The sequence below is a fragment of the Tenrec ecaudatus genome, chromosome 11, assembly GCF_050624435.1.
Source record: "Tenrec ecaudatus isolate mTenEca1 chromosome 11, mTenEca1.hap1, whole genome shotgun sequence".
Lineage (NCBI taxonomy): Eukaryota > Metazoa > Chordata > Mammalia > Afrosoricida > Tenrecidae > Tenrec > Tenrec ecaudatus.
Window position 1 is genome coordinate 103,774,680 of NC_134540.1, and position 1,053,575 is coordinate 104,828,254.

General features: G+C 43.3%; 5 protein-coding genes, 1 non-coding gene and 7 pseudogenes across 7 annotated transcripts; 6 read left to right on the forward strand and 7 right to left on the reverse strand.

Annotated features, from left to right (window-relative positions):
• Window positions 1-41,065: 41,065 nt before the first annotated feature.
• On the forward strand, window positions 41,066-43,649 carry LOC142461470 (protein FAM98A pseudogene; annotated as a pseudogene).
• A 21,049-nt stretch (window positions 43,650-64,698) lies between these two features.
• LOC142461023 (large ribosomal subunit protein eL13 pseudogene) lies at window positions 64,699-65,400 on the reverse strand (annotated as a pseudogene).
• A 175,995-nt stretch (window positions 65,401-241,395) lies between these two features.
• On the forward strand, window positions 241,396-331,828 carry TMTC4 (transmembrane O-mannosyltransferase targeting cadherins 4). Its single transcript, XM_075563453.1, has 18 exons — window positions 241,396-241,487; window positions 248,273-248,488; window positions 255,091-255,206; window positions 256,561-256,777; window positions 264,002-264,089; window positions 284,794-284,894; window positions 290,281-290,373; window positions 290,604-290,768; window positions 292,148-292,350; window positions 293,691-293,862; window positions 294,745-294,876; window positions 304,073-304,152; window positions 305,044-305,151; window positions 305,257-305,398; window positions 317,081-317,195; window positions 318,012-318,124; window positions 329,787-329,856; window positions 331,197-331,828. The coding sequence occupies exons 2-18, from the start codon at window positions 248,327-248,329 to the stop codon at window positions 331,343-331,345; spliced, it is 2,226 nt and encodes a 741-aa protein (XP_075419568.1). The 5' UTR covers window positions 241,396-241,487; window positions 248,273-248,326; the 3' UTR covers window positions 331,346-331,828.
• A 29,280-nt stretch (window positions 331,829-361,108) lies between these two features.
• On the reverse strand, window positions 361,109-362,409 carry LOC142460844 (alpha-enolase pseudogene; annotated as a pseudogene).
• Window positions 362,410-365,082: 2,673 nt separating this feature from the next.
• Window positions 365,083-366,141, forward strand: LOC142460845 (prefoldin subunit 3-like; annotated as a pseudogene).
• Window positions 366,142-368,201: 2,060 nt separating this feature from the next.
• On the forward strand, window positions 368,202-426,197 carry GGACT (gamma-glutamylamine cyclotransferase). 2 transcript variants are annotated; one of them, XM_075563455.1, is made up of 3 exons: window positions 368,202-368,333; window positions 377,980-378,032; window positions 425,340-426,197. In XM_075563455.1, exon 3 carries the CDS (start codon window positions 425,345-425,347, stop codon window positions 425,822-425,824), a length of 480 nt encoding a protein of 159 aa, XP_075419570.1. In that variant the 5' UTR covers window positions 368,202-368,333; window positions 377,980-378,032; window positions 425,340-425,344; the 3' UTR covers window positions 425,825-426,197. The 2 variants fall into 2 exon arrangements, with proteins under 2 accessions (XP_075419570.1, XP_075419571.1); XM_075563456.1 differs by lacking the exon at window positions 377,980-378,032 and having other exon boundaries at window positions 368,211-368,333.
• Window positions 426,198-427,866: 1,669 nt separating this feature from the next.
• PCCA (propionyl-CoA carboxylase subunit alpha) lies at window positions 427,867-864,400 on the reverse strand. The gene is made up of 24 exons (XM_075563454.1): window positions 864,253-864,400; window positions 837,143-837,220; window positions 821,182-821,229; window positions 821,029-821,097; window positions 774,108-774,221; window positions 771,827-771,880; window positions 725,906-726,037; window positions 714,168-714,204; window positions 693,045-693,123; window positions 683,122-683,224; window positions 678,601-678,695; window positions 675,413-675,563; window positions 644,860-645,003; window positions 643,520-643,594; window positions 639,194-639,262; window positions 637,017-637,092; window positions 616,908-617,018; window positions 604,089-604,191; window positions 556,375-556,477; window positions 517,514-517,612; window positions 495,389-495,442; window positions 445,064-445,204; window positions 430,638-430,715; window positions 427,867-428,206 (listed from the first exon to the last, which is right to left on the reverse strand). The coding sequence occupies exons 1-24, from the start codon at window positions 864,355-864,357 to the stop codon at window positions 428,138-428,140; spliced, it is 2,187 nt and encodes a 728-aa protein (XP_075419569.1). The 5' UTR covers window positions 864,358-864,400; the 3' UTR covers window positions 427,867-428,137.
• On the forward strand, window positions 707,962-708,067 carry LOC142461925 (U6 spliceosomal RNA). The gene has a single exon (XR_012787092.1). It is a non-coding gene; the product is annotated as a U6 spliceosomal RNA (small nuclear RNA).
• Window positions 727,772-728,974, reverse strand: LOC142461559 (FUN14 domain-containing protein 2 pseudogene; annotated as a pseudogene).
• LOC142460846 (NADH dehydrogenase [ubiquinone] 1 beta subcomplex subunit 1 pseudogene) lies at window positions 837,669-837,845 on the reverse strand (annotated as a pseudogene).
• A 109,275-nt stretch (window positions 864,401-973,675) lies between the features above and the next one.
• On the reverse strand, window positions 973,676-977,239 carry ZIC2 (Zic family zinc finger 2). Its single transcript, XM_075562613.1, has 3 exons — window positions 976,168-977,239; window positions 974,214-974,377; window positions 973,676-974,026 (listed from the first exon to the last, which is right to left on the reverse strand). Exons 1-3 carry the CDS (start codon window positions 977,237-977,239, stop codon window positions 973,676-973,678), a joined length of 1,587 nt encoding a protein of 528 aa, XP_075418728.1.
• Window positions 977,240-987,984: 10,745 nt separating this feature from the next.
• On the forward strand, window positions 987,985-994,136 carry ZIC5 (Zic family zinc finger 5). The gene is made up of 2 exons (XM_075562614.1): window positions 987,985-989,437; window positions 993,694-994,136. Exons 1-2 carry the CDS (start codon window positions 988,000-988,002, stop codon window positions 994,134-994,136), a joined length of 1,881 nt encoding a protein of 626 aa, XP_075418729.1. The 5' UTR covers window positions 987,985-987,999.
• An 8,913-nt stretch (window positions 994,137-1,003,049) lies between these two features.
• On the reverse strand, window positions 1,003,050-1,017,744 carry LOC142461024 (eukaryotic translation initiation factor 3 subunit I-like; annotated as a pseudogene).
• Window positions 1,017,745-1,053,575: the final 35,831 nt, after the last annotated feature.

The window sequence follows — 1,053,575 nt, forward strand, 5'->3', positions numbered from 1 at the left end:
TGAGGATAGAGTTGATTGGGGGAAAGCCTATGGCGTTGGCTCAGGAGACAGGGCTTTCTACTCTCCCAGAGTGACAGTCTCAGACACCCACACGAGGCATTCCACTCTGTCCTATCGGGTCGTCATGAGTCAGAATCGACTCCAGGTTGGGGTTTGTTTTTTTGGCACTGGGTTCAAAGGTAACAGTGATTGTGAGGAGGGCCAGGTTGAGGCAGGGCTTTGTTGTGTTGCACATATAAATTCACTGAGTTCGAGCCAAGTGCAGGGCACCTATCAACAATGACCTTGGGCTTTGGACCCACAGCTATCTCTGCCAGTTCCGTTTCCTGTGACGCTGCCAGCTCAGTGTCCTGTTCGCCATAAAATAGGGGCAATAACATGAAGGCATGAACAAACAAATCTGTCTTGTAAGGAGTAGAGCTAGTATGTGAGACAGTTTCACAGACTTGAAGGGGTTACCTGGAGGGCCCAGTCTGAAGGACTCCGCACACGGTAAAGCAGAGGGGCAGTGAAGAAGGTGACCCTCAGTGAGATGACTTGGGACAGTGGCTGCTCCCATGGGCTCCAGTATAGTAATTGTGAAGATGACAAAGGACCGACTACAACATCACCAACGTGGACTTTTGCGGTGTGCATTTACAGAAAAAAGGAAATATTGCTCCAAACAATCTGAAGCAATAATGATCCTGTGAATGGAGGCTGTCGTGATTGCCCTTTCTACGACCTTTATTACGTGGTTTTCCAGGTGCCTTTATTAGTATTTCTATTATTATTATTCAGCCAACTTGTCCATGTAGAGATGCGTGGCAGGGATACTAGAAGAGCTCACGTAGGCAGGACCAGCTACAGAGTTGGTGGGAGCCAGTGCACAGTGAAAATTGCAGGACGCCTCCATCATTTAATTGGTTTGTTTTAAGAATTTAAAGATGTGAATGGCGAAATCCTCGTCAGTTGAATACCCTGTGATCCACTTTGGGCCTGATCTAATTTTCAACATTTAAATCTGTGGAGTTTTGTTTTTTTATATTGGAGTTTATCTCATACGTATTTTGTCATTAATGATAACCCTCTTGAGGATTTGTTATATATTTTTATGTTTTTTTGAATATGAAACCCAGGATTAATGAACTTAGAGAAAAAGCAAATAGAACAAGGGGTTCCTGGGGGGTGCAGTGGGGGAAGGGGGTAAAGGAGACTGATATCAAGAAGGAAGAGAATGTTTTCAAACTGCTTTGGGTAGCAATTGTACACTACTCCTTGATGCGATTGAACTAGGAAATGATATGCCATCTGTATTAGTTCCCATTAAAATGTTTTGGGGGTGATAAAAAAAGAAATTACACTGCATTGAATTGAAATAAAAGGTTCATTGAGTAAAGCACATGCCCTGTTCCACCAACATTGGGACAAATATAGGGACAAAAGTTACACCAGCCTTGGTTCACGTACTGATGGTTTAAGGTGCTTTGTCTATAAGCAAAATGCTGTCTGTAAGCATTCAATGTTTGTCTTGATATTTTTTTCTGTTTAACAAGACACTACTCTCATGCATGCTATTGATTGGCCAGACAATATAATCTCAAAGCCAAAAGTGTTTACATTGTCATATAATATTGAATGCTATAATTACTGCTAATAAATGTTTGCAAAGAGGTGTGCTTAGAGCCCGGATCAGGACAACATCCATCAGTATTTTAATGGTTGGGTTGTTTCATGTTGAGCAGTCACATTGCCGAATTCAATCTCCACTGACCATATTTGAATGATTTAAATCACTTCTACATAAAGTGTCTTAGCATGATTTTTTGCTTACCATCAGCACAAATCTGATGGTCAATGTACATTTGCTATTGCAGGGTGATACTCAGTCAGCCTCCTCAACGATTCCGAGTCTCAGGAACTCTGTACGGGGGACTGCATGCTGGAATCGCTGACTCAGTGGCAGGGGGTCTGGGCTCGGTTAGAAAAAGCAAATCTGTCCTCCATAAAGCACAGCCACAATGCTCCTGAGAAGCGAGATTCATAAACCTTCATTTCAGGTACGTTGGACGGGTTCTAAGGAAAGGCCAGTGCCTGAAGAAGAACATCCTGTTTGGTAGAGTAGATGGTGAGCCCCCCCAAAGAGGAGAGCCGCAATGAAATGGATTGAAAACAGCGGCTGCAACAAGCGGCTCCAATACAAGCGCAAGGATGAGGTCGTGCGGGATTGGGCAGGTGTTCATTCGGTTGGGCCTGAGGTCGCAGCCAATCTGAACTGACTGACTCCGGCACCTGCCCACAGCTCAGCTCTCAAATAGTCACCAGATCACCCGGAACGGCCTCCCTTTGCCATTTCTTTCTCTTTAGATTATCATCTCTTAGAAAAACGTAAACATATATAAATGGTCAATTCAGGTTAAATCCAGGGATCCTCAAGAGTGTATCCATAAACCCCCAGCGGCCAGAAAAAATATAGACACAGTTTGGGAAACATTCATCTGACCTTTACCCATTTCTCTACTTTTCCTTTTATATTGCACTTGTAATTATTGCCTCCCCATAAATTTTCTTTCCTTTCTTAAGGTGGTCCGATCTAGTTTGCTTTCCTTACTCTTGTCAGGCATCAGACCCCACAGACATTAATCTGCCTAGTAATTCTTTTCTCCTTTTCTCTGGTGGAGCCCCTGCCACCTCGGTGAGGGGGGCCTCGAATAAAGCCAGGCCACCAACCAGGAAACGACAAGAGGGCCATTCTAATTTTCTCTCTCAGCAAATGCGTTGCTGATCCTTCTTTGGCCCAGTGTGCCTTCCGCTTCAGTTCCTCGCAGGGCATGTAAATGATCTGCAGCACATCGTTATCTCATCATGGTCTTCTCTATATACTGACCCCTTGGCGGGGACATTCACTTGGAGTTGTTTTCACAGCCATGACAGCGAGCAGCTGCTGCTCTTGCCTCACTCTGTGCAGGAGACAGGATGGCTTGTGGGAAACTCCATATTTAACGAAACTGCAGTCCTGTGGGCATCAGAGCTGGCACCCCAGCCTCACTGCAGCATGTTCTAGCCAACAGGACTACAACAAGCGGGTGGGGTGCTGTGCTGGGGTCATTTTTCACTCAACTAGAAGTAACTGAGTTGTTTCAGGGAAACTTTTTGAAATTTTCCAAGTAGTACAAGCATACTGTTGCATATTTTAGGACCAGAAAAAAATCACTCCACGTTAAATACTCAAAAGGCCCAATAACTTTCCAGTTCCCATCGGGGATTATTCCACACTGAGTAAATGAGTTATACCCTGGAAATCCATTGCATCGTGATTCCTGGTTGCTCACCAGCCCCCGTAACAACACACTTAGACTTAGGACTTGGAGTTCCTTCTGCTAGAGAAAGGGTTTATTGCCCCCTCAATTAAAATTAGAGGTGGCCAAATTATTTTCTTCAGCCAAAAGAAGGTGGGGGTGCAAGTGATGCGGTGCAAGGTCTGAGTCAAAGTCTTAAGAGCTATTTCCTTCTAGAAGCTTCCACCACATGCCATGGGAAGAAAATGCCCCAGCCAGATCACTGCTCCCAGGTGTGAGCTCCAGACCCAGCCTGCAGTTTGAGCTTAGCCCAGCTAGCCGAGTTTAGGACAGGCAAACCCCAGCCAACCCACTGAGGCCTGAAGGTGAGTCAAGGACGATTGTTTAGGGTCTTTAAGTTTGGGGCTCAGGATCAGATGAAGGCATTTGAAAGACATTAAACACTGACCATCTGTGCTGCTCCTCCTTCCATTTGCTCACACATTCAAATGGGATATTGCAAGAATCCGCAAATAGACATGTGTATATATTTGTAGGTACGCATGTGTCTTACCTGTCTATGATGTAACATATTAAAGCTGACTGCCTTCGAGTCAATGCTGACTCATAGCGACTTCTTGTGGGTTTCTGAGACTTTAACTGCTTATGATAGTAGAAAGCCTAGTCTTTCTCCCAAGGAGCAGTTTTCGGGTGGTTTCGAACTTCTGACCATGTGGATGACAGTCCCATATATAACCACTACTCCACCAGGGCTCCTACTTATTTTCCATGCTGCTATAGTCATTTGTCCTTGCCCAGTAACTGCTCATACCGAATCTGGTTACGTACTAGGTGAATGTTTAGTTACACTAGGAAGCCCACCCTCCACCTCTTGGTAATTGGAAAAAATAGTATATTAAAAAAAAAACCTGCCAAGATAAGGAGTCTAATTACATGCGAGGAGACCTTAAGAGGCAGATGTCTTTGAAAATGTTGACATGGTGGAAGCCTCATAGCTTAAACAACATTGTGCCTGGTCATGCTCATGACGTTGAATGAAACGTGTTTCAATCTGGCACAGTCTCGCGCATGCAAGCTGATATCAATTTCCTTTAATCCCCCCGACCGCTCTCTTTCACTGCAGCTTCCGTTCTGCTTTGCATCTCGGGGCCTTGGCTTTGGACAGCTGCTGCCTATTTCATGGAGGTCCCTAAGCCCGGGTTAACCTTGGTGATCGGGTAATCAGCCCCTCGTTGGGACAGCGTGCTCCCCAGCAGGAATGAAGCAAGAAATAACCATTAGAGAAATTTCCAAATGTTCGTGCATTGGATGGTGTTATGTAGTCACCATGTAAATGTTTGCCCAGCAGAAAACCCCACGTTTTTGGAGGACAGTGACCGGCAGCTTTCATCTGGCTTTGTGCCCTGGGCACCAAGCACCGTGCCTCGGCTGGAATCGGAGCTCAGTGAACAGTGGCAGAGGAAGAAGCCCGTGAAGCTCAAGGGTACATACAAAGAGACCAATGAATGTGGCCTCTGCTCCTCCCCCAAGAAACGTTCCTCAGAAAATCGGAGAAATGGCTAACGGCTTCTAAGGCACTCGGAGGATCAAATCTGGGATGTGCTCAGACTTCTGGAAGAAAGAACATGGTTGTAGTAGTTCAAGGCCTTTTCAACCCGCCGTGACAGAGAAGACCTGCTCCGTGGTCCTGTCTAGGCTGTTCTGTTTAGAAGTCACCAGATGTGTCTCCTTCGGAACCACTGCCTGGGCGCAAACCACCCATGCAATTCCACCAACAGCCTTTAGAAAGAAATGACTCCAACAAGCAAGCGACCCCATTGTTGTCAATGCAATTCTGAGTCTTGGCGACCCTGGATGGGATTTCTGCGGCTGCCAGTCCATGTCAGCAGACGGCCTCGTTGTTCTCCCACCGAGTGCCTAGTAGCCTCGCAGTTAACAGTTCAAAGCTTACCAGGCAGATGGACATAGCCACCCGGGTTCCACAACTGATAAGTGAAGGTAAGTTTCTCGGTTGGTTTGGGGGACCTTTTCCCCCCTCTGGTGATGAAATTGTAAGCTGAAATCTCCTCCATCTATTTTTATAGCTGCCTAATCTGGAAACAAAAGACTATCTGAGAAGCAAGCGCGGGTGTTGTCATGCTGTTAAGGGCTGTGGGGTCCGTCCGATCCATAGCGAGCCTATACACCACAGGGCAAAACCCAGCCTGGTCCTGCGCTGTACTCTTAATGATCACTGCTTGAGCCTCTGTTGGAGGCACCGTGTCTGTCTGTCTCCCTGGAGGCTTTCCCCCTGTCCTTCTACTTTACCAAGTATGATGTGCTGCTCCAGAGACTAGTCTCTCCTGACAGTGTGTACAACGTATGTAGGACGGAATCTGGTCATCCTTGCCTCTGAGGATCATTCTGGCTGTACTTATTCCAGGAAAGATCTGTTTGTCTTTTTGGTCCCATGGTACTTTCAATAGTCTTCTCCAGCACCACAATTCAAATGCATCCATCCTCCTTGGATCCTCTGTATTCAGTGTCCAAAGTTCACATGCACACGGGGCAGTTAAAAATACCATGACTTGAGTTAGGTACCCCTAGGCCCTCACAATCGCATCCTTGTTCTTCAATACCCTAAAGTGTTCTTCTATAGCAGATGGATCCTGTGCAATACAGCTTTTGATCTCTTGACTTCGGTTTCCATGAGCACTGATTGTGCATCCAAGCAAAACAAAATCCTGGACAACTTCAGTCTTCCCTCCATTTATCATGATGGTACCTGTTGGCCCAGCTGGGAAGATTCTGTGTACTTTGCGTCGAGTTCTAATCCATACTGAAGGCTGCAACCCTTGATCTTCATCAGCCAGTGGGTCAAGTCCTCCTCATGATCAGCAAGCAAGGTGTGTCACCTGCATATCACAGGTTGTTGATTACCTGAAAATCATCCTAAAGAGTTGAGAGCCACCGGAGCAGATCTACTCTGTCCTATAGGGCCGCTGTGAGTCAGGATCGACTTGATGGCAGTGGTGAGCAGCAATAGAGGCTTTTACAGAAGCAGCTCTACACGGCAAGCTTTGATCCTTCGACCACCATCTGAGTGTGTCGCACACACGGAGAAGAAATCTAGAGGTCAGAGATAGAGAGCAGCTACCCATCACCGGGGACCGCAGGAAGTCAAGAGTCCTGCTCTGTGGGAGTGCAAAGAAATTGAGAAAGACGCACACAGCTTGCAGAGGAAACGCTGACTGAGGCGATGCAGATGGCGCCGGTCTTCTCCTCGCCGAGAATCAGGGCTCGAGGTTCACAATGGTTTCATAAGGTTCATCATGTTCCTCTCAGCTATGTTTTTCTAACAGTAATAAGTTCACAATGATAGATGTGCTGATAACATAGTCCAATACAATAAACTGTTTTTTCTTGGTGTCTTGGTTTTTAGGTCTGGGGTTAGTTGGGGTACTGATTCAGAAAATTGCATCGGCTAGACTCCGTCAGCTCTAGTTTCTTAGATATGGTGTTCCACTATATTTTCAGCTTTATTACACTAACTTGTTATTTGAACACCCTAATTTCATATATGAGAAAAATTCAGCAGTCAAATACCCATAAATTATAGGCTAAGAAAAAAAAAGATAAGAGATGTTTGAAAAAGAATTACCTTATATACTCAAGTATAAGCTGACCCGAATATCAACCGAGGCACCTAATTTTACCACAAAAAAGTGCATTAAAAATGTGCTGAAAAGTTAGGGTTAGGGTAAAAAAAAAGAAGAAGAAAAGTGCTGAAAAACTCAGCTTGTACTCAAGCATATATGATATATATTAAGGAACTTTCGAGAGAAGCTGTATTGGGACCCAAGGTGTCTAGTTGGTTGGGTGTTGAGATGCCAGTCATCAGGTCAGTGCTGACAACCCACCAATCACTCTACAGGCTTCAAAACAGTGGTTCTCAACCTGTGGGCCGTGACCCCTTTGGGGATCTACCGACCCTTTCACAGGGGTTGCCCAGTTCATAACAGTAGCAAAATGACAGTGATGAAGTAGCAAAGAAAATAATTTTATGGGTGAGGGTCACCACAACATAAGGAACTGAATTAAAGGGTCGCAGGATTAGGGAGGTTGAAAACCACTGCTTTAAAAGCTGTAAAGTTTTGGAAATCCAAAGGGGCAGTACTTGTCTATCCTAAAGTGTCCCTCTGAGTTAAAATCAATTAGATGGCAGTGGGTTTTTCTTTGGGGTATGGGAGTTTTGCAATATATACAGAGCCCACATATTAGATGTTACAAATCCAGAACACAGCTTGAGAAGAGTGGAAAATACAAAATAAACTTGAAGATACACATATAAGGAAGGTATGAGGGAATTTTAGAGTGATGAAAATCAAAGACTTCATATAAATTTTCATAAATATTTTAAAGATCTAAAATTTTTCTTTTTTTAATTGTTTTATTAGGGGCTCATACAACTCCTATCAAAATCCATCCATACATCAATTGTGTAAAGCACATTTGTACATTCATCACCCAAGATCTAAACTTTAATTCTTCGAATTATGCCACAAACACTACGGATCTCATTTTAATACACAGAAGTTAGTGGATAATTCATGTGAAGTGTTTCAGAGAGGCTGAGTCCAAACTTCTTTAGAAGGAAAGTGCTCAGTCCTCTCTGAAGACGTCCCAGGCACAGGCGAAGAAGGCGCGAGAGCTTGTCACAAGAATGGAACGTCTTCATTATAATAAAGGGTGCTGAACTCGGACAGGCCCATGTGGTGTTCAGAACATTTGAACCTCTCTGTTCATGGTACGACGAAGCTCACGGTCAGTCAATTACCACTCTTGGAGAGAGTCTAAAGGAACTTTTCCTGTGGGTCTCAGAGGCAATAAATCTTCATAGGAGCAGAAAGTCTCATTTTTCTCTTACAGAGCAGCTGGTGGGACTGAAAAGGTGACACCATGGTTAGCAGTCAAGTACATGACCCACTGTGCCATCAGGGTCCCATATCTCTTATACAGTAAGTGTTATTGCTAGACCCTTTTTAAGATCACAAATTGGAACTGCCTGATATTCATGTTCTAATAAAGGCAAAATGATCCTTGGGGAAAATTCCAAAGGCATGTAATTTTCATAGTTAAAGATATCTTTGGATCGAACGACACTCAATGAAACATAACTTGAGATAAATATCTAGTATGATTCAAACTTGTAATTAAAGCCAGTGTGCACTTCCTCTATCTCAGGCTAGCTAACACAACGTTCAAAATATCCTTGGTTTTTTTTTTTCATGGATGAGCAAACAGTGAAAAGTGGGATGTGATATTTGTTCTGTATCTCAAAAACCAGAGGTTTTAATCACGAAAACTGGTGTCATTTTGTTAATCAGCAGATCAAATATATCAAGAAACAAGTCTACCATTTGGGTTGCCAAAATATGTGTTGGCCAGTGTATGTGGGGAGAACTAATAGACAATACAATTGTAGTGTTGTTTTCATTATACCACAGGCAATCTTGCGTAATGCGAAGGGTAGACATTTTGAATCAAAGCAGATCTGTGTTTGGATCTCATTTCTGCCACTCACTAGAGGTGCCACCTCAAAAAAGCTTTCATCACCACTGAGCATTCGTTCCGCGTGTGAAAATGAGTACAGCAATACCTGCCTCCTAGCAGACCGTTGATCTGGGATTGTGCCTGGCCTAATAGGGACTTAACAAATCAAAGGTGCTGTCCTTACAACTATGATCATTATCATTGTTTTATTGTTTTGTGTTGCTGCCTAAAGAGAATTACTTAGATTGGTGCCTTTAAATATGGATCTCCCTATCATAGGAATCTTTAGTCATTCAGTTCACTATTATTGGACATTCAGACACACGTGCATTTAGAAAGTGAGCTGCTGTCAGTTGGCTAATCCACAATGCAGAGAACCGACCCACTCCTTTTTTGTTCCTCTTCCCCAGGGTGGTGACCAAAACGTAGAAACTAATGTTATAGAAGACATCTAAGTGAAATACTTTGCAAGCATTGAGTAATGAATTCACTTGAGATTTAAGACAAGGTCTTCATTTATTGGAGCTAAGTAGCTTGCTTGCCATGTGTCTAAGCTTTCCGTTGCCAGGCTAGTATCTTCACTAGCTTGTGTTAAAACCACAAGCTGTAATTAAACTTAAATGTTTCCATTTTCTTCATGCCGAGGAAATACCAACCGATTGTCCATTCTCACTAGAAGTCTCTTAGCAGATTTTTATTACAATGCAGATCTAAAATCGTGTTTAACACAAGAAACAGCAATGATTAAGTGTTTGGAAAGGGTATTGAGAATAAATTCCAGGCTTGCTCCATATCGTGAAACTTGCACTGAGAACTTTCCAGGAAACAGAAATCCTGCTTATCCATTCAATTCCAGGATAAAACCTAACCATCTATCATTTGAAAACTAAGTTGCATTTTGTTTTGTTTTGTCTTACCCATATTAGGTATTGTCTTTCCCATCACCGAAACCAACAAGTATCTGCACTCTAGAGGATCATTTGCTTTCCCTCCCATCCCTGATAACCAGCAAAGGACATTTCTGGGTGTCTAGCTATCCATGGTGGTCCCATGCAACCATTGTCCTTTTGTGACTGACTGATCGCGATCAGCAGATTCATCCATGTTTTGAGGTGTGCTGCTGTCCCTTCGATGTTATTCATAGTTCTATAGGAGCCCCTCCACTATCCTTCTGGGTACCAGCAGGGTTTGTTTTTAAAACATTTGCCAATGTGCTATGAGAAAAATGATTCTATATTGTCCCCTTAACTTTTTATTTTTTAATGCTTGGGATGTTGACTTTTAAAAAAATCATTCTATTGGGGGCTCTTACAGCTCTTGTTACAAACCATACATCAATTGTATCTGACATATTAGAACATATATTCTATTGTTCTTTTCTAGACATTTACTTTCCATTGAGCCCTTGGGATCAGCTCCTCCTGTTTTTCCCCTCTTCCCTCCTCCTCTCCCCCAACCTTCATGGCCCTCTGATAAATTGTAGATTGGTCATTATTTTCAAATCTCATTCTGACAGCTGTCTCCCTTCCCCTCCAGTTTCTGTTGTTCTTCTCCTGGGCTGCAGGTGTGTGGTTATGTCCCAATCATTGTAATTCAACCATTTGTTCTTTTCCGAAGCCTCTGCTCATGTCCTTTACCTATTTTCCTATTGTTGTCTATAAAACAACTCTTAATATACTTCAAGAGCATTATTCCATCTCTTTGGGCTTATCAATGATTACAAATTCTTTCTTATAAACCTCCTTTCCAAGCTTTTAATGGTTTTGTAACTCTTCTCTGATCTCTTTCCAAGTGACTTTTTCTCAATCTATGTTTACAGATACATGCTTTTAAAATAGTTACTCCTAGTTAAAATAGTTGCTCCTTTTAAAATAGTTACTCTTAGTTACTCCTACTTGATATAGGAGAAACTGTGTGGAATCCCTGGTGGCCTAGTGGTTACGAATTTGGTTGCTAACCCGAATGTCAGCCGTTCAAAACCACCAGCTGCTCTGAGAGAGAAAGATGAGGCTAGCTACTTCTGTAAAGAGTTACTCTCAGAAACCCTTAGGGACAGTTCTACCCTGTCCTATAGGGAGGGGTGCTATGAGTCTAAATCAACTCAATGGCAGCTAGTTTGGGCTTGTTTTGCTTTGCTTTGCCGATGTGGGGCAAATGGTTAACACACTTGACTGGTAACTGAAAAGTTGGTAGTTAGTACATCCAGAGGCAACTCAGAAGAAAGGCCTGATGGTCTCTTCTGAAAAATCAGCCACCAAAAGCCCTATCAAGTACAGTTCTACTGGGACACCTGTGGGGTGACCCAAAACAACGTGCACTGGAGAGTTTATGGAGACACCTGCCAGGCAGGGCCAGGAGTCCCTGCTCAGACTCTGGCACAGGCATCACTGCTTTGATTCATGAGCATTGACTCCATACATGGAACCGGGGACAGTCTACTGATGGAGAGGCGGGGGAGAATCGCACCGGGTTTCTGACCTGAAACTCAGTCCAACTGCTGAAATATCCCATTCCTCATACTAGGGAGAGGAAGTGAAATTCCCATCCTTTATCAAATAGAGAAAATATAGCCAAAAACACACCTAAATGAGTTTAGCTGTTGTTGTGGTCATCAAGTTATGTCCAACGGATAGCAGCCCAATATGACAAAGCAAAACTGCCGCATCTGGTTTCTTCTCTCCCACAAAGCAAATGGAGAGTGCGAACTTGGCACCTGGGCTTCCAGACAGTCTAACAAGTATCCGTTCATTTATATTGTTGGGAACAGGCATGACTCTTCTCAGATTTTTCTGCTCTGCTTTAAAATATAAACATTTCACTCTTTCTAGCGAAGGAAGCATCAGTAAATTTTCGGAATCTCAGAGTTCATTTGAAAATGAATTTCCACATCAAATTATATCATGAGTACCTAGCCTACTTGAATGATGAGGGCGCTTGTCTGACAGGAAGTTTAGTGGTAGAGCTACAAGAACAATTGCAAGAGAAAAAGAATCTATTGGAAACTGTCAGTTACAACCCTCAAATGTCATGTATTCACATAAATAATTTCCCTGTTAAAGATCTCATCTAGGCTACAATAAACCTAGTAGCAAGAAAGCAAATTTCCAATTAGGCATGCCTGTAATGCAGAAACGCTGAGTCCTGAAAGATGTTGTAAAAGCGCTTATGGAAATCAAAGTAAGCATCACCCCTTTTCCTCCTCACTGAGAATTTCATTTACCCACACTGGGGAAGCAGGACCTGCAAAATCAATAGCTAACTCATTAGTAGTCATTACCTGTCTGCTGTGCTTGAAAGACCAAACCGAAGTTAGACAATCAACACGAGGTCATTCCACACTGGTGCCTCCCTTTCAAATGAAGCTACATTAGAGGCTGTGCTATTTTCAGCTATGTGCCAAACAAGCTGCCCCACTTTGGGTTTTAGTTGATTGGTTGTTTTTTTTTAATCCAGTATATAAATTGTTCATTTATTCATTCCTTCAACCAACATTATCTGAGTAACTGGAATATTAAGAAAGGTCTCTAGATCTGCCTGTAGGTAGGGTCCCTGAAACTCATGTGACTGGCTATTTGCGGAGACTCTAGAGAATACCCATTCCCCTTGAGAGTCCATCTTCTAGAGGCTACCTGCATCCTTTCCAGCTTCTAGAGGCTACCTGCATCCTTTCCAGCTTCTAGAGGCTACCTGCATCCTTTCCAGCTTCTAGAGGCTACCTGCATCCTTTCCAGCTTCTAGAGGCTACCTGCATCCTTTCCAGCTTCTAGAGGCTACCTGCATCCTTTGGGTCATAGCCCCCTTTTCTCTCATCAAAGTCAACAACAGTGGGGCAAGCTTTTCTTACCTTGCTATCTCTCCAGTTCTCTTCTCCCTCCTGCTTCACCTTTTAAGGATCTTTGTGTTTCCCCTACATTCACCTGGATAACCCAGAATAATATTTAAGGTCAGCTGATTAGAAATATTTATTCCTTCTTCAAACTCATTCCTCCTTTGTAACGGAACACATTTATAAATTCCAAGGATAGGAAAATTGACGTGTTTGGAGGACCATTATTCTGCCTACCACTGTCCCTGTCAGTCCTTGAATATAGTCTATGTGGTACTTACCAACCAGTAGAACAGAAAGTCCAATCGCAATGGGAGTGGCAGCAGCCAGGACTGCACCTGCTTTCTTGCCTGAGGATCAATTATGCATCTGATTATGAAAGAATATGAAACGCTCACCTTATTTTTACAAACAAACCATGTGTGGAAACTGAGGTATCCACGGAATAGGCCACGGCCCAGATGCTCACATTCATTGGTTTCCTCCTATCCCATTACTCCAAACGGTTTCTCCCCATCCCAAACGCCCATCTTTTGAAAGGGCTGAATCAGTGTGCTTAAATTCTGATGCTGGCAATGAATACTGAAAGTGCTGTGGATTATCAAAAGACAGTCGTGGAAGAAGTACAGCCAGCGTGCTCCTTAGAGATGAGGAGAGCGAGACTTTATGTCCTGCACTTTGCACTTGTCAGAAGAGACCAGTCTCTGGAGAAGGACGCCATGCTTAGGCGAGCAGAGGGGCAGCAGAATAGAGGAAGGCCCAAGACAAGCTGGATGGACACGGTGGCTGCAGCAATGGATGCAAATGTAAACCAATTATGAGGGTGGAGAAGGCCCAGCCTGTGTCTCCTTCTACTGCACGTAGGCTCACCAGGAGTCAGAACTGGCTCCCGGGCACCTAACAACAACCACGTTCACACAATGCCTTGCACTCAGAGAGGCATCAGCAAAGCTATTTGCCAAGAGCTGACAGAAGTTGCAAATGATGTGTCAATAAAGCACTGCTCTAGAAAAGTTAAAAAATAATAATAATAATTAAAAAAACTTTTAAGAACCACAAAAATGAATCTGAAAGATTTTGTCTATAAGTTAACCTGCCTCTGTAAGGTTGAAAGGTAAAATGTACAAATTTATTTGATTCATAAATAAACAACAATTAATTTTTAGTGGAACTATGCCTCAAGCATTGCCTTGAGTATATTTATCCTTAAAAATTACACATCATTTTTCTGAAATGAACATTGCAATAGACATCCTTATTATCTACCTATTATCTACCTACCTCAAGCCAAACCAATTGCCTGACGACCTGGGAATACAGAGCATAATCTTCATGGAAGCCAATCACCAGGCCTTTCTCCAGAAGCACCACTGGGTGGATTCACAGCACCAAAATGTTTGTGCTACCACCACCTAGGTGCCTCTTACCAACCCAAACCAAAAACCCAACCGCACACCCTGTTCTAGAATCGTCTTCATGCATTATTTCTAACATTGGTATAACAGCCCTCTGGGGAGAAAATGCCATCTCAGAGAGTTATCAAAATGCAGACTGGGAATTTAAACCAAGCCCTGCCTGTCTGAAGACACTACAGCCATTTCGTCTATGCCTGGTGACCATGCCAATGGGGTCAAGGACTTGCTCACCAAGGACCAAGGCCTCTGCTCCACTCACAAAATTCCCTGGGCTTTCCTGGGCACCAATCTCATTTCTCTGCACTAGTGTTTTCTTTCTCTAGCACAAACAGACCTTATTTGACAGTTATCAAACCTGAAAGAAATGTGCATGTGGGCCCCCTGGCCAGGAAAGATGAAAACACAACCAATATATAAGGCAGAAGCACATATCCTCTGCTGGCACATAGGGGCAGCAGCTCCGTTATTTCTGTATTGGGAGAAATGTCTTGTTTTGAAAGTCTAAGGCATTCTCATTACTTTGGCTAAGTTGACAGAATCAACTTTAATTTAATTCCACTCAATATTGAATCTGCTCCAAAGTCCGCATATCATTATCTGGACAAAAGGAGGGTATTGCGGTGTGCAAGTTTAGGCAATATTTATTAAATTTTAATTCAGAATATATGAGGGACTTCATAACATTTTGACACAAAAATAATTATCTCTTCATTCCATTTTCCCATGAACTCTCTGAGGCCTCTCATGTCTGCTCTGAGGTTTCATCTGAAGACCATGAAGAAGTCATTCATAGGCTTCCTACTTGAATCCGTCCAGCTCTGCTCCCTGCATGACTCCTCCCCTTCCTCAGCGAGCCAAGTCTCAGAAAAGGAACTCACTACTCGCTGCAATCGACTCCATTCAAACTCAGAGCGATCCTATAGAACAGGGTAGAACCAGCCCTGTGGTTTCCTAGACGGTACCTCTTTATAGGATTACAAAACCTCATCTTTCTCTTGTTGCAAAGAAAAATTCCTGTATTTCCTGGTCTCTCTGCCAGAGACCGAGGGAGGGCTCGGTGTTTTGTTTTCAGGTTGCTATTGTTGTGAGATGCCATCGGGCTGGTTCTGACCCGTAGTGACCCTCTCTACACTAGAATGAGGTACTGCCCAGTCCCGCACCTTCCTCACAAGTGCGCCGTAGTTTTGAGCCCATTGCTGTAGCCGCTGTATGAATCCATCTCATGGAAGATCTTCCTCTTTCATCCTGCCATTCTTGTCCAGGGACTGGTCCCTCTGATAACACTTCCAAAGTGCACGAGATAACACCTCACAATCCTTGCTTCTAAGAAGCATTCGGCTGTACTTCCTGCAAGACAGATGTCTTGGTGCTTTGGGCAGTCCGTGGCACTTTCAATATTCTTCGGCAGCTCCACGATGCAAATGCATCGATTCTTCTTTGGTCTTTCTTAATAAATGCCCAACTTTGACATGCATGTAAGACAATTAAAAACACCAGGCCTTAAGTCAGCTACACCTAAGTTCTCAAAGTGACATCAAGACCTTTAAGAGGTCTTCTTGTGCAGCGGATTGACCCAATGTAATTCATCGTTGGATCTCGACTGCTGCTTCCATGAGCACTAATGGTGGATCTGAGCAAGACAAAATCCTTGACAACTTCAATTGTTTCTCTATTTATCGTAGTTTTACCAATTGGACCAGTTGTGAGGATTTTGTTTTTCATTTGTTTACATAGGGCTTCCCTTTGAAGACTCAGCTTGAAAAATGACAGCTTTGTCTTTTAGGATGACAGAAATTTGACTGTCTGGTTCAATTGCCTATAATCAAATTAATCAATGTAGGTCATTTATCTTTTCTTTCATTGAGCTGTGCTAGATACTAGGAATAAAAGATACTCTTGTGCTTTGTGTTGTTTTCTGCTCATAGCCTGGAAAGGAATTAGAACAAAATTGCAGTTATATTAGAGCTTAAATTAAGTACTTGGCTTGTGGAAGATTGTGGTTTACAGTGGCAGCTCTAGCTCCATTCTGAGTCTTGGCAGTTCCGCCTTCATGTGAACACTCTCTGACCATTACTTAGCCATCTGGCTGCTATATCCTGAGGCAGAATGGGTTCGAATGTGGAGCACTACCCCTGGACTAGCCCAAGAAGGGCCAGTCGAACTCTGGGGCTGTCCACAGAATTTGAGAACTTGTCTGGGCATGACCTTAGTGATTCAACTGAAAATAGTCATCAAGTTATCAAAAAAGTTGGGGTCCTGATATCTCTGACTCCAGGCTACACGAGCAGGTTCATGTCCCCAACACCACATAATCAAATGCGCAAAGCCCCAGAACCAAATCCGTAAGCTTTTAAAATCGCCAATTGTGTATGTATGCCGCTCATGGCCCTTTCCCTTCTTGTGTAGTCATGCCTGGGACAGGGATAGATTATTCTGTCACCTGGTTCAGAGAAAGGCCCTAGCTATACTTAATATTTAATCAAGAAGCCTCATCTAGGGAGAAAAACATAGGCATGTGGTATATGCACCTTAAGGGAATAGCCAAAGCAACCTTGGTGCCACTGACAAGAATCATCTAGTTGAACTGATACAAGGGAAATGTAACTGCATCAGCCCAATGACACATCAACCAGTGCCCAGGCCACGAGCACGAAAAAGAGAACAATTGGGGGCAGCAGCTCATCTGAGACTTACCTCCAAACCACAATGCTCCCTGGAGGTGGAGCACTTTGGAGGAACAGCTCATGCAGAGCTTCCCTGTGAACCACCTTCTCCCAAAACACTCACGTTGCTTCCATGCTGTATTCTCTGGCCTGAAACCAGGCATCAACAATCACATGTCGTATCACGACTGACGTAGTGTATGAATCCCTCCGATAATCCTGACATTGTGGAGAGACACAATCAATTGTACTTGAAGTATCATTACAACAAGGACAACCTTTGGGTATTGTGTCAAGCTCTTGACACACCACCCATGACATTGCGATGATGTCCTTTGTTTTCCATCATCTTTTTTTACATTTTATTAGGGGCCCATACAACTCTAATCACAATCCATACATATACATACATCAATTGTATAAAGCACATCCGTACATTCTTTGCTCTAATCATTTTCAAAGCATTTGCTCTCCACTTAAGCCCTTTGCATCAGGTCCTCTTTTTTTTCCCCTCCCTCCCCGCTACCCCCTCCCTCATGATCCCTTGATAATCCACAGATGGTTATTTTGTCGTATCTTGCCCTATCCGGGGTCTCCCTTCACCCCCTTCTCTGCCGTCCGTCTCCCAGGGAGGAGGTCACATGTGGATCCTTGTAATCAGTTCCCCCTTTCCAACCCACTCACCATCTACTCTCCCAGTATCGCCCCTCACACCCCTGGTCCTGAAGGTATCGTCCAACCTGGATTCCCTGTGCCTCCAGCTCCCATATGCACCAGTGTACAACCTCTGCCCTATCCAGTGCTACAAGGTAGAATTCGGATCATGGTAGTTGGGGGGAAGAAGCCTCCAGGATCTGGGGGAAAGCTGTGTTCTTCGTCGGTACTACATCACACCCTGACTGACCCATCTCCTCTCCTGAACCCCTCTGTGAGGGGATCTCCATTGGCCGACAAATGGGCTTTGGGTCTCCACTCTGCACTTCCCCCTTCTTTCACTATGGCATATATATATTGGATGATGCCTTATACCTGGTCCCTTTGGCACCTCGTGATCACACAGGCTGGTGTGTTTCTTCCATGTGGGCTTTGTTGCTTCTGAGCTAGATGGCCGCTTGTTCACCTTCAAGCCTTTAAGACCCCAGACACTATCTCTTTCGATAACCAGGCACCATCAGCTTTCTTCGCCACATTTGCTTATGCACCCGTTTGTCTTCGGCAATCGTATCATGGAGGTGTGCAGCCAATGATATGATTTTTTGTTCTTTGATGCCTGATAACTGATCCCTTCGGGACCATGTGATCACACAGGCTGGTGTGCTTCTTCCATGTGGGCTTTGTTGCTTCTGAGCTAGATGGCCGCTTGTTTATCTTCAAGCCTTTAAGACCCCAGACACTATCCCTTTTGATAGCCAGGCACCATCAGTTTTCTTCACCACATTTACTTGTTTACCCGCTTTGGCTTCAGCAGTTGTGTCGGGAGGGTGAGCATCGTAGAGTGCCAATTTAATAAAAGAAAGTATTCATTCATTGAGGGAGTGCTTGAGTAGAGGTCCAAGGTCCTTTCGCCACCTTAATACTAAACCTATAAATATAGACACATAGATCCATCACCTTTAATTAACTCCAAGGCCAGAAAGTCATTTGGACTCTATCCCGGCCCCCTGTTGATGGCTCCCCTCTCCCATATGATGGGCTTTGTCTTGGCTTTGTCCTGTTGAAGTCTTAATCCGAGGATATGTATGGACTGTGTGGGAATCTGGGGGCCTTCTTTCCGCTAGAACACAATATGATAAGTACTTTAGAGTTTGAATTGTGATGTGCGAAGATTATTGAAAGTACCACGGACTGCCAAAAGGACCAATAAATCTATCGTGGAAGAACTACAACTGCAATACTCCTTAGAGGCAAGGCTGGTGAGACTTTGTCTCGTCTATTTAGACAAGTTATAGAGGTCAGCCCCTGGAGAAGGACCTAATGCTTGGTAAAGTGGAGGCCCAGAGGAAAAAGAAAAATGTCCTCAACGAGAGGGATTCACATAGTGGCTGCAACAATGGGCTCAACCACAGGACTAACTGAGAGGATGGCACAGGACTGGGCTGTGTTTCATTCTGCTGTACATAGGATCCTTATGGGTCACAACCAGCTCAAAGACACCTAACAAAAGAACAACATAGCATATACAAGGGTGCCCTAGTAATGCAATGGTTAGAGTGTTCAGCTGCTAAACAGAAGGTTGAAGGTTCCAGTCCACCAGCAGCTCTGCAGGAGAAAAAGCTGAGGCTCTTCTTCCATAAAGACTCACAGCCTCAGAAACCCTAGGAAGCAGTGCTACTGTGTCTTAAGGATCTCTGTGCATTGGAAGCAACCTGTCGAAAGTGGGTTTTCAAAATACCACGGTATCGTCTATAAATATGTTTATGCCAGCTTTGCAACCAACGTGTATGCCAAGTGTCATTGAGGTGAGGAAACAAACAAACCCGCTTTAGCTTCCGCCCTGTACCCACCCATAGGAAGGTTCAGGAATTCCTCGTCGCTACATTAGGGCTGTACTTCTTGTTATGCATTACCACTAAGCTGATCCCAACTCACAGCAACCTCGTGTGTCCAGAGTAAAACTGCTCTATGAAATTGTCAAGGCTGTGATCTCTTGGTGGGTTTGAACTGCCAACCTTTTGGCAGTAGTAGCCAAAGGACTTAACTGCACCACTCAGGGACTCCTGAGGCTTATGTTAAACACCATCAACACATGGACTACATTTGTCAATACATGTGAAAGCAGTATTGTTTTGCAGCAATGTATCCATTGCAAATACTGCTTTCAACATTAGTCATCAATACGTCTTTAAAAATTGGAATATGGTATCAAGATCTGTCAGCACAACTAAAATGATGATTAAAATGCCCTATCAAAAATACAAATTTTATTTAATAGTAAATTTTCTGTCAAAGAGAAATGAATGTCTAAAGAACATTTGTTAGCTGTATAAAACTAACTGAGTTTAGTCATTTAGAAAAAAATTAAGGTTATTAAGGATAAAAGCAGGGCCTCTATGGCACAGGCTCTCTGCCCCTCTAGGAATCCACGGCATTGCAGGCTCTCCTCTAGATTGAAATTGACCAACATGCCTAATAATATGTTCTAAATGATTGTTCTGGGTGTATGTGTGTGTGTGTGTGTGTGTGTGTGTGTGTGTGTGTGTGATTTTATTAAAGTCAAGGAAGATATAAAAATGATTAATAAAATTGATTCTAAAATGCCTTGTAAAGTATCATCAATTTTTCCAAGTAATTATTTCAAAATATTTTACTGACATGCTAAATGCCATGGAAGAAGTGATGTTTTGTTAATCGATGACCATATCCCTTCCTTTGAGTTTCACTGAGAGCATTTTTCCAGTGCAAGATAGATATGTTCAGGTCCCTTGGAGGACATCAGTCCCCAAATCAATGAGCCATTTCTCAGGAGTTGACATCACAATCTGATATAAACTTTGAAAGCACATTTGTCACACATACCCTTCCAAAAGATTTCTAGCGGGCATTGGTGGTTCAATGGCAGGTTCTTGCCTTCTATATGGGCTACTCAGGTTGCATTCCCAGTCAATGCACCTTAAGTGCAGCCACGACTTGTTTGGCGAGTAATTCCGATGTGTTACTAGAAACTGAGCAGGCTTTATAATAGCTTCCAGGCTAAGACAGGCAACCTGGATGGGAAAGTCTGGCTATCTATCTCTAAAACTCTGCCAGTGGAAGCCCTATGGACCACAAGGATATGACCTACAACTAACCTTGAAGATCCTTCAGGAGCAGACAATGTATCATTTCCGATGAATGAGGTCTTCCTAAACCAGGGTACAACTCAATGGTACCTAACAATAGCAATCCCAGTGGTAGGTTGCAGTAACACTGTGCCTGTAATATCCACATTGTCAGCATCAGTCAAGATTAGCCAGGTAAATATTTGCTACAGAAATGATACTTGTTTGACTCAAGAAAAGACAGAATTACTAGAAAGAAAGAAAAAAGTAACGTTCACAAATTCTGGAAAGTCCAATGGCCTACATCTTCACAAACCAATATAACGGTCACTGGTAACACACAGCTGTTGCATATTTAAAGTGTAATTAGTATAACTGAACATTTCATTTTGGTGGGGCTACTTTCTACTTTAATTCATTTGAATATTCACATATTGCCAGTGTCTATCATATTGACCCTGCAGCTGTCAAATGAAGATTCAAGATGCGATGGTTAAGGTCGTGTGTCAACGTGGTTTGCTGAGGATTCTCATTGGTTTGGCAGTTAGAGAAATCATCCCCCATGACAGTATCTGATATCTATACAATATCTGATACAAACTTCATCATGGAGATGATTACATGTAATCATGATGAAGTTTGTTGTGAGCAGTCAATTAACTGTAAGAAGTTTTCTTGGAGGTGTGGCCTGCCTTCAATATATGTGAGTGCTCTAAAAAAGGAAGCTTGCTCATTATTTGTGGGTCTAGATCCTCTATCTGTCTTGCCTTCTGAACAGTTCTTTAGACTTGAGCAAAGCAGCCTACTGTGTTGCCTGCCATCTGTCCCATTGGTCTTGAGTGCCTCGAGTCTGCAGCTACATGCAGCACAAGCCTCCAGCCTGACCTCTGACAGATGGATTTGAAACTTGCCAGCCTCTACAACTGCATGAGCCATTTCCTTGCCATAAATTTTACTGGCTTCACTTCTCTAGACATCTGAGCTTAAGACAAAAAATATATATCTAAATAGTAGCTGCTATACCCAACTCACTCCACAAAATTCCAAGCTGATCCCAACTCACAGCAACCTCGTGTGTCCAGAGTAAAACTGCTCTACAGTCAGCACAAGGCATGGGATACAGCACTACAGAATCTAGAAACTTAATGTTGCTTTTGCTCTTTCTGGGGCAAGCCACCACATTGAAATCTCTGTATCTCAGCATCTTTATAGGAAAGAAGAATCTGATTGGCAGAACCTGGGTTACACCACTTTGTAGCTCACAGAGAAATGAGAAGGCAAGCATCTGTTGTTTGGGGGAAATGATCATGGTACCACCATTTGTCCGGTCAGTTTGTATCACTGTCCTGGCCTGCATGTTGCCGTGATGCTGGATGCGGTGCTGCAGTATTTCAGAAAACAGCAGTGTTGCACATGATGGGCAAGTTTCAGAAGACTTTCCAGACTAGGAAGAAATGTCTGATGATCTATTTCTAAAAATTAGCCGATAAAACATTATAAGTCCAAAGAGGATATAGCTCAACATTATGCTGGAAAATGATCCCCCTAGGTTCTAGATTGAAAGGCATAGGGAATACAGCATCACCACCACAACAATGGACCTGAGCATACAGATGATCGTACAGATGGTGTGGGACTGGGCGACATTGCCTTCCATTGCACATGGGGTCATCCTAGGTCATATCCACCAACTCAACAGCAACGAACAACCACCACAAGCTTGGTAACCTACCAAGATTCATAAGGCAACAAACCTTCTAAACATAGAAACGGGATTCAGACGCTAAGCAGTCAGACAGAAATGACAGAGGTCCAATACTGTTGCCCTTTGCTCGTCCAAGTTCACTATCATCTCTCTTCCTGGGTACATTTGTGGAGTGCTTATTGTGGGAGGTCATTCTAAGCCTTCACAAAAATTAACTGACTCTAAATGAAGTGGAAGAAAAATGTGGAACAAGTCAAAATCATGCAACAAAGACCAGGTTGAACTGGTCAGATCAAGATTGGTAGCACTTCAAGACTATGGTCTGAAACAAAACTCACCTCTGTAGCGCAACTTTCACCCAAACAACAGATAAGTCTGTTGTTGATCTAGACAAGTCTGTTGAACAATAGCACTAGAGAGCTACATACACCTTAGCTTAATCAACTCTCTGAGATCAAAAGAGCAGCATTTGCCTCAGAACAAAGTTCAGGAGGATTGGGAAAGGAGGAGAACAGAAGCTGGAAACACAGGAAGGTGGTGGGATGAGTGATATTACACTGTGGGGATTGTGGTCAATGGCATGAAACAAAATGTGTATGAATTGTGGAGTGGAAAACTGATATTCGCTGTAAAACTTTACTCAACTAACAATAAAACGTAAAGTAAATATGTAAATACTTTAATGAAGTAACTGACTTTATTCGCACAACAAACTTAGGCAATATTTTTTTCCTCATTTTACTAATGAGGAAACTAAAGCATGAAAGAGTTATGTAACTTGCCTGAGGTCACATAGCTGATAAGTGAACAACCGTGGCTTGTTTCATAGCAAGTCCAAATCCAGAATTAGAATAAATTCTATTAAAGACAAATCACTGCCTTCTCCATGATGGAAGGGGAACAATGTAATCAATCTGCCACGGAAGCAGCTGCCTTTACCCCTAGGATCTATCACAGACGTAAGGCTGATCACTACTATTAGCAAAGTGGACACTGACAATGACAGGAGCCCTGTCAGCCTTGGTAAGGAAGCCCATCATTCTAGGTCCATGCAAAAGACCTTCTTCTGCTGTCAAGGGCATCTCGCCATGAGCCTCCTGAAAAATCACGGAAGTAACCGGGGAAAGAAGTGTGCCTGTGACTGTTCACTGTAAATCAGACTGTTACGAGCTACAGGGTTTTCATTGGCCAATTTGGGGGACTGGGTGGTCAGGCCTTTCTTCCCGTCTGGAAGCTCTACTGAAACCTGTATAGAATCCTAAGAACACACAAACCTCCACTGACACTTGGGTGGTAGTTAGTTGGGTGGTGCTTGAGATGCACTGGCCAGAAACTGAACCTACCGGTAGTTCTCTCACACGGATGGCAAGAACTCTATCACCATACCACCACTGCCTCTTATACGCAGAATAAAATGTTAATTCAGGGTATGGCCTGCTTTCCATGTAGGTGTGCATTGTCAAAAATTGGGTTGCTTTTTGCTGGGTCTGCATCCTGCATTTGGCTCATTATCTGGCTCATTATCTGACCTACAGTTCTTTGTACTTGACCCAAAAGCTTGCCATTTTGCCTTCCAAACCTGGGAGTTATCAGAAGCTGTCAATTTTGCCTATCATTTTACCGTTCAAACCTTCTCAGTTCTTGCTGACATGATAAATTCAACCGACACCTTGTAAAAAAAATAAACCCAGTAAAGGAAGAACTCAATCTGCTTTTTTGATAAATAGTCGCTCAACATATGAAAGAGTGTCCAACACATAATAGATGCTTTGTACACATGATTTGTTTTTGTTGTTGCTGAGAAATGTTGGCAATTCCTCAGAACCAAATTTCTTATTTATTTTCAATTTTTATAGGGCTAATACTTCAAAGCAAAGACATACTTTTAGCACTATCATAACAAAAAATAGACTATACGATGAACCAAACATTTTTAATTATCTGAGCTGCTAAACTCGACTTTAATAAGCTTCCCAGTGTCCTTGGAAGACAACCATTCCATCTCACAGTCTAACTTCCTCATTCCCTTTATACTGTATAATACTAGCATTTTGTCAACTACTTCATTGGCTTCAATAGACATTTCTTTCGACAGGTGATAATTGAGTTGTTTTGCCAATGCCTTAATTATCCACGGTTGCTTTAACAGAGAGACCGCAAATGAATGCTTTAACAAACATAAATTTTTTCTCTTGCTGCTCAAGAGGTTAGAAGCCTGAATGCAGAGCACCAGCTGTAAGAGATTTTGTTTCTCTGTGTCGGTCCTGAAGGAAAATCTTTGCCTCCTTTCAACATATGTGACCCACCACTTGTTGTTGTTGCTATTGTTAGGTGCCATTTAGTTGGTTCTGACTCACAGCGACCCTGAGTACAACAGGATCAAGCACCGCCCAGACCCGCAGCATCCTCCTTCTAGATAGAGATGTATCTTGGCATCCAGCTTCCTCTGGACATCAGGTCCCCACACAGGGAGCCTCGGTTCAAAGGACAGGTTCTCCTCGCAGCTTTTCCCTCTTGATGGTAGTCAGACGCCTCTATCTCTGCCTGCTTGTCTCTCTTCTCTCTCTTTTAAGATAAAGGGTGAGGCAGGCCACACCTCAAAGAAGCGCCCATTATAGGGGATCAGGGTTTTGGCCTGAGTAAGGCTGTTACATCCCACCTCCCTAGTATCTCATTAACCTATTAAACAAAGCAAATTCTCATTAACATAACATAACCCTGCTTCATGAACACAAAGAGCTCGGGATTTGCAACAGATCATAAATGGAGATTAAGATTTTGTGTCAACTTCAATAGGTTGGGATTCTCAGTGCTCTGAGGGTAAACAGGTCCTAATTCTCTATGATGCGAGCTAACATAATGTAATCACTTCCCTGATGAGACTTGCTGTGGTAGCTGATCAACGGAAAGGACGGTCCCTTGCTGTGTAGCCTGCTCTTCACAGAAGTGCATTGTGGGAAATTTGGTTCATCATCTGACCTTCAGTTCTTTGGACTCGAGGCAACTGCCTGTTGTACTGCCTGCCAACCCCGGGAAATATCAGCAGCCTGCTCTGTTACCTGCTAACCTTGGATTCACTCATTTATTCCATTGGAACTCTACCTCCTGCATAGCCAATCCCAGGAGTCATCAGCAGTCTGTCATCTAGCTCGCTGATTTTTAAATCATTGGTCTCTGGGGCCAGAGTTCAACTATTGGACCTGAAGTTGCTCAGCCCCGTCCCCCCAGTTCCATGCATCAAGAGATGTCTCCAGCGTTGGAACTTGACACCTCTCCAACTATGTGAGCCATTTCCTTGACATAAACTTGTCTCTATAAAAATATATACAAATAGAAGCTTTGTTGGTTTTGCTTTCCTAGAGAACCAGCCTAAGAGAGGGGCTGGGGTGGAGGTATTGCATCATTGCATAACTGTCAAATTCCATCAGTACATCATTACCAAACCACTGAGAATCGTGGCCCAACCACACTGACCTATCTCATGGGAGAAAAATTGAATCTATAACGCTTGCCAAGGACTGTCAAGATATCGATCTCTTAACACTAGACGGATGTTTCAGGAAGACTAGCTCTGCCCCTCTCATGGTAAGAGACAGGCAACACCACCTTTCACCATTGCTGGTACCAACTGTGGGAGCAGCCGGGCTTCTTGATTCATATGACAGATGCAGAATCTTGCCAATTTAAGCCAGAAAAACAAATTTTGGACAAAATATGACTCGTTTTAAAAATTTCCAAGCAAACTGCAAAACCAGACTAGGGAAGAAGACGGGAATAAAAGATACCGAGCAGTAGAGGAGCCTTGTCCAAAGTAGTCCAAGCAGTGGGCGCAGTGAGGGCCATTCGGATGCTTGCAGGAGTATTTGCATCACCGTCACTGAGCAGAGTCTCCACACTCACGCAGCGCTCTTCTCGGCGCAGCTCAGAGATGCATACGCTATTGGTGGAGTGCAGGTCACGTGTCCATAGCATAGTTGCGTGGGGAAGTGGGAAAACAATTATACGACTTAAAAAAAATAGCGGAAGGTGGTTTGTGCCTACCAAAAAGCCACATACCATGGGAAATTCCTTCAACATAAAAAGGGATCCAGGCGCTAGACAGCTCCAGGAATAATAAATGTACATGACATTCTCCTAAATGATCAGATCCATCTGTGCTTTCAAAACAAAACACCTTGCACAGCACAGGGATTTTCACTTTATAAAACACTTTCACAGCAGTTCCTTTGACTTCTACCAGTTGAGATAGTTGACCAAAGTGGACCTTGTAATGGAAAGATTGAACCCACTATCCTGGATAGCATGTCTCTGCTTCAAACCTGAGAGGCGGTTTCCTGGTAAGATGGGAAGAAGAGCATGGTGATTGCAGTCAGTTGCTCATCAATGGCTCCTTCATTCCACTGATTCATTTAGCCTTTGCCATATAGGAAGACTTGTTGCGGGCTTTACTTCCAGTATTAACACTGTGGAACAGGAAAGGGTTACTTACCCTCTTAGCAGTGCAGTTGCTTCCTCAACAGAATACAATGGTAAAACCTAGCTCGTGAAAGTCCCTTATAGCCTTAATCATCATCTGTAATGATCATCATCTATAATCTATAATCATCATCTCTGAAAGTGCCACATGTGCAGATATCCTTTACAGAGAATCTTTTTTCTCATCAGGGAGTACATCTTCTTCGGGAGGCATTGACTGCCCACAGTCAAATACTCTATTTCCTTATGACTAAGGAGTCCGGCAATGCATCTGCTGCAAAAGATTTCTTTAAACTGTTACCCAGCAAAGGTGTCACCTGGGAATTAAGGCGCACCACGCATGCCATGTTATTCTCAGTTGGCTCGTATGCATGTGAAAACTGGACATGAATAAGGAAGACCAGAGAAGAACTGGTGCATTTGAATTATGGTATGGATATAAAATATCAAAAGCACCATGGACTGATAGGAAAACAAACAAATCTGTCTTGGAGGAAGGATAGCCAGACTGCCCCTTCGCAGTGAGGTTAGCACATACAGCGGGCATGTGATCAGGAGGGATCAATCCCTAGAAGCAGGCCACATGATTGGAAAAGTGGAGGGTCAGCAACAAAGAGGAAGGGTGTAGACAAGATGATTGACACAGTGACTGCCACCATGAGCTCAAACGTCGTCCTGTGAAGCAGCACAGAAGCAGGCAGTGTCTTGTGCTGTTGTATTGAGACTGGATGGCACATAACAACAGCCACAGGGTTGGCATCTCTCACCATACACATGTTCAAACTGTTCGCTGAGCAATTCATCAGAAGAAGGCCACATCACAGTCGGAGGCAGGCTTATTAACACCCTGCGATATGGAGATGTCACAACCTTGCGTGCTGAAAGTGAGGACTTGAAGCACTTGCTGATGAAGATCAGGGATTGCAGTCTTCAGTATGAATTACAACTGAAGGGAAGGAAGATCAGCATCCTCCCAAATGGACCAAGAGGTAGCATCGTGAAAAGTGGAGAAAAGACTGAAGTGGTCAAGGATTTTGTCTTTCTTGGATCCACAATCGATGCTCAAGGAAGCAGCAGTCAACAGATCAAAGGGTGCCTGGCACTGAGTGAATCTACTAGAGAGGAGCTCTTCAGAACATTGAAAAGCAGGGATGTCACTTTAAGAACTAGGGTGCACCTGACACAGCAATAATATTTTCTGTTGCCTTATATGCATGTGAAAGTTGGACATTACAAAGGAAAATCAAAGAAAAACCAATGCATTTGAATTATGGTTCTGGCAAAGAATATTAAAGGTCCCGTGAACTTTCAAAATGGCAAACAAATCTATCTTGGAAGAAGTATGACCAACTGACTCCTTAAAAGCAAGGATGGCAACACTTCATCTTCTACACTTTGGACTTGGTGTCAGAGGAGAACAGTCCCTGGAGAGGGGATCATACTTGGTAACGCAGAGGAGCAGCGGAAAGAGAGGAAGGTCCTCAATGAGACGGATTGACACAGTGTCTGCAACAATGACATAGGAATACTTGTGACAATGGTGCAGCACCAAGCAGGGGTTGGCTCTGTTGTGCAGAGGGTTGTTGTGGGTCGGAACCAACTGATGGAACCTCCAAACAGCAGCCAGGTGGCACCATGGTCAAGGGCTCCCCTGCAAACTGAAAGGGTGGTGGATTGAACACATCCAGCAGCCACAGGGCAGAAAGACCTCAGTGATGTTTTTCTTGTGCACATTACTACTTAGAAAACCCTATGGACCCATTCCACTTTGTCACATGGGGTCACCATGTGTCCAAACTGAACCAAAACCCCCAACAGCAACAGCCCATTGATAATCTTGGAGATTAAAACCAAAAAATCCATTTTTCTGGGATGCTGAGCCTCTGCACTTTTTAGGGAGAGTTGGCTAAGTATTAACACAGAACCAACCCTACCTCACCTCATTACCAAAGAAAAGACCCAGGTTCAGAGGGTGCGGAGATGGAACACGGCTCGAGGCATCTGAAGAACATACAGGTGCCCGATGCTTTTGTTCTAGATGAATGATGGAGTTTAATCAGCAGCCCCGAGAGCCAGTGGTTTGGAGCCTCCGAGATCCAGGAAGGCCCACGGATACATCTGGGTCAGAGGTGCGGCTCTGCTGAGGATATAGAAGCTAGGACACGCACAAGGTTCCCTTATCTTGTCAGTGGTGTCAGACAGAACTTTAGGAGCTTGAGAGCCTTTGAGGGGTGAGAGTGGCCGATGTGGTCATTTTCCAATCCGACTTTAAACTTTAAAGGTTTAATATACCTACTTGACTCTCAACTCCTTCAATCGGTGACCTTGCAGTTAGAGCCAGTCCGCCTTCACTTGGTCCTCCCACTTTCCAGCCAGTTGTCAACATAGTCTATACAGAAGAGCATGGTGCGGAGGTGTTCTTGATCAGAAACATCTGTTTTAGTTGGAAATTTGGTTTTAAGAAAGGGATGCTTATTAAAGAATAGATTTGAAATGAATGTCAGATTGAAAGACTATCTAGTGTTTTGTGTTTCTTCTGCTCCGTGGAGTCTCTCTAATGGCATTTCTGTTCTGCTCTCGATCAGCTTCATTCTCATCACCTGGCTTACTCAGTCATAGTCTCCACTTTCTCTTAACTCCATCTTCAATGTTGCCCTCAAGGACTGCTCTGCTCCTTTTTCACACCCTGTGGTGTTGGCTCACTCTGCACTAGTCCAAGCGAATATCCATGGGCCCTACTTAAAATTCAAAATGGGGTCATTAGAAAATCTCAGCACATTTCACTTCAGTTTCTGTCACTGGTACCTGCCTGATCTCTGACTATTTACTGTTAGGGAGGTACCCACCGCTGAATCTGGGACAAGGGGTAGGATCTTGTGATCCTAAACTGGGCATCTGTGTGTGGACCAAGAGCTCACTAGTAAAGGCACGTCTCCGCTTGTCTGTGCTTTCTCCAATGTCATTAACTCTTGCCTTATACTTCAGATCCCCTTTCATTGGTTTTCCAGTCTCTTTCTTGAATGGTAGGCGCCCTGGTGGTGGGCAATTCGAAATCACCAGCCACTCTGCAGGAGAAAGATGGGGCTTTCCACTCCAGTAAACAGTTAGTCTCAGAAATTCACAGGGGCAGCTCTACCCTGTCCTACGGGGTCACTATGAGCTGGTATCGAGTCCATGACCGTGAGCTCAGAGCTCTGAGCTTCTGGAGTGATGGAGTTGGGTTTTGTGCATTACCTCAAGCCATTCAGCGGTTACACATCTTGGACTCTGAATGCTACCTGGCTAGTCCTCCACTGTCTGTGCTCTGCGTAGACCTTTGCCAACTGCGTGCCTGGGTTTCTACTTGGATTTCTGTATGGGTTCAGTTTTGCTCAGAGTACTGGTATCCCATACCTCCTTTCCTTCATGGACTGGCTTCTGGTTTCAGACCTATATTTGAAATAGTTCTCTTGGCTATTTATCATCCAAAATAACCAGTCCTGGTACATGCTTATACTACCTCAGTCTCCTCTGACACTAAAGAGCCAAAAGTCGATGGGTGTGTCTAGACACCCGATGCAGGTGCTGTCTAGATGGGTCTGCTTGTGCTGGTGGAGTTCCACCTTGCATACGCTGGACCCTAAAAACCAACAGGTCATTTCTAAACTATCAGTGCCCCAGCATAGACAAAGGCGCTCCAAAGGGTTGATGGAGAAAAGTCAAAGAAAAGGGATTTGCTTTTTCGGGACCTTTTTGACATCCTTTTGTATTTGTTTTTGTGTCCTCATCCTCTGGCGCAATGTGTGTGTCTTCACCATCGATCCCAAATATTTGTTGAATAAAGTCCTTTCCGAGAGACCAAAGCATCTAGCATCTTGTGTCAGAATTGCCTTTGCTCTTGAGAATTAATTTCGAAGCAACAGTAATGAGGCTCTTGGCTGGAAAAAGCCAAACAAACAGAGATGCTGTTTAAGTAAGGGTGATGGCCCTGGTTGGGGTGGGGGTGGAGGAGGGACACATGTGTGTCTCAGAACTAGGTCCTATCAATGGCTAATATTGCTGGAGAGTCCCAATCTATATTCAGTCCTCTCATTTCTGAGACTGTCTTAAAGTGCTCCACACCCACACATAAGCCTCAGAACACCACTTGTTGATAAGTATTGCTGACTTGGCAGGGCGGGAAAGGGGGAGCTACCACGGGTCTAATTCACTCATCTGAGGGAAACACCCGAGAGCGGATTTGAAGCCCCTGGTGTGTATGTCATAACCCTTAGCCAGTATTCATTTCCTCCAAGTGAAACCATTTTCTCAAGAGAATTACTCCAGATTTCAGTAATTGGAGGTGTCAGTATAACCAGAATTGCAGTTCTAGTGCTTCCGTGTTGGGGCAATTGGGGACTTAAATTTTACTTCATTACGTTTCATGATAAATATTCCCACTGTCAAAACAGAGCTCGGTTGGCAGCCTGTGCCCAGAAGCCTCTCAGAACGAATGCAGTGCGAGGCATGGAAATCTTTCTTCTTTCCCCCAGCCTTGTTTGCTAAATCACCCTGCAACCCAGCGCCTCGCAGGGCGGGGGATGATGGAGAGACAGGCGTTCACTGCGCGCAGCCACCTCCTTCATCTTCTCCCTGCAGCCATCCTTACCTGGGCCTTGAAAAATCTATTACCCAAATGTATGGCAGCTTTTGAGCCGTAAAGAAAGCACATGCTGTTCCCATTTTGATTGGAACAGATAGATTGCAATCACTTTAAGTTCCGCCGTTGGAAGCCCTTGTCAACCAAGAATGACTTTCCTTGGGGGAGAACCGAGCTGAGCTCCTCGCAGCGGGTTGCTTTGAAGGAATTCGGTTTCTAAGGCACCGCATTGTGATCTCGAGGGAGGCTGGGCGTGGGAGGAAGCTCACCAAATGTAAATTTGGAGAGATGAATAATTGACTCATCTACTGTATGCCAGGTTCATATAAACTATAATGAAACAGATTACAAACACCAAATAAAGTGATCAGCCCAATATTGACTATGCACAGAGAAGTCAGGAATAACATTAGAATTCTCTCCTCAAAGGTGTTAAGTCAGGGCAGGTTTCAGAATATTAAGTACCTGCTCATCGTGTATTCACTGCATTCCGGATGGGCATAGGTAGGACAACAGTGTAGACTAAATGCGGACGTGAGCATGCCTGCCTGTTAACAGGAAAGCAAATATTCACATAAGCAACGGAGGCTGCATGGAATATGCGCAAAAACACCGGTTGAAGTGTATCAAGACCTAGGCCTGAGAACCACTCTTTATTATAAATGGCTGATCCATTTTTGACAAGCCACTCATATTTTCTGAGTTTCAATTTTGTCATTCATGAACCCTGTAGGTCAGAGTAGTATAAACTTTAAGAAGAAGATGACCATAGAGAGGCTGGGAGGTTCAAATTACGAAGCTTGCGTTAGCAGTCAAGTGCTTAACCCACAGCACCACCAGGACTCCTTCTTCTCTACAAAACCAACTCAATGGCAAATTCTACAAAGCCTTGTGCAGTTTGGTGGCATCTGCAGATTAGCGGTATCGATAACTGTGGTAGTTTTACAATCATTTGTCAATTTGAGGATTAAGAGAGAAGGAGTGGCGTCTAGACTGTTAATCGGATCATAGCCAATGAGGACACTGTGTGGGCATGGCCTTCTCCTGAGAATTCTGGGAAATCTGGTTTTTCCTCCTTGGAGGCAGGAGATACTCTCTGCAGACTCCCTGCAAGACATCCATGAAGAGAAGCCACGTGGACCTACCCCAATGCAGCCCTGAGTGCTGGAGAAGCCACGTGGAGACCCCCCGGCCAGAGCTGAGATGCTTACACTGCCACTAGATCCAAAGTCTTTCTACCCACTGGTCTGTGATCATCCTGCACTCAGCATCATTGCATGTGTTTCATGAGACTCAAGAGAACTTTATATGTTGGTATCGGACATATGGGCTGATATTAGTCTTATGGACTTGATCTGAACTTGGCTAAGACATTTTCTCAATTTTTAATTGCTCTGGTATTTAAACTTCTTTCTCATATACATGAGTTTCTATGGATTTGTTTCTCTAGTCTACCCAGTCTAACATAATGACATTTAAAACTTAGAAAAAAAGATCGCTACAGTAAATTTAAAATTTTTTATAATTGCAAATATACAGGCCACCACTCACCTGAGACTAGTTTGTGTGCTGCTGTGTTCCGGGAAGCTCTGCCATGAGCCCCTCGGATCGGAAGGCATTCAAAATACCACGAAGGGACAACTGCCTCCTCGGGTAGAGTGGACCTTAATGATCTGGATGAAGCCAAATTTCGAAGCTTCCACCTGCTGAGGGAGCATAGCTGACGCAAGATGGGAAGAAACAGTTGCCAACATTCCTTAATAACCTGAATGTGGAATATACAAAGCATGAATCTAGGAAATTCAGAAGCTGTAAAAATGAAATGGAAAGCTGAAATTTACTTATTGGACATTTTGAATGGTTTACTATAATGGGAATGACAAATTCAAGAAGAATAGTATTGCATTTGTCATTAAAAAAAGACCATGTCGACTGAGGTGTAAGCAGTAAGGATGCAGTCACTGGTACACAGCAGTGCTTCCTCTCAGCTAGCAGTCATGTCTCTCTGATCCTCAGCCTCCCAGCCACATGGTCCCTGGGCCTCTGCCTCCATGGGCCAGAAAGCCAACCCAGTGTTCTGCCTCATTCTTATATTCTCAGTGTTGAGTCTGTGCTCTGCCTCATGATCTTCTTACCTCAGTCTATCAGCAAGGATCAGCCTTGCCTGTTTTCTCTGACTCATGGTCTCCTTGCCTTGGCCTCTGGTGCTCCCCTGGCTCCTTTGCTTTGTCCCATGGTCTCTGTGCGGTAACCCCTGGTGCCTGTGGTCTCAGCCTATACAACTTCAGACAGACTGTATACCACTGGTGGCTCTTCTTCAAATGCTCCTGGGATTTCTCTGTGTTGCTGAGATGGCTTTATACACAGAGAAATAGCTTTGGTGAAGGTGTGGTTTTAGTGAAGCTGGCCATACCTCAAGGAAATAAAGAGTGGTGACTTGTTCAACGAAGCCCGCATGGAAGATACACACCAGCCTGTGTGACCATGAGCTGTCGAAGGGATCAGATATCAAGCATCAAGGAACATAAAATCATATCATTGAAAATGTGGGTGAGTGCAGAGTGGAGACTCAAAGCCCAAGGGTAGCCAACTGGACACCCCTTGCTGAGGAGTTGTGGGGAGAAGATGAACCAGGCAGGGAGTAGGGTAGCAACGATGAAACATATAACTTTCCTCTAGTTCTTGAATGCTTCCTCCCCCGCACTATCATGATCCCAGTTCTACCTTAAACATCTGGCTAGACCAGAGGATGTACATTGGTACAGATAGCAACTGGGAAAAAAAAAAGACCATGTCAAGATCTCTCTTGAAGTACAATACTCTAATAGGATAATCTCAGTGTACCTACAAGAAAGTTTAGTAAATACAATTATTCAAATTTACATACCCAGCCATTAAAGCTAGTTGTGATGAAATTGATGAATTCTACCAAATTCTTCCTGAATGTGAAATTGATCAAACATTTGATCAAGATGCATTGATAATTATTGACCACTAGAATGAAAAAGTTGGAAACAAAGAGGAAGGATCAGTAGTTGAAAAACTTAGCCTTAGTGATAAAAATAATTATAGAGACTACATAATATAATTTTGCAAGACCAACAACTTCTTCACTGAAAATATCTTTTAAAACAATATAACCGTTGATTATATACACAACTCTTTCCAGGTGGGATACACAAGAATCAAAGTGACTGCGTCTGTGAGAAGAGCTAATAGAGATGTTCAGTATCTGCACCCAGCACAAGGCTTGGGGCGACTGTGGAAACACCATCAATGGCTCATATGCAAGTTCAGGTTAATGCTGAAGAAAATTAAAATAAGTCTCTAAGAGCCAAAATACAACTTTTAAGTATATCCCATCACTAATTTGAAGTTATGGGAATGAACGCAAAAGGTCCTTAAAAAGACAGGGTGGGGAAAAGAGGCCAAAGTGGATGTCAGAAGAACCTGAAGCTTGCTCTTGACTGTAGAGTAGCTAAAGCAAACAGAAGAAGTGAAGTAAAAGAGATGAACAGAACATTTCGAAGGGCAACTCTAGAAGACAGAGCAGAGCACTATAATGTCATGTGCAAAGGCATGGAGTCAGAAAACCAAAAAGGACACACACACTCAGCGTACCTCAAGCTGAACGAATTACAGAAAAAATAATCAAGCCTCCCGTTAAAATGCAGAAAGATTCATAAGCAAAATATTGAACGATGCAGCAAGCAGCAAAAAGAAGAAGAAGGAATACACAGCTAATGTATCCAAAAATATTGGCTAACATTCAACTATTTCAAGATGCAGTGTATGTCAAGAACCAATAGTATTGAAGAAGTAAGTCCAAGCTCCACTGAAGGCATGAGCCAAAAAAAAAAAAGTCTCCAGGAATTAATAGACTACCAACTGAAATATTCCAACAAACTGATGCAGTGCTGGAAGCACTCACACTATGACAAGAGTTTATGTCAACTACACACTCCTGGTGGAGTCTAGCCTGTCCATTGCTTGATGACACCTCCTTGGCGTGAGTCTTTTTCGTACGAGGGTGAGGAACCACAGGAACTGCCTCTCTCTGCGTGCCCCTCTGCCTTCCTGCCTGTGGAACTCTGCTTGCCTTGAGAGGCAGCCCCATGTGGGCTACCCAACCCTGAGACCCGCCAGTGCCCTGCCATGTTTTCACCAACAGGACTCCGCACCCACTGGCTTATGATCTTCCTGTTCCCTGGTTCACCACTCTGCATCACCAGCAAATGGCTATGTGAGTCTGAAGATAGACTTGTAAACTAGCTTCAGACTTACGGGCTTGTCTTGGCTGGACTGAGATGCCTTCTTGTTATTTACTTGCTCCCTGGTAGAAAGCTTTTTCTCATACATAGATGAGTATCATTGAATTTATTTCTCTAGACAACCCAGCCTGACATCATATGGAAGAGAGTTGGTTGCCTGGCCAACTGACTGAAGAGATTCAAGGAAGGGTGACCTAATAGATAACTGCAGAAAATAATTCCAAAACAGGTGGAGCGGTACTTTAACAGGAGGATGCCAGCCAAATTCAGAACAGGATGTGAAATGAGGGATAGCATTAATGTTAAATCGATCTTGGCTGAAATCAGGCAAGATCAGAAAGATGTGTACTTGTGTTTTATTGACTGTGTAAAAAGCATTCAACCCTGTGGATCATACCAAACTATGGACACATTGTAGAGACTGGGAATTCCAGAAGACTTGATTGTGCTCATGTGGAACCTAAACCCAGATGAAGAGGCATAGTTTAAAGTCAAAAAAGATATGTGTCAGAGTCAAAATATTTCACCATAGTTATTCCATCTACATGCTGTGCTTTGGACATGTTATAGGAAAGACCAGTCTCTGAGAAGGACATTATGCTTGGTAAAGAATCAGCAAACAAGAAGACCTTCAATGACATGAATTGACATGGTGGCTGTAGCAATGGGTTCAAGTGTAACAACCATTGTAGGGAAGGTGCAAGGCCCGGCAGTGTTTTGCTCTGCGCATAGGGCTTCTAGGAATGGGAATCAACTCATGATACCTATGCATAAAGAGTTTTCTTTCACTCGAATCCAATTGTCTGCTGCTAGGCAACTGTAAAAACAAAATACGCAGTGGGAAGGCTGGATTCAAGGCGAAGACCTCAAATTACTTCACGCACTAGTTATAAAGTTTAAGCATGTCAAAGCCACGTGAGATGTAAATTTACCATTTTGTTTTTGTAAAAGAATGGATTAGAGAGTTTCATAGGCCCTTTCTTATTCTAGGATTTTAGAAAAGGGTGTTTTCAGCGGTTGTTCTCAATTACAAACACTTTGAATTCTCTCCTGGGTTCGGGGACCTTGTTTATTTTGAATTCAGGGTTAATGTCGCTGCCTTCAATGACTCCCGTTTCTCTAGATGGCATAAGCAGTTTGCCCTAGACTACTAACCCAAAGGTTAACAGTTAGAACCCATTCAGCAAGACTGAAAGAAAGATCTGGGACCTGTTTCCATAAAGAAGCCATTGAGAAAGCCCTAGCCATCGGTTCAGCTGTGCAACCTGTGGGATCACCAAGAGAAGGAACTGTCTGGACACCAACAGGAGGATGTTTCTGTGTTGTTGTTGTTGTCGTCATTTAAGGTTTTAAGGTAGCTAGAATCCCCTAAGGCCAAAAGTATATATATTTCTTCGCTTCTCTTCTGAGATCTCATAATGATTCAAGTCATATTGTTGATGGGGGCAGCCAAGTTGGCTCCAACTAGCCATGGCCCTGTGCACAATAGAAAACAGCACTCCTGGGTCCTGCCCCATCTGCACAATCACTGCCATGTCTGAGGCCATTGTTGCAGCCACTGTATCCAGCCATCTTGTTGAAGGTCTTCTTTCATGTTCCCCTTCTACCTTACCAAGCATGAGGTCCTTTTTCCAGGAATTGATCCCTCCTGATACTAAAGTCCATGAGTCTACCCCCTTTGCGTCTAAGAAGCATTCTGGCTGTACGTCTTCCAAGACAGATGTGTTTCTTCTTCTGGTCATCCATGGTACTTTCAATAATCTTCTCCAGCACCATAACTCAAATGCATCATCTCTTCTCGTATTAATTGTCTAACTTTCAATGCATAGCAAGTGATTGAAAATATGATGGCCTGGGTCTGGTGCGCCTTAGTGCTCAAAGTAACATCTTTGCTTATAATAACTATTAGAAATAGGAAACGGGGATCCTTACATTCAGAACTCCTGATTCCTTGATAGGAAGAGGGGACTTGGAAGGAAAGTTGACTTGGTCAACTCTTTAAAGTGATCAGATTTGAGCTGAGTGGTTGTATTAACCTGTGTTCAAAAACAACAACAACAAAGGATATTGATTGAGCAAAAGAGTCATCCAAGGCTGAGACAAGAGGATGCAATGGTCACACATGCAGAGTCTGAAAGCGCCTCAGACTTCAATAGTGTACTGTTAGCCGGCATAATCTTCTGAGAAAGCTCAAGACCTAATATTAACAGCACTGAATTGAGTCTAATAACTACATTGCACAACATCATATCTAGTCTTAAATCAATACTTAATTTTCTCATCTAGCCTCCAGTCTCCTGCAAGTTTTTATTGTTTTTCAGGGAACAGCACTGACATTGGGGAGTGCCAATTACCTTCATCCTTAATATCCCCAAATGGCCAAATGTATCACTCCATTCCTGGCACACATATAAGATGAAATCCACATCGAGAAATGAATTTTTTAAAAACACCTTTTTTTCTAGAATGTTCTCTTCATATTGTGTCAGATCTACCAGTTCTTTGCCTGATGGTAAGTCTAACATGATGAACATTTGGAAATCACCCTGCCAAAATCAGTGCTTGTAACAGAATTAACTTTAAGAAATTTTGATTGAGATGTCATGGGTAAAATCAGCAAACCTGCACTCTCGCTTCATTTTACTGCCTAAATTTCCTATTTCCCAATTGAGGAACTTTGGTAACTGAAACGCAGCTCGTGTTGAGGCAGTTTTTCCTTTTCAATTAACAGAGATTACTGTGGAGTGTGGCAGTGGGATTCAGCTGCCTCTTTGGGGATGTCTTTAACACTGTACCCCAGGATTGCCATGCAGTAGACTGCAGAGGAGAGGTCCTTTTAAAACAGGAGGCTTGCTCACAATTAATGATTTTTTTTTGCTCTAGTCCCACATTGCATTTGTAAATAAAGTACTGAGTTGGCATTTCTTCAAAAGGCAAATGCTTTCAAGGAGTAAACTGGCTTTGCATCACATGCCCAAAATGTTCTTTGTACTGATTCTACAGTAAGATGTCGTCAAACCTATGCTTTAATACTGCTTTGATCTTCCTATTTGTATTTGTTTTCTGTTGCTGTCTAATGAATTTCCACACATTTGTTCATATCCAGCAGGAAAGAGGTGCATCTTTGTCCTAGTAGCTCTAGACGACTTCTTGAGGTTCACTGTCATTGGACTGGCCCTGGTGTCATGGCTTCCACTGCACCTCCCTCCACCTGGCACCGAGAGTCTGGTGCTGATTGGCTTACCTTAGGCCACATGTTCCATCCTGGAAACAGAAGACAGAGCTCTTTTATCAAAATCAAATGAATGGATATGGGCAGCTATCCACCCTACTTCTGTACTGAAATTTTCCGATCAGCTTCATTATTGCATTTTAAGCTATTTCTGATATCTCACTGCTTAAAGCAGCCATACAAACAATACGGTTGCCCTGGAATATTCATTGTACCGGAAGCCACTTCTCTAAAATATACCCACAGAAATGAACCTACTGACATTTCTCAGTCTCTTGTTGAATGGACAGTTTTCAGTCTCTTTATACATATTGCCAACTTCTTCCTAGCAAGCATGTGTCACTTACTGCTTTCACTAACATCATATGAGAATTTCCATTTCAGTACATTTTTTCCAGCATGAAACCTATTCATTTTCCCCATATCTGCCAATTAATTTGACACAAAGAAGGCACGACATCAAAACCAACCCCATTGCTGGTAAATCTATTCCAACTCCTGGCACACCCCATGGTCCAGAGCTGAAATCCACGGCCATCTCAGTGTCCATGATTCAGGGGAAATTGATCACCGGGGCTTTCTTTGATGCACCAATGGCTAGAATTGAACCGCCAACCTTGGGGTTAGTAGTCAAACATAAATCATTTGTGCCATTCAAAGAAAATACAGAGGGAGCTCTATAAAATCAGCATAACTGAGCAGATAACTTTCCTGCTCCCAAGATTTCGGTGACTTCCCATAGCTGTCAGGACGCAAGTCCATGCTCCCTAGAACAGCACGCAGACCCTCTGTGACATTCTCCCACGTGGTGTTTCTTTTCTGCTGCTGCCTAATCCCAAGAAACTACATGTAGGTTCTTATCTCTGTGTCTTTGTATACACTCTCCTGCTCTCTGCCTATTCTTGCTCTTTTATACTTATCATTCTTTTTCTTTTTTTTACTCTTTTTTTTTATCATTTTCTTAGGGGCTCATGCCACTCTTCTCACAGTCCATACATACATCAATTGTGTAAAGCACTTTTGTACACTCGTTGCCCTCATCATTCTGTTTCTATATGGGCATATGGGCGGTGGCTTCAGAAAGTTTGTGGAAGGAACCCATTATCTTTTCATTTCATGTTTCCATGAACATTTTAAAGCCCTCTCTCCAAATAAGGGTAGGACAAAAGTAGTGCTTATAAGGTCCTAGGTGCGACTCAAACTGAGAAGAAACAGCAACAAATATCAATTAATAATTAGAATTTAGAATGTAGGAAGTATCCATCCAGGAAAGTTGGAAGTTATCACAAAGGAAATGGAATGCATAAAAATCTATAGTCTATTTTTTAGAGAGCTAAGATGGACATTTGAATCAGAAAAAAATCATATAGTTTACTGTACTGGGAATGACATAATCGAGAAGGATAGTGTTCTACCAACATGTTCAGTCTGAATTTTATTAAACATGCAACCAAGATGCATTGGTAATTATTGGCGATTGGAATGAGAAAGTTGGAAACAAAGGGGAAGGCACAGCAGTTGGAAAATATAGTCTTACTGATAAGAAATGAAGCTGAAGATCACATGATAGAATTTTGCAAGACTAATGACATCTTCATTGCAAATGCGATTTTCAACCACATAAAATATGATTATATACATGAACTTGTACAGATGGAATAGTCAGAAATCAAATTAGCTACACCTGTGGGAAGACAAGATGAAGAAGCTCAATATCAGCAGCTAAAACAAGACCATGGCCAGACTGTGGAACACACCATCAATTGTTCATTTGCAAATTCAGGTTGAAGCTCTAGAAAATACAAGCAAGTCCACGAGAGGCCAAATATGACCTTAAATATATCCCATCTGACTTACTAGACCATCTCAAGAATAGATTTGATTTATTGAACACTAATGACAGAAGAGTAGTTGGATGATATCAATACCCTCATACATGAAGAAAGCAAAAGGTCATTAAGAAGACAGGGGAAAAAAGAAAAGATTCAAGTGGATGTCAGGAGAGCCTGAGACTTGCTCTTAATCATAGAGTAGCTAAGGCAAATGGAAGAAGTGGTGACACAGAAGAGTTGAACAGAAAATGTCAAAGAGAAGCCTCAGAAGACAAAATCAAATATTATAAAGAAATGTGCAAAGACCTAGATTAGAGAACCTAAACAGAAGAACATACTCAACATATCTGACACTGAAAGAACTCAAGAAGACCCTCGAGGCTCGAGTTGCAATACTGAAAGATTCCATGAGCAAAATATTGAATGATGCAGGACACATTAAAAGAAAACGGACATGCGCGAGTGTACGCGTTGCCGGCGAAGTGGGGACCCTGACGACTCGGAAATTTGAATACCACAGTAGCATGGAGTGTGACCTCATGGAGACTGACATCTTGGAGTCGTTGGAAGATCTAGGTTACAAGGGTCCTTTGTTAGAAGATGGTGCACTGTCTCAAGCAGTCTCTGGTGGAGCCACCTCCCCGGAATTTACCAAACTCTGCGCGTGGCTGGTATCTGAATTACGATTGCTCTGTAAACTAGAAGAAAATGTGCAAGCAACCAACAGTCCAAATGAAGCTGAGGAATTCCAACTTGAGGTGAGCGGACTACTAGGGGAAATGAACTGCCCGTACCTGTCACTGACGTCCGGGGATGTGACCAAGCGCCTGCTCGTCCAGAAGCACTGCCTCCTTTTGCTCACATACCTCATCTCAGAACTAGAAGCGGCCAGAATGCTCTGTGTGAATGCTCCTCCCAGAAAAGCTCAAGAAGGAGGCGGTAGTGAAGTCTTTCAAGAGTTGAAAGGCATATGTATTACTCTAGGAATGTCCAAGCCTCCATCCAATATAACTATGTTCCAATTCTTCAGCGGGATTGAAAAGAAATTAAAGGAGACATTAGCAAAAGTTCCAACCAATCATGTGGGAAAGCCTCTACTGAAGAAACCAATGGGACCAGCCTACTGGGACAAAATTGAAGCAATTAACCAAGCCATAAGCAACGAATACGAAGTACGGAGAAAGCTGCTCATAAAACGTTTGGATGTCACTGTGCAGTCTTTTGGCTGGTCTGACAGAGCCAAGAGTCAGACAGAAAAATTAGCCAAGGTTTACCAGCCCAGATGTTCCATCTTATCTCCTAAAAGTAGTATTTCTGTTGCCCATCTTCTGGCCGCAAGACACGACTTGTCAAAGATTTTAAAGACGAGCAGCGGCTCTCTTCGCGAAAAGACTGCCTGTGCCATCAATAAGGTGTTGATGGGCCGAGTGCCTGACAGAGGTGGCAGACCCAATGAGATTGAACCTCCACCCCCAGAAATGCCACCCTGGCAGAAAAGGCAAGAGGGCCCCCAGCAGCAACCAGGAGGCCGAGGAGGGAGAGGCGGCTACGAACATTCCTCATACGGAGGCCGTGGCGGCCATGAACAAGGAGGAGGGAGAGGTGGACGTGGTGGCTATGACCACGCTGGTCGAGGGGGAGGAAGAGGAAATAAGCATCAAGGAGGCTGGACAGACGGCGGCAGTGGAGGAGGCGGTGGCTACCAGGATGGTGGCTATCGAGATTCGGGCTTCTAGCCAGGGGGCTATCATGGTGGCCACAGCGGTGGCTATCAAGGTGGTGGCTATGGCGGCTTCCAAGCATCGTCGTACACAGGGAGTGGGTACCAGGGTGGTGGCTACCAGCAGGACAACAGACACCAGGATGGAGGGCACCACGGTGACCGAGGCAGTGGGCGCAGAGGGAGAGGTGGGCGAGGAGGCCGGGGTGGCCGAGGGGGTCAGGGAGGAGGCTGGGGAGGAAGAGGGAGCCAGAATTATCACCAAGGGGGCGGTCAGTTTGAACAGCACTTCCAGCATGGAGGCTACCAGTACAGTCACTCTGGATTTGGACAGGGAAGACATTACACTAGTTGAGGCTACAGAACCCTACATTTTGCTAGAGCTCAGGTAATAGAAACTTAGTTTCAGAACCCTGAATCCAGAATCTCCTTTGAATTCATGTGAGACCACAGGTGGCAGGCATAAGCATTGATGGGTCATCATTTTCAGTTCTGTCGGGTTTTTTTAATGGACTTACATAAAGCTGTTTATTTGGGAAACGCATCTCTCCTTTGTATGAAGAATTTTTTAAAGAGGTGATTGTAAAAGTTGCCTTTAATCTTTGACCAGTAGACTTAATTCCAGAGTCAGACAATGCATACTTTTTGAAGAAATTACTCGAATAAGTAGTTTTCAATACACAGTTTTGAAAATGAGGAGTCTCCTAGGTTTTTTCTTTAGATTTACACCTAGGAAACCCTCGTATTAACAAACCATTTATATGTGTTTTGCTTCAAATATTCTAATGCCTGTTTTCCAAGCACACTTCTGCCCCTGGCTGGCCATTTTTCTTCAGAGGTTCTGCCACGTTTGCTTCATGATAGAACTTGTAGGTCTGTTCCTATTAACTGAGCTCTTCTGCAGATCGCACACGCGATAGCCTTATCCTGGGGGCAGAATGCTGAACCACACGCACAACCCAAAACCTGAAACACAGCCACCGTCCATCAGAGAAACAAGCAAACTGCGTGTGAGCCTGTAGACGATGTAGACCGATAGATAGTGTTAAGTATAGCAACTCAAACTGACCTGCATCCATCCGAAACCAGTTCCTCCTCCAACCTTGTTGTTACACTTGAAATCTAGAAGAAACAGCAAACCTGAGTTTTCTTTTATGCACGAGAGAATACCACTGGCTCAGAAAACACAAGTTAGTTTACTTTGGACAGGAGGCTGTTTGTTTGTTTGGGAGTTTTTGTTTTTGCGTTTGTCCTCGTGACAGAAGACGTGCACTGCCAAGGAAGAAGAAGACAGATCGCCGCTTCCTGCAGGAGGCCCTTTGTTATTGCTGCAGACAACAAAAGCCTGGCTGAGCTGACATGTCCCATTCTCCACCGCTGAAATCTTCCATGATGCTTCTGGCTGGGGTTTTGCATCCGTACCCACTGTTAAGCTGTGAAAGAAACGGCTGGAGGTGTTGTGTGCAAGATGAGCAACAAAGTACCTGAACGTTCAAAAAAAAAAGAAAACGGACAGAATGCAAGGGTCACTATGTCAAAAATAACTAGCTGATATTCAACCATTTCCAGGGGGTAGTATATGAACAAGAACAATGGTACTGAAGGAAGAAGTCTAAGCTGCACTGAAAACATCAGCCAGAAACAATACTCTGGGAAATGATTGAATAAAACCAAAATGTTGCCACAAGGTGATGAATCACCGGAACCCTTTATTTGTCTATGCCAGGAAAATTTGAAGACAGCTGCTTGGTCAACTGACTGGAAGAGATTCATATTTGTATACATTCCAAAGAAAGGTGACCCAAAAGAATTCTAAAATTACAGAAAAATATATTTGCTATCACATGCAAGTAAAATGTTGTGGAAGATCATCAACAAATGTTTGCAGCAGTACATTGACAGGGAGGTGCCAGAGGTTCAGGTTGGATTCAGAAGGGGATGTGGGACAAGGACTATCACAGCTGATGTCAGATGGACTTTGGTTGAGAGTAGAGAATACCAGAAAGATGTCTATTTGTGTTTCATTGACTATGCAAAGTCATTCAACAGTGTAGATCCTAATAAATTATGGTTAGACTTAATAATAATGGGAATAACAGAATACTTCAATGTGCTCATGCAGACAACACTGTACATAGATTAAGAGTCAGTTGTGGCAACAGAACAAGGGAATATCACATGGTTTAAAGTCAGGAAAGGTGTGAAGTTGAGGTTGTATCCTTTCACCATACTTATTAAGATTTGCAGCATTGGAAACCCACAGGGGCAGGTCTACCACACACTCTAGGGTCACCGGAGTCAGAATCAACCCAATGGCAGTGATTTTTGAGTTTTGATGCTGAGCACATCATCAGAGAATCTGGATTATATGAAGAAGAATGTGGCATCAGAATTAGAGAAAGGTTTCTTAACAATCTGAGATATGCAGATGACACAACCTGGCTTGCTGAAAATGAGGGCTTAAAGCACTGGCTGGCAAAGGTCAAGGATTGCTGCCTTCAGTATGGATTACAACTCAATGTAAAGACAAAAATCCTTACAACTTGGCCAATAGGTAATATCATGATAAACCGAAGGGGGGGGCGAATAAAGTTGTCAAGGATTTCATCTTGCTTGGATTCACAATCAAGCAGCAGCCACGAGATCAAACAACACATTGCATTAGGTAAATCTGCTGCACAAGACTTTGTTAAAGTGTTGAAAAGTAAGTTTGAAGACTAAGGTGCCTATTACCCAAGGCACAGTGGTTTCAATTACCTCAAATGCATGTGAAAGTTGGACATTGAAAAAGGAGGACCAAAGAAAAATTGGTGTATTTGAACTATGGCGTTGACAAAGAACATGGAAAGTGCCATGGACTTGTCTTGGAGGAAGTGCAGCCTGAATGTTCCTTAAAGTCACTGACAGTGAGACTGTACTGTGGGCAAATTATCAGGAGATACCAGGCTCCCTAGACTCAGAACATCCAACATGGGAATGCAGAAGGACAGCAAAATAGAGGAAGGGCTCAACAAGACAGATTGACACCATGGCTGCAATAATGGGTTCAAATGAACAATTACTGTGAGGATAGCATAGGACTGCCCAGTGTTTCTCTCTGATGTACACAGGGTCACTGTGAGTTCGAACCAACTCAAGGCAGAGAGGTCAATTCAGAAAGTTATGATAACTATGTTTTAGGATCCCAAAATGTTAATCCTCATAGATTATATTTAAGAGCACAGGACAATCTCAAGGACATATTATGAAGCAATGTTTAATACTATGAAAATTGAATTGGTGAGCAAAAGACCAGGAGAGTTGTACTGAGGTATTTTTCCCATCACAGTGATGCACCTGCTCGCTTCATTGGGAACCCTTACCTCACGTACCCTACAAGCCTGATCTTGACTCTCCATATTTCTTTCTGTTCCCCAAACTTAAAAAATCATTGAAAAAGAACACACGTTGAGTCCCCCAAGGCTGCCAAAACTGCCATCTAAATGTGGGGAAACTCAAAAAGTGTAGAATTCTTCCAGGAGGGTGGGAGTTATGGAAACAGCACTTGCAGAGCTGACAGGCCCGAACAGAAAGCATGTTGAGAAAGAGCAGCTTCACATTTTGACATTTTTGTTTACTAACAATCTCTATAATCTCCATAGCGATGCTTTTTTTTTCATTTACACTCATATAAGATGGGGCTTCAAAAATTCATGGAGAAATGTAGTTAAAAGGTAATAGAATGTTTCAACAAACTGAAAGGCAGAGCAGAGCCACCCTTTGGGTTTCTGATGTTGTAAATATTTTCAGGAGCAGAAAGTTTCACCTTTTTCCTGGGGAGCAGCTGGTGGATTCAAACTCCTGACCTTTTAGGTCAAAGCATAATGTATTTTTATGCTACACTAAAAGAGCTCCTTTGGCTATGTCTATTGGAGAATATATATATACTTAACTAAGAGCTGTATCTTTATATAGCTAAGCCTAGCATAGTTACCTGTCATAAATAACTAAGGGCAAAGTAAATAATCGCTGAATGAATGATTTGTGGGAATAGAGAGAAAACATATTGACAGATAAAAAAAAGTTAGTTGCATAAGCGAAACACTGTGTGATCGGAACAGAAATGGTTAAACCTCTCTGAAGTTGGTGTCACTGTGTGGCCTGGGACCAATTCTAATCAACATATCTTCTTCACAAGTATTATAAAGATGAACTTGAGGATGCCAAAGTACTATAAAACTATTTAGATGCTATAATAAATCATAAAATGAATAATATTCCTTGGGATTTTTAGAAACACTGTTTCACAACCCTTCATCATAAAAAAATGTCCTATCCTCTGCCTTCATAGATCTCATACAATCATATGAGTGAGGGAAAGTAGCAGATGGAAAAACAAAATCATATCCAGAGGAAATAAACAAAACCATATCCAGATGGAAAAAAATCATATTCAGAGGAAATTACTTATGTGACTGATCCTAAATCATCTTATTTGATGGTTAGACGTACTGTATGTAGGAAAGTACTTGCTCACGAGTAGAATCTTTGCTTTCATGTGGGAGACCCCGGTTCATCTCCTGACAAGTGCACCACCATGCAGCCACCACCCATCTGTCGATGATGTTTGCATGTTGCCATGATGCCAAACAGGTTTCCCTAGAGCTGCCAGACTAAGACAGATAAGGAAGATAGGCCTGGCTACCTAGTTCTGAATTTCAGTCAATGAAAACTCTGAACACAACAGTCCAATTTGTACAAGCAATCATGAGGATGGTGCAAGACCAGACAAGATTTTATTTTATTGTGCTTGAGGTCACTATGAGCTCCACTTAAGGGCCACTAACAACCGCAGCCTTCACCATTGGACAGACAGCATCCTGGGTGCTCAGAGGCGGGTCTCCATCCCCAGGATATAAAGGGGTAGACAGTGTGGAGGGTCAGCACTCCAGGTTTCTGGAGTTGCAATGGCTAAGAGAATGCCTGGCACTATCAGCTTCAAAATGCACAGAACACAGAACCCACCGCTATCAGCAATGCAGTCATCTCTCCATCTCACAAAAGATAAAACTGGACAAGATTGAGAGGACAACTAAAGTGCTAACGGAAAGCAAGCCACAGTTATGAAGACAGAAACCAAAACCCACTGCCATCGAGTTGATTTTGGTTCCTAGTTACTCTCTATAGCAGAGGTTATCAACCTGTGGGTCGAGACCCCTTTGGGGGTTGCAAAACCCATTCACAGGGGTTTCCTAATTCATAACCGTAACAAAATTACGGTTAGAAGTAGCAACAAAAATAATCTTATGGTTGGAGGGTCAGCACAACATGAAGAACTGTATGAAGGCATCGTGGCATTAGGAAGGTTGAGAACCACTGCTCTACAGCATCTCTAAGGTTGTCCAACTCGATGAGAACAGATAAGCTCATAGGCTCACCTTTCTCCCTAGGAGCAACTGGTGGGCTGGAACCACTAACTTTGTGATTAACACTCCAATGCTTCCTAGACATGACATGGGAGCTTCTTGAACAACATCTAAGAAACCAGCTCCACACCCCCCAAAAAGTTAAAAGTTGATTTGAGAAAGATGAGTTGCTTGAAAGTCTGAAAACGTTGCCTTCTCTCCAGCCATAATTTAAGCAACAGAGCATTATGCAAAGAAGAATGACTATGCAGTTTATGCAGATAGAAGTTGATTGATTGCTTTTTAGACCTTGAGCTGGCAAACACTTGTCCTGGCATTGATGGGATGGTGTGTTTACAGCTTCTGGGAAAGGAGGCTGCTATGGACAGCAGCTGTCACTTTCTACAAGCCACTGGAGAATGAGGCGCTCACACACCTCCATCAGGCAGCGTGGTTCTGGCTAGCAGAAGCTGGGCCTGGAGCTGTGGGCCTTACAGAGACTTGAAGAGTATTAATTAGACCATGTCTCCAAAGCACTTTGAGCTCCTTGGAGGAAGGCATTCTGATTATAGTATTGGCCAAGAGCAAGTGGGAAAATGGGGAAATAATATCAATTTTGTAAGGGGAAGCAAAGAAGAGTCGCTGTTGGAATAATTTTCTTGCCTCGAGTAAGGCATTTTCCCATCTCTTAATTCTAGAATCTAGACGTTGCTTGAATGCCTCCTTTTGTTCACCGGCTGCGCTACTGCAGTGCTTTCCCATTGATATTATCATCCGGGCATTTTATCATTTGACCAATTCATTTTTTTAAATTGCCTTGTAAGAGGAGAAATATTCCTTTTTTCTCTGACTATTTGAACATTATCTGAAGTGTCTAAGAAGGGCATATTTGCCCTAATTTGTTTGAAGAATTTGTTTGTAGGTGTAATTTGTTTGCCCATGCATCTAGTCTGTATTAAGAAGTAGTAAATACCAGCTTTTAACCAGCTGACAAAGGCACCCGATGCCATTTAAATGTCTAGGAAATTGAGGGTGATGTCTTTGGAATTTAGAAAAGAAAGCCAGACAAGACTCTCTAGTTTTTACACTTCAAGAAGGTCGAATTTCATCTAACACACAGTCAGGTTAAAGAGATTGTATTTCTTTAACATTGGAACAAGTAGCCTTTGGGCTCAGGCAGCAGTTTGCGACATCTCTTTCATTGAGAATGGAGGCGGGGAGCTTTGACTCCATCTCTGCTAGAGTTGTAGATTTAATCAATCATTTTAAACAGGTCAGTTCAACTAATGACATTAAGGTATTAAATGCAGTGAGTGAAAGACAATAGACTATCTCATTCAGATTTGGGGTCTAGTATTAATAAGTGGAATCATTTTTAATACATGATGAACCACAAAGCAATTTGAGTGGAAGGACCTTGACCAAGTATGATAGACTTTAGCTTACAGACACAACGCAGGATTTTCTTCAGATTGGCATAGGAAGAAAAGGAGCAGTGGTGTCTGACGGAAGAATGTCCATATTTCATGCACCTTCAATTCTTGGTCAATGCACTCACGCATAGCCACCTGTCAGCAGAGACTTGCTTGTTACTGTGATACCCAACAGGATTCAGTAGAACTTCCAGACAAAGACAGGCTAGGAAGAAAAGCCTGGCAATCTCCTTCGAAAAAGATCAGTCCACGACAACCTTCTGGGACACAACAGTCGGATGTGCACGAAGTTGCCATGAGTCAGCGTAACTCCACAGCAAATCACAACACCCCACTAAGAAGTTAGAGCTGACAAGACAGGCACCCTGTGGACTCATGGGTTTGCACAGTGCTTGGCCAGTGTGTTGGGCGTGGTTCTCCAGAGAAGCAAAACCAGGGACACTTGGATGCATACGTATATAAAAAGAGATTTGTATCAAAAAGGGCTCGTGCAGTTATACATGTGGGTAAATCCAGTCTGATTCAACTCCATGGGTCAGATATAAGCTGAAGACTTTTCCTGACTCCTGTGTGCAGGGACTGACAAACAGGAAGCAAGAAGACCACCAGCCGGTGGATGCAGAGCTTAATGAATCACAGACCGACCGGCCGAATAAATCCAGGGCTAGCAGTCCGCTGATGGAGGGCTCCTGTGATTGCCAGGCCTCCCAAAACTGTTTGGCTGCTTCACAAAGGATGCCATCATGGAGTTGACCACCCTGTTAGATCCTATCATGGGACTATCCTGTCCCATCCAAGTTGACACGAACCCTAACCATCCAAGTGACCACAGTGACTATCCTGACCCACCCAAGTTGACTTGAAACCTAACCATCCAGGTGACCACAGGTAAAGCAGAACAAAGCATTAACTAGCCCATGCCAGCCTCGTTATCATTAGTGCGCTTGAATTCGTTGTTGCCTTGCTAGCTAGAGGACTCCTCTTCCAGCACCAGACTGCATAATACTGTGGTGTCCTTCATAGGGTTGTACTAAGCTTCAAAAGTGGATCACTAGGACTTTGTTCATCGACACCTGTCTACCTCAGGTGGCCCTGATGGTGGCATTTGAAATGTGGCACAGCTTCCAATACCCCAGCCACAGGGAAGTCTCCACGGGAAGACACACTGGTGGCAGTGAAAGAGAGAAAGATTTTTGCCGACTTAACGAAGAGGAAATGCGGGCTAGCGAATTTCAGCCATCTGACCCATCTATAAAGGGCAGCGAAAGCTTTACAGGCCAGGAGCTTGTTGGATCTCACCAGAACTGTGTCAGGATCACCCTTTCCCTGGATCTTCGCAGATCTCCTGGCAGGCTGCACAGATCCTTCCTCCTACTTAGTCCCTTGGGGGCAAGGGTACAGAAAACCAGAGTCGAATGATGCCCCAAAGTAGATTATTGTTTTAATTCCATTATGGCTTTCCCCTTTATTTCATTGAACTATTGAAATGGGTGGTTTAATTTCTGTTTGTTTGTTTAATTACTAAAGGTATGGGGATTTAAATGTTTTTATTGATTCCCGCTTTGACAGTATCTCGTAAGGGGATGCAGTCTGAATAATAGCAGTTCTTGGAAAGTGCTTGATACTTGTCTATTGTCTACCATTGGCTCGATTTTAGGAAATCCATCCTGTGTGATTGTCAAGAATATGAACTGGCACAGGAATCTCAGTGAATCCAACACATGAACTAAAGAAGACAAATCTTATTGGACATTGTGATGGCGTGTCATAAGACTCGAGACAGGGCAGGGTTTCCTTCTGTGGTGCTTAGTTAGGGTCACGACGGGTCAGAACCAAGTCAATCGCCCCTAACAATAAGGGAGAAATGCCCGATGGACTATTATAGTGGGGGATTGTAACACGTCATTCAATTATTCAAAAACCCTGTGGTTGTTATCACTATTGTTACGAACAGCCATTGAGTCGGTTCTTACCCCTAGTGATCCACACACGTCGTTGGCATCATAGAGCTCCAAAATCAGCCATTCTGCAAGCTTGCACCGAAACCCCCAGTTCCTGCTGTTATCAGTCACCACAAATCCTTGCAGCTGATAAAGAGAGTCTCTCCTTCTGTCTGAGTGTAGTAACTTTCTCTCCTTCGGTCTGCGTGAAGCAACTTTAGGAAGACGTACAACAACGCAGAACAAAACACTGCGTGGGCCTGCACCCTCCTTACAATAGTTTCTGAGTCCATTGTGGCAGCTACGGTGTCAGTCCACCTCCTGGAAGGCCTTCTTCCTTCTTGTTGTCCCTCCACTTTAACAAGCATGATATCCTTCTCCAGAGACTGATCGCTCCTAACAATATTTAAGTATTTGAGACAAAGTCTCACCATCCTTACCGCCAAGGAGCACTCTGGCCTTACTTCTTCCAAGACAGAGCAGTTTGGCCTTTTAGCAGTCCATGGTACTTTAAATTTTCTTCTCCGGCACCACCATTCAAATGCATCGATTTGGTCTTCCTTATTCAGTCTCCAACTTTCACAAGCATATGAAGCAATGGAAAGTACTATGGCTTGAGGTCAGGAGCACCTTAGTCCTCAAAGTGACAACCTTGCTTTTCAATACTCTTAAGAGGTCTTATGTAATGTGTCTTTTGATCTCTAGATTGTTGCTTCCATGAGCATTGATTGTGGATCCAAGCAAGACAAAATCCTTGGCAACTTCAACCTTTAATCCATTGATCATGATGCTACCTATTGGTCCAGTTGTGAAGATTGTGGTCTTCTTTATATTAAGTTGTAACTTATAGTGAAGGCTGCAATCCCTGATCTTCAAGCCCTCCTTGCTTTCAGCAACAAGATGGTGCCATCTTTATATTGCAGGTTGTTAAGAAGCCTTCCTCCAATCCTGATACACACCTTTCCTGTGTATCAGGATTGGAGGAAGGCTTCTTATACCGAGTTCTTTTTCATATAATCCAACTTCTCTGATGATTTGCTCACTATGTAGATTGAATAGGTATGGTGAGAGGGCACAACCCTGATGCACACCTTTCCTGATTTTAAACTGTACAATATACTGCTGCCTCAAGATTCACCTCCCAGTTCAGTAGGAACACGAAGAATTTTTCTGGAACTTCCCTTCTCCTCAAGCTAGCCGTAATCTTTTATGATCCACACAGTAGAACTATTTTGCATAGTAAATCAAACATAGTAAACATATTCCTGGTATTCTCTGTCTTGACCTATGATCGATCTATCTGCTCTCAGCAATGGTGAACGTATCTTGATTGCACATTTGATCAGTTTCAGAATTGTTGGTAGAATTTTTTCAATTTCTCCATCACTAATGTTAGTGGTCAGTGCATAAATTTGAATAATAATTGTATTGACTGTATTTCTTTGAATGTGGATAAATATATTTCTATCATAGACAGAATTATACTTCAAGATAGATTTTGAAATGTCGTTCTGACCATGAATGCAAAGCCAGTCCTCTTGATTGTGCTATTCCTAGAATAGAAAATCATGTGATTTTTCTGATTCAAAATGACCAGTCCCAGTCCAGTTCAGCTCACTAATACCTACGAGATAAATCTTTATGGATTCAATTTCATTTTTGATAACTTAAAATTTGCCTAGAGTCATACTTGATACATTTTAAGTTCCTGTTATTAGTAGGATTCTCAGCTCTATCTTCTCCCATCAGTGCGTGGAGGTCCTGAGAGCTTTCCTCTCCAGGTCCTGCTCCAGCCGGGTCATTATGGTCCACTCTGCTTTGAGAAGGCAGCTCTTCCTCGGGCACATTTTGAGTGCCTTCTGGCCTGGGAAGAGCTCAAATTCTGTCACTGTCTCGGGCAACCTTCTGCTTCCGTTTATTAGGCCTTCAGTACCTGACAAATGTTTTGATGCTGTCCATAACTAAGGCTTCAAGCAGCTAATTCCTCCAAAATGGGCAGGCTGGTTTCTCTTATTAGTCTGTTCTCAGTCTTGCAGTTCTACTGTAACCTATTAGCTTTGAGTAATCTGCTATAATTGAAATAGCGATGACAGCACTTCCAGCATCACAGCAACACACAAGCTACCACAGTATGGCAAACTGACGGACGAGTGGTGGAAGCCTATAGCACCCGTATCCCAGGCAGTCTCCCAGTCAAGTACTAACCAGTCCTGACCCTGTTTAGCTTCCCAAGATCAGATAACATCTGGCAAGTTCAGGGTGATATATCCATAGACCCAGAGGCTTAGGTACTGCAAATTTCTTGGAGTAAAATCCTACCATTTTTATCTGAAGAGTTCTTTATTTCTTTCTTTCTCATTTTTGGAAGATAATTGTGCTAGGTAAAGAATTCTAAATTGGCATTTATTTTCTCCCATCAAGATATTATTCCATATTTTTTTCTTTCATTAGTTATTGAGACGTCTATCCCACAGTTGTCACTCATCAGAGTCGATCTACCTTTTTCTCCGACACCTTTAAAAAATATTCTCTTTGGCTTTCATATTCTGAAGCACACTATGCTTTGTCTAAGTGTAGAATCTATATTTTCATCTCTTTCTAGAAGTTTCTCAGCAATTATTTCTTCAGATATTGCCTCGTTTAAATCACTCTGTACTCTTTCTAGAATCAGTTTTGGCATGCCTTCACATTCTATAATCCTTGCTACAAATACTCGGTAGTATTTCTAGGACTAGAAATCTGTACAGGAATAGACACCCTCGTCTTTCTCCTCCACTTGGTTTGCCACCAAACCCACTTCCGTCAAGTTTATTCCAACTTCTAGTGACTCTCTATACAGTTTCTAAGTATGTAAATCTTCATGGAATTTTCCTCTCTCTCCAGTGAAGTGACTGGTGGATTTGTTATAGGGTCGCTGACTCATTTTGCTTTATAGTTTCAACAATTATAGTTTTCTGTTTTAAAGTTTCTATAATGTTCTCTTCTAGGTGTGCTTGGTCGTTCTGGTATCTCTTATTGCTCAGCTCTGTGATTCAAGCTTCTATGAGTGGTAGTGGTGAACTTACCTAAGATGGATTCCCTGAAGGCTGGTCTCCGTTAAAAGGGGGAGGGGGGGCATGGGAGGGCAGTGCTTGGTTTCCTGCAAAACTTACTGGAAATGAGCCATAGCTCATTGCTTAAGGCAATCAATCCTAGTCAACCTCAAAGCTTGGCCTAAAGCCCCTGGACCATGTCAAGGGATGGGTTGCACTTCCCCAACCATGAACACTGAGCTGGCAGAGCAAGGAGGAAGCCAAATTTCTGCCACCTCATATTGCTATCATATCCCTGTCCTAACCATGAAGCTTACAAGACACACAATCCAAGATCAGGGTCCTGCTTCCTAATGTTTGACATTGTGCTGCCCTAAATCTGTGCAGCTCACCTGATCAATGTTTCCCCAAAGAGTTAATACCAAGTCTCTGGGCAGTTGCTCTCTAATATAATACAATAATAGTAGCTCCCATTCTCATATCAAGATGCTGCTGTTGGTACTGGATCCAAAGATAAGCCCCTTCCTACTGCTAATGTATTGCTACTTCTCCCACCTGCAGGGTCAGCTCACAGTTTACTTATTTGGAGAAGACAGGGGATAAGGATTCTCTCTGTTCTTCAAGTTAGACAATTGATTCCAAAATGTACTCTATTTAGAATTTAATTGCTCTTCAGTAGGAGAGTTTCCCCAGAGTATCTTGACCCCAGGAAGGTCAAAGCAGAAGTCTCAACTAAAATCTCCTTAAAATCCATTCTTATCATACAATGATAGTCCCTTTATGACATACATCTGAGTTCAGATACACACACACACACACATATCCTCCCCCACATACCTATACTCTAACTTTAGAGCATCCAAAGCCAGGGATTCATTTCAGCCTCCTCCCATCCATCCCTGACACCCCTTGAGAGAAAGTTCCCCAAGAGCCAGAGAGAATGAATGCAAAGTTCCAAAATATTGATCCGAGTCCATCGTTGCCAATATTGGGTGCCTGTTAGAACAACTTTGGGGAGTTCAGGTCTCTGTGGAAAGACAGCACCCCACAGTAGAATCCACCGGGGAAGAGCTGCTGCACGGTGTTCGGAGCCAGAGAGAAACCATCTGCTGCCTCCACCCTGGTGACCCCGCAGCCAGAGGAGGGAATAGATCAGATAGTGTGACCTCTTCATATGCCATATTACGGAGTTGTATTAGGAGTCCCTCAACTCACCTCACTGCCCCTGTGAGTTGCCAAGACCATAACCATCTTTTCATCCTCTCAGCAGTTGGTGGTTTCGAACTGCTGACCTTGTAGTTAGCACCCAATGTATAACCACTACACCACCTGGATTCTTTAGAAGTCTCTATGGTGTACAAGTAATAGCTGAAGACATGGAGGCTCAAGCCCACCCAAACATACCTCAGAAGAAAGGCTTGGTTATCTACTTACAAAAAAAAAAAATCAGCCACTTAGAATTCATATAACAAGTTACAAGAATAATAAAACAATGCAATAATGGAAGACAAAGAAAACTCCATGTGGCACATTTCTACTCTGACATGTATGGAATCCCTTGGAGCTGGACCCAACGCAACAACTAGTTTTACATACACACCACATATATACATATATTCATATGCATGTCTACGTGCACACATATATACTGATTAGGACCAAAGACCAAAGGGTGCTGATCTTGGTGAAATGATAAGGGGGAAAGTAAAGGGCCGTTTATAAAGGAAGTGATGTCTGTGCTCTGGCTTGAAGAACACATAAGAGTTTGCAGATGGACAAGCTGGGAAGAATGGCAGGCAGGGAACAGCCCCTACAAGGCGCAGATGTGTGAGGAAGCAGGTGTCCAGAGAACAGAAGACTTTCAATGAGACTGGAGAGTTGGGTGTTGGAAGTCTTGGAGATGGCTAGAAGAACAAACAACTCTGTTTTGGAAGAAGTGTGGCCAGAATGCTCCTTGGAAGCAGATGCAAAGACTTGGTATCACATACTTTGGACATATTATCAGGACAGACCAGTTCCTGCAGAAGAACATCATGCTTGGTAAAGTAGAGGTAAAATTGAAGACCCTCACCAAGGTGGATTGGCACAATGGCTACACAATGGCCTCAAACATAATGACAATTGTTAGGATGGCACAGGACCAGGCAATGTTTTGTTCTGCTGTGCATGGATCACTTTGAGCCACAGCAGATTTGATGGTGCCTAATAACAAGGAAGAGCCTGGAGGCATAGCCATTACATGTTGGGCTGTGATCTGCGAGGTGTGCAGTTTAAAACCGCCATTTGCTCCATGAGAAAAAGATGGGACTTTCTATTCCAGTAAAGAGCTACAGTCCCAGAAACTCATGGGGGCAGTTCTACCCTGTCATATAGGGTCACTATGAGTCAGCATCCACTCAATGGCAGTGGATTTTGTTGTTTTTTAATAAAAGAGTGAGGTATGTGCTGCAAAGTCTGTTAGAATGAAAATTATGAAGTATTGACCTAAAAGAAGCTCAGGACTTCTTCTGAACGCAGTTGAGGATACTGACAAATAAGAAAGCAATCAACTTGCTAGGTTTGTATTTTAGATGGGTGTAAAGAAACAATACTGGATGCCAGTTAGAATGAGTTAGGGAATTTTTTTTTAAGTTTTGTTTCACTCTTCTAATGAGCAAAACCATTGGGGAGGGGAGAGGAGACATGGTGGCACAAAGGTTAAGCACTTAGCAACTGATTAAAAGGTTGATGATTCAAATCTACTAGTAACCTCTGTTGGAGAAAAAATCTGGAAATGTGCTCTGCAAAGATTATGGTCAAAAAGCTCAGGACCCAGATGGCTTCATAGGGAAATTCTGTCTAGTATTCAGGGAAGAGCTGTCACCAAATCAATATAGACGATTCTAGAATATAGAAGGGGAAATCAAACTCCCAAACTCATTCTATGAAGCCCACTTATCCCTGATACCAAACCTAGACAAAGACAGAAAACTGCAGATCGATATCCCTTAAGAACCTAGATGCAACATTTCTCAACAAAATTCTAGCCAATAGAATCCAATTACATATCAAAATAATAATTCATCGTGACCAAGTGGGATTCATACCAGGAATGGAAGAATTGTGCAACAGTCTAAAAATAATCAATGTAACCAATGTTAATTCACCAAATAAACAAGACAAACAATAAGAACCACATGGTCATATCAGTAAATGCAGAAAAAGCATTTGACAATATCCAAAACCCATTTTCTAATAACATTCAATAAAATGAGAATGGAAGGGAAACTCCTCAAATAATAAAGGCCATATACGAAAAAGCCAATGGCCAATATTGCATTCAATGGCTGTATTAGTCTGGGTAAATTAGGGGGGGGGAATCCACAAAAACTCATATATAAAGGGTAAGTACATTAAAAAAAACATCCCAACCCAGTGCTGTCCAAGCCCATAAGTCCAACATTAGCCCATATGTTTGACACCAATGTACAAAGTCCTCCTCAATCTCACAAAACACACACAATGACGCCAACTGCAGGAGGAAAGCCTAATCAGTGAGCATGTAAGCATCTCAGTGCTGGCAGAGGTATCCTTGTGGCTGATCCAGCACCCAGGGCTGCATCGGGCTAGGTCCATGTGGTTTCTCTTTGGGGATGTCTTGCAGGAAGTGAGTCTTGCCAGCTGAAGCAGGGAACTGGCTAAGGCAGCTGCACCCTGGTCGTCAGAAAGCAAGAGACACAAGAACTAGAAAGGTGAGGATCACCTAGCCATTTATCTCTCTGCCCTTCAATTAATCCCACTTGTGTTTATCAGCCAGGTCAGTACAATAAACCTTAACTATCTCAATGGGAAAATTGAAAACAGGAATTAGGCAAAGTTGGCACTTATCCCCATTCTTCTGAAATGTTGTACTGGAAGTCCCAGCCAGAAACATTAGAAAACTGATACTAGAAAATGAAATGAAATAAAGGGAATACAATTGGGCAAAGAATTTAAGCTTGCAATATTTACAGGTGATTTTATTTTATATAGAGAGAATCCGAAAGACTCCACAAAAAGACTGTTGGAAACAATTGAAGGGTTTGGTAAAGTAACAGGTTAAAAAATCAGCAAGCCAAAATCAATTTGGAGCAATGAGAGTTCTGAAAAAGACATAAAGAAAACAATACCATCTACAATAGCTACCCACCCCCCAAAAAAGATGAAATACCTAGGAATAAACTTAACCAAAGAAACAAAAGACCTGTACAAAGAAAACTACAGGACAGTGCAAGAAACCAAGAGAGGCCTACAGCAATGGCAGAATATCCCTTTTTCATGGATAGGAAGACTAGATACTTGAAAATGTCAATACTGCCTAAAGCAATCCACAAATACAATGCAATTCTGATCCAACTCGCAACATCTTATTTTTTAAATGGAAAAAACTAAATACAAAGTTCATATGGAGAGGGACGAGACCTAGCAAAGAACTTTAAAAGAAAGAAAGAAAAAATTAGGAGATCTTGCACTATCTGATCTCAAAACCTATTACAAAACCACAGCAGTTAAAATGGGCTGGTACTAGTATAATGAGAGGTACATAGACCAATGGAACAGGACAGAAAGCCTAGAAATAAAAACATATGGAAACAGACAACTGATTTAAACAAAGGACCAAAAAATTTAATTGGGAAAAGAACGTTCTCTTCAAATAAATGGTTCTGGAAAAACCGGATCTCCGATTGCAGAAGAATGAAACAGGACCCATACCTCACCCCATGCACAAAAATGGACTAAAGATAAATTTGAGGTCTGAATGTAAATCCCAGAGCTATCAAGATTATTAATGAAAAAGTGGGACAAACCTAAGGGCCCTACTGCAGGGCATACACAGACTGCCAAATATAATAAAGTATACAAAGTAGAAGACAAAATAGACAGGTACCTATTGAAAATAAACACTTAGGCACATCAAAAGACTCATCAAAAGAGTGCAGTAAGCTACCACTCACTGGGAATAAATAATCAGCAATGACATAACAGACAAGGGACTAATTACTAAAATCAACAGAATTCTGAAACACCTCAATTAGAAAAAAAAAACAAATAATCCAATTAAAAGGTGAGCAAAGGACATGCAAAGACAATTCACAAAGGACAACACTCAAATGACTAACAAACACAGGAGGAAATGCAAATGATCACTAGCCATGAGGAGCGGTAGATCAAAACAACGATGCGATGTCATCTTACACCCACAATGATACGCCAATTCAAACACAGAGAATAATAAATATTGGGGACAGTTTGGAGAGATTTGAACTCCTACACTGCTGATGGGCTTGTAAATGTGTGCCACCATTTTGGAAAACAATTTGATGATACATAAAACATTCAGGAATAGAAATACCACACCTTGTTACCCAGTCCATGTGCTATAGACGATTGGGACTTTAGACTCTGTTCTTACAAGGTACACATCTTTCATAGACCACACCAGAAAGACCCAATGTGGAAAATCAACTAAGTGAACTAGGCTTTACTTCAAACTCACCTGTAGCCACTGGAGTTAAAGCTGAAACTCCTGAGCATAAGAAGCAGATGACTACTAGCCCAAGGACATAGAACTGGCAGACATTGAACTTCGCTTTGAATCTCTTGTCTTGAGGGTACCCAATGAGTGGTGGCCTGGAGTTACATTTTGCTTACTATTTTAATGTCCCCTCTGCTTCATTATGACATGCATTAATCCGGTACACATGGTTCTGCTGCTGTGGATGAATACTACTGGAATATTTGCCCCATCGCTAATCCCCATTGTTTGTGTAAATAATGTCCAGTCAACAACTCATGTATTATGGTTCATAGCAGGCCTATACTTGTGAAATTTCCTTTTCTCAATGGTATTTTGAATTCTATACCATTGACTAAACTAATGACATTATCAATGTGTCGTGGTTACACATTGGGCTGCTAATCATGTAGTAGCCATTCAGAACCACCATTCCGTTCTGCAGGGGCAAGTGAAGTTTTCTACTCCTCTGAAGGTTTGCAGGTTCAGAGATCCACAGAGGCAACTATACTCTGCCCTATAAAGTCTCTATGAGTCAGCATTGACTTGATAGTTGAAAAACCAAAAACAATATTATGGCCTTGGAAGCCCTGTGGTGCTGTTCTACCGTGTAGTACTGTAGGGTTTCTATGAGTCAGAACTATTTCAAGATATAGTTTTTCTATGGACACCACAGGTCTAGGTCACACCCTTCTAGATAGGTGTCGGGGTGTCCTTGAAGGGAGGAGTTTCACAGTTCCTACACTCTTGGAAAGAGATCCTAGGATAGGAATTTAGGACTGAGAGGGTGTTTTGGTGACACAGAAGGAAAAGCTAGATGTCAAATGTTGACCATTTTAAGATTCCTGGATGACTATGAGATTCATAGGCATCTCGGGGGGGGGGGGGGGGAAGGAGGGCATGGGGGGAGGGGCTGGTGATCTACCTCCAAATTATCAGCCATTGAAAACTCTAGGAAGTGCGGTTCTGACATGCATGAGGTCACCATGAGTCAGTATCAACTCATGAGCAACTGATGAGAAGTTCAGATGTGCTTGAATGGGAACTGGAGTAGTTCCATGACTGGATCCTTACCTTCCACCTGAAAGACAGGGTTCAGTCCTCAGCCAATAAACTTCACGTGCTGCCATCGATCAGTGAGTGGAAGTTTGCACGCTGCTCGGATGTCCAACATGTTGTAATGGAGCTCCCAGCACTGTGGACAGCGTTTTGCTTCCTTGTGCATGGGGTTGCCACGAGTCCTGGGCCAATGAGGCAGCCGCTAACAACAACTACAAACAGCTGTGTCTGAAAGAGCTCCCTTCCTCCAGAGGAAACACCAGCTCTAGCCCAGTGCGGCAAAGTCCCGCGGCACAGAGAGCAGCAGCTTGCAATTACAAAAGGACAAATACCTTTTGTGGCAGTACAAAGCCTTCCGTAGATTGTCATCTCCTTTGTTTCTCTCCCAGAAAGAAGGGCCTTTTGAAGTGCTTACATTTCATTCCTGGTCTCAGCTGTGAGACGGAAAATAAACAAAGGGCCTGTGGAAAGCGGCAATGAAAAACTGGAACTACAAAACCCAGCCAAAGTGGCAGCACTCATTGATGAGCTCCCCCCAGTGAAAAGCATGATCTCAAAGACAAGAGAAGACGATGGGAGCTGTGAGTGCAGTCAACCCTCACCGTGGCCAATCTCCTCTACCACCCTCTAAAGGAAAGGCGTGTCATTGCATGAAGAGAGCCAAAGGCAAAGCCACTGCCATCACATCAATTCTGACTCGTGGCAACCCCACAAGAAGGGGTAGAACTGCCCCTGTGGGCTTCCAAGACTAACTTTTTATGGGAGTAAAACACTTTATCTTTCTCCCTGGGAGAAGCTGGTGGTTTCAAACTGCTGACCTCAGAGTTAGAAGCCCAGCATGTAACTACTATGCCACCAGGACTCCTTGAAGAGAGCCAAAGGGTCCTCAAATAGAGTATAAACCATGGACTACAGGGAGGAAAAACTCCATTAGGAGGATTCTCATCCAGTTAAGAAATTATGGCCACCTGAACTGAAACAGTAGGGGTGGGGAGGAAAAGAAGAGAGACATTTAAGAGGTAGACTCAACAGGGTATAATGAAATGGGCCAGATGCTAGAAGCGGGAGGGGAGTAATGATCTTGCTAACGAGAATAAAGGAAGCATGCATGGGACGCAGCAGGAAAAGTTCCTGAAGAAGGTAAAGGAAAGAATTGAAGCTAACTAGGCTATAACTCCCTGGTTCATAGCCCTGCCTGATCTTAACAATTAGGAGGAATGGATTTGGCACAAAAGATAGGATTCTACTCCTCTGAACAGTACATATTTTTAAAAAACAGGCCTTAACTTTACATTAGTTGCTGAATAAGCAAACAAAGTTTAACAAATGAGCATTTATTCTTCGGGCCTGGAAGCACACCAACCGCTGAGTTAAAAGAATCAACCATTTCAGATCAAAAGGGCAACACTTATCCAAGGACAAAGTTCATAAGGTTATGAAAGAAGGAGAAATGGAAATAGGAAAGACAGGGAAGAAATGAAATAAGCAATAGGACATAGAGGGAATTGCACTAGGTGAGTTGAATCAGGATGTGTATGATGGAATGTAAAATAATGATCTGCTCTGTAAATCTTCACTTAATTTTCAATAAAAAGTTTGGGGGTTCCAAAGATATATATGTGACACAGTAGAAGTGCCTAGAGTGTCTTCCTGGCTGTAATCTATATGAAGGTAGATTGTCAGGCCTTTCCCTTGAGCAGTAGCTGGCTGGCTTTGAGCCATGAATCTTTTGGATAGCAAATGAGCTCTGAATTATTCCTTGATTCTTACTAGTAATTTTATTTTTTTTACTTTTATTGGAGGCTCTTACATCTCTTATCACAATCCATACATTCATCCAGTGTGTCAAGCACATTTTCACATATGCAGCCATCATCATTTTCAAAGCTTTCTCTTGATCCCCTGATATCAGCTCCCTATTTCCCCCCCCTCTTTCCCCCCTCCTCCCCGCCCTCCCTCAGGAACACTTGATAAATTATAGATTATTATTTTCATATCTTACATTGTCCTCTGTTGCCCCTCACCCACTTTTCCTTTATTCGTCCCCCTGGGAGGGGGTTCTAGATGGATCCTTGAGATTGATTCTCCCTTTCTCCCCCCCACCCTCTCCTAATCCTCCTGGTATCTCTACTCTCCTTGTTGGTCCTGAGGGGTTTATCTATCCTGGATTCCCTGTGTTGCCGGCTCTTATCTGCAGCAGTGTGCATGTTCTAGTCTAATCCAATTTGTAATGTAGAATTAAAGTCATGATAGTGGGGGGACGGAGGAATCACCAGAGAAAAGCTGTGTGTTTCATCGGTGCTATACTGCACCCTGACTGCTCATCTCTTCCCTGTGACCCATCTGTGAGGGGATGTCTGATTGTCTACAGATGGGCATCAGGTATGATTTTGTTCTGGGTCTTAGATGCGTGATATCTGATCCCATCAACACCTCATGATCACACAGGCTGGTGTTCTTCCATGTGGGCTTTGTTGCTTCTCAGCTAGATGGCCGCTTGTTTACCTTCAAGCCTTTAAGACCCCAGATGCTATATCTCTTGATAGCCAGGTATCATCAGCTTTCTTCACCACATTTGCTTATGCACCTGCTTTGTCTTCAGTGATTGTGTCAGGAAGGTGAGCATCACAGAATGCCGGATTATTAGAACAAAGTGTTCTTGTGTTAAGGGAGTACTTGAGTCGAGGCCCAATGTCCATCTGCAACCTTAATTCTTAATATATATATATTTATATTTATATATATATATTTATATGTGTACATGCCTGTATTTAGACCTCTATAAATGTCCTTTGCCTCTTGGTTCTTTCCTGTATTTCATTTTTCTTTCCTCTTGTCCCACCATCACAGTCGGCCTTCATTCAGGTTTAGTAATTCCTCACTGCTATATTGCCCTTGATTAAGCCCCACTAAACCAACTTATGGACAAAGGAACAACAAGTGAACTAAAATCAATTGGAAGAAGAGCATAGGATGCCTAGTGGGGTTTACTAGTAATGTTATCATCTGTTCACTGACAACACTATAGTGCAGGTTGAGAGAAATAATATATGGAAAGAACTTGGTGCAACCTCTGGCATACCAAGTGCTCCAAACTATCATGGTCCTTGTGACAGGCAGAGCAATACCCACCCCTCAAAAGATGCCGGAATCCTAAACTAAAACCTATGAAGATGTTACATTACATAGCAAATAACTTTGCCAATGTGATTAATTTAAGCATTTTGTGACAGAGAGATTATCTGGGGCCCAGTATAATCATAAGAGTCATTACAAATGGAAGAGGGAGAAAGCAGAGAGTCAGAGAGAAAGATGTGGCAATGAAAACACTGCCAAGAGAGAAAGGGAGGGGTGTACAGTTGCTGGCTATGAGAGTTAATGTTTTGTGTCAACTTGACTAAGTCAGGATTCTCAGTGGTTTGGCAGTTAGGCTCTAGTAATGTACCATGGTGAGATCTCTAAAATGGGGAACGTTTGCAATATAAGTGGATGCTGTAGAAAAGCTTGCTCCCTTTGGCGGGGAGTCTAGATCCTGTATCTGGCTCATCAACCTCCAGTTATTTGGACTTGAGCCAACCACCTGCCATATTGCCTGTTGATTTTAGGACTCATTATCAGGCTGCCATGTGACCTGCCAACTTAGGGTTCATGTGTCTCTGCAGCCTGCTATCTTCCAGAAGCCTCTAACCTAACATCTGACCCATGAACTTGGAATTTTCCAGCTTTAACAACTGTATCAGCCATTTTCATTATATAAACCTACTTCTACATACAAGGGGTACCCCTCCAAAAGTAGAATTTTTTTTCCAAAGATAATGTATTTAAAGTATTTTTTTATAAAACAACCTTATCACCTTCGGTGTACTCTCCAATACACGTAATGCATTTGTCAAATCTGCAATTCCATTTGTGTGTGTGTGTGAGAGAGAGAGAGAGAGCGAGACAGAGACAGAGACAGAGAGAGAGAGGATTATTAAAGGCCCTGGTAACACTACTTCATCTTCTCCACATCCTGCTCTGCAGTCTCCTTGGCCCTTGTCGCTCGGATACCAAAGAGCCGGGCATTGGCACGGGCCATGCGGAGACTGGCGAAGGCCTTGAAGTCCTTCTCTTCTTGCGGGATGACCCGGGCTTTCTCCGTCTGGTAGACATTTCAGATGGGCATCACAGGTCCAGTAAGCTGCGTGGCCAGTCTGAGTTCTTCTGCAGGGCTGTTTCCCTTTTGGGGGTGGGGGGTGTGAGTGCTTCCTGGGGAAGAGGGTGAGCTTGGTGCGGGACTCCTTCAGCCGCTGCACATTGGCCTGCAAGGACTCGGTGAACTTGTTCCGCCTCCCGGGTTCAACGGAGATGCCGATGGTGCGGGCCACCTTCTTGTGGATGCCGGCCACCCTCAGCTCTTCCAGGCTGAAGCCCCGGCCTGCACGAACTTCGGTGTGATAGCGCTCGGTGGGGTAGCGCATGATGGGCCAGATGCGGCCAGACGCAGGCCGCGGGGCGATACGGCAGGTTTTAGCTGTCTTACCTTGTGCCTGCGTATCGTCCACACGGACACACACCGATGCCAGTCCTTGTGGAAGTGGGGCTTCAGGATCATGCCATTCCGGCTGGGTGCATGGCTGCTTATGGGCCTCCTCCAAATAGAACGGCTGAGCAGAAAGCTGCAATTCCACTCTTGGAAACAGTTTCCAAACATCTATTTGGATGTCTGACAACACCTCCCTCGTTGTTTTTCTTCGCCTCTTCTACATCATCAAATCGCTGTCCTTCCGTTGCCCTCTTCATTCACAGACACAAAAAGAAGTTGCACAGAGCAAGGTCAAGTGAGTCAGATGCGTGGGGCAAGAGTGGCATGCTGAGTTTTTTGCCCAAAAAATGGTGCACTGAGATGGCCCAGTGAGCAAGTACATTGTCGTGGCAAACTCAGTCCCTCGTCTGCCACAAATCAGGCCTTTTTTGTTGCAGTGTTACATAATCTTTTCGGAACCTCTAAATAGAGAGCTTGATGAACAGTCTGACCTGGTGGAACAAACTCCAAATGTACTATCCCTGTCACATCATCAAAAACAAATGAGCATCATCTTCATCTCTGATGTCACCTGACAAACTTTTGGGGGCGAGGTGATGATGATGTCTTCCACTGTTTTGATTGATGTTTGCTTTCAGAGTCATAAGAATAGCACCATATCTCATCACCAGTAAGAACTTTGGGGGTGGGGGGAAGTCTGGGTTGCTTTGGAGCTGTTCTTTCCAAGCACAGCATCTTTCCCCCCGAAGCTCTTTTCCTTGTCAGTCAGACCCTAAGGTACACATTTTGCAGCGACCCTTCACATTCCCAAATTTTCCATTAAAATTCATGGATAGTTCAAGACAGTCCAAATAACTTCAATGGTCCCATCTCTTCAATGGTCTGATGTCGGTCTTCGAGCTCAAGTGCACAAATTTTGTTGGCATTTTCATCAATTTGGGAAGTTGACGGATGTCCAGAATGAGGTTTGTCATCAAGTGACATTTCATCTTTTTTGAAATGAGAAAACCACTCTTACACTTGAAGATTTCCCGTAGCGCTGTCCTTGGAAGTGGTGTTCAACCAGAACAACAGTTTCTGCAGCATTTTTCCCAAGCAGGAAACAAAACTTCACAGTTGCATGCTGTTCTCTTAAATGGGCCATCACAAAAAACAACAACAACAAAAAAAACAAGGTTCGAAAGAAACTGTTTTTACAAAAAATTCACTGTGACCGGAGAGAACCTTCCCAGGCAATGCCCCCAGGTGCACTAACTCAGAGTGCATTTCTGTATGCTCTCCTAGCGGGAAAAATGCTTACTACAAAAGCCCCACCCAGTGGAGCATTTTTCAGGGTCTTGGGAGGATACCCCTTCATATATATGCATATTTAAGCTCCACTGCTTTTACTTTTCTAGAGGATCTAGTCTAAGGCAATGGCTTTGGAGATGAAGGAAGGAATTATGAACCAAGGAATAAGGACGGCCTCCAGTAACTGGAAAAGCCAAGAAAATGAACTCTCCCCCAACAGACTCCATAAAGAAGGAAAGAGCTCTGCTTCCCGTGCACACTGCACTTCTGACCTACGGCACGGCAAAGCGATAGATTTGTATTGTTTAAGCTGGCGTGCAGTAAGAGAGCAGCAATACAAACCTAATGCAGTCCTTAGGAAAGAAATTGCTACACGTAAGCTGTTCTATCTGCTCTCGTCTTTGTTCCTAAGATATCAATGTGGGTGGGCCATGCGCTTTTCCAGAGGAGGGACTGGGGCGGGGGGGGGGGGGCCTGTTTCTCCATCTCCCACAGCATTTCCCCTAGAAGAGTGCAAGGCAAGTTGTGAACGGTCTTTTCAGGGAGTGGGAAAAATGGGTCAGGAGAAATAGTCCCAGTGACAATGTCTACTAAATTCTAGAAACATCATTTGGTTCTGTCTACGCAGCTCCCCCGGGGGGATTCTGCCAATGCCTCAAGCCCCTAGATAATCTTTCTAGAAGAGCTCGTCCCCTCAGGACCATCTCCACACTTGCCATACAAATACATGAGACTAGAGTTCCAGCCTGCCCACTTCAGAGTTATTTAATGACTGATAATGAGGCAAGTTAAGTAATTTTAAAAATCAGTCAACTTTTATGGATTGTCTCACGTGAGCAAACTATTTTAAAATTTTAACAGTTACTGTCTTCAAAATATTGAAAGCAATGGAACATGCATATAATGCAGCAAAAAATAAATATTTGTAAAGCCGAGAGTGAGCATGCACAGGAAGACCACTGTGTCCCATGGAGATGACCTGCTACATGCTTTCAAGTCCCCTCTCTCCATACCCACTGCCACTTATAGCCCTAACCCACAAAGTCTCTAACCCAGATAATAAGTCATGTCATCTCTCCCACCAGATTGCTACAGCAATCTCCCACATCTAGGCTGGCCTCTCTCCAACCCACTCTTCGTACAATAACCTGATTAGTCTTTCTGAAATACAAATCAGATCCAGCTCTTCTCCTGCTTTGGGCCTTCAGGATTGACTTTGCTTTGGGGACATTTCAAACTCCTTAGCAGGGTTGCAGCACCCTGACTGACCTAGTGCATGTTGCCATCGCGACAATCTCTTGGTGTCCTCTTTCTTTCTCACTGGACAGGCCCTTTAGTGCCACAGTGTTTTGTTGAACAGATTAATGCTTCCCAACTCCAAGGTATAGGCACAGTCACTAAGACTGTGATAAGGACCGAGCCAAAACCCACTGCCACAGAGTCAATTCAGACTCACACGCGCTGCCTTCATGTCCATTCCATCCTTCCAGATAGAACTGCCCCTGTGGGTTTCTGAGACGGTAACTCTTGACAAGAGTAGAAAACCTCATCTTTCTCCCTTGAAGCAGCTGGTGGCTTCAAACTGTTGACCTTGTGGTTAGCAGCCCAACACACAACTATTGTGCCACCAGGACTCCTAATGACTCTGCAGAGGGTTGAGATTGTGCAATATTACAGGAACAGACAGCTCCATCTTTCACCTGCAGTACTCGGAACCACTATCCTTGCGGTGAGCAGCCCAATGCCTAACCCAGAGCCCTACCTGGGAGTTGTTCAGTGCACAAACTACAAAGCAATGAATGATGGTTCTCCATCGCCTAACCTTCCATTTGACAAACCCAACTGGCTCACTTGCCTCTGTAGCTTGGCTCCAATCATACGGTCTGAACCAGCCTTGATTCTCTTTGGGAAGTCCTCCTTGACACCAAGTCTGGGGAACAGAGCTTATCCAAACAGTGCTGAAACCAACATAGATAAGAACACATGAACCCTTGTCAGAAACAGGCAATGAGACCCCACCTTTCTGGCGACCAGAGCCAAGGGAGACTTCCCTTGGGATGTGAGCGTACACGCCAAGCTGAGTCCAAATAAGAGCCATCCCCTCCATATCAGAAACCATAAGGAAGAAGTGGCTATGAAGCAGCAAGGCCGACCAAAGGGATATGAACAAAAGGCAATCAATTGAAGACTAGGAAATGTGCAGGGCTAAGGGCCCTTATGATTATGAACTCCCTGCCATCGAGTCAATGGTAAATCATACCAACCCTGTAGAATAAGGTTGAACTGTCCCTGTGAGTTTCCAAGCCGGTAATTTTTTACAGAAGTACAAAGCTCCATCTTTCTCCCCCGGAGCAGCTCGTTGTTTCAAACTGCTAACCTTGAGGATCGCAGCCCAATGCAGAACACTGCACTACCAGAGTAGCATGTGGTGTAGGTCATATCTTACTCCTCACATGCAGCACAGGACCAGATAGATCATCTTTTCTGCTCAGTAAGTGGCAAGTGAGAGACTATATAGGCCTCTGAGTCGCTAAATGAGAAGCCCAGGGGGATGAAGTTTGAATTGGGCCTTGAATGTCAGCTCCATTCGGGTTAACTGAGGAGTGGACTGAGATCATTGAAGGGAGTGAGCAAGGAAGTTATCAACCCAATTAGGAAGACTGCATCTATCATCGAAACTGCCAGCCTTCAGGCCACAGCTCTGTTGAGTTCAGCCCACACAGCGGGTGTCTTTTATTTTTAATTAGATGCCACATTTAAGAATCAGAAGAGTTCACATAAACCCTCAGACAAGCTGTCAGCATAGGCGCACATGCCCACATGGCAAGAGCAAGCTGGGGAGGAGTTTCTCTTTTTATGAGACGTCACTACTCCCGGGCCCTCCGCACTCACTCCCACCACCTGCCTGGCCCAGGGGCCTTCTCCTGTGTGTGGTCCCCAGAGCTCTGAGGTTGGGAACCACGAAGGCTGGCTAGGTTACAGAGGTAAGGAAGCCTAGCAGGGGATTGTTTCAGTCGCCGATTGAGTGCTCAGGAGCTACTGATATTGTCTCCCTTATCCCATAACCATTAATAAAATAGAGATGGAGCTAAACCAACAGTGGAGGGGGAGAATGGAGACAGATTTCCATTCTGTAAATGGACCAATGTATTCAACACCTTTGGGGGAGAGCAGAACCTAGTTTACTTCTCATAAGCTGAGCTTGACCGGCTCCCCTCCTGCTGCTGCAGGTTACATAGAGCTGCAAAAGAGGCATGCGGCAGCCAGCAGTGCTAACCACTCAACATCTCTAATCCTCCCTTTCTGAGGGCCGGAGAATTGTACTTCCTCTTCAAAGTTAGGCGTGTCTAGTGGCGCAGTTCAGCTGCTGTGAGAAAGATAGACCATCGGAATCTAGCCTATGGTTCTGTGGTGGAAAGACCTGGTAATCTGCCCCATAAAGACCTGACAGTCTAGAAACCTCTAAGGGACTATCCTCTATGCCATGTCATTATCAGCTGAAAATCGACGTGATGACTTTTAGTAACAACGGGTGACTTGCCTGGGTCATTGAAATGTGAGCCCCAAAGGGACGCAGCAGGAACTAGAAAGCATGAAAGAGTAAGTCCCCACAGTCCCTTCTTGGGCATCGATGCTCTCAGGCAGGAGATGTTGGGCATGTGAAGAGAGGACCTTCCTTGGTCCTTCTGGGTCCTTGTGTGATGGCAATCAGCAAATCCCCCTGGACACGCAGCATGCGTTAGAAAGACACTTCTGCTTTGTTAAGCTACTGAAATGCGGGGGTTGTTTGAAATCCTGTGGTATCTTTTATTTAAGCATATGGTAGGTTTGGTTTTGACATTCTCTATCAAAGACTCTGCTCTTCAACCAGAGTTCAAGCTTTCGCTTTGTAACTCCCTTTTTATCGTTGTAGTCGGGAGCTGTCCTGTTGGCTCTGCCTCCCAGGGACCGTGATGCAAAACAGAGCCCAGCATTGTTGAGCCAGAGGCCCCATCCCAGATGCAGGTACATTGTGACTTACTGCTGTAGCCTCTGTTCAGCCCAGCTCACCTCGGGCCTAACTCTTCGTGCTGACTCTGCTTTGCCAAGCATTCGACCCTTCTCCAAGGATAGATCTCACCCAACAAAAGAACCAAGTTGGACCATCACTGCTTCTAAGGAGCGTTCCACTTCTTCCAAGATAGATTTGTTCATTCGTATGGTAGCCAGTGGTCTAGTCAATATTCTTTGCCAGCACCATCATCCAAATGCATCAAATCTTTGATCTTCCTCTTTATTGCATATATTAGGGTTTTTCGAAATAACTTACTAGTGGCTTTGGGTTAAGTTGCTTTCTGACAGCGTTTTTGCTCAATTTTGATATCACTTCAATAATAGCTAACAAAGGCCAAGTGTGACTGTAAAATTAAGCCTTAAACTTGCATTTCATTCTAATTTGTACAACATCCATCTACCTACCATCATGATGTGACCCTCAAAGAACGCTGAGCTTGCAATCACTCTTCTCCCCACCGAACACTGAGCCTGTGGGACTCCAGAGAAACCATGAAGCAGCAGAACTGAGACACACTGCCATCTAGCCGGTGCCCACTGAACCTATAGAACAGGGTAGAACTGTCCCTGGGAGTTTCTGAGCCTATAACCCTTTAAGGGAGTAGAAAGCCCAGTCATGCTCATGCAGGCAGATGGTCTCGAACTGCTGACCTTGAGGCTAACAACCCATAATTGCTACACCACCAAGGCTCCTCGAACTGGAACTCTAACCCACATTCAAGACTTCCTCCCCGCACCCTACCCCGCCTCCCCCGACCAACTCACATCACAAATAATGAATTCCAGGGTGAGGGGGTCGGGGTGGGGGGACTACATTTCCATCTCATTTCTATTCACCAGCACCCTATAGTTAAGGTAGTAAAGCTAGCATAAGAACGAAAAGTGCTTTAAACTAAATTACAGTAATGTATCGCAAAGCTTTGCACAACATTACAAATCGCTCATTGAAGCAAGGCAGTTTGTTTACAGGGTAAGAAAGCATATTTTCCTGCATCGTATAGCAGTGCAGCTGGTAAGCGGAGCCATGGAAATAAAGGAGAGGGCGGGGGCACTGGCAGGAGCGAGCATAGCCTCCTTTCTGTATAAGGAGTAGGCCCTAATGAAATTGTATTTGGGCCCTATTCCCATCCTCCTGAGAAAATTCCCCTGGGGTTTCCCATTTGAATCTTGGGTATATTTATGAAGATCAAAGTAATGGCTTTTTAAAATTAATTACATGAATTTGTAGCTCAACAACACTGAGTGAAAGGCGGGTGTTGCACCCCACGACTTGTCCCAGCTGTAGATTACACACATCAAAAGCCCGGGACTCGCATGAGAGCTGGTTCCAGAGGCTGCATCAGCCTCTGAGCAGCCACGACTGACGTGGAAAGAGTGCAGAAGATCAGTCCCCAAAGTTGTTGTGACAGCTTAATTGTATTACAGTGTTCAGATAATTCCCATTTATTTGGTCTTTTCCTCTGAGCAAAGGCTGGACCCCCAAGCACGGCTATTACCAGGAGAATTAAGATTCACACCTTTGATGGCGCTTCCCTCGCTTCCTAATTCAGCCCGGCTCCAAAGTGCTGGTAATCGGCTCCTCACCGAGCAGTACTTGCGCTTCGCCTTCGGGCGTGCTGAGAGGAGACAGCAGCTAACTAATTGCAATTAAAATCTGCCACGTGAGTGGAAGAGAATAACATAAATTAATCAGTACATTAGCAGAATTACATTTAAATGTTCAAACGCGCCTTCCACATAGTGGGACATTTTAAATTATAAAGCAAAGTACTTCATTATGGATGCTGATATTTTAATGAGCAAATGTGATGTTTGTTAAATAGGAGTGCAATATAGAGACTTCCTTAAAATTAGCATCAATGATGCATTTTAATTCAAAACAACAAGTTGTGGTCTATGTAATTCCTGCATATCTCAATGTGGAAAATTTTTTCTTTTTCTTTTTTTTTTTTTTGGCCTGGAGCTATGGAAACAGTTGAACATCTCATTCTCCGAAGAATAAATAATTTCAGCCGCACTAACTAGCACTTTATGTAAATTGTCAGATAAATCACAGTAATAAATACAGGTTTTAGAAGAACAGAACAGTATGCTTAGCCTTAATTTATTCAATCATCAATTCATGTAGACTGAAGCTAGGGAACATGAAAGATTAAAAGTACCCAGCTAAACGACACAAAGCCAAGGGGGAAACGGGTTTCACGGCCCCACGGAGAGATTCCAGAATAAAGGTCTCCATCCAACCGAACAAAAATCTTTACTCTGGAAATAACTCTTTGGTGCTTGCAGAATTTTTTTAAAATGAATTAAAAATTGCTTTAAGTTAGTTCCCAAGTCAAAGTTTCATGGTCAACATACAAAGACCTCCTTTTCAAACACACTGTCCAGGGCTGAGTCAAATTGTAGTTTTAGTTTGTAAATGTCACTGTCAGCTTAGGGTGTTGGAAGCGCAGATGCTGAGCTACAAATGATAAAGACTGGCCTACGTTTGACATGTGATTCTTGTCACGGCTCTCTCTCTCTCAAAAAAACCCACTGCCATTGCGTTGACGCCAATTGAAAGCAACCCATAGGACAGGGTAGATCTGCCCTCTGTGTTTCCGAGACTGTAACTCTCTGGGGTAGATAGCCCGGTCTTTCTCCATCCGAGAGACTGGTGGTTTCGAATTGCCAAACTTTGGGACCTCGGCCCACCTTGTCTTAGGGGATTCTGAAGTAGGAATCTTGGTAACAGCAAAGTCGAAGGCTCAACCCCACCAGCCATTCCATGGGAGAAAGATGAGGCTTTATCTGTTCCCACCAAGATCTAAAGACTTGGAAATCGTACATAAGTTCACCAAGAATCGATTCAGTGGAAGTGAATTTGGTTTGGGTATTTTACCCACTGGTCACATTAAAATGAAAGCAGCACCTTGTTCCATGACACCTTTTTTTTTTCACCTCCCCTCTAAGCCCCACCACAGATCTGAACTAACATGTCCTTGTTGTGCACGTTGTGGCTCTTATTTAGCCAACAACACACAATCACATCTGCTTTTCCCCTGGGTTTCTGGAGTTTTCTTTTTATAGCTCAAACAAAACCAAACTCACCGCCATCAAGTTGCTCCTGACTGACCACTAGTGACCCCATAGGACAGGGTAGAACAGCTCCTGTCTGCTCCTGAGACTGTAACTCTTTGAAGGACTAGAAAACCTCACCTTTTCACTATGGGAGCCCAGGCGGCATCGTGGATTAAGCATGTAGCTGCTAACTGTAAGATCAGCAGTTTGAAACCACCGAATCCGAGGAAGATGGATGAGGCTTTCTATTCCTGTAAATAGGTACAGTCTCAAAGCCCACACGGGTTGTTCCACACTATGGGATCACTGTGAGTAGGAATCATCTTACGCGTCTGCTCTCCCTGTCTCTGTCCTTACCTCCCTCCCTTTCTGAAGGCCCTTTCCAGAATATAACCATCCCTGAGCCTCTCCTCTCCTCTCTTAGCGTCTCTACTAGCAAGTTTTTCTGTGTGGTGGTGATGTGACTCCGCCTCCGTCAGGAGAGGTAGGGTATGACTTAGCCATCTGACCTTTTACAGTGTTTTCCTTTGCTTCTACAATAGCAGCCAATGGTGTCTACCTGCCTCTGCTCTGCACAGTATCGAGTCTGGAGGGAGGTAAAAGAAAGTCCTGCTGACCGACTTCCAAATTTCAGCTGGTGGAAATCTCATGGGTCACCATTCTCCAATCCATCACCATCGCCTGAGTATGGAACAGGGACTGCCAGAATTTTATTCCATCCTAAATTGGGTCACCGTGCATGGTCAACCACAGCCAACAGTAACAACATTGTAAAGATACCTCCTTATCACACTCAAAACCAAAGTCCCTGTCAAGGAGTCGATTCTAATTCATAGCCATGCTATCTATAACTGGTGGTTTCCAATGGTGAGCCTGGCAGTTCGTAAATTCCCTACCAATACTCCACCTCATCCGATTCCAAGTGAATTAAGGACACTGAGTCCCAGGCTGGTGGAAATCGGTAGAGATCGCCATAGGAGTCCATGTAGGCAACTGCTAGCTGTGAGGTCGATGGTGAAAAACACCGGTGCTTCTCTGGGAGAAAGAGGCTCTCCACTGCTGTAAAGAGTTACAGTCTCAGACACCCGCAAGGGCAGTTCTACTCAATCCCATAGCGTTGCTATGAGTCAGAATCAAATCGATGGCAGTGAATTTGTTTTGCTTTGTTTGGGATTATTATGAGTCCGAATCGACTCAACAGCAGTGGATTTTGGATCTATTATGTCTTGTTCTGTTTTTGTTATAGTGAAAATCTTACCGGTTGCTTGGCCTATGAACATAGTGGCCAACTGACCACACCTAAATGGTCTCCATTCAGGACTGGGTCTAATCTGAACAAAGAATCAGAAAGGAGTGAAGGACTATCCGTCCACAGCTCCCATCAGGGTCATATTGTATCAGGCCAGGTTGGAAGGCAAATAGCACAGTGAGCTCGAACGCATTCATGCCTGCCTTCAGGAACATATTTCTATGTATAAGCTACGCTTATTTTCTTACATTTTCATATCTGTAAGATAATACATATTTCAAGAAATAAAGTAACTACACTCGTCACATAATTTTATTCAGTTTACTAATCAGTTTACAAATGCCAAAAGTAACACGAAACAGGAAGGAAAACCCAAGCTAAGAATGCTTCCTGCCTAGTAACTTGAACACAGTTGCCCGTGCGTGCTGGTTTGGGCTTGCTAATGCTGCATCATTTCCCCATGAGACTATATTTATTATGAACTCCATTTCTCACCAAGCAAGAAATAATATTGAGCAAGGACAAAAATAAGTCACAGAAAAATCGAAAACACATCAGTCCTGGTGCCGTTTCTCTTTTCTCATCTCTCCAGTGGAAATAATCCCCAAAAAAGACTCTGTGTGTTACAGTAAGCAAGTCAACACAGGGAGGACTAGCATGTGATTCCCTTTGCAGGGCCTGTGGGAGTGCCCAAGAAGAGAGGGCCACGAGTGTCAGACGGGAGTGATAAACTGGTACCCTTGAGAAAACGTAGGCAAGTCACAAATGAGACATACGAATAAGAAGCTTTTGTTGAGGAGTGTTGAGGAAATAAAGCTTCTGGAAACCATTTTATTTTAACTTCTTAATCACGCTTTTGTGAAGAGAGTATAATTCATTTTCTCCTCTCCCCACCCAGCACCCCAGGAGTAGGTATTGAATTCAGAAAACAGGAGAAGCTCTTTGATCCAGCACATGATTGAGGAGAAAGGCTTTTTCCGAGTTTCACCTGAGGAACCGTGGTGGTAGGATGGGTGGGCTGCTAACCAAGAGGGCAGCAGTTTGAAACCAGCAGCTTCCTGAGAGAAAGAGGAGGTTTTCTGCATCTTTAAAGAGTGACAGTCTCAGAAACACACGGGGGTAGTTCTTTCTGTCTCTTAGGATCACTATGATTCTCAATGGAAGTGATGGTAGTGAGAGTGGTGTGTTCTGCCTGTCCAGGCAGTAATATTTTATTAATGAGGTCCTAAATAGGCCACTTGTGGGAATGTCTTGGGCATTGCATGGCTAACTGACAGGTTGGCAGGTCAAACCCAATAGCTACTGAATGGGACAAAGATGATGCTGTGTCTTCCAAAAATTTAGTCTTGGAAACCCTATATAGTGTAATACGAGTCAGAATTGACTTGATGGTTAGTAGGTTTTTCTTTTGTTTTGTTTTAAAATAAGCTACAGAGTAGGTGACTGAAGGGCCCTGATGCTAGCTGGTTCCTTGTTCATATTAGAATCTCATGGACTCATCAATGCCCTCTCAACAATATATTTTTTATTAAATTGGTTCTACCAATTGTACACAAGAATTCTAACACAGATGTGAGGTCGTTACTGTAACACCTACCATCTCCCCAGCACTTCATGCCAGGCAGACGTGGAGCCAAGTTCTTACTACATTTATCCGACTAGTGGAGGTATTGCCATCCACATTTTAAAGTCCAGGTATCTGGGGTTTCGAGAAGTTAAGTAAGTTGCCCAAAGTCACACCGCTATGATATAAGGGAGTAAGGAAATGTCTTGGCTTGTTTGGTGCTGATATGATACAAATATCACAAATGGATAACTTTTAAACATAGACTAATTTTCTCACAATTTAACCCATCCACTGGCAAGTTATGACAAAATAATAATTTATAAATTATCAAGGGTTCATGAGGGAGTAGGAAGCGAGGAGGGAGGAGGGAAAATGAGGAGCTGATGCCAGGGGCTTGGGTGTAGAGCGTATGTTTTGAGAATGATGAGACCAACGAATGTACACAACGAATGTACAAATGTGCTTTACACAATTGATGTATATATGGATTGTGATGAGAGTTTTATGAGCCCCTAATAAAATGATTTTTAAAATAAAGAATCGCAGCCTCAGAAGCCCTAAGGGAACAGCTCTAGTCTGCTGCCTGGGGACACTATGAGATAAATTAACTCAATGGCAGTGGGTTTGGGGGTATTTTTTGATGGTGCTTCCTTGTCCTGTATCCAATCTGCTCTTTTAAATCCCAAAAGGCATACGCCCCACTGTCTTCATACTCAGCCTACACGGAAATGACCTCACTAACCTAATGAAGGAAAACTCTATTCCCAAATGAGATTCTATACATCCACATATAAGCCCTCTGACCTGGAGTTAATCCTGAATCTTAGTGGTACAGTGTAGGGTGTCCGAGGCTGAAAATCGCTTAGGGAGCAGACAGCCTCATCGTTTTCCCTTGGAGCAGCTGGTGGGGCTGATCCGCCGACTCTTTGGTTAGCAGTTCAATGCTCACCCAACAGCACCACCAGGGCTCCTCTGTCCACAAATACAAGAGTTGGTATTCCAACACATAGTTTGGCTTCAATGAACATAGCCAACCGTGTTCATGGTGCTACATGAAAAGCATTCTTGTTTTGGTTTTCAGTTGCTTTCAGTTTTCACTTTTGGCTATTTTTGAAGGAGATAAAATACTCCTTTCCACCTATCATAATTCTGTAAAAGGGCACAAACCCAATATCATCTGACCTATACTGACCCTCCATCCTCCCATTTCTGCCTCCCAGAACACCAGGCTCAGGGAACGCAACTCATAGCTTGTCAGAGATATGCTCCCTTCATGTGCCTCCCTGCTCTGCTTTGTCTTAGCTTCTATCTCTGCCTAGTGAACCACACACCACACACACACAGTCACACAGTGTTGGTCAGGTTGGCAGTGGGATCTTAGATTGGGATTTACTTGTCCTCTGGTTTATTTCCTCATATCTCTGCATTAATCACAATGGGTTAGCTATCAGTGGACACTTCCCCCCCCCTCTTATTTAAAGTTTTCACTGAGAATACCTCAATGTCATTTCCTTGTATTATCTATATTAAAACTTACTTCTGTCGAGTTGATAACCACTCATAATGACCCTATAGGACAGGGTAGAACTTCCCCTGTGGGTTTTCAAGGCTGTAATTCTTAACACTTCTCCTGCAAGAGCAGCTGATAGTTTTCAAGTGCTAACCTTGTGTTGAGCAGGTCCGGGCATCAGCACTACACCCCCGGGACTCCTTGTCCAAAATAGTGCCATAGAAAAGAAAAAATTCATGTAATTATGGTCACCTGTGGGACTTAGAAAGACTGAAAGAAGATAAGTTCATTTGGTTGTTTTTTTATTTTTTAGCAGTAGTAGTAATAGTTCAGTTGGAAGCACCAAAGTGGTTGCAACAGTGAAAATAGATAACTTGTTAACTTGAACTCTTCCCATGAAATCGTTATGTCATTACATAACTGTCGAATTGCATCATCACATAACTATCCAACTAAATCATTCTATAACTGTCAAACCACTAAATCATGGCTAGCCAAGTTGAAGGTGAGTCAAAAAGTATTGCCACTAGAGTACCAATTTATAGATGTACATGTTTTAACAACAAAAACAATTGCTAACATGTGTCTCTGTGACCAGTGGGTGACTATAGACAAGTCCTTACAGTCATTCAGTTTTAGTTTCTCAGTTTTGATCTCATTGGGGAACTTTCAAAATCAAGGTCCAAAGAAAACAGTGGTTTCTGAGGGAATCTAACCAGCCAGGTAAATTCAAGGCAGAGAGGCTAGTTCAGAAGGTCATCGTGACTGTTAGGGGATTACGAAGAGGTGATCAGGACAAATTTTCTCAAACAACAAGGGAATATCAAGGGGGCATATTGGAAAGAAGTTTTAAGAAAATTGAAAACTCCGTTGGTGAGAAACTATCCAAAAAGGTGCCCGGAGTTTTTTATCCATCATGGCAATGCACCTGCTCGTTTGTCAAAGGTAACAAGGTTGTCCTATGAGACCTTCATTGGAAAACCTTATCCTATCAACCATAAAGCCATGATTATGCTCCTACAGACTTAGTTTTTCACCCCAAACTTAAAAACATTGAAAGGCGCAAGGAATTCCCTCATGGAATGCCCAAACAGCCATTTTGATGGGATATAAATCAGAAAGCAGAATTCTATGGTAAAGTGTTGAGTAACAGTGCCTTAAGAAGAGTGTGTTTCTAGATGAAGGGTTTGTTGAGAAATAATAGCTTGACATTTTGATATTTTTGTTTAATAAATGTTTCTATGATTTTATAGCAATATTTTTAATTTGCCCTCATATGTTAGAGGTATACAACTGAATCCATGACAAATGCTATTAAAAGTAACCTCCAAAATGTAAGATAAATGGAAATAAACCTGACAGACAAGACTTGTACAAATTAAACTATGAAAACCTACTGTAAAAAAAAATCCAGAATTGGTCTGCATAAATAGAAAAGCATATCATGCTCCTGGAGAAGAAGCATAACATTGTGAAATGTCAGTGCTATTCAAAGTAATCCACATTCTAACCAAACTTCTTTACAAGATGGAAAAAATGAATCTCCAATTTTATTTAGAAAGGAAAGATTTATCAGATAAGCAAAATGTTACTAAAGAAGAACAAAATAGAAAGTCTCACACTTCCTGGTCTCAGAAGCTCTTCACAGTCACTGTAGGTAGTAAAACGACAGACACGGAGACGATGGGACAGAATGGAGAGCCCAGAAGTCAGCCTATCCCCCAGGGGTAGTTGGTTTTCAACAAAAAGTCAGAACTCAGTAATGGGAAACGGCAGTCTCTTTAAAAACAGTGCTGGAGAAACTAGATATCTATATGCTGGAAAATGAAACAGGATCTATACCTCATACCATACACAAAAACTAACTCAAGATAGGTCAAATGCAAAACCTAAGTTTAAAATATCAGGGAAGGAAAAATAAAAGGAAAGTTGGGGACTTTAATTTATGCTCTATCCAGCATAACTAAATATGTGCAAAAAGCGGAAGATAAACTAGTAAACTGGATTCTCCTAAAAATCAAATACTTAGATGTCTCAAAAGACTTCTCCAAGAGTTCAATGAGAGTCTATAGATTGGAGATGGGGATCAAGGAGGGTGGGAGGCAACAACATATCTGAGAAGAGATTAATCTCTGAAATGTACAGAAAACTTCAACACCTCTATAATAAAAATAAATAGAAAATGCAATTAAAAATCAGCAGAGGACACGAATGGACACTTCACCAAACACGACACTAAAGTGTCCAAAAAGTATAGAAAGAAATGCTCACAACCATTGGCAATTAGAGAGATGCAAATCAAAAGCACAATGAAATATCATCTCACCTTGTCAATAATGGCACTGATTTTAAAAATAACTAAACAAACAAATAAATGCTGGGTATTGAGGATACAGTCAGATAAAGACAGCTAAAAATCATCCCCTCCTCCAAATGCATCTAAAATTAATACACAATAAGAGGACTTTTTGAAAAGAAGTAGAGCAGAGTAGACCAATTCTTATCTAATGGCATGAAACTCGTACAACTCCCTCGTTACAACAGGAAATATCGCTTCAGATCACTGGGGAAGTAAAGCTAGAATAATAAAAGAGGAAGGAGTGCTAATTATTTTGCTTTCTTGGGGACAGAGGAGGAGGTATGATTCCCAATACCTTTTCAGGGAAGTCTTAGATGTTAGAAAATCTTAGATGTCAGAGACACCCTATGTTTCTAACATCTAAGACTTTCCTGTTGGCCCCGAAGGAATAAACTGGTTGTTGCTGGGTATCCAGGCGTGGATTTTGACTCACTGCCATCTGGGTGACAGAGTGGAACTATCCCATAGGGTTCGCTAAACTGATTTTTATGGGAGCAGATCACCAGGTCTTCTCCTGAAGAGTTGCTAGTGATTTCCAATCATCCACCTTTCGGTTAGCAGCCACGGGCTTTAACCATTAGCCTACCAGGCAGTCCTGAAAACAGATGGGGCGAGACCTTACGGGGAGCAGTGAGGAATAAATAGGGAAAGGAGAAAAGGCCCTGGATCTTTGGAAACCAGATACCTCAGCCACTGCTTGAGAAAGCATCAGGAACCAGTAAAACCCAGAACAGGAGGACAGGGACAGGTGTGCAAGGTGGGGCAGAGCAGAAATCAGTTGTGTGAGAACCCAGGTGACCAAAACCATCCAAACAGACTGGAGAACAAGGAGCCCAAGTTGAAACAATCAATTTTGATATGCTTCAACTTTTTAAGTAACTCGGCACTAGCATAAAAAATTTGTTAAGCAAACCAATAATATGAGAAGACTTTTTCTTCTCAAAAAAGAGAAACCCAAAACTCCTCTATGCCCTAGATTGATACCAGGTGCCTCGGAGTCCATTTCCAACTCATGGTAACCTTCTGGTGACACAGTACAGCACTTGACTCTTAACTGAGAAGTTGGTAGTTCAAGCCCATTCAGAGGCATCTCTGAAGCAAGACCTGACTATCTACTTCTGAAGAGCCGTAAGATCCCTATGGAGTACAGTTCTGTTCTGAAACAAGGGTGGGTGGAAGGGGGGGCTGCCATGAGTCTTAGATCAAGAGGCATTGGGAAAATATTATTTTTTTGGGGGGAAATATTATTAATGACATTTAACCATGGCAGACCTATCATGCTTGTATCAAAACAATGTCACGTTGAAGTTCAAAGATTGGACAATAATGATCAGTTCCTTGGTATTACGGTCTCAGAAACTCACAGGGGCAGTTCTATTCTGTCCTGTAGAATCGCTAAGAGTCTGCATCCACGCAGTGGCAGTTTGTCTAATTTGCTGACTTGATTGTTTCTGTTCTCAGCACAATCGATCCTTGTAGTTGTAGCTGTGTGCTGCCATCAGTTGGCCTCTTCCACATGGGGCCCCCTCACGTAATGGGATGTGACCATTATGACCCGTAGAGTTTCCATTGTCTGACGTTTGGAATTAGATTGGCAGGCCTTTCTTACTAGTCTGCCTTAGTCTGGAAACTCTCTTAAAATCTGTTCAGGATGACAGTAAGATGTACGTGTCCACTGACAGGCAGGTGACCCCTGCGCATCAGGAGCATGGTCCTGGAACGACCACTGCTCGCAGCCAGTCATGATGGAACACCTATATCCTATGGAGGGGCCCTGGTGGTTACATGTTGGGCTGCTACCCTCAAGGTCAGCAGTTCTAAACGACCAGAAGCTCATGGGGAGAACAATGAGGACTTCTACTCCCATAAAGAGTTGAAGGAGAAACCCAGAGGAGCAGTTCTGCCCTGGTCTATAGGGTCACTCAGTCACCAGCCGACTCCATGGCAATGGGTGAGTGATGCTCCAATAGGGGATTCCACTTAGGTCCATTCTCTGCTGATTGCTGGTTACCATGACAGCATCTATTCAGCATCAAAAGGTAATCTTCATGTTCCCTTATATTAATCTAAAGTCCCTGTTACAAGTTACAGATCAGAAACTGAACTTTCTGGAAGAAATATTAAAACGCATGATAGCCTTACTTAAAAGATGATTGCAGCGAGCCACACTTCCAGAGAAGGTCCCTTCACCACATGTCAGACTGCACCTGGGGACAGAGAGGGGATTTCAGAGACTCAGAGTTCCGAAGCAGATGACTTAGTAACAGCCACCGTGGACCCTAAGCCCACCCGTACAAAAATGAACTATGTAAGGCAGGACGGAAATGAAAAGAACCATTTAATAGTGGTTAGTTTTTTTTCTTTTGGGCATAGGGGGGGGGAACCTTTTCTTTCATCTTGCTCTATCTCTAATCCTCAATTTTACAAGCTAATCTTGTAAAATTGCAATCGAATGGTATATTGTTACAGCCCTCCCTTCAGGATTCAGGGGAAATGCCCTGTGGGAAATCTTAACGTAAGTTAGAAATTAATAAGCAACAGGGGAGCTTAAAGACGACAATTTTGTAGAAAACGCTGGATATTGATTAGCGGGTGGCGGAGTGGTGACATGTGGAGCGGCTAACCACAAGGTCAGCAGTTAGAAACCACCAGCCATTCCCCGGGAGACAGATGAAGCCTGCTTGTCCCGCAAAGAATGACAGCCTGGGAAACCCACAGGGCCCGCTCTGCTCTGCCTTGTAGGGTCACTGAGAGTCAGAATTGGCTCAGTGGCACTGAGTTTGGTTTTTTTAACTTTATCTGCAAAACTAATCAGAACAATTGAAATGCTTTGACTACAGCAATGTGTTCATTTGCATAGAGTCAAAAAATATCTGCCTATGAAATGAGGGAACTGGATAAACTGTTACCATCATTGTAACCATTGCAGAACGGTCGTGGGTAAATCTCAGTCAACGGGCTATGAGCAGCCTCTCATCAAGGAACGGGGACCCTATTTCACGTGTGGAAACAATGCCTTGGAAACAGCTTCTCAGGAAACTGCTCTCTGGCCTCTTCGGTGACCTTGAAGGCCCAGCATTAGAGGGAGCAAAGCCTCGTAGATTCTGAGAGTTGTCCAGGAAAAAGTAAACACAGAGATGGAGCTCAGAAAAAGAAGATAAACCTCTGCATTATCCCAGGCAAGGGAAGGAAATCTTGGTTTCTGGGCTGGAAATCTCAAAAATCTTACTGTCGTTGAGGCAATTCCAACTCATAAGGGCCCTATAGGATAGGCTGGAACTGTGCCACTGGGTTTCTGAGATGAACTCTTTCCCTGAGTAGAAGCCTCGTCTTTCTCCCTCAGAGCAGCTGGTGGTTTGGAACTCTTGATGTCTTGTGGTTAGCAGTCAGCCACCAAGGATTCTGTTGGGGGTAGAAGTAGATCAGCTAATAAAGAGATACAAAACATTTCCAGCATTCTAAAAGTCATATCAAAAAGATGACTTCTAGGACCTTGGTTGGCGCCCTCGCGGTGCCTGGTTTAAGGACTCAGCCGCTGATCGAAAGGTCAGTGATTTAAACCACCAACTTCTGGGGAAGAAGGTGACAGCTTGCTTCCACAAAGATCACAGCCTTGGGAGTTCTACATATGGGACAGTTCTACTCTGTCCTGTAAGTTTGCTGTTGATTGGAATGAGTTTGGTTTGAAGTTTGGTTAGAGACTTGCTAAAGGAATCAAAGACACTCCTCAACCTTAATATTTTATAACTCTGCTCGGCTAAGCATACAACCAAACCAAAAATTCATTGTCAAGTCCATTTGATTCCCAGCCACCCCACAGATACAGAGTTGGAGTAGTTAGGGATTATGTTAAGGAGACACTCCTGGCTAGGGGTGTCAATCAAGTAAAGGCTGACCACACCTCCTTGATGTCATAAGACTGGCATAAGAGCAAGATGACCGGACCATCTCTCTCTCTCTCTGACTCTCCACCTTCTTGCTTGCTTTCACTCTGCCTGCCTTCCGGGTAGCCCCCTGTGGGCTGCCCAACCCTGAGAACTGCCAGCCCGCTGACATTCTCCCATTGGCCTTGGATCCATGAGAGTCTTTGATCTACCTGCTTCTTGGTTCACCTTTCTGCATCACTGGCATGTGGTTACATGAGTCTGAAGAGGGACTTAGGGGCCAGCCTCAGATTCATGGACTTCCGTTGGAATCAGCTGGGATGCCTTCCTGATACATAATTACTTCTTAACATAAAGCTCATTCTATGTCACTGAATTTGTTTCTCTGGGCAACTTGACCTTACCCACTGCTCCATGGGATGTTCTTGGCCTTATTCTTTACAGAAGCAGGTTGACAGATCTTTCTTCTGTGTAGCTAGCTGATGGGTGGGTTTGAACCAACAACCTTTTTAGCAGTACAACATAAGCAATTTGAGCACACATAAAACAAATCTTTATGTAGCGATCATCATTTCCTTTCATACTTATATAAATGAAAACAACCAAGGAGACTGGAATGCTAAATCCAAAGATGTAGAAGAGACACATTTAATCAAAGTCATGCTTTCTGGGTAGAAATTGCTCCTAAGAAGACCTGGGAGGAAAAAAAATGAAAATAATATTCTCATCTTTAGCTCAGCCCTATCTGACCCAAGAGGATAGCAACTATGGTAGCCAGGAAAAGATTTATATTTTTAAAAGCCATGCATCCGCGTGATAAGCCCTGAATTATGGTTCCATTCTAAAGCCTTACAGCCAGGGATAAACTGTAATCTTGTTTTTCTATTATCAAAGACTTGGCTTTTAAAAATCAAAACAGAACTGTCAACTGGCATGTAATAATTTGAACTATAAATACAGCCTCCCCTCTTTATTCTGGGAGCTCAGTTGCTCGGAGAGCTTGCTTTATGCAAGCAAAACTCCACATGATGATCAAAAATTTTCTGAGTTGGTCTTTCTATTGAGAAGAGGAGAATAGACTTCTTTCAAAAAGAAATAATAACAATTGAATTGGGAGAAGTAAAAACAATGAAAAGAGGGATACTTGTCCCATCCAATATCATCATCCTCAACCACAACTTTGAAAAAAAATGGTTTGTTGAGATGTCATTGTATGCAAATGTAACCAAAAGAGAGAAGGGGCTCGAGGTTTGTCCCTCTTGCAGGAAAGATTTTAGATGAGGGACAATCTTCAGACCAGAGTCAGAGCAAAGGTTTGAAAGAGAACAAGTGAGTTGGGGTTCTTTTTAAGGGTTACTTGAATATGGAACACTGAAGGACCCCTAGCTCATCGCATAGAAATTCAAGTTTTTAGCCTGCAAGTGCTGAACCGCCTGCTGCCGACTGGGTTTCCATGGCATCAACACACACACACACACACACACACACACCCCTTACAGGTGATGTACGTATACCGACAGTCCATGCTGTATCTCTGTTGCCAGGCTGGAAACCAAGAGCCGATTCAACCCTTATTGGGGGGAGGGGGCTTACAAATATCCTGGTTTTGTCCACCTCACCCTTTCTCTGTTTCCTCTTCTTGAATACTATTGATGGAAACCACCTATAGGTCCATCAATAGAAGAATGGACAAAGAAACTCTGGTACATCCACATGATAGATCACTATGTATCTCTAAAACACAATGACAAAGCCACAAAGCACCTCATGATATGTATGGACCTGGAAAACATTATATGAAGTGAACCTGGCCAATCACAAAAGAACAAATATTATGAGACCACTGATATAGGGGGGAAACAAAGGCAAGCACAAGATCAAGACTCTCATACCAAAGGCACAGACTGTGCAGATTGTCAAGGGAGAACCCTGGCAGTACAGTGGTTCAAATCCACCTAGGCTCCTCGGGAGAAAGAAGAGGCTCTCTAGCCCCATAGAGCGCTACCATCTAGCTCAGAAACCCAAGGGTTTCCTGCCCTCTCCCATAGGGGTGCTAAGAGAATACTTTTGACAGCAATAAGTTTGGATTTTGGAAGGGGGTGAGAGGGCAGGTGAGTGGGAAGGGGCAAAAAGTTTGACTATTGATGGTTATTATCTGGGTTAAAATGGACGACGATGGTCCATGGTGGGGGGAGGGGAAGGAAGTGGGGGGATCAGGGAGTGGACTACTGGAGAGTTTGATGAATGGTTTGAACTACTGAATGCAAAGCTGTGAATATGAAATGCAGACTCCCACTGAATTTGCAGTTAACATTTGATTCCCAAAATCATTGATAAGAAAATAAGTCTTCTGTATCTTCCTTGATTAGAGGCCACTGATAAAATGACGAGGGAAATGTACCTCACCTTTCCTTCATGCTGGACATGCCTTCCACTGTCTCTCTCTTCCCCCTGGCCTGGACTGTGTCTCATACCAGCAAGGCCCCTATACTGGGGACTGTCCTGCAGGCATTTGTGATCTAAAAACCAGTGGAGCACACACCCACAAATGGCCACCCACGTGTGCCAGGCAACTGCGCTCTACGGAATTTCCAGTGATTGCCTTTCTGAAAGTCAATCTGTTGACCTTTTGTCCTACGTCTGTCCAGCTAGATTCCAACCTCCATCTTGGGTTAGTAGCTGAGCATGTTCACCATTTGCATCACTGAACACGACCCCATTTGTATTCTCGACAAGAGTTATACTGTCAACAGAATCACTTACACTTAGTGGGTTACTGTTGAGCTGTGAACCACAAGGTCAGCAGTTCAAAACCCTCAGCCACTCCTTAGCAGAAAGACATGGCTTTCTACTCCTGTAAAGAGCTATAGTCTCAGAAACCCACAAAGGCAGTTCTGCTTGTTATAGGGCCATTGTGAGTCAAAATTGACTCCACGGCAGTGAGTTTGGTTTGGGAGAGGTGGAAGGTCATAACTCCCCAACCAAATCCATTGCCATCAAGTCCATTCCGACTCATAGGAGCCTTAATTTCCCTTTGACTCGATAGTGTCTAAAGGAAGTCTCAAGCCAGGAAAAGGGAGAGTGACTGGGAACCAAGAATGGGAGGGGGAAGGAACAGAAACAGGAGTGCAGAGAGGAAAACCAGGTTCAGGCAATAAAGCTGCGTGGAGAAACAAGAGGATCCTGCAGGGTGCCAGCCCCTCTCGCTCCCTCTCTGCTATTAAAAGGGAGCCCAGGGGACCCTTACCCTTGACAGAATGCCTTCTCTCCTTCGCCTCCTACTCCAGCAAAACAATTACTGGGAGGAACAGCACCACAGGACGATTCTCCCACACCCCCAAAAAAAATCAGATTGGCCTCCTGCCTCCACCATCTACTCTTATTTTGACTTTGAGGGTAGTCTGCCAGCATACAGAGGGGTGTTGCTGTCTGGGGTGCAGAGAAGGGTGGATTTTCTCCCACCCAGATCCTCCCAGGTGCTGCTTCCGATCCTTGGACTCAGACTAGCTATCTCCACCGGCTGAACCCGACAATCCACCAGACCAGATCAGACCAGGGCGGGGCGGGTATCATTTTCTCCTGGAAGCCATATGGAAGCACTGCAGCCCCTCTCCTTTCTTCTGGTTTGGCAAACAAAATGTTGCAGCCGAAAGGCAAGGTTTTCTGGAAAGAGACTGAAGCCTGAGCAGGCAGGAGTGTAACCAGGTCTGAGTGGCGCCGCTGCTTTCAAATAGGACTGCTCAGCTCAGGTCAAGGTGGCTCGTATCCATCCTAGAGTCCTAAGATCAAAACAGGAATAGATCAAAAAGGACTCCAAACGAGTTTGTAAGCTAAAATTCGTGGCCATCCATTTAATTGCAACTCACAGAGACCCAAGAGGACAGGGGAGAACTGCCTTTCCGGTTTCCAGGTCTGTAACTCTTTCCCGCAGTGGAAAGGCGGGTCTTTCTCCCACTGAGCTCTGGAAGGCCTGACTTTGTGATCAAAAGCCTATTCAACACCTGACCCTCTGGGTCCCTGGGCCTGTTGCTGATTAGCTAATATTTTGGGGGATCCTGGGCGGCACAGATGGCCAATGGGCAGGGCTGCCACTCAAAAGGCTGGAAAGACAAGGCCACGCAGAGGTGCCTGAGAAGTAAGCTCCAGGGAACCACTTCTGAAGAGGTGGGCCCTGAAAACCCTGCGGGGTTCAGTTTCCCTCTGGCACACAGGAGACACTAGTAACATGTATTAACTGCTTACCCATCAGGGCCCTGAGCCAATCATGAGGGAAACTGGATTATAGGAAGAAGAATGTGGTCTAAGGATCAGACACAACAGGGTGGAACTGCCCCAAGGGGTTTCAGAGACTGTTGACTGTTCATGGGAGTCGAAAGCCCCGTCTTCCATCCATGGAGCAGCTGGTGGTTTCGAACTGCTGATCACAGCCTAACGCTTAACCTCTGGGCCACCAGAGCTCCTTAGATCATATACAGTCTTCTCTGTGCAGAAGAATCGCCTGGGGATCTTGTCAAACTGTGGATTCGGAGCAATCTGTCTGGGTGGAAAGGCAACATTCTCAGCCGGAAGGAACCGGATGGAAGACCTGCTGAGCAGGCATTTCACAGAACTGCTCCCCAATTGTTGGAAGCCCGGCTACTAAGTGACAAGCCCATTTTTAAAAGGGCTATTATTTCTCCCACTTTGCACAGAGAAAACGAATTTTGAACATCCAAGCGGTTTTACTAGGTTCATACAGCTAATAAAATCTAGGTAGATGCTTTTTGACATTAGAAAATAACCAGAACTGTGATATTTGAATAAGAATGTGAGAGACGCTCTCTCTCCGTTTCTCTGCCACCCCGAGTGCGGTGGTGCTCCGACTTCACCATGTCATCTCATAAGACTTTCAGGATCAAGAGATTCCTGGCCAAGAAACAGAAGCAGAATCAGCCCATTCCCCAATGGATTCGAATGAAAACCGGTAATAAAATCAGGTACAACTCCAAGAGAAGACATTGGAGAAGAACCAAGCTGGGGCTGTAAGGAGCCCCCTGAAGGGTGGTACGCATGGCCGCATTTCCCCAGGCTCAAATTTTGTCCCCATCTGATGACTTGAACTTCTATTGGCAAATAATCTGGTTTATTCCTTGGTTTTTTGCTTCCTAATCAAGTTTAACAATAAATGATGTAAGGCTGTTATTGTGAAGAAAAAAAAAAAAATGTGAGAGCCCTGGATCTTCTCTTTAACCTCATCCTATAAAATGTTCAATGCCTGCTTGTGGGTTTGTGTGAATGCAGGCACTATTCCTGTGACTGTTGAGGTTGTTGTTGTTAGTTACCATGGTGCCAACTCAGCCTCCTGGAGATGCCCTGGACAGCAGAACAAAGCAATGTCTTATCCTGGATGGTATGCATGGAGAGGAAGGAATCCTTCTATAAATCCACCTCAACTCCACTTTATCTCGCTGAGTCTTTTAAGTCTTGTCAACTGTATCACACAATTCCATCCTACTTTGGTTGTCTCTTAAAACTAAATTGCTTTGGGTTGAGATTTTTCTCCCCAAACTGTCTCCTAACCTGATCTAAGAAACTCAGATCCATCACTGACCACATCCCTTATGGGCTTTCTCATGGGGGCGGTGGTTGGGGTCGGGGAGGGGGCCTTAGAAAATTCGTCTCTGCCAAGGCCAGAGATTGTGTGTAAAGATTGTGCACTCAGTCAATGGATCCACTGATTCCAACCCTAACCGGTTAGCTACCGAAACTTCTGAACTCTTGTTGTTGTTGTTGTTGCTGTTGTTGTTGCCAGGCACCATCAAGTCAGTCCTGAACCATAGGGACGCGATGCACAGCAGAACAAAACCCTGAATAGCCTTGAGTTACCTTCACAATTGCTCCAAGGCCTGAGCCCATGCTTGCAGCCACTGTGTCAATCCATCTCTTGAGAGCCTTCCACTACTTTTTCACTGTCCTTCCGCCCTACCACACCTCCTGTCCCTCTCCAGGGACTGGTCTCTCCTGACAATATCCGCACACTCCGTAAGACAAGTCCTGCCAGTCGTGCCTCTCAAGAGTACTCTGGCCATACTTTTTTCCAAGACAGATTGGTTTGTCCTTTGAGTAGACCATGGTATTTTCTTTCTTTATTTTTTTTCCAAAATCATTTTATTAGGAGCTAATACGGATATCCTATCATTCCATAGTTCAATCACATCAAGCAGTGTTATGCAATTACTACCACATTCGGGTGCAAAATATTCTCTTCCTTCTTGAACTCCTTGACATCCGCTCCCCCTTACCCCCCGCTCCCCACCCCTTATTCTACTTGCTGTCTCTGCAAATGCAGTCACGGGTATTGTTACTCTCAGAGGCTTTTGCTGTAGACATGCTTTATTACAAAAATTAAAATGAACCATGTTGATAGTGGAATCATACCCCGGAAAGCGTGCATTTTTCTGCAATGATAAAAAGGGAAGGGGTGCCTTCTTGTGAATGGCTCCGTATATAAGCCACATGCATATGATGATAAACAAACACGTGTTATATTAAAGACCCAAATACTGTGTGCCACGAATTAATATTGAGATTAGATGTGTTTTCCATCGTTAGACTCAATATGGAGAAAGGAAAGTAGTAAATATCGTACAAGTGAAAGTTTGGCCATTATTTCTTCTCCCTCAAACAAACGCCTACATAAACACACCCCAGCCACGAGTCAAGAAAGAAAATAATCCTCTGTCTGTAAGCCTTTGTTGGATGCTTTACAGTGGGGGGCTAAATTGCTATCTAGATTGGAGGCAGAAATTACTAGAAGCAGCAAATGATTGCTGGAATTAGCCACCTCCCCAGTGCAGTGGGGGAAGAATTCACTGATGACTTTGGAGTGCCTGGAAGCAGTCACCATAAAATGTAACTGAAGTCAATTAAACTGTCATCCTAATCACCAGACACATAGGAAGTGAGGGATGCTGAAGCACAGGGCTAGCCCTAAGAAATGCTATCATCAACTCTTGGGGCTCAGAATTTTTCAGCACTAACGCTACACAGTCCGAGGGAGAAAATCACGTGCCTGGTGGTCATTAGGTAGATGTCTCCATAGTGCAGTGGGAAGGAAAGCCTCTGGCAGCCGACAACTCCTCCTCCTCAATTTGCAGCGATTTCCTGCTCAGGAAGCAGCGCCCTCTGGAGGCTGACCTTCCTCCCCAGAGGCCTGGATTCTAAGCGAGGAGGAGCATACCTTGTTCTTCTCTAACACCAGCGAGGAGGGCCTCAGAGGAACCAGGTCCTGCAGGTGGAGCCTGCAGCGTGAATCCATTCGTCCCCCTCTGTCTGGACCCCCTGGTGGCCATCACCAAGGAACTGAGAGGTCGCCTGTGGAAGAGAGCCAGAGGGACTCAAGAGCAATTCATTCCTCTTCCCTCCACCTTCTGGAATGGGAATGACCTCACTCCACAGGCCTCTCTGCCCCAGCTGGTCCACAGTTGCTCCCAGACCAAAAGGGTTCCTTGTTCTGAGTTTGGGATTGGGGCCGAGTGAAGGGGGAGGCAGGCTGTGTGTGTTTTGCTCCATTCCTAATCGCGTGCCAAAACACTGAACAAACACACCATTCTGCCTGCCTCCTTTGGCCACTCAGCCTTGCTGAGATCTCAGGCTGAGGGCAGGTTCCAGCCAGAGCAAATGTTGGTTTCTCTCTTCTGACACTTATCTGAGAGGGATTTTCCTTTAATTGCCACACTTTACGATTTCCAGCAGCCATCCTCCAAAGCACAGCAGGAAGACGTTATAGAAAATCCTGGGCTTGAATGGATGGGTTTCTCAAATTTTGGACCCCATTGTTTAAAATTCCTCATAAGAATTTACTATCTACCCACAAAACAGAAGGTACCGGGACAGAAGTACCTGCTAATTTCAAAGTTGCCCAGAGAAGAAGTCAACTGGCTTGAGAAGTGAAGGAATTCCTGTCAACGGGGATAGACAAAGACTGTCAACAGGGATAGATAAAGATGCTTCATTACTAGATGCACATGCTTACATATCATATTACACATATATTCAGAATGCAAAATAGAAAAGCTCCCATGGAGAGTTCAGTCATCAAACACGGAGAAATAAACTGGAAAGGAAAACACATTGACCGATAGCACTTGAACTAAAAACAAGTTTAATTAGGGGCAGGCCAGGGAGAATGAGAGTCCTTTGGTTCCGCTAATGATTAAGCACCTGTCTACCCTCTGAAAGGCTGTGTGAACCGGAAGAAAGGCCTGATCATCTACTTCTGAAGGAGAACAGCCTTGGAAAGCTCAACAGAGCATAGTTCTTCCCTGAAACACCCAGAGTTACCATTAGTTGAAATTCACTCAACAACTGCTGCTGTTGTTGCTGTTGTTTAAGGAGAAGAGCCTAAAGTCTCTGGAGGCGGAGCCAAAGGGGACTTAGAGAACAAAACTCTGCCTCAAGCATTCAATTAACTCATCCCTATTGTGGTGTACAAGTGAAACCATTTTTTAAAAATCCAACATAAATCTATTAAATAAAAGCCTCCTTGTGGTTGAAAATGTATTTTAGTTTACAAAAACTTTCTGCCACAGTTCAGGTCAGCAGCCAACATTTATTGGGCATCTCTGCTGAGCCGAAGATATGCTGAATGCTGGAAATCCAAACGCAATAAAGAAAAGTCAAGTCTATTCTTCTACAAATTTAGATGCTTGCTTAAAAAAGCAAGGAGGAGATAGGGAAAAAGCTACTGTATACAAACATTCCTGGGGTGAAGTCTTGGTAGTATGGCAGGGGCCAGACCAAATCCAAGGATACATATGGTAGCCAACTAAAAAGGAAGGAGAGGAAAAAAGCAAACATGGATAGCGGGGCAATAGGGCACTAACCTGTCCAAGGGGGTGGTATTGCTTATAGCTCCATAGGGAAAGAGGAGTCAGACTTGTACCGGGTGCTCCAAGACGTGAATGCAACATGCCAGCATGAAGCAGGAAACCCATAGAGAGGTCTGAGGGGCTGGTCCCAATTCAAACTGCGTGGACAGCACCCCTTCCCCACAGAAGAATTTACTTCAGAGGACAGCACTGAAGCTACAGCTCAGGGAAAGGGACATGTCTGATCAGAGCACACGGGAGCAAATGAAGGGAATAGAAGAGAGAGTGGAGCACATCCTGTCCCAACAAGCCTTGAGGACGATATCCCTGCTCAAAGCTGCCAAAGAGCAGAAAGGACCAGAGGGCCAGCCCCAGTATGAGACACAACATCCCTCACAAAAGCCCCATAGACACAGTGAGAGAATTGTGCCAAATCTGACCCCATGACACTGAGGCAAAACACTAAGGGTATGCAACAATACAGAAAGGGGAACAAAGCAAGGAAGTCCCCAGGGAATACCAGAAATAGATTTTGGGGTCAAGGTATGGCACCCATCAGATCCAACCAGAAAGCACTCCTAAACAGACTTTGAACTATATACAGGCTTTTCTTTTTTTGGTCGTTGGTGTTTTTTTGTTGCTGTTTGGTTTTGCTTTGTCTTATTTTGCTTTGCTCTGTCTTGTTTTTTGGGCATATTATTATCTCTGCAGGTCTATCTAGATAAGATAGGCGGGATAAACAAGCCGGAGGAGAAAACAACAGCGACATTCCAGGGGTGGGGACCTGGGAGGTGAGGGAAGTGGGACCCAGGGACAAGGGAACAACAAGTGATCCAAAATTGATGGCAAGAAGGGTATTGGAGGCCTGGTAGGGCTTGATCAGGGCAATGTAACTGTGAGGAATTCCTGAAACCCAAATGAAGGCTGAGCATGATAGTGGGAAAAAGGGAAAGTCAAAGGAACTAGAGGAAAGAACGAGGAGGCAAAGGGCATTTATAGAGATCTAAATACAGGCATGTATTTATATATTCATGTATGACAATGGCAAAATAGATCTATGTGCATGTATTTATAGGTTTAGTACTAAGGTAGTAGATCGACACTGGGCCTCTACTCAAGTACTCCCTCAACACAAGAACACTTTGCTCTATTAACCTGACATTCCATGATGCTCACCTTCCAAACACAATCGCTGAAGACAAAGTGGGTGCATAAGCAAATGTGGTAAAGAAAGCTGAAGATGGCCAGCTATCAAAAGATATAGCATCTGGGATCTTGAAGGCTTGAAGATAAACAAGTGGCCATCTAGCACAGAAGCAACAAAGCCCCCATGGAAGAAGCACACAGCCTGTGTGATCATGAGGTGTTGATAGTCAGGCATCAAAGAACTAAAAATCATATCACTATGAATGATCATGAGTGCAGAGTGGAGACCCAAAGCCCATCTGTAGGGAACTGGGCATCCCCTTACAGAATGGTCTCGGGGAGGAGATGAGCCAGTCAGGGTGCAGTGTAGCAATGATGAAACATACAACTTTCCTCTAGCTCTTAAATGCCTCCTCCCCTCACCTCCCACCCCTACTATCATGATCCCAATTCTACCTTACAAATCCGGCTAGAGCAGAGGATGAACACTGATACAGATAAGAACTGGAAACAAGAGAATCCAGGACAGGTGAACCCCTCAGGACCAGTGGTGAGAGTGGCAATACTGGGAGGGTGGGGGGAAGGTAGGGTAGAAAGAGGGAATGGATCACAATGATCTACATATAAACCCCTCCCTGGGGAACAGACTGATATCAAGGGCTCAAGTAGACAGCAAATGTTTGTAGAATGGTGTAGGCAACAAATGTACGAATGTTCTTGACACATGAATGTATGTATGGGTTGTGATAAGAGTTGTATGAGCTCCCAATAAAATGATTTTAAAAAATAAAAGAAGAAGAAACATACAATTTTCCTCTAGTTCTTTGATGCTCCCTCTCCACCCCCACCCTCACTATTATCAGGATTCCAATTCTCCCTTACAAATCCAGCCAGACCAGAGCATGTACGCTGGTACAGATAGGAATTGGAAACACAAGGAATCCAGGACAGATAAACCCCTCAGGAACAACATTGAGAGTAGCAATACCAGGAGGGAAAGGGGAAGGTGGGGTAGAAAGGGGGAATGGATCACAATGATCTACATATAACCCCTCCCTACAGAGAGTGGGTGAAGGGATACATTGGAGAGTGTAAGGCATGAAAAAATAATAATAATTTAGAAATTATCAAGGTTTCATGAGGGAGGGAGGGGAGGGTGAGGGAAAATGAAGAACTGATACCAAAGGCTCAAGTAGAAAGAAAATATTTTGAGAATGATGAGGGCAACAAATGTACACATGTGCTTGGCACAATGGATGGATGGATGGATGGATTGTGATAAGAGTTGTACGAGCCCCCAATAAAATGATTTAAAATAAAGAAACTCGAATGGTGAGACATCATCTCATCTAGTTTGGACATAGTGGAAGGAGGACCCAAGCTCTGGAAAAGGAGGACATCATGGTTCGCAAAATAGAGGTTACCACAAAAAGAGAACTGACAATGAGATTGACACGGTGACTGCAACGATGGGTGTGTTCACGTGTGAGGATGGCCAGGACTGAGCAGTCTTTTGTTCTGTTGTGTTTGGTCGCCGTGAATGGACCAGATTTGATGGCACTGAACAACAACATTACCGTTGAGTCCATTCCAACTGATGGCCATCCTACAGAGACCCTATAGGATGTCACTGAACTGCCTCAGAAGTTTCCAGTGCTGTAAATCTTCACAGGAGCCGTGTGCTGTACCTTTCTTCTGAGGAGCAGCTGGTAGAGTTGAGCCATAGACCTTTCAGTTAGCAGTCATGTGTTTTAACTGGTGCCTGAGAGGGACTCCCTGGGTTATGCAAATGATTAAGCACTGGATTACTTACTAATTGCGAGGTTGATGGTTAAAACCCATCCAGAAGCTCCTCAGAAGACAGGATGGACAGTCTGCTTCTAAAGGCGGCAGCCATGAAACGATGCATGCTTGGAGTACCTATGGGTCAGCTTAACACTTCACCACGACCTGCAGGTCTTACTATGTCCTAGATGTGCAGATACTGGCCAAAAAGATCTGAAAAGCATGTCCGCATGCCTCAGATGCACACCCTTACCTATGCCCACCTAGGATGTATGTGAGTACCTCTCCTAAGAGAAGATTTGGTGCTTGGTTTGTGACAGGCCTGCAGGTGCCCCTATGGGAGCTGGCCTCTCTGGAGTCTCTTACTGATAAGGCTCTTTCCGTTGTGTGGGTGGGAACATGTTGGCCTCTACCTGACATTGTCCCTATCAGCCTGCAGCTTGCCCATCTCAGAAGCAGCAAAACAGCTTTTACCTCTCTTCCTTTGTCTTTTCTTTCCATTTTTTTAAAAAATTGAAACTCCCTAGTACCAGTGCCTGCTATAGAGTAAGTCCTCAATTAATGTTGATTCATTTCCCCATTCTTTCACCCCCTACGTCCTTCATTTCCCCCTGTTGGTTGGTACCTCTGCCCTTCACCCTTTGTACTCTCAGACATGCTTGGTCTCATCACTAAGAAACAACCTCATTCTCACCTTCAAAAATCTTCTTCATCTCCTTTATTTCCTCACTCCCTCACCGTTCTTAATGTCCTGGTCCTGATTTTGACTTTGACCGTCTCATGAGACCAATTTCTCCAGGGGCACTATGCTTCTTGATTGCTTACCTCCTTGGTCTTTGGCTTAGAAGAACAACAATGCTTAATATATTTTCTATCTTTTGTTTTTAATGAATCTTTGTGTGTGTATTAAAAATAACATATCTGCTGAGATTATATATCCTATACATCATATAACATAGGCTTCCAAACATTCATGAAAAGTAAATGAAAAGATAATGGAATTTTCCATCACACTTTTGGAGCCCCCTCATATATTTGGAATTAGAGAGAATTATTGATTGCATAACATGGTGAAAGTACTACATATCTCAGACTGGTGCTCTTTGGAATGTTAAATTTTGGATTCATGTGAACTTCATCTCAATAAAAAGATAAATTTATAATGATAAAGTATAAGTTCGACTATTGTACAAATAAACACATTTATAATTACCACTCAAAACCTAGAAATAGACCATTTCTAGCACATGAGGCTGCCACAGATAGCCTGGAATTGACTCAATGGCATCTAACAACAGGACTTGACTCCTGTAGCTGAAAGCCAATGGAGCAGGAAGGTAAGAGGAATGCAGGACAACACAGGCCGGTGGCTGCAGAGTCACATGTATCCACAGTTAGGGAAAGCACAGCAGGATGCTCACAGCTTGGAGGCTGGCTTTCAGGGACAGCAGTCCACAAGAGACCAACCCCGGAGGCAGACCAGATGTCCCAGCAAGAAGGAAGGAGAAGTCCCGAATTTCGCTCTTATGAAAAGGCCACACCCTCAAGGAGGCATCACCAGGTTGTGACCTATTTGGACACAGGTGCAAAGTTGACATAAAGCACATATGTATATAAACATATAATAGAAGATATAGGTTGTCTACTAATAGAATTTCTTAATCTTAATGCTAACCAATCTATTCATATTTTATTTTTAGGTTAGTGTATTTTGCATCCAGCTTACGAAAAATATTTCTACTTCAAGAGAATAAATATATTTTTCTAGTTTATCATTTGCACGTGTATTCTTTTATTTTTCATCTGGTTAATAGTTTTTCTATGGTGCTAGCTAAGACAATGGATTCATTCGTTTTTCTTGTTTTGTCTTTCTCTATGATCGGTCAGTTGGCCATCATCTACTTGGTCATAAAGTGTCCTTCCACATAAACATCTCAACCTTTTGCACAGCTGCATTACTACCCTCTCTCCCTCCCTCAGGAACCCTTGATCATTTATAACTTATTGTTTCTCTCATGTCTTACACTGACTAGATTCTTATGTCACTGTTTTCACAACTCGTTGTAGTCCTTCCCAGTGATCGAAAGGCCTGGCACATACAATGGTGCTCCCATTTCAGACTTTCAAGACAGAGTTATTTTCGGCTTTGAATTTTTGTTGCTACTGTGTGTTTTCAGCCAAGGAAAACCAAACCCACTTCCATCGAGTTGATTCTGACTCAGCAACGCTTCACAGGGTGGCCAAGACTTTGTAAATCATTATGGCCAAGACTTTGTAAATTATTATTGTAAATCATTATCTCCTGAGAAGCAACCGGTGAGTTTGAACCACTGGCCTTGTGTATCCTAGCCAGGAATTGAACCCCGGTCTTCTGCATGAAAGGCAGGAATTCTGCTACCAAACCACTTTAATTATCCTTTTGAATTAGAGCAATTCATTAGACAAAAGGCTACAGATATCCTTTCAATAGGGATAAGCTCTGAGAAAGCAGAGGAAGTGATGTTTCTCTTCAATGTTTTTTCTCCCCTAGAATGGCTCTTTCCACCTGGTAGCTTTTTTTAGAAAAGGAATCCAACCAGGTGACAGAGATTATACACACACATATACATACGTACATACACATATACATTGTGGTCATTACATAATCTGGTATCCATTTGAGGATTCAGAGTGAAGGGGTGGAGTCTAGGCTGTCAATTGAGTCATAGCCAATGAAGCCTCTGTGTGGGCATGGCCTTCTCCTGAGGATTCTGGGAACTCCTGTATTTCTCCTTAGAGGTGGGAGACACTCTCTCGGCTCACTCCCTGGGAGACATTGCAGCTGACAAGCTGTATGGAGACACACTGATGGCAGCCAGAGCCTCGGAGTTGAAGAGACCATGTGGAGACCTCTGCCAGCGCTGAGATATTTCCACTACCACTGGATCCGCAAGACTTTGGACCCACTGGCCTGTGATCTCCCTGCATTCAGCATCACTGCATTTTTTTGGTGAAGATTGGATCAGACATATGGGCGAATAAAGGACTTATGGACTTGATCGGGACTGGGCTGGAATGGTTTCTCAATATTCACTTTCTCTTGTATATAAAGATCTTGCCCATATACACATCTCCCTGGATTTGTTTCTCTAGTCTACCCGGTCTAACACAACATACATGTAAAAGTACAACTTCATAACTACCCATGTGGCAGGCACAAATGATTGGCCACGGTTAACAGATGCCTATCTCCTATTACCCTTTTCATCTCATCTATTTAGGTGAGTTGTTTCAGTGTTTCATGCTGGAAATGTGAGCGGTATCAACAGAGAGGGTTTGCGGTGCGTCTTTATTGGTGGCTTGGTTGTTTACCCATTAACTGTCCCTTAGGATAAAGATACAGCTTTCTACTTCTTAGAAAAACCCGTGGCGGCCACTTGAGCTGGCACTGGCTCCATAGCAGTGAGGTTTGTTTGTGTTTTGATAGGATAGAGGTAAGCAAACTTTTTCTGTAAAGGGCCAGATAGCAAATGTGTTAGGCTCTGCTGATCTTATATGATTTCCATCTCCCACACGGATACTCATTGCAGCAATTTCCATATACCAAAAATATGAAACCAACCCAAAACTCCGATCACAGAGGAATGCATAAACAAACTCTGGTACATTCATACAATGGAATCTAATGCATAATAAGAATAATTGACAATTATTCTTAATTAAGACAATTAATAATTCACAATTATTTTTTCTTATTCTTAATTAATTGACAATTATTCTTAAATACTGTAAGACATGGACAAAACTAGAATCTATTATGCTTAGAAAAGTTAATCTTATAAAGAGAAATATTTAATGACACCACTATTTTAAGATAAAGGAAAGAAATGTAGTGTTTAAATCAGAAGATAAGGCTCAGAAAACTATGAGGAGGCCAGGCACACGTGGGGGGAACCAAGAAATGAGAGAGATTGGGAATTCCACAGTGAGGGAGGGAGGGAGAATGAGAAGGGAAAAAGACAGAGAACCACGTTCATGGGGGATTTAGCGGGATATTATTACTGAGTTCATTTGTTGGGTTGGACTATGGCAGATGCTGCTTTAAAACAAACAAACAAACAAACAAGCACAACCAGAGTGAAGGCTCACAGCCTTAAAAAACAAAAAACAAAAAACCCTTCTAGATTCCTTACCCCTCAGGCCCACATATTGGTCTGAGAGGCTAAAAAAAAAACTAAAAACAAACAAACAAATAAGACTGAAGTGAACTTAGAGTCTTTAGTGACTACAAGTTCATTTCAAATATAGGGGAGAAGTTCTGTATTTGTGCCCTTCCCTATTTCTGATAGCCTATGTATTCCCTGCGCCAAAGTTCTCAGGTTGGTCCCAATTCCCTCATTGATGGCCCTAATAATTTGGGATTTTATCTTGAGGTCTGTGATCCACCTTGAGTTTGTTCTTGTGCGTGGAGTGAGATAAGGGTCTTGCTTCATTTTTCTACAGGTAGATATCATTTTTTCCAGCACTGCTTGTTGAAGAATTCATCCACTTCCCATTTGATATTTTTGAGGTCCTCATCAAAGATCAGTTGTCCATATGCTGATTATTTTATTTCTGGATTTTTAGTTCTTTTCCATTGGTCTGAGTATCTGTCATTATACCAACACCACGCGGTTACCATTCAAGGTTTTAAGGAGCATTCTGATGGCATTTCTTCTAAGACATATTCAGTTTTGTCTGGCAGCACATGGTATATTCAATATTCGTCTCCAACACTTTGTTCATTGTCCAACTTTCAAACGCATATGAGGCAATTGAAAATGCCATGGTAATTATTAGTTCTGAAAGTGACATGTTTTCTCTTTAACACTGTGTTAGTCTGGCTACTTTAGGGAAACAAATCCACAGAAGCTCATGTATAAGACAGGGTTTTATATAAAGGTTAAGTGTGCTTCAGGAAAAACATCCCAACCCAGTGCTGCCAAAGCCCACAAGTCCAACATTAACCCATATGTCCAACACCAATCCACAAAGTCCTCCTCAACCTCACAAACCAGATGCAATGATGCTGACTGCAGGAAGAAAGCCGAGTCAGTGAATGTGTAAACATCTCAGCGCTGACAGGGGTCTCCACACGGTTGCTCTAGCACCCACGGCTACATCAGGGTAGGTCCATGTGGCTTCCCTTGGAGGTGTCTTTCAGGAAGTGAGCCTTGCAAGCTAAAGCAGGGAACTGGCTAAGGCAGCTGCATGCTGGTCTGACCATCAGAAAGCAAGAGACCCGAGAACTAGAAAGGCGAAGTTCACTGAGCCATTTACCCCTCTGCCCTTCAATGAACCCCACATGTGTTTATCGGCCAGGTTGGCACAATAAGCTAACTATATCAAACACTTCAAAGAAATCTTTTGCAACCAATTTTCCCAATGCAATGCCTTTTTTTTTTTTTTTTTGGTTTCTCGACTGCTGTTTTCATGAATGTTGATTGTGAAACCAAGTGAAATAAAATTCTATACAACTTCCATCTTTTCTCTGCTTATTATGATGTTGCCTATTGCTCTGCCTGTGAAGATTTTTGTAGTGGGTCACACATTCTGCCCATAACCACAAGGTCAGAAACCACTATCCACTCCAAGGGAGAAAGATGAGGCTTTCTGCTCCCATAAAGATTTAAAGTCTTGGAAGCCCACAGAGGCAGCTCCACACTACCCTGTGAGTCAAAATCAACTAGATGACAATCAACTCAACGGACATGAGAAAAACAATCATAGTGTGCACACTATACTGAAGTGTTGAGTCTTCATGAGTAAAGGTTTCAATCCTCTTCACTTTTAGCAAGAAAGGTTGGGTCATATTACAGGTGTCAATGAGCCTTCATCCAATCCTGATGCCACATTCTTCTCCATTTAGTCTACCTCCTTGCATTTTCTCTGCATACAGGTTGAATAATCATGGTAAAATGATATAACCTTGAAACACACCTTTCCTAATTTTATACCTTGCAGGACCTCCTTGTTCTATTCAAGTGGCTGGCTGCCTCTTGGTCTATTACAGGTTCCACAAAAGCATATTCAAGTGTTCTGGAATGCCCGTCCTTCACAATGGTATCCTGTTTGTTGAGATCCACACAGTGAGATTCCATTGCATAGTCCGTGAAGCACAAATTAACATCTGGTTGTCTCTGTCTTTAGCCAAAGTCCATCAGATGTCAGCAATGATATCTTTCATACCGGATCCTCATGAATCCAATTTGAATTACTAGCAAATACAAGTAGACTTACTGCTGCAACCATTTTTTTACATTATCTTCAGCAAAATTTATTTTTGTACAATATAAAGATGAGATTTTCTATTCCTGAAAAGAGTTACAGTCTCAGAAACTCACAGGGGCAGTTCTGCCCTGTCCTGTGGAGTTGCTATGAGTTGGCATTGACTGGACAACGGTGAATTTGGGTTTGGGGTGTTTTGTTTTGGGTGCTTTAAGATAATATTAATAATATTGTTTGATTCTGTTGGTTGGCCTTTCTTGGGAATGGTCATAAATATGGGGTCTCTTCCAGGGGATTGTTCAAGTAGCTGAAACATCTCAATGGTTATTCCATCAGTTCCTGGAAGATTGGTTTTCACCAATGCCTTCAGTGTATCTTGGACTTCTTCCTTTAGTGTCAATGCAATGGGTTTGATTTGGTAGCGGGTGGGGGGAGGTCAACTCAATTTTGTGTGTGCTTGCATTTTAGTTGCTATGACTGTGTAACAAATGACTCCAAAAATGAGTGGTATAAAGAAATTATGACTGTGCTCACAGATTGTTTGGTCACAAATTCAGAAAGGTCACAGTGGGGACAGCTCAACTCTGCTCACAATGCCTGGGGCTACTCCAAGGCTGATGGAGGGGATTTCCTAAAGCTTTTTCACTTCTTTCAGCTATTGTGATTCTCACTGGCAAAACACTTGGCTGGGGCTGTCAGCAGTTAATATTAAGTTGCTTCTCAGTGTGACCTGGGCTCCCTCATAAATGGTGGTTGGATTTCAAGAACAAGTATCCGAAGAGAGAATCAGGCAAAGATCATGTAGGCTTCTTCTTATTTCTTTATAAACGGTTTTATTCGGATATCATCTAAATGTCATACATTTCCATGTTCAATCATATCAAGAAGAGTTGCATAATCATCACCACAATCAGCTTGAGAACATCTTCTTCTTCATGCACTCCTTGTTATTAGCTCCCCGTTTCCCCCCAATCGCCCTGCTGCCCCCACAATGAACCATTCATTTGGGTACTATTCACCCTTCCTGAATTTCATAAACCAAAAAACATACAGAAACAATAAACAAAGAGTCAAAAAGCTAGCAACAATAACAAAATAAAACAGGGGGGAAACCCAGTTGAAAAGAAAGCAGAAGATATTTAAAAGCAGAACAAATATAAAATGGATCCAGAGGGAAATCAAAGGATAAGATATCAGATTTTTCACCTAACTACATCTGCCATTTAGATTGGGGCGGGGGGGAGCAGCAGAGAAAAGGAAGGCCCTCAACGAGGTGGATTGACTCTGTGGCTGCAACAATGGGCTCAGGCATGAAACAACCATAGGACGGCCCAGTGCAGTGCTGTGCATAGGCTCCCTATGGGTCAGAACCAACTTGATGGCACCTAGCAACAACAAGCATCTGTAACAACAACAATAAACATCTACCACTATCTACTTTCCAATGCACTCTGTATGATAAAAAGGCCATTCACCACCCTAGTCTAAGTTCAGAGGGGATTCACCTCTTAGACCTGTGGTAGTCTGGGTTGACTAGAGAAACAAATCCATAGACACTCATCTGTGCATAAGAAAGAGCTTTATATACACGAGCAATTATATATTGAGAAAACATCCCAGTCCAGTCCAGATCAAGTCCATAAGTCTGATATTAGCCCATGTGTCTGATATCAATCACACAACATATGCAATGATGCTGAATGCAGGAAGATCACAAGCCAGTGAATAGAAAAACTTATGGATCCAGTGGTGATGGAATCATCTCAGCACTGGTGTGGGTCTTCACATGGCTCCTCCAGCTCCAGGGCTCTGACTCCATCAGTGTAGCTCCATGTGGCTTGTCAACAGGAATGTCTCAGTGTGTGTTCTACCTCCTGGGAGGAAGACAGGAGCTCCCAGAATCCTCAGGACAAGGCCATACCCACAAAGAAGCCTCATTGGCTATGGCCTGATTGACAGGCTAGACTCCACCCCTTTGCTCAAGGTGACTGTAAATTATGTAACTGCCACATGACCTAAGCTCAAAAGTCATGCATTGATGGCCCTTGACTTTATTTTAAAATATTTTACTTATCATTGATTTTTCTTTTGCATTAATTTTGGCTTGTTTTAAACATTGCATTAAGGTATTATTTATATTGATTCCTGAAATTTTCAGCACCCCCTTAAATTTGCACTGAAGTCAGATAGATGGCTCTTTTACCTCCCTCTTGTCCTGTGCAAGCCCTGGTGGCATAGGGATTATGCATTGGGCTGCAATTTGCAGGTCCAAAGTTCAAACCCACCAGATGCTTCTCAGGAGAAAGATGAGGCTATCTACTCCTATAAACAGTTTCAGTCCTGAAAACTCATAGGGACAATTCTTCCCTGTCCTGTAGGGCATCGACTCAATGCCAAGGAGTTCTGGTCCTGTGCAGAAGGAAACTCAGTGGCATACTGTGTTAAGTGTTGGGCTGCTAACCTCAAGGTCAGTAGTTCAAAGCCACCCCCTGCTCCTCGGGAGAAAGATGAGACTTTCTACTCCTATAAAGAATTACAGATTCAGAGACCCCCAAGAAGCAGCTCTATTCTGTCCTACAGGGTGCTGTGGGATGGAATCCACTCTGTGGCAGTGAGCTTGAGTACTGTGTGGCACCATGTCTCCCACATTTTCTCTGTGGAAGCAGTCATTTACACAATGCCCTGTGCACATTCAGGACAAGGGGAATAGTCTCCAATTCCTGATGGGATGGCAAGGTTCAGAATGAGCAGGTGACCCTGGATGATAGTATGCAGCCACTTTTGGGGGATGCAATCTAGTTACCCTAATGAATCTGACTTGATTCATATTAGGATCCAATTTTATTTGATTCTCCAATTATAAGGAGCTCATCTTAACTTGATGGCATCTACAAAGATACTATTCCCTCATAAAGTCACCTTTATAGGTCCCTAATATCTTTTGGGGAGACACAACTCAGCCTAGAAGAGAGATGAACAAAAGCTTGTCATTGGAATGATAGTCATAACCAGAGGGTCCAGATTCTGAGCCCGGTCCAAAAGCCCTGGTTGGAGTGCCACTGCATGTACATTCCTGAGCTCATGAACCTGAATTTTGGGGATGGATACATAAGAAGATCTGCATTTTGTTCGAAAGGGAAACAGTATTGCTGACTGCCATGGCCCTTTGCGATTCCAACATCCTTGAGAAGTTATTCTGGGAAAAAGGTCCCAGTTATTCGCTGCCCACGTCCACAAGAAGCATAGAACCACAGAGAGCCATGGAGAAGTAATTCCAAACAGTTTGCTAACACTGACCTAGCAAGTGGAAATCTATGAAGCACTTTCCAAAATTGTAGCCTTCCAGGTACAATTTATTTAAACTTGAATTAACTCTCAGCTTTAAATCCATTCTCTTCTTGTACTAGCCACATTTCAACAGCCGTAGGAAGTTACTGGCTACCATATTGGACGGCACTGGTAAATAATGTTTCCAGCATTGCCAAAAGTTCTGGACAGTTCTGAAGATGATTCAGCCAGTCCACCACATTTACTTAACACTTCCATGGGCCAAGAAAACATGTCATGTTGATTTTGTTCCTTTCAATATTAAAGCCTGCCTTGAAGCAGGAAATATAAACCTTACTAAACAAGTAAAGTCAAATAGTTAAAGGTATATAGAGTAATAGGGAAACATGTCATGAGAGATCTGGCCTGATAAGGACTTGACAATACTCCCTGGACTAAGAGCAATTTCAGCTGAGACTTGACATGTAAGTATGGAGTTAGGTGAAGAAAATATAACAAGACTTTTGCTGGCAGCCCAAACATTCTAGATTTCATGATGGTAAAAACAATGGCATGTCCAGGAATTGTAAAAGTCAGTTTAGCTGGACAGCTTGGATGGTGGGGGGCGGGCAAGAGCACAAAATAAGACAATTCGAGGCAGTATCACTTGGGAATTTGTAGATCACGGTAAAGAATTTGGAGTCGAGTTCGAAGAGCACCAGGAAACTTTTAAAAGCTTATAAAAAAGGGAGTCATATAATCAATTTACTATTCTAAAAAGATTGCTTTGAAAAAAATTGCTTTGTGCTCACAAATGGATTGGTTATGTAGACTGGGACAGAGTAGATTCTTGAAGGCTGTTTCGGAAGTTTAAATCAAAAAGGACCACTGAGCACCTCCCTGAAGAAGAAAATCTTCAATAATAATGAACATAAATTCGTAAGAGACAGAATTCAAATACAGTTGATTAAATTTTACAGAGGTAATAATAGCTCAAAACAGAGAAGAAGAAGCTAGCATCAGAATTTTAACCTCTAAGCCAAGGATTCTACTGCTGAGAGGGGCCCTGGACTACTCAGGGTAACATCAGAAGAAGGATACTCTTACCTCCCCACTTTCAGACAACTGAAGCGACAGTAGCAACTAGCTCTATTTTGTTAACTTGCTGGATCCCCCACGGCTTGAACGGTGCCTGACGAATAGTTGTTCCTCAGTGAGAACATATGAAGGATGAGTATGACCAGGGGACTCCTGGGTAACCACGGGTGCCTTGGGGGAACAAAGGAGCAAAAGAGAAGCCCATACAAATGACACCCCAACCACTACAACCACCGGAGGCAGGCTCAAGTAAACTCACTCCCTGCCATCCAGCTGATGCCGACTCATAGAGACCCTATGAAACAGAGTCGAACTGCCCCTGTGGGTTTTTCCAAGACTGTAACTCTTGATGGGAGTGGAAAGTCCCATCTTCCTCCCAGTTTAACGAGATCTGTCAATCAGTTGAAAAGGAAATGTCCCCAGGGCGTGGTCTGCCTTCAAAGAGCCCTAGTGGAGTGGTGAGGAGCTGGGCTGCTGTCGGCAAGGTCAGCAGTTTGAAACCACCAGCTGCCCCGGGGGTAGAAAAACATAGCTTTCTACCTTGAAGAATTTCTCTCAGAAACTCACAGGGGCAGTTCTACCCTGTCCTACAGGGTCATTATGAATCTTCATTGACTTGATGGTACTGTTTGGTTTGGTTGCTTTGGTGGTCTGCCTTCAGACTATAATTAAGAGATTTTGGAAAAACTCTCTCAACTTTGCACTCTGCCTGACCCTTGACCTTTTGACCCTTGGAGCCCCAAGACGGTCAAAGTCTCCAGTCTCCTGCCTGAACCACATATTTTGGATTTGCCAGCTCCCACAAGGCAGTGAGTCAGCACAACTCTCCAGCCTGTAGCCTGACCTAGGGACTTTGAACAAACCAGGCCCAGCCATTGTGAGAGGCACTCCCGTGGAGTGAATCTCTCTCTCTCTATGTCGATAGGGCTCCCTGGTCCTATCTCAACAGAGAATGCTGGCTAAGACACTGTCACATGGAGATACTGATAAGGTGTTGCTTATGCCTGTTTCATTCTGATATCTTCCTCCTAGGCTATGGCGCTTTCCGTTTGCTTTTAAATCAAATTGAAATGTAATCAAGTTGAATTGCCTGTTGCTGGTATCAGCGAATTCTAAATGTGGGCCTATAAAAATAGCATTGCTGAAGCTCTGTGAATAAGTTTGCCTGCAGCGTGAGCGAGAGTGAGGCCGGCAGAGGCCACAGAGTGAGATCCTGTTTCAAGTAAACTGTGTGTGGGAAAACGGGTGGGGGGGGGGGAGGCGTGAGCTAGCTAGCTATACAGGGAGGAAAACAGAAGATTCTGTGGAAAACCAGACTGCCTGTAAAACTTCAGTCCTCTATTTGCTGTCTGTCTTTGGTGGAGGCCATTGGTTCACATAGAGTAAGCCATAAAGTGGGGGTTCAAACTCTGCATCATCTCCTGTCAACTTGAGGAAGGGGTGGAGTCTAGCCTGTCAATCAGGTCGCAGCTTAATGACATCATTTTGAGGCGTGACAGAGATAAATAGCTCGCTGGAGGCCAGATCCACTCTCTCCCTGTAAGACATTCCTGTTGACAAGCCACATGGAGCTACTCTGATGGAGTCAGAGCCCTGAGCTGGAGGAGTCACGTGGAGACCCTTGCCAGTGCTGATGCTTCCACCGCCACTGGATCCACAAGACATTCTACCCATTAGCCTGTGATCGTCCTGCATTTGGTGTCATCACATGTGGTGCGAGAGTCAGACATATGGACTAATAGCGGGCGTATGGACATGATCTGGACTGGGCGGGGATGTTTTCTCAATATGTTTTCTCAATTGCTTTTATATAAAGACCTTTCTTATACATATATAAGTGTCTATAAATTTGTTTCTCTCGTTAATCCGGACTAACACACTACCAATCCCAAAATATTTGATGCGAACACTGAAAGGGGTGAAGTATGATGATTACCCAGCCCAGTGACTGACACACAGAAACTCGTGAATGGCCGACTGAGTTACATTCTGACCAAGCAAAGCAGACACAGGTAAAATGAACAATGGCTTCTCCTTGGGTTCTCCTGCTGTTGCTGCTGCTGCTGTTGTTGTTGTTGTTGTTGTTGTCAGTTCCAACTCAGCACCCCTATGATCAAGAGAATGAAACATCACCCACTCCTCCACCCTTCTAGAACGTCTTCTATGACTAGAGAAAGCCTTTTTCCCTCAGTATATTTCTTTCCCCCCAAGACATTTTATTAGTAGCTAATCCAGATATCTCACCATTCCATAGTTCAAATATTTCAAGCAGTAGGGTACCATTGCTCCCACAGTCAATTTCAAAACATTTTCTTTCGTTTTGAACCCCTTGATATCAGCTCCTCTATATTCCCCATTACCATTCGTTTGGTGTGTGCATGTGTGGGATTCTAGCATTGATTTCCTTGTATAATAAAAAACTGAACCACGCATTTTGATTTTTCTGGGTTTTGCTTTGAAAATATATTTTTTAAACTTTAAACGAACGCTGTATGAAATATGACACACCAGGCACACATTCCATCACAAACCGTACAACAATCATTGGTGTGTGCTCCGTTTTACACTGTTCCCCCATATGGGGCTGTAAGCGCCCGTGTGATTCCAGGCGCCAGGCTCCTACGTGTTTCTCTCCCTAACTCTGTTACACAGCCCATGTGACACCAAATCAAAAGCAACGAGGATTTTGTTGTTTTCTGACATCTGTTTAGCAGCCTCCTCTGAGATGCGTAGGCTGTCTGTTTTTGTTTGCAATCAAGATAAACAGAAAATTGAATCTGGAATCAGGCGCTAAGAACAAAACGAGAAGATTTCTGCACTGCTGTGCACAATCACACGAACAGCATGATGAAGCCATTTTTCTCATGCCATTTCCATATGCCACAAACGCAACAAAGAGCAGTCCCTGGGAACATCCGGCACCGTCTCAAAGACGGCACAGACCTGCCCTGTGAGTCTGTCTACTAACTTCTAAGGAGATCGCGGGCTCCAAAGGCCGGCATCAGAAAGAAGGGGAAGCCCAAACGGCTCCTCTGTGTCGCTGGTCATCCCGGCTGAATTCAAATGGACATGCCCACTGGACTAAATAATGTCTATGTATAAATAACGAGTGTAAATAGCTTTGTTTCCACGAGAAAAAAAAAGTGGGGAGGGGGAAACACCCGGATTTCCACTGGACTCTCCTTCCCTTCCACACGGACACCTTGCTCCTTTTGCTGCCTGCATTGAAATCGGGTGGCCACGTTACGGTGGCTCTCTGGTTTCCTCTGCTTGCACCCAGCTTACGGCGACCTGCATTAAATAAAGAGTGCCAGTGCTGGCCTACTAACTGAGAGGGTGGAAGAGGCAATCCACTGCTGGAAAACCAAACACCGAAAATGCTCTGGAGAATAATTCTGCTCCGACACTCAGGCAGTCAATGTGAGACAGCGTCCAGTCTACAGCCACTGATTGACGAATTTAATCCAGTTTGCACACAGCACGATCTTCCTTAAGCACTACTTTAGTGGCTCATAAACTGCTGCTGCTATTGCTGTTGTTGTTGTTGTTGTTGTTAGGTGCCATTGAGAAGGTTCCAAGCCGGTATTGAATCTGCAGCTCAGGGAGAGGGACATATCTGATAGGAGCACATGGGAGCAGATGAAGGGGGAAGAGGAGAGAGTGGAGCACATCATGGCCCACTAGGCCGTCAGGCCGATGTTCCCAATTAGAGGAGCCAGTTGACAGAGAGGACCACATGGCCAGCCCCACTATGAGACATGATGCCCCTCACTGACCCATAGCCCTACAGGAGACAACACCAGAAACACAGTGTGGGAATTATACCCGAGCGGATGCCACCACACCGAGGCAAAACATTAAGGGATGCAGCAGAACAGCAAGGGAATAGAGCGGCGAGGTCCCCAGGGAATGCTGAAGGTGGACTTTGGGGCCAGGGCATGGGGCCCCAACAGACTGGACTGAAAAACACTCCTAAAGGCCAACAAACAATCCTTGAACTAACTACAAGCTTTTCTTTCTTGTGTTTAGTTGTTTTGTCATTGGTCTGTTGTTGTTGTTATTTTGTTGTATATTGTTGCTTAGTTTTGCTCTGCCTTGGTTTTGTGCATGTTATTATCTCCACAGGTCTGTCTAAATAAGATAGGCTGGATGAACAATTGGAGGAGAAAACAACGGTACCGACAGTTCCGTGGGGACATGCGGGAGGTAAAGGTGGGGGAAAGGTAGTGGTGTTAATAAACCCAGGGACAAGGGAACAACAAGTGATCCAAATTGGTGGTAAGGAGGGTGTGGGAGGCCTGGCTGGGCATGATCAAGGGTAATGTAACCAAGAGGAATTGCTGAAACCCTGGTGGGGACTGAGTATGATAGTGGGTCAGGAGGGAAGTCAAATGAAATAGAGGAAAGAGCTGGGAGGCAAAGGTCATTTATAGAGGTCTAGATAAAGACATGTACATATGCAAATATATTTATATATGAGGATGGGGAAATAGATCTATGTGCATATATTTATAGGTTTAGTATTAAGGTAGCAGAAGGACATTGGGCCTACACTCATGTACTCCCTCAATGCAAGACTACTTTCTTCTATTAAATTGGCATTCTATGATGCTCACCTTCCCAACACAACTGCTGAAGACAAAGCGGGTGAGCAACTAAATGTGGCGAAGAAAGCTGATGGTGCCCGACTATCAAAAGATATAGCGTCTGTGATCCTAAAGGCTTGAAGGTGAAAAAGCGGCCATCTTGCTCAGAAACAGCAAAGCTTACAGGGAAGAAGCACACCAGCCTGTGTGATCACGAGGTGTCGAAGGGAGCTGGTATAAGGCCCCATCAGAAAAAAAAAATCTTATCATAGTGAATGAGGGGGAAGTGCAGAGTGAAGACCCAAAACCCATTTGTCAGCCACTGGAGATCCCCTTGCAGAGGGGTCTAGGGGAGGAGATGAGTCAGTCAGGGTGCAATGTAGCACCAATGAAGAATACAACTTTCCTCTAGTTCCTAAATGCTTCCTCCCCTCCAACTATCATTATCCGAATTCTACCTTGCAAGTCTGGATAGAGCAGAGGATGTACACTGTTACAGATAGGAACTGGTAACACAGGGAATCCAGGGTGGATGATCCCTTCAGGACCAGGGGTGTGAGTGGCGATGCTGGGAGGGTAGAGGGAGAGTGGGTTGGAAAGAGGGAACCGATTAAAAGGATCTGCATGTGGCCTCCTCCCTGTGGGAAGGACAACAGAAAAGTGGGTGAAGGGAGACGTCAGACAGGGAAAGATATGACAAAATAATAATTTATAAATCATCAAGGGTTCATGAGGGAGGGGAGAGTGGGGAGGAAGGGGGAAAAAGCGGGCCTGCTGCCAAGGGCTTAAGTGGAGAGCAAATGGTTTGAAAACGATGAGGGCAAGGAATGTACAGATGTGCTTTACACAATTGATGTATGTATGGATTGTGATAAGAGTTGTATGAGCCCCTAATAAAATGATATTTTAAAAGAAAATGATGATGGCAACGTATGTACAAAGGTGCCGGACACAATGGATGGTATATGGATTATGATGAGTTGTACAAACCCCCAATAAAATGATGTTTTTCTTTAAAAAAAAGAGAGAGAGAGAGAGAGAGAGAGAGAGAGAGAGAGAGAAGGTTCAACCCCACCTGCAGCCGAAGCTAACACTGTCCAGTCCAGCACCGTCCTCACAATTGTGACTATGTTTCAGGCCATTGCTGCACTCACTGTGTCAACCCATCTTGTCCAGGAGCTGCCTCTTGCTCCCTGCCTGTGATGACCTCATAGACTATACTGTTACTGTCTTTGCTGTCAAGTCGGTCCCCACGCATAGCGACCCTACGTACAAGAGAAGGAAGTGCAGTCCGGTCCTTGTGGCAGTCACTGCATCGATCCGGCTCATTGAGCGCTTCCTCTTTTTTGTTGCCCCTCTGCTTTACCGTGCATGATGATGGCCTTTTCCAGGGACGGGTCTCTCCTGATCATCTGTCCCAAGTATGTCTATAATATTTCCTATTTCCCATTTCCATAAAAAATGTTTTAACATTTTATTGGGGGTTCATATAACTCTTATCACAATCCATACATACATCCATTGTGTCAAGCACATTTGTACATTTGTTACAATCATCATTCTCAAAACATTTGCTTTCTACTTGCGCCCTTGGTATCAGCTCCTCGTTTTCCCCTCCTTCCCTGCCCCCCTCCCTTAAGAACCCTTGATAATTTATAAATTATTATTGTGTTGTCATGTCCCCCTACACTGTCTGACATCTCCCTTCACCCACTTTTCTGTTGTCCATAACCCAGGGACGGGTTATATGTAGGTCCTTATAATCAGTTCCCCTTTCCACCCTCCCGGTATCGCCACTCTCACCACTGATTCTAAGGGGTCATCTGTCCTGGATTCCCTGTGTTTCAAGTTCCTATCTGTACCAGCGCACATACTCTGGTCTAGCCAGATTTGTAAGGTAGAATTGGGTTGATGATAGTTGAGGGGAGGAAGCATTAAAGAACTAGAGGAAAGTTGTGTTTCATCGTTGCTACACTGCACCCTGACTGGCTTTCTCCATGACCTTTCTGTAAGGGGATGTCCAGTTGCCTACAGATGGGCTTTTGGTCTCCACTCCGCACTCCCCCTCATTCACAATGATATGATTTTTCTGTTCTTTGCTGCCTTATACCTGATCCCTTCAACACCTCATGATCACGCAGGCTGGTGTGCTTCTTCCACGTGGGATCTGTTGCTTCTGAGCTAGATGGCCGCTTATTTATCTTCAATCCTATAAGACCCTAGACACTATCTCTTTTGATAGCTGGGCACCATCAGCTTTCTTCACCACATTTGTTTATGCACCCGCTTTGTCTTCAGTGATCATGTCTGAAAGGTGAGTATCATGGAGTGCCAGTTTAATAGAACAAAGTGTTCTTGTATTGAGGGACTCACTTCCATTAAATTTAACAGTAACGCAGTTTAAATTCCCTGCTAATAAATATGAAAATAGGAATGGACATGAAGCCCTGCCCAGTTTGCAGGCATTAACCAGTGGTGCGAGTCTCCGGTGACCCTTGCCTCTTCTCTGCCTGGGCAAACCCAAGCTCTGAGCTTCTCTGTCAGTGGGACTTCTTTTCACTCTCAATCTTGCTACCCACCCATCTGATCCTATCTCTAACTTCCGAGTAATTAACATCGTCCCCCTCCAACATAATAATACTGCTTTTATTTCCTACAAAACCAAGTTGCAGGACGATATATTTAATGTGATCCTATGTTGATTTTTTTAAATGGTTTTGGGGAAAATGTATATAATCAGATCCGTATTGAAAAGTTGCTGGACTGTATGCAACATTCACGTAAGGGGTGAAAATATCAAAGAATTTTACTTTTACATTCAGTATATTTATGATATGTAAAATTTCACTCTTATGTCTCCATAGCTACACTCTACAATAAGATGGATTGACACAGTGGCTGCAACAATGGGCTCAAAACAGAGTAACAATTGTGAGGATGGTGCAATGTTGTGATCGAATCAGTGACACTTCCAACAACACTCTTTATAACAGTTCTTATAAGACGTGTGGTAGTTACAGAATCTATTGTCGATTTGAGATTTAAGAGTGAATGGATGGAGCTTGGTCTGTCAATCAGATCACACCTCATTTGGAGGCACTAAGGAGATAAATAGCTTGCTGGAGGTGGGACACACACTCAATCCCTGTGAGACATGTTTGCTGACGAAACACATGGAACTACTCTTCAGCCCTGGACCTGGAGGAGCCATGTGGAGACCCCTGCCAGCACTGAGATGCCTCTACTGCCACTGGATCCACAAGACTTGCCACCTACTGGCCAGTGATCTTCCTGCATTCGACATCATCGCATGTGTTTCATGAGTCTGAAAAGGAATTTATAGGAATTTTATATCTGGTGTATGGGCTAATATTGGACTCAGGGACTTGATCTGAACTGGGTTGGGATGCTTTCTTAATGTACAATTATGCTTTATATTTGGAATCCCTTCCATAACAGTTTCAGATAACTCCTGAACACCTGTCACCTCCTTCACATTTGCAATGCTTTTAAGAGCTGGCTGTTCTTTACAATGTTTACATGTGTATGTTTACGCTTCTAATGGTATTTCTTTTTTTTTCCTATTGGTCATTGTCCTCTCTTTTCCCGTGTATTAAAATGCACCTGCTCTCCTATGAGGCAACACTGTTCACAAGCAAAAGACACCGGTGCTTCTTGCAGTTCTTCTCCACATCCAGATCCTGACAGACACCCTTTATAAATCACTAAATGAAAAGTGAGTATCGTAATAAGGCCTCCCTCGGGCCTGCTCTAATATCTGTTTGATTCTCAATAGTTATATATTTTCTCTTAAAGATATATCAAATCTTCTCAAGTATGCTGGTCCAGAAGTCCTCCTTTCTTTTTCTTTCTTTCTTATTATTTAGGGGCGGGGGGGGGGGGGCACCACCAACAAAGTTACCAAAGAGAGGTTTTTCTGACCAACAATTTCAGTCATTCTTGACAACTGATTGAAAATCCAGAACCCTTTTCAAAAGATTAAATTTTTTTTAATGTGGCAATTTAAGAATTGCCATGCTCATGGAAGCTCAGTGGGGGTTCGTAGTAATATATTCCACTTAACTTTCTCGGACGGGGATAAAGCGATATTTTACAACTGTTTGGTGTTTTCCCCTTTAAAATCTTGTTTTTCCAGCCTTGTGTTTGTCTCTTAACATCTAGCTGTTAGAGACAAGCTACCTTTTCCTCTTTCCAAATGAGAATTTATTAGGATTTCCTGTTGCCATTTACCGCCAAGAGCACATCAGAAGATGAATCTCCTGGCAGGAGGTCAATGACAGTGAGGAAGAAAGAGACCCACCACCAGGCCCAGGAGCAGAGCCTTAGAAGAAGCTTACCCTTTCCGGTTGCTATGGCAAACTGTCAATGGGGGGGGGGGGACAGTGCCCATCTCAAGTTCCTCACTAGGGTGATTAGAATGTAAATAATGGTGAGATATGTAGGTGATAATACTTTGCTCTTAAAAGATATGCACTGAAAACCACCCAGTCCTGTTGGCCAGGGTCTGGGGGTAGGTGTGTCTCAAGGGATCAGTAGCCAAAGCCCCCAATTACCCTTTACAAAGGCCCACGGAATGGGTCCTCTGGGATCTTATGGTAAACTTCCTCTCAAACACATTAAAAAATATGCAACAATTCAGGCGATTTAAAATTTAAATGGATTTGGGGCAAGTAGAGCGAAGTCTGTCATTTTTCTCGCTGTTGGGTACTCGCAGTGTATCGGTTAGCATCTGTCCTCAGTAATTCCTCCACTGCAATTACAACACATTTGGAGACTGCAGAGATAGGCAGGGCTTTGTTTGAAATGTAATTTATCTTTTTCTTCTCTCTTTTTCCTTTGGTAGTAATTCAGGAGATAAATTTCTTACCAAAGTGGAAATTTTAACATTTTATGTTCTGATGTCTAAAATGCTCCTAGCCTTGTAAGGCAGATGGTCCATTTGGGTAATCAAGGTCTTTGGTGAGAGGTCTGCCTTCTGGACTATGCAGATGCCTACAAGGAGCCTGCTCCCACCCTGGGAAGGAGAACTGGAGCACTGTACTGAAGCACTTCGTTGCTCCCTAACGGTGGACAGTGTGACCCCATCAGCCTCCCCCTGGGAGAAAAGGCCTGGCAGTCTGCTCGAGTAAAGATGACTCTTGCTGCCCTGGAATAAATTCCGATTCATACGGGAGCCCTAGGACAGAGTCGAACTGCTGCACGGGGTTTCCCAGGCTGTATGTTTTCACAACAGCAGACTGCCTCATCGTTCTCCTGAGGACCTGCTGGGGGGTTTGGATTGCTGACCTTTCAGTGATTAGTGAACTTACACCGCTGCACCCCCAGGGCTCAGACTAGAAAGACGGTGACTCTGGAAACCCCACGAGGCTGTGTTCTCTGCCCGGTTTGTGCTGCTACAAGTGAGAATCCACTCGATGTCACAAGGCAAGCAACAACCCACAGTGGGAAAAATGAGACTCTCACGTTGCAATTAGGTGAGTAAAAGTCACAGGGGCACTATAAGACTTAATAATCCAGAGAGAAAGAGCTAAGCAAGAGGCTTGTGGGTCAAACTCACTCAACGTCTCTGCAGGAGACAGACCTGCTGATCTATCCCCATCAAATATGATCGCCAGGAAGACCCTGTGGTGCAGTAATGCTCCCCGGTCTCACGGAGTCACTATGAGTTCAAATCGGCTCAAAGGCACCTAGCAACACCATCGCGTCTAGGACTAAATACAGGGCTGGTCATGCTCTCCTGGAAGCCCAGTGCTGTCCTGGCTTTTTGAGGATGCCTCGCATGACTGTTTTCAGGGAAGTTCTCCATTTACCTGCTTAGAGCCCCCCTGGTTGTGCAGGGGAGGGACCTATGGACCCCAGCAGTGCTGGGTTAGACTGTGCAGCACTCTAACCCCTGCGCATGCCCCCTGCGCACACTGTGCAGAGCTGTGGGCTCCGTCACTGCCGGCTCACAGGTGTCCCACTGCTCAAAAGACCTCGACACCCTGGCCTGGGCAGGCACTGAAGGCACAACCAGAGTGAACATATTACAAAATTATAAAGGCGTAAGTCATTTGAGCAATATATCATGCACACATACGCTTCCTGTTGGCAGAGAATACAACCTCTCTTTAGAGTTCATGCTATAAAAAAATTAATCATGGGCTTGGCCAGAAAGAAACCCTCCTTAAAGTAGAGATGTTCACAGCCAGATACTTGGTCCATACTCTAACAAAACGAGAAATGGACCATGAAGAGATGATCCCCAAACTGACAAGCACTATCCACTACTATAAGGTCAAGACAAATGCAGGCTTCAGTTCTCAGATCCTGTCATCTTCTAATCCAGTCTCCCAAGCAAACAGGGAGTGCGTAGATATCGCCTCCTTACTGGAACATCGTAAAGATTGTGATAGGCTTCTGGAGTCTGCTCGGTTCTTTGTTTCACATGATGAAAGAATACACACCGAAGCCCTTTTCGTAATCCCAGTGGGTTTATGAAGGCCAAGAGAAGTTTCAGGTTTCGCAGTCTCAGAGGGGTTCACAACTGGGCACGAAAAACCACGTGGAAAAGAGCACCCACATGCATGCAGAACTGTGGGGGGAGATGGATCCTGGGAGGCCAGAAGCCCAAGAACCCTAGAGGCCGAGAGCATGTGGGCACAGAGGCTGGGGGCCAGGAGTAGGCCTGAAGCAGGTACAGGTGCACCCACCCGGTGGAGGGAGGCCCTCCCCCTCCCCCTGCCTCTGACCAGAAGCAGGGTAAGAGAGAGCAGAGGGGGCAAGAGCACAGGGCTAGAGCACTGGGACCAGAGGGCATCCAAGAGTGTGCTCCCTGCCTTTCTTCTAGGCCACCCCTGGCTGGAGGAAGGAGTGGTTGAAGTATTAGTTGACCCCACTGGCTGGGTTGAACCCCTCTGGGTGATATCATCAAACACAGAGGTCAAGAAACAGACATTGAAATATTTATAGGCTTTTTTTGTCATTGGATTTTGTTTTTGGTTTCTTTTGCTGCTTTGCTTTGCTCTTCCATCTTTTTGTGCACATTATTATCTCTGCAGGTCTATCTAGATAAGATTGGTGGGATAAACAAGCTGGAGAAGAAAACAAGGAGGCCAACGTTTCTGGCAGACATGGGAGAGCAGGAGACAGGGGAAAGAAAGTGGTGTTAACAAAGCCAGGGACCAGGGAACAACAAGTGATCTAAAAGCAATGGTGAGGATGGTGTAGGAGGCCTGGTAGGGTGTGATCAAGAGCAATGTAAACAAGAGGAAATACTGAAACCCAAATGAAGGCTGAGCATGATAGTGGGACAAGAGGAAAGTAAAGAGAAATAGAGGAAAGAACTAGGAGGCAAAGAGCATTTACAGAGGTCTAAGTACAGGCATGTATATCTGTAAATACATTTTTATGTGATGATGGAGAAAAAGATCTATGTACATATATTTATAGCTTTAGTATTAAGATAGCAGATGGATGTTGGGCCTCTACCCAAGTACTCCCTCAAGGCAAGAACACTATGTTCAATTAACTTGGCATTCCATGATGCTCGCCTTCCCAACATGATCACTGAAGACAAAGCCAGTGAGTACACAAGCAAATGTGGTGAAGAAAGCTGATGGTGCCCGGCTATCAATAGAGATAGCATCTGGGGTCTTAAAGACCTGAAGATAAGCAAGGCCATCTAGCTCAGAAGCAACAAAACCCACATGGAAGAATCACACCAGCCTGTGTGATCATGAGGTGTCGATAGGATCAGGTATCAGGCATCAAGGACCCAGAAGTAAAAATCAGATCGTTGTGAATGAGGGGGAGTGCAGAGTGGGGACTCCCCCCACCCACCACTATCATGATCCCAATTCTACCTTACAAATCTGGTTGGCCAGAATAAGTACACAGGTACAGATAAGAGCTGGAAACACAGGGAATCCAGGACAGATAAAATCCTCAGGACTAATATTGAGAGTAGCCATACCAGGAGGGTGAGGGAGAGAGAGGAGGAACTGATAACAATTATGTACCTATAACCCCCTCCCAAGGGGATGGACAATGGAAAAGTGGGTGAAGGGAGAAATCAGTCTGTGTAAGACATGAAAAATAATAATGATTTATAAATTATCAAAGGTTTATGAGGGAGGTTGGGGTGGGGAGGGAGGGAAAAAATAAGAAGCTGATACCAAGAGCTCAAATAGAAAGAAAATGTTTTGAAAATGATGGCAACAAATGTACAAATGTGCTTGACACAATGGATGGATGTATGGATTGTGATAAGAGTTATACAAGCCCCCAATAAAATGATTTTTTAAATGTATGACCACATATAAGTTGTCAGAAAACTATACTAGTGTAAAATTCCACGTTCACAGAAGTAGAGAATCTTTTAATATATGTGTATGTGTCCTGTTGAACCATAAAGGGAGTTATAAAGGTAATAAACCAGGTTGCTAGCTTGGTTTACCTCAAAAGGAGAGAAACTGACGGGCGAGAGAATTGAAAACTGGGCTCTGAAGTTGGCCAAGCCGAAACTGGAACTGCAGCTTTGCCCACGGTTTCCTGGGTCACCTGAGGCAGGACACGCCACCCCACCACCAAGCCTCCATTCCTCTGGTACAATCAGGATAACAATGGTGCTTACTTAATGAGGCTTTGATGATGAATTCACAGTGCCTTTCAGGTGCTCCAGTCGCTGGTGCTGAAGAAGGGCTGAGATCCTGTTTTTCTCTCACTGTGCTCTGTGCAGCAGGAAGAAGTCCATGTCTGTGGATCCTGTCGCTAGTTTCCTAATTTCCACAGGACATCACAAAGAACTGAAGGATATATATTTTTTTCTTCTCAGAAGACCTAAATGTGCCTTATGAATGAAGTCTGCCACCAAACATGGGGGCTTTGCCACTCTAAAAAATACGAAACACCACTCCCCTGATCCCCTGCCCCCTTGGCCCTATCTCAGAGATGTGCCTACAGAGCCAGCCTCCCACCAACCCTCCTTCACTGATTCAGAGAACAATACATCTCGGTCAGGAGAGGGGATGCTGGTAAAGGGAGTCATATAAGAACTCATCTTGAAGTGTCAGGTAGTTAGTTTATTGTGCCAACCTGGTCAATAAACACATGTGGGGTTCATTGAAGGGCAGAGGGATAAATGGCTCAGTGAGCTTCACCTTTCTAGTTCTCAGGTCTCTTGCTTTCTGATGTTCACACCAGGGTGCAGCTGCCTTAGCCAGTTCCCTGCTTCAGCTGGCAAGGCACACTTCCTGCAAGACATCCCCAAAGAGAAGTCACATAGACCTAGCCCGATGCAGCCCTGGGTGCTGGAGCAGCCGTGTGGAGACCCCTGCCAGTGCTGTAGTTCACTGACTCTGCTTTCCTTCTGCAGTCGGCATCATAGTGTGTTTTGTGAGATGGAGGAGGACTTTGTGGATTGGTGTCGGACATATGGGTTAAGGGGTTAATGTTGGACTTGTGGGCTTGGGCAGCACTGACTTGGGATGTTTTCTTGATGTGCACTTCCTCTTGATATAAAACTCTCTCTTATACATGAGTCTCTTTGGATTTGTTTCTCTAAAGTACCCAGACTAACACAAAGTGAGAGTTGTTATAAGGTCTGACATGGCTACCAGCAATGGCTGGGATGTAGCAAAGGGAAGACAGGTTGGCTCTGTGAGGTACAATCAAAAGTGCCCCTCTTCAAGTGAACTCGCATTGAGAACTGGCCATTTACCTGTCAGCAGCATGACTCGGCCCAAATCACTGCAGCTTGATGACAAGAACAAAAGGTGGTTTAGGAAAGTCTGTGAAACCCAGAGCTACCCATACAGACGATGTTCCCTTCAGCCCCTCTCTCCCTCACAAACAAACAGAATCACCTGCTCTGACACATGCTTCTTCGCGCTCAACTGCCCTAATTACTGCGTCACCTTTTGCCTGTCTGGGTGAACACAACTTGATTGCTGAGTGGTGCAATCGAGTGACTTCCCTGGCACCACAGGGAAAGTGAGCTGTGCTGTAATTATTAAACACACCCTTTGTTCTCTTCAAGATGAGCACAGGTGCTTTCCTCTCCCAGTGTGGGAGAAATCTTCCTGTGTTCCATGAATTCTCAGGGCCAGTGGCTTTCACAATAAGATTCATCAGGTCCTTTAGATTCGTTCTTTCATTCTCTGAGGAACGGAGCCCTGATCATGTTGGTCGCAGGCGCTGTGTATTTGGATTTACGTAAGGATAGATTGTGAGCCCCCTTAGGAAGGGCTCAATGCAAGTGTATGTGCCCCTGTGACTTGTGCTCCAGTCAATCCAGCAAATTTATTGAGGATTTATAATATACTGTAGAGGGGGAAAAAAGTCCTTTTACCACAGTACCTCCAAAATCGCTTCAATTCAAGCTGGCAAGAAAGACCAGTTGCTGATTCCAACAGGGGATGTCAAATCTTGCAACCCAAACACACACACACACACACACACACACACACACACACACACACACGTCGTGTAGATTGGAGACCTGCAGGGTGTTATCTGCATGGCTTTGTTGTCCTCACAGCTGCCAGAGGGATAAGAAAGAACATCTGGTTGCTGTTCCCCACCCTGAGAGAGGAAAGGCAGGGCAATGATTCTGCTTCCCTGGCTCTTGTGTAGACCAGCAGATTCAGAGAACGCAATGTTCAAACTAATAGCATCATCATAAGCTCTATCCAGATGCATTTTTAATTGGAAAAAATAAAAAACAATGCTTGCATCACCTGCTGCCAGGGACCAAAGGCCAGCAGCAATGCTAAACAAATTTCATTCTCACAATTCACTTGGGGACAACTCCAGTGTGAAGCACAATTTAATGTTTGTTAAGACATTGATGCCTCGCACGCAGTCCTATTTCTAGCACACGATATGCCAGAGCCTGGAACTAGAAAAGCATGGGACAGTTTATGGCCAGAGTCATATCTTTGAAAAGAATTGCCTCTGGACAGATGATACCTTCAGGACCAGGGGTGCGAGGAGCGAAACTGGGAGGGTAGAGGATGAGTGGGTTGGAAAGAGGGAACTGATTACAAGGATCTACATGTGACCTCCTCCCTGGGGGACAGACAACAGAAAAAGGAGACGCTAGACAGGGAAAGATATGACAAAATAATAATTTATAAATTATCAAGGGCTCATGAGGGAGGGGGGAGCAGGGAGGGAGGGGGGAAAAGAGGACTTGATGCAAAGGGCTTAAGTGGAGAGCAAATGCTTTGAAAATGATGAAGGCAAAGAATGTACAGATGTGCTTTATACAATTGATGTATGTATGGATTGTGATAAGAGTTGTATGAGTCCCTAATAAAATGTGGGTTTTTTTCTTTTCTTTTTTTACATTTTATTAGGGGCTCATACAACTCTTATCACAATCCACACATATACATACATCAGTTGTATAAAGCACATCCGTACATTCTTTGCACTCATCACTCTCAAAGCATTTGCTCTCCACTTAAGCCCTCTGCATCAGGTCCTCTTTTTTTTCGCCTCCCTCCCCGTTGCCCGCTCCCTCATGAGCCCTTGATAATCCACAGATTGTTATTTTGTAATATCTTGCCCTATCCGGAGTCTCCCTTCCCCCCCTTCTCTGCAGTCCATCTCCCAGGGAGGAGGTCACATGTGGATCCTTGTCATCAGTTCCCCCCTTTCCAACCCACTCACCCTCCACTTTCCCAGCCTCGCCCCTCACACCCCTGGTCCTGAAGGTATCGTCCACCCTGGATTCCCTGTGCCTCCAGCTCCCATATGCACCAGTGTACAATCTCTGCCCTATCCAGTCCTGCAAGGTAGAATTCGGATCATGGTAGTTGGGGGGAGGAAGCATCCAGGATCTGGGGGAAAGCTGTGTTCTTCATCGGTACTACATCGTACCCTGACTGACCCGTCTCCTCTCCTAAACCCCTCTGTGAGGGGATCTCCAGTGGTCGACACTTGGGTCTCGGGTCTCCACTCTGCCCTTCCCCCTTCATTCACTATGGTGTATATATATATATACACACATACATACATACATATACACACACACATATATATACACATACACATATATATATTCTTTTTTTTTTTTGCATGATGCCTTATACCTGGTCCCTTTGGCACCTCGTGATCGCACCGGCTGGTGTGCTTCATCCATGTGGGCTTTATTGCTTCTGAGCTAGATGGCCACTTGTTCACCTTCAAGCCTTTAAGACCCCAGACACTATCTCTTTCGATAACCAGGCACCATCAGCTTTCTTCGCCACATTTGCTTATGCACCCGTTTGTCTTCGGCGATCGTATCATAGAGGTGTGCAGCCAATGATATGATTTTTTGTTCTTTGATGCCTGATAACTGATCCCTTCGGGACCATGTGATCACACAGGCTGGGGTGCTCTTCCATGTGGGCTTTGTTGCTTCTGAGCTAGATGGCCGCTTGTTTATCTTCAAGCCTTTAAGACCCCAGTCACTATCTCTTTTGATAGCTGGGCACCATCAGCTTTCTTCACCACATTTACTTGTTCACCCGCTTTGGCTTCAGCAGTTGTGTCGGGAGAGTGAGCATCATAGAGTGCAAATTTAATAAAAGAAAGTATTCATGCATTGAGGGAGTGCTTGAGTAGAGGCCCAAGGTCCTTCTGCCACCTTAATACTTGACCTATAAATATAGACACATAGATCTATTTCCCCATCCTCATATATATATTTGCATGTACATGTCTTTGTCTAGACCTCCATAAATTCCCCTTGACTCCCAGCTCCTTCCTCCATCTCCCTTGACTTTCCTCCTGCCCTACTACCATGCTCCATCCTCACCTGGGCTACAGCTATACCTCTTCTCTACACAACCTTACCCTTGATCATTCCCCACCAGGCCTGCCACTCCCCCCTCACTACCGTTTTGGGTCCCATGTTGTTCCCTTGTCACTGTGTTTGTTGACACCACTTCCTTACCCCCCTGCCCCTTCCCCATCCCAAGTCCCCCCGTAACTGTCGGTCCCATTGTTTTTCCTCCAGATAGTTCATCCAGCCTGTCCTACTCAGACAGACCTGTGGAGACACTAACATGCACGAAAACAAGACAGAGGAAAACAAAGCAACAGTATACAAAAAATGTGTTTTTTTAATTGCCTCTGAAAACAATTTTGCTCCAGAATATGAGCTGTATCTCTAAATGTCAAATAACCCCAAGAGATTTCCCCTAGAGTTCAAGCTCCCAATTACTTCCACTAGTATGAAATGTCCCGCTGATGGGGTACAGTGCCTTCCATGGAATGGCATGAATAACCGCCTCACTTCTCAACTACATGGTTAGGACAATGACGCCATCCAGTTAGCCATGTATAAACTAACAAAAGCTTTGCACATGCTGACAATGTCCAAGTTGCCTTCTTTTCAAACCAATCAACTCCAAGTTCTCTGTTATGGTCTCGTCTGTGGCAGCAGGCAGCCATGCCGTGCTGGAAGTCTGCCAGCAACTGTCATTGGTACTCTGATAGCTTTTGGTTCTTGGTATAATGTATGTCCCACATGGCCCTAAGTTTGGGGACTTGCCATTCAGCCGGCACCAGCTGACATGTTGGCAGTTCTATCTGAGGAGGGGTCTTTCCTAGAGCTCTCCTCTCAGCAGGATCTTGGAAGAGGGGACTCCTCACAGTCTTATCTTTCACTTCAGGGCATGTCATCTGCTAATTGAAGAGGCCAGACAAGCTTTGGGTCCTCTGCTCTCCGGTGCAGAAGAGCATATGTAGGTTCAACCGTACATGGCTTTGGCCTGGCTTTCTGAGCAGAGGTTGTCCAGCACCAGAGTCCATCTGGATGTCCTGCAGCCAGTCGTGACAGTGGGTAGCAATCTCTACGATCTACACCGGAGATCACCAGCAAAGGCAGCTAAGAGATGAAAACTGAGCCAAGAGACAAAAGACAGAACAGACAGAGCACTCCACCAAGGAAAATGAAAAACAATCTTGAGTTGAACTTCGCCTAACCCTCTGTCCATTGTCTTGGAGATTTTCCAAGTTCCCAGCCTTCAGAGGAAGTCCTGGCAGAACCAAAATGTGCTCTGTGTGTTTCAGAAGTTCATCAAAGTCTTTCTCTGCTCCCAGCCCCACACGCCCTATGGAGAAGAAGGGTGAGCACTACTGGGTAGAGGTGACAGAGAGGCACAGTGGTGATGGATGAGTGAGAGAAGACACAGGAAACTGGACTGAGAAGCCAAGAAGAGGGGGCACCGCTGCCATCCTGTATCTCCTCTCAGGCAGCAATGAATCACGCTCAATGTGTGTGAGGTGGGTGACATGCAGGATTACGGGGAGCCAGGAGAGAAAAAGAAAATACGATTAGTGTCATTTATTTTTGCCCAACTTCCAGCTGGACAGCAGCCAAGTGGCTCATGTGGGGCTGTGGACTTGCTGCTCTGCAGCATAATGCAGGGAGGACATTCTGATTTATACTTGAAAAGGTAGCTGAAGAAGGGACTTTTCTTTTTCCCCCCTCCCCCTCCTTATAAAAGAGGTTTGCTAAATCTCTGTTCAAAGCCAAGAGCCTGAGGCAAGAAAGGTAGACTACATTGATGTAGAATCAAACCACCATGATTGCCATCTTTGTGACAGCTGTGTGCAAGAGTGTGTGTGTGTGTGTAGTTGTTATGTGTAACAATTTAGTGCATGCAGATATCTGGGGGTAGAAGACTGGGAATGAGCAGAAAGGGTGCTATTTTTGAAAGTTCTTTGTGAGAAAAGAAAGTCTTTGCTTAGTAAAAACATATACCAAAACCCACTGCTGTTGAATTGATTCTGGCTCATAGTGACCCTATCTTGTTTCATAGTACATGCATGACTCCGTTGCTTTCATATAATTATGAAATGCCAGGAACTTACTACCCGAATATCCTGTCCTTCTGACTATGCACACTGATGCAATCTCTGAGAACCATTGATCTCCCCTGACTCCCTACTCCAACCTAGCCTACCCAATCCCTAACAATACTGAGTGAAGACCAACCCAACACAAGGAGTAAGCCGCCATTGAACTCCTTCTACCCATTGACCGGGGTGTGAACAGTCTTCTCGCAGAGAATGCATCAGAAGGTGCACTACCTCCAGCCCCTGACCAGCCCGCAGATAATGCCTTGCCTGAGTGTGGCCTGGAGGGAAAACAGCACACTGGTGGTCACATTATCTTCAGCCATACTAACTGCCTGGGAAAGGCCCTTGGACCAATCTTATAAACTCCTCTAGCACAATGCCCAGGTCCTAATCAAGACCTTATTCCTGCTTTGGCAACCCCACCTGTAACTATGAGGTAATGAACTGTCCCCAGCCATGCTCCTGAGACATGACTTCCCATGTCCTTTTAAAAGTTCTATATATCAGCCAACCCTTGGACACCACTATGACTTTGTTCTAAGGTTCTCCCTCACCTTGGTGATATGTCTTTGCCTTTGTCTTATCCTTACCTATTAAGGACTTGATAAATTTTCTCTTTTAAGAAAAGAAGCAGAAGCAAACCAATGAGCCTGCTGCCATTCAGTCAAGTCTGACTCATAATGAAACTCTTATAGGGTTTCCAAGGCTGTAAATGTTTTTCAATATACATATATATATTATTTTTAACTTAAGTAAAAGGAGTTTTATTATTTTTAAATTATTTTACTGTGGGCTCATAAAATTCTTATCACAATCCATATTTACATCCATTGTGTCAAGCACATATGTACATTTGTTGCCATCATCATTCTCAAAACATTTGCCTTTCACCTGAGCCCTTAATATTGGCTCCTCATTGTTCTCCCTCCTTCCCCAGTCCCCCCTCCCTCGTGAACCCTTCATAATTCATAAATTATTATTATTTTGTCATATCTTACACTGTCCAATGTCCCCCCACCCTCTTTTCAGCCGTCCCTCCCCCAGGGAGGAGGCCATACGTAGATTCTTGTTATCAGTTCCCCCTTTCCACCCCACATTCCCTCCACCCTCCAGGCATAGCCACTCTCACCACTGGTCCTGAAGGGTCATCTGTCCTGGATTCCCTGTGTTTCCAGTTGCTATCTGAGCCAATGTACATCCTCTGGTCTCGTCAGATTTGTAAGGTAGAATTGGGATCATGATAGTGAGAGGGAGAAAGCATTTAAGAACTAGTGGAAAGTTGTATGTTTCATCGTTGCTACTCTGCACCCTGACTGGCTCAACTCCTCCCCACATCCCTTTAGTAAGGGGGTACCCAGTTGCCTACCGATGGGTTTTGAGTCTCCACTCTGCACTCACCCTCATTTACAATGATATGATTTTTTGTTCCTTGATGCTTGATACCTGATCCCTTCGACAGCTCATGGTCACACAGGCTGGTGTGCTTCTTCCATGTGGGCTTTGTTGCTTCTGAGCTAAACGGCACTGTTTACCTTCAAGCCTTGAAGACCCCAACGCTATATCTTTTGATAGCCAGGCACCATCAGTTTTCTTCACCACACTTTCCTATACACACGTTTATCTTCAATGATCGTATCGGGAAGGTGGGTACCCACTGATATGATTTTTTGTTCTTTGATGTCTGATAACTGGTCCCTTCTACACCTCATGGTTAGACATGCTAGTGTGCTTCTTCCATGTGGGCTTTGTTGCTTCTGAGCTAGATGGCCGCTTGTTATCTTCAAGCCTTTAAGACCCCAGATGCTATATCTTTTGATAGCCGGGCACCATCAGCTTTCTTCACATTTGCTAATGCACACATTTTTCTTTAGCAATTGTGTCGGGAAGGTGTGAACATGGAATTCCAAATTAATAGAACAAAGTGTTCTTGCATTGAGTAAGTACTTGAGTGGAGGCCCAATGTCCATCTACTGCTTTAATACTAAATCTATAAATATATGCACATAGATATATTTCCCCACCCTCCTATATAAATATATTTACATATGTACATGCCAGTATTTAGACCTCTATAAATACCTTGTCACCTAGTTCTTTCCTCTATTTCCTTTTACTTTCCTCTTGTCCCACTATCATGCTCAGTCTTCATTTGGGTTTTAGTAATTTGTCTCGGTTACATTGCCCTTACTGAATCCCTACCAGGCCTCTCACATCCTCCTTGCCACTGATTTTGGATCACTTCTTGCTCCCCTGTCCCTGGGTTGGTCAGCACCACCTCCTTACCCCCAACACCCCCTCTCCCGTATCCCACCCCACCCCACCCCACCCCCACCCCGGAACCATTGGTCCCGTTGTTTTCTCCTCCAGACTATTCACCCAGCCCATCTTAACTAGATAGATCTCTACAGAGCTATCTAGATAAGGCTGTAAATTTTTATGGGAGCAGATAGCCTCATCATTCTCCCAAGGAGTAGCTGGAGGATTTGAATCATGGACCTTGCAGCAAACAATCCAATGTTTCCCATTAGGTTCCACCAGGGCTCCGTGATAAGATCAGCAAGCATATAAAAAGTCTTAGGAAACAATACAGCATTAATCCTAACTTCTGTAAAACAGGGGTCCTCAACGTATGGCCTGCGGGCCACATGCAACCCACTGAGGACATTTATCCGGCCCACCAGGTGTTTTTGCCCCTGCTTGTTTTTTTACTTCAAAATAAGATGTGTGTAGTGTGCATAGGAATTTGTTCAGAGTTTGTTTTGTTAACTATAGTCCGGCCCTCCAACGGGTCTGAGATATAATGAACTGGCCCCCTGTTTAAAAAATTTGAGGACCCCTGCTGTAAAAAAATAGGGGGCCATTCACCAAAGCAGCCTAAAAAGCAAACACATAATCCTTAAACAGAATATAGTCACTGAAGGTTAGAAATGGATCTAAGCATTGTACATGCACTTTTTAGTACAAATAATGATTGAGGAATGATTACATGCTAGGCACTGTGCTGGCTTCTAGATATGTATTAGTAAGCTCACGTAATGAAATCCCTTGCTTCATATAGCCTACAGCCTTGTTGAAGAGAAAGATTTTATACAAGTGACTATTGATGAGCATTATAAAGAAATATGCAGGAAATTTGATTAATGAATTATAAGAAGTTATAGGCCTACTTTAGATTGTGGGGTCAGGAAAGGCCAAGACATGGAAGATGAGACCCTAGAACCAGGCAGGCAAAGAGAAGGAAGTCCAAGCCAAGGTCCATGCTTGAACCTAAGGCATGCAGAGGACACAGATTAGCACACTGGAGGAACTAAAAAGAGAAGCGACAAAAGGAAGAAGACAGAGATGTAAGGATAGGTAGAGCTTAGATATTGGCTCATGGTACTAGTTTTGTACTTCAAAATTAGGACCTTTAATAATAATCTGGGAAGGAGGGGGGGAACTAGGCAACTATTGAGCAACTCACTCTCAGTTAGTGCACCCAGTGGCATCACCTGGGGAGGTTCTCTCTGGTCACAGTGAATTTTTTTGTAAAAGCAGTTTTGCTCGAACCTCATTTTTTGTGATGGTTGATCTAAGAGAACAAGTGGGTTCCTCACACCAGCACCCTGGGCCATGCACACTCCAGGGCCCTTGCTTCATACTTCCAGTGCAAAAAGTCTACCCTGCATCATCTGTGCTGCCCAAGACTACCACTGCCACACTGCCTGGCAGGGCCACCTGAACTGACCACCAAATAAAGAATTGCTGATGCCTAGGGAAAGAGCAAAACCCCAGTGAGATAGAGGCACAACATGATCCCAGCTGGCTCTGGGTAGTCCAGCTGACTCATTCCTACTAGCCTCTGAGAAAGACTTCACCTTTTAGACTCCCAGGAAAATGGTGCCAAGCTTCACCAAAATGCTACACAAACAACTCACATTAAAAGCTGTGGGATACAGGAAGATTTCTCCCCAGGTTGTCTCCCCCAAATATATGCCAAATGTAAGATGCTGTTTGCTACACATGGTAAAGACTGCACACTTGGAAGTCATTGGAAGCAGGTCAGAGGTTATTTTCCCTAAAGGTTACTAGCCATCTAGAGCAATCAGACTGTATAGTCTGTCTCACCCTAAGTAGGGCCCACTCCCTTCTGATAAGGATAGTAGATTGCTTCCCTGAAGGAGAGCCCAGGGAGGTCAAGCCCACTAAAGGGTGACCAAGGTTAGGTCAGCCCTTCTTGTCACATGTGTACCCCTAATCCCTCCCCTTCCTATTACGTGCACATCCCTAGCTCATCCTCTTCCTGTGACGTACACGCCTGTTGTACAGCCCCGTCCTGTGGTGTGTGTGGTTACCTGTAGTCACGCACTAAATATAGATGGGCCTTGGCCAGAAACAGAGACTCCTCCTGCCCTCTCTGCCCATGCTGTGTGCGTCCCCGGCTGCTGAGATCATGGTTGTACAGGAGCTGAGCATGCTACCATGAAATGAGTCTGACTCCTTTACTTCACTCTCTCTGCTATCTGTCCTATCTTCCATGACTTTACTATGGTCTTCATATATTATAACTGTACAATTGCTCCTACAGACCCCCATGGATATAAGAGGCTGGTTTACTCTAACAAACAGCCACTACAAGAAAGCAAGAGAAACAAAACGCAATGTCAGAGGAGGATATGAACCCAATGACATGAATCAAAGAGGCAGACTTTGAACCACAAAAGAAAGATATCTTCAATATTCTGCTTAGAGTCAGATAGGATATGAGGGAATCAATACAAAAAAAATGGATGAAAAAATAAAGAGGATAGAGTTCACCTACCAAATTTTAAGAGAAAATTCAGCCGAAGCAGAACAAACAGTAAAAGACCTGACTGACAGACTGGAAGAGGCAGAGAATAATTTCAGCAACCTGGAAGATAGTCAAGCAGAATTCAGCAAGCATGAAAGTCAATCAAATGAAACAATCAAAGAGGTGGAACAAAGCCTGAGAACAATGAGTGATGCCATGAAGAGGAACAAAATTAGAATAACATGGTTGCCGAAACAAGACATAGCAAAAACAATCAGCAGCCACGAAGCAACGGAATTCCTGAAAGAAAACTTACGTCCCCAAATTAATGAAGAAAATCAGACAATTATCCAGGAAGCAGAGAGGATACCAATTAGAGTCAACCACACACATACACACACACACACACACACCAAGGAACATACTAGTTAAACCATCCAGCATTGAAGAAAAGGAGAAAATCATAAAAGCAGCTAGGGGGAAAAAAGATAGTCACATATAAGGGTAATCAGATAAGCATATGTTCATACTTGTCAGCAGAAACCATGAAGAAGAGAGAATGGAATCACATCTTCCAAAAGTTGAAGAGTAATAACATTAATCCAAGAATACTATGTCCTGCCAAATTGTCCATCAAAATAGACAGAGAGGTAATGGTTTTCCCAAATCAGGAAATATTTAAAGAATACTTTTTTTAAAAAAACAGCACTACAAAAATTACTTTCCAACTCACTTTGGTCAGAAGACAAAAATCCACAGAGCTCAAACACGAGACCACTTCATAGAATAACTCTATCCAAAAGTCAGAGCACTGAAGGTAATGTCCAAGACACCTTTGACCCAATGGTAAAAAGAAGGCATTTACGAATTCCACCACACATATATAACACACTACTAAGTAGGAAGGAAGGAAAAGGTCTATCACAAAAGTTATGAGAAGACAGCAAAAAATCCACAGATGGATGTAATAACCTTTGTGTTAATCTGGATGTACTAAAGAAACAAATTCGTAGACAATCATATGTGTATAAGAGATTTATACAAGAGCAGTTGAATTTTGAGAATGCAGGAATATCACAGGCCAACAAGTGGGAAGTCTTGTGGATCCAGTGACATTGTAAGCACCTCAGCACTGGCAGGTGTCTCCACGTTGCTCCTCCAGCTCAGGGCACAATGGTAGCTCCATGTCTCTTGTCAGCTGCAATGTCTCCCGGGGAGTGAGCATGTGTCCCACCTCAAATGAGCTATTTATCTCCTTAGTGCATCCAAATGAAGTCATCAAGTTGCTACCTCATTGACGGGCTAAATGCCACCCCTTCACTCTTAGTCCTCTCAAACTGACAACAGATTATGCAACTACCACCGACATACTGTACGCAGTGTCAGACCACAAGAAGAGAAGAGTTAGTGCCTGCTTTCATCACCCCAGATGGCTTTGTCAGGTAGCCATACCCTGTGCAGATTGAGTAGTGGCAATGACAAGTTAAAATGTGCAAACTCATTGACAAGTCAAAATGGACAAACTCAAGAGAAAAGCTATGATCGCTTCTCCTTACCCTTTTCTTTTTAGGTATGTTTCTATAAAGGCAAATTAAATTCTATGAGGCCTCAAATGGCAAGGGGACCTCATTGGTAAGAAAGCTGGTATTGTTGTGTGGTTAGGTGCCAATTTCAACTCATACTAATCGAGTGTGACAGAGTAGAACTGCCTCATCGGGTGGTCTAGGCGGCAGTCTTTACAGATTGCATGATGGCCGGATCCTGGAGTCTTTAAATATCTCATATACATGTGAGAGCTGGACAGTGGATGAGGACCAGGCCACCAAGTCTTTCTTTCATGGAGCCACTGATACTTGTCAACCATCATTTCCATTAGCAGACAATTACTTAAGGTCGTGTCAACATCGGCCTTTGAGATGTCGGATCACGGACCAACACAAGCCAGGCTTTCCACTTAGTAAATTACATGTCACTTGTCTCAATCCCCCTTATAAGTCTGCTGTCCCCATTTAGAGAGAAGTTAGGTAAACTGACCAACATCACAGCTAGAGCTGGGAATCAACCTGTGTCTGCTTAATCCCAAAGCCAGCCACATGAGGTTATATCTCAGTCAGAGGTTCAACCTGCCAGGTCCATTAAGACAAGGAGACAAAGTGAAAGCAACAATTCCGTTTTTTCCTAACTTGCAGTGTAAGCAAGAGGCAAAAGGTGTTTCATTATCTCCCCACCAAACAGCACCAAGCAAGGGGTCAAATGGATGCAGTGAAGACACAGGAAATTATTTTATTGCCTTTTTGTAATCAGGGAGGAGAGTGGAGGGAGCAAGGAGGTGAAAGCTAAGTGTGGAAAAGTACTGAATCGGAGCAGAGAAAATTGCCCTAACCCAGGTCTCCAATAAGGAGACCTCCTTATGAGGGCATCTAGGCAAGGAATGAGCATTTGCATTACAAGTGTATTTGAGACCTTTTCTGCAACTCACTCCACAGACTGCAATGCGCTGATGATGCGCCAAGTCACATATGGAGGGCAGCTTCCCCCGGGAGGGCGACCAGGAAAAGCCTTACAACTGCTCATGGTCAAACCTGGAAAGTCACAGAGGATTTTGAGCCCGACTCCTCGCCAGGTTCTTTTCCAAAGCAGAGCCTGAGACTTTTCAGGTAGTGAATTTGAGAGACAATATCAGGGAGCAGAAGTGTGGAGGCCATAAAGAGAGATGAAAGAAAGAAACGCCAGGAAAAAGGTAATGAATTAGCTTGGTCACTGCCTTTGTTTCCTTGGGCTGCCATAACAAAGTGCTACAAACTAAGGGTCTGGCATGAACTTACCTGTTCACAGGACTGGACAGAAGCCCACCATGAGGGACTTCATCTTGATGAGGGTGCTGAGGGAGACCCTGTTCCATGCCTCTCTCCTAGTTTCTGGTCACTCCAGACAGTCCTTGTTGTTCCTGGGCTTGATCGCTGCCTCCATCTTCATGTGGCCATCTTTCCTCTTGAACAAGGATACCCATTGTTAGGTTTCCCACTGAGCAAGGCATTCCTGAGTAAGCACAGGCTTATTTATGCTTCTGTACTAATCTATAAGGATCCATATTGGTCTAATGGGTTACCCATTAGGCTGCTAATCTCAAGGTTAGCAGTTCAAACCCACCCGCCCATCCATGGTTCTCTATTTCAGTAAAGACTTACAACCCTGGAAACCCACAAGAGCAGGTCTGCCCTGCCCTATAGAGTGAGTGGCTCTGCGTCAAAATCAACTTGATGGCAGTGAGGTTGAATTTGAGTTTTACTAATTTGTAGTAATTTCACATTTGTTCCCATATCCAAGATTCTGTTTCTAGTTGTGATGATATCTGTCTCTCTCCCAACTCCATAGCGCCTTACCAGAGAATCAAAACCTCTTTTCAAATCTACAATTCCTGACAAAAATGGTAAGTGTTGGGCTGCTAACCACAAGGTTAGCTGTTCAAACCCATAAGCGACTCTATAGGAGAAAGACAAGACTACCTACTCCCCTAAAGACTTTTAGTCTCAGAAACCCTACAGAACAGCTCTACTCTTGACTGTATGGTTTCTATGAGTCAGACAGACTCGATGGCCTTGTGTTTGGTTTTGCTTTGGGTACAGAGATGGATTACACAGTAATAAAGGTACGCATAAGGTTACTTGTGTTTACTGACTGTAGTGAATCAGATATGGTGAAAAAAATCGATGACAGATTAATAAGTAAAAGCACAAGTGTGTACATGCTTACCTTGCTTATTGGGTAAACCACCCCTGAAAACACCACTCTAATTGGATTAAGATCACGCCTACTCCCGTATGGCCTCCTGATAACTGTTAACATCTTCAAAGACCTTATTTCCAAACAAGATCACATTCACAGGTGCATGGCTTAGTGCGTGAACGTATCTTTTGGAGGATACGATGCTATAGTAGTCATTGTTGTGGACAACAGAATTCAATTCCACCTGGCCCTTCTCAAGATCTATAGCAGAATTGTCCACCACAATGGTCTTGGAGAAGCTGTTATCCTGTGCTTCCATACTGGTGGTCCCAGTAGATAGCAACGTCCTCAGACCTCCCCAGTCCCAGGTCCTAGTATCAAAGGTGTGCAGGATAAAAGCAAACAATATCAAGTAGCCCATAAAGCAACAGTTTCCCACAGCTACAATGAAAACTTGTGGTCAGGCTAAGCACAGCACAAGATTGCTAAACCACTCAATAAGGTTTTCTGGAAGAAGCACCACTGAATTGTTCCTCTCAGCCCTCACCCCAGGAGAGTTGGGGGCCCAGCTATGCATTGTGCCCACCCTCTCCGTGCCCTCAGCTCTCACATTCCCACCGAAAGCCTCCTCTGAGACTAAGGAGAAGAAGATGCAGGATGTGTTCTGGAGAAGCTCACGCTTTCTCTCTCCCTCTCAATTCTAAGTTCATGAAGGCTCTGAGCCATCTTTAGCTTAGAACCAAAGCCTGAAGACATGGACCCTGAAACAGACTGCCATTGGGAGGAGGTAGGGTCTGTAAGGTAAAAAGGGACTCATGATGGTTCTTTCTTTTTTTAAAAAAAGTCATTTTATTGGGGCTCATACATCTCTTAACACAACCCATCCATCCATCCCTTGTGTCAAGAACATTTGTACATTTGTTGCCATCATCATTCTCAAAACATTTTCTTTCTACTTGAGCCCTTGGTATCAGCTCCTCATTCCCCGCCCTCCACCTCCTTCATCCACCCTCCCTCCCTCATGAGCATTGATAATTTATAAATTATTATTATTTTGTCATGTCTTACACTGTCCGGAGTCTCCCTATTGTCTGTCTCCCAGGGAGAAGGTGATATGTAGATCCTTGTGATCAGCTCCCCCTTTCTCCCCCACCTTACCTTTGCCCTCCTGGTATTGCCACTCTCAATGCTGGTCCTGAGGGGTTTATCTGTCCTGAATTCCCTGTGTTTTCAGCTCTTATCTGTACCAGTGTAAATCTTCTTGTCGAGCCAAATTTGTAAGGTAGAATTGGGACCATGATAGTTGGTGGGAGGGGGAAGGAAGCATTAAAGAACTAGAGGAAAGTCGTATGTTTCATCGATGCTATACTGCACCCTCACTGGTTCATTTCCTCACCACCACCCTTCTGTAGGGGGATGTCTAGTTGCCTACAGATAGACTTTGGGTCCCCACTTGCACTCCCCCTCATTCACAATGATATAATTTCTTGTTCTTTGATGCCTCATATCTGATCCTATCGACACCTCATGATCACACAGGCTATTCTTCCATGTGGGTTTTGTTGCTTCTGAGCTAGAAGGCAGCTTATTTATCTTCACGTCTTTAAGATCCCAGATGCTATCTCTTTTGATAGCCAGGCACCATCAGCTTTCTTCACCAAATTTGCTTATGCACCTGCTTTGTCTTCAACAATCGTATTGGGAAGGTGAGCATCATGGAATGCCAGTTTAATAGAACAAAGTGTTCTTGCATTGAGGGAGTACTTGAGTAGAGCTCCAATGTCCATCTGCTACTTTAATACTAAACCTATAAATATATGCATATAGATCTATTTCCCCATCATATATAAATTTATTTACAAATGTAAATGCCTGTATTAGACCTCTATAAATGTGCTTTGCCTCCTAGTTCTTTCCTCTGTTTCCTTTTATTTTTCTATTGTCCCACTATCATGCTCAGCATTCATTTGGCTTTCAGTAATTCCTCTTGATTACATTGCTCTTGATCAAGCCCTACCAAGCCTGCTACACCCTCCTCATCATTGATTTTGGAATACTTGTTCCCTTGTCCCTGGGTTTGTTAACACCCACTTTCTTTCCTCCACCTCCCCCTCTCCCATGTCCCCTGGAACCATTGGTCCCATTGTTTTCTCCTCCAGCTTGTTTACCTTATCTAGATAGACATGTAGAGATAATAATATGCACACAAAAAAGACAGAGCAAAACAAAGCAACCAAAGAAAACAACAACAACTAGAACAAAATGTCTGTAAATAGTTCAAGCCTGTAAATAGTTCAGAGCAGCCAATGCAGGGATATCGTCCTCAAGGCTTGGTGGGCCAGGATGTGCTCCACAATCTTTTCCTCCCCCTTCATTTACTCCCGTGTGCTCTGATCAGAGATGCCCCTCTCCCTGAGCTGTATATTCAGTGCTGTCCTCTGAAGTAAATTCTTCTGGTGGGGAGGGGGGCTGTCCATGTAGCTGGGATGAGATTGAGAGGGCGGCCCCAATCCCATGATGGTTCTTTGATGTCGTTATTTCACAACTATTTCCTGAACACTTTCTCTGGGACAGGCCATCTCAAAGGCCCTGAGCAATTCAACACTAAGTAAAACCTGTAGGGCCCTGCCTGTCTGAGTTTAAAAGAGCAGATAAGCGAGCATCGTGGATACTGAGTGCTGAAATTAGAGAAGGAGGTATGATGGTTAGTGACTATGTCATCGAGACTTTCCTAGATATGGGCGGAGCTCAACCTTGATTCTGATTTCTTGATCTCCTGTTGCATTTCCCACTGTCTCAGGAAGTGTCAGTGGACTACCGATGGTGGATTCATTTGACCAACTTTAGACCTCTACATCCACCAGCCTGTGCCCCCACTGTCTGTGCTTCATAGTCATCCTGCTTCCTGTTCCTCAGCTTCCATGAGTCAGGAGAAGGCTGACATGAACAAGACTGAAGTTACCTATGTCTACACTGTGTAAGCCATTTCTTGATATAAATATTTTTCTATATATAAGCACATTCAAGTGGCCCTGGTTTTGCTTCTCTAGAGAACCCATCGAGCAGCAGAAGAGAGTGGACTGGTTCAGAGAAGGCTGTCCTTAGTGAGATAAATGGTTTTGCTGGACTATGGGGGTAACAAGCTTCTCGCAAACAAAGAAGCAAGCAAAATCAAAGTAGAAAGAAGAGCATGGGTAGAAGCAAAAATGGAGGGAGACTAAAAAGACAAAAGAATAAGAAACTATTGTTACATAGTTTATTTAAGGTAGAGTTTGTAATATAAGTAGTTCTATAGAGCATGGAACAAATTAATGCAAGTCTCCAATCCACACTGGTTATCCAATGTTATAAATAATGACAAGAGAAGCAAGGGAGGGAGGGAATCCAAAGTGACCTGGCACATGTGTGTAGACAGCCACAACCTTGGCAGAGGCAGTCACCTCCATGGTTCACTCCTGTTTAATAACATGAAGCTTCCACGCCAAAGCAACTGCTCCAAAGCAATTTCCCTTGTGGCTTTAAAATCCTTTTCAAATTGGCTTGATCGGGCCTAAATAAGAGGACCACCTTCGTGGTGCATGCACTAAGGCATAAATATGAAAGCAGCTCTATATTAACATTAATTAGCAGCAGTAGCCTGGAAATGCTTAGCATAACACTGGGAATCGCTAATGGAATTGTGTATCTTTTCCCTCCAGTCTGAGCAATCAAGGATCATGCATAATGTAAAAGTGTAGGCTGCAGCTGGTAGCAGCAGGCTGGATCACAGGAGATGATTTAAACTTGCTTTTTTATGATCATGAAGAACTACCTTTCAAACAGACGCCCAAAGCAAATACTACCCTACAGCCCCCAGGAGGTGCAGAATTGTAATACCTAACGGTAAATAACCATCCCGCTCCCAGGCCCCAAAGCTAGGCTTCATATTTATGTGCAATCCATATTGATGGAATCTAGAGGGAACACATATGGTGACAGAAAGCAGGTGCCACCTGACCACACAAGAGCAGATTGAGACAGGTGAGACAGCTCCATCCAAGGGGCAGGTTGCTGCGCTCTGGCTGAGGGGCAGCAGGCTGGTCAGCCTTGGGAAGCCATCACTGGACATGGGCCTCTGGCACTGCTCAATTGCTCAGATTCGGGTTGCAATAAAGAGGAAACCCTGTTTGAGGGTTTCAACTCATCTGCTTCACTAGTGAGTTAAACTAGCTCACAGCAAAGGGGTCTACTTGGCCTGTCTTGGGGTCCACCAAGAGTGGACCATATGGGCAAGGGGTAAACCCTCAACTGCCAATTAAAGGTCAGTGGTTTTAACCCACTAAGCTCTCTAAGAGAGAAAACTGTAACCGTCTGCTTCTGTAAAGATGTACTGCCTTGGAAACCCTAGGGGCCAGTTCTACTCGCTCTAGAATCACTCTCAACTGAAAGTGATTGAATGGTAATGAATTGGGTTAGAGTTCTCCATAGGCAATTGGCTGGTAAACAAAAGGTCAGCAGTCTGAACGCATCAGCGACTCTGTGAGAGAAAGATGTGTCTGTCTGCTTTCAGAAAGATTGCAGTCTTTAACCCAGCCAAAAAAATGCATCAGCCACAGGCAACTAATCTTAGACAAAAACCTAGTAATAGCCTATGGGACAAAGACAGCTTCTTCAACAAATGGTATTGGACAAACCGGATCTCCATATGCAGAAGAATGGAACAAGACACATATCCCTCCCCATGCACAAAACTGAACTCAAGATGGAGCAAAGACATAAATGTAAACCCCAAAGCTATCAGTATCATCTATGAAAGAGTTGGAACAAACCTAAGGGCCCTATTGCAGGGCACACATAGACTACCAAGTGTAATGAAGGAGGCACACATGGCAGAAGACAACATAGGTAACTGGGACATGGTGAAATTACATCCAAAGACTTACACACATCACAAAAGAGAAAATGAGAGCCCACAGATTGGGGAAAAAAATTTTTTTTTACCAAAGGTACATCACACAAGTATTGAATTACCAACATATATAGAACTCCACATCTGCTGAATAAGAAAATTTTTTAAAAACATAACTAAGAAATAGGAAAAAGACATGAGCAGACAGTTCACCAAAATTGAAGTACAAATGGCTAACAAACACATGAAAATATGGTCACAATCACTAGTTATCAGGGACATGCAAATTGAATGAGGGACAAGCAAACCACAATGAGATCCCACTTTACACCCCGCAATACTAGCCCAATTAAATAAAAATGTTAGAGAGGATGCGGAAAGATTGGGGCCCATATAGACTGCTGGAGGACTTCTAAATGCATACAAGCCCTATGGAAAATGATGTGATGATACTTAAAGCAACTGAGAATTGAAATCCCATATGATCAGCAATACAACTATTAGACACATACTCCAAAGAAGTAAGACACAGCACAAGTGCACGCAAGCAGTCTCATGTTCATAGCAGCACAGTTTACAACAGCAAGAAACCCGAAGAGCCCAAATGTCCAAGAGTGGAAGAATGGATACAGATACTATGGTACCTACACACACAGGATCCGACACATCCCTAAAGACCTGTGATGAAAGCATGAAACACTGCATGACCTAGAGGGACCTGGAAATCGTTATGCTAAGTGAAATAAGTCAATCACAAAAGGACAAATACTGTATGAGTCCACTGCTATAAGGAGAAACACCAGTTAAACAAATCTTAGAAACTAATTCCCAAACAAAAGGGCAGTAAAGCTGCCTACCAGCCATGAAACATACATCACCCTCCTTATGAACATTTCATAAAAATCACCTGGAAAGAGGAGCCCTCACATTGGCTTGGGTCACTCCATCAAGAAAGGGGAAAAGGTTAGAAAACCATCCACTTGATGATATACAACATTGAGACAAGGCTGAGACAAATCAATAGGCATTCCACAGGAATGAGAAGAGAACTGAGGTAGTTAGTTTATTGTGCCAACCTGGCCGATTAACACATGTGGGGTTAATTGAAGGGCAGTGAGCCTCGCCTTTCTAGTTCTCGGGTCTCTTGTTTTATGATGGTCGTACTAGGGTGCAGCTGCCTCAGCAGTTCCCTGCTTCAGCTTGCAAGGCTGACTTCCTGAAAGACATCCCTGAGGAGATGCCACATGGACCTACCCCAATGCAGCCCTGGTGCTGGTGCAGCCATGTGGAGACCCCTGCCAGCACTGAGATGCTTACACGTTCACAGATTCGGCTTTCCTCCTGCAGTCGGCATCATTGTGGGTGTTTTGTGAGATGGAGAAACACTTTGTGAAATGGTGTTGGGCATATGAGTTAATGTTGGATTTGTGGGCTTGGGCAGCACTGGGTTGGGATGTTTTCTTGATGTGCACTTACCCTTTATATAAAACTCTCTCATACATGAGTTTTTGTGGATTTGTTTCTCTAATGTACCCAGACTAACAAAAGAAAACTATGAAAAATCAAATTAAGACCAAGAGAGGGGAGCATCTACACTTTAGGGGAGGTATTGCTATTTCTCTTGGTGAGTATAGTGGGTAAATGGGGAGGAGCAAACTCCCATCAGGAAAGGATGCTAAACAATAATTGTAGGGAGCATAAGGGGATAATAAACCTGATTTTATCCTCCTGGGTCGACACTACAACTATGTTTCTACCTAGCCATTGGTGAACCACACCATGGACGAAGCACCATGATGACCAGATGTTGGCCTTACAGGCAACACAGCACCCCCAGAACCACACCAGGACTCAGTGTAGAAGCCGGCCTGAACGAAACAGACCCTGCCTCAAAACTACCTGCACCCTTGGACTTAGAACTGAAGTGCTCTGATGGGAGAGGAGGCAAAGACTGTAGCAATGGTGGTCATTGGACCTGGGGTGGGACCCCTGGCTTAGTGGATGCCCAATGAAAAGGAACCCAGAGCCTCCATATATTTATTACCTCAATGTTCTCCTTCCATTAATATGACAGGTTTTAATATGATAGCCAAAGATTTGCACCTGTAAGAATTGATACAGCAGAAATCGCCCTTAGCACAAATCCCCATATTCAGTGTTTTATCAGAGATTAATCAATTAAGAAATCAACCTGTACAAAACAACTCATAAATCATACCTCACAGTTGGACTATACTCACATAAACTCCTCATATCAATAGTATCTTAAAGACTATGCCATTGGAAAAATTATTGATGTTATGGGTACAATTACCTAATATCCTGGTGTGGGGGGGGGGCGGGTAGAGGGCAGATTGACAATGTTTTTCTTTTTTGTTTCTTTGGGGGTTTTTTTTCTACTTTTTTTCTGTTTGGACTGACAGGCAGCTTCTGTTTTGTTTTGATTCTAGAAGCGGAAGCCTCTGATTACAGTCCTTGAAATCTTGATGCCATTCCTGTTTACTACAATTGTAATATACCTTCGTTTTAATAGTCTACCAAAAAATGCCTACTTCTAACTACCATCGATTGATATCAGTGCCCTGCCAGGATACTTCTATTATTACATTACATCCCTTCTCACAGTGCAAGTGTGAAAAGCATCACTGGAATGGTGGAGAAAAGCTTTGACATTCCATTTGAAGGTTAGATGGAAAGATGGGACAAGGGGATGGGAGGCATATTCCCCAAGGGTCACCTGACATTTTTGCCCAAGAATGCTTGGGATAGTGATTCCAAATCCGGGGTCTGTTAATTTCAAATAATAGGTAGGGAAAGCAGTCCACGTCAGTTTTTATTCTTTCTAAGGACAATAAAGATCAGTGTGATTTATGGCTTTTGCTGTTGTTGTGAATTGAATGAAGGTGAACAGAGCAGATCCATTTTCCATTCAACAATCCCGACACGGTTTGTTTCATCCCATGCATTGCAGTCCGCTCCGTGCAGCATCGCTTACTGTGCTTCCTCTCTGCACTTCCTATTTTCTTTTTTTCCCCTTTTAATTTTTTTAATCATTTTATTGGGGCTCATACAATACTTATCACAATCCATACAGACATCAATTGTGTAAAGCACACTTATACATTCGTTACCCTCATCATTCTCAAAATTCGCTTTCAGCTTGAGTTCCTGGAATCAGCTTCTCATTTTCATTTTTCCCCTCCCTCTCCCTCCCTGCTCCCTTCTCCCTCATGAAGCCTTAATAATTTATAAATTATTATTTTATCTTATCTTACACTGCCCAGTGTCTCCCTTCACCCACTTTTCTTTTGCCTATCTCCCAGAGAGGAGGTTATATGAAGTTCCTTGTGATCGGTTCCCCCTTTCTACCCCCGCTCTTCCCTCCTGGTATCGCCACTCTCACCGCTGGTCATGAGGGGTTCATCTGTGTTGGATTCCCTGTGTTTCCAGTTCCCATCTGTACTGCTGTGCATCCTCTGGTCTAACCAGGTTTGCAAGGTAGAATTGGGACCATGATAGTTGGGGAGAGGAAGCGTTTAAGAACTAGAGGAAGGTTGTGAGTTTCTGCTACACTGAACCCTGAGTGACTCATCTCCTCCCCACTACCCCTGTGCACGGGATGTCCAGTTGTCTACAGATGGGCATTGGGTCCCCATCATGTGCTCCCCTCATTCATGATGATGTGATTCACCATCACCCCTTTTGGTGCTTAAAACCTGGTCCCCTTGGCCCTTCATGATCACACATGTTGGTGTGCTGCTTCCATGTGGGCTTTGTTGCTTCTGGGCTAGATGGCCACTTGTTTACTTTCAAGCCTTTAAGACCCCAGATGCTATATCCCTTGATAGCCAGGCACCATCAGCCTTCTTCACCACACTTACTTATGCACACATTTGTCTTCAGCGTTTATGTGGGGAAGGTGGTGGTCACACAATGATGGTTTTTGTTCTTTGGTGTCTGCTACCTGATCCCTTCAACACCTCGTGTTCACTTAGGCTTGTGTGCTTCTTCTCTGTGGGCTTTGTTGCTTCTGAGCTAGATGGCCGCTTGTTTGCCTTCAAGCCTTTAAGACCCCAGACACTATCTTTTGATAGCTGGGTACCATGAGCTTCCTTCACCACATTTGCTTATGCATGCATCTGTCTTCAGCAATCATGTCTCTTGTATTAAGGAAGGTGCTCTTGTATTAAGGAAATATGCGTGAGGAGGTCCAATGTCCACCTGCTACCCTACTACTAAACTTATGCACATAGGTCTATTTCCCCCTAATCATAAATTATTTACATATGTACATGTCTGTATTTAGACTTCTATGTATGCCCTTTGCCTCCTACTCCTTTCCTCTATTTCCTTTCGCTTTCCTCCCGTACCACTACCATGTTCAGCCTTCATTCTGTTTTCAGTAATTCCTCTCAGTTACCTTGCCCTTGATCACTCCCTACCAGTCCTCCCATCCCCTCCCTCCACTGGTTTTGAACCACTCATTGTTCCCTTGTCCCTGGGTTGTCCCCTCTTCCCCTACCTCCCACACTCTCATGTCCCTCTGGGACCATTGGCTCCGTTATTTTCTTCTCACGTTGTTTGTCCAGCCTATCTTATCTAGTTGGACCTGCAGATATATTAATATGTGCATAAAAATTCAGATGGCTTTGACAGCACCAAAGTGGCACATAAGAACATAGTATCGATGGCAGCAGAAAAAAACAAAAAAACAAAAAACAGGGGGGGGGAGCCTGTTAGAAGTTCAAGGTCTGCTTGTTGACCTTTAGGAGTGTTTTCTGGATGAGTCTAATGGGGTGCCACGTCCTGGCCCCAGAGTCCATCCATTGCACACCCCCAGTGTTTTGCCTCAGTGTAGTGGGGTCAGCTCAGTCTCCTATCCCACATTGTGTCTCCAGTGCTGTCCCATGCAGGGCCATGGGTCAGTGCAGGATGTCGCATCTCGCCGTGGGGCTGGCTATTTGGTCCTCTCTGTACATTGGGCCCTCCAAGCCGGGCTATCATCCTCTGAGGGCCCAAGGTGTGCTCTGCTACGTTCTTCCTCTTTCCTTTGCTTCAGCTTTGTTCTGGGTGTGGTTTGGTAGGTCAGTTCCTTTCCCATACCAGACAATCTATTTTCATTTTCTGTGGTACTCCCTTCGATGGTGTGGCTTGGGCTAATTCTGGTTAGAGCCGGCATCTGGTCCAGTCTCTTTGTGGATTCCTCTGCACGTTATGTTGCCCTCTTGGTTTGGAGTGTCATGGTGGGGTCTGTATGCATGTTCCAGTTCTGTGAGGACACAACCAATACTCTCCCCCTGGGTGTGTTAGTGCCCTGTTCTCCCCCCCCCCCGCCATGCCATCAACTCAGTTTCTCCCCACCCTGCTTCTCCCTCATCTGCCCCACTTCCCCTTCTTTATGCTGGGCTCTCATGTACCTCCCTAGGTGTGGCTGTCCTCCCTCCAACTATCTATGCTTCCACCCGTTTATTGCGAGATATGTGTTTATTTTGGCAGGCAGATTTTACTTACCTCAGGGAACTCATGTTATACCTGTCCTTTTGAGTTTGGCTTACCTCTCTTAACGTGATTCCTTCCAGCTCTTCCCACAAAATGACGCGTTTCATGTGATCATCCGTGCTTTTCAGTGTTGCATAGTACTCCACGTGTGAATGTGCCAGAGTTTACTCATCTATCGGTGAAAACTTAAGCTGTTTCCAAGTCTTTGTGATCATGAATTGTGCCGCAATAAACATTGGAGCACAGGTGATTGGTCGTTTCTGGTCTGGGGATGGAGCGGGGCTATAGCTAGTCACAGCCACGATGGTGGCAGCCTGCTGACCTGAGATGTCCCATGAAGTGGCTCGTGGATCACCGAGGCCCCGGCTCAGGACAAATGCGTGGGGTGGGGGTGGGGTGCTGTCCCAGGAGGGATATTTCACTCACCAGACTCCTACCACTCGGCTACCTGGACACTAAATCTGCCTGGTTCGAAGGGGCTCTCAGAGTATGCGCGTCCCCTGGTCCGCCATCTCCCAGAAGTCTCGTTTTTCTATATTTTGTTTGGGTTTGGTTTTTGTTGTTATTCTTGTGGACTTTTGTTTGTGTCATAATAGGACTGCAAAAGTAAACCAGAGTCAGTCATAAGCCATGGACTCCCACTTAACTCTAGCCCCAATCAAGAAGAGTTCATTCATGTAAATATATTAATTATTAAAAGAGGTATTGGCCTAACTACATATATCTTTATGGCAACACACTGAGGAAGTGGACAGACTTCGGGCCTCTGCTCAAACGCTCCTCAATGCAAGAACACTTTGTTCTAATAACCTGGCATTCTGTGATGCTCACCTTCCTAACATCACTGAAGATAAAATGGGTGCATAAGCAAATGTGGTGAAGAAAGCTGTTGGTACCCAGCTATCAAAAGATATAGCATTTGTGATCTTAAAGGCTTGAAGTTAAACAAGCAGCCATGTAGTAAAGAAGTAACAAGCCTACGTGGAAATGTCGGTGAAATCAGGTAACAGGCACCAGAACACCCCCCACCCCCCAAAAAAAGCATATTGGTGAGAATGAGGGCATCGGAGCAGAGACCCAAAACCCTTATGTAGATAATTGGACATCCCCTCACAGAAGGGTCACAGGAAGGGATGAGTCAACCAAGGTACACTATAGCACCAATGAAGCACACAATATTTCTCTGGTTTTTGATGCTTCCTCACCCCCACTATCATGACCCCAGTCCTGCCTTTCAGTTCTGGCTAGACTGGAGCAGATACAGATAATAGCTCACAACACATGGAATTAAGATCAGATAAACCCCTTGGGAATAGAAATGGGAGTAGTGATCTCAGAAGGGTAGAGGGAAAGTGGGAGGAGGAGGGAAAAAGGGGTGAACCACTCCCAATGATCTACTCATAACCCCCACCCCTAGCCCCCACCACCAGGAGGATGAACAACAGAAACATGGTTGAAGGTGTAATGAATGTGTAATAAATGAAAACAATAATAGTTTATAATTTACCAAGGAGTCACAACGGTGAAAAGAGGGGCAGGGAGGGGAAAAAGAGGAACTGGAATCAAGGGTTCAAATAGAAAGTAAATGTTTCAAAAATGAAGATGGCAACATATATACAAATATGCTTGATACCATTGATGTATGGAATGTTATAAGAGCTGGAAGAGCCCCCAATAAAATGATTTCAAAGAACAAAAACAAGAAAAAACTTACAGTCACATGGAGGCAGTTCTTAGCCATCCTACAGCGTCATTATGAGTCGGAATCAGCTAAGTGGCAGTGTGTTCGTTTTGTTTTGCTTTCATTATATGGGATCAAATTAACAACAGCTTTTGTGAAGGTTAGATAGGAATGTTGGGAGAAGTTGAGTTCACATTAATGAGGAAGAAGCCATTTGTTAACGGAGCTTGAGAATGGTTGGGAAACTTGAAGGGTATGATTGGTATTGGATTGGCGTATGATTATCTGTGTATATTTTCAACAATGTTTTTTAAATCATTTTATTGGGGGCTCTTGCAGCTCTTATCCCAACCCATCCATCCATCCATTGTGTCAAGCACATTTGTATATATATTGCCATCATCATTTTCTTTTTTCTTTTAAATCATTTTATTGGGGGCTTTTACAGCTCTTATCATAATCCATATATACTTGCATTGGATCAAGCACATTTGTACATATGTTGCCATCATCATTTTCAAAGCATTTTCTTTCTAATTGAGTCCTTGATACCAGCTCCTCATTTTCCCCTTCCCCTCTCCCTCATGAGCTCTTGATAATTTATTTAAAAATTTTTTCATGTCACACACCGACCACTGAACAATTTTTTAAGACAAGAACAGGCAAAAAATAAAGTGAGAAATGGAATAAGAACACTTAAAATGCTCCACACGTGGCCTGCCCTAGGTAATATACATCTCCAGTCTATGGCCACAGAAATCCAATCATATCAGCTTCCACTAACACTGCAGTAATAGAAGTAGCCATGAGAAATAAATAAGAAATTGCTGGATTATGCCCACAGCATGCAAATCTATCTCCAAATGAAAATTATTTGAAGGCAGGTACTACCTCTTATTCAACTTAGAGTTTGGTTCAAAGTTTGTTGAGTAAATTTTGGGTTAGGCTCCATGCTCCAGGCCATAAAGGCAATCACCTGTGTGGTCGGTATTGTTCTGCTCATTCCACAGCTCAGAAAATAAGAGCTCAAAGAAATTGGGCGGCATGCCCAGGATTGCATAGAAAACCCTAACCCTAGGTCTAACCCTAACCCTAACCCTAACCCTAGGTCTAACCCTAACCCTAGGTCTAACCCTAACCCTAGTTGTAAGCCTAAGCCTAACCCTAGGTTTAACCCTAACCCTAGGTCTAACCCTAACCCTAACCCTAGGTTTAACCCTAACCCTAGGTCTAACCCTAACCCTAACCCTAGGTTTAACCCTAACCCTAACCCTAGGTCTCACCCTAACCCTAACCGTAACCCTAACCCTAATCCTAACCCTAACCCTAATCCTAACCCTAGATCTAACTCTAACCCTAACCCTAACCCTAACCCTAACCCTAACCCTAACCCTAAAAGTCAAATGTGACCCTGGATCTATCATTCAGGTTTTTTTCTTTCCATTGTCCTAGAATTCCTCTCTTCATAAAAGGGGAAATGATATCCTAAGGAAACTCAAAAACTTCATAGAAAAAATATATAGTGCCTTTTAATTTCATTTTTCCATGAACTTTCTGAAGTCAGTTCTTATATGTTATAACTAAGAAACATCCAATGAAATTTCTGAATAAGCTCTTTTCCAACAAGTAAATGTTGGCTTTTTTTCCCTCCATAAGAGATTTTCTCTTTTTCTCCTCACTCCCTAAACTTCTGACCTGGCTAAAATCTATGGAAATCATGTCTCTGGGTTAGACTTTACTATTTTCGTAAACAGTAGATATAAGGTAGGAAGGATTATGGAGTGGAAGTTTCAATACAGCAAGAAGTTGAAAACTGTCCACAGTATTCTGTACTCATCATTCCATACCCTCCCCGCCACCCCAGTCCAAGAGAGGGAGCCAAGCCTAGCTCCATGGACGCTACAGGACAGCTCCTTCACAAAAGGAAGGTTATGTCTGGTAGGAACCTTGACCAGAGTGAAAGCCAGTCACGTCTTGTTTATCTCACTTTCAGCATTAATGGGCAGTCTTTTCTGGAGTCCTTGGGTGATGTAAATAGTTAGCCTGTTTCACTGCTAACTGAAAGGTTGTAGGTTTGACCCCACCCACAGATGCCTTGGAAGAAAGATCTGGTGGTCTCCTGGCAAAAAAAAATCAGCCATGAACAATCTCATGGATCACAGTTCTAATCTGACACACTTGGGGGTCACCATGAGAGAGTGTTTTCTCAATGTCAACTGATACTGGTCTATGGGTACTCGACAAAATTGTAAAAAAAAATCTGAGGAAATTGTCGAATATTAACTCTATTTTCTTTTTGAGGAAGGGTATTGAGGTAGTTGGTTTATTGTGCGAACCTGGCTGATAAACACATGTGGGGTTAATTGAAGGGCAGAGGGATAAATGGCTCAGTGAGCCTCGCCTTTCTAGTTCTTGGGTCTCTAGCTTTGTGATGGTTGGACCAGAGTGAAGCTGCCTTATCCAGTTCCTTGCTTCAGCTGGAAAGGCTCACTTCCTACAAGACATCCCCAAGGAGAAGCCACATGGACCTACCCCCATGCAGCCCTGAGTGCTGGAGCAGCTGTGTGGAGACCCCTGCCGCATTGAGGTGTTTACACGTTCACTGATTTGGCTTTCCTCCTGCAGTTGGCACGATTGTGTGTGTTTTTGTGAGATGAAGCAGGACTTTGTGGATTGGTGTTGGACATATGGGTTAACGCTGGACTTGTGGGCTTGGGCAGCACTGAGTTGGGATGTTTTATTGATGTGTACTTACCCTTGATATAAAACTCTTATATGTGAGTTTCTGTGAATTTGTTTCTCTAAAATACCCAGACTAACACAGGTATGCAGAACCTTGTTGTTACTGATTCGTGAATTTTTTATGCTAAAAATAATTTTATGTACAGAACATGCCCGTAAAGTCCCTGGCTCATAAAGAAGGCTCTGAAGAATGGCATCACAGAACATCTTTTTATATTTATACTTACCTTTATTTTACTTTAATTTCTCAACATGCTAGTTCTCCCATGGAGCACAGCCCACTAGAACCTACGACAGGCTGTGTTTTGAAAGCATTTACACCCTTAATGACAGGTACTGTAGGGGGTATGAATTGGGCTATGATCCAAATGGTGGGCAGTTCAAAACCACCAGTAGCTTGGAGGGAGAAAGACTGGTCTCTCTACTCGGAAACAATTCCAGCCTCAGAAACGCACAAGGGGGTGGCCATGAGTCAGCATTGACTCCATGGCCGTGAATTTGGTTTTGGGTTTTTTTGCACTTTTAGCAAAGCACTGTAATGACCCTTAGGTATCATGCTCCCACCTCTGGATGATTGGGCTCATGTATTCTGTGGACAGTTTTATAACTCCAGTTGCATGTACTGTATCAACATAGTAGGGCTCATAGTTTCTATAATCCCTCCAGTGAGTGGGAGGAAGGAGCTATGCAGGTGGGTTCTCTAATAAGTGAGGTTAGTTTAACTTGTCTGATCAGATGGGAAAATGGCTCACAGCATTGGACTTGAAGCCTAGGTCCATGTTTGGACTTCTACGGACAGGTATTCCTTCCACTCACTAGAACAATCTTACATAGGGTTTAGGCGGGAAAGTCAGGCAATTCCCCTTGCTGTGACTTGTTTTTGTACCCCACTTCTTTCTTGAGATCACCCAATTAGTGCTGTGCCGGTAAGTGTTTAGCATCTGGCTCTCCCAAACAAATAAAAATCATGGAAATATATGCGTCCATAAACTGATTACAATTACACTGATGTAAAGATGTGTGTCACACAATTTACAAATGAAAAATATACAATCTCCTTTATAAATTTCATACAGACCACTGATGTCTGCAGAATGCTTTCGTTAACCTTTGCCAAATTTTAAAATCTATACCTATCTATTTCTATGGTTGCAACTAATAACCAGATGTCATTTTGAATGAATGCTAATTGGTATTTGGGACTGCTAATCACAAGGCCAGTACTTCAAACTCACCAGCTCCTCATGGAAGAAGGACGAGACTGTCAGTACCCGTAGAGATTAACTATAAAGAGAAATTCCTCTCTGTCCCCGCATGGGACTGCTATGAAGCAGAATCAACTTGATGGCAGTGGATTATACGATGTGTGGCATGCAAATACAATACAGATAAGCAGCCTCAAAAGGCTAGTTGGAAGTGAAAATAATGAACAACTGACACATTTTAAGTACCTAATAGCTTGTCTTTAAAATAATTTAATTGTGAATTTGAAAAATTTAATGTTTAATAATAGTTGTATTTAACAACAGGTTCTCAAATTTTATTTCTCAACTCTTGTGAGCTGGTAGGATCCAACCCCAGCATCCTCCTGCACCCAGCCCACAAAAGATGAGGCCACATGGTGGTTGTTTGGAAATGTTTGTAACTACAGTTGAGTAAGAAAGACTAGAATGAGCCACAAAATCTTTGTTCACTGACGTCTTTACAAGATCTAGAAGGGTGCCTAGCACATTATTAAAGCCCCCTGCCGTAGTGTCGTCTCAATCCACGATGCACCATCTGTGGAACTGAATGCTTGGTTTTCATTGGCTGATCTTTCAGAAGTAGCTCTCCAAGACTTTCTTCCACGGTGCTCTCAGAAGACCAAAGTCTCCTATCTCTCCATCAGCAAGGGAGCACATTAAGTGCTTGCACCACCCAGAGACCCCCTAACACCATATGTATCTGTTGGCGTGAATTTATTGAAATAATGAAAGAGTTTCAGTATCACACATAGCGTGATACTAGGTGAGAAGTTCCTGATCTGGTCCATCCATATCACAGGGTCTGAGACAGGAAGGAGCCCCAAATACCCCTTGCTAAATCATTTTAGGAATCATCCAAGCCCAAAACCCAGTAGATGGGGCAATTAAAAACTATATCCTGGAACAAACAGATCAGCTGAGTTCTCAAACACCTATACAACTGTTTTCAGAATGCCAAATGCCAGCCTCGCCCAGTGAAAAGTCCACGATGCCCCAGATCAAGCCAGAGAAGAGAGAGACGACCCAGCCACCAAGGAAGGAAACTGTGCCAGCGCAACATCCCATGAGTCTCCCACTGTACCCAGAAGCCCTCACTGCCAACTCCATCTTAAAGAGCCGCTGTATGGGCACTTCATTTTAAACCAGGAAATCCCCATCCCATTCACAGAAAACGCCACCTGGATGCCTTGTTTGCAAGTTTCTCATTATTGTCTGACAATATCTAAAACTCGCCCGGCAGTGGGATGTGTAGACGGAGTGTGGTGCTTTACAGACCATTGTGATCCTCCTGGAAGGTTCCCTGGGTAACGTTCTGTTCCTCTGCTTTCTTGCCATGCTCTTCTTACTTGATAAGGAAAAGAACCCTTGGGGTCTTTGCCCCTCTGGTCACAGGTCACCTCCCTGTGAGGGTCTTAGCTTTTCCCTCATGCCTGCAATAGCCTCAAACATCATGTCCTCACAATGTGATGTGGGAAGAAAGAAGCAAATGAGAACCAGGTTAACGAGAGAGGTCTGCTTGGAAATTTCCTGATTTATTCAAGTGGACAAGAATAGGATATGCTTCAAAGGAAGCTGAGAAAACCAGTGACCCCTTTCTTTACCCTCTGTGGCAGAGATGGGTGAAGAAAAAGAAGGTTAACCGTCTTTTATGAAGGCCAAATCATTTCCTACCTGCCCAATGCAATGCTAGGGATCAAATATTTATTTTGATTCAAGTGGTTTTTTCCTAACTAAATTACATTGATTGCTTTGGCATTTTTAACTACTTGAAGTGTTTTGTTTTTTAAGTGTATCTGCAATGACTTTTCTGACTTACTAAATACAAGTATGTGCTACTCCGTGTCTTTATAGGCAAAATCCAATCACATATACATCAATGGACCCACACATTTTTGTTTATTATTTCTCTCTAATCTATTTGAACACATTCAGTATTTCTCAAGATGAAAGAAGTGTAGGAAAATTAAAGCCTTGAGTGGCAATATATCGAATGATGCAGGAAGCATCCACAGGAGATGGAAGGAATACACAGTCAGAAAAAATGGTCACTGTTCAATTATTCCAGAGGTAGCAACTGATCAGAAGCAGATGGTACCGGAGGAAGAAGTCTGAGCTACAGTAAAGGCACTGGCAAAAATTAAACCTCCAGAAATGGACCGAATACCATTTGCAATGTTTCAATAAAGTGATACAGCATTGGGGTGCTCACTTTTTCTTAGGCCAATAATTTTGGAGGACAACTACCTGCCCAAGCAACTAGAAGAGATTCATATTTGTGCGCATTCCAACAGAGTGTGGAAATGACCAAACAATGACATTGATGTCACAAGCAAGTGAGTGTTGTTGCAGACAATTTAAAAATGGTTCCACCACAGCATCAAGAAGCTGTCAGAAATTCAAGTCAGATTCAGACAAGGGTGTGGAATGAAAGATACCCTACCTGATATCAGATAGATCTTGACTGACAACAGGGAAAGGTGATTATACAAAGACATTCAACTGTGTGCAAATCGCACATAACATTGCAAAGAATGGGAATTCCAGAATGTTTATGCAGAAACTATACCTGGATCAAGAGTCAGTCATTCCAACCAAACACAGGGATACTGCAGGGTTTAAAATCAGGAAGAGTATCTTTCAGGTTGCATCGTTGTCCCATACTTATTCAATACATATGCTGAGCAAATAGCCTTAGAACTGGACTCTATGAAGAAGAACATAGACTCATGATTAGACAAAGACTCATCAGCAGCCCAGTAAGATGCAGCTGATACATCCTTGCTTGCTGAAAGTGAAGAGAATTTGAAGCACTTCATGATGAGAATCAGAAAAACCACCGCTTTCAAGAAGGCTTACAACTCAATGTAAAGAAAACAAAGACCCCCACAACTGGGCCAAGAAGCAACAGTAAATGGAGAAAAGTTGACATTGTCAAGGATTTCATTTTACTTGGATCCAAAATTAACATCCATGGAAAAACCAGTTAAGTAATCAAATGAAATATTGCATTGGGCAAATTTGCTGCTTTAAAGTGCTAAAAACCTAAGGTGTCACTTAGAGGGTTAAAGTGCACCTGCCCCAAGACGTGATATTTTCAGTCACTTCGTATGCATGCAAAAGCTGGACAGCGTATTAGGAAGACTGGAGGAGAGCCCATGCCTTTGATGGATGGTATTTATAAAGAGCGTTGCCTATACCACAGCCCGCCAGAAAAATAAAGAAATCAGTGTTGAAAGAAGTACAGTCAGAATGCTCCTTCGATGTGACATGTTGTCAGGAGAGACTAGGTGCTGGAAAAGGACATCATGTATGGTAAATCGGTTGGCAGAATAGAGGCAGATCCTCAATGAGATGAATCAGTTTATGACTGCAACGATGGATTCAAAGATAATAGTGAGTGTGAGGCTGATACAGGCTTGGACAATATTACGTTCTGTTGAACATAATTGACTCAATGGAACCTAACAACAACCATTGTTTTAAAGATGCTAAACCCAGACTCTTGCCCCCACTGGACCACTGGGAAGTATAGGCAGGTGAAGCAGAAGACATGGCTCTGGGCATGGGCTTTATCTGGTGGGCAGGCAGGGAAGTGGGAGTGCTATGGGGCCTACGACACATGTTGATGCTCAAGCGGATGGATCACCGAGTGGGCCTGGGCACAGTCTACTCTCTCCTCAATCAATTCCTCTGGTTCTCATCCCTCCACACCCATGATAATCGATTGAAGTCAGCGTGGCTGACAGTTTGGCAGTTGAGTCCTCCCTCCTGATATGATCCAGTCCAATGTAATCAACTCCCTGATGGGATCTGCTATAAACAGCCAAGCAATTGTGGGTAGATTTGGGTGGAGTGTAATTGAAAGGATGTTTCCTCAGGGATGTGGTCTACTATTTAAACAAATTGTGGGAAAACTTGTATTCTTCTTGCTGATCCAGATCCTGAATCCAGCTCATAGATCTACTGCATTGGCTGACAACTGTTCCTTTGATTCTTTACCCACAAATGTGATTTGCTGACCTTAGACACATCTGCCTTTGCCTCCACCGGCTTTTGATCTTGCTACTTGATCCAACAGCCCCAGCAGCTACAAGAGAAAACAAAGGCGTTCCACTTTGACATCTGACCCATGAACTTAAATCAGATTGGACTTATCTAAAACTAGAACTGAGTGACCCACTTTCTGAATATTTTTGCTTCTCTCGAGAACCCAGCCTAAGACAGATACCCTCTCAGCCACCACTGCTGCCACTGCTGGCACCCGTTCCTCTGGCCCCCACCAGCAACAGCCCCAGAAGCAGGAGCCACAAGGACAACCAGGTACAGGTTACTATCAAGCTTTGATATGGTATTTGTCAGTGTCCAAATCATATAATGGGCCATTTCACAGAATGCATGGTGAACATTAGACAACATGTTACTTATCTTCGAAAGAAAATCTAGAAAGACTATTAACATACAACTTGATTGAACAAGGAATATTCCACAAAGTGGGTGAACAAGCAAATGTGGTGAAGAAAGCTGATGGTGCCCGGCTATCAAAAGAGATAGTGCCTGGGGTCTTAAAGGCTTGAAGGTGAACAAGCAGCTATCTAACTCAGAAGCAACAAAGCCTACGTGGAAGAACACACCAGCCTGTGTAATCACGTGGTCCCGAAGGGATCAGTTATCAGGCATCAAAGAACAAAAAAATCATATCATTGGCTGCTCACCTCCATGATATGATCGCTGAAGACAAACGGGTGCATAAGCAAATGTGGCGAAGAAAGCTGATGGTGCCCGGCTATCAAAAGAGATAGTGTCTGAGACCTTAAAGGCTTGAAAATAACAAGCGGCCATCTAGCTCAGAAGCAACAAAATCCACATGAAAGAAGCACACCAGCCTGTGCAATCAGGTGGTGTCAAAGGGATCAGGTATAAGGCATCATCCAAAAAAATAATCTTACCATAGTGAATGAAGGGGGAAGTGCAGAGTGGCGACCCAAAGCCCATTTGTCGGCCATTGGAGATCCCCTCACAGAGGGATCTATATGAGGAGATGAGTCAGTCAGGGTGCGACATAGCACCGATGAAGAATACAGCTTTCCTCCAGTTCCTAAATGCTTCCTCCCCCCACCCACCCCCACTACCATGATCTGAATTCTACCTTGCAAGTCTGGATAGAGCAGAGGTTGTACACTGGTGCAGATAGGAGCTATAGGCACAGGGAATCCAGGGTGGATGATACCTACAGGACCAGGGGTGTGAAGGGTGATATTGGGAGGGTAGAGGGTGAGTGGGTTGGAAAGGGGGAACCGATTACAAGGATCTACATGTGACCTCCTCCCTGGGGGACAGACAACAGAAAAGGGGGTGAAGGGAGATGCCGGATAGGGAAAGATATGACAAAATAATAATTTATAAATTATCAAGGGCTCATGAGGGAGGGGCGAGCGGGAAGGGAGGGGAAAAAAAGAGGACTTGATGCAAAGGGCTTAAGTGGAGAGCAAAATAATTTGGGCAAAGAATGTACAGGTGTGCTTTATACAATTGATGTATGTATATGTATGGATTGTGATAAGAGTTGTATGAGTCCCTAATAAAATGTTTAAAAAGAAATATAATATATTTCATTAATATATTATATAATGTATAATTATCATATATAATATTATGAAATACAATAATTTATAATATATAATGAAAGGGGAATAGAACTATGTACTCATATATATGTTAAGAATTAAGGTTGCAGATGGATATTGGACCTTGACTCAAGTACTCCATCAACACAAGAACACTTTGTTCTAATAATCCGGCATTCTGTGATGCACACCTTCCCAACATGATCACTGAAGGCAAAATGGCTGCATAAGCAAATGTGGTGAAGAAAGCTGATGGTGCCCGGCTATCAAAGCATATAGCATCTGGGGTCTTAAAGGCTTGAAGGTAAACAAGTGATTGTCTAGCTGAGAAGCAACAAAGCCCACATGGAAGAAGCACACCAGCCTGTGTGATCATGAGGTATTGATGGAATCAGGGATCAGGCATCTAAGACCCAGAACAAAATCATACCCAATGTGAATGGTTGGGAGGGTGGGGTTGTCATGGAGTGGAGACCAATGCCCATCTGTATACAAATGGACATCCCCTTTCAGAGGGGTCAAGGTGCAATATATCACTGATGAAACACATAACTTTCCTCTAGTTCTCTGATGCTTTCTTTTCCCCTGCCCCCCACTATCCCGACTTCAGTTCTACCTTACAAACCAGATTAGTCCAGAACATGCGCACTGCTACAGATAAGAGCCCAAAACACAGGGAATCCAGGATAGATAAGCTCCTCGGGGCCCACAATGAGAGTAGAGATACCAGGAGGATTAGGGGATGGTAGGGGAAAAGGAGGAATCGATCAAAAGGATCAAACTAGAACCCCCTCCCAGGGGGGACGAATAATGGAAAAGTGGGTGAGGGGTGACAGAGGACGATGTAAGATATGAAAATAATAATTTATAAATGATCAAGGGTTTGTGAGGGAGGGCAGGCAGGGGAAGGGGAAGAAATGGGGAGCTGATATCAGTGGTTGAAGTGGGAAGAGAATGCTTTGAAAATGATGATGGCAGCATATGTGCAAATGTGCTTGACACCCTGGATCAATGTATGGATTGTGATGACATGTAAGAGCCTCCAATAAAAGTAAGCAAAAGAAAAAAAAACCCTAAATGTTCACCAGCCCAAACTATGACATAATATCATTCATATGAAATAGGTAGAATAGACTAATTTAAATGTATAGAGAGATTTATTAGTGGTTACTGGGGTGAGAAAGAAAGACAGGTGAGAGTCACTTTTTAAGAAGCCATGACGTTTTGTTTGTGGTGATGGAAAATTTGGCAGCAAATAGTTGTAACATGATTAATATAATTGAGGTTGCCAAATTATACACAGGGGAAAAACAAAACATAAAAATGGCAAATGTTTTACTATACAAAATTTTAAAAAACACCTTTCAGTTCATAGACCAGTTCAATAAAATGCAATACCACAGAGAATTTGAACAATTCTACGGTCTATAATTTCCCTGGGTTTTATTTACATTGATGTTATATTAAAGAGCTCTGATGGTACTGGCATTAAGCTACTAACTGCCAGTTGCTGATTTCAAACCCACCTGCCGCTCCATGGGAGGAAGATGAGGCTGTCAGCTCTAGATTTACATCTCTGAGACCCGAGAGCAGCAGTTCTCAACCTGTGTGTCCTGATCCTTTTGGGTATCGAACGACCCTTTCACAGGGGTTGCCTGATGCATAACAGTAGCAAAATGACAGTGATGAAGTAGCAATGAAAAGAATTTTTATGGTTGGGGGGATCACCACCACACAAGGAACTGTCTGAAGGGTCGAGGCATTAGGAAGGTTGAGAATCACTTCCCTTTATAGAGTTGCTATGGGTTGGAATAGACCCAATAGCATTGGGCTGGGTTTTTTAATGTTGTATTATTAATCCCTCCCCCAAAAAAGTAAAAAACAAAAAACATTCACACGCAAAATGTTTGTATTCAAGCAAGTTTCAGATATTTTGACAAAACCCATTCCAACTGATACTTAGCACACAGGGCAAGAATGCAGTTTGCTTTGGGCTCCCAGGGCTGTCAGCACAGATTCTTATCATTGCAAAAGAATCTTTCCCATCTGTCTCTGCCCAACACATCTGTGCCCAAAAGAGTCCCTGCGTTCAGGAAAAGGCAACAACAACAAAAAAAAAAAGTCAGAAATAATAGTGTCCAGGGTTGACTCTTTCCATCACAGAAGAGTCAGCGTTTAAAGCAACAGCTGACCGTAGAGACTATCTTATTCACTTTGCATCTCAAACTGTGACCCACGGTCGATTTGTTATGGAAATATTTTTATACAGAGGAAATTAGATTTTCCGCTTAGGACTCTTTGGAGAGCGTGGATACTGTGACTTAAGGTGGCGGGCGGTGTGAAGAAGGAAAGGCATGACAATACCTAGCATTTCCACACATTACCGTGGGACTTAATCTGCCAAACGCCCACCTAGTCCAAATCCACCATTTGCAAATGAAGAAACGCCATCTGAAAGATTCGAGATTTTCCCAATATCAAGGTAAATCAACCCAAGTCTCCGCACAAAATGTAGACCACCTTGTTGAGATGATGAAGTAATTGAATATACGCATTATTAGAAGTGATGTAGGCAGCATCAATGGAATTAATAGAGGGGAGAAGACAGGAACAAGGAGGCGCTCCCGTGCCAATCCTAGAGGAGAGAAGAGATGAGGTGGTGTAGCTGAGCCCAGTGAGACCTGGAACGGGAGGTCAGCCACGCGGCATCAGCTACGGCTGTAAGGTGTGATGTCACCATCAAAACCTCAGCACAGAAAGAAGCATTCAAATCCCTCTCTCCTATAGCTGATCTCCTGCCAGCTCCTCCTCCCACTGGCCCAATTACAAGCCAGGGGATAAGAACCAAGGAGAAGTAAGTCAGTTCCCAGTGTCCAGAGGAGAGCAGGGGGTGCAAGGGAGGGAAAAGAAGGGAAGATCAAAATTGAGTGGCAAGCCGTGGTGACTGACACAGTCTGTCCAGAGGTGACCCTCAAAACTGTCTGCTGTAGGAAATATGAAACATAAGGGGCGTCATAAAACATTATGGTGGGTCGTGAGTTCACTACCTTGTAGTGGCAGCTCCAGAGTTTCCGCAGAATAGGGCTTGGAAAGACAATGTGGCTGAAAGGAAGGGATGGGTATGCATCTTGCACTGTATTTACATACCAAGCACACTGGTTTTCACCAGATGGTGCCATGAAACCTATAAGATGCAGTGAAACTCAACGGCATTCCTCGTTTTTCCGGGTCTCTCGAGTTTTCCACCTTGGGCAAGGTACAGTTTGTTATTGCTTGCTACTAGTGAAAAATATTTTCATTTCCTTCTCTGATAGGCTTCCGCCTTTCCTCGGTTTCACTGTATAATTTATTTGGGGGAGGTGTTTGAGAGCTGCTGATAGATGAAAACCTTTATCTCAAAGGGGCCATGAGCAGAGCATGCTCACTGTGTTTAATCAGATTGGTTTACCTGGCGTATGTTTCAGGCAGAAGATGGTAATTCAGGTGGAAGCACCAAAGCTCTCCTACCGAAGCCGCCCCTTGGGAGTGCTGAAGAAAAACAGACGTAGACCTTCTCGGGGGAAAGAGGGACTATATATTTACAGGTAGGAAGACTAAGAATTGCAGTGCCAAGAGGTAGCTTTCGCCAGGTTGAGTTTTCCAAAGATTGCCTCCTTTCTATCTCTCATCCCATGTGCCTTTTCTACCATGTGACTTCTTCGGCACTCTTCCCAGGTCGTTGTAGAGTTTCTGTGCCCTCTCCTGGAATCTGGTTGGACTTCTTAACAATTTACTTCATCCATGTAGTAAGTAGACACGATCCTATGTTACTTTCAAGACCAGATCACAAAAATGTCAGGCACGTCTGCATTACTTTCTTAGGCGGCTGATGGCTGAAACTCAGCCGCCAGCTTGTGAGGAGACCCCAGTTATCCCACATGGGAAGATCAGGTGGTTGGTACAGTTGAGATCCTAGTTGATAGCAGCAACTACCAAATATGTGACAGAAGACATTGCCAGGTTATTCCAGCTCTCAACCAGAGGGCTCTTTCCAAAGTCCTCATCCGTAGGTCCCATGAACATAATGAAATGGCTATCTCCTCCTACTGAGTTCTGTGATGCATGCCACGGCGATAAGAATAAATGGGGAGGAATGAAAGTTATGTGTACTGTCTTCTCTGGATGTGCTATTTCCCAATTTTAAGAAAATAAGTGCTTCTTTTCCTGGGGAATGGACTTTTCGGGAAGCCCATCACTCATTTGGAAGCCTTGGTGGTGCAGTGGCTACACCCACCTAGTAGCAATGTGTTATACACACTACAACCAAGGAAATCCAATAGGGACAGTTCTACTCTGTGCAAAAGACTTTATGGGGTCAGGAGTTCTTAATAACCTCATTAATTTATTTTTATGGGTCTATTCAGATTCTCTACGTCAGTCTGGGTTAGGTTATGTAGGCAGAATGTTTCTAGAAAGTGCCATGGACTCCTAAAAGGACCAACTAGTGTATTTTGGAAGAAATGTGGCCAGAGTGCTCCTTAGAGGCAAGGCTGGCAAGATTTCATCTCACATACTTTGGACTTGTTGTCAAGAGAGACCAGTCCCTGGAGAAGGCCATCAAGTTTGGTGAAGTGGAAGGGCGTCCAAAAAGAGGAAGGCCCTCAATGAGATAGATGGATTGACACCTTGACACGGTGACTGCATCAATGGGCTCAGGTGTAAGAACAACCGTGAGGACGAAGAAACCTTACAGTGCTTCATTCAGTTGTGGTCTCTATGGTTTCTTGGGTCGCAGCTGATTCGATGGCACTTAACAACAAAGAATTGTTCCAGGTACCAAACAAAAGAGCCCAAAAAGCTCACTGATGACAAGTCATTGAAAACTCCTAACAACTCCGATGACTTTCCAAGGCTGTGATCCTTCCTGAGCAGGGACCCTTACATCTTTTCCCACAGATTGACCGGCGGGTTCGCCTGCAGATCTTTTGGTTAGCAGCCAAGCAGTGAACCATGGGGCCCCCAGAGATCTTTCCACATAAAAGAAGAGCCTCCTTTTGTGGTTAATCCGGCAGCATTACTTGGTAATGGAGCTGCGGCGGCATCTTGGGTTAGGCACCGAGCTTCTGATCACAAGGTCTGTGGTTCGAACCTACTAGCTACTCCAGCGGGGAAAGATGAGACTGTCTACTCCTATAAAGTGTTAAAGCCTGGGTACGATTCCCTTTGGACGCTGCATCGCCACTATGCCGGGCAGCGGAGGAAGGAAGCCCTAGCTCGAGGTAGCTAACAAACTCCTTTTGCCGCTTTTGCATCTCAACTGGTCTTGATTATTGCGTGCGCCCAAGGTGAGCTCGCCTTCCTTCCCCGAATCTAATATTTGGGGACGCGCCTGGGATTGGGGACTGAGAGCACGGGCCCTGCTGAGGACGCACGGACCGACCTTGAGGTAAGAGGTATTTTTTTTGGTATTGTTTTTTTCTTTTCTAAAATTCTGTACGGACAGGTTTCTGGGTGGCGCGGTTAATCAGGACCAGAATCCGACCGAGGCGGAAGCGCCAGAGCGGTCACTGGTCGGATTCAGAGTGGGAGACGTCCTCCTGTTCCCTGGGAAGTTCCGTTTGGAGTCCGGACCTTATCATGATTCAGCACTTTTTGCGGAAGCCATGTGGAGACCCCACCATTCTTGAGATGGTTTCCCCATCACTGACTTGGCTTTTGCCCTACTTGGGGTCTCATTTAGTCTCTTGTGAGATGGTGGAAGATTTTTGGATTGTTGGTGCACATAGTATAATGTTGGAGCTGTGAGCATTGGCAGCTCTGGGGAGATGTGTTTTCTTGACGCGCACTGAACATTTAATTAAACTTCTCTTCATACACGAGTTTCTGTGGATTTGTTTCTCTAAAGTTCCCACACTATCACACTCATGTAGCTGTGCGAACCTCCCTTCACTCGTGTCTTTACCTATATTACTTCCCTGACCCCCACATTTATCTCGAGCCTCATTATTGCCAGAGGAGTTGACTTGACATGCGTTGAAACGCTTTATTGGGAAAAGTCGCTGTTTCACCACAACTTTCCATGAGAAATGGCTTTTACTTCTGTACCACTGTGATTCGAGCAGTTTCACATACCTCAGCTCCTAACGTATCTCCCGGAGATCCATGACTATGAAGGAAGAGGCGATTCTTGTGGCGCTTTCCTGCCTCTAGGAAATGTCGCCTCAAACAGTTTGACTTTGCTCAGCTCGACCCTTAGCTTATCCACTTGCTTGGATGTGAAGGAAAACAGAAAATCCTGCATTTCACGGGCTGCCCTTCTGTGTTGCCTCACCCAGAGTGACGTTTGTCATTTCTAGAGTGCCCCCAGCAACTGCTTTTTCTTTGGTCAACAAGCATTATCATCAGTAGGTTATGGGAAACTTTGAATCCTGCAGGTTCCCGGACATAATAATTACATTAAACAATGGAGCTTTCTGTATCTTCCTGTTTTTCACAACAGGTTATGCTCATTGACATTATTAGCTTATCATCCCAAGTGGCCAATAAGCACAGGTGGTGTTAATTGAAGGGCGGAAGGATACATGCCTTTGTCAGCTTAGCTTTCCAGGTTCTCAGGTATCTTGCTTTTTTGGAAGTCAGTCCAGGGTGAAGATGCCTTAGCCAATTAACTGCTATTGCTTCCAAGACTCACGTACAGCAAGACATCTCTGAGAAGAAGCCACAATGTCTAACCGTGAAACAGCTTTTGGTGCTCCACAGCTGTATGGAGATGCCAACCAAATCTGAGATTATTTCCCTTTCACGGACTTGGCTTTTCCCAGTAGTCAGTCTCATTCCATCTCTTTTGTAGATGGAGGAAGACTGTGTGGATTCGGGAGGGGCATGTGAGATAATGTTGGGCTAATGAGATTGAGCAGCTTTGGTAGGGAAGTTTTCTTGAGGTGCACTTAACATTTAATTACTACTCTCTCTGATAAAAATTAAATAAATAAATAAATAAATAAAGCAAGCAAGCCTTGGAAACCCAAAGGGCCAGTTATACTCTGTCCTAGAGAATCACGATAAATCGAAATTGACTTGATGGCAGTGAGTGTTGCCTGGTAAAATCATGTGTCCTTCCTGTATTATACAGGTACTATGTTCTAATGCTTGGGGTTTTGTTTGTTGGTTGGTTGGTTTTGATCTATTGCCATGTTCTCAATTCATATGTATAATAGAGTGTTGGAATAAAAAAAATTATTTTCATCTGTATATGATTACCTTGAACAGCCTATAACATTGTCAAGGTGCATCAGTCTTGATTAAAAAACTATGGGGAAAGTAAAGCAAAACAAGTATTTCTAAGAAATATTGAATGCAAAAGAAGTGGCTTTTCCATGTGTTTAAGCATAATCAATTTTGTCATGTGTTCTCAATATGCATGTCTGGAATTTTTATTACATAGAACCTCTTCAAATGGAGCAGTTGAAAATTAGTGATATGAGTGTTTCTAATGTACCTGGAATGTTTCTAGGAATACCACATTTTTCAAGATACATCTGTAAAAACCCACTGTTAGGACATTTATTTGATATCTTCTAGATCAGTAAAGCAGGTAAAAAAATATCTAATATCTAACACCCATTTGCAGTGTCTCCCATGCAGATTAAGCCTCTGGAGGATTCCCTCTGACTATGGACCAGAGATAGAAAGGTCTTGTTAGCACACAGAATAAATTGTAGGATGGCTTGCTGGAATTGTAGGTAGGCCAACATGTGGCACCTTGCCAGTGATCTCCTTCTTGATCCAGTGTACAATTGCTCCAGTTTTTAATATTTTCTGCTTTGTTATCAGTTGAAGTGCTTCTCTTCTTTATTTCATTTGTTATTTGTGTTGGGCCATTTTTTTTGTATTCTGGCTTGATTGGGTGTGATTTTCTGTACATGAAACCAGGATTAGGTAAACCTATGGAGACAGTAACTGGATGAGTAGATTCGAAGGGACATGACAGGGGAGGCTGGCAGGGAATGAGAAGCTAGCAACAACAAGTACAAGGAAGAAGAAATGTCCTGGAATTGATTGTAATGATGGTGGTACAACTCCTACAAATGTGATTGGACTGTTAAAATATATGAAAGATGATTTGTATATCTAGAAAATTGTTAAAAAACACACAGACTAAAATAAACCATATCTCATGAAGTCATATGTGGTTGTTACATAATTTCATGTCAACTTGTATATAAAAGTGTAGGATGGAGTTTAGCCTGTCAACCAGGTCACAGCCTGATGGTGCCTCCTTGTGGGTGTTGTGCATCCATAAAGAGGGCCCTGGGAACCCCCTCCTCCCTCTCTGCCTTCACTTTTCTGCTGGCTGACCCTGACTACTGCCAGAGCCACCACCACTAAATCCACAGGTCTTCACACCCACCAGCCTATGATCGTCCTGCATTCTGAAGAGGGACTCATGACGAGTGTTAGGCCATGGACTAGAGATGGACTGGGCTGAGATGTTTCCTGATACAGAACTACTTCTTGATATAAAGCTCTTTCTCACACATATATGAGTGTCACTGGATTTCTCTCTCTAGTCAACCTGCCTCACGTTTCATATTATAACAGTGTTATTCCCATGCTATTCAAGCCTGATTACATCTTATAAAATATGTCATGTTTTCTACTTATTAAAACAATTAAACACGAAATTAATATTGAGCCTATGTCATTATAAGACTAAATCATGCCGATGTAACAAACTAGGACAGTTTTAATAGCTGAAGACAATGCAAATTAATTTTTTTATAGTTCCAGAAATTCAAAAGTCCAAAATGGACCTCACTAAGCTAAGATCAAGGTGTCGGATTCCTCGTGGAGGCTTCAGGGGACTATTTTCTTGTCTTTTCCATCTTTTAAAGACTGCTCACATTCCTTGACTCCTGGTCCCATCCTTCATCTTTCAAGTAAGCAATGTCAGGTAAAGCTTCTTTATGCTCACATTTGCCTGGTTCTCTTTCGTCTGTCTCTCCCTTTCAATTAGAAGGAAACTTATAGTGACATTGGACTCGTCTGATAATAATCTCTGCATCTCAAAGTCAATTGATTAATAGGCTTAATTCCATTTGGAATTTTACTTCACTTGCCTGTGTCACCTAGCGTATTCAGAGGTGCCAGAGATTCAAATGTGGACACTATCCTGTGGGGGTGTGGGACTTTTATTCTACATATCACAACTATTAAGAAATGCATGCTAATAAAATACATTCTCAGGTTTAACAAGTAGTTATCAAAAAACATTTGGCTGTTTCAGCCACATTCTAATTTAAGTCATAACTGACTTATTGGCAGGAGCCCAAGATCATAAGGAACAAAACAAGAGTTTGAGTCAATAGACAATTTTATGATAAATAAATGTAATAGGGTGAGCAGGAACAATTTTCAAGCATAAAATTATTACAATAGAATAAAATCCTATGGGAGAAATAAAATGAAAATTTAAGTCAAAGAAAGAGAGGATATACATATTTCCCAAGTTTTTCAGAAAGGTTTGCTTGTGTGTATACATGTAAAGAATAATATTGTTAAGTGCTATTACGTCAATTCCAACCCATAGCTGCCCTCTGTATAACAGAATGAAACATCCCCCTTACCCACCCACCCCCAGTCCTGTGTCGTCCTCACAATTGTTCTTATGTTTGAGTCCATTGGTACAACCATGACGCTGAATATCTTCATCTTTTTCCCTGCCCTCTATGCATGATGTCATTTACTATGCATGATGTCATTTCCCAGGATCTGGTCTCTGTCATAACATGTCCAAAGGACAGGAGATAAAGTCTCTCATCCTGGCCTCTAAGGAATATTCTGACAGGATATCTGCCAAGAAAGGTTTGTTGGTTCTTTTGGAAGTTTGTGGTCCTTTCAATATGCTTTGCCAAGACCATAATTCAAATGCATCGATTATTCTTCAGTCTTCCTTATTAAATCCAACTTTCACATTCACATGAGGAGATTGAAAAAACCATGACCATGGCAATGGGAGGGCGGGGGAGGGAGGGGGGAAAAGAGAAGCTGATACCAAGTGCTCAAGCCGAAAGAAAATGTTTTTAAAATGATAATGACAACATATGTGCAAATATGTTTGACACCATTGATGTATGGATTGTTTTAAGAGCTGTGAGAGCCCCCAATAAAATGATTTATTAATAATAAAAAGAATAAATGTTCAATCATCACCACTCATACACAAAAAGAAAATATCATGACTTGGGTCAGGTACACCTTAGTCCTCAAAGTGACGTCCCTGCTTTCCTTGTGTAACAGACTTATCCAATGGGAGGCATCATGTGATCCTTGAGTGCTGCTTCCATGAACATTGGTTATGGATCCAAGCAAGACAAAATCCTTGACAACTTTAATCTTTTTCTCCATTTATATATACTGCTCCAGAATAATAATGTATACTAAATAATTGTGAGTACATATACGATCATTGGATAGCCCTTTTTTCAAGTATGATGTAGCAGGTCTACTCTAACATGTCAGTAGAATCGAATCTCACAAACTAACATTGAGCAAAAGAGAGGGGAAAACACTATTGCTCCATTCATGTTAAGTTAAAAAAAAACACCAAGCAAATCAAGTGCTGATATTACTCTCGGGATATCAGTTATCACTGGGGTAGGAGCAGGTAGTGAATAGAAAGAAATGTGCCAGAAGGAATACTGGTAACACTTTGTTTCTTGGCCTGGATACTTGCTAACTTTAAAATATTCATGAACCATACACTTGTGCTTTGTTCACTCTGTGTCTGTAAACTGTAATTTAACCATCTTTATTTCAAATGTCAATATAAGTATCACTCTGTATGAACACACACCACTTTTGGATAAATCATTTAGTAGCTGAACTGTCACTATTCAATATCCAAAATTAGAGTTAGATAATGAAGGCTGTTTATGTTTACTATATGCGAGAAATTACATTCCTTTGGGACTATTTAAGCTTACAGTAAACCTTTTTTCATGGTAGTCTTAGATATATGCAATGAAGATCAACACAAAAAGACCCAAATCCATTGCTTCCCATTCAATTCTGACTCATAGTTGACCCTGTGTAACAGAATAGCTGTAATCTGTATGGATACTGTCAGGATGATGTGAAGGCAGCATCTGACCTGCTAGGCTTGAGGGATGAAGAATCAAACGCTACATCAGCTGAAGGCCAATTTCTATGATGCAGAGGTTAGACATGGCTTCACCCTCTTTGCTCCTTTATCAATTCTGACACCACATGTCACTCTTAATTCTGACACCACATACTCTCTTCTTCTCTGCTGGGTCCTATAACCTATTGCGATGACCACACAGCATTCACAATGTCCACAATTATGGGTTTTACCAAGGAAGTTAACAGGTTACAATTCAGAATCAGAAATGCTCAGCTTTATGGTCAAGATAGACTGTTCCCAACCTTGCCTGCAAGCAGTCCTCTCCCTGGTCTTGACCTCTCAACCACATTGGCTCTTGGCCTCTTCCTTGTTTGGGCAAGTGTTACCAGCCTCTTTTAATATTGTTTATAAGTTCCAAAAGGGCACTTCACTGTGAAATAGTCTCAACCCAAAGCATTCAGCTCTAGTTCCTTGTACCAGCAAATCTCTCTCCCCCAATTAAGTGCTTGGAGGCACCCTACTCCTCCAACAAGCCTCCTTTCCTGAAAGCACTCAGCTTTACTCATTTTGGGAGCTGGGAATTCCACCACTCTGCTGCCACTTCTGCTGCTGTTGCTTCTGTATCTCTCTCTGGCATCATAGGCCCATCTCCCAGACCAAGCAGTTCATCTTGCAGGAATTTCAGAATTCAAAGGATGCACTCCACTCCTGGCTCTTCTTACTGATAGCGGTGAGATACCCCTCCCTGCTGCTGAGATGGCTCATTTTATGCACATCAATTGCAGAATAGCGACATTGATAATTGCCCATATGAGAGTTCCATCAGCCTTGCCCAAGTGGTCCCACCCAAGTCACTTAGGAGACATTCTAAAGACAAGGAGTAGAAGAGTCATATCAAGTAGATAACTGTACCATGCATCAGAGGGCCGCCTCTTTCTCCTGAGCTGCTGCTAGGTTAAATTCGAATCGCCAACTTTCCAGTTAGAAATGGAGTGTTTAAACCATTGTGCCACCGTGGCTCCTTTTCATGGGATACAAAGTTCTGAAGATTTTATTCTCTGAGCAATGACCTTTGAAGATAACAGTTTGAGTCCACTTAGCTTAAAATATATTCTTCAAGCAGATGATAAAGGAATGAGACAGGAAGATATCAGATTTTATTTATTCCATGTTGTTGTTAGGTGCCATTGAGTAGATTTTGACTCAGTGAGCTCAGGCGACAGAGCAGAGACACTCGGTAAGGTTTTTGTAGGCTGTAGTCTTTCTGCGAGCAGATCACCGGCTCTTTCTACCATGGAGCCACTGGGTGGATTGGAACCACCAATCTTTCCGTTAGCAGCCAAGAGAGCAATCATGGCACCACTAAGGTTCTTCTCTTGATTCACAAGATTGAACATGTTTTATATTTGACCTCCAAGCAGAATATACATATTCTTTTTAAGCCCCACTTAGGATTTTAAAGAATTAGTGTTATCACACTAAATTCAATACATTTAAAAAAAATTAAATTCATAGCATACTGTCCCCTACTGATGGACCACAACAATTTTTTCTACATAAGTGACAAAATTGCATTGAACTACACACATACACACAAGTACATGCATGACTGGTGAAATCTGAGTAAACTCTGTAGAACATACTAATGTCAACTTTCTAGTTGCACTATTGCAGTTATGCAAGACATTAGCCATGGGGAAAGTAGGTGAAGGAGACATGAGACTTATGAATCTTTTCTTTGCCACTCCCTGTATACCGTATATACATGAGTGTACGCTGACCAGAATATCAGAGAGGCACCTACTTTTACCACAAAACTGCATTAAAATGTGCTGAGAAACTCAGCTTCTACACAAGTATATACAGTATCTATATACTCATATGTATTTCCAAATAAAAAGTTTACAGAAACCATGTATACTAAATAGTCATAATAAAGAGTGTCGTGGGGGCAAACAGAAGCTTTGGAAGTACTAGATGTACAAAAGGTTATCAGATTTCTTTACTACAGGGCTGCTCAGGGCCTCTGAATCCCCGATGCAGGCAGTGAATCTGCCGGTGCGGGGGCAAGCTGCAGCAATGTCCAAAGCTGTTGGGCCAACAGAACTCTCTTCTCACGGCACATCTTGTGGGACCAGAGTTCTGAGGAGTACATTTCCAGAAACACTGCTGGGCTATTAACTCAGAGCAGATATATCATCTGAAGAGATTCTGTCTTCACCTTACCACCATCTGTATTTCACTGCCAGCAAATGAATATGTTAAAACCACAAATATCTTTTTATGCTGAGCATTAAACATTAATCTGGAAACTCATGTTATTAACCTTGTACACTTAGCTATCTTTCATAATATAATTTGTTAACCCTAATATAATTTTGCTGGAATTTAAAAAAACATACCTAACCTCACTTCACTTACTTCCATCACCTCAATCCAAACCCACAGTGACCCTATTGGATGGAGTAGAACTGCTCCGGTGGGTTACAAAAGCTCTAAACCTTCACTGGAGCAAGCCTCATCTCCTGCAGAGAGGCTAGAGGGTATGAACCGCCAAACCTGTGGTTACCAGCCCAACGCATAACACACTACACTGCAAGGGAAGAAAGTAGGTGACATTTCTTATACTCCCATACAACTTCCACTCAGGTTGTGTTCTTCTACTCTCAATTCAAGCAAGCTCTCCCAGGGGCCAGACTCACCTGGCTTCCCTGAACCAATGTATTGAGCACCGCAAATGTGTCCAAGCAGAAGCCAGAGAAAATCCCCAGGGTACTCTGTTTCCTCACACATAATGTATTCATTTTAACAATTGTTTCTCTTGAGGAATTCTGCTGGTGGACATTTTTGTCTTCTTGCGCTAAATCAGTATTTATTTTTTGTAACCCATAAGAAATCTGTCACTCATCCTGCTTCTTTTGTTTTGTTTTTCTGTTTTTCACTCAACCCCCAGAAATTTCAGAGTTCATTTTGTTCTGTATGGTATTCATATTTTACCTCAGCCTAAATTTTGTGTGTATATATATATATATATATATATGTATATTATCACAAATCTCTGTTTTGCTCTTCAATGAAAAGATTTTTTATTTCCGTCATCATGTAAGTGGTTTGAATGATATGTAGCCGCCCTCAGGGAGAACTGGCTCTGGGCAGTCCTGTATGTAACAGAGCAGAAGTTTGCCTAGCCCTGTGTTATCCTCATGTGAATCCACCATGATGGCAATTGTGGACCTACCAACCCAGGGAGCACATCTACAGCAATATTCTGCTGTGACCAATGGAGCATTCATGGACTACTTTTTGCAATTAGAATATCAGGTCATTACTCTTAGTCTGCCTTAATTTGGACACTCCATGGAAACCTGTTCACCCTTGGTGACTTTTTTAGCCAGTGTTCTCTAGAGAAACAAAACCAGGAAACATATGCTTTTGTATATATAAGGATAGGTTTATATAAGGAGAAGGAATATAACAGTTAATTACTATTAATTAGCTAAAAAAAAAAAGTCCACCCTACTAATGCCGGAAGCTGGTTCAAGGTCAAGGAAACAGACAGGGAAGTGGCTGGAGGGAGAGTTGGATAAGCAGAGTTGGCCCACAGGCAGAAGACCTAGCAAGGTGGGATGGCAACACCAGGAAGATGAGATACTGAGGCTTAGCAGAGGTCAGTAGTGCAGCAGCAGAGTAGTGGAGCATATGGAGATGGAGCCTCAAGACATAGCAATGCATGGCAGAGCGACACTATCCACCATGATCCTTGGGTTGGGTTGGCTCATAGGTAGTGCAGCACATGGTTGAGGCAGAGCAGCTAAGTCAGGCAGTAGTCCACTGGTCTGGTCACCAGGGAGAAAGAGGAAGAGGCTGGCTTCTGAGAGTCCTTTATCTTGGTTTCCCTCCAATCAACTTGCAACCTGGTTGACAGGCAGAATTCCACCCACATGTCCCTATGGAAGCCATGTTGGCACCAAAAAAAAACTATCATAATGACCCTTCTGGTATTTGGAATATTTGGTGGCACAGCTTCCAGCATCAGAGCAAGGTGTAAGCAGTGTGACAACAGATGGCCAGTATTTGGATGTATATAGCAATGCTGTTGTTAGCTGCTATCTAGTTGGCTCCCAATTCAGGGGAGCTCACGCACAATGAAACAAAAACTGCCTCGTCCTGTGCCATCGTGACTAGTTAAGGCTGCATCTCTGAGAGGCTTTTCGTTGGCTGATTTTTGGAAGTAGATCTCCAGGTCGTTCTTGCTCTTAGGCCTGGAGCCACTTTGAAACTTGTTCAGCATCACAGCCACACGCAAGCACCACTAACAGACGGGTGATGCCTGCACTGGGGACTCCTTCATGGAAGGTGAGTATTCTACCACTGAATATAAATAAAATCTTTTGTGGAATTAGGTAGGGTATAAATACATATGCATGCATATATTTTAAAGGGTGACATTTCCAAATAGGCTGAAGAACATCAGAAGTGATGTCTTTAGATAAGTAAAATCTTGACACACCCCACCGTCATGCCAACAAAGTGACCATCCATGGTAGAGGATCTGCACAGTGATCTCAAATGTTACAAATAATTGCCTTTCCCTGACCCTCAGCAACCATCCACACACCAGCTAGGGTACATGATACATATAAAGCTTTTCGAAATGACATCTTACATCTTGATAATAATTCGAACTTACAAAATAAGAAATGGTTCTTCTAGAGAACAGAAAATTATAAGGAGATAGTCTAAGGATACTCCTGTTGGGGACCTCGCAGCAACGTCTTGCTCTAATGAATAAGTTAGCTCTTGCGAGATCACCATCTTCCTTCTGTATGTGATGGAAAAAGATGTTAAGGGTTTCTTTAGGAGCACAGTAACTTGTTCAGATATTAAGAGATAAAGCCACTAAAATCAGAGCTGCTTTGTAAACGGTTACTCGGAAAGTGGAAAGGAACAGTATTTGGAACTGTATGGAGTATAGAGTCCTTTGTTATATTGCATCTACCAGCAAGCTATAACATCCTTTATCCTTTCATAACTCAGAAGACAAATGGGTCTCGCTTAGCTCTTCTGCCTTGAGAGTTTAGTGGGAAGTTGCTGTCCTTTGGGTGCATATTGTCATCTGGTATGGGCCTGGGGAACTGTGTGAATCTGAAGAAACGGACCTCATTCCACTAGCCCCAATACCAGAGACTTCATGTGTCGCACTAACTGTATCAAAGATAATTGTACCACATTATCTCGAATAATATTTCTGTCATTTCATTTTAAATGCCTCCCATTACTGAAAAACATATGGTTTCCACAAAACAGTCAAAGCAGAAAATAATTTGATCTTGAACATGCTAATTGGCTTTCTGCCAAGCTGCCATTACAAAATACCCCCGTGAATCTTTGAGCCTTAAATATTTCAAAGTGACATCATACGAAATAAGTTGAAGTTGATTTTTGCTTCTATCTCTTTATCACAAATTTCTTTCAGGTAAAAACCATATAAACCTTAATACGTCTGTTCTTTGCAAAGGTGGTTTCTCAAATGGTTACATGGCAGTTTCCACATGAGCTATAGAAGAGACATCTCTTATTTTGTCAAATGCTTTATCAAGATAAGTAGATTGTGGTTCAGTGAATCTTCCTCAACAAAATGGTCTTGTTGTATTTTACTAGCTGGTTTCCTGTAAGACTGTCAACCACTAATTACATTAGAATTAGTGAGGTGGTTAGTTTATTGTGCCAACCTGTCTGATAAACACTTCTGGGGTTAATTGAAGAGCAGAGGGATAAATGGCTTGGTGAGCCTTACCTTTCTAGTTCTCAGGTCTCTTGCTTTGTGATGGTTGGACCAGGGTGCAGCTGCCTTAGCCAGTTCCCTACTTCAGCCGGCAAGGCTCACTTCCTGCAATACATCCCTGAGGAGAAGTCACATGGACCTACCCTGATGCCGCCCTGGGTGCTGGAGCAGCTGTGTGGAGACCCCTGCCAGTGCTAGATGTTTACACATTCACTGACTTGGCTTTCCTCCTGCAATTGACATCATTGCGTCTGTTTTTTGAGATGGAGGAGGATTTTGTGGATTAGTGTTGGACATATGGGTTAATGGGCTAATGTTGGAGGGTTTGGGCAGCACTGGGTTGTGCTGTTTTCTTGATGTGCACTTAACCTTTATATAAAACTCTCTCTTATACATGAATTTCTGTGGATTTGTTTCTCTAAAGTACCCAGACTAACACACTTAGATACAAGGACAATCAAGCTTGAGAACAAGGAGTCGTCAGAAGTAAAAATGACTCCATGCCAGTGTAACAAGTTGAGTAATGCTCCTCAAAGATGTTGCTGGTAGGAGCCATTGAATGTATTCTGACCTTACGCACAGCAGAGAGAAACGCTGCCAGGTTTCTGCACCATCTACACCATGGTGCTTTTGTTTGAGGCTGTTGATGCAACCACTGTGTCCATCCATCTTGTCCAAGGCCTTCCTCTCTTTCACTGCCCCTCTGCTTTATTAAGTATGATGCCCTTCTCCAGGGTCCCGTCTTTCCGGTCACCCCTCAAAGATTTCAGGTCCTAATCCCTGGACATTTTGTTTTATCCCTTGTGTTGTTGTTGTTAGCTGCTCTCAGGTCCGCCCCAAATCATGATGTACTCATGTACAACAGAGCATAAGGTTGCACAGTCTAAAGCTATCCCATGAGCCATCGTGTTTTATAAGGTTTTATTGGTTAATCTGGGGAAATATGGCCATGTATTTCTGTCTTCAAACCAGCAATGCAATGTAAAATCCTCACACTGAAATCTGACTCACAACTCAACCTCCAGCAGGATAAAATCATCCACTTTATTTTTTAATAAAGCATTTTCTTGGGGCCTCTTACAACAACTGTTATAACAATCCATACATCAATTTATCAAACACATTTGTACGTTTCCATCATTTCCAAAACATTTTCTTGGTATCAGCTCCTTGTTTTCCCCCTAACTTCACCTTGGTATCAGCTCCTTGTTTTCCCCCTAACTTCACCTACCCTTCCACCTTGTGAACCCTTAATAATTTATAAATTGTTTTTATTTTCCTATATTACACCATCCACTGTCTCCCTTCACCCATGTTTCTGTTGTTCATCTCTCTGGAGATGGCAGGGGTGGGGTTGTATGTCAATCATTTCACTCGGTTACCCTTCCTTCTCGTTTCCCTCCACCTTCCCCCTACCCCAGCAATTCTCAACCTGTGGGTCATGACTCCTTTGGAAGTCCAATGACCTCTATAACAGTAGGAAAATTACAGTTATAAAGTAGCAATGAAAATAATTTTATGATCAGGGGTTGCCACAACATAAGGGACTGTATTAAAGGGTTGCAGCATGAGGAAGGTCGAGAACCACTGGGCTCCCCTCATGATGTCGCTACTCTCATTATTGTTCCTGAGGGGTTCATCTGTCCTGGATTCCCTGTGTTTCCAGTTCCTATCTGTACCAGCGTACATGCTCTGGTCTAGCCAGCTTTGTAAGATAGAACTGGGGTCATGATATTGGGGGGAGGTTGCCTTAAAGAACTAGAGCAATGTAGTATGTTGCCTCAGTGCTATGTTGCACCCTGACTGGCTAATCCCTTCCTTGTGACCCTTCTGTGAGGGGATGTCCAATTGTTTACTGATGGGCTTTGGGTCTCCATTCTGACCCCCCTTGTTTTCATAGAAATGATTGCTTGTTTTGGGTCTTCTACTGCCTGATGCCTGATCCCATCGACACCCCATGATTGGTGCCCTTCTTCCATGTGGACTTTGTTGCTTCCTGGCTAGATGACCACCTGTTTAACTTCAAGCCTTTAAGACCCTGCTAGATCTTGTAATAGCCACGCACTACATTAGCCTTCTTCACCACATTAGCTTATGCACTCATTTTATATTTGATCGTGTTGAGAAAGTATCATGGAATGCCTGGCTATTAGAACAAAGTGTTCTTGCATTGAGGAAGGACTTGAGTAGAGGCCCAATGTCCATCTTCTACCTTAATATTTAACAGAAATATGTGTACATAGACCTATATCCCTATCATTACATATTAATATATTATATGTGTACATGCCTATGTTTACACTTCTTTAAATATCTTTTGCCTCCTAGTTCTTTGCTGTATTTCCTTTTACTTTCCTCCTGACCCACTATCATATGGACCTTCACTCAGCTCTCTGTACTTCCTCTCAGCCACATTGCACTTGATCAAACCCCACCACACATTCTATGCCCTCCTCACCATCGATTTTTAGATCTCTTGTTTTTCCATTGTCCCTGGGTTTATTGGCTACACCCTCCTTTTCCTCTCCCCTGTCCCCACCCATGTTTTTTATCCTGCTATCTTATATAGGTAGACATGGGGAAAAAATAGCCTGTGAATAGTTCCAGATCTGTTTGCTGATCCTTATGAATGTTTTGCGATCACATCTGAAGCAGTGCCAAACCCTACACCCACCCCACTCCCAGTCCAAAATCTACTTTCAGAATTACTCAGGGATTTTGTTGCTTGGTTCCTCTTGCTGCTCTGTTGCACTCCTTTCATGCTACACCCTGGTGTGGGGGGTTTAGACTGGACACAATTCCCGCACTGTGGGTCAGGAAGGGGGAGATCCTGTCTTGTAGTGGGGTTGACCTATGGTCCTCCCTCTGCATTGGCTGCTCTGAGCAGAAATGTTGACCTTAAAGCTTGGTGGACCAGGATGATGCTCTTTTTCTCTCTCCCTCTTTCCCTTTGCTTCCATGTGGTCTGGGAAGACCTGCCATTCTCCCAGGGCTGTATCATCTGTGCTGTCCTTTGTAGTGCATTCTTCTGGGGAGAGGGGGTCTATGTATCTGGGATAGGGGCCGGCCTAGCCTCACAGACTTCTCTGTTCGTTCACTGCTTCACGCCAGTATGTTGTCCTCAGGGCTTGGCACGCCAGGTAAAGGTTTGCGAGTTGGAGACATAGACAGTATCCTCCCCGGGGTCAACATTAAAGGACTTGTGCAATTACATTAGTTTTAACTAGATGTTCTGCTGCTGTTGGTAAAGATCACCAAGTTGGTTTTGACTTATAGGGACCCTTTGTACAACACTAGAAAGCATGCCCAGTCTTCCCCCTCATCACAGTCATTGCCATGTTTGAGCTCATTGTCGTCGTCGTTTTAACCATCTTCCTGAAGGTCTTCCTCGGTTTTCCAAACCCTCTACTTTACTTCAGAGCATATTCTTCCCCAAGGACTGGTCACTCCAGATTTTAAAAACAAAAGCCCTCATTGTCACCAAGGCAAATCTAACTCGTAGCAACTCTGTAGGACAGAGGCGAACTTCCGCCCCTGCGCGTTTCTGAAACTGTGAGTCTTTTCGGGAGTAGAAAGCCCTGTCTTTCTCCTTCTCCCTCCTGATTATATTGATAACATGTCCAAAATAAGTGAGATTAAATTTCTCCATCCCACTGCTAAGAATCATCCTGGCTGCACATCTTCCAACCCAGACTTGCTTGCTCTTGTGGCAGCCCATGGTATACTCAATATTCTTCCGCAGCATACTTCAGAGGCGTAATTTCTTTTTCAGTCTTCTTTATTCCTTGTCTAGTTTTCAGATGCATAGGAGGCCATTGAAAATGCACTGGTTTGGGTCAGACACCCGTTCGTTTGCAAAGTGACATCTTTATTGTTTGACATTTTTTAATCATTTTGCGGAGGGCTCGTTCCGCTTATCACAATGCATCCATCCATTGTGTCGAGCACAATGTGTACATGTGTTTCCATCATCATTCTCAAAACATTTGCTTCCTACTTGAGCCCTTGGTGTTGGTTAACATTTTAAAGAGGTCTTTTGCAGCAGATTCCCCCAGAGCAACCCACCTTAAATTTGTTGACTGCTGCTTCCCTGTGTCGACTCAAGTGAAATGAAATCCTTAGCCACTTCAGTCTTTTCTGCATGCATAATTATGTTGTCTATTGGTCCAGTCGAGGAGCCCTGGTGGCATATTGGCTTATGCATTGGACTGGTAACCACAAGGTCAGCGGTTCAAAACCACCAGCTGCTCCACAGGAGAACGATGAGGTTTCCTATGCCCATAAAGGCAGCGCTAGTCTGTCCTATAGAGTGTCTAGGAGCTAGAATTGGCTCCACAGCAGTGAGATTTAGTATTGGTCCAGTTAAAAGAAATTTTGTTTTCTTTGCATTGCGTTGTCCTTTTTTTAAAAAAAATAAAAAAAAGCTATCATCTTGATTTTCATCAATAAGTGCTTCGATTCCTCTTCGCTTTCTGCAAGAAAGGTTGTGCTATCTGCACATCTCACATTGCTAACGAGTCTTCCTCCGATCCTGATGCTGCAGTCTTCTGCACACAGTCTGGCTTCTTGGATTACTTGCTCAGCAAACAGTAACATGTGTCATCTTGAGGCGTACCCTTCCTGATTTTGTTCAAATGACTGCCTCTCGCAGTGTACAAGTCCTGCATGAGCAGAAGGATGTGCTCTGGAATTCCCAGTCTTCCCATTGTCATCCATAGTTTGTTAGAGTTTCTGGTTGTCTCTGATAGAAACATCTTTCTGGTATTCTCTTCTGTCAGCCAAGCTCCATCTGACATCAGTGTTTATATCTCTCGTGCCATATCCTCTTCTGAATCAGCCTTGAATTTTTGACAGCGCCCTGTATTGCTGCAACCATTTTTTAATTATTTTAGCAAAATTTTATCAACAGTGCCCTCGGCGCAGCTTGGATGTCTTCCTTCAGTGCCATCAGCGGTTGCTCATATGGTACCTCCTGAAATATGTGAACGTCTACCAATCCTTTTGGTACAAGGACTCTGTCATTTTAAGGGCTCATGCGAGTATCTTAGTCCCACCCAGATAACACAAGTCAATCATCCTTAGTGTCAACTGATATTTAAGCTTGATTACACCGACAAAGTCCTTTTTGCCATGAAATGTAACATATTCACAGGTTCCAGGAATTAGGTGTGAACATTGTAAGGGTGCTTTCTTTCTCCCACGATCTCAAACTCCCCTTAGCTACCACGCAGACTGTGTCTGCTGCAAGTCTTCTGGCCCCATGTGTCCTTTCCCATACTGGACCACGTCACAGAATCTGCTTTCTGTCTGGATTCCTTCTCTGAGCCAATGCTCTGCCAGGTACTCAGGTCTCCTCCTAAGGCCACTTCTCAACCAGGAGCTGGTTGGCTTCCTCCTCAGAGGTTTGCCCCCAGGCTGAAATATAGAGCTCCAGAATCCTATTGTCACCCCCACTAGCACTCCCCACAAAGCCCTCATCACGCCGCCTCATCTTCTCTCCACTACAGACAGCAAGACTGATGGCAGAACAGCAGAAACACAGCGACACTGCAATGTGGAAGGTAGCCTATTTAAGCCTAGTTAGTTAGTTAGTTAGCTAGTTAGTTAGTTAGTTAGCTAGCTAGCTAGTTAGTTAGTTAGTTAGTTTGTTTGTTTGTTTGTTTGTTTTTGCTGGGAATCCAGTAACTCTTTTTTTTTTTTTTTAGTAACTCTTTCTATTCAAATCTCATGTTGTTATTCAGAGATGCTGGTGATGTGTGTGCCCAAACACCTCATAATTTCTCTCTTACTTTTAACTTCAATTCAACGTGCATTTCCCTATGGGAGTCTAGCCTATTACCTGATTCACAAGCAGAATCCAGACATAAAGAACAGCCTCAAAATCTGTAATAAGAGAAAGGCATGGGCAAGACAAATGCAAACAAATGCCCACAGATGTAAACTAATATACTCCACGACGCCATCTAGTGGGGGCTACATCATTCATCGATCGATCACACCTACCCCACTTTTTCTTCCACCCTCCTCCCCACTTGCCATGCAGTCCACCCTGACATTGGGCCAGCACACGGTGTGTGATGATTTGAGGTGTTTCATTCTGTGACGCAGGGGCTGACACTCGGGCTGCTAACTGAAACACCAGAGTGTTGAACTCTCTATCCGCTTTGCGGAGGTAGTCAATATTCTTCCCTTAACACCGTGATTCTAAGGTCTCCGTTCTTTTCCCATCTTCTTCATCCGTTGTCCTCTTGGCCTGCGTGTTAGGCAGGGTTCTCTGGAGAAACAAAACCAGGACACTTTTAGATAGATAGATAGATAGATAGATAGATAGACATAATACCATAATATAAATTATATATATATATCCATATATATGGATACGTTTATACAGCGAGAAGTAATATAACAGTTAATTAGTCCACACAGCAGTACAGAGGGTTCGGTTCAACTCACTTCCATGGAACAGTTAATATACTGGAAGTCTGGCAACTCACATGGGCTGACAGTTCCAAGGTTAAAGAAGCAGACAACAGAGTCCTCCCTGGGGCAAGGCAAGCAGACTCTGCGCACAGGCAGCAGGCAGCAGGGTGATTCACCAACAGTCAGTAGCTCGGGACCTTAGCAAAGCAGGCCTGGATGGGCTATTGAACACAATCAAGGCAAAGTGACAGGATCCACCAGCTTCAAGCTCAAGCAATGGGCACACCATCAGCATGGTGAAGCAGGTCTCAAATGAGCCTCAAGTTCTAGTGATACAATCCATGGATTGGCCTGGCTCACAGGTAGCATAGCTCAGGTTGAGGCAGAAAACTAGCTATAGCAGCAGCACTCATGCTCCAGCATGCTCCGATCACCACAGGGCAAGAGAGAGGAGGGTAAGCCTTGCAGAGCCATTTATCTCTCGGCCCTCCAATCAAACTATGACCTGATTAATCACGCATGTTCCTATGGGCCAGGTTGGCACAATAAACCTAACTATCACAGCCTGTGTACAAGTTTTACACAAACACAATTAAGTTTTCTAGAGTTTCTATTCTTTGGGATGGTAGCCAACATTTCTTATAATCCATGGAGGTAAGTGTCTTTGCATAGTCAACATGATATAGGTAAACCTCTGCTTCCAGCCAACATCTCTCTAGTATCAGCATTGATATCCCTCATTCAGCATCCTCTTCCAAATCCAGCTTGAATTCCTGGCAGTCGCCTGTTAATGAAATGCTGCAACCATTTTGGAATTATCTTCACTTTGAAACATATGGAATTCTGCTTCCATAAAAATGTACAGTTTGGGGAACTTTGTTGGAGTAGTTCCGCTCTATTCTATAGAGTTACTGTGGGTTCGAATCGACTGGAGGGCAATGGGTTTGGGTTTATTGTATGGCCCTTCTAATTCTGTTAATTTCTTATAAATATCAAGTGCATACATGAATTGTGGTCCACAAACTCAAGAGCAAGAGGTATTGTAACTATAAAAATTATATATTTATATATGAGGATGTGGAAATAGATCTATGTGCATATATTTATAGGTTTGACATTAAGGTAGCAGAAGGACATTGGGCCTCCACTCAAGTACTCCCTCAATGCAAGAACACTTTCTTCTGTTAAATTGGCATTCTATCATGCTCACCCTCCCAACACAACCATTAAAGACAAAGCGAGTGAATAAGCAAATGTGGTGAAGAAAGCTGATGATGCCCGCTATCAAAAGATACAGTGTCTGGGGTCTTAAAGGCTTGAAGGTAAACAAGCAGCCATCTAGCTCAGAAGCAACAAAGCCCACATGGAAGAAGCACACCAGCCTGTGTGATCACAAGATGCCGAAGAGATAAGGCATCAAAGAACAAAAAACCATATCATTGTGTGTTCACCTCCCTGGTACAATCACTGAAGATAAACCAGGTGAATAAGCAAATGTGGCGAAGAAAGCTGATGGTGCCCAGCTATCAAAAGAGATAGCATCTGGGGTCTTAAAGGCTTGAAGATAAACAACAGTCATCTAGCTCAGAAGCAACAAAGCCCACATGGAAGAAGCACACCAGCCTGTGCGATCATGAGGTGTCAAAGGGATGAGATATCAGGCATCATCAGAACAAAAAATCATATCATTGTGAATGAGGGGGGAAGTGCAGAGTGCAGACCCAATGCCCACTTGAAGGCCACTGGAGATCCCCTTACAGAAGGGTCTGGGGAGGAGACGAGCCAGTCAGGGTGCAATGTAGCAACGATGAAATATACAACTTTCCCCTAGTTCCTAAATGCTTCCTCCACCCCCCACTATAATGCTCCCAATTCTACCTTACAAACATGTCTATACCAGAGGATGTACACTGGTATAGATAGGAACTGGAAACACAGGGAATCCAGGGCAGATGATCCCTTCAGGACCAGTGGTGTGAGTGGCGATACTGGGAGGGTAGAGGGAAGGTGTGTTGAAAAGGGTAAACCGAATACAAGGCTCTACATATAACCCCCTCCCTGTGGAATGGACAACAGAAAACTTGGTGAAGGGAGACGTCGGACAGGGCAAGACATGACAAAATAATAATTTATAAACTACCAAGGGTTCATGAGGGAGGGGGTAGTGGGGAGGGAGGGGAAAATGAGGAGCTGATGCCAGTGGCTTAGGTGGAGAGCAAATGCTTTGAGAATGATGAAGGCAATGAATGTACAAGTGTGCTTTACACAATTGATGTGTGTATGGATTGTGATGAGTTGTATGAGCCCCTTATAAAAAACTTAAATTTGGGATTCAAATGTTGATAGTGACAGAGTGGTAAAAAAATGAACCTCAATAGCTTGCAAAATTTCCAGATTGTTCCCTGGGATAATGACAAGGTTCTGAAAGTTTGCTTATTAACACAATTCTGTGACTAACTTTCAGACAAGCATCAGTTTGCTCACAAGGTTCATCGCTGAGATATGCCTTCTCCCTGTATGGTCCCATCAAGTACCTGACCATGCATGGCGTTCCATCTGCTTACTGAACTGCGTAGCCACTCTATAGACTCTCCCTTGATCCTTCAACCTCTCCAGGTGTTTCAGGGAAGCCATAACCAACACCTCCTCCCCCAAACCTCCTCGCCTACATTCTTCTCTCATCTAATACCCTTCTATTCTATGACGAATGAGGGTGAGATGGATGATGGGAAGCCCCATCACGTTTCTCCTTCCTTCTCCACCTACATCAGATCTCTCAGCAGAGCTCTGTCCTTTGGAGCCTCTTTTTTTTTTTAACATTTTATTAGGGACTCATACAACTCTTATCACAATCCATACATACATCAATTGTGTAAAGCACATCTGTACATTCTTTGCCCTCATCATTTTCAAAACATTTTTTCTCAATCTAATCCCTTGACATTAGGTCCTCTTTTTCCCCCCTCCCTCCCCACTAGCCCCTCCCTCATGAGCCCTTGATAATTTATAAATTATTATTTTGTCATGTCTTGCCCTGTCCGACCTTCCCAGTATCGCCACTCACACACCTGGTCCTGAAGGTATCATCCTCCCTGGATTCCCTGTGCCTCAAGCTCCTATCTGCACCAGTGTACATCGCCTGCTCTATCCAGACTTGGAAGATAGAATTTGGATCATGATACTTGAGGGTGGGGGGGGCATTTAGGAACTGGAGAAAAGCTGTATTCTTCATCGGTGCTACATCGCACCCTGACTGATTCATCTCCTCCCCTAGACCCCTCTGCAAGGGGATCTCCAGTGGCCGACAAATGGGCTTTGGTCTCCACTCTGCACTTCCCCCTTCATTCACTGTGGTAAGATTTTTTTGTTCTGATGATGCCTTATACCTGCTCCCTTCAACACCTCATGATCACACAGGCTGGTGTGCTTCTTCCATGTGGGCTTTGTTGCCATTTGGAGCCTCTTCTCAGAGATCTGGTGCATTATCTACTCAGTAAGTTAATGTCTGAGAAACAAACCAATGACCACAGCCATCTCTACAATAAGAAACCTTTAAATCTACTATCTGCCTAAATGAGGGAGGAAAATGGAGGAAACTGAACTGGAAAACTCCTAACTGTATCAAAATATTGAGCCTCTTCATGGAAATGTATGAGACACTGGTAATTCAGTGGTAGCATTCTCTCCTATGTAGAAGAAGCGTGTTCAATCTGCCAGCCAGTGTGCCTCTCGGGCAGCCCTCGCTCATCTGTCAGTGGACACTTGCGTGTTGCCATGATACAGCATGATACAGGATTTAGAGGAGCTTCCACACTAGGACAGACTAACCTTGACGGTCCACTTCTGAAAGCCAGCCCGCGAAAGCCAGGTGGGTCACAATGACCCAATCCTCGCGTTCCTGAAGTTGCCACGCGCTCAGAGCTGATTTCATGGCAGCTGACAGAAACCGTGAAAATAGACTTTCTTCCCCCAGAGCAGAGGCCCGTTTCTAATAGAGCCCCTCTGAAGTCACTGTGACCCTTCTGCCAGTTTTTTGTTATTTAAATTATGCTCAGCGTCCCTTAGTGCAGGAGGTAAGCGCAAGCAGATCACAAGGTCTTCCTCCCGTGGACTTATTGAGTGGATTTGAACTGCCCACCTCTTGGGTAGCAGTCAAGCACTCATTCATTGGAATTTATAAGAGAGATTGTTGAAGGGTATGCCCTGGAGTTTGTCTTGGGTATTTCCTTTTGTGGTGGTGGTGGTTGTTTTTAAGCAAGTTGCTGCAATGTTCTATTTCCAACCTTTTCCAGCAGAATGAATTCCTCTTTACTTTGTTGCACACAGCGTGAAATGTGTAGGGCAGAGACCAAATCTTCTTGGTATTTGTATTTCCAACACCTCGCACAAGGAAGACCCTCAACGCGATTGGATGGACTCAGTGGCTGCAACAATGGGCTCAACCATCGCAGTGATTGTGAGGATGCGCCAGACGGGGAAGCATTTTGTTCTGTTGAAGGTGGGGTCGCTCTGTGCCTGATCGGGCTCGACAGCACCGCGCAACAACAATCAAGCTCAGGGTCTAACACAAACGTACTTGGGAAATGGAATTGAATCAATTTCACATAAGGGCTTGTGGAAGTGAATTGAACACATTTCATTTGCTTTCTGTACAGCTCTGAGTTTCCTTTTTCTCTCAGCGCAAAGTCCTCCACAGACAATACTGAACAGCTTCCCACGCTGTTACTGCAAGCTCCTGCCCCGCCTTCCTGACACTCAGATGCTGACTACTCTTTTAACTCTGCCGATGCTGAACTTGCCCTCAATACATCACTACCCTTTCACCATCTTTTATATCCTCCCTTTCCTGGATCCGGTCTAACTTAAGTCAATAGGCCATGAGATGTTTAATCGTGCCTAACTTGGCTTGTCAATCAGTTTGTTGTTGTTGTGAAATTGAACTTCATCTACTTTTCCCAAACTGGCTTAAAAACAAGATGAATTGCTATTGAAACAACCGCTAGCCAGTATAATTTTTAGTTACATACATTTTTTCTGGTTTTTTTATACTATCCATTTATCTTACTTGATCTTGTTTGTCTAGGTGAGATTGAAGCATCCTCTCAAAGGAAAAAAAAAAGATGGGATGGTTTCAAGGACAAAGATGCTGCTTCAATTGCTTTGGAAATTTAACCCGTTTCTTTTTCTATGTAGATAATCAAGCCAGGAACCTAAATGCAACATGAGTCTCTCCTCCTGCCCACTTGCTCTCATTGCCATGATCCAGGCATCGAGTGTTGCCTTTAGAGGTGGATTGCCAACGTGGCTGCAGCACTGCGCTCAGACGTGACAGTGTTTGAGAGGGTGGCACGGGACCCGATCCTGCTGTCCTCTGTTGTACCTGGGGTCACTAGGACTTGGAACTGTCTCAACAGCTCTTAACACCAACACCAGCAAAGATATCACATTTTGCCTTTAAAAAATTATTGTGGCTATAGGTGTGTGTGTGTAGACATATATACAATATTTATTATTTTATATGGAGAAAGATGAGACTTTCTAATCCCATAAAGAGTTCCATTTGTGGAAACCCATAGAGCCTCCATATATGTAGATATATATATATATATATATATATATATATATACAACAAAAAATGTCATTTTTAAGATTTTTAAAAATCATTTTATTGTGGACTCCTACAATTCTTATCACAATCCATGCATACATCCATTGTGTCAAGCACATTTGTACATTTGTTGTCATCATATTTTTCTACTTGAGCCCTTGCTATCAGCTCCTCATTTTCCCCCTCCCTCTCCCACTGAGGTAGTTAGTTTATTGTGCCAACCTGGCCAATAAACACATGTGGGGTTAATTGAAGAGCAGAGGGATAAATGGCTCAGTGAGTCTCCCCTTTCCAGTTCTCGGGTCTTTTGCTTTCTGATGGTCGAACCAGGGTGAAGCTGCCTTAGCCAGTTCTCTCCTTCAGCTGGCAAGGCTCACTTCCTGCAAGACATCCCAGAGGAGAAGTCACATGGACCTACCCTGATGCAGCCCTGGGTGCTGGAGCAGCTGTGTGGAGACCCCTGCCAGCGCTGAGATGCTTACACGTTCACTGACTCGGCTTTCCTCCTGCAGTCAGCATCACTGTGTGTTTTGTGAGATGGAGGAGGACTTTGTGGATTGGTGTTGGACAAATTGGCTAATGTTGGACTTGTGGGCTTGGGCAGCACTGGGTTGTGATTTTTTTTTATGTGCACTTACCCTTTATATAAAACTCTCTCTTATACCTATGAGTTTCTGTGGATTTGTTTCTGTAATGTACCCAGATTAACACACCCACCCTCCCTTCCTCATGAACCCTCAGTTTCAATGCCATTGCTCCCATTCATCATGTAGTGCAATCATTTAAAAAATTAAATTAAAATTATAAATAAGTAAAAACACAGTTGCTGCTGAGTCTCTTTCAGCTCATCACATCCTCAGGTACCATCGAGTACAACTGCCCCATTGCGTTTTTATGATCACCAGAAGATCACAGATCTTTCTTCCACAGCACCTCTGTTGTTGGTCTCCAACTCTGCAACTCACTGCTATCGAGTCAATTCCAACTCAGAGCGACCCTGCACATCAGACTAGAGATGACCCTGTGGGTTTCCAAGTCTGTAAGTCTTTGCCGGAATAGAAAGCCTCATCTTTCTCCTGCAGAACAGATGGTGGTTCTGAACAACTGCCTTCAAAGTTAACAGTCCAAGGAGTAACTCATTATGCCAGCAGGGCTTCTTGCTGTCATTCTTAGTTGCTGACAAGTCGGTTCTGACTCACAGAGACCCTGTGCACAACTGACGAAAACACTGCTCAGTCCCAAACCCTCCTCCCAAATGTTCTGACGTTGAGTCTGTTGGTTGCAGCCGTGTCCAACCTTCTTACCGAGGGCTGTCCTCGTGGTCCATGACCCCTGTACTTTACGAAGCCTGATGTCCTTTCCCAGGAATTGGTCTCTCCTGATCCCGCGTCCAAAATATGTGCATGCGGCCCAGCTCAACACCTGCCCTTCTAAGGAATGTTCTGGCTGTACTTTTTCCAGGACTGACTTGTTGGTTCTTTTGACAGATCCGGGTACAATATGCTCTGCCGGCACCATGGTTCAAATGCAGCAATTCTTCCTCAGTCTTCCTTGTTCGATGTCCGACTTTCACATGCACGTAAGGGGATTGAAAACACCATGGCTGGGGTCAGGCACACCTTAGTCCTCTGAGCGACATCCTTGCTCTTCACCACTCTAAAGAGGTCTTGGGCAGCAGATTTACCCAAAGCAATGTGGTGTTTGATTTCTTGACTGGTGCTCCCGTGAGCATCATTTGTGCATCTAAGCAAGACGAAATCCTTGACCACTTGAATCTTTTCTCCTTTTATCCCGATGTTGCCCATTGGTCAAGCTGTGAGGATTTTGTTATCTTTACATTATGTTATAATCCATATTGAAGGCACTGCTGGGTGGGTTCAAACACTACCCTTTCCGTTAGTAGCCGAGATTTTAACCATGAAGGCCACTCAGAGACTATCTATTTCCAAAGGATTTTCATCACCACAAACACAACTCAATACACCTTTAGCAATAACTCTCCTCTCCCTCCTCTTCATAGCCCCTTGCAGCCACTGTTTCAACCCACCTCATCAAACATCTTCCTCTTTTTCCTTCCCTGCTACTTTACCAAGTATGATTTCCTTCTCCGGGAACTGATCGCTCCTGACACTACGTCCAAAGTACATGCGGCAAAAATCTTGCCTTCCTCCCTTCGAGGGAGCATTCTAGTTGTACTTCCTCTAGAAACAGATTTTGTGTTCCTTCTGCCAGGCCTCAGTACTTTCAATATTCTTTGTCAACACCAGAAGTTGCCCATTTCGATGGGGTAAATACACCCACTCCAGATCCGCTACATCATGTGCAGACTCCCTGGCGAGATGAAAGTGCAAGCAAGGTCCCTTGTCCAAAAAGATTACGAAACTCAAAACAGCAACAGGAGAGCATGAAGCCAAGCCCAGGGCCCTTGTAAGCACCTGGCCCTGTGTGGCTGCACAGGTCACCCACTCTGCTTCCATGCAGCCAATGTCAAGCTGCCGGGGGGGACAGCACTAAGCAGAGTTGAGCAGGAATGTGCACAGTAGACTTGTATGTAGGAGCGCCATTTGCAGAACACCACTGTCTCCACTACTTACGGTTGCATTGAAAGACACCTCTTTCTACTTCCTGAGCCCCATCCTCCAATCTCACCTTCCCAGACTTGGTAATAACCTGCTTAGAGTCCCTCCCAAAGGAGCCGTGGTGGTGCAAGGGTTAGGGGCCAGGCTGCTAACTCAAAAGTGGATGGCTTAACCTCACCACTCAGTTCTAGCCATCTGCTCCTGGAAACACGGTCATCTCCGCAACCCTGTGGGAGAGTTCTCCTCGGCTGCCTGGGCTCCCCGTGAATCCAAAAGTTACTCCGTGGGATCCGACAGCAACTCTACCCTTGCTCCAAATGCACCTTGCTTTTCCATGCTACATTACCTTACACTGTTTCTTCTAACTGCATTTCCTTCTGCCCCTTCCTGTTTCCTGCCTTCTTCCACTCCATCATCTCAACTCATCTTTGAACAGTCAGTTCAGAAACAATGTCCTCTGGAAAGCTCCCTCTGAAGGTGTAGGGAGCAGGAAGTCTTTCTAACATGGAGGAGAGGGAGGAAACGGAGATTACGGAGCTAGTGCATGCACATTGTTCCCGCTGGAAAAGCCATGCTCTTTGTTCATGTTTCTATCAGTGAGCATATTTTGCCTTAAAACATACTATGAGCCAAAGATACATTTGAATGAAGTCCTTCTCTCGTTAGTGAATACTTAGAGGCAAGAAAATTACAAATGAATAATTGACACCCTTTCGCCTTTGGTCTTGAATAAATAGTCTATCTATCTGTCTCATTTTCTCAGGAAAAAATTCACAGAATATAAATGAACCATCTAATTGTGTATTGGGTTGTGAGTTGTGACTTAGGAAAATTCCGTGTGTTACAGAGTAGAATGCCTCATTTTCACCTCTACAGCCTTGCATTTTATTGACTGATCTCTTTACAGAAGCGGATGACCAGTTTCTCATCTGGTGCTGGTAGATGGGTTTGAACTGCCAACCTTTTGGTTACCAGCTGAGTGCAAACCATTTGAGCCACCTGGGGACTATTAATGAACCACTTGAAAGTGAACAATTCAGTAACATTGAGTGTATTCGTATTTAGTATTATACAACTCTCACTTTTATCTAGTCTCCAAATTGTCATCACCCCCAAATGAAACACGGGACTCATTCCCTCCTTCCCCAGCCTACTGCAACCTGCTTCCTATCTGTCTGCATTTACCTCCTACAGATATGTCACATCAATGGGTCAGACAATAAGTCCTATTTCCTAATATCCCATAGTATATTTTCTAGGATTTCCCATTTCATGGTGAGGATCAGTGCTTCATTCTTTATTGTCAGGACCAAGTAATAATCTTCTATTGTGTGGATATACCTCATCTACTCATCTACTGAGGAGCATTTGGGTTGTTTCCACCTCTGGCTATTATGAATAATGCTGCTACAAACGTGCACATTCAAACTTTTGTGTGAACACATTTCCAAGGCTTTGAGGTGTGTATCTAGGAGTGGAGCTGCCGAGCCCATTGTAATCCTCTGTTTAACTTTTTCAGGAACCTCCCTTTTTAAGATGGCAGGTGTATGAGTGATTAGCCCATCCAAATGGAATTTCCCCCCCCCAACTCTATGTATTTAATTTTTTTTTACAAAACAACCTTAACACCTTCAAAGTACTTTCCATGACATTTAATATATTTGTCAAATCTGCAATTTCATTCTTGTAAACATTTTTTAAACTCATCTGTTCGGATAGCTGACAGCACCTCCCTCATTTATTTCTTCACCTCTTCTGTGGCATCAAATCACTGTCCTTTCGTGTTCCTCTGCATTTGCATAAACAAAAAGAAGTTGCATTGAGCAAGGTCAGGTGAGTAAGTGCATGGGGCAAGAGAGACATGCTGGTTTTTTATGCCAAACATGGGTGTACTGAGATGACTGCATGAGCAGGTGCACTGTCATGGTGGCACAAATCAGACCATTGTTGGTGCACACTGTTATGCAATCTTTTCAGAACCTCTAAATAGAAAGCTCGATTCACAATCTGACCTGGAACGAACTCCAAATGTACTTTGAGTCAACATTTTTGTCTGTTCAGGAAGTTGACAGACGTCCAGAACAATGGTTGTCATCAATCTACCTTTCACCTTTTTTGGAATGAGAAAAAACACTCGTACACTTCAGTTTTTCCCACAGCGCTGTCCTTGTCAGCTGTATTCCACATCACAACCGTTTGCGTGGCATTTTTCACAAGCAGAAAAAAAAAATTCACAGCCGCACACTGTTCTCTTAAATCTTCCATCACAAAAAAACCCCACAAAAACAAGGTTTGACTGAAACTGCTTTTACAAAAACACTCACTGTGACCAAAGAGAAACTTCCCAGCTGACACCAATGGATGACTAACTCAGAGGGAGTTCCTCGATGCTTGCCTGGTGGGGAAAATGTGTACTATGAAAGCTTCATCCAGTTTCTGGAAGGTGGGGAGTAGCCCCTCGTATTAAGAAGAACTAGAAAGGACAGCCTTTGTGATAATTAGGTTTTGTGTCAACTTGGCCTGGCCAGGATTCTCTGTAGTTTGAGTAAGTTACAGCCTGATAACATCTCCTTGGGGCGTGGCCTATTTGATATCTATAAAATAGGTACATGGCGGACTCTAGATCTGTTCCCCTCTCTCCATCCTGCTGGCCTGGATCCTGCATCTGGTCTCCTGGGATGTGGGTCAGCAGCCCATGATATTGCCTACCAATCCTAAGAGCTATCCATGACTTAGCTCTGATCTGCCTCCACCAGCCTCTGATCTTCTGGCTTCCCAGTTTCCAGGACCAGCAATCATATGAGTCAGGAGAAGGCTCTAGGGCAGCAGTTCTCAACCTGTGGGTCGCCACCCTTTGGGGGTCGAATGACCCTTGCACAAGATTTGCCCGATTCATCACAGTAGCAAAACCACAGTGATGAAGTAGCAACAAAAATAATGTTATGGTTGGGGTCACCACAACATGAGAAACTGTATGAAAGGAGCACGGCATTAGGAAGGTTGAGAACCACTGCTCTAGGGCAATACTTGACAACTAAACTGGGCGTTACATCTTCTAGAACAGTGTAAGCCATTTTCCCTGAAGGAATGAACATATTTCTTCGCATATGGTTCTCTATAGAACCCAGCCTAACACATGCTGTAATCTTCAGATTCCCTACTCTCCCCTGTGCCCCTGGTGAGACCGCCCACATACCACACACCACGGCACTGAAATGATCCATTTCTTGTGGCTGTGACCAACACCAGCTTGCAAGTCTCTTGACAGCAGGAGCCTCGCTTTCTAGTTCTCTCTGTGTTTAGTGTTTAGCACTATGCCTACAACACGGTAGATGCTCAAAAATGTTGGTTGGTCTAAATCAACTTATGAATGGATAAACTAACTGAAGTACCACTCCTTTAGCACTTCAGTTTTTGTTTAATATACACAAGGCTTTTCTTTGGGAAACCCACAGAGAGCTGCTGATGGGGAACCGAGCCATCATCTAGCATGAGGCACATGTGAATTTGGAAGGCAATAAACCCAGATGAGCTGACAAGGATGCAGCATCTCCCCTTTGGGATGGTCCATTTAACTTGTGTTTGAATTAGAAGTGAGCCCCCTTTGACTATTTTACAAGTTTTAGCAAAGAGACTCACTGCCTTTTCTTTCTTTCTTCTTCTTCTTTTTTTTTTTTTTTTTTGCAATATCAGATAACAATGACAAAGAAAGCTAAGAATTGTGACTGCAGAAACAGCAGTGCACTGATACATTGGGTCTATTGTGTCTTTGTTCCTCTGAATGCCTAAGCCTGAGCGTTCACCCACTCTGCTTCTGCAGAACGATTAGTCTATCTTAGGATCATGGGAAGGGATGCAGTTAATTTTTTAAATGTACAATAAACTCAGCCCAACTGTTAAATGCTCACATTTAACAGTTCAATCCTCACAGCTCACTGCCTTTCGGCATTAGGTGTTATCTAAATTCAATGGCATGCCATTCAAGAACCTGTAAAAGACTTAATGGGTAGCTCTATGAAACAGTGGTGTCCTTACAATGAGATTTTTTTTTTATTTTACCTTGTTTTCCTGGAAATTTTCCCTTGATGTTAAAGAGCTGGGGCTGAAAAAGATCAAACACCAATTAATTAGGCCACTGTGATCTAACAACTAGGAAATGATGGCTAGGCAGAAATCAAGAATGAAAAGAAATACTAATTTGGGGTCAAAATGTGTGGTTTCAGTGTGGCAGACTACAATCGGATATCAAATTAATCCTCTTGCTTCCAAGGCAGTCCCTCTGTCTGGGTTTCCAGGTTCTGTGAGTGACATCCCAGCCGCCCACTCACCAGCACTGGATCTTGGCATCAGCCTTGGCACCTCCTTCTCTCTCGCCTTCAGTGTTAGTTTCTACAGTGCGATGATAAAAGTCCAGTCGCTGTCCCTCAGTTCTGACTCGTGGAGACCCCATGGGCCACAGAAGAGAACTCTGGGGTCATCAGCAGCTGATTTTTCACAAGTTGCTCTCCAGGCCTTTCTTTCAAGGCACCTCTGGATGCACTCAAACTTCCAATCTTTCAGGTAGCAGCCAAGCACCTTTACCTTTTAACTAGCTCACAAGCCCTAGTCAGGTTATGGTTACGCATTGGGCCGCTCTTCAGGAGAAAGACTTGGCTTTAGACTCTATAAATAATTAACAATCTCAGAAACCCACGGAGGCAATTCTACCCAATCCCACAGGGTCACCATGAGTCAGAATTTACTAGTAGGCAGTGAGTTTTGATTTTTATTGCCTCTAGAGCCCCATTCCTCTGATTTATTCATTAATCTCCCTCATATACAGGTCAATGGACAGTCCAAAGCCTGCTAATGACTTCTTCTTCCCTCAGGAGAAAGCACTAACCAGTTGGCCTGGCTTCGAAGTCCTCTGTGGCCTGGCCCTGACTTACCTTTCTTCAGTGATGGCAAGCTACCTGGAGATGCTCCTTCTGTGTCCAGTGAGGTGTCCTGGAAAGCCTGGCATGAGCACTCAAATGTAGGTGCTGCACTTAGGGAGACAGACAGAGAAAAAGGCAAAGCCGCAAAAGGGTGTGATTTGGAGATTCACTTGATCTTGCAAGGGAACTCTGACTTTAAGGTAAGCCTCTGAGTTGTCTGGCCTAAGTCAAGCAAGTCAGACCTTCATGTTCCCACACCTGCCAGCCATTAGCTTAGGGCTGAGAGGTTGCACGCAAGATGACTTAGCCACTCCCAGGCACTTCTTGGTCTGTGTGTGAGGAGTGAAGTTTGTTCCAATAGCTGGAAGGCAGTCTTCAGATCAGAGGCCAAGGGCTTTGCAAATGGGTAATGTGCTCTGTTGCTAAGCAAAAGGTTAGAGGTTTGAGTCCCCCAGAAGGTACCTCAGAAGAAAGGCCTGGCAGTCTGCTTCCAAAATATCACCCTGAGAACAGTTCCACTCTGACACCCACGGGGGTCACCACGTGTTACAATCAACCAGTGGCAACTGGTAACTAGTAGCTCTGAAAGATTCAAAGTGTCCAAACTCCCAGCCTCCTTTGCAATCGTTGTTGTTGTCGTCAGGTGCCATCACGTTGGCTCTGACCAATAGCGACCCTGTGCACAGCAGAACGAAACACTGCACGGTCCTGTGCCGTCCTCACAGCGGTTTCTGTTCCTGAGCCCATTGCTGCAGCCACTGTGTCAATCCACCTCATTGAGGGCCTTCCGCTTTTTCTGCCCTTCCACTTGACCAAACATGATATCCTTCCCCAGGGACTGGTCTCTCCTACAAACATGTCCAAAGCATGTAAGACCAAGTCTTAGCCATCCTTGCCTCTCAGGAGCCCTCGGACCGTTCTTCTTCAACACAGATCTGTTTGTCCTTTTAGCAGTCCAGGTGCTTTCAATGTTCTTCTCTAGCTCCTAGGTGGTCACATGCCGCCATCTTGGCCAATAAAAAATAAATAAAAGTCCTTGGGAAGGATTCCTCTTTACTATTCCCAGTGCCTCTTCTTCCTGCCTGGGGTGCATTTTGGTAGCTGGCGACAACGCAGCAGGAGAGCCATCACAAAGATCAAAGAACCTGGTCCCTCAGGGACAACAACGAGAATAGAGATACCAGGAGAAGAAGGGGAAGGTGGGGGAGAAAGGGGGAATCGACCACAAGGATCAACCTTCCAAGGGGATGGACAACAGAAAAGTGGGTGAAGGGCAACAGAGGACGATGTAAGATATTACAATAATAATCTATAACTTATCAAGGGTTCATGAAAGAGGGAAGATAGTGGAGGGAGGGGGAAAAATGAGGAGTTGATACCGAGGGCTCAAGTAGAAAGAAAATGCTGTATCTTTTGATAGTCAGACACCATCAGCTTTCTTCACCACATTTGTTTATGCACCCTTTTGTTTTCAGTGATCAGGGAAATGAGAACACAATTATATGACTTTTTGTTCCTTGATGCCTGAGGGCCTTAAAGGCTTTAAGACAAACAAGTGGCCATCTAGCTGAGAAGCAAAAAAGCCCGCATGGAAGAAGCACACCAGCTGTGTGACCACGAGGTGTCAAAGAGATCAGGTATCAGGCATCATCTGAACAAAAAAATATCATTGTGAATGAGGTTGGGAGTGCGGAGTGGAGACCCAAAGCCCATCTATAGGCAACTGGACATCCCTTTACAGAAGGGTCTCGGGTAGGAGACAACCCAGTCAGGGTGCAGCGTAGCAACGATGAAACATACAACTTTCCTCTAGTTCTTAAATGCTTCTCCCCCACCCCCTGCCCACTATCATGATCCCAATTCTACCTTACAAATCTGGATAGACCAGAGGATGTACACTGGTATAGATAGGAACTGGAAACACAGGGAATCCAGGACAGACGATCCCTTCAGGAGCAGTGGTGAGAGTGGCGATACCGGGAGAGTGGAGGTAAGATGGGATGGCAAGGGGGAACCGATTACAGGGATCTACGTAATAACCTCCTCCCTGGAGGACGGAAAACAGAAAAGTGGGTGAAGGGAGACATTGGACAGTGTAAGACATGACAAAATAATAATAATAATTTATAAATTATCAAGGAGGGAGTGGGGAACAGGGAGGGAGGGGGGAAAATGAGGAGCTGATACCAAGGACTGAAGTGGAAAACAAGTGTTTTGAGAATGATGAGAGCAAGAAATGTACAAATGTGCTTGACATACAATGGATGGATGGATGGATTGTGAGAAGAGTTATACAAGCCCCCAATAAGATGATTTTTTAAAGTATTAATCACAAGATAATTACAGAGTTCTTAAATATGTATAATACAATACAGAGTTGTGATATAGTAACAAGCACCAGTTTAAGTTCATATGGTGAATCGCTGTTATCTCAATCCTGTCAGTGATCTCGGTGACAGTGGTTGAACTTAAATACCAGAAGTCTAAAAGTTTAGATTCTTCGTGGATTTAGGCCTGGACCAAATGCCTCTCTTGGTGGTGGTGCGGGGGGGGCGGGGGGGGGATGTTGGCGGTCGGGGGGCGGGGGGGGGGGGGGGTAAGGGAGCGTCTACTAAGCAGGGAAAAGAACAGATTTACTTCAGCACTTGCAACTGGATGAAAAGATCCCTGAAAACACAATTTGTATCCGATTCATATTTTGAATTCATTTACCCACGGGTCGATGGGTGGATGGAGTAGGTGAGTGGTTGGGTTGATAAGAGGGTAGGGATTACTGTCACAATGACAACTACTAGGAGTTCCCGTCTTCTACAAAGGACAGGACATTGCCAGAAAGTAACTTTGGAGATGGATGTAAATGAAGATTGTGTTCCCAGTGACTTAGCACCTGTGAAACCGGGCCCAATATTGCTTTGTGGGTAATAGGCAGTAGAGAGGGAGAGACATAATTCATGATTCCTCTCCAGGCCTGGGAGGCATCGTGGTCCAGCTCCCTCCTTTGACAGAAGAGAAAAATTAGATGCAGAAGGGTTGAGTTAGTCACCCAAAGTGATAAGTCACTGAGATTAAAAGTCAGGGTCTCTGGCTCATAGTCTAGTGTAGCGCTGGGAGCCATAGTGGCTTCGGGGGTAAAGCGCTTGGCTGAGAACCCAGCAGCAGCTCTGGGGAAGAGACATGGCAGTCCACTTCCCTGGACAACCTCGCAGACACTTTCACTCGGTCTTTAAAAGGGTCTCTAGGAGGTGGGATTGACAGGCTATGAGATTGGTTTTTTGGTTGTTTTTCTTGTTCAGTCTAGTGCTGAAGGAGCCCTACTGGTTTAGTGCCTAGCTGCTAGCCCAGCGGTTCTCAACCTATGGGTCATGATCCCTTTGGGAATCAAATGACCCTTTCACAGGGGTCGCCTAAGACCTTAGGAAAACACATATTTCCCATGGTCTTAGGAACCGAGACATGGCTCCTCTATCCATCTCCAGGTGGGTCTGCCCGCATGCAGATACGCCCACATACGAGTACCCGGCGTGAAGCTTGTTACCCATGCCACACCATGCTTCAAGACAAAATGTCATTTATTCATAATTAGAAATTAATATTGCACAATATATTACATATTGTTTTGTGATTACTAATTATGCTTCAGTTTTGTTCAATTTATAACAATGAAAATACATCCTGCCTATCAGATATTTACATTATGATTCCTAACAGTAGCAAAATCACAGTTATGAAGTAGCAATGAAATAATTTTATGGTTGGGGGTCGCCACAACATGAGGACCTGTGTGAAAGGGTCGTTGAATGAGGAAGGTTGAGAACCACTGTGCTCGCCAAAAGGCTGGTCATTGAAACCCATATAGTGACTCCATGGGAGAAAGCTCTGGAAATCTGCTTCTAGAAATAGAATACAGCCTCACCCTGGTGGCACAGTGGGTTAAGTGTGGTGAAGCATAGTAGATTAAGCGTTGGGCCACTGGCCACAAGATCAGCAGTTAAAACAACAACAAAACAAAAACCAGACAAACAGTAGGAAGAACGCATTAGTCAATCTATAGGGGGAAGATCAGGTGTCTGCTCTCATAAAAGCCCACAGCCTTGAAAACTATGGCACAGTCCTCCTCTGCCCTGTAAAGGTCATGAATGAGTCAGAATCAACTCAAATGGCAGTGGCTGATAGGTGACAGGGCAGGAAATCCTAAGGGGCAGTTCTAGTCGAGGAATAAAAGTGATAAATAAAAAAATTAAATATTTCTAGTGCTGCTGCAAACCAGACAATATTCTACAAAAAGAATGCAATTAATGGAATTTTTTCATCGACTTCGCTTAAGTCTAGAGAAGTGGTCTAACTAAGAATTTTTACCTTTAAGAAAACCTTTGCTCTCCAGGTTTCACCGTCACTGAGGGTAAACGCCCCCTTACCTGGCACAGCAGCACTTCAGGCAATTAAGAGTACTGCACCTGCCTCCGGGGAGGGATCCACTCAGTATGTGTTGACTGAATTCTTTTCTTCTTCTTCTTCTTCTTCTTCTTCTTCTTCTTCTTCTTCTTCTTCTTCTTCTTCTTCTTCTTCTTCTTCTTCTTCCTCATCCTCTTCCTCTTCTTTCATTCAAAGTCAGGCCTAGAGCCCAGTTTGGGATGAGGATCAATTACCCTATAGAATTCAAAAATAATGTTTTAGGCTTTACCTTGTTGTTGGAGAAAACCAGTGTGGATGGGGAAGAAAGTAGTGGGAAGCAGTCTGCGAGGGGGTTTTAAGTCACAGAGAGAGTGACAAAGGACAAACAACATGGGGGGAGACCAGGATTAGGTAGACAATTGGCGATTGAAGGATTCTCTGCACTGATGTTTCCCACAGAATTTAAGACACAGGTGTTTCATCCTGGTTTTTCAACAATTTCTCGTTCTACAGGATGTTGCCATTCAGCCTGGTACCTCTGTACCATTAGAGAGGTGCATATACAAGGACAAAGCTTTAGGCACGATGCGGTGAGCTGGTGAGTGTGTCCAGCGGGAATACGGAGGTTAGGGTGAGATTCCAGACAAACTCTCAGAGGGTTCCTGATACCCCACTGGATGTGAAATATGGTTTAGACATTGTTGATTTTATACAAGCGGAAAAGGAACTGTCACCAAAATTCATTGCCATCGAATCGGTTCTGACTCACAGAGATCAATCATATAGGACAGGACAGAACTGCTTCTGTGGGTTTCTGGAGCTGTTTACAGAAAGAGAAGCCTCATCTTTTTCCTGAGAAGTGGCTCGTGGATTTGGTCTTACGGCCCGTCGCCTACCCGGCTTTGTCACCAGGCCTCCTTAAAAGGAACCATATAAGTCTGTGGAGATCAGAAATATCAAAAGTACCTCTCAAAAAACAAAAATCACCTTTTAGGAGGACTGTAGAGAGCACTTGTTTTTCTTCAATTGTCCTCTCAGGAGGCACACGATGCATAGAACTGTCATGTTCAATGCACACGCGTGGGATTTCCTAGATTCGGATGACAATAATTTATGATCACCAAAACTCCCTGTTAATGCTATGGTACTGTCCATCCCTATTCGTTGCCACATCCATACATGGCTACTCACCATTTGCCTAGAGTGGTTGGCTCTCTCTCTCTGCAAGTTGTATTTAAAACCAGGTCCGCACATAAATGCTATTGGCATTGTTACTCACCATGTGCTGATCCCAACTCACAGTAGCCCGAAGTATGACAGAATGAAACACCACTCAGTCCTGCACCATCTTCACAGTCGTTTTTATGTCTGAGCCCGTGGTCGCAGCCACTGTGTCCATCATCAAGGGCCTTAAATAGAGACCACATGCTAGCTTTGTAAATCCACTGATCGCATAACTATAGTGCACCATTCCGTGGTTTAGTGTGTCTTAGAATTACCCAGCGTGAAGGGAGGAGGGAGCAGGAAATGAGTCCTAAAGTGTAGGTTCCCACAGAGGCTCCAGGCGACCTAGGTATCTGAATTTTAGCAAGCGCATCAGGGGATGAGGAAGCTGATGATCTTTCGGCCATATTTGAAAACCTAAATACTTGTCCTCGGGAGACTTTATCTTTGGTTAAGTCTCCAGCAGTACTCGCTAGAAGTACTCAGTCGAGTATTTGGATGATGGGTTTAAAGACCAGGAGAAAGAAAGAACATCATGTGAGAAGTCATAGATGCCTTTCATGACCAACCACAAACTTGCGGTTTCTTCCTGCCTTCCCCAGAGTTGACTCATAGGTTACAAAGTTTACTGCAAATGTGTCACCACAATAGGGTGACACATACACTTTTTTATCTACAATGTCCCCCGAAACAAGGCCCTGAAATCCACGAAAGTTCCTTAATGGATGAACAGTGAACAGATGGGAAAGAGAGCCTGGGAAACAGCTCGACAACTAAGGTAGTTCACAGAATTAATGAAGGTACAACAATAAGCCTTCACTCAGCGTGGGGATGACGAATGGGACTGGCGTCAGAGGGATCGACTATGGGTAATCACAGGTGGGCCCTGTGTCACAGGATAAACCCATCTGATGTCTTCTCACACGCCAGCTCTTAGCAGTGATGTGATCGTAGTCGCGCAAATATTAAACACCAAAGATACTGTCCAACAGTGATCCACTAGAGGAAAAAGAACATCAGGAAGGTGAACTTGACAGATTTATTAACAGTTGCATTGCCAGAGTCAAGAGCTGTACACTTTCTGTACTGATGTAGGGATCTAATGCTGCGTTCTGGCAACTTTTGGTAAAGGCTGACATTCTGACAGGTAATAGGAAAGTCATCGAATAACATTCACATAATTAGGTTACTCGCCTGCCAGAGCTACCTGGAGAATTTCTTCACCCTTATTTCCCTTTTTGCTTCCCCCGCTTTCCCGTTCAAGAGTGTTTGCCCATGAATGGAATAGAAACGCTTACAGAAAGACTGGATGAGAAGAGTAACAAAGTCAATCAGTGAGACATGTGTCATTCTAGAGACATCCACCTCTGCTTCTTCCACCTCTGTGGTTCTGCAGATCACTTTCCAAAGGACTCACTCCGCAGTCACTCACCAGTGGGATAAAATGGCAGTGGGAGAGAAAGGAGTTGGGTGTGCCACTGGCTGGTAGGTGCATGAAAGATGGAGAGTGTAGAAGTGCAGAAAGAAGGAAGGCAGTTCGAGGATGCTACATGTTCAGAGAACCAGAGTAAAACTCCTAAAGACAATGAAAGTCTTTCTTTTTTTAATTAGGAGCTCTTACAGATATTATAGCAATCCATAATTCAATAGTTGTACAATTGCTGCCACCATCTTTTTCAAAACATTTTCTTTCTGCTTGAACTCTTTGATATCAGCTCCCCTTTATCCCCTCCCTCCCCACGCTACCACCCTCATGAACCCTTAATATGTTATATGATGATTGTCATATCTTACACCATCCACTGTATCGTTCCCCTCGAGTGGGGTCACCGGGTCATCAATGTTATCAGTTCCCTCTTGGCCCTGTACCCCCCTCTCTTCCCGTACCCTCTGGAAATTGTTACTCCAGTTACTGAGGGCTTTAACAACCTTGGATTTCACGCATCAATGATCTTAATTATACAAATAAACACACACAGGTCTGACAAGATTAGTAAATCTAAGGCCATAATAGTGAGGGGAGGACATATTAAGGAACTAGAGGATGGTTATGTGTTTCATCAGTGCTGTACTACACCCCGGGTCAACCACTAAGATAGTCCACAGCGTTAAAGAAGGTCCAACAATAAGCCTTCTGTGTGGGAATAAAGAACGAGGGCCCTTCCGTGTGGCCCTTCTGTGAGGGACTGTCCAATTATCCTGCAGGTGGGTTTTGGGTCTCCACGGAAGACAATGGAGTTCTATAGTGCCTGAGACATGGATGTATTTGAATTAATAGACTAACATGAGCGCTATTGCTATGCATATGAAGTACTGAGAACAAAACCAGACAGGAAAGAGTGTGAACTAGTGTCACAGATCTTTGCTTTCATCCTCTTGCCTTGCTCAGTGCCTTGCAAAAAAACAGGTACTTAACAAATGTGTTGATTAACTAATAAATTCATTCCTGTCATTATCTAACTTATTTATGGACTCTGGGAGTGCAATTCCGCAGTGTGATGATGTTTAAAGGGGGTGGGAAAATTTAAAGAATCAGAACCATGACTGGTGTGAGGAAAGAAAGTACTGGACCCTCATCATGGAGAGACTTGTTTCTTCTAGTGTACCGTGACATGAAGGACAGGAGGACCAGGTAAGCAGAAGAAGAAGATGGGAGAGAAAGGGATGGGAGAATGGAAGTAAAGAGAGACGGACTATGAAGAGAAGTGGTTTCAGCTGTGAAGCTAGAACAATGATTTGTTCTACAAATGCATGGTTCACAGGTAGCTGGCACAATTTTAGAACAAAGTCTATGAAGTCAGAACGTGATTTGTTTTGGCACTGGGGTTTGGCAGAGAATCAGGAGAAAGCAGGAGAGTAGAAATGCATTGCAGTGGAAAAGGAAAGCTTCAGGTATGCCTACCTGAGGCCCTTGGCATGGGGCCAGGCCCAAGCCCAGCTATGTTGAGCCCCTCCCCAGAAGAAGGTTATACAGAGGACAGCGCTGAAGGTTATACAGAGGACAGCGCTGAAGATAGAGCCTGGGAAGAGTGGCAGGTCTTTCCTTTCCGGGGGGGGGGGGGGTGTGCAAACTAGGAGGGAGAGGGAGAAGGGGAGAGAGAGGGCGCCTCATCATAGCCCACCAAGCCCCTGAGACAACATCCCTGCTTGGAGCGGTCAATGCACAGAGAGTTCAGTAAGGCCAGCCCCATCATGAGACAGGACGTTCGTTCCCTCACTGACCCATAGCACTATGGGGGACCACACTGGTGACACTGTGCAGAAAGTGTGTCCCGTCTGCCCCACATGCAGCAGGGTGAAGCATGAAGGGAGGGTAACAGGGCAGCAAGGGGAGCAAAGTAACCAAGTCCCCGAGGATTCCTGAAAATAGACTTCTGACTCAGGGGACAGGGCTTGATACCTCATCAGACCTGGTTGGAAAACACTCATAAGGATCAGCAGACAGACCTGGTACGATCTATTGGGATTTTTGTTTTGTTTTGTTTTTCTTTCACCTTATGTCTATATCTACATAAGACAGGCAGGACAAACAGTCCAGGGGAGAAAACAATGGGACCAGTAGTCCCATTGGGATATGGGAGAGGATGGAGCAGGGCGGGGGAGCAGAGAGCCAACAAACTCAGGGATTAGAGAACAACAAGAGATCTAAAAATGATGGCGAGGAGGCCTGGTGAGGTGTGAGCATGATAGAGGGAAAGGAGGAAGGTGAAAGCAAATAGCAGAAAGAAGTAGGAAGCAAAAGCTATTACATGTATATGCATAAGTTATTAATATGGGATATGTAATTTCATATAAAATATGAAATTTATTAATGTGTGAATATGTTAATTTATAATGCAAGGGATAGAGGCCAATGTACATGTATTTATATATTAAAGTATTAAGCTAGCAGGCGGACTTTGGGCCTCTACTCAAGGTCTCACTAAACACTCGAACACTATTCTAATAACTTAACACTCTTTGATATTCATCTTCCTGACACCATTACTGAAGACAAAATGGGCGCATAAGTAAATGTGGTGAAGAAAGTGGAGTGGTGCCTGGCTATCAAAAGATGTAGCATCTGGAATCTTAAAGACTTGAAATTAAACAAGCAGCCATATAGCAAGGAAGCAAATAAGACCACATGGAAAAAGACACCTGTGTGATCACAGGGTGTTGACAGGATCAGGTATCAAAAGATCCAAAACAAAAAATTATATTGATGTGAATGTGGGGGGTTGGAGGGGAAACCCAAAACCCATCTGCAGACAATTGGACATTCCCCCACAAAGGGTTACAACGAAGGGACAATTTAACCAGAGTACAGTATAGCACCTACAAAATATATATCATTCCTCTAGTTCCTGAATGCTTCCTTGCCCCTACGCCCCCCCCCACCACTAATATGACCCAGTTCTACTTTACAAATCCGGCTAGACAGAGTACACATATTGGTACAGATAAGAACTCTCAACACATGGAATTCAGGACAGAAAAAACCCTAGGGAACAGTAGTGGGAGTGGTGATATCATGAGAGTAGAGGGATGATGGGAGGAGGAGGGAGGGGGAGAAAGGGGAACCCATCACAAGGTTGAATATATAGTCGTTCCCCCCAGGGGGATGAATAACAAAAAGAAGGTGTGTGAATGGAGACAATGGACAGTGTAAGATATGAAATAACAACAATAGTATATCATTGATGAAGGATTCACTAGGGTGGGAAGGTGGGGGAGGGAGGAGAAAAAAGAGAAGCTGATACCAAGGGCTCAAGTAGAAAGAAAATGTTTTGGAAATGTTGATGGCAACATATATACAAGTATGCTTAATACAATTGAACAATGATTGTCATAAGATTTGTAAGAGCCCTGCAATAAAATGATTTTTTTAAAGAAAGAAAGGGGGAGGGGGAGGAATTCTAGAATAAAACTCAAAGTGCTTACCAAAAAAAATGTCATTGAGTTAATGCCAGCTCATGACATCCCATAACAGGTGTGTTCCATATAGTTTTCAGTGGCTGATTTTTCAGAAATAGCTTACCAGGCATTTCTTTCAAGGTACCTCTGGGTAGACTCAAACCTCTGACCTTTGGGTTAGCAACCAAGTGCCTTAACTATTTAAACAACCCAGGGACTTCACTTGATTGGTCAGAGGAGAACTTAGGGAATTCTCTGGTTGGTCCTCAGTTGGAAATCCTGACCAGCGCTAAGAAAGCTTTCAGTTGAGAGCCATGTCCTGGCCATTCTAGGTTCTCAGCTCATGGTGCAGGGATTGTTGTCTGACTTCTTGGGCTGCCTGCTACAGGTGACAGGCGAGAGTTCCATTTTTATATATGTTCTGGCCATTTTCCATCTATTCACTCACTCTTTCAATGTGCAACAACATGGCCATCGGTGTGAGGTAGAACTTTCTAGCACTTTCTCTATTTTTTTCTGCGTTACTTAAAAATTTCACTGTGACAAAGTAGTGTTTTTAAAGCATAAAGTGAATTTTGAAAATAGCTACCCAAACAGAAGTACTAACCGCAGCATTAGTAACAACTCCCAATTATACCTGCGACTTTTATGTATCCACTGCCTGGGAAAGACAACAGCAGCTCAGCATTTTGTCAAACAAATGCCAGAAAGAATCATGCAAAGTGCACTTTGGCAAATAACAACGATGACAAAAAAAACATTTTGTTGTATACTTGTAGTTTCGTAGTTGTGTTAGTCTGGGTAGAGAAACAAATCCAGGGAAACACATATATGTACAGAAAGGACTTTATCTACAAGAGCAAATGAATATTGAGAAAACATCCCAGCCCAGTTCAGATCAAGTCCATAAGTCTGATATTAACCCACATGTCCAATACCAATCTATAAATTCCTCTTCAGATTCACAGAACACATGCAATGACGCCGACTGCAGGAAGATCACAGGCCAGTATGCACACAATCTTGTGGATCCAGTGGTGGTAGAAGCATCTCAGTGCTGGCAGGGGTCTCCATGTGGTTCCTCCAGCTCCCAGGTCACGGCCTCTATCAGTGTAGAACCATGGGTCTTTTTAGTAGAGTGTTTCAGGGAGTGAGCAGAGAGAGAGAGTGTGTTTCCTCCATCCAAGGAGGAGGTACAGTAGTTCCCAGAATCCTCAGGAGAAGGCCATGCCCACATAAAGGCCTCATTGGCTATATCCTGATTGACAGGCTAGACTCCACCCCTACACTCTTAATCCTCAAACTGACATCAGATTACGTAACTACCACAGTAGTTACATCATCTTTTTCTATTTAACTTTTTAAAATCATTTAATAATAGGGGCCTCATACAACTCTTAACTCCAATCCACACATGCATCCATTGTGTCAAGCACATTTGTACATTTGTTGCCATCATCATTCTCAAAACATTTGCTTTCTACTTGAGCTCCTCATTTTTGCCCCTCCCTAGTTGCATCATTTTAGGTTAACCTGGAGCTATATGAGTGTAGGCGGAGTTTAGCCTGTCAATGAGGTCACAGCCTGATGGTGACTCCTTGTGGGCATGACCTTCTCATAAGGAGGGCCCTGGAAACCTCTCTCTCTCTCTCTCTCTCTCTCTCTCTCTCTCTCTCTCTCTGCCTTCACCTTTTTGCTGACTGACCCTAGTTGCTGCCAGGGCCCTGGATGTGTCCGCCACCATTGGATCCATGTGACTCAGCACCCACCAACCTGTGATGTTCCTGCATTCAGCATCATTGCATGTGGCCACGTGAGTCTGAAGAGGGACTTATGGACTAGCATCAGAATTACGGACTTGAGTTGTACTGGGTTGGGATGTTTTCCTGATATAAAACTCTTTCTTACAAATATATGACTGTCTCTGGATCTGTTTCTCTTGTCAACACGTCCTAACACATGTGGCATCTCTGTTCTGAATAAGATCATTCCACTCAATTTTCTTAAATGTTTTCCTAGAAATACCATCAGCACAATTCTAGGCAGAAAGCCAGAGTTTTTATGTCAAGACGGGAAAAACTGGAAGATTTACTTACCTCTGGGATGACTTGTAATGATAAGAAAATCCAACAAAAATGCCCCTAAGTGACTGAGTTGTAACCAGTCGAGTGTGTACAAATGAAGTCAGATAACTTTTGTTTATGTAACTTTTTTGGCCTGAGCCTTCACCTGCTCTAATTTTCAGAAATATCATTCTCTCCTTATAGAAAGCTTTCTTACACCTTCCATCTCAGTTCCAAGAATTCAAAGCTCAATTTCTCCATCAACAAAGACTCAATCCTACCTTTAAATGGCAGGAACAGGAGAAACTGGGGCTTGCTGGTCAAGCCCCAGAGGCTGGCTTTGCCGCCACAATAACCCCTGGATGCCTTGTTGGCAGTTAGGTCTGTGGTCACAATTTATTTCAGAAGAATAATAAAATAGATTAGTCCTGAGGAGTAGGACATTAAAGAAGTCCCAAGTTTCCAACTCTTCCAAGATGCTGTTCTGCTCCATTTCCTCCTTCCTTCTCCCTTGAGAATATTCTCTCACATCCCAGGTTCTGCGATCCACTGCAACATCCCACAGAAACTCACAGAAATGTGTCATGTGGTGGTGGATGCTGTTCAGTCCCAAATTTGGATGTCAGGTAGAGGCAAGCCAAATGCAGGTTCCAGAGCCACCAGCCAAAAATATGCAAAAGTCAAAACAGGTCTTCTTGTTTCTCCCAAAGCTTAACCAAGAAGTCAATGTGTGGTCTTTCAGGTGATGTGGAGCAGCATCCTTCCCCAGCCCCTCTAAACCAGTCCATCCTGAGAAGCAAGGGGTCTATCCAGCGGTGAGCCTCCGTCCATCCCCCTCATGATGAGTGTGAGCACGTACTCATAAACTAAGGTATGAAAACCAGCCCCTCGTGTCTTTATCTCCCCCATTTAGATGTTTCAACTACCCAGGCCAACTCTCTATCAAATACTTATGCTGAGGGTGGTGTGCAACATGCTATGTCCACCTAATACGATGTTACTTGGTCGACTGCTACACCCTGTAGACTGTAAAGTATGCTTCCTGGTCTGGGGAGATAGACTTTGATGGCCCACATTTATAGAGTATCTTTGTTCTGATCCATTACTGGTAGTTTTGTCATCTGCACGTGTTACTGGATATATACAGCCCAGTCCAGAGAAAGTGTCTATTCCTGTGAGGTACCATTTGCAGCCATCTGATGCCACTGATGTCATTGGGCCGATTTCATCAATTTGTCAGCTATGTCCAGGGCCTTCCCCCTAGAAAGTCTGTCCCATAGCCATTCACAACCTCTGCTTTTCTTGCTGGGAAACAGAGAAGCCTCTGTTATACCTAACAAGTCCTTACAAGATGAGGCGTCTTGTGCCTCAGACAGCATAAACGGGATGTGTCCAGATCAGCCCATATCTGCATTACTGTAGAATCTCATGTCCACTCACCTCATGGACCCAATTGGCCGTCTCAGGGAAGCTTAACAATGTGTCCACTTGCTGGTTCAACCACTTTTGGATCCAGGAAAGGGTTCTTCTGATGGCCATTGACATGTCCTACTTCAATTGTCCTTTAATTTCCCTAGTGCCTTCGATAGGCCATTGCCCCACACAGGGTTTCTTTCATATTTCAGTTTTCTATTGCCCATTTGCCTGACCATTTCCAAGTCATTGGCCACTGCCCAAGAACTAGTAAACATCCAAATATATAGGCTCTTACCTTTGTCCAAGTCATTCATGATAACTAGACAAACAGCAAGAAGTTCAGCCATTGAGCTGACTAGTTCTGGTCCTCCTTAATTAGGTCTTTCCATCTGCTGGTTTAAATGCAGCAGCTTTCCACATTGGAGGTTGCTCATGTGACCTATAACTGCCATCTGTGAACCAAGCAAGCTTTTGTTACTCAGCAGAAAGTTGTACCTAGGGCTTTGCCCATGTGGCAGTTTCTCAGGTGGTTGCAGGGCAGGATTTAGGGGTAAAGAGGCTACACTGCATGGATGCAGTGGGTGCCCCTCTGCGTTGCTCCAGAAGCCTGTTTCTGTCTGAACCATTTCCATTTTGTTATCTAACTATTTGGGCACCACTTTCCTTATTTGAGTGTTTCTTTGACATCACCCAACACATTATGGGTGTCTCAGGACCCATGATTATTTTATGTCCTCTCATGGTAGCAATCTCAATCAATGCCCAGTAGCAGGAATTTAATTGCCTTTCAAATGATGTGTGTCATGTTACAGCCTCTAGAAATCCCAATGGTTGTCATAGGGCAGTGCTCTAAGATTTCTGTCATATGCTTCAATCTGCATAAGCACATATGACAGATGCATCCAAAACCATGTCTGAATGTGGATTATAAGGGCCACAGGCCAAAAGAATGAGACTGCTTTCTGTAACTCAGACATACCTTCTGTTTCTCAGGCCCCCATTCAAATGCAGTTTTCTCCCAAGTGGATTTATGAATAGGATCTAGCAATTGTCCCAGGTATGGAATATGAGCCCTACAAAATCCAAATAGACCAACCAAAATTAGGCCTCACACTTAGTCTTGGGGGTAGGTATTGGCAGTAACGTTTCTAGGTTGTCAGTGGAATGCTAAAGTTATTCTCAGAATTTTACTATTTGAGCAGCGCCCTGGATTTTTGCTGGATTTATTAACCAATCTCTAGGTTTGTGACCCACCACTGTTTTCAAATATGCCCTAGCCCATTCTTCTATGTTTAACATAATATCATCAATGTAATGTATCATTACACTTGAGATATCCACCAAGTCCAAGTCTCTTCTTACCAAACTATGACTAAAGGCTAGAGAATTTAAATGACTCTGAGGCAATGTAGTGAAGTATATTATGATCTTCCCACATGAAAGCAAAATGTGGCTGAATATTTTCTGAGATTGAGATGGAGAAAAGGGCATTTGCCAGATCAATCACTGCATACCAGTCTCCTTTAGCCTGCTGCATTTTCTGCATTGCTGATACCCTATCTGGAACAGCTTAAGCCACATCCAAACTTTCACCTTAGTCCCATCAACTGTGAATTTCCATATACCCCAAGTCTAACCTTAGGCCCCTTCAATATTTTATTGGTAGGTTGAGTCCTGTGTTTAGGAGTCCCAAGAAGGTCTATTCCCCAGCCCCAGCATATGGCCTCAGGGCCCCTGCTGGACTAGAAGACATTGTTCCCCTCATCAATTCTTATCTTCATCAAATATCTGAGCCTCTGCTTCGTACTGTCCTTTCTGGGAATTCTCATCATTAAATGTCTCCCGGCTGGGGTGAATAGATGAGGTTGTTTGTTTGTTTGTTTGTTTGTTTGTTTGTTTTTAAGGCCTCCTTAACACTAGGGGGATAAGAAGAAGTTTCCATTGGTCCTCCCAACCTCAGGTAATGCTGCATTCGACCTTTGAATCAACTCCATCAGACCATTGTCCACTCTATTAATACCATTTTTAATATCCATAAACATCTCTTTCCTACTAGGCTAAGTTCTTTCCCAATTTGCTCTTCCTGTTCTCCTATAAATTACTCTTATGTTTCTTACATCTGTAAAGCCCATGCAGGAAAGCTCTGCCAACAAATCTGACACTGCTTCTTGGAGTGTCGCTTTGCTCTGCAGCACTAAAGTTACAGGATGTGACCTTGGTTAGCCTATCTGCCATGACCTATATAAGAGGCATATTAATGGATAAATATCTGATGACCATAAAGTTATTCCAGCATGGCTTCCACAGCAACACGTTGTCTGCTTCCTCTGGAGTGGTCTAGTGAGTATTTCAGGATGGAGAGGGCCAGTTTCCCTTCTCAAGGTAAACAAGCCACGCTTCAACTTTGATCCAGCTCACCCATCTAGAACCCCATTTTTCAAAGAGTCAGGGTCTTTGCAGTGAACCTCGCCATTTTTTTTCTGGAACTTTCACCAGCTCAGAAATATCATTATCTCCTTATTGAAAGCTTTCTGGACCGGCCACCTCAATGCCAAGAATTCAAAGCTCAATTACTCCATCCCAAGAGTGTCAACCCTACCTTGACATAACTGGAAGAGGAGAAACGAATTTGCTGATCAAGCCCTAACACCTAGCTTTGCTGCCACAGTGCCCTCTGAATGCCCAGTTGACAATTGTATTCTCCTGGTCTCCACACAGTGGAGCCTCACACGTGAACTTGAACGTTCCATCACCGCTAGCTCCATCTTCCGCCCCCATTATCAGTTTGTTTTCTTGTGGAGACTCGCATGTTGCTATAATCCCGGAAGCTGTACCACGAGCATTTCAAGCCTCAGCGTGTCCCAGTGGTGGATATGTTGGTTTCAGTGAAGCTTCCAGACTATGATAAGCTAGAAAGAAAGGCATGGTGATGCATTTCTAGGAAATGAAACTTTCTGAAAACTTTCCAAAGCGCGGCGGAATATTGTCATCAGATAAAATACTAGGAAAGGAGCCTGTGGGTTGGGAGGCATTTAGCATACATAGTGGCCACAGCAGGGGGCTCCGACATCGATGGTGAAGATGACTCAAGACTGGGCAATGTTTTGTTCTCTTGTACACAGGAGTGCCATGACTAACAGGCAACTCAAGAGGTTAACAAACTCAATCTCTTTGACCGCCCCAGAGGACATTTTGCCAAACAGCTAGATTGAGGAAGCCCACAATTTCTTAAGGCCCTGCTAAAAATAGGCAAATAAACAAAAATTAGATCCCTATTTAGGCCTTGGTGCGCTCTCCCTATCAGTGGGCTTCAGTTGGGCCTGGTCATGACCTTACTGACTCATCAAAAAATTTAAAACATTGTAATGATTTGACTCAGATTAGATTGGTCCCGTAGGGTCTCCAAGACTATCACCTTTAGGGAAACAGATTGCCATCTATTTTTCCCAAAGAGCAGCTAGTGGATTTGAACCTTCAACCTTTCCCTTGGCAGTAGAATGCCTGACCACTGCACCACCACGGCTCCTTAGGAAGGGCCTAGTAATATGAAATCTCAGTAGAGAAAGGATGGGACCTGAGTCTCCATCACATTTGTCTCGAATTGTCTTATCTCCTAATGCAGTAACTATCTCTATCTCCCTGGGTTCTTGGAACAAGCCCTAGCCAAAATGTATCCTATTAAATTAGCAGATCATCTTCCCCACCCCCAGAGAACTGGAGTCTTACTCATACCACACCTGCATTACTGAGGGAGTGGGGGAGAGGTTTGGGGCTTAGAAGTGACATTTCCACCCTCAACCTGCAAACACACACACAGTCTGCTCTAAAGGAGACTTGCTTCTAAGGCCAAACTAGAGAAGATTTAATGGCTTCTCTGTTTTAAAATTCTAACTCCCACGGACTGAATTGTATCTGCCTAAAAATATTTCTTAATCTACATCCTAACTCCTATATATATATATATATATATGGAAGGAGCCCTGATGGCATAGTGGGTTATGAATTGGGTGCTAACCACGAGATCAGCAGTTCAAAACCACCAGCCGCTCCACGGCAGAAAGAGGCTTTCTACTCCCATAAAGATGTACAGTTTCAGAAACACAGTTGTACTCTGTCACCATGAGTCCGGATCGACTCAATGGCAGAATAGGCACAGGAGCAAACAGATGCAGGGAGAAGACTGACACTCTCTGAAGACTGTGAAGGCCGACCAATCCGCAAATCAGGAACTTAAAGGACGGTTGGCTAGAAAAGCTGAGGCAAAAATTTCCCTTTCAGAGCCAATAGAGAGAGCCTTCCCCTGGAGCCAGTGTCCTGAATTCAGACGCCTAGCCTCCTACACTGTGAGAAAATAAACTTCTGTTCTATAAACCCACCCACTTATGGTATTTTTGTTACCGTAGCACTAAGACCAAGATTCCATCTAACTGGACCCCTAATTTGAAAGCTCATCTACAGAAAAGGGGGTTGTGGGGAAGGAGGAAATCTGCCTGCATGAGAACTTAAAGTTCCCTCCTCTCTTCTTCATGTGTGCCAGGAATGAAGTCCCCCGAGTTAGAATCCCAGGAAAAGATGCCACAATGAAGCAGCCTGTGAAAATGATTTCACCAAAAATAGCAACTGGGCAACTACAGAGCTGTGGCTGAAAATTGCGCTTCTTGTATCGTTACATTCAGGCATTCTTATTTGATCCACAGGCTATATTTTTTATTAGAAACCTGCTTGCTATAGTCCCTTTGTACTATATCATCAAATATATGACTCAACCCAGTGAGGTGACTTAAAATTAAAGTGCATGAGACATTGGTGGAAAAAAAGTCAAGAAAAATTAGTGGCTGCCACCGTGATGCCCTTATTTACTTAATACAGCCCTCCTGGTCATAGTCCTCCATGTTGGGGGTATACCGTAAAATGTAGCCTCTACGCCTGTGCTTGCTTCAGAGGATGTTACCTGTTATGCTAATGAGATGGAATTAAGGTGGGATATATTTTATACCTTCATATTGCTAGAGGAGGTGACTCAAGTCACCACTCTTAGTTTTCTTGCAGTTATGATCTGCAGGTTTGTCATCGGTCAAAAAGCAAAAACCACACTTTCATCAAAGCATTGGATGTGGGCTCAACACCATCTTTTGGATCTTTCCACCCCAACTGAGCATGAGCAGAAGACTGGTGATGTATCACCAATAATGACCAAGAATCAAACCCCTAGTTACCTCCCAAAAAGGACTGCTGGCCCAGGACTCATGTAACCATCCTGGCTTGGGTCCCAGCACATGTTCATGCCCATCGTTCAGTGCTTATACATTGGGCTGGGCTCCACGTGCTTGGCAGGTGGAACTACGACCAGCACCACTACTCCCTTAAGAAGTTACAACCTCGTAAACCCACCGGGATGTTGATAGGAGTCAGCAATGACTCCATAGCAGTGAGTTTGGAGTTTATGGTTTTAGAAGCAAAAGAAAAGGATCTCCAGTGGGGTTGTGGGTCAACAGTTCCAAACCACAAGGTCAACAGTTCCAAACCACCAGCAGCACTCCATGGGAGAAAGAAAAGGCTTTCTACCCCCGGACCAGACAGCTTCACAGGGGAAGTCTATCTACCAAGCATTCAGAGAAGAGCTGACACCAATCCTCCACAAAGTATTCGAGAGCATAGAAAAGGATGGCAAACTCCCAAACTAATTCTACAAAGCCAGCATAACTTTGGTACCCAAACAGCGGCAAGGATCCCACTGGTATAGAGATCTACAGGCCAATATCTCTAAGGAACACAGTTACAAAAATCCTTAACAAGATATTGACCAATAGGATACAAAAGCACATAAAACATATCCATCATGATCAGGTAGGATTCATCCCTGGGATGCAGGGATGGTTTAACATCCAAATCTTCATCAATATCATACACTATATTGATAAGAAAAAGTCTAAGAACCACATGATAATATCGACAGATGCAGAAAAAGCATCTGACAACATCCAACACTCATTCCTAATTAAGACACTCAGGAAGATAGGAATGGAAGGAAAATTCCTCAAGTTAATACAGCTATCTACAAAAAGCCAACAAACAGCATCATAGTCAATGTAGAAAAGATGAAAACAATCTCACTGAAAAGGGCAACCAGAGAAGGATGCCCCTTACCCCCACTTCTATTCAATAGCGTACTGGAGGTCCTAGCTAACAACATAAAACATCAGAAGGACATTAAAGGTATCCAACTGGGTGAGGAGGAGGTGAAACTATTGCTTTTTGCAGATGGCATGACCCTGTACATTGAAAATCCCAAAAGTTCCACAACAGGAGTACTTACAGTGATAGAGGACTATGGAAGAGTGGCAGAATGTAAGATCAACAAACAGAAGTCTATTGCTTTGCTGTATACATCGGACAGAACCATGGAAGAGGAGATCAAGAAGGCAATAACCTTCACAATAGCCAAAAACATATTGAAATATCTAGAAACATATTTAACCAAAAAAACCCTAAAGAGTTATACAAGGAAACCTATAAGATCCTACTACAGGAAACGAAAAGCAACCTCCACAAATGGAAGAACATCCCATGCTCGTAGACTGGAAGCCAACATAGTAAGGAGGTCAATCTTACCCAAAGCACTTAATAAGTTTAATGCTATTCTGATTCAAATACCTTCTCCAAAGAATTAGGAAAAACTGACCACCAATTTCCTATAGAGAGGCAAGAAGCCCAGAATTAGCAGAGAACTTCTCAAGAAGAAGAACAAAGTCAGAGGACTCACTTTACATGATTTTAACTCCTATTACACAGCCACAGTGGTTAAAACAGTGTGGTACTGACATAATGACAGATACTCAGACCAATGCAAAAGAACAGAAAACCCAGAAATAAAACCATCAGCATAAAGACAACTGATTTTTGATAAGGGCCCCAAAAGCATCAAGTAGGTGGCAGATGCCCTCTTTAACAAGTAGTGCTGGAAACAATGGATATCCACAAGTAGAAAAATGAAACAAGATGCTTACTTCACTTCATGCACAAGAGCAAACTCAAGGTAGATCACAGGCCTACCAGTAAAACCCCAAACTATTAGCACCCTCAACAAAGGAATCGGGACAGACCTAAGAACCTTGGCCCAGGGAATACATAGGCTAACTGCAATAGGGAAGAGTGTATACACACAGGTGAACTTAAAATCGACAACTGGGATTTACTAAGAATAAAACACCTGTGTGCCTTAAAAGACTTCACCAAGAGGGTAACAAAGCAACCCATGACTGGGAGAGGATTTTTAGCTGACACAACAGACAATCGGCTTATTACTAAAATCTACAACACCCTCCTGGTCTACAAATAGAGGGAAATAGTTAACCCCCCAAGGGAGTGGGCAAAAGAACTGAAAAGAAGTTTCACTAGGGAAGAGACCCATATGGCTAATAAACACACGAGAAAGTGTTTGTATTCATTAGCCAATAGAGAAATGCAAATTAAAATAACCATGAGATACCATCTAACACCCTTGAGTTTAGCCCAAATCAGAAAATCAGAGAGCAACAAATGTTGGAGGGCATGTGGCGAGATAGGAACTCTCCTCCACTGCTGATGGTCATGTATGTACAGACACTGTGGAAAACAATCTGGTGATATTTAAAGAAAATTGAAATCGATCTACCTTATGACCCAGCTACTCCTCTACAGGGTATATACCCAGAAGAGGTAAAGAAATAAAACACCACCAGTCATCTGTGCCCCAATGTTTATTGAGGCGCAATTCACAATTGCAAAGAGATGGAAACAACCTGAATTTCCATCGATACATGAGAGGATTAGTAAACTCTGACACATACACACAATGGAGTACTCCACATCACTGAAAAGCATGGTTGATTACATGAAACACGTTTCATAGGAGGAAATTATGCTAAGCGAGGTCAGCGAATCACAAAAGGACAAGTATAACATGAGTGTCCTGAGGTAAGTATAATCAGCACAGTAGGTGTAGAAGACAAGACACTGATCTCACAATACACAGGTGGGACACAGGCAGTCAGGTGGAGGTCAGACCAAACCCAAGGAAGTACATGTGAATCCAATACAAAGAAGGGGGTTGGAAGGGGAGAAACCGAGATGATGGCATGGGGGGAGCAGGACATTAACCCACCCAGGGGAGAGTATTGGTTATGTCTACAGAGAATTGGGAGTGTGCATACAGACCCCACCACAATTCACTAGACCAGGAGAACAATGTAACCACGTGGAGGAATGCATGAAAAGGTGTGGCTACAGAGCTGACACCAACCAAAACTGACCCTTGCCCTAGAAGTATGTGTGACAGAAAACACTACATCTTCAGGTGGGAGAAAGGGGCCCACTTACCATGCCCACACGGAAGCAAACCAAGAAGGGACAATCGATCTAGACCCCCATATAGGCACATGAAGCCCGGAGGATGAGGTCCCTGCACGGAGCTTCTAAGGCACAGAGAAGACTGTGGGACTGCCGATTCAAGACATGTTGTCCCTTTACTGGAGCGAACGGTGCAAAGGACGATAATGGGGACACATGGTGGAGGATAACAGATCATCAACAGGAACAAAGCCCCTAAAGAACCTGAAAAGTAGACTTCCGGCTAGGAGGGGCAGCTCCCAGAACTCCCCCAGGACCAGGTGGGGTGGGGGGGAGAATCATAAAGGCCAGCTGACAGACCGGGACCTATGTATGTTTTTTCTCTCTCTTTTTTCTTTTTTTCCTTTTCTTAGTTCAGTCTTTTGTTTTCTTACTGGTTGGTCTATGACACTGTTGGTTTGCCTACTTATATAAGACAGGCATGGGAAGCAAGCTCGGGGGGAAAGCAACGGGGTCAATGGCCTTGGAGGGTCTTGGGGGAGGAGGTGGCGGGGTGAGGGGGCAGGGTGTGATGAGCACACAGTGCCATAGACAGGGGAACAACTAGGGAATTACATCCAACAACAAGGAGATTGTAGAGATCCTGTAGGAATCAGAGCAACAGCAGTCTAGCTGAGAGGAAGTACCAAGAGGTGGAAGAAGGGGGGACGTGATAGTGGGGCAGGAGGAAGGTAAAAGAAAACAGAGGAAGGAACTAGGAGGTAAAGCTATAAATAGAGTTATAAGCAGAGGTGGGCACTTATGTGAATACATTAATCCATAAAAATAGAGGTATTGGCCTATGTACATATATTTACACTGAGGTGTGGACGGATCTTGGGCTTCAGCACATACCCTTCCTCAATACAAGAACACTTTGTTCTAATAAACTGGCATTCTGTGATGCTCACCAACCCCACCCAACCCCCACCTCCTGGCACAATCACTGAAGACAAAATGGATGCAGAAACAAATGTGGTGAAAAAAGCAGGTGGTGCCCAGTTATTAAAAGATATAGCATCTGGGGTCTTAAAGGCCTGAAGTTAAACAAACAGCCATTCAGCAGTGAAGCAACAAGCCCACGTGGAAGAAACACACCAGCCGATGCGATCATGAGGTGTCATTGCGACCAGGTAACAGGCATCAGAAGATTCATAACAAACATTAAACAAACAAAAATGTGTTGATGAGAACAAGAGGGTGTCAGATCACAGAACCAAAGCCCATCTGTAGACAATGGAACATCCCCCCACAGAGGGGTCACAGGGATGAGTCCACCAGGATGCAGTAAAGCACGGTTGGATCACACAATATTCCTCTGGTTCCTTGAGGCTGCCTCACTCCCCAGTCATGATCCTAGTGCTACTTCTCACTTTGGACTGGAGATAAAGCTCACGGCATATGGAATCCAGGAACAGGAGTGGGAATAGATATAACAAAAGGATAGGGGGCAGAAGTGGGGAGGAAGGGAGCAGAGGTGGGGAGGAAGGAGGAACTGATCGCAATGAATGGCACATAACCACACACACCATCCAGGGTGAAGAACAACAGAAACCTTGGAGGAAGGGAGACAGCGGTCGGTGTGAGGTATGAAAATAATAACAATTTATCATCTATCAAGGATTCAAAATAAAATCAATGTCTAGAAAAGAATGATGGCAACATATGTGTGTTAGTCTGGGTACATTAGAGAAACAAATCCATAGAAATTCATATATATAAGAGTTTTATATAAAGGGTAAGTGCACATCACGAAAACATCCCAACCCAGTGCTGCCCAAGCCCACAAGTCCAACGTTAGCCCATTTGCCTGACATCAACCCACAAAGTCCTCCTCCATCTCACAAAACACACACAATGATGCCAACTGCAGGAGGAAAGCCGATTCAGTGAACATGTAAGCATTTCAGTACTGGCAGGGGTCTCCACACGGCTGCTCCAGCACCCAGGGCTGCATCGGGGTAGGTCCACGTGGCTTCTCTTCAGGGATGTCTTGCAGGAAGTGAGCCTTGCCAGCTGAAGCAGGGAACTGGCTAAGCCAGCTGCATCCTGGTCCCACCATCACAAAGCAAGAGACCCAAGAACTCGAAAGGCGGGGCTCACCGAGTCATTTATCCCTCCACCTTTCAATTAACCCACTTGTGTTTATCGGCCAGGTTGGCACAATAAACTAATCACCTCAATCCACTCCTTGCCAACTGGACACATGAGCATAATTCTTTAGCCTCACAATTGCAATTAAGTAACACCTACACCTTAATCCTATAACCCTGTGAATATGTTCCCCCACCTATGACAGTTTGTAAGGCAACCACTTCATGCCTTTAGCCCCCCAATTTTGGGTATCCAATTTCTATACTGCCCACTTACATCAACCCAGTGCTCTGAGGAGACAATCATATTTTCTGACATGAAGAGTCTTCATTCCAGTTGGAACCTTGTGAAGTCTGCATCCATATGCAAAGTCAAATCCGGACAAGCCATCCATAAAGTCAGCAACAATATGCACCATTTTACGGGCTCAAAAAGCTCCATCTGGTCAGGTTATGGTCAACTCACTGTGGGCTGCCTCACTGAGGCTCCACAGGGTGCCCATCGGTCGCCTTGCCTTTAGGCCATGGGCTCTCACAAATACTCAACAAGCCTAGCCCCCTCGTGCTAGGTCATGAACTTTAGACCAACCAGCTCTCAACTCCTCTTTTTCCTGTAAACCAAGTCCACAGGTGTCAGTGACCAAACTCAACCGTCTCTTTATTGCTGCATTTCTCCCACTTCCATTCAACAAGTAGATCCAGGTGGTCACCCAACAAGCATTTCAGCCTGCTCTCAGGCTCCCTTTAATATTCAGTCCCAGAGAGGAGTATTCTTCATGGTTCCAGATTTTTTCCAGCTTCTGACAAAGACCACTGGTTCCTGAGTACTCCAAAGCACTGGGTGGAGCATAACTTTTCAGCATATGTACAGATACGTCTGATCCCATTGATGTATGGATTGTAATAAGACTTGTAAGAAACCCCAATAAAATGATCTTTTAGTAGAAAAAAGAAAGAAAGAAAAGGCTTTCTGTTCTCTTAAGGACTTACAGTCTCAGAAACCCATGGGAGTATTTCTATTCTGTCCTATACAGTCGCTATAAGTCAGCATCAATTTGATGGCAGTGGTTTTTTGGAAGCAAGGGAGGCCAGCTTTCACTTATTTATTGCTGTAACAGGGCTGAGCCACTTTGGCAAAGTTCACTCTCTTGCTCTCTTACACCTGGCTTGCCTCTGCCTGACTTTGGTTCTTGGAACTTGAGTTGCAGTCTCTGACCTGACCTGATTCACCAGTTTCTGCGGCCTGGTAGATGAGGAGAATCCTCTGATGAACCATGGAACTTCCGGTTTGGGACTTGCCAGTCTCTACAACCACATAAGCATTTCCCAAACAGCTCATGAGTTCTGTGCAATGTTGCAGCAGATTGTGAAACCCTGGGGCACAAGGGAATAGACTAAAGGAAAGAGTGGTGATAGAAATAAGGGCTAATGAAGTCATGAGCATTTTAGAAAAGGTGGACATTTAAGAGATTTTTAATAGTAGTCATCAAATTGGAACAAGCCTTTTATTAGTCTTGTTAGGTGTCATTGAGTCAGTTCTGACCCATAGAGAGCCCATGCACAACAGAAGGAAACACTGCCGGCCCTGGGCCATCCTCACAATTGTTCCTACGCTTCAGCCCATGGCTGCAGTTCCTGTGTCCATCCATCTCCTTGAGGGCCTGCCTCTCTTTCCTGTCCCTCTACTTTAACAAGCATGATGCCCTTCTCCAGGGACTGGTCTCTTCTGACAATACGTCCAAAGTATGTAAAACAAGTCTTTCCATCCTTGCCTCGAAGGAGAACTCTGGCCTTACTTCTTCCAGTACAATTTGCTTGTCCTTTAGCAGCCCGGGGTATCGTCAATAGTCTTCTCTAGAAGCACAATTCAAACTCATCAATTCTTCTTAGGTCTTCTTTTTCCAGTGTTCACATTTTTCACATGTATATAAAGCAATGGGAAATACCAGGGCACTTGGTCAGGTGCACCTTAGTCCTCAAAGTAACATCCTTGCTTTCAATACTCCTAAGAGGTCTTGTGCTGCAGACTTACCCAATGCAACACATCTTTTGATCTCTTGACTGTGGCTCCCATGAGTACTGACTGTGGGTCTAAGCTACAGAGAATCCTTGAGAACTTCAATATTTTCTCCCTTTATCATTATATTATCTTTTGGCCCAGTTGTGAGGATTTCAATCTTCTTTACATTGGGTTGTCATGCATACTGAAGATCTTGATCTTCATCAACAAATGCCTCAAGCCCTCTTCACTTTCAGCAAGCAAGATGTGTCATCTGCATACCTCGGGGTGTTAAGAAGCCTTCCTCTAATTCTGATGCCACACTCTTCCTCCTATAAGCCAGCTTCTGTGACGATTTCTCAGCAGACAGGGTGAATAAGTATGGTAAGAGAATACAACCCTGATGAACACATTTCCTGATTTTAACCCATAGTGTTCCTTTGGTCTCTTTATGCACTGCCTCTTGATCCATGTACAAGTTCTGTATGAGTACAATGAAGTGATCTGAAATTTCCATTCTTCTCAAGGTTATTAATATTTTGTTATAATCCCCACAATTGAATGCCTTGGTATAGTCAATAAAACACAAGTGAGCATCTTTCTGGTGTTCTCTGCTTTCAACCAAGCTCCATCTGACATCGGCAATGCTATCCCTTGTTCTGCGTATGGATCCTGCATCTGGGTCATCAGCTGATTTCTGTTTCTTTGGACATGACCAGTGACCTGCCATATTGCTTGCCAATCCTCAGAGTCATCATGAGATTGCCAACCTTGGGATTCATTTGCCTATGAAGGGAGAAGTCTGCCATCTGATCTGAAGATTTTGGTTTCATCAGTGTGTTGTCCTGGGTTGACCAGGGAAGCAAATCCAGAGACACATATGTGTGTAATAGAGAACTTTACATCAAAGAGCAATTGTATATTAAGAAAAACAATCCCAGCCCAGTCCAGATCAAGTCCTAAGTCCAATATTCACCCATATGTCTGCTACCAGTCTATAAATTCCTCCCTCTACTCACACAACACATGCAATGACCCAAATGTGGGAAGATCATGGGCCAGTGGGTGGAAAGTCTTGTGGATCCAGTGGTGGTGGAAGCACCTTAGCACTGGTGTGGGGCTCCAAGTGGCTCCTCCAGCTCCAGTGCTCTGGTTGAATCTGGGTAGCTCCATCTGGCTTGCCAACAGGAAGATGTACCAAAGAGAGTCTGTGTCTGGCCTCCGGTGAGTTATTTTTCTCTGTCACATCCCCAAATGGGGTCATCAAACTGCAACCTGATCAACAGGCTAGACTCCAGTCCTATAACCTATTTAACAAGTTGACACCAAATTATGTAACTACCACAATCAGTCCTTACAGCAATGAGAGTCAGGAGAAGCCTCTGAGCTGACATCTGACCATGGACTTGGAACTTGCCTGACTGTACAACTGTGTAAACCATTTCCTCGATATAAATTGTCTGTATAAGATGTGCTTTATACAATTGATGTATGTATATGTATGAACTGTGAAAAGAATTGTATGAGCCCCAGTAAATTGTTAAAATAAATTTAAAAAATACAAAAAAAAAAAAGAAAAGAAAAGCCAAAAAATAAATAAATAAATTGTCTGTATATATACTTATATAAGCTTCACTGGTTTGCTTCTCTAGAGAACCCAGCCTAAGACAATTCTTGACTCCCAACATTGGAACTCAAAACCTACACTGAACAGTGGAATAAAAGGGTCTAGTGGTCTGCTTCCTTACAGAGTACAGACAAGCAACCCCAGTGGGAGAGTTCTACTCAGTAACATACGGAATCATCATGGGTTGGAATCAACTTGAAAGCAACAAGTGGGGTTTGTTTTCAGATTATTGAACTCAGAAGGTAAAGTGTAGCATCAAGGCTGCTCCCTAAGATTAAAACAAAATCCACAAATATTTTTATTGGTCTTCTACTGAGGTCCGTTCTGAGAACAGAGAAAAGAGATGGCATCCGAAAGAAAGGTCTGGTGATGCTGTTCTTTAGCAGCAGCTGTGGGAAGGCCCACGGGGTAGAGTTCTACTCCGATGCCCTTGGAGTCCCCAGAGGCCGGAGTTAACTCAACGGCCAATGCTCAGCGGTAGTCCTTAAGGAATCAAAGCATGGAGCTGTTGGAAGCAAACTTTCTTTGGTAGACTTCATGAGATTTGGAGGTGCGCTCATGCGTAGTCATTCTTTAAGACATTTCTAGTGGCTACTTTAGTTTGTACTTCTTCCTACTATTCCCTTAGATGCCCGTTGTACCTGTGACCTCCTGAAGACGTCCAGTTTGCTTCCATGCCCTCGTTTAAGGAGAATTTTCATTGTAAAGTCCGCCTTTCCCAAACCCTCAGATAGAATTAATCTTTGGTCCCCGGTGGACCATGAAGCTGTTGGTCAGAGTTTTTTTCAACCTGTTAATTGCACTTGTAAAGATTTGTTTACAACAAAATAATAATTTATAAATCATCAAGGGTTCATGAGGGAAGAGGGAGTGGGAAGAGAGGGGGGAAAATGAGGAGCTGATGCCAGGGGATTAGGTGGAGAGCAAATGTTTTGAGAATGATGAGAGCAATGAATATATAAATGTGCTTTGAACGGTTGATGTATATGTGGATTGTGATAAGAGTTGCATGAGCCCTAATAAAACGATTTTTAAAAAGACTTGTTTACACATGTAGTGTCTAACTCACGCCATGTGCATGAAAAAGCTGGACAATGAATAAAGAAACCCAAATACAAATGGATGGGTTTAAAGTCTGGCATTGGTGAATAATATTAAATGTGCCATGGACTTCCTAAAGAACAAGGAGCGCTGGTGGTATAGTAGGTTACTCTGTGGACTGCTAACCACAAGGATGATGGTTCAAACTCACCAGCTGCTCCTCAGGAGAAAGATAGGGTTTGCCACTCCTGTAAGGATTCACAGCCTTGGAAATCCCCAGGATCACTTGAACACTGTCCTCTAGGGTGGCCATGAGTCAAAATCAGCTCTATGGCAATGAGGGGGTTTTGTTTTGTTTTGTTTTGTTTTGTTTCTTTTTGTGCCAGAAGAACAAGCAATTCTGTCTTGGGAGAAGGTCAGCCAGAATATTCCTTATGTGTAAGGATAGTTACGACTTCATCTCACAAATTGTAGACATGTTTCCAGGAGAGATCCGTCTTTGAAGAATGACCCCATGCGTGGAAGACCCTCAATGACATGGATTGACACAGTGACTGCAAGTATACAGCAGAGCTCAAGTTATGAGCATAGGGGAGGACTGGGCAGTGTTTTGTTCTGCTTCACATAATATTGCTATGAGTCACAATCCGTTCGATGGCAGCTGCAACAACACAACAAAGGGCGACCAACTGGAATTAGGGCTCTATCTCTGGGCCCCTAGCTGGAGGACTCGGGGACTATTACTCACCCAGCCTTCTTCTCCTTCCATGTAAACGGTATGACTTAGACCTAAGAGGAGAATCCCAGTGGCATGTAGTTAACCCCTCAGCTGCTGAGCAAGAGGCCTGCACTTTGAACCTGCCAACTGTTCCCTGTGCAAACAAGAACTGATCATTTGCCCTCATAAAGATTACAGCCTAGAAACACTAGGGGGTAGCTCTGCTCTGGCCTACGTGGTCAGTGTGCATCTGAATGGACTACACACCATCAAACAACACCAACAAGTCCGAGGAGGTCTCAGTAGTTGACTTGGACCTGGTACATAAGTGAATATGTAAGTTTTGAGGAGAAACTTTTATAATTCTTGGTGACATATAGCCCAGGCCATGAATAGAGGCAGTAGAGTGAACTGATTAAGAGCGTGACACCTTGATCAGGCTGCCAGACCTTGAATTTCAGTCAGCTCTACCAAGTACCGTTATTGTTCACTGCCCTTCAAGTTGGCCGTCACCTCATGGGGAGCCCACCACAATTGAATTAAACTGTTGTGGTCGGCAGGCTTTGCATTGGCTGGGTTGTTAGCAGTGGATTGCCAGATTTTTTCCCATAGTCTGTCTTAGTCTGGAAGCTCCACTGAAATCTCTTCAGCAAGACAACAGCGTACAAGTATTTGCTGGCACATGGGTGGTGGCTGCCCTATGAGATCTATTGCTTGGGATTTAAATGTAGGTCTCCGGCATGTATGACATGAGATCTATCACTCAGCCATCCCTGGCTCCCTAGCTCTCGATTCCTCATTTCCACATTGCTCCCACTACCATTCCAGTTGCCACTGAGTCAACTCTAAGTTGTTGCCATCCAGGGAGTCGGGGTAAAATTGTGCTCCAGTGGATTTCCCATGGCTGATTTTTCAGTAAGTCACCAGATCTTTCTTCTGAGGAGCCTTAAGTTAGTATTGAACCTCCACTTTGGGGCTAGTCATCAAGCACGGCACATGGTGGCATAATGGTTATGAATTCAGCTGTGATGTGAACAGTCAGCAGTTCAAAACCACCAGCCCCATGAAGAAACATGAGGCTTTCTACTCCCATAAACAGTTACAGTCTCAGAAACTCCCCAGGGGGGAGAGTATCAGCATTGACTCACAATCAGCATTGACTCAATGGCAGTGAGAGAGACATTACTTAATCTTTCTGTCCCTTAGTGTTCACATCTGTAAAAGTGGAATCGTAATAGAAGATCTACAATATAGAATTGTTGTGTGGACCAAATGAATCAGTGCACATAGCATGCTTAGAACAGTGCTGGCACATAGTAAGACTGTGACCAGTTCCTGGAAAAGGACATCACACTTGGTAAAGTGGAAGGTGGTCAGAGGAAGACCTTAGCAAGATGGAGCGACAGTGGCTGCAATGATAGGGTCACACCTAAGAATCGGACTGGGCGGTGTCTCCTTCTGTTGTGTATCGAGTCACTATGGGTAGCAGCCCATTTGATGGCACCTAACAGCAACAACATGTACGTATTACTGCGAACCTCCCTATGACATCAGCCAATTTTCTCCAGCTATTTCAGGACTTAAATCTTAAATTCTAAAATTGCATAGGCTACCCAAACTTGTTTGCTTAATTATTATTATACACCTACTGCTGAAAACACACATTAACCATGAAAATTTATGTAAATACTATGTAAAACATGATGCTGTAAGATTAAGCAAATAAAGAATATCACTTAGCATTTCCCTGCATAGAATTTTTAATATTTCTACCAAAAAATAAATAAAAACCACCTTTACTTGGTCAACATTGATTGATCTGTGGAAGTTCTTATGAACACTTGGTTAAAATTGGTATTTCTAAAAAGGCATGTGACCATGGAATACTTAAAGGAAATTTAGAAAAATGGAAATAAAATAGGTAGTTAATCTAAGCCTAGAGATGGTGGAAAAGTTGTTTTTCTTGAGTACAAATAGAACATATAAATTCCTTTTTAAAAATTAGATGAGTTATGATATTTATTATTAGATAATATTATTTAGCTCAAGAGGGGGGGGGAAGGGTGTGTATTTCAACTTGATAGAGCACTGGTGACTTGAGTGGGCTACATGTTGCACTGCTAACCAAAAGGCTGTGAGTTGGAACCCACACTGGCTCTACAGAGGAAAGCTGTCAGCCAGTTTCCATAAAGCTTTCCAGCCTTGGAAAGTCTCAGGAACAGTTCTACTCCGTCCTGCAATGTCATCATGAGTCAGAGTTGGTCCAAAGGCAGTGTGGCAGTTACATAATCTGGGATTCGGGATTTGAGAGGAATAAGAGTGAAGGGTTGGAGTGTAGACTGTCAATCAGATCATAGCTAATGGCGCCTTGGTTTGGGCATGGCCTTCTCCTAAGAATTCTGGGAACTCCTGCGCTTTCCTCACTGGAGATTTCCTCATTCTCTCTCTCTCTCTCTCTCTCTCTCTCTCTCTCTCTCTCTCTCTCTCTCTCTCTCCCATCACTCCCTGAGAGACTCTCTATGGACAAGACAAGACACATGAAACTACACTCGTGCCCTGGAACTGGAGAAGCCATGTGGAGACCCCTATCAGTGCTGAGATGCTTACAACACCACTGGATCCAAAGGCTTTCTACCCACTGGCCTGTGATCCTCCTGAGTTTGGTGTCATTGCATGTGTTTCATGAGTCTGAAGAGGACTTTATAGATTGGTATCAGGCATATGGGCTAATAGTGGATTTATGAGCTTGGACTGGACTGGGTTGAGATGCTTCCTTAATGTACAATTACCCTTTATATAAAACTCTGTCTTATACACACATGAGTTCCTATGGATTTGTTTCTCTAGTCTACCCAGACTAACACAGGCAGTGAGTTTGGATTTTGGGTTTTTTAAACAACTCATACATTGGATTAATTTTTTCTTAGCTCTTGAAAGATCATCTCTCTATATATACTCATATTATTTCTCTCTTTATCTTCAGCCTCTTTCTTCACAACATATAATTTAAAATACTCATATATTAAAAAGTAAATCCTTCCTTGACCCCCCATCTCCTTCTACGTACCGTTGGTGTTGGGTGCCATCTCATAGAACGAAAACCTCCCAGTTCTCACGATTGTTCTTATTCTTAGGTGCGAGCCCATCAGTGCAACCATGGGGTTAATCCGTCTTGTTGAGGGCCTGCCTCTCTTTCCCTGCCCCTCCACTTTACCAAGCATGCTGTCCTTCTCCAGGGGCCAGCCTCTCCTGACAACATGTCCAAAGTACGTGAACTGAAGTCTTGCTTCTGCAGATGTGTTAGATGTAACTTTCTGGCTGTACTTCTTCCAAGACAGACTTGTGTTCTTTTGGCAGTCCACTTGTGTGTCCAAATGTTGTACGGTAGTGGCTAATATGTCGCATTGAGGCTGGAAGCTATGTCATCATTATTTCAAATACCAGCAGGGTCACCCAAAGTGAACAGGTTTCAGCAAAGCTTCCAGACTAAGAACAGACTACAAAGAAGGAACAGGCTGTCCACTTCTGAGACGACTGAAAACTTTATGGACGGAATCGAAACATTGTCCTTCTAGGTTCTACCTGGTCAAACTGAGGGCTACCTATCCAACATCCATCCTTCCAGCCAACTAACAAACCCAACTGTCATGGACTAGATTCTGATTGATGGTAACCCCATGTGCCTCAAAAATAGAACTGTGCTCCATAGTATTGTCGACGGCAAACTGGGAGGTATAAATTACCAGGCCTTTCTTCTGAGTCATCTCTGGATAGATTGAAACCGCCAACCTTTCTGTTAGCAGCTTAGAGCATTGTGTTGGGCTGGCTTGACTAGAGAAACAAACCCAGTGACACTCATATATGTATAAGACAGAGCTTTATGCAAAGAAGTAATTATATATCAAGAAAGCATCCCAGCCAATCCAACTCAAGTCCATAAGTCCCTCTTCAGACTCACAGCTATCTCCAATGCTGGGGAATGCAGGAAGATTATAGGCCAGTGGGTGCAGAATTATGTGGACCCAAGGTCGGTGGAAACAGGGCAGAGTGTCAGCAGCTCTCAACGTGACCACAAGACTCCCAGCAAGCAGGAAGGTGGGGTGGCAGAGAGAGGGGGAGGTTCCCAGGGTCCTCCTTCTGAGAAGGCCACACCCCCAAGGAAGCTCCCTCAGGCTGTGACCTGACAGGCTTGATTCCATCCCTAGCCAGGAGTGTCCAATGGACATAAAACCATCTAATTACCAGAAGTATTAACCAGTACCATTACCAGTGCACCCAGGTAGTCCCTCCCAACAGGACCCTCAAATTGCCCAGCTCTATACTCACTCCCTTTCATGAAGGAAAGAAGATGCTATTTATATCATTGAATTAGTATTCTTCCACTTTGTGGTAGTTAGTTTATTATGCCAACCTGGCCGATAAACACATGTGGGGTTAATTGAAGGACAGAGAGATAAACAACTTGGTGAGCCTCACCTTTCGAGTTCTCAGGTCTCTTGCTTTGTGATAGTCGGACAAGGGTGCAGCTGCCTTATCCAGTTCCCTGCTTCAGCTGGCAAGGCTCAATTCCTGCAAGACATCCCTGAGGAGAAGTCACATGGACCTACCTTGATGCAGCCCTGGGTGCTGGAGCAGCCGTGTGGACACCCCTGCCAGTGCTAAGCTGCTTACACATTCACTGAACCGGCTTTCCTCCTGCAGTCGGCATCATTGTGTGTGTTTTGTGAGATGGAGGAGGACTTTGTGGATTGGTGTCGGACGTATGGATTAATGTTGGGCTTGTGGGCTTGGGCAGCACTGGGTTGGTATGTTTGCTTGATGTGCACTTACCCTTTATATAAAACTCTCTCTTATACAAGAGTTTCTGTGGATTTGTTTCTCTAAAGTTCCCAGATGAACACACACTTGCCAGTGATGGGCTTACTGGTGGCATGCAACTTAGTAATGCCCCGAATTTCTCGAAGACAACTTTTAGGAATGGTTTTCTTCTTCTTAAGAATGAGACTCATAGAAGAAGTTCCCCAACCCCACCTCCTGCTTCAAGATACCATAATTTCAAGTAAGATGCTAAGAAGAAAGATAACTGTTTACACTATAAAGGGAACTAGACTGACAGAAGGCCAACAACACACCAGGACATAAGTGCAAGGAGACAAGAATCAGGGTCTTAGATGAATGAACCAACCCTACACCCATTCTATCTTCTAGCTTCAAATCCTTTATTGTTTAAGCCACTTTAACTTGGGATTTTTCTGTCACTTGTTGCTGTGGATATCTTATTTGGTTCACGCCTGCTCTTCCTATTTTAGATATCCTTTTAGAGATAATAGTTTGTATTGATTATATTCCTCAATCTATGCAATCTGCTTTTTATTTACCCTACGTCCCTTAGGACTCAGAACCAACTCAATAGCAGTGGGTTTTGTTGTTGTTGATTGGTTATGGTCTTTGGTTTGGTTTGGTTTGGTTTGGTTTGCAGAAGCTTACTAAAGCTGTTTGTGAAAAGTTAGTAATAAATTTGAAACATTGCCAAATATAAAGGACTTTCCTGAGTTCCCACTCTATTGGCCAATTCAGCATGTTTTACTATCTTCTCTTTCTTGAAACTCCCTGACCTTGGCTTCCATGATCATGCTTTCTTAGGATGCTAGTCGATGTGGATCATACTCTGTCGTGGTGTCTTTTCTCACTTGACCAGCACATGTTGGCCTTCTGAGGTTCTGTGCTTAGTCTCTTCTACTTGGTCCTCTCCTGCACGTGCTCTCCCTGTGGAAGCTCATATGTGGGTGAGTTTCTACTACCTTCTGGTGCGCTCAAGGAGTCCTGGTAGCCCAGCAGTTAAGCCCTTGACTGCTGATCCAGTTGCTGGTGGTTCTAATGCATCCAGCAACTAGCTACACAGGATAAAGATCTGCTACTTGTTTCCAGAAAGATCACAGGCAATCAAACTCTATAGAGTAGTCTGCTCTGTCACATGGGGTTGCTATAAGTGGAAAAATCTAATCAACACCTAACAAGAACCACTCTTCTCAAATATACAATAGCAGTTCAGGACCCTCTCCTGAGCTCCTGAAAAATAATGCCCAATCACTTCCTAGACTTCTTCCTGGTGCCCCATGAGATTCTCAAATTGACCACTTGTGAAAAAAAGAGAAAGAAAATGAATTGACAAACTGACCTCTTGTCACTATGCACAGGTTGCCGCTCCTCTGGAATTCCCTGGTCCCAGTGGTCCCACCATCCAGTCATTATTCTATCAGGCCTTTCCCCCCCACATTTAAGCAGCCACTAGTTTTTCTAATTCTAATTACTAAACAGAGAGCCTTCATGGTAAAATGAAATTGCTTCTATGGCTTGTCTAGCTATAGTCTTTGTAATGTTTACCCAGTGACTGAGGTGGAATATGCAAATCATTTGTAGAAGACTCTATGTTGGGGATTGGTCAGTTTTGCCATTCACCAGGTAGAAGAGCGAGCCACTTCAGAGGCGAGAAGAGAGACTCCCATGACCATGAAGCAAGAAAAGCTGCCAGGAGGATGCCTGTGAGATAGATCCCTGTGAGAAGTGCCAGAGACTGAGACTGAGATGGAACAGGGGCTTCTCAGCCCACTGATGAGTAAAATTGAGTGCCTTCAGGCAGGCGATTGGCTTGCAGAAGTGGGTGCCCTGAGGGCATCTCTGAGACCTAAAGGAGCTTTGTAATACTAGTCTGAAAAGGGCCAAGGCAAGGAATGGAGTTGCTGAGAGGCTGAGAACCAAGAGAGAGCTGCTGAGAAGGGCTCTGACAAAAGAAGTGTATCTTTAACATTTGGAAACCTGTTCACTTCCCTAACGAGCCTTGTCTTCATGAGTATTGTCTGTGTGTTTTGTGTGGCCATTGTAATGGGTTACAGAACCTCGCCCAGAAGCAGAGTGCTGGAGGAGGTCTGGTCATTGACAGAATCGGGTGAGAAAGTTGGAGGGTAGGGCCATGTCTGCCCCCTCCCTCACAGGTATTATCCTTGCGCAGATGTGGAGTTGTATAGCTGAAGGAGACCAGACTTGCCTGTGACACCATTTCTTCAGTCCGTGATTGAGTGCATGGCTGCTACCAGAAAGGTCGGTAGCTTGAACCCACCAGTTACACCCAGGAAAGAGGTGTAGCAGTCTGCTTTCAAAAAGGTTTGCGGCTTGGGAAACCCTATGGGGCAGCTCTACTCTGTCTCACGGGGTTTATTTGAGTCAGAATCAATTACTAATTAGGTCCCACATTTTCTATCTCCAAATACTTTATCTTCTTATAAATTACCCCATGGATATTCATAATCAGCAGCTTATATATTTTCTGCCTACCTTCTGTTTTGTACACAGTAGCCCAAGTAGACATTGAGTAACCAAACTCACTGCCATCAAATTGATGCCAATGCACAGTGATGCTATAGGACACAGGGGAGACCCATGGGCATCATCAAATTGTGACAAAGGTTTTAGCTCTTTACATGTCTATATCTAACTCATTCCACATCCATAATAATCTCTTCAAGTATTTGAGTAATCTTGCTCTAACCCACTTCTTTTCTTCTCTCCTAACCCCACCCCCCACCCCACCCCCACTCACTGGACTTACAGTGTCCACACAGCTCCCTCAAAGCCCTGCTGTTTGCTACAGTTAGCTCCTATCACAATGGCCGCTGACTCGTGGTGGCCCCAGGGACAACAGAATGAAATACTTCTTGGTTTTGCACGATCACTACGATCAGTTACAAATCAGACCGCGGGGACCCATGATGTTTTCACTGGCTGATTATTCAGAAATAGGTTCAGACAGTTCTGCCTGGTCTCTTACCCACGAAGCTCCTCTGAGACCTATTCAAATCAGAGGAATATGTAAGCCTTCACTGACAGACACACGGTAGCTGTGCACAGGTATATTGGCCAGAAGTCAAACCTGGGTCTTGTGGATGAAAGGCAAGAATGCCACCACAGAAACAAGGCCCCTGATTTCTCCATTCCCTCCCAAACCAACCCCATGGCCATGTGAGCAATTCCAACTCATGGAAACCTCACATGGGTCTGCAATCTATGCAGGGTTATAAATCTAGGAGCAGATGGGCTCAATTTCTCCTTCGAGGGATTTGAACCACCAATCTTGATATTACCAGGCCAACCCCTGCACCTACAGTACCACCTAGTTATCTCAATTACTCCTACTGCCATCGGTTTCCAAGACAGGAAGTGTCCGTGGGATCAGACAGCGTCATCTTTCTCCAGAGGAGCAACCGATGGGTTTGAACCACGGACCTCGCTATTAGCAGTCCAAAGCTTACTCCACATTGCCACCAGGGCTTCTTAGACTCTCCCTCTCCCGCCTCGTCCTGCCACCTAACCTTCCTCTTTTAAATCGGATTGTAACTTGATTGTAACAGTTGGTTTGTTTATCTGTTTCCCCTACAGGACTGTTCCCTCCCTGAGGGCAGGAACATTTTGGCTCTGAAACACATTATCCAGTAGAGTAACTAGCGAATACCTGGCCCGCAGGGCACTTTCATGAATGAAGAAAGAAAGGAAATAAATCATCAGCCCACCACCGAAATGGATCTCACATCATAGAGATAAAAGATATGATTAATTGTAAACCTGTAAACAAGACAACTTTAAAAAAATTCAGCTTAAGATTTTAAACTAAGGTGATTCATGAAAGCCCACACCTGTTACAAATATTGAGGAAATGCAATTCGTCACAAGTGGAGCTGAAAGAAATCACAGAGAGTTTATTGTAGGAAAAGATTATTGCATTTATTGCATTTGACAGAAGAGTACAGAAAGGTCAACATAAAAATAATTTAGGGGAAAAAACCCCGATGTGTTGCAAATAACCAGTTGCTGTCCAGTGGATTCTGATTCCTGGCAACCTCGTGGGCGCACAGTCGAACAGCTTGGCAGGGTTGTCATGGCTGTGACCTTTGAGAAACACATCACAGAGGTGCCCCTGGATGGGTGCAGACCATCAGCCTTCGGGGCAGCAACTGAGTGTCCAATTGCTTGTGCTGCTCGAGGACTTCGGTGGCTGCAAATAATGGAAGAAAAAGATCCTGCGGACCATGCCTGAACACTGAGAGCGCCAGGCTGTGAAAACACAGTGAACAGCTTATGATTCCGTAGGAAGTCCTGGTGGCAGAGTGAGTTACGGGTGGGGCTGCGAGCTTCAAGGTGAACAGTCCCCAGACTAGCTGCTCCATTTGTTTTCTTTCCTCCCGCCCCACTATCACCTCTAGCATGTTCACCTATCATTTGCCTCTCAGAAATTCCTCTCTGATACATGACAATGGGCCAAATAGAGGAAAGAAGTAAAAATGATACATTTAGGTCTCTAAATATGTAAATATATAAAGATGGGCATATTTGTCATTTTGTGTGTGTACAATACAATAAGGAAACAGATGAACTTTGGGCCTCTAATTAAATCTTACCTCAGTAGAAGAACTATTTGTTCTAATATTGTGGCAAGGTATAATACCCACCTTCCCCACACAATTGCTGAAGACAAAATGGGTGCATAAGCAAATATGGTGAAGAAAACTGATGGTGCCCAGCTATTAAAAGATATAGTACCTGGGGTCTTAATGGCTTGAAGTTAAAAAAACAGTCATCTGGCAGGAGAACAACAAGGCCCCACATGGAAGAATCACACCAGCCCGTGTGATCACGGGGTGTCGATGGGAACAGGTATCAGAAGTTCAAAAACAAGCAACCAAATTGATGAGCAAGAACATGGACAAAGTGGAGACCCAAAACCCACCTGTAGAATGATTTCACAATCCCTCACAGAAGGGATGATATATCCAGGTTGCAGTACAGCACTGATAAAACACATAACTATCCTCTAGTTCTTTAATATTTCTCCCCCACCCCCCACTGTCATGGCCTTACTTTTGCCTCACTAACCTTGCTAGACCTAACTATGTACACTTGTACATCAAGATCTTTAGGTGCATGAAATCCAAGATAGATAAACCTCTCAGAAACAGTCATGGGAGTAACAATTCCCTGAGGGCACAGGAAGTGTGTGTGTGTGTGTGTGTGTGTGTGTGTGTGTGTGCGTGTGTAGGTGTGTGTGGGGGGGATGGGAATTCATAGCAATGACGAATGTATAATCCCAGTTGAGGGGAATGAACAGCAAATTATAGGTGAATGGGTACACTGGATGTATGGCAATGAAATGTAGATAAAATGTATACCTACCCACGGCCATCAAGACAATTCCGACACAGTGCATGGATATTCGCTCCACAGTGACTCTACAGGACAGTGTAAAATCGCCTCATAGGGTTTCCAAGGCTAAAATATTTCTGGGGCCCTGGTAGCACTGTACATAAAAGGTTGGGCTGCTACCCTGAAGGCCAGTGGTTCAAACCTACAGATGCTTTGCTGGCAGTCTGCTTCTGTGATGATTCAGTCTGGTTAATCACTAGGAGTCAGGACCATCGACTCAATGACTGTGAGGTTTGTTGTTGCTGGGCTGTTTTTGTTTTTGTTTATAGGGCTGGCCTCTGGGAGTCGGAATCAAATCAACAGCGGTGGCTGTGGGGTGGAGGTAGAGGTGGAACAATTATGGAAGCAGCCAGGCCCGTCACCATTGTGGCACCAGGATTAAAGGTTTTCAGAACGTTGTGTTAGGTCTCTCTCTCCGGCCTAAATTCCAACCTCAGTCCTTGGCTCCGCGCGAGAAAGATTTCACGCCGAAGCCGGGCTCGTGATCCAAGTGAATTTAATGAGAGTTCAAAGAAGCTTCAGGTTTTACACAGCACCCATAGGATTTCTTTGACCATGCGGCCTGGCAGAGACTGCTCCGGGACACGCAAGGATCTCTCTCCTCCCACGAAGACGACCAGACCGCACAAGCAAGCCAAGATAAGACAAGACCCCTCTCCCTCTCGGTCCTTGCCTTTTCAAGGGTTCCCGGGGGGAGGCGTGGGGAACAACCCTAGGTTGATCCCATTGGCTGAATTGCAGTCACCTGGCCCAGGTGGGCTGCTCCAGGTGTAACGCCCATCTGGACCCACAGGCAGGAAAATCCAGCTTTTGTCCTTTGTTGGTCCTCCTGGGCATGCGTAAATGGACTTCCCAATTCCTAGGCTAAGCTACCTAACAGTGGCTCTTTGGTGAATGAAAAACTCTACTCAGTCAGCTTCCCACGGCCCGCCCCACCCCCACCCCCACCCCCACCCCCGCCACGCCACACCTTTACTCAGTTAGAGTCTCCTTCCTGGCAGCCTCCTGTTTTGTCTAATTGTTAATATCAGAACCTTAGATTAGGTGTTGCCCCTACTAACCTACTTCCCTTGACTTCTCAGGAGAGGACAGTCTTTGGCATCTGGGGATGCCACTCCCAGGTTTTTCAGCCATAAATATTCCTAACGAGGACTGCTATAGTTTATTGTGTCAGCCTGGCCGATAAACACAAGTAGGATTAACTGACGGGCAGAGGAATAAACGGCTCAGTGAGCCTCACCTTGGTTGTTCTGTGCCTCAGTTTAAAGGGGTACACTACCTGTGGGATGCCTAGCCTGTGCACTGTGTCGCTGTAAGTTGAGGTCCCTTTAAGCCCACACGATTGGAATGTTTATCTCTGGAGCTGGGGACTGACAGTTGATGACAGTTGGGGACCTGCCTTGCTGTTTGCTGCCTGGGTATATATAGACCAGCTCTCTCTACAGAAGGGGACTGGCACCTGGCAGCTCTCAAAACTTAAAGGACTGCTAGTGTCTCACTGCTTTAAAATTTAACTGTTAATTTCTTGTATTATCTATCTGTATATTATTTAATGGTTTATTTCTGGAATTATATATCTATCTTTACAAATATATTTATATATAATTACTAGCAATCTGGTTTGTCTCTCTAGAGAACCCTGTCTGTTACGGAGTTGCGCCCAACATAGACCACTGACCCACAAGCAGTTGTGAAGTAACAAAGCAAAATTTTATTGCAGAAAGACAAAAAGACAAATAGACAAAAAGACAAATAGACAAAAAGACAAATCCGGATTTGGGCTACAGCATGGCCACGCAGGGTCCAACACTGTAGCGTCCGGCCAAATTTTTTCTTTCCCTTTTATACCCTTAAAACCAGCAAGGCGAGGGGGTAGAGCAAGGAATGGGAAAGGGTGTTTACACAAGATAACAGGGATGCGGGTAGTTCGGCACATCCTGCTCAGCTTATCTTGGACCAGATGATCTTGCAAAACTTCTTTCTCACATTTAGGAGCAGATAGTTGTAAGGTCACAGTGACTTGCTTTTCCAAGATAACATACCTCTCTTAGAATGGGGGTGGCACTTAGCTTTTCAAAATGGAGTAACTTAAGACAAATTATTTTATTCTATTAAGCCGTAACACTGTCCAATACAAGGACCTCTATAGTTGACCACCAAATGAAAGCACACTGGTTACCTGCTTAGTGGTCAAACACACTGGGGTCTAGCCACATCGTCATGCCTTAGACCTACACCTACGTAGCTTGTCAAGTGCCTTCACCTCTTCAGCTTCAGTCTCCCTTCTGTAAAAGTGGGGAGAGCGTGGATTGTTGTAAGGATTTAATTAAGCCATGTTAACCACTTAGCAGTGCCCAGGACACAATTAGGATCAGGAAATATTAGCTATGTGGACATTTTTCTCATCATTCTCCTCTACTTCCATCCTCACCAATGACTTTTTTAAAAATCATTTTACTGGGGGCTCATACACCTCTTATTACAATATATACATGCAGCCATTGTGTCAAGCACATTTGTACGTTTGTTGCCATCATCATTTTCAAAACATTTTCTTTCTACTTGAGACCTTGGTATCAGCTCCTCCTTTATGCCCCTCCCTTCCTCCCCCACCCCTCCTCACTCACTAACCCATGATAATCATTATTTTTTCATGTCTTACACTGACCAGTGCCTCCCTTCACCCTCCAATGCCTTTTTAGCATATGGCTCATAATTATATTCTTAACAACTCAGTGCCTTGCAATCCTCTTTAGAGAAAAGTACGTTCACATATTCACTGTCAAGCTGGCTCCAACTCAGGGCACCTCGTGCACAACAACAGAAGGAATGGTTGTGTGATCCTGTGCCATCTTCACAATGTGGGAGTCCATTTTGGCCGTGGCATCAATCTCTCTCATCCAGGGGTTTTCTCCTCTTCCTTGGCCCTCTCTGTTGCTAAGCACAATACCTTTTTCTAGCAATTTGTCTTTCCTGATGACGTATCCAAAGCGAGTGAGCCAACGTTTTGCTATCCTTGGATCTGAAGAACATCCAGGTTGTATTTCTTTTAAGATGGTCCTGTTTGTTCTTTTGGACACATGTTGTACAGTGAACTTACTTGCTATAGCTGTTTTATCCATATGGCTTGGGTTCTCTATAGAAGTGAAACCAGTGAGTCTTTTTTGGGTATATATAGAAAGAGATATCAAGAAATGGCTGAAGCAGTTTTAGTAGTCTGTAAGCCAAGTCCAGTTCAAGTCCATGGGTCAGATGTAAGCTAAAGGCTCTCCTGACTCCTATAGCTACAGGGGTTGAGAAGCAGGAAGCAAGAACAGCACAGGCTGGTGGGTGCCAAGCTGAATGAATCCAAGATCATGCAAATGAATCCAAGGTCAGCAACGCCTGGGGTTGGCAGGCGCTATAACAGGAGATTAAAGAATGTGATTCGGAATCCACTTCCAGCAGAAGTGAGCTAGCTTGCACCCACTGGCAGTCTATACCAAGAGTCAGCCATACTCTGAGCGATACCTCCTCAATGTTACCAAGACGGGAGCTAGATTAAATGCTTGGCTGCTTCACAGAAGATGACATCCTGGAGTTGACGACACAATATCAGATCACATCACGAGAGAAAGCTCACCCACCTAAGTTGTCGGAAATGCTAACTACCACAAATCATCTTTGTCATTCCCGCCCACTCATGTGGACTCTAACTCAGGGGTTGGTCTGTTCCTCCGTTCCTCTGGGCATAAAAGTGAGTCATCTCAGAGCGTGAGAAGAGAATGCCATGACCATCAAAGGTGAAGAGCCACCAGCAGAGCCTGACGTGGCAGAAGCAGCAGGGGCACGAGTGAGCTGGGCACAGTGAGGCCATGAGACAGAGCTCTGAGAAAAAGCGGTGGGCTTCCCAGGCCGTGGAAGGGATAACACTGGGTGCCTAGGATAGTTTACAGAGTGGGGATACCCTGTAGAGGTTTACCATCATGCAAGGAACTTTGTAACGCTTGCCACAGCAGGGCAGAACCCGAAAGTTCAGCAGGATCTGAAAGGCCCAGGGCCAGAGAGAGACGTGCCTGCCAGCCTGCCTAAGAAGAGATGCGATAAACAGAAGATCTCTATCCTTCCAGTTTCGTACAACCCATAGTGACCCGTAGGACACAGAACTGTTCCCGGTGGGTTTCTGAGACTATACATCTTTACTGGAGTAGAAAGCTTCATCTTTGTCCCACAGACGGAGTCCAATTGCTGAACTTGTGGCTAGCAGCCCAAAACATAAGTCACTATGCCCCCTATGAGTCGGAATTGACTCGATGGCAGTGAGTTTGGGAGCTTCCCCAATACACCCACATAATTGTGAGTATCATCTGTGGGAGCTGTGTGGACATTGCAATGGGTTGGTTCTCGAACCTAGCAGAGAGGAAAGGAGCCACTGAGGGAGAGTGGGTGTCTGACTAGGGTCAAGAAGTGGGAGGGTGGAGGCACCGCTGACCTCGGCCTCCTAGCCACGCCCTTGGGAAGCTGTGGAATTGGATTGTCCTTCTGGTGCAGTGAAGGTCAGACGTGGGCCCCAGGCCATTTTGTCACCATGGTATAGTCCACTTTTCTCACGAACACCAGAGTTTGAACACATCCATTTTCCTTCCTTTCTCATCACAAACTTTTACACTTCTTCCTTTCTCGCTATCAGACTTTTCCATGGACGCGAGCTGATTGAAAAGGCCACGGCTTGGATCAGATGCACCTTAGTGACATTTTTGCCTTTTAAATCTTTAAACAACTCCTGTGTTGGAGATGTGCCCAATGAACGAGACTAATCTATTCTTTCCTGTCCACTAGAACGGGCTGATACTCAACACATTTGTTTGTTTGCTTCCTAGTTCAGAATTTACTTCTTTGACCTGAAAAATCCCACCACCCTTTCAGTTTCTAAGGCTCTCTTCTCTGTTCTACCCCCACCCCCCCCACACACACAGAGCAGGAGGAGTGTGTCTTGGTCCCGTCTAGCATGTAAAATTACCCTAACGCTGAGATCCTGACTCAGCCTCAAACTCCTGAATCCCCTTCTCCAGCGCAGCAGAGATGGCTTCAAACAGCTCATGAAAACTCACACTATCTTTTCGTTCAACTTTCTCAAGAACTGTTTGACACTTAATTTTTTTTAATTAAGGTAAAATTCACACAGTATAAAAGTCACCATTTTAACTACTTTAAAATGTACAAATGCGCTTTTGGTAAATGTAGTCATTTATTGATTCACACAAAATGCTTTGGTTGATTCTTGCCAAACTCTTATTAAATCAGTGTTTATAGTTCAACCGTGATTCGGCAAATAGAACTGTACTCTAATACCCTCATGATACTTATTGTCATTAAATCTGATATGTGATCTGGTAAACTACTTCTCACACTTATGTAAATTAGTCATTAATATGAAATTTTTTCCATTGAGGTACTAAGCATAACACGTTTTTCTATTTAATCTACCTTATTAATATCTTCTCTAATCTCAAACCAAACTCAGAGCCATTGCCATAGTCAATTCCAACTCATAGCGACCCTATAGGATAGGGTAGAACTGCCCCTGTTGGTTTCCAAGACTGTAACTCTTTATGGGAGCAGAAAGCCTCATCTTTCTCCCAAACATCTTCTCTAGCACATTGTAAAGCCCGAGAACAATCAGCAAAAGAACAAAACAAGTTCCAGTCAGTAATGTTTGCCAATGTCCATGACGTAAATTCATGGTCAACTGCAATCTACCAGTGTGGCATCACTGAATGTAGTTAAAAAAGAAACACATACAATCAAAAACCAAACCAAACGCACTGCCATCGACTGAGTTCTGACACACAGCAACTGTGTCGGATAGAGTAGACTTGCTCCTGTGAGTTTCTGAGACTGTAAATTTTCTTAGGAGTAGAACGTCTCATCGTTCTCCTAAGGAATGGCTGGTAGAGTCGAACTGCTGACCTTGCAGTTAGTAGTCCAACTCATAACCCATTACACCAGCATTATAAGTAACAGCAAAAAGAGAAGGCAGTAGACATAATGATAAAGATGTAGGGAGGAAAATCTTGGTGAGGTGTTAGCTGCCAGGAGTGAAGGCAGAGGTGAGAACCTGCTCAAATGAGACAGATGGCAGCGCCATCCCTATCGCAGGGAGAGCGGGAGGAGTGAGCCCTGGAAATCAGGCATTCAATCCTGGGTGCATTCCACTGGAGGTGTTAATGGAGAATCTGAAGTGCTGGGAACTCAAAGGAGTAATAGCCATCGTGATAAATTTGAGCTGCATCAATTGAAGTGACGACAGTGGCTTAAATGGTGCAGGGGACATCTGAGGAGTACAGGAAAGGCTGAGCCCTAAAATCCAGTGCTAATGGGATGTCATCGAGAGGAAGCAAGCCCAGGAGGCCAGGGAAACACAGGAGAGTGGAGAGCTACTCCAGTCAAAAGAGAAGTTTTTTCTTTTCTTTCTTTTTTTAAAAAATTAAAGATTATTTTATTGGGGGCTCTTATAGCAACCCATACATCAATTGTATCAAGCATATTTGTACATATGTTGCCATCCTTATTTTCTAGCTGTTTACTTTCCATTAAGCCCTTGGTATCAGCTCCTCTTTTTTCCCTCCCCACCCCACCCCTCTTGTGACCCTTGATAAAAAGTGTCCTTGTGGGGGGAAACCAGCTCCCCTCCACAACTAGTCATGGGTTTGATAAGCTCAAATGTACAGTCAAAATATAGAGATTACAGTAAAGGCATAGAGAACAATAGAGCTAGGAGAGAGAGCAAAATAAAGAAGTCAGACACATTTCATGTTAGCATGCTCACCTCCTGGACGTCCAACAGCCAGGTCCATGCACAGCTCGGGCAGAGAAGGCAGGAGAGGCAGGAGACTGATTTCTAACCAAGCTTATATAGCTTTGGGGGACATGCAAGCCCCCTAATTACAGGTAAAGACATATGTCACAGGAAGGGGTTATACTGTAATAAAGTAATAGGAGGGGTACAATCTAGGGGTATACACGCTATAGGAAGAGGAGGGATAAAGGGTATGCACATGACAAGATGAGCAGATACTAGATTCATGATGGCAGCCTAACCTTGATTGTCCTTGAGCTGGAGACTTGATTTATTCTGGGTCCTTCAAGGAAAGCAATCTACTGTCCCTAACAGTAAGGAGTGGGCCTCACCTACGGTGGGACAGACAATAGGGTCTGCTTGCTCTGGATGGCTGGTGCCTTCAGGGAGAGAACTTGACAATCATTCACCATTAGTTGCAAGCAGAGTCCTACATCTGACATATATGTTTTGGAGAGAGAAAACAGGTAAAGTCTTTTTGAATCCCACATGCTTGGATTTAGTGAGGTATGACTTGTTGGTGGCTTCAGTGACCCTCAAGGAAGTGAACACAGTGGCTGGAACCAGGTGCACCACCATAAGAAAAATGGAGGAGGGCACAGGACCTGGCTGTGTTGGGTTCTACTGGGCACAACCGTCCCTACTCCAAGGCACCTGATGATAGAACACAGTGGCTGCGGTGATAGGAGAGGAAACCCAGGTGTGAATGAGAATGCGGAGATTAGGAAATTGAAGGCAGGCAGCTCTTTCAACAATTTCGGTTTCCAAGAGGAGAGAGGTTGGGTATGTGGCAGTTGTGTCCTGAGACAAAGTCAGTGGTGATGCTGAAAAGGGCAACGAAACATGCTGGTGAAAGGAGGTTGCAGAATGGAGAGTTGCAAACAGGTTGGCAACCAAAAGTTTGGAAAAATAAGTTCCTTGGATGAGAAGCTGAATGAAGCGAGTCCCAAAGAAATCTACCGAGGTTAGCGGTGGGAGAGGGTGAAGTGACAAGCCGGCTGTAGGATGGTTTAAGTACAAAGCCATCCTTAGGTGCTGGTGGGTGGATGGGTAAAAGGAAGACTGGGCTCGTGGATTAACCGGGTGTATGAGGATCCGTGTGGCTAGAGGGATTTGCTGAAACAAAAAGCCGGATGTGCAAGGCCTTAGATCAAAAAGCACAGGCTTAGTTCAGTTCTAAGGCAGTACATGGAGATATGGACATCCTAAACAATCTCCTCCCAGACAGGATGAAGTTTAAAGTTGGAGTTGTTTTGATCCAGTTTCTTTTCCCTCCGGGAAGCTGCAGTCCCCTAAGGGAGCTCCACCGAGAGCCAGAGAAGCGCGAGACAGGCCAGAAATAGGCTCCAGCGCTCTGGGTACAGGAGGGCGGAGAAGGAACCCCCGCGCGCAGCGCAGCCGGCGCACAGCTGCGGCACCGGGAGGGCCGGCTTCCCGGGGTGAGCGCGCCGGGCGCAGCCCGCACTCCAAGCCCAGGCGGGGGCCGCCTCTTCCCCGCCCCGGGTCCTGCCCCTCCCGACGTCCCAGCACCGCCACCGCCCTCCCCACAACTCCGCTTCCTGGTCTCCCGCCGAGCCCGTCGGTCCCCGCCCCGCCTCCACGGACGGCTGGCGTCCTATGGCCTTCCGTAGCCGACGCGTCCGCCAATGGCCTGCTGAGGGCGAGGGCCTCGGCGCGAAAGTGACGGCAGCAGCAGCCAATCGCTAGGAGGAGGGGCGGGCCGAGGCGAGCCAGGGAGTGAGGGCGCGCGGCGCGCGTGGGGAGCGGCGGACCGGCGGGCGCGCGGCGGGGGGCGGGCGGAGGGGGGCGGTGCTCGGCGGCCCCTCCCCCTGGCCAGCTCCGGGCGGGCGCCGAGAGCAGCCGGAGTTTCCGCACCGGGGAGGGAGATGCCGCCGCGGCTCGGGCTCCTTGCAGGTAACGCGCGGGGCCGCCTGGAGCCGCGGCCGCGGCCCCTGCAGCGCTGTGCGCGACCGAACGCGCCGCGGGCCGAGCAGAGTTGGGCGCGGAGCGGGCGCGGGGTGCCTGCAGCCGCCGCTCCGCGAGCCCCGCGGGGCTGCCCCGGCTCGGGGGCGGCTCCCACCTTGGCAGGGGCGCTGCTGGAGGAGTTGGCTCTGGCCCCCTCCGAGGGGCGGACGCCGGGACCCGGGCTCAGCTCCGGGCTGCGGTAGGGGCAGGGGTCGCCCGGGGACGTGGGCCCTGGGCGCCCCGCGCCCCGTGGAAGCAGAACACGGGACAAAGGGAGCGGCTTGGGAGGTGCGCGCCCCGCCTCTGGCACCTCGGGCTCGGCTTTCTGCCCCTTGCCCCTGGCCTTGGTCACCACCCCCTGCTCCCCATTCCCACTCCAGCTGGCCCGGGGCGCCGGGCCGCTGCCTCACGTCCCCGAAGTGGCCACCTGGCTGCGGTGCCCCGTCTGCCCCAGCGCGCGCCCCGCGCCTGGCCGCCAGCTGTCAGCGCGCAGGCGTTTGCTGGGCACAGCCGGGCCATTTGGCCGCGTGCCTTGGGTTAAAAGGCGACCACCCTGCTGCGCGGTGAGTGCCAGCCACTCGCACGCTCCGCTGTGAAGCGGCACGAAAGGGGCGTGCAACCGGCCCGGGCGGCCGAGGGCTGCGGAGCCCAGTTTTCAGCGAGGCTTTGGAGTTTGGGGACGCGGAGCAGGTGGCTAAACCAACACCTCTCACCTCCTGCGAACTCTGCAGGGTTTCTAGTTTTGTTGCTGTTGTGTCTGCGAGCTGTGGGTGGGTGTGTGGTGCGTGTGTGAGCGCTCGTTTGTTGGTTTTGCTTTGCTTTTTTTCTTTGCTTTTTTTTTTAAACCACACACAAAAGAAGGGAGGAGTTAGAAGCAGAGCGCTGTGAATCATACACACTGCACTTTCCCCGGGAGAGCAGAGGGATGGGGAGAATTCCTTGAGAAACTATTACAGCGATAGATGACTGGATCCCCCTTCCTGGTCCCTTTTCCTGCACACCCTCCCGGGCCTGGTGGTGTCAGGCGATGCCCACAGCCTTCCATCGGAAAATGGCTACACGCTTGCAAGCGGCAAACTTTCTGGGACAGTTCAACTGTGGGCAGCTGTTCAGATGTGACTGTTGAACAAAGAGAGACATTCTTGTTAGAGACAGGCATAACCTTTGGGTAAGCTGGATTAGAAAAGGGAAACTATCTTCGGTTAACATTTTGCTCAGCCTTGCAGAGGGCCAGGCAATGGTTAGGACCAGCTCCTTCCTGGACGGCCCCTGGATAAGAGAAGCCCGATCACCATCTCCTGGCCCTAGAAGCGAGTTCAGAAATGATGGACACTTTCCTCTGCTGATTCCCCAGGCCTCTGTGTCCCTTTAGCCTGGCGGAGGGTCAGGTGACCTTGTGCATAACTAGAAAGGCTGAGGAGAGGCCAACCGGCCTGTTGGTGCATGTGGAAGAAGACCGTGAAGTATGTGGCTGCTGCTAATTTTACTTTTAGTCTGGTCTCACCATTCCCACTTGCTGCCGTTCAAGGTAATGTGTCAGCTATCAGTGTCCCCACAGGATGCAGCTCAGTCACATGTATTCCGGGGCTATCTCTTTGAGGTCTTTTTTGGCCCTTTCATTGGTAATCGATCAGCTTGTTTCACCCTCTGAAACCAGAGGCCAAACGTTAAAAGGTTGAGAAATTGGGAATAAAGAGACTTCCTTCCCAATGCAACTGTTGTTCAGGGCCAGTTCATGTTGAACAAAGTGGCAAAATAAACTCGGAGTCAGATAGGGATCAGAATACTCACTTTATTAACCAGGAAGACTGGATGGAGTAGTCTGCTGGAGTAAGTGGCCTCCCTTCTGGTTCCATCCGTTGACCTTACCAGCCAGCCAACATGGGCTCTCAGGCGAGACATCACGTGGAGAAGAAAGCTAGGGCCATAGAGCTGAAGGTCCACCGAGGGAAGAGTGGGAAGTGGGCTGCTCTTGCTGGAGGGCCACATTGGTATCTGATCATTGTGGAGCAAAGATGATTTCCTGTTTGAGACAGAATGTAGCACAAAGAACTCTGGCCAGGAGAACTAGAAACCTGAGGACCACTGGAAGGACAATGTACCCCTTTTAATATTGCTCGGTGGAGCCCTGGTGGCATAGTGGGTATGCTAACCTCAAGGTCAGCAGTTCGAAACCATCCACCTCTCCTGTTGAGAAAGATGAGGCAGATTTCTAACCCTGTAAAATGTTACAGTCCTGAAAACCCACCCAGACAGCTCTCCCCTGCCTCATAGGATCACTATGAGTGAGAATCGACTCAATGCAGTGAGTTTGGTTCTGAATTGTTCCAGGTCACTTGATGAGGTAGCGGTGACCCTGGTGGGTAAGCCTGAGTCCCAGAATGAATAATTGGTGGCAACATGGGTGTTCCCAAGATGGGAAGTCAGGGATTCGGCACCTAAAAGGGATTTCTCAAAAATAATTGCAATAATAATGACCTGATTGTTCGCATACATTGCCCTCTGCCATTGAGCCTCGTCTGACTCATAGCGACCGTGGACGGGGTTCTGAGACAATGCTTCTTTCCTGGAGCAGATAGGTTTGTCCTTCTGCCAAGGAACAAGTGGGTTTGAACTACTGACCTTCTGAACCCACAATGCCAGCAAAGCTCCAAGCATTAGCTCCTTTTATCCTTCCCAGGACGTCCTGAGGTCAACAATGGCGTCCTATTTTGCAGATGCGGCAGCTGACCTCAGAAAGTAGACGTATATCCAAAGTCATAAAGCCTGTGAGTCCGGATTTCTCTGCCTCCGAGACTTATGTTTTTTTAAGTACTGGACTAGTGTCGAAACTTTGCGTGGGTTTCTAGTACATTTGTTAGCCAGAGATATTTTTCAAACTGTTACATGATGCACATTAACGGTAAATATGACAGGGTTTCAAAAAGTCTGTGGGAAAGTGGAATTAAAAGATAATGGAAATTTCCCACAAAGTCTTTGAAGCCCCCTTCTATTACATTCTATCAGCCAGTATAGGTATTTTCTGGGGACGGTAAGGAAAGGGTCTAAGAGATTCTGGGAGGAGGAAGCCCCTGAAGTAGAAGAATAGAGAGACTGTAAGGGGTAGAGGGATAACCAGAACTGAGAAGTACGGGTGCACATAATCTAGTTGTCTAATTCCCTGCAAGAGAAGAGGAGATAGGGTGACTCTGACATTGACCTAATCATAGTGTCTTCTCCAGAAGATGCCAAAGCTACCAGGGCACCCCACATGTTCACACCCACCCTTGGCCTTGCATGTCTCTTGTCTGTTTTATGAGTACCAAAATGATTAATCGATATTGCATCTATCTGAGATGAAGATTGAAGCAAGATGGCCAATTTAAGAGCACACATGATTTCCTGAGGTATAGGAGCCCTGCTGGTGTGGTGACTTACGAATTAGCTGCTAGCTCCAAGGCCAGCAGTTTGAAACTACCGACCTCTCCACAGGAGCAAGGTGAGGCTTCCCACTCCTGTAAGATTCACAGCCTCGGGAGCCCACAGGGAAGTTCTATGAGTTAGGATTGACTTGACGGCAGTTTGAGTTTTTTGAGTCGGTGGCATAGTGGTTTCCTCATTGGGCTGCTGACCACAAGATCAACAGTTTGAATCCCCCATCCACTCCGAGGGAGAAAGATGAGGCTCTCTAGTCTAGTTAGACTTACAGCCTCGAAAACCCACAGGGGCAGTTCTGCTCTGTCCTAGAGGATCACTGTGAGTTGGCAAAGACTCGATGGGGCAGTTTAGTTTGGGGGCCCTCCTGTGATTCCATTTAAACCATTGACTTTGGTAAAATAACATTCAAATAGATGGGGTAAAACAGATGCTGTCAAGACCAGTTAAGTTATAGGGCCACTCATCAGCTAACAGCTCTATCGAGTGTTTTAAAATGGATGAAAGTTACTTGTGGGGCTTTATTCCGCGTTAATTTTTCATATCAGAGAACGCTTTTATTTCCCTCACCCATGAAGTGGTGACATCTTCCTAACTATTCAGTCTTTGATTCGATTTTTTTTTTTTTAAGTAGCAGGAGTAATTTCTTTAGCTGAGATGTAAACACAATGGTTGGGGCCTGTGGGGTGACCTGTATTGTGTTGGCGGCTGTAATTTGGATCTCTGAGCAATGGTTTGTCCTTTCACTAGAAAAGAAAAAAAAGGCAGTAGACAGTAGCTGGACTATTCCCGCGGCCCTTGCTGAGATCATGGGTTACATCAGGCGGAGAGGCTCAAGGGGCCAGCAATGAAAGCATTGCCGAGCCTCTCATCTCTGGGTGGTAAATCTGAACCTGCCTTCCAGCCCCTGGAAAGGGACAGCGATACCATAGAATGGTGCCCCATAGACTATTTGATCTGTCGCTGTGTGTTCGCGCAGATATAAGCCGATATGAAAGATGCCCAGGATGTAAAGATGCCCTATTTTGCTGACTTCTAATTGATTCCATATTCTAGGGCATTCACTTGGGGATCAGGAAACAAATACATTGAAACTGCCTTTCCAATCAAGGGGGCTGGCATTCTCTCATCTCAGCGTGGAAGAAATGGGGGGCAGGTAACTAGTAGGGAAGGTAAGCACCTTGGTACCAATAAACCACATGTAAAGGGGATTTTTTTCCCCAAAAGACAGTAGTTCTCTAGTGATACTTTCAACTCCAATGAAGAAAGAGTTGGTAGTAATAGGTAACCCCTCCCCGAGCATTTACTAATGTTGGGCAGTGTTCTAGGCGCTCTAAGTGGGTAACTCCAAGAACCCTCATGAAAGCCAGATGATGTTTCAGGTACTGTTTGCATCCGTGTTTAAGAACTGATAAATCTGAGGCCCAGAGAGGTTAAGTATCGTATATACTCAAGTATAAGCCGACCCGAATATCAGCCAAGGCACCTAATTTTGCCACAAAACCTGCATTAAAAATGTGCTGGAAAAACTCAGCTTATACACAAGTATATATGGTAGCTTGTTGAAAATTACACAGGGTGGGAACCCAAGCAGCCAGGCCCATTCATCATTCTGTCAGATCCAAAGAAAATATCACACTTGGAAATAGAGGCAGATAAAACATGACTAGGGAGGTGGGCAGCATAACAATACTTGGGCAGAATCGAAGGCAAGAAGTTGTTAGGCAACCCTCACGGGCATCAGACAGGATATATGATGTGCCCAAGGTCACTAGTAAATGGCAAGACTGAGACAAATATGTATGGCTTTACTACTCTGCCTGTTTGGAAGAAAAGCTAAAGCTGTGTGTGGCTACATTTATGGCAGCAAACGAATCTATGTCACACATTATCAAAGCATGTGTGGCAGTCATCAGTCTCCAGAACGAGGTGAGAGGAATGCTGGCAATGGTCGTGAAGACTGTGTTAGTTTCGCTGGGTCATGCTTCTTCGTGGGTTGGCAGTTACCAAATGATGTCATTTGGCAATGGTACCATGATGTACTCATCCTCCATTTTGAACTGCCAACCTTGTGACCGCAGCCCATTGCAGAACCACTACCCCACCAGGACCCATGTTTGGAGAATGCCGATTTTCACATAACAGCCTGGTCTTTGGAACCTAGCCATTATTGATCATGTCAGTAAGTGAGGACTGGTGTATATATATATATTATATTCAGCTATTTTCACATCACATAGCATTTATTTGGGGGATAGACTACCTACACAAAATTGATTTAGTTCTATTAAAGGTAGATTTAAATGTCGGCGCTTACTATTTTATTTGCTTTTTAATTAAAAGATCATTTTATTGGGGACTCTTACAGCTCTTATAACAATCCATACATCAGTTGTATCAAGCAAATTTTACATATGTTGCCATCATTATTTTCTAAACATTTACTTTCTATTGAGCCCTTAGTGGACTGGTCTATTTTTAACTTGACCTTTTCACCAATCTTGGACATTGTATCCTCATTTTGAATAGCCTCACTTCTCTTCACCCTATCCTTCAAGATATAGCCCAGTCCTCTCCCAGTTAACATGTTGTCTTAGACCCATCAACCTACAGTGTTCTTGTCTTTCTCTGCCAATCCTTTGTACTTAAACCATTACCCAGGCAGTTGATCTTTTGCTTTGTCTATAACTTATATTAAACTCTCCTCTTCTCTCTCTCCTTTTTATTTAACTCACATATGCCTCTTTAGTTCTACAAATTGATTTTTCAGACTAAAGATGATATATTAAACCCCTCCCCATGTGCTAAGACCCAACTATTAGCTAGTCAGAGGCTGGCAAGGGGAAAAGAGGTCATGATGACAGAATTCTGGCAGAAATTTGTACACAAAGGAGAGGTGGCAGGCAACACAACCGCATTTGTTAAGTGTTCTTGACTGAATGAAAAACATTTTAACATTTTTAACATTTTGGTGAGCAGTCACGTATTATAAAGTGTAATTTGCCATTGGGATGGATAAACACAGGATGTCATCGTATGAGTGTTCCCACAGGGACTCCGGCATCAGAGATCCCGGGGTTTCTGCTCCCAGAGGAGGAGGCCGAGCCAAGAATCTGAGGGCATCCCTGAGGTCTTTTCTGTCCACCAAAGTTTGAAAACCGTCTTTTAAAAGTTCCGATCATTTACACCCTTTAAAACCGCAGCATGAATGCCCGCCTGGCCTCCGCGCACTTCATTAAGGTCAAGAGCTCCACTGTGGAAACGTCCTCAAAAACGCATTGATGCACACCTGTGACCTGTTGTTGTTGTTGTTTTTGCAGATTTCTCACTGGCATGATGCTGGAGCAGGAGCGTGGCAGCCTGCAGCGTTCAAAATGGCCGAGCTGGACGCCGCTTTGGACCACGTCATTCCATCTTCGGTTCTTCCTCCCATCTGGGCTAAGTTAGTAGTAGGATTCGTTTCCCTCCTGTGTTTTGCCCGCAGCTATGACGGGGATTTTGTCTTTGATGACTCTGAAGCGATTGTGAACAATAAGGTTTGTATCTTAAAACCTTTTCTGGTAAAACGTCTATAAACCACTTGCATGTTGCCATTCAGACGCTTCTAAGTCCCGGTGACCCCACCGTGACAGGGCAGAACTGTCCCAGAGGGCTTCTAAGGTGGTGGCTCTCTAAATGTCTGTCACCACGAGGGCTGTCTTCCATGACACTTCTGGGTGGGCTTGAACCCCCCCATCTTTCCGTTTAGTCAAATGCTTACCTGTTGGAATCACCCAGGTAACCATTAACCTCTTTCCAACATCGCAGTAATCATCTAAGTTTGTTGGAATTATGTCTAGTAAATGAACCATGGGTGTGGCCCCTGTTTGTATTCATGGCTGCCATCTCTCTTAGATACTGCCTTGATTTAGAGCCTCTTGGGCTGCTAACCACAAGGTCAGCGGTTTGAAACCACCAGCTGCTCCATGGAAGAAAGATGAGGTTTTCTACTACCAAGAGGAGTTACTGTCTTGGAAACTCACAGGGGCAGTTCTACCCTGCTCTATAAGGTCACCGTGAGTCAGAATTCACTCGATGGCAGTGAATTTTTTTTAATTGCTGACATCAGGATGTCCAGCCACTGCCCGCGCTCAGTGCCCTCCATGCGCCCTCAGTCTGCACACACTTCTAGGATGCCAGGATCAGGATGTCCAGCCACTGCCCGCGCTCAGTGCCCTCCGTGCGGCCCCAGTCTGCACACACTTCTAGGATGCCAGGGCAAGGCCTAGAGCACCACAGACTCCGTAATTCCGGTTTTAGGAAGATTGTTTAGAACTCCCAGTCACAACTATTAAAAGCGGGAAACTTGGCCCTTTGCTGCAGTGATAGGTGAGCTGGGCACCGTGGAAAGGTGAATTCTCTGCAGCAGGCAGCGGCTGGCTGCTGCTTTGTCCTCCGGCGGGCACATCAGGACAGCCTGCTGGCTGCAGCCATGGGAAGGGTGGTGTGCACGCCCCACGGGCCGAGTGCCTGCTCGCTTCCAGCGTGGGGGTGCAGATTTGCTGACTTTGCAGACCCCACTCCGTTTGGCTCACCAGTGGGTGCTATATCAGTGCAGGGGAACGGTCTTCTTTATGACTTGCTCACTAGAATGAGGTTTGTGCCAAGGGAAGAAAAATAATCAGGGGAGCTACAAGAATATCTGAACCCGAAATTGGATGGCGGGCGGGGTTGACTGGTGCCGAAGAGTACACCCTGAGGTTGGAGCGCCGTGAGACCCTCAAGTCTCGAGGCCAACCTGGTATTCTTATGTGCCCTTAACCCATGACGAGGACTTGAAGGAACAGGCTGATCTTATACTTCTGTAGATGCCGCTACAACCACAAGTAGCAACACTGTGGATGGACCACTTGGAAGCAAAAAGCGCCAAGTTGTGGATTTTACTCTATGAGGGAAAAGTCATTTTTGTTTTTCCCTGTTAGGAAAAGCTGGCTATGAAACAATAGTGTCTGGGGGGGTGGGGACTGCTTTGCAGAAATTCATTTGTAGCAATCTCATAATTGATCTTTTTGATGCCCAGACTGCACAGACCATTGTATACTGTTTCTCGTTCACACTCTTCACTGGTAATTTTCCTGAGGCTCACTCAGCCCCAAATGGAAACACCCACTGCCACGTCGTTTCTGACTCCGAGGACCCTGTAAGAAGGAGTGGGGCTGCCTCACAGGGTTTCCAAGGCCCTTGTCCCCTCGGAAGCAGTCCGTCCCTCACCTGTGGAGCCGCCAGGAAGTTTGAACTGCCAACCTTTGGGGGTAGAATCTGAGCACTTTTACCAGCTCACCACTAGCTCCTTGTAATTCTAAGCAACGACATCAGATCCGTTGTTTAATATCCACAGAATTACTTTTTAAATTAGAATGTAGTATTCTTTGTATGTATGTGTATATATACAATTTTATTAAACATTTTGGTAAGCATTTTTACACACAGTAGAAGTTATATAAAGTGCTGGCTTAGAATTTCTATTATAGACAAAACCTTTTGGTCAGCAAGAAAGGAAACAAACCTGAGGCCTGTCTGTGTGGGACTCCCTGGCGTATGGGTGTGAATCTGGTTCTGTGTGAGTTCAGGCGGATGACGGCATTTTGTGATCTTCTGAGCACTGTCTTGGCAGTGTTTTCTGCAACATCACACTGTGCCCCTTTTGTTAGCTTGCTCGCCCTCCCTCTTCCTGCCCTGTTTCCTCGGAGGCCCCCTTCCACCCGCAGGCACTGTGCCTGCAGTCTTGAGAGGCAGGTTGTTACTGAGGTTCTTGGTGTTAAGGACCGTTTTCCAGATGCCAACTTGTAGTATTGAGTTGCCTTTTTGTTCATGGAGATGATGATTGGCTTTGAGACAGTTGTGTTAGCCTCAATTCCAGACACGCTCCGTCTTCTCGATAAGTCATCACGAGGGGAAAACGGAGCATGCTTCAACAGCCCTGCCCTGCTGTGTGCAGGCTAACCCTAATCAAACATTTAGCGTGTCTTTGGTGTTCAATGTCGGCTCTCAGGGAGGGAAGATTCTCTCCCCAGCCCCCCATCATGACACCACAGGTCCTTTGTGACAGTGCAAAAGAACTCTCGATTTTGTACCTGAGAAAACTGGTGTAGGTGGGTGGATTGCATGACCTTTGCAGAATAGCTGACCAGCTCCGCAGGGGTCCCTTCTGCTTAAGGCTCAAGAGCCAGTACCCAATGGAAGGGAAATAAACCCACACAAGCAGGTGTCTGGGAACAAATGTGCAAGGTGCCCTTTTCTCAACCCCTCCCCTTTGGTTCCATGTGCACTTAAATCACAAGTCCTTAATGGGTGTACTTATATTGCTCTGTGAGGCCCTGGTGGTGCTGTCAGGTAACCACAAGGTCAGTGGTTCAAATCCACTCACCACTCCACAGGAGTAAGTTGAGACTTTTTGCACAGCCTGGAAAGATGAACAGCCTCAGAAACTCTATATGGGGTGGTGATGAATTAGAATCCACTTGATGGCAGTGGGTTTGTGCAACCCATTATTGGACAAGCACACTTCTTCTGCCCGGGGCATTCTCGAGCTGGAAAGGCGATCCATCGAGGATACAAACCTGGGTGTAGACCCTCCCTGCAGAGTCTCCCTGGTCTCATTGTTGGAGTCAGGAGCTAGGCGTGCAAGGAGCTGAAGGCTCTGAGATGGACGGTAGCTCGTTCAGGAAGTCCGGGGGCTGTACCAGGGCCTGCATAGCTCTGACCCTGGGGTTCCAGTGTGACAAACTGCAAGGCCAGAGGCGGGAGCTCTGTGCAGAGAGGAGAAGCAAACCACACATGATACTGCTTCTGTTCTTCTGAAAACAGATCTGAGCGGACATGGCTTTACTGGGTCCTTCTGAGCATCTCGGGTTTATTCAACTTCAGTAATGTGTCTTTCTTTTAAAGTCACTCTGTGCGTCTAATCCCCTTGCCTGTACGGAGACATGTTATAGCTTCTGTCTTCTTAACACATTTTAAGGCATGTAATCCACCTACCATGCCAGTCAGTAAGGAGAGGTGTGCCACCATCACCGCGGTCCATTCGAAACGCCTTCTTCTTCCTTGGACCCACTGTTATTAGCACCCCATTTCCTCGCCCACCTCCCTGCCCTGCCCCCAGGAAACCTTCAATCCAGTACTGTCTCCAACCGGCATTTCACTGCGTGCTAGATCTTCTTCATGACAAGCTCGATTTGGAGAAAGGGGGTTTTAATCTATCTATCCATCTATTTATTGATTTATTTTGCTCAATTCCACCCAGCCTTCTTTGCCATCCTGTTTTCACTTAAGTTGTCTGCCTAGTTACCTTTGGGCCCAGCAAGTCGGGGTGTGTGTTTCCATGCGAAAGAAAAGGCAATGCCAGCAGATTTAGAAAAGCATCTATTGGATGCAGAGCACCAGCGAGGTCGGAAACAGGACAGGAAGAGACCTTTCCTTCAGGGAACATGCGTTCCCGAGGACCAAGGCAGACAATACACAGGGATCTAGGTCTTATGGGCCGTGTGACAGCGCTGCATGCTTGCAGAGTCTCTCTGACTAACTTAGGGTGTGGCTAGATTCAGGACGGGGACAAAGTCAGGGACGCATTTTCTCTTGGTCCCCAGGCTCTACCTTCCGCTCTGTGGGCTACTTTCTCAGGCCCCAGCGGAACCCCTAGCAGGGCCAGGCTCACGTCCTTCCAGCACTAAATTTAGCAGAAGTGAGCGTCTGCTGAAGCTTCTGGAATGGGTCTGCATTGATCCTGCTTGACCTGGCTTGGACCATGCCCATCCCTGAACCAGGGACCAGCCCCAATCAGACGGACCATAGTCACACGCTCCATTCCTGACTCGAGGTGTGGACTCCCCTTCTCCAGAGCCTCGCGGATTAATAGTGAACAAGAATGAGCTCTGGACAAAATTCCTGGGGCGCTGCCATCACCAGATGGTGAGCGAGCAGCCTGATGTGAAAGATGCACATCTAGTATGAAAAGCAAGATCACAGCGATCATAATTAAAGCTGTCACCGACCGCTCTACCTTCAGGATATCACGTATTTGTCCTTCAGGAACAATTATTGTTTTCATTGGCGGGTATATGCTTGGGGGAGATCAGAGCACAGTAAATGCGGTTTAAATGGTAAAGGAATACGTGGTTTCACACGATGAGAAGCCCAGAGGGAGAACGTCCCTGGATTGGAGCCTCGGGCCAGCAGTGCCATCAGGGTCCAGGCATGACCATCATGTGGTGGTGTGATGGTCAGTTATGCATTGGGCTGCTGACCACACCGTCAGCAGTTCAAAACCACCAGGGGCTCCAAGGGTGAAAGGCAAGGCTTTTTACCCCCATGAAGAGTTACAGTCTCAGAAACCTACAGGGGCAGTTCTACCCTGCCTCCCAGGGTAGATAAGAGTCAGAACCGGCTCGATGGCAGGGAGGCTTTGAGACGTGTGTCTCCGTGTTCAGAAGGGGCCTGTCACCATTTAGACATCACGTCCAGACGTGGCTGTGCACAGCCGGAGGAAAGGGATGTGCTGGGCATTGCTCTTTATTATGAAGCAGACCCCTCATGGGACCCAGTGGGCACTGTGAGTTCACTTGTGGTACGTAAGTAAGTGCTAAGACAGGGGGGTGTTGGCGGCAGAAGTTGGAGCAGTAATTGTCAGGCAGCCACCAGCATCTGTCTTAGCTCATGTTCTTCTTCCAGAGTAGATTAATTTCTCTATTCAGGATTCATGGCCTGTAACTTACAGTTAAGTAGCTTTCCTGGCAAAACTCTTCTATTTTCCCCAATATCATTTCTTGTCTTGGTTCTAGCTCTCAGAGTGTTATTCATTACTATTCAAAGTAATTCAAAGAAATTACTACTCAAAGTGATTTCTTTCCACCCCGGTTTCATGAAAAGAGAAAAAAGTTACGACTGAAACTGCACGCGATATTAAGAACTGCCGCCACTAGGGACAAAGATACTTTTGCATGCTTGCTTTTGTGGGAGTGCACGCTGTTCTCCTGCCACGTGGGGACTCGTGTGGACAGAGAAGCATTTGCAGTGTTCATGTGTAGGAGCCAGAAGGACACAAAACACATAAATGTGAGCATAAATTCAAGAACTTCATTTCCAGAAAACATGAATGGGCCTGTGACTGGAGTGAGAGAAGGAACAGCTTGCAACAGATTGTACGCAGCAAACCCTCTGCGCGTGGAGATGGATGGATGTAAAGGCAGGGCTTGTGAATGCAGGAGCCTTCAGTGTGACTTGCTGTTAGGTGGGCCCATGCAGAGCCAGGGAAGGAGGATTGGAGCCCTGTTCCTCTCTGGCCAATTGAATTCTTTCTTCAATTCCTCCCAGGGCCAGTGGGGAAGCCCACGGATAGGGGGTCCACAGTGAGTCCCTGAAGGGGTGCTGTTGTTTGGTTGTTGTGTGCTCTCCAGTCAGTTCTGACTTCCAGTGAGCTTATAGGCGAGCAGAACACCCCATAGGGTTCTCGAGTGTGTAATCTTTACCAGAGTAGATTACCAGATCTCTTCTTCTGCGGGGCTGCTGGTGGGTTTGAAGCTGGAGCTTTCAATTAGGAGCTGAGTATTTGTGTCCCCAAGGCTCCTCGAAGGGGCATTAAAAGAAGGACAAAACCACTTCCATTGAGTCCATTCTGGCTCATAGTGACTCTCTACTGGGTTCCCAAGGCCGTAAAACCTTTACAGGAGCAGAGAGCTTCGTTTTTCACCTCAGAGCAGCTGGTGGGCTTGAACCACTTGATGCCAAACTCACGCTCACTGCCATCAAGTTGAGTCTAGCTTATAGCAACGCCGTAGGACAACGTCCAACTTCCCCTTTGGGTCTCCAAGACCTAAAATCTTTACAGAAGTAGACAGCCTCATCTGCCTCCTGCAGACCACCTGGCGGGTTCGAACCTTGTGGTTACCAGCTCCATGTGTAACCCACTGGGCACCAGAACTTAACCTGGCAGTTAGCAGTGTTATGCTTGCCCACCAGCACCACCAGAACTCCTTGAAAGAGCATTCGGCCTTGGTGGTTTCTTGTTCTATGAGTAAATCGTGTTTCTAAGGAATTTGGGATCTTGGCTGCCTCCTCTCCTCATTTTCCTTTGTCCAGAACGTCTTCTTTTCTGTTCCTGCAGGATCTCCAAGCAGAAACACCCCTTGGTGACCTGTGGCATCATGACTTCTGGGGCAGTAAGCTGAGCAGCAACACCAGTCACAAGTCCTACCGACCTCTCACCGTCCTGACTTTCAGGTGAGACCTAAGTGAGGGCCGCCCCGCGACGGACTGAAAAGCCAGTGGCCATTGAATCGGTTCCGACTCATGGCGACCCATGCATGTCAGAGGGGAACTGTGCCCCTGGGGCTTTCAGTAGCTGATTTTTCTTAAATTGATCAGCAAGTAGGTCTTTCTCCGGAGGGGACGGGGTCGATTTGAACCTCTAACCTTTGGCTGTTCGTAGATGAAAAGGTTTCCACTGTTGGCGGTGCACACCAGTTTTTCCTATTGGAATTACAACCTCCCCATGTGGACATCTCCTCCAGGCAGTCCCGCTATTAGAAATGACGTCATTGCACTATTGAGGGGAAAGCACCTCTCGTGGCGCAGTGGTTACATGCACAGCTGCTACCGAAAGTTTGCGGTTCGAACCCACCAGCCACTCCATGTGCGAAGTCTGCTGCCGTAAAGGTGACAGCCTTGGACACCCTCGGAGCCAGTTCAACTCTGTCCTACAGGTCGCTATGGGTTGGGATCGACTCCACAGCAAGGGGGTGAAAATAGAATGTGCATGCAGAAAATTGGCTTGAAAACGTGAGGCATGAATCTTCCTACTGTTCCAAGCCAGTGTGCAAGACTGAAAGGAAACCGAGAGCCACCACCACCCCGCCTATTAGTCAGGGACTATTTGCATTCAGTTTATTCGCCTCGTGACTGTTCCCCCATTCATAATTAATTAGCAGGGTGCTTCACCAAATCTGTGGAAATAGGAGATGAAAAGAGAATGGACTTGCCCACCAACATTTTGAAGCCGGTTCGTGCACCTTGGGTATGTTTTGGGCATCTGAGTGCAGCTCTCCCAGAGCAATGTGGCAGGGAGAGCTGGAGCCACGGGCAAAGGAAAAGCAGTCAGAACAAGGCGTCCCTGGCCGTGGGCAGTTGCTCGGCTGGCTCTAGCTCCTTGACGTCTGTAACGAGTGCTCTCCATCTCTGGTGCTGGCCAAGCAAGTGCCAGAGCTGCCCAAGCTCAGGGTCTGTGGACAGCTACGAGTAACGCTGCCCTTGGGGTGCAGTTTTACCCTCCTCCCCACCTTGGTTTTGGACACTTCACAATTGTCTTGCTTCCCCCTCCCCAAGGATTGTCTGTCATGCCCCCTTGAGATGCCCTATTCTCTCCCTTTTCCACGCTTGGTTAATGATGCTTATACCATTTCTTTGCCTCTCTTAGCTGGACAGGTGTTCTTTATCTTGGTACTGTGTTTACCAGCCTTGAGCCTCAGTCTTTATTTTCCCCTTTCAAGACTTGTGCTCAGAACCCCTTTCCTTCCCGTTGCGCGCATGCCTGCCTTGTGGGCCCGTGTGTCTAATGAGGCACCTTTGCTTACTACAGAATGAACTACTATTGGTCGGGAGGCTTCCACCCCGTGGGCTTCCACGTGGTCAACCTGCTCCTGCACAGCGGCATCTCTGTGCTCCTGGTGGACGTCTTCTCCGTGCTGTTGGGTGGCCTGCAGTACACCAGCAAGGGGCGGAGGCTGAACTTGGCCCCCCGAGCATCCCTGCTAGCGGCCCTGCTGTTCGCCGTGCATCCGGTGCACACAGAGTGCGTGAGTATCGTCTGCCCAGGCGTCTGCGTGCGCGGGGAAATGAGAACATGCCCGTATGCTGCCTGGCTCTCCAAAAACTCACAGACTTGTTTTGCCCAAGAGCTGTAGAAAATACTGTATTTTCTCACACAGACACTCGGACACTCAAAGCCAGCCTCTCTGCCATCTAGTCGATTCCGCCTGATCATGACCCTACAGGACAGTGTAGAACTGCCCTTCTACGTTTCTGAGGCTGTGAATCTTTATAGGAGTAAAAAGCTTCTTCTTTCTCCCACAGAGTGGCTGGTGGTTTCAAACTGCTGACCTTGTGGTTCGCAGGCCAACACATAATTCACAACACCACCAGAGCTCCTGCAGTGCCCACGTAAATAGCGCGTATACCCCTACAGCACACACAGAGCACACAGGATGCTAATGTGCTAGGGAGGTTCGTCACATGCATGTAGCTTGTGCCAAAAATCTCCTGGAGCAAAGCAGCGTGCCCTGTATGTGCCGACTTTGTGCCCATGCCAGCCTGGGGTGCGCTGTTGAGGGCACTGAGCGTTCGTGTTCCTGCTGTTGTGAGGCGCTGTGTGTCGAGCTGGCTCCGACTCAGCCCCCTATGTACATCAAGATGCACGCCACCCGGCCCTGTGCCGGCTCGTGATTCTTCTGATGTGGAGCCCATTGGTGCAGCCACTGGGTCACTCCATGTCTTTGATGCCCTCCTGCTTTTTCACCGCCCCGCTCCTTTACCCAGCATGATGCCCTTCCCCAGGGATTTGTCTCCCCTGGCAGCAGGTCCAAAGGACGTGAGATGACGTCTCGCCATCCTTGCCTCCCGGCCACATCATTTCATTGTCGTCAGCACCGCGCTGAGCAGGCGGCTCTTCCTCAGTCGTATTGTGAGTGCCTTTCGACCGGAGAGGCTCATCTTCCACTATCTCTGACACTGCTCTGGCTCTCTTCATGAAGTTTCCCGTAGCTGGAAATGTTTCGATGTTCCGCATAGAGCTTTCGGTGGTAATTCCTCTGACGTGGGCATTCGACGCCTTCTTCATAATCTGTTCTGAGTCTGTACGCCCTGCGGGAACCTGTTCCCTTGGGGTGACCCTGCTGGCATCTGAAACACCTGTGACAGGGCCTAACGTATCATAGCAATGCACAAGCCACCTCATTAGGCCAAACGGACAGGCAAGTGGTGGGTTCACTGTTACCATCCTCAGTTTCCAGCAGTGCACCTCATGTGTAGCTACCAGCCATCTCTCAGTGGAATTGGCATGTCACTCAATGCTGGATGGGTTTCAGCAGAGCTTGCAGACTAAGACAGACTAGGAAGAAAGGCCTGGAGATCTACTGCTGAATATCAGGCAGTGAAGACCCTATGGATCGCAACAATTTGATCTACTACTATTTGTGGGAGTGGCACAAGACCGGCATTTTGTTATTCTGAGCATGGGGGTCACCAGCAGTCTGGGCCTGACTTGATGGCAGGCAACAGCAACATGGCCTCTGCTGGTTCTTTCTGTTCAGCTTGTAGGGCTGCCCCGATGCATTCACACTTAAGGCATGGCTGTTGAATATTGCCTGGCTTAGGGGTCCCAGGATCACAGGCAAAGAATCCTCTCTCACGAATGGTTGGATACAATCTTGCTATGTTAGCTGAGAGCTTTCTAAGTTACATGGTGCTTGTTCATACTCACTTGTCACCAAAACTCTGTGAGACCAGAGAGCAAGTAGGACCGTTTCCATTTCACAGGTGCAGACGTGGCCTGGGGAGGCAAACAGGAGTCCATAATAGGCCAGCCACATAGCTAATGTGTGCAGGGGCCAGAGCTTACCTGGAGCCTCTCCTGGAGGCTGCTGACATACCGTCCCCCCTTGTCACCCTCTCTGCCTGCATGGCAGGCCCCCTCGTGAGCATGGAATGCAGCGATCAGTGCTTTCTTCCTCTTGGTAGACTCCGCGCAGGCATCTGGGCAGCTCCTGACACATGCCTAACCCGTTCTGCGTACCACATCTGTATCCGCGGGACTGGTGCAAACTATGCCAGGGCTTCCCTAGATTTTTGTAGAATTTTCTACAGCCACCTCACCCCTACACTGTGTAACCCATTGAAAATGTCAGTCACTGCGCTGGCTGAAGTAAAAGACTTGATTTTGGTCGTCCACTCTGTGAGCTGTACTTTATTCCTTCGCTTACAAGGCAGACTGCTGCATTTAGTATGCCTTTACATTCCTACATTGTGTTGTCCTCATTCGTGGTCTCTGTTTTGCCTCTCTGGCTTCTAATATCCATTGCTAGGCTACCGAGCACTGCCAGACAATATTCACGATGAAAGGGTTTCTTTTCTTTTTTTAAAATTGTTTGTTTTATATATTTTTTGTAATCTCTTGCCTAGTATTTTTTTCTTTTTTTACATTTTATTAGGGACTCATAGAACTCTTATCACAATCCATACATATACATACATCAATTGTATAAAGCACATCCATACATTCCCTGCCCCAATCATTCTCAAGGCATTTGCTCTCCACTTAAGCCCCTTGCATCAGGTCCTCTTTTTTTTTTTCCCTCCCTCTCCTCTCCCCCCTCCCTCATGTGCCCTTGGTAATTTATACATCGTTATTTTGTCATATCTTGCCCTATCCGGAGTCTCCCCTCCCCCTGAAAGGGTTTCTTAAGAAGCTCACCAGACGGGTTGCTGGTGAGAAAGGCTCAGGATAGAGTTGATTATCAGAGTTCTCCTCGAGGTTTTGCTGAGCAGCAAATTCAGAGGAGTTAAGAGGCTTGGCAGGCTGGAAACTTGTGGTAAAAGGTGAGTTGGGAGCTATTTACTTCTGTGTAACTGAGCAAATTAGAATGCATGTCCGTGTGAATTCTCCCTGTGTATGGGCTAGATGTTTGGTGAGCCTCCAAATCGTGTGAGCATTGACGATCCGTGTGAGAATTCCTGAGTAAAGGACTGACTCCAAGTTTGGAGCCTGCGTTAGGCCAGGTTGTCTAGAGAAAGAAATTCAGTCATGCTTACATGTTGCATAAGAAAGTGCTTTATAGCAAGAAGAAATTCTATAGCGTGAAGGCATCCCAGCCCAGACCAACTGAAGTCCTGAATAATCCAAGGGGAGTCCATAACCCCTCCTTCAGACTCAGAGACACAGGCCCGTGACAGAGAAGCGGGAAGGGCACAGGCCAGTGAGTGCAGTCGCTGGCTCCAAAGGCATAGGGAACATGGCAGGGTGCCAGCAGCTCTCAGGGTCCAGGCAGGAAGGTGAAGGAACAGAGAGAGGAAGTTCCCGGCCCCTCCCCCGCCTCCCTCTGCCCCTCCCCCCCTGCCCCATCCCTCTAAGGAGGCATCATCAGGCTATGACCTGATTGACAGATTGTCCGTCCCCACTAAACTTTCATCAAACCCAAGCTGACATAAAGTCATCTAAATACACAGATCCTTGGCTAGTTTAATGTGACCTTACAGGCAAAATTAAAGGTTTGAATAGTTAAGCAAAATAAATTTTCTGAAAAGTGAATTTATTTTTTTTTAAAAAGCTTCAATTTCAACTGTAACTGTATGTGCTTACATATAAATGCCCACGCCCACGCCCAGATAAATGCCTCCTGGGCACATGTTCACCCCTAAACTCGGTTCCATATATTTATCAAGCTTTTAATGGTGAATTGGGTGAAGGTTCACAGAGCGAATTCATTTTCCAATCCACCATTCCCGCGTGTTCTGTGTCATATTTCAGTCCCGTACAATGTCCCATCCCTTAGCCCACTTCTTGTTTGTGTTGGTGTTTCCAGTTTCAAGGACGCCTCCTCTCCTGCCCCTTCCCTGGCCTTCTGAACTTCGTCCTCCAGCAAAAGCTGCCCTTCCACGAATGTAAAGGGGAGCCAGGGGTGAAGAGAAGGGACTATGTTCAAATCTTATCGTCTTACCCCTACCCCACCCTTGAAATTGACTCCAACCCAAAGGGCAGGAAATATTATAGGTCAATAAAACCTAGCATTCCTAAGACCAAGATATTTTTAAGTTTGCCTTTCATTGTTCTGGCAAATAGTATTCCGTTTCCTCTCATCTGCAACCTCATTATCACCTACTCGCTTTTTAATCCAGTTTTTAAAATGTACCCCCAACTGGGGTGCCCAAGAGCAAGGTTTCTTGTCTCTTCTAGTTAGACAGCCTTGGGTTCCAGGCTGTTGGGTGACCTGCAGCCTGGCTAGCTGCCCGTCCTCCAGAGCAGCAGGGCCAGCGTGGGCTTTGCTCTGTCCTAGGCGGAGGACAATGGGAAAGCAGTGGCATTGGGAAGCCACTTCCAGTTTGATCCAGTGACCATGTAGACCCAGCCAGGTTTTATTAACATACATTTCTTTCACTTTATGTTAGCATTTGTGTGTGTGTGCTTGGAATCCTTTTAACTCCTCGATATTAACGCTGAAACTCTTTCTGTCAGTTGCAAATAAAGGGAGCCCTGATAGTGTAATGGTTTATGTATTGTGCTGCTAACTGTAAGGTCAGCAGTTCAAAACCACCAGCTATGCCATGTGAGAAAGGTGAGGCTTTCTACTTCCATAAAGAGTCAGTCTTAGAAACCCACAGGGGCAGTTCTACGCTATCCAATAGGATCCCTATATGCCCACTGCCATCAATTCCGACTCATAGTGACCCTACAGGACCGAGTAGAACTGTTGCTTAAAGTTTCTCAGACTGTACCTCAGCTGGTGGGTTAAAACTGCGGATGTTGCAGCCTCTAGCCCAACACAACCCCAGTACCACCAGTGGACCTTCATTAAGATGTAAGCACCACCGCCATTGAGTTGATTCTGATTCATATTGAACTTATAGGACAGAGTCGAGCTGCCCCTCTGGGTTTCCAAGGCTGTAAACGTTTAGAGGAGCAGACAGCCCAACGTGTAACCGAGTATGCCACTAGGATTCTTCTTTCATGAAGGTGTAGAGGTTGGGATTGAGAGCACACACTTTCTTTTCTATCGGGCCCGAGGTTCCTTTCCATCCTCGGGTACTGTGGCTATAGCTTTAAATTGCCCTGTCCCTCCTTGTTGCCCCAGAAGGCCCCAGCCCAGGATAATTAGAGAGCCCTCCTCACTCTGCACAGTGCTGCGGAGACATGCAGTGCCTCGCCCTCTTCTTTTCTGCCCCCCAGATGTATGGAAGGAACTCTGGATTCATGAAGACAACTAATGCTGAGCTAGCACCTACTGTGCCAGGCTCATTTCTGTTTGTTGTTGTTGTTTTAAGACAGATGGTGCCGAGTCAGCTGTGACTGGTGGTAACCCCTTGCATGTCAAAGCATAACTGTGCCCCATAGGGCTTTCCTTGAAAGTAGGTCCCCAGACTTTCCTTCCAAGGGGCACACATCCGCATGGACTCACACCTTCGCTCTTTCCATAAGCAGCCAGGTGTGTTTGCATCGCCCAGCGAGCTCCTGTTCTGTCCAGCTCTATGAATGTGGTGTCTGCTGATTCAGGGAGTTGAGATCCCTGCACAGCCAGGAGCTCTTAGCACATCTTCCTTCCATTCACGAAGTAATTGTACGGTGTAACTCTCCAGCACTCACAGGCTGTGGAAACTTCGTGTTGTTCTTAGCTTCCTTCCCAGGAGTTTTTTTTGTTTTTCATGGACGTGGTGTTTGCACCGTCTTAGTGATTGCGTGAGCCCCCTGAACCCCCTGTTCACCTCCAACAGGGGTTTCCCATTGCATTACAGGGCTAACCGATCGCAGTGTTTCACACCACTCAAGGGGTGAAAGGAAATGGCTCCTAAAAGGCACAATATTACATATTGATTTGACAAGCACTCTGGGAATCATAAGGAAACCTGCTGGTGCTGTTGAGTAAGTGTTGGACTACTAGCTACAAGGTCAGCAGTTCAAACCCACTAACCACCCAGCAGAGGTAAAATGAGGCCATCTGCTCCTGTAAAGATTTACAGCCTTAGAAATTCTGCAGAGTCTCTATGAATCAGGATTGACTCGATGGCAGTGAGTTTGGCTTTTTTGGTTCTGAAAATTATACTAAATACATGTGAATCCCTCATTTCCAGTGAAAATTCTCAAGTTTGTACGTTCTCTATCTCCATTATAGCTAGACTTTTGTGGAAACGTGTATTTTCCTGCTAGCCATTGAAGCCCTACCTAGAGAATGGCAGCACCTTCTTTGATCGAAGTCAGTCGGAGCTAGTTAGTAAATAATTCCATATCCACTCGACCAGGTCTCCAGGGCAAAGTCTCTGATTTTCATTGATGGTAAAGAGTGGGAGAACCATGACTATATATCCAGTCATCAAGAAGTAGACACAAGTTGTAGATAGCGTTATTATCTCCAAAGGAACCGTGGTGGCTTAGTGAGACTGCTTACTCTTGGTCAGCAGTGTGAACTCACCAACCACTCTGTGGGAGACAGATGTGGCTTATCGAGTTCCCGTCTCATAACCCCGCTGGCGGTGCTGCCCTGTCCTATAGGGTCCTAAGACACGATGGCAGTGCGTCTGAGTAAGAACTTCTGCTTCCTCGGCTAACCCACTTAGTGGGCAGTTTGGTTCTAAAGAGAGGAAAAGGAAGCAGCTTTGAACATTGATTCCTGAGACTTTTCCTGTCTACCCGGGGACTTTGATCCCTGATTTCCCAAGTAGCTGTACTTTTCAGATGTCCTTCGTGCTTCCAGCGGAACTAGTTTTATGATAGCACACCCTTTGAGCTTACAGCATTTTCCAATTGCAGATCAGCTTGGAATCTCATCAGAGGCTGGGTATCCAGAGCTCCTGGGTGAAAAAAACCCACTGCCATCAAGTCCAACTCATAGTGACCCGGTAGGACAGGGTAGAACTGCCCCTGTGAGTCTCATAGACTAGACCTCTTTCTGGGAGTAGAAGCCCAGGCTTGCTTCTGTGGAGAGATTGGTGGTATCAAACTCCTGACCTTGAGGCTCACTGCCCAGCTCGTAAACACTGTGCCACCAGGGCTCCGAGCTGGAGGGTGCTCAGCAGCAGAGCTTTTGCTGTATGTGTGTACAGCTCACAGAATCTCCCAGCAGGTTCACACCGGCCCCGTTTTGTCCAGGAAACAGTTCAATGTCAGATCTGTGGCACAGCTAACACAAATTGTTTTATTGGGACACAGAATCTGCTATGGTTTTAAATATATGGATATATATCTCTAAGGTTTTTGTGGGGGGAGGGTGGTATTTAGAGGTTTAATTTTTTTTAAGTGAATCTTCTTTTCTTTGAAGGTCGCTGGTGTGGTCGGCCGCGCAGACCTGCTGTGTTCCCTGTTCGTTCTGTTGTCTTTCCTTGGCTACTGTGAGGCCTTTAGAGAAAGTAAGCATTCCATTGGGCTTCCTAATTTTGCACCGTGTTCATGTTTGTGTCCTGTGGAGCAGTGTTTGAATAGCTGTAAAATTATTGGTCTGCATGGATGTTTATACAACGGTCACTCTGTGGGCATGTGGGTCGGGAGGTATGAAGTCTCTTAGATGCGTGGGTTGACGTCGTGAGAACTTCCGTGTTCATATGGGAGTCTCCAACTGGGTGGTGAAATGCTTTTACTCTTGGTGCTGAAGTGGTGGTGATTGCTTTTTGCTATTTTCGCTTCTGACAAAATTGGAGGAAAAGAACTTCGGGCTAGTTTTTCTAAGTTTTTTTTATTGAAGCTTCTTAGGGATATGTGGGTGGAGGTGGGACGATTAAAAAAGAAGGAAAGAAAATTGCTAAAATGTAGAGCTGTGAACATGCACCTGGACTGTGAGCTTTTCCTTTTTCCACTGGTGCCGGGACTCCAAATGAAGGACCTTTTTCTGGTCACATGGTTCCGTATGGCACCCTGGGTTCACATCTGAGTGGCCAGCACCCAGTGCACTGTGCTGTCCTGTGACCCTGCCTCCTGGGACTCACGGAGACAGGCATATCCATGCAATCATTAAGGACAGTCACGGGATCACTTAGGACTCAGTTTTGATTCAGCCCCTGGTGGCCCAGGCTATGCCCTATAGACAACCAGGACTTTAGACTGCCCTTCGGAGGTGAACCACATTCTTCATAGGCCCTGCCAGATAGATCCGATGTGGAACTCCCCCTAAATGAACTGGACTTGACTCTAAGCACGCGTGAAAGGAACGGAAACACTCCCCTGAGCCCCAGACTGAAATGTACTAGTGTGATAAGAAGCAGACGACTACTATCCCAAGGCTATGGATGAGGAAGTCATTGGACTTTCGTTCAAGATTCATGCCATAAGGATGGATAATAGATGGCAACTCAAAGATTGCCATATAATTTCTAGTTCCATATTCCCTTCGCCTTTTACTGACATATTGAGTCTAGTTCTCTTTCTGAACGAACACTATTGAAAGTTTTGCCCTTGTTGTTTATGCGAATAGTGTCCAGTCACCCAAGTCGCTAATCTGTACAAATCAACAACCCACGTATTTTGGTCTAAAAACCAGTCCCGTACATGTTTAGTGTTTTGAATCCTACACCATTGGCTAAATTGATGGTAATGCTGAGAACTACCACATGCCCAATGGGGATTGTCCATAATGTCCTTCAGCAAAATAACACTGATGTCTTCAAAGTGAACTAGAGACATATACAAACCATAGATACATGAATGGATTTGGAGCACATGTGTATTTCCCCCTAATATACAGGATTAGTTCTTATGACATGGTCCCACACAATGCTTGCTCCCATGAAGTAATCACTGAAGACATGAATGGTATAGCAAAGTGTGTTGCAGAAAGCAGATGGTGCCCAGCTATCAGAAAGAATAGCATCTGGTGTCTTCAAACAAGCAGCCAATTAAACAGAGGTATATGTTAAATCCACTCGGGAGAAGCACACCAGCCTATGTGATCCCAGAATTGTAAATAATAAAAACCAATGCAGAGGAGGTAATGGTATTAAAGCCTAAATTCTGAACACCTGGTTTGCTGAAGGTTATAGATGACAGTGAAATCCAAAACCCCTTTATGGGGCCCCCAGGTGACTTCCCTCTGACAATGGACCGGGGATGGGAAAGGCTAGGTTATCAAAGGACACTGTGGGGCAGAGCACCGCACTTGTCGCTAGGTCAGAACGTGACACTTTATCATTTGACCTTCCTTTTGAGTCAATGTATAATTGTTCCAGTTTTTAATATTTTCTACTTTGCTCTCAGTTAAAAAGTTTTCTGTTTCACTCTGTCATTGTTTGGGGCTGTTTGCTTGAACTTTGTTATGCTTGTTGTATGTTGTTCTGTGTATAAAACCCAGGATAGGTAAACCTATGGAAGCAACAACTGGATAAATCGTTTCAAAGGGTCATGGCAGGGCAGGTGGGCAGGAAAGGGAGAGCTGGCAACCACAAGTACAAGGAAGAAAAAATGTCCTAGCGTTGATAGCGGTGATGGTTGCAAAACGCTTATAATTGTGATTAAGCTAGCGAAATGGATGATCTGTGAATTTTATGTCGGGGAAACGTAAAAAAAATAATTAATTTTTAAAAATATATATTGTATAGTATATAATTAAAATATATTGTGCAATAAAAAACAAAAACACAACCAAATCACCAAGGGGTGATGCCACTGAACAATACACATAAAATACGGTTGACGTGGCTAATTGTATCCTATGTGAAGGGGCTTCAAAAATGTTTGTGGAAAAACAGAAATTCAAAGATAATGGAATTTTCCCATGAACTTTTTGAAACCTGTGTGTGTGTTTATATTACACCCACTAGAAAAATTACGAGTGGGTACATTACATCTATCAATAAATTATTAAAGTTTTAAGTGTGATAATGAGTTCACGCCTATGTTTTAAGAAGTCTTGTCCTTTTAGAAACGCATGCTGAAATGTTTATGGATAAAATGTATGCTGTCTGGGATTTGCTTCAGATTAATTAAAGAGGAGGCAGAGGTCACGTGGGAATATTAATGAAACAAGGCTGCGATGAGTTGCTTGTTATTTAAGCTGAATGATTGGGGTTTTAGCATTCAAATCTTAAAATATTAGAATAAAATAAAACTCATTGCCAGCGAGTCAACTCTGGCTCATAGCCACCCTGTAGAGCAGACTAGAACTTCTCCCTGGGGTTTCCTAGACTCTAAATCTTCATGGGACCAGCCAACCTTATCGTTCTCCCATAGAGGGGTTGTTGGATTTGAACTGACAACCTTGCGGTTAGTAGCCCACTGCCCAACCTACCGCTCCATTAGGACTTCCCAAAATACCAGAATAGGCTCCTGTGGTATAAATAATTGATACCAAAACCAGTGATGAGATGTAAGCATTAAGTCATACCATAAAGAGAAAACTTGTGAACTTATCCCCAATTTTTATAAAAAGCCACTTTGGCTAAAAGAATAAAGATTCTTGCTTTTACCCCAATCTCCCACCTGCCCCTCATGCCTGAGTCTTTGCCACATAGTGCTATCCCTGAAAACAGGCTCCCTTCTTTTCCCCTGCATCCCCATAACTCCCTGTACTATCAGTCTGAAAAATACATATTGATGGACGACTAACCTTACTGAGGGAGAGCCTGAGATCATCTTCACTGGAGGGCACCTGCTTCCCATGGGCAGCAGGCTCATCCTGCATGTGGCTGGCTCAGGGCAGGTGCTCTCTGCTCACCTATCTAGTGCTGTAGTCGGAGAGACCCTGTTCCCTCCTCACCAGGAACAGATGTAGAAGGAGTTGGCCAGGTGCCATAGACTGCCCACGCATGTGCAAGAGAGAGACATTTCTCTGATAAAGGAGAAGAAACGGGGAGGGAGAAAATGTCCCAATCCCAGCCTCCTTCCCAGACAGTGTTCTGGGCCCAAATTTCCCCAAGCTTCTAAAACAAGGTTATCTTTCAAAAATTGCTAGCCTCAATGAAAATGACACACAGACCAGATTTTTTTCTGCTATAAATTTTTAATGTCTTATAAATTAGTAGGACTCCCTCAGCAGACACAAAGCAACGAAGGTAGGCCTGAATTATTTAAGTCCCAGGAGATGTTTTTGCAAAGGGCATATGACCCAACACTCCCAGCCCGGGGTATAGACACAGAAGCAGTGCAAGCTGGTGTGCAAACAGAAACCTGTAACCCCAGGGCCCATCACTGCATTATTTACATGCACAGCCAAAATGTTCAGCAACAGATGAGTAGATACCCAAAATGTTGTACAGGCACACAGTGGAGGATGACTCAGCCATTGAGAGAGACAAAGTCCTGATGCATGCTACGACCGAGACACACATCATGCTGAGTGAAATCAGCCGGTCACAAAAGGACAAATACTACACAGTCTTACTCACAAATGAAATAGACCCATGCAGCCCTGGGTGGCATATGTGGTAAAGCGCTCACCTGCTCGCTGGAAGGTTGGCGGGTCTAACCCACCAGAAGCACCTCAGAAGCCACACTTCCAAGTGATGGAGAGCCCTGAGGACCCCTGTAGGAATGGGGTAGCCGGGAGTTGGGAGTAATCCCAGGGCAAGGAGCAATTACAGCAGCAGCACAGAGAGGGAAGTCAGGAGAGGCAGTTTAGATGAGGGGTGGGAGGGAAGGGAGAAGGGACAGTTGTTGCTGGTGATGTTTTGTTATCTAATCTCCCCCCCACACAGCATAAAACTCACTGCCACTTAGTGGATCCCATCTGAGAGTGAACCTGAAGCAGAGTGAGTTGCAGATGCTGCAATCTTGGACCCAACAAGTGGCTGGTGGGTTCAAACCGCAGACCTTGTCGTTAGCAACTCGTTGCATAACCCATTATGCCAGCAGGCCGCACATGCAAAGTCCCAGGTAGCATGTCTTACACATAACATTTAGATTGGGTTACCAACTGTGTCAACATTTCATATGTAACCTTTACCTCCCCCATCCAACCCTAACTGCTAACAACCTACTACTGACAAAAAACCCTTACCAACAACATCAACTATTAGTACTGAGTTCATCTGTCATACAGGTTATTTTCTCTTTAAAAGCCGCATTGTTCATCAGAGGGGGAGATCGATATTGGGAGAAGGGCAGCGTGTTCACGGCCTGGTGGCGCCTTCCTGACAGCTTCTCGAATTCCCTTCTGCCTTTGCCATGGTCCTCGGCCGGATCCATTTGCCTTGAGACCATGGGCAGCCGCAGAACTAATAGTCATTCGCCTTTTCCTTGTCACGTGGCCGTGGTGCCGGCCAGCTTCCCGGTGTTGCAGTAGACACCAGGAGGCGGGCCGAGGACCGGGAGAGGATCATCCCTCTGCGGTGACAACTGCACACGTGGACAGCTCTGCAGGTAGTGGGAGGGGGGGAGGGAGGGCGCTTCTGAAAATTGTTCTCTTTTCATTCAGTTTCCAGTTTCAAGTTCCGTTTTCCCCCGGGAGCTTGGGGCGCTCCCTCTCATTGGTAGCCTGACCATGGTTGTCCGAGGGGTGTCTTCTCAAACCTGGGTCCCCGCCGAGGCAGCATGGGGGCTGTGGGGCCAGGCGTCCCAGCTTTACAGCTGTGCTCGGCCCTCCTTCCCTTTCTCCACCCAGAGAAACCAGCCATTGTGTCCTCGGTGGCCCTTCAGTTTCTGACTCAGCCAAGAGTATGGGGACAACCCAACAGAACGACTTCACCTAGGGTCGCCTTCCTTCCAGAGCCTGAGAGCTGAGTTAGCAGCCCCGCGTGTGGAAGTCTTCCTGAGGAAGGCGGCCTGCAAGCAGAGACTCAGCGCCTGCCCCAGGCTCATCGGGGATAGGAAAAGAGTGGTATTTGGGGAGGGTGTCCACATTTGACTTAATTCTTTATGTTCATTACAGAATAATGGTATTTTGTGTTAACTTGGTGATCGAATCTGAATCTGTAGTCACGTAGCATAAAAATGTGTCAATAGTTCTAAATGTTTTTGATGAAAATTCCAAATGGAATCCATTACAAGTGTCTGAAAGACAACTCTCAAGTTGCGTGGAGTATCATTTTATTTTAAAATATTCTCAAGGTAATTACTGCCTATCCTCAATCGGTTTCAAAGCATCAAACCGCTCTTTGTACATGTAGAAAGTACTACATGTGAATCCACTGAGCACCCAGGAGCCATCATTTAGGAGACTGAAGAGAACATCTCATGACTTTTAAAGATCGCTCCTGTGAAACAATGGGAAAACTGTCATGACACTCTAAAGCACAAGCGAGCAACTTTCTATCAAGAAAAATGCTACCTCTGGTAGCCTCCTCAAATGGAGTATTCCTATAGAAGGATGAGAAACTGATGACATATTCTTTTCCTGAATGCCTTTATTAACCGGAATGCCTTTATTAACCACAGCAAAGGTTAATAAAGTTATTCAGGAAAAGAATATGTCAGGGAAAAATAATGTTGTGATATATGTATGTGTATATATATATAGTTTCCAAGAGGCCTCCATACTATGCTGTTATATATATATATATATATAGATATAGATATAGATAGATAGATAGATAGATAGATAGATAGATAGATAGATAGATAGATAGAGAGTTTCCAAGAGGCCTCCATCCCCTGCTCTCGTTAGGCTCCGGCCGGTCCTGCCCCATCCTCACAATTGTTGGTACATTAGAGCCCCCGTTGGAGCCATGGTGCCAGTCCACCTTGCCGAGGGTGTTCTTCTTTATCGCCACCCCTCTGAGAGCCCAGGCGGCATGGTGGGCTATGAGCTGGACCCTGACTGCAAGGTCAGCAGTTATAAACCACCAGTCGCTCTTTGGGACAAGGCCAGGCTTTCTACTCCTGTAAAGAAATACGGGCTCCCAAACAGAGTAGCCCTACTCTGCCCTTATAGGGGCTCGTGGGGGTCAGAATCAACTCAATGGCAGTGAGCTCCACACTATGTATGTATATCTATGTGTATGTATGTTTTAAATCAAGCTTTTGACAGCTAATACAAAACCCAAAAAACCTTCACCGCTATCAAGTCAATTCTGATACATAAGTATTCTGATTCCTAAGAAATTAGAAAGTGTATCACAAATGCTCATATAAATATATTCATTGTGACTGGCAATATCACCTTTCATTTTGAGGCCAGTACAATTCCTTTAGCCTTTATGTTTATCTTTGAATTGGAAGTGATCAGACCTTTTTTGGTAAGTCTATAAGTAGGTTCAAGGGAGTTAGCCTGGACATATTAATGTTTGTAAAGGGATAACTGTGGGATCTTTGGTCCCTGTGCACATCTGTTGAAGACTGTGCATACGTTTTTATTTGACTGAAGTTTCTTGGTGTCTACAAGTTTGCCACCCTGCCTTCCTGAGACCTGTTAGTTTGAACCTTCTCTATAAAAAAAAAAAAGAGGAGTTGATTAAAATGGAACCTGAGGTACCATTATTGAACATCTAAATAAAAGGTTCCAGGAAGACTCGGTCAAAATGGGAGGAAATTTGGAACAGAATTCCAAATTATCTTGGAATCCAGAATGTCTGGAACCATTGAGGCTGGATAAAACTTCAAAAATTATTTCCCTGATACTGTAAGCTTTAAATTTTAAGCCCAAACTGTCCCCTAATGACTTCTTTGTACCAATTTTTTTTTTAATTTTTAAAAAATAGCTTACTTTAGTTAGTAAAGAAATCCATTGGGGGCCTTTTGCTCCTTTAAGAAATCATTTATGTGAGATCAGATGGATCACAGTTACACCAAGCTTAGCGACGAAGCTTGGTGATGGAATCGTTTGGGAAAAGACAGGGAGAGTTGTAGGCTGGCACGGAGCATGTACCTTGTACGTGTATACGTTGTTGAGATGTCTTCCCTGGGCTGTGTATACTTCCGCCAAGATGACTTCCCTTGGGCTGTGTATACTTCGGCCAAGATGTCTTCCCTGGGCTGTGTATACTTCCGCCGAGATGTCTTCCCTGGGCTGTGTATACTTCCGCCAAGATGACTTCCCTTGGGCTGTGTATACTTCCGCCAAGATGACTTCCCTTGGGCTGTGTATACTTCGGCCAAGATGTCTTCCCTTGCGCTATGTATACTTCCACCAAAATGATTTTCTTTGCAAAAAAAAAAAAGAGTGTGCGTATCTGGAGAGTCACGGTTGTCAGGTCCTTTGCAGGCCCTGGTACTATATGATCTCTGGAAAATATAAAGCATTAGGAGGTTGTTCCTCACTCATCTGGGTCTTAGTGTCTTGACCCTAACATCTGTCATTGGCCATCAACATACAGACTGGTCCCTTTCTGCACTTGAATTGTACTCACCTGCCCAGGCAGGCTCTGGGGTCGCGCTCACAAGTCCTCTTTCTGAGGAGTTTGCAGTGGGTGGTCCGAAGGACCCACCTCTCAAGCTGTATTCATTTTGAATTGGCTTTCCAGGCTGTTTCCAATAGCGTGGGTGAATTGTCTCGTAGTAGCACAGGCTAAAGGTAGCAGGCCTGCATTCTGCCTTCCAATTTTGTTGTGCTCTGGGAGGCGCCAGCACCCTGGTGTTTTTGAGGGAGCGATGCCGGTTCGTTGTTGGTGGCTTATTTGGGCAAGGAAGTCCTCTGCTGTACCCACATGAAGCATTCTCTGACTGCTCCCTAACCAGTCTGTGTGCACTTCACCTCACCCACTGTCACTGCAAGTCTGAGCAGCACGGGTAGGGCACTGTGCCCATGGGAGCAGCTGCTTCACTGCACCAGTCTTGCTGTCTCCGCTCTCTTGCTCCCGGCTCCCCTTTTGTCTCCTTATCCCTCCAACCCAGTGCTGCTGTGGCCTGAGAGGGCATTTCCTCCCTCCTATTGAGAGTCCTATGTCTGCAGCCACTCTCGGGCATCTCTGTTCTTCTCAGGCATTCCACAAATAGAACCTGCTTCTTTGTGTAGCTTTAAAATGGCCCTTGAATGTCATGTTCATGTTCGACTTCATACATAGAGTAGCCAAGGGCAGCCAAGCGTCCCTCTTCCACACACACACACACACACACACACACAAATACAGACCTTTTTTGCATATTAATAGATTTCCAGAGAAGCAGCAGTGAGAGTCTTCTTTGCCAGAGTAATTCCGATTAGGATGTTCATGAAAAAGCACTTTCTGATTCTGCTCTAAAATAATACACCTACTCGTCACTTACTGGCTGTCTCATCCAATAGTTCTCATTTTCAGCAATAGTAAAAGAATCTCTCCACCTACCTTGTACATTAACAACGTAGCTCTAGCAGTTACAAACACCAAGGCACGTAGCAAGAGTAGCAATGCTGGCTGTGATGGTTAAGATTGAGGTGTGTGTGCTTGGCCAGGCCATTATCCTCAGTGGTTTGGTAGTTATGGAATGATGCAGTCATCCTCCAAAGAATTCCACATAAATAACACCGACATCCCTCATAGAACTTCACATAACACCGATTTTCATGTAGCAACCAGGTCTTTGGCACCTGGCCTGTCAGTAAGCAAGGAGTGGCGGGATCAAGCCAGTTGGCATTGCGTTTTCTAATGCATGGAGACCCCAGGTGTGTCAGAATTGAACTGTGCTCCACAGAGTGGTCAATGGCGGCTTTTTCAGAAGTAGAGGGCCAGCCCAGCCTCTGAGTCGGCGCTGGGGAGACTCAGGCTCCCAGCCTTTCTGTTAGCCATGGAGCATACAGGTCACCTCAAAACGTCCATTCACTGCCATGGACTCCATGCCAGCTCATAGCCACCCAACAGGACAGGGTAGAACAAATACCCCTGCGAGTTTCCAGACTATGACCGTTAACAGTAGTAGAAAGACACAACTTTCTCCTACGGAGTGGCTGGTAGTGTCAAACTACTGACCTTGCAGATCGCAGCCCAACGCATAACCACTGTACCACCAAGCTCCACCTAGCAACTCCAATATAATATTGAGAAATTGCTTTTTGTGTGTGTCTTTGATCGTGATCAATCATTTCGTGATCAGTAATTAAATCTAAAAGGCATCCTTTATACCAGGCTCTGGATCTGGTGATAGAGATACAAAAGGGGTTTGTTGAGGCCACTTTCACTTGGAGCGACTCTCTGGGACAGACTAGAACTGCCCTACAGGGTTTCTGAGGCTGAAATGTGACAGGAGCAGACTGTTAGGTCTTTTCTCCTGCAGAGGGGCAAGTGGGGTGCAGGCCCCCACCTTTCCATTGTTAGCCCAGGGCTTTCACCGTTGTGCGCACTGATTTTTATCAAAATAAAGCTTCGGATTTTCCTAAATGCCCAAGAAATAGAATGTTTCGACTCTCCATACTGTCTGGTCGACTCTTTCTTCTTTGTGCCCACAACATAGTGCTTAATAATGTAGCTCATCTTCTCAGTTCGGTTTTCATAAATACAAGAGCACAGAGCCTGTGATGCTAATGTGTGTGTGTGTGTGTGTGTGTGTGTGTGTATTTCGTTTGGAGTTTGAAATGCATTAAGAAATACATTTATTTTTTTATTTTCCTGTCTAGTCAGTGTAGGCTATACAAAAAAAGCCGCGTGGTGAAGCCTGTGTGTGTATTGAAGCCAGGGTTTCTGGCTCCAGGGGCCAGTGTGGTTCCATATGTCTATGAGTCTTCAACAGAGGACACAAACGTGATACAAGCAGATCCAGTATTTCCTGGATACAAGTCATAATTCTGTTCATGGTAAGAGACCTGGCCTTTGTGCTTTGGGGAGCTGAACAGGAATTGAGAGCATCCATTACACATAAACTTGAAACTCAAGGAAGGTTTTTACAGGGGAGCAGAGGTCATGTCATCTTCTAAGGAAACAAGGAAATGAGGGTTTAAGGACTCAGAAATAAATGATTTCACTCGTTCAAAAGCTCTTCCAGAAGAGACGTACGTTTCCTTTTTGGTGACCTCGTTTGCTTTCACTTGAGATGAGATCTTGCTGTCTGACAAAGTGCTGGACGATTTTTAATTGCCTGGCTTATTAGCAAGCAATGCTCTACTAACCCCTGGAATCCTGGCATGGTCGACAATCGACTCGGACAACATTTCTAGGGTTTTGACTTTTTTCTTCTTTCCTCTTTTCCTTCCCCCGTTCCTTCTCCCCTTCCTTTTTTTTTGGTTGTTGCTTAAATAGAATGTTTCCAAGCAAATCATTTCCAACAGAATCTTTTCTTCAATATTCTTGTAAATGACCATACTTTTTCTCACAAGCCACCCAGAAAGATGAAGTCTGATGATGCACCAGTCATTATTTCTGAACCTCCAAAAGATAAGGCACGGTTATGAAAATGAGACCGTCTGTCGATATGTATGTCTCTTTATTTATTTATTTTTATTGTGCCTCTTTTTAAAGCCCGGTATTTCAGATTGGAAATGGGTAATCCCACTGCAGGATAAGCTTTACTAGGAGAACCAAAACAAGTTTCTTTTCTGAATAAATACCTTTAAAATCCCTAAGCAGGGATTCAGGACTAGGAAGAGAAATGCAACCAAGCTCGTGTATAATGGACAAGAGGAGGTCTTTTCCAGAGGAAAGTGGAGTTGCTACAATCCAGCCATCATTGTATAGCAGCCAATTCTTCATAATAGGCAAGATTGGAAGTCTCAATTGTTCTTAAAGTATTAATCCCTATTTGCCTTACTTCTTTGCGTATCATAGATCAGGCCACTAAAAGAGGATCAGTCTTACCCTTAAGGGATCATTTCCTCATATTTTCATTCTGATTTCAGACATTCATTTTTCTTTGATGTGGAATCAAACAACTTAAAAAAATAAAATAGAGTGATTGTGTAACCCATGTAGTAAAAAACTGAATTTGGACAGTAGTATTCATGCGTATTCCCTCTTCTCTCTCTCTCTCTCTCCCTCTCTCTCTCTCTCTCTCTCTCTCTCTCTCTCTCTCTCTCTCTCTCTCTCTCTTTCTCTCCTCTCTCCTCTCTGTGATTTTTGAGTCCTCCATTCTTTGCACTAAAAGAGGTCCCATATTTTAGGACGGCAATGTCTGACTTCTTTCATTCTGCACGTGGCCGCCCGACTTGGCTGGTTCCAAATTTCTGAACGTGGATCTGATGTTCATTGTGTTGATCTGTCAGATCAAGCGCCGTGGCCACCTGTCGGGGTGGCATGGTTCCCACACACAACATGATGTGCCAGTTTCAATGTGGCAGGGATGCCAGGCATAGAGTGGTGAAGAGGGGTATCTTGTACAATGTGGTGCTTTTGATGAAAGGAGATCTTCCCTCGGAAAGTAGTGCCAAATCGGAGGCACATGCTTCATTAAATTGATCACATCTGTTGGCACTTGTGGGTGTTAGCACTGACAAGTGTCTTTGTGTTCTTGCGTTTGGGTCCCACCTCCCCGGGCTCCCCTCACACCATTAGCCTTTGCCTCCATTTACCTAAGTGGTTGGAGAGTTACAGATCATCGAGGAATATGCTGAAGCAAGGAAAGTGTTTTCTAGGCAAATCGCTATTAAGTTCTGGATCCTAAGCGGTTGATGTCTGCTAATGCTGCGTAATTACCAGAGAGCACATTGTCCTCTTTGCGGGTGAGAGATGGAACGCAGTGTAAATGTGGCTTTTTTCCTCCTTTCTTGGCTCCTTGGTAATTCAAATTTAAGCAGTCTGGACGATGTGAAGACAGAGGTCTGGGTAAAGGCACTGTCCCGAGTGGCTTACCTAGACTTATGCACAAGTTAGAATTCTCAATCTTGGGAAAATTCTGCTGAATAAGAATATCCATAAACGCAGCTGTAGCAGAGACATCGATCTGTCTCTTAGCAGTTCTAGGTAAAATGAACATAAATTCATTTTTCCTTGGCTTTTAAAATCTGCTGTTTTTCACCCTTTATGAAGGGAAAAGGTCTCTCATGTGATGGAGATTCTGTCAGGGTGGGGGGACTCAAAGATGGAATTAAAGGGAAAAGGCCTGACGTCAGCTGCATTTGCTCACATTGAGCACATGAACTTTTTAAACATTAAGCTACGTTTCAAAAAAATTTTTTTAAACTACGTTTCATACAACTCGTTAAAATATGCAGTAATTTAATAAGGCTTCTGATAGACATGGAAATAAGTGAAACTATTCATTGATTGGATAAACATTTATCAAATGCCTACTACATGCAAGTCCATCTATTGTTTCAATTCTCCTATTAGATGTTCAAACTTGGAAAGAGAAGATTAGCTTGCATTTTGAACAGAGCTATAAAAAAAAATTCCAAATTCATTTAGGCTGTGCTCTCTTTCCAGTTATTAGCATGAGTCACCTAGAGACACCACGCCGTAGCGTCAGTTTTAATGTGGAGAATTACCAGGGGCAGAAGTTCATGTTCTGAGCGCTTTCTCGCTTGATTATGCAATATTCATAAGGTCTTTGTTGTGCAAGCCCAGTGCTAGAAGCAGTTTGTCAATTCAGAGGAGGCTGACCTTGGTTTAACCACATATATGCATGCCATACCTTTGAAACAGATGATCTTTTTGATTGAAAATACCTCTTCATTTAAAAACGTTTGTCAAACTAAACGCTCCCACTTGCGTCCTAGAAAAATCAAAATGCATCTGCACGCGCGATCGCAAGACTTTTGATACGATATTGAGTGGTTAATCTGGCAGAGACTAGGGGAGCCAGAGCTGCATTTAAATAGGCAAGCCCGTGTTTACACTTGTTGTCTTTTGCAAAGACAAACTTGAACTGTAAATCGGGCCCTTTGCAAATTATTGGATCAATAAGAATTCATTGGGAGAGAGCTGGGTCTTTGGCCACACAGTTTAGGACGGCTCCATTCCAGAAGGAACACTGACACATGAAGGAGTGTCATTTTATATTTTCCAGGTTAAGGAACCCTGGTGGTGCTGAGAATGAGACACTGCACCGCTAACCCCAAGGTCAGCAGTTTAAGCCCACCGGCCTCTCTGTGGGAGAAAAATAGAGGCAGCCTGCTCCTGTAAAGATTTAGTCTCGAAAGCACTGAAGAACAGTTCTACTGGGTCCCATAGGGTCGCTGGGGGTTGGCACCGACTCTGTGACAGTGAGTTTGGCTTGGTTTGGTAGCCGTATCACCAAAAAAGCAGGTGAGACAAGCTGTATTAAGATGTTCTGTTTAGCCCAATATACCAAAAATATTAAAATGTGAACTTATAGTCAGTGTAAAACATGAGGGCTTTGCGTTCTCCCCAGGTCTTCTGAGTCAAGTGTGTAATGTAGCCATCAGCACATCTTCCTGGGGTTGGCTAAAGTTCAAGGGCTGGGGAAGCCATCATGGTACACTACACCCCTGGATCTGCCTCTGGTCCGAAATAGCTATTTCAAGAAGTAGCAGCTAATATTTAATAGCCACTAAAACTGAAGAAACTTCCCCAGCAAAGAAACATTGTATTTATCTTTTCATACCCGGAACGTTTGAAGTACTGTCAAAAGTATAAAATTAAAGCCAAAAGTATAAGATTAAAGAATAGGATCCTTCCTGAAGACACATACAGGGGACGTATGTGCCTGAATCCTTTACAGAAGTTTACACTTTTTAAAGAGAAAAATGTGGGATGCAATTAGAAAGAGGGTTATTGATAAATCTGAAGGTCATGTTTTCTCTAGTGCTTTCTTTCATCTTCCTGTATGTGACGAAATCACACTGACTTAGCCATCTAAGGAGTGGGGGTGGGGAGACTTTCCAAATTTAAAAATAGGCTAGATAAATAGAATATTATATTACTTTTATAGGTATGTAGTCATTTTAATTTTATGATAATGGAGTACTTTGAAATACAAGGCCTTTGAGGTATTTTCATGGAAGAAATGCTATTTCTTTTTCTATCAAAGTCCACTGGCCCATGGGAGAGGATGATAGTAATCTATGTTACATTCCAATAAAATACAAGCTGATTTCATTTTTGTAGGAAGAAAGGCAAAATGTTCAAGGGACCTGCTTTTAAAGTTAGCAGGGAGCGTGACATTGGGAAATCACCCTTTGTTTAGCTGAGCACAGTGAGCAGAAATCAGGGGCATGGGAGGTACGGCCTCCATTCATAACCACACAGTGGGCCGGCCTCACTGAAAGAATGCACTCCAATGGGGGAGTACGCTCTCAACTGCAATCTTGCTTCATTTGAAAGGGTTGTTTATGTTGTGGTTCTTAATTGTGATTTTTTTAAAAATTACAAATATATGATACAGATAATTTCCACAAGTAAGATTATCCTCAGTATACCCCTTAGCAGCAAGCACATTGATGTCCAGTAAGTTTTAGTGGAGAGGTCTCGGCTTGCAGGCACTGTGCCACCTGACAACCTGGAGAGAGGCTGCCCTAGGCGGAGCTAAGGCCAGACATTAACGCAAGCTTGGGCTTAGAATAAAAAAGGATGGCTCACAGCCCATAGTTTAAAATGGGCAAAGTTGGGAACGGGCTGTGGTGTGAAAGGCCACTGCTCCTCACTGAAGGTATTAAAGGTGAGGAGGCTACATGGCCACCTGCTGGACGCCTTTCAGGAGGGATGCCAATACTGCCCATCGAAAGTACATAAGCAGCCTCTGAGGAGCCCTGGTGTCGTAGTGATTATGCATCGGGCTGCTAACTGCAACGTCAGCAGTTCGAAAGCATCCATCTCACCTCAGGAGAAAGACGGAGCTTTCAGTTCCAGTCTTGGGAACCCAGAGGGGCAGATCGACCCTGTCCTGTATGGTTACTGTGAGTCGGCATCTCCTTGATGGCAATGAGTTTGGTTTGGGGTTTTGGAAAAGCAAATGACTGCACACACACACTCTAGCTGTTAACAGTTGTATTTCTGTGAATGCCAGAAGGTCGCACCTTGTGCCCCTTTTAGTAGATGGTAGATAAGATGCTTCGTTCACTGACTCTATGGATGCTTTCCAGATTCAAGTGCTGCTGATTCCGTCATGGAAAATTCGAGTGGCTCCTATAGGTCCGGCATGGAACCGGGGTTACCACTGTCAACAAGCTTACTATTTATGGGGGTCCTTCCTGGCCTTTGGAGCCCTATCGACTGAGTGGGCCACTCACTGGGTTCCTAACTACAAGGCCATCGGTTCGAAGCCACCAGCTCTCTACTCCTGTAGGGGAGAGTTACAGTCTCAGAAACACACAGGGGCAGTTCATGCCTACAGCGTCGCTATGAGTCAGAGTTGACTCAGTGGCAGCAAGTTTGGAGTTTGGAAGGAGAATTTGGAAGGAGTCCTAGTGGGGAAAAGGTCAGGTGCCGGGCTAGTAGCCAAAAGGTTATCCATTTTAACCCCGCCAGCGGCTCCACCGCAGCCAGCTTCTGTACAGATTAAAACCTAGGAAACGCTTCAGAGCAGGATCTCCCCATCATGCGGGGTCACTAGGAAACGAAGATTGCCTCAACAGCATAAAAGAGCAGCAATAGGGACACCCATGTCCTGTTTGGTCATCCAACTGGGGTGGGGCGGGTTGCTATTGGCATCTAACGGGGAGAAGTCAGGGATGATACTGAACATCCTACAAGACTCAGGGCAGCCCCCATGCAAAGGATTCTCCCACCCAAATGCCCAAAACGCCAAGGTTGAAAACCCCCTGAAGTAGGAGAATTACAGTAAACCAAGCAGCTGTAACACACGGTGTGAGCAACGCTGTGCTGGGGGCAGTTCAGTGCAACAGCGGGGCCTAGCTGACTGGGCTCAGGCTGTGGCTAAGACAGCCCTTGTTAGGGACGGCCGGACCTGCAAGGTTACCAGCAGCACATGCTGTTCTAACTGTGTGAGGAAAACAAGGCAGAGACTTGAGACAACAGCTTCTGCCTGGAAGGTTGGAGGTGGAGTTTCACCAAGTGACTGACGTTTGACAGCTTTATAACCGGAGAGGATTTTGCCCGGGGCATTCTAGCCTGAGGGACCGGTATTAAATGAAGCCTAGCCCAGAGCCAAGTTGAGTCACTAGCTGGTGCTCGGAATGTAGATGAGAAGAAAAACCTACCATGCAGGCTGGTGCTGCCCAAGGAGCAGCATCCGAGGTGCCACCGTTAGGCTGCTGACTGCAAGGTCACAGGTCAGCACTGCGAGCGGCTCCGTGGGAGAAAGATGAGGCTTTCTACTCCCATAAAGAGCTATTGTACTGGAAACCCCAGGGGCAGTTCTACCCTGTCCTGTAGGGTGGCAAAAAGTGGGAATCGACTCGGTGGCAGTGAGTTTCTTTTGAGTTTGATGGCCGTCCCCAGGGGTGACCTTCATCTTGTGGGCAACAAGGGTGTGAGTGAAGCTGCAATGCCCGTGGCGTTTATGAGGTGACAGCTCCCTCCCTGCCCGTGGGTGAGGCTGACTGTGGCTGCCTGCACTAGTGGCCCTGCGGAAAGCGTCACAGCGCCTCCCCTGGAATAGCTCAAGAAACGACGTTTCTATTATTGCATGTAAGGCATCCTCAGGAAAAGCTGCGAGGGTCGGAACACGTTAGGCGGTGTGTTGTTTCTGCGTGGCTTCTTTATGTCGACTGCTAGGTGAGCTGAATTTTGAAGTAGGCAATATTCCCAACAAGCTGGCCGGGCCCTGGAGCCCAGTCCCGTTACTTCGGAGGGAGGCCCTTGCAGGTGTGGTGGGCAGTCTCGGGAGTTAATCCTGATGACTCCCAGGGGTGTCACCCCAACGTAGAACGGTGCCAGGTTTAGGGGCCCCTGGTGTCTGTTAGGGATTCCACCCTTGGAATTTTCTAAGATGTTCTCACAAGACTTTATATCTCTTCAGTCAAGGTCTGTGCATCATGTTGCATACACACACACACACAACCATTGTTTTTTTTCTCTGATCAAGAAGGTACTGGTTGTCTAATGAGAATCAAGGTGCATTTATTTTTAGTGTACCCAACCCATTTTGTGACAAGGTGACTAGATTAGCCATCTGCTTGACCAATGCAGCAGTCTTATGGAAAGTCTCTCTAACCTGAGGGTGTTTTACTGGTCCATTAAAAAAAAAAGAAAAAAAGTTAGTGAATGCTTTCTGCGGCCTCCTCACTAAACCATGTGGCTTCTTTGCCATTTGGTTTTCAATAGGGTCTTTAATCCATGCATATGGCGTGTAAAAATTAAAAAGATCGTAAAGGTTATAAAAGGTTCTTTTAAAAGTTCGGATGGCTAAGTACTCCGAGACTAGCCCAGAGTGGGACAGTTCGGACCCACCAGCTGCGCCCCTCCAGGCGTCACTGAGGTTGATTGACTGCCGTAAAGTTCGGGGCCTTGGGAACCCTCTGGGGCCGTTCTGCTCTGGCCTGTGTGTCTGTGGTTAGAAATCTGAATTGACGCCATAGAAATTTTATTTATTTGTTTATTTTCCAACAGTTGTGTTGGCATATGGTTCATTATGCCATGCAATTCAGGACTTCATTCCCATCCAGAAGAGTTGTGCAATCATCGGTTTAGAACATTTTCTTCGTTCTGTATTCCCCATTCAACCTCCCATGCCAGACCCCCAAGGGACCATTACGCAGTTACTGTCTCAATAGAGCTATCTATCTTTGATTTCATATACAACATAGAATTTTTTAAAGGTGATACAGTGAGAAGTAAGGTTTCCTTCCACTGCTACCCTCATTCTTCTTCTTACAACTACTCAAACATTTCCGGATCCATAATACATAAGTCTTTCCCACAGATATGCTGTTCCTGAAAGCTTGTTTTATATAGCTTTCACACAGACAAGCATTTGGTATATTTTCCCCCTCTCAAACATACCCTGACACCTATGCGCTGCCATCAAGTCAATTCTGACTCACAGCGACCCTATAGGACAAGGTAGAACTGCCCCTGGGGGTTTCTGAAGCTGTACATTTTTACAGGATTAGAAAGTCTGGTCTTTCCCCCAAGGAAAGTTATCAGCCCAACTCATAACCTATTATACCAGTACCATTGCCCACATTTTGTAGATAAGGATACTGAGAATGAGGGGTAACTTACAGTACACGGCAAAACTGGAATTCAGACCTGGAGTTCTACTTGTACGCAGAGATGAACCAAGATTCCCAAGCACCGTAGGCACACTAGTGATTCGATCCTCCAAGCAGGCCCACGTTAGCACCATTTCACACTCATATAGTCTTACATGTTTATTCACCATTTATGTAGATGAGGCAGTGCTGGCTTCACCAAGGAGGAACAGAGATGAACAGCATGGACATCTTCCCTCTTCTCCCAAGTAGGTCAGCGTAAGCCCCCAATTGCGTATCACCCAAAACTCTAAACCCATTTGCACCAAGTCCATGCTGACTCCTGACAACCACGTGTGTGTCAGCTAGAACTGTGACTCTGTGGAGTAATGACTGTCATCTTCCATGGTGCCACTGGTGGGAGTCAAGCCAGTGATGGTTCAGGTAGTAAACCTACTGTCATCAATTCTGACTTACAGAAACTGCATATGATGACGCTTTCTACTCCCATAAAGAATCACAGTCTCGAACACCCACAGGGGTGGTTCTACCCTGTGCTGTAGGGTGGCTGAGGAGGAATCAGCTCGAGGGCAGTGAGTTTGGTTGGTGCTGTCAGTGGTACAGTAGAACTTCCCATGGGCCGTCCAAGGCTGTAATTGGAATTGACTCGATGGCGGGGTTTGGTTTTTGTTCTTGCGTTTTAATCTTTAAGGAAGCCTATTGTCAGGTGTTTTCCCCTTCAGAGCAGCAGGTGGGATCAAACCGCGATCCTTGTGGTTGATAGTCAACTGCATACCCACAGCACCACTAGCCAAGTGTAAAATTGTCTGTGCCACACAGAGACCTATACATTATACATACCAGTCACCAGAACAGTATAAAACCAGACCCTCCATTCTCAGAAGGAATGTAAGGGCCCTCGATGATTACTTAAGCTAACCCTGATCCTGAGCTGCTCATTAAACCAAGCCCTCCTGGCTATGGGTTCAAACCCACCAGTCACTTCATGGGAAAAAGATCAAGCCATCTGTAAAGATTCCAAACCAAAGCTCACCACCATTGGGTTAATGCCGACTCATAGTAACTCTATAGGATGGGGGAATTGCCCCTGTGGGTTTCTGAGACTGTAACTGTTTATGGAAGTAAAAAGTCATCGTACAGGGTCAATATGTGTTGGAAATGACTCAGTGGCGATGGGTTTGGTGGTTGGGTCACGTTTGCTTGAACCCTTGTGCAGATTGGCCCCCCATCCTGGCCTGTGCTTTCACCTGTCCCGGGTGCTGGGTGACAGCCGGCTGCCAGTAGCTGCGCATCCTTCTAGTGGTTGGTATTACCCTACACTAGTAGCAGGGTGTACCTGTCTGCGCTGTGGGGAGCCGCTGTTGAGCCAATTCTAACTCATGGGACCTCATGTGTTACTGAGTCAACTACGCTCCTTTGACTTTTCAGCGGCTGAGATCACCAGGCCTATCTTCCCAGGCACTTGTGGGTGGGTTTGAACTGCTGACCTCTCATTTAGTACCTGAGCACTTAACCCTTTGTTCCACCAATTGTCTCCTAATGGCATAATGGGTTATATATTTGGCTGCTAGCTTCAAGGTCAGCAGTTTGAAACCACCAGTCGCTCCATGGGAGAATGACGGAGCGTCCTACTCCCATCTATGATGACAATCTCGGAGGAGGTTCTATCCTGACCTATAGGTGGTAGTGATAGGAGTTGGCATCAACTTGGCAGTGAGTTTGAGGGCTTGGGGGTGGTTTTTAGTGTCTACTGCATGTCTGAAGTTACCCTGGGTATTCCGAGAGCCTGGCTTCCTATCCTTGGAGAGGAGAGATCCACAGAGCTGACTCACATCCTCCTGACACCGCCGTTGTGAGTGAAGCAGCCACTGCTGGGTCATCTGGAAACCACATGCAGGGCCGGGCGTCACTGTGGGAATTCTCACCTCTACGGGTCAGATCAGCCTGCTTCATGATTGCGGAGAAGGAACTTGACCATGAAGACTGTGCTGCGGAGACCTGTGGGCGGCCAGGGCTTCCTGTGAATGCCTCCCAAAGACTCTGGGCACTCGTAGGTTGAGCCTGGAGTGGGGAAGTGCTACCATGTAGAGGAGGGGTTGGCACCACAAGAGCAAGGGTACAGCACATGTGCCCGTAGAGAGATGCTGTCACCGGGCCAAGCTGGGTAGTTCACGTATGGATATAGCAAGCTCATGCCATGAATCTTAGCTCCTGGTGCTCTCAAGATTGAGCTGGCTGGCGTGGCTTTTGCACTTACCGTCTCACTTCATTGGCAGGTAGCAAGGAGGGAGCACATTTTTCTACCTGCTGGGTGTTGCTGAGCATTCTTCTGGGAGCAGCAGCCATGCTGTGCAAAGAGCAAGGGATCACCGTGCTGGTAAGACCCTCCTCACATGGCCCTCCCTCCTGCACAGATAGCCTGGGCCAGCTCTGCCCCAGGGCCTCCATAAGCTCGCCATTCTGTTGCTGACCCAAACTCACAGACCTCTCTGCGCTATGGCGATCCTGGCATTTCTGATGGGGGATTGCCTATCTGTTGTCTGTCATTAGCAACAGGTGGGAGTGTGGCATGGGCAATTCTTATGGAGTAGTGATCATTCATTCTTGCAGGGGCCTGTGGAAAAAGAGAAAAGCATTTTGGTTTGCGATTTTCCGGGATCCTCTCAGCTGCCCAGAAAACAATAGCAGCCTAACCCCAGTCCTCTTTCAGGTCCCGGAGTTGAAAAAGATAGTGGGTTGGTTCATTGCCATTGAATCCTTTCTGACTCATAGCCACTCTCTAGGGATACCCCTGGGTTTGGGAGACTGTTCATCTTTACAGAAGCAGACAGCCTCGTCTTTTTCCTGCAGAGCAACTGGTGGGTTCGAACAACTGACCTTGGAGTCAGCGGCCCAAACTATAGCTATAACCCACTACACCAGGGGTGTCAAACTAGCGGCCACAGGCCACCTGCACACCTGCGGCCCCCGAGGTAATTTTCTGTGGCCCACAATGCTCTGAAATAAAATGAAAATAGAAAAAATTGTTATGAAGAAAATAGCGCTTAGGGGAGATCGAGGCAATAACGTGCATACAATTCCCTGCACTATACACCACCAAGGCTCCTAATGAGTAGGGTAGAAATGAAGAAACGGTCACCCTGCCATTCCATTCACTCTATCTTCCTGTGCACACACACTCCCTCCCCCCTGTTTCCCTCCCTCCCTCCCTCTCTCAGCCTCACCTGTCTTTATAATTGATCTCCATGGGTCAACGGGACTCACACCAACACGGACACTGAAGTGTTTCCACTTTGCAAACATGTGAAGAAAAATTCAAACGTCCATTTTTCCTGCGGTACCTGAAGAGCCCATGACAGTGCGCATGTTTCACCCAGGGCTTTCTTTTCAAAGAGTTCCTTTAATCCTGCTCCTTCATCACGTGTTTTAATTTGGGGACTTGCCATCTTTTTTTCTATTATACGGCATGTATGTTATTTGGCTGGTTGTTCATGTGTTTGGGGTACATTTTGGTTAGGACAGAGAGGTGAAACCCAGATGTTCAGTCTCAGGGAAAACAAATAAACTCAAGCTGTCTCATCTCTTAGTCTATCCCAGTCTTTAACATGACATTTCCTACCATTTTTTCCATATGTTTGAAACGAACTTGTACTTCCCTGCAGATTCCAAGTCCACTTCAGTTTGACTTTTGCTCCGTTTTGTAGCCACTTGGTCCACTCGGAGTGGTCAGGGATCTGGAAGGGTTTGAGGCTGTAAGCCTTCACTCTTGGGTTTGTTGTTTTTGGAGTTTTGTCCCGACAATCTTTGAACTACTTTTTATTATTATCATTACTAATATTAATGAATAATTTACATACATAAACACAGATTTTAAGTGTGTGCCTTGACCTTGAGCAAATGCATAAAACCAAAAACCACGCTCACTGCTGTGGAGCTGATACTATATCAGAGACCCGAGCTGATACTATATCAGAGACCCTGTAGGACAGGGTAGTACTGCCCCCATGAGTTTCTAAGACAGTTACTCTCATGGGAGTGGAAAGCCTGGTTTCCTCCTGAGGAGCAGCTGGTGGTTTCAAACTGCAGACCTTGCCGTTCACAACCCAGCTCACAACCACTAGGCCACCAGGACTCACCGGCACATGTAAACCACCATCAAGCCTTACAACGTTCCTGTCACCCCAGAAGGATGCTTGTGCCTTTTTTCCTCCCAGCAGCAGCCTAGCAGTGTGTTTTTAAATGAAAATCATCCAAAAGCCTTGGGAAAAGGGCAGTTTTAATATCACTATCTGAGTAACGATATGCATATAACTAGCGAACGGGATAAATACATACAGTTATCGTGTATAGAATTTCTATATCCTAGTGTTATCTGTGAGGTTCAATATGGTGGCATATAGCTGTTTCTAATACTGTACTAAGACCACTTATTTAATAAAATCTGATAAACTATTGCCTGAGTCACTTAATCAAATCAGTCATACTCATTCATTGAGAATCCGTGTGTTTGAGGTACGTACTCTGTCTTATGAGAAATGCTTTATAAATCATGTTTCAAATTCTGATTCCTCTCTTGCCCTCCCCACCTCCCACCAAGCCATCTCCACACCACACCCGAAATCATCTTCTTAGAGAATTGTACAGGCCCCTTCCCTCTCTAAGACCCTTCTGTAGTTCCTCACTGTGGTGTAGCGGTTCCGAGCTGGGCTGCAATCTGAATGGTCAGCAGTTCAAAACCTCCAGCAGCTCTTCGGGAGAAAGACTGGGCCTTCTACTCCCGTTAACAGTTAGTCTCAGAAACCCACATTGGTGGCTCTGACTCGGCATGGACCCCATGGCGTTGACTGAACCCAGAACACAGACCTCCCTCTGAGTCTTCATCCTGCGCGGATTATTCCCAGCACACGTTAAACCCTTTCTCCTCCAGGCCTTTGCAGGGGCTTTTCCCTCCATGTGGAAGCTCCTTCCTCTCGCCCTTCTTCTTTCATCCCTTAGTTTTAACATGAGATTCCCTCCTTCTCAGCACGTCTCCACCCCTCCAACAGAGGCCAGCCTTCTCTGCATGCAGCCTGCTCAGCCCGTTCCTGAGCACTCGGAAACACGTCGCCTTCTTTGGTCACTGAGGCCTTATCGGACATCCTGCGGCTTCACAGGGAGAGGAAGAAGCCATATCCACAGCAGCCCAAGGCCGACGGCCACAAGGCAGAGACATGCCTGTGCCCTTTCTCTTTCTCTACTTGACTCTGTGCTCTGAGGGACAAAATCACTCATTCTTGAGAAACACTTCTCGCACCCTGCTCAACGTGTTGTTGGGAGACCGGCAGTGCACAGAGCCGGTTCCGATCTCCGATCCCGCCCGCCCTCCTAAAGCCCCTTGCCGCACGGTCCCAGGGTGATTCCTGTGTGCTTCAGCTGCTGCGAAGGGCTCACGAAGTGTGTTCCGGGGACTTGAATAAAGATATGCGGACATTTGGCTGGTTTTGAAGTTCGATCAAATGATTGACGAGTCAATGACCCATTAAAAGAGAAAGGGGGCAGAGAATGCCAATCTAGTGCTTAGCTCAGCTCTCATGACCCCAAAGCCCTGCTGCCCCATGGTTACGTTCTACAGCTCGTGGACAGAAGCCTAAGTAGTGTGAAGATACAGCTGCAGGAAACGGAGCATCTGCATATATGTAGAAAACGGCTTACACCCAGGCGGTAATGGTCTTCGGTGACCCAGTAAGATCGCACGTCACATGGATGAATGAAACTGGGATTCTCCGAAATGATTAACCCAGCGCTTGCTTGCATGCTGGCTCATTAATGACTCCCAGCCTTTGTGGAGAGAGGGTTAAGTAGAGATGTCATCCTTCTTCTGAAAACCACAATTTACGACTGGCTTCTGGTGATTTATGATCTTCCTTGCCACAAAGCCCGCTATTAGGAAGACCCGAATCATTTAGGGGCCGTTTGAACCATATACAGGATGTGCACTCTGACCTCCATCCGATTGGGTAAGGAGTTCTCTGCCAGATGCGGCTGCCTGCAGCAGTGATCTTAGTAGGAAGCCCATTGCAGGTTAGAAAATCGATCCCAAGGAACATGGATCCTGCAGCCTGTCGTTAGAGAGGTAATCGCCCCACAGGCCACCCTTACCTGCTGGCAGAAACAATTGTGGTGCCACTGGAAGCTGAGCACTGTTGGGGGTCAGGGGGGAAGTGCCAGAACGGGGTTCATGTGGGAGGCCTGAGTCTGATACCCGGCCAGTGCACCTCATGTGCCCCTGCTGCCCCACCTGCCAGTGGGAGCCGCTGTGCTACGATGCCCAACAAGTGCCAACTAACTGAGCTGCCAAACTAAACACAGGAAGAAAGGCTTGGCAATCTGCTTCCAGAAATCAGCCGTGAAAACCTGGGACTTCCAGCGCTCCGGTCTGCAGCCCAGCGTGGGGCGGGCACAAGCGCACGGGCATGGGGTTGCCGTGAATCAGGGCCCAACACAATGGAAGCCGGTAACTGCAACGATAGTGGTGTATCAGTGGTGGTACATAACTCCAGTTATTTATGACGCACGGAACAGTGCTGAGCAAGCGCTTCACATCGGTAAGGGGTGGTTGTCCTGGGCAGGGTGACTCAGCCTCATGGAGGCTCTCCCAGAGGGCCCCTGCTCATCACCATCACCTCCGTCGGCTGCCTGCTAGACGGGGCACGTCAAGTGGTGGAGCATACCCAGGTCTTACAACCCGAACTCCCTGTTGCTGTCTCTGGCTTCTCTGCACGTCTGGAGGCTGCAACTCAGGCATGTGGTCGTCCTTCACCGCGGGGAGGCTCAGAGAGGCCACCTAGCTGTATGCCAGCAAAAAGAGACAACATGAACAGCTCAGTGTTGGCCTCGGGGATCTCCAGCGCTCCATGGCACAGCATTCTGTATAGTCTGCCGTTACCCTAACCCTTCAGACTTAGCTAAATCAGTCAGAACTTGAGTTTCTTGTGGCTTAATTACATGTGTGGCTGGATTTGTTGAGGTTGGAGGCTGCTTTTATCTTCTTAGGCATAATTACTTCCTAGGTAGCTACTCTATTACATGAACGAGAGTGTTTTCTAGTTATCAAAGGGGTGGGGGGGAGCAGTGGGGCAGCAGAAAACAAGTATTTCTGGGGTGAAAAGAGAGAACAAGCACCTCTAGGGCATTTGGGGGATGGGTGTGAGGACTCAGATTCCTAACTACTAGATGATGTGTTGGGCTATACATTGAGCTGGTAACCATAAGGTCAGCGGTTCAAACCCACCAGCCACTTCTTGGGAGACAGAGGAGGCTTTCTGCTCCCATAAAGGCTTACTGTAGTCTCAGAACCCACAGGGGCAGTTCTACTCTGACCTACAGGGTTGGCTGTGAATTCAGAACTGACTCAATGGCCATGAAATGAGTTGAGCTGAATGATATGCACATTATAAAATTATTACTAACAGGAATTTACTAGATAATAAGTTTGAGGAGCTAATTTCGTAGAAACTCCATATACCATATATACTCAAGTATAAGCTGACCCAAATATCGAGGCACCTAATTTTACCACAAAAGCTGCATGAAAAATGTGCTGAAAAACTCGGCTTATACATGAGTATATACAGTATATATTTTAGAGCTGAAGAAGTCTTCTGTGATTATCTTGTTGATTCCATTTCTTATCTAGATTCAGGTTCTTTGGTAAAATTGTGATGTATAAGTGCTACCAAATTACAGTGAAGCTCTCCCACCATTGGCTGCCTTGCTTTTCTTAGGGTTTGAATGCAGTGTTTGACATCTTGGTGATTGGCAAATTAAACATTCTGGAAATTGTCCAGAAGGTACTGCACAAAGACAAGTCCTTAGAGGTGAGTATAGCCTTTTGTTTCCAGCTCAGACATCAGAAAATGTCACATACCAAGCTGATTTCAAATGCCACTTTCCAGTATGCCGGGTGCCTTTGAATTCTAAAATAGCCCAGCCCTGTACGGCACAATGTCAAAGTCGTGCCGGCAGACTGGCTATATTTTTGTACCTGGCATGGCCGAGGTTATATTTAAAAACCTGCGATGTTGGTGGCTCTGTGGTTTCCTTCCAGAACTTTGGCGTGCTCAGGAACGGGGGCCTTCTCTTCAGAATGACTCTCCTGACCTTGGGGGGCACCATCATGCTATATGTGCGCTGGAAAATCATGGGCACGGGGCCCCCAGCATTCACAGAGGTGGACAACCCAGCCTCCTTTGCCGACAGTGTGGTGGTCCGGGTGAGTTCTAGACCCCCTCCCCTTTGGGCTATCTTCTCGTCCCCTTTCATCCCTCCTCCTCATCTCCAGAGCCCACCCCCCAGACTTCAATCATGGTTTGCTATTGCTCAGGATCATTCTGGATGAAAGCAGACTTGCATTTTCCTTTACGGTTGTGGGAAAAAGTTACATTGACCATGTCGTGCACCCATCATCTGTTCACGACAGCTCTCCCCTTACCGCAAACAGGAACTCACTACCTCCCCGTCGAAAGGGCACCTCCTTTGCCTTCTCTGCCTCCCTCCTGCCCCGGGTTATCATGAACAAACCTGGGACTCTACACATGTGCCTATTGGTGTTTCATATAGGTGAGATCAGACAGTATTTGTCCTTTCGTGATTGACATATCGCTGCATACTATATCATCAAGGTTCTTCCAGGTGGTGGCATGCACCGGGGCTGATTCCCTTTATCGCTGAGTAATATCCCTTTGAGAAACCAGGTTTTTACCACTAGGGATTGCGAAGGGGCTGAACTCCTTGTGCTTCTTTTGTATTTGCCAAAAGCCCCCTCCAAGGTCGGGTTCCCTGCCTGTTTTGTTACTTTGTCTCCTAAGCTGTTGCTTGTGTCTTAGAGGAAAGTGATGCGGCTGGGTTAAGACAAATGTCAAGTTTCCGACGTAACTTTAAATAGGTAATGATGTCAGGACCCCCTTTGTTCTTGAAGGATGTTTTTGCTAAACGCGAGGGACTTGAGCGACAAATTCTTAGCTGTTTCACAGAAACAGAAACCAGGAGGATGGTCTCTGAACGCTGTTGTGATGTGTTCAAGAGCCATGGGTGACCCTCCGCCCGCCAATTTCCTGAGCCACAGGTATGGGGCCTCCCTAAGTAAATGGGACATAATTAATCAACAGCAAAAGCATACATTGTGTAGCCTTGTCCGGGAGCCTGGCAGCAGAGTGGTTACACGTTGGGCTGCTAACTGTGAGATTAGCAGTTCCAAACCACCAGCTGCTCCAAAGGGACTAGATGAGGCTTTCTCCTCTCTTGAAGATGTGTAGTGCTGGACTCCACATGGGAAGTCCTACCCTGTCCTATAGGGCAGGGCAGTCAAGTGTGAGTCAAAACTGACTCAAGGGCCGTGAGTTTGGTGTAGGTTCATGGCCTAGTCTGGTGGCTTTGATCTGTTATGATCTATTACAATCCAAATACCTTTCACAAATCACAAATTCCTACACTTAACAGAGAAGTAGACAAGGTTTTATGTTAGACAACTGCCGTCCTTCAACAAGAGGGTCCTCAAAAGTAAAAGTAGGATATGTATGTATGTACACGTATATGTGTATGTTTTTCACAGTTCAGTATCAAATCAATGTTTGTTTTCCTTTTGACTGACAGGCCATAAACTATAATTACTACTATTCATTGAATGCATGGCTGCTGCTGTGCCCCTGGTGGCTGTGTTTTGATTGGTCAATGGGCTGCATACCCCTCATTAAGTCAGTCAGTGACGGGAGAATAATTGCATTGGCAGCACTCTGGCTCTGCCTAATTGGCCTAATATGCCAAGCCCTGTGCTCTGAAGACAGCCACAAGAGAAGGTAAGAGGCAACTCTGAATTTTAACTTCCACCCTGGGTTGAGTCCGAGGCGCTTTGCTAAATCCAGCACTGACCGTCTCAATGATGCTGTGGAAGGCATGTCTAAGATCATGTCTTTCCAGTACACATTTAAGGCATGGATCAGCTCCAGCCACTTGGAGTTCATTGCCCAGCCTCAACTAGTGGGGAGTAGAATTAGTGGAGGGGGGTGTAAGGATGACTGCTTCATCTCCCCGCCCTCTGCCCTCCCCCCTAAAGTAGCATTTTGAGATGCTTCACCCTGTAGGCGGTAGAGAGTAATTTGTGGTCAGAACAGAGAGTGTAATTGGTGTGCGTTGTGCCTGTTATTCCCTGACCCTCTTTCAGAAAATCCCGGTGAATGCTGGAGTGTTTCCTTCTGGTGCTGTTGGCTGGAAAATAAGCTACTTCCCCAAAGACACGACATTTTTCTCGCTAAAAAAAATGCTTGTTTGTTTCATGAAAGAGAAAACACGTAAGACGCTTTCATTTAAGCATAAGTGTTGAAGGAATTAAAAGAGTGTTTTCTCAAACAAACAAATTTCTCAAAACAAATTAAGTTCCAAGTTGACCTATGTATTAAATTGGTCCATGATGCTAGGCGACAGCAAACTCCCAGTTCATTTCACTTATATGTGTGGAATAGGATTTTTTAAAACAAAAAAACAGTACTTTGGGTCCAAGGCCCAGGGAATCACCCCCAAATTTGACTTGGCTTCTACATTACCGAGGATGCATTACGCCGAGGCTGTTGGACATAAATGATCATCAATTCCAGCAGCATTTCAGTGCTCTGCCTTCCCTTTTGCTTGATTCGGAGGTGTGGTGATCCAACAAGGAAAATCGATGCTCGTTTAGTGAGATGTTGTAAGGCTTAAACTAGTTAAGTGCTGGGTCTTTTGTTGTTATTAATTCGTTCAGTCTTTTGTTGCTATAAATTTGGAGATGGGAAGAAGGACAGTTTGTTTTTTCCTGTGTAGACTATCAGATTTCACTCTTTGTAGCCATTGAGCTGCTCAGTGAGGAGTGGGCTGAGTTTACAAGGCCTCACAGTGTAGTCATTTTCACTTTATTTTGTCCTGAATTGGCACACCCAAGTTTCATGCGCGTGCTTGACGGCTGGTCTCCTCGTGCGGGAGCCCTTTATGCGTGCTGCCCAGTCCAACGCTCTAAGCCCCTCCGATGCGTGTTACTTGCGTAGCTGTTCTCAATTGACAGCAAGGGGGTGGGTGGGTGGGGGTCTCTATCATGAATTTCCTGGTGGCTGGGACGCTTTCTTGAGAAGTCTAAGCATAGCCCTTTTAAATATTTTCCACTTTCCAGGATCCTTACCCTGGGCCTGGGATTCCTCGTGATCCCGTTTCTTCCCGCGAGCAACCTGTTCTTCCGCGTGGGGTTCGTGGTTGCGGAGCGGGTCCTCTACCTGCCCAGTGTTGGGTACTGCGTGCTGCTGACGTTCGGGTTTGGAGCGCTCAGTAAACAGACAAAGAAAAAGGTAATGACCCAAGAGGGGTGCCATTCAAGGTTAAGAGGTCACTTACTAACTGGAAGGTTGGAGGTTCAAATCCACCCAGGGTCATCTCACAAGAAAGCCCTGGCTATCTACTTCTAGAAACTCACCATTGAAAAGTCCCTAATCTGCTCGGTCACCTATGAGGTCACCCTGAATCAGAATGGGCTCAGTAGCCCAACAGCAACTGGTTTCTTTTTGTTTTATTTAAATTTTGGTTTGGTGCCACTGTTGTGGTTGTTGTTGTTCGATGCCATTGAGTGAATTCCAACTCACATCGACCCCATGACCAACAGAAGGAAACACTGCCCGGGCCTGCACCATGCACATGGTGTTTCTGTGCTTGCGCCCCTTGTTGCAGCCGTGAGGTCAATCCATCTCGTTAGGGGTCTCCTGCTCTTTGCCCCTCCAGTTCACCACGCTCGATGTTCTTCTGATCACATGTCCAAAACACAGGAGACGACGTCTCACCATCCTTGCCTTTGAGGAGCATCTGGCTCTACTTCCTCCAAGACAAATCTGTCTGTCCTTTTGGCAGCCCTTGGCACTTTCGATATTCTCCTCCAGCTCCGCAGTGCAAATGCATCCACTCTTCGTCCATGTCCTTATTCAGTGTCCATATCCCACGTGTATCTGAGGCCACTGAGCATGCCTTGGCTTGGGTCAGTTGCCTCTTAGTCCTCAAAAGGAACATCCTGGCATTTCAGCACTTTAAAGAGTTCTGTGCAGCAGAATTACCCGGTACAGTGCAATGTGTCAATTGTCTTAACCGCTGCTTCCACGGGCATTGATTTTTCCAGGCAATTTTTGACCACAATTCTTGGCTGGATTCTAACTAATGATATCTATGTTGTCTCTCTTCTTCAGAAACTAATCGCTGCTCTCATACTGGGAATTTTAATCATAAACATGCTGAGGTGCATGGTTCGAAGTGGGGAGTGGCGGAGCGAAGAGCAGCTTTTTAGAAGTGCCCTGTCTGTGTGTCCGCTCAATGCTAAGGTATGTTGATTGCCATGTTTCTCTAGAATGACTGCTGGGTGGTATTTTAAGCCCAGTGTCCAAGTGCCTATCTTCATACAGAATCTAGCACAAGACCACGACCAAATACTTTTGAGAGGTGGGTATTTTTTTTAATGATTTTGTAATCACTTTATTGGGGGCTCATACAACTCTTATCACAATCTGTACATACATCAATTGTGTAAAGCACATGTGTACATTCGTTGCCCTCATCATTCTCAAAACATTTGATCTCCACTTAAGCCTCTGGCATCAGCTCCTCATTTTTTCTTTATTTTTTATTTTTATTAAAAGGTTATTATATTTTGGGCTCTTACAACTCGTACAACAATCCATACATCAATTGTATCAAGCATGTTTGTACATATGTTGCCATCATTCTTTTCTAGACATTTACTTTCTATTGAGCCATTGATATCTGCTCCTCTTTTTCCCTCCCTACCCCCCACCCTAGGGACCCCTTGATAAATTTTTAATTATTATTACTTTCATATCTCACACTGACCACTATCTCCCTTCCCCCGTGGTTTCTGTTGTTTGTCCCCCTGGAAGGGACAGCATTGGACTATGTGTCGATCATTACGATCAGTTCCCCCTTCTGCACCTCCTCTCCCTACCTTCCGCCCACCCTTCTGGTATCAACATTCCCATTCCTGTTCCTGGATGTGTTGTGAACTCTTATCTCTTATCTGCACCTGTGTACATGCTCCAGACTAGTTCGAGTACTGGGGTCATGGTGGTGGGGGGTGAGGAAGCCTCACGGAACCAGACTGTGTGCTTCATCGGTGTTTTACTGAACCCTGGTTGATTCATCCCTTCCCTGTGACCCCTCTGTGGGCAGATGTCCCATTGTCTACAGATGGGCTTTGGGTCTCTGCTCCGACCCATCTTGTTCTCAACAAATGTTTATTTGCTTGTTTGTTTGTTTGTTTGTTTGTTGTGGGTCTTCTGATGCCTGTTATCTGGTCCCCACGAAACCTCATGATCGCCCTGGCTGGTGTAACTCCAGGTCTGTCCGCAGACCTTTATGACTATCTCCCACTGGTCCTGGGGGAATTCCAGGAGCTGCCCCTTCTAGCCTGAAGTCTATTTGGGGGTCTCTTTAGGGGCTTTGTGGCTTGGCTTTGCTCCTGTTGCTGATCTGTTATGTTCCCTTCTTGGTTCACCCTGATACGGAAAACAACAAAACAGAAACAAACCTCACTGCCATCAAGTCAGTGCTGACTCATAACAACCCTATATGACAGAGTAGAACTGCCCCTGGGAGTGGCCGAGACAGAAACTCTATGGGACTGAAAAGCCTCATCTTTCTCCCAAGGAGAGGCTGGTGGGCTCAAAGTGCTGACCTTTTAGGTCACAGCCCCACTGGTAACCACTCCCCCAGCAGGGCTCCTTTAAAGTTCCACTCTGCCAAAGTGAATCAAAAGAACTCATTAAATCAGACACTATCAGCAAAACAGGAAATTTCTTGAACACTGTATTCCTGGTCTAGTTGAAGTGAATGCAGAGGTGGTGTTTTATTGAAGTAATCTGATAAAAATTTTAACTTACTTACATTCTTCTTGGCTCCAAATCCTTCATTTAACCAGCTGTCCCTTAGGGTAAAACTAACCTTTTTGAACTTTTTGTACCTTTGTCTACAAAATGAAGATAAAACCTAAACCCTGGTTGGGAGAACTTAATGAAATATTCCGTCTAACATACTCAAGCGTGGTGTTTTAACCCAGAGTGGGTGCTCAAGAAACGCTAGCCTTCTAGGCTCATTTTAGCTCTGGTTGTCTCCTTAAATGCAGGTTACTGCTAGTTGCCACTGCGGCTGCATGGAGTCATGGGGGCTTTCTCTATTGAACGAAGCGTTCATTGCCCAGGCCTCTGTCTCAGTCATGGTAGCAGATGGTCAGAAAGCAATGCTGCTAAAAGGGAGAGAAGGGTTAAAACCCAAAGCCAAACTCAATCCCAAACAGTGCATTCCAACTGAAGGTGACCTTACGTGGGTCTATAAACTGTGTGGACCTATAAACATTTGTAGGAGCCCTCATGGTATAGTGGGTTACACATTGGGCTGCTAACTGCAAGGTCAGTGGTTCAAAACCACTGTCCACTCCTTCAGAGAAAGAGGAGGTTGTCTAGTGCCATAAAGAATTACAGTCTCAGAAGCCCACAAGAGAAGTTCTATTCTGTCCTACAGGGTCATTTTAGAGAAAGATTAGTTTAGGGAAAAAATGTGTGTTAGTATCAAATAATATATCCTCTCTTGGAGTATAAAAACTGGAGCTGCCTGTTGTTGTTGTTGTTGTTGTTAGGTACTATCAAGTCAGTTCTGACCCATAGTGACCTTATGCACAGCAGAACGAAGCACTGCCCAGTCCTGGGCCATCCTCACAATGGTTCCTATGTTTGAGCCCAGCGTTACAGCTACGGCGTCAATCCCTCTACTTTACCAAGTATGATGTCTTTCTCCAAGGACACGTCTCCTGGTGTTTAAAATATCTAAGGAGAAGTCTCCTAGGACGATGGTTCCCTGTGATCTTCTGGAGAAATATTTTTAAATTTCCCTCTGGGTTTATCTTACTTATCTACTGGTGCTATAACCAAAAATCCCGAGTGGGGGCTTTCCCAGACAGAAATTTTTTTTCTCAATAGATTGGGGGATTAGAAGTCTGATTTCAGAGCAAGGCTTTCTCTCTGGGTGGGCTGCGGGATAAGGGCCTTGTCTCTTCTGCTCCTGCTCTCTGACTCCTTGGGAATCTCTGTGTGGTTGGCATCCACCTGAACCCATCTATCTTCTTCAGCTTGCTGTTTAATCTCCTCTGTAACTCAAAAGAGGTCTACTCAAAACACAGTCTACCCTGAATTTGCCTCATTAACAAAAAAAGACAAACCATGACCCAGTAGGATTAGAACCACAGACATGGACACCCCCCCTACACACACACACACACACACACACACACACACACACACTCAGAAAACAAAGCGCTGCCACTGGATTGATTCTGAGTCAAGGCCAGCTTATACAGGGTAAATCTCTATGAGAGCAGGTAGCTCCTCTTCCCCCACAGGGAAGCTGGTAGGTGTGGACCCTGCAGTTAGAAGTTGGGATTTACACTGCATATTTGAGGGAACATATTTAACCCATAATGAGTTCCATTTCATGTTCACATTCCACGTATGAAGAACATCAATTAATCCAGGCATAATTAATTAAATCTAATGAATAGTTGAGGTCTTACTGTGACCCTGAAGTAAAAAGTGGTGTATGAGCCCTTAATAAAATGATTTTTTTAAACTGAGATGTAAAAAAAAAATAAAGGCATGTACATATGTTAAAAAAATACTAACTCCCCGTTTGTATGTTGCTTTAAGAACCTTGTTCCTGTTTTTTTTTTTTTTAATCATTTTACTGGGGGCTCGTACAGCTCTTATCACAACCCATCCATCCATCCATCGTGTCAAGCACATTTGTACATTTGTTGCCATCATCATTCTCAAAACATTTGCTTTCTACTTGAGCCCTTGATATCGGCTGCTCATTTTCCCTCCCTCCCCAGTTCCTGTTTTATAGTATGGTTAGGCACCTAGATAAAAGAGCACCTGACTTCCAGGATTGTTTTGAATTTGATTTGCTGACCTAGCAATACATCTAGGCCATGAAAAATAAACTGCCTGGGATTTTATTTCATAAATGTTCATAGATTTGCCTTATTTTGACTTTTGTGTTTGAATAGCAGTAATTACCCCTTCTATTTATACAGTTCTTCTCTATAAAGAATTCAGATTTCTTTGTCGAGGCTCTATAATTATCTCTTTTATCTTCTCTCTGAGACCTTTCGTGAGCGGCATTATTTTCTTTACGTTTCCAGATGGGAGAAACTGAGGCATGAAAAGATTGACCTTGCCTCATGTAGGCTAGTAATAGAGGTGGCTACACTAGGCTGGTGTGGTTCGTGTGTGCCCAGGCGACCCCAGTCGAGGAGAAGCTGCGGGGACTTGTGTGCTGTCTCAGCCTCCAGAATGATTTCGCATGTTATAGGCTAGAAAACACAGCGCGTGTGCTCTTGCTGCGTGCACGTACTTACTTTGTCTGTGTGTGTATTAATTTTCTCGTTGTAAATTTACGACCTACCTGCAAGAAGCCACCTTGGAAATGGGCCGGATGGTGATGGTCCTCTCCACGAACCATGTGTTTGCAGTGATGTTCTTCATTGCACAACCCTCCAAAGTCAAATTCACTGCCACTGAGTCAGCTCCGACTCACGGTGAGCCTATAGGACAGAGTTGAATTGCCCCTGTGTGTTCCTGACCATGTAAATCTTCACAGGAATAGAAAACCTCCTCTTTCTCCCATAGAGCAGTGAGCGGTTTTGCACTGTGACCTTGCAGTTAACAGCCTAACACAGGACGCAGGACGCCACCAGGAGTCCTGTTGCTAATGCAGTATAAAAAAGATAGATATATTGGCGGGGTGGGGGGGGGCGTATTATTTTACTTTCTACTTCAAATGGAAATGTCACATAACTTTCTTTATTATCCCGTTGTAATTTAAATTTTTAAGGAAGGAAACTAGATTGAGTGCAGGGAAGAGATCACATTTAGATAAATCGTTTTGTTCAACCTCATTGCAGGGGAAACATTTTCCAAACGTATCTGCAGTTGATAGCCCTTCATTATTAAGTGGTTATTTGGCAGCTATCTGTAAACGAGGTCCAGATTTACAAACCAGGCCCCTCCTTCTTCAGAAGAGGACCGTATCTGTGCAGCCGGGAAGGAGCCCAAGGGGCAGAGTGGGTTGTGTGTTGGGCTGTCGACTGCAGGGTCCGCAGCTCTAAGCCACCAGGAGAAGGAGGAGACTTTCTGCTCCCTGTGGAGTTAGTCTCAGAAACACCTGGGGAAATCCTCCCTGTCCTGTCCAGTCGCTGTGAGTCGGAATCAACAATGGCAGTGACAGTGCGTCAGCCTCCGTGTCTGGCCTGCATGTGTATTACTCACACTGCCTCACATGGAGTCAGTACTCAGCATTAGCTAGGGGATTGAACCAAATAGAAATTCAATCCCTTGAGCCCACAGTGATATTTGATATAAAGTAGCTGACTATATTTGTACTGTCCTTCATTTTCATCTTTAAGGATTAAAAGAGGTAGGTTGCAATTAACCCCAACTGTAATACAACTGAAAGAAGCCCCGATGGTGCTGTGGATATGCACTGGGCTGTGAACCACAAGGCCAGCAGTTCGAAAGCACCGGTCACTCCCTTGGGAGAAAGATGAGGCTTTCTACTCCCATAGTCTCGGAAACCCACAGGGACAGTACTACCCTGTCCTATAGCATCACTGTGAGGCAGCATCGACTTGATGGCGGTGCATTTGTTAGTTAGTAATACAGTGTAAATGCATTCAACAATATAAAGGGTCACATATCACAAGGAGTGAGTCACAGAAATGTTTATATGTTGATTTCGAATGTTTGCAGGATATTCACAACTGAGGAGCTGGCTCTAGCTAGGGTGTTAGCAGTGCATTCGTTACTGATTCTTTTGCTTCGTTTGCACTTGCCTGTCATTGGGAGGCTGGGGTGGCTTTCCGCGCCTGCTTTTCTGTGCTGGTTCGTTGCCTCAGTAGATGAATCACAAAGCTACAGGGGATGGTGAAGAATAAGTAGGCTCTCTCAATCCTTACATCCATGGGGGGGGGGGGGGAATCACTCGTCCTTCAAACGCCGTTTTAAGTAAACAGATGGTAAGGGTTTTGTTGGGTTGGTTACTTGAACCAGGGGTTGGCTGTCTAGACAACTCTTTTCCATTCAAACGATTCCCTCAATCACCCCTAGGTTAAAGCTGACCTCTGGGTAAATCTGCTGACCAGTTCGTAATGACAGAAAGCTTGCCTGCTTGGCCTGCACTAGATTTTAACCTGTGTCGTTTAAACAGCCATGGTTTGCATTTCTCTCCTGTCTTCCTGGCTGGCCTGCGGTAGACTAGCACCCTGTCTATACTGCAGAGGGCAGTTGGACCCTTTGTCTGAGCTCTTTTGGAGAAAACAGTGTTTCTCATAACAAAGGGAAGCGGCAGGGGCTTGGGGGTGGACGAGGAGTGAGGCCTGTGGAATCTGAGAAGCCCAGTGTTTGTATTCTTGCCACCAACAGGCCCTTGCAGGTCCCATTTCCCTGCCTTCCCTCCCCAGGTGGGGAGCAGGTGGGGCAGGGAGGAGTCATACGTCCACATGGGAGTGGGGAGCACACACCCTCACCATTCTGAGCCCTTTGTACAAATGTGTGCTCTGTTGGCAAAGCCTCTCCCAAGCTACCATGAGATAATACCTAGTAATGGGCATTCATTTGGCTCCTAAAGGCTGCGCTACACCCTGGGGTGCACCCGCAGCACCTCTCCGTGACCCGTGCTTCCCTGGCACCTGGGTCCTTCTGCCAGAGTAGGAAAAGCAAACAAACACGAATCTCCCAGAGAGAAAAAAGTCATCCTCGCTTCATTTCATTTCCCATGAACTTTTTGCCGTCTCCTCGTCCTTCAAAAACTGGCGGGTTAGAAATACTCCCCTTGCAGCTGTACCCGTCTGTATCCCCTCCCCGGCTTTCCACCTGTAGGCTCCAATGACGGGGCAGTCTGGAGGCAGTGTTCAGAGGTGGCGGTGGTTGAATGTGACCTTGCGGGCTCACAGCTGGTATGCATGAGTGGCTCGATAGGGAGAGGCTGCTGCACCTCCACCCAGCACCCTAGTCAACGGGTGTGTGACGCCAGCACAGGCCAGCAGCATTCACTGCCACTGTTCCCATTGCCAGGCAGTGCCCTTCACCTCGGCTCCTTGCAGATCGCCATTGACCTTGACTTTGTAAGGCTCCCAAAGGAGGTTTGGTTCCTCAGCACACACTTTGGATGATCTTCCCAGGGGAGTTCTAGGCCCAGCCGTGGCTTTGCCGTGAGGTCTGGCCTCTCCGCTGCAAAAGGGGCTAAGGTTACCTGAGTGTTCTGGCAGGCTTGCAGCTGGGTGACCCGTTTTCTTCCCGTAGCTTTATCACCTTCTTGCTCCAGCCAATTAAAAGCCCTCTCCTTATAGCTCCATCTTCCCAGTTGGTTTCTTCAGCTTTTAGCTCTATCTGAAGAATAAAATGGGGGTAGTGTTCCAGAGGAGTTAGGCTCTAGGCAGGCTCCATGCCTGCCGTGGGAACAACCTCACTGCTCCCAAAGGACTTCAAGATCAGCACAATGCCTAGCTCCCTCCCTGCTGGCAGTTTTCACTGCCAGGGAGTCGGTGCCGACTCATAGTGACCTTCTAGGCCGGGGTAGAACAGCCCGTGGGTGAGACGGTGGCGCTAGACAGAGAGTAAGACAGCCTCATCTTCCTATCTGTGTCTCAAACTGCCGACCTTGCAGTGAGCAGCCCAGTGCTGAGCCAAAGTCACTGCCTTCCGCTTGGTTCTAAACCAGTTGGGAAATAAACCACTGTCTGCTGTTGAATGGATTCTGACCCAGGGTGAGCCCCGTGTTCAACAGAATAACGTGTTGCCCACCTTTGATCTTGATACCACTGCACGCTCCCATCCACTGCTGCTCTCGCTGCCCTTCCTTGGCCCAGGGCGCCGCTGGGAGCCACAGGCTTTTCATTAGCCATCGGCAGCCGTACGTGCCGTCCAGTCCTGGGCGCAGCTTGCTAGTCTGGAAGCACGGCTGAAACCTGCCTTCCATGAGTGATCCTGTGGCTGTTTGAAATCCTGGTGGCCTAGTGTCCAACATCCCAGCACCAGACAGGCCAGCATAGGATGCTGGACCGATAGACGGGGAGGTCTGAAGATGGATGCACCCTCCACTCCTACCCACTATCCCACCGCTGGCATCACCAGCCTGCCGATCTTCCAGCCTCGCCTCTCGCTGAACCACTGCTGTCTCCTGCTTCCCTGCTCCTTCCTATCTCTTGCTCCCTCCCAGGCAGCCAGGATGCTGCGGTTTAAATGAACGTAAATCTGGTGATGACTCTGCCCGTCTCCTACTCCTGCCTTGCAAACCCTGCATGGACCTTCTTTCACACATAGGACCAAAGCAAAACCCACTCAAGATGCCCTAGGCAGCCTGACCCACCGGAGCTCGCCAGCCCTCCTCTCCTTTGCTTGCTGCACTCCAGAGACCGGACTTCCTGACACCTGGAGTCCAGCAGGCTTCCTCCCAGCCCAGGACCCCCGCACCTGTTGCTTCCTCTGCTTCGGATACTCTCACTACCCCTGAAGCCCCCGGCACCTCCCTGACAGCTCTTAACCCCAGGCCCCTTCCTCAGGACCAGCCCCCCTAGGTCACCTCCCTTGGCAGTCCTGGTGCCCTTTGTGGAATGACTCGGATCCAGACCACCCTCGGTGCCGGGTCTTGCTCGGTTGTCAGTCAGACTGGTGGCCAGCACAATGCCTGGAAGAGTCCAGTGGGCATTGGGTCACTTCCTGAAGGAGTGAAGGCAGGTGTATATGACTCGTTATAAAGGACACTGCTTAGTACATGACCCGAGAAAGGTTTCACACGGAAAGGGCCATGTAAGCGTGAGCAGACTAATGGTATCGGACTTTTGGTAGTTTGAGGGATTAGCGGGGTGTCGCTGAGGGAAATGTGAGGGTGTTGGCATGGCAAGAAGGAGCCCTGGGGGCGTGATGACTACATGTCTGGATGCAAACGGAAGGATTGGTGGCTTGAACCCAACCTGGAGATCAGCTCCTGAAAAGACCCCCCCAGTGCTCCTCCCACTCCATCCCCTGGGTCCCTCTACTCTGTCCCCTGACTTTCTACTCCGTCCCCTGGGGTCCCTCTACTCTGTCCTCTAGGACAGAGATTGCTGTCCATTGGAGTTAGTCTGTAGCACACCGCAGTTGTAGTAAAAACAATCCAACTTCTGAATTCTCCAGCGCTCTCTGAGAAGTTCTGTAGCCACTTTCTCATCGATAAACTTTCATCGTGATAGCTGCCTGTCACCTCCTTTCTGCGAATCCTTTCTGACAGGCTGGGGGGTTCCTGTTCCAGAAGCCCCAGGCCCAGCTGAGACTCCAGGGAGGAGGTTGGGGGTGGGGGTGACCTGTTGTCGTGGTTGTGTCTCTACCTCTTGTTGTCAGTGAATGGATTGCTATGTGCCTAGACTTCTGAACAAAGAAACTCACTTACTGATGGCCAACTTGTTATCTGTACTTCCAGGTTCACTACAATGTTGGCAAAAACCTGGCTGACAATGGCAACCAGACAGCTGCCATCCGCTATTACAGAGAAGCTGTAAGGTACTGCCTCGTCCTGTCTCCAAGGGCGAAGGTCATGGCCACGAGGGCAAGTCCAAAATATGGCTACAGGATCACAGAACCCCTTGTGAAACAAAGACATCAACACGTGAAGCTGTAATTTTCTTGACATCCAGGTCAATCCCTGCTAAAGGTCCCACGTCCATCTCTCGACCCCCCTCCCCCAGAGAGCACCCTGGTCTCCAATGGCACCGTGCGGAGATGGCATCCTCGTGGGACTCCTTGTCCATGTTCTCTGAGTTCTGTGAACAAAAAGAAGTCGGAAGGAGCAAGGTCAAGGCTGTAGGGCGAATGGAGTTAGGAATTCCCAATGAAATTCTCGTAGGACCTCCCTGGCCAGCCTCAAAGTAGGAGCAGGCACCTTGTCGTGATGGGAAAAATGGAATTCCTCAGTGCAGCTCGCCTGGCCATCTTCTTGCCGATGCCGTTTTCAGTTGTCTTAAGGCCTCTTCCTTATAAGCCCCTCTGTCTTGTGCCAAGAAAATCTGTCAAGATTTCCCTTTAAGGTTTTCCCCCAAACAGTCACCAGAGCCTTCTGAGCTGACCTCCTGCCCCAGATTTCCCTGGCCCCCCTTCATCTGCGCAGGGGCCGCTATGTTGATTGGCCTGGTTGGTTTGAGGGCAGCTTAGGGAGAGTAAGGCAAGTGTATCTCCGAAAGAACATGTCTGATCACAGAAACATGTTCAAGCATGCTTTGTTTGGAATGGATCTGCACAGGGATCCCCTGAAACCCAAGTGGCCGTACTTTCTGACCGACCCTCGTAGCCATATTCTGTTTTAACTTCTCGGAACTAAAACCTGTTTCCCTGAAGGCCCCACCTTTAAGATCTCTCTGCCAATCCCTGAGCCTTGTGTTCGCTCTCCACTTCCAGATTAAATCCCAAGTATGTCCATGCCATGAATAACCTTGGGAACATCTTGAAAGAAAGGAATGAGCTGCGGGAAGCGGAGGAGCTGCTCTCCTTGGCTGTGCAAATACAGTAAGCATTGTTTCCACGACTGCGCTGGTAACCAGCATCCCCTGACCCACGTCTGGCTTTCTTGTTTCTCTCCCCGCGTTCATCTTTTTCATAATGCTTCCCCAGGCCAGACTTCGCTGCCGCGTGGATGAACTTGGGGATCGTGCAGAACAGCCTGAAGCGGTTCAAAGCAGCCGAACACAGTTACCGGACAGCCATCAGACACCGCCGAAAATACCCCGATTGTTACTACAACCTGGGGCGGTTGGTAAGTGCAGGATGCTCTGGCTGCTGTGGGTGAAAGGTGTTCTTTCTCTTTTTCAGACTGGAAATGGCAGCCGTAACACATCTAGCACTCTACATATGCTACATTGCTTTTTTTAAAATCATTTTGTTGGGGACTCGTACAATTCTTATCACAATCCAATAATCCATCCATTGTGTCAAGCACATATGTACATTTGTTGCCATCATCATTCTCAAAACATTTGCCTTCTACTTGAGCCCTTGATATCAGCTGCTCATTTTCCCCCTCTCTCCCATTCCCCCCTCCCTCATGAACCCTTCATCATTCATAAGTTATTATTTTGTCATATGTTACACTGTCTGACGTCTCTCCCCGCCCTCTTCTCTGCTGTCCATCCCCCAGGGAGGAGGCTCTACGTAGATTCCTGTAATCAGTTCCCCCTTTCTACCCCACATTCCCTCCACCCTCCAGGCATCGCCACTCTCACCACTGGTCCTGAAGGAGTCATCTGTTCTGGACTCCCTCTGTTTCCGTTTGCTATCTGTGACTTTGTACATCCTCTGATCTAGCCAGATTTGTAAAGTAGAATTGGGATCATGATAGTGGGGGGAGGAAGCATTTAAGGACTAGAGGAAAGTTATATGTTTCATTGTTGCTACCCTGCACCCTGCCTGGCTCATCTCCTCCCCACAACCCTTCAGTAAGGGGGTGTCCGGTTGGCTACCGATGGGCTTTGAGTCTCCACTCTGCACTCACCCACATTTATAATGATACGATTTTTGTTCCTTGACGCTTGATACATGTGTTTTTATCACTTTTTAAGTTACTGTATGGAGTCCTGATGGTATAGTGGTTATGCATTAGGCTCTGAGCCACATGGTCGACAGTTCAAAACCACCAGCATCTCTAAGGACCAGACTTCCTACTCCCATAAAGAGTTACAATCTTGGAAGCCTGACGAGGCAATTCCACCCTGCCCTCCGGGGATGCTATGAGTTGGGATAGACAGGGATCCCAACTGGCAGGGAATGCAGGAGTGACCGTAAGATCCACAGTGAACCCTCAGTTGTCAAGCAGCCCCGAGCTGGAACTTTCCACTACTCAAACAGCAAAGCTCAAAAAGATCTGCTCCATGTTCATGACGCTGCTTGACAGTCTAAACAAAAATCCGACTTACAAAAACCTACTCTCACCGAAAGTGAGTCCCAAGTTGGGTCTCGCCTCGAAGACAGGGGTGACGCTTCCGTCTCAGTGCAGCTCTTGCTGAGACAACATGTAGCGCTTACGGCAGTGGGTTAAAGCATTCGTCTCTGTGGTTGGGGTTTTTTTTGTACTCCATTTGCATGAAATAGCATGACCATGGCTCCAGAGAAAGTTGGTGATATCAGCCACTTTAAATAAAGCCAAGAGGAAAACTGAGTGAGCCACGATAGCGCTAGGGAAAGAAAGCGTTGGTAAAGTTGAATCAGGTCGCCCCTTGTCTGATTTGGTGACATGATCAACATTGGGGCGAGTTGGGGGAGGTGGGGAAATAAAACAGCTAATAGACCGAAAGGAGTGAATTCCTTAACCAGGAGTCAAAGAGCCCGGACCATCTAAGAGGCTGAAAAGTTACTGTTAATTTTGGATCAGTCAGAAGATGGAAATAGCATGTCTGAAACACTGACGTGTGAGAAGGCGAAAAGCCTCCGTAGTGATTTGAAATCCAGGGGAAAAAATAATTTATAACTGTAGTTTGGGGCCCTCAGAACCAATTATTTGGTTTTCCATTTTTTTCTTATGGGAAAAATATGTTCCGTTCTCAAATTGTTCAATGTTTAAACAAGAATTTGGAACAATTTGAATTCCAAACGAGGTATCACTATATAATATATGTAAATACATGTATTAAGCTCTAATGAGAGAGCAGTCTCACTCTAATTAGTAATTTTTACAAGGTCACAAAAGCAATAGGTTAAACTAAGGAATAAGTTAAACAAAAATTTAAGTCTCCTCGCCCCTGCCATACAATACCCAAGGGGTAACTGCCTGAGAAACATCCGTTTCTCTGTTTTTAAAGCAGGGACTGGACAAAAACCAAGATCAAGAAAACAGGCCCTTGGTGTGGTTTCTGAACTTCTCTTATTCTCCTTCGTCAAGGGGTCTGCTCCTTTGATTTTCTTGACAACGAGAATGGGGTAAGACTGCTTACCCTCCCCTGTCCACCACCCCTGCCATGTGCTTTCAAGAAACGTACACGCATGTGCTGCTGCTGCTGGCCGCCATCATCCGGTCAGTCCCTGACTCACCGGGTCCCGTGTAGAACTAAGCAATATGCCGTCTCTGTGGATGTGACCGTTGGAGTCCCTGCTGCTTTTGTTGATGGATTTCCGGGAGTAGATCCCCAGGCATTTCTTCCTAGTCCATCTCAGTGGGAAGGCTCTGCTGAAACTTGCTCAGTTCCGTAGCAGCAGACAAACCTTCGCTGACAGACGGATGGTGGCTGTGTCTGAGGTGCAGTGGTAAGGGATCAAACTCGGGTCTCCTGAGTGGTGGTGGTAGGCACCATCGAGTCGGTTCTGACTCACAGAGACCCCGTCAACAACAAAACAAAATAATGCCCAGACTGCGCCATCTTCACCCTTGTTCCTATGTGTGAGCCCATGGTTGCGGCCACTGTGTCACCCCGTCTTATCAAAGGCCTTCCTCTTTGTCGCTGACCCTCTACTTAATCAAGCACAATGTCCTTCTGCAGGAGCTGCTGTCTCTTGACAACACGTACAATGAAGGTGAGACCAAGTCTTGCTATGTTTTCCCCTAAGGAGCACTCCAGCTCTATTTCTTCCAGGACATACTGATTTGTCATTTGTTCTTTTGCCAATCTATGGTTCTTTCAATATTCTTTGCCAGCACCGCAATTCAAATGCATTGATTCTTCTTTGGTCTTCCTTATTCAGTGTCCAGCTTTCACATGCATATGAGGCGATTGATAATACCATGGCTTGCGTCAGGTTCACCTTAGTCCTCAGGTAACATCGTTGTTCTTCAATACTTAAAAGAGGTCTTGTGCAGCAGATTTACCTGATGCAGTGTATCATTTCATCTCTCGATTTCTGCTTCCGTGAGCATTGATTGCGGATCTGTGCAAGACAAAATCCCTAACAGCTTCAATCCTTTCTCCATTCATCATGATGTTACCGATTGGTCCAGTTGAGAGGATTTGGGTCTTCTTCACATTAAGTTGTGCTCCATGTTGAAGGCTGCAGTCCTTGGTCTTCAGCGGCAAGTGCTTCAAGTCCTCCTCATTTTCCGCAAGCAAAGTCGTGCCGTCTGCATATTGCAGGTTGTTAATAAGCCTTCCTCCAATCCTGATGCCACACTCTTCTTCGTGTCAGCCAGTTTCTCTGATGACTTGCTCAGCATACAGACTGAATAAGTATGGTGAGAAGATACAAGCCTGACACACACCTTTCCTGATTTTAAACCATGTGGCATCCCCTTGTTCCATTCACCTGACTACCTCTTGACCCATGTACAGTTCTGCATGAGGACAATCAAGTGTTGCGGAATTCCCATTCATCTCCAGGGGATCCGGTCTTAGTTATCCAAGAGATCTCACTCGCAGAAGGCGGGAATTCTACCACCGAACCACCTCTGAATTGTGGTGCTGGAGAAGAATTTTTGAAGTACCCTACACTGCTAAAAGGACAAGCAAACTTGTCCTGGAAGAAGTACTGCCATAGTGCTCCGTAGAGGCAACATACTTTGGACTTGTCAGGAGAGACCAGTCCCTAGAGAAGGATGCCATGCTTAATAGAGGGACAGCGAGAGAGAGGAAGACCCTCGATGAGATGCCTGACACTGTACCTGCAACAAGGGCTTCAAGCATGGGGAAATTATGAGGATGGCGCAGGACCGGGCAGTGTTGTTTCCGTTGTGTACAGTCTTACTGTGCACCATGACCTTGATGGTGCCTAACAACAACAAACCACTGTTGCCCCTAGAAATGGTTCAGGTATATTGTGCCTTACTAGGCAGAATGACTAAGGGGAAATCCCTTTGTTCGTGCGCTGCTCTGGGCTACAAGGGGCTGCAGAGATTTCCTGGGAAAATCCCATTACCTTTTCATTCCATTTCACAGACAGTTTGAAGCCATGCAAAGTCAGAGTCATCTCGACCAACAGCAGTGCGTTTGGGGCACTTCGGAGTTTGGCATTTGGGGGATATGTAAAGGAGAAGGCCTGGTAGCACAGTAGTTAAACCCTGAGGTCAGTGGTTCTAACTCGACAGCTGCTTCAAGGAGAAAGGCATGGAGGTTTGCTCCTGTAACAATTACAACCGTGAAATCCCATGGGGCCGTCCCACTCTACCTGATAAGGTCACTGCATGTCAGCTAGCCATTGATTTCGGTGCTGAGATTTCCAGATTTTGTCAAGTAGGGTAGCATCTCAGTTCTACAGAATTGCCCATCTGTTTGAGTTTTAAACTGTGTCCTTGTATTGTCAAAGCCAGTGGTTCCCAAAACTGCGTGTGCTCCCAAAGCGTCCCAAATTCAGGAATCCAAATGCTCCCTGGAGAATCTGTATTTAAGCAAAACTCCCCAGTGCTTCCCTGTTCCTGCCCTGCCCTTGTCCTCCCTGTGGGAGGCAGGTCAGCCTGAACATTGACTCAACAGGCCTGACCAGGTCAGAGCCCAGGGCACAGTAGGGGGAGGGCATCCTAGAAAACACGGCCTGCTTTAAACCTATTGAAAGCCGGGCTTCAGTTTCTACCATGACATGGATGACTTTTATAATGTCTTTTGTCGCTCAACTTTGTAGCCATGCCTCTGTGGCTGGTAGAAAGGATTTTATTAATGGTGGCATGAAGATGACAAGGACGTGTGACTAACTCTTGCTAAAGGTTTCCTTCTCCCACTGGCAAAAGTCGCTTTCAAAGGAGCCAGATGATGCGTGTGTGAAAATGGTAAAGTGAAGTTGCTTGATGTTTTTATTATTTAAGAGATGCAAGGCATTCTTTGGCTCTGCTATCTCCTCAGCAGAGACCATCTTGATATGCTGACTCACCCTGGGCACAGAAAGAAGGGTGGCGGCAGTGTGACCCAATCCCCAGAGCAGCAAGATGTTTGAACAAGGGAGATAAGCAGGGGTCCCCTGGGCCCGTGCCTTGGAACCACTTGGCCTGGCATGCATCCTGTTTCCTTTGAGGTTGTAAAAGTCTGGGCTTTGTGATCCACTTGCAACTTTGGGTGCTGGGACAGCCATCTCTGAAGCCGGACGTGTGAGGAGAGCTCAGATGCTCTCGTGATAAGGGGGAAGATGGGAGGGCAGCAAACCTCAGCCTCGGCATCGAAGTAGAGAGGAACATTTTCAGTCGCATAAAATCCAGGGCCGATCATGAGGAACGCAACGAATGGAGAGTGTGGGGCTGACTGGGCACTGCTGTTTCGGTTCACATTGTCCTTCCAACCAGCGTACAGGAGCCTAGGCAGCACACCAGGTATGTGCTGAGCCTCACACCAATAAAGTTGGCAGGTTCAAACCCACCCAGAAGCTCCAAGGGAGAACGAACTGGCCATCTGCTAGTATTAAAAATGACAGCCCTGTGGGCCAGTTCTACTCTGTGTCTTGGGCTTGCTGTGAGTTTGGAATCCACTGCGGGTCATCTGACAATGACCTTAACCGAGGACTGGAGTCACTTACTGACCTTGAGCTCTTTCTTTCTTTCTATTAAATTTCTTGCTGGAGGTAGTACTTCTTTTAGTTATTGCTTTTAATGGCGCTGTATGTGCCTGCACTTCAAGTTCAAAGACTCAGCAGTCTTGTTCCGCCTCTTCCCCTTGGATCTTCCCCTAGTAGCCTCCTGTCACTGCAACTCTTTGGGATTATTTGGAGAACAGAGACTGTATGCCCAGTGAACGTTCTACAGCAGTGGTTCTCAACCTGTGGGTCGTGACCCCTTTGGGGGCCGAACGACCCTTTCACAGGCATCGCCTAAGACATCGGAAAACATATTTCCGTGGTTGGGGATCACCACACATGAGGAACTGTGTAAAGGGTTGCGACCTTGGGAAGGTGGCAAACCATTGTCCTATGGGGTTCCGTCACATGCCCCAGACCCTGGAATGTATTGCCACTTCAGCTTAGGAACCAGCTGCTGTAGGTCCATGCTGGTCCTGAGAGTCTTCGCTCATGGTGTTGACTGAATGCTGCCGGGAACTCATCTGCCCGGGTGCTTCCCCACAACTGCTCTCGCTTGTTGAAGGATGTTGCTCTCCATCGTTTACTTATCCGGCTTTTGCCAGCTTGACAGCTTAAAAGCATTAAGAGCCTAATCTTTGAACAGCCCGACCAACACGTGTATATGTTGGTGACTAAACGAAGCTGAATAACTTAAAAGTTGCTTTTGAAAAAGTAACAAAAAGGCCTCTTTGTCACTCTTTCTTAATTCGAGACAGAAATCTGTTTCCATTTCTGTACCCAGATAAGATGGGAATGCCCTGTGGGTCTCTGATGGAACAGGAAGTTGAGTCAAGCTGGATTATTTGGGATATATTACTGATGCTAGAAAATTTAAGTTACCATGAGGTACTACCACCTCAAGAACTGAGGTCATGGAGGAGGGGCTGCCTTTGATAAAGGTAGAATCTTGGAGAAAGACCACTGTCTCCAGCCCTGGGCTGGGAAGAGAGGACATGGCTACTTCAGACACACTGCCAGGAGGAGGAGGAGGGAGAGAGCTGACAGTGCGGTGAAAGATGTTACTTCTCTCTTCCCACCATCTGATCTCCACCTGCAAGTGGCAGAAACTTAACAAGGAGCCAAGTGGCAAAGGAGTCTGGGAAATGGTGGCTGTGAGACAGAAACAATGGGCAAATGCCACACATATTGCTCATCTACTTGCTAACCCTAACCCATATCTACTTTCTAGATGGGTTATTGTTGCTAGATGCCTTTGGCTCCGACTCTTAGCAGCTCTTAACAGAATGAAATACTGCCCAGTCCTGTGCGATCCTCACGATTGTTATGTTTGGGCCGATTGTTATAGCCACTGTCAATCCATCTTGTCAGAAGTCTTCTGTTTTACCAAGCATGATGTCCTTCTCCAGGGACAGTTCTCTCCTGATAACCTGTCCGAAGTACGTGAGATGAAGTCTTGCCATCTTCGCTTCTAAGGAGCATGCTGGCTGCACTTCTAAGGCAGAGTTGGATGTGTAGTTCTTATTTAAAACACCCCTTTTTCTGGTTCCCTTAAAGTGTTTGCTCACTTTGGACAGGTGCTATAAAAAGGGTAGCAATTGAGACTAAATGAAACCAAGTTTTTCCTAATTCTGTCTTTTGCTTTTCTTCAATCGGTGGTAAAAATACACGAAGGCAATGATTTGCAAAATCGGTTGTATGAATCGAGTTACCTTGGTTTTCAGGGTGGGTTAGAAAGAATGTCATTGTGGATTCGGACTCACGGCTCCTGAGTGCCTTGTGCCGGAGACAAGTGACTGAGAAATCAGTGGAGTACACACACACACACAAAGATAAGGAAGTGCTGATATAATTAAGCATCCCAAGTTATTTTAATGTTTTGAACTTTTGCCTTGTGTCTTTATTGTAGGGATACAATATTGCAACTTAAGCTTTTGAGTCTCAAAGTGGGAACTTCTGACAGCATCTTTATTAAATGGATAGTTATAAATGTTTCCATAATTCATGAAGCCTTTCTTCTTTGTCTTGCACAATAGGCTGCCTATTTGCTCTGAGGGTCAGAGGGCAAGTCAAATGTTTCTGTTGTCTAATAAAAAGCCAGATTTGACGGGAAATAGTGAAATAGCCTCAAGCTCTGATAAATTATCACTGGTACACTTTCCAGAGTTAGGTTAATCCAGTACATTTAGATGAAGTGTATGTTTAAACTGAGTTGAATAAGGCAGGAGGGATCACCAGCTAAAAAAAAAATCTAACATCTTCTCTTCCATACACTTCATTATTAGTCATTCAAATCCAGAGCCGGCCACGTGCACTGTTACTGCTGTAGAACAAAGGCCATCTCAAACGAGACAGCAGGTAGCCTCTCATTGTCATGAAGCACACAGTCTGTTGATCAGGAAGTTTCGCCTTACCACTTAAGCCTTTTCCAGGAATTTACCGAATGTTTCTGATAGAAGATACGCTTATTTTTCTACATTGAGCCTGGGGATATGCAGAAAGAGTCTACAAGACCATTCTTTATACGTTTAATTTGACACACATAGCTTTTAGTCACATAAAATAATTTGTTTATTGTTCTCATACTTTAATACTTTATCAAGATTATTAAATCTTTCGGGGGGAAATCTAAAGATTCAGGGTTTTTTTTTCTTTTTTCCACTTTTATATTTTGCTCTTTACCATTTTTTATTATTATTTAATCATTTTACTGGGGGCTCATACAACTCTTATCACAACCCATACATGCATCCACTGTGTCAAGCACATTTGTACATTTGTTGCCATCATCATTCTCAAAACATTTTCTTTCTTGAGCCCTTGGTAACAGCTCCTCATTTTTCCCCCGTCCTCTCCGCTCCCCCCTCCCTCATGAACCCTTGATAATTTATAAATTATTATTATTTTGTCATATCTTACACTGTCCGACATCTCCCTTCACCCACTTTTCTATTGTCCGTCCCCAGGGAAGAGGCTATATGTAGATCCTTGTAATAGGTTCCCCCTTTCTACCCTACCTTCCCTCCACCCTCCCGTTATCACCACTCTCACCACTGGTCCTGAAGAGATCATCCTCCCTGGATTCTCTGTGTTTCCAGTTCCTATCTGCACCAGTGTACATCCTCTGGTCTAGCCGATTTGTAAGGTAGAATTGGGATTATGATAGGGTGGAGGGAGGTAACGGGGGGAGGAAGCATTTAAGAACTAGAGGAGCGTTGTATGTTTCATCGTTGCTACACTGCACCCTGACAAACTCGTCTCCTCCTCGCGACCCTTCTGTAAGGGGATGTCCAGTTGCCTACAGATGGGCTTTGGGTCTCCACTCCGCACTCCTCCTCATTCACGATGATTTGAGTTTTTGTTCTTTGATGCCTGATCCCTCATCCCTCTGACACCTCGGGGTCACACAGGCTGGTTGGGATTCAGATTTTTACTTATCTCTCTGCCAGAGTCTGAAAACAGGGTTTGGCACTAAGTAATAAGTGATCGTCAAAGGTTACAGGAAACCCTAGACTACTTGGTTCCAGTCCCTGCTCTACCATTTCTCAATGTGTAACTGAGCAAATGAGTTAGCCTGTGAGCAACTTGGTCCATTAGGAAACAAAAACAAAACTAAATATCCTCACAGCTGGACCAATAGATGACATGATGATAAACAGAAATTGTCGAAGTTGGCAAAGCTTTCATTTTACTTGGATTCACACTCAGTCAAAAGAAACAAACAAACAATGGCTGGCATTTGGGGGAATCTGCTGTAAAAGACCTCTTCACAGTGTTGAAGATGGAGGGAGTCACTTTGAGGACTAAGGTGCCTCTGATCCAAGCCCTGGTATTTTCAGCCACCTCTTGTGCAGATGGAAGTCAGACATCAAGGAAAATGGAAGAAGAATCAATGCATTTAAATTACAGTTCAGGCGAAAAATATTGACAGTAGTATGGATCGCCAGAACAAAGAAAAAAATAAACTATCTTGGAAGTAGTAGAGCCGGAATGTTCCTTAGACCCAAGGAATGTAAGGCTTTGCCTCATGCTTTGGATGTGATCTCCAGAGTCTGTGTAAAGATACAGCGCTTGATGAAGTCGTAGTAATAGTTGTTGTTGTTGTTAGGTGCTGTCGAGTAGGTTCCGTCTCATAGTGACGTTGGTCCTGCACCATCCTCACCATGTTCTTGCCCATTGTTCCAGCCACTGAGTCTATCTTATCAAGGGCCTTCCACTTTTGTCCTGGCCCTCTTCTTCACCAAGCATGAAGTCCTTCTGCAGGGACTGGTATCTCCTGACCAGGTCACACAATCCTTTCCTCGAAAGGGCTGGCTGGCTGGCTGTACGTCTTCCAAGACAGACGGGTGAGTTCTTTGGGCGGCATCCAGGATCCTTTCCATGCCCTTCAGAAGCAGCACAATTAGAATGCATCAGTTCTTCGTCAGTCTTCCTAATTCAGTGTCCAACTTTCACAGGCATGTGAGGAGGCTCTTGAGAATGCCCTGGCTTGGGTCAGAGTCACCTTAGTCCTCAATGAGCCATCATAGCTTTTTATCACCTTAAAGGGGTCTGGTGCAGCAGATTGACCCGATGCAATCAGTTGTTTGATCTCTGGACTGCTGCTTCCATGAGAATTGATCAAGTAGAATTGATAAAGTACATGGCAAAGGAAAAGACCCTGAAAGGATGGATTGATACAGTGACTGCAACCATGGGCTCAAACAAAGCTGAGGAGGCCCAGGACCAGGCAGTGTCATATTCTGTTATACATAAGGTTGCTATGAGTCAGAACCAATTCCATGACACCTGACAACAACAGCAAGAATATGTATCTATGTCAGTAAGGTTGTTGTCTGGATGACTAAATATAAAACGAAATCAAAAGTATGGAGCATCCTAATTGCCCATCAACAGATGAATGGACAGCCAAAATGTGATGCAAACATACAATGTCGTGTTTCTCAACCATAAACAAAATCCAAATACACGCCACAATAACACGGAATAACCTTAAAACATCATGCTGAGTGAAACAAGCCAGTCACAAAGGAACAAATACTGTCATGAACTCGCTCGGCAAACATGTGGTGCTAGAGACGGATCTTGAAGGTGCCATGGACTGCTAAGAACACACGGATCTGTCTTGGCAGAAGTAAGGTCAGAGTGCTCCTTAGAGGCAAGGATGCCAAGCCCTCCTCGGACATGCTTTGGACATGCTGTCAGGAGAGAGCAGTCCCCGGGGAAGGAGACCTTGTTTGGCAAAGTGGAGGGGCAGCGAAAAAGGGGAAGCCCCTCAAGGCGATAAATGGACACATGACTTCAACAAAGGCCTTGGGCGGAAGGACACTCGTGAGGCTGCGTGTTTCCTTCTGTGGTGCCTAGAAGCGCTGTGGGTCAAGGCATCTCAGTGGCATCTAGTAACAGTAGGCAGATATGTAGAGGCTAAAGTTTCATAGTGGTTACCAGAGGCTGGCAGGAAGGACACTGAGCTGCTGTTAATGGCCGTGGAGGCATTTGAAAAGGGAGCGTGGGGATGGTGGGAGAACGGGATGCAGGCACTCGGTGTCTGTCCTGCAATGGTACATGAAAAATGGTACCTGAGCCGGCGCGTGTTTTCCCGTAAATATGGAAGCATGAAGACACTGACTCGTAAAATAATGTGTGCAAAACAAGTTACCATGACTTTGCTGGTGGTGCCAGAAAGAATGTCCTCGTGGATTTTAGCTGGTGACTTTGGCATGCTATTTGCGTAAAAAAAAGAAAAATATATCACTTGTGATTCTCAACATACACACATAGACAAGGAGACTTCAGAAAAATTGTGGGGAAAACCATTATCTTGTCATCCTATTTTTCCACAAATTCTTTGAAGCCTTCCTCATATATTACTACAGTAAAACGTGTTTTGTTTTTTATGAAATTAGCTCAGTGAACACAAGGATTTTTTTTCCCGTGTATGTTGTGTGTGTGTGCTCATAATGTCTTAGAGAGGGAAAGCGTCGTGGAATCAGTGGCCTGCTGGTTTATGTGCGTGTGTTTTCAGTATGCAGATCTAAACCGCCACATGGATGCCTTGAATGCCTGGAGAAATGCTACCGTGCTGAAACCAGAGCACAGCCTGGCTTGGAACAACATGATCATCCTCCTGGATAATACAGGTACACAAGGGTGAAGAAGCAGATGTGTTCAATAGGACGCATGCACGCACGCACGCACTGCCATTGGGTCGGTGCTGGTTCGTAGTGACCTCTGAGTTTCCAAGACTGTAACTGTCTACAGGAGTAGAAAGCTCAGTCTTTCTCCCTCGGAGCCGCTGGTGGTTTAAAACTGCCAACTATGTGGATCTCAGCCCAACCGGTAGCTACTACATCCCCAGGCCCCCTATCACTAGGACACTACCATTGAATAATTAAGAAAACACACTATTGTGCACCGCCCTATCCTCGTTTATGTTAGCTCTTTTCATTTCTCTGCACCCTGTGTCTTAATGAAAACGTCAAGCATCCTTTAAGCAATTTATCATTTTAACTTGCTAGAATTCAAAGTTAGTAAGCCACTGGAGCCGTGTGGAAGACACACACTCATTTCTCATAAAAACTAGACCGTCTGCTTCAGTATGGTCAACAGTCGGCTATTGAAGCGTTCCTCATTATTTGCAGATTTGCTTTCTCCCGTTTAGGATAATGGGTACCTGGGGGAAATAAAGCCTGTTTTGTACGTGTTTTCGCACAGGGCCATCAGAAGCGATTTGTATGTTATGGCACACTTGTGCTGAAGGGCAGTATTTTTGCGTGTGTGTGTATGTGCGTGTAGGAGTGAGGGGTTACCTGACATTTCTCCATAGGTTTTCTTAGGTGGTTTCTTCATAGTCCTTGTGTCTTGCACCTAAACTCTTGGAGTTATGGAGAGAAATTAAAGTGTTCACAAGCTTTTTTGTTAACAAGCTGTTGTTGTTTTCTATTTTTCACTCACAGGTAATTTAGCCCAAGCCGAAGCCGTTGGAAGAGAAGCGCTGGAATTGATACCCAATGATCACTCCCTTATGTTCTCACTGGCCAACGTGCTGGGCAAGTCCCAGAAATACAAGGTATGAGAACCGCACCCCGTTATTCCATGCAGCACCTGCCAGAGGCCGGCCACGTCCGTGCCGCTCAGTTCAGTGCAGGGTTAGGCCAAGGATGGGGAGGTCCGTTTGCTCCCTGGACCAAGTTCCCTACAGCTACAGTGTCTACAGGTTTGAATCCAGTGTCCTTTCTCATCGAAACTGACCCCTGTCACTCAAACTCCACGAGAGGGGGAGGGTGGGGGAAAGACTGTCCAGCAGGCTGCCTCCTTCTCCCCGGGGGCTAGTGGAGGGGACAGCCTCCAGGGCAGTGACAGGCTCACCGTGGTAGCTGCCCAGGTCCTCACCCTGCTGGGGGGTGGGGGGGGGTGCTTCTGATCTTTTCAGTTGTGCTCCAGCACTGTGTTTATCGTCAGTGACATTGAGGGCCAAAGCAGACAATGTCGCTCCCCTGGGGGCACTGGAGCGACACGGGGAGGCTGCAAATGTAGCTACCTACACTCGATCCTGGATTATGGGCTATCGCACAAGCATTTCTCATTGACGGGGGACACTGAGGAAGTTTTGCTGTGAAAAGGGGATAGTCAGCCAAGTAAGTTTGGGAGCCCATGACCCAGAGCAGGGGTCGGCATACTGGCTCAAGAGCCTTACGCAGCTCTTTCAGGATGTATTTGTGACTCTGAAGTAAAATCACAAAATTTTAAAGGATATTATTCAGATAATGGTGATTTCATCTGTTTATAAAAATATATTTATGGCTCTTGAATAATTTTTAAATTGTTCTGACAGACCCGATTGGCTCTTCCATCTCAAAAGTTTACTCATACCCGATTGAGAGTAATTTATAGGTAATTGGCGAGGTCCTCGCGGTTTCTGATGAATAAAAACAACGGGGATATTCTTAGGATCTGTTCCAGTGGATTCCTAGGGTTTGCCCTGAATCAGAAGCAGCACAGCTACTTATGATTTCAACACACCCACAGTTTCCATTAAGTCAATTCTGCTTCACAGTGACCCCATGTGTGTCAGAGTTGAACTGTGCCACATCATTTTCAGTGGCTGATTTTTCAGAAGGGAGTCGCCAGGCCTTACTTCAGAGGCTCCTCTGGGTGGTTTTGAACTGCCAACTTTATGGATCAGAGTCAAGTGCTCAACTGTGCACCACCCAGGGACACAACCCTCCACCCCTGGATATCTTGAAGGACAGTTAATGTTTCTGAAGGAGCTCTGGTGCATAGTGGGCTGTGCACTGAGCTTCTAGCCCCAAGGTCAGTGGGTCAAACACACCAGCTGCTCTGTGGGAGAAAGACAAGGCTTTCCACTCCCATAAAGAGTTTAAGTCTTGGAAACCCAAAGGGGCAGTCTGCTCTGTCCTGTGGGGTCACTCTGAGTCAGACCTGACTCTATGGCTGTGCGACTGAGAGTTTAGTAATGGTTCTGGTAACAACGGTCCTGAAACGTCATAAATGTGAGGCTCTGAGAGAAGCTTGTTAAAGTACAGGTTGCCTCCCCACTATGTAATACAGCCCCCACCATCACCACTATCGAGCCTTTCAGTGGGTTGAGCAAGGTCAAAGAATGTGCACTTTTAACAGGCTGGGCATCTTCACACTGTTACAGAAACTCCACTCGTAGAGGCTGCGCCTTAGCCCTTTCCTGAGAGAGAGCTTTCTTTCAGAATCAGGGACTTTATCTTCTTTTGATCACCCCAAGGCTAGGCCTAAAGGTAGTGGCTAATTCATACCAGTCCAGGGCTCCTCTCCTTTGTTCAGTCCCTCCGTGTCATTTTCGCTGGCACAATGTGACACCTGAGCCGTAGCTCTCTCTGTGGGCACCAGAGTTGAGCAGCTTCACTAGACATTGCAGAATTTCTAGATTTTGCTACAAAAGACAGTTTATTGAAAGATCCTATGGCTCTACCGATATATAAGGAGCCCTGGTGTCACCGTGGATTAAGCATTTGGCTGCTAGCCAAACGGTCGGTGGTTTAAGCCCACTCGCCGGTACACTGGAGAAAGACGAGGTGCTCTGCTTCTGCAGAGGTGTGCGGTCTCAGGAACCCAGGATCAGCGGTGCTCTGATCTATGGAGGCCCCCAAAGGATCAACTTGAAGGCAGGAGTTTTGTCCTGGTGGAGGGAGGAGGAGGTATGAGGGATGTGGGATCCTGCGGATGACCCGTCCAGTCCACTGTGCCGGACTAGGGGGGTCAGAGGTGTGGGTCCATCGCCCACACAATGCAGCGCCGGTGAGCCTTCGTCACGATGCAGCTGGTGTCGTCACTACATTGATGTTGTGTGGGATTCCTATTAAACTGGAATTTCTATTAAGGTGACAGAGCCCCCCCCCTCCCCACCTGCCCCAGCTCATTCTCCTTGCAGGTCACGCTCTCATGGTCCTTGCCCCCAGATCAAGGAGAAACGCTCTCTAGGACAGGATGGAGGGGCCAGCTTGTTGTTTCTCCACACATCGTGTCCCCTAGTTGTCTAGGCCAGGGCACCGAGGGTAAGAGGCAGAGGAGACAGGTTCAGGCTGAAAGAGGAAGTGTCTGTGCTTTCCTGAACCTCCAAGAGGAGGAGCATGTGGCCCCTGGTCCCCGGAGCACTCACTCGGGCGCAGTTTCAAATAGAGGGGTTGGCACGTCAAACAACTTGATGTGGGGGCGGGCATGCACACCTGATTTCTTCTGCTACCAGGCAGCTAGGTGCCCAGTGCTCAGCGCTTCCAAATGAGGTGAGGTGGCCTGTGCCCTCGCAGAGTGCCAGGTGGGGTGCTCTGGGAATGAGTCCATTCTGATGGAGGGGCAATGTGGTCGTGAGTCGGAGGGGTGGCCCGACAGGCCTTCCAGCTTGGTGATCACCGAGTGGACAACTCCCTCGTCACCTATTCACTTACTGTCTCACATTAATTTTTCTGTTACTGTGAACTTTAGATACGTTCCTGTCCTTAGCTTGCCTCTTCCTGGAGGTCATGGCCAGTCTTCGGTGCTAGTTTTCTATCTCCCATGCTGCTGGGCATCCATTAAGAATGACAAATGACTCCTGACCCCATAAAGACTTATGTGTCTGCAATCTCTCAAGGAGAGCATGAGACAGGGCAAGGGAGTGAAGGCAGAGACTGGAAAGTGACCACATCTTGAAACTAGTATATACTCAAATGTAAGCCGACCCGAGTATAAGCCGAGGTACCTAATTATTACCTGGGAAACCAGAAAAACTGATTGACTCGAGTATAAGGCTAGGGTGGAAAATGCAGAAGCTATTGGTGAGTTTCAATAATCAAAACAAATGAGAATGAAATTACTAAAAATTGAGACATCAATGGGGTAATGTATTTAAATATTTATTTTAAATAAAAACATAAAAGGACAAATCATTTTACATTAGTAAACTAGCACAGTAAGTGGAAAATAGGTTCAACAAAAACAATAAGGTATCAACATTGATACCTTAAGAGTACTATTCCCTGAGCTCAATCAGCAACCAAGCTAAAATGTGAAGAGTTAAAATCCTTCAAAACTGGATTCCTCCTCCTCATCCTTATCCCAATGCAGAGCTTCAGCTGGTGTGAGGTCATCATAGACGCTGTCCTCACCTGAGATTGCCATCATCACCATCACTGCTGTCAGTTTCATACAAAGCGCAGTCTTCACTGACATCCGTAGCATTACTAATACTACATATCTGGAAGGCACGTCGCACCATGTCTTCTGGAATGTCTTCCCATGCATCTCCACCCACTTTGCTATTAACTCTATGTCAGGCTTCATGAGATTTCCTCCTTTTGTTAGTCAGGCTTGACCAGATGACATCCATTATTGCCACATCCTTCACACACGGTCTTGAAAAGGCTTATTCAAAGATACATGTCATAGGACGGCTCTGATTGGTTGGATGTGAGTAAACAAACATTCAAAGGCCTGCAGTGTCAGCGGGGCTTTGAATGAACAGCAGAGACACGGCAATCACACAGGAGATAACGGGCGCTCGTCCCGTTAGTTACCTGGGGGCAGCGAGATGTTACATCTCGCTGGGGTCCCACTGACCCATGGATAAGCCAAACCCCAGTTTTTCAGCACATTTTTTGTGATGAAAAACTCAGCTTATACATGAGTATATATGGTATATTTCCCAGAACCCCTCGCTACTCTGATGGAGGTTCCCAAGAATCTCATGAGCACCGCGCCGCACCCCCAACCCCACCCCAAAAGACCAACAACCCTCACTGCGTGGAGTCAACTATGACGGATTAGAATTGCCCTGTGAATTTCTGAGACCAGAGTTCTTTACAGGAGTAGAAAACCTCGTCTTTCTTTCAAAGAAGTATTAAAAACCGTTAGTGGGCATGAAGAGGAAGGGGACCAGAAATGCCCAGGATGCCTGGACTTTCTGGTACGGATTTCTTCCTCCTAGGAGTTTCTAAATAAAAATCAGCTGTAATGCCCTGGGTCTTACACAAGTCACTGTTTCTCTTGGTAAGACAAGAACCTAATTCCAAGAACATAGCCAAAAACTCCCAGGGCTGTCAAAGAGCCTCCCCCACTGCCAGCAGAGAGCACCTGCCCCCACAGCCTGCACCCTGCAGCCAGGCTTCTCCCCTCCGGACAGTTCTATTCATGCCTGTGATAGCGAAATGAAGCTATAATTATGAAATGTGTTATATTAGACAAATCATATCAATAAAGACATGCTGCCTTCTTTTTTAAGAATGCCTGAGTTGAGTGCCTCTCACATTCAGCGCTGCTGTGCACAGGCATCTAGGATCTGCTCGGAGACCTTGTGGGGCAGCACGAGTGGTCTGCCACCAAGTTCATTATTAATCCTGGGAACCCACCGGACAGGGCAGAACTGCTCCCGGAGGCTCTAGTGCTGCAGGTCTTATGAGAAAATTGCCACATCGCTCTCCAGCGGTGGGGTTAGGGGCTCAATTCTCAGTATACTGGATCATCATAAGACATTCTCTTCCTCCCTCAGTCGCCCCCCCCCCACCTCATAAGCTAAACTCACTGCCATCGAGTTGATTCCAACTCTGTCTAGGGTTTCCGGCACATCTTTGTGGGAGAGCTTCGTCTCTCTCCCTGGGGGCAATTGGTGGGATTCAACCTCCAGACTTATGGTTAGCAACCCACGGCGCCCGCCAGCAGGGCTCTTCCCCAAACCAAAGTCAGTTCTGACAACCCTAGAGAGGCCTGCCAAGGCTTTCTAAATCTTTATGGGAACAGAGAGCCTCATCTTTCTCCTGCCGAGCAGCTGGTGGGTTTGAACTGCTGACCAGGCAGTTAGCAGCCCGATGCTTAGTCACAGCGTCTCCAGGGTTTTTTCCCCAGTAACCCTTTGTACTGAACTGCAGTCACTTAACCACTAGGCCTCAACTTAGTCACCTGTACAATGAGACAGTGATCCTCCCTACCTCCATGGAAGAAAAATGCACAAGGATGCCGTTTGCAACTACAATATCATAAGGTTTATTATATTATAATAAGATACTAATTTCCATTGAGTCCATTCTGATTGATAGCAATCCTTGGTCAGGCAGAGCAGAACTGCCCCTATGAGTTTCTGAAACAGTAACTCTACAGGAGTAGAAAGCCTCGTTTTTCTCCCACAGAGTGGCTGGTGGTCTCAATCTGCTGACCTTGAGGCTAGCTGTCCAATGCTTAACCACTATGACGCTCGAGCTCCTCTGTATTGTGGATACAGGGGTAAAGTAACGATCATAGAGCGAAGCCCTAAGCATCATAATACCTTTGGAATGTATATCGCTGTTGTACCACTTAATTCCTTGTTTGGGGTGAATGTGGCGGAGCAAAGAACACATGTTTTCCAGCACTTCGGAATGTCGCCTTCCCTACTGCTGGTCTCCCTATTCCACTGTGGTTTAAGGTCAGTTTATATCTGGAGAGCTGTTTTCCCCCCAAACTCCAGACGTTGTTGTCAAACTTCAGGATTTTTTCCTGTCTAGATAATAGCTGTTTTATTACTCACTTGATCTCTTTCCTAAAAGAGATGTCTACCTCAGATAAATATGCTTAAGGTGGAAACATCGGCTCATTACCGTAAGTATAAAGTAGCTATAGAAGTAAAATAAATTCATGCAGTCCCAGATACTTTCTCGGGATCCCTGGGTTGCATATTGGTTAACCACAAGGCAGCAGTTTAAAACCACCAGCCACTCTGCAGGAGAAAGACTTGTGGGCTTTCTGCTCCCCTAAAGTGTTACATAGTCTCAGAACCCACAGGGCAGGTCTACCCAGCCCCTAAAGGGTCTCTATGAGCTGGCATCAACTCACTGGGGGTAAGTTTGAGTTTTTCTTGCCAGTCAAGGCCTGAGGACTTCACTCTCTAGCCCCAAAAGGAGTAGAGGGTGTGACCCACAAATGAGCACAGCATGGAGACTCTGGCCCCAGCTGACTCAGAAGAAATGAAGGAGCCTTGGCTCGGGGGCCACATTCTTCCTACGAGATTCGCGTTTTCCCCCTCATTTCTGAAAAGCAATGCTAATTGTCACCAAGCCGGTCCTGACTCGGGGGGACCCCGTGTGCTCCGTGGGGTTGTCAGCAGCTGAGTTTCAGATCCAGATCGCCAGGCCTGTCTTCCGGGGGGCCTCTGGGTGGACTCCAGGCTTTGGGTTAGCAGCTGAGCACATTTGCACCCATCAGGGACGCCTAACTTCTTATCAGTCGCCCTAAATTTTCCAGTCTGATCCAGGTGGTGTGAAATGCCGTCAGAGAGAGCAAGCGTACCGTGTAAGGGGCAGCGGCTGCTGTAGTGGCTATTTCTTCCCCTGTCGTCTTGTGTAGCTAATGTAACCTGGCTACCTGCCCCGCCTTCCCGCCTAGGTGTTCATGATTACAGGTGCGCTGCTCAAGGCCTTTCTCTGTTTCCCGGAGTCCTGGTGGCTTACTGGTTACCTATTGGGCTGTGAGACAGGAGGTCAGCCATTCAAAACCAGCAGCCGCTCCTTGGAAGAAAGATGAGGTTTTCTCCTCCTGTGCAGAGTGGCGATCTCAGAACTCCACAGGAGCAGTTCTCCTGAGCCCTACAGGGCTGCTACGAGTCAGCATGCATTTGATGGCACTGTTTGGGTGGGGTTTTTTGCTTGGTTTTGTTTTTCTGTTTCATGTGCTGCCTTAAAGCTTTGTCTAAAACATTTCAGAAAGCAGCATCTTCTTTTTCCGATGAAAAGACTGACCCCCGCTTGGAAATGTCCGTTCATCTATTTGCCAGGTGGCACGCAGCCGCAAGTGCAGTGCAGCTTACAGCATCCACACACCTGCCGCCACAGCCCCATTCATAAACAGCCCAGTGCTTTCCTGAAAGGGCCTGTAAAAGCCTGCTTCACATGATAGATGAACAGTTTGTGGGCTCCCTGTACCTGCTGACATCCGTGTTCTAAAGAGGCGTCCTCCCAGGGCCCAGGTGCAGGCCCAGGGACCAGCTGAGGCAGCCTGGCCTGGCAGCCCCGCTCACTCCTCCCACACCCCCAGACCAAGCTCCTACCCCTGCCCCTGCTTTTGTCACCGGGCCACCAATCTGTTTTCTTGCAAGCTAGGACACTTTGATACATTTATGCTCATTCCTTTCCATACCCCCTGTTTCCTGCTGGTTCCTTCTCACAGCCGTGCGCTCACCCCCCTTACCCCACCCTCCGCCCTCGTCAGCTCTCTACCCGGATTCAGGCCCAGCCCTGCCAAGAGGAGCCATGCTGTCTCCCTTAGCTAGTGCTGTCATAACAGAAATACCCCAGCAAGTGGCTTTAAGAAACAGCAATGTACTCGCTCTGAGTTTAGGAGACCAGAAGTCCAAATCCCAAGGGGTGGGTCTAAGGAAACACTTTCTCTGCGTGTCTTCTGGTTCTATTTGGTTCCCAGGGTGGGGACCCAGGGTCCAAAGGGCGGACTCCAGTCCTGGCTCTTCTTGTTAGTAGTCGTTCTCTCTGCTCCTGAGATTGGCTCAAGGTACAGCTGAATCCTGTACCTGCTAGCCAAAGCCAAACTCCTTCCCACCCAGGCAGTTCTGAGGAAGACAGGGTAGAACTGACCTTGCAGTTTTGCAAGACTAACTCGTTATGGGAATAGAAAGCCTCATCTTTCCCCTTTGGAGCGGCTGGTGGTTTTGAACTGCTAACTTTATGTATAACCCACAATGGCACCAATACTCCCTGTGCACATGAAAGGCTGCCTCATTAACATTAACTGCCAGCCCCCCTCCCTCGTTCACATCAGAGAGGTGAGGGTATACAACCCCCAAGAGAATCACATCAGATCACAAAATGCGAGATAATGGCATAACACTGAGAATCCTGCCCTAGCCAAGTTAGCACAATGGGGGGAAGGTGGGGAGGGGGACACAATTCAGTGCCTAACAGTCCCTAACCAGATGCAAGCCCCCTCCCTCTGCCCACCACCCTGAACAGCACTGCCATCTTGCAGACCTCTCTCCGACTTCCCTTCTGTATGAAGCCCACATCCCTGGCACTTGAGAAATTAGTTGACTGCAAATAAGTGAGTCCAAGATCCCCTAAAAAAAGACCTGACCTGCTTTTATTCCTAAGCCCTGTATATCTAATGAGCACTACTTACTGTGCCAGGCGGCGGGGGCTGGGGGGGAGCATTTTTAAGTAGGTTGGGGTTCCCTTGTCTTCTTTTTCAGGTGTTAAGTGGAAATGTTTTAAAAATCCTCACAGGCAGCACAGCTACTAAGCAGTGACCGCAGGTCTGCACAGGCCGGCACAGTCCGTTTGAGCCCTGAGAGTGCCATCAGCTGACTTCTCGTCTGTTGTCCTGATGCCTTACTCAGTCCTTCATGAACTTCAGTTTTGAAACACGTGGTAGTTCCCTGCCCAAAACTAAAAAAAAAAAATCACTGCCATCAAGTCTATACCAGCCCCGAGAGACCCTATGGGACAGGGGAGAATGGCCCTGTGGATTTCCAAGATCGTAGCTCTTTACAGGATTAGAAATCTCTGTCTGTCTCCCTCAGAGCAGCTGGTGGGTTCAAACTGCTGACCTCGTAGTTAGCAGCCTAACATGTAACCAATACGCCATCCAGGCTCCTTTGTGGGGGATGATAGAAGCAAAAATCTAATCCAGTGGTTCTCAACCTTCCAAATGTCGCAACCCTTTCATACAGTTCCTCATGTGGTGGTGACCCCCAACCATAACATTATTTTCGTGGCTACTTCATCACTGTCATTTTGCTACTTTTATAAATCAGGTGACCCCTGGGAAAGGGTCGTTCTACTCCCCCCCCTTCAAAGGGGTCGCCACCCACAGGTAGAGAACCATTGCTCTAATCCATAACTATGGAGGTTTGAGCTTCATACTGAGTTGGTTATGCACTAAATTTGACCCCCCCCCCATATGCATTGGTTTCCTAACCCTTATACATGTGGGTGTAATTCACTTTGGAACTAGGGGTTTTGTTTTGGCTGCTGTAGATGCTACTAGGTCAGTGAGGCAGTATCCCTGTAGAATGTGTCTTCAACCTGATCCCTTGTGAGATATAAAAAGAGGAGGTGAGGCACTGAGACAAGCTAGCCCAGGCCAGGGGAGCCAGAAGCCCTTATGAGTTAGGCTTGCCAAGGCGAGGGCTCCGGAAGCTGAGATAAGGGTCTTCTCCAGGGATGAACCTAGCCTGCCCCCCAGAGCCTCTGCCCTGTGTGCTGACTTCCAGCCTCCTGACTGTGAGAAAAGAAGGTTCTACTCCTTAAAGCTACCCACAGGTGATAACAAAGAAGAGGCAGGCCCTCAACAAGGTGGGTGGACACAGTGGCTGCAACAGTGGGCTCAGGCCTAGGAACAGTTGTGAAGCTGGCGCAGGACCACGCAGGGCTTTGTTCTGTGTGCACGGGGTTGACTCAGTGACACCAGAGTAACAACAACAACGGTGTTACGGTGGCAGGGGGAAGCAAAGAGATTGACACAAAAGGCATCATGGGAAGGTGACAGTGGAGGCAGTCGATCACTATCCAAACGTCCGTAAGAACAGTTTCAAACTAAAGCCAAACTCACTGCCACGGAGTCGATGCTGACTCATCGTGACCCTATGGGAGAAGCTAGAACTGCCCCTGTGGGTTTCTGAGACTGTGACTCTTCACAGGAGCAGAAAGGTCCATCTTTCTCCCTTATAGTCACTGGTGGTTTCGAACCACTGACATTTTGGTTATCAGCCCAACACGTAAGCACTTAGGCATCATTTGTCTGTGTTATGGGAGAAAGGAACCATTCAGTTAGCAAGTGCTCGGGGGGTAAAAAGGTCCTGCCTCTCAGTGACCTGACTGGAGGTGTATGCACATACGTCTCTACAGGAATCCATTCATGTCCGTGGAGGATGAGTGGTGGGGGTTGGCTATGGTCATGGGTCATGGTCATAGACAATGCTGTGCCAGATGACACTGCTCATTCCTTCCAGCTGATTGGCCCGCTCCTGGTTTGCTGGGGGCGTTGTGGGTGCTTGGGGAGATTAAATAGGCCTCTAACTCCTGTCTGGAAATCCCTGGAAATGAATTCATTGATACTCCCTAAACGGACACTTCCAGAGAAGTCCTCAATGGTGCAGTCCTTTCCTGACCTTGACCTCCCTCCCCTTCACTGCACCCCAGACCAAGCGAGCTACCTGCTGCTGCAGTCAAGTCGGCCCTGCACTCACGAAGACCCCTGTGCTGTAGAAGCAAACGCTGCCAGGCCCTGTGTCCTTCCCTTGACTCGCTGCAATCCAGAAAGTGTCCATTGGTGGGTTTTCAGAAGTAGCTTGCCAGGCCTTTCCTCCTGTTCTGCCTTTTCCCGAAAACTACACCGACCCTGCTCAACATCTTAGTGACCAACACGCAGGCTTCCACGGGCAGAGCTTGGTGGCTGCTCACGCGGTGAACGGCCCAGGAAGTGAACCCAGTCCCCCCACACGGGAGACAAGTGTTCTACCGCTGAGCTGCTAGTGCTACCCGCCAGGGCCACCGCTTGAACGCGTGGTCATAGCCCTGCACCAAGTCATGATCACCGGCAGAATGCCGTCCATTCCAGGGCCAGGTGGTAGAGCTCACCAGCATACTCGGCCCCCCTGCTGGTCCCGTTGCTTTGCACTGGCTCTGGTTCCCTAGCGCCCGCCCTCCGTCCGCTTTGCCTGACACAGGGCTCGCTGCTGGCCTTTCAAAGCTGTTCAGCCACAGTGCAGGCTCCTGCTGGGCAGCTGCAGTGTTTCTGGGAGAAGAATAAAGCCAAACCGGTTGCTGTCCAGTTGCTTCCGACTCATGGTGGACCCATGGGTGTCAGCGTAGACATGTGCCCTGTGGGGCTTTCAAGGTCAAGATCAAGCAGCTTGATTGGTGGGAACTGTAGGTAGGTTTGAACCACCAACCTTTTGGCTGGTCATTGAGAGTGGAAATGACTGTCTGTGCCACCCAGGGACTCCGATAGCGAAAAACCGAGCCAAACCAAGCGCACTACCATCGAGTCCAGTCTGACTCACGGCTGTCCCTTAGGACGAGGTGGGACTCTCCTGTGAGTTACGGAAGCAGCTTTGAACTGCTGACCTTGTGGTTTGCAGACCAACTGCTACGCCCCCAGGTGTCCTCTGGGGGAAGAAGGAAGTGGTCCACACGAGGACGCTGAACATGTGAAAGCCACAGGCCACAGAACTGAGCGTGTGGTCTCCGGACCGGTCTTCATTTTCCATGTCTTTCACTTTGTAGGAGTCAGAAGCTCTGTTCCTCAAGGCAATTAAAGCCAGTCCAAAGGCTGCAAGTTACCATGGTAATTTAGGTAAGGACCTTTTTCTTTTTCCCCCATTTGAATCATTCTGAAATTCTATGTGATTTTAATGAAACTCGTGCATTTCTGTAAAATCAGTGTTTGGAGAATGAGCTTTCAAACTTGAACCTCTATTGTCCCCTATACTCAGGTTTTTAAAAAAGGCATTTTTTAAAAAAAGTATCACAATATAAAAGTAGCAAAGTAGTAGTCCTTTTTGTAAATATTGTTGCCTGACTAGAACAATCCCAAAATTTTCATTCTCTGTGTGAGGGAGCCTAAAATGGTAACCTGAAAACTACTCTGGAATTGTGCAGCCTCAATTATGCATGCACACGCACGCACACACGCCCCTTCCATCATGAACCTTCCCGCTCTAGCCTGGTCTTCTCTGCTCTTCAGCTTCAGTTAATGATACATTTACAATGGCTTATTGCTTTCTTGTGTTTGTACATCTTAATATTGAAGGTGTTATTGTTGTTATTCCAGAGTATAAAATACCAAACTCACCTGCCCTTTGATTCAGACTCATAGCAACCTTATAGGACATGGGAGAAGTGCCCTGTTCTACCTGTGTTTTTCCGAGACTCACTCTTTATGGGAGTAAAGAGTCTCATCTTTGTCGCATGGAGCAGCTGCTGGTTTCGAACTGCTGCCCTTGCAGTTAGTGACCCAATGCATAATCACTAACTCACCAGGGCTCTTTTCCATAGTATAGCATGCCGGTGTCCTCATTCATGTGAATAGAGATAAAATTTGCCAAAATCTAATCCAATTTTGCCCTTGTAGACAGTTAGCTTCACCCACAAGACCATCTTTAGCAGTCTGATGATAATCCTGGCAATCTAATCATCAGATTCATTTCAGCCATCGTTTTAGGCCCCGGGCCATTATGGTAGAGCCCTCATGTCTAGCTGGCACCAAACAAGTTGCTGTTTCTCCAGCAGGTGGAGGAAACCTATAAGACCACCCTCCTGCACTTTCAGATGGCCAGGGTTCTGAGCGGTGCCCAGGGGCCTGCCATATCTGGTTGAGCCTCCTGGAAATCTCCAGGCAGCCTGGAGCCATTGAACGTACAGTTTTTGTGCTTCTTTCTGTAATAATTTTTCTGTAGGCCAATGTGTCATATCGAGTGATATGAAGAACCCCAGGAGTAACTGGCCAGAAAATCCAAACACCAGGGGGGCGGTGATGACAATAAATAACATTTGTGGTACAGACAATATTTTCTTAAACAATGATTTTTGAAAACTGTGTGCCCAGGTTCTGCCCTATTTCTTTGCACATGTGACAGGGAACACAGCAAGTTATTCAGGAGTATTTCCAATGAAATTCATCCCTTGCTTTTTCAGCTGTGCTTTATCATCGTTGGGGCCATCTAGACTTAGCCAAGAAACACTATGAAATCTCTCTGCAGCTTGACCCTGCCGCCCCAGGGACGAAGGAGAACTATGGTCTTCTGAGAAGAAAACTGCAGCAACTGCAAAAGAAAGACGTCTGATCCCTGGGCGTTCTCTCTCGCTCCCTCTTCTGCTGTGTGCGGGTGTGTGACACTGCCCGGTTACTCTTCACCAGTGAAAAGCCTAGACGTGGCTATTTTATTTGGTTGTGGTTTTTTCCTATGTGGGGAGGGAAAAAAACCATGTGAAAAGATTATAGCACCAGCGACATACTCTTGAAGGCTTGATGTGGTTTTTGCATATTGAAAATGTATTTTTTCCCCGACAACTCAACTGTAAATTCTACAACAGCAAGGATGAAGCCTTTTTTTAATTAAAAAGAGAAGGAGAAACAATTGATCCTGAGTGGCTTTCGGTACAGGCAGCCTCCATGAGGGGTGTGAGCATCAGTGTGCATTACACGCCTCTTGTCACCAAGACAAGTGACTCTGATCGTTTATATAAATGTCAAATATGTCTGTATATTAGACTTTTTATTTAATGACCAGAGCGAATAAATCAAGACTTTGTTTTTATTCTTTTTACATACGTATATATATACTGTGAATTTCATTTGTAAGGAAATATTTATTTGTATTTTTTAATGTTTTGAGCAAAGCAAGTAATTGAATGAAGACTGAAAAGTTTTAACATCTAGGGTATGTAAGTAGCTTTTCTTTGGGAAGAAATTGGCCCCTGTGATAGTTTTTGGATTCTCCAACGTGTGCAGTCTCAGCATGTAGGAAATTACGTTGTGTTTCCCTAAACTGTCACTTTCAGTAGGAACGAAAGTCACAGCCCGCTTGAGGCAAACGCAGATACAGCCTGAGGTGCAAGTGTTTGTTACGCACAGCGGTCAGAGGGCGACGCCTCTCTGTGAATCGCTTGTTTCGTGTTTCTAACTGGAAAACAGTTCTCCATTTTGCCCAATGAAACTGCAGAAATTACTTTATCCCCACAAAATGCAAACGTGCAATTCCTCTCAAAAGGCACCACCTTGGGGGAATTTGTGTGTTTCGTTTGTTTGTTTTCGTTTTTAAGAATTGGATTATTTCCTTGTTGTATTCGGACCTTGGTAATCATGCTTATTTGTGAAGGTTTACGCAAGCTCTGTAATTTCTTATGCAGTAAAACCATTACACAGAAACCGCCGCGCGAATGCCAGCCTGCCTTCTTCGTAGATGACTGTCAAGGTAACCAGCTTTGTTTCCTAGGTCCTCTCAAAATGAAGTCAGTGACGTCATTCTTTCTAGAATGTTCCTTCCCTTTGGCTTTAGGGAACACTAGAATTTCCCCTTAGAGTGGTCTTACTTCAGAGAACGGTGTGAAGACCTATTAAAAGATGAATTTATGATGTCCACAATCACCCGGGGTTGGGGAGAGCAGGGGAGGAGTAAGACCTGTAAGGCTTTTTAAATCCATGATTCAAATTTATGATGGGTAAGTTATGTACAGAAAAGAAACTGCCGTGTTTCAAACTTTTCTTAAATGACCCCAAGATAACAGTGACAGTTTCTATTTCTCTTACGGGCAGACGCTATCTGATTGTTATTTGTGTTCCTATAGAGTTTCCCTTGGCAGATCATAGATGCACTGTGTGCTTTGTAGACTTTTTTTTGTTGTTGTTATTTTTTTTAACTGTACTGGTCTTTTGGGAGTGTAAAAGAAATGGCACTTCTTACAAAAGGCCCTTCAGGATTCCTTGGGGTTTTTTGGTCCTACAGATACTAAAACTTTACTGTCAAATCAAGACATACGAATCTGGGATCCCCGCCTACAGAACAAATTCCCTTAGCTATCACTGCTCTTTCTCTCGGGATTCCCAGGGCAGCTGTTTTCCTTCCAGAGAAAACAGTCATTAATGTGATGGATATTTCAGGAAGTCTTTTTATGTTGGCATATTTTGGAAGTGTACCATGTTGGCTCTTTTCTTCCTTCCTGGGAGAGAGGCGAGGCTTCCTCCTCCTATGGAGAGTGGCGGTCTCAGAAACCCAGAGGGGCAGCCCTGCCCTGTCCTCTAGGGCTACTCTAAGTGGGCACCACACTCGGCAGTGGGTTTGGTTTTTGTTTTGCATCTCCCTGTGTCGGTGTGTCTTCTCTTTCGGTTACGGACACCAAGCAGGTTGGACACAGCCCCCACGCTGCTCCAGCATGACCACCTCTTCGCCAACTGCATTTGCCGAGTCCAGTGGTTAGGACTGGAGCATACCATTCTGAGGGATAGAATTCAACCCAGAACGATGCATGAGATACACATGTGGGGCTTTCGAGAGGGCCAGCAGCCGTCCCTGCCCTTCTGGACAGCGAGCTGCATGAAACCCTGAGACGGACTGGGGCTGGCTGACTGTTCTGTCCACGTGTGTGACTGCTACTGAACCATTGCTTCCCTGGTCCTCACTCATCCCGTGTTTGCTTTGCTTTGCTTTGGCTTGGTTTTGTATTTTGGTGCAGGCTTTTCTTCGATTTCATCACGTCAGACATAGGCTCCGATACTCGCCTGGGTCCCGGTTCTGTGCGTTTCTGGTTCGTTTTAGTTGGCTAGCAGAATAGAAGAAAGCTCGGCACCAAGGAGGACGAGCTTTGGGTCCATGTTCACATCCATTCAGCTTGGACTCTGGAGTTGGCAAAACTCAAAGAGTTCTCAGCTCTCTCACTTGAATCTCTGACATCATGAGCAAGTAATTTTGTATTGCTCAGACCCCAATTTTTCATCTGTAAAATGGGAATAGTAGAACTGGCCGTCTGGCGATGGGATAGGTAAAACTCCTGACCCGGTAAACCCTGACTAAGTGATCATTTCCTGTTGGGAGAAGGGTCTATGTTGGGAGCAGATATAGCTGGTCTTAAATTCATTTCCTATTCCTTCAATAAACACCCAGTGCCGCCTATGTGCCGTGTTTGAGCCCATGTCGCAGCCACCGTGTCACCCAGCTTGTGGAGGGCCTGCCTCTGTTTCACTGCCCTTCGACTTCACGAACATGATGCCCCTTTCCAGGTCTGGCCTCGCCTGATACCGTGTACACAGGCGATGCCACGAAGTCTCACCATCCCTGCCTCTAGTAGGAGCGTTCTGGCTGCATTTCCTTCAAGATAGGTTTGTTTCTTTTCTTTTCTTTTTGGAAATACCACACAGCTTAGCAAACGTTATTGATATGTGTGTGCTTATCCATGAACTGTATTTATTTTTAATACCCATGTTTCCAATACCTTTCATTACATTCCTGAAACTCCCAGGCTGGCAAAAAAAAAGTAGGTTTATATACATATTTAATTTTTATATTACAGACCAAATATTTATAAATTTGAAGTTTATTTTGCACAAGTCTACTGCCGTATTACTATCCAAGTCAAACATCCTAATATGACATCACAGGCCACTCAGAATATAAATGTAAACAGTTGTCCAGACATGGTTTACAACCTATTTTGTAGAAGAGCCTGCGGAACACACAGATCACGTTAGGGTCAGTCTGCGTGGTAAGCGGCAGCGTGGGCCACACCAGCCTCTGGGGGTAGAGGCTCAGGCCCAGGAGAACATGTTGGGAAACAGGTTCCTCTTAGTGAGGCAGAAGCCAGCCCTCCTCACACACACGACAGCCGTGTGTGTGTGTGTGTGTGTGTGTGTGTGTGTTTCTTTTCAATACTCTCATAATTCAAATGAAGGCCTTAGTCCTCCTTATCCATCGTCAAACGTTCACATGAGAGGCAATTGAATACGCCTTGGCTTGGGCCAGGCGCACTTAGTTCTCAAAGTGCCATCCTTGTTTTCAGCACTTTAAAGAGGTCTCGTGCAGCACATTTCCTCAAAGCAGTGTGTCTTCTGATGTCTTGGCCGCTGCTTCCTCGAGCATTGATTGTAGAGCCACTCGGGGCAAAATCATTGCTAACGTCAATCTTTTCTTCATTTATCATGATGCTACCTAGTGGTCCACTTAGGAAGCTTTGGGTTTTCTTTACACTGAAGCCTGCAGTGCTTGATCTGCATCAACAACTGCCTCAAGTCCTCCTCCCTTTGAGCAAGCGGGGTGGGGGGGTCATCTGCATATTGTAGACTATTAATGAGCCCTCCCCCGATCTTGGTGCCAACTTCGTCTTCATATAGTCCACTTTCTCTGATGAGGTGCTTGGCCTACAGATGGAAAAAGCTTGGGGGCGGAGACCACCCTGTCGCACACCTTTCCTGATTTGAGACCATGTAGTATTCCCTTGTTCTGCTCATGCATCTGCCTCTTGAATCATGTGTAGGTTCTGCAGGAACATGATGAAGTGTTCTGGAATTCCCATTCTTCTCAAGGCTCTCCATTGTCTCTGAAGATCCATAGAATCAAACACTTTGGCGTAGTCCGTAAAACACAAGTAACCATCTTCCTGGTGTTCTCTGCTTTGAGCCAATATCCATCTGACATCAGCAATGACATCCTTTGTTCCCCGTCCTCTTCTGAATCAGACCTGCACCTCTGACAGCTCCCTGCAGTCTACTGCCGCAACCATTGTTGATGTTCAGCAAAATTTTACTTGCATATGACATCGATTAGATTGCTCTATAATTTGTGCACTCCTTTGGGTCACCTTTCTTTGGAATGGATGTCATTATGGGTTCAAACATAAGAACAATTGTCACGATGGTGCAGGACAAGCAGTATTTTGTCCTGTTGTGCGTAGGGTCACTAGGATTTAGAACTAGCCTGATGGCACCTGTGTTAGTCTGGGGACTTTAGAGAAACAAATCCACAGAAACACATGCATAAGAGAGAGTTTTATATAAAGGCTAAGTGCACATCAAGAAAATATCCCAACCCAGTGCTACCCAAGCCCACAAGTCCAACATTAACCCAGTAACCATATATGTCCAGCACCAATCCACAAAGTCCTCCATCTCATGCAATGATGCCGGCAGCAGGTGGAAAGCCGAGTCATTGAATGTGTAAGCATCTCAGCACTGGCAGGGATCTCCACACAGGTGCTCCAGCACCCAGGACTGCATTGGGGTAGATCCATGTGGCTTCTCGGGGATGTCCTGCAGGAAGTGGGCCTTGCAAGCTGAAGCAGGGAACTGCTAAGGCAGCTGCACCTTGGTCCAGCCATCACAAAGCAAGAAAACAGAACAAGAAAGGCGAGGTTCACCGAGCCATTTATCCCTCGCCCTTCAATTAACCCCAAATGTGTTTATTGGCCAGGTTGGCACAATAAACTGACTACCTTAGCACCTAACAATAATTATGTCCCAGACCCCCGTCCTGTCAGTTTGTGTTCTGTGGTGCTTCACCTAGTGCTATGATTACTTTTTAAAAAACATTAGGGACTCATACAACTCTTATCACAATCCATACATATACATACATCAGTTGTATCAAGCACATCTGTACATTCTCCACCCTAATCATTTTCTTTTTTTAACCATACAACTCTTATCACAATCCAAACATATACATACATCAATTGTATAAAGCACATCCGTACATTCTTTGCCCTAATCACTCTCAAAGCATTTGCTCTCCACTTAAGCCCTTTGCATCAGGTCCTCTTTTTTTTCCCCTCCTTCCCCCCTCCCCCCTTCCTCATGAGCCCTTGATAATTTATAGATTATTATTTTGTCATATCTTGCCCTATCCGGCGTCTCCCTTCACCCCCTTCTTTGTTGTCCATCCCCCAGGGAGGAGGTCACTTGCAGATCCTTGTAATCAGTTCCCCCTTTCCAACCCACTCTCCCAGCCTCGCCCCTCACACCCCTGGTCCTGAAGGTATCGTCCACCCTGGATTCCCTGTGCCTCCAGCTCCCATATGCACCAGTGCACACCCTCTGCCCCATCCAGCCCTGCAGGTAGTGCTATGATTGTAGCAGGCATGTAACTAGTCTTTCAAATACTAGAAAAGTCATCAATGGTGGGTTAGTTTCCAAACTAAGAGTAAGAAGAAAAGATTGGTAACCTATTGCCTCAAATTTGCCAATGAAACTCTATGACGATAGCCCAATATGGTGTCACCAGAAGGGCTCTGTAGGAGAAAGATGGTGACTGGGTGTATCGAGTGACAGTGGAGGGAGGCCACTGTGGGCTGGCCATCAACTTGATGATGGAGAGGAGATGGCTTGGTGAGGGAAGGAAAGGTTTTAGAGATTTTCCATTGAGAGAGAGGGGGGACAAAAAGAAACGAGCTAGCATGAGGTTCTTGAGAAGATGGAAAAAATGGGATCCAAAACCACGTGGAATTGGACCTTGAAGAGAGGCTATAAAGCTTCGGAGTGTGACACGGTCCGGATGCATTTGGCCAATTGGCCAAACCTTAGTCACAACGTTCATTAGCCACATTGTAAGAATATTACCCTTTCTGACTTCCATTTCTTCATCTAAAAAATGGCAGGTAATATTAATACTTAACTTTAAAAGGTATGAAGGTTAAACTCTATAGCCCCCCTGTCCAGCATGATGACCACTGGCCACAGGTGCTATGAAATACTTGAAGCGTGGTTAGCCTGAATGAAAGCATGCTATAAGGGTGACTTACCTATCAGCTTTTGAAAGACTTGGTACAAAAAATAATGTACAGGAACTCACTCATAATTCCTATACTGGTTTACATCTTGAAAAGATAATTTTTATATACTGGGTTAAATAAATATATTATTAAAAGTTATTTCACCTCTTTTCTTTTTTATGTTGCTACTAAAATGGGGGTTTCACCTCTTTTTTTTTTCTTTTTTATGTTGCTACTACAAGGCTAGCGTCTGCTCACTTTGGATTTCCATTGGCCAGCCTTCGACTGGAGGCAAGATAATGTAGTGGGTTACATGTTGGGCCACTAACTACAAGGTCAGCAGTTCAAAACCACCAGCTGCTATGCAGGAGAAGCATGAGGCTTTCTACTCCCATACAGATTTACAGTCTCCGTTCTACTCTGTCCTATAGGATCCTGAGTCCGAATTGACTCGATGGCAGTGAGTTTGATTTTTTTATTTGTTTTGGTGCCCTGGACTAGAGTATAATGCAACTACTCGGTCATCTACTTCATTAAAGAAAGCTCTTGCATCTACTTATAGCAATCTAACTAATTGAAAGGGTCTTTGTTGGTAGCCTGCAAGATCCGTATTTCTTCTCTCTCTCTGCCGCAGGCTTTCACGTGTGGATCAGTCCTGTGCCCTCTGAAACTGGCTACCGCTTCCCAATCTGCCAAGGTGACAGGAGGGCAATATAACCGTAGCTATTTGTAGGGAATGTTCTACTCTACAGAATAATTAGAGTTAATAAAGGTTGAGAGGAGGACAATTACAAAACCATCTGTTTTGTTTTGTCTCCAGTGAATGGGTGGATTGAGGCAAAGGTCAGCGAGGAGCAAAGCCACTAGCTGGGCAGTTGGCCCTGGAGAGACCAGGTCGTCACCAGCGAACTCTGACCGTGTGAGCCCCAGGTGCTCTGTGCCTCCACCGTGATGTGAGAGGCGCCCAGTGCTGCCCACCAAACATCCTCACACACAAACAAAGCTTTCAGTCAGAATCTACACATTTTCTTTTTACCTTGGTTAGGTCCTAATTTTAAATAAAAGGCCTCAAAATGACACTTTGCTAATAAATAAAGGTCAAATTTATTGGGTCAACGGGATTATGGTTAAGGAAGAATGTCTCCCCCCACGAATAGAACTGCGTACTAAGTGTGCAGAGGTGAAATCGTCTGTGGTGTGCGACCAAAGGAAAGCAACAAAGAAAAGGGCAAAGGGGGCCTTGTGAGAAGAGGCACGATAGAAAGAGAAAGAGGAAGAAGGGTGGAAGGCAGGGAAGGTCGGAGAGACGGAAGAAAGGCAAGTGGGAGAGAGAAAGGGTGTCCTTACTGGGCAGCCCAGGTAAAAAGTGGGGTGCACTTGATAAGGCTCCATATGCCTTCTGCTCACTTATCTCAGGGCTCACAAGACATTGAATGTTTCCTCTTGGTTAATCTATTATGAAGGTCTGGATGGGGAAGCCTCATCTTCCTCCCGTGGGGCAGCTGGTGGATTTGAACTGCCAAACTTGTGATTACTAGCCCAACACTAACCCACAGCACACAAAAAAAGTAAAAATAAAAATCACTCTGTTTCAGTATGCATTCCATTAGCGGATCTTACAAACAAACAATTTGGTGATGAAAGGGTTAAATTACTACCGGGAAGAAGGAGGATTTCTGCCCCCTTCCACTCCAAAGTTCCCCCATTAGCATCAACTCTCAGTGCTAAGAGGCAAGCCTGTTGATAAAACCACAGTTACCAGTGTTTCTTTTTTCATCTTTTAATTCATTTTTTTTACATTTTATTAGGGGCTCATACAACTCTTATCACAATTCATACATCAATTGTATAAAGCACACCCGTACATTCTTTGCCCTAGTCATTTTCAAAGCATTTGCTCTCCACTTAAGCCCTCTGCATCAGGTCCTCTTTTTTTATTTTCCCCTCCCTCCCCGCTCCCACCTCCCTCATGAGCCCTTGATAATCCACAGATTGTTATTTTGTCATATCTTGCCCTATCCGGAGTCTCCCTTCCCCCCCTTCTCTGCCGTCCATCTCCCAGGGAGGAAGGAGGTCACATGTGGGTCCCTGTAATCAGTTCCCCATTTCTAACCCACTCACCCTCCACCTTCCCAGCCTCGCCCCTCACACCCCTGGTCCTGAAATATGTATCATCCACCCTGGATTCCCTGTGCCTCCAGCCCCTATATGCACCAGTGTACAGCCTCTGCCCTATCCAGTCCTGCAAGGTAGAACTCGGATCATGGTAGTTGGGGGGAGGAAGCATCCAGGATCTGGGGGAAAGCTGTGTTCATTGGTACTACATCGCACCCTGACTGACCCATCTCCTCTCTTGAACCCCTCTATGAGGGGCTCTCCAGTGGCCGACAAATGGGCCTTCGGTCTCCACTCTGCACGTACCTCTTCATTCACTGTGGTTATATATATATATGATGATGATGCCTTATACCTGGTCCCTACAAGTTGGTGTGCTTCTTCCATGTGGGCTTTATTGCTTCTGAGCTAGATGGCCGCTTGTTCACTTAATTCTTAAATTACAAAATATTTAACAGCTTTCTTGGCACTTCATCCACATATTATGCAATTCAGTAGTTCAATCCTATTAAGAAGAGTTATACAATCATTACCACAACCGATTCAAGAACATTTTCTTCCTCATACTCATTGTTATCAGTATAATTATTTTTGAATTGTGGCAAAAGTATACACAGCGAAACATTCTCGTATTCAACTTCTACGTGTATAATTCAGTGCCATTGATTGTACTCTTTGTGTTTTTCAACCGTAATTGATATCCTTTTCCAAATTATGCCACTACTGTTAACATAAGCTTCATGTCCCCTAAGCAAAAACTTCCTCCTTCACCCATGGACACCATCGGCCAACTTTGGTTAACAAAAATCAATGTGGTTTTTATTCATTTTATTGGGAGCTCTTACAGATAGTGTAGCAATCCATAATTCATTGTACAGTTGCTGCCACTATCAGTTTCAAGCCACTTTCTATCTTCTTGAACTCCTTGCTATCAGTTCCCCTTTATCCCCTCCCTCCCCTGCCCTACCCCCAAGGAACCCTTAATATTTTACTATATATTATTGCTATTATTATTGTCTAGGGTTTGTTTCTTTATTTGCCATATCTTACACCAACCACTGTATCCCTTCACTGGTAAATCTGTTGTTCATTCTCCTCCCATGGGGTTATACACTCATCATTACTATCAGTTTCCCCTTCCCTCCCCAACCCCACCCTTTCTTCCGGTACCCTCAGGGAATCATTATTCCTGTTACTGTTTCTGAAGGGTTATCTCTCTTGGCTTCCATGCATCAAAGGATCTTAATTATACAAATGGTCCTATGCAGGTCTAACAAGATTAAAGAGGTCAAACAAAGACCATGATGGAAAAGGGAGGAAATGTTAAAGAACGAAAATAGTTATGTTTCATCAGTGCTACACTGTGCCCTGGATAGATCACCCCCCACGTGTGGCCCTTTTGTGAGGGACTGTCCAATTATCTTACAGGTGGGCTTTTGGTCTCTACTTTGTCCACACTCCTGCATGTCCATTTGTTGACTGTTACAATGGGGGCAAAGCCACAAAGTTCTGAGGAACCCCGATCGCAGACTTCTTGCTGGGGGCCAGCGCTTGACACCTCCTCTGAACTGGTTGGGTTGCTCACCAGGTGGCCACACTGAAAGTCTAAGGGGATAGGGGGGTGGGGGGGACACTAGACTGCTCCATCCCTGTCCACAGGAAGACAAGAAGACCAATGGGGACTGTAGGAGGCATGCTTTCACCACAAATGCTGAGCACTGAAAGCGCAAGTGCTGCTGGGTAAGCAGATCCCACCCAGGATGTGGAACCCTGAGAGAAATGAGGGCTGGACTGATGGTTGACAACATGTCCTGCTCGCTATTTACCAGAGAGATACTCGTCTACACTGGTTCAGGATAACAGTTAAGCTTGGAACTATATGTATGGTCTTTTTTTTTTTTCTTTTGGCGTCCATCTATTTAAGAGAGGCAGGATAAGCAAGCCCAAGGACACAGCAACAGACCTTTGACTGGGGGGTGGGGGACAGCATGGCAGGGGAGGAGGTGTTGGGGCTGCGGGGAAGGGAGTGATGACCCAATAACGACAGGGACAGGGGAATAGTAAGGGTTCTAAAATTGACGATGAGGAAGGTGTAGCATTTCTGGTCATGTTTGATCAATTGAAACGTATTTGAGAACGATCAATATTTCATGTGGTCTATTTTTTTCTTTCAGGCCTCTCTGTTCACCTCTCCTCACAAAACTCTTAGCAAGTGACCCCTTTTATATTGTTCTGGGCCAAATCAGAGTGTTACCTTGTGTGTGCATACCTTTGAAATATCTTTGCTTAATGGGGAACATTCTGGCTTTGTACATCCTCATCTTTTCCCAACTTCCCTCTTCTCTTTGCCTCCTACAGCCCGGGGTCCAAGTTCAATGCTGTCTGCCCAGTCACTTCATTTTTGGCTTTTACAAACTCGCTGCATGACCACTTTCCCCCACAGTTGGCATTGTGTTCACGTTACCAGCCAACTTAACATTGATGATCACAAATAAATTGTTGATGAGAAGTAAGCTGATAACCCTTACTCTAAAATTTAGTGGCTTAGAGTAACAACAGTAATTTATGTTGCTAATGCATCGACAAGGAGGGCTACGGTTGATCCCCAATACATCCTCTGTGCTCCATGCAGTATCATCAGGGCTGTCTCAAATCACAGCCCGATTTGTAACCACTGAGCTACAAGGCCCACATAATCAGGGCTGTCTCAAAGGCCAGAATCATCTGAAATCTTGCATGAGCCTGTGTGTTCATTATTTGAGGATGTGGCCATTGGCTGAAACCTCATGAGGGATTGAAACCTTGGATATAAATTCCTGGCCTAAGTTGTTGGTTGTTTTTTGTTTTTTTTCACAGCATGGTGATTGTAATTTAAGTGTGTATGCTCTAAGACAGCTGAGCAGAAGCTGTGTGGTCGTTAGGGTTTTGTTTGTTTGTTTTTAAATCATTTTATTGGAGGCTCGTACAATTCTTATCACAACCCATCCATCCATCCATTGTGTCAGGCACATATGTACATTTGTTGCCATCATCATTTTCAAAACATTTGGTTAGGTTTTGTGTTAACTTGATTTGGCCAGAATTCTCAGTGGTTGGGCAGTTAAGTACTAGTTATCCCCCATGATGTGATCTAATACAATATAATCAACTCCACAATGAGATCTGCTATGAGCAGCCAGTCATTTGTAAGAACATTAGGCTGGGATGCGAGACCCTTGCTCAGATCACAGCCCTCATGCTATCAATTAAAAACTTGTGGGCTCTGTCCAGTATAAGCGGACACTGTGGAAAAGCTTGCTTGCTTTTTGTGTCTGGATCCTGTATCTGGCTCAGTGAGCATGGTTTTTTGGACCTGAGCTAATGGGCTGCCATATTGCCTGCCAGTCCTGGGAGTTATCAGCAGTCTGCCACCTGACCTGCGGACCTGGGATTCATTCACCTTTGCCACCACAAGCCTGATATGTTGACCTTGGATTCATTTGCTTCTACAGCTACCATTCTACCATCTTCCTGCCTATCTCAAATTAATCAGCACCCACAGTTACAAGAGTCAGGAGAAGCCTCTAGCCTAACATCTGACCCTGGGACTTGGTGCCTACCTTGACTTGAACTTGCCTGCTTCTTCAACAGTGTGAGCCAATCACATATCACTGATTTTGCTTCCCTACAGAACCCAGTCTAAGATAGGCTATGACCTAGCCCCAGCAGTCACATAATATCTTCTGTCATATTCACAGGCCCATTCAGATTCAAAGGATGAGAAAAAAAGGCTGCATTTATTAAGAGGAGCGTCAACATCACATTGTAAGAACAGCATGTGGAATGGGAGATGTTATGATGAGATTAGAAGATACCGTCTCCAACACAGATTTACAGCAGCAGAGAATCTGACCGGAGTCTAGTCTTTGGGAGTTGAGATGATGAAGAAGGCAAGTCAGGATCTTGATAGAGGCGCTGCCAAATAGATATTGCAGCTCTTCTCTGACTGCATGCTACATCAGGGCTGCCTTGTGACTTCTATTTCCCCCACCTGACCAAGGAGACAGGACTAAACTCCAGCAATCACAGCTCTCGTTTCACTTTTTATTCTCCTTTAGCGGCTTCTACCCCACAAGGGCATAAATTTCCACACAAGTGTGTATCTTTTTTACAATGTGCTTCCTTCCCCCATGATCTCTTCCTTTAAATAGAGAATAGCTTTTCAAAGGTGAACACCATTTCGACTCATCCTACCACATTATCTAGATTGATGTCACCTATATGAGATTGCTTTTACTTGCCTGTTAAGATGTGTTTAGTGTAACTTTGTTTGCAGTCATTGTAGCTTCGTAGCAGTCATCAAAAGACAGCCCATGTGGCCCTGACCCATTGAAAATATCTCATGTCACTAAAGTGCAATATCACAACTGGGAAACTGACATTGATTCGATAAAAAGACTGTGTTTATATTTCACCAGTTTTGCATGCATTTGTTCTTTTTGTGGATGTATTTAATCCCTCACGAGTTAACCCCATACATGGATTTGTATGACCTCTTCCCCCACTACAGCTAAGACACAGAACAATTCCATAACAGGGATCCTTCATGCTTTCCTTATGATGTCACACTTTCCAAAATATTGTGATGAGCACCAATTGTCTGGGACGCAGTGTGTTCGTGCTACTTGTAAGGAATCCAATGAGAAACAAAATCAGATGGAATCCCTGCCTTGTGGAGTTTGCAGCCTTCCCCGGATCGGGCATGTTGGGACTGCCCTTCGCAGCATGGTTCTCGGGGAATCACCTGGCCCCTGTTTCATTTTTCTGCAGATAGATAGCCCAGTTGTGTCAGCACCATTTGCTCAAGAGACTAGTTCTTCCCAGTTGACTGGATGTGGAACATGTGTTGAAAATCAGCTGCTCACAGATGGATGAATTTACTGCTGCATTCTCAGTTCTGTCTCTCAGTTTATGTGAAACAGTGTTGGCCCCTGAGCCAGTACCAGAACTCCACAGCATGTTTGAGATCAGAACTTCTGAGGCCTCCTACTTTATTCTTTTCATTGATATTGCTTTAGTTACTCAGGGCCTCTTTCCTTTCCATATGAATTAAGCTAATGATTGTTTTTATTATTTCAGTAAAGAATGTTATTGGGATTTGAATCCAGATGGCAGATCAGGTTGCTTGAAATGATTTTTCTTTGGAAATAAATAGTCTGTGTGTGACATCACAAGCATGTATTCTTGAGATGACATCTGTATTCAAGAGACTCTTTGCAGGAGTGCCAGGTCTGGATAATAAAGCTGTGATGAGTTGCTTTGATGGAAAGGAGGGCCATGCAGAAACCCATGTCACAAAACGCGATTGATAACCTGCTTTGCCTGAGGAGGCGAGAGGAGAGGGAGCGCTTGGGGGTGCCAGAGCAAGGCTGAGGAAAAGGAAGTCGGGGGCGCGGGAGCATTTTCCAAAGGGTTGACAATGGGAGTGCAGACGGACCCTTCTGAGCAGCACCTTGACTAAGAGCAGCGTCACTCATGTGCAGACTGCTCACGAGTGTTTGGGTGACTCTCTTGGGGTTGTCAGGAAGTAGCCCATGCTTGGGTTCTAGGAAGCTTGGTTGTATAGGAAAACTCCACATTAGCCCTGGTTTCGAAGCCTCAGTCTTGGGAACTAATTTCATCTTTCAGTGTCTGAGCTTCCGCGTCTGTAGACTGGGAGATATGGCTCTTTTTTTCTTAAAATTGTTGAGAGGTTGGATTTTTTTAAAAAGTAGAAAACAGCTTGACCCATAATTTGAAAATAAAGATGATGCAGGGTCTTTTCCGATGTGTGACAGCCCGTGTGCTACAGAAGAGAATTGCCTCAGAGTGTTCCTGGGTGGGATCTGGATGGAAGCAGGTCGCGACACCTTACCTCCACAGCACTGCTGGGTAGCTTTGAACCATCAACCTTTAGGTTAATAGTCACAAACCACTGACACCACCAAGGACATGCTGGCACATAAAACCAAAACAAAAAAAAAAAACCCCTGAATTCCTGGCCACCATTCTTTGGGCCCTCTCGAGGCAAGAGATTCAAACCAAAGTCTCATGTGCACACCACTTCTATGACCTTGGGCTGGCAGTCATGTGCTTCTCACAAAAGGGAGCTTCAGCACTAAGTCCAAAGACTACAGGTGAATTTGAGGCAAAGCTCAGTTCACTTCGTGGGGTTCCCACATCAAATCCTTCTGTTAGGACCTATGAAGGAGGCGGGGTGTCTCAAAGGAACAGTCTAAAGCCCCAGGAGTCTGTAGCACACAGACTGGGTCACCAAGAGCTGTGTAGAAACTAGATCAAACGTGTCCAATTAAGAACTTGGTACCAGGCATCTCCATTTGGGTTCTATATAAGTACTGCTAAGCATCATATCCCCAATAAGAAGTTGCTCCTCTCCATTTTCCTGACAAGAGAAACATTAATTATCTTTTCTGAGATATGCATGCCCTCCTCATACTGTAACTCCACAGGAATAGAAAGCCTCTTTCTCGCGAGGATCGGCTGGTGGTTTCAAACTGCTGACCTTGCCGTTCACTGTCCAACTTGTAACCTCTGCACCACCTGGGCTACTCTGGCACACAACAGCTTGCAGCGAATAGGTCTGTGGGGACAGGTCGGGGTGGGGAGGGGGAGCCTGAGGCATCTCTCCTTTCCCAAGGTTGTATACTGTAACCAAATGAGGTTCTTATCCTGAAACCCTGAAATAACCTCAGATTTATATTTTTATCACTTGTTCTCCAAGTCCAATTAATTCAAGTACTTTTGATCTGTTATATTTTGGTCAAAATTGCCTTGAGTGTATTCTGTCTCTAATCATATGTAGCATTTTTCAAGGACTAATAAAGTTTTCTCCTTAACGATAAGGGTTTGGGAAAATGTTTTCACTCTGGACTTAAATTGCACTTTTTTTTTAACAACAGTTCTGTCTCAGCAATTACATTTCGACAGCATTCTGGTAGCTAGATTGGAGATTTGTCTTGTGAGAATTTTAGAAACTACTAGTGTTGGTAACTTTATGATAAAGTATGTAGACATACCTTTTATCCTCAACTCAAAACTCACTGCCATTGAGTCGATACCGACTCCTAACAACTCTGTAAGCTAGGTCTAACCTCCTGTGGGTATCGGAGTCTGCAGCTCCTTGTGGGAACAGAAAGCTTCATCTTTTGCCGAGGGAGCGGCTGTTGGTTTCAAACCGCTGAGCTTGCAGTTAGCGACGCCACGTGTAGCCCACTACAGCCCTGAGCTCCGGGTAGCTTTTTTTTTTATTGTTTTATTGGAATATAACTCATAAATCATGCAATTCATTAGTTCAAACATTTTAAGAACTTGCCATTAGATGAGGCCCCAAGTAGGAAGAACCTGGGGCCCGGAGCGGTGCGATCTATCCTGCAGCAAACCCCACTGACCGGAGTCATTTTGCTGAACCCGGACAGTTCCATCAGCTACTAGCAACGCCAACTGTGCCGTTCGTACGGCACCAGGACCCGCGGCAAGTCGCTGAAGTACTGCGTGCCTCAGGGGCTTTTAATCAAAATGTTTTCCTCCTGCTCCTATTGCCTGCGTTATTAATTTGTCTTCTACAAAAGGGAAGACTTGGGCTAAGCTAGTGTTCTTCAAACCAGACGTCCCGCTTTGGGCGGGACAGTTCCGATTTTTAACAATTTTTCCCATGGCCCGCAGCATTTTTAAAAGTCCCGATTTTTGGAAAGAATGCACGACAAGCCAGGGTATATGTTTTTTGGCTGCCATGTGGCTATTTCTCCAGGATATGAGTTTTAACAATGGTGTCCCACTGGTGTCCCGCTTTACCAATGTGAAAATCTGATCACCTGTGCTTTCTGGCAACCCCCCCTCCAAAAAAAACCAAAAACTTAACTCTTATATAGAAGTCCACAGTAAAAAGCTATTTGTTTAAAGTTGCTTTGATTGTATATATAAATCTTTGTGGAGAGACCTTTAGTTATCAGGCGTTACGCCTAGAGCCAGTCTCAGTGAAACTCAGATCCCCACGAATGACGGCTGAGAAGAGCTTTCTATGTCTCTGTGGACCTGCTGTGTCAGTGCCTTATCTGTGTTGTCGCAGCTTCCTCTTTCAGATATATTGAAAACAAGCTTCTAGGTCATAGAGCCATTTGTAATAAATTGGTTTTGAATCAAATATATATATATATATATTCGCAGTGGGGGAGGACCTAGTGTGAAATGCAAGGATATGTGAAGTTGGAACACTTTTGTTGAGATGAAATATTTGGAAATGCGAAGGGAAAGTTGGCGGTTCAAGCCCATTCCGCGGCTCCGAGGGACAAAGACCTGGCGGTTAGAGCCGAGCAAGCCTCTGGGAAAACCATTCTGCCAAGAATCCGCTCCACAGCACCAAGCTAGAACAGCCACAGTCCTGAGATGGTCCGGTCCCAAAAAAAGGACTTTGCTCAGAAGACATTGAAAGTGGAAGAAAGTTCACTGACTAATATCAAGCACCTTGGGGTCTCTAATTCTTCCCCCAGGGAATGGTCTGATCACCCCACAGGGGGCCAGGCCATGACAGTTGGACAGATCGAAGCACACTCGGCTAGCAGCTAGGACAGCTTTCTGCAGCTGCTGTCCATCCTGCTGTCTACTGTCTTGGGAATGGAGGCACCGCCCAGGAGCAGGGCCGAGCTCTGCTCCCTGAGATCTGCCCTACGGTTCTCCAACATGGCGTGCTACTGCCCGAGCCCCTTCATGATCAAAGAAGAATTGATCGCTCCCACCATAAGTTTAGAACCACGGAGCCATTGGGTTTTGCTTTTTTTCCTGACTTTATTCATTCTATCAACTGTTGTCATTTATATTCATTTTTAAAATACTTCTAGCCATTTAAAGGATATACATTAGGGTAAGTAAAAAAATATATTGCTAGTAGACTTCCCAGTCAAACATGCATGAGGTTTGGGTTTCGGGGTTTTGTGTTTTTTTTTTTTACAAAGAAAACATGTTTGAAAATAGAACAAAGAAAACGTACCTCAGACTGGACAAGTCCGAATGTGCTCTGACATTGCCCCGGCTGAGCAGACACCTGTGTAGACATGTGGGCATGAAGCAACTTGTCTATCCGGGAACAGGGATACTTGTGATGTCACCGGCCCTCTTCCCGGAGCACTTACTGCGTTCCTACTGGAAAGTGCTGTTTGGTACAAAGTGTTGACTCTCAGAAACATTGCTGCTTAAAGTGATCAGTAAGAATGATGATCTGTCTGGAGGGACCAACGCCCTGTGACCCAAAGCAGTCGCCCCACTGCCAGTGCAGGTGCGGAGCTTCCTATGAATGCTTCCCTCACACAGCGCTCTCCGCCCACCTTAGCTCGGCGGTCTTCAAGGACAGAGGACCCTGCCTCCCCATCTTAGTCAGGTCTGGTACTCAATCCGCTGAGCTCACAGTCCTGCTTTGTGTTGAGCTAATCAAAGCACTTCCATTTTTTTATTTCCGATTTCTTTACATTTTACCCAAACTCCACCTTTCCCTCCAAATCTTACTGTTGCGTATTTGCCTGTAATGCTCTCAAAGTAGAGATGCACACGGACGGCATGGTGACATTTGCCTCTGCAATGCTTTCAACCCCTGTATGTACAGGTCCCTTATCATGTGTGTCTGGCGGAGAGTATTTCTGAATTTAGAAATAGAAAAATAGTATGGGAGGTATATCGTAAATAACCTAAGTTATTTCGGCGCTTAGGATCAAATAAATTGTAACACACAGTTAAGTCGGTGTGGTGGTGCCCTAGAAACATTAGGTAGATCATAAACAACCCTTGCATCTCCAATAGTTGGAAAAGATGCTATATAAAGCTAATTTTGGACCTCGGAGAGATGTAACAAAAACTCCAAACTCACTGCCATCGAGTTGATACCGACTCATAATGACCCTGGGGTTTCTGGGACTAAAATTTTTTACAGAAGTAGAAAGCGTTGTCTTTCTCCCAGCAAAGCAGCTGGTGGTTTCAAACCGTTAACCACAACACCACTAGGGCTCCCCATATAATACATTACCCTTTGGTAAATAGGTCACCACTCAGCCTTTATGGTGTGAGGCCAACCTGAGAAAATCAGAGGCCAACCTGGAAAACAGCAGAGGCAGGGCATCACCCTTGAGATTCAGACCCTCTCTGCAAAGGGCCTGTGCCAGAGGTCGGGGCTGAGACTTGCTCATGGCTACCATCCTTGGACTCCCCCCAGCATGTCTCCTACGTAAGCCTTCCTCCTGAGACCATTTGTTAAAGGAAAAACCTCAAGTCTAACATTGTGTACTCTAGCCACTTGTGTTAGTCTGGGTAGACTAGAGAAACAAATTCATATATATATATATGAAAGAGGTTATATACAAGAGCAATTGAATGCTGAGAAAACGTCCCAGCCCAGTCCAGATCAAGTCCATAAGCCCAATATTAGTCCATACACCAATACCAATCTATAAAGTCCTCTTCAGACTCACAAAATGCATGTAATGATGCAGAATGCAGGAGGAGATCACAGGCCAGTGGGTGGAAAGTCTTATGGATCCAGTGGTGCTGTAAGCATCTCAGCACTCTGGCTCCGGAGGTCTGGTTACATCAGGGTAGGTCCATGTGGCTTCTCCAGCTCCCAGGGCGTAGCGCTGGGTGTCTTGTCAGTAGAGCATCTCTCAGGGAGTGAGCAGAGAGAGAGAAGTGTCTTCCGCCTCCAAGAATTCTCAGGAGAAGGTCATGCCCACACTCCACCTCTTCACTCATAATCCTTTCAAGTTGACACCAGATTATGTAACTACCACACCACTGTACTAAATAACTAATTGCTGATTCCTCAGTCCTAACTGAATCTCTTACCGTTTCCTATGCCTTGTCAAACCTAAACAAGTATGTGCATGACAAATTTGGGCACCATTTTGAAGTTTGAAATACAGGAGCCCTGGTGGTATAGTGGGTCATGCAGTGGGCTGTTGATCACAAGGTCGACAGTTCTAAACCATCAGTCGCTCTGCAGGAGAAAAATGAAGTTTTCTATTCCTGTAAAGAGTTACCGCCTTGGAAACCCACAACAGCAGTTCTACTCTGTCCTATAAAGTTGCTATGAGTTAGAATTGACCTGATACCACAGTGGGTTTGGAGGGTGTGTGTGTTTTTTAATTAAATTAACTGCACAGGATATTTGAAATTATAAATTTCTTTGTCTTTGTTTGAGGAGATATCCCAGGATATCCTTTGAGTGTATGTCCCTCATTGCAATGAGTCAATAAACCTAACTTGGTCAAGCATAGTTCTGTACCTGACGGTCTTTAGTTGATCTGCATGTTGGTAAGCCATGTAACCTCCGTACTTTGTCTGTCAAGAAGAGGAAATTCTCTGCCTTACCATTAAAATAAAATAAATAAGGGAGGAAGGCTCAAAGGTGATCTTGTATATCAGAGCCCTATAGAAATGCCTAACTACAGGCATAGAATTATTCACCGGAACTACAACTTTGAAGAAAAAGATTGAATTTTTAAAAATGTTTTACTCCTGAGAGAATATATATATATATGTATATATATATGTATATATATATATATACACACACACATATATATATGCAGTTACATAATCTACTGTCAACTTGAGGGAGGGGTGGGGTGTAGCCTGTCAATCAGGTCACAGCTTGATGACCTTATTTGGAGGCGAGACACTTTCTGCTTCATCTCCTTGTGAGACATTCCTGTTGACAAGCCACATGGAACTATGCTGATGGAGCCAGAGCCCTGGAGTTGGAGGAGCCACGTGGAGACCCACACCAGGGCTGCGATGCTTCTACTGCCACAGGACTTTCTACCTACTGACCTGTGATCTTGCATTTGGCGTCATTCATGTGCTGTGTGAGTCTGAAGAGGAAATTATAGACTGGTATTGGACATATGGGCTAATCTCGGACTGATGGACTTTATTTGGACTGGGCTGTCTATGAATATGTTTCTCTAGTCAACCATGACTAACACAGCATATTTCAACATGTACTGAGTTCCCTGTTTTAGCTATCATGTGAATGAGTGAGGGTTTTACACTCTGCTGGATATGGGTTCAAAACTTATTCACTGTCTTTTAATCTGTTATTTTGTCTGTGCGAGACGTTTCAGATGTAGAAGAGTGATGATGATATTTACTTGATACTATTGATTGAGGGGTGAAATAAGGATTCTATTGTACCTAGCACATAAGAGATGTTCAATAAATGCTTATGTCCTGCATCCACAGCACAACAGGAGAAGCCCTAACTGCAGAGTGGTTACATGTTGAACTGCGAACTACAAAGTCAGCAGTTCAAAACCACCAGCCACCCCTTGGGAGAAAGGAGGGACTTTCTACTCCAGTAAAGAATTGCAGTCTCAGAAACACCCTGTCCCATAGGGTCACTCTGAGTCGGTATCAATTTAATGGCCAAGAGTTGAGTAACAGCCCAACAGGCTCAACCAATATTTCATTTTGTGGTAGCTACATTTCTAAGCACCAGTTTAGCATTACCTGCTTTAACAAGTTAGCTTATGTATACCAAGACCCAACGACTTGACTCGGGTTTCATAAAGAATGTCCACAATGTGACAGTGTTGGGGAAGTGTCCTGACCTGGCTGTAAATCTTCCCTGCTAGTGGTTTGCTTCATCGTGGGGAAGACCTTTTTGGCTGGTCTGATCACATCTGGGAATCCTGACCATTGTTCTCGCAGCCCTGATTAGAGTGGGTCTGCTACAGCTTACCTCACATAGTGCATGCATTCCTCCCGGCTTTGATCGCTGTTCTTCCTACGATCACAGAATACGGGCAGCCACAGTCTGAACCCACTCAATTACAATTGCTTGGAGAACGTTCTGTAACGTTTAGGAAAGACATTTGTTGTATGCCTTCGGTAGAGGAAAAGGTCAATGCCTTATTTCTGCAAAGATGACAGCCAGTCACAGCAGCTTTAAATCATCCTTTCCAGAAATGCCAGGATTGAATTTAATGTGAGTTTAGCTTCATTAGGCTGTTTTTTTCCCCCACTTGTTAAGCCCTCTGCCATGGAAATTGTTCAGCACTGAGACTTCCTGCTTCTAGTAAAATAGCTTTGACAGAATTGTAAAAAAAAAAAAAAAAGATTGCAGTGGGGGAGGGGAAGGAGAGGGATCATGCTGCTTTCAAATTTAACAACAAATGTTTGCAGCCAGCTTCATAAAACAAAGGCAAGGAATCCAATTTGCAGAATACCTGTTTTTTTTCCTATCTTTGCATACAAATGTACTTAATTCGTCTGATTAAATGGATCCCATTTAAGTACATACTGGTTTACATCAGAAAAAGACTGCAGAGTAAAGTTCAATTAAATAAACGTTGTTGAATATCTAATATGTGTAGTATGGCGTGGGGTGCTGAGAGCATGTGCACAAAAGATAGGGAGCTTGTTCCCATCAAAGTCAAAGTTCAGTAGGGAAGCAGTCATGTAAGCTTAAAATTACCAAAAAAGAAGAAGAATCATTCTAAGACAGAGGTAGGTCTTATAATAGAGGCGGACAGAATTGGCGATCCTTTGTGGGGAAGATCTGATTGTTACTGGCAGACCAGGGGTCCCTGTTTTAGCCAAAGACAGAGACCAGGTTGATCTGAGAAATTCTAAATGTATTCCTACAAGTAGGGGCAGAAGGGAATCGTGGGGGTTCTACCTCCAAACTGTTTCAAGAATCCTGTGAAATTCAAGGAAGTTATCTACCTTAAACTATGTTTCAGAGGCAGGTGTTGTTACAATGGTTACAGTCAAAGATTAGCAAGATTTTAGAATGTCACAGGAAGAGATTAGCATGTTTTCTTTCCCAATAATCACAGGAGACAAATGTTATTCAAAGAAGGCAGGTTTTGGCATGATCATTAGATAATTATCTACACCTACATTTCTCTGGGAGGCCATTAGAACACCATGCCCTGAATCTTCATGCACCCTTTTTATCTAAATTGGGACGATGCTTAGCAGACCACCTTCTCTGAGGCCTCTCACTGGGGATGCTTGTATCTGGCTACTTACCCTACTGGCCTTGACGGGACATCCCTACTGATGAAGCTTAAAAGGAATTTTTACTGCAAGAGGGGAGGCCATGACATTTTGGATTTTTAATAAACTAAACCTTACTGTATGTTATATTACCAGTATTTTGATTAATAGCAAGCTAACTCACCCACCCTATGAGCCAAAATCGCCTTGATGGCAGTTTAATTTGGTTTTTGAAAATAATAAATCATTTAGGTTTTTCAGGCCATATAGATTCTATGGCACTTACTCAATCCCTCCTCCTGGGAACAGAAAGCCTCCAAGGGACTGGTGGTTTTGAACTATTGGCCTTGCAGTTAGCCATCCAACATGTAACTCGTTGTGCCAACAGGGCTCCTTGACTGCCCCCTTAGGTGTACCTGTGTATAAACAAACTCTCACTAAGTAAAGGTCTATCTACCAATAGCACCACAATACCTGGAGCTTGCTACCAGTGCACTCTCTCAGACCCTACTCAGTCTGAATGGAGCTGCGTTTTTATTATTTATTTATTAGATCATTTTATTGGGGGCTCTTAAACTCTTGTTACAATCCATACATCAATTGTATCTGAGGTATTAGTACATATATTGCCATCGTTCTTTTCTAGACATTTACTTTCTTTTTTTAAAATCATTTTATTGGGGGCTCATATAACTCTTATCACAATCCATACATACATCAATTGTGTAAATCACATTTGTACATTCATTGCCCTCATCATTCTCAAAACATTTGCTCTCCACTTAAGCCCCCGGCATCAGCTCCTCATTTTCCCCCCTCCCTCATGAACCCTTGATAATTTATAAATTATTATTTTGTCATATCTTACAATGTCTGACGTCTCCCTTCACCCACTTTTCTGTTGTCCATCTCCCAGGGAGGAGGTTATATGTAGATCCATGTAAATGGTTCCCCTTTTCCACCCCACCCTCCCTCCACCCTCCCAGTATCACCACTCTGACCACTGGTCCTGAAGGGACTGTCTGTCCTGGTCTAGCTAGATTTGTAAGGTAAACTTGGCATCATGATAGTTGATCATCATGATAGTTGGCATCATGATAAACTTGGCATCATGATAGTTGAAGAGGGTGGGGGGAAGCATTTAGGAACTAGAGGAAAGTTGTATGTTTCATTGTTGCTATACTGCACCCTAACTGGTTCGTCTCCTCCCCACGACCCTTCTGTAAGGGGTTGTCCACTTGCCTACAGATGGGTCTTGGGTCCCCACTCTGCACTCCCCCTCATTCACAATTTGTGTTTTTGTTCTTTGATGTCTTCGACACTTCGTGATCACACAGACTGGTATGCTTCTTCCATGTGGGTTTGTTGCTTCTCAGCTAGATGGCTGCTTGTTTACCTTCAAGCCTTTAAGACTCCAGACACTATATCTTTTGATAGCCGGGCACCATCAATTTTCTTCACCACATTTGCTTATGCACACATTTGTCTTCAGCGATCGTGTTGGGAAGGTGAGTATCATGGAATGCCAGTTTAATAGAACAAAGTATCTGGCATTGAGGAAGTGCTTGAGTCGAGGCCCAATCGACATTTATTTTCTACTTAGCCCTCGGGATCAGCTCCTCTTTTTCCCTCCCTCCCCTCTCCCCACCCTTGTGGCCTCTTAATAGATGATAGATTGTTATGATTTTCATATCTCATACCGACTGCTGTCTCCCTTCCCCTCGGGTTTCTGTTGTTCTTCCCCCTGGATGGGGGTGTGTGGTTATGTGCCATTCATTGTGATCGGTACCACCTCCCTCCCCACCTCTCCGCCCCCCACCACCACCACCCTTGTCCCTACCCTTTTGGTAGTGCTATTCCCATGCCTGTTCCTGGGTTCTGCGTGTTGTGAGCTTTCTCTCTTGCCTATACCTATGTGCGTGCTCCCATCCAGCCCAGAGTAGGAAGCGGCACTGGGGTCATGATAGTCAGGGGTGAGGAGGCCTTAAGGTATCAGAGCTATATTGCGTGATCCATCGGTGCTCTACTGAACCCTGATTGACTCATCCCCTCCCTGAGACCCCTCTGTGGGGGGATGTTCCATTGTCCACAAGGGGCTTTGGGTCTCCGTTCCAACCGTCTTCATTGTCCCCAATGCATTTATGCTTGTTTGTTGACCATTGCCCAGTCCCAGTGATACCTCATGATCACACCGGCAAGTGTGCTTCTTCTATGTGGGCTTCTTGCTTCATTGCTGGATGACCAGTTGTTTAACTTCAAGCCTTTAAGACCCTGACACTATATATTTTAATAGCCGGGCACCATCCTCTGTCTTCACCATGTCTGCTTATGCACCCATTATGTCTTCAAAGATCGTGGGGTCGGGGGGAAGAGCATCACAAAATGCCAGTTTGTTAGAGTGAAGTGTTCTTATATTGAGAGAAGGTATGAGCTGAGGCCCAAGGCCCATTTGCAGCCTCAGTGTATTGCCTTATAAATGTATGTACATAGGCCAATACCACTATTGTTGTGGATTAATATATTTACATAAGTGCACACCTCTGTTAATATCCCTATCTATACCTTTGCTTCCTGGAACTTTCCTCTGTTTCCTTTTGCCTCCTCCTGCCCCACCATCACTTTTCCTCTCCTTCCAACCCAGTACTTCCTCTCAGCTAGATTGTTGTTGCTCTAATACTCACAGGATCTCTACACCCTCCTAGATGTCGGTTTCGATTCCCTAGTTGTTCCCCTGTCCATGGTGACAGCTGCTCACCACACCCTCTCCCTGCCTCCTTCTTCCCCCTAGACTCTCCAAGGCCAGTGGCCCCGTTGCTTTCTCCCCAAGCTTCCCTCCCATGTGTGTCTCATATAACTAGGCAAACCAGTGAAGTCCTAATCTGAACAATAAAAAAAACATAAAGTTGAAAAAAATAAAAGGAGAGAGGGGTTAAGGCTTGAAGGTGAACAAGCGGCCATCTAGCTCAGAAGCAATAAAGCCCACATGGAAGAAGCACAGCAGCCGGTGCGATCACGAGGTGCCAAAGGGACCAGGTATAACACATCATGCAAAAAAAAAAAAAGAATATATATATATATGTGTGTGTGTATATATATGTATATGTGTGTATATATATACATATATATATGCCATAGTGAATGAAGTGGGAAGTGCAGAGTGGAGACCCGAGGCCCAAGTGTCTACCACTGGAGATCCCCTCATAGAGGGGTTTAGGAGAGGAGATGGGTCAGTCAGGGTGCAATGTAGTACCGACGAAGAACACAGCTTTCCTCCAGATCCTGGATGTTTCCTCCCCCCAACTACCATGATCCGAATTCTACCTTGCAGAACTGGATAGGGCAGAGGCTGTACACTGGTGCATATGGGAGCTGGAGGCACAGGGAATCCAGGGTGGAGGATACCTTCAGGACCAAGGGTGTAAGGGGCAATGCTGGGAGAGTGGAGGGTGAGTGGGTTGGAAAGGCGGAACTGATTACAAGGATCCACATGTGACCTCCTCCCTGGGAGATGGGCGGCAGAGAAGGGGGGAAAGGGAGACTCTGGATAGGGCAAGATATGACAAAATAATAATCTATAAATTATCAAGGGCTCATGAGGGAAGGGGGAGCGGGGAGGGAGGGGGAAAAAAAAGAGGACCTGATGCAGAGGGCTTAAGTGGAGAGCAAATGCTTTGAGAGTGATGAGGGCAAAGAATGTACGGATGTGCTTTATACAATTGAAGTATGTATATGTGTGGATTGTGATAAGAGTTGTATGAGCCCCTAATAAAATGTAAAAAAAAAAAAAAAAGGAAAGGAAAAAAAAAGAAAATGATTAGGGCAAAAAAAAAAAATCCTACATAGATCCAGGTCTGTTTGCTGGCCCCCATGAGTCCCTCCTCCCTGGTCCTGGGGGAGATCCAGGGACTGCCCCTCCTAGACTGAAGTCCATTCTTGAGGCTCCTCAGGGGCTCTGTGGATCAGCTTTACTCCAGTGGCTGATCTGTTATGCTCCATCCCTGGTTGGTCCTGCTCAGGGGATTCAGTCCACACTGTCTCCCTGCCATGTGTCCCCATTATTGTCTCTGTCACTAAACGCTCCAGTTAGGAGACAACATGTCTTCAGTTGTTGTTTTGGTCCACAGTCCTCTCTGTGCCTTAGCAGCTCCATGCAGGGACCTCATCCTCCGGCCTGGGTGTGCCCATATGGCATCTAGGCCGACTGCCCCTTTCTCTTTTCCCTTCTTGGTTTGCTTCTGTGTGGGCATGGTAAGTCGGTTCCTTTCCCCACCTGAGGTCTAGTGTTGTTCTCTGCAGCACACACTTCCAGGGTGGGGGTCAGGCTGGTTCTGGGTGGGGCCAGCCCTGTAGTCCAATCTTTTCATGAAATTCTCCACATGGTTACGTTGCCCTCCTGGTTTAGTGCACCATGGTGGGGTCTGTATGCACCCTCCAATTCTGTAGAGACACAACCAATACCCTCCCCCTGGGTGGGTTAGTGCCCTGTACCCCCCATATCATCACCTCAGTTTCTCCCCATTTCCATTCTCCCTCCTTTTCCCCCTTTCCCCTTCTTTATGTTGGATTTACATGTACCTCCTTAGATTGGGCCTGACCTCCACCCAACTGCCTGTGCCTCCTCTGCATATTATAAGTGTCTTTTCCTCTATTCTTACTGTCCTGATTATACTTACCTCCAGGGACTCGTGTTACACTTGTCCTTTTGTGATTGGCTGACCTCGCTTAGCATAATTCCTTCCAACTCTTCCCCTGAAAAGGTGTGTTTCAGGTGGTGGTCTGTGGTTTGTAGTGCTACATAGTCGTGCATTGAATGTATGTGCCAGAGTTTACTAATCCACTCATCTATCAATGGAAATTTAGGTTGCTTCCAACTCTGTGATTGTGAATTGTGCCGCAATAAACATTGGAGTGTAGCTGACTGCTCCTGTTTTATGTCTTACCTCTTCTGGCTACACGCCCAGTCAAGGATGGCTGGGTCATAAGGTAGACCGATTTCCATTTTCTTGCAGTATTGCCAGATTGCTTTCCACAGTGGCTGTATATATCTACATGACCACCAGCAATGGAGGAGAGTTCCTATTTCACCACAGCACCTCCAACATTTGTTGCTCTCTGATGTTCTGATTTCGGATAGCCACAAGCATGTTGGATGGTATCTCATGGTTGTTTTAACTTGCATTTCTCTATGACTAAGGAACACAAACACTTTCTCATGTGTTTATTGGCCATACAGGTTTGCTCCCTCGTGAAATTTCTTTTCAGTTCTTTTGCCCTCTTCCTCAGGGGGGTAACTGATTTCCTCTTTTTGCAGACCAGGAGGGTGTTGTAGATTTTAGTAATAAGCCCTTTGTCTGATGTGTCATTACTAAAAATCATCTCCCGGTCTGTGGGTTGCCTTGTTACCCTCTTGGTGAAGTCTTTTAAGGCACACAGGTGTTTTATTAAATCCAATTCATTGATTTCCAGTTCACCTGTGTGTGTGCCCTTCCCTATTGCAGTGAGTCTATGTATTCCCTGGGCCAATGATCTTAGGCGAGTCCTGATTCCTTCCTTGATGGTTTGGGGTTTTACTTCTGGGTCTGTGATCCACCTTGAGTTTGTTCTTGTGCATGAGGTGAGGTAAACATTTCCTTTCATTTTTCTACATGTGTATATCCATTGTTTCCAGCACCATTTGTTAAAGAGGGCATCCACTTCCCACTTCATGCTTTTGGGGTCCTTCTCAAAGATCAGTTGCCTATATGCTGATGTTTTTTCTTCGGGGATTTCTGTTCTTTTCCACTGGTCTGAGTATCTGTCATTATGCCAGTACCATGCTATTTTGACCACTGTGGCTGTGTAGTAGGTGTTAAAATGTAAAGCAAGTCCTCCAACTTCGTCCTTCTTCTTGAGGAGTTCTGTTAATTCTGGGCTTCTTCCCTCTCCATATGAAATTGGTGGTCAGCTTTTGTAATTCTTTGAAGAAGGTTGTTGGTACTTGAATCAGAATAGCGTTAAACTTATAAAGTGCTTTGGGTGAGATTGACATCTTGACTATGTTGAGCCTTCCAATCCATGAGCATGGGATGTTCTTCCATTTGTGGAGGTCACTTTTGATTTCCTGTAGTAGGGTCTTGTAGTTTTCCTTGTATAGGTCTTTAGTTGTTTGTTTGTTTTTGAGGGGGGTTGCTAAATATATTCCTAGGTATTTCAATTTGTTGTTGGCTACTGTGAAGGGTACTGCCTTCCATGGTCCTGTCCAATATATATACCAAACCTATCGACTTCTGTTTGTTGATGTTATATTCTGCCACTCTTTCATGTTCCTCTATTGCTGTCAATACTCCTGCTGTGGAGTGTTTGGGATTTTCAATGAACAGGATCCTGTCATCTTCAAATAGCGATAGTTTCACCTCCTCCTCCTCTCCTAGTTAGATACCTTTAATGTCCTTCTGTTGTCTTATGTTGTTAGATGGGACCTCCAGTATGATATTGAATAGTAATGGGGACAAGGGCATCCTTGTCTTGTATTGTTTTTAAGTGGATTGTTTTTCTCTTTTCTCCATTGACTATGATGTTGGCCATTGGCTTTTCGTAGATAGCTTGTATTAACTTGAGGAATTTCTCTTCCAGTCCTATCTTCATTAGTGCCTTAATTAGGAATAGATGTTGGATGTTTCAAATGCTTTTTCTGCATCTATTGATATTATCATGTAGTTCTTATCAATATGGTGTATAATATTGATGGATTTTTGTATGTTAAACCATCCCTGCATCCCTAGGATGAATCCTACCTGATCGTGGTGGATAATAAGTTTTATATACTTTGTATTCTATTGACCAATATCTTGTTAAGGATTTTTGCATCTGTGTTCATTAGAGATATTGGTCTGTAGTTCTCTATACCTGTGGGATCTTTGCCCTGTTTGGGTATCAAAGTTATACTGGCTTCATAGAATGAGTTTGGGAGTTTGCCATCCTCCCCCCCACCCCCAGGGGTCAGTAATGTTGATTTTGCAAACAAAACCACTGGGGATATTGCCTGTTGACACCTCGAGATGACACTGGGACACTTGGTGGGAAGCTCTCGAGAAGGGCAAGGAGTTGAGTCACAGGGTCACAAAGCTGGGGTTCCAACAGGTGTCAATTGGTCTGACTTAGCTGCAGGGCAGCTCTAGTGAAGCAGAGAGAATGCTGACAGGCTCGGGGAGGGGCTACCAGAGGTCTGCCTGCCAAGCTTATTTGGCGAGGGGATTTCTGAACTTCTGGCCAGCAAACTTGGCCTTGCTGCCCAGCTCCTCTTCAATTCTGAGGATCTGGTTGTACTTGGCCAGGCACTCAGATCGGCATGACGCACCAATCTTGATCTGTCCAGTGCAGAGTCCCACTACCAGGTCAGCAATGAAAGTATCCTCAGTCTCTCCAGAATGATGAGACACCATGACGCCCCACTCATTGGACTGGGCCAGCTTGCACGCCTGCAAGACTCGGTCACGGAGCCGATCTGGTTCACGTAGAGCAGGAGGCAGTTAAACGACTTCTCGTCCACGGCCTTGGCGATTAGCTTCGGGTTGGTCACTGTGAGATCGTCCCCTACCACCTGGATCCCTGAACTGGCAGTGAACTTTGCCTAGCGCCCCAGTCTTCCTGGTCGAAGGGGTCTTGGATAGACACCATTGGGTAGTTCGTGATGAAGGACTTGTACAGGTCCGCCAGTTGGTGAGGTGAGATGTACCTGCTGGGGTCATCAGGAGACTTGAAATCTAGGTAGTATTTTCCTGACCTGAAGAACTCGGAGGCAGCTACGTCCAAGCCAATCACCACCTTGTCGGTGTAACCAGCTCTCCCAATAACGTTCTTCAGCAGCTCCAGGGCTTCTTTGCGCTCCAAGATGTTGGGGGCAAATCCGCCTTCATCGCCGACATTGGTGGCATCCTTGCTGTACTTCTCCTTGATGACGTTCTTCAGGTTGTGGTACACCTCAGCCCCAAGATGCATGGCCTCCTTGAAGTTGGCTGCTCCGACGGGGAGGATCATGAACTCCTGCATGGCCAGCTTGTTGCCAGCGTGGGAGCTGCCATTGATGACATTGAAAGCATGAACGGGCAGGATAACTTCGGAATTGCCAGCCAAGTCAGCAATGTGATGGTAGGAGGACTCCCTTCTCAACAGCTCTGGCCTTGCACACAGCGAGGGACATGCCCAGAATGGCATTTGCACCAAATTTTGATTTATTCTCAGTTCCCTCCATCTCAATCATCAGCTTGTCGGTCTTTTCCTGTTCCGTAACGTTCAGCTTCTTGCTAACCAGGGCAGGCGCAATTGTTTTATTGAGGTGCTCAACAGCCTCTGAGACACCTTTGCCCAGATACCGGGTCTTATCATTGTCCCGGGGCTCCAGGGCCCCATAGATCCCAGTCGAGGCACCACTGGGCACAGCAGCTCTGAAGAGCCCTTTGGCGCTGTAAAGATCCACCTCAACAGTGGGATTTCCACGGGAGTCAAAGATCTCTCTGGCGTGAATCTTGAGGATAGACATGATGGATTTCTGGCCGCTGGTTCTCGTCACCCAGGAAGGAAGTGGAGGAGGCTGCAGACACGGAGACGGGTGTTGGGTCAGCAGAGCGTGGATGCTGCGACTCCCCGAGAAGCTCTCTGCCATCCTTTTCCATGCTCTCGAATACTTTGTGGAGGATCAGTGTCTCAACTGTTCCCTGAATGTTTGGTAGAATAACCCTGTGAAACCGTCTGGTCCTGGGGCTTTTTTTTTTTTTGTAATTTCTTGATAGCCCGCTCTATTTCTTCATTTGGTATGGGTTTGTTGAGGTTCTTGACCTCTATCTGGGATAATCTAGGGAGGGACTTTTTCCCCAAGAATTTATCCATGATTTCCATGTTTCTGAATTTGTTAGAGTACAGTCCTTCATAGTACTTTGTGATGACCTTTTAATCTCATTGGGGTCTGCTGTGATTCCCCCTGTTTCATCCCTCATCCTAGCTGTTGATGTGTGCTTCCTGTCCTTGGTTAGGTTTGCCAGCAGTCTGTCAATTCTGTTGATCCTTTCATAGAACCAGCGTTGTGCTGCATTAATCGTTTGCATCGTTCTTTTGTCTTCCCACAAGTTTAACTCTGCCCTGATTTTTATTATTTCTTTTCTTTTGCTATTGGAGGGGTTGTTCTGTTGACTCTGTTCTAGTTGCTGGTGGTTTTGTGATAACGTATCAGTCATAAGTCTCTCTTCTTTTTTCATATATGCATTTATTGATATCAAGCTACCTCTGATATCTGCCTTCACAATATCCCATACGTTTTGCTGTGTTGTAGTCTTGTTCTCATTAGTTTCTAGAAACTTCCTAACCTCCTCTCTAATCTGAACCTGTACCCATTCATGTAGCAGAAGATCATTGTTCATCCTCCAAATCGATTGCCCCTGCTTTTCTGGTCATCCTTTCAGTAATCTCTGGTTTTCTGGCGTGGCGATCTGAGAAAGACATCTGAATGATCTCTATGTGTTTGAATTTACTCAGGCTTGACTTGTGACCCAGCATGTGGTCTGTTCTTGAAATGGGAAGCTGCATTTTTAAAAAATAAGATCTTTAGATAATTCATATACACATAAAAGTTTTAGAAGCAGCAGAGTGAATTCTCAATACACCTTGGTTCTCAAACGTGTGAGTGCTTTAGGATCACCTGTTAAAATACACTTTTGCTGGGTACTCCACCCCAGAGTTGCTGATTGTATAAGCCTTGGGTGAAGCCCAGGATGTGCATGTTGAACAAGTTCCCAGATGACACTGTGTTTGCTGGACTTTGATCACAGTTAGAACACTTACACCCTCTCTCTAGGAGTGGCTCTTTGACACGTTAACTAAAGTCTAATATACTTGTCTGGTGAGACAGGCTTTCGCTGCCATATCTGGAAGTAAATGCAGCTTGACATGTGATCAGTTTCTTTTACAGAATAATCATTAATATATTTGCCTCACTTTCCCTTGCTAATATAATTCTTCTAGGAAAGGAAATCTATAGGAACCATTCTTTCCTTTTGGTGGTGGGGTAGATTATAGTCATGACTCTCTAAAACACTTAGGTTTAAATATTTGCTGCACAAGCTATTTACTACTCTACACAAAATTTATAGAGTGTTTATACGCATATATATTAAGGGAAAAAAACCCAAACTCCTGCCATAAAGTCCGTTTCAACTGAAAAAGATCCTATAGAACAGGGTAGAACTGCTCTTGTGGGTTTCCAAGACTATAGCTATAACTATATATATATAGTATTATATATAACTATATATGTGGAATTATAGTCCATATATGTGGAATTATACATTATATATGGGATTATACATTATATATATGGAATTGTACATCTGTTCAAAATACAGTCCTATCAGCTCTAATAGAAATGTTGACTATTGTTGGAAATGCTTGAATAAAAACAAGATTGTAGTAATAGTTCACCTAGTCTACATAGATGGCAAAGTGAAAGGTACAGACAATGGGGGGCAGGGCATAGCAAGTGCCTTCTCTCCCTGTCTGTACTGTTCCTTATCACCTGGACCCCCAGGCAGCATTGCTCACACCCCAAATGAGCAATCTTCAGAGAAAAACTCCCTCCATCCTAGGTCCTTCCTCCTTTCATTCTGGGCCTCACATTCAGTCCTGAGGACAGGGAGGCTGAGGATATGTCTCCTACAACTGATTCCATGGTTTTTATTCTCCTAAGATCCAAGCATTCTGGGTTTGTGGATTTAGGGTGACCTACGCAAGCCACCTCCCTTCGGGTGTCTGTTTGGACCTTAAAGGAGCTGGTTCCTGCAATTACCTTTTATTAAGACAATAGCTTAGTAAACAATTAGCAGAGAGTGTTTTACTTAAGCATTGATTTCTTTGGGGGAAAGTACTCATGTATAACTAGCATCAAGAAGCGTTGGCGGCATACTGGTTACACATTGGGCTGCTCATCTCAAGGTCCACAGTTTGAAACCCCTGGCTGCTCCTCACGGGAAGGATGGTGCTTTCCACTCTGTAACGAGTTACAACCTTGGAAGTTCACAGAGAGAGTTTTACCTTGTTCTGTATGAATCACTATGGTCACTGTGAATCAGAAGCAACTTGATGGCAGTGCCTTTAATTGGGGCTGTCACAGCTAGCTGGCCTCAAAAAATGGAAAGGCTGCATCACCAAGATGTCTAACGATGCTAAGGATGGTTGTGCCACTGGAGAAATGGCCGTAGGGAACTGGTGGCAGCTCCACCTGGATTCCTGAGGCGGTGTTAGAGGCAGATGCAGATTCTTTCATGAAACATCCTGGAAAAGAGACTGCAGATACCATACGAAAGAAGATCAATGAAGAATAACACAAGTATACATGTGTGGAACTCAGTCTTTCTCCAAAGAAAAGGAGGTAAAGGACAGATTCCAGAAATTAAGCATACTTTAAAAATTCTCAAATACATGCCTGTGGTAATTACATAATCTGTTGTCAATTTGAGACTAAAGAGTAAGTGGTGGAGGTTAGCCTGTCAATCAGGTCACTGCCTGATGACCTCGTTTGGAGGTGGTAAAGAGGTAAATAGCTTGCTGGAGGAAGGACACTCTCTCTGTGAGACTGTGAGACATTCCTGTTGACAAGACACATGGAGCTACGCTACAGCCTGGAGCAGAAGGGGCTACGTGGAGACCCATGCCAGTGCTGAGATGCTTCCACTGCCACTGGATCCACAGACTTTCCACCCACTGGCCTGTGATCTTCCTGCATTCGGCATCATTGCCTGTGTTGCGTGAGTCTGAAGAGGAATTTATAGATTGGTATTGGACATATGGGCTAATATCAGACTTGATCTGGACTGGGCTGGGGTGTTTTCTCAATATTCAATTGCTCTTGCATATAAAGCTCTTTCTTATACACATATGAGTCTCTATGAATTTGTTTCTCTAGTCAACCTGGACTAGCACAATGCAGAAGACAAAAAGACTCTACTAACTCACTGGAGACCAGCTTCTTACTGGCAGATAATCTTTACTTCAAAGCCTCAGTTCCTTCTACTGACAAAGTGTGTCCGTGGCTGGGGGCTAGTGTAATGCTTGAATATGAAGTCGATGAAGCTCAGGCACTGTTGGAAAATAACTTAGCAACTACCACAAAGAACCCTGACTTTCTTCAAGACCAATTTACTACCATGGAAGTCAATCTGGCTAGGGTTTATAACTGGGATGTAAAAGAAGAAACAAAGATGATTCTACCAAGGACAAAGCATAAAGCTGGCAATTGAAAATGTGGCTCAGAGATAAATCCCTGAGGAACAATAAAGGGAGTAGTGATAACATGAGGGTAGGGAAAGGTGGGGGAGAAAAGGGAAACTGATCACAATGATTGACCTATAATTGCCCCCACCCAGGGTGACAAATAACAGAAACATGGGTGAATTGAGAGAGCGGATAATGATGTAAGATATGAAAATAATAATAACTTATAATTTATCAAGGATTCATGAGGGTGGAGGATGTTTGAAGGAGGGAAAAAATGAGGAGCTCAAGTAGAAAGAAAATGTTTTGCAAAGAATGGTGGCAACATATATACAAATGTGCTCGACACAATGGATGGATGGACTGTTATAAGAACTGTAAGAGCACCCAATAAAATTATTAAAAGGGAAAAACAGAAAGGGTAAAAGAGTTAGCCTGGTGTTAATTAACACACTTGAAATATTGCATATTTAAGATGTAGCTTATTAAAAAATCCAAAGTGCAACAATCCCCTTCCCTTACAATGAAATTTCCATTTAAGCTCAAATGGTAGGGGTGTTCTAACTCAGAAAGGCCATTCTGATAAGCAGCCAGGCCCAAGAGCATCCCCAGTCAGAGGCCTCAGGAGACGGTGGCCTGGTAAGGCCAGGCAGGGAAGCACACCCCAATGTGGATAAAGAAGGGCAAATAATGCTTCAGCAGATGGCGGTCTAATGGTCCCAGGAGAACTGCAGGTATAGATAATTTCCTAATGATCAGTGCAAAATGTGTCTTCTTCGATTATCAATTGTATCCTGTAATCCATGTTAAAGCCTGCTAATCTCTCCTTGTGGTTGTAACGAAAACACCTGCTGCTGTCACATAGTTTTTTAAGGTATATAACTTGCTTGATTCTCACTGGATTTCTGAAGTAGTTTGGAGACAGCAAGCCAGATTGTTTCCTTTAGTCCTTTCTTTCAGAATAAACTTAGAAGTTCTCAAATCAACCTGGGCTGAAAGCGTGGTGCGCCTTCCTGGACCCAGTTTTCTGGCAACAGCATATTCTATTACAATACATTTTTTGATATTTCCCTAAGCACTTAGGGGTTTTACACAACCATACTTTTATTCCCCAAAGCAGAGCATCTGAGCAGGGTGCTAATGGCACAGCGGCCGTGTGCTAATGGCACAGCGGCCGTGTGTTGGGCTGCAGTTCGGAATCAGCAGCTGCTCTGTGGCCTGGAGCTGTCCGCTTTCTTAAAAGGTAGTGAAAGGACATGCCGGATAGGGCAAGATATGACAATAACAATTTACAAATTATCAAGGGCTCAGGAGGGAGGGGGAGCGGGGAGGGAGGGGAAAAAAGAGGACTTGATACAAAGGGCTAGTGAAAATGATTAGGGCAAAGAATGTACAGATGTGCTTGATACAATTGATGTATATATATATGGATGGATTGTGATAAGAGTTGTATGAGTCCCTAATAAAATGTAAAAAAAAAAAAAAAAAAAGGTAGTCTCAGGAACTCACAGGGCCAGTCCCACCATGTCTTTAGGGTTGTGATGAGTTGCCATCGACTCGATGACAGTCAGTTTGGGGGGGGGGGTGTGCATGTGCCTGTGTGCGTTTGGTATGAACAGGGTCAAGATAGCCTCCTACGGTTGTCTGCCTGCCCTATGGTATCATAGGTCGGATATGACTCCTTGGTGATGCATCGCCAGGAATGTCTTCGCAGTGCCACCGGTGGATTCCAACTCACAGCGACCCTATCGGTGTAATTTCTACAAAGGGGCTGTATGCGTGGATGGTGCGTGCATCTGATGTGGTGTGTCCTCAGGAGGGTGCAGTTGTGTGTGGGGGTGGGGTACCCCGGTGTGTGGAGCCCCTGGTGTGCTATGTGCTTGCTGCGCCGCGTCCTCAGGAATGCAGTGTGCAGCGTGGCTCCCCTGGGGTGCCGGCTCACGGATGTGCCTGTGCACGTGGCGGCCTCTCCAAGAGCGCAGCAGCAACGTGCCCGGCGCGTGCGCAGGGAGGAAGGTGGCCGCGGCGGGCGGGCGGGCGCCGGGTCCCGCCTCCAGGGGGCGCCGCCCGGGGCGGTCTCGGGCTGGGTCGCGTGCGGCAGCGGAGCCGGCGGTTTCCCTTCCGCTGTCCCGTCCCACGCGGTGACAGCCCCGCCCTCCCCGACGAGCGCGAGCGGCCGTCCGTCCGTCTGTCCGCAGGCCCCAGGTGAGGCGGCGGGGCGGCGTCCCAGCCGGGCGGGCTCGGGGTCCCGGGGCGGCGGGGGGAGGCCTGTGACCGGACCCTGCCCCCCCATCGGGGGTGGGTGGGGGAGGCCTTCCGGGGTGACCTCCTGGAAGGAGACGCGGCACCTTCTGACACCAGTTTGTCCCGTGGGAGCCTGGCAGGAAGTGAGGAACTGCCTTCCAGGGTAAAAAACTTGATCTTAATCTTTTGGCAACGTGATTCTTTAAAAGGCAGTTTTAAGAGGATCTCTACGTTGAATCGGGGTAGCGGTGCTTTGACATGCTGCTGTCAGTTTCAGACATTTTTATTTTCGAGACTCAGAGCTGCAAAAGAAACCTCTCTGTTCTTTGTGAGTTGATGGCCTTAGGTTTCTTGGGGGGCGTTGTGAGGAAAGCGCAGCTTCAAGATGGTCCTCCACCACCTTGGATACCTACGAAATAAGCTCGTTGCTACCTCACCGGCGGCAGAAGGCAACAGGACTGTCCCACTCTAAGGACAACATAAGGACACAGCTTTCTGAACACAGATTCTTGACTCCAAGTGTGGCAGCTGTTAGTATTGAAATAAAGATGTGCACTAGAATTAGGGCGGGGGAGGCTTTTAGAAAAATAGCAGACTGTTCATTCTGTCAAACGGTCTGTAGAGAAATCGGAAATTAAAAACCAAATCACTTGGGATGACCTACATGAAGTATTAGGTTTTAAAGACACACACATGCAAACGTACATCTTTATGTACATTATCTTAACAGTTGACAATCATTTTCCTTTCGTGGTCCAATCCAATCGACTGATGTGCCGAGATAAATGACATGGGTCACTATGCGTGGGAGGCAACTAGCAACAACAATATAAATGCTAATATAAAGAACACCTGAAGTTTGCTCTAGTGTTTAAAAAAAGAAAGCCTTTTTCTACCGAAATGCTTCCCAAGAGAAGTCCAAAGAATCATCAGACTCCTTTGCCTGGAGAAGAGCGTGCATAGTTTCGAAGTGGAGTTTGCAAAGTTAATTTCACATTGGTGGGGCTTTGTAAAGACCTGTTTTTACGTGGTTGACCTCGCTAACTCTGTCCTAACTATTCCTCTAGTCCAGGTTGGAAAGGCTGTTTGCCCTCGAAGCTGATAGGCCAGGCAGGCACATTTTATGAGGGCAGGGTGCGTCTTACTTTGTTTCATCATCTGTACAATAGAGCATGGTCAAACCTGCCTGGGAGAGAGAGGCATTGAGCTGCGCTAACTGCAAGAGGGGGAGAGAACCATTAACTTCCCCAACAGCCCAAGGCTGATTCCTGGGAGGCTGAGGTCAGACGGCCTCCACCTTCCCACATACCTTCCCACATCTCTACCCCGTCTGACCCCAGCCATCGCTCCCATAGCACTCTGCTCTGATAATTCGTGGCAGTGGTCACACGGCATGCACAGACAAGACTCACATTATGAGGTTTATTAGGGAAGTAATAGGCTATAAATCAGGATCAGGCATGACTCAGGTTACAGTTCTTCAGTCAAGACGACTTCTTAGCCAGGCCCACAGACACTCTGTTTTGTGATCCTCAACCTTTCTGCTCTGCAGGCAGCCCCTTCCCCTCTGTCTTGCCCAAGCTAGTGGTACTAAGCTCTAGAGGCAACTTATTCCACCAGCAAGCCTCAGCTCTCTTGCTCATGTGTCGAGAAGCCACCTGGGTCTACTGCGGCCAGTTCTCGGCCACTGCTTCTGGCCATCTCTCGTCTTTGGTGTTACAGCAATCCCCGTCTCCTGGATCTAGGAGGCTCTCCGCACAAGGATCCAATTCCAAAGAAGGGGCTCTGTACCCCGCACTTCTTTGTTGGTGGTAGTAAGATCCCCTTTCCATCTCAGCAATGGCTCACTTTAAGCCTAGTGGGATGGCAAAACCAGCCAATTCCCTTGTTAGGTATCCCTATGCCTCATTTGCATGGTCCCGCCCCACCACCGGTGCCATGGATCCTTTTTCCATTAGCAAGCTATCCATTCCCCCTTGGTGGGTCACAAGCACCTCATTTGCATAATCCTGCCTCATCATTTGGTGGGAGTTACAAAGACTAAGGCTACAAGGGCGACATTAAGTCATTCACTACCCCACAGGCATGGAGCATTTTTCTCATTGATTTATTTTGAGGATGACATGTATGCACCTGGTACATATCAGTGACTGCATCATCATACCACCTTATTATTATCGTTTGATATTCTTACCAGAGACAAGTGGACCCTGGAAATTGTTTAATTCCTTGTGACATGATAACCCCTTCTTCCATTATTATGTGAGCCCCCCCCCCCCCTTGTGACCAGTATGTTGAAACCTTGGCTCTCTGGAAAACTTTCAATTTGCAAAGAGCCTGGAAGTTATCACTTCATTTGGGGAAGGAAAGTCAGCAATTTTTCTTAGATCCATTCTGAGAGAAATGAAATCACAAGGCAAGCCGCTGCTCCCCAAAGTGGAGAGTCAAGGTATGAAGAATCCACCCTGCTGGGGCAGAGACAGCCAACTCTACAGCATTAGAGAATCGCAAAATGATTGATGAATTGTTGGAGACTGAGTTGTAGCATGGACTGACAGAAAAACTCCTGGACACTCAGCTGCTTGGGGTGGGGAGCATGCACTTCCATGAATTTTACCAATAAAAGCCTCACCAGTTTTCGCTGTGAAGTGTGAAGGAACCACCCCACCCTCCTCTTTTCCCCCCCGGGTGCCTCCAGCAGAAGAAAACTCAGCTAACTGCTCCTGAGTGGATTCTGACCCTGGGAGATGCTATAGGGCAAAATCGAACTGCCCGTGCATTTCTCAGACTGTAAATCTTGTCTGGAGTTAGAAAGCCCATCTTCCTCCCCCGGCAGGAGAGGGTGGGGCAAGTGATTCTGGAATTAGTGCTCTTTCTGCAAGCAAACTATTTGACCCGAACCCGGCCAGCTTGGAGGAAAACAATGACGAACTCCAGCCCCCTTCTAGCCTGTGACAGGGAGGAAGAACTCCAGCCCTCTGGGCCCACGGATGTGGAAGAAAGAAAATGCCAGCTTCAGTCCTCTTTAGTCTTCTTGTACTCAAGGAGTGAAAAAAGAGAGAAAGAGAAAGAACTGCCGGCCCTGCAGTTAGCAGTCCAGTGCTTACCCACAGCCCCACCAGGCCACCGGCGCAGGCCAGTGAAATGAAAAGATCACGGTCTAATCATTGGATTCTAGATTATTCCTTCTTGTACCTCTTAGCTCCGTCTCAACAGGGCTTACAGGGGAGTGCAACAGAAAGCCCCCAGGCCAAAAGAAATGAAAGAGAAGCCATCACAATTATAAAGGAGAATTAAAGTGATAGTGAAACCATACTTTGAGCAAATCTGTAACCACCATTTTATAACGGAGAGGAATGGACCAGTTGCTGGAAACATATAAAAACCAGACACAACGCCATTGAGTTGATTCCAACTCACAGCACCACTTGGGCGGCCCTGCGGGTCTCCGAGACTAACTCTTGGTGGAGGAGAACAGAGTGGCAGTCAGCAGCCCAGGGGCTGACCACTGTGCCACCAGGCGCCTGTTGAAAGACACACTGCACCGCAGTCCAGTGGAGGAGAGCTGGGTCATCTGAAGAAACCCAGGCTGAGTTGTCTCACAGAAATATGCGTTGACGTCCTGACACCTATACTTGCAAATCCAAGTTTTCTTTTGTTAATAGCTCAAGCCATAGTAGGGTGGGTCCTAGATCTAATCCCTTCTGAGGGCCGTCTGTTAGAAAAAGCAGAATAGACTCAGACACACATGGGGAAGATAAATGCCCTGTGAGGATCTTCTACGAGCAAGTGACTGCTGTGCACTGCTATCAGACACCAGGAGAGAAGCCTATGGAACGAATCGCATGATTAAGAACCTGATTTGGCTTTTGAGGCTCCATCGCAGTGAGAAAATAAACGTATATGAGCGTTACTCATGATCATTACTGCGGCAGCACTAGCAGCGTAAGGCTCTAAAAGAACGTGGAGCCATAATTCCCAACCTTCCCAAACAAAAAGCAACAGGCCCCAATGATCTCCCTGGTGAATTTGACAGATATTCAAGGAAAAATAAACACAAATCCTTCTCAAATCCTATTCTTTATTCCCAGGAAACAGACAAGGAGGAAACACTTCCTCAGTCATTCTGTGAACCAGCATTACCCTAATGCCAAAAGCAGAGAAAGACATGGTGCTGGAAAGGAACATGAGAGACCAGTCTCTCATGAACAGAGATGCAAACATTCTCAACACATCAAATACGCCCAGCAATGTGCTCAAAGAATTATACATCACGACAAAGTAAGGTGCGTCCCAAATGTGCAAGGCAGGTTGCACATTTGTCAATCAATTCATGTAATCACACCAATAACATTCGTATGACCACATCAATAATTTCAAATAGAGCATTTAACACAATTCAGTACTTCAACCCCATTCATGATTTTAAATAAACACATCTCTCTGGAAACTTGGGGTAGAAGTAAACTTCCTCAACCTATAAATAATTTTGACTGTGCTGGGGACAAGGCCACTGTCAAGGGAAGAGTGTCAATCACTTGGTGACAGAGGAGAAACCAAACCAACAGGAGAGTGCTGTGAGGACAGCAAACAGCAGGTAGCCCCCCTGCGGTATCTACATGTGCGGTGCCTCTTGGATGACCTAAGATGACCACCCCCCACAAAGACGGCGTCGCATGAGGGGGAAGGACTCTAGGCAAAGTCACAGCCCCTGTGGCAGGGAGGGCAGGGGTCACGGTAAATAAAATAGAAATGGTATCCTGTCTCAGCCCTATCTAAGCCACGCTGTATGTTTTTAAATGATCTGTTCATGTTTCTCTTGATCTTACCTAGCAAGGGCTCTGGAAAGTCCACGCCTGTGTGAGCGAACATTAGGAATGAAAGTATTTGACACAACTGTAAAGGATAATTAAAATGATGGCAAAGAAGCGCACTGAACAATTCTGTGACCACAGATTTGATCAGAGAAATGAAATGGATCCTTCCCTTGAGAGGCACACAGTGGCCTCAGTGGAAGGCGCTGGACTCATGTTTGCTCTGGACATTTCAGGGAAGTTAGGGCAAGGTGGCTTGGTAATGGAGCCCGGGTGGCACCGTGGGTTAGACGTTGGACTACCATCCCCAAGGCCTGAGGTTCAACCCCACCAGCTGCTCCTCAGGAAAAAGCTGAGGCTGCCTGCTCAATAAAGAAATTCTGTATGAGGCTGCTATAAGTCAGAACCCACGTGAGACAGTGGGGTGGGTCAAGGGGGCTCGGTGGTACAGTGTTTGGAGTGTTTGGAGAGGAGGAGGCCCCAGGAAGAGGGAAAGTAAGAGGATAAAATTCAGTTGATCTTAGTCAGCAGTCTTCTCCAGAATATTCTTCATCCAGGATTAAACTTTGCCCATTAAAGATTGTAGAAGGAAAAATTTACATTTCAAAGCTTCCATTACACAAGACCATCCAGCAGTTTACTTAGGAAATCTATTGTCAACTAAACTACTTTAGACAATAAAGCCTTCCATTGCATATAGGGATGCTATGAATCAGATGTGTATATATGCATCTACACACACGTAAACATACATACATAGACACACAGATGTATGTATACACACACACACACATATGAGTGGAAAGACCTGGCCTGGCTTTAGATCTCACAGGTTGACAGTGTTGTTATAATCTCTATCTAAGGAGTTGGACTCTACTGAATTTACAACAACAAAAAAAACTATGGCTATTAGAAATGTCTGGTGTCTATGATGTGAGAGGGAAGAGGCAAATGTGTTAGGTTCCACTGAGCCAGTTCTGACTCACAGTGACCCTATGTACAACAGAACAAACCAGTGCCCACTTCTCCTTCATCCTCACAATCATTGCTACATTTGAGCCCATTGTTGCCCCCAATGTGTCGCTCCATCTCCTTGGGGGTCTTCCTCTCTTTTGATGCCCCTCTGTTTTCCCATGCATGATGTCCTTTTTTTTTTTCCAACGTGATATATATATATATATATATATATTCTTTGCCTTATCTGACTTTTTTTAAAAACATTTTAGGGGTGCATACAACTCTTATCACAATCCATACATACATGAATTGTGTAAAGCACATCTGTACATTCTTTGCCCTCATTATTTTCAAAACATTTGCTCTCCACTTAAGCCCTTTGTATCAGGTCCTCTTTTTTCCCCTCCCTCCCCACACCCTTTCCTCATGAACCCTTGATAATTTATAAATTATCATTTTGTCATATCTTGCCCTGTCTGATGTCTCCCTTCACCCCCTTTTCTGTTGTCCATCCCCCAGGGAGGAGGTCACATGTAGATACTTGGAATCAGTTCCCTCTTTTCAACCCACTCTCCCTTTATACCCCCAGCATCGCCCCTCACCCCCTAATCCTGAATGTATCATCCGCCCTGCATTCCTTGTGCCTCCAGCTCCTATCTGCACCAGTGTACATCCGCTGCTCTATCCAGACTTGCAAGGTAGAATTCGGATCATGATAGTGGGTGGGGGATGAGGGGAGGAAGCATTTAGGAACTAGAGGAAAGCTGTATTCTTCATCGGTGCTACATCGCACCCTGACTGACTCATCTCCCCTAGACCCCTCTGCAAGGGGATCTCCATTGGCTGACAAATGGGCTTTGGGTCTCCACTCTGCACTTCCCCCTTCATTCACTATGGTAAGATTTTTTTTTGTTCTGATGATGTCTTATACCTGATCCCTTCGACACCTTCTGATTGCACAGGCTGGTGTGCTTCTTCCATGTGGGCTTTGTTGCTTCTGAGCTAGATGGCCTCTTGTTCACCTTCAAGCCTTTAAGACCCCAGACACTATCTCTTTTGATAGCCGGGCACCATCAGCTTTCTTCGCCACATTTGCTTATGCACCCGTTTGTCCTCAGCGATCGTATCATGGAGGTGTGCACCCAATGATGTGATTTTTTGTTCTTTGATGCCTGGTAACTGATCCCTTCAGAACCTCGTGATCACACAGGCTAGTGTGTTCTGTGTGGGCTTTGTTGCTTCTGAGCTAGATGGCCACTTATTTATCTTCAAGCCTTTAAGACATCAGACGCTTTATCTTTTGATAGCCTGGCACCATCAACTTTCTTCACATTTGCTTATTCACCCATTTTGTCTTCAGCAGTTGTGTCTGGAGGATGAGCATCATAGAATGCCAATTTAATAGAAGAACGTATTCTTGCATTGAGGGAGTACTTGAGTGGAGACCCAATGTCCTTCTGCCACCTTAATACTAAATCTATAAATATAGGCACATCGATCTACTTCCCTATCCATATATATATATTTGCATATGTATATGTCTTTGTCTAAGCCTCTATAAATGCCCTTTGCCTCCCAGTTCTTTTCTCTATTTCCCTTGACTTTCCTCCTTTCCCACTATCATGCTCCGTCCCCACCTGAATTTCAGCAATACCTCTTTGTTACATTACCCTTGATCATGCCCTACCAGGCCTGCCACACCCACCTCACCACCAATTTGGATCCCTGTTGTTCCCTTGTCCCTGGGTTTGTTAACACCACTTCCTTACCCCCCACCTCCCCCTATCCCATTTCTTCCCGGAACTGTCAGTCACGTTGTTTTACCTCCAGCTTGTTCATCCAGCCTATCTTATTTAGACAGACCTGTGGAGATAATAACATGCACAAAAATAAGACAGAGCAAAACCAAACAACAATATATAACAAAACAATAACAACAAACCACTGAAAAAGAACAAAACAAAACACAACAAGAAAGAAAAGCTTGTAGTTAGTTCAAGGACCGTTTGTTGGCCTTTAGGAGTGTTTTCCAGTCCAGTCTGTTGGGGCGCCACGCCCTGGCCCCAAAGTCCACCTTCAGCATTCCCTGGAAACCTTGCCCCTCTCCATTCCTTTGCTGTTCCGCTGCACTCCCCCAGTGCTTTGCCTCGGTGTGGTGGGATCAGGTCAGGTGCAATTCCCACACTGTGTCTCTGGTGCTGTCCCCCGCAGTGCCATGGGTCCGTTTGAGGGACGTCATGTCTCATAGTGGGGCTGGCCGGGTGGTCTGCATGATGTCCTTCTCCAGAGACTGGGCTCTCCTGACAGCATGTCCAAAGACGGGAGATGAAGTCTTACCATCCTCTCTTCTAAGACACATCTGGGCTTCCCTTCTTCCAAGACAGATTTCTTTGATCTCCCATCCACCCATGATAGTTTCCTCTTTCTTCACCAGCAGCATAATTCAAATATACCAAGTCTCTGCAGCCATCCTGATTGTTCAGCTTTCCTGCAGTAACAGTTAAAAAGTAAAGAACGAAAAAGATGCAGAATGAGCAATATTTGATAACATTACAGCTCTCCAACCCTGAGGGGTAAGGTCACTTTTAACCTGAACCTTAAGATGGAAGAATTTTGGTTGGCCCAGTGAAAACATTTTTTTGAGCAGAACACCGTGAGCCAAGCTATGAAACTTAGCAGGCAGTGGTGCTCAGAGAATCGCTGGGAACTGGTATGCTGAGACTGGGCACTCATAATAAACTCTAATACTTGATCCAGGTTCAGATTTATTTTTATTTTTGATTATGAAACCTTCTAATTAAACATAATAGAACTTCCAACAAAAGTGGAGAGGTGATAGAACTTTCATATTTCCATCAAATAAATTAAACAATTCTTGTTTGGCCATGTCTACTTCAACTTCTTATCCCCTGCCCCCTAGAGTCATTTACAGTAAATTTCAGACAACATGAATATTTAGTTCCGAGATAGTTTAGACTGTACCTTCAAAAAGTGGACATTTTCTTGCATAACTGTAATGAAATTGACATTAATGCTTTCATGTTTTCTAAAACTCAATTCATGGCGAAATTTCTCTTGATTACCTAAAAAATCTGTAAGTACTTATATATTTACTTATTCTATAGTTTCTATTGTGAATTAAGTGGAATTTTACATCAAATCATCAATTTTGTATTCAACAATTTAAATTACTTAGCAAATGCCCCAATTGCTTACCCCGCTCCACCCCCACCCACCCCCACTCAACTCTGATTTCTCTTATCCCTTTTGTGCATTACAGTCTTCCCCTTCACCCAAGTTAACATCTGTCTACCCTCTCCCCATCGCTTCATTTTCCATCCTGGCTTCCTGTGTCCCATGGCAAGGATCAAAATCCATCTCCTTTTTTATGAAAACTTTTGCCTTGATATATATTTGAAATAACAGTGGTCTTGGACTTATCGGCCCTTTTGTGATGGCTGATTTCCTGCCGCATAATGTTCCCCCACCCCATCTATGCCATGAGATGCTTCAAAGTTTATTCTTTAGCAGTGCATAGCATCCCAAGTGTGCTCGTGCCAAAGTGTCTTTATCCATTCTTCAGCTGTTGGCCATTGACCTTGTTCCCACCTCCATGCTGCTGTAGACAGTGCTGCGCTGAGCGTGGGAGGGTGCACGTCTGTTCCCGTTGGGGCTCTTACTTCTTCAGGGGGTCGACCTAAACTCCCTATTTCGGTTCCCAGTTGTTTGTGGTAGCACCATACTGCTTTCCACAGTCCACGCAGCAGTGCTTGAGGGTCCTGACCTCCCCACACTCTCTCCAGCACCTGTGATTTTCTGTGTGGTTTTTGTTTTAGGTTTGAAGTAACAAAGATTCAACCCTTCTGCTGGGCAAAGTGGCCATCGATAGGTGAGTGGGTGAGCATGGCTGTGTTCTCATCAAACTCTGTCTTCACGTTGGTTGTTTTGTTTGTGGAATCTATGGGTGGGATGAATGTGTATGATGTAGTTGGCTCGTTCCTGATATAGAGACCTTATGGTCTTATGTCAATGACTCGCTGATGTGACTATCAGTTGCCTATAATTTATTTGACTTTTGGTAAATATACTTTAACCAGCATTTATTCCTTTAGGGTACACACCTAAGTTCTCTTTCAGTATATAATCCCTGAATAATACATAATATAGCTGATATTAAGGGCTCAAGTAGAAAGTAAATGTTTCGAGGATGATGGCAACAGAGGTACAAATGTGCTTGACACAATGGATGGATGGATGGATTGTGACAAGAATTGTATGAGCCCCCAATATAAAATGATTTGAAAAATAATAATGCATAATATATATAATATACATAATATATATTATGTGTTATTGTGAGTATTTTTATTGTCACGAAAGTATATTGAATAAGGAAGAGACCACAGGAGAATGGATACATTTGAAGCGTGGAGCTGAAGAAGCGTATTGAACATCCCATGGACGGCTAAAAGCACAAACTGATCTGTGTTGGAGAAGTACAGCCAGAGTGCTCATTACAGGCAAGGATGACAGGACTTCATCTTCCATCCTTTGGACATCGTGTTAGTAGAGACCGGTCCCTGGAGAAGGCGATCATGTTCGTAAAGTAAAGGGACAGCGAAAAAAGGAAAGGTCTCCAGGAGACGGATGGACACAGGTACTGCATCAGTGGACACAGGGGTAGGAACGCACAGTGTGTCGTGCTGTTGTGCACAGGTCGCTGTGGCTTGTAGCAGACTTACAACAGCAACGAATACATATGTGTGTGTATACACATATAAATGTGGATTATAATACGTAGTGGGAATATATGTATATTAATATTTTTATGGTGAAATCTTAATCTCTGTAAAATTGAAAGTTGGTCTAAAAGCTACATTAGGTCAGCTTCTTTTCCGGTAATATTTCAAACATGGTTTGGAAAAAGATGTTAGCATAAACTCATCTGACGTTAAAAGACTCGTCTAGGAAGCTGAAAGTCTCAAGGTAGGCTTTGGCTGTTGGTTGAGAGTGTGTTTTTGTCTTCCTCTTCTGACTTAACGCCCTCCGAGGAGAGGACATAGTTGTGAGAACTGTGAGCCCCTCTGCTGGGTCCTCAGAGATTTCTCTCAATGACATTTTTGACCGCTGGAGCACGCTTCTGCACTGGTCACACCTTCCTTCCCTGGACCCATGCTCGGGGTCCAACAGAGCCTCCAAGGTGGCGTGGGTAACTTGTCCTCTTTTTAAACCACTCTTCTGCGAAACGCTTCTTTTGCTCAGCTTCTTCTTGGTCTCAACCCCCAAGACGACCCAGTGCGGGGTCTTTGGCGGCAGCAGGTGTTTTGTGGTCGGCCTGTGAGACAGTAAGTAGCACTTGCCCTGGGTCTCTTGGAAGGAGTCTCAAGCCAACAGCTTTTAAAACTCTTAGACACACTGTGAGCCTGGGTTTTGGCGTCTTTGAAGAAGCAAGCTTACTGGTGAGAATCCGTTTTTCTCTGTTCTAGAATATTTTGTGATGCTTAAATCCTAGAGCAGGGGTGGGGAACATTGGGCCCTGAGGTCGTGTTGAAGGCCCTCCGAATCTCCAACACGAGCTAACATCTCACCCTCATGGAAGAGGAGCTGCTCCAGCCTGACATTCCTAACACCGAGCTCCCTGTTGCCGAGCCAGGGCTGACTCTCAGCAACCCTATGTGACAGGGCGGGTGGCACTGCCTCTGTGCGCTTCTCTTTATGGCCGTGGAAAGTCGCATCTGAGGCCATCGGATGTTTGACCAAATATAGAAAGCTAAATTGTAAGTTGAGAATTTTGTACGCCCTGCCAGTGATAAAGATCCAAATGGTCCCTGATTTTAAAAAAAGTTCCCCACCCTGTTCTAGCGCATCGGAGGAAGCACACTGACCACTAGTCATTCTTAGAAGTCGTCGTGGTCATTTAAGAATGGTTCCATGAAGCGGGGTGTACTAGACGCCTCTGGGCGTGGTTCTAGGTACGAGGCTAGTGTAAGTCCAGGCAGAGTTAAGTAAGCGAGTGTTGCTATGAGGCGTCCATCCAGTCTGTACATGCACAGGTTTACTGCAAACCGAGCTCTGTGATCATGGATGACTTACAGGCACACACTCAATTATAGGCTTGTTTCAGAGTCCTCACGCACTCACTCACTCACTCACTCACTGCCAGCAAACCGATTCTGACCCATCGTTACCCTTGGGGCAGGAGAACTGCCCCTGGGGGTTTCTGAAACTCTAGCTCTTTTTATTTGTTTTTTGGAATTTATTGTTAATTGGGAGTTAATACATATATCATTCCAGAGTTCAATCACATCAAGCAGAGCTATACAATTGTTACCACAATCAATTGCCAAACATTCTTTTTCTTCCTGGACTCCTTGACATTGCCTCCCTTTTACCCCTCTGCCCCACCGTACCCAACCCCCTCCGCCCCCCCACCCCCACCCCGAAATCCTTATTCTAATCGCTGTCCCTATCGGTTCATCTCCTGGGTTTCATATACCCCAAACCAGAAGAGCATGTAACCCAGCTTCAAGAGGTTGACCTCCAATGACATATCATCTGAGATATATACTAAGATAAACTAACAGAAACCAAACTACAGAAAATGTTGAAGACCAAATGCATCAGAATGGAGAATCAACTGGAAATTATAGCTCTTCATGGGAGTAGAAAGCCTCATCTCTCGCCCCTGGAGCAGCTTGCTGGTGCTTTTAAACTACTGACTTGCATGAGGTCATAGCCCATGACTCCACCAGCAGCGCTATCAAAACCAGCTTCTGAAGGCGCCGCCTAGGCCGCTTCCAGTCTAGGTGCAGAGGTCAGCTCACAAAGCTGTAGACACTCCTTTTGTGGTGGGTGTTGCTTTGTTTCGTGATTTCCTCTACAGGACAATCTGGATAGAGCTCAAAGAGCACAGGAGGGCCTTATCATGACAAGGGACAGACTTAAACGGAGGAGATGTGGGCTATGGAAGACTACATTTCTTTAACCTAGTGAAAGTTGGTAAGCTACAAGGGGTAAGAGGGCGGGACAGCAGGGGAAAAAAAGCACAGGCAAAGCCCTCATGATTCCATGAAACATGTCAATTTTGTATTTGTTTTCTATGATGGTTACAAGCTTAGTGGCTTCAAACAGCACATATTTATCACCTCCGAGTTGTGAAAATCAAGTCTTACGTGGGTCTCACTGGGCTCAAAATCAAGCCATCAGCAGAGTTGTCATCCTTTCTTGAGGCTCTAAAGTAGGTTTCCTTGGTCTTTGCCACCTCCAGAGACCACCCACAGATCTTGACTCATGGCCCCTTTCTCCATCTTTAAATCTCCCAGCCTCTTGTATCCCAAGCCTTTCTCCCGCTGTCCTATCTCTTTCTCTGACCCCCGTCAGGAAAGCTTCTTCACTTTTTAAAGGACTGGACCTGTAATAATCCACAATAATTCCCACATCTCTAAATCCTAATGCTCATCATATCTGCAGAGTCGCTTTTGCCACTGAGGGTCATGTTCACGGGTTGTGGGGAGTGGGGCTTGGGCAGCTCCGGGAGCCCTTTACATATCCCCCTTGAAAGGGCTGAAGGAGACAGCTGTGCCGGAGCACTGGCAGAGAGGGGATGGAGCTGGGAGGAGAGGAGGGCAGAAAGAGCCTTCCGGGTCATATTGACTGTTATGGAATTTATCCCAAGAGAAAGTGGTGAAATTTATTACTTCGAACTTGGAATCAGCTATTTTCCCAAGAAATGTTCTCATTCCTTTGTTTTAAAGTGGAAAATGCTATGTAGAGACTGTAAGATAGATCCTCTTGGGTGCTTGTTGCTGCTGGGTTGGTGGTGGCTTTAAAGCCTTGGAGCAGACAATGGCAAAAAACATTGTTCCAAATAAAGCACTGTCTTACCAGAAGGTTTTTACTGAACCTAAAAATACCAACAAAAAAAAAAAAACAACCCCAAAACTGGTAGATTTGATATCCATACCTTCTTTCTCTGATGCAAAAGGCTCAGTTCTCAAAAACACTAACCTAATGTATCTATTCATTTGTTTACCTATTTCATCATTTCTTTATATCATTGTGAACTTCCATAAGTCATTTTCATTGAGTTGATGCCCCATAGGGTTTCCAAGACTTCCATCTGCACAGACACCACCTGCTGCACCTTCCTCCCATGAAATATTGGTGGGCTGCAACAGTCACCTTCCTTCCAGTTAGCAGCCATGCACTTTACCACGGTGCCACCACCGCTCCTCTCCTCTATCGTGATGTCATGGAGATTTGCTCTGTCCTTTGAGTTACTATCCAATCTTACTTTGCTTACTGTATATACTCAAGCCGACCCAAATATCAGTCGAGGCACCTAATTTTACCACAAAAACTGCATTAAAAATGTGCTGAGCCTCTACTCAAGTACTCCCTCAACACAAGAACACTTTGTTCTAATAATCCAGCCTTCTGAGATGCTCACCTTCCCGACACAATTGCTGAAGACAAATATGTGCATAAGCAAATGTGAAGAAAGCTGATGGTGCCAGGCTATCAAAAGAGATAGCATCTGGGGGGTCTTAAAGGCTTAATAAATAAGCGGCCATCTAGCTGAGAAGCAACAACGCCCAGATGGAAGAAGCACACCAGCCTGTGTGATCATGACGTGTCTTTGAGATCAGGCATCAAAGATCCAGAGCAAAAAATCATGTCAATGTGAATTGTGGGGGGCGGGGGTGGGTGATGGCGGGAAGTGCGGAGTGGAATCCCAAAGCCAATGTGTAGGCAATTGGACATTCCCTTACAGAAGTTTTGTGGGGAGAAGACGGGCCAGTCAGAGTGTAGTGTAGCACTGATGCAACATACAGCTTTCCTTTAATGCTTCCTCCCCACCGTTAGCTATCATGACCCTAATTCTACCTTACAAGTCTGGCTAGACCAGAGCATGGACATGGGTACAGATAAGAGCCGGAAACACAGGGAATACAAGGCAGATAAACTCTTCAGGACCAATATTTAAAGTAGCCATATCAGGAGGAGAAGTGGAAGGGTGGGAGATAAAGGGCAAATTGATAACTGACCTATGTATAACCCCCTCCCAGGGGGATGGACAACAGATAAGGGGGTAAAGGGAGCCATCGGGCTGTGCAATACATGAAAAAATAATAATAATTTACAAATTATCAAGGGTAGCGAGGGGAAAAATAAAGAGCTGATACCAAGGGCTCAAGTAATAAGAAAATGTTTTGAGAATGATGATAACAAATGTACAGATGTGCTTGACACAATGGATGGATGTATGGGTTGTGATGAGTTGTATGAGCCCCCAATAAAATGATTAAAAATTTTTAAATGTGCTGAAAAACTCGGCTTATACATGAGTATATACAGTAATTTGTTGCTTACATTTTCCAGCTTTAACCATGACCCCTACTTCCATCTTCAAGACAGCAGTCTCCCGTTCATGAAGTCTCAGACTCTCCTTTGCTTCCACCTTCATATCACTTTCTATGAGTGTGACGCATCTTCCTTTCTTTTTGATGATTTATTGTGGAGAAAAGACACATAGCAAAACATTCTCCAGCACAACTTCCACGGTTATAAATCAATGTCATTGGATGCATTTTATGCATATACGAAGTGCATTATATGTGATTTTTTTAACCAACCTAGCGGACCCTTGCGCATTCTTATCAGCACCATGCAAGTAAGTCTCCCTGTGTTAGGAGTGGGAACGAATTATTCACTTGGCCACCTTATTTGCTCCCCTTTGTTTACACTACATTTTCCACAGCGGGGGATGAAGGTTCCAGTTTCTCCACAACCTCCAATATTTTTTTTCTGTGTTTTTGATCATTGCCATTTGAATGGGGCTGAGATGGTTGTGGTTTTTATGTGAATCTTTCTATTTTTTAATGAAATTCATGTGGTTTTTTTTTTTAATAATTTGAGATTTACGGGGGGTGGGGGGAGTTGCAAAACTGGTGCACGGAAACCTGGGATGCTCTGTCCCCAGTCTCCCAACATCTGACGTGAGCACCGTCCATGTGTGACCACCCAGAGCTGTGTTCCTGGCAAGCTGGCTCCCGCTCGTGGCTGAAGCGGTGCCGTGTGCGTCTCTCTAACGGCTGATGACGTCGACTCCCTTTTCCTGTGCTCCTTGCCTTCGCCCTCCACTTGACAAGGGTGTTTAGGCTTCTAGTGAGCCCAACTGGTTAAGCCAATGTAATCTCCCCATCCTGAGATCTTTCATTAAATTATATCACCAAACTACAGTTTTCACTTTTAGGATGTAGACACCTTTGTGGCCTGGATATTTTTTAGTCTACTTTCCCTTGTCATGTCACATCCCCCAAAGGGCCAGAGCAGCTTTCCAGAGTGGCCAGACCTCCTCATTCTCTTGCTCTTGTTAGGGGCCAGCAGGTTGGTTCCAGCTCAGAGTGACCCGATGTCTAACAGAACCACGCACTGCCCAGTCCGACATTCTCCTCACCTTGTTGTGATGTGTGAGCCCATTGTTGCAGCCATCGGGTCAATCCATCTTGTTCGGGACCTTCCTCTTTGGAGCTGACCCTCCACTCTACCAAGCATGACGTCCTTCTCCAGAGATGGCTCCCTCCTGATAACATGTCCAAAGTATGTGAGACCAAGTCTTGCTAGCCTCGATTCCAAGGAGCAGTCTGGGCGCCATCATTCCCAGGGAGTGCCCAACTGCCCTGGCGCTCGGAGGCAGGTGAGTGTAGTCTAGAATGGTGGCCCCACCTCCTCCTCACTGTAGGCTTGTCACTTCCAAGTGACAAGTAAGTGCCTTTGGCACCACATACTGCAGTGCTATTTCCTTTTCAGAGCTTGACTGAAATCCTCTTGAGCCTCTTTGATTCCCTTATGGCCCCATCCTCTCAAACTGGGCCCACACCTGCCACCTTGGTTCTGGTGCTGCTACTATTTAACCTTAAAAACCTGTATGCTACTTTCCCACAGGTCATTACTTTTCCATACTAGCTTTAGATGCTGCCAGATCATAAACTTTAGAAAATAGCCAAATCTTGCTCATTTGTGTTGCCCCCATTGGATCCCTGATGATAATGGGGGTCAGGAGCTTAGCTACGAACTAGAGTGTTGGTGGCTTAACCCCACCACCTGCTCCTTAGAAGAAAGATGAGGCTGTCTGTTGCCATAGTGAGTTAGTCGGGGTACACTAGAGAAAACAAATCCACAGAAACTCATATATGTATAAGAGAGTTTTATATAAGGGCTAAGTGTACATTAAGGAAGCATCTCAACCCAGTGCTGTCCAAGCCCGTATGTCCGACACATACAAAGTCCTCCTCAATCTCACAAAACACACGCAATGACACCGACTGCAGGAAAAAAGCCAAGTCAGTGATCGTGTAAGCATCTCAGCGCTGGCAGGGGTCTCCACATGGCTGCTCCAGCTACCAGGACTGCATCGGGGTAGGTCCATGTGGCATCTCCTCAGGGATGTCTCGCAGGAAGTGAGCCTTGCCAGCTGAAGCAGGGAACCAGCTAAGGCAGCTGCACCCTGGTCTGACCATCAGAGAGCAGGAGACCCGAGAACTCAAAAGGCGAGGCTCACCAAGCCATTTATCCATCTGCCCTTCAGTTAATCCTACATTTGTTCATTGGCCAGGTTGGCACAACAAACCTTAACTATCTCACATAGAGACCTATAGCTTAAGAAAGGCTGTGTAAGGTCAGCATGGCTCAGTGGCTGTGGCTGCGTGGGCGATGGGTTAGTACCTCCTGAGCTGTACTCAATTGCTAAAAGAAAGAACATACTTTTGGTGAATTGGGACAGTGCTTAAGAAAACTGGGTAATGAAAAGACCAATAAATGATGAGACATAAAATAAAGGAAGAAAATTTGATAGTATGTCAGAGTAAATTAGAAGCAGGGAGAATAAATTAGAGAGACTTATGCTGTACTTTTACTCTTTTGTTTCGATTGCTACATCTGCTTTTAAGAGGAGTGTTAATGACTTCTCCCTGCTGTTGTCATCTGTACTTAGGAGTACACAGGGGATAAATTAATGAGAATTATTAATACTCCTGCATCTCGCGACAGTTTTACTAATTTATGAGCAGTAAATGCAATTTGAAAAGCCACTTTGGGCCATTCTTTTTTAGAATAATCACAACTGCCTGCTTGGAATTATTATTTTACTCTCGTTTTGGTTGTCTGTGAAGTGAAATGCAGATTATCGAAGCCCAGTACAAACTTAGGAGGGGAAATTAGTATCTTCTCTTGTGAACGAGTATAGAACAGCTTGTCGATGGTCTTCATGGGCACACTTAGGGCGGTTAACTTGAAGATGACGTGAAGAATGGTGAGCAACAAGATACTTGACAGTAGAAGTCAGGTTTCTGCTCACAGATAAGCCAGGTGCACCCCTGCCCTAAAGGTTCCGGGAGGACTCAAAGAGGGCTGTGAAACTGCAAGAGTAAATGGTCTAAGGGAAATTTCCAGAAGCTAGGTTACCTGCTGCGTCATACTAAGGTTATTTACATTGTACCCCCACCCCCTTGGGTCAAGTTGCGTCTGGGCCTCCTGACAAACACTTAAGCAAACGGAACAAACGCTCTAAGTGCAGTGGGTCGAGTTCCAGCTTCCAAACCCCGGTGCTGTGGAATCGGTTCCATCGCGGAGAAGCACGATAGGCCCTGCAGAACTCCGCAGAGTTTCTGAAGCAATGAACCTCTGTAGGAGCAGGCCGCCTTGCCTTTGTCCTGGGGAAGGTCTGGTGGATTTGAACCGCTGATCTTGCAGTTAACAGCCCAACACTTAACAGCCACTGGGGCCACCAGTGCCCCTTTGGTTTCAGTTTAGGGGTGGCAGGATTGGGTGTTTTCACTGGGTGTCCGTTACAGAATATGTACAACAAAGGCATCTTACAACAAACTTGTGCCCTGAGAGGTGCCTCCCAGCAGTGGGTGAGAGCAGAGCGGAAGGCGGGGCAGGTTGAGCTCCAGCTCGGAGAGAAGCAGGGGAGGGGAATGTTTGGTGCTCACAGAGTTCTGCGGACACTTTACAGAATGAGCCTTTTCAAAGTCAACTCTGTCCTCCCAGTCTTACTCAACAAAACATCTGCATCTTTTCCACCCTTCTCTGTTGTTTTGAGTTACGCCAGAGGAAATAACGCACCCCAGGAAGAGAGGCGAGAGCAAATGTTCCTGCCCCTTTTTGCATAACATTTCAGTAAAACAAATGGTCTTGGAGTTTAGCTCCTGCCAGGGTTTAGTGTCTGTGTGGGTCGTGTGGACTGAGTTGTGTCCCTCCAAATGTGCTGTAAATCCCCACCCTAGGGAGTCACAGGAAGCCATCTGCCCTGTCAAGGTTAAACCCAAACACGAACTCACTGCCCTCAGTCAAGTCGTGCTGCCTCGCAGGGGTGCTGTAGGACGGGGGAGAGCTGCCCTGCGAGTTTCTGAGACTCTCACTTTTTACAGGAGTCGAGAGCCTCGCCTTTCTCCCAAGGAGCAGCTGGTGGGTTCGAACTGCTGGCAGCCCAATGCAACAGCCATGGAAATCCGACCGGGCAGCTCTGCTGTGTCCCTTGGGGTCGCTAAGTGTTAGAATCCGTTCGATGGCAGTGTGTTTTGAGAGGCTAGTTGCAGTCATCCCCAGAGCGGGGTTTCTTTGTTTTTATTAATGACCTGGTATTAATCTAAAGAGTGTATTCAGCCAGTCCTCACACGTGTTGTTCTGTTTGCGCCCTCTCAGGACCAGCAAAATCCTGACTCAGGTATGACCAGCCGTTACTCTTGAAGACCCGGGAAGAGCAAATACTTATTATCCGGACCCAGAGGAACTAGAGTTGTGGGCGATCGGGGCCCTGCATGGAGGATGGGGATAGCTTGATCTCCACCAAGTCACGGAAGCAGGGCAGGCGGGGTTTCTAGGACAGACTGATCCCGAGAAAAGGAGGGGCGTCAGGGGATGGGTGCATTTCGGGCATGAGGAAGTACATGGGTGAGGCAGTGTGCCCAGTTTCTTTTCCAACAGTTAAAAAAATTCCCCGTTAGGGTTTTCCTTACTTTGGAAACTAACAGGGGCAGTTCTACCCTGTCCTCTCAGATGGCTGAGTGAGTTAGTGTATTGTGCCAACCTGGTCGATAAACACATGTGGGGCTAATTGAAGGGTGGAGGGAGAAATGGCTCAGTGAGCCTCGCCTTTCTAGTTCTCGGGTCTCTGGCTTTGTGATGGTCGCACCAGGGTGCAGCTGCCTTAGCAGTTCCTTGATTCAGCTTACATGGCTGACTTCCTGCAAGACATCCCCAAGGAGAAGCCGCATGGACCTACTCTGATGCAGCCTTGGGTGCTGGAGCAGCCGTGTGGAGACCCCTGCCAGCACTGAGATGCTTATACATTCATTGACTCTGCTTTCCTCCTGCAGTCAGCAGCATAGTGTGTGTTTTGTGAGATGGAGGACTTTGTGAATTGGTGTCAGACATATGGGTTAATGTTGGACTTGTGGGCTTCGGCAACACTGGGTTGGGATGTTTTCTTGATGCTCATATAACCTTTACATAAAACTCTCTCTTATACATGAATTTCTGTGGATTTGTTCCTTTAAAGTGCCCAGACTAACACACTGAGTCAGAATTTGGTTTGATTTCTTTTATCACACATCTATATCCCCTTTCTTCTACACCAGAAACCTTGGTGTTTGGCACACAATAGCTGAATTAGAAAAATCAGGAGTCAATTGTATGGAAGTGAAAATTGCAGTGGTAGTAAAACCTTCTGCTGGGAGACAGCGCAAAGGGGTGACATCAGCTTGAGAGTGGGAGAATTAAGGAAATCGGAAGCTGTCCCCCGGTTAAAGTGCCAGCACCCCACTTGCAGAAAGCTGTGGTTGACCGTGAAGCCCCCGACTCCACTTTGTGAGTCCTCACATAGATTAATCCTTCATGGAATCCCTTCTGATCATTAACCAAGGATGTAGATAATCTTGCCTTACCCTCACCCCTCTCCAGCTTATCCAGGGAGGGGCAGTTTCTTAGGGGCTTCCCTGGGTGTGTCCTTGATTGACTGTTGGTGGGTGGGTGTGGAGGAGTGATCTCACACTGTCATGCGGCCCAGTCACACCCTGTCTATCAGTCACTGACTATCTGGGTCTAAAGGCCCTCTAGTATCTAACAAGAATGTTCACGTCCCAGTCATGACTGTGTCTGTGCTGTATTGGCCTCCACCAGTCATGAATCTGTTGTAGTTTCCTTTGTCTCGCCGCTTCTTTATCTAGTGTCCTGCCTGTGAATCCTGGGACGCCATTCTGACCTTGTGTTAATGTCCTCCTCCATTGGGTGATGTGTCTGTGTCTTGATGTTGCCTTTCTTCCTGTTCAAAACTCAAAACTCACTACTGCCCAGTCCGTTCTGACTCTTGATGCCCCGGAAGGTGATGAGAGCTGTCCCGGAGTGTTTCCGGGAGCAGAAAGGTTCCTCTTGTCCCGGGAGGGGCTGGTGGTTTCTAGTAGCTCACCTCACCATTGGCAGTCCACCTTGTAGCCACTTTGCCACCAGGGCCCCAGCTAAGACTTAATAAATGGTCTCCTTAAATTATAGTTGACATTGGGGTATCTTTTATACCCTGAAACAAAACAGATTGAGTAGGTTAAAGGAAGGAGGCCTGCAGAGTGGGTGCTGGGAATGCACATTCGGGGCTAACTGGAGACTCGGGGGGTGCTATGCACACAGAGATGGGGAGGGAGCTACGAGCTCCCAGAGCCATCTCTCTACGGGTGACGCCGCCAGGCTTTACACTGTGACCCAGGCGCTCACCGTCTGTGCCATCGCTGCAGAGGCTCAGGGTCTGCCTAGACTGGGTAAACGGAAGACCAAACCAAAAGCCCCTTCAGTCTTGTTTTTGTAGTCAAGCCTCTCCCTTAGCTCTGGCTCTTGACAACCACTGGTCTGTCTCTAGCCTTTGTCAGCATGTTATCTGAGTGGAGTTATGTAGTGTATGACCCTGGCTTCTTTCCCGCAGAAAAGGGCTATGGCATTCATTTTTGAGTTTATTAATAACGTGTTCCTTTCTTACTGCGGAGCCATACTCCTTTCTATGGGCATACCACCATTTATACATAACTGCACCATGGAAGGACATCATTGTTTATAGTTTTTGGGGTGATTCTGAATAATAGAACTTCCATAAACATTATGTTCAAGGTTTTGTATGAACAAGGTTTTCATCTTTTTAGGCAACATATGTAGGAGTGGGATGGCTGACATGTATGCTCCGTGTGTATTTCACTGTTCAAGAAGGGGCCTAACTGGCTTCCTTTAACAACTGGGAACAGAAATGCCATGTGACCCAGCAACCCCTCTGCTCACCAGGCAGCGGTTCTCAACCTGGGGTTGAACGACCCTTTCACAGGGGTCACCCAATTCAGAACAGTAGCAGATGACAGTTATGAAGGAGCAACGAAAATAATGTTATGGTTGGGGGTCACCACCACATGAGGAACTGTATGAAAGGGTCGCAGCGTTAGGAAGGCTGAGAGCCACTGCCCTAAGGAAACAGAGAGCAAAGCGTGAGCGAACACATGCCCACTCGTGTTCCGCATCACAGCACGATGGACAACTTTACACAGCTCGAAAGAGCAGAAATGGTCACGTGGGGAGAAAGGGTACATAGACTGGCATGTGTGCACAAGGGAGTCCTCTGCACTGCAAAGACGAATGAGGGAACTGGTGGGCTTCGTGACGCCGATGGAGGTGGGGGACGTCGTGCTGAGACAAGTCAGTCACTCACAACAGGACAAACACTACAGGAGACCATTCTTTTGCAAGGAAAAAAATCACAAAATAGATTTTCATACCAAAAGAAACAGATGTTGGTGGTCACCAAGGGTTGGAGGACCTGGGCAGGAAGGGGAAGCAATCAGCCACAGGGGAGACTGCTGCCCATGGGGGCGAAGGGGAGACGAGAGCCTACAGGAGGCAGAAGGCAAGGGGAGGGGAAAGCTACTAGGAGGCTGGGCAAGTCATTTAAGTTGTTGAATACAAACATGATTTCAGTCACAATAAATGTTTGAAAGAGGGAAAAAAACAACAAGGCGCCTATTTTCTAAATTGGATTTACCATGTGATATCCCCACTAGTGTTCCAGGAGGGAAAGACCCCAAATTCAAAAATACTTTATCAAGATCCCTTTCTTAAGCCTTAGGACAAAGACTCTCCAAAGACAAAGCAAGTGGCCTTTTTGAGGGAGGCCATCAGCCTGGGGCCAAAAGGGTCTGCAAAGGAGGCCCCCGCCACACGGAGAGCAAAATCCTCCCAAAGCCCTGACTGCAACGGCTCAAATTACGCTGGCCTAGGCAGCAGTGTGGGGCAGGACTGGGATTGTCTGTACACAGCTGCAGATTCGAAAGGTTCCAGGACAGGTGGAATGGTTCTGGGCACTTGCATCACCTTGGTCAGGACAGGACTGCCCTGTGACTCTGGTGATTTAATTTCTGCAAGTCTCTGAGAACTACACTGCCCCTCGCTGGGCTGGCTTTCCCTGGCATCAAGTAGATTTTAACTTACACCAATGCTATAGAACAGAGCGGAATTGCCCTCGTGGGTCTCAGAGACCGGAGCTCTTTATCAGGCTGGCTAGAGGAGTCTTGGCTTACTTTCAGACTCAGTCGGCTTGAGGGCAAAGTGTTTTACATTGCTGATTGATTATCAGGAAGAGTCTGTGTTAAGATTGGAAAAGAAATTGGGGCTCCCACTGTAAAATGTAGACTTGCACAAGTCAAGTGTGTAGGATTTAGATTCCAGTACACTAGAAAGTCATGAGCGTCGCAGTTGCGCCTCCATCCTCATCAGCACCTGATATGGTCAGTTAGTAAAAGACTGAGTCATCCTTAGGAGTGTATTATTCTTATTTTTAATTAACTCCTATTGAGTATAATTAAATTATTTTAAAATAAATTACTGTGTTGACTTTAGATTGTATATCTGTTATAAAAGTAACAGTAACTGGAAGGGTGGAGGGAGGGTGGGTTGGAAAGGGGAACCGATTACAAGGATCTACATGTGACCTCCTCCCTGGGGAACAGACAACAGAAAAGTGGTGAAGGGAGACATTGGACAGGGCAAGAAATGACAAAATAATAATTTATAAATTATCAAGGGTTCATGAGGGAGGGGGGGGAAAATGAGGAGCTAATGCCAGAGGCTTAGGTGGAGAGCAAATGTTTTGAGAATGATGAGGGCAATGAATGTACAAATGTGCTTTACACAATTGATATATGTATGCATTGTGATGAGTTGTATGAGCCCTAATAAAACGATTTTAAAAAGTAGATGGATGTGATTTTCTGATGCTTTACTTCATTTAAGTATAATCAACATGTCAAAAATAATTAAACCCTGAATTTTACATAGGCAGTAGGAGTCTTATAAAAATATCACCAATTGACAAATCATACTACAAAATAGTATCTGAGTACATGATGTATTTTGCAGTGATCCTTGATCATATGTATCTTGTGCATGTCCAGTTCCTATTGTACTATTACTAACCAGCTGTGCCGTGATTGCTTTTCTTTTGTTTTATGCTAGATTAGATGGATTGACGAATGGTTAATTACATAAGAGCAATTTCTTTCTTTTTGTTTAAATAAATCATTTTATTGGGACTCTTCCAGCTCTTATAACAATCAATATACCCATTGTGTCAAGCGCATTTGTACCTATGTTGCCATCATCCTTTAAAAAATATTTTCTTTCTACTTGAGCCCTTGGTATCAGCTTCTCTTTTTATTTTTTATCCTCCCTCCCTGCCCTTTTTAAGCTCTCGTGAACACTGTTATACGTTGGAATGACAGTTTGAAAACTAACTGCTTCAGTGTGTCCGAGGCAACAGTAAACACTTGCATTTAAAAATATTTTTCCTCAATAAAGCATGTTGAGCTCGAGAAAGAAACATTTGAAATTTTTGCTTGTGAGACCAAAACTCTGGGCTTCTCCGGGTGATTTAGGAATGATTGTTACTGGCCACTAGCCTGAAAGTCTGGAGTTGACTCTTGGATTAATTACCAAGATGCCCTGTTAACATTGTTTGTAGTCCTTACGCCTTCTCATAAGTAAAGGTATTAAGGTCTCAGGATACAAGAGGTTATTGATGAGAGGCCTGTGTTACACTGATTAGTTGGAATCGTTAGAACTTCCCTTTTAAAAACAAGAAATGTTGTGAGTTTAGGTCAGACTTGTCCAGAGCAAAAAGGAACAAAGGACACTGACGACTCAAAGAAGAAACTAGCATACAGGACGTATTGTTTGCATAATTATGGCCTCGGTTATCCTGAGACCAGAAGAACTAGATGGTGCCCAGCTACCACTACTGGCTGGAACACAACACATGGTCCCAGGTAAGAGTGGAAGAACAATGTAAAACAAAACTCAATTTCTTAAAACAAAAAGAAAAAGAAAAAAGACGAGGCTTATAGGACTGGTAGAGACTATAGGAACCCCTAAGACTGTTACTTTGAGATAACCTTTGAACTTTTACTGAAATCATTTCATGGGCGGGGGCGGGGGAGGGGTGTCATCCTCAGCTAAATAGCACATTGGCTTGTAAAATCTCACCCATGAGTACCAGTCTCCTTTAAAAAGTACTCTAGATGAAACCAAACTGTCCACCCTGTAGCAAAGATACAAGTGTAAAGGGGACTGGAAGCCACCTTACCGGAAAGGGAACAACCAGAGAAGAATCATGAGAATGCTGATACGTTGTGAAACAATCTGTCTAGAAATTGTTCAATGGAAACAATCATTTGTTATGTAAAATTTCACCAAAAACTAAATATTATTTGTAAAGCAAGGAGTGGAAATTACCATCATCTAATTGGATAGGATTTACTTTGAAACTAGAATCCAATTCTGCCTTTTGCTTCTGAAAATTTGCTGGAGAGATCGAGCGATCTTTTGCACCACAGGAAGGATTTCAAGAGAGGAACACTCAGTCTGACAAAGAAACTCGACCCTCCGCGCCAGGGAGTGAATTGGAACCATGGGCGCACAGACAGGCCCGCTTGTTGGATGACCTTTTGCGGTGGTCATGATCTGGAGCCTCTGAAAGAAGGAGTTGGGTTCGGTTGAAAATGTTAGAGAAGTGGCATGAATTACTGCTGTGACACCAGTTTTTAAGGGTAAACCTAGTATGCAAATTGACCCTGAGGTTAATTAGGACAGATATAAATGAGAAAGAGTTAAGGGTTAGTAAGATGTTAACCATTGGACCCACGTGTTAGTCTTTTTGTTGTGGTTTTAAAAGCTTACTTGTGGAAGTACTTTAAACTTCATGCTTGTTGATATTGTTTTAACGATATTGTACATGTGCGTGTTTGCACAGGGATAATGGAAGCATATTGGGGCTTTAACTCCCAGGTTTTAGAATACCTGACTAATACGCCTGCTGCCCCCTGGTGGCTCTGTTTTAAACTGCATCTCAGAAGTGAGGACTTGTGGACAGCTAGGGCCATTGTGCTGCCTTAGCAAGAGGTTTGTAGAGGGAGCTAGAAGATTGGGTTTCTCTTCTCCGTTCTTCTCTTGATTACTGCCTGGATGATCTCAGGCAAGCACTTATTTTGAGTGAAGTCTAAATTGGACTTTCTGCAACTTTTAAAATGGAACTTCCAAAGTCTCTCCTGGTTTTGACACCCCATGATCCTTTTAGCAATTGTGGTTGAGTGCCATTGAGTGCGTTCTGACTCATAGTGACCCTGTGTCCAACGAAACAAAGCACCACTTTTCCCTGTGCCGTCCTCCCAGTTGTCCTGGTGTTTGAGTCCATTCTTGGGGCCATGGGGTCAGTCGTCTCATGGAGGGTCTTCCTCCTTCTCACTGCCCCTCTGCTTTACCAAGTGCGGGGTCCTTTCCCAGGGACTGGTCTCCCCTGATAGTTTAGCAATTGCTAGAGTGAAAAAGATTACGTTCCATGTTTCTTCTTTGAGCAGCTGTGTTTTAATAACCCCCAGAGATTTATTCAAGGAAAGAAGCTCTAGCTTATACCTTGAATCTTGATAAAGATTCAGTCCTGGGCGCCAAACATTTATCTGTAGCATCATCAATAGTTAATCATTATGATGAGCCCTCATTGTTATGAAAGCTGAAAACTTACATCATTTTTCATACGCAGTGCATAATAATGCAGAAAAGGGCATATGCCTTTTCCCCCTGGGGCATAAAAGGGTAAACTTCATTTAAAGAACACCCATCAGCCATGCCAGATAAATAGGATATGGCTGTATGGGTACAGAGGCTAAAAAGAAACAGATGGTACTGAACACCAGCTGTATGGCAGGCACTAGGAGACGAGACCTGTAATCCTGTAATACATTGATTATGTGATCATCACATAGAGGACGTCTGACCATCACCTACAGAGTAGGAGATTTATATACTTGCAGCCCATTGTTACAGCCACTGTTTCAGTCCATCTCTCAGAGGGCCTGCCTCATCCTCGCTGCCCCTCTCCTTCACCGTGCATGATGTTCTTCTCCAGGGACTGGTCTCTTCTGACAACACGCCCAAAGTACGTGACACAAAAGTCTCACCTCCTCACCTTAAAGGAGCTTAATGGCTGTACTTCTTCCAAGACAGATTTGTTTGTTCTTCTGACAGTCCTTGGTATTTTCAATATTCTTTACCAACACCATAAGTCAAGTGCATCAAGTTGTCTTTGATCTTCCTTATTCAATGTCCAAATTTCATATGCATGTGAGATGGTTGAAAATACCATGACTTGGGTCGGGCCCACCTTAGTCCTCAAAGTAACATCCTTGCTTTTCAACGCTTCTGAAAAGTAAGTCTAGTTTTTAAACCGTGTATGTCCGAGAGCTCAAATTCTTTTTAAAAATCCAGACTGCTTGAGATGGAGGACTCCCCCAGAATAGCTCCCCAAGCTCCTCTGTAACCCTTGAACTGAAACTAACCGGGAGGTCACCTGGTAGCTAAAGGTGGCACGTGCCATCACGAATGTTTCCAGTGAATACTTTGTCCCTTTGAGAAAATCAGGTGAATGGCAACAAATGGCAACAGTTGCTCCAGTCCAGTGGCTCTCAGCCTTCCTAATGCCCAGACCCTTTCATACAGTCCGTGTTGGGGTGACCCCACCATAACATTGTTTTTGTTGCTATTTCATAACTCTTAATTTGCTACTGTTATGAATCGGGCAACCCCTGTGAATGGGTCATTCAAACCCGAAAGGGGTCTAGACCCACAAGTTCAGAACCGCTGCTCTAAAGCAATGGTGAGAAGATAAGGGGACAGAAATCACATGACTGGGAGCCCTGGACTCCCTCCCCCTTCCCCATCTCCCACTCTTCTCCCTTTCCCAGACTCGAACACACATCATGGTGCAACCGGGGCCCCACTTGCGAATGCATCGAGTTCTTTTCCGTTCCTCTGGTCACTTTATTTGTTTTGTTTTGTTTTTAATTAATTACATACTTCTATTGGGGACTCTTACATCTCTTATCACAATCCATACACTCATCCATTGTGTCAAGCACATTTGTACATATGCTGCGGTCATTTTCAAAGCCTTTTCTTTCTACTTGAGCCCTTTATATCAGCTACTCATTACTCACCTCCCACACCCTCCCTCCCTCCCTCATGAACCCTTGATAAGTTATAGATTATTATTTTCATATCTTACATCATCCTCTGTTGCCCCTCACTCACTTTTCTGATGCCTCTCTGTTCACTTTGTACAGATGATGGTGCTGAGCACATTTTACCTGTATTATCTGCATCTTCATTTTTCGGACGGACGCATGAGTGGACATACTCTTTTGTTTTGTTTTATTCGGGGCTCATATGTCAGGGGAAGCCAGCCCTTAGCACATCATTACGGGTCCGGTAGGCGCAATTGTACAGTGATAATAAGTAAAGATCATAGTAAAGTTATAGAGAGCATGAGAGATAGAAGTGACGTATTGAAATAAATGAAGTCAGACATGATTCATAGTAGCATGCTCACCTCAGCCCTGCCTGATGGTCCACGTGGAGGGAGGGAGAGAGAGAGAGAGAGAGAGAGCCCTTTAATGCTAGCCCAGGCTTTTTATATTCTCTGGGGACATGCAAGCCCCCTAATTACAGGTGAGGACCTACGTCACAGGAAGGGGCTGTGCTATAGGTAATACAGTAATGAGAGGGGGTGGTCTAGGGCCATGCACGCAACAGGAATGGGAGGGATTGGGGGTATACCTGTGACAAGATGGGCGGATCCTAGGTTTAGGATGGCAGCTTAACTTTGACCTGTTCCCTAGATCTCCATAGGAACCATTATCAGTAGGGTGTAAACCCCACCTACTGGAACCAAATAGATGTCTGCAGGTGTCCATTGTCCTTAACAGCAGGGAGTGGGGCCCACTGCAGTCTGGCAACTGACTGGCAACCCTCCTGGAGGATGCCTGTGACCCCACACTCATACAACTCTTTTCACAATCCATACATACATCAGTTGTGTAAAGCACATTTGTACATTCATTGCCCTCATCATTCTCAAAATATTTGCTCTCCACTTAAGCCCCTGGCATCAGGTCCTCCTTTTTCCTCTCCTGCCCCCTCATGAATCGGTTTCCCCTTTCCAACCCACTCTCCCTCTACCCTCCCAGTATCTCCCCTCACACCCCTGGTCCTGAAGGGATCATCCTCCCTGGATTCCCTGTGTTTCCAGTTCCTATCTGTACCAGTGTACATCCTCTGGTCTAGCCAGACTTGCAAGGTAGAATTGGGATCATAATAGTAGGGCGGGGGGGGGGCATTTAGGAACTAGAGCAAAGTTGTATTTTTCATCGTTGCTGCATCACACCCTGTCTGATTTGTCTCCTCCTTGAGACCCTTCTGTAAGGGGATGTCCAGTGGCCTACAAATGGGCTTTGGGTCTTTACTCCGCATTCCCTCACTCATTAACTATGGTAAGATTTTTTTGTTTTGATGATGCCTGATACCTGATCCCTTCAACACCTCGTGATTGCACAGGCTGGTGTGCTTCCTCTATGTGGGCTTTGTCGCTTCTGAGCAAGATGGCCACTTGTTTACCTTCAAACCTTTAAGATCCCAGACGCTATCTCTTTTGATAGCTGGGCACCATCAACTTTCTTCACCACATTTGCTTATGCATCTGCTTTGTCTTCACCGGTTATGTCGAAAGGTGAGCATCATAGAATGCCAATTTAATAGAAGAAAGTATTCTTGCATTTAGGGATAGTGTAGATACTCTTATTGAAGTGGCAGGCACCTAACATTAAAGCAACCCTTTAAAGCACTCACCACGTGGTGCAGTTGTCACTGCCATCCAGTCCCAGAGCCGCTTTAGCATCCCGAAAGGAAACCCACTACCCAGGGAGCCCAAACTAAGCAAACCACACAAACCCATGGCAGTCCTATCGATGCCAACTCTATAGAACTGCCCCTCTGGGTGGGCAAGGCTGACACTCTAGGGGAGCAGACTGCTACATCTTTCTCCATCGGGGATCTTTCCATCAGCAGCCTAGTGCCTTAACCGCTGTGCCTTCAGAGATCTTTGCTTCTTTTTTTGTCATTTAATTAGGGGCTCAATCAACTCTTATCACAATCCATACACATATCAATTGAGTAGAGCACATTTGTGCATTCATTGCCCTCATTACTCTCAAAACATTTGCTCTCCACTTAAGCCCTTGGTATCAGTTCCTCATTTTCCCCCCTCCTACCCCACTCCCCCATCCTTCATGAACCCTTGACAACTTATAAACTATTATTTTGTCATATTTTACACTGTCCAACATCTCCCTTCACCCACTTCTTTGTTGTCTGTCCCCCAGGGAGGAAGTTATATGTCATCCTTATAATCGGTTCCCCCTTTCCACCCCACCCTCCCTCTACCCTCCCTGCATCGCCACTCACACCACTGGACCTGAAGGGATCATCCACCCTGGATTCCCTGTGTTTCCAGTTCCTATCTGTACCAGGGTACATCCTCTGGTCTAGCCAGATTTGTAAGGTAGAATTGGCCTCATGATAGTGGGGGTGGGGTTGGGGTTGGGGGTGAGGGGAGGAAGCATTTAGGAACTAGAGGAAAGTTGTATGTTTCATCGTTGCTACACTGGGTCTGGTCCTGGCAGCCCGGTTGGGGGAGAATGGGGCAGCAATGGGTGGGCTGCTAGCCACAAGGTTGACGGGTCAAGCCTTCCAGCCCCTTCCTTCTCAGCCTGTCTTCTCCCGGAAGGATGTACAGCTTCAGAGATGCTGTAGAACAGCGGTTCTCAACCTGTGGGTTGTGGCCCCTTTGGGGGTGCAATGACCCTTTCACAGGAGTTACCCGATTCATAACAGTTATGGTGAAGCAATGAAAATAATTTTATGGTTGGGGGTTCACCACAACCTGAGGGACTGAATAAAAGGGTCACGGCATGAGGAAAGTTGAGAACCACTACTATAGAAGATGAGTTGGAATTGACTTGATAACAAGAGGTATTTTTCATTCAACATTATAATTTGATGGTATGCATCAGACATGACCATCATTTTTGTTGTTTTACAATTCTGCACACACTATTCGCACCGCAGAGTTCCTCATACGTGTGGCCTGATTTTCCTGCTGGACTTTCACCGGGAGGCAGAGCTTGTTTCTGACTCACCCAGCGTTCCCGACCAGTTGTCTAGCAATCATGAGTTAATGAGCTTGACAGCTCATATTTAACACCGAACATCTTTTAAACATTTTTAAAACTAAATGTCTGCTCAGAAGTTGGTATGTGGCATTTATTTCTTGGTGGTCAGAGTGGAGGACAAAGAGAGTGGCCAATTTGAGAATTCCAAAGATGGGTGAAAGAATTTGGGGCATGGGGTGGGGAGCCCCTGCCTTGGAGTCGATGCCTTCTCATAGTGACCCTGTAGGGCTGGGTAGAACTGCCCCCGGGAGTTCCCAGTCTGGACCTCTCCAAACCTGAAAGCCCTGCTTTCTCCTCAGGAGCGGCCGGTGGATTTGAACTGCTGACCCCTTGCTAACAGCACAACACTTAACCACTACCTCACCAGGGCCCCTGACTTAGCGTGTGGAGGAGAGGAAGCAGGGTAGGGGTCGTTGGGGCACTAAGCTAGCAAAACGGCAGGGATGGCGGGCGGAGGGTGACCTCAGATGAGATGGAGGCTTGCCTTTGGGCAGGAAGGTGTCGAACCCATGTTCCGGGGACTAAACAGAGGGGAGGGGCGAGGGGCTAGGTCAGCAAGCACCAGGTGGCCAGCTTGGTGGCGCTTAGGCTACAACTTAAAGAGGACACTGCTGGGTCCACACTTGTCTCACTCCCATCAGTAGCCTCCACGCAGCGCCCACCTATCCGACCAGGAGGCTGCCCGTGGCCTTGACTCGGAACATGTTTCCACAGCACTTTCAATGTGGATGATCGAGAGCAGTATCCACGTGTTTGGCAGCCTGCGAGCCGAATGCGGCTCTCTCTGCACAGCCGTGGGGCTCTATAGTGAACTGGAAACAATTTAAAGGTCCTTATGCGGATAATGGTGGTTTCACGCATGAAGAGCTCACGATCTTTGGGAGGAACAGGATTGCCTCTTCCGCGCCTGAAGTTTGCTTACCTGGGTCTGGAAAGGGGTGTGGGCAGCCACCTGGGAAACTCACCTGACGGCCTGTGGGGGCGGGGCCAGCCCTCAGGAAGGGTGCTGGGCACCTCAGGATTGTATTGTAAAGGATGTGGGCTGGGTGGGGAGGGGTGACGCCCGGAGGCCAGGGCGATGGAAGGTGAGCTTGAGGTCTTCAGCTGAGCTATTCCTGCCCCCACCCCACCCCACCACCCCACCCAACCCCGCCACCGCATGACAGGACCCAGGGACAAGACCTGGTGGAAGGGAGTCGAGTAGAACCCCGTGAAGGGCGCTGGGTGACTGGCGGGGAGCCGGAGGTGTGAGATGGGAACCTCGGGGCTGGTGGATGGTCGGGCCTGTAATTCCTAGCAGTGTAGACAGGGGTTTTACCCGCCTAGGAACGCACCGCCCTCCAGTTGGCTCCGGCTCCTGGGGTTGTCAGGTTCAGATTCTGCAACCACTTTACAACCGAACCAGACCCGCTCGGGCCTGCGCCAGCCTCACACTGGTTGCTTATGTTCCAGGCTCTGTAACAATCCATCTTTATCGCCGTCCCCCTCCACTTTACCCTTCTCCAAGAACTGGTCCCCCCCCCCCTCCACAGCCTGGCCAAAGTACGTGAGAAGATGTCCCCTCACTGCCTTGAAGGAGCATTGTGGCTGTCCTTCATCCGAGGCCCATTCCCAAGAAAGGTGAGCTAACGGAATGGGCAAAGTATCCCCTCATGGCCCCTGAATTAGGGCAGTAGAACCACCCAAACTCTGCTCGCAATCCAAGTGAATGACTCGTGGGCTTTGCTTTAGTTGTTAATGTTTGGGGTGGGGAAGGGAGGGGGCCACTTTCAAACTGTACAACCTGGCTGCGGGTCCAGCTCTGCTACTGACTAGCTGTTTGACTTGGGGCAAGTTCCCCTAAGCGACCCGCGTCCTCCGGTGCGAAACAAACCCACCCGAGCCACTCCCGGGGGGCAACGCAAGGCTGACATGCAGTCTTGGGACACCCCCCCCCCCCTGAACCGGTCTACTCTGCTCACTATGCGTCAGAAAGACTCCATGACAATTGGTTTGCTGTGTTCATTTTTTCACTAATAGAGACATCTTTCTTATATCAGAAAGAGAGGCTTCGGGGGAAATAGAGAAAGTTCAAGAAAAGTTTGTGGTAGTTAACATAAGCAGTAGCCCTCGAAACCCTGAGAGTGGGGAGCTGATATGTTCCAGAAATGTCAATATTTGATGAGACGGGCGCGCGTAGCTAGGACATTACCCACGAGGACAGAGGCAAAAGTCAGGGGACAACAGAGGTGAGTGTGTCTTGGGGCTGTTTAAGATGAGGCCTGTGTCACTCAGGGCAGCCTGGGGGTCGTGTGCCGGTGAGGAAGTGGAACCCCTCCATCTGAGCCCTGGGGGGTGGGGGGGAACAGCCTGGGCTATTGGAAACACTGGATTTCAAGAGTTTGACCTCTTTTTTCCACACATCCATCGTTCTTGTTAGATCACAGGGCCTGGCTCTTTAGAAAATACTTCCATTGTCCTTTAGGACACGATGTCCCAGGAACACATGTACACTCACCAAAATCTTGGCTGCAAGTCTAGGAAAACAAAGAGAGATTATGTGAGGAAACCTGAGGAGAAGCGCCTCTCCGGAAAACCTGAGGCAAGTTTAAGGGGCCTGACTGACTCATGTGACGGCAGACAGAGATGTAAGCATCCTGGGTCTATTTAGGTTAAAACAATAGAAACAAATATTTGTCTAATAGGCAGTTCTGTGCCTGAAACCAAACCAGGTGTTTGATGTTCTCATTAAAGCCTCACAGGGGCCTGGCTGGGCAAGAGATTTTTCACTCAGAAATGGAGTCTCAGATTAAGGAAAGAAAGCGAAACCACACAGCTAGTAAGTGGAAGGACTGGGATTTGAACCCAGCCAGACCTGTGGGTTCCAGGATACCGCCGGAAAGGCAGCTCCCCTGGGTAGAAGCTAAGAACAGAGAACATAAGAAGGTGGGGTGGAAAGGGGGAGCTGATTACAAGGATATACATATAACCTCCTCCCTGGGGGATGGACAACAGAAAAGTGGGTGAAGAGAGACATTGGACAGTGTAAGATATGACAAAATAATAATAATTTATAAATTATCAAGGGTTCATGAGAGAGTGGGGAACAGGGAGGGAGGGGAAAATAATGAGGAGCTGATACCAAGGACTCAAGTGGAGAGCAAATATTTTGAGAATGATGATGGCAACAAATGTACAAATGTGCTTGACACAATGGATGGATGGATGGATGGATGGGTTGTGATAAGAGTTGTACGAGCCCCCAATAAAATGATTTTTTTAAAAAAAGAGACAGCCTGGCTGACTCCCTTCGCATTCCAGGGGAGAGGGATAGAGCAGCCAAGTTGGCAAAAAAAGATGGCCCCAATATTGTTGGCGTCCTGACACACTACAGAAAAAAGCAAACAGACCCGAGGTCGATGAAAGCCTTTTGTTCAAAGGCTGATGCTGGGCTGGCTTTAAATATAAATGTCTTCACTGAATTCACGGACAATAAAATTCATTCATTTAACATTTATTTGAAATCAGTGAGTTCGGACCTGTGTATATGCTCATGCAATCAAGAGGCAAGACATGATCGTCCCTAAAGTCCCCTCAGGTCCCTTTGCTTCCCGTCTCCTCCCCCCACCTCCCTGAGACTGCTCCATTGTCCCTGTGTCCTGCCTCTCCCAGAATGTCCTATGACTCGAACCATGCAGCCTGTAGTATTTTGTGTCCGGCTTCCTTCGCTTAGCACAATTCAGTTGTGATTTCTCTCTGTTACGAGAGTTATGCCCCTTCGTCGGCTTCGGCATTCTTGAGTTGATCGACGTTTGCACAGTGTTGGTTGTTGGAACTATTTTGGATACACAGCAAAAAGCATTCGTGTATAGGTCTATGAGTAGCTATCTGAATGTATTTAGCTTGCCGGCTTGTATGGTAAATGCGTGTCTAACTTTATTTTTTTAAATACTTGTGCCAGTGTTTTCCAAAGTTACTGCACCACATGGCCTTCCCAGGAGCGACGTAGAAGGGGTTCCGTCATTCTTCATGCTCGTCAGACTTTTCAATCCGCCAGGCTAAGTGTGTATGTCTCTCACATTCCCCTAATGACTAATGAGAAGCCCTGGTGTCGCAGCACCTACAAGTCAGCCTGCGATGGGCAAGGCCAGCGGTTGGAAATCACCTTCCCCTCCCCATCCCCCCCCCCCGAGGGACAAAGATGGGGCTGTTTGTGCCCATAAAGGGTTACAATCTCGGAAACTCACAGGGGCAGTTCTGCCCCGTCTCCGGGGTCACTATGGGTCGGCACGAACTCGCTGGCAGTAGGAGTGCTGAATGCCTAATGAGGTTGGGCGTGTTTTCCTCTACTTAGTGGTGATTCCGATTTAAATATCTTCTGTGGAAAAATCTTATTTTCAGTTCTGTGTCCATGTTAAAATTGGATTGTTTTCTTCTGACTGACTTGTAAGAGTCCTTTATAGATCCTGGGGACAGATTCTTGCACAGTTACAGTAGAATCTGTGGTTGCCCAAACCCAGCGGGACTCTCGTGTCCTTCTGGGTCTTGCAAGTTCTGCCCCTGTGACAGAGTGGAGGCCCGCTGCTTTTCAATCACTCTCTGCTAGAGAAGAATCTTCACACCTTGCCATCTCAGCCAGGAGCAGCCCAAGGACAGGCTTTCCGGAGGGTTTCCCTAAGCTGTGTTTGCCTCTCTCCTCCTCTGGTCCTCTTCTCCGCCCCGCCCTGCAACCTCTGTCACCGTCCAATTACGGTTTGTCTCTTTGTCTCGGTCACTGTGGTTTCCTGGGAAGTCTTGACCTGGAATCTCCATTTTATTCTGTAACTATGTCATTTCAAATCTTTTGCCAGTGTTTTCCAAAGTTTGCGTTTCCTAAGCGTGCACCTCACTATTATACCAGAAAATGTAGGAACTATGTAGCTTTGATCTGCCGGCATCATGAGAACACACCTCTGTAACCAGCACGGCCCGTGCCCGGCAGGTCTCCTGGTGCCCATTTCTGGTCCTCGCTGCCCTCCTGACACCCGGCAGCCTAGCTTCGTCCTGACTGCTTTCTGCCGCCACCCGTGTGGACAAGCAGCGCTGGGGGTGCTGGTGCTGAAGCATTCAATTATGAACCAAACGAGTAACAGTTCAAACCCACCCATCAGCTTGGTGGTCAGAAGACCTGGCGATCTGCTGCTAGAAACCCTGGGGGACAGTTTGCCTCTGTGCAGTCAGAACCATGGGCTCTCGGACCCGCATGGCAGCAGTGCAGCACATGCCACCATGCTCTGCTTTATGTGTGGCTTCCTTCGCTGCTCCGCGTTGCGGTGCCATCCTTGTTACTGGGTATGGTTTGCCTCCTGCTGTGCCGGCATGCGTCTGGCTGAAGCGGTTGTTCTAAGGTGCTTTCAGAGTGGTTCCCAGTACAGTCACTCTCTGCCCAACAGGACGAATTGTTCCCACTCGTACCATCTTTGCTACCATCGCTCTGTTTGAGCCCATTATTGCCATCACTGTGTCGATCCATCTCTGGGGGGGAGGGGAGAGAAACCGGCCTCCCCAACTGATAGGGTCCAAAGGAGTGGTTATGTAACTGAAAGGACAATCAAAGGGACAATAGCCAAGACGTGCAAAGGCTCACCTCATACATGGAGTCTGGAACCAGGAGAGAGTGGCTGTATTCTCTAACAGACTCATATGACCAGCAGGCATGCAAGCCATGTCACACACTTAGGGAACAGGAAGGGCCTGGACTAGAGTTAAGATGGTCACGTAACCTTGGTGGTCCCTGAGCTGGCTTGACCTTAGGTGTCCTGAGCTCTTTCTTCTCCAGGAGAACAATAGATGATCCTTCCACAGGAGTCTGTTTGGAGGAATGAATAGGAATATTCTAATGAATGTCTTTATGGTCCCAGTAATCTCCCAGTGGGTTTATGTGACACAGATCACATCAGGTCATCACCCAGCCTTGCCACCTTTTAGTCACCGCCATCGCATACAAACTGAAGCCCATGCTCCCGGAGGTGGTATGTGAGGTTCTGCAGGACCTGGGCCCCGCCTCTCCCTAGAGCCCCTGGTCTCCCAGGAATGCTCCTCCCCATTGGTGTGGCTGCAGCCCTGTCACAGTCAGCCCAGGCCATCGCCCCTCCTCCCAACACCTCCTGCTCCCTGGCAAGCCCCACGCCCCCACCTGTGTCCACTAAGACTCTGCAGCTCAGGGGGTCTGCCTTTACTCAGGCGACCAAAGCAACAAACCCACTGCTGCCTGGCCAACTCTGACCCACAGAGGCCCAGGTGACACAGGAGACCTGGCCCCCAGGGCTTGCTTGTCTGGACCCTTCACAGGAGCGTGTTGCCAGGCCTCTTAATCTCTTTTTTCTCAGATACCAATAATCTTGCTTCAATGTATCTGTCCCTGCCTGTGAGATCCCTGACAGTCCAGACTGCTCTCTTACTTAGCTTCTTAGTCTTGAGGCTTAGCCCAGCACCTCGCCCCTAGGAGATGCACAAACAATACCAGATGGATGGATGGATGGACGGACGGATGGACGGATGGATAGATGATCTTCCAACTAGACTAGAAGTACTGACTCATAACACATAACATTGGAGGCATCTCATGGGAAGAAGCCTGGTCAGGAAACCCCTTCTTTCTTTGTCAGGTACTAGTTCCTGGGCTAAGGTGGGTGGCCCCTGAGGGTGCTTCTAACCATGACGCCTCCAGCATGTGGCTCCAAGACCACATTGTGACAGGATCTGAGGGGTGGGGGGAGGCTCTTCGGCGTATACATTCCTGAACTTGAAGACAATAACAACGATTATTATATTTAAAAGATAGCTATATGGTGTGGAACAGAATGCAAACTTTGCGTGAGTTTTGAAGAAAAACCCACAAAGTTTCAAAGGCACTGGTCAAGCTTCTTTGGAGTCTCCTCCTCCTCACTTGGGAGGCCCAGCAGGAGTAGGAGACGCAGTTTCAGGAAAGCCAGCCCTCCCTCAGGTTAGGACAGGATGGCCACGGGCGGAGTTCTTGCTTTGGGGGCCCTTCCAATGATTAGGGCGTCCCGTCCCGGTGACCCTGTGAGCCACGCGCTGGTCCGCCCACCACAAACCTAACACCTGATCTCAAGAAGACTGACGGCTTGGACCCCGAGGAGCTGCAGTTCTGTTCTGTTCTGTCCTGCAGGGCCAGATGAGTAAGAACCCACTCAATGGCTGGAGGTTGGCTGGGGTTTGTTTGTTTCTTTGTTTGTTTGTTTTTCAGATGATTGCCTAAGAGTTGCACATTTATTAAGGGGCTTCAACTGGGACTTTGGTTTCCCGTAGATATTTCATGGCTTTTGAAACATTATCCCGTGGGGGGAACCTCCACCCCACCCTCCCCCTGGCCGCCTCTTCTAGTGCACTCCTGAGATCCAGTGACATTGATGAAAACCAAACGCACCGAGCATTAGGAGATGGCAGCTGCGCCGTGGAGAAGAAGGTTCCTCCACGTCCACGGGTGTGGACAGCGGGGAGACTTAATTCCCTAGCTAATTACCTGTACGGCACAGTTCCGTTGTGTTTGTTTTTTTTAAATTATGGAAGTAATTAATCAGCCAAGGGAACTGGCAAAGCTCTTGTAGCCCACCCCACCCCCCCAAAAATATGTGGGTTTTAAAAATATTTTTCTTTTTTTAAATGTTGTTAAACTTCTAATAAATCTACATAGATTATTCAATTAAGAAAATGGCTGACTGTGATAAGAGTTGTATGAGCCCCTAATAAAATGTTTAAAAAAAAAAAAAAAGAGTTGTAAAAGCTCCCAATAAAATGATTTAAAAAAAAAAAAAGAAAAGAAAATGGCTGAGTAGGCACAACTCTATCTTCACTGTGTCCTTCTCTGTCATGATTGAAATGCTTAAGAACACTACAATTATTTTAAAAAAGTCTCCTTAGTAAAATTAAAATATTGTTCTGTTGTTTTCCGAAAGCCGTTTACTTGAGAAAATACTTGAAGTGAACGCTCTACTACCTAGATGCTTTATTACCTAGAAAACAGGCAACCTTTTTAAAGGGGGGTTACTATCCCGGGAGAGCACCGGGGCTGCCTTCGGAGTGCTCTTTTAAACGCCGAATGCGGACCACACTGTGCATGCTCGTCACAGGCCGGGCCTGGGCTCCTTCACTGACACCAGGGAAGCCCGAGCGCATGAACCCATAGGTCAGACAGGTGTGTCAGCCCACAGGCTGCCTTGGTCAGCTGACCACAGCTCTAAGGTCACTTTTAAAAGGGGCCTCTCTTTTTTGGATGGAAGCAGAGTATGTAATTAGGTCCACCTCGACATATTTTTCTGGAAGTCTTGGACTCTGAAGGGATTCTTGGCTGCCGCTGGCAAACCGTGATGGGCTGAGCGAGGGGTCTGCGTCATGGACCCACTTGGTGTCAGGGATTGACAAGCATGTTTGGTAACATGCCATTAATTTCCTCCCCTACTCCCATCCTTCCCTGTAAGTCAGCCTTGCCTTACCTTACCTCACAGCTGTTTCCATTGAATTTGAACTTGGAGTAATCATAAAAACACTGGGAGAGCCCGAATGCTTCAAAGGCTGACCAATACTTAAAGACAAACCAACCACCTCATGAGTAATTTTTACTTGTATGCTTTCACTTTTAAAAGATGGGGGATGTTTCAAAGTGGAAGACTGTGTGTGCGCATGCATTTGATGGGGATGGCCCTTTCAGTGTCCTAATAGAGGGGTGTGTGGGTGTGTGTGTGTGTGTGTGTGTGTGTGTGTGTGTGTGTGTATGAGAGAGAGAGAGAGACCGTCCCTGCAATGGGCTTCCTCCCGTGCTTCCTGCTTCCATCCCTCCCCCTTGGCTGAGCCTGGGAACCTTGCCCTTGGATACCCGCTGCCCTTTTGATCTGCAGTGTTGCGTCTTCTACCACAGGGGTGCGCTCAGCGCCAGACCTGAAGGCTGAGGGTCACCCACTGTCTTGGGGAATGATATTTGCAACATATGGTCACTGTGAAGGCAAACCAGTAGTAGCTGTCGTGAGAATGGCCGCTGAAATGCCCAGGCCCACGAGAAACTCGGTTTGGATTCTTCCCGGTGCTGCTGACGGCTGTTGGCACAGAAAACCAAGCGATCGCCGCAGAGCGATCTCGTCCTCGTGCGCCGTGGCCAGTGGGCCTGCGCTGCCTCACTCCCTGTTCCCTGTGGCTGGGCAGCGGGTGCGCCTGCGGGGGGTGGGGGCCCGTGCCGCTACACGGTGCTGGTCGGCACCAGACAGTCCATGGCGGTGGTTTTTACGGGAGACTCGGCCCCCTGCATGTGTTGACTTTGCCTTGTATTGGAAGCCATCTTTTGATGTGCTCTCTTGATTCGGTCCCCCTTCCCATGCTGTTGGGAGGAGGCCCTTGTAGGCACCTGCCAACAAGGTGGCAGAGCCTCTGGCCACCCTGTTTTGACAGGCCTGACATGGCCTCCTCTCTGGTCGTCAGCAGTCGCCAGGCTTTCCTCGTCAGTGCCTTGGCTCTCTCCCCAAAGCTCTTATGTGCTCACAGAAGAGGAGGATGGCTTTGCATGGCGTTTTGTAACACTGCTTCCAAGTCAAATGTGAATCCTCAGACAACCTCATTCTTACTTATGAAAGCAAACCAGCCTCATAGATAAATGTATGCAGACACATACATACATGATACATATATATGTATATCATGGTGAGTGCAATTTAAGAAAAGAAACCAGTCGTAAGCACAGCCCTGCATTGTTTTCTGCTGATCTGTCACCTGTTAAGAATGGCCTGTTCTTAAGTGGAGAGCAAATGTTTTGAGAATGATGAGGGCAAAGAATGTACAAATGTGCTTTACACAATTGATGTATTTATGGATTATGATAAAGAGTTGTATGAGCCCCTAATAAAATGATTTTTTTAAAAGAAAAGGAAAAAAAATGGCCCGTTGACACACCAGCCTGTGTGATCACGAGATGTCAAAGTGATCAGGTCTCAGGCATCATCAGAACAAAAAAATCATATCATTGTGAATGAGGGGGAATGCGGAGTGGAGACCCCAAGCTCATCTGTAGGCAATTGAACTTCCCCTTACGGAAGGGTCACGGGGAGGAGACGAGCCAATCAGAGTGCAGTGTTGCAACAATGAAACATACAACTTTCCTCTAGTTCCTAAATACTTCTCTCTCTCTCCCCCAAACTATCATGATCCCAATTCTATCTTACAAATCTGGCTAGACCAGAGGATGTACACTGGTACAGATAGGAACTGGAAACATAGGGAATCCAGGGCGGATGATCCCTTCAGGACCAGTGGTGAGAGTAGCGATACCCGGAGGGTGGAGGGAGGATGAGGTGGAAAGGGGGAACCAATTACAAGGACCTGCATATAACCTCCTCCCTGGGGGATGGACAACAGTGGGTGAAGGGAGATGTCAGACAGTATAAGATATGACAAAATAATAATTTATAAATTATCAAGGGTTCATGAGGGGGGGCTGAGAGCAAATGTTTTGAGAATGATGAGGGCAATGAATGTACAGATGTGCTTTACACAATTGATGTGTGTGTGGAGTTTGTATGAGCCCCTAATAAAAGGATTTTTTTAATGAAGGGAAGAGTGGCCTGTTGGGGGTTGGGACATAGGAGATGCATGAGAAGTGTCCAAGGTGGCCCCTGGGCCCCACGGCCTGCAGAAGTGGAGATGGGATGGTCCTCCTGGTTGCCTAGGGACTCTGCTTCCGCCAGAGCGAGCGCGGTTTGGGCCAGTGGCCAGGTCTGTTAAAAGCCAAACTGCCTCTAGTGGGCTTGAGAACTCTGGAAGGAAGTCGTGTTCCCCCAGTCTGAGGAGCTGCTGTGGGGACACAGTGCCGCCAGCCTCGTGGGGCCGGGACCGGTGGGCGATGCAGCCCTGCCCCTCAGCAGTCCCCCTGGACCTCACCTCCCAGGTGAGATTGCCTTTGCTCTCACCGCCTGGCCAGGCACCATGACTTCTGTTGTTCCTTTCTTCTGGTGAGTGAGCGTCCCCTCTCCACTTTCAAAGCACAAGTTCAAGCATAGCACCATTAGCAACTCGGAGGGCAGCCGCAGAGCATTAAGCCCGGGTCAGGGCTCTTGCACACAGGCCCCGTGTGACTGCCCGGGTGGCAGATCCAAGAAACCACCCGATTCAGGGCGCGAACCCACAGACATGAGCTCCTCACGTGGCAGGCCCGAGGCCCAAGTCATGCTCAGACGTGCCTTGCAGGTCTTGCTTCGGGAGCTGCTCCCATCTCTGTGAAGGAGCCCACCTGTGCGGAGGAAATAAACCGGCTCTGGGGTGGGGAGGAGGCCCAGACCTCTGGCTGCTTTCGTACCTCTGGTGACTGGAAGTTGTCGCCCATTCCCCAGTGTCAGGGCCAGCGCTAGGAGCCCAGTGGGCTCCTGGCTGTGAGCGGGTCTTTCCAGGGAACCAGAAAGAGGGCGTGAGGCAGGCGGTCCGCTCTGCTGCCTTGAACCAGTGCCTTTGCATGGGTCACTTCAGCTCATCGACAGAATGGGATGGTTACACAGGGTTGCACACTCAGCCGAATGTACCTGGGGTGCCTCAGAAGAAAGGCCTGGCAGTCAAGTTCCAAAGTGTCACAACCATGGAAAACCTGATGGAGCCGTTTTGGCTCTGAAATGCATTGCACAGGATAAAGCCATGGGCTGGGATCCTCTGTGGTTTTATTTATTTTAGCATAGGGAAGGGGCTGGCGATTTTGCCTCTCAAATGGTGAGACCCTAAGTGGAGCATTCTACACTGCAGCGGGCAGGGCGGGGCGCACAGTGGGGTTGGTGCTCCCAGAGCCCGCTTCCCCCCCCCCACCCAGGCTGATGAGGGCCCTGGGCCCTTCTCTGTGGGTGGCAGGCCCGCTGGGGGCACAGAGCATTGGCTGAAAGCCCCTCTCCTGGCGGGGGCGCTGGGCCCTGCTGGCTACACAGCCCTCTGCTGAGCTTCCCCCTGCTGGGTGCCTGCAGGCCCTGGCAGCACCTCGGCCTCCCAGCTGCTCCTGGTATTCGGGGCCATGCCCCTGGCGGGTACCCAACGTGGAGCCGAGTAATCTGTTTTCATAGATAGGTGAGCCCTTTTCCTGACACAGGGTTTTGGGATTTTCCAAGTATTCCTTTTCATATTCTTAACGTGAAGGTCGAGGGGGAGGGGTGGGAGGGACAGACATCTCTGCCTCCTTGGCCCCTGTATGGTTTTTTTTAAAACCCAAACTGACCAAACACTGGGTTGGTTGTCAAGGCAGTTCCAACTCTGGGCGTTCCCTGCTGCACCACGGGGTTGTTAAGGCTGTAATCTCTGGGGAGCCTGGGTGATGTAGAGGTTACTCCTTGAGCTACGGCCCGAAAGGTCAGCAGTTCGAAACCACCAGCTGCTCAGCGGGAGAAAGATGAGGCTTTCTACTCCCGTAAAGAGTTACAGCCTCAGCAACCATGCCCGCTAGTCGCCGAGTCAGAATCAGTAAGTGGGGGTTTTCTTTTTCTGTTTTTTTTTTAGTGGGGTTTTTCTTGAGCAGTCTTTAGGGAAGCCGTTTGCCAAGCCTTTGTCCAGTGGGTTTGAGCCACCAGCCTGTGGGTTCGATGCCCGACACGAACTGTTTGCAACCCCCTGGGATTACTGTATGCTTCGGGATCATGGCAAAGCTGTTTTAAAGTGGTGGACCTTGCTCTCTTGCTTGTTGTGTGTAACGCATCCCGAGGGGGCTGGGATGGCATGGCGGGGGGGCACAAAGCCCTTGTTTTCACAGACCCACACCTCGTGGTTTTGAAGCGAACTACTGCTGAGCAGAAACGCGAAGCCCTGGATTTCAAAGGCGCCACCATCTCACTGGTGCCTCCGCGGTTAATGTAAGAAAGGTGTTTGGCCCTCAACTTTCCCAAGGGATTCGGTGCGGTGGGCGAGGGGTCTGCACGAGCAGGAAGCCCCCGTCTGTGCTGTAAAGAAAATACGCAGCGACCAAGCGAGAGCATCAAAGCGCCCACCGGATGCGGCCGGAGCGCAGGACGCCTGGGCCACTGGCCGCCGGGCGGCGGCCGGGGGAGAGTTCAAGGCATTTTGTTTTTTCACCTGTTTCCTACAGTCTCAGGAAACTTCTGAAGAATTAATGCCGAACTGTATCCGACACTGAGACTTGCTCTCAGGGGAAAGGACGGCCCCTGGTCTGAGTTTGTGGGGAGGCGGCCGCTGGGATTGGAGATGCACCGCTTCCCCCTGGCTTTTTACTCCACTGGCGCCACGCTTGGTGACGTCCACGCCATCCCACAGGGTGGCCGCTGGGCAGGCTCCGGGGAGGGTCACAGCGGCTGTCTGGGCAGTGTCCCTGGTGTGGGACAGCGTGGTGTGATGAAGGCCGGTGAGCGCAGCAAAGTCCAGGGTGGAAGGCAGCGGGCTTGGCTTCTGCAGCAGCTCAGCTCCCGGCCAGTGATACCCAGTCCGACTGGCCCCGCTGCACCAACCCGGTTATTGTACCTACACCGTCCTCACGTGACAGCTGTCCACCACCTCCACCGCTGGTGGCTTGAGGGCTTAGCCCACAGAGAAAACAGTGAGGGCATGCAGGCAGATCTTACTGACATTTCCTCGTGTTGGATTCCAAAATAACACAGGGTCATTGTTTTATGAGTTATTTTTTTAAAAGAGAATGATTTTATGTTAAAAGCTGCTTCATGTATTCGTGCCTTTCTCATTTAGCTTCCCAGGGTTTTGTGACGTGGCAGGGTGCGTTACCTGATGGACTGCTAACCCTTAGGTCAGTAGCTTGAAACCCACCCACAGGGGCAGCTCCACCCTTGTCCTGAGACTCACTATGAGGCCAGATAACAGCAGGGCAGTCAGTGACGGCTGTGTCCGTGCGTGTCCCTAAACACGGCTTACCCATGGCCAGGGGTGGGCCTCGGCCCCTAGTGGCCCTGTAGGACAGAGGGGCTGCCCACAGGCTCCGAGGGGCTGTGGATCTCTACAGAAGCAGACGGCCGCGTCTGTCTCCCGCGGAGAGGCTGGTGAATCCCTCTCTCAGTTAGCCATGCAGTACTTAGCCCACCACACTGCCGGGCACCTTCTAAAGATGGATGACGTGCACTGCCAAACAGACTGCCTTTTACCCGCTTAACCACCAGGTGGCTAAGAGAATGACAATTAGGCAGGAGAAGCCCACACTGAAAGGGGATGACTCGTAATCACTTTCCATTTCTGCTTCAGCGAGGAAATCTAAAACCAGAGGAGCCCGTGTTTCCAGAGGGGAAACGCTGAACTGGCTGCTGAGCCATTTCCAGCAGTGCCAGGCCAGCTGGGACATTGGCAAGATTGTTCTTGTTTTCTTAGAGTTACCGTGTTAAAGGTACCTACTTGTGTTGAACTAAAACTTTTGGAAACTCGATATGAGCCAGTCCAAGTGCCCTGCTGACCCCTGAGCGCGCACATGACTCCTGCCTCTTTGGCGTTGGGCCCTGTGTCCCACAGGAGGGTGCTGCCAGCCTCCCACCTGAGCTGTGAGAAATGGGTAAACCAACCGCCCTGCCTCCCTGTTGCCCAGAGCCAGCTCTACAACTCAAAGGTCAAGTTCCCCAAATCACGTTAATGCATCTCGTGTGTCTTTGTCGTGGGAAGATGTTGTCGATTCTCGGTACTGACACCAGCAACACTGTGCATATCTGTATATAGAGAGAGAGACGTATGTTGAGAGGTGGCTCACACATGGCAGAAGTGGGCAAGTCCGCTCTGGCTGAGTCAGGCAGTTGTGGTGTGTGGGATACGACTGCTCGGGAGACTGGCCAGGCCTGATTCAGAGGGACTCCCGGATGGCTTTAAACTTCGCTCGAGGTGGAGCGCTTACCTGGATGTGCCACCTAGGGCCTCCAAGTCGTAAGGTACCAGTGGGAGACCCCTGCATGGGGGCAGTCCATGTGAGGGGGAGGGGAGGGCAGTGTCTTAGGGCAGAAACCGAGTCTCCTCCACCATGTGAGCACGCCATCCCCCACAGAAGGACGCCCACTCACCGGACCTCTCCCCAGGGCGGGATGGGCTCACCCAGCCTTTTCCCTGCGCTCCGGCCTCCCCTTTCATTCTCAGCATTATTAACTTTGACAAGCAAGCCTCCTGGTTGCGAGCCACGTTGGTTTGTTTTGGTTTTTTCCACCATTCGTGTTTCTGATTCAAATTGAACGTGAGGCCTTAATCCTCTAATGGGAATTAATTGCCTGCTTGAGTGCTCCTCGCCGTCCTGCTCCAACCACAGGCCCGGCTTCCTCTGAAGGGAGGCTGTTCCCACACAGCCGGCAAGGGAATGATGTCTTCCGAAGGGTGAAGCCAGAAACGCTGGATGGTCATGTTCTTTTATTGCATATAAATAATATTTATAGTGTCTATAAATAATACCTCAGGCAAATTTTATATTATAAACACTCGTGGAATTGAGTAGGTAAAGTGTGTAGAGGATGATCATCTTGGTCATTCTAAGAAAGAAATTTGACTTTTTATTGTCTGGTTTTCTTTTTTTAATCATTTTATTGGGGGCTCTTATAGCTCTTATTACGATCTATACTTACATCCATTATGTCAAGCACTTTTGCACATATGTTGCCATCATCATTTTCCAAACATTTTCTTTCTACTTAAGCCCTTGGTATCAGCTCCTCACTTTTTCCCTCCTTCGTGAACCCTTGATAATTTATATTTATTTTCATGTCTTCTCAACTGTCTCCATCGCTAGAAAGCCTGACCCCAGGCTAGACCTTGTCGGGTCCCCTCCCTCACCCTCTCGGGGACCGTGTTGTGTCGCTCCTACTTCTCCTCTGGGCTCGGCACTTCCATGCGGTGCCCACACAGACCCTGCTCTCGGTCGCGGAGCTCACTGGGGAAGCTAACAGAGTGCCGGTGGGAATGCTCAGGATGCAGCTGTCCAGTCAGGACCTGGTCATTCTTTCAGGGCTGCTCATAAGCACGCAACGGGCATTCCACCTGCTGGAAGCCACACCTGAGGGCATTCAGCTCAAGCTCCGTGAGTCAGTGAACCCAGCTCCCCCATTTAAGTACCCAGAGGCACCCGACTCCACCAATCAGCCTTCTGCCCCAAAGTACTCAGCTTTATCTGCTCCTAGGGTTGGCAAGTCCACCAAGCTGGCTCGTGCTCTAGCTTCTGGTTCTGCTGCTGCCTCTGATGTCACCCTGTTTCTCTGCAGCAAGGCCTTCACAGGGATCTTGGGGTTCAGAGGATTTACTTGACTCCTGGCTCTTACAAGTACTGAATTTCCCCTTCTTCCTGCTTCTCAGAGAGCTCGTTTGATACCCAGCATGATGTCCTCACAATCAGTTCCATTCACAAGTACACACAGGTGGATCCTATCAGTGTCTTCCCCCACCTTCTTCCCCGGCCCCATGCAGGAAAACGTCATTTGGTGGGAGTCACAGAGACTTTGGTTAGGAGAGCCATGTTAAACAACTCACTGGCCCTGCACCATCAGAAAGAGGCCTGGCGGTGTGTGGTAATGCAGTGCACTGCAATCCAAAAGGCTTGCAGTTCAAAACCACCAGCCGCCTCATAGGAGCATGACCCGGCTTTCTAATCCATAAGGAGTTCTACCCCGTCCTATAGGGTCACTACGAGTCGGCCTAGACGCTTTGGCCGTGAGTTGGGTTTGGTTGACAGGGTCAGATGCGCTGAGTGGCAGGTTCAATTCCTGATGCTGCCCCTCTGTGCTCGGGCCCATTATCTAAGCTGCCTGTTAAGTGACGATAGACCGGTGACCTTGCAGAGTCGTGAAGGTCAAAGACAATGAGATTGAACAGAGAGCGCTTAGCTGTGGGCCCAGAACACACAGAGGTGCCCGGTGAAGGCTGTGTCCAAGGCCCGCTGCCACCCCAAAGCCACTTCAACATGGAGCCTCTTGAACCCCGCCGCCACCGGGAATACCTTTGGAAGGCTCTGACCACAAATTCTTGCCTTTTTAACCCTTGCTTGTCTCCAGCACGGCTGCTTGTCTACTCTGGGAGGAATGCTTGCTTTGCTTCCTCTCTGGTTGAATTCCTGTAACAACCACAATAATGACCATTATTTACTGAGTCCTAGCAGTATACAAAGGAGACCTGGTTACACATTGGAACTCCAAGGTCAGCAGGTCGAAAACACCAGCTGCTCCAAGGGAGAAAGATGAGGCTTTCTACTCCTGCAACAAGGTTCAGCTTTAGAAAAACCCAAAAGGAGTAGTTTTATGCTGTCGCTCCAGGGCAATGAATGAGAGCAGTTACTGCCTCGTCCAAAGTTCATGCTGCTTTCCAGCTGCTCCGGCCTCTGCGCCATTCTGCAGGTGCCTGGCCCGGAGGCTCACCTCCCTGTCTGTCTGAGGTCTGAGCAAAGGGCTTCCTCTCCAGCGGGAACACCTCCGACTGACCACACACCTCCCGCACCCCAGCCTGGTTCTGCAGGGATTCACGCACCCTGTCCATGTGTCTGTCTCCGTCTGACCCTCGCCCCTCCGCATCCCCGAGGGAGAGTAGCCTTGGTCTTGGCTTCCCAGCACTGAGCTCAGGACAGCACACCCACCTTCAGACGGAATTCCCTGCTCCTGTGGTGGCACAGGCGGGGTCAAGTGCTTGGCTGCTAACTGCAAGGTCAGAGGTTTGAACCCATCAGCCACTCTGTGGGAGGAAGAAGAGGCCGTCTGCCCCCAGCTGGCACGACTCGACCGTGTCCTAGGGACATGCTGCATGGGCAGCAGTGGGTGGGGTTGTGGCTTTCTGCTTTCTATCTAGTCTCTCCCTTCCCCTCACCTCTCAGCAGGAGACACCCTGCCACCCTCCCTCCCACCGCACTCCTCTCTCCCTGCCTCCACCCCCACCCACTGCCTGGTGCCCAGTCACTATTCGCCACCTTAGTGGGACAGCACGGTCAGGTCAACTAGACTTCCCATTACTCCCTTCCTGTTTCACAGCCAGCCTCGCCCACCCCCTGCGTCCTTCCTAGGGTCACTCAGCTGGCCCATCACAGTGGTAAGGGGCACTAGGTCAGTGGTTCTCAATAATGCCTAGACCCTTTCATACAGTTCCTCATGTTGTGGTGACCCCCCTCCCCAAACCATAAAATTATTTTCGTTGCTACTTCATTTTGCTACTGTTATGAATCGGGCGACTCCCATGGAAGGATTGTTTGACCCCCCAAAGGGGTCAAACCCACAGGTTGAGAACTGCTGACTTAGGTGACGAGGAGGGGAGTTAGAATTCTGGGGAAGGAAAGCAGGTATGAGCCGCATCCAAGTTAGCAACTTGGAGGAGCCAGAAAGCCCAGTTGCTATGTGGGAAGAAGCCCTGCCGAAGCTCCCTGACTGTGCCCAGGCTAAGGACTGTGGGCAAAGGCCAGGGCAAGGCCAGCAGCAGAATGAAAGACTGAAAGGCTTGTAGAGGGCAGAGGGCCCGCCCTTAGCCCTGGCAGGAGATGGGTGGGCTACTTACTAGAAGCCTGGCAGGACACACTTACTCACTGGGACACTAGGCCCAGCTGAAGAAGTGGGAGTGGCATCCTGAGAAAGGGGAATGAGTGAGCGATTTTGTACCCCAAATTCTGTTGTTGTAGGGATCCCCTTGCCCTCTCCATGAGGCTGCCAGCGGTGGGAAGCCCTCCTCCTCATGCAGAGCTTCAGCCCCCGTTTGACAGCGGGCCTCCTCCAGGCAGAGCCAAGGGCTGGAGGACTGAAGGCGCACGGAAGCAAATGCAGACAACCAAGTGGTGGCCTGTGGCGATCCCCAAGGCCAGTAGTTCCAAACACCGCAGCATCTCGGCAGGAGAAAGACGGGGCTTTCTGCGTCAGGAGACAGTTACCATCGGAGAAACTCCCAGGGGGCACCTCTACCCTCCTTCCCTGCTTCCTCTCCCTCATGAACCCTTGATAATTTACTATTATTTTGTCATATCTTACACTGTCTGACGTCTCCCTTCACCCATTTTTCTGTTGTCTGTCCCCCAGGGAGAAGGTATATGTGGATCCTTGTAACCGGTTTCCCCTTTCCACTCTACCCTCCCTCCACTCTTCCAGTATCACCACTCACACCACTGGTCCTGAATTCCCTGTGTTTCCAGTTCCTATCTGTACCTGTGTACACCCTCTGGTCTAGCCAGATTTGTAAGATAGAATTGGGATCATGATTGTGTGTGTGTGTGTGTGTGTGTGTGTGTGTGTGTGTGTGTGCCGGGGAGGGGGGGTAGAGCATTTAGGAACTAGAAGAAAGTTGTATGTTTCATTGTTGTTACACTGCACCCTGACTGGCTTGTCTCCTACCCACAACCCTTCTGTAAGGGGATGTCCAGTTGCCTACAGATGGGTCTTGGTTCCCAATATTCACAATGATATGATTTTTCTGTTCTTTGATGATGCCTGATACCTGATTCCTTTGACACCTTGTGATCACACAAGCCGGTGTGCTTCTTCCATGTGGGCTTTATTGCTTCTGAGCTAGATTCCCACTTGTTTACCTTCAAGTCTTTATGACCCCAGATACTATCTTTTGATAGCCGAGCACCATCATCTTTCTTTACCACATTTGCTTATGCACACATTTGTCTTCAGCAATTGTGTCGGGAAAGTGTGCATCCTGGAATGCCAATTTAATAGAACAACATGTTCTTGCATTGACTAAGTACTTGAGTAGAGGTCTAATGTCTGCTACCTTAATACGAAACCTATAAATATATGCACATATATGTATTTCCACATCCTCATATATAAATATATTTGCATATGTACATGCCTTTATTTGGACCTCCGTAAATGCCCTTTGCTCCTAGCTCTTTCCTCTACTTCCTTTCACTTTCCTCTTGTCCCACTGTCATGCTCAGCGTTCATTTAGGTTTCAGTAATTCCTCTCGGTTACTTTACCCTTGATCAAGCCCTACCAGGCCTCCTACACCTTCCTCACCACCGATTTTGGATCACTTGTTGTTCCCTTGTCCCTGGGTTTGTTAACACCACTTCCTTTCCCTCACTTCCCCCTCTTCCATAACATGTCCCCCTGGAACCGTCAGTCCTGTTGTTTTCTTCTCCACATTGTTCATCCAGCCTGTTTTATTTAGACAGACCTGCGAACTGAGTATTTTAACCAAGATTGCAATGTATGGATATTGGAAGGACGTGGGGCAGGGGGGAAGTATGTGTGTGTGTATTTGTGGGAAGGGGAGCCAAGTCTTTGTTTTCTGTGGGGGCCAGTGGTGGTTTGGTGGCAGAAGTCTCCTCTTTCCTGGTCAGTGCACACCCTACTCCCCCACCTCAACCCCAGTTGGCCAGTGGAGGCTCCCTTGAAGCTCTGATACCAAACAGCTTTCCTCGGAGTTTCCAGACTAACCCAGATGAGGTGATCTACTCCCCAAAATCTGCTGCTAAAGTTCTGACTTGCAACCAATCGTGGGACGGCACAGGGTCAGAGGGCATTTCATGCCATTCCTGAAATGTGCAGCTGACAATAGCATTCAGTGAAGGCTTCCTAATACACGGCACTGTCCCCAGGCTTGGCAGTGCTCCGCGAGGGCATTACTTCATGATTCACATGGGGAAGCTTGCCCACCTCGGTTATGGAACTGGCTCACACCACATGGGCAGTATATGGTAAAGCCAGGGTCCACCCTGACCATCTGATTCGAAAGTCTGCAGGAAGTGGTCGGTGTGCTGGTGGCCTGCGGGGCACTGGGCAGACAGTCGTGGGGGTGTTCTGGGCAAACTCAGGGTGCTGCAGCTTCTGGGTTGGAACAGGCAGCCGGGGAACAAAGGGCCTGGTCAGAAATGGTGTGACCATCCTTGGAGGAGGGACGAGACGTGGTCAAGGCCAAGTGCCCACTGCAGGAGGAGCTGACAGGTCTTACTAGAGTCCCGAGTAACCCAAACCAAGTCCTTAGCTGCTCATCAAAGGCTGGAGCACAGAGTCTACCCAGGCCAGCAGCCCACTTCCAACCCAGCCATGGACAGGAAGCCCACATGGGCGGCTCCGCCCTGGCCCATGAGTCCGAATGAGCAACAGGTGACTGGCCCTAGAGGACTGCATGCAAGATGTGGAGAGAGAATCTGGGTGACTCGTTCCAAGTAGCTGGTCTCCAGGCTGCCACACGGCCAGACCAGAGCCACCATCGTCTTCCCAGCTGGGGACACTGTCTCCATAGCCCACCAGTCAGCTAGTCCTTCCTCAGCCCTGCTGCTCTGCAAACTCTCTCCAAGCCCCTCTTCAACCGCTTCCTGTCTGCCTAAGACACTGCCCACCCCTGCTGCTCACCCATCCATCTATGCGATCATTTTCACTACGCCTGCTGGCCCACGGTCCCCTCCCTGTGACAGACCGAACCAGCTCCCTCCTGCTTTACGCTCCCTAAGCCCCTGAGTCCTGTTAACTCCCAAGCAGGGGCTTCTTCCTCTAACCCCGGCACCCCCATATTCCAGGTTTTCCTCAATGTCCCAGGTGTTCTCCCCCCATCATCAAGCCCTGGCCCCTCTCCCCTGTCCTCCCCCACCGTGTCAGAGCCAGGCTGTTCACAGCAGCTCCCTTCTCTGCTCAAGGGGCCCAGTGTCTGCTAGCCTTGTGCCCAAGACTCATAGGGCCCTTGGAGGTCCCTGAAGGGGGAAACAAGCCAGGAACCCCCTTCACCTCCCCAGACCAGCCCTGATGGTGCTGAGAAGACAGAAGCCCTGTGAGTTAGGGGCGACTCTTCTACCGAGCACACAGCTCTCGGCACACGGGTGGGGGGGGGGTGTCTGTCCACAGCTGAGCTCGAGAAGCCTGCAGTGGGACTTTCCTCAAACCCCAGTGGAGTCCGACTAACAGTGAACCAGTAACCCTATAGAGCTGAGCGCTCCCAGGGGGTTCCGAGACTATAAATCTTTACAGAAGCAGACTGCCACATCGGCTGGTGGATTTGAACCTCCAACCATGAGTTTAGCAGCCCAGGGCGTCACCAACGGCACCACCAGGAGTGAGGCAAATAGGCTGTGAAATGCAGGGATCGGAAGAGTGGGTCCTGTACCCCCCGTGAAACGTGTTTCCAGTTAGGCTTGAGCCCCACGAAGGACCTGCATCACGGCTGTGGTGTATGCAATGGCCCGCCTGTGTGCACGCCGACCTTCTGCTACAGCCAGCCTTGCAGCTGACTTGTCACTGCCCCGGGCCTTGGAGCCTGGCTGCCCTGCCCCACCAGGGTCAGAATGCAGTCTAGCACCGGTGGCCCCGGGGTCTTGGACTACCAGGTTCCTTTTAACCCCCTCAACTTTGTTGGGCAATTTCTTCTTTTTATTGTGGATTGGGTGAGAGTCGACAGAGCAAATCCGTTTTCCATGCAACAATCCGAATACACTGTGTGTGTTTCATTTCGCTGGTGGCCATGCCCACAGGGTAACACACCTACCCTGCCTCCGCCTGGTGTTTCCCGTGGCTATCCCGCCTCCTTTCCGAACCCTCCCAGCTGTGCCCTCTGGTTGCAGACGGTTGACCATTCCACGGTGCGCGGAGCTTCCCAGGCCCCCCCTGCCCTTGCCGACTTGTCTGGGAGGTCAGTCCAGACTGAGGGCTGACTCGGGGCAGCCGTCTCAGGGGTTAGTGCGAAAGTCCGTCTAGAACGGCGGAAACCGTCTGCTCCGGAAAGTGGCAGTTCCACAGGATTCGACCCTGGAAAGGGCGATGCCCATTCGACAAGTCACCTTGCTCTTCAATCCAACGTCCTTCCCCAAGAGAGGGTGCTGGCCTTTCCAGGCACCTCAGACCCGCCCACAGTAACCCAGAGGAGTGGATTGAGAGCTAGTTGAAGGTATGACGGGGCCAGGCAGCCGTCCGGTGGGGCTGCCCCCACGGGGTGGGGAGGGGTTGTGGAGGGAGGCCAGGTCTACGCTGAGCGGTGGCAGTTGTGTGACACACTGTGTTTTAAGCCAAGGAGTGCAGGCACTGACTGGGCCTAATTAAGGACACATTTTGCTCAGTGATCAGATCTGAGGATCCGCAAAGCCAGCGTGCTGTGGCTCCGATGCGGAGACTCCGAGGACTCGGGGTGTCTGTGAGAGGGTCCAGGGCCACTGTCTGACGTGACAGATCCTGCAGAAGAGCAGCAGCCACCCCACCCCCCTCTGTGGAGCAGGAGGGAGGAAGCCCAGCCGTCAGGCGTGCTGTGTGGAGCCTGTGCTTTCGGTACCCCAGCCGACACCTGGGGCCCCAAAGAGCCCAAACTGAAGAGCAGAGCCACCATCAAGGTCTCCTCCAGGGTGGAGAGTTCCTGGTGGTGGTTGATCAAGTGTAATGTAGCAGAGAGGAATGACTGAGAGGCAAATGGGGGTGAACATGATAGTGGGACAGGAAGAAAGTAAAAGGAAATAGAGGAAGGAACTAGGAAGTAAAAACTATATAAAGAGGTATAAATATAGACATATATATGTAAATAGTTTAATATCTAAAGATAGGAGAGGTATTGGTCTATGTCAGTGGTTCTCAACCTCTGGGTCGAGACCCCTTTGGGGGTCAAATGATCCTTTCACAGGGGTCACCCAATTCAGCAGCAAAATTAGTTATGAAGTAGCAATGAGAATAATTTTGTTTGTATGAGCCCCCAATAAAATGATTTTTTTAAGAACATAATTTTATGGTTGAGGGGGTCCCGACAACATGAGGAACTGTATTAAAGGGTCATGGCATTAGGAAGGTTGAGAACCACTAGTCTATGTACATATAGCTGCATGTTAATACATTAAGGTGGCAGACAGACTTTGAGTCCCTACTGGAGTCTTCCCTCAGCACAAGAACACTTTGTTCTAATAATGTGGCACACGGTGATACCTCCCCAACATGATTGCAGAAATGGATGCAGAAGCAAATGTGGTGAAGAAAATGGGTGGTGCCGGCTAATAAAAGATATAGCGTCTGGGGTGTTAAAGCTTGAAGTCAAACAAGCAGCCATCTTGCAGGGGCACAACTAAGCCCCTATGGAAGAAACACTCCAGCCTGTGCGATCACCAGGAATCGACAGGGACAGGTTATCAGAAGTTCAAAAACAATCAATCATATCAATGTGAAGGAGAGGGGTCAGAATAGTTTATGCAAAGCGCATCTGTTGATAACTGGAAACTCCCTCACAGAAGGGTCACACGGAAGGGACGTTATAGCCAGGGGGCAAGACAGCACTGATGGAGCTCTGACATCACTCTACTTCCTTACTGCTTCCTGCCCCCGCCCCCACTATCATGGCCCCAGTTCTGCAGCCTCACAAATCATGCTAGACTGGTGTAAGTACATTGGTACAGATAAGAGCTTTCAATACACAGAATCCAGGATAGATAAACCCCTCCAGAAACAGTAATGGGAGCAATGATTCCATGAGGGTGTGGGAAGGGGACAAGGGGCAAAGGGGGAAGGGGGAACTCATAGTAATGACAGCTGTGTAGCGCCTCTTGTGGAGGACCAACAGAATTGCAGGTGAAGGAATATATCAGGCACTGTAAGATATAAAACATAATTATATATTAAAGGTGCATGAGGCTAGTAGGGTAGGGAGGGAGGGAATAAAGAGGAGCTAATATCAGAGGGCTCGAGAAGAAAGAAAATGTTTTGAAAATGATGATGGCAGCATCTGTACAAGTTCACTTGATATAATTGATTTTATGGATTGTTACAATATCTGTAAGCGCCCCCAATAAAATGATTAAAAGAAATAAAAAGGCAAACTCTCCTCAATTGTGGGAAAGGGTTTGACCTCATGAATGAACGCATGCTCCTTTGTGTAGAACGGCCTGAGGGGGCCCTGCAAACACTGAGCTGGCAAGCAAAGAATGGCACGTAGGTTTCTAAGTGGTTGGGGGTGAGCAACAACATAGACTATCTGGTGCCACGCAGCAGTGTTGGGAAATGTCACCTTCAGTGTCCACACAGTGTTTCGGTGGTGGTTTTACAATGAACTAGGTGGTGGTGGTGGTGGGTCAGTGACTGCAGTGCTCTGCCGATCTCAGACTATCTGACCATCTACTTGCAGGAAGAGGTACAGCCTTGGAAATCCTCCGGGGCCAGTCCTCCCCCACTGGGTTGCGTGGCAGTGGTGGTGGGTGGGATGGGGTTTTGTGGGAGGCACGGTGCCGTCCAGGTATTTCCAATGCTCGGCAGCCCCAGCCCCCGTGTCTAAAAAGTGCCTCCTTTAGTCCTGCCTGCGGCAGCTCTGGGCAGAGCTGAGTGTCTGTGATGAACATCGCAGGGTGTGCAGAGCCCAATACGTCTCTTCACTGGTCACCGGTCTTTTACGGGAAAGACAAGGTTGGCCAACCCCATCTCCGGGCTTCTGCTCCTTCTGTGGTGTGGTCAGGGCCCCTGGCAGCCCATTGGTCTGCACGTTGGGCAGCTAACTGCAAGATCAGCGGCTGGAAGCCACCTGGCCTCCTTGGGGAAAGACGGGTCTTTCTACTTCTATAAAGAGTTCCTCTCAGAAACTCACGGGCAGCTCTATGCTGGCCCACTGGCCCGCTATGAGTCAGCATCAGCTCCAGGGCAGTGTTTTGGGGGGACTTCTGGGGGGTAGGGGGTATGTGACACAGATAATGTGAACCTCTGTGTGTTTCCTCTCTCATCTGTAGCTTCGATGGCCAAAATGACCCACGTGTTCGTGTACGGGACCCTCAAGAGAGGCCAGCCCAACCATCAGGTCCTGCTGGACAGCAGCCACGGCTGGGCGGCCCTGCGGGGTCAGGGCCGCACGGCAGAGCCCCACCCGCTGGTGATCGCGGGCCAGCACAACATCCCGTACCTGCTGAGCCTGCCCGGGCGGGGCCACTGCGTGGCCGGGGAGATCTACGCGGTCGATGAGCAGATGCTGCAATTCCTGGATGAATTTGAAGGCTGCCCAGACATGTACCAGCGCACCCTGGTGAGGATTGAAGTCCTCATGTGGGAAGGTAAACGCAGTGCCCCTGCGGAGACGCCAGCTGCCGACAGCACCATGCAGTGCTTCGTGTACAGCACCGCCACCTACTCGCCCGAGTGGGCCCTCCTCCCGTACCACGACAATTATGACTCTCAGGGGACACACGGCCTTCGCTACAATCCGCGGGAAAACAGATGAGAAGGGGAGGACGCATGGGCCCGACGGGGCCGAAGGCAGCCCGGTGATTATGGGATTACCTGCCCGTCGGTCGGCCCACCAGAGGAGACGCTGTCCTTTTAAACGAATATTTGTGAAACTCGATCGTGTGGGGGTGGGCAGAGTGGCTTTCAGAGAAGGCCGAGCTTACAAATAATTATGACATACAAATGACCAAATCTTACCTCTTCAATCCACCAGATACTGTTCTACTCCTAAGTCCTCAAAAACCATGGTGGACGGGATCTATTTGATAAGAAAAAAATTAGATTTTAGTTCCCATAAATGACATTCGGACAGAACTAGTGTGTTGTCATTTGCTTTTGTGGGGGGTTTTTTGGTTTGTTTGGTTTTTTTTTGGGGGGGGGGGGCTTCGCTTTCCTCTGAAGATAACATTTCAGATGAATCGTTAAGGCTTGCTTCGTGGTGCTGCCACGTTTCAGCAGTGCCGCTGTATTGATTCTGGCCTGCAGCGCCGAGAAGTTTTTGTTTATCAGTTTCTTTTTAAATAACAGCTGCTTCTGGATGGTCCAAGGTGCAGGCACCCAATACAATTCCTCCAGCAAACCATGCTGCACTGAGAGCAGAGCTGGGGCTCTCTCAGGAATTGTCACATTGCATTTACGCAGGGACTGTTAAAAATGATTACTTAGAATGGACCAAGATGTTCTGGGAATAAACCATCAGTGTTCCTGCTATTGTTGCCCATGGGGTGGGGGTTCGGGGAGGCGGGTTCACTTACGTGGGAGAAGGTTCTGTTCGTTCTAACCTGCTGAAGTCATGAACAGCCACTTCCGAGCGGACACAGCCATCCAGGGGCAGCGAGGCCAGAGCCCCCAGCCCTTGGCTCCGAGACCCCACCACTGATTCAGGAACGACACAGCCCTGGGCAAGCCTTTCAGAGCAGAGCCGACACAGCAGTAATTTGTTCTTCAGGCCTGACAGAAAGCTTAGCTTCCAAATACAAACAGCACTTAAAATAATTTTAGCGAGGCACGAAGTAGCAATTACTTCCCACCTCCATCTGATATTTTGTCAGTGGAGATTCAAACCGGCGCACGATTCTCGGCACAGGCTTCCCAGCAAAGTACGACACATAGTCCAAGGATTCCGGGACCAAGTGAAGATGCAGCTGCTGGTCCTTCGTAACCAAGCTCGCAGTTGGGACAATTTCATCACTCTTCAACTTAATGGTAGATTGTGATCACTAACTGCATCTGGCACAAATACATGATCATTATTTTTAGCCCATTTTTCTTAATTGGGAACTTGCTTTTCAACACACGCACGCATACACACACACACACACAATCAGCTGACGCTCCAGTGTAAGCAGCACACTCACACAGTGGGGTGGGTGTGAGGGAGCTGCAGGCTGGATCCCAGGTCTGGGGGAGTGGGCAGGGCTGTGCTCCAGAGTGTGTGTAGGGGGGAGGGTACTGCTGACACGCGGCATCTATTGGAGTCTATTCCAAAGAGTCCTGGATGCACACATACATGTCCCGTCTCGGACCCGGGCTGCTGCTGGGTGCCCTCGAGTTGCTTCTGGCTCACAGTGGCCCTGTGCGGCCCAGAAGCACTCCGCTCTGAGGACAGATCGCCTGGTTTTTCTCCCACGGAGCGACCAGGGGAGTTCAAACCTTTGGGTTAGCAACCAAAGGCTGACATTTGGGTGGCTGTTTTCAACCACCAGGGCGCCTTTAGATCCAAAGTTACCCGCGCTTAGAACCCCAACATCGCAGGGAGGCGGAGGGGTAAAAATACCCAGCTGTGTTATATGTGGCCTTTAAGAAGTTATGAATGATCAGAAACGGGGGTTAAGTCCTTAGCTCGGGAAAGATGTGAGGCATCCAGATGATAAAATGGCAAATGGTAGAGAAGTAACTGGGAGTCCGGGGCCTGCAAACCTATGTCAATTTCTTAAAGGCTCGGAAGGAAGCGCTCGTATTTAAAGTCTCCTGGCACCGACGCATCCTCTTGTGTACATTGTCTTCATTCAAAAAAAGGGCAAACCAATATTTAGACAAATGCTCCGTTTTATTGATTTAATTTTGACACTAGGAAATCTCACAGCAGAAGTACAAATCATATGTACAAGTATTTATATCAATAAAATTTTCCATTGGTGATTTTTTGGCAGAATACTGGTTTTGACTATATGTGGAATAAATATGGCCATGTAAAATCTGCTGCACAGGAGTGTTACTGGAAGATGCTTGAGTAAATTGCGTGTGAGAAAATGATGACAAAGAGCGGCTAATTAAATTGGGTGAGGAGTCCAAGGCGGTAAGGGCTTCACTCCAGCTCCACAAGGAGATCCCCTTCTCCCACGGTGTCCCCCGGCTTGCATTGCACCGATCTGACCTTGAGTTGTAAGGGGGAGAGTTAGGTTAGTAAGGAGACGCTGGGGGGCGAGGAAGGCTCCCAAACCTATGAAGAGACGGCGTCTCCGGCTCCAGGGGCAGTCCCCTGGCTCCCACCCAGCGGACACACCGGGGCAGGGCCCCACCTGCGGGAGGTGAGCTGGGCCTCCCCACGGCCCCTTTGTTGATGCTGTTCTTGCCCCAGTTCCCCCGCCGGCACCCTGCAGAAGTCAGGGTTTCTAGCCAGCACCCTAAAATGCCAGAAACATTTACGCCAGCTGAGTCAACACCGGCCCGCCTAGTCTTTCTTGTGGATTTAGGTTAGAGATCCGGGATGTGCTTTGCGAGTTAATGGCAAACTCAATGTAGTGTTTAAAAAAATTTATATCATATTTTAAAACAGGTACTAATCAGGAGGGGAAACTCCCTCGCATGATCCTATACTTCTTTTGAAGAGAGATGAGATGCTTGGGTCTGTGGCCAGCAGACTGCCCTTGGTAGAACAACATGCCCCGGGCACCATGGCGCTCCCGCCACTCAGCCTTTTCACTCTCCCACCTCCAAACGGGGGTTCAAAGATCTCAGCATAACAAGAAGGGAGGGAGGGGTCTGGAGGAGACCATTTGTTTGACTTCTTGGAGGCTCTTGCTTGGGCATGAAAATCAACAGTGGGTGAGCACTCACTGGCCATATGGGCAACTGGCAAAGGCCGGAAGCATCAGCTCTGATTTGGTACACTGGCTCGTGTCCCCTGCAACTCCACCGTGAGCAGACATGGGCCTTCTTTGCTTACCAGCCAGCCCGGCGTGTGTAAGAACGATGCGAACCTGCATCGTTCAAGGCACCCTTCAAGGCCTCGGCCAGCAGGCGCTATCGGATTCTCTTGGAGGTGGCTTTTCAGAGTCATCTTAATTCCAGTATTTTATACTTGGTAGATTTTAATGGGGGATCTGTTTCTATGGACAACCTTTTCTCTGGGAGGAAAAGTGATCCCCCGCTTGGCCAGAACCCTCTAGACTGGGTCTTCTGACCACTCCCCACAGTACCAAGCTGGGTTGGAATCAAGAGGCGTGGGGATGGGAGAGGGCAAGGGACAGACAAGGCTGAGGTTGGGCCACAGTCGAGACTTCACTGAGACCCCCTCTCCAGCCCTGGAGCTGCAGCTCTGGGTGATGGTGGTGAGGGGCGAGTGTAGTGTCTTCCGAGGCCCAGGCCTCAGTGGGCAAATGACCTGTCCAGACACATCCTCAGAAAGGAGGATGCTACTCCTGAGGCCAGCAGCACAGGGACCTGGGCAAGCCTCGGCCAAGTTCTCAGCACGGCTAGAAATTCCAGGGAGCTACTGAAGCATGAAGGTTAAGTAAATCATTTCAATGAACAAATGCAAACGTGTCTACACTAACAGACCCCAACATTTCCTGGTTTATTTTTTTTTTTAAGTCGTCTAATTTACAAGTGGGATTTCTTAAACCAAAACACAAAACCCCTGCAAATCCTATCATTTGACAGTGGGTACAAATGCTTGTGCCTCTCTTCCTGCCCGCTCAGGGGACCCCAAGTGGCTGCCAATGGCTTTCCTTTTCTGTGGGGGTGACAGACCATGGACAGGCAGGGGCCTGCATGTCTCTGACCGGGGACGTTTGGAGACCTGCTGGTGTTTCCTTCTCTCTGCCACAGCGCACACGGTCCCTTGAGTTTTCTTCCCGGGAGTACACGACATGCAGCCCCGCAACTGTCTCTACCCTCATCTTCAAAACCCAACTCCCCTTCAGGAAAGGTCATTTTCCGCCGAGCTGTATCTTTGCTCTCAGGAAGAATGCTGAAGTTACTCATCCACAGGACTATAGATTTTTGTTATTTTTTTACCCTCCAAGGAGAAAATCTTTTTAAGGACTCTTACTCTGATCGAATTTTAGCCCTAATTCATATCATTGGTGCCCGCCCACCAGGCCCACCCCCAAATCATTCAGCTTCCAACCAAGTACTGGGGGATTTCAGCGACTCTCGGTCTAAAATGGAATTGCTCTCTTTGTGAAGAAAATATCATAAAGAGTTGTGTTAATTTCTGCAATCTCTAAGACCATTTCCTGCTGTGTAACCTAAGTCTCAGATAGCTAACTGCCTCCAAGACAGATGTAAACATTAAAAATTAAAGTGTCCTTAATTTGAAAGACATGAGGTGAAGAGCAATTGTTCTTTGATGACCGGAGATAACAAGAGCCCTTATCGGAAGGTCTGCTTGGTGTGGGACAGGGGTGCATGCACGTAGAGGGTGAAGTGCCCCTTCTCAACGTCTCCGTCTGTGAGGGCAAGGTGGCCAGGGTGATCAAGATGGTCCCTTGCAGGCAAAGGGGTAGGTGCCGCTTCGTGTGTAGGCGCGCACGTGTGTGGGACCAGGGGGCGGGGTGAAGGGGCATGTTGCAGAAACATACCTTGCCAGTTTTCCCAGCTGCCATACTGTTCTGCATCTTCATGGCTTCAATCACGCAGATCTCCTGGCCTTCTACTACCTGGAGAATGCAGCAAAGTGGAGAGAGGATTTCAAAGCTTCTGATGAGCAGTGACTACGTAAGGGACGCCACTAAGAGCTCCTTTGGCACATTCTCCGACATTGTGCACTGACCGCAGCACTGAGTTAGTTCATCTTCATGTGGAACAAAACTCACACTCGTGAAGGAGATCAGGTGGGCTGGTTAGCAAGAGACTCGTGGAGTCCCTCAACTGTGGACCTTGGTCACCGTTCAAGTCTGGGGTTACACTCACCCCCGTGGTTCCTTTTTGAGCCAAACAATAAGCAGGTTTTTACAGGGAGGGAATAATACCACCTCTGAGGTGTGCACACCTGGGGGCCATTCACCTGGGAGCAAGGAGGCAGCATCCCCCTGGGTTAGGAAAGGAGGGGTGGGGACGGGACACACAGAGAGAAGCTGGGATGGGCGCTGTTACACTGGGAGGCTGGCAATGGGTGCGATCAAACAAAGTGTATGAATTGATCCGCTCTGTGAACCTTCACTCAACTCACAAGGAAAAGTGTTGTTGTTGTTGCTGCTTTTAAATCAAGGGACAAGGAAAATTTTAAAAATAAATTAAAAAAATTTTTTTAAACAGCCTGAAGTTCATCTTCAGGAGATATCAGAGAAAGAACACACACACACACACACAATTCAGTGCAGGTTAGAAAGCCAATCCCTAATAGTGCATGTGCTGGTTGTGGGACACACACACACACACACACACACACACACACACAATTCAGTGCAGGTTAGAAAGCCAATCCCTAATAGTGCATGTGCTGGTTGTGGGCTTCCCCTGGGAATCTCTGACCCAACTTTGCCACAAACAGAAGCTTTTCCCATTGATGTGAAATGTCCAGAATAAGCAAGTCTAAAGAGACAGACAGATAGTGGTTATCCAGAGAACAGGAAGTGAGTGCAGGGTTCGACTGCGGGCGGTGGTGAGAATGCCCTGCTACTGACTGTGGTGATGGAACTGAGTGGCCTAAATCCACTGAACGGTCAGGACAGTGTAGAGGAGTGAATTACATGAGAACTCGACCTCAAACTGATGGCTCAATCATTAAGCACTGGGCTGCTCTCCTAAAGGACAGTGGTTCAGATCCTCCACCAAGATGTGCACCAGACGACGGCCTGGCTATCTGCTCCTGTCACGATTGCAGCCTAGACAGGCATACTGGGCAGTTCTACTCTGCTGCTTTGGCAGCTACGAGTTGAAGACCTGCTCAAAGGGATCAAGCAACAACAATAAAAGTCTCTTACAATAAAACAACTGGAGTTTTTCAAGTCTACAGTCCGGGGGGTGGCTGGGAGGTGGGACGCTGGACCAGTAGATCAGCATCAAGGCCTCGAGGACCACGGCCCATCCTTTGTGAGTCGGTACAAAGATCGGCAAGGAACAGGGTCCCAGAAAGCACCTTCCAGTGGAAGCCATGATTTGTAAAGTTGCCCCCCATCTCTTTCAAAGCCAGAGGCAGCTCCCAGAGACACACACCTGCACACTGGGTTCTGATGGCCGCCTTTCAGCAGCACGACGATCCAGAGTGAGGCACGGAGGAACCCTCTGGAGGTGAGCCCAAGGCTTCCATCGGGCATCATCAGTGCCTTGGGGCCTCTCAATGCATCTTTTCCTTGAGGGGTGCGAATCAAGGGGTCGAGCTGGCATTTCCCAGTCTTTGACATGGGGGAGGTCAGTTTCTTAAGGCAACGAGTTTGGGGCAAAGTGGGTGGGACCTCCTGGTGTGGGGCCCCTGCACCATCTCACCACCGCGGCTGTGCTCCCCCCAACGCCGCCTGAGTGCCTGGAGAATGTTCTTTCCTGAAATCCTCAGATGATCTCCAAGGCCCCCTCCGGGCCCCCCATGTGGCACAAGCTGTCTTGCTGGCACAGACCAGTGCCTGGGAGCCCTATGTATTTCTTTTCTGCTGTTCAGGTGGTGGGCTGTTTTTTCCTGGCACCGAAATATAGGAAGAGCGGGGATGCCAAAGCTTGAGTCCTGGCACGGAGATGAGCTACTGTGCGGAAGAGCTGGGCTTTGAAGCATTGTGCTCACTGCCCTTTTTGATTCGCCGTCACCTGGCAGCTGCATGCGCGGAGGGTGGAGGCTCAACCTGTGAGGGGCAGGCAGCTCCCAGACAATGCACATGCCTGGATGCACGCTGGCCGAGTGGCTCTTCTCTCAAGCAGCATCTTAGAGCCTTTCCCTCCTCTTCAAAGGCAGGCAGTGATCGGGGAGGATGGGAGAAGGTCTAATTCCACAGAAGCGGGGCCTGCCGTTGGTCTTTGTGGGTAAAAACCCTGGTAGAGCCAGACTGTGGCTTCTTAGAAGATGAGGTCCATCCCCAACCAAGGACGGAGCCATGCAGGCGCTGGGTCCAGTGAGGCTTTCTGGGAAATGGATCTGAAATTCCGAGGACACTGACTCCGAGGGCCCCTTACTCCTTCACACAGAACGACAGTCACAGCTAAATGAACCTAAGCGATCGTCAATGGGTGCACCAAACGAGCTTGGGCCAGGCCTCACAGGCAGTCAGACGCCCCCCACTGGAAGTGGGAGGGTGGGGAAATGAGGAACTGGGGGTGAGCCCTTGCACACAGGGAACGCCAAAGTATCCACAGAAAACCAAACCAGAGTGAAGGCGCAGGAGAAGTGGCCAGGGGCGCGGGTCCTGCGTTCTCCTTTGATGGTACCAAGGGACCCGGGTCTGCCGCCCCACCACCAAGCTGGGCCCCAGGATCAGACCCTGGCTGCTTCCCGTTCGTTTTCCTCCCGGGCTTTCCCGCCCTCCTTCCGCTGCAGCTGCAGGTCTGTTGATGTGATTTGGCTGGCAGGGAAATCGTGAACTCGCGCCTCTCCTCGCACTTGGGGCGACCGCTGTTACTGCTGCGCTCCTCCGTCTCTGAGAAAGAACCGGAGGCCACGGTCCCCGGGAGCTCGCAATCGGGGCGAGGTTTGTGCACCGATCCAGCCCCCGAACGCATGCGTGAGTCTGAGCTGACTTCCAGTGGTTACACCCCCTAAAGAGGTCGCAATCGGAGGAACAAATGGGGGACACTGGTTGTGACAAGGTTAGCGCTTGCCGCCGGGGCTGGGCGTCGCAGGGTCATTCCCAGGCAGGCCTCGCTCTGAGCAGGGCCGGCTCTCACCTGGCAGCATCCTGCCGAGCGGTCTGCTGCTGCCCAGACCATTGGGCACCCTTCGCCTGCTCCTTCCCTGTCTGGGGGGGGGGGGTGAGGGAGGTGGAGGGCAGGAAGGGAGGGGTTGGGCTGGTGGCACCTCCTGGGTGTCCCCCACATGTGCTTTCGGGCTGCCTGACCCCCAGCTGGCGGCTCAGGGTCCCAGATGGGGTTCCTAGGGGCAGAGGAGGGCCCAACTCTGGTCACTTGGAAGGCGGCGGTGGCCCCCTACCTCGCACTTGCTCTGCAGGCCCATCTCCTGTAGCTGAGACCAGATGCTCTGGATCCCACCAGCGTGTTCCCGGGTGCACGTGTGTTCCCGCTTTCGGGGTGCACAGAGCGGGCTCCTACATACGCCCAGCTCACATGTGGGACCTGCTCCAGCCAGGTCCCTGGCGCGCATTTCTCCCCACTTCTATGAAGCGTCTCATAAAGACCAACTGGGTGTGACAGGGTGTCTCCAAGGGGTGGCTGACACGATGGCACAGCCCCGCCAACCAGTCGGTTTGATAAGCCTAGTCGGGCGATGCAGTCCTCCGCCCTGCGGTCTCATCGGTGTAAAGTTGGTAGCCCCCCAATCCTGGCTCTTTCTCGGGCCTCTGAGACAGGGTGGGCCCGTTCGCATCCCACCGTCAGAGGAGCGCGCGCTCAGGAAGCTCACGCTTGTCTCGGGTGCACCGGAACAAGTTGGCTGGAGAGAAAATTCGGCCCATTTACTCAGCAGAGTTCCACCTGTTCGGGGGCTGTCACCCGGTATTGCTCCGTGCTGAAGACTCTCCGACACCTCCAGCTGATGATTAATTGTGAGTGATGGGAGATAAAATCCAGTAAAGCCAGCTGCTGGCCATGGTCGGCAAAATGACTATAATGGATATAGGCTGCCAATTTTCCAGTTTCACTGGCAAGTCTTCCAAGTGTAATTAAGGGAAGTTATAAATGATATGGAAATCTATCAAGTCCCATTTATTTTCAGAGGGCTCTGTCCCCAGAGACTTTTATCTTCAAGCTTATAGTATGCTTTGTTGTGCTAATGATTTAAACCACTTCTTATTTCTGATTAAAGCCCCCGGTACCCTTCCACCAAGTTCTCCTCATTCCTCCCACAAAGATGAAAAGACCCAGAAAGCCTTCCTGGGCCCCGCAGCTCCTCCTGGCAAACAGGCGGCCACGGAGGAGCCACGTTTGGCAACCGAGCATTCAAACGGCAAGCTGCGCCCCGCACCCGCCGGGGCGGAAGCTCAAAGGGCGGGACGAGGAAAGGGGGGGGGCGGGGGAGGGGTAGACGGACATTTTTTTTTAAGCAAAGAAAAGGATCCCCCGGTCAAACATAAAAGGGAGCCCCCAAAAGTAAAGACTTGAAAGCGGCTGCTCAAGACCAGCTATTCATCAGAAGGTGGCGTGGCTCGCTAATGTTGTTTGATTTGGAATAAAAGCATGACAATGACGGCGAAGGCCTCAGATTGGAGACGTAAAGGATGACTGCACAGTATTCCATTTCTCAATTTCATCCTTCAGAGCCACAAAATGGGGGTGATACAGTGACTGGATGAGATTTACAGTAGCAGCTGTGGTCTTGCCACACAAGGGAGGCCCTGCTAATGGGCTCAGGTCTGTTTGGAACAGACGGGGAGTAACAAAACAAGGGTCCCCATTAAGAGTGTGCAGGGATATTTCTGGATCAAGAAAATGGTTATGGGAGTCAGATTTCCTCCACGATGGGCCGCTGCCCTCTTTTGTCGCCCCAAAGCGGGGCTGTTGGAAGGGGGCTATCCTTTAAATGGAGGCAAGAAAGCATCAATAGCATAGACTGCCCCCCCACCCGTGCCCCCCGAAGCCTCCGCTCTCTCAGGAATGCATAGGAAACGGTGCCAGTGGCATATGGCATCCTACCGTACAAAAGACAGGTGCATCAGTCATTGGCGTATCTGGATAAAAAATTAGCTCCTGATGGATGGTATTTGGAGCTTACCTGCTGCTAGTACATTACCAGAGAAACCCAGGTTTTGAAACCCACATGACATTAGAAACTGCAGACCATGAAATATGACACGTGCAGGAGCACAGAATGTTCGCCAGATTATACAAAATAATAAATAAGCTATTTAAACCCTCTGCCTAAAATTGGGCCCGCTGCAAGGAACCCTGGGTCACTTCTACGCAGGCCAATTAATGCACAGCATCTGCTGTATAGAAACAGGGCATGAAGCACTTCCGAATGATTTCAGCAATTAAAGGAAAACTGTTTCCTGCCTGTTCAGACAGCAACTGTTTCAATGCAACAGTGAGCACCAAACCACTGCGTGCAGCTGAAAAATTAACTCCCCTTTTTGGGGAAGCGGGGTGAGTGGGAGGGAGAAATTTTATGGAAAAGGGAGCTTCTTTTGTTGTCCTACATTCTGTGTTTTTCTGCCAAATTAGACAGACGGCTCGAAGGGCTTACCGGCCCGCTGCAATCTCCCCTTCTGCTGCACGGGGCCACCATGCTCCCCCCCCACAAAAAAAATCCAAGGATCAATATCAACCCTGCTGACTGCACCACAAAAGTGGAAAGCCTTCCATTCCATTTTCTACTTAGAATGCAGGTGTGTGAGTGTGCTGCATGTTAAGGCCCTCGGTCTGAAGAAAGGCTCCGGGAACAGCCACAAGGGAAAAGGCGCCTCCGATCTGGTTCAAAGGCACCGGGAGCATCTTCTGAGAACGACTTCCTCTCTCAGAGCCACAAAGCCAGGCTGGTAAATGTCCCCGATGTTCCCTGAAGAAGTGTGCGTTTACATCCCAACATCTTCACGTAGAGGAGGAGAAGAGGCCCCAGGAAGTTGGGCAGCACTTAAGCAATGATGGAACCACCCTCAAATCACCAAGAAAAAGGCAGACTATAGAAATAAATGATTTCATCTTCACTTTAAGGCAGTGGTTCTCAACCTGTGGGTCTCGACCCCTCTGGGCATCGAACGACCCTTTCACAGGGGTCGCCTAAGACCACCGGAAAGCACATATTTCCGATGGTTTTAGGAACCAAGACACTGCTCCTCTATCCGTCTCCAGGCGGGTCTGCCCACACGCAGATACGCCCACCTACAAGTACCCGGCGTGAAGACTGTTTGTTACCCATTCTACACCATGCTTCAAGACAAACTTTCATTTACTTGTAATTCGAAATAAATATTTCACAATAATTACATATTGTTTTGTGATTCATCACAAAGCTTTCATGATATTCAATTTGTAACAATGAAAATACATCCTGCCTATCAGATATTTACATTACGATTCATCACAGTAGCAAAATGACAGTGATGAAGTAGCAACAAAAATAATTTTATGGTTGGGGGTCACCACCACCTGAGGAAGGTGGAGGGCCACTGCTTTCAGGGGTCCTTCCATGGGCTTGGACGCACACTGGCTTACTCTGAAGGGCTATGGGAGGAGGGCTGCGTTTGTACCAAGAGGCTCCTGTTTGCCAGTGGGCTCGTTCTCGGGCTCACTGGGGCCATGTGGTGGCCACCAAGGCAGGGGGCCAAGATTCCTCAGACGGGAATCCAGAGACTAGTGGCCAGTTTAAAAGGAATCCATTGTTTTTCATGGAGTAAAAAACTGTACTCCCCTTGCTTTTCAAAGCAAAGCTCCAAACTGACACAACACCTACAGCTACCGCTAGAACTAGTCAGAGAGACTGGAGCACATCAGTCTGCACGCCGCTCCCCGGTGGAGGGTGGGACTGCACAGCGCTCAGGCAATGCTGAGAGGAGATTTCCAACCTAAGGTAGAGAATGCCATCTTCAGAAGCATCCAAATCCAGGCTGACGAATCACAGACCTGGTCATCTCAAGGAGAGCAGACCTTGAAATGTAAGCTGAATGTTAAACTTAGGAAAGTCTCTGCTATAGTTAATCTCCAAGTTCATAGACAAAGCTTGAGACATTGTCTCTTAGATTGATAATCACCATTGAGTAAGGTCACTGGGGAGAAGCCCTGGGGGTGTGGGGGTTACTAGCTGGGCTGCGATCTCAGGCTCGGCAGTTGGAAACCTCGAGCTGCTCTTCGTGGGGGAAGACATGGTTTTTTTCTCCTCCTGTAAAGAGTGACAGAGTCAGGAACCCACAGGAGCAGTGCTACCCTGTCCTCCAGGATCATCATGGGTCGGCATTGACTGAATGGTAAAAATTCCCAAAGCGCCGCCTTCACAAAAACTACAACAAAACCAAACCCTGAAAGTTGAGAAGAAATGCTCCCTCAGCACAGAGGGTCTTCAGGCCATTAACAAACACAGGAAGCAAGGTTTGCGACCAGGAGCCGTCAGAGATGGCAAAACTGCAGTGAGAGATCATGGCACACCTGCAAGAAGGGTGCTGGTGAGGAGAACATAAAAGGACAAGTGCGGGCATGGCTGTGGGAGGGCAGGCTTCTTTGGGCCCTGCTGATAGGAACGCAAAGGGGTACCAGCTCTGTGGAGAATGGAACGTGCTTCCGCCGAAGACTAGGGATAGGGATCCCATGTGATCCAGCAGAGGCACTCTTACAGCGATCAGAGCACCAACAAGAGTTGACAAATGCACCCCCAAGTTCATTGCCCATCGGCTCGAATGGCAAAGCGATGCAAACCACAAAGCGTCACCAGTGGAGTGATGACAAGTTGTGGTGCATGCACTGACAACCAGGAATGTTGACGCGTCCACGAAAGACAACGTGGGTGAATCCAGAGGACACTACACTGCGTGAGCAAGTCAACAACAAAAGGACATAATATCACACCACCTTTAGGCAAGTTAAGAATAGATTTATGCACAGAAAGCAAGGTTTGTTGATGGTGACCTGGGAAGGGAGCGGGAGGGAACAAGAGTCACTTACTAGATGGCAAGCGTGCGATTCTGACGAGAAGAAAGATGACTCAACCTAAGGCAAGTCGATACAATGTGACCGTGACCCATGAAGATGCGAGCGGTGCAAGAACAGAGGACGGCAGTAAATGCTGGCGTAACACATGCAATCTACGAGAACAGCAGCCGTACATTTGTACGTGGTTGCATAGGTAGTTGTGCATGCTATATGATGGGAGAGGGTCAATAAGGGGGTCTTTAAGTGCACCTATGGGTATAGTTGTGTATATTTGTGTATGTGGGTATATAAATATTACTTGTATGTGCTGCTTGTATATCCATAAGTATCACAGAACACACAAGAGGCATAGCTATGGAACCTTCTTAGATTTTTCCATACATCTTATGGGACTGAGTCACAGGGCTTGGCTCAGGGGACATCTTGATCAACTAGCATTAACACTGCATGGTGAGTAGCAATCTGGGGGTCTTACAAGCTGGTGACCAGTCATCCAAGATACAAGTTCCAGTCTCTCTCCATCCGAGAGGTAAGGGAACTAAGGCTCTGGGGAGAAATCCATCCGCACGACTAATGGGTCCCACGAATGGCAGTCTCTTCTACTCAGACAAGAACTAGACAGTAAGCCTACGTAGCTAGAAACAAGAACAAGGAGGTGGGCCCAATCCAGAGCCACGTGAGCTTAATTCAGCCAATGGGGTCAACCAGTACTGTTTAACCACGCCTCCCAGCTGAAGGCCCTAAAAGGCCGGGACCTGGAGACCACTGCCCCTTCCCCAAGCTGCTCCACTTTCTGCTCGGCTGTGCCACGGTCCCCCTCTCTGACCTCAGGCCGCCATGTGTAGATGTGCAGTCTGGCGAGGGTAACCAGTGTTCACGGATTGTAAAGCCTGAAACTTCTGTCTTTTATAAAAACCCACTTAGATCACAAAGCAGGCTTCAGCGTGAATTCTTTCTCGTGCGAAGCCAAGGACGGCGGTGTTTCCCACCAGGGGATTCGAATAGTACCTGGCTCCCACTACCAGCAGGGACATAACCAACTGTCCCAGTTGGGAGAAAAATGCAGAACAAAACTTTAATTCATTTTTAAAAAATGTTTTCAAAACATTTACTGGAATGATAGCGTCTGGAGGCACCTCTGAGACTATTTCCTGAAGACGCCCTTTAACCTGGAACGGAAATCATCCCTAGCGGTCACCTTTTAGTCAGAGAGAAGACTAGCTACCATATACAATAAACAAAGGAGCCCTGGTAGCTGCAAGTGGGGCTACTAACCTCAAGGTCAGCGGTTTGAAACCACCAGCCTGCTCTGCAGGAGCATGACTGGGCTTTCTGTTCCTGTGAAGCGGAATCACCGTCTCAGAGACTCACAGGAGAGTTCTACCCTCTGCAGGGGGTCCCTCTGAGGCAGACTGACTGGATGGCAGTGGATTCGAGTTGATAAAATAAACATTAACAGTTAGCAAGAATGTGCTCCCTAGGACAATCAACTAGACGAGGCCACACAGACAACATTTGCCCAGGAAGGCAAAGAGGGGATGGAAACAGGGAGGCCAGAGTGGAAATGGGGAGGGGTGGCTCCACGGGCGTGGGGGTGGGGTGCCAGGGGAACCATTTGTGTATCGTCTGTTGAATGAGAACCCAATTTGCTGTGTACACAATTAAAAGGTTTAAAACTGAAGAACAAAACAAATGCTCTCTAGGAAAGATTAAAAACGTGCGATTTGGATTCAGGGCAGTGGTCACCTCTGTAGAAGTCCAAACAGGAACTAGGTTGAGGAGAGGCATGCTAGGAGACGTTTGAGTAAGTGAAATGCAAAGCCAACAAGATAAAGCTGAACAGAGATCATAGGGGAGCTTGCCACATGATGCACCAACTTTCCATACATTCGTGGTGGTTCACAGTCCAAACGTGTGAACGTGGTAAACAAAGGCCTGGATCTAGCTGCACCCGCACTGCCATGCCATCTGAGGCCTGCGTGGGGAAACTGGCACTTTGTCAAAGGAACTGCTTGAATAACCACTGCTGTAAAGAGGTAAGTTTAATCGTTGCAATTATCTTAGGATGAGAAATCAAGGTATCCAGGAACGGGGAAGAGCTGTCAAACAGCCAGGCGAGTCCCTGCGCCAGGTGTGATGCGGCGCCTGACATGGTGAGGCCCGCGAGATGGCCAGGCAGGCAGGCATGCCCCTCGTCAGGCCAGGAGAACCCGCTCTCACTCACCTTTCCATCCAGAACACCCGAAAACCCAAGCCCAGGAGTCTGCAAATCGCATTTAACACTGCTTTGTCAAGACTTGACAAAAAAAAGGTCTCTTGCCAAGTTTCCCAGTGATTTCCTCAAGATTCGCTATAGGGCGAGGCTCTGTCGACAAAGGGGAGGTGTGACCGCCACACTGGCCGTGGCTATCTGCATCTGTGGCCTTCCATCTGTTTGGGAGCCCCGCCCCTCACGGAGCACCTGGGGTCCGGTCCGGGGGAAGGGGGTCCGGGTGAAATCTGATGACTTCTAATGCAACGTTTCCACGGCTATCCTTGTTTGTTTTCTCCCCATTCGAGGCTGTCGGCAAAAGCAGCAACCCCACACACCTAACCGTGCTTCCGCTAAAGTTCCATTCCTTTACAGAGCTTGGCCCCACAGAAATCACCCCAGCGTCTGCCTTGCAGGAATAGAACAGGCAAACGATAAGCAAGAGGTACCTGGTATCATAAACTAATGGTTAAGAAAGAAAGAAATGTTGGTGGGAAAGGCCACCTGGTGGTGGTGGTGGAGGGGGAGGGAGGGGGGGGTCTCATTTATTTTCGATGAACACTTTCCATGCAAATCTGAGATGACTGCAGACTAAACAGAGCTAAACGGAACTAGGGCCCAATCATAACTACATACAATACCCCCGCATCGGGGTTGATCTTTTTGTATTTCATTTGGTTTCTGATGTAAAAAGGTTAACAAAACAAATGTGCTCAAAATGACTGCATTTTTCACGTCAAGGTAACAATGAAAAGTGCGCAAATCCCTCTGAGAATCTAAATCAAACACTAACAGGTAGGAAAATCACATCCAGCCATTCTTTCTCTAAGAAAACATCGTTTTACTCAAGAACACTAATACAGACAGAGTATAAAAAATGAACACCAGTTACAAGAATGTGAACTTTGATTAGAGAATTGCCTTCAGTTTATGATAGGGCAAACACTGAAAAAGATCGGCCTTTTTCAAGCTGAGGCAGAAATCGATCGCTGGACACAATATTCTCAGACGACATCTCAGCTGCCAGGTCTCCAGAACTCTGCCGTTCTCTCCCTCCCTCCCCTCTCCTCTTCCTTTTCTTTCACGATCAAATTTGTGATTCTTGGCTTGCACAGCCCATTCCGGCTTTGTTCTGGTCAATATGTTTGCTCACAGTAATTTCACTGTACTTATTAACCAGCATCCTCTCCTTACACAGTAATACACATGCGCAAAGAGACTAGTATCTAAGACATTACTTTTCTGCCCCGTGTTATGTTAGATAGTGTGTGACAGACACTGAAAAAGCATGGGGGACTTTTGCTGCGTAAAGCCTAAGACCTGGAGTTACTGTAACACGTCTGTCCTGTGCTTGGGCAGGGCAAGTGAAAGCAGTCTGTTTTCAGACCCTGACAACATTTACCACCACTAAACAACTCCCCCAAATTGCTTTTTTCCTGAGTAGTTTTTTTTTTAAAACTCAGATTAAAAACCCTTTGCTTCACAAGAGAGCGTTGTCATGGACTGTTTCTGTGACACTTCTATCCCATGATTTATTGTATTAGCAAAGTGTAAGTTATAGATTACTGACATTTAAACTAGGTCAATGACAAATAATACTTGAGGCTCAGAGCTGTGTGTAGGTCATTGTTTGCCTTCAAAATACCCCGAGATGACTGGTTCCATTTCTCCTGAGAACAGCAGAACCGGGCTCCACTATTGTTATGAGGGAAGCAAACACATCGTGCCTGGCCGTGTTACACTACCTTAAAACCACAAATCGTCGATGCTAGAAGCAGCGTTTTCTTACACTGGTCACAAAATTACGTGTTGCAGCTTTGATCCGAGGAGAGTTCCTGGTGATTTCGTTACAGGGGCAGGGCTTAACTGCAGTTGTCAGAGCCAGTCACTAAAGCGTCTCACCCTGCATTTGGTCTAGCCCTCCCTCCGTGGTGTGGGATATCTCCTCACAAACGAGAGGCTCAAGAGAGAACGTGATTGTATTGAAACTCAATGCACAGAAGGACCCAGGGAAGCTGGAAGGAGCGCAGGAAAGCGTACGCCTTACCTGGGCAGCCTTGGAGATTAACTGGCACAAAGATCGCGTACCAATTCACGAGGTGCCCCCACCCTAACCCCGTAGGCATGCGTGTGTGCACACAAGTGACCTCTGGGGGTAGAGGTTAGATACGACGAGGTTGAGGAATAAATGAAACACCGGCCTCTTTTCCCACAGGAACATATTTAACAGTTCTCTAATTAAACTCTTCAGGAATGCCCACATTCACCTGTTGGTTGTTATTTTCAGTAGCTCAGTGATCCCAATGAAACAGGAATGAATGTTACATTGCTCCTTTTTCTCTAAATGTTATAAACTAGGAAGTCAAAAATCATGAAGGCTACATGATTGTGTTACGTGAGAAAATTAGGCTTGGGAAAAGCCGGGTTGAGAAGCCAGGAGCCCGCCCTCAGCAGGGGCGGGTTCGCTCTGCACTGAGGGAGCAGTGCCTGGACAGACAGACACTGCAGGGGACGCAGCAGGAGCAGGGCGCATCTGAAGCCTCCCATCTCCCAGCGACCGCTCCCCGCTTGCCTTGCCCCTGCTTTGACTCAGGTGTTGGAAAAGCAACAATTTAAGTTAAGCCCCGATTAAAAAAAAAAAAAAAGCACAAATGGTGCTTCTGTAATTAAGCCACACAATTAGGACTGCCAAGCTCAGGATGCAGTATACAGATTGCACGGCTGCTAAGAAAAAGCTTAAGAAGGAACATGAAAAACAAACCCTTCACAATGTTTACCAACCTGTACTTCGGTCACCAAGGTCCACTGACTTCTCTGATCGGGCAGTGCGGAGTGCAGGCGTTCTTCGTGGCCAGCCCAAGTGGCCACCCTGTGATGACCTTACTCTTTATGAGCGAGCGCAATGTGCATCATACACCCCTCACACACACCTGTCCACGCATGTAAGGAATTTTGCGCTTCACCTACCCTGCCTTTAAGATCATTCAAGTACGTGCTATATTCCTGAAATGGCAATGTTTTAAAGCTAAAAGTGCTCTTTCTGATATGACTGAACTGTAGAATTGTATATCCTATGTGAGCTAAATGACAATAAAACTATTTTTAAAAACCTCAGAGCTGCCTAGCCTCTTTTATGTTTTTCCAGAAAAGCCGATAGTTCTCATTCCAGGTAAAGCCACGTGGAAGCCATTTTCCAACTTCGAGTTAATCATTTAAAAACAAACAGGTACTTTCCTAATGATTCACTTTTGCAACCGGCACGGCAACGGCCGTGGAGGTTGCCCAGTGTGAAGATACACTATTTTATTTGTATTGATAAGTAAGGAGGGGGTTTTAATGTAATCTTCCCAGGGACAAATGTAAGCCCCGGCCACTTAGCTGCGATACAAATGGAATCACTACATCGGTCACGAAAGCTGAGCGGCTTGCTGGTGATCTTACACGTAGATGAAAACGCAAGCATTCTGCTGCTTCTCGAAGCCCTCGAGCTGCTTATTTTACTTCAGCCGCTCATGCCGAGGGGTCTGCCACCTGCCCACTTGTTCTGCTAGCTATCTGGAGACCAAGCGTGTGAGGGTTAGGGCTATTTCTGCTCCAAGTCACAAGGCCAACATGAACATTTTCAGTCGGCGAGGCTGCATTTCATTAAGTTATGCGCATGCTCGGGTACTCCATTCTCCTTCCCAATCATACATTTACTCCAGACAGCATGCAAAAAGTTCCTCCTTGTGTGGGGTTTGCGCTATTCCTCCACATGAGCTAAACCACACCGAGCTTGAGAAAAACCGACATGCTAAGTAAAATGCTTCCTAAGAGACTCGGACTTTATTTGTGTTTCACTCATGGGGGGTGGGGGTGTTGTTTTGTTGGGGGGGTGGGGAGTGCACTACAAATACTATTACTAGCCTAATTTATATGGGAAAAGACAAAGGACGCACAAAATCTGTAAATCTCCTTTGCTCTTTCCTAGCGGGTAGGAAGACTCAAGAAAGCACGAGGAAGAATGAGCTCAGACTTTCGGCCAAGGTTCCAGAAAGACTCTCGAGAGCTGCAGGCTCTGGCGGGCTCATCGTTCCTTACCGTGTCTCCTGGCTTGACGGAGACGGCCACCACCACGCCAGGCATCGGGGATCTCAGAACGCTGCTGGTGTCCTCAGTCACCTTTTCCAGCATAAATTTGCTCAGTTCTGCAGCGAGTTTGCTCAGGATATGCATTTTATACTGAAGGGGAGGGGGGAAAAAAAAAGAAAAATATGAGAATTCAAATAATGAACTTTTCCTTGAAAGGAAATTCAGATTCAGGCTTATTATTTCTTTTAAATTTAAATTATAATAACATCATCGTTGACACCAACAATGCCTTTTTCTTTTTTTAAATCTGCCCCCCTCCCCCCGCCCCCCCATTAAAGTGTTACACACCAAACAAAAGATAAGCATTTGCCTCTGGCATAGCTCATGAACCAGTCAATCTGGAAACCTCATGAAGTTAGCATTACTTCAGTAATTATATGGGGATGATTAGACAGCGTGCTGGACCGTCAGGAAAAGGCATCTTAAAACTAAAGAGGACATTTCCCTAGAATTCCCTTCACCTAGCCCAGCTCATGCAAATTCCTCGGGCTGGGTCAGTGGCGCCATCGTGGGGTGACACTGAGGGACATCCACCAGCAGATGGCAGCAGATTTCTGTCTCAAACGTTCTCCAGCCACCGAGAGGGGCTACACTATTATTTATCAATAACTTAGGACAAAGGGGTTTCAGTATTCATTTTGGGTCTCACCGCATTTAAATTTCAATTCCCACCCCCTCTCCATGTGAACTAGCATGTTATATCTATTTCTCTGGGGGGGGGCACGTCAGTCATTATACGGTCTTTCCCAGGGAACTCACAAGAACCTGGGAAGGTGGAGGAAAGAGATGACATGTAATTTGCATCAAGAGAGAACAAGGATCCGGGATTTTTAAAAGACCAAGTGAAAACAATAGTTTTCATGCTATCTTTTTGTCTGTGGTTCCAGTTTGGGTGAGATGGGGCATTTTTAAGAGAATTCTTGCGCACTCAGAAAAATCCTGAATCTGAATACGACCATATATGAAGCACAATTTCATGGATCCCAACAGAAACAAGATAAACTAGCTTGAGGAAGTCCCCCCCTGGAGCTAGCATTTTAGGGTTCCTGTCGGACCGCATTTATCTTGGCCAAGACAGACACAGGGAGAGAGCCCACCGGCTTCAGTTTGTTTTGTTTGAAGAAAAAAAACAAAACAACTCAAAGCCTCCTGTGGGCATCATGATGGCGGGGAGGCCAGCACTGAGCACACTCCATTCTTCTGCCTCCAGTACAAAGCCCAGGGAAATCTGAAGTGAGCGCGCTCAAAGGCAAAGGGGCAGGGCGGGACGAGCTTTGAGAGCCCAAGTTCCCAGCGCATTGGCGACTAGGTTGTGACAGGCTGAATAATCACATCTTTTGCGCGTGCCTTTACTCCCGAGTGTGTGTTTTGCAATCAAGGCGTACAAGTGTCTGCCAGCTTCTGAAGGAGATGATCCTGAAGTGAAATTACAGTGCAAAGAAAAAGCTTTTTGCTCCTATTAAAATTCATCTGAGTCATAAGCGGCGAGGGGAGAACGCGCGGAGAGTGCATTCTGCTGTCAGTCTAATAAACATTGCGGGCAGAGGGACTACTTATCAAAGGCGGATTATACCTCAAAGTCCTTCATTAAATCTGTGGGGGTAGGGGGAGTGCAGGGAGAGGGCCGTATATAATCACACCAAATTGCAGCTCTCCTCTCCTTGAGGAGAAAAAGAAACCCACAGGGTAAGCAGAGGCAGGGAAGTCAAGGAAGAGTCCCCCTCTGGCTGACTCCCCCTGGGACGCCCCCGCCCCCGGAATTGATTAGCAGAGGTGTTTGGTTTTCCATCAAGCAGTCAGGTCTGGTTTTTTTCTTGTTGGTTTATTTCTTTATTGATGCATTTCTTTTTGCCCCAAGTCAACCTCAAAAGCCTGCATTCAGGAGAAGCATCTGTACAGGGAGGGAAACAGTACATTTCCACCAGATGGACGTGCTTAGGGAACTAGTGTACTGCAGCCACACACAAGCACCAAGAGGACTTAGAGAGTGCTGAAGTTGCCCCTAGCTCAGTTTCTCCCCAGCAATGACAAGCGCCTGACTAAAATCCTATCCCTTTATTATTTTTTAAATTTTCATATCTTTGGATTCCTTTCTCTGCTGGATTCCTGCTTTGCTTGGAAGGAGATGTAAAAAGTCACACACACTAAAAAAAAATAAATAAAAAAGAGAACGAAAGAAAAAAACACACACCCGGCAATGTCTTTAGCTGCAGTCTTTGTTATTGATGAGATGTTCTTTTTCCTTTTGTATTTGTTTATTGTTCTTAAATATGTTTGGGGGATAAGCGACTTATTGTAGTCCACAGTAAAAATAACAACAACAGAGTAAACTCCTCAGGAAGGGCCCAGTGGAAATAGTTGGCTTAGAAATGACCTTTCTGAATAGAGAAAGAGGAGGCAGAGAGAGGTTCTTTTTAAGATTACCTTTGATGTTGTCCTGACCCATCAGAGTGTTCCCCCTGCCCCTCCACCACACACACACACACACACACACACACACACTATCTTGGGGTTGGGGTGGGGGGTGAGGTGGGGGTGCTGGCTAAGCCAGACTAAGCAGTGCTTCCGATGGTCCCACCAATGCACTGCCTGGTGAGAGCCGCCAAAGCTTGTTGATGCCCCAGAAAAGAAGTGAGTTAAGACTGTACACAAAGCTTTCTGTCCATACCTGCCCTGTACTGGTTCCACTGAATCCTTAGAGAGGGCAGACAGAGCAACCAGCGCTTTTAGGGAAGGGCTCCTACCATTTGGTTTTATGATGTACATTTCAATAGTCCTCATGGAATTTCAATTTCCCAAATGGGTTCTGAATATTTCCCCAAGAAGTGTTAGAAACCTGAGCTAGAAAGAGTGCAGTTTCAAAGTGGAGTGGCCACAAGCAAATAGAACAAGGTTGATGCCAATGGGAGGCACATGCAGAGGAGAAGCCTGGTGGCTCTCATCCCTCCCCCCCTCCCCCCCAGGTCTGTAGAAACAGCTGCTTGGCTAGGAGACACTTGCTGGTGGCACTGGGAGCCACAGAGTCAGAAGTTGATTAGCTCTGGTTTTATCCGTAGATATCATTTCGCTCTGCAGGCCAGTTCAGGGAGGTATTCCCCAAGCCAAAATCAAGTTAATAAGAAGCATCCCCTCCTGAACTAAGTTAGAAAACCATACAGGTGCGCAACTGGGCCTGGTCTAGCCGGGGCTCCTTACATGAGACATGACAATAACAGGAGGGAATGAGGCGATAGCTAGTGACCTAATGATGGTCAAATGACCCCAGCCCCGGGTCTGCTAGCAAATTAATTTTATGGTCCCTGCAATATTAAACCATGTCTAATACGAAAATCCCTCCTAAAAAAAAAGACACGGAATCCTATCAGACATGAAAGAGTAAGGAAGGAAACTACAATAGGGTCAACAAGATGGGACACAATAGAATTGTTTGTTTTGCTTTTAAACTAACACATACAGGTCTTCACAAGGAAACAGATAAAAGAGAAAAGATTGCAGATGCTGTTGGGTGGGGGGGGCATGGGGGAGGAGTTGGCCAGCCAGGGGCTGGGGAGGATCTAGGCCTCTTCACTGGGCTTAGTTAACACAAACACACCTGTCCGCAGGCAAGCCCACCTGGGTGCTCCCCCCAGGAATCTGTCACTCCAGGGACAGGAGTGGGCACTCGGGAGGAGGTCCGTCCACTCTGCACACGGAGAGCCAACCAGATGCCCTCTGCTTGTTCTTCTGTTAGTTGACTACAGGGATCTCTTCACGTGTCCTCTCTAAGGCCTCTGGGCCCCTTGGCCAGGACAAGCCCAAGTGCTAACGTGTGGGCAAGGGAGCCAGCCGTCTGTGCGCTGCTCACACTGAGGCGTTTGCAGTCGTGATGTCCGAGCCTCGTGCTTCATCTCTCCCATCCGGGGTTCTGGTGGCACTTCAGCCTCTTCCTTCCAACACCCAGGACTTGTGAGCGTCTCAGCTGCTAACAGTTGCCCAATGCCAACTGTTGCCTTTCTTAGTCCACGGCTGACCAGGTGTAGAGGGCGACCTTTGTCTGTACTTCACTGTAACCCCCAGGCACTTTACATCCACCCTCAGGGAGGAAGTCTTATCTTCCCAGATAAGGGTCTTTTCTTATTCAAAAGGGGACACCTTTGGGCCTCAGGGTCTCAAACGCTACATTTTGCATTTCCACTGGGTAGCAGTGAAAGTCAGCCCTCAGTTGGCCCAGAGGATGGAGAAAAGTCAAACGAGTCTTTCCCAGTGGCAAAAAGGGCAAGCCTCATAAAGGACACGTCTTGAAAACACAGAAAAACTTTCCTTGTTTGTCCCAAGAAGGGAGAGAAAGAAACGAAATAGAACCTGGACTGCTCAAGCAGCAGCAGCAGCAGCAGCGGCAGCGGCAGCACAGTAATTCGGTCTTTCCCTCTCCTATTGTCTTGGCGGGACACACAACTGCCCCTGCAGAAAACACGACTCAGAACGCTGGGCAAACCACACTGGACCCCGCTGCGGCGTCTTTCCCCAGTGGGGGAAGCAGCACCAACAAAAGCCACTTCCGGAAAGCACTGCTGGGAAACAGAGCGGGGAAGCCTGCGGAAGGCGGTCCTGGAGCAGGCGCGGAAGGTGCGCGAGCAGACCGCAGTGGCCCGGGCCGCGCTCGCTCGCTCGGAGCCCGGCTCCGCACAGCTGCAGCCACGCGAGCAGCCTGCGAGCACGATGCTGTGACAACTCCATCAGCGCAGTCTCAAGGTGGCTGTCAATCAGGATGCATCATTTAATCCAACAGCACTCGGAGGATTTTCTCGGGCAACCCACATGACAGCACGGCTACAGCTCTATTTATGCCGGCGGAGCCCGGTTGTGTTTACAACGCGGTTGTAATTAGAAACGATGCAACAGGCGGCAATATTGTTGAGATTTCCATTTTGCGGTATTGCCCTGGAAAGTGTGATCTTGCTTCAGAGTCCTGCCAAATGACAAAAGGCTATTTTCTTCCATCTCCCAGCTCAGGCAGCACTTCATTTGCAGCTATCTATAATTAGATTAATGGTGTAGTGTGGTACAAAGCAGGCCCACTTCACATCGGATAGCATATGAATGAGGACAAACACTTATTTCAAAATCCCAGGCAGAGAAAGCAGTGACTGGGGTATTTAGCATACCCTTTATGGTGGAATGAGATGTTAATTGTGTACCATTACCTCTAAACTGCTTGCTTGTTGTATAAATCACTGTGCTAATTGATGCAGAGATAGAAATGTAGCCACAGGCGAGACAGCAAAGGAATGATGGCTGACGATGGGGATAAAGGATTATCGGGGGAAACCATATGGAGGCGAAGCTCCTTTGAAACCTTCGCTTTCTGCCAGGAGCCGTCTTGCTTGAAGTTCAGAGAAACTCTGGCCGAGGCTCAGGAAAATGGCTTTTCAGTCCTCTTGCAAAAGCCCAGATTTCTTTCCAAAGTTCCCTGCTGCCGGGAACCCGAGCATCCTACATATTACTCGAGGGACACACTCAGGCAGGCATGGACTCGGGCTTTCAACCGGTCAGAACTCCCTGTGGTCCGACTCCTGGGTTAACAAGTAACACTTGTAAACCACCTGAAGCAGATGCTTCTGACCAACCAAGCAGGGCAGAAAGAAGTTCCTTGCCAAGACTTGAAGTTGGTCCTTTAGACAAACGGGGTGGGGGTGGGGGGTGGGGGGAGGGCACTGTGGTCAAGAGCCATTATAAACTCTATTGAGGTCAGGAGCCTTTATTAAAAAACATTAAGCATTTAATAAGAATATTAAGCATTTATTAAGAATAAAGACAACAGAACAGAATAAGTTTCGATGGGAAAGAACCAGTTCCATCTGCAAGCGAAACAATGTTAGCAGAGTGTCACCCAAATACGAACATCTATTTCAGCCCGTGATTCCACACTGATTAGACGGTCCTAGGCCAGAGAGACTTTCCTCTCACACAGAAGTACATCAACACACAGAGCAATCTACAGGCTTCGCTCTTGAACCGCAAGGCCGGGCTCTCCTTCCGATGGTGCTAGGCACCACTCAACAGACCTCAATAGATGAAGCACAAAGACGTCCTCAGGAGCCCAGGCACAGCGACCCGACCCACGCTCAAGGACCAGCACCCTGCGCTCTGCAGGAACGCCGAGCGATCCAGGATAACCGTGATCTTCGGAAGGACACGCACCCGTGCATGTGATCTTTTTTTTTTTTTCATAGCATGGCAACAGTAAGGTATGAATTACTGCCGTACGCTTTCTCACAAATTCAGAGAGAACAAATGCAGTGGGTCAGTTAGTTGTTCAAATTCTCCACTGGAGGGTTACAGTTAACATATCCATCCATCCACCGTAAGTGCCCATTGAGAACTGTGGGCATGGCTTAGCCCCCAGGAGATATGAAAATGGCATTAACTTGCACAACAGAGACTTGGGTGCGACCAAGGACCTAGAAGGACGTGTGCAAGTTATCACTGTTGAAACCTGGGGAGAAAGGCCAGGGATGCTTTGGTGGGAGCAACGGTTTGAACCTTTCCCCATACAGACGAGCCTTTCGGTGTATCTTACCGCTGAACGGCGGACGCCACCAGAATTGCGAACTCAAATTCAACACCTTAAAGTTTTGGCTATTATGCTAAATAATACTTTGGAAATATGGAGAGCCATCAAGAGCCCTTGAAAGGGAAAGAAATGGCAGCAAACGACATCACGTGAGCTACCTCGCACGCACACCTCCCAAGCACGCACACCTCCCAAGCACGCACACCTCCCAAGCACGCAGCTCGTTGACATCAATGGAAACGCGCGGCAGAAAGGGGCTGCGAAGCCGAGTAACGGCTCTGCTCCCAATCATTAATCACTTGTTTAGACCGTTTTAACTAGAGCGTTACAGCCCGCAGCAAAATGCCAACACTGCCATCACGTGCGTGTCAGCGGTGCTGGTGCTAACAGGAGAAAATATATGGTTTCTGATATTGTGTCCCAGTTCCTCAGCATTAGCTCCCTTTAATTGAAAACGGCAGTTAAACACAAAGTAAATCATTCCGTTAGCTGAGCTGTTTAATAACATATAATTGATCATGTCAATATGTTGCAGGGCATAATGCGTCACTTTCAGCACCCGGCTTCCATGTATGAATCAATCTCGACTCGAGGTTTGCCTCTCTGTGCTGACTTGTGCTGCACCCAGTGCCCCTGAGTGGAGGACGGGGTCTTACCGGGGGCAGTTTCTAAAACAGAAGCACACAAAACAGAGGGAAGGAAAACAACCGAAGAGCAAAAGCGACATGCAGCCCAGTTCAATGACATGCTTTCCAAAATCCTGACTTAAAGAAGTAAGCTTCCCTTAGAGCAAACCACAAATACCTTAAGGGAAATGAGAAACAGAAAACAAACTTGCAAGGGATGAGTAAGGGAGTAAGTGTGCATGCATTTTCAGCTCGTTCCAAACGTACGATTTCCTCTGGAGAAGAAGATATGGATTTACCTGTCAATAATAGAAAAGTGTACCCACGCTAATTTGTTCTCTTTCCATCAGAAACATAAGGATCCTCCTAGTTCTATTTCCTAAGAAAGCAACTTTTGGGAGAACATCTAGATCAACAGGCTAAATATCATTCTACATCCTAGTCTGGTGAGCAGTCTCTAGGGTCTGACAGGCTTGTAAGGAACCATCTGAGACATAAGTATTGGTCACTTCCTGCCTGGAGCATAGGAAAATGAAGAAAAAGAAAAACTCAAGAAATAATTGGTCCAAAATACTCATGGCCCACATGAACTGGACACTTCTAACCTGAGACCAGAAGAACTAGATGGTGCCCGCTACTGTTGCCCTCCTCTACCCCACAACGCCCACCCCCCAAAAAAAACAATAAAAAAGAACTATTGTGAAACTATTTCCTGAAAAAAGCCTTCCAACTGGAAACTGAAGACAATCCCAAAGGCCACCTTCCTGCCAAATCGTAGATGGGACTATAAATCAAAACAGTACTTGTGAAGAATGTTCTTCTCAAAAGAACAACATTTGCCCAAAACCAAAAATGAGAATACAGGGGGGATGGGCAGAGAAACCAGACAAATGGGAACAGGAAACCCAGGGAAAGAGTAAGAAGGGTGCTGACCAAGGTCACTGAACTATCTATGTATGAGCAAAATTGCTACATAAACTCTCACGTAAGGCAAAATAAAATATATTTAAAATACATATTTTAATTAACTTTTTTTCTTTTTTTTTTTAACTTTTCCTTTATTTACAAGAAGGTCCAAAGCAAATGGAAAATGAAGCGTTCAGCCTAGTACTCAATAAGATCACCCATGGCCAGAGCAATCAAGAAATCAAATGATGGGCCGAATCGGGCAACTCTGTGAGCAAAGACCTCTGCGCAGGGTCACAGAGCAAAGACGTCATTGGGATGACTGCACATGGGCTTGATTCAAGCCTCACGCAGGCATGAGAAAGCTGGACAACAAAAATGAATGCATTTGAGTTATGATATGAGCAACAATTATTGAATACAGTGTAGACCCAAAGAACAAGCAAATCAGTCACAGAAGGAATAAAACCAGAGTGCTTCTTAGAAATGAGGATGGTGAGACTTCATCTTGCTTATTTCGCTCCCATCGGTGAGACCAGGATCTAGAAAAAGACATCGTCGTCGTGTCTGGTCGAGGGTCAGCAAAAAGGCAGAACAATTTCAATGAGATGACGGACACAATGGCCACAGCAATGGGCCCAAATATACCAATGACCACGAGTATGGCTTGGGACCGGGCAATGTTTTATATGTCACGCCACAAGGCAGAGCCAACAGCAACCCATGTCCCCTTCAAGCTGGGCTCCATCGCTGCTGCTTTTCTTCTGGTAAGATAGACCCAGAATGCTGGGAAAGATCAAAGCTACTGTACAGAGAGCGGGTCCAATTTTCCTCCTCTTCCAAATATTGCACACGGCTAGCACTGTCGGTGGGAAGGAGAGTAGAGAGGAAGACGTCTTAAACGTGTTTCCAAAATAGCAAGTTGGCCACAATGGAGGTACCTTCTCGGGATGCCCGAGCTACGGCAAAGCTGCATGCAGGTGCTCCGATGGTAAAGGGTAGGGGATGGGGGAAGGGGTGGGGTCTGGCCTCTGCTTGGCCCAGGTGCCCGCAAGCTGTCTAACAAGTAGGTACATATGTCACAAAGGTAATTTGCTGGAATAAGTGGCACATTCGCTAGCCACAGAACCAAGTCCACTTACAATGAGTTGAATAGAACTCACAAAATAGAACATGTGCATTCTGTTTGACTATAATGAGTAACTTTTTTCTTCCTTTTACACGCGAAAAAAAATATTACAGATCTTTGAAAGCCGTGTACTCAATTACGTAACAATACCAACATCTGTTAACAGTACAGGCTGTTTCTATTCCACATCCTGAATTGTTTTATGTAATTACAAGTTTATAAGGTATTTGGTAGGAAGGTACCTTTTTAAAGCACTCTATAATTTGGGGTACAATGAAGTGTTCTCTTGAAAAATCTATAATTAGGGCAGCATCAGCTTACAGAAAAGTACAGGAAATGTTATAAAAACACAGTTATGTAAACAAGTGCACAGGTAGGGAAGTGTACCTTTTTGCTGTGGTCCCACCTCCCTGTTATCCCTCCGCCTCCTCCTCCTCCTCCTCCATTCTGACTGTTCTTTGCTCTTCTCCTGGGGAGCACTGCTGCCTTGGGGTGCAGACAACAGGGGGAGGGGAAAGGTGGAGGGCTGGCTTCATCCGGTCAGTTGCTCGCTCTCGACTAGGAGTGTGAGAGAGAGGGCTGGCAAGTGTGTCCCTGCTAGTGACGAGTCAACAGTACTTGTGCTTTCACACAAACTTTGTTTTTTTAAGGAAAAGAAAGTTTTACTGTTATTAATTCACTGAAGAAACTCAGAATCGAAGGGGCCAAAATGCTGGCTTATACTGGACAACTATTTAGAAACTAAAATCACCGTGGTCTAATATCAAAATGAGAAATGATTGTGAGACTATCAAGTAAAAACAACAACCCAGAAAGCAAGCCCAATCACCCTTCCCATGCATTGGTGTAAAGTAATGGAAATGGGATTGCTTAGTCATGTTTATAACTCTGATACATCTCAGAAGCTGTCTCTGGACTGTTACCTTTGCATTAAAACTGGAAACAAGTTGGCCAAAGGCCCCTGGGCTACTAGATGGAGTCTTGGCATTTTTGTGTATTAAACACTGAAGATAGATGGGCCTGGTAACATCATCCGGTCAGTTGGCACTAAAGGGATATGGCCCTCATATTGGAAGCAGGAGGGCAAAATTAAAACTATGTACCGGGACTTGATAGTCTAACTTCTGACTAAGTGACTTAACTTCTTCGAAGAAACATCTTCATTTCTAAAATCAGGAGTATATATGGGTTCTGCACAAAGTCTCGTTAAAGTGTTGAAAAGCAAGAAGGTTACTTTGAGAACTACCGTGCACCTGACCCAAGCCATGGGTATTTTTCAGCCACCTCATATGCATGTGAAAATTGGACACTGAGGGGGCGGGGGGGGGGAATGAGGAGCTGATACCAGGGGCTCAAGTAGAAAGAAAATGTTTTGAGAATGATAATGGCAACAAGTGTACAAATGTGTGGATTGTGATAAGAGTTGTATGAACCCCCAATAAAATTATTTTTAAAAAGGAAAGGAAATTGGACACTGAATAAAGACCAAAGAAGTGATGCGCTGGGATTTATGGTGCTGAGGAAGACTACTGAAAGCACGGTGGACTGCCAGAAGAACAAACATCTGTCCGGGAAGACGTCCAGCCAAAATGTCCCTTAGAGGCAAGGATGGCGAGACTTTGTCTCATGGACTTTGGACATGCTGTCAGGAGAGACCCATGCCCGGAGAAGGGCAGCAGGCTTGGTAAAGCAGAGGGCAGTGAAAACAGGAAGCCCCTCCCCAAGATGCACGGACACAGCGGCTGCAACATGGGCTCCAACATGAGAGCAAGTGTCAGGGTGGCGGGGGCGCTATGAGCAGGAACCTAACAGCAATAACATGCCTTTAATGACTGCTTGGGAGCTTAGGTTGACAAACAAAAACCTGCAAAGTACTTTCCGACTCCTTTCAAACGACTCTTTGATGGTTAATTTATGTGTCAGTTGTAGATTTTCGTTTTTAAGAAAACAGAGTAGGCGGATGAAAAAATGCATGTTGTATGGCATTTCAGATGAGCAATTTCTGACTGTTCTAGTTCTGTGGTTGCACATTTGGGAATACATAGATTAATCCTTCAGACATTTCTGGTTCTATGTTCAAGGCAATGAAGTTCATTTCCACTCTGAGGGAGCTGCTATGTTGAGCAGTGCAGGACTCTGGTTGCCCTGTCCTCCGGGGATGGACGGAGAGGAGGCGCGCAAACAAAGGCCATGCCCACTGCTGCCACGGCGGCAGCCCTACAGGGCAGCATGCATTCACTCGGTGGTTTTCCCAGACGATCACTCCTTGGGGAGTATAAAGTCTCATCTTTCTCCAGTGGAAGAGCTGGTGGTTTTGAATTGCTGGCCTTGCCGTTAGCAGCCCAACATGTAACCGTGATGTCACAGGGGCTCCTACTTGAGCAATATACGAACCCAAAATTAAAAGGGGAAAACAATGGCTCCTGACCTCACATACCATAATATCGTCACAGGGACGCTATTCATTAATGGCACAATATAATATACATATGCATTATACACGTTCATATGTATATATACATACATGTACACATATACATACAGGACCATGTGATCCACAAGGTCATCAGTTCGAAGCCACCCAGTTGTTCCTCAAGAGAAACACATAGCTTTCTACTCCCATAAAGAGTTACAGTCTCGGAATGTCACAGGGTTCTTCTACCCCATCCTATAGGGTTGCTATAAGTCAACATTGATTTGATGGCAGCTGGATGACTGGTATTAAGAATGAGGTCAATATGAAGTAGGTTTTTTTATCTGAGGCTTGCTCTTATCAAAAACAAATCCACAACTTCTCAAGTAAGGAGGCTGTCACGAATCCTGCTTTACTCCTGCTATTCAGGAGGCAGATTACTGAGTTTGAACTCCTATCTCCACCACTGAGAAGCCTGGGAAAGTTACTTCTACTCTCTGTGCCTCAGATTATTTATAAACTGTACATTATAATTCTGCCTACCTCAAAGGGTTGTGTGTTAGTCTGGGTACTTTAAAGAAACAAATCCACAGAAATGCATGAATAAGAGAGAGTTGTATATAAAGGTTAAGTGCACATCAAGAAAACATCCCAACCCAGTGCTGCCCAAGCCCACAAGTCCAACATTAACCCTTATGTCCAACACCAATCCACAACGTCCTCCTCTATCTCACAAAACACACACAATGATGCAGACTGCAGGAGGAAAGTCGAGTTAGTGAATGTGTAAGCATCTCAGCGCTGGCAGGGGTCTCCACACGGCTGCTCCAGCACCCAGAGCTGCATTAGGGTAGGTCCAGGCGGCTTCTCCTCTGGGATGTCTTGCAGGAAGTGAGCCTTGCCAGCTGAAGCAGGGAACTGGCTACGCCAGCTTCACCCTGGTCCGACCATAACAAAGCAAGAGACCTGAGAACTAGAAAGGTAAGGTTCACGGAGCCATTTATCCCTCTGCCCTTCAATTAACCCCACATGTGTTTATCACCCTCAAAGATAGCCCAATTAAAAAAAAACAGAAAGCATATCCACTGCGGATGGTCCTGTAGATACATGTGTGCTGTCATTATGGACATTGATACTTAAATGTAAATAGAGCTACCATAAGATCCAGCAACCCCCCTTACTAGGCATATACCCAGAAGAGGTAAGAAACAGACCACGGCCAGATACCTGCACTCCAATGTTCATCGTGGCACAGTTCACAATTGCAAAGAGTTGCAAACAACCTAAATTTCCATCAGCGGATGAATGGATTAAAAAACTCTGTTACATATACACAATGGAGTACTACGCATTCTTAAAAAGCAGCGATGGTCGCATGAAGCACCTCAACTCATGGCAAGAGTGGGAGGAAATTATACTAAGCGAATTAAGCCAAGCACAAAAGAACAAGTACAACATGAGTCCACTGAGGTAAGCTTACAAAGCACAAGGGGCCTAGGGGAAAAGCCACCAAATGCATACATTGCCAGGACAAGGCCCAAGCACTCTGGCAGGGGTCAGAGCCAACCCTGGGAGGCATATGACAGGCAACTAAAAAGGAGGGGGAAACAGGAAAGCCGAGGATTCCCGAAAATAGGCCTCAGTCTCCGAGGGCAAGGCTTGGCACCTCTGTAGGCCCATCTGTAGACAATGGGACATCCCCTTATAGAAGGGTCACCAAGAAGGGATGAGCCAGCCAGGGTGCAGCATAGCACCAAACACACAACATTCCTCTAGTTCTTTAATATTTCCTCCCCCACTATCATGACCCCAGTTCTACCTAGCTCTGGCTAGACCGGAGCATGTATACTGGTAAGAAACGAGCTCTCAACACACAGAATCCAGGGCAGATAAACCCCTCAGGACCAATACTGAGAGTAGCAATACCATAAGGCCTGCCCTCATGGAGGTGGGGGGTGGAGGGAGATGGGGGAACCAATCCCAATGATCGACATATAACATGCCCCCCCACACACACACCGGGAGATGAAAAACAGAAATGTGTGTGAAGGAAAATAATAATAATAATTTAAAATTTATTAAGGGGTCACAGGGTGGTAGGGAACAAAGAGGAGTTGATACCAAGGGCTGAAGTAGAAAGAAATTGCTTTGAAAATGATGATGGCAACCTATGTACAAATGTGCTGGAAACAATGGATGTATGAGTTGTTACAAGAGCTGTAAGAGCCCCAAATAAAGTGATTTATAAAAAAAAGAAAAAGAAAGTTTAGTCTTGGAACCTGAAAGAAAAAAAAAAAACTGGCCCCGTTCAGCTGGTTGCAGATGCTGGTCCCCACAGAGAATCTCTGGGTGACTCAAGTGGTTAAGTGCTTGGTTTTGAAACAAAACCCCACGACGCCCCTGCTTCTACACAGGTCACAGTAGAGAACATCTCACAGGAGAGTTTTCCTTTGGAATACGTGAGGTGGCCATGAGTTCGAATCAACTGCAGGACAACAGATTTGGTTGGGTTTAGGACAGAGGAAAAATGAAGTGAAAATGTCGACACTAGGATTCTTGGGTATTTTCCCTGAAGAGAAAGCGCAGGTGGCTTCCATGGGTTGGCCGGAAATAGATCAAAACAGAGAGATGTAAACACTTCTCTTTGTCTAGAACCTCATAGCTTGATTCTTCATATGGCTTTCTCTCCTTTTGGAACCTGTCTGAGATCATTTTTTAGCATGATAATTTGATCTTCTGTCGAGTTCTTCTGTGGGCATTCTGCCCTCCCTGCTGAGCTGACTCTCAGAATCTGAGGACCACGACTTATGCTACTTTGGGACCATGGCCTCCACTTCTCGAGGCAGGAGAATGCACATTTTAGAGACTTGAGGTTTTTATAAGAAAGAGATAATTGGGGAAGTGTAACTGTGAGTGAGACTATGAAAGCTCTTATAAAAATTTAAAATGTATTTTATTGGAAGTAAAAATAGTTATAGACTTGTTCTAACAAGTCCTACAATAAAGAAGTGTATTAAAAAAGCTAATAATCCCTCCTCTCTCCTACAATTCCACTAGCCTGAGGTAATGTTAATAATTTTTTATGGTACATATTTTACTCACCTAAATCTATAAAAATGTCAACCTACATATATTCATTTATAGGTATATTCCTAAAAATATTGTTACATGGACTGAAACAGAACACTGAAGAAAGCTCACTTAAAAGACAGAAATCAAATATATCTTGCCATTCAACATCCTTAACTCACTATCAACTTTTAAACATGGGCTGCATAAGACAGAATGCACATCAGGAAGTTTTTCTCTTTATAAATGCTCAGCTCATCTTAGGCAGAGGGGAAAATCTCACCTACCCCAGTGCTGTCCACAGCCTCCCTCCATGTTGCACAGCCGGCTCATGACAACCCCAGGACGGAGCAGGACAGCCCTGTCAGCCCTTACCCAGAATGCTGTGCCTCCTGCCGAGCATCGTAGGGTCCAGCTATGATGAAACCTGTCACACAAACACAACTTCCTGGTTCTGAGTACACGTTTTACCTCGGCTCCCACAGGGGTTCCTAAGGCTGCAGAGAAAGAACGTGGATTCCCTCTTCTCCACTTTCCCTTTCCTTTTTCTAACTATCCCTAACCATGTAAGTGGTAACTCACAGTGACTCCACTATAATGTGTCTCAAACCCGCATCCTTCACTGTCATCTACCAGTGAATATTTATCTCATTCGCTAATATTCCTAAGGAGCCCCGGGGTGCCGTCAGGTAAATGTTGGACTGCTAGCAGGAAGGTTGTCGGTTCAAACCCACCAGGCGCTCTGTGTGAGAAAGATGAGGCTGTCTGTTCTCATTTTTACACCCTTGGAAGGCCGGTGTAGTGTTGCTATGAGCTGAAACGGTCTTGGCAGTTGGTTTAGTTTGGGATTTTACTGTTTACACCCATCACTCAGATGTCAGGAATCAACATAGAGCTTGCTTAACTGTATAAATAGTAAGCACCGTGCTTTTCAGAATGGAGAATGCTAGAGACAGCATTCACTGTTGTGCAGGCAGCCCCCGGGTTAGGACCGAGATCCTTTGCTAAAAGTGTCCTCTCAGGGAATTTGCAGGTAAGCTGGAACAGCCACTCATGGGATCCTATTGAATGACTTAAAGGCTGCATGTGTAGCACGTGACTGTAACTGTGATGAAACATTTGTTAGAAGTAGGAGTGGATTCACCTTTTTATTTATTTTTTATTCACCTTTTCCAAGTAAAGGCAAATTTACCTACACTTCAGAGCAAGTCTGAGTCCCTAAGCCAAATGTTAAAATCCTGGGACTTAACTGTACAAGTAACTGCCAAAAGGTTTAAACTCACTGCCATCGAGTCAATTCTGACTCACGGCAACCCTATCGGACAGGGTACAACTGCCCCTGCGGGTTTCTGAGACTGCAACTTTACGGGAATAGAAAGCCTCCTCGTTCACACTCAAAGACAGCTGGTGGTTTCGAACCACGAACCCTGTAGCTAGCTCCACATCTAACCCACTCTGACATCCTGGCTTGCCAAAACATCGAGTCACAGGAAATTAGGACTCTTTCCTGTGCGTCAATTTATCAGTGATGACTGCCCACTCAAAGGGGGAATGCCTGCTCACTTGACCGTTTGATCCATCCGTGAGCCCACATGGCATCGTGCTTATGAGTTGGGCTGTGAGTCACCAGGTCCAAAGTTCCACGCCACCAAGTGCTCAGAGGGAGCAGGGAGCTTCCGAGTATCAATTGATCATTATATTTAAGTAATGTGGCACAAGAGCCCATGTACTAAGACTGGGCCAACACCATTGCACCTATCACCTCCAGAGCAAAACCAAACCATCTCACTGCTAGCAAGTGGATGCCAACGCATAGCGACCTCATAGGACAGGGTAGAACTCCCCTGGTGAGTTTCTGAGACTGTGGCTGTTTACAGGAGCAGTCTCCTCTCTCTCCTTATCTCCAGACAAGATCAGGCATTCCTGACACCTGCAATCCTGCCCTCTGACGCACAAAATAGCAACCTGGTACCTACTTTAGTGAAGTTGCCAGGGCTAATGGTCTTGTTGGATGTTTCACAGGCTGAGAAATCCTATTCCACCTACATCCTTAGAATGGGTTCCAAGAAAAAGGCACAGGCTGGTAATTAGAGACCCTTCTAGGAAGCGCTCATGCGGTACTGAAGCTGCTGGTCTGGACTACACTTTGAGAGCCGTGGGCACCCCAAGGCCCCTCTTCGCTATTGGAGTAGCCTTGCCAAGGGGGGTTTACTTCATGTCACTGAGAAATAGTGCCTTCCTCCTGCATTCTGCTGAACTTATGCCTTCCAAGAACGTGTCTCTGATTCTTGTTCTAAGTGGAAAATCTTCCTTTTGAGGGACACATTTTTATTTCTGAGCAAACTTGGGTTTTTTTTTTCTTTTTACCAACTTGTTTATTTAGTTTTATTTTATTTTAATAAATCATTCTATGGGGGGGGGTTCTTATAGCTCTTACAACAATCCACACCTCAATTGTATCAAGCACATTTGTATATAGGTTGCCATCATCATTTCCAAAACATGTTCTTTGTACTTGAGCCCTTGATATCAGATCCTTGATAATTTATAAATTATTTTTATTTTCATATTCACACATTCAACATAGATTACTGAACACAGATTACTCCACCAACATAGGTTACTAGAGAACATTTAGAATAATTAAAACACAATTTACTACCATAGCACAGAGGTATGATTATAAACATAATACATGTCCTGAAATTTTTTTAAATTAATAAATCATTTTATTGGGGCTCATACAACTCTTATCACAATCCATACATCAATTGAGTAAAGCACCCTTATACGTTCATTGCCCTCGTCATTCTCAAAATTCGCCTTCCACTTGGGTTCCTGGAATCAGCTCGGTTTCTTTTTTTTCCCCCTCCTCCTCCCTCCCCAAGGGACACATTTTTTCTTCATCTAGGAGAAACCTAAGAAGTTATTAAGTACCATTCTGGTACTCTACAAACAACGGGCTCAGAGTCTAACTTTGCATGACCTAAGGTATGTAATTTCATTTTGTAAGCCCCAATCTCTTCATCTGTTAAATGAGAGAATATGTTGTCTTGCAGGACTACTTTTAGATTTAAATGAAATGAGGCATGTGAACTCCCTGGCACAGTGCCTGCTCTATGAAACATTCAATCAGCGGTAACTATGGTCGTGATCTTGCTCACAGAAGGGAGATCCTTAAGGCATCTTTCATATATTCAGCTTTAACCATTTGCTGTCTCGGACTTTCGGCAGGATTTTGCTGTCTAGGTACTAACTTTATGCCTCTTGTTGTTACTCCGGTGTTGCTGTGCCTGAATTAGATCGTCTGTACATTTATTGGGATTAGAGAAGAGAGCATGTTAATATGGATCAAAAGCTTCTCCAGCTCCACCCTAACCTTCTAAGGTTAGAGAACAGCAATGTGCTCACAGTGTGTCCTGGGAAGGGAGGGCCCTTTAAATGTCCACAGATTTTACACAGACTGAAACCAGACATAATTGCCCTACCACTGGGAGGAGTATTCATTTGATCTCCTGGTTTAATAAAAACTATAGGGAAGCTAAAAAGTTGGCAAGGTACCTCCAAATGGAATGCATATGTTATTGCACACACTTATTAAGTACAAATCCGTCAAAAAGCAACTTTAATCTTTAGAAAAATTATAGAGATCCCAGAGGAGTATTCTGGTCTTAACAAATGTGAACAGATGGATGTTGCCTTTGGTCTGATGTCTGCAAAAGGAAATTATATACCGAAAAATTTGGCTTTCAACATTGCTGCAATCTTATTAGAATCAGTAGAGTCAGGTGACGTCATTCAGTCTTGAACACATCATTTAAATCTGAAGAGAAAGCACTGGACCCAAATTGTTTGACTCCCTTTCTGAGTGGTGGAATGCCATTTCTGCCAAATCACTAACTTCCACAGAGTTCAGAGGAGGAGTAAGCTGAGTGAGGACGGAGCCCACATGGTGTGCATTGTATCTCTCTTAAAAAAAAGAATGTTATTCCTTCTCCCCTCCAACAACACTAAAAACCCAAAACAAAAATGAGAATCATAATTTAGTTGTGTAGCCTGCAAAACTCCACATTATAGGCTCTCTCTCTCTCTTGCTCTCTCTCTTTTTCTCATTACAGGCTCCTAACTTGGGAATAGTAAAATCCTACAGCCTCTGGAGAAGTGTCAGGAATTCTGTGCATCAGAAACATCCATCTATTTTTTTTTCTTTGCTTTTGCTGTGTAGAAAAAGGTCTTTTGTGACAGAAGGGAAAAAATTAAGTCAAGTATACTTAAAATATGTTTATGTTAGGAAATATGACACGTTCACACAGGTTTTGTTTTTAATTTTCTCATTATTATGCTGGGATAATTGAGCTTCTTATAGGACAATACTTTGCCACAGGCATGGGGACCCCGTGTGTGTATTTTAGAAATACACACGTGAGTGTGGCTCGTCCTCATGAGAAGGCTGGTTAGGAAGGGCTGGAACTGACTTGATTGAAGCATTGCTTGTCTCAACCTAAAATAAAATCCGAGGCATCCAACAGGCTCGGTTATTACACTGCCAAATAAATTAAGTATAGTAGTCCTGGGAAGAGCCTGATAACGTCCGGAGGCCTGGTGATAACGTGCCTGAACCAGAGGGGGGAGAAAGTGAAACCGTTTCTCGGTCAAACATAGAAAGTCAGCAAAGTCAGGATGACAAAGATTTCATGACGATATGACTGAGAATGGGCAGTGGTAAGCCATCTCTCTCTGCAAGTACCTGCATGGAGCTGTGATGACCGCCCAAACTAGTAGCTCCTACTTTTTATCAGTCATGCGAACATTGATGCTGACAAAGAAGAAATCTTGTTTGCTAAGTCTCTTTGGGAAACGGCACGAGCTACTGATATCTTTGAACTGGTGAAATGGTTCAATGCTAAACCATGGAAGCAAAATCATGGCACTCTATGTATAGATGGCACACTGGTGATTTTGAGGCTTTGACAAAAAGGCTCCATTTTTCACCACCGCACATGGTTTGCTACAACGGCAGGAACTGACAGATTCACAAATCAGTTTTGTTTTTTAATCGTTTTATTGGGGGCTCACACAACTCTTATCACAATCCATACATACATCAATTGTGCAAAGCACATTTGTACATTTGTTACCCTCATCATTATCAAAACATTTGCTCTCCACTTAAGTCCCTGGCATCAGCTCCTCATTTTTCCCCACTCTTCCCGCTTCCTCCTCCCTCATGAACCCTTGATAATTTATAAATTATTATTATTTTGTCATGTCTTACACTGTCCGACGTCTCCCTTCACCCCCTTTTCTATTGCCCGCCCCCCAGGGAGGAGGTCCCATGTACATCCCTGTCATTGGTTCCCCTTGCCCACAAATCTGAATGGAGTCCTGTATGGTCACTGTCAGATTCTCCGAAGCAAAGCAGTGTGTTCAGAAGTGTTATGCGGCATACAGAAACAAAACCTTCTCTTCCGGATAAAGACGCATCCTTATGCAGAGTTTCATCTCTATGTGAACCCTGCCCCAGATAGGACACGGCGAAATCAGTTCAACAAGGACGAGCTAACCACACTTGAAGAATCAGTTTGGCAAAAGAATATTCACCAGCCACAAGATAAGGGCGTCTACAGGAAAGAAGCCAGTCTGGAGAAGCTACCTTTCAGTCGGACTTGAGTTAGAAACATTTGGGGAAAGCTCAAGTGATGGAGAGTAACAGACCAGGGGGTGCCAGACTTCTGGAGTTTGTGCATCAATACTAACTTCAGGCTGTCGAATGCATTTTCACAAGTTGTTGATATTTTCACTTTTATCCATTTTCCACTCACAAAAATAACAGAAAAAGAAGTGACAATTTTTCACCAAGGCATCTGATGAAATGGAAACCCATTTCTAGTGCCATCAGGAACTTAGGAAAGGGTCCTGATGACGTGAGACTATCAATTACTATAATGTATCCCGGGGTCCTGTTTCTCTGCTCTTCTTGTTCCTGCGTTAATTAAGCAAGAAAGCGGAATCCAGAGACAAAGAGACTCGTGGTTCCAGAGACAAAGAGACAAGACTCTGCTCCTAGCTTCCCATAGACGCTGGGACCAGCTTCCCATGAAACCTGGGATGCCATGGGATCTGTCCTAGATCTCAACCTGTAGTCGTTTCTGGAACATACCCAAACTATGTATTTATTTACGTGACTCCACGGTGGCTGCAATCATGGTATTGTATGCTTCTGGGACCATCGCTGTGATATTCCACTGCTTACATTATAACTCAAAGCTACCCCATCTGACAGGACTTTACAGGAGATCACCAGGCCTTTCTCCCTCTGCCCCTGCGGACGGGCTCACACTGCCAGCCTTCCGTTAGCAGCCAAATGCTCACCTGATGTACCACCGGGGCTCCTTGTCCTTCTAGAATATGCTCCCTATTTTCCTCTGCATGGCTGAATCACTCCTGTATCCCCAAACTCACTCTCCTCAACTGACTTACAGTGACCCTATAGGATAGGGGAGAACTCTCGGGGGTTTCTGAGAACGTACATCTTTACAGGAGTAGAAAACCTCATCTTTCTAGCTCAGAGTGACTGGCGGAGTCAAACTGCTGATCTTGCCATGAGCAACCCAGCACATAACCCGGTTATGCCACCTCAGGGGTCCTTGCTACATCGCAGTGGAGGTGTTATCAACCCAGAAACCTTCCCTGCGTTCCCAGGCAGCGTGCCCTGGCTACTCACAGACTCCCACAGCACCCTGGGCAACCATCCATCTAATGCCTATCACGTTACATTGAAAATGTGCTGTTTCATAGATATGTCCCCTACCAGCCAATAGGGAAAAGGAGAAAAAGTAGTAACTTTTCAGTGGGAAAACCCAAGAGCTGCCACCTTAACCAAACAAGTAAGGTTAATGCCATTGGTAATGGAACCAACAGAAACATGTACGTCCTCATCCGATACACCGAGAAGGAAGGACACAGCACTGCTTCTGTAGTATTTCTGCTGGAACTGCATAGCTGAATCTGGCAATAGGAAATGCCAGACGAACCCAGACAGAGGGCCCTTCAACCACATGGATAGCCCGTCTCCCCAAATGCCCAGGCCCTGGAAGCCCCAGCCAGCCTGAGGAGCTGGCCAGACTAAAGGAGACCGATACAGCATGGGACCTTAATGCAATGTGCGCCTGTCAATTAGACCCTAGGCCGGATTTCCCTTGGCTAAACAAGACATTCATAGAAAGCTGGGACCTTTTTGAAAAGTTTATTGTAGATAATAGCTTCAAAGCCGTTTCCTGATTTCAAATTAGCGCTGTGCTTTGGCTATATAATGGAATATTGCCTCTTTTACAAAGAAACATGGAAGGATCTCAGGGCAAAGTGGCATTGCTAGCTTACCGAAACAGTTTATTAAAAAATCGTACATGATATATATTATTTTAGAATGTGTAGCAAAATTCTATTAGCTTTTCATTCAATTTTCCATTAACTTTTTGAAGTCCCCTTACAGGGATATGCAGATGATAAACTAACTTTGAAGAATCTGGGGGAAAATCTATGGATTTCTGGGGTGTGTGTGTATGTGTGTGGCAACTTTACTGTAAGTATAAAGTTGTTTCAAAATAAGTTAAAATGAAAAACCTGAAGAACGTTTGCAGTTTAGATGTGAACACGAAATATGGGGTTAAAAACACATATATAATGTTCTGGGAAGATGGGAGAATGTAGTAATTACTTTTCAAGTGAAATCAGTGGTTACACAGGACGCTAATTGGAAGTTGGCACAACTCCAGGTCACTAACACTATTTTCAAATTAACCCACAAACTGGACAGCAGAGCAGTGAAAGGTGTTTTCTTTCCTGTGTAGCTGTAAATGGACCACAAGAACACTCAAACAACGCTGATGTCTACCTGCTATACAAGTAAATCTTCTTCCCACAGGCTTACAGACTTAAAATCACTATCCGCTCTGCCTTCATGCCAATCCTCCTATGTGAACATGCGTACGTTAACGAATACATAAAGGACATCAGGTAGTCTCGTGCTGGCAGGAAAATGTTTAGTCTATTGAAGCTCATTGCCGAAAGTACCACCTCTATAAAGCTGGTCAGTTCAGAGCTGATATTTTCTATGGTAATAAAATTGACCATGTGAGCTGAAGGTGCTAAAAAAAAAAAAAAGATAAACCGGTGTCTCTACTGTCAGGAGGTTTACAGTTGTCAGAATATGCACACGCAGAGAAATCTTGGCGAGTGCATTTTCGAGCTGTGAGAGTCGCAAGGAATGGGCGTGGGCAGTCAGCTCTCTGCAGATCTGAACGGACTACGTGTCTGGGGAGAAATGGAGTCACATGCTCGGCAGTGAAGATGCTTATCTGGCATGAGGTTCCACCTACAACACTAAACCTTTCTCACAGAGCGCTCTACAACAGAATCACTGCCTGCCGAGCAGGGAGCCTCCTAACAAGCATGTGCAAGGCACTTTCATGGGCGCAAGGCTGGGTTGCTATCGCCTCTCGCTGCAATTCAGTCCATTCCAACAGAGTCACCTCTATGGCAAAACTTCTCAACCGCAGTATTATTTAACCAAACCCAACTCAGTGCCGTCAAGTCAATTCTGCCTCCGGGAGACCCCGAAGGGCAGGGAAGAGCAGCCCCAGGTGACTTTCCAAGACTGGAACTCTACAGGAGGAGAACGCCTCACCTGTCTCCCTCAGAGCAGCTGCTGGTGGTTTCAAACAGCTAACCTCACTTGCAGTTGGCAGCCCAACGAAATGGGGACCACGACACCACAAAAGGAGTAATTCTTAGTGTTGGGCTGTCTCGTACCTTGTAAGGTGTCTTGCAGCAGCCTGGCTTCTACCCACTAGATGCCAATCAAACCCCCACCCTCAGGTGTGAGGACCAAAAAAAGCCTCAGCTTATAAAATGTCACAGGAGCAGCTGGGTGGAGAACAAAAGTACTCCTAGTTGAAAGCCATTGCTTGAGTGTCCCTCCTAGCAGCACATTTCTGAGTCAACATGTTGAGAATGAGCTAGGGCTGAAGGTAGTCAGACGAGGACTCATGGAGAAGGTGGGCTTTGAGGTGAGTCAGAATAAAGGTAGAGGAGACAGTATGAGCTTTGGGCTGTCAAGGGATAGATACTAAGGAAGTCAGTGGCCAAAGCAGCAAGGGTCAAGAGCAGCTAAGGAGTGTTTGCAACGTGCTGAAGGAATTCCACACCCTAAGCTCCAATTGCTTAGGTACTCGACTTCTCAACATCACAGCCAAGTCCATGTTAAACGAGTCCCCGGAAGGGATAAGCAGCTGAGCAAATGTCAGGAGGCCGGAGGTGCTCGGCAACACACCAGACGCATTGTCTACTGCTCCATTTAAGCACACTGACTTCAGAGGTGAGAACGTTTCTTTGATGTTTTCTTTCTTATTTACTACTGTTCTCCGGAATTTGAATTCCACAAATCTAACTATAATTTTCAGGTCTTCATGGAGAAGCTGAAAGCCAGCAAACAAGAGGACGAAGAGACCAGATTCAGCAGCCACCAGGATGGACCGAAATCATGCTTTGGAAAGAAGGTAGGAGGTTTATAGTCTGCTACCTCCAAGCCACACTCAAGTGCCCAGGAGATTAGAGTTCCAAGTGCACACATGACCGATGCTGCAGCCTCCTTTTTGCTTAGTTCTATGTTACCTAAACCTGGACCACAGGAGCAATTTCTGGGATCTTGTGGGACCTGGGGTTGTAGCTTCTGAGGTGGAGAAGAATCTGAGAAAAGAGTTAGTCTTAGTGATCAAGCTAAGTTGTCTCTAGGGTTGGCCCATAGATGCCCAGAAAGGATCTGCTAGCGAAACTGGCCCGAAGGTGCCCAAGGCAGGGACCAGCACACATCCCTTTGTCTACCCAACAGGTTGCTGAAGTTTTAAATAGGCTAGAAGAGTCTCTGATTTCAGTTCACAGTTGGAATGGGTCGATCCTAGGGGCAATTCATGAATGCACTCAAGTACACGAGGCAGCTTTTGTCTTCTGCTGTTAAGAAAAATGAGTCTATCTAAGCAGCTACTAAAGAGCAGGTAACTGCTGGGGTTTTTTTTTTTGGTGAGATACGTATAGAACCACCTACTCTCCAAGTAAATGAACCTTTCCTAAGTAATTCTTCCCGGCATTTCAAGCCACCTTCTGAAGTGGGACCTCCAACTGCCCTTTGCCCAGGTTCTGTGTGTGTGATCACCACGCCGCACTGTTAAGAGTCAGCTAAGGCTTCCCGTTCTTCCTGGGACGCTCTGGAGCCACTTGACTCCTCTATTTAGACTCATATTCACTAAAATATTTTTATTTTTTAAAATAGAGAAAAATGAGACCCAAATATTTACACTTAGAGGAGATGTTAAAATAAAGGCGTTACAAATGCAAATGAGCTTGAACAAACGGAGAGCTTTCCATCAGGGACCTCCTGCTGAGCCAGACACTAAACTGCAGCACCTTCTGCCAAGCATCTCACATTAAATGAAGGCGCTTTCTCCAGGGCTGCAAAAAAGTTATTAAGAGTGTGAGCTTTGGCCATTATTTCACAATTGAGTTAACCTCTACCCCCAGGGCAACATTTTGCAGCTGTTAGTAGTGAGTCAGTACTTTCTTTCCATTCTTCCTTTTTCGCAGAGAAAATTACCCTGTGCATTTTGCCTGTGACTGGAGGCTTAAGAGCAAAGTTTGGGTGTGCTTCTTGCTGTTATGCATAGCTGTCTGCTCTTTAAAGCCAGAAATGGAATCACGTGATATGAGTTCATGCAAATTAAAGTCCTGGGGTGAACTGAAGCTAAGGCACACACACGTGCACACAGAGTAAGGCCACTTCCTGCCACTGACAGCATTACCTTTTGATGCCTTCTTAGTGGTGATGTATAATTTGGACTCATACTGTACTCTTTATTTTCCTGAGAATTAGCGATACTTGCTTTTGAAAAATATTTGTTGCAATCTGTACTGAGCATCACTGAGGATCCTCTTCAAATGCTTCCGACGGTGTACTCTCATTGCCATCGAGTCCAAGCTGGCTCACAGAGAGCCCTCTGCAGGTTGCCCAGACGGTCACTGCTGACGGAGCAGACAGGCCACTCCTCCAGCAGAGCTGCTGCTGGTTTCCAACTGCTGACCTTGCCGTTCGCAGCCCAACTAGTAACCACTACACCACCAGGGTGCCCTTGAAATTGTCTAGGCCAACCAAAAGACTCACTGCCAGCGGGTTGATGCTGACTCATAATGCCCTATAGGGCAGGCTAGGGCAGCCCATGTGAGTTTCCGAGAGAAACTCTTTACAGTGGTGAAGTGCTCAGACTCAGACCAACAGTAACAATCAGCAACCCCCCCCCCCGCCCCCACACACATACCCTGCCCCTTCCCCCCCAATCCTTCTCTGCTGGCCAACTGAACCAGGAACCATGAAAGAGAAGCCCAGGAATCTACTTGAGTCACTGTGTCTAGGTGATTCTGACTCACGCTGGTTTGTCCGCCATTGGTTCAACTCTTCACCTGTAAACAAGGTCGGAGGTTGTACGTGTGTATGGCTAGTGAATGTGTGTTTACAATATGGCTTCATAAAAAAGAGTCACTTATCTAGTTTAACCAAACATTAACTCCCACTGGAGAAGTTCTAGAGCCATCTACAAAGTCAGTTCAACAGCAAATGTCAGATTGCTACCCTGTCTGCTACATTTCCCCAACACCTCTTGATTTTGTCCTTTCTCATCTGCTCCCAGAATGATACTTTCTATCTAGACCCTTTTGGTAATTTCGAGAGGGAACAGAACCAAACGTATTTAAAGAGGTCTTTCACTGCATTTGTTACTTTATAAAACCTGAGCATGCCAGCAGGGTGGGTGGAAAGGGGGAACTAATTGCAAGGATCTACATGTAACCTCCTCCCTGGGGGATGGACAACAGAAAAGTGGGTGAAGGGAGACATTGGACAGTGTAAGATATGACAAAATAATAATAATTTATAAGTTATCAAGGGTTTGTGAGGGAGGAGGGAACAGGGATGGAGGGGAAAAATGAGGAGCTGATACCAAGGGCTCAAGTGGAAAGCAAATGTTTTGAGACTGATGATGGCAACAAATGTACAAATGTGCTTGACCCAATGGATGTATGTATGTATTGTGATAAGAGTTGTATGAGCCTCCAATAAAATGATTAAAAACAAACAAACCCTGAGCTTGATTTTCTAACGAAAAAGGTTAGCTGCAATGCAACCGCTTTCAGGCTGGCTGGAATCTAGGTGCTAGAAAGCTGGTCCCTGTTCCAGCAGCAACGACACTGTCTATTAGAAATGCAATTGCGGGGGTACCACCATGAACCTTTTGAGGTTGCTGTTAGTTGCTGTAAAGTCTGTCCCAACTCGTGGTGACTCTGTGTCTAGTAACACAAAACACCAACTGGTCCTGCACCATCTTGATGAGCTTTCTGTTTCAGCCCATTCCGTCAATTCTTTCTCACTGAGTTGCCCTTGTTTTCACTGATGCCAGCTTTCCAAAGTATGACAACCTTTTCCAGAGATTGTTCCTTCCTGATGACATGTCTGGTCAGTGAGTTGTACCAAAGGTATTCAAATGTTTGTGGGAAAATAGAACTATAGATCATGAAAAATTTCCCCAAACTTTTAGATATTAGTAATATAGAGAACAAACTGTATATACTTGTGTATAAGCTGTTTTTCAGTACATTTCTTGTGCGGTTTTTATGGTAAAATTAGGTGCCTTGGCTGATATTCAGGTCGGCTTATACTCGAGTATCTACGGTGCTTTAACTTACTACGACTGAGGCAGTCACTATTAGTCATCTGCTATTGTCCTGGTGGTATCGGGATTACCTGTTGGGCTGAGATCACCAGTTCAAAACCACCAGCAGCTCCACGGGAGAAAGGCTGAGCTTTCTACTCCCATAAATCCTCATAGTCTTGGAAGCAATCTTGGAAAAGCCTTGACTCGCTGGCAGTGGCTTATTGTACTCATAAGAAGATGATAATTTGGGGTGGGAGGGGTCTTGTCTAGGTGATCAGAGTTTCAGCTCGTCTGTGTGTATTACTTTGGTTTGATTTGGGAGTTTGGGGTGATAAAATATCTACAACATAAACACTTGCCATTTAACCACATTTAAGTAAACAATGGAATGGCATTAGTTATATTCACAATGCTGTTTAGTCCTTACTGTAGTCTGTCTCCCAAACCCTTCATCACTCCAAGCAAAAGCCCTGTCACCCTCTCCCCTCTTCCCTTAGAGTCTCTTCTCGGTTTCCTGTCTCCATGAATTCTCCTACTTTAGGTATTTCTACAAGGTGACCCATCAGATAGCCTTTTGGATCTTGTTCTTACAGTTAGTATAATGTTTGCAAGGGTCATCCACGTTGTGGCACAAATTAGAACGCGTTTTTTAATGCTGACACAATAGTTCTTTGTAGATGAGTAGAAACACCACATTTTGTTTACCCATGGATGGACACTGGGTTATTCCCATTTTTGGATTATGCCAAGGAATGCTGCTATCGACATCAATGTGCAAATATGTTTGAATCCTTGCTTTTAAGCTTTGGGTGGAATTGCTGGGTCATGAGGTAATTGTATATTCCACACGGCACGTCATAGCGACGACATCATCTCACACTCCCACCAGCAAGCTGGGGTTCTCACTCCGGCCCTCACTGCGGTTGCTATTCCTCTCTCCACCCAGTGGCTGTGCATTGGTATCTCACTGTGGTTTTGATTTCTCTCTCCCTGATGACTAATAATGGTAGATATTTTAAATGTATTTACTGGCCAATTGTATACTTGGGAGAAATATTTGTGCAAGCCTTTTCTTGATAATATATTTCGATAATATCTTTTTAAAACGTTCTTTAAAAAATTTTTAATCGTTTAATTAGGGGCTCATACAACTTTTATCACAATCCATTAATACATTAATTGTGTAAAGCACATTTGTACATTCATTGCCCTCATCATTCTCAAAACATTTGCTTTCCATTTAAGCCCCTGGCATCAGGTCCTCATTTTTCCCCCTCCCTCCCCACTCCCACATAAACCCTTGATAATTTATAAAGTATTATTTTGTCATATCTTGCCCTGTCCGACGTCTCCCTTCACCCACTTTTCTGTTGTCCGTCCCCCAGGGAAGAGGTCACATGTAGATCCTTGTAATTGGTTCCCCCTTTCTAACCTACCCTTCCTCAACGCTCCCAGTATCGCCCCTCACACCACTGGTCCTGAAGGGATCATCTGCCCTGGATTCCCTGTGTTTCTGGTTCCTATCTGTACCAGGGTACATCCTCTGGTCTAGCCAGATTTGTAAGGTAGAATTGGGATCATGAGAGTGGGGGGAGGGGGGGAGAGCATTTAGGAACTAGAGGAAAGTTGTATTTTTCATTGTTGCTACATCACACCTTGATTGGCTCGTCTCCTCCCGAGACGCTTCTGTAAGGGGATCTCCAGTAGCCTACAAATGGACTTTGGGTCTCCAGCCCGCACTCCCCCACTCATTCATTATAAGATTTTTTGTTCTGATGATGCCTGATACCTGGTCCCTTACTTTTAATAAATTTGAAAAGTCAAAATGATCGTTTTGTCATTTGTTAGTCATGCCTTTGGTGTCACCCCTCTGGAATCCACTGTCAATTACAAGGTCCTAAAGATTATTCTCTGTTTTCTTCATATCGTTTTACAGTTTTAGCTCTTCTATTTGGACTACTGATCTGTTTTGACTTAGATTTTCATGTAGGGTAAGGGCTCAACATTATTGTTTGGCATGTAGAAATTCAGTTGTCTCAGCATCTTTGTTGACAAGACTGTTCTTTCCCCATCAAATGGACTTGGCATCCTTGGTGAACATCAACTGACCACTAACATGCTTATTTCTAGGCTTTCCATCCTATTCCACTGGTCCTTAAGTCTATTCCAATGTCAGTAATACGTGATTTGCCCACTGCATCTTTGTAATGATTACAGAATTTGAAATTGAGACGAATGAGTCTTCTAACTTGGTTCATACTTTTCATAATATTCTGGCTTTGGCGGGGGGCTGTGTCTCTTACAATTCCATATGAATTTGAAGATCAACTGATAAATTTTTATTTAAAGAAAAAGATGGCTATTGGATTTTTTATAGAGAATGCGTTGAATCTATAGATTGCTTTGGGTAGTACTGTCATCTTAATAAAATTAACTCTTTTAATCCAAGAAAGCAGGCTATCCTTTCATTTATGTAGGTCTTCTTTAATCCTTTTTTATTTTCTTCTTAATTCTTTTCAGGAATCCTGGTGGCATAGTAGTTACACCGTGGGCTGCAAACTGCAAGGCCAGCAGTTTGAAACCACCAGCTACTCCATGGTAAAAAGACAGGACTTTTTATTCCTGTAAAGAGTTACAGTCTTGGAAACCCTACAGACAATTCAACCTTATCCTATAGGGTGGCTATGCATTGACATCAACTCTTTGGCAGTGAGTGAACAGTGAGTTTAATTCTTTTCAGGTTTTGTAATCTTCAGTACTCAACTTTTCACCTCCTTGGTTAAATTTATTCTCAGGAATTTTACTATTTTAGATGCTACTATAGTAGCATTGCTTTCTTAATTTCTTATTTGAATTCCTCATTTGTACATAAACACAGCTACTATATCAATGCCAGCTTTGTATTTGCCATTCTCATGAATGCATGTGTTACCTTTAGCACCTTTAAAAAAATTTTAAACCACTTTTATTGACATATTTCACATAAGTTACAATTCATTAGCTTAAAATATTAAGAGTTGTATGATCATCATAACAATTCTAGAAGAGTTTCTTCATTCTTGCATTTACTATTAGCTCCCCATTTCCCCCAACCTCTCCTGCCTTGACCCTAAAGAACTATTAATCTAGTTACTGTCTCTGTAGATTTACATATCCTGGATTTCATATTTAAAATGCTATAAAACAACAACAAAATAAAAACATCAATCCAAGTGAAAGCTCAATAGAAATGAGAACAAATTAAAAAAAAAAGAAAAGAAATGAGAACAAATTAAAAATGGGTCAAAAGGAAAAATAAATGTTGCCCCCAATCTGACCCCACCACACAGAGGCGAAACACTAAGGGTGTGCAACAGAACAGCAAGGGGAGCAGAGCAGCAAAGTCCCCAGGGAGTACCAAAACTAGACTTTGGGGCCAGGGTGTGGCAATCAGTGTGGACAGGAAAACACTCCTAAAGGTCAACAAACAGACCTTGAACTATTTACAGGCTTTTCTTTTATTGTCGTTGTTTTTTGTTGCTTTGTTTTGCTGTCTTATTTTTTTGTGTGCATATTATTATTTATGCCGGTCTATCTAGATAAGATAGGTAGAATAAACAATCTGGAGGAGAAAACAACAGGACTGACAGTGCCGGGGAACATGGGAGAAGGGGAGGCAGGGGAAAGGAAGGAAGTGGGTGTGAACAAACCCAGAGACAAGGGAACAACAAGTGATCTAAAATCCATGGCAAGGAGAGCGTAGGAGGCCTGGTAGGGCTTGATCAAGGGCAATGAAACCAAGAGGAATTACTGAAACCCAAATGAAGGCTGAGCATGATAGTGGGGCAAAAGGACAGTAAAAGGAAATGGAGGAAAGAACTAGGAGGTAAAGGGCATTTAGAGGTCTAAATACAGGCATGCATATATGTAAATATATTTATATATGATAATGAGGAAATCGATCTATGTACATATACTTGTAGGTTAAGTATTAAGGTAGCAGATAGACATTGGGCCTCCACTCAAGTACACTCTCAATGCAAGAACACTTTGTTCAATTAACCTGGTATTCCATCATGCTCACCTTCCCAACACGATTGCTGGAGACAAAGCAGGTGCATAAGCAAATGTGGTGAAGAAAGCTGATGGTGCCTGGCTATCTAAAGATATAGCATCTGAGGTCTTAAAGGCTTGAAGGTAAACAAGCAGCGATCTAGCTGAGAAAAAACAAAGCCCACATGGAAGAAGCACACCAGCCTGTGTGATCATGAGGTGTAAATAGGATCAGGTATCAGACATCAAAGAACAAAAAATCTTATCATTGTTATGAGGGGGAGTACGGTTGTTACCCACACACGGTCATTTCAAAGAGAAAGAGGAGTCAGCCTCCGGTGGAGATCCACAGCCTCAAACAGCCCGTGGAGCAATTCGACTCTGTCTTCCGGAATCACTGTGAGCAAGAATTCACTCAACAGCAACTGGAGAGTCAAGTGTCCTTTTTGTGGGTTCTTTGGTATTGGTTCTATGCAGGATTTTGCCATTCATGGGTAGAGATGAATGTACTGTTTCTTTTCCTAGTCGAACAATTTTTTTTCTTGTCTAATTACTCAGGGTAGCACTGGCAGTATGCCGTTGAATAGCAGTGAAAAATGTGTCCATCTTGGTCTTCTTCCTCATCTAAAGGAGTAAGACGTTAGTCTTTCACCACGGAGTTAAGAGTTTTCATAAATGTCCTATATCGTGTTGAGAAATTTAACTTCTATTCCTAGTTTGCCTGATGTATTCACCATGGAAAGAATTCTGTGTGAACATGGATGCTCCTGTGGGTCTTCTCCTTCATGCCATTAATGGTTCGTTTTATATGTTGAGCCTCCTGCGTTTCTAGGACACACGTACTTTGGTCAGGGTGAACGAAGCTGTGAAAATGTTGATGGACTTGGTTTGCTAGTATTTTGTTGGGAGTTTTTACATCTATTACCATAAGGGATATTGATGTGTAATTTTCCTCTCTTGTGATATTTTTATCTGGTTTGGGTATCTATCTCATTGAGAGTCATCCTCTTTTTCAATGATTTAACATTTTCCCAAGTATGATATTCTTCTCCAAGCACTGGATCCTCCTGATAACATGTCCGAAGCATGGGAGACAAAGTCCTGCTCTCCTCTTTCCTAAGGAGACCTCTGCACACCTTCCCAGACAGACTTGCTTGTTCTCTTGGAATCCAATGGTCTATTTAATATTCTTCACCAACACCCTAGTTCAAAGGCATACATTCTTCTTTGGTCGTCCTTAATCATTGTCCGGCTTTTGCGTGCACATGAGGTGATGGAAACCATCACGGCCTGGGTTAGGCCCACATTGGTCCTCCACTGAACATCTTTGGTCCTTAACACTTGAAGGGGATCTTCGGCAGCAGCTTTGCCAGTACAGTGGGCTGTTTGATTTCCTGAGTGCTGCTTTCATGAGTGTTCACTGTGGGTCCAAGTGAAATTCAATCTTTTCGCCACTTTTTACGATGTTGTTTATTAATCCAGTTGGGAGGACTTTTGGTTTTATGTTGAAGTGTAGCCCATACTGAAGGTGTGGTCTGATTTTCATCAACCAGTGCCTCAAGTTCTCCTTTCTTTCAGCAAGCAAGCATCATTACTCATCACAGGTCACAGTTGTGCATGTGTCTTCCTCCAAACCTGAAGCTGCGTTCATCTTATTGCCCAGCGTCTCTGAGCCTTCATCCAGCAGACTGGATAAGTGTGGGAGTGGGCACAGCCTTGAGGCACCCACGCCTTTTCTGATTTTAAACCATGTCTAAAGCCCCTTGTTTTGACAGCTGCCTCTTGGTATATGTATGGGTTCTACATAAGCCCAAGGAAGCATTCTAGAATTTCCATTCTTTGTAGTATTACCCATGGCTTCTGATGAACCATGCGGTGAGTGTCTTCGCCTAGGCAATGAACCGTTTGATGCACATGCATTGACAAATTTGTAAATCTTTGTGATGCTATGGTCATGTCATCTGCGTTCAAGCTCAATACAGATCTCAGTATCCATAATTAGGACTGTATCAAGCACCTGGCTTTACAACCAGAGGTACCATGGTGAGCTGTTTCTAAGCAAATACTCAAGGAAGCCAAAAATGGAGAGAGAGAGAGAGATCCATCAGGCAGCACTTTTTAAAGAACAAGGTCAAAACCCAAATTCGCTGACATGAAGTCAGTGCCACCTCACAGCAACCTTATAGGACAGTGCAGACCTGCCCTGCCCGTGTGTTTCCGAGACTATCACTCTGTGGGAATAGAACACACCGTCTGTCGCCTGTGAAGTGGCTGGTGGTTTCCAACTGCTGACCTCAGTGGCTGAAACAGACACAATGGCTAATCCATAAAACCTTTCTTTCCAGTCATTGGAGCAGTGGGGGTGGCACAGTGTCTTCCTTTTATAGGCCCATTCATCGTCTCTTCTCTCAGGATTCTCTTGGTCTTGGCTTCTCTCACCGCCATCGAGGCAACGCTGGCTCACGGCACCCCACTGTGGGCTCCCCAGCCTGTGACGGCTCCCGGCGGAGAAGGCCTGGTCTGTCTCTCGAGAAGCTGCTGGTGGTTTAACTGCCAGCCTATTGGGCCGAGGCCTACTTCCTAACTACCACACCATGTAGAGTTGGGGTGGATCCCGTCCCCTGGACTTTAACTGCTCTCCGGAAGAGGCGGGGGCGAAAGAGTGCAGGTGCGCTCAGGCACCGCCTAGACGAGGAAAAGGAAGGAAAGCCAGGGTGACATGGTCTCAAACCGAACGTCTTCCCGAGAAAGCCTCTTACGAACGGACCTGCACGGCTCTGCCCAGGCCCAGTGTACTGCTAGCTTAAGATTTAAAGAGAGGGGAAAAATGGATTCTCTTCTAAAACCATGAGTCAGTTGCCAATATGAAGTCTAGTAATATAAGGAAGACACTGATATTAATAGTGTGCTCAGTTATTCCACAGGCCAAATATAGCTGCAGGAAGAAAAAGGAGATTCAAACAGCCCCAGTGTGCTCTTTGTAACCCAGTCAGGCTTTTATCTCAAAGACATTGTACACATTGTTTAAAAATTTAGAATGGGAAGACAGAAGGGATCACAATACATCAAAAACTCGAGGTGCATTTTGATGAGTTTTTCTATTCCTGCCTTTGTAGATTTAGTGTTCTATTTGGGGAGGACCTCACAGCCACGTGGACCACTACTAACAGCATCCCAGCACTTTCCTTAAGAGGGTCAAAGTGTCACCGCTTTCAGAAGAACCTCAATCAACCCTGCAATGTGCTGTGTATTTGCTCATGACTTAAAATAGGGACGGAGTTCTGACAGCTTCAGCTGAAGGCTCAGGAACACAATGACCACCTGAGGCCGCAGGGGGCCGGATATGAGCTACTTATAGTCGACTGGACAGGGAACAAGAATTGCAGGAAGGCTGCCTATTTTCTCGTAGTGCAGGCCTTTGAAGTAAACTATTTATTAAACATCATATTACAGCGCTTGAAACAAAAATCTTTGAAGGCAGGTTATCCTCCCCGGCACAGAATCCCACTGCTAACGAATTGCTTCCCTTTCCGCCTCGGTTTTGTTTTCCCATTTGCGAAACTGAAACCCCGATTGTTTTCCTCCGGCGAGGAACTAGCTGGGATGCAGCACTACTTCCGGCGATCCTGTCCGTCAGCCGCGAGAACACAGAACAGCACGAGGGGAACCTCCCGGCTCTCAGCGCGGTAACGTAAGAAACGTAGCTTATCCAGAGGCTGCTGGGTCAAAACAATGAGTGGACTTCTCCGAACAGAGAACGATTGTCATAAATGATGAGGCCCGAGTGATGAAGACTGATAAGAAGTCAAACAATAGGACTTACTTTCCCCCCACCCCCTTAGTTCAAAAGTACATTTACATCTATTGCATTTCCTATTTCATAACGATAGACAATTTAGCTGGCTCTGCTAGCATATTTCTACATTTCAATCAGCAAAAGTGGACTGGTTGTGAGCAATAACATGCTCACCGTAAAGAACTGTTCAAAGGAAGCGCAAAAGCGGGTTAGCGTCGGCTCTTGGACACCAGTCATTAACTGAGAGCCCCCGCCCGCCTGCGGAAGGAGAGGTGAGAACACAACTCCCAGGGGCCCACCTGGGCGGCAGAAGGTAAAGCCACTTGGGGTCGATCCCTGGCCCACTCACCAAAGGTGTCACAGCTTTGTATTTGCTGAGAGGGGAAAAGGACAAGGCCTGCGCGGGGAGATTATTGGGGTCCGTGTCAGAGTGGCTGCGGACAGACGGCAGGATGCTTGGTAACATCCAGAAATACATCAAAGGCCGAATGCAGATTAAGGGCTGCACCCTTTTTTTCTGCCAAGTTCACTTTTGTTCCTGTTAGGAAGGTTGAGACGGTATTTCTTTAGATGATAAAGCAGGTTGTACTTTTAATGATGGAACAAAAATTATAAAAGTAGAAGATGGCTTTACTCATGGGTCTTTAAGCAATAAAGGCAGGATGAGACCTGTCAAGGTCAAATTCATCTCTTGCTAACCTTTGAGGATCAGCTGAGTCCGCCATGCGTTTCAGGAAGTCCAATTTGGATGATTTTGTCACTCTTTTTGTTAATTGCATGAATAGAAACAGTAGATAATGTCAAAGAAATGTGCGCTGGCACCGAGCTTTTCAAAATAATAGAAAAGCTTAGAAGTATTGCTATATAAATTAATTCCCCAGGAATTCACTGGACACCCCACCCCCCCAAACAGTTTACCACTTTAGAGGCTTTTTCAGATTTATGCTCTTCCTTGATCCCGTCCCTCTAACCTAGAGATGAAGGTGGCTCAGTGGCGAAGTGCTCAGATGCCACCGGACAGGTTAGTGGTTCAAACCCATCAGTGGCTCCATGGGAAAAAGATCCCCTCCCATAAAGATTTCCCCCTTGGAGATCCCATGGGCAGTTCCACTTTGTCCCACAGGGTCACTATGCCTTGTAATCAAGTCCATCAACAGCGCACAGCAGCAGCCCAAAGGGAGGCGGGTGGTGGTTCACTGGTGGAATTCATCCCTTGCACGTGGGAGACGGGTTCAATTCCAGGCCAGTTCACCTCAAGCACAGCCCGAGCCCCCTGGCATATTACTTTCCATGTGGGTAAGAATATTCAATAGGGAAGGGCAACTATAAAGCACAAGCTCTATTGCGGTGGAGCACACATTTTGATTAACTCTGTTTCCTAGAGAGGTTAACTTGTGGCCCCTCGAAAAATAAAATAGTATGTCTCCAGAAGTCTTGCCTGCCCCCGCTACTCCCCCCACCTCAGCCAACCTCCCAACTCTTAAAAGAAAGGTTCGGGTGTGTCTGAGTAGTTTCAGACATCTGCTAGTCCACTCTCAACTTTTGCTGAATGTGATGCTTTAACCTCGGGGCCACTGCTCAGGACACAAGAATGTTCTTTGGTAGCCTTTGCATGCTAATGGGTGGGCCACGGTCTGATACAGACAGCCCCTGGGCCTGGATATCTTTTTATTCAACCCCAAACGATATAGCATGATGGTTTTTAATTCGAATAAATCAATAAAGCAGGGCTTTCTTTTGTCGTGATGTTGAATGTACTCATCTTATGTGCCCAGCCTGATATTTGTTACCATACAGAATCTGGTGCTGCAGATCCCACAGGAGTTTCCCCATGGAAAATCTTTTTGGACAATATAATACCCAACATTACTACTTTAGATTTGTGGGGAGTGGAAATTCAGGGTGAGTAGAAATTACAATTTTCTTGGTTTGTTTCTGAGTCTATCAACATGAGGTCTGATAAAGAGAAAACCCTTTCTGATGGTGTGTTACTAGGCAGAAGTGAAATAATAACCCAAAGTGAATCTTTGCCTCATCTAGTCAAGGTGTTGGTGTGGTTGTTGTTGTTGTCAGGTACCGGCAACCCGACCCTACATTCAATACAAGGAAACCCTGCCTGGTCCGGCGAATTCCAGTCACAGGACAACCCCGGAATGAAGTCCTGTGAAGCAAGAAGGGAGCGGGTGGAGAAGGAGCTAAAGGGAGTCCCGTTTGTCCCATGGAGCGGGTAGAGGTCACGGCTCTGAAACCCCTGTGGAGCGCAGGTCTGCTCTGAAACCCATGGGGCGCCATGAGTTTGAATCTACTCTCAGGCCCCTCACACCAAGGAGGGAAACCTTTATTAGTAGAGACAAGGCGCCTCCGAAGATACTTGTCAAGGCCTGAGATCAAGTGCACGAAGAAGCTTTAGTGTTTAGGACTGGGCAGGATATTTCTTCCTGAAAATGGAGTCCCTCCTTCGCTTTGGCCTATTTAGTAACTCTGCCAGGAACTTGAGCCCCCATGAGAGAAGGGCCCAGCGGCAGAGGGGAGAAGCTGTCCTGATCAAGAGCTGTCTCCTGAGTCATTCTAGTTACTTCTGAGTCGATCCTGCGTTCCACCCTACTACCTCCTCAGCACACCCTTAACTAGCTGAAAGTCGGCTTGGAGGTTCTGTGAAACATTTCAGTGAACTTTGGAACCAAGGACAGGAGGAAGATTGCTGAGGGAAAGAGGAGGAGGGAGTTGATGGTGGAGATGACTGAGCGGTACAGCCATTGAGGAAAATTGGACATTCAGGACCTTTTAACATCTAGTTCATAGGAACCAACTTTGTGCTAATTCTTATAAATTACTCGTTTAGGAGTAAACAAGGAGTTTTCTCACCCCACGCCCCGCCCCTCAGCTTCTGCGAATTTTGAACTAGCCACTTGGAAAGACACTTAATATGTTTTCCCTTCTTCACAATATTAGTGCTAATTAAATACAGCATCAGTTACTAGATCCCTTACAAACACACGTAGGTGGTCTATGAGGATTAGTACTTCAATGACTAAGGCATCGAGGAGCTGGTATTTGAAGCTCTGTCAGGTGGTTTTATTATGTGCCCTTCCAGGGCAAAATGCCAGTCTACAGGCACCAAGACGGAAATGCTCAGGTATGTGCAAAAAAAAAAAAAGCATTATTACTTGGTTTAAATCTCAAAATATTATAAAATTCCTATAACAATTAGATGAACAGCATTAACTTTCTCTTGTGTGCGGATTATTCTGTTTGCTTCTCTTTATGTAATGATCCTCCTGTACAGTAAGGGCTGTCATCAAATAAGAAAGAAAAAGGAGCCTGGAATCAAGCGAAAGAAACGGCTTTTACCAAAACCTTTTCTTTGTGAAGAGACAACATTGTACTGGAAATGACACAAGAACTAAAATGTAGATGAGGGGGCTTCAAAGTGTTCATGGAACAGGTGAGGCACGGAGAGACCATCTTACCCGGCAGTTCACCCTTGGGCATACGCACAAGAGAAACAAGAAGGATGCATGTCCACATACAGCCTGTACACAAATATTCACTGCAGCCCAGACACTCACCCTTTGGTGAAGGCACAGACAACATGTGGTTTCCCAATAAAAGAGGACATTACTCAGTAACAGAAAGGAATGAAGTGGCCACACATGTCCCAACACACATGAATGGATTTCAAATATTATGCCACAAGAAAGTCATGGCATTTTCAGTCAGCTCATATGTGTATGAAAGCGGGACAGTGACTCGGGAAGCCCAAAGAAGAATCAATGTGTTTGAAGTGTGGTGCTGGCAAAGATCGGGAGAGTCCCCTGGGCTGCCGAAAGGACAAGAATGGCCAGGGTCCTCCGAGGCAAGGATGGCGAGACTCTGCTTCACATCCTTTGGACATGTCAGGAGAGACCAATCTCTGGAGATGGACATGATGCTTACTTAGTGAGGCAGAGGAGGGGCCAAAAAGAGGAAGTCCTTCAGTGAGATGGATGGACGCGGGGCTGCATCAGTGGGCTCAGGCCTAGGAACCACAGTGAGGACGGTGCAGGACCGGCAGCGTTTGCTGCTGTGGGGCATTTGGTGGCCATGTCTCAGAACTCACTTAATGGAACCTCCTAAATTAAAGTAGCTAGTCACCAAAGGACCACTCACTGCAGGATTCCATTTATATGAAAAGCCAGAGAAGGTGAATTGAAGGGACAGAAGAAGAGGGGTAATTGCCTGGAGCTGGAGGCATTGCAGGGGGTGGGGGATAACTGCCCCAAATGACAAGGTGTGTTTAGGGGTGATTAAAATGTTCTAAAATTGACTATGGTGACGGTTACACAACTCAGTGAATAGATAAAAAACCTTTGATTCATCCACTCAGAAAGACTGCACTGTGTCATGCATAAAGTATATTTTATAAAGGGGGGGCATATGAGAAAGGAAAACAATAGACAGTCAAAATAATTACAAGAACAACAATAAAACAACAGCAATGTTGCAATAAATACAGGGAAATGGATCCCGGAAGTTAATACTCAGCACTGTGTCATAACAGGACATTGACTAACCAGTCCAAAATAACCATTATTTTCTATGAACAGGAATGAAAAAAAATGAGGCTTTTAACTTAGAAATTTCACATTAAAAGTCAAATTAATCTATTTGCATTTGAAATTAACGAACAAAAGCGGGTTGGTTTATAATGGTTTTGACCTATTTTAGACAGATATCTATTAAATATTTATCAAAATGTTTTAGCTTAAAATAATACCATAGGCACCAGAAAGAAAACAAATATGAGCAATTCAATTCTATACCTTCTGTTCAATAAAACTCACTTCTCCATGGCAGGTGGTATAGTGAACTCTACCCAGGGGGTTAATCAAAATTCCCTTAGAATAATTGAAGAGCATCTGCATCCCCCCCCCCCCGAAACCACAAAAAGTCACAGTAAGCAGAACATATCATCTTGATTATTAGCATTGAGCCTGTAGCTGAACGTGTTATCCCCAAAAATGAAGTCCCAGGAATGCAATATTGTTGTGTGATAAGCAGGATGTCTGCCCAAATGAACGCTTGTGGCACACACACACGCACACACATACACACACACGCGCGCGCGGAAAGTAAAAACACAGACAATGATGATAATAAGTGGCATGTGTGATCTTGTTGCCGCGGCTAGCATTATGGAGCGAACTGCATATTGTGACAAATGTAATCATTCTCAGAACCTGGCGGTGGTAGAAGAGGCCTTAGAGGTCAATGACCCCGACCTTTCATTTGACAACAAAGAAAACGGAGGTTTAGAAAGGTCGCATACCCAGTTTAAAGCATAGCAGTGACTAGAAATCAGATCTTCCGACTTTCAGGGCTCTTTTCCCCTCTCTGCTTACATTCACTACAGAAGGCATTAACTAAAAATGGGAACATTCTCAGGAGCTCCTGAGAGCTAAAAGTGTGAGAATACACATGATGTGCCACAATGAACTGTCCGACAGGGAGACTCAAGACTACCTTCCACATGCATGACCCAAGTGGCTGGGCACACTTAGAGTCCCGAGCAAAGCAGCCGAGTGGCAGGGGAGAGAAGTAGAACAGTAGTTCTCCTCAGTGTCCGTATGAGAATGTCGCTTAAGACGCCAAACCCCTCTGAGTCCTTCCTGTGGAAGGATGGTGACCGGCTGCACTGAGCCGTAGAAGGAAGTGGGTGGGCAGCAGAGCAGTTTAGGTTCCTGGTTATTTTGTTACCGCAAAATCAGTGTTCTAGAAGGCAGACTGGATTGGGGTCCCGGAAGAACAATTTCTCACTTCAAGCGACTGAACGTACATTTTGGTGCGGACAGCAGCTCTTTCTGATGTTCCTGTGGGTCCACCGTTCCGTTTCCTGGGATCTGATTATTTCTAGGTTCCCTGATAGATCAGCTCTGCACAGCTGCTCGCGGGGACTGGTTTCAGGCTGGACTGGGATGTAGCATCACTCAGGTGAGGAGGTCTGCTCAGCTCTTGCTTGGACAGTTGCTCTTACCTCAGATCAACCTCATCTTCAGATTAAGAGCTACCATTTGGAAGAGACAGGCTTTAGCTAAAGTTCATAAATGGTGTATACCAAAGAAGGCTCTAAGACAGTGGTTCTCAACCTGTGGGTCTCAACCCCTTTGGGGGTCGAACAAGCCTTTCACGGGGCTCGCCTAAGACCATCTGAAAACACATATTTCCGATGGTCTTAGGAACCAAGACACCGCTCCTCTATGCGTCTCCAGGCACCTCTGGCCACATGCAGATGTGCTGATCTGGTGAGAAAGCAGCTTTTTCAACCTTTGCACTGAAGTTGACCTTTTACACACACTGTCACAAAATGTAGCAACGTTCTATTAAGACTGTTACCCATGCTACACCATGCTTCAAGACAATATTTCATTTATTTGAAATTAGAAATAAATATTCCACAATATATAATTACATATTGTTTGTGTGATTAATCACTATGCTTTAATGATGTTCACTTTGTAACAATGAAGACACATCCTGCATATCAGATATTCACGTTACAATCCACAACAGTAGCAAAATGACAGTGATGAAATAGCAATGAAAATTGTTTTATGGTTGGTCACCACCACGTAAGGAACTGTATGAAAGGGTCGCGGCATGAGGAAGGTTGAGAACCACTGCTGTATGACATAGGAACCCTCTGTATGGGTCACTATGGCAGTTTAGGACACTGCCCAGGCCCGTTTGGCCTACTTTTGTCAGTCCATCTTGTCCACAGTCTATTCTACTTTCCCAAGCCTGATGCCCTTTCCAGGGACTAGTCTCTCTTGAAAACAAGCCCAATGTGCACAAAATGAAATCTAGCCATCTTTGCTTGGCAGGAGCATTGTGGCTAAACTTCTTTCTTCCAAGATAGAGTTGTTTGTTCTTTTGGTAGTCCATGTACTTTCAGTGTTCTTTGCCAACATCATAATTCCAAGGCATCAATTCTTCTTTGGTCTTCCTTATTCAATGCCCAAATATACTGGTCATAGGATACCTCATCCGACCATAAAGTAACCATACATTGGTCAAGAGTACATTAGCCGCATAAGCTTGTGGACTATTTATCCAGGGGAGAATGAAGGGCAGTATCCAGAGTGAGAGAAGGGTTTTGTGGAGGGGCGGGGCTCCAACTGGAAAGATGGACATGTCTTCCAACGCACAGTCCAGACAGTTAATGGAGTACACCAGGGACTTTCAACTCTGGCATTACTGACCCCTTAGGGCAGATCAATATTTATTGTGAAAGACAGGAATAAGGGAAGAAAAGGGGGTGTGGGAAAATCTAAGTCCAAACTACCCAGATGCCAGAATGAAGGAAGCAAGGTTCGTGCTCTGCCCTCACACTATGTGTTGTCGCGAGCAAATCTCTTCACTTCCATAACTGTACAGTAGCGGTATTCTCTCACCTATAAAAGGGAGTTTCTCCTCATTATTTAAATGGTGGTTGTGAGAATTAAATGAGATCGTGAATGTCAAGTATCAGGCACAGGACAGGCACCCTGGAGGTGACAGTCACCCTGTCCAGCGGTGGATTTAATGAGCAGTTGAGACAGACAGTGACTGCTCTAACCTCTTGGACATGGTGATGTGGAAGGGTAACTGTTATACCTTATATACTAATTATTGACCCAACCTTTAAATCAGGCAGGGATTCTATTTCCATCAAAGAGCACTTCACAGTTTCACCATAGCCCCTGATGCTTGGTAATTACCCTAGGTAATTAACACCGATACCTCAGTAATTACCGAAGCTGCTCCCCCATAATCTTGAGAAGTTATACCATACAAAACATGCCGGCGTGGGAAAGCTCCAAATCTGCTAGTACTAGTTGGCTTCTTGAATAACTTAGCAGACATCCTACCACACACCTCCCATGCCTAAGGGGGAAAAGTGGCCCATTTTACAATAACTGACCGTAAACGCTAATTATGAAAGAACAGAGAAGTACCTCTTGTTTCTGCCATTGTAAGGGGATACTGGAATACAGCCTCTCTAATGGCGTATCAGAAAGATGACTGGACTTCAATTAAATTGAGGACCACATAGAGAGCAGCAACTTTGCATCCATTGCTTAACTGTCCCCTGTCACTGTTGACTCAATATGAGAAGCATCTTTGGTAAGCAGGAACAGGAGACTTACTCTAGTTGTTGTTTTAATTCCAAATAAACAATGCAATGACACAAAGAAGAATTCGCTCTAGATTTCATGAATGGCTGTCCATGGGCGATCTGCTTAATGAATCTAAAAACAGCCAAATGTTTGTTATCCTTCTATACACTAAGAAGCATCGGTGCTGTTGCCTCTACGCTTACCTCATAACATAGGTGATAGCATGTTTGTTGGGATCCATGTCCTGCTAGATACAGATTCTACAAACCCACTCCCAGCAATCACCTGCTGCCACACGGGAGCCAGACCCATAAAGGGGACAGTCACAGCCATGAGGAACAAGCTCTTGAATGACTGTTCTGTCATCCTGCCATGCATGTGCCATGCAGCGAAAGAGATGCACCAGCAAAGAAGGGTGTGTGGGACGGGTGCCCTTACACAGAGGGAGCTGCAAACTCCGTCATGAAAGGGAATCTGTATACGTTGTTGAAAGGGAAACTGATGCGCTCTGTAAACTTTCACCCAAACCACAATAAAATGTTGTTTAATAATCCATAATTACACACACACACACACACACACACACATTCCAAATACTTATCCTGGTGGTTTTGTTTGATTCTGACTTCTGGTGAAAGCAAATTTCTAAGCATCAGAATCTTGGAAACGCCCAGGTGTCAGTCCTAGCCTGTCCCGTTGAGTCGCTACGAGTAGACACTGACTCCCGGGCAATAAACTTGCATTGTGAGACCTGAGACCCCAGGACTCAGCCTCTCTAGGAATAGAGTTTCGGGATTTTGACCATTAGCGAGTTTTCCAGGTGGCTTTTCACCGTGGTACAGTTGGGAACCACTATGAACGAATCTTTCCTGGTCCAAGTCTGCAAGGAAGAGGGGGGGAAAGCTGCCATTTCCACCTAAATTTTCACCACAAGTTAAAGGGCAATCAAATCATTTTTAGGTACATATGATTAATACTACATCATAACCCATTACAGTGGCCTTAGATGGCATGGCTTACCTAAAATGGTTTCCTTTCAAAGAGAGGCTAGTGAGATCAAATGAGCCCCACACAGATCATCATAAAGTGAATTATGTCAGAAGTATTTCACCTTCTAGCATGAATATAGTTTCGGCAGCAATGTTCAAACAGGCTTTCCTGGTCAACCTCTGCTCTGAGTGAACGTTATGGTTCATCGAAGGTGCAGATGTTCTTAAAAGCATTGCTGCATCTAAGTAGAAGCTGAAACACATGCTTTCGCCTCAACGATAGCAATACACTAACCGATACAACAGGTCATGACCGTAGGACCCAGGCCCTGGTATTTTCAATCGCCTGGTACGCAGTGAGTAAGGAAGACAGACAGAGGAAGAATCGGGGCATTTGAATGATGATGCTGACGAAGAAGACTGAGAGGCCATGGACTGCCAAAGGGACTAACGCCTCTTGTCTTGGAAGAAGTACGGCCAGAAAGCTCCTTAGAGGCAACAGGGTGAGACTTCACCTCACGTGCTTCCAACATGTTGTCAGGAGAGACCAGTCCCTGGAAACGGACATCGTGCTTGTTAAAGTAGAATGTAGCAAAGAAGAGGAAGGCCCATGACGAGATGGTCTGACACGGTGGCTGCAGCACTGGGCCAAACGCCGGGGCTGTTTGAAGGAGGCACGGGACCGACTGGTGCTTCCTTCTGTGGGGCCCGGGGTCCCTGAGAACCAGAGCCAACTCGGTGGCTCCTAACAGCAGCAACCGTAGGATGAGCATAAATTTGTCTTTTCAAAGAAAAGGAAAACATAAACACTTTCCTCTTGAAGGCTTTTGTTGTCAAAGCACCAACTTGTGGACGCACTCGAGAGTCCTTTCGGCATCTTTCCAAGAAAGCACAAATGGAGCGGAGAAATGAGAGGCCAAATGTTGACGGGGGAGTGTGAGGTCCTTAACAGTGAGTGAGTTACTAGGTGGCAGGCACCTACTATTTCAGATGTTTTACTAGTATGTCCCCTGAAAGTAGACCACAGCTTTTTTGATGATGAGAACAGAAAACAAGGGGGCTGAAGGTTCGATTTCGCAAAGTTCCTACCCTAGCACTCACTAGCAGGCTGCATATGGCTTACGGAAAATTCTTGCGAACATGTAACTCATTAATTCCAAATATTCTTATGAACATTTTCCTCAATAATTCCCAATGATTTACAAAACATCCCATGGCGTGCTGTGGGTCTGATTTTTACAACTCACTCTAAGGTGCTATGCAGTACCTTATGTCTCCTTTATCTTAGAAACCAGACAGGATTACATGTGATGCTATATGTTGTCGAAGTGCTCTGAAACCCCACAGCATCATACAAGTGAAAGACATTAAACTATTCATTAAAATGAATTCTATCTGGAGGTGTGATGGTAGATGACAGCGGGATTTTTGAGATACTTTGCTATAATTAGTGCCACTCTAGGATGTAATAAAATCGTGATTGAGGTTAAACTAATTTGGCTTCCAATACCACATAAATGATAAATATTTAAACAATCAGTAACGTCATGGTTTCTAAGACAATTACAGTGGTGAGCGCCCCCCTGCCCTTCCCCCAGATGTGGGCATTTCTATTCTTGGTCCTGTCTTTTCCCTCCTCACTGTCCCCTTGGGCAATTTCATCTATTCACAGAGCTTCCAATATTGTCTCTATATCTTACTGAACCCCCAATTAACATGCTAGTGCTTAATCGTACCCCTGATCTCTAGACTAGAAATGTCCTTTACATTGTAGCTTGTTGTATATATTTCAAACATAAAATAGTCAAATGCAAGGTCATTGGGACCATGGGGTAGGCAGGCAAGGGGCAAGTAGTCATCTGAGCTGCCACGGCGCAATCCCAAGGGAAAAGCCTCAGCGAGTAGGCTTAAGGGAGCCGAATGGCAGGATGGGGCAGGTGCAGAACGAGGAGCAGTGCGCCAGATTCCTAGAGCACCGCTGGAAAGGAGAAAGACGCGGCCTAGAGGAAGGAGGAAAGAGCAAAGAGAAGTTACAGGTGAGGAAAACAAGGAGATTTAGGTCAGAAATATAAAAGGAGGAACTGCTTATGGATTTATAGCCAGAAAAGGCTGAAGAAGTTTTCCAGAAATTTATTTCTGGGAAACAATACATAACCCGAAGCTGCACGATCACGTTTACTTCTCACAAGAATACTACAATAAGAAACTTGGGTATTTTTTGTTTGTTTTCTGTTTTGTTTTTTATTTCTTTCTTTCCATTTTCAAATTGTTTGGATTCCAAGTGAATGGGAATTGGTGCTAAGAAAATTCAACAAATCGAAGTGAATTTTCAGAAGTAAACAAAGTTCTGGATGATATTTATATATGTATAAATAGGAATGATGCAGATTTTGGGTCCTCTGGTATGACAAGATACAGCCTAAGCTTCAGCTCTTGCTAATTAAACGAATCAATTAAGAGACTACCGTTGCAACTGTGTAACTGCTGTTCTATAGTGGCAATAACAACCCCACGGGGAGGTCTTTTACTACATTGAAATGCTGTCCTCCACAACTCCATCTGATATTATTAGAAACAGTTATTTGTGTCTTGCTGTCATATTAGCAGCAAAGGCAAATTATGGAAATATGCAGACCAGAATGGTCCCAGTATGAGATCAGGTTCAGTTTTCAACCTCCAAGGGGACAATTGCTGAAATTCCAAAGTTCCCCAAAGTTCTTTAATGGAACTGATAAATCTATCGGCACAGCATCCACTTAGAAGCTAGGTGAGGGTCACATATTTACATACTTTCCTGCTAAGCTGATACAATTCAACTAGATGAATTATCATATTAAGTTTACCCTCCTGAGTTAAACTGATGGAATTCAAAATTGTTTTCGATGGTTGTCATTAATCGCTGTTACTTCCTAAATGCTTACTTTGAAATCTAATTGCGCTAGTGTATCCAGGGTCATATTAATAGCGCTCTTAATGGTAAATCTTTGTAAAACATGTTTAAATTATTCGGCTGATATTATCACGCTAGCTTTCAAGGCTAATAAGAAATAAAGTATATTTATTATCAATAAAAACTTAATTTAAAGTGTACAATTTGAGACTTAAATGGGCTTTAAGGACTTCGGCATGATCTGGCTTCATTAAGCTCTCTGGCTAAGCGTCAAAGACATAGAACGTGATAGTTCCCCGCGTCCTTGGGCAAATGCCAGCGTGACAGTCCTGAAGAAGCTGCTCAAGTGTGACCTAGGCAATCTGCACTGTTCCCAAGCACTATCTTACGTCCTTGCTGAGCTACGTCTACTCCAATGTTAGGGCCCCTTAAAAATGAAATATAAACAATGATTCTAATACAAAACTTTGAAAGAGAAATAGTAATGGGTGCTTTCTGAAAGTGGTAATAAGATATGCATCGCTATTGGCAAGCATATTCCAAATTAGGAATTCTGGTTAAGTAAAACACCATGACTCGTATTTTTGGTGAACTTACATTTTCTTCTTTTTTAACAGCTTTATTGGCACGTCATGCACACATACATTTCGATGGTTCAACCATAGCAAGAAGAGGTATGCAGTCTTTACCACCATCCATTTCAGTGCATGTCCCCCCCCCGTACTCATTGTTATTCGTCTTTTATTTTATTTTTTAACTTTGCACTGTAAACTAGATGAAGGTTTCCAGAGCAAACCCGTTGTCCACTCACATTTCAAACACATTTTGTGGAACGTCGCTGATTGCAATCCCCGTACATCGCTGCGATAGCACTTCCTCCCGGTGTTTCCCGCCCATTTCCTTTCCTTCATCTTTCCTAACCCCTCCTGCCTTCTAGATTTTGTCCTGGGACAAATGCTGTCCTTTGGATCTCAAATGTGCACTTTTCTATGGCGTAAGCACCTCCCTGATGTTGCTGTTCTCTTTCTCCACAACCAAGGGCCACAACCTTGGGGGTCCCACACTAAGCCTAGTCTTTTTTACAATTTTGAGTTTTGTAGCATATTGTCTCCAACTCTATCCATGATTTTCTAAGGTGGTCCCTTTCAGGACTGTTAGTTGTGGTAGCCAGGTACCATCTAGTTCTCATTCCAGGGTTGTGTGGTCCATTAGTTCATTGGACTAATTATTTCTATGCATCCTTGATTTTCTTCGTTCTTCTTTGCTCCAGATTGGGAGAGATCAGTAATTGTCCCTTAGAGAGCCACTCAATGCTTTTAAGATCCCAGTTGCTACTTAGCATTGTCTTTGTGTGAGCTATACTTTCTGACAAACACACTCAGTTTCACCAAAGCCAAGTAAACAACAGACCAAAATACAATGAAAGCCCAGAAACATCCCATTTTAAAGAGGCACAGGTGTCCTGGAAAAATTCTGGAATATGTAGTTTATCAAATAAGAGATCCTGGGTTATGCTGTAGTAAAGCAATGTGTTCTGACAGCAGCTTGACACTAGTCAGAGAGAGCTGGTTTTATATCGCAGTCTGACCATTCATGGGTTGATTGGAACAGAATATTTATTTGAAATCTCTATGTTCAGTTTTTTCTTCTGAAAGTTAGGTACACCCATCCTTAGAGTTTCAATATGTGATAACATATGGGGGGTGGGGTGGTAATCCATACAAAAATACCATATATACTCATGTATAAGCCAAGTTTTTCAGCACATTTTAATGCAGTTTTTGTGGTAAAATTATGTGCCTTGGCTGCTATTCGGGTCAGTTTATACTTGCATATATACAGTACTTGGAATCAACAAGTGGTATGATGCAAAAGATGCATTACACAAGTCACGTCCGGGACTCCAAATAACTGTTCGGACAGATATATCCCTGTATCTAATTTTCTGAGCTATTTTTCAGCTTTCATAAGTGTCAAATATGCTTTCATTCCTGTATAGAGACCCCGATATGTTATATCTGGGGAACAGTAACAAAAGTGATAGATACTGAAACCTAAATAAACTGTGGATGCGCTGAATACATGAGGGGATATGTATTATCTGTGGTATTTTAAACAGAAAGTTTGTGGGGAAAACCTTCATTGTCTTTGAATTCCATTTTCCCATGAACTTTTAAAAGCCCCTCCTACATGTATACCCAACTCAGATGTCCTCTGAGTTTTAGAGGCACAAATTTGTCTCTGAACAGAAAATCAGTAGATAAATCAAGCACTGAGGGACAATAAGCCAGTCTACACATCCATATAACGTACTTCTATGCAACTAATAAAATGAATTAGACAGAAATGTATGGAATGAAGATATGTCGAAACACTAGAAAAGCAAAATTGTTTACTTATGAGACCATTTATAATGGTTTAAAAAATGGTAACTTGAATACCAACAAGTGGGAGTCATAGGCAAGCAAAATGTCTTAATTTATTCAACAGAATATTAAAAGTCTACTAAAATAATTACTATAAATTCTCCATAACAATATAGATATTAATTCATAGGACCATAAGTAGAAAAAATTTCATGATTTCATTTGTTTTCTTACAAACGTGACTTTGAAAAGATTAGATAATAAAGCAAGAAAAAACAACACAAAACAAATCAGCCGCATTAGTTCTAAATGCACATTTAGATAATATGTTCTTGTAATTATGAGAACAGGAAGACAATCTTTAATAAGAAAACACTCCAAGTATTGAATAAATTACAATTTAAAAGTGATTTTCTCCCCAATAGGAAGTGAGTAAAATAATTATATCTGAAAGTGTCTCTCATACACTGAAGAATCCACATCTTAATCCAGGTACCTCCATTTCACACCCAGTAATGTGTCGCAGGTTGAGACACGTGGACTTAAAATGGTTAACTGCATTTCCCCCTCTGTAAATGAATGGAACACACAAAGTAAGGCTTCTTTTGTACTTACCACCGTACCGAGAAACTGAATGTTCACGTTCCCACCTGCTTCTCGAGAAAGACACTGGAGAACAAAAGGAAACAATGGAATTAGCCACGACGGATCACGCATGTGGAAGCTTAAGCCATGAGCTATAGAAGACATCCTTGGGATGCGACCGCAAGAGCGGATTGATTATCAGATGTCAGAACAAAAGTATGAGCAACAAAGGGCAAAATAGGTCAACGAGAACTTTTTTTAAATGAGAACTCTTAAGAATTACATACTTAGGTTCATTAAAGTACTTTATCAGGAAAATAGACAACCTACAGATTGGAAGAAAAATTTGGGGACCTATCTATCTGAGAAGGGTCTAATTAGATCTAAAAGCATATAAAAATTCTACAAGTCCATAACGAAAACAAAAATTGTCCAATATAAAAATTGGGCAACACATGGAAGAAGCACATCAGCCTGTGTGACCATGAGGTATCGAAGGGATCAGGTATCAGGCATCAAAGAACTAAAAATCACATCAGTGTAAATGAGAGTGAGTGCAGAGTGGAGACCCAAAGCCCATCTGCGGGCAACTGGACACCCCTTACTGAAGGGTCACAGGAAGGAGATGAGCCAGTCAGGGTACAGGCGAGCAACAATGAAACATACTTTCCTCTAGTTCTTAAATGCTTCCTGCCCCCACTATCATGATCTCAATTCTACCTTACAAGTCTGGCTAGACCAGAGGATGTACACTGGTACAGATAGGAACTGGAAACACAGGGAATCTAGGGCAGATGATCGCTTCAGGACCAGTGGTGAGAGTGGCAATACTGGGAGGGTGAAGGGAGATGTCAGACAGTGTAAGATATGACAAAATAATAATAATTTATAAACTATCAAGGGTTCATGAGGGAGGGGTGAACGGGGAGGGAGGGAGAAAATGAGGAGCTGATACCAAGGGCTCAAGTAGAAAGCAAATGTTTTGAGAACGATGATGGCAACAAATATACAAATGTGCTTGACACAATGGATGTATGCAGATGTATGTAGATTGTGATAAGAATTGTATGAGCCCCCAATAAAATTATTTAAAATAATAATAATAAATTGGGCAATGGACTTGAAGAGACATTTGACCAAAAAGGATATTCAAAAAGACAATAAGCATATCAAGAAAAATGCTTAACATCATTAGCCAATAAGGTAATCAAACCACAATAAGATATCACCCCTCACTTTTACTAGGGTAGCAAAGATTTTTTTTTAAATGACACAAAAACAAAAATAAATTTTGGTGAGGATGTAGAGAGATTGGAACCCTTATCTTTAGCTGGCAGTATATATAATAGTACAGCCGAGTGGAAAACAATTTTGCAACTCCTAGCAAAGTTAAACCTAGAACTAGCATATGGCCCAGTGAGGCTTTCTACACCTCTAAAAGTTACAGTCTCCAAATCCACAGGGACATTTCTACCTCGTCTTAGAGGATCACTATGAGTCAGAATCAACTCGATGGCAGTTTGGTTTTTTGTTGTTGATGTTATTGTTGTTGGAGGTACAGACCCAAGAGATCAGAAAGCAGCAATGCAAACAAACACATACACACATTTATTGCAGCTCTATTCACAATAGCCAAAAATAGAAACAAACTTCGAGTCCATCAATAGATGAACGGATAAATGGAATGTGGTACATACGTACAAATGGAATCTTGTTCAGCCATGCATCCAGATCCAGGCTGCAGATTGATCAACTTTGAAAATGTTACACTCAGTAAAAGGCCCAATGTCACATGATCTCACTTATGTGAAATAATAAGGACCGGCAGAATAGTGGTTAGCAAGGCTGGGAGGTGGGGGAAGGGAAGTCATGGTTTGAGAAGCACTGAATGTTTATGACAATGAGAAATTTGGCAATGATAATGGGCGGTGGTTGCAAAATATAATTAATGTAATTGGCTTCCCTAGATTGTACCTCTGAGAAATACTGAGTTGGCAAATTTGTGTTTTACATCTTTTTACAAGAATATAAAATACATTTGCAGACACACAGTCTTCATAGCAGCCTTAGTCATAATAGCAAAAATGTAAATGTCTATCAATTGATATATTGATTAATAAAATATGGTATATCATTATTACTATTCAGTATTAAATACTGCTTAGTAATAAAAAGAAATAAGACACCGATAAATCTACCAGAGAAGAACCTTGAAAGCATTATGCCAGATGAAAGAAGTTCATCATAATGGATATTATAATTCAATAAGTAGCATTTCAAAGTTCTATACAAAGTATTACAAAGGCCAGATTAACTAGCTAGCCATAAAAGTTCAGAAAGACTTGTGTGTAGACATTTGAGAGAGTAAGGGTTTCGTGTGCCAACATGGCTCCCTAAGAACATGTGGGGGGAGTTCAGCCTGTCAATCAGGCTGCAGCTTGAATGGAGGGCTACTGAGATAAAGGACTCCAAGGCTGGCCGCCTCTTCTTTCTTCCTGGAGACGGGCCACACACTCTGCTTCACCTTGCTGTTGACGAGCCACTATGGGCCGCCACACTGATGGCAGCCAGAGCCTTGCTGATGCTTCCACTACCACTGGATCCACAAGACTCTGCACTCACTGGCCTGCATTCTGCATGGCTGCACATACGGCATGAGTTTGAAGAGCGATTTGTGGACTAGTATTGGACAAATGAAACTGCTCGCTCTGGACTGTGCTGGGATGTTTTCCTGATATCAAATACTTCTTGATATAGAAGCTCTCTCTTACACTTATATGAGGGTCTCTGGATTTGTTTTGCTCGTTAGTCTACCCAAACCTAATACAACATTAAAGCTGGGCATTTAAAAATGAACAAGAATTTGTGAAAAAGAAAGTAGAAGAGAAACTTCGGGGCTCATGGGACATTTTATATAAATTTCAGACAAAAAAATGGATGATGAGTTTAAGGTATGGTAAATAGTTCAAGATTGGCTGCTTGGGTGAATAAGGGAAGCAGCCAGAAGGAAATGGGAAAACATTTACAGAGACAGACCATTTCCTAGGCAGAATGAGTTCATATCAGAGTTTTGGACCAGTTCTTTTTGGTTTTACCCCCTGCTGAGAGCTTGCATTCAACCCCCCAGATCTATTGAATAGAAGTCTACATTTTAACAAGATCTCCAAGTAATTCTTAAAGATCCCCAGTTAATTCATATATATATATATATATATATATATATATATATATAAATTCACGGAAAAGTCCTATTAGCAACTAATATCTCTGCTACTCTGGTGTCTACATGTACCTATAGTCCCTCAACAAAACAGAATTACAATAAGCCAGTCTTCTTGGGACAATGGTTCATTCCAGATCTGGCAGAAACAAGTCTCATATATCTCATCATCTAAGAAAGTGAGGGAGCTATCGAAGACTAGACTCATATCAAAAGGACTCAGGAGCCAATTGGAGGAGACCCCTTTAGCACAACCTGAGCATCAATAAGAATAGCAGCAATAGATTAGAGACCATAAGATATACTTAAATACATGAATTAATAATGAATATATATTTTTTTTTCCACAAGAGAAAAGCTTGTAGTTAGTTCAGGGATCGTTTGCTGGCCCTTAGGAGCGTTTTTCCAGTCCAGTCTGTTGGGGCACCACGCCCTGGCCCCAAAGTCCACTTTCAGCATTCCCTGGGGACCTTGCCACTCCATTCCCTTGCTGTTCTGCTGCACTCCCCCAGTGATTTGCCTCGGTGTGGTGGGATCAGGTCAGGTGCAATTCCCACACTGTGTCTCCGGTGCTGTCCCCTGTATCGCCCTTAGTCACTGAGGGGCATCATGTCTCATAGTAGGGCCAGCCATGTTGTTCTCTCTGTGGACTGGCTGCTCTACTCAGGAACATCATCATCACGGCCTGGTGGGCCAGGCTGTGCTCACAGACCAATTTAGTCACACAGGAGAATGATAAGGAAGAACTCTAAGAACTGGTCAGTAAAAGGAAATGACCCAGTAATGAGCCCGTCTTCCCTGTGCAGTGTCCTCCGGTCCAATCAAAAAATCCCTGAGGGGGAGATGGTTTTAAAGGACTGTTCTAGGTAACGATCAATCAAGGAAGGCATGCCACTGCCTAGGAAGCTTTGCCAAAAATAACAGTACCTGCATTTGATTACGCCTCTAAATCTAAATATTCATTTCCAAGAACATGTTAAACGACGCTGTGGAGTTGCAAGGAGCTAAATCTGAACAATGGGAAACTGCACTAGACAAGGGATCCAGTTTTTTCAATAATAACGAAGATAAAAAACTTCCGTCCTACTTGTCTTCTCCTTTAATCCAAGACTCCTGTGGCTTCTATTTGCACTTCCCATCTCCTTTCCATATAACCGTACAAGGGACCTCGTGACGCAGTGGGTACACACTGGGCTGCTAACTGAGTGCCCGGCAGTGTGACGTCACCAGTTGCTCCATGGGAGAACTACGGCGCTTTCTACTTCCTTCAAGACTTGCTCCCCTGGAAATGCACAGGGGCAGCTCTGCCCTGTCCATCAGGGTCGCCATGACCCAGAATCCACTCGATGGCAGTGAGTTTGAGTTTGGAACACCCTCTCAAAAGAACTCAGGGACACCAGTATCGTTCTTGTCAACGTCACCTGAGACTTGCATCTAGTCCAACACCTTGGTCAATTTTGTCCTCATCTTATTCATAAACATGACAAACGAATTATCAATAGTTACTGCTTTCTTGCTTCCAATACTTTCTCCACGAGCTTCAAGGCTCTCTCACTTGCCTGGTTTTCCTGCTACCCCCCTGGGCGTCCTGGCTCAGTCGTCTTCACTGGCTCTCCTGTTTCTAAGAGCTGCAGTAGCCCAGCATGCAGTGTGCAGTGCCTTCTCTTCTCCATCCACCTTCTGGGTAGCTCCTCCAGAGCTAATCTTTTAGCGAAAGGGACATCTGGGTTATCGGGTTTATATTCTCACTGCCAGCTTGTCTTCTGAGCTCAGGACTAATAAAGTTGACATCAACCTTTGGCTATCTAATGCACACATTAAACTGAGCCAAATCCAAAACACAACTTTTTTATTTGCCTCCCCAAACCTGATCTTCTCCAGCCTCTCCATCTCAAGAAATAATACCATCATTCGGTTGTGGTGGTTAACTCTGAGTTCCTTAACTCCCCTCTCATCTGATAGTGAATCAGTATTTTCTGTTCTCCCTCCAAAATATATCCCAACGTAACTCACATCTTACGATCTTCATCTAACGCAACTCAGTAAACATATTTTGCAAAGAGCCACTTAGTGAACATTTGAAGTCTGTGGACTCAGAGGCTAAGTTGGATATTATGTGGTTACTTGTGTAAGTTAAGAGAAAATCAGTTTCCACAACTCGTTTGTTGATGAAATTCAAAATATAGTAATAATAACTGGTTTACTGAGGGGACTGGGATTTCTTATTGAGGAATCCTGTTTTAAATAGGTTCAAAAGTAGCACTGTATCATCAAAATTAAGTTTAATTGTCTTTCTGTTGACGCTGGTCTGTAATGGAATTTAACATTTTTCAACTTTGAAAATGTCTTTTCACAGGTAAACCCCAATGCCATGACCCTATATGGGATTTTTGAGGTTGTAAATATTTACAGGTACAGACAGCCTCATCTTTCTAATGCACAGTACCTGATGGGTTTGTACCACTGACAATGTGACACCGGTCTGCCAAATACTGACATCAATCCACAAGCACAGGGTTTTTTTTTAACTTGAGCATAGTCAGAATTTAAAAGGCGCTGATAGGACTTTGCTAGATTCTCCTCTTGATATTTGCTTTTTAAATGACATTACATTTCAGTTTATTCACATCCAATTATTAAAGGCTAATAGGAAGCACCTTAATTTAAAGTTAAGTGGATTTTAGAATGCGGAGATTGCCTTTGCATTTACATTGCATTAATAAAAAAAGGATGACATGGTGCTTATACGGTGGGCTGCTAACCTCAAGGTAAACAGTTCAAAACCACTAACAGCTCCTCAGGAGAAAGACAGGGTTTCCTATTCCCATAAGGAGTTAAAGTCTTGGAAACTCACAGGGGCAATTCTACCCTGTGCTACAAGGGTCGCGAGGGGTCAGCACCGACCGACGGCAGTGAGTTTGGTTTGGGTTTGGAGCTGTACAGTTCCATCTTTGAAAACATAGCGGCGGCAACTCTGTGTGGGAAGGAGGGGATCCTTCATTTTGACAGTACAGGAAACGTACACAGCGGCTTGACGTCACGTGTGATTCTAAGGTTAGTTGACAAAAATGACTTTAACACAGTGTGAGCTTTGCAAAGAAATACTGGTTTTATCTCATAGTCGTAGGTGTAGTTAAGAAATACAATAAAATCTACAGCATAAACTAGAGTGGCATTCAATAAGTATAAAGTACCGTCTACTTAAGAAGCCAACCAACCAACCAACCAACCAACCAACAAGCCTCACTGTCACCGAGCCACTCCTGAATCATAGTGACCCTATAGGCCAGGGTAGAGTTGCCCCTCTAGCTTTTGAGACGGTAACTCTTTATGGGACTAGAAAGCCTCATCTCTCTCCCACGGAGCAGCTGGTGGCTTCACACTGCTGATCTTTTGGTGAGCAACCCAACTTGTAACCTACTACATACACTACAGGGCTACTCAAATTTAAGAGTTCTTTTTCCTTCCACTATAAGGGATAGACTGAACCCAAGGTAAATATAAGTAATTTTGCAACATATAAGATGGAAATAGGTTTAAAGACTTCAATTTCACATTGAGAACAACAATGAATATGTGAATCACAGATATAGGTACCAATAAGTTGTCCCAAACTTTGCAATCAATTACAAAGCCAGCCACAATGACATGTATAATACTCCCCCCTTGATCTTTTCCCCACACTCCGACAGCCTCTATGCTTGCTTTAACACTGGGGGGCGGGGAAGGGGGCAGACGGGTGGAGAGAGCATGTGACACAGTTCAGCATAAAGATTAATGCAATGGAAAATGGGAACATCCTATTTCATTCAAAACTGGAATTTATTTATTTCAGGATCATACACTTTCCCCACAGTCTAGGATTCAGACACTGAGGTTTGAGAAGCCACAGAGACCACAGTACACACTGCCTTCCAGGAGTCTGATGAGCGTCAAAACAAACACGGACTGCGCACGTGATGAGGTAACAGCAAAAGGTAAGATACCATTGTGCCTTCTTCCAAGACCTCAGTTACCCTGCGTCACCTTAAAATGTTACTTCACAACCTGATACAAATTACCTTCTTTTCTTATTTTGATCGTCTGCTCCAACATTAATCAATACCCCCCCACCCTCTTTTGTCTTTAGAATGATTTAGAAAAAAAAAAAGACTTGGTTAGCAAAATGAGTCTTATATTTCTTAGAATTCAATTTATCCAAGAGTAGTTACACGTGGCTCATGCAAAATTAGGTTATTCACGAGAAAACAAAAACATTTGGAAAAAACACAAGCAATAAAGCAAATGCCCCACAAGTATCTTCCTAGAATAATGTGATCAGAGGCAATTTCACCTCTGAAAGTCATCTCCCAGAACAGTCAGAGAAAACAGAGTAACAGCTTTCCTTCCTTTCACTGATTTCCAACTTGATAATATGTTTTAAAGGCCATTACGACGGGATTTGGCTTATCAATGCCGCTGTCTGCTTTATTTTCCATGTTTACTACACTCAATGTTTAAACTTTCCAGAAGTCTCTTCCTCTGGCAGCCACTAACAGATAATTCTCTAGTTAACAGCTAGGTGAAAAATGTGTGTGTGCATGTGTGTGTGAGTGGTGGCGGTGGGAGGAGAGGAGGCCTTAAAAAGACATTTTTCCATTATACTGATTTTTTAAAAGCTGCCCCAAATCATAAAACATATGCTGATAAAGACCAAGAAAATGGTTATGCTTCTAGGACTGCATTACAAAAGCAGCAGGTAAGACTATCATCAGAATTAATATTTTAAATTATAGTTGTAAATAAACCCCAGCTGTTATATCGTGATTAAATTTTTTGAAGCATGGTGAAAGGAGTTATTTCTGTTCTACTGGTAGGCTTGTTTCTAAGATGTATAACTGTAATTGATGTTTTCAGGAATGTGAAAAGGAGATGGTTAATAATTACGCTTTCATTTCCTGCTTCTTTAGGAAAAAAGACCAACCTCTACTTATTCTCAGTTATATATTTATATATCCTATGCATCCTAAATAGATGGTTTCATATCACATTCGGGGACTCTAGAATAATCTCACGCATATAGCACAAAATAACAGCTAATTACTTCTAAGAGAGGGACTGGAAAGAAACATTTAGAAAACACGGAAAATGTTTCTTTTATTACTGAGAACTTTGAAGATGATTATTTCCAAATCCATTTCTTTTTGCACTGGCAAAGTATGAACAAAAGTATAAGATATTTCTCATAAATAAAGGTAGGTTTTAAATGAAAACCTTTTAGCACCTAAACACAGATATTAGAATCAAAACTAAAGTTTGTGCTCAGAAGTTGTGGGAGTTATTGTGTGTACAAGCATTGTTAAATGTGTTACAGATAATTCTGCAAACAATATGTTTTCTTCTCACTAGATTCACGTGCCTATATAATATTTTACTTTACATAGGCTTACTGAGTGTTATCATATTATATAATCTATTTAACTCTGGACACAATTCACAAGTAATCCATTTAATCTGGTATTCTATACTAAACAACATGAGATTCATGTGACGCTTTTCCAAATTTGTCTGCTTTAACATAGAAAATTAGTTCCACGTAGTTGAATATCAATGACCTATTCAATTCAGAGTGCACTAGTTCTTCAATCAGCTTGACACTGTTATGTATAATAAATTTATCTTCTGTTAAAAACATTTCACCAAGAATATGAGAAAGAAAAGAAATACTCTCAGAGGTCTTCCTTGACTAGCTTGGCACCACACAAATGCAGAAATCGTTAGGCCTTCGCAGGGTCTCAAGACATTTTCAAAAGCGTTTAGCTACTCTTCAGGCCTGGAGACGACCTGCTGTGAACAGGTGGACAGAAGAACGCATGGCTTAAAAGGAAACGGGCCAGTAACGGTCGGCCGGTCGGTCTGCTCTGGTTGCAAATGTTCTACAGCGTGACTATGCAGAATGAAAATCCAGGAGTACGTACAATGTTAACAAGTGACGGCCTCTTAGCTATCAGCACACAGACTGTATTGTAGGAAATGAAGAACTATTTGAGTAGTTCAAAATAAAATCAAAGAATCTTGAGGTCAGAAAACCCCAACTACTTCACAGGAATATGGTCAGAAGAAGAACAACAACACACACACACACACACACACACACACACACACACACACACAACTATTTCTACTCAACCAGCAGGGTCCACACCACAGAGGTGGCTAGAGGGCCTGGGGGAAAAACAACTTAGAAAGTGATTTTAATATAGGCTGAACAAACTGCAGCTTGTGTCTTTTATTTTAATACTTTAATTATACTCTATAGCTCTCATTTTATGCTAAGCTTCTAAATTTTAAAAAGTTTCTCAACTAGGAGAGAAATGTTTCTGCAGTTTAATCTGGATTCCATCAGTCCAGTGCAGATTCTGAATAAATACTCCTACGTTGGTTCAATCAGGGAACACTTCAAAAGTGCACATGCGTTCTTTCTTCTATAAATACACCCTGAATACAAGACTTCAGGCAGTGCTCACTCAGTGGACACTAGCCGCATGTGATTAAGAAATACATTGCTTACATGAGTTAATTTAAATTTTTTAAAAGGCTAAAGCAGGGCACAATCTTTTTCTGTGAAACACCATTTCACTTTATTTTTTTCATCGCTTAAGATATTAGTGTTGGGTTGACACATACATGGCAAGTATATGTATCATTTTTGGTATCTCACTCATTGAGTTCTGTGTTGTTTCATGTTCAAGTGATAAAATTGTGAATCAAATAAAACACATTAAGTAATAATGTTGCTATGAATCTAAATGGAGTTGATTTTTTCACCCACATACACATCCCAAACCCACAGGGTGGGGTGAGGAGCACATAAAAAAGTCCTTGAGAAAATCACATTATCTTTTCATTCAGTTTTCCAAGAACTTTTTGAACCCCTCCCCCATATATGTGCAAATACACATACACATACATAGTTGGTTTTTGGTGCCCGCGGGTTGGCAGGCTCTTCACGACCCTACCCTCAACAAAAAGAAAGACTGACCAGCCCTTTCTCACAATGGTTCTGTTTGAGCAGTCACTATGTCAATCCATCTCATTAAGGGTCTGCCCTTAATTTGATGCCCCGCTCCTTTCTCAACTATGAGGTCCTTCCCCAGGGACTGGTTTCCCCTGAAACATATCCAGAGTACATGAGACAAGTCTCGCTTGCTTTGCTTCTAAAGAACACTCTGGCTGTACTTCTTCCAAGACAGATCGGCTTGTTCTTTTGGCAGTCCGTGGTATCTGCGACATTCCTAGCCAGCACCACAATTCCAATGGATCAATTCTTTTTGGTCTTCCTCATTCAGTGATCAACTTTCACACCCATGGTAATTGAAAATGCCACACCTTCATCCTCAGCATGACATCCTTGCTCTTTAGCACTTTAAAGAGATGTGTGCAGCATATGTACCCAGTGCAGAGCTTTTTTGATTTCGTGACCGCGGCTTCCGTGAGCCCTGCTTGTGGACCCAAGCAAGGTAAAACCTGCGACAACTTCAATTGTTTCTCTGTTTATCAGGATATCACCTACTGGTCCAATTGTGAGGGTTTTTGTGTTCTTCACATTGGGTTGTAACCCATATTGAAGGTTGAAATCCTCCATCTTCATCACAGCAAGTCCCTCAAGTCTTCACTTTCAGCCAACAAGGTTGTGCCATCTGTCCATCGAAGTTTGTTAATACGCCTTCTTCCGATCCTGATGCTGCCACCTTCTTCGTATAAGTCGGTTTCTCTGGTCATTTGATCAGCACACAGATTGATTAAGTATGGTGAGAGGTTACAACCCTGATACACACCTTTCCTGATCTTAAACCATGCAGTGTCCATGGGCACAATGAAATGTTCTAGAATTCTTATTTTTCTCAAAGTTATCCATAGTTGGTTATGATCCACACAGTCAAATGCCTTTGCGTAGTCAATAAAACACAAGTAAACATTTTTTCTGGTGTACCTGCTTTGAGCTAGAATCAATCTGATGTCAGCAATGATCATTCCTGTTCCATGTCATCTTCTGAAATCACCCTGAGCTTGTGACAGCTCCCTGTCACTGCACTATTGTAATCAATGTTGAATGATCTTCAACAAAAAATTTACTTGCATGTGATATTCATGACATGGTTCAATAATTTCCACATTCTGTGGCGCACCTATCTTTGGGATAGATAGAAATATGGATGTCTTCCAGTTAGTAATCCGGGTAGCTGCTTTCTAAATTTCCTGGCATGAGCTAGTGAGTGCCCCAGTGTTTCGTCGGTGTGTTGAAATATTCCAGTTGGCCTTCAGCAATCCCCAGAGCCTTGGCTTTTGGCTGATGTCTCCAGTGAAGCTTGGGCTTTCTTCCTTCAGAACCTTTGGTATTTGATCATATTTTTCTCTTGAAATGACTGAATTTGACTAGTTCTTTTTGATACAGTGACTCTGTGTGTTCCTTCCATCTTTTTTTGGATGCTTCTTGTATCATTCAATATTTTGCCCAAAGAATCTTCTAATATTGTAACTAGAGGCTTGAATTTTTTCTTCAGTTCTTTCAGCTTGACATTTACTAAATGTGTCCTATCTTTTCAGTTTTCTAACTCTAGGTCTTTGCACATTTCATTATAAGGCTCTGTTTTCTTTTCAGCCCTTTGACTTCATTTCTTCCATTTGCTTAAGCTACTTTATGTTCAAGAGCAACTTTCAGTGTCTTGTGACATCCACCTTGATATTTTCTTTCTTTCCTGTCTTTTTTTTACAACTTTTGGCTTTTTCCACGTATGATATTCTTGATATCATTCCATGGCTCACCAGGTCGTCTGTTATTAGGGTTCAATGAGTCAAATCTGTTCGTGAGATGTTCTCAAAACTCAGGTCCAATACCCTCAAGGTTGTTTTTGGTTCTTGTGGACTTTTTTCACTTGCTTCTGCCTCAAAGTCATAAATAAGTAGTTAATGACCAGTTCCCAGTCAGCCCTTGGCCTCATTTTGTCTCATGATATGAGCTTCTCCATTGTGTCTTCCCACTGATGTAGTCAATATGATTTCTGTGTGTTCCACAAGGAGAAGTCCATGTGTATAGACTCCACTCTTGTTTTAAAAAGCATTGGAGATGAAGAAGTTATTGATCTTGCAAAATTCTATCCTCCAAATTTGTTTAATTTCTATCACTAAGGTCAGATTTTCCAACAACTCTTTCTTCCTCTTTGTTTTCAATGTTTGTATTCCAATCAACAATAATTATCAATACATATTGATGGCATGTTTGATTAATTTCTGACTGAAGATGTTGGTAGAATTCTTACATTTCACCAGCACCAGCACCAGGTTGGTGTGTAAAATTAGATAACAGTTGTATCAACTGGATTCCCTTGTATGTGCATAGATATTATCCTCTCACAGACAGCACTGCACTTCAAGATCACTCTTGAAATATCCTTTTTGATGATGAATGTAACACAATTCCTCTTGAATTTGTCTTTCTCAGCATAATCAGCAATATGTTTTTCTAATTCATAAAGGCCAATAGCACTCCGTTTCAGCTCACAAATGCCTAGGATCTTGATCTTTATGCTTTAAATTTCACTTTGACAACTTCCAATTTTCCTAGATTCGGACTTCATACATTCCAAGTTCCAATTTTTTTTTAACATTTTTTGGGGGCTCATACAACTCCTATCACAGTCCATATATATACATACATCAATTGTATGAACACATCTGTACATTCTTTGCCCTAATCATTTTCTTTTTTTTTCCTCCTCTTTTCTTTTTTTACATTGTATTAGGGACTCATACAATTCTTATCACAATCCATACATATACATACATCAATTGTATAAAGCACATTCCTACATTCCCTGCCCCAATCATTCTCAAAGCATCTGCTCTCCACTTAAGCCCTTTGCATCAGGTCTTCTTTTTTTTCCCTCTCCCTCCCAGCTGCCCCCTCCCTCATGTGCCCTTTGTAATTTATACATCATTATTTTGTCATATCTTGCCCTATCCGGAGTCTCCCTTCCCCCCCTTCTCTGCTGTCCCTCTCCCAGGGAGGAGGTCACATGTGGATCCTTGTAATCAGTTCCCCCTCTCCAACCCACTCACCCTCCACTCTCCCAGCATCGTCCCTCACACCTTTGGTCCTGAAGGTATCATCCACCCTGGATTCCCTGTACCTCCAGCCCTCATATGTACCAGTGTACAAACTCTGCCCTATCCAGCCCTGCAAGGTAGAATTCGGATCATGGTAGTTGGGGGGAGGAAGCATCCAGGATCTGGGGGAAAGCTGTGTTCTTCATCGGTACTACCTCGTACCCTGATTGACCCATCTCCTCTCCTAAACTCCTCTATGAGGGGATCTCCATTGGCCGACACTTGGGCCTTGGGTCTCCACTCTGCACTTCCCCCTTCATTCAATATGGTATATATATACATACACACACACATATATATATACATATACACATATACATGATGTCTTATACCTGGTCCCTTTGGCACCTCATGATCGCACTGGCTGGTGTGCTTCTTCCATGTGGGCTTTTTTGCTTCTGAGCTAGGTGGCCGCTTGTTCACCTTCAAGCCTTTATGTTTGCAGCTGTTTCTTCTCATGTTGAGTCATGCCCTTTCGACAAATGAAGGTCCAGAAGGCGTTATTCCAGCTGCAGCATTGTGATCAACTCTATTTTGAGAAGGCAGCTCTTCCTTAGTCAAATTTTGTTTTCCTTCTGACCTGAAGAGCTTATTTTGACACTGTCTCTGACAGTGGTCTGCTCTATTCTTGAGGTTTTCCCTATGTGACAATGTTTGGATGCTATCCCTAAGGTTTCTGGTGAGTAATTCCTCAGAAGTGGACAGGCGATTCCTTCTTCTTAGTCTGCCCTGCTGAAACCTGTTCACTTTGGGTGGCCCTGCTGGTATTGGGAAAACCAGTCACATGGCTTCCACCATCACAGTAACACACAAGCACGACAGTATGGCAAACTGACAGACAAGTGTTGGATACATATACACATACATGGACATACTCATATACATGTGCACATGTGCTTGAACCAATGTTGCAGCCACTGGGTCAATTCATTTCCTTGATGTTTTTTTCTCAAACGTAAGCAGGATTATGAGGATGGCACAGGACCAGGTAAGGTTTTGTTCTGCTTTACACAGGGTGGCTAGGAGTCCAAACCAACCGAATGGCATTTAACAACAATAACATACATGGTTCACACTATAAGACTATAACTGTATACAACAGCGATACTATGATATACAGGCTATATCAAAATATAACTAATATTTTGTTGTTATTGACAGGGCTACTTTATCCCAAAACTTTTTCAACTGGTCTTTCGGCAATTAGAACAAATCTTTATCACATATGTACCATAAAAACCTGTGTTTACTAATAACCATTAGTGATATACTCTACATTTGCAATAAAAACAGCAGAGAAAAAAAACTCTGAAATGCTACCAATTTGATTTCTTTGAATGATGATATTTGAGAAAAAGTTGGTTCAGTCATTCAGCATGAAGAAATAGATTTTTTAAATATATAAAAATTCTGTGGAGGATAATGACCATTTATTAAATGTATTCATTTATTAAATCAATTATTTCATTTCCAAATATGTATCTGACCTTCTCCATCTACTGCTACATCCCTGCCTCTCAAAGGACCTAATGTAGCTAGCCAGGTACAGTGGAATAAAAGGTTGTATGGCCTGGATTTAGAACATGTATTCCCACAAAGAAAAGAGGTAGAATGATTGTTCGGTTCTCAGATGGCACCCCAGATACCTGTGTTTATTGACACAGTCATAAGGAATAACTAGTGAAAGAGCGGGAGAGAGAGACCAATGATTACACAGGCCTCTGAGTCAGAAGAGAACATCAAGACTCAGACCTTGGCTAAACCTAGACCCCAGGAGGTGCTACTATTGGTCTAAGACAGTTCAGGTGCTACCCAGAGCAAAAGGAGCCAAGTTGAAAAGAAATGTATTTGAGTGGAAAGGAAGTACCAAATAAGAAAGGCAGCCTAGTGGGCAGGTTCTCTAAAGCCTCATGGCTTCTCAACTCTTACAGAAACTACCATGAATCTGCATCTGCTACACGAGGCAGTAGAGTGTGGATTTTGCAAATGTCGAGAGGTCAGGAATTACCCTGCTAAGAAGGCCTTCTGGTGAACATCGCCTACTTCGACAAAGTTTTCAAAGAAATTGGAGCTTAAAATGAAACAACAGAAAGGCTTCTGAAATTCTAAAACATAAGTCAACTCTTTCTCCATTCTTTCACTCGCCCACCCACTTACCTAAACACTCACCCTGTCAATCCCATGATTGAGTCCTTTATTTGTGCCAGCAACTCAGCAGGGCAGCTGACATCCAGCCAGCAAACCAGCAAACAGGTAGTTCAACCCAATTAAAATACAGGATTTATCTATATAAAATTCCAAATCTAAAGGATGGCATATGCATATAATCTATTTTTAGTTTAAAAGAAATTCATGGATAATATTAAGCTCACAAAGTGTATCTGGATTTGAGAGAAAACGAAATCAACAGAGGGGCTGGCTGAAAGCAATCAGGAGGCTCTAGGCAACTGGAAAAGGCACAGCCGAGATCAAGGGTTATGCCGGCCAGAAATTCCCTGTAATGGTGCATCTGAGAAATGCACAAAGTATCCCAGAAGAGAGCCAGCCACCTGTGGACATCTGCCATGTCTAGAAAGCACGAATGCCAGGCCCCATCTGTGCCCATAGACTTAGCTTATTGTCTTCTACCGCTTGTCTAGATCCCACGCTCTAACTTCAGAAAGACCTAATAAAGCAGCTATCAGTGAGAGAGGTTGAAAGGCAGGTAGAAGCAGCAACAAGGATTCCCCTCTTGAGGTAGGTTCAAGATGGCGAGGTGTTAACAGTTTTGAGATGAATGAACTAGACACGTAACACACCCTCTGCAAATCAAATATTGCTTATCAATTACTTGGTAGGAACTGCACAGACCAGAAGAACTGGTTGTGATTTTAAGCAGGGAAAAGAAAGAACTTGAGAGAATGACTTTGAAAGAGTACCTGCAAGAAAAGTTGCTTCTATTTGTACCAATGGGCTTTGTCTATGCAAGGAACTGATTAACAAGTTAGCAAGACAAAGGGTGAGCCCCATTGGGCAGTACTCTGAATGCTTCTCCAATTACTAAAGAAATCCTGCTGAAAGCATAGCATGGTGGTGGAGAAAGAAACAAGTGTTTTGTTGTTGTTGTTGTTGTTGTTTTATCCCCAAAAGAAAATGCACTCAGTGTGGTTCAGAAATCTGAAGTTCTATCATTTTTTCTGCTGTTTTCAGCGATGAGTAGATGGACAGGGCTGGGTGGCGCAGTTCACTTTCAGAAACCTGCCTGAACGGGGATGGCCACTAACAGAGACAGACAAGGGTGATACAAGCATGCACAGAAAAAAACGGACAGCGTTAGGGCATCTTTATGGTTCGCACAGTACACCAAAGAGTACTCAAAACGGTGTCAGGTTTCACCATAGACCTTTCTCAAGCCCAGCCTGTTTATTTATTTACACATCCAGCCCCCTGGTTCAGGATTCAGGACACAATGAGTAAAGCCATATCATTTTTCCTAAGGGCACTACTTCACCACTTTGCCCTTAAGGAATCCTGTACTATGATGATACACCCCCTACTAAACCATCATTTTGAGGTAGATTACTTTCTCGGTAAAAAGGGGCCAATGCACAGACACTTCCCATTTACAATCCGGTTCCTCGGACCCATTTGCTCACAGTTGCCTTCCGTGACTACCTGATGTGAATGCTTCCCACTCGACCTCCCATTCGAAGAACATGCTTTTCCGAGGGGTTGCTCAAACACACACACTCTTTCAACTTTTTCCGTAACTAAGGATCCAGGAGATTTAAAAAGGACAAGTGAGAGAGGGTGGCTGGGGAGAGCATATGGAAACAAATAAGGTTATGGAGTTTCATATGAAGGAAAAAAGGTTGTCCTTTTGTTTACAATTAGTTGATAAAACTTCCCAGAAGCAAGTCTTGTAAAGGATTTGGTGGCGAGGGTGAAGAATGGGTGGCAAGCGTGTTTTCGTGTCACTGCCACCCTAGACCAAGCCGGCAACTCTTCATGGAGCAGAAAGCCACGGCGTTCTCCCCCTTGTAGCTAATTGCCATCAAATAGATTCCCACTCATGGCCGCCCCTGCGTGCTGAATAGCCCGGCCCACTACACAGGGCCTTCAGATCAGCAGGCTGCCTGCCTTCTGAGATACCTCTGGATGGGTTGGACTCACCACGCTAACCACACAGGTAGCTGAGTGGAAAAGAAGAGAGTGGTAAGCTAGGAATATGAAGAAACTAGGAACTATTCAACATACAATAAAGGCACAATTTGATTTGTAAGTAACAAAATAAAACAGAAGCAAACCTCACACAAAAGTCAATCCCAGGTGAATTAAAGATTTAAATGTTGTTGCTTTAAAAACCATACCTCAAAACCTTTTACAGACACATTTCACATGCACAAGGGTGACTAGAATTAAAAGTCAGAGGACAAGTGTCGGCAACAGTGTAGGAAGCCAGGAACAGACCCCGCACACACTGGTAGGAACCACAAACGGCCCAAGTGCTTTGGAAAACAGTGCGGCAGTTCCCAACCGGTTAGAAAAGAGTGACAATAAGACGCAGCAACCCCACCCCTAGGAATAAAAACGAAGCTACTGCCACTGAGTCAATCTGACTTAGAGTGATTCGACGGGGCACAGTAGAACTGCCCCTTGGGGTTTCTGTAGCTGTACATCTTTGGGGAAGAGGGAAGTCTCATCCTTTTCCCAAAGAGTGGCTGGTGGGCTCGAACTGCCGATTTTGTGACCAGCAGCCCCCAAGGTAACCCACTATGCCACCAGGGCTCCTTCTCCTGGGCATACACCAAGACAAATGAAAACAAAAGTCTACATGGAAACCTGTATATGAATGTTCACAGCTGGATTGTTCTTCACAATAGGAAAAGGTGGAGATACTTCACACGTCTATCAGTGGGTGACTGGATCAGCAAAGTGTGGTGTTATACACACCAAAACCCATCCCACTGCCATTGAGTCCATCCTGACTCATAGCCTCCTTCTAGGGCAGAACTGCCCTGTGGCTTTCCAAGACTGGAAATCTTTACAAGAGTAAAACCTTCATCTATCTCCCTTGGAGCATCTGGTGGGTTTGAACTGGTGACCATGTGGTTAGCATCCCAACCTGTAGCCCACTATGCCATACCTAAAGTTTAAAATTATGAAACGTTAAGCAATATAGGTTGTGGAGTACCGGCTTTCAATTTCCACTGATGAAAAAGTGCATGACTTGAAGGTAGGGCTACACAGGCAATCAGTGCTGTCATTGAGTCACACAGCTACAAATCCTTGACTTGACCAAAGTTGGGTGATAGATTTACAAAACAACAGCCAAGGAGTTTCTGTTGAGGATGCTTATGTACAACGAAAACACTTCATGGGCTTTGATTACTTGATTTGAAAGCTCAGCATGTGGCTTCATGGGACATTCCAGTTAACCTGCAGCCAGGTTTAGTGCTTTTGTTCTACCTCCTAGTTCAGTAAGTAATGCCTCGGGTCTTCAAGCTTGCATGTCACCATCCAAGGCACAATTGGCCCATTCCCTGGAGAAAGGAGGGGAGTCAGGAACAGCAGGAGGACTGAACAAACTGCCTCCTTTGCCATGAGACCAAAGAACTGGGTGGTGGTCTGCTACCACTGCTGAACATTTGATAAGAGATTCTATAGAAGAATCCTCGTCAAAAGAGGGCAAATGCAGAACAGGATTTCAAGTTCCTATGGACTCCAGAGTGCCTGGAGCCATGGAGACTAGATGAATTCCTGAAACAATTGTCCTGAGATCATTAAAATAGCCCTGGAAGTGTTCTTAAAACCAAACAGAAAACAAACAGTAGTCTAGCTTAACTAGGGAGGGAAAAGTCTGTCCTGCATACGAAGTCCTTGTATGGACTCATCTTCTAACATCTAGATGGATGGGATCAAAAGGACAACAGCAGCGAGTTTATAGTAATGGGGAAAACTCAAAGAATGTAGTAATCAGTGTCACTGAACTGCGCCTATAAAACTGTGGAACTGATTTGGGTATTGCTTTGCATAAATGAAACAAGGGTGTTTTTGGTTCTTTTTACAAAAACTCAAACAATACATGGGTTATAGCTTTAGAGTAAAGAGTAGCAAGTATCTTGGAAAAATGTTCTTCCTCCTCGCTGTTGTTAATATTGTCCAGGCAAATTATTAATCTCCATTACTCTAGTAGCTAGCTCCCCCACAGTTCTCTGCCTCCAATCTCACTTTTCTGTGACCTGCTCTCCACAGTGCAACAGAGAGGGAAGATCTTTCCACATTACAAGTCCGTTCCCGTCACCATTACCTGGCTTGAACTCTTACCAGGGACACCCGTACCATGATCTTGTGGACAGCACCCCAATGTGCCACCCCTCTGCTACCAAGGCCACCAAAGTATGAACAGGAGCTACATTTTCCTTTAGTGAAATCGGACAGGGAACATTGGAAAGCTCAACAGCATAGTGGTTAAAAGGTTCCTATTTCCGCTCAGTTCCTTGCCAGCTTTTTCATCCTAAGGATGTAACTGAGCTTACCTCGGTGTTATTGTATTATGCTTGAGATCATGGATTCTAGCGCAAGATGGCTTGATTCAACATCTCATTAGCTTCCTACTCACCATCGAGGAGCTGTGACGTCTAAATGGGTAAACAGACACATTCTGCTAAGGAAGCTCTAAGTGTGTACGAGTCTTCACTTGGGTCTGACCTGATTTCCCTTTGACAGGGCAGACTTAGCACTGTTCTACCACGCTCTGTCAGTGGACAACGCTATCGTTTCCTTTCTCCAGGTTTCCCTCTTACGCGTGTTCTGGCTTTCACAGGTCTTACTGTGATTGTTATTAATTTCACTGGGAGTGGGTAATATTTTGGAGACAAAAAGACATGCGAATGCTCATAAAAAGCAAAGAAAATTCTCACATCCTGGTAAAGAAACTGTTCACCTTTTAAAAGCTAAATGACTTTATTTCCAGCATGCCATCTACATTGCTGAAAGAGTTTATTTCTCTTCATTAGAAAGCACTTAAGGTAAAGCAATGACTTCTTCCACTGAGTCAAGGGATATGCCGTGGCAAATCCATTTACTCTAAATAAATTAGTACCTTCTTTTAGCAAAAAAGATGACGAGAGTCAAGAGGAATTTCCTGAACATTATACCTATGCTAAGAAAAATATTTCTGGGGTGTATTTGAAACACAGAGTATGTGCTAATGTCACTGTCAATTCCATATGTACGAGTATCATCAAGATAACTCCGGGACATTGAAAAGGATGCTAAAAATATCACAAAGTAAAATTTTACATAATAAGACTTTTTTTTTTCCTTTCTTACCAGAGAGGTCATCTTATGTTCCCTGGTCAAAACCCATGAATGGCTCAACAATAGCAAAGTCAGTGAAGAGTACAGTTTATTACTATAGACAAGTATAGCAAAGCCATATTTTTGAAGATATAATAATTCTACTCACTGCCAGCCAGTGAATTCTGACTCATAGTGACCTTACAGAGCAGAGCACTTGTGTCCCATGGGGTTCCCCAGACTACACATTGTTAGTGGCAGGGGCTGTCACATCTTGCTCCCACATTGTGACTGCTAGGTCAACCCACTGAGTTTTCAGTTAGTTACCAAGAATCTAGTTATTAGAGTACCAGGACTCCTGATATAATAATAACAACAACAATACCAAAAATAACTTAGCAATACGAATAATCAGTAAGTAATGTGAAATTATATAGGGATTTTTCTTTTCCGGGTCTCAAAGGACTGTATCTACGTAATTTATGGTTTTAGATATATATGTATATATATATATATATATATATATATATATATATATATATATATATATAAAATGAAGATGGGACACTTGAAATACAAGAGTGACTAGGACTGTGAGCACAGCTATCCTGGGGACTACCACAAAACTAATGTGAGAATACAGAGTGCATTACGGAGAGTTCAAGGTTTCTTAAGGCCCTTGAGACAATGTATCAATTTAATCAGACTTGAAAATCAGTTTACTCAAATTTTTACTGGGAGCTACTGGAATTTTCTGCCCCAAAGTCTAAAACAGAGGTCTGTGAATCTGATAAAGAATAGTTTTTATCAGTGATTTTCTTGCTTTCCCAAAGCCAATACTGTTAAAATAAAAAGCCCTAGTAGGTATTCATGCTGTGGGATGCTGTGATTCTCACTGGCATGTGATAGCCACATACTCCATGGGATTTTTATTTAATTTTTATCCTGACACCCTAAACCCTAGCTCTGAGGTGAGGTAGAGGGATTTGGGCAGGACCTCTGGTCATAGCTTTCCACTTTAAAATTAAAGTCCCTACTTCTAAACAACCTTCTACCAACTCTGGACTTCAAGGCATCGCCTCAATTGAAGAAATTTTATATTGGAGGGAAGCATCAATGTGTCAACCTGAATGACAGGTGTCTTTGCTGACCTAGATGCCTCCACAAATGCACAGCAAGGCGGGTGAGAATAAAAACTCAAAGCTTATTATGCCGCAGCAAACTGCTACTTGGCCAATGTTTTTTAGAAAAACAAGCAGCATGCCTTATTTACCAATATTATACACTAAACTACCTGGATTGGCTGAAGAAAGAAAAAACTTATTTCCTCAGACTCGGAAAATGTAAGATTCTCTAACATAGAAAAATGTTTCCACTATAAAAAGTATACATTGAACAAGATACAGCTCTGCCCCACAATTATTTGTCAGTCGTGAGTACCTTGGACCTGGTACGGATGTGGAACTTTATGCAAACCATCCTAATAAGGAAAACATCTGACCATTTACCTGAATAATCCTCTGAGTGCCGTCAACACTGACAGACAGTAAGGGTGAAGCCAGGTTCCAGGTACTGGTCACATTTAGTTTCGACCCATCAACTTCCACCTGTGGTGACACCAAATAAAACTGTTACCACAAAGAAAGACAGAAAATGGATCTCAAGTTCATTGCTGCAGACAAAGCAACAGCCATATTAAACAGATGGCTCCCAAACAACCTGTCATGTTTACTGCTCCCGCCATGAAAGACAGGGTCCAACAACAGTCTCCTGAGCCATCTCTGGGGAGAGGTGAGAGACCTGTGAACAGCTGCCTCTGGTTACTGAGGTTTCAAGGAACTTTCAGGAAGGAACAAACAGCCTTCTAACTCTGAGCCTATCTGGACATGCTGCATTTAATGCAATTAGACAAGCAACGCATATAAATTCTGGTGACACTGTGCAACCCACACAACAGGGCGTGCATCTGACGTCCTCTCCAAGGACCAAAGAAGAACTTTCTCTGGGTTCATTTTAACGATGGACTGTGCACTGCTATCTTAATTAAACAGAGAGCTTTAATTAAGCAAAATTCTTTAGTCGTGACGACCGAAAGTCTGCTCAAACTTTGAAAAGTTCTGTCATACTTCTGTCCATCATAAATGACTACTCTCGTGAAGTCATCACCCATGGAAAAACCACAATACTTTAAGACAAAGATATTATTTAAAAACAAAACAAAAACCCTTAGCTTTCAAATAAATAATATGAAATTAAACAAAAAAAATTATTGAGGCCACAAGTAGAATAAGGGTCCCCTGAGGGCCAGCGTCAGGGAGGGAAAAGGGGCCTGTTATCAAGCTGTTACAGAAGAGAGAGAGGTTTTGAAATTTATTTTAAGCAATTGCACTTCTTGATGTGGCTGGAATTATATGACATCTCTACTAGCTCCCAATAAACTGGCTTTGAATAAAAACAATAAAAATTAAAACAAAAAATTAAAAGCTAATTAAAAATAATAAAAAGTTATACAGATGACTGCTTTATACTCACTTTGAGAGGCAAGAAAAAAATGACATTATTATTTAATTCTACAATACACAAACTGACAAAAGGATACTTAAAAGTTTGCTCAAACATTTAAACAATGAAATTCCTAAGAATTCAACCATTATCATTTAATTCTTACAAAAGACATTAATCTATTAAAACAAAATATAGGAGAAAAAGTTCCCCGCCATCAAGTCGATTGTGACTAACAGCTACCCAATGGGACAGGACAGAACTGTCCCAGTGGGTTTCCAAGACTGAAACTCTTTACAAGAGCATAAAGGTTCATCTTTTTCCCCACGGAGCAGTTGGTGGATTTGAACTGCTGACCTTGTGGTTAACAGCCCAATACTGAACTACCTTACCAGGGTTCCTAAAACAAAATATATAGACTTATAATGGTTAGAAGTGTGTGTATTTGAAGTGAATGTACATTTGAATACATATTAATTTATATGTACATATTAAACTCTATAGTATGACCCAAAAGTTTGGAAACAAAGATGGATATTGACTGTGCAATAAATATCAGCAGGACATATATTATGCATTCATTCTTGTTTCTCCATTTCCAGATTCCCTATATACATGGCAATTATTTAACAATTAACCAGCAAATTGCTAGAGATTAACTTGGACCCATGGTGAGTCTATGTATGTCAGAACAGGGTTTCCGATGGCTGATTTGGGGAAGCAAATTGCCAACCCTTACTTCTGAGATACCTCTGGGTGGGCTCGATGCCACCCCCAACCCCAAGAAAAAAACCCTGATAGCTGACTGAGTGAGCTGCTTGCAGCACCTAGGAAATGAGTTCAGTTATAAGGAAGAAGACTGGAACCACACTGACTGGGATCTCATTTGACATTGTAGATTACTAAATTGACTGAGCTAGAATTATTTAACCTCTCTTACCTTCAGTGTCAAACTATAGTAAAGGTTAAAAAAATCTATTAGGCTGCTGTTACGATCAAGTAAGCTAGCATATGAAAATCTCTACTAATAATCTTTTCATCATAGGTCTTGAATAGTTTTCTACTTTCTTCCTGCCTCTAATGATTGTATTATTCTTAACAGTTGTAAAATAAGACCAAATAGTTATAAAAGAAGATCAATTTATGAAGTATTAGACCCACATAAATTATTAACTATTGAAACACTGGACAGTAAAAATCTAAGAAACAGAAAGAAAACAGTTTTGATTATGGCACTACAAATATACTTAAAAATGACCATCCCCAAATTAAATATTCCTATATGCTAAAAAACAGTATAAACTCACAATATTAACCTTGAAGTTAAGCAGATTGAGGTATGAAAACTGCATTTAAATTAAAAGGTTAAAAAAATAAAAAACCTCAATGATCAGTTTTTAATTTTTTGTTCCATTTATTAACAGATGATCATTCAAGCTTATAATGACATAATAATTTCAAATTTTTAAAATCATTTTATTTGGGGTTCGTACAACTCTTAACACAGTCCATATATCCATTCACTGTGTCAAGCAAATTTGTACATTTGTTGCCATTATCATTCTAAAAACATTTGCTTTCTACTTGAGCCCTCGGTATCAGTTCCTCATTTGTTGCCCTCCCACCCCACCCCCTTTCCCTCATGAGACCTTGATAATTCATAAACTATTATTATTTTGTCATGTCTTTATACTGTCCGCCATCTCCCTTCACCCACTTTTCTGTTGTCCATTCCCCAGAGAGGAGGTTATATGTAGATCCTTATAATCGGTTCCCCTTTTCTCCCCAACCTTCCCTCCAACCTCCGGTATCACCACTCTCAGCACTGGTCCTGAAGGGATCATCTGTCCTGGATTCCCTGTGTTTCCAGTTCCTATCTGGACCAGTGTACATCCTCTGGTCTAGCTGGATTTTTAAGGTAGAATTGGGATCATGACAGTGGTCGGGAGGAAGCATTAAAGAACTAGAGGAACGTTGTATGTTTCATCGTTGCTATACTGCACCATGGCTGGCTGGTCTCCTCTCTGCAACCCTTGTGTAAGGAGATGTCCAGTTGCCTACAGATGGGCTTTGGGTCCCCACTCCGCATTCCCTCTCATTCACAATGATATGATTTTTTGTTCTGATGATGCCTGATAACTGATCCCTTTGACACCTTGTGATCACACAGGCTGTGCTTCTTCCATGTGGGCTTTTTTGCTTCTGAGCTAGAGGGCTGCTTGTTTATCTTTAAGCCTGTAAGACCCAGATGCTATATCTTTTGATACCTGGGCACCATCAGCTTTCGTCACTACTTTTGCTTATGCACTGGCTTTGTCTTCAGGGATCATGTTGGGAAGGTGAGTATCATGCATGCCAGTTTAACAAATACCAAGTATTCTTGCATTGAAGGAGTACTTGAGTGCAGGCCTAATGTCCATCTGCTACCTTAATACTAAACCTATAAATACATGTATGTATTTATAGATCTATTTACTTATCATTATATATATTTACATATGTACATTCCTGTATTTAGACCTCTCTAAATGCCCATTTGCCTCCTAGTTCTTTCCTCTATTTCCTTTTACTTTCCTCTTGTCTCACTATCATGCTCAGCCTTCATTTGGGTTTCAGTAATTCCTCTCAGTTACATTGCCCTTGATCAAGCCCTTCCAGGCCTCTTACTCCCTCCTCACCAGCAATTTTGGATCACTTGTTGTTCCATTGGCCCTGGGATTGTTAACATCACTTCCTTTCCCCCACCTCCCTCTCTTCCATGTCCTCCTGGAACAATCAGTCCCATGGTTTTCTCCTCCAGATGGTTTATCAATAATTTAACACCCCCCCCTACTATCATGATCCGAATTCTACCTTTCAAGTCTGGATAGAGCAGAGGTTGTACACTGGTGCAGACAGAAGCTGGAGGCACAGAGAATCCAGGGTGGATGATACCTTCAGGATCAGGGGTGTGAGGGGCAATACTGGGAGGGTAGAGGGAGAGTGGGTTGGAAAGAGGGAACCGATTACAAGGATCTACATGTGACCTCCTCCCTGGGGGACAGACAACAGAAAAGTGGGTGAAGGGAGACGTCGGACAGGGCAGGATATAACAAAATAATGATTTATAAATTATCAAGGGCTCATGAGGGAGGAGGGAGCGGCGAGGGAGGGGGAAAAAAGAGGACTTGACGCAAAGGGCTTAAGTGGAGAGCAAATGCTTTGAAAATGATTAGGGCAAAGAATGTACAGATGTGCTTTATACAATTGATGTATGTATGGATTGTGATAAGAGTTGTATAAGCCCCTAATAAAACATTTTTAAAAAATAATTTAAAATTTAAACTCAACATATGAAATCAACAGGAATGACAGAATGCAAGCTACTACTGCCATCTAGCCCTATCAGAGGAGGAATTCATGAAGACTCTAATCTACTTCTGTGATAACAGAGAAGGAACTAAACTTGTAAAACCTGTGAGAATTCAATCTCATCAAATAAAGTTCATGTAAATTTGCTGCATTCAATTCTCAATATAGATGCTCTATTTCCAGTTTACGATTTTATTTATACACTATGTGTTCTCAAGGTAGCTTCAAATTCTCCTTGGAAGGAATTGAAAAAGTGAATAAATTTAAATTTTAAAAAATCAAAGGTCTCTTTTAAAAATGTCAGGAGAATGATGCAAATAGCACAAATCATAACCATGAGATGAGTCACTCACACCCACTGGGATGGCAGATGTTGCTGAGGATGTAGAGAATTTAGAACCCTCATACTTTAGGGCTGGAATGGACAGCCTCTCTGGAAAGTGTAGTTTCCCATATGACCCAACAGTTCCACTGCTAGGTACATCCCCAAGCGAAATAAAAACTGTACATAGAAACGTGCACATGAATGTTGAGAGGAGCATTAGTCACCAAGCTCCGTAACGGTGAAAACAGGCCACACATCCATCACCTGACAAAATGTGGTATAGCCATACAAAAGAAAACTAGTTGGCCATCAAAAGGAATGATACAAAGATATATGCTATAACAAGAATAAACCTTCAGAATTTATTTAACTAAAAGAAGTCAGACAGGATCACATGTTTTGTTACATGACTATCACTCGTTATACCAGCGGTTCTCACCCTGTGGGTCGTCCCTTTGGGGGTCAAACGACCCCTTCACCGGGGTCACTCGATTCATAACAGTAGCAACATTACAGTGATGAAGTAGCAACAAAAATAATGTTACGGTTGGGGGGCGGTCACCACCACATGAGGAACCGTACTAATGGGTCGCGGCATGAGGAAGGCTGAGAACCACTGTGTTACACGATCATTGTATTCTGTGAATGCAAAAGTCCACCTAGAGCCCAAAGCAGATCAGTAGATGCCTAGAGCTAGGGAGCATGGGGGCTTGGAGGCCTACAATTAAGATAAAGGTAGCTTTTAAAATTTTTATTTTTGGGGTAATAAAAACGTTTTAAAATTTACTGTGGTGACTGCTATACAATTCAGTGAATATATTAAAAAGTACTAAATTGTTCATTTTAAATGGGTGAACTGTACCTTATCAGAACTATATTGCAATGAAACTGGCTTAAAAAAGAAGGAAACGATTAAAATACAAGAATAAAACTTGCCTTTCACAATGGTTGCTTATGTTTTTTAAGGCAAATTTATAAATGTAATATTCAAGACTTAAAAATGCTAAATCAGTGTGAATAGATAGGGCTTCCATTTCAAGACTGGATTTGTTCTATGATGCCTCCCTGGGTTTATGACTATAAATAATATTAAATCCAATTACTTATAGAATTATGAGATTATACTAACTCACTAAAAACAACTTTATTTCTTCCATTGAACATTTTAGCCCTTTTTAGTCTGTTTCTAAACTCTAATTCATGGTCAGTAATAATGTTTACATTATTCTTTGAGCAATGTTTTCATTATTTTTTTAAATCTAGGGGGAAACATGCAAATTGAATACTGAAACATTAAGTAATAAAAAATGCAAGTTTAGTCATAGACCAAAAAAAGCTTAAAGACAGCAAGAATGCGCGATGTAGCAACAATGAACAATACAACTTTCCTCTAGTTCCTAAATGCTTCCTCCCAACCCCCACCCCCCGCCCCACTATCATGATCCGAATTCTACCTTGCAAGTCTGGTTAGACCAGAGGATGTACACTGGTGCAGATAGGAGCTGGAGGCACAGGGAATCCAGGGCAGATGATACCTTCAGGACTAGGGGTATGAGGGGCGATACTGGGAGGGTAGGTGAGTGGGTTGGAAAGAGGGAACCGATAACAAGGATCTACATGTGACCTCCTCCCTGAGGGACGGACAACAGAAAAAGGGGTGAAGGGAGATGTGGGACAGGGCAAGATATGACAAAATAATAACTTATAAATTATCAAGGGCTCGTGAGGGGGAGGGGAAAAATGAGGAGCTGATGCCAAGGGCTTCTGTGGAGAGCAAATGTTTTGAAAATGATGAGGGCAATGAATTTACAGATGTGCTTTATACCACTGATGTATGTATGGACTGTGATAAGAGTTGTATGAGCCCCTAATAAAACCATTTAAATAAATAAATAAATCTCCTCTTGAAAGAGAAAAAAATGACAGCAAACATTCCCTTTAATAAAATACACACACAAACCAGTAACTAATGAAAATCAAATGACAAAATATTCTTTTATGATGGGATTGAAGAATGGAATTGTATGTAAATATAACTATTACACATATTGGATTGTGTAAACTATGTCAATAAAACTGTTATAAAAATAATAAATTCACCTCTTTAAAAATGAGTAGCACTTTTCTTTTTTAAGTAGTACTTTTGGTGAGAGAAATTAAAGACCTAAATAAATGAAGAAATATATTCCTACGTATATGAATTAGAAATATTATTATTAAGATGTACACTCTCTCCAAAATTGATCTAAATTGTCTATGTAATGAAAATCAAAAGCACAGCAGGCTTTTAGTGATGAAATTAAGAAGCTTGTCTTAAAATTTACATGGAAGAGCACAGAATATAGAAGAAGGAGACCTTCTTAGAGCATTAATCTGGAGACGTAGCACCACCTGACTTCAAGACTTAGCATAAAGCTACAGTGATCACGACACTGGTCTAAGAATAGACGTATATAACAATGGACCAAAATAGATCGTTCAGAAAGATTCTTCAATGTGTGTGTTCACTTGTTTTTTTTAAATGCCAAGGTAATTTACTGGAGAAAGAACAGTAATGTCAACAAATGGCAATGAAACAACTGACAAGCCATTTTAAAAAGTAAAATAAAGTTTGGCTTTTATGTCACCTAACCTTAAAACCAAGGTAAAATTATTAGAACTATTAAGCTTCTAAAAAATAATAAGAATAGCAAAGGGCTTAAGTGGAGAGCAAATGCCTTGAGAATGATTGGGGCAGGGATTGTATGGATGTGCTTTATACAATTGATGTATGTATATGTATGGACTGTGATAAGAGTTGTATGAGCCCCTAATAAAATGTAAAAAAAAAAAAGAAGAAGAAGAGAGAAAATGTTTGTGACTTTGGCTAAGGCAGAGATTCTTAAGTAGACTATAAAAAGTAAATGACCTTTAAAAAAAAGTACATATCTTACTAGAAAAAAATCAGACTTCATAAAGATTATAAACCGCTGCTACCTGAAAGACACTATTTAAAATATGAGAAACAAAAACAAGTCACATATTGGGGTATTTGAAATATGTGTATCTGATAAAGAACTTGTGTCCAGAATATACAAAGAATTGTTATATGCCAATTTCTAAACGTGGCAAATGATCTGGACAGATACTTCATTAAAGAAGGTGGCTAAGCCCATAATAAGAAGTTCCAAATGACTAATCAATAAGAAAAGGACATTAAAAATCAAAGTGAGGTAGCACCACACACCTATTTGAATGGCTTAAATTAAAAGGAGGGATAACACTGCGTGCTGACAAGAACAGAGCTTTCATAAATCATTGAAAGGAATGCAAAATAGTAGACCTACTTTAGTAAACCCCTAATAAGTGAAAGGATATGTCCACACACACACCATTCTATGAGTGTTAACCATGGCTTATTTATAATACACACAGCAAAAATGTTTAGCCCCAAACTGAAAACAATTCAAACGTCTGATAAACTGATAATAAAAATCATGATAAGTCCTTACAATGGAAAATGAATCAGCCATTAGCATCTAAAAGCAGTGCCCTAGATGAACTAGTTCCAAGACATGAATATATAGGGCATAGTTTAATTTATAATCAAAGAGGCTAGCATTCCAGTAGTTACTAGGGGCTAATGGTGAAAACCGGAAAACAACAACAACAACAGCAAAACTCCCGTGTCATCAATGCAATTCTGACTCATCACAACCCTCTTTAGGGTATCCAACTGTAAATGTTGGTGGAGCAGACCACTTCATCTTCCTGTGAGGAGAAGCTGGTGGATTTGAACTGCTGGCATGGTTAACTACCCAGTGTCTAACTCAGAGTGGTTCTAAGGCTCCTCGGGGGTGAAGCGGGAGAGATTGGATGCATAAAAGGCAAAAAGAAAGTTCTGGGTGGCTCATTTGTTTGTTTGTTTCAAGTCAGCTCTGACTCCCAGTGACTCTGTATACAACAGAGGAAAACACTGCCGGGTCCCAATCTCTTGACTGCTGCTTCCATGTGCACTGAATGTGGAACCAAGCAAGGTGAGCTGCTTGGCAACTTCAATCTCGTCTCCATTTATCGTGATGTGACCTAATGGTCCAGTTGAGAGGATGTGGGATTTGTTTACACTGAGTTGTCATCTACACTGAAGGCTGCCGTCCTTGATCGTCATCAGCAAGTGCTTCAAGTCCTCCTCACTTGCAGCAAGCAAGGTTGTGCCATCTGCACATTGCAGGTTGCTAATAAGCCTTCCTACAATCTTGATGCCAAATTCTTCTTCATATAATCCTGCTTCTCTGATTTACTCAGTATACATATTGAATAAGTATGATGAAAAGACACAATCCTGGCACGTACATTTCTTGGTTTTAAATCACACAGTATTCCCTTGTTCAGTTCACAAAACTGCCTCATGGACAGGTTATACAGAAGCAGGGTGAAGGGTTCTGGAATTCCCATTCATCTCAAAGTTACCCATAGTTTGTGATGGACCACACAGCTGAATGTTTTTGCATAGTCAATAAAACACAGTATTACTGGTATCTTCTGCTTTGGGCCAGGATCCATCTGAATGAAAGGGCATATGAAATTCCAGCTGGAGAAGACCATGTCAATTTCTACAAATGGATTATACAGAAATCAAATTGACAACATCTGTGGGAAGACATCGTGGAGAAGCTCAATATCAGCAGCTAAAACCAGGCCTAGGGCTGAGTGTGGAACAGATTTATCAATTGCTCATCTGTATGTTTTAGTTGAAACTGAAGAAAATTAAAACAAGTCCATGAGACCCAAAATACAGCCTTATGTATATTCTGCCCGAATTTTAACCCTATAATGCCTGAATTTTTAATTTCAGGGAAAATGTTTTGTTTTTATTCTTTACTTTAATAGTTATCAATATGTATATTAAATATATTGATATGCATGAGCATAATATATTAATGTATATACGATTACTATATTATGATATACACATATCAATGTGTATATTAATATATTAAATGTTACAAAACATTACGCTCGGTGTTATAGGGTTAAGAACATCTCAAGAAGAGATTTGACTCATAGAAAACTAATGAAAGAAGACAAGACCTGGTAAACTGTGAAATGATATCAAGAACATTAAACATAAAGAGAATAAGTCATTCAAAAATAGAAAAGAAATTAAAAATAAAAGTTGCTGTCAAAAGAGCCTGACACTTGTTCTTAATTGCAGAGTAGCTGAGGCATATGGAAGAAATGATGAAGTCAAAAGCTGAACAGGAAACGTCAAAGGGCAGCTCAGGAAGACAAGTTAAAGCAATGCAATGAAATGTGAAAAGAGCTAGAGGTAGAAAAGTGAAAGGAAAGAACATGCTTAGCATATCTGAAACGGAAAGAACTGGAGAAAAAAGGCAAACCCCGAGTTGCAATATTAACAGATTCTAGGGGAAAATACTGAACAATGCAGGAAGCAACAAAAGAAATGGAAAAAACACGCAGAAGTAGTATACCAAAAAGAACTAGTCAATATTCAACCATTTCAAGACGTAGCATATGATCAAGAACCAATGTTACTAGAGGAAGAAGTCTAAGCTACACTGAAGGCATTAGCAAAAACAAGGCTCTGGGAATTGATAGAATACCAATTAAAATGTCTCAACTAAAGTGATGAAGCACTAGAAGTACTCACTCATCTAGGCCAAGAAATTTAGAAGACAGCTACTCGGCCAACTGACTAGAAGAGATTTATATTTGTAACTATTTCAAAGAAAGGTGACCCAATAGAATGTGCAAATCACTCGACAATATCATTGGCTTCACAGGCAAGTAAAATTTTGCTAAAGATCATTCAGCAGTGGTTGCAGCACCACTTTGCCTGGGAGCTACCGAGATTCAGATCAGATTCAGAAGAGGAAATCTATCAGATAGTATACTTCAAAAGGGTATGTTTTCGAGTAACAGATATGTGGGTAAAGGGAGACAACGGATGGTGTAAGATACGAAATAACAACAATTAAAATTGATCAAGAATTCATAAGGGGGGGAGAATTGGGGAGGTGAGTTGAAAAACGAGGAGCTGATACCAAGAGCTCAAGTAGAAAGAAAATGTTTTGGAAACGTTGATGGCAACATACATACAAATGTGCTTAACATAACTGAATGATGGACTGTCATAGGATTTGTAAGAGCCCCCCCCCCCCAATAAAATGGTCAATAAAAAACATATATTTTACTGCATATACCATATATACCAGAATATAAGCAGAGTTTTTAAGCACATTTTTAATGCAGTTTTTGTGGTAAAATTGGGTGTCTCAGCTGATATTCGGGTCAGCGTATACTCGAGCATGTGAGGTAAATGAAACCTCAATAAATGTGACTTTATCAAAATAAAGACAAAGGGATAAAATATCCCAAACAATGCTAATAGGACTTTTGAACTACTTTTTAATTCCCCTTCCCACAAAAAGTAACTGATTGCTCTCCCTAGGAGCTGTGGAGGTAGACGTAAACCTTAGGAGAAAGAGGGAAAGAAAATTTCTTATAGGCAGAAAGATTTTTTAAAAAAGATTCAAGGCCCTTCTAGGTGCCTGTGGATTATATGAAAGAAAGTCAGAGAAGATGAAGAATTCAGTGACTGGGATCCTCAATATTTCCTCTTTCATTTTTATCCTTGGGAACAGGGTTTGGGGATTGCAGTGAGGAGAGATGGTTGAAAAGATGCTGACAGGTATCCCGTAATCTTAAACATCTGGTCTATCGTTCTATCTCCAGGTCACAGACTAGGAAGGCTGCTGGCTCCTTGTAAAGCACAGCACTTAGGTCTTGGCATTTACAAGGTGGTGAGAAATCATCACATGTATCAGATAATAAGGTGAAACAATTGATACACTACGTTGCCTGAAAGAAACCGTTTACCTGAAAAGAGGGTAAGATCCTGCACGTTCAAACCAGGATCTTTCCACTTTCCCCTATGACTAGTAGAGAACACTAAGAGGAAGATTATGTGGGACACATTACTTAAATAATTACATTTTCCTTGTACACCTGGCAAGTATCGTGCACAAATGTGCAACTTCACTGTGTAACTGAAGCGAGGAAGCAATTAAAACTTGAAATCATGTTTATGAGCCATACCTGCAAATGTAAACAAGTGAAGGCAAATGCTTAAAGTCATCATGGCCCCTCTATCACCTCACGCAGCAAGTCAAGGTGGAAAACCCATCATTCTCAATAGCGCATGCAATTATTTTACTACTGCTGTCCGCAAATGAATGAAACGCGGGTATAATTTACGTCATAGGACAGGAAGGAGATAGCTCCCTGGCCCACTGCTGCCCACAGAAAGTCAGGGGGAGGGAAAACGCAAGCATTCTTACCATGTAGAGTTTTTTTTTTACCTTCTTCTTTAGCCAAAGGTGACTGAAAACGAGAAGTAGAGTTGAGGATGCAGCAGAGAGCCTGCATCCAGAAAAACCCTGCTTTTTAAGGCAAACCAACTGAGGAAAATGAGTCTGTGGTCAAAGGAGGTAACAGATTTGTCAGGTACACTTGCTCATGTTTACAACGAATCTTACTCCCTATGAAAACACAAAACAATAATCACAAAACAACCAATGCAGGATCTTTGCATACAATATACAAAAATTACTGACAGAGACACAGGAAGAGTTCAGATAAATAATTCTCAAAGTCAGGAAATGATAATAGATAGAAAAAAATTTTTAAAGTCAACTGTAGGAAACACGATCCCACTTAAAAAAAAAGAGCTCAAAGAAGCAAAACAAAGATTCACAGAAAGATTATATAACAACAGCAGGAATTAGAAAGCAGATTGATAGAACTGAGAAAAAATTAAGAAAAAATGTTAGATAATGGTCACATTAAGGAGCAACCAAAAAAAGGATAAACATAACTTTTAAAATAAGAGGACATGGATAACATGATTCAAGAAATATTACAAAGCAAAATAGAAACCATGAACAATATAAAACCAATTTAAGGAAAGAAAAAATTTTACAGGCATAATAATAGAAAAGAGAGAGAAAGAAAATTCAAAGAATAAGCAATAATCTTTTCCTTCAGAAAAGCAAAACAAGTGAATATAAACCTAAAGATATAGGAGGATAACATTTTTCAAAATAAAGATTTGAATTTGAGAACTGATGGCATTTATTGAACTTTGAGACTAAAGAAAGAATTGTGTGGATGTTAAGCCAGAAACAAGTCATGTACAAGAAAAATCTCAAGTTAGTGTAATTTCTTAAGAGTGACACTGATACAAATTGCATTATTACATAACTTCCAAACCACTGAGACTCATGGCCCAGCCAAGTTCACATATAACCTTAACATCAGAGACAGCACTAGTCCCACCTCAAACCTTAGCATTCGTTACTGCTAGATGTACATTGTTAATGCACTAAATAGCCCTATACATTTTTTGACTATTGTCATAAATGTGAAATGTTGGCTGAGGGGTAACTATATATCTATGACCTTTGTTTTGTACTTTGCTTTCCCCAAACCCAAGTTTTTCCTCCATATTCTTTTCACCAAGTGATTTTCCCTAGATTTAATACTTCTTTCCTGTTCCTCTCTTAATACTGTTTGTTTTTATTAATAGAAATTAATGTATATGCCTCAATGCATTTTTTAACCATTTTATTGGGGGTTCGTACAGCTCTTATCACAATCCATACATACAACCATAGTGTCAAGCACAATTGTACAATGTTTATGTTCTTTTAAAGATATTGTATTGTGTTTTAGGTGAAATTTTACACAGCAGATTAGATTCTCATCCAACAATTCACATACAAACTGTTCTGTGACACTGGTTACTATTCCTCTAAGATGTCAGCACTCTCCACGTCCACTCAGCCTGATCTGTTTCCATTCACTCTGTCTCCTTGCCCTTCCTTGCCTACACATCTTCACTTTGAGGGAAACACGGAGTAGAGCAGTTCTATATAGTTGACTGTTTAAAGGAGCACAATCCTCATGGTGTTGTTTATTTTACAGGCCCAATTTATTATTTAGCTGGAAGGTGTCCGGGAGTGACTTAAGTTCCAAGTTAAAAGAGCTTGTTTGGGCAATAGTCTCAGAGGGTCCTATAGTCTCTATTAGCCCAGTAAATTCAGTCTCATTTCATGCCAGTGAATGTCTCTTGACATTCACAATACTATTAAATCAGTTCCTAGAAAATACAGTTTGTGCATATAATTTTTTTATAAATATCTAGGATTTTTGACATAACCAGAAATGTGTTTATTAATTTTAAAATTATCACTGTATTTATTTCCATTTGTTAACTCCTGAACTGATTCTTTACAAAACAGATACAATGGGGCAATATAGACAGGGGAAGACAGGTGAAGAAAGAAGATCGTGTCAACTTTGTGAAAATTATAAACCCCCCAAAAGAGATATGGTACTACAACTTTTAATGTAAGGATCTCAGATCTCTCACTATCACCTATATGCAGTTAAAACTATCATGTTCTTATTCAATGTACTGACTTTCTACATTTGAATTAATCAAGGCAGGGCTATGATGGACAGAATTCATGAAATTCATTGATTACATCCTCCATTTACTAAATGCTTAATGAAAGAGGTAATTTAGTTAAAACTTACACAGAGAATGTGATATTTAAAACAATTCAAAATCATAATTGCTTTCCTATCTCAAGGAAATACTTCCCCACATTTAATAATCTATCACTTTGTACTTCATTAGGGGTATTAACTGCATTAGGGATACAAATAATGCTGATGTGGAACCTTTTCCATGAATTGTTTGGAACATTCAATTTTCCTATCTGCGTAATCATAAGGGAAAAACAGAGTACACACCCTACATTAATCTGACATTTGAGAGAGATTACTTACATCCTTTACCCTAGAAAACCAAACAAGTAAAATGATTCCTCAGTTACCTCGTGACACAATTAAAATATTACAGCTCCTATTGTGACAGCCATCTGCTAAACATTTTTTTAATCTTAGCCAACACGCGGAATCTAAAATCCATTAGACAAATAGCATTTTCAAAAATAATAGCAATTTGAGGAATTACCAGCAGTAGTTTTGTTTCATCACCCAAGTCTATTTTTTAATACATGTCTTCTAAAAATGTCGATCAGGAATAGCACTATATTGGCTATCTTGCTTCCATTTCTGAAAATCACTAAGAACAAAGCATTTCAATTCTCCTATAATAAAACAGGTTCTACTCTAGATATGAAAAATCAGATATGTTGATCAAGTTATACTCGACTTTTAGAAAGGAAACACTAGTTTAAGCTCTACTTTTTTCTTCCAGCTCCTTTAATAAGTTGTAATAGTATATCTGAAAAATGATTCAAGTGCACAAAGACTGCAGAAACACCTGCACATTGCTTACTTAACTATTAGGGTGTAACAAAGCCTGTTGTTTGTGATCGCCCAGCTCCCACCCTTGGTGACCCATGAGGACAGAGCACAGCCACTGCATAGGGTTTTCAGGCCTGTGGCCTTTCAGAAGCAGGTCAGCAGACCCGTCTTCTGAGGCACTTCTGAATGGGTTTGAACCAACAACTTTCTGACTGATATTCGAGTGCGTGACCATTAGTGCCACTCAGGACTCTTGTTTTACTTGAGAAATAAATGTAAGGCAAATAACCTAAAACTTACAAAACTTTTTTAGGTATACAAAACAATGTGCTTTTTGTGGTTGACATCTTCTAAAATTTTTGAAGTGTGCGCATATGTGTTTCTTATACCTAAAAGCATAGTTTGTACTTTATGAATGATAAAAATAACAGATCCCAATTTAATTAATGCTATGATATATTAATTCTTTTGTTTGGGGGAATGGGATATTAGTTTATTTGTTTGGTATAGAATTTTAAAACTTTTTTTCTGCTTTGGAAGTAATTAGAGATAAGATCAAGACCATCTTTAACCCTAGAGTAGTCTTCATTTTACCAGGAGGGTCCAGCCCTGGGAGAAGGGCGTCAGGCAGGGTACAGGATCGGCAGGAAAAAAGAAAATCTCTCAATGAGATGTGATTGCAACAATGGGTTCAGCATAGCCACCAGAGACCCTTGTCCATGCCCATTCCCAAAAAAGGCAATCAATCAATACAGAAGTGATGAAGCAATATCATTAATATCACACACTAGCAACATTTTGCTGATAATGCAAAAATGACCGCAGGCATACATTGATAAGTTTAAGCCAGTGTTTCATTCTGTTGTACACAGGATCACTTTCATTTGGAACCAAATCAATGGTAACACCCAAGAGCAACCATAGGAACCGTATCTTAGGGTTTAGATTATATTGTATACTTTTGCTTTTGACATTTGGGTTTGAGTAAAATTCTGTGAGAATTGTGAGGTGATTGCTCCTATAAGTTAATTTAAATATAAAATAGAGGGAGGAGAACATTGGATTGAATTACATGAAAAGGGCCTCAAAAGTTTGTAGAAAAAGTGTGTAATTTAAAAATTCTACTTTTCCACAAAGTTAAAATTAAATGCTTGTTTTCTGAAAAGAAACCATTCTTCACACATGTATTCTTTATCACTACCACCTTGGAAAAAAATCTTTCACTTCCCTTCCATATATATATGTAATGATGACAAAAACATCAAGAGGAATTTGATGTTATGGTGGTGAAGATGTGTCAACCTGTCACAAAATATTATATTAAATATGCATGTGTTATAAATGTAATTAAATGTATCTCAGAGGATGTGAATCATTAAAAAAAACTTTTAGATACTGATCTCCAACAAGCCAAGTTGACTTACTTTCGGTTTAATTATCGCCTCATTAATTGATCAGTAACAACTTCAATTTCAGTCTTATGGTTTAGGAAAACCCTACATTATTTTGCCCACAGTTTAATTATGGTAGTAGTTTCCTTTGGATTGGTGTGATAAGGTCACTCTCTTCAGATAATACTGTAAATTATATCAGATTGATAGTGATGTCTCTATGAATAATTCTAGGTAGATGTGTGTAACTACAGAGCAAATGAACCTGCATTTTCATCTCCAACCAAATCATACAGGTTCTGTATGAACACTTTTAAGTGTTCTTGAGTGAACATTCTCTGGTGCTTCCCAAAATCGGCCCTGGGCCCCAGAGTGGGAATCTTCTGTGTAGTCACTAAGCACAAGCACACATGCATCTGGCAGTCTCTGTTTGTGGCCAAGATCCAGCTGACATTTGCAATGGTCTCACTTGTTTCACATCCCTTTCTGAATCTGGCTTGAACTTTTGGCTGTGCCTTATCAATGTTATTTTTGCATTATCTCCCATTAGCACGTGGTATCAATAATCCGGTTTGATCATGTCTGCCTTGTTCAGTTGCCTTTCTTTGGAACGGACACAGATGTGGATCTCTTCCAGTCTGTTTGCCAATGAGTCGTCTTCCAAATTTCTTGGAGTAGGTATTGTTGCCGTCATGGAATCTGGTTGCTACAGCATTTCAGTTGGTCCTCTGCCAGATCACAGAGCGTATTTTTTTTACCAGTGCCTTCCATGAAGCTGGAACATCTTTTATTACCAACAGTTCTTCATCATATACTATCTCCTGCAACAGCTGTGTCAACCAATTATTTTTTGTATAGTGACTGAGCATCTCTTCCATTAAAATAAAATAATTTTATTGGGGGCTCATACAACTCTTATCACAATCCATACATACATCCACTGTGTCAAGCACATTTGTACACTTGTACATCATCATTCTCAAAACATTTGCTTTCTACTTGAGCCCTTGGTATCAGTTCCTCATTTTGTCCCCTCCTTCCCTGCTCCCCGCTGGTTTCAGCGTCTTCTCTGAGATTCACTTAATATTTTCCTTCATTTTTTCCCTATGACCATGAAGTTCTTCTTGTCTGATGCTCTGGATGTCTCTGCACAGCTCTTCGGGTCTTCAGTTAATCGCATCTATGCTTGCGATGGGTCTCTACACTCAAGTAAGATGTCTGCAAGTCCGACTTTCACTCTCAAGGACTTACTTCGATTTCTTTCAGCTTCAGCTTGAACTTCTCCATGAATAACTGATGGTCTGTTCTGCTGTCAGCCTCTGTCTTTATCTTTTCTTTTTTTAAAATATCATTTTATTGGGGGTTCTTACAGCTCTTATAACAAATCATACATCAACTGTATCAAGCATACTTGTACATATAGTCATCATTATTTTCTAAACATTTATGTTCTACTTGAACCCTTGGTATCAGCTCCTCTTTTTACTCTCCCTCCTCATCGCCCACCCTCATGGCTTTATCTTGACTAAGGCTATTGAGCTTCTCCATGCTCTCTTTTCATGGAGTTAGATGGTTTGGCTCCTGTGCAATTCATCCAGTGGTGTCCACATGGAGACTCATCCATTTCGTTGCTGAGAAATACTTAACACAGCTCACATCAAAAAGGGCAGGCACAAAATCATATAATTTCAAAACACATTGAAGCTGCTCCTTAAATGTCTGTATCATTTTGAGCATTGCACGTTCATATTTATAGGAAAATATGTATTTTCTATTTACACTGTTAGGTAATTCTTTTTAATTCTGATGACTATGAACAACGATACTTATGTAAGTGTCCCAAAATTAGAGCTGGAAAAAGGCTGGCGCTTTTTTTTAAATCATTTTTTGGGGGCTCATACAATTCTTATCACAATCTATACAACCATCCATTGTGTCAAGCACATTTGTACATTTGCTGCCCTCATCATTTTCAGGACATTTGCTTTCTGCTTGAACCCTTGATATCAGCTCCTCATTTTTCCCCTCCCTCCATGCTCTGTCCTTCCCCATGTACCTCGATAATTTATTATTATTTTGTCATATCTTACCCACTCCCTTCTCCCACTTTACTGTTGTCCAGCCCCAAGGAAGGAGGTTATATGTAGATCCTTATAATCAGTTCCCCATTTCCATCCCACCTGCCCTCAACCCTTCTGTTATCGCCACCCTCAGCACCGTCCTGAAGGGATCATCTGTCCTGGATTCCCTGTGTTTCCAGTTCTTATCTGTACCAGTGTACATCCTCTGGTCTAGCTAGATTTGTAAGGTAGAATTGGGACCATGATAGTGGGGTGGGGAGGAAGCATTTAGGAACTAGAGGAAAGTTGTATATTTCATCATTGCTACATCGCACCCTGACTGGCTTTTCTCCTCCCTGAGACCCTTCTGTAAGGGGCTGTCCATTTGCCTACGGATGGGTCTTGGGTCCCCACTCTGCACACCCCGTCATTCACAATGATTTGATTTTTTGTTCTTTGATGCCTGAAACCTGATCTCTTCAACACCTCTTCAACATCTCCTCAACACAGGCTGGCGTGTTCCTTCCATGTGGGCTTTGTTGCTTCTCAGCTAGATGGCCGCTTGTTTACCATCAAGCCTTAAAGACCCCACTCGCTATATCTATTGATAGCTGAGCTCCGCCAGCTTTCTTCACCACATCTGCTTATGCAGCCACTTTGTCTTAAGCGATCGTGCCAGGAAGGTGAGCATTATGGAATGCCAGTTTAATAGAACAAAGTATTCTTGCATTGAGGGAGTACTTGAGTGGAGGCCCAATATCCATCTGCTACCTTAATACTAAACCTATAAATATATGCACATAGATATATTTCCACATCCTCATATATAAGTACATTTACATATGTACATGCTTGTATTTAGACCTCTATAAATGCCCTTTGCCTCCTAGTTATTTCCTCTATTTCCTTTTACTTTCCTTTTGTCTCACTATCATGCTTAGCCTTCATTTGGGTTTCAGTAATGCCTCTTGGTTACATTACCCTTGACCATACCCTCCTGCACCCTCCTCACCCCCGATTGGGATCACTTGTTGTTCCCTTGTCCCTGGGTTTGTTAACAACACTTACTTTCCCCACAAGGCTGACGCTTTTTGAGGACTGGTATCTAAGTAGCAGTTCCTTGAAAAATACATCTATTCTTCCCATACAGGAAGTTAAAAAATCAAAACAAGTGACAGTTTAAAAAAAATCAAAATGGACAAACTATTCAACCATCCTGAAACCCCCAAAGATACAAATTGGTTTAAAATGTATAAATAATAAAATTGTTTTTGTATATTTTTATTTTAGCTCCTTAGAAAAAAATTTAAAATCTAAAATGTTATAAAAAAACAGGATCAATTTAGGTCTTATGAACTAAAATATGTCTCTCTGTACCCCCCACAATCCCGCCCCACCCCAAAATGTGTTCTAAACGGGAACCTATGCAGGTATACCTCACTTCATGGTGCGCCACAGATACTGCCTTTCTAAAACAAACAAACAAATAAACTGAAGCTTGGGGCAACTCTATGTCAAGCAAGTCTATTGACTCCATTTTCCCAATAGCGTGTGGTATTTTGTGTTGCTGTGTCACATCTGGGTAGCTCTCACAATACTTCCATTTTTTTCCACAATGCTGTTACACACTTAATAGAGTATGTCTAGTATGCTCACTGCCATCAAGTTGAGAACTGTCTCGTTGAGTTTCTGAGCCTGTAACTCATTATGGAAATAGAAAGCCCGCCTTTCTCCTGACGAGCTGCTGGTGCTTTTTGACTGCCAACCTTGAAACTGTCGTCCAACGCGTAACCACTATGTCAGCAGGGTTCCTACAGTCCAGTGTAGAGATACCTTTTATATTCACTGAGACAACAAAAACCTGATGAAGACATCACTTGACTGCGGTGGGCTAGAACCCAAACTGTAATGCCTCAGGGATCTGCCTGGCCCTGGGCAGCTAAGAGAACCTCCTGTCAACATAAGGTTTTCTTTATTATCTTATTTCTTCAAAGTGACTTTTGAGTTGGAGAAAGAGCAGATTAAGCCCACGACATGGGAGAGACCAAGGATGAGAAAGTGAAAGAACAGGAGACAGAGCAAGTACGTCTTCCCCTGTGGAGTCAAGGCCTGAGGTCGACCTCCAGCCTCTTCAATGAGAGAGAGAGAGAGAGAGAGAGAGAGAGAGAGAGAGAGAGAGAGAGAGTTTTCTTCATTTTAGCAGTATTAATCTGTTAATGTAGCACCAAGAAGCTAACACATTAATTACACTCTCCCAACAGGCCAAAAGCACACAATAAGAAGGAAGCAGTAAGTCTCTTCACCTACTATTAGCCCCTTCTAAGACCAAAGTCCAAAAAGTAGCTAGTACTCGAACATAAGAAATCTCAAGGGGACAAGAATCAACAGCAGAATGCAAAATTTACATAATAACCAGTAAACAGAAAGCGCAGCTCCAGGGACTGTTTTGAGCTCTTTCTTATCAAGGCCGCTAGCAAACATCTTTCCCTAAAAGGCCTTTGCTGGTAAACTGGGACCTTTGACTCCCGGAAGCAACTCACTCTATTTTTAGCACTGGCAGCTCTAAAGCATTTGGGGGAAATCACAAAGACAAAGCCCTACCTGAGTAAATAGAAACTGCTGGTAAGGAGACACACACAATCCAGTCCCAATGGGTCCTAACTGATCTAAAGTAAAACACTTTCTTTGGGAGGCAAAGTATTTCTATTGGAAAAAAAATACACTATTACCTTCAGTATCTAAAGTTAACATGAGTCATGACCTTAAAAAAAAAACAAACCTCACTGCGATTGGACTGAGTTGTTGCAGACGCTCCGCCACCCTGTAGGACAGGGTAGAGCTGCCCCCTAAGTTTCCCAGACCCCAACTCTTCATGGAGATAGAAAGCCCCATCTTTCTCCTGAGGAGTGTCTGATGGAGTCAAACTGCTGACCTCGTGATTAACCGTCACTGTGCTACCACGACTCCTAGACATTACCTACAGCACCTGAAATTAATGCCTGGACAATTCTGCAAGAGATGTTCTCTTGGCGGTAAGAATAGGCACCCGCCTCCACCCCACTCAGCAAGTCACTCTGAGAGGCGTTCTTTAAATGGAGGCACAAGCTCCTATTAAAATTCACACTGCCTGAAAATTAACCCATTTGCACATGAGAGGATTGGTTTATTAGGTTACTTCTCGCTCTGAACAGGTAACTTTGGATTAAAAGTGGCTAAGGGAAGGGGAGGGGACAGCAGGTCCTGGAAGGGGCGGCACTTGGCCCCTCAAGGAAAGGCTGGTATCTCACAAAGAAAGAACTGCTCCCAGGAAGATTCCCCAAACGAACAAACTGGTTGTCCTCTAGTCAATGCTGACTCATAGTGTCCCCTGTGGGTCTCCAAGACGACAACTCTTCATGGGAGTAAAAAACCCAGCCTTTCTCCAGCAGAGCTGCTGTTGGTTTCGAACTGCCGATCATGGGGATCACATAACCACCACACCATGACAATTACATTCTATGAAACCCTATGGGGCAATTCTACTCCGCTCTACTGGGTTGGAATAGTTTAGAGTGAACTTTGATGGCAATAGATTTGGTTTCTCGGTTTGTTTACTAAAACAAGCTCTTACATGTCAGCCAAGACTCTAACCATAATACAGCGTCTTGGAAGGAACTACAGTCAGAATCGGCTCCAGGACACGCAACAGCAGCACAGCAGGAAGGGACAGGATCTGGTAAATATTAAAACAAACAAGACATCCTTTCTGTTATGGATCTTTTCAGATATACCGGAAGTAGAAAGAATAGGTTAATAAACTGCTCCGTCTCTGACTCAACTTCGAAAATTACACGTCCATTGCCAGTCTTGTTTCATCCGCATATCTGATCCCTTACCCATGCCATGGTTACTCAACAGTGCATCCTAAACTTAGCTCGTCCACAAATCCCAGGAATAATTTCATTATGTTTACGTGAAACTGCTGTGACACTAAGCTTTTGGAAAGAAATTAATCAGATAAATCAATTTAATTTTCAGTAATAGGTATCTCCTTTTGATTCCGCACATATGCTGTGGTTTCTTTGAGTCCTAGCGTGGGGGTAATACAGTCACCAGAGCAGATAGCTATAAAAGGTTACCTGAAAAACCATCAGTAATCACATACACTGCGTATTACGCTTTGTACAGTTTCCATTCATTGAAGGATGAGGTCAGAATAAAGTGTTCCTGAAAGTCTGGGTCACACAAGTAATTCAAGATGCATAGAAAAATGCTTATTATCATTCAAGTTCTCTAAACCCATTCAACCATTCAGCCCTTTGCTTTCTGATAAGACTGCCAACAACTATGCCAATTAGTGTCAATTGCGATGTTAGATTTTCGTAACATGTGCACCTGCCTGCAGTTAGTTTAGTGGGCACAAGGATGTGACTGATGGTTACAAGTTTCAGCACATTCAACTCGAAGTCTTTCCGAGTTACAAATTCACCAAGTGGCTTTAAAAAAACAACTCCAAAAACAGATTTCTGCAAATTAATTTTTATGGAGGATTTGCTTCTCCCTTTGGGGGAGGCACAGGTTTGGTGACTATCTATTGTAAACTATTACAGCAATAATACCTATTTTTAAAACCCTTAAGTTTTTGTAAGTAGGACTAAGCTAAACCATAAAACCTTAGTGATTTATAGATTTACCTCCAAGCTTCTAAAATGCTAACTTGGTGCATTTCACTCAAAATTGGCCCCTTTAAAATAAAGCAAGTATTCATCTTATGAATGGGATATGTATCCATTTTAGAACAAGATTTTTAAAACTAACTTTCCTTTCAGTTTGCAAACCACAAATTAATGCCCATACAACAAAAGCAGTCAGGTACATTTAACTTGAAAGACATCATGGGCCCCTGGAATATATTATGCATCATCACATTGCCTAAAAATACATGTTTCATCTATTTTTGCTCAAAGTAATTATTTATAACAAAAAGCATGAAATACTTTAGAACGAGTGCAAGACAAAACACAACAATCTTATCCTCAGGTTAAAGTGCTTCCCTTTAGTTTATTACAATTAATAGCAACATAGTATTAAACAAAATTTTAACAGGAGAAGCAAACTGCATGTAGCTGATGAAAGCTATTGATAGTAATACAGTCGTTAAAGACAAAATAGATTACTAAAGAGAGAAATAAAAATAACATGTCAATATCTAAAAGTATAGGAGATGTATATAATGTAGCACATTCTGTCTAGTGTCATTACTTAAATTGCTACTTTTCCTCAACAATCTATTCTCCAGCTCCAGCAAGTCGAATAAATGGTAATTTTACCTGCCAAATTTGGCACAAAAAAGGACAAGCAACGTCATTAACAGAACAATGCTTTCAATATGATTTTTTTCTTCTTCCACCCAGTGCCAAATAGTAGAACAATCCAAATCAAGAAATCAAAGCAAAATTACCTCCTCTTGTTAAAGTTTTACATGCTTGAATAAGCAAATGATATGTACAGAATGCTAGCAAGAATAGCATTCCTTGTAAGTTGGTGTATTTCTGGGATTACAGCTTAATTACAGCCTGGAATGCTATACTCAAACCAAGAATGAAACACCTCCCCATTGAGGTAAAATTCTCAATGTGTGCCACAGTACGGTCATTTGAAACCCAACAGAAGAAACCAAGACAATTTGAGATTGATTAGCTTTTTGGTTAAAAGCTCAATCAATGCCCCTACATCAGTGACGTGGAATGAATCACTGCAGAGCTCTCTTCAGTCGTTGGTCAGAGACACGGAACTTGCTACCAGCAACCTTGCCAGTCACTTCTAGACCTCACGTGGCCTTAGCAGTTTTAGAAGCTGCTTATCAACAGTCAATAATTATCTTAAAACTTCTTTCAAATCAAATCAGGAAAATAACAATTCTTCCACAAATCATATCGAACCTTTATGAATAAAGAAATACATTCAGTCCAGTTGTCAAGTAATCATCACTAGACTTTAAAAAACAAGCATAAACATACTTTGTTCAACTGGGTAAATTTGGTAGCTACTGAAAAAAATATGTCAGTTATTTGACCAGTTATTTATAATAGAAGATGGTGCTTTGCTTACTAATCTCCACCTGTACTACTGTTCCATATGATAGTCACACATCACACCTATAAACACACACACACCACCAACAACAAAAAATCACTGCTATCAAGTTGATCACAACTCATGGCGACCCTAAAGGATGGGGTAGAACTGTCTCCATTGGTTTCTGAGACTGTAACTCTTTGTGAGATTAGAAAGATGCGGATTAGAAAATCTCATCTTTCTCCCATCAAGTGGCTGGTGGTTTCAAACTGCTGACCTTGAGGTTAGCAGCCCAACATGTAATCTCTATGTCCTCGGGGCTCCTACTACACCAGTCAACACAGTTCAGTAAGGTTCAGAGGCATTAAAATGTATGCTCTCACTCCACAGCTAGTAAAGTAGCGTGACCTACGTAAATGGAGCTGCTTACGTCTCAACCCATTCTACTTTAGATATGTTGGTAAATTCATTAGGAGGAAAAATACAATAGCAAGAACCAATATTTTAGTGCAAAGAATAGTCACTAGGGTAATCAATGTGGTAGATCCAAGATGCCTAAAGTAAACAATAGAATTCTTGCTCATGGGTAAGAAAAAGGCTCCCAATGGAGATGGGACAAATCCCTCCTAAGAGCAGAATCCGGTCCGCCCTGCACCTTTAACAGCGTAGGCATGCCCTATGGTGGGCAAAGGAGGAACTGCAGGATTTCTGGGATCAAGCCATAGCAGTGTCCCCAGGGCTGGAAGCAGGAGGGCAAGGGGGCAGCAATGAAGTCCCTAGGCAAAATTTCCCAAGTCATTCACCAAGACATGTAGATCACCTCTGTAGATATTTTTCTGGTGTTCTCTCATCATCTCAAAAAATGGCGTCAAAAAAAAAAAAAAGGAATACTACCATTCTAATACATAGAGACTACTACTGGACCTTAGGATATCGTCACTGAAAAGTCTTGCCACTCTGTGTATGTACCTTTTCTTTTTTGGTGCTTATTAAAACTTTTTACCTATTTTTCCCACGATGGAAACTAACTGGTTTTAAAAGAAAAGGTTCTTTGGTTTAGCTTGGTTCACACACTGAAGGTGGGAGAGGAACAATCTCATGAGCGTTTACTACATGCCATTGTACTAGATCCTTTATTTACATTGTTTCATTGGATTTCCACAAAACCCTGTGGACTAGCACCCCTATCTTTTGGAAGAGGAAAACCATGGCTCAGAAAAGATACCTAGCCTCTACCAGATTCCACGGCCTATGGTTTGGGGTTGGCATTTTAACTCATGTCCATTTGACTGGACAGTCCATATGACATCCCCTAGACCAGCATTTACAAAAGCATCACCACTGAGGGGGTTCAAAGAACGGTTTCCAAATTTCTATAATTGGTGAGTAGCATAGGTTTATTTATCTTCAAAGACTTGTCTTCTTAAATACAATATTACAATAATTGTTTCTCCCCCACCCACTACCTAACCACAACCCAAACCTCATTAGTAAATGCTGGGAAGAAATGAGGAAATTTCTACAAAACAAAGACAATGGAGCAAAAATATGATGGTTCTTGCCTCCATATCCAAAGTGACTGAGATTTCTTTTTTCATAAGACTGTCCAGTTTACATAAGACAGCGACCATCTTTGTTATCTTGATAACTTTAAATACTAGAAATATTTAAGTACTAGAAATTTTAAAACTTTCCCAAACAAGTATTCTTGCAAAGTGGTATAAAACATAATTCACCTCAATACATGTTATATTTCTCCCAAGAGTTTTAAAGCATTGATAAAAAGAATGTGGTAATGCCATCACATCATATTAAAGATAGAACATTAAAAAAATGCCTTAAATAAATCACAGGTTATTTTTAAAAATTAAAATTACAGAAGTTCCATAAAGTATTCCCGAGCTAAACTATTATTTTATAACACCAGAAGCTCCACAAAATATATCCAAAACAAAACAATCAAGACCAGAGAAATTAATAGCCAACTGTAGGTTGGTCCTTTCAATTGAATCACTTTCTGATTTACTGCAAACAACAACAATAACAAAAAACACAGCACAATCTTTAAGCGCTTGTCAATCTTTTCACACATGTCCTATGGCTATAGATCTCTGACCTTTAACTTCTAGAAATTACAATGGCTTTGGGGATAAGCTGGGAAAGATCAGTTATGGCTACGAAACAAGGCAGAAATATAAGCCTAAATCCTATTGATTCTTGTACAGAATATTAAAATAATGTATAGAATATGTTACCAAAAGAGTGTATAGAATATGTTACTGTGTACTTTCAAGTGTGATTTGTCACTCCGGAATAGCTGTTTAAAGTCTAAATGAGTAGTGAGAGGTTAAAAGAGTTATGTTTTAGGATTTATAGGCAAATTAGAACTTTAGAGCAAAGAAATGTGCGGAGATGTAAACTTTTGGTGATGTGCATGACTGAACAGTCCCCTCCTCCTCCAACCGCCAAAAACACCCTCAAGCATTTCATCTTAGACACAATGAGTGAACAGGATCCTGGGAGAGATCACAACCCCTGAAATGTAATTAGAACTGTAGGCACAGAAGATAAAAGTGCCCTTCAAGATGAAGCCTACAAGACCTTCGACACACTAACTGGGGAAGAGAAGAAAGCGCGTTATTTGCAGGGCTAACTCAAGTAGCTATTCTAATGACTTGAGAAAGTATAGTAATAATTATTTTTTAAATCTAGAATAAGGAAATTTCTACAAAATGAAGATAATGGAGCCAAAATGTGATGGTTCTTGCCTCCATATCCAGGGCATGTTTTTACTAGAAGGCTCTACTTTCCGTTTTGCAGCATATTTGCTGGAGTATACCATGACCCGTAGACCACAGGCAACACAGGTACGGCTGGAGTTACAGCAACCTGTTCACTGGTTTGCGCTGCCTTTTGTGGTTAATGCTCTAAGCTCTTGAATGAACCAAGCACCCTATCAACACATTTAAGCTGCTTGTCCGTACCTTCTAATTGCACTCAATTTTCAGTTTTAGGGGTTATTCCACAGCGCTCAGCCAACTTTTCGGCTTCTGCCTCTCAGAAGAATCTGTAAACACACAGCTGCTGTGATCGTGGGGGGCGGGTGAGATCTATTCAGCAGATCTCTGACCACCACCAATAACCAGCACTGATACAAAAGGAACCTCGGTGAAGAAAGCTATGTTTTCTTAATAATAACAGTTGTATAAACATAAGGTCTTCTCAGTTAAAGGGGAACCAACATCAAAAAGCAGTAAAACATAGAACCCTAAACCCTCTTTCTTTGAAGAAGCCCGTTTGAAGCGAGGTGTTTCTAGTTATGGGTGAATGAAATGAGAATTCGGCGGCCACAAACGGACATCCAGGCCTATGAAGGACTAATTAAATCCATCTGAGAAGCTGCATCTGAAACTGCCTCACACATTTCAAAGGAAAGCACCGGTCTGCCTTTTGCGAAGACATCAAAACATTCCGTGAGAGCCGAGGCACAGGGAGGGCCTGCCACGGTGTTATTTTTATGAACTACAAAGCTTCAGAGAGGGACGGGAGGAGTGTACGCTAGTTCATTAACAAGGCGGACAATCGGGATTTAGCCATCTTCACAAATAGCACTACCTGAAATTTCGCCGGCTGGCCTGCAGCTCCAGTTGTGCGCATTGACAAGGCGTCAAAGAAACAGCAGATGCGTCAATATTTGAAGTGGTTTATATTTTGGCTGAGTGGGAGTTGTTTTAAGAAATCAATAAAAGACATTGCTGCACAGCTAACTTTCCTCATCCACCCAACCGGGAATTGGATGTTCAGTTAGGAGTCTTCATAATTAATAAGAAGCAGCAGAAGCAGCACAAGACATTAAAATTTCGTTAGTGTAATAAACAACAACAACAACACCCTCTCTAACAGACATAATTTGGACCATGAAGTGGAGCAGAATTCTATTTGGAAATTTATCCCAACAGAATAAAGTAGTCTCAGTGTCTAGCCTACCAAGTCTTTTTAATCTGCTGTTCTTGGCTCTGGGCAGTTCACACAACCCTACTGAATAATGACAGCCCCCTCCCCCACCATAGAAGAAACACTATTAGACGTGACAGTAGGTAGAAAAACACCTTAAATGGAGGAAATTCAATATTTCAGCCGTCCTTTGCAATATGCAGAGAGATAAACCCAGTTGATAAGATTCAGGACCTCTTCTCCCCCAACAGTTGCTCAATGCCAAGAGCAGGACCGAGGGCCTCCGACCTTGCTCTTCACTCATGGAGCCACTTGGGAGAGATGCCCCTTCTTCTGGGCTCCAAGTACTGTTTCCTGATCAATGAGGATTTGGCAAGTTCTGCTTTCTATCCCCCTCAAACCTGAAATGACCAAATAAAACACAAATGGGGTTCTCTTTGAGTACCTAACAACTGTTATTTCCCTAAGAGAACTGTTAGCCCCCTACTTCTGTGCTACCTTTCTACCCCTAGAAAATGTCTACCATGCTATCTGGGTTAGCTGCAACTCAAAAGATTTCAGTTCATAGGAACTTTTGTAGTAGAGAATAAATTCCTGGAAACAGAAGTAAACTTCTACACCACAGGGAGAAAACAGATCTTAAAAACAAAAAGGAGTTCGGCTATGATCCGAAAGGTCAGCAGTTCAAAACTAGCAGCTGCTCCTGGAGAGAAAGATGGGGCTTTTTACTCCCTCAAAGAGTTACAGTTGTCAAGGATTTTGTTTGCTTGGATCCATAATCGATGCTCATGGAAGCAGTATTCAAGAGATCAAAAGATGTGTTGCATTAGGTAAATCTGCTGCACAAGACCTTTTGGGAGTATTGAAAAGCAAGGGTGTTACTCTGAAGACTAAGGTGCGCCTGACCCAGCCACGGTGTTTCTCATTGCCTCATATGCATGTGAAAGTTAAACACTGCCTAAGACGAAGAACCGATGCATTTGAATTGTGCTGGCGAAGAATACCGAAATACCATAGACTGCTAAAGCACAAAACCAATCTATCTTGGAAGAACTAGGGCCAGAGTGCTCCTTAAACTCAAGGTTGGCAAGACTTGTCGTACATTCTTTGGACGTGTTGTCAGGAGAGACCAGTCCTTGGAGAAGAACACCGTGTTTGACAAAATGGAGGGGCAGCAAAAAAGAGGAAGGCCCTCCCTGAGATGGGCTGACGCCGTGGCGGCACCGCCAGGCTCAGGCAGAGGAATGACTGTGAGGACGGCACGGGGCATTGAGGCGTTTCCTCCTGTTGCTCACAGGCTCGCTGCAGGCCATTACGAACTCAATGACACCTAAAAACTCAGAGAGGGCTTTTATTTGGAAAGATTTTCTTCTTTTTTATAAATCATTTTAATTGGGGGCTCTTACAACTCTTATAACAATCCATACATCAATTGTGTCAAGCACATTTGTACATATGTTGCCATCATCATTTTAAAAATATTTTTTCTATTTGAGCCCCCTTGGTGTCAGCTCCTCTCTTTTCCCCTCCCTCTCCTAAGATTATTTCAGGAACATGATTAGATGTGGCAGTAGGCCACAAGCTCACTAACTAGAGAGAATTCAATACTTAAGCCATCATGTTCAATATATACAATTAACTGTGCACTCAAGAATGCAGGATCAGTAATAGGAACTCCATATCAGCATGGCAATTCCCAGCATTATTAGTACATGCAGAAAAACCATGTCCTTCATTCACATATGGCCTGGGCCAACTGAAGATACTTAGCTAATATTGGCCCTCCTTCCTTCTCTCTCTACTTTACCTTGGACTTGCTTGATCAAAACTCTTATCCAAGCTCTCTCTCGAGCTGAAAACCTTATACAAAATGACTCAATAAACACCTTCACATGTATGTGGGATACAGAAGGATTTCCCCCAGGCTGTCTCCCCCAAATATATGTCAAACCTAGGATGCTGCTGGTATCACATGGAAAATGACTGTATACTTGGAGGTCAATGCAAGCTGCTTAGAGGTTATTCTCCCTGAGGGTCATCACCATCTAGAGCAATCAGACTGTATAGTTTGTCCCACCCTAAGAAGGGCCCACTCCCCTCTGATAAGGATAGTGGATTGCTTCCCTGAAGGAGGGCCTAGAGACAAGGCTGAGCCCACTCAAGGATGACCAAGGTTAGGCTCCCATCTTGAGTCTAGGGTCTGCCCATCTTGTCATATGTGTACCCCTAATCCCTCCCCTCCCATTGCTTGTATTGCCTATGGTACAATCTCTTCTTGTTGTGTATGTGGTCACCTGTAATTAGGGGGGGGGGGCTTACAAGGTCTCTAAGGATATATAAGCCTTGGTTAGAAATAAACTCAAACTCTCTCCTCCTCTCATCTCCCACCTCACGTGGACCACCAAGAGGGGCTGAGGTAAGCATGCTACCATGTCATGTGTCTGACTCCTTTACTTTTATCTTCTCTCCTTCCTTCCCTATAACTATATTATAATCTTTATATATTTTCACCATACAATTACGCCTATGGACCCCCATGATTGTCAGAGGCTGACTACTCTGACATATGTATGAGTATATATTGCCTTCCTTCAATTATTACCTGTATATATCTTAATCAAAGCTCTTATCAAAACCCTCTCTTAGGCCAAAGAACCTATGTACAATGATCCAATAAACACCAGCACGTGTCAAAATTTCAAATGACTTATTTCCTAAATTCTACTATAAAAGGCAATATCACTACTCATCTACCCATGTGGACACAATTTTAACTTTTTCCTCTCTCAACATTCCCACATTAATCACAGGGTTCTTGTGAGGCAATAGAGTAGAAAGTTGTAAGCTCAGGAACTAGAATTGGGACTGAATTCCCATGCAGATATTAGTTCTGTGACTTTAGGAAAACAGGCACTTCGTTCAATGCTTGGCATATCATCAGTGTTTCCCAAAGTGGGAGATACCATGCCCTGGGCCTGGGCATGCTAGAATGACCCATCAACTGAAACCCTAGCTCACTGCTATCGGGTTTATTCTGATTCACGGCAACTCTGTAGGGCAGACTGGAACTACCCCTGTGGGTTTTCCGAGACTGTACAACTTTACGGGAGTAGAAAGCCTTACCTTTCTTCTGTGGAGCGGTTGGTGAGTGCAAACTGCTGGCCCCGCCATGAGCAGGCAGCCCAGCGTATAAACCACTCTTTCACCAAGGCTCCTAGAATGACTCAGGGGAGCTGCAAAGCAGATGTCTACACTTTAACCTGTACTACGTACGGGCTATAGTTAAAATGGTGTTTGTTTGTTTTTAACTTTTTCTTCTGAATTGGATGAAGATGTACAGAGCAGATCAGTGTTCCACTCAATGACTCACACAATGTTTCATCTCAATGATTACAATCCTTACAATAAAAGATCACTTATCCTACTTCCTCCTTGTCTTTCCTGTTCCCATTCTTCCTTCTTTCTTAATCTTTATGAATTCAGTACAAAAGCTTTTAACTGTTGGCTTTTCTCCGCCCCCCCCCCCCCCCGAAAATAGGGCCAAATAAGTTTGGGAACTTATGGCATACATTTTGCTCAGTAAATGCTGGGCATCACTGTTACTAAAAAACACAATGTATGTGAAGAACCCCAAACCTTGTTTGACACACAGTAAATGTGTACTGTTTAAGCCAACAGTACTACAGGCCAACAAGAGTTTTGCCATCAATTTTCATGTTCAATTGATTCTACCTCTTAAATATCTACCATATTCACTCATTTCTCTCAGCTGCCATAATCAGAGTTCAGAGCAATGACGTCAACTTGCAACATCTCCGTACATAATTTCCTAACTGGATGCCTACCTACCTACACTTGGTGAGACTGCAATCGCTAACTAACCTTCTCATGGTGCTTTTCATAGTCAAGAACGCAATACGAGTTTGTCCTTAAAGGGAACCATTCTCTCCTGTCTCGAGGCAACAAGAATGATGAAAATCTGAAAACACGAGGAAACAATGACTTCAACGGACCTGACCACATCAGTCTTCACAGTCGGGAGACCAGAAGAATCAGATGGTTCCTGGCTACTGCTGCCAAATGCTCTGAAAAGGATCACATTCGAAGGTCCTAATGAGAGTAGGAGAAAAATGTGGAACAAAAACTCAAAATCATAAAAGAGACCATGCTTACACCAGTAAGACAGGTGGGCCCCTGGGGCGATGGTCCTCTAGTCTTCTACAGGTTGAGAACTATGATCAAAAGGGCAGCCTTTACCCAACACAAGATTCAGGAGGTGGGAAGAGCGGGAGCAACAGAGAAAGGCAACACAGGGAGAAAGTGGAATAAGTGATGCTACATTGGGGGGATGGGGGAGACAACGGACGAGTTCAAGCAAAATGTGTATAAATTGTTGAATGTGAAAATGATGATCTGCTCGGTAGACCTTCACTAATTCACAATAGAAGGTTAAAATGAAACTGACCATAGAGGCAAAAGAACATAGTAATATTCTAATATTTTCTAGGCAAGGAATTTAAAGTTACTTCTTTAAAGGAGGAACCATGACTGTTTTTAATCATATCCTTTGTATAATTTAACATTTTTGTCCACATTAGAAGATACGATGAAAGGACAGAGATTCTGATGTAAAACAAGAGTATACTCTTGTTGACGTGATCCTTAGATTTCTTAATGTCCAAAAATGCAAAAATAAAATTATATGATGTCCTCAAGATTACTGATGCTAGGTGTAATCAATTCTTGATTTTTAAAGAAAATCTTATGCAAAAAAACATTTACGTTTAGCTTCACTTAAAACCAAATTTTCAATGTGCTTCCTAAATATCAACGGAAACTGTGGTTGAGTTTTTTCCTATTCAAGAAATCACAAACATAGTAAACGGTGGGAGAACAAAGGGGAAAGGGGTGGCTATAACAGAGAAAGAAACCTTAAAACAATGCGTATGTAATTATTTCTTATTATGCATCCATATGTAATTATTATTTTTTATTCTTATGTTCACTACCATATTCTTTCTTTGAGAAGAAAAATATAGGGTGGTGATTTCAATGATATGAATCCTACAAAACATTTCCCTCCCTCCACCACAGGCATCTAAAGATGAGACCATTTTACATCAATGAAAAAACAAGCATTATTGAGAAAATAAGATGAAAGCAGAAACTCTTCTAGAGGCAAAATCTTATCTACCTCAAATCTCATATTGCTCTAAAGACTTACTACTTGTTTTACACATCTGTGAAGCCGCTGCTAAAAATCACCTTTTGGAAATTTAACGACTAGAAGTACAAGCTAACACACATACACAGAGGCAATTGGTCTCAGAAATCCACAGGGGCAGCTCTCCCTGGTCCTAGGGTGCGATGAATCAGCCTTGGCTCAATGGCAGTGCGTGGGAGTTGGAGTTGGAATGTCTTTCATGGTTCCTTTAAAGGGTATGACTTCAGCATATCACACAGAGAATTTCTTTCGCCTTGTGGCAAAAAAAAATTCCGGTTTCCCTAGTGGTGAGTGGGTTACGTGCTGGTCTGCTAACCACAAGGTCAGCAGCACTATCGGTTTTTGCTCCGTAAAGAGTTACAGTCTTGGAAGCTCACAGGGAGCATTTCTACCCTGTCCTATAGGGTGGCCATGAGCTGGAATCAACTTGGTGGCAGTTTCGAGTTTTATATTAATAATTATGTTTGAATTTTATAATGGTTTTGAGTTTTATAGTAACAATGATTTCTCCCCAGACTAACAAAGCTAATTTCCATGATAATGCCACTATTTCTGACAATTTTGTCTAGCAAAACTACTTTGTACAGTGACCTAGAGAGAAGTAGTAGTTAATATCATAAGCCTTGGAATTACACCGACCCGAGTTGAACCCCAGATTCTACACTTACAAGCGGTGTAACGTTGGTTACACGACTTAGTTCCTGAAGCTCAGTTTGCAATATTTCCTTTGTGCCAGGCTTGAACGACAACGCTCACGGTGTCGAGTTGGTAACCATAAATGAAAAACAGTTTTTTCAGCACATGCCCTTGGCGGCTAGGGTTAAATAAGTATTAAAAACAAAGAGGTAGAGAAACTCCTTTACTGTTTATGAAAAACAAATAGTGTAATTTAGCATATTCTTCCATTGTAAGAAAAGGAAGCGTGCATGTATGTATGCATATACACACATACACTTTCTTTATTACAGTGAACACATATATGTTTCTGATCTTTCAACAAACTTAGTTCTCCATGTCCCAGTGTTTACTCTCATCTATTTATAGTATGATCTGTACTTATTTTTAAAAAGAAAGAACAGGCGCTGTCATCAAGTCCATTCTGACGCAGGGTAAGTAACTCTTGAGAACAGAGTGCTATCTATGGTCCTAATGGGCTTCCACGGCTGTAAATCTCTCTGGGAGCAAAACCACATCCTTCTCCCATGGATGGACTTGTGGGTTTGAACTGCCGACTTTGAGGTTAGCAGCCTGACTTGTACCCCATTAAACCATTAAGGGTCCTTTTGCTTTATAAACTTATATAAAAATCATGTCCTCAAATGTCATCTCCCCCAGGATTCTCCGTACTCCTTGGGACTCCACTCCCTCAGGCAGATGATGGCTTCTTTCCTTATCACAGATTTAACTGAAGAACAGCCAACTAACACCTTTATCACATTGTAACATAATTGCTTCTCTTTAGCACCATAAGTAGAGACTGTTCACGTGGATAATCCCAAGGCCGATTGTCTTTTACATTAGGTTTACAGACATTTCTTATATACCTAACTAGCTCTACAGATAGACGTCAAATTGATATGTGAATGAAACCTCACGTTTTATTCATAAAACATATTTTATTTAAAAACAAGATAATTATCTTATAAATGAAAATATGTGATATTATATATTTACATGAAATGTATAATATTTAATAAGATACATTTGAGATATTGGGTTGCACATAACCTAGGGATTGCTTGGGTCAGTCATATGATAATCTTTGCTGTATTGTATGTCTTTACATTTGACGTTTACTTTCTAATAACTTTTTTACTGTGTTTATATTTAGTATTAAAGCCGTGCTTTCATGAATGAAATAGATTTACTGGGATTAATACTCAATTTACATTCGAGTTAAATTGGTCCATATCTGTAGAGATGGGATACCACACAGAAAATTTCAAGATGAGAAGGCTTAGGAGAAAATGAATTTGGATATAGATTTGTCTTGTTATATGGATAAAAGTCAGCATAAAAGGTGCAAGGAAAACAAACCAATAAATATGTCATAATAGAAATTTTCCATACAAATTTTTAATGCATTAATCCCTATGTGTTTTATAAAGAGCTGTTTTTCTTGAGGGATAAAATGTGAAGTTAAAGGTAATCCTACAGAAAACATTTTCAAAAGATATCACTGATTCATACCAGTGATCTCTTGCTTCCCAGCAAGAAATGTGAAACAAGCACAAAGAAATAGTAGCTTTAAGAAGTAATCCAGGACCTGCCCTTATGAAGGGATCACTGAAGATATGGGTGTCATGACAAAGTGTGGTGAACAGATCCGGTGGTCAGAAAGAATAGTATGTGGGGTCATTAAAGACTTTTCATAAAACAAGCAGCCTTCTAAGTGAGGCATCAGTAAGCCCACAAGGAAGAAACAAATACATCAGTATAATCAAAGGATCAGTAACAATAAAATGCAAGATCAGTGAGGGATGCTGTATCAGAGCTCAAGTTTTGAGCACCTGGTCTGCAGAAGGCTATGGATGACAATGAAAGGCCCACATCCATTGACAGTGCACCCAAATGGACTAAGCCTCTATGGAAGTCCCTGGTCCACGGACCAAGTATGTGAATACACTTGTAAGCAGGCAAAGTGTACTGGGAAGGGAATTACTGTAGATGCAGTTAAGTTAAAATTTAATAGCTTACCATTTGTTTTCCCTTGTGACCCATTTCTTACTTGTTCTAATTATTATTACTATTATTATTTTATGTTATCTTTTGGATTGAGGCTTGTTTTATTCTGTTGTTATTTTTGTTTGTTTTTGTTTTTAATGAGTCTATTTATAACAAACTCAGGAAAGGTAAATCTATAGATAGCAATGAGATAAATAATTTCTTAGGGTTAACTCAGGGGAGGTTGGGAGAAAATGGGGAGTTAATAACGGATACAAGAATGAATAAAATATTCTAATATTGAATGTGGTGATGAACGCACAATTCTCTAATATATTTATACACTGAATTACACAAAACATGACTTATATGTCAATAAAACTTTTTTTAAAGAAGTAATTTAAGTGGTTTCTTTATTAAGGCAAGGTGTTGCTTAGAATATCAATGTGCTCGAGTAGCAGATTACAGCAAAGCTTCAGTGGCAATGACTCAAAACAGAATTAAAATTATGTTGGAGTTGACATTTTGGTAAAGTTAACTTTTCCCACAGGGAAGTGTAACACTATAATATCAATGCTTTTTCTTCCTGCTCAAGTCAGAGTTTGCTGCTCAATCTGACAAACAGTTAAGTGCCCACTTACACAACTATTTTTAAAAATTATCATCCAGGTCAGAAGAATGTTAGAAATCACATTTATCATAAAAATGAATGAAAATCTAATTCTAGCATAACTTTCATTTTAAGATATCTGAGGGAACTATTTTCAGTCACCAATGCATTAGCAGTTTGAGTGCAGAGAATAAACCACAAAATTTAGAGAAGCCAAGGAAATTACACGAGTCATAAAATACCCTTATTTGTGATCCTGACTGCCACATAAGAATGCCAGTTTTTCCAGCGTAATCTCCGAGCACTAACTGGTAGTATAGCAGGCATGTTGGATAATTGCATTCTTACTAATCCTTGTGGTATTTCCTAGCTGAGGTGGAGGAACCGCCACATTCCTCATGTTCACCACATGCTACTGACATGAAATTATAGTGTTGTTTCCTAGCCAATTTCAACGTGCTAACAAACTGTTATTCTCTCCCAAAACAAAGTGACACTTCAGTGGACCTTAGTCATGAGAAGAGTAACGGAGATTAACATAAAACTCATTATACTCCATATATATGCCCGCATCCATAGGTTCATAATGAAAATACAAAGGCTTACTAGTTAAAATAACATCCCTTTATGACATTTTTCTTGTAATCTCAAATAATAGATTTAAACATACTTATTCTTTTTTTTCAACTTTAAGTTTATTTTAATGATATGTTCAGGAAGGAGTTAAGAAAATTACAATTAAAATGGAATCAATTCTGTTAATTCCACATAATTAAAATCATACAACACTGCATGGTAAAAAAAATAGCTTTCATTCATACACAAAAAAGTATGATTTGAGCATGTAGTATCTTGAAATTTTTGATATAAGTATTTTTCAAAAGATATTTTATAAAAATGTAAAGACCTGATTAATCAGTGCATTAGGAAATATAATAAACATTATTATTAGTCAAGTTATAAGCATGAGTTTTAAAATTCCAACAAGTACAGGATTGAATGTAGTCTCATGAAATAAATGTTGGTTAAGAAAATAGTTTTGAAAAAGATCTCATAATGTAGTGTTATTAATTTCATCCTCTATAAATCATCATTTATTCAGTTAAAGAAAATATGCCCGATCTTTCTTATATTCATGAATAAGTAGTTATATTAAATATACTTATTGTACAATATAAACTTTGAAATCTTATTGGAAAATTGCTTACGATAGACCAGAATTCAAGCTGAGGAGGTTTTGTCATGGATAATATCCAAGGGGTTCGATGCTTAACAAGACAAAGATAGTCTCAGGAGTCTTTTAAGACATGAAATCTGAAGCTCACACTGTATAAAGGGTCAGATTGCTTGCTTTAAAAGAACAGTTAGCACCACAGCTACGTATCATTTGAAATTTTAATTAAAAATGCTATTGGTGAGAACCAGGAACTACTGTGACATGGCAGTTAAAGCACGTGATGGCTAACTAGAAGGTCGGCAGTTCAAATCCACCATCTGCTCCGTGGGAGAAAGCTGTGACTACCTGCTTCATGGAGTTTTGGAAATGCCACGGGCAGGTCTACTCTGTCCTACAGGGTCAGCAAGGGTAGGGATTGACTCGACCGTTGTAGATGTGACTCCTTATAACAGAGACAAATGATTTACTTTATCAATAATCACAGAGAGAAAAAGAAATCAGGTATGAGGAAATGGGTTTAGAACATAGCTAGATCTAGCAATGTATTTCTTCATTAGCCAAAGAGAATAAAGAGTTCCACTTACATCGTTCCCTAAAGAAGGTGAGACTAGTATACATCTCTGCTAGATTAAAGGCTGAGTCACAGAACACGTGAAGAATAATTTCAAATATTCATACATAATTTTAAAATTAACCAAAAAAGAAATCAAACTCACAGAGAACGTTGACCCACTGTTGGATGCTGTGACAAGATGGATTTCATTGTCCAATTTAATTGAGAGTTCCCAGTTAGTCAGTTGTGGCTTAATAACTGGCATTCTGAAATAGAAAGAAAAAAGTTAATAATCTTACTATTCTCTCTAAGCAAAATAATTTTTCTCTGACATTTTTAAGCGTATAAGGTAAAAAAATGCGAAAGACCATGATATAAAATTTTATTCGAAAAGTTTGTAGATTTAGAAAAAAAGTTTTTTAGACTTAAACCAGAAAAGCAAAAGAAATACAAATATTTTAAAGATAATACAAATCATTTTGGGGAAACTTTGGTACCACGGTATATTCACTGTGCCATCATCTTTCCTGTGAACGGGGGTTGGCTGTGACAAATCTTCCCAAGTCAACCTCCCCTAGAGCAATATTAATTTATTTACAAGATGTGGTCACTGTTTAAGGCAATTTTTACAATTATGCTACAACAAACAACTATGCTATACCTTAAACTTCAGAGCTATAAAATAGCTGATTTTGCATACTTTTTGCCTGGAAAATTTTTCTGGTTTTATTTTGTGCTTCATTGTAGATGAGATTAAGTATATACTAAAAAATGAACCTCTATGTTCATTCTTGTAAAATAATCTGGAAGCATTCCTTCATGATCTCAGTTTACACAGAAGAAAAAAAGGATCTTAGTGTATTAGCTAGAACATAAATTAATTAAAATATTGAGTTGTTCAGTGCTTGGCTGCAAACCAAAAGGTCGGCAGTTCAAATCCACCAGCCCCTTTGTAAGAAAGTGGAGGCAGTCTGCTTCTGTAGAGTTACAGCCTTGGAAACCCTAAAAGGCAGCTGTTCTACTCTGACAGGCTTACTACAAGAAGGAATTGACTCACTGGCTTTTAGGTTATACAGTCGGATGAAAAGACCACAATTTTGTTAAACAGTAAAAAAAAAAAAATCACGAAGTGACTTAAGAGTTCAACAAATAGTTACAAAGTGTTTCGTGTTAAGTAACCAGACAACAACAAGTAGACATGGAGAACTTATATATTCTTTATGTCTCCTCTACTTCCAGTTTTAAACATCATCTAAAATTAAAAAATGACCCTTAACTTTCAATATTGCATGTTTACCAATTTTTTTATAAATCTTTTTATTGGGGCTCATACAACTCTTATCACAATCCATACATACATCAATTGAGCAAAGCACCCTTACACATTCGTTGCCCTCGTCATTCTCAAAATTTGCCTTCCACTTGGGTTCCTGGAATCAGCTCGGTTTCCTTTATTTCCCTCCGCCTCCTTCCCTACTCCCCCTTCCCCCTTAATAGTTTATAAATAATTATTTTACCTTATCCTACACTGCCCGGCGTCTCCCCTCACCCACTTTCCCATTGCCCATCTCCCAGAGAAGAGGTTACATGTAGATCCCCGAGATTGGTTCTCCCTTTCTACACCCTCTTCCCTCCTGGCGTCGCCACTCCCACTGCTGGTGTTGAGGGTTCATCTGTCCTAGATTCCCTGTGTTTCCAGATCCCTACTGTACCGCTGTGCATCCTCTGGTCTAACCAGGTCCCCAAGGCAGAATTGGGATCATGATAATTGGGAGGGGAGGAAGCGTTCAAGAACTAGAGGAAGGTTTTGAGTTTCATTGTTACTACAATGAACCCTGAGTGACTCATCTCCTCCCCACTACCCCTGTGCAAGGGATGTCCAGCTGTCTACAGATGGGCATTGGGTCACCATGACGCACTCCCCTCATTCACAGTGATGTGATTCCCCACCCACCCCCGCCCGCCTTTGTTGTTTGAAACCTGGTCTCCTCTGCCCTTCATGATCACACATGTTGTGTGCTGCTTCCATGTGGGCTTTGTTGCTTCTGGGCTAGATGGCCACGCATGTTTACCTATTTTATGATCAGGAAGTAATATTTACCAAGTGTTAAACATTAGCATTTTATCCATATCTAGTCTAAGTCGTAGTTCTAAAAAATTTTAAAAGGTTATATTTTAATTTCAATTAAAAAATCAAATAAAAAGGACCTCTGAATATTCAATTAAATCAGTTACAGAAACTGTGACTAAATCATGATCACCTCTACACACAAACATGTCCATAAGCCTCATGGAAGATGATTAAAAATTTAGGTGAATATTTATATTCAGTCTATAGCTTTTATCAATTTTCTGACGATGAAGGCAGGATCTTGATGGGCATTCCATCAGAGTAGAATAATTAAAGAAGAAATTAACAGCACATCAACAATCATGCACATTGTACACGCAGGCATGGAAGAGTCACCTGTGGAAAAATGGAGAGGGTTTTTTTTTTTTTCCCAGAAAAAAGTGCTTTACATACATGAGCGCTTGAAACAAGAGGGAAGGAAGGCGGCCGCCGGGCAAGAAGAGAAGGCATGTGAAGGAGAGGAGGAGAAGGAGACTGCTGCTGTACCCACCTCTCCGTCGGTTTCGGCATCCATTCCCATAGGACCTGTGCTTGTTTACACGGTGGGCTCCCCATTCGCCTCTGAGCGCCTAAGATTAGGATCTTGTCCTATCTATTTCATAGCCTTGTGGCAGCTAGCACCTGATCGAAGCCATGGTATTTTCAATTGCCTCAGAGGCAGGTCAAAGCTGAATACTGAATATTGGAGAATTTGGATTACAGTGCTGACAAAAATAGCGACCGAGTAAGGAATTACAAACTGCTGAAAGAAGAAACACAGCTGTCTTGGAAGAGGTGCAGCCAGTATGTTCCTCAAAAGCAAGGATGACAAGACTGTCTCATGGACTTTGGACACATTACTAGGAGAGTTCAGTCCTTGGAAAAGGACGTCATGCATGGTGAGGCAGAAGAAACACAGCCAAAGTCACTGCCATCGGGTCCATTCTGGCTCACCGTGACCCTAAAGAACAGGCTAGGAACTGCTCTCATGAGTTTCCTATCCTGTAACTTTTTCCCCCCTAAATCATCTTATTGGGGCTCATACAACATTTATCACAATCCATCCATTGTATGTCAAGCACATTTGTGCATTTGTTGCCATCATCATTCTTAAAACATTTGCTTTCTACTTGAGTCCTTGATATCAGCTCATTTGACCCCCTGCTACCCCCCTCCCCCACGAACCCTTGATAATTTATAAATTATTATTATTTTGTCCAACATCTCCCTTCACCCACTTTTCTATTGTCCATTCCCCAGGGAGGAAGTTATATGTAGATCTTGTAATCTGTTCCCCCTTTCTTTTTTAAACATTTTATTAGGGGCTCATACAACTCTTATCACAATCCATACATATACATACATCAATTGTATAAAGCACATCTGTACATTCTTTGCCCTAATTATTTTCAAAGCATTTGCTCTCTACTGAAGCCTTTGCATCAGGTCCTCTTTTTTCCCCCCTCCCTCCCCGCTCCACCCTCCCTCATGAGCCCTTGATAATTTATAGATTATTATTTTGTCATATCTTGCCCTATCTGGCATCTCCCTTCACCCCCTTTTCTGTTGTCTGTCCCCCAGGGAGGAGGTCACATGTAGATCCTTGTAATCTTTCCCCTTTCCAACCCACTCACCCTCCACTCTCCCAGTATCGCCCCTCATACCCCTGGTCCTGAAAGTATCATCCACCCTGGATTCCCTGTGCCTCCAGTTCCTATGTGCACCAGTGTACAACCTCTGCTCTATCCAGACTTGCAAAGTAGAATTCGGATCATGGTAGTGGGGGCGAGGAAGCATTTTGGAACTGGAGGAAAGCTGTGTTCTTCATTGGTGCTACACCGATGCTACCCCACCCTCTGGTATCGCCACTCTCACCACTGGTCCTGAAGGGATCATCTGTTCTGGATTCCCTGTATTTCCAGTTCCTGTCTGTACCAGTGTACATCTGGTCTAGCCGGATTTGTATGGTAGAATTGGGATCATGATAGTGGGGCGGGGGGGGGGCATTTAAAAGCTAGAGGAAAGTTGCATGTTTTATCGTTGCTACACTGCAACCTGACTGGCTCGTATCCTCCCTGGGACCCTTCTGTAAGGGGACGTCCAGTTGCCTACAGATGGGCTTTGGGTCTCCACTCTGCACTTCCCCTTATTCACAATGATATGATTTTTTTGTTCTTCGATGCCTGATAACTGATCCTATTGACACCTCCTGATCACACAGGCTGGTGTGCTTCTTCCATGTGGGCTTCGTTGCTTTTAAGCCTTTAAGACCCCAGACGTTACATCTTTTGATAGCCAGGTAAAATCAGCTTTTTCACCACATTTGCTTATGCACGCATTTGTCTTCAGCACTTGTGTCAGTTAGGTGAGCATTATGGAATGCCAATTTTATAGAACAAAGTATTCTTGGATTGAGGAAGTAATTGAGTGGAGGCCCAATGTTCATCTGCTACTTTAACACTAAACTTATAAATATATGCATTTAGATCTATTTCCCCATCATCATAAGTAAATTTACATATGTACATACCTGAATTTAGTCCTTTCTAAATGCCCTTTGCCTCCGAGTTCTTTCCTCTATTTCCTTTTACTTTCCTCTAATCCCACTATCATGCTCAGCCTTCATTTGGGTTTCAATAATTCCTCTCAGCTACATTACCTTTGATCAATCCCTCCCAGGTCTTTCACACCCTCCTTGCCACTGATTTTTGATCACATGTTGTTCCTTGTCCCTGGGTTGGTCAACACCACCACCTGTCCCCCATCTCCCCCTCTCCCATGTGCCCCTGGAACCAGCTGTCCCATTGTTTTCTCCTCCAGACTGTTCATCCAGCCTATGTTATCTAGATAGACCTGCAGGGATAATAATAGGCACAAAAAAACCAAGACAGAGCAAAACAAAGTGACAAAAGAAAATAAAACGACGACAACACAGAAAAAAACAGTGCCAAAAATTTAAATAAATATAAATTAAAAAAATAAAAACTTGTAAATAGTTCAAGGTCTGTTTGCTGACCTCTATGCGTGTCCTCCAGTCGTGTCCAATGGGGTGCCATGCCCTGGCCCCAAAGTCTATCCTTGACACTCCCTTGAGACCTTCCTGCTCTGCTTCCCCTGCTGCTCTGCCACACAACCTTCGTGTTTTGCCTCAGTGTGGTGGCGTCAGACCTGGCCCAATCCCGACGCTCCTACCCTATAACTCTTTATAGGAGCAGAAAGTCTCGTCTTTCTTCCTCAGGGAAGCTGGTGGTTTTGAACTGCTAACCTTGCAGTTAACTGTCTAATGCATAACAACTATGCCACCAGAGCTCCTTTTATAAAATAGAAAACCTTATACATGGTAAAGAAGAAGGGCTGCAAAACAGAGGAAATTTCTCAAGGAGAGATGAGATGGACTGACAAAGTGGCTGCAACAGTAGGTCTGACCACAATACCTGAGGCTGGCACAGGACTGGGCAGTGTTTTATTCTGTTTGCATAGGGGTGCTGTGCTGCATCGGGCTGATGGCACCTGCCAACAACAGCAAGTGGGGGCTAGGGAGAAATGGCTGACAGAAAAGAATGTGAGGAAAAACTACTAGGTGCCAAGCACTGTATGAAGGAGATGGGGGCTGGTCAGGTGCTAGAGCATGAACTTTAGACAGAAATGTAAATTCTGAGTTCTTGGGAGCCCTGGTGGCATAGCGGTTTACTCATAGCATCACCGAGAGTCGGGATTGACTCCACAGCAGTGAGTGAGTGAGAGAGTGAGTGATGTGAGTGGATGAGTGAGTGAGTGAGTGAGAGAGTGAGTGAGTGAGAGAGTGAGTGCTGTGAGTGAGTGAGTGAGTGAGTGAGAGAGTGAGTGAGTGAGAGAGTGAGTGCTGTGAGTGAGTGAGTGAGTGATGTGAGAGAGTGAGTGATGTGAGAGTGAGTGAGAGAGTGAGTGAGTGATGTGAGTGAGAGTGAGTGATGGGAGAGAATGAGTGATGTGAGAGTGATGTGAGAGTGAGTGAGTGATGTGAGTGAGAGAGTGAGTGAGGTTACTAGCTCGGTGTCCTTGAACTAGACATATGACCTCACTAGAGTTCATTTTGTTCACTTTCAATCTGGTTTACCACTCTGACCTTTCAGGGTTATGTGCAAACAGAAATAACCTCATACTCAGCGACATGAATTGTTTCAATCTTTGCTATCCACTCTGTGTTCAAAATCAGACTATAGTTCTCTACTTTCCAGAAAGTTAAATCTTAATCAACCAACCTAACATTCAAGTCTCTTAAGTATAAAGCTTCCTATTTTCTATTTCTGATTATTTTTGAACCTTGTATATCTGGTAAAGCCAATCCCTTAAAATTGCTTCTCAAACCAAGTCAATCTAATCTGAGGAGAACAAAACTAAGCACTCTCACTGCCCTTGAGTCAATTCTGACTCGTTGCGACCCTAGAAGACAGGGTAGAACTATAACCTGTGAGTTCCCCAGGCTGTAACTATTTTAAAAAAATAATTTTATTGTGGGCTCATACAACTCTTATCATAATCTATACATCCATCCATTGTTCCAAGCACATCTGTACATTTGTTCAGGCTGTTAACTCTTTACAGGAATAGAAAGCCTCATCTTTCTCCTACAGAGGGGTTGATGGTTTCAAACTGCTGACCTTGCAGTCAGCAGCCCAACATGTGACTCACTATGCCCATTAGGGATAAAAGTTCCTAGATGGTACAAAATTCAGCTCTGTCACAGTGCAGGAATTGTGTCCAGACTGACTCCCAGACACCAGGGCATAACATGAAGGGAGCTCAACAGAGCAGCAAGGGGAGTAAAGCAACAAAGTCCCAGAGGAATTCTGAAAATAGACTTCCGACTCAGGGGGCAAGGCTTGGCACTGCATCAGATCCGATCAGAAAACATTCATAAGGGTCAACAGACAGACCTGGAACTATTTATAATTTTTTTTCTTTTTTTTCACGTCTATATAAGATAGGCAGGATAAACAATCCTATTGAGAAAACAACAGACTGACAGTTCTGGGGGGACAGGGGAGAGGAGGAGGTGGGGGGGAAAGGAGGAGGGAGTCAATAAACTCAGGGACAAGGGAACAACAAGAGATCTAAAATCGACAGAGAGGAGGGCATAAAATGCCGGGTGGGATTCAATCAAATGCAATGTAGTCAAGAGGAAGTACAGAGGGCCTAATGAAAGCCGACATGCTAGTGGGACAGGAGGAAAGTGAAATGAAATAGAGGAAAGAACTAGGAGGCAGAAGACATTTATAGATGTATATACACAGGCATGTACATATGTAAATATATTAATATTTAACGATAGGGATATAGGTCTATGCACATATCTTTATAGCAGATGGACATTGGGCTTCTACTAAAGTCCTCACTCAATGCAAGAACACTTTGTTCTATTAACCTGGCATTCTGGGGTGCTCATCTTTCTGACATGATCACTGAAGACAAAATGGGTGCATAAGTTTATGTGCTGAAGAAAACTGATGGTGCCTGGCTCTTACAAGATATAGCGCTTGGAGTTTTAAAGGCTGGAAGTTAAATAAGCAGCCATCTAGCAGGGAAGCAACAAAGCCCACATGGAAGAAGGACACCTGTGATCAAGAGGTGTCAGTGAGATCAGGCATCAGAAGACTCAGAACAAGCAACCATTTTGATGCAAACGAGGGGATTTGAGATGGAAACCCAAAGCCCATCTGTAGACAATTGGACATCCCCTCACAGAAAGGTCATACAGAAGGAACAGGCAGCCAGGGTGCAGTATAGCACCAATGAAACACACAACATTCCCCTAGTTCTTCAATGCCTCCCTGCTCCCCCTCCCCCAATACCATGTCCCTAGTTCTGTCTTACCAATCTGCCTGGACCAGAGCATGTACACTGGTACAGATAAGAGCTCTCAACACATGGACTCCAGGACAGATAAAACCCTCAGGAACAGTAATGGAGTAGCGATGCCAGGAGGGTAGGAAGAAGGTGGGGGGAGGGAGAATGGGGGAACTAATCTAAGTGAACGACATATAACCCACCTACCCCTTCAAGGGGATGAACAACAGAAAGGTGGGTGAAGGGTGACAATGGACAGTGTAACATATGAAAATAATCATAAGTTATAAATTATCAAGGAGTTACAACAGAGGAGGGTGGGAAACGAAGGGGGGAAAAGAAGAGCTGACACCAAGGCTTCAAGTAGAAAGAAAATGTTTTGAAAATTATGATGGCAACAAATGTACAAAGGTGCTTGATACAACTGATGTATGGATTGTTATAAGAGCTGTAAGGACCCCCAAAATGATTTGTTAATTTTTTTAATTTAAAAAAGAATTTTAAAAAAGATGAAAACGAAAAAAAAAATCAGCTCTGTCATTTATCACTCAGACCTTGAGGAAATTTTAAAAACTTGCATTTTTGTGTATAGAACTAAGAAGATAACATGGTCTGCATTATAGGGATGAGTTAAGGATTTAGCATGTAACCCTGGAGCGGACTCTGCCTCAGAGCCACGCTGTGGGGCGGCACAGTGGGCAAAGGCTCTGACATCACAACAGTTGCAACCACCAGTCTTTGAGCAGGAGAGAGCGGGGGCCTTCTGCGTCCACAGAGCCACAGCCTATGAGACCCTCGAGGGCAGCTCTACTTTGCCCTCCAGCGTCATTACGAGCTGAAATTGATGCAACGGCAATAGGCTTGTGTTGTTTGCTTGTAATTGAGGACTAAATGATACATTTAAGGGTTAGCTTTTATTATTCCTACAATAAAATCTCTATATCTAGGTCTATATCCTATTTCCTTCTTACCTGAAATTCCTTCATTTAAGAAAACTGTCTATTTCATCTCCTCTCTGCTTCTTGGGGAGGGAGGTCATTGTTTCCTTATAAATGATTTGCTAGTTATAACAAGACACATTTCACCACTCTCCATTCCGCTTAACCAACAGTGTATGCTATATTGCTTTTCAAAATGTCATGACCGCAATTCTTTGAGGTGACCACTGGGATAATCTTCAGTTGAGTCACAGAGGAGTCCGGAAGTTGCTAATCCTGACATCCTGTTCCAACTCACAATCCATTTCCCACCAATCGCAATTTGACAGATGGTGGGGCGATGTCGCTGAGCTACAGTTTATTTTCCCACTGTCTGTTTTGATGTACATCTGTTTCAGATGCGTTGCACCTGCTCCAAGAGGGACCATGTACAAAAAAACACAGGCTTTGGAGTTCAAACACTGACGCTCAAATCTCAGCCCATTTTCCAGCTGAAAATGGACCTGAGAACTCACTGAATCCCTTTGAGCCAAATTTCCACACCTCTCAAACGTGGATTAGTGCGGAGGTGAGTAGGTTGTGGTCAGCTATTGGTTCCTTTGAGCACACAATTCCTGACGTGACACTTCTAACAATGCCCTCTCAGGTGATAAGATAACAAGTGGTGGAAAGAGACTTCTGGGATAGCAAGACCTTGGACTACTTAGGAAAGACAGCATACTGTGCCTTTTCTACAGCTTCACTCTTGTACAGACAGATTGGCTCAGATTCCTTCCAGTTTTATATTCTGTTAAGTTTGAAAGCGCTTCTTTCTTTGAAGAAACCGAATGAGATTGGGAGCTCTAACAGGTAATGAGTATATAGAGATGAATTTTGTAATATGTCAACCATAAAGATATTACAGCTTCATAATATCTTTACAGTTGCACACCGTAAGCCTAAAATAGTGCTGGTGGAGGAGGCCACATAGAGTAGTGGGTATGAGATGGGCTGCTAACCGCAGGTCAGCAGTTACCACCACCAGAGGCTCTACGGAGGGAAGAGGATGCTTTCTACTCCCATTAAGAGTTACAGTCTTGGAATCCCCTCACTGACCCACAGTACTATGGGGGACAGCACTGGAGACACAGTGCAGGAATTGTGCCAGGTCTCTCTCTGACACACACACACACACACACACACACACACACACACACACACACACACACGACAAAACAAGAAGGAAGAGGAAAAGAGCAGCAAGGGGAGCAAAGCAATGAAGTTTCCGAAGAATCCCAAAATAGGCTTCGTACTCGGGGTTGGGAGGCCGGCTTTGGCACCACCTCAGACATGATAAAAAAACACTCAAAGGTCAGCAGACAAGCCTGAACCATGCACAGGTTCCCCTGACCCCCTTTCTCCCCCCCCCCCCTATGTCTATCTATATAAGATAGGCAAGATAAACAATCCCAAGAAGAAAACATGGAAACATGGGAGAGGAGGAGGTGGGGAAAGGGAGTGGGGAGCCAACACTCAAGGACAAGGAACAACAAGCGATCTATAATCGATGACAAGGAGGGCATAAAATGTCTGGTGTATTTGATCAAGTACAATGCAGTCGAGAGGAATTACAAAGAGCCTAATGAAGGTCAAACATGATAGTGGGAGAGGAGGAAAGTAAAAGGAAATAGAGGAAAGAACTAGGAAGCAAAATACATTTATAGAGATATAAATATAGGCACAAATGTAAATATATAATATAGAATGATAGGGATATAGGTCTATGTACATAAAATTATAATTATCAATTATGGTAGCAGATGGACATTGGGCCTCTACTAAAGTCCTCTCTCAACGCAAGAGCACTTTGTTCTAATAACCTGGCATTCGGTGATGCTCCCCTTCCCTACACGATCATTGAGGTCAAAATGGGTGCATAAGCAAATGTGGTGAAGAAAGCTGATGGCGCCCTGCTACTACAAAACATAGTTTGGGGTCTTAAAGGTTTGAAGTTAAATAAACAGCCATTTAGCAGGGAAGCAACAAACACACCAACGGTGTGATCATGAGGTGTCAAGGGGATCAGGCATCAGACGACCCAAAACAAACAACCATTTTGATGTGAATGAAGGGGGTCAGAATGGAAACCCAAAGCCCATCTTTAGACATCCCGTCATAGAAGGTTCACAAGGAAGGAATGAGTCAGCCAAGGTACAGTGGAGTACTGATGAAGCACACACCATTCCCCTAGTTTTTAATGCTTCCTTCCCCCATCATGACCCAGTTCTACTTTACAAATCCAGCTAGACTGGAGTATGTACATTGGTACAAAGCTCTCGACACACAGAATCTAGAACAGTAAAAACATCTCAGGAACAGTAATGGGAGTAGCAATACCATGAGGGTAGGGGAAGGTGGGGGGAGAAGGAGGTGAAAGGGGGAAATGATCACACTGATCAGCATATAACACCACCACCCCCCACACACACCAGGGGGAAGAACAACAGAAACGTGGGTGAAGGAAGACAGTGGATGGTGTAAGATATGAAAATAACAATCATTTATCATTTATCAAGGCTTCCCAAGGGTTGGAGGGTGGAGGATGGAGGGGAAAAAGAGGAGCTGATCTACTTGGGGGCTCAAGTAGAAAGAAAATGCTTTGAAAATGATGATGGCAACATATGCACAAATATGCTTGATACAATTGATGTATGGATTGTTATAAGAGCTGTAAGAGCCCCCAGTAAAATGCTAAAACAAACAAACAAAACAAGTTACAGGCTTGGAAACCCAGAAGAGCAGTTCTACTGTGAGAGTAGTCACTGTGAGTCGGCATTGCCTTGATGGCAGTGAGTTGATAAAGATGCTAATAATATCTGTAACTCACCTGAATGTAATATTCTCAATTTTAATAAAAATCACTGAAAATACACTAACATCAATGCCCATTCATAAGCACAGGCATGTTTATAATGGTAGCAGGGACCTAAAGGTATATTTTAAATTTAGAAAAGAATTACATATATCCATTAAACCTAAATAGTCCCAAAGGAGGCTTTTATGAACCACTCTGAAGAAAAGGAGGTTTTGGATTTCATTCAGCTTATTATAATAAAGATACACAGAAGACAGTTTCCTTTACTCAAGTGGGTTGCTGGTGAAAGAGGTTTAATCTGTGGAACGTGTTACTCACCTGCGATACTAGTATCACTTAATTCACTACTTCACAAGGGAAACAACCCCCCCCCCCAAAAAAATAAAAGTCCGCATGCAGAAACAGTAAAAAGGTAATTACCATCAATAGCTACTCACACAGCAAATCAAACAGGCCTGCCCAGGTCTGTCCAGTTTCATTATCAGCTAGTCAGAATACAAAGCTTCCTACAGTTCCCTTTTTCATGTTTTGTAGAGAAACTGTCAGCTGATTTTCACTGGTCAATGCTAATCCATTTAATTTTTTAACTACTGGACTCAAAAGGTATGTGCGATACTAGCTTCACGACATCCTCTTCTAACTGGCATGCTTTGAAACAGATTTTGTAAAAACGTAGAGACTGACAGCATTCCCAATTGTCCGTGATTGCAAGCACCTGAAAATCATGGAGTCATCTACTTAGGAAAGCGGTGGTATGAGTGTGCTGTAGGAGTCAAATACTGAGTTAAAACAGTGTCAACAAAGAATCATTAAGAAATCCTTCATCATAACTTTCACAGTGGGCGGTTTGTAAAATGATCAAGAACAATCTGCTGCGTTCCACAGCACTGAGGTCAGTTTCTGCATACAAATCTTCACAGGAGGGAAAGGGGGGGGGGGCTTGAGAAAGTGGGCCATTCATGTGAACCAAGTTCAGAGGATTTCCAGCTCTGTGAAAAGCTATGTTATACAAGCAGATAGATGTATTCAGCGGGGTAGACAGACCAGCTAGGTGAAGACTACAAAGGGGCCCTCCCATGGCTCATGAATAAGTCGAGGAAATGATCAGGGGGAAAGGGGAGAGAGATGTTTAGACAGATGGCCCACTTAAAATGCCTTGAGACAGGGCATAAGCAATTTTAATGAAACTTTAGATCTAGCATATGAATTGTTTCTTATTTCCCCCAGAAAAGAGAAAAGGAACTGTTGGGGGGGGGGGATGGGGGTGGGCTGAAACAAAAACTGCACAATTCACTGAAAACTTGCTTTTAGCAAATTTTGATAGTGGGAGAGTAAAAAATGAAGCTTTATTGATGTCAGAAATTTCTATAAAATTATTTGTAGAATCATCGGCTATCAAAATAAATATAAAAACCCTGGGATGAACAGATTAAAGGAATTTTTAAGAGAATTCTAGAGCCAAAGTAAACGGAAAGCTAAGCCTTAATATATGAGAACTTACAACAGGCCAGCATTAAAGTTCATCATTACAGAAGAAATATAAAAACAGCCTTTTCCGTGATCCTCTTCACAGCCAGAAATTGTCATGGAGGAGAAATAAAATTTGCCTAAATACAATTACAAATGTATACATCCAAACTGATTTATAAGACTATGCAAAACAGTATGTATTGCACACAAGTGTCTAACAATAGCTAGGAATCATACCCAAGTTAGGTATTAACATTGCAAACAATTGCACAATGCACTCTGAATGTAGCAATGAATCTATAAGGTTAGCAATAACCACATATATTTTAATATTATGCCCATGTTTTATATTGTGTATCCCAAAAAGATGAGCTCAAGTCTTAACCCTGCTAATATGACCTTGTTTGGAAATCGAGGTTTTTTTCCCTCTGATGTTAACAAGGTGAATCCTAAACCCAAACCTTTCTAAGTGGTACGCTAACAAGTTGGAAACAGAAGCTCACTCAGAGGAGTGACCGAGTGAGAATCCATGAGCAAGTCAGAGAGTACTAGGAACACCTGAGTACTACGAACAGAGGACTTCCTTCTAGAGCCAGTGCTCTAACTTGGACTTCCAGCTTCCCAAGTTTTGAGATAGTCCATTTCTATTCTTTAAAGACACTCATTTGTGTTATGTCAACACTAGGTAACTCAGATATTTCCTTCTTCCACCAATAAAGATTTAAGACCTCTATCTTTGTAGGGGGTCAGCGAAAAAGAGGAAACTCCTCAAGAGATGGACTGACTGCGGCTGCAATGGGTTCAGACACAGCACGGGGCAGGGCAGGCAGTGCTTTGTTCTACTGTCCATGGGGTTGGTGTGAGTCAGGGTCAACTAAGGGCTTCCAAAGCCACAGGAGTCCGAATGGTAATGTAGAATCGCTGTCACACGCGCGGCCTCCAGGGTCTGACTGATCAAGTAGAAATTCTGCTTGCACCATTTATTAGCTGTGTGACCATTTAACATTATTTATTCTCCTGCCTTCGATTCCTTACCAGAAAAACAAACATGATGAAAATATTTAATGCTCAGAGTTAATTAAGAGAGATAAAGGTGCTCCCCTCACAGAGAGGTATAGGAGAGGAGACGGGTCAGTCAGGGTGCGAGGTAGTACCGATGAAGAACACAGCTTTCCCCCAGATTCTGGATGCTTCCTCCCCCCAACTACCATGATCCGAATTCTACCTTGCAGCACTGGATAGGGCAGAGGTTGTACACTGGTGCATATGGGAGCTGGAGGCACAGGGAATCCAGGGTAGATGATACCTTCAGGACCAAGGATGTGAGGGGCGATGCTGGGAGAGTGGAGGGTGAGTGGGTTGGAAAGGGGGAACTGATTAAAAGGATCCACATGTAACCTCCTCCCTGGGAGATGGACGGCAGAGAAGAGGGGGAAGGGAGACTCCGGATAGGGCAAGATATGACAAAATAACAATCTGTGGATTATCAAGGGCTCATGAGGGAGGTGGGAGCGGGGAGGGAGGGAAAAAAAAAAGAGGAACTGATGCAGAGGGCTTAAGTGGAGAGCAAATGCTTTGAGAGTGATTAGGGCAAAGAATGTACGGATGTGCTTTATACAATTGATGTATGTATATGTGTGGATTGTGATAAGAGTTGTATGAGCCCCTAATAAAATGTAAAAAAAGAAAAGAAAAAAATGATTAGGGAAAAGAATGTACAGATGTGCTTTATACAATTGATGTATGTATATGCATGGATTGTGATAAGAGTTCTATGAGCCCCAAATAAAATGTTTAAAAAAAGAGAGATAAAGGTGCACATGCTTAGACTTGTGGTTGGCATAAAAATGGCTACCTATTAACACTCTTGGCATCACTACGATCCTTTGACTGACAGAGCAATATCTGAAATCTCACCCTAATGGGATTTTTTTAAAGCCATAAATATAAAATAAATTGAAATGCAATTCCCCTTTTCAGTAAATTCTCCACTACCTGTATCACCACAGTCAGCATCAGAAAGGTAAAACTTTCTTGTCCTAAAGCATCACACAGACTAAAAACATGTATTTTTGTGTGTGTGTGGCTTCTTTTATTCTAAATCATGTGTTTGAGGTTCACTGTGTTTTGGAATAGACCATTCATTTTTATTGCTGAGTAGTTTTCTGTTGCAAAAATATGGTAAAATTACTTTTAGTTCCTATTTCTGCTTGCTAGGCATTGAGTATTTTCAAGTTATTGTTACTATGAACAAAGCTATGATAAATATTCTTAAAAATTTTTTTGTCTTTTTATTATTTATTTATTTAAATTAACATTTTATTAGGGACTCATACAACTCTTATCACAATCCATACATATACATACATCAATTGTATAAAGCACATCTGTACATGCTTTGCCCTAATCATTTTCAAAGCATTTGCTCTCCACTTAAGCCCTTTGCATCAGGTCTTTTTTCTCTCCCTCCCAGCTCCCTCCGATAAATATTCTTGTACAAGTCTCTCTTGAAGGCATGTTTGCAAAAAATTAGGAGTGAAAATACTAGGGCAAATGTATGTTTAATTTTATTAAAACTATCCAACAATTTTCCAAAGCATTGGAACATATTTTTATACGAGGGAATACCCCCCAAAAAACCCTAATATTTTTTCAAAGCTTTGTCTTTTTTACTCTTTTTACAAAACAACCTTATCACCTTCAAGGTATCTCCATTACACTGAATACATTTGTCAAATCTGCGATTCCATTCTTGGAAACATTTTTTGAACTCACATATTTAGATGGCCGACAGCACCTCCCTGTTTTTTTCTTCACCTCTTCTATGGTCAAATCGCTGTCCTTTCATGTCCCTCTTCATTCGTGGAAACAAAAAGAAGTCTCATGGAACGAGGTCATGGGAGTAAGGTGCTTGGGGAAAGAGAGGCATGCTGTTTTTTGCCAAAACCTGGCGTACTGAGATGGCTACTGAGCAAGTGCAATGCAGTGGCAGGGAAACCAGACCCCGCCTGCTACAGATCAAACCTTTTTGGGGGGTTACATTGTTACTCTATCTCTTCAGAATGTCCAAATAGAAAGCTTGATTAACAGTCTCCAAATGCACTACAAGTCCGACATTTTCGACTGTTCAGGAAATTGACAGGTGTCCAGAATGAGGTTTGTCATCAATGGATGCTTCACCTCTTTTGAAATGAGAAATCAACTGGTCCACTTCAGTTTTCCCCATAGCGCTGTCCTTGTAAACAGTGTTTAGCATCACAACAGTTTCTGGTGAACTTTTCACATTACAACAGTTTCTGGGCACTTTTCCCAAAGCAGGAAACACAGTTCCACAGCCACACGCTGCTCTCTTTAATCGGCCATCACAAAAATGAGGTTTGAGTGAAACTGCTTTACAAAAAAATTCACTGTGACTAAAGAGACCTTCCCAGGCGATGCCACTGGGTGCACTAACTCAGAGCAAACTGCTTGATTCTCATCTGATGGGGGAAATGCTGGTTGGAAAAATTAGTCTTAAGATATCTCCGGCCAGTGGAGTTTTTTTGGGGGGGTTAACCCCTTAAAATTCTATAAGCAACAGAGTTAATCCAGACTCTTGCTAGCATTTGGTGTTGCATACTGTTCTTTATGCAAAACTTTGCAGAACTCACCAGTTCTAGTGGATTTTTGGTATATTCTTTAGATTTTTCTCTATATAAGACCATTTCACATATAAATTAATTCTTTTAAATCTAGATGCTTTTCATTTCTTTTCTAAGTGTCCTAGCTAGAAACTCTTGTAAATTGTTGACTCACTCTCACTGCCATCGAGAGACTCCAACTCCTATAGGATAGGGCAGAACTGCTCCTCTGGGGTCCGGGGCTATAAATATTGCAGGAAATATTTAAATATAATCCTTATCTTTCACCCATGGAGTGGCTGGTAGTTTCAAACTGCTGACCTTGTGGTTAACAGTCCAATGTGTAACTCACTACACTACCAGGGCTCCTTAAGATGCAGATTAGAAGTACCAAAAATATACATTGTTGTCTTGTTACTGATCTCAAAGGGAAAACATTTAGTCATTAACTACTATGTATAATATGGTAGATGATCTTTATAAAGTAGAGGGAATTCATTTCTATTTATAGTGTGTTGATTATTTTTAAATTTTTTAAAATCATTTTATTGGGGACTCATACAATTCTTATGACAACTCAAACATACATACACGTGTGTCACATTTGTACATTTGTTGCCATCATCATTCTCAAAACATTTGCTTTTTACTTGAGCCGTTGGTATCAGCTCCTCATTTTCCCCTCCCTCCCTACTCAACCCACCTTCATGATAATTTAATAATTATTATTTTGTCATACCTTACACCATCCAATGTCTCCCTTCACCCACTTTTCTGTTGTCCATCTCCCAGGGAGGAGGTTATATGTAGATCCTTGTAATCGGTTCCCCCTTTCTACCCTACCTTCCTTCCACCCTCCGGTATCACCACTCTCAGCATTGGTCCTGAAGAGATCATCTGTCCTGGATTCCCTGTGTTTTCAGTTCCTATCTGTACCAATGTACATCCTCTGGTCTAGCCAGATTTGTAACAGAACTGGGATCATGATAGTGGGGAGGGGGAGGGGAGAAAAAACATTTAGGAACTAGAAGAAAATTGTATGTGTCATCATTGCTACATCGCACCCTGACCGACTCGTGTCCTCCCTGCAACCCTTCTATAAGGGATGTCCAGGTGCCTAGAGATGGGCTGTGGGCCCCCAATCTGCACTCCCACTCATTCACAATGATATGATATTTTTTGTTCTTTGATGCCTGATACCTGATCCCTTCAACACCTCATGATCACACAGGCTAGTGTGCTTCTTCCATGCGGGTTTTGTTGCTTCTGAGCTAGATGGCCACTTGTTTATCTTCAAGCCTTTAAGATCCCAGATGTTATATATTTTGATAGTCGGGCACCATCAACTTTCTTCACATTTGCTTATGTACACATTTGTCTTCAGGAAGGTGATCATCATGGAATGCCCCAGTTTAATAGAACAAAGTGTTCTTGCATTGAGGAAGTACTTGAGTGGAGGCCCAATGTCCATCTGCTACATTAATATTAAACCTATAAATATATGCACATAGGTCTATTACCCCATCATTACATATGTACACGCCTGTATTTAGACCTGAGGGATGTCGTGTCTCATAGTGGGGCCGGCCACATGGTCTTCTCTGTTAATTGGTTGCTCTGAGAAAGTATATCATCCTCAAGGCTGCTTGGGCCAGGGTGTGCTCCACTCTCTCTTCCTCCCCCTTAATTTGCTCCTGTGTGTTCTGATTAAACATGTCCCTCTCTGTGTGCTGTAGCTTTAGTGCTGTCCTTAGAAGTAAATTTTTCTGCAGGGAGGGGCGGCTGTTCATGTAGTTGGGATTCGGGTGGCCCCTTCTGTTGATTATTTTTATTGTGTTAAAGCTGTGAGGTTTTGACAAATGTCTTTTCTGTTTCAACTAAAATAATTAAAACAAAACAAAACAAAACTCAAAACCATGGAGTCAATTTTGACTCATAAACTCCCTGGTGGTATAGTGGATTACATGTTGTACAGTAAGCCACAAGGTCTGCAGTTCAAAACCACCAGTCACTCCACAGGAAACATATAGAGTCTTGGAAACCCTACGTAGAGCTGCAATGTGTTGGCATGGACTTGATGGCAGGGGGGTTGGTTTTGCTACTGTTTCTGATTGTTTTTTCTCTGGTTCCTTAAGGAAAACAATTAGGTGATAAATTTGAGCTCTTTCAGCTATTATGTATGTTTGCAACTATAAATTCCTCTTTAACATTGCTTTGGGGCCATCAGTGGGTTTTTGTATATTGTGTTTTAGTTTTCATTCAATTATAGGTATTTTCTTTTTATTTTAAATTGTTTTATTAGGGGCTCATACAACTCTTATCACAATCCATACATACATCAATTGTGTAAAGCACATTTGAACATTCATTGCCCTCATCATTCTCAAAACATTTCCTCTCCACTTAAGCCTGCAGCATCAGGTCCTCATTTTCCCCCTCCCTCCCCGCTACCCCCTCCCTCATGAGCCCTTGATAATTTAAAAATTATTTTGTCATATCTTGCCCTGTCCGACATATCCCTTCACCCCCTTTTCGGTTGTCCGTCCCCCAGTGAGGAGGTCACATGTAGATCCTTATAATTGGTTCTCTCTTTCCAACCCACTCTCCCTCCACTCTCCCAGCATCACCACTCACACCCCTGGTCCTGAAGGTATCATCCACCCTGGATTCCCTGTACCTCCAGCTCCTATCTGCACCAGTGTACATCTTCTGGTCTATACAGACATGCAAGGTAGAAATCAGATCATGATAGTGGGGGGAGGAAGCATTTAGGAACTAGAGGAAAGTTGTATTTTTCATAGTTGCTACATCGCACCTCAACTGGCTCGTCTCCTCCCCTAGACCCCTCTTCAGGGCGATCTCCAGTGACTGACAAATGGGCTTTGGGTCTCCACTCTCATTTGGGTCTCGCCCTCATTCAACTTTTTCTTCTGATGATGCCTTATACCTGATCCCTTTGACATCTCGTAATCTCACAGGCTGGTGTGCTTCTTCCATGTGGGCTTTGTTGCTTCTGAGCTAGATGGCTGCTTGTTTATCTTCAAGCCTTTAAAACCTCATGTTGTACTTGTCCTTTTGTGCCTGACTTACTTCGCTTAGCATGATTTCCTCCAGTTCTTCCAATCAAGTGATGTGCTTCATACGTTCATCACTGCTTTTTAGTGATGCGTAGTACTCCATTGTATGTATACACCACAGTTTTTTAATCCAATCATCAATTGATGGAAATTTGAATTGCTTCCAACTGCTGGCAATTGTGAACTGTGCCACAATGAACATTGGAGCATAGATGTCTGGCCTTGGTTTGTTTCTTGCTTCTTCTGGGTGTATGCCCAGTAGGGGGATTGCTGGGTCATATGGTAACTCTATTTCCATCTGTTTTAGATATCACCAGATTGATTTCCATAGTGGCTATACATACTTACAGGTCCACCAGCAGTAGATGAGAGTTCCTGTCTCCCCACAGCCCCTCCAACACTTGCTTTCTGATTTTTTGAATTGGGCTATCTTTGAGGGTGTTAGGTGGTACCTCATTGTTGTTTTAATTTGCATTTCTCTTATGGTTAAAGATCAGGAACATTTTCTCATATGTTTGTTGGTCATTCGGATTTCTGCCCCTGTGAAACTTCTGTTCAAGTCCTTTGTCCACCTCTCAAGTGGGCAATTCATTTTTTTTTTCTTTTTGGAAGCTAGCAGTGTTGTAGATTTTAGTAATAAGGCCTTTGTCTGATGTGTCATTGTTAAAGATGTTTTCCCAGTCCGTGGACTCTCGTATTACTCTCTTGGTGAATTCTTTCAATGTACACAGGTGTTTTATTTTCAGTATATCTCATTTGTCAATTTGTGCCTCCTCTATGCTTGTGTCCTTCCCTATTTATGATAGCCTATGTATTATTCCCTGTTCCAAAGTTCTCAAGTTGGTCCCAATTCCCTCATTGATGGCCCTAGTAGTTTGGGGTTTAACTTCAAGGTCTGTGATCCACCTTGAGTTTATTCTTGTGCATGGAGTGAGATAGGGTCTTGCTTCATTTTTCTGCAGGTAAATATCCATTTTTTCAGCACCACTTGTTAAAGAGGGCATCTGCTTCCCCTTTGATATTTTTGGGGCCCTTATCAAAGATCAGTTGTCTGTATGCTGATGATTTTATTTCTGGGTTTTCAGTTCTTTTCCATTGGTCTGAGTATCTGTCATTGTACCAACACCATGCAGTTTTGACAACTGTGGCTGCATAGTATGTGCTAAGGTCAAGTACAGCAAACCCTCCCACGGTGTCCTTCTTGAGGAGTTCGGTGTTAATTCTGGGCTTCTTCCCTCTCCATATGAAGTTGGCAGAACTGACTTCTTGACTATATTAAGTGTTCAAATCCACGAGCATGGGAAATTCTTCCATTTGCTGAGGTCGCTCTTGGTTTCTTGTAATAGTGTTCTGTAGTTTTCCCCCGTATAGATCTTTTGTTCTTTTAGTCAGGTATATCCCTAGATATTTCAATTTGCATTTGGCCATTGTGAAGGGTACCACCTTTTTGATCTCCCCTTCTGTGGTCTTATCTGATGTGTATAATAGCATATGGTTCTTCTCATCTCAGGATAGAAGTAGCCAAGGTTCATAGAGACTATCCGTTCTGCAGAGTGGTTTCTTTTTTTGAGTTTTTGGTTCCTTTTTTGCTCTTTTGTTCTGGATGAGCAGAGAGAGACGTTGTATCTTGAGATTCCAGGCGCTACTCACCAAACCCAATGTGGAACACAAACTTGATGAGCTGTGTATGACCAACTTGTCCCATGAGATGTATGGTCAGTCCTATGCCTTCACAACCCAAAAGACCACTCTTGCAAGGTATTTGGTTATATCTGAGAAGTATCCATAACTGTGCCCCTAATGATGTTTATTATATATGCATAAATATACACCTATGTACATACATATGCATGCATATATTTCACTTATATTTGGGTTTTACAATTTTATTAATTACGACTCACTTATATTTTACTACTTTTCATAGTTTTGCTTAAAATAAAAGTAGTTACACTGAGGATTACATTTAACACCTTACCTTAAAACAATACAATTTGGATTAATGCGAACTTGATTTCAGTAATACACGGAAATTTTACTCCAATACAGCTTCGTTGCCTCCACCATTCTTCAGCAGCTGGTTGTCATCTGCATACAATCTGGGTTCACCAAGTTTAATTTATGATTATATTATTATTTTTTTGTTATGATTACCTTATTATACATATCTTTCACATAAGGAGAAAATGTGATATGTTTATACTATCTTTTATATATACTTTGATACTATCTTTACTAGTGCTTCATTTCTTTATGAGTTTCCAAATTACTAGTTAATGTCCTTTCATTTTAGCATGAGCTCTGTTTAGTATTTCTTATAGGGCAGCTCTCTGACTCAAGTTTTGTTTATGTGGAAATGTCTCTCTCCTTCATTTTTAAGGGAATGTTTTGCTGATTATAACATTCTTCCTTAAAAAAATAAAGTACAACTCTTCCTTGACATTAGTTTTCTAGGCATTTTAACTAACCACTCTCTTATGGCCTCAATGGTTTTTAATGAAAGGCTAGCCTCTAATCTTATTGAGAAGCTATTTATGATGCGATGAGTCATTTTCTTCTTGCTACTTTCAATATTCTTTTTGGTTTTTGACATTTGACTACACTCTATCCAGGGGAAGATCTCTGTGACTTATATTACTTGGAAATGCAAAGCTTTTTAAAGTACAGATTAATGTTTCCATCACATGTGGAAATGTTTTGCCTATGATTTCCTTAAATGTATTTCCCGCTCCTTTCTGGAACTCCCTTTATTGGTACACTTGATGTTGCTCTTTACATCTATGAAGGTACACTTTTTTTCCTGATCCTCATATTGGATAATCTCAATTGGCACATCTTCAAATGTGTTGATTTGGTCTTCTGCCAGATTACCCATATCTGTGAGCACCTATCATAATTCTGTCACTTCATTTATTGAGCCTTTCATCCCCAGAAATTAATGTATTTCGTTACTTCCTTACACTCATACACACACACACACGTACACAACCTACTGCTGTTGAATCCATTTTTGCTCATAGCAACCCTATATAGGGTTTCCAAGACTGTAAATCTTCAAGGGAGTAGACAGTCTCATCATCATGCTCAGGAGTGACTGATGGGCTTGAATAGCTAATATCACAGTTAGCGGTTCAATACTTTCCCCACAGCACCACCAGGGATAGACAGATGGATACAGATATACACACAAATATACATTTTATATTTTCAATGATATTTACTATTTAGTAAGACATTGCCACCGAGTCAATTCCTACTCACAGGACAGGGTAGAACAATTCTTTTGGGCTTTATAAAGCTGAATCTTTACAGAAGGATGCAGTCTCATCTTTCTCCCATGGAGTAGCTAATGGGCTTATGAATTGCCAGCCCTACAATTAGTAATTCAACACTAAGCTCACTATGTAACCTGGGTTCCTTATGTGTGCCATGCCAAAACAAACATATTAAATAAACGCACTGTCATTGAGGGAATTCCAATTCACAGCGACCCTACCCAGGTTTTCCTCTACTATAAATCTGTAAGGGAACCGACAGCCTAACTTTCTCCCGTGGAGTAGCTGGTGGGTTTTAACCACATTCCTTGTGGTTAGTAGCCCAATGCTTTTCTCCTAGTAATGCCAGGGCACTGCCTTTGAATTCTTTATGGTTTATCTGCTACTTTTAACACAAAACAGATTATTTAAAGTTATTGCTCAATAAATCCAACATTTTGGGTCTCTCCTGAACAGTTTCTCTTGATTGATTGTAATTTGTGTATGAGCCATGCTTTTGTTTCCCTATCTGTGTTATTATTATTTGGTTGTATGTTATAATAAAATAATGTATTAAGTCTAGAAATAAGATTACTTTCCTCCCTGGGAAAATTACAGTTATGACATAGCAACAAAAATAACTTAATGGTAGGGGGTCACCACAACATGAGGAACTGTATTACAGATTCACGGCATCAGGATGGTGGAGAACCACTGCCCTAAAGATTATAAAATTCCCTAAGAAATTTGACAGAAAATTATGACACTAGGAAAAGTTCTGGATTTGAAGAAAAAACTTGGTACCAAAGTAGTCTCTATTACTTTATAAAGTATATGAACTATTCGTTTTTAACCTCTGTCTCTCAGTTTTAACGTAAAATGAAAATAATTACATCTATGTGGTATAAAATTTAAATTATATACCTTATGTACTCATGTGTACACTGAGTTTTTCAGCACATTTTTAATGGAGTTTTGTGGTAAAATTCGGTGCCTCAGCTGATATTCGGGTTGGCTTATACTCGAGTACATATGATGTATGATAGTAATCAGCACAGTGTTTGACACTGCGTAAACACTAAATCAATGCTAGCTGAACCAGCAACAAAAGAGGCAACATCATTCACATGTGGAAATGAAATTACAAACGGATGGCAATGAGTCTAAACTTCCAGTTGCTTGCAGATGGTCTTCACGACTGTGAGGCTGGAGTCGCTGGTTGGTGCCCAGCTACCCCACCAACTGCTCTGAGGATGATCCCATTTGAAGGTCCTGGGGAGAGCGGGAGGAAAATGTGGAACGAAACTCAAAATGACAAAAGAGGCCAGGCTTGCTGATCACCCAGAGACTGGCACAACTTCCAAGACTACGGTCCCTTGCCACTCTTCAGCTCTGGACCGTAGCTCACCCTCAGAGATCAATTTTCGGTCAAACAAAGTCTCCAAGGGGAACAAGCACACTAACGACACACACTTCTTTGAAGGATAAGCCATTTGGGACCAAGGGGGCAGCTCGGATAGAAGGACATAGTTCGGACGCGTTGGAAGGGAGGGCAGAATGGAGAGAAGCACAAGGAGAAGGTGGAGAGGTGATGCTGTACCAAGCGACTGAGATGGAGGAGCCGAAACAGAATGAGCATGAATTGTTGAATGTACAACGGATGATGTGCTCGGTAAACCTTCATCGAATGCACAATAAAAAGCTAATAATAATAATAAAAAGATCCCCAGTTGTAATTTAGTGGTAAAAACACATGCACATGTAAAAACACCTGTACAACAACTGTTGTGCATGCTCTACTCATTCTCCAAAGGTAAAATGGTCCACAAAGTAGGCTTAGGTCACCTAATAACACTTTTTTATGAATAAAGTTGTACACACTCAAAAAAATAAACTCACTGCTACTGAGTCAATTCTGGCTCACAGTGACCCGGAAGGATGAGAGGAGAACTGCCCTGGGGTTTCTGAAACTGTAACTCTTTGTGGGAATAGAAAGCCAACTCTTTCTCCCAAAGTAGTATATGTCATTCATTAATTTTTCATTCAGTAGAAATATGAGTTTCCCACAGCGTAATTTTCCACCTACCATTGGTTTATGAGCTCCTAGTAGTGTAGTGGTTATACACTGGAGTACTAACTGCCAGGTCAGTAGTTTAACCTGACCAGAGGCTTTCTAACTTCTTTAGTGATTGTATGAAGCAATATAAAGATACTTTAATAGTATATTGATGATGTGATTTAAAATAGCAATGCTTTCAAGTAACACATGGTTATTACCATCTGCTCTTCTTTTTTTCCGTGCATTTCTTCGTGTTGTTGTTGGGTGCCGCCATGTGGGTTCTGACTCCCAGCAGCCCTGTGCACAACAGAACAAGACACTGCCTGGTCCTGCGCCATCCTCAGCATTGTTCTCATGCTTGAGCCCATTGTTGCAGCCACTGTGCAAATTTGTCTTTGTCAAGAGTCTTCCTCCTTTGCACAGCCTCTCTACCAAGCATGGTACCCTCTCCAGGGACTGCTCTCTCCTCACGGCATGTTCAAAGGACATTGTCCTTACTCCTAAGGAGTAATTCTGGTTGCACTTTTCCCAAGATAGACTCATTGGTTCTTTTGCCAAGATTCTTCACTAGCACCATAATCCAAATGCATCAACTGGTCTTCAGTCTTCCTTATTCAATGTACAACTTTCGCATGCATATGAGGCAAGTGAAAATACCATGGCTTGTATTCTCTAAATTTCACAGAATTTATAAACAGAACAAAGTGTGTCAAAGGTATTCTATGAATCAAGATGTAAAGGTAGGTTTACAGAGAAAACAAACTTAGTTCAAAGAATCAAGATATTAAAAATATTTTCATCTTCAATCAGTCATTAATTTTCATGTACTTATATTTAGGAAAAGGCAAGCCTAAAGTGAATTGATGGAACAACTTAATCAACACAAGCCCCCAACTGATAGACTAGCAAAATTTTTTATCTCATTGCAGTACATTATTTCATCCATCATCAATATAAAAATTATTATGGCTACTATATGTGCCAATAGATAAAATATTTCTCGAGGGCAGGGGGATTTAAAAATGACAATGGAAACAAATGAACAAGCAAAATCCAAACAAGCAGTCTAGAAGAGACGTGTTTTTCCAGTTGTACCAATTCACTGCTCCTTATGTAGTTCCCTTATCTCCCAGACGAGTCTAAGCTACCCTTGAATCCTTTTTTAAAACAAGGCTGAGCAGAAATATATACAAATATTTCTCCATTTTCTACAGAAAATTGCTTTACACAGATGAGCTAACTTGGATTTTTAATAATCATCTTTGTATTATGTAAATTAATCTTTTGACATTTTATTATAAATGCGGTCATAGTGTTGATTTAGTTTCAATTCAAAAATCAAGGATTTCATTAGCCCATAAAACATATCCAGATTTCAAAGTATTTGGGGAAGGGGAGGGGGGCTTAAACAAAATGCAAACACTTAATGCAACATTAAGCATGTGAAATAAAAACTTGATTGCCTAAAGAAAGCATGCTATGCTGTTACCCTGGTGACAGGTTAAAAAAGGGATTGTGAGCTGAATAGCTGTATGATATGAAATTAAAATGTTTCACATTGAACAATCCAAAATGAATTGGGAAAGGTTAGAGCAGAGGAGAGAGAAATCAATTCTCCAATGGCAATGGTGAATGGGAAAGAAGCATGAATAGGATTTGCCAGTGGGGTGCGGCAGCTGCCAAATATCCTGCAGCCTAAGAATGACAATAATACTGATGAAGTGTGCAAGAGCTTTCGGAATCATTGCAGGAACAGAGAAATGCTCCTACAATAATGAGGCGATTCTGTCTTCCCGCTCAGCTCTCCTAGTCCCATCGAAGAAAAGAAAAATGTGTTTAAATGTACTAGTTAGCAATAAGCATATCCATCTGCCACCATACCCATTTAATCAATATTTTGTGCTTAGTCTTACAAAGATCTCTAAACTAGCCAAGACCTGGTCTCATATTAAATAGCTGAAAACATCAAAACAGGAAAAAGTAAGGCAAGCTGACGGGATGGTGGCTGAATTAATATTTTCTTCCCCTTCCTGCATTCAGGGGGTTTAACTGCTTACAGGCAAGCAGACATTTCCAAAGATATGGTGAGATTGTTTGTTTAGAATGTACGTCCCAAGAATTGCCTTATTTTTAAAAATAGATATTCAGTTATCAGAGCATCAACTTCACTGTCATAAGTGGCTCAGTTAAGAACATATATGAGTCAAGTGTGACATATATGTTTCATTTTGTTTTTATAGATGGTGTAAATGTGATGTACAAGTAATCGGACATGCCATTTTTTAAGATTCAGAAGACAATTATGTAAAATAGTCATTATCCAAATGTCCACCACTTGGCTTTCCTTGAGAATTATATGCCTACATTTTTCTATGTTTCTTTCTACTGTTATCCTTCATTAATCAAGCTCATATTTCAAAAAAACATAGCTTTTTATCAGTCATTTAAAAACGTAAAAGGAGAATGAATGGGAAATCTAAACCCAGTTATGGTCACTTTTCTAATAAGAGGAAAAAATAAACCAAAACAAAAAACACAGATAATTAGATCTTCCACGAAAAAAATATACTAAAAAATTGATTTTCTATTCTATCAGAAAACCAAATTAAACACAAAGAAACAATTCAAACATGGATATGAAGACTACATACAGATAGAATTCAAGTAAATGCAATTTCCCATTATGACTAAAAGAATTAACTGATGAAAGGCTCTGGAGTCCGTCAGGATTCGGAAGTGTTCCACTAAGCATGAGCACAAAGCGGGGCCTGGGGTATACAATGCTTCCAGACAATCACAGCAAGCCCTCCCAAAGTGAGTCATTCTTTGAAAAACAAAACAAAAAACCTTTCAGGCTTTCCTATTTTTCATAAACATCACCGTAGTGAAAGTGTCCCTTTTTCTTAGTCTTTAACCTCTGCTCAAATACCTTTTAACATAGAATGGCTCCTCTTTAGTATAAACAATACAAAAGTAGACTATGTACATGAGAGATGCCTTAGAAGTCGGGCCCGGGGCTGTTATCCTGGGATAGGTCACCTCACCTTGATGGCTCAAGAGAGCACACCAGTCACAAAGTCATGACCCCTGAGCTTAGAAAGAGGCCCTGTGGCAGGGTCCAGGGAAAGTACTGTCGCACCAAAAGACCACTGGTGGGGGAAATGAAAACAGTGCCAGCCACCGCTGGCAAAGCCCCCTTGCTCTTCTATAAGGAACCTTCTATTTTGAAAGAGTTTTCTTCCTCTTTCACATTGTCAAAAAAAGAGAAAATAGGTGAACTAAAAAGAGAGCTTTACATAGAATCAAGACGAAGTGAGGCCCAGCAGACCGCTTCCAAAACATGACCGCCTTGCAAACAGTGTGGGGCGCAGTTCTCCTCTGTACACTGTGGGTGGCCATGAGTTAGAGTGCACTTGATACAACCACAGTATGTAGACACATAGAGGGACACAACCGTCAACAGGTTTGCAGCACTAGTCATGCTTGAGCACTCCTGCCATCTGCACGCTCTTTCTCTATTGAACTCCTGTAGCTCAACCTGTACGGGGTTTCTGGTCCACTTCATCTGTTCCTAAGTCCTCTTTCCTTCTTCCTGCCTTAGTGATGTCAGAGTAATCCCAAGCTCAGGCTTAGGACCTCTATTCTTCACAGGTCTCTCAGCTAAAACTCTTACTTTTTTAGGGTTGTTTTGGTTGTTTTCAACAACACTGGAACCCAAACCGCCTTGTAAACGCATATATCAAATCAAACTCTACTTTGCTCAAAACCCGGCAATGACAGCCCATTGCAGATTTCATTCACTAAGTAGGTAAAAGCCCAAGACTTTATAATCACCTAACACCATTCTATCTCCTTTTACTTGGATGAAAGGTCAAGGTACATTGGACTCCAAGCCAATTAGTTAACGATGCTAGACACACTCCAACTTCAAGTCTTTTGCACTTGCTGATTTCTCTAAAATGGAAGGGTTCTTTGCCTAGAGAGCCGCCGTGTGTCTCACTGCCCTCCCCTTCCAGGTCTTGTCTTTCCTGCTTCTTCTCAGCAAGACCCTCCTTGCTGTAACAGGCTCTGTGTCAACGTGGCAGGGGAGGAGTCTCCCATGATGCAATCTAACATAGTATGGTCAACTCCATGATGAATCTTCTGTGAAGCAAAGCAGTTGTGGGAAAAACAGGGTGGCATGCTACTTCCTTAATCAAGTTACAGCATTGATATAATTAAATGAGGCTTCATTAGAGGGTGACCTATTCTTAATATAGACGGCCAGGATGCAAAAACTTACTTCTTCTGCTGAATCTGAATCTGGCAATTAGTTCATTGGCCCCATGCAATACCAACTGCCAATCCCAGAAGCCATGTGAGGACTGCCAAACCTGGATTCATTCAACTCTGCATCCACTAGCCGGCAGTCTTCCTGCTTCATTGGCTGCTGCAGCTCACCTCCTGACACATGGATAGGAACTTTACCGAACTCACTCGCTTCTACAACTGTGTGAGCCATTTCGTGATATAAATCCCTTTCCTTATACATACACGACGTCTGTGCATCTTTGCTTCTCTAGAGAACTAAGGCTAACACACCAGGCACCCACATTGAACCTGCAACCATCCACTCTCTACCGATTTCATTGTCACCGGAACATTGACCATCACCCAACAACTGAGAAATTGGCAGTTAGAGTTCATACAGAGGCGTCTCAGAAAAAAGTAGCTATTTCCAAAAACAAACAAATAAAAACAGTTATTGAAAACACTATGAAGGACTGTCCAAAGAAGAGCATCAATTTGAAAGCAACTAACTTGTTAATGTTTGACACTTTATACAAGGTATAACCCCCAAATAACCATAATTTCTTTCAAAGCTAGGTATTTAATTTTTTCCCCCACAAAACACTGCATCACCTTCAAAGTAATCTCCACCGCACTTAATGTAATTGTCAAATCTGCAAGTCCATTCTTGGAAACATTTTTCAAACTCATCTGTTTGGATGGCTGATAGCACTTTCGTTTTTTCTTCACCTTTTCTACATAAGTTCGCTGTCCTTTCAGGTCCCTCTTCATTCACGGAAACAAAAGGAAGTCACATGGAGTGACGTCAGGTAAGTAAGGTGCGTGGGGCAAGAGAAGCGTGCTGTTTTTTGCCCAAAACTATCTTACTGAGATGGCTGCTCACACAGGTGCATTGTCATGGTCGCAAAACCAGTCCCCCATCTACCACAAATCAGGCCTTTTTTGTCGCACATTGTTACACAGTATTTTCAGAACCTCTAAATAGAAAGCTTAATTAACAGTCTGACCTGGTGGAACCAACTCTAAATGTACTATACCCTTCACATTTGAAAAAAAAAGCATCATTTTGATCATGGATTTCACTTGAGCTTTTTTGGACCAGATGACAATGGCGTTTTCCACTGCCATGTTTGTTTTCAGAGTTATAAGAATAGCACCATGTCTTGTCACCAGTAATGACCTTGGAAATAAAAGTTTGGGTCCCTTCAGAGCTGTTCTTTCAAAGCACGGCATGTTTCTACTCAATGCTCTTTTTGCTGGTTAGTCAGAACCCGAGACATAAATTTCACAGTGACCCTTATTGCCAAATCTTCCATTGAAATTCCCTGAACCAAGTTCCAAGATAGACCAGATAACTTCCCCATCTGTTCAATGGTCTGTAGTCAGCAGTCTTTGAACACAAGTGCATGAATTTTGTCAACATCCATAAGGAGGTTGGTCATCAATCAACATTTCACCTTTTTAGGAACGAGAAAACCACTCATGCACTTGAATTTTTCCCATAGCACTGTGTAAGCTGTGTTCAACATCACAACAGTTTCAGTAGCATTTTTCCTGAGCAGAAAACAAAATTTCACAGTCACACACTCCTAAATAGGCCATTAAAAAAAAAAAATGAGGTTCAAGTGAAACTTCTTTTACGGAAAAATTCACTGTGACCAGAGAGAACCTTTCCAGGTGATCCCACTGGATGCACTAACGCAGAGTGAGTTGATCTATGCTAACCCTGTGGGAAAAATGTGTACTATGAAAGCTCCGCCCACCAGAGCTTTTTCCATTGGGGGGGAGGGTACACCCTCGTATGTTGTATTAATTTGTTTTGCCTGTCTACCATACTTTTGAATTTAATTTCCAGGATTTTGTTTTTTAAAATCATTTTATTGGGGGCTCTTATAGCTCTTATCACAATCCATACATACATATTCTGTCACGCACATTTGTACATATGTTGCCATCATCCTTTTCAAAATGCTTTCTTTTTACTTGAGCCCTTGGTATCAGCTCATTTGCCCCCTCCCCAATTTTCCCTCCCTCATAATTGCTAATTTTTTTCAAGTCTTAGACCAACCTCTGTCTCCTTTCGCCCACTATTCTGCAGTCTCTCCCCCTGGGAGGAGGTTATAACATTGTGATTGGTTCCCCATTTCGGATCCCCCCATCCCCGTCCCCTTCTGGTATCACTACTATCATTATTAGTCCAGACAGGTTTATCTCTCCTGGATTCCCTATGTTTGGAGCTACTGTCTGTACCAGCGTACATGCTCTGGTCCAGCTGGATTTGTAAGATAGAATTGGGATCATGATAGTGGGGTGGGGCAGGGGGAACATTAAAGAACTAGAAGAAAGTTGTATGTTTCATTGGTGCTATACTGCACCCAGACTGGCTCATCTCTTCCTTGTGACCCTTCTGTAAGGGGATGTCCAACTGTCTACAGATGGGCTTTGGGTCTCCACTCTGTGCTCCCCTTCATTCACATTGATATGATTTTTTTATTCTAGGGCTTAGATGCCTGATACCTGATATCATCGACACCTCATTATCACATAGGCTGGTGTGTTTGGTTGCTTCTCAGCAAAATGGCCACTTGTTTATCTTCAAGTCTTTAAGACCCCAGATCTTTCCATAGCTAGGCAGCATCAGCATTCCTCACCACATTTGGTTATGTACCCACTTTGTCTTCCGTGATTGTGCCAGGGAAGGTGAGCGTCACAAAGTGCTGGGTTACCAGAACAAAGTGTTCTTGCATTGAGGGAGTATTTGAATAGAGGCCCAATGTCCATCTGCTACCTTAGTACTTAACATAAAAATATAGATACACAGATCTATTCCCCTATCATTATATATAAATATATTTACATATGTCCATGCCTGTATTTAGACCTCCATAAATGTCCTTGCTCCTAGTGCTTTCCTCTATTTCCTTTTACTTTCCTCTTGTCTCACTCTCATATTTGGCTTTCATTCAAGTTTTAGTAATTCCTCTCAGCTACATTGCCCTTGATCAAACCCCAACAGGCATCCTATGCCCTCCTCACTATTGATTTTAGATCACTTGTTGTTCCCTTAACTCTGGGTTTGTAGAGCCCCCCCCCCATGACCGTCCCCTTCCCCCATCTCCCGTGTCCCCCTGGAACAACGGTTGGTCCTGTTGGTTTCTCCTCCAGATTGTTTATCCTGTCTATTTTATCTAGATAGGCATGCAGAGATAATAATAAGTATAAAAACAAAACAACAAAGGAAAACCAAAAACCCACAAAACAACAACAACAAAAAGCCATTGACAAAAAAGAAAAACTTATATATAGTTCCAGGTCTGCTTGTTGGCCTTCAAGTGTTTTCCGGTTGAGTCTGTTAGGGTGCCACACCCTGGCTCCAAAACCTATTTTTGGTATTCCCTGGGGACTTCATTGCTTTGCTCCCATTGCTGCTCTGTTGCACACCCTTAGTGTTTCGCCCCAATATGGCGGGGTCAGATCGGGCATAATTCCCGCACTGTTTCTCCAAGAGTAATATTTTTAAAATGTCATTTTTTCCTGTTTCAACTCTTCAATAAGAGATCAAAGGCTGTATCTTTAATATACTAAAGAGTTAAAAGGGGGAAAGTGACTTCAAAAAGTTCATGAACAAAATGCCATTATCTTTTCATTTTACTTTTCCATGCATTTTTGGAGGTCCTCTACTATTTTGTGCACTTTTAGATCGAAAGAGTATTTCTAACACTAATTGAAAGGTAACAAGTCATATACAATGGTATTATTTGTCAAAAGAAACATTAACATTACTTTAGCAGTAATCCATCAGCTTGATAAGAAACCATAAAATATTCTAATATGTACTTCATTAAAGATTACCATAACCCCATGTCTTTCTTATCATTTTGGTAACTCCTTGGTAGAAAGAATGTCACTATCTAATCTGGATGATTTTAATTATTCATAATGTACTTACTTGATTTTGCATTGTAATGCTGAATTTGTCGTTACAATTAATAATACCAGCAGTCCTGGTGGCATAGCCGGTTATACTTTAGGTTGTTACCTATGATTTTGCATTGTAATGCTGAATTTGTCGTTACAATTAATAATACCAGCAGTCCTGGTGGCATAGCTGGTTATACTTTAGGTTGTTACCTACAAAGTCAGCAGTTCAAAACTACCAGTGGCTCTATGGAAGAAAGATGAGGCTCTCTTTCCCCAAAGATTGACAACCTGGGAACCCCAGGGAGTAAGTCTACTCTGTCCTATACCATCATTATGAACCAGAAATAGTTTAAAGGCAGTTGGTTTGGGATATAATAACAGGCTTCATTTAATGGGTAAATATTAAAATGTATATTTCACATGACTCTTGCAAAAACTCTGAGGCAGAACAGAACGTACAGCGACGTCCGTGAGAGAGAACGTACAGCGACGTCTGTGAGAGAGAACATACATACAGTGACATCTGTGGAACTTGAGGGGACAGCCTTGTTTTTTCCGGTCTTGCAAATTTTCTGTCCTTGGCAGGGTACAGTCCGAGCACTCTTCTGTCGCTCTTTATTAGTGAAAAATATTTGAGTCTGCTTTCCCTGACAGGTTTGTTCCTTTCATAAGTCTCAGCTCCCTAAGGCTATACTGTATTTCCCTCCCATTTTACAGGTCTGTAGAAATGTGTGTGTGTGTGTGTGTGTATTTATGTATGACAGATAGGAACAAAGAGAAATACACATACTCATGCCAATTTTGGAGTTATATAAACATTTTATTTGGGCAACAAAATAAAGAAGTCCCAAAATCTAAGAGAAAACAACATCATATAATACACATAAAAGTGAATTCTAAATATATTAAAATATCAAATATTGTTTCTTTTGTTTGTTCATTATAAACTAGGTGTTTTTCTGAACATATCTTCTGGGGAATGACAAAACAGGTGAAAGGAGAGAAAAAAGGGGAAAGCAAGGAGTAAACAAAGAGGGAAGAGCAACGAGACTTAAAGAATTCACTCTATGTCTGCAATAAACATTTTTTTCATAAAACCCATTGAATCAATACTGACTTCTGAAAAACCTTAAAATACATTAAACGTATGAAAACAGTGCTCATTTCCACATCAGCCTGCTGTGTATCGACCTCTCGAAGGTAGTTCAGAGCCGACTCCGAGTCACACCTGCTGACGGATTCTTAGAACACGCCAGAGTACTTTGGGCGTCTAAAGCAGCCCCCTGTCAGAGAAATACAATTCGCAGTTCGGTCACCCCATCCTCCTACCCCGAGGACAGTGCGGCCACTGTCCCTAGAGGTGATGAGTTAGCCAGAGAGCACTAGAGAAAGATAATAATGGAAGGGATAGAAAGGCTGAGTGCGATGGCAGGCGAGTGAATGGAGAATACTTCCCTGAGCTAAAGAACACAGCATGAAGGGATAGACGTAGGAATACCAACGAGACGAAGTGCAGGCACGCGAGCAGAGAGGCCGCCTCACTGCGTGCTTCAAGAGCTTCGTGGAAGTACGGCTGTGAAGCAGGGGCAATAAAGAAGTGAGAGCATCTACTTCGGAAAGGGACTCCCCGCGTGTGTGCAAGGAAAACGGCCATTGTGGGCATGAATAAAGATGGCTACAAGGAACGCAAATGCTATCTTTACAATTTCTCTCCAATCAGTACCAATGAATGAAGCAAATTAGTATGCCATTCACAGTGCCAACAAAATAATTTTACCTTCAAACAAAACAAAGCAGCTGTTCACCTAATTTTTTATGCTTCGTTTCTGGAACATTTCTTAAAATGTTTAAGAAAATAATGATTAGAAAAATAAATACTTCCATGGCAAATTAATATAAACTTATAAAATAATGAATTCTTTACCAAACGGCTTCACAGTCATCATAAGAAGTTTTTTATTGTTTCTGACACTACCTTATCTTTAAAATCTTTTTTTAATGCATTGCTCTGCGCTTGGAGATTTAGGAACAGTATCTCGGGGGTTATTTCGGTCCACTGGCATGTAAGAGTCTACCAGACCATGTTCCACAACCTACTAGGGTGAACAGCGTCTAGGTTCTTAAAAGCTTGTGAGTGGCCATCTACGCTGTAACTAATGATCCATCATCTAGTGCAAAGAATTCTGAAGAAATCAGAAACACTGACTCCAAGGGGCTAACGGGCCACTCAAAGGGCAGCCTCCACTGCCCTGACACAGGGGCGTGATGGTGCCTGCTTACTGCTGCTCATTGCTTTGGTCAGGGTCACAAGAGAAGGTCCCAGACAGGGAGGGAGAAAAGTAAATGCAAAACAAAAGTCAAAATCATTATAAAGACCAGAGTTGTTAGAGACTGATGGAACCCCTGAGACTGGCCCTTAGTTACCCCTCACTCCTAGAACTGAAACTACCCCTAGGATCAATTTTCAGTCAAACAACAGGCAGGCCCATAAAGGGAATCAAAACAGCAGAGATGACTGTAATCCTCCGGACAATCAACCATAGGAGAACCAAAAGGCAGCGTGTTTCCCCCCATTCAGAGCTCCGAAGGCATGTAGCGGCACAAAAGGCTGAACAGGGAACCCAGGGAAAAATTGGGAAAGGTGCCGTTACGTTAGGGGGATTACAACCAATGTCCTGAGACAAAATGTGTACAGACCGTTCAATGGAAAAGCAATTTGCTCTGTAAACTTTCATCGAAGTTACAATAAAGAGTTTCTGCTTTTTTAAAGTTAAAAGCCATTGCTATCCGTTTATTAGCCAAATACTATGGGTACGTGTGATTAATGTCACTTTCCATGTCATAAACGATGAAAGAGTACAACCCACAGAGGAATTGGGAAAATGAGATGAGCAGCCAAAACAAGCAGCCCAAAGGAAGGGCTGCGCGCTCCCGGGCTTGGAAGCATAGACATTCCGGAGTACGCCCACGACAGCATTGTGCGCCACACCTGCAGCGCGACTCTGAGACTCCATTACCCGTCCTCATGAAAACACTACTCCGGAGCCCCAAGATCCACACCCTCGCCACCAGCTCTGCTGCCAAGGAAGAAGTTTGACAGCAAACAAGCAAAACATCTGTTCAACTCACTCTGGCTGAACATGTTGACTGAAACCAGCAAAGACTGCCCCGACACTCCTGCCAGACACAGCAAAGATCTGGAAGCAGCACTATATCTGCACTGTCCACAACAGCAGTAGGCCCCATGGCATCACGCAAAGAGCTAGGCCGTGTTTCCCAAAGAGATTCCTTAGGATGCTAATTGTCCAAGGGTTTATTTTGTTTGGTTGGTTGGGGTTTTTTTTTTTGCTGTTGTTTTTCAGGTTTTCCTGAGGAGAACAAAAAGTATGTGTCACATTGCAACAAGTTCCCCCTCAGAGATTCAGGAAACACCTCGGAACAGACAGTCCCTGGGTTCTGCACATGCTTGTGGGCAACGCCTACTTGACCTTCAGTATTATGTAAATTTTCCCTCATTTTAAAGTTATTGAACTCGCACATATTCTTCATCACAGTCACCTTTACTTATTGCCTGTAAAACTTATACATCATAAAAAAGGCCGTGAGCCTTTTCTCGCACTCAAATGAGGAAAAGGAAGTACGGAACTGTACGTACCTGTTCTGACTGATTACAAATTCTGTTTGTTTTTTATTGAGAACTAGCTGGAGGCTTCTTACATATCAGATCATCATTTTTGTGTCTTTTTTTGTAAGTTACTTTTAGCCTGCTTCTGAATTTTGTGTTCTAAACTTTTTCTGTGAATTAGAGGTGGGTTACATATCATACTATTATTTTTTTTATTCAACAACTTATCAACCCTCCCGATTGTACCTATAGATTCTTGAAGATACATATAGGAAGTGATCTCTTTACAACCCAGGCCTGTCTGTTAACATCTCTCAGAGGTTTCTGCTTTTAACAAGGGCATTCTTATATTTATTCAAGTGTCTAACGATTTTCTAAAGTAATACATAATACAACCAAAAAATAATCATACAAACCAAGTGTCCTTGAGGTTTTTTTTTTTCAACTCCGGGTGACCCCCCCCCTCCAACGAAAGTCAGAGCAGAGCGATGCTCCAGGAGGCTTCCCTGGCTGTGCACTTCTGGAAGCCTACTGTCTAATAAAACCCACAAGTTGAGCACATTTTCAGGAGCATCTCCATCTAAAATTGGGCACTGGTTCTTGGGCTTGGGGTGGGATGGGTGCTATAAGTCAAAACCAGAAAGCGTTCTCCATGCATTCACTAACATAGTCCCCAAAGATCATACAACGGGCCTTAAAAAGTTCAATGATTTGGATTTTAAAAATTCAATGAGCTTCCATTCCATTTTTTTTGCAGCTTCCTTATATACATTAGTAAAGAAGACACAGTTTAAAAGATGATAGAAATTGTATTGATCGGCATAAACAGTGACTCCGAAATTGAACATCTCATCTTTTACTTTCAAAAACTTTTCTTGTATTTGTTACATCAACAACGCGGTCACCATTATCTCCCAATGGCCTAGAGCAGCTCTTCTTCTTTTGATTCATGTTACAACTCTCATCACAACCCACTCATCCATCCATTGCGCAGGCACATTTGTACATATGCTGCCATCATCATTTTCAAAACTTTTTCTTTCTTCTTGAGTACTTGTTATCAGCTCATTCCCCCACACCCCCATGAACCCTTGATAATTTATAAATATTTTTTTCATGTCTTACACCGACCGCAGTCTCCCTTCATCCATTTTTCTGTTGCCCATCCCCCTGGGGGGGTTGTTATATGTAGATCATTGTGATAAGTTTCCCTTCTCTCCCCCTACTTTACCCTTACCCTCCTGGCATCACTACTCTCATTATTGGTCCTGAGGGGTTTATCTATCCTGGATTCCCTATATTTCCAGCTCTTATCTGTACTAGCATATATGCTCTGGTTTAGCTGGATTTTTAAGATAGAATTGGGGTCATGATAGTGGCGGGGTGGTGGTGGCCTGTAAGCATTAAAGAACAATAGGAAAGTTGCATGTTTCATCGGTGCTATACTGCACCCTGACTGGCTCATCTCTTCCTTGTGACCCTTCTGTCAGGGTATGTTCAATTGTTTGGGTCTCCACTCCACCCTCCTCCTCATTCACATCAATGTGATTTTTTTGTTCTGGGTCTTTGATGCCTGATACCTGATCACATTGACACTTCATGATCACACAGGCTGGTGTGCTTCTTCCATGTGGACTTGGATGCTTCTCAGCTAGATGGCTGCTTGTTTATATTCAAGCCTTTAAGACCCCAGATGCCATACCTTTTGATAGCTGGGCACCATCAGCTTTCTTCACCACATTTTCTTATGCACCTGTTTTGTCTTCAGCAATTGTGTCATGAAGGTGAGCATCACAGAATGCCAACTTATTATTCTTACACATAGCTTCCAGCTCCTTAACGTTTCTCATAATTCTTCCCACCTCTTTCAAGCCCTTTTCAGTTACCTGTGTTTAGGTTTCCTTTCTGAATAGCTTTTATGCCATAGAAACCACCCCTAGGAAGTATACTGGCACAATGGTTACGTGTTGACTGTTACTATGATTACTGCTATGGGCTGCCATTCAAACCCACCAGCTACTCCTCAGGAGGAAGACCTCTCTCTCCACTCCGTAAAGAGCTATAGTCTCCCAAACCAGAGTGAACCATGGAGGAACCGCATCAGCACAGCAAGGGGAGCAAAGCAATGAAGTGCCCTAGGAATCCCTAAAATAGACTCAAAATCGGTGGGCAGGGCATGACACTTCACCAGATTCTGAATGGAAAACATTCAGAACGGTCAGCAGATATACCTGGACCTATTTAAAGGATCCCCGCCCCTACCCTGATCCCTCTGTTTTTCCTGTTTTTCTTTTTCTCATGTCTATCCACATAGGATAGGCAGGATAACCAATCCCAAAGAGAAAGCAATGGGACTGACAGTGCTGGAGGGACATGGGAAAGGAGGAGGTGGGAGAGAGCGGGGAGCCAACAAACCCAGGGACAAAGGAACAAAAAGAACTACGATCAATGATGAGGAGGGCGTAGAATGTCTGAGGGGGTTTTATCAAGTGCAATGAAGCCAAGAGAAAGTACTGAAAGTGGAATGACGGTTGAACATGATAGTGGGACAGGAGGAACATAAAAAGAAATAGAGGAAAGAACTAGGAGGCAAAAGATGTTTATAGAGATATACATATAGGCATTGGACATTTGGGCCTCTACTCAAGTCCTCCCTCAACTAAAGATCACTTTGTTCTAATAACCTGGTACTCTGTGTGATGCTCTCCTTCCTGACACAACCACTGAAGTCAAAATGAGTACATGAGCAAATGTGGTGAAGAAAGCTGATGGTGCCCAGCTATTAAAAGATATAGCATCTGGGGCCAAAAGGCTTGATGTTAAACAAGCGGCCATCTAGCAGGGAAGCAACAAAACCCACATGGAAGAAGCACTCATACCTGGGTGATCATGAAGTGTAGACGGCATCAGGTATCAGGTATCAGAAGACCCCAAACAAACAAATATACCAATGAAAGTGATGGGGTCAGGGTAGAGAACCAAAGCCCATCTGTAAATAATTGGACATCCCTCACAGAAGCGTCACAAGGAAAGAACAAGACAGGCAGGGTGCAGCACAGCACCAACGGAACATACAACATTCCTCTAGCTCTTTAATGCTTCCTACCCCACTATCATGACCCCTGTTCTACCTTACAAATCTGGCTAGGCCGGAGCATGTACACTGGTACAGATAAGAGCTCTTGACACACGGAATCCAGGACAGATAAACCCCTCAGGAACAGTAATAGGCATAGTGCTAATATGAGGATAGGGGGAAGGTGTGGGGTGGGGATGGGGGAGAAACGGGGAACCGACTATAATGATCTATGTATAACACCCCTCCCCACCCAGGGGGAGAAACAACAGAAATGTGGGTGAAGGGAGAGAGTGGATGGTGCAAGATATGAAAATAATAATAAGTTACAATTTATCAGAGTCCACGAGAATATGAGAGTATGGGCCAGAGGGGGGAAAAATAGGAGCTGATACCAAGGGTTCAAGCAGAAAGAAAATGTTTTGAAAATGATGATGACAACATATGTGCAAATATGTTTGATATATTTGATGTATAGATTGTTATAATACAATCATTGATTAATTTTTTAAAAGTTATAATCTCAGAACTCTACAGAGGTAGTTCTATTCAGCCCTATGAGGTCATTATGAGTCAGAATCGATGAGGTGATTGAGTTTGTTTTTGAGGGTTACACAACCTGAAGAGTTTTAATAAATCCACCCCCGCTGCAGCACCACAATCTCCATTTAGAACACTGGAACTCGCCTGCAGTAAATCCTATACCCTTTCTACCTTCATACTTTCCCCTTTCCTGTTGCTATTGTTAGCTACCGTGGTGCCATCCCAACTCATGGCGACTCCTGGGACAAGAGAACGAAATGCTGGCTAGTCCTGAACCATCCCTAGGAGCTTTGTCGCCCATGTGGGTTTTACTGGCTGGTTTTTGGAGAAAGAGTGACAGGAATTTCTTCCTAGTCCATTGTGATCTGGAAGCACCACTGAAACTTGTTCAGCTTTATGGCAACAGGCAACCCTCCATGGATAGATGGGTGGTGACTGAGCATGAGAGGTTTTGGCCAGGAATTGAACTTGGGCCTTCTGCAAAGAAGGGAACAATTCTACCACAGAATGACCAATACCTGATTTCCATTTCCTAGGGTTTTATAATTAAATAAAATCTTACAATAAGCAGTCTTTTTATGTGATCTCTCTCTTAAGAAGCCCTGGTGGTACAGTGGCTAAGCACTCACCTATTAACTGAGCGGTAGGGGATTTGACCCCACCAGCCACTCCGTTGAGGAAACTGTGGCAGTCTGCTTCCCCATAAAGATTAAAGTCCTGGGAATGCTAGGGTATGGGACAATTCTATTCGGTCCTATGTTGTCACTATGAATTGGAATCAACTCTACCACAAGATTTCTATTAGCATATTATTTTAGATTTATGTGTGTTGCTACATGTACCAATTCAATTGTTTTTACTGTATTCCACTGCAAGGCTATGCCCCACCGTGTTTATCCACTCACCACTTAATGTACATTATTTTCCAGCTTGGGACTACTACAAAAATGCTATGAATAGTCACATATATCTGCTTGTGTTGACATGTTTATTTCTCTTGGGCAGATACATGGAAGTATTGTTAAGTATGCCTAGTACAAAGGGACTTCAAAAATTAGTGGGCAAATTTCATTATCATCTTCGTCTATTTTTACATACTTTTTAAGCCCCCTCATGTCGCATTCTAAAAAACTATATCACTAGTTTCTGAAGTGATTTTCCCATTATGCATTCCCACCAGCAATGGATATGGGTTCTAGTTTCTCACCACATAGTTGAAAGACACATTTTAAATGTTAACAATTTTAGTGGGACATAGGAGCACAGCATTGAGATTTTGCTTTGCAGCCTGGGTTACATGTTAGTCAGCAGTTTGAAACCACGGCTGCTGTGTGTGGGGGGTGGGGAGGAGGAGCTTTCTACTCCAGTAGAGCTACAGTCAGGGAACCCCGCTGGGCAGTCTCCTACTCTGCACTATAGAGTGCTCTGAGTCAGAATTGCCTTGATGACAGGGAGTGTGATTTTGATTGTTGGAATGAATAAGGATGCTAAGGATCTTCAGATAAACTTCTTTGCAATTCATGGTGTTCTTTAATAAAGCGTGATGTCAAATATTCTTCTCAGTGAGGTTACTTTTCAATATTGAGTTGCAAGAATTATTGATACAGTTAACCCTTGAACAATCTGGGGGTAAGGTATGTCAACTTCCCTCAAAGTCACAACTCTGCATAGAATTCACAGGTGACCCCGGAGCAGCACAGGTTTGACTGCAAGGGTCCCACTCAGATATGGATTTTTTCCCTGTTGTTATTGTGGTGCGCTCAAGTATTAAGATTATCTGCTTAAAACATCATGTGACAATACTCATATCCAGGTATCCATCTCGACAGAGATGCCTGCTGGAAATTTCAGGAGGATTATGGTAAATCTATAATCAACTTAGGGAGAACTGTCATTTTAACAATATTGAAAATTCCAGTCAAGAAACATGGCCTAAATGATCATTTAAGTCTTAAATTATTCTCAACAATGTTCTGTAGTTATTTATATAGATTTCATGCTTCTTTATATATATATACTTACTACACATACCTAAATATTCTACTTGTTTTGATGTTATTCTGCACAAAATTATTTTTCAAATTTCAATTCAAATTGATTGTTGCAGCACATAGACAAACAATTGACTTTTGTATATTGACCTTATATTCTATAAGCTTGCTGAACCTGCTAACTAATTCTGGTAGCTTTTTAATTGTTACTTAAGATTTTCTACTTACAGTTTTACGTTTCTTTTTCTTTTTATTGCCCTAAGGAGCCCAGCTGGCATTGTGGGTTAGTCATGGCTTGCTAAGTGCAAGGTCAGCAGTCAAACCCACCAGCTGCTCTGTGGAAGAAATATGAGGCTGTCTACTCCCATTAAGATTTACAGTCTCAGAAATCCTATTAATATCATTATGGGTCAGAATTAACTCATGGCAATGGGTTCGGGGTTTGGAATTGCTCTGGTTAAACTTTAAGTACAGGGTTGGAGAGCAGTGTTGAAAGAGGGCATGTATTTCTTGTTTCTGATCTTAAAAGCCTTTTGGTATTTCACTGTTGAGTATGCTGTTAGTGAGGGACTCTTCCTAAAAACCCTTCATCATATAAAGAAATTTATCTCTGTTCTCTCAGGGTGTTTGACTGATGAAAGGGCATTGAATTTTGGCAAATGCCTTTCCTACACAGATTGGGATGATGGTGTAGTTCTTTTCCTTCATTCTATTAATGTGGTATATTATAGTGATTGATTTTCTTATTTTTCTTATTTTGAGTCATTCTTGCATTCCTAAAATGAATCCCACCTGCTCTAACCTCCAGTTTACATGTTGGGCTGTTAACCAAAAGGTCAGCAGTTCGAAACTCCCAGCCACTCCAAGGGAGAAAGATGAGGCTTTTTACTCCAGTAGAGTTACAGTCTTGGAAACCCACAAGGGTAGTTCTATCTGCCCTATGGGGTCCCTATGAGTCAGGATCAACTCAATGGCAGTGAGTTTGGTGCTTTGGTTTGATTCAATCTGACTCTTGGTAGCACAGGTGTGCAAAGGAGAACTAACTGCTCCATAGGGGTTTCAAGGCTGTGGCTTTAGAAGAAGATGAACAGAGGTGCCTCTGAGCAGCCTCTAAGTGAGTTCTAACCACCAACCTTTAGGTGCTTACCCACTTATGCAACTGAGCAAATCCATATTACATCATCCTAATTATAGAAGTGAGTTCAGTATGGTAGTATTTCCTTAAAGATTTCTTGTTCTATCCATATCGGACTCTGGTATATAGTTTTCTATTCTTGTGGTACTTTCATCTGGCTCTGGTATCACGGCAATGGTAACCTCACAGAAGGAGTTTCTTCTTCTTCTACGTATTGGAAGACTTTGAGAGTTGGTGTTAATCCCTTTTGAAAATGTGTGGTAGAATTCTATGGTGAAGCTATCTGGTCAAGGACTTTTCTTTCTTGGGTGTGTTTTTTGCTTTGTTTTCCATTTTTAATTTTTATATTGTGAATGAGGTGAAGATTTACCAAGTAGCTCATCATTTTTGCATTTAACATTTGCGATAGTTTATTGTGCCAGCCTGGCCGATAAACACAAGTAGGATTAACTGAAGGGCAGAGGAATAAACGGCTCAGTGAGCCTCACCTTGGTTGTTCTGTGCCTCAGTTTAAAGGGGTACACTACCTGTGGGATGCCTAGCCTGTGGACTGTGTCCCTGTAAGATGAGGTCCCTTTAAGCCCACACGATTGGAATGTTCATCTCTGGAGCTGGGGACAGACAGTTGATGACAGTTGGGGACCTGCCTTGCTTTTACTGCCTGGATATATATAGCCCAGCTCTCTCTACAGAAGGGGACTGGCACCTCGCAGCTCTCAAACCTTAAAGGACTGCTTGTGTCTCACTGCTTTATAATTTAACTGTTAATTTCTTGTATTATCTATCTGTATATAATTTAACAGTTCATTTCTTGTATTACATATCTATGTTTATAAATATATTTATATATAATTACTAGCAATCTGGTTTGTCTCTCTAGAGAACCCTGTCCAACACAACATTCCATAGACATTTTGTTTCAACTCATCCAGTACGGACTTTTTGATGTCCTGTAGCGTATCCCATTTCCTCTCTGTGTATCCTGTTTTCATTCTGACCTGCTTCCTAACCCTATGTCCTGGAGTAAATGTTATTTTATTTGTTTTAGGGGTTGATTATTTTAAGATAAGGGTTCCAGACCTGAAGGGTGGCCAAAGGTCTTGAGGGTCCCACCAGACTCTATCCAACAAATAAGCCTGGTCTCTTATGGCTCTGGTCCTTCCACTCCATGCAGGGTCCGCTAACGTGATCTTTTAAGAATGGTTGGTACTGGTAGCTAAGATCTGTCCAGTTCTTCTGGTTGCAGGGTTATGAAGACTAACTGTGTTTCCACGTGTGTTTCCATTTTTATCACTGTTCTTTCCTCTACCCAATTGGACCAGTGGATCAAGTAAGACGCATAAGTCAGCATTTTTTTTCTCGAGAGGTTTTTTTATTACTGATACAATGCCTTCCATTGTTTCAAGTTTATTCATATTTTCTATTTCTTCTTGAGTCAACTTTTGAAGTTTATGAGTTTCTAGAAAGTAGTCCATTTTATCTAGGTTATCCAATTGGTCAACAATTATTTGTAGTATTTCTTAAATCATTTTTATTGCTGTAGAGTCAGTAGTGATGTTCCCACTCTCATATTTTTCTTCTAGTTGTTTGTATCTTTTCTCTTTATAGTTCCTGTTCAATACTGTCTTCCCTGATGCCTATAAGTCTTGATTCATTTCTGCTTTCATTTTCACTTTAATTACCTTAGTATGATTTCTACTTTGACCTACTGTTTAGTTAATAAAGTTTTCTGTTAATTCCCTCAAACACACCCACCTACTGCTATCCAGTCAATTATAACTCATGACAGCCCTATAGAGGCTTTCTGAGGTTATCAGTCTTTCAGGAAGCAGACAGTCTCAGCGTTGGCTGTCGGTTTGAAGTGCCAACAAAGGAGAAGAGTCATCAGTGGAGCACACTTGGGATCTCTCTCTAAAATGGTGGAGGCCAAAGCCAGAGGCACCAGAGGCTGTGGCAAGGAGCTCATGGGACAAAGCAATGGAGCCAGGCCAAGGCCAAAGGCCAAGTGGAGGAGACCATGAGACAGAACAGAGTAGTAGTGCTGAGACTATGAGGTACAGCAGTGGGCTAGCTTCCTGGCCCACAGAGGCCCATGGAGGCAGAAACCAAGGGACCCATGACTAAGAGAATGAGAACTAGAGGGACTCTTGCCTGTGGACTGGAGAGAGATGTTGCTGTATCCTTAATGTTTTCTGATTCTAACTTGTAGCAATTTGGTCATTTCCCTAACAAAGCCCTGGATCAAGAGTCTTGTCTGAGTTCTATGTGTCCACTGCATCCAATTATTGAACGCAGCAAAAAAGTAGCATGTCCTTGGAGGAATCGCTGGTGTCAGAACAGTCAAGAAAGATGAAGGATGGAGGCATATCTGACCTCTGTCTTAAGGCAATTGGCCTTAGGCTGATGAGGAGTTGGATTCTCTTAATCTTGTTGCCAGAGAAAGTCAGATATGGCCTCTGTAACATTTACTCACTACTACACTGAACTACACAGCTTTAGAGAAATAAAAACAAAAATATATTCAAGGTTCTATTGACTCTTTTCCTTTTCCGCCCAGCCATTCAGCAACTTATTGATAGTCTGTGCTCTCATCTCTCCCTAGAGATCTGCTCACCTCTACCAACCAACAATCAAATATAAAGTCTCTTGTACTTTCTCTTGAGAGTGAAGGTTCCAAGTTATCCCAACTGAGATTTTCTGAGTTCTAAAATCCAAAACCAAATCCACTGCCCTCAAGTCGATTTTGCCTCTAAATAACTATGTAGGACAGAGTAGAACTGCCCTAGAGCAGTGGCTCTCAACCTTCCTAGTGCCGTGACCCCCAACCATAAAATTATTTTCGTTGCTACTTCATCACTGTAATTTTGCTACTATTATGAATCAGGTGACCGCTCTGAAAGGGTCGTTCGACCCCCCCAAATGGGTTGCGACCCACAGGTTAAGAACCACTACCCTATAGGGTTTCTAAGACTATAAATCTTATGGAAGCAGACTGTCACATTTGTTTCCCTGCTGAAAGGTTGGGTGGGTTCAAACTTCCACCCTTTCTGGCAGCAGCTGAGTACTGTAATCACTATGCCACCACCAGGGTTCCTCAAAACCACATTAGCCATTAAGATACAGACTAAAACCAATTTAGCTTTGTCCTAGCTAATTCTTCAGGGGGAAATCTGAGTTGTTGATTTGTGCTTTCTAAAGTTGCTCCATTATTGTCCAACCACTTTAAAAATCTTTGTTTTTTCTCTTGTGGAAAAGCAAAAAGAACAGAAAGAAAATTGAAGTAATACAACTTTATCAACAGCATGATTCCCTTTTACTTACTCTGAAGAGGATGCACACATTCATAATTAACAAGCCTGTTACTTCAAAGTCGCAGTGTGGACCTTTTAGACTAGCTAAGGCCCTTCAGTTTCCCTTTCCAAAGCACCCCTTTCAATAAACTCATTCTGTCTGTTCAAACTTAAAAAAAAAAGGTAGCAGTGTCATTCAGATTTCTGGTTTTCTTTGGTATAAAGTTTTGTTTTTATTCTTTTGACTGGGGCTCTGTGAAGCTAAATGGTTTGTTTAGAACTCACTAAAACCCAACTCAACTTGCTATTGATTTCTTTTTGCATCGTATAAAATAATCATATAAATGAAGTTATATGTACATATATATAGGACTCCTATATTCCTACATGCCGTTTATACCTGTAAGCTGTAAACTACATAGCTCTGCTCCTACATTTTGATGCTACAACATTTGTCAAAACTTCTCTCGAGACTTGCAAAGCAATAAAACAGACATCATAAATATAAAGTACTTGAACAAGTTTCCCATAAGATTTCAGATTGTCTTCTCATTCTTGACAAAGTCCATATTAAAGGGGCCAATATTCCTTTTTGTTTTCTGGTTTTGTTTTCTGAATTTAAAAAATTCATTTGGACAAACTAGAAACATTACCAGTGTGACTTGATTATACTTTTCTGACAACCCATAAGAAAGCCCAGAATTAAAGTCGGCCAGATCTCGGATTAGCTCTTTTCTACAGAGATAACATTATCAATATTGTTCAACTCAATAACTCTCCTTTAAGGAACACACATACCTTGTGTTTTCTTCAAAACGCTGGGCTCTTAATTCTGACGCAACAAACAATGCAGATGCTATTGCCAATAACTGGTGTCTCTCTTTCTCTGTCAGCTTGTGTCCTGGAGAAAATAATCAATTCATTTATAAAACATATATAATAGTAACATCTCCGAGTCTATCTATATAAAAGTACTGTCTGGAAGGAGTCCAGGAAGGCAGGTGAATTTTAAAGCAGAAAACTGGCCAGGCCAAACGGCGCCAAGACGGAACAACGGGCTCAGGGAGTAGGGAGTGAAACCTCGCGTTCCGGGACACAGAGCACCGCAAGAGGCTGACAACAGCTCTCGGAACAGCTGGCAACACCTGCCACCTTGGCGGGTGGTTTCCCCAGGCACCTTTTTAAAAACACCTGACCACCAGGCGTGACTTCCCTGGGTTACTTGCTAACCCACGGAACCTCGTCCGGGTGCTTCCCTCTAAGAAAGCTATTTCTGGTGCTGCTCTCCCTTTGTCCTGTCAGTTATGTTTGTCTGCCTCCTCGTGCCTCAGTTTACCTTATAATTACCAGTCAAACAAGAAAATAGTTTACCAAGTATCTACTGTCTTATAATGGGTACTGGGGCATGAGAGAGGAGAGGGAAGGGGAAGATATAAGATTATTGAAATGCACCCCAAACCTTGCTCACTAAAGTTCACAGTCTGATTTGGGGGAAAAGACCATGAATAAAAGTACAAAACAAAACAATTCACAAACAATAAAAACATATACATGAAATCTCTAGGAAAAGTTTAAGATTCCTCATCTTCGAATTTACTTGGACATCTGAAGAGTGCTGGAAGATCAGGGTCCATGTTTAGGATATGCTCTCTAGTGTGCAGTATTCAGAGAAAATACAGTGTGGTCCTGTTCTCTGTGTGCAGTCAGGGTCTGCATCTCTCCCGCGCTCTCACCCATCTTACTCTCCTTGAACACCCCTTTCTTCCTGGCTCTGAGGTGAGCACGCCGCCTGAGAAAGCCCGGCGCAGACCACCCGTCTACTAAATACTCTGCAGCAGGGAACCCCACTGCATTTGCATCAGCCCAAGCCTTGTGTGAGTCAAAGCAGGGGTTGGACACTCCGGAGCCTAAGTTTAGCATGCCCCTCAAGAGCACCAAAGTCTGACCATCGTTTCTAATAGTTATTCAGCACAGTCCTATATTAAGATAAGAGGGATAGTACAAGCAATTTGGGACCTGCATCTTCAGCAATCAGATGTTACTTATACAACTCAAAAATGAAAAAGAAGTAGGCAGATTTTTAAACTTATTGGAAAAAATGAAATAATTTGAGCAGTGTCTCCAAATTCTCAGAACTGAAATAAAACGACTCAACATTTGAATATGAGCACTTTCAAGAACTGGACACATTTTTAAACGTGTAGATGCTTTGTATAAATGCAGGCTTTTATGGAACCGAAAGGTAGAAATGTCAAAGTAATCATCCCTCTTAAGACAATCCAAGAAATCACATTAACCACAGTTTCTGTCGGAGCTAGACACTGGTTCTAAGAATTCAATGTTAGCAAGTTACAATAATGCTCAGTCAGACCCCTCTGGGGCCTCATAAGCCGTACTTTTGCAGGCTTTAAAAAGTTCCTAATTTCCCCCCAAACTTTAATGGATATTAAACTCCCCATATGATTCCAGGATAAATTACCCTGTTTTCGAGCAGTTAAGAAAGCTGGCCTATCTTTACAAAACATAGTCTGCAACAGCATTTGTCAAAACACAGAACTATTTCCATGGAGATTCTTTCCTTGCAGTTTTCCTCAACAGCATCCAAAGGAGTTTCTCAGACCCAGAGGTCAGGGCATATGGTGACATCAACCTAAATTCAAGAAGCCAATCCACAGTCAAGTCCATTCTGACTCATAGCCACTCTACTGGACAGAGCAGAACTTCCCCTCAGTGTTAGAGTTATGGGCTAGTATTGAACTGATCTGGATAGGGCTGGGATGTTTTCGCAATATAAAATTGCTCTTTGCTCCGGATAGGGCAAGATATGACAAAATAACGATGTATAAATTACCAAGGGCACATGAGGGAGGGGGGAAAGGGGAGGGAGGGAAAAAAAAAAAAGAGGACCTGATGCAAGGGGCTTAAGTGGAGAGCAAATGCCTTGAGAATGATTGGGGCAGGGAATGTATGGATGTGCTTTTTACAATTGATGTATGTATATGTATGGATGGTGATAAGAGTTGTATGAGTCCCTAATAAAATGTAAAAAAAAGAAATTAAAAAATATATATATATATATATAGCTAAATTAAAACAAAAAATAAAGTTAAAACTAGAGAGAGACAGCTTTAAAAAAAACCCCTTCAGACATTAAAATTACCAGGACTATCAACATGGCTGTCAGAAGTAATATTCTTCACAGAACTGAGGCCACTTCCTATCTGTTAAATAATCGATTTACCATAACAGGTTAAATGAAGGCTAGGAAAGAAAAGAAATAATATAGATCAGGGCAGAAATAAATGCATAGAGAAAATAATATTGCAAATCAACAAAACTAGAAATTGATTTTATGAAAAGATCAATAAAATCCACAAATCTTTGTCTAAACTGGGGTCGGCAAACTGCAGCTTGAGAGCCATCTGCAGTTCTTTTGGACATACATGTGGCTGTGATGTAACGTTTATTAAAAAATTAAAGGATATTATTCAGAGAACGGTGATTTCATTTGTTTGTAAAAATATATTTATAAGGACCAACGGTGTGAGGGGCGATGCTGGGAGAGTGTAGGGTGAGTGGGTTGGAAAGGAGGAACTGATTACAAGGATCCACATGTGACCTCCTCCCTGGGAGACGGACGGCAAGAGAAGTGGGGGAAGAGAGACTCCGGAGAGGGCAAGATATGACAAAATAACGATGTATAAATTACCAAGGGCACATGAGGGAGTGGGCAGTGGGGAGGGAGGGGAAAAAAAGAGGACCTGATGCAGAGGACCTGATGCAAAGGGCTTGAGAGCAAATGCTTTGAGAATGATTGGGGAAGGGAATGTGCAGATGTGCTTTATACAATTGATGTATGTATATGTATGGATTGTGTTAAGAGTTGTATGAGCCCCTAATAAAATGTAAAAAAAGAAAAGAGGAGAGAAAAAAAAGAAAATGATTAGGGCAAAGAATGTACAGATGTGCTTTATGCAATTGATGTATGTATATGTATGGATTGTGATAAGAGTTGTATGAGCCCCTAATAAAATGTTTAAAATATAAAAAAATTGCTCTTTGATATAATTTTTTTCTTATACGTATATGAGTGTTCTGGGACGTGTTTCTCTAGTCAACCCTGACTAACTCAGTCATTATGAATGGGAATTGACTCGATAGCAGTGAGTTTGGGTTTTGGATTATCTGTCTTGGAGTCCCTGAATTATGCAACAAATTAGTATCCTCAGCTGCTACCTGAAAGGGTGGGGGTTGGAATTCAGTTAATATGCCTTGGAAGGCCTACCAACAACTCGATTACTGAACAGCTACTCTACGCCGACACACATAGGATCGGGATGACTGGGACTTGACTCAGCATGCAACTAACTGTTGTGGTTTGCCTTTGTTTTGGTGTATTACCCACCTTAATTTGCATGATTTAATTTTTAAGAAGTCTGGTCTCTTTTACCTAAATGGTATTCATTCTGCCATGTTTTTAATAATCACATGCTGGTTTCCTTTAATTTGGTGCTGTTTTAAAAAATACATCGATTTCCTGATGTACTTTCTTTCTGTGGGATGTGTCTCCATTGACTGTTAACTTCCCTTAAAGATCAAGGTTGGATTATTTTGCTGGGGAATCTTTAGGGAATGTCTCTAGAGCTGGTTAGATTTTTCAGAAATTATACATTCTACAACTTTATGTAAGAATGTACGGCTGTCCACCAGCATTATGGCAACTAAGTGAAGAACCAGGCCTGGGGGAGGAAGCGTTGTAACGTATGGCATGCATGTCCGTGCTTCCTCGATAGCTTTTCCCAGGATGGGACAAAGTCAAACCTCTCTGAAGAATGAGGAGGGGCTATGGAGAAACTTTCATAGACATTTTCAAACAATCCTCCTACTTTTCAGCAATGCCCAACGAGCTCAGAGCTGGTAATTATTGAGACTTTCAAAGGGTTCTGTTTGATATAGAGCTTAAGATTCAGCTTTCTTCAGTTGCTATGTCACTTGAAATTCACCTTTCAGATTTTCCATCTTCAAAATTGATTTATGGACTTATGCCTTTTTCATTATGAATTTATGCCTTTACAATAAAAATTCAAATTTATTGGAATGAAAATTAAAATGTATAGATTTAAGATATCATCTTTACATGAAAGCTGTCTTAAAGTACTTTGTTCAGTAATTCCATGAAAAAAGATTTACGTGTATATGGTGATACATTCTCCAAAGGCCTTTTTTCTTTCTAGAAGACTTGAAAAATGTTTTCCTGTTCTTGATCAGCCTAGAGGAGTTACTTTGTTTCATGAATCCTGTCTGAAACACTTTGATTCTTTCTGACCACTTAAAGCAGTGGTTCTCATGTTGTGATGACCCCTCAACCGTAATATTAATTTTGTTGCTACTTCATAACTGTAATTTTGCTATTGTTATGTATCAGGCAACCCTTGTGAAAGGGTCATTTGAGCACCAAAGGGGTGGCAACCCACAGGTTAAGAACGGTTGCCTTAAGGCTTGAGAATGGGTTTCTGAGGCCCTAAGTTTTCATGGAGTGGATATTTGGTACAGTCCAAATATCATATTGCAGCATTTTAAGGTAAAAAACACTTGAATAATTTCAGCAGGAAAATAGAAGTATAGAAATGGAATACTTCCTGAGTTGAATCAAGCTTTTATCAATGATTTTTCTGATGGGCTAAGAGGCTGAAGTTAACAAGAAAGCAGAAACATAAGTTCATAATGTTCAAGATATTTTCTTCCTCATTTCACATTTATTTTTTCAAAATCTAAGAACAAATCTGTTAACATCAGATTTAAATGAGTGGACAAAAGACAACATTCTTGCATATCCTACTTTTACATTTCAGACCTAATAATTTCAAAGCTTAACTTTTTGAATCTTTAGTAAAAACTTCCTAGTCTCCAAATAAATTCAAATTTGGGATTAAAACATTTATATTAGAAAAGATTTAATGCAGCCATAAAAACAGGCAGTTGCCTATGAACAGTGCCTAGGCTGCCTGCACAGATGGGAAGCAGATGGGTAATCCCAAAGGGGCAAAATGACCTGGCCTCAAACATATGGAGAAGATCCTGGATTAACTTCAGTTGCCACTTCCTGCTGCCTCTTTCAGGCACATATATCAGCAGCAAAAGATGATTCAGTTTAATGTATCTAGGATTAGCTCTGGGGAAAATGAGAAAACAGAAAAAGAATAAGCTGGAGACAAAGAACAGGAAAGAACAGCCATTCAGAAAAGAAAAACTGGCAGAAAAGCAGCACAGGGGGCTAAACCAAGGCTAGAGCAGTGGCTCTCCACCTTCCTGACGCCGCGACCCTGTCACACACTTCCTCCTGTTGTGCTGACCCCCAACCATAACATTACTTTGTGTGGCTACTTAACTGTAATTTTGCTAGTGTTATGAATAGGGTGACTTCTGTGAAAGGGTCGTTTAACGCTCAAAGGGGTCGTGACCGCAGGTTGAGAATCGGTGGGTTAGACATTCAGAATGGCAAGTATAGGTATGTAAATTTAAAGTCTTTATAAGCAACATGAGAACGCATCACATTACCCTGAATGAAAACTTTTATGATTGATGAATCTGAATCCTGACACTGCTAAAAGAGTGCTGGCACCAGTATTAAAAACTCTTGGGTCAATGCCTGCCTTTACTATTTTACTCAACACCTGGCCTGACCAATCCTTCAAGACTTGCTATGAAATGAAGGTCCTGCTAATAATTTATGGCAATAAAAAATAAATCATGTTCATCCTATCTAGTATAAGCATAAAACTAAATGTTCATGTACATGCTGACTACTTACCTACCAAAAACTTAATATATTAAATCTATCATAGGAAACCGTAGTGCACAATTTTTAAGTAAATTTCTGAGTTTAAAGTAGGAATTTGGCATTTAAAGCAGAAAACTTGGTAATATTTCTATTGCCACTGAATGTGTTTCACATAATTACCCCAAGAATTCTAAATGCCACATTTCCTATGTGATTTTTTAAACGATATGCCCATACATACATACATACAGGCGCATGTATGTGTTTTTATGTACTTGATTATACACACATATATAAATGTGTATGCATATGAAATACCACACATACATACACTGAAACAAAAGGCTCTCTGAAGTGCTTCACAGTTGTTTTCTCCATTTGCCTACTAGTTCATGTTGTACTATCCTCACAGTAGCATAAGCAAAGCTAAAGTAAAATCACATGGCTATTCCAAGAGTCCATTTTACAATTTCATCTTTTAATAAAAACTTTTAAAAGGCCAAAATATTAGGTCAAAAATAGAGTAAATTTGTTACCTAGGTACAGGGGGGTACACACACACACACACACACACACACACACACATACACACACACACACACACACACAGGGAAAAAGCTCTGCTGGGCAGAGCTTTCGTAGTACACATTTTTCCCACTAGGCAAGCATCAAGCACTCGCTCTCAGTGCACCCAGTGGCATCCCATGGTAAGGTTCTCTCTGATCACAGTGAATTTTTTTTTTTCCGTAAAAACACTGTTGCTCCAATCTCATTTTTTTGTGATGGCTGATTTAAGAGAACAGCGTGCAGCTGTGAAATTCTGTTTATTGCTTTGGAAAAATGCCGCAGAAACTGTTGTGATGTTGAACACAGTTTGACAAGGACAGCACAATGGGGGGAAAAAACAAGTGTAGGAGTGGTTTTCTCATTTCAAAAAGGTGAAATATCTATTGATGACAAACCTCATTCTGGATGTCTGTCAACTTCCTGAACAATTGAAAATGTCAACTTATAGTGCATTTGGAGTTCATTCCACAGTGTCAGACTGTTAATCAAGCTTCCTATTTAGAGGTTCTGAAAAGATGTGTAACAGTGTGCGACAAAAAAAGGTCTGATTGTGGCAGACAGGGTTTTGTCACCACAACAACGCACCTGCTCACACAGTCATCTCAGTGAGACAGTTTTTGGCAAAATCAGCATGCCTCTATTGCCCACACACCTGACTCACCTGACCCCAATCCACACAATTTCTTTTTGCTTCCTCAAATGAAGAAGCACATGAAAGGACAGAAATTTGATGATAAAGAAGAGGTGAAGGAAAAAACAAGGAAAGTGCTGTCAGCCATCGTAGCAGATGAGTTTGAAAAATGTTTTCAAGAATGGAATCGCGGATTTGACAAATGTATTCAGTGTAATGCAGAGTACTGTGATGGTGATAATATTGTTTTGTAAAAAAATTTAAATACAAAGCTTTGAAAAAATAATCCCACTTTTTATTTTAGGGGTTACCTCCTCATGTATCATACATAATTTTAAATATTCCAAGTAATCCCTTTCATAAATACTACAAAATTTTTGTTAATAATAACAAATAATTACTTTGTATCTACTAAGTTTTTAGAGACTCAGAATAAAATTCAACAATCTACTTATTTTTTGGCTTCATGAAATCAAGAGATATTAGTGAAATAATCACATAAACATAAAATTTCACCCCTCTCCAGAAAAATGCACTACAGAGGACAGCAGAGAAGACAGCCTGGGAAGGTGGCAGGTCTGCTCAGACCACACTGGAACAAACTAAGAGAGAGAGAAGGAGGGAGGGAGGGAGGGAGAACTGCAGGACCACATTCCTGCATGGAGCAGTAAATGCACAGAGAGAACTGTAAGGCTGGCCCCACCACGAAATACAATGTGCCCACACTGACCCACAGCACTACAGGGGACAGCACTGGAGACACAGTGTGGGAATTGTGCCCTGTCTACCACCTGCCCCCCGGCCCCCTCCAAGGGTGAAACATGAAGGGAGAGCCACAAATCAGCGAGGGGAGCAAAGCAATAAAGTTTCTAAGGAATCCTGAAAATAGATTTCTGACTAGTGTGCAGGACTTGGTACCTCATCAGACCTGATTGGAAAACATTCATAAGGGTCAGCAGACAGGTCTGGAATTATTTATAGGTGGTTGGGTTTTCTCCTTTCCTTTTTCTTCCCTCTCTCTCTTTTTTTCTATGTCTATACAAGATAGACAGGATATTCAATTCCAAGGAGAAAACAATTGGACCAAGAGTTCTGAGGGGCCTGGGGTGAGGGGGAGGTGGGGGAAAGGAAGAAGGGAGCCAACAAACTCAGGGACAAGGAAACAACACGAGATCTAAAATTGATGCTGATAAGGGGATAGAATGCCTGGTGTGCCATATAATTAAGAGGAATTATGGAGAGCCAAATGATGGTCGAACAGGATAGAAGGTCAAGAGGAAAGTAAAAAGAAATAGAGGAAAGAATTAGAAGGCAAAAGAAATTTATAGAGGTATATATATGCATAAGTATATGTAAATATATTAATATATAACAATAGCGGTATAGGTCTATGAACATATATTTATGTTTACTGTCAAGGTAGAAGTCGGACATTGGACCTCTACTCAAGCTCTCCCTCAACACAAGAACGCTGTTCTAATAACCTGGCATTCTGTGATGCTCACCTTCTGGACATGATTGCTGAAGACAAAATGGGTGCATAAGTAAATGTGGTGAAGACAGCTAATGTTTCCCTGGCTATTAGACAATATGGCATTTGAGGTCTTAAAGGTTTGAAGTTAAATAAGCAGCCATCTAGGAGGGAAGCAACAAAGCCCACAAGGAAGAAGCACACCAACATGTGCGATCATGAGGTGTCAACAGGATCAGGTATCAGAAGAGCCACACACAAAAAAGAATCATATCAATGTGAACGAGGGGGTTTGGAGCGGAGACCCAAAGCCTATCTGTAGACAAGTGAACATCCCATCACAGAAGAGTCACAAGGAAGGAACAAGTCAGCCAGGGTGCAGTATAGCACCAAAAACATTCCTCTAGTTGAGCGGTTCTCAAACAGTGGGTCTTGACCCCTTTGGGGGTTGAACGACCCTTTCACAAGGGTTGCCCGGTTCATAACCGTAGCAAAATTACAGTTATGAAGTAGCAACAAAAATAATGTTATGGTTGGAAAGGGTCAGGGCATTAGGAAGGTTGAGAACCACTGTTCTGGTTCTTTAATGTGTCCACCCTCACCCCCCCCCACACTATCATGACCCCATTTTTACATTAGAAATCCATCTAGACCAGCACATGTACATTGGTATAGATAAGAGCCCTCAATACAAGGAATCCAGGACAGATAAGGCCCTCAGTAAGAGTAATGGGAGTAGAGATACCACGAGGGTAGGGGAAGATGGGGGAGAAGGGGGAGAAAGTGGGAACTGATCGCAATGATCCAAGTATAACCACCCCTCCCTGGGGAATGAACACCGGAAACATGGTGAAAGGATACAGCAGATGCTATGATATGAAAATAACAATAATTTATAATTCATCAAGGTTTTACAAGGGTGGGAGAGGGAGGGGAAAATAGGAGCTGATACCAAGGGCTCAATTAGAAAGACAATGCTTTGAAAATGATGGCAACAGATGCACAAATGTGAGTGACACAATTGGTGTATGGATTGTTATAAGAGCTGTAAGAGACCCCAGTAAAATGATCTTTTTAAAGAGCTGTAGAAAATATATATATATATATATATATATATAATTTCAATCACATTAAGACAGAATTTTATTTCATAGTTTTAGTAATCCAAAAATGCGCAACAAAGAACTTGATATTTCATTAGGTTTCATTTTAGAGAGAAAATTGAAGACATTCTTCATTTCCCTGGGAACCAGTGATAAAACTCTCTTAACACTCGAGTTTGGGAGAGCGTTCTAATCTGTCCTCTTTAATAGGCCATAGGGAAACCATGTATGGTCGCTGTGAATGGAACTGATTCAATGGCACCTGAGACCAACATTCATAAAATAGAGTCCCTAGGTAGTATGGCTCAGTTTTTGACTCCTATCGAAGGTAACCCACCAACCAGTGCTTTGGAGGGCAGACTTGCAGACCTGCTTCTGCAGAGCCACTGCCTTGAAACCCCTCTGGACACTGGAGTCCCCATGAGCCCACATGACTCATGGCAACTAAAACCACAGGTACCAAGGATCCAAATCAGGGTGGCATTTCGCATTACATTCTTTCCTCTGTCCAAAGCGTCATTTTTCAAAATTAAAAGCAGCCCTTCCTTAGCCATTATCATTTTCATTGATGGGGGAACATCTAGTTTTCTGAGTTGTTTTTTTTTAAATAGCAATTTTTCATGAGCTATTGTGCCTATAATGAAAGGAACTTCTAAAACCTCAAACTCATTGAGTTAATACTCACTCATATCAACCTAATAAGACAGAGCAGGACTGTGTCTATGGGCTTCCGAATAGTTCCTGCATCTATTGATATCAGTAGGGATACAAATCTGAATGGACTTTCAGAAATCAGAAAAACAGATAGGGTAATATTCTGTCCAAATCCATTGCCCCAAACAAATGAAATTTGGGAATATTCCATCTGGTTGAATTCCTCACTCAAAAAAAAACAACAGACTATCAGATTCATGACATCCCTATTCTTGGTGTTTCTAGGTTCTGCTGAGTCAGTTCTGCCCCTATGTACAGCAGACCCAAACTCTATCCTTACATGGTTTTTTAAAATTTTCTTTAAATCACTTTATTGGGGGCTCATACAATTCTTACCACAATCCATTCATTCATCAATTGTGTCAAGCACATATGTACATCTATTGCCATCATCATTCTCAAAACATTTGCCTTCCACTTGAGCCCTTAATATCAGCTCATTTTTCCCGCTCCCTTCCCACTTCCCCCTCTCTCATGAACCCTTCATCATTCATAAATTAATATATGTTGCACTGTCCAAAGTCTCCCTCTTCCTTCTTCTCTGCTGTCCCTCCCCCAGGGAGGAGGCTATTTGTAGATTCTTGTAATCAATTTCCCCTTTCCACCCCACATTCTCTCCACCCTCCAGGCATCGCCACTCTCACCACTTGTCCTGAAGGAGTCATCTGTCCTGGATTCCCTGTGTTTCCAGTTGCTATCTGTACCAATGTATATCTTCTGGTCTAGTCAGATTTGTAAGGTAGAATTGGGATCATGATAGTGGGGGGAAGAAGCATTTAAGAACTTGAGGAAAGTTATGTTTCATCATTGCTACCCTGCACCCTGACTGGCTCATCTCCTCCCCACAACCCTTCAGTAAGGGAGTGTCCAGTTGCCTACCGATGGGCTTTGAGTCTCCACTCTGCACTTACCCACATTTACAATGATATGATTTTTTGTTTTTTGATGCTTGATACCTGCTCCCTTCAACAGCTCATGGTCACACAGGCTGGTGTGCTTTGTTGCTTCTGAGCTAGATGGCCGCTTGTTCACCTTCAAGCCTTTAAGACCGCAGACACTGTATCTTTCGATAGCCTGGCACCATCAGCTTTCTTCACTACATTTGCTTATGCACATGTTTGTCTTCTATCCTTACATGTTAGACACCAAAACACTGCCTGCTCCTGCATCACTTTCACATCCATTACTCTATCGAGCATTATTATAGCAACTGTCTCAACCCATCTCTCTTTTTTTAAAAAAGTCTGTTTTATTAACCTCTAATTCACTTATCTTTCAATGTAATCATTTAAGCATAATAAATAGTTGTGCAATCATCCTCACAATTTTGGAATATTTTCCCCTTCCTTGTGCTCATTATAGTTATCTCCTCATCCCCTCCACACACACACACACCACACACACCACACACACACACAACCACACCACACATACCACACCACATACACACACACACACACCACACCACACATACCACACCACACACACACACCACACACCACACACACACACATACCACACCACACACACACACCACACACACACACCACACACACACACCACACACACACCACACACCACACATACACACCACACACACACACCACACACACCACACACACACCACACACACACCACACACACACACACCACACACACACACACAGTCTCCCCCTGCCATAACCCTAAGAAACTCTGAATCCAGTTTCTGTCTCTATAAATTTACCTATCCCGGATCTCATATAAAGAAAAATATTAACAAAATGAAACTGAGAAAAACCCAATAGAAAAGAAAGCAGAAAGTAATAAAAACTGGAACAACTGTAAAATGGGTCAAAGGGAGAATAAAAAAGTGTTAAAATTTAACCTAACTGCATCTGCATTAGGAACCTCGGTGGCTTAGGGGATATGAGTAGGGCTGTGATTCCCAAGATCAGTAGTTCGAAACCATCAGTCTCTCCAAGGGAGAAGGATAGGGTTTTCTACTCCCATAAATTCACAGGGGCAATTCTACTCTTTCAACATGAACTCAATGACTGTGAGAGTTAGTTATGTCTACATTCGTTCACGTTCCAATGCCCTCTATGTGAGAGCAAAGCTACTCCCATCTCTTCAACCTATCCCGTTGACAATTTTCTACTTTTCCTTTGTCTGAAATGAAATATTCAAGGTTATCAACATCAATAATCAACAATATCTTAACTCTACTCATAAATAAAATTCAGGTCAAAGACTTAAATTTCCTTATATGTTACACATATAAATATACATATACATAAATACAATTTCACTCCTATGATAAAGTGTGCAAATAATTTAATACAATAAAATACTGTCAATATGCACAAACCTTTAAAGCCATCAGGATATACTTCGGAAAGAAATTTAGTGTTGATGTCCCCTTGTATGAAGCGTGAGTGGATTATCACCTCTCGAAGTAAAGAAATATTATGTGTAACACCTAAAAAGAAAATGGTGTCTGGTCAGTTGGAGAACGAGTAAATTAAAAATCCAATTCTTATAATATGGAGCTTCATAATAAATATTCTATAATCTAGAAAAAAACATGCAATATGATTTAACTCCCTAGTCAAATAATACAATATCTGAAATTCCAGTAGCACTGAGTCATTAAATACAAACTTGAACAGCTGAAGTTTTTCCTGGCAGTTGAATAGGGGTAATAAATGCCTTTTGGTAGAACAACTGGATACCCACTGAGGGGAACTGAGCCTCAAACCTACTTCCCACACACACAAATTGCAATGGATCAGAAGAAAAGTCAATGTAAAGCCTAAAACTGTAACACTTCTAAAGACATATGTAGAAGAAAAAGTTCTATGACCATGGGTAGGATGGGCAGTAGATCTTTAGGTGGTACTTAAACACCAGGAATCATTAAATATTCCTCATCAAAACGGAAAACTTCTCCTCAAAGGATATAGGTAGGACAATGAAATGGCAAGTCAAAGACTGAGAGAAAACAAACCATGTGTGGTGGACTAGTAACCTCCACCTGGAATGACAGGGCAGCAGATGCTTCACGCGGCTCTTCTAGCCAGATACCACCTTTCCCTGCAGGGGGCTGGGTGAGAGAAGGTGGGGCAAGACTGTGGCAGGATTCACCTGTGATTGCTTGTTAATAGGCTGTATTATGATTACGTCCTACTAAGTATAAAATTAACACACTGAGAAGCAAGAGGAGGGTCTCACTACCAGCAAGAGCCAGGAGTGGAATGTGTCCTCTGGACCCAAGATCCCGGCACAGAGGACTTTCTTGATCCTAGAGAACTGCTGTTTCCCCCTGAGGAGTGGCAAAGGAGCAACAGAACCAGGAACCGGAGCATGAGTCACAGTGGTAGACTTCCTACCCACAGAGCAAGTAAAGAAGCTGGGGCAAGAACGCAGTTTCTGGAGGAAGATTCCTCTGGGAACTTAATTGAGGAAGTTGCCCTACCTATCCTACAGAGGTAGAGTTGAGAGCCTTCAGGTGGAGGCTTACTGGAGGGGCGTGCCTCTGGGCACTTCATTGGAGAGCGTGGTTGAAGGCCCCTGGAGATTGAGTTGAAGGCCTGCAGGTTGAGGTAGACAGCGGAGTGGCACACACTTTAGGCATTTATCAGCAGCCCTGGAAGAACTTTGTAACATATCTGACTAAATAACAGTATCCTAGCATTTCTCACCTGCATTGTAATCTGTTAATATCCAAAATAAACCCCATTATCATCAGCAATGTCTGTGAGGTTCTATGTGGCTACTGAGATGAATTATAGAACCTCTGAATATAGAGATTGAGAATGAAAAAAAACACACAACATATTGAAGGAGCTTCAAAAGGTTTGTGGGAAAATCTCCATTTTTAAAGATTCATTTTCCACTCAGTTTTTTAAAGTTCTTCCTAAAAAGAACACTTGCAAACAATGAGGACGCGGAGATGCCGGTGGTGTTGGAGCAACAGTAATCTAGATGAGAGGAATTACTAAGAGGCAGAAGAAGGGTGAGTGTGATGGTGGGCAGGAGTCAGGTAAAAGAAAACAGAGGGAAGATCTAGGAAGCAAAACTATGGATAGAGGTCTAAACATAGGTGCACACTTATGTAAATATATTAATTCATTAAAATAGAGGTATTGGCCTATGTACATATATTTATATGGCAATATATTGAAGAAGTGAACAGACTTTGGGCCTCTGCTCAAGCCCTCCCTCAACGCACGAACACTTTGTTCTAACAACCTGGTATTGTAGGATGCTGACCCTGAACACAAAATGGGTGCACAAGCAAATGTGGTGAAGAAAACTGATGGTGTCCAGCTATCAAGATATAACATCTGGGGTCTTAAAGGACTGAAGTTAAACAAGCAGCCATCTAGCACAGAAGCAACAAGCCCACATGGAAGAAGTACACCAGCCTGTGTGATCCTGAGGTATGGACAGGATCAGGTATCAGAAGACTCAAAACAAAAAGACATATTGTTGTGAAGAGGTGGTTGGAGTAGAGACCCAAAACCCATCTGTATACAATAGGACATCCCCTCCCAGAAGGGTCACAAGGAAGGGACGAGTCATCCAGAGTGTAGTACAACACTGATGAAACACACAATATTCTTATGACTCTTTGAGGCTTCCTCACCCCCACTATCAAGACCCCAGTCCTGCCTTTCAGTTCTGGCTAGACTGGAGCATGTGCACTGGTACAGATAAACCCCACAGGGACAGAAATGGGAGAGCAATGCCAGGAGGGGAGGGGGATGGAGGAGGTATAGGGGAGGAAGAACGAACTGACCCCAATGATTGATGCATTAACACCACCCCGTCAGGGGGGCATACAATAAAAATATGGTTGAGGGAGAGAGTGGTTGGTGTAAGATATGGAAACAAAAATAATTTATAATGTATCAAGGGGTCATGAGGGAGGGAGGGAGGGAGGGAGGGAGGGAGGGAGGGAAAAAGAGAAGCTGACACCAAGGGCTCAAATAGAAAGTAAATGTTTAGAAAATGATGATGGCCATATATATACAAATATGCTTCATACAATTGATGTATGGAATGTTATCAGCTGTAAGAGCCCCCCATAAAATTATTTTTAAAACTAAACAAAATAAAGAACACTTGCAAGCCAACAAAAGGGCAAAATATTTGAACATGCATTTTAAAAATGAAGACAAAGTAAGCATATGAAAAGATGCTCGATATTATTTTGGTTGCATTGTGGGTCCCCAAACGATGCTTTATGAATCTTACACCATATACCTGTGGATACAATACCATTTGGAAAGAGTTCCTGTTGTTTTAATAAGGTATATCCACATACGGGGTGTCTTAAACCAATTACGTTTGAGATAGAAAAGGTCAGATTAGGCTCAGAAGACAGGTAGGGCAGGAAAACCAACACCACATGAACATCAAGGGAACAGGCAGATCCAAAGCTCAGGAACTCCCAGAATGGCTGGCTACAGAAGCGAAACAAGGATTTTCCTGGAGCAGACGGGAAGAGCTTTCCTGTAGAGCCAGTACCTCAAATGTGCTCTTTTAGCCTCCTACATTTTATATATATATAATATATATATATATATATATATATATAAACTCCACCTCTTGTAGTAATTTATCAGCGAAATACAATAAGATTCTTACTCGGCAATTTAAGTGGTTAAACGTAAAAGGACTGCTTATATCAAATGATGATGAAGATGTGGAACAATAGAAGTTGTTATAAACTATGGTGGAAACATAAAATGGTACAATCACTCAAAAGAGTTTGGCAGTTTCTTTAAAATTAAGACTTGTTATTTGACCAAGTAATTTCACTCTTAAGTATCTACCCAAATTAAATAAAAACATATGAATGGGTACCCCCCAAAACCCAGAATCCACCCCCACCCCCGCCAAGCTATGTATTTAATTTTTTTACAATACAACCTTCAAAGTACTCTCCATTACACTGAATACATGTGTAAAATCTATGATTCCATTCTTGGAAACATTTTTCAAACTCATATGTTTGGATAGTTGACAGCACCTCGTTTTTGTTTGTTTTTTTCCTTCTTCACTTCTACGTCCTCAAATCACTGTGTTTTCATGTCCCTCTTCATTCGTGGAAAGAAAAAAAGAAGTTGCAAAGAGCAAAGTCAGGTGAGTAAGGTGTGTGGGGCAAGAGAGACATGCTGTTTTTGCCCAAAACTGGTGCAGTGAGATGGCTACATGAGCTGGTGCATTGTCATGGTGGCAAAACCAAGCTCCAGTCAGCCACAAATCAGGCTTTTTTGGGCACACACTGTTATGCAATCTTGTTAGAACCTCTAAATAGAAAACTTGACTAACAGTCTGACCTGGTGGTACAAACTCCCAATGCACTATCCCCCTCACATCAAAACAAATGAGAATCATCTTGATCTTGGATTTCAATTGACGAGCTTTTCTTGGTGAGGAGACAATGGCATCTTCCACTGGCTTGATTGGTGTTTGTTTTCACGGTTGTAAGAATAACGTGTTTCCACTCAATACTCTTTTTGCTGGTCAGTCAGAACCCGAGGCACAAATTTCTCAGTGACCCTTCTCATTCCCAAATCTCTGAACCAAGTTAAAATTCTCTGAGCCAAGTTCCAAGATAGTCCAGATAACTTCCCCATCTCTTCGCTGGTGCGCCATAGATCTTCAAGCACAAGTGCACAAACGCTGACATTTTCATCCGTTTGGGAAGTTGACAGACATCAATCGACATTTCACCTTTTTTCAAACAAGAAAACCACTCGTACATTTGAGTTTTTCCCATAACACTGTCCTTGTATTCTGCGATCAACATCACATCAGTTTCTGCAGCATTTTTCCCCCGAGCAGGAAACAAAATTTCCCAGCCCCAAACTGTTCTTTGAAATTTGCCATTACAAAAAATGAGGTTCAAGTGAAATTTCTTTTACGAAAAAAATTCGCAACCTTCCCAGGCAAAGCCACTGGATGCACGAGCTCAGAGCAAGCTGTTTGTTGCTCACCCAGTGGGAAAAGTGCAAACTACAAAAGCTCCGTCTAGTGGAGCATTTTTCAAGTTTTGGGGAGGGTACCCCTTCATATGTATACACAAAGATGTTATACATAGTAGCTTTCTTACCAATAAACAAAAACTGGAAACAAACTGAATGCCCATCAATAGATGAAGGCATAAAAAACGTGGTTTTTCTATATAGTGAAAGTCTACTCATCCATGATAAGAAATGAATGACTAGTAGATGCAACAGGGATGGACCTCAAAATAAGTATGCTGAAGGTGATTCTTACTGAGTTGCACAGTTTAAACTGTTTGCAACAGCAGGTTTTGTGATATATATATTTAACACAAACAAATTACACTGAATAAAATAAGCCAGACAAAAATAATGCACACTCTTTGAATTCATTAATATAACATTTTATAAACTATAAACCAACCTAGAGCAACAGAAAGCAGATCAAATGTTGGCATGTACACCTGTAGAGGAAGAGCAATCTGCAGAGAGATGAGAAAGCTTTGGGAAGCAATAGAAAGGCTCAACAGCTAATAATGGTTATGATTTCACAGGTCATCACTGATATGTCAACATTTATCAAATTGAGCTTCAAATAGAAATCAAAGGAGACATAAGGAGGTATTTCAACCCAGGGAAAGCAAGCGTTAGATCAGAGGTTTTCCAAACTTACATGGACACCACCCCCTTTTCAGGAAAAAAAATTACTCAATGCCCTTCTGGCAAATAAAAACTTTTATCCAGGATAAAGTGTAGGTGTCTGCATTTGCAGTGTCCCCAGGATCATTCCAGCGCCATCTGGGAGGTGGTTATCACCCACTTTGGGAAATCTTGAGTTAAACAGTTTCTGTACTCATAAATCCTCACTTTTTGAAGAAAAATATATAAAGTAAACAAAGCACAGATTCTAAAACCAGACACACTAGATCAACTACCAGACCTGCCTCTCTTCTGGGGGAAGTTCTTTAACCTAAGTTGTTAGTTTCCTCATAATGATGGTAATAAAATCTATTCTGCATAATTATTACGATGTTCAAAAGAGGTTTTAATGCAGTGGCACGCACTTACTAAGGTACATTATAATCTTTTTATATGAGGAAAAACACAGGCCATAAGTCATTAAGTAGCTAACAAGTATCAAACAAAATTGTCCTGCATCTTAAACTTCAGCTTTGACCTCTCACTTCCAATCTCATGTTCTGTAAGAATGAAGCTCCACAAAAGCTCTACTTTTACAACTATTTATATCTAGATAGTGCATTCATCCTATAAAGGAGGGTAGACAAATTATGGCCTATAAGCCAAATTTGGTCTGCTTTATTTTTATAAATAAAGTTTTGTTGAAACACACTCATTTCTTTCCATTCTATAAAGAGATTATTAGTAACAGGGGAGCGTTGTTGGCACATTGGTTATGCACTGGGACACAAATTCAATGTCAGCAGTATAAATTCACCAGTCACTCCACAGGAGAGAGCAAGGGCTTTCGACTGCCCTGAAGAATTCCAGTCTACATGGGTAGTTCTACACTGTCCTATAAGGTCACCATGAGTTGGCATCAAGTCGATGGCAGTGAGCTGTTATTAACACGCCATATGGTCTACAAAGATAAAATGTGGACTATCTAGCTCTTTATAGCTGTACATTTTTGCCAACATTGACTGTAACGTATTGCTAATGTTGCTATTCTAAACACACTATCTATTGAGAGGACTCCTGGCTCTTCTTTTCCCGTGGTAGTGAGGACCCTCCTCCCAGCTTCCTATCCTCTCCTTTTCTCTCCTGTAAAACAAAAAGTCACACGGGGGAAACTCCTTATATGGAATCAGGCCACCTAGGAGGCTTTATTACCATAGGGATGTGGCATTCATTTGGCACTAACTCTCTTTAATTGGCGGATGATACCAGTTCACATCATAGAGGATGATTACATCAATATGGACCTGACAAATTATATTACTATATAACGGTCCAGTCACTGAGAATCCTAGCCTAGTCAGGTTATTCATATGGGGGGAGAGGGTAGGGACATAATGCAACCCATGAAAGTACAGCGGAGGGTGCAATGTAGCACCGAGGAAACATACAACTGTCCTCTAGCTCTTTAATGCTTCCCACCCCTGCACAATCATGATAACAATTCTACCTTGGAAATCCAGCTAGACCAGAGCGTGTACATGGGTACAGATAAGAGCTGGAAACACAGGGAATCCAGGACAGAAAATCCCCTCAGGACTGATAATGAGGGTAATGATACCAGGAAGGGAAGGAGAAGGTGGGAGGAGAAAAGGGGAACAGAACACAATGATCTACATATAACCCCCTCCCAGGGGGACGGAAAACAGAAAAGTGGGCGAAGGGAGACATTGGTCAGTGTAAGACATGAAAAAATAATAATTTATAAATTATCAGGGGTTCGTGAGAAAGGGAGGATTGGGGAGGGGGGAAATGAGTAGAAAGAAAATGCCTTGAAAATGATGATGGCTATCATTGACTGCACACCGCCATGATAGGATCGCTGAAGACAAATGGGTGCATAAGCAAATGTGGTGAAGAAAGCTGATGGTGCCCGGCTATCAAAAGAGATAGTGTCTGGGGTCTTAAAGGCTTGAAGGTGAACAAGCGGCCATCTAGCTCAGAAGCAAAAAAGCCCACATGGAAGAAGCCCACCGGCCAGTGCGATCACGAGGTGCCCAAGGGACCAGGTATAAGGCATCATGCAAAAAAAAAAGATATAAGTGTGTATGTATGTGTATATATGTGTATATGTATATATGTATGTGTATATGTGTATATATATCATATTAAATGAAGGGGGAAGTGCAGAGTGGAGACCCAAGGCCCAAGTGTCAGCCAATGGAGATCCCCTCATAGAGGGGTTTAGGAGAGGAGATGGGTTAATTAGGGTGTGAGGTAGTATCGATGAAGAACACAGCTTTCCCCCAGATCCTGGATGCTTCCTCCCAACTACCATGATCCGAATTCTACCTTGCAGGGCTGGATAGGACAGAGGCTGTACACTGGTACATATGAGGGTTGGAGGTACAGGGAATCCAGGGTGGATGATACCTTCAGGACCAAGGGTGTGAGGGATGATGCTGGGAGAGTGGAGGGTGAGTGGGTTGGAAAGGGGGAACTGATTACAAGGATCCACATGTGACCTCTTCCCTGGGAGAGGGACAGCAGAGAAGGGGGGAAGGGAGACTCCGCATAGGGCAAGATATGACAAAATAACGATGTATAAATTACCAAGGGCATATGAGGGAGGGGGGAATGGGCAGGGAGGGGGGAAAAAAAAGAGGACCTGATGCAAGGGGCTTAAGTGGAGAGCAAATGCCTTGAGAATGATTGGGGCAGGGAATGTATGGATGTGCTTTATACAATTGATGTATGTATATGTATGGATTGTGGTAAGAGTTGTTTGAGTCCCTAATAAAATGTAAAAGAAGAAAAGAGAAAAAAAATGATTAGGGCAAAGACTGTACAGATGTGCTTTATACAATTGATGTATGTATATGTATGAACTGTGAAAAGAATTGTATCAGCCCCAATAAATTGTTAAACTAAATAAATAAATAAATAAAAAGAAAATGATGATGGCAACAAATGTACACATGTGCTTGACACAACAGATGTATGTGTGTATTATGATAAGAGCTGTATGAGCCCCAATTTAAAAAGAAAGTACAGAGGAAGGAAGGATACCTTTTCAGTATGACTTCTCACTTAAAAGTTAACCGACTTTAGGTGCTTGAATACATCCTCCCAGGCAATATTTATAAACATCTCTTTATATTAAATCACAGTGTGATGATATGCCACGGAGTCCATTCTAATTCATAATTACCATGTGTGCAACAGATGGTAACACTAAACCATTAGCAATCATATAAAAATCATACTAAAAATTCTGAGCATCTCTGTTCCTCACTCAAGAGATGTTACTCTACTAGTCATAAAAACCAATTCTCAGTCTATTCAAACTACTTCTAAACATTTAGAAAAAATAATCTAAACTTCAAATATTATCATTATTTCTATAGTATATATTCAATGGAAGAGTATATCATATATATGACTTTAAAAAGATCTATCACAGAACATGTCCCTAACAAACACACAATTATCTCATCCTTGTTCTGCAAATAAGGACCTAACCCATATTCAACAATTAAAGAGAATGAGTTTTTACAAAAAAAAAAAGAGGACCTGATGCAAAGGGCTTAAGTGGAGAGCAAATGCTTTGAGAATGATTGGGGCAGGGAATATGCAGATGTGTTTTATACAATTGATGTATGTATATGTATGAATTGTGATAAGAGTTGTATGAGCCCCTAATAAAATGTAAAAAAAAGAGGAGAAAAAAAAAGAAAATGATTAGGGAAAAGAATGTACAGATGTGCTTTATACAATTGATGTATGTATATGTATGGATTGTGATAAGAGTTGTATGAGCCCCTAATAAAATGTTTTTTTTAAAAAGAATTTTTGTAATTAAGTTTATTTAAATGAGGAAATAAATTTCTGGTGGTCCAACTAAAGCTAACACATTATCGCAAAAATGTGGCATTTACCTAAGCAGCGTTACTGGGTAAGCAAAGGACTGCCAGCTGGTTACATGGAGATCCTATGAGTTGGTCACTTGACATTCCCAAACCAAACTCACTGTCACTGAGTCAATTCCAACTCATAAAGACACTGTAGGTCGGGGTGGGGGTGGGGGAATACTGCTCCCGTGGGTTTGGAGACTGTATTACTTAGATTGCTATTCTATGCAAATGATATCGCAAAAGAACTCCCTGCTCTTCTTTTATCTTGCTAACAGATGTTCAAAGAATCAATTAAGTACATAAAGGCATTTCAAGGTTCCTTAAATAAAATGTCATACATGATGATGCGAAACCAAGTCATTAATTGTTTGGTTGTTCTCTTCCCCTCCCTAAGGACTAAATGGCCACAGAACAATGGCAGAAAATCACAATCCAGGTGCTTCAACTTATCCTGTACATTCGTTCTACAGTCAAAATGGGAATAATTGGACAATTATTTTACACATAAAACATCAAAAGATCAAATGATGGGAAATGGGTCTACCAAGAGCTATCTGACATACTTAAATAATAACCCTTGAATTTGGTTTACTTTCTTTTCTACGTCCCAGGAAAGACAAGTCTGTTGACACAGGTCCTGTTTAAACACTAAGCAGATAGTGGAGGTTTTCTTTGAGAGTTAGTTTATAGCTTCAATGGTATTCTTAATCACATGCTCATAAAAACGATGCCTAGAAGTGTTAGATTGGGAATATGGGATGACCCCTGCAAAAGTTCACAAGGTCCCATCTGCATGTGAAATCATGACCAGGCCATGGAAGAGAGGACCCCTAGGAGCAGCTTTCTCCTGACTACCTGCTGGTTCCAAAACACAGGCCAGACATTCGCTGCACACACTGCCAGGATCAAACAGAGGCCAGCAGGCACTGCTTACTTCATGGGGACTTAAAAATGAATGCTAACCAAATTCCATTTTTTTTGCTTTAGACTTTCTTCATTATAACAAAAGTTCACAATCTACTACTTTGGAAAAAAATTGTGTGTGTGTGTGTATACAACACACAAGCATATTTGAACAATTTAACAGTTACCAAACAAGCAAATTTTTCTTCCTGTTTTGTCCTTCATAAAAACAAGTTTTAAAAATTACTCCGACCCTTTAGTCAGATGAGTGATAAATGAGTAAAAGCCATAAATGCAACTCGGCTTTTATTCCTTAAAAAACAGAGTAAAGTATAGCATCTAGAGATGAAGGACTTTCACAACACCTATTAAGTTTTTTATTTTTGAAAAATTTTGAACTTAGAGAAAATCGAAAAAAACAAAACAAAGCATCACTAGGTACTAAAGTCCTAGGTTACCCAAATACTAACATTTTATCAATTTTACCCATTTTATTTGCTTAATATTTTATATTTATATACATAGGCATACATATATATGGCTTGGAAAGTTAACTTGGGTCTGGTGAACTGGCTTTGTTTTTTTTAAACATTGAGAATAAGTTGGAGACACAATGCCAATTTGCTTCCAAATACATCAATATATTTCCTAAAAACAGGGGAGAATTTTCTTATGTAAACACAGTATAACTATCAAAATGAGGAAATCAGCATTAATAAAAGAATCATAATCTAACACACATATTTTATTCACATTTCACCAGTCCCCTCACTGTGACCTGTACTATGAAAGAACACAGTTTGTCTGGTCCAGGATCCAATCCAAGATCATCTTAATTCCTTATGTCATTATCATCCTTTGAGCTAGATAAAGATTTGCTTTTGTGTTTCTTGACCTTGATTATTTGAAGAAGGCAAGCCCTTTATTTTGTAGCATGTCCTTCAGTTTGGTTTGTCTGGTGTTTCCTCGTGATAATATTCCAGTTCAGAGATTGGGCAAAATATGACACAGAGGATGCTGTGTTCTTTCCAGTGCACCATATCAATAGGCACAGATGTGGACTTGTCCCACCCTCATGCTATTAACTTCAGTAAGCAGTACCTGCTAGCTTCCTCTATTTTAAAGCTAGTACTTTTCCCTTTGTAATTAATTATCTTGTAGAGATACTTAAAATTATACAAATACAGCTTTCTCGTTTTTGTCTAATAATTTTGGCATCCACTGTTGCTTCTATCCTAAACAATTTGACAGCAGTCAACTGGTGATTGTTCTACTTTCAGAATTCCTTCTAGATTACTTAAAATTCTACTATATGGAAGAGCTGTGAATCTCCCTCATTTATCTGCTCTACCTATGGTGCCGCTGGATGAGTGTTGGGCTGCTACCCTCAAGGTAAGTGGTTCAAACCCATCAGCAGCTGCTCGGGGGGAAAAAGATGAGGCTGTATGGTTCCATAAGGATTTAGAGCCTTAAAAACCCTGTATATGGTAGCTGTGAGATTGAATCAATTCAATGGCATTGAGTTTGGTTTTCTGGATTTATATTAATACAAATTTATGAATTCTTACATTCTTCTAAGGACTATAATCTATTACAGCATTGTTTATTTAGTTGCTGATGCTTTCCAAGATTGGGCCAAATGTTTCAGGCTGAGCTTGTATTTGCACCTTGAAATCGGCATCTCTTCAAGGAACACTGGTTCAGTTCAATAAAAAATGGTAGTTGGACTCAGTCTGGATGCATGATGTGCTCATCTGTATGGAGTATCCGCGCTACAAGGCAACTCCCCCACAGTATGATAGTTAATATTAATAGTTCTAGATACTACTAATATTAGTTCTAGAACTAAAAGTTCTAGAATACAGAAACACTAAGCCACAATATATTTGTATGTTTGATATCAACTACACAATAATGTATTTACTGATAGGTTAGAAAATTAAAACATGAGTACAAACTGAAAAGGTCCAATTCCAATCCAGTACCACAAGGTTCAAACAACACTATCCATTTCTACAGCAGCAACTTTTTTAACAGTGAGAAATGTGGTTCTTGCTATGTATGATACACGTCCTTATTTCCTCAGTCCTAGAATTCACAAAAGTTGTTTTAGAACCACTAACGTATATGCTACAAAAAACAAACCTACTATCTAAAAGATTTCAATAATCATTTAAAATTATTCTTGCTTTCAACCTGAGGGTGCAACCTGACCAAAATACTGTGTTATGTGAATTACGTTTTTGCTCACCATTGATTGTATTATTCATTTGTTCCTGCCCATTTTTAAAATATCTTTTCTCTTTACACAAGCCTTGATTGCAAAATATTAACACAGATCTAAAATTTATAAACAGACAAAAGTAAAATATATGGTTATAAAAGCTTTTACTCCTCCACCCATTCTACCTGTTTCCCATGCCTCAAACCTTTCTGTCATTTACCCTACTGCCTCCCATAGGTATGCAATCTTATTATCCCTGGTCACCTGTGTGTGTATGTGTAGGTGTGCACACAAGTGGTGTGCTTATACTATACATGTATATTTCCGTAGTTCCCCTAGTTGTTCACCAGGATCTCTTCTCCTCTCTTTATTTAATGAGAAATACTACTTTTTAGCTTGACAATATGGCCACTCAGATATCAACTAAATTTCCCATCTTCCTTGCAGCTGGGTATAACAATATGACTAAGTAAATATCAATAGGTCAGAGCAGAAATAATGAGCGTAGGCAATGAGAGGAGGAAGATAATCGGTATGAACTCTACCAACCCTGCTAACTACCTTAGGAGATTGTTAAATCAACACAAAAGCTTTCATTTTGGATCCCAAAATGAACACCATCTGTTGTGGATGACAGAGCTGTCCTATGACCCATGGACAACTTCTTTTCTTGACTCACATCTAAGAAAACTTAAACTCTTAAGTCAATGTATTTTTTTGTTTCTTTGGTATAACTCCTGAACTACAGTCTAATTGCGACGATCCTCACATGGTTAGGATGTGAGGTCTCTCAGGAAATTAAAATAACGAAGTCGGAAAGAGAGCACTTGAGAGTGCAGAACGGACAGTAGAATCCATGTGACAGCAATGGACAGCCAAGACACCTGCTTCTCACTGATCCACTGTCTCGTTATCTGACATCTCACATTTACAACAATAGTAAACACGCCTCTATTTTGCCCATTAATGATATATATCTGGAAGTACAGAATGCTAAGGTGTGAGAGCAATACTCTGATGGCTAAAATTATGTGGCAACTTGCTGGGCCAAGCATGGCAGTTATGTACAATAAAGTAATTTGGCAATTATGTCAATTTTGTAGTTAAGTCATGTATAATTTGACAGCGTTTTAATGTTGAAATCTAGCAGTTATATAATGAGGTCGTTATCCTACATTTTGTGATCTGAAGTAGTCGTCCTCCATTTTTGCACACCACCAATTTCTGCATCAAGATTGGGTCTTTGGGACCTAAACATGTTAAGTGAGGAGTGGCCATAAAGAGATTTACATATTGAAATAAGAAGTGGGCTCTTCATACTTACTTTTGAGGGTGCAAACAGCACCATCTTCCTCCCAAGGAGCAGCGGGTGAGTTTGAATCACTGATCTTGTGGTTAGCAGCCTAACACCTAACCTATAGTAGTTTCTTAGGCTGCTCACTGCAAGGTCAGCAGTTCGAAATCGTCAGCCATTCCAAAGGAGAAAGATGGAGATTTCTATGCCTCCAAAGAGGGTTAGCCTTGGAACTGTCCCACAGGGGCAGTTCTACCTGCCCTATGGGGTCTCCACGAATTGGAATCAACTTGATAGCAGTGAGTTTGGTTTGGGAGAGGGAACACAGAGAAAGAAATATTCTCTTCAAACAGAACATTGAGCGGAAAAAAGTCTCTAATAAGTTTACATAGAAACCTTTCTCTGTGCCAAACATAATTTCAAATATTTAGGATTGAAAGGGAGTTTCATCAATGCTCTGAAAATCCCTTTTCACCCTTAATCATCCCGATGGATGTGCCAGAAACATTGGTACATAATATGAGTAATAGCAGAACTTCTTCAATCAGTCATGCACCTGATGGGGACAGGTTGGTCAGAAATTTTGGCTACTATAAACAATCACATGTTTTTGTAAACATCATCTCTACGGCAGCAGTTCTCAACCTGTGGGTCACGACCCCTTTGGAGGTCGAACAACCCTTTCACAGGGGTCGCCCAATTCATAACAGTAGCAAAATTACAGTTATAAAGTAGCTATGAAAATAGTGTTATGGTTGGGGGTCACCGCAACATGAGGAACTGTATTAAAGGGTTGCAGCCTTAGGAAGGTTGAGAACCACTGTTCTAAGGGATTGTCAATATTTGTGCATATAAGGCCACAGGGGGAAAGGTGTTCTTTTTAGCATATCATGCCAGTTTCCTTTGTTTCAGTGACAGGGTCAGCTACTCTTTAAAAACATGTTGTCCTTCTGGGAAATCATTTGAAGTAACTAAGAAGAGGGGGATTTCCAACATAATCAACTATGAGTTCAAAAGCAGTAGGTTTACAAGGCCAAAGGGAAAGGTGAGAAAGAGACAATGCCAGCTCCTCTTAACTCCCGCTAACTCTTTCACCTCACTGCTCTGGTACTGCAAGGCACTATTTATGCTTACCTGCTCCATGTTTTATCAACCAACTATACCAGACATTGCAGGAAACCAGGCAAGCACAGCAATATTCCATTCATGCATTCAACACATATTTACTAGACAACTGCCATGAACAGGAATTGCTATGCACTAATAATATACAAGTAAGTATGATAAACACCATTAATACCCTCACATAATTATTATTCTTAAAGCCTAACTAACATTTATCAATTATGAAAAATGCTTTGGAGAAATAAAATACATTGTAATAAATGAGTATCGCCCCAGCACACAGTGCCAGGAATGGCCTGACTTGGGCTCTCAATATTGTTTACCTGGGATGCGATAAATTTCATACCTCACAAATTACTTGATAATGTGACATATGACACAATTTTAAAAGAAGTTGTTTTATAATAGGCAATGAGGGGCAAAAGAAGAGGGGTAAGACATGGGTGTTGAAGTTATTGGACTCCACAGGCCAATAAAGGGCCAAGTGATTCAGTCGACGTAGCCTTATGCAATTCTTAGCACCAATGTTGAATACGGATGCTACTGCTCTATTTTTTAAATGTGGAATCTGAGACTTAGAAAGACAAAGTAATTTGACAAAAACCACACAGTTACTACATGATGCCAATAAATAAATGCACAGGACTGTCTGGTTTCTTTACTGTATCACACCGATTCAAAGCAGAAATCTCACACAAAGTCTGGAGAAAAAACTGGATCGGCTTTTAACCTGCCATATACAGAATAATAATAGCAAACCTAATTTATATCCAAGTGACTTACTTTAAATACAGTAACTGGGGAATCTCCACATATTAAGCAAGTAAAGTTACATAAATGAACATAAAAAAATACCATGTAAGTATAAAACATGAAGTGTACTCTATAAAATGCTCAAATATTAGTTATATAAGTTAAGAAAATAAAAACTTTTTAAGACAAAAAACATTTTAAAAAATACTTTTATTGGGGGCTACTACATCTCTTATCACAAGCCATACATCCATCGATGGTGTCAAGCACATTTGCACATGTGCTGTCAACATCATTTTCAAAGCATTCTCTTCCCACTTGAGCCCCTGATAGCAGCTCCCCATTTCTTTCCCCTTCCTCCCCAACAAATAATATTTTTATAGTTTTAAAAACTTGTCCATATCTCACTATTTTATATTCTATCGAATTCTAACAGAGATAGAATTTGACAAGGTATCCTCCCTCATATTTACTGTCTCAACCTCATGAATATACCATTTAAGCTTATTCAAGTAAACCTAAATTAAGCAGAATCTAAAAATTAACAACCATAATAAAAAGTATCAACACAGGAAGAGAAAACCAAATCCAGAGTTTACAATTAGAAATACTACCTAATAACTTATTTATGCTTACATGAGTCAAAAAGTGTTACTAAAAATTCAGAAACTTTAATTAAATGAAAATGTCAAAATGTAAAACCATTGTTTCTCATCATATCCTCCATCTAGGTCCATACATTTCTGAAGGCTGTTTCCATCTCTCTAACCCAGTGGTTCTCAACCTTCCTAATGCCGCGACCCTTTCATGCAGTTCCTCATGTTATGGTGACACCCCAACCATAAAATTTTCATTGCTACTTCATCACTGTAATTTTGCTATTGCTATGAATCAGGTGCGACCCCTGTGAAAGGGTCATTTGACCCCCAAAGGGGTCACGACCCACAGGTTGAGAATCACTGCTCTAACCATTCCCCAAAGAATATGGCATTGTCTGATTTCCCCCATGTTAAATGGCAGGTTTGGCTACTCCAAGAAAGTTGTGTCCTCCAAAATGTTGTGTTTTCAGAACAACAAAGTATGCAGGGGCGAGAGCAAGGCTGTACGGTGGGTGGGGTAGGGTTTCCCAATGCAATTCTTGAAAGTCAGCCTTTGCTTCCAATGAAAAATGAGCAGGTGTATGCTCATGATGGGGAAATTCTTGGTGCAACGTTTGCATGTGTTAAGCTCCTTCGCAACTAGTCCCTGCAATCATCTTGTGTCTTTCAGAAAAATGTAACAAGATGAGTTAGAGCTTGTCTTTTAAATCCCCCAAATCAGTCACCCTGGGTTTCTGAGGATGCGCTCTCTGCCTTAAATTAAACTGGCTCAGCAGATCCCTTCAGGCGCACCATTCAGTCATAACTCAAAGAAAACTTTCACTTTATACTTAAAATTTGGTATTTAAGTCCATTTTTGAACCTGATGATAATTTATGCTGGGTGATAGAAATCTTTCCATTATTAATAGTTAAGTGATTAATAGAATCAGAATGAAATTTACTCTATGAAGGGAACAAACATAGCTTTCCTGTAATTGTTCAAAGGCAATGATGGTTCCTAATTCAGTTATCTCATTCCGTTTACATACCTTAAAGACTCATAGGACCACACTTTGTTGGACACTAGAAAGATTAATTATATACATGGAAGCGGTACAACTTTTGTGGGAAAAGCACATAATTTTCCCCCATACATCAATTGTATCAAACATATTTGTACATATGTTGCCATCATCATTTTCAAAACATTTTCTTTCTACTAAAGTCCTTGGTATCAGCTCTTTTTACCCTCCCTCTAACACCTGCCCACCTCTGTGAACCCTTGATAAATTATAAATTATTATTTTGCTCATATCTAACACCATCCGCTGTCTCCCTTCACCAATGGTTCTGTTATCCATCCCCCTAGGGTGGGGTGAGTATTATACATCGATCATTGTAATTGGTTCCTCCTTTCTCCCCCTTCGGGGTTTCTCTGTGCTGGATTCCGTGTGTCGAGAGCGCTTACCTGTACCAGTGTACATGCTCTGCTCTAGCCAGATTTGTAAGGTAGAACAATTGGGGTCATGATTGCTTGGGGTGGAGAGGGGTTGCCTTAAAGAACTAGAGCAATGTTGTATGTTTTGTCGGTGCTACACTGCACCCTGGCTGACTCATCCCTTCCTTGTGGCCCTTCTGCGAGGGAATGTCCAATTGTCTACAGATGCGCTTGGGTCTCCATGCTGACCCTGATCACTTGCATCACTATATTTGTTTGTTTTGGGTCTTCTGCTTCCTGATACCTGATCCTGTCGACACTTCATGATCACACAGGCTGGCGTGCTTCTTCCATGTGGGCTTTGTTGCTTCCCTGCTAGGTGGCTGCTTGTTTAACTTCAAGCCTTTAAGACCCCAGATGGTAGATTCTTGAAATCGGGATTCCCTCCACCCTCCAGTCATCGCCACTCTCACCACTGGTCCTGAAGGAGTCATCTGGCCTGGATTCCCTGTGTTTCCAGTTCCTATCTGTACCAATGTACATCCTCTGGTCTAGCCAGATTTGTAAGGTAGAATTGGGATCATAATAGAAGGGGGGGAGGAAGTATTTAAGAACTAGAGGAAAGTTGTATATTTCATCGTTGCCACCCTGCACCCTGACTGGCTCATCTCCTCCACCCAACCCTTCAGTAAAGGGGTGTCCGGTTGCCTACCGATAGGCTTTGAGTCTCTACTCTGCACTCACCCACATTTACAATGATATGATATTTTGTTCTTTGATGGTTGATACCTGATACCTTCGGGGGATGGACAGCAGAGAATGGGGGGTAGATGTCGGACAGTATAACATATGACAAAATAATAATAATTTATGAATTATGAAGGGTTCATGATGTAGGGGGAGTGGGAAAGAAGGGGGGAAATGAGCAGCCGATATTAAGGGCTCAAGTAGAAGGCAAATGTTTTCAGAATGATGATGGCAACAAATGTACATATGTGCTTGACACAATGGATGTATGAATGGATTGTGATAAGAATTGTACGAGCTCCAATAAAATGTTGTTTTTTCAAAAAAGACCCCAGATGGTATATCATCTAACAGCCGGGCACCATCAGCTTTCTTCACAGTTGCTTATGCACCCATTTTTACTTCAGTGATCATGTGAGAAAGGTGAGCATCACAGAATTCCAGGTTATTAGAACATAGTGCTCTTGCTTTGAGGGAGGACTTGAGTAGAGACCCAATGTCCATCTGCTACCTTGATACTTAACATATAAATATATGTAAATTGACCTATGTCCCTATCATTATATATTAATATATTTACATATATGCATGCCTATATTTCTACCTTTATGAGAGTCTTTAAAAAATAATTTTACTGGGGGAATTGTACAACTCATCACAATCCATCCATCCATCCATTGTATGTCAAGCACATTTTGTACATTTGTTGCCCTCATCATTCCCAAAACATTTGCATTCTACTTGGGCCCTTGGTATCAGCTTCTCTATAAATGTCTTTTGCTTTCTAGTTCTTTCCTCTATTTTACTTTTCTTCTGTCCCACTATCATGTTCATCCTTCATTTGGCTCTCAGTAATTCCTCTAGGCTACACTGCATTTGATTTAACCCCTCCAGGGGTTCTACACCCTTCTCATACCATCAATTTTAGATCTCTTGTTGCTCCCTCATCCCTGTTGGTCCCCCCTCCCTTTCTCCAACCTCCCCCTCTCCCCTGTCTCCCAAGAGAACTGTCAGTCCTGTAGTTTTCTACTCAGAATTGTTTATCTTGCCTATGTTAAATCAATAGACATGGGGGAAAAAGAAGGAAAGGGGGGGCACTATAAATAATTCCAAGTCTGTCTGCTGACCCTTATGTATGTTTTCTGATTGAGTTTAATGAGGTGCCAAGTCCTGCCCTCCGACTCTGAAGTCTATTTTCGAGATTCCTCAGAAACTTAGTTGTTTGCAAGTCCCCTTGCTGCTCTGTTGTGCTCCCTTTGTGTTTTGCCCCAGTGTGTGGGAGTGGGGGTGGGTGGGGGTGTCAGACCGGGCACAATTCCCACACTGTTGTCTCCAGTTTTGTCCCCTGCAGTACTGTGAGTCACTGAGGGGATGTTGTGTCTCGTGGTGAGGCCGGCCCTATGGTTCTCTGTGCCTTGGCTGCTCCAAACAGGAGTGTCTCCACGGGGCTTGGTGGGCCAGGATGTAGTGCTCTCTCTCTCTCTCTCTCTCTCTCTCTCTCTCTCTTTCTGACTGGGCAGACCTGCTATATCTGGGCTATATCTTCAGTACTGCCCTCTGTACTGCAATCTTCTGGGGAGAGTGTGAAGTAGCTGGGATTGCGCTGGCCCTGCAGACAATCTCATATTTTTAAAATTCCATTTTTCCACAAACTTCTTGAACCCCCTCAGGTGGGACTGCTTAATGAAATAACTAGTCTTATTTTATAATTCCATTTAATTCATTCAAGCTATTCTTATTTCTAAGCAAATATTCCATAAAATTCTCTAATTGGTCAATGTTCAAGCTGTTTTCTAGAAATGGATGCCATCATATATAACCACAGAATCTCAAATGTTTGTTTTTACCTCGAATAACATAATTATCCAGTGCATCTTCCATTCTCTTTAGTGCTTCAGTTCTATCAGAACCATATGTGATAAGCTAAAAGTAAAACACAGAAACCCCCACAAATTATATATACATGTAAGTGATTCGTTCCAATAGAAATTAAAAAATATTTGATATCAAATTTCCCAGCTTTTGAAATTTCACAGTAGTCCAATTTTTAATGTGAAGTAGCAATTTCAACTTTTTCTCCTATATTTCGCTATCATAGTAAAGTTAGTTGGAATAAATAAAAATGTATAAAAAGTAAGCATAGACATTTTTGTTCTTGAAGAAAATATCAACATGTGAACATTTCAAGTAGGATATGAACATCTGGGGTGGTGAGAGATTTTTATTTTCTATTCCTATTTTTCTAAAGTCTCCGATTTGAGACCCTGAATAGCTAACACTTTCATAACTGACAAAAATGTGAATTAAAAGAAAAGATTCTTGAGAATTATTCATAAAAATAAACAAAAGGGGAAAAAAAGACTCACTTATGATTTTACAGAGAACATGTATCAGATGTAAAAGATTATTTCTATTATAATAACATAGAGATTTTACTAATCTATAAGATTTTATGCCTATGTGTGTGTATCTTCCAATAACTTAGCAATAAAATATTTTTCTGGTAGTTAGTCTGCGTACTGCAATTATTTTCTAAGAACTCTATGTCAATATCAAGCAAAATTAACTTATGACTTTTATTAAAGAAGATGCTTATCTAAAAATATACTCTAAAAATCATACTCATATCTATTTAAATCCATCTGTAATATTATTTTACATGGTTACAATAAAAGCAAATGTTTAGCTTTCTTTTTAAAAACAAACAAAAGCCCTGATGGCCTAATAGCTATGTGTCGGGCTTCTACTTACAAAGTCAGCAGTTCAAAACCTCCAGCTGCTCCAAGGGAAAGAGTGCTTTCTACTCCTATAAGGAGTCCCAGGCTCGGAAACACCTTATGCTAGGGGGTCACGGTAAGTTGGCATCTGCTCGATGGCAACGAGTGTCATTGGGGTTTGCATGTTATTTTCACAATATCTGTGCATAAAGTTGGGCGTCTCTGAGTGGTGCAAATGTTTCGCACACTTGGCTGCTAGTTGAGGGGTTGAGATTCAAGTCAACCCCAAGACCCAGTCATCTATATCTGCAAGATGAGCTATTGCCAACCCTACTCTGCTAACAGTTCCACTCGAATCGGCATAAAGTAAATAGCAACTGGTGTGTTTTTGTATAGTTTGTTTTGAAGTATAAAAATTCTAGTGAAAAAGTAAAGGCAAGACTGCAACTAACTATAAACAGTAACTAGACTTGAAGAAGAAACATCCTGAGAAATAGTGTTAAGAAATCATCTCTTCCTTCTTATTTAAAAGTTCAGAGAACACTAGATTTTCTACATAAAGTCCAGTTTTGATTACTACAGCCAGTATTTTACAAGATCTTAGGATTTAAAATATTTTAACAAGAGTTAAAAGGTAAGCAAAATTGTTATACTTATTATGGATACTCAAGGTGTTGTAATTGGCAAAGGGTATTTTATACTTATATAAAATGTAACCATATTAAGTCTAAACAATGATCTAAAAACCAAACCCCCATTGCCATTGAGTTGATCTCCATTCAGAGAGACCCTACAGGACAGAGAAGATCCACTTTTGAGGGTTTCTGAGGCTGTCAACTGTACAAAGCAGACTCCCTCAGAGCAGCTGAGGGGCGGACAGTCCGGGGCTTAATGCACTGGGCCGCACGAGCTCCTTTAATTAACTAATGATCAGAACATTTCAACGGAAAGGTAAAAGTTACTCAATCGCTGCCCATCTGTGCTTTCACCTAGGGCAATTTTCAGAAGTCACCAAAAAAAGACTGAATTCCTTATGGTTGCAATGAGGTGGTTGGTGTCACTAGACAGATGTTTGTTAATGTGTGTGTGTAGTGGTAGTTTGATGGTTTAAACATAGTATGATGTTTAAATACATCTGCGTTTTTAAGAGAAAAAAATTCTCCGCCTTCACTTTTCCGTCAGTGAATAATTACTTGTTTAATTATAGCACATGATTCAGACAAGGGCCCAATTTTCGGCTTTTTAATTAGACACATGCATTATCTTCTCAGAAGAAAAAATATAGAAGCCATATAAATCGAACTAACTTTTGAGATCATGGGATCATAGTAAATGCTGACATCACTTCCTGGTTGGATGCCGCTGTCAACCCGGACCTGGGAGGAGAGAGAGAGAGAAAACTGAAAGGAACTCCATGGGACAACTTTTCGTCTGCGATACAACTCATGTTCACGAAGAAACTCATCAATCATTTCACCTTCAATGTAAAACACTGGGGCCAAATTGCCTTGACTTGTGAAGATACGGTGGACCATAAAGCTTTTGTTCTCCCACTAAGTGCAGGAACTAAAATAAATGGGGAATTGCAAGAAACACTTCTTTATAGCACTGTCTTGGAATGTCTGGTAGCTAGTTGAGGGTGTCTTCCACCCAAAGCATGGCTTGAGTGATGTCCTTTCTGATCGCCTCCCATGGCCCCTTCGGAGGGCTCCAGCCAGGACCGCAGTCCAGCGTAGGCGGCAGCAGGGTGCAAGCGCTGCGCACCGGCGCTATGGAGACGCTGGTCCTGTGGCTTTCATGCCTGTAACACTTTCCTTTTTTGCCTCACCCTCCCAACTGTAAAACACTGCTCCCCCCGTCTCCCCCACACACACACACCTTTTTTTTCTGTTACTCTTGGTCTCCTGAGGCGTTCATGTTTACACAGCTTTTCCCAGGGCTTTGCTTTGTAAGGACACAGCCCCAATTAGAGTTCTGATTTTGCAATTTTCGTGGGGGGAGAAAATAGCACAAGTTCAAAATATTCTTTTGAAGAGCCTGATTGCTGTTAACCAGCCAACAAGCTAGTTAGTATATCACTGATGCTTGTTTTCTTCTCCCAGTTTGATATCGGCGGGAAGGCAGAGAGGTTAGCCATGTACAACTTTTCAAATGAGCAGTTGCTGGGGACTACGTATTTATTGAATTATTGCTACAAACCTTTGGAATCTAGAGTATTTAAGAGCTAGTCCAGATACTTCAGACTGTCAGACAAATCCCGGGGATTTTGAGGGGAGAGGAATTTCATGGAAGCTGCTAGAACAGCAGGACTGATGCCCCCCCCCCCCCCCCCCCCCCCCCGGTGCTAAAGGGGTGGGAAGAGAAGAGCCAGCGCGAGCAGGGCTCTCACCTGCAGGAAGGGCCCTTCCTGATCCACAGCAGCTCATCTGTCTGCAGCCCAGCAAAAATAAGGTCAACACAGCGGCTGTTAGGCCTTTAATATTTTAATTTAGGCAATTATCAAGGGACTGCATGTAGAACCTCTTGTCTAGGATAGCCACATGAGGGTGTGTTGATGGCTTTATTAGACAGTGACACCAAAAGGTAAAGCGGAGTTTTAGTCTCTTGAAGACTAACATTTAAAATACACAGATACATATTACTAATTGTCTTTTGATATGACTTGTTCAGAGTGCTTTTATTTCTGAATTTGCACACACAGGAATGTATTAATATTTATGCTCATAGTCACATTTGTATATGAAGAATCTTAACTTTAAGCCAAGGCCACCCAGCACACTTACAGTTGGTAAGCATACTTACAAAAATAGATTTAGATTTGGTTTCATATTTTATGAAAACATCCTTTAGCATATAAACTAAAGATCTATGAAATTCACATTGTTTACAAGATCTAGTAAGGAATTAACTGAGCAGCTTTGAAAGCAATAAAATCAATGTCTACCTTCTACCCATATTTGAAGTGTCCTCAAGTACCATAACAACAAAAGACGTCATTGAAATTTCAATTTCTTGATTTTTAGTAGCAAAGAGTTAAAGAACTCATTTTACTACCATGTAATCTTAAAAACCATAGTATGCTTACTAAAGCCATGCCTACAACTGAGATTCATAAAAGTTCTACCACTTTTGACATCAAACACACCAGGTAGCTTCAAAATAAATTGTGGAAAATTCCATTATCTTCTCATTACATTTTTTCCACAAATTTGTTGAAGCTCCCACCTACCTTGTTATGGGGTGATTTTCAAATTCATGATAAATTAACATAGGCAATATAGAGATATTTATCATCATACTCTTACCATTCATAATTTAAAATTTGTTATCTTAATTACTAAACTAAAAGTCAGGCTACCTAGCAATGTTTGTGTTATTTATCAAAATCACAATAACAGGAGATATGACGCATATATATATATATATATATATGGCATACTTCATTATCTTTGTAAAAGCAAATCAATACATTGAATATGAAACTGTAACACAGTAGGGCATAATTCACTCATAATTCACTGCTTACGCAGCTTTTTATAAGTAATAACTAGCCATGTCTTCATTGCTAACAATTAATTCAAAGTCAAATCAAGACTCCATTCCTCCAAAGAAAAACAAGCTATGCAAATTGACATCAGTCAAATGGAACTATAACGAAATTTCTGAAAAAGGTCAAAAGCAAATCTGAGCACTCTAAAAACAATACATTTATAAAATATGATGACAAAACATCAAAAAGAAAATCCTATTCTTGCCAAAGAAATAAATCTTACGCTTCAAGAAGCATGTGAAAAGTACAAACTATAAATTAACTCTTAAGTATGTACTCTTATGGCACAGGAAGGTAGGAACCAAAATTATCTCCCAAGTTAAAAATGGAATGATCTAGTTTTCATAAGAGAAGGAAAAACCAGCCAGCCAACCAACCAACCAAACAACAAAAACACTCAAGCATCTCTGTATGAGATTCTCAAACCAATGCTCAGAATTTTCTAGCATAATTAAAATGCCTTTCTTCAGTAGCGCAGTAGACACTGTGAAACTATCAGGCATCTCCTACCCTTCATTCTCAATTCACCTCTCCCCCCGACGCACAACTCCCAGCCCGCCATGTCTACCTGACAAGTGACAGCCCAATCTGATTAAATGCTTGCATGGGAGGGGACTCATGGGCCTCCATGACAGGCCAAAAGTGATCACCATGGAGATACATAATTACAGCTGTCAACGCATCTACTGTCCTGCTGACATCAATTTGATTGCTCCCAGCAATAATGATAGACAAAGCTTAGTGTGCACTCTCCTGCACCCAGTCACTTTATCTATTCCTTGGTCCATTTAGCTGACATGCAACATTCACACAAGCAAATAACAGCAGTAAGCAGAACATTTAAGGCATTTTAATTGTTTTTTCTTTCTATGGATGGCTCACAACTGCAAATGTTATTACATAAAACTCCTGCTGCAGCATTAATTGAAGAAAGATTTGGTGGGACAAAGACTGTAGGGGGTATAGTTTGTCCATTATCACTTGTACTTTCAACAGGTCTCACGTTTGAAAATTGCAAATTGCAAAAACTTGCGAGGGCAAAATGTTTGACATCCTGTTACCTATTACAACATGGTGAAAACTTCTAACAACTAGAGTAATCATTAGGAATTCTTATTTAATACATTTTGTTTGATTAAAATAATGTTTATATATGTCCCTACGATACTTGTTTTCTCATCTGCTATTTAGCGTCACATAATGCCTGTTAAATCTTTACAATTTTTTTTTCCTCTCCTGCCTTCAGGCTTTGAACACAGCATGCAGTCTCCAAGCCTAGAAAGGGTCAAGTCCCTTTAGAAAGCACATGGGTAAAAACAATTTTAAAAGTGAAATAAATCATATATCTAATAACATCTTCAAATTTAGAATCCTTCCTGTAATCTTTCACCATCTTCATGCAAGTAGCCAACCTGAATAATCATATTCACAGATGGTACAGCCCTGTCATCCACAAGCCAATGTAATGTCGTATATCTCTGCACTTATTACCTTGATTAAGAAAAGAGTATGTCCTTGTTCTTTTTGTGTGACAAAAACAATTTTAAGGGCAGCTATTAAGTATCGAAAAAGTACACAACACGGTGGACAGTGGTCTTTTTAAACTGGCATAAATACTATGTGTTTCTCAAAGTCTGTGACACAAAGGAACTGGGCACACTGGCTTTCCACAATTCACTTCAGTGAAGGGGTTGAACTTATGCTTAAATCGCTTAATATCTGACTATACCAGGAGCTAGCTTAGATTTCTTGAAAAAATGAAACTACAAAACACACACACACACACAAAGTCTGTTCTCATTCTAAAATTTCAAGAGCTTTTACAACAACATTTCCATGATCATTGAGAATTCCTATTACCAGAAAGCTCCGTATTTCCCCTTCAAGGGCACATACCCGCCCTGTACATCATAATGTAGAAAATACTAAAAATAAACACCCCCCGCCACTCCACCCCACCCCCCAAAATGAGTTTCACTTGGCCTTGCATTTATACCCTTTGGTCTTGACATGCTTTAACATAAAAGCACAACATAAATCAAGATCTTAGCTCCTCACTTGGTATTCTAGCTTAATGACTTACACCAGGTAGATGTATTGGTTCTTGATACTGAGACAATCTCCCAATGGACGGCAAACCAAATGACTTGTAGGGATCCTGAAAGTTCAAAGGAAAGAAGCGAAGTCTTTAAAATACAACTCAGCACAAGGAAGGAAAAATATTTATACAAATAATGTATTTATACATCTATCTTCAACGTGCAGTTTTTATCAAACAACATTTCAGAATATTACTATTACGATGCTCCTTCTAGATAGGTTACACATTTATTTAAAAGTTAAACAGAACTATAAGCAGAGTTTAGCTGGCCCACCTTGCTTGTACTATATTGAAATTGGTAAGTTTCCAAATTTCTATAAAGTTTCTTAGCATGGCTTGGGCAAAAGTAAAATAACCCAGATTCTACATCAAAACGTACTCAAGTTTAGAACAACAAATGCAGTGTACAAAAGATATTGTATTTTTCTTTTTAAACTTCTCAAAACATCTCACATCTGGTAAAGTTTGAGAATTTCAGTTGTTCCAATAAAGACCTGAAAAAACACATTGTCTGCACTGCCAGATATGTACTGCAGCTGTAAACAGCTCAGGTCATCAGAACAGAGAATACATGTAATCAGTGTCAAAAACCAAGAACAATAACAACCATGCCAAAGTATACTTTTCAAGATCTTAAAAAAATATTTTTTAAAACTTTCAGCATTCTTAAGCTCAGGTATTATTCATTTTTTAAAATGTTGATAAATAGGCTTTAATGTTCAACGGTAAAAAGTAGTACAAATGTTGACTTGAATATCTGCTTTAGTCATTTGTTGACTGTTTTATTATCCAATTTATAAGTGAAAGTATTAAACTGAATTCATATTTCTAACTAGAACTCATTATTGACATTATAAATGAAAAGTATGTATTTTACCCAAGGCCTTAAAACTGAAAATTCAATTGCTACTTTCACATAATCAAAGGGGCCACAATTGTTTTTTAATGTCAAAAATGAGAAGTAAATAATAAATGAACAATTAATATGTACCCAGGGCAGATTCTTAAGAAACACATGCAGAGAAACAAATGCCTGCTATTTATTAATAATATGGTTTGGAAGGGGGGAAAAGGGTCCATTAAAGTTCAAGAATATTTACCAACTGCTGTGTTGCAACTTAAACTGATTGACAGTTAGTTCCAAATCCAGAAATAATGTATGAGGTTTAATTAAACTCAATCTTTAAAAAAAATCACCCCAAAATTTGAGATCATGTAATGAACTATTTGGCATAAAGCTGCCGGCTCAAACTTTCCCTTGTTGTTCAGCTATTATGACTGAATATAACAACCATCCTTCCTCCCAACATCATTCATTTTACCTCGGCATACACCCGGCATTCTACTGCCCAGCCGTTGATGGGAATATCAGCTTGTTTGTGCCTGAGAGGGTAACCCTTAGCAACACGGATCATTTCTTGGACTAGGTCCAGGCCAGTAATGCATTCTGTGACAGGATGCTCAACCTGCAAGGTCAAGATCTGCCAGTCAGTAGGTGTAGGAAAAGGTAAGTAAATACAAATAAACGAGGCAAACATTCACTCTGAGTAAAATGAGGGTAATTATATTTAATATTTGATCATATGTGATAGAAAACTCCTAAAAATTAGAAAAAAAGAAAACTCCTCTAAACAAAAATATAAAATTAAAGATGCAACAACGTACAAAGAACATGGTAAGAAAAATCTAAACCCTAAACAGTATCTGAAAACTCTGTACCACTTTTCCCAAATTTTATTTAGATTTTGCGCCCCCCTAAAAAAAACTTGATTTTGATTTTGAAAACAAATCCTTAAGCTGAAATCACACAGTTAGTTGCAATCCTCAGTGTGACTGATTATCAACCCGTTCTGCTACAATTATCATGGCATCTATAGGGGCAGCTTATGATTTTCCAAAGCACTAGCTCGCCGCAAGTCTCACTCACTTGCATGCTTTCACTAACCTGTCCTGACAAGCAACCAGATTAGCGTAATCTTACATCAGTGCAGTGTAGCAGAAAGCAGCAGATGGACCCTTCAGGGTTTCCCCTCCAGACTTCCTTGGGTAGTGCTTAGCATGCACAATAGCAACATCGAGCCAGTAAAATCACTCTGCTCTCTCAGCAAATTACTGATAACTACTTTGGGTGATGTTAGCTGGGATTCATCTGGTTTTCTACATGAATACCTGGGCTTCGAATGGACAAAACCACGCACCTCTGCGCCCAGGTCGACTAACACAGAGAGTCATCATCAGAAACTTGAAGGATCCCTTACAAATTCTAAATATAGTTGAGTCGCGGAAAGCCTCTGACGGCCCTGAACAGAACCAGATCATCTCTCTTTCATGCAGAAGGATGAATAAAGTTTCAGAACTTTTCATAAAACTTTGACTACATCTGCTATTTTACCAATTTTTTTCCTCCTAAAAATTAAACACATTTTAGACCCCCTTCAGACTGGTTGCTGTATCATGACATGTCATGTTTCCAGCACTCTGACACAGGAAAAGGTCAGTGACCAAACAGACTGTCTTCTCATCTCCAACTACACTAATTGAAGGATGAGACTTAGTCATTATAATAATCTTGAAGCTTATCACAAGCAGACAATGCCATGGTTTTTTTTAAAAGCTTTGCAAAATAAACAGATGGCATCCATAATTAGCTCTGTGTGTGTTATGAGTTTGTTTACAGTTTCAACAGCATTTTAAGACATTTTGACATAATTTTAATGACAAATCATCACTAAAATAAGTGCCTACCCTTTGTAAAATAAATGTGACACTAAATAAAGATCTGATTAAGTAATTTAAAATGTGTATTTTGGAAAGTAGACTATACCTTTGTGAGAAACAAGATTCAACTTAATAAATACAATGAAAGTGACAAACAAGCATCTGGCCCCTGAAACACCCCCAACGACATGCCAAAGACCTTACATCAATACTAGCCACACAGCCATGACAGGTGAGAAAAACATTTTTTAAATAAGTGATGATTCAATCTACCTTCTCTGTGTCCAAGCCCCCAAAAGTATATAACACATACCAGCACACACACAACTTAATGACTGAGTATAGTGTAAATCCAGTTACAACTATAATTAATGGTAGAGGTGGGATTCAGATTATGTCATGTGGCCCTTCCTTGTGGGCAATATAACTAAACAAGATAGAAAATAGAAACATCTATATAATTATGTACTATTGCTAACTTCTATAAAGCATATCACTCTGAAAGTTTAAAGATCTAAATGTTATTAAGGTCTTCCCTTAGAAGATATTGCTATAAATGTAGAAAACTATAAGCGTTCTTCAAAAAATCATGGAAAATGAAATAAGGTGAAATTAAAGAATATAAACTTTTTCTCAACATATACTCCATGAAGGTAAAAACATTTTTATTATTAATAAATCATTTAGTCAGGAGCTCTTACAACAATCCATACATCAATTGTTTCAAACATATTTGTACATATGTTGTTATCATCTTCAAAACATTTTGTTTCTGTTTGAAACCTTGGTATCAGCTCTTCCTTTTCCCCCTCGCTCCTCCACCCCCCCACCCTTGTGGAGCCCTGATAAATTATTGTTTTCATATCTCACACCATGTGCTGTCTCTCTTTGCCCACGTTTCTGTTGATTGACCCCTGTGGATGAGGTGGTGTTAATCCGTGGATCACCGTAGTCAGTTCCCCATTTCTCCCCCTACGCTTATGCTATCACTACTCATTACTGTTCCTGCTGGGTTTATCTGTCCTGCATTCCATGTTTCCAGACCTCTTATCTCTACCAGTGTACATGCTCTGGGCTAGCCAGATTTGTGAGGTAGAACAACTGGGGTCATGATGAGGGGCTGCGGGGGAGCATGTGCGTGGGGAGGAAGCATTAAAGAACTAGGGGAATGTTGTGTGTTCCATCGATGCTCTGCTGCATCCTGACTAACTCCATCCTTCCTTGTGACCCTTATTTGAGGGAATGTCCAACTGTCTACAGATGGGCTTTGGGTCTCTAATCACATTGATATGATTTTTTTGTTCTAAGTCTTTGATGCCTGACACCTGATCCCATCGACACCTCATGATCACACAGGCTGGTGTGTTCCTTCCATGTGGACTTTATGGCTTCCCTGCTAGATAAAAGGTTGCTTGTTTAACTTCAAACCTTTAAGACCCTAGATGCTGCATATTTTAATAGACAGGCACCATCAGCTTTCTTCACCATATTTGCTTATGCACCCATTTTGACTTCAGCAATTTTGTCAGGAAGGTATCACAGAATGCCAGGTTATTAGAACAAAGTGTTCTTGTATTGAGAGAGTACTTGAGTAGAGACCCAATGCCTGTCTGCTACCTTAATACTTAACATTTAAATATATGTACAAGACCTATATCCCTATTGCTATATATTAACATATTTATAAATGTGCACACCTATATTTATAACTCTATGAATGTCTTTTCCATCCTATTTATTTTATCTATTTCAAGATATTTTTTAATTTTGATTTAGTCCATTTCTAAAGAACTGAGAGCTGGGAAGGTTAACCATGTCAACTAAGTCCCTTTTTGTTTTTTAACATTATTAGCTAAAAAAAATACGCATGCCCTTTAAAGATTTTGTAAGATTAAAATATAAAAATAATTCAGAGTAGTAAAATCAGAAGTATAAGGCTGTATTTCACAAAACACTCTCATAAGATGTTATCTTTCTCATTTCAAGCAAAATGCCTTAAGCATCTAAAAAAACTTTTGCCATGACCTTTGCTCTTGACCAATCTGCATTTGCTTTCACTGAACCACTTCTACCCTTTGGTAGCCATAACTATGCTCTGTTGTCTTGCTATGATTGTGCTTTGTCTTCACTCTATAAAACCATGTTTCATCTCATTACAAGTCTTCAAAAAAATGCTTCAGAATCTTGATCTCACTTGTTCAGAATTTCCATTGAAAGCTCTCCTCTTATCTGTAGTTTTTAATCTTTGGAGGGGAAAGTTCATTCAACTTTAGTTTTTTAGTCAGGATTATGCAAGCTGCTAAACTATCTATGGTGTAGACCATTGCTTCTGTTGTTAATCACTGGTCCTCTTCAATTAGGGCACAGATAAGATTACCTTTGTCTTTGAAAATTGTTGGGGTGGTCTGCCTCTATGGGCTTCAACTTCTTCTTAACACTTATCTCTTCTTAGAACAAGTTATCCATCTGTAAACTGCTGATTTGAGACATTGTACCCATAAAATCTCTAGAAAGCACCAATGATTTTATCATTCTTACACCCAAGCTTCAACGTAAGTTTAATGTTTGCTCTGACATCAATTTTAGATTTCATGTTCCTCTGGTAGGGGCACTTTTCAAAGTGAGGTCATATCCTTCGTAGTGCTGCAAACTGCAAGTTAGTAGGAGTTTATTGGAGGGACAGGTATTGAAAGTCATGTATAGGTTTTTTATAAGATGCATTTTTGGTAAGCTTTTTGAAGACCTCTTTTAAAAACATTAGATTCACTTTGAATGGTGTCCAAAATGAACATAGTTTATTTCAAACTTGGAGCTATGTAGCATAAGCACAATATACACCGCACCATCTAAGTTAACAAATTGAAGGAAATGCTGTTGTGACAAGAGGATAAATAACAGAAACATTGTTGAAGGGACACAACAGATGATATAAGATATGCGAAATTTTATATATATATACATATATATATAATTAAGGGTTCACGAGGGTGAGAGGTGGGAGTGGGAGGATAAAAAGGGGAATTGACCTCAAAGGGCTCAAGTAGAAAGATAATGTTTTGAAAATGATGATGGCAACATCTGTACAAGTTCGCTTGACATAGTTGATTTATAGATTTTTATATCTGTAAGATCCCGCAATAAAATGGTTAAAAAATAAATAAAACATTGTGACATATTGTGACACCATACTCATCAAATAAAATTTTGAGAGCCTGGCTTCATACATAATTTTCCTACCCAAAAGAGATGTTATATTTCTAAAAAAACACATTAATAAGAGAGTCACTGGATCATATTACCTTGCATCATAGATTAATATACTAGCACTCTAGTTTATAAATCTTGTCATTATTCACACCGGTTCAAAGAAATACAGTCAGTGAGCACCCCATATGGAACACATTCACTCTGGGGCCTAGAGTCTTTATGCATACCTCCATATATCTACAAGGAAAGAACCCAACAGCCAGATCTTTTTCTTTCCTTCCTACCTTCTTGTTTTTGAAACTAGTTGTATCACTCAACAGCTAGATTTTTTTTTGCTATTTTAATTTATTCCCCTCTTCTTCACCACCATCAAGTTGTCACTATTGTTAAGGTTTGTGTCCAGATTCCTCATCAGCCCTTTCTACTTGAATCTGTTGCTTCAAATTCTTATCTCCTCCAAAATAAATTATCAAGCTTGTCACACACAACTGTGAGGTAAATCAGATTTTGCTTCACCTCTGAGTTATCGATGTGTTAAATTTCAGTAATCAAAAAAAAAAATTCAGTAATCATGGACCTAGGAAAACTAAAGCTTCCCTACCTCATGTTGTCATTGACTACCATCATAATTCTAAAACGTAGCATCATAACATCAATCCTACCAGCCACTTCCGATGTCATCTTTAGCCATATTCTTTTTATTTTTCCTAAACCATTTTATTAGGTTTGGTTCAATCACATCAATCGGTGTTGTAAATCACTACCACAATCGGTTTCAATTTTTCCCCCCTTCTGGAACTCCTGATATCAGCTCCCCTCATCCCCCCACCTCCTCCACTGTCCCCCCAGGAGCCCTTATTTTAGTTAATGTCTCTATAGAATCGCCAATCCTGGGTTTCATAAACTAAAAAACATAGAAAAACACACAACAGAGAGTCAAGAAGTCTACCTGTGTTCTTCATTTGGAAACAACCATGAAGTATGTTTAAACTAGTAAGTGAAACTAAGATGAAATAGTTACATAAATGCAAAATATGTCTCTATGAGATACTTCATTAATCACGAAATAAAAAATTAAAACTTTTTTGTAGCTATAAGAGATGTTAGTAAGACCATCGATGAAATTTGAAAAGGATCTAATCTATTTGAAATAGATTAGACAATAGTATCTAGCTACCATTTCAAAACTCAAACACCCTGTCATCCAGTGACTCATAGTGACTCAATAGGACAGGCTAGAACTGCCCCCGTGAGGTGCCAAGACTCTAGCTCTTTGTTAGAGAAAGACAGGGAATAGAAAGCCCTATATTTCTCCCGTGAAGCAGTCAGTGTTTGTCAAATGTGAACCTTGCAGTTAGCAGGCCAAAAACATGACCACTATGCCACCAAGGCTCCAATTTTGATAATGGCACCATGGGATGTAAAAGACAGTCCTGTTTTTAAGAAATACAGACAGATATTTGGTTGTAAAGGGGTATTATGCTAGCAATCTGCAGATTAAAAGAAAAGATAGATAGCTATAGAAAGATGAAGCAAGTATTATCAAATGCTATTGACATATTCAAAATAAACAAAAATAAATGATTAAAAATAAAAACCAAATGGGCTTTGGGTCTCCACTCTGCACACTCCCCTCATTCACTATGGTAAGATTTTTTTTGTCCTGATGATGACTTATGCCTGATCCCTTTGACACCTCGTGATCGCACAGGCTGGTGTGCTTCTTCCATGTGGGCTTTGTTGCTTCTGAGCTAGATGGCTGCTTGTTTACCTTCAAGTCTTTAAGACTCCAGATGCTATACCTTTTGATAGCTGGGCACCATCAGCTTTCTTCACCATATTTGCTTATGCACCCGCTTTGTCTTCAGCGATCGTATCATGGAGGTGTGCATCCAATGATATGATTTTTTGTTCTTTGATGCCTGATAACTGCTCCCTTCGGCACCTCATGATCACACAGGCTGGTGTATTCTTCCATATGGGCTTTATTGCTTCTGAGCTAGATGGCCGCTTTTTTACCCTCAAGCGTTTAAGACCCAAAGCCCATTTGTCGGCCACTGGAGATCCCCTTGCAGAGAGGTCTAGGGAAGGAGACGAGCCAGTCAAGGTGCGATGTAGCAATGATGAAAAAATACAACTTTCCTCTAGTTCCTAAATGCTTCCTCCCCCCTCCTCCCCCCGCAGTCCACCACTATCATGATCCGAATTCTACCTTGCAAGTCTAGCTAGACCAGAGGATGTACACTGGTGCAGATAGGAACTGGAAACACAGGGAATCCAGGGCAGATGATCCCTTCAGAACCAGGGGTGTGAGTGGCAATATTGGGAGGGTAGAGGGAGAATGGGTTGGAAAGCGGGAACAGAGTACAAGGATCTACATATGACCTCCTCCCTGGGGGATGGACGACAGAAAACTGGGTGAAGGGAGACGTCAGACAGGGCAAGATATGACAAAATAATAATTTATAAATTATCAAGGGCTCATGAGGGAAGGGGAAAAGGAGAGGGAGGGGAAAAATGAGGAGCTGATACCAGGGGCTTAAGTGGAGAGCAAATGTTTTGAGAATGATGAGGGCAATGAATGTATAGATGTGCTTTATACAATTGATGTATGTATGGATTGTGATAAGAGTTGTATGAGCCCCTAATAAAACTATTTTTAAAAAAATAAAAAACACTTTTTTTCACATTCAAATCAATAAAACCAAACCCATTGCCATCAAATGGACTTCAACTCATAGCTACCCTACAAAATCATGATCCCAATGGTTTCCAAAGCCATAACTCTTTACAGAAGTAGACTGCCACATCTTCCGGGCAGGCTCAAATTGCGAACCTTTCACTTAGCAGCCAAGCATTAGCCACTGACCAATCAGAGGCCTTTTTACTTTTTCTATGTTACAAAGTATTATTTGAATACAGATATCTATCTTGATCTTAGCCAAAAGGCCGAGAAGCGATCAGATATCTATCTTGACCAACATTATTTTCACTTCATTCAGAATCCTCCCATTGTGTAAAATAAAAGATGAAAAACTCAAATATGGTGAAGGGAAAAGTATCAGAGCTAAAATTATGAACACCCAATTTGTAGAAGACTAGGAAGGGCAGTGTGAGCTGAAAAACATCTCCAGAGTATCCAGTCAGATTAGATCGGTGGCGGATCCCCTCACTGTAGTCATGATGATGCTGGATTCAACTCAATACTTGACCAACAGACCTCCCCATACACCCAACAACCTGAATTTGTTCTAGATGCAAGTATCTCTTATTTGTTCCATGACAAAGATTTCTTCCCTGGCTTTTTAAATATTGATGAGAGGCTTTTCTTCCTTACTCATTATTTGGAATTTTATCTTTTTTTTCTTCTTCTTTTTTTTTTTTTTACATTTTATTAGGGACTCATACAACTCTTATCACAATCCACACACATACATACATCAATTGTATAAAGCACATCTTTATATTATTATTAGTTTATCATTACTACTTTATTTCTATTTTGTTTTGTTTTTTATTGTTTCCATTGGGTTTCCTACTTTGTAAAGCAAGAAAGTGGATACATAGAGATAATAACTGATACAGGGTTTATAAGGGGTGCAGGAGGTGAGGGGATTTTGGAGGTAAACAATGAAGGTGGGAGAGGGGAAAGAGCAGTTGAACCGACTGTTCCTACACAACTCATTTTAAAGATTTAACCATGGGTGGTGGTGGGGTGGGGGTTCAAAAAATTGATTGTGGTGATGATTGCACAATTCTCCTTGATATGATTAAACAATTGAACTACTGAATTATGGGGGAAATCAACAGCTGATCATTTGCTGTCTTATCTCACTTAAAAATCTAAACATTTAATCGTAAAATTGAATAATTACTAAACATTAAGAATAGGTCATTAATTAAGAGGCAAGTCTCTTTCAAGTAGAGCAAGACTTGTTAACATAAAAAAAGTTATGATTAAGGGCAGTCTAAAAACAGGGGAAAAGTTACCATAAGTACATGGTATGGAGAGGTCAATTAAGGTGTTAACTTGGTCGTTATTGAGTAAGAAGTTATTCAAAGGAAGAGACATCTGGCTGTAATGATTTTGTGGCTCATGACAAGCCAACTGTTAGGTCAATGCAAACCTAATAGCAAAACCAACCCACTGTCCTCAGGTTGCTTCCCACTCACAGTAAGCCTATAGGGCAAACTAGAGCTGTCCTAGGGTTGCCAAGGCAGTCAATATTTATTTTCAATAATTTTATTGACGTATAATTAACATATACAAATCAATAATATTAAGAAGAGTTGTGCATTGATCACTACAGTGAATTTTGGAACATTTTTCTCCTCTTGTACCCATTGCTATTGACCCCCTATTCCTATCCTAACCACCCCTTCCTAGTCCCCAGGTAATTACTATTCCTCTTGCTGTCTTTACAGGTCCACCTATCCTGTCTTCCCTGTACAGAGAAACATACAAAATAGAGGCCAAAAAATTTAACAAGACCCAGCAACAACGACCAGGTAAAACATAAATAAACAGAAAGCAGAAAAGATCTATTGACAAGGTGTTACCTTCCAGCCTAACAATGGCTGAAAAAATCCACTTTACAATGCTCTTTGAAGGCTCTCTATAGCCCTAAATTATGGTCAGTGTGGATTCAACAGTTACTACTCAATCCATGTAAGGACCCCGCAGATGGATTCTGAGCTTCCACTATCTGTCATCCACAATCAGGGACACAGAGAGAGATCATCATTTTATTGGAATACATCATAAATCATTCCCGTGGAACATAGGGGAGAGCTTTTCATAGTATCATGATTTTAGGCAATGGTATGGAATATAAAATACTGTTGAAAAGGGGGATTTATACACGTGTAGGGCTTTTCTTTAGACTGCAATACATGAACTGTTAACTAGTACCGCTTCAAACTTAGGTGACTGGACAGCAGTCAGACAACTCGTGAGGGTTGGAGCTACAGCAATCCTTTTCATTAAAGGGCAGTAACACTCACTTACAAAGGCGGACCAAGCCTGGTAAGCTAGCACGTTTCACACGCAAAACAGAGAGGGCAAGAAAACAGCATGTATTTGCTGGTCTCAGGTCACCATTTGTTGAGCACCCCGACAGCATTAGGTCCAATCCAAACCAAAGGCCAAGGACCACCAACTCTCTAACCCTGGGTTAGTGATCATCCTCTTCTTCTCCCACTCGGGTGTTTCAGATTTAAGTTCAAGGGAGTAGTAGTTCAGTGCCTTAGATCTGCTATAAGTGAGGTTAAGGTAAAGTCCCGTCTGCTTAGTGGGGTTTCCAATTCAGGTCCTTACAGTGTGGTTCATGAAAGGTGCTGTTTACCTCAACAGGACAGAGGCTAATGGTCCAAGGGCTAGACTGAAACTAGGTGAAAACGGCCCAGTGGTACCTCCCCCTCGGAGTCTACAAAAGTAATGTTAAGTGGCTTTCTCAACGGTGGGTTGTGAAGCTGTCCATCTCTATGAAAGCACAGTGACACATCTTTTCCCCCCAGAATGGCTGGTGGGCCAAAACCCCTCCCCTATCACTTAGCAGGTGAGCACCAGCCACCGTTCCACGCAGCATCGTGGCAAAGCAAAAGCTGCCGCGAGAAGTCTAAGACCAGAGACGCACAAGAAGAAGCATCGATGTAGCACTTTAAAATTCAAAGAACCCCTTTCTAAGCCTTAACTTATTTCTCAAATTTTCATTACTGCTTTACAGAAAAGGTTTATGAAATACTGAAGAGACATTTACTAAACAGCAGGAATATTAGCCATTTTGATATTAAAATTATCTTAAATTAGCATAATTTTAAGTAGTAAGTTTTTTGGTATTCCAATCTGATAGGATAACTCATGCCATTATTTTTGCTTCTGCACTTCAAGTATAACAGATGCTTTATGCAGAAGAATTTAACATATACCTATTAGATTTGTGAGGTTCTATTTTTAAAATAAAGATCTAGAGTTATTAGACTTAGATCCACAGGCCTCATAAAGATAAAAGGCATGTTGGAAAATAGGGCCCAACACACCATTCATGTAAACTCACTTTGAAAATCATGGCTATATTCAAGAATGGTAATGAAAACTAAGCAGCTTTCATTAGAGAATTACCCTGCTGACCCCAACAAGAATAAGCTGATGGAGAAAAGGATGTAAGAACCAACCTGAAAAATTAAGATCTAGATAAAGGAGTTCAGACTTCAAAGACAACAAAACAGTTTATAAAATGCACTAAAATAAAAACCCAGTTTTAAATTCCTGACAAGCAAATCTGTCTTACAAAAACTTAGTTCCTTCAACTTTCTAATAACACTCAGCAAATAATAAAGGAAAGCATGATGTGCCTATTATCTTATCCTCAGGCTCCCAGAAACTTGACTCCATAGAGCCAAAACATACCAGTTCCTGTAAAAACTACCCTTTTAAATACTGTACCTTCCAAAAGATGAAAATATTTTAGTCTTCAGAATTAGAATCCAGACATACATGTGAAAGTTAGAAATATATTTGCTAATTATCTTTAATTCTTTTAAAAAACATTTTATTAGGGAATTATCTTTAATTCTTATAAATGAAATACCTCAGTTGCAATCTCTGAGTTCTTAAATAAGTGAAATAGCAAAGGGCAAGAATCAGGTTGTGAACAAAGTTAATAAAAACCTTTCCAGAATAGAATGCAATACAGGGAATATAGTTGTATCTGAGTCTCGTAGAATTTCCAACAATCCCACTGCAGTTATTTCTCCAGGGCAGGATCAGATTCCTCCCTGTTGTAGCACTCAGTAGGATTTACTGGCCATAAAGTCTACCTGAAAGAGACACTTAGCTCTCAGCTAAGATGAAAACAGCCAGCTCTCTATGTTTCGGCATCCAACTACTGTTTTTAAACCTTATTCCTTTTTATTTGGAGAGTTGCTTAATTTGTGAAGTCTTTGTACACTGTATCAAGTCAACTTTTTTTAAAAACATGAAAAATATAAGATAGCATAAGCACATGGAGATTAAGTCATGAATGGGTGACTTTAACAAGCAGAACTTTATTTTCTCAGGGTTGAGGAGGCTACAAGTCCAAATTCTGGGGCCTGGCTCTAGGGAAGACTTGTTCTTTGTCCATTCAGGGGAACGTCCTTATATTCTTGAGTTTCTACCCCTGGGTGATCTTCATGTGACTTGGCATTTCTCTGTGCCCATCTCTGCTGGCTTCACTTGCTTATTTACTACCTTTTATATCTCGCAAGATTGATTAAGCCACACCCCACACTAGTCCTATGTTATCAACATGACAAAGGCAATTTATTTTCGAATGGGATTATAACCACAAAGAGATTTTAGGATTTACGACACAAATCTTATAGGACACAGTTAGGGTGTGCCTGACCAAGCCATGGTATATTTGTCTCAAATGCACGTGAAATGTGGACATTAATAAGGAAGACCAAAGGCAAATCAATGCGTTTGAATCATGGTATGGGCGAAGAACACTGCAAGCTGGGCGGCCAAAAGGACGAGCAAATTTGTCTTGGAAGTAGTACAGTCAGAATGCTCCTGGGGAGCAAGGCTTGGTGAGACCTTGTCTCATCTACTGTGGACATTTTGTGAGGAGAAGCCAGGTCCTAGAGAAGCACATCATGCTTGGAAGAGTAGAGGGGCACAGAAGGAGAGCAAAGCCCTCAAGCTGATGGATTGACTCTGTGGCGGCAACACGGGTTCAAGGACAGGACAAACTGTGCGAAAGGCACAGGACCGGGCAGCCTTTTGGTCTCTTGTGGATAAGTGGCTATGAGTCATAACCGACTTGAAAGCACCTAAAAATAAAATCAATCCAATACATATGTCAACTTGGAAAGGCTTATTTATGCTCTAATATTAATCTTAGCATTAAATAAGCATAAAATAAGCAGGAGTGGCTTTAGCAAGCTCTTTCTCCAGCAGTTTAATTTTTTAGAGGAATATTTCCATCTCCTTTTTTCTTTCAAACTCTAATTTAAAGTAATTGATACTTAAAGTATATTTGTCCATTTGTAACAATTGCCTGTGATCATAAACACAATGAACAGCAAAAATAAGATATAAATTACATTAAATGAAAACTGATCTTCCAATAATTAATTAAAATAATGGTTAAATCAGTTCTCCTTGAATTTAGCTAAAATGGTTTTTATATTCAGCAACCTGATAAATTTCCCCTAGAAAACTGTGTAGCCATTTCCAAAGGGTCCACAGAACCTCTTCAAGCTTATAGAGAGATCTGTATATTCCAGGTTAGGTATTCATGCTCTAGAAAGATATACATACATGTATTCCTAGAAAGACATACAAACATTCATGCTCTAGAAAAACAAACATAGCTCCACACCCCTTCATTCCAAAAACTCTAGCCTAGCTGCCCTCCCAGTGTCAGAGAGAAGAAGCTGAGCCATAAGAAAGCCTGCGATCTGAGGCAAAGGCAACATCCAAGGACTGCTAAAGGGCTCTCGTGCCCGACCCTATAAAATCTAGATAACAGAGCTACAGCCTTGGAACCCCGCAGTCTACTCTGTCCCATGGGGGGTTACCGAACGTCAGTCAGAATCCTCTCCATGGCAACAAGAGCTCCAGAGAAATCCAGGGAGAACGTGAAGAAGACAGACCAGGAAGGCAGGTTTTTGCATCGACCTCTATGGGCTCTTGGAGAAGGTCATTAGGATTCCCATGCGTGTGTGGTCTTTTTCCTTCGGAATCCCAGTAAGCAACAGAGTAAAGGTGAGTTTTGCCCTTGAATTTAGGAAAGTGCTGGGAAACATGCTTTTTCGGTCCTCAGGAGTAGATAAGCTTGCAACATCAACCACTTGAAGGACTGCTACCACACAGAATATTTAAGTAAGCACAGAACCCAGTACTTTTAACCCCAGAAGCAGTAACAGTGAAACTTCAATAACAATCAGAAAAGGATAATCATTCATAATATTAAGGATATATGCCAAGTAAAATAGATACTCTGGCACATAAACTTTGGCCAGCTTGAACACAAAAAAATCAACTAAACTCCATATTTACATATAAAATCCATCGATTCCTTTACTGTTGTGACTCTTTCTGGAAAATTATATGCTACTTCAAATTTTGGTCTTAAGAGAATTTAGTAAAATAGGATACAACTCACATTTTGGTTTTCAGGAGGGGGAAAAAGAAAAAAAGTTCTGAAGCTGGAAAAAGTGACAGTTCAATCAGGAAATTTCAAGGAAAAAGAAAATAGAACGAAGGAAATTATAGCCCTCCAGGCTCAAAGTGAAACACTAATTAGACATAACATATCTCTTAGAAGATAGAGAATTTGGTGAATGTGCCTTAACTATTATAATTTAAGGTTAGCGGAAAAAATATTTAAGGGAAAATCTACTATTAAAAGAACATTTGAACTAGTTCAACAGTATCAGAAAGAAATCTTTGAAACATATAAAAATTATTTTCTGAATACTATGAAACCCAGTATTTTTAACACACTGTTATTGTTAATTAACACGACCCTTCTACCCATAATTCCTTAAGTGATATATTATAATTCTGGAATCTATATGTTTGTGGCTGTAGTCCCATCTTGGATGGCATTCTCTACGATACTAATTGACAGGATTATGGCGGGATTAAAATCCGACTTTAGTAGCCACTGTGAGCCAAGCCACACCTTTTGTTTCTTTGAGAGTATCTTTGAGAGTCCACTTTAGTACAGACAACATCCTTTGTTTTTCTGGGACAGCATATATATATAATATATATATACATTGACACCACCACACATTTCTAACCCACAGTCACACCTGTTATCTCCTGACTGAATTTTGGTAGAAGCAGGAAGATTTGCTGTGTCTTTTGAGCATTTTTTATTTCTAGCTCTGGACCCAACATTTGTCTCACCGCTGCCTGACCTACTGATTTAGGAATGAACAGCACCGACCACCATGTGAGACATTTCCTCTGAGTTTTGTCAGTTTCTGTGGGGCAGTGCAGTGAATCACAGAAACCAAAGATGGGAGGGAATATACTCAAGGGAGAAGCGGGGGCAAGATGGAATAGAATTAAGATCTTGGTAGAGTTTCACATTTGGGATAGCTTTCATTGCCAACTCTTTGGGGCTATTCAGGTATTAATTTTTCTAAAAAGAATTATTAACCACAAACTCATTAAGTTATATTCCACCTTCATATGTGTGCATTCTAAAAGCAGAACAAATCTGTTAATTTCTCTGGCAATTGACAAAATTATTGTCACTGGAAAAAATGTGAGAGAAATCTGGTTATTAAACATTAAATAACAGACAAAAATATATCAAAATTATAATATTTTATTAACTAGCAGAGAATTAGGCACTATCTAATGTAATATAACTTTTGAAAAGAATTTAAACATTTTTTCTGAAACTCATTTAAATGTTTTCATAAGGAAAAAGCATAGTTCTTTAAATGATATTCAAGTTACAAAATCTAAGCATAAGTAACTAAATATTTTGACCAAGATTTTATACAAATTATTGGAGAATATAGCTCAAAAGAAGTATGGAATAAATTTCCACAAATACATGAGCTAGATAAGTGAATCAGAGTCAAATGGAAAAAATACCCCAAAGAGCACAGAATAAAGTATCCGTTAAAAAGACCCTGAAAACTTAAGGAAAAGGTAAACAAGTCAAGGAAACCATGGAAAATGTGAAATTTAATTAATTAATGTAAACTAAATTTGTCAAATATTTAATACATTCAGATAAATTTTTAAAGACCGTGGTTTTTAACTCTGGTTATAAATATTGATATGATTCCCAATTTAAAAATCTACTATCTCTCAATGGGACCGATGGTTCCAGGGGGACACGGGAGAGGGAGAGCCAGGAGAAAGGAAAGAGGGTGTTAACCAACCCAGGGACAAGGGAATGCATGTGATTTGAAATCAATGGCGAACAGAGCATAAGATGCTGGGTGGGGCTTGATCAAGGGCAATGTTACCGAGGAGGAATTGCTGGAACGTGAATGAAGGCCGAACATGATAATGGGACAAAAGGAAAGTGAACAGAGGAAAGAACTAGGAGGCAAAGGGCATTTATTGAGGTCTAAATACAGGAATATACATATGTAAATATATTTATATATAATTATAGAGAAATAGATCTGTGTCCACATATTTATACATTAAGTAATAAGGTAGCAGACAGACATTGGGCCTCTAACTCAAGTACTCCCTCAACACAAGAATATTTTTTTTCTAATAACCTGGCATTCCGGTGATGCTCACCTTCCGGATGATCACTGAAGACAAAATAGGTGCATAAGCAAATGTAGCGAAGAAAGCTGATGGTGGCCGGCTATCAAAAGATATATAGCGTCTTGGGTCTTAAAGGATTGAAGATAAACATGCAGCTATCTAGCTGAGAAGCAACAAAGTCCACATAAAAGAAGCACACCAACCTGTGTGATCATGAAGTGTCTATGGAATCAGGTATCAGACAACAAAGACCCAGAATAAAAAATCTATGTGAATGAGGGGAAGGTGAGAGTGGAGATCCAAAACCCAGCTGTAGACAATTGGACTTCCCTTACAGAAGGGTCACAAGGAAGACATGGGCCAGTCAGGGTGCAGTATAGCACTGATAAAACATCTAACTTTCCTCTAATTCTTTAATGCTTGCCCTCTCCCCCTCCACTATCATGACCCCAATTCTACTTTAAATTATCAAGGGTTCATGAAAGCAGGGAGAATGTGTGTGGGGGGGGGGGAAGGGGAAGGAGCTGATACCAAGGGCTAATGTAGGAAAAAATGTTTTGAAAATGATGATAGCAACACATGTACAAATGTGCTTGACACAATGAATGGATGTATGCATTATATGATAAGAACTGCATGAGCCCCATTAAATGATAAAAAAAGAGATCAGTAAAAAATTCTAAATGTTTTTATTCACATCAAATTGTCTCAGAATCATAATACAAGCTGTTATTCTCATTATGACATAATAAAGCCTCCCTTTAAATCAAAACATCATTTCCTAGCTAATTATCTAATTAGACATACTTAGTCAAGATATTTTAATGAAAATAAAATTAATCTCCAAAAGGCAAAATTCAATCACTTCTATAGCTATTTATAACAATAGAATACAGGTTATAAAGGAGCTTTCAAAACTAAGTACTGGAAGTTTTATACAATAAAACTGTATTAATGCATATAAAGCCCTACAAATATTGATCATATTGGTCACAAATGACACCTAGATACATTTTTCTACCATGCCTATTCAATCTGTATGCTGAGTAAATCATCAGAGAAACTAATGTGGAATCAGGATGGGAGAAAGGCTTATTAACCGCCTTTCACTTGCAGATGACACAGTTTTGCTTGCTGAAAGTGAGGAGGACTTTAAAGCACTTGCAGAGGAAGGTCAAGGTTTGCAGTCTTCAGTATTGAACACACCTCAATGTAAAACAAATCAATATCCTCACAACTGGACCAATACATCATTATCAATAGAGAAAAAGGTTGAAATTGTCAAGGATTTTCTCTTGCTTGGATCCACAACAAATGCTCATAGAAGCAACAATAGGCAAGAGATCAAAAGACACACTGAGTTGGGTAAATCTGCTGCACAAGACCTCTTTAGAGTACCGAAAACCAAGGACATTACTTTGAGGACTACGGTGCGCTTGGACTAAGTGCCATTGACTGCTAAAAGGGCAAACCGATCTGTTTTGGAAGCAGTAAGGCCAGAGATGGGGATGGCAAGGCTTTGTCTTACATACTTTGGACACGCTGTCAGGAGAGACCAGTGCCTAGAGAAGGACATCCTGCTTGTGAAATTGGAAGGGCAGTGATAAAGAGGAAGGTCCTCAGCAAGATGGATTAACACGGTGGCTGCAGCAATGGGCTCAACATAGGAACAAATGTGGGAATGGCACAGGACCATGCAGCGTTTCCTTCCATTGTGCAGAGGGTGGTTATGGGTTGGAACCAACTCAATGTTGCCTAAAAACAACATACCATGTATACTCGTGTATAAGCTGGGGTACACGGGTCAGTGGTAGCCTAGCTAGGTGTAACATCTCGCTGCCTCCCCCAAGGTAACAGGACGAGCACCCGTTATCTCACGGGTGATTGCTGTTTCTCTGCGGTTCATTCAAAGCCCCATTGACACTGCATGGCTTTGAATGTTTGTTTACTCACATCTAACCAATCAGAGCCGTCTATGATGTGGACGGCTTCAATTTGCAGAACCACCCGTAGTGATTCACTTACACTGGCAGCTGAACTGGTAAGGCTGTGTCTGTGTGTCTGTGGCTATGATCCATCTCTCCCTTCTGGTCTCTGTGTTAATTCACATCCTGCACCCCCGCCCGCACAGACTCCCCCCCATCATCCCGGCTAACACATGGAGGGGGGCGGGGGGGACATTACCATGAAAGTTCTTTTTCAAAGTCTTGTTTTTTTAATCCTATTAGAAATGGATACTCTTGAACCAAAACAAAAACACCAGTCATATGAGGCTGGTTTCAAAATGAAGGTTGTGTCAAGAGCAGGAGAGAGCAATAACAGTATTGCAAGTAGGGAATTCTGCGCTGATGAAAAGCAAGTGAGGGAGTGGCAGAAAATGAAGGCTGACTTGGAACAGATTCAAAAAGCTAAAAAAGCTCATCATGGTTTAATGTCCTTTTATGGGCTTCAGAGAGTGAATTGCATAAATGGGTTATGGAGTGTCGTCAAAATGGTAACTGCGTAACATGCATGGGAATCAACATACATGCTCTACAAATGGCTAAGGATGACAAATATAAAGCACCAGGCATTGAAAAATTTGCTGCATCAGCAAGATGGTATACCCGCTTCATGAATAACTTTGGCCTAGTATGTTTGAGACAAAGAACAAAGATTTTTCCAGAAATTTCCACAAAACCTTGAAGAAAAAATTATGTCATTCCAGTCATTTATTATACAACAAAGAAGGATTTATAATTATGACCTGGCAGATATTGGGAATATGGATGAAACTGTCATGACTTTTGATCTTCCAAGCAACAGAACTGTGGCAAGTTTAAGAGAAAACCATTTTTCTCAAAACCACAGGAAATGAAAAAACCATTTTACAGTTGTTCTATCATGTTTGGCTAATGGAATTAAGCTGGGTCCTGTCGTTATTTTTTAAAGAAAGACCTTGCCTAAAAAGATAATTTCCCACCAAGAAGTACTGTGCGTGCACATGTTAAAGGCTGGATGGAGGAAGATGGAACAAAAAAAGGGCTGGAAGAAATTTGGAACCGACAACCAGGAGCAGCTTTAAAGAAAAATCATTTGTTACTTGTTTTGGATATGTTCAGAGCCCACCTATCGGATGACATTAAAAAAAATGGCAAAATCTAGTAAAGTTACTTTAGCCATTATTCCAGGTGGGCTTACATCTGTAGTGCAGCCTCTGGATGTATCTTTGAATAAGCCTTTTAAAGACCGTGTGCGAAGGATGTGGTATGAATAGATGTCATCTGGTCAAGCCTGACTAACAAAAGGAGGAAATCTCATGAAGCCTGACATAGACTTAATAGCAAAGTGGGTTCAAGATGCATGGGAAGACATTCCAGAAGACATGGTGCCACGTGCCTTCCAGAAATGTAGTATTAGTAATGCTATGGATGGCAGTGAAGACTGCGCTTTGTATGAAAATGACAGCAGTGATGGTGATGACGGCGATCTCAGTGAGGACAGCGTCTATGATGACCTCACACCAGCTGAAGCTCTGCATTGGGATAGGGATGATGAGGAGGAATCCAGTTTTGAAGGGTTTTAACTCTCTACATTTTAGCTTGGTTGCTGATTGAGCTCAGGGAATAGTACTCTTAAGGTATCATTGTTGATACCTTATTGTTTTTGTTGAACCTGTTTTCCACTTACTGTGCTGGTTTACTAATGTTAAATGACTTGTCTTTTTATTTATGTTTTTTAATTAAAAGAAATATTTAAATACATTACCCCACTGATGTCTCAATTTTTACTAATCTTATTTTCATTTGTTTTGATTATTGAAACTCACCAATATCTTCTGCATTTTCCGCCCTAGACTTATACTCGAGTCAATCAGTTTTTCTGGTTTCCCAGGTAATAATTAGGTACCTTGGCTTATACTCAGGTTGGCTTATATTCAAGTGTATATGGAATACATTTTTCTACCATACAAACTGAAAATGAGTCCCATTTTTTCAGTTACACTTTACATATACAGTAAAATCATGTCTATATTTAACATAATTTACAGATTTTTTATGTGGTGACTATATTCAGGTGAATATACTTGATCTTCACTCTAAATACTTTATAAGAAGCCTTATTTTGCTACAGAAAACAGAATGTGAAAATCTTTATTTCATAGACTCCCTTACAACTCAGGTTCTAAAGGTGACTAGATGCACCAACTAAACGTCTATGTATGCAATTCAAGAGAGTGAAGTGAGGTAGCAGTGAGGCACATGCCATCCTGCTAAGGGTTTTCTATTGGCAATGACGAGTGCCAGGATTTTGGAGTTTTCTGAAACATTATTCCAACATCCAGTTATTAGTTTGGGGGTTATTGAGAATTAATAACATATTTATTTATCTACGACTATAATGTATTCCTAAAGCCATGGGTTACTTATTGGAATGCTAACAGCAAGGTCAGCAGTTCAAAACCAGTAGCAGATCCATGGGAGAAGGATGAGACTTTCTACTTCTACAAAGAATTACACTCTCAGAAACCCACAGAGGAAGTTGTACTCTCTCATACAGGGGTTATTATGAGTTGGAATTGACTTAATCAGTCTAAATCCCAAACATAAAACACACAGATGGAAATGTAACCATTTAGAATGACTTTTGACCTAAAAGAATTTGCCATTCTAGGTTTAAAAGAGAGAGACAGAGACTGTGTCTGTATGAATCTCAGCCATATTTTCGAAGGTACTGATAATTTGAAAGTATAGTCCCAAAGACTAGGACTAGAACTCGCCATAAGTGAGAACATGGAGAGAAGAGCCCCACTTTAAAGTGGAAGCCATGAGAAGGGCAACCTCAAGGTAAGAGCCAACTGAAATAAAATCAGCCATTCCCTACAACTGCAGGAAGGGTCTCTTTCTCCTTAGTGCCTAAGCACCTCAAACTCTGAAATAGATTACAGAGCATTACACAGGCAACTAGCTGATGAAAACAAAAGTTCTCATTAAGAAAGAATCCTAGATTTCAATTTACTAACAAAGACAATCTTTTAAGAAGAACTAGCATATTTCAAAGATAATTCATATGAGATAAACAGCGATAATATAAAGTCCCAAGATGTCACATATTGAAATTACCAAACACTAAACACAACAGACCTACTATGCCCAATGAAACAGAAGAAAACTTGACATTTTGAATAGAAGTACTAAAAAGTTTTAAATTACATGAGGATAAATGGAAATATCAGAACTGAAATATGTAATAATTAATATTGGAAACTCAATACACAACTTCAACAACAGAGTAATACAGCTCAAAAGGGAGGGAAGTACATAAGATGACCCAAAAGAATGAAAAACACCCACCAAAGAAAGGGTGAGAAAGCAAAGGGTATAAGAAGGACTAAAGTAAAAGCAATACATATATTTAATTAAAAGCCTAAGGGAGGAAAGAGATAATGGGAGGGCCGAATTTATTAATGTTGAAAAATCACAATCCACAAAAGAAATACACTGAATCTCAAAGTACCTATTTATAAATATCAAAGAGACACTGACGGAAATCTAAGGAAATTAAAAATTTATAAATGTTCCCAAAGAAAACATAATTACCCCCAATAGGAAAATGGTAGAATGAAAACTGACATATTAATAGTAATAACCAGAAGGCAGAGGAATAATAGCTTTTATGTGTTGAAAATTATATTGGTGAAGCTGGAGTCCTAAAAGGGAAAATTTGCATGAATGAAAACAAAATGAAGTGAATGGCTAGCAACAAAAAGAAAGGAAGTTTACGATAGGAAAACTCAGAGGAAATTACACAAAATATAGTTTATGCAGAAGAACAATTATATTATAAAAATGCCAAATTTTCAGAAACAAATTAAGATAAAAGATTGGAATAGATGTTAATTATTTAAAGTAATAATAAGAGAAATGTCCATTAAAAATAACTCTACAGACTTTTGCATCAATGTTCATTAGGGATATCGGTCTGTAGTTCTCGATTCTTGTGGATGATACCTTCAGGACCAAGGGTGTGAGGGACGATGCTGGGAGAGTGGAGGGTGAGTGGGTTGAAAAGGGGGTACTAATTACAAGGATCCACATGTGACCTCTTCCCTGGGAGTGGGACAGCAGAGAAGGGGGGAAGGGAGACTCCGGATAGGGCAAGATATGACAAAATAACGATGTATAAATTACCAAGGGCACATGAGGGAAGGGGGAAAGGGGAGGGAGGGGGAAAAAAAAAGAGGACCTGATGCAAAGGGCTTATGTGGAGAGCAAATGCCTTGAGAATGATTGGGGCAGGGAATGTATGGATGTGCTTTATACAATTGATGTATGTATATGTATGGATGGTGATAAGAGTTGTATGAGTCCCTAATAAAATGTAAAAAAAGAAAAGAGGAGAAAAAATGATTAGGGCAAAGACTGTACAGATGTGCTTTATACAATTGATGTATGTATATGTATGAACTGTGATAAGAATTGTATGAGCCCCAATAAATTGTTAAAAAAAAAGTTCTTCATCCTCAAAATAAATAAATAACTCTACATAAGTCAGGAGACTATCTTACAGGATGGTCTTAAAAAAGCAGCTATCTAACTGAGGCATCAGCTATAACCACAGAGAAGAGGCACACCAATCTGCGTGATCCAAGAATCGTAAACAATAAAACCCGAAGGCAGAGGAGCTTAACTTCTGAACACCTGGTTTCCAGAAGGCTGCAGATGACAGGGAAAGACCAAAACCCATTAGCAGGAACCCTCATGAGGATTAGGTTTCTTGTGAATCCCGTGTGATCATGAACAAGAGATGGGAAAGGCCTGGTTAGCAGACACAGTACATTGTAGGATGGACTACTGCAGTTAGGTAAAAAAGGGACACCTGGTCATTCATCTCCCTCTTGATCAAACGTGAATTGCTACAGTTTTTCATAGTTTCTGCTTTGTTTTTGAAAGAGGATATTTGGTTTAATTCTGTCATTGTTGTTGCACCGTTTGTACCTTGTCTTGTTTTATATGTTTTTCTGTATATGAATCCCAGATGACATCAACCTATAGAGGTAACAACTGGATTAATAGATATAAAAGGACATGGCAGGGGAGGCTGGCAGGAAATGAGGAACTAGCAAGCACAAGGATGAAGAAATTTCCTGGAATTGATTGTGGTAATGGTTGCACAACAGTTAAGAATGTCACTGAATTACTGAAATGTGTGATATGTGAATTATATGTTGGTGAAACTGATAAAAATTAACTTAAGGAAAAAAAGGAGAGTGAATGGAATTCAAATTGTCTTCAATCCTGTAAGAAGCTGTGGAGACAGTAGTTAAGTGATGGGATGCTAACCAAAAGGAAAGGTTGGGCGTCTGAACCCAGCGAGTGGGATCCATAGAAAACTTAGAGGCCGGGACGGTGAGACTTCGTCTCAGATACTTTGGACATGTTATCAGAAGAGACCAGTCACTGGAAAAGGACATAATGCTTGGTAAAGCAGAGGGGCATCGAAAAAGAGGAAAGTCCTGGACAAAAGGGATCAACACAGTGGCTGCAACAATAGGCTCACACATAAGAACAACTGTGAGGATGACACAGGACCCAGTAGGGTTTCATTCTGTTGTACATAAATTCTCTATGAGTCAGAATCCACCTGACAACATCAAACTCTGTAGCAGTTCTACTCAGTCATATGTGGTTGCTGTGAGCTAGAAGCTACTCAACTGCAAATACCACCGAGATCAAAACGGTCCTGCACAATCTGGTAGCACAATTATAAAGTTATTAATATTAACTTTGATAAGCTAAGGATTAATCTTGAAACATACATGAAAAAATTGACCATCTAAAACAAATATTATAGCAATATATATTCTGATTTATAACATATATAAAGTAAAATATATGATACCAGTAATTAAAAGGTAAGAGCGGGAAATAGGAAATATAATTAAGTTTCCAAACATAGGAGCGTTGATCAATTAACAAGCATTTTATAAACTCTGAAAGGATTTAAGGTATAAATGACATTTCAATAGCATACACACACACACACACACATTTAATCCAAAGAAAACAACAAGCAGAAAGGGAGAAGGAACCAAATAAATAGAAGAAATGTAAAACACATTAATGAGTAGGCAGATTTTAATACAACTCTAATAAAAATTACATTAAATATGGATGTTACAAATTCACCAATAAAAAGACAAGGATGGTCAAATTAAATGAGAAACAAAACAACTTCAAGACATCTTTAATTACAAAAACAGGAAAGGTTGGAAACAAAGTTATATAACAAAATATAATATGTAAACACTAATTTAAACCGCTAACTAGCTATAGTAGCATATAATAAAGGAGACTATAACCAAAAAAACAAGGGAAGGTACAACACTGAGCAAAATAAATAAGCATATCATAATAAAAATCTTATCAATTCATTAGGATGGCATAAAAATCTCAAAGGTTTACGAACCTAAACCAAGTGCTTCAAAAGACATAAAACTAACCGCTTTCGTTAAAACTAGCATGTATGTCAGAAACCTTGGGGATGTGGTTACCTGTTGGGCTGCGATCCCCAAGGTTGGCAATGCTAAACCAACAGCAGCTCCACGGAAGAAAGATGGAGTTTTCTACCCCATAAACAGCTACAATCTCAGACACTCACAGGGGAAGTTCTACCCTGTCCTCAGGGTCACTGTGAGTCAATTGCAGTGATAGAGAAAACCAGTAAAACTGAATGTACAGAGAGGCAAACAAAATTATTCAGTTTGACCCAAACCGTGGTATTTTTAGTGGCCTCACAGGCATACGAAAGATAAACAATGAATAAGTAAGGCGGTAGGAAAAGTGATGCACTTAAATTATGGTGTTTACAAAGAGTACTGAAAGTATTCAGAACTACTAGAAGAACCAAGATCGATTTCAGGAAACATAGGCATGATGTGTTTTAGAAGTGAGGATGGTGAGACTTCACCTCAAGGACTTTGATCATGTCAACAGGACAGACTAGTCCCTGGAAAATATCAAAAGGCTTACTATGGTAGATGATTAGCCAAAAGACGAGGAAGACCCTCACTGAGATGGACTGACACAATGACTCACACGGAGGGTGACTGTCACAAGGAGCTCAAGTCTAACATTTGTGAGGATGGTACAAAACAGTATCTAACAGGGCGGGGGAGGGAGGGAGAAAAATGAGGAGCTGATATCAAGGGCTCAAGTAGAAAGAAAACGCTTTGAGAATGATGATGGCAGCATATGTACAAATGTGCTTGACACAATGGATGGATGCATGGATTGTGGTAAGAGTTGTACAAGCCCCCAATAAAATGTTCTAAAAAAAGATGTAAGAGCCCCCAAAAAAAGTATCCAAAAAAAGCATCTAACAATAAAAACAATTATTGGGGAGCCTTTCAATACTTCCATTTCAAATAAAAATAGAAAATAAATATGGTTAGAAATGCCTGAATGAAAAAACAGAAATGCCTGAATAATACTGTCAAATAACTTGTCTCATATAATACTTATAAAACACTTCACCCCAAAGAAATTTGTTTTTAGTTCACATGAAACATTCACCAAGAAAAGTGATACTCTGAGACATAAAAGAAACCTTAATAGACTTATTAGAATTTAAATAATATATATTTTCCTGACTAAAAGAAATAAAGTTAACTAGAAGACGAATAAAAAATATCCAGGTACATGAAAAATAAACAGCATACTTATAATTAATCACATAATTAAAGGAAAAAGACTCATGGAAAATTAGAAAATATTTTCATTGTATGAGAAAAACATGTATCATCCCCTTACAGAAAGGTCGCGGGAATGAGATGAGCCAGTCAGGGAGCAGAGTAGCAATGATGAAACATACAACTTTCCTCTATTTCATAAGTGCTTCCTCTCCCCCACCCCCACTCCCACTATCATGATCCCAATTCTACCGTACAAATGTGGCTACACCAGAGAATGTACACTGGTACAGATAGGAACTGGAAACACAGGGAATCTAGGACAGATAATCCCTTCAGAACCAGTGGTGAAAGTGGTGATATTGGGAGGGTGGATGGAAGGTGAGATAGAAAGTGGGAAACAATTACAAAGATCTACATATAACCTCCTCCCTGGGGAGTGGATAACAGAAAAATGGGTGAATAGATATGTCAGACAGTGTAAGATATGACAAAATAATAATAATTTATAAATTATCAAAGGTTCATGATAGAAGTGGTAGTGGGAAGGGAGGGGGAAAATGAGGAGCTGATATCAAGGGCTCAAGTAGAAAGCAAATATTTTGAGAATGATGATGGCAACAGATGCACAAAAGTGCTTGACATAATGGATGGATTTATGGATTGTGATAACAGTTGTACGAGCCCCCAATTAAAAGATTTAAAAAGAAAAAAACATGTATCATAATTTATGAAAGGCAGCTAAAATATCCAGAGGAAAATGTGTAACTTTAACTCTTTTTTTTCTTACTTTTATTGGGGGCTCTTACATCTCTTATCACAATCCATACATTCCTCCAGTGTCAAGCACGTTTGCACATATGCCGCCATCATTTTCAAAGCATTCCTTTCCCGCCTGAGCCCCTGAGTTGTGTGTTTCATCGGTGCTATACTGCACCCTGACTGGCTCATCTCTTCCCTGTGACCCCTCTCTGAGGGGATGTCCAATTGTGTACAGATGGCCATTAAGTCTCCACTCCATGGGTGTCCCCCCATTCACATTGGGTATGATTTTGTTCTGAGTCTTAGATGCCTGATACCTGATCCTATCAAAAATATTAAAACTTTAAAAGAAGGTTCTCAAATCAATGATCTAAAGTTTCTACCTTAACAAATTAGAAAAAAGAACAAATGAAATCTTAAGCAACATGAAAGATAAAATTAAAAAACTGTTGAAAACAAAATACTATAGAGAGTAATCAACAAAACCCAAAGCAGGAACTTTGAAAAGGTTGATGAAATTTATAAATCTCTAACTGGGAAAACAAAGAAAAAAGAGAATAGAAACAAGTTATCAATATCAAGTATGAAAGAGGGGATTTTAGTATAGACGTTATAGACATTAAAAGAATATGAAAACAACCAATTCTATACCTACAAATTCAACAACTTAAGAGATCAATTTATTGAAAGTCACAAACTAACAAAACCTACATAAGAACAGCTAAAAGAATATTAATGGCCCTATTACTGTAGAAATTTAATTCATCGTTAAAAAAACTAACAAAGCCTACATAAGTACAGCCCTATAACTACTGTAGAAATTTAATCATCGTTAAAAGCCTTCTCTATAGATGGCTGTCTACACTGCCACCACTTATCTGCTCATGCCTCGTACTGTAGTGGCTCGTCTGTTGCTGGCATTTATGTCACTGGTATTTCAAATACCAGCAGGATCACTCAAAGTGACTAGGTGTGAGCAGGGCTTCTAGACTAGGAACAGACTCTGAAGGAGGACTAGGCTGTCTGCCTTGGAGGAATTAACTCTTGAAACCTTTGCAGCATTTAACCAGTCAGGTACAGAAAACGTCATGAGTTGCAGCAGATCACTGTCAGAGACTGTGCCAGAATGTGAGCCCCTCAAGGCAGAGGCACTCTAAACATGACTGAGGAGGAGCTGCCTTCTCAAAGTAGAGTCACCCTAATGATGTGGATGGAGGAAAGCCTTCATGGCCTCCATTTGCTGATGGGGCCTGCCTCAAAATGAGGACAGCTGCAAACATCAATTAATAACCGGAACATGGAATGTTTGAACCATAAATCTAGGAAAATTGGAAATGAAATAAAATACATAAAGATAGATATGCTAGGTGTTAAAGAGCTTAAATGGACTAGCATTGGCCACTTTGAATAAGGACATTTTATGGTTTACTATGAGGGGGATGACAAATTCTAAAAGAATGGCATCACATTCATCGTCCAAAAGGATATTTCAAAATCTCTCTTTTAGTATAATGTTACCTGTGATAGGATAATATCGACCTGAATAAAAGGAAATCCAATAAACACAACTATTATTGAGATGTATGCAGTAAACACTAAGTGATGAAAATATTGAAGAGTTCTATCAATTGGAAATTCATCAAACATGCAATCAAGATGTATTGATAATTATTGGTGATTGGAATATAAAAGTTAGAAACAAAGTAGATGGAAAAATATGGTCTTGGTAATAGAAACATAGCTGGAGATGGCATGATAGAATTTCGTAAGACCTTTTCCTACCTGAACTTCGAGAACAAATCAAGAACAGATTTGACACACTAAGCACTAGTTAGCAGAAGACCTGGTGAAATGTGGGTAGACATCAGGAACCCCATACATAAAGAACCAAAAGGTCAATAAAAAGGAAAGAAAGAAAAGGTCACAGTGCATGTGGGCAGAGACTCTGAAACTTGCTCTTAATCATAGAGAAGCTAGGGTATATTGAAGAAATGACGTCAAAGAGCTGGACGTAAAATTTCAAATGACAGTTTAGAAGACAAAATCAAATAGTACAATGAAATGTGTAAAGACCTAAAGTTAGAAAACCAAAAAAGAACACACTCAGTGCATCTTAAGCTGAAAAAACACAAGAAAAATTCCATTTTTTGGTTGCAAGACTGAAAACTTCTACAGGCAAAATATTGGATAATGTAGAAAACATCAAAGAAAGATTTTAAAAAAGAATAATTTACAAATTATCAAGGGAACATGGGGGAAGGAGGGGGAAGGAGGGAGGGGGGGAAATGAGGAGCTGATACCTAAGGTTCAAGTAGAAAGAAAATGTTTTTTAGTTTTTTTTAATCATTATATTGGGGGCTCATACAACTCTTATCACAATCCATACATCTGCCCATTTTGTCAAGCACATCTGTACATTTCTTGCCATCATCACTCTCAAAACAAATGTTTTGAAAGAGATGATGACAACATTTGTACAGATGTGTCTGACACAATGGATGTATGCATGGATTGTGATAAGAGCTGTAAGAGCCCCCAATAAAAGAAAATGTTTTTAAAAAGGAAAAAAAAAAGATGGAAAGAAGAGTCACTATGCCAAAGAGAATTAGTCGACGTTCAACCATTTCAAGAGGTAGCAAATGAACAAGGACCAACGGTACTGAAGGAAGATGTTCAAGCTGCACGGAAGGAAGTAGCCAAAACCAAATTTCCAGGGAATGATGGAGTCCCAAGTGAAACGCTTCAAACGCTGACACACTGAAGCAGTTACTTGAGTCTACCAGGACATGTGGAAGACAATTCCTTGATCAAATGACTGGAAGAGACCCAGTCTCTTTCAAAGAAAGTTGACCCAACAAAAGTTTCCAACTATAGAATACTATCACTGTTACCGCACACAAGTGAAAGCTTGCTGAAGATCATCCAACAGTTGCAGTAGTACATTGACAGGAAGCTGCCAAAGGTTCAGGCCACACTCAAACGGGGCCATGAAACAAGAGATATCACTGATGATGTCATGTGGATCTTGGGTCAAAGCAGAGAATAACAGAAAGATGTGCATTGTGTTTCATTCACTACTTAACAGTGTTAGACTGTGGAACATATCAAACTATGGACAGCTTTGAGAAGAATGGGAATTCCAGAACACTTTATTGTGCTCATGCAGAACTTGTACACAGATCAACCAGCAGCTGTGTAAAGATAACCAGGGAATATTGCGTGGATTAAAATCAGGAAAGGAGTGCAACAAGGCTGTATCTTCTCACTATAATTATTCAATCTAATTTGCATGCTAGGTGAATCATCACAGAAGCTGGATTATATGAAGAAGATGGTATCAGGATTAGAGGAATATGCAGATGAAACAATCTTGCTTGCTGACAGTGAGCAGAGCTTGAAGCACTGGCTGATGAAGATCAAGGCTAGCAGCCTTCAGTCTGGATTACAACTCAGTGTCAAGAACACAAATTCTCACAACTGGTAACTTCATGAGAAACAGAGAAAAGACTCAAGTTGTCATGGATTTTGTCTTGCTTGGGCCCACAATCAATATCAATCCTCATAGAAATAGCAGTCCAGAGATGAAACAGTGCATCATGTTGGGTAAATGTGCTGTATGAGACCTCTTCAGAGTACTGAGGAGAAAGGCTGTCACTTTGAATAAGGGGACCAGACCCAAACCCTGGTACGCTTCATATGCATATGAAAGTTGAACAATGAGAAAGAAAGAGCAAAGGAAACCTGATTCTTTTGAATTATATTGCTGGCAAAGAATACTGAAGGTACCATGAGCTAAAAGAACAAACATGTCTGCCCTGGAAGAAGTATAGCCAGAATACTTAGAAGCAAGGATGTTGTGACACATCTCTTGTACTCTGGGCATGTGTGCAAGGGAGACCAATCTCTGGAAAGGACATCATCCTCTGGCTACCACCACAGTGCCTACAGCTTCTGCTTCATCCCTGAGTCTCACTGGATATTGCCTCACTGGTGGCAAGGCCCATGCATAGGATCTCCACATAAGCAATTCAAGAATGAAACATGGAATCTCTTATATGAGGCATTAAAAATAACAAAGTAGAGGGGCTACTTTAGATTATAGTCAACTTTGTCAGCCAGGACAGATATATTCACAGAAGCATAAGTAATCTTATTTTACCAGTTTATGAAAATTTTCACTTTTTATAACAGAGATACATGAGGAAGCATAAACCCTGGAGGCATGGATAGGGATTTAAAGAGAAAAAAAAATACCAAAAAAAAATCCCTGTGTTACCTGGAGTCGAGTATTCATTTCCAGAAAGTAAAAATTCTTGTTTGCGTCCACCAGGAATTCTACAGTTCCAGCCGAGGAGTACTTCACTGCTTTGGCCAGAGCCACCGCTTGTTCCCCCATTGCTCTTCGAGTGTCAGGATCCAGAAAAACACTGCAAGCACAGCAAGAGCATCCCTCTACCTTGAGCAAAGGTTAAGTTCTCTTTGTGCAGCTTACATGTCAGTTTAAAAAGCTTACTCAGATACAGGCCGTCTCTATCCATTCACAACTTTATTACATTAACTACGCATGCGTAAACTAATCAACTTTAGTTTTTTTTAAATAAAACTAACACTTGAATTTTCCACATACTGTAACTTTAACTAACTTACTTTAAAAAATAAAACTATGTGTCAACTGGGTAAAATTTAACACGTATACTCAGTATTCCTTCGTGCTATAGTTGTGAGAAAAATTAATTTTTACAAAATAATATATGTAGCTAAAACTGTTGACGTGGCCACAGTTTCAGAATGCCATGAGGCACAGCATAGTCCTTTCCCCAGCGCTGCTGGATCTGCTCTCTTTCGATAGCAAAAGAAATGGCCTTTAGGCATCTCTCACATCCATCCTCCCTCATTACTGTAACAAAGGTAGTCCATCCAACATGGGAGTTTAAGGACAGGTATAAACCAAAAATCAAACTCACTGCCATTGAGTCCATTCTGATTGACCCTACTGGACAGAGCAGCCCCTGGGGGTTTCCGAGACTCTGCATCCTATGGAAGTAGAAAGCCTCATATGCTCTGTAGAGCTGTTGGTCGTTCTGAAATACTCGCCTTGTGGTTTGCAGCCCAATGCATAACACAGCTTGGCACCTGGTCTCCTGAACCACAGGAACAGGGGTTAGGATTTACAAAACATATTCTTTTGGGCCACAATTCAATCCATAACAATACCTAAGTAGTAAGTTCTACACATAAACTCTTGCGGGCTACAAAATTACACATGTGGGCATGAAAACTGTGTGGAGGGTTGGACAGAGACCATGTAATGTCTGTAAGCCATGGAACCAAAGAACAACGGGGATTACCTCAGAATAAACAGGCAGGGCTAACCTCTAGTTAAAGCCTCTGTCATTCAGAGCTGTGAAAAGAATGATTTTGTTCTTCAAGTCACTCGCTAGCAGAACTTCTGTTACAGCAGACACAAAGACAGGACTGTCTCATATCAACAACTATTATTATAACACACCACTACACTAAGGGCTACATGTTAGCCTGCTGACCGCGATGTCAGCGGTTCGTTAACACTAGTTGCTGCAGGAGAAAGATAAAGCTTTCCACTCCCATAAAGATTTACAATCTCAAAAACGAGCCAGCTTTACTAAATCCTAGAGGGTCACTCTGAGGTGGGGTCAATCTGATGGCAGTGAGTTTGAATACATAGCCAAAAGGCCTGCCTTTACTTTTTTTTAGGTAAATCCCAAATTAGATTTCATTTCATCTATAGCTGAGTCCACAAGCTAATAATTCTTTCATAATATACCACATCTAAAATTTAACAAAAACTCCTTAATAGCATTTAATATCTGCTCACTATAGTCAAACATTCCTCATTAACTTGTATTGTTTCACAGCTGATTTATTTTTATTTCAATCAGTATCCAAATAAGGTACAGATATAGCTAATGGGTTGGTTTTAATATCTTTAACATCTCTTACTCTACAATGTCTCCAATACACACCCCCTGTTCCTTCCAATCATTCAGTTTCAGAGAATGGGGTATCAAGAACTCATCATTTTTCTGTCTCATTCCTCATATTCTTGGTTGGCTGTATAAAACTCATAATGTTGACACACATATGCACACACACATATATAACCACTTTAATGACTTACACTTCGTGGACAACGCAATCCAAGCGTTTAAGTAAATTAGAGTTGTGCAATCATCACCACAATCAATTTTTCATAATTTTCTTTATTCTTGTACCCACTGTTACTAGTTCTCCACTGCCTCTCAGCCTTCCCTGTCATAAGTCTAAGAATCGTTTAATCTATTTACTGTTTAAATATTTACCTACCCTAGATATCATATAAAGAAAATCATATCAAAAAATTAGCAACAACAACAACAAACGATAAACTTCAATCCAAAAGAAAGCAGAAAATAATAAACTATAGAACAAGTTAAAATGGGCCAAAAGGGAAAATAAATGGTAAAATGTTTGATTTTGTTACCTATATCTATAGTAATCTATTTTCCACTGTACTCTGTCTGAGGACAAAACTGTTCACATATCTGGTCAAAGTTCCGAGGAGTTCAATGGAGACTAAGTCCATGTGAGGACTCTACCAATGGATTAGAGGCTTTTACTGTCATCCATACCTTCTGCTAACTGGGTTCTCTAATACAATTTCCTCCTCTTTTCTTGAGTTTTATTATTTACAATCCTAAGATCACAGAAGCTGGTGTGCTTCTTCTGTGTGGACTTAGCTGACACCTTATTTAGATGACTGCTTGTTTTAAGAGATGCCTTCAAGAGTCGCAGTGCTATTCTCTCTGATGGCCAGGTACCATCTGCTTTCCTCACCATACTTTGCTGTAGCACCCTTATCTTCAGTGACCACTTCATGAAAACAGATATAAGAAATAGATAAGCTGTGTGGTAGTTACATAATCTGTTGTCAATTTGAGACTGAAGAGTGAAGGGGTGGAGTTTAGCCTGTTAATCAGATCGCAACTTGATGACCTCATTTGAGGGCTCTAAGGAGATAAATAGCTTGCTGGAGGCAGGGAACTTGCTCCCTCCCTGTGAGACATTACGGATGATGAGCCTGATGGAGCTATGCTGATGCAGCCAGAGCCCTGGAGCTGAAGGAGCCACGTGGAGACCCCTGCCAGCACTGAGAAGCTTCCACTGCCACCGGATCCACAAGACTTTCCACCCACTGGCCTCTGATCTTCCTGCATTCAGTGTCATTGCATGTGTTGCATGAATCTGAAGAGGAATTTATAGATTGGTATGGAACATATGGGCTAATATCGGACCTATGGACTTGATCTGGGCTGAGATGTTTTCTCAGTATTCAGCTTCTCATATACAAAGCTCTTTCTTATACATAAATGAGTGTCAGCCTAGGTTTGTTTCTCTAGTCCACCAGGACTCACACAGCTAGTATAAAGCTTCATGGGAGACTCTTACCTCGGGGCTTCCTCTACCACCTTTTGATTTCTTCTCTGAATTGAGCACTCTCTTTCATTAAGCCACAAAGCATTTCCAAGTTTATCACCTAAAACCTGAAAGATTAATACCTTTCAAAACATATGAATATATAGAAACCACGTAATATGTCCCAGGTTACCATTTCTTCATGTAACAGCTCTTGATTTTTAATAGTCAAACCTATATATACCTCTCAAATATTTATTGGTTAATATTAATAGAGGGAAGCTTTACATTTATAACCTCAAAATCAATAAAACATTTTTATAAAAAGATTTCAACAAAAATTTATTATATTTTTAAACCATAAGAATTTTGCAAAATAATGATCACTAAGAAGACATACATTCTGCATGTCAAGGGTGCTTAGGAGAGGTACCACATGTTATACAACTCTTGTTGTTAATCATAATAGGTATTTGTTGATCAGGAAATGAAGTATTATGCATATACATTCAAAACAATATTGCTAATTACTGTTTATACTCATATATGTCAAGTTTCTCAACACATGTTTTATTCAGTTTTTGTGGTAAAATTAGGTGCCTCAGCTGATATTTGGGTTGGCTTACACTTGAGTATATATGTATGAATGTCTTCACTGTGCTTTATTGATGCTATAGAAAATGAGTAAAAGGTATGGGGTTAATATATAGCACATTATGACTTTGTGCTAATGGGACTTTGGCTAGGCATGACAGCAAAATACATGCCATCTAGTTAAATTTGAATTTTATACAAAATTATTTTTTTAATAAAAAACTAGAAAGTATCAATACTTTTCTTTCTCTAAATTATGCTTAGTCTTCCAGTCCATTTTTTTAGGTTCTGCACATTTACTACCCATACAATAAAAATGAGTCTCATGAATAATGAGGGGACTAAGTAACCAATGAATAATGAGAGCACTAAGTAACCAGAAAACAATATAAGCAAAAAGTACTTGTAAGGCAAATTCGTCAATAAATATATGATTGGTATTAAACAAAATCTGACCCAAACCAATAAAACTGTTACAATAATTTTTTAATATATATATGATTGGTTCTTTTAAAGTTTTAAAATGATTCTTTGCAAATCTACATGTACTTAATATGGAAAAATCTCCAAGGTATACTGCTTAATGAAAACCACTGCACCATAAGAAACAATCTTATATAATGCAAGACCTTTAGCATCCCTGGATGCCACCTACTAAATGACAGCAGTGCTGTAGCTGAAAACCACTGACTTAAATCAAACAAAGGTGCTGCCATTTACATTGTGGATTGCAGTATGCAACCCCAGCATGGGGGAGGTACACAGTATACGCCAGTTGGTGGAAAATATGAGAGACACTATCAGCATATAAACTTCCTTGGATAGATCTGCAATATTATTTAAAATAATAATAATAGGGCTTGTATCTAGGAGAAGAAATCAGGAGAATTCAAGTTAAGACTGACAGAGATGCTAACATTTCATTGTCTTAGTTTCTTAGTGCTGCTGTGGCAGATACACCACAAGTAGGCAGCGTTGATAGTGATTTATTTTGTCACGATGGAGGCCAGAAGTCCCAAATCAAGACCAGTTGTAAGGGAGGCTCTCTGGGTCTGCTCTGGGTGAAAATCCTCAGCTCAGCTTCTTTCTGCTTGCCATTCCCTGCAGATCTCCACACGGCATCTCTTTCCCCCATTCCTACTTGCTTGTTTCTGTGTCTGATTTGTTCTTGTTATATCTCAAAAGTGATGGGATTTAAGACACACTCAGTACCTACACGACCTCATAACGTAACAAAGAAAACTGTATGCCCAAATAGGATTAAGCTCACTGGTATAGGGCTCGTTTTCTAACATATATTCTTTGGAGACACGATTCACATCATTATAGTACTCTATATCATGTACAGCAATTACTTAATATAAATAACAACATAAAGGAAAAAAAGACCATTTTAAATCCTCTAAATGTAGATCAGATGTGGAAAAGATCCGTATTCCCGCCTTACGATCAACACTTACACTTAAATTTTAAACTTAGATTAAGCATATGGCTAACTTAAAAATGGAAAAAGTTGATAAAGATATAAAATTATAGTGTGTAACCCAATAAATACTTATTAGGTACTAATAATAGCACTTAATAAATGAAATGAAAGGCACTGACCAGGCAACTGGAAAGAGTAATGTGAATAGGATCTAATCCCCTTTCCAAAGGACCTCATGATCTATCAGAAAAGTCAGCTAGCTAAAAGATAAAAGAACATTAAGTGATCTTCTGATAGTGTGAATAAGTGCTAGATAGAGAAAATAAAGAAGGAAAAGTGTAAGTGTCTCTATAACCTAAACTGAAGGGCGTTCAAGTATCTCCTCTCCACTTCTGACCTAAATACCTAACTGCTTACTTAAATTTAGATGTCTAATGGGCACCTTGATTTTTCTCCCCAAAATAAGCACTTCCCACAATCTATCCCACCCAAGAAAAGACAACCCCATTCTTTTGATTACTCAGACAGCTGAGGGAGTCACTGCCACCAGGGACCCTTGGGAAGGCACAGTAGTGACTTAAAGGAGCCATAGGAGTGCTGCCAGGCAAGTGCTGGACCACCAACAGTATGGCCAATAGTTCAAAACCACCAGCCATTCTCTGGGAGATGGATGAGGCTATCTGTACCCAGAAACTCTATTTAGGATCACTATGAGTTGGCAGTGGCAGTGGGGAAGTAACGACTTCCTGGTGGTGCTCGCCTCACCGAAAGGTGAGCAATTCAAACCTTCTCAGCAGCTCCAGAGGAAGAAAGACCTATCAGCCCCCATTCAGTACCGGACCAGAAGAACATCTGCAACAGCTGTACTCTGATACAGTGAATCACTCTGAGCCAGAAACAGATTCGAGAGCTTCCGAGAAGCCATGACTGTGTGTCTCCCTTTTTCTACCTGGTTGAATGAAGGAATTTGTTGCTGTGTCCTGTCCCTTTCTCGCATTTTATGTTGGGTGACTAGTTGTAAGAGACTACTTAAGTATGTAGGTCTTTGCTGCAAAAGAACGAACTGTTCCTGAGGAACAATACATAAGGCCAATCCACATATGAGCTATGTTTGACGTAGAAATCCTAGTTTGAGTGTCAGGTTAGACACATTCTATATGTAAAAGGTCATGAACATTGAGGACTAATAATCAAAGATGGGTATCCATGAAGCGCAAAACGTGATATTTCTACCATGTATAATTTCATCTGGCAATAGACCTAGGCTGGCAATGAACTTACAATATGCAGAATAAGTGATTTTGTGCCTGTTTACCCGCTATCTGTTGACAGACACTTGAATTGTTTCCACCATTTGGCTCTTGTCAATAATACTGCCAGGAGCCCTGGTTTATGATTGGGATACTTTGCTTAAAGTATTCTTTTAAATAAAATATTCTTCTATTGAAATTTTGAAAAGGTCTGAATAATGTTCTTAACAGAATAAATTTAGCCTGGTGTCTCAGCTTTCCAATTTTTTTGGCTGAGCAATTTTTTAAAAAATGATTTGCTCTCTTTTACTATTAAAATACAATTATAACAATTTTTTAAAGTGGTAGGACAGCTTCATAACCACATATAGTGGGAAACCCTGACCAGATATGTAACAACCTTTCTAAAAATACAGAAACCATGTGGTGATGTCCCAGGTCTTTACACAGACAAAGGGAGGCCAAGGTACCCCAGTGTCTCATCTGAGCCCAGCCTTTAACCCAGAGTTCACTCCAAAACTGTAATTCACTGCCATCGAGTTGACGGCAACCCACAGGGACTCAAAGGACAAGGTAGAACTGCATGGTGAGTGTTCGAGACTTATGATGGGAGTAGAAATCCCTATGTGTTTCCCAGAGTAGCGGTCGTTTCAAAATGCTGACCTTGTGATTTGCAGCCCAACATATAACCACTATGTTACCAGGGCGCTCTACTCCAAGGCACCCAAAATATGAGAGCCAGCATAGACATTCCAAACCAGCCAGTATCCTATATGACAACTGCCCTCATGGACAGCCTATGGATCAAAAAATTCATTCAGCTAGCCCTTTCTGTTTTGCTAAAAGCTTAAGTAGAAAAAGAGAGCTTCACTTGTTTCTGTACAATGAACCTCTACATAATACCTGTCAATGGGAAGGCACTTCGACGTCTGGTGAACAGAAATGACAAGAGTTCAGGTCAGCCATTCTTCTTTTAAAATGTTGGAAAGGTCAGAATAAAGTTCTTAACAGAATAAATTTAGCCTGGCCAGATATCTTTGGACTGTTTCACTTGGGAGCTTAGTTTTCATATCATTTCAAAACCAGAGCAACATCCTGGTAGTTTAATAAAAGCTATACTAGATTTCAAAGGAAAGAAATCAATTTATAAACATTTCTTACTCTTTAGTTACTCAATATACTGAACAATTCACAAACAGTCTCATGAAAGGAAATGATGTGTTTCTAATGGAAATAAATGATATAATTTTAATTATATAAATTAGAAAGCATTTTAAAATATACCTGGATTTCTATATGACGAGGGTTATCAATAAATTTCTCGATTAGTAGTCTATCATCACCAAAACTAGAAGCAGCTTCCTGAGATGAAAATCTAAAACCATCCCTAAAAAACAAAAACAATTGGAGAATTATGAGGGCAATGAATGTATAAGTGTGCTTTACATAATTGATGCACATATGGATTGTGATGAATTGTATGAGCCCCAATAAAATGATTTAAATAAAATAAAAAATAAAACAATACAGTCACTAACAAAATAAATATATCATGCCCAACAAAACAAATGCAATTAAATATTCACTGGCTAACTTCGGAACAAAGCATACAAAAATTCAGTCAATGCACATTGAATTAAATTAATCTTGGTTCAACTGTATGTCTTACTAGTTCTGTGGTCTTGGGTGTGTTGTTTAACTTTCCAGATTCTATACTTTCTAACTACAAGACAGGAATAACAATACTTACATAACTGGCTGTTAAATATGAGATACTTAGTCAATCAGTCAAAACATATGACTAGTTATATTTCTTCAACTCTAACATTGCTATTAAAATACCCAGACAATCATTACAATTAATATTCAATCACAATAATCCTAATAAAATTGTTAAAATGTATACCCATATTACTCAGCATTCAGAAGATGCAAACAAAAATACAAAGGTTTAGTCAAATGTCCAACCAGAACATAGCTATAGGAAATAATTCATTAAGATGTGAATACACATTAGTAGTATATTCCTTTATATATATAAATCATTTTATTGGGGGCTCTAACAGCTCTTATAACAATCCATACATCAGTTGTATCAAACGCATTTGTACAAAAGTTGCCATCATTTTCAGAACATTTTCTTTTTTACTTGAGCTCTTTATTCCCTCCTTCCCCCACACTCCCACGTGAACACTGATATTATAAATTATTATTATTTTCATATCTTACACCATCTACTGTGTCCTTTCACCCACATTTCTGTTGTTCAGGAGGGAAGTGGGGCTATATGTTGATCATTGCGACCAGTTCCCCCTTCTCCCACCTTCCCCTTCCCCTCTTGGTATCACTACTCCCATTACTGTTCCTTAGGGATTTATCTGTCCTGGATTCCATGTGTCCAGAGCTCTTATCTGTACCAGTGTACATACTCTGGTCTAGCGTATTTGTAAGGTGGAACTAGGGTCATAATAGTTGGGGAGAGGAAGCATTAAGGAACTAGAGAAATGTGTGTTTAGAGGGTGCTATACTGCACCCTGGCTGATTCATCCTTTCTTTATAACGCTAAAGTGAGGAATGTCCAATTGTCTACAGATGGGCTTTGGGTCTCCATTCCAAACCCTCTTGTTCACATTGATATGATTGTTTGTTTTGGGTCTTCTGATACCTGATCCTGTTGACACCTCATGATCACACAGGTTGGTGTGCTTCTTCCATGTAGACTTTGTTGCTTCCCTGCTAGATGACTACTTGTTTAACTTCAAGCCTTTAAGATCCCAGGTGCTATATCTTGTAATAGCCGACCAGGCACCATCAGCTTTCTTTACTACATTTGCTTATGCACCCATTTTGACTTAAGCAATTGTGTCAGGAAGGTGAGCATTACATCGCAGTTTATTAGAACATGATCATTTGTTAATGGAGGACTTGAGTAGAGGCCCAATGTCTGTCTGCTACATTAGTACTTAGCATATAAATATATGTACACAGATTTACATCCTATCATATATTAATACATTTACATATATACCTGCCTATATTTATACCTCTATAAAATGTCTTTTGCCTCCTAGTTCTTTCCTCTATTTCCTTTTACTTTGCTCCTGTCCCACTATCATGTTCAACCTTCATTCAGCTCGCAGTAATTCCTCTCGAATATATTGCATTTGATCAAACCCCATCAGGCATTCTACATCCTCCTCACCAATGATTTTAGAACTCTTGTTGTTCCTTGCCCCTGGGTTTGTTGGCTCCAGATTCCTCAGGGACTTCATTGCTTTGCTTTGCTCCCCTTGCTGGTCTGTTGTGCTCCCTTCATGGTGTGTGTGTGTGTGTGTGTGTGTGTGTGTGTGTGTGTGTGTGTGTGTGTGTCCCATAGTGCTGTGAGTTAGTGAGAGGACATCAATTCTCTTGATTAGCAGTATTTTCAAAAACATTTATTGATATTTAAAATTATATCATTAGAAATGCAATTTTTCCCTACATACCCACACAGTCTATTGTTATTTTCCCTTCATTAAAAGGACTCAGCATTAATAATAATGAGAGAAAAGTATCATTTTAAAGTATCATTTACTCGCTTGAAGTTGTTTGATATGTTTTTCTGGTTTTTGGCATATGAAACCCAGGATTAATAAACCTATGGGACAGCAAGCAGAATAAAGGTTTCAGGTGAAGTGGAGCGGGGGCGGGGCGAGGGGGATACAACAGTGGGGGGGGTAAAAGGGAGATGATCTCAAGGAATTCAGGAAGGAAAAGAACATCTAGAAACTGTGGCAGCAATTGTACAATAATGTTTCATGTGACTGAACTGTGGAATGGTTTATTATTAACTCCCAATTAATAAATTTAACACAATTTTAAAATAAATTAGAAAAATCTTATTACTTTAAATATCATGTTATTGCCAAACACGATAATGTAAGTAATTAGTAAAGTATGCTTACTATGTTCATACCCTATGAAATAAATTTATAGTAAAATTCAAAATGTAACACATAAATGTTTAATAACGTTTCCTAATTTCAGATTAAACATTTATGGCATCAAAGTCAAAATCTTTCGATTCTTTTAATATGCAAACTATCCATCTATTGACATTAAAATGAGCAAGACTTTTTCATTTTGCACCTGAAATCTGTAGCTCTGGAAGTCAGCACTGACTTCTTGTTGCCAGGTTCAGTTGTGTGCAGTTCCGTGCCAGTGTGCCGCTGTGATAGTGCTTTTATTATCTTCAAAAAGACTTTACTCGCTTGTGACAGTAATGATAATTTTTGCATTTATCTATTCATAATTCTTTGGAATAGGTACAAAGATGGCAATCATCTTCCAAGTTTCTTGGTATAGATGAGTGAGTGCTTCCATTGTTGTATCCAACTGTTGAAACTCAATTGGCATTTTGTCAATTCTTAGAGCTTTGTCCTTTGTCTTCAGTGTAGTCTGTCTCTTCCTTCAATATTATCAGTTCTTGGTCATGTGCTACTGCCTGGAATGGTTTCATGACAACCAATTCGTTTTGTACAGTATGATATTACCTTCTATCTTCTTTTAATGATTCCAGCACCTATCAATATTTTGCTCATAAATTTAAAAAAACTGAGAATCACAGTCTATTCTGACTCACAGCAACCCTGGAGGATAGGGTAGAGCTGCCCTGTGGGCTGTAATCTTTGCAGGCAAGGAACACCTCATCTTTCTCCTGCTCATCAGCTGGCAGGTTTGAACTGCTGACTCTGCTATTGGCAATGCAACACTTAAAGTTCACTAGGCCACCAGGACTCCTATTTTGCCCATAGAATCTTTAAATATTACAACTCTAGGCTTGACATTTTCTTCAGTTCTCTCAGCTTGAGAATGCCAAGCATGTTCTTCCTGTTGGTTTTCCAACTCTAGCTTTGCACATTTCATTATAATACTTTGTTTTCTTGAGTCACCCTTTGAAATATTCTGTAGTTATTTTACTTCATAATTTTTTTCCATTCACTTTAGATTCAAGAAATGCATTTGTTTTTCTTTCCTATTGTTTAATAACTTTTTGCTTTGTCAGGTATGAAGTTCAGTAGTCCAGTTTCACCCCGTGGTGCTACCAGTGTCCCCACCACCTGTGCAGAGGGGTCACAGACCTAACACTGAACTGTGATACACCAAAGTCACAATGGACGGTCAATGGGGTAAAAAGAGAACTGTCCTTCTCTATACTCATTTCCACCCACACAGAAAAACACCCAAGCAAATTCAAACAATTCACATAGTTAACCACAGCCCTGCAGTAAGAAGGTGAGTCCACATGATCACAGGGAAGAACATAATGCGCTACATTAACTTAAACATTCATTCAACAAAATTTAGTAGTCACCAGTTCCAGGTGTTTCAGAGAGAGACTGAAAACCAGAACCAAATGAGCATTCTTCAATTTTAACTCAAATAGATTCAATATTAAGATCAAACAGATAATGACAGAAAGCATAAATCTATATCTAAACAGTGCCTGTAAGTTGCCCTTGAACACTCTCACACACTCAATTCAGCAAGTCTTACTGCTCTGCTTTCAAAATTCAACTGATTTTCATCCTTCTGGCACTATTCGTCGAGCAAAGCCACCATCAGTTCTTACACAGACTATTTCAATGACCTCTTAACTTGCTTCCTTGATTTCAACTCTGTCTCCTTTCAGTATATTACCAACAGTGGCACTTACATAATCTGTCAACTTGAGCAAAGGGGTGTCTAGTTTGTCAATCAGGTCATACCCAATCATGCCTCTGTGTGAGTATGGCCTTCTCCTGAGGATTCTGGGAATTTCTGTCTTCCTCCCTTGAGGCAGGACAAACACACTCTCTCTCTACTTCACATTCCTGTTGACTAGCCACGTGGAGCCACACTGATGGAGCCAGAGCCCTGGAACTGGAGGAGCCACATGGAGACCCGTGCCAGTGCTGTGATGCTTCCACCACCACTGGATCCACAAGACTTTCCACCCACTAGCCTGTGATCTTCCTGCATTCGACATCATTGCGTGTGTTGTGTGAGTCTGAAGAGGAAATTATAGACTGGTATCAGACATACAGGCTAAAACTGGATTTATAGACTTGATCTGGACTGAGCTGGAATGTTTTCTCAATATTCGATTTATTCTTTATATAAACTTCTTTCTTATACACATATGAGTGTCTAAGAATTTGTTTCTCTAGTCAAACCAGACCAATAGACCCACATAGCAATAAAGGTGATCCTTTTAAAGTCAACAGCAAAAATCTTGGTAACTGTTTAATCTGGATGATTTGCAGATGAGAATAGAATTTCACTGTATCCTTCTATTTTGTTGTATGTTTGAAAATTCTTATACTTTAAAATTATAATTAATGTTGACTTTAAGTCACATGAGTATCATTTCTCTATTCAAAATCCTCAAGTATCCTAAACCACAAAACAAAACCCACCACTGTTGAACTGATCCCAAGTCATATGAGGGGATACACTCCCCAAAACAGAAAAAAGCTCCACTGGGCAGCACAATTTTAGTACACATTTTTCCCACTAGGCAAGCATCAAGCAACTTGCTCTGAATTAGTGTGTCACCTGGGAAGATGCTCTCTGGTCACAGTGAATTTTTTTGCAAAATAGGTTTTGCTCGAACTTCATGTTTTGTGATGGCCAATTTAAGAGAACAGTGTACAACTGTGAACTTTTGTTTCTTGTTTGGGAAAAATGCCACAGAAACTGTTGTGATGTTGACCACAGCTTATAAGGACAGTGTTTTGGAAAAAACTCAAGTGTATGAGTGGTTTTCTTGTTTCAAAAAAGGTGAAATGTAGATTGATGTCAAACCTCGTTCTGGAAGTCTGCAAACTTCCCAAATTGTTCCACCATGTCAGACTGTTAATCAAGTTTTCTATTTAGAAGTTCTGAAAAGATTGTGTGAGGTGAGCCAGTCAGGGTGCAATATAGCACCAATGAAACACACAACTTTCCTCTAATTCTTTGGTGCTTCCTTCCCCCAATTATCATGACCTCAATTCTACCTTCCAAATCGGATTAGACTAGAACCTGCAACACAGGGAATGCAGGATAGATAAACCACTCAGGGTCAGCAAGGAGAGTAGAGATACCAGGAGGATCAGAGGAGAGTGAGGTAAGAAAGGGGGGATCTATCACAAGGATCAACCTAGCACCTACTCCCAGTGGGACAAATAACAGAAAAGTGGGTGAAGGCCGATGAAGGACGATCTAAGATATGGAAAAAATAATCTATAACTTATCAAGGGGTCACAAAGGAGGGTAGGCAGGGGAGGGTGGGGGAAGAAATGGGGAGCTGATATCAGGGGCTCAAGTGGGGGGAAATGCTTTTAAAATGATGATGATGGCATACGTGCGAATGTGCTTGGCACATTGAAGAAATGTATGGATTGTGATAAGATGTAAGAGCGCCCAATATTTAAAAAAACAAAAAATGGTTGTGTAACAGTGTGTGACAAAAAGGTCTGATTTATGGCAGATAAGGGACTGGTTTTGCCACCACAACAATGCACCTGTTCATGCAGCCATCTCAGTACACCAGTTTGGGGCAAATAAAAAGCATACTATTCTTGCCCCACACACCTTACTTGTGTGACCTTACTCCATGTGAGGGAGGTACTGTCAGCCATCCAAAGAGATGAGTTTGAAAAATGTTTCCAGGAATGGAATTGCAGATTTTACAAATGTATTAAGTGTAATAGAGAATACCTTGAAGGTGATAAGGTTGTTTTGTAAAAAAAGAAAAAAATTATATCTTTGAAAAAAAAATCCACTTTACGGAGTACCCCCACATAGTGACCTTATACAACAAGTAAAACTGCCCCATAGGGTTTTTAAGGCTGAAATATTTATGGAAATAGACTGCCAGATCGTTGGCCCAAGGTGCTTGTGACAGGTTCAAATAGCTGACCTTTTGGTTAGTAGTGGATATTAAAATCACTGCACAACTAAAGCTTCTTGCCAAGAATGGCCTGGTGACAGCATAATCTGCCCCTCTCCTCCACAAGCCCCTTCAAACTTCATCTCTTTTTTATTCTGTTTCCCTCCATCACTTGGCCAACTTGCTCTTCCTAAATCACTCAGGAAATGGTCCTGTCAGGTTTATAAACTTACTGTTTCCTTTTTTGGAACCATACCTCCCTAGACTTCTGATTCCCTTCTCAATGAGGCCTACCCTGACAATTCTATTTAGAGTAAGTATTTAGTCCAGCATTCCCTGGCTCTTCCCTGCCTTTATTTTTCTGTAAAGTACTAATCATTTTTCACAATTGTGGTAGTTACACAATTTCATGTCAACTTGAGAAAAAGAAGGAAGGATGAAGTCTAGCCTGTCAATCAGGTCACAGCCTAATAATCCCTCCTTGTGGGCATGGCCTTCTCATGAGGATTCTAGGAACTTCCTCTCTCTTGATTCTGCTATAAGAAGAGGTGGGTCTCTCTCTCTCTCTCTCTGCTACACATGCCTGTTGACAAGCCACATAGAGCCATGTTGATGGCAGTGAGAGCCTTGGAGATACGTCCACTGCCATTGGATCCACAGGACTTTCCACCCACCGGCCTGTGATCTTCCTGTAATCAGCATCACTGCATGTGCTGCATGAGTCTGAAGAGGCATTGATGGGCTAATACTGGACTCATGGACTAATATTGAACTTATGGACTTGATCTGACCTGGGCTGGGATGTTTTATTGATGCATAATTACTTCTTGAAATAAAGTTCTCTCTCACACACATATGCATGTCTCTGGATTTGTTTCTCTAGTCAACCTGGACTAACACAACAATGGTATATAATTTACTTTTACTTTGTTCATTGTGTCTGACTCATGTTTGTGTCATGGACCCCATTTGCAGAACAAAAGAGCAAAAATAAATTGCTTAGAATATTTTTAAATACACAACCTGAAGGAATTCATACATTAGAGCGAAATATAATTAACAAAATACTTTAAAAAACAAATTGTGATGCATGGGCTTGTTTATTAAATCACTGAATAATCTTGAGCACAAGCCAAACAATCATTGTATCTTCAATATGTGTGCAACACTATAATACATTAATGAAATAAATTATTTCCTATTAGTGAAAAATTACACAGACACTATTTATAAATACTACTATATTATGCCACTGTTTGAGGGAGCTTCAAAATGCTCATGGAAAGAATTCCATTATTTTAGGTCCATTTGTACATAAATTATTAAATTCCAGTTACAAGTTTATGAAAGAAATATGTATTTCTTTTCCCATCTTAGTTCATGTACTTCCTCTAAAGTCTAAGGATCTGTGGCTTTAAAATAAAGAACATCTACCCTAGATCATAAACTCCATGAAGGAAAGATATTTTGGGGGGGCCTGGGAGTGGGGAACAGGGATGTTTCCATTTGATCACTGCTGCATTTCCAGAACCCAACTAGACCAGTGCATGTTGACTATTAAGCTCTCACCAGATATTGCCATTCCTTAGCAAATGTATGCTTCTTGGATAAGCGAGCATAAAATGGAAGCTGAGCATCTAATGAGAGTCAGGTAGTCATAGCATTAGTGCCACCGTGGGAGTGAGTCTGGTGCTTAAAAACTTGTACTCATCATGTAGCTTCACTCCATCGCCAATTACCTGGTGCCGCTCAATCTAAACTGATTTTCCTTTTCATTAGTTACCTAGAGAGGAACCTTTACCAGCAAGGTGCTTTCCCCTAAGATTGAGAAGGATAATATTACCTCTAAGAGAGAGTGGCCTGACTTGCTAAATTTGAAGCCTAATTTCCGAGTTAGGTTTGGCTTCCATTGCACAGGATGACTGACTTTCCCAGTGAACTACTCCAGGTCCCTATCGGCCTCGCTGGAATCAGTCTCTCTCTACCAACTACACCTGATGTCAACACCTTCCCATAACTCGTGCTTTGTGGATTTCATTTGTCACATATCAACCAACTGCTCCATTTCAGGTTTCACCTTCGACTTCCTCTGATATCCTTCCCATTTAGAACAATTCATATTTATCATTACTCCGATTAGCACCACAACTAGATCATAAATTAGCAAGTGGGAAACACACCTGGATTGAAAAAAGCAGCAACGCAACTTATTCTTCAATTTTCCTGAGTAAAAGTGGCATTCTCACTATCCCAAACCTACTTGCATCGAGTCATGTAACTCATAACCTTGATGAATTATAAACAAGAATATGATCATCTTTTTTTAAACTTTTAAACTATGAAAAATAGCTTATACAGAAATATTTTCATGGTCTCCCAAAGTTATTTCCAAAAAAAATATGATTAAGAAAAGGAAGAAGGAACGAGGGAGGGAGAGAGGGCAGGAAGAAAAACAGGGTGGGGGGGAGGAAGCAGTGAAACAAAGCCAATTAAATTAACTATTTAGAATAACAAAATACATCAGGGCAGAGCGAGGGTAGAAAAGCCGACATTGACGATAATTCAGAGATTTTATTCCTCCCTTGCCTCCAAGGCAGTCATCAGTCTCTTCTGTGGTCAACCCTGAAAACCAGCAAAGAATACAACTCTGCACAGAGTCCCAGAAAGCCTGCTTGTATTAGCCAGTTTTTCAAACAATTCTAATGGCTCTGATGTAATCAATACTTTGTTTTTATAATTTATGTAGTAAGAGGTGTTTTTTATTTATGAAGCAAATAAGAAAATATTCTACATTTACAATAGAGGGCTTCCCATTGAGAGGAGATCATCTCAATTTCAGAAGAAGAGAGAAGATATTTCACACTACAAACCATCAAAGTAATTACTTTTATAGGTTAATAAAAGAAACCAAGGACACTGGGGTGATACATAAAATCTCAGTGAAATTATAACTGCTTTGTCTTAAATCTTGAGCTTATAGTCAAAATTATACCACCAAATTTTTGCCTACAAAATAATCAGACAGATTAAAAAAAGAATCAAACTATGAAATTTTAAAATATGCATTATAAAAACAAAAAGATGATCCTTTATTAATGGCTACAAAGAGGAAAACACTTTTACATCACATGATAATCATTAAAATTCAAATAAGGAAGTGACCTGCATAATTTTCATTGTTTTCTCATCGAAAAGAATAAAAATCATATGGCTATCCTAATTACTCGATTATGCTTTCGGTATCTGTTAGTCAGTTTGATAAAACTCTGGTAACTGCAATTTACATCAAAATGCATTTTGGACAGCATCTCACCTGGTCTCTTCATCATCCCAAGCGATCCGCATGCCTTTCCCACCACCACCTGCTGAGGCCTTGATCATGACAGGGTAGCCTATCAGCAGGGAAGAATAAGACAGACTTTGATCATGTGGATGTAGGAACATGACAACTGACCACATGTTCAATAGCACAAAAGACAACAACTAATTTATCTAAAAGTTCCTTGCGTTAGAGTTAGGAAGATGATGTTACATACATTTTTAAAATAAGTGAATGTGGTCAGTTTCCAAGGACAAGGCTATTTGTATCAACAAACAGAACGACATTTTCTCCATAAATGAAATAATAGCTAGCAGAACCTAAACTTGCAATGAATTTCATAACCTGAAAGAGATATAAATAGCGCTATCTGAAACAAGAAGAAACTTATAGCACCAAGAGAAAACACACACACACGTACACACAAAAATATGATCCCCCCAAACTGATGTTTTCCTGCATAACAAACGAAATCCCATTTTTTAAAAACTAGTGATTTGTAGTTATATGAGGTATTTTCAACTGAAAAGTCAGAAGGAACCCCTATTGCTTTTGTCAGCAAGAATTGACACGATAGACAGTATTGTGAAAATCAAGCCCTGGCTATTAAATTATGGGCTGAGCCAGCACACCCACAGGTCCCCGATATCAACTGAGAAGCTATTATGGGATCATATGCATTCAACATAGTACCTTGACTAACAGGTATTGTGAAAATATAAAATATGGCCTCAAACACAGGGCACTACACTTAGTTTGAAATGAGCACATAAAATCATAAGATTGTCTTCAGTTAAAGCATTGAGTATTTACATTAACACCAATTAAAAATTTTGGCAAATATCATATATAATGATTAATCAAGAAAAGTGTTTTTTTTTAAAGAAGTGTTTTGTTTTTTTTAATAGGGTGAAGATACCCTTATGTCTGAAACCATTTGTTTATGATCTTTTCTAAAGAAAGTAGTTATCAGTGAGTCTGTAACAGGTTCTTCAGGACCGTAATGCTCTAATACAGTAATAATCCGGTTGCAGAATCCTTCAGGGAAAGAGAAGGCTAAATGTCACAGACCTTCTGAACCCTGCATCACAAAACATCACTCTTCACTTTAACTGAGCTAAAGTGATTCATGCTTCCTGTTTCATAACTACTTCAGTTGTCATTTTAATTTAATCAACACTGATGTTTTTGTGGATACTTATACTTACATGGAGTAATTTTTTAGTTTTTTGATGATCATAAATAATGCTAAGTACAGTAAGAAGATAACATATTGTTTTTACATTGGGAACCTTATAATTGAAGAGGAGAGAGGGAAAGTCCCTAGCTAATTATATCACTGGGGATTCAGAGGAGAAAAAACTGGAGAAAGGTACAGATAAGATTAAGATAAATATGTTTGTAAAAAGAGGAGATTGAACAGATTATGAAATGTGAACATGAGTTGGACATTTCAGGAAAAATAGTGGAACAAGAGAAAATTGAAAACACATGGGAAAAGCTTAAAAAATAACTAGTACAATTCAGTAAAAGTATCGGGGAGGCTAGTAGGGGAACTACTGGGAAACTAAAAATACCAGCTCTACAGCCAAGTATGAAAGACTGTGCATGCCACAGGTCCTCCATGAGAGTGGGAGGAACAGCGTTTGTCCGGGTCAGTGCTGTGCCACCACCGTGACCGTCACATAGAGGGATCCAGGCTGAAAGCAGGAAAAATGAAGGAGCCTATTCCTAAGCAGTAAAGAAGAGCCTTTCGTTATCTATTTTTTTTAAGAAGGCATTTTCTAAAAATTAGAATCTAGCATGCCTGAGAAAATCTTTTAAAATAATAATAATAATCTCTTCATTATACACATGGGTTTACATGCAAAAAGCCCATGTCATTAATTCATCATCAAAAACTACCCATATAACAGGAGACTATTAGAAATGTTAGTTATAATTTACATATCTAATATATTCAGTTTTTTTCTGAGGATGAGAAAGTTTTTATTTAGTTTTCCTGGTTTCATTAGAATCACCTAAGTAATATACAACTACTGGTAAAAAAAAAATGATGAAAATCGAGACAGATGGAAACGAATACTACCATGGACTATGGGACCAAGAAAACATCAGTCTCCACAATGTTGACACCAAAAAGAATTAGATCAACCTGCGGGTTGAGACCCCTTTGGGGGTTGAATGACCATTTCACAGGGGTCGTCCCATCATAACAGTAGAAAATGACAGTTATGAAGTAGCAACGAAAATAATGCTATGGTTGGGCGTCAACACCACACGAGGAACTGTGTGAAAAAGGGTCGCGGCATTAGGAATGTTGAGAACCAGTGTGTAGATGGTGCCTGGCTACCACCTGCTCTAAAGAGAATCACATTAGAAAATCCTGGACAGAGTGAGAATAAAAATATAAAAACTCAAAATAATAAAAGAAATCAGGTTTACTGGTTAGGTAGAGACAAGTGAGACCCCCCGAGATTATGGCTCTTAAGCACTCCTCAGGTCTGGAACTGAACTCACTCCTGGCTAGAACAATCAACCATTTAAGATCAAAAGGGCAGCATCTAGTCAGGGGAAAAGTTCAAAGTCAGGAAAGAGGGAAGAATAGAAATAGGAAGCAGGGGCAAGTGAGTTAAAGTGATGTTACACTGAGGGGGTTACAAAGAATGAGGTGAAACAAAATACGTACAATGTGAAACTTGGGTAACAGAATCGGTGATCTGCTCTTCATACCTTCACCTGTAAATCTTTATAGGAACAGATAGCCTCACCTGTCTCCTACAGAGTGGCTGACAGGTTTGAACCACTCACCTTGTTAGTCATCAATCCAATGTTTACCCGCCAGCTCTAGGGCTCAGTCTACTATGTACTAGAATATTGCTCTGTCACATACAAAGATGAACAATTGAGAAAAATCTCCTGTTCTGTGGAGCTTACTCCCTAGTGGAGAAAATATAGAAATATGTCTATAGACATATATTGGGCTTGAGCAGAGGCCCCTAAAGGCCCACAGTCCATCCACTCCCTCTGTGTATTGCCATATAAATATAAGTACATAGGCCAATACCTCTATTTTTATGAATGAATATATTTACAGATGTATATACCTATGTTTATTCCTCTATTCATAGCTTTGCTTCCTAGATCCTTTTTCCTTTTACCTTCCTCCTGCCCCACCATCACGCTCGCCTTTCTTCTGCCTCTTAGTAATTCCTCGCAGCTAGATAGCTGTTGCTCCAACACCACTAGGTGTTCTTCGTCCTCTTCATTGTTGATTTCAATTCCCTAGTTGTTCCCCCATCTATGGTGTTGCCTGCTCACCACTCCCTTTCCTGAACCCCTCCTCCCCTCAAGTCCCTCCGGAACCATCCATCCGTCTTTTGCTTTCTCCTCAGGCTTGCTTCCCAAGCCTGTCTTATAAAGGTAGGCAACACTAAAAATAATAGACAAAGCAAAAAGAAAACAACAGATTGAATAAAAAGGGGGGGGATGAAAACATTGGTAATTCCAGGTCTGACTGCTGACCTTTATGACTATCTCCCCACCAGTCCAGGGGGCTCCTGGAACTGCCCGTCCTAGCCTGAAGTCTAGTGTGGGGGCTCCTCAGGGGTTTTATGGCTTGGCTTTGCTCCCGTTGCAGATCTGTTATGTTCCCTTCTTGGTTCACCCCACTGTTTGGGACAGTCAAACCAGACTCACTCCGTGCCGTGTGTCCCCAGTATTGCCCTCTGCCGGAAGACCTTCCTTCTTTAAACTGCTTTATCCTCCACTTTACCAAGTGTGATTTCCTTCTCTGGGGGCTGATCTCTGTTGATAACATGCCCAAAGTACCTGAGGCAAAGTCTTAACATCCTTGCCTCTAAGGACCCTTCTCCCGGCTGTGCTTTTTCCCCAGGCATGAGGTGATTGAAAATGCCATGGCTTGCACAAGAATAAACTCAAGGTGGATCACAGACCTTGAAGTTAAACCCCACACTATTAGGGCCATCAATGAGGGAATTGGGACCAACTTGAGAACTTTGGCGCAGGGAATACACAGGCTATCAGAAATAGGGAAGGACACAAACACAGAGGAGGCACAAATCGACAAATGGGATATACTGAAGATAAAACACATGTGTACATCTAAAGAATTCACCAAGAGAGTAATAAGAGATTCCACAGACTGGGAAAACATTTTAGCAATGACACATCAGACAAAGGTCTTATTACTAAAATCTACAATACTCTGATAGCTTCCAAAAAGAAAAAAACCAATAGCCCACTTGAAAGGTGGGCAAAGGACTTGAACAGAAATTTTACAGGGACAGAAATCCGAATGGCCAACAAACATATGAGAAAATGTTCCCGATCTTTAGCCATAAGAGAAATGCAAATTAAAACAACAATGAGGTACCACCTGACACCCTCAAAGTTAGCCCAATTCAAAAAATCAGAAAGCAACAAGTGTTGGAGGGGCTGTGGGGAGACAGGAACTCTCATCCACTGCTGGTGGGACTGTAAGTATGTACAGCCACTATGGAAATCAATCTGGCGATACCTAAAACAGATGGAAATAGAGTTACCATATGACCCAGCAATTCCCCTACTGGGCATATACCCAGAAGAGGCAAGGAACAAACCAAGACCAGACATCTGTGCTCCAATGTTCATTGCGGCACAGTTCACAATTGCAAGGAGTTGGAAACAACCCAAATTTCCATCAACTGACGATTGGATTAAAAAACTGTGGTATATACATACAATGGAGTACTACGCATCACTAAAAAGCAGTGATGAACGTATGAGGCACATAGCGGCATGGGAAGAACTGGAGGAAATCATGCTAAGCAAAGTAAGTCAGGCACAAAAGGACAAGTACAACATGAGCCCGCTGAGGTAAGTATTAAAAAAATTTTTAATTAAAAAAATTTTAAAAAAATTTTTTATGCAAAAGTGGCATAGGGGAAAAAGCTACTGTATACAAACATTTCTGGGGTGAAGACTGTGTAGTATGGCAGAGACCAGACCAAAACCAGGGATGCACATGGTAGACAACAGTGGAGGAGGTGGGAAAGGAAAATAAAAGGATGAATATAAGGAAGAAAAGGGGAGTGGGGGCATGGGGCACTAATCCACCCAAGGGGAGGGTATTGTTTATATCTCCACAGGGAAAGTGGGACCAGACTTCAACCCAGTTCCGCAAGGTGTGAATGCAATATCCCGTCGTGGAGTAGGGCCCAGCACCAAAAATTAAGTGGATTCCTGCCCTTCCCCCGAAAAGAATTTGTTTCAAAGGATTACATTGATTCTGCAGCTCCGGGAGATGGACATATCTGATCAGAGCACACGGGAGCAGATGAAGGGGCAGGAGGAGACAGTGGAACACAGCCTTGCCCACAAGGCCGTGAGGATGATGTTCCTGAGTAGAGCAGCCAGTCCACAGAGAGAACAACATGGTTTGCCCTACTATGAGACATGATGCCCCTCAGTGACTAAGGGTGATACAGGGGACAGCACCGGAGACACAGTGTGGGAATTGCACCTCACCTGATCCCACCACACCGAGGCAAATCACTGGGGGAGTGCAGTGGAACAGCAAGGGAATGGAGTGGCAAGGTCCCCATGGAATGCTGAAAGTGAACTTTGGGGCCAGGGTGTGGTGCCCCAACAGACTGGACTGGAAAACGCTCCTAAGGGCCAGCAAACGATCCTTGAACGAACTATAAGCCTTTCTTTTGTGAAGTGTTTTGTTTTGTTCTTTGTCAGTGGTTTGTTTTTGTTGTTTTATTGTCTGGTTGTATACTGTTGCTTTGTTTTCCTCTGTCTTGTTTTCGTGCATGTTAGTGTCTCCACAGGTCTGTCTGAATAGGACAGGCTGGAGGAAAAACAATAGGACAGACAGTTCCGGGGGGACAGACAGATCCGGGTGGGGGAGGGGCAGGAGGGTAAGGAAGTGGTGTTAATAAACACAGGGACAAGGGAACAACATGGGACCCAAAATGGTAGTGAGGGGGGAGTGACAGGTCTGATGGGGAACGATCAAGGGTAAGGTTGCGTAGAGAAGAGGTATAGCTGTAGCCCAGGTGGGGACGGAGCATGGTGGTGGAGCAGGAGGAAAGTCAAGGGAGAAGGAGGAAGGAGCTGAGAGTCAAGGGGCATTTATGGAGGTCTAGACAAAGACGTGTACATGCAAACATATATATGATGGGGAAATAGATCTAATTGTCTACATTTATAGGTTTAACATTAAGGTGGCGGAAGGACCTTGGGCCTCTACTCAAGCACTCCCTCAATGCATGAATACTTTCGTTTATTAAATTGGTACTCCATGATGCTCACTCTCCCGACACAACTGCTGAAGCCAAAGTGGGTGAACAAGTAAATGTGGTGAAGAAAGCTGATGGTGCCCGGCTATCAAAAGAGATAGTGACTGGGGTCTTAAAGGCTTGAAGATAAACATGCGGCCATCTAGCTCATAAGCAACAAAGTCCACATGGAAGAACACACCAGCCTGAGTGAGCGAGTGATCCCAAAGGGATCAGTTATCAGGCATCAAAGAACAAAAAATCATCATATCATTGGCTGCACACCTCCATGATAGGATCGCTGAAGACAAATGGGTGCATAAGCAAATGTGGCGAAGAAAGCTGATGGTGCCCGGCTATCAAAAGAGATAGTGTCTGGGGTCTTAATGGCTTGAAGGTGAACAAGAGGCCATCTAGCTCAGAAGCAAAAAAGCCCACATGGAAGAAGCACACCAGCCAGTGCGATCACGAGGTGCCAAAGGGACCAGGTATAAAGGCATCATGCAACAAAAAAAAAGAATATGTGTGTGTGTGTGTGTGTGTGTGTGTGTATATATATATATATATATATATATATATATATATATATATATATATATATATATATATATATATACCACATTGAATGAAGGGGGGAGTGCAGAGTGGAGACCCAAGGCCCAAGTGTCGGCCACTGGAGATCCCCTCATAGAGGGGTTTAGGAGAGGAGATGGGTCAGTCAGGGTGCACGGTAGTACAGACGAAGAGCACAGCTTTCCCCCAGATCCTGGATGCTTCCTCCCCCCAACTACCATGATCAGAATTCTACCTTGCAGGGCTGGATAGGGCAGAGGTTGTACACTGGTACATATGAGGGCTGGAGGCACAGGGAATCCAGGGTGGATGATACCTTCAGGACCATGGGTGTGAGGGGCGATGCTGGGAGAGTGTAGGGTGAGTGGGTTGGAAAGGGGGAATTGATTACAGGGATCCACATGTGACCTCTTCCCTGGGAGAGGGACGGCAGAGAAGTGGGGGAAGGGAGACTCCGGATAGGGCAAGATATGACAAAATAACGATTTATAAATTACAAAGGGCACATGAGGGAGGGGGGACCAGGGAGGGAGGGGAAATAAAAGGAGGACCTGATGCAAAGGGCTGAAGTGGAGAGCAAATGCTTTGAAAATGATTAGGGCAAAGAATGTACAGATGTGCTTTATACAATTGATGTATGTATATGTATGGACTGTGATAAGAGTTGTATGAGCCCCTAATAAAACGTTTAAAAAAAAAAGAAAATACCATGGCTTCTTCAAGCGTACCTTAGTTCTTAAAGGAAGCACTTTACAACACTTTTAAGAGGTTTTGTGCAGTAGATTTCCCCAATGCAATGCATTGCTTGATCTCTTAACGGTTTCATCAGTGAGTATTGATTGTGGATACAGGCAAGATGAAATCTTTGACAACTTTAATCCAATAAACTTCAATGCGATAGTCTCCCCCTCAAGAGGCCCAGACCAGCAGTTCTCAACCTGTGGGTCGTGACCCCTTTGGAGGTTGAATGACCCTTTCACAGGGGTCGCCCAATTCATAACAGTAGAAAAATACAGATATGAAGTAACAACGAAAATAATGCTATGGCTGGAGGTTCACCACCACATGAGGAACTGTATTAAAGAGTCGCGGCATTAGGAAGGTTGAGAAGAACCACTTCAGAAGGTACATGGCCCAGCCTAAACCTTAACTAAGTCTAGCATCTAGAACTGCAAGCAAATAAAGCTCTGTTGTTTTAAGTCAGTCACCCAGTTTGTGGTACTTTGTATGGCAGTCACAAGAAAGTAATACACTAGCAAAATAAATACATATATATACATACATACAAACATAAATAACAATAGAAAAATTATCAAATACACGGAATATGAAATATTAGCAGTGATGAAGATATTACAGAATGAAAAAGGAGATAATTAGTAAGTTTTAACAATTCAACAGATATGTGTATAAAAGAGCTGCAATATATGAAGAAAGCACTGAAAGAACAAAAAAGGAGAAAATACTCAATAAAAATTGGAAACTTTAATAGCCCTCTCTATAGTAAATGATAGATTAAGAAGAGAAAAAAGTAGCAAGAATAATAATAAATGACTTGAAAAATACTATCAGGCAATAGGTCTAAGTAACAATTATACAATACTCCACCTAGTCACTCAAGAAAGAAAGAAACCTCATGGCTATCTAGTCGATTTTAACTCAGGACAACTCCACAGGGCAGGGCAGGGCAGGGCTGGCCCTGTGTGTTTTTGAGCCTGGAAATCTTCCTGGGAGTAGACAGTCTCATTTGCTTCCTGGAGCCACTCGGATTTTCAAACTGCTGACCTCGTGGTTTGCATCAGAGCTCCACGCCCAACAAACATCATAATACACAATCTTTTTAAGTGCACAGGGAACATTAAGTATGGTAGAGCAGATGTTGATCTATTTTTTTTTAAGTCTCCAAGAGAAGAAAAATAGATTTTCCTTGGATCCCAATCTCTACCTTTAAGCACGTTATATAAAAGTACTATCTATATGGGGCCAATGCTGGAGACAGTGTGGGAATTGCACCCGAATGACCCCACCACACTGAGGCGAAACACTAAGGGCGTGCAACAGAACAGCAAGGGGAACAGAGCAACGAAGTCTCCAGGAATACCAAAAATAGACTTTGGGGCCAGGGCATGGCACCCCATCAGACTCGACCAGAAAACACTCCTAAAGGCCAACAAACAGATCTTGAGCTATTTGCAGACATTTCTCTTTTTTTTTCCCCCCTTGGTTTATGTTGGTTTTTGTTGTTTTGTTTACTTTTGTTGGTTTGTTTTGCTCTGCCTTGTTTTTTGTGCATATTATTATCTCTGCAGGTCAATCTAGATAAGATAGGCAAGATAAATAACCTACAGGAGAAAACACCTAGCTGAGAAGCAACAAAGCCCACATGGAAGAAGCACACCAGCCTGTGTGATCACAAGGTGTCAAAGGGATCAGGTGTCAAAGAACAAAAAAAATCATATCATTGTGAATGAGGGGGAATGGGAAGTGGAGACCCAACGCCCATCTGTAACTTACAGAAGGGTCACGGAGAAGAGACAAGCCAGTCAGGGTGCACCGATGGAACATACAGCTTTCTTCTAGTTCTTAAATGCTTCCTCACCCCACTATCATGATCCCAATTCTACCTTACAAATCCAACTAGACCAGAGGATGCACACTGCTACAGATCAGAGTTCGAACACAGGGAATCCAGGACAGATAAACCCCCCAGGAATAATAATGAGAGTAGAGATACCAGGAGGGGAAGGGAAGGTAGGGAAGAAAGGGGGAACCGATCATAATGATCTACATATAACCCCCTCCCTGGGGGATGGGCCACAGAAAAGTGGGTGAACGGAGACATCTGACAGTGTAAGACATGGAAAAATAATAACAATTTATAAATTATCAAGGGTTCGTGAGGGAGGGTCGGTGGGAAAGGGAAGGAGGAGTAAAAAATGAGTTGATACCAAGAGCTCAAGTAGAAAGCAAATGTTTTGAGAAGGTTGATGGCAACAAATGTACAAATGTGCTTGATACAATGGGGTATGTATGGATTATGATAAGAGTTGTATGAGCCCACAATAAAATGATTCTTTAAGTACTACATAGAGTGAGGAATTGTGTAATGCATATATAAAGTATTATATAATTTTCAATATTTATGTAAAGTTCTAAGAATGAAAAAGAAAACTCAAAGTTCATAGTAGCCAGAAAACAGTCAAAACCAAAGCTATATAATGAAATCATACTGAAATACTGAAAAATTTAATAAAATTGATAAATCTCTGGCTAAACTAATCAAAAGCACAAGAGAAAAGATGCAAAATTACCAAAATAATGACAAAGGGGTAGTAACTAATTTCTATACATGAGAAGGGAATGTTATGATCACTCCTGTAAAAATAAATTTGACATTATGGATTAAACAACCAAAACTAAACTCATTGCCATCAAATAGAAGTCAACTCTTAGCAGCACCCTAAGACAGGGAAGACTGCCCCTGTGAGTTTCTGAGAGTGTAATTTTTTTTAAATCATTTTATTGGGGGCTTTTAAATCTCACCACAATCCATGCATCCCTTGTGTCAAGCACATTTGTATATATATTACCATCATTATTTTCAAAGCATTTTTTTCTACCTGAGCCCTTGATATCAACACCTCATTTTTTCCTCCTCCCTCCCCCAGCCTCATGAACCCTTGATAAGTTACAGATTATTAGTTTCATATCTTACATCATTCTCTATCACTCTTTACCCACTTTTTTGTTGTTCATCCCCCTAGAAGGGTTTATAGATTGATCTTTGTGATCAAATCTCCTTTTTTCCCTTTACCTTCCCCTTATCCTCCTAGTATCTCTAATCTCATTGTTGGCCCTGAGGGGTTTATCTATCCTGGATTCCCTGTGTTGCAGGCTTTTTTTTTTTTTTTTGTTCTTCTTTTACATTTTATTAGGGACTGTTGCAGGCTTTTATGTGTAGCTGTGTATATGTTCTAGTCTAATCTGATTTGTAAGGTAGAATTGAGGTCATGATAGTGGGGAGGAAGAAGCACTAAAGAACTAGAGGAAAGCTGTATGTTTCATCAGTGCTATACTGCACCCTGACTGCTTCCTTTATTCCTTGTGAACCTTCCGTAAGAGGATGTCTAATTGTCTACAGATGGGCTTTGGGTATCCACTCTGTACTCCCCCACATTCACAATGACATGATTTTTTGTTCTGGGTCTTTGATTCCTGATACCTGATCCCATCAACACCTGGTGATCACACAAGTTGGTGTGCTTCTTCCATGTGTGCTGTGTTGCTTCTCAGCTAGATGGCCACTTATTTGTCTTCAAGCCTTTAAGACCCCAGACACTATATCTTTTGATAGCTGGGCACCATCAACTTTCTTCACCACATTTGCTTATGCACCCATTTTTGTCTTCAGCAATCTTGTTAGGAAGGTGAGCATCACAGCCAGATTATTAGAACAAAGTGTTCAACAAAAAAAAAGAGAGAACAAAGTGTTCCTGGGTTGAGGGAGTACTTGAGTAAAAGCCCAATGCCCACAATGTAACTGAGAGGTATTACTGAAACCAGAATGAAGGCTGAACTTGGTAGTGGGACAGGAGGAAAGCATAAGGAAATAGAGGAATGGAGTAGGAGGCAAAGGGTTTACATAGAAGCCTAAATACAGACATGTACATATGTAAGTATATTTATGATTATGGGGGAAATAGACCTAGGTGCATATATTTATAGGTTCAGTAGTAGGGTAGCAGGTGGACATTGGGCCTCCTCGCACGCACTCCCTCAATACAATAGCACCGTGCTCAGCTAAATGGTCATTCCATGATATCTTCCCGACATGATCGCTGAAGACAGACGTGTGTATAAGCAAACATGGTGAAGAAAACTGATGGTGCCCAGCTATCAAAAAGATAGAGCATCTTGGGTCTTAAAGGCTTGAAGGCCATCTAGCTCGGAAGCAACAAAGCCCACAGAGAAGAAGCACACAGCCTAAGTGAATACAAGGTGTTGAACGGATCAGGTAGCAGACACCAAAGAACAAAAACCATCATTGTGTGATCACCTTCCTCACATAAATGCTGAAGACGAATGTGTGCATAAGTAAGTGTGGTGAATAAGGCTGATGGTGCCCAGCTATTGAGAGATACAGCGTCTGGGGACTTAAAGGCTTGAAAGTAAACAAGCGGCCATCTAGTCCAGAAGCAACAAAGCCCACATGGAAGCAGCACACCAACATGTGTGATCATGAAGGACAGAGGGGACCAGGTTTCAAACAACAAAGGCGGGGGGGGGGGAATCACATCACCGTGAATGAGGGGAGTACGTGATGGGGACCCAATGCCCATCTATAGACAGCTAGACATCACTTGCAGAGGGGTAGTGGGGAAGAGATGAGTCACTCAGGGTTCAGTGTAGCAAAAATGAAACTCAAAACCTTTCTCTAGTTCTTGAATACTTCCTCCCCGCCAATTATCATGATCCCAATTCTACCTTGCGGACCTGGTTAGACCAGAGGATGCAAAGTGGTACAGTAGGGATCTGGAAACACGGGAAATCTAGGACAGGTGAACCCCCTCAGGACCAGCAGTGAGAGTGGTGACACTGGGAGGGAAAGGGGTGTAGAAAGGGAGAACTGATCTCAGGGATCTACATGTAACCTACTCTCTGGGGGATGGGCAACAGGAAAATGGGTAAAGGGAGATGCCGGGCAGTGTAAGATAAGATAAAATAATAATTTATAAAATATTAAGGGTTCATGAGAGAAGGGGGAGCAGAGAAGGAGGGGGAGGGAAAAATGGAAAATGAGCTGATTCCAGGCACCCAAGCGGAAGGCGAATTTTGAGAATGATGAGGGCAGCAAATGTATGAGGGTGCTTTACTCAATTGATGTATGTATGGATTGTGATAAGAGTTGTCTAAGCCCCAATAAAATGATTTTTTAAATAAGCCCAATGCCCATCTATCTTAATTCTTAAGATCAATAATATATAGTTCTATTTCCCCCATTACATATAAATATATTTATATATGTACATGCCTGTATTTAGACCTCTATAAATGCCTTTCCCTCCTGGTTCTTTCCTCTATTTCCTTTTACTTTCCTCTTGTTTCACTATAATATACTGCCTTCATTTGGATTTAGTAATTCCTCGCTGTTACATTGTCCTTGATTAAGCCCCACTAGGCATCCTAGGCCCTTCTCTCCATTGATTTTAGTTCACTTGTTGTTCCCTTGTCCCTGGGTTGATTGCCCACTCCCTTTCCTTTTTCCTACCTCCCCTTTCTTGTGTCCCCCCACAACTGTCGATCCCATTATTTTCAACTCTGAATTGTTTATCCCACCTATCCTTTCTAGATAGACATTAATAAGTGCAAATGTCAGGCAAAACCAAACAAAACAAAGGAAGACAAAACCAACAAAACAAAAACAAAATAACAACAAAAAAGCCAATGACGAAAAAGGAAAAGCCTATAAATAGTTCCAGGTATGTTTTTTTTTTTTTACCTTTAGGAGTATTTTCCAGTCGAGTCTGATGGGGTGCCACACTCGGTCTACAAAGTCTATTTTTTTATATTCCCCAGGGATTTCATCATTTTACTTCCCTTGCTGCTCTGTTGCATGCCCTTAATGTTTCACCCCAGTGTGATGGGATCAGATCGGGCACACTTCCCACACTATTTCTCCAGTGTTGTCCCTCATAATGGTATGGTTCAGTGAGGGATGTTGTGTCTGGTGGTGGGGCCCTCTCTGTACATTGTCTGAGAGTGGTGACACCGGGAGGGTCTATGGCCCTCTCTGTACATTGTCTGCTCTGTGCAGGAATATCATTCTCCAGGCCTGGTGGGGCAGGATGAGTTCCCCTCACTCTCTATCCCTCTTTGTTTCTCCTGTGTGCTCTAATCAGACATGCCCCTCTCCCCAAACTGTAGCTTCAGTGCTGATCTCTGAAGGGCATTCACCTGGTGGGTCCACAAAGTTGGGATTAGGGCCGGCCCGATAGGGATTTTTAATGATCAATTATTTTTAGATATTTTTAGATCTCTGTTAGTGATTTTTAATTCATTTACTACTTAGGAATTATTTTTGGCAATTACATATTACACAAATCTCTAAAGTTTACAAAAATCTTCACCATATCAAGAACAAAAAGATGAACAATACAGTTTTTAAAAAATAACAGGGGACATGAATAGTCACTTCATCAAAGAAGACAATCAGACAGCCAACAAAAGCATGAAAACATGCTCGCAATTATTACCCATTCCACCCTCACTAGCATCAGGTCCATAACTATCCTAGAGGACAGGGTACAAACTGCAGGAACAGCAAGTCTCATCTTTTTCCCTGGGAGCCTTCGGTGGGTTTGAATCGCTGACCTTGAGATTAGCAGCTCAGTACTTAACTAACAGCATCATCAAGACTCCTTTAGAATGATGCAAATAAAAATTAAAATGAGATATCATCTCAATCAAGCAATAATAGCAAAGTTCACAAAAACATATAACAGCAGAGAGTGCAGAGAAACTGGAACCCTCACCCACTGCTAGTGGGACTATAAAACAATGCAACTACTTTGGAAAGTGGTATAATGTTTCCCAATAAAGTTGGGAAACGAAATATGATTTGACCCCACAATCACTTTACTTGCTAAATATCCTAAGGAAATAAGAGCAAATATATTCACATCCATGTTCACTGCAGCACTATTTTCAAAAGCAAAATAATGGGGGAAAATCAAAATGCCCATGGTGAGAGAATGCATAATCTTCAGTATGTGCACACAATGGAATACCACACAATATTAAAGAATAACATTTAAAGACACTTAATAACATGGATGAACCTGGAGGGCATTATGCTGAGTAAATTTATTTAAGCAAAAAATATTGCATATGCGATCTCAATTACAAAAATTAAGAAGCGTTCATCAAAAAAGAAACATTTTTGATGATTATCAGAGTGGGAAATAACAACTGAGAGGGCTTATCAGTGTTCGTTTGGATGAACTGGAAGAAAGCATGCAATAAGAGGGAAGCTGGCACCAAAAAAGTATAAAGTGCTCGCTCCGGCAGCAAATGTACTAAACTTGGAACAATGCAGAGAAGATTAGCATGGCCCCTGCGGAAGAATGACACGTAAATTCTGAAATATTCCATATTTTAAAAAAATTATAGAAGCAAGTAAGACACTGGGAGGTTTGTAAGAGTTAATGGTAACAAAGGCAAATATTGTTACCTATACAATCTTGCTACAGTAGGAAAGTGGTTGCTGTTGCGGTTTTTTGTGGTTGTGAGGTGCCATCAAGTCAGTTCCGAACCACTGCGACCTTATGCACAACAGAACAAAACACTGTCTGCTCATATGCCATGCTCACAAAAACCTAGGCTGACGCCCATTGTTGCAGCCATGGTGTTTGGAATAAAGTTTGATCTATTTATCCAGTGAAATAACATTTAACCAAAGAAAGAACAAATCACTGATATATGTAACAATATCAAGAAATTCCAAAAGCTTTATGCTGAGTGTAGGAAATCTTAAAAAGTGGACTAATATGTGAACCCATGTGTATGGAATTCCAGAGTATACAAAACTATTCTTTACAAGAAGTTCAGGCTCTCTGCTCCTCCTCGTGCAACAGACAGCCACCTCCCCCGTTCCGTGCAGTCCCAGCCATATCCCGGACACAGGACAGTGAGGATTGGCGTGAATGGATTCGGCCGAATTGGGCGCCTGGTCACCAGCGCTGCTTTCCAGTCTGGCAAAATGGATGTTGTGGCCATCAATGACCTCTTCATTGATCTGCACTACATGGTCTACAAGTTCCAGTATGATTCCACCCACGCTAAGTTTAATGGCACCGTCTAGGCTGAGGATGGGAAGCTTATCATCAGTGGGAAGACCATCTCCATCTTCCAGGAGCAAGACCCCGCCAACATCAAGTGGGGGGAGGCCTGTGTCGAGGATGTCGTAGAGTCCACTGGTGTCTTCGCCACCACGGAGAAGGCTGGGGCTCACGTGAAGGGCAGTGCCAAAAGGGTGATCTTAGAACCATGTGACCCTAGTACTCCAATTTCCATCAAGGGCATGCCCAAACAAGTTTCTAAGCATGAGACTGGCCCCTACTAGACTGGCCAGGGGAATCACAGCAAACCCAGTCTCAGTAAGAGATGAGCATGGCTTGGAGGAGAATGACATTAATGAAGATAAAATTAAGAATGCAAACCTATTACTATCAAGTTGATTCTGATTCAACTCACAGCAACCCTATAGGACCAAGTAGAAGTACCCATATGTTTGTTTGTTTGTTTTTCCCAAGTACATAAACCTTTATGGAAGCTGAAGGTAATAGCTTTTTTCAGGAGGGCAAATGGTAGGTTTAAACAACCAATTTGGGGATAGCAGTCCAGTGCTTTAACCACTGTGCCACCAGGAGGCTTTGTAGTAAAGATTGCAACCTACCCACTGCTGTTGAGCCAAACAGAATCGAACTGTTCCAGAAGGTTTCCACTTACAAAAGCAAATAGCCTCATCTTTCCAGTTAAGAGTGGCTGGTGGATTTGAACTATCAATCTTTAGGCTATCACAGTCTAATATTTAACCCACAATGCCATTAAGGTTCGTGTAGTACAGCTAAGAAATATGGGATATAATCTGGATGCAGATCTGACGGTACTTTCGGAAAGATCTGCCATGGGATGAGGGAAAGACACTCTCAGGATAAATCTCAGTAACTTATTCAGCGACTGATTGAGGTAATAGTGAGATGCATAAACAGTGGGCGAAGTAGGTTTAGCGTGTGATAGAATCAAGGATTTTATAATATATTAAGTGTGGGCACTATTTGTGATTATGAGAAAGAGGGATGAAGAAAAGAAATGGAATGTAAAGGAACAGTATTAGGTTTACAATTTATTTTCATTCTAAGAATCAATTTATATTAGGTATCTTTTGGACCAGTTTAAAAACAAAAAACAATCCTAATGCAAATCAAGTTCACTGTTTTTGTATACCAGAGGGTTAAAGGTAGGAGAAAATAATAATCGTCTTCTTATCGCTAACCTTGGAGAAGCAAAGGGAAATACCAGAGTGAATGCAGGAGACAAGGAGGGTGACGAAAACCAGCGTGTGTGTGTGTGTGTGTGTGTGTGTGTGTGTGTTTGTGTGTGTGTGTGTGTGTGTGTGTAACAAAAGCTTAACTGGTTTTTTCCTCATTGGAGTCAATGATAAGAGGCCATCTACTTCTGCATAGCAAGTGCTTAAGGAGTACTCTGCACAACGTGGTGGCTCGAATTCTTCTAATCCCAATAATTGAATCTGTATCCATGGTCTTTAAAATCAAATACAACTCTCTCACTCACTCTTCCACGCTCTCACTCACTCACGCTCTCACTCACTCTCACTAACTCACTCACCCTCCCCACTAACTGCCTAACTCACTCACTAACTCTCTCACTCACTCTCACTCACTCTCCCACTCACTCGCTCACTCACTCACTCACTCTCAAGCACTCTCACTCTCTCACTCACTCTCACTAACTCACTCACCCTCCCACTAACTCCCTAACTTACTCCCTCGCTCTCTCTCTCTCTCTCTCTCTCTCTCTCTCTCTCTCTCTCTCTCTCTCTCACACACACACACACACACACACACACACACACACACACACACACACACACGAATAGAATCAAACACACCTACATTTACATAACAGGCCCACCACTCAGGTGCTCTAAAACTTTGGGCTAATTGACTTAGTTTTTCTGGGTGAGTTTCCTTAAATGCAAATGAAATAGCGACACCCAAGAATTAGCATTAGAAAAGAACTTACAGAGTGCTAGGCACTTGGACCTAAATGTCTCCGAAGCAGCAACTCCCATTATTATATAAATAAAAGCCAAGAGGACCTAATTCCTCCATGCTCAACACAAGGTTCTCTCTTGGCAGCACTGATTTCTGTTTCCAACAGAGAAGTCGAGCAGATATTTGAGAACAGGAGAGGCAACAACAGGAACGCCGGCAAGGCAAGAGAGGGCATTCTACCAGCCAGTGTGACACATGCACTGTAGGCTCAGAGGTTTTACTGTAATCCAGTTGTATGGGAGTCCCAGGGGATCACTACCCTATGGGTCAACTCTCAGAGGAGTTTATACACGGCTGTTTAAGTTAAGGTGTTGTTTATTTATTAATCAAGACATTGTTTATTTTAAAATGAATAAAAGTAAAACTGATAAATCATCAAACAATGCAAAAAATACTTTTTATTATTATGTAATTTTTTTCTTTTAGAAATAGATTTTTCTTTTAGAAATACATTTTATGGGAAGCTTCTACTGCTAGTCTAAAGAGTTTTTTCTGGGAAATTCCAGAAAGTTTGTAAAAGTTGATGACCCTGAATCTTTATTAAGTCTATTAACCTAAAATTTATGGCTTTCCTTACTTTGAGTACAAGAGGAACACACTAGTACTCTTCTAACTTAACAGCCATGACTGCAATTACTTATTCCACAAACGAGAGGGAATGATTGGGTAAGAATTGAAGAAAGGTAGGAAAGAGCAGAGTTATAAAGAATGAGTCCAAATACAAAGGAAAGAGGGCAACTTCAGTGATGAAAAGCAGAAAAGGGAGTAAGTACAGCATTAAAGCAAAACAATGAAAACCAGTCTACGGACTACATGATTTACAGATTATTATTACAAAGATTACACAATACTCTAAGGTAGAGGAGAGACATGAAAGCAAGTAAAGGAACCTGGCCCAGGACATTTTACATAAAGGATATGTTAGACATGAAAGCTTAATAATTAAAAATATATCACACTCATATAATTCTATATTCTCTAATCCCTTTTTTATTTCTCTAAATTCCTCCAAATGATGTCCTTTTTATGTACTGCAGGGTGCTGTTCTTGCTAGCTGCCCCAGAGTCAGCCCTGACTCATGGCAGTTCCATGGGCAACCAATCCCACACACCCTAGGTGCAGAACAACAGAGCCCTGTCCCAGTTTGACCATCCCCAGGACCACCTGGACTGCTAGGGGATGGGGGAAGGGGGGCTGTAACAATGCCTCAAACAAGAACACCTGTGGGGCTGGTGCAGGACTGAGTAGTGTGTCCTTTTGTCGTATGCAGAGTTGTTATGAGTCAGAATCAACTCGATGGCACTCAACAACATAACACGATCGGTTTGCATTAGACTCTGAAATATCGGGGTTCCACTGGAGAATCTTGGAAGTTCTGACAATCAGACAATGAAAATCTCATGTCATGAACCCTGGTGGTGCCGTTGGGTAAGCGTTGCACTACTAACAAAAGGTCGAGGGTTCGAGAAAGCATTTCCCGTAAAGGAAATGCTAGATTCCTCCAAATGGAATTGGAGGAAGAATACAGCCTTGGAAACCTTATTCAGGGTCTCTTTGAGTCGGAACTAACTCGATGGCAATGGGTCTTCGGTAAACTGGAATTAGAAAGCAAAATTGTGAAAGCTGAAGGTAGATGATAAAAGAAAAAAATATTTTAGAAAACCCTCCCTGTCTCAGATTGAATTGTGCCACCCAAAATATGTGTCAATGTGGCTAGGTAGAGATTTTTCAGTGGTTTTGCAGTTAAGTAATGATGTAATCGCCCCCCCCATGATATGATATGAAATGACCAGCCAATTAGTTGTAAAAGGGGGGGCGGCGAATAAGGCACAGTCCTGACCCAATGTAAAAGGAGTTTCCCCAAGGTGTGGCTTGTATCTTACATAGGATAAAAGAAGAGAGAATTGAGCAGTGAGAGGGAGAACCTGACTACCACAAGAAAGAGATGGGAATGAACATGTCCTTTGAATCCAGAGTCCCAGCACTGAGAACTTCCTAGACTCAGGGAAAGATGAGGCTTTCTACACCTGTAAAGATTTACTTTTGGAAACCCACAGAGGTTCTATATTGTCCTATAGGGTTGCTGAGAGTCAGAATCAACTTGATAGGAATGGGTTTGGGATTTTTTGGTAGATCAGTAAGGAATTATTTTACAGCACACACACACGCAAACAATAAGATGGCCCAAATAATTTAATCAGACATAACTAGAAACAGGGATGCAACCACCCAAAATGCTTTTTCAAGTCACTCACTGAAGAACTGCTAAGCAGCCTATGCCATTTGCGAAGAACATATTTGTTGATGCAAATGGTCAGTTTCATATGACAGCTATGTACAATTTGCCAAATCAAATGTGTCCAAATGCATAAAGTAATTTTAGATAATCAACCCTGATGAGAAAACAGGACTATAGAAATGTTAATGTAATATGCTGTAACGTTTGGACTAAAGACTCTTGGAAAGCTAAGAAGATGCTGTGAATCACTGATTACCAAGCAGTGTCTACTATTGCTCATTTTTCAACAACCATTTGTCAAACACAGACAGACATAGATTTGATTAATAAAATATAAAATAATTTCATAGCAATATTAATCCATAATTTTAATACATTTTCTTAACTACTGAAAATACAAGCGTCATGAGTATAATTTTTTTATTAAAAGTTGAGAAGCACAATCCAAGTGCAATTAAACTTAATACAGCGATGTAAAAGGGTTGTTAAAATGTCCCTCATTTGGCCTTGTTTCTCCAGTTTAATATACCACTGCCACTGAATTGATTCACACTCAACAACCTTATTAGTGTTTCTGGAAGCAGAAAGCTTCATCCAGCTCCCTCCAAGTGGCTGGTGGGTTTGAACCACCCACCTGGTAGTAAGTAGGCCAACACTTACCCAAGAACACTCCCAGGGCTCCTCGAATTTAGAATATTTGGTCCTAGCATTTCACATTCTACTCCCTCTGTCCCAGCAAGATTATTAAATTGACATTTAATGTCTTGGGAAAGGTAAACACTGGGATAGACTTGTTAAGTATATCTTCATTTTAATCACATATGATCTTAACTTAAATAAACTAAATTTAACTATGCACAAATAAATTTACATTGCATACAAGCAATCTTAAGACAATTTTTTTGTAATCAGCTAGTGATTTCATCTTACAATAAAGCTTTAACTAAGGTCAAATTATCCTTTAAAGTCCACTTTAATAATAGAGTATGGCAATTCAGCTGATAAATTCATCTAGAAAGACAAGTAATCAGAAACCTAAAGCCATTAAAATATTATTTCTCTATAGAAATTACTTGCAAAAAAAGAAATTACTTCATATGTTTAGTCCAGCCTATCTACTGAAAAGCATAGGATCCTCACCAAAGTTGATTTAAGAACTTACCAATTTCCCTTGCAATTCTGACAGCTTCATCTGCATCCTGTAAAAGCAGGAAATGAGACTCAACATTAATCCCATCAGCCATTGCACAATGTCTTCAGGGCAGTCATATATTGCACTACTGTCTCCTCTGATTCATTTAATGTTCAATTTTACAACCTTCTAACCCTTTTCATTCGGAGAAATGTAAAATTAATACCATAAGTGGAATGTAAATTCTACCTCATCATTATTACATTAAGAAACTCAAAGCAGTTTGAAATGAGCTGGCAGGAAGCACTACCTGAATTGCCAAATGATTTGGTGCAGTTGCAGAATTTAATGGCAGAATTTAGAAGTTTACAATCAATACTGAATCATAAATCAGACCATTAAAGCTTGTCCACAGCCAGCTTGTTTCTGTCGCTGGTATTTATGTCATGTTTTCCGAGATTCTGTCAGCAGGGGGAGTTGATTCTCTATTGTTTGGCAAAAACTGAATAGGTTTTTACAGAAATAAAAAAGTAAATTCCAGTACCTACAGAAGAATGATCTGTTATTGGGGGAGGGGAATACATTTTTTAAAATCCCTACCACCACCACCACCACCACCACCACCACCACCACCGCCACCCCCGGTATAAATCTTATCTTTGCCAGTTAAGGTTTTTAACAAAAATTAAAAACTCAAAACCTATATACACCAACCAGAGAAATAAAATACTTAAAAAGCCACGGAAATAAATTCCCTTCCAATGCAGTAGAAGATAAGGGTTAGTTGTTGCTAAATGTCACCACATGCAACGTGTACCTCTAAGACACTAAAAGGACAAAAACTTGGCTTGAATCTAAGCCGTTTCCCTGATCATTAACTCCCACCTCACACACCCAACAGAGAACACTTATAAAGCATTTTTTTCATATAAGAATAAAGAGGGAAAACAGAGGAAGTTGAAAGATGCTAAACCCAAACCATTTTCTAAGCCTGGAGTTTTTTAAGGTAACACATTCTAAATGTAGAAAATGTCAACAGCCTCACCCCCACCCCCACCCCAACCCCCCCCCACACCCTTAGAATGGGTGGGGGTGGGGGATGTTTATATCGGGTTCCTTTATGTCTTTTAACGAAAAAAAAATCTTCCTTAAAAGTCTTCAGTACCTAATAACATCCCCTGTATAAGGAGGTTGGCAGGGGAAGTTGTCAGAAAAATTTAATTTCCTTTCATTAGCCAGTCTGCTCCACAAATAGGTGCTTGTTAAGTTCAAAGCAGTCCTGAAAGCAACATCAGTTTTAAGTCTTTTTTAACTCCAAGCAGTCACATCTGCTAATGAGATTTTCCAAATAACAATTGTTTTCAAGGCAGAGATAAATCTATACCTCCTACCCTCACCCCAAAATCAAGGTTTACTGCTTTATTACACCTTGCTGTTTTCACTAACCCTACATTCTCCAAATTTTAGCTTAAAGGGATAAAAATCCATGAAAAGAGCCATTTAAGAATGTTAGTGGTTTCCACACATTCAGTTTGAAGGTTCTTTGTTCAAGTCACTGACAGTTATTCGAGAATACTTCCCCTTAATAGCCTCTCAGTCAGGAAGTGTTAAACCTGCCAAACGCGGACAATTAGAGACTCCAGCACAAAACACCGGAAGCGTGATGACTGATGAACACTGGATTATAATAAGCCAACGAGGAAACGTTTAACATTTCTTTTCACTTGAACATCTAAAAGTATATTTGCAAAATTATATATATATATTCTGAAAGAAAATAAACTTCTAAGAAATTCCTTTAAAAGACCTAATGGGCAAGTTTTAATGGGTAATTCAGAGAATTCACCAATAATGTATGCATATGAAGGCAATTCAAAAAGCTTAAGTTAAAGTTTGACTTCAAAGCAGAATATTTCCATGAACTTTTTGAAGCCTCATTAGATATATGTGCGTGTAGATATGTACACATACTTTTCACAAATTCAACCATCCTACATCTATCCAGCAATATTACATAAAATTAAGCAAGACTAAATAATTCTGGGCCCCAGAAATGAGTTTCAGCTCATAGGGCTTACCAGCTGATTCAATGTCAAGCACAATAATCTTTATGTTTTAATATAGATTCATGTATTTCTGAAAGTTTGTGTGCTTTCATATAATTATAAAATCTGCATAGTAAACAAGACTGGCTCTTAAATTAACTAATGCCTCTGAGATAGTATCCAGAAAGTCAAAACATTTGGTTTGGTTTGTGGTTAAGTGTAGTCAACTCGTGGGACGGATAAGAAACTGCCCTATAGGGTTTTCTAGTCCATCACAATTGAACCAATAGGCAGCATCACGACAAACAGAGAAAATATTCATGTTGCCAAGGATTTCATTTCACTTGGACCCACAATCAATGAATGCCCAAGGAAGCAGCAGTCAAGACATCCAATGATGGTTTGCACTGGACAAATCTGCTGCACAAAGGCTTACGCTGCTTTAAAAAAATAAATTTTAAAAAGTCACTTTGAGAAAAAAGGTGCAAACAAGTCATGCTATTTTCAGTTACCTCGTGTGCATTCAAAAGTTGGGCAATGAGTAAGAAAGGCGACAGAAGAACCGGTGCCTTTGAGTCATAGCAAAGAATACTGAGAGTACCAGGGCTGCCAGAAAAATGAACAAATCTGCCTGGGAAGAAATGCTGCCAGAGTGCTGCTTAGAGAAGAAGACGGTGAGACTTCATCTCATACTGTGAACAGGTCCTCAGAAGAGACCAGCCTCAGTCTCTGGATAAGGCTGTCATCCGTGGGAAGGAGGAAGGTCAGCAATGAGGAAGACTACCCTCAACAAAACCAACTGACCGACACAGGGGCGCCAAGAATGGGGTCAAAGAGCGACCATTGTTAAAATGGTGCGGGGCTGGGCCTTGTTTCATTCTGCTGTACACAGAGATACTATGAGTTCGAACCTACAAAACAACAGCTAGCAATCTTCTTTTTTTTTACCCATAGAAGAATAAATTAATTACAAGAAAAAAATTAAAAAGAAAGAAAAACCTGTAAATAGATCAAGGTCTGATTTTTTATCTCTAGCCGTGTCCTTCAGTCAGGTCCAAGGGGTGCCATGATTTGGCCCCAGAGTCTGTCTGTCCTTTGTACTCCCTCGGGGGCTCCCTTCTCTGCTCACACGGTTGCTCTGCCGCACGCTTTTAGTGGTTTGCCTCAGTGTAACAGGGTCAGTCTGGGCCAGTCCCGGCCCTGAGTCTCCAGTGCTGTCTCCCTTAGGGTCCTGGGCCATCAAGGGACGGTGTGTCTCGTAGTGGGATCAGCCATATTGTCTACTCTGTCCATTGGCTGTTCAGAGCGGGGATATCATCCTCCAGGCCTGATGGGCCAGGATGTGCTCCACTCTCTCTTCCTCCCCCTTCTTTGCTCTGATCTAACATGCCCTTCTCCCCTAGCTGCAGCTTCAGTGCCATCCTCTCAAGTAAATTCTTCTGGGGGGAGGGGCAGTTGTCCACATAGCTGGACAGCTAGCAATCTTTATAGGAGATCACTAGATCATTCCCCCACGGAGTCAGTGGGTGAATTCAGGCCTCGAACTTGTTGGAGAGTAGCCAGGCGCTCAACCATTGCCGCCCAGGCTCCTTATTTTAGGTTCATCAGGGCTAACAATATGTAATGTTCAATACTGTACTTTCAAATGACTAGGGCACAACTTGTTTTGATGTTTTTCCGTGTGTGTGGATTCCCTTGTCACTAGTTTTTTAAAAGATCTGCCCTTTTCTGCCAAAGCAATAATGTCTTTAAAAAAAAGCTTGTTAATTAGATAATAAAACGATTACTCCTTTAAACTCACACTGCGTGCATTTTCAAAGCTCATATAAATATATTACCATACAGTGCTTTTATTATTTCCTTCAAAAAACACTATGAATCCAGAGAACTTAAATGGGTTTCCACCAAAACTGGACTAATGATAGGGCATTTCAACACTCACTGGTGATTCCACCCTAGACTTCACACTAGACATAATCACATAATCCTATAGCTTACACTTGGCCATCTGTCTTCACACCACCCACTTTGTTCCAACTCAAATGATTTCATCTAGGTCTCGGCAGGGCAAAGAATAAAACCGAAAAACCAAACCCACTGTCATCGAGTTACTGATGACTGAGAGCTAACTTATGTAGACTCCCTGAGACTGTCAACTGACTGCCATCCAGTCAATTCTGTCTCCAGTCGACCCTGTAGGACAGGGCAGAACTGCCTCTGTGGATTTCCGAGACTATAATGCTACAGGGTACTTGAAAGCCTTGTTATTTCTCCCTCAGAGCAGGGGAGTTTGAACTATTCTTCTTGTGCTTAGCAATGCAGCCCCACCACGGCTCCTTGAGGCAAATAGTCAGCACTTACTATTTGCTAAACAAATGAGCTGGGGTCCCAAATGCTGTCTTTCAACTCCTGGTGCCTCATCCTCCTCATTCTGCTATCCACTGCCACAAAGTAAGCTGACAAGATGTTGAAAAAGACTGAGTGTTGTAAGGTAAATGCAGGATATTAGATAGCTAATTAAAAAGATACTTTAAAAGCCTTCATTTCTTGGCAATGAAAAAAAGATGAATCGAGTACTGAACTACAAACCATAAGGAAAACCATACCAGAAGACTACTTAAGTATTGTCCATAATGTGTCCTAAGGGCATGGTAAAATAGTTTCACACAATAGTCTAAATATTCATGTGGGAAAAGAACAAAAGTTTTAATGAGAAATATAACAAATTTACTCAAGCTTATGGTGAAAATTATGCCAAGGGGAAAAAAGAACATAATAAATTCCGTTGCCAAGAAAAAAAAGAGTCTTAAAAATACTACAGACTAATTTTGAAGAACCCTTATAAAGTCATCTTCTCTTCCATTGTTGAATCACATCAGGCAGAGCTGTACAATCATCACCACAATCGGATTTAGAAATATTCTTCATTCTGGTACTCATCATTATTAGCATTAGAACGTGCATTCTTCTCATGCAAAACCATTGTTAACTGAGTTGCTAAAATTCTAAGAATGTTTCAAGTATTTACATTACCTATTTGTTATCAATAAATGTCTATCTGTATAGATATCTTCTCAAGGTAATCTGCCCAAAAACTCTAAACATCAAAATTTGAAAAGTTTTATAGTTCTAACTGGAGTCTGGTGGCATAATGGATCATGCCCTGGGTTGTTAACTGCAAGGTCAGCAGTTTGAAACCACCAGATGCAACTTGGGAGAAAGATGAGGCTTTCTAGACTCATAAACATTTACTGTTTGGGGCAATTCTCTACTGTCCTATAAGGCTTCCGTGAGTGAATCAACTCAGTGACAGTGAGTTTAAGATAATTTGACTTGGATATAGCCTTATACAAGAAATCTAAATTGCCAAGATTAAATATATATATATAAATTTATACAAGGGCGTATGAAAAAGTTTGTGAAAAAATTCCACTATCTTTTAAATCCATTTTCACAAGAACTTTTTGAAACTCCCGTGCTTATGCATATCTTTTATAAGTCTCAGAATTAAAGTGTATTAGAAATAAAACTAGACTTTAAAGCAAAAAAAATATTCCTTGAGAATCCTCTTAAAATGTTTATTTGGGAACCATATTGTACAGGTTCAATAAATTTATTTTAATTAATTAATAGTTATCTAATACTATGTACTGTGCTTAAAGTTATGGTCAACCCCACTATGAGACACGACATCCCTCACTGACCCGTAGCTCTACAAGGGACAACACTGGAGACGCAGTGTGGGGATTGCGCCTGATCTGACCCCACCACACCAAAGCAATACACTAAGCAATGAAGTCCCCAAGGAATATTAAAAATAGACTTTGGGGCCAGGGCTTAGTACTCTATCAGACTTGACTGGAAAACAATCGTAAAGGCCAACAAACAGTCCTTGAATTAACTACAAGCTTTTCTTTTTTATGTTGTTGTGTTGAGGATTTTTTTTGTTATTAGCTTTTTGTTGTTGTTGTTTTGTTTTCTTCTGTTGCTTGCTTTTGCTCTGTCATGTTTTTATGTATGTTATTATCTCCACAGGTCTGTCTAAATAAGACAGGCTGGGTGAACAATGTGGAGGAGTAAACAACAGAACCAACAGTTCCAGGGAACATGAGGGTGGGGGGAGAAGTTGTGTTAACAAACCCAGGGTCAAGGGAACAACAAGTGATCCAAATGAGTGGTGAGGAGGGTGTGGGAGGCCTGGCAGGGTGTGATCAAGGGTAATGTAACCGAGAGGAATACTGAAACCTGAGCATGAGAGTGGGACAGGAGGAAAGTCAAAGGAAATAGAGGAAAGAGCTTAGAAGTAAAGGGCATTTATAGAGGTCTAAATACAGGCTTGTACATATGCAAATATATATTATATGAGGATGGGGAAATAGATCTGTGTGCATATATATATATATGTTTAGTATTAAGGTAGCAGATGGACATTGGGTCTCCATTCAAGTACTCCCTCAATGCAAGAACATTTTTTTCTATTAAACTGGCATTCCATGATACTCACCTTCCTGACAAAATCGCTGAAAACAAAGTGGGTGCATAAGCAAATGTGGTGAAGAAAGCTGATGGAGCCCAGCTATCAAAAGATATAGCAACTAGGCTCTTAAAGACTTGAAGGTAAATAAGCGGCCATCTAGCTCAGAAGCAACAAAGCCCAAAGGTAAAAAGCACACCAGCCTGTGTGATTACAAGGTGTCAATAGGATCAGTTATCAGGCATCGAAGAACAAAAAATCATATCACTGTATGCTCACCTCCCCAATAAGATAGCTGAAGACAAATGGGTGCATATGCAAATGTGATGAAGAAAGCCGATGGTGCCCAGCTATCAAAAGATATAGTGTCTGGGGTCATAAAGGCTTGAAGGTAAACAAGCAGACATCTATCTGAGAAGTAACAAAGTTCACATGGAAGAAGCACACCAGCCTGTGTGATCACGACATGTTGAAGGGATCAGGTATCAGGCATCAAAGAACAAAAAATCATATCATTGTAAATGAGGGTGAATGCGGAGTGGGGACGCAAAGCCCATCTGTAGGCAACTGGATATCACCTTACAAAAGGGTAGTGGGGAGAAGGCAAGCCAGTCAGGGTGCAGTGTAGCAACGATGAAACATGCAGCTTTCCTTTAGTTCCTAAATGCTTCCTCCCACTCACTATCACGATCCCAATTCTACTGTACAAATCTGGCTAGACCAGAGGATGTACACTGGCGATACTGGAAGGGGGAAAGAGGGTGGGGTAGAAAGGGGAACCAATAACAAGGATCTACATATAACCTCCTCCCTGGGGAACAGACAACAGAAAAGTGGGTGAAGGGAGACATCGGACAACGCAAGATATGACAAAATAATAATTTATAAATTATCAAGGGTTCATGAGGGAGGGGGAGCGTGGAGGGAGGGTGGGAAATGAGCTGATGCCAGTGGCTTAGGTGGAGAGCAAAATGAGGGAGAGAATGAGGGCAATGAATGTACAAATGTGCTTTATACAATTGATGTATGTATGGCTTGTAATAAGAGTTGTATGAGCCGTCAACAAATTTTTTTAATGAATATACATACCATTTTAAGTGTGTGCAACTGGCAAGATTCCCAATTACAATTTCCTTTATTTAATTTGTAAAAAGCTAATATAAAAGAAAATTTGCATTCTAAAAAAATAGAAAGTAAATATCTAGAAAAGAATGATGGAAACATATGTATAAATATGCTTGATACAACTGATGTATGAATTATTATGTGATCTTTTAATTAAGAAAAAAATGTATCGTTATAGAAAACTTTGCCTATGATTAACAAAATGCTCTCGATATTGTTTATTCTAATTCTGTACGACAAAGTGCACAGGGAAGGGAAATTGGCTGCCTTAGACTTCTTTATTAGAAAGTGATCTTCATTATAAGAAATTACAGGAGCCAGTTGTCTCAACAACCCAACTCACTGCTATTGAGTCGATTCTATACGGATAGTTTGACCCTATAGGACAGTGTATAAGTCCTTCGGTGGGGGGGGGGTTCTGAAATTAACTCTTTACCAGAGTAGAACAACTCATCGTTCCCCCTCAGAGTAGCTGGTGGTTTCAAACTGTTGAGCTTATAGTTAGTAGTCCAATGTGTAATCACTAACCCACCAGGGCTCCAACAGTTACAAATGCACTGCCTGCAGAGATTCTACCCAGGAAAAGGCCTGGTGATCTGCCCTGATAAGAGCTACTAAGAAAATGATGTGAAGTGGAGTTCTACTCTGCAACACGTGTGTGACCGCAAGTTGGGGCTGACCCAATGGCAGCCATGCGGCTGGATGAAAACCCTGGTTTCAAGCTCAACCCGGGGCAGTTGTCAAAGACTACCTAAAACCTCTGTAAGGTTAACAGGCATTTACAGAAAAAATGAGAATATTCTAAGAATATATAACCCACGGTCTAAAATTGACATCTACGGTTCGTAGTGTTAATAAGAACCTCTGGATAGAAATTATGGAATGAAAGGGGGTGGGGGGAGAGAGACCCTAAAGGTAACTTGAAACACCAAATCACAGGAGGAACCAAAAAGGTTTAGAATGAATACAAATGATGAACAAGGTCTTTTGTAAGTTATCACAAAATTAGTCCCTATAAAAATAGCCTGTGCACTGAGTCCCAGTGTGCTAGCAAAGAAAGAATGCGTCTACCAAAAAGTTCAGAAATAGACTCTTGAATAGCGGTAGCAGGCACTCGGAAGTAGACCCTAAGTGGGAGAGAATTCTGCTCTCGTCCCATTTTTTGTGAGCAGCCTTGGGGCAGAAATTAAAATTTTAACTAATAAAAAAGTAAAAACTGGATGAAAAATAGCCACATTGTCATATCTCCAACCTCATACTACATATTCTGGAAAAACTTGAAACCCAGCAGAAAAAGGCCCAGAATAAATTCAGGACCTTACAGATGAAACGAAATGTTTCCACCGTTGAGCGTCTTTTAGCAATGACACCTATGAACCTTATGAAACAATGGGAAAAAAAAGTGCTGTATATTAGCCAAGAAAATGAAGAAAACAGAACACAGAGGGCAATGTTGCAATGACAAATCAAGCACCCATTTTCCACCCATAGAGCAGTGGTTCTCAACCTTCCTCATGCCACAACCCTTTAATACAGTTCCTCATGCTGTGGTGACCCCAAATCATAAAATTATTTTCGTTGCTACTTAGAACTATAATTTTGCTAGGGTTATGAACCGTAATGTGTTTTCCGATGGTCTTAGGTGACCTCTGTGAAAGGGTCGTTCGGTCCCAAATGGGTCATGACCCACAGGTTGAGAACCACTACCATTAAGAAATTTCACTGGTCATAAGTTGACAATGGGTAACTTTGTTCATTGATACAAGTGCTATAACTTAAAGTAAAATTCTGCAATTTTTATGCAAGTTCTCCCTCGGAGTAAACAAATTCTTTAAATGATGGCTTTGTCCCAGCCCACAACTGTCACTCTTGGACCAAAGAACATCCCTTCTTACAAAATAACCAATAAGAATCTGCTGCTCAGTCAGTGTCCACGTCTTGCAAGCAGCCATGCCAGACATGACCATTGGTCCGTTTGCCTACAGCAGCAGTTCTCAACCTGGGGGCCGTGACCCCTTTGTGGGCTGAGCGACCCTTTCACAGGGGCCACCCAATTCATCACAGTAGCAAAATGACAGTGATGAAGTAGCAACGAAAATAATGTTACGGTTGGGGGTCACCGCACATGTGGACCTGTACTAAAGGTCGTGGCATGAGGAAGGTTGAGAACCACTGGCCTAGAGCAACAGAGGAAGAGGAGGAATCATGACTAGGAGTCGGGGATGAATGTGGGCTAGTTGCTCCATGAGTAACGTTTGCCTTTGCTGTGAGACTAAGAGAACTGGATGGAGCCCAGCTACCTTTCCTCATCATTTTGATCAAAGATTCTAATGAAGAATCCAGATAAAAAGGAAGGAATATATACAGAATTTCACATTCTCATGGACTCCACATTTTCTGGAGTTATGGGGCTGGATGAACTCTTGAAACTATAACCTGAGTTCATCTTTAAACCGTAAACCAAAAATATCCCCTAAAGTCATCTTCAAACCAAACACAGTCTCGGTGAATTAGTACAAAAGGTCTGCTTCTTTAAAGAGCAATCTATATGGAATCGAATCGACAATAACCCAAACCAATCTCACTGGCATTGCGCAGATTCTGGCTCATAGCAACCCTCTGGGACAGAGTAAAAATGCCCCTTTGGGTTTCCAGGACTTGATATCTTTACAGGAATAGACAGTCTCCTCATTCTCTCACGGAGCAGCTAGATGGTAGGTTTGAACCACTGACCTTGGGGTTAGCAGGTCAATGTGTAGCCCTGTACACAACCAGAGCGCCTAAAATTGACAATAGTAACTCAAAAGATTAGATAGAAACCTTAGGGCAAGGATGTCACTTTGAGGACTAAGGTACGCCTGACCCAAGCCAGGGTATTTTGAATCTCCTCAGAAACATATACGAGTCAAACAATGAACTCTTATGAGGAAAAGAAAACAGAAACTGGATTGCAGAGATGAAAGGTTTCGGGGAAGCTATGAAAGCAAGCAGGAACCATTTTTGTAAGATGTTTTTCTGAGGAAGAGGAGAAATGCAGTGGCAGCTAGCAATGCAGTGGTGGTGAGGGGCTGCATTTCTTGACTGATGGGCGAGACATAGATGTCTTCAGCACTAAATGTGTGAGCCGCAACATGGCAATAGTTTATCACTACGGCTTCCTCATCTCGCACAAAGAGCAGTGTACCTTTTGATTTCCTGAGCATCTCTAATAGATAATGATAATTGAAAGGAGCTTTACAAAAATAAAGAATTTTAAGATACAGAGAAAAGAAAATACAACAGTAAGATATATCGAGAACAAAGGTAGTTGGCTTTAGAAGGGATGTAGATCACCTCATTCTAGTAATAAAAGAGGAGAAAAAAGAAAACCGTTTGAATAAAGATAAAGAATAATATAGACGCTGCACAAAAATGTAGTCACTAAACAGGGGCCCAAGTCACTAATTATTCTGCAGCGCATAAAATAATCCTGCACAATGAAGAACTGACACCAGTTGACAATAAGAAACACTGAAATGAATAGTTCTTATATTCTAAGTCAAATTACAAAGTTAAATGCTTACCTAGGGATTTTCCTCTCATATGAAAAACAAGTAAGTTTCCTAGATGGGCGGGATCACAAATTTGAAGTTCTCTATTCCTCAGAAGTCTCATGCGAGAGGATTCACTTGCTCAGTAAAGATTTGTTATTTGGACTCAGTCATGGTGGATGGTTACTTTCCACCTGAAGTATGACTGTACTTTATAATTATATATACAGAGAGAGGCTTAATGAAAGATGCACAGAGGAAATCATACATATTCTTTAGAACATTACATAAATTTACAAGCTTTAAAAAGAAAGACTTGAGATCACATTTTAAAACCGTTTTATTAAATAAACACCTTTTTTATATGAAAATATGAGTCAATAGTGGTCCATTAAATAAAATGCTAAAAGGGCTTTCATTTATCTTTAAACTTATGTATACTGTTTAAAATAACACAAGTGTAAGCAACATTGCTGTTTTTACACACACATATATCTAAAAATAAGTACATAATTGCATTTTACCTTCCACTTTTGACAAAATATTTGACTTGAAGTCTCATACAATAAAGAGCATAGTAAACTAGTTCCTCACCTTGACTACCCCATCAAAGCCAGGGATCGTGTTGACCTTTGCTTTCTTGGCTAGTAATTTACTCTCAATCTTGTCCCCCATGGCTTGAATAGCATGCGTGTCAGGTCCAATGAAAACGACATCTTCTGCTGCCTGTGGAAAAATACAAGTTGAAATTTATAACAACTACCAAAAAAAATTAGAGAGCTTTATAGAAAGTCAAATTTTATAAAAAGAAAAATATATACATGTATTTATTATTTATATAGCAAAAACAACTTAAAAGCAAGCATGTACGATCTGTTGGGCCAGTTAAATTCAAGGCTGAGGGGTCAGCTCACAAGGTTAAAAGGAATTTTTTTTGTGGCGAGAGGGGAAAATTCCAAAGGGTTCATCTTAGTAGCTTTTTATGAAGGCAATAGAACGATCACTTATTAGAATGAAATTTTTAAAATATCCAAAATTGCACTGGCGAGAACATTTCCAAGAAAGTTCTATGGAGAAATCTGTTTCAATCACAATAACGCAACTACTCATTCTTCTAGTAGGCAGGGGCTGTCCTTCCAGACTGCGATTGGGCACCCTTACCCCTCCAACCCACTGCCGAGCGCGTCCCTCCAGACTTCTTTTTCTAAAACTCACAGAACATTTTAAAGGAATGCAATTGGAGCCCTATGGGGATATCAATATTGCCATTTTGATGTGGTATAAATCAAAGAGTGAAGAATTAGTCAAGAAAGGGTTACAAAGACAGAAATGCCACCATCAGAAATACAGAGACCTGGACAGAAGATATATTGAAAGTTTCTTATTTTGGGTATTTTGTTTAATAAAATGTTTTTTATAATTTTATAACAATATATATATGTATATATATATTTAAGATTGCACGATTTTATTTCTGAAAAAAATGCTAAGAGTTGGGACCATTGGGAGACAGCTGATCACATCCTTTTCAATTCGGAATGCAATAGACTCTCACTTCTCCAAAAGTTTTGGTTCAAATTTGCAAATGTCCTATAGAGTAAATACGAAAATACTAGAATTGGTACTGAAGCTAGGAGCTATGGCTACTTCAGTGTGTTCTGACAAAAAGGGAAGAGTATTTCAAATTTGAAAGCTTAAACTTTAATTAACTATAAAGCTGAGCACTTCCTTCGAGCCCCACTTAGTCACTCATTTACCATCACATAGCACTTATGCTCAGTCGTGGAGTTCACAGGATTACCTAAATTGGGCCAGTCCATGGTAAGGACCAGTGTCCCAAAGACCTTCCTACCAAATACCTTCATACTTTCATAGGTTCGTTCTATAGTCAGAGTTTTTAAATTGTAAATGTTTATGCGGTTATTTACATCAGGATCATAGTAACAGGTATAAACAGTTCTCGCTCTATCGTTTAAGACCAATAAAAGAAGTAGACAAGAGAGCAGAGTATTTTATGCTTGAAGGCAAATGTATTCAGGTCCTTTCTGTGCCGGATGTAAGTACAAGATGTCTACATGCTATTTTTTTCCAAACCAACACCTCGGGGCAACCTCTGAGGACCCAGCCATCCTTCTGGGTGGGCCAGCTTGCAGCGTATGAAGAGGAGAGGCTCGTTCTTGCTGACGCACAGACTAGCCATGTAGGGAGAGTGCTGGGAGGAGAAGCTAATGTCCACTGTCTCTGCCGTCACCGGCAAGTTCAAGTCGGGTCAGCGCCAAGTTAACTTGTACAAACAGAGTGCTATTCTGATCTGCCAATGCAAGGAGGAAGGCGCAGGAGGAGAGGAAGATGAGCAGAGACGCAATATCCTGTGATGGCGTGTAGAAGCTTCTGCTGGGAAAAACACAGCTGGCGCGTTCTGAAGCATGACGGGGGGAAACAGCACACAAGGTGTCCGCCTTAGGATGCCATGCCGAGCAGAAAGCCTCCAAAAAAACCCCCTGTCACAAGCACGTTCTTCTTCACGAACGATACCACCTCCTCTGCTTTGCTCTGGACTTCGCTGGAGATCTGGTCGCTGTTACGGATTCTCAGCTGCTCCTTGGCTTTCCTCATGTCCTTTTCGACTCGCTGCCAGTCAATCTTGATGTAACCGGTATGGTTCGCGATCTGAAGGAGGAAAAATCCACCGCCCACCGCTGTTGCCGCCAACTTTCCAACCTTCTGGAATATGAAACCCGTGCACCATCCGGTGACGCCTCCTATGAGCAGCTGGGTGGCCACGCTGCACCTTTCGGCAGTGGGCCCCGATTCTTGGCCGAACAACTTGCGCCACCAGGGCTGCTTTTTAGCAAATTCTGCAAGGTCCAGAGGCTCGAAGTTTCCTTGACTGGAACCGGCCATTTCGGAGACCTCACCTCGCGAGGACACCCGCAGGGTCTCAGCGCGATGAGATTCCGGTAAAAGGGTCCTTGTCACCTCCAGCTGGCTTCCGGCACGTGGGACAGTTGTTTCTATCCCCTTGGCCTTGGTGAAAGAGGGCGGGCCGACGCTCAGCTGCCCAACCCCTGCCCTCGCAGCCAGAGACGTCACAAAGCCGCTTTGTACCAATAGTTTAGGACTTATCCTGAGACATAAGATATATGAAACAAAGTCTGGTCCAAGAAAAATTAACTGAAAGTCATGAACTCTTGCTTGAGATTATCAATACCCTTTGGAAAGCAAATTCTCTGATGCTATATTTATGGTTTAATATCTTGCCACCCAATGTAATCAGTTTGTATTTAAAACACCTCATAAATCTTTGTGTTCTCAACATTCTGTAACACAGTATAACACAAATACTCATATTTACTGAATATCAACTGTGTGCCAGGGATGTGAGCTAAAATGTGGAGACATCATGAGTGAAAACCACAGGGTGTCAATAATAATTCAAGGGAACAGGAATAGACCAGCACCTCAGAGAAACAGATGAAATATCAAAAGTTTATATCCATTTCTAAAAGATTAATCCATTTATGTCCTGTGAGTACAATAAATTAATTCGAAATTATGAAGTAAAATAAAGTACCTATGCCCATTTCTCTGCACTTCCCACCAGATGAGCGACTGAGTGAGATTACAAGGCAAGGAAGCTGCTAACGCCATTAGCAGCCCCATGTCAAGACCATGCTCAGGGTAGTGAGGCTACATAGCAGGCAGCCTTCCTGACCCATGGACACAGGGGTCAGAGCAGCCCAGGACTGAGTCTGAGAATCAGAGACTTGACTGCTGGCTGAGAAGAGGTGGTGCTGCTGTGGAGCAAAGACCACATCGTTTCCGTTTCTGATCCTGGCTTGTGGTTATCTGCCAACTTCCCCAAGAACCCCCATCCTCAGAGGATTGTGCTAGTGCTGCAGGAGCTGCAGTGTGTGTCCGAGCAGGGTAAGAAAGGATGGGGCACGGCTGATCTTATGGCTGCAGGCCTTTCGCTGCTATCTATTTTCCTCGCCCTTTGTGTAGCGAAGTGGGGTCACACTTGGCTGCTGGGCTATTTCCTCAGGGATACAGTGGGCATTTAAACCAAGTAGATTTATGGTTTCAATAAAAATTGTTATGCACACATTAAGTTTAGTTCACTGGGAATGGGTCCACTACACCATGTTAAAGTTATTATAATCAAGTAAATGCAAATTAAGCAAACAGTAATTAGAAGCAGAACAAAATACACTCTTGTTTGCCAGAGTATGGAGCAAGATCTAAAGAAAAGGGAGGGGTTTTCTGAGAGGAAGGATAAAGTCATTAGGTAAAAATTGAAGTCAAATATAAGGTAGATACAAACAGACCTGAGTTCTAAGCAACAAAAAAATTAAGATGTATACTTAGATTCTCACATAGCCTTTAGTCAAGGTCAAAACAATAATAAACTCACTATTTGTATATCAGTTTGATGTCTTAGGTTCTCCCTTTGACATTACTACCTGATAAAAATCTTATGATACTTGGACTGCTTTCGGGCCACTCTAGGCCAGAGGACCAAATCTACCTACAGCAGTAAGTAGAAGCAGGACAGTGAATCAACAGAATGAATAGACGAAGGAGACCAGGGGCAGCTATTTGGGGGAAAGAAGAAGAATGTGGCACAAACTAAGTTGAAATGCCTGGGTGACTGTCAAGAACCGATATTCAAAAGCGGAAACAGAGGTATTAAGGTTTTGAGACAAATCCAGAATGAGATACAGATTTTTCAAGATATCAACAATGAAGGGATTTAAAGAATATGAGTGGGGGGAAAATAAAGGAGGATAAAAGCCAATTCTCTCACACTCGGGATGTATGCCTTCCTTCCTGCTCAAGGGCAAGACAGAAGAGAAAGTACACATTCTGAGTTTAAAGTCTATGAACTTCCGTTTCTTCGTGTGAAATGAGAACAATAACTACCTGGCAAGTTTGACTGAAGAATTAAATGAAATGATAACCTAAAGCACTAAGCAGAATGGCAAGATTGTTTTTGTTTTGTTTTCCTTCCCGCTCCAGAAGGTTCTGATAAGACAGGAATAAAAGAATAATAAGACAGCTAGGCCCATGGGATCCCTGTAGATTATAGGATCTAAATACCCATAATTACCAGTGTTCAAATGCAAAATTGTAGCTAAGAAACACCTTCAGCCATAACCACTGCTTATAAAGTTCCTGTCCATCAAATATGTTTATCTAATTATTCGAAGTAAAACTTTGTTTTCTAAATATATGCTATGTCAAACTATATAAATGTACAATACATGAAAGTAGACCTGCTCTATGAGGGGGAAATGGTTGTAGGTGATCACCTCACATAACTACATAATCTATGCTTTCAACAAGGTAACTAAATCATTTTAGAACATAGCAATAGTTGAGTTCATGTTTTTTATCCCAAAAGGGCGACCCACTCCATTTTCATATTACTTGCTAAGAGAAAAGAAGCTCACCATAACCACTTACTTAAAAGCAACTATACTACACAGAGATGGGATTTTCTACTCCTATAGGGAGTTACAGTCTCTGAAGCCCACTGAAGCCATTCTACCCTGTCCTATAGGGTCACTATGAGTCAGAATTGGCTTGATGGTACTGCCTTTGATTTTTTTTTCTGCTTTTAATACCAGGTAGATGCAATCAAGCAATCTGAATACACACACACACACACATACACACACAGTCAACATAATAGCATAAATGAGAACATCCAAAATAGGTTATGATTATTCAATACAACTTGTAATTAAGAGGAGCAAAACAACCTGGAACCAATGATTAAACAGATTTTTTTCTGCATTTATTCCACTGCTCCCCCAATATAAAACTGACAAGGAAAAAAAATGAACTTGCATCAAATATTTAGGGACGACTCTGTTTCATCCAAAACAAAAGGAAACAAACAATAGTAATTTGGGTAACTACTCAGACAAGTGTTTAATAAACTACTTTTTTGTTGTTGATGATTTGACTTTTTATTGAATGCACTCTAATAAGACCAATACAAGGGAATAACCAAAAAAAAAAAAACTAGAAAAAAGTCCCGATGGGCGGAGCTTTCGGAGTCCGCTTTTTCTCGCTAGGCTACCATCAAACAACTCGCTGAGTTGGTGCACCCAGTGGCATCGCCTGGGAAGGTTCTCTTTGGTCACAGTAAATTTTTTCATAAAAGCAGTTTCGCTCAAACCTCGTTTTTTGTGTGGCTGATTTAAGACAAATGTATAGGGCTATGAAATTTTGTTTCCTGCTCAGGAAAAATGCCGTAGAAACTGGTGTGATATTGAACACAGCTTACAAGGACAGTGCTGTGGGAAAAACTCAGGTATATGAGTGGTTTTCTCATTTCAGAAAAGGTGAAGTGTAGATTGATGACAAATTTCAATCTGGGTGCCATCAACTTCCAGAACGGACAAAAATTCATGCACTTGTGCTCAAAGACTGATGACAGATCACTGAAGTTAACTGAACTAACTCGGAGCTCAGTTCAGTGAATTTTAACACAAGATTTGGGAATGAGAAGGGTCGCTATGAAATTTGTGCTTTGGTCCTGATTGATCAGCAAAGAGGGCATGGAGTGGAAACATGCCATGCTTTGAAAGAACAGCTCTGATGTGACCTAGACTTTTTTATAAGGTCATTACTGGTGATAAGACATGGTGCTATTCTTACAACCCCGAGTAAACATCAATCAAGCCACTGGAAGATGCCTTCATCACCTCACCAAACAAAAAGCTCCACAAGTGAGATCAAAGATCAAGACAAGGCTCATTTGTTGTTTTGATGTGAGGGGAATAGTTCATTTGGAGTTAATTAACAGTCAGACAGCTAATCAAGCTTTCCATTTAGAGGTTCTGAAAATAATACATAACAGTGTGCCACAAAAAAGGTCTGATTTGTGGCGGGGTGTGTGTGTGTACTGTTTTGCTACCACGACAATGAATCCACTTAAGCAGCCATCTCAGTGTGGCAGTTTTTGGCAAAAAAAACAGCATGCCTCTCTTGCCCCATGCTCCTTACTCACCTGACCTGTCTCCATGCGACTTCTTTTTGTTTCCATGAATGAACTTTTTGTTTCCATGAATGAAGAGGGACACAAAAGGGCAGCGATTTAATGACATAGAAGAGGTGAAGAAAAAGGGAGGGAGGTGCTGTCAGCCATCCAAAGAGATGAGCTGGAAAAGTATTTCCAAGTATGGAATTGCAGATTTTTCAAATGTATTAAGTGTAGTGGAGAGTACTTTGAAGGCAATAAGGTTGTATAATAAAAAATATATAAATACATAGCTTTGAAAAAATATTCCAGTTTTTTGGGGGTTACCCCCTCATATATTATTTTATATTCCTGGGGGATGTGAAAGTGAAGTATGTAATTTATAAATGAGAGTAGATTTAATTTATCATCAGACTTTACAGAAAATACCCATGCATATGTTTGTTATTCAAGGAACAAGAACATGAGCTAAGAATGCTACATTTAATAAAACTGTCTTCTAAGTATAAAGGGCAAAGCAAATAACATGCAAGAAATTGTTGTGAACAGCCCAATGGGGCAGGAGTGTGCAAACTACAGTTCATTGACCAAATCTAGCCTGCCACCTGATTTTGTATAGTGTAAAAAAAATAACAGTTCTCTATATTTAAAATAATTTGATGGAGGGGATGTGGGGAGTCCAAGGAACAATAAAATCACATGATTAAATTTTATGAAATTAAAAGGCATCTTCATTAGAGCACATCTATGTTCATTAGTCTATATACTGCCTCTAGCTGTTAGGTTTCTGGTATGGGCTATACCTCAGTTCTTGGTTTAAGGCGCTGAAAGAATTCATGCCACAGAAGCACTTTTGTAATCCAATTGAGCTTTTATGAAGGAAATTGTCAGGTTTTCCAGTCTCAGGTGGGTACACACTATTTCTGGAAAGATTGCCAGGCCACGCAGAAGTAGCACTGGGGTTCACTATAACATGGAAAGAATACTAGGAGTGTGAAACCCACATGTGCAGAACTGGGGAATCCCCCTGGACCAAGAGGCCAAGAGCCCAGGAGGGTGCAGCCCCCAAGCAGGCCCTGAGGGGTCACTCAGGAGGTTCTTTGCTTACAGCATGCACCTCCTGTACAAGACCAGAGAAAACAGAAACTGGCCTTCCAGCAGCCGGGGTATTAAACACCTCTGGCTGGGCAGGCGTGGTTGAAGGTATTGGCTGATCTTATTGGTTGCATTTAATCTGCATTTAGTCACAACTGGGTGATGTATGGTCCTAGGTGGAGGCTAGATTTTAGATTTCACCAGTGCTAGGCAAACCTAGTCTGTGCGTGCTCAGTTTCAGTCTATATGCAATGGCTGCCCGATGGCTTTCCAAACCCTCTGCTGTGGCCCATGCAGGCACTGGGGAGACAACCCCACAGTCCCTATTCTAGCTACCCTTCATACCTACTTTCATACTCCAAAAGTAAAGTTCAGTAGTTGAAACAAAGATCGCATTGCTGGCAGAGCCCAGAGTATTCACTATCTGCCCCTTTAAAGTAAAAGTTTTGTCTGCTCCTGTTCTAAGAAATAAGTATTAAGCAACCAAGATGACCAAAGAAATATCAACACAAAAGTCTATAGCTACTACTAGCACTAAAATTAAAGGAAGACTAAGTTAGAAAGTATAACACATAATAGCTATATTTTAAGACAATATAGTACAACTAATGTGGAAGAACAAAGAGGATTAACAAAAACTTTTAAAAAATCATTTTATTGGGGGCTCAGAGAACTCTTATCACAATCCATACATATATCCATTGTGTGTCATGCACACTTGTACATTTGTTGCCCTCATCATTCTCAAAACATCTGCTCTCTACTTGAGCCCTTGGTATCAGCTCATTTTTACCCCTTCTCCTCCCTCCCTCATGTACCCTTGTTAATTTATAAAGTATTATTATTTTGTCATATCTTACACTGTCTGATGTGCCCCTTCATCCACTTTTCTGTTGTCCATCCCCCAGGGAGGAGGTTATATGTAGATCCTTGTAATTGATTCCCCATTTCCCCCCCACCCTCACTCCACCCTCCTGGTATCGCCATTCTTGCCACTGGTCCTTAAGGGATGATCTGTCCTGGATTCCCTGTGTTTCCAGTTCCTATCTGTACCAGTGTACATCCTCTGGTCTAACCAGATTTGTATGGTAGAATTGGGATCATGATAGTGGTGGTGGTAGGAGAAGCATTTAAAAACTAGAGGAAAGTTGTATGTTTCATCGCTGCTACACTGCACCGACTGGCTCATCTCCTCTCTGCGACCATTCAGTAAGGAGATGTCTAGTTGCCTACAGATGGGCTGTGGGTCCCCAATCTGCACTCCCCCTCATTCACAATGATATGATTTTTTGTTCTTTGATGCCTGATGCCTGATACCTGATTCCTTCAAAACCTCATGATCACACAGGCTGGTGTGCTTCTTCCATGTGGGCTTTGTTGCTTCTGAGCTTGATAGCTGCTTGTTTACCTTCAAGCCTTTAAGACCCCAGACGCTGTATCTTTTGATAGCTGGGCACCATCAGCTTTCTTCACCACATTTGCTTATGCACCTGCTTTGTTTCCAGCAATGGGGTTGGGAAGGTAAGCATCATAGAATGCCAGTTTAATAGAACAAAGTGTTCTTGCATTGAGGGTGTACTTGAGTGGAGGCCCAATGTCCATCTGCTACCGTACTTCTAAACCTATATATATATATGCACATAGATCTATTTCCCCATCATCATATAAAAATATATTTGCATATGTACAGCCTGTATTTAGACCTCAGTAAATGCCCATTGCCTCCTAGTTCTTTTCTCTATTTCCTTTTACTTTCCTGTTTACACAAACATTTTCAATGTTTTTGGTAATCTTATTTATTTATTGTTGTTTTGATATTGCTGTATGGCAATGAGTGTATATTACTGGACAAGATAAAAAGTAATATCAGGTGTTCTAATTTTACCATTTCCCCTGTCCTTGAGAAATTAAATTCTTATATGACAGAATAAAGAGACAGATGTAATAAAGAAGAGGTTAAGTCAGTAATACTAGGAAAATAGAATGTATATTATCTTATATAAAAATATATTATGTATTAGAAAATAATGTGTTTTAATATAGGATGTTTACATATCTATATTACTGATGACATTTGTGTTAAACATACCCCCTTTGGGTTGGAGGCTAATGCTAAAGTTATATCTAGATATATTTATAGACTAAATATGCTGGAAATCTATGAAAATATGCTAATATATAATTAATATAAAATACATCACCATATTTTGCATAGAACACATTTACATGAATAATGTGTGTGCACATAATTTACATATCTTATTTATTAGCGCTAGTAACAAAAATTGGAAAAAATGACCAATCAGAATCAAAGACTATGGTAGCACACAAACTTGTCTCAAAATACTATTAAAAGAAACCAAGAAGCACATCCAGCAGTGGCTGAGCCCCGAGGATGGCGTGGGTCACGCCGCCTTGATGCTGATGGTCTCAGCCAAGAAGGTAGCAGCAGCCTCTGCTGGCGGACACTTTGACATGTCTGAAGAACACAGAACACCATACTGTAGCCAGGATTAATGACCAAGATGTCCGAGAGACTTAAGCCCTGTGGGTGGGAGCGACATGACCACATATGCCAATCAATGCTCCTTGTGTATGAAAATCAGGGAAAATGGTAATGATATAAAAATAATCCGCAAAAAAAAAGATCTGAAATGGACAGTGCTGATGGAGTAGTGTACAGACAGGAGGATGAAGGAATTACCTCACCTTGGGCACACTAGATGATTTTCAACCCTCTCTTTCTGTGTCTCTTACTATGAGATTTGTTCATCTGCATTTTCTAGGACGGGTGAGAGATTACCTAAATTTTCTTTCCTTGCCTCTTCCCTCTAAGGTTTTTGTTTTTGTTTCTGTTTTTGCCCAGGTGAATTGTGCCGCTGCCTTAATTAATGGGGAATAAAATCAAAATTTTATTCATGTTAAAAAAAAACAAGACTTGATAAGATTACAGGTCTAGGGCATATAATATAAAAGCTGAGTCTAGAATATCTTGCCTGACCAGATAGCATGGAAGTTATAAAAGATTATAAGGTTCATGTAATACTCATGAGCCAACTTGATACGCCTCCCATAACTTCAACAAAATGAAAGCTCCCAAATGTGTTTACATTTACTCTACAGTGAGTTTCAAAAAGAAAGCCATCAACTATGAGAGATAAATGAAAACCAAATTATCTAAAAAACTAGTAAGTAAAAAGCATTAAGTATTTATTTTACATTACTTACACAAATCATACACTGTGTAATCAAACAGCAGGTGAATGCTAGGATTTTATAATAAACATACGCACTCTGAACTTCATTGACATGGCTAGGTTCTAAGACCAGATCAATAGGTGAAAATCGGCATTAGGCACAATTGGAGGATGACCACATCAGATCACAAAATGGAGGATGACTTGGCTGTTTGGGGTGTTTTTTGTTGTTGTTGTTGTTTGTTTGGCTGTTGTTTTATTTTTAGCATTCTAAGAAATAAATCAGATAGAAAATCCTGCTTTTTATGCATAAGGAGTAGATAAACAGCAGTATAATGTTCTGTTTTAATATGTGACAATGGAATAATTTTCATTTCTAATTTCTTAGTTAATCTTGTAAAGCCAGAAAAAATAATAAATTCCTTTTATTAAACGTTTGGGGTTGTCTGACAAAGTTCCTTCAGTCCAAAAAAGTGGTTTGTTTCTGTTTTTGGTTTTAAAAAATACTTATTAATTAAACAAAAACCACTTAAACAAACTATAAGCTCCTAAATATCTTTGAGTTTCTTAGGTCAGCATTTCAAGTTCCATGGGAGAAATATTTTCTCTTTAAATATTCTAGTTACCATATTATTTTTTAACATGTTCTTTCCATTTGTAGAAGACTAAGATTGCAGTTTGCTAGTATCTGTCATGTCGTTTGTGCACATCTGAGTCCTTTTTATTTCCCGGCAATCAGCCCTGGTATCTCTTTCCAGAGTCTAATTGATTTTAAAGAAGAAAGGGGCTGGGTGGTTAAAGCTTCAACATTCTATACACTTTGTGCAGATCGGATACTAGAAAGAGATGATGAGTTAACATAAACCTGAGTGGGCTGTTAACCTTTCTTTTCTTTGGGAAATGTAGATGCAATAACATTTGCAGCTGAAAGGCCCATTCTAAGTTCCTAATGTTTAAGAATGCAAATGAAGTATTTTGTCTTTTCTGTGCCTGGAGGTGTTACCCAAGAAAACAGAAAGAGGTTTCTAGGATTAGTTCCACAGATTTCCTTTATCATGTAAAATCTTAAGACTAGTTGCATTGGCATAATCAAAGAAAAGCAATATAGAAAATTCCAGAGAAAATTAACTCAGTAACTTGTTCATCAATCGATAACACTGAGAATATTAAAGTTAACAAAATCTCAACCTTTTGAGATTATGTCCACCGTTCCTCCTTTAAAGAAATCCTAGTTGTAAGATCTAATGCATTTTAAAAATTAATAATTAAATAACGCCAAATTTCCTCGGATAAAATTGTTAAATTGATAACTCAGCTACCTGGAATTTGTAAGGAGCTAACACTTATTTGTATTAGTGATCTTGTAGTGACCAAGTTTTAAGCAGAGGTTCTGGTATAATCTTACATTATTTTCTTTTAGTGTAACAGCTAAGAGGGCAGGTCGGAAGCTTCACACATAATTGATGTATGTGGACGAGGCGCTCTTAACAAAGCCTGATCACAGGAATTATTTACTTTTGATGTAATAATTGTTTTGCTTTCATTAAGACTTCATGTAAAATGTCATTTATTTCTTCTATCGCTACAATTTGGATATTAAAAATGAGTCATTTTCTTGTCTTCCTGATTCAAGCTTTTTGATTATTTCGTGAATGCTAACATTAAGTTTTACTTTTGTCGGAAAAGTATTTGTTTTCTAGTTCAAGTTTAGAATAACTTAAAATAACTACAAATTTACATTAGCAAGTATACTAAAGTAAATTAACATTTTATAGCTCACCTTCCTGTTCACTCTGCACAGTCTCTTAGTACTTATGGCCTGGCTAGCAATGAATCACATACCAGGAAGCTGAAAAACTGCTGACAGGCTACAGATGTTTAGTTTAGCCTGAAGATCAGATATTACATTAAAATTTTGAACTTTTAAAAATTGGTCTTAGACATTTTAATCTGAATTATAAACGTTTTCCATTTCCTTTTTAAATGTTTGTGGATTTCTCTTAGATTTTTTAAAATTTAAAATAAAGGTTCTTTAATACCCCTGCTTAAATTACTACTTCTGAAATACATGGAGTTTTCAATGACACTGCTGGACAGAAACAAAGAGTTAAATGGGTTGAATACAGCGTGCTCGCTCAAGAGTTGGGGTATTCTTTTTGTTTGGAGTATTTCATTGCTGTGCTTTAGTATAACCTACAGTTTAAAGCTTACTGAATGAGAGATTAAGAAAGCGGAGATCATGGTTTCTAATTGCCTGGACCAACTGAATAATTCCTCACACTACTTAGCACTGTTCTAACCCTATAACCTGCGGCTTTCACCTTTTATATTCTGATTAATAACAAAGTTTAGGTGGCAATAATACATACTGGAGTGACTCAAGTAGAGATTCACTTACAGGTAGGTAGAAATGTTTCTTCAAAAGTTAAAGGAAGTGAAACACTAGAATGGAATAATACAGCAAAATTAAAATATAATGGCATTTTCCTATGAACTTTTGGAGGCCCCCTCATTTGGATGCTACAACACAGAAGAAGTGTACAGTACTTCAGGAAGCATAGACTGGCAATCGTACAACGATCGCTACAAGTGGAGAAGACATCAGTCCAGGCAGCCGCAAAGGAACAACGATTGTAAGTAAGGTCACAGCAGTGGGAATTCAGGCAAGAGGCTGAGTAAAGAGAAGTGGTGGGAAGAACCACAGTAGTATTAATAATAGTAGACCTGGCAATGGATTTAGGGGGGATGTGTTAATTACACTGTACAAAGTAAAGGAAGTAGTTAGAGATAACTGTAAGGTTCTCAGAAAATGAATTGTAGTAGGGACCAGAAAAGCGTGTTGGGTTACAGTTAATGAGTTTCATGTTGAACATACCCATAGTTTCATAGTGGCACGACTGCAGGGAGACTTCTGTGAGTGACTTGTGAATGTCTTTGGTAAAGCAGACACCAAACCAGTAAAACACAAAGTCAAACCACTCCCCACCCCAGGCCGTCCTGTGGGACACAGTTTCTAAGGTTATCAATCTGTATGGGCGCAGGCTGCCTCATTTTCCTCCTGGAACTGCGGGCCTGGTGGTTAGCCTGCCCGTGAGTAACCCACTATGCTACCAGGACTCCTAAGCCAATACAGAGGAAGCATGCTTTATCTATTTATTCTTACATGTTCCTTTATAGTGCAAATTAGCTTTCCATTCAACAAAGGATGCGGGTTGCTTTGTGGCATTGGCTCAATGGAAGAGCACTCTTTCCACTCCTCTCCTCCGCCTCCTCATCATCTCAATACCATCAACCCAAGTCCAACTCGAGCAAGCCTCTAGCACAACCCTAAAGCCTTCGAAGCTTTCTTTTTGGGAGAAGCACACTTTCTAGCAATGAAATATCCCACATTTGAAACCTTACAAAGCTCATGACACCATATTTAACTATAGACTCCCTATTGCACCATGTTAAGTACTTCTGACAACTTGTAAATAGTTTAATCACTTTGTTATTACTTTAAGTACTTGATTTGGCTGTACTGTGGCTCACGCAGGAATTCTCTAGAGAGTTTAAAAGGTTTTCTTGTTCTAAATGTTCAATTTTGATGACTGTGGTAATTCTATTTGATCGAAAGCTTTCAACTCCTGGTTTTAACACTGATACTTAATTACAAGTAAACTTCAAAAGTCCTTCTGAAATTAAAAAAAAATATCATACTACAAGTTCAATACAAAAACAAACAAACTCATTGCCATCGTCTCAGTTCTGACCCCAAATGACCCTCTAGGACAGGGAGAACTGCTGCTGCGGATTTCCGAGACTGTCACTCTTCAGAGGGAGAGAGAGCCTCATCTTTCTCCCTTGTCAGAAGCTTTAGACACCAACTCCCAGGGAAAAATGTCCCTGTCAGAACAGAAGGGACTGATGATGAGGGAAGGAGTGGGACAATCCACGATGCACTTCCTCAGGCATCTGGCCGATGAGCCGCAGTGGGCAGGGGGCTGTGTACAGCTCACCCACACTACCAAGATACTCTGAGGGGCCTCTAGAGGCCTGCCAAGGTGTTTCCCATTGCCTCCCTCATATGCATGTGAAACTTGGTCCCTGAATAAGGAAGACTGAAGAAGAATTTGAATGCAGTGCTGACAAAGATGACTGAAAACACCATAGATTGATCAAAGGACAGAGAGATCTGTTTTGAAAGAAATAAGGCCAGAGTGCTCCTTAGAGGCTGGCTGGGCTTCAAGGAAGGCAGGGCTTCATCTTACATACTTGGGACATGTTCTCAGGAGAGACCATGGAGAAAGTCATCATGCTTGGTAAAATGAAGGGCAGTGAAAAAGAGAAAGGCCCTCAATAAGATGGACTGCAGTCCCAATTCCTCTCTGCGTTTCCATTCCGGCTTCTTTCCCAACCTCTCGCTAACGTTGTTTTTAGGCAAACACTGCCCGTTTGATCTTAAATGGTGGATTATGCTACGGAGTGGTGCCTCCTAGTGTCACTGTTCGCCTTATAAACCTGTCTGCTGTTTGCCTTAAAACCGAGCCAGGACGGGGAGTTCCGTTGCAGGCACGATGGCTAGCTAAGAGCACAGAGGCGGGAGCTACCCTGCTCTCCATCCAACTATAAGTCTTCACCTTTGTACTCATCCTCCCTCACCGTGGTGACCTAACAGGACAGGCAGGACTGCGGCTAAGAGGTTCCAAGAGTGTAACTCTTTGCAGCAGTAGAAAGCCTTGTCTTTCTCCCATGGAGTATGGCTGGTGGTTTTGAACTGCTGATCTTGCAGTTAGGAGCCCAACTCATAAATCACTACATCACCATTAGAATCTGCCATATCAAAATACATGTTACACCAATCAAATTACATTATTTCCAAGAACCTTAGAAAAAGAACCATTTCCCCCTATATTATGTGCTTTTAAAACTCTGGTGATGTTACAGTTAAGAAACATTGCTTCATTGGTGCATAGGGTTTTTTTGGGACAGGGGTAAATTTCTGTGGATGAAGCATATCACCTATACAAATATGAAATATTGTTCCTTACCCTTCCAGTCATACACACAAACACACACTCACACATACATCCTATTTTAAATGTCAATTTTTTGGTAGCTGTATCCGTCCTTCAACTTACCAGAGTTAGCCAGTACCTTTCTGCAATATCTACATAAGGCAAATTTTGATTTGTTGCAATTACCCTACTGTCCTGTAATTATGTAGTACAGCAGACATTCTGTGGAAGGAGTATCCCATTGACAACTTCCCTGAGTTACCGTCTTCCTACTCCTAGCATGACGCTCTCTACTCCCCCTATGCCGTCCTTTTGAATAGTGTGATCTTGTGTCTTGGACATAGCTGATTATATCAAAAGGCAGCTGACCCAAATAGATCTATCAAGAGACCTTTTGCCAGGAACTGGGAGAAAAAGAAACTTTCACTCTTTCTAAAATGCCAAACGACATGCACATAAACTCAGGAGCTGTGAGCTCAACTCAGCATGTTCCAGAGGGTCACATGAACCAGAAAAACACAAAAAAAAAACTGGTTTGCAAGAAGATCGCAAAGAATGACGCACAAACACAGAAATAAAAGGGAGAAAATGACCAGACAGCCAACAAGCTTGTGTCAAATGTTTTCCTGAGGTCTGGTTATCCTCTCTTGCAGTCCTTAAAGTACTCAAGTATAAAATACGGATAATTCTGGAAGTCCAACCCACAATCCCGACCCTGAGTTCCCGGTAAGTTCTGAGCAATGAGCTTTGAAGATTTTAAACTGACAGTACTGGAGTGTTCTTTCAGGTGCCTAATCTAACAGAAGGAATTGACGACACAATCCCAGTGAATAACGTCCCTCAAAAGGTAAGTCCTATGCTCTGCTTTTTGTCTTTTAGATTCGGTTTCTTAGTGTCTAGTACAACAGGGATAAGCAAAATTTAGTGTCTTGATGAAAAAAACAAGTTGTCATTGACCCATTAAATATCCCACTCTATAGAGGCACACCCAAAAGTTTTAGATAGAAATTCTTCTAAAAATGTCGTTTCTGATTCTCTGTCTTTGTACTTCCTTAGGCCTCGTAAGCAACGGGGGTTCAAAGGCTTATGGAAAAATTCCATTGTCTTTTAACTCTATTTTTCTACAGATGTTTTGAAGCCCCCTTCTACGCTCACTATCAGATGTGAGAGTACCCCAGAAGAAACCCAATAAACAGCACTCACCTCTTCTATATCCAGATTCAGAACACACTGAGAAATAAAGCACACACGTTAGATGAATCACCACCCATCTGTCAGAGTTCCATACCATTGTGGCTTACATGCTGCTATCATGTTGAAAAGTATAGCACCGTTATTTCAAATGCCGGCAGGGTCATCCAAGGCTGATAGACTTCAGCAGGGCAAAGCGACTAAGACAGACTACAAAGAAGTGCCTGGCAATCTACTTCTGAACACTCTAAGAAGCACAACAGGCTATTAGCTGGTGTGGTACTGTAAGACGAGCAGCCTACATTAAACTGCCCTAAATATATGCAGTGGCCATAAAAATGGACCGGAGCACAGCAACCCTGTGAAGATGGCACAAGACCTGGCAATGTCTCATTGTATTCTACAAGGGGCAATCATGAGTTAGGACTGACTACAGAAATAAACAGTAACAATGGGTAGATGGAACCTAAAAACTACTATGTCTGTAATTAATATAGACTAGATTGTAGGACCTAGCTAAATGTGAGAGTCATTTTGGGCCTATTAAATGAACCCCAGAACTGGACAAATTAATCCTCACAAGCTCTACCATCACAGCCACCGCCATCTAGTCAAACACAAATGCTGAAGAGGTCTAGAACAGGGTCGATTGACTTCCAAAAAAAATTGAGACATTCAGCAGAACATGCCTAATTGACTTTTCCCCAGTTTACATTTAGGTATATCAGCTGGAATGATAAATATTCTAGCAGACAGAGTGTCCTTAATGAATCTAATCTCTACAATCCCAAATAGAAATTAAAATGTGGTATCTTAATTAAGACTTCACCAAAGGTTCATTCTAATTTTGGAAAGGAATTCAAGTAACCATGAGACAAACAATGGACCATGTTCTTAAAACAGAGCTAGGATGGTGAGTTCCGTTCCAGGCACGATGGCTAGCTAAGAGCATAGACCCAAGGGGTCTCAGCTTGGAAGAGAAGGGCTGACAGAGAAACATTATTCTATATAATAAAGTAAGCCATTCCCATTGTGACAGTTAGCCCTATAATATTTCTTTTGTCCTACTATCTCTGAAAATCAAATGTTTATTTTGGGAAGATATAAGAGAGCCTATGAATTAGGATGACTTGGGCTCTATGTAACGGAAGAACAACTTACACTTGAATGAATCTGAAATTTTAGTGGTTCGAATAACTAAAAGCACAAAAACAGAACCCAAAGGATGTGATCTGATGAGGTCTCCAACCTGATCTTCTTTGTCCCACTCACAGATCTACCCCATTCTGTAAATCAGCTTGATTCTCAAACTAGCTACCACACAGCAGACCATCTCATTCACAGAAGGGAGAGAATGCCTGGCTCCCACTGACTGAAAATGGGAAGTTTTCCTTCCTAAAAATTCCAAACAAGTCTCCCAAATTGACTTAAGCCATCCCGGAAGGTAAGACTATCATAACTGGTTTCGGCAAATCGCCTGTGGTTGAAAGGATGTTAACAAAGCAAATTGTCCACTAGAATCCACGCGTACAAGGGGAGTTTGAAAAATTCCATTATCTTTTCATTCCATTTTTCCACAAAATTTTTGCAGTCCCACTGAATGTGCGTGTACATAAGTGTCTGACTATATACAGGCATTCAAGCAACCATATTTGTGCAATGCCATCACCACAGGAGAGCCAGACGGAAATAAAAGTGATTAGCCCCTGGTGGAAAAATATTCAAAAAGAAAGAATTTAGTACAGCCACGTTAACGTAAAGATGTTGCTTTGAGGGCTAAAGTGTGCATGGGGTAGTTGGACATTGAATACGGGAAACAGAAGACATTTTTATGCATTGGAACTACGATGTCGATGAAGAATACTGAAAGTGCCGTGGCTTGCCAAAAGAACAAACACACCTGTCTTAGAAAAAGTACACCAGATGTTCCTCACGGCAAGGAGAGTGAGACTTCATCTCACATGCCTTTGGACACATTAACGCATTATCAGGAAAGACCAGTCTCTAGAGAAGGGCATCATGCTTGAAGAGGCAGTGAACAAGAAGAAAGCCCTCAACAAGATGGACTGGCGCGGTGGCTGCAACAATAGGCTCAAACATAAGAACAATGGTAAGGTCAGGGCAAGACCAGGCAGTGGTTTGTTCCATTGTACGTATGATTGTTATGAGTCCGAACCGACTTAACAGCACCTAACAACAATTACCTTAAACTGGAATGCCACATGCCTCATAATCCCTTTGGATCCATCTGTTTCCCCAAACTCTTCTCAAGATCCTCCACGATGTCTATCAAGATGGAATAATTGAGACTTCAGGGGAAAAAATCCCTTGTGAGAAAAGGAATGGCTCTTGGTATTAGACTCGCCCGAAGAAACAAGGAAGGGACTTAGTAAAAAAAAATGATTTGCCAAGTATTAATAAAAAGATCCCTATGCTTTCACAGAGAGGCGGGGTTCTAAGAGCAGTAGAACAAAACGAAGGAGGGAAGACTTCACATAAACAACTGACCCCTCCCTGCTGACAATTTAACTTCGAAGACACTGTTACTTATCACATTCAGTATACACTTTAATTTCTTTCCGCCAGGGATACCACTGCTGATATCAGGTGGATGTTGGGCGAAAGCAAAAAATTCCATCAAGATGGCTACCTGTGTTTTCAGTGACTATGCAAATGCATACTAAATTCTGGACAGCACTGTAAAATATGGGAATTCCAGAACATTTAACTATGCGTCTATGGAACCTGTACATAGACCAAGAGGTGCCTAACAAAAAGATATTAAAACTACTTTTAATTACATAATTCTTCAGTCAGATATGCATTTTGACGGTTGCTGCATGCAGTCAACTCGAACTCATAGAAACCAGATAGGACGGAACGCCCCACAGGGTTTCTACGGCTGCCATCTTCACAAAAGCAGACTACCACATCTTTTCCCGCTGAGCAGCTGCTGAGTTCGAAGTGCCGACTGTGCAGTCCGCAGCCAAGCTTTTAACCACTGTGCTACCAGTACAGAAGGACATCGCAATACATCGTAATATGAGTAAAGCACTCCAGTAGTCTCCCAGTGCACTTGGACTAGAAATCCACCTTCTCATAATGGCCTAAAGGACCCTAAATGATGTGCCCAGAGTCTACCTTCCCAGCTCGTCTTCTTCCACTTGTCACACTCCTTCTTCTCCTATATTCAGCATGCTAACTAAACTCATTCCTGCCTTAGAACATTCGCACCTGCTAGTCCCTCTGCCCGGAGAGCTCTTGCCCTAGATGCCAGCCAGCAAACTTTTGAGACAGATGAGTCAATCCGGTCCCTCACAACAATTTAAAAATAATTTGAGAGCCATAAATATATTCTTACAAACAAATGAAATAAACGTTATCTAAATAATATACTTTTCATGTATTATAGATGAAACAACGGAAGTTTTATTTCCATTTTCAACGTTACTTCAGAACAACATGTATGTACCAAAATGAGTGGCAAATGGCTCGAGATCTTCAAGTCTGCCCTGATCTTCACAAGCTGGCTGTCTCCATCATTCAGTTATTATTCCAAATGCCTCAACCTTCCCTGTCCTCCACCACCTTCTCTGCACTCCCACCACTCCCTGCTTGCACATGTGTGTACACACACACACTGAGTCAATGAGTTTTTTTCCCCTTCTCCATATGATCATCAGGCTCAAATCCCTGATCCAACCAATTGTCAATTACACCATGGGGACTAAAACAATAGGAGCTGGGCACATAAAGGCAAAACAGAAAGACAGATATAAATAGCAAATAAAGTCTACTGGCCACACTGAGCTGTAACTCCAATTCAAATTCTAGTTATAAGTTTAGCCTTCTTCCTAGTAAGACGCAGACACCATCTATTTCCTTTATGGCTTAAAGACATGGCAAGAATGAAAGATGGCATGATCATCATTTTGAGTACCTCCATAAAAAGACATGCTAGATTTAATATTATTCATCAGTATTATGTCACCAGGATATATTTTATATTTACTATCAGGGTTATTTATGGAAATAATAATCTATTGCTTGAGTACATTTCAGATGCAAATATTTGATTTTATTAATCTTTAAATTCAATATTTTAAAAAGGATCATTCAAATATTAATTTACATTAACATTTAACTATGCATGGTTAAATTTTTTGTCTAAACATCTTTTCTTTTAATACAGGCATTAAAACAGGACTCAAAGGAAACCAACATTAGAGAAAACAGCAATTGTCTTTCAAAAAGAAAAATAGTTTTTATCATGAGAAGATACTGCCTAAATTCCCCATCTTTCTAAATTTAAGGCTTCGTACGACATTCTGTATCAGCAATCAGTGCCATAACTACAGCAGGCCGCTTTCAAAATTCTTTAAAACCCATTTGGGGCTTGTCGGTAGGAGGCAAATTAAAGCCTTATGTATTAAGAAGCAAATAATTCGAAAAATGCACAGGGGCAATGAACCCTGAAGTTATCAGGCACCGAAATGACTATAAAAGCGTTTTGTATAGTTTAGATAAAGCCCTAAAACTTTATCATTTCAACTACATATACTTTCTACAAATGTACAAGAGCTGCTAAACTTGGCCTGTGGTTTAAGATGCTGCTTATAAATTGCACTGAAAACTGCATGGATTAACATAATTTTCACAGCACTCTCTTTCTTTAAGTTGAAATAAAATCTACCTAACGTCTAAGTAACCAGACAGGGGCGAATTCTTGAATCAAATTAAATAAGCCAATATTTTTCTGATAATAAAAATGCCTTACTAGAAAAAACATTGATTAAATATTTACAAGTGGACAAAAACAGAGAACGCCAGAGTTAACTAATGTCTAGAAGGGTTAAGAAGGTTGCTCCAATTCTTACTTGCTACACAGAATTTAGCAAAGCTGCTCACTAAGACACAACCCACTGGAGGCCCAGGAGCTCCAGCTTGCCACGCCGGGTTCTACGCCTAAGAAAGGGCCCAAATGCCGCTCGGACTACTTAAATGCTCATTAGTAGTAGGTAACTTGCCAGCAACTGAAAAAACCTGCAAAATTAACAAACGAATACTATTCTGACATTAGAAAACTGGCAATGGCTATATATGCTTTTAGCCTTCTAAAACCAAGATCAGAACTCTGGACAACTAATCAAAATATTAACACTTCACATCTGTACCGTTGTTCAAGGTAAGTACTTACTGTCACTGGACAAGTAGCATATCATTACAAAATTTGACAATTCATGTCTGACTGAATTTTCGCTGACTTGGAAGAAAATAAAACACCAATTAAAAGCAGATGTCACCTTTAATGCTAACTGGCTGACAAACTTATAATTTTTTAAGTCGGTGTAGAGATTGAATGTGCACACATGACATCTTGGACCACTAGTTTTCCAAGTCTCTGATATATCCCTAACACATTTGCAAGTGGTTTTCCAGAACTTTAATCTCATGGGGCTTTTTCCTGGCAAGCATCCAAAAAGAATAGTTTCAAGTAGTCCTCACTATTGCATTTTTATACACCCAAATGATTAGGAATGACAGAAAACTTTCTGAAGATTTGAATCTTAATCTTCATACATATAAAAGCCATGTTGTTCTTTTAAAACTCTAAATAAATTTTAAAATAATGTAAACACTTAATTAACTGTACTGAAGAAACATTTATTTTTAAATGACCCAATTGCTAAGTCACATCTAAATGAATTAATAATCCTTATAATAATCCAAAATAAAGAAAAATCAACCATCTGGCGTAATAGCCACTTTCCCCGTGTTTTTCAATCCTGCATTGTTAACATCACTCTCTTTTCATGTTATCCAAGATTTCTGAACAAAATTATTTAATTCAATCTCTGGATTAGCAATCCACCATACAAACACACAACTGGCAACATTACAACTTAATCTCTTAGAATAAACTCCAGATTTCAAATAAAAATTTTCAACTTTGTGTGTATTAATAAATTGTAAGATTTTTAATCTTCTAGAGCTTCCTAATGCTATTCCATCTGTGAATGCAGCAACTTGTAATAAATCCTGAGTACAAAAATGTCATTAGAATATGTCAACCTCCATGATGCCCCTCAGTGACCAAGGGTGATACAGGGGACAGCACCGGAGACACAGTGTGCGAATTGCACCTGACCTCATCCCACCACACCGAGGCAAATCACTGGGGGAGTGCAGCGGAACATCTAGGGAATGGAGAGGCAAGGTCCCCAGGGAATGCTGAAAGTGGACTTTGGGGCCAAGGCGTGGTGCCCCAACAGACTGGACTGGAAAACACTCCTAAGGGTCAACAAACGATCCTTGAACTAACTACAAGCTTTTCTATCGTGATGTGTTTTGTTTTGTTCTTTGTCAGTGGTTTGTTGTTGTTGCTTTGTTGTCCGGTTGTATACTGTTGCTTTGTTTTCCTCTGTCTTGTTTTTGTGCATGTTATTGTCTCCACAGGTCTGTCTAAATAAGACAGGCTGGATGAACTATCTGGAGGAAAAACAACGGGACCGACAGTTCCAGTGGGACTTGAGATAGGGGGAGGTAAAGGGTGGTGTAAGGAAGTGGTGTAAACAAACACAGGGACAAAGGAACAACATGGGACCCAAAATGGTGGTGAGGGGGGAGTGGCAGGCCTGGTAGGGAATGATGATGGGTAAGGTTACGTAAAGAAGAGGTATAGCTGTAACTCAGGTGGGGACGGAGCATGGTAGTAGGGCAGGAGGAAAGTCAAGGGAGATGGAGGAAAGAGCTAGGAGTCAAAGGGCATTTATAGAGATTTAGACAAGGACATATACATGCAAATATATATATGATGGGGAAATAGATCTATGTGTCTATATTTATAGGTTTAGTATTAAGGTGGCAGAGGACCTTGGGCCTCTACTCAAGCATTCCCTCAATGCATAAATATTTTCTTTTATTAAATTGGCACTCTACAATACTCACCCTCCCGACATAACTGCTGAAGCCAAAGCAGGTGAACAGGTAAATGTGGTGAAGAAAGCTGATGGTGCACAGCTATCAAAAGTGATAGTGTCTGGGGTCTTAAAGGCTTGAAGATAAACAAGCAGCCATCTAGCTCAGAAACAACAAAGCCCACATGGAAGAACACACCAGCCTGTGTGATCACGTGGTCCCGAAGGGATCAGTTATCAGGCATTAAAGAACAAAAAATCATATCATTGGCTGCAAACCTCCATGATATGATCGCCGAAGAAAAATGGGTGCATAAGCAAATGTGGCGAAGAAAGCTGATGGCGCCCGGCTATCAAAAGAGATAGCATCTGGGGTCTTAAAGGCTTAAAGGTGAACAAGCGGCCATCTAGCTCAGAAGCAACAAAGCCCACATGGAAGAAGCACACCAGCCTGTGCAATCATGAGGTGCCAAAGGGACCAGGTAAAAGGCATCATCCAAAATATATATATATATATATATATATATATATATATATATATATATATATATATATATATATATATATATATATACATATATACCATAGTGAATGAAAGGGGAAGTGCAGAGTGGAGACCCAATGTCCATTTGTCGGCCACTGGAGATCCCCTCATAGAGGGGTTTAGGGGAGTCAGGGTGCGATGTAGTACCAATGAAGAACACAGCTTTCCCCCAGATCCTGGATGCTTCCTCCCCCCAACTACCATGATCCGAATTCTACCTTGCAGGGCTGGATAGGGCAGAGGTTGTACACTGGTACATATGAGGGCTGGAGGCACAGGGAATCCAGGGTGGGTGATACCTTCAGGACCAAAGGTGTGAGGGACGATGCTGGGAGAGTGGAGGGTGAGTGGGTTGGAAAGGGGGAACTGATTACAAGGATCCACATGTGACCTCCTCCCTGGGAGATGGACGGCAGAGAAGGGGGTGAAGGGAGACTCTGGATAGGGCAAGATATGACAAAATAACAATCTATCAATGATCAAGGGCTCTTGAGGAAGGGGGAGCAGGGAGGGAGGGGGGAAAAAGAGGACCTAATGCAAAGGGCTTAAGTGGAGAGCAAATGCTTTGAAAATGATTAAGGCAAAGAATGTACAGATGTGCTTTATACAATTGATGTATGTATATGTATGGATTGTGATAAGATTTGTATGAGCCCCTAATAAAATGTAAAAAAAATAAAATAAAAATAAATTTTATAAAAAGAATATGTCAACCTCTTTTTTATTCAAAAAGAAAGTTTCTAGATTTTCCCCAATCCCATAATCTCAAATACAATATTAATATATGTCCTCCTGTATGTATGTGTAACGACAGCATCTACTGCCTCTGTCATCTGGGCAAGTCTTTAGAAGTTAGAACAAGTAGCTATCAACCAGACAAAGAGGGAAAACGAGTCCCAGACAATAATTCCAATCACAGGATTCCAATCACACAATTTGATGCCAAGATGCTATAAGGCCCAGGGAACCCTTTACATGTTAGACTCACAGCACAATAATCAGACTTGGAAGAAAAGTTACATGGTTGATCCCGTATTATTCAGTTCATATGTCTAATATAGTAATAGTTTAACTTTAACATAAGGTCCATCACCAAAGAAGGATTTGGGGATGACGAAATGGAAAGGTAGTCACAAAGAAGGGACTTTAAGGGGTAGCCTACCTGGGACAACTTTTGTAGACTTCTTCATCTTTGCATTTCCATCCTTCTTACTGCATTGCTAATCACAACCCACTGGAAACTTCAGAAATAATTGAAAGGCCTGGCAGGGTATTTGGCTTTCAGTTTTTCTACTCTGATTATTCCCAATACCAGTATATTCATCAGCCTTAGAAACAATTCTTGAACAAGGGCAGGCACTCAGCTATGAAATGTAAATGACTGACATGTGCTAAAACCTGGCTTTGCCACCACTAATGAGCACATTAAAGAAAAAATGCTCAGTAGATGCCTACAACCTTTTTACTTAACCCTGTGTGAACGGAAAGCCACAATTCAACATCAATTAAAGAAGCTAATTGCAAAACAGTAACAGAGTACATTACACCCCTGTCACCACTCTTAATGCCTCAGATGCCTAAAGTTACGGCAAACATGAGGTTCTTCACACTGTATCTTCAATGTACACTTTTACTTTAGAGTGAAAATATCATTGTATATGTCATCAGGTTTCATTTAAATGTATGAAACTTGACTATAAATTTCCATTTTATCAAACAGTATTCTAAGGGTAAAAATAAGTTATCTAATTTGTGAATTGATTCAAAGAGTGCTAGACTTGGATATCTAGAGCATAACTTGATAAGACCCTAAACATTTAGAAGTGTACTGAGGATAAAATTTTTTAAGTGTGTCATGTAAATCAGTGATTTAGATATCAAAACATCTAAATTATCTGGTGTAAATGCAAACACACATTTATTGAGACAAAGAATATGAAAGTTTCAAAAACTTCATGGAAAAAATTGAATTAAAAGATAATAGGACTTTAACATGGAATTTTTGAAGGGATTTTGTATTAGGATGTTTTAATCTATTCATAATAAACCAACTACAGTTTTAACTGGGAAAGTTTTAGTGAGTAGGCTCAAACTCAAAATCAAACATACTGCCACTGAATAGCAGGTAGTATCTAATAATTCTTTTCTAATAAATTATGATTTATATAATGAAGAAAAAATTTTTAATTTAAATAAAAATTTCAAGGCAACTGTAGCCATAGGATAAATAAAGGTATTGTAAAAATGTCAGTTTATTATTTTAAGTTATTACCTGGCATAGCAACTCCCTATTTTCATAAGGAATAACACAAATACAATTAAGCATTTGTGATATTAATTTGATCCCTAGGAGCTATCAGTAGGCTCACTGCATAAAAATCAGACTTGGCAGAAGAGCTCGGAGGTTGATCACTAGTTTGAACATAACTTTATCTTTCTCTAATGACCTTCAAAACAACTCAGATTCTTTTTTCTTTTATTGGGGGCTCCTACAGCTCATCACAATCAATACATACATCCATTTTTTCAAGCACATCTGTACAAATGTTGTCATCTTTTTCAAAACGTTTTCTCTCTGCTTGCAACTCAGATCCTTAAAGATTCTAAAGAGCAATCACAACAAATATTGCACAATAACATTAAAAAGAAAGAAAGGCAATTGTAGCTATTTTCTTTTTGTGATTTCTGGCTAAAGTTAGGTTTCCCATATACAAGTAAAGAATGGTCTGCAGTTAAATTCTACCTTTTAAAGAAACCCTTGAGTTTTAAAAAAGAAAATAGGTTACAATCAAAAGAACATGGGTTCTAGTCCCAACATATGTGATTAGGAAATCTCTTTATTTCTCTATGATTCAGGTTTTTCCTCTGTACAATAAGGATAACAATATCATAGTTTTATAGGATTTTTATTAAAGAGACACATGTAAAACCACTGCATAGATGGTACTACATCTGAGAATCATTAGTTATGATAACTCAAGTCATCATTCTTCCTGTATTGGAAACACATTCAACATCCTCTCCTTTATAAGTGTACCTGTCTACACATCAGAAGTTGAAGTGTTTTAACTTGCTTCCACATTGAAGAAAATGTACATCTATCCAGGTAATTTCCCCAATAACAAAAAAGCATTTGTCGACCTCCTCTAGGGTATTTCTGCATCACTGGTGAGCGTTAGGCACCTCAGAGAGAAATAAATGTTTTGGGGGGATTTTTTGTTTGGGGTTTTTTTTTTAGAATTAAATGTTTTATCTTCTATTTCTTAATAATTTTAAAGAAAATATTAAAATATCTGTAGCTCATTCTCTCCACCACTGTTTTTAATCTCTACCAAAGGTTCTTACTGCCTCTAAGTTCCTTCTGCCCCAAGTCACTAGCTAGCCAGGGCATCTGAAAAGCAATTCCTTCAGCACGTGTGTTCTTTCTAGATTGTTGACACCCACCTACTGACTCAATAAGTACCACCCTACAACCCACCCTTAGCAATTTCCACTATTCCCTCTTCTCTGTGCTTTTCTTGTAGTCTCTTCTGGTTCTCAATTCTAGATTCTGAGGGAGAAGCAGGCCTTGGCAGATAACATATTCACTTTTGAGTCTAGGCATGCTCTCCCTCAGGGGTGCAGAATGCCCAGCCTGAGTAGTGCATAGGCCCGAGAAATCATCAGTACCAGCTAACATCACACACTTCACTAAGGAAAAGCCATTCCAGTCACCACATTAACTCCAAACACCAACCTCACTGCCATCAACTCGTAGCTGATTCACTGCAACCCTCTAGGACATGGTGGAGCTGCCCCTGTGGGTTGCCTAGACTGTAACTTCACAGGAGTACAAAGCCCCATCTTTCTCCCACAGAGCAGCTGGTGGTTTCAAACTGCTGACCTTGGAGTTAGCAACCCAACGCACAACCATAACACCACTAGCGCTCCTTGGCATCCTAGTAGGTGAGTTAATTAAATATATGGCCAGTTGGCCAGCGAATGATGTTATAAATATTCAAATAGACCTTGGCAGAAAAAAAAAACGTTCATCACCCCTGCTCTACATGCTGGAGATACTAAGAGGCTGAACAAATCATATATATATAACTTTTCCTATGAATTAGGTAAAGATTTCCAGAACAAATTATCAAGTTTACATTCAACTCATTCATTGCATGCCATTTAATCAAGAAATTATAAGATATAGGAATATAACTATATTAAAAACTATAATACATAATTTCTCTATAGACTATATATGTATATAAAATGACAAGTGAGAAAAAAGGACTTGTAAAATTTATAGTATTGTTTTCCTCTGTCTCATAATCACTAGTGTAATCTCTTCCTCAGAAATAGTACAGTCAAGTAGTCATGACCATAGCAAAGTCTGAAGACCTACCCCCTCAAAATATCAATCCTTGAAAACTCAGTGGAGCATCGTTCCACCCTGACACATGCTGACTCACAGTGACCCTCCAGGACTGGGTAGCACTGTCCCTGTGGGTTTCTGAGACTGTAACTTCATGGGAGTAAATGGAGCTAGTGGCAAAAATGAACTCACAGGGACTACAGAACCCTCCAAGCCTACTGGCCTGAGATGCCGTTTGAACTGGGCACTAAAGCCACTCCTAGAAGTCACCTGGTTAGCTAAAATATATAGACATATTGGCCTATAAAATAAATGATACTGCCTAGGAATAATGTGTCCCTTAAACAATCAGTTTTATGAGGTCAAATGGTCAACATTCACCCAAAATCAAAAGTGAGAAGGGAAAGAGAAGAGAAATTAGATCAATGAAATCAGAACTACCTGGATGGAAATAATGAGAATACTAACACATTGTGAAAATAGAACAATTGATACAAGCATGGTTTAAAGGGACCTAATTAATGTGCTATGCTCACCTACACACAATAGAAGGATCTCAGAGATGAGTAAAGCCCTTGAACTAATTTGCACAATAATTAAGTAATGCACTAATGAAAAGAAAAACAGAGCTGAAAACAGAACTGTGAAGGTGGGCGGATGGATGGGGAAGTCTGGGAAAGCGTGATCCTTCCACCCAAAATGCTTTTCTCAAATCAGATCTCAGCTTCAATGTCAGCTTCTTCATCACGGCATCTGAAGAAGTTACCTTGTCACCAAACTCTTGGGGGCTAGGCATCCTTTACAAACGTGAAAAGTGATGATCTCAAAGGGTTCTTGTCAATATTTTCTACTTAAAATTATAGATACAACTTTATGAAATTATTATCAAGAGTGACAATGTTTTTACATTTTTGCAAATCTCTTTAACGGTTAGCTGAATAGAAGACAGATGCGTTCTCATCTGGCTCCGCATTCAATTTGCTGTGATAACATACATCATGTAGCCTCTGGAAAGCTCCACGGTGCAATTATGAAAATGAGCAGAGGGAAACTACTGTGAAAACAGTCTTTACTTCACAGAATTTGTGAAAGATCTCAAGGACCCCAAGGCACCAGACCACACTAAGAACCACTGATCTAATGCATCTGTCACTTTTATTTTCTTTATATCACTCATCATGATCTGACATTTTCTTTGTTAATTGTTTTTTCTTCTTCAGTTTTACTGTGAATTAAGTAAATTCACAGAACAGATCATCAGTTTTACATTCAACAACTCATATACATTGTGCTTCATCTCATTCATTGCAATCCATTTAATACAAAGGTAGTCAATGCAACATCTGTCACCCCTCTTCCCCACCGTGTTTACTATTCTATATTGCCTGTTCTATAATAATTCCCACCCCACCCACATGCTTCCAACCTCCACTCATCTCTTAATTTTCTCAACTTTGTCCTTGAAGAAAGGTTTTTCCCCTTCATCTCAAATAATTATCCTAAGGCAGCTGTTGTCTACCTGTGGGTCGAATGACTTTCACAGGGGTCGCTCAATTCATAACAGTATCAAAGTTACAATTGTGAAGTAGAAAAGAAAATAATTTTATGGTTGGAGTCACCACAACATGAGGAACTGTATTAAAGGGTCGTGACATTAGGAAGGTTGAGAACCACTGTTGTAAGGTATGTGGACCACACTCGTGTATTATTCTCCTTATAAACCTATCTATTGATTGGCTGAACACTGAGTCACAGAACTCGCTTCATGGTGGGTGGGGTGGTAATTATTATAGAATAGGCATATATGGAACAGAAAACACGGGGAGGAGGAGGGATGACAGATGTTGCATTGACTATCTTTGCATTGAATGGATTCAATGCTCACTGTGAGTTCAAGTGTAGACCGGAAAGGTTGCTGAGGGCCATGTATTTATGACCCATCTCCCCATATTAGAAATTTTTAAAAACCACGAAAATAAAGACTTTGTATTGTTTACCACTGAGTTTATCTACAATCCTGAATAGGGAATGGTGCATTTCCACATTGGACAAAGAATATTGACCCTCTTAAATAAATGAAACTTTCTAATTTTTGTAATCCCTGTAATGCACACATAATATCACTCTTTGTTGAATAAACTTTGTAGCTCTTTACAGTTAAAACTAGAAAATACCAACAGTGGAAGCTATTCATCCTACTATAGTACAGCATCTTTCCAAATTATGCTGTGTTAATAGAGATTATGTAAATTCAAAGACTCAGTAGCTTAAGATCATCATATGAAAAAATAAGGACATAATTTTTCTGATTTTTATTCTATTATAAGCAAAACAGACATTATTTTTTATTTCAGAGTTTCTTGTGGCAACTAATTTGTCCTGGAAATAGTTTTGCCCACTTTCATCTAAGTACACATCACAATAGCATCGCAAGGCAAAAGACCTACGGTGGGCATATGTGATAGATAGTTTTAGGATTACCATAATGGGATCTAAAGCATAAATACTATCATGTGACACAGAATTATAAATATTAATCATCACCACCTCACTTGGGGAGAAAAATAAGGGTGTCTGTCCCCATAAAGTTCCTCAGGCTGGAAACCCCAGCCCAGCAGTTCTACTCCGTCCTAGAAAACCTCTAGGAGGCAGCACAGATGTGATGGCATTGGGTTTGATTCGGTTTAGATTACTACAGATTAAGTACAGGATATTTTTTTTTTAACTAACATAACATAAAGGTAGTTTCAAGTGTCCCTTCTGGTTTAGTAACCAGTTTATATACACAAGAAGGGTACTTCTTTAATACCTTTTCTTTTCTTTTTTTAAACATTTTATTAGGGGCTCATACAACTCTTATCACAATCTATACATATACACACATCAATTGTATAAAGCACATCTGTACATTCTTTGCCCTAATCATTTTCTTTTCTTTCCCTTTTCTTTTTTTACATTTTATTAGGGACTCATACAACTCTTATCACAATCCATACATATACATACATCAATTGTATAAAGCACATCCATACATTCCCTGCCCCAATCATTCTCAAAGCATTTGCTCTCCACTTAAGCCCTTTGCATCAGGTCCTCTTTTCTTTTTTTCCCTCCCTCTCTGCTCCCCCCTCCCTCATGTGCCCTTGGTAATTTATACATCGTTATTTTCTCATATCTTGCCCTATCCGGAGTCTCCCTTCCCCCTCTTCTCTGCCGTCCCTCTCCCAGGGAGGAGGTCACATGTGGATCCTTGTAATCAGTTCCCCCTTTCCAACCCACTCACCCTCCACTCTCCCAGCATCGCCCCTCACACCCTTGGTCCTGAAGGTATCATCCACCCTGGATTCCCTGTCCCTGCAGCCCTCATATGTACCAGTGTACAGCCTCTGTCCTATCCAGCCCTGCAAGGTAAAATTCAGATCATGGTAGTTGGGGGGAGGAAGCATCCAGGATCTGGGGGAAAGCTGTGTTCTTCATCGGTACTACCTCGCACCCTGACTGACATATTGAATGAAGGGGGAAGTGCAGAGTGGAGACCCAAGGCCCAAGTGTCGGCCACTGGAGATCCCCTCATAGAGGGGTTTAGGAGAGGAGATGTGTCAGTCAGGGTACGAGGTAGTACCGATGAAGAACACAGCTTTAATACCTTTTCATAGCAGTCATGCTTAAATTAAGATGTGATAAAACGATGATAATCTGGACATTTTTTACCTTCTTGGAAAGAACATGCTTTTTAAACTTAATCTGATGCCTATTCAATAACTATTAACATTGCATTTGACAATGGAAATGAAATGCACTGAAAAGCTATTTTCAAGGGATGTTAAGTAGTAAGGAAACAATTGAATTTGCTTGCATACAGATATATGGTAATATTCTCAATTTTACAAGGGCGTTTGAAAAAAATATATACTTTTTATTTAAAATGTATGGGAAGAGAATTTAAAATAGTTTATAAGGGTAAATGTATTTAAAAGCTGCATATTTTAAGTAACATATCTGGTATGTGCTATGTAGAAGTAGCGATGAGATGACTCAGATAAGGCAAGGTTTCACTTGACATCAAGCCAACCTATTATTTTCCGTTTTCAGAGCTGGATTTCCATCTCTAATATCCATGAAAAAGATCCAATGTAATATGTTACCACCTACATCCTGAAGATGGGGTGTTTATTCCTTACACATAGGCAAATACTATATGACTGTCATGCCACGTGAGAATGCACATTAACACGATTTCTCTTCACAAAGATATCTCACTCATATGACCATTCCTTTTTACATAAAGAAACTAATGCATTCTATACAAAGAACAGTTATATTATCCAAAGTATAGCAATTCATAAGAAGCAAAGATGAATTTGAAAGTAGATGGTGCCACACTATTGATACTTCCAAACACTGCATTTATCAAATTGGCTGCATTTGTAAGCTTCCACGATTTCAAGTAGTGAACTGCATAACACATAAATTACTATATTCATTCACATAAATTAACTTTTTAAAGTAAATTTTCAAAAATTTTATCACACTAAATTTAAAAAGTAACTATCACATGATCAATGTAAGAATAAAATTTAAGATACAAGGTAAATTCATTTGACCAAATAGTAAAATAGTCTAGACTGTACACATATTCACTCTTATTAAGGATACACATTTCTATTGTGAAAAAAATAAAACATGAAGAGGCTTCAGAGCAGTTTGAAAGTGACATATACAACAGGTCTTCAAAAAGTCCATGAAAAAAAAAAACCTATGCAAAGATTTCAAGAAATCTGCATGCCAAAATAAACGCTAACGAACGAACTAAAAGATCGATTAACACAGTGGCCTGGCAACAGTGGGCCCAGGCACTGGAAGACTTGTGAGGCCGGACTCACAGACACCTAACAATAACAGCGTGTTGTAGCGTACCTGGAGAGATCTCCTTTGAGGCACTCGGAAGAAGGCACCGCTTTGAAAAGAGCCCCTTTCAGAATAACACAAACTCATTTAAACCTGAAGCAAGAACAAACGTCAAATTCTTGGTGAAGCTTTAGGTGGAAGATGAGGAAATCACTGGTGCTTTACAAAAAGTTTATGGGGCTGTGGTTCCAAAGAAGCAGTCATTTTAAATGGAGAACTCGTTTTCAGAAAGGATGAGACCCTCTGGATGACGAAGACTGCAGCAAAAGGCGAGAAATTCAATCTTGTCTGTACTTTAACTGAAGAGGACCGACAGGTAACAGAACAACAGCCAACAATGAAGTGCATCTCCATTGGTTCAGCTTATACAATTATAACTAAAAATAAAAACTGAGCCAAGTTTCCACTTAGGTACCCACACTGTTGTACCTAAATCAGCTGCTGACAAGAGCAGATCTTTGCATGGCAAGTTTGAACAAGGGAGGCCAAGATCCAGAAGTATGTCTTGGAAGAAATGTAACAGGAGATGAAATACGGCATTACAAGTATAACACTCAAGCCAATCAAAACAAAAGGTATAAGAGTTCAATCAATGCCAACGCAGCCCAGCCAAGAGGAAAACTCATGGCAACAAGTCATGGCCATTTCCCTTTCTCAAGAGTAGAAAGAGTAGCAAGATTCACTTTGGTGTTATAAAGATAGAAAAGCAAAAATAAAAAAAGAGTAGATTCCCTTCCTGATTCTACCCACTTGTGATCACTCTTTAGGTTTTTCAGGCAGTAATTTTTTTTAGTTTCTTAAAACATTTCAATGAGTATTCTACCCATTTTTGGAACCTTGCTTTTGGCATGCTACTCCTGAAATCGTTGACAGCTGACTAGTTCTTTTTGGTATAGTGACTGTATTTTTTCCACCTTATCTTGATGCATCATTCAATATGTTGCCTGTACAAGCTTTCAAAATTGCACTTTGAGGCTTGAATGTTTTCTTGAGTTCTTTCGGTTTCGGATATGCTGAATATATTCTTCCCTTCTGGTTTCCTAATTCTAGCACTAGAAGCACTCACTCATCTATGCCAGGAAATTTCCTGGACAATGGACAGGAAAAGATCCATATTTGTGTTCATTCCTAAGAAAGGTGACGCAAAAGAATACTCACACTATAGAATGGTATCTTTGATATCGCACACAGGTAAAGATCATCCAACAACAGTTGCAGCAGCACATTGACAGGGAACTGCCAGAAGTTCAGGCCGGATTGAGAGAAGAACAGGAGCAAGGGATATATCATTGCTGATGTTAGATGGATCTTGGCTGAAAGCAGAGCATACTGGAAATATGTGCATCAAAGACGGAGAACAAAACAAGCAAACAAAAATCATATCAGTGGGAATGAGGGGGAGGGCAGAGTGGAGACCCAAAGCCCATCAGTAGTCAATTGGACATCCCCTGTGTGGACGACCACAGGAAGAAAAGAGCCAGTCAGAGTGCAGTGCATCACCAATGAAATATACAACCTTCCTCTGGTTCTTTAATGCTTCCTCAGCCCCCTCCCCCCAACACAAAGACACACGATCATGACCCTAATTCTACTTTACAAATCTGGCTAGACCGGTACATGAAGACTGGAACAGAAAAGAGCTCAAAACACAGGGAATCCAGAACAAATAAACCCCTGAGGACCAATAAGAAGGGTAAGGTGGGAGGAGGAGTAAGGGAGAATGGACCACAATGACCCACGTATGGCCCCCTTCCGAGGAAGAGAGACAGCAGAAAAAGGGGTGAAAAGAGACACTGGCCGGTGTAAGACATGAAAAATACAAAAATAATTTATAAATTACCAAGGGGACATGGAGGACAGAGGGAGGAGGGAGAGGGGGAAAAATAAGGCTGATACCAGGGGCAAAAGTAGAAAGAAAATGTTTTTTAAAAGATGACGACAGCCTATATACAGATGTGTTTGACACAATGGATATATGTGCGGCAGGGCTCTACTCCCAGTACACTTTTCAATCTATCTGCTGAGGAAACCATCAGTGACGCTGATTACATAAAGATGAGTGCAGCATCGGGACTGGAGGATGACTTATCAACAACCGCAATATGCAGCCACCAACAATCCTGGGAGCAGTCCTGCGCCCCACACCCTGGGCTTACCTCCAGGAAGAGCCCGCTGGCTACACCATGTGTGGGTTTTTTCTTGTACTTGGGACCACCTCAAGGATCCTTGCAGCCCTGGGCAGCTAGCTCCTCCCACCTCTCGCCCCCCCTCCCTGGGTGACCTGCTGCAGAATTCCAAGAGAGCAGCTGGCGCTGGTTTCTTGAGAACTGATTTCACAATCCTGACTCACTGTGGTTGTGTGGGCTGCTCCCCTCTAGAATGGTCTGTGGATTGCTTTTCTTAAGATTAATATCTTTCCAAATTTAATATGCCGCCGAACTGGGAGTGGGGGGTGGCGAGTACAACATTCAGTGCACTTGTGGGGTAGGGTCCCAGGGAGACGCCTGCCAGACCTTTGGGACAAAGGACAAGTACTGTCTGAGCTGTATTCACAAGAGAGGGATTCACACATTTCAACTTAGGCTTGGCCTTTTTTTAAGTTTTATTTGGTATATAATTTACATGGCAGGCAGTGCGGTGGTTCAGTCACATCCAGAGGAGTTGGATGTACAGTCATCGCCACAATTAGTTTTAAAACATTTTCTTTCAAAGAGAGAGAGAGAGAGAGAAAGTTGCTGTCTTGTAAACCCTAAGAGAGTCCGCATCATCTGGCTCAGAAGCAACAGAGCCCACATGGAAGAAGCACACCAGCCTGTGTGACCATGAGCTGTCCAAGGGATCAGGGATCAGGCATCAAAGAACAGAAAGTCGTATCATTGTGAATGAGGGGGAGTGCAGAGTGGAGACCCAAAGCCCATCTGTAAGCAACTTGACATCCCCTTACAGAAGGCTTGTGGCGAGGAAAAAAGCCAATCAGGGTGCATGCAGGGTATATCATGCAACTTTCAGCTAATTCTTAAATTCTTCTTCCCCCTACTATTATGATCCCAATTCTACTTTATAAATCCAGCTAGACCAGAGGATATACACTGGTACAGATCAGAACTGGAAACACAGGGAATCTAGAACAGATGATCCCTTCAGGACCAGTGGTGAGAGTGGTGATACCTGGAGGGTGGAGGGAAGGTGGGGTAAAAAGGGAGAATCGATTACAAGGATCTACATATACAGAAAAGTGGGTGAAGGGAGACATCGGACAATGTAAGATATGACAAAATAATAATTTATAAATTATCAAAGGTTCATGAGGGAGAGGGAGCAGGGAGGGAAGGGGGGAAATGAGGAGCTGATACCAAGGGCTCAAGTAGAAAGAAAATGTTTTGAGAATGATGGCAACAAATGTACAAATGTGCTTAACACAATGGATGTATGTATGGATTGTGATAAGAATTGTACGATCCCCCAATAAAATGATTTTTAAAAGAGAGTCAACATCAACTCGGGGAGTGAATGAGTGTTGTATTATATAGTAGAAATCAAATATTGATGAAATATTTAAGATTTCATAAAGTTATTTTATACTTTGTATCAAATTAGTTTCTTTGCTGTTATTTATAGTCGGAGGTAATGTTCAAAAGTATAAACATATTATTCTATAAATAATATAACATTAATCTAAGAGTCTGGTGATGGTTCACTAGACCACATAGTTACGAGATTAAAAAAAAAAGTATTCCTCTCTCTGTCTTAGTTCTCTGATGCTCCTGTAACAGACATACCAGAACTGCATGGCTTTAACAAACAGTAATTTATGCTCTTACAAATCAGAAGGCTAGAAGTGTGAATGAACTCAGGTTGCTGGCTCAGGGGAATGCTTCCTCTCTGTGTTGATTTATTTTCTTCTTTCGACAGCTTTGAGCCCAGCATGCCTCAGAGATCTCCAGGTATCTTCTTAACGGTCTTCCTCTGGCTTAAGAAAATGTGCAGCAAGAAACTAACTCCAATTCCCAAGGACATTCTCTGGTCCTGGCTCTTCTTTTTGGTGATAATCTGGTCTTTGTTTTTCAGCTTGCTTCTCTCTCCTCTGCTGATGACATTCAGTCATGGTCTAGGGTGGAGTTCTCTTCATCTTGTGGACAGCCACACAGAGGTCAGATGTGGCCCCCATGCCATCTCCTCCCAATTGGTCCAGTTGTGGCTATTTTTTTTTTTTACATTGAGATGTAATCTATACAGAAGGCTGCAATCCTTGTTCTTCCTCAGCAAGTACTTGATATCCTCCTCCCTTTCAGCAACCAAGCCTGTTCAACTGCATATCTCAGGTTGTTAACAAGCCTCACTCCAACCTTGATGCCAACATTCTTCAGTATCACTGGGATCTGGATGGATTCCTACCCTCGATACCAAGGAGGCAAAATTGCAAGTGATTCTGCTGATAGCTCCTTGGATGGGTAAACCTCTGGTTTGTTTCCTTCATGGGGAAGAACAGTGCTTTTTTTGTTCAGTGGCCCTCTTGTTCCTGGATAGGCTAAAATTCAGTTTATTCTCTTACCAAAAGAAAGACATAGGGCATCACCAAAAAATGTATTTATTTATCTATCTATCTATTTATTTTCACAAAAGAAATTTATTAAGATATTCTTAGGAGGAAAAAAATCCTTCCTGGTCAGCATGGCTGATCTCAGTGTTTCTTTATAAGTCTTTTCTTTCTCTTGTAAAATTTATTCCTAGATATTTACCTTTTAGGTAATTATTGTAAATCATGCTGTTCTTTTCAGTATCATCTTTTTTAAGGTACAAGAATCCAAGTGATTTCTATATGTTGAGCTTATAGTCTGTTCTGCTGCCTGCCTAATTTTTCAAGCAGCTCCAGAATTTTTTTAACTGAATCTGTGGGGTTTTCTATATATAAAATTATATCATCTGCAACTGCAAATTGAGTTTTGCTCTTCTGTGCCAGTAGGAAGGCCTTCAGTATCTTTTTTGAAGTCAGATAGCTCTGGCTAAGACTTCCAGAACTACATTGATTAAGAGTGCTGATAAAGGTCAGCTCTGGTTCCCATTCAGAAGGGAAGGGGGCATGTTTTCACTTTCTCTCCATTAAATGAAAGGATAGCCATTGGTTTTGTATATATGACCTTTATTATATTGAACAATTTCCCTTCTATTCCTATTTTATTCAGTGCTGTTATCAAGAATGGACGGGGAATTTTGTCAAATGCCTTTTCTCCATCAATTAAAATAGTCATATGGTTCTCCTTTATTTTAAGTGGTGGACTATATTGATTGATTTTCCAATATTAAACCATCCTTGCATACCCACTTGATCCTTTCAACCCGACTTGATCACATATGATCACACATGATCATCATGTATGAACCCATCTGATCATGATGCATTAGTTTACTGATGCTCTAATCTTTATGATTTATTTTCAACTGGTTTCTGAGGCTTTGTCTGGCTGATCTGGTTCTAATTGTTGCAGTTGATGTGGTGAAGTGTTTATTTTCATTCTTTTTCTAATTCTTCTTTGTTGATGTGTTCACTTATTGCTATAAAATCCCCTGTAAATACTGCTTTTGCTATGTCTCAGAGATTTGGGCACTTGTATTTTCATTCTTATTTGTGTCAATAACTTTTTATTGTGTTCTTTATTTCTTCAAGTAAAGACATAAAATGAACTTTTGGTTGTTGTTTTTTTTTCTTTTTTCAAATAAAGTGTCATTCAATTCCATATATTTGACTTTGGACAGTTGATTTTCCTATGGTTGATTTCTATTTTTATAGCTTTGTAATCTGTATAATGGTTTGTAATATTTCAATGTTTTAACATTTATGGATGCTCGTGATCTATTCTAGAGTACCATGTGTACTAGTAAAACAAATGTATATTATTCTTGTATTAGGTGAACTATTCTGTATTTGTCTAAGATACAGGTTGGTTGTGTTATTTAGTTCTTCTGTATCTTTATTGACTTTCTTTCTAGTTGATAGATCTTTGTTCAAAAGTGATGTTAAATTAGGCTAGTATTATCATATTATGGTCTGTTTGTCTTTTAATTTCTATAAATTTGATAAGCGCATGTTGAAAATCTTTCATCTGATGCACTTGCAAACATACTAATTATGATTTTAGTTTTTTGTTCACTTGAAGCATATATGATTACATTATGAACTGTTAGTCTCAGTATGATTTTTGCTCTGATGTCTGTTTTTCAAGAAATTAGTAATTCTTTTGACTGCTGTTAGCATGATATTTATATTTGGCATTCTTTCATTTTTAGTCAATGTTTATCTTTATATATAAGATTTGTTTCTGGTAAGCACCATATTAAAAGCTTGTATTTTCTTATCCAGTCAGTTAGTCTTCATCCCTTAACTGGTGAGTTCAAATCATACAATAGTTTGATTATATTAAGAGGAGTTGTACAATCATCACCACAATAATTATAGAACATTTTCTTCATTCTTGTCATTGTTATTAGTTCTCTATTTCCCCATGCCGTATCCCTAAGAGATCATGAATCCAGTACCTGTCTGTATAGAGTTACCTGTCCTGGAGCTCATATACCAAAAAATAAGAACAAGAGTAACAATACAGAACAGATATTTTGAATCTGAACTGAAAAAAAGCAGAATGTATTAGAAACTAGAGCAAATTTAAAACGTATCAAAAGGGAAATCTAATGATAAGGTGTTCAAGTTTAACCACATCTGCAACCATCCCCTTTTCAATGCGCTCTGCAGGAGGACACAGCTATTCACACCCTCGGTCTATGGCAGAGGGGGTTCACTGCAGGTTGAATCCATGGGGATTTCCCCATTCTGGATTCCACTGCTGAATTCTTCTGTTTTCTTCTTTGAAAGTGTTATCCAGTTCTAATACTTTAGTGTTTGACTCTTGAATTTCTATTTTGAGTTGCTGGAGTCATTCTCATTTTTTCATTTACTTTGTCAAATTGATCTTATAATGCTTAACTGAGTTCCTGTATTGTCTCTTCTATTTTTTCTTTCTTGCTATCAAATTTTTCCTCCAATCGCTCAAAGTAGCCAGAGATCATCGACCCAAAGTCCCTCATGGGAGGATCCAAAGCTTTTCCTTCTCCAAGGCACAGACATATATGGGCACAAAGCAATCCCTGTGACTTATTGTGCATCCTGGATAGCCAAGGGTGGCCAGGGAGGTCGGCACTAGCCGACCCTCCAGCAGGAGCCACAGGCAGAGAACAATTAAATACTGCCTCTGCTGAAACCCCGGTTTTGAGGCTGGCCCCAAAGTCCCCAGGAGTGTTAGGCAATGAACGACACAAGCAACACACTGACCCCGCACGTCAGAGCGGCCCGGCTTCTATTTGAATGCCATCCACTAGGCAAGAGGTGATGCCACTTTGAATCCTGGGTCTGCTTTATAGATTCCCTCCCCTAATTCAGGCCCACCTAATTCTACAGCCACCCCCCCCCCCCTCACCTCAGGTTAGCCTATCTGCCCTGCCACTTCCTACCTCATGCTCCAGGGAAGTTCAGCTATAGTCAACTTCCTAAGAGTCCCAGAGCCAGGTGTTCAGAGCCAGCTTACACCTTCTCTAAATCTTCCCTATCCGGCTGGGATGCAATGAGACCCTCTCTGTCCCCGAGCACAGTAATCTGAATTTTCCCACCCAAGTGCTGACTCTTATCTCCCCTCAAGTATGTTGGGGAAGAATGTTCAAGGCCTCCACAGTGTTAAGTAGGGCTGGGTGAGAAGGAGAAGAGTCGTGAGCTCACGGTTTGCCCCACCTGCCCCGCTGAGGTCCAGAGAGCCAGAGGAAGCCAGGGAGGTGGCTCCCCTGGTATCCTACCTGGCAACACAGAATCTTTATTGGAGGATTCGTTATGTCAATTCCTCCCTCTGAGATGCAAAACTGAAATTAGCAGAAGTTTCTACTCCTCAGGGTAGATCCAGAAATCAGGTTGCTGAATCTTGTCTGCTTTTTAAAATGTTCCCTTACAGAGGGTTTCACAGAGGCTCTAAGTACACAACAGCCATCTTGGAGCTGCTCTCTGTCTTTTGGTTTTGAGGTGCTGAAGTTTCCTACAAACTTAGAGGTTAGTCCCTTGTCAAACATGACATAGCCAAAAATTATTTTTCCAGTTTATAGGTTTTCTTTGACTGTTTTGGAGAAGTTTTGATACGCATAAGTGTTAACTTTTAGGTGGTACCAGTCATCTAGATTATCTTCAAACCATGATGTACATTTAGTAATAGTGGATATATATTACAAGTTATAATAACTAACTTGCTGGCAGTTAGTTATGCTATAAATGAGGAGCTCTAAGTTTGCCCCTATTTTTCTTTCGTAACCTTTACATACGGTTTTCTGGATGAGGACCTTTCAGAAGCATATCAGCAGGCCTATGTAACAAGAAACATGTGAGTGGAGTTGAACCAACTTTTCAGCTAATAGTTAAGTACGTACCCATTTATGCCACGCTGGGTCTCCGTCAAAAATAAGACCTTCCATTAGAAAAAATCTCACTGTAATTGAGTCAATACTAACTCCGAGGGACCTTATAGGGCACTATTAAACTGTCCCCTGTGAGTTTCTGAGACTGTAACTCTACAGAAGAAAATCCCACCTTTTTCTCCAGGAGCAGCTGTTCGTTTCAAACAGCTGACCTTGTGGATCCTAGCCCAACATGTCACTACACCACCTGGGCTCCTAAAAAAATCTCTTACTAATACATATTAATTCCTTGATTACTATAGAAGGAGCCCTGGTGGCATAGTGGGTTAGGTTTTAAGCTAAAAACTTCGAGAATGGCAGTTCAGACTCATCAGATGTTCTGTGGGAGAAAAAGGATACCAGTAAAGATTTAAAGTCTCCAAAATCTTACATAGGGTTACTATGAATTAGAATCAACTCAATGGCAATAGCTTTGTAGAATTATACTTGATCATTTATATACTTCTAATAATGGGTGCAACCTTCACATCCACTCTTAAGTAAGCACGTAAGGATGTGAAAAGGGGATCTCTCTTACCCAGGGTCAATATATATGGAAATAAATAAATATAGGTGAAAATAAGACAAACACAATGTTTTGTTTGCCAGCGAGTCTATTCTGACTAATAATGGTACAATAAGATATGTAGAAATAGAGAATTGATAGTAACATTTATTCTCGGTCAATTTCTGAACAAGTTTTGAATATGTGTTTAAATTGGATTGATCCTGATATGAAAGATTTCAGCCATTGATAAGGAAGAAGACTGTAAAACTATGATGCCTTAAGTAAAGAGTAGTAAGTTTACTAAGTAAATGGGAGGGGGTGTGGGCAGAGTATTTTTTAAATGGAAAATGCATTAGTGAAAGTTAGGCACATTCAACGGGGACAAGCAAAATGGACAATCTAAAGTATTTTCCATTAGAAAAAAATATTTCTGAGGAAAAAAAACACCTTTCTCTTGGATATGTGAGTGTCCATGCACACTCAATGTCTTTTCTATTGAGTATGTGTCACGTTTTCTGAATGACATCCTAAATTTGTCTTGGGTAGGTGCCATTGAGTAAGTTCCACATCCCAGTGACCCCATGTACAATAAAATGAAGCAACCCCAGATCTGTGCCATTTTCGTAACTGTTGCTACGCTTTAGCTCACTGTTGCTGCCAATGTATCAAGTCATCTCCTGAAAGGTCTCTTTTTTCTCTGCCCTTCTATTGTACTAAGCATGTCCTTTTCTCCAAAACTGGTCTCACCTGACAACATGCCCAAAAGGAGATGAGACAAAGTGTCACTATCCTCACTTCTAAGGAACATTCTGGATATACGCTTGCAAAAGAGATGGCTTTGTTCTTTTGGCAGTCTGTGGTACTTTTCATTCTTTGCCAGCATCCTCTATTATGTTCCTATTAAGAGTAGTTTTTATTTGCTTGTTCGCTTTAGCAGGCAAAGAACTCATCTGAACTCGTTTTCTCATAATTGACCTATGATTCAACACAATCATAATAAAAATCCTACAAGGCTATTTTTGAGAAATTAATAAGCAAATTTATATAGAATTTATATGGGTACGCTAATAACAAGAAAAGTAGCCAAACTAACACGGGGAGAAAAAAAGGGAGCAAAGTTCAAGTACACATAGTACTTGACAAGCAGTGCAGAAACCATATCCACATATATATGTTGTTTGTTTGTTTTTAAAACAGTGCTAAGGCAACTCATCGAAGAAGAAAGGATTATCTTTTTAAGAGACAATATGGAACAATTGAATAGCAACATTCAAAAATAAATTTAGACCCTTACACCAAATAAAAAATAATTTAATAAAATATTAATTGTAGAATCTAGGTGGTGAGTACACTGGTATTCATGGTAGTATTTTTTAAACTTTCCTGAATGTCTTTAAGGCATTCATTAAAAACATGTCAAGGGAAAAAATATACTGCCTATCCACAGGCCATGGACCCAATGTCCAAATGCCTGTGCAATGGAACAACAGTGCCTTAACACACTAACAGCATATTAACATGGGCTAAACAAAGATGATCGTTAAAGCTTCTAAGCCTTTAACATTTAAGGTAAATTTGCATCATAATTATCCAGTGAATCAACTAATTGATTGAAATCTAAATTCCATGCATTATTTAATTATTTAGCTATAATGGTGATATTCTAACTTTTCCATTTCTATAATTACGGTTCAAATCAAAATTTGGGTTACACTATAAAAATCTAATTTTTTTGCAAACTATTTTCTTTTTTTAATACCAGTTTTATTGGCATATAATTTACATATCATACAAATCAGTAGTTCAATCATATCAAGGAGAATTGTGTGATCATTACCACATCAATTTTAGAACGTCCACCCTCTCCCACCACCCCATGGTTAAATCACCTATAAAATGAGTTGTGGAATAGCAGTCAGTTCTAGTGCTCCCTCCCGACTCTTGCCTTCAGTTTTCATTCCTGAAATCCCCTTTCCCTCCCTGTAACTTACCCCCCACCCCTGCATCCCCTATCAACCCTTGTATTGGTTATTATCACTATGTATTCATTCCTCCTATGCTTTACAAACTGGGAGACCCAACAGAAACAATAAAAACCAAAAGCAAAATAAGGTGGTAAGGATAAAATAATAATAATATAAAGACCAAAAATACAAATAATGAGTGAAAAAGAAAAGACCCTTGTTCGCATTCCAAAAGTCAGGGAAGAAATTTCTGTCATGGAACAAATAAGAGATACTTGCACCCAGAACCAATTCAGGTCTGGTCCATATGGAGGTCATCTGGCCAAGGAGCAGTTTAATTCAGCATATTCATATTACAATGGTCTGTCTGTGCCTGATAGTAAGGCTGGTCTGAGACTCTCATCTGTGGCTAGAGTGGATCTACCAGCAGCTCAGTCTAACTAGATACTCTGCAGATTGGTCTGGGCTCCCACTGTCCTCCATAGCCTTCTATAAATTGGATGTTCATAATTTTAGTTCTGATACTTTTCCTTTCACCTATTTTAATTTTATAATTGTCATCTTTGGATTATGCAAGCTGGTATGCTACTTCCGTCTGGACTTTGTGGACTCCTTGTGTAGATGGCTGCTTGTTTGAATACAAACCTTGAAGATCCCAGACACTATTCCAATTGATAGCTTTCCCAACACTTTGCTGCAGCACCCTTATCTTCAGTGATCATTTCATGACTGTGTGTATAAAGCAGGACCATGTAATCAGAACGAACTGTTCTTGAATTGAGGCTAGAATTAAGTAAGAACCCAGAGCGCATCTGCTTGTCCATGGGGTTTGCACATCTCAGGTTTACTGCGGCAGTGGTAATATGGCAAAACTCACAACCCTATAAGACCAACTGCAACAATAGTAGCTATAAGCCAACCAGCAAACAAACAAACAGAACACACACCCTAAAAGAGAGAGAAAAAAAAGTAAGGAAAAAAAAAGCAAGCTACAGCAGGAAAGGGAAACCCCATATAAAGCAAGAGGTAGCATTATCAATCACCCCTCTGGGGCGGTATAAGTCAACTGCACTGCTATCAGCATCAATTTTTCCAATGGCCCAGCACTCCAGACACTGTTGATAGGAGGAGTTTCCACCTTGAGCCCCAACCCACTAGGTCCTACATAGTTCATCTCTCATTCAACTGGACTCTGTTGACCCTACGTATGGGAAATGATGCCAATGGGGGTGAAAACTATTTTCAAAGAAACACTGAGTCCTTAAAAATTCTGTAATTCATCACTACCCACATTTGTCAAATGCCTCGATACTTGACTGCTTTCTGAAATAGAAGTTAACCGTTTCTGCTTAAGTGCAAACTTACCAAGCATTTGGCAAATTCATTGTTTTCTGAAAGGAATCCATAACCTGGATGCACCTTGAAAATAAAAACCAAAAGCACTTTCAATTTTATATTGCAAAAACTATACCATCAAATATAGCAATATTAATGGTTATTGTTCAAGGCATCTGGAATAAGGTTACTTTTCTTAAGTACTGATTCAGCTCTCCACCATATTCCTGTGTCTAGACCAAAATATCAACAATGGCGATCACATTCACTTTCTACATACTACGTTTGTTCTGACCAAAACCTCACCCCCAAACCTACATAGTTCCTACCTGTCTGTATTTGACTTCATTAATTCACCACAATGTAAATCCCCTCTACTTTTTACAAAGCTTAACTTCAATCACAAATGGGAAGAATGTTATAAAAACTGGTGAATCAAAGAACAAGTGAAAATATGTCATTAACAAGATGCATGAAAACACTACATTCTCCTGCCTTTGTAGTACCAGAAACAACTACTACTCTCCCAAAGCTTTACTGCTGAGCTGAACAACAAAGCTACTCCTAATGGAATTAATATATGTACACATTCTATAATGAACAATTTCTGTCAAACTGAATCAAAACAAAGATTTGGTCTTACTTTAACTTTGTATTCTGAAGTTTTTTTCTGTCTCCCCTCACTCCACGCAGTCATTTGCAAGTATACTTTATGACTCTATCCTCTCTCACATGCCAAATGGCTACAAACTAGATTTCACCACTCTGTTCTTAGGAGCTACATTGGGTGATTCTACGTGCTGGTCCGAGGAACCCTGGAAGTGTAGTGGTTCCAAATTGGGCTGCACCGCACGCTCGGTAGTGAGAAATCCCCAGCTACCCATAGGTAAGAGTTGAAGTTTTCAACTCCTGTAAGACTCACAGTGTCAGACACAGGATAGGGGCAAGTTCTGTTCTGTCCCATAGAGTTGTTATGACTGGGAATCGACCTGATGACCGTATGGTTAGTTTTTTTGGTTTGAGAATTGGTCAGTCAATGAGCTTTGATGGTACAATAGTTAAAGTGCTTGACTCTAACCAAAAGGTTCAGATCGATCAGCTGCTCCACAGAGAAAGACATGGTAGTCTGCTTTCGTAAAGATTACAGCTTTGGAAATCCTTTAGGCAATACTACTCTGTCCTATGTGGTTACGATGTGTGAAAATAGACTGGACAACAAATTGGGCTTGAGTTAAGTATTGATCAGTATTAAACGTATTTCTAGTAAAACAATACAATTACTAAGAAAGGTCCTATTTCTGAATGAGCCAGTATAATAATTAAGAAATACATCAGAGATATTTTAGTGCAAAATTAGGCTTTAAAATAGTAGAGTAACCGAATCACTGCATTATAAGAGTTTCACTACACCAATTTCATGTTATATAAACATTCAACTAGATTGTATACTTAGAAGCCGTAGTTAAAAGGTTAAAAGAGTTTTGTCTTCATTAACTGTGCTAATAAACTGTGAACATTTATAATATAGGTTCATGAATTCAGTTTTTTATTTAAATATATCTTACTAAAACATTTCTTTCAAGAGAAATGTGAACACTAATTCAAGCACTCCAGGCTAATTACTGGTGTTGGCTGCTTCTATCCAATTTTAGAGATAACGCTGTATAGAGTTTTAGCATTATATGTAATTAGTTCTCTGCTGAAAAACAACACTTCCACCACCTAACCCTGCCACGAGTCAGTGTGTGCCACGCTAGCTATGCTGTTTAAACCAAATTCGAGGTAGTAGAGAGTAAATTATCAACCCATCCATCTAAGTTAACGTATATTCTATTAACATGATCAAACTAAGATAATCACCAAACTCACCATTTTTATTTCTGGAAGTACAATTAAGAATATAGAATTTTTTTTTACAATTAAAAAAGAATTAAAACCAGCGTCTTTTGAATCTTTGTTTATGATACAGAATTAAACCCCCCCAAAAATTCCTATTACACTGAAAGGGTTAATACTCAAAACTAATTGGGATTTCTTTCTTCGAGCAAATTTGGAAATGAACTGAAACTGCTCCCTGGTGTGAGAGCTGAATCCAGCAGCCACCTGCAGGATCAGCAACCAACACTGCCAGATGCCACAAAGCCTTTGATTCCCAGTCGCGAATACAGCTACATTTAACTCAGATGACATAAACTAACTACAACAGCATTTTCAATCATGCTTTTTCCTTTTTTATTTTTTTAATATAAACTCAGGCTGTCTGCTCACTACATATGAAACAGCTGCAGTAGAGAGGCTCATTCAGACTCACAGCTTGGGCCCTGGTTTTCTTAATGGCTTCCATGATGGCATCCATGTTGAGGTAGCTTTTACTGGTGGGAGCTGGGCCAACACAGACAGCCTCATCCGCCATTTTCACATGAACCTGAAAGGGCAAAAATTCTACATTAACAAATGCTGCCGGCAAAAACAATTTACAAAACTGAAAATAGGATTGTTTCTCATGTCAGTCAGAATTGGTTTTCATTATGGATTACAAAACAACAGTACACAGAATATATTCAGGAACTATACTGACCATGATTTCATTACAAGCCTAATTCATTGTCTAACATGGTTTCCATAATATCCCTTCCCTGTGTAATTAAGCAAAATCACAACAAATAATCCTTAGCTCCCTAGTCGCTTCATCAACAGAAATCTTGTATTAGAATATATTTCACAAATTTTAAAACTTAAATGAAAACCTACTTTGGTGTTTTTTTTTTTTAAACCTTCTTTGTTAATGTGACCAGAATAGACCAATGTTTTTTTTTTCTTTCTTTCTTTTAAAGTAGCCCAATATTTTAATAGAGAACACTCTCGACTAGTTCTAAGCACTCTCCCCTGGATGTTGGGATAATTAGAAGGAATTGAACGAAGGGATGCAGTGAGCGTCGCTGCACAGCATCAGGTTAGCACCACCAGGCACAAATGCAAGCCTAAGACTAAAGAGCACAAGATCACCACCCATGAACCAGAAAATCTGAAGAATCGTTTGAATAATCTCATACTTGATTCAAGTCCATTTTACTATAATTCCTCAAATAGTTGATATGTGCACTAAGTTAGAAATCTACTTAAAATCACGACTGTTTATTCCATTAATAAGATTACTCACTCTATAATGTTTTAAATCGCTATTTTTCAATGAGGACTAGGTATTCAAAACTGAAGAATTAAGTTGTTAACTACTAAAGCAAATCTTTTTTTTCTTTCTTCTCTTTCAATGATACAGGGATTGGTGATTTTTCAAATATCTTTTCCCAACCAACAGTTTTATGGATTAGGGAACTCTTATAATCAGTTTTAAAGTATTTTACCAAGCAGATGCATGAAGCTAGTACACAAGCATTTGACAAGAAAAAAAGTCTAACGTGGCAAATACTTTGAGTATTTGAGTATTTCTAAGTTATATTCTTCAGCTGGGAAGTAATTTTTAAAAGCAACCCTAGCTTTAAAAGGTACCTACTATACATTCCCCAAACAAAGAAAACCTAATAATTAGTCTTCTCAAAGCTCTGAATGCTCTTTAACAATTCAATAAAACGAAATAAAATTTTTAAAAAAGAAAATTATATTGAAAAATGTAAGACACTTGCCCTCATAGGATGTAGGATCCATATTTTAATACAAAATACTCAGATATATGCTTGCTATAATTCTATAAACTGCAAAGAAAGACAGGCAGGCTTATCAAGGATCCTAAGGACTCTTATGTTCACAGCAAGGCCCTCTCCTGGTTGGTTGGGCTTTGCTAACTCCCCGACTCCAGTTGTTCTTCTTTCCTACGGACAGGTTCCTTTCTCCATCACCCACTGCCATTTCAGAACCTAATAGGACAAATTTTGTCGTTGAAATTATAGTTGGTAACATTAGAAAAATCATTGAAATGGAACAAATAAACTCAAGATTTAAAAAAAGAAATTATAGTTGGATTCTCGTCTTTTGTTTTGTTCTATTTCTGTAAGGAATAAATTGATCAATATTTTTTAAATCTTTAAATATATATATTAGCCAAATTGGAATAAAGTATTTATTTAAAGTTAAATCCACATATTTTCTCTTTTCAATACTACTTCCTTATTATGTTTTAAAAATCATTCTAACTACATACTTATTGTTAAAGATGAACTAAGTTTACTTTTTCCAAAGTCGTAGCTTCAAATGACTCTCTTTTCATGTGAACTTCAATGGCACATTTTGACAACTGTATCCTCTCCAATGCGACTGTAACGGCTTTGTAGATGGACTTCTCTCGGCTGTGGTTTATACATTCTTCTCCTCCAGATCATAAGCGAGTACAGGACAGAAACCAGGTCTTGTATTGCCTTAACTTTCTCCAAAACAGAGTTTACGCCTTGAAAGCTTATTAACTGATAGGTATATTTAGAAGGCATTGTATTTAGTACCTTTCATTGTTCAAACATTGCCATTGCAATAAAGATCAAACTAATAATATGCGGATGAAGTTTTCTCTAGCTTTCTCAAGAGCCCTGGTACCACAGTTGGCTAAGCACTGCAAACCACAAGAGAGCAGTTTGAACCTATGCATTGCTCCAGGGGGGAAAGTGAGGCTGTCTGCGCCAGGAAAGACAGAAAGTCTCAAAGATTGAAAGGGGAAGTTCTACTCTGTTCTATTAGATCACTATGAGTCATAATAGACGACAGCAGTGAGTTTGGTGGATTTTTTTAAAAACTTTTGCACTACACATGGCAAATGGAAGTTGTATGAGAGATAAGAAATTAAAAGATACGTGTACAAGCAAAAGACAATAATGCACACTTCATCTAAGAGGGCACTCGAATGCCTAACAACATATGGAAAGATTCTTATAATCATTATCTAGTAGAAAGATGAACATTAAAATTTTGCATTAAGAATTAAAATGACTGTAAACAATAAATGATGAGGTCATACGTAACAGGTGGGACTGAAAATGGAACAATCAAAAATAAGAAAGAAAATGGTGCAACCACTGTGGAAATGACATGCTTCTTCAAAAGGCTAGAAATAGAAATGCTTTATGATCCAGTTCCCAGCTAGATGAGGGGATACCACCACACAAAAAGAAACCTGGAAAACCCTCCTCTGGCTGGAGCTTTCAGAGTACACATTTTTCCCACGAGGCAAGCATACAGTAACTGGCTCTGAGTCACTGCACCAGAGGCATCGCCTGGGGAGATTTCTCTGGCCACAGTGAATATTTTCATAAATGAAATTTTGCTTGAACCTCATTTTTTTGTGATGGCTAATTTAAGAGAACAGCATGCAGCTGTGAAATTGTTTCCTGTTCAGGAAAAATGCGGGCAGAAACTGTTGTGACATTGAACACAGTTTAAAAGGACAGCACCACAGGAAAATCGCAAGTGTACCAGTGATATTCTCATTTTTAAAAAGGTGAAATGTTGATTGATGACATACCTCATTCTGGACGTCCACCAACTTCTCAAATGGACAAAATAATCAACAAAATTCATGCGCTTGTGCTCAAAGGCTAATGACAGACTATTGAAGAGATGGGGAAGTTATTTGGACTACCTTGGAGCTCAGTTAGGTGAATTTAAACAAAAGATTTGGGAATGAGGAGGGTCCGTGCGAAATGTGTGTCTCCGTTTCTGACTGACCACGAAAAGAGCATCCAGTGGTCAAATGCTCTGCTTTGAAAGAACAGTTCCAAAGTGACCCAGATATTATTTCTATGGTCTTTAGTGGTGACAAGACATTGTGCTATTCTTATAATCTCAAAAAGCAAGCATCAATCAAGCCAGTGGAAGACACCGTTGTACCTCGTCCAAATAAAGCTTGTCAAGTGAAATAAAAGATTAAGACGATGCTCAATTTGGGGGGGATGTGAGGAGGTTTTCCCACCACGACAATGAACCTGCTCATGTAACTATCTCAGTGCACCAGTTTTTGACAAAAAAACAGCATGCCTCTCTTGCCAAGCACCTTACTTACCTGACCTCAGTCTATGCAACTTCCTTTTGTTTCCACAAATGAAGAGGGACATGAAAGGGCAGCGATTTTATTAAAGAGATGAAGGGAAAACAAGGGAGATACTTTCAGCCATCCAAACAGATGATTTTGAAAATTTTTTTCCAAGAATGGAATCACAGCTGTCACAAATATATTAAGTGTAATAGAGAGTACTTTGAAGGGGATATGGTTGTTTTGTAAAAAAAAATTCAATATACAACTGAAAAAAACTTGTTTTGTGGGGGTACCACCACCCCCAACCTACCCCCAGTATACCCTAGAGATCTAAAAGCAAACAACTTAACTGTCCATCAACAGATGGATGGATAGATTATAGAACACATATAAATGGAATAATATGCAATGAGAAAGAATAGTGATGAGTCAGTAAAATAGCTTATAATATATACACTGCACAATGATAAAGAACGATGATGAGTCTATAAAACATACTATGAAGAATCTGGAAGAAATTAAGCTGAGTGGAATAAGTCAACCACAAATGCATATATATTACATCAAACCCACATTTATTAAAAGACAAAGAAAGCAACTTCCTGTGGTGGTTACCAAGGATGGAAGAGGAATCACTAAACAGTAGACACTAGCTGTTTTTGCTGATGGGAAAGGTAACAGCCAATATGGGTGGAGTCTGTATAACTTAGTCAAGTTATAGGATGACAAAAGAAATAGACAAGAAGGGGTCAAAATGGAGAAAGAGTAACACACACTGGAGGGGCTCTGTAGAAACCAATGCAAGAGAGCCACTGAGAGGGCAAACTCCAATCTTTCAGGTCACAGGAGGAGTAGCATACAGATAAGTAGAGTCAGATCCACTAGGTTTTGAAGAGCTGTGGGATTTTGGTTTACCACTGCAGGGGCGGGTTGGGGCTTAACTTTAGCCCAGTCACATTCACAGCTGGTGCCAGATTACCTTGGCCAGCCTAAAGGCTTTATTTCAACTCTGCCACAGCTGCTGAAGCCTTGGGACAGTGTTTAAACCATTCTACACCTGTGGTCAGGTTGGTATGGCTCTGCGTTTGTTTCCTTTATTATTATTATTATTTTTTTGCCCTTTTCTCTTTCCCGCCACAGTTGCAGCAGGTCCTAGGCTCTTCTGGGTTTTTTTTCTCCCTTCTTTCTTTTTCCCACCACAGCCGGCCTCCAGGGCACTCTCCTCTGCCTATGACAACTCCACCCGGCCTCCAAGGCCCCCCATGGAACTACTGCCTGGCCTCCAAGGCCCTTCATGAGGCTGAGGGAACTCCCGCCAGCTCTCCATGTGGCTAGGGAAACTCATGTCTACCTTCCAAGGCACTCCAAGCAGCTGGGGGAACTTCCGCCCACCTTCCACAGCAATCCAGTGGTTGGGGGATTTCCCACCCACACTCCACAGCCCTGAAGGCAGCTGGGTAAACTGACACCTGCCTGCCACAGCTCTCCCCACCACCTAGGGAAACCCCACCCACACACAACTGCATTCTATGCCGCAGCGATCACCCATGCACACCCTCCAAGGTGCTCAATGCAGAGGTCAAATATCAAAAACAGCTCCCAATATAACATTAGCTCAATGGTGAAAAGATGGCAAGTATGAATACATACACCCCTCCATACACACACACACCCACACACAATGCAATGATAAGAAGAAAGGTAGGCAACTACCCAACAGAAAAGGTACGAGATGACATCAGAGTCCACAGATGAATGTAATAAATCTAAATGTCAATAGACTTAACTAACCCATTAAAAGACAGAGAATAGCAGACCAGCTTAGAAAACAACCCATCGATCTGTTGTCTATAACAGACACATCTTGTGTTAGTCTGGGTACATTAGAGAAACAAATCCACAGAAAATCATATCTATAAGAGAGAATTTTATATAAAGGTTAAGTGCACATCAAGAAAACATCCCAACCCAGTGCTGCTCAAGCCAACAAATCCAACACTAACCCGTACATCCAACACCAATCCACAAAGGCCTCCTCCATCTCACAAAGCACACATTATGACGCTGACTGCAGTAGGAAAGCTGAATCAGTGAATGTGTAAGCATCTCAGTGCTGACAGGGGTCTCCACATAGCTGCTCCAGCACCCAGGGCTGCATCAGGGTAGGTCCATGTGCTTTCTCCTTGGGAATATCTTGCAGGAAGCCGTCCTTGTCAGCTGAAGCAGAGAACTGGCTAAGGCAGCTGCACCCTAATCCAACCATCAAAAAGCAAGAGACCCAAGAACTAGAAAGACGAGGCACACCAAGCCAGTTATCCCTCCTCCCTTCAATTAACCCCACATGTGTTTAGGTTGGCACAAGAAACTACCTCACATCTCAAGCTCACAGACAAAAATAGGCTTAAAATTAAAGACTGGCAAAAAATATACCAAACAAATGGCAGTTCAAAGAAGGTAAGGGTTGCAATCCTAATCTCTGACAAAACTGATATCAAGGTGCAAGACATTACAAGAGATAAAGAGGGTCACTATATAATGCTCAAGAGAACAGCAGATCAAGAACCAGTGAGCATAATAAATATACACGCACCCAATGAGAGACCTGCAAAATTCATCAATCAAACCATCCAAAAGTTGAAAATTGAAATCACTCTGAGAAAGATAGATCACAGGGAAGCTACAGAACTAAACTCAACAGATACATAGATAGATAGATAGATAGATAGATAGATAGATAGATAGATAAGATAAGCTCCAGTTCTAGGCAACTTGACCTAATAGACATTTTTAGAGCTTTTCGCCCAAATTCAAAAAATTCTTATTTTTATCCAGAGCGCATGGCACACACTCAAAGAGAGACCACATGCTGGGGAACAAGTAAAGCCTGAGTAAAATCAAGCACATAGAGATGAAACTTTCCTCTAGGACTACTATGCAACAAGGCTGGAACCAACAAAAGAATGGTTAAGAAAACAAGGGAGGATGAAAAACTCCCTACTGCAAAATGAGTGGATACTGGTCCAGATCAGAGATGAAATGAGGAAGTTTTCAGAAACCAATGAAAACAAGAATACAATGTACCAAAACCTTTGAGACAGCAAAAGCAGTAGTAGGAGTGAAGCTTGACAGCGATGAATACACACATGAATAAGGAAGAGAGAGTAATGATTGATACTCTGTCACAAAGCCTCCAGCAATTAGAGAACAGTCAACTCAATAATCCTACTAACTGCAAAAAAGAAAGAAAGAAAGAATAAAAATCAAGGCAGAGACAAACAACTGGGAAAACAATTTAAAAAAATCAATGCAGGAAAAAGCTGGTTCTTTGAAAGGATTATAGATTCAATAGACCATTGGGAAACCTAACCAAAGAAAGGAAGAACCAAACTTCAATAGCTAGGATGAAGAATGAAACAGAGGAAATTATAATGGACCCTAATGAAATTAAGAGGTCAATTACACAGCCCTACCAAGGCCTGTACCCCCAATGAATTCAACAACTTGGAAGACATGGACAAATACTCGGAAAATGAATCCTTCCCAACATTATCCGAGAGGTACTTCCAGAGATGGACACCATAACAAAATTGGCCAATGTATTATAAAAGTTTATAAAACAAATAATTCATCACGAAAAAGTAGGATTCATTCCAGGGATGCAGGGATGGTTCATCATCTGAAAGTCCATCAACATTATTCACCACATTAACAAGAAAAAGGATTAGAACCACATGATATGCTGAGGAGGGTGTAGGAGGCCTGGTAAGGCGTGATCAAGAGTACTGTAACCAAGAGGAATAACTGAAACCCAAATGAAGACTGAGCATGACAGTGGGACAGGAGGAAAGTCAAAGGAAATAGAGGAAAGAGCTAGGAGGCAAAGGGTATTTATACATGTCTAAATAAAGGCATGTACATATGTAAATATATTTATATATGAAGATGGGGAAATAGATCTATGTGCACATATTTATAGCTTTAGTATTAAGGTAGCAGAAGGATGTTGGGCTTCCACTCAAGTACTCCCTCAAGGCAAGAATACTTTCTTCTATTAAATTGGCATTCTATGATGCTCACCTTCCTGACACAACCTCTGAAGAAAAAGCAGGTGAATAATCAAATGTGGCGAAGAAAGCTGATGGTGCCCAGCTATCAAAAGAGATAGCGGATGGGATCTTAAAGACTTGAAGGTAAACAAGCTGCCATCTAGCTCAGAAGCAACAAAGCTAACATGGAAGAAACACACCAGCGTGTGTGATCACAAGGTGCCGAAGGGATCAGTTATCAAGCATCAAAGAACAAAAAAAAAAAAATCATATAATTTTGTGCTCACCTCCATGATACAATCGCTGAAGACAAATGGGTGCATAAGCAAATGTGGTGAAGAAAGTTGATGGTGCCGGCTATCAAAAGAGATAGTGTTTGGGGTCTTAAAGGCTTGAAAGTAAACAAGCTGCCATCTAGCTCAGAAGCAACAAAGCCCACATGGAAGAAGCACACCAGCCTGTGAGATCACGAGGTGTCGAAGGGATCAGGTATCAGGCATCATCAGAACAAACAATTTTATCATAGTGAATGAGGGAGAGTGCATAGTGGGGACCCAAAGCCCATTTGTAGGCCACTGGACATCTCCTTACAGAAGGGTCTCGGGGAGGAGATGACCCAGTCAGGGTGCAATGTAGCAAGGCTTCCTCCTCCACCACTGTCATGATCCCAATTCTACCTTACAAATCTAGCTAGACCAGAGGATGTACACTGGTACAGATAGGAACTGGAAATGCAGGGAATCCAGGGTAGATGATTCCTTCTGGACCAGTGGTGTGAGTGGCGATACTGGGAGGGTAGACTGGAAAGGGGGAAGCGATCACAGGAATCTACATGTGACCTCCTCCCTGGGGGACAACAGAAAAGTGGGTAAAAGGAGACATCGGACAATGCAAGATATGACAAAATAATAATTTATAAACTATCAAGGGTTCATGAGGGAGGAGGGAGCAGGGAGGGAGGGGAAAAATGAGGAGCTGAGGCCAGGGGCTTAGGTCGAGAGCAAATGTTTTGAGAATGATGAGGGCAATGAATGTACAAATCTGCTTTACACAATTGATGTATGTATGGATTGTGATAAGAGTTGTATGAGCCCCTAATAAAACAATTTTTAAAAGAACCACATGATAATATCGTAAGACACAGAAAAAGCATTTGACAACATCCAACACACATTCCTGTTTAAGACATTCAAGAATACATGAATGGAAGGAAAATTCCTCAATATAATGCAAGCCATATAGGAAAAACCAACAGCCAATGTATTAGCCAATGGAGAAAAGACATATGTATTCCTACTGATTAAGAGGACCAGACAAGGATGTCTCTTGTCCCCTCTTTAATTCAACATCATACTGGAAGTCCTAGCTAACAACATAAATCAAAGGAAATACATTAAAGGAATTAATCTAGGGAAAGAAGAGGTGAAACTATCATTATTCACAAATGATATGATTTTATATATTAAAACACCCCAAAACTCGACAAGAGGAATATTGGCAGTGATAAGGGTATATGACAAAGTGGCAGGATACAAGATCAACAAACAGAAGTCTATTGGATTGCTAGCTACACCAGATGAGATAAAGGAAGAGGAGATAAAAAAGATAGTACCCTTCAAAACAGCAAAGCACAAACTGAAGTATCTAGGGATACACCTAACAACAAAAAAGATCTGTACAAGGAAAACTACAAAACAAGTATAAGAAACCAAAAGTGACCTCCACAAATTGAGGAATATCCCATGTTCATGGATCAGAAGACTCAATATAATAAAGATGTCAATCCTACCCAAGGCACTATATAAATTTAACACTATACCGTTACAAATACCAACATCTGTTTTCAAGGAATTGGAAAATCTGACTACCAATTTCATATGGAGAGGGAAGAGTCTAAAATTAGGAGAGAACTCCTCAAGGAGGACAAAGTAGGACAGCTTACTTTACCTGACTTTAGCACTTATTATGCAGCCACAGTAGTCAAAACAGTGTGATATTGGTATAATAACAGATACTGAAACCAATGGAGAAGAACAAAAAAATCCAGAAATAAAAACATCAGCATACAGACAACTGAGCTTCCATAAGAGCCCCAAATATATCGAATGGGAATTGGATGCTCTCTTCAACAAGTGATGTTGGGAAAATATTAATATCTACCTGCAGAAAAATGCAGCAAGACCCTCAACTTACTCCATGCAGAAGAATAAAGTCAAGGCAGATCACAGACCTTGAGATAAAACCCCAAACTATTAGGACCATCAACAAAGGTATTGGGACAAACCTAAGAACTTTGGTGCAAAGAATAAACAGGCTATTGGAAATAGGGAAGGACACACAGAGGAAGCATACATTGACAAGCAAGATATACTAAAGATAAAATACCCCTGCAGATCAAAAGACTTCACCAAGAGAATAATAAGGGGCCCACAGACTGAGAAAATATCTTGATCTAAGACACATCAGATAAAGGGCTTATTACTAAAATATACAATACTCTGCTAGCTCATAACAAGAAAAAAAAAAGAGCTCACTGAGGAAGTGGGCAAAAGACCTAAACAGAAGTCTTACACAGGCGGAAATTCGAATGGCCAATAAGCACACGAGAAAATGTTCCTGATCATTAACCATAAGGGAAATGAAAATCAAATCAACTATGAGCTACCACCTAAGCGCCTCAAAGACAGCCCAATTAAAAAATCAGAGAGCTACAGGTGCTGGAGGGAGTGTGATGAGATAGCAACTCTCATCATTGCTGTTGGTCCTGTATGTATGTGCAGCCACTATGGAAATTGATTTGGCGGTAGCTAAAAATAATAGATATCAAGCTACCATATGATCCAGCAATCTCCCTACTGGGATATATCCAGCAGAAGTAGGAAACATTCAAAGACCTGACCTCTGTGCTCCACTGTTCATTGTGGTGCAGTTCACAATTAAGAAGAATTTGAAACAAACTAAATTTCCATCAACTGACAAATGGATTAAATAACTCTGATACATGCACGCAATGGAGTACTATGCAGCAGTGACAAACACATGAAACACATCGTCTCGAGGGAAGAGGTGGAGGAAAATATGTAAGCAAAGGTAGTCAAGCACCAAGGGACAAGTACAACATGAGTCCACTGAGGTAAGCTCAAAAAGTACAATGGGCATAAATGATAAGCTACTTAATGCATAAATCCCGTGTTCCGGTCCAGACACATTGGCAGGGGTCTGACCCAACACAGGGATGCATATGGCAGCCAACTAAAAAAAGGGTAAAAGAGAGGAAAAAACAAACAAGGATGGGGGGACAGTACACTAATACCCCCATGGGGAGGGTACTGTTTATGTCTCCCAGGAAAGGGAGAGAAGGACCAGACCCCATCCAGAATACCAAGCTTTGAGAATAACAAACCGAGCTGATTCCAGGAACCCAAGTGGAAGGTGAATTATGAGAATGACGAGGGCAACGAATGTATAAGGGTACTTTGCTCAATTGATATATGTACGGATTGTGATAAGAGCTGTATGAGCCCCAATAAAAAGATTTATTAATTTTAAAAAGTATAATAATAGTAATGATGATAAATAATAAGAGACTACTGACCCTGTTTACCACATACACAAAAATGGAATCTTCCCATCGTACTTGTGGAAATAAAGTGTATCCTTCAATAGGCAGAATAAAAAAAAGTTTATCATCCTCTTCCCACGGTTTTTCCCTTTCCTTATATTGGTTACTGCATAGGGGGTAAAATATGACATTCCCCTCCCAAAGAGAAATAGAGTTCCTGACACTGACTTAGCTTATACGAGGGCTTATAATAAGAATGGCATAAGAATCGTTAACAACGAAGGTGTATAAGTTCCTTTTAGTAGTTTAAGTTTTATGGAAAGGTTAGCAAGAGGAGGGCCCCCGTGGTGTTTGAAGTCCACTGACGCAAAGCTACCTATTGTGAGGCAACTCATACCTTGGTACAGAAAGACTTTTGGGAGTTTAATTTATGGGAACTTAGAACAAGAAATGAAAGCCCTAGAGGAAAAGCCTAAGAAAGAACAGAAAGAACAGCCAAAGCCTGTCAAGCAATTTTTGATAATGAAATGTATTAATGCTTTATTGATTTCATAATTAGAACAATGTGCCCTAGTTGGATGAAGTGTGCTCAGTTGTTGTTAGAAGGTTTATGTCTATCACCCTTGCAGTAGAGAAAGTTTTAGTTTCAAGATGTACTAATTATTAACCAAGAATCATGATGGGTTTACGTAACTTGTCATGGTCTTGTCACCTGAGAATTTCCTAATGTATGACCTCAGGCCATAAGCTTTAAGCCAATAAAAGAACTTGAAAGTTGAAGTTTTGCATGAATAAAATTGGAGCAGTCACTCACAACCTTTGAGTCTTGTGGTTTCTGTCTCCCACTCGCTGACACCGTGACCCACTTTGAGGGACTCCCGGACCTTGCTGCAGCTGGACTAGAGCAGAACGCATCACAAGGTTGGATACACATCCCACTGAAAGTGGTATGAATAACAGAAATGTGGGTGAAGGGAGACAACGGACAGTGTAAGACACGAAATAAAAACAATAGTACATAATTGTTCAAGGATTCACGAGGGTGGGACTGTCGGGGAGGGAGGGGAAATAAAAATGAGCTTATACCAAGAGCTCAAGTAAAAAGAAAATATATTGGAAGTGCTGTTGGCAACATATGTACAAATGCACTTAATAAAATTGAATGAATTTCATAAGACTTGTAAGAGCCTCCCAATAACATGACAAAAACAAAGAAACAATACACAAAATGACGGGAAATTTGGGTAAATGTTAGAACATATTAAAATGTCCAACAGCAGTGATAATAACCAAAAAATATCACTGCGGTTACACAGGTAATTTAAAAATAAATTGAATGCAAATTTTTCTTATTTCAAACTCATCAGTAGTTTGCTTTTTTTTAAAATAATTTTATTGGGGGCCTTATTTTTATTTTTAATGGCTTTGGCTTGGTATAATTTGTAAGCATAAGATTTACCCATCTTAAATGTTCAATGAGTTCTAATAAATTTACATCGCTGGAAATTTATATCACTGTGTAGTATTACAGTTCAGTTTTCAAATAAAAAGGTTCTCTATGTACTTTGTCACTTATTACCACCTCCAGACACAGACAGCTATTAATCTGATTCTTTTGAAATTTCAAGTGATTAGAATCTAAGTTATAACAGAAGAAAATGGTAGTCTCTGTTATTATGCATCCAGAAATAGTTGTGGTTAAATGTATCCTGATGTTACATGATTTTATAAAATGGGCTCAACATGAATTTAATATTTACTGATTTTAAAAAAGTCATTCTTAGTTTGCTAAGGGTCACTTGCCTTTCTCCAAATCAAAGTACTAGTCTGTTGAAACTTATAGCTGTCTCTTTAAACAGTTTGTATAATAATTAGAAGATTTTGAATTTAATATCTTTTAAATATACTACAGTGTAAGATGTGCTGTGTAAAATATTCCTGGTATGTATGAGGGCTGGAGGCACAGAGAATCCAGGGTGGATGATACCTTCAGGACCAAGGGTGTGAGGGGCGATGCTGGGAGAGTGGAGGGTGAGTGGTTTGGAAAGGGGGAACTGATTACAGGGATCCACATGTGACCTCCTCCCTGGGAGAGGGACGGCAGAGAAGGGGGGGAAGGGAGACTCCAGATAGAGCAAGATATGACAAAATAACGATGTATAAATTACAAAGGGCACATGAGGGAGGGGGGAGGGAGGGGGAAAAAAAAGAGGACCTGATGCAAAGGGCTTAAGTGGAGAGCAAATGCTTTGAGAATGATTGGGGCGGGGAATGTATGGATGTGCCTTATACAATTGATGTATGTATGGATTGTGATAAGAGTTGTATGAGTCCCTAATAAAATGTAAAAAAAGAAAAGAAAATGATTGGGGCAAAGAATGTACAGATGTGCTTTATACAATTGATGTATGTATATGTATGGACTATGATAAGAGTTGTATGAGCCCCTAATAAAACGTTTAAAAAATATATTCCTGGTAGCTAGCACTTATGCTTTATGTCATAAGAGTGTCACTAATGACCAATAAAGAGGAAGTTAAAATTAACCTGACAAACAATCCTAAGATAGAAGCCATCTGGGAATTGCAATTACCAGTGAAAATTGCATAATCAATTCTTAAAGGCCTCAAAGACAGTAGATGATATAAGAAACTAAGAGAATATCAAGAGAGGGAACAGTTATCAATAACGTACTTTATATCGTTGTTGATGTTGCTGCTGCTCATAGGTTCTGTTGAGCTAGCTCCAATTTATAGCAACCCTGTGTACAGAACAAACAAAATACTGCCAGTATTACTGTTATGTTTATGTCAATCCATGTGGTTAAGGATCTTCTTATTCTTCATTGACCTTTTACTTCACCAAGGAGCCATATTGATGGCTTCCATATTCATCAATAAGGGCATCAGATCTGCTTCACTTTCATCAAGCAAGGTTGTGCCATCAGCATATCACGAGTTTTTAATTATCCTCCAATTCTGCTGCCACCTTTTTCATGTAGTTCAGCTTCTGTGCACAGTTTGAATAAATATGGTGAAAGAATAGAACTCTAATGCATATATTTTGTGATTTTGAACCAAGTAGCATCTCATTATTCTGCTTGAGTAAGTATTTCTGCCGTGTGTGCAGGTTTCCCATGAACACAATGAAGTGCTCTGGAATTCCTATTCTTTGCGATGTTATCCCTAGTTTGTTATGATCCACGGAGCCAAATGCCTTTGTCTAGTCAATGAAACACATGGAAACATCTTTCTGGTATTTTCCGTTTTCTACTTGACATGAGCAATGATGTCTCTCATCCCATGTTTTCTTTTTGAATCTGATGTGAATGTCTGCCGGCTCCCTATCAGTGTGTGTCTACAATTGTTCTTGAATGCTCTTCAGCAAAATTTTACTTACATGTAATTATTAGTAGAATTATCCAATAATGTCTTTAATTTGTTGGGTCTCTTTTCTTTGAAGTGGGCACAAATACAGATCTCTTACATTTATTTGGCCAGGTAACTGTCTTCCAAATTTTCTTCCTCTTTCCATAATTCATCCAAATATTTACAGGTACTTTATAACAAATTTATATAAAAGGTTAGATTCGTTAGATCTCAGTTATCTTAAAAAGTTATGGTGGATGAAACTGAATTGCTGAATTAAACAATGCAGTGGAAATCATTAATGGGTAGTATATAATTGGAATTAACATCTGTGGAGAAATTGGACATCCCCTTGCAGAAGGGTTGTGGGGAGGTGACAAACCAGTCAGAGTGTTGTGAAGCAACGATGAAACATACAATTTTCCTCCAGTTCTTGAATGCTTCCTCCCCCCTCCACTATCATGATCCCAATTCTACCTTACATAACCGGCTGGACTGGGAGATGTACACTGGCATGGATAGGAACTGGAAATATGGGGAATCCAAGACAGATGAGCCCCTCAGGAACAGTGGTAAGAGTGGCGATATTGGGAAGGTGGAGGGAGGGTGAGGGATAAACGGGAAACAGATGACAAGATCTACATGTAAGCTCCTGCCTGGAGGACAGACAACGGAGAACTGGGTGAGGGAGACATTGGATGGTGTAAGATATGATAAAATAATAATTATTTATAAATTATCAAGGGTTCGGGGGGAGGGGGAGTCGGGAAGGAGGGGAAAATGAGGAGCTGATACCAAGGGCTCAAGTACAAAGCAGATGTTTTGAGAATGATGATGGCAACATATGTACAAATGTGCTGGACACAAATGATGTATGTACGGATCGTGAAAAGAGTTGTATGAGCCCCTAATAAAATGATTTTAAAAAAAGAAATCAAACATCATATTGCATTGGCCAAATTTGCTGCAACAAGACCCCTTTGAGATGTTCTGAAAGCAAAGCTGTCACCTTGAAGCCTAAGGCATGTCTGATCCAAGCCATAGTGTTTTCCATCACTTCATAGACATGGGGAAAGTTGGACAATGGATAAAGAAGAGTGAGGAAGAATTCATGCCTATGAATTATGATGTTAGTGTAGAATATTAAATACACCATGGGCTGCCAAAAGAACAAACAACCCTGTCTTAGAAAAAGGACAGCCAGAATGCACCTTGGAAGCAAAACATACTTTCTTACATACTGTGGAGAGACTAGTCACTGGCAAAGTACACCATGCTTAGTATAGCAGAAGGTCAGAAAAAAACTGTATAAAACCTTCATTGACATGGACAGAAACAATGGCTGAACAATGGGCTCAAACATAATTAGATTATGAAGATAAGCAGGATCAAGCAGTGCTTCGTTCTGTTGTACTTATGAGTCTCTGTGAGTTGCAACCAACCAACAATATCACAGCATCCATAAAGTACCACATACACTCATGTATAAGCCAAGTTTTTCAGCACAGAAAAACCTGGGGTTCGGCTTATACATGGGTCAGTGGTACCCCAGGGAGGTGTAACATCTCGCTGTCCTCCCCGCCTCCCCCCCCCCCCACCGCCCCAGGTAAGGGGATGAGCGCCCCTTATCTCGCGGGTGATTGCCGTTTCTCCACTGTTCATTCAAAGCCCCACTGACACTGCACGGCTTTGAATGTTTGCTTACTCACATCTAACCAATCAGAGCCATCCTATGACATGGACGGCTCCAAATCACAAAAGCACCTGTAGTGATTCACTTACGCCTGCAGCTGAACTGATAAGGATGTGTCTGTGACTGAGACCCATCTCTCCCCTCTGGTCTCTGTGTTAATTCACATCTGCATCCCCCACCCGTACGTACTCCTCCCCGCCCCACACCCCATCGCCCGGCTAACACGTCGGGGGGTGGGCATTACCATGAAAGTTCTTTTCAAAGTCTTATTTTTTTATCCTATTACAAATGGATAATCTTGAACCAAAACAAAAACACCAGTCATATGAGGCTGGTTTCAAAATGAAGGTTGTGTCAAGAGCAGGAGAGAGCAATAACAGTATTGCAAGTAGGGAATTCTGTGTTGATGAAAATCAAGTGAAGGAGTGGCAGAAAATAAAGGCTGACTTGGAACAGATTCCAAAAGCTAAAAAAGCGCGTTGTGGTTTAACGTCGTTTTCTGAGGCTCTAGAGAGTGAATTGCATAAATGGGTTATGGAGTGTCGTCAAAATGGTTACTGAGTAACACACATGGGAATCCGCATACGTGCTCTACAAATGGCTAAGGATAGCAAATATAAAGCACCAGGCAATAAAAAATTTGCTGCATCAGCAGGATGGTGTACCCACTTCATGAATAGGTTTGGCCTAGTATGTTTGAGATAAAGAACAAAGATTTTTCCAGAAATTGCCACAAAACCTTGAAGAAAAAATTATGCCATCCCAGTCATTTATTATACAACAAAGAAGGATTTATAATTATGACCTGGCAGATATTGAGAATATGAATGAAATTGCCATGACTTTTGATTTTCCAAGCAACAGAACTGTTGCAAGTTAAAGAGAAAAACCATTTTTCTCAAAACCACAGGAAATGAAAGAACCATTTTACAGTTGTTCTATCATGTTTGGCTAATGGAACTAATCTGTGTCGTGTCATTATTTTTAAAAGAAAGACATTGCCTAAAAAGATCAATTTCCCACCAAGAATTACTCTGCGTGCACATGTTAAAGGCTGGATGGATGAAGACAGAACAAAATAAATGACTGGAAGAAAATTGGAACTGATGACCAGGAGGAGCCTTAAAAAAAAAGCCATCATTACTTGTTTGGGATACCCTCAGAGCCCACCTATCAGATGACATAAAAAAATTGGCAAAATCTAGTGAAGTTACTTTAGCCGTTATTCCAGGTGGGCTTATCCCTGTACTGCAGCCTCTGGATGTATCTTTGAATAAGCCTTTTAAAGACCGTGTGGCAAAGGATGTGGCACGAATGGATGTCATCTGGTCAAGCCCGACTAACAAAAGGAGGAAATCTCCTGAAGCCTGACACAGAGTTAATAGCAAAGTGGGTTCAAGATGCATGGGAAGACATCCCAGAAGACATGGTGCGACGTACCTTCCAGAAATGTAGTATTAGTAATGCTATGGATGGCAGTGAAGACTGCGCTTTGTATGAAAATGACAGCAGTGATGGTGATGACAGCAATCTCAGTGAGGACAGCGTCTATGATGACCTCATACCAGCTGAAGCTCTGCATTGGGATACGGATGATGATGAGGAATCCAGTTTTGAAGGCTTTTAACTCTTTACATTTTAACTTGTTTGCTGATTGAGCTCAGAGAATAGTACTCTTAAGGCATCATTGTTGATACCTTATTGTTTTTGTTGAACCTATTTTCCACTTCCTGTGCTGGTTTACTAATGTTAAATGACTTGTCCTTTTATTTATGTTTTTTAATTAAAATAAATATTTAAATACATTACCCCACTGAAGTCTCAACTTTTAGTAATTTTATTTTCATTTGTTTTGATTATTGAAAATCACCAATAGCGTCTGCATTTTCCACCCTAGCCTTATACTCGAGTCAATCAGTTTTGCTGATTTCCCAGGTAATAATTAGGTGCCTCGGCTTATACTCAGGTCGGCTTATATTCGAGTATGTACGGTAAGTCTTGCCTGAAACCATATATATCATAATTGTACTAAGTCCCCCCCACTGAACTGGAAGCTACCCAGACGCATCATATCTGGAATTCAAAGACATAACTAGAGGTTCTATCTGGACTAGCTTCAAAGACACAGGATCTTCATATGACAGATCACAACATATCCGATATAAAATTATTTGTTAAATGTTGAATATCTGTCATTGCCTAAGAAATACAATAAGATATTGTACAGTGGAAAAATCTTTTGGAACATTCTTAGACACTTAAACAAAGCATATTATCTGAAGACAAATATATGTGAAGCATTTCTTACTGAAAAGAAAAATTACATGAAACTCTCCTATCACATGTTGAGCATCCCAGTTGAGTTTCATCAGTGTTGCCTCGGGATGCATAACACTTAATTAGAATAGTTCACTGAAAATACTTAGTTATAGTTAATTATGAAGTCTCTGTATTAAAATATCTAATATCCATTCTGGGAATGCAATATAGACTTGGAAGCTATACTTATATATTTTTAATATAAGGAAGACATGGAAGCAACGAAACATTCAGTTGTCTTAAAAAAAGAAGGCCTTTTGAAATACTGTTTGTAAATAAAGGAGCCCTGGTAATACCATGGGCTGAGCCTCTGGGTGCTCACTGAAAGATCTGTAATTCAAATCAACTAGCTGTGCAGCATGTGAAAGATGAGCTAATCTGCTCGTATAAAGATTTACAGCGGGGAGGAGACGAGCCAGTCAGGGTGCAGTGTAGCAATTATGAAACATATGATTTCCTCTAGTTCTTGAATGCTTCCTCCCCCTCAATATCATGATCCCAATTCTACCTTACAAATCTAGCTGGACCAGAGGATGTACACTGGTACAGATAGGACACTGGAAACAGGGAATCCAGGGCAGATTGTATCCCTCAGGACCAGTGGTGAGAGTGGCGAGACCAAGAGGGTGAAGGGAAGGTGGGGTAGAAAGGAACCGATTACAAGGATCTACACATAACCTCCTCCCTGCGGGATGGACAACAGAAAAGTGGGTGAAGGGGAACATCGGACGGTGTAAGATATGACAAAATAATAATCTAAACATTATCAAGGGTTCATGGGGGAGAGGGGAGCAGGGACTGAGGACAAAAATGAGCAGGAAACACCAGGGGCTCAAGTAGAAAGCAAATGTCTTGAGAATGATGAGGGAAACAAATGTACAAAAGTGCTTGCCACAATGGATGTATGTGTGGATTATGATAAGACTTGTACAAGCCCCCAATAAAATGATTTAATTAAAAAGAAAAGATTTACAGCTTCGGAAATCTTATGGAGGAGTTCTACTCTGCCCTCTGGGGCTGCTGATGGATTGGTACCAACTCAATGGTAGTAAGGTTTGGGTTATTCATTAGTAATTTTATTGGAAAACACTCTCATGTAGAAAACAAGTCTCTTGCTCTCAAAAGTATAAATTCTCTCTGGAGATACCACATCCCAATTCTAGCAAGGACATAGTGCTTTCCAGTATCCATATAGGATAAACGAATGAACAAGCATGACAAAAGTTAAAGTCTCTTTATTAAAATATCTTATTTACTCACCAGAGCTGGAATTTGTCGTCCTTACTAGCAGCTGTAGCTCAAATGAATACATCATATCTAAATCCACTTACCATCTTCCTCATGTTGTTGTTGTTGTATGCTGCTGAGTCAATCTGACTGAAAGAGACCTCATGGGACAGAGTACAATTGCTGGGCTATAACTTTTATGGGAGCAATATGGGAGCAGTATTTTTCCTCAAGCCAGTGTCTGGCAAGTTAGCAGCCAAGTGCATAACCATCATGCCACTTACCAACAACTTGTAGCAAATCTATAACTCACCAACCCATAACAACCATACTGGACATAGCAGAACTGCCCCTTTGGGTTTCTGAGGCTATAATGGTTAGAAGTGCACATGGTCTTATCTTTCTCCTGAGGATCAGCTTGTGTAATCAAACTGCCTACCCCTTCAGTTAGCAGTCAAATGTTACCCAATATGCCACCTTTTAAGCTCACTGCTATCGAGTTGATTCTGACTCAGTGACTCTATTACAGAGTTGAACTGCTCTCTAGGGTTTCCAAGGCAGTGAGTCTTCATGGAGGCACATTAGGGTTAAACCACTAACCTTGAGGTTACCAGTCCAATACTCAACCCATTGCATTTCAGGGCTTCATCTTTGTCCCCTGCAGCAGTCAATGGGTTTGAACCTCTAACCTTGTAGTTAGCAGCCCGATGTCTAACCCACTGTGCCACTAGGGCTCCTTCATTAACACAGGCATCCCGACTTACAGCGTATCAAAAGTGAGGATAATTACAGCTATTCATATCATGAGGAATGATCACAGAACTGCCAAATCACCTCATTACATAACTGCCAAATCACTTCGTTACTACTGTCAAGCCACTAAGAATCATGATCTAGCCAAGTTGACACATTTTGAGGGGGTACAATTCAATATATAATAATAAGTTTACCTTTAACTCTAAGTGGGCTTTAAATTGTCTGACTTTTAAGAAGTTTTGACAGTATTTGATGATTTGACCTGCTGAGCTCACAGCACCCAAGGGAGGATCTTAGTTACAGTATTACTTCTGAGGTTGCTGACCACGACATCTGAGGTTACTGACTTCATAGATAACAAATTTCAATAACCACCCCCTACAAGTTAGCACTTTCGAGTATTGTCCATAGTTGCTTTAATTAATACATGAAACTCACTGTTTGGTAGGAAATGTTATTAAATTTGATAGTGCTTATGATATATAAAAAATAAATAACTTCTGTATTATCTGTAAAGTAACTCTAAATTTGCTCACAGATATAATCCAGTTTGCTCATGGATTTATGCTGCATTCCGATTTATTTTCTACAAGGAAGTCAATTTATTAGCTCCACTACCCCCCCAAAATGTACATTTCTCACATTTCTAACAGATAGTTTCATGACAGATGGTTCTAACTGTGCTGGGAACTCAATGGGTCGACCTGGCACCAAGAGACTGTCCACTAAAGAAAAGGCGAGCACCAGCACCATGACCACCTCTGATTGGGGAGCATTTGAGAAGATTACTGTTTTGATGAGGCACAGCTTTCAGTGTGAAATACCAATCTCTCTCTCAAATATTAGTGTTCTTTTTCTGCTTAAATAATAAAAATACATCAAGTTAATTTAAAAACCCTGAATCTTTAGGTAGTAAAAAAACATACACAGAGTATTTACAACAAACCAAGTAAGGTCAAAACAAATCATTTTTTTTAATGTATGAAGTTTATTCTGAAATTCTTTTTTTGGTTGTGGTGGTGGTGGGTAGATTTTTTGTTTTGTTGTGTTTTTTTTATGAAGCACTATACTTTAAAACACAAATCACACTGTCAGCACAGGTGACAATTTTGTATTGTATAGCAATCAGAGGCTATTTTATTGAAGTAAGGATGGTAGCTGAATTCAGTTCATATACACATTGAATAATTGTATTTTTTTAAACACACAACCTGACAGGCAGTATAGCAGAAAATAATGAATCAGCATGGGAGTCATTTAATAAATTTCTTGATTAACTCATTGCCTGTCCAGTTCTTACACAGACGTGCTTACATGTCATAATCGTCACAATTCCCATCATCCCCACTGCTAACACTCAAGCTCCTTGATTAGTGCACAACTCCCAGACGAGCCATTGCTAATGCTAAATCATTCTCTCCAGCCTCCTGCTACTATTCTGCAGGATCCCCAATTAAATATAATGTCCCTGATGAGCCATATTAATGTGAACAAATTCCTACCAGGAACCCTACCTTATTCCATTTTAGTAAAAAATGTAAAGTAAGTAATTTAACCCAGTCAAAGATAATCAAAGCATCTAAAATTAATACATTATAATGTTTCTGCAAAATAAAAATCTCCAAAGACCGGAAAAGTAAAAATGAAAATGCCCACAGACCCAAATGCTTTACTCCTCTAATGAGTTTTTCACTGAAAAGCCTAGTATTTCAAGTTTGCATAGATAGATGCATTATAATTTCAATCTAAAAGCTTACTGAAGGCCTACTTTTATGAGTAAAGTGAGCAAGTTTTAGAGCAAGTATACCTTTTAAAAATCTTGTCATAACCTAATTTTCAGAACTCTACGATCCAAAATCAAATTAATGAAACCTATTCCTGCTTTCTCATTAAATGCAATATTATAGTCACTATTCAAAGGCTTATCCATGAGACTTATTGTTTCTGATAAGGAAAATTTTTCTTTAACAATAACAACTTGTACTTGCAGATGTGACTAAATTAAGAAGCCTATAGATTTTTCTTGAAATCTAAATGACTAGAAATTATTCTGGCCCATTTAAGGATCCACTGGGAAACACAACTATGTCTGTCATCATCTTAAAATATCCATTGCTAATAAAGTTAATTCAAGAAAATGTTATTTAAATGAGAGCCCTGGCATAGTGAGTGCACCTTGGGCTGCTAATCATGAGGTTAGCAGTTTGAAACCACCTGCCACTTCTTGAAAAAAAGAGGAGGCTTTCTATCCCTGTAAAGGGTTCCAGGCTCAGAAACCCCCAGGGCCATTCTATTCTGTCCTACAAGGTCCTGTGAGATCTGACTCAATGGCAGTGAGTTATTTAAATAAAGCATTTTAAATACACATACACACACACACACACACACACACACACGACTAAAAGGATATCTATAGTTTTCAGCCTGATCCCAGAAACGTAATCCAATCTGAGGATCAATGATAGCATTATCAACAGGCCCATGCATAGGTTTCATGATTTTTTCAAAGAACTTTAATACCTTTTGAAAAATAAAAAAGCTGAGAGTAAATCACATTAAATATAAAAGGTGAAAGTGGGGAACATTAATCTGCATTTAGCTTAATCTCTATGTAGATGTATGGCCAAACTGAACATATTCTAACAAACTCATAACATTTTGATAACTTTTTCCCTCATGTCTTGTATACCTTTCCCATGTTAATGTAATGTATTCTACCCATATTTACCTGATCATTACCCTCCAGTTTGTTCAGCTGGAACCAACACACACTAATTACTTAGACATCACAAAGTAGTACTATCTGTCTTTGGTACCTCCCAGGACAGCAGGGAAATATTAGCAAGGGCAGACATGATAAGTGATGAGTCCCTGACTTACTGTCAATCATCCAAGGGTGCTCACAGGAAAGCCCACTGCATCTCATTACTGAATGCAAGGGCTAAGACTACAATACTCACCAGGAATCCTATTTTAAGCAGCAGGCTGCATGAGTAAGATGTGAATCACAATGCATGCTTCCCCAATTTTAGATCTGTGTTTTAATGTGGTAAATATCAACTATTCCTAATTGATATCCAACATTATAGTACATAGTCAAAGCAACAAAATATCGCTAAGTTCAATTTAGGAGTAAAGACAGAAAATATTGTTAAAGGTGGAAGTATAGAAAGCATTTTCCAAGTTTAAAATGAAATTCTGTTTAAAAATAAAAATCCTAACTAGAGACGTTAGATTAAGGCAACAGTTTTGTTGTTGCTGCTGTTGCTATTGCTGCTGCTATTTTTCTGGGAAGTAAACTTGAAAATAACGAATTTTAAAACTAAAGGTAATCTAATGTGCACTTGGAGGAATATAGGTTCAATAAATTCTCAAATTATTTGCTTCCACTATTAGCCAAACTAATGAACTGGGCCCTACCTGCCCAGTCAGAAAGCCTGATCACTAAAGCCATTAAAGACTTCACATTCTTTGTGTTTCTTACATTGCCTGAGGCCACAAAACTCACAGTAGATTAGAAGCCTACAGCCATAGCATCCACATCTACTGCCATCTAATGCTACACAATATTTTAATAAGGGCCTCTTATAATGGGTCAAGGAATTCTCATATCAGTCATCTGCCTAAAACCTAATGAATTTATACTACCATTCTGGCTCTTCTTGCACCAAAATTTTGTGAGGTACTTCTTATTCGCTCTACTTTATTACGTTAGGAGCTCTGGTGGTAGATTGATTATGTGTTGGCCTGGTAACCACAAGATCTGCTGTTCAAAACTCACCAGTCATTCCTAAGAAGAAAGATGGAGCTTTCTACTACTCCTGTAAAGAGTTACAGTCTCAAAAACTCATTAGGAGCAGTTTTCTGGGCAGTTCTGTAGGGTCACTGAGTCAGCATGCACTTGGTGGCAGAGTTTGTTTTTTTTGGACAAGGTGTTATATTTCAATATTCCTCAAAATGTTGTAGGTCAATACTCAATGTTTACTATTTTGTCAGTTTCCCTCTTGCTCATCTATATTAGTATTTAATAGAAATTTTACATATTAATTTAGGAATAACTAACATTTACAATGTTGAGTTTCCATCACAAAAATAGGGAGTCCTTATGTAAATACTACAAATTTCATATCAATTTCATTTCCTAAAGTGTTTTGTCTTTTCCACGGCTTTTATAAATTTATTGGAAAGTTATAGGTTCTACCTTGCTGGTACACACACACCAAAGTTAATCAAACTCACTACTCTCAAGTCGAAACCAACTCACATTGACCCTTGTAAGAACAGCCTACCATGGGTCTCCCGGACTAACTCTTTATGAGCATAGAAAGCCTCATTTTTCTCCCATGGAGCAGCTGGTGGTTTCTAACTGCTAACTACTATACAACCAAGGCTCCTACATGCACACACATACTACTGCCATCAAGTAAATTCTGACTTACTGTGACCCTGTGTAGGATTTATAAGACTGTATATCTTAACAGGAACAGGCAGCTTCAACGTTCTCCTGCAGAGTCACTGGGGGATTAGAACAACCAACCTTGTAACTAGCAGGGTTTCCTATACAGATATATACATATACACATATAGATAAGTGTAAACTTATATATATTTTAACCATCAACTGAATTTTCTTATCACCCCTACATATTCAGTTGATTGTGTAACTGAAAACATACTACAATCTAGCTTTTGCCTTTCCTATTCACCGATGTAGAACTCTTAGAAATGCCAGAGCGAGCATTTCCAGAAAGCTGCTGTGTCACGGCACTACTAGCAAACATCATTCTCTACCCTGACAGTCACGCCAATGCTGCTGTCATACTGTCAGGTTAATACTGTATAATACAAAGGTCCCACTTAAAGAGCAAATTCGGTATAAAGCCATTTTGCAGAGTACATTATTTATGCCCGCAGACCTGAACTTGCTACCAGCTGCCATGTCGGATTTCCTGAAATATTTTAGAATATTTCATTCAGTGAGTTTAATTTTTTAACTTGCCTTTAAAACTATAAATGTATTAAAAGGGTTAACCATTTTAAAAAAAAAGTCCCACTCACCTTATTCTGTTTTGCTAAGAGATTTTCCTCTAAAGGAAAGGATGGATTTCAAAACCAGCAGAGGTGCCTCCAGAGAAAGACAGACCTAGTGATCCCCTCCCCAAAACAATGGAGCATGTGCGGTGGCCATGAGTCAGCACTAACTGGAGGACAACTGGTTTGGTTGTGTTTCATGAAGAATCCTAAATATCACTTGAAAGAAATTCAAATGATATTTAGGCCTTTTTTGAGATAATCCTATCATTTATGTCCATGGGTCTATAAATATGTTCATTAAATCAAGAGTTTCTAATATTAAACAATAGTGAAATGCCCAGGATAAACCCTACATAATTATAATGATTTAAATAAATAATTGTTTTCTATTTCCTAACATGATGTAAAATTCCTTTAGCAATATTCTTAAGTAACAACCACTTTAATTTTATTATCTGCTTACTAATTATTATTGGCCTACATAATTATTATTCAACTATTTTATTAATCTGGATTCATAGAAATGAAAACCCATTTCCCTCTAAGTTTCAGAGCAGCTTAAACAGTATCTTCTTGGAAAAATTGTGAAGAATTCCTGTGAGAATATCTAGGCCTATACACTCCCCTCCATTCCTACTGTAACTCACTACAATTAAGTCAATTTTTTGACCCCTGGCAACCCTTATAGGACTGGGTAGAACTGCATCTATGGGTTTCCCAGACTCCTTATGGGAGTAGAGAGCTCCCTCTTTCTCCCATGAGCACCTGGTGGTTTCTAACCTCGGAACTGGTGGATTGCAACCCAAAGCATAACAACATGAAATCGCTTCGTCAGTCATTTCTTACTTTATTCAGGCTCTCTCAGTTACAATGTCCCAAGTTGTCACTGAGCAAAACAAAATAAAAACTTCATGGGGGGTGGGGACACAAATGCCTTTAAAACCATAAAATCCCATTTAAAAAAATTTTTTTTGCTGACTCGTTACCAAGCATGATGTTCTCCAGGGAATGGTCTATCATGATAACATGTCTCAAGTATGTTAGTTGAACTCTCACCAGGATATCCTCGTTTCTGCAGATTATACGTCCTCCAAGAAAAAGCTGTTGTTCTTCCGGCAGTCTGTGATGCATTCATTATTTTTGCTCAGCCCTATCATTCAAAGGCATCCACTGTTCTTCGGTGCTCCTTATTCAGTGTCCAAATTTCACATGCAACAGAGAACATACTAAGGCTCGGGCCTGGTGCACCTTAACCTTCAAAGTGATGGCTTAGTTCTTCAACACTTCAAAGTGCTCTTCGCAGGACACCTGTCCAATGCAGATCTGCTTCCTTTTCCTTTTTGGTCTTTTGACTTCTTGGCAGCTATGTTGACATGATAGGTTCTGCCAAATAGTATGCTTTGTGATCTGGATATTATGCAAACATGATATTATACCTATTACACTGAATTACAAACAAGTTCTGTTCCTACCTCTGTCTTGAGGTAGCATGTGTTCATAAGTCAGAACAGTTAGGTATAGTTTGTATGTAACATCAGTTAGTAAAATATTTATATTAGTATATACTATATAGTATAGTTTATACCAAAAAGCATTAAAGAAATTCTTCCATATACATTAAAACATTAATATAATATAGTATTAATGATAATGTAATGCAAATCACAAACTAATGCCTATTTATTTTGAGAAACTATCTTAGGTACCTTGAATGTTTAGTATAATAGGCTTTATAATGATTGGGAGACAGATACCTATATATTTAGATGTTATCCTAACATACTATGTGGCACATTGTATTGTGAACAACAGTATGCCAATAAATTAGATATGAAATAGGAAATTTTCTAGAAACTCACATCTGACCAAAAGTGACACAAGAAAAATAAATAGAATATCTAAATAGACTTAAAACAATGAGTAATGAGACTTAAATAAAAATACCCACCAAAAGCCTGGACCCAGATGACTTCACTGATGAATTTTATCACACATTTAAATAATAGATACTCAACCTTTATAAATTCACCCAAAAGGTATAGAAGACACAGAAGACCTTTTGGTTAGCAGCTCTTTCCAAACTAAAGCTACCAACATGTAAAAAGGATTGCCCACTACGAGAGGAGCAATCCCAGGAGGGGGAGGGGAAAGTGAAGGGAGAAAGGGGAAACGAGCACAATGATCAACAAATAGCCCCTTTCTAGGGGGACGAACAACAGAGAAGTGGATGAAGAGAGACAGAGGTCGGTGTAAGACATGAAAAAAAATAATTTATAAATGATCAAGGGATCATGGGGAAGGGAGGAATGAGCTGATACCAAAGGCTAAAGTAGAAAGAATATACTTTGAAAATGTTAATGGCAACATATATCCAAATATGCCTGACACAATGGATGGATGGTGATAAGAGCTGAAAGAGCCACCAATAAAATGATCTAAAAATAAATAAATAAAAAGGATTATACATTATGGAAAAATGGTATTCATCCCAGGAATGCAAAGCTTGTTTAATATAACCAAAAATCAATTAATATAGTACACAAATTGAGTGTAAAGGACAAAACTTCATGGTCATTTCAATAAATAGAAAAAAGCATTTGAGAAGGTGCCTACTTTCATGATGAAGACACTCAACAAATAAGAAATAGGAGAGAACATCTTCAACCTGATAGTGGAGATCTACAAAAATATGGAGATTATATCAAAGTTATTGATAAAATGCTAAATGTTTCCTCACTAAAATTTGGTGCAAGATAAGGATTCTCAGTTTTGTCACTTCTATCTAGCATTGTGCTATAAATTAACAGAGAAATTAAGCAAAAAATAAAACAAAAATTATTATAAAATAAAACTACTTACATATAACAAATTGTTATATCTATACACAATTTAACCTACCTGGAAAGTGTACTTTTAGACTAGAAGTATTAACGGAGACACAGAGAGATGCTTTTAATGATAAAAGTGTTCATTTGAATAAATAAATAACAAACTCAGATCTAGAATATATAAAGAACTCTCAAGAGTTCAATAATAAAGGCAAAAAATGGAACTATAACTCTGCAAAAAAAGTAGAAACAACCCAAATGTCCATCAAATCATCAGCGGAAAGGCAAATGTAATATCTCCAAACAATGAAATATTATTTGGAAGTGAGAGAAATAGAGTCCTGGTGTACAGTGGAACATGGATAAGCATCGAGAACATTACACTAGGTGGAAAACACTAGTAACAGAAAAGCACATACAGTTCCATTTATATGAAATATCCAAAATAGGCATAAGCATATAACAAGGAGATTATGAGTTACCTAGAGCTTGGGGGTTGTGGGGCTTGAAGATGACTGCCAAAGTATACGAAGTTTCTTTTTGCAAGGGTAAAAATGTTCTAAAACTGTTGTGGTGGTGTAATACTATGTAACTATACTAAAAACTACTGAATTTTACACTTTAAATTGGTAAATTATGGTATGGGAGTTGTAGCTCAACAGAACTACTGAAAAATATTAAAAGATATTCAACAGTATTAATATTAAAAGATATCGATCGACTCCAGGAAGATGGCAGCCAGATAGGTAGCTCACGCCCAGAGCTCTAGGAGTTGGGGGCGAAGTAGGGGTATCACATCTGCCTGTTCGATTCCCAAGACCACTCAGAGCATCTCTCTGACCCAGAGGTGGACCCCCACCTGGTCGCCAGGGCTCCGCGGACACTCTGGCGCGATGCTAAGGGTGCCCGCTCTGCCGGCACCAGCGCCACAGGGCAGCCAGGTGAACAGTGGAGGTTGCGCCTGCCTCCGCGCTCTGCGCAAACCGCAGGTCAGTACCCCACACCCTGCAGATTCGAGGCCACACTCCCCCCCAGCGCCCCCACCCCCACCCCGCGGTCCAGTGTGCTAGACCCTCCCCTCTTCTCCCAGGAGGCGGGCCTACCGCCACAGCCAGGGGGAAGGAGAGGCTGCGCAAACCACCACTCAGAGCTGCTGCAAGATCAGAGGTCTCAGCCAGAGGTGCCTGCCCATCGCGGCGATCCTTGCAGATCTGCCAGCCAGCCCCCTCCCTGGACCTCCCCCACCCCTCGACCCATACCCGCGCACACCCTTGCGCGGGGACACACACACACACACACACACACACACACGCAGAGATTCCCATCCTGTCACACCGCTTCAGGCCTGCCAGGCAGAGGACCCAAGTCTGACAGAGGTTTTTGCAGCTGTGGCATAGGGACCCAAGCCATTGGGGCTTGCTCACTGCATTCGCCCTTCTCCCTATTCACTCTGTCCCACCATTTGGGCTCCAAGCAGTGCATCTGCACAGCAGTCGCGGCCCCCTCCCACCTGCCTACCTGAGGGAAGTGCCCCTACCCAGAAATAGAGCACCCAACCCCTAAATACTCTCCCCTGCACTGGGGCCAATACTTTCTATCAGACCGCAGCGTGCACAGCTGCAAACAGCCCCTAAGGGGACCTAAAGGTGACTGCAGTACGAACCAACGGCCAAGGCGAGAGGGAATCCCCAGTAGGACAACAGTGAAACACAACCCTGTGAGACAGTTGGCTAAAAGCAACCAGCTGAAACACCAACTTCCCAAAGAGAGAGCCCAGGGCTCTGAGACACCCAGGAAAATGGCACCAATTTCCAACAAATCGAACAAAAAACAGCAAGCTGCTTCCACAGTTTCAACAAGAAAGGTGAAACAAAACCCAATGCCAGAGGACCACCTGGACCTAACTAACAGCAGTCATAGACAAGGCAGAGGTTGACCTCCCACAGAAAGAAATCATCAGAATGCTGCTTAGAGTCAAACAGGACATGAGGGAAGCATTACAGAAAAAGGATGAAATAATAGAGGAAATAAAGGCCCTGCACCAAAGGGAAATACATGAGTTAAAGGGCGAGATAATAAAAAATAATAGCAAACTCAGACATCACCCGGAGAATGGAGGAGGCAGAGAACCACACCAGTGACCTAGATTCTCAAGCAGAAATTAATAAACGTGAGAAAAAGTCTAACAAGTCTATCAGAGAAGCTGAAGAAAACCTCAGAGGTATGTCTGACGCTATGAGAAGGAACAACATCAGAATTATTGGCCCGCCAGAGAAATGCACATCAAGGAAATCAGCATCCAAAATAGTGATGGAATGCTTGGTGGAAAACTTCCCTAACTTAATGAATGAAAACCAGGCAACTATCCAGGAGACCGAAAGAACACCAGCAAGACTGAATCTCCAGAAGACGTCACCAAGACATATAGTTGTCAAACTATCTAACTTGGAGGAAAAGGAGAAAATTATGAGAGCAGTTAGGGAAAAACGGGCAACCACATATAAAGGTAAGCAGCTAAGAAAATGCTCAGACCTGTCAGCAGACACTATGAAGAAGAGGAGACAGTGGAGCAGCATATTCTGAAAATTGCAGGAAAATAACGCAAACCCAAGAATACTTTATCCAGCCAAATTATCTATCAAAATTGAGGGAGAAGTGAGAGTCTTCTGGGACAAGGAAAGCCTTAGAGAATATGCTGAAAGGAACCCAGCACTACAAAGATGCTCACTGACCCAGTATGGGCAGAAGAACAACACTCACCAAGCACATACAAGAGACCGCCACACAGAACACCTCCACTCAGAGACCATCAATGGAAAACAGCCCCCAAGATAGAACAGGCTCAACGATGGAAAGAAGTCAAGCATGAACCACAAACACATATATGCACAGCCCAAAGAAAAGAAAGAGAGGTAAGAAAACACCCAACACAAGAGAGATAAAATGACGTCACAGGGTCCACAGATAGATGTAATAACCCTGAATATTAAAGGTTTGAACTACGGCCTTAAGAGACAGAGGCTAATAGACTAGCTTGGAAAACACAAACCCTCGATTTACTGCCTACAGGAGATACATCTCAACATTATAGATAAAAACAGGCTGAGAATGAAGGGATGGAGACAATATCAGGCAATCTCTAATTCAAAAAAAGCAGGGGTTGCAATCCTAACCTCAGATAAAACTGACCTCAAAGTGCAAACCATAAAAAGAGATAAGGATGGACACAATAAAATGCTCAAGGGAGCATTGCATAAAGAACCAACACGCATTCTAAACATTTACTCTCCAAACAAGCATCTAGCATCATACGTCAAGCAAACACTGAAAACGATGAAGAAAGAAATCACAGCCTCAACAATTACAGTAGGTGACTTCAATACACAGCTCTCTGAGAAAGATAGATCACTCGGAAAGAAACTCAACAAGGAGACTAAAGATCTAAACACTACAATTAGACAACTTGATCTCATAGATATCTACAGAGCTCTCCACCCAAACAAAAAAGAACTCTCATTCTATTCAAGTCCACATGGTACATTTATGAAATTAGACCACATGTTAGGGCATAAGGCGAGTCTACATGAATTCAATCACACTGATATCATACGGACCTCTCTCTCTGACCACTGTGCCATAAGATTGGAAACAAACAAAGGGAACATAAAGAAATCAAGGGCAAACCATTGGAGAATGAATCACTACTGCAAAAAGAGGGCGCACTGGCTCAGATCAGAGATGAAATTAGGAAATTTCTAGAAACCAACGATAATGAAAACAAAACATTCCAAAACTTGTGGGACACAGCCAAGGCAGTCATCAGAGGAAGTCTCCTAGCATTACATGCACACATTAAGAAGGAGGAGGGGCTCATGACTGATACACCGGCACAGCTGGAGTGGACTCAGCAAGAAAATCCAACGAACAGAAAAAGAAAAGAAATAAGAATAAGATCTGAGATTCAGGAAAGAGAAAATAAGAAAACTATGGGGAAAAAAATCAATGCTGCTAAAAGTTGGTTCTTCGAATGGATAAACCGAATCGACAAACCGCTCGTGAATTTGACCAAAAAAAGGAAGGAACACATCTCAATAGCAAGGATGAGGGAATATTACAATGGGCCATAGTGAAATCAAAATGATAATTACACAGTACTATGAAGGACTGTACTCCAATGAATTCAAAAACTTGGGAGACATGGATGAATTCTTGGAAAAACAATCCCTCCCTAGATTATACCAAATGGCCATCAAGAACCTCAACAGACCCATATCAATAGAAGAAATAGACAAGGCTGTCAAAGAATTACCAACCAAGAAGGCACCGGAACCAGACAGATTCACTGGTGAATTCTATCAAGCATTCAGGGAAAAACTGACACCAATCCTACACAAACTATTCCAGACCATAGAAAAAGATGGCAAATTTCCAAATTCCTTCTATGAAGCTAGTAGAACTCTAATACCTAAACCGGGAAAGATCCCACAAGAATTGAGAACTACAGACCAATGTCCCTAATGAATATTGATGTAAAAATCATTAATGAAATACTAGCCAAGAGAATACAAAAATATATAAAATAAGTAATTCACCATGACCAAGTGGGATTCATACCAGGGATGCAGGGACGGTTCAACATACGAAAGACCATTAGTATCATCCGCCACATTGAACCAAAGAAATATAAGAATCGCATGATAATATCAATAGAAGCAGGAAAAGCATTCAACAACATCCACCACCAATTCATGTTTAAGACACTCAAGAAATAGGAATGGAAGGAAAGTTCCTCAATATAATACAAGCTATATATGAAAAAACGAACAGCCAATGTGGTAGTCAATGGAGAAAAGACTAGATCAATTCTTATGAAAAAGGGGACTAGACAAGGATGTCCCCTGTTCCCACTCCTATTTAACATTGTGCTGGAGGTCCTAGCTAACAATATAAGGCAAAGAAAGGACATCAAAGGTATTCATCTGGGGGAAGGAAGAAGTGAAACTACCATTATTCAAAGACGATAAGATTTTATATATGGAAAATCCTAAAAGCTCCACAAGAGGAGTACTGGAATAGAGGAATATGACAGTGAAGCAGGTTAGAAGATCAACAAACAGAAGTCTTTTGTACTACTATACACATCAGACAAGGACACAGAAGAGATCAAAAAGGGGGTACCCTTCACAATAGCCAAACACAAATTGAAATATCTAGGGATATACATCACTCAAAAAACAGAATATCTGTATGAGGAAAACTACAAAACACTATTAAAAGAAACCAAGGATGACCTCAACAAATGGAAGGAGATCCCATGCTCGTGGACCGGCAGACTCAATATTGTAAAGATGTCAATTCTACCCAAGGCACTACATAAGTTCAATGTTATCCCGATCCAAATTCCAGCAACTTTCTTCAAAGAGTTGGAAAAACAGATTACCAACTTCATATGGAGAGGGAAGAAACCAAGAATTAGCAGAGAACTCCGCAAGAAGGACCAAGTTGGAGGGCTTACTTTACCCGACTTTAGCACCTACTACACAGCCACAGTGGTTAAAACAGTGTGGGACTGGTATAACGATAGATATTCAGAACAATGGAAAAGGATTGATAACCCAGAAATAAAATCATCAGCATACAGACAATTGATCTTTGATAAGGCCGTAAAGTATCAAATGGGGAGCAGATGCCCTCTTCAATTCATGGTGCTGGAAAAAATGGATGCGTAGCTGCAGAAAATGAAGCAAGACCTTTACTTCACTCCATACACAAGGATAAACTCAGGGTGGATCACAGTCCTTGAGGTAGGCCATCAGTGAGGGAATTGGGACGAACTTGAGAACCTTGGAACAGGGATTTCATAGACTATCAGAAATAGGAAGGACACCAACAAGGAGGAGACACAAATTGACCAGTGGGACATACTAAAAATAAAACACTTATGTACATCGAAAGAATTCACCAAGAAAGTAATAAGAGAAACTACAGAATGGGAAAACATCTTTAGCAATGACACATCAGACAAAGGCCTTATTACTAAAATCTACAACATGCTGTTAAATTACAACAGGAAAAAAACCAATTGTCCACTCAGGAGGTGGGCAAAGGACCTGAGCAGGAGTTTCTCAAGGGCAGAAATCCGAAAGGCCAATAAACATATGAGAAATTTTCCAGATCTCTAGCCATAAGAGAAATGCAAATCAAAACAACTATGCGATACCACCTAACACCCACAAAGATGGCCCAATTCAAGAAATCAGAAATTAAAAAGTGTTGGAGGGGATGCGGAGAGATAGGAACTCTTGTCCACTGCTGGTGGGCCTGTATGTATGTACAGCCATTGTGATAATCGATTTGGAGATATCTAAAACAGTTGGAAATAGAGTTACCATATGACCCAGCAATCTCCCTACTGGGCATATACCCAGAAGAGACGAAAAACAAACCACGGCCAGACATCTGTGCTCCAATGTTCATTGCGGCACAGTTCACAATTGCAAGGAGTTGGAAACAGCCAAATTCCCATCAACAGGCAAATGGATTAAAAAACTCTGGTACATACATACAATGGAGTATTAAGTATCCCTAAAAAGCAATGATGAATGCATGAAGCACATCACCGCATGGGAAGAACTGGAGGATATTATGCTAAGTGAAGTAAGCCAAACACAAAAGGACAAGTACTACATGAGTCTGCAGAGGTAAGCTAAAAAAATAAATAAATAAATTCAAAAGGGGCACATGGACGAAGATGCTGTAGACATACGTGCCTGGGATGAGGCCCGGGTAATATGGTAGGGACCAGACTAAACCCAAAGATACACATGGGATACATATAGTAGTCCTTTAAAAGGGAGGATGGAAAAAGATATGGATAGCCGGGGGAACAGGGCACTAACCCACACAGGGGGAGGGTGTTGATTGTGTCTCCACAGGGAAAGAGGGACCAGACTTCAACCAGGACTCCAAGACAAGAACGCAACACATTGACAAGAAGTAGGGAACTGACAGAGAGGCTTGAGGGACCGCCACATTACCAACTAAGTGGACACCACCCTCCCCCCAAGAAGAACTTGCTTCAGAGAACAGCACTGACGCTACAGCTCAAGAAGAGGGGAAGAGGGACTGGTCTGGTCAGAGCACATAGGAGCCAACAAGGGGCCATAGGGGGAAAAAAAAAAAAGAAATGATTGACGCACATCCTGGCTCACCAATCCCTGAGGACAATGTTCCTGCTCAGAACAGCAATGCACAGAGATGACCACAGGGCCGGCCCCACCATGGGACACAGAGTTCCTCATTGACCCATACCACCATTAGGACAACACTAGAGACACACAGCGGGAATTGTGGCCGCCATGAGCTCATCACACCGAAGCCAGCCCCTGGGGGCATGCAGCAGAGCAGTGGGGGAAGCAGAGCAATGAAGTCCCCAGGGATAGAGGCGGTGCCAGGGCATGGCACCCCATCAGACTTGACTGGAAAGCACCTGTGAAGGAAAACAAACGGACCCTGAACTAGTCATACGTTTATGTGTGTGTGTGTTGTTGTTGCTGTTGTAGTTATTGTTTTAGTTTCTGTTGTTGCTTCCCTGTACTCAATCTTGTGATGGTACAAAGCATGTCTACCTAAAAGGGATAGGAAGAATAAACAAGCCAGAAGAGAGAACAATGGGATGACAGTTCCGGGGGGACTTGAAGGTAAGGGTGACAGGGAAAGAAAGCCAAGGGACAAGGGAATAACAAGTGATCCAAAATCAGTCTCAAAGAGGGTATGGGAGGTCTTGCAGGGCTGGATCAAGGGCAATGTAACCAAGAGGAATCCCTAAAACCCAAATGAAGGCAGAACATGATAGTGGGACAAGAGGAAAGTACAAAGAAACAGAGGAAAAAATAGGAGGCAAAGGGTAGTCATAGAGATTTAAGCACAGACATATAAAGATGTAAATATATTTATATACGACGAGGAGGGAATACATCTATGTACATATATCTATAGGCTTAGTATTACGGAAAAAGATGGACAGTGGGCCCCTGCACAAGTACTCCCTCAACACAAGAACATTTTGTTCTAACAATTCGGCAGTCTGTGATGCTCACCTGCCTGGCACAATCGCTGATGACAATGGGTGCACAAGCAAATGTGGTGAAGAAAGCTGATAGTGCCCAGCTACCAAAAGATATAGCACCTGAAGTCTTAAAGACCTGAAGATAAACAAGCAGCCATCTAGCTGAGAGACAACAAAACACACATGAAAGAAGCACACCAGTCTTTTCTAGACTTGATCGCTGAGGACAAAGTGGGTGCATAAGCAAAAGTTGTGAACAAAGCTGATGGTGCCCGACTATCAAATGATATAGTACCTGGGGTCTTAATAGCTTGAAGACTATCAGGCGGCCATCTAGCTAAGAAACAACAAAGCCCACAAGGAAGAAGCATACCAGCCTACCCCGACACAAATGCTGAAGACAAAGCGGGTGCATGGGCAAGTGCGGTGAAGAAAGCTGATGGTGCCCTGTTGTCAAAATATATGGAATCTGGGGTCCCATAGGCTGGAAGATAAACAAAGAGCCATCTAACTGAAAAACAACAAAGCCCACATGGAAAATGCACACCAGCCTGTGAGATGACAAGGCATCGAAGGGATCAGGTATCAGGCAAAGACAAAAAAAAAAAAAAAGCATAGCATTGTGAATGATGGGGAGTGCAGAGTGGGGACCCAGGGCCCATCTGGGGGAAATTGGACATCCCCTTGCAGAAGGGTTGTGGGGAGGTGACGAACCAGTCAGAGTGTAGTGTAGCAACGATGAAACATACAATTTCCTCTAGTTCTTGAATGCTTCCTCCCCCGTGCCACTATCATGATCCCAATTCTACCTTACATAACCAGGTGGACCAGGAGATGTACACTGGCATGGATAGGAACTGGAAATACAGGGAATCCAGGACAGATGAGCCCCTCAGGAACAGTGGTGAGAGTAGCAATATCGGGAAGGTTGAGGGAGGGTGAGGGAGAAACTGGAAATAGATGACAAGGTCTACATGTAACCTCCTCCCTGGAGGACAGACAGCAGAGAACTGGGTGAGGAAGACATTGGATGGTATGAGATATGATAAAATAATTATTTATAAATTATCAAGAGTTCGGGGGGAGGGGGAGTGGGGATGAAGGACAAAATGAGGAGCTGATGCCAGGGGCTCAGGTGGAGAGTGGGTGTTTTGAGAATGGTGATGGCAACATATGTACAAATATGCTGGACACAAATGATGTATGTATGGATTTTTTAAAAGTTGTATGAGCCCCTAATAAAATGATTAAAATATTAAAATATATCTAATATTATCAACAACATGAACACTATCTCTAGAAAGCGGTATTATTCTATTCATTATAAGTATTTTTGAGTAAGAAAACTAGAAATTACTGCTGTGAGGTTTCCTACTATTCACTGATTCCTTCCTTGTATAGCTTTAATTTTTCTAGCATTTTTTCCCTATAACATGATAAACATTTTTTTAAATTTATTTATTTAAACATTTTTTAAAATAAATCGTTTTATTGGGGGCTCTTACAGCTCTTAAACAATCCATACATCAGTTGTAACGAACACATGTGTACATATGTTGCCATCATAATTTGCAAAACATTTTCTTTCTACTTGAGCCCTTGGTATCAGCTCCTCTTTTTTCCCTCCATTCCTCCCACTTGCGAACCCTTGATAAATTATAAATTATTGCTGTTTTCATATCTTATACCATCCACTGTCTCCCTTTACCCACATTTCTGTTGATCATCCCTGGGTGGGGGGGAGAAGGGGGATAATGCATCAATCATTGCAATCAATTTCCCCTTTCTCCTCCTCAGCCCCTCCCCACCACCCTTCCCATACCCTCATGGTATCGCTGCTCCCATTATTGTTCCTGGGTAGTTTATCTGTCCTGGATTTCCTGTGTTGAGAGCTCTTTTCTGTACCAGTGTAAATGTTTCAGGATACCTAGGTTTGTAGGGTAGAACTGGGGTCATAATCGTGGGCGGGAGGGGAACTATTAAAGAACTAGAGGAATGTTGTTATTGTGATTCTTCCAGGGATTTTGTTGTTTCCCTGTTAGAAGGCCGCTTGTTGTAACTTCAAGCTTTTAACACCCCAGACACTATATCTTTTAGTATCCGGGCCCCATCCACGTTCTTCACCACATTAGCTTAAGCACCCATTTTGTGCTCAATGATCACACCAGGAAGGTGAAAGTCACAGAATGCCAGGTTATTAGAACAATGTGTTATTGCACTGAGAGGGTATTTGAGTAAAGGCCCAATGTCCATCTGTTTCCTTAACACTTAACATATAAATATATGTACATTAGCCTATATCCCTATGTTTATATATTAATAAATTTACATATACATAATAAACATTTTAAAGATATGCACATGGGCACCTTATGTTTTTTCGCCATCAACTTTAAACTATAACAAATAGTGAACAAAAAAGTAGATAAGAGGAGCCTTTCCTTTAGTATCAAACTTTTTCATTAATATCAGTCGCTCACTCATTGCCACTGAGTTGGTGCTGTCCCATAGTGACCAAGTATGGCTTTCTGAGACTGTTTATAGTAGAAAGCCCCACACAGCTGCTGGTAGTTTTGAATAGGCAATCATGCGGATCGAAACCCAACTCATAACCACTACACTACCAGGGCTTCCTCAAACAGTTTACTCCAGGGAAAATACTGGAAAACTACAAATGGATGATTCTTTTGGGGAGAGTCATGGGGATAAAGGAAGGGCTTTGAAGTCAAGATAAATTAAATTCAAATCCCATTTGGTTATTGGGCATATTACTTCATGACTAAAGCTTCACTTTTAGTTTTTCAAATAGAAGGAAATCATGCATTTAAAAGGGTTGTCATCAGAATCAAAAGAGATGAGTTATAGCCATGAGGGAAATGCAAATCAACACCATAATGAGATACCACCACATACTCAAGAGGATGGTTATCATCAGAAAAACAAGTAATAAGAGGTCAAGAAAACTGCAACCCTCATCTATTGCTGGTGAGATTATAGAATGGTGCAACGCTTAATGAAACCATTTGGCAATTCCTTAAAAAGTCAGACATGACCTAGAAATAAGTGTGTTCCTGGATGTCTACCAAAAAGACTTGACAGTGGAGACAAAAACTCTTTCACCTACATGTCTGTCATTGCAACATTGCACAGATGCACAATAACCATGTATTAGTTCAACTGAAAGAATATAATACAAGCATCCTAGAATGCTTCTTCTACAATGACTGATTTTGATAACAAACCACTCCTCACTATCTCTCCAAAGACCAGTGAATTTGCTTTGGATTGGGTTGCTCTGAGGGCCTGGAAAATGAAAAATAAAAGGGAATTCATGTCTGGATGAGGCTTATCATCCATTTCCTTTCTCCTACCCTGACCACTGCCTATTGGAGTACAGTTACAATGCTTGGCTTTGGCCTCAGATCACCACAATCCCTGGATGCCAGCTCCTACATTAATCTTACCATTATAGATTAACTTTTCCTGGGCAAAGACTTGCTCTAGATTAGTCTTTCCTCACTTCTCAAAGAAGGTGAAAGAATGTCAACAGAGAACAGAATGTCATACTATTCTAAGATAATCCAACAATAAGTCAGTAAAATAACATGTGTAAGTCCTCCCCAGAAACACCTGAAAATTCTCGATTTAATATAACAAACATCCTTTAAAGGAATAGCATTTATAGAGGTCTAAATAAAGGCATGTACATATGCAAATATATTTATATATGAGGATGGGGAAATATATCTATGTGCATGTATTTATTGGTTTAGTATTAAGGTAGCAGAACATTGGACCTCCACTCAAGTACTCCCTCAATTCAAGAATACTTTCTTCTATTAAATTGGCATTCTATAATGCTCACCTTCCTGACACAACCACTGTAGACAAAGCAGGTGAATAAGCAAATGTAAAGAAAGCTGATGGTGCCCTGCTATCAAAAGATATAGCATCTGGGGTCTTAAATGCTTAAAGATAAACAAGCGGCCATCTAGCTCAGAAGCAACAAAGCCCACCTGGAAGAAGCACACAAGTCTGGTGATCACGAGGTGCTGAAGGGATCAGTTATCAGGCATCAAAGAGCAAAAAAATCATACCACTGTGTGCTTACCTCCATGATTCAATTGCTGAAGACAAATGGGTCCATAAGCAAATGTGACAAAGAAAGCTGATGGTGCCTGGGTATCAAAAGATAGAGCGTCTGGGGTCTTAAAGGCTTGAAGGTAAACAAGCGGGCATCTAGCTCAGAAGCAAAAAAGTCCACATGGAAGAAGCACACCAGTTTGTGTGATCACGAGGTGTCGAAGGGATCAGGTATCAGGCATCATCAGAACAAAACATTTTATCATCGTGAATGAGGAGGGGTGCAGAGTGGAGACCCAAAGCCCATTTGTAGGCCACTGGACGTCCCCTTACAGAAGGGTCTGGGGAGGAGACGACCCAGTCAGGATGTGATGTAGCAATGTTTCCTCCTCCCCCACTGTCATGATCCCAATTCTGCCTCACAAATCTAGCTAGACCAGAGGATGTACACTGGTACAGATAGGAACTGGAAATTCAGGGAATCCAGGGCCGATGATTCCTTTTGGACCAGTGGTGTGAGTGGTGATACTGGGAGGGTACAGGAAAGGTAGATTGAAAAGGGGGGACCGATTACAGGGATCTACATGTGACCTCTTCTCTGGGGAACGGACAACAGAAAAGCGGGTGAAGGGAGACGTCAGACAGGGAAAGATATGACAAAATAATGATTTATAAATTATCAAGAGCTCATGAGGGAGTGGGGAGCGAGGAGGGAGGGGAAAATGAGGAGCTGATGCCAGGGGTTTAGGTGGAGAGCAATGTTTTGAGAATGATGAGGGCAATGAGTGTACAAATGTGCTTTACACAATTGATGTATGTATGGATTGTGATAAGATTGTATGAGCCCCTAATAAAATGATTTTTTAAAAATAAGGAATACCATATATACTCAAATATAAGCTGAACCGAGTATAAGCCAAGTCACCTAATTATTACCTGGGAAAAAAGAAAAACTGATTGACTCGAGTATACGGCTAGGGTGGAAAATGCAGAAGCTATTGGTGAGTTTCAATAATCAAATGAAAATAAAACTACTAAAAATTGAGACATCAGTGGGGTAATGCATTTAAATATTTTTAAACAAGACTTTGAAAAAGAACTTTCATGGTAATCCACTCTCCCCTCCCCGCACCCCTCCCCCATGTGTTAACCGGGAGGGGTTGGGGGAGTCTGTGCGGGCAAGGGATGCAGGATGTGAATTAATACAGAGACCAGATGTGAGAGACAGAACACAGCCACAGACACATCCTTACCAGTTCAGCTGCCGCCGTAAGTGACTAACTACAGGTCCTTCTGCAAATTGAAGCCGTCCACATCATAGGACAGCTCTGATTGGTTAGATATGAGTAAACAAACATTCAAAGCCCTGCAGTGTCAACGGGGCTTTGAATGAACAGTGGAGGAACGGCTATCACCTGCGAGATAATGGGCACTCATCCTGTTATAAGCCGAACCCCAGTTTTTCAGTACTCGGCTTATACAGGAGTATATATGGTAGGTTGGTTTACAACAAGCCACACATAATTCCTAAGGCTCAAAAACAAAGAGACAGCCACAAACCACAGCAAATTTTGGAAAGTGGAAGCAAGAATTTCAATAATCTGGAGCACTGTTCTTTAACAAGCATACATGGAAAGGAACAAAATTCTGTATGAGTTAAAGATTAGAAGAAAAAACCCTGGCATCAGACCGGATCACTAAACGATCCAATTCTCAGTGGAAGGGAAAAAAACAGAGGAGGGTAAAAATACTTAACTGTATCTGCCCTGGTTAGAAGTTAGGGAAAAGTCTTTTCTAGAAGAAAATATGTGCCTATTCAGGAGGTATGTGTGTGAAAGTGTACTTTGTATTTTGTTCCATCTTGGGTTCTTGTTTTTCTTTTTCTCACGATCTTTATAATCATCAACTTCTATCCCAAGATATTAATATAAAAATTTGTCCCAGAGCAGTGACAGGCCAGAGGGTCTTCCAGAAACAAACTAAGTGCCCACCATTAGGGGCCATGTCTGGAACCCACACCCTGGAAGAATCTAACACTGAAGGTACACCTATACTAGGTCAAAAGCCCCACCTAAACATGTGAGGAAAACGTTAGGAGGATTATGCACATCTGGAAATTCCAAATAATCTCATAATATGATCTAACCTTAATATATGTATGTCAAAAATTAATAAGACAGAAGAAAACAATCAAATATATAAGAAACACAATTCAAAACAAGGAAAATTTGAAGAGACATAAAAGAGCAACAAATTTCTCAAGAGTCCACAAAGAGGACAGCTGTTAACTGACCAAGTAATCATTGAGCAGGAATAATTCTCTAGATGGGCAGCAGTATTAATATTAAATTTTACATGAAAAGTTGCTGGGGGACAAAATAGGAACAGGGACTCAAAGATTCAACCCACAAGGTATTAAGTTCTTTAAAATTAAAGAAAGTAAACTATTGTAATAGCAAGACAATAAAAACGACTTCAACCAAATTATCAAACTAGTGTAAGTAATAGAGCAACCTAAATTATGACCTCTTATGACAGAATAAGAAATAAACATTTGCCATTTATAAAGTAAATTCACCAAAAAAAACTTTATGAAAATATTTAAATTGTTCTATGAAGAAGCAATCAGATAAATCTAACTGGCCTGGATGCCTGAAAACGTCAACATCATTAAAACAACTTTAAAGGTGGGCAGGGCAGTAAGACTGACACACTCACTACAAAATGGAATTTATGGGTCTTGACAGGACTGTAAATCAAAGGGAAATGCTATAAAAGATCTTTGGGGCAATTACATAAATTTTAATACAGTGTATATGTTTGATGATATTATAGAATAACTAGGAAAGGATATCTTCTCTGTTTTCTAAATATGAAGGGGAATGTCCATATTCGTGAGAGAAGAACGTTGAACAAGTTAAATGTATTATGACACAATGTATTTGACTTCAAAATCACCAGCAAATAAAAAGGTACACATACGCATGCATACATAATGTAGATGAGAAAGTTCATGGAAAAATGGTATTATATATAATTTTGAAGTTTCCTGTCTATGGGTAGAGGTGTAAAACAAAGGTTTTGAATGTTAAAATGGAAAATCTAAGTGAATGGTACATAGAGGGTTTGTAAGTCCTTCAATTTTTCCTTTAAAAATACACTTCCCAAAGACACAAATAGAAATGGCTATCCTCCACCCAGAAGAATTTATTTCAAAGGATGGCATTGAATCTGTAGCTCTAGGAGAGGGACATATCTGATCAGAGCACATGGGAGCAGATGAAGGGGGAGGAGGAGAGAGTGGAGCACATCCTGGGCCATCAGGCCTTGAGGACGATGACCCCAATTAGAGCAGCCAGTCCACAGAGAGGACCACATGGCCAGCCCCACTATGAGACATCACATCCCTCACTGACCCATGGCCCTGCGGGGGATAGCACCGGAGACACAGTGTGGGAATTGCGCCCGACCTGATCCCACGACACCGAGGCAAAGCACTGGGGGAGTGCAGCGGAACAGCAAGGGAATGGAGCAGCAAGGTTCCCAGGGAATGCTGAAGGTAGACTTTGGGGCCAGGACGTGGTGCCCCAACAGACTGGACTGGAAAACACTCCTAAAAGCCAACAAACGATCCTTGAACTAAAAAAAAAAAGAAGAAGAAGAAAGAAATGGCTATCCTACAAAAAAGTACATGACATCAGTATTAAACAGGGAAATTCAAATTAAAGCTACAATGAGGCAACACATCTTAGCCACTTGTTGATGGGTTTTTTTTAAGGTGTCATCTAGCCACTAAAGAAACAAACCACTGCTATCCAGCTGATCCCAACTCATTACAGGACCACATATAGCAGCTGGTAGATTTGAACTGTCGACCATGCCATCAGAACTCCTAACACTAACTGCTAACAATGACAATACTAACTGAGCGTATGATACAATACAAAATTGCCAGAATTATTTGGAAATTTCTTACAGTTAAACATACATAATGGCAGGCATCAGTCACTTATGACTACACATGGGTCAAATCCAGTCTATAATCTGATTCTGTATAGCCCTCAAGTTAATAAGCTTTTACGTTTTTAAAGGACTATTAAAAACAAGAAGAAAATACTATGGGGACCCTAAGTAGCCTGGAAGCCTAACAGACATTTACTATGTAACCAAAAGAAACAAACTCACTCCATCGAGTCAATATCAACTTTCAGAGACCCTATAGAACAGGGTCAAACTCCCCTGGGAGTTTCTGAGACTAACTCTTGACGGAAGTAGAACATCCCCTCTTTCTCCTACTGAACCACTGGTAGTTTCTAACTACCCAACAGATAACCACTACATCACCCGGGCTCCATATTTACTATTGGGACAGGTATTTATTTAATACCAACTCCTGATCTAGGACTCAAGGGTTCCACTCCAATGCGATACCTGAGACATGAAAGCATGTCCACCAAAAGACTTGTACCTGAATGTTTATAGATGTCTTATTCGCAGTAGCTAAATACTGGAAATGATCCAAACATCCATCAACTGAGGAATGAAGACACAAATCTAAGTTTGCCCATACACTAGAACATTATTCAGGAGAAATGGGGTGGTGGGTAACGGAGTCGGGGAACTGCTGATATGCACAACAACATCAACAAACTCCAAAGACATGGTATTAAGTGAAGGCAGTCAGAAACAAAGACATACATGATGCATGAGGCCACTTACGCCACGCAAAAGTAGGTGAAACTATGGTAATGGAAATAAGCGAGGCTGGCTGGAAAAGGACCTGGAGCAATTTTCTCGGTGGGATTGGAAACATTCTGTATCTTGTTTGGGATGGAGAATACATAGGCAAATGCAAATGCCAAAGCACAAGACCTGAACATTCAGGTTACAGCATGTTATTATTCTACCTAAATTTCAAAAAGATAAAATACTATACAATACTCTTGATCCCATTGTCACCTTCATTTCTCCTTCACTTCCTTGGAACACAGAGGAGTACAGAAGAACCACAAAACAAGGACCACCCCGAGCAATACACTGCTAGATGAAACAGAATAAGAAACCATAAAAATTAGAAAATCTTTGTATTAAATTGCTGTTGTTTGGTGTCGCCAAGGAGATTACAACTCACAGAGACCCTGTAAAGCAGATTGGCGTTGGCGCAGAGTTTCCTAGGCTATCGGGCGTACAACCCCCAGGAGGTCTGCTTGGGGCTGCTGGTGCAGTCACACTACCAGCCTTTCAGTTAGCAGCTGGGGGCTTAATCATCAGGGTGCCAGGCTCCTTAGATGAAGTTATTCTACTTCTACAAAAGTTGACCTCACGGGACGAAAAACCCTTCATGCTATAGGGTCGATGCTGACTCATAGTGACCCAATATGACAGAGTAGAACTGCCCCTGTGGGTTTCCAAGACTGTAACTCTTTACAAGAATAGAAAGCCCCATTTTGTTTGGTTTCCCTACTCCTACCCGCCCAAGGAGTACCCAGTGGTTTCAAACTGTGGACCTTGCAGATCACAACCCAATATGGAACCACCCTGCCACTGTGGCGCCTCAACCTTACCAAGGGCCCTGCTATTCAAGTAGTATTCAAGAAAGAAAAGAGGAAACATAACCTACATTATAGTACAACTACTACATTTTGTAAAGTTCTAATAGTTTACATGCTTTCCCCGTGGAATATTTCCTCTTTTTAGAATGTGTTCTACTCATTCAGATTATATTACTGCTAGAAAATCCAGCTGAAATCCAGCTGTATTCAAAATGCCAATTAAAATTATATATAATTCACTGCTTTAAGCTATACCTTTTGTTCATATACAAATAGTATTAGATTATTTTTCAGTTATGAAACTTTCAGCTGAATATTAAATCACTTAGGAAAGTTAAACAATTACAGTATTCCCTTAGTGACATGGCAGTTATGCTGTGGGGCAAAATCTTCTCATAAATAGGATTGTATAAACATTTAATTAAGCTAACTCTAACATTCTAGAGCTTTGCTTAAATCTATTCTGGTGACGAGTAATTATTCTGGCAGTTTTCTTATTTGACTCTGGTTTTCAGAGCTTTGAAAAAGAATCATGAACACATTCATAGAAGATACTGTGATGCTTGCATTTTTTTTAGTACAAAAGTGAACAATAAAACTGATTTTTTTAATTGAATATACTCTTTTCAAGCCAAGAATAAAATTTAAAACCTTACACTCTTTAATTTTTTTAAATGACTCAAAAATAAGCCTTGAAATAAATAAAGCAAAAATATACTTACGGAACTAGCATCAACATCACTATGTATGGCAACCGTCTTAATACCCATCTTCTTACAAGTTTTAATGACCTATTTTAAGAGACATTAATATCAACTGTTATTCATATTTAAATTAATTCACTAGTAATAAAATAAGATTAAAATTCTACTTACCCTACATGCAATTTCTCCTCTATTAGCAACAAGAATTTTATCAAAAGTCTAAAGAGAGAAAAAATATATTAGACATTATTACACGTGTGCACACATGCACATATACACACACACACAAATCACCTAAAAGTGAAAGCTCTGCTCTACTCTCCAGTAAAAGACCATTAAAATCAACATTATTTTTATTTACTCACATATATTTATAATTAGTGACAAATTACATAAAATATTACTGATACTCTGGTTCTATAATCATGAACTTCAGAACTGTATCTTTTTTAATGACAATATAATCACTTATGAAAACTCTATGACCACAAATCACCATGGTTTTCCATAATTAACAGTATGATCCCATTAACTATTGCTTCTCATTAAAAACTACAAGTAATATGCCCATTTACAACTATGGAGCTATTAAATTAATCTAACATTTAGCCCTGCAGTATTGTTAAACTATCAATTGATTAGATTACTTTAGACATAAGAAAACTAAGTAAGACTGTCAGAAAGAGATTTACCTGTTTATGGACTAAGCAATTCAATTGTGTGGATTATGAAAATTTGTGGATAACATTAGAAGAACAAGAATTCCAGTAAACTTAATTGTCCTCCTTCAGAACCTGTATTTAGGCCGAGAGGCAGGCATTCACACAACACCAAGGGGCAGTTTAAAATTAGGAAAGGTATGCATCAGGGTTGTATCCTTTCACTAGACTTAATTAATCAATATGCTAAGCAAATAATCTGAGAAGCAGTACTATATGAAGAAGAATGTGTTCTCAGGATTGGAGGAAGACTTATCAACAACTAGTATGTTATACGGAGACAATACAATCTTGCTTTCTGAAAACAAACAAAATTTGAAGCACTTTCTGATGAAGGTCAAAGAATACAGCCTCAGTATAGACTATACCTCAACATAAAGAAAACACAGCAAATAGCATATTTCATTGGACAAATTTACTGCAAAAGCAGATACCTACCTTTTATCTTGGATATTGGGCTATATTAAAAAAGTTTTTAATTGTCATGGGAGCACTGGGTAATTTTTTTTCTTCCCGAAAAGAGGGCAGTAGGCCATATTAATTTCAGAACGTGTGGTCTAGAGATGTAAATTCTAGCCCCAGTTTTGCCACTAACAATCTATTGGGTTTAAGAAAAAGGGATCCCTATAAGTCTTAATTTCCACATTCAGGCGGTCCTCAAGTAACTAAAAAGATCCATTCCTAACTATGTCTTCAAGTTGAATGTACAGGTTATTCTGAACAGGCAGAGTTCTTAACTAGTCTTAACTTTACTGCAAGAAAAGCTCAAAGGCTTTTCAAGTATTTAAAAGCTGCACATGGAGCAAATGAAAGTGATTTGTGTAAAGAATTTGTTGCAAGTAGGGGTTCTGGGTTCAATCAATTCAAACTGAGGGCAAATTTGCGTAATACCTGTTGTCCATAAATTTGCAAGTACCAGTTGTCAATAAATGGAAGTAACCAAGTAAACTGATGGTATTCTATTAGGAAACTATTTGATAAGATGTACTTCCTGCTATAAAATTATGCAAGCTAATCCTTTTTAAAATAACAATGATGTTAAGTAACCTCTATATAATGCATTTAGTACACAATTATTCCCAGGTTACTAAATTGTGGTAAGTTACATAGAATTACAAGAACAATGGTGGTTCAAGGGTAGAATTCTTGTTAGGTAGTCTATCATAGGCGATGGGGTGTCCATAAAGCATGCCCAGAGGGCCTAGCTATGGCTGAACTCCTCTGGCAACATCTTGGAGGCAGATGGCTCCCCAACCAACTCATGGGGACACTCGTAATGTATTACTGCAGCCCCATCCTTTTGTGGCCATCTTTTCGGCTATTCTTGCTGGTGTATGGGATTTTACATTGGCCTTTCTGTGCCTGCCTTCCCAGGAACTTGCATGCCTTCCCCAGTCTGGATTTCTGGAAGGGGGGCTGGGACCCTGTTGCCTGCAGGGTGGGAGGATAGCGATTCCCAAAGCCTTTTCCAGTCTCAGTGGTCTGCTTCGTACTCCGGCCGGCTGGATGGCTGGATGTGCCCGTGTCAACCCTGGTGGTTTTTGCAGGGCTCTGGCTCTGGTGGCTAGCCCCATGCTGGCTTTCGGCTAGGCCGCAAGCTGTGGCCACCAGTTTCCAACCACGTGAGTCTCCATGCCCTGGCAGCATGTCGCCACCGGTGGTCCACCAATTTGGCTTCAGGCCAACGGAGCGGGTGACCCTGGCCAGATGGTGCCCACTGCTCCAAACATGTGGAGGGGCAGTGCCTAGGGAGCTGGTTGCTTAGAGCCCGGGAGCTAGCCCTGCCTAGCCCCAGGAGCCGACTGTTTCCCTTTCCCCCTCCATTCCCCTTAGCTTTCTCCTGGTTTTTCAAACAAGCTGCTATAGTGTTCTCCCAGTGTGGGCTTGCTCCTTGCTACCAGCTGGTTTTCCATTGCCAGGCCTAGGCAAAAGGCATTCGGAAGCCGAGCCAAAGTAAATGTTAACTTTCACATTTCAGTGATGCTGCCTCCGGCACTTTTGGGGACAGTTCTTAATACAGCTCCGCTGACGTGATGTTCCAGCCAGAAATTTCCAATTTCCCTAAAGGTTCCCTGAGCTGCTGGATAGACGTCCTTTCCCTTCAGAGATTTGAGTGTGTTCTTGCTGGCAGGCGACTTTGAAGGCCATGGGGCCACACCAAGCATTGGCCCTCCTGGCTTGTGGTCTAGAAAACAGTCAGACCAAATGCTGGCTGCAGCGACTGGTCTTTGACCCCCTTCCCTCGGGTGGGGACACCTGCCTGAGGCCTCAGATTCACGGTACTCCAGAGGTGCATGCTGAAGCTGCAGCTACGACCTTGAGGCATCAAGCTCTCAATAGCATTCCTTGTTGTGTGTTTTCTAGATGGGACGTACCAGCTCGATACCCAGGAATTGCCCCCTTGGATGTATCCTATCCAATTGGGATAGACTTGATCCAGAGAGGCTGGACAAACAGAAGCTGATTACACTTTGCAACTTTGTACCTTTTAGAGAAAGGAGAATCGTGGCCAACCAGTGGTACACTTTCCCTTCTAACCCTGAGCCAGCTAGAGTATTTTTGTGGAACGATGGGGAAGTGGGCAGGGATCCTGTATGTCAGAGCATTTTTCCTTTTGAGGGAGCAGTAAACCAGCTTAAGACTCTTCTGCTTCAAGCTCCAGCACTGGGTCTCCCAGACCCTCCTAAGAAGTTTTTCCTGCATGCTCATGAGAGAAAGGGGGTAGCTCTGGGGGTGCTGGTCCAGAAGCTAGGACCTCAGCCCAGCCAGTGGCCTACCTATCAAAGAGGTTAGATCCTACATCAGCAGGCTGGCCACCTTGTCAACTAGCAATTGCTGCCGTGGCCCTCTTGGTCCAGGATGCAGTAAACATCACCATAGGGGGTACTTTAGAGGTCCTAACTAATCATAGGATCTCCGAAGTGCTATAAGCTAAAGGCTGTAACTGGCTTTCTGATAGCTGCCTATTGAAGTACCAGATTCTCCTTATAGAAAACCCTGATGTCACTATCCAGACCTGTAGCACACTCAATCCAGCCACATTGCTCCCTGATCCAGGGGAGGACACTCCACCCCTTCATTCCTGCTTTGAGCTGCTGTCCACTAATAACCTGCCATGACCAGACCTCAAAGACCAACCGCTGGTGGTTGCAGACCATATGTGGTTCTCGGATGGGAGCAGCTTTGTGATTGAGGGAGTGCGCAAGGCAGCTTATGCCACTGTCTCCCTCGACCAAGTCATTGAAGCTAGTCCCCTGCCCCCGGGAACTTCATCCCAGCTGGCTGAACTCAGAGCCTTAACCCAGGGCCTTGAACTAGCAGAGGGGAAGAAACTAATGCTATTTACTGACTCCAAATATGGGTTTCTGGTTCTCCACGCCCACTCTTCTCTCTGGCAGGAGCAAGGATCTCTCACCCCTCAGGGAAGCCCCATTACGTATGGGAGCCAAATCAAGGCACTCTTGGAAGCTGTCCAAATACCAGCTGAAGTGGCAGTAGTGCACTGCCAAGGGCACCAGAGGGGAAACTTGAAGTCGCCGTGGGCAACCATGCTGCTGATAAGGCCACCAGACAGGCAACCTTGGCACCAGCTCCTCAGCTTCTGTAAATTCCCTAATTCCCCGAAACCAGCTCCCTCTTTCAGATTACTCGCCAGAGAAGTGGAACAAGCAAAGACACAGGAATACTGCCTTCGACCTGATGGATGGTGGGAGAAAGACAAGCTCCTCTTGCCACAAGAGGTTACAGTGGAAAGTCATGAAAGCCTTTCACGACGTCACTCGGCTTAGCCATAAGCCCTCCTTGACCCTGCTCACTCAGCAGTTCTGTGGGGCCAACTTAACCTCAACCATCAGGTCAGTAACTTCCCATTGTCTCACCTGTCAGATCAACAGCCCCCAAGGGCACTCAGAAGTCACCTTGCTCAACCTGTCCAGCGCAAAGAATCCTACCCTGGGGAAGACTGGCAGATAGATTTTACCCAGGTTCCTGCTGTCCAGGGATTTAAGTATCTTTTGGTGTTTATAGACACCTTTACTGGGTGGATTGAAGCATATCCCACCCGCACTGAGAAGGCTCATGAAGTGGCTAAAAAACTACTTCAGAAAATAATTCCTCAATTTGGGCTTCCCAAATCGCTGCAGTGTGATAATGGGCCTGCTTTCATGTCTCAAATCACTCAGGTAGTCTCCCAACACTTGGGAATAAGTTATCGTCTCCACTGTGCCAGGAGGCCTCAGGCAGGTGTAGAGAATCAACACCTGAAGTTAACCCTCAGAAAGCTGACACAAGAAACTCAGATGAGCTGGAAAAATGCGCCACCCATAGCTCTGTTACGTCTTAGGTTTGACCCATGGCAACCCACATTTGAGCCCTATGAAGTCTTATACGGGCGGTCTTTTCTTATAACAGAGCCAGCAATAGACTCTAAGGTAGTCTTAATATAGCAATATGCCACCCAAGTAGCCCAATGTCAGGAGGCATCCCATCAGTTTGGGCTCACTGGGACGCAAGGGGAGGAAAAGTTACCTCCCTAGTTCTTATAAAAACTTGGAAGGACAGGTCCCCTAATTCCCAGCTCCAGCCAGTCTGGAAGGCACCTTTGCCAGTAATTCTCTCTATCCCCACTGCTGTCAAAGTTCCAGGGCAGCGTGCTTGGTTCCACCATACACGGGTGAAACCCTGGAAACCATCACCATCCGACCCCTCCAAGGCAGAGGCTGCAGACGAATACTCCTGTGAGTCACTGGACCATCTTAGGATGGTACTTCATCGCCACCCCAGGACAGATGAGGGCTACCCATACGGTTCTATCTCAGACCCCTCCCAGCCTTTAGGCCAGTGAATGCCTTTACCCCATTCTTGTTTTTACAGTGACCAAACACTCATACCTGTTAGTCCTAAGATTTTTAATTAGTTCCTGTGACACTAACCTAACTTCAAGGGCACTGCCACCCTACAATCTTACCCTTGTCTCACTTAAACTGTTCACCTGTTTGTTTGTTTGTTTGTTTTTCCAGAAGTTCTCAGGTTACCAAGGTATCTGAATCAAGTGTGCCAGCTCCAGGACCACCATCTACTGGACCACCTCGACCTTATTCATCCTGGGCCCTGAGTGGACAACCCCTTCTAACAGAGTAGGAAGGGTAAGGACCCAAAACCACACTCTGCCCCTTTTGTAAGCAGGAATTACCTAGAGATGTCATCACCCAGTACCCCAAAGACTTGGGTCCATATCTCTTCAGGGCTGAATGTTAGGTAGTCTAGCGAAGGATTGGGACGTCCATTACGTATGCCCAGAGGGCTGAGGTACTGGGAACAATGGAGTGGCACAGTGCACATGCTCAGAGGTTAAGGTTTTCTGCCAGGTACATGTGGGTGGGTGCTGCACCTGGAGTGGCCCACCTAGGCCAGGTGAATTCAATTCAGCTGATGGGGTCTCCCAGGGGTCGTCCACCACGCCTCCCCATGGAATAATTGAAAAGTATGGAGCCCGGAGCCGACTGCATGACTTTGCGAGCAGTTTCCGGGCAGGCTGCACGTTGTGAGGAGCCCTGTGGGTGCCAGTGTAAACCTGAAACTGCTTTTAACGCTCATGAAACTCACTTGGATCCCAAACCAGGCTTCAGCGTGAATTCTTTCTTGCATGGAGCCAAGGACCAAGCTATATCTCTCCTCTGAAAGATCTAACATTCTCACCGTCCATGCAGGAGACTCAGGTTCAGTAGCCAGCCATGTACCACATGTACAGCTACTATGCATCTGTCAGTCAAGGCTTGGAAGTAGAACAGTCAAAATGCTCCTTAGAAGGGAGAATGGCACAGATTTGGCTCATTACTTTGGATATGTTATCAGGAAGGACCAATCGCTAAAGGCTGTTATCCTCCTTGATAAACTAAAGGGTAGTATGTAAAGAGGAACACACTCAATGGGATGGATGGACACAGTGGCTGCAAGACTGGGCTGAAATACAGCAAAGACTTGGAGAATGGTGGAGGACCAAGCAGTGTTTTGTTCACCTATACATAGGTTTTCTGGGAGCTGGAATTAACCCAATGGAACATAACATCATGATGCTGAGTAAACTTCAGCAGAGCTTCAGAGTAAGGCCAATGAGGAAGAAAAGCCTAATAATCTTCTTCCAAAAATCAATCAATGGAAACCCTTTAGATCACAAAGTCTGATGCACAGCCAATTATGGAAATAATCCAGGTACTGATATTTCCTTCCATTGTGAACAAGGTCACTAAGAGTCAAGAGTGACAAAGAGTAACAACAAAATGGAACTATGCTATTTGGTGCAAGAAAAGCTATTCTGTTTAGTTTTATTTATAAAAGTTATAGCTGCTTGAGGTAGGTAGTTCATTGTGCCTACCTGGCCGATAAACACATGTGGGGTTAATTGAAGGATGGAGGGATAAATGGCTCAGTGAGCCTCGCCTTTCTAGTTCTTGGGTCTCCTGCTTTGTGATGGTCAGAACAGGGTGCAGCTGCCTTAGCCAGTTCCCTGCTTTAGCTGGCAAGGCTCACTTTCTGCAAGACATCCCTTAGGAGAAGCCACATGGACCTACCCCGATGCAGGCCTGGGTGCTGGAGCAGCCGTGTGGAGACCCCTGCCAGCAACGAGATGTTTACACATTCAATGATTCGGCTTTCCTCCTGCAGTCGGCATCATTGTGTCTGTTTTGTGAGAGGAGGACTTTGTGGATTGGTGTTGGACATATGGGTTAATGTTGGACTTGTGGGCTTGGGCAGCACTGGGTTGGGATGTTTTCTTGATGTGCACTTACCCTTTATATAAAACTCTCTCTTATACATGAGTTTCTGTGGATTTGTTTCTCTAATGTACCCAGACTAACACACTGATCTAAATGGTCCATACAGAATCTCAGAATTGAAAGAGGCCCTCAAAGTATTTAATGTTTATCCTACAAACTATGAAAAATGGTGACATTTCATAAGGAGGTATACTCCTACTTTGATAGAACCCCGAGCCATCAGAAAGCAGTTCGAATGAGCACCTACATTATCTGAACTTCATCTCAGGCCTAAGACTGTAAAATAATCTGCTTTCTCACTCAAATGATCAGGGTAAGGCCCTGTTGAACTGTAAGTACAAAAAGGAAGCTCCTGGGTTACAGCTCTCTGAGTTACAGACAAGTGGTGCTTTCCCCTTTACCAAATAAGTCTGTTTGCATTTTGAAATGACTGAACCAGCCCCTTATTCACCGCACTGCCATCAAGTCCATTCAGGTAAGAACTGACTAGACAAATCTGATGTATTACTGGCATTTGGGACAGGAACAAATACAATGTTTAATGAAGGACGAGAAGGATGCCAAGAATCCCAGGAAGTAGGAAGGTAGGATTGACTGCAGCCTTGCTGTGAAAGATTAGGCTGCCAAGTTGAGTTGACCAGGTGCCCATACTAGTAGTATCCCCTTCAACCCACTCAGCCCTATGTAACCCTGTACAGTCCACAGGTTGCCCAGTGAATCTGTCTATAGGGTATAAAAGTTATTGCCAGACATTGAAAGTAAGCCTCATATATAGTGTATACTTAGCCTGCTTTCCAACTCTTTCCCTCTTGATAGAGCCTGATGTAGTAGGGGGAGGGGAGGTAGATTTTGTTTTTTTGAGCCCTTTCTTCGCAGGGAAAGCATCCCACCATAGCAAGTATCAATTATAACCAGATCTGGCCCATTTAGCATGTGGACAATCAGCAACCTACAATTAATCCTGGAACAAAAGAACAAAACATCAGTAGAAAGATGTACCAGGCCAACTCAAATAACTTTTAGAAGGGCGGAGCTAAGCAAGTCTCTGCCCCCAAAATCTGCCCAAATGCATATTCATGACCATTTGTCTGAAATCTATTACATATTCAAAATACCCTCAATGTACTTCCTATAAATATGTATAAAACTGCACAATCCCTCCCACCCCACTCTTTTTTTCAAGGGCTTGTCCTCCTGACTCTAGTCTCAACTTGATCAACCAAAGAAATATTTCCTCCACTTTCAACAAGTTTCTGTCTTGGGTTCTCAGCCATGCCAAGCAAGATCTGGGTTGTTAAGACCAGTAAGTGCAGAAATAGATCCAACACTGACTAGTGAAGCTGTACGTTTCTTCACTACTGCATTAGACCAGTACTTCTCCACGTGGATGGTACCGCCTGCTGGAGGTGCTCATTGAGCCAGGGGCTGCAAAAGAATAGACCAGCACTTGATTGTGGATTATGGGCTACAATACAAAAGTTTTTCATTGGCAGGGTAGAGCTGATTTTTATTTTTCAATGAAAATGGAGCAATAGACCAAATAGCTTTGGTGACCTATGCTCAGGCATGGCAGAGCAAAGGGGATGACAAAGATAGCAGATATAATTCAGAGATATGGATGGCAAATGTGTACATGCTTAGTGAGTTCCAAGGTGGGGCTCATTAAAAATGTTCTACATCAAGATAATTATGCTCATCGTTTTATTTTTGATGAATAACAATAATCGCCATTGGGCAAGTGGTTAATCTTCCTATAACTTCCCTATGCAATCATAACAAAAAGGAAATCTATTTCTTTTTTTAAATTTTTAAAGCATTTTATTGGGGGCTGGTACATCTCTTATCACAATCCATACATATATCCATTGTGTCAAGCACATTTGTAGCCATTATCATTCTCAAAATATTTCCTACTTGAGCCCTTGGTATCAGCTCATTTTTCCCCTCCCTCCCCACACCCCCTTCCTCATGTACCCTTGATAATTTATAAATTATTTTGTCATGTCTTACACTGTCCAGCACCTCCCTTCACTTTTCTGTGGGAGGGGGTTATATGTAGATCCTTGTGATCGGTTCCTCCTTTCTACCCCACCTTCCCTCCACCCTCCTGGTATCGCTACTCTCATTATTGGTCCTGAGGAGTTTATCTGTCCTGGATTCCCTGTGTTTCCAGTTCCTATCTGTACCAGTGTACATCCTCTGGTCTACACGAATTTATAAGATAGAATTGGGATCATGATAGTGGAGGGGGTGGTCGGAAGCATTAAAGAACTAGAGGAAAGTTGTATGTTTCATCATTGCTCTACTGCACCCTGAATGGTCCGTCTCCTCCCCGTGATCCTTCTGTAAGGAGATGTCCAATTGACATCTGTCCTATAGACAGGTTTTGGGTCCCCACTCCACTCTCCCCCCATTCACAATATTATGATTTTTTTGTTCTTTGATATCTGATACCTGATCCCTTCGACAACTCGTGATCAAACAGGCTGATGTGCTTCTTCCATGTGAGCTTTGTTGCTTCTAGGCTGGATGGCCGCCTGTTTACCTTCAAGTCTTTAAGACCCCAGGTGCTATATATGTTTATAGCCGTGCACCATCAGCTTTCTTCACATTTGCTTATGCACCCACCAAAAAGCAAATCTTAAGATAAAATTCTGCCGCACAGGCAAACATGTATTTATTTATTTAAATTTAATAAATCATCTTATTCGGGGCTCTTACAGGTTTTTTTAATTAAATAATTTTATTGGGGGCTCTTACATCTCTTATCACAATCCCTACATTCATCCACTGTGTCAAGCACATCTGTACATATATTGCCATCATTTCCAAAACATTTTTTCTTTCTACATGAGTCCTTAGTATCAGCTCCTCTTTTTTCCCTCCCCGACCCTTCCACCCTGTGAACCCTTGATAATTTATAAATTATTTTTATTTTCATATTTTAAACCATCTATTGTCTCCCTTCACTCATGTTTCTGTTGTTCATCCCCAGTGGGCAGGAGGTGGGGAGGAGGAGAGAGGGGGTGGTGTACTTCGATCATTGTAGTCAGTTCCCCCTTTCTCTCCTCACCTTCCCCCTACCCTCATGGTATTGCTACTCTCATTATTAATCCTGAGGGGTTTATCTGTTCTGGAATCTAATGTCTGTTGAAAGCTCTTAGCTGTACTAGTGTACATGCTCTGGTCTAGCCAGATTTGTAAGATAAAATTGGGGTCATGATAGCGGGGGAGGAAGTATTAAAGAACTAGAGGAATGTTATATGTTTCATCAATGCTATATTTCACCCTGGCTACATCCCTTCCTTGTGACCCTTCTGTGAGGGGATATCCAATTGTCTGCAAATGGGCTTTGGATCTCCATTCAGACTCCTCTCATTAGCATCAAAATGGCTGTTTGCTTTGAGTCTTCTGATGACTGATACCTGATCCTGTCAACCGTCATGATCACATGGGTTGATGTGTTTCTTCTATGTGGTCTTCGTTGCTTCCCTACCGGATGGCTGCTTGTTTAACTTCAAGCCTTTAAGATCCCAGACACTATACCTTGTAATAGCCAGGCACCATCAGCTTTCTTCAACACATAACTTATGCACCCATTTTGTCTTCAGCGATCATGTCGGGAAGGTGAGCATCACAGAGTACCAGGTTATTAGAACACAGTGTTCTTGAGTTGAAAAAGGACTTGAATAGAGGCCCAATGGCAAAAATGTATTATCAAACATGCAAAGAGTTTTTAAAACCTGCTCAATAATATGAGTTCAGTGATATCTCAAATGTCCTGTACTTTTTAATGCTTAAACAGCCTGCATGAAAAATTCTCCCAAGGTAGGGTAGAAAGGGGGAACCGATTTAAACAAGGATCTACATATAACCTCCTCCCTGGGGGATGAACAACAGAAAAGTGAGTGAAGGGAGACGTCGGACAGTGTAAGATATGACAAAATAATAATTTATAAATTATCTAGGGTTCCTGAAGAAAGGGAGAGGGGGGAGGGAGGGGGAAAATGAGGAGCTGATGCCAAGGGCTCAAGTAGAAAGCAAATGTTTTGAGAGTGATCACAGCAAAGAATGTACAAATGTGCTTGACACAACGGATGGATGTATAGATTGTGATAAGAGTTGTACAAGCCTCCAATAAATATGATCTTTAAAAAAAACAAGTACACAGCCCAAAAAAAAAAAAAGAAAAATTCTCCTAAGGCAAAGACAGCACTATTCTGATTTAGCTAATTGTACTGTTAGACTTAGCCCTCAAGAATCCTCCAGACCATCACAATAGAAGGACCCCAATCAATAAGAAGAAAAATTGAATCAGAATGTCAAATTCTCAACAAATACAGACATATTACAACTGGAGGAATCCTCAAGGCTACCACCCTGAGATAATCATCTAAAAACGGTACCAGAACTATCCCCTGCAGTCACCTTGTAACGGAATAGCAAGTTGCTCACAAAGTAATGAATGCCACCCCTAAGTACTGTGCTCTTTTTAAAAAGGATCTACCTGAGATCAAATGAACAGTCGTTACTTGAAAGAGCATGGACAGGGAGGGGGCAGCAGCGACCTAAGTGTAATTGAAAGGAGCAACTACAATGAAAGTGATGAGCATGTTGACATGACGTGAAGAATGTAGCCAATGCCTTTGAACAGCGTGGGCAGAAATTGTTGAATGGGAAGTTGTTTTGCCAGGTCCACTATCTTGCTAACTACAAGGTCAGCAGTTCGAAACCGCCACCCACTTCAGCAGGAGAAAGACAGGGTTTTCTACTCCTGCAAAGAGTTACTGTCTCGCAAACACACAAGAGCAGTTCCACCCTATCTTAAAGGGTCGCTGTGAGTTGGCAAAGACTCAGAGGCAGTGAGTTCTGATTGGGTTTATTACTTCAAGCATGTTTCCCCACTCACCTGCCACCCATCTCTAATAGTTACCAATAATCATTGGTCTCTATCTATATATAATTCTTGTCTTTTAACAAAAATATAATATGTATTGTATACTATTTATCCTTTGTGATTATTTGGTCTGCCCATGCTTTCCTCTTGAAAGAGCACCCAGGCTTGACCCCTAAACTTGATAGTCCTGTGTTCAGCCAATGGTCTAAAGGATCTTTTGTAAAAAATTGCTTTTGTAGTTTTGTTGATAGTGTACATGGCACTAAGAAACGTGCAACACACCGGCCAGTGCGATCACGAGGTGCCAAGGGACCAGGTATAAGGCATCATGCAAAAAAAAAAAAAAAAGATATAAGTGTGTGTATGTATGTGTATATATGTGTTTATATGTATATGTATATATATACCATATTAAATGAAGGGGGAAGTGCAGAGTGGAGACCCAAGGCCCAAGTGTCGGCCAGTGGAGATCCCCTCATAGAGGGGTTTAGGAGAGGAGATGGGTTAATTAGGGTGCGAGGTAGTACCGATGAAGAACACAGCTTTCCCCCAGATCCTGGATGCTTCCTCCCCCCAACTACCATGATCCGAATTCTACCTTGCAGGGCTGGATAGGACAGAGGCTGTACACTGGTACATATGAGGGCTGGAGGTACAGGGAATCCAGGGTGGATGATACCTTCAGGACCAAGAGTGTGAGGGACGATGCTGGGAGAGTGGAGGGTGAGTGGGTTGGAAAGGGGGAACTGATTACAAGGATCCACATGTGAACTCTTCCCTGGGAGAGGGACAGCAGAGAAGGGGGGAAGGGAGACTCCGGATAGGGCAAGATATGACAAAATAACGAGGTATAAATTACTGAGGGCACATGAGGGAGGGGGGAAGGGGGAGGGAGGGAAAAAAAAAAGGAAGACCTGATACAAGGGGCTTAAGTGGAGAGCAAATGCCTTGAGAATGATTGGGGCAGGGAATGTATGGATGTGCTATATACAATTGATGTATGTATATGTATGGATGATGATAAGAGTTGTATGAGTCCCTAATAAAATGTAAAAAAAGAAAAGAGGAGAAAAAAATGATTAGGGCAAAGACTGTACAGATGTGCTTTATACAATTGATGTATGTATATGTATGAACTGTGACAAGAATTGTATGAGTCCCTAATAAATTGTTAAAATTTAAAAAAAAATTAAAGGGAAATAATAAATAAATAAATAAATAAAAAGAAAGAAAGAAACGTGCAAGAAAAGGATCTTTTAGGTGTAGGACATAACTTTACACCGCCACCACCAACCGAAAAATATGAGTATGGTTTTACAAATATGTATGTAGACATATATATGGGCATGGGAGTACCTACTTATGTACAGATAGGTGTATCTGTATGCATATGTTATATATGTGTATGCATATATAATTAACCATATAGACATAGCCAAATGCCTCGTAAAACCAATATTTTTAGGCTTAAAGGCTCAGGACCATAGTCCCACAGCACAACTCAGCTGAATGGCATAATAAAGTTCACACAGTATAAATGTTCTACATACCAATGTGGTGAGTACTGTTTGGGGGTCTTAAAAGCTAGCAAGTGGTCATCTGGGATACAACTGTTGGTGTTTACCCCTCAAGAACAAAAGAGGAAGAGACCGAATACTTAGGTGAAGAAAGTAGGCTAAGAACTAGCAGTTAGCATGAATCATGGCCACTACCCTGAAATCAAAAGAAGTATTAGATGTTACCTGGCTCTCACTACCCACTGATCTGACCAGGGCCACAATATACTGATCCAGAAAACTGTGGAACAAAACTCAAATTATTCAAAAGTCCTGACTTATAGGACTAGTTGAGATTAAATGACTTTCCAAGACTGTTGTCCTGAGATACTCTTCAAATCATAATTCAAAACTATCCCTTGAGGTCACCTTTTAGTCAAATAACAGATTTATCTCACAAAATAAAATCAAGACTGTCAGCTATGAGTATTAAAGGTCTTTGAAAATCTTTAATTTGTAGGAGACCAAACGATCACAATTCCTGTAATTCAAAGATGAGAAGGTGAGGGGCAGGGAAAGTAACATACTGACAGTGGTGGGAGCAGAATGAAATAAAAGAGAAGAGTGACACCCTGGGAAAACACCCGTGTACACTCTATGTAAAAACTGTTCAATGGGAACCTAATGCGACATGTGCACTTTCAACTTAAACACAGTAAGACAGTATATTAAAAGGACAAAGACCAAAGGGATATGGGTTGGTAAAGCCTGTTAATATAAGGCCAAGTCTTTCTCTACAACATGTTAGTCAATACACATATCTTATACAGCACTCACCTCATCAGTGAGAGCCCATTTCAACAGGTATAATGCTAGTGAGGAAGGCTACGGATTTATAGAACAAATGGCTGACCCATGTCTACCATGCTCCTCTGATATGTGGCCTCCTGAACGAATGCTACCTCCACACTTTGAGGGAACCCCAACAGCTAATGTCACTTGGCTGCTAACCAAGGAGAAGGGATTTGAATTTCTACTCAGAGAGCCTCAGAACAAAAGTCTGACAATCTGTTTCTAACAAACCGAGTCATTAAAAAATCTAGGGAGCACAGTTCTTAATCTGACACACATGGTATAGCCATACGTCAGGACCAAATGGATGGCAATTAGTCTCCTTACCACTCCTAAAGTAATCCTAATCAAAAAAGCTCTCGAACCTTGACATATATTTGCATGCATGCATACAAACACACACAAAGCATAATACTATGCTAAAGTTTTTAGAACAGAAAATTTATTCATAGCTAATTCACCTGGACCTATACTGTCCAATTCAGGGGCTAAAGGCAAAAGTGTCTTTTAGATCCCAAGATCCCTGCACAATGAACAGCTTCAATCCAGGAGGCAGAGAGCTGAGAAGGCAGAGGAGCAGTGAAGAAGCAGTGGCAGAAGAGCAGCAGTAAAACCAGGCACAGGTGAAATCCTTGGCCAAAGAAGAGGCAGGCGGCTCACTTGCTAAGTAGGATGCATCCAAGGGGAACTAGGCTTTCTTGCCCGCAGAGCTAGAACCTAGCCCCTTCAGACTGCTGCTTATGGCAGAGTAGTAGCTCTTTGGGCATTTTTCAGAAGCATTGAGAGAGCTTTGTAACAATGCCCGAGCAGGGCAGTAACCAATGGGCCACGTGGCTGAGAAGTCAAGTAATCAGAGAGAGCAATGCCTGTAAGGATGACTGAGAAGACATGCTTCTGCCCAGGAGAACTGTATCCTGAGCAATCTTGATATGCTAAAGTGTACTGATTTCCTGAGGAAGCTCCATAATGTTAAGTGTTTTCTGTGAGTCTTGTGTGGCCATTGCAATGGATTGTTGAACCCCACAGAGGAAGCAGCGCACCTTGGGGGAGAGAGGGAAGTTGGTTTCAGAATAGGTTAAAAAATAGTAGAGGCATATCTAATCTCCACCTTAGCCTTAGGTTGATGTTAAGTTGGATTCTCCTTGCCCCTTGTGAAGTCAGCCAGAGGAGGTTAACCATGGCTCCCACATGATCTTTACAAATAGATTCAAGTTTTGGCCCACAAAGAAAAAAAAAAAGAAAGAAACAAAATGCACTTATGAAGCCTATACTACAGAGCAAGAAATTATTACATGACATTAATAAAATTTATTGTGCTCACACTAAGCACAATGTGAAGAGAAAGTGGAACGAGTATGAATTAGCAATTGAGAGTATGTTTAACATACTTACTTTTTCATTACGATCATATCTCACTGAAGAGAGACTACGGGAAACCATTAAGCACAATCTTGAATAGTGTGGAACGTGCTGCAAAAAGAAAGCAGAATAAATGATCAAAGCTGAAACTGTTTCCCTAGGATATTTTATCTAGTTTGCTTCCGGTTAAGATGTTTTATCAATCATTACCTGTAGTTCCAAAGAATATGCCACAGCGATGAAAGAGAAGTCATTAATAGACACATCATGCTTGCACACAGGAGAAATCAAAAGCATTAAAATAAACTCCAAGGTAGTATAATGACAAGCCTCAATGTGCCAAGGAAAATTTGAAGAAAGGCCTTTCTGTAGCCTGATAGACAAGGGTCAGAAATGTCACATACCTAGAGAACTTGACAAGAATACAAACTCAAAGTCTTGGCCTTTAAAAAGCTTCATTTTACCTTATTATTTTTTATTATTATTTTTCAAATAATAAGCATGGCTTTATTTTTTGCCTGGTTTTGAAATGCGTGCATTCTGTAATCAGCCACCGTGTTCACTTCCAGGTAGCGTCCTCACTGGGTCTCAACTCCCTTTTAAATAATAAACTCTTATTCCGAAAGGCAGTCAGTTTCTCATCATTCTTTCTGTCCAGATAACATCCAATGACAAATCCCACAGGGACCAGGATAACAACTCAGTGGTCACGCACCATCTGGATTAAATTCATCATGATTGCTGTGCCCGGGTGCCAACCACAACCCCACGGACCCAAGGGCAGCGGCGAGCTGGGCTTGCGGTGCGGGCAGAAACTGGGCTATTATTATTTTTTAAGAAGCTTCATTTTTAAAGTACGCAAAATATTGTAAACAATTAAAATGTTCTTCAGTGGGTAATTGGATAAGCAAAGTGTGATACATCCATACAATGATGTTCTCATGAGCAACTTTTTAAATGCATTATCAAGTCATGAAGAGTCACAAAGAATTCTTTTTTTTTTCAATCATTTTATTGGGGGCTCATACAATTCTTATCACAATCCATACATACATCCATTGTGTCAAGCACATTCGTGCACATGTTGCCATCATCATTCTCAAAACATTTGCTTTCTACTTGAGCCCTTGGTATCAGTTTCTCATTTTTCCACTCCCGGCCCCCTCCACACTCCCCAATGAACCCTTGATAATTTATGAGTGATTATTATTTTGTCATATCTTATACCATCCAACATCTCCCTTCACTCACATCTCTGCTGTCCGTCCCCCAGGGAGGAGGTTATATGTAGATCCTTGTAATCTGTTTCCCCCTTTCTCCCTCACCTTCCTTCCACCCTCCTCATATCGCCACTGTCACCACTGGTCCTGAGGGATTCATCTGTCCTGGATTCCCTGTCTTTCCAGTTTCAATCTGTGCCAGTGTACATCTTCTGGTCTAGCTGGATTTGTAAGGGAGAATTGGGATCATGATAGTGAGAGGTGGAGGGGGGGGGGAGCATTCAAGAACTAGAGGAAAATGTCATCATTACTACACTGCACCCTGACTGGCTCGTCTCCTTCCCGTAGCCCTTCTGCAAGGGGATGTCCAACTTCCCACAGATGGGCCCTGGGTCCCCATCCCGTACTCCCTCTCATTCACAATGCTAAGATTGGGGGGGGGGGGGTCTTTGATGCCTGATACCTGATCCCTTCAACGCCTTGTGATCTCACAGACTGGTGTGCTTCTTCAATGTGGGCTTTGTTGTTTCTCAGTTAGATGGCCCCTTGTTTATATTCTAGCCTATAGGACCCCAGATTCTATATCTTTTGATAGCCAGGCACCATCAGCCTTCTTCACCGCAATAGCTTACGTACCCGCTTTGTCATCAGCGATCATGTGGGGGTATGCTGGTGTGCTTCTTCCATGTGGGCTTTTTTGTTTCTTAGCTAGATGGCCGCCTGTTTATCTTTAAGCCTTTAAGACCCCAGACGCTATATCTTTTGATAGCCGGGCACCATCAGCTTTCTTCACCACTTTTGCTTATGCACACCGCTTTGTCCTCAGCAATTGAGTCGGGGCAGGCTGGTGTGCTTCTTCCACGTGGGTTTTGTTGTTTCTCAACTAGATGGCTGCTTGTTTATCTTCAGGTCTTTAAGACTTCAGATGCTATACCTTTTGGTAGCTGGGCACCATCAGCTTTCTTCACTACATTTGCTTGCACACCCCTTGTCTTCAGCAATCATGCCAGAAAGGTGAGCATATCAGACTGCCAAATTGTTAGAACAAAATGTTCTTGTGTTGAGGGAGTACTTGAACAGGAGCCCACTGTACATCTATTTCCTTAATACTAAACCTATAAATATATGTACAAAGATCTATTTCCCCCTCATCGTATATAAATGTGTTTACATCTACATATGCCTGTATTTAGATCTCCATGACTACCCTTTGCCTTCTAGTTCTTTCCTCTATTTCTTTGTACTTTCCTCTTGTCCCACTATCATGTTTTAGGAATTTGGGTTTTAGGAATTCCTCTTGGTTACATTGCCCTTGATCCAGCCTTGCCAACCTCTTACACTCTCCTTGCCAATGATCTTGGACCACTGGTTGTTCCCTTGTCCCTGGGTTTGTTAACACCCACTTCCTTTCACCCGCCTCCCCTTCTCCCATGTCCTCCAGGAACTGTCACCCCATTTTTCTCTCTTCTGGCTTGTTTATTCTGCCTGTCCCTTACAGGTAGACATGCTATGTACCATCACAAGACTGAGTACAAGAAAGTAAAATGATAGCTACAACAACAACACACAAAAAAACCCTACAAATGATTCGGGGTCTATTTGTTGTCCTTCATGAGTGCTTTCCAGTCAAGTCTGATGGGGTGCCATGCCCTGGCCACACATCTATCCCTGGGGACTTCATTGCTCTGCTCCCCCACCCCACCCCCCACCACCACCCTTCTGCTGCATGCCCCCAGTGGCTGGCTTCAGCAATAGTGAGCTCAGGGCAGGCACAATTCCCACCGTGTGTCTCTAATGTTGTCCCCAATGGTGCTATGGGTCAATGAGGAAAGCTGTGTCCCATGGTAGGGCCAGCCCTGTGGTCGTCTCTGTGCATTGCTGCTCTGAGCAGAAACATTGTCCTCAGGGCTTAGTGAGCTAGACTGGGCTTCACTCTTTTTTTTTTTCCCTCTTTCCCCCCTCGTTGGCTCCTGTGTGCTCTGATCAGACAAGAAACTCTTCTTGAACTGTAGCTTCAGTGCTGTCCTCTGAAGTGAATTCTTCTGGGGGGGAGGGGGAGAGTGGGGAGACGAATTCTTAAGTGTATAGATTTCTTTGAAAGAAGCCAGTCTGAAAAAAGCTACAAATAGTATGATTCCAATTTAAATGTTAAGAAGACAAAACTATGGAGACAATTAAAACAATCAAGGTTTCCGGGGCATTTTAGTATAATGAAATTAGTCTGCATGATATTGTGACCGTGCACTCATAACATTATATGTTTACATATTTTTCAAAACAAATACAAGACTATATAATATAAATTTTGAGCCCTAATAGACTATGGACTTTAGTTAATAATAATGCATCAATACTGGTTCATCAATTGTTACAAATGTACCAAAGGATGCGAGATGTTAGTAATAGGGAAAACCATGCAAGAGAAATGGTATATTGGAGACCTGTACTTTCTGCACAATTGTCCATAAACCTAAAATTGCTCTTGCTAGATGGAATACATAAGAATCTATGAAAAAACAATGAAGGATATAGTAGTTATATAACTTCAGGTTTATCTGTCAGTCAGGTCATAGCCTGATGACCTCACTGGAGATGGTAACTGAGATATATAGCCCTATGGATGCTGCGCTCGCTCTCTCTCTCTCTCTCTCTCCCTTCACCTTTCTGCTGGCTGACTCTGGTTGCTGCCAGTGCCCTGTGATGTTACATTGGGTCCACACAACTTTGCACCCACCAACCTGTGATCTTCTTGCATTCTGCATCATTACTTGTGACTGCATGAGTCTGAAGAGGGACTTATGCACTAGTATCAAACTTAAGGACTTGAGTTGGACTGGGCTGGGATGTTTTCTTGATATATAATTACTTCTTGATATAAAGATCTTTCTTACACACATGTAAGTGTCACTGGATTGTTTCTCTAGTCAATCTGGCCTAACACAGAGTATAGCAATATCATCGGTCAAAACAAGACTAGGAAAATAAAAATTAAAAGTAAAATTTAAAAGGACTAGGAATTGACTATGGAACAGACGATCAATTGTTTACATGCAAGTTCAACTTGAAACAGAAAAAAATTAAAACAAGTTTATAAGAGTCAAAAGAGATGAACTATCTGGAGGAAAAACAATGGGACAGACAGTTCCGGGGGGACAGACAGTTCCGGGTGGGGGAGGGGGAGGAGGGTAAGGAAGTGGTGTTAATAAACACAGGGACAAGGGAACAACATGGGACCCAAAATGGTAGTGAGGGGGGAGTGACAGGCCTGATGGGGAATGATCAAGGGTAAGGTTGCATAGAGAAGAGGTATAGCTGTAGCCCAGGTGGGGACGGAGCATGGTGGTGGAGTAGGAGGAAAGTCAAGGGAGAGGGAGGAAGGAGCTGGGAGTCAAGGGGCATTTATGGAAGTCTAGACAAAGACGTGTACATGCAAACATATATACGAGGATGGGGAAATACATTTATAGGTTTAATATTAAGGTGGCGGAAGGACCTTGGGCCTCTACTCAAGCACTCCCTCAATGCATGAATACTTTCGTTTATTAAATTGGTACTCTATGATGCTCACTCTCCCGACACAACTGCTGAAGCCAAAGTGGGTGAACAAGTAAATGTGGTGAAGAAAGCTGATGGTGCCCGGCTATCAAAAGAGATAGTGACTGGGGTCTTAAAGGCTTGAAGATAAACAAGCGGCCATCTAGCTCAGAAGCAACAAAGCCCACATGGAAGAACACACCAGCCTGAGTGATCCCAAAGGGATCAGTTATCAGGCATCAAAGAACAAAAAATCAACATATCATTGGCTGCACACCTCCATGATAGGATCGCTGAAGACAAATGGGTGCATAAGCAAATGTGGCGAAGAAAGCTGATGGTGCCCGGCTATCAAAAGAGATAGTGTCTGGGGTCTTAAAGGCTTGAAGATAAACAAGCGACCATCTAGCTCAGAAGCAAAAAAGCCCACATGGAGAAACACACCAGCCAGTGCGATCACGAGGTGCCAAAGGGACCAGGTATAAGGCATCATGCAAAAAAAGAATATGTGTGTGTGTGTGTGTGTGTATACCACATTTAATGAAGGGGGAAGTGCAGAGTGGAGACCCAAGGCCCAAGTGTCGGCCACTGGAGATCCCCTCATAGAGGGGTTTAGGAGAGGAGATGGGTCAGTCAGGGTGCAAGGTAGTACCGACGAAGAGCACAGCTTTCCCCCAGATCCTGGATGCCTCCTCCCCCCAACTACCATGATCTGAATTCTACCTTGCAGGGCTGGATAGGGCAGAGGTTGTACACTGGTACATATGAGGGCTGGAGGCACAGGGAATCCAGGGTGGATGATACCTTCAGGACCAAGGGTGTGAGGGGCGATGCTGGGAGAGTGTAGGGTGAGTGGGTTGGAAAGGGGGAACTGATTACAGGGATCCACATGTGACCTCCTCCCTGGGAGAGGGACGGCAGAGAAGGGGAGGAAGGGAGACTCCGGATAGAGCAAGATATGACAAAATAACGATGTATAAATTACAAAGGGCACATGAGGGAGGGGGGAGTGGGGAGGGAGGGGAAAAAAAACAGGACCTGATGCAAAGGGCTTAAGTGGAGAGCAAATGCTTTGAGAATGATTGGGGCAGGGAATGTATGGATGTGCTTTATACAATTGATGTATGTATATGTATGGATTGTGCTAAGAGTTGTATGAGTCCCTAATAAAATGTAAAAAAAGAAAAGGGAAAAAAAAGAAAGAAAGAAAAGAAAATGATTAGGGCAAAGAATTTACAGATGTTCTTTATACAATTGATGTATGTATATGTATGGACGGTGATAAGAGTTGTATGAGCCCCTAATAAAACGTTTTAAAAAATGGGGGAAAAAAAAGAGTCAAAAGATGTCCTTTAGTATATTTAAAAAAACACCTCACTGCCATAGAGTCAATTCCAAATTACAGCACTCCTACAGGGCAGAGTATAACTCCTGCTATGGGTTTCTGATTCTGTAAATCTTTATAGTACCAGAACAAGCTTCACAAAAGCCTCATCTTTCTCCCATGGACTAGCTGGTGGGTTTAAACTGCCAACCTTTGGGGCAGAAGCCCCAACTCATAATCCACCATGGTACCAGATCTCCTATGACTTTGAGTACACCCAGCCCCAATTTAGAGGACACCTCAAGAACAGATTAGACACACAGAACACGAATGATGAAAGACCAGACAAGCTGCAGAGCGGCATCCGGAAGATGACAGAGGAGGAAAGGAAAGGTTCTGAGAAGACGGGGAAAGAGAAAACAAAGTGGATGCCGTGACATGAGAGAGTCTGGCACTTGCTCGTCATCACAGAGAAGTACAGCAAATGGAAAAAATAATGAAGTCAAGAGCTGAATAGAAAATTTCAAAAGACAACTCTAGAAGCCAAAGTCAAACATTATAATAAAATGTAGAAAGACAGGGAATTTAAAAACCGAAAGAGAAAAACAAGCTCAGTATTTCTCAAGATGAAAGAACTGGAAAAAAAAAGGAAGCCTTGGATTTATGATATTAATAGATAATGTGGGAAAATATTGAAAAATACAGGAAGCATCAAAAGACAACAAAAGGAATTCAGTCAATGTGCCACACATAAAAAAATGTTTGACCAACATTCAATCATTTCAAGAGGTAGCATATAATCAAGAACTGATGTTACTGAAGGAAGGAGTCAAAGGTGCATTGAAGAAAAACATAGTTCTAGTAATTAACTGATAGAATACCAACTGAAATGTTCAATGAGCTGGTGCAAAACTGCAAGTACTCGCTAACCTATGCCAAAAATTTGGAAGGGGACAGCTATCTGACCAAATGACTAGAAGAGATCCCTATTTGTGTCCATTCCAAAATAAGATGATCCCATAGGATGGGGAAGTTATCCAACAATATCATTAATATCACACACAGGTAAAATGTGCTGAAGAGACTTCAAAAACTGATGCACCAGATCATGGACAAGGAGCTACCAGAAATTCAGGCTGGGAGGCTTTCCTTGCTGACATCAGATGGGTTTGGCTGAAAGCTGAGAATGCCAGAAAGCTATTTGAATTATGGTGCTACATTATATTATGAGCCCCCAATAAAATGATTTTAAAAAGAAAGAAAGTAGCCTGGAGTGTCAGAAGAACAAACAAATCTGTCATGGAGGAAGTGCAGCCAGAAAGCTGCTTAGAAGCAAGGGTAGAGAAACTCTGTCTTACTTACTTTGGACATATTTCAGGAGAACCAGTCCTTGAAGAAAGATGCTGAGCTTGGTAAAGTAGAGAGTCAGTGAAAAAGACTCAGACACACACACACACACACACACACACACACGACAGACTGACACAGTGGCTGCAACAATGAGCTCAAACAGAGCCACTGTGAGGACGGCACAGGACCAGGCAGAGTTTTCCTGTTGTCGTAGGGTTGCTATGAGTCAGAGCCACCTTGACAGCACCCTAACAGCAACAAGCGACAGTTAATGGAGACACACCACATACACTGTCCAAGAAGATGGTGCCACAAATCTTAGTTACAGCTGAATTGCTCTGAGTTTAACAAAAACAACAAATGCAGAATTGTTTAGTGGGCATGCAATTAGTCTTACAGAACTTGAAAAATATGCATTAAGTTTCTAGGGGGCCTTTTGGAATAAAGACATTGGGGCATATAGATTCAATCTCATGAAAAATAAACTGAACTATACTATACTATAGTGTTTATACTACATAGTCCTTAAAAATAAATCAAGTTGACCACAATTTCTTATGATGTGGTAAAAACATATAGCAGAAAATCACACTAGGCCTAATCAATTAAATTGTTTGTTGAACTAAAAAAAAAATACGTAGCCAAAAGATCTAACCAGTCAGGATTTGATCGCACACACTTCCTTCCACAACCCACACTCTCACTACGCACGTGCTCTTCCCAGTTGTGGGCACTGTGGAATTTTAAAAATACTCCCCCCTTCAAATACCCTAGCCCAGCAGGACGATTCCTCCCAAGTCAAGGACCCAGGCCAGAGAAGCCAGCTCTATCCAGGAACCCACACGCTGAGATCTAGCTTGGCTTTCGCAAAAAAAAAAAAAAAAAAATCTTGCAATCAGATCTACTGCAAAAGCCCTCTATAATGTGTTAAAAGCAAAGATTTCATTTTGAGGATCGAGGTGTGTCTAGATCAAAATCCTAAGCATTTTCTATCACCTCTTATGCAAGTAAAATGTTTATGGAAGAACAAAGAGAAAGTGATGCATTTTAATTATAGTGTGATGGGTAGGTTTATTGTGCCAACCTGGCCAATAGGAACATGTGGGATTAATAAGGTCGCGGTTTGATTGGAGGGCAAAGAGATAAATGGTTCGGCAAAGCCGACCTCTCGCTCTCTCGCTCTCTCGCTCTCTCGCTCTCTCGCTCTCTCGCTCTCTCGCTCTCTCGCTCTCTCGCTCTCTCGCTCTCTCGCTCTCTCGCTCTCTCGCTCTCTCGCTCTCTCGCTCTCTCGCTCTCTCGCTCTCTCGCTCTCTCGCTCTCTCGCTCTCTCGCTCTCTCGCTCTCTCGCTCTCTCGCTCTCTCGCTCTCTGGTGATCAGACCAGTGTGTGGCTGCTTTAACTAGTTATTGGCCTCAACTTGTGAGCTATACTACCTGTGGGACAGCCAACCCGTGTTGCTAGAGCTTAAAGTTCCTCAAGAACTGCTTTAGCATGCTGCTGGTGTATACATTGCTTGAGCTTAAGGCTGGTGAATCCTGTCATCTTGCATAGCTTGAGTTTGATATTCTGTCCAGACCTGCTTTGCTAAACTCCTGAGCTGCTGACTGTGGGTGACCAGCCCTGCTGTTTGCAGTCTGTGAAAGGACTGCCTACATTGCCTGAGAGACTGCTTCCTTGACCTTGGACCCAGCAGTCCTGTGAGTTGAAGGATTTCCAGTATATTAAATGTTCCATGGAAATGAGTTGAACTGAGCCCTCTGTACTGCTCTGTGGATTAATTAGCTGTTAAAATTCTTCGTACTGTATAAATCTATCCAAATATATAACCAGAACATGTGATTTATATATATACACACATGATTTATATATATATACACACACACATTTATATATATATATATATTAAATAATGTGTCCTGGTTTTGTTTCTCTAGAGAATCCCTGTGTTAGTCTGGATATATTAGAGAAACAAATCCACAGAAACTCATATGTATAAGAGAGAGTTTTATATAAAGGGTAGGTGTACATTAAGAAAGCATCTCAACCCAGTGCTACCCAAGCCTACAAGTCCAACATTAGCTCATATGTCCCACGCCAATCTACAAAGTCCTCCTTCATCTCACAAAACACACACGATGCCAACTGCAGGAGGAAAGCCAACTCAGTGAATGTGTAAGCACCTCATTGCTGGTAGGGGTCTCCACACGGCTGCTCCAGCACCCAGAGCTGCATCAGGGTAGGTCCAGGCAGCTTCTCTGTGGGGATGTCTTGCAGGGAGTGAGTCTTGCCAGTTGAAGCAGGGAACTGGCGAAGGTAGCTGCACCCTGGTCCGACCATCAGAAGGCAAGAAACCCGAGAACTAGAAAGGTGAGGCTTACCAAGCCATTTAACTCTCCGCCCTTCAATTGATCCCACATGTGTTTATCAGCCAGGTTGGCACAATAAGCCTTAACTACCTCACCTGCCTAGCACATATAGTGCTGGCAAAGAATACTGAATATAGAGAATTTTTAAATATTGAATATAAAAAATATAATATGAGCTGCCAGATGAACAAGCTTCTCTGTCTTAGAAGAAATATACAGAGAATGTTTCTTAGAAGCAAGAATGGTAGAACTTCATCTCACATACTTTGGACATGTTATCAGGAAAAGAGACGTCATGCTTGGCAGAGCAGAGAGTCAGCAAAAAATCTATAAAGACTGGGGCTGCAACGATGGATGCAAACATAGAAATGACCATGAGGATGGTGTAGGACTGGGTAGTGTTTCACTTTGTTAAGGTCACTATGAATCAGAACTGACTGAGCAGCACCAACCAACAAAAACATTAAATTAAAAAAATCATATAGTCTTGTACACATAGGAATTTGTGATAATATGGTTCAAATATTTTAAACACCACAGATGCCCCTGGTTAGCCAGTAACTGGAAGTAGCAACCCTGGACTTTCTGCAGAAATAGAACAATTCCCATGGGGTATCTGAACTGGTTTGCACTCTGTTCCTGTTTGCTCATGGGACTATCCTGAAAGTTCAATGTTATAAATATGTATGGGTCAAAAATCAGATACATTTTTTTAGAGATTCAAAATAGGATTTATTTTAAAATAAATAATAAATGGGGAAATGGGAGAAGTCGACTCATTTGGACCTCTATACAGAATTTTAAAGTTGCTGGTTGCTATCATCAGCTGCTAATGAATCCAGTCTAAAATCCTTTTAGTTATTTCCCAGAGTTCTAGGAAAATGTTAGTCAACTCTCTATATAAAGATTCTAAGGTTTATCATTGCTAAAAGAAAAAAGGTCAGGCTATGTAAAATGATTACCTAGTAAAATACTCACACTGATTCCCTCTGCAAACCTAAAGATTTCCCTCTTCTCCACACTTAGAAAAGAAATGCTTGCTAACAGCATGGTACATGGGAATTAGCATGACCTTCAGTCACAAGACCTAGGTTAAGCCTTAGCTCCATTGCTTCATAGCTATGTGACATGGAGCAAGGCACTTTTATGGATTTGTTTCCATCTATAAAGTACAGGTGATCACACCTGCCCTGTTTTCCCACAGAGTTGCTAAAAGGATCAAATGAGTCCTTATAAACTTTTTTAAGTAGCAACAGGGTATTACACAAAACCAAGATTAATTTTGCAACTGCCCACTTTTTTAAAGCTCACCAAAACAACTGGTAGTTACCGTCTGAGTAATAATGCAATAATGAAGAGCTCTAGTCTGACGCAGGCAAATTCTGAACTGTGTTCAAACTTGGCTCTCATGTGTCTTAAAGGCATATAATGCCTTATATGTAAAATCGCATTAAGCAGTACCTACTAAGCAGTACTTATGTAGGACATAAGGCATTTTCAGGGGAATGAATGGGAATAAGCAATATGGCTAGCCCAGTCTTACATGTATTAATCCTACAACCTAAAGAGGAGGAAATAATGGACAAACTACATGCATCCTCTCCAACAGGGAATACAGGGAAACAAACTTTGTTTATAAGATGGTAAGTGCACCAGTCAGAATTTAAACATTAGTTCTGCCAAAACCATAGCCCTTAACATATTCACAGTAACACTGAGATGAATCATATTAAAATAGTTCATTATAAGGAAAAAACTAAAATCAAAATTGTAGCGTAATGGAGCCATAGGAAAGAGGAGGTGGTTTCAAAATAAAGTGAAAAAATCACGGGATTTTACCATGAACTTTTAAAGTCCTTCCCCCATATAATGTATCCTATAGGAGGAGCCCTGGTGGTGATTCAGCAATGGACTGTGACCTGCATGGCTGGCAGTTCAAAACCACCAGCAGCTCCAAGGGAGAAAGACTGGGCTTTCTACTACTGTTAACCCCACAGTGGGGTAACTGTGTGTCTGCACTGACTCAATGGCAATGACTTTGGTTTAGTTTTAATACCTCATGCATATGATGGTCAAGGTCCTGATGAACTAATTTGACAGCTATAAAGCCTACTGTTCCCCTTTTTTCCAAGACTGCTATAAAGATCAAAACTAATTTTTGTGCCCAAAAGATATAAAGCTGCATTTTCTCATTTTTACTACTAGGTTGTTTCCTATGGTACAATCCTACCCATTGTCCTCAAGTTGATTCCAAATCACAGTAACCTCAGAGGACAGAGGGTAACTGCTCCTTGAGGTTGCTGAGAGTGTAAATCTTTAGGGGGGGGAGGCTGTCTCGCCTTTCTCCACTGAACAGCTGGTGGCTTTGAACCACTGCACCACCAGGACTCTTTAATATAAGGGCTTCTAAAACAGACTGAGGTTTGAATCCTGAATTTCCCATTTAATTGCTGTGACCTTGGGCAAGTCAGTTACTTCTTTATGTTTTAAATATAAAATGGAATCATCTGAAAATTGTTTAATTACACGAGATAACATACATAAACATAGCTTTTCTCCTTTTTGTCATTCTGTGTAACTACAAAATCATCTAATCCATCTGAGAAGGTGTTTTCAGACCTTTTAGATATCCAGTAGACAACCCTAACCACTATCAACAAATAACCACCCCCCTGGGTTTTGTACAGAGTCCTGGTGGTGTAGAGGTTAAAGCATTGGACTGGGATCCACATGATCAGCAATTCAAAACCACCAGTAGATCAGAGGAAGGAAGTCTGGGCTTTCTAGTTAGTCTCAAAAGCACAGGGGATGGCTATGGGCCAGTACTGACTGGATGGCAGTGAGTTAGTGAGCTGGGTTTTGCAACTTCAATTAAAACTTTTAACTGTTTTCTGAATTTACCTTCCCAAGACCCAGCCTTCTATATCTTTAAGCCAACAGCACACCTAGTCTAGGCTTTTGAGTCATTCTTTTTTTTTTAAAGAAAAATAATAGTTTGCATATTATAAAATTTACATTTTGGAAGTAAATATACAATTCTGTGGGTATTGAATAGATACAAGGTTATATACAACTGTCACCACCATCCAATTCGACCATTTCCATCACACCCCCACAAAAAAAAGAAAAGCCACTACCAGTTAGCTGCTCCCTATTCCACCCTTCCCCAAGCAACAGCTAATCTACTTTCTCTATACATAGATTTAATTATTGTGGACATTCATATAAATGCAATCATATCGTATTAGCCTTTGGTATCCTGGCTTTAAAGATTCATTTTTAGTCATTTTCTTTGTTAAACCAATACAAGTAATATTGGTTCTATCTCCAAAATACCTGTATATTCCAAATCTACCCATGTCTCACCAACTTCTGTGCTACCAACCTACCACAAGTTGCCATGATCTCTAGCTTGGACTTCTACTCTTCCCCCATCTCCACCTCCAATATTTTCACCACACAGTTGCCAGAGTAGTCACTTTTAGAATATAAATCTGATCTGCGTTAATTCCAACTAGAAGTCTCTAAATAGTTGTCCTGTCTACCGCCCCATCTCATCTAGCATTGCCTTCTCAATCACTCCCCTTTCCACCGGTGGACATATCCACTCCTTATCCTGTCAAGTGTAATTCCCATCTCGGAGCCTCTGCCATCATGCTCCTTCTGTAGGAGATGCTAGTGCCCCAGACCATCACATGGTTGATTGGTTCTTCCTCCTTATTCAATTTTCTGCTCAAATGCCACATGTTCTCCTTAAAGAAATACTCCTCACTCCAACACCAACATCACTCCATCCCACAATCCTATTTCTCCTTTCACAACACTGGTCACTAGTAGATTTATCTATTTCTGTAAATCTTGTCACAGTATAGGCTCAATATGGGCAGAAATATTCACTATGATATCCCAAGCTCTAAATGGTATTTGGCATGTGAGAGGAAATCAAAAAGTATTGCAACTGGCATTCCAGTTCATGCACCTATGGTTTACAAACAAAAGTGTTGAAACCTGTCTCGGCAAGCAGTAGTTGGCTACAGACAAGCTCTTTCAGGAAGAGCCCTTGGTCTTATTAAGGTGCCTTCCAAACAAAACAAAGCAGGATAGTAAAAATAAGCGTTGTATGAAGATCAGCTACTTCAAAGAGCTGATCTTTTCATCCACTTTCTAAGTAAGATCAAAGCTAGTAAGAGCAATTTGGGGAACAAATTTCAACTAGGAACACATCTTGGATTTACCAACATCAAGGTCCAATAAAAGGCCAACAAAACAGAAAGGTCACGTCAGAAGGTATGACAACTGTTTTCAGGGATCTCAAAGGGTTTGCAAGACAATTGCAAGAGTTTATTATGAAGAAGTTTTCAGAAAACTGCATTAGGCCAGGGGAGTTGCACTGAGGAATCTTCTAGTTTGTCAATGCACATACTCATTCTGTTAGGATAGCAAGGGTTGTCCCACAAGAAATTTACTAGGTTATCTTACTCCATCCTCCCTGCTGATCTGACATTTCCCCTCAGACTTCTGTTTGTTCCTAAAACTCAAGAACGTTTAAAAGGAAAACAACTGAAGGCCCTTGTGAATGCCAAACTTGCCATTTTGAGGCACAATAAATGGGAAAGCACAGAATGCTTTAGGAAAAGGTTAAGAGATACAGCAAAAAAAAAAAACCTGCCTTCAGAAGTGTATTGCACTATTGGAAGGTATGCTGAGAAATAACACCTTCACATTTTGATATTTTTGTTTAGGTTTCTATGATTTGTAACAATATTTTGTACTTCCCATCATATAGTAGGTATCATGGACTGAATGGTAGTCTGCAAAAAAGATATATCTACCTCTTGGAACCTGCAAATGAGATCTTACTTGTAAAAAACAGGTGTTTGTAAATGTTAGGTATAGAACTGTCCCATAGGGTTCTCTTGACTGCAATTCATCTGAAAGCAGTTCAGCAGAGCTGCTGGTTGGTTGCAAACTACCAACTTCTAGTCTCAGAGTCAATTAAAAGTACTTTGCACCTCACCAGCTCTGTCAGATGTCATTTCCATTGCCACATGTAGTGATCCTATAGAGAGTTTACGAGACTGTGGAGCTTTATGGGCGCAGACAGCCTCATGCTTCTCTCACAGAATGGTTGGTGGATCTGGATTGAAGGCTTTGCAATTAGTAGCCCAATGCCTAACCCATAACACCTAACCCACAGTGCAAGCAGGGCTCCTTTGATTTGAGGGGATTCCAAAGCAACATAACACCTACTGGAATGGCTAAAATCCAAAATATTGACAAAGCCAAACGCATATAAGAATGTGGTGCGACCGAGGCACAGCACGGGGGAGTGCAGCGAACAGCAAGGGAATGGAGCGGCAAGGTCCCCAGGGAATGCTGAAGGTGGACTTTGGGGCCAGGGCGTGGTGCCCCAACAGACTGGACTGGAAAACGCTCCTAAGGGCCAGCAAACGATCCCTGAACTAACTACAAGCTTTTCTCTTGTGAAGTGTTTTGTTTTGTTCTTTGTCAGTGGTTTGTTTTTGTTGGTTTGTTGTCTGGTTGTATACTGTTGCTTTGTTTTCCTCTGTCTTGTTTTCGTGCATGTTAGTGTCTCCACAGGTCTGTCTGAATAGGACAGGCTGGATGAACTATCTGGAGGAAAAACAATGGGACCAACAGTTCCGGGAGGACTTGGGGTGGGGGGTAGGGGGTGTAAGGAAGTGGTGTTAACAAACCCAGGGACAAGGGAACAACATGGGACCCCAAATGGTAGAGAGGGGGGAGTGGCAGGTCTGGTGGGGAATGATCAAGGGTAAGGTTGCATAGAGAAGAGGTATACTCTAGCCCAGGTGGCGACGAAGCATGGTAGTAGGGCAGGAGGAAAGTCAAGGGAGATGGAGGAAAGAGCTAGGAGTCAAAGGGCATTTATGGAGGTCTAGACAAAGACATGTACATGCAAATATATATAGGAGGATGGGGAAGTAGATCGATGTGTCTATATTTATAGGTTAAGTATTAAGGTGGCGGAAGGACCTTGGGTCTCTACTCAAACACTCCCTCAATGCATGAATACTTTCTTTTATTAAATTGGAACTCTATGATGCTCACTCTCCTGACACAACGGCTGGAGCCAAAGTGGGTGAACAAGTAAATGTGGTGAAGAAAGCTGATGGTCCCCAGCTATCAAAAGAGACAGTGACTGGGGTCTTAAAGGCTTGAAGATAAACAAGCGGCCATCTAGCTCAGAAGCAACAAAGTCCACATGGAAGAACACACCAGCCTGTGTGATCGAGTGGTCCCGAAGGGATCAGTTATCAGGCATCAAAGAACAAAAAATCATCATATCATTGACTGCACACCTCCATGACAGGATCGCTGAAGACAAATGGGTGCATAAGCAAATGTGGTGAAGAAAACTGATGGTGCCCAGCTATCAAAAGAGATAGTGTCTGGGGTCTTAAAGGCTTGAAGGTGAACAAGCAGCTATCTAGCTCAGAAGCAACAAAGTCCACATGGAAGAAGCACACCAGCATGTGTGATCATGAGGTGTCGAAAGGATCAGGTATAAGGCATCATCAGAAGAAAAAAAAATCTTACTATACTGAATGAAAGGGGAAATGCAGAGTGGAGACCTAAAGCCCATTTATCGCCCAATGGAGATCCCCTTGCAGAGGGGTCTAGGGGAGGAGATGAGTCAGTCAGGGTGCGATGTAGCACCGATGAAGAATATAGCTTTCCTCCAGTTCCTAAGTGCTTCCTCTTCCCCCCAACCCCCACTACCATGATCCGAATTCTACTTTGCAATTCTGGATAGAGCAGCGGATGTACACTGGTGCAGATAGGAGCTGGAGGCACAGGGAGTCAGGGCAGATGATACCTCAAGGACCAGGAGTGTGAGGGGCGACACTGGGAGGGTAGAGGGTGAGAGGGTTGGAAAGAGGTCTAAATGTGACCTCCTCCCTGGTGGGCGGACAACATAAAAGTGGGTAAAGGGAGACATCGGACAGGGAAAGATATGACAAAAGAATAATTTATAAATTATCAAGGACTCATGAGGGAGGAGGAGCTGGGAGGAAGGAGGGGGAAAAGAGGACCTGATGCCAAGGACTTAAGTGGAGAGCAAATGCTTTGAAAATGATGAGGGCAAAGAATGTACAGATGTGCATTACATAACTGATGTATGTATGGATTGTGATAAGAGTTGTATGAGTCCCTAATAAAATTATTCTTTAAAAAGAATGTGGTGCGACAGGAATGTTGTTCATGATTTGCTAGTGGGAAGTGGCACAGCGGCTCTGGAAGACAATCTGGAAACTTCTTATAGAGCTAAGCACAATGCTTACCATGCGGTCCAGCAATCACAAGTGTCTGCATTCACAAGGGGGACCCTGCGAGTGGATTTTGAGCTTTCACTGTCATCTGTAACTTCTGCAAACCGATGGTCAGAATTTAAGTTCCACTATCATTCCCTCCACTGAGTTTGGATTTTACTATTTACAATTCTTGGATCACCCAGGCTGGGAAAGTGACTCTATGGCAGTAGAAAGCCTCATTTTTCTCTTAAAGAGCTGCTGATGGTTTTGAGCACCTGAACTTGTATGTAATTAGCAACGTGCTGTGTAATAAGGGCTCCTATAGGTAAAACTATAGAGACAGTACAAAGAAGACTGGTTTCCAGGAGTTCAGAAGGAAGAAGATAAAACCCATAGAAGGAACACTGTCGATGCTCAGGCACTGAAACTATTCTATGTGATTCCATTACAGTAGGCAATGACATGTAGTTGTCATTTTGTATATGTAACTCAAAGCATAACCCCAAAGTAAAAGGTGGGCTTTAGCTATTAATAATGTATCACTATTTCTTGTGCAATTTTAACAAATGCGCCATAGGAATATGAGATGTTAATAATGAAACAGTACTTAAAGAAGAAGTCAGTAAATGAAAGTTCTGTACTTTCTGTAAAGCTTTCTATAAAACTGTTCCAAAAAATAAAGTCTGTTTTCTAAATGCCAATAAAACAAAACAAAACCCACTGCCATCTAATCAATTTGACTCATAACAACCTTCCCAGAGTAGAACGAATCCACTGAGGTTTCCAAAACTGTAAATCTTCACCAAAGTCATAGGCAATAGGCATTTAAAATAAATTAAAGACATTTTTAACATCATACAACATTCTTTAAAAAGTACAAACCCTTTGTCAGTATTGGAGACTACCTGCAAAACCAAGGTAATTATTTCTGCATACAAAATTTCATCGAGCTGAAATTCTCATTAAAGCCCTTCTTAAATCATTTCTTCCATCTTTCTGTTCATTTCTTGACCTCTCTAGCCAGAACTTGATGAGTGATAATAGTTTAATTTTTGACTCCTCACTGCTTACTACAGTGCCTGGCACTCAACAGGTGTTCCTCAAATATTCATTTCAATGGATAGCTGGCTCTAAGAATAAATACACTGCCTAAATATACTAAAGAAAAAATAACTACCATATATACTCGAATATAAGCCGACCCGAGTATAAGCCAAGGTTCCTAATTATTACCTGGGAAACCAGAAAAACTGATTGACTCGAGTATAAGCGTAGGCTGGAAAATGCAGAAGCTATTGGTGAGTTTCAATAATCAAAACAAATGAAAATAAATTACTATAAATTGAGACATCAGCGGAGTAATGTATTTAAATATTTATTTTAAATTTTAAAAATAAATAAAAAACAAGTCATTTAACATTAGTAAACCAGCACAGGAAGTGGAAAATAGGTCCAACAAAAACAATAAGGTATCAACAATGATATCTTAAGAGTACTATTCCCTGAGCTCAATCAGCAACCAAGCTAAACTGTAAAGAGTTAAAAGCCTTCAAAACTGGATTCCTCATCATCATCCATATCCCAATGCAGAGCTTCAGCTGGTGTGAGGTCATCATAGACGCTGTCCTCACTGAGATCGCCGTCATCACTATCACTGCTGTCATTTTCATACAAAGCACAGTCTTCACTGCCATCCATAGCATTACTAATACTACATTTCTGGAAGGCACGTCACACCATGTCTTCTGGAATGTCTTCCCATGCATCTCGAACCCACTTTGCTATTAACTCTATGTCACGCTTCATGAGATTTCCTCCTCTTGTTCATCAGGCTTGACCAGATGACACCCATTCATGCCACATCCCTCGCACACGGTCTTTAAAAGGCTTCTTCAAAGATACATCCAGAGGCTGCGGTACAGATGAAAACCCACCTGGAATAATGGCTAAAGTAACTTTACTAGATTTTGACATTTTTTTTTAATGTCATCCGATAGGTGGGCTCTGAACATATCCCAAACAAGTAATGATGGGTTTTTCTTTAAGGTTGCTCCTGGACGTTGGTTCCAAATTTCTACCAGCCATTTTTTGGTTCTGTCTTCATCCATCCAGCCTTTAACATGTGCACGCACAGTAATTCTTGGTGGGAAATTGATCTTTTTAGGCAAGGTCTTTCTTTTAAAAATAATGACAGGACGCAGCTTAGTTCCATTAGCCAAACATGATAGAACAACTGTAAAGTGGTTTGTTTGTTTTCCTTTTCCTTTGGTTTTGAGAAAAATGGTTTTTTCTCCTAAACTTGCCACAGTTCTGTTGCTTGGAAGATCAAAAGCCATGGCAGTTTCATCCATATTCCCAATATCTACCAGGTTATAATTATAAATCCTTCTTTGACACAATTTTTTTCTTCAAGGTCTTGTGGCAATTTCTGGGAAATCTTTGTTCTTTGTCTCAGAGTAAGCCAAACCTATTCATGAAGCGAGTACACTATCCTGCTGATGCAGCAAATTTTTCAATATCTGCTCCTTTGTATTTGTCATCCTTAGCCATTTGTAGAGCACGTATGTGGATTCTCATGTGTGTTACACAGTAGTCATTTTTACGACACTCCATAACCCATTTATGCAATTCACTTTCTAGAGCCTCATAAAAAGATGTTAAACCACGACGAGCTTTTTTAGCTTTTCGAATCTGTTCCAAGTCAGCCTTCATTTTCCGCCACTCCCACACTTGCTTTTCATCAACACAGAATTCCCTACTTGCAATACTGGTATTGCTCTCTTCTGCTCTTCACACACCTTCATTTTGAAACCAGCCTCATATGACCAGCATTTTTGTTTTGGTTCAAGAGTATCCATTTCTAATAGGATAAAAAAAGAGACTTTGAAAAAGAACTTTCATGGTAATGCACCCATCCCTTGCGACCTGTTAGCTGGGAGGTGGATGGGGGAGTCCGTGTGGGCGGGGGATACAGGATGTGAATTAACACAGAGACCAAACACATCCTTACCAGTTCAGCTGCCAGCATAAGTGAATCAGCTGCCAGCATAAGTGAATCACTATGGGTACTTCTGCGAATTGGAGCCATCCACGTCATAGGACGGCTCTGATTGGTTAGATGTGAGTAAACAAACATTCAAAGTCCTGCAGTGTCAGCCGGGCTTTGAATGAACAGCAGAGAAACAGCAATCACCTGGGAGATAACAGGTGCTGGCTATCCTGTTACCTCAGGGGGGGGGGGGGCTACTGAGATGTTACACCTCACTGGGGTACCACTGACCCGTGTATAAGCCAAACCCCAGTTTTTCAGCACATTTTTGTGCTGAAAAACTCGGCTTATACATGAGTATATATGGTACTTCTTTAAGGTTCTTCCATTCACTATGTAGAAACAGAAAAATGTAATTGAAAGATAAAGGAATTTTCCATGAATTTTTGAAGCCGTCTTGTACTGCCACTGAAAGGGCAGATCAAACCCAGCCAGCAGCACCACGGGAAAACAATCTGTTGATCTGCTCCCATAGAGATGGCAGCAGCCAAGGAGACTCCATGGGGCAGAGAGCTATATACATGTCATCTGTGGGCAATCTGAGTCAGAATTACCTCTGCTTCCCCCAACTACAACAACGACAAAAGCATTCAAATTAGGGGCAGCACATACAACAAAACCATTACTCTTAAGAAAGATGGCATGTTACTGAGAAAGCGAGTCTTAGGAATCAGGTTTACCCAAAATTCAAAATCTCCCTTCGCCACCTGGGTCCTTAAACAAGTTCCTTAACTGTGCTGAGCTTTGTTTCCACCTCCATGAAATCCGGACTTTTAAAATCTGTTACTTGGATAAGATATATAAAAAGTATCTGAAACGTATGACAGTTCAAAAAGCCATAGCAATTACCATAAAGCTAATATCCTAGACCCCTGGGAAAATGCAGGCAAAAGAAAAGGCTAAATATCTAAGCCACCAAAAAAGCTCATATACAAGTAAGACCTAAAAGTGAACACTATATACACCCTAAAATTCAATGTCTTCTAAAGAGTGGCCAGAATTCTGCTAGAACATGGGTTCCCTACCAGTGGGTCGCGACCCCTTTAGGTGTCGAACAACCCTTTCATGGGGTCGCCTGATTCATAACAGTAGCAAAATTACAGTTATGAAGTAGCAACGAAAAGAATTTCCTGGCTAGGTGTGGTCACCATACGAGGAAATGTGTGGGTAGATCCCATGGCATTGAAAAAATACACTTAAACCTATCATCAAACATGTCACTAAATAGCTATATAGCGCAGCCAATCAGATGCAAGCTTAGTTGTCAAACACATGCACAAACAACTGTGCTAAGTGCTGCAAAACTGACAAGCATATATGCATGGATTGTGACAAGAGTTGTATAAGCCCTCAATAAAATGATTTAAAAAAATGATGATGGCAACAAATGTAGAAATGTACCTGACACAATGGATGCATGTATGGATTGTGATAAGAGTTGTACAAGCCCCCAATAAAATGAATTTTTTTAAAAAGGTCAATAAAAAATGAAATACCATTCTTTGCTTGCACACTTCCCTGGCAGGTACTGAGTCTGATTTGACCTTTGGGTTGTAATCTGGTCTAGAAAAGGAGTTCCATGTTATCTGCTCCATCTAATTACCGTCACTGTGCAAGGGAAATGGGTCAGTTGCATAAGAAGTAGAAACATCTGCCTTGACATGGGTTTAAAAGATTTTTAAAATATGACTGCATAGTATCAATATTTTCTGCTTTCTTTACCATCGAGGATTTTATCTGTTTTACCTTGTTACTGTTGTTAGTGTTTTGTTTGTTTTTTTTTTTAATTAGGGGCTCATACAACTTTTTTTAAATCATTTTATTAGGGGCTCATACAACTCTTTTTACAATCTGTACATACATCATTTGTATCCAACACATTTGTACATATGTTGCCATCATCATTCTCAAAACACCCACTCTCCACCTGAGCCCCTGGCATCAGCTCTTCATTTTCTCCTCCCACTGAACCCTTGATAATTTATAAATAATTAATTATTTTATCATATTTTACACCATCCAACGTCTTCCTCACCCAGTTCTCCGCTGTCCATCCTCCAGGGAGGAGGTTACATATAGACCTTGTCATCTGTTTCCCGTTTCTCCCTCACCCTTCCTCAACCTTCCCAATATCACCACTCTCACCACTGTTCCTGAGGGGCTCATCTGTCCTGGATTCCCTATATTTCCAGTTCCTATCCATGCCAGTGTACATCTCCCGGTCCAGACGGTTATGTAAGGTAGAATTGGGATCATGCATTCAAGAACTCGAGGAAAATTGTATGTTTCATCGTTGCTACACTACAGTCTGACTGGTTCCTCACCTCCCCACAACCCTTCTGCAAGGGGATCCAATTTCCCCCAGATGGGCCCTGGGTCCCCACTCTGCATTCCCCATCATTCACAATGCTATGAAATTTTTTTTTTTTTTTTTTTGGTCTTTGATGCCTGATACCTGATCCCTTCGATGCCTTGTCATCTCACAGGCTGGTGTGCATTTTCCATGTGGGCTTTGTTGTTTTTCAGTTAGATGGCTCCTTGTTTATCTTCCAGCCTATGGGACCCCAGATTCCATATATTTTGACAACAGGGCACCATCAGCTTTCTTCACCGCACTTGCCCATGCACCCGCTTTGTCTTCAGCATTTATGTCTGGGTAGGCTGGTGTGCTTCTTCCTCGTGGGCTTTGTTGTTTCTTGGCTAGATGGCCACCTGATTGTCTTCAAGCCTTTAAGACCCCTGATGCTATATCATTTGATAGTCGGGTACCATCAGTTTTGTTCGCAACTTTTGCTATGCACCCACTTTGTCCTCAGTGATCTAGTTGGGACAGGCTGGTGTGCTTCTTTCATGTGTGTTTTGTTGTCTCTCAGCTAGATGGCTGCTTGTTTATCTTCAGGTCTTTAAGACTTCAGGTGCTATATCTTTTGGTAGCCAGGCACCATCAGCTTTCTTCACCATATTTGCCTGTGCACCCATTGTCATCAGCGATCATGCCAGGCAGGTGAACATCTCAGACTGCCGAACTGTTAGAACAAAGTATTCTTATGTTGAGGGAGTACTTGAGCAGGGGCACACTGTCCATCTGGTTCCTTAATACTAAACCTATAAATATATGTACATAGATCTATTTCCCCCTCATTGTATATATATTTACATCTTTATGTCTGTACTTAAATCTCTATGACTACCCTTTGCCTCCTAGTTCTTTCCTCTGTTTCTTTGTTCCTTCCTCTTGTCCCACTATCATGTTCTCCCTTCATTTGGGTTTTAGGAATTTCTCTCAGTTACATTGCCCTTGATCCAGCCCTGCCAGACCTCTCACACCCTCCTTGATACTGATTTTGGATCACTTGTTATTCCTTTGTCCCTGGGCTTGTTAACATCCTCGTCCTTTCCCCCGCCACCCCTACACCCATGTCCCCCCAGAGCTGTCATCCCGTTGTTCTCTCTTCTGGCCTGCTTGCTCCGCCTATCCCTTCCAGGTAGACATACTATGTAATATCACAAGATTGAGTACCACGAAGCAAAAACAACAACACACACAGACACACACACAAACGTATGACTAGTTCACGGTTAGTTTGGTTTTTTTTTTTTCAGATGCTTTCCAGTCAAGTCTAATGGGGTGCCATGCCCTGGCAACGCCTCTATCCCTGGGGACTACAATGCTCCGGTTCCCCCGCTGCTCTGCTGCATGCCCTCAGGGGCTGGCTTCGGCATGATGAGCTCATTGTGGACACAATTCCCGCTGTGTTTCTCTAGTGTTGTCCTAATGGTGCTATGGGTCAATGAGGAACGCTGTGTGCCATAGTGGTGCCAGCCATGTGGTCATCTCTGTGCATTGCTTTTCTGAGCAGGAACATTGTCCTCAGGGCATGGTGAGCCAGGATGTGCGTCACTCTTTTCTTTTTTTCCTCTATACCACCTCATTGTCTCCTGTGTGCTCTGACCAGACCAGTCCCTCTTGCCCTCTTCTTGAGCTGTAGTGTTAGTGCTTTCCTCTGAAGTGAATTCTTCTTGGGGGGAGCATGGTGCTGTCCACTTAATTGGTAATGGGACTGGCCCCTCAGGCCTCTCTGTCAGTTCCCTGCTTCATGTCAATGTGTTACGTTCTTGTCTTGGAGCTCCGGGTTGAAATCTGGTCCCTCTTTCCCTGTGGAGACACAATCAACACCCTCCCCCTCTGTGGGTTAGTGCCCTGTTCCCCCGGCTATCCATATTTTTTTCCATCCTCCTTTTAAAGGGCTACTATATGTATCCCATATGTATCCCTGAGTTTAGTCTGGCCCCTACCATATTACCTGGGCTTCACCCCAGGGACGTATGTATACAGCATCTTCTTCCCTAGGGGCTCATACAACTCTTATCACAATCCATACATACATCAATTGTGTAAAGCACATTTGTACATTCATTGCCCTTATTCTCAAAACATTTGCTCTCCACTTAAGCCCCTGACATTAGGTCCTCATTTTTCCCCTTCCTCCCCACTCTCGCCTCCCTCATGAACCTTTCATAATTTATAAATTATTATTTTGTCCTATCTTGACCTGTCCGATGGTTGTTTGTTTTTTTTGGTTTTGTTTTTAATGTTTTATTAGGGGCTCATACAACTCTTATCACAATCCATACATATACATACATCAATTGTATAAAGCACATCTGTACATTCTTTGCCCTAATCATTTTCTTTTTTTTTCCTTTTCTTTTTTTACATTTTATTAGGGACTCATACAACTCTTATCACAATCCATATATTACATACATCAATTGTATAAAGCACATCCATACATTCCCTGCCCCAATCATTCTCAAAGCATTTGCTCTCCACTTAAGCCCTTTGCATCAGGTCCTCTGGTTGTTAGTTTTTTAAAAGCAGTTTTTCTATATATGAAATCCAGGATAGGTAAATCTATAGGCATATTAACTGGATTAATGTTTCCTTGGGGGTATGGCAAGGGAGGTTGTGAGAAAATGGGGGATAATAAAGATTGAAGAACATTATAGAACACTGAAGAAAATGTTCTAAAACTGATGGTGGTGGTACAACTTTTCTTGGTTGATTAAACTTATATGAAAAGTGAATTATATGCCAATAAAACTGACTTTAAAAAATATTTTTATTTTTAAAAACTAACAAGCTAAGTTATTGTCAAGTTTTAGACCTTGGTTTTGTTCTCTTAAACATAAGAAAGGGTATTAAAATGAGTGGGGGAGCTGGACCAAGCAAGAACAGAAAAACATATCACTTTCATACGGAATGGAAGATTTTGACACTACAAGCTGACATTCAGCTGAAGTCCAGACCACACGAACAGTTCTGGAACTTACCGGCAGATGGAAAGTACCCAAACATGAGAAAATGTGCTACCTCCTTGACTGCATTACTCGGCTCTACTTATTTATGTGAGTCGGCCTTTTCCCACAGAGAGAGCATGAAGTCCAAGTACCGTTCCACCATGACTGATGATCATTTGGAAGTGTGCTTGAGGCTGGCTGTCACCAGCTACTGCCCAGACTATGCATCCCTGGCTCAGTCCATTCAATGCAAGTCATCAGAGTCAACTCAAGTAATGACAAAAAATGTACATAGTTAATTGTGTTGCGTTGTGCAATACGGACTCATGCATCAGTTATGCAAGGTACATAAACACGCATTGTACATATAAAGAATTCTCAATGCATTTATGAATCAATGTAATAAATTAAAACAAATATATGTTTTGCATTTTTGTAGTTGGCCATCATTTTGACTTGATCATTTCTGCAGTAGTTCACACGCTGAAAAGTGTGGGCACCCCTGCTCTAGAGTCTTCCGCCAAGCTACGCCATGTGTTTTCTAACCCTCAAAAAGGTGTGCAGGGGTGGAGAGGAGGGTGCTGGTTGACTTCAAGGGCTGATTTGTCAGAACACCTTTTTTTCTGAGGTGACTCTGTCAGGGACCCCAGCCACCACTGTGTAGTTAGCATGCATACACTGTTTGCACCAATATCCCCCAAAATGACAAGAGACTCCCAGCTGCAGGGAATAAGCATTACAAGTCACATGCACAAACACTCCATCATTCAACTCACGGTTGTCACTATGAAATCTTAGGGCAGAAAAAAGCATTGTTATGATGTGTTCAGAACCAGTACAACAGCCAATACTGTTAAGCAGCATCAAGTGATTCCAACTTGCAGCGACATTATGTGTCCGTACCATATTAGGGTCCTGGTGGTCACTATGAAACTTTAGGGGAGGGGCAAGAAAAAAGCATTGGTAAAATGAGCTTAGAACCAGGACCAAGGCCAGGCTAAACACTGCCTAGAAGAGACCATTCATAGGATGTGTTTCAATATATGGAAACAGGCATTCTGTCCCGTGGGTCTTCAGGGTCTAGAATGGGGGCAGGTGAGGAGACCCCCAGGCCAGGGTTCTCACATACCGTGGTGTATGTAATACATTAAAAACAGGCTGTCAGAGCACACGTAAAAATTATTGGGAAGACTAACATCACATAGTATTTTACACAGATAACCGCACCGCCGCACTCTCTCCCCGCCCCCTTCTACTCCAGCAGCAGTTCACACAGTGCCTTCAACGCCAAATTTAAGGGCATTTCATTTGGAACACTTCGGACAAAGTCAATACCCCAAGGCTCACAACCAAGACACGGGTAATTGACAAACTTGCAATACTGTCAGATTGCTATCAGCTACTCCGCAAGCCTGTTGCCCTCCGCCGCCAGACACGCAAACCCCACCGAGCCGCCGGCTTCCCTCGAGCCCCGCGGCCCTCCAGAAGCCTCCGGCCGCTGCAACTGCGAGGAGTCGGAGGGAGCGAGCGCACGCCGGCCGGGGGCCGCTGCGGCCCGAGTATCGCGCGGCGCGGCCGGGACCCATTGAGAAGCCGGAGCCGAGGACTGGGGGGTGGGGGTGGGGGGGGCTGGTCAGCGCGAAGCGGTGCGGAGCTGCAAGCCAAGGGCTGCCCCCGCCGCCAGGGCGCCCCGTCGCTCCTCACCTTCAGGGTCCACAGCGCCGCGGTCCGCATCAGCACCTGCGGCGGCCGCCGACCACGCCGTCCGCTCGCCATCAGAGCTCCAGCCCCTGCCCAGAGACCCGCCATTGTCGCCCCTGCGGACCAGCGCTCCACCTGACCTCTCACCTCGCCGGAGGGGGCGGGGAAGGAGCGCGCCGCGGCTTGGGCCAATCACGGGCCCGGATTCGCCGGCCCCGCCCCTCGCCGCGAGAGCCGGGTGGGGAGGGAGAGCTCCCCAGACCGCCCAAGCTCCAATTCCGGGGCCGAGCGGGCGCGGGCCGGACCCGGGGAGAGGCCCGGAAAGCCCCGCGCGGCGCACGGGAAAGGAAAGCGCCGTGGGCCGCTTGCTCCGGACCCAGCAGGAGAAAGGCCGAGTTCTGCCAAGACTTTGGTGACGCCTGCCTACCACCCAGCTGCTAACTTTGGGGAGAAAGATGTGGCAAGTCGGCCTCCGTCAAGATTGACAAGCTAGGAAAGTCAGAGGGACGGGTCTACTCGGTCCTGCTGTCCACTTAGTGACCAGCACGTGGCCTTGCGAAGGTCAGCTCTATAGCCATCTACCCCGCAGCGAAAATGAGGCTTTCTACTCACAGAAGAGTGTCAGAGCCTTGGAAACCCACAGGGGCAATTCTACCCTGTGCGATAGCGTCGCCAAGAGTCAGAATTAACTCCATGGCAGTGATTGATTGATTCTCCTCTATATTTGAAAGTGTAAATTGCAAGCACCGGACCAAGGCAGGGTTTGGGATAAGTATAATCACAGGGAAAAGTTGCAGGTTTGGAATGTAAGATCAGAGTGGAAACCCTACCTCTGTCCCTTACTATCTAGCTGTCCTGAAATTAGCCAGTGAGAATCACTGTCGTGAGATGAAGACATTAATTCCACTGCAGATCTGGGGGAGAAAGACCTGGCAGTGGCTTCCAGCGAGGAAAACCTGGGGCAGCTCTTTGTCATACTAGTTTTCTGTGTCTTGGAGTTCGTGGTTTTTTGTTTTTGTTTTGTTTCTGCTGCGTGCACACAGGAACCGTTGTTAGTTCCGTAGACTTTGTGCTAGATGCTTCACAATCTAGGCTAAACTTTACAAAAATCTTAATGATGTATATAATTTTCACTTTGAGAAACTGAGAGATAGAGTCACTAAACGAACAAACAATGAAACTAGCGTTCCAACCCCGGTCTGGCTGCCTTCAGAGAATCCATTTTTATTCTGTTTTACTATAGAACCTACACGAAGGAGAGAAAGTAGTTATTATAAACACCCACGTGCCTACCATGCAATTTTCAAACCTGCTTCATCTGTTCCCTCCTTTATATATATATATATCTACATATAGATATATGCATACATATACATATTTTTTGCTGAAGTACTTTACACTTGATTTTTTTTAATTTAATAAATAATTTTATTGGGACTCATACAACTCTTATCACAATCCATACATACATCAATTGAGTGAAGCACCCTTATACATTCGTTGCTCTCGTCATTCTCAAAATTCGCCTTCCACTTGGGTTCCTGGAATCAGCTCATTTTCCTTTTTTCCCCTCCTCCTCCCTCCCCGCTCCCCCCCCCCCATGAACCCTTAATAGTTTATAAATTATTATTTTATCTTATCTTACACTGCCCGGCATCTCCCCTCACCCACCTTCCCATTGCCCATCCCCCAGAGAGGAGGTTACACATAGATCCCCGAGATCGGTTCTCCCTTTCTACACCCCTTTCCCTCCCGGTGTCACCTCTCCCACCGCTGGTCCTGAGGGGTTCATCCGTCTAGATTCCCTGTGTTTCCAGATCCCTACTGCACCGCTGTGCATCCTCTGGTCTAACCAGGTCCACAAGGTAGATCATGATAATTAGGGGGGTTTACACTTGATCTTAGGCAAAGGCCGAGAAGCGATATTGCTGGAGTACTTAAAAGCATATCACTCATAGGTCATCTGAACTATAAATACTTCAGTATCACATGTTCTGCTCTTAAGTAATGTTCCTCTCCAACAGTCACCTTGAAAAAAATTCACAAAGCTAAGAATGACCTAGAGTGTGTTACGCAATGTAATTGAAGAATATTTCCTGAAGAAAGTTCCTTCAGAAATATTGATCCTCCTCACGATCTACCCCCATCTCCCCTTAGAAAGATCCTCTAATGAAAGTCTGACAAGACCCAAGGAATCAGTTACCTAAAAAGGTGATCTAAGAACAACCACATAAACGCATAAGAATTGCATTGTTTGAACTTTCTAGATAGAAACTTTGGAAGTGTCCTGAAAATTAGTTACTTTATGTGGCCATTTGTCTTCATTCTTTGGGAAAACTTCTTGAAAGATATTTTCCCCAAAACCCTGAGGAATTACCGTTGTCCCAGTTTTCTACCCTGGAGAGTTTGTTAGTTTTGTCCAGATTAATTGACATATTCTGGGTCAGCCAGAAACAATTTGAGTTGATCCTTTTCATCTGGGCTATAGCCGACCCTTAGGATTGGTACACACCTTGAAGACATTAGTCAAATTGCTATGAAAATTAATTATCTGTGGACTATGCAAGCAGAGTGACTACAGCTACTATGTAAATAAAGTATCTGTGGTCTCAGGTGAAATGGACCATTTTGTATGCCCTACACTCCATACACCCAAATGTAACTTTGGAGAGAAAGAGAGAACGCCCACAAAAATTTTTGAGACGAAGAGCTAAAGCATGGATCCAGGACTGAAACACTGAAGACAAAGAAAGGCTAACCGATGCATCCTCAAAACAGCAGAGTTCACAATAGCAAGAAGCTGGAAACAGTAAAACGCCCAGCAGTAGAAGAATAAAGAAACCGTACATACACACAATTAAATACTACGCATCCCTAAAAAAATCATGATGAAACCATAAAACATCCCTTGGCAGGGATGGGCCTATAAACCATGATGCTGAGCGCAGTTAGTCAGTCACAAAAGGACAACTATTATATGAGTTCACTACTTTAAGGATAAACACCAAGACAAAAATCAGGCTCTTGGTAGATAGACTATTGGGGCTTTAGACTCTGCCCTTTAAAGGCACACAACATCCTTCATAGGCCACACCAGAAGGATTCCATGTGAAAATCCCACTAAGTGAACCGGGCTTTCCCTCAAACTCACGTGTAGCAAATATAAGAAACCAAAGACATACTCCCTTGGACTTAAAGCTGAAACACCCTAGTGTAAGAAGAAGCAGATGACTGCGATCTTGAGGTTATGGAATTGGCAGTCATTGGACATTGGTTCAGATTGCTTTCTTTGAGGGTTCCCAGTGAATGGTGGCCCAGTACAACCATATGTTTACTGTTTTAATGTTCTCCTTGCTTTTTTATGACAGACATGTATTAGTCTGGTAGAGATGGTTCTGTCTTTGTGAATTATTGGTTTTGAAAGTTTACCTTATCGCCAATCCCTGTTTTTGTGTGTTAATAGTGTCCAGTCACTTAAGAGTTTAATCTTCAACAATTCATATATTGAAGTCTGAGTTGGCCTATCCTTGCATAATTTGCTTTTCTCAACATTACTTTAAATTCTAAGGAGCCCTGCTGACTTAGTGGTTATGAGTTGAGCCACAGGGTCAGCAGTTCAAAACCACCAGCAGTTCCTTGGGAGAAAGGCGGGGCTTTCTGCTTCTGTAAACAGTTACAGCAAGAAAACTTACAGGGGCAGTTCAACCTCATCCTACAGGGTCACTTTGAGTCAGAATTGACTGGCAGTGAGTTCAGTTTGTGTTGTTTTTGTTTTTGCTTTATTTTAAATTCTATACCATTGGCTAAATGAATGCTACTATCAATACAATGCAACACTTGTCTATCAATTTGTCGTACCATGGTGCCTTCTTTGTTGCTGGAAACTATGTCACTTGTATTTCAGCAGGGTCACCCAAGGGAAACAGGTTTCAGTGGAGCTTCCAGACTAAGAACAGGCAATAAAGAAGGTCTCAACTCTACTACTAAGGAAGAAGCCACTGAAAACCTTATGCATAGCTTTGAACTATTTTCAAATATGGAAAGCCTAAACAAAGGAAGCAGTACATTGTTGGAGATACTGGCCCTCAGGTCTGGGAGCGCACAGAAATACAACTAAAGAGCTGATTTTGTGGAGGGCAGTCGACCATGGTGACATGAGTTGGGTAAAGCCTGCAGGACGGGAGTCTGCAGGATCTTCATTTGCTGATAGTGCACAACTCAAGCTAAAAAGAAACAGCTACAGAAATCTTCCAATGATTGGAACTTGGAATATGCTGTTTGAATTTAGGAAAATTGGAAGTGGTCAAAAATAAATGGAACACAAGAAGACTGAAATCCTAGGCACTGGTGAGCTGAAGTGACTGATATTAACTATTGTGAATCAGAAAATCATATGATTTACTGTGCTGAAAATAACACAAATAAGAGGAGTAGCTTGACATTCGTTGTCAGGAAGGGTCTTGCTAAATCCTTCCTGAGATACGATGCTATCGGTGATCAGATTATATCTATCTGCCTTCAAGGAAATCCAATGAATAAAACTATTATTCAATTTTTATGCACCAACCACAAAAGCTAGTAATGAAGAGATTAAAGAATACTACCAATGTCTTCAATTGGAAATTGATCAGACATACAATCAAGATGTATTGATAGTTATTGGTGATTGAAATGAAAAAATTGAAAACAAATATGAAGGAACAATTGTTGGAAAATATGGACTTGATGACAGAAATTAAGCTAGAGATCACATGATAGAATTTTGCAAAACCAACAACTGATTCATAGCAAATATAGGGTTTTTTTCAACAACAACAAAATGGTAACTATACACATGGACTTCCCCAGAAGGAATACACAGAAATCACATTGACTACATTTGTGAGAAGACACAATGGAGAAGCTCTAAAACAAGACCAAGGACCAACTGTTGAAAGACCAACAATTGCTCATATATAAGTTCAATATAAAGCTGAAGATAATTAAAACAAACCAACAAAAGTCAAAATACAACCTCGAGTCTATCCCACCTGACTTTGGAGAACATCTGAAGAACAGATGTGAGTATTTAAACACTAATGACAGAAGAACTAAATGGACATCAAGACCAACATTTAAAAAAAAAAAGACCAACATTAATGAAGAAAGCAAAAGTCATTAAAAAGACAGGAAAGAAAGAAAAGATTGAAGTGAATGTCAGAAGAGACTCGAAAGTGTGCTCTTAATTGTAGAGTAGCTAAAGCAAATGAAAGAAAGGATAAAGTCAAGGAGCTGAATAGAAATTTTCCAAGGGCAGCACAAGAAGCCCAAACTAAATATTACAACAAAATGTGCAAGGGCCTAGAATTAAAAAGCAAGATGAATGAACACGCTCAGCAAATCTGAAAACAAAAGAACTCAAGAAAAAATTCAAACCTCAAATTGCAACTTTGGAAGTTCTATAAGCAAATATTGAATGATGCAGGAAGCATCAAGAGAAAATGGAAAGAAAACACAATGCCACTGTACCAAAAAGAACTATTCAACATACCAGCATTTCAGGAGATGGCATATAGACAAGAACCAACAGTGCCGAAGGAAGACGTTCAACCAGCACTGAATGCATTAACCAAAAACCAGGTGTCTGAAATGTGTCAGAATGCTGAAGATGTACTGGAAGCACTCACTCATCTGTGCCAGGAAATTTGTAAGACAGTTACTTAGCCAACTGTCTGGAAGAGATCCACATTTGTGCCCATTCCAAAGAAAGGTGACCCAACAAAATACTCAAACTATAGATTGATATTGATATCGCATGCAAGTAAAATTTTGCTTAAGATCAACAACGGTGGCAGCAATACATTGACAGGGAACTGCCAGAAGTTCGGACAGGATTCAGAAGAGGACATGGAACAAGGATATCAAGGCTGATGTCAGACGGATCTTAGCTGAAATCAGAGAATACCAGAGCGATCCTTATTTGTGTTTCATTGACTGTGCAACGGCACTCAACTCTGTGGACCATAATAAACTGTGGGTACCCTTGAGAAGAATGGGAATTCCAGAACACTTCGTTGTGCTCATGAGGAATTTGCACATGGATCAAGAGACAGTTGTGCAAACGAAATGAAGGAAAGCTGCATGTTTTAAAATCGGGAAAGTGTGCGGCAGGGTTGTATCCTCTCAGCATACTTGTTCAATGTATATGCTGGATTATATGAAGATGAGTGCAGCATCAGGATCGGAGGATGGCTTATTAACCACTGTGGTATGCAGTTGATACAACTTTGCTTGCTGAAAGTGAGAAGTAATTGAAGCGCTTGCTGATAAAGATAAAGCATGTAGAGTTCAGTATGGATTACAACTCGATGCAAGGAAGGCCGAAATCCTCACAAGTGGACCAATAGGTAACACCATGATAAATGGAGACAAGGTGGAAATTTTCAAGGGATTTATCTTGCTGGGATTCACAATCAATGCTCGTGGAAGTAGCAGTCAAGAGATCAAAAGATATGTTGAATTAGGTAATCTTCTTCACATGACGTCTTTAGAGTATTGAAGAGCACGGATGTTACTTTGAGGACAAAGGTGTGCCTGACCCAAGCCATGGTATTCTCCATTGCGTAATAGGCATGTGAAAGTTGAATATTGAATAAGAAAGACCATAAAAGAATTGATGCATTTGAACTGTGGTGCTGGAGAAGAATATTCAAAGAACCACAGCTAAAAGGACAAATCAATCTGTCTTGAAAGAAGTAAGGTCAAAGTATTCAGAGGCAAGGATGGCAAGACTACGTCTTACATACTTTGGGCATGTTATCAGTAGACACCAGTCCCTGGAAGAGGACATCATATTTGATGAAGTGGAGGGGCAGTGGCAAAGAGGAAGGCCTTCAATGAGATGGACTGATGCAGTGGCTGCATCAATGGGCTCAGCAATGAGAACAATCGTGAGGATGGCACAGGACCAGGCAGTGTTTCATTGCTTTGGGCATAGGATCACTATGAGTCAGAGTTGACACAATGGCACCTACCAACATCAATACAATTGTCTATGCTCCAAGAGTAGGATTTATAATGTTCCTTATCATAAAATGATATCTCTAAAGTGAACCAGTAAATATAAGCCATAGATACATAAATGAATTTGCAGCATGTTCCAAATATGTCAGATGAAGTTTCACCATCCTTGCCTCCAAGGAGCACTGTGACCGTACTTCCTTCAAGACAGATGGGTTTGTTCTTTCAGCAGTCCATGCACTTGGACTATCCTTCTCCAGCACCACAATTCAAATGCATAGATTCTTCTTTGGTCTTTCTTATTCAGTATCCAACTTTTTTTTTTCTCCTCAACATTTTTTTAATTAAAAAAATCATTTTTGTGGGTTCTTACAGCTCTATAACAATCCATAAATCAATTGTATCAAGCATATCTGTACATATGTTGCCATCATTATTTTCTAAACATTCACTTTCTATTGAGCCATTGGTATCAGCTCCTTTTCTTTTCCCCTCCCTCCCATAACCCACTCTCCTGGCCTCTTAATAAATTATAAATGTCCAACTTTCATATGCACATGAGGCAATTGAAAATACCATGTCTTGGGTCAGGCACACCTAAGTCTCCAAAGTAACATCCTTGCTCTTCAATACTCTAAAGAGATCATGTGCAGTAGATTTACCTAATGCAATATGTGTTTTGATCTCTTAACTGCTGCTTCCATGAGTATTGATTGTAAATCCAAGTATGACAAAATCCTTAACAACTTCAACCTAGTCTCCGTTTATCATAATGTTACCTGTAAACCCAGTTGTGAGGATGTCTGAGGTTGTTAATAAGCTTTCCTCCAATCCCATTGCTTCTTTTCATATAATCCAGGTTCTCTGATTATTTGTTCAGCACACAGATTGAATAAATAAGGTGAGATGATACAACCCTAATGCAAACCTTTCCTGATTTTAATCCATGCAGTACCCCCTTGTTCTGTTTGCATAACTATCTCTTGATCCAGGTACAAGTTCTGAATGAGCACAATCAAGTGTACTGGAATAGCCACTCTTTTCAAGGTTACTTATAGTTTGCTATGATCCATGCAGTCAAATGCCTTGACAGTCAATAAAACACAAGTTAATATTGTCCTGGGAGTCTCTGCTTTCAGCTAAAATCCACCTGACACCAGCAGTGATATCCCTTGTTCCATGTCCTCTTCAGAATCTGGTTTAACCTCTGGCAACTCTCTGTCAATGTACCGCTGAAACCGTTGTTGGATGATCTTAAGCAAAATTTTACTGGCATGTAATAGCAATGATATTGTTCTATAATTTGAACATTCTGTTGGGTCATCTTTCTTTGGAATGGGTACAAGTATGTGTCAGTTGACCAAGTAGCTATCTTCCAAATTTCCTGGCATGGACAAGTAAGTGCTTCCAGTGCTCCATCAGCTTGTTGGAACATCAATTGGTATTTCATAAATTCCTGGAGTCTTATTTTTGGCTAATGCTTTCAGCATAATTTGAACTTCTGTCAACACGATTGGTTCTTATTCATATGCTACTTCCTGAAATGGCAGTAAGTCAACTAGTTCTTTTTGGTACAGTGACGCTGTTGTTTTTTTTTCCATCTGCTTTTGATGCTTCTTATAACACTCAATATTTTTCCCATACAATCTTTGAAGATTGCAAGTCAAGACTTGAAATATTTCTTGATTTCTCTCAGTTTCAGATATATGAGAGGGCATCCAGCAACTGACTCTGAGTTAGGACACCCAGGGGCATCGCCTGGGAAGGTTCTCTCTGGTCACAGTGAATATTTTCATGAAAGCAGTTTCGCTCGAACCTCGTTTTTGGTGATGGCCAGTTGAAGAGAACAGTGTGCAGCTGTGAAATGTTGTTTCCTGATCAGGAAAAATGCCGCAGAAACTGTTGTGATGTTGAACACAGCTTACAAGGACAGCGCTATGGGAAACACTCAAGTGTACGGGTGATTTTCTCATTTCAAAAAGGTGAAATGTCGCTTGCTGACAAACCTCGTTCTGGATGTTCATTAACTTCCTGAACAGATGAAACTGTCAACAAAACATGTGCACTAGTTCTCCAAGACTGATGACGGACCATTGAAGAGATGGGGGAGTTATTTGGACTATCTTGGAGTTCAGTTCAGCAAATTTTAACAAGATTTGGGAATGAGAAGCGTTGCTTCAAAATGTGTGCCATGAGTTCTGACTTGCCAGCAAAAAGAGCTCCAAATGCTGTGCTTTGAAAGAACAGCTCTGAAGTGACCAGACTTTTTCCCAAGGTCATTACTAGTGAAGAGACACGATGTTATTTCTAGACCCTAAAAGCAAACATCAATCAATCCAATGGAAGATGCCATCGTCACCTCACCAAAAAAAAAAACCTTGTCAAGTAAAATCAAAGATCAAGATGATGCTCATTTGTCATGGTTTGTTTTTTCTGTGAGGGGGGTTGTGTATATGGAGTTCATTCTACCAGGTCAGACTGTTAATCAAGCTTTCTATTAAAAGGTTCTGAAAAGATTACATAACAGTTTGTGACTAAAAAGGCCTGACTTGTGGAAAATGGGGGACTGGTTTTGCCACCCCGACAACGCACCTGTTCACACAGCCATTTCAGTGTGCCAGTTTTTGGCAAAAGCCAGCATGCCTCTCTTGCCCCACATACCTTACTCACATAACCTAGCTCCAAGCAACTTCTTTTTGTTTCCAACAATGAAGAGAGACATGAATGGCCAGCAATTTGTCAACAACACAGAAAGGGTGAATAAAGAAATGAGGGAGGTGCTGTCAGCCATCCACAGATGAGTTTGAAAAATGTCTCCCAGAATGGGATCACACACTTGACAAATGCATTCAGTGTAATAGCGAGTATTTTGAAGGTAATAAGGTTGTTTTGTAAAAAAATTCAAATACATGGCTTTGAAAAAATTTTTCTGTTTCGGGGGAAACCCCCTTGTACTGAGTATGGTCTCCTTTTTGTTTTTCTAACTCTAGGTCTCTGCACATTTCATTATAATAATTGACTTTGTCTTCTTCAGCTTCCCTTTGAAATTTTCTCTTCAGCTTTTTTACCCCATCATTTCTCCTACTTGCTTTAACTGCTCTAATTAAGAACAAGTTTCAGAGTCTCTTCCTTCATCCGTTTTGACCTATCCATCTTTCATGTCTTTTTAATGATTTTTTGCTGTTTCATTAACGGTGTTTTGATGTCCTCCTGCCACTCATCAGGTCTCTGTCATTCGTGTTCAATGTATCAAATCTGTTCTTGAGATACTCTTAACATTCAGGTGGGGTAGTCTCAAGGTGCCTCTAAGGAACCTGTCTTAATTTTCTTCCACGTTATCCTGGATTTACATGTGAAACATTAATGGCCCTGTTCCACAGTCAGCTCCTAGTCTAATTTTAGCTGTTGATATTGTAATCCTACATCGTCTGTTCCCCCAGATATAGTAAACTTAATTGCTGTGTATCCCATCTGGAAAAGGTCACATATATGGTCGCCGTTAAGCATTTGTTATGAACAAGTCACTGGTCTTGCAAAATTCTATCATGCAATCTCCAGCTTCATTTCTATCAGCAAGTCCATATTTTCCAATACTGTCCCTTCCTCTTTGTTTCTAACTTTTGTATTGTAATCATTAGTGATTATCAATGCATCTTGATTAAATGTTTGAACAATTGCCAACCAAAGACATTAATAGGCTTCATTAATTTCTTCATCATTAGCTTGTGTGATTGGTGCATAAAGTTGAATAATAGTTGTATTCATTGGATTTCCTTGAAGGCAGTTCCATATAATCCTTTCATAGGTAGGATTGTACTTCACCATTGACTTTCTAATGCCCTTTTTAACAAAAAATGTCATGCCATTTCTCTTCATGGTGTCATTCTCAACATCATAAATTGTGTTTTACTGTGTAAGAAGTACAACTACAACAAACAGACAGGCAAGTGGTGGTGGGAATGCTTATACAATGGAAATCAGAGACTGCTACAAATCAGCCCCTCTCCACTTCCTTCACTTCACAGAGAATCTGTTGTTAAAAATTTACTTGCTCCCACTGTCTATAAGGTACCTGTCATTGACATTGCCTTTTGCAATTGATTGATAAATGGATGTCCAATATTAGCTAGTACTTGCTTTAGATTTAGCTACTATCTATACTTACGCCAATTAGTAGGTGTATATTCATATTCCTTTGTGGAGCTCCTAGCTCCATGTTCTATGTATTAGGTGATTCTACAGGTAACAATACTTGACCAGAAAGGCACATTTTAAATGGGAAACATCTCAATAGACTAGATAACTAGTAACCTAAGACCTCACACCACATTGAATTAGAAAAGGAGAGCCCGAGACAGGGGGAAGACGGCCGACCGGGACACCCGCAAACTCTGAGAGCTCCTCCAAACAAAGCGGGATTGGCGACCAGGTAGCTGAATAGTAAGAGTCTGGTGAGTGAAATATCCCCCTGGGACAGCACCCCAGTCCTACCCCACGTATTTGTCCTGAGCAGGGGTCTAGGTGAAAGAGGACCGGACTAGTGGGACATCTCTGGCCACTAAGCTGCCGTGAGCTCACTGGCGACCGGCCTAGGCTCCATCCCCAAACCGGACGCCAGCCCAGAGCCGCTTGCTTGCCCTGCCTAGACAGGCGCAGCAGGTCACGCTCCCCTACTCCAGCGGCCCACTCCCCACTCCCTATCGCGGATCCCCACTGGGAGAGAAGCTTTCCTCTCCCGCAGCTCCCCTCTCCCCACAGGGCAGCGATCTGCCCTCGGGCCCACGTCCCTCCCTCCATTCATCCAAGCTCAGGGGAGCGGACCCGCGGGTTGTCTGGCGACCCCCACGGGGGACCATCCACCCGCACCGCTGCCACGGACCTCTCCACCTGCCCTCCGTGTGCCGGCCTCCCACCCCCGCCCGCCCCCGCCAGCCCTTGGCAGCCTAGCGCCAGCTCCACTCCTTCGGGGACCCTGCGCTGAGCACTTCCCGCGAACAGGAGCCATAGCCCAACCCGCGCCTGTCCCGGACCCTGAGCTTCCGCGGAGCGCCGCGCCCCGCGCTGCTGAGTATGCCCACCAAGGGCCCCTCCCTGCGCAAGGCACAAGAGTAGGTGCCCTCCACAGGGTGCTGAGGGGACCCCGCCGGCCGCGACTCTGAGCAGAGGAAGGGCGCCATTACCCCCTGCGGTTTCGCGCCAAGCCTCCGTTGCCAGCGCCATTACCCCCTGCGGTTTCGCGCCAAAAGGGCGGAGAGCGAACACCATTGTTCCCTGCAGTGTCCCGCAGCTGCCTGCGCAGCTATCCAAGGGGCCTCCCCGCGCCCGCTCACAGCCCGGGCAGATCAAACATTCCACCTGCAGTGGAGCCTGGGTCTCGTCTCTGCAGTCCCTGAGGAGCCGTCAGTGAGCTCCAGCCAGCTCTCACCACCTGGGGCCCTGTTGGGTCCCCAGTGCCAGCCCTAAGCCTGCCGCAGCCCGCCCCAGCCACCCCAGGAGACGGCACAGTGGCCTGAGCCTCCACACAATAAGGTTACTCCTGTCTCCCAGAAGCATGGGGCCTATTAAAGGATCAAGGAAAAATCAACAGACCACATCACTCCCAACAAAAAAATCAGAGAAACGAGGCACTTTAAGAGACCTAACGTCACTCATAGAAGAAACAGATATAGATCAGCCACAAAAGGAAATCTTCAGAACTCTGCTTGCAGTAATACAGGAGCTAAGAGAAGCAAACCAAAATAAGGATGCAACGATAGAAGGGATAAAATGCACAATAGAGGGGATGAAGTCCACAATAGAGGGGATGAATACTATCCACCAAAAGGAACTGCAGAAACTAACAGAGGAGGTAGCAGAGGCCACACAAAAGGTCACAGAAGCTATATCTAGGCTTGAGGAGGCTGAGAACCGTATCAGTGAACTCGAGGACGCTCAAACCAAACGAAGCAAGCGAGAAAAACAATCAGATAGGAAAATTAAAGAAACAGAAGACAGCCTGAGATCAATGACAGATGCTATGAAGAGGAATAATATTCGAATAATCGGTCTACCGGAACACAACATAACACACAAATCGACCGCCAAGATAGCAAAGGAATTCCTGGAAGAAAATTTCCCCAACCTAACAAAGGAGAATCCGACTCTCATACAGGAAGCAGAGAGGACGCCGGCTAAGCTAAACACCAAGAAGAACACGCCAAGACATATAATTGTAAAATTATCCAACTTAGAGGAAAAAGAGAAAATTCTACGAGCATCAAGAGAAAGGAAGACAGTCACATACAAAGGAGCGCAGGTAAGGATATGCTCAGACTTATCAGCAGAAACCATGAAGAGGAGGAGAGAATGGAGCAACATCTTCCAAAAACTGAAAGATAAAAATGCCTCCCCCAGAATCCTATACCCTGCCAAGTTATCCATTAAGATAGAGGGTAAGATAAGGGTCTTCCAGGACAAGGAAGAACTCAAAAAATATACTGCAAGTCACCCGACCCTGCAGAACATACTGGCTGACTCACTATGGCCAGAAGATCAAGCTCCAACTAGAACCACCAGGAGACCACCATATAGCCCATCTCCATCTAGAAGCCAACATGCCAGCAACATGTACCAGGACAACACGGTCTCAGATGGAAAAGAGGACAGGATAGAAACCCTCCACTCAAACGCAGTACACTGATATGAAGGAAGATAGGCAAAGACCCAAAACACAAAACAGAATATGGCAACCATGAAGCCAGAGATTGTAATAATCACTTTGAATACAAATGGGCTCAATTCATATGTTAAAAGAAAGAGGCTGGAGGATTGGATTAGAAAACATAACCCATCAATCTGCTGCCTGCAAGAGACACACCTTAAGCAAGCAGACAAGCATATGCTGAGAATAAAGGGCTGGCAGAAAGTTTACCAAGCAAATGGTAACTCCAGGAAGGCAGGAGTAGCTATCTTAATCTCCGACAAAATGGATCTCAAGATCCAAAACATAAAAAGAGACAAAGAGGGACATTACATAATGCTCAAAGGCTCAGTAAACCAGGAAGCAATAAGCATACTGAATATTTACGCACCTAATAATGGTGCGGCAAACTTCGTCAAACAAACTATTAAAAAAATGACAGAAGAAATCACGGAAACAACAATAATAGTGGGGGACTTCAACACTCCACTATCAGAGAAAGACAGGTCACAGGGAAAGAAGCTCAGCAAAGAGGCCAGAGAGCTAAACAATGTAATTAGGCAACAGGGCCTGATAGACATCTATAGAGCCTTTCATCCAAAAGCAAAAGGTTTCACATTCTTCTACAATCCACACGGATCTTTCTCAAGAATAGATCACATGCTGGGGCACAAGGCCAGCCTGAGTAAATTCAAACACATAGATATTATCCAGACGTCTTTCTCAGACCACCATGCCATAAAGCTGGAGATTAATAGGAGGGCACCCAGAAAAGTAAGGGCCACCAATTGGAGAATAAACAACGATCTCCTGCGACATGAATGGGTTAAGGTCCAGATCAGAGAGGATATCAGGAAATTTCTAGAAACTAATGAGAACGAGCATACAACATATCAAAACTTATGGGACACTGCAAAGGCAGTTATCAGAGGTAGCTTGATATCACTGAATGCATACATGAAAAAAGAAGAAAGGCGTATGACAGATATGTTAACACAAAACCTCCAACAACTAGAACAGAGTCAACAGAACTACTCCTCCAATAGCAAGAGAAAAGAAATAATAAAAATCAGGGAGGAGTTAAACCAGTGGGAAGACAAAAGAACAATGCAAAGGATTAACGCAAGTAGAAGCTGGTTTTATGAACGAATTAATAAAATTGACACTCCCCTGGCAAAGCTTACCAAAGATAGAAAGGAACAATCATCAATAGCCAGGATGAGGGATGAATCAGGGGCAATAACAACAGACCCCAATGAGATAAAAAGGATAATCACAAAGTACTATGAAGGTTTGTATTCTAATGAATTCAGAAACCTGGAAGACATGGATAAATATTTAGAAAAACAATCTATCCCTAGATTATCTGAGACAGAGATCAAGAACCTCAACAAACCCATAGCGAAGGAAGAAATAGAGAGTGTCATCAAAAACCTACCAAGGAAAAAGGCCCCAGGGCCAGATGGCTACACAGCAGAATTTTACCAAACATTCAGGGAAGAGCTGACACCGATCCTCCACAAAGTATTCCATAACATAGAAAAGAACGGCAAGCTCCCAAACTCATTTTACGAAGCCAGCATTACTTTGATACCCAAACAGGGAAAAGACCCCACAAGTGTAGAGAATTATAGACCAATATCTCTAATGAACATAGATGCAAAAATCCTTAACAAAATATTGGCCAATAGAATACAAAGGAACATCAAACATATCATTCACCACGACCAAGTAGGATTCATCCCAGCGATGCAGGGATGGTTTAACATCCGAAAATCCATCAATATCATACACCACATCGAGAAGAAAAAGGATAAAAACCATATGATAATATCCATAGATGCAGAAAAAGCATTTGACAACATCCAGCATCCATTCCTAATCAAAACACTCATGAAGATAGGATTGGAAGGTAAGTTCCTCAAGCTCATACAAGCTATCTATGAAAGACCAACAGCCAACATCATAGTCAGTGGAGAAAAGACAAGAACAATACCACTGAAAAAGGGTACAAGACAAGGATGCCCCCTGTCCCCTCTTCTATTCAATATCGTTTTGGAGGTTCTGGCTAACAACATAAGACAGCGGAAGGACATCAAAGGGATCCAGTTGGGAGAGGAGGAGGTGAAACTATCGTTATTTGCAGATGACATGATCCTATACATTGAAGACCCCCAAAACTCCACAGTTGGAATACTTACAGCAATAGAGGAATACGGAAGAGTAGCAGGATACAAGATCAATAAACAGAAGTCGGTAGGGTTTCTATACACATCGGACAGGGCCATGGAAGAGGCGATTAAGAGGGAAGTACCCTTCACAGTAGCCAAGAACAAACTGAAATACCTAGGAATATACTTAACAAACAATACTAAAGACCTTTATAAGCATAATTATAAAACCCTATTACAGGAAACCAAAAGTGACCTTCACAAATGGATGAAGCTCCCCTGCTCATGGTTAGGTAGGCTGAACATAGTAAAGATGACAGTTCTTCCTAAAGCACTCTACAAGTTCAATGCTATACCAATCCAATTACCATCAACCTTCTTCAAAGAATTGGAAAAACTGACCACCAACTTCATATGGAGAGGGAAGAAACCCAGAATTAGCAGAGAACTCCTCAAGAAGAAGGACACAATTGGAGGACTCGCCCTACCTGATTTTAATGCCTACTACACAGCTACAGTGGTCAAAACAGCATGGTACTGGCACAATGATAGACACTCAGACCAGTGGAAAAGAATAGAAAGCCCAGGAGTAAAATCATCAGCATATAGACAACTGATCTTCGACAAGGGTCCCAAAAACGTCAAGTGGGAAGCAGATGCCCTCTTTAATAAGTGGTGCTGGAAACAATGGATATCCACATGTAGAAAGTTGAAACAAGACGTCTACCTCACCCCATGCACAAGAATACACTCAAGGTGGATCACAGATCTAGAAGTCAAACCCCAAACCATCAGGACCATTAAGGAGGGAATCGGGACTAATCTCAGAGCACTGGCCCAGGGAGCACATAGGCTCACTGCAACAGGGAAGGGGACACACACAGGTTATCTGGAAATCGACAAATGGGATCTAATAAGAATAAAACACCTGTGCACCTCGAAAGACTTTGCCAAGAGGGTGACAAGGCAACCCACAGACTGGGAGAAGATTTTTAGTAATGACACGTCAGACAAAGGGCTCATTACTAAAATCTACAACACCATGATGACCTGCAAAAAGAGGAAAACAGTTAACCCCCTAAGGAAGTGGGCAAAAGAAATGAGAAGAACTTTCACTAGAGAGGAGATCAATATGGCCAATAAATATATGAGAAAGTGCTCGAAGTCCCTTGCCATAAGAGAAATGCAAATCAAAACAACCATGAGATACCACCTAACACCCCTCAGGCTAGCCCAGATCAGTAAATCAGAGAGCAACAAGTGTTGGAGGGGCTGTGGTGAAATAGGAACCCTCCTCCACTGCTGGTGGTCGTGCAGATTTGTACAGACACTGTGGAAAGCAATCTGGCGATACCTAAAGAAAATGGAAATTGATCTACCTTACGACCCAGCCATCCCTCTACTGGGCATATACCCGGTTGAAGCAGCAAATAAAACACGACCAGTCATATGCGCTCCAATGTTTATTGCGGCACAATTCACAATAGCAAAGACTTGGAAACAGCCTAAGTTTCCATCGATAGACGAGTGGATTAGCAAACTTTGGCACATACACACAATGGAGTATTATGCAGCACTAAAAAGCACCGATGAGCACATGAAACACGTTATTTCATGGGAAGAGCTGGAAGGAATTATGTTAAGCGAGGTAAGCCAGACCCAAAGGGACAGGTACAACATGAGTCCCCTGAGGTAAGTACAATCAGCATGACAGAAATGGGGCATTAATCCACCCAAGGGGAGGGTATGGTTTATATCTCCACAGGGAAAGAGGGACCAGACTTCAACCCAGTGTCGCAAGGTGTGAATGCAATATCCCGGCGTGGAGGAGGGAACCGGTGGAGAGGTCTGGGAGGCTGGCCCCAGCACCATAAATTGAGTGGATTCCTGCCCCTCCCCCGAAAAGAACTTGTTCCAAAGGACGACATTGACCCTGCAGCTATGGGAGATGGACATATTTGATCAGAGCACACGGGAGCAGATGAAGGGGCAGGAGGAGAGAGTGGAGCACAGCCTGGCCCACCAGGCCGTGATGATGATGTTCCTGAGTAGAGCAGCCAGTCCACACAGAGAACAACATGGCTGGCCCTACTATGAGACATGATGCCCCTCAGTGACTAAGGGCGATACAGGGGACAGCACCGGAGACACAGTGTGGGAATTGCACCTGACCTGATCCCACCACACCGAGGCAAATCACTGGGGGAGTGCAGCGGAACAGCAAGGGAATGGAGTGGCAAGGTCCCCAGGGAATGCTGAAAGTGGACTTTGGGGCCAGGGCGTGGTGCCCCAACAGACTGGACTGGAAAACGCTCCTAAGGGCCAGCAAAGATCCCTGAACTAACTACAAGCTTTTCTCTTGTGATCTGTTTTGTTCTGTTCTTTTTCAGTGGTTTGTTTTGTTGTCTGGTTGTATACTGTTGCTTTGTGTTCCTCTGTCTAGTTTTCATGCATGTTAGTGACTCCACAGGTCTGTCTGAATAGGACAGGCTGGATGAACTATCTGGATGAAAAACAACGGGACCGACAGTTCCGGGGGGACTTGGGGTGGGGGGTAGGGGGGGGGGTAAGGAAGTGGTGTTAACAAACCCAGGGACAAGGGAAAAACATGGGACCCCAAAGGGTAGAGAAGGGGGAGTGGCAGGCCTGGTGGGAAATGATCAAGGGTAAGGTTGCTTAGAGAAGAGGTATACTCTAGCCCAGGTGGCGATGAAGCATGGTAGTAGGGCAGGAGGAAGGTCAAGGGAGATGGAGGAAAGAGCTAGGAGTCAAAGGGCATTCATGGAGGTCTAGACAAAGACATGTACATGCAAATATATATAGGAGGTTGGGGAAATAGATCTTTGTGTCGATATTTATAGGTCAAGTATTAAGGTGGCGGAAGGACCTTGGGCCTCTACTCAAACACTCCCTCTATGCATGAATACCTTCTTTTATTAAATTGGAACTCTATGATGCTCACTCTCCCGACACAACGGCTGGAGCCAAAGTGGGTGAACAAGTAAATGTGGTGAAGAAAGCTGATGGTGCCCGGCTATCAAAAGAGATAGTGACTGGGGTCTTAAAGGCTTGAAGATAAACAAGCGGCCATCTAGCTCAGAAGCAACAAAGTCCACATGGAAGAACACACCAGCCTGTGTGATCGAGTGGTCCCAAAGGGATCAGTTACCAGGCATCAAAGAACAAAAAATCATATCATTGACTGCACACCTCCATGATAGGATCGCTGAAGACAAATGGGTGCACAAGCAAATGTGGTGAAGAAAGCTGATGGTGCCTGGCTATCAAAAGAGATAGTGTCTGGGGTCTTAAAGGCTCGAAGGTGAACAAGCGGCCATCTCGCTCAGAAGCAAATAAGCCCACATGGAAGAAGCACACCGGCCAGTGCGATCACGAGGTGCCCAAGGGACCAGATATAAGACATCATGCAAAAAAAAAAAAAGATATAAGTGTGTGTATGTATGTGTATATATGTGTATATGTATATATGTATGTGTATATATATATTATATTAAATGAAGGGGGAAGTGCAGAGTGGAGACCCAAGGCCCAAGTGTCGGCCAATGGAGATCCCCTCATAGAGGGGCTTAGGAGAGGATATGGGTTAATTAGGATGTGAGGTAGTATCGATGAAGAACACAGCTTTCCCCCAGATCTTGGATGCTTCCTCCCCCCAACTACCATGATCTGAATTCTACCTTGCAGGACTGGATAGGGCAGAGGTTGTACACTGGTACATATGGGGGCTGGAGGCACAGGGAATCCAGGGTGGATGATACCTTCAGGACCAAGGATGTGAGGGATGATGCTGGGAGAGTGGAGGGTGAGTGGGTTGGAAAGGGGGAACTGATTACAAGGATCCACATGTGAACTCTTCCCTGGGAGAGGGACAGCAGAGAAGGGGGGAAGGGAGACCCCGGGTAGGGCAAGATATGACAAAATAACGAGGTATAAATTACCAAGGGCATATGAGGGAGGGGGGAAAGGGGAGGGAGGGGGGGGGAAAAAGAGGACCCGATGCAAGGGGCTTAAGTGGAGAGCAAATGCCTTGAGAATGATTGGGGCAGGGAATGTATGGATGTGCTTTATACAATTGATGTATGTATATGTATGGATTGTGGTAAGAGTTGTTTGAGTCCCTAATAAAATGTAAAAGAAGAAAAGAGAAAAAAAAATGAGTAGGGCAAAGACTGTACAGATGTGCTTTATACAATTGATGTATGTATATGTATGAACTGTGAAAAGAATTGTATCAGCCCCAATAAAATGTTAAAAAAAAAAAAGAAAAGGAATAAAAAAGAAAGAAAAGAAAATGATTAGGGCAAAGACTGTACAGATGTGCTTTATACAACTGATGTATGTATATGTATGGACTGTGGTAAGAGTTGTATGAGCCCCTAATAAAACGTTTAAAAAGAAGAAGAAAAGGAGAACCCTCTCTGCACTGAAATAGTTGTGTACTTTTTCATTTCACATGATGAAATGAATGTACTTGTTTCATTTCCTCAGGTGAAAGACCTAAAGAAAAAAATTAAGCCCTCAGGTGTCTATAGGCAAAAAAAGAGCTCTCGTGTCATGGTAGTTATACAATGAGCTACTAACCTCAAGGTTGACAGTTTGAAACCACCAGCAGCTCCAAGGAAGAAAGATGAGACTTAAGAGTCTCAGAAACTCAAACAGGGGCCGTTCTACCCTGTCCTATAGAGTTGCTAGAAGTCAGCATCGACTGGATGGCAACACATCTGTTTATTTATTTGCTTTTGTTTTATAGGCAAAATTTTGAATAACAGAAAGCATTAAAAGAAGAGATGAGGAATACAGTGTCACTGTGCCAAAAATAAGTATTTGACATCCATTCAATAGGTGGAATATTATCCAGAATCAAGGGCTTTGAGGGAAGAAGCCTAAGCTGTGCTTAAGGCTTTAGTGAAAAAGAACATTTCAGAAACTTTAAAAATCCCAACTGAAATGTTTCAAAATATTGATGTAGCGTTAGGATGCTTGCTTGTCTATACCAAGAAATTTGGGAGGCAGCTATCATGGGCAATCAATCGGAGGAGACCCATAGATTGATGACCCAAGAGAATATGAAAATTTACTAACAAAATCATTACTGTCACATGCAAGTTAAATTTTGCTGAAAATCGTTCAAAAGCAGTTGGAAATTTTCAAGCTGGCTTCAGAAGAGGACATTGTATGAAGGATATCTTGCTGATATAAAATGGATCTTGGCTGAAAACAGAAAATATCAGAAAGATGTTTACTTGTGTTTTATTGACTATGAAAGGCATTCACCTGTGTGGCTTATAATAAAATATGGATAACATTATGAGCAATAGGAATCTCAAAATTCTTTATTGTGCTCACATGGATCCTGTTAAATAAGAGGCAATATTTGGAACAGAACAAGAAGATACTACATGGTTTAAAATCAAGATAGGTGTGCATCAGGGTTTCATCCTTCCCCAATACTTTTCACTACACTATACAATCTTTGTACAGAGCAAATAATCCATGAAACTGGACCCCATGAAGACCAACATGGCATCCGGGTTGGAGGAAGGGTCATCAACAACCTTCAATGTGCAATGGCACAACCTTGCTTGGTAAAAGCAAAGAGAATCTGAGGCACTTACTGATGAGGGTCAAGGACTCCAGCCTTCTGTATGGATTACACTTCACTGAAAAGAAAACAAAAATCTTTACAACTAGATCAATAGGCAACACCATGCTAAATGGAAAGAATATTGAGATTATCAGTGATTTCATTTTACTTGGGTCCACTATTAATGCTCATGGAAGGAGCAGCAAATATGCTACACAAGATCTCTTTAAAGTGTTAAAGAACAAAGGTGACACTTTGAAGACTGAGATGTGTCTGCCCCACGTCTTGGAACTTTTAATCCTTCTCATACATGTGAAAGCTGGAAAAGAAAGGAGAAAGATCGGAGGATAATCCATACATTTTAATTATGGCATTGGTGAAGAATACTGAAAGCGTCTTGGGCTGCCAGAAGAATGATCAAGTGTAGTTTGGGTTGTTTCTTGGAAGTAAGAGTGGCAAGACATCATCTCATTAATTCTGTACATGTGATCACATCACAAGGGATCAGTCCATAGAGAAGGATCTTATTCTTGGTCACGCATAAGGATAGTGAAAAAGAGAGAGATCCTCAATGAGATGGATTGACGCAGCTGCAATAACCAGCTAAGAAGTAATCCTTGTGAAGAGGGTGCAAGACGGGGCAGGGTTTCATTCTGTTATAAATGGGGTCTTTCTGCGCTAGAAACAGCTCGAGAGCGCCTCAAACAGCAAGTCTTTGTAACGAAATTTTTACAGAAATCAAGCTGTGACAGGAACGAGGAAAGAGATAGTATGTATCCAGAGATTGTCCAACTTTTATAGACCTTACAAAATTGGCATATTACCTATGCTCAAGCTTGAATTCTTTTACTTTAGATCTACTTCATGGTTTCCGTGTTAGACAGTTAGTGTCTGATGCTGGTCAAGCCAAGACCTAAAACACAAGGTCCTGCAGGACAACATTTATTCCGCATGAGGTTGTGACCTACACAAACCTACATCTCCCTATTACAAGCTTTTCCAGGCCCAGAGAGGATGTTCTTCGGGGGAGGGAAATGAGTAGAAAGACCTTGAATATTTTCCAATCCTGCCTGGGCAATGGCAACACCACTGCTTCTCAGCACCAGCCTAGAGAACTTGGCACAAGGCTGTGTAAAACCCCAATCATTAAAAATTAATGTTCATCCTCACATATGAACATAGATATGCAACAGTGCTGATACATGCCAGCAGAGTATAATGTGGAGGTGTGTACTAAATGAGAATGTGTACACCTTATAACGAAAAGACTGATAGAGGAATAGGAGCCATGGTAGGATACTGAGAGGAAAAGTCAGACTTTGTAAGGTAAACTAGAAGACAGGGACCTCAGACAAGACAAGAAGGAAGAGAATTCTCATAATAAGCTAATGAGTCAACAATACCAAATTACCTTAGAAATTAAGTTGAATATACCCTGAGCAATATAATTGGATTTACTACTTAGTAAGAATATGATTAACAACTGACGTAGGGCTTATTTCCAAAATTTCAAAGACAATTCAACTTTTCTTACTTTATCATCTGATACCTGCTGCCCACATAGCCCTAATCTCTCCCACCCTAATCACCCGGAGTTGTGTTTCTACAAGTTAAGACTCTAGCCAGTGCCAAATAAGCAAATTATCCTCGAACTGCTTCTCACTGACCCAGGTGATTTCAATAATTTTTTAGAATGATTTACAGAATACGGAGAAACTGTTATGTGTAAAGTTACTCATTTCTTATAATCAGTCAGGATATAGGTAGAGAGATACAACATACAAAATGAGAGATTCCCTGCTATGCAATGTATAGTCCCCAAAGACATGTGATATACGAATGACAAAATCTTGCTTGCTTGGAGGAGGAGAACTTGAAGCACTTGCTGATGAAAGTTAATCCAGCCTTCAGTGTGGATCACATTTTAGTGTAAAGAAAAACAAAATCCTCACAACTGGACTGGTAGATAACATCATGACAAATGGAGGTTAAACCTGTCAAGGATTTTGTTTTGCTTGGACGTACAGTCAGTGCTCATGGAAGCAGCCGTCAAAAGAACAAAATATGTATTGAACTAGTTAAATGTGCTGCACAAGACCCCTTTAGAGTCTTGTTTTGTTGCTTTGCCAGGACTTTTAGGACTAAGGTGCATTTGATCCAAACCATGGTATTTTCTTTTTTGAGTTTTATTTGTAATTTATTTTTATTTTATTTTTTTTAACAATTTATTAGGGGCTCATACAACTCTTATCACAGTCCATACATATACATACATCAATTGTATAAAGCACATCTGTACATTCTTTGCCCTAATCATTTTCTTTTTTTTTCTTTCAATTGCTTCATATACATGTGAAAGTTGGACAGTGAATAAGGATGACCAAAGAAGAATTGATGCATTTGAATTATGGCGTGGGCAAAAATTATTGAAATTACCATGGACTGTCTAAAAGACAAAAAAAAAATCTGTCTTGGAAGAAGTACAGCTACATTGCTCCTTAGCAAGAATGGTGAAACTTCATCTCACACACTTGGGACATACTGTCAGGAGAGATCAGTTCCTGGAGAAGGACATGATGTTTGGCAAAGTGGAGGGGCATGGAAAAGGAGGAAGACTCTCAATGAGATGGACTGACACAGTGGCTGCAGCCATGGGCTCAGGCACAGGAATAAGTGTGAGGATGATGCGGGACAGGGCAGTGTTTTATTCCGTTGTGCTTGGAGTCGCTATGGATCAGAACTGACTGGCTGGCACCTAACAACACCAACAGGGACATGCTGCTCCCTCTCCTGTACCATCTCAAAGGACAGATTATAGTGGATTGTAAAGTCTATCTCAAGATAAACCCACTGCCATCAAGTCAATTAGGACTCAGCATAACCATAGAAGACAGAGTATAACTGCCCCCAGAGGATTCCCAGAGCTGTACATATACAAAAGCAGACTGCTTCATCTTTTGGCTTCAGAACAGTGGATTGGTGCAGTAAATGACATGGGAGCCATGTCTGACTTCCTCTGGCTTCCCCATGGCCATGAGGGAGAGCCCAAGCATGCCTGTACTGTCCTTCTTTCTTTATCTATTCTGATACCAACTGTTCTTCTCATGACATTTTACATTTATGCGGAGTTTTATAATTCATTGCAATGGCCACACAGAATTCAAAGTTGGACTGCTAACTCCAGGGTCATCAGTTCGAAACCATCATCCAGTCAGAGGAAAAAAGATGAGGTTTTCTACTCCTGTAAATAGTTTTCATCACAGATACCCACACAGACAGTTCTATCTTGCCCTATAAAATGAACTTGATGGCAGACAATGAGTGAGTGAGCGAGCAAGTGAATGAGCGAGAATCCAGAAGGATGAAATAAACAATAAAGTAACATCCTAATCACCAACTAAAGAAAAGAGCATTCTAAAGAGTCTTACATTCCCAATTAAGGGATCATAGATGAAGTGATAGATTTCATTTCCATTCATGATGATCTGGCCATATCAAGTCACATGACTGCCGCTATTACAAAGGAACTAACAAGCACAATCATACTATAACTTGATACAGAGGGATTTGTATTATTTGGCACACCCTACTGATGCCTACCATCAAGTTCTTGAAGACTGAAAAAATGTGAGAATGATATTACAGTCCAGAGTTCCATTTGATCAGGCATAATTCTACAATTGCTGCCATCATAATTTTCAATATTTTCTTTTCTTCTTGGAACTCCTTGATATCAGCTCCTCTGTATCCCCACTCTCCCCTACCCTACCACACCCTTGAACCCTCAATATATTATATATTATTGTTGTTGTTGTTGTTTGCTTTAACTTACACCATCCCATGTATCCGTTCACCTAAAACTCTGATGTTCGTTCCTTTACAGTGGGGTTATACAGTCATCATCATTGCTATCAGTTTCCCCTTTGTACCTCCCCCTCCACTTCCTGTATCCTCAGGGAGTCATTACTCCCCTTACTGTCTCTGAGGCAGTTATCCATTTTGAATTTCATACATCAAAAGATCTTGATTGTGAACAATGTGAGAAGAAAATAACAGGACTAATGGTCCTGGAGGGACATGAGAGTGTGGGAGGTAGGAGAAGGGAGGAGGTGTTGGCCAATCCAAGGAAAAGGGAACAATGAGTGGTTCAAAACCAGTGGAGGGAGGGGTTGGGAGGACTGGTAGGGAGTGACCAAGGGCAAGGTAACTGAGAGGAATTACTGAAACCAGAATGAAAGCTGAACATGGTAGTGGGACAGGAGGAAAGCATAAGGAAATAGAGGAAAGGAGTAGGAGGCAAAGAGCATGCATAGAAGCCTAAAGACAGACATGTACATATGTAAATATATTTATGATTATGGGGGAAATATACCTATGTGCATATATTTATAGCTTTAGTAGTAGGGTAGCAGGTGGACATTGGGCCTCCTCATGCGCATTCCCTTAATACAAGAGCACTTTGCTCAGTTAAATGGTCATTTCATGATACCCACCTTCCCAACATGATCACTGAAGACAAACGTGTGCATAAGCAAACATGGTGAAGAAAGCTAATGGTCCCCGGCTATCCAAAAATACAGTGTCTGGGGTCTTAAAGGCTTGAAGACAAACAAACAGCTATCTAGCTTGGAATCAACAAAGCCTACAGAGAAGAAGCACACAAGCCTGTGTGAACATGAGGTGTTGAAGGTGTTGAAGGGATCAGGTAGCAGACACCAAAGAACATCACACATCATTGTGTGATCACCTTCCCCACATAAATGCTGAGAATGAATGTGTCCATAAGTAAGTGTGGTGGAGAAGGCTGATGGTGCCCGGCTATCGAGAGGTATAGCGTCTGGAATCTTAAAGGCCTGAAAGTAAAGAAGCGGCCATCTAGCCCAAAAGCAACAAATACCACATGGAAACAGCACACCAACATGTGTGATCATGAAGGACTGAGGGGACCAGGTTTCAAGCAACAAAGGCAGGGGGGAATATCATATCATCGTGAATGAGGGGAGCGCGTCATGGGGACCCATGCCCATCTGTAGACAACTGGACATCCCTTGCAGAGGGGTAGTGGGGAAGAGATCAGTCACTCAGGGTTCAGTGTAGCAACAATGAAATTCACAACCTTCCTCTAGTTCTTAAATGCTTCCTTCCCCCAACTATCATGAACCCAATTCTACCTTACAAAACTGGTTAGACCAGAGGATGCACAGCGGTACAGATGGGAACTAGAAACACAGGAAATCTAGGACAGATGAACCCCTCAAGACCAGTGGTGAGAGTGATGATACCAGGAGGGAAGGGGGGGGGCAGGTAGAAAGGAGGAACCGATCACAAGAATCTACATATAACCTCCTCTCTGGGGATGGGCAACAGAAAGGTGGGTGGAGGGAGACGCCAGGCAGTGTAAGATAAGATAAAATGATAATTTATAAATTATTAAGGGTTCATGAGGGAGAGCGGAGTAGGGAGGGAGGGGCAGGGAAAAAAGGAAAATGAGAAGCTGATTCAAGGAACCCAAGCAGAAAGCAAATTTTGAGAATGATGAGGGCAACGAATGTATAAGTGTGCTTTACACAATTGATTGTGATAAGAGTTGTATAAGCCCCGATAAAATATAAAAAATAAAATTAAAAAGATCTTGATTGTGCCAATGTGTATACACAGGTCTAGCAAAATTAGTGGGGTAAAACTAAAGCCATAATTGTAGGAGGAGGAAATTTCAAAGAACTGGAGGAGAGTTAAGTGTTTCACCAGTGCTCTGCTGCATCCTGGATATATCATTCTTCCGTGAGGGACTGTCCAATTATCTTACAGGCGACCTTTGGGTCTCCACTTTGCCTATGTTCCTTTATGTCAGTTTGAACTTCTGATACCCATTGCTGTCGACACCTCACGATCACACAGGCTGCCATGCTTCTTGCATGTGGGCTTTGTTGCTTCCCAGCTAGATGGCTGCTTGTTTAACTTCAATCCTTTAAGACCCCCAAACACTATATCTTTTAATAGCCAGACACCATCAGCTTTCTTCACCACATTTTCTTATGCACCCATTTGTCTCCAGCAATCATGTTGAGAAGATGAGTATCCTACATTGCCACATTATTAGAACAAACCATTCTTGTACTGAGGTAAGATTTAAGTAAAGGCCCAAAGTTCGTCTGCTTCCCTATTATGCTTACATATATATATATATATATATACAAACATAGATAAATACACCTATCTTTATATCTTTACATATATGCAATCTATATACGTCTATATATATAATTTTCACTTCCTTGTTTTTTCTTCTACTTCTTTTTTCTTTCCTCCTGCCCCACTATTATGTTTGCCCATTGTTCATCTCTCAGTAATTCTTCTTGGGTACATCTCAATTGATCCAACATCACCAGGGACAAAACACCCTCTTTGCCATCAAAGGTCTTTGCCATTTTAGGTCCCTTGCTATCCCCCTGTCCCTGACATATTGGCTCACCATTCCCCTTACCCCATGTCTTTCCCTCGCATGTCGTCCCCTCGTCCACCTCACCCCCAACTGTCAGTCCCATTGCTTTCTCCTTGAGATTGCTTGTCCTGTCTATCTTATTAGACAGACATCAGAAAGAAAGAAAGAAAGAAAGAAAGAAAGAAAGAAAGAAAGAAAGAAAGAAAGAAAGAAAGAAAGAAAGAGAGAAAGAGAAAAGATAGAAAACAACATATAAATAATTCCGGGTTTACCTGCTGACCTTTGTGAATATCGCCCAACCAATTCAGATGAGGTACCAAGCACTGCCCTCCTCCCGCCCCCTCCAGTCAGGAGTCCACTTTCGGGAGACCTCTGGGAATTCTTGGCTTTGTTCCCCTTGCTGATCCTTTGTACTCTCCTCTTGGTTTGCCCTTATGACAGTTTTTTAAAGAATTTTATTGTGAATTGGCGGAAAGTTTACAGGGCAGATCAGTTTCCCATGAACACATTTTGCTTCGTGTCATAAATTGCAGTATCCATTTCTCATACTTACCCTTTGTTTCTTTCTTCTATTCTTCCTCCTCTCCTAACTTTCTGAACCTTGCCTCAGATAAGTGTTATTCTTTTTATTTCAAATGATGTTATTCTTTTGATATCAACTGATATTTCCTGTGGGAAAGTGTGGGGGAGGAGTCCAACCTAAAATCAGGTCACAGTCTGATGATACCTTCTTGGGTGGCCTTTTCTATAAGAAAGACAGTGAGAAATTCCCTTTCTCTCTCTTGCCCATTGACCTCCCTCCTCTCTGGAACTCTGTGTCTGCCTCCATTAGTGCTCACTTGAAGAGCTGTGGGACTCTTACCATGTTTCCACCAACTTTAGATGTACGTGATTCTGTACCTCCAGCCAGTGCTCTCCCTGCATCCTGTTTCACCTTTCTACTTCATTGGCCTGCAACTAATGAATCTGAGGAAGGTCCTGGCTAGCATCAGACCCATGGACATGAGTTGGATTGTCTGGGATGCCTTCTTGATATAAGATTACTTCTTGATATAAAATTATTCTCTATACATATAACACAATGTTTAGTTATTCTAAGGCACACATATTTCCCTAGCGTTATCATGACCCTAAAAGCCTAAGCCAAACCCACTGCCATCAAGTTGATCCTGACTCACTGACGCTATATAGGGTTTCTAATACTGTATACAGATGTTAATGGAGGTAGCTAGCCTGATCTTTCCCCAGGCTAGAAGCTGATGGGTTTAAACCGCTAAACTTATGGTTAGCAGCTGAATGCCTAACCCACAGAACCACCAAGGATCCTTCATAGATTCATTGTGGGGGTAAAATTTGGGCTTGGGCATGAGCTTATTTCCAGATCTAAAGAGTGACTATGGACCATGGTCTCAAGGGTTCCATCAATCTCTACCTGACCATTAACCTGGACTTTTTAATAATGTGGAGTTTTGTTTCACCAGTTTTCACACTCTATCCTTTAGATGTGATCTCTTTAAGAGAAGCTGGTAGTGGTAGACAGGCACCATCTAGTTCTTATGGCCTCAGGGTCATGGAGACTAATGTTTGTGTGGTCCATTAATCCATTGGACTGTTTCCAGGTGACCTCAATTTTCTTCATTCTTCTTTCCTCTAAATAGAGGAGATCAACAGATGTACATTCAATAGCTTTTAGGGCCCTGGTCATTGCTCACTAAAGTAGAATGTAGAGCAATGCCTTTGTGGATTATGATATACCAATTACCCTTAATGTCCCCCAAGATGATGGTCCTGGGCCCAAAAGCTCAGCTACTCATTCCCTCAAGGTTTGGGGTTAGGTCAACAAAGTTTCATAGGATTCCCTCCTGTCTGCATACCCATGCACAAGTATCCTCTGTCAAACCTGTATACATTGGCGGATAGAATCTCCCTCTTGCTCCCACACCTGTCTACCTATCCATATGTCAACTTACAGATAACTATTAATGCACTATTGCCCAAAAGCAGAGGAAAAGGCAGACTATAATGAATACATAGTTCCCAGTATTGCCTGAAAGGGGAATCTACAGAAAATATTTTGATAAGACTAGTTTGGGAAATTCTGTTCCACGAAAGGGGGGAAAAAAGAGAGAGCTCAATAGTGAATCAAGGACCTAGAATAGGTGGGTAAGAATGGGGTTAAAATCACGAGAACTAGTCGAGTAACTCCCTACTAGGCGAGTAACTAGTGGAGTAGTATCAACTGTATGGTAAATTCAAAATCTATGGTTTAGGAGACAGACTTAAGTCTATTCACATCCAAACAATAAGATGTCAATTTATGATGAGATGAATGCAGAATCAAGATAGAAAGATGAAGAGATGGTGCTTTGCCATGCCTTAATTTCTATATTGGATGCAGATCACACCCCGAGGAAACTCCCCTTCCAATAGATTGACTGCACACATCAGATCATTAAATGGAGGATGATTACACAGTGTCTGCCAGACCACTGAGAATCACAGTCCAGCCAAGTTAACACATAATATTAACCATCACAGTATTCATTAATGAAACTCTTTAAAGCAAACACCGGTGACTGAGCTTCTCCATCAGAGCTTCTGATTCACTGGGATTGGATAGCACCTTTCTTTTTTCCTCAAACTGGGAAGACTGAAACTATTTATACTTCAGTAGAGACAAAGTAACCCTCTTTGTTATTAAAGCTTACCTAGGGAACCCTGGTGGGGCAGTGGGTTACACATTGGGCAAATAAACAAGGCTAGCAGTTCAAACGGACAAGCTGCTCTGAGAGAAGAGGACATTACCTATGTCTCTAACAATTTACAGTCTAGGAAACCCAAAGGGGTAGTTCTAGCCTATCCTATGTGGTGACTATGAGCTGAAATGGCTATGAACTTGTCAATGAGTCTGGTTTTTAAGTTGTTGGAGACTGGAAAACCAAAACTAAACTCACGGCCATGAGTTGATTCTGATCCACAGCAACCCCACAGGACAAAGTAGACTGCTGCTGTGGGTTTCCCAGGCTTTACATCTTTTCAGAAGCAGAAATCCTCATCTTTCCCCGACAGAATAGTCGGTGGTTTCAAAGTGCTGCTCGAGTTTAGCAGCCCAATGAAGAATTCACTAGATCACCAGCAGTCCTTTGGAGACTGGGAAAATAAAGTGATATAGATTAAGGTAAGAGAAACCCACCTCTCTGTCCTAAGAGCCTGTGGAAAGAAAAAGAAGGAAAGACAGGAGAGGCAAACAGTCAGATACATGTTCAAGTTCTCTTCTCTAAGGAAACACTGAAGACAATGAAAGACTTGCCCTTCTGTCTAAATGGAAATTTAGAGGACAATGCCCTGGTGGCGTGGTGGGTTAGACTTGGGCTGCTAACCACAAGGTTAGCAGTTTGAACACACCAGCTGCTCTCAGGAGGAAGATGAAGCTTTCTGTTTCCCTTCAGACTGGTAGCCTCAGACACCTGAAGGAGCAATCCTTTCTTGTCCTAGAGAAGAGCTGTGAGCTGGAGATGACTCAGTGGCAGAGAGTTGGCTTCTGTGGCTGCTGTGGAAAGTGAATCTGAAACAACCTGCACAATGGAGAGGCTGAGTCAGCCACATAGGCCACTAAGTCATGGCTGAGTTAAGAAATAAGGAATTGTCATTTTAAAGCACACTGGTATTATCTGTGGAAATCAATCCTGAATTTGTATGGATCTGAGGACCATTCTACTCTGTCAACAGGAGGTCGATTTAATAAGGTGTCCTGCCTACCAATCTCTACACCTAAATAGTGTTTCTGAGATGGAGTTGTTTTAGGCTGTTCTTGATATTTTTACCCTCAGTTGGCATTGGACTTGTGTTCAAAGTTAACACCTTTCAGTGGGAGATGCCATTAAGAATCTCCAATCTGAGTGTTAGGCATATTTATTACTACTGGATTAGTCATTGCTTTGGATTGTTCAGTAAACAGAGAATGGAGAAATGTCTTATTTGGTTTTTGTTTTAAGATAAATAGATATTTCACCAATGAGGGCTTTCTTTCTTTCTTTTTTTTTTTTTTGAGAGTGGAACAGCCAATTTTTTAAAATAAATAGCAATTATCCTTTAAAATATATCTATGGCTTTCACGAACATTTCACTGATTATTAGTGAGGGTCACAGTAAAAGTACAAGACAGCACTTTCATTTCAATCTTCCTTACATTTTATATATAAATGTGTGTGTGATAAGAGTTGTATGAGTCCCTAATAAAATGTAAAAAAAGAAAAGGAAAAAAAAAAGAAAATGATTAGGGAAAAGAATGTACAGATGTGCTTTATACAATTGATGTATGTATATGTATGGATTGTGATAAGAGTTGTATGAGCCCCTAATAAAACGTTTAAAAAAATGTGTGTGTTCTTGCCATTTATTCCCTCAATATCCCACACTACCTTTAAAGCTTTATTGGTGAAAACTAAACCGAGAGGTTATGACGATAAACTTAAGAATTCCTTTTCTTTTTTATTTCTAATTTTAAAACACAAAGAAAAACTCAATCTCTCAAAATAGTCCAACGGTTGTCATCTTAAGGCAGGCCCCGTCCTTTATATCAAAGATGCACGGCTTTTGCGTCACCTAATTCAAAATAAAATGTTTACATGGGAAAAAGAAAAAAGCCTTTGTATAAAACATGCCCCCCCCAAAAAACAAACAAACATGGCCCCAAATTCTTAGCGTTGTCTTATGATGCGATTTCCTATTGCACTTGATCGGACTGTCAGCCTGACGAAGGCAGGTCTGCCTGGCTCCAGCAGTCCCTCCAGCGCCAGCCTTACCTGGCATGTAGGAGGCACTCAGTACCTGTGTGCTACGGGGATGAAGATGGCTGGCTGTATGGGAAGGTAAGCCATGCTGAGGTGTGGCTGGAAGAAGACCCTGAATAGTTGGGATGGCGTATATGGAGCGTGTGCATGGTCTCCTAGGAGGACTTTGCAGACAGCAATGCTTCCTTGGCTAAGTAAGTCCTTTCTTGGTTTTCACCGGGACACTCCGCCGCACATCCACTGTGTCCCCTTTCATTCCGCGCTTATGCGATTTCTGGCTGCTGGTCGCTGATGGTTTCAGGAGTGTCTTTGTGGATGTGGACAGGGGTGTTCTCATCCACGTGAACATGTAAGGGGGGAGTTGAAGAGCGGTCCTTCATGGTTCACTTCTGGCAGGCAGGGGAGGACAACATAAAAAAGGTTGATCGTCAGTTACACTGGGCGCTCCACAAGACCTTTTTCTGCGTCAGACTCGTGACTCCGTTCTTCCCACACGTTGGAAACCAGGGGCTACACGGCTGCACCCAGAAACGCCTCCTTATGAAGTCGTTGAAATCGGAGGCCAGGGTCGTGCCATGGAGATGCCGCAGCGGCTGCAGTCCGGCTCCGACGGCGACTCCCACGAGGACTTTCAAGCAGCCAAAAGCATATGGAAACAGGTTCATCGGTTGAGAGAAAGACGGGGCTTTCTACTGCTGTCAAGAGGTCATCTCAGAAACCCACAGGGGCAGTGCTACTCGGTCCTAGAGCGCTGCTCTCAGGCAGCATGGTCTCCGGGGCAGTGAGTTGGTATTGGGTTTGTCATTAGTTAGTAGAGAGATGCGAATCAAAGCCACAATGCAATACCAGCACATCCCTGCAAAAGCAAATAAACAAAAAACAACAAATACTGGTGAGTTTGTAATGAGATGGAAATCTGTATCTATCTATTGCTGGTAGGATTGTTAAATGGCTTAACTACTATGGAAAAGCTAAAAATAGAAATACTTTATGTCTAGAGACCTAATAGAAGAGCTATAGACAGACATATGTTCATTGAAAAGAATTCACACACACAAAAAGTTAGAAAAAGCACAGTGAAGCAAGTCAAGCGCTGACTATGAAAGGAGACTCCAGGACACAGGCCTTAGAGATTCCTGAGGAAGTCTGCCATGTTGATTTCAGGGCAGGAGCTTAGAGCCCTAGCTCTGTGTCTAGTCAGGGACTAGTGGTTAGGGAAGTAGGGCCACTACCCCAGCTCAGAGCAACCAGCAGCACATCCCTCAGCAAGGGCAGGGTAAGGGAGAATTGATTTTCTTAGCATGTTCAACTCATTGTGGGCTTGTTGATTCTTGACCATCAGCAGTCCCTCTTTGCTCATCTCTCTATTCCCCAATAGAGGGTCCCTCCACTGCCAAACACTGCTTCATTGTATTTCTTGTTGTGTTTGTGGAGAAAAATCAGAAAGATAATTTGTTTATGCCACCTTTCCAGAACCTTAACTTTGGTTTTGTTTCTTGTGCATATTTGGAAGATAATGTATTCTCCAGAAGAAAGAAAGAAAGCCTGTTACGTAATATTACACTGAAATATATTAAACATGTTGCCATGTTCTTATCTTGTAAACTTCAACAAAAGTTGCTTGTAGAAGCTAGTTAAGTAGTGTCCCAATTAAAAAAGCAAGATAGCTGATATATTTGAGATGCCGGAAACTAAGTCACTTAATTTCTTTTGGTTGCTTCCAGTTTCTAGCATACTGGCAACTCGAATAAATATATTTAATGTATCCATGTAGATTCCCAACATCATGTTGATGAGATCGTATTTTTGAATGCCATACATCGGTGCTATTTCTGCACAATTGATTACTTTCTGAGTATCATACAGAAGGAACATGCTGAAAAGAACTAATCCGCCATACATCGTTACTGAATACAGAGTGGCTTAACTTTGGTTTTGAATATAGAAATAATACACATGATTCAAAAATTAAAACTATATAAAATGAGATAATTAGAAAATGCTTGTTCCTGTATCCATTCTCGCATCTTCTATAATTAACCACAAGATTCTTGTTTATCATCTTTATCTCTCACATTAACAAGCAAAATAAATTCTTCCCATTTTTAACAAAAGTGAGTGTGTATTTGTGTGTGTGTGTGTGTGTGCCCTAGTTTATTCAATCAGTTTTCTCCTAATGAATGCTTGGATCTTTTTGTTTTCATTATTACAAATAATTTCACAATGCACAACATTGTGTACTCATAGTTGGCATCTTCAAGTGGATTTCTGGCATTAGTGAATCAAATGGGTAAATAGATGTGCAATCTCAAATATTGCCATTTTTCCCCCAGAGATATTGTGCCACTTTACAATTCCACCAGAAATGTGTAAGAATGTCTTTTTTCTCCCCCTAGTTATATGTTACACTGGTAACTGCAAGGTCAACTGTTGTAAACCACCAGCTTCTCAGTGGGAACTTTCTCTTCCCATAAGGAGTAACAGTCTCAGAAACTCAGAGGGCAGTTCTACCCTGTCCTAGGGTCATCATGAGCTGCAATCACACTTACCCTATCTTTGCCCTGGAGGGGAGTTCCCAATGGGCTCAATCATGGAACAAATTGTGAGGATGGCACAAGACCAGACAGTATTTCATTCTGTTGTACACAAAGTCGCAATGAATCAGAATCAACTTTGTAGAACTTAGCCACATACATTGCCTATCCAGTTCTCTCACATGACATCATACAATATGTGATGTTTGGTGATTGACTTACTTTATTCAGCATAGGATTTCGAGGTTCATCCATGTTGTAGCACATATCAGAATCGCCTTTCTCTTCACCTCTCTCGTCTATCAGCTTGTCGTACTGTAGCGGCTTACATGTTGCTGTGATGATGGAGGCATGCCACTGGCACCTCAGATGCTAGCAGCATCTCCCATGGTGAACAGGTTTCAACTGAGCTTCTTACCTAATGACAGACTCGAAAGATGAAATAGCTGATCCACATCAGAGGGATCAATCACTGGAAGTTTTATGAACAGCAACTGAACGTTGTCTGCTATGCTGCCAAATGGTGAACCACTAAGGTTTAAAGCAGTCAAAATACAACTTGGAAAGAACTCTACCTCCTCAAAGTGGAGTCAACTTTAATGAGGTGAGTAGAGCAAAGCTTCCAGGCCCTTTAGTTACCAATGGGATATGGCTCAAAATGAGGAGAAAGAGCTGCAAAGAACCATTAATAATCAGCATGTGAAATGAAAGAAGTAGAACGATGGGAAGTCATCAAAAAGGAAATGGAACCCATAATGATCTGCATCTTGGGTAATGATAAAATGACCTGGACTCGTGTTGGCCATTTTAAGTCTCATACTATGTGTTTACTGTGCTTGGATAACAAATATAAGAAGCTGGTGGGTGGGGCTTTGCTCTGCTCTGCTATCTTCCTTCCCCACTCACCCTTGGCTGACACGAAGCTGCATGTCACCTTGGGCATGTGGTCCAGAGCCATCGAGAACAAACTGAAGAAAGCCTGCAGAAAGCTAGCCAAGGAATACTATCCTGATAAGAATCCAAATGCTGGAGACAAATGCAAAGAAACAAGCTTTGCCAATGAAGTGCTCTCAAATCCTGAGACACCTGACAAGCGTGGAGAGCAAGGTCACCGGGAAGGGAATGGCAGAGGTGGTGGCATAGATGATATTTTCTCTTGCATTTTGGTGGAGCCTTGTTCACCGTCGTGGGCAATCAGAGTAGAATTCGAAATGACAGAAGGAAAGAAAACATGATGCAGCCACTCAAAGTGTCTTTAGAGGATTTGTATAATGGCAAGACAGCTACACTACAATTTAACAAGAATGCACTCTATAGTGCATGCAGTCAAGAGAGAAATCTGAAGCCAGTCCTTGTCAGGGTGGAGGTGCACCATCATTTCCATATTTTTGATATGGGGATAATTCTACAATCAATACAAGTGTACATTTGTCTATGTGTGTCTTTTTTATATATCTCTAAGATTTATACCTAGAAGTGGGATTGTTGGATCATGAGGTATTTCTGTTGCTACCATTTTCCATAGTGGTTATATGTGTTAGACAGGGTTCTCTAGAGAAACAAAACCAGAACACTTATGATTTTAGATAGATAGATAGATAGATAGATAGATAGATAGATAGATATAGATATATACAGCATGAAGGAATATAACAGCTAATTAGTCCACACAGCAACACAGAAGGCTCAGTTTAACTCAATTCCGTGGAACAGTTAATATACTGGAAGTCCTTCAACTCATGAGGGCTACTGGGACCAAGGTCAAGGAAGCAAACAGCTGAGTCTTCCATAGAGCAATGCAGGCAGTGCGGCCACAGGCAGCAAACAGCAGGGCAGGTCACCAACAGTCAGCCAGATGACAGGATCCGACAATCCCAAACTCAATCGATGCATACACCAGCAGTGTGGTGAAGTAGGTCTTGAAGGAACCTCAAGCGCTAGTGACATGATCCACAGGTTGAGGGTCCCACAGAGTAGTGTAGCTCACAAGTTGAAGCAGAGAACTATTTAAGGCAGCTGCACACCAATCACCAGAGAGCAAGCGAGAGACAGAGGCAGGGCTTGCTGAGTCATTTATCTCTTGCCCTCCAATCAAACTGTGACCTTATTAATCTTACATGTCCTTATTGGCCAGGTTGGCACAATAAACCTACCTATTACATTATATCATTTTACAATCCTACAAGCAATCAATAAAGGTTCCCATCTCCCCATATCCTCACTAGTATTTATTTTCATAAGTGCCCCTTTTTGCAGGAATAAGATGGTATCTCTCTGTACTTTGGGTTTGCATAACTCAAATGCCTAGTAATAGGAGCCATAGGGGTGTAGTGGTTATGCTTTGGGCTGCTAACTAGAAGGTCAGCATTCCAAACCACCAGTCCATCTGTGGAAGAAAGACAGGAATTTCCACTCCCAAAAAGAGTTGGTCTCCAAAATCCACAGGAGCAGTTCTACCCTGTCCACAGGGTCACTATGCAATATAATCAAGGTGATGACAGTGAATGAGTGAGTAAGTGAGAATGCCTATTAATAGTGAGCATTATTTCATATGTTTATTCGTCACTTAATTGTCCTCACTGGTTATATTTATGTTCATGTATTTTTATGTTAAAAGGAACAAACAGTTAAGATATGATATATGTATTAATGCCCAATTAATATTTTTTAAAGATAGTTCCCCCATCTCAGATAACTGGAAAATCCAAAGTAATGACTAATTCAGTCACAATAAATATGCCTCCCATCTTAGGTTCAGTTTCTTAGAGAAGCAAAATCACTGAAACTTATATATGTATATATAAAGGAAATGTGTCCCACAACTGGAGGGCAGGCCAGTTACATGGTTATGGGTCAGATGTCAGACTAGAGGCGTCTCCTGAATCACATAGCTATAGATATTGATGAACCCCAAATTGGCAGGCTACTGATGACTAATAGGATTAGTAGACAATATGGCAGGTCACTGGCTCAAATTCAAAGATCCAGAGGTCACATGACAAGCAAGACACAGGATAGAAACCCAACAAGAAGCAAGTAAACTTTTCCACAGTGTCCACAGATACTGGAAACATGATGGGGTACCTCCCCCAAAACAGATTTTCCCCAAAGCTATAGATTTAAATGTATTTTACCAGGCAATCTTATCACCTTCAGAGTACTCTCCATTACACTTAATACATTTGTCAAATCTGCTATTTATTCCTATTTTGAAAACATTTTTCAAACTCATCTGTTTGGATGGCTGACAGCACCTCCCTCTTTTTTTCTTCACCTCTTCTACATAGTCAAATCACCCCTTTCATGTCCCTATTCATTCGTGGAAACGAAAAGAAGTCCCACGGAGCGAGGTCAGGTGAGTAAGGTGTGTGGGGAAAGAGAGGTGTGCTGCTTTTTGCCCCAAACTGGCGCACTGCAATGACTGCATGAGCAGGTTCATTGTCGTGGTGGCAAAATCAGTCCCCCATCTGCCATAAATCAGGACTTTTTTATCACACACTGTTATGCAATCTTTTCAGAACCTCTAAATAAAAAGCTTGGTTAACAGTTTGACCTGGTGGAACAAACTCCAAATACTCTATGAGTCAACAATTTTGTCCGTTTGGGAAGCTGATGGATGTCCAGAACAAGGTTTGTCATCAATCGACATTTCACCTTTTTGGAAAGGAGAAAACCACTCGATACTTGCGTTTTTCCCTTAATACTGTTCTTGTAAGCTGTGTTCGATATCACAATTTCTGCAGCGTTTTTTCTGAGCAGGAAACAAAATTTCACAGCTGCAAGCTGTTCTCTTAAATCAGCTAACACAAAAAATGAGATTCAAGTGAAACTGCTTCTTCTTTGTTTGTTTAGGGGGTTGGTTTATTTTTGTTTGTTTGTTTTTGGTATAAGAGTTTTATATTAAGGGTAATTATACATTAAGAAAGCATCCTAACCCAGTCCAGTCCAAGTCTAATACTAGCCCATATGTCTGATACCAATCTATAAAGTCCTCTTCAGACTCACAAAACATATGCAATGATGCTGAATGCAGGATGATCACAGGCTAGTAGGTAGAAAGTCTTTGGATCCACTGATGTAAGCATCTCAGTGCTGGCAGGGCATCTCCAGTTCCTAGGGCACAGGGTTTGTCAGTGTATTACCATGTGTCTTGTCAGTAGAGCGTCTCCAAGGGAGTAAGCAGAGAGTATCTCCCACCTCCAAGGAGGGAAAAACCAGTTTTCCCAGAATTCTCGGGGGAAGGTCATGCCGACACAGAGGCCTCCTTGGCTATATCCTGATTGACAGCCTAAACTCCACCCCTACACTCTTAAGCCTCAAATAGACACCAGATGATGTAACTACTCCATCAGCACAGGACAACATCAAGCCCAGAGGAGGGTGTACAAGAGGCCACAACCCCAGGAGAGTATCCAGGAGGCAGCCACCAGCAAGATACATAGCTCCTTTCTCATGGTGGATAGAGTGACAGTGGCAGATGGCTACATACCTGTCATGTGCCATCACTGCAAGACATACAACTAAAAAGTACTTAAAATACAAATATGATACCCATTCTGCACAGGAGATGGGTTGATCTTGAGTATGCATGTTTATGGGCATCTATGGGCTGGTGATAAATGAAAAGGAGGTAGCAGTGAGGTCCTAGTGGCTGAGGAAGAAGTGCATGCCAGGGGGCGGGGGGGGAAGAGAGTCCAGCCCGATGGGCAATTTGATGAGCAGGTCCCCCACTGCAGATGAGATCTGCTGTTGTAGCTGGATGGGGGGATCCAGGAGGAGGAATGTTGACTCGCTGCTCTGGTTCTCCCGATTCATGCTGCTCTTCTGTGTCTTAGCCCTGCTTGGTGGTCCACGTGAGGATGTGGAAGGTGTGAATTTCAGGAGTGAGAGGGAACGGGGAAGGAGGACAGGAGAAAGCGACCGGGGGGTGGGGGTGGGGGGGGGAGTGTGAAACTGCTTGTATAAAAAAATTCACTGTGACCAGAGACACTCTCCCTATGCAACACCACTGGGCACACTCAGACTGAATTGCTCAATGCTCACCTTTTGAGAAAAATGCATACTACAAAAGCCGCCCCCCCACCCCAGAAGAGTTTGTTTGTTTTTTTTTTCATTTTTTGGGGGGTTACCCTCATAAGCTGTGCCCCAAAGGAAATTTTCTTTCAACTGATTGAAAGAAATCTCATCATAGTAGTGATTACATTTTAAATCTCATCATGGGAGATGACTATGTCTGACCTGCCAAACTGAGAGCCTTGGCCCAGCAAAGATAATGGGAAACTTTAAATATCAAACCCACCACTCAGACTGTGATCTCTAAAAGGCATTTGTTCACTGAAAGATACTAGCTTTGGACAAAAATCCTATACCAAGCCCAAGTTTAAACAACTCCCTCTCAGAAACAGTATTTAGATGTAAGGACTGGTTATTAATGTGATCTCTTGCTGACAGAGTAGAATAGTCCTCAACCCTACACAAATTCAGGACCTGACACTCTGTTGATATCTATCTATATAATATCAGTGTACTTTAAAATGATAATCCCTTCTTTCTTAACTCATATGACTTAGTGGCCTATTTGGCTGAGTCAACCTCTCCACTCTGCCTTTGCTGGGCTATGACTTTCTAGCACATGTTCCTCACAGAGAGCTGGCTCATCTAATCCATCTCTGATCTCTGACATTTAATCCAGTGGTTACAATGAGAGAGAATCAAGGAAGGCTCGGAAATGTCCCTGCTCATTTAACTACGCTAAACCAGGCAGGTTGTTTCAGATTCACTTTCCACAGCAGCCAGGAAGGCACCCTCTCTGCCACTGAGTCAGCTCCAGCTCACAGCTCTTCTCTAGGACAAGAGAGGATGGCTCCTTCAGGTGTCTGAGGCTACCAGTCTGAAGGGGAACAGGAAGTCTCATCTTCCTCCTGAGAGTAGCTGGCGTGTTCAAACTGCTGACCTTGTGGTTAGCAGCCCAAGTCTAACCCACCACGCCACCAGGGCATTGTCCTCTAAACTTCCATTCAGACAGAAGGGCAAGTCTTTCATTGTCTTCAGTGTTTCCTTCGAGAAGGGACTTGAACACGTATCTGACTCCCCCTCTTCCTCCGTCTCTCCTTTTGTTCTTTCCACAGGCCCTTGGGACAGAGAGGGGAGTGCCTTAGTCTCTGTCACTTTCTTCCTCTTCCAGAATCTAGTCTCATAGATGAGCTTTAATGATAGGAGGTTACTCTATCTCTACTGCAGTTGGCTCATTCCAGCTTGAGAAAAAAATCAATGCCCCATCCTCGTCTTAGTGAATCAGCTCTGGTAGTGAAGCCAGTCACCTGTGTTGTTATTGTTGTTCAAAAGGGCATACCTCCCATACTTAATGAATATTGTGATGATTTAATGTTATGTGACTAGTTGGCTAGACTGTGATTCTCAGTTGTCTGGCAGACACTATCTAATCACCCTCCATTTTGTGCTCTGATGTGAGTAGTCAATCTAGCGGGAGGGGCGTTTTCTGGCAGGTGTGGCCTGTATTCAATGCATAAATGGATGTTTTTGCAAAGCATGTGTGTATGCATGACTTTCACCCCACTCCTTCCAACCTGTTCTAGGTCCTTAATTCAAATATTGACCTGTTCCCTTTAGCATGGACTACTTTACCACACAGCACAATAGGCTTCGTGTGCCTTATCAGAAGATTACATCTATTTTTTGTCCTTCAACATTTATTATTGGAGTAGTCTACAGTTCATACGTCACATTTTTTTCTCAGTCTCCAACAATGTTGTGGTGATCCATCAGTACTGTGTGACAAATGAAAATAAATAATGTCTCCCCGTCAAGTCCATCGTATGATTGAATTGGCTAGCTCCCTTGTAGGAGGGTGAGGTCGTGTGACTAGATATGACCAGAGCATCGTGAATGGAAGTGCAATATATCACATCCTGGATATCCCTTAGATGGGAGTCTCTTCCTCAGTGAGTAGGACGCTGTCTATATTGGTTATTTCATTGGTCTGAGCTCTGGAGTGATAACAATGGTACTGTCGAGGAGAATCCTCAACAACCCCTCAGTGAATATGTAGACTAATTGCAATTGACTAATAAAGCTTTCTTTTTTAAAGGCTTTGAGATACTGAGTGCTGTTAACACAGATTGAAATCATCTGTCCTATGATAAACAAATGCAGTCATGCATAATCATTGAGTGGGTCCATTCTAGCTAGCAATTAAGGCTCCAATCATGCATATTCATTGAAGTACCAATGACTATGGGACTCAGAAATTTGAAGCACTATTTTGGGGGTTTTCTGGGTTGAGGAGAAGATACATATAGAGGAAAGGGAGCAGTATTCCCTGGGGAAAGTTCATGCATGTAGCATGATGCATCTGTATTTTTTAATCCTGTTTGGCTAATACATGGGTAACTGTAAGTATAATTAATAGTTTCTGTAATTCTAGAGAATTATTGAACCCACTACAGGCAGTGAGAACCAGTTAGAAGTGCTATTATTTGTCTATTTGGCAGGAGCTGGAAGAACAGAGTCCTAATGTGTGGAAACCCACCTCTGGGTGGCTAAGGTTAGGAAGATAAAGTGCCATGTGGGCAGTGGTATCAAAATGATTCAATGAGAAGATAGGACATGAGGGATCCGCACATGTAAATTAATCTTATGTCAAATGTTATTCATATTCTTACTAACTAGTAAATCTGGTGGCATAGCTCAAGGTAAATTCAATGTAGCTTTTAGTATAAATTGACATTGTTGACTCACTGAAATTCTATTGGCTTTTCTAAAACCACTCTCTTCCGATCTGCTTGATAAAATATCTCATTTCAGTTCTCAGTATCTTTCACTGTCCCTCTTCTACCAATTCCTTTTAGGAAGGTTGTTCTCAGACTTAATTTATTCTTGCTAATATACTGCACACTTCCATTTTTTTAGTGCCTTTATGTATTTGTGGTAATATGGACTTATAAGAAAGTGAAGTTCTATATGAGTTATCTACTAGAAGGAAATCCTGTCAAGAAAGAGAAAATAAAACTAGTCCAATCTCAAGGGAAATACTTTGAAATCATTTATTTGTCAATCTACAAAATGACTAGTCCTTTATAAAAACCTAGATTAGATGATAGCTAGTTGGTGAAGTCTTCTCAGATTTCTATGACCAGAATTAATTAACTCTTCCTCTTAATGTGCTACCACTTTATTTATACATCTTTAATAGAACACTTATTATATTTTGTGGCATTTATTGTATTGGTGGGCATGTGTTCTCCATGGCTGTGATGTAGCTTGATGAGGCCATGTATCTTGGAATTTGACTCTAAGAAAATACACAAAAAGAAGAAGAAGGAAGAAAACCAAAAGAGGAAAATGGAGAGCACAGAGGTGAATCTGCAAGAAATTAGAGGTACACTTGGGTAGCAAAACTAAAAAGCCATATGCAACACCTACACTACAACTACGTTGCAAGCTGGGCCCCCAAATACCACTTTATAAAGGGTCTATGCATAGAATCTGTTCTTAGTTTGAACCCTCCATTGAAACCAGCTCACCTAAGATGACCTTCCTTGTATTTGAAATATCAGTGGCCTAATTTTCAGCACCACAGCAACAAACAAGCTACCATAGTTGCATAAACTAACAGGTAACTTGTTGTGATAGACAGACTATGAAGGAGAAATAAGCTGTTCAATTCTGAGGAATTTGTAACTGAACACTTTATGAATAGCCATGGAGTATTGTCTAGTACACTGAAAATCTTACTAATCTCAGCAGAACATTGGCAGATAGAGTCCTGGAAGATGAGCTTCGCAGGTCAGAAAGCAAGCAATCAAAATATGATTGAGGAAGAGTTGCCCGTAAATACAGGATCACCTCTAATGACACAAATCGCGTAAAGCTTCCGAGACGGTCATATGGTGATAAACCAAGCCAAACTCACTGCCAGCATGTCAATGCTGACTCATAGCGACCCACAGTGGGTTTCTGAGATGAACTGTTTACAGGAGGAGAAAGCCAAGTCTTTGACCCGTTGAGCTGTTGGTGGTTTTGAACTGCTGACTGTGATGATCACAGCCCAATTCTTAACCCAAATACCACCAGGGCTCCTCATATGGTAATGGGACAAAATTTAAATGAGAATAAACAGCGACAAAGATATATTAATAATCAGAACATAAAATGTACAAAGTACAAAACTAGGAAATTTTTAGTCATCAAAAATAAAATGGGATGTATAAAGTATAGGCATTAGCTTAAATTGACTGATACTGGCTATATTTTGATTCTGACAATCTTACGGCTTACTATTCAGGAAGTGACAAGTTCAAAAGGAATGGTGTCATCAAAAAGAATCTCACATGATCTATCTTGAAAATCAGTGCTATCTTTCATAAGATAAAATATGAACATATACAAGGAAATCCTGTTAATTCAAGTATTATTCAAATTTATGCACCGACTACTACTAAAGTCAATGATGAAGCAATTGAATTCTACCAACTTCTTTAGTCTGAAATCGATCAAATGCACAGTCAAGATACATTGATAATTATTAGTGATTAGAATGCAAAAGATGGAAACAAAGAGGAAGGAACGGCGGTTGGAAAATATGGCCGTGGTGAGAGAAATGAAGCTGAAGATTGCATGATAGAATTGTTCAACCCCAACAACTTCTTCATTGCAAATACCTTTTTTCAACAACACAGACCGTGACTGTACACGTGGACTTCTACAGACGAAATATGCAGATATCAAATTGACTACTTCTGAGGGAAGAGACAGTGAGAAACTCACCAGCAGCAGTGGAAAGGAGGTAAGGGGCAGACTGTAGCATAGATTACCAATTGTTCTTATGTAACAAGTTGAAGTTGAAGAAATTAAAACAAACCCATGAGAGACAAAATATGACCATTGGTATATCCCACCTGAACTTTAAGAACATCTCCAAAATAGATTTGACTCACACGATGCTCCCCCTCCCAGATGGCAGCGATACCGAGGGCAGTAGTGAAGATAAATCTGGAGAGAGAGACCAGTCTGTCCTGTCCACATGGGAACAAACTTCAAGAGGGAGAGACAGAGAGTACACCTCACTCTGGCTCACCAAGCCCTGAGTTCGATGTTCCTGCCAGAGCAGCTAGCTGCAAGAGAGGACTGCAGAACTGGCCCTAGTTGGAGACATGATGCCTCCTCTCTAGATCACAGACATATAGAAGATATCACTGAAGATATAATGCAGGGAGGGCAGCCAGTCTGACCTGATTAATCAATCCCAATGAGACAGCAACAAACCAGCAGTTGGGGGCAGGGGCATGGGAGAGGAGGAGATGGTGGGGGGGAGGAGCGATGAGTCAATTACCATCAGGGAGAAGGGAATAGTAAAGGATCTAAAATAGATAAGGAGGAGGACTATTGTCCCTGGGGGTGTTTGAGCACTTGTAATCTATCTGAGAGGAATTACTTAGAGGTGAATGAATTTATGTCAGCTTGATAGTGGGACAGGGGGAAAGAAAAAAAGAGAGGAAACAACTAGGGAGGAAAAATTATATATATAGGTATAAATATAGATATGTATATATGTAAAGAAATAAATATATAAAGATAGGTGTATTTATCTGCATATATGTGTTTGTGTGTGTGTGTGATAGGGAAGTAGATGGATTTTGAGCCTCTAGTTAAATCCTCCCTCAGAACAAGAATGGTTTGTTCTAATAATAAGGCAATGTAGAATCCTCATCTTACCCGACACGACCGCTAAAAACAAAATGGGTCCATAAGCAAATGCTGTGAAGAAAGTTGATGATGCCCAACTAGTAAAAGATAAAGCCTCTTGGGTCTTAAAGGATTGAAGTCAAACAAGTGGCCATCTAGCACGGAAGTAATAAAGTCCACATGGAAGAAGCAAGCCAGCCTGTGTGATCATGAGGTGTCAGCGGAAAAAGGTATCAGAAATTCAAAAACAAGCAATCAAACTGACATGAAGGAACATAGGTAAAGTGGAGATGCAAAGCTCATCTGTGAGACAAATGGACAGTCCCTCACAGAAAGGCCACATGGAAGGGATGATATAGCCAGGGTGCAGTATAGCACTGATGAAACACACAATAATCCTCTAGTTCTTTAAAACTATTATGGCCCACTATTATGGCTCTAGTTTTACCTGCATATGTACGCCAGAACAACCAAGACCTTTGGATGCTCGAAATTGAAGATAGAGTACCCTTCAGAAATAGTAAGGGAAGTATTAACTTCCTGAGGATACGGGAAGAGCGAAGGTACAGGGGAACAGACAGCGATGAAGATTGTATAACGCCACTCAAAGGGAATGAACATCAGAATGTAAGGAGAATGGCTACATGGGATGGTGTAAGCTAAGGCAAATAATAATAATATAAATATATAATATACTGAGTGTTCAGGGATGTGGTAGGGTGGGGGAGGGAGAGAATAAAGAGAACTAATATCAAGGAGTTCAAGAAAAAAAGAAAATGTATGAGGGCAACAATTATGTTTGATCTAATGGAACTCTGAGTTGTAATAATATCTGTAAGGGTTCCTAGCAAAATGCTTTTTAAATATAGATTTAACTCATTGAATACAAATTACAAAAGACCTAATGACCTGTGGGATGACATTATATAATACATGAAGAGAGCAAAAGGTCATTAAAAAGGCAGGAAAAAAGAAAAGCTTAAAGTAGATTCAAAAGAGGCTCTGAGACTTGCTCTTGATCCTAGAGCAGCTAACGCAGGATGAATAATGGAAAAGTAGGTGAGGGGTTATGGAGGACAATGCAAAATATGGAAAAATTAATCTATAACTTATCAAAGATTTGTGAGGGTGGGTGGGTGGCGGAAAGAGCGGAGAGAAATGGGGAGCTGATATTAGGGACTCAAGTGGGAAGAGGATGCTTTGAAAATGATGATGGCGGTATATGTGCAAATGTGTTTGACACACTGGATGAATGTATGGATTGTGATAAGAGATGTAAGAGCCTCCAATAAAAGTATTTTAAACTTTTAAAAATATTTAAAACAATAATAATAAAATATTTTTAAAAGAAATTATGAAGTAAAAGAGCTAAACAGAAAATTTCAAAGGGCAACTCAAGAAGACAAAGTATGATAATGAAATGTATTAAGAAGTGGAGTTAGAAACCCGAAAAGGAAGAACACACTCAGTATGTATCATATCAAGCTGAAAGAACTGAAGAAGAAATTCAAACCTTTGTGGCAATATTGAAAGATTCCATGGGGAAAATAATGAACAACACCAGATCAACTAAAGATGGAAGGAACACAGAGTCCCTTTACAAAAAGTAGTTTTTGTTCAACCATTCCAGAGGTAGCAAATGATCAAGAAGCAACAGTGTTGAAGGAAGAAATACAAGCTGAACTGAAGGCATCCCTAGAAAACACGGCTCCGGGAACTGACAGAATAGCGGCTGAAATGTTTCAACAAACTGATGATGCACTGAGAACACTCACGTGTCTCTGGCAGGAACTCTAGAAGACGGCTCTCTGGCCGATTGATGGAAGAGATCATTATATGTGCCCATTCGAAACAAAGGCAAACGAAGATCCCAACAGAATCTGGAAAGTATGCTACAAATATCATGAATAACACATGCAAATAAAATTTTGCTAAGAATAATTCAAAATTGGCTGTAGTGATACATTGAGAGAGATTTACCAGAAATCCAAGGCAGATTCAGAAGAGGATGTGAAACCAGAGATAGCATTTCTGATGATATCTTGGCTGAAGACAGAGAACATAAGAAAGGTGTTTATTGATTAGACTGGGAATTCCAGTACACTTCATTGTGCTCATCTGGAGCCTGTGCATGGAGGAGGAAGCAGCCATTTAAAATCAAGAAGGTTGTGTGTTGGCTGGTATCCATTCTCCATACTTACTCAATCTGTATGCTCAGGAGGACTTGGAGCACTTGCTGATGACGATCAAGGACTGTAGTCTTCAGTGTGGATTACTACGCAGTTACAAGAAGACTAAAATCCTCACAACGGGACCAATAGGTAACACAATGATAAATGGAGAAAAGGTTGAAGTTGTCAGGAATTTCATTTTGCTTGGATCCACAATGAATGCTCATGAAAGCAGCAATCAATATATCAAAAGGGGAAGAAAATCAAACGATGCATTGCACTGAACAAATCTGCTGAACTGACTTAATAACACCTACAAACAACAAACAAATAAACATGCAGTGGAATACCATTCAGTGTTTAAAAGGAATGAGTCCTGATACCTGCTACAACTTGAATAAATCACAAAAATATTATGCTGATTTTAAAAAGTCAGACACGGGGAACTGATTACAAGGATCCACATGTGACCTCTTCCCTGGGAGAGGGACAGCAGAGAAGGGGGGAAGGGAGACTCTGGATAGGGCAAGATATGACAAAATAACGATGTATAAATTACCAAGGGCATATGAGGGAGGGGGGAATGGGGAGGGAGGGGGGGGAGGAAAGAGGACCTGATGCAAGGGGCTTAAGTGGAGAGCAAATGCTTTGAGAATGATTGGGGCAGGGAATGTATGGATGTGCTTTATACAATTGATGTATGTATATGTATGGATTGTGGTAAGAGTTGTTTGAGTCCCTAATAAAATGTAAAAGAAGAAAAGAGAAAAAAATTATTAGGGCAAAGACTGTACAGATGTGCTTTATACAATTGATGTATGTATATGTATGAACTGTGAAAAGAATTGTATCAGCCCCAATAAATTGTTAAAATAAAAAAAATTTTTTTTAAATAAATAAAAATAAAAAGTCAGACACAAAAGATCATATATTGTACAATCACATTTACACATTGCATCTAGAATAGGTAAAGACAGAAAGCAGATCACTACACTGGGAATGGGAAATAAAATAATATTCATCAGTAACAAGGAAAGATATGATACTAATGATACAATGACATGGATGTATATGGAAAGTATTAAATGTGGGCGAGGAGGGAGGGAAATAAAGAAGAGCTGATCCCAAGGGCTCAATAATTTCATTAATAAATAAAAAAAGAAAGTATGAAATAAAAAGTCAATATCAAAAACTATGTACTGTGTGATTCCATTTACAATAAATTCTCTAATTGAAGTCAAATCAACAGTTGTTTCTTGTAGAGGGATTGAGAGAAGGGGAACATGGAGAACTTTGTGTGAAATGTTTTGTGTCTTGAAATACGTTCATCAACACTGAATCACCAAAGAGGACCGACAGAACTGTACACTTGAGATCAGTACATTTCACTCTTTAAAAATTATGCTTCAATTTATTTTTTAAATTGGAAAAAATTCTTAAAAGGCAATCACCATATGTAGACCTTGGGTCCTAATTTAAATGTCTATCCCACTCCATCAAGTCTCTCTCAACAATGACTGCCCCTGTATGACAGAGTAGAAATGCTCCTTAGAGTTTCTGAGAACTATAAATCTTTACAAGAACAGACAATCTCGTTTTTTCCACAGATAATCTGGTGGCGTTGAACGCCAACCTTAACAGTAACAGCTCAACACATACAACACATGATCTTAAAACCCTCTACACGGCTCCTTGAAATGTCCATAGATAAAAATGATACAATATTTGAAGTGTGATCTGTAGTTAGGAGTGGTCAGGAGAAGGATAACTGCCATGAGATTAACCATAACTGATCATTACTGAAGCTGGATGGCAGGAAACACGGCTTTACTATATTATTCTGTGGGGCCCTGATGATGACGTACATTGGGCTACAAACTGCAAGCCAGCCGTTCTAGATTTACAGCCTCACAAAACCTAGGGAGCTTCTAAAACTGATTGTGGTGATGATTGTACAACTCTTCTTAATGTATTTGAACTATTGAATTGTAGAATACAAGTAGGAATTATATGCCAATAAAACTGTTTGGGGGGAAAATGTGTGCGGGGGGGGGGGAACCAAGGGAGTAGTTGTATTCCACTATGATGTAGACTTGATTCGATGGTAGTGAGTTTGCTTTTTTTGGTTTATAAAAAGTTCATTGGAGGCAGGACACTCTCCCTCCCTGTGAGACATTCCTGTTAACAAGCCACACAGAACTAAGCTGATGGTAGCCAGGACTCTGGAACCAAAGGACCCATGTGGAGACCCGTGTCAGCCAAATATACTTCCACCACCACTGGACTGGATCCACAAGACTTACCACCCACTGGCCTGTGATCTTCCTGCATTCGACATCATTGCATGTGCTGCATGAGTCTGAAGAAGAACTTCGAGACTGGCACCAGACATATGGGTTAATATCAGACTTATGGACTTGATGTGGACTGGGCTGGGGTGTTGTCTTCATATACAATTACTCTTTAATATAAAGTGTTTCTCACACACACTGGAGTACCTCTGGATTGGTTTCTCTAGTCAACCCAGGGTACCACAGTCAGCATCGATTCAATGGCTGTAAGTGTGGTATATTTTTGTGTATGCTGAAAGTTTTTCATGTAGTATGAATGAACTATTTCTGAAAAACGCATACAAAACCAGGGATGAGTCTCACAAATACAAGGTGGGACAAAAGAAGCTAGACACAAAAGCAATCATATGGTATAGCTCCATTTAAATAAAATTTAAAAACAGATAAAATAAGTCTGATATTGGAAATCACATAAGTGGTTACCCTGGGGGACTAGTGAGTGAGAAAGGCTCAAAGAGGGATTTGGTGTGCTGACATTGTCCATTTTTGATTGGTTGTTAGTTACATATGGGTGTTTATTTTGTTTTAAAAATGTATTAAACTGTACACTTATTTGAACACTTATCTCTCTGAAAGTTATACTTTTATAAAATGTTTATTTGTCTGACAGTTAAATAAGCAATGAAAAGTGTGTGCTGTATATCCTAAGAAATAACTGCTTCTACACTGAAACTAAGTGGATACTCTAAAAAGGCTAAATTATAAGTGATGATATACCCAACTCTGTGTTAATAGACAGAAGGGAATACACACTCAAAACTCAGATAATAAAATAAATTAGCTATTAATGAATCAATTTTAATAAATCAATATTTCACTGAAGTCCTTCATTAGTCAAACAAATGTATATATACACAGAGATGTTAATAAACATTGAAATGTCCCAAGCAATACAAAGTCCACAAGGCTTACTCTGTTCTGTAAACCATAATGTTTGACTAGCTATATTTGACTGATTTAGTAAGTTTGACAAGATAATGTCTAAATAAACACACAGCATATGTGATATTGTTGTTGAAGGCATTGAGAGAACAGTTTTATAATTCTACAATAAATTCACTCTGCTTATCCTGGTGTGACAGAAGATATGCATACCATACTCACTTGCCAAAATGTTGTAAAATTTAAATAAGACGGACTCACATGGGTCACTTTCTGACTCAAACAATTTAATACAGAAATAAACTCCAATGCAAGGCATACCTTGAGTAATTCCTTCAACTCACCTACATGAAATCAACACACAAATAACATTTGATTCCTTTTTCTCTGCTAAATACAGCAGCTACATCAGAGAGCAAGTCTTAGTTGCAGAAATTATCTTATTTATCTCTTAATTTCCACATATAGAATTGAGTCCACCCAACAGAGAAGGGGGTGAATGGAGATGCCGGATAGTGCAAGATATGACAAAATAATAATCTATAAATTATCAAGGGCTCATGAGGGAAGGGGAGCGGGGAGGGAAAGGGGGGGGAAGAGGACCTGATGCAAAGGGCTTAAGTGGAGAGCAAATGCTTTGAAAATGATGAGGGCAAAGAATGTACAGATGTGCTTTACACAATTGATGTATGTATATGTATGGATTGTGATAAGAGTTGTATGAGCCCCTAATAAAATGTTTTTAAAAAAATTGAGTCCACCTAGTTCATCAAAATCTCTCTATTTTTCCACAGCACCTCAGGCCAGTTTTGAAAGGATTAAAATTAAAGTCGAGGATGTCTAGCTGGCTATTCTAAATTAACGATTAAAAAATAATACTTCTTTTCTGTAAATTGTGGTGCTAGGTTCTTTCACCTCAGAGCTGATTTAAAGTGTAACTATGGAAAGAAATATTCTATGCAAATATCTAGGTGGCAATCTTAATATCAAAGTAGAATTTAAGATAAATTCTTATGAGAAGAGAGAAAGATGAACATTATAGAGTATACATTGTGCACTTCTATAATTAATCAAGAAGACTGGACAAACATAAATAGATAGGAATCAGTGCCATTCATGGTGGAAAACAGTGTGATAGATTCTCAAAAAATGAAAAAAGAGACTACCTTATGACCCAGAAATTCCATTCCTAGGTATAGACCCCAAAGACTTGCACAACAATATTCACTGCAGCACCATTCACAAAAGCCAAACGGTGGACACAGCCTACATAGCCATCAACAAACGACAAGCACAGATACAACATAGGTACACAATTGGTGGTAGTAGGAGACTGTGTTCACTCTCTTCCTTAAAAGGAAAATAACTAACGTCACTAAAAAAATTGTACCCACAGAAACTGTTGGATTGGTTTTGATTCTGTTGCACATATTCTCAACGATAACAGAAATAAATAAAACTTAAGGAAAACAGAGGTTTATTATCCACAATACTTTTAGAGCTTACAGTCAAAGAGAAGATTATGTGTCACGAATCTGCTTGCTGGTGTCTATGATATACCTCTTTAGAACCCTAGGATTTTAATCAGTCCCTGTCATATAACTTTAAAAAAATTTTTTTGGTCACCCCAAATCAACAAAGATTCTTACAGAAATGCTCAGTGAACTTGAATCGAAACCAATTTCAGAGGAGTCATGTCTGTCTTGGAGAAGGTGATTTCACTTCTGTTGGTAAGTAAACCAGGTGGGGCAGCTTCCCATTGGGGAAAATCTGTATTACTTATATAGACACCCCCACCACCACCGAGGGGAGAATACACCTGGAATTATCTTCCTAATTAGGCTCTTTTGACCTAGGTTCTAGCCAGTCTTTAATGACCCAGGTATATCATGTGCTAAAGACTGCCAAGATTTTAGACTGTCTTTTTGAGGTGCACAACATCCTTCATAGGCAACACCAGAGGGATCCAATTTGGAAACCCAACTAAGCAAATGGGTCTTCATGCGAAACACAACTGTACCAGATTAAAGGAACTGAAAAATTCCCTTGGCCTTAAGGCTTGACTTTAAGACCTTTGAGTGAGAAGCAGATGATTACTATCCCAAGGTTGTGGATTTGGAAGTCATTGGAATTTGGTTCAAATCTCTTGTTTTGAAGATGCCCAATAAGTGGTAACTCAAGACTACCATATATTTGTTGTTTTCATATGCTCTTTGCCTTTTTATATGTTAGTCCAAGGGGCATTGTTCTGCCTTTGTGAACAAGCGTTGTTAAAGTTTTGACCTATCTCTTAACTCCCATTGTTTGTATAATCACTTAAATTTTTAATCTGCATTAATCAACAAACCATGTGTTTTAATCTTAAAAGTTGTCCTATACACATAAACTTTCCTTTTCTAACAATGTTTTAAATTCTGTACCATCAACTAAATTAATAATACTATTATAAAATTACCATATAGTCCATGGGGCTGATTTATAATATTCCTCAATAAAATGATAATGATGTCTCTAAAGTGGACCAAGGACATATATAAACCAGATATGTAAATGGATGTGGGAGTTGTACTTTATCATAGCCCTAATCCAAGAAAAAGAAGTTCTTATAACATGGCCCAACTTGATACTTGCCCTCGTGAAGAGAACACTGAAGATAGGAGTGGTACAGCCAACTCTGGTGAACAAATCAGAGGGTGCCCAGCTATCCGAAAGAACAGTGTCTGGGGCCTTAAAGGCTTTTGTCTTCAAACAAGAAGCCATCTAAGTGATATTTCACCTAAGTCCACACAGAAGTACACACCACCCTGTGAGAGCCAAAGTTTGTAAATAATAAAATCTAAGATTGAAGGAGGGAGTAGTATTAGAGCTTAAATTCTGAACTAGCTTGCGGAAAGCAAAGATGACAGAGATAAGTTCAAAGTTCTTTTGCAGGAGCCCCATGTGAAATAAGTCCTCCAATGAATGACCTCTGACCAGGGATGGGAATAGTTTTGCTAACAGGACATTTTCCCCCTTTGATCCATTTTCTAGTTTCCCTTATTGTCCGCTTTTCCTATTGAGGTTTTTCTGTTTCATTTTGTTATTGTTAGTTTGTTGTTCTTATCGTTGTTATTCTTTGTTTTTGTATGTTCTTCTTTATATGAAATCCAAGATAGGTAAATCTATAGAGGCAGTAACTGGATTAATAGAGTTTTTTGTTTTTAATATATTTTATTGTCTTTTGTTAAGAGTTACATAGCAAATTAGGATCCCATTAAACAATTTCTATACATATTGATCAATGACATCAGTTCCATTTTTTACATTATATCAATATTCTTTTTTTAGTGATTTTCTTGATTTAGTGTTCACAAGTTATACACCTCCATGGTTAAATCACTTTTAAAATGAGTTGTATATACTTAATCACAATCAGTTCCAGTGCTCACTCCGCTTCCTGGATTTCTTGTTTGCTCCCCAAATCCCTTCACCTTCCCTATTTCTCATGCACCCAACCATACACACACACACACACACACACACACACAATACACCATTGCATCGCTTATTATCTCTATGCCTCTATTCCTTTAGTGGTTCACAAAATGGGAAACCAGTAACAATAAAAAACAAGATAAAATGGCCGTAATAATATAAAAATACAAATAAAGAGTTAGAAAGAAAAGATGACCATCAATATTTTAAAATCCAGGGAAGTAATTTTTGTCATGGAACAATCAAGAAATACTTGAGCCTAGATCAAATTCAGTTTGGGTCAAAATGTGGGTCATCTGACCAAGTATCAAATTATACCACGTTTGATCCACAATAATCGAGTTTACAATAATCTCTGCCTAGTAGTAGAGCTGCTTGAGTCCCTTGCCTATGGCTAGAAGCTTAATCTAATTGGATACTCTGCAGATGGATTTTCACAACAAATTCTTTTGGGCACAATGACTCTGTATTCCTTGCATCTTCTTTTGTGGCGTAATAGTTTCTTAGGGTTATGGTAGGAGAGGTTGGGGGAAATGGAGAACTATTAATAAGGAGTAGAAGAAAGAAGAAAATATCCTAAAATTGATTGTAGTTATGATTGGAACATTCTTTTTAATAAGTGTAAACCATTGAATTTTATGACATGTGAATTATGTCAATAAAACTGTTAAATTTTGGGTTGGTTTATGTTGTTGTTTTTGGCTTTTAAGAAACATGGGACTTCTGTTCTGGACTTGATGATCTAACATGTGTTGGCAAATACTCCCAACAAAATAGTATTAAAACAATGCAAAATAATTAAATCAATTTTGTAGCAAAACTTTTGGTGTCCCTGACAGATTCCCTTGGCTCCCTCATCATTTCTATTCACTTAAAAGCCAGTTCCTAAATACTTTGTAGAAAAGAGTGCACATATGCAGCCTTTACATGATGCATTCTCAAGAAATAAATAACTGGTTTGTGGGGAATAAAAGAAAATTGTCACTGTTTTGTGTGCAGCAGAAATATTAATGCAGCACATAAACATATACAGATATGTAAAATAATGTGCAGTAGTAAATTTTCATGTAAGATGATTAGGAAAAACTCACTAGAGGTTCAATAACAAGGAAAGGCTTTAGATACACTGCTTTAGAATAATGTCCTTGGACACTGCAGCTACTTTGCCCATGAGAGGAGTCAGAAGTACCGGAGAGTACCTGACAGCATTTACTCAACAGCAACGTTCAGAAGGGTTAGGAAAGAAGGAGAAATAGAAGCAAGAAACCCAAGGATGGGTTAGGATAATGATGTTACACTGTGGGCACTGCAACCAATGACATTAAAGGATAGGGAATTGGCAATGTCTGCCTCTTGTTGAAATACAAAAGCAACTTCCATTGCCTCAGTTTGAAACAAGCTTAAAGGTAGAAAGTGATGTTTCACTTTCTTGGTGAAGTCTTGGTCTTCACCTAAATTGTACCCTTCTTTGACACATTTGGCTTCTCCCACTTCCTTAATGGTTCCTGCAAGGAGCACATTTTTAAAAAATCATTTTATTGGGGGCTTGTATAATTCTTATCACAATCCATACATACATCCATTGTGTCAAGCACATATGTACATTTGTTGCCATCATCATTCTCAAAACCTTTGCCGTCTACTTGAGTACTTAATGTGAGCTGGTCATTTTCCCATTCCCCCATAACTCATGAACCCTTCAGAATTCATAAATTATTATTATTTTGTCATATGGTACACTATCTGATGTCTTCCCCCGCCCTCTTTTCTCCTGTCCATCCCCCAGGGAGGAGGCTATACGTAGATTCTTATAATCAGTTCCCCCTTTCTACGCCCACATTCCCTCTACCCTCCAGGTATCGCCACTCTCACCACTAGTCCTGAAGGAGTCATCTGTCCTGGATTCCCTGGGTTTCCAGTTGCTATCTGTACCTATGTACATCCTCTGGTCCAGCTAGATTTGTAAGGTAGAGTTGGGATCATGATTGTGGGGGTTGGGGGGAGGAAGCACTTAAGAACTAGAGGAAAGTTATATTTTTCATCATTGCTACCCTGCACCCTGACTGGCTCATCTCCTCCCCACAACCCTTCAGTAAGGGGGTGTCCAGTTGCCTACCGATGGGCTTTGAGTCTCCATTCTGCACTCACATTTAAATTGATATGATTTTTTGTTCTTTGATGTTTGATACCTGATCCCTTTGACAGCTCGCTTATTCCATGTGGACTTTGTTGCTTCTGAACTAGATAGCCACTTGCTTATCTTCAAGCCTTTAAGACCGCAGATGCTATAACTTTTGATAGCCAGGTACCATTAGCTTTCTTCACCACATTTGCTTATGCATACGTTTGTCTTCAGTGATTATATCAGGAAGGTGGGCACCCACTGATATGATTTTTAGTTCTTTTATGTCTGATAACTGGTCCCTTCTACACCTCGTGGTCAGACAGGTTGGTGTGCTTCTTCCATATGGGCTTTGATGCTTCTCAGCAAGATGGCCGCTTGTTTATCTTCAAGCCTTTAAGACCCCAGACGCTATATCTTTTGATAGTCAGGCACCATCAGCTTTCTTCACCACATTTGCTTATGCACACATTTTTCTTCAGCAATCATGTTGGGAAGGTGTGCATCCTGGAATGCCAATTTAATAGAACAAAGTGTTCTTACATTGAGTAATTGCTTTAGTGGAGGCCCAATGTCCATCTGCTGCCTTAATATTAAACCTATAAATATATGCATATAGATCTGTTTCCCCACACTCTTATATAAATATATTTACATATGTACATTCTAGTCTTTAAACCTCTATAAATACCCTTTGTCACCTATTCTTTCCTCTAATTCTTTTTACTTCCTTCTTGTCCCACTATCTTGCTCAGCCTTCATTTGGGTTTCAGTAATTTCTCTGGGTTATGTTGCCCTTGCTGAATCCCTACCAGGCCTCTCACACCTTGCACGGAGCAGATTCTTAATTAATTATCACATTACATCCTTGGGTTGGAGTCTATTTCTGTGAAAATCTAACCTAAGAAAAACTGTTCGAAGGCATAATCCATTATGGCAGAGGTAGGACTGAAGGTTAATGAACTGTTAAAGAAGGGGAACACATGAAGATCATGATAGCCACTAGTTTTTCACCTGTCAACAAGGGAAAAAGTTTCGCTTGTCATTCACAAGGCCTATCTTCCAAGGATGACATGGTTAAAAAAAAAAACTAAATGATGCAAAATATTTTTAAAAATAGATGGCATTTAAAAATCCACAGTTGAGAAAAAAACTCAAAATCATAAAACATACCAGACTCACTGCATAAAAACTGGTGGAACCTGGCACAAATTTACAGCAACTAGAGCAGAGTCAACAAGACAATCCAATTAATAGCAAAAGAAAAAGAAATAATAAAAATTAGGTCTGAGATTCAGGAGAGGAAAAATAAGAAAACTATGGGAAATATCAATGCTGCTAAAAGTTGGTTCTTTGAAAAGATAAATCGAATAGACAAACCTCTCATGAATTTAACCAAAGACAGGAAGGAACACATTTTGATAGCAAGGATGAGGGATGAAAGAGGGGACATTACAACAGACCTCAGTGAAATCAAAAGGATTTCACAGTACTATGAAGGACTATACTCCAAAGAATTCAAAAACTTGGAAGACATGGACAAATTCTTGGAAAAACAATCCCTCCCTAAACTATCCCCAATGGCTGTCAAGAACCTCAACAGACCCATATCAATAGAAGAAACAGACAAGGTTATCAAGGGATTACCAACAAAAATAATCCCCTGAACTAGATGGGCTCACAGAAGAATTCTATCAAGCATTCAGGGAAGAACTGACACCAATCCTACACAAATTCTTCCAGACCACAGAAAAAGATGGCAAACTCCCAAATTCTTTCTATGAAGCTAGTATAATTCTGATATCTAAAGCCTGCAAAGATCCCACAAGAATTGAGAACTATAGACCAATTGTCCTAATGAATATCGATGCAAAAATCTTTATCAAAATACTAGCCAACAGAATACAAAAGTACATAAAACAAATAATTTACCATGACCAAGTGGGATTCATAACAGGATGCAAGGATGGTTCAATATGTGAAAAACCATTAGTATTATTTGCCACATTGACATGAAAAATTATAAGAACCACATGATAATATCCATAGATGCGGAAAAAGCATTCGACAACATCCAACACCAATTCCTGTTTGAGACACTCAAGAAGATAGGAATGGAAGGAAAATTCCTCAATATAATTCAAGCTACAGATGAAAAACCAACAGCCAATGTGCTAGTCAATGGATAAAAGACAAGATCAATTCTTCTGAAAAAGGAGACTAGACAAGGATGTCCCTGTCCCCACTCCTATTTAACATCATACTGGAGGTCCTAGCTAACAATATAAGGCAAATAAAGGACATCAAAGTTATTCGTCTGGGGAAGGAAGAAGTGAAATCATCATTATTCACAGATAATAGGATTTTATATATGGAAAATCCTAAAAGTTCCATGAGAGGAGTACTGGAAACTATAGAGGAATATGGCAGAGTGGCAGGTTACGAAATCAACAAACAGAAGTCTATCAGACAAGTCCACAGAAGAGAGGCTCAAAAAAGGTGGTACCCTTCACAATAGCCAAACACAAATGGAAATATCTAGGGTTATACCTGACTAAACAAAAGATCTGTACAAGGAAAACTACAAAACACTATTAAAAGAAACCAAAGGTGACATCAACAAATGGAAGGAGATCCCATGCTTGTTGATTGGTAGACTCAATATTGTAAAGATGTCAATTCTACCCAAGGCACTATATAAGTTCTATGCTCTCCCAATTCAAATTCTGGCATCTTCCTTCAAAGAACTTGAAAAACAGATTAACAACTTCATATGGAGGGGGAAGAAACTGAGAATTAGCAGAGAACTCCTCAAGAAGAAGGACAAAGTTGGAGGGCTTGCTTTACCCAACTTTAGCGTCACTATACAGTGACAGTGGCCAAAACAGTGTGGTATTGGTATAACGATAGATATTCAGACCAATGGGAAAGGATTGAAAACCCAGAAATAAAATCATTAGCATACAGACAACTTATCTTTGATAAGAACCAAAAAAAGTATCAAATGGGAAGCAGATGCCCTTTTCAATTCGTGGTGCTGGAAAAAAAAATGGATGCAGAGCTGCAGAAAAATGAAGCAAGACCCATAACTCACTCCATGCATAAGAATAAACTCAAGGTGGATCACAGACCTAGAGGTAAAACCCCAAACTATTAGGTCTATCAATGAGGGAATTGGAACAAATCTGAGAACTTTGACTTAGGAAATACATAGGCTATCAGAAATAGGGAAGGACACAAACATAGAGGAGCACAAATTGACCAATGGGATATACTAAAGATAAAACACTCATGTACATCGAAAGAATTCACCAAGAAAGTAAAAAGAGAAACTACAGAATGGGAAAACACCTTTAGCAACGACATATCAAACAAAGGCCTTATTACTAAAATCTACAATACTCTGCTAACTTACACCAAGAAAAAAATCAATTGTCCACTCAGGAGGTGGGCAAAAGACCTGAGCAGGAGTTTCTCAAGGGCAGAAATCCAAATGGCCAATAAACATATGAGAAAATGTTCCAGATCTCTAGCCATAAGAGAAATGCAAATTAAAACAACTATGCGATACCACCTAACGCCCACAAAGATGGCCCAATGCAAGAAATCAGAAAGTAAAAAGTGTTCGCGGGGCTGCAGAGAGATAGAAGCCCTTGTCCACTGCTGGTGGACCTGTATGTATTTACAGCCATTGTGATCATCGATTTGGCGATATCTAAAACAGTTGGAAATTGAGCTACCATATGATCCAGCAATCCCCCTACATATACCCAGAAGAGACAAGAAACAAACTGTGTCCCAATGTTCCTCGGGGTGCAGTTCACAATTGCAAGGAGTTGGAAACAACCCAAATATCCATCAACAGATCAATGGATTAAAAAACGGTGGTACATACGTACAATGGAGTATTACATATCCCTAAAAATCATGAAGCACATCGCCGAATGGGAAGAACTAGAGAAAATTATGCTCAGTGAAGTAAGGCAAACACAAAAGGACAAATACAACTGAGTCCACTAGGTAAGTAAAAAAATCCAAAGGGAACATAGGGAAGAAGCAACTGTCTACATAGATCCCTGGGGTGAGGTCCAGGTAATATGGCAGGGACTAGACTAAACCCAGGGATACATACAAACTCAGGGTAGCCCACTAAAAAGGAGGGGGGAAATAAAAAGACACGGATGGCGGGGGAACAGGACACTAACTCACCCAAGGGGAGGGTCTTATTTATATCTCCACAGGTCAAGAGAGACCAGACTTCAACCTGGTGCTCCAAGACAAGAACACACACATGGACATTAAGCAGGGAACCAATAGAGAGGCCTGAAGAGCCATCCCCATTACCAATTAAGTGGACAGCACACACACACATACACACACACGCATGCACACACACACACACACTGAAGAATTCACTTCAGAAGACAGCACTGAAGCTACAGCTCAAGGAGAGGGACTTGTCTGACCAGAGCACACAGGAGCCAATAAGTGGGGAGGGAAAAAAAAAGTGAATCACATCCTGGCCCATCAAACCCTGAGGGCAAAATTTCTGCTCAGAACATGCAATGCACAGAGAGGACCATAAGGCCAGCCCCACCACGAGACACGACATTTCTCACTGACCCATGGCATCACCAGAGACAACACTGGAGACACACGGCAGGAATTGTGCCTGCCCTGAGCCCACCACGCTGAAGTCAGACACTGGGGTCATGCAACAGAGCAGCAAGGGGAGCAGAGCAAGGAAATCTCCAGGGAATACCAAAAATAGACTGTGGGGCCATGGCGTGATGCCCCATTGGACTCCACTGGAGAACACTCATAGCGCAACAAATAGACCTTGACATGTATGGGGTTTGTTTTGCTTGTTATTGTTACCTTTTTGTTGTTGGTGTAGCTATTGTTTTATTTTCTATGTTGCTTCATTGTGCTGTTGATGCTGCATGGCTATCTAGAAGGGATAGGCAGGATGGACAAGCCGGAAGAGAGAACAATGGGATGACAGGTCCAGGGGAACATGGGAGAGGAGGAGGCAGGGGAAAGGAAATGCGTGTTAATAAACCTAGGGACAAGGAAACAATAAGTGACTAAAAATCAATGGTGAGGAGGATGTAAGAGATCTAGCATGGCTGGATCAAGGACAATGTAGCTGAGAGGAATCCATGAAACCCAAATGAAGGCTGAATATGATAGTGGGGCAAGAGGAAAGTAAAAAGAAAGAGAGTGAAAAACTAGGAGGCAGAGGGCATTTACAGAGATCTAAATACAGGAATACACATATTTAAATATATTTATATATTATGAGGGGGAACTAGACCCATGTATATATATTGATAGGTTTAGTATTGAGGAAACAGATGGACAGTGGGCCCCTACTCAAGTACTCCCTCAACGCAAGAACACTTTGTTCTAATAATTCAGCAGTCTGAGATGTTCACATTCCCAACATGATCGCTGAAAACAAAGTGGGTGTGTAAGCAAATATGGTGAAGAAAGCTAATGGTGCGAGGCTATAAAAAGATATAGCATCTGAGGTCTTAACAGCGTGAAGATAAACAGGCGGTCATCTAGCTGAGAAACAACAAAGCCCACATGGAAGAAGCACATCAGTTGGATTGATTATGGGGTCCAAGGGATGAGGGATCAGGTGTCAAAGAACAAAAAAACATATCATTGTGAATGAGGGGGAATGCGGAGTGGGGACCCAAAGACCACCTGTAGGGAACTGGACGTCTTCTTACATAGGAGTTGCGGGGAGGAGAAGGGCCAGTCTGGATGTTGTGTTGCAATGATGAAACATACAACTTTCCTCTAGTTCTTAAATGCTTCACACACACGCCCCACTATCATGATCCCAATTCTACATGGCAAATATGGCTGTACCTGGGGATGTACACTGGTACAGAAAGGAACTGGAAACACAGGGAATTCAGGACAGATGAACCCCTCAGGACCAATGGTGAAAATGGTGATACTGGGAGGATGGAGAGAAGGTAGGGGAGAAGGAGAGAACAGATTATAAGGATCTACATATAACCTCCTCCCTGGGGGATGGACAGAGAAGTGGGTGAAGGGGGACATCAGACATAAGATATGACAAAATAATAATAATTTATAAATTATCAAGGGTTCATGCAGGAGGTGGGAGTGGGGAGGGAGGGGGAAAATGAGGAGTGGATGCCAGGGGCTCAAATGGAAAGCAAATGCTTTGAGAATGATGAGGGAAACAAATGTACAGGAGTGCTTGACACATAGATGTATGTGGATTGTGATAAGAGGTGTACGAACCCTCAATAAAATGATTTAAGAAAAAAAGCAAAAATTGGTGGAACCCCCAAAAGTATGGTCCATAGTCATCCTTCAGATCTGGAAATGAACTTACTCGCATGGCTGTGGGGAGAGGTCAAACGCTTATAGACATCCTCCCCAGGACAGTTAGTCACCAGACTACAGGGTAGGCCTCTAGGGCAGTTAGTCCACCAGACTATATGGCAGCCCTCACTCCCTGCTACTGGGGACAGTAAACTATTCCTCCTTGAGGCCTGAGACCAAGCATTCACACCCTACTGATAATGGTTCCTATGGAGATCTAGGGAATAGGTCAAAGTTAGGCTGCCATCCTGAACCTAGGATCCCTCCCCTTCCTATTGCGTGTATGTCCCTAGACCACTCCCGTCTCATTACTGTATTACCAAAGGTCAGCCCCTTCCAGTGACATATGTCCTCACCTGTAATTAGGGGGCTTGCATGTCCCCAGAGAATATAAAAGGGGTCGGAGCTACCATTAAACTCTCTCTCTCCCTCCATGTGGACCATCGAGCGGGACAGAGGTGAGCATGCTACCATGAAACGTGTCTGACTCCCATTTATTTCAATACTTCACTTCTATCTCTCATGCTTTCTATAACTTTACTATGATCTTTACTTATTATCGCTGTACAATTGCGCCTACTGGACCTGTAATGATGTGTTAGGGGCTGGCTTCCTCTGATACATGGCTAATAAATTCAGCCAAACAATAAATGTAACTATAAGGGGAACAAAAACACTAGTAATTTACATACTCCTTAGAAAAATCAACCCTCTGCGACCAGAGAGCAGCATTCACCCAAGGACAAAGCTGGGAAGTTTAGAAAAGGAGGCGGAATAGCAACAGAAACACCGGGCGGAGGCAGGGTAAGTGATGTTACACTGTGGGCATTGCCACCAGCGAGATGAAACACAGTTTGTTCGGATTGTTGGATGGTAAATGGATTTGCTCTGTCAACTCTCACCCAATCCACAATAAAATGTAAAACAAAACAAAAACAGGCCCACATCAGTTCATTCATGTTTCTATGCATACACTTAGAGATTATTGCAGGATTGGTATGTAATATTTACCACGGTTGCCTTTAACTCATATATTGCTCGTAGTGTCTTCCTGCGCCTTCAATATTTTTCCGCTGACCTACACCTTATGACACATTATCTTCCCCTTCATCCAAGTGAATATGCATCTACTCCCTAGATTTATCCTTTTTCCCCTCCCGACCCTGGCAATCTCATACAATATTTGTCCTTTTCTGATTGACTGGTTTCACTCAGCATGTTTTCCAGGTTCATCCATATTATGAAGTATTTTGTAGATTTATCATTATTCTTTAATACTGTATAGTATTGCATCGTATATTCTATATTTGGTCTATCCATTAGTCTACTGATGCACACTTAGATTGTTTCCAACATTTTTGCTGTTGTGAATAGTTCTTTGATGAACATAGGTGTGCATATATCTATTCTTATTTCTAGTCATATATCTAATCGTATACCTATTTATATATTTATATCTATTCTTATTTCTCTAGGATACATACTAGTATTGGGATTGCTGAGCCATGTGGTACTCCCACCACTTTAAGAGACCTGTATTTATATCCAATAGAAGAAGAGGTGTAGAATTTCAGAGCTGTCTTTGTTAGTATAAAGGAAATTGCCTGATTTTTGTTATATTGATTTTGTACCCTACAACTTTGCTAAATCTTTCCATTAATTCCAACAATTTTCTCACCTAGTCTTTGGGGGGGGGTTATGTATAGGATCATATCATATGCAAGTAGAGGGGGGTTTGTCTCATTATGCCTTTAACTTCCCTCTCTTGACCAACAGCTTTGGAGAAGACTTTCAGCACAATATTGAAAAGGAGTGGTGATAGAGGGCATCCTTCATGTTCCCTTTACAAAACAAACCTCATCTTCTTTTTAACTTTCTACCATTCCTTACTGGAATTTTTATAATATCTGTTTCTGGCTGATTCACCCTCCCGCCCCAAGAGGAGGAGAGAAGCATTCTTATTTGACTAATAAGATCTAAACTTAATGCTCTTGGGCCTTTGCAGACACTCGGAGATAACTCTTTCTTTGGAGGTCCTTGAGGGATTCTTGAGGGGCAGTGGTGGTGCAGTCACGCCGGAGACACGTCCACTCCTGCCTTCTACACCTCATGCTCCGCCACCACTCGTTTATCAGCTGAAGTTTAGTGTGGCCATGATGCTGAACACGCTTTTGTAGAACTTCCAGACTAATACAGAGCAGGAAGAAATGTCAGCAATCTTCAGAAGTGAACCCATGAAAATGCTATCAAAACAGTGAGATGCACAATGAATTATAGAAATGGCACAGGACTGGGCAGCTTCTCTTTCCAATGTAAATGGGGTACAAAAATAACATAGTTACTTAAGAGATAGCCCTCAAAAATCTTTGTTGGATTATCGCCAGCAGTCTCCTTTACCTGAAAGGATGCTCTTTATTCCCAGCTGTACCTGAGACTATCAGCTTCTTCTTTCCTAGGTTTGTTGACTGGTTAGGCAGCCTTTGAGTCTTCAGTTTGAATTCTATGTCTATGAATTTGTTTCTCTAATCCAACCAGACTAACACAACCAATAAAAGACAATAGATGTGATCCTGTGAGAAAAATACATTTATGTAATATTTTAATATGAATTCATGACCTTAATATAATAATAAGAAAACATAAAAATAACTAATAAGGGGAATCAGTCTTTAAAAAAAAGCAGCTAAATTTGGCAGCAATTATGGATGATGGTTGCACATGATTAATGTAATTCATATCAGTATATCATACAACTGAAATGTTGAACTGACAAATGTGTGGGTGGGGGAGAGAGCCAGTATTCTTTTTTTTAATCACTGTCACAAAGGACAAAGAAAAGCTCAGAAACTGTTCCAAACGAAAATGACTAAAGAACCCAAGAACTGAATATGATATGTATACTGGCAGCCTCTAGTGGAGGAAAAAAAAACAAATGCATGATTAGGTCACTTGACTATTTAGAAGATAGATGGCAATATACATATATATATTTAAGGTCTTATTTCAACATTAAGTTTCCTGAAATTGATTACTACACTGTGGTTATATAACAGAATGCCCCCTTTCTTTCTTCTATTTTTTGGTGTGTGTGTGTGTGTGTGTGTTCGTGTGCACACGTGCATGCATGTTTGCAAATGTCCTTTTTCTTAAGAAACTTATAATGATGTATCTAGGGACAAAGGGACATGATATACTTATGAATAAATGGCCCCAGAAAAATGACATGCAGACAAACTCCAAACCAAATTCCCTGCCCTCAATTTGATTGTGACTCATGGATCCAAGTTGACATCTAAAAGTTCGTTGAAAAAAATGAATTTAAAAGAGACAAAGATAGCTAATGACATAATGTGATACCCAAAACTGAATATGGACAAAAAATAGTATTTTCTATACTGTTCTTGTACTTTTTAAATAATCCAAACAAATGAAAATAAAATTACTAAAAATTGAGACATCAGTGGAGTAATGCATTTAAATATTTATTTTAAATAAAAAACATAAATAAAAGGACAAGTCATTTAACATTAGTAAGCCAGCAAAGGAAGTGGAAAATAGGTTCAACAAAAACAATAAGGTATCAACAATGATATCTTAAGAGCACTATTCCCTGAGCTCAATCAGCAACCAAGCTAAAATGTAAAGAGTTAAAAGCCTTCAAAACTGGATTCCTCATCATCATCCGTATCCCAATGCAGAGCTTCAGCTGGCGTGAGGTCATCATAGACGCTGTCCTCACTGAGATCGCCGTCATCACCATCACTGCTGTCAGTTTCATACAAAGCACAGTCTTCACTGCCATCCATAGCATTACTAATACTACATTTCTGGAAGGCACGTCACACCATGTCTTCTGGAATGTCTTCCCATGCATCTCGAACCCACTTTGCTATTAACTCTATGTCACACTTCATGAGATTTCCTCCTTTTGTTAGTCGGGCATGACCAGATGACATCCATTCATGCCATATCCTTCGCATACGGTCTTTAAAAGGCTTATTCAAAGATACATCCAGAGGCTGCAGTACAGATGTAAGTCCATCAGGAATAACAGCTAAAGTAACTTTACTAGATTTTGCCAATTATTTTATGTCATCCAATAGGTGGGCTCTGAACATATCCCAAACAAGTAACGATGGATTTTTCTTTAAGGCTGCTCCTGGTCATCAGTTCCAAATTTCTTCCAGCCATTTTTTTGGTTCCGTCTTCATCCATCCAGCCTTTAACAAATGCACACACAGCAATTCTTGGTGGGAAATTGATCTTTTTAGGCAAGGTCTTTCTTTTTAAAATGACAGGACGCAGCTTAGTTCCATTAGCCAAACATGATAGAACAACTGTAAAGTGGTTTTTTTTTTTCATTTCCTGTGGTTTTGAGATATATGTTTTTTCTCCTAAACTTGCCACATTCTGTTGCTTGGAAGATCAAAAGTTATGGCAGTTTCATCCATATTCCCAATATCTGCCAGGTCATAATTATAAATCCTTCTTTGTTGTATACTAAATGACTGGAATGACATAATTTTTTTCTTCAAGGTCTTGTGGCAATTTCTGGAAAATCTTTGTTCTTTGTCTCAAACATACTAGGCCAAAGTTATTCATGAAGCGGGTACACCATCCTGCTGACGCAGCAAATTTTTCAATGCCTGATGCTTTATATTTGTCATCCTTAGCCATTTGTAGAGCATGTATGTGGATTCCCATGCGTTTTACGCAGTAACCATTTTGACGACACTCCATAACCCATTTATGCAATTCACTCTCTGAAGCCCCATAAAAAGACGTTAAACCACAACGAGCTTTTTTAGCTTTTCGAATCTGTTCCAAGTCAGCCTTCATTTTCCGCCACTCCCTAACTTGCTTTTCATCAGCGCAGTATTCCCTACTTGCAATACTGTTATTGCTCTCTTCTGCTCTTGACACAACCTTCATTTTGAAACCAGCCTCATATGAATTGTGTTTTTGTTTTGGCTCAAGAGTATCCATTTCTAATAGGCAAAAAAAACCAAGACCTTGAAAAAGAACTTTCATGGTAATGCGCCCCCGCGACATGTTAGCCTGGAGGAGGGGGTGGGAAGTCCTTGCTGGCAGGGAATGCAGGATGTGAATTAACACAGAGATCAGAGGGGAGAGATGGAGCACAGACACAGACACATCCTTACCAGTTCAGCTGCCAGCGTAAGTGAATCACTACGGGTGCTTCTGTGAATTGGAGCTGTCCCTGTCATAGGACAGCTCTGATTGGTGATATGTGAGTAAACAAACATTCAGAGCCCTGCAATGTCAGCGGGACTTTGAATGAACACCGGAGAAATGGCAATCGCCCACGAGATAATGGGCACTTGTCCCGTTACCTCAGGGCGCCACAGCGAGATATTACACCTCGTTGGGGTACCACTGACCCGTGTACAAGCCGAACCCCAGTTTTTCAGCACATTTTTTGTACTGAAAAACTCAGCTAATACACGAGTATATATATGGTAACATCTCACAATTCACTATAGTTTTGATTTTTCTTGGAGATGTCCTTTATCAAATTATGCAAATCCAACATATTTCTAATAATCTTCAGAGCTATTTTTTTCTCCTGAATTTATTGAGCTGATCATACAATTTTTACCCTTAATTCCCTTAATCTAATAAATTATATATATATGTGGTATCAAAATCAAATTTTGAATGTTAAACTAACCTTGCACTTTTGGGATGAATTCAATCTGGTCTAATGTATTTATCAATTTTATTATTCACTACATTCAGTTTTTTCTTAGATTTTCCTTATATTATCTTCATCGATACTTATGAAGGCGATGAGCCTATAAAATTTTTTGCATTGTTCTTGTTGACATTTAGTAGTGCTCTACATGAATCTGTTTTTCAAAAATAATAATGGGAATTTTAACAACAACAAAAAGTTAGTGATGTTAACAGACAGGACCCAGATATTGTAATAATTATTCTCATTGATAACTTCTCATCAACCCTTTCATTATTTTTCCTATTTGTAGGTAATAAGTATAAGAGAATAATGATAGGTAGTCTGTTACAGTTTTACATTTTTCATACTTTAAAGAAATTGAGCAGACACAGGAAATAATATAAAACGATTTATTAGAAGTAAGCTCTTAAACTCTAATTTCTAATCTTTAATCAAGAGATTCACCTGAAACTCCCTGGAGGGGTAGTGGTTACGAGTTGGGCTGCTAACGGAAAAGATTCACCTGAAACTGCTATCTAATAAAACTTCTTGCTATTGAGCCCATTCAGTCACATAGCACGTCAATACGAAGAGTAGAACCACCCCCAAGGGCAGCAGTTCTCAACCTGTGGGTCGCGACCCCTTTGGGAGCCAAACAACCCTTTCACAGGGGTTTCCTAAGACAATCAGAAAACACATTATTTTCAATGGTCTTAGGAACTGAGACACCAACTCCAGGTGAGTCCAGTCACATACAGAGCACAGGACGTGAAGACTGTTACTCATGCTACACCATGCTTCAAGACAAATTTTCATTTATATGTAATTAGAAATAAATATTTCACAATATAGAAGTTCATGGTTTTTGTGATTAATCACTATGCTTTAATTATGTTCAATTTGTAACAATGAAAATATATCATGAATATCAGATATTTACATTATGATTAATAACAGTAGCAAAATTACAGTTATAAAGTAGTAACAAAAATGATTTTATGGTTGGGGCTCACCACAACACGAGGAACTGCATGAAAGAGTCCTGGTGTGAGGAAGGTTGACAACCACTGCCCTAGGATTTCCATGACTACCATTCAGAAGCCAATGACCACATCTTTCTCCTGCTGGGCAGCTGGAACTGAAACCCCAGATCTTTTTGCTTAGCAGCTAAGCACATCCCCAAAGTGTAACAAGGGTTGCTATATCTACTAATAAGGAGTAAAAATTCTACTTTGAAAATAAATCATGTCCTATTATTTTTCACTGGATTTTCTAGGATTTGTTATTAATACCCTGCCATGCCCAGGGTTGTTGTTATTGGAGTTGGGAAGATTTTTTTTAAAGAAAACATGTAAAATTAATTCCAATAAATATCAACAGGAGAAATAAAGTCATAGACCTATGCAGCTTGGTGCTGCCTTTAAAAGTGTAACCATCTATCATTGCTAAATTTAGTTATATGCCAATTACTAGTACAAGAGAGAAATGTTAGGATTGCATTGATTTACACTGTTAATGCAAAAAACGTATTGATTCAGTACTCAATAGAGGATGGTACTTTCTTTGTCCCAAGACTTCATACCCTACAATGAACACTCTACAAAGTTTCTTATGAAAAGTTGTGGGAAAATAAGGTAATTATGCTCTAGTCTTCTAAGAATAGGGAGGTCAAACCAAAACAAATATATTAAAATTGTATATCTTGTATTATTTTGAGACCCTGGGATATTATTTTCTGAGACCACTGTATTTAAAGTTATGACTGCAAAAAATTATGAAAGCAATGCTGGATCTCTGAGTTTAAAATGCACAGTGTAGTTATTTAAGCATTGATTCTCTTATTCTGGGTCCTTCCACATGTCACATAGCTATATGATATTCCCAAGTCATGGAATTTTCTGTTTGATCTCCAATTCAGTTTGAAGATATTTCAGGCCTCCAGAAGTGAGGCAGTTCTCTGAAAACACTAAGAATACATATGAAGCAGCTCAAATGTACAAGTTCTTCCATCAACAATCACTTCAAACACCATTAATAACTTACAGGTGTGAGAGTGGAAATGCCCTCTGCACTCGCCTGCCCCTTCTTGAACTCTGATTTCTCTTGCTGGGCCATTTTTTAACAGGGAATTAATTCTTAACTTGGTATTTCTCTGTCTCCATTTTCTCTTCTCTGGTTCGGAGACTCTTAAAGAATCTTTTGGAAAACACAAAAGCACCAAAACTGCTTTGATGCAATAATTCTAATCTTTTTTAATCCTTATTTCACTGACTAAATTACAAAGACTAGAAGGAAATATCTTGAATCATTCTCAATAGCATATGTACAAAGGACATGAAACGACAGGACAGGTGAGTAGTAAAAAAACTGACCAATTTGGAACCTGGGGAAACATCTGCTGGGTTTCACCATTGCTGAGCATAGGCTCTAAAACATTATTAAAATCTCCTGGCCAGTCCATGACTCATGTGTGAGAGACTTCACTCAACATTGAGGTTAAGGTTTTTAAAATAGCAAAATTATTGCCATTTTGGACCAGAAAATTCTTGGTATAAGGACTGTCTGGTTTTTCAGGATGTTAGCAGCATACCTGGCCAAGATATTAATTGAACTCCCTTCCCAGATGTAGCCATCAAAAATGTGTCTAAATATTGAGAAATATCTCTAAGAATTGAAATCACCCCCAGTTGTGAATCACTACGATAGACTGAGGTATCTCCTAATTTTGAGCTATGAATATGAATCAGGTTCATATGCAAAACCAAAAACCTATAGCCATCTAGTTGATTCTGTATCATCGTGAGCCAATCTTTTAGGTTTCTCTGAGACTGTAAATTTTTATAGGAGCAGATAATCTCAACTTTCTTCCTCAGAGTAGCTGGCTGGTTTGAACCACTAGCCTTGCAGTGAACAATCCAATGTTTACCCGATAGCATCACCAGGGCTCCTTAATTCCAGACCAGGGCCATTCAAACAAAACAGTTAAGTATGTATTAAACATTGAGTGAAGGGATATTTCCATTGTACTGAAGTATCATTGGATAGATTATTTCTAACTACAAAGAAAACATGTGATATCAATGGCATTGTCCTATAATAAATTGCACTTGCTGTTGGAAACAAAAAGGAAGGGCTAGTAGTTGCAAGAAAATAGGGTCTTGGTGATAGAAATGAAGCAGAAGATGGCATGATAAAATTTTGCAAAAGCAATGGCTTTTTCATCACAAATACCCTTTTCAACAACACAAAAGTACACGTGCACTTCTCCAGATGAAAGACACAAATAAAAGTGACTTCACCTGTGGAAAGAGATGATCATGTCCTAAAACCAGGCTAGCAGGCCACTGTAGAACTTATCAATTTGTCTTATACAAAGTCAAGTTAAAGTGAAGAAAATGAGCCACTACACCAAGGAGAATTGGTTAGCAATCAACCATTCGAGAAAGATGCATACAATTGGGAACAGATAAAATTGAAGGAAGAAATCTAAGCCCCACTGAAACCACTGACAAAAATAAACAACCTCTGGGAATTGATGGAAAAATCGTTGAGCTATTTAACCAATCAGTGCAATGTTTGGATCGTTCAATCATCTATACCAAGGAATTCTGGCTAAAGGACTGGAAGAGATCCATGTACCCAGCTGCCCATTTCAAAGAAAGGTGATCTAACAGAAAGTAGAAATTATTGAATGATATCATTAATGTCACATGCAAGTAAAATGTTGCTGAAGATAATGAAGTCATCAACAATGAGGTATCAAAAAATCTAGCCAGATTCAGAAGAGGGCATAGAACAAGGGATATCATTGCTGCTGATTTCAGATGAATTTGGCTGGAAGTAGAGAGGATACCAGAAAGACGTTAACTTGTTTTATTGACCATGCAAAGGCATTCAACTATCTGGATCATAAAAAATTATTAATAATTTTAGGAAGATTAAGAATTTCAGAACACTTACTTGTGTTCAGGTGGAATATGGGTCTTGTGTAGCAGTTGTGCAAACAGGGGCATGGGGAAGGAATACTTCCTGGTTAAAATCGGGAAAGGAGTGCTTCAGGATTGTATCCTTGCATCCTACTTATTCCATCTGTGTGCTAAGCACATGATAAGAAAAGCTGGTCTTTGTGAAGAAAAACATGGTATGAAGTTTGGAGGAAGGCTCATTCATAAACTGGAATATGTGGATAATACAACCTTGCTAGCTAAAAACAAGGAGGACTCGAAGTACTTACTAATGAAGATCAAATACTGCAGCCTTCAGTATGGATGACAACCGAATGTAAAAAACACAAACAAAAATCCTCACAACCAGACCAATAGGTAACATCATAAGAAATGGAGAAAAGAATTTCAGTTTACTTGCATCATCAACCAGTGCTCATGGAAGCAGTCATCAGAAAGTCAAATGACTCACTGCACGGAGCAAACCTGGTGCTCTTTAAAAATGGTAAAGCACAAAGATGTCACTATGAAGATAAATACCAAGTCAAGCTATTATTATGTATGAAAAAGGAACATCTAAGAAGAATTGGTGCTTGTGAATTATGATGTTGACATGGTACACATTGACTTATCATGGATCAAAAGGAAAACAGATATGTCTGGAAAGAAGTATAGCCAGAATATCTCTTAGAAGCATGTACTGATGTCTTTTTATTATTGAGATAGTTTTTTTCATTTTGACAATTTTGTATTGTAAATTAGGTGTATAGGGGGAGGCGGGGGGACTTTGTCTTAACATACTGTGGACGTGTTATCAGGGGGGACCAGTTCCTAAAGGAGGACATCGTGCTTAGTGAAGTAGAGTCAGGAAAAAGGAGGAAGATCCTCAGTGGAATGAATTGACACAGTGGCTGCAACAATGAGCTGCAACATAGAAATGACTGTAAATAATGACACAGGACTGGGCAATGTTGTATTCTGTTGTACATAGGGTTCTGACGAGTCAGAACCAACATAACAGCACATAAGAACAACACCCCTAATGTTGTTATTAGGAGCCATTGAGACTCTCCCAACTCATAGATAGCCTATGGACAACAAAAGGAACCACTCAGCCCTGCGTCACCCTCACAATCTTTGTCATATTCGGTCTGATCATTGTAGTCACCGTTTCAGTCAATTTTGTTGGGGGGCTTCCTCTTTTTGACTACCCCTCTATCTTACTAAGTATGCTGTCTTTTCCCAGGCACTGATCTCTCTTGATAACATGTCCAAAGTATGTAAGACAAATTTTCACCATTTTTGCTTCTAGAGAGCATTCTGGATATGCATCTTATGATAGTATCAATATTCTTTGTTCTTTTGATAGTGTCAATACTGTTTACCAGCCAAAACTGAAAATCAGTCTCAATATTCTTTACTAGCCAAAACCAAAGACCAAACTCACTGCCATCGAGTCAAAGCTGACTCATAGAGACCCCCTGTGGGTTTCCAAGATTGTAACTGTTTATGGGAGAAGAAAGCCCAGTCTTTGTCCCACAGAGCTGCTGGTGGTTTCAAACTGCTGACCATGAGGATCACAGCCCACTGTGTACCCACTATATCACCAAGGCTCCTCAAATGCATCAATTCTTCTTAGGTCTTCCTTTTTTTATTGTTCAGCTTTCAGATGAATATGAGGTGATAAAAAAATCATGGCTTGGGGCAAGTGCACCTGAGTCCTCAAAGTAACATACTTGCTCTTCAACACTTTAAAGAAGTCTTATGGGTTCAGGAGGAGGGGGGAGTGAGGAGGGAGGGGAAAAATGAGAAACTGATACCAAGGGCTCAAGTAGAAAGCAGGTGTTTTGAGAATGATGATGGCAACATATGTACGAATGTGCGTGCTGGAAATAAATGATGTATGTACGGATTGTGAAAAGAGTTGTATGAGCCCCTAATAAAATTATTTTTTTAATCCTATGTAGCAGATTTACCCAATGCAATATATCATTTGATCTCTGAACTACTGCTTCCATGAGCACTGATTACGGATCCAAGTAAAACAAAATTCTTGACAGCTTCTATCTTTTCTCCATTTATCATGATATTCCTTATTGGTTCAGTTGTGAGAATTTTGGTTTTCTTTACATTAAATTGTAATCCATACTGAAGGCTGCATCAACAAGTGCTTCAAGTCCTCCTCACTTTCAGCCAGCAAAGTTATATATCTACATATTCAGTGGTGTTAATAAGCCTTCCTCCAGTCTTGTCCTATTCATATAGTCATTTTCTGATCATTTCTTCAGCATGCATATTGAATAAATATGGTAAACAGATTCAACTCTGACACACACCTTTCCTAACTGTAAATCACTCGGCATTCCCTTATTATGTTTGAATGACTGCCTGCTGGTCAATGTAAGGTTCTGCGTGAACAAAATGGAGTATTCTGGAATTCCTACTCTTCCCAATGCTATCCATATTTTGATAAGATCCACATATAAACTGTCTTGGTAGAGTCAATAAAACTCTGGTATTACTACCTTCAGTTGAAAGAAAACAAATCACACTCAGAGAGATTTGGTGACTTTTCCAATTTCACCTAGCTAGTGAACACAGAGCTGGCACACAAATCCAGGTCTTCTGAAGTTCTATGAAATGTGCTGCTGTATCATGGTTGTGGTTGTTGTTGTGTGCCATTGAGTCAGTTCTTAGTGGCCTGATGAACAATTGAACAAAACACTGTGTGGTCCTGTGGCATCCTCACAATTGCCTTCCACTCACTAGGTTTTCAGTATCTGACAAAGTGTCAAAGCTGTACATAAGGTTTTCGGTGGCTACTTCCCCAAAGTGGACAGCCAATTCCTCCTTTGTTGTGTATTCTTAGTCTGAAAGCTCTGCTGAAACCTCTTTTCTTTGGATAACCCTGCTGGCATTTGTCATACCAGTGATATAGCTTCCAGCATCATAGTAACCCACAAGCCACCACAATACAACAAACTGAAAGCCAAGGGCGGGGGGGGGGGGGGAGGCTAAAATGGAGAAGTGAAAATTACTTGGCATGGGCAGAAAGCATGGTTTTCCAGGCAGGGCTACACTAAAAACTAAATGAAACGTGAAACTGTCTCTAAGATAAACATTGCACTTGAGATTTCCCTCCCTCATACCAAGCTCTAGGCACTCTAATGCCTTCAAACATTCCTGTAGTTATCCAGTATCCACCACTAGAACACAAGGTAGCTTTGACTGTAATATTAACTATAACTGACTTTCACTGGAACTTGTATAACCTCTGAACCATCCCCTTAGAGTTCTCTACTGAATAGTCCATGAAACTAATAACCTAACCTTTATATTCTAAAGCATATTAAATTATGCATGGATAACTGTCAAGTCAAAAGTTCAAATTAGAAACTTCAGGTACTGTAATGGCAAGTCAGTAGATTATTGCTCCTTTTAAAGTAGGCTTATCAAAACTTACCTGCTTGTGAGGTCTTATTTCAATGCCAGTAGAAACAGAAGTCAAGAAATCAAATGACATACTGTACTGAGAAAATCTGCCGCAAAAGACATTTTTAGTGTTAGAAAGCAGATGTCTTGAGGACTAAGGTGCACCTAGTCCAAGTCATGGTATTTTCAATTATCTCACATACCTGCTAGATATTTTTTCCTTCTGGTGGCTAAGTTTATTTTATTACTCTGCTTCATTGTTGAGGATGTTGAGTTAAAATGTGGCTTTGGAATTTTTTTGTTTTGATGTCTATATTTATTGTTATAAATGGCCTTTTGACTATTGCTTTTCCTGGGGACCAACATTTTTAGTATGTTGTATTACTAAATTTAATTGTTTCAAGTAATTTTAAAATTTCATTCCTTATTTCTTTAATTACCCTGTAGTTTTTAAGCAGCACTGTTCAATTTTCATTTTTAATTTTTTTTCAATTTTCATGTATTTCACTTTTTCCCTTGATCTTACTATTTTTAATTTCTAATTTCATAGCCTTAAGATGCGACAATAGTTTGCAGTATCTCACTGCTTTAAATTTTATTAAGGCTTCTTTTGTAAACTAACACATGTTCTATTCTGGAGAATGTTCCATGTGCACGGATAAGCATATCTATTGTGCTGTTATTGGGTGGAGTGTTCTATATATGTGGGGGTTCAAAAAAACAGATTTTTTTCAAAGTTATACATTTAAATATTTTCTACAAAGCAATCTTATCACCTTCAAAGTACTCTCCATTATACTTAATATACTTGTGAAATTTGTGATTCCATTCTTGGAAGCATTTTTCAAGCTCGTTTGTTTGGATGGCTGATAGCACCTCCCTTGTTTTTTTTCTTTACCTCTTCTATGTTGTTAAATCATTGTCCTTTCATGTCCCCCTTCATTTGCAGAAACAAAAAGAAGTAGCTTAGAGCACAGGAAGGTGAGTAAGGTGTGTGGGGCAAGAGAGGCATGCTGCCTTTTGCCATAAACTGGCACACTGAGATGGTTGTGTAGGCAGGTACACTGTCATGGTGGCAAAACCAGTCTCTCATCTGCCACAAGCCAGACCTTTTTTGTCACACACTATTAGGCAATCTTTTCAGGACCTCTAAATAGAAAGCCTGATTAACAGTCTGACATCAAAAGAACAAATGAGCATCAAGTTTTGGGGGGTACCTCCTCATAAGTTAATATGTCATTTCTTCTTCCATTAACTTATTCATTCAGGGGAGTTCCAATATAAATCTGCATGGTTATATATGTGAGTATGTATATATGAGTTTGAATCTTTCCATCCATAAGAATATTACATCTGAATATTAAATATTTAAATAAATTTGTATAATTTTCTCTAGGAACATCTTCAACATCCTTTGGTGAATAACATTTTTAAATTAACTTTTTATCTTCCTTATTGGTAGTGTACATGATAGTCATTAGTCTTTTATATATTGATTTTTATAATGTACAGTATTGCTAAATTCTATTGTTAATTTTAATGGCAAGATTCTCTTGGCTTTTCTACACAAGAATCATTGTTAACTGTGAATACTAAAAGCTTTGATATTCCTTTTTTTTTTTAGTTCTTCTGCCTTTTATCATTTAATATTTTCTTGTTGCCCTGCATAGAACTTTCAGTTCTAAGTCTGAAACAGAAATGGTGATATTGGCATCAATGTCTTGTTCTTGCTTAAAAGAAACCATTTTCTTGTGCTTATACTGGGTTTTGTGGGATATCCTTTTGCTTATTAAGAGAATTCTTTTATTATTCCTTTTATGAATAAGTCCTAAATTTTGCTAATTTTTCTACGACTTTTGAGATGATCATTGCATTTTCTTTAATCTATTGAATTTATAAAGTATATCAGCAAGTTTTATATCATCCTTCAATTTGTGATAAATCTTCCTTAACCAAGATTATTTTTTATATTTTTTAATGTTTATTATTGTTACAATATATATGTATAACATATAACTCTCCATTCTAAATTTTTCTTTTCCTTTTTAAAAAATTTTAGACCTCCTGGCCCACCAAGCCCCAAGTACAACATTACTGCTCAGAGTAGACAATGCAGAGAAGACCAGCGGACTGGCCCCACCACAAGACACAATGTACCTCACTGAATAATAGCACTATGGGGGACAACACTGGAGACAGTGTTGGAATTGTACCCAATCTGACCCCATCATACTGGGGCAAAACACCAAGGGCATGCAACAGAGCAGCAAGGAACTCACAACAATGAAATCCCCAAGGAATACTAAAAATAGATTTTGGAGACAGACTGTAGCACTCCATCAGACTCAATTGGAAAACACTCCTAAAGGTCAAAAAACAGACCTGGAACTATTTATAGGCCTTTACTTTTTTGTCATTGGCATTCTTTTTGTTGTTGTTATTTGGTTTTTGTTGCTTTTATTGTTTTGTTGGTTTGTCTTCCTCTGTTGTTTTGTTTGGCTTTGCCTGGTTTTTGCTCTTATTAATGTCTCTGCATGTCTATCTAGATAAGACAGGAGGGATAAACAATTCATAGACAAAAAACAATAGAACCGATGCTTCTGGGGAGATATGGGAGAAGGGGAGGTGGGAGAAGAAAGAGGGAGGGCAACAAACCCAGGGACAAGAGAACAACAAGTGAACTAAAATCAATGGAGAGAAGGGCATAGGAAGCCTAGTGAGGCTTAATCAAGGGCAATGTAATAGCAAGGAATTACCATACCTGAATGAAGGCCAGACATGATGGTGGGACAAGAGGAAAGTAAAAGGAAATAGTAGAAAAAAACAGGAAGCAAAGGACTTTTATAGAAGTCTAAGTACAGGCATGTACACATGTAAATATATTTCTATATAACGAGAGGGAAATAGATCTATGTACGTTATCAATATGTTAAGAATTTTTTTAAAAATAATTAAGGTACCCCCCATACCAGCTACATGGACAACTGCCCCTCACCCCAGAAGAATTTACTTGAAAGTACGGCACTGAAGCTGCAGCTAGGGGAGAAGGGCATGTTCCATCAGAGCAAATGGGAGCAAAGAAGGGGGAGGAAGAGAAAGTAGAGCACATCCTGGCCCATCAGGCCTGGAGGATGATATCCCCGCTCTGAAAAGCCAATGGAGAGAGTGGACAACATGGCTGATCCCACTATCAGACACACCGTCCCTTGATGGCCCAGGGCCCTAAGGGGGACAACACTGGAGACTCTTGGCCAGGAGTGGCCCAGACTGACCCTGTTACACTGAGGCAAGGCATTAAAAGCGTGCGGCAGAACAACCATGGGAGCAGAGCAGGGAGCCCCGAGGGAGTACAAAGGACAGATTCTGGGGCCAAAGCTTGGTACCACATGGGATCTGACTAAAGGACATGCCTAGAGATAAAAAAAATCAGGCCTTGATCTATTTACAGGTTTTTCTTTCTTTTTAATTTTTTTCTTTTAATTAATTTATTCTTCTATGGGTAATTGATTTCCCTTTTTGTTGTCATAGTGGTGTTCTCACTCATCACCTATCTTTCTATGACTTGATTGTTGGTGCATATTATTATCTCTGCAGATCTATCTAGATAAGAGAGACTGGATGAATAGTCTGGAGGAGAAAACAACAAGACCAATGGTTCCAGGGGACATGAGGGAGGGGGAGAAGGGGGCAAGGAGGTGGTGCTGACCAACCCAGGGACAGGGGAGCAACAAGTGATCCAAGATCAGTAGCAAGGAGGGTGTGAGTGGCTTGGTAGGGATTCAGCAAGGGCAAGGTAACCGAGAGAAATTACTGAAACACAAATGAAGGCTGAGCATGATAGTGGGACAGGAGGAAAGTGGAAGGAGATAGAGGAGGGAACTAGGTGACAGAGGGTATTTATAGAGATCTAAAGTCTGGAATGTACATATGTAAATATATTTCTATGAGTGTAGAGAAACTAATCTATGTACATATATTTATAGGTTTAGTACTGAGGCAGCAGATGGACATTGGGCCTTCACTCAAGCAATTACTCAATGCAAGAACACTTTGTTCTATTAAATTGGCATTCCAGGATGCACACCTTCCTGACATGATTGCAGAAGAAAAATGTGTGCATAAGCAAATGTGGTGAAGAAAGCTGATGGTGCCCGGCTATCAAAAGATATAGCATCTGGGGTCTTAAAGGCTTGAAGATAAACAAGCGGCCATCTAGCTGAAGAGCATCAAAGCCCACATGGAGGAAGCACACCAGCTTCGCTGACCACGAGGTGTAGAAGGGACCAGTTATCAGACATCAAAGAACTAAAAATCATATCAGTGGGTGCCCACCTTCCTGATACGATCACTGAAGACAAACGTGTGCATAAGCAAATGTGGTGAAGAAAGCTGATGGAGCCCAGCTATCAAATGATATAGCATCTGGGGTCTTAAAGGCTTGAAGCCAAACAAGCAGCCATGTAGCTGAGAGGCATCAAGGCCCACATGGAGGAAGCACACCAGCCTCTCTGACCATGAGGTGTAGAAGGGACCAGTTATCAGACATCAAAGAACTAAAAATCATATCAATGGGTGCCCACGTCCCTGATGCCATCAGTGAAAACAAACATGTGCATGGGCAGGTGTGGTGAAGAAGGCTGATGGTGCCCAGCTATCAAGGGATATAGCATCTAGGGTCTTAAGGGCTTGAGGATAAACAAGTGGCCATCTAGTTCAGAAGCAACAGGGCCCACATGGAGGAAGCACACCAGCCTGTGTGACCACGGGCTGGCAAGGGGATTGGGTATTGGGCATCAGGGAACAAAAAAGAGTATCATTGAAAATGTGGGTGAGTGCAGAGTAGAGACTCAAAGCCCATTGGTAGCCAACCGGACACCCCTTACTGAAGGGTTGTGGGGAGGAGTTGAGCCAATCAGGGTGCAGGGTAGCAACGATGAAACATATAACTTTCCTCTAGTTCTTAAAATTCTTCCTCCACCCCCCACCCCCACTATCATGATCCCAATTCTACCTTACAAATCTGGCTAGACCAGAGGATGTACATAGGTACAGATAGCAACTGGAAACACAGGGAATCCAGGACAGATAACTCCTTCAGGACCAGTGGTGATGCCTGGAGGGTGGAGAGAATGTGGGGTAGAAAGGGGGAACTGATTACAAGAATCTACGTATGGCCTCCTCCCCCCTGGGGATGGACAGCAAAGAAGAAGTTGGGGGGATGTTGGACAGTGTAAGATATGACAAAATAATAATAATTTATGAATGATGAAGGGTTCATGAGGTAGGGGGGAGTGGGGAGGGAGGGGAGGGAAATGAACAGCAGATATAAAGGGCTCAAGTAGAAGGCAAATGTTTTGAGAATAATGATGGTAACAAATGTACATATGTTCTTGACATAATGGATATATGTATGGATTGTGATAAAAATTATACAAGCCCCCAATACAATGATTTAAAAAAAAGAATTAAGGTAGCAGATGGACATTGGGCTTCAACTCAAGTACTCCCTCAACATAAGAACACTTTGTTCTAATAATCCGGCATTCTGTGATGCTCACCTTCCCAACAAGATCGCTGAAGACAAAATGGGTGCATAAGCCAATGTGGTGAAGAAAGTTGATGATGCCCGGCTATCAAAAGATAAAGTATCTGGGGTCTTAAAAGCTTGAAGATAAACAAGCGGCTATCTAGCTTAGAAACAACAAAGTCCACATGGAAGAAGCCTAACAGCCTGTGTGATCATTTGGTGTCAATGGGATAAGGTAACAGGCATCTAAGACCCAGATTTTGTTCTGGATAGGGGAGGCGGGGGATGAGGAGTGGAGACCCAAAGCCCATCTGTAGACAATTGTACATCCCCTCACAGAAGGGTCACAAGGAAATTATTAGCCAGTCAGGGTACAGTATAGCACCAATGGAACACACAACTTTCCTCTAGTTCTTTAATGCTTCTTCCCGCCCCCCCTCTGCTCCGCCCACTATCATGACCTCAATTCTACCTTACAAATCAGATTAGATCAGAACATGCACACTGCTACAGATAAGAGCCCACAACACAGGGAATCCAGGATAGATAAACCCCTCAGGGCCAAAAATGAGAACAGAGATACCAGGAGGATAAGGGAAAGACTTGGGGGGTGGGGGGAGGGAGAGAGGGAATGGATCACAAGGATCAACATATAAGCCCATCCCAGGGAGATAAACAACAGAAAAGTGGTGAAGGGTGACAGAAGATGATATAAGATATGAAAATAATCATCTATATCTTATCAAGGGTTCATGAGGGAAGGAGGGTGTAGGAAGCGGGAAAATGAGGAGCTAATACCAAGGGCTCAAGTATAAAGAAAATGCTCTGAAAATAAATGATGAGTGGGGAGGGAGGAGAGAAATGAGCAGCAGATATTAAGGGCTCAAGTGGAAGGCAAATGTTTTGAGAGTGATGATGGCAACAAATGTACATATGTTCTTGACACAATGGATGGATGGATGGATTGTGATAAGAATTGTACGAGCCCCCAATAAAATGATTTTTAAAAAAGAAAAGAAATGATGATAGCAACATATGTACAAATGTGCTTGACATAATAGATGAATGCATGGATTGTGATGAGATGTAAGAGCCCCAATACAAGTATTTAATTAGAAACAAATTGTAGACCTCACTATTAATTCACAATAAAATATTATTATTTTTTAATTTGGTAAATATGTATGTACAAAAGCATTGGCCATTTTAACAATATTTGCCTGTCAGCTGAATGATATTGTGGACTGTATTCATTTGTCTACTTTTGAAGGTACAATTCAGTGGAACAATCAGAAAAGGAGGGTGAGAATGATGAACACAACTTGAAAAATGCAAACAATGCCACTGAACTGTACATATGGAATTGGTTGAATTGCATAGTTTGCTATAGATATTTCAACACCAACAAAAGTGCATTAGGTTAATTGAGAGAGAAAAATCCGGAAGGGACTGTGTGGTGGTTAGTGTGGTGTATCACTTGACTACGCCATGATGTCCAGTGTTGCGTGGTTATAGTCCATTCTGTGATGTCATACAATTATCCTTTGTTTTATGCTGTAAACACCTGGTGGAATAATGGTTGCGCACTGAGCTGCAAACTGTTAGAAAAGTCAGCAGCTTAGCTGTTCCATGGGAGAAAAATGAGGCTTTCTATTCTCATGAAAATTTATATAGCCTTGGAAACCCACAAGGGCAGTTCTACCCTGAGTTGGAATCTATCTGATGGCAATGAGGTTTTAGATGTTCATGAGGTAGAATTAGTGTGGGGTGTAAAATGGGTCACAGCCATACAAAGGGTATGACTCAAGCCATCCTCTGCTCCCCACTCAAGTAATTCCCTCACTCAAATCACACCCTAAATCTGATGCAAAGGGAGTTTCTGTGGAGATGTGACCGATACCAAATAAATACTTGAATGTATTTCTTCTCCATTGCCTTGGATTCTGCCTCTAGAGTATCATCATTTGACCTACATTTATTAGGACTTGAGCCAGCAAGCCATTTTCTGACCTGATAGTTTGGAGATTTGCCAGTTTAGGAAGGCCTATGAGCCAATAACCTGACATTTGGCTTGATGGTTTTGGGATTCACCACAGCCATGTGAACCAAAAGCTGTTTCTAAACTACCAGTTTCTGCAACCATGAGTCAAGAGAAACCAACAGCTAGCCTGATGCCTGACTCAGTCTCCACAACCTATGAACCATCTTCTTGAGATAAATCTGTGTGTGTGTGTGTGTGTGTGTGTGACTCTATATCTGTCTCTCCCCCTCTGCTAACAACAAATACATATATACCTGCATATATATATATATATATATATATATATATATATATATATATATATAATTAAACCTGCAATATGCAGATTGTAGAGCCTTGCTTGGTGAAAGCAAACGGGACTTGAAGTATTCACTAATGAAGAACAAAGACTGCAGCCTTCAAATACAGATTACACCTCGAGGAAGAAAACAAAAGACTCAGAGCTGGGCCAATAAGCAATATCATGATAAACAGAGAAAAGAATGAAGCTGTTAAGAATTTCCTTTTACTTGAATCCACAATCAGCACCCATGGAAACAAAAGTCAAGAAATTAAACAACATGTTAACCTAGGCAAATCTCCTGTAAAAGACCCCTTCAAAGGGTTGAAGAGCAAACATATCACCTTGAGGACTAAGATGCACCTGAGCCAAGACACAACCTCATCAGTTGTTTCATATGCATATAAAAGTTGGCACTTGAATTACAGTGATGGAAAATATTGGATCTACCAAAGACTGTCATAAGAAGTAACAAATCTGTCTTGAAATAAGTATAGTCAGAATGTTCCTTAGGAAAAAAATGTCAAGACTTTGTCTCAAGTACTTCAGATACAGAAAGTCCTTTCCCTTGAAAAGAACGTTATGCTTGGTAGAGGTTCAGAGAAGAAAAAAAAAAAAAAGACAGAAAACCTCACTGAGATGGACGGCGCAGGGGCTGCAGCACGAGACGAAGGCGTAGCCATAATGATTAGGATGGAGCAGGACAGGGCAGTTTCTCCCTGACTCCAGGGCACCTAACCACAACAATAGCGAGAGCAGACAGAAACTGATTACAAACAGATTTTGCTCCTCTGAAGAGCCCAGCATAAGACAGGTGGCACCCATATCAGGAAAGCAAAGCTCTTATTGCGTCATGCGAAATCTAGTCAAAAAGGAACTTGAGGAATATTTTTAGCTGTGAGCATTATAATACCAAGCAAAATCAGAACTGTGTTAATAAAGGAAGATAAAGAATGGATTATTTTAAGTTTTATTGGCAAGTAGAAAGCAAATGTTTTGAGAATGATGATGGCAACCATTGAGCTTAATTTGCAATTTTAAAAAGAGGTGATGTATAATTTTCTAAACAGAGGACATGTTGCTTCAATCATGTGAAGCTTGGAGGGTACAGTGGCCAAGACTAATTGATAATTCTTTTTTTCTTTTACTGTGAACCCGAACACACTTCATAAATATTGGAAAAGTCAGATAAGACTTTTGGCATTCTTTTACCATATCTGTTGCTTATGTTCATTGAATATAAGAATCATTTTACTTATCATAATTAGGATAATGGTGATAATTATAAAAGTAATCATTTTAGTAAGATGATGATTGCAAAATTCATATATGAAACCCATAAAAGGCATTTATATAAGAAACAACTAGAAAGTATTTAGTATAGTGACTACAGGTGCTCAATGTTATTTTTCAGTTTTAATCTTACATTTTTAAAAACTAGTTCATTTAACATTATTTTTCTTTAGCTAGAAAAGAAATGTTTCAAAAAGTGAAAGGATGAAGATACTGATGAAAAATAGACTGATTTATAAAAATAAACCTGTTCTTCCTTTGAGGATAAAGAAATGAAATAGACATATATACATATGTCATAAGTAGGAAACGATCACTTCATCAAGGTAAGGCAGGCATTCCCCCAGCTGCCATCATTTTTATTTGCTTTCATCTCTAAATTTTAGCCAATATAACATCACAGATACAATTTCGGAGAACTGGGAATAGAAAAGAAGAGTTTCATTTTTTTTTTTTGGACCAAGAAATCCTGTGATAATCAGTGGAAAGACTATAGGACTAATATCTCCCTCCCCATCCCCATTTCTATACCTCCTTGCTGGGGGCCAGACAACAGAGAAGTGGGTGAAGGGAGACGTCAGATGGTATAAGATATGACAAAATAATTTATACATTTATCAGGGGTTCATGGGGAGGGGGTATGGGAAGGGAGGGAAAAAATGAGGAGCTGATACCAAGGACTCAAGTGGAAAGGAAATGTTTTGAAAATGATGATGGCAACATATGTGCAAGTGTGCTTGACACAATGGATGGATGTATAGATTGTGATGAGTTGAATGAGCCCCCAATAAAGTTATTTTTTAATGTTTTATTGGGCCATACAATTCAAGAGTTCAATCATATCAAGGACCAATTTTGAACATTTTCTTCTTTATTGTCTTCTTTGTTAGTAGCTCCCCATTTCCCACCAACCTCCCCTGCCATGCCCCAAGAAATCATTAATCCAGTTACTATTGCAATAGATCCACCCATCCTGGATTTCCTATACCAAAAAAACATAAAAAAACAAAGAAGCAAAAAAAAAACTAACAAAATAGAGGAAAAAAACCTTAATAAAAAAGAAATATTTTTGAAAGCAGATATTAAAACTAGAACTTTAAAATGTATCAAAAGGGAGATCAAATGAGAAGTTGATAAATTTTAACCTAGCTACATCCACCGCCATAATCCACTTTCCAATACACTCTGTGTGATAGCAAGGGTAGTCACAATGGATAGCTTTTTTAATTGTCTACTGGTAATAGCTAATACCATCAGTTTGGGAAATGATATATTTTTAGGAAATTTAAAATTTAAGTTTCTATAATTAACATATATATATATGTTGTGTTCCCCTTAAGAGTTTCTAATATTGTAATTTGTGACTTTTTAAATTGTTGCCAAGTTTGTCAAACTCATTTTTTTAGAAAAATATTTGAGTCTCCAATTGTTTTCTTTGATTTCTAATTTATTTATTTATGCTCAATTACTATTGACCTCTTCTTTCATGTTTTGTGAGATCGCGACTGCTGCCCAGGATTTATTTTAATGTTTCTAGAAATGACATTTGGAATTTTCATTTCCATATGTATCTTGCTAGTAGGCAAAAATACAGTTTTGTAGTTTTTTTATCTTTACCTTGGTAAATTGTTATTTTTAATACTTCTTAGATTCTTTTAGATCTTCTACTTAGTCATGTCCTCTGCAAATAAACAGTACATTTCATTTCCTGCTTCCCAACTGTTAAGCCTGTTCTTTATTTTATTGTATTTTTTTACTTATTGCACTGATTATAAATTTTTCATGTTTCAAAGAAACATGCTTTTTTCATTTTTGCTATTATTTGTTCATTCTCTGTCTCATTGGTATTATAAATTGAATTGTCTCCAAAAATATTTGTAAATTCTAACCTCTATTCCATGGTTATAATCTCATTTGAGATTATATTTTGTTATGATAATATGGCAGCCTTAGTATAGGGTGTGCTTTGAGTTGATCGCTTTTTCTTTAATGTTTTATTGTGAATTAGATGAAGGCTTACTGAGCAGATCATCGGTTTTACATTCAACAATTCATACCCATTTCAACTCATCCATTTGCAGTCCCTTCTTATCCCACTTCTTCCCTGTTTCTCATTTCCATTTTTCCCAACTCTCTAAACTCTGTCCTTGGGTTATGGTGCCTTTTTGATATTAGTTGATTTGACCAGCGTTTCTGACCTGAAGGTCATAGTTCTGGGGGATTCCACGAGTTTCCACCCTAATAAACCTGGTCTCTTACGATTTTTAGTTTTGTTCCACCTTTTTCTCCCACTTTATCCAAGACTTTCTAGTGTGACTTTTTTTTTAACAATTTATTGGGGCTCATACAACTCTTATCACAGTTCATACATATGCATACATCAATTGTATAAAGCACATCTGTACAGTCTTTTTTACAGAGCTTTTGTCCGTGTTAACTGGGCATCAACTAGTTCTCCTGATCTCAAGGTTGTGGATACTCGGATTTGTGTGGTCCATTAAGCCCCTGGAGTGTTGTCTTATGTCTTTCAATTTTGACTTCTCTTTCCTCCAGACAAGGAGAAATGAATAGCTGAGCCTTAGATGGCTGCTCACTTCTTTGTAAACCTGGAGTCTCTAATCACAAAAAAGGATGTGAACTATGTTATGCCAATTGACCTTGGAGTCCCCAGAGACTACAGTCCTTATCTCCAATGCCCAGTATTGAGTCAGTTTCTTTTGAAATATAATGGAGATTAAGGATGCATTCATGGGGAAAAGAGATGCCATATGAAAATTCCCAAGATCCCTAAGAACTAAGACCTCGCTCTAGAGCCAGCATCCTGAATGTGAGCAACTAGACTCCTAAATGATAAGGGGGTAAAATTTCTGTTCATTAACATCACCCTCTCGTGGTATTTTGGTTTAGCAGCACTAGATAACAGATAGCTAATTTTCTCTTATTTCTATTTTTTCCATCTTTTTACTTATTTTAAGTTGTTTGATCATTTGCTATTCATTTTATAATGAAATTTTAAATAATTGATTTATAATTGTTTTTCTAACACAAGTAATTAGAGCAGATGTGCATAACATCCAGCCCACAGGCTGGGTTGTATTAGACCAGCAAAATCATCAATACCAGCTCACTTCATACATCTTATCTAAGAGAAGCCGAATGTTCCAACATCACATTCTCTCACTGCCATGGAGTCAATGCAGACTCACAGCAACCTCCTGTGGGGGTTTCCAAGACTGTGAACTGTGTACGGGAGTAGAAAGCCCAGTTGATCTAGAGTTCTTGTGGTATGTTCCTTTATTTTCTTTGCGGATTCCTCCATTTTTCTCAGTTCCTTGTAAGTATGTAAAAAACATTCTACTGAATTCCTTCTTGGGCAGTTCCAATGTTTCTTCCTCAAGAAGGTTTTCTGATTCTATTTTGATCACTCACTTGAGCCATTTATATCTGTCTTAGTGTGAATTGAGGTTTCCTGTTATCTCTAAGACACTGTGGTTGTGATGTATTAGAATTTAACTGGCAAGTGTATATTTGTATTTTGTCTTGGTTGATTTTTTGTTTTTACTATTTTTATATATCTGAGTAAGCAGGGAGAGTATTGAGCAGGAAAGGTATGCTATACTTTGAGCAGTTGGGGATAGGGTGGGCTGGTGTTGGCCACTATCTATTGTTGATTCTGTGGTACAGTACCAGATGGTGTCCTCTATCTAGTGAGTATGCTGTTGGAGATGCAGACATGGCTGGGCAGTGTGGGCACTGTTGCTATCTTCTGCAAGGTATGACCCAAAAAAAGGAGAGGAAAAAACCAAACAAACAAAAGAGAAAAAGGGAGGAAACATACTACACAATAACAATTTTTTTTTCCAATTTTAATAGGAAAAAGAGAAGAAAAAAACAAAACCTAGAGGGAAGAGGATATTAAAAAGGGTAATAGCAAAGGAAAAAGTAAGAAAAAGAATAAAATAGCAACAGACAAAAAGAAGGAAAATGAAAAAAATCAAAATCAAGGGGAAGAAAATTGGGAGGTATAGGGCACTCATGCTATCTGAAGAGATGGCAGGGGACTGAGCACCTAGGACAAGTCAATTCATTCTGCTGGTTGAGGAGGTCAAGGGGGGGCGAGGAGAACAGGGGTGCAGAGCATCCAGTACTGGACAGAATTCCCTCTAGGGTAGATAATGGGTGGAGGTAGGGTGACTCATCCTGGGAAAAGTTCCTGCCAATCCAAGAGTTGTTTGAGGATCCACACCTTGACGACACAATTGTTGAAGAAAATTGTGTGCATAAGCAAATGTGGTGAAGAAAGCTGATGGTGCCCGGCTATCAAAAGAGATAGCGTCTGGGGTCTCAAAGGCTTGAAGGTAAACAAGCGGCCATCTAGCTCAGAAGCAACAAAGCCCACATGGAAGAAGCACACCAACCTGTGCAATCACGAGGTGTCAAAGGGATCAGGTATAAGGCATCATCAGAACAAAAAAATCTTACCATAGTGAATGAAGGGGTAAGTGCAGAGTAGAGACCCAAAACCCATTTGTCAGCCACTGGAGATCCCCTTAAAGAGGGGGATAGAGGAGGAGATGAGTCAGTCAGGGTGCGATGTAGCACTGATAAAGAATACAACTTTCCTCTAGTTCCTAAATGCTTCCTTCTTCACACACACACACACACACACACACACTCCCTACCCTCAACCTCAACTATCATGGTCCGAATTCTACCTTGCAAGTCTGAATGGAGCAGAGGATGTATACTGGTGCAGATAGGAGCTGGAGGCACAGGGAATCCAGGGAGGATGATACCTTCAGGACCAGGTGTGAATGGCGATACTGGGAGGGTAGAGGGGGAGTCGGTTGGAAAGAGGGAACCGATTACAAGGATCTACATGTGATCTCCTCCCTGGGGGACGGACAACAGAAAAGGGAGTGAAAGGAGATGTCAGACAGAGCATGACAAAATAATAATTTATAAATTATCAAGGGCTCATGAGGGAAGGGGGAGCGGGGAGGGCGGGGGGAAAAAAGAGGACCTGATGCAAAGGGCTTAAGTGGAGAGCAAATGCTTTGAAAATAATGAGGGCAAAGAATGTACAGATGTGCTTTATACAATTGATGTATATATGGATTGTGATAAGAGTTGTATGAGCCCCTAAAAAAACGTTTGAAAAAACAAACACGGCAGCATAAGAACCAGGAGGTGTGTGTGACATAGCTCAGTGAACTTCTCAGCCCACGGAACAAGATGACTATGATGGACATGCTGATTGAGAGAGATAACTGAGTGCCTTCTAGCAGGCTTCTTGGTGAAGTGAGATGCCTTTTGGGCACATTTTGTTGGAGCTACCAAACATGTGCCCAAGTAGGGCAGAGGCCAGGTTAAGACAGAGGGTCAAAGAGCCAACAGAGATCTGCCCACAGAGACCTGCTTACAGGCATGGCCAAACAGCTTCCCTAACTAAAGAACTGTGCCTGTAATCATTCCTGATCCTGAATTATAATCTGGTGCTTCCCTAATAAACCCCATAACTGTGTGGCCACTGTAACAAATGATCCAAAGTTGCAGAGAAGAGGAGTATGTCATAGGAAGGATGGCTGGAGTCAGAATTGGTAAAAAGTTGGAAAGAAGAAGTATGTCTGACCTGTCTCATAGGAATCATCAGCCTTGAGTTAATAGTAATCTTGATATCCCCACCTCATAAAGTTGAAGTAGATCAGAAGTCTATCTGTCATTTTTACAAGCCTTAGCCTGGCAGGAGTTATAAAAAAGGTCAGGTCTCAATGATTCTGAACAATTCTGATCTGTCCCAATAATTCTGCTTTCAAAAAGCACCGATGAAGAATACAGCTTTCCTCCAGTTCCTAAATGCTTCTCCCCTCCCCCACCTCCCCACTACCACGACCCAAATTCTACCTTGCAAGTCTGGATAGAGCAGAGGTTGTACACTGGTGCAGATAGGAGCTGGAGGCACAGGGAATCCAGGGAGGATGATACCTTCAGGACCAGGGGTGTGAGGGGTGATACTGGGAGAGTAGAAGGTGAGTAGGCTGGAAAGGGGGAACCGATTACAAAGATCTACATGTGACCTCCTCCCTGGGGGACGGACAACAGAAAAGGGGTGAAGGGAGATGCCGGATAGGGCAAGATATGACAAAATAATAATTTATAAATTATCAAGGGCTCATGAGGGAGGGTGGAGCGGGGATGGAGGGGAAAAAAGAGGACTTGATGCAAAGGGCTTAAGTGGAGAGCAAGTACTTTGAGAATGATTAGGGCAAAGAATGTACAGATGTGCTTTATACAATTGATGTATGTATATGTATGGATTGTGATAAGAGTTGTATGAGTCTCTAATAAAATGTTAAAAAAAAAAAAAAACACCTTCATATTGAAAGCACCAGTCATGGTCCACACAAGTCAAAGATCCACCTTCAGTGGGTGGCTGAGGAGTGTACTTCTGTTTATGTTCTGCCAGAAGAGGCCAGAAAGTAAAGGGGAAAAGGCATTCCAGCTGGATCTCCAAGGTCAACTGATGAGAGCTCAGCTCGCCAGGCCCAGTGACTCAGCCTCTCCTCAAACACTTAACCATTGCCAATGGTGGAGGATTTTATCACCTGACCACAACCTTGTTTTACCTTTACACTGGAGATGACTGCCCTCCTCTTGTGCTTCATTCCACAAGGTGTGTATATGGACGTGTGTGGTGGAGGGGGGACCAGAAGGGAGGTAGCTTGATGTAGAAACAAAGCCACAGTCTAGATATTTAGATGAGAGTAATTATTTTGAATGTGCCTGAATTCATTTTAGAATCTATGTTCTACAAGGAGTTGTTCTTAGATGCCATCGATTTGCTCCAACTCATAGCAACCCCATGTACAACAAAATGAAACATCTTCACAATTGTCATGTTTGAGACCATTGTTGCAGCCACTGTGTCAATCCATCTCCTGTAGAGCCTTCAGCATTTTACTGCCCTTCTACTTTACTAAATATGATGTCCTTTTCCAAGAACTGATCTCCGCTGAGAACACTTGCATAGTATGTTAGATAAAGTCTCACCATCCTTACTCCTAAAGAGCACCCTGGCTCTATTTCTTACAAGACAGATTTGTTCGCTCTTTGGGGAGGCCATGGTATTTCAGTGCTCTTCTCCAGCACCATTACTCAAATGCATTTATTCTTCACTTTTTCCTGTTCCGTGCACACCTTCCACATGTATTCGAGGCCACGAAAATACTATGGCTGTGTCAGAAACACCGTAGTCCTCAAGGTGACATTTTGCTTTCCAACACTTTATACAGGTCTGTGCAACAGATTTTTCCCAGTGCAATACATCCTTTGATTTCTTGACTATTGTTTCCATGAGTCTTCATTATTGTTCCAAACACAATTAAATCCTTGACAACTTCAAGCTCTCTTCCATTCATCATGATGTTACTTAAGAGTTGAGCTGTGATGATTCTGATGTTTTAACATTGAGTTATAATCTATACTGTAAACTCCAATCCTAATCTTCATCAGCAGGTCAAATCCTCTCACATTCAGCAAACAAGGTTGTGTCAACTGCATTATCACACAGGTTGCTAATAAGCCTTCTTCCAACCTTCATGACACCTTCTTCATGTAGTGCAGCTTCTTGGATTAATGCCTGAGAATAGAAATTGAGTAAGGATGATGAAAGGATACAACCCTGGAACACATCCTTCTTGATTTTAAACCTTACAGTATTCCCTGGTTCTAACAACTGCCTCTTGATCCACTTCCAGGTTTTGCATCAAGTCTTGCATTCGTTTGTTATTGTCCACACGGTCAAATGCCTTTGCACAGGAAATAAAACACAAGGAAACATCTTTCTGCCATTCTCTGCTTTCAGCCATGATCCATCTCATGTCTGCAATGATATTCTTGTTCCATGTCCTCTTCGAAATCTGGCTCGATTTTCTGGTAGCTCCGTGATGATATACTGCTGCAACTATTGTTGAATTATCTTCAGTAAAATTTTACTTGTACGTGACATTAATGAAACTGTGTGAGAATTTCCACATCCTCTTGAGTCACCTTTCTTTGGTATTGGCACACTATGGATCTCTTCCAGGCGGCTGTGAGCACTGGTGGCATACTGGTTATACACTGAGCTGTCAGGTCAGCAGTTTGAAACCAGCAGCCACTCCATAGGAGAAATTTGGGGCTTTCTATGCCTGTAAATAGTCTTGGAAACTCACAGGAACAATTATACTCTGTCCTATAGGGTTGCTGAGTTGGCAATGACTCAATGGCAGTGAGTTTTTTCCAGGTGGTTAGCCAGGTAATTGTCTTCTAAAATTATTGTATCATCCACTTGATAAAACATTTCTATTGATAATCTATAAATTCCTGGAACCTTGCTTTTTGCTAACACCTTCAGTGTGACTTGGACTTCTTTCCTTCAGTACTGCTGGTTCTTGCTTATATGCTTTACCTGAAATGGTTGAATGCTGAATAGGCTTTTGGTAGACTGTGGATTCCTTCTATCTTCTTTTCCTGCTTCCTTCCTTGTTCAATACTTCCCCGTAGAATCTTCCAATGCTGTAACTTGAGAATTTAATTTTCCTCAGTTCTTTCAGCTTGAGATATGCTGAGTGTTTCCTCTTTTGGCTTTCTAATAGCAGGTCTTAGCACATTTCATTATAATACTTTGGCTTCTCAACCTACCCTTTGAAATTTTTTTCCCCTTTGAAATTTTCTGTTCAGTTCTTTTATTCAACGTTTCTTCCATTTGCTTTGGCTACTCTAAAATCAAAGCAAATTGCAGAGCCACTTCTGACATCCACGTTGATCTTTCTTTCTTGTTTCTTAAATAACCTTTTGCTTTCTTCGGGTATGGTGTTCTTGATGTCATCCCAGAGCTCATCAGGTCTTCTGTCATTAGTGTTCAATGAGTCAGAATTATTCTTGAGATTTTTCTCAAAATTCAGGAGTGAGTGATGTACTCAAAAAGTTCTATTTTTGTCTCTCATGACTTGATTTAATTTTCCTCAACTTCAACTTACATCTGAGTAATCAATGGTCTGTTCCACAGAGAGTCCCTGGTCTCATTTTGGCTGATGTAGAGCTTCTCCATAGTCTATTCCCACAAATGCAGTCAATTTGATTTTTGTGTATTCCATCTGGAAAAGTCTATGTGTATAGTCACTGTGTATGTTGTTTAAAAAAAGGTATCTGCAAAAGTATTTTTTTGTCTTGTAAAATCCTATTATGTGATTTTTTTTATATACCACCAAGGCCATATTTTCCAACCACTGTCCCTTCCTGTTTCCTTCTTTGGCATTCTACTCACCATGTTTGATCAACTTCAGACCAAAGAAGTTGGTAGAATTCTTCATCACTAACTTTAGTGGTTGGTGCATAAATTTGAATAAGTTACATTAACTAGATTTATTTGTATGGGTATATGTATTATCCTATATCAGGCAGAACTGTACTTCAAAATAGATCTTAAAATGTCCTTTTCAATGATATGATGCCATTTCTGTTGAATTTGTCAATACCAGAACACCCATAGGGTTGTCTGATTCAAAAGAGCTAAGCTATTTCATTGTTGACGACTTCCAATTTTCCTATAATTCCTACATATAGTCCTAATTTCTGATGATTAATAGCTATTTGCAGCTATTTCTTCTTTTTGAGTCGTGCCCCATCAGCAAATGAAGATCCTGCAGGTTGTACTCCCGCAGGCTCGACTCTATCCGCATCGTTATGATTAACTCTACTTTGAAAAGGTAACTCCTTTCCTCTGTCATATTTTGAGTGCCTTCTGACCTGAGTGGCATATTTTCCAGCACTTTATCTGACAGCATTCCATTGCTCTTCATGAGGGCTTCAGTGGTTAACGCCTCAGGAGTAAACAGCTTAGTCTTTCTTCATAGTCCGTTCTTAGTCTGAAAGCTCTGCTAAAACCTTGGGTGCCCTGCTAGTATTTGAAACAACGGATACATGGCTTCTAGCAACCCAGCAACAAGCAAGCCACCAGAGTACAGCAAACTGGCAGACAAGTATTAGGGCCATAAATGAAATAAAAATACCTGTTTATAACAAAACTATTACTAAAGTATATTATAGAGTATTTTGGGAGCCCGGATGGAGTGTATCTCAGATAATCAACACTAAACCTATCACCAGTGAGCATCATAGAGCCCTGGCATCTTCCTATCAGCAGTACATTCACCATCAACTATATCTAGAAGAGCAGAAACAGTGCTCAGAGATGACAAAAAATAGAAATGGCAAAATCTAGCAGAGCTAGCAATATGGATTAACCATGAGACATAGCAAAACGTAGAGATCGTAATTATTTGAAACAGAGAATTAAAATACAATATACTACATGGTAGTCTGCCAGTTTGGTTGCTGAAAACACATTAGGACATCTCTTGAGCACACCAGAAATATGTGGTGAGAGTTTTACCAGGGGCATGGGTGCCATATGAAGAGCTGGGGCAGATCATTAGTAATATATATAGCACAAAGATGAGGATTAATAAAAACCATCTACAGGTCTATTAAGGGAACAATAACCCAGGGGAGGTATACACTCCTTCAAATATTCACAACTATTTGAGATCAAAGGAGTAACGTTTACAACATTCAGAAGGGTTGGGGAAAAAAGAATGGAAATAGGAAACACAGGGAGGAACGAGGTTAAGTGATGTTGCCATGTGGAAATTGTAATCACTAACAGGAAACAAAATATGCATGAATTATTGAGTGGAAAGCAGGTTTGCTTCGAAAACCTTCTCCTAATTCATAATAAAGTTAAAAACTAAAAGAAGATGAGAGCTATTATAACAAAAAATATATATATGAGGCATCAAACGTTTAAATTAAGAATGTTGGGGGGATACTATTTAGGAAGGTCAATTTGTAAAGTACTCCTCAAATTTGCAATGTAGTCAATTTTTGGCTTTCTATACTAAAGACAACTACATGCAATATGGGCACATTTTAAAATTAGGAGATTTCTGACTTTATAAAAACATTTGATTATTATAAAACATGAAAATTACGATACTTTCCACTAGTGTAGACATTTATAAAAATTATCCACAGAAATCTTTCTCTGACAACTGATACAAAAAAATATATCATCCAAGGAATTAAAGCAATATGGAGGTAACTCTAAAATTTAATTTAATTTCCACACCACGTCATTTTATTGTAAAAACTGTGTACTTACCTTCCTCAGACATTCTCAAGAAAGTTAAGGCACCATCTCGCCCCCCCCCTTTTTTTTAAGCAAGAGAAGGAATACCAAAAGTGAAATTGTTCACTAGCTCAGATTCTATATATTAGATATACTTGCAGACCACTTGAACTTCTGTGGTGACCTGCCTAACGACCCCCAGGGAGTGTTCTAGCTAAGGTAGGCGGTTCAGACTCACCCAGAGGGAGCTAAGAAAAGGAAAGGTCTCGGGGCCCTTTCCGGACTACAATGCTACAGCCAAAAACAACCTAAAAGTGAAAAGCAGCTATGCCAAGTGCTCCAGGTATCAGTTCAGTTTCCATCTCTTCTTTATGAATTTGTATTATTTATAAGACACTTGACACATGTTTAAACACTCACATACCTTCTCTGTCTCAGGAAATAAGGCTTGTTCCGCTGAGGGGGAAAAAAAGCATGTAATGAGGGAGTTAACAAGGGCTGATATTTTTTTACAACATTCTTTAAAAACTGAAAAACCTCTTTAAACACCGGGAACCGCTTAAATAATTCACTGCGGGGCCTGCGGCTCCATGTGGCTGCTGGCCTCGCGGGTCCCTTCCGCGCACGTCGACGGGCAGGCGCTTGGCCCCCTCCGTCGGAGGTTCGAGGCCTCCTCCCAGCGCAGTCGCAGTCGAGGGCTTCCCAGGCCCACAGCAGCCTGCGGCGGTCGGAAAACAAGACCCGGCTGGACGCAGCCTCGGCCTCGGTCCGGCGGACTCCCACGAAGGCCAGACCCCCCAGGCAGGCTGCCGAGGCGCCCGTGCCCTTTGACCCGCGAGCGCGCAGGACGTCGGGATCGGGCGGAAGTGGAAACCCAGGTCGCCCGCGGTCAGGCCTGGAGGAAGCGGCTCCAGACTGGCCTTTGGTTCCGGGCCTCGACGGCCGAGGAAGTGGGCAGCGCCCGAGGTGCGCCATCCCGGCCCCACCGTGGGGACGTGCCGGGGCGCTGGACGGGACCGCCGGCCTTAGGCACCCCTCCCTGCCGCAGGCCCCGGCGGGCAGTGGGGCTCGGGAGGCACGCAGACTCCTGGGGCGGCGGGTTCGAGGACTCCTCAGGCGTTTGTGGGGTGGGGATTGGTTGCTGTGAGCGCCCGTCTCGCACTCGCCAGGCCCGGGGCTCGGGAACCCGACGCTCCCCCGCGGGCTGGGGCGCGGGCAAGGCGGGCGGACCCTGGGCGGACGCCCCGCCGGGCTCCCGGGGCCGCGGGCGCCCGCGTGTCCCCGCCCACCTGCGCGCCCGGCCCCACGCGGAGCTCCGCGCTCCCGCCCGCTGTCGTGGCGAGTCGGGGACCCGGCGGCCCGGGCCTCCCCCCTGCCCGCCCGCGTGTGGCCCGCGCTCCCAAGGAGGAGACCTCCAGGGCGGGGAGCCCCGGAGCCGTCGGTTCTCGGAAGAGGAGCAGTCGGCGCGGGCACGCAGGCAGCTGATGAAAAGAATTGTCCTCCCACACGCAGCCTGGCGCCCAGGGGCGCGCACACACGGACACACGCACACACACACACACACACACACACACGCCTTCTCTGGCTGCCCAGCCTTAGTATGCTGCGCATGCAGTTTTCTACAACTTGCTTGACACTGTAACAAAGACATTTAAATGCCAGGACGCAGACTTCACTTTTTAACCTGCTGAGAGGCGCTACGTTCAAAGCTTCCCTGCCATGAATAAACTGACACACAAAATGGAGTGCGCTTTACGCGAAGCACCTTATCCATAAAGCAATGTGCCTTAATGCTAATCAGGTTTCTAAGGCAGGAGCCATCTCTGTCTTTTCCTGTTCACCCAAATAATGTCCCAAGAAGGAACCCCTTTACACAAGAGAACGCTCAGGAGGGAGGGGGCTACAAGAAATGAGTTACACCCATTGCTAGTAAAAATCATCTTAAATCAATAGAGCACCACTTGAACTTGAGTTTCCATTGTTTCGCTGAATCATCAGTGTTTTTAATTAAACAGAGCTACCCTTTCTGTTAAAACATTACATAAAAGGGTTAGGTTTCTACTTTTGTTGAGGCAGCTGGCGTTTGTTGGCTGTTGTGTTTGAGCAACAGACTGTTCAATAGAAGCGAGAAATAGCTCAACGCACTCTTAATAGACCTGTTTCAACAATGTACCTTGAAAAGGAATACATTGTGTTATTGTGTTAGTTTGCTACAAACCTATTAAAAGAAAAATAGCTTCCATCGGGTCTAACAAAACGCATTTGTATTGTACGTACTTATCAGCTTCAAATACACTTCTTGGCACAATGTCTAGAATTCAGCTAGATCACCAAGTGCTGGACAGAACAACACATACCAGTTAGGTAATGATACAGGGGCTGAAAAGAATAATCAGAGAAGGTCTAAGCAGATAGTAATCGCTAGTTTTTGTTTAGCATCAGCAATACAGGCAACACACTGTAAATGACAATGTATTCCAAAAGTGCATTCCTACGAGAAAAAAACAACACTTTTAATGTTTGCACCATGAGAATATTCACTCAAATCTCGTATTTGGAACGAATCTGATCTATTTTCGATAGCAATTTGTTTCAGAGAAGGATTCAAGGCAGAAGTGATGCATCTTTAAAGTAGAATTAAGCAGCGCAAAGGGTGTTTTCTTTAGAGACATGCATGAAACAAACAAATCGAAAGCAAGGTTTGCAGCCAAGAGGATGGGGAGCGAGCGACGCTGGCAATAGGAAAGGAAGCGCTTTTTACAAGTGCTCTCTTCAAAATTATTTTTAATTTTACTTTATTGCATTTTAAATATTAAACAAAATTTGAAGTAAAATTTGCAGCATCCCCTCGATTGGGGCAGGACCTCTGATCTATTATTGTAGCGAAGCACTGCCACTTGGACTACAAACCTTGGAAAAAACAGCCGCAAATGATGAGGCTAATTTAGCTCTGAGATCCACTTAGTAGAAAAGACATCCAAAGTAGCATCTGTCAAAGGGAGGCATCTTCTGCTCCCACACAAGGCACTTGGATTCCAACCTCACAGTACTCCATCTTTGACTTCCAATCACATGAATGTTGGAAGCATGAGAAAAATAAATTGTCTGAAAGTTAATTCAATTGTCAAAAAAAGAAAACTTGAGTAAATCACAATAGCAGCATGTGAGCTACCTATATTTACAAATAAATGGAGACGTTTTTTACCCATTTAAGTCCCCCCTCTTTTCACATTTCTGAATTAATAAATTGTTATATGAAGTATTATTTTAACCTCATTTTGAAGCTTTAGGTGATACTTTTGTCCTATTAGAAAATGTCTATGGTTGGCTTTCCTGGAAGGCATTTGAAGTCAGATGGCTGATATGACTGCTCTCTTCAATTGGAAAATTTTCTCCCAAGAAGATTTCTGTGTGTGTGTGTATGTGGGTGTATATGTGTGTTAGGAGGTGGCTAACATGTATCTGACATATACTTTAAGATATTTTCACTAACAATGTCCTTTACCTAGCCCAAATGTATTTTTAAAAAATCAGTGCACTTGAATTTTTTAAATGGAAATGAAATAAGAAACCCAAAATATTCTGCTTTGAAATTAATTCCTGAAATTTCTAAGACTGCTTTTAAGAGTATAATTTTCAAGGTGAGGCATAATGTACCAAAGATGAAAGGAAATTCACAATAAATTAGTTTGGCCAAACTATGTAATGTTATCACTGATGCACTTGGAAGTCTTTATCATTTAGGACTTTTAAAAAACGTTGATGTGTTAGAAGTTAATCTGAGGGGAAATTTTTCTATTTATTTTAGTCTGAGGACACTGTTCAAATAAACAAGGATTCATCAAAGGCATCATTTAAAAATCCAGCAAGGAAAGAAATATATTTTAGAAAAAGACTGTCATCTAATTCCTTGTTTTGTTCTTGTCTTGAAAATCCTTGCTCTCTTACAAAGAATTTTTAATAATATCCAAGGGCTAGACATTTTCATTCATTTCTTCAAAAGAAAACAAAAAAAATTTCAAATATCATCTGCTTGAATTTGTCTCACCTTAAACAGCAACAATAAGATCACAAAAGATTATTTTCTATATGCTCCTCAATTATTTTTCTTTAAAAAGAACACCTAGTTTGTTCAGTCATTATCACTAATACCTAAGGGAAATGTAGTCAATTAAATCATTAGAAAATAATAATAACTGTTATTGATCCTAGGCAGCATTTAATTTGAAAGTGTCTTTAAAGAACATTCTCAAAGCCTCGGGTCTCTTTATGGTTTCTTGGGCTGCCTTTCCTAGGTGAAAGATAATTTCAGGTTTCTTTTTTATTTCTTTAGCTTTTTAGCTCAAGAATATGGGAATCATAAGTTCATCCTTTAAAAACATCTCTGCAGTTCACAAGGGTTTTAAATGTCACTCTCCTCTCCGGTGGTGTGTCTGTAAAATCGGTGGCCGAAGCCACTGCCCACTGCTCAGACTTTCGGCTAGATCCACCCTGGGGCACAGTCGTCAGAGGGAAAAGATTCCGCTTCCAAGCTTGATTGAAAACAGCCCAACAGTTTTTCCACCGTTAAAGAACTGTGTGGCTTGCGAAGCTAAGTAAATTGCCACAAAAAGGAGGTGGCTGAGGTCTAAGTCCCATTCACATGGGAATAGAGAGAAGCTGGAGTAGGCGGGAAGTAGTTAAGTAAGTGGACTGCAAAAGAGCTAGCTAGCTGTCTGTCTACTCCAAAATGCCAGTTACAATCCACTTTACAACTTTTAAGTCCTGAGAAGGAAAACTGGTTTTACTTTGTTTGAAATAACTGTTCACTTAAATTTAAAGGGAAAACATGCGTATACCAAAGACTGATGGGAGATACTTGGGAACTGCTAACTAGTGTCTAATTATTGGGAAACCTTTTGCTTTCCATTTGGCAATCCTTCCATATGTCCCCTCACCCTAAAGTTACATTTTGGAAGGTGTCATGAAAAGGAAAATCTGAAGATAAAACAGTAGCTGCTTGCCAGTATCTCCTTAGGGATGTGGGGTGATTTTGTTTTTGTCATTTTGCTTGCATATTTTTTGGTTAAAAAAAGAAAAGACTGACACTCAAACAGGAATGCAAAGATGAAGAGGAGGTTGCCTGATGTACTTCAATAATAAAATGCAAACTGTGCCTGTGAGTTCTCCTTCATTCAAAATTTTATTCCAGAAAATACTGCAATTTGTCCCTTTTTTTGGGGGGGGGTGGACACAAGAGGAGGAAAATATGATACATCGGAGGATCTTTTCAGTAGAGCTGTGTTTAGTTTTAATTTTCCTGTATTTTAAAATAAACACTTTGACCAAAGCATGTTTGATCTTCTCAAGAAGGAAGTATACATTGTAAAGGAATGTGCAGCGCTTGGGTATGAAAATGGGGTTGTGACTCACAGCTGCAGGCAGGGGGAAAAAAAGGCGTCGTGGTGTCAGCCAGAGGTGTTCAGTCTAATAATTCAAGCTGTAAACTGTATCCCCTAAAATTACCTACATAATAAATCATTGTGTGAAGAAAAAAAGTTTGGACTGAAAAGTGTAAGTGAAACAGTGTTCTCAGGAGACCTCAATGCCGGGACCTACTGGTAATTATCTGGATGAAATATGGACTTATTTTGTCCCAAACTTGAGGACCTGAATAAGACTGGAAATTACCCTCACCAGGGCTGATTTTTAAATCTTTCGCCTTGGCCTCCAACACATCTCTATATCATCTGGGCACGAAATGGATTTGCCTTTTTCTTTTCTTCTCTCCTGATCACACAGCTGAAAACGGCTTGTGGAATTTATAGTCAGTTTATAGAGTTTCAAAATGTAGCTCAACACACGAGTGGCTTCCTTTCAGGGGGGAAAATAAACCAGAGGTAAGTGATCAAATAAATGCATATCAAGACTGGAGGTAGAACACTTCCAGAAGATTCCTTTAGGTTCTTGCCTCACATTTCAGTGTTGCCTATAGGTGCCAAAGAAAACTCAGAATTGGTGTTGAGTTGGGAGATTTTCCTTGCCCGAGAACGCATGGCTAGGATGAAATACTTAGACACTGCAGTTGGCAAAGTCAGTGCCAGATCCTGGAGGGGAGGAAAACAACGGTTGGGGATGGAGTGCACCCGTTTGGAGTGGTAACGAACTCATTTCTGGGAGAAAGATGCAATTGTCCAGAGGAAGTTGAAAGGCCGAGGACACGCGAAGTTTTTGAAAACAACGAGGTGAGGAAGTCAAAAAGCAGACTTGTCAAAGGCCCAGTGAAACCCCAGCTTTTATAAGCTCCCCCTACATTTCCAGAATTAGCGAGCAGAAGAAATGCCAGCTGAGACCAAGGACGGTGGTGTGTTCTCCTGCTGCTCAGGCCGGGCACTGCGCTGGGGAGGGAGAACGTCCAGTGGACTTGAGTTTCCTTCGCCTGGACTGAGTTTCCTTCGCCTGGACATTTCAGCCAGTCCGGGAGAGCAGGCTGACCGCAGCAAAGTCTGCAATAAAGATGAACTGGAAAAAGGAAGTCCATAGCAATTAAACCCGCTACCCTGGTTCATTAGTATTCATGACCGAGCGTCCAGCTTTTCTGTTTATCTTTCTCGCAGGATCAATAACGAAGCAGCGTGGGCCTGGAAGGAGCCCAAGTCGGCCCGGCGTGCGCCTGACCTTTCGCGCCCTCGCTCCAGGTCAGACCATCCTCAGAACTGCGGGCCTGGCCCATGCGCCCTGCTCTCCATAAACCCTCCGCTCCACGGGCGGACGGGAGGGAGTGGGCAGCGGGCTCCTAGACCCAACCGACTCCTAAAGTGGAGGGAAACCACACTTGACCACATCAACCACTGTGGGCCCAATGGGCCACAAGAAAGACGGCTAGGGCCAGGCCAGTGAGGTCTCCACGTACTCCCTGGCCTAGTCTGGTCCCAAGCCCGACGTGGGTGGTTTGGTTTGGTTGGGGGAAAGGGGGGAGGGGACGCAAACCTAAGCGCTCCACCACCTCCCAAAGACCTCTGGCCCCACCGCCGCCCCTGCCCCAAGCCTGCTCAGAGTAGTCAGGAGCCTCCCGAGGCCTCTGCAGGCCGTGGAGGAGCAGCTCAGTTGCAGAATGTTAACTCCGATGATTATCCTCGACATTATTAACGTTATTATTATTATTATTATTTCGACCCCCCACCTTCTCTGGGGGCGCTGCGCTTCCTTTTATTCCCCAAGGCCCCCTGGCTTAGTCTCAAGGACCAAGAACGTGTGGCTCCGGGAGATTCAGAGAGGAGGGGGCTGTGGCACAAAGTAAGAAAAGTCCGTTCTTCCACCCCTCAATCCTATTTAACCAGGGACGCACCCAGGCCTATCTATCACCCCTCATCTGCTGGTGCATTCAGCCTAAACCCCAGACTAAGCCCACTGCCCGTCGAGTCCATTTTGACTTAGAGCAACTTTTGGGATAAAGTAGAACGACACCCCGGGATTTCCTAGGGTGGCTAGAAATCCTTAAGGAAACCCCACCACCTCCTCTTTCTCCTGGACCGGCTCCTGGCTCAAACCACGGCCTTGTCAGCCTAGCATTTTTGCCAGGGCGCTGCCAGGCTATGAAGCCTCCAATACCGAGTTGAACCTAGCACAGGGCCGGCTCCTTTCCGGGCCCCCTGCGAGGGGGGTGGGGGGCGTAGCTATGGAGAAGCAGAGGGGTGAAGGGAGCATCTTCTGGTTGGTGCCCCGCCTTCCCCTGGTCCCTGCCCCCTCGTCGCCTTCTTCCTTCCTACCCGAGAGCCTGTGGCTGAAGCCAAGCGAAGTATGTGTAGGGGGTGGGGGTGGGGTGGGTGGGTGTTGGGTTGAGGTGGTGTGTGTGTTTGTGTGTTTGTGTGTGTACGCACACGCACGCGAGTGAAAGGGTGCTACCAACTCCGGCTCAATTTCATCTTAAAAGGCCGGGCGGAAAGGCTCGGGACTAGAATGGAACCGAGCAGAAGGCGAATGAACCAGGGGTGCGACTCCTCACGTCGCCTGGAACATCAAAGAAACGTGGGAGAGCGACGAGGTGGCCCCAGCATGGATGGTGGGCGCTGAGTCCTGTGGGACGCAGGGGTGGCAGAGGCGTGGGGGAGGGGAAGGGAGGAGGGGAGGACCTCGAGGTTCAGGCTGAGGACCTGGGCTGCCCTGCACTTGAGGGGAGGGGGGAGGCGGGGGGGGGGAGAGTGGGGGCGTGAACGCCCCGGGCCCTGGTCGCCCAGCAGCCTTGACCGTGAACTCGGACGGTCAGGTTACTCTGGTTACGATTTACCCAAGTCTTCCTTTGTAACAACCCGTTCACTGCTGCCTTTTCGTTCCTAATAGCTGCCCTGCGCCTGGCCTGTGCCCATAGGCCTGGGTCTTGATGCCCAACCATTCGATCTGCCTGAAAGGACTGAGATGCTACCCCCCAATAAAAACCCAGCAACAAGCGGCGGGGGGGCGATAGAGAAGACGACTCCCCCACCCCACCCCCAGCCTGCGTTCTTAGCTGCCAGTTAAAAATAGAAACTATTCATTGGGGTCGGCTGCGGGTAGCAATAGACAGAGGCGCTCCACGTTTCTGCAGAGCCTGATATCAGACTATAATCAATCAATCCCCAAGTATTTACTGAACGCCTACTTTGGCTCACTTTCTGGGGCATGTCTCCCCTTTAGGAAAAACACACCCAAGGGTTCACCCAAGTCTTGGTGGGATGTGATTGTTAATTTCTTGGATGTTATCCCAAGGCCGTGGGCTGCCCAGTGGGGTCTGATGTGGGGAAGGGTCAGACCTGAGTTCCTACCGGGTGCCTGGGGTGTCGCACAGGCTCCTGAACACCTATATGTGCTGGCCCAGTGTGACCATCATCTTGAGAGAGTGCAAGATTTCCTTGCCAGGCCATGGATGCGGGGCGAGTATCGCAGGACGCCGGGAAACCTAAGCCTCGGGTCCAGCCTCTGATCTGCCCTTGATCTCAGAGTTTTGTGTGGAAAATACCACTTGAGACTGAAAACATCCGTCTGAAAAACAGACAAAGGGGCTAGGGGGTTAGGGAGGAGGAAGACAGGAGGTGCAGGAAGAAAGGAAGGGGGCTGGGACAGAGTGGGGCTGGGGAGGCTGGGCCCGGACCTGTTTCCTTGATTCGGCCTAGCTGTCGCCCAATAGCCGCCACCTCTGCTCCAGGAAGGACCCCTCCTCCTTCCCGCCCTGGACTGCGGAGGCCTGCCCAGAACTGGGCGAAGCTGCTATCAATGCCAGTTATTATTGTGGTCATTAATAATGCAGTGAGGATCACAATAATTAATAATGATGATGATTCTCCCGAGGGGGCTCCAGCTGCCTCAGGATAAAGCGACTGCTCAGCGAGGAGGGGGGTTTACTAGGTGGTAGGTAAGCAGTGCGAACGGTATGGGCTAGATGCGCTGAAGTTCAAGTTGACTGGCGCTGGCTGGCGGAGAATGTCCTCTAGTCGTGCGGTGCCAGTCGGGGCCAGCCGAGAGCCACAGCTCAGCTCTGGGTTCCCCAGGGAGGCAAAGGCCACCTTCAGGCTCCCGGCTCCGGAGTCAACACTGCAAAAGGGCAGGTTAGAAGTGAGCTCTACAGGAAGGGACGGCAGGGAGGGGGTCCACCTGCATTCAGCAGCGCCCAGGGCTCGGAGAAGTCCTGGAGTCCTTGCGCTCTAAACATTTTTAATACGCGTTTCCCATCCTTCTCTGGCCCTCCCTACCTGGCCTCTCATTCTGTCCCTGGAGTTTGAAGAGGCTAAGAGAAAGGCCAAAAGGCGGCTGGACCACTCCCCGGCTGGTTTGGATAAAGTCGTGGATCTAAAGTCGTGGATCCAGGGACTGTTTTGCCGAGAAAGCAGTTCCCATGCGGCTGGCACTTCCCGGCGTCGACTAGCAGACCGCTCCTAGCCTGGGCTCTCCTTCACCCCGCTGCTTTCCAGATCCCTGATGGTTGTGAGATCTTTATCATTTTCTAGCCATTTGCCCTTTTTCCTTAATTAAAACAAGTCCAAGGCCTTGAGTTGAGCTAAAGTTGCTCCCCACTCCTACTCCCGTGGTTCTTCTTTCTTAAAGTTCGGAGATGTCTCAAAGCCAACAATTTCCACTCCCCTCTCCCCCACCCCCAACCCGTCAAAAAAAAAAGTTTAAACCATTTGGAATAGGCCATTTATTGTTGCATAATAGGTTATGACAAATACTTAATCTGGCTTGCCCATTCTCCTTGCCCCCCCCCTAAAAAAAAAACCAAGGCTAGGGTTTTTGAGAAACCCAAACTATTTTCATCACACCTTATTATGTGTTCAACCAAAAGCCCCCAAGGATCAGTAACACATGTCAATTATTTCAATAATTTTGCTTAATATTATTAGGGGTTATAAATTTGATTTTAATAGGGAGTTGATTGTTTCAGAAGTTGGCGCTTGAACAGACTCTGAAGGGCCGCTGGGGAGGGTAGCCACCATGTCTATCACCCTCTGGGTCACAAACACACAGGCATTAGTGTTTCCCTCTTCACTGAACAAGTACCGTAGCCTAACAGCCTCCCTCCGCCCGCCACCCCCCCCACACCCCCCACACACAAGGCCCTTGGACTGAGCCTGGCCTTGCAGCATCAGTCCACAGGCAGGAGGGTAACTCATGGGAGCAATGGGTGCTGCTGTGCTCAGAGATCCTATGAAGGTATCCCTGTACTGGTCAGTGCTGCTTTTCACTGCACAGGGTGGCTTGAGAGCTGCTTGGGTCTCTAGAAACTAGAGGGGACATTCAAGGAGATGAAGATGTCTAAATGACTGATTTAAAATTAAAATTTCCCCATGGCTATTAAAAATACTTCTTTCTCAGAGCATCTTCTGTTGGACAACTCTGATAAACTCCTGCAGGGGATGACAAGGTTGCTAAGACTTTAGAAAGCTTGACAATATAAGTCCTTCTATCTTGTTCATGTTTATTTGCCCGGGTTCTTGAAGAGGCTCTTTCCTTTTGGGCCAACGGTCTGTTGCTTTCCTATCCATTTTCACAAAAGAAAATGTGCTTAATTTATCACGTTCTCTTGAACATCCTATTTATTGAAGCACAGCAGCTGTGCAGATAAGCAGAATTTGTAAAGCAAGCTCTCTGCTTAAAATTTCAAGGGGGGGGGACCAAAAACTTTTCATAGAACTAGGCCCTTAAACTTTAATCACTGGGCCAAGTTCAAAAACAAAAGTACTCAGCTCAGTTTAGAACTTGCAATTAAAAATAACAGTACCTCGGCTTTTCAGAGGGAGGGAAAGGAAAGGGGGCAGGGAATGGGGAAAACAAAGAATAAGGAAATGTTTAGTGCTCTTAAATCCAGCCCAAATAGCTCAAAGAAAGGAAGGCATTCCCTTAGATAATGGACCCATTAAAACCTCAGAAGGTTCCTGCAGCCGTCCTGACTGGGCCTTTCCAAAAATTTAATTCATTCTCAGCTACCAAACAAAGAATGGAGAAAATAATTTTGAGACTTTCTGCCAAAGGGGCAGTTCTGGCCTCATTTCTAAATAGCATACATACACCTTCTATCCCAGAATGTGTGGAGGGGCCTCTCATTCACTCTCAGAAAGGACTATACAAACCCTCAGCTAGCTGTCCTTGTTTTTCCTTTAATAACATTACTAGAGGGAAAAAAAACAATGTTCATGCAGTTTCAACACATTTTATTATATTTCTGTATGCATTACTCTCAAAACATATCACAAGAAATGATCAAACCACTTAAAACCTTCAAATAAAAAATCTGAAACAGTTTATGCCCACAAGTGTACATATTTATAGTTAAGAAACATTCTTTATAAATATTGTTTCCTCTGTAGCAAGTTAATACCATAATTTAATTACAAATGGATAAATATGGTAACGGGTATTTACAAAAGGGTGTGTCATTACGGAAAAAGCTAACGGCACAACGTTTACTCCCCCCCACCCCACAATCTTTCATACAGGAACTAACAAATTTAACTTGCAAAAGCACTAAACATCACAGGTAAAACCAGCTAACAGAAAAATACATTCACAAGCGGTGGTGGTATGTGTGTGCTGTGGATTGGTGTGTCGAAGAAGTAACAACAGAAGGGAGACTTTGGCACAGTTCTTTTTTTTTTCCTTTTTCTTTTTTCCAGCCTATAGTTGCATGAAGTTTACAATCAAATTGCCTCATAAAAATGAACACAATATTCTATACCACAATACAAAATAAGCCATTTTCTTCCACAGTACTGAAAAAAGAAACCGGGCGAACTAAAAAAGAGAGAGGAGAAAGTCCATCACTTGGGAAAGGAGAGAAGGCAAGAAGGAAAACAACCAGGGGGTTCTTTTTACAAACAGACGAACTTCTATACACCAAGAATCCATTAAAACCACCTCAGAGAAGGAAGGAAGGAAGGAAAGAGTTTGCTATGTACAGTTTGTCAGAGACTGGGACAGGGGGCATGGGGAAGGACAGGAGGCAGGAGGGTTTGGTTCAATATTTTTCTTGGTTAAAAAAAAAACCTTAAAATTTTTATTTATTTTATCATTTTAGTTGCAGAGATTCTTGGAAGTGATTTTTTTTTGCTTTTCATGCCTAGCTTAAAAAAAAGAACTTTAAAAAATCCTTCTGCTGGTAAAATCATTTCGGTATCATAAAAATCAGATTCATAATTACAACAACACGATCACAAGTTCCCCTTGGAGCTAGCACTGGGAGGGCTGCTTCACCAGGGTGGGGTCGGGGACAGGGAGAGAGAGAGACCAGGGCCCCTCACACGTACCATTCATTGAAGTTGGAGGAGAGGCCGCTGTGGCCTCCTGCTGTCCCGCTGCCCCCACTGGAGCCGCCGCCCCCGCCACCAGCCCCGCCGCCGCCCCCGCCGCTACCACCGCCACCAGCGCCGCTGGAGCCGCCGCCCGCTCCTCCGCCTGCAGAGCCTCCGCTCCGGTGCACGGCCGACACCGCAGCGGCCGCCGCCGCCGCCGCCGCCGCCGCCGGGGACAAGTTGGAGCTGCTCTGGGGCTCGGCGCTGGGGGACACCAATCCCGGGGGCGTGGACGACTCGTAGCCGGAGCTGGCGGCCGGGGAGGACTCAGAGCCTTGCGGGGAGGACTCATGGACCTGCAAGACAAAAACCGGGAGGGGAGACCAGAGGGGACTGGGTGTGAGTGCAGCTGGTGTGGCACCGGGCTCCCGACGAGGAGCGCCCCTCCGAGGGGACCAACCCGCGTGGGCCCTGGCCACCATCGGCTTCCACCGCTGGGCCGGCTGCGCGCCCCAGTCCCAGAGCTGGCCGCCCCGCTGATACCTTCATGTGCTTCCGCAGTGAACTGGGGTGCGTGTAGGACTTGTCACACATCTTGCAGAGATAGGGCTTGTCGGAGGTGTGGACGTGCATGTGCTTCTTCCGGTCGCTGCTGTTGGCGAAGCGCCGGTCGCAGCCCTCGAACTCACACTGGAATGGCTTCTCCCCTGCGGACGGTAAACAGGGACTCTGGCTGCTGACACCTTTTGCCCTGGGACCCTCCACTGACTGGGGAGAAAGAATTCCGCGAGTGGGGGAAGGAGGGAGAGGGAGCTGGGTCCCTTAGACAGGTGAGATTCCTTCTGCGGACAGCCCAAGACGAAATTAACGACATGCCTACCAAACACTGTTTATTTAACATTTACGTTTATTCAAAGCTGAGACCCCTCCGCCCCCAAATTTCTAACGGACTTGGGGTAAGCAAGCACCCAGCCTGCACGCCTTTCTATAGGGCTTCTTGGATTCGCAGTTTCTCACAAGTTGGGCACGCCATGGAGAAGCTGTTATTATGACAAAATATTTGGGGCATTATTAAAATCACACAGGCTGCCGAGCTACTGTCGGCTTCTCTTTGGGGCCAGTAAGCAATTAGTTTTGGAGTTGCTGTGTGTTGTTTGGGGACGGGGTTGTGGGTGGTGGCTGTGCCAGTATTTTTTTTTCCATCCAAAATTCTGCCGATTGGATTAACTACAAGTTTAGCTTTGCCTCCAGTCTTTAAAAAATAAAGGGAGAAAAGGGAAATATGAAGGAGAAGGCAGCATCCAGCTAATGATGGTTGGTTGTGTGGCACAGCCTAGGGGGTGGGGGTAGGGGCATTAGCAAAGGCTTTCAAAATCTCCCTGCTTAATTTTCTGGCGGTCTCAGCATCCTGTTGCCAGAATTCCAAATGCTTGGAGTCATTTAGAGGTGTGAGGACTCAAACAACGTTCCAGTTGGAAAGGGGACCACTTAACGTTAGATTCCATTAGCACCTAAATTGTTCTGTAAAGACATCCGCTCAGGCACAGGACTCCAAAGCGAGCATTTCATGCAAATAAATTTCTCGAATTTTAAACCTTGTTAAAAGCTTGTCTCGCACCTCGGCTCCCTCCCTTCCCGGAAGAGAACAATAGGCCGCTGGCTCATCCCCACTTCGGAGTAAATATTGACGGGGGAAGTTGCTAAAACATTTGGCTTTCTTTTAGGAAATCGTCTGGTGCGATATTGGCTGGGACCTGGTCATAGATGAATAATCTATGAGACAGGAGGCACGTTATTATGCGGCTCTCAGTTCTCACGCGATTCCCCCCGGCGGGGCCGCATTGCCCGGGGCTCTTGCTGCCCGGGTTTGGAGGTCCAAGTTCCAAGTTTCGAATCTTAAACCCGCCGGTGCCCGTTAGAGAATTTCACAAACTGCTGCAAACCCCCCGTAAAGCCTAGGGACCCACCCCCAAACGGGCTTTTAAAACACTTCAGAAATGAGAAATGTTTTACAACTTTAGCCTGGTTTCATGGAAAACAGTCCGAGGAAGGGCATTTGGACCTCAAGTAAAACAAGTGGGAAAACACAGGGCCCTCAGACAGACACACACGCGGAGCAGAAAAGCACATTCAGGCAAGCTGGCAAAACCCTGGCTGGGCTAAATTCCCGGGCACGGAGGGACCAGTTTGATATGGTGCATTTCATTTAGAACGGAAATTATTAACCAGGGCTGAGCAAACGAAGCGTTTCCATCACCCAAAACATACATTTGATGTTTCACTGATCACTTAAAACACCATTTCCGCAAATGGAAAAACCCAACCCAATAATAGTCTTTCCTTCTCCAACAAAAATACGCGGCTGGCTGGCTTGCTGGCACACACAAAAACAGCTACCATTTCAGGGCCGGGGGTGGCGGTCCGCGCGCTTCTCCCAATAAACCAACCACAGCCTCTCTCCCCTCTGTGCCCTGATCCTGTGGCGGCCCGAGGTTACCTGTGTGGGTCCTTTTGTGGATCTTGAGGTTCTCGGAGCGCGCGAAGACCTTGCCGCAGCCTGGGAAGGGGCAGGGGAAAGGCTTCTCGCCCGTGTGCACGCGAATGTGGTTGACCAGTTTGTATTTGGCCTTGAAGGGCTTGCCCTCGCGCGGGCACTCCTCCCAGAAGCAGACGTGGTTGCTCTGCTCCGGGCCGCCGACGTGCTCCACGGAGACGTGGGTCACCAGCTCGTGCATGGTGCTGAAAGTTTTGTTGCAGCTCTTCTTGGGGTTGCTCAGCTGCTCAGGGTCAATCCACTTGCAGATGAGCTCCTGCTTGATGCACTGCTGCCGCATGTAGCGGAAAAAGGCACCGGGGTGGTGGTGGTGGTGGTGATGGTGGGCCGCGGCCGCTGCCATGTTCATACCCATGTTCATATTCATAGGGCCATACTGGTTGTGGAGCTGCGCTGCCGAATAGGGGTCGGTCCGCGGGCTGGCCACCTGACGGTACTGCTCCGAGCGCCCGAACACCTCACCCGGCAGCCCGAGGCGCATCTGCCCGTTGAGCACATTCTGCGAGCTGTGCGGCCCGTGCTGCTCCGGGAGACCAGGGAAGAGAAGGTGGCCTTGCGCGTCCGAGTGCGCGTGGTGCAGGCCGCCTGCTCCCGGCCCGAACAACCCGTGCTGCCCACTGCCTGGCGCAGAGTCCCCAAAGCCGCGGCTGCGAAACAGGAAGTCCCGGGTGGAGTTGAAGGGGGGCCCGGAGTAGGAGCCGACGTGGGCTGCATGGGGCCCGAGCGCGGCGGCGGCAGCAGCCGCGGCAGCGGAGCCGGGGTAGGCGCCCGGGCCCTGAGAGGTGAATGCCGAGCTCTGGCCGGGGGACAGTTCATGCGCGCCGGGGTTGAGCTTGAAGGCGCCCATGTGCGCGGCCGCCGAGTCTACGAAGCCGTTCTGTGCCGCTGCCAAACTCAGTTCCCGGTCCTGCATCTCGGCGGCCGCCGCCGCCGCAGCAGCAGCCGAATGGTGATGGTGGCGCGCGAAGCTGCCCACCCCGATGGCCGGGAACTGCGGCCCCGCGTCCAGGAGCATGGCCAGCGCGCCCGCCCGCCCCGGCGAGCCCTGCACCTCCGCGCTGTCCCGGATCCGGCTCGGCGCACGACGCGTCCGGTGGCCGCCCGGTTCTGGGCGCAGGCGGCGGCGGTGGCGGCGTCTTCAGCCCGGGGAGTCGCGCTCCGGCGCCCGCCGACTCGGCTGCTGCAGCCTGGATCTGCCTCTGGCGGCCAGGCGCGGAGAGAAGAACGGGGAGAGGAAAAGGAGGAGGAGGAGGAGGAGGTGGAGGAGGCGCGGAGGAGGAGGTGGAGGAGGAGAAGAGTCCTCAGCTAGGCGGAGAACCAAAGTGTATTAAAGGAGCTGCGGCGGGGGCGGGCAGGCAGTGCAGGGGAGGGAGGGCGGGCGGGAGGAGGGAGCAGGAGGGAGGTGTGGGGAGCTGATCAGAGCGGAGAGGGGGGCCGCCGGGGGGCGAGCGCAGCGCCGGGGCTGCGCCGCGGCCCCCACCCTGCGCGCACTCGCGCGCGCACGAACCCACACACTCGCTCACGCGCCCAGCGGACCTAGGGGTCCGGCCGCACAAATCGGCACTCGGAAAAACAGCGAAATCACAGCTGCGGCGAAGCCACGGAATCCAAGCCCAGAGGCGGTGTGGAGGCTAGAAATGCGCACGCCCAAAGGGCGCTCTCCCCCTCGGCGTCCTGGCCGGGCTCCACCTGACCGCGGCGGGGCTCCGGGGGCGCCGGCACTGGGGCGGCCGCTCCTTCCCCCAAGCCGCCCTCCCCCAGGCCAGCTCGCGCCGCCCCGCGCGGGACAGTTATTGTTTGGCGCTACGCCGGCCACAGGGTTTGTCCCTCTCCTGGTTCTCCGCGCTTGGCATTGCCGGCGCCTCGCGTAGTAAACTTGCAGCGGTTACGAATTCCCCCAGATGAAGGGAGAGGCGCGCCGCTCCTTCTTTCTTTAAGTTGTGCCAGCGGAGGAGGCGGGGGAAGGGGGAGGGGGCTGTGGGAGGGGAAAAGGCGAAGAGGGGGAGGGGAAGGGGGGGACAGGACTGAAAAACAATAACAATACAAAAGTGATCGCTTGCGCTCACTCCCCACCCGAGTGTGCCCGCGCCGCCGACCTGGAAACGCGTGGCCGTCCCCGCGAGGACCGAGCCGGGTCTGCAGCCTGAGCAAACGTGAGAGGCCAAAGCGGATTTCCACTCTGGGGCGGCGTTGGGCTGTGTGTCACCACCTCCTCCGCCTTTGTTTATTTCAGTGGGCGCCGCCGCCGCCGCTTTTTATTTTTTTGTCTCCTCCTTTTCCTCTTGTTACGTCCACCCAGCCCCCCCCCTCCCCAACACCCCACTCCTGTCCGCTGGTCCCAGTCTTCCACGGCTTCCCTCCCTCTTTCTCTCCCACTCTGGGCCAGGCCTCCCGGTCACGCCGCCCCTTTAACAGCGGCTCCCGCCCCGCCCGCTCTCCCCGCACTGCCATTGGTCGCCTCACTCCTGTCAATCCGACGCCCCCGCTCCACGCCGGCCCTGTCCCTCCTCCCTAGAGCCCCGGGCGCTCTGCAGCCGCCCGCTAGCGTGGCCGCGGGCCGGACTCGCCCGCTTCGCCCGCACGGCCCGCCAGCCTGGCGCTGTTGCTCCGAGTCCTGGCCAGCTGTGCCCCACGGTCTCGAAGTTGGGCGGCTGAAGTGCGGGCCCGGGCCTTCGGGTCGCCCAGCTCTGATTATGCCTGGACCTGGAGGGGGCGGGGGGCACACCACGAGGTCGCACCCTTCTGTAGAGGCCACCCCTCCCCAGAGAGCCGAGCCACTCCTGGCGGTCATCTACTCCCCCCCGATCCCCCCCCCCAGGATTCCAGATCTAGACCCACTGGCTGCTCCATCGGGTCATCCGGCGGGAGGCACCGCGCACGGGGCCACTGCTGGCCTGGGGCCCCTCCTGGTGCGCTCTGCCGGGACCGGGAGTCGTCTGAGCCCAAGTTCTTGGCCCGGGTCTCGCACCCACGTCCCCTCCTTCCTTGTAAACTTGCCGTGTTACCGAAAACACAGGTGCAGGACGGCGGGCACGGATAAAACCAAACATCCTTCTTCCCGTCACTCCCGGGTCGCTCACCCGGATAGCGTTCCCTGGGCCATGGACCTCACTGTCGCTGCCCGCGCTCTCCGCTCCCCCCGCGGCTCTCGTCCTGCTCCAATTACAGCCGTAAACACTGGGCAGCGGCCCCGCGAGGCAGGGGGTTGTTTTGGAAGTGGTTTTAAAGACCGCGTCGCCCTCGAGGTGGATGCCCAGAAGCCCGGGCTGCTGCCACCGTGGGGTGGGAAGTGCAGGGACGCCCGCGGCGCGCGGCGCAGGGAGACTCAGGCCGGGAGTGGACAGCGGGTCGGGCTCAGGGCCTCTGGAGAAGAAAGCACCAGTCTCTTATTAGAGTTCAAATCTTTCCAAAGGGTATTTAAATTTCGCCCCTTCTTCGAGCGCGGGGAGTCCCCCCCCCCTCCCCGGGCGGTGGCGGAGCAGCGAAGTTGCTATCAGCGCGGCCACTGCCCGAGTGGGGTCAGCTGGACCGCCTGGCCGCTCGGGTGGCGCCGGCGTCGCAGGCTGCAGGGTGTGGGTATTTGCTGGCCCGCAGCGCCAGCTCGCGCTCAGGGCTAGCGGGAGGGCGGACTGGCCCGCCCGGAGGCGGTACGAAGGGAAGGACTGAAGCTAGCTTCTTTCTTCGCCTGGCTGGTGTGGACATCACCTTTTATTTCTAAACCTCTGGGAGTTGAAATAAATGCAAGTAACATAAAAGAATCAATGCGTGTTGCAAAATTTCAAGTTGAAATTTTTTTTTATTTTTATCGGAAAGCCTCCATCTCACGGTTGCTGGCAAACCCTGGGGCTCGCGTGGCAGCACAGACCCGCTCTGGGCTTAGGTGGCTCTGAAAGGACACTTCTAAGGCGAGAGGCCGGGCACCGCCGGGCTGTCCACCGCACCCCACCCCCATCCCCCCACCCCCGCATTGGGCTGGGGGCTGGGGGAGGAGATGGGCGGGTAGACAAGTAGGATGGAGGCCGGGGCACCTTGTGTAAAAGCTCGAGAATTTGCTTGGCGGTTGGAGATCCCTGACTTTACTAAAAGGAAGACATTTGTGTCTTTTCCGTATTTCTTTACGAAAGGGGACCGGGGGAGGGGGGCAGCAGATGCCAAACTTGGCCCCCTTATCGGAAAGGGACCTGGGAGTGCGCTAGAAAGAACCGAGCCAATCTACAGGCACAAAATCTGCCCTGCTCCATTGAATCAATGAAAAACGGTCCAGAGCGCCACTTCTACCACTTGTTTATTTGCTATACCTGCCCATCAATTTATTTCTGTTGCGAGGAGCCCAGAGAGGAACAATTGGAAAGGCTTCTTCCAAAAGTATTTCCCAAAGAAAACAGTTTCTTAAAGATTGCTTTGGGGTATTAGGAGTTCTGCACATTATTCCTGCGAGCGAGCCGTTTGACTTCCTCCAGTTTCCTTCTTTCCCATTTTCTCACTTCCTCCCTCTCTCCGAAGACCCATTCTCGCCTTTCCCTTTGATTTTTCCTTTTTTCTGTGTCTGCGCTTGGGATGGCGCCGCTGGGCGCTCGCTAGCCCCGGATTCCAAGAGCTGCGAGCGGCGGGGTGGTGGGGGACGCGGTAATTCCCGCCGGAGCCCCCGGGGTCTGGGCCTTCCGGGCTATTCTTTCCCAGCTCCAGTTCTCTCTCTGCAGGACATAGAGAAGCTGAGCCAAGTTCAAAGTCACGTCGCCGTCCCCTCTTAGAAGAGCTTTATTTCTCTACAAACCGCAAAACCTCTTTCCCTCATGACACAGTACTTTTTCTGAGAGAGGGAGGAAAGAGAGCAAGGGGTGGGGGTGGGGGTGAGAAACCTGTAAAGGCTTTCAGATTTATAACTATTGTCTCAAAGTAGACTCAGGTTCCTTCGTGAAGGAAAAAAGAAATCATCAAAGCTGCGTTACAGACGGTGAGAGTGAATTTAATTTTTCAACAGGTTTCTGGAAGGGCCGATCTGAGGTGGTGTCTCCACGGGCAAACACGCCCCCTCTTTGTAAGTTTTCTAAAATCGTTCTTTCTAAATCTAACGGAGCTTGCTTTGGGGCTGGGTGGGTACGTGGGGGAGGGGCAGGTAGGGGAGTTGAGGCAGGGCAGTCCTCCTTAGCGGCTTTGCTATATGTGAAATAGATCGGCGTGGCAGACCCATAGGTACACAGACGGCAGTTCATTTCTGGGCGAGTGTAGAGAATGACAGGGCGATTGGAAAATTCAAATTGCCTTCCAGAAATAGACAACCCCCGCTGCCCTCCAAGCATTCATTTTACTGAGCGCCTCACCTCACCTCGTTCCAGTTTGTAGATGCCAGTGAATAGTGTGGACCGAGTTCTTTTGTGGTAAGATGTGTATTTCGTGTCCCTGTACACAAATACAGTGTATAAACACATGCAAAATACTCTCTCACACAGGCATCTATTGCAGATCAGAAAGGGTGGGTGGAGTGGGTGGGGAACTGGAACAAAATCGACCCTTAAATTGAAAAGCACAAGCACTTGATTGCCTACCATTCAAACTTTCAATTTTCTTCTAAAAGCAAGGGAGGGAAATGAGAGTGGGGAAGCTGGGGCAAGAGATAAGGGAAACAAACGTGAAATAAACTGTCTAATGTAACCAAGGCCTACCCCACCCCCTTCCAACAAAAAAGGAGGATTTCACAGAATTCCAGCACCGTCCTTGCTATCACCGACTCATAAATTCTACAGGCTCATCAGCAGGATATTAAGTTGCAGGTTACCTTTGATTCAGCCGTCTTAGCCACTACTGGGCTGGACAACCCTTGACCCATGAAAGACCACATGTGTGGTGGGGGAGCTCCCTCTGTAAAATTCACCAAAAACAAAAGTTCTTTGTCAGGGCTTTAGGGAAGTGTAAATGGGGAAAAGGGGAAACCATGAAAATCTCAGCCAAAGTTGTAACTTCTAAATACCAATTTTTAAGAAGGAGGAGGTTGAGGGGAGGTGGGAGGTGACACAGGATAAAACCCTCTCCAGTCAGCCAAAAGGACTTCTGTTCTTCCTATAGTTAAAATGTGCTGTTCTGTAACTGGGCTTATAAAAAGTGTCTTTATGAAATATGTGTTCACCAGCAATTGAGTGAAAGAGACCCAAGTGTTGTGTATTCCTCACAAGACTCTCCGAAGGGGCGGGGAAAATATGACAACCAGCTGTTCCTGCTTCGACTACTGCCTGGATGCTAGGGGTTATGATTTTGCAAAAGGAAGGAAGGAAGGCCCTCACTTGGTTGTCTTTCTCCTGATGTGAAGGCTGCAAAGACAAAACAAAAGAACACACGAAAAAGTAAAACCAGAGACACTCGCTTACACTGATGCGTTTAATTATTCTGAGGTATTGTTACCCTTCCGGTTCCCAGGTGAACAACATCCAGGGAGGTTGAATACCGGGGCCAGCGGAGCAGCTTTCCAATAAACTGCAGTGCTACTGAAATAGACTTTGTAATACAATTTAAGCTGTCATTCATAAATAACAATGCCATATGTCAACCATATTGCTTACACAAGTAAAACCGTCAATGTGTCACTATTTGATTTATCCCAACAGCTTCCTCAAATATTGAAGTATAGATATTGGAAAGGAGGTGGGAATGGGGGGAGGGGGAGTTTACTCCCTACAAATTTAAGAATTTTAAAAACTCTTTTATTCCTACTTTAAAAAAACGGTAACGGATAGAGAATGAAGGTGAAGAGAAGCACATCTTGGGGCTAATATGAATAAATTAAACTTGGTGTGTTTGTATGAACCAAAAACATGTAAGGGAAGTTTTGTGGTCTTTGTTTTTTTTTTTTGTGGTCTTTGTTTTGATGATCTGAATATATATGAAATCACAAGGAGGATGCACTTCCCAAGAACTCACCAGTCCCAGTGGTCAAATGTAATTCAAGGCCTTAGGTATAAATGATTGATAAAGAAAATAAATGGGGGCATTTGATGAGGAGCTAAGTTCACTCATGGTCTTTGGTAGTGTAGAATTCTGGTGGTGGAAATTTCTCAATGGGTTCTTAACCACTAAGGTGGACATCAAGATGTGCTTCGTCCAATGTCCATTTCCTCACTAACCACCAGCAAGCTGCCCCAGTCCAATGTCTTTATCATCGTCACACGACCTTAATCCTCTGCTTATTTATTCGTGTGAAGTCCAGGCACATGTGGCAGGGATCACAACTCTAGCCAGAAGCTCGGTTTTTGGTAGGATTCAGGGCCAGCTCAGAAGAGCGGGAAAGAACTGCGACCCTCCCTTCGAGTAGCAGCTAGAGTACCTCCAACAGTGAGGCGCTTGGGCGCACCCTAAGCCCCTGGGTCAGCCATTGTCTCCGTGCAGGTCAAATCGCCAGTGGTGAAGGCGGGAGGGTAGAGTGTATAGTCTGCCAAATGCAAGACACACTGACCGTTGGGAGAGGGCTTCAGAGCTCAGCTGCCTCGACGCCTGGCGAGCCCGATTTGAACCGGTTTGGATCTTGCACCCAAAGTCCCCATCGCATCTTTGCGATCTCTTTGCCCACCTGGCCCGTCTTTAGGGGGATCTGAGTGAACCGCCGCCCTCCTCCTCACAACTAAGAGTACCCACTGCCTATCGAGCACCGGTTGGCCCTCTGGAGCTGGCCTCTGAAAGGGTCCCGGATCTCTCTGGGAACTCGGGGCGCCCCGTTCGCCCTTGAACCTGCCTACATCCTATCCCTCAAGAGACTAGGCGCGTCGAGCTCGCGGCTGCCCAGCTCCTGGCCGGAGGCTGCCCTCGGAGGAACCACGCGGGACGGGCGAGTCGTAAAGCAATTGCAGGGGCAATAAAGGGCGGCTCGCTGTGTCCCCCAGTTCCTTTCTTTTCTACCCCCACCGTCCCTGTGCTCCCCTCTCCCCCCGCTTGCAGAAACAATCACACAAAGGCTCAAAAGCCAGGAAATGTCCAATTCACTTCCCTTAGAGTTTATTAATTGCCCACACTCATCGTAAGGAAACTTGGCTGTGTTCCGTGAGGAACGAAGGGCACTGAGGGCCGGTGAAACCACAGCCCCCCCCCCCCCCCGCGTCCCCTCATTCTCCAGGCTCTGCGCAGCGGGGAGCCTCGAGCACCAGCCCCTGCGTCCCCCGGACCGGGGCCCTTCGCCTCTAGGCTACTGAGGGCGGCAGAGCTGCCGGGTTCGGGCCAGCTCGGCGCTGGCTCTTCCTTTCGCCTCCCCAGCCTCCTCCAGCATTTGTTTGGGGGGTGGAAGGAGTTAGGGTTCGGATGCCATCCAGAGGTCTGAAAATCGATCCACCAACTGCCCCTGTTGACCCCAGAAAGGGCTTTTCCAAGACTTACCCAGTTGCTGCCCCCTCCCCACCAAGTACCTCCCCTTCAAAAAAGCAGACTGGGACCTAGGTTTTGGGTGTGGGCCCAGACGACCAGCACTCCGGTCCAAATTGGGGACTAAATCCACAAAACGAGAACTGGCTTAAGCATCTGTAGACCCCCTGTTTTTATTCGACGCTTCTTCCTTTCTTCAACGCCCTGGAAATTGTTGATGTTTATTTAGGAAGTGTCACACAGTTATTGGTACTTAGGAACTCGGGATGGTAAGGGGGTTTGATTTGACTCTCAATTAGCTTGAAAAAGAAACAGCGCACCTGGGGTCAGGCGGGTCATCACAATAACAAAAAGCGCGTCTACAAAATAAAAAGCTCTGTTATAAAGAAAGGCAATCCCGGAAATCCATGGCGAGCCTTCCTGAGGACCATCTAGCCAGGCCTATTCTCAGGTTTAATTGGCATGCAGTTTATTGGCGCCTTATTGGTGTTGATTGAAATTTTGCTCCCAGTCCTTTCTTTTGAGAATTAGCATCTCAAGTCGACTAACCCGAGTCAATTATCTTTTTAGGGTCTGTGTTTGGCCATAAATTTGCAAATATTCATTAAACTTACTTTGTAAACATCCCTTTTCCCAATCCTACCCCAATCTCTATTATTTCCTAAGAAAGTCTTTCCTTTTTAAAGGTCTCCATAAAAAGCAATGGATCAGGGAGCTATATTTGAATGAAGACATATTAAATCGATGACAGATACACATCACGCTGCGTTTAACAAGAGTTGTACAAGGAGGCGGGTTTCAGATTCCGCACGGCTATGCCGCACCATGATTCACATTTTTACAGCCTTTCCTTCATGCCTTCACCCATTAAACCATTAAATTTCAGCAATTCAAATCAAACAAAGCAGTTATCATTTTGAGGCGAAGCTACTTGGAAGGGGGTGGAGGTACGCATTTTATGACACAATAAAAATAGGGAACAATCCATATTACTGACTAAATTGCGTTTATTTTCTTCATCCATTTTTTTGGGGGGGTTACTTATAACCTGCAGGATTGGACGCAACACTGCCAGTATACGAGACTGGCACCCAACACCCTGAGATTAAAATAAAGGGAGCATCTTTGAATCGTTCTGAGGAAATTACGACAATGGTGACAATTCCATATATAATGCTTCCTTCCTTCACAAACTCCCTCTGGATGTGACTGTCTTCACTGGACCTTTGCCTGACTGGCCTGAGATGTTAAGGCTTTGAAACAAACATTGTGAAAGGCTATGTTTTCATTGGGGTTTGTCCCTGTTGTTTATTAAAATTGTGTCCTTGTGTTTCCATGGGTGCTTTTCTTACTTCTCCATATTTGAACTTCAATTGAAGTGTAAAGAAAAATTCCATTTGAAATTTAATTGTGCTTCTTTCTTTGTTTGCATGGCAGTATTATAAGAGAAATGGAGTGTGTGTGAGTGTGTGTGTGTGTGTGTGTGTGTGTGTAGGGGTGGGGGTGGAATCACAGAGCCAGTCCCAGTTAAACATTGTTCACATCGATGTAAAGGGTCCAATCCAATCAACTCTTTGGGAGACATTTCTTACTACTTCTCAGGACCATCTCCCAGCTGACGGCTTTGGGCAGCCTATTTTCACTTGAACACCACGCAAATTAAATTGGTAACATGCTTGCTTGGGCACCACAAAAACACAGCAAGTACAGCAAAGTCTAGTCTTTATCACTTCAACAACAACGGCACGGAGAGCAAAGACTCACTTAAGGAAAGATATCAATCCTGCCATTAGCTTTGAGCCTCTGGAACATCATAATATTTTTTTAAATAGTCTATTTTTTTATGTAAATGGCATATTTCTCCAATAAAACCCTGAGTTACTGGGGGAAAATTTCCTTACCCCCCAAAAGTGGCTTAAGAGGTTAGCTCTCTTACACACAAACTCATATGATATCAAATCATTTAAAAGGGATGGGGTTAGCTGAAAAAGCCTGATTTTATTCATTTCTTTCCAGGTAGTCACGTTCATTTATATCTATCCTGAGTAGTAATAATAAATATCCTTCAAAGAGTTGATTGGATAGGACCTTTTACATCGATGTGAACAATATTTAACTGGGACTGGTGCTGTGATACCCCCCCTTCTCTCTCTCTCACACACACACACACATACACACTCCATATACATATTATTCCTTATATGATAAAGATTGTTCCATTCGCCAATAAATTAGGAAGAAATGTACAATTTTAAAGTTATTTTATTGGACCAATTCTAAAGCGTGGTCCTTTCACCAAAAAATGAGGCACTGATATAAAGTGTTCTGAAGCAGGAAAAGAAATTGTTTCAAAGACATTTTTAGTTTAGTAGATGCTCTTTGGAGAGTTGCTGTCTGGCCTGGCCTGCCACTGTATCTTGGAAAGACAAGTTGGAATCTCTGCCTCTACAGATCGACACCTCTACAGATCTAATTGAAAGTGGCATATCTGGATGCAATGAGCAGTGAGATCCCACTGCCAGCCAACTCCTTTGAACCGTGTTGAAAAGGATCCCATGAGCTAAAAAATGGAGGTAAAATGGTAAAGATTTATTTTGACTTCACCTGGTGTTTTGTGGAACCAAATCATTTAAGCTGTTTCACAACCAATAGGATTTTAATACCCTTCATCATTTTCTCTCTTGTCTGGGCGCCCTATGTGTGCTCTCGGCAGATTGGATCGCCCCAAATAGTTTATAACATCAACACTTCAGGTACGATGAAGGCGTACATCGATCTGTTCACCATCTTCCCAATGAAAACAACTCAGCGAAGAAGAGGGGTCCAAAGTGTTTGGGTGCTTGAAGAGATGCAGTTTGCCTTGAGGTGCTGGGGTTTGCATTGGAGGGCCCCCTTCCCTGCCCTTTGCCCCTTATGGGTCACCAGCTTCTTCCTACCCGGAGAGCTCCTCCGCCCTTCCACCCGCGTGCCTGAGCACGCTCTCTAGGAAGCGCGTCACCAGAGCTGCGCGCGCAGGCCCTGCTCAACTTTCCGCAAGTGCAACTTGGGCATCCCCGGGGAGGCGGGAACGTGGGGCTCCAGGGGGGAGGAGAGAGTGTGAAGCGAACGTGAAGGCGGCCCAGAGCACGCGGGTGGTTTCCCGCTGGGCCGAGGGCCTGAAAGGGAGCCAATCGGGCAGCCGCGACTGCTGCCAATCACTCGGTTCCCTCCAATCCCACCCGTGCCATTTCCAAAAATCTCGGTCCCACTGTGCAGCTCAAATGTGGTGTTCGCTCTGCCAATCGCTGGAGGACAGAGTGGGAACGGGAATAAGCAGAGTTAGGAGGCCAGGACAAAAGAAGTTAAAGAGCGCCTAATATATACATGTTTTTGAAGGCGGACCGAGGGAAAAAAGTCCCCCCAGTGAGGGTCTCCGGGCCTGATTATGTAGTTGTGATGGAGCCCCCTTTGAGCAAGAGGAGCCCGCCAGAGCTGAGATTAGCGGATTTGGCAACAGCTAAAGCCCAGCCGCTTCAGAATATGACAGGCTTCCCAGCGTTGGCCAGCCCGCCCGCCCACTCCCAACTCCGTGGCGCCGCCGCGCACCTCCGCCCGCAGGACCTGGGCGCTGACCCCGGCGTGGCCATCTCTCCGCTCGGACCCGAGCACATGGCCCAGGCGAGCGCGCTCAGCCTCAGCCCTCCCTCCCAGGGGCTCCCGGCGCCGCCCGAGGCCCCGGCAGCCGGCGCAAGCGCTGCAGCCACCACCGTCCTCCCGGGCGCCGGCACCTACCCCGACAGCGGGGGCAGTAACGGCGCGCGGCCCTCTGCGCCCCCGCCCCCAGCCCCTCCTCTTCCTCCCTCCCCTTCCCCCCCTCCCCTTGCCCTCTCGGGCTACACCACCACCAACAGTGGCGGCGGCGGCAACAGCGGCAAAGACCACAGCAGGGACTTCGTCCTCCGGAGGGACCTTTCCGCCACGGCCCCCGCGGCGGCCATGCACGGGGCCCCGCTCGGAGGGGAGCAGCGGTGCGGCCCCGACTCCCCCCAGCACCCGGCCCCGCCTCCCCACTCTGCCGGCATGTTCATCTCTGCCAGCGGCACCTACGCGGGCCCGGACGGCGGCAGCGGCGGCGGGGGCCCGACGCTCTTCCCTGCCCTGCACGACACTCCGGGGGCCTCTGGCGGCCACCCGCACCCGCTCAACGGCCAGATGCGCCTCGGGCTGGCGGCGGCCGCGGCAGCCGCGGCGGCAGAGCTGTACGGCCGAACCGAGCCGCCTTTCGCGCCGCGCTCCGGAGACGCGCACTACGGGGCGATGGCCGCCGCCGCCGCCGCTGCCGCCCTGCACGGGTACGGAGCTGTGAACTTAAACCTGAACCTGGCGGCGGCGGCGGCGGCGGCTGCAGCCGCGGCCGGGCCTGGACCCCACCTGCAACACCACGCGCCGCCTCCGGCGCCACCGCCGCCCGCGCCGCACCCGCACCAGCGCCACCCCCACCTCCCAGGGGCAGCCGGGGCCTTCCTGCGCTACATGCGGCAGCCAATCAAGCAGGAGCTCATCTGCAAGTGGATCGACCCCGACGAGCTAGTCGGACCGCCGCAGCCACCGCCCCCGGCCGGCGGCGCCCAGCCCTGCTCCAAAACTTTCAGCACCATGCACGAGCTGGTGAACCACGTCACGGTGGAGCACGTGGGCGGCCCGGAGCAGAGCAGCCACGTCTGCTTCTGGGAGGACTGTCCGCGCGACGGCAAACCCTTCAAGGCCAAATACAAGCTCATCAACCACATCCGGGTGCACACGGGCGAGAAGCCTTTCCCCTGCCCCTTCCCAGGCTGCGGCAAGGTCTTCGCGCGCTCCGAGAACCTCAAGATCCACAAGCGCACTCATACAGGTGGGTGTCTGTCCCCGTCCGCGCCGCTGCCGCCGCTGCCTGCGCCACCACAGCTTCTGCCGCCGCTTCTCTCACTCCTCTTGCTAGCCTTCCTGTTTCCCTCCTTCTGCTGCTTCTCTTGGCATACGTGTAACCCGGACATGTGACTTCTTTTTTTTCTCTCCCCCCTCTTTTTTTTCTATGAATAAGTAATTCGATAGCACACACAGGCCCCGCGCTGGGTTCGCACACGGCGGAGTCTCCAGCGCGCCCGCAGCCCCTCCACCGGGACCGGCTACGCGCTCCAGCCGCCGCCGCCGCCGCCCGGGAGCAGCAGCCGCAGCGAGAACAGGAAGGTGCCCGGGATGGTCGGCCACCCCCACCCTGCCAGCCTCAGGAACTTGGGAGCACGGCGGGGCCCGGGAGCCGGAGCCACCCGACGGCCCCCCTCCCTTCGGTCACATCGCCACTCACTAGAGCGGGCGTGGGAGGGGCTCCCGGGGACTTGCGGCCCTCAAATGGGGCCTCCAGGCTAAGCTTAGTCGGCCCCTCCTAGAGAAGAGGGGGTCCCGCCCTTCTGGGCACAAGGCACGGACTGCGCCTGAGGATGCCCGCTTGCAGCACGCACACACACGCAGAGGCACACAGCCCACCCAAACAACTGCGCACCCTTCCTGCCCCGCAGACGCCCCCGCCCCATCCGCTGGACATCCACCTGACTTACCATTTACCCATCTACATTTTCACGGGTCCTCATTTACACACCCTTATCCCCATGCACACGTCCGCTAAAGTGTTCTGGAGAAGTGGGCTGGCTTTGCCCCTTCGAATAAGCTTCTGGTTTCGGAAAGACCCGGTGGCCCGCGCGTTTCTTCCTGGAGGGGAAGTCCCTGGCGCCGTGGAGATCCCTCCCGTCACGCCTCCCTATACCCTCCCCCCAAACTCCATCTTTGTGGGGCTAGTGTTAAGACCACGAGGGAGGGAGGGAGGATGCGGCATGTGGCTGAGGTCGCTTCTGTTGGTGGTGTGACCTCTTGGCACAGGAGCGAGTTGTGTGGAGGCGCTGATGAGCACTAGCGCTATCCGGGATTTATAGGGACAGACAATATTACTCCTCCGAGGACACTTAAGTAACTGGAGTTTACGTTCCGTAATTACTCGGGTGATTTATCGGCGCTGCCGTGAGGAAGAGGCAGCCCCCAGGCGTGGGCCCGGCCAGCGGCCAGGGTGCAGAGGATGCGGTTGATGTGCAGGGGCTGGAGCCGCTCAGCGCACCAGGTAGTGCGTGGTGAAGGCGCCCACGGCTGGCTCCTGCAGGCCCACCCTATGGCACTCCGCCGCAGAGGGCTAGCTGCGAGCATGTTTGTGGCAAGGACCTTGGTTTGTTTGTGGTTGTCTCCCCACCCCCCAATCAGGACCTGTCTGCCTTAATGATTTTTCCGAAAGGAATTTCCCAAGAGGCTCTAGTGGAAAGTAGGGCCTGCTGAGTTGGGTCCTAACCCCTGAGACCAGCACTTAGCCTTGGGGCGAAGGCCAGCCCAGGGGACACCCTTGGGGAAGCTTGCCCCAACCCAATCCCCAAAGGGAAACCTAAGTGCTGGGTCCGCGGCTTGGGGTCCTTGAGGCCTCGAGAGGAGAAGTGAATCTTCTGAGCAGTTGCCGGGAGCTGCGGGCAGTTTCCGCTCCCGTAAGACGAGGAATTGGGAATTTATGGTGTGGAAGCTAACCCCACTCTTAACCTTCAGGCACCTGCCCGGTCACGAGTCCGGCCTTCACTCCCGCCCCCCCAGGCCCAGCCCGGGTTGGGGGAGGGGTGGTGTGTGTGTGTGAGATGCTGGGGTGGGAGGATGAGGGAGACCTCAGCTACCGCCCTCCATCCTCACGTGGGCAGGGAGATGAGACACCCATGGTGGTTTTGTTTTCTGGTTCCCGCCGCTTTGTGGGCCCCGCCGGGGAAGAACTCCGGGGCACATCCAAACTCAGGGTCGACCTCGGTCTCTGGGCTCTGTTCAAAGAGAAACAACCTCCGGCTTTTTTCCTCGGCACTCTCCTTCCCACACCGATTTCCCCTGTGAGGGCTGTTTGGGGGCTATCAGGGATCTCGAAACAAATTGGTCCAAGAATAATCCACTAGCCACTCTCGAGGGCCCATTTCCGGAACAATGTATCAACTCAGTGCTTACAGCATGCGTCTGGGCCTAATTCAAGTCGTTCTGAAAAAGAACTGGTCGGACCTAGAAGCTGGCCGCAGAAACCTTTTAGTACTTGGTTACTGGCACCATGGCTGTTAAAACTCTGGAAGAGTTAAATTCTGTCTGAACCTCATGTCAGAGCCTGGGATGGGAAGCCTCGGGTTCTGCCACACTTCTAGTTTGGCCGTTTGCTCGATGCTCTGTTAAGGCCCTTGAATATCACATGGGAAATTCTATTGTCCTTCCTTTTTACCGTCCCCTTTCTCATTATCCCTGATTTTCTCCTTGTCGTTTCCTCTCCATGTCTCCCTTTCCTGAATCTCATGGCTTCCTTTCATCACATGCAGTGGAGGAGCCAGCAATGTTTAAGATGTTTACCATTCACAATCCAGGTTATATAAGTTGTTCAGAAACACAGTCTCTTCCCCCCCCCCCCCCCGCAAATAACATGACACATTTGCATCATGTAAATAAGCTAAGCACCACATAGCTCCATGAAAATGGTAATTAGAATTGGGGGGGGGAATGTATTGTTTGAAATAATACTGTGTTTAAATAGTGGTAAGGAGAATAATTTGTGTTTTTAAAATAACTTTAATAAAATAATTTGTTGCCTCTTACCCACAGAATTTTTGTGATCATGATTGGGATTGCTGTGTCTGCCCCCCCCCCCCATAGTTCATGTAGGAGAATAATAGGATACATTTGAGTAATGTCTAATTTCATTTTTAAACATTTGCAACTAGGGAAAGGTATATTCTAGGCAATAATGATTACTTCCAATGAGCCTACGTAACTCTGGAACTGGAGCAGCTGTTGGTGAAATGTTAACAAAATTGTAAAAAAGCACTGAAACGGGAATAGAAATGGGTCATCGAAGTTTATGTACACTGAGCCTTAATGGTTTTATTTTTTTAAGCTGTCGATTATCCAAAATGAAGCAAAGGGTCATATTTAGTGAATCACCAGAGTAACTTCTGACATGTAGACATTAAGCCTGTTTAAATCTTAAAGATATTACTTAACAACAATATGCTTGAGATGGCTTGTGTATAGTTATGGACTCAATTCTATCAAGAACGGTGAGAGAGAATTCAGTTACCTGTTGTTTTCCTGATTTGCTGTTTAACATCAAGATGTAATATAGCTGAATTTATCGTTATCTTATTAAGCGCTTCTACTTCCTGGAACAAATCCCCTTGGATTTAAAGGTACCGTATTACTGGTGTAGTTAGGGCAGCAGCATAAAGGAGCCACCGGCCAGGAGTGTTAAATGGCCCATGTTTGACTGTTAATATACAAAGCTTAGAATAAGCTTACTGTGGCAGCAGGTAAATGGTAGGTTCTGACTTAGTGTACAGTTGTTTTTAATATGTCTTGAAATTCTATCTGCTCTGTTCTTGATCCCACTGCAAACTGTGAGCTACGCTGGTAGAAGAACACGGAGGCGAACAGCCTATTCTGGGACCAGTTTGTAAAATTTAGTGGTGGGATTGTGTCATACAGGTGCCTTGTTTCTGAAAAGGATTCGTTACTATTTCCTTTCTTTCCCCAACTGTTCCATCAGTGAAATCCTGGGGAACACTTAAAACCAAATGCCATTTCCCCCCTATGTTTTACTGAACTTTTCATTTACTTCCAGTGTACATGTTCGTTTTTCTTTTTAATTTAGAGACTCCCCCCTTACTATGACTTTGGAAATAGCATTTTATCTGTGTTTGTCTCACTGGAGGAGGCCTTCTGTTTATATTTGGGGTGGATAAAAGCCCAAATATAGGGAATCAAAAGGTGGCTCACTGGGTCCTAGGTGTGTTGTGTTACATCCTGGACCTTGAGTTAGCTGGTCCTCCCCTGCCCCCTGTGGTCCTGCAGGGTCTGCGGAGCTGCCACTGTTGTGATCTACAGGTCTGAGGAGAGCCTCTGGACTGGTGGACACCAGGTTCATTCCTGTATTCCCCCTTTCCCATTTCATCCTGTAACATAAAGGCGTTCAGGTGGGAGCTGGGGACATGCATCCAAGATTCCCCTGCCAAGCAAGAGGTTTCTGGGAAAAGAATTGTTAACCTTATCTGTGTTTCATTTCAGGGGAAAAGCCTTTCAAGTGTGAGTTTGATGGCTGCGACAGGAAGTTTGCCAACAGTAGTGATCGCAAGAAACATTCCCATGTCCACACCAGTGACAAACCCTACTACTGCAAGATTCGAGGCTGTGACAAATCCTACACTCACCCGAGCTCCCTGAGGAAGCACATGAAGATTCACTGCAAGTCTCCACCACCTTCCCCAGGAACTCTTGGTTACTCATCAGTGGGGACTCCAGTGGGCGCCCCCTTGTCTCCTGTGCTGGAACCAACCAGGAGTCGCTCTAGCACACTCTCCCCTCAGGTCACTAACCTCAACGAGTGGTATGTTTGCCAGGCCAGTGGGGCCCCCAGCCACCTTCATACACCTTCCAGCAACGGAACAACCTCTGAGTCTGAAGATGAGGAAATGTATCAGAACTCTGAAGTTGTACGGACTATACATTAAGAAGTATTAATTATAAGCAAAATCAGAAGTGGCGGTTCTTGACCCTATCCTGGCCTCAGACAATGCCAAGCCTGTGACAAACCCATGACTCAGAATTGCCACCAGTTCTAATTAGCCCTATTTATTCTATATGAAACCCTATGGTGTTTGTAAATTTAATTAATTTAATTAAGATATGTGGACTTTTTTCCATAAAAAACAAAATAGCCAACCAAGATGGACATTTTTTTCTATAAAAAAACAAAAATAGCCAACCAAGCTGAACTTGTAGGACATCACAGGGGGACAGAGCTGAGGGCAAAATATACCAAGGGAAATGAATGGAGAGATTACTCAAGATAAAAAACTTCTGATACACAATATATTGGGGTGTTTTTCTTTTATCAAGGAGAAGAGAAAAGATTAGATCAGAATTTAACACAGTAAGGCCCTCTGCATTTCCTGGAGTGCCTCTCTAATGCCTTTGACACAATAATGTGAGCTGTTTTTGCGCTTCCTCGGTGGTGGCCTCTTGATTGTAAAACCGCACACTTGCTGCATTGCCAACCGATCGTGGACTCTTCCTATGTCCAAACCTCTTTGTAAAAACCCTTGAGGTTGTAATGTTTGCAATCTTTCATTTCCACTCTTTTACCACTGCTCTCACCGTCACAGTATTTTTATACAGGTTTATCTCTTCAGTACCCTACTTGTATGATTAAAAACAAAATCACAAAGATGCAGCGACCTTCATGTAGTTTCACAATATTGTGCTACTGGGATTGCTCACGTAACAAGCGGAGAGGGAAAAAGCTGCTGCAGCAGACATAACTGTGAAACTGATATTTTATAAAAATAGAAGATATTCAAGTGCTTTTCTTTCTATGGCTTTTTTGGGGGGGGTTCCTCTTCTAAAATCAAACTGAAATTTCAGACACTGCCTCTTTATTGTGTTCAAACTTCTTGTATAATAAAGAAATGATGTTTTAGATGGTAAATTCTTTGGGATGCCACAATTACAGTCAAGTTGGAGGAGGTGTGATGTTGGCATCGTGCCTATTTATTTATTTATTTTAAAGCTGTTGTGTTAACAACCAGTCAACCCTTTTATGCTGATGTATCAACCTTTTATAAAGTTCCTATTTGCCAATGCCTGAAACTCCATTTTCATTCCATTCTCCACCTGAGCACTAAGCACTCCAACTCTTCCATTTAAAAATGACAATGTGTGAAGTGTATGATTTACATTAGAAGAGGACTGGGAATTCCTATACACATTTAAAATTTTTTTAAAGGTTTATAGTTACTATCACACACTGATGAATGTGTGACCTTTGCCAGAGCTGTCAAGCTGGGAGAAAAAAGGTCAAGGACCCAGGACAATAACTCTTAGTCAATTTATTTTTGGTTGGTACAACACATCTCGTGCAAAGTGTGGTCCATCACAAACATGGGGCAAATACACTAAAGAGCACTGATTGAGCCTCAGAGACCCTGAAGGTACCTCCTTGGGGTTTGTAAAAATTTGTGTGCTGTGAGTGGTTGATGTAGTCTTGTCGTTAATAACTTGTATCTGAGGACTATTATTTGTACAGTTGAATTAATTTATTTTCAGGCCACCACCCTACTCCTGGAAGAGTTCAAAGTGCACCAAAGAATTATATTAATACATTTTGGTGAAACGATTGTCATTTATAATCCATGGTTTTTTTAAAAAAAAAAAGGAAAGAAAATGGAAAATCATCATTCTAAGCTTACTTGAATGAACAACGTAATGTGAGAACCAAGACTCTTCCTGCATGTGTGTTTTGCATTGTGTTGTTATAGCTCTGATTAGTGCATGGTGCTGTCACGTTGAAAACCTTTACATGTCTTCAGATTGCTATGGTGAACACAGAACATGCCGACCAGACCCTCTTTTATAAAGGAGACCAGAAAACTTGAATATAAGATAGTTCTACATTTTTAAAAGTTTATTTTGATTGTCCTAATCACTTTCAAAGCCCTTTCAAATAGACAATAAGAAGGTATGAACTTTGTGGGGCAGGGGAATAATTTATGTATTGTAAACTTATTAGAACAAAATATTCCTGATTTATAATGAGTTGTTTTATTTATACAACTTTTTCAATGGTAGTTTGCACTATACCTAATTATGCTACATGTTTATTTATTATGAGACAAAGGAATATGTATTTTATGTATTTCACCATGCATAGGGTGACTGCCACAGATTTATTGGTTCCTGATACACCTAAAATTAAAACTTTAAAATGTGTACCTCCGATAGAAGAAAAGCAAGAATGATTATGAAGTAATTTAATAAAGGTATTCTTCCTATGTATTGCTTATGTTTTACATAATGGCACATCTGCCACTTTCCTTACAAAGACTACACGTTGACATTAACATTTAGAATCTTTCTTCCCTCTTGCTTTCTTAGGTTGTCCCTAACCAATAAAGTATTTACAATGTGACTTAATTTATAATTTAGAGAATATAACCCCTCTATGAAGATGAATCCCTGCAGGTTGAAATAGGCTAGCCTACGTTTTAAGCTTTCCTGCATGCATCTGTTAAGAGAGCTAAGTTAAAAGTACTATCTTGAATTACTAAATCAGTGAAAAGACAAAAAGTGAATTTTAGCATTTCTGTGGTCAAAGAAAGTGAGGCAAGATAAACCCTCAGTGAGCCTCCCAGAAAACAGAAGAAAGCAAAACTTGTGTGAAGCTAAGTGTTGTCAAACATCCCGAATGAAGTTTAGTGAGCCTCAAATGCCTCTTCAATAACATGGGATGGGGACAAAAATTCAGTTTTATCCTGGATGATTTGGGGAAAGCCACTGCTCAGGCCTTGGGGGCAGGTGCTGAGAAATCCAAATTCATGGCAACAAATTCAAGTGGCTTAAAGGACCTTGGCTAGCCACACCGACAAGGCTGGGCATTTGCTTGTTTTTATTTTAGCTGATACAAAACTGACAAAAGGCAAATAGTTAAACAATTGGAAGTAATGTCAATAAGAGTCTCTCCAAAAGGTTATAGTGGTGTTTAAAAGGTTTGTTAAATGCAGTAAAGGTGAAACAGGTTGCAAAGAGTTGTTTTAAGCCAGATGACAATGATCAACACACGAAGAAGAAAAACACTCATAAATGAGGACCCCAATCAATGGGAGAACTTATCGCTCTCTAATGAAGTTTCTAGTGAAAAGAAGGGTGACACAAAGCCCCCAAGACATGAATCATTCATGGGAAATATAAAAGATAAAAGATATCTGACAATGAGGAGAACCTTGTATAGAGTGTATAAAACAAGTTTCCCCTTCTTATTTTCTGCTTTAGAACGCACAATCTCCCACTCCCAGCGTTCTCTGTCCAGTCTATAGAGTTAAAATTGACCACTGCTCGTCCTGCGCCACTTCAAAGTAATTTAGTCCAGAACGGAAGGCTTGGCGCTTGGACAATCTTCATGGTGTGTTAAGATTTCTATGGCAATTGGCAAGCAAGACGTTCCCATCTGAATATGTCTCAAAGAAAGCCACTTATTGACACTAAGTTGGCTATCATCAAAGACTTCATCTTTCCTGGGCAAAACGTGGCCCTCGCAGACACTGTTTAAATCATTCATCTCGCTTTGTTTTCCAAGCTAAGAGAATCTTCAAACACATGATTGTTTGGGGTTTATGTCTTGTTTTCCCCCTCATTCAAATATCTCTTTGGGAAAGCTGATGTTCTAAAATCTGAAGGACTCACAAAGAATTCGAGGGGAGCAATCGTGCTCTTGTAGAGAGTTGTAGATGGCCACACGGGCACTGTTACCTTGGGATGGGAAAAGAGGAGACCTTACCCTCTGGGCAGGCCGGCCCCACGAGGCACAGATGTATTTCTATAGCAGTGTCCTTATGTTTGCCATCCACTTCGAGATGACTGGCGTTGATGCTACCCATCAACCCACTCTTTGTATGAAACAGGAACTGTTTGCCAGAGGATGTTTTATTGTAGTTTCTTTAGGAAGGGAGGGAGGGGAGCTATGGAGACGCTCCCACTTTTCAGATGCTCACCTGAAATCAGAGGAAAGCAAGGTAGACGACAAGGGATACCAAACAAGCCACTCACTGCTGTGTTCACCCGGTCACCTCATCACCTCCCTGCCTGCCCACCCCGAGTATACTATCATAGAGCACATGGCAGGGGTACCCACTTTCCTGAGACTGGAGGGTGGCCAAGGAGCCCCTGGAGTTGTCTGCCCATTTCCCCTCTGTGGACAAATCTTATACAAACCCGTGCCCACACCCAAACACTGCAGAACATACATTCACACCCAACATGAGGGCCGCCTCAGGCAGGGAGTCAGCATTGCTATGGCAATGGGCAGAGCCGGGCAGAGCCGGGCAGCTCCTGGCAGAGCGACCAACGCTATTAAGACACGCTTCCAGCGACCTTTACTTTCATGCCACATCAGTACTAGTTCCGTCCCGTTTACCACCTCAGAAGTATATCCATACACATACATATTTCTGTTTATATGCACACATACACGCATCGATATACATATTCATCACCTTTTTGGTTACGATTCCCCGGGAACCTTCTAGCCTGAAAGAAAGGAGAGAGGAGAGAAAGCAGAGTAGGGGTGAGGGGTGATGAGTGTGTGCGTGTGTGTGTGTGTGTGTGTGTGTGTGGAGTGGGGGGGTGAGAGAAGGGCAGGGGTACCAGAGCCCCAGTTCCTCTTCCTTCTCTCCCCACCTAAGTACTTTTATTTGTAGAACGATTGTTCTTTGTTTATTTAATACAAGTACTGTGTGAATGGTGAAAAATAAACACGATGAAAAATAACCAAACAGATGATTCCTCCGAGTGAAAAAGCCCCGACTTAATAAAAGTGCGAGGCAGTCACCGCTGAATGAGAAACCCTTTGAAGTGGAACTTATTATATGAGGAATACTTCGGGGTTGCCTTAACGACGCCGCTGAATCGAAAGCGCTCGCCTTTGTCAGCGATTTGTTCTCCTTTGCTGGGGTGCCTGGAGAAATTACTTACATGGGCGGCCTTAACATGCAGCCTGCAAATCAGTAACTTTGCAGCTCAGACTTGCAGACGCCACTTTGCAAGGGACAAAAAGAAGTCAGGGGGGAAACGCACCGGCCTTTCACGCTGAGGCTCTGGGCATGGGGGAGCACGGGTGTGTTGGGGGCAGCAGATAAGAAGTTGTATTACAACGCGCCCCCCTCACCGAGCTCCCCACCTCCACTCGGTTCTCGTCCTCCCCACCCCAAGCCTGACCTGGGGCTTGGGCCGCCTGCTTCTCCAGGGCTCTCCTGTGAGGGGCGTGCTTCTGCGCTGGGGCTGGGAGAGGGCCTTTCCCAGCAGCTCGGGCCATATTTAATATGGGTCGTTTATCACCAAGGCGCTTTGAAGGGTCGCCTCTAGCCCTGTGCCCATTAGAAAGGAGGAGGTGACATTTAAACTCCCGTTTTCAAGGATCGCAGGGGGACTTCAATGAAAAGGCAACTCGTTTGTCTTAGGAGCCTGGAAACAGCCCCCTTCTCGATCCTTTTGACCACATGGCATAACTCAAAAACAATAGTTCAAAAGTGAAATGGCATCGTGGTGTTCACTCGGAGACAGGCCCCCATCTAGCACCAGAGAAAAGGGGTAGTCCGCAAGACAATGTGCTTTTTGTGTCCCGCTCTGTCACAAGGATTGTGTTGTTTGCTTTGGAAGCTGCGCCTGTTATACTTTACTGAAAGTGCTTGTGTTAAACAAGAGTTATAAGTCATCCAAAACAACAAACATTTTGATTTTCTTTGCCTAAAGGGCTTTCCCTGGCTATGGGCACCGTGAAAAAATAATGTCCTTGCTGAGAAAGGAACACCAGTAGTAGCAGTACAAGCGGGCGCATGAAATATTGAATGACACGGGGGAAAAGAGCTTGTCCAGGGGCACTCAGCCCTAAAGTCTTTCTTCAACTTTGTCTTCGGTGGCTGCTGGACTATTTAAGATGGTATTAATTAAGGCAGCTTGGGATGCCGGCCGGCCCCTTCGGCTGCGCTCCGTCAATGGACCTGTGTCCCCATGCTCTGCTCACGCGTTGGCTGAGCCTAGTGCAAATGTCACCTCTCATTTGGAGGCTGAAGAGAAGGGCCCATCCGACGTTAACAGCAGCAGGGACACTGGCTGTCTTCAGCAGGCGTTAAAGGAATATGAAGGCCTGGGGGGCGGGGGGGACAGAAAGCACGAACAAAATGGGAACAGCTGCCCTGGGCGGGGGAAGAGAGGGTGCGTGGTGTGCACTGCACACACCGCTGTTGGCACATTTTGGAGGCGGTTGTTTAGCAAACAAGGATTACACAGGACTCTCGGGGTTTGGTACACTTCCTTTCTGTCGCTCCTGCGTGGTGACAATTAAAACTCCAGCCCTGTAAAAATCCACTGGACAGTTTGGCAAGGGCTTTATTTTACAAAGGGACTCACAAATGCTTGGGACAAACGAGCATCTTTGTGGACTTCTTCCATCCTCCTAAGGGCCCCTTCCCATATCACAAAAGATCACAAAAGAACCTCAAGTTTACAGAGAGTAAAACTGAGACCTCGGGCAAGATGCCGAAAAGGATGTTGTCATTGGCCCGAGGAGGTGGAGGTAGAGACTCTCATTGAGACCAAAGGCCCAGGCTCAAGTGAGGTTCTGTTGAAGGCCCCAACAATTGGGCGAATATAACTCTATACCCCAAATCCAAGGGGTTGATTCAAAATCACATGGATACTATTTTCAGTAGTGGGTAATTCCTGACCACTACAATCCCCGTCCCCACCCCCACCCCCCCAAAAAAAGAATGCCGCTTATTGCTAAGTAACTGTGGCATACACAAAATGCATCGTCCTATCCATTCTTGATGAGGAAAGACAGGCCTTGGCTGAGTAGAAAGGTGCAGGGCACACTTAGTCCTGAGGACCTCTGCAGCCAGAGGCCCCACCATGCCCCTGTCTCTTTTGATAGAGTTCCAGTTGGACACAGGCAGCTTTTTTTTAAGTCACGAGGCCCTTTGGAGGTAGCGGAAGTGGCAGTCAAACTGTCCTTGCCTGGTAAGGTGAATGTATGAGATGGAGCCTTTCCGGTCGGACCCCTTCCCAAGTTACTGACAGCTACAGCAGTTCAGTACCCTCAACTTTAGATCCGTCTGCAGGGTCCTTGGGAGGGCCGCAGGGCCTCCTGGATCAGGGACCCTTTCTGTCCCTCCCTTTCCTGTTGAGGCCAGGCTCTGTACTGGAGGATTCAACTTGGATCTCTTAATTCCTGAGAGCATGAGGCACCGAGAGGTGGTCAGATGGGGACACGGCGAGTACAGACCCAGCAAAGCCCCATCATGTCTCCCACAAAACCTAGACTGGAACTAGCAGGCCCAAACTGGGTTCTCTTGTTTTCTATCTTTCCCCTCTTCCTGCTTGGCTCTCCCAGTCTTTTCTTCTGCCACTTCTCTTTTGGCACGAGAAAAGATGCCTTTGGGCATGGGTGGAAAGAGTGTGTGCCTGGGTGATGCACACACACACACACACGCACACTCATGCACAACTCAGGCCCCATCCCCCTTTTCCACCCTAGCCAGTACCCTAGGCACACGCTCGCTCGGGTTCCAGGCACCTTGCCAACAGCGCGCGAGCACCCAGCGTGGCACACTGGCTTATGTGCAGGCACAAAGTGGCGGGGGTGGGGTGAGGAGAGCGGGGTGGGAGGCGGTGGATGCCTCTGACTGCGGCCAGCGCGCACAAGTTCGGCGCTCAACTTCCCGCTTTTAACGAGAGCCAGGATCCCTTTGGAGAGGCCCTCGGGACGTGGCGGCGGGGCTGGGAGTGGCGTGGGTAAGCAGGCCTGCGCGGGACGCTCGCGGCGGGGCACCCGGGCGCTGGAAGCGGAGGGCGCGAGGGTGCCCGCGGCCGGCTTGGCGCTCAGCGAAGTCGGCGCGAGCAGCTGTGACTTCACCTATTAGCCCTGATGTCTTTCCAAGGAGCCTGGTGGAGTTAAACAGCCCACAATAGGAGCTCTAGGGCGCCTCCAGCCTGACCTCCACCCGGGTTTAATAGTTTCATAGGAACTTCATTAAATCAATTACTTAGTGAGCACATCATCATTTATTTGTAATTAGCAGTGAGGAGCGCGTTCGCTCCCCCAGCCCAGGTCCCAGCGGGGTTGGCGGAGTTCTACAAGTACTTTGTTTGCTCTGAGTGTTGACTCCAGGCATTATTCGGCCCGGGTAATCTTTACGTCTTAATCTAGCATTCAGGGGGCGAAGGGAAAACAAACAGGGCGCAGGCCCGAGGCCAGCCCCGCGCTCACAGCCTCCCCAGAACTCGCCCCTGCGCTCGGCCACGTTGGCCTCGCTCTCCGCGTCCCCCACCTCCGGAGCGCAGGGGACCGAGGGACACAAAGAGGGGCCAGAGGGTGGGGGGGGGGAATGAGACCGATAGGAGGGCCAAGAAGAGGGGTGGCAGAAGAGGGGATGGGGGTACTGGAAAACAAGTCTTGAGAAGCGATCAGCCAAGGGAAAGAGGCTCGTGCGTGTGCACAGGCGGTGTCGTGGGGAAGTGTGTGTGTGTGTGTGTGTGCGCGCGCGCGCGAGCTGCCGGGGAGCGGGGCGGAGAGATGGGGGTGGGAGCAGGAGGTACCTGCTTGGCCTGCGCGGAGGCAGCTCGCTGGGTGTCCGGGCAGCAAAAGTGCTTTAATTTGGGGGCTGCAGCCCCAGGCGCAGAGACACGGCAGCCCACAAATTACCAGCGAGGGGTTGGCGAGGAGGGGGGCGTTATTGAAAGCTTGGCCAGAACCTGCGCGTGCGGAGCGACGGGAGTAATGGCTCCGCGAGGAGTCGTGATTCCTTTCGAGTGTAATAATCTCTCCCCACACGCTACCGCGCGGTCCAAATACCGTGCGATCGGATCGCAGGCGTCTAGGCTCTCGGTGCCAAAAACGTGGGCGACGCGTCCCTGGGCTCCTTCCCCAGGCCCAATTTCCGCTCCGAGTTGGAGAAGTCCCTGCAGCACAGGAAACGGCTCAACGTCGGCGACTGGACCCCTCTCCGGAAATGGAGGGAGCCTGGGAAAGCCCGGGCAAGGCGCGGGAGCCCTGGGTCCTCAGGATCAGTGCCCCCTGAGCTTGTCGGGCACGGGGCTGGCCAGTCAGGGCTGTGCGCACACGTGTGCCGTTAGGAACAGGCGTGGGGAGAAGTGGACTTCTGGAAGAACTGGGCCCAGGGGATCGGTGAGGTCAGTCTAGCAGATAGGCTGTGTTTCTGGGAGGTTTTGAAGATAGGGGTTGACGTGTATATGGGCTGATTTGGGATAAGATCTGAGATATGGGCAGACGATGATTTCGTTATTGATGATTCTGTGACTTGTCAGTTTATGCTCAAATGGACCCGACAGAAGACTCTTCAGACCTTGCTGCCACAGTGAGTGGCTGCATGGTGGTAGGATCTGTCCTGGGGTGGGAACAGGAAGGCGGTGCGTGTGCTGAAAGGCCTGCTTCTGGGCGTGCGGGTGGGGGGACACGCTTTTGTGTGAGAGTGGCTGCATTCCTGGAAGTGCAGAGACCCTGGCATGGGTTCTCACTGGCCTACTACGATGTTAGGTCAGCTCTGTTCAGCCTCCTCCCCGCTCCATTCTCTCCTGGTTTCCCTTTGCCTCAGGTCTCACCACTCTTCACTGACGCTGTTCCTCTTTCAGCTTATTTACTTCCATCTTCTGCCCAAAGGTCTTTTGCATCCTTGCGCCTGCTAGACATGAAGATGAGGAAGAGGCAGCGGGCAGCTCAGATCCTGTTTCAAAGTAGATTTTCCTGCAGCCCAGATGAATTTCGAAGGTTTAGCTGAGCTGCCCGAGGTTGCTGACCCCCCTAGGATAATTGAGAACTTGAGCCAGCAGTCAGAGAAGGACCACCAACCAGGGAGAGGCATCCTTTAAAATATCAAAGCAGTTTGCTTACCCCTCTCCTTCCTACTCACCCTCAGTCTACCCCCTACTTCCGGTTTCCAGAGTGAGTCCATGCTGAACTCATTCAAATAGACTCTCAGAATTTAAAATGGGTGCATAAAGCAAAATCTTAGTTGTTGACATTCTTTGGGACCCAGATACTCTTTAGAATCTGTTGTACAGACTTTTACTTGGGCATATGGAATATCTATGCACAATGTGTTAAGTATTGGGATGGTACCTGCAAGGTCAGTGGTTCAAACCCACCAGTTGCTCTAAGGGTCAGGAAAAAGAGGAGACTGATCCTAATAAAGACCTGCGGTTTCTGAAAACTTCTAGGGAGTAATTCCAGTCTGTTCTATAAGATGAACCTGAGTGGATTTGGTTTGGTGCATGCATGTTCAATGAATTAGTATATTTGATCTGACATGTCTACATGTTTATACATTATAATCAAAGTCATCAAGTAGATTGCAACTCATGACGACTCTATAGAGGGTTTTCAAAACTGTGACTCTTTAAAGAAGTAGACAGCCTCATCTTTTTTCCACGGAGCAGCTGCTGGGTTTGAACTTCCAACCTTGGTGTTGGCAGCCCAAAGCCTAACCTGCAGCTCACCAGGGAGCACATCTAAAACCCAACCGTACAAATGATCAAGGCCCTATACGTCCTCGACCTAACTAAATGAAGGTCAGCCTTGAAGGACGCAAGAGTGAGAAACACGACCTTTAGAATCAACGGCAATTCCCTCAGACTGCTCTCCCGTCTCCTCCCCTTCTCTCCAGCCCTCTGCACAGTTTAATAAAATAGCATTTGGAGAAAAAAAGGAAAGTCAGGGGAATATTTTATGAGCTGGTAGGGATTTTGGTGAAGTGGTTAATTTAGAAAACCCGGTGGCTGGTTGCAAAGTTTGCTTAGTGATATTCAAATGTAGCATTTCTCTCTGGGCTCCAGACCCTAAAAGCTTTTAGGATTAAAAGCTGGCTCAGGAGGACTCTGTTCTCCAGGACTCTGTTCTAACTCCACCTTTATTGCTTTGTATCCCTAGCAGCTGCCCCCGAGCCCCTCCCCACATCCTTGTGGGGCCACGGCGCCCGTGCAGTCCAGGCTGGCCTCTTCTAGCCGGCTTTCCTTGCTTGACTGGGGTCCTTGCCTTCTCGCCACTCCGACAAGACAACTCTTCCCTACCAAGTCACAGACCCACCTGATCTGTACAGACTTGCTGCCCCGGGGCAGTTTTCCTCTCTTGACCTGGCAGGGGAAAGAAAACGTCTGCCAGCGATGTCTTCTAGACTCAGAACTGAGCCAAAGCCAGAGGGGTGGGATCCAGGAGGTCTCTACAGTCTCATTTCTCGTAATGATACCGAAGGGAAATTTAACTTTAATGGAGGGCGGCTCTGGGAGAACTTGGAATGGGAGGAGTTAAAGCCAGTGTTTCCCTTGAGAGGAGAGGGCAAAGGTTTGTAGCTCTGGTCAGTTCTTAAGTAAACGAACCCAAATTCAGCAAGACTTGAAACAGTCTATGGTCTGGGTCAGGTGTTAATTGTGTTACAGATAGAGACTTCTGGGTAGGTGCAGGCCTCTATGGGCTATCCCTTGCGGCCCCCAGACTCAGCCACTCAGGTAGCTCCCGGAAAAAAAAATCTGCTCATTCCTGGGAGAGGCAAACTCGTGTGTGACATGACTTCTCAGAGAGGAAACCTATCAGAAGACCGAAACACACGACAACCAAGCCAGCACCCTCCGTGTCTCCTGTTATTTCTAGTCATTTCCTCTCTAAACCCTTTATTAAAAAAGCCCTCCAAACTAACCGACTCAAAACAACCCTGTGGATTTCTTGATTATAAATCTTTGTAGGAGTAGAAAGTCTAGTTGTTCTCGTGAGAAGCGACTGGTGGTTTCAAACCCACCCAGTAACCCACCACGCCAGCAGGGCTCCTTGAGGCCCTTTATAACCAACCCATACATCGGAAGGCTTGGGTTGTCCAGAGGCAGACGTGTGCATTAAGAGGCCTTTCGTGTCCTTGGCCGTGGACAAGGTGATGGGGTAGCTAGTCTATTGTCTGAGGCAACCTCCAGCCTGAAGGATGTCGATGGAAAAGAAGCAGAGTAGTCACATCACGAAAAATGTCATTCTCGGTTCTCCGATTGTTCTGTAAGATTGGTACTGGGGGGAGGCCAGCAGAATGGGTGAATCAGGGGGGCAGCCCCATCGAGGAAGGGCCTCGATGAGATGGCTTGGCACGGTGGGTGGGTGGCTGCAGCCACAGGCTCCCACATGAGAACAGTCCAGTCGTGAGGACAGCGCAGCAGCAGGCGGGGTTTCGTGCTGTTGTGAACAGCAGGGTCACTGTGACGTGGATCTGACTCGAAGGCACCTCACAAACAACAACAATACTGGGTTTCATGTGGGCATTTCTGTGGGCATCATGAATGTCTGGGGAATGGTGGACTCAAAACCTCCCATTTCCTGAAGGGCAGGAGAAGCCTGGCCTGAGTCTACGCCGAGCATCAACCTGCCAGGGAGCTGGGAGCTCAGAGGACCAGTGGGTGGACCAGGGCTGGGGGCTGGGGTGGGGTGGCGCTATTTTCCAATTCAGACCCTGTGTAGGAAGTACTAATAGGAGAGGACAGGGCAGGTTGTAAGAAGCTTTCTATCCGTAGCTGCCATGCTTTTATTTGAACCCCACATCGTTGGTATTTTTTAAAGCTTTTATCTATCTATTAATCATTTTATTGGGGGCTCTCACAACTCTTGTTACAAACCATCCATATTCGTACATCTATTCCATAGCAGGTATTTTTTATGAACCAATGTAAACTACTTTACATTAAAGGGGGAGCTTCTAGCCACGAATGCAGAATATCACAGTTCTCACTTGGATCTGGCTTCCCGAGGTCAGGAACAGACAGCTGGAATTCAGGGGAGAGCCAGGCCTGTTGTCCTCCAGTCCCATTGTGTTCCCATCTTTGCCTGTGTGTGTGTGTCCGTCCATCCAGCCCTACCCAGTGCTCCTGCTTCGGAGGAACTATTAACACATTAATATTATCAATAGCAGGCAGTGCTGGAGCCATTAGGGATTTATTAAAACATCTGAAGCAAGTCGTTTCAAAGCGCTGATTTGTTTTATAGTCAGTATTACATTTTATGACAGGTTCTTTTGCCAGCAAAAGGAGCACAGAAGAATCATACACAGTTCAGGAGACCGGAACCGGTGCCCTGTGCTGCCCTGCAAATTTGTGTTCCTGATCCCTGGGGAGGCTTCTGTGATTCGCAGACCACTACCAACCCTTTGCTGACCGACCAACCCCAAAGCAGACGGGAGGGTGCCCTCCCCTGCCCCTCCCCTGCATGTTTATTGGTAAAAGAACTTTCCATTGCATTTCCCCAAATTGAGAAGCCACCAAGGAAGCCAGCAGCCAGAAGACCAGGACCACATATGTTTCTGGCCACTTCTGCTGTTTTGCTGTGGCTTTCCCCAATTTCCCAGGAGCAAACTCTGGACAAAGCCCTAGCAGCCTGCCTTGTTTTCCCAGTATCAAAGGGAAGCAAGTAGCAGGTGGCTTGGAGGAGGTGGACACGTGGATGTCACAAGCCGGGGACTTTCCCTCTCCATCCAGGTGTTCCACCCTCTTCCATCTTCACCCTGCGACCCCTCCCCTGACCCCGACCCCAAAGGAAGAAGCTGGTGTCTCTTGATGGGTGGGAGAAGAGACCACCTTTGGACCCTCCCCCCATCGGGGCTTGTCAAGGCTCCATGTGATGTGTGGACCCCCTCCCCCAGGCGGTCTCTGGGTTGGGAGATAGCGCTCAAAAGTTTCTTCCTCACGTTCCCAGGGAGCAGGGTTTGTAATATTTTACAGCAGCTGTTTAGCATTTCCCTACCTACTTATTAAACACGAAAGGGAGTAAATTAAAATGGCAAAGTAAAATGAAATAAAAGGCGTCTTTTCTTTCTGTAAAGAGACAACACCTAATTAAGGAATATTTGAATCCCACAAAAATGCAGCCTCTCACGGGTGACATAAAACCTCTCCTTTGACACCGGGAACAAACCCTAGAAAATTAGGGACAGGCCCAAGAGGTAGTCCTTTAAAACGAAAAGCTCCTTCCTCTTGAGACTTTTGACTACCCCGCCCCCCCTTCCTTTTTTCCTCGTCCACACTCCCGGGGGAGTATTAAACTCAAACAACTCCTTTGAGTTAAAGTTTTTTTGGGCTGCCGCCAACCCAGCACACACAGCCAGCCGCCTCCCCTCCTGCCAGGGGAGCCTCGCTGCTCCAGCTCCCGGCCATTTGTTTTCTTCTCCACGCAGCCGCCTCCCCTCCCCCTCACCTTCTTTTCAGCCCTCCTCCTCGGTTCCATCCCAGTTTCTCCTTTGTCCCCTCCTGGCTGTTTGCGACCCGTTCTCTACCTCCCCCATCTCTTCTGGGAGACAACCTCCCCACCCCCACCTCCCATTCGCCTTCAGCCTTCCCAGCTGGGTGAATGGGGACCCTTTTCTCCTGTTCTCCTGGAGGCTTCTCCCTTTTTGGACGAGATACCAGAAGCTTTGGTCTCTTTCGGCTTGATTCCACCCTCACCCCTCAATTCAGTCTCTCAGTCTCAAAGCCTTCCTCCATTACGTGTGGGCTCTTCATGATGGGCACGACCCGTTGTTACACAAAAAACCCAACAAAACAAAACCTGTACTCTGAGGCCTGGTTGCCAGTTCTCTTTTACTTAGGAACTCTCTTGGGTCTGGGCAGAGAGACTTTTTGATTTTTGTTTCATCTTATTTTCTGATCCTGGCACCCAGACCGAGGTAGAACTCTCTGCTGTTGTTCTACGTTGCAGTGCAAGGCAGCCTGGTGCACAGCAGAACTACAGGTCTTACATCAGACCCACACCCGGGATCCCCAGATCGCCAGGCCTTTCTTCCTAGTCTGTCGCAGTCTGGAACTGGAAGCTCTGCTGACACCTGTCCAGAGTCTGCATCTCCCTCACAGACGGGGGTTCGGGGGGCAGTTGCACAGCATTGGGTAGGAATGAAGCTGGGTCTTTCTACTTGGAAGGTCAAAGTTCCACCATGCAGCCTCTAGTGCCCCTGTGGCTCAGGGGCTGATTAACCCCAGAGTGAGACAGGAAACGAGGCTCCTGTCCTCGGTCGGTCGCAGTTCTTGCGCTTCTCTTGGAGAACATTAAAGGCACTACTATTCAACGCCTCCAAACCCAAATCTCACGGGCATGGAGTCGATGCCGACTCACAGCGACCCTACAGGGCAGGGGAGAGCTGCCTCTGGGTTTCCGAGACTGTAATTCTTGACAGGAGTAGAAAGCTTCATCTTTCTCCCGTGGGGTGGCTGCTGGTTTCCAACTGCTGACCTTGCAGAGAGCAGCCCAGTGTATACCCACTCTGCATCCAGTGCCTCGGACAGGACTTCTCCTCCACTAGCTGCTCAGTGAACTCGGTGTCTCTTCAGCTTCTATTTAAAAGAAACGTTCTGGTTTTGCTGTTCAGGCTTCTAATTCAGAAGAGAGAAAGAAAAGAATTGCCCATAGGATGCGGTCAAGAAAAATGACTTGGAAGATCCACATCTTAGCATTCTTAGTAATGCCTTGCCCCACGCTAGCCTTTCCGAAACTGTTTCTGGCCTTTGATGGCTTGCAAATACTACAAAAGTCTCTCCTACACCACAAGGCAGAAGAAGGTGGGGCCAGAGGTTCCTAGATCCCTGTTTATTAAACAGTAAAAGGAAATCATTTTTTTTCTTGCCTCCAGAAAGAAGGGAGGCTATTTCCTTGGCATTTCCTTCTGCAGATGGAGCCTGCGTCTGACTTTGCCACCAGAGGGGTGTGTGTGCAATAGAAGCAAGGCCTGTTTGTTATTCCCTGATCTGTTACAGAAATATTTGCGACACTCAGTCCAGGTCCAAGGAGCCCAGCTCTCCCAGCCCCAGGGCTACCTTCTCATCTCTATAACATCTGGATAGGGGGAAAAAATAATTAATTTCTTTAATTTCTCATCTACACTAAAAGGCCTATTATAGTTCCGTGTGGAATTTTTAGGGAAAGGATCATCGTCATAAACAATACACCCTTATTTCTAACACATTTAATCTTTCACGTGTATTCCCTGATTTGGATCCTTCAGAGTGGAGTGTCTTTTAATATTCTTACTCATGGCATAAGTTGTGAGTATTTCAGAAGGGAAATGCAGAATAATGGGACGTGTAGAATCCAGTGAGTCCAAATCTCAGCGTCTTCTTACCAAAGCATAATGGTCAGAAAGAAAGAAATGGCAAGACAGTGACATTGCTGTTTGGTGACTAGATCACGTGCCTCTTCAGAAACAATAGGATCAGCAGATGAACAGGGTTCCATCCACCCAGGATTGCTTTTCAAAAGAATGTCATTCTTGACTTTGATGGGTCCAAAAAACAAAACAAAACCCACTGTTATCCAGTTGATTCGACTCATAGCGAACTCATAGGGTGTCTGCAGCTGTAAATGGTTACTGGAGCAGAAAGCCTCATCTTTGTCTCATGGAGAGGCTGATGGATTTCAAACACCGATCTGGCACTTAGCAGTCTGTGGTAGTTACATAATCTGGTGTCAGTTTGGGACTTGGGGTGGGGGAGGGATTAAGGTGTAGGGGTGGAGTCTAGTCTGTCAATTGGGTAATAGCCAATGAGGCCTCTGTGTGGGCATGGCCTTCTGAGAATTCTGGGAACTCTGGTACTTTTCCTCCTTGGTGGCCAGAGCCTCTCTCTCTCTCTCTCTCTCTCTCTCTCTCTCTCTTTCTCTCTCTCTCTCTCTCTCTCTACTCACTCCCTTGAAGACGCTTTACTTATAAGACACATGGTGCTACGCCCTGGGAGCTGGAAAAGCCACATGGACCTACTCTGATGCAATCAAACCTCTGAAGCTGGAGAAGCCACTTAGAGACCCTTGCCAATGCTGAGATGCTTATAATGCCATTGGATCCACAAGACTTCCAACTCAATGACCTGTGATCCACCCACATTTGACATCATTGCATGTATTTCATGGGTCTGAAGAGGACTTTATAGATTGGTATGGGACATATGGACTAATATTGGACTGATGGATTTGATCTGAACTGGGCTGAGATGTTTTCTCAATATTCAATTGCTCTTATATATAAACCTCTTTCTTATATACATTTGAGTGTCTATGAATTTGTGTCTCTAATCTGCCCAGACTAACACACAGTCCAACACTTCCCCGACAGAGCCAAATGGGTGTTTGCCTGACCCTATTCCTAAGCAATACTCCTGTTCATGAGGTGCCCTCTTTGATGTACAATCCAGAGTGAACCTTTCTCCTGAGAAGACCCCCCCCCCACTCTCTTTTCTATTGAAACTCAGCTTATCTGACCTCTCCCTCATCTTGTGGATTGTACCTTTCTTTGAATTAACTCGGCCAGACCTACACGGTGTCCTTCACAAACACATTACTTGGATAGAGCTTTTTTCACCTTCACAAGCCTTGCAAGCAGATGTTTGTTTGTTTGTTTGTTTCAGCTCTAGGTAACTGATGAGGAAGCTGAAGCACAGAGAAATTGAATCATTAGCTCAAGGTCACTTAGATAGAAGTGGCCAAGCTGGAAGTCTTGGCCACCAACACTATGTTCCTGGCTTGTGTCCTTTGGTGCCTTTCACCCTTCACGATTGTTAAGCACCTTGAACGCATTACCTCACCCAAGTCAGCGAGCGCCCTTGGCCCCTTGGACGACTTCCTCCTCAAAGCGTGTAACCTCAACCACACTGACTTCATAGGTGTCAGGGCAGGAGACTGTGAGCTCTGGGGTTTTCTTTCTTTCCCTCTTGAAATGTTTTATTTTATTATTATTTTAAAATATTTTTGTTGTTGAGAATATACACATCTACACATACACCAGTTGAAATTTCTACAATCCAGTGATTCTATTTACATGCTTCCAGGTGGGCAACCATTGCCGCCACCACCACCACCACCCCTTTCTGCTTTCTCACATTAAAATAAATGCTGCCGAAGAATAGCCCAAGGTCAAAAGAACCAACAAGTGTACTTGTCTTGCAAGAAGCACAGCCACTGTACACTTGCACAGATAGGACCTGGAAACACAGGGAATCCAGGACGGATGATCCCTTCAGTGCTGAGAGTGGCGATACCTGAAGGGTGGAGAGGGGGTGGGGTAGAAAGGGGGAACCGATTGCAAGGATCTACATATAACCTCCTCCCTGGGGGACGGGCAACAGAAAAGTGGGTGAAGGGAGACACCGGACAGTGTAAAATATGACAAAATAATAATTTATAAATTATCAAGGGTTCATGAGGGAGGGGGGAGCGCAGAGGGAGGGGGAAAATGAGGAGCTGATGCCAGGGCCTTGGGTGGAGAGCAAATGTTTTGAGCATGATGAGGAGAACGAATACACAAATGTGCTTTATACAAGTGATGTATATGTATGGATTGTGATAAGAGTTGTATGGGCCCCAATAAAATGATTAAAAAAATAAAAACAAAACAGAAAAAGGAGCACAGCCAGATTGATTCTTAGATACAAGGATGGCGAGACTTCATGTCCTGCACTTTGGACGTGTTGTCAGGAGACACCAGTCCCTGGAGAAGGACATCATGCTAGATAAAGGAGGGGGGCAGTGGAAAGAGGAAGACCCGCGACAAGGCGCAGTGAGTGGCGATGCAATGGGCCCACACGTACGAAGAGTTGGAGGGATGGTGCAGGCAGGACTGGGCCATGTCTCACTCTGTTGTACATAGGGTCGCCGTGACTCAGAATTGGCTGATGGCACTAACGACATAACAACAACAAAGTAAATGCAGTGCTCTTGAGGTCCCTATCTCATCTCCTGTTGTTGTCGACTTGATCCCCCCAAATAAGATCTCTTAAAAGACCATAGCTCCAGGCAGATAGGTTTTACTAGTGAAGTTAGCCTACTGTTTGCTTTATAGGCTTTACTAGTGAAGTTAGTTAGCCTACGGTTTGGTTTTAAGAAGACTTCAGGGCCTATTTTTTAACTTAAGGTTTAAAGATTATTTCAGATCAAGAGTTTTGGGGTTGCATCCAGACTCCATGACTCCAGAAAATCTGAATTTCATAAAATTCTATTTGCATTTACCTTCTTTTGTTCAGAATTCTTCTATATAATCTTTTGTCAACATGCTTAGAGCTGGTGGCTAGGCATCGTGGCACGGGGCAGTTGTTCATGGAGGCAGTTAGTGACGTGTTCCATAAGCCCCCCCTATTCCTGACTCTGCTTCCTCTGTGGCTTCAGGGGAAAAAAGACCCACGGGCATACCTCTGTTGGTCACTTTGGTCCTCAGCATTGTGTGTCTACCTAGGAGGCAGAACAAAGGCACTAAATGTGTTAGTAGACCAATTATAATTACATGAATCCATGACCTTGAATCTCCGAACCCAGGAAGCCAAATCCCCTGAGATGTTCAGTTGTGTACAAGCCACTTGAGCAGCTCTTCTTTTGTGGTGCTGGTTGCTGTTAATATATCAATGACCCAACTTTTGCCAATTCAGCTCATTACAGGTGTGTAACTTGCTGACAGCAGTCAGGCACTCAGGGTGCCGCCCTACTGTCAGTCACTGTGCTTCTTACCTCGCCGTCCACTGAAACTCAGCGCTCCGTAAGCAGTCACTCCTCCCCACCACTGCTTACCACCGACAAACTACGGTCTCCATGCACTTGCCCTTCTGACCTTTTTATGAGGGAGGTCACACAGTATTTGCCCCTTTCGATCAACACGACATCTTTAAACTCCATATGGTAGCATGTATCAGGTTTTCATTTCCCTCATTGGTTGGGTACTATTCCATTTTATATATGAACTACATTTTGTTCATTCATTCATTCATTCATGTTGAACATTTACCATATAAAAACCGAGTTTTTCAGCGCATTTTTTGTGCTGAAAAACTGGGGTTCGACTTATACACGGGTCAGTGGTACCCCAGCGAGGTGTAACATCTCGCAGGGGGGGCCAAGGTAACGGGAGGAGCTCCCGTTATCTCGCGGGTGATTGCCGTTTCTCCGCTGTTCATGCAAAGCCCCGCTGACAATGCAGGGCTTTGAATGTTTACTCACATCTAGCCAATCAGAGCCGTCCTATGACGTGTGTCTTTGAATAAGCCTTTTAAAGACCGTGTGCGAAGGATGTGGCATGAATGGATGTCATCTGGTCAAGCCCGACTAACAAAAGGAGGAAATCTCATGAAGCCTGACATAGAGTTAATAGCAAAGTGGGTTCGAGATGCACGGGAAGACATTCCAGAAGACATGGTGTGACGTGCCTTCCAGATATGTAGTATTAGTAATGCTATGGATGGCAGTGAAGACTGCGCTTTGTATGAAAATGACAGCAGTGATGGCGGTGACGGCGATCTCAGTGAGGACAGCGTCTATGATGACCTCACACCAGCTGAAGCTCTGCATTGGGATACAGATGATGATGAGGAATCCAGTTTTGAAGGATTTTAACTCTACATTTTAGCTTGGTTGCTGATTGAGCTCAGGGAATAGTACTCTTAGGGTATCATTGTGGATACCTTATTGTTTTTGTTGAACCTATTTTCCACTTAGTGTGCTGGTTTACTAATGTTAAATGACTTGTCCTTTTATTTATGTTTTTTATTTAAAATAAATATTTAAATACATTACTCCACTGGTGTCTCAATTTTTAGTAATTTTATTTTCATTTGTTTTGATTATTGAAACTCACCAATAGCTTCTGCATTTTCCACCCTAGCCTTATACGTGAGTCAATCAGTTTTTTTGTTTCCCAGGTAATAATTAGGTACCTCGACTTATACTCGGGTCAGCATATATTCGAGTATATACGGTAGATTATTTCCAACTATCGACTTCTGTGAATAGGACTACATTGGTGTATAAGTCTCTGCTTTCAAGTCTGTGGGTATATACCTAGGAGTGGAATTGCTGGGTCATGTGTCAGTTTCATGGAGTCCTGGTGGTGTGGTGGGTTACATGTTGGGTTGTTAATCAACAGGTCACCAGTTCGACTCTACCAGTTGCTCTAGGAGAGAAAGAAGAGGCTTTCGGCTCCTGTAAAGATTTACAGTCTCAGAAACCCAAAGGGGCAATTCTACTCTATCCTGTAGGAGTTGGAAGGCCCTTTGTGGCAGTAAGTTTTGTTTATCTGGGGAGGCAGTTTATGATAATCCTGTTTGTTTGTTTTTTCTTTTTTGGGGGAACCACACTGCTTTTCACAAAAGTTGTTCTAATTTGCATTTATATCAGCAATGGATAAAGGTTCTAGGGTTCTCAATGGCTAATTCTTTTATTAGTAGATTGCCAGGTCTCTCTTCCAAGGTGTCTTTTAACAGACTCGAATCTGTCACTCTTTTGCTAGCAGTTAGGCACATTAGCCATTTGCACCTCTTTGCCACACGTATGTATCCTAAGGTGTATAAAGACACATTTAACCCTTCCTATGAGAGCGTAAACTGCTTGAGGAGGCAGACTTCCTTGCTCAATCTAAAATATTCTGTAGTCTACTATCATAAGAGAGAAAAACACACTAAAAAGGGGTTTTCATAAAAACGGACATAGACTAATGGTTACCGAGAAGGGGTAAGAAGGGGAGCGAGTAGGAAGAAAATAAAGACGTGAACATTTTGCACAACTCTAGTTAATACTATCGAACTATTAAATTATATGGGATGTAAATTTTATGCCAATAAAACTATTAAAAATAAGTAACTATAATTAAAATAGCATTATAAAAAGAAGTGAACATTTATTTAAAATATATACATAGATAGCCACATATATAGTTGGTAGCAGAGATAAATACAAAGGTAAACACTTAGACAATAACAGAGAGAGATAGCAGCATCGACGGATTTTTAAAAGTAGAGCCAGAAAACGGAAATAAGTAAAATAGATGGTGCTGTAGTACCTATCATTATTATCATTATTAGCTGGATTTGTTCATCACTACGGACTCCACGTACATTTTAATTTTATTTTGCCTCCTCTTTTTGAAGCCTTGCAAGCCACTACTTAGCTTTGAGGGATTGTCATTTGTTTGTTTTTAAAGAAACGTACTACACAGATAATATACAGCTCAAGAAATGAAATCAACAACAATATCCTTTTAACCCCCCATTTTTTGTCCCCCCTTATCCTTCCCTTCTTTCTGTTCCCTTCCTTGACCCAGGGATGGGGGAGGTGCGCTGTAGTACACACTATCCAGAGTTGATGCACATATTTCGAGCTAATTCCATTGGAAAATGTATTCACGCACCAGAGATTTATTGACACTGGTATGCCACAAGTACTATTGGACCTAGGTGAAAAGTCAAAAGCTCCTTTTATTATACATTAATTTAAACGTTAGCGAGGAAACACATCAAAAGCACATGGATTTTGTCGTTGTTCAGATTTTTTTAAAACAACTTTCAGATACTGCATTTGAAAAATTGAAAATGTGATATGATAAGGTCTAGGGAACTACTTCAAAATGGGTGATCAGAGAGTGCGTCTCTGGGGAAATAAGATCTAAGGTGGGATTTGAATGACTACAAGGAGTGGGCTATGAAGGTGGTAAAGGAAGGACATTCTAAACCAAAGGAATCGCTTGTGCAAAGGCCCTGAGGTAGAAAGATTGATGTCCAGAGGTCATTAGTAGTTTGCAGGGGTTCTCAACCTTTGCATTACTTTTGTTTGGGGCCAGATAATTCTTTGTTGTGAACACTCGCCTCGTAGGATGCTTAGCAGAACCACTGGCTTCTACCCACTAGATACTAGTGGCAGCAACCCCCCAAGTAGCGACAGTAAAAATAAAACATCTCCAGACATTGCTACATGTCTCCAAGGGGAGAAATGACTCCTGATCTAAAATCACGCCATTGGAGAAACAGACGGGTGTGGTGACTCCACAGGACGTGAGATGGAAGATGGCTGCAGATGAGGCTGGGTCCAGGTCAGGAAAGGAGTTGAGTTTTATTGTAAGTACAATGGAAATCTTGCCAATCCTGGTGGAGGTTGTGGCTACATCCATGGCTTCTTGACCACCACCGAGCACCACGTGGTCATCGTTGGGAGAAGGGTGCTCTGTGGGGAAAGTCTTCTGGTGGTCAGGGTCAAGGGTCAAAGAGCGTGGAGGTGTTGCCCTTGGATGCGGTGATAAACATGGCCGTGGCCCTGGACCACTGATGTCATGGATCTCTGCCCAGAGTGCACCTTACTTCTCCAGACTCTGCGCTGTCCTGGCTGAGCTCTCGGCTCTCATGGCAGCGATGATGCACTCCCCCCTCCTCGCCCCCCTCCCCAGTCCTGGGGTTCTTGAGTCGCTTAAAGGGCCCTTCACGGCTCCTTGCTGTTGCTCTGGCGTAGGTTCCGCAGGTGGAAGGACCTCACAAAGCACTGGTAACCCATCTGCTTGTCTGTGGAGGACATGACGAGGTTGCCCCCAAAGTCAAAGCCACAGGTCCAGACAGCTGAGTTGGTTTTGGGAAGGGCCAGCCGCTTCCCTGTTTCACAGTCCCAGAACCTGGGAGGACGTGTGTGGCGTCCGTCGGGCGTCCACGCCACCCAGCTCCAGTGTGGCCCGTGTAGGTGCCCAACCTCTCACATTCCACGGAGTACCAAACGTTGGAGAGAGGGTCCTGGGCGGAGTAGACAGAGGCAAACATGGCAAGAGACTGCTGGTGTGGGAACAAGAAGGGGGTACTGCAGGAAGACCGAGCATAGAGAGGGGGGACTGGTTTTAAATATATATACAGATGGACATTTAATCCCTAAGAGTAGGATGGAAGGTGTGGAGCAGCAGTTCTTAACCTGTGGGTGGCGACCTCTTTGGGTGTCAAATGACCCTTTCACAGGGGTAGCAAAATTACAGTTATGAAGTAGCAACAAAAACAATTTTATGGTTAGGGGGTTACCACAACATGAGGAATTGTATGAAAGGGTCACGGCATTAGGAAGGTTGAGAGCCACTGGCGTAGAGGGTAAAGAGATGTGGGGGTGGACAGGCATTTTTGTGAGTGGGAAAGTTAGGGGTGTTGGTCCAATTTCTCATCTTGTAGCCTGAGGGTAGGAAAAGGGGTAAAGGCATAGGAGACGACAGGAGGAAGTGTGCGGTGCCATTTGGGAAGTGAAAAAGCCAGGGCAGTACATTAGCAGCGATCATGAACATCATGGAATGTTCTTTGGGATTGGTGAGTGCACACGAAGGACATGAAAGTGAGACTAGCCAACGAGGTTGGAGGAGAGGATGGGGAGCTGCCTTCCATGGGGTTGACAAGAGACAGCAGCGAGGGAGCAGGGGTGTGTGCAGGGCGGTGATCACCAGGGTGGGCCGTGTAACTGAGGCTGGATAAGCTGGCGGGGGCAGGACAAGGTGGCTGAGAGAACGGTTGATGGCCACATGACGGTGACACCTTCTTGCCTCCTCCCCACCCCCGATGCCATAGACCGCAGGGTCCAATCTCATGTAGAACGGACCAGTTAATGTGGGTCCCCATTCCTATGGACACCCGAGAAGGATGTTCAACAGAAGAGTCACCTCGTAATCTCTCAGTGTGCCTCAGACCCGAGAAAGCATCCCAGGTCCCTAGGATACAGACACACCCCGCACCTAATTAGGTAAGAGAAGAGGCATATGGCGCTTGCGATGAGGGAAGAGGTACGTTTTCTATGAATAGCCTCGCTATGTGAACAGACAGGCTGCCAGATGATTTCACTGTATCTGATCACACAATCTGGGCATCCACACTGTGTGAAACCCCCAAAGCTTCGGAAGCTCACACATGTCCTCCTTGCTTCCTGCATCTCGGGCCTGGCTTTTCTCCCCTCAAACTGAAGTGGAGGTGGAAGGGCCTTCCTTTCTCAGAGCCCTGAGCTGTTTCCATGCTTGCCTCATCTGTGGCTTTCGTGTCGCTGGATTTATTTCCTGCCATGAGGAAGGCCCGCCCTTCTTCACAAATTTACTGCTGGCCCTTTGTGGTAATTTGGTGTTCTCTGATTTTTCTCTACAAAGAAAATGATTTTGGGTGCCTATTCCTGAAAGTTGAACTTGGCTTTATGTTTAGGGCTTTACCGTTGACGGGAATGTGCACGGGCTTTTGTCAACACGTACATATTTGATGAGGAGACACAGAACTCCGGGTCGGGCTTTTGTCTCACGGAAGAAGCTGGGGTAGGTCACATTTGGCGTGCTAATATTGGATGAACTGATTGGTAGGAAAACCTAATCTGACAGACAGTTAGGTTTCCAGTAATAAGTCAGAAACATGAGGCATTGTCAAAGTGACAGCGTCCTAAATGGTTATTAATAGAATGGCCCGTAGGACGACCTTGAATTACGTATCTGCATTGCAGATGCAATTCCCTGCACAGTGCTACTGTGGTACTGCGCTGTCCCCAACGGTAACCACGAGAGTCCTGTGGCCATTGAACCCTTGCTAGGTGGCTCATCCAATGAAGAACTGCTTTTTCCCAATTTAAGTGAAATAAAATAGCCACATGTGGCTAGTGGCTACCGTATTAGACAGCACAGCCTGCTGTGGGTATCAGCGCATAAACGAGTGAGCTTTTCCATAGTTTCCCTGAAATTTGCCAGTGTCTAAATGATTTTGCTTGTTCTTGGCTTCAAATGAAAAGAACTGGAATGAGTGATTGAACAGGTCAGGAGCCTATACTTCTAGCGCAGTGGTTCTCAACCTTCCGAATGCCGGGACCCTTTCATACAGTTCCTCATGTGGTGGTGACCCCCCAACCTTAACATTATTTTCATTGCTATTTCATCACTGTAATTTGCTACTGTTATATATCACAATGTAAATATCTGGTATGCAGAATGTATTTTCATTGATACAAATTGAACATAATTAAAGCATAGTGATTAATCACAAAACAATATGTAGTTATATATTGTGAACCTTTATGTGTTTTCTGATGGCCTTAGGCGACCTCTGTGAAAGAGTCGTTTGACCAGCAAAGGGGTCGCGACCCACAGGTTGAGAACCACTGTCCTAGAGTAAAAGAACAATTTAAGTGATCATGCTCCCACTCTCCCACTGCAGATAACAGTTGGTCACATACATATTTATTAATTTATTAATTTAAATTTTCAACAGTTTTATTGAATTACATACATATAATTCACCTATCATATAGTGCCATAGTTTGATTACATCAAGAAGAGTTGTACAATCATCACCACAATCAGTTTTAGAATATTTTCTTCATTCTTATTTTTTTTAATACTTTTATTGGGGGCTCTTACATGTCTTATCACAATCCACACACTCCTCCAGAGTGTCAAGCACATTTGTACCTGTGACGCCATCATCATTATCAAAGCATTTTCTTCTCCCTCCTCCCTTCCTACCCCGCCAGCCCTCCCTCAAGAGCCCATGACACGTTATTGTTAAGAGGAATAAGCCCCAAATTATAAGTTTCCTTGAAGGAAGGAATACGGGTGGGACACAGGGATGATAAGGAGACGTCTGTGAATGGATTTTATATTTTTGATTTGGAAATCATGGAAATGTTTTCATAGCCAACATATTTGTAAAAAAACAAACAAACAAGCAACCCTTGTTGGGGTTATTTTCTCTTTGAGTGCCTTGGCTACAGGGAAATGCGGGAGATGAGTACTTTAGCTGGACCCGTGACACCCTCCAAACACAAGGGGCGTCAGTTAGAGAGGAAGAAGGAGTCCACATGGGATAGGCCTTGTGTGGGTCTGCCATGTGGTGGGGCAGGGTCACCCGACCCGGGAGCGTGCTCCGACGACTGGAGGACTACCGAGAGCTGGCACTGATGAAGCTTCAGTAAACACGGGGGCCGTGCTCCAGTTCCACGCGTACTGCCTCACTTCACACTTACAAGAAGCCAGGTGAAAACCACAGCCGTCAAGTGGATTCCAACTTAGCAACCTTATGGGACAGAGCAGAACTGCCCAGAGGATTTTCAAGATACAACCTTCATGGGAGCTACCACCTCATCTTTCTTATACAGCGCTTGGTGGAGGGTTCATGCGGTCCACCTACCTGGAGTTCAATGGCCTGGGGGTGAACCCACTCCACCACCAGGATCAGTAGCTTCCCCAGGGCTGGGAGGGGCAGAGGCCAGATGTGAAAACAGTCTGGTACTGCCGCCCAAAGTCAAGCCACCCCAGAGCGTTGTTTCTAGCCAAAGATTTCCCAGTGCCGTCACACATTCTCTTAGCAATAGTGATTTGAAAATGATTGCATTTAAAAGTATTGATTGTGAGCAGAATAATGTCAAGGACCGCATAAAAGAAATGGAGGCTATCTGGCAATGTGTGGAGGCGTGTGGTTGTCACCACTGGATCGCGTGGATAGGGTCCAGAGATGCTATGCTGCTGGTCGCCCAGGGCAGACCCCACAATGACCAATGATGTCATAATGGGGCCTGGTTGAGAACCCTTGACGGAGAGGCTAAGAAGGCTTTCTGTCCTCAGTGACTGCGTAGGGTGGGGAAAGTCTGGTGGGGTAGTGGCTTACCCATTGAGCTGCTAACCCCAGTCAGCAGTAGGAGACCGCCAGTCGGCCGCTCCACAGGAGAAAGATGAGACTTTGTCTCCTGTAAAGAGTTACAGTTAATGGATGAATGTATGGATTGTGATAAGAATTGTATGAGCCCCCAATAAAATGATTATATATATAAAAAAGAGTTACAGTCTCGGAAACCCACAGGGGCAGCCTTACTCTGTCCTGTAGGGTCGCCATGCATCAGAATCGACTTGATGGCAGTGAGCCGAGGAGGTGGGGGACCTAGTCAATATTCAATAAGTATTGGATAAATGAACGAGTGATTGCAAGAGAAGCAATTGAAGAGCCCAGACAAAAGGACTGGTGCGTTGTAGCTCTGGTTTACGCAGCGCCCAGAGGAGCAGAGGAAGCACTTTGAAATTCAGGCCCCAGGGCTACCCACTTTGGTGGCGTGGGCTGGTAAGGAGACGATATTTTCACCAGCAGAATGCCATTTTCTCTAATTATTGTGCACTGAAAGGGCATGTTCGCTGTGCAGTGTGTGTGATAGAATTTGCAGGCATCGACTTAGTGGTTCACTGGCATTAGGTATGAATTATATGAGTGTTGGGAGCCATCTGGGTCTGTGCTGTTTTCTCTATAAAACAGAGGAATCCTATCTAAGAATTTAGTACAGACACCACACATTTGGGTATTTTTCTTCTTTTGTTTTATGAAGCATCCAAGAGATTCAGAAATGAAGCAAGGCGAGGGGTGGCAAGCTCTCAAACAGCACTTGAAAGCGCTTTTATTTTATTTTGTCCTCGGAGAGTTCTTAATACAGTATATTGAAGCCCTGTCAGGGAGATAACAGAAGTGAGAGACTTTTGATATTTAGTTTGAAACAAAGCAGAGATGGGAGATTCAAATATAATGAAGCGAGAAATTTCAAAAGGGAAACTGGGCTCCATTTTTTCTTTCTTTCTGGTTTCTACCTTCACATCTCAATCAAAGCCCACCTTAGATAATTGCTAACAGTCTGCCGTCTCCGCGATACCGTGGGACATACGTGAGTGCCACGAATCCTTCAGAAGTACCGCTAACCCTACCTGGTCCCTTTTGGTGTGTCTTGCACTATAGTCAGAGGGAACTTAGCCACACTCAGACACGGTCAAGGATATTTTCTATATCCCGAAGTGGGTCTGTGTGCTTGGACTTCCCAACTTTCTTTGCCAGTACTGAACCCTATTCAGGTGCATCTTCCGCATGCGTAGTTCTAGCCTGCGTTGGTGCTGAGTTTGTAGCTCAAGTTCATGCAAACAGGCACAAGATGTCATCGTCACAAGGAACTTGGGTTGAGTGAAGGTGGCCTCTCCACAGACAAGCTGCACAGACCGCAGAGACAGTGCAAGCTCTTTCTCGGAGAGTGCTTCCAGTTATTGGCCTCTCCCCATCTGCAGGAGAGAAGAGGGAAGAAAATCTGAGACCCAAGGAAACAATGAGCTCAAAGACTAAGAGGCCACACAAAGATCAGTGTCTATACCGCTGACACGAGAAGTGGCTGGTGCCCACAGACCACCATGACCTGGTCTGAAAGGAATCACATTAGAAGATTTTTGGATAGAGTGGAAGGAAACGTGGAATTAAATTCAAAGTCATAAAACAAAGACCCAGGTTTACTGGTCAGATAGAGCTTGGTGGAACCTCTGAGCCTATGGCCCTTAGCCATCCTCTAGGTCTGGAAATGAACTTGCTCCCATGGTTCAATTTTCAGCCAAACAATAGCCAGATCTATAAAGGAAACAATAACGATAAGGTGATAAGCACTGCTTATTCTAATCATTTGAAGTCTAAAGGGAAGACTTTACCCAAGAGTGTAATTTGGACGGGTTAGGAGAAAAGGAGGGTTGGAAATCGAAAACACAGAGTGGAAGCGGGATAATAGTGTCACATTGGGTGAATTGCAATCAAAGCCATGAAGCAAATGTGTATGAGTCATTGAATGGAAAACAGATTTTATCTGCAAACCTTTAATCATCTACGATAAAAAAGTTTTAGAAAGGGTTGGGGGAGTACACTAAATAGCCACCTGATAGATTTGGTGTATTCAGCATGATAGTTTAGGTAAAGCGGATGCAGTTGAGTGCAGAAGTCTCATCTTCCGGGTTGGGTCACGTGTTTGATTCCTGGCCAGTGCACCTCAGGTACAGCCAACACCTGTCTGTCAGTGAAGAGGAGTCAGCAGAGCTTCCAAGTGAACTAAGATGGAGTCAGAACAAAGACCTGTCAATGTACTTCAAAAATTCAGCCAGTGAAAAGCCTATGGATCACCATGACCTGGTCCCCAGTAGATCATAAGGATGAGGCAGATCTGGGCAGCATGCGTTTCCCCTGGGCCAGGGGATCCTCTGAGGCAAGGGCCAACTCCACCACAGGGAGTCACAACGGCCGGAAAGCAGCCGGTACTGCCCATAAGCCCTTGGCAGTCCGCCTCTCTCCTTTCCCTCCTTCCCACTCCGCATGGTGCCGATCAGATACCCCAGTAACAGCACGCTGGTGGACATTGCTGTTGGGCAAGAGCACATGTCGGCAAATCCACTTACCTTGATGTACGAGGACACTGCTAGCCACGCCATCCTGTCTTGAAAACCAGTTTCTTGTAAGAGCCCAAGATCTGTTGGTAAAAGTGAATCGCTTTCCAAGCTGTCTGTCTGCCAGCAGCTCTTTCTTTCCACGCTGCTTTTCCACATGTTCTCATGCGATCATCGCCATCGTTGTCATTTTCAGAAGACAGTGGTATTTCCTAAGATGCTCGAGGAGCCCTGGTGGTGTAGTCATGATGTGTTGGGCTACTCACCACAAGGTCAGCAGTTTGAAACCACCAGCCGTCCTGCGTGAGAAAGACGAGGCTTTGGCACTCTCGCAAAGAACTGCAGTCTTGGAACCACACGGGGGCAGTTCTAGCCTGGCCTGTCGGCTTGCTGGGAGTCGGAATCCACTCAACGGCAGCGAGTCGGGGTTTACTGTAAGAAGAGGAACATTGGGCCCTGCTGGTCTCACAAGCTGGGAGCATCGGTTCCGTGGTAGAATTCTCTCCAGAGAGCCTGCTTCAATTTCTGGCAGTGCCACCGATGGGCCACCAACACCCACCGCCATGTCAGCGGAGGCTTGTGTGTTGCTACGATGCTACACAGACTTCCGTGCAGCTTCTAAACCAGGGGTTCTCAACCTTCCTAAAGCTGCCACCCTTTCGTACAGTTCCTCATGTGGTGGTGACCCCCAACCACAACATTATGTTCATTGCTACGTCATCACTGTCATTTTGCTACTGTGATGAATCAGGAGACCCCTGTGAAAGGGTCGTTCAACTTCCAAAGGGGTCATGACCCACAGGTTGAGAACCACTGTTCTAAACTAAGCTGGACTAGGAAGGAAGATATAGTCATCTCATGTTGAGCTTTAGCGAACGAAAAAACCTACGGATCACAAATATCCAGCTTGCACCCAATCCTGGGGCTGGTGTGGCCCCGGCGGTGTGGGCAGCGTGTGGGGTCGACGGGAGGTGGGGGCTGACTTCGCGGGAGCTGACAGCAATCTAGCAAGTTGTGTTGACACACTGTGATTCAGTTAAATATCCCGTTAGGACTAATCACACATGATGTGTAGCTTTCCCTATTTCCCAGAGTTGATTTTCAGGATCTAACCACGTTCCACGGCCGTCCACTAGGTTTCCAGTGGCTAATTCCCCTGAAGTGGACAAGCGAGTGAATCTTCGAAGTCTGTTCTTAGTCTGGAAGCTAGGCTGACACCTGTCCACTTTGGGGGACCCTGTTGGTATTTGAAATACCAGTGACATACACAAGCCACCACAGAATAGCAAAGTGACTGACTTTGGAAGAGAGGCGCAGTGAAAAGGAGGACACTCCTCAACAGGTGGATTCCCACGGTGACCGCAACAGTGGGCTCAGACCTGATAACTGCCGTGAGGGTGAGCCGAGATGAGCGAGGCTCAGCACCTCATGGCTGTCAATTCATCCCTATTGCTTATCCCCAGGTCTGAAAGCACCTGACGAATTCCAAGTTCCTTACAAAGTGTGCCACTTCCCTTGATCTACAGCTAAGACCAAGTGTAATTAAATGACTAGTTAGGTGTCAGAGTGCATAGAAAAACACAAGCACCTGAAGTTTCACCTGCCTTTGAGAAACACAGGAATCGCGGAGCCCTGGTGGCGTAGAGGTTACGTGTCGTGCTGCTAACGGCAAGGGTCCGCAGTTCCCGAGCACCAGCAGTGCGGCGAGAGAAAGAGCAGGCTGCGTTCTACGCCCCTAAAGAGAAACCCACTGAGAAATACAGGAATCTCTGTCAGTCCCAACACACCTGCAGGGAACAGCAGCGCCACCCAAACATCCCTGTGGCCTCCCAGGGGGGCTGGGTGGGGGTGGGCAGGAGTTGGAAACCACCTGGTATCTCTGTTTAATTGAATCCCTGGGCCTAAGAAGGGGCTCCTACATGCTCGTCAATACGAGGCCCAATGGTTCTGAGTTAGCAGATTTTTCTTGCTCATTTTTGTTTGTATGCTTCTGGTCAATTCAATGAATCCCAAGAATGAAAGGTTGCCTGTCCCAAATAAATTGCACCAGGAAACAAAATTCAACCCCCCCAAAAAACAGATTGCCTGAAAAAGACCTAGTAAGTAAGCCTCATGGCTCATGGTAGCAGGCAGTGCCTCTGCCTGACTCAGGGGCTGCCATTTTAATATCTCTCTCTCTCTCTCTCTCTGTTGAGGTTTGTGCTGCTGTCCCATTTCCAAAATATCTCCTTTTTGCACATGAGTGCTTCTTTTGAGGATTTTTTTCTTTGTGGGTTGAGATGAGCTGCCTCCCCATTCTGGCCACACAATGTTCTTTTCTCTGCTCACATGTCTCCGGAACCCCTGGTCGGCAGACCTCTGTGTTTGAGACGGGAGCAGTGTTTTTCTTCCCACTGGTGGGCTCTTACTCATGCTGACTGAATTTTTTTTTTTTTACTGAATTCCAGACCCTGACAGTAGACTTCATCCCAAGAAAACCTCCTCTGCCAACTCCCTCCATTCTCTCTTCCTCTAACAAGAGTCCCTATTCCCTGTCCTCATCGACCTCTCGCCTCCACACCTCTCTGGCCTGCTCTTCCCCTCCGCCAAGGATCTAAGGCCCATGAGGGGCTCAACACAGCTGAGGAAAACTAGAATGACAATGGAAAGGTGGGCGAAGAGAGAACAGACAGTGTAAGACATGAAATAACCATGATAATAATGTATAATTCATCAAGGATTCATGAGGGTAGGGGTGAGAGAATGGGGGAGGGAGGGGGAAAAAGAAGAGCTGATACCAGGGGCTCAGGTGGAAAGGAATTGTTTTGGAAATGTTGATGGCAACATATGTACAAGTGTGCTTAATCTTACTGAATGATGGATTGTTGCAAGATTTCTAAGAGCCCCCCAATAAAATGATTAATTTTAATAATCGAATGAAGAGACCATGACCTCTCCCCAAGAACTTTTTGAAGGCCCCTCGTGGAACTTCTATTTCCTGATTGGGGTTGTTCTGTTTTGGGCCTAAGTTTGAGGCTTGGTTGACACTTGAAAGTTCTTTAGTGACTGTACTGAAGGCATCCGTTTCTTCTGCTTCGTACTTCCTACCCCTCCCCGGGGACAATCATAACTGATGAAATATACTCCCAGAACTCTTGCTTGAGATTCTCAGAGACATCTCCTAGGGAGATATCACGAAGCTGCAGAACTCAGAATTCCTTCTCTCCTGCCAATGGCAGTTGTTAGGTGACATTGAGCTGGCGCTGACTCTGGCGACCTGTGTGCAACAGGAGGAAGCACTGCCGATCCTTCGCCATCCTTGGGCTATTTGAGGCCCTTGGTGTAGCCACTGTGTCCGTCCGTCTTGTCCAGGGTCTTCCTCTCTTTCTTTTCTTTTTTTTTCCATTTAAAGCATATAACAATTTAAGTTAGAGAACATGATTTTCCAAGCGATTTAATAAAACCACAAAAGAGAAGTAACAAAATCCACAATTTTATTTACTTTTCTCTAAGTTTGAATCCTTGAGGGGTACAGCATCACACGGATTCTGTGTCCAATAGCCTTAGCAGGCAGGTTGCTCCGGAATGTGGCCCGCACCCTGCCACTGTTTCCATGGGCACGGGTTCCCTTCCCCCAGATGACTGGTTTTGTGAGGCTTGCTGCCGGGAGTCACTGTGTTATTCTTTGCTTTGTACACCTAAGCACATCTCTTGCCTAAATAAAACTCCATTCCACCTCGGGTGTAAACACGCTCAATTTTAAGAAGAGCCGTGTGCACCCTTCTGGTTCCATAGAGCCCGTTTATAGCAGCAAGAAGGCCTTGGACCACACAGCCTTCCAGACAGGTTTGCCGTTTAGAAGTCCTCTTCCCAGAGGCCTCCACAAGCTCCAATATGACGGAAAAGGGGTCTTCCTCTGTTTCTTTGGCCCTCTTATTTACCAAGCAAGATGTCCTTCTCCAGGGACTGGTCTCTCCTAAAAACATGTCCAAAGTACATGAGATAAAATTTTGCCATCCTCATTTCTAAGGAGTAGTCTGGTTATACATCTTCCAAGACAGGCTTGCTTGTTCTTTTGGCAATCCATGGTACTTTCAGTTTTCTTCTCCAACACCTTCATTCCCATGCATCATCGTCCAGCTTTCACATGCATATGAGATGTTTGAAAATACCATGGCCTGGGTCAGGTGCACCTTCAGTCCAAAGTGACATATCGGCTCTTGAATACTTTCCACAGCAAAGCCTCCTGCAGCTTGGCCCAGTTGGTTGCTTTCCTGCATGCTGCTTCCATGAGGGTTGATTGTGGATCTGAAAGGAATGTAATCCTTTGACGGCTTCCATCAGTTCTCCACTTATCATGATGTTATGTGTTGGTCCACTTTGAGGCCTGTGGCTTCCGTGACACACCGTTGCAATCATGTCATAGTGGGGGCTGAAGGCTTGGCTCTTCATCAGCAAGGGTCTCAGGCTCGCCTTACTTTCAGCAAGCAATGAGTGACATCTGCATATCACAGGTTATCTACAAACCTCCTCCAGGCCCGATACCACGATTTTCTTCAGATAGTCTAGCTTCTTGGCTTATTAACTCAGCATATAGCTTTGATAAGCTTGGTAAAAGGATATGACACTGATGCACACCTTCCTGATTTTAAACAATGAAGTCTTCCCTTATTCTCTCTAAACCGCTTCCTCTTGGCCTATCTACAGGGCTGCGTGAGCCCAATGAAGTGTCCTGGCATCCCATTCTGCGCAAGGTCATCCTTAGTTTGTTATGACCCACACAGCCCAATGGCCTGGCATAGTCAATAAAACACAAGTCAATATCTTTCTGATAGTCCTTGTTTTCAGCCAGGATCCCTCGGACGTCAGCAACGACGCCCTGGTACCACGTCCTTTTCTGATGCTGTTTGGTTTTGGGCATCACCCTGTCGATGTGCTGCTGCAGCCATTGTTGGGCCGCACTCAGCAGAAATACACCGGCCTGCAATCGGAATGACATTCTTTGAAGCTTTCCCCGTTCTATTGGGTCACCTTTCTTTGGAATGGGCACAGATATGGCGTTCGTCCAGTTGATTGGCCTGTTGCTGCCTTCCAGATTTCTTGGCATGGCCTGGCACTGAGTGCCTCCAGCACTGCATTCACTTGTCAAAACACTTCCTTGGAGTTCTGTCCATTCCCAGAGCCTTCTTTCACTGTCGTCTTCAGGGTCGCCTGGACTGCTGAATTCAGGTCCCATCAGTTCTTGATTATATGCTACCTCTTTCTGTGGTTGAACATCAACCAATTCTTTTCGGCACGGTAACTCTTTCTACTTTCTTCAGATTTTTCCTTAGGGGTTAATACTTTGCCTGTAGGATCCTTCAATATTTCACGTTGAGGCTTGAATTTTTTCCTTCATTGATAGGTGCCTATACATGGTCCCTGGGGATAGACCTAATGGAAAGGGGGAAGCTTAAGAAAATCTACAGACTCCAGGTTCTCTGTATTCATTTCCTCTGTGAAGGGCTCAGATAGGCCCCGGTTATACAGCTGCCAGAGCCGTTAGGAAATCTCAGTGGTATTCCTTCTCCTTGGTGATGATGGAGAACAAGTAGCTAGAGATAAAAGGGGCCCAGTAAAGAAAGCAAGTATTGAGGGGTTGCCAGGATAATCCAGAGATATCATGAAGGATGGATACATACCTAAACATATACATATGACTTGTTAGTAAGAAATATCTGACCTTCAACTAAATCCTAGTACAGAGAGTGACAAGTCTTCTTAGCAATGGGCTTCATATCAAGAATCAAAGCAACACTTCTGCCATGACCACAGGCTCAATGAAAAGGCCACTGTGAGCCGGCTGGAGCTGGAAAGGCTGAGGCAGCCAATAACAGTCAGTTGGGCCCAGGTCCCTGCTGATGTGGCTGTGGGAGAGGGTCACAGCGAAAGCCATCTAGGACACAATGCTTTCTTTCCACTTAGACTGTTGTAAAAAAGTGTTACTGGGATATAACCCACTTATCATGCAATTCAATAATTCAGTCATATCCAGAACAGTTGTATGACCATGTCCACAATCAATTGTAACTTACACCTTTTTTCATAATCAGATTTGTGTTTCTCTCCTTGTAATATTCTCACCAGTCTATTATAGCAGTGGCGGGGTGGGGTAGGGTGGGCAGGAGGAGCAGCAGCACCTGATAGGACAGACATGTTTCCAAGTTCTGGCCTGTTTTCCACTCGGACAGGGTGCAGTCTTACTACTTCTCCGCTCACTCTCTGCTAATGGAAAACATTTGAATGTTCCTTTTCCGATAAGTTCTCATCTTACATAGGTTCCAGCTTTTTCAGGTACTGTAATTAGCCATGGTTTAAAATTTTTTAAAAATTGACCAGTTTTTTTACATTTTAATTTAATTTATTTATTTTAAAAATTATTTTATTGGGGGGGTGGCTCTTACAGCTCTTATCACAATCCATACATCCATCCATTGTGTCAAGCACATTTTGTACATATGTTGCCATCATCATTTTCAAAATATTGTCTTTCTACTTGAGCCCTTGATATCAGCTCATATTTTTACCTCCCCTGCCCTCCCTTCCTCATCAACCCTTGATAAATTATAAATTATTGTTATTTTCATATCTTACATTGTCTGCTGTCTCCATTCACACACTTTTCTGTTGTTCATCCCCCTGGGGTGATGTGTGTGTGATATGACGACTTGTGATCGGTTCCCCTTTTGTCCACCTACCTTCCCCCTACCCTCCTGGTACCCCTACGGCCAGCTTTGTTTATAAAGTGCCATGCCCATGACCTCCACAGCGGACCCACTAGGCTAGAAAACTAGCCAAAAACTCACTACCATTGAGTCCATGATGACTCCGAGAGACCCTATAGGACAGGGTGGAACTGCCCCTGTGGGTTTGTGAGACTCTAACTGTGTCTGAGGAGAGAAAGCCCCATCTTTCTCCCCAGGAACTGCTGGGGGCTTGAAACCGCGAGTCCTGTGGACTGTAGTCCAGTGCCTCCCACCGTGTCACCAGGGCTCCTCCTGGACTGGAAGCGGGTGCACACCAGTCATGCGCCCCAGCCTGGCTGGAGCTCTGGCTTGAGGAGGGAGTTTTGGGGGGCTCTGATTAGAAGGAGTGAATGCACCCAAATGGGCTCTTTCTAGGAAGACCAGCAGGTGGGTGTCATTCATAAGCAGTGGCTAGGGTCATTACCATTGCTGGGATACAATGACGCTCCCTTCAGAGTTGGTGCAGGCGCCCTGGTGGCGTGGTGGGCTCCACGTTAGGCAGCTAACTGAAAGGTCGGCAGTTGGAATCCACCAGCTGTCCGCAGGAGAAGGATGAGGCTTTCCACTCCCGTAAAGATTTACAGCTGCCCACAGGGGCAGCTCTCCTCTGTCCTATTGGGTCACTGTGACTTGGAATCGACTCGATGGCAGTGCGTTTTGAGTTGAGTTCTAGTTGAGGCAGCAAGTAATCGTCATTATTTGTTCCATCGAAGTGATTGAGAACACTCCGTGCAGTGGATTCTGTGGGCTGAACATTCCAACCAAAATAGCTGAGGATACATGCACCTTAAGGGCGTATCGTTTATGGGAATAGTGCCCCACACCAGGCAGGAGTGTGTTTCTGGAGAGAAACCCAAACCCAAAGTCTAGTGGGCCCTCATCTCGAAGGCCCTGGGGAGTTTTCTAGCTTATTTTGTGGCTCAAGGCGAGGGAATATCTTTTGAAGCAGTATTTGTGAAGTTCTGTTCTGGCTCCATGTCTTGGGGATGAGCTAGGTTAGTTAGTGCAATCTGATGCCTGGCCGCATATGTGGATAAACACAAAATTCACCGATGTCTATTTAAAAATCTATTGATTAATCAACTAAGATCAAAGCCAAGCCGATGCTTTTGAGTCAATTCTGACTCATCGGAACTCTATAGGACAGAGCAGAACTGCCCCGTAAGAAACTGACCTCACTGCCATCAGGCAATGCTGACCCATAACGAGAGACCCCTCTGGGTTTCTGAGGCTGTAGCAGTTTATGGGAGTAGAAAGCCCAGTCTTCCTCCCGTAGAGCTGCTGGTGGTTTCAAACTCCTGACCATGTGCCTCACAGCCCAGCGTAGAAGCGCTGCACCTCTAGGGCTCCAGAGACCTGGCCCTTAGCGTGTCCATTGTGGAAGTGGTCTGCCTGCCACATCTTTCTCAGCAGAGAAGCTGCTGGGCTCGAACCACTAACCTTTTGGTTAGCAACCTCGTACTTACCCATGACACCACCAGGGTTCCTGTATTATGATCAGTACCCCTCGTTCGGTAAGTGCTTGCTGTCTGCTAGACGCTATACACCCAAGTGCTAGGTCCTTCACCCAGTCATCTCATTCATTGCGGAAATAACCCCATTAGGCATTGTTTTCTCCCCTTTTCAGAGGAGGCGGCAGAGTCGTAGAGGTTCTGGAATTTGGTCACAGAATAAGTTGCAGAACCAGGGTTTACACCTAATTCTGTCTTATTTCCAAAGCCCATGCCCCATAACTACAAAATTAGACTCCCTTCTCACTCAAACCTTTGGGTCTGAATGCATTCCTGTGTGCGTCCCTGGTCCCCAGACACCTGCTTTGTCCTTCTTGTGCTCAGAGTTAGTGATGGCAAGCGACTGGGATGACATGCATGCGCCCTCCCACCGGGAGACCCCCCCCCTCCCCGCCGGGTTCCCCAGAACAAGCCAAATGGTGAGATCCAGCCCATTGGGGGTGTCGTTTCCTCACCCCTCCAAAAGTAATTCAGTTCTTTCTGCTTGTCAAATGCTTCCGTGTTTCCTCGTCGCTAAGCACGTATTAGTCATTGGGATATGTCAGCATATGAATGGATTGACTGTTCCAACAGCTGCGGGACTCCAAGCACATGCCCCACACATGGCTGCAGCGTGAGCGTGGCGGGGGGCGGCCCAGCAGACAGCCAGGGCTCCCGGGATGCTTCCCAGGCTGTACGACTTGAGAGAGGATGCTGGGGAAGTTACCATCCTTCCCAGATTCAGGGGGATAAAAGCGTCCTGTCCCTACTCAACCCCCACACCTCTCAGAGCCAGGGAGGACATTTTGAGTTCGGTGAGGACACCGCCCGAGCAAACAAAAACATGTTTGGGGAGGCGTGGGTCTTCTCTGCTCGGAACAGAGCCCATCTGTCCAACAGTGTCTGAAATAACACCGGGCGGCCAGCAAAGGCGTGTCCATTGTCACATCCGCATTTGGACCGCAGGTAGTCCTCCTGTCCCCCTATAATTCAAGTCAAAACTGCCTCTGGAGTGACAGGGAGGTGGGGAATGAAAGTGGTCGTTGTGATTGGTTTTCTGAGCGTTTCTGCCAGGGGCCATTGAAGACTCTTTGTGTGCAGCGCCCACAGGAGACCGCAAAATGTAGGTAGCTATCAAATTCCAAATTAAACACCTCGGTGCTGCCCGCGTGCTGGAAAGGCAGCCTGGTCATACTGATTTGTGTTTGGGAAAGACCAGGATCTGATTGTACTCTCTGCTTTCATATTGAGGCCCTCCTAACCAGCCCTCCCAAGGCCACAAATTAGATGGTGGGGTTGCAAGCTAACAGGCCAACGGTGCTGTTGTTAAAAAAGCAACAACAAAAAAACTACAACAAAAAAACTACCCGAACCTCCAGCCTCCGAATTTCCTAGAGGGCTATTATGAGCCAGTCACATGGGGACTTTCTGGCTATTTTTACACGCACAGGGCACCCCCTCTTACATTTAGCCTTTTGTGACCACCTTTTCAGGAGGGAGCACTGGTCAGAATATAAAAAGCGTTTTCTTCTTTCTTCCACATATTAACTTTAGCATTTGTGAGGGTAAGAACCAAGATGGTCTCGCCCAGGAGTTTGGCTTCTCGGGGTGTCACCATGTAGCTGGGATGGATTGGATTCTGTCCCCCCAATTCCTGTGCATCGGAATCCCGAGCTCTGCAGCTGCGGATACGATCCTATTTGGAAACAGAGTTTTCTCTGTTCGGGGTTCCTGAGGCCGTTTTCCTGCGGGGTAGGGTTGAAAAGTGATTGACTTCTGAATGACATGGACAGCAGCACAGACAAGGGGACGAAGAGAGTACAGATGGGGGCGGCCGGTCGATGCCGTGTGAGGGTGAGGCTGACAGAGAGAGAGAGAGAGAGAGAGAGAGAGACTTTCCTTACTACTACTGGTGCCTAACTTTGGCTTTCTAGCCACTTAACTATGAGCAGAAATCCTGGTGGTGTAGTGGGTAACTCACCAGGCTGCTAACTGTAGGATCGGCAGTTCGAAAGCACCAGGTGTTCTGGAGGAGTAAAACGAGGCTTTGCACTCTCGTAAAGGGTTGCAGCCTCTGAAACCCACAGGGCCAGGGCCACCCTGCCCGGTAGGCGTAGGCTTGCTCTGAGTCAGAATGGACTCAATGGCAGGGAGACTTGGGCGTTCTGAATGGCCGGCGAGAGAGGTGCCCTGGTGGGCGTGCGGTCAGCTGTGAGCCACATGTCAGCGGTCGGCCTGGCCAGCTCAGAGAAGGAGGACGCAGTCTGCTCCGGGCAAGTCCTTACAGGCCTCGGAAACTCAGAGGGGCAGGTCTCGTCTGTAGTGTTGGGTTGCTATGTGTCAGATTCGACTCGCTGGCAGTGACGTGACGTGAACTGAGAAAATGAATTTCTGTTCTGTAAAACCACCCATTTGGGGGAGTGGGGAGGGAGGGGGAAAATGAGCCGCAGATATTAAAGGCTCAAGTGGAAGGCAAATGTTTTGAGAATGGTGATGGCAACAAATGTACATATGAGCTTGACACAATGCATGTATGTGTGGATGGTGATAAGAATTGTATGAGCTCCCAATAAAATGATTAAAACAAACCCCCCATTTATGGTATTTCTGTCAAAGCAGCTGAAACAGTGGCTGAACAACAGCTGTGAATGTGGGTACCCTTCTTTTTTAAAAAATCATTCTGTTGGGGGCTCATACAACTCTTATCACAATCCACACATACATCAATTGTGCAAAGCACTTTTGTACATTCATTGCCCTCATCATTCTCAAAACATTTACTCTCCACTTAAGCCCCTGGCATCGGCTCCTCATTTTCCCCCTCCCTCCTTGCTCCCCACTCCCTCATGAACCCTAGATAATTTATAAATTATTATTTTGTCATATCTTGCCCTATCCGGCGTCTCCCTTCACCCACTTTTCTGTTGTCCGTACCCCAAGGAGAAGGTCACATGTAGATCCTTGTCATCGGTTCCCCCTTTCTACACTCCCTCCTGGTACCACCCCTCTCAGCAGGTGCCCCTTCTATAGGCTAAGAACTCTAGTGGTGTAGGGCTTATGTGTTGGGTTTGTAACTGCAACATTAGCAGTTCAAAACCACTGCCACTCAGCTAGAGAAATATGGGGCTTTCTACTCCACTCAAGAACTGCAGCCTCGGTGGGAGGGGGGAGGGATGAGCAGCAGATATTAAGGGCTCAAGTAGACGGCAAATGTTTGGAGAATGATGATGGCAACAAATGTGCATATGTTCTTGACACGGTGGATGGATGGATGGATTGTGATAAGAATTGTACGAGCCCCCAATAAAAGGATTTTAAAAAAGAACTGCAGCCTCAGAAACTCACAGGGGCATTTCTACCCTGTCCCTGACTTCTTATCGTGGACAACGGTGCACAGTACAAAGTAAGCATAGTAGCATAATGAACCCCATTACACAGCAGCCAGTCTCGCGAACATTCAACAAGAATGCTGTCGTTCTTTTTTTTCATTCTGTCATTCTTATTTCGTTTTAGCCTCACGCTTCCCACCTCTTCACTCAACTGTTATTTAAGGTTCTCTTTTCTTTGAGCTAAAATGTGTACACATTAGAACGCAAGTCTCAGCAGCACACGTTTGACAAGACATACTTATGACAGTTACTCTCATTATGGCTTATCCCCTCAGAATTCCCCAGTATTCTCTCCAACTCGCCGCCGCCGCCACCACCGCCACCGCCACCAAACCTCAACAGCCATGATTTTATTTTTCCAACTCAGCTTCGCCAATTCTAGAACTTCGTGGGAGTCCCACACTCCTTCACTCAGAAGACTGTGGGACCCACCCATCGTGTACTGTGCGTCAGTCAGGTTGGGACTTACTCTTTCAGAAATGCTGACCCACCTGTCCCTCTTGGGTGTACTCTTTGGTGTGGGGGAGCCGGACTTTTCAGACCAGCACAAGCGTCAAAGAGCCAGACGGCCAAGCCATCAGGAGGTTAGTTGGTAGAAGTTGACACACAAACCCTGGGGTTCAGATGTCTAGTTACAGAACAGAGGGTTGTGTTTGGTGCCAGGGAAGGAAGGACAAGGTCTGAGGGGAGCCGGCCAGTGATAAGTTGGGGGCTGTCGGTCCCAGATGGCTGCTCTGTGGCATGCAGAGTCAGTTCAGGTTAGGTTTTAGGGACAGCAATAAGGGGGATTGATTTTAAAGACCTCATTAAAGGGTTTGTCTGTAAATTGAGAATCTAAAAAAAAATTGCACCCGTAGCACAGTGCCTGGCATTTGCTGACTGCTTAATAACTGTCCTTCCTTTAAAGCTCTGGTGACACTGTGGGTTAAGCAACAGTCAGCTAATCACAAGGTCAGCAGTTCAAACCCACCAGTAATTCCAGGGGAGAAAGACGAGACCATCTACTCCCACAAAGAGTTACAGCCTCGGACATAAGGTAGCTATGAATTTAGAGCTACTACTTGTTGGTAGGGAGTCATTTGTATAGGTACTGCCTATACAGTCAGTCCCTGGTTTCAACTAATTGATGCCGGGTGTCAATTCTCACTAGATTATGGGAGAAGGCAGCCTATCTTTCTCGGAGCAGCTGATAGGCTCGAACTGCTGACCTTGTGTAGCAGCCCAATGCTTAGCCCACTGTGTCACCAGAACTTGACCAGCTCCTTAGATCCTTTGCTCTCTTTAAATAAATAACACCCCCCACCCCAAGCCTGCAGTCCACCCAGCCGATTCCAACTCATGGCTCCTAGTGGCCTCGACAGGGTTTCTAAGACGGTCATCTCTACAGGGGCAGACGGCCCCACCTGCCTCCCGTGGAGTGGTTTTCTCTAGGGTAAGCTCTATTTGGAGGCAGGTGGCAACCTTAGCAACAGAACTTTATGGGCACCAAAATGCCCATCTGGCCCCAGAGGTGGTCTTTACCAAGTTGGCATGGTGCCTGACATCCCCAGCAGGAAGGATACCTGCTAACATGGAAACAAGTTACCTGGGAGGAGTGACACACAGTACAGCATGTGTACAGTGACTGCCTGGCACCTGGCAGTGAGCCCTGGGAAGGTGGTGTGGGACATGCATGTTTGGGAAAGGCAGGGAGAGTATTTGAAGCTGGAGAGCTTGTCCGGGCAAAAGAAGGGAAGGCCTGGCCTAGCAGAGGGGCAGGGGCTGTTTAGAGTGGGCCTTCCACTCCTGGGTCAGTGCGAAATGTCCTCACTCGCCGTCAGAATTCCTGTGTGGATACTTGCTCATGTGTCCTACTCACGCCAGTGACGTTTTCTGAGGCTCTGCCCCGTCTTCTTCTTCACGTCTTTCTCCCCACAGTGCCTCTACTCCCTTGTCTCCACTTCTTGATTCTTTGGCGCAAAGACAATGGTTAAGCACTTGGCTGCGGACTGAGGGGTTGGAGGTAAAGCCACCCAGGGGCTGGCTCGGTGGAGAAAGATGTACGGCTCTGCCCCCCAATGACAGCTGAGGAAACCTTGTGGAGGGCTTCTACTCCATCACCTGGGGTCGCTGTGGGTCGAAAAGAATGATCTCTATGGGACCAGTTGATGACAACTGGAAAGGCCAGCAGGAACCTCAGTGGGCTGTGCATTTATTATATTGATGAGGGTGTTGATTGTGCTCTGAGCAGCCACTCAGAAAACGAGGGTGAGAATAGTTTTATAACTTGAAGAAGGTACCGTATACAATCGAGTATAAGCCGACCTGAATATTAGCCGAGACAACTAATTGTACCACAAAAATTGCATTAAAAATGTGCTGGAAAACTCGGCTTATACTCAAGTACATACGGTAATCATTGTCACCGAATTGCACCAAGAGAAGCTGTTGAATTTGCATATTTTAATGTGAATATTCTCAACAACAAACAAAAAGATATGATTTTGTTTAAAAAGAAGGAAGTAGCTCACCCTGGGTAAATATTCTTTGGGAATCCCTGCAGCGGAGAAAGCAGTGTTTGTGAAAAGCCCCCTGATGGAAGAAGACCTTTCCGAACGATGGCTGAAAATATCCCAAGCCTGTAGTGTGTACAGAAGGTTTCAGGGAGAAGCTTCTTTCTGGAGCTGTGAGTTATCTGGAGGAACAAGGGGGCAGCTCCCTGCAAACCTTAGGGCTGTCTGTCATGAACAGGCTTTGCAGTTGCTCTCATTGCTCACCTGAAGGGGACCGCACCCACATTCTTGGTCTGGTCTTTTAAATTTGATTGAACATAAGCGAACTAGTAACCCTGTGGAGCCCAGGTCTCACAGCCCTGAGCTGCTGACCACCAGCTCAACAGTTCGAACTCACTGCTTCTTCATGGGAGAACGTGAAGGCTGTCTGCTCCCAGAAAGATTTAAAGTATTGAAACTCCACCGGAGCAGTTCAACCATGTCGTATAGGGTCGCTAACAGTTGGAATAGACCTAATGGAATAAGTTTGGTTTTTCAGTAACTCTGTGTTGCACGTTTCAGAAACATGTACGAGTACTTTTTTTAAAATAAATCATTTTATTGGGGCTCATACAACTCTTATCACAATCCATACATACATCAATTGAGTAAAGCATCCTTATACATTCATTGCTCTCGTCATTCTCAAAATTCACCTTCCACTTGGGTTCCTGGAATCAGCTCATTTTCCTTTTTTTCCCTTCCCCTCCCTCCCTGCTCCCCCTTCCCCCATGAACCCTTAATAGTTTATAAATTATTATTTTATCTTATCTTACACTGCCCAGCACCTCCCCTCACCCACCTTCCCATTGCCCACCCCCCAGAGAGGAGGGTACACGTAGATCCCCGAGATCGGTTCTCCCTTTCTACACCCCCTTCCCTACCCGTATCGCCACTCTCACCGCTGGTCCTGAGGGGTTCATCCGTCCTAGATTCCCTGTGTTTCCAGATCCCAACTGCACCGCTGTGCATCCTCTGGTCTAACCAGGTTTGCAAGGTGGAATTGGGGTCATGATATTTGGGGGGACGAGTACTTAATTTATACTTACAGTTCCGCATACTTTAGCAGAGCTAAGACATTCAAATGTTGTATCAACTAGGAAGCTTTGGGTGAGGCACAGTGGTTCTTGGAAGAATAAAGATGTTCGAAACCGCTATTGTGAGATGCCGGCTCCACTAGCAGTTACAATGAGAAAAGACGGCTCGGCCCATCGGCAGCAATGTGATGCGTGTTGGGGAAATAGCTCACAACGAGGGGAACAAGCTTTGAACGGACTGCTGAGGTACAGCAGGTGGTCAGTACTTGGTAGAAGTCATTTATATAAAAATCTGAATCATATATTCATTTTAAAAGAATGTCTCAACTCCTTAACTGGCCAGGAGGATGAAATGCTAAAATCACCACCTGCCGCAGGCAACCAGAAGCGTGGAGGGTCTGCCTGGTGGTGAAATGGGAGGGTGTTTGTGTGTTTTGGGGCCTGGAAAGAGGAAGGCTCGAAGACACAGACAATTTTGGGGAGTGTCCTCTATCGGCTGGGAGTCATGGGAATTTGCCTGCCTAGCTTGTTTTGTCTGTGTTTTCGTTTGACTCGACATTGATCCTGGGTGAGATTTAAATGTCTTTCTTAGTTGGAAGGTGTTTTAAGGAACTTTTAATGAAGCCGAGTCAGGTTAGGGAACTATCATGGAGATTCTTCTCGACATCAGGGCGAGGAAGATACCACAGGACATGGGCAACTGCGTAAGATTCTAGTGCGATGAATGCAAAAGAGGAAATTGAAATGTTTTTAGAGCAGCGGGGCAGTTCTTGGTGGGAGACGGCTGGCTGGAAAGCTCCAGTCATTCCCAACTGTGCCTCAGCCCTGTGCAGGCTGGCTGAGAGGTCAGAGGCTCAGGCACACATCTGTAAAACATTCTTGCTTACCGCTCTGCGAGCTCTGGTCCAGTGACCATCACGGATGCACAGTGCACCCGTGGCAGGAGGTCATGGGACCCCTTAAGAATCTTGTGTAACTTATGGACATTCTCCCCAGAAACCCACAAACACCCCTCCACACACACACACACACACACACACACACACACACACACTTATCATTTTGCTCATAATTTCAAGTCCACTTATGGACCTCAGGACGACAACGCCTATGTTTGATCAGTCAGAGAGATAAAAAGGGAGCTGATGAAGAAGTAAAAGCAAAGTCAATACAGACACATTTACACTCAAAGACAGCTAGAATCATAGGTGCTGAGGATTTTCAAAGATTGTTTCTACAAAGCTCTGTCTGGCTTTGTTGGGAAAGGGGTCCAAGGTTGTGGAAACCAAGCAGAAAACATGCAGGCCAGGTACAGATACAAACCATCCAGCAAGATGCAGCGGTTGAATGGATGGCTTAGCGCCCTGTTGTTTACTTTGCTCCGTCTTAATGTGAAGTTGGTCAGGATGAGGATTGGTTCAATAGCAACACCATTTGAATTCCCGGGTCCTTCCTTTCCAAGTGCTTTACAAAGACCGCTCCCTGGGACTTCCTCCATTGGCGTGGCCGAATGGGAAGGCAGGATACAGTATGTTGCTGGCCTGGACCTCTGTTGACAGGGATTGCTTGGACCCTTTCTGCACTCTGAGGACTCTGCTACTCAGCTTATCCTCAGTTGTTCTGATGGACTCGATATAAGTTTCTCAGATAAGCCTATAGGCACCCTCCAGGCACCTATATTGTTGAAACGCCAAGTGTTCACAAGACTATCAGGACTAGCCACCTTATCACTTACTCCTGAAACATATGGGATGAAGTGTCAGTCTTACCTTGCAAGACGTCTGACTTCTGCTAGTTTCATCTCAGGTCTCACATCATGTGGATGTTCTGTGTCTTTGAAAAACATAGCCTGGAGGGGAAACTTCCCAGTGTCACGCTCCAGGGAGTTAATATGCATTTAAACAGTTTTAGAACAGATTATTTACCAACTGGAACAGAATGCCTTGGCACAGGGATGCTTTTGAGAGCGCTGTCTATTGCATTGGTGAATTCCATATTTCAAAATAATTTCTACATTCCTATTGTTGTTGTAGGTTCTCTCCGGCTCATCCCTCTACTGGTGAAATGGGAGAAACGAAAAATAGGTGAGATTATGTTGCCCTCTGGTGTCTGCCAACCCAAAGGAAAGAGCTAGAACTCAGGAAGGAGATGGGTAATGTGAAGGTAGGAGAAGAAAGAGACCAAGACAAAGATGCAGGGATGGACAGGTAGGAAGTGAAGAGGGAGGGAGGCGCATATGACAGGCTGTACCCATTGAATTCTCTCCTGGGCTTTTACAAAGGCAGGATTCCATTCCAATCACCTCTTCCCTGGCTAAGGAAGAGAGTGATCCCAAGGTGATTTGCCTGATAAAGCAGGAGCCTTTATGATCTGTAATGAAAGTGAGTAGATTCATTGAGGGATGAAAGCTGGTCTTTCTCTTTGGGGGAACCAATGAGGAGCAGAGCTGAGTGATAGCCAACCATCTTTCCATCCCGCGGGGTATTCCTTGGGGCTAGAAGAAGAGGAAGATTCCATACTCTTGAGGATAGGTTGTTCAAGGATAACACAGGAGAAATTACACGAATCTGGCTTTCAAGATATGACCCACTCATTTCATTGCTTGTCTACCCCTGGGAGGACGCCCGAGCTTGTAACACAGGTCATTGCTAACTTTGGCCCTGGGGACTCTTTTAAGAACCTCCTGACGACTAGAAATGCAGACACACACACACACACACACACACACACAGAATCTCACAAGCATCTCTGAAGCTCTTACAGCCGCACACTCACAGTTTAAAACCCACCATTCCCCCTTGACATGGGGCCTAGAATTTCCATTCCCTTCAGGGATCTCAACTCCTGCCCAACACTTGGCAGGGATGGGCCATGGGGAAGTGGAGTGGTGCTGATAGCACCACTGGTCCTTGACGCTCTCCTCCCCGCACCTTTAAATTTTATTGAGCTATAATTAACACACCCTACAACTCAATAGTTCAATCATATCAAGAAAGGTTGCGCAATCATTGTCACAATGAACCCTGGACCCGGTTTTTTCCCTTCCTGTGCCCTGTTGAGGTTGACACCCCCTTCCCCCACCTCCTCTTCCCCGCCCCCAGGCAATCAGCAATCCACTTACCATGGAAGTCCTGTCCCTCTCTTTACTCCAGCTCTCCCCCCCCTCCCCGTGTCCCTTATCGCCAAGCTCTGCCATGCTTGCCAGGCCACGTGGAACAGAGCTGTGGTTGACTCACCCACTCGGACAATCTTGAATTGTTTTTGCATGTGTCTGTTCTTGATGCCTGACGCAGGAGCAGAAGTGCTTTCTTTATGTTGGTACAAGTTGTAGAGACTCGGTGTGAAATTTTGCTGATAATTTTTCCTTATAGAAATGAGCCAGGGACAACTCTTCAAGGAAACCTCCGGCAGCTGAGAACACAAATGTAGGCAAAGTTTGGGCAAAGGCACGGGAAGCGGAGCAGCCCATCCCTGGTCAAGACTAGGGGAGAACAAGGGCCCATGGGAGGGAATTCCGTGGGCCACAGCCCTGTAAGGAACGGGGAGAGGGCCAAGGGTGCCAGGAAGAAGTCAGGAAATGAGACTGAGAAGGGCGTTGAAACTGGGAGGAAGAGGCCCCAGCAGTTAAAGTTTCTCTTGTAGATTTCACTTGGGTCCCTCAAGTCCTAGTTCAAAAGCCAGGAAAGCTGGGCCTTGGAATGCATTCCCCAGGTGGGCAGAATTCTGGACCGAAAGGGGGCTGGGAGTGGGGGCTGTCGCTCTTAGCCCACAGCAAATATTTATGAATGAATAACACATTGCGACCGATGTTCTTCTTTGTTTTCAAGGAGAGAGCATTTCTCAGGATGGTCAGTGAGAAAGGAAAGGGGGACAAACCAATGACCTGTTTGGCTCTCTCTTGACCCTCTGACCAAGCAGGCAATACCATGCAGACAGCGCCAGAGGTGCAAACATGATTAAAGGCTAGGAGAGGGAACAGACGTTTGAAGGGAGAATGCCCATCGAAGACTTTTCAAAGAGAAGGAACTCCTGGATTTGTAAATTATTTTAATTGTGTTAATCACGATGCAGTCGGAACAAGTAGGCATAATAATGGCAGCTTCCCACAAACTCTTCATTGTAGAAGCGAAGGAGATGGGGATCTGGGAATCCCACTGGGTTTCCTGCTGCTACCACCCCAGCCCCACCCCCAGTCTCCTCCCGGTGAAACCAGCTTAGCTCCATGAATATGAATACTTGGCAGTTACCTGAAAGAGAGAGAGAGAGAACCACTCATTTTTCCCATCTGGACTTCCGGTCTTTGTAAGCCCACAGATCTCCACCTCCTACCCCGTGTTTGCTTTGAAGTTTCCCTCCGCTTCCACACTGGCTTTGCCTGTAGGCTTCGTGCTCTTTGCTAGAAAAGACTTTGGTGAGATGCGTTGTCTTCAGAGTAGGTTATTCCTTAAGAAATCGGTTCATTTAGCTTTATTTTATTTGTCAAAATATGAGACACACTGGTAGAGATCAATCATTTTGCTAACTCTTTTCTCCCCCCCCCTTTCTTTCTTTGTAAGTCAAAGCTATTTTGTATTACCGGAGCAACAACATAATTTACAAAATGAAAGAAAGGGGCAATCTATTATAATGGTGAGGAGGCAATAAAAAATATTTACGTGCGTCCGACTGATGTTGAATTTTGGACAGCGCTCACTTATATAAACTGAAAAGCGGAGAGAAATGAAAGATAAGAAAGCCAGCCCTCTTGGGGGTTCCATTTCTGAGTGCACATCTTCTTAGGGGGGAAAATGCCCTTTTTGTTTCCGTTTTTGCATTTTGACAACGAAGTGGTGCACCCTAATGTCCTCGGAACTGGGGCTGGGAGGGAGGGTGGCGATGGGCAGTGGGGACATTTGGGGGCGCAGATCAGCCCACATAAGGAAATACGGTGGGTTTCCTGGAGCAGGGTTCCGGGTGGAGGTGGGTTGTAGGATTTAAATTCCTCTTAGGCCTCATTTTTTCCTCTCCCCTTTATCTTCTTCCTTCCTCTCAAAATATTACTGGTTTTGTGAAGATACATATATATATAAAATGAAAAACCCAGTAGCTGATGGATCACACATGCCTTCCCACATTACAGAAGCCTGAGCCAGGGTCAGGCGAGCAGACCCTTCAAAGGCCGGTGGGGTCACATTGTACACCTGCCTGGCCCTGGCTGATGAGTCAGTAGCAGAGCCTTGTGCAGTAATATTTGTACGGCAAATGCAATGTTTGCCCAGTCAAGCTCTCCAGATGTTTCAGCAGTCGGAGTAAGCCAGTTCACCACCAATGGTAACAGGGTTCCCTCGCTGCCATTACCACAAATAGCATCTGATTTCAGCAAAATGGTGGCACACTGCAGGAGGTCCCACAATGCAGATTTTAATCAGAAAATTTAATTTTATATACAATTCACAGTCTGTGCGCCGTGAGAAATGTTTCGCACGGCGTGAACTTTCAGGAAGACAGCTCGGAGCAAAAGGAGTTTCAATTTATGTAGCGCCTTTCTCAGCAAACAGTGCCGGGAACGCACTTCCTGGTAAGGGAAGCCTCGCCTTTCTTGGGAAGCTACAGCAGAAGTTGTTCTTCAAGTGACCCAGGAAATTTATTCGGAGCAATGAAGAGAATCCATTTGTAATGCAGACATTCAATGAGCCACCATTTCATTGTTGCCTCTCCCTGAAAGAACACAGAGTAAAAAGAAAGCCAAAGAACACAGGGTGCCCGAGCCCCCTTGGACAGGCTTCCAGTTAGTCACGCCAAACAACACTGCGAGTCAAGGAGCCCTGGACGCAGTGGTTAAGCACTGGGCAGCATGCTGAGAGGTCACCGGTTCAAACCTAAGGGGAGGCAGCCACCCAGCTTTCCTTAAGAACCCGCATGGGCAGTTCCACTCAGTCCTGCAGGATTGCCACGCGTCGGAACCCACTGGAGGCAGTGGGCTGGATTTGGCTGGGAAGGTGTGTAAGGCAGCTCTCCACCCGAAGGGATTTTGTTGTCCTCCCTGACCACGGTGAAGACTACAGTGGGCGTGTTGACTGTCTCTGGCAGGCCGGGCACTGGGTTTGGAGTTGCTGAAACAAAGGGTTGGCCCAGGAAGAACAGTCTGGGGTAGGGTTTGCCTTGGTGGCTCTTGAGCAGGTGTTGTGTGTCATTGAGTCAATTCCAACTTACAGCAACTGTGTTAGTCCACGTAGACCAGAGAAACTAACCCAGAGACACCGATAATATGTGTGAGAGAACTTTATATCAAAGAGCCAGGGTACATTAAGAAAACATCCCAGTCTAGTCCAGATCAAGTCCTTACGTCTGATATTAACCCATATGTCCAATACCAGTCTGAAAATTCTCCTTCAGACTCACACAACGCATGCAATGACACCAAGTACAGGAAGATCACAGGCCAGTGGGTGGAAAGTCTTGTGGATCCAATGGCGGTGGAAGCATCTCAGCACTTGGCTCCTTTAGCTCCGGGACTCTGGCTGCCATTAGCATAGCTCCCTGTGGCTTGTCAACAGGAATGCCTCATAGGGAGTGAGTGTTTGCCCCACCTCCAGCAAGCTATTTATCTCCTTCGTGCCTTAAAATGAGGTCATCAAGCTGCGACCTGATTGACAGACTAAACTCCACCCCTTCACTCTTAATAGTCTCAAGTTGACAACAGATGTAACTACCACAGCAACCTTCTGCACAACAGAACGAAACCTTGCCTTGTCCCGTAGCCTCCTCACACTTGTTCCTATGCTTGAGCCTGTTATTGGCGGCCAATGTGTCAATCTATCTCTGAGAGATTTCCTGTTTTTCACTGCCCTCTTTTCTTTGCCAAACATGATGTCCTTCTCCAGGGAGTGATCTCCCCAGATAATATATCCAACGTAATGTAAGGCAGAGCCTCGCCACCCTTACCTCTAAAGAGCGCTCTGGACGTACATCTTCCAAGAGAGATTTGTTTGTGCTCTTAGCAGTCCATGCCACTTCCAGTAGTCTTCTCCAGGACCACAGTTCAAACACACCGATTCTTCTTGGCTGGCTGAGACAGACAATTCCGTTTCTTGGGGAGCAGAGGAGGGTCCCGGAGCTGTCTCAGAGATGTTTCAGAGAAGCCAGCCCTGACTCCTTTGCTTCACTGCAGTACCAGCGGGAGTTACAGAGCTGCTTTCTCAGCTCTCTTGTGCCCTTAGTTGGCAAGAGCAAGCTGGGTTCAAAGGGAAGAGGCTGGGTCAAAGGGAGGAGGAGGCCAAGGCTCAGGAAATGGCCATCCTCGTAGACGCGTACACAACCAAACTTGTTGTTGTCTAGTTAATTCCAATTTGTGGCAGCCCTGCAGATTACAGACAGCTGTGCTTTCAATGGCTGTAATCAGAAACAACCGCCTTTGGCTTAATAGTCAAGTGTAAACTGTGCCATGCACGGACATGGAAGTGGGGTACTGTAGATAGATGACTGTCACCAAGTTGAGTTCAACTCCATGGCCACATGTGTGCAGAGTTGACCGGCTCCCCAAGGTCTTAATGGGAGCAGATCACCGGGCCTCGCTCCTGCGGCTCTCCTAGGTGGGCTCAAACTGCCAACCTCTGTGCCCTTAACTTTATACCTTGAAGACACTGCTTTGAAGAAGGATAAACCACAAAATAAAATAAAATAAAAACCTTGCTACCATCCAGTCAATTGTGACTCATGGCGACCTTATGGGCAGAGAAGAACTACTCATGTGAGTTCCTGAGCCTATACATATTTATGGGAAGAGAAAGCACATTTTTCTTCTGCAGAGTGGCTGGTGTGTTTGAACTGTTGACCTTGAAGTTAGCCGCCCGATGGCATGACCCACTATGACTCCTTCATATCCTGAGGTCCAGCTGGGCCGAGGTACTGAGAGTGTCTCCGGGGATGGAAAGTCTCAAGGAATCAGTCCTGAGTCAAGATGGCAGACAGGAGCGACATTGCCCACTGGCCCATGCCAAGAGAAGACGCCCTCTTTGCTTCTTAGAACAAAATGCCCTCTCCTTTCTTCATGGGGTCTGCGGTGGAGGCCATGTGCCCCCCAGCCCCTACTGGCCTTCACCTCTTTCCTAGAGTGTCAGAGCTCAACTGACACTGAGTTAATTCTGGGTGCTTGGGGAGGGTGGCGGGGGAAGGGGCAATGGTGGCTTAAAGAGGAGTAGCCCAGCCTCTATCCGACATGGTTGATGTTACACTAGGGCTCTCACTAATGACACCCTCTTGCTTGTGAGCTGATTCCAGCCGAGTACTTACATATACCTGCGTATCTAATCCTGGCAACACTTCATAGCCCTCTATTTACTCCTGTTTACCCAGAAGGAATATGAGGCTCAGAGAGGTTAAGAAACTTGCTTAGCTCAGGTAAAAGGGTTGGGCGAGGGGGCCGCGGAGTGTGCTCAAAGCCTGTGCTCGCTCTCCTGTGTATTGTGAAAAGTAGAACCCCTCTCTTGGGGTTGTCTCCGGCGGGAGGGCTGGGAGAACCTTTTTGGGGCTGGACACATCAGTCATAGGAGAAGGGCATTTGCAGTGGGGTTCCTGGCAGCAGGGAGCCTGAAAAGCAGCCCGGTGTATCCGATTGGCAAAACAACCCGGAGGCCGGCCATAAAGGCTATATTTATATCAGAGGACAACCAAGAGGTCTTATGTTCTGTCTGCTTGATCAGTAGTCCCTGCCCCGACCATGTTTGGAAAAGGTTTCAGACTCAGTTGGAAAGAATACTTAAGTTGATTAGCAATGTCTGCCATAGACCAGGGAGAAGGCAGTACGGGTTATTCAGAATGCATTTTCATTTCCTAGCTCAGAGGAAAATGATCTGGCATGTGCGAAGGAGGAGCGGAGTGATGAGAGAAACCTGACCCAGGGAAAGCCAAACAGAAAGTTCTGGAACCCAGGAAAGATAGATTTCAACTTGCTACTTAGTATGTCCTGAATGTTTTATAAATATTAATGGAGTCTTCACAACAACCCTATGCTACAGGGACTCAAATTTCCCCTTTATACAACTAGAACAAGAGAAATCCAGCGAGACTAGGTAAACCTGGGACTAACGACTGATTAATTAAATGGCAGTGGGCGCGGGTTCCATGAGCATAATTTTAGGAATGATCACAATGTGTTTGAGCCATGTGCTGGGCGTGTGTGTCTGGCCCCTCCACGAGAGTGCACTTCTGGGAGCGGGACTCAGTTATGCATCAAGAGAACGCTGCTCATCAATTCCTTTACTTCTTCAGGCAGTCAGCACACAGCTTTTTAGCAGTTTTATTGGCAACTTCATCCACATGTCGCACAATTCGATAATTCTGTCACATCACAAAGAGTTGTACAATCATTACCACAATTCCAGAATGTTTTCTTCTTCCTTGTACTCCTTGTTATTCGTGTAATTATTTTTTGTTCTAATGGTGGCAAAAACATACACAGCAAAACATTCTCCAATTCAACCACCTCTACATGTGTAATTCAGTGCCCTTGATTATACTCTTCGTGGTGTCCAACCATTATTGATAAGCTTTTCCAAGTTATTCCACCTCCATTGATATAGACTCAATGCCCCCTAAGCGACAGCTCCGCCTCCTTCACCTGTGGCCACAGAACTTATTTAAGGGCAGGCACCACACTAGAGACCAGGGATGAGCAAAGTGACAACCTTCTGTCTCTGGAGTTGAGTTGCAACCTCAAAAGAAGGTGGTGGAGACAAACGTCACTGGTCTTCTCTCAATTTGACATCAATGTCCATCCCACAAAGACAATGCCAAAACTCACCGACTGCAATTGTGCTTTGTCCATCCCCCACCTCATCCTGTGTGAGAAAATAAACCTGTATCCCTGACTCTCCTCTTATTTCACCCACCCAGGACTTGTGTGCCTCTGAGGCCGAGCTTATGTTGAACGTGGGCAAGCCCTTTGGGTATAGAGCTGATGGCAGAATGGCTGAATTCCCACCTCGTGAGACGACACTGTTCCATCCTCGTTGGCTATATGAAGCGTCTCAGGCAGTATGTTAGATGACCACTGCTACTACATTTGCCTTCTGGTACTGCTTTGAAGGCTTGTCTGTAGTGTGCTGCTTCGAAGCAAAAATTATCCCACAAAGGGTCAGAGAGCCGCCCTCCTCCACGCCTCCCTTCACACCAGGCCCAGGTGTGTAAACAGAGCAGATGGGCCCTCCACCCTGCGGGAGGAGTCCAGAGAGGGGCCAGCTGGAGGGAAACATTACATTTTTCCAGAACATTTTTCCTACCGCCAAGGCTTTGTCTCAGAAACTCCCTGGACTCCTTTCCTGAGTCTCTGGAACTACAGGGGCGCTCGGTCGAAAGACCTGCAGAGATCTTTTCTCTCAGAAGAGAAGACAGCTCTTTCTGAGGACATACAGGGAGGCAGGCATCTCCGGCTGGGGCACTTGGCTGCTGATGGAAAGGTTGGAGGGTCAAGTCCACCCGGAAGCGCCTGAGAAGAAAGGCCTGGTGATCCCTTGGAAGCGCAGTTCTCTGTCACACTGGGAGCCGTCATGAGGTGGGATTGACCCCATAGAGGGCTACTGCTTACAGGGAGGGGACGGCCGAGCAGGGAGACTGGAATGTAGGTGACTTCCTTGCCAATCTTGGGGCACTTTCGACTTCCTGTGGAGAAAGGCTGCAGCAGCAGCAGGAGGCACAAGTCAGAGGGAGCCCTTTGGCGGCGCAAGCCCATCACCCTGACAGCTGGGTGTTGGAACATAAAAGTTATCTGCGAGGGCCTCCTCTCTCGTCAGGGACTTAACCACATGATGGCCCGAAGCGGTGTTAAAGTTGGATACTTAAGGAAAACTGTAAACACTAAAATAACTAAAACTCGCCCGTCATCTCATCATCCAAACACAGCAATTGCTAACATTTTGTACACTTTTCTTCTACCCTGGCAGTGCCCTTGTCACTTGGCTGTAATCATACTGATATCATAATATCAACTGACCTTTGTCCAGTGCCGATCATGTTCCAGGCACTGTTCTACAGAGATATGAACTCATTAAGTCTCAAGACCGTCATATGTGTTGTCGTCCAGTCCACTTATTACCCCGTTTTATAGAAACTAAAACCGAGGCCCAGGGAGGTTAGTAACTTGCTCAAGATAACTCAGCGGATGAGCAGTCCAGTCGTGAAGTCTAGCTCCACATTCTATACATGCAGCTTGTCGGCAGTTCAAAACCACCGCCTGCTTCGACAGAGGACGTGAACTGCCCAATAGGCTTTTTTGTTTTAAGCTAAGTTTTTGTTCTGGTCAGTTATTTTATATGCACCTCATCCACCCACCCACCCATCGTTTGGTGGTTTCGAACTGCTCACCAAGCGGTTAGCAGCCTCACACATAACCACTACACCACCTGGCACCAGGTAGGGAGACGATTTTTACTCCAAGAAAAGAGAATCGTGCCTGCTAGGGTTTTCTGGTGGCAGAGTGGATTATGTTGGGCTGCTAGCTGCCGAGGTGAGCTCTTTGAAACCACCAGCTTCTCTGAGGGAGAAAAAGGAGGCTTTCTAGTCCTGTAAAGAGGTACAATCCTGGAAACTCCCCGGGGCAGTTTCACCCTGCCCTATAAGTGCCCCATGAGTCAGAAGGGACTCAGTGGTAGTCACTTGTTGTTTTTAAATATTTACAGCTATCACCTGGTCTTCCTCCCAATCTTTCTCTCTTAAGAGATTATCCAGTGATACTCATATATGTATAAGAAAGAACTTTAAGATGATTTTTAAAAATAAAGTAAAATAAAATAAAGAGCGTTATATCAAGAAGTAATTATTTATCAAGAAAATGTCCCAGCCCAGTCCATCTCAAGTACTAAGGCTGATAGTAGAGGGTCCATCAGACCCTCTTCAGACTCGCGCAGTCACAAGCAATGATGCAGAATGCCGGAAGACCCCAGGTTGGTGGGTGTGGAGTGGATCCAGTGGAGGTGGATGCATCACAGGGCTCTGGCAACAATCAGGGTCTGCCCTGGGAAGGTGAAGGCTGAGAGAAGGGGCGGTTCCTCCTTAGGTGGCCACGCCCACAAGGAGGCACCATCAGGCTGTGACCTGATTGACAGGTTGAATACCACCCCGACACGTCTATATATCTTCAGGTTGACATGGAATTAAGTAACTACCACAGTGATGCACCAAGACAGAGTAGAAGTCTTTCATAGAATTCCAGAAACAGGCCGTCTTTTCCGGAACAGCCAGCTTCCTCTTTCTGCTCTTGGGGTTGCAGCACCACCAGGTGTCCTTGAAACATGGGAATGTCAGTCAGCCATGTAGCACACTCTCTTGTGCCATTTAATCACTGCCTCTCAGTGTTCCGTGCATCTGCGATCTGAGGTCCTCGTCTGACTCAGATCCCAGAGCAGTGACCAACCAGAGGTCTTGCAACCCAAGACAAATCTCCGTCAGCAAAGGTTCCGTCAGCTCTCTGGGGAAGTCCTGGCCTGGCCCTCAAGTGAGGAGAGCAGCTCCCCTCCCTTCATTCCCGACTTGGAAGCACGTTGTCCCTGATGGAGAAAGGGGTGAAGGAGGAGATTAGGAAAGGGGGTAGAGGTGAAGGAAGTGTACCTTGTTTACAGGAGGCAGGGTCAGGGGCAAGCCGGAGGAGCGCCTCACAAAGGTGCCTCAAAGTCCTGCTGGGCTCTCAAGAGAAGCATGTTCTTAGCTTGGCTTTTGTGGGCCATGGCACAAGATAGCCAATGCAGGGCTTACCTTGGGGCATCATGGGACATGCAGGAGTTGTCATTAGGTGTTTCTTTAGCTCACTTTTGATGAAACATGGACCCTGTGGTTCAAATAGCCTGAGGTCTTCAGATGATGCTAGGACAAATACTGCTTTTTATTGCTGACATATTCTAAGAATACAAAAGAAGAAGAGATTCACAGAATAATAGGCATGAAGCATAGCACTGCTGCCGAAGAGCCAAACCTTTTTTCTGAAATTGAACTATGTTGGTGGGCAATGAGCTCTATAAGCATGCCTTAGTTTAAAAATGAAAAAGGAGACATTTCAACATGACTATTCCAACCTCTTTTGTAAGCAGCCGGGGATGCAAATATATCCAAAGTTAGAAATCATGGAGACTGATACAATCAATCAACTGTTTTGCTTGTAAGATCATTGTATGTAGCCCCAAACATAATTATGGAAACATAATGATTTTAAATTTGTCTCAAATTGTATTATAGTAAGTCTCCTAAATCATATTATAGGATTGTATCTTACACATTTAATTTGAGGAGTATCTACAAAATAAGGGGTTGGACTGGAGTATAATTGAGCAGTATTTAGTATTTATTTATCAATTAGGTAATTCTAAGATCCAGCCAGGATCTAGAACTACTGGACTAGGTGATATGCCTGGAGTCCTTTTCTGATCTTTCTTTTTTGGCTCCTCAAATGCTGTGATTGTTTATAATCCTAATTTTGAAATTAAGGTCAATGGGAAAGTCAGATTCACTTTGCAGAAAGGCTCCTGGGAGAAAAGCCTCGGAGTTCTGTTCCTCCCGGAGAGTTCTACTCTTTCCTTTAAGATCGCCAAGGGTTGGCAATGACTCACGGACACCTGACGATGACGAGAGTGGATGCTGAGAGTACCACAAATAGGTGGGGGGAACGTGCCGGGCTGCTAACTGAGAAAGGGCGGAGGCTTGGATCTAATCAGAGAGCCCTGAAGGAAGAGTTGACCTGGCCATCTCCTTCTGGAGCAGGCCTCTATTCTGACCAATCCGGGCTTGCCAGGAGTCCAAAGATACTTGACAGCAACTTGTCATTAATCGTCCATTGGGGGAGGGGGGGAGCCTCATAGAAATTCTATGGACGAATGGTGTCAGACCATGGTCATGGGCTTCTGAAGTCATGGCCATGCCCGCCAAGGGACCCTTACCTTTGAAAACTGTGTCCCCAGAACCAACCAGTTCTTACAAGGCTGCTCAGCTTTGGAAATGGCTGTCCTTTTCTTTGTGTGAGAGCTATACTCCCCGCCCCCCAAAAACTCAAATGACTGCTCCCAAGGAGTATCGTGGCACTGAGATGCCAAGGCCGAAACCCAACAGGAATCAGGCAGGAAATAGAAAGATCCAGGCGTGGTAGTCAGATCTTTGAAGGACAAGCGAAAGAAGGAACAGCACCATCAGAAACGTGCATGTCCAGAGGTATTTATTTTAAAGTTTGGGAAAAAGTAAAACTCATGCCCTGGGGCTTCTGA

Excerpts from the sequence above, each read along its gene's own strand:
- TMTC4 (XM_075563453.1), top strand. The coding sequence starts at position 248,327 with ATGGCCGAGCTGGACGCCGCTTTGGACCACGTCATTCCATCTTCGGTT. Across the intron at positions 293,863-294,744 it reads GTAAACAGACAAAGAAAAAG|AAACTAATCGCTGCTCTCAT; the intron begins GTAATGACCCAA and ends TCTCTTCTTCAG. Across the intron at positions 304,153-305,043 it reads TATTACAGAGAAGCTGTAAG|ATTAAATCCCAAGTATGTCC; the intron begins GTACTGCCTCGT and ends CTCCACTTCCAG.
- GGACT (XM_075563455.1), top strand. The coding sequence starts at position 425,345 with ATGGCCAAAATGACCCACGTGTTCGTGTACGGGACCCTCAAGAGAGGC.
- PCCA (XM_075563454.1), bottom strand. The coding sequence starts at position 864,357 with ATGGCGGGTCTCTGGGCAGGGGCTGGAGCTCTGATGGCGAGCGGACGG. Across the intron at positions 683,225-693,044 it reads TGGGATGATGAAGAGACCAG|GGATGGTTTTAGATTTTCAT; the intron begins GTGAGATGCTGT and ends TTTGTTTTTTAG. Across the intron at positions 675,564-678,600 it reads GTGGTAGAGGAAGCCCCGAG|TGTTTTTCTGGATCCTGACA; the intron begins GTAAGAGTCTCC and ends CTGTGCTTGCAG.
- ZIC2 (XM_075562613.1), bottom strand. The coding sequence starts at position 977,239 with ATGCTCCTGGACGCGGGGCCGCAGTTCCCGGCCATCGGGGTGGGCAGC. Across the intron at positions 974,378-976,167 it reads CCACAAAAGGACCCACACAG|GGGAGAAGCCATTCCAGTGT; the intron begins GTAACCTCGGGC and ends TACCGTCCGCAG. Across the intron at positions 974,027-974,213 it reads CACTGCGGAAGCACATGAAG|GTCCATGAGTCCTCCCCGCA; the intron begins GTATCAGCGGGG and ends TTTGTCTTGCAG.
- ZIC5 (XM_075562614.1), top strand. The coding sequence starts at position 988,000 with ATGGAGCCCCCTTTGAGCAAGAGGAGCCCGCCAGAGCTGAGATTAGCG. Across the intron at positions 989,438-993,693 it reads CCACAAGCGCACTCATACAG|GGGAAAAGCCTTTCAAGTGT; the intron begins GTGGGTGTCTGT and ends GTTTCATTTCAG.